Source organism: Phyllobates terribilis, unplaced genomic scaffold (assembly GCF_046119375.1).
Source record: "Phyllobates terribilis strain yellow unplaced genomic scaffold, ASM4611937v1 Scaffold_1__5_contigs__length_1240528914, whole genome shotgun sequence".
Taxonomy (NCBI): domain Eukaryota; kingdom Metazoa; phylum Chordata; class Amphibia; order Anura; family Dendrobatidae; genus Phyllobates; species Phyllobates terribilis.
The window spans coordinates 220823144-221964967 of NW_027362761.1; the positions used below are offsets into that span (position 1 = coordinate 220823144).

Here is a 1141824-nt window from a genome sequence, read left to right on the forward strand (position 1 = left end):
ATTTTCTCCTGTTACACTTGTGAAGATAAAAATTTTGGGACTAAAATTTAATTTTTGTGAAAAAAGTAAAATGTTCATTTTTTCCTTCCTCATTGCTTTAGTTCCTGTGAAGCACCTGATGGATCAATAAACTTCTTGAATGTGGTTTTGAGAACTTTGGGGGGTGCAGTTTTTAGAATGGTGTCATTTTGTCACTTTTGGGTATTTCCTGTCATATAGGCTTCCCAAAGTCACTTCAAATGTGATGTAGTCCCTAAAAAAATGGTTTTGTTAATTTTTTTTAAAAAATTAGAATTTTCTGATCAATTTTTAACCCTTCTAATAAAAAAATAATGTTTCAAAATGTGTACTGATGTAATTTTTGGCATGCACAGCCAGGAGAGCATCACTGAGGGAGGAGGGATCAGTAGAACCAGAAAAGGCAGAAAGAGGCAGTGGGGTGACCAGAAGGAGAAGGCGGGAAACTGTTACGCAGAGCACCAACAATTGCGAATAACTTCTTCAAAGAGTTAGGTGTTCCCCAGTCTGGGACTTTTTGAAAGAGAGTTCTGACACAAAAAAAGTTAATTTGCAACCTGTAACATGCCAGGATCAGCAGGGTCCTGACCACTAAGAGCATAACCACCACCAGCATGATCAGGCACATGTCATCTAAGCACCTGACTCGGTGGGCTGAATGTCTGGGTCCACAATTGGTGCCAGGGGGTGACACCGCTACCTCTTCCCCTGTGCTAGGTGCTTGCTAATCCCTTGTCCATGACACTGACACAGATGCTTCCCGCCCTGCACCAGTTCTTGCACATTTTGAGGGACCATCATCAGGCACTTCCAAATCCTTGTCCCAGCAAAGCATTTATCTGTCCATACCCCAGGTCTTGTAATGAAAAAGAAAGTTCCCAGCCACCCACCCACAGGCCTAAATTTTAAACTGGCACATTTCCAGGCAGCCTACAGTGTAAATATTACCGTTTAGGCTTGAAGATACGGAGGTGCTCCACCAACTCATGGTGGCAGCCATCCCTCAGTACTCGGTCCCAAGCTGCCATTATTTCTCCTGGTGTTGCATCCCCGCCTTGTACCAGCACATCTCCTGGAACATTACCCATGCCCTTACCAACGCAGTTACTGGGATTGTCCACTTAACGACCGACACATGGACAAGCGTTTGTGGCCAGGGATGCTACATTTTCCTGATGGCACACTGGGTGAACATTGTGGAGGCTGGGGCTCAGTCCCACTCTGGCACGGCACATGTGCTACTGACGCTGAGGATTGCTGACTCTACTTCTATTAGGGTTTCCTCCACTTCCTACACCAGTTCCTGCTCCTCCTCATCCTCCATCTCCGATTTTTATCTCATAGCACGTCATCCACATCAGCCAGAAGCTGGAAGCTCTGAAGTAGTACCTCAGTTAAGCCACAGAGTTATGAAAGGAATAACAGACAAGACAGATTTGTGGCTCTTGCTACTGAACCTACAACCAGGTATGGTCATGTGTGATAATGGCCATAAACTGGTGGCAGCTGTGAAGCATTGTAAGCTCACACACGTAACATGTTGAAAAACTTCCCATCAGAAAAGACTAGCAGCAGGGGGCAAGCTTCCTTGTCTAACAAACAAAGAGAAGCTAGAGAGACATACACTAGATAAAGGAGAGGCAGGGGTACAATGTCAAAGGCCTGGGCCAGTTTCATGACACCCTTTCAGCGTCCTGGCCCTAATGGCTGAGTATTTTTGACAAGGAGGGAAAAGGTTTTAAAGATGGTCAAGCAATACTTGGCTGACCAAACCAGCATACCCTCTAATTCCTCTGCGATCTTAAGCTATTGGGTCTCAAAGCTGGACACCTGGCATGAGCTGTCCCTCTTTGCCTTGGAGGTGTTGCGTTGCCCTGCCATTATCTTCTTGTCTGAGAGTGTTTTTATTGCCGCTGGGGGGCTCACAACAGACAGGTGTTTTCGCCTGTCAGTCAAACATGCTGACAGGCTCAGTCTGATAACAATGAACAAAGCCTGGATTAGCCTTGACTTTTCCACACCACCAGATGACAGCAGCACATCATTTTTTTTTAATCTTCAATATTTGAATGAGGCCCTCCAGTTGTTGCCTTCAATGGTCTATGGATGACCCTTCTCATAATATGTTTCTGGCTTAGCACTGTGTGCAGAGTATTTATGAGTGTAGAAGTAACACAACTACAATTTCTTAATATTTGAATGAGGCCCTTTAGTTGTTGACTCTAGTGGTCTATGGATGACCCTGCTTATAGTTTTTTTTCTAACTTTGTACTATGTGCTGAGTATTTATGAGTGTAGAAGTACCACAACTATAATTTCTTAATATTTGATTAAGGGCCTAGTTGTTGACTTCAATGGTCTATGGATGACCCAGCTTAGATTTTTTTTCTGACTTTGAACTGCGTGAAATTTTCAATTTTTAAATAAAAATGATAATTTTGGTTTACTTAAATATTTTTTTTTAAATCGTTTTTACATTTTGCCTTATATGCAAGTCATTATACAGGAAAAAATGTTTTTTTTCTTGTAAACTCCAATTTCTCGTCGATTTGGACTGTTTTACTGTCAGTCCTTAAAATGGAGAAATAGTATGACACTATAGTTTTCAGCAGCAATCTTGACAACAGATATGCTTCCAGGAGTCTTCCCCATGCTGTTCTGCTTCCATTCAGCACTTTTTACATCTATTCAACATTTTCACTGTCCCCACTGTCCTCTTGGTAGGGTCTGCCTGAAAAATGGATTTCCCATTGACTCCCATTATACTCGTTACTTGAAACGAGCATCTGAGAATTAGTAATTGCTTGGTTCGAGTAACATGCATCCGAGCATTTTAGTGCTTCCTCATCACTAGTTATTAATTAACTTTTCCTAAAACAAATTCAATAATTATTTAAAATAATAGAGGACATCTGTAAGGCAATGTTCACACATTCAGCTTTTTGGTCAGTATTTTACCTCAGTATTTGTAAGCCAGGAGTGGGTGAAAAATGCAGAAGTGGTGACGTGTTGCTATTATACTTTTCCTGATTGTTCCACTCTTTATTTTGGCTTACAAATAATGATGTAAAATAATGACCAAATACTGAACGTGAGTACATGGCCTAAAAAGGGAAATGCACTTTGTTACACATTGTAATACTTTATACTATGTAAGAACATCATTTAAAATCAGTGAAAATATTCAAGTCTGATTTTGGATATAAAATTATATGGATAATTAGGACACATAAATAAAAACATTCACATACTGTTATTTAAAAATAATAATTTATTTTATTAAAGAAAACAACTTAATATAGTCACTTCTCTGGCCCACAGCTGTCTGTCCTGGTAGAATGACCCAAAACATTTACTAAATATTATTAGGATATGTATTGTTTGTTACTATAAGGAATGGTGAATCACTTTTTTTCCTGATAAATTATACTATGCCAAACAATAAAAACTGATTCCAAGTAAATCGTTTGCCACTCTACTGTATTTTTCAGTTTCAAGTGCTTTACAATAAATTAACGATTTGTACAAGCATTGGACATTTCTCCTTTTCTGTACATTCAAGACACACATAGAAATCACGAGGGGTGTCTATTTATTTAGTTGTCCCTGTATACAAAAGAAAAGTCTGTACTGGATTTAAGGCAACTCAAATAAACATTTTAGTGCTTCACTATAAAAGCGCTAAAGGAACATGTTCAAGAAAGATGAGAGGATTATGCTAAATATACTTTATATTCAAGCCAATTTAATAAAAAATGCAAATGTTAGACATGAATAGTTTTTATTGCAATAAAATATGAAATAGTTTATAGACATGTTTAATTATTGTTTATAATAAGGTGAAATAAATTAGAAATTAGAAACCCTGATAGAACCAACTAAGAATCAACATCATATTGTTCTAACAAACTATATATTCTTTTAAATAAACTTTTTTTGTCCAGAAAATGGGACAAAGGTGTGTTTGATTGTAATGAATATTGTCTACAAATCTGATATAGCTATTTATGATTAATTTTAAATGATTCCACACAAGTTCCATATATGAACCCATTTAAGAATGTATTCAAAATGTCAAACTGTACTTAATATCTCAATGAATCTAAAAGTGAGCTGAGTGAGATCCTCAAGAGTGTATGTGGATGATCCCCTGTGCCAGCCTCGTTCAAAGTAATACACCCCAAATGTCCAGCATTAGATTAGGCAATTGACATTTGGAGTTGGCCTTTGATACAATCATATGCCACTATGATACAATGGGTTGATTCACAAATGATCAGACCCTGGGTGTGAAATAATAATAGCAATATTTACAGTGCTACTAAAATTGTCTGTTTACTTGTTCTTTATAGGAAAAGGTGGGCCAGCAGATTAATTCTCTCTGGTGGACCCATGTAAGATACACTAATAAGTCACTTTACAACAATGCTTTCACCTCAGTGCATTATCATATTGTAGATAAAATGCAAAGCTTCTATGACAATCTAAATATACAGCAAGAGCTTGTGTGAGGAAACCAATAAAGAAGACCTTTGCACAACTTTAACACGCTACACAAATTCGTATTCTTCAAAATACACTCAAGTGACTTGGATATTAAATTTGTTAGAATTCTTATTCAGAAAAAAATGGCCTTACTAGGGCAACATGAGATTATGAAAAAAGATTTATGCCTGTCGCACTGGTCTTTCATTTATACATATTATGAGGAATAAGTATCTCTTCTATTTTGTTTTTCTCATAGAGCTTTTTTATTTGGACAATTATTATTTGTTAGAAAAGTCCCTAGAAAATAGACTTATCACAATGCCTTTTGGGACCCCTTGTCATCATCTCTAATTTAAGGGAAAACAGCAAGAAGTATTTTCTTAAGCACCAGCATAGAATCACATGTATTAATCATCACCCAGTGCCAGTTGAAACCAATGAATTTTCCTTGTAATGTAGGAAAGGACAGGTCCTCTCCAAAGAGACACTCTATGACACCACTATTTACATGGCTAAAAAACAAGGATTCTGAACAGAAGAGCGACCAAGGTGTCAAGGTGCAACAGTGACATGGGGGCATTCTCTATATCAAGAGAAAATACGTTTTAATGTTAATCGCAGATGTGGATTTACTTTAAGAGTAGTGAGATTATGGACTCTTTACCACAACATGTTGATTCAATAAAAGAAGCTCAAATATTGTCTGCATGCCTTTATTGAAAGATAAAATATTACAGGTGATAAGTTATGGATCCAGGGAACTAATCTGATTGCCATATGTGGAGTTGGGAAGGAAATTTTCCTCTAATACAGGGAAATTAGCATCTGCCTCATGGGGATTTTGCCTTCTTCTGGATCAACATGTTAGGATATAGGTTGAACTCATTGAACTTATGTCTACCGTCTTCCTTAAAATGTGTGAAGCTATGAAACAGGGAAGGAGCTTTCATCAACTTGTGATAACATGAGTTTTCAAATTTGGATAACCCTGATAGATAAAAAGTTCTAGATAAATATAAACATTTTGATTACTTTAATATTAGAAAGTTAAATTACAATTTTCTAACAGGTAAATTCATGATTTTTCCAAGCCAGGTACTTTTACTATATTTGTTGTACAGCTTGGCTTTCAATGACTACACCAACATATTTTACAAATGATTCATTATACTGTAAAAGATACACAAACTGTAAAAGACATGAATTTCTACTGTGAGATCCCCCTAGTTGTTGGTATTGTGCAGGTGGGGAAGCAGTTTTCACAGAACTGATTATCCCTGACTCCTCTGTGCTTATTGTATTTGTTAAACTGTTCAGAAGACAAATAATAGATAAATTAACCAACGTATTTCATTTTGGCATGAACTGTGACTAGCGACGGTGAGTCCATGAAGGTTTTGGTAGTATATGTGACAAATATTTTACAGTTTGTAATATCGGTTGAAACCACATTTATCTTTAAATTGCAACTGCTTTATGAAAACACTACATATTTTTATTTTTTCCTAAACACTGGGAAAAATTACCTTTCAAAAAAATACCTTACAATGGAGCTAAAGATTTGTATTACCTTGTACCCATGTTAATGCGTATTTACAGATAGAGTTATTTTATTCAATTAAATGTAATGCGATTTTACCATCTTTTTTAGGGGTCATTTGTGGTAGTATACCTGAAGTAGAAGATCACAATAGAAAACACCATATAACCCTCCTTAGATTGAGAAGTTACAGTTCAGATTTAGCCAACAACTAAATGTTTCAATCACACAGACATAATTAAGAAATTCAATTGGAAAATAGTCTGGAATTAATAATTCAATATGGAATTCTGTAAGTCTGAAAAGTCACATCAGAACAATCTGAAACTACCAACAATAAGTGTGTACAATACAGTGATAGCCTTCATTGAAATGAATTGAGCACGAGAAGCTTGTCATTTTAAGAGGCATATGTCTTAGTAATCACTGTGGTTGATCATATGCAGTTCAACACAAGTCTATTCCATTGTTCGCTTGCAGTGCATGTTTCATGCTTTTTTTTGTTGTTCATCTAGTGAGTGCCCCTTGCTTAGCAAGAAAGTCTGTGCATCCCATTGTTTGGGCCACAATGAAAACATATTAAAAAAAGTATTCTTTTTGACTTTCGTTGATTGTATATTGCATACTGATGTCGGCTTTCAATGCGGCTGCTGCTTCTACATTGTCCTCATGTTCGGATTCTTTGGTTTCATTTTTTTTATAAGCATTCTTCTGGAGATAAATTCTTATTGCAATGCCAGCAATGCATAACAGGATGAATACTGCAACAGATATCACACCTATGGAAATGGTAATAGAGATAAATGAAAAAGAAAATGTAATATTTAAACTGTGATGCTGTAGTTATACGTACTAGTAAATACACAGTAGGGTTCTCAATTTACATACATTAGTTTCTTACATCTGCTTTATAGAAAGCATATTTTAATTTAATCTAAACTAATTTGGAATAATCATTGGCAGATAGTAATAGCAAGACATCAAAAACCTGCTGTTTTTTAATTATAGTGAATAAACAATAAATTAAATATGACAAATTACTTAAGAGTATAAATTCTTGGAAACATTTTTTTCCTTTAAAGGACATGTGCCTGTTAATAATTTACTTCCTGGTCACATCTCACTAATAAAGTACATTTAGAATAGCTCCCAACATAGATTCTAAACAAAGTAAGGAAGTATGACTCTCCTAAGATTATTGGGTGCTCAGATAAGGTCCAACTTCGTATACATAGGAAAAAGAATTTGGCACTCCCAAGTTGAAATATAACAAATTCTTTAATTATATGTTCCACTGTGTTAAACATAAATGTGACATTTCGGTCAACATGACTTTTTTTCAAACATTCACATTTAGAGTATGACCACTTGTATGACTCTGGAGAGTACGCTGGGTATATCGGCGTCGCTGTGAGAAAGGTGCATTCCTTAAGCGACACTTATCGCCGTACACGCATTGTACAGGTGGAGCCATACAGGTGGTCATACTCTAAAGGTGTATGTTTGAAAAAGGTAATTTTGATCCAAACATCACAATTATGTACACCATAGTGGAACATATACTGAAAGAATTTGCTATATTTCGACTTGAGAATGCCGGACTCTTTCTCCTATAGATTCTAAACAGTTGGTGGAGCTTTGAGCATTAAGTCACTTCACACTGAAAGGAACAGTATTTTAAGTAATAGGAGGTGGGAACCTATGATCATTGGGGGAACAATGAATTGGTAATAGGATAATACATTTCTAAAGAAGAGAGAACATGAAGATGGAATTCTGTGTCACCTCTTCAAAACTATGGTGGCATTTCTGTGCTCCTTTCAAGACAATGTTGCAAGTGATTGGCCTTCATCACATCTTACCTATCAGCTCCAGTGAAGCTACTGTGACTGTATTTACTGTATTAAATACATGTGGTGTGTAAGTGGCTCTGATTGATGGACTTTTGACATTGATAAAAGCCATTGGCTTAATGCATACATTAGTGATGAGCGAACATATTTGGGTTGAATTATATTCGAATATTACAAAAATTCACATTCGCCAAAATATTTTTCTTTTGTAATTCACTTCCATGCAGATTCATCAAAATGGCAGCTTGGAGTTTGTACTCGCAATGTCACAGCACGTGTCAAGACATCATGACCTTATGCATGCTTGTGCAGAAACGTCCCAGGCCTCATCAGAGCAGAAATTCTAGGCCCAGTGTGAAGAGCCCCATGGATTCAGTATTCAGAGGCGGTAATAAAAAGATGTGTCAAGGACAGGAAGAGGGACAGTGAAAAGCAGGTGATAGCAGATAGGTGAGCAGCAAGGCGATTATAATTATTTTTTATTTTCTAAATCTTATGGAGAAGGATATCATGGTCAGAAGAAAAGAAGGGACAAGGCAAAGAGGAAGACCAGCAACCCGATGGCTTGATACAGTCAAGTTAACAGCTGGGAAGACTCTGGTGGACCTATCTAGGCTTGAACAAGATCAATCTTCCTACAGAGCATTAATCCATCAAGTCACCATGGCTCAAGATCAAGCTGAAGGCTAATAATAATAATAATAATAATAATAATGCTAATAATAATATGTTTCAGGGATTTGAGAGACCCCAGAGCATGATAATGACATACAATCTGCTGAGAATAACTTTCCTGCAAATTGAATTTCCCAGGAAAATCTGCTCAATTTAGAAAATTAGAATTTTTGCAGGCTGGCTCATCTCCTGTATAGATCCAGAGATCCATGATAAATAGAGACCATGAACATTATGTGAACAGAGCGTAACGTGTCCTTTGCCAGTCCTCTACAAGTGAATACTATAAGCAGTGATGCAATATGATAGCATATTCCTAATAGTTCAATATTATTGAGCTACAGTATACACCATTTTCTTCTCAAAGCTTTCATGCGAGCCAAGCATAGATACACTGTAGATCAATAGAATTCTATCAATTATGTTGTTTTGCACATTCGTAAAATTGCTATGTGAATGAGACCTCATTATCAAAGTTATCAGTGATGGAACTTACAAGCTAGAAGTTTGATGCCTATGTGCTAAAACAATACTTAATGTGTTCTACCTTGACAAAAAGACTAATAATCAATTATATCAATGTCCCTATCTAAACATTTAAACTATCTTTGATATATAATATTTATGTTTGTTTGTATACTAATGTGTGTGAACTTTAATGGAAAGTGTGATGTGGATCCACAAAACTTCCTTATGATAAATCTCAAGAAAATCAGAGAGGAAATATCATTACTTAGGACAAAAAAGTAATGTAATTGTTTTAGCACTGATGCCTAACATAAAGATAAGCTGGTTTCTACTTTCAACAAAGTGTTATTTTTTCCTTTTTCTTTTGAACAGGATTATAGAAGACATACATTTTCTAAAAATAAATACAATTAGAGTGAAAATCCATTCATATTGACTTCAGAACAAAAAGTCAAATCATATGGATTTTTGGCCATTAGGCTATTTAAAGGGTACTCCAATAGGCATGTCCATTGATCACACAGTAATAGTCAGGAGGCTAAGTGCATCACAGATGTGTAAAATAAGTGGTTCCCGGAATTTGTTTCAAGAGAAACCATGCAAAACTATGATTGACAAATCTTTAGGTGACAAGACTAATAAGAATACTAAGCCCCATTATAATATTATTGGTGAAAAACAGAAGTGGGACCTATATTCTATACAATGGCAAGGATCTCAGTTCCCCCACACACTCTAATCTGCAAGTATGTTTTGAAAGAAAAGCATTAGAATATTCCAAAACATATTAATATCTGACATCAGTGTCAGACTAGGGTGCCAAGAGCCCACTGGTAATATTGACTCTGGGGGGCCCACTGTTACGCTATTACTTGACCCTCATTCACATATTTAGCTATGCTTCTATACACAGTAAAATGGATAGCTTGCTAAAGAAAGGATGAGTTGTTGCTTTTGTCTGCACATAGTGAATGAAGTATTTAGTGCCAATTACTGCTCACAAAAGGTTTGGGGGCCTACCGGAAGATTCACCAGTTCACCTGTGTGCCAGTCCAAGCCTGTCTGACATGATGTATTTTTTATTCATTCTCACAAGTTCACAGGTCAGCACAAAAATAGAATAGAGCATTATAACAACTAAACAGTAGTTAAAGAGGTTATTTATGAATAGAAAAAAACATTTAAAAAATAATAAATACATTACCAAAGACCTCTATTTAGGAAATCCTATTCACTTTGGCTAGGGAAGCATTAAATATTAAAATGTCTGCCATCTTTTTGCACTGTTTGAAAGATTTCAATATTAATAGGTCAGGTGCCATTGAGTATGTGCATTTAGAAACTCTGCCCCCTTCATGTTAAGGAAGTTATGTTCACAGCGAATATTCTGATGTAATACTGGGTATTGAGGTAAGAAAAGGCTGCTTAGACCGACATCTGTCCTGTCTTTCTAAATGTTGTGGTGCTGTTGTGACGTTAGCTTGACATGACATAGTATAGGTTATCTCTAGGTCATTTTCAATCAATTAAACAGCAGTACAAAAACAGATTTATTGCAATGCTTCTTTATAAAAAAAAAATCACATTATTTTTAATTTAATAGTGCTAATAAAAGTTCATCATCACTTTTTTCTCTGTATATAACTGTATACTGTATATTGACACTTGAATCCAATGACTCCTTTTTCACATTTTTTTTATAAACTTAGAAGTTTGAAGCATTATATATTTTAAACATTTATATTTTACCTCCAATAAGTGCAAAACCACTTTTCAATGCATCATTTAATTGTTCTCCATTATCTAGTGTTCCAGAATGATCTGCAATAAGTGCATAGGATAAACAGATAAATATAATTATTTTGACATATATTCCTTATTAAATTATAATTTAAATGAAACTTGAGCTTTGATCATACTAGAATAAAACATTAAGACAAATATAAATACCGGCTCAAGCCCAGACATAGTGTAAGTGTGATGACAATTAGTGGAGTTTTAAAATAAGGCATACAGCATTTAAATAACATGAGCAAATGAAGAATTCACACTTTCTATTATTAAACCTGCTAAAATGTTACCACTGAGTGTCGTTTTAATAAAGAAGTGACAAAGACTTGTCTTTGATCATAAACATAAATAACGTATACGAAAAAGAGAGCACCTCTCAATAAAGTTAAGCAAATGAGAAGGTGTAGATCAAGCAAACACAAAGGTGCAGCGGCACTATTCAGGCACTAAGATATGTGAAGTCATAATATTTTTATTTTTTAAGTTGTAATACTGCTGTAATAATTATATTTAAATATTTGAGGTTCCTTGCACACATGTACTCAACAGGGCTAACCTTTTTCTAAGACTATAAAATGAACTCTAGATAGGCAAGAAACAACTGTATTCTATACTAGTTAAAAACAGCCAGTGACGGATGGTATCAGTGTATCAGCAAGATGGAAAAAGTTACCACCCTGAAATACACAATGCAAAAAAAGACAACAAAGCCTGACTTTTTTTTATACCTTAGTGCAGTGTTCTCCAACTCTAGTCCTCAAGAGCCACCAACAGATCATGTTTTCAGGATTTCCTTAATATTGCCCAGGTTATGGAATTATCACCTGTGCAATACTAAGGAAATCCTGAAAACATGATCTGTTGGTGGCTCTTAAGGACTGGTGTTCTTGAACACTGCCTTAGTGCATACAATGTGTTTAAAAAATTGGTGTTTGCATGAATATGATAAACTCCCATAAAGCACAGATTTTTTATGTACATCCAATAGTTTAAAACAGAAACTGTCAGTCAATTCATGCTGTCCAAACCATGAGCAAAATGAATCAGAGCCTGGCTACACAATTGCAGTCAGGTATGTTTTTCTCTAAAATGCTCCGGCGCTTCAGAGAAAGCATAGCGTAAAGATGCAGCCAAGGACCATAGACAGAGATGAGACTAGTCCACTGCTGCCCTAGGCTGTCTTCTCACAGCTCCAGAGATAGATGCTGGGAAAGTAAGTTATTTCATACTATCCATATTAGTATGGATAAAAATGTAGGTTTATTGTCTACGCGTTTTAGTGTCCACCGACTCCTTCCTCAGGACAACCATACATAACAATGGGGTAATGAACAAACATGGTATAAATACAAGTGGGAAAAAAAAATTCAAAAAAGCCATAAAAAAACAGAGGGAGGGGTGTGTGCATTCACATGCCTATTACCGTCACATGTTTAGAACAGACCATCTGAAGATATGCAAATTGCAAATATTTTCTGCTAGGTAGGGAAAATGAACATATGTTGAAATCTGCCAAAACCCAAATAATTAAATAAATAAAATATGTTAGTGACATACTACTTTGGATGCGAAAGGGTAGTGAAAAGGGGGAAAAAAAAAAGGGAGTGGATTGCTATCTGTAGAGAAATAGATTGGTACAATTAACAATTGTGCTAGTGTGTTGATACAGGTTCACAGGTTCACAAAGATCTTCTGAATCCTCCTGACCGTCCGATCATCTCAGGCATCGGGTCTTTAACAAGTAATTTGTCTGCTTATATAGACAAAATCATGAAACCACATGTATGTAATCTATCTAGTTACATTAGAGACTCTACGGAATTAATTAGCTTACTACATGATCTGGAATGGAAAAACATGTGTTTATTTAACAATGGACGTATCAGCCTTGTACTCCGACATTGAACATGACATTTGTCTTCTTTGTTTTGAAAAATTTGTATGGAGTGTTCCGAGACTTCCAACAACCCAAAAACAATTCAATATGCAGGGATTATCATTTATTTTAAAGAACAATTATTTTAGTTTTCTTGGAAAATGTTATAAAAAAAAAACGGGGGACCGCGATGGGATCGAGGTTAGCGCCTACGTATGCAAATCTTTTTATGGGTCTATTTGAACAAGTGTTTATATATCTTAATTCTTTAGCTAAAAATATTGTGATTTACAAACGATTTATTGATGACCTGTTCTTTATTTGGGATAATACATCCTGCAACATGGGAGAATTCATTGAGGGGCTTAATAAGAACAATTGGGGCATCTCTTTCTCTTCCAACTTTAATACTGATACTACTGACTTCCTAGACATCACCATTTTTCATATAGATCAGCGCATTCACATCAAGACTTTTTTTAAGAAAGTAGACTCCAACAGCTACATACATTATAAAAGTAGTCACTATCAGAAATGGTTAAGAAAAATACCTATTAACCAATTTAAAAGAATTGTACCTCTGATTCTGATTTCCTATCCCAGGCAAATATTTTACAAAATAGGTTTGTGGAACAAGAATACCCAGGGAAGCTAATAAAAAAACGCATTTAATGCTACAAAAATCATTAGTCAGGACCATTTGTTGCACAAGGCATCTGCACCCCCTGAGAACAAGCATGAATTTAATCTCATTACCACCTTTAGTTCAGCAAGTAATGAAATACGCAATATCCTAAAAGACCACTGGCACATAATGCTTGAGGACCCAATTCTTGGTCCATATCTGCCAAGAAATCCTGGTATTACATTCCGGAGAGAACCAACCATCAGGAATATTATATCACCTAGTCGAATACGCACAAAGTCAAGTAACATTGGGAAACAATTATGTCTGAGGGAACCTTTTCATGGTGTTTTCAAATGCAATACAGCTAGATACCTCTGCTGTAGGTCTATTATGCACAAAACCTCCTCCTTCTTGTCCACAAGTACTAATGAAATGTTCCCGATAAAAAGCTCTTTAACATGTCAATCTAGCTTTGTTATCTATCTAATACAATGTTCCTGTGATAAACAGTATGTAGGGAGAACAATCCAGCTCCTACACAACAGATTAAACAAACATAGGTCCAACATTATTAACCCCTTAACGACCGTGGGTCTTTCTGTTTTTGTGTTTTTATTTTTTGCTCCCCTTCTTCCCAGAGCCAGAACTTTTATAATTTTTATTTAATATGGCCATATGAGGGCTTATTTTTTGTGGGACGAGTTGTGCTTTTAAATGCCATTACTGGTTTTACCATATTGTGTGCTGGAAAACGGGAAAAAAATTCCAAGTGCGGTGAAATTGCAAAAAAAATGCAATTCCACAGCTGTTTTTTGGGTCCTTTTTTTTACCACGTTCACTGATTGCTAAAACTGACCTGCTATCATTATTCTCCTGGTCATTACGAGTTCATAGACACCAAACATGTATAGGTTCTTTTTTATTAAGTGGTGAAAAAAATCCAAAGTTTACTAAAAAAAAAAAATGATTCAATTTTCCGAGACCCATAGCGTCTCCATTTTTTGGGATCTGGGGCCGGGTGAGGGCTTATCTTTTGCGCGCCGGGCTGTAGTTTTTATTGATATCATTTTGGGGTAGATACGATGTTTTGATTGCCCATTATTGCATTTTATTGCAATGTTGCAGTGACCAGAAAAACGTAATTCTGGAGTTTAGAATTTTTTTCTCGTTACGCCGTTTACCGATCAGATTAGTTATTCTTTTATATTGATAGATCAGGCGATTCTGAATGCGGCAATATCAAATATGTGTATGTGGTTTTTTTTTTTAATTATTTTATTTTGAATGGGGCGAAAGGGGGGTGATTTAAACTTTTATATTTTTCTTATTTTTTTAATATTTTTAAAAATATTTTTTTTACACTTTCTGCATGCTTCAATAGTCTCCATAGGAGACTAGAAGCAGCAGTTGCCTGATTGCTTCTACTGCATACAGGCGATGAGCAGATCGCCTGTATGCAGGAGAAATGCTCCTGTGCTATGAGCGCCGACCACTAGGTGGCGCTCATAGCAATTGAGACATGACAACCACAGGCGTCTGCTGCAGACCCTGGGTTGGTGATGGGGTCACCGATGGGCGGGGCTTAGGACGCGCTTCCCGGAAGCGCACGTTACATGCTGCTGTCAGAGAATGACAGCGGCATTTAACTGGTTAACAGCCGCGGGTGGATCATGATTTCACCTGCGGCTGTTGCGGGCACATGTCAGCTGTAAGAATCAGCTGACATGTGCCCGATTCAGTGCGGGCTCAGCGCCGGAGCCCCCGCTGAACTGGCCTTTCCGACCTGGTGCGTACTATTACTGACCAGGTCGGAAAGGGGTTAGAGGGTTTATACAACACGGTCTATCCAGACATTATGCAATATCTCATAATAAAAACTTTAGAACCCTTAAAATCACTCCTATTGAGCATATACCGAGTGACACAGTAAATTGTATCCAACAACTTAATAGGAAAGAAATCTACTGGATTTATCGATTAAACACCTTGAAGCCCTTTGGATTAAATGAGGTTACAGATATATTCAACTAGACACCATCTATATATCCCTTACACAGGTTTCAAGCATAATTCTATATAAATCTGTATAGCTGATTAATTATATATATGTACATTATCAAACCCCTCTGTCTACCCTTTGGTTCACTTTTCAAATTTGTCCAGAGAGATCCACCTAATTTTGGGTTATATTCACCTATAATGTAATATATTAATTTTGTGCCCTTTTTTATGTCCAGTTCCTCCCCATTTCTCCCCTTTTCATATCTTTCCATATAGATTTATAATATACCATGAACTATCCACAAAACCCCCCCCCAAAAAAACCTGCTGTCGAGGCAGCTTCCATGCTATTGAACTCCATTCACCTCACTTTCTGAGCCCAGACTGAGGGGATTCCAAGCCCTGATGCAATCTCGGCTCGTTCTGTTTGATTCGCTGCCTCCTGTTCCACAAGCAGTGAGGTCTGAACCTAGAATTCACTTCACTCAAACAAGTGTGTTTTTTTTTAATTAAAGGACAATATAAATAAAATTAACATTATTTATACATTAAACAGTCACAAAAAATACACACCAGTACTTGAGAAATGATTTATTCTATTTCACTAGAACTCATGATTCTGTCCATGATCCTGGTTTATTGCCTTTTCATTTCTGTTCAGGCTGCTATGTGTGAACATGGTAGATCCCCACACTATTGAACTCATTTGACCTCACTCTTTGAACGTAGCAGTGAAGGTAACTCCACCTCAGAGTGTCCTCCTGTTGCAGCGATCGGCTCATTCTCTTGAATCTTCATTTTCTGTACCTGCTCCTCAGACAGTGAAGGGTGAGCTCACTATGATTTTAACTCAAAGAAGTGTTTTTAGTGAATTTTATTAAAATTGAAATAAATAAAATGAACATGGATATAAATATTTATATTTTTATAAAACCATTAAAGCATATATTAGAAGATGAGGAGCGACTCATGCAATAATTTTAAATTATTCTATTTATTTACAGATATAATTCTAGTTACCAGGTCATTTGAACCTGTATAAACCCACTAGCACAATTGTTAATTGTACCAATCTACTGTATTGCTCTACAGGTAGCAATCCACTCCCTTTTTTTTTCCCCCTTTCCACTACCAGTTCGCATCCCAAGTAGTATGTCACGTCGATACTAACATATTTTATTTATTTAATTAATTGGGTTTTGGCAGATTTCAACATATTTTCCCTGCCTAGTAGAAAATAATTGCAATTTCCATATCTTCAGATGGTCTATTCTAAACATGTGATGGTAATAGGCATGTGATTGCACACACCCCTCCCTCTGTTCTTTCATGGCTTTTTTGAATTTTTTTTTACTTGTATTTATACCATGTATGTTGATTACCCCGTTGTTATGTATGTTTGTCTTGAGGAAGGAGTCGGTGGACTCTGAAACGCGTAGACAATAAACCTACATTTTTATCCATACTAATGGTTTGTCGTGACTCCAGAGAGCGCAGAAACAACTTCCATTCCCAGCATCTATCTATCTAGCATTTGTGTCCCACACAACCCTACTAGGTGAGCAGTTTTTAATACTTTTATGTAACATTTATTAATTGGATAAGACCCTATTGCGCTCTTGCATTTTTCCATTTCTCACAGCTCCAGGTATTGATGTATAGACATGGAAGAGACCTAGCATTCAATTAGAACAGTGCGAGAAGAAGACATCTGAGGGTGGCATCTGGATTGTCTCTACCCTAGTCCACGGCCAGGTCTTTCAAACTATGATTTCTCTGCCTGGAGGTTTCAGAGAAAAACATACCTGACAATCACACAGCCAGACTCTAAATTATGCTGCCCGTGATTTAGGCAGCATGAATCGATAAACAGGTTCCCTTTAAAAATCAATAAGCAAGCGTGAAAGTGTAAAAGAGAAACAATATGGTAGATTTATGAATTATCTAAAAGAAACCTTTCATTGTATCAATAACAACACAGCTTTTTTTATTCATATCGCTCCTGAAATATGACAGCTGCTGTGTGATTGGTTTAGAGATGATCAAATCTCCTACCCTACCCTGGCACTGTCCAAATCTACAAAGCTAGACAGTGAGGTACAAGCAATAGAAAATGTCAGATTATTGTGCATGTTATACAGGCCAGTGTAAAAAACTGGAACATTTCATATTTTATTAAATTATTTGTCCATGGAGAGTCACATTAAAAACTTAAATCATGCCTTGTATAAATCATACAGTAATTTAATGATACATTCCTTTAAAGTTGGAATTCTGAGAAGGGGTTTATAGAGTAATAGAAGGAACAAGTGTCTTTGCCTACATTTTTATTTTTAATTTCTAAATAAATGATTTTTGAATAAAATTACCTGCAAACGAGTGGGTTGTTTCACCAGATCCTGCATCTTCTCCATTGATTGATCCACAACTAGATTCTATAATTCGCCCCTTTATTATTATTTGAGAAGTACGATTATTTTTGAAAGCTGTCTTTAGTGGTACGATGTTATTGAAACGCACAGCAGATAGACACCCAATAAATCCATTAGCACCGGCCTTCATAGTCTCTAGGTCAACATCAATGTCCTCAGCTATAAAAATAAACACATAAGTTATAATAGCATGACTATTTAATGACAGATTTCTGTCCTACATCAACAAAGCAGATCTTTTACAGATGAATTCGAAAGTGACTGATAAGCAATTAATAATTGTGTACTTTAAAAAAATATGACCATAAAATATTCTATCCATAAATTGTAAATGGGTTCTGAAATGAGTGGTCTGGTACCTAAAATATATTTTCTAACTATGTATCCTTACACGCTAACCACTTTTGTAATTGCAGCCCTTGTGTCCTGTGCAATCACGTTTGAAACTTCTCTCAAATGAAACGTCACAGGAACTATAGTAAAAAAAAGGTATTTTTTTGAAATAACATTGCTTAATTCAATTTCTAAAGTTAATAGAGTCCCACAAAAATCCAAAAGCTCATTAAATATTCCCAATACTTATTATTTGTTTTGCATGAATACTAGGCTATATGTTAGTTAATATACTTCATAAATGTTAAATAACTTAGTTATTAAACAAATTATAACATTATGTTGCACTATTGTTTTTGGATTATATATAATATATATATATATTCCATACATATTTATTCACAATATTTATAAATGTTCCAAGGGTGCTCCTTCAGGTTTTCTGGCACCATAATCTTAGAGAATTGTAAATTCTGTAGCTTTATTAATGCTACTATTATCTAGGTAATTTTGAACACATTTGATTAATTTTAAGAATACTGGTGATTTTTATGTGTCCTACTTTACATTCATAGGTTTGACAATTATTTACTGAGAGATGAATATATGCTTATTGGTTTCAGTCAAAAAATATATCTGATTTATGCATATTTATTGCCAGAAGTTCAATATGTTCATGAAGTTAAATCATATTTTCTCCTTTAATTCTAGTGTAACATTAATATTGATTGTTGTGACTAAGTGTAATTAAATCTTTGCCACCACAACAGTGATATTCTTGTTGAACATGTTTCTTCACGTTTCTTCAAGTTTCAAATGCAATTAAATTGAGTCTTGGAACACATTGTCAAGGGAATGTTTTACCCTTAAACCTTTGCTCGAATGAGTTATAGCATAGCACATGTTACTACGACAAAACAATTACTAAACAGGTTTAATACAATGGTTAAAGCATGTTTTCTTTTTGTGTTTTTTTTATTAAAGTGTGACTAAAGTATCACAAGTATGAACATGATGAAATCTTTTTTGTTTGACGATATACATAATCTGTCATGTGATAAAAATATATATATTTTTTGCCTTTCAAATATACTTTGTTATTGCATATTCTTAACTCTGTTTTCAGAAATTGACAACTGATTCATGCTGCCCGAGCAACGGCAGCCTAAATCTGGAGACTGGCATTGCTATTGCAGTCATGCATATTTTGTGGGGAAATTATGTGACATTTCTGAAAAAAATATATAATTTCTATTAATCATAATACAGCCAGGGCCAATGAAACTAGGATGATTAGTCCATGAGGCAATCCCCTGGAGCCTTCTTCTTGCCCCACTGCACTAGAATGACAGGTCTCTACTTATGTGTGAAATTAAGGAGACACCTTTCAGTCAAGGGAAGTGGGGTTAGGGAAAAACTTATGGGGACCTGCCTCCTGGACTAAGTATGGTTTTCACATTGTTTCTGGCTGACCTTTAAAAGTTTTTTTTTCTGAAACGCTGCAGAATTTTAGAATAAAACATACACGGTTGCAATAACAGAACCGGTCTTTCATCCATGTTACACTTGGTTTAGGCAGCATAAATCAACTGTTTTCTTTAAAATAATATGTGATATTATACAAAGGGACTTCTTAAAAATTAATTAATTGAGATCTTTAACACACATATCATCCAAAGTAGTTTATAAATCTCTCAAAGAGAGTACAATCTCTTCTGGATAGAAGCTTGTACTAAAACTCTTCAGGTAATATGAAAGATTTCAAAGATATGGTAGGTAGCATTGGGCTGAAAGTTTTCCAAAAGTCAAACTTCTTTTTGGCATAGATGCAATTGGGTTAGATTACTATGTCCATAAAAACTTTTGCCAAGTTAAAAGTAAAATAAAAAAAACTGGTTCTCCTCACTTCCTACTGTATGTGTGGTATTTATGTGGTATTTATTTAGTCTGCTAATCTTTGATGCCTTCTTGGCATCCTATATGCCTTCTATAGCAAGAGAAGTAAATGTCAAACAGATGTCATTGCCAGCCTTATTAGTCACCATGTGTCTGCATATTCCGAGTGTCACTCAAAAAAAAAAAAAAACCCTCTCTTTCTTAAAGCTTTTACCATATTTTGTATATCCTGAAGAAAAACTGATTCCAGACACAAGAGCTCATTGGTGAGATTAGCGAGGAAGAAATAATATTTTCCATTTACTTAACGTTAATTTTATTTAAAAGAAATCCCTTTGGCAAACAGCATGGAAAAAAATGTTTTTTTGTTTGTTTTTTCGCAAGGCCGTCCTAACATTTATAATCTAATATTATCCTTCACAGACACCTAATGTGAATAGCTTGACCAACACACTGCAATGGAATGAAAATGGAATTGTCTGATTTTAGAACAGTCTTATAGGTGATATATCTGACAGAGAACCACAGTTTTAAATAAAAGGCCTGCAATTTACTAATATTATTCTTCACAGACACCTAGTGTGAATAACTTGACCGACACACTGCAACAGAATGGAAATGGAAGAAATGTCTGATTTTGAAACAGTCTTATAGGTATATGTCTGACAGAGAACCATGGTTTTAAATAGCAGGCCTGTAATTTACTAATACTATTCTTCACAGACACCTAGTGTGAATAGCTTGACCGACACACTGCAACAGAATGGAAAAGGAGGCCAATATTTTCCATGTTCAGCTCAAATTTTTGGATTTTTATTGCTGAAATATGGAACAGATCTGGCTTTATTCTGCAATGAGAACAAGCAAATGGAGCAGAAAAATGGTGTACTCTGAATTGCTTTTTAAGCAAATAACCAGGAATAAGAAAAAAAAAAAATTGCCCTGGCCCCCGATATCTGGGACTATGTCTACAAATATCTGTAATTATTACAGCAGCAGCAGATAGGACGTTCAATGGACCCTCTTGTGCTGTATCATACACTGCAGTCTGCCACATACACTGCCTGCCTGCCTAGCACTAATTATGTGCAGCTGGATTAGTCCACAAAAGGACTGTTAGTTCACATGGATATATACATATATATGTTGTGGAATACCTGTGTTAACAGGGTGTTCAATGGACCCTCTTGTGCTGTATCATGCACTGCAGTGTGCCACATACACTGCCTATCTCCTGCTATCACCACTAAACATATGCAGCATGATTAATCCTCAGAAGGACTGTTAGTTCAGTTGGATATATATATATATATCTCCCTACTCTTCCTGATTCTGGAGTAGACTGTGATATAGACCTGATGATGCTGTGCGGCCAGCCAATCACTGTAACAACAAACATGGCTACGGCATTACAGTGCATGGCAGGCAATCCCTGCATGTTCATTGGCTCTCTAACGAGCGCCAAACATGCAGGGAGGGGACCCGAGTTCCCACCTGAGCAACCTGGAAATACTCGCCGAGCTTGTCGAGCACAGTGATGCTTGGGCGAGTACCGAGCAGTGGCGAGCACGTTCGCTCATCACTAATAATAAAGATGTTCTAATATGTAGCAATTTGAAATAAATACATAAATAGATAAAAGATATATCATCGAACAAATATACAATGTAAATACCAATGCATGGAATCACACAAATAATTTTATAGAACACATAAGGTGCATGTGCATAGGAGATAAATAAGTGGTGCTGTTCCAAGAAGGTTTATAGGCGAATCAAAGTAAACCAAGCAAAATTAAAGTGCTTTTAGCAAGCAAAGTGCATGTATAATGATTATATCTTGTAGAATAAAAATTGACAACAAACAACCTCCTTTGTTCTTGTGGTCAGTACAAAGCCAACATTCTGTATCCTAGTAATATACCACTACTGTTTATTACATAATTCTTTTAAAGGGATTGTCCCCCTTACCTTTATTTTAACAGATGTGCTAGGAAAATAATTTTGTCACACTAATTGTAACATCCCTGGCTGTGCTGGCATGGCTTACCATCTTCCACCATGCAAGACTGCCAACTTACCTACCAGTCCAGGCTGTGCACTATACTCCTCTACTTGCTGTGTGCATGTCTCTTGTCGGCTGGCTTAGGGTGGCAGTACTGGAGATTCCTGATTCTTAAAGTTACAGTGTGCACAGTCGTAATGCGTCCCCAGCCTATTGCTGTGAGTCACTGGATACTTAAACCTCCTCCACCCAGTGGGACGTGCCTGAAGAACACTTTCTTACAGTGTGTTCTGTACAACTGTGAGTTGCCAGGTCCTTTCCTGAATCTAGTCTGTTTCCGCCTCCCTGGGGGCTGAGTACCCGGGCCCGTTACCTGTATCTGAGACTTCTAGTCTATTTCTGCCACCCTAGGGGCTGTATGCCCAGGCTCGTTTCTGTATCTCATTCCTGTGTCAGTTCCTGTTTGAACTGTGTCCTAGCCCATTACCTGTTTGTCTCTATTTCCAATCCTTCCCTTTTCCTGCAGTGTCTGAACCAGTACCTAACTCCTACTTGTTGTCTCTGTACTTCTGTTTCTGAGTTTTGTGTCCACTCGCTACTTCATAGCAAGTACCTTGTGTGTATCTGGTTCAGCTTGTCCCGTTTCCCTGTCTCTGTATCTACCTCCTGTGGTCAGGCTATCTTCCTGTGTTTCCCGGTCCCTGTCTGTTCCATGTAAACAGAGCCCTGTTCGGTCTGTGTGCTTCTGCGGCTCTGCTCTGCCCTGCTCCGCTTGCCCTCCACACCTGCGGTCTGCTCTGCCCTGCTCCACTTGCCCTCCACACCTGTGGCTCTGCTCTGCGCTGCTCCGCTTGCCCTTCGCACCTGTGGCTCTGCTCTGCCCTGCTCCACTTGCCCTCCGCACCTGAGGCTCTGCTCTGCTCTGCCCTGCTCTGTCCTGTTCCACTTCCCCTCCGCACCTGTGGCTCTGTTCCTGTACTGGTCCCTATCCAGCCTGTTTACATACCTGCCAGTACCCGCCTGTCTGCATACCAGCCATGCCTGCCAGTACCCGACTGTCTGCATACCAGATGTGCCTGCCAGTACCCGCCTTTTTGCATACCAGTCGTGCCTGCCAGTACCCGCCTGTCTGCATACCAGCCAAACCTGCCAATTCCTGCATTCCCCGGTGTGGGTCAACAGCTGTGACCGGGGTCTGACCTAGAGTAGCACCTGGGCCACCTCCCACGTCCCTCCTCGGACCACGGAGTCGATTAAGCCTCCGTGCATCCGTGGTCGGATCTGGCGAGGTCTCTAGTCACGCCCCTCCAGGCACTCCTTGGTTCGTGGCCCAGTGGGACCATTAACCACTCTCACGCCAAACAGTCCGGGTGTGAGCGTAACACTAATATAAAAGTATCACAGGTACAGCAACAATCTCCTCCTTTGTGGTGCAATGTCTGCTTGTTATTGCAGTCTTCCTCACTGGCTGAATAGTGCTCCTCTCATGCACCAGATCTGTCTATAAACTTCTCCAATGGGAAAATAATTTTCTCATGTACAAGGTTTCCCAATGTTTTCCAATTAGAGAAGGCTCATAGACTGGTGTAATCGCATAACCCTCCATCATCAGCCATTTTATGGACAGCAGAGCTTTGCATTGTATACCAGGTGCAGGAAGAGGTTCTCTAATAGTTATTATTAGTAAGTACCATAAAATCCTGTTCTCAACCCATTTGTTAAAATAAAGCTGTCATCCCCAATCAAAATATATATTCCTAAAGCTTAAAGGGATATTCCCATCTCCAAGATGATATCCCAATATGTAGTAGGTGTAAAAATAATAATATTAGCAAATACCTCCAATTAGAAATGTAGTATAGTATTTTTGATTCACTATGCTACTTACCTCATGTGCAGGGCATTGCAGGACCTTAGGTATCCATGGTTACGACCACTAGCAGCTAGCTAACTGTCACTTTATCTGTGGATGTAACCATAGATACCTAAAGTCCTGCAATGCCTGCACATGAGGAAAGAGACATAGTGAATCAAAAATACTATACTACACTTCTAATTGTAGGTATTTGCTAATATTATTATTATTACACCTACTACATATAGGATCTTGGAGATGGGAATACTCTTTTAACTGAATTTTAATGTAATTTTAAAGTTGAGTGCATTCTTTATTTTCAATGGGATTTTATAAACAGAGAGGAAACTTAAAATTTTATTTCAATCACATGCTCTAACAATCAAACTTTACCTAGAGACATTTTTTCTATTCAAACATATAGAACATAATACAAGTTTTGTTAAAATCATCTGGATAAATTTGATTGTGATAGAGTAATTAGCATCAATTTCCAAATATATTACAATATGGAAACTATGCAATTATGATTAATGTATTCTTCAAATTATTGAATGCTTGTTGTAAAAACATTTTAATTGCAATACATTGCAAAAATTGAATTTGTGACATAAATAAATCCAGCAAATTCTATTTTTTTTAAATAAAGAACTAATTGTACTTCCTTTTGGTTTTAAATACTCTTGTACTTTTTTGCTGCATATTAATGTATTTTTGCTGTGTTTTATATTAATCTCTGTGAATGTATTGTTTAGATTGCATTCTGATTTATTTGAATTCTAATTTAGTCTTTTTTTCTACTGGTGATCACATACCATAAATCAACACTCTTTAGAAGAAAATATCATGTTCCAGGATGCTTGAATATAAAATAAGAAGATAAATGTGATTTTTTTTGCCGCATATTTATGCACGTTTTACACTGTTTTATATTAATCCCTGTGCGTATATTTTTTAGATTCCATTCTGATTTATTTGAATTTTAATTTAGTCTTTTTTTCTACCGTAATATAAATCAACATGCTTTAGAGGAAAATATCATGTTCCAGGATGCCTGATTGTAAAATGAGGAGATAAGTGTGAAATTACGTTGACGAGAACCCACTTGCTCATCTGCAAGGAAGTACTTATTTGAGATGATGCTTCAACTTGACAAAAGTACATTTCTCCCTTGATTGTCACATTTTAATTAAATTCACAGGCCAGACATACTTTTCTATCAATGAGATAAAGTATATGACATCTGTCATCCTTTAGAAAAAATTATGCTTACCTGATATTTTACCAAGTACAAGAGAATGGATTGTATTGAACTGTGTGCCAGAGCTGAGAATGAATTGTTCAGATGCATATTGGTTAACCTAGAGAACATTCAGCACAAGAATAATGAAATCATTTTACAGTACATAAAGCATAAAACGTTATGTATGTATATATATATATATATATATATATATATATATATATACAGTACAGACCAAAAGTTTGGACACACCTTCTCATTTAAAGATTTTTCTATATTTTCATGACTTTGAAAATTGTACATTCACACTGAAGGCATCAAAACTATGAATTAACACATGTGAAATTATATACTTAACAAAAAAGTGTGAAACAACTCAAATTATGTCTTATATTCTAGGTTCTTCAAAGTAGCCACCTTTTGCTTTGATGACTGCTTTGCACACTCTTGGCAATCTCTTGATGAGCTTCAAGAGGTAGTCACCGGAAATGGTTTTCACTTCGCAGGTGTGCCCTGTCAGGTTTAATAAGTGGGATTTCTTGCCTTATAAATGGGGTTGGGACCATCAGTTTTGTTGTGCAGAAGTCAGGTGGATACACAGCTGATAGTCCTACTGAATAGACTGTTAGCTGCTTTTTTCTTGCCATAATACAAATTCTAAGTAAAGAAAAACGAGTGGCCATCAATACTTTAAGAAATGAAGGTCAGTCAATGCGAAAAATTGGGCAAACTTTGAAAGTGTCCCCAAGTGCAGTTGCAAAAACCATCAAGCGCTACAAAGAAACTGGCTGACATGAGGACCGCCCCAGGAAAGGAAGACCAAGAGTCACCTCAGCTTCTGAGGCTAAGGTTATTTGAGTCACCAGCCTCATAAATCGCAGGTTAACAGCAGCTCAGATTAGAGACCAGGTCAATGCCACACAGAGTTCTAGAAGCAGACAGCTCTCTACAACAACTGTTAAGAGGAGACTTTGTGCAGCAGGCCTTCATGGTAAAATAGCTGCTAGGAAACCACTGCTAAGGACAGGCAACAAGCAGAAGAGACTTGTTTGGGCTAAAGAACACAAGGAATGGACATTAGACCAGTGGAAATCTGTGCTTTGGTCTGATGAGTCCAAATTTGAGATCTTTGGTTCCAACCACTGTGTCTTTGTGCGACGCCAAAAAGGTGAACGGATGGACTCTACATGCCTGGTTCCCACCGTGAAGCATGGAAGAGGAGGTGTGATGGTGTGGGGATGCTTTGCTGGTGACACTGTTGGGGATTTATTCAAAATTGAAGGCATACTGAACCAGCATGGCTACCACAGCATCTTGCAGCAGCATGCTATTCCATCCAGTTTGCGTTTAGTTGGACCATCATTTATTTTTCAACAGGACAATGACCACAAGCACACCTCCAGGCTGTGTAAGGGCTATTTGACCAAGAAGGAGAGTGATGGGGTGCTACGCCAGATGACCTGGCCTCCACAGTCACCAGACCTGAACCCAATCGAGATGGTTTGGGGTGAGCTGGACCGCAGAGTGAAGGCAAAAGTGCCAACAAGTGCTAAGCATCTCTGGGAACTCCTTCAAGATTGTTGGAAGACCATTTCCGGTGACTACCTCTTGAAGCTCATCAAGAGAATGCCAAGAGTGTGCAAAGCAGTCATTAAAGCAAAAGGTGGCTACTTTGAAGAACCTAGAATATAAGACATATTTTCAGTTGTTTCACACTTTTTTGTTAAGTATATAATTCCACATGTGTTAATTCATAGTTTTGATGCCTTCAGTATGAATGTCCAATTTTCATAGTCATGAAAATACAGAAAAATCTTTAAATGAGAAGGTGTGTCCAAACTTTTGGTCTGTACTGTATATATATAAAGTGAATAAAATTAATTATTTTTTGACAATGGTGTCACTGACTGTAATGTATTAAAACATGGGCATGCATTAAGATCTGAGTGACTTTAACAATGGCCAAGTACTGGGTCAGGGCATCTCTAGAATGGCAGTCCTGTGGGTTGTACAAGATACGTAGGGGTTAGTAGGGGGTTTTGGATGCTCGATGACTTTTTATGTGGTTGAGTAGCATTAGCCTGTCCAATCCCATAGAAGAGCTATTGTAGCACAAAATTCAAATAAATAGCAATAGCTATGATATCTTAATCCAATTGTATTGCTCCCTGTATATGTGACTAGGTAGCTGCAGACCCATAAAAATGCCAATGTAGAAACCTGAAACTTGCCAAAAGTGACTGCAATGAACATGTCAGCATCAAAACTGGACCTTGGAGCAATTGTAGAAGGTGGTCTGATAAATCAAATTTTCTTTTACACTATGTAGTAAGTATGTAGTAAGTATGTAGTAAGTGCTCCTTTAGCCCTACTCCTCCTCTTCCCTCCCTTATTGTCCCTTCTTTTGAAGTCCACTCTGTCCGCAGTTACTCTCCCTCCAACCTCCAAATGGCTGTCATATACCGACCTCTGGGCCCAATCACTGCCTTTATTGACCAATTCTCCTCCTGGCTTCTTTACTTTCTCTCTGCTGACATTCCCACAATCATCATGGGTGATTTCAACATCCCCACTGACAGTCGCCAGTCAGCAGCATCCAAACTCTGGTCACTTACTTCATCCTTTCGACTTACTCAGTGTTCCTCCTCAGCCACCCACACAGACGGACACACACTAGACCTTATCTTCACCCGACTCTGCTCCCTATCTAACCTCACAACCTCCCCCTACCCCTATTTGCCCTACCACACTGCAGAAACTGTGTAGCAATGACATGAGAAACATAATAAATAGTTAAACGTGTTCTTAATCTAATCGAGCATCTGTGGAATGTGCTAGAAAAACAAGCACAATCCTTTAAGTCCTCACTATGGAAATTACTGGACTTAAATATGGTGCTAAGATTTTGGGGCCCCATACATTATAGGTTTCATAACCTTGATGCCTGATATATTACATCATAGGTCTTGTGGAGTCCATGTTTTGATTAAATAGAGCGGTTTTAGCAGCTCAAGGTACACCCACTCAATATTGGAATGGTGGTTTTTAGGTTTCCAATCAATTATTCATGATTTAAGCTTTGATCCATTTTACTGGTGTACACAGGCTAAATGTTCAAAAATACAAAATTTGCATTTCAAACAGTGCTTTTCTTTTAGCTGTTTGTCTGAAAGGGTACCAAGTGAAAAAAACGAGTGGTGGTAATGTGATTGCTCTCAGCTAGGTCAAGTGTTTTTTATATACTGTGTACGCAGTCTAGTGATTCGATTTTTTAATACAGTACAGTCCACAACCATCTACTAACTGTCCCACTGATGACCGATAACAGCTACCCAGTGAGTCTAAAGACTGCTAGGTGCATCATTTTTTTTGGAGGTAGGGTTCTACTTTTAATATGTTAACTAGCTAGCATATCAGGGATAATTCTTATGGTACATTCAACTTGCAATAACTCAATAACATGCCATGCAGACAAGGAGTTATTGACTTTAAAAAGGAATGTGCAACATATTTAGACAAAAGGAATACATATTTCAGTAATAATACCTCCACAAATAAGATATCCTGTTTTCTCAAAATTGATACCCTATGGAGATGACCATCAGCCAGATTTTTAGAGCTGATTAGGAAAACATCAGGATCATGATAGTAATTCATTTTGTACCTTATTTGCAAACTCCCTACATATAAAAGACAACAAGAAGAAAAAACAAAAAATAAGAATGAGACAAATGTAAAGACATAGTGTTATATGCTCTATATATTAATTAAAGACATCCTGAAAGATGACAAAATAAATCAAAATCTGACAATGAGATTAGGAGCCAATATTGAGCAAGAGGACAATGCCATTCTGTGTGAGTTCAATGGTGTCTATGTCCTATTTTTTTCTTTTGTCATGCAAGAACATGAAAAAAGGACTATCCTTTTCCTAGCATATAATGGCCTTACACTGCTGAAATGTGGTTTGGTTCTGTATCAAAATACATTGGATATGCTGTATTTTAACCCAGATTCCTGCTTCATAAAAATATATATTTTTACATTTTTTTTTATATAGATAAGAATTTTTTTTCACATTTTTTTCCATCGACGAACTCATGACAAAACATCTAACATATATCCCCTTGCCTCAAAAAGCACAATAAAAGTGCAACAAAAGCTGCAAAAAAGTAAAATATTTTCTTACTCATCAGCAAACATTTGCCCACACTCCTGTTTGTCTAAACAAAAACCAGGACAAAGGCTACAAAAACCAACCTACATAAATACACATGGTATGAAACCAAAATAAACCAGCTTTTCTTTATTCATGTTTTTCTTTTCTTTTTACCTGATTTTTTTATATACATTTGCAAACTTAGACTTACATAGTTACTTTATATGTATTCAGAAACAAAGGATTGCAGAACTACAATTGCAGTGCAGTGGTGTGAAGTTTGTTTTAGAACAAGTTTCTAAGATTTTCGAATACTCGGGAGCAAAGATGAAATTTACAATGATGAATTATATATGAAATAAAAAAACTTGACAGTACTCACAAGGGGTTGCAAAAATAATAAAAAGTTTTTTTTCTATTTCTCCATGCACAAAACCAATGTTTTGACCTTTATGATCTTTATCAAGCTCAATTAATCATTACATATCTTAAAATTATATACACTCACACGTTAGTATATTAAATACAAGCCCAATAGCAAATTGTTATAAACTAAAGTTGCTCCTCACAATCAATATACTACTGCCTGACATTTATATCTTATAGATCTCATATACATATTAAAGGGAAACTGTCAGGTCATTTTTGAGTAATATCCTAATAGTATCCTGAAAGATAGCTTAAGTAGCCTTTTTAGGATATGTAACTTTTATTTCTCTACGTAGCGCCGTTATGTTCCTGTAAGCCCCGGACAAATTTATTTTCTCGCATTGGCAAGTGAAGCATATGTAAATTGAAAATTAATATTCACCCCTTCCCCGCCCATATTCCTGCCTACCCCTCTGCACTGGCGTCACTGATTCTGTCAGGATGCTGTATGCCCGATGGTCGCATCGCAATCCCCGGACTAGCCTTCTGCTCTCCTGACCGGAGAATGGCAGCTGCATAGAAATACATTCTGAAACACTCAGGTCAGGATAGCATATGACTAGCCTGAGGATTCCAAAGTGATCCTCAGGCAAGTAACTCAGCAGTCTGTGACTACCAGCCAATAGGGTAATCAAATTACTGCTGAAATCAAAGCAAGCTCACCGCAGGATAGAGTACTTTTCTAAAGATAATTAAAACGTAATTTTACTAAGTATTATTGAGGATATAAACAACCATGTCAAAAAAAACATTAATTAAAAACAATAGATAGAGGCCTTGTCATTTCCCTATTCAATCTCTCAAAGGTTCTCCTTCCTGACCAATGGAGGTGGCACCCTATTCATGCGCAGTGGCACCACCACTCCATGATGGCTCTCCCTACTTTCCCTATAGAGTCCTAAATTAAGGTAGAGGGGGAGATAAAAGGAAAGGGTACAATAAAAGGATCAGTAGGAAAAAAGATTTTTCTCTAACAGACTATAGCTGTAGAGGAAAAATGTGACTAATAGTCTTAAGGTGTATACAGCCTGTAATCATTTATAGTCATTATATGATTATGAAGCATACTATGAATCAGACCCTTCTTATTGCTTAGGGTCAATTCTCATAATCTTAAAAGACTTGTGTAAACTAGCTGCAGAATGTGTAGATCGAATAAAAATATAATTCTAATATAAGCAAGCAGTCATCCTTCATCTTGTTCATATAGAGCTCAAACCCCATGAACTAGAAAAAAAAGTTCATGGAGCTCATACTACATGAAAAAAGTTCATAACCAAAAATGTTCTATATTCAGTGCTCAACGCTATCAATAGTCATATCTTCCACTAATAAATAGAACTATTTCATGTTCATTTAGAATTCATGATTTATAAATGAAGTGCTCTTTGTCATATATATTTTAAAGCTCAGATACAATGCTGTTGGTCATGTGTATTTCAAAAAACAGAAAGTGATCTTTGCCATATATCCTTACAAAACTCAACGCGTTTCCCCTTCTAAACAAGTTTCATCAGGAGAGATGAATGAAAATAATTTTTGATACTTAGCTAGTCAGATGTCAGGACAACATTTTGATAAGGCCCCTGTGCTTAGGGAGGGTATGTGTTCTCCAGGATAGCATATGGCAAAGGTCAGGAGAGCAGACAACCTGTCCGAGGATTGTGATCCTTGGGCATATGGCAATCTAACTGAATCAGTTAAGCTAGTGCAGAGGTGTGAGCGGCATTATGGGTGGAGGAAGGGGTGAATATTAATTTATAATTCACATATGTTTGACTTGCTGACACGAGACAATAAATTTGTCTGGGGCTTACAGGAACACAACGGGGCCAAGTAGAGAAATAAAAGTTACAGTTAAGGCTGCCCAAGCCTTATGTCAAGATACTATTTGGATACTACACAAAAATGACTTGACAGATTCCCTTTAAGTAGCGCTTAGTGAACTATTGTACTTTGTTGAGCTGACTGGTATATATGTAGCTTACCACGGGCCTGGGTGGTCTGGAGTTGGGACCCGGTCCTATTTGTCTACCCTTTTATATGCATTACTTCAACTTTGATATACAGTAAGGTTTTTAATATAGGCAGTATAGGTACCGTCCCAATTTAGGGTCACCTTGCCGCTGGTGGGACGGCTTGTATACTTTTTTTGATCAAAAATAGTTCACTAAGTACCCTATATTTATTATGCAACTTTGCTTTACATTTATATATAATGATGGTAGGGTATGAGATATATTTTTGTCTTTTGTCTTTTGTAGGTTTTGTTTCTTTTTTGCTAGTGTGAACATGCTCCTATTTCTTGCATGTCTACCATCTTAGACCTCAGTTCACATTGCCTGGTTTTTTGTCTTGTTTGCATTCTGTGCAATTTAAGGGTGTGGCATCCCCTTTGTTGAGCTGACTGGTATATATGTAGCTTACCACGGGCCTGGGTGGTCTGGAGTTGGGACCCGGTCCTATTTGTCTACCCTTTTATATGCATTACTTCAACTTTGATATATAGTAAGGTTTTTAATATAGGCAGTATAGGTACCGTCCCAATTTAGGGTCACCTTGCCGCTGGTGGGACGGCTTGTATACTTTTTTTGATCAAAAATAGTTCACTAAGTACCCTATATTTATTATGCAACTTTGCTTTACATTTATATATAATGATGGTAGGGTATGAGATATATTTTTGTCTTTTGTCTTTTGTAGGTTTTGTTTGTGAGTGATATGTAGTGCCTTTTGGCTTCAAAACATGGTGTGTATTATGGCATTCAAAGAGTTAAATTTTGGTCTCCTCTGACCAGACTATATTCTTCCAGTATTTCACAGGCTGGTCTAAATGTTGTTGAGCAAACTGTAAAGGTACTTCAACATGTTTTTTGTTTAGCAACGGAGTCTTGCGTGGTGATCGGGCATACAGACTATGGAGGTGGAATGCATTACTTAGTTTTCTTTGAAACAATTGTACCAGCTGATTTCAGATCATTCTGTTGCTCTTCAAAGGTGGTTCTTGGCTCTTGGACAACTCGTCTGATAATTCTTTCCACCCCTCTGTTTGAAATCTTGTGGGGAGCACCTGGTCATGGCCAGTTTATGGTGAAATAATGTCTTTCCACTTCTGTATTATGGCCTCAACAGTGCTCACTGGAACCTTCAGTAGTTTAGAAATTATTCTGCAACCAATGTCATTAGTATAGGTTGAAACAATAAGGTTGTGAAGGTCTTGAGACAGCTCACTGGTGTTACCCATCATGAGATGTTTCTTGTGTTACACCTTGGTAATGAAACACCTTTTTACAGGCCATCAGATGAACCAGCTGATACTATCTTTCACTAAGTGGCAGGATTGCTTTCTAATCACTGGTAGATTTTAGCTTTTGACATGACTTTTCATGGCTCTTTGCACCGCTCTTCATTTATGTGTTCAATACTTTTACCCAGTGTCATTTCTCATTATTACACATAACTTAGTTTATGGACATCTATGATTTGATTTCTTTGTCTGTGCATTGGATGGGTTGTAACCAATATCTGGTGATGATTTCATGTTAATAGCACCTTTTGAAATATATTTACCTATAAAATTTGTGACATGTTTAATATTTATTTCATCCGCTGTATATACTTTAATAATATTCATTACATTATATGTAATCTTCAATATACAGTTATATGAAAAAGTTTGAGCACCCCTATTAATCTTAAGCTTAATGTTTTATAAAAATTGGTGTTTTTGCAACAGCTATTTCAGTTTGATATATGTAATAACTGTTGGACACAGTAATGTTTCTGCCTTGAAATGAGGTTTATTGTACTAACAGAAAATGTGCAATCTGCATTCAAACAAAATTTGACAGGTGCATAAGTATGGGCACCTCACCAGAAAAGTGACATTAATATTTAGTAGATCCTCCTTTTGCAAAAATAACAGCCTCTTGTCGCTTCCTGTAGCTTTTAATGAGTTCCTGGATCCTGGCTGAAGGTATTTTTGACCATTCCTCTTTAAAAAACAATTCTAGTTCAATAAAGTTTGATGGTCGCCGAGCATGGACAGCCCTCTTCAAATGATCCCACAGATGTTCAATGATATTCAGGTCTGGGGACTGGATGGCCATTCCAGAACATTGTAATTGTTCCTCTGCATGAATGCCTGAGTAGATTTGGAGCGGTGTTTTGGATCATTGTCTTGCTGAAAGATCCATCCCCTGCGTAACTTCAACTTTATCACTGATTCTTGAACATTATTGTTAAGAATCTGCTGATACTGAGTGGAATCCATGCATCCCTCAACTTTAACAAGATTCCCGGTGCCGGCATTGGCCACACAGCCCCAAAGCATGATGGAACCTCCACCAAATTTTACTGTGGGTAGCAAGTGTTTTTCTTGGAATGCTGTGCTTTTTTGCTGCCATGCATAACGCCTTTTTGTATGACCAAACAACTCAATCTTGGTTTCATCAGTCCACAGGACCTTCTTCCAAAAAGAAATTGGCTTCTCCAAATGAGCTTTTGCATACCTCAGCCGACTCTGTTTGTGGCGTCCTTGCAGAAACGGCTTCTTTCGCATCACTCTCCCATACAGCTTCTCCTTGTGCAAAGTGCATTGTATAGTTGACCGATGCACAGTGACACCATCTGCATCAAGTTGATGCTGCAGCTCTCTGGAGGTGGTCTGAGGATTGTCCTTGACTGATCTCACCATTCTTCTTCTCTGCCTTTCTGATGTTTTTCTTGGCCTGCCACTTCTGGCCTTAGCAAGAACTGTCCCTGTGTTCTTCCATTTCCTTACTATGTTCCTCACAGTGGAAACTGACAGGTTAAATCTCTGAGCCAGCTTTTTGTATCCTTCCCCTGAACAACTATGTTGAATAATCTTTGTTTTCAGATCATTTGACAGTTGTTTTGAGGAGCCCATGATGCCACTCTTCAGAGGAGATTCAAACAGGAGAACAACTTGCAAGTGGCCACTTTAAGTAGCTTTTCTCATGATTGCATACACCTGGCTATGAAGTTCAAAGCTCAATGAGGTTACAAAACCAAAAAAAGTGCTTTAGTAAGTCAGTAAAAAGTAGGTAGGAGTATTTAAAAGAAGAAAATGATAAGGGTGCCCATACTTATGCACCTGACAAATTTTGTTTGAATGCAGATTGCACATTTTCTGTTAGTACAATAAACCTCATTTCAAGGCAGAAACATTACTGTGTCCAACAGTTATTACATATATCAAACTGAAATAGCTGTTGCAAAAACACCAATTTTTATAAAACATTAAGTTTAAGATTAATAGGGGTGCCCAAACTTTTTCATATAACTGTATATATACAATATATATATATATATTAGATTTATACAAATTTTTGACTTTTATTTACCATTTTTTGAAATTGTAATTGAAATATACGCTTTATTTAAAGATTGTGCAAAAAGTAGTAAACTTGGTGCTTGAATTGTTCTGAATTGAAAAATTATGCTTTCTTTAGCATTTGAATCAGAGTAAATAGAAGAAATTTTAAAACTTGAATTTTTAATCATGGCATAATTTTCTTCAATGTTGTAAGTTAATGATGATTCTGCTTCAAATTGTGCTGAAATTTCTGAAAAAGAAAAAGAAAAAAATAAGAACAAAGAGAATATAGCTTAAACATTCATTGCTTTATACATATAAGGAATCAAGCAAATTACTGTAAATCATAAAAGTTATCGTCTACTTTAAATCTTCCCATTGCAGCCTCATTTTTGAAATCTGTCATGTGTCTGTTTATATGGAGAGCTTCTACTTACCCCAATTTATATTTTTCCCAACACATTGGACTTTATGTTATTACTACATTTATGTCAATATTTTTTGCATTTATTTATGACAAATTCAGAAATGTTAATTTTTATGCCCTTAAAGCAGAAAATTGAAGCCACAAAATAGTTCATGAATAATGTTTACAATGTCTATTTTTTCAATTATTTTCTTTTTTTAAAATATTACAATATTTAAAATTTTAGCAAAAATGTTTACATTTTCCAGAATATGTAAAAAACTAAATTGGTTCAAAAGAAAAAGTTTTGGAGTTACTTTGAGGGGTCTATATATTAGAATTAACCCATAAATTAACTTTTTAAAAGTTACACACCTCAAAGCAGCATAGAGCAGATGGACAAAGAAATGTGACTTAATATCAATTATGCTGATTCAGCAGTTTTTAGAAATATCTTATATGTGGCCCTATTGAGCTGCTTGACTCAAATCGAGGCCATGGAAAATTTAGGAAAATTTTGGGACCTTCCTTTGCATAAATATGTTTTCCAGGCACTATTTTAGATAGGTAGAGGCCCTTAGGTTGCAAAACATAAGAAATGCAGTACACCCCAAAGATTTTTGGAAAGTACACCTCACAAAGAATTTATTATGGGGTATAGTGAGTATTTTGACACCATAGAATGTATTATAATTGAACAGTAGAAAACAAAAAAAATCCTGTTTCCTTATAAAATGTTGCTTATTCTTAATTTCTTTAATTCTTACAAGTGTTAATAGGAAAACATGTACCCCATGGTTTATTTCAAGTATAACAATACTCTATATATTGTGATAAACTGCTTTTTGGTTGTATAGCATAAATCAGAAGGGAAGAAACACTTTTAGGCTTTTGGCGAGCAGATTTTGCTGTATTGTTTTAAGATACCATATGGCATATATCAAAATACCTTAGAATAATGATTTAATGTATAGTAAGCTGTTAGGCGTTTGCTGGATTCAAAATGGGTCCAGGACCTTCTGTGGTCTCCCATTCTGGTCCAGCCAGGGCTGATGCTGCTCAGCATTGTCATCAGTCCCAACCCCTAGCTGGTCCACAAGACATACAGGTTGCCTTGTGGGCCTTTGTGCCTAGCAATATGAAGCATAGGTTGCGGAGGGAGACAGGGCTGCTAGAGCCTAAGTCCAGGTTTCTCTGTAATGAGCATGCCCGTGACATGGCGGACCGTGATTGGTGGTTTGGGAGTCAGCTGACCCGGTGACCTGGCACCGCCTGATTGGTCACTGGTGATGTCACCAATGGTGCGACAGTGGGCAGGGCTTAATCTTTAAAAAGCCCGCCCACAAACATGGCGGCGCACTCTGATCATTGAGCAGTGATGGTGTTGTGTGGATGCTTGGTCGTTTGAGCTCCACGTGTGCTTTAGTGGAAATAGGCAGGTAGCTTCGTCTGACAGACTGGCTCCGACTAGGGGTTCACCATACACCCCGAGAAGTCTGCAGACGCTGTATTCCCAGTACCGCCTGTAAGCCACATGGAGTGATTCTCCTCAGTCCAGTAGCACGCCGGCTGAGAGCACTTACACGCCGGCATGAGTCACACACGCATCCTAGCGCCAACTGTCTAGTCCCTGTGCTGCAACAGGACTACAGATACTTTATTTATCACACATCTCTCGTGCAGTTAGCAGAGATAGTGCGAATCCCTATTCCCGTTCCAGTGTGCTGTAACACGGAGGGGATTGTTATTTAAGTTGGTTGTTTTACCTTCTCACCCGGAAGGTGTTCGGCAGCAGTCCTCCAGGCTGCATCGCGGACCCCGGGGTTGGCTACGTTCCATTATAATAAAGTTGTTTGCAACCGTCCCCTTAACATAAGCAGTAAAAGTTTTATTCAGGGTTTTTACTGGTATGTTAAATAGTATTTTGGCATATGGAAGATATGTGGGGTCCATCATGGCAAAATTAGATTTTTTGGGGTTCTTAGAAAATCCACAGCAATTTTGCCAGTGTTGATCGTGTTTTCTTTTTATTTTTTCAGCATGTAGTATTAATGACATGTTTATTTTACTCTTCTGCTCAATACAATTTTGTCGGCACAAATTTATATCCTTTTTTAATGTATTACAATTTTTACACAAAAGTAACATTGCAATAGACTTGATTTTATTGTCGTCATTATTCTATGAGCAACACGTTTTTTTATTTTTCTCTTGAAGGCTTGCTTAAGAGCTTGTTTTTTTTCGGAACAGGTTGACATTAGTACCATTTTTGGGTACATGCCACTGTTTGATTGCCTGTGAAAAAAGGATGACAAAAAAAAGAAATTCTGGCATTGTTTTTTTTAACTTTAGTTTACTGCATTTACATGATAATTTCATGGTACATGTTCTTATAAATGCGGAAATAGCAATTATGTGTCTTTCTTTGTTTATTTTATTTCTTTACATAATAATGCCTTTTTAAATTTGGAAAATGTTTTTTATCTTGATTTTGTTTATTTTTTTCAAACATTCTATTTTATTTTTTTTACAGTTGTTTCTAAAGTACTATGGAACTGTTACCTCTTACTTTTTCATTTTAATGCATTAAAACATTCAGTGTTTCCGATGACAAACAGCCTTTGAGGAACAGGAATGGTCTAGGTGCTGAGGACAACATGAAGAAAACAAGTAATGGAGCGCTAGAGGAGGGAGAAAGGAGGCAATAGCATGATAACACAGAGCAGTACACTGGGGAAGTCCGATGTGATATTTACTGAAGCACTAGTGAAAGACAGGAGGAAGAAAGGAAACAGTAACATGAATGACATTGAGCATTGAATAGCAAGGTGGAGTGGGGGGTGCTAAAATAAGTATTGGAGTTCTGGAGAAGGAAGTAGGATGCACTGGCATGGATGATAAAAACCTGTGAACAGCATTGGAAACTGGTCAGGAGCAAGTACCAGAGTTCTGGAGGTGGATGGATAACAAGGATCATTGCACAGTAAGGGGTGGGAACAAGTACAGGAATACAGAAAAGGAATGGATGACAAAGATCAGTAAACATCACGATGGGAGGAGGCAAGTACTGACAATTTCAGCTAAATTACCAACAATATCATATTAGAAAGTAAAACAAAAATGAAAACAAATAAATAATAAAAAGTAAAAAAAAAATACAAACAAATGGAATCTTTGCAGCCATAAGGACTCACACTATAAAATAATGTTAGTTAACCTGATTATTGAAAACTGGAAAACAACAATAAACAACAAATCCACTATTATTTTTTTATTTTCTCTCAGAAAAAAAAAATATATATATACCGTATATTCCGGCGTATAAGACGACTTTTGAAGACTGAAAAATCTTCTGTCTAGTCTGGGGTCGTCTTATACGCCGGTAATGCTTTTGAACTTTCAGAAATTGACATGCGGGGATACTCTGGGGGTGTTAATAAGCTGCCGTGGCCGTATCCCTGCCATGTCGGAGTTAATATAAGGTGGAGGGAGTTAAAATACGGCGACGGTAGGTCCAGACAGTCAGCGCTTCTGTGCTGAAACTGACACATCGCTGCGTATTCCCAGCTCCGGACACAGCGCAGGGCTTCTGTGCCGACAGCTTTCACTTGTCACAGAAGCGCTGCGCTGTGTCCGGAGCAGGGAAGTTCGCATCGCTTCTGTGACAATATATGAAAAGCCGGCAATTCAGCAGCGGCATAAGCCGGCACCCGACAATTTAGAATAGAAAGAATAGAGCATCACACATAGATTAGATAGATAGAAACATGTCAGTCACATATATATGAAGTACAGTGACAGTATTGCTTACTGTACTTGTCATTTAGTGTAAAGGATTTATTAAAACAAATAATAGTGTTTTCATGCACCGTCTCTTTAAAAAAGACGGCCGGCAATTCAGCAGCGGTACCCGACAATTTATAACAGACAGAATAGAGCTTCACACATAGATTAGATAGATAGAAACATGTCAGTCACATATATATGAAGTACAGTGATAGTGTTGGTAACTGTACTTGTCATCTAGTGTTAAAATAAAGGATTTATTTAAAAAAAAATTGGCGTGGGGTTCCCCTTAATTTTAGGCTCTAGCGGAGGTTAAGCAGACAGCTGGGGCAGATGTTTGAAGCCTGGGAAGGGGGTAATACCCACGGAGCTTCCCAGGCTACTAATATCAGCCCCCAGCTGAATACCTAGCCTTTACTAGCTATTAAAATGGGGGACCCCCCAAAAAAAATGACGTGGGGTCCCCCCTAATTTAATAGCTAGCAAAGGCTAGGCAGACAGCTGGGGGCTGATATTAATAGCCCAGGAAGGGAGCCATGAATATTGGCCCCCTCCCAGGCTAGAAACACCAGCCGTCAGCCGCCCCAGAAATGGCGCATCCATAGGATGCGCCAATTCTGGCACTTAGCCTCGCTCTTCCACGCTGCCCTGGTGCGGTGGCAGGGGGTAATAGGGTTGGGGTTGATGTCAGCTTATAATGCCAGCTGACATCAAGCCCAGGTTAGTAATGGAGAGGCGTCTATAAGACACCCCCATTACTAACCCCATAGTAAAAGTTAAAAAAAACACAAACACCCAGAATAAAGTCCTTTAATTGAAATAAAGACACAATTCTTTATTGTTCTAAATTAAACCATACTTACCATCACGCCCATTCCAGCTGAAGCCAACGATCTCCTGCAATAAAAGAAAAATAATAAACCAACATCATCCTTACCTTTCCATGGTTCCCAGGACAGCTTCAGCTCTGCTACATCGAGATGACAGGCTGGACCGCAGCAGAACGCCGCCATCCAGCCTGTCATCCCGCAGACACTGAGAAGCGCAGGCATGCTTGCGCTCTGCAGTGTCTGGCTGTGACGGCATCCAGATGAGCCGACAATGAACTCAGCTCACCTCCTGGACGTCCGTCACTGACAGCGTGGGAAACTTCTACTGCGCATGCGGGGAGCAGGAGAATTTTCCCACGCTGTCAGTGACGTGCATGAGGTGAGCCGAGTTCATTGGACATGATCTCGGCTCATCTGGATGTCGTCACAGTCAGACACTGAGGAGCACAAGCATGCCTACGCTTCTCAGTGTCTGCCGCATGGCAAGCTGAACGGCAGCGTTCTGCTGCGGTGCAGCCTGTCATGTGAATGTAGCAGAGCTGGACCGGTCCTGGGAACCATGGAAAGGTAAGGATGAGGTTGCTTTATTATTTTACTTTTATTGCAGGAGATCGTTGGCTTCAGCTGGAATGGGCGTGACGGTAAGTATGGTTTAATTTAGAACATTAAAAAATTGTGTCTTTATTTCAATTAAAGGACTTTATTCTGGGTGTTGTGTTTTTTTTAATTACTTTACTAGAAATTCATGGTGGTCATGTCTAATATTGGCGTGACCCCATGAATTTCGGGCTTAGGGCCAGCTGATAATGCCAAGCTGGCCCTAACCCCTTTATTACCCAGTGAGCCACCGCACCAGGGCCCTGGATGAGTTGGGTACAGCGCCAGAAGATGGCGCTTCTATGAACGCGCCATTTTCCGGGGTGGCTGCGGACTGCAATTTGCAGCGGGGGGGGCCCAGAAAGCTTGGGTCTCCCTGCGCTGCAGATTCCAGCCCCCAGCTGCCTAGTTGTACCTGGCTGGACACAAAAATAGGGCGAAGCCCCACGTCTTTTTTTTTTAATTATTTCATGAAATAATTAAAAAAAAAAGGGCTTCCCTATATTGTTGTGTCCGGCCAGGTACAAATAGGCAGCTGGTGGTTGGGGGCAGCCCGTTCCTGCCTGCTGTACCTGGCTGGACACAAAAATATGGCGAAGCCCACGTCAACATTTTTGGGAAAAATTAATTACAAAATTAATAATAATTTAGGGACTGCATCTTTATTAACCCCTCAATTGTCATTTAGTGTTAAAATAAAGGATTTTTTAAAAAGAAAATTGGCGTGGGATCCACCATCATTATAGTCTCTAGCGGAGGTTAAGCAGACGGCTGGGGCAGATGTTTGAAGTCTGGGAAGGGGGTAATACCCACGGAGCTTCCCAGGCTACTAATATCAGCCCCCAGCTGAATACCTAGCCTTTACTAGCTATTAGAATGGGGGACCCCCCCAAAAAATGACGTGGGGTCCCCCCTATTTTAATATGTTTATGAGTGACAGTTTTCCTGCTATATACCTGCATGTCATAAGAATTTAAATTAAAAAAGGACCATGTTAAATTCAAATCTGTTTTTTTTTAATTTTTACCGGTGTTTGGTATGCGTTGGAAAAGGGGTAGTCTTATACGGTGAATATATCCTAAACTCTATATTTTAACAGGAAAGTAGGGGGGTCGTCTTATACACCAGGTCGTCTTATACGCCGGAATATACGGTATATATATATATATATATATATATATATACAGTGGGGAAAATAAGTACTTGATGTTCTGCCAATTTTGCAAGTTTTCCCACCTACAAAGAATGGAGAGGTCTGTAATTTTTATCGTAGGTACACTTCAACTGAGACAGAATCTTAAAAAAATCCAGAAAATCACATTGTATGATTTCTACATAATTAATTTGCATTTTATTGCATGAAATAAGTATTTGATCACCTACCAACGAGCAAGAATTTTGACTCTCACAGACCTGTTAGTTTTTCTTTAAGAAGCCCTCCTACTCTGCACTCATTATCTGTTTTAATTGCACCGATGGTGGAATTGCTGTTTTAGAAAAAAATACCTAAAATTGATGCATACTAGGTGTTAAAACTAAAGCTATTATCCATTAATCTATAGATTTAAATGATTAATATGCACTTAAGTCAATTTTTCCCATTGCTAATATAGTTTAAGAACATAGAATAATTACAAAAATGCATTAAAATAGTTTTCTGGTTCAGACAATCCTTTTTTAACTGTCCTAATCTTCTGTTTGGGAAATACATATTTAGGAAACATGAACATTGGCTACTAAGAGCAACTCTTGCTTTGGAGACCATGCACATTCATGTACTACAGCGAAATTATTTCACTTGGCACAGTGTAATTCTTCATTTTTGCTGTAATGGTGCTGTAGTGTAACTGAACACTTGCTCCTAAGTTTGCTAGTTGGGTTCTGTAGCTCACTGGTTTTCTGCAACAATCCATAATCAAGAAACCTTTTCGTATAGATTACTGTTTGTTCATCCTACTGTCCTAGTGACATCCAGTATAATAATGCATAATTATTTTTCCTCATATGCATCTAGTATCTTTGCTATATTAAAATCTATAGGTCAAATTCATGAAGGTGTTTAACCTAGGATTTAGATGTAAAACACATTGAAATGTCACAAAATTTGTGCGCAATTTGATGTTACACCAAAATGTGCCAACTTTTGGTATTTTTATGTCAGTCCTTGTAAGTTCTGTCACAGTTGATCGAGCTGTTGTGGTACAGGGTGCAGCATAACCTCACCTGGAAATTCATCAAAATTAATAACCGGAAGTTTGTAATCCCAGATAAACTAAGGTGTCCCAAAAGGGCCATAAAGTATATAGAAAACTGGTGCATGATATGTGCCAGGACTAAGATTCAGAACAAAAATTGGTTTAAAATGTTTTTAAAGCTTATTAGGTACAGATTGTGGGTGAGCAAAATGCGGGCGCTCCAGTGTTGAAAGACCCCAGCAATTAAGGATGTTGCGACGACATAGCTTTTAATCTTAATTAGCCAGACGTGTAAATGCAATCGGCTAAAAGCCATACACCTTTATTTTTATGTTGACTTTTGAATTTATGTGTTTCTTTCTTTGGGTGGGAAAAAAAACTTGGACGTTTGTCATAAGTCTGAATGTTGACTTCTCTTGAAAGTTGAGTTGAAATTTGTTAATTGATGAATGGCTGTTATTTACATCTTATATCAGCTCCTACAGTTTATTGACTGTTATCTCTGGAGGACATGAACACCGGGTCTTTGAACAATGAATGTTTGATAAATATGTTGATTAACCATTGTGTGAACCCTGTTGCTTGTTGACTCGCAGAGCAGAGGAGTGTAAGCTATGCAGATCGATTAAATGCTAAAACAATGGAGAGATAAACTCATGTCACCTCCCCCCTGACCTGTAGATAATGTCTTGAAGAACACTTGTGAACTATGTAAGGGGGATATGCCTCTGTATCAGGAGTCTTTTTACAAAACCACAAATAGGAACACTCTAAGTGACAGCTTTACAGAGCAGTATGGCTCCATCCAGAGGGATACAGATCTGCTCCATTGACTATCACAGAACCCATGTATACATTTGGGAGAAAGCCAGGTTTGGACCTACTGGTCACCTGGTTCCATGGAGATGTTTGGGGTAGTCAGGTTGGGACCCACTGGTTGCCTAGAACCCATGGATATGCTCAGAGAAAGCCAGCTTGGGATCATCGGTCACCTGGTCCCGTTGATATGTCCAGAGAAGCCAGGGTCGGACCCTCGGGTCTCCTGGCAAAGTATCTGAATGGATATTCAGCTTCCTAAGCTTGCCGCTACCTCCTCTCTGTGGGTGTCTACCAAAAGCGGGGTGCCACTAGTTAATGTAGTAGACCTTGGAAGCCCCAAAGTTGCAACTGCTCTATTCCTGGTGGGTCAGCGGAAGGGTGAGACTGTGTAATTTTGCACCATCTTGGGTATTTTCTGGGACTGTTCTATATGTTTATTGTCTTTTTGAGGTTCAATAAAGTATTGCCACACTGTTTTACCCTCACCCTGTGTTGTCTGAGTGATATTATGCCCAGATGTAAATAGCACATAAATAATAATAATAATAATAGTCATAATAAGAATCATTCACAAATGCATCAGGGATTATGATAATATTACCATGATTAATGAACACTGAAGGCACAGGTTGTTAGAACCTTGCTGTTAGGTTTTTTTTCCTTTGCTGGTCACATGACCTTGTTGGCCTATTTAATCCTGCTCCGCCCTTCTGGCTTTGCTGGACTTCATTGTATATCTACTTTCTAGCTAGCCTGTGCTCTGTATCTAACTCTGTTAGTTTGCTTGGTCTACGGACCTCTATGTTCTATCTATTTTGTTTGTTCGTCTGTCTGCTACTATTTCTGTTAGGAGGTGTCCCATATTCCTCCCAGTCCTTAGTACTTGTAGAGATTCCCTCCCCACATCTATAGGTCTCCGTACAGACTAGATTAGGACTTTAGCAGGTCTGATCGCAGGATCAGGTTCCCTGTTACATCGTAGGGATTCAGCTGAGTCCTATAGTAGGGACAGATCTCCTCTCTTTCCTTAGCTTTGGTAGCAGAACATAACAGTAAGTCCAGCCAGCAAATTCTCTAAGGAAAGATTTTTCTGTTCCATCATGGTGTCGGTTCAGGATTTGGCTCATCGCCTGCAGGGACTCTCTCTGGAGGTGGCCGAGCTCCGTCAGCACGTGAGTAACTGTCCTGGAGCACATTTCTTGGAGCCTAAGGTATGTTTGCCGGATTTATTTTTTGGTGAACACCGAGAATTTTTTTCATTTAAAAATGCTTGCTTATTGTATTTTCGTTTGAGACCTAAGTCCTCTGGGGATGAATCCCAGCGCGTAGGGTTCATAATGTCACTTTTGCGCAAAGAGCCTCAGGAGTGGGCCTTTTCTTTGCAACCTAGTGATTCATGCTTCAGATCAGTGGATAGTTTTTTTTCTGCTTTGGGACTATTATATGATGATCCTGACCGTGTCGCATCAGCTGAGACTGAGTTGAGACGTTTAAAACAAGGATCGGGTAATGTGGAAAAATATTGTACACATTTTCGTCGTTGGTCCACTCAAACAGGGTGGAACGATTCTGCTCTGAAAAGTCTATTTCTTGCTGGGCTCAGTGAAAGGGTTAAAGACCTGCTAATTGCTTATCCTACACCTGAGGATTTGCAACAAGATATGCAATTAGCTATACGGGTGGATAGAAGACTGCGTGCTAGGGTTAATGAGAGCAAATCCTCTTCTATGTCAGTTTCTGGTTATGATAATGTGTGTATTAACAGTGGTGAACCGATGGAGATTGGATCGGTGGCACCTCGCTCTCAAGAAAAAGACCGTCGTTTTTCGGAAGGCTTGTGTTTCTATTGCGGAAAATCTGGTCATTTGATTAAAGGCTGTGAGCTTCGTATGAAGAAAGAAAAAAAAATGGTCAGTCACGCCCGTATTGCCTGTTTAAATTCCAAGGGTATATTTTTAGCTGCTTCCACGATTGCTCAGGAAAAATTGATGGAATTTCGGGTGTTTGTTGATTGCGGGTCTACACTGAATGTAATTGATGGGGGATTCGTGGAAAAACTCAATTTAAAACCTGAACCTTTATCATCCCCCATTGCTGTGGTTTCTGTGAATGGCTCCCCTTTGAAGAATATTACTCTCAAGGTCAGTGAATTTCCTCTCACTATTAATGGTGTTCACCATGAGAAATTGGATTTGGTAGTGTTAAATAACTTGCCTTCTCCAGTAATATTGGGTTTGCCCTGGTTAAAATTTCACAATCCTGTACTGGATTGGTCTACCAGTGAAATTAAATCCTGGAGCCATAAATGTTATGACAAGTGTTGTAACGGGCGTATTGCAGCTTTGGATAGGGGAGAATTGCCTGTTCCTATTCAGGATTTTTGGAGAGTTTTTTCTGAGAAAGAATCGCAGGTTTTGCCTCCCCATAGAGACTATGATTGTTCTATTGAATTTGTCCCTGGAGCGACTCTTCCTAAGAGTCGTTTATTTAACCTTACTATTCCTGAGAGGAAGGCTTTGGAGGAATACATACAGACAAGCTTGGCCGCCGGTCACATTAGGCCCTCTAAGTCTCCTGTGGTGGTTGGATTTTTTTTTGTAAAAAAAAAGGACGGCGGTTTACGTCCTTGTCTGGATTTTCGTGAGATTAACAAAATTACGGTACGCAATCCTTACCCACTGCCATTGATTCCTGATCTGTTTAACCAGTTATTGGGGGCCAAGTGGTTCTCTAAAATTGACCTTAAGGGGGCATACAATCTGTTGCGCATGAAGGAGGGTGATGAATGGAAGACTGCTTTTAACACTCCTGTGGGTCATTTTGAGAATCTGGTTATGACTTTTGGTCTTACTAATGCTCCTGCATTTTTTCAGAATCTGATTAATGACATCCTTAGACCTTTGATCGGTAAAAATGTGGTTGTGTATTTGGATGACATTTTGATTTATTCGCCAGATCTGGAGTCTCATTGGCGGAGCGTGCGTGAGGTATTACAGTTATTAATGGACAATTCGCTTTTTGCTAAGCTGGAGAAATGTGAGTTCGCTGTACAGAGAATTAGTTTTTTGGGCTACATTATCTCCAGCAAAGGTTTTGAGATGGATCCGGTTAAGGTTCAGGCTGTGCAGGAATGGCCTAGGCCTATTGGTTTGAAATCGATACAGAGGTTTTTGGGTTTCGCCAATTACTATAGAAAATTCATAAAAATTTTTTCTAGTATTGTCAAACCTCTGACTGATCTCACCAGGAAATGTGCTGATGCGGTTCAGTGGTCTTCTGAGGCCATTGAAGCTTTTGTGTATCTCAAGGAGAGGTTCACCTCTGCTCCCATCCCTATGCAGCCTGATGTTACTAGGCCGTTTTTGGTTGAGGTTGATGCTTCCTCTGTGGGGGTTGGCGCAGTATTGTCTCAGGATAACGGGGATGGATTACATCCCTGTGCCTTTTTTTCAAAAAATTTTTCGGAGACTGAACTGAATTACGATATTGGTAATCGGGAATTATTGGCTATTAAACTCGCATTTGAACACTGGCGCCACTTCTTGGAAGGTGCGGAATTTCCCGTTCAGGTTCTTACGGATCATAAAAATCTGATATATCTTGATGCTGCCAAGCGCCTGAATGCCCGTCAGGCTAGGTGGGCACTGTTTTTCTCGCGGTTTAATTTCTCCGTTACTTACATCCCTGGTACTAAGAATGTTAAGGCGGATGCCTTGTCTCGCAGTTTTTCTCCCATAGTCGGTGCTGAGAAAGAGGAAAACATTTTACAAGAAGGTGTTGTGATAGCTGCTTTAGACTCCGTTTTGGAAGATGAGATTCTTAAAGCTCAGGAGAATGCCCCATCTAACACTCCTCATGGGAGGTTGTTTGTGCCTGGGACCTTTAGGAGAGATTTGTTTGTTGAGTGTCACGAATCTCGGTTGGCAGGTCATCCCGGAATCTCTGAGACCAAGAGACTGGTGGGTCGCAGTTTTTGGTGGCCTGGATGGCAGAAGGAAGTCATTAAGTGGGTGCGCCAATGTACTATATGTGCTAGATCTAAGTCCTCACATACTCCTGCTGCGGGGTTGCTTTGTCCTTTGGAGGTCCCCAGTGCTCCTTGGACACATTTGGCTATGGATTTTATAACTGACCTTCCCCCCTCTGAGGGTTTTACTGTCATCTGGGTGGTCGTGGACCGTTTTAGCAAGATGTGTCACTTGGTTCCCTTCGTCAAACTGCCCTGCGCTAAAACTCTCGCTAAGGCCTTTGTCAAGGAAATTGTCAGACTTCATGGCGTTCCTACTGACATTGTTTCTGATAGGGGTCCTCAGTTCGTGGCTCGTTTTTGGCGTGCCTTTTGTGACAGGTTGGGAATTCATTTGTCGTTTTCGTCCGGATATCATCCTGAATCTAATGGCCAGACAGAAAGGAAAAACCAGGATGTTGAGCAGTTCTTGCGTTGTTTTGTGGCAGACAATCAAGAGGGGTGGTCTGAGTTTCTGCCACTTGCCGAATTTGCTCTGAACAATCATACATCTTCTTCTGCTGGTTGTTCGCCTTTTTTTTGTTGTTCTGGGAGACATCCGTCGTTTGGGTCGTTCTCCAAGTTGGGATCTGCCGTGCCTGAGGAGGAGAATTTTTCCGGTGATTTGGAAAGAGTTTGGACGGATGTGCGTGGTAATCTTCAGGAGGCCAACAGAAAATCTAAAGACTACTTTGATAGGAAACGACAGGAGGTTTTGTTCGCTGTTGGTGACATGGTTTGGTTGTCCTCTAGGAATCTGCGGTTGAGGATTCCTTCTAAGAAATTGGGTCCCAAGTTTGTAGGGCCCTTTAAGGTGCTTCAGGTTGTCAACCAATCTGCTGTTAGGTTGGAGGTTCCTACCTCCTGGAGAATTAATCCGGTCTTTCATGTCTCTCTGTTAAAAAAAGCTGTTGTGTCGGATGGTGACGCCTCTGCCTCTGTTCCTCCGGTGGTGGAGGACGGGGAATATGAAATTTCTCGCATCCTTGACTCTAGACGGTATAGAGGTAGTTTGCAGTATCTTGTGGCCTGGAAAGGTTTCGGACCCGAGGATAACTCTTGGGTGAGGTCAGATGATGTTTCCGCGTCCAGACTTATCAGAGCGTTTCACAGGAGATTTCCTGATAAGCCTGGTCCTAGGGGATCCGGAGGATCCTCTTAGAAGGGGGGGTACTGTTAGAACCTTGCTGTTAGGTTTTTTTTCCTTTGCTGGTCACATGACCTTGTTGGCCTATTTAATCCTGCTCCGCCCTTCTGGCTTTGCTGGACTTCATTTTATATCTACTTTCTAGCTAGCCTGTGCTCTGTATCTAACTCTGTTAGTTTGCTTCGTCTACGGACCTCTATGTTCTATCTATTTTGTTTGTTCGTCTGTCTGCTACTATTTCTGTTAGGAGGTGTCCCATATTCCTCCCAGTCCTTAGTACTTGTAGGGATTCCCTCCCCACATCTATAGGTCTCCGTACAGACTAGATTAGGACTTTAGCAGGTCTGATCGCAGGATCAGGTTCCCTGTTACATCGTAGGGATTCAGCTGAGTCCTATAGTAGGGACAGATCTCCTCTCTTTCCTTAGCTTTGGTAGCAGAACATAACACAGGTAACATAAATACATTGGAAAAAACAAGGAATAAAAGAGATAAGAACACAGTGAAGTTAATAATAAGAAGCTCACCATAGCCCATCAAACACCCAACATGCATTTCACAAATGCTTAGCCATAACTCACTGATTGGTTGCTGCACTGGCCACGTAATGTCTGCTCCACAGCCAATACCAGACATTCGGAGCAATGGCGGAGACTTCCAGTGGACTCAGGGAAAGTGAGTAAAGTGCGGTTTGATTCTTTATAATAATCTGAATCTGGGAACATTCATTTACTGAAAGTGACTTACCCCTTTAAGACTAGTATGCCCTATATTTTTTTATATAAAAAACAAAATACTAGATAGTAAAGAAAGACTGCTAGAAATTGAATTTCTGATGTTCTCCATCAACAACATTTAGTCAACCTCAGACCAATGTACAGGTAGGGTTTTTTTCTTATTTGGTGTAAGAATTGTCGAGTACATGCTTACCTTTCTTGCAAAATGCTCCAGTATATGCTGATGAACTGCAGTTACATGAAAACCCATTCTGTTTTTCAACACATTTTCCTTCATTGTGACATAAGCTTCCATAGCTACTGCAGTGACCAGGGCAGCCTGGTTTGATACCTGGGGTCACCTTTGCTCTTTCTTCCAAGTCAATAGGAATGCCATTCAATTTCAAAGAGCGAATACAGCCTAAAAATCCTTTCTGTCTTGAAGGTGTTCCACCTTTTATAAAAAAAAAAAAAGTAATAATATACATGATTAACTGATCCATGCATTTGCATTTTCCGAGTTGTTTGTTTAGAAAAATCAGCTGTATACCATGAGGTGACAAATGTGAACACCATTATGGGTTCAATTAGAACTTCAGGGATTTCATTTATGAGTCACTTGATCTTTTCTAATTAAAGTTCTGTAGTTTTGCTTAGTGCATGCTTAAATATTTTATGCTATGTGCATGGAGGAGTCAGGAAAAATAGCTGCCAGCTGAATGATTGGCTAAACTATCATTTAGCCGAAAGCTATCTATTGTTTATGGGGGTTTTTGATCACAGATCAACAGATTTCAATGCCTGACCACCACTGAGGGCAGAACTAACTTTCTTGTTAATTTGCATTCTAAAAATGTGTCCATTGCCAATAGTAAACACTTTGGAGACCATACTGAGGCTTTGGAAGCTCAAACAGATCTTTCAGTTAAAATTTTCTGAGAAGCATGCACATACTTATAGGGGTTGTCCCACCATTACATAGATATTCACTGTATAGATAAAAACAATATGAACAATGTTCCAACAAGTTATCCAAAATATGTGCTCATTGCATGTTCGTTCATGAAAAGAACAGGATTCAACAAGTGGTGATAGTAATTGATATGAAAATGGTGTCTGGGCCTGGTTTGCTTGGGATTGCACTCCACTTGCACTATCAGTTAAAAATATGTAATTTAGAGTTTTTCTTTCAATTATAAATGGATACATTGCAAAGTGCTTGAAAAAACAAGAAACTATGCAATTCAACTATTATTTAAATCCTATTCATTAAGAAAGTAAGGATTTTTTATTCTTTTGTGTTCTGCTCATTGCCACCCATAAAATCTGTCATAGATGGCAGGTTTCAATGGCAAGGAGTGCACGCTTAAAAGCTGTTTCTGACAAGGCTTGCAAGCCTGAAGCTACCCTAGTCAATGGATCTGGCAAGCTTCAGTATCCTTGATTTTTTACATGCTTGTAGCATAGGACAGCACATAGTTCCAGGCAAAGAAAGGAAATCCTTGACGCAGGCTGCGGATTTAAAACTTCACATTTAACAGCCAATGGGAGTTAAGTGCACATTATTAGTGATGAGCGAGCACTAAAATGCTCTGTTATTCATTGGACGAGTCGAGCAAATTGGAATGCTCGAGTGCTCACTCTGAGTAACGAGCCCAATGTAAGTTTATGGGAAACTCGAACATTTTTCTGCCGGCCCCCATCGGCGGTCTGCAGAGGTCCTAAAAATTGCCCAAATCGATGGAACAGTGTTTAAATGGCATGGGAACAGCATGGGGAAGACCCCTGGAAGCATTTCTGACTCCCAGGTCACTGCTGTCAACAATGTTGTCAGAGGTATTACGCCAATTTTACGGACTCACAATAAAACATACTAAAACGAAACCAAAATGGATTTTCCAGGGAAATATGGGAAATATGATAAGGAACATACTTTCCAGGGTAATGACTTGTATATACTGACTGGACGAAAGATGCAAGAGTCTGTCTGGATCGAAGAAACTCACTCAGCGTTTATGTACACACACTGATTACAAGCAAACAGGTCATAGGTGAGGATGTTACCTTTAGCAGCCATTCAAACCCATTTGTGTCGAATTCTGTGCTTGTTATCGGGCCAAAATCACCAGGGTGAACTTTTGATCAGGGTCATTTGAATGTTTTTTGTTGTCATTAAGATTTAAAAAGAGAAAACACAGTAGTTTGACAATAAATGGCTTCACCCAGCCAATAATCATGAGTAGAGAAAAAGTTTTTTTGTTATCATATTCTCTGAAACAAGACCAAGAGTGGAAAAATTATGCCGCTGTATGTAAACTTTTGAGCACAACTGTAAGGCAACATAAATATACAAAAACAAAAATGCCACACCTTGGGCTATGTTCACAAGTAGCATTTTTGATGTGTTTTTGCACTTTTGCATTGCTTTCAACCAAGACAAATGCATTCACCTGGAAATGTCATTTTAACATTTTACAACCTTATCTGGCCATTTGGTGTTCGAGACATGAGCAGACACATGCATACAGTGCTGAAAAGACATGGTAACAGCATGGGGAAGACCCCTGGAAGCATCTCTGACTCCCTGGTTATTGCCTAAAAGTGTACCCATAAGAAGTGATCCTTGGCACATGCGAAGATGCCTCCCGCCATGCACCTGTCGTTGCAGACTTGCAACAATCACTGTCCCCATCCTTGTCCCAGCGCAGCGTTCAGTTGTCCCTACCCCATTCCTTGGAATGCAAGAGCAAGTATGCAGCCAGCCAGCCACCCACCCACACACAGGCTGCAATAGTAAACTGCCAGATTTTTGGGCAGCTGCTTGCACTTGAAATGCGGCCTTTTAGGCTCGCGGAGGCGGAAGCTGTCCACAACCTCATGGCGGCGGCCGGGTGTCCATACTTGGTCCCCAGCCGCCACTCTTTGTCCCGGTGTTGTCTCCACCTTCCACAAGCACGGGTCCCACAACATTACCTGTGCCCTCACCAGTGGACTTAAGTGGGAAGGACGGCCTAACCACAAACACGTGGAAAGGAGAATGTGGCCAGGGATGGTGCATCTCACTAGAGCCAAGTTCACAGTAAAAAAAGCAGCCATAAAGTGTCCGGGAACCTTCCCACACACTTTTCTTAGCCAGGGCTGCTTCTCGGAAAGGTTGGGCGGGCCCATCAGAGAACCGGAGAATCCTCCAGTGGGCCCTGGCTTCTCCATCAGAAGAGTTCATAGTGCCTAGGTCGTGATGAAGATAGGGGATGTGATGACGATAGAGGCCACCATCTCCTTAGCTTGCTGTTGGTACTTTTCTATGGGAATCAGCTTGGCTCCAACCAGCCTGGAATATTTCCAATGAACTATGGTACAACGCCATGGCATTAGCAGTGCCCCCAGTACCAGTAGTGAAGCCATCCATAATTTACTTTTCTTCTGCCCAAATACATCAGTTCCTCAAAAAGGTGCTGAAGACACTGAGTGGCCCACACAAACAGCCATAGAGTGTCCGGGAACCTTCCCACACACTTTTCTTAGCCAGGACTGATTCTCGTCAGGGTTGGACGGGCCCACCAGAGAACCGGAGAATTCTCCGATGGGCCCTGTCCTCTCCTTCAGGAGAGTTCATAGAGCTGAGGTGAGGTTGTGATGATGATAGAGGCCACCATCTGCTTAGTTTTCTGTTACTTGGAATGCAAGCGCAAGTATGCAGCCAGCCACCCACCCACAGGCCGCATTACTAAACTGCCCCTTTTCTGGACAGCTGCTTGCACTTGAAATGTTGCCTTTTAGGCTCGTGGAGGCGGAAGCTTTTCACAGCCTCATGGCGGCGGCTAGGTCTCCATACTCGGTTCCCCAGCCACCACTATTTCTCCCGGTGTCGTCCCCGCCTTCCACAAGCAAGGGTCCCAGAGCATTACTGCTGGTACTTTTCTGTCGGAATCTGCTTGCCTCCTACCAGCCTAGAATATTTCCAGTGAACTATGGTACGACGTCATGGTATTAGCAATGCCCCCAGTACCAGTAACGAAGCCATCCCCAATTTCCTTCTCAGGAATTTTATTTGGTAGACTGAGTGGCTGCCCAAATACATTAGTTTCTCACAAAGGAGGTGAAGATACAGAGTGGCAATAGGTGCAAGTTTCTCCAGTCTGTTAGATATCAGAGGGTGAACAGCAGCACAGTGGCTCAGTGCATAGCACTGAAGCCTTGCAGCGCTGGGATCCTGGGTTCAAATCCCGGCAAGGACAACATCTGCAAGGATTTTGTATGTTCTCTCCGAGTTTGCGTGAGTTTCCTCCTCAGTAAAAAAAAGCAGCCATAGAGTGTCCAGGAACCTTCCAAAACACTTTTTTTTAGCCAGGGCTGCTTCTCGGCAGGGTTGGACGGTCCCACCAGAGAATCCTCGGGTGGGCCCTGGCTTCTCCATCAGGAGAGTTCATGATAGCACAAATTTTGCAGCTGCTATGGGGCTCTTGAGCGGGGGGAGAAAGGTGAGCCCTCAGAATCAAATCCTCTGGTGGGCCCAATATTTTTCAGTCTGCCACTGCTACTCAGTGAGAGTTGTATTTCACCACTGCCATATTCTTTACCTCAGTGAAAGGACTGGCATAGAGGGAAACCGTATCTACTCCGGCTGTAATTTCTCCGCCACAAGGTTCCGCCCATTGTCACACATGACCATGCCTGGCTGTATGTTCAGTGGTGAGAGCCACAGATCAGGCTGCTGTGTTACAGCTTTCTACAACCCTGCAGTGGTGGGCAGTTTGTCACCTAAGCATTAAGCTTGTTATCTTCAGCACAGCCTGTTGCCGCTTGGCCAAGGCTGTGCTGCAGTGTTTCCAGCTTGTGACTGATGTGGTCAATTCAGAGATGGAGGCCAAACTGGAGGAGGAGGTGCAGGAGCTGAACAATGTGATTACATTGAGGTTACACTGATTTTTATACTAAAGAAAAATCCTACTGTGTTTTTATTTTATTTTTATTTTTATTTTTACATCTCTTCAAATGTGTATTGGAGTGCGTCCTAATTTTTGGCAGCCCTTGAAATTGTTGCATATTCAATAACAGTATAAGAGACACACTCCTTAATGATGGGAAGGACAATTCAAATAGATTCTATATTCTAGAATATCAACTGTCTTATCTTAAATTCTTTTACGGGTGAGGTATCGCAGTATGGATAGCGTATTACACCGATCCAGCCAAGTATTATTGCCTTATGCTGCGTGCTGCAGGTGCTGCCCAACATTTTTTTTAATCTATTCTATTCCCTATCAATAATGCTGTTAGATGCATTTACAATAGGAACAGGTGCTGTTGCTAGGTGGTATCATCACCAGCTACAGATGAGTGTTCATTCTGGTCGTATCGTATAAACGTCTTCCACAGTCAATCACTTTATTTTTTTGTTATTTATTTGACCTTATATACAGGTCATTACCTTAGAAATAATGTTTGTTAACATTTTTTCTATTTTAGCTTGTTTTTTGTTTGTTTTTTTTGTTGTCAGTCCGCAAAAGCGGCGTAATACTCTGACAACATTGTTCACAGATATGCTATTTGTCTGCGGCCAACTGAGAATTGGTTTGAACCCTTAACTGTAATACTTTGAATGAAGTGTAATATTTGACACGCTCACAATAATTGCTGGACTATTAGGGCAGTCATATGGGATAACATCTGATGGCCACGGTTTCAGATAGTCGCCTAATAGTATGGTATTTGTCAGCGACCAATTGTCATTTGCTTCAACAAAACACAGGTGGCTGACTTTAAAAGGAGTGGAATATTTGACACGCTCCACAAAATTTCTGTATTATTATGGCAGTCATATGGATCACGTGCGTCTGATCATTGAAAAAAGTTCTTCCGTTTCCGCAATTCAGTAATATGAATAAAACGAAAAAACTCTGGCTTTATTCTGCAAACAAGGAAATGGAGCTATAAAATGGTGTACACTGACACACTGCTACAATCTATAAATGGAGGACAATATTTTCCACGTACACTGCAATTGGTTGGATTTGAACAGCAGTTATATGTAATACCTCTGACAGAGAAACAGGGTTTTAAATAGCAGGCCTGTAATTTACTAATATTATTCTACATAAAGACCTAGTGTGAATAGCTTGACCGACACACTGCAACAAAATGGAAATGAAAGAAATGTCTGATTTTGGAACAGTCTTATAGGTGATATGTGTGACAGAGAACCACGGTTTTAAATAGCAAGCCTGAAATTTACTAATACTATTCTTTACAGACACCTAGCGTGAATTACTTGACCGATACACAGCAACAGAATGGAAATGGAAGAAATGTCTGATTTTGGAACAGTCTTATAAGTGATATGTTTGAAAGAGAACCACGGTTTTAAATAGCAGGCCTGTAATTTACTAATACTATTCTTCACAGACACCTAGTGTGAAAAGCTTGACTGACACACTGCAACAGAATGGAAAAGGAGGCCAATATTTTCCACGTTCAGTTCAAATGTCTGGATTTTTATCGCTGAAATATGGAACAGATCTGGCTTTATTCTGCAGTGAGAACAAGCAAATGGAGCAGAAAAATGGTGTACTCTGGATTGCTTTTTAAGCAAATAACCAGGATTAAGATAAAAAAAAATTTGCCCTGGCCCCTGATATCTGGGGCTATGTATACAAATATTTGTAATTATTGCAGCAGCAGCAGACTGGACATTCAATGGACCCTCTTGTGCTGTATCATACACTACAGTCTGCCACATACACTGCCTGCCTGCCTAGCACTGATTTTTTTGCAGCTGGATTAGTCCTCAGAAGGATTGTTAGTTCATATGGATATATATATATATACTGTTTGTATATATATATATATATATATATATACAGTATATATATGTTGTGGAATACCTAAACTAATAGGACGTTCAATGAACCCTCTTTTGCTGTATCATGCACTGTAGTCTGCCACATACCCTGCCTTTCTGCCCAACTCCTGCTATCACCACTGAATATATGAAGCTGGATTAGTCCTCAGAAGGACTGTTAATTCAGTTGGATATATACAGTATAGACCAAAAGTTTGGACACACCTTCTCATTTAAGAGATTTTTCTGTATTTTCATCACTATGAAAATTGTACATTCACACTCAAGGCATCAAAACTATGAATTAACACATGTGGAATTATATACTTAACAAAAAAGTGTGAAACAACTGAAAATATGTCTTATATTCTAGGTTCTTCAAAGTAGCCACCTTTTGCTTTGATGACTGCTTTGCACACTCTTGGCATTCTCTTGATGAGCTTCAAGAGGTAGTCACTGGAAATGGTCTTCCAACAATCTTGAAAGAGTTCGCAGAGATGCTTAGCACTTGTTGGCCCTTTTGCCTTCTCTCTGCGGTCCAGCTCACCCCAAACCATCTCGTTTGGGTTCAGGTCCGGTGACTGTGGAGGCCAGGTCATCTGGGCTAGCACCCCATCACTCTCCTTCTTGGTCAAATAGCCCTTACACAGCCTGGAGGTGTGTTTGGGGTCATTGTCCTGTTGAAAAATAAATGATGGTCCAACTAAACGCAAACTGGATGGAATAGCATGCCGCTGCAAGATGCTGTGGCAGCCATGCTGGTTCAGTATGCATTCAATTTTGAATAAATCCCCAACAGTGTGACCAGAAAAGCACCCCCACACCATCATACCTCCTCCTCCATGCTTCACGGTGGGAACCAGGCATGTAGAGTCCATCCGTTCACCTTTTCTGCGTCGCACAAAGACACGGTGGTTGGAACCAAAGATCTCAAATGTAGACTCATCAGACCAAAGTACAGATTTCCACTGGTCTAATATCCAATCCTTGTGTTCTTTAGCCCAAACAAGTCTCTTCTGCTTGTTGCCTGTCCTTAGCAGTGGTTTCCTAGCACTATTTTACCATGAAGGCCTGTTGCACAAAGTCTCCTCTTAACAGTTGTTGAAGAGATGTGTCTGCTGCTAGAACTCTGTGTGGCATTGACATGGTCTCTAATCTGAGCTGCTGTTAACCTGCAATTTTTGAGGCTCGTGACTCGGATAAATTTATCCTCAGAAGCAGAGGTGACTCTTGGTCTGCCTTTCCTGGGGTGGTCCTCATGTGAGCCATTTTGCAACTCATTTGATAAATAAAAGTATGAGTTTTCATGGAAAACACAAAATTGTCTGAGTGACCGCAACCAAACTTTTGAACGGTAGTGTGTGTGTGTGTGTATATATATATATATATATATATATATATATATATATATATATGTATATATACACATACAATAGAAACATGATTATTGAAAAAAAAAGAAATTGTTGTGACACTCCATCCTGACATAGCTGTATAAGGCTTCCTTTCTGATGGAAAATTTGTAGTCAGTATTAGAACTATTTTGGGATACATATAATATCTTTTGTGACAAGTTTAATTTTTCTGTGGCACCAAATATGTGTATTTATTTTTGTTGTGGATCGCTTAAAAAATAAATCAAAACAAAACTAAAACAATTTTTACATGTTTGATCTTGGGCACATTTTATGAACCTTTATTGGCTAGAATTTTTCTTCTTGTCCAAAAGAGAACTTTATTTTCTTGTGTAACAGTTAGAAATACATAGTATGCCAAAGCATTATCAGTTGTACCTCAAATGAAAACCCATTAGGACTCATTTTATGATCTAAAGGGACCTTTACTCTGAAAGATAATTGTGAACAAGCTTTCAAAGTTTTCCCAATTTTTCGGACTGACTGACCTTCATTTCTTAAAGTAATGATGGCCACTCATTTTTCTTTACTTAGCTGCTTTTTTTCTTGCCATAATACCAATTCTAACAGTCAGTTCAGTAGGACTATCAGCTGTGTATCCAGCAGACACAACTGATGGTCCCAACCCCATTTATAAGGCAAGAAATCCCACTTATTAAACCTGACAGGGCACACCTGTGAAGTGAAAACCATTTCTGGTGACTACCTCTAGAAGCTCATCAAGAGAATGCCAAGAGTGTGCAAAGCAGTCATCAAAGCAAAAGATGGCTACTTTGAAGAACCTAGAATATAAGACATATTTTCAGTTGTTTCACACTTTTTTGTTAAGTATATTATTCCACATGTGTTAATTCATAGTTTTGATGCCTTCCGTGTGAATGTACAATTTTCATAGTCATGAAAATACAGAAAAATCTTTAAATGAGAAGGTGTGTCCAAACTTTTGGTCTGTACTGTATATATGTTGTGGAATACCTATACTAACTATAAACAAGCAAATCTCTCCCTGACTCAGCAGCACCTCTCCCTACTCTGCCTGGTTCTGGGGTAGACCGACGAGCATAGCGGCACCAGGTCTTATATAGACCTGATGATGCTGTGATGCCAGCCAATCACGCTAATGCCCACAACCAACATGGCTACGGCATTACAGTGCGTGGCAGGCAATCCCTGCATGTTCATTGGCTCTCTAAAGAGCGCCAAACATGCAGGGAGGGGACCCGAGTTCCCGCCTGAGCAATCTGGAAATACTCGCCGAGCTTGTCGACCACAGTGATGCTCGGGCGTGTACCGAGTAGTGGCGAGCACGTTCGCTCATCACTACGCATTATGCAAAAAGTGAATAATGTGCACTTTGCTCCCACTGGCTGTTAACCAGACATATGATTTCACCAAAAAAATACACCTAAAATGTTAGGTTTATTAGTATCATTAAAAATTCAATTGTAACTGACCTTCAAAAAAACAAACAAGAAACACCAAAAATGGTTAAAAGGTTGTAAAGTATTCTCAGCCCAAAAAGAGATTCTCATAAAATTGGGAAGGGGCAATGCCCTAAGCTGACCCCTGTTTTCACTGAGCACTTTATCACTATCTCCACTGCCACATCTGCGGAGCAGTTTGCATGATGCACCTTACAGAGAATACCAACAACAGATTAGGACAGATTAGGGGTCAGTTTAGGGCATTGCCCCTTCCCCACTTTATGAGAATCTCTTTTTGGGCTGAGAATACTTTACAACCTCTTAACCATTTTTGGTGGTTTTTTTGGGGTTTTTTTGAGGGTCAGTTACAATTGAATTTTTAATGATACTAATAAACATAAAATTTTAGGTGTATTTTTCTGGTGAAATTGTTTATATACAGTACTATACACTTTCAATATAATCTGTTATTTTGTCTCAACCAGACATATGATTTTCAACTCACACTATTTAATGATGGCATTTTCAGCAATACTTCAACCATGATTGAGGTAGTGTAGTTGAAATGCGTAGGTTTGTTCCCATTATGGAGGCACCTCCATTTTTTTAAGCAGAAATAAATGTTAAGTTTTAAATCCACAACGTGTGTCATCGCTGGAGGATTTCCTTTCTTTTCCTGCTGATTGCTACACCTAGACCTTGGTGGCTCCATGTGATGTATACATTGTGAACACCACTACAGTCTTGTTGGTGAGCTGACTCTCCCTCTACCCTCTTCCCATACGATTGGCATTTTTCCAGACAGTTGCATAACAACACCATATCTCCAAACTGTAAATCATTCAGGATGCACAGGACCTCTGACAAGCAGGAAGCTGGAAGGACTGGGGACCAATGTGTTACTGAAAGGCATACATGACAATAACCCTTTAAAAGTTTTTCTTGAACTTTTAAATATTGATTTATTTCAATTATGTTTAGCAAAACCAGGTAGGCTATGGTTAAATCCTAGTTCTACAAGTTTTGATTAGATTACCTGGCTAGCCCTATATGTAACTAGGCTAGCTGTTCTCCTTAGTCAGTTAGTTCAGGGAAACTGTCCAGTCTGAATGTGTCTTGGAGCTGAAAAGAGAGAGACAGGACAGAAACCCTCTCCGCAAGGAGTCTGCACAGGATATGTGCAGAGAACCGCAAGTATCAGTGGTTGCTATGAAGAATAGCTGTTACAACAGTAGCAGTAGCAATACTATGACCTTGCTAGATTAGCCGTCTCTGAGTAGCCAGGGTCTGCTCTGCTTAGTTTGTGCCTGAAGAAGGCTAGGAATTTATATTTATGAGCTTGTTTTGTTGCTGTGCAACCTATGGAAAGCAATAAAAACTGTACTTGTTTGGACCAAAACTGCATTGCCTGTGTGAACACTATCTAAGGCTTACATATGTTAAAGGGTTATTCTCATCTTTAGAAGCTATCATAAATCCATTAGATTGGAAATGACATGCTAATCAGTGAGGGTCTAACTGTCATCAAACCAATTCCAAGAACTGGGCCCACAGAGCCTGAATGAAGCACTGACCGGACATGTGCACCACTGCTCCATTCATTCTATATAAAACTACCAGACATATATGAATACAAAGCTAGGCTCTTTCCAGCAGTCCTATAGACAATGACTGATATGATAATGAGCAGGTGTAGCCCATTGATCCATTCAGAGAAAGCTCTGCAGAGCCCCGTTCTCAGAATCAGTAGAGGTCCCAGTGGTTGGATCCCAACCAATCATCAAACTATTACTTATCCTTTGGATAGGTGATAACTACTAAAAAGAAGAACCATTTCATTTTTGCTGTATGTATGTCATATTTTTAGATTATATGGCAATCAAATGAATTCAGTTCTTAATATTTATTGAAATTCTACAACCATATGTGACTATTTCAGTAGCAAAGCATTCATTTTTAGTCAGTTAATTAAATGTCACAGATTTGGCACTTCTAAGCCACAAATTATTTGATTTGCCTTCTCAAGGATTTCCAGTTTAAAACTAGCACTCATCCCAACAAATTGAATTAATCTGAAAGAATGTCAATTAATTCTATATTCCCTTGCTCAAACATGAAGCAACATCTGTTGCATGTAAAATAAGGACATACTTTATTAAATCAAATGAGCATTGGGTGCTTTTATTACTAAGAAAACAGCAAGGCAAACAAGTATTAACATTGATACCATAAACTTTGAAAAATATTACACAGCTTCTTAAAGGAGACCTGTCACCAGATCAAAAGTGGCCAGTTTTTGCTCTTTTTTTATTACCGCTGATCCCCTGGGTATTCAGCTATATTTCTCTTTTGTTTTTGTTTTTTCAATCCACCATATGGCAACAGACATATGTGCCATTTTATTTAGTGATAATTTTTTATGATCTTTCCAAGTGGGTGTGGTCCATATCTCTGGTAGTATATGGGGAATTAAAAAAAATTCTGAATACTCTGGAGTAGCAAAAACAAAATAAGAGCAAAAAAATGGTCACTTTTATCCTAGTGACAGGTTATATTTAACATAATTTTTGCTTATAAAAATGTGAGTAATGTCACATTATGAGATGTGAAATCATAATGTAACTACTGAAAAGCTGTTGCCCTGTACATTTTAGAGTAGAAATATATTTTTAAGCTAGATAACTTAGATATTTTTAACAGTCTGTTTTTTCAGAAAATACTAGTAACGTTAAGATGGCGGGTCTGCACTCCGTTAATGTGGTGCTCGTGGCGAAAAAATATGCAGAAGGAAGTAAATCCCAGCACTCACGTGTTGACAGGCTGAAACGTCTAAATGGAATTTGCACTCGAATAAACAGCAATTACTTATTCAACTCGTGAGTGCCGGGATTTACTTTTCAGAAAATACCAGACTAATGCAGATCCAGCAAAAAAAATGAATGGATCATTCAGTGGGATGCTACAAAGCCATCATGTACGACTGTTCAAACTCAGCCAGAACTGAAATTATTCTGTCCTAAAATCAAATGTTTGGAGACAAAGATTCCTCCCCACATATGGAGTTAAATACTACATGCCAAGATTGATATCATCAAAAGTTAATTTATTTCAGTTCTTCAATACAAAAAGTGAAACTCATATATTATATAGAGTCATTACAAACAGAGTGATCTATTTCAAGTGTTTATTTCTGTTAATGTTGATGATTATGGTTTATAGCCAATGAGAAAACAAAAGTCATTATCTCAGTAAATTAGAATACTTTATTATACCAGTTTGAAAAATGTTTTAACAATCCGAAATGCTGGCCTACTGAAATGTATGTTCAGTAAATGCACTCCATACTTGGTCAGGGATCCTTTTGCATCAATTACTGCATCAATACAGTGTGGCATGGAGGCGATCAGCCTGTGGCACTGCTGAGGTGTTATGGAAGCCCAGGTTGCTTTGATAGCCTTCAGCTCATCTGCATTGTTGGGTATGGTGTCTCTCATCTTCCTCTTGACAATACCCTATAGATTCTCTATGGGGTTAAGGTCAGGCGAGTTTGCTAGCCAATCAAGCACAGTTATACTGTTGTTTTTAAACCAGGTATTGGTAGTTTTGGCAGTGTGGACAGGTGCCAAGTCCTGCTGGAGAATGAAATTTCCATCTCCAAAAAGCTTGTTGGCAGAGGGAAGCATGAAGTGCTCTAAAATTTCCTGGTAGACGGCTGAGTTGACTTTGGTATTGATAAAACACAATGGACCTATACCAGCAGATGACATGTCTCACCAAACCATTACCGATTTTGGAAACTTCACACTAGACCCCAAGCAACTTGTATTGTGTGCCTCTCCACTCTTTCTCTACACTCTGGGAACTCGATTTCCAAATTAAATGCAAAATTTACTTTCATTTGAAAACAACACCTTGGACCACTGAGCAACAGTCCAGGTCTTTTTCTCCTTGGCACAGGTAAGACGCTTCTGGCGTTGTCTATTGGTCATGAGTGGCTTGACTCAAGGAATGCGACACTTGTAGCCCATGTCCTGGATACGTCTGCTTGTGGTGGCTCTTGAAGCAATGACTCCAGCAGCAGTCCACTCCTTGTGAATCTCCCCCAAATTTTTGAATGGCCTTTTCTTAACAATACTTTCAAGGCTGCGGTTATTCCGGTTGCTTGTGCACCTTTTTCTACCACACTTTTTCCTTCCACCCAACTTTCCATTAATATGCTTGGATACAGCACTCTGTGAACAGCCAGCTTCTTTAGCAATGACCTTTTGTGACTTACCCTCCTTGAGGAGTGTGTCAATGACTGCTTTCTGGACATTTGTCAAGTCAGCAGTCTTCCCCATGATTGTGGAACCTACAGAAACAGACTAAGGGACCGTTTAAATGCTTAGGAAGCCTTTGCAGGAGTTTTTTGTTAATTATTCTAATTTACTGAGATAATAACTTTTGTGCTTTCATTGGCTGTAAGCCATAATCATCAACATTAACAGAAATAAACACTTGAAATAGATCACTCTGTTTGTAATGACTCCCTTGTACATTGATCACAGGTATCTAGGTATTTTGCACAATTGATGTATATTGTTTGGGACATTAGGCATGCGTTTGAATTCATATATAATGGGATTTGGCTCTATTTTGAAAACCGGAAAAGTGTAGAAGAAATTTCTGGATCTAAACAAGCACTTTACAAATGTATATTTTGCTTACAAGCTATAGAAATGAATGAAATCCACTTTTTGACCATGCATACATAAACATATAAAGCGCAATAGCAAAGATGAACACAGCTTTAGGCCTTATACATATGGTCATGTCAAATCTTAGTTTTGTACATATTGTAGGTTTATATTTGTCACATAAGGGTATGGGAACTTTCCTGTACGTTTTTATGACTTAAATATGGAAGATACTGTACTTATGTAGCAAAGCATATCTCAACAGATACAAAAGTCATGGTGTGCTATTGATGCTATTTATGCACCATGACTACTTATGGTATACGGTATGTGGTATACTTATGATTAGTGTTGAGCGATACCTTCCGATATCAGGAAATATCGTATCGGATTGGATCGGACCGATACCCAAAAAGTATCGGATATCGCCGATTCCGATACCGGAAACCAATGCAAGTCAATGGGACACAAATATCGGAATGAAAATAAACCCTTTCTTTCCTTGTAGGTTAATTCTACATGAAGTAAAACAACTAAGAATAATGTAGAATGTATTACGCGAAAAGCCGGCAATTTAGCAGCGGCATACACCGGTACCTGACAATTTACAACAGAAAGAATAGAGCTTCACACATAGATTAGATAGATAGAAACATGTCAGTCACATATATATGAAGTACAGTGACAGTGTTGCTTACTGTACTTGTTGTTAGAACTCTCCTGTTAGGTTTTTTTTAGTTTGCTGGTCACATGACAATTTTTGCCTATTTAATCCGGCTCCGCCCTCCTGGTCTTGCTGGACTTCATTGTATTTACTACTCTTGAGCTAGCTTGGTGCTCTGTTGCCGTTCTCTGTTAGTTTTGCTAGGTCTTCTGACCTCTATGCTTTTTGTTGTGTGTTTGTCTTTGACTGCTACTATTTCTGCTAGGAGGTGTCCAACTTATCCCAGTCCCTAGTTCTTGTAGGGATCCCTCCCTCACATCTATAGGTCTTCGTTCAGACTAGCCGAGGACTTTAGCGGGTCTGATCGCAGGATCAGGTTCCCCGTTACATCGTAGGGATCTAGTTTAGTTCTATTGTAGGGACAGTTCTCCTGTCTTTCCTTAGTCCCTGTAGCAGATCATAACAGTAAGTCCAGCCCTAAAAGAAAAAAAAAAAAATTTCTCTAAGGAAAGACCTCCAGTTTGCCATCATGGTCTCGGTTCAAGATTTGGCTCAACGCTTGCAGGGACTCTCTCTGGAGGTGGCCATGCTCCAACAACACGTGAGTAGCTGTTCTGGAGCACATTTTGTGGAACCAAAGGTACGTCTGCCTGATTTATTTTTTGGCGAACAACAAGATTTTTTTTCTTTTAAAAATGCTTGTTTATTGTTATTTCGTTTGAGACCCGGATCCTCTGGTGGTGAATCACAGCGCATAGGGTTCATAATGTCACTTTTGCGCAAAGATCCTCAGGGATGGGCCTTCTCTCTCCAACCTAGTGATCCGTGCTTTAGATCAGTGGATAGTTTTTTTTCTGCTTTGGTTTTGTTGTATGATGATCCTGATCGTGTCTCATCTGCTGAGTCTGAATTGAGACGTTTGAGGCAGGGATCAGGTAATGTGGAAAAATATTGTTCTCACTTCCGTCGGTGGTCTGCCCAGGTGGGGTGGAACGATTCAGCTTTGAAAAGCTTGTTTCTTGCAGGGCTAGGTGAAAGGGTTAAGGATTTACTGATTGCTTATCCCACACCTGGAAACTTGCAGGAGGCAATGCAATTAGCTATACGGGTGGACAGGAGACTGCGTGCAAGGGTTAATGAGAGCAAATCCTCTGCTATGTCAGCTCCGAGTCTTGAGAGGGTCTGTGCTGACAATGGAGAGCCGATGGAGATTGGGGCGATGGCACCCCGCTCTCAGGAAAAAGATCGCAGGCTTTCTGAAGGCTTGTGCTTCTATTGCCGAAATTCTGGTCATTTTATTAAGAACTGTGTGCTTTGTATGAAGAAAGAAAAAAAAATGGTCAGTTATGCCCGTATTGCCTGTTTAAATTCTAAGGGAGTATTCCTATCTGCCACTACTGCTGCTCAGGATGAATTAATTGAATTTCAGTTATTTGTGGATTGTGGTTCTACTCTGAATGTGATTGATGGGGGATTCTTGGAAAAACTTAGATTAGAACCTAAAACTTTGTCATCCCCTATTGCTGTGGTTTCTGTTGATGGCTCTCCCTTGAAGAGTGTTACTCATAAGGTCTGTGAATTTCCCCTCACTATTAATGGTATTCACAAAGAAAATTTGGATTTGGTGGTATTGGATAATTTGCCTTCTCCAGTAATATTGGGGTTACACTGGTTAAAATTGCACAATCCTGTACTGGATTGGTCTACCAATGAAATTAAGTCCTGGAGCCCTATTGTTATGACAAGTGTTGTAACTGACGTATTGCTGCTGTGGATAAAGGGGAATTGCCTGTACCTATTCAGGATTTTTGGAGAGTTTTTTCTGAGGAGGAGTCACAAATTTTGCCTCCCCATAGAGACTATGATTGTACCATTGAATTTGTCCCTGGAGCGACTCTTCCTAAAAGTCGTTTATTTAATCTTACTATTCCTGAGAGAAAGGCTTTGGAGGAATACATACAGACAAGCTTGGCCGCCGGTCACATTAGGCCTTCCAAGTCTCCTGTGGCTGTTGGATTTTTTTTTGTAAAAAAAAAAAGATGGCGGTTTACGTCCTTGTCTGGACTTTCGTGAGATTAATAAAATTACTGTACGCAATCCTTACCCACTGCCATTGATTCCTGATTTATTTAACCAGTTAGTGGGGGCCAAGTGGTTCTCTAAAATTGATCTCCGGGGGGCATACAATTTGTTGCGCATGAAGGTGGGTGATGAATGGAAGACTGCTTTTAACACTCCTGTGGGTCATTTTGAGAATCTGGTTATGCCTTTTGGTCTTACCAATGCTCCAGCATTTTTTCAGAATCTTATTAATGACATCCTTAGACTTTTAATCGGCAAAAATGTGGTTGTGTATTTGGATGACATTCTGATTTATTCGCCGGATCTGGAGTCTCATTGGCGGAGCATACGTGAGGTATTACAGTTATTAATGGACAATTCGCTTTTTGCTAAGCTGGAGAAATGTGAGTTCGCTGTACAGAGAATTAGTTTTTTGGGCTACATTATCTCCAGTGAAGGTTTTGAGATGGACCCGGTTAAAGTTCAAGCTGTGCAGGAATGGCCTAGGCTTATTGGTTTGAAATCGATACAGAGGTTTTTGGGTTTCGCCAATTATTACAGAAAATTCATAAAAAATGTTTCTATTATTGTCAAACCGCTGACCGATCTCACCAGGAAAGGTGCTAATGCGGTTCAGTGGACTTCTGAGGCCATTGAAGCTTTCGTGTTTCTAAAGGAGAGGTTCACCTCTGCTCCCATCCTTATGCAGCCTGATGTGACTAAGCCGTTTTTGGTTGAGGTTGATGCTTCTTCGGTGGGGGTCGGTGCGGTGTTGTCTCAGGAAAACAAGGATGGAGTACATCCCTGTGCCTTTTTTTCAAAAAAATTTTCTGAGACTGAACTTAATTACAATATTGGTAATCGGGAATTGCTGGCGATTAAACTCGCATTTGAACACTGGCGTCACCTCTTGGAAGGTGCTGAATTTCCCATTCAGGTTTTCACTGATCATAAAAATCTGATCTATCTTGATGCTGCCAAGGGCTTGAATGCCCGTCAGGCTAGGTGGGCACTTTTTTTCTCGCGGTTTAATTTTTCCGTTACTTACATCCCGGGTACCAAGAATGTTAAAGGGGATGCTTTGTCTCGCAGCTTTTCTCCCATGGTCGGTGTTGAGGAGGAAGAGGAGAGCATTTTACAAGAAGGTGTTGTGATTGCTGCTTTGGACTCCGTTTTGGAGGATGAGATTCTTAAAGCTCAGGAGAATGCCCCATCTAACACTCCCCATGGGAGGTTGTTTGTGCCTAGGACCTTTAGGAGAGATTTGTTTGTTGAGTGTCATGAGTCTCGGTTGGCAGGTCATCCAGGAATTTCTGAGACCAAGAGACTTGTGGGTCGCAGTTTTTGGTGGCCTGGATGGCAGAAGGAAGTCATTAAGTGGGTGCGCCAATGTACTGTGTGTGCTAGATCCAAGTCTTCGCATGCTCCTGCTGCGGGGTTGCTTTGCCCTCTGGAGGTTCCTAGTGCACCTTGGACACATCTGGCTATGGACTTTATTACTGACCTTCCCCCCTCTGAAGGTTTCACGGTCATCTGGGTGGTCGTGGACCGTTTTAGCAAGATGTGTCACTTGGTTCCCTTCATCAAACTGCCTTGCGCTAAGACACTCGCTAAGGCCTTTGTCAAGGAAATTATCAGACTACATGGTGTTCCTACTGACATTGTTTCTGATAGGGGACCTCAGTTCGTGGCTCGTTTTTGGCGTGCCTTTTGTGACAGGTTGGGAGTTCATTTGTCGTTTTCATCTGGATATCATCCTGAGTCTAATGGCCAGAGAGAAAGGAAGAACCAGGATGTTGAGCAGTTCTTGCATTGTTTTGTGGCAGACAATCAAGAGGGGTGGTCTGAGTTTCTGCCACTTGCTGAATTTGCTCTTAACAACCATACATCCTCTTCTGCTGGGTGTTCGCCTTTTTTTTGTTGTTCTGGGAGACATCCGTCTTTTGGGTCATTCTCCAAATTGGTTTCAGCTGTGCCTGAGGAGGAGAGTTTTTCCGGTGATTTGGAGAGAGTTTGGACGGATGTGCGTGGTAATCTTCAGGAGGCTAACAAAAATCTAAGAGGTACTTTGATAGGAAACGTCAAGAGGTTTTGTTTGCTGTTGGTGACATGGTTTGGTTGTCCTCTAAGAATCTGTGATTGAGGATTCCTTCTAAAAAATTGGGTCCCAAGTTCGTAGGGCCCTTTAAGGTGCTTCAGATAGTTAACCAATCTGCTGTTAGGTTGGAGGTTCCTACGTCGTGGAAGATTAACCCGGTGTTTCATGTTTCTCTGTTGAAAAAAGCTGATATGTCTGATGGTGACGCCTCTGCCACTGTTCCTCCGGTGGTGGAGGACGGGGAATATGAAATTTCCCGCATCCTAAATTCTAGACGGTATAGAGGGAGTTTGCAGTATCTCGCCGCTTGGAAGGGTTTCGGACCTGAGGATAACTCATGGGTGAGGGCGGATGATGTTTCTGCTTCCAGACTTGTCAGAGCATTTCACAGGAGGTTTCCTGGTAAGCCTGGGCCTAGGGGATCCAGAGGATCCTCTTAGAAGAGGGGGTACTGTTAGAACTCTCCTGTTAGTTTTTTTTTAGTTTGCTGGTCACATGACCATTTTTGCCTATTTAATCCGGCTCCGCCCTCCTGGTCTTGCTGGACTTCATTGTATTTACTACTCTTGAGCTAGCTTGGTGCTCTGTTGCCGTTCTCTGTTAGTTTTGCTAGGTCTTCTGACCTCTATGCTTTTTGTTGTGTGTTTGTCTTTGACTGCTACTATTTCTGCTAGGAGGTGTCCAACTTATCCCAGTCCCTAGTTCTTGTAGGGATCCCTCCCTCACATCTATAGGTCTTCGTTCAGACTAGCCGAGGACTTTAGCGGGTCTGATCGCAGGATCAGGTTCCCCGTTACATCGTAGGGATCTAGTTTAGTTCTATTGTAGGGACAGTTCTCCTGTCTTTCCTTAGTCCCTGTAGCAGATCATAACACTTGTCATTTAGTGTAAAGGATTTATTTAAAAAAATAATTGTGTTTTCATGCACTGTCACTTTAAAAAAGCCGGCCGGCAATTCAGCAGCGGTACCCGAAAATTTATAACAGACAGAATAAAGCTTCACACATAGATTAGATAGATAGAAACATGTCAGTCACATATATATGAAGTACAGTGACAGTGTTGCTTACTGTACTTGTCATTTAGTGTAAAGGATTTATTTAAAATATAATAGTGTTTTCATGCACCGTCTCTTTAAAAAAGCCGGCCGGCAATTCAGCATCTGTACCCGACAATTTAGAATAGAAGGAATAGAGAATCATACATAGATTAGATAGATAGAAACATGTCAGTCACATATACAATAAGAACAGTGATAGTGTTGATTACTGTACTTGTCATTTAGTGTTAAAATAAAGGATTTATTTAAAAAAAAATTGGCGTGGGGTTCCCCTTAATTTTAGTCTCTAGCGGAGGTTAAGCAGACGGCTGGGGCAGATGTTTGAAGCCTGGGAAGGGGGTAATACCCACGGAGCTTCCCAGGCTACTAATATCAGCCCCCAGCTGAATACCTAACATTTACTAGCTATTAAAATGGGGGACCCCCTCAAAAAAATTAAGTGGGGTCCCCCCTAATTTAATAGCTAGCAAAGGCTAGGCAGACAGCTGGGGGCTGATATTAATAGCCCAGGAAGGGTGCCATGAATATTGGCCCCCTCCTAGGCTAGAAACACCAGCCGTCAGCCGCCCCAGAAATGGTGCATCCATAGGATGCGCCAATTCTGGCACTTAGTCTCGCTCTTCCCACTGCTCTGTAGCGGTGGCAGTGGGGTAATAGGGTTGGGGTTGATGTCAGCTTATAATGCCAGCTGACATCAAGCCCAGGTTAGTAATGGAGAGGCGTCTATAAGACACCCCCATTACTAACCCCATAGTCAAAGTTAAAAAAAAAACACAAACACCCAGAATAAAGTCCTTTAATTGAAATAAACACACAATTCTTTATTGTTCTAAATTAAACTCTACTTACCATCACGCCCATTCCAGCTGAAGCCAACGATCTCCTGCAATAAAAGAAAAATAATAAAGCAACCTCATCCTTACCTTTCCATGGTTCCCAGGACAGCTTCAGCTCTGCTACATCGAGATGACAGGCTGGACCACAGCAGAACTCTGCCATCCAGCCTGTCATCCCGCAGACACTGAGAAGCGCAGGCATGCTTGCGCTCCTCAGTGTCTCTCTGTGACGGCATCCAGGTGAGCCGAGTTCATGTCCAATGAACTCGGCTCACCTCATGCACGTCACTGACAGCGTGGGAGAATTCTCCTGCACTCAGCGCTTCACACAGACACCGCACACACCCGCAGACATCGCACAGACACCGCAGACACCGCGCACACACCACACACACCCGCAGACATCGCACAGACCCCGCACACACCCGCAGACATCGCACAGACACCCCGCGCACACTCGCAGACACACGCACAGACACCCCGCACACACTCGCACAGACACCCACACACACCAATCATGACGGGCTGATCGTCTGGGAGGTGAGGCTGACCTGTGCGGCCGTGGGAAAGTTCATGTGAGTTCATGCAATGCAGTCAAGCATGAACGCACATGAACCCTCTGAGGGTACCACGGCTCCTTCAAATGAACAGCTGATCAGCATCACCTGATACCTCAGCTGTTCATTTGAAATAACCGGCGGGAAAGCGCAGCACAGAACGGGAAAGCCGGCGGTGAAGTCTTTTCACTGCCGGCTTCCCCGCCCGGGTCCTTCGCTCCCCGCTCCTTGGTGCTGCGCTCCCCGCCAAGTCCTAACTTACGAATGGGATGGGAGGTGGCGAGGGGAGCGGAGGATCGGGGTGGGAGGCTGCGGGGAAGCAGTATGGGGCTGTGTGATTGTTTAAAAGCCGGCGGCTTTTTACCGCCCGCCGGCTTTTAAACGATCAAGAGAATTCTCCCACGCTGGGATGGCATTCTGATGACAGGCTGGATCTCAGCTGAGCGCTGCCATCCAGCTTGTCATACTTCAGAGACACTGCAGAGCGCAGGCATTATGGGAACTTCCGATTCCGGTATTCGATATTGTAAAAGTATTGGAATTAAGTATCGGAATTCCGATACCGCGAATATTGGCCGATACCCGATATTTCAGTATCGGAATGCTCAACACTACTTATGATATAAGGTTAGGTAGCCCCTGCCTTTACAAATAGAGAAAAAATTCTATGATAATAGCGTAGCAGACCGTTGCTATTTGTTTTCATTTGGCTTGATCTGCACAGAATCCTTTCGAATTATATCAACAGAAAAAAAATGATTGTGCTATGCTCTAATGAATGCTGTATGTATTGATAGGTCAATACACACAAAGCATTTTACAGCAGCACACAGAATCCCTTATAGTTATTTAATACTGAGCTTTATGAGATACTACTCATTGCAGTGAACATGAGGCTTTGGCCTTAATAGAGGTATTCTCAAGTTTGGAAGTTATTCCCTATCCATGGGATAGAGAAAAATTTCCCGATTGTTCTGGGTCCATGCACTGAGACTCCCACCGATCTTGAAAACTGGGTCTTTGAAGAGCCCCAAAAAAATTACAGCAAAACCAATAACCTGACTCATTTTTTGAATGAAGCAGTGGTCAATCATTCGCACTGTCACTCCATTCATTCTTAACGGGACCACTGGAGAGGGCCAAGCACATTTTTGTCTGGTCTTCAGTACTCCCAGAAGAATGAATGGAAAAGCGGAGCTCATGATTAATCAGCACTGTATTCACACAGGGCCCCAGTTCTCCGGATTGGTGAGGGTCTCTGTTGTCAGACGCACAGCAATAGGGAAGTTAGTTACTATCCAATGGATAGGAGATAACGTCAAAACTTGAAAATACCCTTTTAAGTTTTTAATACTAATAAACATAATTATCTATTGCTGGGGATTTTACCTTGTATATTGCGCACTGTAACATCCCCAAGAGTTTCAAGCTTAATGTATTTGAGATAACTGACAACTCATCCAGAAACTATGTGACAAATGGAAGCAATGAGTGCTTTTAACATTTATAAAATATAATGTGAATTACTCATAGATTCTAGATAAAAGAATATTTCACTTAAATTCACTTTAAGAATTTGGTCATATCATTGTTACATGAGTATTATGCTTTTTTTTTTTTAAATACACGGAAGTCTTTTTGTTACAATAATGCTATCCCATAAGACCACAGGAAAAAAGAATTTATCAAACGTAGCAGTTTGTAGAGAATGTTCCCATATCATTTTCAAGAGCCCTGTGGTATAATTTGTTTGATAGCTATTTTTATAGTTTTTAACATAGTGTTTTGAAGCCATTATCTTTAGGCTGTTCCAATCTTTCCCTTCTTTTATTTTCTAAAATAAATGGCACTTGACTGGCAGTAGAAAAAAATTATAACATACACTTTTTTTTTGTAAAGCCCAACCTTTGAAAATGGAAGCAATTACAAGCTCATATGGCCGAATGTATAAGAAAGTTTATTTGCCAGCTTAAATCTTACAGTATAACATATTTTGCGCTGGTAGCCACATGTAATTCTAATGGTTGATTTTTTGCTATTTTTTTTTGCAATATCTATTTGCCTTACCTTGTGCATTGCTTTGATTTTATTCAGTCATAATCAGCATCATTATCATATCTGTTAAATGTTCTTAAACTTTTGATTCAAATCTTAATGAGGTATTCCCATCACAAGGATCTAATTTGATTTCTTATCAAAAGGTATTAAGCATCAAAAAACAATACATTTTTGCAAAAATTGTTTATTATGTATAGTGAAATCCTTTAAGTTTTTTTCTTTTGTGCCATTGTTATTTTCCATTTTCAATACAAATGGCCAACAGTGATGCAAAAAGCTGTTGGCGGAGAATGGTTAGTCCTTCTCTTCCCGCCTCTAAAGATATTAGTCAATAGCCCAAAATGGCACGTTAAAAATAAGAATGCATTAAATCAGAATTTGCACATTTTATGTAAAGCATTTGATATATCTTGGATAGTTTTGAGCGAATTTGTTTGTCATTTCAAATTTGCGTTCGTGTTCAGGGTTCCGGCTTGTTCTCGCCAAAAAATCGGCTCCGCCCATGAACATCCCTGATTTTATCCCAGATGTTATCTGCGTGATAGCGTGGCAAATCAGGGATGTTCATGGGCGGAGTCGATTTTTTGGCGCGAACAAGCCGGAACCCCGAACACGAACCTGAATATGAAATGCCGAACAAATTCGCTCAACACTAATCTTGAATGCTTTACTAAATAAAAAAGAAAGTGGTAAAACTCCTTCAAAACTGTGTATATACAGTAATAGTATTGTTGTAATATTTCAGAAATACAAAATTATCCATCTGACTTTACTTAAAAGGGAGACAGCAACAGTATCAGAGATTCCATAAAATGGGTGAAAAAAAGGGTCCACAATTGGGGTGGCAATTTTTGGAAGGTCTGGAGGTTTGTTTTTTTGTTTGTGTGAATGAGCCATAATGTGAAGTCAGATGTTGTGCTGCTTTTATTAATTTAATCCTGATGTGTCATACATAGATTTTTTCACACTCAGCTTATTCATCTTATTGCATAGTATGGAGGTATTCCATAGTATTGGAGTATATAGTGTAACTCTCAGACTCCTTTGAAGCTCAGTATATAGCTGAGCACCAAAGGCGTACCCAGATGGCAGTAGCACGGACCTCCACATGTGGATCTCAGCTCCTAAGCCTGCACCATACACAATCACTCCCACAATCGTTTATATGTGCATGATATTGCGATAAGGGGTTAAATAACAGCTTTCATTATACAAGTGAAAGATAATAGTTTCAATAGAAGACTACATCGTGTGATGGGATAAAGTATTGAATGGAGAATAATGTGTGGGTACAAAAATTGATTTTTGAACAGTAGCTCAGAGAACCTGGCAAAACGTTTCTCCGGGTTATTGTTAATATAGAAATCATTGTAGACACTGCAGGAAATGATGGAAGAATTCATGCCTTTAAAAAACATGAAATATTTATACATTTGAATATAATGGTTATTTCTTTGAAAGTAATTATAGTAAATACTAGAAAATGTAAATTGCAGTTGTATGTAAATTAAGTTATAATATATAAAACAGAAGTGGCCTCTTAAAAGGATAAATACAGCATGGTTGACTTATATTCCATCCTTCAAATGCTACTAATTAGTAGCAAACACTTTTCAAGCCAATAGATTCAATACATTTATTTATTTCTACACATGCTCTTCAAAACCATTCCTTCATGTTTTAACTTTCTCATAAAGTAATTTTTATTATTATGCTTTAAGCTGCGTTGTTTATATCCTACTACTTTTACAAAAACTATATCTAGTCCTGCTTTAAATACTATCGAGTAGCTTATTCTGTTTTTTTTATAAACATACTTCATTTAAGGAGAAGGTACAATTAATTTCCAAGATAATTCATGGAAATTGCTGTCTTCTAATGACAATTATTCCTATAAATCAATTTCCTCTTCTTGATAAATAGACAATCTTAAAATCCCCAAAAAAGCATCCAAGGTCATTTAGTCTCCCATGATGAATTGATTCTATTATTTTAATAATCTCTTCTATGTTCCTATTAAATATTGCTTTCTAAATGGGTAGTGCTTAAAATGTATTTATACATTTGTATTTTAGCAACTTATTGGTAAATCTGATGAAAAATAAAATGATGACAGAGTAAAAAGAGCCTGGTGTCTTATGTACAATATATGAACATTGCAAAGATGAACATTAGCCAGCATGTCCAAGCAAACAATGTGCAGATGTGTTCTGCTGTGGCTGCAATGCAATAGCAAACAATCACAAAAGATTTAACACCTATCTTCAGTCACAGCACCACATATTTATGGATAAAAGTATCAGGAAACACCTAAAGAAGGGGTTTTCCAAGGTTCACAAATCAATGACCATTTTGTAGGAGATACGAGATTGGAGTGGGACCAATAGCTGATACCCAATGATCACATGATATTGCCTCTGGCAGTAACCATATGTAAGCAATGTACGGAGTGGAGCCCTGCAACTTTCTATATTGTTTAGTAGCCACTGCCAAGTACTGCAGTTTACTACTCTGGCAAATATCAGCTGATTGATGTGGATGTAGACTGTTGTACTCCCATCAATATCGTATTGATGACCTATCTTAGAATTCAATTATATGACTTAATCATTGAAATCACATTTTTCATTCAAGCACTTAGCCAGGCAGTCTGCTTTTAAATATGAGGCAGAATACATTGTTGACACCACAGTTGTCCATACTGAAAAATTTAATAGCCCTTTGGTGCAGTAACAAGTGTCCCTCATCAGCTGCCAATGGTGGATTTCAAGGTAACCCAATCTCCAGTTTGCTAGCCATATGATATAATAACCCACTGCTTTATGGTGCTCGAACTGATGTTCCAACATTTGCACAGTTGCATTCCATCACATTACACCATAAATCAGGTGGTGTTCAGGCAAACCATTATGCTTTTGCTAAGTTTGGCAGACATACTTCTCCACATAAGACCAAATGCCCAAAGACTCTCCTGGCCATCCTGAAGTGGGTATATTTTTTTAAAGAGATTTTGCACAATTCATTGTAGGACATGTCTGCTTTATGGCTTTTGTTGCCTATGTTTGCAAGCTGTAAAACAGCATGGAAGTGCTGATACTTATAACAACAAAATTTAAAGCTGGGGAATGGATGCGACAATGTGCCCTGTTACTGTTACGAATGGGGTAATTTTCTTTGAGTAGGATTTGGAGGATGTGTAGGAGTACAGTAGGTGGTTCAGTGATTGGTACTGAAGCCAGACCTAGCACCCAAACATGGAAGCTTAATCACTTGTCCCGGTTTCTTCAACAACTCAGCTGAAAAAGCCACCAGCATAGTTAAGCATTTGAATTAGATTCTTTAACCCCTCCAAGTCATCTGAGAACAAATGATGACTGTTCCTCTCATCCAATAAATCAACAAGAAGATTTTGGTACAGAGTGCAGTGGCTTAGGGGAATACAAGATAGAGTTGTAGTTGATGAAATTTAACATCAGAAATGTAAAAGATTAACTGTTTGGCAGCAAAGGAGAAGGACTATGCATAATACTGACTCAATTTGATGGTGTTCTGGTGATGGTCAGAGGTAACATGATTCTGTAGCTAAGATGAGTGATGTGCTTTATGTTCCATAATGTTCTTTGTTTCATCCCCAGTAATATTATTTTTGGAAGCAAAGGAGAGCAAAATGGACCTGTGTTTAGTAGTTCCATTGTCATTGCTACTTTTTCTTTCACCATACAGTTTTTAACAACACAACTTCTCTCCCTTTCCAAAAAACAATGAAGAAAAATACTTGCAGAAGTACCAAAAAAATAATAGTTTATTACACAAACACATTAAATGGTATACAGTCGTAGATAAATATCTGTTTTTTTTCCTTTTTTTGTATTTTTTTATCAGAATTATTACTTTTTCCCAAAAAGGACAGAACAAAAAATGGTAGGTAACATCCAAAACACTAGCAGGGGCAACGGTGTGCAGTATTGGTGTGGCATGTCCAGATGTCAAGTTGACTAGTAAAATGAGAATGCCAAAAAACAGGAGTTTACCACATACTTTGTGATATAGATTGCAGTTAAATGTCTTGAACTTTGTAAATTTTCTGTTACATTTTCTAACACAATTATTTCCCATTACTGAAAATGACTGAATAAAAAATGCACAGTAAAGCAACATGTGATTCACACATTTTCTATGACATTCATTGAGTTTATCGTTCATTGAATTAGACATTTATGTTTCATCTATGGGTTTTGATTACTTTGCAATATCAAGGGACTTGAACCATAGATCATTTCAGTGTATTCCAAAGCATTAAAGCTTGTTTTTTTCCTGTAATGGAAATGCTGCTACAGTTATGCAAAAAACAAATTCAGGATTATTTCCCTTCCTGTTTACAGCGCTGAGACTCCCCTGCTGCCCAGATATCTGTTATTTGTCTGCAATGATGACGTCTGGAGATGTTCGAACCCGAACTTAAAAGTTTGAGGTTCGTACCAGGCACTGAGTGTCCAGTGCTAAACTCTGAAAACAGACTTCTCCTTGATTTCGAAGTTCCGGGGGAAGTCCAGGAGGAGAGAGCGAGAGAGAGAGAATTTTCTAGCTCCAAAGTTCGGGTCTCTATTGTTTTCAATGAGGTTCAAGTTCAGGTTCAAGTTCGGGTCAAGTTATGGTAACCGAACCGAACTTTGGACTAAAGTTTGGGTCGGGTACCAGAACCCAAACTTCAATGGGTCCGCTCATCCCTAATGACATCATGTCGACAGTTCTGAAGCCAATCACTAAGCTCAGAGGCTCCTCCCTTGTAATCGGTATGAGCTGCTAATCTCAGTGATTGGATAAAACATTGTTGATGTAACTTTAGTACTACAGACAAATAACAGAGATTGAGCAGTGGCAGAGAGCCAGCTCTGAACCCTGGGAGGATAAGTAATACTCAATTTTTTTTTAATTTATACAACTATCGCAGCTAATAGCCAAAAGTTTTCGAAAAGGAGACAACCCCTTTCAGAAAATTATGCTGGTTTCTATATGAAGATTATAAAATGAAAAAATGTGTAATTGAAATGCAGATGCTGCACCTTAGTTAGATCACTTTATCAATCACAAGCACTACTGCTGCCAGCTCTTTTTCTCATCTCTGTATTATTTACAGATTGCTACATTAAAATTCTTAATTACTGAAGTTATACAACATACACTAACATCAGTATTTGTCCAATGTGTTATGGCATTTTCTCTATATTTCTATTACTAAGCTATAAGCCATGATGTTCTATCACTATCCAGATTCACCCCAAAATGGCTACTGAATTTCCTGCCTCCTCTTTTGCACAGGTTATGATAGACCCTCCCTCCTGATTGGTTGGGTTTTACCATGTGATGTGATAACTGCAAGGCATTATACAGAAGCCCATCTGACCAAGGCTGAGATCATTTGAACATTCTCTGCTTGATGCAATCTTCCGCCTTATGTAAAATAGAGGCCGGAATTTGTGGCCATTCACGTGTAGTAAATAATTAAAAATTTGCCAGGCCCTGCAAATTTTCAAAAATTTGACAAGATTTTGATTAAAAACAAATCGATTTGCTTATCTCTATAATGGACAAGTCAGGGCTTAGTGAAGGCCAGAAGAATGTTACCTGCTTGACTGCATTGTGCCGAAAGAAAGGGATTGCTTTTCCAAAGGTTGCACTAGGCCTCTTAATTCAATTAAAGGGAAATGTTATTGTTTCAGCATACCAAGAAATTTTAGACAACTTTGTGGCAACAATTTCGGGAAGGCCCTTTTCTGTTGCAGTCTGACTGGTCTCCATTGCACAACCCAAGGGCTATAAAGGTATGAAAAATGGAAGCTAGTACATCAGCAGCTAAAGAACCAATCTTATAACAATGCCTAAAGATTTAGAATGGGATGTTATAAAAGTTCCTGTAGATGTAATATAGTATTCAAGTGTAGGTTATATTGGTGCCATTTTGGGTTACATATAATGTATTCTAAAATATTTTGGGGAAAGAAAGAAGAAAAAAAGCAAATGATCTCTCATTGCCATGGGATTGGAGCAAAACATACACCAATAATCTTAAAGTATAGTAAATATATTAACTATAGTAATTCAGTAATTCAATGTAAAATATTTCAATTATTGCAAAAATTCAGTTCAATATTGGCTCTTATCTTAGCTCCCCAAAGGACAGTTAAATCTTTTAGCTTCCTTTTGCATTGCAATAATACAACACTTTTTTCTACATTTGAATAATTTATTTCAGAACTTACCGATAAAAAGCTGACTGTATAGCTGCAAACGTATGTGCCCATCAGAAGGGGTAATGTATGTTTCTTGGGGTAAGTTGTCCACTTGAAGAGAGGCTTCTTTGATGTTTCTCTCAGCTTTGACAAAATGCCACTGGGAGTCATTTAAATGAGTTGGTGAGCTTACTCGAACCTCTAAGGGGCCATTCCCAACATCAAATGAGAAAACAACATCTGTTGGAGCTGAAATTAGAGATATTATTCATTTCACTATACTGTTCATTTAATAAACAATTTATGCTAATTTTGGTTATAAAGAATTCATTTTTAGCCTACCATTTACTTAGTCATAAATGAGAAACAAATACAGCATTAATTTTTATTTAATGCACCATTAGCTTTCAGGATGCTGCAGATATAAAGTTTGAACACAAAACATGAACTAACGCTAAAAACAAAGGCTAAACCAGTTCAAAAAGCTCCATCAGTTTACATTCAACATTTTAGTTAATGTTAGATGGTAATGATGACGCAGCACATGCCATATTTGAACTCACTCAGCCCAAGGGATGAACAAAAATGTTAATACTCAACTGTGTCAAATAGTGAGGAAAAAATCTAGAATGCGATGTAAAGAGTAGTATTATGAAGATTTGGCAGTTAACATTGTGTCTTTGGTTAATGCTGTTCCAGACTGTGGGTCAAAAAGATATGTAGAACTTCAAGGTGCATATGATGTTCAAGTATTCAGATGGAGTGATAGCTGGACAGTGCGGCATAGAATGGTTTCTTAAGGATGGTAAGACGGCTGTATTTGAAAATGAAGAATGCAAGCTTCTAGAATTAGAAGTCATCATAAATGCTTTACCTTAAATTGAGTAAAAAAAAAGATAATGGAGGATGGAAAAGTGGATCAGGAATAGCAGACAAATTCTGAGTATTAAGGGGTAATTGAAAGAGGTCTAAGAAAAGGAGAGCCACTCCTGATTCTGTACCTTCAAGCAGAATTGTCAAATTGAGTGATGATGCAAGGGTGTTAGTCTCAGAAATGGTAACCCTAGTGGATATTGCTCCTCCTAACAGACAGGAGAACGGTCCAACCAGAAGGTAATGTAGGTAGGTATATAGGCGGTTCTATAATGATCACCAACACAATTTCAACTTTATGGTGCCAGTTTTCAGCATGTGATGGAACGGGTTGATAAATTAATGTGTGTGACTGGTGATGGTCCAGCTGTTAATGCATCTGTGGTCAACTTTAATCTGATGACAAAATAATTGGTAGGTGAAGGACCCTTAAGAATACTATTAAAGAATTAAGCTTCAGGCTGAAGGTAAGGAGCTGAAAGATAATACTCTCTGGAATCCTGCCTGTGCCATGCGTAACACAGGAAAGACAGGAGGAACTTGGGGAGTTTAATGCATGACTTAAAGTCTTGGTGTACAGCAGAAGGATTTGGGTTCCTATAGCACTGGGCTGACTTTACTTTGGAGTATAATCTGTATTGTACAGATAAATTGCACCTGGTGTCAGAGAATTTAAACTATGGATAAGAGATAAAGACAAGTCAGAAAGTAAAAGCGTAGATTGGTTAGAAAGGAGTCAAATTTTATTGAAGGCTGGAGAAGTGGGGGGATGATATGGAGATCCAAATGTTACAAACAAATAGTAAAGACAAATATGACCATAAAATTTCAGGAATTAGCAATTCTGAAAGTAAAAGTTGGAAAATGTATGGAAACCTAAAGTGCATTTTGGATGTACCTATACTATACCCCATTCCCATTATCTTGTCCCATCCCTTGATTGACCTTGACATATATGTTTTTTCAACCATACTATATAATTATTATACAAGTATGTAAAATGTGGGAAAATTCATTTTACGCCTTTATAGAGATTCCTAGGCTGCTTTAAATAAATTAGAAAGGGATTTGCATCCTCAGCATTCTCCTACATCATCTTTTTCAAAGCTTCCCTGGTTCTCGCTTATCTGTGCTTCCTGGTCTTGTCCTTAACACATTTGAAATGAACAGAAAAACACACACACTCAGCCAATCACTGACTGAGGTGTGTAACAGCTGTGGTTAGTGATTGGCTGGCTGAACATTTCTGGTATTTTGCAGTGTGTTGAAAATAAGATCAGGAAGAACAGCCCAGTGAGTAAGTGCTGAAATGAAAACTTTGGAGAATGCTGAAGCTAAGTAAGACTTTTTCAAATTTATACATTTATAAACACTTGCGGACATTTTAAAGCATATATGATTTACATACTGTATATATAAAAATAAATAAAGGGAACGCTTAAACAACAGAATGTAACTCCAAGTAAATCATACTTCTGTGAAATCAAACTGTCCACTTAGGAAGCAACACTGATTGACAATCAATTTCACATGCTGTTGTTCAAATGGAATAGACAATAGATGGAAATTATTGGCAATTATCAAGTCACACTCAATAAAGGAGTGGTTCTGCAGGTGGGGACCACAGACCACATCTCAATGCCAATGCTTTCTGGTTGATGTTTTCGTCACTTTTGAATGTTGGTTGTGCTTTCACACTCGTGGTAACATGAGACGGACTCTACAACCCACAGAAGTTGCTCAGGTACTGTATATATACATAAATATATAGATAGTAGCATAAAAAAGATGATTAAGAATGTTGCTGATTACATTGTCAATTAAGATGCTTCTACACTCCCTGATAGAAGTTATGTCGCTTATCCATGTTGTGTAAATAAAAGCTTATAACCTGACGTTAAATGTATCCATTGGTTTTATAAATTACTCTTTTGAAAGCTGAAACCCTCCCAAATTTGGTTTAGGTTAAGCAAATAAATTGGCATCAATGCTGAAATATTGATCATTTAATGAACACAGAATGTTCAGATTTTGGCAAGACAAAAGTTTTGTCGCCTGGTCATATAATGCACCCAATCCTAGTTTACATCCTCACCAGTGCTCAGTAAATGATCGGTTAATTAGTGGGTGTGTATAAAAAGAAACCCAGCACCCCAAACTTTCACTTCAACTGCAACTTGAGCTCTGACAACATGCCAAAAATCCACCCTGCGACCAAAGCCTTCATTATCAAGAGGCTGAAGATCAGATCCACTGCAGAGGAGGCTGGCACCTTTAATGTGTCTCAGAGTCAAGCACAAAGAATTAAAAAAAGTTTTGAAGAGACTGGAGATGTGTTTGATAAGCCCAGGTCCGGCAGACCCCACAAGACAACTGCTCAGGAGGAACGTTTGTTGGTTAGAAAATCCAAAGCAAGCCCCTCTTCCACTGCAGGAGAGCTCCAACAGGCCTGGTCACCTCAAGTCCCTGTGTCAACTAGAATAGTTTGTAGGATTCTTTCTCGAAATGGCCTCCATGGTCGAATCAGTGCCCAAAAGCCAGCACTAAAAAAAAAGGCATTTGCAAAGTCCCACAGCCTGCTAAACAGATGGATGCTGGAAAAGTGTCAGAAGGTGGATTTCTCCGATGAATCTTCAGTAGAATTACACTACAGCCGCCGCAAATACTGCAGGAGACCTACTGGAGCCCATATGGATCCAAAATACACCCAGAAAACAGTTAAATTTGGTGGTGGAAAGATCATGGTCTGGGGTTACATTCAGTATGGGGGTGTGCGAAACATTTGCAAGGTGGAAGGCAATATCAATAGCCTAAAATATCAAGAAGTATTAGCTACCTCTTACATTCCAAATTGTAAAAGGGGTCAAATTCTGTAGCAGGATGGTGCTCCATCGTATACATTCATCTCTACAACAAAGTTCCTCCAGGCAAAAAAGATCAAGGTGCTCAAGGACTGGCCAGCCCAGTCACCAGACATGAACATCATTGAGCATGTTTGGGGTAGGATGAAAGAGGAAGCTTGGAAGACAAAACTTAAGAATCTAGATGAACTCTGGGAGGCATGTAAGACGGCATTCTTTGCTATTCCTGATGACTTCATTAATAAATTGTATGAATCATTGTTGAACCGCATGGATGCAGTCCTTCAAGCTCATGGAAGTCACACAAAATATTAAATATGACTCTAATAGCACCACAACTTCATTCACCAATGTTATGCAACATATATTTGTATTTTAAGACAATTATTTGTTTCAATATCACATTACTTTCTGAGGACGACAAAACTTTTGTCTTGCCAAAATCTGACCATTCTGTGTTGATTAAATGATTAATATTTCAGCATTGATGCCAATTTATTTTCTTAACCTAAACCAAATTTTGGAGGGTTTCAGCTTTCAAAAGAGTAATTTATAAAAAAAAGGGATGAATTTAACGTCAGGTTATAAGCTTTTATTTACATAACATGGATAGGCGACATAACTTCTTTCAGGGAGTGTAGAATGGCCAACTATATCTTGGTATTTCCATATAGATTTACATTTAAACTTACATTTTTGCTATTATTGGTAAAAGAATGAGGTATCATACTTACATTCCAGTTCTATCCGGATAAAATCTTTAATTCCAAGGTTTTCCAAGAACAGTCCAGACGGTGATGCAGTTTTGAAGAAAAAAGACAAGTCTGCACTAAATTCACCATCAAAGGTAGGGAAATGTAGATAAGATGATACTGTGTTAAATGAAGCTGCATTCCAAAAACTTCCTAGGCAAAAAAAGATAACACCATTGACTGAAGCATTCTGCTCCTTATGGGATAAAAGATGATGCAAAATACTGTTATTAAACTGTTGTCTTATTTCAGTTCTACACTACTGAAGCTCCATTGTAGCATCTTTTCTTAAATTATAGTTGAAAACCACTATAGAGCTACATGAAGTTTCAAATACCCACAGGAACCCTGCAGGCATTGTGTTCTGAAATGTAATAGTTACTGAGGCTATTGCTGCCAAGTAATCTGCTCTTGTTGTCTGCAGGAGTAACATGGTCAATTTTAAAATCCACTTAGCTCTGAAATTTTATAGAATATACCAGCTACTCCTAGTAAAATAATCTGTTCTAAAGAGAAATACTACTAAAAGTTAAGAATAGGCTGTTGTATCCCATTACCCATCCTACTACTGCTGAGTGATACGGTTGTCATGTGGCTGTGGATTTGTCCCAGTGTGCTAGAATTATTTTGGGCACTGTGAGTTAGGAAATGTAAAATGCCTTGTGTGTGTGTACATTGAGGATTGATTAATGTGTAATATGCTTTCTACCTAGTTGCCATCTACTGGCTAATGTATGCATATGAAAGTAAAGTATTCAATCTCCTCACGATAAGCTACTATAGAAACGTCAACTTAGTGATGACACACTTCCAAACCAGTTCAGTGTAGTCTTACTTTAGTTAGGGAGAGGAAGCAAACACTTCCAGATATTAATTGCAGTGCATGCTGAAGTTACATAATTCTCCACATTGTTGCCTTCACGAAGGAATGACATTTTCCATGCAGAGAAAAGATAATGCCAATGGTGGACACAGACAGAAGCGGGCCATTGTGCAAGAATAATATACAGTATGGGCTATTTGCAGTTCAATAGCTCATCATAATGCACAACACCTGATTTGGAGGTGGCAGGGGCCTCCATTAGCCTTTGAGCCCCTGTACAGGTTTCACCAATGGAATGTCTGCCCATGGATAAGGCTTAACAAGTGTTCTCTTGCATACTTATCTCTTTATGAGCCTTCAGCTAGAATCAGTGCCATATGACTACCACGTCACAAACTTTGTTTCACTAGCACCAGCAATAGGGACTGGTAGTGGCAAAACTGTGATTAACTCAATACGATTGTCATAAGAGGTAACTTCAGCACAGAAAAATATGAAGGCCTCATGCTTTTGCAAAGGAGAGTATATTTATTACGATCCGGCATTAGTGAAAACAGATGAATTCCAACGTTTCAACCAAAGGACATCTGTATGACGAACGTGCCAGATATATGATGATCTGTGGCCTCATGGAAGATGCCACATTATCTGGACTGTTGCTTTCTATGTCTATTCTTTAAATAGAAAGTGAAGTGAACTGTACTCTAGCCACCCTGAGAGGCCCTAAAGTCATACGCAAAAAGAAAATGTATCCTGCGATGTGAACTATATCTACTGTGCCTTTAGTAGGGACTCTAACCTGTTGTTTCCTGGTGCAGAACTTTCCTTCAGTTAAGAAGTGTTATGTTTGCAAGTTCACATGTGTCAGGTTGCTTACAATTACACTGAAATCATGGACATTTGAACACTTGCACCCAGACATCACCTCTATCAGAGTGCTCCCCCAGGGGATCACATAGACTGTCTGCATGGGTTCAACCTCATTTATTGAGAATTATTGAGAATTATTGTGGACACAATGGAAGTGTTTAGGGGTCCAGGAACCAACTTCAGCTACCGTGAGCCTACCCTCTGCTTCTACTGGCCCATCACAATAATGTTTACCTATCAGTGAAGCATTTTTATTCTGGGAATTGGTAGGGTTCTTAGCCCCTATGACATAATTTTTTTTTTTTAAAGTAAAAATAATTTTGAACAAAAAATGTGGTTTTATAATTCATGCAGTAAATTATTACAATTACAGTGAATTACATGATACTACTTTGAATGCTATTATGGTTTATATATATATATATATATATATATATATATATATATATATATATATACAGTGCTGTGCAAATTAATTGAGACAAAGCAAAATAACATATTTTTGAATATTTAATCATAAAATGTTATAATGCACTGTTACATACTAATTTTAGTAAGAAATATGTCCTCCTTTAGCAGATATGAGATTTTCAATGCGTTTTGGCATTGATTCTACAAAGTTTTTGCATAAATTCTTCAATTCTTCATCATGGACCCACACTTGTATGGCACTGTTTATCATGCGTTCTTTGGTTGTACAGTCCGTTTTGCCAAGACATCTCTTCACAATGCTCCACAAATTTTCTATAGGATTTAAGTCTGGTGAATTGCCAGGCCAGTCCAGCACTTTTACTTTATTTTCTTCAAGGAATTTCTTCACACACTTGGAAATGTGGCATAGAGCCAAATCTTGTTGGAATTAGTGTTGAGCCACCCCCGTAGTGTTCGGGTTCGGTTCGGTTCGTCGAACACCGGGATGTTCGAGGAACTGTTCGTCGAACTGTTCGTCGAACACCTTAGAACACCGTCGAACACCGTTAAAACCAATGGCAGGCAAACAAAAACACATAGGAACACATAGAAAACACCTTCAAAGGTGTCCAAAAGCTGACAAACTGCTCAGAAGACGCTTTCTTTAAAAAAGCCGGCCGGCAATTCAGCAGCGGCATACACCGGTACCCGACAATTTAGACAAGAAGGAATAGAGCATCACACATAGATTAGATAGATAGAAACATGTCAGTCACATATATATGAAGTACAGTGACAGTGTTGCTTACTGTACTTGTCATTTAGTGTAAAGGATTTATTAAAAAATATAATAGTGTTTTCGTGCACCGTCTCTTTAAAAAAGCCGGCCGGCAATTCAGCAGCGGTACCCAACAATTTATAACAGACAGAATAGAGCTTCACACATAGATTAGATAGATAGAAACATGTCAGTCACATATATATGAAGTACAGTGACAGTGTTGGTTACTGCACTTGTCATTTAGTGTAAAGGATTTATTAAAAAAAATAATAGTGTTTTCATGCACCGTCTCTTTAAAAAAGCCGGCCGGCAATTCAGCATCTGTACCCGACAATTTATAACAGACAGAATAGAGCTTCACACATAGATTAGATAGATAGAAACATGTCAGTCACATATATAATAAGTACAGTGACAGTGTTGGTTACTGTACTTGTCATTTAGTATTAAAATAAAGGATTTATTATTAAAAAAAATTGGCGTGGGGTTCCCCGTTATTTTAGTCTCTAGCGGAGGTTAAGCAGACAGCTGGGGCAGATGTTTGAAGCCTGGGAAGGGGGTAATACCCACGGAGCTTCCCAGGCTACTAATATCAGCCCCCAGCTGAATACCTAGCCTTTACTAGCTATTAAAATGGAGGACCCCCCCAAAAAAAATGACGTGGGGTCCCCCCTAATTTAATAGCTAGCAAAGGCTAGGCAGACAGCTGGGGGCTGATATTAATAGCCCAGGAAGGGAGCCATGAATATTGGCCCCCTCCCAGGCTATAAACACCAGCCGTCAGCCGCCCCAGAAATGGCGCATCCATAGGATGCGCCAATTCTGGCACTTAGCCTCGCTCTTCCACGCTGCCCTGGTGCGGTGGAGGGGGTAATAGGGTTGGGGTTGATGTCAGCTTATAATGCCAGCTGACATCAAGCCCAGGTTAGTAATGGAGAGGCGTCTATAAGACACCCCCATTACTAACCCCATAGTCAAAGTTAAAAAAAACACAAACACCCAGAATAAAGTCCTTTAATTGAAATAAAGACACATTCCTTTATTGTTCTAAATTAAACCATACTTACCGTCACGCCCATTCCAGCTGAAGCCAACGATCTCCTGCAATAAAAGAAAAATAATAAAGCAACCTCATCCTTACCTTTCCATGGTTCCCAGGACAGCTTCAGCTCTGCTACATCGAGATGACAGGCTGGACCGCAGCAGAATGCTGCCATCCAGCCTGTCATCCCGCAGACACTGAGAAGCGCAGGCATGCTTGCACTCCTCAGTGTCTGACTGTGACGGCATCCAGATGAGCCGACAATGAACTCGGCTCACCTCATGTACGTCACTGACAGTGTGGGAAAATTCTCCTGCACTCAGCGCTTCAGCGTGAGAATTCTCCCACGCTGTCAGTGACGTGTATGAGGTGAGCCGAGTTCATTGGACATGACCTCGGCTCATCTGGATGCCGTCACAGCCAGACACTGAGTAGCGCAAGCAAGCCTGCGCTTCTCAGTGTCTGCGGGATGACAGACTGGATGGCAGCGTTCTGCTGCGGTCCAGCCTGTCATCTCGATGTAGCAGAGCTGAAGCTGTCGTGGGAGCCATGGAAAGGTAAGGATGATGTTGCTTTATTATTTTACTTTTATTGCAGGAGATCATTGGCTTCAGCTGGAATGGGCGTGGCGGTAAGTATGGTTTAATTTAGAACAATAAAGAATTGTGTGTTTATTTCAATTAAAGGACTTTTTTCTGGGTGTTTGTGTTTTTTTAAAATACTTTACTAGAAATTCATGGTGGTCATGTCTAATATTGGCGTGACCCCATGAATTTCGGGCTTAGGGCCAGCTAATAATGCCAAGCTGGCCTTAACCCCTTTATTACCCAGTGAGCCACCGCACCAGGGCCCTGGATGAGTTGGGTACAGCGCCAGAAGATGGCGCTTCTATGAACGCGCCATTTTCCGGGGCGGCTGCGGACTGCAATTTGCAGCGGGTGGGGCCCAGAAAGCTTGGGCCTCCCTGCGCTGCAGATTCCAGCCCCCAGCTGCCTAGTTGTACCTGGCTGGACACAAAAATAGGGCGAAGCCCCACGTATTTTTTTTTTAAATTCATGAAATTCATGGAATAATTAAGAAAAAAAGGGCTTCCCTATATTGTTGTGTCCGGCTAGGTACAAATAGGCAGCTGGTGGTTGGGAGCAGCCCGTTCCTGCCTGCTGTACCTGACTGGACACAAATATAGGGCGAAGCCACACATCAATTTTTTTTTCATTATTTCATGAATTTCCTGAAATAATTTAAAAAAAATTGATGTGGGGCTTCGCCCTATATTTGTGTCCAGTCAGGTACAGCAGGCAGGAACGGGCTGCCCTCAACCACCAGCTGCCTATTTGTACCTGGCCAGACACAACAATATAGGGAAGCCCTTTTTTAAAAAAATTATTTCATGAAATAATTAAAAAAAAAATTGACGTGGGGCTTCGCACTATATTTGTGTCCAGCCAGGTACAGCAGGCAGGGACGGGCTGCCCCCAACCACCAGCTGCCTATTTGTACCTGGTTGGACACAACAATATAGGGAAGCCCTTTTTTTCTTAATTATTCCATGAATTTCATGAAATAATTTAAAAAAAAAAATGCGTGGGGCTTCGCCCTATTTTTGTGCCCAGCCAGGTACAACTAGGCAGCTGGGAGCTGGAATCCGCAGCGCAGGGAGGCCCAAGCTTTCTGGGCCCCACCCGCTGCAAATTGCAGTCCGCAGCCGCCCCAGAAAATGGTGCGTTCATAGAAGCGCCATCTTCTGGCGCTGTACCCAACTCATCCAGGGCCCTGGTGCGGTGGCTCACTGGGTAATAAAGGGGTTAAGGCCAGCTTGGCATTATCAGCTGGCCCTAAGCCCGAAATTCATTGGGTCACGCCAATATTAGACATGACCACCGTGAATTTCTAGTAAAGTATTTAAAAAAACACAACACCCAGAATAAAGTCCTTTAATTGAAATAAACACACAATTCTTTATTGTTCTAAATTAAACCATACTTACCATCACGCCCATTCCAGCTGAAGCCAATGTCTTCTGCAATAAAAGTAAAATAATTAAGCAACCTCATCCTTACCTTTCCATGGTTCCCACGACAGCTTCAGCTCTGCTACATCGAGATGACAGGCTGGACCGCAGCAGAACGCTGCCATCCAGCCTGTCATCCCGCGGACACTCAGAAGCGCAGGCATGCTTGCGCTCCTCAGTGTCTCGCTGTGACGGCATAAAGATGAGACGAGTTCATGTTCAATGAACTCGGCTCACCTCATGCACGTCACTGACAGCGTGGGAGAATTCTCCTGCACTCAGCGCTTCAGCGTGAAAATTCTCCCACGCTGTCAGTGACGTACATGAGGTCAGCTGAGTTCATTGGACATGAATGAGCTCACCTCATGCACGTCACTGAAAGCGTGGGAAAATTCTCACGCTGAAGCGCTGAGTGCAGGAGAATTTTCCCACGCTGTCAGTGACGTGCATGAGGTGAGCTCATTCATGTCCAATGATCTCAGCTCACCTCATGCACGTCACTGACAGCGTGGGAAAATTCTCCTGCACTCAGCGCTACAGCGTGAGAATTCTCCCACGCTGTCAGTGACGTGCATGAGGTGAGCTCATTCATGTTCAATGAACTCAGCTGACCTCATGCACGTCACTGACAGCGTGGGAGAATTCTCACGCTGAAGTGCTGAGTGCAGGAGAATTCTCCCACGCTGTCAGTGACGTGCATGAGGTGCGCCGAGTTCATTGGACATGAACTCGTCTCATCTTTATGCCGTCACAGCCAGACACTGCAGAGCGCAAGCATGCCTGCGCTTCTCAGTGTCTGCGGGATGACAGGCTGGATGGCAGCGTTCTGCTGCGGTCCAGCCTGTTATCTCGATGTAGCAGAGCTGAAGCTGTCGTGGGAACCATGGAAAGGTAAGGATGAGGTTGCTTTATTATTTTTCTTTTATTGCAGGAGATCGTTGGCTTCAGCTGGAATGGGCGTGACTGTAAGTATGGTTTAATTTAGAACAATAAAGAATTGTGTCTTTATTTCAATTAAAGGACTTTATTCTGGGTGTTTGTGTTTTCTTTTAACTTTGACTATGGGGTTAGTAATGGGGGTGTCTTATAGACGCCTCTCCATTACTAACCTGGGCTTGATGTCAGCTGGCATTATAAGCTGACATCAACCCCAACCCTATTACCCCCTGCCACCGCACCAGGGCAGCGTGGAAGAGCGAGGCTAAGTGCCAGAATTGGCGCATCCTATGGATGCGCCATTTCTGGGGCGGCTGACGGCTGGTGTTTCTAGCCTGGGAGGGGGCCAATATTCATGGCTCCCTTCCTGGGCTATTAATATCAGCCCCCAGCTGTCTGCCTAGCCTTTGCTAGCTATTAAATTAGGGGGGACCCCACGTCATTTTTTTGGGGGGGTCCTCCATTTTAATAGCTAGTAAAGGCTAGGTATTCAGCTGGGGGCTGATATTAGTAGCCTGGGAAGCTCCGTGGGTATTACCCCCTTCCCAGGCTTCAAACATCTGCCCCAGCTGTCTGCTTAACCTCCGCTAGAGACTAAAATTACGGGGAACCCCACGCCAATTTTTTTTAATAATAAATCCTTTATTTTAATACTAAATGACAAGTACAGTAACCAACACTGTCACTGTACTTATTATATATGTGACTGACATGTTTCTATCTATCTAATCTATGTGTGAAGCTCTATTCTGTCTGTTATAAATTGTCGGGTACCGCTGCTGAATTGCCGGCCGGCATTTTTAAAGAGACGGTGCATGAAAACACTATTATTTTTTTTGATAAATCCTTTACACTAAATGACAAGTACAGTAAGCAACACTGTCACTGTACTTCTTATATGTGTGACTGAAATGTTTATATCTATCTAATCTATGTGTGATGCTCTATTCTTTCGGTTCTAAATTGTCGGGTACGGGTGTATACCGCTGCTGAATTGCCGGCTTTTCATGTTTCACTGTGAGCACTGTTCCCATCGATTTGGGCAACCACTGTAATGCCACAACCACCATGGCTGTGGCATTACAGTGAGTGGCAGGCAATCCCTGCATGATTGGTGCTCTAAATAGCACCAGACATGCAGGACACGCTTTTGGTGCACGAACAGTTATCGAACATAACCTCGAACAGCCGAATTTTTTGCAAATCGTTCGGGTTCGTCGAACAACTCGAACACCACCCAAAACAGCTCGAATTTGAGATTTGCGATCAGTTCTAGTCGAACACCGCTCATCTCTAGTTGGAATGTCCCTTCAAATTTATGCATGAATGGCACAATAAAACGTTTTAAAACGACTATGTATTTGGATGAATTCATCAAACCACATTTTTTTACTCACGGTTGTACACTCACACCTGTTCAAAGCAGTTAAAACTGGTTTGAATCACTGACTGGTAACCAACTTACAATTTTACTTAAAAAATGCTTTGTCCCAATTAATTTGCACAGCACTGTATATATATATATAAACAGTTGTGATCAAAATTTACATACCCCGGCAAAATTGTTGCTTTCTTGACCTTGTTTCAGAGAATATGAATGATGATAAAAATACTTTTTTCTCCACTCATGGTTATTGGTTGGCTGGAGCCATTTATTGTCAAACTATGGTGTGACGTCTAAATAACTCAAAACGCAGCAATTAATGATTAAACCGCTGGCAACAAAAGTGAGTACACCCCAAACTGAAAATGGTCAAATTGTGCCCAAACAGCCATTTTCCCTCCCTGGTGTCATGTGACTCATTAGTGTTACAAGGTCTCAGCTGTGAATGGGGAGCAGGCATGTTAAATTTGGCGATATCGCTCTCACACTTCTCATACTGGTCACTGGAAGTTCAACATGGCTCCTCATGGCAAAGAACTCTCTGATCTTAAAAAAATAATTGTTGCTCTACATAAAGATGGCCTAGACTATAAGAATATTGCCAACACTCTGAAACGGAGCTGCAGCAGGGTGGCCAAGACCTTACAGCAATTTAACAAGACAGGTTCCACTCAGAACTGGACTCGCCATGGTTGTCAAAAGAAGTTGAGCGCATGTGCTCAGCTTCATATCCAGAGGTTGTCTTTTCACAATAGATGTATGAGTGCTGCCAGTATTGCTGCAGAGGTTAAATTGGTGGGAGATCAGCCTGCCAGTGCTCAGATCATATGCTGCACACTGCATCAAATTGGCCTGCATGGCTGTCATCCCAGAAGGAAACCTCTTCTAAAGATGATGTACAAGGAAGCCTGCAAACACTTTGCTCAAAACAAGCAGACTAAGGACATGGATTACTGGAACCATGTCCTGTGGTCTTATGAGACCACGATAAACTTATTTGGTTCAGATGGTGTCAAGTGTGTGTGGTGGCAACCAGGGGAGGAGTACAAAAACAAGTGTGTATTGTCTACAGTCAAACATGGTGGTGGGAGTGTCATGATTTGGGGCTGTGTGGCGCCCCTGAGGGTTCAGTCACCACAGAGGTACTGCATTTCACCCAGAGGTGTGGTATCTCACTCTCAGGTAAGGATGGAGTACAGCTCAGGACCCTAACACCAGCATTCACTACACCACATTTCAGAGGGCAGGGCGAGATTATTCCTACTGGAGAGCACAGTCCCTGATCCCTGGCTGGAGTGGGGGGAACCACAGTAAGGGGGAACCATGTAGTGGGTGTGGGTGAAGGACGTAGATCAGGGGAGCACTTGAAAGGAAGCTGTATAAAATAGGAAACCATCTTAGAAACACAAGTCAGTCAGAGGAGAAGGAAAAAAGAGAGGAGAGGGAGCAGGAAGGCTCCAGGAACAGAAGGGATCCCAGGGGTACGGGCAGTGCTGGAGGCCACCCGTATGCCAGAATATACCGGGAGGTGGAGGGGTCAGGCCATCAGAAGGGAACCGGGTCCCTCAACTAGCAAAAGACTGTACGTTTTAACTAGAAACCAGAGGCAGCAGTATTTCATGTCCTGTAGCCACAATTCCACGCCAGTCTCACCGAGAAGGTAGCCATATAGGACCCAGGGAACAGAACACTAGAGATGAGCGTTGTTCTACTCGAACTGTTCGCCAATCTCAAATTCGAGCTGTTTTGGGCGGTGTTCGAGCCGTTCGGCGAACACGAACAATTTGAGAAAAATTCGGCTGTTCGAGGTTATGTTCGATAACTGTTCGTGCACCAAAATCATAACTGGATTTTTTCTCAGTAATGATGAAAATTAATGTTAATACGCAGTTTGAGTGTACAGCGGGGTGGGGGGAGGGGCAGGGGATGGATCTCTGCAGGAACAATGAAGATCTCCATTTTTTTTTCTCTTTCCCGCATTTGCAGTGGGGAGGTGCAATCTGTCAGCCTATCAGCAGCGCACACACGGAGCGAAGTGCTTTTTTTCACACAAGCAAGGGCATGTGTCATTGGCACTGTATGTCACATGTCCTTGCCCTATAAGACCAAGCCATTTTCACCGTCGCCACCATTTTCTCACTGCTGCAGCTGCGTGTTAGACGGCACCGCTGTTGCTGTGTGCGCTATACCTTGTTAATTTCAAGCCAATTTTCGCACAAATCTACAGATAGCTTGGGAGTAGGGAATAGTTGTGATTGCAGTCCTTTTAAGGACTAGGTTACAGCATTTCCTACAACTTTTATCAGGCAGGTCTGTGCTCTTAAATAGATAGATTGTGGGAGTAAAGACTAATTGTAATTGGAGTCCTTTTCAGGACTAGGTTACATCAGTTCCTATCAGTTTTTGCCAGGCAGGTCTGTGCCAGTGCTGTGCAAGTTTTTTTCACAGCATTTGGCTGAATCTAGCAAAGCTAATCCTTTTTGGCCTATTGCAAAGTGTGTTAGTCAGTGGAGTAGCCTATCTGTGTTGCAAGATATACCACCTGTGTATAGAATACCAATTTTTTTACTGCACCTAGTGAAGTAAAATCTTTTGGGCATAGCATCATTCTATTAGTCCATCTATACTGACCTCCATCAGGTTGCAAAATGAATATAATTTTTTTCTGCATCTAGCTCTGAAAAAATATTGGGCTTCTAGCTGTGTGTGGGACTTGTTCTATTAATCCATCTATACAGACCTCCATCAGGTTGCAAACTGAATATATTTTTTTCTGCATCTTCCTCTGAAAAAATATTGGGCTTCTAGCGGTGTGTGGGACTTGTTCTATTAATCCATCTATACAGACCTCCATCAGGTTGCAAACTGAATATATTTTTTTCTGCATCTACCTCTGAAAAAATATTGGGCTTCTAGCTGTGTGTGGGACTTGTTCTATTAATCCATCTATACAGACCTCCATCAGGTTGCAAACTGAATATATTTTTTTCTGCATCTACCTCTGAAAAAATATTGGGCTTCTAGCTGTGTGTGGGACTTGTTCTATTAATCCATCTATACAGACCTCCATCAGGTTGCAAACTGAATATATTTTTTTCTGCATCTACCTCTGAAAAAATATTGGGCTTCTAGCTGTTTGTGGGACTTGTTGTATTAGTCCATCTATACTGACCTCCATCAGGTTGCAAACTGAATATATTTTTTTCTGCATCTACCTCTGAAAAAATATTGGGCTTCTAGCTGTGTGTGGGACTTGTTCTATTAATCCATCTATACAGACCTCCATCAGGTTGCAAATTGAATATAATTTTTTCTGCATCTAACCGAGCCAATAGTTTTGGCCTAATACCACAGTTTGGCCACTCAGCTCTGCTCGGTTCCCATCCATTGTTTTTTTGTGCAAACAACTCCAGAGTTGTGAATTAGTTAACCACCAAAATGAGTGGAAAAAGGCCTGCTGCTGGTGGAAAGGGGAATAGGCGTGTTGGGAAGGGGAAAAAAGGTTGTGTCCGTGGGGTAGGTGTTAAAGCAACAGTAACATCTGCAGAAGAAAGACCATCTTCCAGCCAAACTAAAATGTCTACTTCTTTTAGCGGACAATGTGATAAGATCCCTTTCTTACGGCCACGCCAATCGCTACAAATTCCAGATGAGGCACAAAAACAGCAGGTGCTTCAACGGATATCAAGTGCTCCTTTAAGTGGGATCTCCTCCACATCAACTTCAACATCACAAATACTCCAGTCCTCAAAGGTGTCACCCCAATCGCACTTGCTTCCTCACAGCTCCCAAATCTCCAGCTGCCCGTCTGAGTATGAGGTAGAACAGATGGTTGAGTCTGCAGAGCTGTTTACTCATACTATAGCCTGGGAATCAGAGGTCGACTCCAGCGCTTCTGTGAATCCAGACGAGGAAATGATCTGCACTGATGCCCAGAATCTTTATGAGTCGGATCCAGGACCAGACGTAGAAGGTTCTGACCATAATGTAGACCCTCATTCCCAAACTGTAACTCCTGTTGGTGGAGACAATGAGGAAGACGATGATAAGACTCAAATACCTGATTGGAGCGACAACTTTAGTTTTTTGTCAGGGCAGGAACAGGTTGGCTCTGAGGACAACGGGTGTGATAACGCACAGGGTGATGATGATGAGGTTGCAGATCCCACTTACTGTCAACCCACAGTCAGCCAAGAGATGAGGTCAGCAGAGGAGGTGGAGGAAGATGCTAGTGACGACGAGGTCAGGTTGCGCCTTCCTGGACAGAGACGTAGTACTGGAAGCACGTCAACAACTGCATCCTCAAACACAACTCTGCCTCTCACCACAAGTCGTGGTGGCTCTTCAGGTCGCATGGGTGCTAAGCCTTGCATAGTCTGGGCATTTTTTCAGATCGATAAAGATGACCCAACTCGTGTTATCTGTAACATTTGTCAGCAAAAGCTAAGTAGAGGCCAAAAAATACATAGTTTGAGTACTTCATGCATGAACCGGCACATGGACATGAAGCATAAGTTGCAGTGGGAAGCTCAGTGTGCTACAATGCGGCCTAGCCGGCCGGGCCAACCACCGTCTGCCATATCTTGTGCATCCGCGGCCTCTTCATCCTCTGTGACTGGGGGGACAGCAGTCACACCTGTTTTGGGGCGCAGACCTGCCACCTCTTTACCCGCAACAGCCAGCGTGATTGGCAGGTCATCATTTTCTTTGGAGGTGGTAACACCAGCTGGTGTTGAGCGCTGTCCGACATCGATAGCACCACCTTTGGATCAAGGCAACCTAACATGTCCGCCTGCATCTTCCTCACAGACCGGCAGTTTGCCGGGGACACCCTTATAAACCCCGTCTAAGCACAATAGCCAGCCCTCGGTCCCTCAGATGTGGACAAGTAAAAGACCATTTCCTCCTAGCCATGAGAAAGCTAAGAGGTTGAATTTCACCATCTGCAAGCTCTTGGCTACAGAAATGCTGCCTTTCCGCCTGGTGGACACAGAGGATTTTCGAAACCTTATGTCCGTCGCAGTGCCCCAGTACCAGATGCCCAGTCGGCACTGCTTCTCAAAGAAAGGTGTGCCTGCGCTCCACCAGCATGTCGCACACAACATCACCGCTTCTTTGAGAAACTCTGTGTGTGACAGGGTGCATTTCACCACAGACACTTGGACGAGTAGGCATGGACAGGGGCGTTACATGTCGCTGACTGGGCACTGGGTAACTATGGTGACAGCAGGACAAGGGGCTGCTGTCCAAGTCTTGCCGTCCCCACGAGTTGTGCGTCAATCCTCTTTATGTCAAAGTTCCTCCACTGCTTCTGCCTCCTCAACCTCCTCTCGGTCTTCCACCTGCACCCAAAGCCTGTCTGGTCATGACACAAGCTTTCTAACTGCACAGAAGGGATCCTGCACACCTCCTTACTATGCTGGCAGTAGGGCTCAACGTCATCAGGCGGTTTTTACATTGAAATGTCTGGGAAATGTGAGTCACACAGCTGAGGAGTTGTGGTCAGCTCTGGAGAACCAATTTCATGAATGGTTGTCTCCACTGGACCTGAAACCAGGGAAGGCCGTGTGCGACAATGCTGCAAACCTGGGTGCGGCCCTTCGCCGGGGCAATGTCACACACGTGCCTTGTATGGCTCACGTGTTGAACCTGGTTGTCCAGCAATTTTTAGCCCACTATCCCAGACTAGATGGCCTTCTGCAGAGGGCACGGTCGCTGTGTGCTCACTTCCGCCGTTCGCATCCCGCAGCTCAGCGACTTACATCTCTACAGAAGTCGTTGGGCCTGCCACTTCACCGGCTAAAATGCGATGTGCCTACCCGGTGGAATTCAACTCTGCACATGTTGCAGCGACTGTGGCAGCACCGACAAGCCCTCGTGCAATACGTTCTGACGTATAGCCTGGGCCAACTAGATTCAGAGGTGGGGCAAATCACGCTGGAGGAGTGGTCTCAGATCAGGGACCTATGCACCCTTCTGCACAGTTTTGAAATGGCGACGAAGATGTTTAGTGCTGACGATGCCATTATCAGCATGACTATTCCGGTGATTTACATGCTGGAGCACATGTTAAACAGAATTCGGAGTCAGGTGGTGGCACAAGAGGAGGTGGAGGAAGTAGAGGAGGAGGAGTTGTATGCGGAAGGGCTAACATCTGCAAGGTCCAGACGGTCGGCAGCACCAAGGCGGCAGGCATGTGAGGGTGGGGGAGATGGTTTTACCAGGGCGCATGGTAGCAGCCAAACTAGTGAGGAAGGTGCAGGAGCCCAGGAAGAAGTGGAGGACGAACTGATGGAAGACTCATCAGATGAGGGAGACCTTGATCACATTTCTGTTGTGCGAGGTTGGGGGGAGAGGACAGAGGAAGGAAGCATGATTGTTACCTCGCCACCAACACAACAGGGACTTGGTGCTCCTGGATGCGCAACACACATGAGTGCCTTCTTGCTGCACTACCTGCAACATGACCCTCGAATTGTGAGAATTAGAAATAATCCTGACTACTGGGTTGCCACACTGTTAGATCCCCGGTACAAAAGTAAATTTGCAGAAATTATTCCTGCCATAGAAAGGGATGCACGCATGCAGGAGTATCAGCAGAGACTGTTGCAGAATCTTACATGTGCTTTTCCACAAAATACCAGTGGTGCACGTAGTGAATCTCACAGTTCCAACTTGCCAACCGTGGGACCGTCAAGTGTTCAGCACTCAAACCGTAACAGAACCACAGTATCTGCTGGTAACATCAATTTTGCGGAATCATTTCACCACTTTTTTAGCCCATCCTTTGCAAGGCCACAGGAGACAAGAAGTCTGACACATAGTCAACGCCTAGAGACGATGGTACAGGAGTATCTCCAAGTAAACATTGAAGCCACGACTGTGTCACTGGACCCTTGCTCTTTTTGGGCTTCCAATCTGGATAAATGGCCGGAGCTAGCCACTTACGCCTTGGAGATCTTGTCATGCCCCGCAGCCAGCGTTCTGTCTGAACGTGTGTTCAGCGCTGCTGGTGGTGTGCTGACAGATAAGCGCACGCGGCTCTCCACTGATAATGTAGACAGACTCACGTTCATAAAGATGAACAAATCATGGATCCGAAACGACTTTTCTACCCCTGTGTCATCCTGGGGAGAGTAAAAGCTTGATGATAGGTTAAAATCACCCTACCAACCGTTTTAAGCTTTCAAATTACTAATCATGTTTATCTGTATCTTGGCTGGAAAATAATTTGGGCTTTGTAGCAGTGTGCAGCACTGATCCTATTAGGCCATCTATACTAAAGCTTCACCAGATTTAAAATTAATAATAATTTTTAGCTGCATCTAGCCCAGAAAATAATTTTGGGGCTCCGAGATGCGCAAGACACATAAGTGCCTTCTTGCTGCACTACCTGCAGCATGACCCTCATATTGTCAGAATTCGAAGTAATCATGACTACTGGGTTGCCACACTCTTAGATCCCCCAAACTTTTCGATCAACCTTTTTATTTTAATAAAGACCAAAAAAATGGTCATTTTTGAAATTATAAGCATTAGCAGGTTGTTAGAAACTGAAATCAAACAGTTTTCAACTCAAAACTTTATTCTAGGTGATGTTACATTTTCACATAGGACCCCTTGTTCGAAAGGAGCTTCTGAACTCTCTCGTCCATTGAATTTGTCAGGTTTTGGATGGTTTCTGCTTCAATTGTATTGCATGAGGACAGAATACCGTCCCAGAGCTGTTGCTTAGATGTGAACTGCCTCCCGCCATCATAGACACTCCTTTTAATGATGCTCCAAAGGTTCTGAATGGGGTACAGGTCAGGGGAGCATGGGGGTCACACCATAAGTTTGTCCCCTTTTATGCCCATATCAGCCAGAGATGCAGATGTTTTATGTGCAGCATGAGATGGTGCATTATCATGCAGAAAAATGATCTTGCTGTGAAATACACGGTTCTTCTTCTTGAACCATGGCAGGAAGTGCTGTTTGAGAAAATCCACATACATTATGGAGTTCATCTTTAGCGCCTTCAGGGATCCTAAAGGGGCCGACAATCTCTCTCCCCATGATTACAGCCCAAAACATTACTCCACCTCCTCCTTGTTGGCGCTGTAGCCGTGTTTGCGTGGGGTGTCCATCAACCAGCCATCCTCCACTCCATCCATCTGGACCATCGAGCGCTGCACGGCACTCATCCGTGAACAAAACAGTTTTGAAATCAGTCTTCATGTAATGTTTGGCCCACTGGAGCCGTTTCTGCTTGTGTGAAGTGGATAGAGGAGGTCGACAGGATGGCGTATGCACAGCTGCAAACCTCTGAAGGACCCTGCATCTTGTTGTTCGGGGGACGTTGGAGGCACAAGCAGCTTCAAAAACTTGTCTGCTGCTATGACAAGGCTTTTTTGCCGCTGCTCTTTCAACCTGACGTAATTGCCTGTAGGAAAGAGTCCTCAATTTGCCCTTATCAGCACGCACACGTGTGTACTGTGAATCAGCTACATACTTCTTGATTGCCAAGACACTTCATCCTGATCATCGCACAATGTTGATTGTAGTCATGCCTTGACCTAAACACTCCACAATTTGTTGCTTCTCAGCAGCCGACACATCCTTTTTCTTTCCCATTTTGGCAGAAAATGTAGGCTGCTTAATAATGTGAGACAGCCTTCTTAAGTAGTCTTGCCTTTCATTGGACACACCTGCCAAACTAATTAGCACAGGTGTCTGCAATTGCTTACAGTGATATAAAGAGCCCTGACACACATCACCATCAATGAGTTTAACTGACAAACAAACAAATTCTTCCCTTATCACTCCTAAACACTTTTTGCATAATAATTTGGAACGCAGTGTACATGTGCTTTTCCACAAAACACCAGTGGTTCACGTAGTGAATCTTACAGTTCTAACTTGCCAACCGTGGTCTGTATGGAGTTGTTCAATAAAGGGCCCAAAATTAAGATAACATAGATGGGAGAGGTCTCTATGAATAGGAATTCCTAAGTATTTGATACCCTGTGAGGGCCAGGCAAAGGGAAAGTTGGACTGGATGGAATCCTATATGGATTTGGGGAGGGAGACATCGAGGGCCTCAGACTTCGCTGCATTGATTTTAAAATTTGACCATGTAACAAAGTGATCTATTTCAGCCATAACAGCATGGATGGATATATGTGATTGAGTGATATATACTAGGACATCATCAGCAAATAGAGAGCACTTGTACTCGGTGCCTCCCACCTCAATCCACCTAATATTGGGGTTATGGCGAATTGATGAGAGCAGGTGCTCCGTCACTAGGATGTATAAGAGAGGGGACAGAGGACATCCCTGCCTTGTCCCATTGGTGATTGTGAAAGGTGATGAAAATGTTCTGATGCACCCCCTGGGCCTTGGGACACCCGGAGCCGGACCCTTTTTGGTGGATGCTGGTGGTTGTAGTCTTCGTGGTGGCGACCCGGTTCCGTGGCTCAGGGTGGTCAAACCAGTGGCGGAACTATTTATGTGGTTTTGATGTTTAAATGTCCAACTACGCCACCCGTGGATTGCGGTCAGAGTGAACCGCGGCTGCAGGGCAGACCGCTGAGGCTGGTGTTGTGGGTGCAGCAGAGCGTAGCATAACTCCCCACGGGAGGAGTATAGCCTCAGGGCATTGCATGCGGAGGATGGGGGTGATGGTGCAGGGCAGCAGCAGTAACGACACGGAGTCAGTGATGCAGTCCAGGGCCTTTACTCACAGTTCTTATTATCCAGACCACGTCTGCAGGTAACGGCTGCCCACGTCGTACTGTGCTCACCAGGTGAGGGGCTCAGACAACTCCCAGATAACTTTGGAGCGCTTCACAGGACCCCCTTTGTGTGTCCTTTGTCTGGCCTTTCTTACCAACCCTTCTGTCCGGCTGCCTCGGGCCTCCTCTTGGTAAACTTGGCGCCAGTTTCCCTGACCCTATGTGGTGCCTTCCTAGCGGGTGAAGCGAGGGGCTGCGCCACATAAAATGTCACAGCCTCCGGTTTCTAGCTGAGGGTCATTTCCTGCCTCCACTAGTTTCGGGGACCGGTCTCCCCCTTTGGCCTGACCCCTCCACGCAGGTGGATTCGGGCGTGCGGTGGCGACTCGCCCGTCCGCACCCCTGGGATCCCTTCATTCCTTGTTCCTGGAGCCTTCTCCGCTCCTCTTCCTTCCTTCTCCCTCTTCCAGGCCTGGGCCTCTGTTACTAGGCCCGCCTCCGGAGCAGAGCTCATGCAGAGCCCCTGCTCCCTGCCACTTCTGCTCAGACTTCTCTGCACTGAACTAAGATGGTGCCCACCTTTTATACTCCCTTCTCAATGCACCCAGGAACTGCTTCCTCCCTGCTCCTGCACTACAGGGTTCCCCTTCCTCAGTGTTCCCTCCCCCCACTCCAGCCAGGGACAGGGACTGTCGTGCCCATCTCAGAGGCATATTGGTCGCCCTGCCCCACGGCAATGTGGTGTAATGCATGCAGGTGTCGGGTCCTGATCCACACTCCATCCTTACCTGAGAGTGAGATATCACACCTCTGGGTGAGGTGCAATACCTCTGTAGCAACCGAGCCCTCAGGGTGCTACAGTTCCATTTATCTTCAGCCTAGGTGACGTATTGTGATACAGGGCCGTGATTTTGGCTATAAAAGGGTCCCCTAGACCCCTACCCCAAGCTTTTTAAGAGAATCATATATGGCGTGACAGGAGACTCTATGGAATGCTTTCTCAGCATCCAACGAGAGTATCTAATTACAAATTTTTAACTGCATCTAGCCCAGGAAATACTTTGTGCCTAGTAGCAGTGTCTGCTAGTCAGCGGATTATCCCGGCTGTTAAGCAAGCTACACCACCTGTAGTTTAGGCACTTAATTTTTTCAAAGGAAATGCTTCGGGACTATGGGATACTCAGTGAAGAGCATCAGGAGGCACCCCAAGGCATAGGGGCTGGGACTGGCAGTAGGATGCCTTGCGGTGGACAGCCGAGCTCGATCCTTATAAAAGCTTTTTAACTGCAGCAGCTTTAGTGGACGCTACTGGAGCTGGAATTACGCGGCTGCTGGCATGAGACTTGCCCTCCAATAGATCCTTGTAAATGTATTTAAAGTGTATTCATTCAAATTAGAGAGACAATTTAAATTAAAAAGCTTAGAGCTGCCTCCACCACAGGGGGCTCGCTCGACCCACCAGCGGACAGGCACCAGTATTGGGAGAGGGGGGCTGGCCGTCAGGGTTCACCGCGGCTCTGGCACAAACCCGGCGACACGGAGGTGGCACGGGCAGGAGCGGACTGGCCGTGTCGGCTTCTCACTTTTTGGATTTTAGAAGGGCATGACATGCCTATATCTGTGTCTCCCCCTCCTTTTACTCCTCCACCTCTTTTATTTTCGCATGACTATATGTACTTGTCACTTTTCCATGTGTTAGTTATGTCTTCTGAGCAGTTTGTCAGCTTTTGGACACCTTTGAAGGTGTTTTCTATGTGTTTCTATGTGTTTTTGTTTGCCTGCCATTGGTTTTAACGGTGTTCGAAGGTGTTCGACGAACAGTTCGACGAACAGTTCGGCGAACACACGGGTGTTCGACGAACCGAACCGAACTCGAACACTACGGGGGTGGCTCAACACTACAGAACACACGTTGCCCGCCAAGGCCCGCGGGTACTGGATTGGAGTCACTAGGTGTGAGGTGCAGAGAAGAGGCCAGAGAAAGGACACAGAATGGGGTCCTGATAAGTACTCCGGAGCTATCTGGGGGTGGACTGAGCCCCTCACTGAGTAAGCACAGAACGACATGAGCAGTTACATTGAGCTCTGTAATCTGGACTGCAATAACTGTGAGTAAAGACCCTGGGACTGCACTATCTTGTCTCTGTGTTCCTTGCTGCGCCATCCCTCACTGCACTACAATGCCCAGCACAGCCACCAACATCCACTCACTGCCCTGAAGCTAACTCTTCCTGTGGGGAGTAATAATACCCTTGCTGCAATACTACCAGCTTCAGAGGACTGTTCCGCAGCGGCGGCCGCGTTTAGCCGCATTCCACAGGTGGCGTAGTCCGACTCTTTAATAAAACCTATACACATAAATATCCTTGGATTCACCGCCCTGGGTCACGGACCGTGTCACTGCCACTGTGACTACAACCCCCAGCATCTACCGGCCCGGCACCGGGTACCCCACGGCCCAGGGGGCGCGTCAGCTGCATGAGTGCTACCGGCTGTAGGGAGATACAGTTAATTGAGGGAATCATGAATGCCAACATATACTGTGACATACTAAAGCAGAGCATGATCCTCTCCCTTCAGAAACTGTGCCACAGGGCAGTATTACAATATGATAATGACCCCAAACACACTTCCAAGATGACCACTGCCTTGCTAAAGAAACTGAGGGTAAAGGTGCTGGACTGGCTAAGCATGTCTCCAGACCTAAAGCCTATTGAGCATCTGTGGGGTATCCTCAAATGGAAGATGGAGGAGAGCAAGGCTTTCTTACAACCACCAGCTCCGTGATGTCGTTATGTAGGAGTGGTAGAGTATTCCAATGGCAACCTGTTAATATCTAGTGAACTCCATGCCCTAGAGAGTTAAGGCAGTGCTTGAAAATAATGGTGGCCACACAAAATAGTGACATTTTGGGTACAATTTGGCCATTTTCACTTAGGGGTTTACTCACTCTTGTTGCCAGCGGTTTAGACATTAATGGCTGTGTGTTGAGTTATTTAGCGGGCACACCAAATTTACACTGATATACAAGTTGTACACTGACTACTTTACACTACATCAAAGTGTCATATCTTCAGTGTTGTCCATGAAAAGATATAATAAAATATTCACAAAAATGTGAGGGGTGTACTCACTTTTGTGACATACTGTATATATTTAGCTGAAACACATTCACATAATCTATGTAGAATTTTATGCCACTTAATCTAAATGTACTCTCTTGGAATAAACAAATATATTAGTAGACAGAAGTGCAATTCACTGTACAGCACTGCGAGATATGTCAATGCCATGTACTGGAAATCTTGAGAAATAAATTCAGAGTGAATTGATTATTCATTGTGTTGCGCTGTCATTTTTTAATGCAATTTTCATACTTTGTAAGATACTCCCTATTCTCTGTCCCATTTCCAGAACTAGTAAATTATATCACACCTTGTTATAATAAAAAAGTCCATCTCGTGTTCTTAAAGTCCGACCAACTGTTAAATCACTAACATTACATCTCTCCCACAAGTTTGGATTTTATTGATTCACCCAACTGTGACTTTATCTTTCTCATTAATCAAGTCTTATTACTGCCTCCCTCAAACAATGAAGGCAGCCGGCTTCTTCTTACCCATGGCTAAGATCTCAGTCTGTTATTTGTGTTTTAAAATACTCATCCAATGTATTGTATGCTGTGTATGCACTGCATTTTTTTTCTCTTTTATTCCTTTCTTTACCTTAAGTCACCTTCCCATATGAGAAGCTATATCAGCACATTTATCTTACTGACAATAGGCTTATAAACGAAGTTTAACACCAAAAAAAAATTACTTTTTGCCTTTTCTTTTCAAAAACATTCGAAGTGATAAAAATCTAGAAATTCAACTATGAAGCGGCTTTTAGATCTAATGAATTTCCAATAGTAAAAAAGTATTTTAAGCTTTGCAGCTTGGCTTCAGTGTATTCACTAAAACATGCATCCATGATTGTGCTAAATTCACTGAAGAACAAGCCTTATTACACTAATACATAATCTTGTTTGCTTCCCAGTTATTTCTCCACAGCCAGCACATATATTTCTTATTAGGTACATCGCTCCATTGCTTTATCTAGTTTCCATAGATAGGTTTTTTTGTAAAATGTTTTGTTAAACGTTTTATCTATTTAGAAATCCATAGTTACAAACATTTATAATGCACAATTCCGCAATATGGATGCCTAAAAATGTCCCTCAAATGTCTACTTCTGACATGGATTTAAAAAGCCCAACCAAAGTGATTATTTTTTTTCTTCCAGGTATTTATTTGCATTGGCATTATCCAGCACCAAGTGGTGAAAACTCATTTCAAATTTTTAAATCTCATTTTTAAAATGTAAATTCTTCCTTATACGTGTCTTCTTTTTCCCAATATCAAATTCTTATATTAATGGTCTGTCCTAATCACCAATTCAAAAATGATGGAAATGAATATTAAATCTAAATTAGTTTAGCGCTATTATTTTCTTTTCATTAGTAAGTTTCATGCAAATATTTCTTAGGTCACAGCAACATAAAAATAAGTAGTCTTCAAAGTGGTTGCTCACTGACTTCTTCATGAGAGAGAAGATGTTGGCATCACGTTTTGTCCTTGGCCAGGTTACTGCAATTCACTACTTGCTAACCCAGCAACTCCTACTAACAACCAGGCTGATGTTGACTTTATAGAACATGGATTCTGTCCAATGGACTCACAAAACTTGGAGATGACCCTCACAGAGTGACCTAAATCAAGGATATGACAACTACACAGCATTCTTCCACTACATCTGACTTCAAGTAATCCTGCTAAACAGAGAATCAAACTATCTTAAACAGCAGATCAAGAATCTGGGGTAGGACTCAGCATTTCTGACTTCAGACAAAAACCTATATAAACATCTTATCAGAAGTTTCTGTTCTGAAAAACATGCTAAACACTGCACATCTCTATTAGATAAGTAAAAATACTGCAACATGTGTTCACGGTACTAGGGAGGGGGTCATCCACATTGAAAATATAATGGAAGAATATGTAGATGTGCATAATTCACTTATAGAGGCCCACAACACTCTTGATGATGAATTAGTTGCAATTAAAGAAAAACTCGTGCACATAGAAGATTGCTCGTGACACAGCAATGTGAAATTTAGGTGAACGTAAGAACTAATTCTTATATTTAGGAAGATCTAATCCAAGCACTTAGGTCTATTTCTACATACAGTAATCGATTGTATCATTGATAGAACACATAGGCTCCATAAAGAACAGGCATTCCTTCTATTTAAAAGATAGCCTTATTGTGACTTCCTACATGACATCCACTTTACTTGAACAGTATACACAAATTGCATTCTTTACGGATCTATCTAATGCAAATAATTAACAAAAAACAAAGATTCTGCTAGTCACATCTCTGCTGAGAGGAAAAAGAATCCCAGAAAAATTAGATTTTCCTATTAAACTGATCATAGACAAAAAATGAATTGCACATAAAGCATAAATTATTCCCACATAACTCTCACACTGACAAAAACATAATCTGGTGAATCTAATGAGGTTAGATCTATTATTTTTTATAGTGTAATAATGTATGTTTTAATGTATTAAGATTATAACTAGAGATAAGTAAACAAATTAAACGTTATACTTGTGTCAAAAAATGTATGCTAAACAAAAACCTGACCCTGGCAATAGACATTTTGAGAGAATAATGCACCCATACAATGACAAAAAATGTGAGAGCTGCTAGCAGTAGCATAACTTGTACAGACATGGACAGTTAACAGTATTTTGATAGATAGGACTGTCCCGATGGGTACACCTAGTCATGGTGGGATTACGTTTATGCTTTTCTGATCAAAAGAGTGTTAAAAAAGTACCATACATTATTTACATGTACTGTTAAAATTTACTTATATACTTGCTGTAGAGTATATGCTCATTTTGTTTTTTTCTTGGGTTTTGTCTGTGAAATGGCCACAGTGTGAACGTCCTCTACATTTTCATATAGACTGATGAGCAAAAGGGTAACAATGTTTTGAAATTTTGACTTTCAGGCTCCATAACTCACCATTTACTACGCTTTGAATGTGAGACCACCTTCATTTTATAGACAACAAACTTGACCAACTCATAAATTTGACTTGCAACTATTTTGCATATACAGTGGGTACGGAAAGTTCACCTTCCAACAAGACAATGACCCTAAGCACACAGCTAAAATAACAAAGGAGTGGCTTCAAAACAAAACTGTGACCATTCTTGACTGGCCCAGCCAGAGTCCTGACCTAAACCCAATTGAGCATCTCTGGAGAGACCTGAAAATGGTTGTCCACCAACGTTCACCATCCAACCTGACAGAACTGGAGAGGATCTGCAAGGAAGAATGGAAGAGGATCCCCAAATCCAGGTATGAAAAACTTGTTGCATCATTCCCAAGAAGACTCTTGGCTGTACTAGCTCAAAAGGGTGCTTCTACTCAATACTGAGCAAAGGGTCTGAATACTTATGACCATGTAATATTTCAGTTTTTCTTTTCTAATGAATTTGCAAAAATTGCTACATTTCTGTTTTTTTTTCAGTCAAGATGGGACGCAGAGTGTACTTTAATGAGAAAAAAAATTAACCTATTAGAATTTACCAAATGGCTGCAATGAAACAAAGAGTGAATAATTTAAATGGGTCTGAATACTTTCCGTACCCACTGTAATTAGTTCTGCAGATTCTTGTCACATCACTTCATTGTTACTGCTTTGCTCCTATTAATTTTAATTTTTTTTTTATTATTTTGATTGAATTTATATAAATCCATCTTTGTCTTTCAACACTGCCTGAATCCTTCTGGGCATGCTTTCAAACAGACTCAAACAAGTCTCAACTGAAATTGGATCCCAGGTCTCTTGTACACCTTCCGGAAGTTGGTGCATACGGGTTGACTCACTTAGGTATGTACAGTATACAGTTTTTTCTTCAACTCTAGCCCCAAGTATTCAATTGGGTTGTGGTCTGGGGACTGTGGAGGCCAATCCAGCACCTCTACTTCATTGTGATTGAACCATTTCTTCACCAATCTCGACATGTGCTTCGGGTCGTTGTCATGCTGGAACACTATGTTGTCCTTTTCATGCCCATAGTACTTGAGCGTACAAAGTAACTCTTCTTGAGGGATACTCATGTATAGCTCAGCACTGAGACTACCATCAGGTGTCACCTGATGAAGACTCATAGAAGTTGAAACACATTGTGTTTTTAAAAGTTTTTTTTATGGTAAAAGTGGTTTGAAAGTAAAATCTGTTTTTAAAACCAATAAATTTAATATGGATATATGGACTGTCTGATATCCACATTCAACGGAAGTGCTATTCCAAGTTCTTCTTTTTTTCCTTGTAAGCTAATATCTCTGCAACAGACATGGGAAATTAAGCATAAATGATGTTTTATTCAGCTTTGCAACCTCTACTCCATAATGTGGCCAGTTTAACATGCAAAGACTGGTGAAAGGTCCTTATTGCCTTTTTAGTGATTTATGAATGCTTATAAAGCATTCATCAGAATTAGAAATCTTATTAGCTCCGGCTAACAAACTACAGCCAGACTAAAAAGCCGAATGCATTTATAGCGAATAGGATTAAAGTCAGGAAACTCAAAGTCACAGTTGCTTCTCTGTCCATTCAAGGTAAATCACATAAGCTTTTAAACCCATAAACAATAGCAGACGCATTCAGCAACTGCTATTCTTCGCTGCACAATCTTCAACATATCACCTATCACTATTCAATATACTCAACAATTTCAAACTTACAACATATTTTAATAGGCTTAAACTCCCAAAAGCTAGCCTTTACTAACTAGATGAGCTGTATGCTCTTTTCTCAAACCTAGAGGTTATTAAATCCATACACTCTTTCAAAACTACAAATTCCCATGCACTGATGAGCATTTTAATGAAAAATATAAACTCTTTTCAAATATCCTTTCCCCTTACCTTTGTCAAATTTTCTATCTAGCTAAGTACAGAGACTCCAAGCAACCATAGTAACAATTTCCAAGAACCCATTGCAAGTCACAGCTATAGGCTCATCTCACGCCTTAACATGGACATAAAACTCTATGCTAAAACTATTGCCTCCAGACTATTATCAGGCTTTAGTAAACTAGATTAGGTAAGATTCATTAAATTAAGGCACACGCTACATGTAACGTGTTGCTTCATTAAAATAATAAGGTTGACAGAACTTTATAAAATGTTTTCTCTGCATCCTACGATAGAAGCAGAGAAAGCACTTGTTTAGACCTGAGGTGCTGAGAACCTGTAGCATTATTTGACAAATTTTCAAAGCTATAATCCTTTATAGTCTTTCATATTTATTTATGAATACTCATAAGCTTGTGTCCTAGCTAATTTAATACTTTCTAAGCCATTCCAAATAAGAAACAGCTCGAAACAAAGGTGTTTACAGTCTCCATTAATCTTTATCTTAATACTGGTACCCCTAGCAAAATCCATAAGACCAAACCTATCGATTAAGGGTAATAAAGTAGATGATTCTCTTTGCAGATAACATAATAATTTGAATTGAAGGTTCCTTATTATGCTCTAGGGTTTTCCAAAAGAAAAGTCAGCTCACCGCTTCCCTGTTCCATTGTCCATGCTGCCCGCCGTCTGGTCATCCACTGCTCCTTTTTTCACCATATCCTATCACACACATCTTTTTTTAGCCATTTCACTAACACCCAGGATTTCTGGTTCGACTGTGTTTTTGACATCACTATGCAGTGCCGTTGCTTAGGCAATGCGAGCAGTAATATCATACCGTCACAACGGCACATTGCTATGTGACGACGTAAGAGGCATTGTCAAGCCAGAAGCCATGACCGGGATTGAAAAAGAAAAAAAGAGGCGCAAAATGGTGGCCACAGTACGCTGTCATTTTGTTGAAAAATATCTGTATTCTGGAGAATATGAATTTTTGTAAAATGGAAGGAAAATTCAATTACACTCAAATAAATTAGTATTTTATAAATATAAGTTTGCAGTTTAATTTCCCATTTCAAGCCATCACTGCTGTCAATCCCTATTTCAGCATCTACTTACCTAAACAGTCAACTAAAACCTCAAAAAGGTATATGTACCAACTCTGCTGTACAAACTGCCAGTCATATACCCAGCTGTGCTCCTCTGGGATCAGCAGTGCTATGTATAGCAAAAATCACAATCTCCTATGGATGCCGACCACGGGCTGGGGCTCACAGGAGGATCATAATGACAGGCATGGGGGTGATCAACAAACCCTTGGCTGTCATGGCAACTCATCGGCTTCCCGCGATCATGTGAGGGGGCCCCGATGGGTAGAATTTATGACCCCAATGAATTTCCAAGCATTTAAAATAATTCCACTAGTTATTTTAAATTTTAGAAGTTTCACTTCACTTTTTGAAAATGTACTGTAAGTAGTTCCAAAGACTTTTCATGTAACTTGAGCTTGTCTAACTTTTTGATTTTTCTTCATGAGTGCATGCATCATCCATCATCTTCTAATTGCTTCATTACTCTGTATTTGACTTTGAATTGCTGATGCTCTATACCTTTACTCAATGGAAAATATTACTCATGTATTCTTTTTCTATCTAAACCTACATGTTTCTGTTACACAATGTTGAGACTTTAATTATTGCAAACATTGTTAAATAAATGAATCTAAATAATATGGCATCCAGTAACTCAGCATTTGTTTTAATGGCAGAACTACTTGAAAATTAAGTATGGACAATTAGCTTTTGTTGGAAACAATAACAGCTCTGTCATTAAAAAACAAGAAAATACTGGTTTTATGTTAGAACAATCATAGATGGAAGATATTTGCTGCAAAATTAATACATTTTAATGAGACCTGCAGGTAAACTTATTTTTATCAGTATAAACAAGACCTTTCCCTTTCTTTACAAAGTCTAACATTTTTAACCCTCCGTCAGGCGCACCTCTGACACTCCCGAGTTCAGGCGCAGTGCGCCTCACAGGCACAAGTTATAAAACCACCTATAATAGCTAATTATCTCAATTTCAGGACACTAAAAGTAATCAGTGACATATATCATAGGGATGTATTAAAAGTGAGTGCACAAAATCAGAAGCCAAAAAAAAACATTTAATAACCATAAAAATATTAAAACAAAAAGAAGTAAATTTATAGTATGATACAACTGTTCTGAGGAGGTAAGTATGCTAACATGTAACCTCAGAAAAACAACAAATTTTTATTTAAATATCTAAGACCAGACAAACACACATAATACACACGTGTAAAAAACCTACACGAGGTACCTAAGTTCTACTTCTTGTTATATCACAACCTGGGAGAAAAAAAGGGGGATGGCTTCACTAAATTAATGCAGCACTTCCTTACTCAAGATAATTCCCCTCTCCTCATAATTCATACACCAATGAGGATATAATAAACCCTTTCTTTCAGGACAGTCAGTACCTCGTGATAATAAGTGCAAAGTGTTTAAAGTGACAACATGCTTAAAATAAAATGCAATCAAGACAATTCTCCCAAAAAAAGCCTCTACATTGAGCGATACAGCTATCCAGGGCCTAGATATAAACCTGTACACTGGTTCCTACCTATCAGTGGAGGTTGGCACCCTAGTTAAAGTTGACGATATGGCGCCCTCGCTACACGGCGGCTCTCCCTCAGTAATAGTGTTGAGCCACCCCCGTAGTGTTCGAGTTCGGTTCGGTTCGTCGAACACCCGTGTGTTCGCCGAACTGTTCATCGAACTGTTCGTCGAACACCTTCGAACACCGTTAAAACCAATGGCAGGCAAACAAAAACACATAGAAACACATAGAAAATACCTTCAAAGGTGTCCAAAAGCTGACAAACTGCTCAGAAGACATAACTAACACATGGAAAAGTGACAAGTACATATAGTCATGCGAAAAGAAAAGAGGTGGAGGAGTAAAAGGAGGGGGAGACACAGATATAGGCATGTCATGCCCTTCTAAAATCCAAAAAGTGAGAAGCCGACACGTTCAGTCCGCTCCTGCCCGTGCCACATCCGTGTTGCCGGGTTTGTGCCAGAGCCGCGGTGAACCCTGACGGCCAGCCCCCCTCTCCCAATACTGGTGCCTGTCCGCTGGTGGGTCGAGCGAGCCCCCCTGTGGTGGAGGCAGCTCTAAGCTTTTTAATTTAAATTGTCTCTCTAATTTGAATGAATACACTTTAAATCCATTTACAAGGATCTATTGGAGGGCAAGTCTCATGCCAGCAGCCGCGTAATTCCAGCTCCAGTAGCGTCCACTAAAGCTGCTGCAGTTAAAAAGCTTTTATAAGGATCGAGCTCGGCTGTCCACCGCAAGGCATCCTACTGCCAGTCCCAGCCCCTATGCCTTGGCGTGCCTCCTGATGCTCTTCACTGAGTATCCCGTGGTCCCGAAGCATTTCCTTTGAAAAAATTAAGTGTCCAAACTACAGGTGGTGTAGCTTGCTTAACAGCCAGGATAATTCGCTGACTAGCAGACACTGCTACTAGGCACAAAGTATTTCCTGGGCTAGATGCAGTTAAAAATTTGTAATTAGATACTCTCGTTGGATGCTGAGAAAGCATTCCATAGAGTCCCCTTGGCACGCCATATATTATTCTCTTAAAAAGTTTGGGGTAGGGGTCTAGGGGACCCTTTTATAGCCAAAATCACGGCCCTGTATCGCAATACGTCACCTAGGCTGAAGATAAATGGAACTGTAGCACCCTGAGGGCTCGGTTGCTACAGAGGTATTGCACCTCACCCAGAGGTGTGATATCTCACTCTCAGGTAAGGATGGAGTGTGGATCAGGACCCGACACCTGCATGCATTACACCACATTGCCATGGGGCAGGGCGACCAATATGCCCCTGAGATGGGCACGACAGTCCCTGTCCCTGGCTGGAGTGGGGGGAGGGAACACTGAGGAAGGGGAACCCTGTAGTGCATGAGCAGGGAGGAAGCAGTTCCTAGGTGCATTGAGAAGGGAGTATAAAAGGTGGGCACCATCTTAGTTCAGTGCAGAGAAGTCTGAGCAGAAGTGACAGGGAGCAGGGGCTCTGCATGAGCTCTACTCCGGAGGCGGACCTAGTAACAGACGCCCAGGCCTGGAAGAGGGAGAAGGAAGGAAGAGGAGCGGAGAAGGCTCCAGGAACGAGGAATGAAGGGATCCCAGGGGTGCGGACGGGCGAGTCGCCACCGCACGCCCGAATCCCCCTGCGTGGAGGGGTCAGGCCAAAGGGGGAGACCGATCCCCGAAACTAGTGGAGGCGGGAAACGACCCTCAGCTAGAAACCGGAGGCTGCGACATTTTATGTGGCGCAGCCCCTCGCTACACCCGCTAGGAAGGCACCACATAGGGTCAGGGAAACTGGCGCCAAGTTTACCAAGAGGAGGCCCGAGGCAGCCGGACAGAAGGGTTGGTAAGAAAGGCCAGACAAAGGACACACAAAGGGGGTCCTGTGAAGCGCTCCAAAGTTATCTGGGAGTTGTCTGAGCCCCTCACCTGGTGAGCACAGTACGACGTGGGCAGCCGTTACCTGCAGACGTGGTCTGGATAATAAGAACTGTGAGTAAAGGCCCTGGACTGCATCACTGACTCCGTGTCGTTACTGCTGCTGCCCTGCACCATCACCCCCATCCTCCGCATACACTGCCCTGAGGCTATACTCCTCCCGTGGTGAGTTATGCTACGCTCTGCTGCACCCACAACACCAGCCTCAGCAGTCTGCCCTGCAGCGGCGGTTCACTCTGACCGCAATCCACAGGTGGCGTAGTCGGACATTTAAACATCAAAACCACATAAATAGTTCCACCACTGGTTTGACCGCCCTGAACCACGGAACCGGGTCGCCGCCACGGAGACTACAACCACCAGCATCCACCAAAAAGGGTCGGGCCCTGGGTGTCCCAAGGCCCAGGGGGTGCATCAGAACATTTTCATCACCTTTCATAATCACCAATGGGACAAGGCAGGGATGTCCTCTGTCCCCACTCTTATACATCCTAGTGACGGAGCACCTGCTCTCATCAATTCGCCATAACCCCAATATTAGGTGGATTGAGGTGGGAGGCACCGAATACAAGTGCTCTCTATTTGCTGATGATGTCCTAGTATATATCACTCAATCACATATATCCATCCCTCCTGTTATGGCTGAAATAGATCACTTTGTTACATGGTCAAATTTTAAAATCAATGCAGCGAAGCCTGAGGCCCTCGATGTCTCCCTCCCCAAATCCATACAGGATTCCATCCAGTCCAACTTTCCCTTTGCCTGGCCCTCACAGGGTATCAAATACTTTGGAATTCCTATTCATAGAGACCTCTCCCATCTATGTTATCTTAATTTTGGGCCCTTTATTGAACAACTCCATACAGACCACAGTTGGCAAGTTAGAACTGTAAGATTCACTACGTGAACCACTGGTGTTTTGTGGAAAAGCACATGTACACTGTGTTCCAAATTATTATGCAAAAAGTGTTTAGGAATGATAAGGGAAGAATTTGTTTGTTTGTCAGTTAAACTCATTGATGGTGATGTGTGTCAGGGCTCTTTATATCACTGTAAGCAATTGCAGACTCCTGTGCTAATTAGTATGGCAGGTGTGTCCAATGAAAGGCAAGACTACTTAAGAAGGCTGTCCCACATTATTAAGCAGCCTACATTTTCTGCCAAAATGGGAAAGTAAAAGGATGTGTCGACTGCTGAGAAGCAACAAATTGTGGAGTGTTTAGGTCAAGGCATGACTACAATCAACATTGTGCGATGATCAGGATGAAGTGTCTTGGAAATCAAGAAGTATATAGCTGATTCACAGTACCCACGTGTGCGTGCTGATAAGGACAAATTGAGGACTCTTTCCTACAGGCAATTACGTCAGGTTAAAAGAGCAGCGGCAAAAAAGCCTTGTCATAGCAGCAGACAAGTTTTTGAAGCTGCTGGTGCCTCCAACGTTCCCCAAACAACAAGATGCAGGGTCCTTCAGAGGTTTGCAGCTGTGCATACGCCATCCTGTCGACCTCCTCTATTCACTTCACACAAGCAGAAACGGCTCCAGTGGGCCAAACATTACATGAAGACTGATTTCAAAACTGTTTTGCTCACGGATGAGTGCCGTGCAACGCTCGATGGTCCAGATGGATGGAGTGGAGGATGGCTGGTTGATGGACACCCCACGCAAACACGGCTACAGCGCCAACAAGGAGGAGGTGGAGTAATGTTTTGCACTGGAATCATGGGAAGAGAGATTGTCGGCCCCTTTAGGTTCCCTGAAGGGGTAAAGATGAACTCCATAATGTATGTGGAGTTTCTCAAACAGCACTTCCTGCCATGGTTCAAGAAGAAGAACCGTGTATTCCACAGCAAGATCATTTTTATGCATGATAATGCACCGTCTCATGCTGCACATAACACATATGCATCTCTGGCTGATATGGGCATAAAAGGGGACAAACTTATGGTGTGACCCCCATGCTCCCCTGACCTCTACCCCATTCAGAACCTCTGGAGCATCATCAAAAGAAGTGTCTATGATGGCGGGAGTCAGCTCACATCTAAGCAACAGCTCTGGGAGAGTATTCTGTCCTCATGCAAAACAATTGAAGCAGAAACCATCCAGAACCTGACAAAATTCAATGGACGAGAGAGTTCAGAAGCTCCTTTCGAACAAGGGGTCCTATGTGCAAATGTAACATCACCTAGAATAAAGTTTTGAGTTGAAAACTGTTTGATTTCAGTTTCTAATAACCTGCTAATGCTTATAATTTCAAAAATGACCATTTTTTTGGTCTTTATTAAAATGAAAAGGTTGATCGAAGAGTGTGGGGGATCTAAGAGTGTGGCAACCCAGTAGTCAGGATTACTTCGAATTCTGACAATCTGAGGGTCATGTTGCAGGTAGTGCAGCAAGAAGGCACTTATGTGTCTTGCGCATCTCGGAGCCCCAAAATTATTTTCCGGGCTAGATGCAGCTAAAAATTATTATTAATTTTAAATCTGGTGGAGATAAGTATAGATGGCCTAATAGAATCAGTACTGCACACTGCTACAAAGCCCAAATTATTTTCCAGCCAAGATACAGATAAACATGATTAGTAATTTTAAATCTGGTGGAGCTTAGTATAGATGGCCTAATAGAATCAGTACTGCACACTGCTACAAAGCCAAAATAATTTTCAAGCCAAGATACAGATAAACATGATTAGTAATTTGAAAGCTTAAAATGGTTGGTGAGGTGATTTTAACCAATCATCAAGCTTTTACTCTCCCCAGGATGACACAGGGGTAGAAAAGTCATTTCAGATCCATGATTTGTTCATCTTTATAAACGTGAGTCTGTCTACATTATCAGTGGAGAGCCGCGTGCGCTTATCTGTCAGCACACCACCAGCAGCGCTGAACACACGTTCAGACAGAACGCTGGCTGCGGGGCATGACAAGATCTCCAAGGCGTAAGTGGCTAGCTCCGGCCATTTATCCAAATTGGAAACCCAAAAAGAGCAAGGGTCCAGTGACACAGTCATGGCTTCAATGTTTACTTGGAGATACTCCTGTACCATCGTCTCTAGGCGTTGACTATGTGTCAGACTTCTTGTCTCCTGTGGCCTTGCAAAGGATGGGCTAAAAAAGTGGTGAAATGATTCCGCAATATTGATGTTACCAGCAGATACTGTGTTTCTGTTACGGTTTGAGTGCTGAACACTCGACGGTCCCACTGTTGGCAAGTTGGAACTGTGAGATTCAGTACGTGCACCACTGGTGTTTTGTGGAAAAGCACATGTAAGATTCTGCAACAGTCTCTGCTGATACTCCTGCATGCGTGCATCCCTTTCTATGGCAGGAATAATTTCAGCAAATTTACTTTTGTACCGGGGATTTAACAGTGTGGCAACCCAGTAGTCAGGATTATTCCTAATTCTCACAATTCGAGGGTCATGTTGCAGGTAGTGCAGCAAGAAGGCACTCATGTGTGTTGCGCATCCAGGAGCACCAAGTCCCTGTTGTGTTGGTGGCGAGGTAACAATCATGCTTCCTTCCTCTGTCCCCCCAACCTCGCACAACAGAAATGTGATCAAGGTCTCCCTCATCTGATGAGTCTTCCATCAGTTCGTCCTCCACTTCTTCCTGGGCTCCTGCACCTTCCTCACTAGTTTGGCTGCTACCATGCGCCCTGGTAAAACCATCTCCCCCACCCTCACATGCCTGCCGCCTTGGTGCTGCCGACCGTCTGGACCTTGCAGATGTCAGCCCTTCCGCATACAACTCCTCCTCCTCTACTTCCTCCACCTCCTCTTGTGCCACCACCTGACTCCGAATTCTGTTTAACATGTGCTCCAGCATGTAAATCACTGGAATAGTCATGCTGATAATGGCATCGTCAGCACTAAACATCTTCGTCGCCATTTCAAAACTGTGCAGAAGGGTGCATAGGTCCCTGATCTGAGACCACTCCTCCAGCGTGATTTGCCCCACCTCTGGATCTCGTTGGCCCAGTCTATACGTCAGAACGTATCGCACCAGGGCTTGTCGGTGCTGCCACAGTCGCTGCAACATGTGCAGAGTTGAATTCCACCGGGTAGGCACATCGCATTTTAGCCGGTGAAGTGGCAGGCCCAATGACTTCTGTAGAGATGTAAGTCGCTGAGCTGCGGGATGCGAACGGCGGAAGTGAGCACACAGCGACCGTGCCCTCTGCAGAAGGCCATCTAGTCCGGGATAGTGGGCTAAAAATTGCTGGACAACCAGGTTCAAAACGTGAGCCATACAAGGCACGTGTGTGACATTGCCCCGGCGAAGGGCCGCACCCAGGTTTGCAGCATTGTCGCACACGGCCTTCCCTGGTTTCAGGTCGAGTGGAGACAACCATTCATGAAATTGGTTCTCCAGAGCTGACCACAACTCCTCAGCTGTGTGACTCACATTTCCCCGACATTTCAAAGTAAAAACCGCCTGATGACGTTGAGCCCTACTGCCAGCATAGTAAGGAGGTGTGCAAGATCCCTTCTGCGCAGATAGAAAGCTTGTGGCATGACCAGACAGGCTTTGGGTGCAGGTGGAGGACCGAGAGGAGGTTGAGGAGGCAGAAGCAGTGGAGGAACTTTGAGATAAAGAGGATTGACGCACAACTCGTGGGGACGGCAAGACTTGGACAGCAGCCCCTTGTCCTGCTGTCACCATAGTTACCCAGTGCCCAGTCAGTGACATGTAACGCCCCTGTCCATGCCTACTCGTCCAAGTGTCTGTGGTGAAATGCACCCTGTCACACACAGAGTTTCTCAAAGAAGCGGTGATGTTGTGTGCGACATGCTGGTGGAGCGCAGGCACACCTTTCTTTGAGAAGTATTGCCGACTGGGCATCTGGTACTGGGGCACTGCGACGGACATAAGGTCTCGAAAATCCTCTGTGTCCACCAGGCGGAAAGGCAGCATTTCTGTAGCCAAGAGCTTGCAGATGGTGAAATTCAACCTCTTAGCTTTCTCATGGCTAGGAGGAAATGGTCTTTTACTTGTCCACATCTGAGGGACCGAGGGCTGGCTATTGTGCTTAGACGGGGTTGATAAGGGTGTCCCCGGCAAACTGCCGGTCTGTGAGGAAGATGCAGGCGGACATGTTAGGTTGCCTTGATCCAAAGGTGGTGCTATCGATGTCGGACAGCGCTCAACACCATCTGGTGTTACCACCTCCAAAGAAAATGATGACCTTCCAATCACGCTGGCTGTTGCGTGTAAAGAGGTGGCAGGTCTGCGCCCCAAAACAGGTGTGACTGCTGTCCCCCCAGTCACAGAGGATGAAGAGGCCGCAGATGCACAAGATATGGCAGACGGTGGTTGGCCCGGCCGGCTAGGCCGCATTGTAGCACAGTGAGCTTCCCACTGCAACTTATGCTTCATGTCCATGTGCCGGTTCATGCATGAAGTACTCAAACTATGTATTTTTTGGCCTCTACTTAGCTTTTGCTGACAAATGTTACAGATAACACGAGTTGGGTCATCTTTATCGATCTGAAAAAATGCCCAGGCTATGCAAGGCTTAGCACCCATGCGACCTGAAGAGACACCACGACTTGTGGTGAGAGGCAGAGTTGTGTTTGAGGATGCAGTTGTTGACATGCTTCCAGTACTACGTCTCTGTCCAGGAAGGCGCAACCTGACCTCGTCATCACTAGCATTCTCCTCCACCTCCTCTGCTGACCTCATCTCTTGGCTGACTGTGGGTTGACAGTAAGTGGGATCTCCAACCTCATCATCATCACCCTGTGCGTTATCACACCCGTCGTCCTCAGAGCCAACCTGTTCCTGCCCTGACAAAAACTAAAGTTGTCGCTCCAATCAGGTATTTGAGTCTCATCATCTTCTTCCTCATTGTCTCCACCAACAGGAGTTACAGTTTGGGAATGAGGGTCTACATTATGGTCAAAACCTTCAGCGTCTGGTCCTGGATCCGACTCATAAAGATTCTGGGCATCAGTGCAGATCATTTCCTCGTCTGGATTCACAGAAGCGCTGGAGCCGACCTCTGATTCCCAGGCTATAGTATGAGTAAACAGCTCTGCAGACTCAACCATCTGTTCTACCTCATACTCAGACGGGCAGCTGGAGATTTGGGAGCTGAGAGGAAGCAAGTGCGATTGGGGTGACACCTTTGAGGACTGGAGTATTTGTGATGTTGAAGTTGATGTGGAGGAGAGCCCACTTAAAGGAACACTTGATATCCGTTGAAGCACCTGCTGTTTTTGTGCCTCATCTGGAATTTGTAGCGATTGGCGTGGCCGTAAGAAAGGGATCTTATCACATTGTCCGCTAAAAGAAGTAGACATTTTAGTTTGGCTGGAAGATGGTCTTTCTTCTGCAGATGTTACTGTTGCTTTAACACCTACCCCACGGACACAACCTTTTTTCCCCTTCCCAACACGCCTATTCCCCTTTCCACCAGCAGCAGGCCTTTTTCCACTCATTTTGGTGGTTAACTAATTTACAACTCTCGAGTTGTTTGCACAAAAAAACAATGGATGGGAACCGAGCAGAGCTGAGTGGCCAAACTGTGGTATTAGGCCAAAACTATTGGCTGGGTTAGATGCAGAAAAAAATTATATTCAATTTGCAACCAGATGGAGGTCAGTATAGATGGACTAATAAAACAAGTCCCACACACTGCTAGAAGGCCAAATATTTTTTCAGAGCTAGATGCAGATAAAAATTATTTTTAATTTGCAACCTGATGGAGGTCAGTATAGATGGACTAGTAGAACAAGTCCCACACACTGCTAGAAGGACAAATATTTTTTCAGAGCTAGATGCAGAAAAAAATTATATTCAATTTGCAGCCTTATGGAGGTCAGTATAGATGGACTAATAGAATGATGCTATGCCCAAAAGGTTTTACTTCACTAGGTGCAGTAAAAAAATTGGTATTCTATACACAGGTGGTGTATCTTGCAACACAGATAGGCTACTTCACTGACTAACACACTCGGCAATAGGCCAAAAAGCATTAGCTTTGCTAGATTCAGCCAAATGCTGTGAAAAAAACTTGCACAGCACTGGCACAGACCTGCCTGGCAAAAACTGATAGGAACTGATGTAACTTAGTCCTGAAAAGGACTGCAATTACAATTAGTCTTTACTCCCACAACCTATCTATTTAAGAAAATGGCTGGGTCTTATAGGGCAAGGACATGTGACATACACTGCCAATGACACATGCCCTTGCTTGTGTGAAAAAAAGCACTTCGCTCCGTGTGTGCGCTGCTGATAGGCTGACAGATTGCACCTCCCCACTGTAAATGCGGGAAAGAGAAAAAAAAATGGAGATCTTCATTATTCCTGCAGAGATCCATCCCCTGCCCCTCCCCCCGCCCCGCTGTACACTCAAACTCCGTATTAACATTAATTTTCATCATTACTGAGAAAAAACCCTGTTATGATTTTGGTGCACGAACAGTTATCAAACATAACCTCGAACAGCCGAATTTTTCTCAAATCGTTCGTGTTCGCCGAACAGCTCGAACACCGCCCAAAACAACTTGAATTTGAGATTGGCGAACAGTTCGAGTCGAACAACGCTCATCTCTACTCAGTAACCCTATTTAACCCTATATATATAGTCCCTAATTGCATCACAATCCAATGCAACCTAAGGTACATAAAAAATCTATACATCCAATTGAAATTGATACATATGAGAGACTTATCTTGACTGCAAACAGATGATCTCAGAATAATTCCAGAAGATCTCGGCCTCTGGTTGGAGCCTCAGCCTCAAAACATTTACCCATCTCTGGTTCCTCAGGAGGCCGATAAATAGAAGATATATAAAATATAAGTTTCTCTCAACACTAGTCCATATTGATGCTCAGTCAGATTGATAATGGACACTGGGAAGGATAATCCAGATACTCCCCCAGTCCAGGTTCTGTATATATACCTCCCCCAATGATATAGGCCCCTCCTATGACCACCATACATTTTTCCAGATCTCAACTATTAGGGGTCATGTGTAGAGATGAGCGTTGTTCTACTCGAACTGTTCGCCAATCTCAAATTCGAGCTGTTTTGGGCGGTGTTCGAGCCGTTCGGCGAACACGAACAATTTGAGAAAAATTCGGCTGTTCGAGGTTATGTTCGATAACTGTTCGTGCACCAAAATCATAACTGGATTTTTTCTCAGTAATGATGAAAATTAATGTTAATACGCAGTTTGAGTGTACAGCGGGGTGGGGGGAGGGGCAGGGGATGGATCTCTGCAGGAACAATGAAGATCTCCATTTTTTTTTCTCTTTCCCGCATTTGCAGTGGGGAGGTGCAATCTGTCAGCCTATCAGCAGCGCACACACGGAGCGAAGTGCTTTTTTTCACACAAGCAAGGGCATGTGTCATTGGCAGTGTATGTCACATGTCCTTGCCCTATAAGACCAAGCCATTTTCCCCGTCGCCACCATTTTCTCACTGCTGCAGCTGCGTATTAGACGGCACCGCTGTTGCTGTGTGCGCTATACCTTGTTAATTTCAAGCCAATTTTCGCACAAATATACAGATAGCTTGGGAGTAGGGAATAGTTGTGATTGCAGTCCTTTTAAGGACTAGGTTACAGCATTTCCTACGACTTTTATCAGGGAGGTCTGTGCTCTTAAATAGATAGGTTGTGGGAGTAAAGACTAATTGTAATTGGAGTCCTTTTCAGGACTAGGTTACATGAGTTCATATCAGTTTTTGCCAGGCAGGTCTGTGCCAGTGCTGTGCAAGTTTTTTTCACAGCATTTGGCTGAATCTAGCAAAGCTAATCCTTTTTGGCCTATTGCAGAGTGTGTTAGTCAGTGGAGTAGCCTATCTGTGTTGCAAGATATAACACCTGTGTATAGAATACCAATTTTTTTACTGCACCTAGTGAAGTAAAATCTTTTGGGCATAGCATCATTCTATTAGTCCATCTATACTGACCTCGATCAGGTTGCAAACTGAATATAATTTTTTTCTGCATCTAGCTCTGAAAAAATAGTTGGGCTTCTAGCGGTGTGTGGGACTTGGTCTATTAGTCCATCTATACTGACCTCCATCAGGTTGCAAATTAAAAATAATTTTTTTCTGCATCTAGCTCTGAAAAAATATTTGGGCTTCTAGCGGTGTGTGGGACTTGGTCTATTAGTCCATCTATACTGACCTCCATCAGGTTGCAAATTAAAAATAATTTTTTTCTGCATCTAGCTCTGAAAAAATATTTGGGCTTCTAGCAGTGTGTGGGACTTGGTCTATTAGTCCATCTATACTGACCTCCATCAGGTTACAAATTAAAAATATTTTTTTTCTGCATCTAGCTCTGAAAAAATATTTGGGCTTCTAGCGGTGTGTGGGACTTGGTCTATTAGTTCATCTATACTGACCTCCATCAGGTTGCAAATTAAAAATAATTTTTTTCTGCATCTAGCTCTGAAAAAATATTTGGGCTTCTAGCAGTGTGTGGGACTTGGTCTATTAGTCCATCTATACTGACCTCCATCAGGTTGCAAATTAAAAATAATTTTTTTCTTCATTTAGCTCTGAAAAAAATATTTGGGCTTCTAGCAGTGTGTGGGACTTGTTCTATTAGTCCTTCTATACTGACCTCCAGCAGGTTGCAAATTGAATATAATTTTTTTCTGCATCTAGCTCTGAAAAAATAGTTGGGCTTCTAGCGGTGTGTGGGACTTGGTCTATTAGTCCATCTATACTGACCTCCATCAGGTTGCAAATTAAAAATAATTTTTTTCTGCATCTAGCTCTGAAAAAATATTTGGGCTTCTAGCAGTGTGTGGGACTTGGTCTATTAGTCCATCTATACTGACCTCCATCAGGTTGCAAATTAAAAATAATTTTATTCTGCATCTAGCTCTGAAAAAATATTTGGGCTTCTAGCGGTGTGTGGGACTTGGTCTATTAGTCCATCTATACTGACCTCCATCAGGTTGCAAATTAAAAATAATTTTTTTCTGCATCTAGCTCTGAAAAAATATTTGGGCTTCTAGCAGTGTGTGGGACTTGGTCTATTAGTCCATCTATACTGACCTCCATCAGGTTACAAATTAAAAATATTTTTTTTCTGCATCTAGCTCTGAAAAAATATTTGGGCTTCTAGCGGTGTGTGGGACTTGGTCTATTAGTTCATCTATACTGACCTCCATCAGGTTGCAAATTAAAAATAATTTTTTTCTGCATCTAGCTCTGAAAAAATATTTGGGCTTCTAGCAGTGTGTGGGACTTGGTCTATTAGTCCATCTATACTTACCTCCATCAGGTTGCAAATTAAAAATAATTTTTTTCTTCATTTAGCTCTGAAAAAAATATTTGGGCTTCTAGCAGTGTGTGGGACTTGTTCTATTAGTCCTTCTATACTGACCTCCAGCAGGTTGCAAATTGAATATAATTTTTTTCTGCATCTAGCTCTGAAAAAATAGTTGGGCTTCTAGCGGTGTGTGGGACTTGGTCTATTAGTCCATCTATACTGACCTCCATCAGGTTGCAAATTAAAAATAATTTTTTTCTGCATCTAGCTCTGAAAAAATATTTGGGCTTCTAGCAGTGTGTGGGACTTGGTCTATTAGTCCATCTATACTGACCTCCATCAGGTTGCAAATTAAAAATAATTTTTATCTGCATCTACAGTACCTCTGAAAAAATATTTGGGCTTCTAGCAGTGTGTGGGACTATTTGTATTAGTCCATCTATACTGACCTCCATCAGGTTGCAAATTCAAAATAATTTTTTTCTGCATCTAACCCAGCCAATAGTTTTGGCCTAATACCACAGTTTGGCCACTCAGCTCTGCTCGGTTACCATCCATTGTTTTTTTGTGCAAACAACTCCAGAGTTGTGAATTAGTTAACCACCAAAATGAGTGGAAAAAGGCCTGCTGCTGGTGGAAAGGGGAATAGGCGTGTTGGGAAGGGGAAAAAAGGTTGTGTCCGTGGGGTAGGTGTTAAAGCAACAGTAACATCTGCAGAAGAAAGACCATCTTCCAGCCAAACTAAAATGTCTACTTCTTTTAGCGGACAATGTGATAAGATCCCTTTCTTACGGCCACGCCAATCGCTACAAATTCCAGATGAGGCACAAAAACAGCAGGTGCTTCAACGGATATCAAGTGCTCCTTTAAGTGGGCTCTCCTCCACATCAACTTCAACATCACAAATACTCCAGTCCTCAAAGATGTCACCCAAATCGCACTTGCTTCCTCACAGCTCCCTAATCTCCAGCTGCCCGTCTGAGTATGAGGTAGAACAGATGGTTGAGTCTGCAGAGCTGTTTACTCATACTATAGCCTGGGAATCAGAGGTCGACTCCAGCGCTTCTGTGAATCCAGACGAGGAAATGATCTGCACTGATGCCCAGAATCTTTATGAGTCGGATCCAGGACCAGACGCAGAAGGTTCTGACCATAATGTAGACCCTCATTCCCAAACTGTAACTCCTGTTGGTGGAGACAATGAGGAAGACGATGATAAGACTCAAATACCTGATTGGAGCGACAACTTTAGTTTTTTGTCAGGGCAGGAACAGGTTGGCTCTGAGGACGACGGGTGTGATAACGCACAGGGTGATGATGATGAGGTCGGAGATCCCACTTACTGTCAACCCACAGTCAGCCAAGAGATGAGGTCAGCAGAGGAGGTGGAGGAAGATGCTAGTGACGACGAGGTCAGGTTGCGCCTTCCTGGACAGAGACGTAGTACTGGAAGCACGTCAACAACTGCATCCTCAAACACAACTCTGCCTCTCACCACAAGTCGTGGTGGCTCTTCAGGTCGCATGGGTGCTAAGCCTTGCATAGCCTGGGCATTTTTTCAGATCGATAAAGATGACCCAACTCGTGTTATCTGTAACATTTGTCAGCAAAAGCTAAGTAGAGGCCAAAAAATACATAGTTTGAGTACTTCATGCATGAACCGGCACATGGACATGAAGCATAAGTTGCAGTGGGAAGCTCAGTGTGCTACAATGCGGCCTAGCCGGCCGGGCCAATCACCGTCTGCCATATCTTGTGCATCCGCGGCCTCTTCATCCTCTGTGACTGGGGGGACAGCAGTCACACCTGTTTTGGGGCGCAGACCTGCCACCTCTTTACCCGCAACAGCCAGCGTGATTGGCAGGTCATCATTTTCTTTGGAGGTGGTAACACCAGCTGGTGTTGAGCGCTGTCCGACATCGATAGTACCACCTTTGGATCAAGGCAACCTAACATGTCCGCCTGCATCTTCCTCACAGACCGGCAGTTTGCCGGGGACACCCTTATCAACCCCGTCTAAGCACAATAGCCAGCCCTCGGTCCCTCAGATGTGGACAAGTAAAAGACCATTTCCTCCTAGCCATGAGAAAGCTAAGAGGTTGAATTTCACCATCTGCAAGCTCTTGGCTACAGAAATGCTGCCTTTCCGCCTGGTGGACACAGAGGATTTTCGAGACCTTATGTCCGTCGCAGTGCCCCAGTACCAGATGCCCAGTCGGCACTACTTCTCAAAGAAAGGTGTGCCTGCGCTCCACCAGCATGTCGCACACAACATCACCGCTTCTTTGAGAAACTCTGTGTGTGACAGGGTGCATTTCACCACAGACACTTGGACGAGTAGGCATGGACAGGGGCGTTACATGTCGCTGACTGGGCACTGGGTAACTATGGTGACAGCAGGACAAGGGGCTGCTGTCCAAGTCTTGCCGTCCCCACGAGTTGTGCGTCAATCCTCTTTATGTCAAAGTTCCTCCACTGCTTCTGCCTCCTCAACCTCCTCTCGGTCTTCCACCTGCACCCAAAGCCTGTCTGGTCATGCCACAAGCTTTCTAACTGCGCAGAAGGGATCCTGCACACCTCCTTACTATGCTGGCAGTAGGGCTCAACGTCATCAGGCGGTTTTTACATTGAAATGTCTGGGAAATGTGAGTCACACAGCTGAGGAGTTGTGGTCAGCTCTGGAGAACCAATTTCATGAATGGTTGTCTCCACTGGACCTGAAACCAGGGAAGGCCGTGTGCGACAATGCTGCAAACCTGGGTGCGGCCCTTCGCCGGGGCAATGTCACACACGTGCCTTGTATGGCTCACGTGTTGAACCTGGTTGTCCAGCAATTTTTAGCCCACTATCCCAGACTAGATGGCCTTCTGCAGATGGCACGGTCGCTGTGTGCTCACTTCCGCCATTCGCATCCCGCAGCTCAGCGACTTACATGTCTACAGAAGTCGTTGGGCCTGCCACTTCACCGGCTAAAATGCGATGTGCCTACCCGGTGGAATTCAACTCTGCACATGTTGCAGCGACTGTGGCAGCACCGACAAGCCCTGGTGCAATACGTTCTGACGTATAGCCTGGGCCAACGAGATTCAGAGGTGGGGCAAATCACGCTGGAGGAGTGGTCTCAGATCAGGGACCTATGCACCCTTCTGCACAGTTTTGAAATGGCGACGAAGATGTTTAGTGCTGACGATGCCATTATCAGCATGACTATTCCGGTGATTTACATGCTGGAGCACATGTTAAACAGAATTCGGAGTCAGGTGGTGGCACAAGAGGAGGTGGAGGAAGTAGAGGAGGAGGAGTTGTATGCGGAAGGGCTAACATCTGCAAGGTCCAGACGGTCGGCAGCACCAAGGCGGCAGGCATGTGAGGGTGGGGGAGATGGTTTTACCAGGGCGCATGGTAGCAGCCAAACTAGTGAGGAAGGTGCAGGAGCCCAGGAAGAAGTGGAGGACGAACTGATGGAAGACTCATCAGATGAGGGAGGCCTTGATCACATTTCTGTTGTGCGAGGTTGGGGGGAGAGGACAGAGGAAGGAAGCATGATTGTTACCTCGCCACCAACACAACAGGGACTTGGTGCTCCTGGATGCGCAACACACATGAGTGCCTTCTTGCTGCACTACCTGCAACATGACCCTCGAATTGTGAGAATTAGAAATAATCCTGACTACTGGGTTGCCACACTGTTAGATCCCCGGTACAAAAGTAAATTTGCAGAAATTATTCCTGACATAGAAAGGGATGCACGCATGCAGGAGTATCAGCAGAGACTGTTGCAGAATCTTACATGTGCTTTTCCACAAAATACCAGTGGTGCACGTAGTGAATCTCACAGTTCCAACTTGCCAACCGTGGGACCGTCAAGTGTTCAGCACTCAAACCGTAACAGAACCACAGTATCTGCTGGTAACATCAATTTTGCGGAATCATTTCACCACTTTTTTAGCCCATCCTTTGCAAGGCCACAGGAGACAAGAAGTCTGACACATAGTCAACGCCTAGAGACGATGGTACAGGAGTATCTCCAAGTAAACATTGAAGCCACGACTGTGTCACTGGACCCTTGCTCTTTTTGGGCTTCCAATCTGGATAAATGGCCGGAGCTAGCCACTTACGCCTTGGAGATCTTGTCATGCCCCGCAGCCAGCGTTCTGTCTGAACGTGTGTTCAGCGCTGCTGGTGTTGTGCTGACAGATAAGCGCACGCGGCTCTCCACTGATAATGTAGACAGACTCACGTTCATAAAGATGAACAAATCATGGATCCGAAACGACTTTTCTACCCCTGTGTCATCCTGGGGAGAGTAAAAGCTTGATGATTGGTTAAAATCACCCTACCAACCGTTTTAAGCTTTCAAATTACTAATCATGTTTATCTGTATCTTGACTGGAAAATAATTTGGGCTTTGTAGCAGTGTGCAGCACTGATCCTATTAGGCCATCTATACTAAAGCTTCACCAGATTTAAAATTAAAAATAATTTTTAGCTGCATCTAGCCCGGAAAATAATTTTGGGGCTCCGAGATGCGCAAGGCACATAAGTGCCTTCTTGCTGCACTACCTGCAGCATGACCCTCATATTGTCAGAATTCGAAGTAATCATGACTACTGGGTTGCCACACTCTTAGATCCCCCAAACTTTTCGATCAACCTTTTCATTTTAATAAAGACCAAAAAAATGGTCATTTTTGAAATTATAAGCATTAGCAGGTTGTTAGAAACTGAAATCAAACAGTTTTCAACTCAAAACTTTATTCTAGGTGATGTTACATTTTCACATAGGACCCCTTGTTCGAAAGGAGCTTCTGAACTCTCTCGTCCATTGAATTTGTCAGGTTTTGGATGGTTTCTGCTTCAATTGTTTTGCATGAGGACAGAATACCCTCCCAGAGCTGTTGCTTAGATGAGAACTGCCTCCCGCCATCATAGACACTCCTTTTAATGATGCTCCAAAGGTTCTGAATGGGGTAGAGGTCAGGGGAGCATGGGGGTCACACCATAAGTTTGTCCCCTTTTATGCCCATATCAGCCAGAGATGCAGATGTTTTATGTGCAGCATGAGATGGTGCATTATCATGCAGAAAAATGATCTTGCTGTGAAATACACGGTTCTTCTTCTTGAACCATGGCAGGAAGTGCTGTTTGAGAAAATCCACATACATTATGGAGTTCATCTTTAGCGCCTTCAGGGATCCTAAAGGGGCCGACAATCTCTCTCCCCATGATTCCAGCCCAAAACATTACTCCACCTCCTCCTTGTTGGCGCTGTAGCCGTGTTTGCGTGGGGTGTCCATCAACCAGCCATCCTCCACTCCATCCATCTGGACCATCGAGCGCTGCACGGCACTCATCCGTGAACAAAACAGTTTTGAAATCAGTCTTCATGTAATGTTTGGCCCACTGGAGCCGTTTCTGCTTGTGTGAAGTGGATAGAGGAGGTCGACAGGATGGCGCATGCACAGCTGCAAACCTCTGAAGGACCCTGCATCTTGTTGTTCGGGGGACGTTGGAGGCACAAGCAGCTTCAAAAACTTGTCTGCTGCTATGACAAGGCTTTTTTGCCGCTGCTCTTTCAACCTGACGTAATTGCCTGTAGGAAAGAGTCCTCAATTTGCCCTTATCAGCACGCACACGTGTGTACTGTGAATCAGCTACATACTTCTTGATTGCCAAGACACTTCATCCTGATCATCGCACAATGTTGATTGTAGTCATGCCTTGACCTAAACACTCCACAATTTGTTGCTTCTCGGCAGCCGACACATCCTTTTTCTTTCCCATTTTGGCAGAAAATGTAGGCTGCTTAATAATGTGAGAGAGCCTTCTTAAGTAGTCTTGCCTTTCATTGGACACACCTGCCAAACTAATTAGCACAGGTGTCTGCAATTGCTTACAGTGATATAAAGAGCCCTGACACACATCACCATCAATGAGTTTAACTGACAAACAAACAAATTCTTCCCTTATCACTCCTAAACACTTTTTGTATAATAATTTGGAACGCAGTGTACATGTGCTTTTCCACAAAACACCAGTGGTTCACGTAGTGAATCTTACAGTTCTAACTTGCCAACCGTGGTCTGTATGGAGTTGTTCAATAAAGGGCCCAAAATTAAGATAACATAGATGGGATAGGTCTCTATGAATAGGAATTCCTAAGTATTTGATACCCTGTGAGGGCCAGGCAAAGGGAAAGTTGGACTGGATGGAATCCTATATGGATTTGGGGAGGGAGACATCGAGGGCCTCAGACTTCGCTGCATTGTTTTTAAAATTTTACCATGTAACAAAGTGATCTATTTCAGCCATAACAGCATGGATGGATATATGTGATTGAGTGATATATACTAGGACATCATCAGCAAATAGAGAGCACTTGTACTCGGTGCCTCCCACCTCAATCCACCTAATATTGGGGTTATGGCGAATTGATGAGAGCAGGTGCTCCGTCACTAGGATGTATAAGAGAGGGGACAGAGGACATCACTGCCTTGTCCCATTGGTGATTGTGAAAGGTGATGAAAATGTTCTGACGCACCCCCTGGGCCTTGAGAGACACCCGGAGCCGGACCCTTTTTGGTGGATGCTGGTGGTTGTAGTCTTCGTGGCGGCGACCCGGTTCCGTGGCTCAGGGCGGTCAAACCAGTGGCGGAACTATTTATGTGGTTTTCATGTTTAAATGTCCGACTACGCCACCCGTGGATTGCGGTCAGAGTGAACCGCCGCTACAGGGCAGACCACTGAGGCTGGTGTTGTGGGTGCAGCAGAGCGTAGCATAACTCCCCACGGGAGGAGTATAGCCTCAGGGCAGTGTATGCGGAGGATGGGGGTGATGGTGCAGGGCAGCAGCAGTAACGACACGGAGTCAGTGATGCAGTTCAGGGCCTTTACTCACAGTTCTTATTATCCAGACCACGTCTGCAGGTAACGGCTGCCCACGTCGTACTGTGCTCACCAGGTGAGGGGCTCAGACAACTCCCAGATAACTTTGGAGCACTTCACAGGACCCCCTTTGTGTGTCCTTTGTCTGGCCTTTCTTACCAACACTTCTGTCCGGCTGCCTCGGGCCTCCTCTTGGTAAACTTGGCGCCAGTTTCCCTGACCCTATGTGGTGCCTTCCTAGCGGGTGTAGCGAGGGGCTGCGCCACATAAAATGTCAGAGCCTCCGGTTTCTAGCTGAGGGTCGTTTCCTGCCTCCACTAGTTCGGGGACCGGTCTCCCCCTTTGGCCTGACCCCTCCACGCAGGTGGATTCGGGCGTGCGGTGGCGACTCGCCCGTCCGCACCCCTGGGATCCCTTCATTCCTCGTTCCTGGAGCCTTCTTTGCTCCTCTTCCTTCCTTCTCCCTCTTCCAGGCCTGGGCCTCTGTTACTAGGCCCGCCTCCGGAGCAGAGCTCATGCAGAGCCCCTGCTCCCTGCCACTTCTGCTCAGACTTCTCTGCACTGAACTAAGATGGTGCCCACCTTTTATACTCCCTTCTCAATGCACCCAGGAACTGCTTCCTCCCTGCTCCTGCACTACAGGGTTCCCCTTCCTCAGTGTTCCCTCCCCCCACTCCAGCCAGGGACAGGGACTGTCGTGCCCATCTCAGGGGCATATTGGTCGCCCTGCCCCACGGCAATGTGGTGTAATGCATGCAGGTGTCGGGTCCTGATCCACACTCCATCCTTACCTGAGAGTGAGATATCACACCTCTGGGTGAGGTGCAATACGTCTGTAGCAACCGAGCCCTCAGGGTGCTACAGTTCCATTTATCTTCAGCCTAGGTGACGTATTGCGATACAGGGCCATGATTTTGGCTATAAAAGGGTCCCCTAGACCCCTACCCCAAGCTTTTTAAGAGAATCATATATGGCGTGCCAGGAGACTCTATGGAATGCTTTCTCAGCATCCAACGAGAGTATCTAATTACAAATTTTTAACTGCATCTAGCCCAGGAAATACTTTGTGCCTAGTAGCAGTGTCTGCTAGTGAGCGGATTATCCCGGCTGTTAAGCAAGCTGCACCACCTGTAGTTTAGACACTTAATTTTTTCAAAGGGAATGCTTCGGGACCATGGGATACTTAGTGAAGAGCATCAGGAGGCACCCCAAGGCATAGGGGCTGGGACTGGCAGTAGGATGCCTTGCGGTGGACAGCCGAGCTCGATCCTTATAAAAGCTTTTTAACTGCAGCAGCTTTAGTGGACGCTACTGGAGCTGGAATTACCGCGGCTGCTGGCATGAGACTTGCCCTCCAATAGATCCTTGTAAATGGATTTAAAGTGTATTCATTCAAATTAGAGAGACAATTTAAATTAAAAAGCTTAGAGCTGCCTCCACCACAGGGGGGCTCGCTCGACCCACCAGCGGACAGGCACCAGTATTGGGAGAGGGGGGCTGGCCGTCAGGGTTCACCGCGGCTCTGGCACAAACCCGGCGACACGGAGGTGGCACGGGCAGGAGCGGACTGGCCGTGTCGGCTTCTCACTTTTTGGATTTTAGAAGGGCATGACATGCCTATATCTGTGTCTCCCCCTCCTTTTACTCCTCCACCTCTTTTATTTTCGCATGACTATATGTACTTGTCACTTTTCCATGTGTTAGTTATGTCTTCTGAGCAGTTTGTCAGCTTTTGGACACCTTTGAAGGTGTTTTCTATGTGTTTCTATGTGTTTTTGTTTGCCTGCCATTGGTTTTAACGGTGTTCGAAGGTGTTCGACGAACAGTTCGACGAACAGTTCGGCGAACACACGGGTGTTCGACGAACCGAACCGAACTCGAACACTACGGGGGTGGCTCAACACTAGTCATGTGTACCAGCTTAGTAGTAATAGCTTATATTCCCCCTAATGATTGCGCCCATACTCTTGCCTCAGTGTGTCATTATACATGGCACTCCGGCGTGCGTTCCAAGAGATGGAACGCATGACTTTGGGTTTCCGGTTTTGTGTCAATTCCGGTTTCGTGTCACTTCCTGCACTCGATCGTGAATCTCAGTGTGCGTTCCACAGCATGGAACGCACAATATAGCAAAATCACTTCCAGGACCTCCCGATATATACCTCCCAGACATGGAGCAGATAATCCCCAGTTTGCTGCAACTTCTGGATGTGCTTCAGTCATTCAAAAAAGCGCAACCCACTAAGACAAAAAAAAAAAAAATGTACCACTTAGTATTTTTTACAATGTATTTTGCGTGCACATATGGATATATATGGGAGCAGGGAACGTTTAAAATGAACCTTTTTTCCCAGAGACGGGGGCGGGGAGGAGAGATTTATACATATGGCATCAGATTATATCCAATAATATCTCCGTATATGGTGTGTGTATATATATGAGAGCAGCAAAATTTTAAATAGAAGGATTTTTTCAAAAACAGGGGAGAGGGGGGGATCAATATGGTATTAGATTATATCCCATAATATAACCGATCTTATATTTATCCATATGATTCTAAAATCCAAGTAAACAGGCTAAAGTACTACTATGGCGATCTCATCCTCCAAATATGGGGATAATTAGCATGAGAATAGGGAGTGTGGCTGGGGGAACGGTAGATAGACACGATAAATAAATCAACTAAAATAAGGGTATCCCACCTCAGTTTAACCCATAGATTATGGCAAGTAAGTAACCTTCCAAAATCCCAGTGCAAACTGGACACAATAATGTACCAAGTATCCTCCAAGACCTACACAAACGGCACAAATGACAATTGTTCATTTAACCCCTTTGGCGCAACAGTCTTCATTCTGAATATTCATTCAGTATCTTTTTGGAGTATTCTTTTATCATGGTCTCCCTTCTTTATATTCCATCTCACAACCTCCGTTACACTAAATGCAACCTCTTTTATGTTGCTGTGATGGACCCCATTTATGTGTCTTGCCAATGGTGTGTCCCTTTTATGACGTATGTCCCCCAAGTGCTCACCCACCCTGCATCTGAATTCTCTGCACGTCTTTCCGATGTAGTCCAGTAGGCACGTACACATGGTCTTATATATAACACTTTCTGTTTTGCATTTTGAAAAATCCCGTAAGAATAACCTTCTACCTGTGGATGCACTAATGAATGATTTACATGGGTCATCCGGTCACACATCTTACAGTTATTATATCGGAAGAACCCACATACCTTTCTCTCCAACCAAGTCCCCACCCCAGGTGGTTTTTGATAAAGGCTATGGACTAGGCGATCCATGCTGTGGAACGTACACTGAGATTCACGATCGAGCGCTGGAAGTGATGCAAAACCGGAAGTCATGCATTTCATCTCTTGGAATGTACGCCGGAGTGCCATGTATAATAACACGCCAAGACAGGAGTATGGGCGCGACTATTGGGGGGATATAAGCTTTTACTATTAGGCTGGTACACATGACACCTAATAGTTGAGATCTGGACAAATGTATGGTGGTCATAGGAGGGGCCAATAGCATTGGGGGAGGTATATATACAGAACCTGGACTGGGGGAGGATCTGAATTATCCTTCCCAGCGTCCATTATCAATCTGACTGAGCATCAATATGGACTAGTGTTGATAGACACTTATATTTTATATATCTTTTATTTATCGGCCTCCTGAGGAACCAGAGAGGAGGAAAAGCGTTGAGGCTGAGGCTCCAACCAGAGGCTGAGATCTTCTGGGATTATTCTGGGATCATCTGTTTGCAGTCAAGATAAGTCTCTCACATGTATCAATTTCAATTGCATGTATATATTTTTTGTGCACCTTAGGTTGCATTGGATTGTGATGTTATTAGGGACAATATATAGGGCGAAATAGGGTTACTGAGGGAGAGCCACCGTGGAGCGGGGGCGCCATATTGTCAATTTTAACTAGGGAGCCAACCTCCGCTGATAGGTAGGATTCAGTGTACAGGTTTCTATCTAGGGCCTGGATAGCTGTATCGCTCAGTGAAGAGTCTTTTTTGGGAGAATTGTATCGATTGCATTTTATTTTAAGCCCTTTGTCACTTTAAACACTTTACACTTATTATCACAAGGTATTGACGGTCCTGAAAGAAAAGGTTTATTGGTGTATGAATTATGTGGAGAGAGGAATTATCTTGGGTAAGGAAGTGCTGCATTAATTTAGTGAAGCCATCCCCCTTTTATTCTCCCAGGTTGTGATATAACAATAAGTAGAACCTGGGTACCTTGTGTAGGTTTTTTACACGTCTGTATTATGTTTGTCTGTCTGGTCTTAGATATTTAAGTAAATATTTGTTGTTTTTATATGTTAGCATATAAAACAAAAAGTACAAAATTTCTCAACTAGCACCAAATAGCCTCCAGTTTTCATGACATAACTATTATTAAACATTGTGCTTTAGATGCCATCCTCTTTTTTCTAGGAAAATCCTACTTATTTCCACAAACTGTACATTATTAATTCATAAAACAAGCTTAATAAACAATTGTGATGAATACAAAAAGAAAATAGTAACCTTAAAATGTGAAACAAGTTCAGGCGCAGTGAGCCTGAGAAGCCACAAAAGTCAGGTCTGCTGTAACACTCCGAGATCAGGTTTCAAAGAGCATGTAAAGATAGGAAATAACTGGGAGGGGGGAGATTTTCTGATAATTTGGAGAGGAGAGAGAAACAAAACTAATTGAGATGTGCCTGTCAGATCAGCTGCTCCTGGCGGAGGGTTAAGAAGTACTTTATAACTAATCACATACAATCAGGATCATAACACATGCAACTAGTTTAAAATATCTCTGGTTTGGATTTTATTGAGATCAGAGATAAAACTAATGTGGCTGCCAACTGACTTTTGGGATAACTATATAATGATTAGCTAAATTTCAAGAGCCTACATTAAGTCATAGCATGTGGGTCAAATTGGTGGTTCAGTGGTTAACACTGAAGCTTTGTAGCACTGAGGTCTTGGGTTCAAATCCCACCAAGAACAATATCTGCAAAGAGTTTGTATGTTCTTCCCGTTTTTGCATAGGTTTCCTCCGGGTACTCTTTCACATGTCTGGATATTTCCAGTACTGGAAAAACCAGTACCGGAGATATCCGTGTCTGTGTGTACTTGTGTCCGTATGTGATACGTTCGGCATACGTGTGACAACTAGTGTTGAGCGAGCACTAAAATGCTCGGGTGCTCGAAGCTCGGGCCGAGCTTGCCGTGATACTCGGGTGCTCGACCCGAGCAACGAGCCCAATGTTAGTCTATGGGAGACTAGAGCATTTTTGCGGTGGCACCCCCGGCAGTCTTTTAAAAGCCTAAGAAGTGCCCAAAACGATAGTGACAGTGCTCAAATGACATGGGGACAGCATGGGGATCGCCCAGGAAGCATTTCTGACCCCCAGGTCACTGCTGTCAACAACGTGGTCAGAGGTATTAAGCCACTTTTACAGGCTCACAATAAAACGTTCAAAAACGAAAGTGAAACTTTTTTCCTGTGAAATATGTTAAGGAACATCCTTTCCAGGGTAAAGACTTGTGTATAAGTTAAAATAAATGACCAAAAACAAAAATACTCCTCCACACCTTCGGCTATGTTCACAAGTAGCATTTTTTATGCGTTTTTGCACTTTTGTATTGCTTTCAACTATGACAAATGCATTCACCGTGAAATGTCATTTTAACATTTTACAACCTTATCTGACCATGTGCTGTGTGACCCATGCATAAAGTGCTGAAAAGACAAGGGAACAGCATGGGGAAGACCCCTGGAAGCATCTCTGACTCCCAGGTCACTGTCTAAAAGTGTGCCCATCATAAGTGATCCTTACCGCATCAGAAGATGCAGACTTGCAACTATCCCCATGCAAGTTCTAGTCCCAAGGCAGTGTTCAATTGTACCTCCCCCATTCCTTGCAATACAAGCTCAAGTATGCAGCCTGCCACCCACCCACCCCCAGGCTGCAATACCATACTGCTTGCTTGCTTGAACTTGAAATTGGGCCTTTTAGGCATGTGGAGGCGGAATCTGGCCACCACGTCATGGCTGTGTTGGCGGCCTGGAATCCATACTCAGTCCCCAGCCGCCCAGTGGCCGGGTGTCCATACTCGGTCCCCAGCCGCCCCGCGGCCGGGTGTCCACACATGGTCCCCAGCCGCCTGGGGGCAGCCGGGTGTCCATAAACGGTCCCCAGCCGCCCCTATTTCTCCTTGGAACATCCCCCCGCACACTTTTCTTAGCCCGGCCTGCTTTAGGCAGCATTGGACGAGCCCACCAGAGAACCAGACTCCTCCGGTGGGCCCTGACTTCTCCATCGGTGGAGTTGAGAGTGCCAAGGTGAGGAGCATGATGATGATGACAGAAGTTAGCATCTGCTATGTTTTCTTTTAATGCAAGTGTAAGTGTGCAGCCTGCCACCCACCCACCCCCAGACTGCAATTCCATACTGCTACCTTGCACTTGAAATGGGGCCTTTTAGTTTGGAGGAGGCCGAAGCTGGCCACTACCTCATGGCTGCTTTGGCAGAGAGGTATCCATGCTCAGTCCCCAGCCGCCCATATTTGTCCTGGTGTGCCATATACATAAGATTAAGCACGTATACCAAAACATTACCTGTGCCCTCCCCAGTGCATTTAGTGGGAAGGAGAGCCTATTCCGCTGTAGTGTGTGCATTCCAAACCCCTGTTCATGGTACATGCGAAGATGCCTCCCACCTTGCACCTGTCGTTGCAGACTTGCAACTATCCCCATTCAAGTCCTTGTCCCAGGGCAGTGTTCAATTGTACCTCTCCCATTCCTTGCAATGCAAGCACAAGTATGCAGCCTGCCACCCACCCACCCTCAGGCTGCAATACCATACTGCTTGCTTGCTTGCACTTTAAATTGGGCCTTTTAGGCATGTGGAGGCGGAATCTGGCCACCACACCATGGCTGTGTCGGCGGCCTGGTATCCATACTTAGTCCCCAGCCGCCTGGTGGCCGGGTGTCCCCGCTTGCTCCCCAGCCTCCAGGGGGTGGCCGGGTGTCCATACTCGGTCCTCAGCCACCCCTATTTGTCCCGGTAACCTTTCCCACACTTTTCTTAGCCTGGCCTGCTTTAGGGCAGCATTGGCCGAGCCCACCGGACTATCAGACTCCTCCGGTGGGCCCTGGCTTCTCCATCAGGGGAGTTGAGAGTGCCAAGGTGAGGAGCATGATGAGGATGATAGAAGTTAGCATCTGCTTTGTTTGTTGTAATGCAAGCGCATGTATGTAGTAGCGGCTAGGCCTGAGGTGGTCAGCGTTTTGACGCATATCCTACCTCCTCCGAGGATTGCTTGTTTTCCTGCTACTATCCAAGTTCTATGACTCTCGTTAAAACAAAGCTTCAGGTGATAAATGATGGATGAGGTAGTGGCAAAGGAGAAAGAGCAGGAGGAACAGGGACCATTCACATCAATATCAGGCCAGTCAACCAGATATGTCTTGTAGGATATGTTTCTGTAACAAAAGGAGCGGTTCGGCTACACAGTTATAGGGCATACAGTGAGTGCAATGCCTACCAAAAATTTAGAGCCACTCCAATGCCCCTTGGAAATGACATGGAGGTCAGAGGGCATTAACTAAACCTTTTTTTCCATTTATAGCAACTGGGTCTCCCGTGCACTGTTGGCCTAAGCAGTGAACGGAAGGCTTTCCAAAAATTATGAGGAACTGCAATGCCCCTTACAAGAGCCATGTGTGGCACCCCAAGGGTCTGGTCACCACAGTAATAGAGATATTACGTCAGAGAGCAAGTGGGAGGTTTCCTGGTCAGGATCCCTTAAACATGCAACATCCTCCTGCCCCAATCCTGGGAGGGGAGAATTCTGCCCTTATAAACTGGATCTGGGGCGGGGTTCAGTGAGTCAGAGAACAGTCAGAGTCAGAGTGAGAGCAAGGGAAAGTAACAGCAAGGAGCTCTGTAGGAGCTAGGAGCTAAAGACCAGGGGCTGGAAGCTGAGCAGAGCTCGTCCTGGCAGAAGACAATAGGAACCGGACACAGGAGTCCGAAGCTGTGAGGACTTATATATCCAGCAGCAGAAACCAGCCGGCAGGGGATTTCAGGTCCTCTGGCCATAGAAGCCCGGAGGGTCAGTCACAAGCAAGGGACCAGCACCGCCGTCGTGGAGCGGAGGCTGACAGAAGGCCCCAAGTTACCAGCCATACGGGTGAGCACTACACGGTACACTCAGGGACGTGGGCTACTTCTACCCGCTTACAGCAAGGTAGCCAGGAAGAGTGCAGACAGATGGGGAGGCCTACAACTCCACCTGGCCAGGGGAACTCCTGCTTGCTCACAGACTGACCAGGCCTCTTATGCTAGCCAGTAATCCCGGGAGGGTCTACCTTATAATCATCAGTAAAGACCCTGAACTGCACTGCAAAGACTCTGAGTCATTCCTGCTGCGCTCGTGCACCATCACCCCCATCAGCCACACTCGATGCCCTAAGGCTATACTCCTCCCGAGGGGAGTTATCCCATTCTATGCTGCGCACACAACACCAGCCTCAGCGGTCTGCCTCGCAGCGGTGGTACTCCCTGACCGCAATCCACGGGTGGCGCAGTCGGACAATTAACCTCAAAACCTAAGAAAGACTGCCACTGGTTTGACCAGCCTGAGCCACGGGACCGGGTCACCGCCAGGGAGACTACAGACCCCAGAGACCCGGCACCGGGTTTCCCACACACGTGTACACACGGCCCAGGGGGTGCGTCACATGCAGTACAGCATATTACAAACATAAGTCCCATTATTGGGGAGTGGGTGTCCATTGGTATTTGCTTATGCTTTCCCAGCAAAAGCTGCCAAAAATTAGGACGGAGCAACTTGCAATGCCCCTTACAAGAGCCATGCAGTACAGCATATTACAAACATAAGTCCCATTATTGGGGAGTGGGTGTCCCATAGTATTTGCTTATGCTTTCACAGCAAAAGATGACAAAAATTAGGACGGAGCAACTTGCAATGCCCCTTACAAGAGCCATGCAGTACAGCATATTACACATATAAGTTCCATTATTGGGGAGTGGGTGTCCCATAGTATTTGCTTATGCTTCCCAGCAAAAGCTGCCAAAAATTCGGATGGAGCAACTTGCAATGCCCCTTACAAGAGCCATGCAGTACAGCATATTACAAACATAAGTCCCATTATTGGGGAGTGGGTGTCCCATGGTATTTGCTTATGCTTTCCCAGCAAAAGCTTCCAAAAATTAGGATGGAGCAACTTGCAATGCCCCTTACAAGAGCCATGCAGTACAGCATATTACAAACATAAGTCCTAGTATTGGGGAGTGGGTGTCCCATAGTATTTGCTTATGCTTTCCCAGCAAAAGCTGCCAAAAATTAGGACGGAGCAACTAGCAATGCCCCTTACAAGAGCCATGCAGTACAGCATATTACAAACATAAGTCCCATTATTTTGGAGTGGGTGTCCATTAGTATTTGCTTATGCTTTCCCAGCAAAACCTGCCAAAAATTAGGACGGAGCAACTTGCAATGCCCCTTACAAGAGCCATGCAATACAGCATATTACAAACATAAGTCCCATTATTGGGGAGTGGGTGTCCCATAGTATTTGCTTATGCTTTCCAAGCAAAAGCTGCCAAAAATTAGGACGTAGCAACTTGCAATGCCCCTTACAAGAGCCATGCAGTACAGCATATTACAAACATAAGTCCCATTATTGGGGAGTGGGTGTCCCATGGTATTTGCTTATGCTTTCCCAGCAAAAGCTGCCAAAAATTAGGACGGAGCAACTTGCAATGCCCCTTACAAGAGCCATGCAGTACAGCATATTACAAACATAAGTCCCATTATTGGGGAGTGGGTGTCCCATAGTATTTGCTTATGATTTCCCAGCAAAAGCTGCCAAAAATTAGGACGTAGCAACTTGCAATGCCCCTTACAAGAGCCATGCAGTACAGCATATTACAAACATAAGTCCCATTATTGGGGAGTGGGTGTCCCATGGTATTTGCTTATGCTTTCCCAGCAAAAGCAGCCAAATATTAGGACGGAGCAACTTGCAATGCCCCTTACAAGAGCCATGCAGTACAGCATATTACAAACATATGTCCCATTATTGGGGAGTGGGTGTCCCATAGTATTTGCTTATGATTTCCCAGCAAAAGCTGCCAAAAATTAGGACGGAGCAACTTGCAATGCCCCTTACAAGAGCCATGCAGTACAGCATATTACAAACATAAGTCCCATTATTGGGGAGTGGGTGTCCCATAGTATTTGCTTATGCTTTCCCAGCAAAAGCTGCCAAAAATTAGGACGGAGCAACTTGCAATGCCCCGTACAAGAGCCATGCAGTACAGCATATTACAAACATAAGTCCCATTATTGGGGAGTGGGTGTCCCATAGTATTTTCTTATGCTTTCCCAGCAAAAGCTGCCAAAAATTAGGATGGAGCAACTTGCAATGCCCCTTACAAGAGCCATGCAGTACAGCATATTACAAACATAAGTCCCATTATTGGGGAGTGGGTGTCCCATAGTATTTGCTTATGCTTTCCAAGCAAAAGCTGCCAAAAATTAGGGCGGAGCAACTTGCAATGCCCCTTACAAGAGCCATGCAGTACAGCATATTACAAACATAAGTCTCATTATTGGGGAGTGGGTGTCCCATAGTATTTGCTTATGCTTTGCAAGCAAAAGCTGCCAAAAATAAGGACGGAGGAACTTGCAATGCTGGCACCCTGGTGGTATAGTGGTGGTGGAGGCTGAGGATAAGGAGAAGAAGATTAAACAGCCGAAACGAGGAAGCGTATACCCATGTGTGGGTGTGAAGCGGTGCATGTGAATACACCTCCCGAAATAACACAGTGGATTTGACTTTATGTTACTCTGCTGTCATTTGGTTGTGATGAGAAGTCTGGCCCAATCCAGCCATTGTTCATTTTGATAAGGGTCAGCTTGTCAGCATTGTCAGTTGACAGGCGAGTGCGCTTATCAGTTATAATTCCCCCAGCGGCACTAAAAACACGCTCCGATAACACGCTAGCGGCAGGGCAGGCCAGGACCTCCAAGGCGTACAGAGCGAGTTCATTCCAAGTGTCCAGTTTGGATACCCAATAATTAAAAGGCACAGAGGAATCACGGAGGACGCTGGTACGATCGGCAAGGTACTCTCTCACCATCTTTTGAAACTTTCCACTCCTTGTGAGAGTACCCCGCGCCTCAGGGCCTGTAAGCTGGGCGGGTGTCAGAAAACTGTCCCAGAACGTTGACAGTGTTCCCCTGCCTCTGCTGGATTGGAGTTGCATCTCTCTCGCCTGTACGCCTTGGTTGGGCAACGAACTGTGACCTCTGCCGCTAGCGTGTTCAGATGGGAATTTTTTTAAGAGTTCTGCAGCAAGGGCCTTCTGGTATTGCCCCATTTTTGTAGACCTCTCCACCTCAGGAATAAGAGAGTGAAAGTTCTCCTTGTAGCGGGGGTCTACAAGTGTCACCAACCAGTAATGACTGTCACCCAACATTTTGACAACGCAAGGGTCACGGTTAAGGCAGCGTAACATAAAGTCAGCCATGCGTGCCAGACTGGTAACGGGCAAGATTTCCGTGTCCTCACCAAGATGACGACTGACCATGCTCTCCTCCTCCTCCTCCTCTTCCTCCTCCCCCCTGTCCTCAGGCCACCCATGCTGAACCGACGGTATGACACTTGTACAGGTACTACCGTCTACAACGCATGATAGCAGCTCCTGTTCTTCCTCCTCCTCCTCCTCCTCCTCCTCCTCTCCCTCATTGTCCCCCAATGCACGTTGGGATGAGATGAGGCTGGGCTGTGTGTAATCACCCGCTACGGCTTCTTGATCCATCTCATAATACTCTGGCTGCAATGCCTCCTCTTTAATTCTCTGCAGAGAGCGTTGCAAAAGACAGACAAGTGGGATGCTGACACTAATGATGGCGTCATCGCCACTCACCATCTTGGTGGCCTCCTCAAAGTTTGTCAGGATGGTACATATGTCAGACATCCAGGTCCACTCCTGAGGTCTTATGTGTGGAGTCTGACCTGAATATCGACGGCCTTGTTGCAGCTGGTACTCCACAACTGCTCTCTTCTGCTCACAAATCCTGGAGGGTAGAGTTCCAACGTGTGGGGACATCACACACCAGTCGGTGTGCCGGAAGCAGCAAACGCTGCTGCAACACAGCAAGGGCGGCGGAAGCTGTAGCCGACTTGCGAAAATGAGCTGACAGGCGGCGTACTTTCACGAGCAGATCTGGAAACTCGGGGTACGATTTAAGAAACCGCTGAACCACGAGGTTAAGCACATGAGCCAGGCATGGTACGTGTGTGATCTCACCTCGCCTCAGAGCCGCCACCAGGTTACGGCCATTGTCACACACGACCATGCCGGGATGTAGGTTCAGCGGTCTCAGCCACAGATCTGCCTGCTCTTTCACAGCTGTCCACAACTCACAAGCAGTGTGAGGTTTATCACCTAAGCTTATGAGTTTCAGCACAGCCTGTTGCCGCTTGGCAGAGGCAGTACTGCAGTGCTTCCAGCTTGTAACTGATGTGGTGATATCTGAGATGGAGGCTGAACATGAGGAGGAGGAGGAGGATGCGCAGGAGCTGTACACTGTGGGGGCAACTCTGACTGACATAGGGCCCGCAATCCTCGGTGTGGGGAGGATGTGTTCCGTCCCAAGGTCCGACTGGGTCCCGGCTTCCACTATGTTTACCCAGTGTGCGGTCAGAGAGATGTACCGTCCCTGGCCACAAGCACTTGTCCACGTGTCCGTTGTCAGGTGGACTCTCCCAGGAACTACGTTGTTGAGGGCACGGCAGATGCTTTGGGACACGTGCTTGTGTAGTGCGGGGATGGCACACAGGGCAAAATGGTGTCGGCTGGGGACCGAGTACCGAGGGATGGCCACAGCCATAAGATTGCGGAAGGATTCCGTCTCCACCATCCTAAAAGGCAGCATTTCCAATGCAAGCAGTCGTGAAATGTGCGAATTTAGGACTGTGGCCTGTGGGGTGTAAGCTGCGAATTTCCACTTTCGTTCAAAGGTCTGGGATATGGACAATTGAACGCTGCGGTGGGACGTGGACGTGGACGTTGATGCTGTTTCTTGAGAAACTGCCATAACAAGTGAAGACTGAGAGGAGGGGGCATCTTTACATGCAGTATGGACAGGGGATTGCCTTGCACAAACAACAGGGGGTTCTATTGCACGCACAACAGTGGAAGAAGCAGTGGTGACACCCGCTGACACTGGTCGTGGACCCTGGGTTTCGCCCCACAAAGTCGGGTGCTTTGCTGCCATGTGCCTGATCATGCTGGTGGTGGTCAGGCTGGTAGTTTTGTCACCCCTGCTGATGCTGGCATGGCAGGTGGAACATATGGCTTTTTTGGGGTTATCAGCAGAGTCTTTAAAAAAATTCCAGACTCTGGAAGACCTAACGCTTGTACTGGCAACGTCCCTCGTGTTGGTGTTACGGGGAACGGTTGCCTGCCTTCTGTCTGCGGCCACCACACTGCTTCTTCCTGCCTGTTGGGGTACTCTGCATCCCTCCCCCTGTGTGCTGCTGGCCTCACTCTGCATGTCCTCCTTCCACGTTGGGTCAGTTACTAGATCATCCACCACCTCCTCCTCTTCCACTTGCGCACCACGATCCTCCTCCTCACTTCCTGGCAATTGTGTCTCTTCATCGTCCACCTCTTGTGACAGATTGCCAACGTCGACTTCCTGTGGCCGTGGCTGTTCAAATATTTGGGCATCGCAACATGGGATCTCCTCTTCCACCACTTCAAGCGTATCAGGCGAGGGTCCCAAATATGGAAATGGACCAGTGAACAGCTCTTCAGAGTGTCCAAGTGTGGGATCACTTGCTGTCTGACGACACTCGGCATGGTGGGAGGAAGGAGCATCAGGGTGAGGAGGAGTATGCGGTCGAGACTCACGGCTACTAAGAGTTGACCGTGTGGAAGACAGACCGGAGGTGGTGGTGCCCAGGTAACTGGAAGTATTATCTGCTATCCAATTAATAACCTGTTCACACTGATCAGTTCTCAATACTGGTGTTGTTCTGTGCTTCCCTAGTAATTCGGTCAAGAAGTGGGAGCGAGAAGATGTGGCTGTTGGTTGTGGCACATTTTCACCTTGACCACGGCCCCGTCCTCTGCACGAACCATCACCAGAACGTCCACTTCCACGTCCCTTGCCACGCGCCTTGCCCATTGTAAATGAAGTAAAATAGCTTACACTTGCACTATCAGTGGAAAAAGGGTAATAAAGAGTAGATTAGAACCGTGGAAGAGGAAAACCACAGTTATTGTTTACTGGGGTATACCACACTTTTTTAAATAGAGATATTTGCGGCTGAACAGTGAGCGACACGCTCAAACTGCTTTTTTTTAAGATACCAAAGGCCCAAAACTGGGTAGTACAGCGATTTGACCCGTGGAACTGCGAAACCACACTGGGATGTTGGGCCTACACAAGACTATTTTCAACTGATATATTTTTGTGTCACAACAGTCAGGAGACACTACTGTTTTTCTTTACGGAAAAAACTACCAAAAGCTGAATAATAGAGATTTTTTACCATGGGATGGCAAAACCACAGTTATTGTTTACTGGGGTATACCAACCTTTTTTAAATAGAGATATTTGCGGCTGAACAGTGAGCAACACACTCAAACTGCTTTTTTTTTTAGATACCAAAGGCCCAAAACTGGATAGTACAGCGATTTGACCCGTGGAACTGCGAAACCACACTGGGATGTCGGGCCTACACAAGACTATTTTCAACAGATATATTTTTGTGTCACAACAGTCAGGAGACACTACTGTTTTTCTTTACGGAAAAAACTACCAAAAGCTGAATAATAGAGATTTTTTACCATGGGATGGCAAAACCACAGTTATTGTTTACTGGGGTATACCACACTTTTTTAAATAGAGATATTTGCAGCTGAACAGTGAGCGACACACTCAAACTGTTTTTTTTTTATATACAAATTGCCCAAAATGGATAATACAGGGGTTTGAACCGTGGAAGTGCAAAACAACACTTCTGTTTCTCTAGCCTACACCAGACTATTTTCAACAGTTATATTTGTGTCTGAAAAATCAGAGACACGCTTTTTTTTTGGGGGGGGGACACATCAAAAGGTTAATAAGACGGGTATTTGTACAGTGTGAAGGAGGAAAAAAAAGGAGGATTTAGATGAAAAAAAAAAGATTTTTCCTGGCCCCCGACACCTGATGCTAAGTCCAGCAATTTCAGCAACAGGAGCACACAGGACTGTAATGCAGCGTTTGCTGGTATAACCACTGTGTCTCCTATACAGCCTGCCTGCCTGGTATCTGGGATGGATATTAGTCCTTAAAAGGACTGTTTGTTTGTTCTGGCAGCCTTTACAGACCCTACACTAACTATTTCGCAGTTTATATCTCTCCCTAAATCAGCAGCGCTGTCCCTACACTGTCTAATCCGGAGCGACTGTGTCCAAGATGGCGGCGCCCGGTTTTAAATACTCGAGGTGACGCTGTGCGGCCAGCCAATCACTGTAATGCCCACAACCAACATGGCTGCAGCATTACAGTGACTGGCTGGCAATCCCTGCATGTTCATTGGCTCTGTAAAGAGCGCCAAACATGCAAGGCGGAGACCCGAGCTCCCGGCTGAGCAACCCGGAAATGCTCGGTGCTCACCGAACATCCCGAGTAGCGTGATGCTCGGGCGAGTACCGAGCAGTGTCGAGCATGTTCGCTCAACACTAGTGACAACCATGTACAGCATCAGTATCACACGTATTGGTGCCTGGGAATCAGCGGGACAGTTAGCACTGTTCCCAAGTGCCGGGTGCTGAAGGAATCTCTCATCATTGTCCCCTGCTTGTGCTGCGATAAGCGATAGAAAGGGACAATGTTGAGAGTTGTATTCACCTCCTGATGCCTCCAAAAGCAGTAAAAATAAGAATAAAATGCAAAAATCATTATACTCATCTGGCTTTAGGCGACCACACAAGCTGAGGAGCAAAGGAGAATGACTCGCTGCAGAGAGCGGTCCCTGTACTGAGCTCACTAAGCAGTGTCCTGTCACTCAGTGAGCTCAGTGCAGGTCTATGATCTTGTCCCTGACATCCTTAGGAGGCGCTTTGGTGTTGCCCATGTTGTAGAGGTTAGAGTCTGACTGATTAATTGAGTCTGTGGACAGGAATATTTTATACAGGTGATTATGTAAGACAGCTGTCTTTAATACAGGTAACGAGTTGATTAGGAGCGTCTAACTGGTCTGTAGGAGCCAGAACTCATAATGGTTTGTAGAGGATCAAATACTTATTTCTCACTGCAAAATGTAAATAAATAATTTATCTAATTAATACAATGTGATTTTCTTCATTTTTTTGGGATATTCTATCTCTCAATGTTAAAATTAACCTACCCTTAAAATTATAGACTGTTCATGTCTTTTTCAGTGGGCAAACTTACAAAAACAGCAAGGGATCAAATAATTATTTCATTCACTGTATGTATGTATATATATATATTTATATATATATATATATATATATATATAGTACAGACCAAAAGTTTGGACACACCTTCTCATTTAAAGATTTTTCTGTATTTTCATGACTTTGAAAATTGTACATTCACACTGAAGGCATCAAAACTGTGAATTAACCCATGTGGAATTATATACTTAACAAAAAAGTGTGAAACAACTGAAAATATGTCTTATATTCTAGGTTCTTCAAAGTAGCCACCTTTTGCTTTGATGACTGCTTTGCACACTCTTAGCATTCTCTTCATGAGCTTCAAGAGGCAGTCACCGGAAATGGTTTTCACTTCACAGGTGTGCCCTGTCAGGTTTAATAAGTGGGATTTCTTGCCTTATAAATGGGATTGGGACCATCAGTTGTGTTGTGCAGAAGTCAGGTGGATACACAGCTGATAGTCCTACTGAATAGACTGTTAGAATTTGTATTATGGTAAGAAAAAAGCAGCTAAGTAAAGAAAACCGAGTGGCCATCATTACTTTAAGAAATTAAGGTCAGTCCGAAAAATTGGGCAAACTTTGAATGTGTCCCCAAGTGTAGTTGCAAAAACCATCAAGCGCTACAAAGAAACTGGCTCACATGAGGACCGCCCCAGGAAAGGAAGACCAAGAGTCACCTCTGCTTCTGAGGATAAGTTTATCCGAGTCACCAGCCTCAGAAATCGCAGGTTAACAGCAGCTCAGATTAGAGACCAGGTCAATGCCACACAGAGTTCTAGCAGCAGACACATCTCTTCAATAACTGTTAAGAGGAGACTTTGTGCAGCAGGCCTTCATGGTAAAATAGCTGCTAGGAAACCACTGCTAAGGACAGGCAACAAGCAGAAGAGACATGTTTGGGCTACGGAACACAAGGAATGGACATTAGACCAGTGGAAATCTGTACTTTGGTCTGATGAGTCCAAATTTGAGATCTTTTGTTCCAACCACCGTGTCTTTGTGTGACGCAGAAAAGGTGAACAGATGGACTCTACATGCCTGGTTCAGACCGTGAAGCATGGAGGAGGAGTGGTGATGGTGTGGGGGTGCTTTGCTGGTGACACTGTTGGGGATTTATTCAAAATTGAAGGCAAATTGAACCAGCATGGCTGCCACAGCATCTTGCAGGGGCATGCTATTCCATCCGGTTTGCGTTTAGTTGGACCATCACTTATTTTTCAACAGGACAATGACCCCAAACACACCTCCAGGCTGTGTAAGGGCTATTTGACCAAGATGGAGAGTGATGGGGTGCTACGCCAGATGACCTGGCCTCCACAGTCACCAGACATGAACCCAATCGAGATGGTTTGGGGTGAACTGGACCACAGAGTGAAGGAAAAAGGGCCAACAAGTGCTAAGCATCTCTGGGAACTCCTTCAAGATTGTTGAAAGACCATTTCCGGTGACTACCTCTTGAAGCTCATCAAGAGAATGCCAAGAGTGTGCAAAGCAGTCATCAAAGCAAAAGGTGGCTACTTTGAAGAACCTACAATATAAGACATATTTTCAGTTGTTTCACACCTTTTTGTTAAGTATATAATTCCACATGTGTTAATTCATAGTTTTGATGCCTTCAGTGTGAATGTACAATTTTCATAGTCATGAAAATACAGAAAAATCTTTAAATGAGAAGGTGTGTCCAAACTTTTGTTCTGTACTATATATATATATATATATATATATATATATATATATATATATGCTATAGATGATATATGTATGTACAATTTTACAAAAATTCAATTAGCCTGAATTCAGATTTTTAGCAGTTTGCTCAATGCGATTTTGCTGTAGGTAGGGAGGGAGCCTGGAAAAGGGTTAAAAAAATTATACTCACTTTGCCACCTCTGTCACAGCCTGCCATCCATCAAAGTTCCCTTCCCCCTAGGAGGTGCCAAGCTCAGCAGACAGAAGTGCACAGCTGAGAGAGACAATAAAAATCTTAAGGCTTCAAAGCGTAAGCTTTCCATTGAATCTGTACTTCAGTCTGTGCAAATGCTTAGCCAGGAGCAGTGTACTCTTTTCTGCTGAGCTGCACAACTCTGTTGGTGCAGGGAAGGTATTTGAGCGATCGGTGACAATCAGTAGTGGCCTCAGGATCCGAACCCCCACTGATTTTCCCATAATTATAAGCCATTGACATATGAAAAGACCTTATAAGGATTTAGTTACTTTTTAGTAGTATATGTACAGTATAAAATGTGATATTTTGCATATATTTTTTGTTGTTGAATGTCAAGTATAGTGGAGTATGTCTTGTAAAAAAATAATGCATGCCGTGATGGCTCCTGATCTGGGAATGCTTACACAATCTCTCAAGGTAAAGCAACAAGGAAACAAATGAAGTAGTAACAGAATTAGTACCAATTCGACATCTACCAGTCTTCTGTGTATTGTTTATAGAACACATTGGAATGTACTTACTATCCCCCCAGCATAGTAGAGGACCAAGTTTATAGGCAGCTTCTGAGTGTGGTCTGTCCGTATCAGTAATCACTATATGGGTCACTGGGAGGTGATCTTTGTTGGACAAGAATCCTTTGTCGTTTGACCTGAAATTTGAAAAATGTTACTTTAGTATAAAAAAAAAAATGAGTACAATCAAATATAATCTAAGCTATGTAATATGTAATTTGACATTAGTATATATAGTGAGAAGATAAAACAAGCTGATTTTTGTAAACTGAAGCTTTTTAATTAGGGTACAATGGTTGTTTCATCAGTGACAATAAGCCATTACAGATTGAAGCCACCTGATTCATGTGAGAATCTAGATGGAGGAAACCTCGGCCAAACAGACATTTGCCATTACAGTACATTTCTACAGCTGGGCTCACAGAGAAAAGAATAGTCCTTATGCACTAAAATGCATATAGATATGGGTTAATCTTTTGAGAATTTAAAAAAATATTTTCAAGTTTACATCCTTTAAAGTGTACTAAAATTTTACAGTACTTCATTATACCCACTGATTAATTCATTATGCAAAGTTGAAAACTTTAGTTGCAATGAAATATAAAATATATATATCTCTATTGCTAAAAACAATTAAATAACAGTCAACACAGCATGAGCATCTTACCATTCACTTTTGTCAGCATCACAGTTGCAATAATGTTGGGAATCCACACAATTTCCTTGAAGTCCACATGCACATTTGTTTATATTTGGTAATGAACCAGTCCAGTAAGTATGTGATTGATTATTACGTCCAACCCACCAAGTGAAAGGGATGTTGCCTAAAGTAAAAAATATGCTTTTATAATCACTTTTGTAAATATGTATAGCGGGAAAAATAACATATAAAAACTGACTCTGGAGTTTAAACTATCTTTCTATCTTTCTATCTATCTATCTATCTATCTATCTATCTATCTATCTATCTATCTATCTATCTATCTATCTATATCATTTTTTATCTATCTTTCTCACTCTCTATATCTATCTCTCTATATCTAACTATATCTACATATCTATCGCATGTCTATCTATCTATTACACACAGTGGCATGTAAAAGTTTGGGCACCCCTGGTCGAAATTAATGTTATTGTGAACAGTTAAGCAAGTTGAAGAATGATCTCTAAAAGGCCTAAAGTTAATAAAGATGACACGTTTCCTTTGTCTTTTAAGTAAAAAATATATTTTCATATTTCTCATTTTAAAAATTACAAAAAGGAAAATGGGCCAATGTAAAAGTTTGGACACCCTACATGTTTAGTACCTAGTAGCTCCCCCTTTTAAAATTAACACAGCTTGTAAATGCATTTTGTAGCCAGCCAAGAGTTTTTAAATTCTTGTGTGTTTCATCCATTCTTCATTGGAAAATTCTTCCAGTTCTGTGAGATTCCTGGGTAATCCCGTACGCAATGCCATTTTGAGGTCTAGCCACAGATTTTTAATGATGTTCAGATCAGGGGACAATGAGGGCCATAGTCAAACCTTCAGCTTCTGCTTTTTGGCTAGTCTATTGTGGATTTTGACTTGTGCTTAGGATCATTATCCATTTATAGAAGCCATCCTCTCTCAACTTCAACATTTTTACAGATGGTGTTATGTTTGCATCAAGAATTTGTTGAAATTACATTTAATCCATTCTTCCCTCTACCTGTGAAATGTTCCCCGTGCCAATGCCTGCAACACAATCCCAAAGCATGATTCATTCATCCCCATGCTTAATGGTTGGCAAGGTTTTCTTTTCCTAAAATTCTGTGTCCTTTTTTCTCCACATATACCTTTGACCATTGTGGCCTAATGTAGCATCGGCGTCTCTGTCTCCTGCCGGACAGAGACGCCGTTCCCCTCACCGCCGTGGTCCCGGTCCGGCGCCTTCCTGCTCCCTTCCTGCTGCTGCTGTGGCGTGCACCACGTGCAGCTTCCCGGGCACTGTGCTTAGGGCTCGCGCACGCTCCCTCCCTCTTAAAGGGGCCGTGGGCTTCGTCCTAAAGAGTTCCCGGCCAATGGCCGGAGGACTTCCCCTGTATAAGGCACCTCCTCCAAAATGGAGGTGCCTGTGCAAGATTGTTGTTTTGTGTGCTAACACTTTCCTCAGCCCTCAGGTCCCGCTGCCTGTCAGCCTCGCCCGCCAGTCTGTCTACAGTCCTGCCCACCAGTCTGTCTAACAGTCCTGCCCGCCAGTCTGTTTAACAGCCGTGCTTGCCAGTCTGCCTACCCGGGGCACCTGCCAGTTACCTGCCATGCCCACCAGCCTGCCTACCCAGAGAACCTGCCAGTTACCTGCCGTGCCCGCCTGCCTGCCTACTTGTAGCACCTGCCAGTTACCTGCCGTGCCCACCAGCCTGCCTACTCAGAGCTCCTGCCTGTTACCTGCTGCGCCCACCAGCTTGCCTACCTGGAGCACATGTCTGGTTATCCGCCATACCTGCCAGCTTGCCTACCCGGAGCACCTGTCTGGCTGTCAGCCGTACCTGCCTGCTTATCTACCTGGATCACCCACCAGCCTTCCTGCCGTGCTCATCCGCTGTACCAGTCAGCTCCTGTCAATTGACCCATAGGAGTCACCTGCTCTCACACAAGGTCAGTCCCAGAGTGGAACCTGGTTCACCTGCCCGGTCCCTCCCTGGTTCACGGAGTCGACTAAGCCGCCGTGTGACCTGGGTCAGTCCGAGTAGGTACTTAGTTACGCCCCTCTGGTCCCTCCTTGCACCGAAGCACAGAGGTTCCACCACCTGGACCCGTAACACCAAAGAGTTCTATTTTAACCTCATCAGTCCACAGGACTTGTTTCCAAAATGCATCATGCTTGTTTAGGTGTTCTTTTGCATGCTTCTGGAACTGAATTTTATGCTGAGGATGCAGGAGAGGTTTTCTTCTGATGACTCTTCCATGAAGGCCATATTTGTGCACGTGTATATGAACAGTAGCATAATGTAACACAACTCCAAAGTCTGCTAAATCTGTCTGAAGGTATTTTGCAGTCAACTGGGGGTTCTGATTTGCCTTTCTTGCAATCGTACAAGCAGCTCTCACTGAAATTATGCTTGGTTTTCCAGACCTTATCTTTACCTCCAGTGTTCCTGTTAACTGCCATTTCTTAATTACATTTCGAACTGAGGAAAGGGCAACTGGAAAATGCTTTGCTATCTTCTTATAACTTTTTCCTGCTTTGTGGACCTCCACCATTTTCATTTTCAGAGTGCTAGGCCACTGCTTAGAAGAACCCATGGCTGAAGTTTTTTGGCACAGAGTTAGAGGAGGCTGGGTTTTTATAAATCTGGGAAATTTGCATCACCTACCCTTTACTAATGAGGATAGTGAACAAGACATAAAACTAACAGGCTAGTTAAGGTCTGAAACCTTGTTCAAAGTTATCCTAGCACACAAATCTCCATGGGTGCTCAACGTTTGCATCTGCCCATTTTCCATTTTATAATTTTTAAAATGAAAAAAAAATGACAATATGCAGTATATATTTTTTTGCCTCCAACACAAAGGAAATGTGTCATCTTTAACTTTACGCCTTTTAGAGATCATTTCATCTTCAACTTGTTTAACTGTTCAAAATAACAGTAATTTTGACCAGGGTTGCCCACATACCAGGTGCCATGCATACCAGTATTGGGGGGTGAGGAGTGCCATGCATACCAGAATTGGGGATGAGGAGTACCATGCATACCAGGATAGGAATGTGGGGTACCATGCATACCCGGATGATGGATGGGTTGCCATGCATACCAGGATGAGGGGTACCATGCATACCAGAATAGGAATGAGGGGTACCATGCATACTAGATTTGGGGGATGAGGAGGGCCATGTATACCAGCTTCGGGGATTAGGGGTGCCATGCATACCAGGATTGGGGATGAGGGGTGCCATGCATACCAGTATTGGGGATGAGGGGTGCCATGCATACCAAAATTGGGGGTGAGGGGTGCCATGCATACCAGGATTGGGGGTGAGGGGTGCCATGCATACCAGGATTAGTGGTGAGGGTTGCCATGCATACCAGGATAGGGATGAGACGTGCCATGCATACCAGGATAGGGATGAGGGCAGCACATAACAGGATGGAGGAACAGGATTGGGGAGCACACATATCAGGATGGGAGCAGCACAAATACCAGGATGAGGGCAGCACATACCAGCATGGGTCACCATATACCAATAAAAATTCTCGCCACCCGGGTGTAGAACGAGCTCAATAGCTAGTGTATAATAATGATAAATGACATAGAAAAATTATTGAACATGCTTGTTGAAATTTATTTAATACTTTGTACAAAAGCCTCTGTTGGTGATGACACCTTCAAAACGCTTCCGGTATGGAGAGACAAGTTGCATGCATTACTCAGATATGATTTTGGCTCATTCTTCAACACAAAAATCCTTAAAATCCTAAATGTTCCATGGGTCCTTCTTTAAACTCTGAGCTTTAGTTCCTTAAATACATTTTCTATTGGATTCAGGTCCAGTGATTGACGGAGCCATTCTAGAAGCTTTATTTTCTTTCTCTGAAACCAATTGAGAGTTTCCTTAACTGTGTGTTTGGAATCTTTTTCTTGCTGAAATGTATTCCTCATTTCATTTCCATCATCCTGATATTTATCAAAAATATCTCGGTACACTTGTCTATTTATCCTTTCTTTAATCATATGAAGTTTGCCAGTGCCGTAAGCTGAAAAACAGCCCCGCAACATAATGTTCCCACCTCCAAACTTCACTGTTGGTATTATGTTTGTGGGGTGATATGCAGTGCCTTTGGCCTCTAAACATGATGTGTATTATGGCATTAAAGAATTCAGTGTTTGTCTCATTCAACCAGATTATATTCTCTAAGTATTTCACAGGCTTGTGAAAATGTTGTTGAGCAAAGTTTATATGCACTTGAACATGCTTTTTGTTCAGCAATGGAGTATTGCGTGGTAAGTGTGCATACTAACCATGGAGGTTGAGTGCATTACTTATAATTTTCTTTGAAACAATTGTACCTACTAATTCCAGGTCTTTCTATAGCTCTTCACAGGAGGTCCTTGTCTCTTGGACAATTCTTCTGATAATTATTTTCACTCCTTTGTCCTTTGTGGGGATCACCTGGTCGTGACCATTTTATAGTGAAATGATGTTCTTTTCACTTCCAGATTATGGCCTCAACAGTACTTACTGGAACCTTTAGCAATTTAGAAATTCAAAGTGATAAAAAAAGGTTTTTAATCCAGCAAAGTCAATTAAATGCAAAATTACTTTACTGTGACTTCATTAAAATAGTAGCATAGGCATAAAAAATATATCTGTCATGTTTAGAGTTACGCTGACTCTTAACTGTAGATGTATACAGTGTTGTGAAAAAAGTGTTTGCCCCCTTCCTGATTTTTAATTATTTTGCATATTTGTCACACTTAAATGTTTCAGATCACAATACAAATTTACATATTTGACAAATATAACACAAGTAAACACAGAATGCAGTTTTAAATGAAGATCTACAATTTTCCTAGCCACACACAGGCCTGATTACTGCCACACCTGTTCTCAATCAAGAAATCACTTAAATATGACCTGACTGACAAAGTGAAGTAGACCAAAAGATCCTCAAAAGCTAGACATCATGCTGTGTTTCAAAGAAATTCAGGAACAAATGAAAAACAAAGTAATTGAGATCTATCAGTCTGGAAAAGGTTATAAAGCCATTTCTAAAGCTTTGGGACTCCAGTGAACCACAGTAAGAGCCATTATCTGCAAATGGCAAAAACATGGAACAGAGGTGAACCTTCCTAGGACTGACAAGCCGGCCCTAATTACCCCAAGAGTGCAGGGACTACTCATCCAATAGGTCACAAAAGACCCCCACAGCAACATCCAAAGAACTGCAGGCCTCACTTGCCTCAGTTAAGGTCAGTGTTCGTGACTCCACCATAACAAAGAAACTGGACAAAAATGGCATGCATGGCAAAGTTCCAAGACGCATACTACTGCTGAGAAAAAAGAACATAAAGGCTTATCTCAGTTTTGCCTTAAACATCTTGATGATCGCCAACACTTTTAAGAGAATACTCGGTGGACTGACGAGGCAAAAGTAGAACTTTTTGGAAGCTGTATGTTCCATTACATCAGGCGTGGAAGTAACACAGCATTTCAGAAAATGAACATCATACCAACAGTAAAATATGATGGTAGTAGTGTGAAGGTCTGGGGCTGTTTTGCTGCTTCAAAACCTTGAAAACTTGTGATAAATGGAACCATGAATTCTGAGGTCTACCAAAAAATCCTGAAGAAAAATGTCCGGCCATCTGTTCGTGACCTCAAGCTGAAGCACACTTGGGTTATGTAGCAGGACAATAATCCAAAACACACCAGCAAGTTCACCTATGACTGGGTTAAGAAAAGCAAAATTAAGACTTTGGAGTGGCCCAGTCAAAGCCCTGACCTTAATCTGATTGAGATGCTGTGGCATGACCTTACTAAAGCGGTTCATGCTCAGATACCCTCCAATGTGTCTGAATTACAACAATTTTGCCATGATGAGAGGGTCAAAATTCTTCCAGAGCATTGTAAAAGACTCATTGACAGTTATTGCAAACGCTTAATTGCAGTTATTGCTGCTAAGGGTGGCCCAACCAGTTATTAGGTTTAGGGGGCAATCACTTTTTCACACAGGGCCCTGTAGGTTTGGATTTCTTTTTCCCTTAATAATAAAGACCTTCATTTAAAAACTGCATTTTGTTTTTACTTGTGTTATATTTGTCTAATATTTAAATTTGTTTTGTGATCTGAAACATGTAACTGTGACAAATATGTAAAAGAATAAGAAATCAGGAAGGGAGCAAACACTTTTTTCACTCCACTGTATATTTAATTTCCTTTTCATCCCAATTAACTTTGCTGGATTGAAAAACCTCTTTTCATCACTTTGAAAAATGCTTCTTTATTCCTCTCAAGCTTTACCTGTGAATAGCGGAGTGGATGGCCCAGGAACCAGATTGAACATCATACATATCTTGGATGGAGTAAGCTGTATCTACAAACTTTCTTATATTACTGCTTAGTTTAGAAATTGTTTTGTATCCAATGCCATCAGTATGTTTTGCAACAATAAGGTTGCAAAGGTATTGAGACAGCTCACTGGTTTTACCCATCATGAGATGTTTCTTGTGTGGCATCTTGGTAATGAGACACATTTTTATCGACCATCAGTTGAACCAGCTGATATTATTTTTCACTATGTGGCAGGATTGCTTTCGAATTACTTATAGATTTCAGCTGGTGTCATTACTCTTCATGGCTTTTTGTACCTCTCTTCATTCAAGTGTTCAATATTCTTTTCCATTGTCATTTCTCATTATTACACATAACTTAATTCATGGACATCCATGGTTTGATTTCTTTGCCTGTATAGATTGGATGGGTTGTTACTAACATCTAGTGAGTATTTCACGTTAATAGCTCCTTTAGAAATATTTTTGCTTAGACAATTGTTGATGAGTTCAGTACTTATTTCACCTGCTGTATACAGTAGGACTGCATACAATTTGTATATACTAAATTATTTATTTTTTATTTACTAGACTCCTTATTTTTTATTTGAAATACATTGGGTTGTTCCAACATCTAGTGAGGATTTCAGGTCAATAGATCTATCTATCTATCTATCTATCTATCTATCTATCTATCTATCTATCTATCTATCTATATCCTATACATTTGTTATTAGATCATAGCTGTTCTAAATCTGAATTATGTAAGCTTTTTTTAAGAACATTGAAATAAAAGTCTACATTTCGCATCAGTCAATGATTAATATAGAAAACCCATCTTAATCCATCTGTTTATAGATCCCTAATCAGACCACACAAGAAATATGTTTGGATGATTTTTGTCAATAAAACAGAAAAACATAAATTAAAAGTTAGAAAACCATAGCAGAGTTGAATAAAGTTTAAAAGCATTCAATTTTACAGTATTACTTGGGTTCTTTACAGTCAGAGCAGTTAAACTATAGTACTTTCTGTCATTATCCCAATATTCCTAAGCTTTATTGCTGAACTATATGGATTTGTGTCTCTACCCAGCCACACAACAATGATACTATTATGTTTTTCATGATAAATTTGCCTAACAATTTTGGATAATTGTTTATTAATGACAAATAATTTTAATATTTAGGATAAGATAGGATTATCCTCCCTAAAGGAGGGCAAGCCTCAGCTCTTCGAATTTTTGCATTGAAATTATAAGTTGAAGCCAGTTTTTAAATTTCTTTTTATAACATATATTTTATAAATTTTAAATGAATTTAAATTGAATTCACATACATTTACATAATGTATATGCTAAGCAACACTATTTACCATTATCTGAAAGGTGTATATTAGGATGCGTAGTGTATCATGGAATAATATATGATTAAATTTACAACCTCCCCCGATACATTGAAGATTTATTTTAAGTTAAAAGATGTTCTACAAATAACCTAATTTTTTATTATTGTCAAATATTTTACTTTTATTAGTGGAAAAGAGCACTAGGAGTCTGCATACTCACTGAGGCATGATATTAGAATAATTTATCTTGAGAGGCTCACGTCTACATTTTAAAATTAAAGGTGAAAAAAATGAGCATCCATTTTTTTAATATGTGTACAAATGAGGGACATTGAAATTGTGCTGTAAAATATATAGTATTAAATACAAATGAATGAGTAATGAAAGTTTATTATATATTTATGCATAATTTTTACTAATGTTGTAAGTAGTGATGAGCAAGTGTGCTCACTACTGCTCGGTACTCACCCGAGAATCTCACTGCCCCAGATGCTATTTCCGGGATGCTCGGGCGGGAGCTTAGGTCCCCTCCCCGCATGTTTGGCGCTGTTTAGAGTGCCAATGAACATGCAGGGATTGCCTGCCACTCACAGCAATGCCGTAGCCATCTTGGTTGTGGCATTACAGTGATTGGCTAGCCTCATAGCGTCATCAGGTCTATGTACGACCTGGTGGCCCTATACTCGTCATAGTGTACCCAAGAAACAGACAGAGTAGGGAGAGATGCTGCTGAGTGAGGCAGATCCTTGCTTGTTTATTAGTTAGTATAGATATTCCACAACATATATATATATATATATATATATATACATACATATGAACTAACAGTCCTTCTGAGGACTAATCCAGCTGTATATATACAGTGGTGATAGCAGGACTTAGGTAGGCAGAGATTGTGGACACTATACAACACAATAGGGTCAATTGCATGTTCTGTCTCCTGCTGATGCCTGTGACAGATATCCATTAGACTACATATCAGGGATATTTTTTTTTTGCTCTCAATCCTGATTATTTCTTTAAAAAGCAATACAGTCCAACAATTTACTGCTCCATTTGAACCTATTCACATGTGGTTGCTAAGCAATACTAAACTGGAAGGGCAGTGCCTAAAACCTTAAGCATCTTGTCACATGTATCAGATATTACTGCGGTAAAAATCCAGCAATTTGTTGGGGACGTGTAAAATATTTTACTCCATTTACAGTTTGGCAGCAGTGTAGCAGTGAATCTATTCACATGTGGTCGCTGAGCAATACTAAACTAGAAGGGCAGTGCTTAAAACCTTGGGCGTCCCGTCACACATATCAGATATTACCATGGTTCAAATCCAGCAATTTGTAGGGAACATGTAAAATATTCTACTCCATTTACAGTTTGGCAGCAGTGTGGTAGGGAACCTATTTACACGTAGTCGCTGAGCAATGCTAAACTAGAAGGGCAGTGCTTAAAACCATGGGCGTCCCGTCACACATATCAGATATTACTGAGGTACAAATCCAGCAATTTGTAGGGGACGTTCAAGATATTATAGTCCATTATCTGAGTCTGAACTGCATATTCCTCACCCTGATCCTCCTTCCTCCCACTATGCCGAGTGCCCGGAGACAACTGATCCCACACTTGGACACTCAGAAGAGCTGTTAACATTTCCATTTATAGATTCAGGCCTCTCGCCCGGCCAGCTTCAAGTTGGGCAAGAGGAGATCGCATATAGCAATGCCCAAATAATTGAGCAGCCACGATCACATTAAGGTGATAGTGGGAAAGTGCAGTTATTGTCGCAAGAGGTGGATGATGATGATGAGACACAATTGCCAGAAAGTCAGGAGGACCAGGGCGCGGTAGTGGAAGACGAGGTGGTGGACAATGAAGTCTCTAACCCAACCTGGCAAGGTGACATGGATAGCAAGAAAAGCAGCACAGAGGGGGATGGAGGCATAGCACCACGACTGGCAGGAACAAGCAGTGGGGTGGCCACAGACACAAGGCGGGCAACTGTTCCCCGGAACACCAACACTACAGAAGTTGTCACTCAAACTGTTAGGTCTTTCCAAGTCTGGATCTTTTTAGACAGTCAAGATAACCCCAAAAAGGCCATTTGCAACATCTGTCAGGCCAGAATCAACAGGAGCAGCAAAACTTTCAGCCTGACCATCACCAGCATGCTCAGGCACATGACAGCAAAGCACCCAACTAGGTGGGCTGAACGCCAGGGTCAAGAAACAGTGTCTCTATGGGCTCCACCACTGCCTGTTCTGCTGTTGTGCGTGCACACCAATCCCTCGTCCATGGCGCAGGAGGAGGCAACATGCATCCCACCCTGCATCTGTTATTGCACACTTGCAACCACCACCATTATCAACCATGTCCACGTCCTTGTCCCAGTGCAGTGTTGAGTTTTCCCCAGTCCTTTGAACGCAAGCGCAAATACGCAGCCAACCACCCATAGGCCACACTACTAAACTCCCACATTTCAAGAATGCTTGCTCTTGAAATGTGGCTTTTTATGCTCATGGAGATGGAATCTTTTCTCAACCTGATGGCGACGGCCGTCGCTCAGTACTCGGTCCCCAGCCGCCACTATTTCTCCCAGTGTGCCATCCCGCATTACACAAGCACGTGTCCAAGAACATTAGCCGTGTACTCAAAAACGCAGTTACAAGGAAGGTCCACCTAACCACGGACACGTGGACAAGTGCTAGTGGGCAGGGATGATATATGTCACTGATGGCACACTGGGTTAATATAGTGGAAGCCGGGACCCAGTCGGACCCTGGGACAGAACACGTCCTCCTGACACCAAGGATTGTGGGCCCTGGGTCAATCAGGGTTGCCCCATAATCTACATATCCTGCAACTCCTCCTCAGTCTCCTTCTCCGAAATGACCACATGGATCGGAAGCTGGAAGCACTGTAGCACTGCCTCGGCTAACCGGCAACAGGCTGTGCTGAAGCTAATATGCTTAGGGGATAAACCGCGCACTGCTAAAGAGTTGTTGACAGCTCTAAAAGAACAGGCAGTTCTGTGGCTGTCACCACTGAACCTACAGCCACGCATGGTCGTGTGTGACAATGAAATAATCTGGTGGCATCTCTGAAGTGAGGCGAGATCACACACGTACCATGCCTGTCCCATGTGCTCAACCTAGTGGTTCAGAGGTTTCTCAAAACCTACCAGGATCTGCTTGTCGAAGTACGCCGTGTGTGTGCCAATTTTAGAAAGTCAACTACAGCTTTCGCCTCCCATGACGTGCTTCAGCAGTATTTGCAGCTTTCAGCTCACTGACTGGTGTGCGATGTCCTCACACATTGGAACTCAACCTTGCAGATGTTGGGAAGGATTTGTGAGCAGCACAGGGCAGTTGTTGAGTACCAGTTTCAAAACGCCCGTCGGTGTTTAGGTCAGACTCCACACATAAGATCGGAGGATTGGGCATGGATATCAGACATCTGTGCCGTCCTCCAAAACTTTGAGTACTCCACCAAGATTGTGTGCTCTGATGATGCAATAATTAGCATCAACATCCTGCTTCTCTGTGTACTGAAACACTCGCTACTCACAATTAAAGAGGAGGCATTGCAAGCGGAGCATGATGAGATGGAGCAAGGAACCATACAGGATGATTCCACACAGCCCAGCCTCTGCTCATCCCAACACAGTTTGGGTGACAATGAGGAAGAGGAGGAAGAACAGGAGCTAGTTTCCTGCGCTATAGACAGTACTATCCACACAACTGTCATACCTTCTGTTCAGTGCGGATAGTCTGAGGAGGGGGAGGAGGAGGAGGATGAGGAGGAGAACATGGTCAGTTGTCATCATGGTGAGGACACCGAAGTCTTACCTGTTAGCAGTCTGACACGCATGGCTGAGTTTATGTTACGCTGCCTTTCCCGTGACTATCGCTTTGTTCAAATTTTGGGTGACAGACATTACTGGTTGGTGACACTTCTAGACCCATGCTACAAGGAGAACTTTCTATCTTTTATTCCCACGGTGGGCAGGTCTACTAAAATGGTGCAGTACCAGAAGGTCCTTGTTGTGGAATTATTACAAAAATTCCCATCTGAAAACGCTGGCGGCAAAGGTCACAATTCCTTGGACAATAAAGGAGTACAGGTGAGAGAGACACAAATACGATTCAGCAAAGGCAGAGGAACACTGTCAAAGGTCTGGGAGAGTTTTCTCAGACTCTCCCATTGCATAGGCCCTGATGCGCGGGGTACTCTCAGAAGGAGGGATACATTTTCGAAGGTGCTGAAGGCGTACCTTGTTCACCGTACCAACATCCTCTGTGCCTTATAATTATTGGGTATCCAAGCTGGACACGTGGCATGAACTCTCTAAGACTTGGAGGTCCTGGCCAGCCCTGTCGCTAGCGTTTTGTCAGAGCGGGTTTTTAGTGCTGCCAGGGGAATAATAACTGATAGGCGCATCCGCCTGTCAACTGAAAATGCTGACAGGCTGACTCTTCTAAAAATGAACAAGGGCTGGACTGGGCCAGACTTCTCAACACCACCGGATGATTGCAGCGGAACATAAACTCAAACCCAGTGGGGTTTTTTTGGGAGGTCTATTCCCATGCACCACTTCACACCCAGACAAGGGTATATGGTTACTGATTTTGTCTATTTTCTGCTGTCCTCCTCTTTCTCCTCATCCTCCACCACCATATCACCAGGGTGACCGTGATGCAACGCCCACATCATTTTTTTTTATTATGTTTATGATGCCTGTAGGAATATTTTTAGAGACCCACCTCTAACATTCGGTATGATATACAGTATGTTCACGTATACCCTCCAGGGGTAAATGTTTTTCAGCACATGCACTTAGTGCATGGGCATTTTCAGTATAGGAGACCCGTTCCTTTATAATTGGAACATTTTTTACTGAGGCCCTCCTCTGTCTCTTCAAAAGGGTATTGGAGTGTGTATTATTTTTTGTCAGCCCTTGCAGTCACTGCATACACAATAACAGTATAAGAGACCCGCTCCTTTGTAATAGGAACATTTTTTTTTACTGAGGCCCTCTTCTATGTGTCCTCAAAGGAGTATTAAGATGAGTCCAAATTTTTGGCAGCCCTAGCATTCAATGTATAGGCAATAACAGTATAGGAGACCAGCTCCTTAATAATGGGAACATTTTGTTATTGAGGCCCTCCTCTATGTGTCTTTAAATTGATATTGGGCTTTTTGCAAAATTTAGGCAGCTGTTGCAGTCACTGCATGCACAATAACTGTATAGCAAAACCGCTCCTTTATAATGGGAACATTTTGTTACTGAGTCCCTCCTCTATGTGTCTACAAAGGGGTATTGGGATGCGTCCAAAATTTAGGCAGCCCTTGCATTCACTGCATAGGCAATAAATGTATAGCATAACCACCCCATTACAAGTTAACATTTTTTTACTTAGGCCCTCCTCTATGTGTCTTCAAAAGTGTATTGGGGTTTTTACAAATTTTGGGCAGGCCTTGCAGTCACTGCCTGCACAATAACAGTATAGGAGATCCGCTCCTTATTAATGGGAACAACAAAGCATAGCCAGCTTATGGTCCTTTAACAATAGTGAGGGCCGACTGCTGGCCCTTTAAGAATAGTAAGGGCCTCCTGATGGCCCTACAAAAATAGGCTTTGTGACTTTCAGAGTCCCTCCTTCATAAATGAAACAGGATGTGTCTGATCATGTCTCACAAACCACATGACCAGATAAGATAGCAAAATGTTAAAATGACATTTACTGGTGTATTTTTCACCATTGAAAGCAATGCAAAAGTTCAAAAATGCATCAAAAACGCTACATCCGTGTGAACATAGCCCAAGGTGTGGAGGAGCATTTTTGTTTTGGTTATTTATTTTGCCTTACAGTTGTGCTCAAAAGTTTACTTACCCCAGCAGAATTTTTCCTTTCTTGGCCTTGTTTTAGAGATTGTGAATGATAACAAAGAAACTTTTTCTCCTCTCATGGTTATTGGTTGGGTGAAGCCATTTATTGTCAAACTACTGTGTTTTCTCTTTTTCAATCTTAATGACAACCAAAAACATTCAAATGACCCTCATCAAAAGTTCACATACCCTGGTGATTTTGGCCTGATAACATGCACAGAATTTGACACAAATGGGTTTGAATGGCTACTAAAGGTAACATCCTCAACTATGACCTGTTTGCTTGTAATCAGTGTGTGTGCATAAAAGCTGAGTGAGTTTCTGGGATCCAGACAGACTCTTGCATCTTTCATTCAGCTACTGACATTTCTGAATTGTGAGTCATAGGGAGAGCAAAATAATTGTCAACGGATCTACGGGAAAAGGTAGTTGAACTGTATAACACAGGAAAGGGATACAAAAAAAAATCCAAGGAATTGATAATGCCAGTCAGCAGCGTTCAAACTGTGATTAACGAATGGAAAATCAGGGCTCTGTAAAAACCAAACCATGGTAAGGGAGACTAACAAAAATTTCGGCTACAATAATTAGGAAAATTGTTCGGGATGCAAATAAAAACCCACAAATAACATCAGCTGAAATTCAGGACTCTCTGAAAACTAGCAATGTGGCTATTTCAAGATGCACAATAAGGAGGCACTTGAAGAAAAATTGGCTGCATGGTCGAGTCGCCAGAAGAAAGCCATTACTGCGCAAATGCCACAAAGCATCCCGCCTACAATGCGCCAAACAGCAGAGACAAGCCTTAAAACTTCTGGAGCAAGGTAATTTGGAGTGATGAGACCAAAATGTAACTTTTTGGCCACAACCATAAATGCCACATTTGGAGAGAGGTCAACAAGGCCTATGATGAAAGGAACACCATTCCTACAGTAAAGCACGGAGGTGGATCGCTGATGTTTTGGGGATGTGTGAGCTACAAAGGCACAGGAAACTTGCAAAAAGTTAAAGGAAAGATGAATGCAGCACGTTATCAGCAAATACTGGAGGCAAATTTGCACTCATCAGCCCGGAAGCTGCGCATGGGACATACTTGGACGTTCCAACATGACAACGATCCAAAAAACAAGGCCAAGTCGACCTGTCATTGGCTAGAGCAGAACAAAGTGAAGGTTCTGGAGTGGCCATCTCAGTCTCCTGAACTCAATATCATTGAGCCACTCTGGGGAGATCTCAAGCACACAGTTCATGCTGGACAACCCAGGGATTTACAGGAACTGTAGGCTTTTTGTGAAGAAGAATGGTTAGCTTTACCATCAGGGAAAATAAAGAACCTCATCTGCAACTACCACAAAAGACTTCAAGCTGTCATTGATGTTAGAGGGGGCAATACACGGCATTAAGAACTGGGGTATGTTAACTTTTGATCAGGGTCATTTGGAAGTTTTTGGTTGTCATTAAAATTTAAAAAGTGAAAACACAGTAGTTTGACAATAAATGGCTTCACCCAACCAATAACCATGAGTGGAGAAAAAGTTTTTTCATTATCATTCACAATCTCTTCAGCAAGACCAAGAAAGGAAAAATTCTGCCTGGGTATGTAAACTTTTGAGCACGTCATTATGTCACGCAAGGTGTGGGAAAGACTTCATGTAACACAGAGGGTAAAGGAAAAGGGAGCTCAGACATTAGGGAAAGGGGGGAGTGGAGACCTTCTAGTCTGATCTAGTGTCACCCTGTCTCCCCTAATTTCCCTGTATTGGCTCTTAACCAATCACCGCATGCGTTCCTCACCCTGTCTTTCCCTGGCGTTAGACTCAGGCTAGGGAAGGGAGGAGATGACCACTAGTTGATCTCCACTGAACTCTAAAGACAAAAGGAAGGACAAACAGGGAAAATTGCTTAGCTTTTAGACGACTCCAGACAAATGCGCACATGTCGTCAAACACCAGAGAGGAGGAAGTACTGCTCTTGCTAAAGTCTCACAAGGAGTAATGAATATCGCCGGCACCTCCCTCTGTACACAGCAGGTATTTATACACCCAGACCAGGGAGTTAATTATCCAGAGGAAGGTAGCTGCTAGGTCCTAGAGACAGCCTCTAAGAAGATGTCTCTAATGCCAAACGTAGAGATCACCTGCAACCAACTGCAGGGCGACTGTCTGTCATTTCTGACACACCCATGACACATTACCCTCGAAAGGATGTTCCTTAATGTTTTCCCCAGAAAAATCCATTTTGGTTTTTACGTTTGTATGTTTTATTGTGAGCCCGTAAAAGTGGCGTAATACTGTGACAACATTGTTCACAGTAGTGACCTGGGAGGCAGGGATGCTTCTAGGGATCTTTTCCATGCTGTTCCCAAGTCATTTGAGCACTGTTCCCATCGATTAAGGCAATTTTTAGGTCCCCTGCTGACCTCCGGGGTGGACGCTGAAAAAATGCTCGTGTTTCCCTCAGACTTCCATTGGGCTCGTTGCTTGGGTCGAGCACCCGAGCATTCTAATTTGCTCGACCCGAGCAACGAGCACCCGAGCATTTTAGTGCTGGCTCTTCACTAGTTGTAAGTTTTAAAAATCAAAGTGTGCTTAAGGTGTCATATTATTGTAAAAAGGGCTAAAAATTCTGAGCAAATATTACAGAGATCCTATTCTCGGTTTCCTTTCACTCAGCTATTGAGTTCAACTAGAAAAATTAGACTGCTATAATTGTTTAATTGGAGGTGGTTACTGAAGACAGTTTTCTACAACTTCTTTTGACCTAAACATCCACATCAGATAGTGATGAGAGAATAAATTCAAATGGAATTGAATTCTAATTGAATTTTACAAAAATCCTCATTGAGCAAAATGTTTATTTTTCTTATTAATTTTTCTGAACCATGAAAGGCTATGAAAATGTTACAAAATAGAAAAATATATATTCACCTTTCTGGCCTCTCCGCTACTCACCTCAACCCATCCAGCCCTCGTCACATCTTCGGATTGGTTTCAGCGCGGTTAGAATCCATGGGGCTCCGGTCGCTAGGCTGAGGCTTCCAGGTTTGCTAGGCCTAAAGGATTCTGCAACCTCACTAAGGTTGTGGCTCATGATGTCATGACCCCCTTGCTTGCTCATGTGCAGAACGGTTATTATGCTCTGGGGTCTGCATGAACCCTAGAGAATAATGAGGGACATGAGATTTTCTGTGAAAAATCGCATGAACAGACAAATTAAAATTTTGCATGATCCGCTCATCTCTGGTATCAGGTAACTGTATTATGGAAGTCAAGAGATTTGGAGTTTTTTAACAACTGAAGTTTAAACTCTTATAAATTATCTACTATGACATTAGTCTGCACAGAATTTAGTAGGTACAAAGAAATCTTGATTGGGCTGGAAATGAGCAAATAGGTAATTATTTTGTATATGTTTCATTTTACTATTTAAAGGGATTGTCTGATATGTACGAGTTATACATACCACCGAAACTTGTATGGAGAGAGGTCATGCCCTCTAATCAGCCATGCCAACTGGCCGGCTGCATCACTTGACGGGGCAGGACCTCGACGCAATACGATGTAAGGAGCAAGGCCATGCCCACTGGCTGGGGGTATGTAAAACTCATACATTCCCACCATTACCGGGTCTGAAACAGGCCAATCCCCACAGTGCACAGTGCGTGTGCTGGGGGGATTCATAAGTCTGAAGTTACACAACTTGTTGGTTTTGACCGGACAACCCTTTTAAGAGAAAATACAATATTTGATTCCAACAGAAAAAGTAAGCCAAGTGTGAAAATGTTACAGTTTTTTGAATAAAAACTCAAATAACTTTTTTTTTATATTTTATAAATTGTTCTTTGCTAAGAATACAAAAATTTGTGTTTTATAAATTGCTTTATACATTGCAATAAAACATTATTTCATAGCTGTACATTATGACATATCTGCATGATAATCACTTGTTCAGTATTGTTTTGAGCTAACAAAGTTTTTTCCACATTGTGTTTCTAAGACGGGATAACGCATACACTTTACAATGTCTCACTTTGCTAGAAAACATTTCTTAAACATTTTGAATTCTTTTACAGGGGTAAAGTTACATTTTAATCCAGATTAGCCTGTACAATTTATACAGCTCAAGAAAATTAGTTTTATGTTATACTAATTTATTAATAAGTTAATGTATAGTATATCATGTATTGTTTTACATATGATTTTCTATGGCGTTCTCATATACAGTTTTGCATACGGCTTTCTATTTACATTATATGAATAAAAGATTAAAATCTACTTGATTTAGACTTTGCATCGATCATAAGATAAAGGTCTATTCATCTTTGTATTGGAAAAGGCTCTGCATTGAATACTAGTCAACACAAAAAGACAAACTGCAATATATTCTCACCATTACAATTCCACCTCATATCCCTGCCAGGTTGCATTTTCTTGAATAGCACAATGATACCTAACACCGAACAAGTGACTGCAGAAATTTATCACTGACCGAAATTGTGACATCAGTATAAATGGTCACATGTCTTTTAGGACACATCTTTATCCTGCCATATAAACAAGATTAAATGGGTGCCCACGGCACTGGTGGCACGGCAATGGTACAAAATTTAAAAAAGATAATAATTGTACCATTTTTTTAAATAAATGAAGATGAAACAAATGATTTTATTTTGGAGGGCTCAGAAAAGTATTAAATGTAGAGTAGAAGCCTATGAGTTCTAACCAGTATATTTTATATACATTTTGGTGAATACGAGAATACGTATATGTTTGATGACAACCAAAAACAAAACTTTATAAAATCTATTAATTCTGCACTAATATCTCTAGACCAGCTTTCATATTCATTTGGCATGGACTGTGAATTGAAGTAGCAGTAAAGCTGCTTCCTCCAGTTAAATTGATTGTGGTTTGGAATATTACTATATGAGTCTCAAGAGAAAGTTCATTAAAATTAATGTGTCTATAATTAAGTTAATTCATGTGCCATTTGTACCTTAATAAATTATTTACTGTTTGAAATGCCCATTATTGAATTGCATATGAAGCATAATCTCATATGATAAAATTACTATATTCAATTTAAAATGAATTCCTAATAGATATATTTCTTCCTATATCTCTAATGAGAAGGTAACAGGAGCATAATTAATGGTATCTGTCATATTGTAATTAGGTACGGTATTCTTAGTCAACGATTCAAAGGGTATTTCCTTCTTGGCTATAAATAAAAATCTCTTAACTGTCACTACTTGGTATCAAAAGTTATAAAATGGTGAATTGCCTGGCTCTAACCTTTATACAGATTTTTTTTTTTTCGACTGTACCATAAAACATGTGGGTTGAGTATTTTCTAAAATACAGTTGTTACAAAGTATTTATAGAAGCTCCCTATTTCTTTAACTCAGGCTGGACTATGGCTGAAAAGGATTCATCCAACCTTCTAAATCCGTTAAAACTGATTTCTTTTTAAGTTAAGCATTTAATATTAATACATTCTGGAGGCAATGTATTTTCCGTGAAAACTGCTTAGCTGAAAGGCTGAAAACCTAATTTTACTTCAAAACTGAAAACTGAAAGTTCAGATGTGACTTCAGCTTAGGCCAATACCAGACTGTCATATATGCAGAAGGGTACAGGAAAGTCAAATCTGGAGAACTGCTTTGTGGAAACCTCACGTTGCAGACTGTTAACTCTATCTGTGCCTACCGTGACATGGTTGGATATTATTTCCTTTCTCTGATTAAATAGTATCTCTAAAAATGAAAAAAAACTCATTGTCTTCATTTTATGAAATATTATTTAGATAATGAAAAGCATTTTAGATCTGCGGGTACATGAATTGCTAAAATAGCTTTGCAATAGCCCGCTGGGTAACTTTCCATATCTAAGATTCCTCATAAAGTATTGGTAATAATGTGCTTACATCTAGCCTTCATCTTTCAAGTATAACTTTATGAGCAGTGACTAACATTTGGTTTAGATTTCAAAATAACTTACATTACAAAGAAGCATCATGCATGGTCAAAAATGTCTAGAGATAACTTTCTAGAGTACAAAGCAATACTTATAAGGTTAATTTTTCTGCCAATACAATCCCTATATATTGAGAATCTAAACAGTAAAACTATAGCTGTTTATTATGGTAGCATTCTAATTGACTCTTTTCAATTCTGTGTTATGACTTACTTTCAATACTGCCCCAGTCAGGATGCCAACAAAATTAAAAGGAATCTGTCAATAACATCAACCCTCCTAAATTGGATTGTCTATATGTGCATAAAGGCCATAGGAAGCTGAATAAAATGACACCTTGATATCTGTAATCCGATGTCTTAGTCCTGAGAAATCTACGTTTTTCTTAACATGTAAATGAGCTGTTAAGAGCTATGGGTGGGATATAGATCTCCTGAGAATCTGCCTCCGGAGCTTATTTTAAATGAAAGAGGGCATTATCAGTGTGAGACATGAAAATTAGGAAAGCAGACTGTCAGTCATCAAATGACCAAGTTCTCCAAAAAATATGACGTAGTGGTCATGGGAGATTTCAACTATCCAGACATTTGTTGGGAATCTCTCTCAAGTAAAACTAACAGGTCAAGCAAATTCTTATCCTCTCTTGCTGACAACTTTATCTTCCAAAAGGTAGGGGAGAAAACAAGGGGATCTGCTACTTTGGATCTAATCCTTATAAACAGGGAGGAAATGGTTGAGGAGGTAAAGGTGGCTGGGACCCTAGGAGGCAGCGATCATGCTATTATAGAATTTTGGATAACTAGAGGAGGAAGACATGTGAAGACTCAAACTTCAAGGTTAGATTTTAGAAAAGCAGATTTTAAGAGACTCAGAAAGAGAATAGGAGGGATCCAATGGCTGGATGTCCTTAAGGACAAAAATGTCCAGGAAGGATGGGAAATTTTTAAAAATGAGATTCTCAAAGCACAATCGTTAACAATCCCGAAAAGTAGGAAGAATGGGAAGCATTTAAGGAAACCAGGATGGATTAACACAGAACTTAAACACATGCTAAAAAGAAAGAAAGAAATGTTCATTAAATGGAAAGAGGGAGGCATATCTAAAGAAGATTATAATGCAGTCTGCAGATCCTGTAGGGCACGTATCAGGTTAGCTAAAGCTGACAATGAATTAAGGCTTGCAAGAGATGTCAAAATCAATAAAAAAGGATTTTGGGGGTATGTCAAAAGTAAAAGAAAAGTCAAAGATGCTATAGGATTTTTACAGGATGAAAATGGAGAAATGGTAAGAGAGGATGTTGAGAAGGCCGAACTTTTTAACTCCTATTTTGCATCTGTTTTCTCTCAGAAAGAAAATGTAACATCAACTGATCTTTACTGTCCTTTTAAAGGAATAGAGGAATCCAAGTTATCTGTAAACAGAAAGATTGTGAGGGAATATTTAGCTAACATAAATGAGTTCAAGTCTCCAGGTCCAGATGAATTACACCCCAGAGTACTGAAGGAGATCGTAGAAGAAATTTTAGAACCACTCTCCATAATCTTTGAAAATTCTTGGAGAACAGGAGAAGTCCCAGAAGACTGGAGAAGAGCAAATGTTGTTCCTATCTTCAAAAAGGGGAAGAATGTGGACCCAGGGAACTATAGGCCGGTGAGTCTGACTTCTATACCAGGAAAGATCTTTGAACAAATTATTAAACAACATGTATGTAAGTACATGGATAAGAATGAAGTGATTAACCAGAGTCAGCATGGGTGTGTAACTAACAAGTCATGTCAGACTAACTTAATTTCCTTCTATGACAGAATCACTGACTGGGTGGATCAGGGAAATGCTGTAGATATAGTATATCTTGACTTCAGCAAAGCATTTGACAAAGTATCTCACACCATCCTTATTGAAAAAATGACCAAGTATGCAATGGACCAGGCAACTGTTAGGTGGATTCATAACTGGCTTAGTGATCGGACTCAAAGGGTGGTTGTAAATGGCTTCACATCCAGCTGGATGAATGTCTCAAGTGGGGTACCACAGGGCTCCGTCCTGGGACCTGTATTGTTCAACATCTTTATCAATGATTTAGATGAAGGAATTGAGGGTAAACTGATTAAATTTGCTGATGACACAAAGCTAGGAGGGATAGCTAATACTAGAGAAGAGAGAGAGAGGATTCAAAAAGACCTAAATAAACTGGAGCAGTGGGCAGCAACCAGCATAATGGTTTTTAACAGGGAAAAATGCAAAGTACTACATCTGGGCAATAAAAATGAAAAAAGCATATACAGAATGGGAGGAATAGAGCTAAGCAACAGTACATGTGAAAAAGACTTAGGTATACTAATAGATCATAGACTGAACATGAGTCAACAGTGTGATGCAGCAGCAAAAAAGGCAAATACAATTCTGGGATGTATTAACAGAAGCATACAGTCTAGATCACGTGAAGTCATTATCGGTCTCTACTCCTCTTTGGTCAGACCGCATCTGGAATACTGTGTACAGTTTTAGGCACCACATTTTAAAAAAGACATAGACAAACTGGAGCAAGTTCAGAGAAGAGCGACCAGAATGGTGACTGGTCTGCAAACCATATCCTATGAGGAACGGTTGCAGGATTTGGGAATGTTTAGCTTGCAAAAAAGAAGACTGAGAGGAGACTTAATAACTGTCTACAAATATGTCAAGGGCTGTCACATTGTAGAAGGATCATCTTTATTCTCATTTGCACAAGGAAAGACTAGAAGCAATGGGATGAAACTAAATGGGAGGTTACACAGATTAGATATTAGAAAAAACTTTTTGACAGTTAGGGTGATTAATGAGTGGAACAGGCTGCCACGAGAGGTGGTGAGTTCCCCTTCAATGGACGTCTTCAAACAGAGGCTGGACAGACATCTGTCTGAGATGATTTAGTGAATCCTGCTTTGAGCAGGGGGTTGGACCAGATGACCCAGGAGGTCCCTTCCAACTCTACCATTCTATGATTCTATGAAATGTCTCACACTGGTAATATACCGTTTCACTTAAAATAAGCTCTGGAGGCAAATTCTCAGGGAGATCTGTGTCCAGCCCATAGATCTTAACAACTCATTTACATATTAAGAAAAAAGTAGATTTCTTGTGAATAAGACATCGGATCACAGATTTCAAGGTATCATTTTATTCAGCTTTCTATGATTTGCATGCTCGTGTAGACAGCATAGGAGTTACAATCCTTCTGACATATTCCCTTTAAAGAAGGATTACAGCAATGACCATTTCATTTAGTGCTTATACTTTCCTTCCATATAGATGTAAATGAAAAGTTTTTTGCTACTTTTGCCAGAAAATAAATTATTTTGTAACTTGGACAATCCTGTCGAGGAAGCTGGATGTGAACACTGTAGGGCTTCTTAAAACAGCAATATTTATGGATTAAACATATTTAAAAGTACATTAGGCCACGGCAAAAAAAAAGAATAGTTCTGCTGCAACTTACTTTGCTTATGTAGAATGCGAGACTTTTTACAGTGGTAAGCAATTTCCTGTTTGCAGTGTTCAGAATTGTTTATTGTAGCCTGGAGCTGCTCCATATCTGCAGAGTATTTGAAATTCATCATATGAGGATTCTCCCGATTGGAACTTTTTACTTTATTCAGGTCTGTATTGTTGTGATGTAATATACTTATAGCTGTATCTAGTGAGATTAAGAAAAAGTTTTCTAGTGAGATTAAAAAGAGTTATTAGTTTAGAGTACATTGCATAAGGAATTTCAAACAAATACATTTTTTATTAGTAATGGGAATGGATTAAATGGCAACTATAATATTCACACCAATGATTCCGTTTGTTTTCGGATGAAACAAGGCATTTGTACTTTTTAGGAAGAAGAAAATTCCAAGTATCCGGCTGGAAAAATCATAAGCTAAAAAAAATCCTTTATGATCCTAAGTATGGTTGTGGTATATAGATATGGTCACTAAGCAGAGTAGCAAACTATACGTTTATGTAGGAGTAAGGAATAATGCCGAAACACATATGTTTGCTACTCTACCGGGTGACTTTACCTGTATTCTACTTCCTTTTTAAACGTCATCTATAAAGGATATTTTTTAGTCTATGATTATTCCAGCTGGATACTTTCTATGTATCAAGTGTTCCTCTGAGCTGTCAGTGCAGGAGAACACCAGTGGATGCTATGTCTATGAAGTTTAAGCTCTTTCCCTAGAACTATTTGTACAGTTTACTTTTGAATTTATTTTCTGGGATGGGAAGTTACTTTTGATGACTTATCAAAGTAAGCCATATTATCTCCTATGGAACTTTGGTTGTAACCTGGTCCCTTACAATATCCAGGCCCCCTCCCTCAAACAGCTCTATCTGTAAATCACTCAAATTTTCTCATCATTGAATAACGGGAAGGGCAGCTCATTAGTGACATCATTATAAGAGTCGGAAAATATTGGAAGAAAGATGTGGGATTTTTACAAAGTTATATTGTAAACTCTAAGATATAGAAATAAATTTACAATTAACATTAGTTAAAGTTAATGTTAGAAAGACAGGGAAATTAGATTGTAAGTCCATTGATCACAGGGGCTATTTTCATAGAGTTAGAGATGTACTGTTGTTATTTAAATAGAATCTGTCAGCAGGCTTTTGCTACCTCATCTGAGTGCAGCCTGATGTAGGCAAAGAGCCCATGATTCCAACAATGTATCACTTAGTTTACTCGGTGTAATGGTTCTGACACAAGCAAAGCTTTTAGATGTAGGATGCAGCAGAGCTAAGAAAGCTAACCCCGCCCACACCAGGCACTCTATATACAATGAATATTAACAGTGAGCTGCTTAACATAGAGGGAGGAGGTGGAATCGGACTGATGTAATTCGCAATGCTAATTACAAGTGATAAAATCTTCACTATAAGTGAACGTCTTCACACAGGTAATAAATGACACATCATTCAACTCTGTGTCTCAGCCTCTATCTACTGCTGTCTTCAGATTACATGGCAAAAACCTGCAAACAGATTCCCTTTAAAAGGAATCTGTCAGTAGGATCAACCCTCCTAAGCCGTCTATATGGGCAAGCAGTCATAGTGAATTCAATAATATGATACCTTAATATCTGTGATCCGATGTCTTAGTCTAGAGAAATTCATGTTTTTCTTATATGTAAATGAGCTGTTAAGATCTGTGGGCCGGACACTGATCTCCGAGGGATCTACCTCCAGAGCTTAATGTAAATGAAAGGGGTTGTTACCAGTATAAGACATAGAACAGGAGAACAGACTGACAGTCTTTGCATGTCTCGTACTGGTAACACCTTCTTCCATTAAAATTAAGCTCTGGAGACAGATTCTCGGGGAGACCAGTTTTCTGACCTTAGATCTTAACAGCTCATTTAAGAAAAACATGGATTTCTCTGGAATAAGACATTAAATTGCAGATATCACAATATCATTTTATTAAACTTTCTATGCCTGCGTGCCGATATAGATGAATTAGGATAGATATTTGTTTGGTATTCATTTCATTATGATGGGTGATACCCTTAAATTAAGCTACCAGTATAATCCCCCTTATGACCACATAAATGACAATATTAACATGTATATTGAGTTGCTGCTTAAACAAGAAGGATACAAAGGTGTCACTTTCTCCCAAACATGACCTAAAGCCCTTGATAAAAGAGGACAAGGAATATATATTTTACCTACAAGGAAATGGCAATCTGTGAGTCTGTAGTTGCAACTTGGTAGCTAAAGAATTCCTGTTAGTATTTGCACTGAATCATGTAAGCAGTCTCTCAGCTGTTTTAAAAGGGTGCACCACAGAAAAATGCTATCAAGGGAGTGTAAAGGGGGGATGAGCATAAAAAGTGTATTTTAGGAGCTAGCAGGCTCATAGAAACCGTGACCAGTGACCGGCTGCAGCTTCACTGTATCTACAACTTGACAGACAATGATAATGACCCACAATTGGAAAATTAAGATTAAGGAAAAGGCTTCACAAACGTACTGCATGTGAAGATATAAGAACCTGAGCACAGCAGAGGTATTTATTTCTTACTGGAATTACACATCAACATAATGACAGTTGCATTGGATAAGATTTTTAGAATCCCTGCCAGCAGTCACAAAACAAATGTATTATCAACCTCCTTTTACCGGCAGTGTTTTTGCCATCTCTTCTTATTAGTAGGCAATACAAAGTCATTATATTGTGGCGCAGCACATAAATGACATTGTGAGGGCTTACTAGTTGGAAGAGGCACCAGACATGACGCAGGTAGTAGAAGGTTCCCAACCAGCAGCCATAGACTACCGAGAAGGCTTGTCGACCTGGGTCCTAAAAACATTTTGCCCAACTCTATTTGATTGATTGACTAATATAATCAAGTCATTACATTCCTAAGTGAACCAACTAAATATCCCTGTTCTTCCAGGTACGGAACGGTAATATAATAATAATCTAATAATAATCTTTATTTTTATATAGCGCTAACATATTCAGTAGCACTTTACATACATTAGCATCGCTGTCCCCATTGGAGCTCACAATCTAATTTACCTATCAGTATGTGTTTGTAGTGTGGGTGGAAACTGGAGAACCCGGAGGAAACCAACACAAACACGGGGAGAACATATAAACTCCTTGTAGATGTTGTCCTTGGTGGGATTTGAACCCAGGACCCCAGTGCTACAAGGCTGCAGTGCTAACCACTGAGCCACCATGCTGCCCAAAATTTATCTGCATTTACTTACAAGCTCTGAATTGGCCAATTTAGTAATTTACTTAGGACATAACAATATTTTTCCATAGTCTAAACTTACAGTGCAGCAGATAGTAAGTGATAGGATGACACAAAGCGGTTACATAATATTAACCTAAATATCCTGCAAGTATTTTTACCTGGCAACCAAATGATAATTAGGTAGACGAAATGTCAGACTAAAATCATTTGTCATAAGCTGAATTAAGTAGATGTAGTCTGTAAATCTTTTTTCTCTGTGCACTTTAAATAAACATATGTTTCAGTCTCTCAGGTTAAATATTTAGTGGAACGATCAGCAAAATTTTTCCATAATACTGGCATTCAGTTAGTGATGAAAATACCAGCATCTGTTCTTCAATTCTCAAGAGTGAAGAACAATCTACCTTGTGCCTTATATTGTTGGAAGGTGGATTAAGCTTCTTGTGAAATATTGAATGGAAATATTGACTTCAGAATAATATATGCAGTGCTTCATAGTGTGAACGTCAGTCATTAACTAGCCTTATAGCTCTAAATTTGCATTAAGAATATTTCAAAATCAACTATAAAATGAATTGAGAAAACTAAAAATACATATTTAATTAGAATATATAGGTTCTGAAAGATAATATATAAATAAAAGGGATTATATAAAATTAAATAAAAAATGACCGTAATACTATAGTCTAGGCTTTGCATTAAATACACAATGTGGGGAGATCTTGTTTTAAAACAGTGGCTCAGGATTTTAAAAATGGAGGGGTACTGTGAGCATTGCGAGTGATGCTGAGAAATCCACCATAGCTCAGAAGCAGTTCAGTTACCTTTTTACTGTAGCTAAAACATACACATTTCAGCATTTCTTTGGCGTCGATGTGACACTGAAACATGTAAAACAATACAGCATGTTTTATCTACAATATACAGTTAACTATGCTACTGAACCCTTGTGAATTACTCGCCAGCTCTCATAACGTCTCCATTTTTCACAGTGCTGAACGACTAATACCTAGATGGAGGGCCACCTGCAGCGAGAAGTGAGAAGTGATCTATTAAAACAACAAACCGTTCAAAAGACATGTGCCTGTCATAAGCACATCTCCAAAATGTGAGCACATCTGTCTGTAGCGTACAGTGTATTGCAACCTTCCATATTAAGGTCTTTTGCATTATGCATTGCTTTTTCTGTTTTTTCTACTCCAGGATATTTATTATTATTATTATTATTATTATTAAAGTGGTTCAAAGCTAAAATTTATTTTAAATATAAATCTCTATCTATTTACTGTCATAATCTAGCTCTTTTCTAATATACCTTAATTAAAACGTCCCTATTGTTACCTGACTACTCTTAACTACTTTATTTTCTTTATTTTTTTGTTTTTTTTTACTATCTTCTGAGTGATAATGCTTCATGTGAGAATCTCAGTGCACGATGGGACAAACGAGTTGTCATCAGCGGGCAGAGGCTGCGGTCACCTGCCGTAGCCTCTGCCCCCACCCTGAAATGAAACATCATCAGTGACATCCATTTCAGGTGCTGGACCATACTAAGCATGAGTCGGATGTCAATTCCAATGTATGCTTAGTAGGATCTTGTCACTGTGAAATATTCTTCTCAGTGCAGAGTGACAATGCGCTCTCTCTCCAGCTCTGATGAGCATCCATCAGAATTGACAAACGACGCATGCTTAGTAGAGCAGGGACTAGCCCAGTCCCTGAAATGGACATCACTGATGACACTTGATTTCAGGGAGGGGGCAGAGGCTATGGTGGTGATTGCAGCCTTTGCTCTATTTTCTGGGATCACATTGCATGGCTTTTTATTAGCTAGGCTGGTGTGATGTCATTATTGCGATGGACCGGAATCCCACAAATCAATCCGCCCATCTCTATTGAGAAGTATTATTTAAAAATTGAGACATTTAGGAATCAAGAACTCAGACACAAAGTGGCAAACTACGTAACACCATATGCCATACAGAGCAAAGTCAATGAGTGTTGAGGTGCATAATGCATAAAAGTTACCAATTCCCTGCTGACTAAATATCGCTAGTCCAGAAGCATGGGAGCTTCATGGCAAGGCTTCCCATGGTAATGCAGTTGCTTGCCAGCCATACATCACCAAGCATGATGTCAAGCTTTAGATGGAGTGGTGTACAGCATGCCACGACTGGACTCTGGATTCTGCCACTGGAACTGTGGAGACGTTTTCTGCGGAGTGATGAATTAAGCGTCTTTATTTGACAGTCTGATGGACGAGGCCGGGTTTGGTGAATGCCAAGATTACATTACCAGCTCACCAGCTTAACCGCATTGTACTAACTGTTATGTTTGGTGGAGAAGGGGTTGTTTTTCAAGTATTGACTTAGTCTTATTAGTTCTGAAAAAAACAAAACGTAATGCTTCCATACCAAGATACCAATTTTGGACAATTTTATTATATTAATATTGTAGGAACAGTTTGGGGTAGATCTTTTTTCGGATCCAGGGTCAATCAACCAACCAAAAATGAATGGCCTTAGGGCCATAGGCAACAAGAAGGAAATGTAATATAAGAAAGATGCTCATAGAGTGAATAAGTAAAACAATAATTAAAAGGTGGATATAAGAGGCTCATCTTCTTGGGTTGTGCTATAATAGGCATAATACTATTGTACACATACTGTAGGTAAATCACAGTGATGCCTGATGTTTGTGTCCTGTAGGCTTGTGTAACTGAATGGATATCACTGGAAGCAAATGAACATCTATGTAGGCAAACAGTGGCAGATATGAGTCATCAAATCATGTACAGGATATTGGATAATTTGATAATTTATTGAATTTCATTCAATCATAAACCAGAATGCATTTAAAGCAATTGGCTGGACTCATCTTTGATTGGTACCAAAAATCTCAAATTTTGACCACAGTACAGATTTTCACTGATCTAATCTCTAGTCCTTGTGTTACTTCCCTTAAAAAAAGTTTCTTTTTGATTGTGATCCTCAGTAGTGGCTTCTTTGCAGCAATTCAGCCATATAGGCCATATAGGCCTGCTACTCGCTATCTTCTTTGGACAGTTGATGCTAAGTTGTGTCTGCAACTTGATGTCTGTGCATAATTTATGAGGGCTGTTATCTCACGTGCTGTCAATTTTCTTTTTCTGAGGCTGGTAACTCTAATGACCCTCTCCTTTGCAGCAGAGGTAATACATGACCTCTTCTTAGGAAGGTCCTCACGAGAGCAAATTTTATCATAGTGATTGATGGTTTACATGTCTGCATTTAAGGATAATGATGCACTGGTGTTTCTCTTTACCTAGCAAAGTGGTTCTTGCCATATTCTGGCTAAAAACAGTTGCAGAACAGAGCTCAGCATTCTATGGAATTGTGCACCAACCTTGCCCTTGCAAAACACACCTAATTGTTGCAGACACTCTCTGAAGACAAGTGATTCCACAAATGAACTCTTGACAATGTATACCTGTTCATTTCAGGTGACTACCTGATAAATCTGCTTGAGAGGCTGCAAAGGGTGTCTAAAACTTTCATCATAGGAAAAGGGGGTACTTAGAGAAATATAAAGTTTAACACATATTCTGGTTTGTTTTGCTGCTTTCAGTTTGTATCTACAATGGGGACATTCCAATAAGAAGAAGTAAAACCAATCCATGGACAGACGTGTCCAAATTTTTGACTGGTACTGTATATATGTATGCTGTATATGTAATAAGTCAAAGAAATATTTATTTGTATAAATAATGATTAGGTTGAGCTGATCAGTCTGTTTTATTAAATTTAATCTCACAAAAGTCTAACTGAAATGTAAGTTTTCTTTCAAATTACAGGTTGCCGTGCATATGAAATAATAGTCTTAACTCCACATTGAACACGGTTGCTCAGCTCAGGCAAGGGTGCCCGTTTACAGTAATGTGGAGAGGGCAGAAAGCCAGAGCCTTAGAAAAGAATATTTCCTGTATGAAACTAGAATTAAAATTTAACATGAAGGAAATCATGCCCTTATCAGCCATATCCTCATGTGTTCGTGAGAGACTGCAGGACAATCCTTCTCAAAAATATCTGCAACATAATGTGCAAGAAAATATGCATTTTTTTCTCTTGAAACATCACATTTCAATCAACTAGCTCTACATCCTGCCAATTCCAATTGAGAGAAAGGATATCTCATAGAAAAGTCAAACGTCATATGACTTGGGCCCCAATTTATCTCTGTTGTTTCTCCAGTTTTCTTGAGTAATCTACTACATATGCGCCTCATTCTCTAGAGATTGGCATAATTTTTTAAGTTGTATTTTTTTTTAAAGTCTTTTTTATTTTTCTTCGACAACTTTGGTTATCCAGATGTATTAGACAGATTCATAAAATTCAAACTTTTACCAAATGTCACATTTTTTGACATATCTCTCTCCAGTCCTTGCCCGGTGTAAGCTTCTGGTAGCATTTTTAATTTGCTGAATTTTAAGACAAACATGTGACTTTTCAAAGGGTTTGAGGGGGGCCACAGACATATGCTAATTAGTCTCAAGCCCTCATGACATGGATTGGCTTGATACAGAGAGTTAAAAAATATTAGAAGTATTGTAGGGGTTGATATAAGGAGTTGGAGAGTGCAGAGCGTAATGGGTATACATGGTAAAGTGGTCATTTTGGGCACACTCTTTCAGCTTTGGAGTAACACCCACCTTCCCTTGATGCATATTTTAAAGGAAATAAATATTTATATATATAATTAAAAAAAGGGATAAAGGAGAGGAGAATAGTCCACTAAAGTTGACCTGAGATTCACAAAAATATAAATCAAATATTTTGAGAAAATTTGGTGTACACAGCGAATTCTAATTTTGAAAGATCCACTCATCAGTCTTTATATGCTGAATTATCAATACTTTAATTTTAACTGTATTTTTTACTATGTGCCACAATGTGCCACAATCATTTTTTTACAAGTGAGTCAAAGGCAACAGCAAAACTGTTTAGAGGAACCATTGCATAAATTTGTGACTTTTGGTCTGTTGCAATGAATACACTGCCAGAACGAATTGTAAATTTTGCCTTCATCTTATAAATGTCATCTTGAAAAATCATATTGCCTGCTTGTATCATGAAAAAATAAGAACTGGCTGGTTTTAGAAAACATTTAATAAATAAAAAAGTAAGCAAAAATGCTAACATTTTAAAAGTAGCATGCCTAATAATTGTATACAATAAACATTTTGCTAACAGAATAGTACCTTTCTTTGTAAAATAAACAAATTAAAGTTTTTCCAAAACAATTTACTTCTCAACGCAAATTTCTCAAGAATACTGATTACTATCACTCGTTACTCCTTTTGCACAAAATTGCATATAGATGCAGAAGCTCCTGGATACAAATGCAAAATTTGTAACATTGCCAACAAATACGACTAACGTCATTATTAGTACTGGGTATAAAAGTACCTGTTTTAATTATTAAACTTTTTGAGCCTTTCTCCTTATATAGTCCTCCTTTACCACTGCTGCAACAAATATTTTTTGATAAACATAAAGCATATAGGAGCATGTAAAAATTGAAGAAGCAGGGAATGCAACATCAATTTTGTAGTGAATGTGGATAGTGAGAGGAGAGGACGTCACAGCTCACAGCTTTGGATAGGGATAGAAAGTCATAAAATACTGATCAAACTGTGTGTGACAGCAAAGCAATGAAGATTAGTGTGTGAGAAACAGTATGTTGGTTACTACCTGGTGCCATTCGTTTACCCACAGCTATATGTGTGGAGTTGACCTTGACATTTCTTGGGCTGTGTTTCCATTAGGAAACTTGAAAAGGGGTTGGATACAGTGCTACGAGATCTCAGAATGCTATACATGTATTTTCAGTACATCTGGAGTCTTAGCAATATTTACAATTCACAGTAAATCAATTTGGCTCGTATTACATTTTTTGGTACAATTCAGAAAAGCTGAATTTCAAAAGATTTGTTCATCTTTAGTTACAAATAATAAAATGTTATGCACAGTGAAGCTTTAAAGGGTAAGGAAAATTAGAAATTTGAACATTCACTGCCATTTGTTGTTTATATATTATACCTTTGCACAATATTGCACCTATGCATTGCACAAAACTGTAAAAATCTGAGGCTATTTTGGATTTAAGCTTAGTATATTTTCCTCTAAAATTATTTCTGTTCGCATATGCACACCACACATAGATCATGACATAGATTACCTGTCATATTACAGTAAACCAAGAACGGTTCCAGAGACCCACTCCCATCAGAATCAATGTAGAAGAATCCAGATGAGTTTCCTTTATATTTATATGCTTCACACGACTGTTCATATTTAGCTGAAAAATAAAGTAAAACCTTTTCATAATATTGTACAATACAATAATTTGCAAAAAAAAAGTTTGTTACTCATAAAGAATTACAGAATTGAGGTTATAGAAAATGGAAATATCCTTTTTACTAATGTATCACTCTAATTTTGAGCTTACAATCTTCAATGAAATATATTTCTTCCTATGGAACGATTTAAAAGCCTTCTTTCTCTGCAGGATCAGAGTGTACTGAAATTGCTGCCAACATTTTAGAAAGTCTCACAGTGTCTTTCCCTTGACTTGCTGTTTACAAAATATTTTTCATTTTACCAACAAATGACAAATGTCACTGACACCTATCCTTCACTAGGACTCCCACTGATCACTAGACGGGAAGTCCAGAGCCATATGATCCTCCTCATGGCATGACTTGAGGAGTATGAATGGAATGGTGGTTGGATAAATACATCGGGTGTAGTTTTGTATGACTTTAGTAGCATTTAAAATAAAGTCTGATTTGCTTGGCTTTAAATGCTGTAATGTAATTAGTAACTATTTTATTCCAATGTATTGAAAATAAAATATAAAGAGTATAGTAAACAGAAATAAATAATTTAGTATATACAAATAGTATGCAGGCCTAGTCTATACAGCAGGTGAAATAGGCATTGAACATGTCACCAATTTTTCAAGTAAATATATTTCTAAAGGTGCTATTGCCATGAAATTCTCACCAGATGTCAGTAGCAAACCAAACCATAGATGTCCATAAATTAAGTTATGTGTAATAATGAGAAATGACACAGTATTTCACAGTAAATGAAAAAGTATTGAACATGGTTACTGAAATGTAATTAATACTTTGTGCAAAAGCCTTTGTTGGTGATGCCAATTTTAAGATGCCTCCTGTATGGAAAAACTAGACGCATGCATTGCTCAGGTGTGATTTTGGCCCATTCTTCCACACAAACACTTTTCAAATTCTGAAGGTGCCATGGGCTCCTTCTATGAACTCTGAAATTTTCTATTGGATTCGGGTCAGGTGATTGGTTGGGCCATTCTAGCAGCTTTATTTTCTTTCTCTGTTACCAATTGAGAGTTTCCCTGGCTGTGTGCTTGGGATCATTGATTTGCTGAAATGTCCACCCTCATTTTATCTTCATCATCCTGGTAGATGGCAGCAGATTTTTTATCAAGAATGTCTCAGTACATTTATCCATTCATCCTTCCTTCTATTATATAAAATTTTCCAGTGCCATATGCTGAAAAACAGCCCCCCACCATGATGTTACAACCTCCAAACTTCACTGTTGGTATGGTGTTTTTGGGATGATATGCAGTGCCTTTTGATCTCCAACCATAGTGTGTATTATAGCATTCAAAGAGTTAAATTTTGTTCTCATCTGACCAGACTATATTCTCCCAGTATTTCACAGGCTTTTCTAATGTTGTTGAGCAAACTTTAAAAGTGCTTGAACATGCTTTTAGTTCAGCAATAGAGTCTTGCGTGGTGAGCGTTCATACACACCATGGAGGTTGAATGCATTACTTATAGTTTTCTTTGAACCAATTGTACCTGCTAATTCCTGGTCTTTCTATAGCTCTTAACAGGTGGTCCTTGGCTCTTGGGCAACTCTTCTGATTCTTTTCAGTCCTCTGTCTGAAACCTTGTGGAGAGGACTTGGTTGTGGTCAGTTTATGTTAAAATTATGTTCTTTCCCCTTCCGGATTATAGCCCCAATAGTGCTCACTGGAACCTTCAGTTAATTTAGAAATTCTGAAACCAATGTCATCAGTATGCTTTACAGCAATTAGGTTGCAAAAGTCTAGAGACAGCTCACTGGTTTTACCCATCATGAGATGTTTCTTGTGTGGCATCTTGCTAATGAGACACCTATTTATTGACCATCAGTTGAAGCAGATTATATTGTTTTTCACTAAGTGACAGGATTGCTTTCTAATTACTGATAGATTTCAGCTGTTTTCAAGACTTTGTATGGCTTTTGCACCTTTATTTCTTAATGTGTTCAATACCTTTTCCCTGTGTCGTTTCTCATTAATACATATAACTTAATTAATGGACAAATATGGTTCGATTACTTTGATTTTGTGGATTGGATGGGTTGTTACCGGTGAGAATTTCATGTCAATAGCACGTTTACAAATATATTACTTAGAAAATTGGTGACATGTTCAATACTTATTTCCCCTGCGGTATACAATAGGCCTGCATACAATTTGTATATACTAAATTATTTATTTCTATTTAAAATATGTAAACCGAGAAAGTCACACTTTATTGTAAATGTTACCAAAGCCATACAAAAATGCATAACGAATTTTCAATTACTATTCATATAATTTAAGTCGGAAAAGTGGTATTAAGCAAGAACGATTAACAAGAGAAATTAAAGGTAAGGGAGAAACAGTCAACAATAACAGAGTATAGGATTGCACTAAATATTGAAAATACTGAAATACTAATGTTTGAAAAGAATCTGATCTGCAGTATCTGGCAGTGGCCACTAAACAGTGTCAGTGAGCGGCAGTGTTCCACTCCGTACACTGTTTACATCCTGTGTCTGTTTAAGCAGCTGACTGGTGGAGGATAAGCCTTTTAAAGTGATATAAATGTATCCTCAATTAATTCAGCATCAAGAGAAACTAGTGTGGCGCCCCTGCGGGTCCAGTCAGCCAGAGGTGTGGTACCCTACTCTCAGGTTAGGAGAGAGTACTACCCGGGACCCACACACTCACATCCAACACCACATCACTCCAGTAGGGAAGGACGAGATTGCTCCTGAGGGAGAGCACAGTCCCTGTCCCTGTCTGGAGGGGGGAATAGGTAGAGGGGTGGGTGTAGGAATTAGTTTAGGGGAGCACTGAAGGAAGGACTGAAGGTAGAGGACACCACATAGAGTGGCAGTTGGTGACGTGGGACACATGACAGGTAGTATAAAAGGAAAGGTAGAAAGATCTAGAAAGGGAGTGAGTTAGTCAGTCAGAGCAGTTGGTGACAGGAGTCTTTCACAGGGAGTGAAGAGAGAAGACCGGAGCAGTGAGAGGCTCGAGAGACAGAGAAAGGATCTTAGATGCACGGGAAGTGCGGAGTCCACCCGTGCACCAAAATTAACGCCAACCGTGAAAGGATCACGTCGCAGTAGGGGACCAGCCCCAGACTAGTGGAGGACTGCAAGACTCAGCTAGCAAACCGGAGGCTGCGGTATCTCTAAGTGCCGTAACCAAAACCACAAACATTTGCTGAAAAGGTGGCCACATAGGACAATGGGACAGAGAGGACGTCACCCAAGAGAGCCCGCGGTCACTGGCTCGGGACACTGTGTGTGAGACGCAGGGCAGGAGGGTGAGAGCCAGCGCAGAGAGACGACCCGGGAAGGTACACAAGAAGGGGGTCCCGATCAAGTGCACCAAAGATATCTGAGAGTTGGCTGGATCACTTCCCGGAGGACACAGGACTTGGTGGGCTGTTATAACATGGCTAGCAGCTGTAACCAAGAGCACCGTAAAAACTGTGAGTAAAAACTTGAAGACTGCACCCCACTGTGTCCTTGACTTAATTGCTGCGTCACCTGCCTTGCACTACACCTCCAACATCAAAAATTACCTATTTAACTGCCCTGAGGCCTAGCTCTACCCGTGGAGAACTGAACCATCTCTGCTCATCACCAACGGCCCCAGTGGATCTGAACAGCAGTGGCGGCCACCTATAGCCACATAACACGGTTGGCATCACGAAACTTTATCCCTAAAACTTTATTCCCCTCTTTTCTAATTTATTGACCACACTGGGCCATGGACCGGGTCTCGCCACCCTGACTACCCCAATAGAACCGACCGCCCGGCTTCCGAGTACCCCATGGCCCCAGGGGGCACGTCAGTAGCAAAGAAGGAGTCTCCTGTATTTAACAGATTTGATGAAGTTGAAAACAGGTCTGCTATTTTGGGGTGATGAAACATCTTATTTTGCTGACTGCCTATTAAATAGTTCATTTTCTCTTTCATTTTGTGCTTACAAAGCGGAAACGAGATGCATAACAATGTACAACGAGACCAAGGAGTCTCCAGCATGTGAAAGAAAAATCAAACCAATATAATGCAACTAAACCGAGGAGTCTAAAAATAACGAGGGGCAGGAATTGATGCAAAGACACCCCTACAGTCCATGCCCAGAGAACCTTTGGTCTGATTTTTTCATACTGATTTATTTTTTCATTCACATGCTGTTATTGCATTGCATTGGTTATACTGGTATGCACTTTTTGTTATCTTAGTAGGTATTCATCTTTACAGGGTCCCAGGCTTCTTCTTACTTCATGTTTGTGTGGGGAAGGGTATCTGGGGCAGGAAACAACATGATTATCATTTGCTCTTATGCACTATTTTCAAAAGTTTTGTAATGTTTGGTTCTCCTTGTTATATTTTGAATAGAGGTTATTAATTTTTTCATTTATCTGGCATTTTTTATTTTTATTTTGTCCCTTCTTTTCTTTTCCTTGGCTCTATAGATAACGTTACTGGTATGGAGAACTTTATTTGCATTGGCATTTACGCTATTCATTTTTTGCTTGTCAAGCTTGGACTGAAGGCAGCACTTGCACAGAGAAAGCAAGCAATGTCAACCACCAAAGAGGGAGCTGTGAGTGTATACTAAACCATACAAGCACTCAGCACCTGAATTAACATACGGAAACATTTTGAGTTTACAGAGACAGTGAAAAATAATATAAAGAAATTATTTTAATTGGAGCTATGTCCTCTGGATTGCCAAACACCCATAAATTCCAGGACAGTCCATAAAAATAGGGTACTTTTTTGCCCTGTCTGTAAAGAAATTTAGCCTCTGATGGACCAAGCAATTTTTTGTTTATGCAGTTTCGTTTGATTTTCTCCTTATTCCAAGAGCCATAACTTTTTTATTTTTTTCTGGAAACATAGCCATATGAGGGCTTGCTTTGTGTGGAATGAGTTTTACTTTTGAATTACATCATTGATTTTTTCATATGATGTACTGCAAAGTGGAAAAAAAATTCCAAGTGTGGCAAAACAGCAAAAAATAGCACAATTCAGCAATTTTTTTACTTTATTTACAGCATTCATTTCACTGTAAAATTTGCCTAGCAATATCATTCACCAGGTCAGCATGATTATGGCGATGCCAAACATACTTAGTGTTTGTTTTATTTAAGTGGTGAAAATAAAATCTGAAATTTGTAAAGAAAAAAATGTTGTGTCATCATTTTCCAAGTGTCATAACTAGTGTTGAGCCACCCCCGTAGTGTTCGAGTTCGGTTCGGTTCGTCGAACACCCGTGTGTTCGCCGAACTGTTCGTCGAACTGTTCGTCGAACACCTTCGAACACCATTAAAACCAATGGCAGGCAAACAATAACACATAGAAACACATAGAAAACACCTTCAAAGGTGTCCAAAAGCTGACAAACTGCTCTGAAGACACAACTAACACATGGAAAAGTGACAAGTACATATAGTCATGCGAAAAGAAAAGAGGTGGAGGAGTAAAAGGAGGGGGAGACACAGATATAGGCATGTCATGCCCTTCTAAAATCCAAAAAGTGAGAAGCCGACACGTTCAGTCCGCTCCTGCCCGTGGCACCTCCGTGTCGCCGGGTTTGTGCCAGAGCCGCGGTGAACCTTGACGGCCAGCCCCCCTCTCCCAATACTGGTGCCTGTCCGCTGGTGGGTCGAGCGAGCCCCCCTGTGGTGGAGGCAGCTCTAAGCTTTTTAACTTAAATTGTCTCTCTAATTTGAATGAATACACTTTAAATCCATTTACAAGGATCTATTGGAGGGCAAGTCTCATGCCAGCAGCCGCGTAATTCCAGCTCCAGTAGCGTCCACTAAAGCTGCTGCAGTTAAAAAGCATTTATAAGGATCGAGCTCGGCTGTCCACCGTAAGGCATCCTACTGCCAGTCCCAGCCCCTATGCCTTGGGGTGCCTCCTGATGCTCTTCACTGAGTATCCCGTGGTCCCGAAGCATTTCCTTTGAAAAAATTAAGTGTCAAAACTACAGGTGGTGTAGCTTGCTTAACAGCCGGGATAATCCGCTGACTAGCAGACACTGCTACTAGGCACAAAGTATTTCCTGGACTAGATGCAGTTAAAACTTTGTAATTAGATACTCTCGTTGGATGCTGAGAAAGCATTCCATAGAGTCTCCTGGCACGCCATATATGATTCTCTTAAAAAGCTTGGGGTAGGGGTCTAGGGGACCCTTTTATAGCCAAAATCACGGCCCTGTATCGCAATACGTCACCTAGGCTGAAGATAAATGGAACTGTATTACCCTGAGGGCTCGGTTGCTACAGAGGTATTGCACCTCACCCAGAGGTGTGATATCTCACTCTCAGGTAAGGATGGAGTGTGGATCAGGACCCGACACCTGCATGCATTACACCACATTGCCGTGGGGCAGGGCGACCAATATGCCCCTGAGATGGGCACGACAGTCCCTGTCCCTGGCTGGAGTGGGGGGGAGGGAACACTGAGGAAGGGGAACCCTGTAGTGCAGGAGCAGGGAGGAAGCAGTTCCTGGGTGCATTGAGAAGGGAGTATAAAAGGTGGGCACCATCTTAGTTCAGTGCAGAGAAGTCTGAGCAGAAGTGGCAGGGAGCAGGGGCTCTGCATGAGCTCTGCTCCGGAGGCGGGCCTAGTAACAGAGGCCCAGGCCTGGAAGAGGGAGAAGGAAGGAAGAGGAGCGGAGAAGGCTCCAGGAACGAGGAACGAAGGGATCCCAGGGGTGCGGACGGGCGAGTCGCCACCGCATGCCCGAATCCACCTGCGTGGAGGGGTCAGGCCAAAGGGGGAGACCGGTCCCCGAAACTAGTGGAGGCAGGAAACGACCCTCAGCTAGAAACAGGAGGCTGTGACATTTTATGTGGCGCAGCCCCTCTCTACGCCCGCTAGGAAGGCACCACATAGGGTCAGGGAAACTGGCGCCAAGTTTACCAAGAGGAGGCCCGAGGCAGCCGGACAGAAGGGTTGGTAAGAAAGGCCAGACAAAGGACACACAAAGAGGGTCCTGTGAAGCGCTCCAAAGTTATCTGGGAGTTGTCTGAGCCCCTCACCTGGTGAGCACAGTACGACGTGGGCAGCCGTTACCTGCAGACGTGGTCTGGATAATAAAAACTGTGAGTAAAGGCCCTGGACTGCATCACTGACTCCGTGTCGTTACTGATGCTGCCCTGCACCATCACCCCCATCCTCCGCATACACTGCCCTGAGGCTATACTCCTCCCATGGGGAGTTATGCTACGCTCTGCTGCACCCACAACACCAGCCTCAGCGGTCTGCCCTGGAGCGGCGGTTCACTCTGACCGCAATCCACGGGTGGCGTAGTCGGACATTTAAACATCAAAACCACATAAATAGTTCCGCCACTGGTTTGACCGCCCTGAGCCACGGAACCGGGTCGCCGCCACGGAGACTACAACCACCAGCATCCAACAAAAAGGGTCCGGCTCCGGGTGTCCCAAGGCCCAGGGGGCGCGTCAGAACATTTTCATCACCTTTCACAATCACCAATGGGACAAGGCAGGGATGTTCTCTGTCCCCTCTCTTATACATCCTAATGACGGAGCACCTGCTCTCATCAATTCGCCATAACCCCAATATTAGGTGGATTGAGGTGGGAGGCACCGAGTACAAGTGCTCTCTATTTGCTGATGATGTCCTAGTATATATCACTCAATCACATATATCCATCCATGCTGTTATGGCTGAAATAGATCACTTTGTTACATGGTCAAATTTTAAAATCAATGCAGCGAAGTCTGAGGCCCTCGATGTCTCCCTCCCCAAATCCATATAGGATTCCATCCAGTCCAACCTTCCCTTTGCCTGGCCCTCACAGGGTATCAAATACTTAGGAATTCCTATTCATAGAGACCTCTCCCATCTATGTTATCTTAATTTTGGGCCCTTTATTGAACAACTCCATACAGACCACGGTTGGCAAGTTAGAACTGTAAGATTCACTACGTGAACCACTGGTGTTTTGTGGAAAAGCACATGTACACTGTGTTCCAAATTATTATGCAAAAAGTGTTTAGGAGTGATAAGGGAAGAATTTGTTTGTTTGTCAGTTAAACTCATTGATGGTGATGTGTGTCAGGGCTCTTTATATCACTGTAAGCAATTGCAGACACCTGTGCTAATTAGTTTGGCAGGTGTGTCCAATGAAAGGCAAGACTACTTAAGAAGGCTGTCTCACATTATTAAGCAGCCTACATTTTCTGCCAAAATGGGAAAGAAAAAGGATGTGTCGGCTGCTGAGAAGCAACAAATTGTGGAGTGTTTAGGTCAAGGCATGACTACAATCAACATTGTGCGATGATCAGGATGAAGTGTCTTGGCAATCAAGAAGTATGTAGCTGATTCACAGTACACACGTGTGCGTGCTGATAAGGGCAAATTGAGGACTCTTTTCTACAGGCAATTACGTCAGGTTAAAAGAGCAGCGGCAAAAAAGCCTTGTCATAGCAGCAGACAAGTTTTTGAAGCTTCTGGTGCCTCCAACGTCCCCCGAACAACAAGATGCAGGGTCCTTCAGAGGTTTGCAGCTGAGAATACGCCATCCTGTCGACATCCTCTATCCACTTCACACAAGCAGAAACGGCTCCAGTGGGCCAAACATTACATGAAGACTGATTTCAAAACTGTTTTGTTCACGGATGAGTGCCGTGCAGCGCTCGATGGTCCAGATGGATGGAGTGGAGGATGGCTGGTTGATGGACACCCCACGCAAACACGGCTACAGCGCCAACAAGGAGGAGGTGGAGTAATGTTTTGGGCTGGAATCATGGGGAGAGAGATTGTCGGCCCCTTTAGGATCCCTGAAGGCGCTAAAGATGAACTCCATAATGTATGTGGATTTTCTCAAACAGCACTTCCTGCCATGGTTCAAGAAGAAGAACCGTGTATTTCACAGCAAGATCATTTTTTTGCATGATAATGCACCATCTCATGCTGCACATAAAACATCTGCATCTCTGGCTGATATGGGCATAAAAGGGGACAAACTTATGGTGTGACCCCCATGCTCCCCTGACCTCTACCCCATTCAGAACCTCTGGAGCATCATTAAAAGGAGTGTCTATGATGGCGGGAGGCAGTTCACATCTAAGCAACAGCTCTGGGAGGGTATTCTGTCCTCATGCAAAATAATTGAAGCAGAAACCATCCAAAACCTGACAAATTCAATGGACGAGAGAGTTCAGAAGCTCCTTTCGAACAAGGGGTCCTATGTGAAAATGTAACAACACCTAGAATAAAGTTTTGAGTTGAAAACTGTTTGATTTCAGTTTCTAATAACCTGCTAATGCTTATAATTTCAAAAATGACCATTTTTTTGGTCTTTATTAAAATGAAAAGGTTAATCGAAAAGTTTGGGGGATTTAAGAGTGTGGCAACCCAGTAGTCATGATTACTTCGAATTCTGACAATATGAGGGTAATGTTACAGGTAGTGCAGCAAGAACGCACTTATGTGTCTTGCGCATCTCGGAGCCCCAAAATTATTTTCCGGGCTAGATGCAGCTAAAAATTATTATTAATTTTAAATCTGGTGGAGCTTAGTATAGATGGCCTAATAGGATCAGTGCTGCACACTGCTACAAAGCCCAAATTATTTTCCAGCCAAGATACAGATAAACATGATTAGTAATTTTAAATCTGGTGGAGCTTATTATAGATGGCCTAATAGAATCAGTGCTGCACACTGCTACAAAGCCCAAATTATTTTCCAGCCAAGATACAGATAAACATGATTAGTAATTTGAAAGCTTAAATCGGTTGGTAGGGTGATTTTAACCAATCATTCATCTTTTACTCTCCCCAGGATGACACAGGGGTAGAAAAGTCGTTTCGGATCCATGATTTGTTCATCTTTATGAACGTGAGTCTGGCTACATTATCAGTGGAGAGCCGCGTGCGCTTATCTGTCAGCACACCACCAGCAGCGCTGAACACACGTTCAGACAGAACGCTGGCTGCGGGGCATGACAAGATCTCCAAGGCGTAAGTGGCTAGCTCCAGCCATTTATCCAGATTGGAAGCCCAAAAAGAGCAAGGGTCCAGTGACACAGTCATGGCTTCAATGTTTACTTGGAGATACTCCTGTACCATCGTCTCTAGGCGTTGACTATGTGTCAGACTTCTTGTCTCCTGTGGCCTTGCAAAGGATGGGCTAAAAAAGTGGTGAAATGATTCCGCAAAATTGATGTTACCAGCAGATACTGTGGTTCTGTTATGGTTTGAGTGCTGAACACTTGACCCACGGTTGGCAAGTTGGAACTGTGAGATTCACTACGTGCACCACTGGTGTTTTGTGGAAAAGCACATGTAAGATTCTGCAACAGTCTCTGCTGATACTCCTGCATGCGTGCATCCCTTTCTATGGCACGAATAATTTCTGCAAATTTAATTTTGTACCGGGGATCTAACAGTGTGGCAACCCAGTAGTCAGGATTATTTCTAATTCTCCCAATTCGAGGGTCATGTTGCAGGTAGTGCAGCAAGAAGGCACTCATGTGTGTTGCGCATCCAGGAGCACCAAGTCCCTGTTGTGTTGGTGGCGAGGTAACAATCATGCTTCCTTCCTCTGTCCTCTCCCCCCAACCTCGCACAACAGAAATGTGATCAAGGTCTCCCTCATCTGATGAGTCTTCCATCAGTTCGTCCTCCACTTCTTCCTGGGCTCCTGCACCTTCCTCACTAGTTTGGCTGCTACCATGCGCCCTGGTAAAACCATCTCCCCCACCCTCACATGCCTGCCGCCTTGGTGCTGCCGACTGTCTGGACCTTGCAGATGTTAGCCCTTCCGCATACAACTCCTCCTCCTCTACTTCCTCCACCTCCTCTTGTCCCACGACCTGACTCCGAATTCTGTTTAACATGTGCTCCAGCATGTAAATCACCGGAATAGTCATGCTGATAATGGCATCGTCAGCACTAAACATCTTCGTTGCCATTTCAAAACTGTGCAGAAGGGTGCATAGGTCCCTGATCTGAGACCACTCCTCCAGCGTGATTTGCCCCACATCTGGATCTCGTTGGCCCAGGCTATACGTCAGAACGTATTGCACCAGGGCTTGTCGGTGCTGCCACAGTCGCTGCAACATGTGCAGAGTTGAATTCCACCGGGTAGGCACATCGCATTTTAGCCGGTGAAGTGGCAGGCCCAACGACTTCTGTAGAGATGTAAGTCGCTGAGCTGCAGGATGCGAACGGCGGAAGTGAGCACACAGCGACCGTGCCCTCTGCAGAAGGCCATCTAGTCTGGGATAGTGGGCTAAAAATTGCTGGACAACCAGGTTCAACACGTGAGCCATACAAGGCACGTGTGTGACATTGCCCCGGCGAAGGGCCGCACCCAGGTTTGCAGCATTGTCGCACACGGCCTTCCCTGGTTTCAGGTCCAGTGGAGACAACCATTCATGAAATTGGTTCTCCAGAGCTGACCACAACTCCTCAGCTGTGTGACTCACATTTCCGAGACATTTCAAAGTAAAAACCGCCTGATGACGTTGAGCCCTACTGCCAGCATAGTAAGGAGGTGTGCAGGATCCCTTCTGCGCAGTTAGAAAGCTTGTGGCATGACCAGACAGGCTTTGAGTGCAGGTGGAAGACCGAGAGGAGGTTGAGGAGGCAGAAGCAGTGGAGGAACTTTGACATAAAGAGGATTGACGCACAACTCGTGGGGACGGCAAGACTTGGACATCAGCCCCTTGTCCTGCTGTCACCATAGTTACCCAGTGCCCAGTCAGCGACATGTAACGCCCCTGTCCATGCCTACTCGTCCAAGTGTCTGTGGTGAAATGCACCCTGTCACACACAGAGTTTCTCAAAGAAGCGGTGATGTTGTGTGCGACATGCTGGTCGAGCGCAGGCACACCTTTCTTTGAGAAGTAGTGCCGACTGGGCATCTGGTACTGGGGCACTGCGACGGACATAAGGTCTCGAAAATCTTCTGTGTCCACCAGGTGGAAAGGCAGCATTTCTGTAGCCAAGAGCTTGCAGATGGTGAAATTCAACCTCTTAGCTTTCTCATGGCTAGGAGGAAATGGTCTTTTACTTGTCCACATCTGAGGGACCGAAGGCTGGCTATTGTGCTTAAACGGGGTTGATAAGGGTGTCCCCGGCAAACTGCTGGTCTGTGAGGAAGATGCAGGTGGACATGTTAGGTTGCCTTGATCCAAAGGTGGTGCTATCGATGTCGGACAGCGCTCAACACCAGCTGGTGTTACCACCTCCAAAGAAAATGATGACCTGCCAATCACGCTGGCTGTTGCGGGTAAAGAGGTGGCAGGTCTGCGCCCCAAAACAGGTCTGACTGCTGTCCCCCCAGTCACAGAGGATGAAGAGGCCGCGGATGCACAAGATATGGCAGACGGTGGATGGCCCGGCCGGCTAGGCCACATTGTAGCACACTGAGCTTCCCACTGCAACTTATGCTTCATGTCCATGTGCCGGTTCATGCATGAAGTACTCAAACTATGTATTTTTTGGCCTCTACTTAGCTTTTGCTGACAAATGTTACAGATAACACGAGTTGGGTCATCTTTATCGATCTGAAAAAATGCCCAGGCTATGCAAGGCTTAGCACCCATGTGACCTGAAGAGCCACCACGATTTGTGGTGAGAGGCAGAGTTGTGTTTGAGGATGCAGTTGTTGACATGCTTCCAGTACTACGTCTCTGTCCAGGAAGGCGCAACCTGACCTCGTCGTCACTAGCATCTTCCTCCACCTCCTCTGCTGACCTCATCTCTTGGCTGACTGTGGGTTGACAGTAAGTGGGATCTCCAACCTCATCATCATCACCCTGTGCGTTATCACACCCGTCGTCCCAAGAGCCAACCTGTTCCTGCCCTGACAAAAAACTAAAGTTGTCGCTCCAATCAGGTATTTGAGTGTCATCATCGTCTTCCTCATTGTCTCCACCAACAGGAGTTACAGTTTGGGAATGAGGGTCTACATTATGGTCAGAACCTTCTGCGTCTGGTCCTGGATCCGACTCATAAAGATTCTGGGCATCAGTGCAGATCATTTCCTCGTCTGGATTCACAGAAGCGCTGGAGTCGACCTCTGATTCCCAGGCTATAGTATGAATAAACAGCTCTGCAGACTCAACCATCTGTTCTACCTCATACTCAGACGGGCAGCTGGAGATTTGGGAGCTGTGAGGAAGCAAGTGCGATTGGGGTGACACCTTTGAGGACTGGAGTATTTGTGATGTTGAAGTTGATGTGGAGGAGAGCCCACTTAAAGGAGCACTTGATATCCGTTGAAGCACCTGCTGTTTTTGTGCCTCATCTGGAATTTGTAGCGATTGGCGTGGCCGTAAGAAAGGAATCTTATCACATTGTCCGCTAAAAGAAGTAGACATTTTAGTTTGGCTGGAAGATGGTCTTTCTTCTGCAGATGTTACTGTTGCTTTAACACCTACCCCACGGACACAACCTTTTTTCCCCTTCCCAACACGCCTATTCCTCTTTCCACCAGCAGCAGGCCTTTTTCCACTCATTTTGGTGGTTAACTAATTCACAACTCTGGAGTTGTTTGCACAAAAAAACAATGGATGGGAACCGAGCAGAGCTGAGTGGCCAAACTGTGGTATTAGGCCAAAACTATTGGCTGGGTTAGATGCAGAAAAAAATTATATTCAATTTGCAACCTGATGGAGGTCAGTATAGATGGAGTAATAGAACAAGTCCCACACACAGCTAGAAGCCCAAATATTTTTTCAGAGGTAGATGCAGATAAAAATTATTTTTAATTTGCAACCTGATGGAGGTCAGTATAGATGGACTAATAGAGAAAGTCCCAAACACTGCTAGAAGGCCAAATATTTTTTCAGAGCTAGATGCAGAAAAAAAATTATATTCAGTTTGCAACCTGATGGAGGTCTGTATAGATGGATTAATAGAACAAGTCCCACACACAGCTGGAAGCCCAATATTTTTTCAGAGGTAGATGCAGAAAAAAATATATTCAGTTTGCAACCTGATGGAGGTCAGTACAGATGGACTAATACAACAAGTCCCACACACAGCTAGAAGCCCAATATTTTTTCAGAGCTAGATGCAGAAAAAAATTGTATTCAATTTGCAACCTGATGGAGGTCAGTATAGATGGAGTAATAGAACAAGTCCCACACACAGCTAGAAGCCCAAATATTTTTTCAGAGCTAGATGCAGATAAAAATTATTTTTAATTTGCAACCTGATGGAGGTCAGTATAGATGGACTAATAGAGAATGTCCCACACACTGCTAGAAGGCCAAATATTTTTTCAGAGCTAGATGCAGAAAAAAATTATATTCAGTTTGCAACCTGATGGAGGTCAGTATAGATGGACTAATAGAGAAAGTCCCACACACTGCTAGAAGGCCAAATATTTTTTCAGAGCTAGATGCAGAAAAAAATTATATTCAGTTTGCAACCTGATGGAGGTCAGTATACATGGACTAATAGAGAAAGTCCCACACACTGCTAGAAGGCCAAATATTTTTTCAGAGCTATATGCAGATATAAATTATTTTTAATTTGCAACCTGATGGGGGTCAGTATAGATGGACTAATAGAGAAAGTCCCACACACTGCTAGAAGGCCAAATATTTTTTCAGAGCTAGATGCAGAAAAAAATTATATTCAGTTTGCAACCTGATGGAGGTCAGTATAGATGGACTAATAGAACAAGTCCCACACACAGCTAGAAGGCCAAATATTTTTTCAGAGGTAGATGCAGATAAAAATTATTTTGAATTTGCAGCCTGATGGAGGTCAGTATAGATGGACTAATAGAGAAAGTTCCACACACTGCTAGAAGGCCAAATATTTTTTCAGAGCTAGATGCAGATATAAATTATTTTTAATTTGCAATCTGATGGAGGTCAGTATAGATGGACTAATAGAGAAAGTCCCACACACTGCTAGAAGGCCAGATATTTTTTCAGAGCTAGATGCAGAAAAAAATTATATTCAGTTTGCAACCTGATGGAGGTCAGTATAGATGGACTAAGAGAGAAAGTCCCACACACTGCTAGAAGGCCAAATATTTTTTCAGAGCTAGATGCAGAAAAAAATTATATTCAGTTTGCAACCTGATGGAGGTCAGTATAGATGAACAAATAGAACAAGTCCCACACACAGCTAGAAGCCCAAATATTTTTTCAGAGCTAGATGCAGAAAAAAAATATATTCAGTTTGCAACCTGATGGAGGTCAGTATAGATGGACTAATAGAGAAAGTCCCACACACTGCTAGAAGGCCAAATATTTTTTCAGAGCTATATGCAGATATAAATTATTTTTAATTTGCAACCTGATGGAGGTCAGTATAGATGGACTAATAGAGAAAGTCCCACACACTGCTAGAAGGCCAAATATTTTTTCAGAGCTAGATGCAGAAAAAAATTATATTCAGTTTGCAACCTGATGGAGGTCAGTATAGATGGACAAATAGAACAAGTCCCACACACAGCTAGAAGGCCAAATATTTTTTCAGAGGTAGATGTAGATAAAAATTATTTTGAATTTGCAGCCTGATGGAGATCGGTCAGTATAGATGGACTAATAGAGAAAGTTCCACACACTGCTAGAAGGCCAAATATTTTTTCAGAGCTAGATGCAGAAAAAAATTATATTCAGTTTGCAACCTGATGGAGGTCAGTATAGATGGACTAAGAGAGAAAGTCCCACACACTGCTAGAAGACCAAATATTTTTTCAGAGCTAGATGCAGAAAAAATTATATTCAGTTTGCAACCTGATGGAGGTCAGTATAGATGGACAAATAGAACAAGTCCCACACACAGCTAGAAGCCCAAATATTTTTTCAGAGGTAGATGCAGAAAAAAATTATATTCAGTTTGCAACCTGATGGAGGTCTGTATAGATGGATTAATAGAACAAGTCCCACACACAGCTAGAAGCCCAAATATTTTTTCAGAGGTAGATGCAGAAAAAAATTATATTCAGTTTGCAACCTGATGGAGGTCTGTATAGATGGATTAATAGAACAAGTCCCACACACAGCTAGAAGCCCAATATTTTTTCAGAGGTAGATGCAGAAAAAAAATATATTCAGTTTGTAACCTGATGGAGGTCAGTATAGATGGACTAATAGAGAAAGTCCCACACACTGCTAGAAGGCCAAATATTTTTTCAGAGCTAGATGCAGATATAAATTATTTTTAATTTGCAACCTGATGGAGGTCAGTATAGATGGACTAATAGAGAAAGTCCCACACACTGCTAGAAGGCCAAATATTTTTTCAGAGCTAGATGCAGACAAAAAATTATTTTGAATTTGCAACCTGATGGAGGTCAGTATAGATGGACTAATAGAGAAAGTCCCACACACTGCTAGAAGGCCAAATATTTTTTCAGAGCTAGATGCAGATAAAAATTATTTTTAATTTGCAACCTGATGGAGGTCAGTATAGATGGACTAATAGAGAAAGTCCCACACACTGCTAGAAGGCGAAATATTTTTTCAGAGCTAGATGCAGAAAAAAATTATATTCAGTTTGCAACCTGATGGAGGTCAGTATAGATGGACTAATAGAACAAGTCCCACACACAGCTAGAAGGCCAAATATTTTTTCAGAGGTAGATGCAGATAAAAATTATTTTTAATTTGCAGCCTGATGGAGGTCAGTATAGATGGACTAATAGAGAGTCCCACACACTGCTAGAAGGCCAAATATTTTTTCAGAGCTAGATGCAGACAAAAAATTATTTTTAATTTGCAACCTGATGGAGGTCAGTATAGATGGACTAATAGAGAAAGTCCCACACACTGCTAGAAGGCCAAATATTTTTTCAGAGCTAGATGCAGACAAAAAATTATTTTTAATTTGCAACCTGATGGAGGTCAGTATAGATGGACTAATAGAATGATGCTATGCCCAAAAGATTTTACTTCACTAGGTGCAGTAAAAAAATTGGTATTCTATACACAGGTGGTATATCTTGCAACACAGATAGGCTACTCCACTGACTAACACACTCTGCAATAGGCCAAAAAGGATTAGCTTTGCTAGATTCAGCCAAATGCTGTGAAAAAAACTTGCGCAGCACTGGCACAGACCTGCCTGGCAAAAACTGATAGGAACTGATGTAACCTAGTCCTGAAAAGGACTCCAATTACAATTAGTCTTTACTCCCACAATCTATCTATTTAAGAGCACAGACCTGCCTGATAAAAGTCGTAGGAAATGCTGTAACCTAGTCCTTAAAAGGACTGCAATCACAACTATTCCCTACTCCCAAGCTATCTGTAGATTTGTGCGAAAATTGGCTTGAAATTAACAAGGTATAGCGCACACAGCAACAGCGGTGCCGTCTAACACGCAGCTGCAGCAGTGAGAAAATGGTGGCGACGGGGAAAATGGCTTGGTCTTATAGGGCAAGGACATGTGACATACACTGCCAATGACACATGCCCTTGCTTGTGTGAAAAAAAGCACTTCGCTCCGTGTGTGCGCTGCTGATAGGCTGACAAATTGCACCTCCCCACTGTAAATGCGGGAAAGAGAAAAAAAAATGGAGATCTTCATTATTCCTGCAGAGATCCATCCCCTGCCCCTCCCCCCACCCCGCTGTACACTCAAACTGCGTATTAACATTAATTTTCATCATTACTGAGAAAAAATCCAGTTATGATTTTGGTGCACGAACAGTTATGGAACATAACCTCGAACAGCCGAATTTTTCTCAAATCGTTCGTGTTCGCCGAACGGCTCGAACACCGCCCAAAACAGCTCGAATTTGAGATTGGCGAACAGTTCGAGTAGAACAATGCTCATCTCTAGTCATAACGTTTTCCATTTTCAAGATATGGGGCTGTGTGAGGGCTTTTATTGCACCCCAATCCAGTGTTTTTATTTATATAATTTTACAGTAGATACATTTTTTGTGTTGTTGTGGCAGCCAAAAACACACAATTCTGGTGTTTTGATCTTTTTCCTCACTATACTACTTACCAAATGGATGAATTCATATTATAGGTTGATGGATCGGACTTTTACGAACGTAGTGATATCAAATATGTTTATATTTTTTTAAAAAAAATGTTTCCTAATTTTTAATGAGTGAAAAGGGGGTGATTTGAATTTTTATATATTTTTTTAGGTTTTTCATGTTTTTGAAAACTTTTTTTACTTTTCACTGTATTTTGAAGTCCTCCTTAGAATACTTGAACCTGCGATCATCCGATTGCTTGCACTATACACAGCAATACCACAATGTTGCGCTACATAGCAAAACTTAAGGTCTCCTATGAACACCAGTCATGGGCTAGCTTACTTTCACAGGAGAGCTGTGATGACAGGAACAGGGGTCTTCAACAGACCCTTGACTGTCATGGCAACCCATCGGCATCCCATGATTGTGTCGCGGGAGCGCATGTGAGAGGTTAGAACAGTGCACTGTAAATGTCGCTGTCACAGATTAACAACTGCATTTAACAGGTTAAAAGTCACAGCCATCATCTGCCAGAAAAGATGTGGGTCAGCTTGCAAGTCCACATCAAAGTCAGGGAGGCAACGCATAAAGTACACAGTGTGTTATATGTAATTAAGGGGTTAAAGCGTCTGTGAGATTTTGTAGCTGAAGAAACTTTTGCTCTACAGATTATTTTGACCGTAATTATTATTATTTTACAGTGAATGCAGCTGATTTCTTCATATTAGAATTATGGGCTGCAGACATGTATCCCCGATAATCATAATGATTTATTATGGTTTTCCATTGTGTCTGTAAAAAATATTGTCTGTCCGTGATTTTTTGATAAGCTGTCCAGAAAAAAAAAGAAAAACAAGTTGGCAACCCTGTATGTCTTATGTGCTCAGATTAAAATGTCTTTAGGTGCTGACTCTCTTTAATGGTACCTTATGCAATTTTTCAGCACTCATCAGATGAATGTACTTCTATCGCTGGGGACATTTTTTATCAACTGCACTTTCACGTTGACCCTCTTACTGCAGGTTGATCACTAACTTGAGTTTTCTAGAGTACAGAAGTCTCCTAGGTTATAGCTGTTGTCTTTATAAGTCATGAGTCTTGTTCTCTGTGAAGACTGAGCATAAAAGCACCGGCACAAATGTCTCATTTGTCTGGTTCTGTTTTCATTGCATATCATTGGCTGACATTGACATTTTGCTTGTTATTGCAATAGCAATGTTAGTCCACATTTCTTCCCTCCCTTGATCACTTCGTTCCTAAATGAATTGTGAATTGCGGACTACTTTTATATTTCAGGTGTCGCCGGCACGGTAAAAGCACATTGATTGCATTGTTGTACATTAGTGGCATTGACAATATAGCAACACAATTTACAAGCATTGAATGACATTGAATGAATGAATGAAGAAAAAGGTCAGCACTCAAACACTCAAATATACAAAAGTTATTTTTTATTACAGGACTCAATTACCTTGTTTTTCCAATCTCATTATAATTATTCTCTGCTTGTTGCACCGTACCAACCAGTCTATCCACTATTGAAAGCAATCCATTATCTTGGATTCTATGATTTTTTTTTTATTATTGCTTATTTATATGTTCAACACTGGTGCATGTTTTTAACCTCTTAACGAACTGGTCTGTTTGGACCTTAATGACACTTATAAGTACACTTATGTTATTTTCATTATGGCAACTACATCCAAAACAGTGATGTTTCCCAAATTAAATTGTATGCCGAAGAAAATGTATTATATGTTAAATAATTGCATTTGTCATTTTTTTGGCCAAAAAATTAGATGCCACACTGAATGTTTGAGTTCCACCATTTTCTGTATTAAACAATGCTCCTCATGGTAGAAGAAGGATAATGATGATGATGACAATGACCAGACACTACTTAAGGATGTGGTCTGTCTGGCAGAAAGAAGATCAAGAGAAGAAGGAAGACCACTTGACCATTGCTTACATTGCAGGCCATTTTAATTTTCCTACAAAAAAAGGATAATGCCACTCCACATGCTGACAGAGTCATACCTCCCAGTTGATTTTTGTGCCAGGATGTCCACATCTTCTTTTTCTACTGAAGAGCCTGCTTTCCCATACTTGAGATGCCTACACATAGTGCATATCACGATCATGACTACACCCAGAAATTTTGAGCTTCCTCCACCAACAACAGTAGCGGCATTAATTTTGAAAACATCACCAATTTGGCACCACATTATGTTGACTCAGGGGCTACTATTAATAACAGTGCCCATACCATGACAACAACACAGTTAGAAGTTTGAATAATGTCCTCCATCTCTTCTAGCCTCATTTCATCTAGGTACAATTGCTGACTTTTCATCTCATCTGGTCATTGTCATCATCATTATCCTCCTCATGTACTGCTTTCTGTATTATTCCTCCTCTCCCTCCAGTTCTTTTTTACCTATTCATATGTGTGCCCAGGAAAAATACTCATTTGTTTATTTGGAAACTCAACTCCTATATGTTCAAGTTCACCAGAATCTATGCCATACCACTTGAATTGTAATGCCTTTTGCAAAATGATGGCGTGTATTCAGCCTCAGTGGAAGATACCTAGTAGTGTTGAGCCACCCCCGTAGTGTTCGAGTTCGGTTCGGTTCGTCGAACACCCGTGTGTTCGCCGAACTGTTCGTCGAACTGTTCGTCGAACACCTTCGAACACCGTTAAAACCAATGGCAGGCAAACAAAAACACAGAAACACATAGAAAACACCTTCAAAGGTGTCCAAAAGCTGACAAACTGCTCAGAAGACATAACTAACACATGGAAAAGTGACAAGTACATATAGTCATGCGAAAATAAAAGAGGTGGAGGAGTAAAAGGAGGGGGAGACACAGATATAGGCATGTCATGCCCTTCTAAAATCCAAAAAGTGAGAAGCCGACACGGCCAGTCCGCTCCTGCCCGTGCCACCTCCGTGTCGCCGGGTTTGTGCTAGAGCCGCGGTGAACCCTGACGGCCAGCCCCCCTCTCCCAATACTGGTGCCTGTCCGCTGGTGGGTCGAGCGAGCCCCCCTGTGGTGGAGGCAGCTCTAAGCTTTTTAATTTAAATTTTCTCTCTAATTTGAATGAATACACTTTAAATCCATTTACAAGGATCTATTGGAGGGCAAGTCTCATGCCAGCAGCCGCGGTAATTCCAGCTCCAGTAGCGTCCACTAAAGCTGCTGCAGTTAAAAAGCTTTTATAAGGATCGAGCTCGGCTGTCCACCGCAAGGCATCCTACTGCCAGTCCCAGCCCCTATGCCTTGGGGTGCCTCCTGATGCTCTTCACTAAGTATCCCATGGTCCCGAAGCATTTCCTTTGAAAAAATTAAGTGTCTAAACTACAGGTGGTGCAGCTTGCTTAACAGCCGGGATAATCCGCTCACTAGCAGACACTGCTACTAGGCACAAAGTATTTCCTGGGCTAGATGCAGTTAAAAATTTGTAATTAGATACTCTCGTTGGATGCTGAGAAAGCATTCCATAGAGTCTCCTGGCACGCCATATATGATTCTCTTAAAAAGTTTGGGGTAGGGGTCTAGGGGACCCTTTTATAGCCAAAATCACGGCCCTGTATCGCAATACGTCACCTAGGCTGAAGATAAATGGAACTGTAGCACCCTGAGGGCTCGGTTGCTACAGACGTATTGCACCTCACCCAGAGGTGTGATATCTCACTCTCAGGTAAGGATGGAGTGTGGATCAGGACCCGACACCTGCATGCATTACACCACATTGCCATGGGGCAGGGCGACCAATATGCCCCTGAGATGGGCACGACAGTCCCTGTCCCTGGCTGGAGTGGGGGGAGGGAACACTGAGGAAGGGGAACCCTGTAGTGCAGGAGCAGGGAGGAAGCAGTTCCTGGGTGCATTGAGAAGGGAGTATAAAAGGTGGGCACCATCTTAGTTCAGTGCAGAGAAGTCTGAGCAGAAGTGGCAGGGAGCAGGGGCTCTGCATGAGCTCTGCTCCGGAGGCGGGCCTAGTAACAGAGGCCCAGGCCTGGAAGAGGGAGAAGGAAGGAAGAGGAGCGGAGAAGGCTCCAGGAACGAGGAATGAAGGGATCCCAGAGGTGCGGACGGGCGAGTCGCCACCGCACGCCCGAATCCACCTGCGTGGAGGGGTCAGGCCAAAGGGGGAGACCGGTCCCCGAACTAGTGGAGGCAGGAAACGACCCTCAGCTAGAAACCGGAGGCTCTGACATTTTATGTGGCGCAGCCCCTCGCTACACCCGCTAGGAAGGCACCACATAGGGTCAGGGAAACTGGCGCCAAGTTTACCAAGAGGAGGCCCGAGGCAGCCGGACAGAAGTGTTGGTAAGAAAGGCCAGACAAAGGACACACCAAGGGGGTCCTGTGAAGTGCTCCAAAGTTATCTGGGAGTTGTCTGAGCCCCTCACCTGGTGAGCACAGTACGACGTGGGCAGCAGTTACCTGCAGACGTGGTCTGGATAATAAGAACTGTGAGTAAAGGCCCTGAACTGCATCACTGACTCCGTGTCGTTACTGCTGCTGCCCTGCACCATCACCCCCATCCTCCGCATACACTGCCCTGAGGCTATACTCCTCCCGTGGGGAGTTATGCTACGCTCTGCTGCACCCACAACACCAGCCTCAGTGGTCTGCCCTGTAGCGGCGGTTCACTCTGACCGCAATCCACGGGTGGCGTAGTCGGACATTTAAACATGAAAACCACATAAATAGTTCCGCCACTGGTTTGACCGCCCTGAGCCACGGAACTGGGTCGCCGCCACGAAGACTACAACCACCAGCATCCACCAAAAAGGGTCCGGCTCCTGGTGTCCCAAGGCCCAGGGGGTGCGTCAGAACATTTTCATCACCTTTCACAATCACCAATGGGACAAGGCAGTGATGTCCTCTGTCCCCTCTCTTATACATCCTAGTGACGGAGCACCTGCTCTCATCAATTCGCCATAACCCCAATATTAGGTGGATTGAGGTGGGAGGCACCGAGTACAAGTGCTCTCTATTTGCTGATGATGTCCTAGTATATATCACTCAATCACATATATCCATCCATGCTGTTATGGCTGAAATAGATCACTTTGTTACATGGTAAAATTTTAAAATCAATGCAGCGAAGTCTGAGGCCCTCGATGTCTCCCTCCCCAAATCCATATAGGATTCCATCCAGTCCAACTTTCCCTTTGCCTGGCCCTCACAGGGTATCAAATACTTAGGAATTCCTATTCATAGAGACCTCTCCCATCTATGTTATCTTAATTTTGGGCCCTTTATTGAACAACTCCATACAGACCACGGTTGGCAAGTTAGAACTGTAAGATTCACTACGTGAACCACTGGTGTTTTGTGGAAAAGCACATGTACACTGCGTTCCAAATTATTATACAAAAAGTGTTTAGGAGTGATAAGGGAACAATTTGTTTGTTTGTCAGTTAAACTCATTGATGGTGATGTGTGTCAGGGCTCTTTATATCACTGTAAGCAATTGCAGACACCTGTGCTAATTAGTTTGGCAGGTGTGTCCAATGAAAGGCAAGACTCCTTAAGAAGGCTCTCTCACATTATTAAGCAGCCTACATTTTCTGCCAAAATGGGAAAGAAAAAGGATGTGTCGGCTGCTGAGAAGCAACAAATTGTGGAGTGTTTAGGTCAAGGCATGACTACAATCAACATTGTGCGATGATCAGGATGAAGTGTCTTGGCAATCAAGAAGTATGTAGCTGATTCACAGTACACACGTGTGCGTGCTGATAAGGGCAAATTGAGGACTCTTTCCTACAGGCAATTACGTCAGGTTGAAAGAGCAGCGGCAAAAAAGCCTTGTCATAGCAGCAGACAAGTTTTTGAAGCTGCTTGTGCCTCCAACGTCCCCCGAACAACAATATGCAGCGTCCTTCAGAGGTTTGCAGCTGTGCATGCGCCATCCTGTCGACCTCCTCTATCCACTTCACACAAGCAGAAACGGCTCCAGTGGGCCAAACATTACATGAAGACTGATTTCAAAACTGTTTTGTTCACGGATGAGTGCCGTGCAGTGCTCGATGGTCCAGATGGATGGAGTGGAGGATGGCTGGTTGATGGACACCCCACGCAAACACGGCTACAGCGCCAACAAGGAGGAGGTGGAGTAATGTTTTGGGCTGGAATCATGGGGAGAGAGATTGTCGGCCCCTTTAGGATCCCTGAAGGCGCTAAAGATGAACTCCATAATGTATGTGGATTTTCTCAAACAGCACTTCCTGCCATGGTTCAAGAAGAAGAACCGTGTATTTCACAGCAAGATCATTTTTCTGCATGATAATGCACCATCTCATGCTGCACATAAAACATCTGCATCTCTGGCTGATATGGGCATAAAAGGGGACAAACTTATGGTGTGACCCCCATGCTCCCCTGACCTCTACCCCATTCAGAACCTTTGGAGCATCATTAAAAGGAGTGTCTATGATGGCGGGAGGCAGTTCACATCTAAGCAACAGCTCTGGGAGGGTATTCTGTCCTCATGCAAAACAATTGAAGCAGAAACCATCCAAAACCTGACAAATTCAATGGACGAGAGAGTTCAGAAGCTCCTTTCGAACAAGGGGTCCTATGTGAAAATGTAACATCACCTAGAATAAAGTTTTGAGTTGAAAACTGTTTGATTTCAGTTTCTAACAACCTGCTAATGCTTATAATTTCAAAAATGACCATTTTTTTGGTCTTTATTAAAATGAAAAGGTTGATCGAAAAGTTTGGGGGATCTAAGAGTGTGGCAACCCAGTAGTCATGATTACTTCGAATTCTGACAAAATGAGGGTCATGCTGCAGGTAGTGCAGCAAGAAGGCACTTATGTGCCTTGCGCATCTCGGAGCCCCAAAATTATTTTCCGGGCTAGATGAAGCTAAAAATTATTTTTAATTTTAAATCTGGTGAAGCTTTAGTATAGATGGCCTAATAGGATCAGTGCTGGCTCGAATTCTGACAAAATGAGGGTCATGCTGCAGGTAGTGCAGCAAGAAGGCACTTATGTGCCTTGCGCATCTCGGAGCCCCAAAATTATTTTCCGGGCTAGATGAAGCTAAAAATTATTTTTAATTTTAAATCTGGTGAAGCTTTAGTATAGATGGCCTAATAGGATCAGTGCTGCACACTGCTACAAAGCCCAAATTATTTTCCAGTCAAGATACAGATAAACATGATTAGTAATTTGAAAGCTTAAAACGGTTGGTAGGGTGATTTTAACCAATCATCAAGCTTTTACTCTCCCCAGGATGACACAGGGGTAGAAAAGTCGTTTCGGATCCATGATTTGTTCATCTTTATGAACGTGAGTCTGTCTACATTATCAGTGGAGAGCCGCGTGCGCTTATCTGTCAGCACACCACCAGCAGCGCTGAACACACGTTCAGACAGAACGCTGGCTGCGGGGCATGACAAGATCTCCAAGGCGTAAGTGGCTAGCTCCGGCCATTTATCCAGATTGGAAGCCCAAAAAGAGCAAGGGTCCAGTGACACAGTCGTGGCTTCAATGTTTACTTGGAGATACTCCTGTACCATCGTCTCTAGGCGTTGACTATGTGTCAGACTTCTTGTCTCCTGTGGCCTTGCAAAGGATGGGCTAAAAAAGTGGTGAAATGATTCCGCAAAATTGATGTTACCAGCAGATACTGTGGTTCTGTTACGGTTTGAGTGCTGAACACTTGACGGTCCCACGGTTGGCAAGTTGGAACTGTGAGATTCACTACGTGCACCACTGGTATTTTGTGGAAAAGCACATGTAAGATTCTGCAACAGTCTCTGCTGATACTCCTGCATGCGTGCATCCCTTTCTATGGCAGGAATAATTTCTGAAAATTTACTTTTGTACCGGGGATCTAACAGTGTGGCAACCCAGTAGTCAGGATTATTTCTAATTCTCACAATTCGAGGGTCATGTTGCAGGTAGTGCAGCAAGAAGGCACTCATGTGTGTTGCGCATCCAGGAGCACCAAGTCCCTGTTGTGTTGGTGGCGAGGTAACAATCATGCTTCCTTCCTCTGTCCTCTCCCCCCAACCTCGCACAACAGAAATGTGATCAAGGTCTCCCTCATCTGATGAGTCTTCCATCAGTTCGTCCTCCACTTCTTCCTGGGCTCCTGCACCTTCCTCACTAGTTTGGCTGCTACCATGCGCCCTGGTAAAACCATCTCCCCCACCCTCACATGCCTGCCGCCTTGGTGCTGCCGACCGTCTGGACCTTGCAGATGTTAGCCCTTCCGCATACAACTCCTCCTCCTCTACTTCCTCCACCTCCTCTTGTGCCACCACCTGACTCCGAATTCTGTTTAACATGTGCTCCAGCATGTAAATCACCGGAATAGTCATGCTGATAATGGCATCGTCAGCACTAAACATCTTCGTCGCCATTTCAAAACTGTGCAGAAGGGTGCATAGGTCCCTGATCTGAGACCACTCCTCCAGCGTGATTTGCCCCACCTCTGAATCTCGTTGGCCCAGGCTATACATCAGAACGTATTGCACCAGGGCTTGTCGGTGCTGCCACAGTCGCTGCAACATGTGCAGAGTTGAATTCCACCGGGTAGGCACATCGCATTTTAGCCGGTGAAGTGGCAGGCCCAACAACTTCTGTAGAGATGTAAGTCGCTGAGCTGCGGGATGCGAACGGCGGAAGTGAGCACACAGCGACCGTGCGCTCTGCAGAAGGCCATCTAGTCTGGGATAGTGGGCTAAAAATTGCTGGACAACCAGGTTCAACACGTGAGCCATACAAGGCACGTGTGTGACATTGCCCCGGCGAAGGGCCGCACCCAGGTTTGCAGCATTGTCGCACACGGCCTTCCCTGGTTTCAGGTCCAGTGGAGACAACCATTCATGAAATTGGTTCTCCAGAGCTGACCACAACTCCTCAGCTGTGTGACTCACATTTCCCAGACATTTCAATGTAAAAACCGCCTGATGACGTTGAGCCCTACTGCCAGCATAGTAAGGAGGTGTGCAGGATCCCTTCTGCGCAGTTAGAAAGCTTGTGGCATTACCAGACAGGCTTTGGGTGCAGGTGGAAGACCGAGAGGAGGTTGAGGAGGCAGAAGCAGTGGAGGAACTTTGACATAAAGAGGATTGACGCACAACTCGTGGGGACGGCAAGACTTGGACAGCAGCCCCTTGTCCTGCTGTCACCATAGTTACCCAGTGCCCAGTCAGCGACATGTAACGCCCCTGTCCATGCCTACTCGTCCAAGTGTCTGTGGTGAAATGCACCCTGTCACACACAGAGTTTCTCAAAGAAGCGGTGATGTTGTGTGCGACATGCTGGTCGAGCGCAGGCACACCTTTCTTTGAGAAGTAGTGCCGACTGGGCATCTGGTACTGGGGCACTGCGACGGACCAAAGGTCTCGAAAATCCTCTGTGTCCACCAGGCGGAAAAGCAGCATTTCTGTAGCCAAGAGCTTGCAGATGGTGAAATTCAACCTCTTAGCTTTCTCATGGCTAGGAGGAAATGGTCTTTTACTTGTCCACATCTGAGGGACCGAGGGCTGGCTATTGTGCTTAGACGGGGTTGATAAGGGTGTCCCCGGCAAACTGCCGGTCTGTGAGGAAGATGCAGGCGAACATGTTAGGTTGCCTTGATCCAAAGGTGGTGCTATCGATGTCGGACAGCGCTCAACACCAGCTGGTGTTACCACCTCCAAAGAAAATGATGACCTGCCAATCACGCTGGCTGTTGCGGGTAAAGAGGTGGCAGGTCTGCGCCCCAAAACAGGTGTGACTGCTGTCCCCCCAGTCACAGAGGATGAAGAGGCCGCAGATGCACAAGATATGGCAGACGGTGATTGGCCCGGCCGGCTAGGCCGCATTGTAGCACACTGAGCTTCCCACTGCAACTTATGCTTCATGTCCATGTGCCGGTTCATGCATGAAGCACTCAAACTATGTATTTTTTGGCCTCTACTTAGCTTTTGCTGACAAATGTTACAGATAACGCGAGTTGGGTCATCTTTATCGATCTGAAAAAATGCCCAGGCTATGCAAGGCTTAGCACCCATGCGACCTGAAGAGCCACCACGACTTGTGGTGAGAGGCAGAGTTGTGTTTGAGGATGCAGTTGTTGACGTGCTTCCAGTACTACGTCTCTGTCCAGGAAGGCGCAACCTGACCTCGTCGTCACTAGCATCTTCCTCCACCTCCTCTGCTGACCTCATCTCTTGGCTGACTGTGGGTTGACAGTAAGTGGGATCTCCGACCTCATCATCATCACCCTGTGCGTTATCACACCCGTCGTCCTCAGAGCCAACTTGTTCCTGCCCTGACAAAAAACTAAAGTTGTCGCTCCAATCAGGTATTTGAGTCTTATCATCGTCTTCCTCATTGTCTCCACCAACAGGAGTTACAGTTTGGGAATGAGGGTCTACATTATGGTCAGAACCTTCTGCGTCTGGTCCTGGATCCAACTCATAAAGATTCTGGGCACCAGTGCAGATCATTTCCTCGTCTGGATTCACAGAAGCGCTGTAGTCGACCTCTGATTCCCAGGCTATAGTATGAGTAAACAGCTCTGCAGACTCAACCATCTGTTCTACCTCATACTCAGACGGGCAGCTGGAGATTTGGGAGCTGTGAGGAAGCAAGTGCGATTTGGGTGACACCTTTGAGGACTGGAGTATTTGTGATGTTGAAGTTGATGTGGAGGAGAGCCCACTTAAAGGAGCACTTGATATCCGTTGAAGCACCTGCTGTTTTTGTGCCTCATCTGGAATTTGTAGCGATTGGCGTGGCCGTAAGAAAGGGATCTTATCACATTGTCCGCTAAAAGAAGTAGACATTTTAGTTTGGCTGGAAGATGGTCTTTCTTCTGCAGATGTTACTGTTGCTTTAACACCTACCCCACGGACACAACCTTTTTTCCCCTTCCCAACACGCCTATTCCCCTTTCCACCAGCAGCAGGCCTTTTTCCACTCATTTTGGTGGTTAACTAATTCACAACTCTGGAGTTGTTTGCACAAAAAAACAATGGATGGTAACCGAGCAGAGCTGAGTGGCCAAACTGTGGTATTAGGCCAAAACTATTGGCTGGGTTAGATGCAGAAAAATATTATTTTTAATTTGCAACCTGATGGAGGTCAGTATAGATGGACTAATAGACCAAGTCCCACACACTGCTAGAAGCCCAAATATTTTTTCAGAGCTAGATGCAGAAAAAAATTATTTTTAATTTGCAACCTGATGGAGGTCAGTATAGATGGACTAATAGACCAAGTCCCACACACCGCTAGAAGCCCAACTATTTTTTCAGAGCTAGATGCAGAAAAAAATTATATTCAATTTGCAACCTGCTGGAGGTCAGTATAGAAGGACTAATAGAACAAGTCCCACACACTGCTAGAAGCCCAAATATTTTTTCAGAGCTAAATGAAGAAAAAAATTATTTTTAATTTGCAACCTGATGGAGGTCAGTATAGATGGACTAATAGACCAAGTCCCACACACTGCTAGAAGCCCAAATATTTTTTCAGAGCTAGATGCAGAAAAAAATTATTTTTAATTTGCAACCTGATGGAGGTCAGTATAGATGGACTAATAGACCAAGTCCCACACACCGCTAGAAGCTCAAATATTTTTTCAGAGCTAGATGCAGAAAAAAATTATTTTTAATTTGCAACCTGATGGAGGTCAGTATAGATGGACTAATAGACCAAGTCCCACACACTGCTAGAAGCCCAAATATTTTTTCAGAGCTAGATGCAGAAAAAAATAATTTTTAATTTGCAACCTGATGGAGGTCAGTATAGATGGACTAATAGACCAAGTCCCACACACCGCTAGAAGCCCAAATATTTTTTCAGAGCTAGATGCAGAAAAAAATTATTTTTAATTTGCAACCTGATGGAGGTCAGTATAGATGGACTAATAGACCAAGTCCCACACACTGCTAGAAGCCCAAATATTTTTTCACAGCTAGATGCAGAAAAAAATTATTTTTAATTTGCAACCTGATGGAGGTCAGTATAGATGGACTAATAGACCAAGTCCCACACACCGCTAGAAGCCCAACTATTTTTTCAGAGCTAGATGCAGAAAAAAATTATATTCAATTTGCAACCTGCTGGAGGTCAGTATAGAAGGACTAATAGAACAAGTCCCACACACTGCTAGAAGCCCAAATATTTTTTCAGAGCTAAATGAAGAAAAAAATTATTTTTAATTTGCAACCTGATGGAGGTCAGTATAGATGGACTAATAGACCAAGTCCCACACACTGCTAGAAGCCCAAATATTTTTTCAGAGCTAGATGCAGAAAAAAATTATTTTTAATTTGCAACCTGATGGAGGTCAGTATAGATGGACTAATAGACCATGTCCCACACACTGCTAGAAGCCCAAATATTTTTTCAGAGCTAGATGCAGAAAAAAATTATTTTTAATTTGCAACCTGATGGAGGTCAGTATAGATGGACTAATAGACCAAGTCCCACACACTGCTAGAAGCCCAAATATTTTTTCAGAGCTAGATGCAGAAAAAAATTATTTTTAATTTGCAACCTGATGGAGGTCAGTATAGATGGACTAATAGACCAAGTCCCACACACCGCTAGAAGCCCAACTATTTTTTCAGAGCTAGATGCAGAAAAAAATTATATTCAATTTGCAACCTGCTGGAGGTCAGTATAGAAGGACTAATAGAACAAGTCCCACACACTGCTAGAAGCCCAAATATTTTTTCAGAGCTAAATGAAGAAAAAAATTATTTTTAATTTGCAACCTGATGGAGGTCAGTATAGATGGACTAATAGACCAAGTCCCACACACTGCTAGAAGCCCAAATATTTTTTCAGAGCTAGATGCAGAAAAAAATTATATTCAGTTTGCAACCTGATGGAGGTCAGTATAGATGGACTAATAGAATGATGCTATGCCCAAAAGATTTTACTTCACTAGGTGCAGTAAAAAAATTGGTATTCTATACACAGGTGCTATATCTTGCAACACAGATAGGCTACTCCACTGACTAACACACTCTGCAATAGGCCAAAAAGGATTAGCTTTGCTAGATTCAGCCAAATGCTGTGAAAAAAACTTGCGCAGCACTGGCACAGACCTGCCTGGCAAAAACTGATAGGAACTGATGTAACCTAGTCCTGAAAAGGACTCCAATTACAATTAGTCTTTACTCCCACAATCTATCTATTTAAGAGCACAGACCTGCCTGATAAAAGTCGTAGGAAATGCTGTAACCTAGTCCTTAAAAGGACTGCAATCACAACTATTCCCTACTCCCAAGCTATCTGTAGATTTGTGCGAAAATTGGCTTGAAATTAACAAGGTATAGCGCACACAGCAACAGCGGTGCCGTCTAACACGCAGCTGCAGCAGTGAGAAAATGGTGGCGACGGGGAAAATGGCTTGGTCTTATAGGGCAAGGACATGTGACATACACTGCCAATGACACATGCCCTTGCTTGTGTGAAAAAAAGCACTTCGCTCCGTGTGTGCGCTGCTGATAGGCTGACAGATTGCACCTCCCCACTGTAAATGCGGGAAAGAGAAAAAAAAATGGAGATCTTCATTGTTCCTGCAGAGATCCATCCCCTGCCCCTCCCCCCACCCCGCTGTACACTCAAACTGCGTATTAACATTAATTTTCATCATTACTGAGAAAAAATCCAGTTATGATTTTGGTGCACGAACAGTTATCGAACATAACCTCGAACAGCCGAATTTTTCTCAAATTGTTCGTGTTCGCCGAACGGCTCGAACACCGCCCAAAACAGCTCGAATTTGAGATTGGCGAACAGTTCGAGTAGAACAACGCTCATCTCTAATACCTAGTTGCCATTATTTTTTGAAGAACGCTGTCTCATACATAAATGTCCTTAATTTTTTATGTTTTTGGAACATCAACTTTGATAAATTCCCATGGTCGGACTTTGCAAAGGATTCGGCCATTGCACTGGGCACAAAAGGCAAAAATATTTCTAGAGCTAAAATTCTCGGCTTTCTATGACTGCAATTTTCTTTCAATCTCATTTAAAAACAAAGAAAGGGATTTTTTTGTGCTTCAACCGATGTAATGTTCCCCAATACAACCCTGCACCGTGTTATTTTTTTATCACTAACTCACATGGTTGGAGAAGGTCAAACCAGGAATCGAACCTTGATTCTATGCTTCCCATGGTCTGGCTACAATGTTATAGAGTAAATAATTAGCGTGCACTCTTGTCATAAGAAGAGAGGTGCTGATGAAGAGACACGTGGTGCCCAATACGTATATTAAATTATATCATCGCACAGTCATGAGTTCTAATGCAGTGTTCATTTATTAACATTGGCATAACATCAAGCCGATCAAACGTGATTGCGACAGTGATTGGCGACAGAAGACGTTTCGGCCTTATCCAGGCCTTATTCATTCAGTCGCACTACTTAAGTGGGTTCAGATGAAGGTATATGCCATAAGAGATAGAACAGAAATCTTTAAATGGTGCTTTAATGTCTCTTGGTTCACAGCCTATAGGAGACTTTCTTACTGGTATGACGTGAGCAGAGAACTGAGTATCTGTCCATACGACCACAATAAGCCATAGACTCCATACAGGTGGCTTTTATGAAAGATTGGGCAGAAAAAAATTCATTCTGAGTTTGCCAAAAGACTCCCCAAATGTATGGAGGAAGGTGCTGTGGTCAGATGAGACCAAAAGTGAGCTTTTTGGCCACTAAGGTAAATGCTATGTAATGCCGGCTTCCCTGCATGTCAACGCTACCCCCCCAGCAGGGATGCCGACTTACTCACCGCCCTGCCCGTCCTATCATGTTCCCTGCTCTCCTGTCTCAGCTGCATCACATGCTGCACTGCACTTACGGTGCGTGCGTTCACATTACCGGTCTCTTAAAGAGACAGCTCGCTAAATCTTATGTGTCTGAAGCCAATAGCGTGAGACACTTAGTACCAAAGGCACCTCCACCTGTAGGAAGGTGCCTGAGCAACAATTGTGTTTAGTCAGCTTGAAAGCTCCTATCCCATTGTTAGGTCCCTGTACTAGTCCAGCTAATAACAGTACTAGTACCAGCCTTATGTACCTGAACTAGCCTAGTCTGAATGAGTAACCCCTATGGATATATGGGAACCTGAAATTTCTCCGGTGGCTAGTGAACCAGAAAACAAACCTGCGGTACCCGAACCTGTAATCACTCCGACTGAATCTGAGCCGGAAACTGCTCCGACGGTATCTGAGCCTGAAACCACCCCAGGGGTGCCTGAACCTGAAACCGCACCTGCGGTACCTGAACCTGAAACCATACCTCAGGTACCTGATCATAAAACCACTTCGTAGGTACCAGAACCTAGACCTGTGCTTAAGAACCGCTATTTATCTACCAGCACCAGTACCAGTCATGTCTGAATCAGCTCCAATATCTGTGGTATCACTCCTAGAATACCTTTGTCATTTTTAGCCAGAAAATTATTTACATCAAGCATAAGAAGACTAAATCCTAACTATCTGCCCATTTAAATAGGGCAGCAAACACCCGACAAACAAGCAAAAAAGGTCTGAGCTTTTTTCTAGACATTGAATGTAATGTAAGCATTTGCAACATTTTTTACATATACCCTCTAAATTAAATACTGTGAAACATGCAGAATAATTATTACACCAATGCTACAGCTAATAAACTAATTCAAACTCCAATTCTCAAAACCATGTAGCTACAAAAAAACAATGTTGATAACACAAACCATCCAAAATATAATCGCAAATTACCAGACATGTAAAGTGACCCGGACAACTGATAACCTGATACTTACTGCCCAATCCGTGTCCAGCATGTATCAGACACTGTACAATCTCAGCCATACATGTTTGACTCTGAAACACTGTGGCATTTCTAAAGGGAATCTGTCAGAACATTTTTGCTATGTTATCTGAAGACAGCAGGAGATAGAGGCTGAAACACAGAATTCAGGGATGTGTCACTTGTCAAAGTGCTTGATGTTATTTACTAACTGTGAAGAATTTATTACTAAGAGATTAACATTGCTGGAGTACATTAGTTCAGCAATGCTCCTGTAATAAGCAGCTCATTGTCTATGGACATTGTACACAGAAAGCCCCGTGTGAGCAGGGCTAGCTTTCTCAGCTCTGCTTCATTCTTAATATAAAAGTCCTGTTTGTATCACAAATGCTGCACCCAGTAAACTAAGTGATACATCATTGGATTCATGATCTCTTGGCCTACAATACACTGCTCTCTGATAAGATAGCAAAAATCTGCTGACAGATTCCCTTTAATAGCCACTGGGGATCGAGCTGCATTGTAGACTAGTCAGACAGGTGGTCTTCGGCAGCTTCTCCCTACCCACTAACTCGACAGGTCTCTGCCTACATACACACAGCTTTTCAGAGTAAAGCATACTTGGCTGAGCCAGTGCCTGATACATGCTGCTCATGACTTGACACTGGTGTCACTTTCTCTTTGAGGACAATTTAGACATGACAATAACCAGATAAGAGCATTTGTAGGTACGCTGGTTCCCGATGACTATAGGCCATTCTCAATAGGCCGGCAAACACCCATCAGAACAGGCCAGGACAGGCCTATGAGGTGCAATGATTTTTAAGCAGGCTTGAAAATCATTGTTATCGGCATTGCCCGTGTAAACAGATCCGTTGCTTATAATGATGATACTTTAGCCTGTTTACAAGTCACCACACCAGACAAACAAGACAAGTTCTATTCACAAAAGCTTACAGTACATTGCGTCATTTCTAAAAAAAAAAAAAGAAACAGGCCCTTTTTTTCTGAAATCACATAACCATGTTAAGAGGCTTTAGAAACATTTCATACCACATTATTAGCAAAAAATATTCAGAATTTTGATTTGATATAGCTAGGAAAGAAATATAACTGAGCCTAAGATCAGTATAAGAAATAATTGTCAAACTTTCTTTTAGGCTGCTTGAAAGCATTGCTGCCTCGTTGTGTTTTTTTGTAGCAATCATGATTAGATTGGAACATTTGTTGCCTCGATTTTGGCAAAAAAAAATGCAACGAGGCCACAATGTATGAAAATTTTTGGCAATAAAGCTGCAGGAAAATAACTTTTGATTTGTGTATAGCGAGCATGTTCTGTCCGAGTATGCTCGGGCCGAGCTTCGAGTATTTATAGCTGCGCAGTGATAAGGTTAAATCGCTCCTGTGTCCATGATTTGTGACTGTTTGACAGTTTTATTACATGTGAGGAATGTGTAAGAAATAGACATTCATCACATGTAATAAAGCTGTCAAACAGTTGCAAATCATGCACACGGGAGTGATTCAACCATATCACCGAGCAGCTGTAAATACTCGGAGCTCGGCCCGAGCATACTCGGCGAAAGGGTTAATAGAAAATACTCGCTCAAAACTACTTTTGATCTTAAGCAGCTACACAAAACAAGTATAGAGAATATGATAATCATTTGGTTGAATCACAGTATTATTTCGGTACTTATTTTTATAGCTGAAATACTCACGATAATGACAAGTTGCTCCCATGTATCCTGTGTCAGAGCAATTACAGAAGAAATCACTCCAGGTTTGTGAGCACATTCCTCCATGCTCACAGTAATTTGGAAAACATCTGAAAAACAACATTTCAGTATTAGCATTTTATAAGATTGAAAGTCAGGCACCGAGCTCTGCTTCGTGTGAAAGACTGCAAACTCATTTTATTAGTATAATTTCAAGTAATACTGAAATGTAAAATATAAAAACTAGAGACAGCAGCTCATTAAGAAGAACAAAAGTGATGGCATATTTCATAGCCGCAGCTGTAAATGTCATTCTCAGCAATAATATGAATCATAATTTAATGCTCCAATATAATACACAATAATGACCTATGCAGAAAGAATTTGTCCGCTTTTCAGACATGACTATCATCTGATCAATCGTTGATAGAATTTGTGCCTATAAAACTTTTAAAACCAATATATTTTGTGGTTGCTCCTTAACACCTCATTCAGCATTGCACTTTGAAAAAGTCTAATTAAAAGTTTTGTTCTCCACTAACTAGACTGCATTAAAGCTAAGGACATTCAGATATTTTATTAGAATTGTGTAAAATATACCAATGATATTTAAGCCAATTAAACTGTGTCAATTCCAGCCGAGAAAAAAGTAGTTGGAAAAACATTGCTATTAAAGTATTAATAATTATAATAACTCTTTTACAGTCTCAAATTTTATTATTGCATTTTCTGAAAAGGGGGGAATACAGCATGATATAACAAATCCTATCCTACAATCAGCCACAACTTCTTTAAAGTTTTAAAATGATTTAAAACTACCTCTTATTTTTTTTTTTAACACTGCTCGGCTTGAAGCCATTTCAATGTGCATTTAGAAGAATACTAAAGAGATGATAATTATAGCAATGCAGATGAGCCACTATGAATGAGTACATTTAAAAGTCTAATCTCGGAAATATATGACATATATAAAATGTTTTAATTGTTCACATTGTCTTTGATTAAAAAAAACCTCCCTAAAACAGGCATCTATAATCAAGAATACATTTAAGCAGCCATGTACAACTTTATACTGAAGTCGAAGAAGTCATAACTTGACACCCGTTAGAGATGATCAAAACAATTTGATGGAAATCAAATTTGAGTTGAATTTCCTGAAATCCGCTTGTCCACGTGAATTAGAATAATTTGATTTTCACAAATCGCTCAAAAAGAGAAAAAAAAATTCTCCATCTTCTTCATTCAATGAAAATTGGACTGCACTCAGATGTCATCTGAATGCAGTTTGGCATTTTCCACGGACTTGATTTGCCTGGCCGAGTGTGATCCGAATATCGGATGCAAATCATGCATGCTGCAATTTTTTCCTTGTACAGACCCTGTCCGAGGAAAAAAATCGGACATGTGCACGGCCCCATAGAATAACATTGGTCTGAGTGCGATCCGATGTTTTGTGGGATCGCACTCAGACAGAAAATATGGTCGTCTGCATCTGAGGTCCATACCGGAGAAGTGAGAAGTGGAGGTGGACTGAGAGATGAGCGGTGAAGTATTACTTTTGTTTTATTTTTTTACCTTTTTTAACCTTTTGCCAAACCCTATGGTTCAACCAACGTGCATTTTGCTGAATTTCCAGGGAGCAAATTACAGAAAAATTTACATACTTGAGAATAAGGATTTTTGTAAAATTTGAGTAGGATTTAATTCCACTCTAATAAATTTAATCACGATCAACATAAAAGTTATAACTTATATATTGAAACAGCGCTATATTTATTTATTCGTTCATTCATTCATTTGCTCATTCATTCATCTACAAGATCAAAATAGTCTGCACCCACAAAGAACGCCTACTACGTTTTATATTTTGTCGAAATGGAGAACTATAAATTATATTTTTTCTGTTAGGATAAATCTGTTTTATTGGTCTTTGCAATACAATTAAGAAGAGATTTCAAGGACAAAGTCTTTTTCCTAAGGGCTAAACCAAGTTAAAACAGATTTCTCTAAGTTGAAAAGTTGTTTTAGGGATCTAATAAAAGTCAAGGGAGATTTAGTGTAAACATAGGATGAAGAGAAAAAGCAATTTTCAACTCACTTTAAGGTCATAAGGATATTATTGATGTGTTAAGCTGAAAAAAACTGCACTGAGATGAGCAAAACAAAAACTAAACTTGAAGTAGAACAGCGTGTCAAGCATTGACTATGGTTCACCACTGCAACTCAAAGCAAAATTTTGAGTCTGCAGGCAAAGTAACCTTGAATCATCCAAATATAAAACAGATTACATTTAAGGTTATTCAATAATATTCTTTGCAATAAAATGTATGATGCATGTATCCGTTTGTTTTCTATAATGCAGTTTGAAACATAATTATTTAAACGTTATTCTTCAAATAAATTAACATACTGACACAAATAAATCAAATATTTAAAGCAAATCTGTCTCCAGAATTTAAAATACTAACTGCATACTTTATTAAACGGAACCTGTCACCAGAAATAAAGCTGTTATCCTACAGATATGTGGTTAATCTGCAGGTTAACAGCGTTATTATGCTGCCCGGCGCCTGCACGCAGCCGAATGCAGCGGGGAGAAAATTAACTTTTATTCTACCCTTCAGCATTCGGATTGAGTCATAGGGGCGAGGGTACCACTGGTTCAGTCATTACTCTGAAAATACAGAGCGGTCGCTGTAACCGGACGCCTGGCCCTGACTGACACTGATTCTGCTTTGAGGCTCAGCTGTCAGTCAGTGCTGGGGACACAGTTACAGTGACCACTCTGTATTCTCAGGGCGGTGACGGAACCGGTGCTGCCATTGCCAATCATGACTGAATCTGAATGCTGGCAGAGAGAATTAAGTAAATTTTCTCCCTACTGCATTTGGCTGCATGCAGGCGCCGGATAGCATAATAATGATATTAAACTGCAGATTAACTGCATATCTTCAGGTTAATAGCGCAGGTGGAGTGGAGTTGTTAACCTGTTAAATGCAACAGTCAATGTCATTTTTACCACATAGTGAACATGGTAAATTAAAAAAAAACAATTATGGAATTGCACTTTTTTGGCAATTTTGCCACACTTGGGATTTTGTTCCCGATTTCTAGTGCATCACATGATAAAATGAATGGCGTCATTAAAAAGTACAACTCATCCTACAAATAAACAAGCCCTCATATGGCTATTGCAACATAAAAAATAAAAGTTATGGCTCTTGGAAGAAGTAAAGGAGGAAAAAACAAAAACACAAAATTGGAAAATTGCCTGGTCGTGAAGAGGTTAAATGTTCAAGATTCTTCAGCCATTCCGACATGCATTTTAAGAATAGATACACCAGTCTCTCAATAGGCCCAACAGATCTATTCAATTATGTTTGCAGTTTGTATTACAAAATTTGGATACAGATTGAATACATTTCTCTTTTTTATTAATGGTTATTTATTTATTCATATAATGACAATTTTATTCTGAAGTTAGGAAAAGCTTTATCTTACTCTTTACACCGATTTAAAAATCAACTGTGTCCATTCACATAAAGTCAGAGGCATACATAGGTACAGTGGAGGATCATGCACCTCTATTGTTTATCACCGTTATTATGGTTTTAAGCCAAACAGAACCAGAAAATGGCCCTGTGTATAAGATATAATGAGGATAATCCATTGAGTTTAATTGTCAAAGTGTAATGCTTTATCATCCATATCTCCCCAGGGATTAAAAAAAAAGAATAGGTAGTTTTTTTTTAAATATCTTGATCATTTCCTTTACTTCACTTGGTGGTATGCCCTAAAAACCATACCAAACCATACAAAACCATATCTTACAGTTAGTACTTATGAGGGGCAGCACCCCGAAACACCGTGTCTGCAAATTGAGATTCTGGTTTGGCTTTTATCCTAAGTCATATGACAAGGCTCAATAAAAGGTTGATATTGACTTTTAGGATTGCTATTTCCAAGAGGTGGCACTATAGAGTTCTAGTCCTCTTCCTCTCTGAAGACCCAAGTTGCATATTTAATTTCCCTGAGGAGCATTGTAAGGCTTAAAAGTCTCCTCACATTGGCATGCCAAGTTTGGCATGTCACTCTCCACAAAGAGAAACGTTACTCCTTGGATCCCGGTAAGATGCCTCTCATCCAGCCAAACCAAATCTCACTCTTTGCACTGATGAGGGGCAGTACCCTGAAACACTGTGTCCACAAATTGAGATTTTGGTTTGGCTGGATGAGAGGCATCTGACCGGGATCCAAGGAGTAATGTTAAAGAGTGGATATTGACTCTTAGGATTGCTACTTTGAGGCATTTAGCATACATATATATAAAAAAACATAATAATACCTCATTAGTATCCAGAGCGTATCCCCAAACTGAGTCATTTGTGAAAGGGAGCAAAACAATAGTGAACACTTATAAGCAAATTGTGTGCACAACCACTCAATGAGCTTTCAGGCCAATCAGAAAAGCTAAGAAAATTTGCAGCTTACCCTTAGGCCACGTGCACACGGTGAGTATTTGGTGATTTTTTTTCTTCAGTATTTGTAAGCCAAAACCAGGAGTGGGTGATAAGTACAGAAGTGGTGACGTGTTTCTATTATACTTTTCCTGAGATTGTAATTGTTTGGTTTACAAATACTGAGGTACAAAACTCACCGAATACTCAGTGTATGCACGTGGCCTCAAACTAATCTGATGGTGTTCTGTTAAAAAGTATATTAAGGAGTACACATGAATCTTGAACCCTGTATCTTTAAGATTTTAGGGTACATTTCCATAGGCCGTAAGTAAAATCAGCAGTGAAATCTTCAGCGGCACAATGATGCAGAAATCTTTTTTCACGTCGACGCATTTCAGCCTTTGCATATCAAACAGTGAAAAGAAAGGTAATATCTGCAGCACAAATTGACAAGGTGGATTTCATATCTGCAGTCACTTTACACTATGTAATATCTCTGCAGTGTGTAAATAATATGTCACATATAGTTTACCAGCAAATGTAAAAATAAAGAGATAATTTACTGGATCTTTTGGCATTATTTCCTCATTATCATTAGCTAGATATTGAGTTGGTTTTGTGAGTAAAGGTACGTGTTTCCCTTTTATTTCATGATCTTTGGCTGCTCAGTCACGGTGTGCACACCTGATAAAAAATGCAATAAGCAATAGTATTTACCAATGCTATTTCTCCATCTGACATGTTTGATTTATGTGAGAGAGGTCTACATTCCAAGTTAACATTTGATGACGCCACTAGTAGGGTGTAAAGACTTATATGCCAGCACACTAGCTATTAATCAAACTGTTCAGTCCCTCCTAAATGTGACACCACAAACCCCTTCTCTGTAATGAGCTATTTTTTCCATTTCACTGACATTTAAACTTATATTATTTCATCAGTTTTTAGAAAGAATCACCTTTTGATTTATACCCATCAGATTTTTCTAGAAAATCTAGATTCAAATACACAGAGGTTTACTGAAGATAAGTATAGTAAATCATATACTTCTGCATTTATGATATGAAACAATCACAATGAATATAATGAAAAGTTTTAGACTATACAAATAAATTAATTGGCAGTACATGACAAATTAGTGTTTGGATTTTATATTTTTAATTGGAAATACTATAAGCATCTATTGTAAATTCATTGTGTCTCGTTAATACACGCCATTATTGCTAATTTTAATTTTAAAAGATTTTTCCTTTGTATTGATTTTCTGGTCAGATCATGATTGTAACAAATTCTGTTTATGTGCATGGAAGTCCAACTTAATGCATTAACCATAACCAATCTATAACCATAACCATAATTTCTCGTACAATGAACCATACATACTCTATGAGTATAGTTTTTGGGTTCACCACAATTGGGAACATTGGTATTTATTTTGGCTTTTGCATTTTCAGTGTTAATATAAGTTATTTGCTTATTTGTAGAGATGAGTGGACCCATGGAAGCTTGGGTTCTTGTACACAACCCGAACTTAAGTCCAAAGTTTGATTCGGGTATCAGAACTCTAACCAAACTTGAACCAGAACCTGAAACTTATTGAAAAAAAGGGGACCCAAACTTTGAAACAGGAAAATTTAACTCTCTCTCTCGTCCCCGGACTTCTCCTGGAACTCCAAACTTTAAAATGGATTTCCAGAAGAAGTCTGTGTTTGGAGTTTAGCACTGGACAGTAACTAAAAGTTCGGGTTCACTCATCTCTAGTCATGACTCGTCTTTCATGGCCATTATTAGTATACAGTAGTCCCTTAAGTTACAATGCTAATTAAATCCAGAATAACCTTCATAACTTGAAAATATTTTTAGATAGAGATTTCAATTCTGAAAATTACATGAATTTGGCAGGGAAATTCGATTTGAATCAAAGTTATTTGATCTGAATTGGTTCCTTATTATTCTCTAGTGTCTCTCCAGACCCCAAAGCATAATAAATGTTGGATATAAAAAAATAATAATAATAGCTACCTCTCTATTCACCTGTCCTGCCTCTCAGGCAGCCGGCCAACCACTCCTCTCACCTCTTTTTTACACCTTCCCATATCAAGGACATAATTTTCATCTGTTTTCACACATATTAGGCTCTAATGTCACTCCTTGCAGTACTGTCTTAGTGCCCATTGTGACACACATTATGACATGTGTTGCCAAAAACCAAGTCAGTGGCTTGGATGATGCACATCATGACATTTCAATGTGCGCTGTGAAGGACTACTCAGCAGTGGAAGCCAAAGTACAGAGCAAAGCAGGCCAAAGAGGACACATGTGATGGTGGAAGATGAAAAGAATAGGTACAAATGGCCAGATTGTGGGCTGTGAGAGTGGCATAACAGTTGAGCAATGAGGTAAGTATGATTTTTTTTAGTCCTTTCTCAAGTCCTCTATGATTCAGCAAAACAGCAAATTCATTTGCCTCTATTGTAACATCATACCTCTATGGAAAAAGAGTAATTAATTCCAAAGTCTCAAAAATGTCACCTCCAAATAGAAACAGAAATTAAAGTAAATTAAGTTGATTATCGATTTCATAGAAAATAAATCCTTAAATATGAAAGCCAAAAAGTTTCAAAGAGTTGTTAAATCACTTTCTATAAAGATAGCAGTGGACTTTTCTGGATGCTATATAATCCATGTACTTTCAAGTGTTCAAATCAGTTGCTCATTTAGAAAGGGAGCAGTAAAGTACATGCACCACTTGTAAATAACAGTAGAAAATGTAGCGTAGGTATTGTAAAGTTCTGTAGAGTATATTTAGCTCATGTTTATAGTATAATACATGTAGTGCAAGTAGAGAGCAGTGTAGATCAGAATAGTACAGTATATACAGGACTGGAATACAGCAGTACCATACATTTAGTACAGATAGCAGAATAATTTGTCTTCTACAGGTAAAGAGCATTACAATACAGGTAGAAAGCAGTACAGTACATAATGTAAAAGCATAGAGAAGAAAGGTATGTGCAGCACTGGTATAAAAAATACAGTACATGTAGTATTGGTAGAGAACAATGCATTAAATGCAGTTCTGATATTGAACAGTATAATATACAATACAATTAGAGAGCAGAACAGTGTATGTGGGACAAGTATAGAGAAGTTGAACATATGAAGCCAAGATATGAAGTAGTACAATACATGTAGAACAGGCAAAAAGCAGTATAGTACATGTACCATAGCACAGGTAAAGAGCAGTACAATATATGTAATATAAATAGAAAGTTGTACAGTTGTACAGTATATGCTGCAAAATTAGGCAGAAGTAAAGTACATGTAGCAGAGGTAGAAAGCAGTACAGGACATAAGGAAGAGATAAGTGTAGTACGTGTATCACAGGCAGACAGCAGTATTGCACGTGTACGTTAGCACAGGTAGAGAGAAGTACAATATATGTAGTACAAACAAGAAAGTTTACAATACATACTGCAGAATTAGGCAGAAGTAAATTGCATCTAGCGTAGGTAGAAAGCAGTACAGTACGTAAGGTAGAGGTAGAGAGCAGTACTATACATGTAGCACAGGCAGACAGCAGTATTGTACATGTACTGTAGCACAAGTAGAGAGAAGTGCAGTATATGTAGTACAAATAGAAAGTTGTTCAGTTGTTCAGTACTTAATGCAGAATGCAGAATTAGGCGGAAATAAAGTACATGTAGTATAGGTATAAAGTAGTGATGAGCCAGCACTAAAATGCTTGGGTGCTCAAAGCTCGGGTCGAGCACATTGGAATACTCGGGTGCTCGACCCGAGCAACGAGCCCAATGTAAGTCTATGGGAAACTCGAGCATTTTTCTGGTGGTCCCCCCCGGCGGTCTGCAGTAGGTCAAAAATTACCCAAATCAATGGGAACGGTGATCAATTAAACGTCAGGCAGGCAGGATATATAGGCAGACAGGCAGGAAAGGTATATAGGAGGGTGCATGAAAAACATAGCAGGGCACTTGGAACACACTAGTGCCCTCCGATTTTCATGCACCCATCTCTTTAAAATGCCGGCCGGCAATTCATCAGCGGCATACACCGGTACCCGACAATTTAGAACAGAAAAAATAGAGCATCACACATAGATTAGATAGATAGAAACATGTCAGTCACATATATAATAAGTACAGTGACCGTGTTGGTTACTGTACTTGTTATTTAGTGTTAAAATAAAGGATTTATTAAAATAAATAATAGTGTTTTTGTCTCTTTAAAAAAGCCGGCCGGCAATTCTTCAGCGGCATACATCGGTACCAGACAATTTAGAACAGAAAGAATAGAGCATCACACATAGATTAGATAGATAGAAACATGTCAGTCACATATATAATAAGTACAGTGATAGTGTTGATTACTGTACTTGTCACTTAGTGTTAAAGTAAAGGATTTATTAAAAAAAAAAATTGGCGTGGGGTTCCCCGTAATTTTAGTCTCTAGCGGAGGTTAAGCAGACGGCTGGGGCAGATGTTTGAAGCCTGGGAAGGGGGTAATACCCACGGAGCTTCCCAGGCTACTAATATCAGCCCCCAGCTGAATACCTAGCCTTTACCAGCTATTAAAATGGGGGACCCCCCAAAAAAATGATGTGGGGCCCCCCTATTTTGATAACTAGCAAAGGCTATGCAGACAGCTGGGGGCTGATATTAATAGGCCAGGAAGGGTGCCATGATTATTGGCCCCCACCCCGGCAAGAAACACCAGTCGTCAGCCGCCCCAGAAATGGCGCATCCATAGGATGCGCCAATTCTTGTACTTAGCCTGGCTCTTCCCACTGCCCTGTAGCGGTGGCAGTGGGGTAATAGGGTTGGGGTTGATGTCAGCTTATAATGCCAGCTGACATCAAGCCCAGGTTAGTAATGGAGAGGCGTCTATAAGACACCCCCATTACTAACCCCATAGTCAAAGTTAAAAAAAAAACACAAACACCAAGAATAAAGTCCTTTAATTGAAATAAACACACAATTCTTTAATGTTCTAAATTAAACCGTACTTACCATCACACCCATTCCAGCTGAAGCAAATGTCTTCTGCAATAAAAGTAAAATAATAAAGCAACCTCATCCTTATCTTTCCATGGTTCCCAGGACAGCTTCAGCTGTGCAACATTCATATGATAGGCTGGATCGCAGCCGAAAGCTGCCATCCAGCTTGCCATGCCACAGACATTGGGAAGCGCAGGCATGCTTGCGCTCCTCAGTGTCTGGCTGTGACGGCATCCAGATGAGCCGAGTTCATGTCCAATGAACTCAGCTCACCTCATGCACGTCACTGACAGCTTTGGAGAATTCTCCTGCGCTCAGCGCTTGAGCAGGAGAATTCTCCCACGCTGGGATGGCATTGAGATAACAGGCTGGATCGCAGCTGAGCGCTGCCATCCTGCATGCCATCCTTCATAGACACTGCAGAGCGCAGGCATGCTTGCGCTCTGCAGTGTCTCTGAAGGATGACAAGCTGGATTGCAGCGCTCAGCTGCGATCCAGCCTGTCATCTCAATGCCATCCCAGCGTGAGAGAATTCTCCTGCTCAAGCGCTGCGATCCAGCCTGTCATGTGAATGTAGCAGAGCTGGAGCCGTCCTGGGAACCATGCAAAGGTAAGGATGAGGTTGGTTTATTATTTTATTTTTATTGTAGGAGATCGTTGGCTTCAGCTGGAATGGGCGTGATGGTAACTATGGTTTAATTTAGAACAATAAAGAATTGTGTGTTTATTTCAATTAAAGGACTTTATTCTGGGTGTTTGTGTTTTTTTTTTAACTTTGACTATGGGGTTAGTAATGGGGGTGTCTTATAGACGCCTCTCCATTACTAACCTGGGCTTGATGTCAGCTGGCATTATAAGCTGACATCAACCCCAACCCTATTACGCCACTGGGCAGTGGGAAGAGCGAGGCTAAGTGCCAGAATTGGTGCATCCTATGGATGCGCCATTTCTGGGGCGGCTGACGGCTTGTGTTTCTAGCCTGGGAGGGGGCCAATATTCATGGCACCCTTCCTGGGCTATTAATATCAGCCCCCAGCTGTCTGCCTAGCCTTTGCTAGCTTTTAAAATAGGGGGGATCCCATGTCATTTTTTGGGGGGTCCCCAATTTTAATAGCTGGTAAAGGCTAGGTATTCAGCTAGGGGCTGATATTAGTAGCCTGGGAAGCTCCGTGGGTATTAACCCCTTCCCAGGCTTCAAACATCTGCCCCAGCCATCTGCTTAGCCTCTGCTAGAGACTAACATTATGGGGAACCCCACGCCAATTTTTTTTTTAATAAATCCTTTATTTTAACACTAAATGACAAGTACAGTACCCAACACTGTCACTCTACTTATTATATATGTGACTGACATGTTTCTATCTATCTAATCTATGTGTGATGCTCTATTTTTTCTGTTCTAAATTGTCGGGTACCGGTGTATGCCGCTGCTGAATTGCCGGCTTTTCATGTTTCACTGTGAGCACTGTTCCCATCGATTTGGGCAATCACTGTAATGCCACAACCACCATGGCTGTGACATTACAGTGAGTGGCAGACAATCCCTGCATGATTGGTGTTCTAAATAGCGCCAAACATGCAGGACGGGGACCCGAGCTCCCACCCGAGCATCGCGCAAGTACTCGGCGAATTCCGAGCATCTCGAGTACTGAGATGCTCGGGCGAGTACCGAGCAGTGGCGAGCATGCTCGCTCATCACTAGCAGAAAGCAGTACAGTATGGAAGGTAGAGAGAAGTACAATACTGTAAGTGTAGCACAGGCAGACAGCAGTATTGTACATGTACCATAGCATAAGGAGAGAGAAGTAAAGAATACAGTACAGACCAAAAGTTTTGACACACCTTCTAATTTAAAGATTTTTCTGTATTTTCATGACTATGAAAATTTCACATTCACACTGAAGGCATCAAAACTATGAATTAACACATGTGGAATTATATACAGTTATATGAAAAAGTTTGGGTACCCCTATTAATCTTAAGTTTAATGTTTTATAAAAATTGGTGTTTTTGCAACAGCTATTTCAGTTTGATATATGTAATAACTGTTGGACACAGTAATGTTTCTGCCTTGAAATGAGGTTTATTGTACTAACAGAAAATGTGCAATCTGCATTCAAACAAAATTTGACAGGTGCATAAGTATGGCACCCTTATCATTTTCTTGTTTTAAATACTCCTACCTACTTTTTACTGACTTGCTAAAGCACTTTTTTTGGTATTGTAACCTCATTGAGCTTTGAACTTCATAGCCAGGTGTATGCAATCATGAGAAAAGCTACTTAAAGTGGCCACTTGCAAGTTGTTCTCCTGTTTGAATCTCCTCTGAAGAGTGGCATCATGGGCTCCTCAAAACAACTGTCAAATGATCTGAAAACAAAGATTATTCAAAATAGTTGTTCAGGGGAAGGATACAAAAAGCTGTCTCAGAGATATAACCTGTCAGTTTCCACTGTGAGGAACATAGTAAGGAAATGGAAGAACACAGGGACAGTTCTTGTTAAGGCCAGAAGTGGCAGGCCAAGAAAAACATCAGAAAGGCAGAGAAGAAGAATGGTGAGATCAGTCAAGGACAATCCTCAGACCACCTCCAGAGAGCTGCAGCATCAACTTGCTGCAGATGGTGTCACTGTGCATCGGTCAACTATACAACGCACTTTGCACAAGGAGAAGCTGTATGGGAGAGTGATGCGAAAGAAGCCGTTTCTGCAAGCACGCCACAAACAGAATCGGCTGAGGTATGCAAAAGCACATTTTTAGAAGCCAATTTCTCTTTGGAAGAAGGTCCTGTGGACTGATGAAACCAAGATTGAGTTGTTTGGTCATACAAAAAGGCGTTATGCATGGCAGCAAAAAAACACAGCATTCCAAGAAAAACACTTGCTACCCACAGTAAAATTTGGTGGAGGTTCCATCATGCTTTGGGGCTGTGTGGCCAATGCCGGCACCGGGAATCTTGTTAAAGTTGAGGGACGCATGGATTCCACTCAGTATCAGCAGATTCTTGACAATAATGTTCAAGAATCAGTGATAAAGTTGAAGTTACGCAGGGGATGGATCTTTCAGCAAGACAATGATCCAAAACACCGTTCCAAATCTACTCAGGCATTCATGCAGAGGAACAATTACAATGTTCTGGAATGGCCATCCCAGTCCCCAGACCTGAATATCATTGAACATCTGTGGGATCATTTGAAGAGGGCTGTCCATGCTCGGCGACCATCAAACTTTACTGAACTGGAATTGTTTTGTAAAGAGAATGGTCAAAAATACCTTCATCCAGGATCCAGGAACTCATTAAAAGCTACAGGAAGCGACTAGAGGCTGTTATTTTTGCAAAAGGAGGATCTACTAAATATTAATGTCACTTTTCTGGTGAGGTGCCCATACTTATGCACCTGTCAAATTTTGTTTGAATGCAGATTGCACATTTTCTGTTAGTACAATAAACCTCATTTCAAGGCAGAAACATTACTGTGTCCAACAGTTATTACATATATCAAACTGAAATAGCTGTTGCAAAAACACCAATTTTTATAAAACATTAAGCTTAAGATTAATAGGGATGCCCAAACTTTTTCATATAACTGTACTTAACAAAAAAGTGTGAAAAAACTGAAAATATGTCTTATATTCTAGGTTCTTCAAAGTAGCCACCTTTTGCTTTGATGACTGCTTTGCACACTCTTGGCATTCTCTTGATGAGCTTCAAGAGGTAGTCACTGGAAATGGTCTTCCAACAATCTTGAAGGAGTTCCCAGAGATGCTTAGCACTTGTTGACCCTTTTGCCTTCACACTGTGGTCCAGCTCACCTGAAACCATCTTGATTGGGTTCTGGTCTGGTGACTGTGTGGATGTTAGGCATCAGGTATTTGCTGGATTTGAAATGTGTCAAGAGACTTATGTGGTCTCCCATTCCAGTCCAGCTGGGACTGATGCTGCTCAGCATTGTTGTTAGTCCCAATGCCTAGCTGTTCCACAAGATGTACAGGTTGTCTCTTGGGTCTTTGCTCCTAGCAACATGAAGGATAGGTTGTGGAGGGAGACAGGGCTGCTAAAGCCTAAGTCCAGGATTCTCTATACTGAGCATGCCCGTGACATGGCGGACCGTGATTGGTGGTTTGGGAGTCAGCTGATCCGGTGACCTGGCACCGCCTGATTGGTCGCGGGTGATGTCACCAATGGTGCGACGGTGGGCAGGGCTTAATCTTTAAAAAGCCCGCTCACAAACATGGCGGCGCGCTCTGATCATTGAGCTGTGATGGTGTTGTGTAGACGCTTGGTCTCTTGGGCTCCACGTGTGCTTTAGTTTCTGGCAGGCAGGTTTAGTGGAAATAGGCAGGCTTGGATGAAATAGGAAGGTAGCTTCATCTGACAGTCTGGCTCTGACAAAGGGGTCGCCTTATACCTCAAGCAGTCTGCAGACACCCTATTCCCGGTACCACCTGTAAGCCATGTGGAGAGATACTTCTCAGTCCGGTAGCACGCCGGCTGGGAGCACATATTCGCCGGCGTGAGTCACACACGCATCCTAGCACCAACTGTGTGCTGCAACAGGACTACAGATACATTATTTATCGCACATCTCTCGTGCAGTTAACGGAGATAGTGCGAAACCCTATTCCCGTTCCAGTGTGCTGTAACACGGAGGGGATTGTTATTTAAGTTGGTTGTTTTACCTTCTCACCCGGAAGGTGTTCGGCCGCAGTCTACCAGGCTGCATCGCGGACCCCGGGTTCGGTTGCTTTCAATTATTTAATAAAGTTGTTTGCAACCGTCCCCCTAACAGTATCAGAGTGCCTGGGTCTTGCCGAACATGGCTGACAACCAGCAACTGCAGCGCTATATACAGCAACTTGAGGCCAGACTTAGGACTCTGGAACAAGCTGACCCGGTAGCTGATATCACTGCAGTAGCTACGTAGGCGGCTTCTCAAGCAGCCAATCTGGTTAACTCGGCTGCGGTAAATGCTGCGGCATCTGCAATTGCTCCATTACCTCGTTTTGCTCTCCCGGAAAAATTTTCTGGTGACAGCAGATTCTACAGAGGTTTTATTAACCTATGCTCCATTCAATTGGCCATGATGGAGGCCCTGTTCCCATTCGAAAGGGCCAAAGTGGGTTATGTCATCTCATTACTCTCCCACAGGGCTCTGGAGTGGGCTACCCCTCTGTGGGAGCGCAATGACCCGGTAGTGGCTAATGCGTGCTTCTTTCTTAATGCCCTAAAGAGTGTTTTCCTAGGTCCTCAGGTCACGCATGATACGGCTCTTAAGCTTCTTGCATTGGTCCAGAGTTCGGTCACCGCCCGCCATTATGCCATATGCCATCTAGTTCAGAACCTTAGCGGCTGAATTGGATTGGTCTGAGCGGTCTTTAATCCCGGTGTTCTGGAAGGGTCTGGCTTGACATATTAAAAATGCTCTATCTACCAGAGAGATTCCAACCTCCCTGGAGGAGTTAATCTCTCTCGCTAATCGAATAGATTTGCGTCATGCAGAACACAAGTTAGAGCTGGAGGCCCCCAGACCTCAGTGTCAATTGGCACCATCCTTCTCTAGACCCATTTCCAATCCCACGACTCCCGACCCGCAGCCTGAGACTATGGATATATCCCAAACTGAGCCTAGCCCCTCTCGTTCCTGACCTGCACATCTCTTGGAGTACCCCGTAAATAAGGGTTCCAAGCAGTCAGGAATATGAGTGTGTCTAACAACCGTTGGAGGAGGTGGGATAGATTCTGGGGATTCTTCCTCCAAATTGCTGTATAAGGTGACATTGTTCTTCGGAGCAACCGCGGTTACTGCCAAGGCGTGAATGGATTCTGGTGCCGATGGCAATTTTTTGTCATCTACGTTTGCCCAGAAGCATGTCATCCCTATAGAGATACTGCCAAGACCAATGAACATTAGGGTAGTCAACGGTTCACTCCTGGACACGCAAACTACCCACCAGTCGATTCCCCTCACCATGTCATTTCCTCAGGGTCACCAGGAGGTTATCTTGTTTCTTATTATTCCCGGTGGATTAGATGAGGTGTTATTGGGTCTTCCATGGTTACGTTGTCACACTCCACACATTGACTGGAATACAGGGAGAATTTCTTCCTGGAGTGAGAATTGTGTGTCTCAGTGTATGGTTACAGTCACCCGGAGGGTAGTCGCTGACCCTTCTACCGATGTGGCCCCCGGCACAGATCCTCTGTCTGTCCCTGAGACCCAGGTCTTGTCAGATTATGTCAAAAAGAACCCTCGGGAAGACCTTTTGTCCCAGTCCATGGATACGGCTGAGAACGATGACGAGCTCAGGCTCACCGTTCCTTCGGGAGGTATGCGGAGGGTGGCTCCAGTGTCCTTAAACCAGGTTCCTTCGGGGAGGACGTTCGTTCCCCCTAATCTACAAAATGAGGTGCTCTCCTGGGCACATGCCCCTAAGATCGGAGCTCAATTTGGGGTCAAACGTACTGCAAAGTTCCTTCAACGGTCCTATTTGTGGCCCCAGTGGTGCCAGGATGTTAAGGAATATGTTCTTGCGTGTGCCTTCTGTGCAAGAGGTAAATCATCCCGTCAAAGTCAGGCTGGCCTTCTCCACCCGTTACCCGTGGCGGACTCCACAGATCTGACTCCGCTTCTTCTGAATAATGGCCAATATCCGCGCGTTCCGGTTCCTATGCCAGTTCCCCCTATGGAACCAGGTGTCAGTGATTTGGCTTTGGAGGCGCGGGAGGTTTGGAACCATAGTCAGGAGGCTGTATTGGCCTCCCAGAATCGAATAAGAGAGTCGGCTGACACTCTTTGTCGTCCTGCTCCCGTATTCTATACGGGCGACAGAGTGTGGCTCACGGCTCGCAATACTAAAGTACGCAGGGAATCTGCTAAGTTTGCCCCCCGCTTTATTGGTTCTTTCAAAATTTTAGCCCAAGTAAACTCTGTAATGTACTGGTTACAGTTACCATGACACCTGAGGAGTCACGACACTTTCCATGTGTTGCTCCTTAAACACGTTCACTTGAGAAAACTCGCTGAACCCCAACCTGCTACAGACACTAGGGGTGATAATCTCGAGGTGCAGGCTATTATGGGGTCTAAGATGGTTCGTGGAAAAAAAAGGTTACCCAGTACACTGGAGGGGTTATGAATCTGAGGATCACCCCAGGGAATCCGTGGACCACATTCCTGCTCCCCTGCTCTTTGAGGAGAATGAGCGTCAAGTGGAGGGGGGTGTTAGAAGGGGGGATAATGTTAGGTGTCAGTGATTTGTTAGATTTGAAATGGGTCCAGAAACTTCTGTGGTCTCCCATTCTGGCCCAGCCAGGGCTGATGCTGCTCAGCATCATCATTTGTCCTGACGCCTACCTGGTCCACGAGATGTACAGGTTGTCTCTTGGGTCTTTGCTCCTAGCAACATGAAGGATAGGTTGCGGAGGGAGACAGAGCTGCTAAAGCCTAAGTCCAGGATTCTCTGTACTGAGCATGCCCGAAACATGGCGGACCGTGATTGGTGGTTTGGGAGTCAGCTGATCCGGTGACCTGGCAACGCCTGATTGGTCGCGGGTGACATCATCAATGGTGCGACGGTGGGCAGGGCTTAATCTTTAAAAATCCCTCCCACAAACATGGCGGCGAGCTCTGATCATTGAGCTGTGATGGTGTTGTGTGGACGCTTGGTCTCTTGGGCTCCACGTGTGCTTTAGTTTCTGGCAGGCAGGCTTAGATGAAATAGGCAGGTAGCTTTATCTAACAGCCTGGCTCCGACAAAGGGGTCGCCTTACACGCCGAGCAGTCTGCAGACACCCTATTCCCGTACCACCTGTAAGCCACGAGGAGAGAAACTTCTCAGTCCGGTAGCACGCTGGTTGAGAGCACGTATTCGCCGACGTGAGTCACACACGCATCCCAGTGCCAACTGTGTTGTCCCTGTGCTGCAGCAGGACTACAGATACATTATTTATCGCACATCTCTCGTGCAGTTAACGGAGATAGTGCGAATCCCTATTCCCGTTCCGGTGTGCTGTAACACGGAGGGGATTGTTATTTAAGTTGGTTGTTTTACCTTCTCACCCGGAAAGTGTTCGGCCGCAATTCACCAGGCTGCATCGCGGACCCCGGGTTCGGTTGCTTTCCATTATTTAGTAAAGTTGTTTGTAACCGTCCCCCAAACAGTGGAGGCCAGGTCCTCTGGCGTAGCAACCCATCACTCTCCTTCTTGGTCAAATAGCCCTTACACAGTCTGGAGGTGTGTTTGGGGTGACTGTCCTGTTGAAAAATAAATGATGGTGCAACTAAATGCAAACCGGATGGCATAGCATGCTGCTGCAAGATGCTGTGGTACCCATGCTGGTTCAGTATGCCTTCAATTTTGAATAAATCCCCAACAGTGTCACCAGCAAAGCACCCCCACGCCATCACACTTCCGCCTCCATGCTTCACGGTGGGAACAGGCATGTAGAGTCCATCCGTTCACCTTTTCTGCGTTGCACAAAGACACGGTGGTTGGAACCAAAGATCTCAACCTGGGACTCATCAGACCAAAGCACAGATTTCCACTGGTCTAATGTCCATTCCTTGTGTTTTTTAGCCCAAACAAGTCTCTTCTGCTTGTTGCCTGTCCTTAGCAGTGGTTTACTAGCAGCTATTTTAATATGAAGGCCTGCTGCACAAAGTCTCCTCTTAACAGTTGATGAAGAGACGTGTCTGCTGCTAGAACTCTGTGTGGTATTGACCTGGTCTCTATTCTGAACTGCTGTTAACCTGCAATTTCTGAGGCTGGTGACTCGGATAAACTTATCCTCAGAAGCAGAGGTGACTCTTGGTCTTCCTTTCCTGGGGCGGTCCTCATGTGATCCAGTTTCTTTGTAGCGCTTGATGGTTTTTGCAACTGCACTTGGGGACACTTTCAAAGATTTCCCAATTTTTCGCACTGACTGACCTTCATTTCTTAAAGTAATGATGGCCAGTCATTTTTCTTTACTTAGCTAGTTTTTTCTTGCCATAATACAAATTCTAACAGTCTATTCAGTAGGACTATAAGCTGTGTATCCACCAGACTTCTGCACAACACAAGTGATGGTCCCAACCCCATTTATAAGGCAAGAAATCTCACTTATTAAACCTGACAGGGCACACCTGTGAAGTGAAAACCATTTCCAGCGACTACCTCTTGAAGCTCATCAAGAGAATGCCAAGAGTGTGCAAAGCAGTCATCAAAGCAAAAGGTGGCTACTTTGAAGAACCTAGAATATAAGACATATTTTCAGTTGTTTCACACTTTTTTGTTAAGTATATAATTCCACATGTGTTAATTCATAGTTTTGATGCCTTCAGTGTGAATGTACAATATTCATAGTCATGAAAATACAGAAAAATCTTTAAATGAGGTGTGTCCAAACTTTTGGTCTGTACTGTATGTAGTACAAATAGAAAGTTATATAGTTGTACAGTATATGCTTCACAGTTAAGAAGAAGCAAAGTACATTTAGTACAGGTAAAAAGAAGCACAGTTCATAAGGTAGAGAGAGCATGTTTGAAGTGTGTGTGTGTTGCGGCTTTAAAGTAAAAAAGAAGTAATTTAAAACTACTAAATAGTCATTTTTGATCAGAGTAGTTACACTGGACCATGGAAACATGAATGTTACATTGGACCATGAAAGATCTGACATAACCCGCCCATGGTACAATTATCCATGTACAATGTCAGCTGATTGTGTCATCACTGGAGCAAGTCGTCCAATGACGCTATAAAAAGTCCTCATGTTTAAAACTAAAATGTGAATTTAACAAGAGTTTAGTACAGTTCTAGAAAATTTCCAGACATTATCAAACTGACTGCATCATAAACTCCTCAGGATATGAGAAGTTTTCCTGAAAATGTCCAATTAAAGTTCTTGCTCCATATCTAATTTTGCTTCTTTCCTTTAGCTACTAAAACAACTCAATAAGAAAAATGCCATCTGGTCATGAGAATATAAACACCAGGCCTCCCTTCAAGTGATGAAGTAGACTTTTCAACAGAAGCGGAAAAAAATCACTACCCTAAAAACAAGCATCTGATCAGAATTTATAATGTATTTTAGAAAAAATGTAGGACTCTAACTTATCCAAAAGGCTCTAAAAGTGTGTCTGCGGCGCCTACAAATATCATTCACTTTTACATTTACTATCGCAACTACAGCATAACAGGTAGATTAGAGACATATGACTTAACCCTTTGGCTGCAAATGGATTTTTTCAACATTTTGCACTCTGGTCCCTAGAAAAATTTTTGCATTTTTAATGTGTACAGATACATGCTAAGTTATACAATAAGAAATAATAATAAAAAAGAGATGAGCAAATTAATTTGAGTGGAATAGAACTCTACTCGAATATACAAAAAATCCACATTTTTGAGAACGATCAGTGCCCTTGTGACAATATCTTGATGAACATTAATCCACACAAATACTTGGTTATAATACACACACTAATGCTTATAACCACAAAAAAACCTCATCAGGGGGTATCACTCTTGTTCATGTGAAACACGCATTGGAGTGATGGGCGGCGGCATCCACACCATGAACCCAGGTCATTAATTTTCCTTATTTATTTAATGAGGATCTACACCATAGCCACTTTATATTTAATTGTCATTGTTGCTTGAGTAACTCTTAGTGTAACCTTCTCCATTTACTTATTGAAGTTCTATACCATGACTTCTTTATATTTAATTATTATTTTCGCTAAAGTAACTCTTATTGTGCACTAGCACTTTGCTTAATCATCTATTACCTCTCCTACCTGGTACCATGTTTGGTTCAGGCTGCTGATGTTTCTCCGCCTTCTCTTTTAATATTTTATGTGGTTTTTAATCATGTCCTGTATCTTTATGTTTTTAATTTGCCCTGTCACTTTGGTGTACCTAATAAAATCATGGATTTGTTAACTTAGTTTTAAATATTTACTTTTGATTATTCTAAGTAGCTTCTTTTTGGTCATACCCAAAAATTACGAGTCTGTACTTTAAGAACATATTGATTATATAAATGTATATTGAATATGTTTTGGTAAACAGCTAAAACGCCAAAACTTGTGTCATTTTCCAAATATTTCAGAACCTAACAGTAGCTTTATTTATATTTTACGGTGTTTGATGGTTTGCACATTAAAATTACTTCGTAAGAAAACAAAAATATTGTAGTGTCACCACATTTTGCCATTTTCTGTTGAGAGAGCAGTATGAAATCTTATATTTTGCAGAATGAGTTGTAGATTTTATTGGAACCATTTTGAATTTAATGTATATGACTTTTGATTACTTTTTATTCCATCTTTTGTGACTAAAAGGTACATAAAAGTAGCAATTATGTCATTTTTTTTCTTTTTATGGTGTTCACTAGGTGGCATTAATAGTGTATTAATTTTATAATTTGGTTTGTTATGGGCATGGAGATGCAAAACATATATCTATGTATGTGAGGGCTTACTTTTTGCGTGACAAATGTTAGTATTTATTTGTGCCATTTTGCAATTCATGAGACTTTTTGATAGCTCTTTTTTTCATTTATTTTTAAATGAAATGACTCTATAGCATCAATTCTGTTTTTTGTGCTTGCTTTTTTTTAAAATGGTGTTTACTGGGTGTGATAAATTGCTTACTCATTTTATAGTTTGCCATTATGAACACATCAATACAATGTATGTATAGTTTATTTATACTTTATATGCTTTATTACTTTCTCACATTAAAACCCCATAAAAAATATATAGTGTTACCATATTCTAACAGAACTTTTTTTCAACAACAGGGGTTTATGAGGGCTTTTTTTCTTTGCAGGATGAATTTAAATTTTAGCTAGTGTAATGGTTGTGGGCTGATGTCTTTTTGATTGCTTCTTATTAAAATTTATCAAGGTAAAGTAACTTACATATAGCAATTCTGGCTTCTATTTTATGATGTTCACTGGAATAGCCAAGTGACAAGCTTACATACTGTAGTTAAATTGGTTGAAAATAGACAAATGTCCATCAAGTTCTACATTTCTCCATTAGTCATCCATTCTCCATAACATACAATGTCATTTTTTTTATATAAAGACACATAGTCCTTGTTTAAATGCTGATTTAGTGTCTGCCAATAATGCCTCTTGTGGTAGGGCATTCCACAGTCTCACTGCTCTAAATGAAAAGAACCCCTTCCCTTTTAGCTGCAAGAATCACCTTCCCTCGACACAAAATGAAAGTCCACTTGTCCTTTGAAAGGTCTTTGAAAGGAATAAATCATGCGACAGTCCTTTATATTGACCACATATTATTTATTAAAAATACATATGTATTTTTATTGTAAATGTGATTATCTTTGGGGCGTTTTTTTTCTGCAAGCTAAATAAGTCCAACTTTTCTAACCTCTCATTTTTGGAGAAAACTTCCATCCCTTGTAATATTCAAGTTGCTCACCTATTACACTGTTCAGCAAGGTTTTTGTTTCCTGCATGAAATTGGAATTGTCATGCTGAGTTCAGAAATAACTTCAGAATTGCTCTATCACGTAAGATTTTTGAGAAAAATGCAATTATATGTATGCAATATGTATGCATTGAATACTGTCAAATTTGTAGTGGCATGTGATATTCCGAATGCAAAAGTCAGCAACAGCGATTAAGTTTAGAAATGTTTTGCCATTGATTTTCGTTAATAATCACTGTCCGATGATTCACGGACAAGATTCCAACAATAGTCACCCAGCATCGAGGGACTCCACCTCCCCTGGTACAGTTTCTCCATCTGGGAAATGTCTTGATGAAGCCTTTCACCATGTTCACGTCCATGGTACGTGCTACAGAAATTCTGATTACATTTCTGAAATCAGCGCCTCAAAACACATAAAGATAACATATTTTAAAACAGGAAACAGAAAAAAAGTTAAAATTTGTTAACCAATGTTACATGACTGTAACTTTCCAATTTCCTTTTTAGAATATGGAGTCCAAAACTGAATCCCATATTCTAGATGTGGTCTCACAAGTGAGTTATAGAGGGGTAATAATACACTGGGATCACAGGATTTTATCTTTCTTTTTATAGACCCTCGTTGTTGCAGCAGCTGCTTGATATTGAGTACCTCTTCTTAGCTTAATTGTAACCAGAATACCCAAGTCCTTCTCCTTTTCTTTAATCCTTACTATATATCTGATCATTATATAAGGGGAGGCGTCATCTAGGTTTCTTTGCAATAATAAAGAACTTTTTACGCCTTTATAGATATTTATTTTTATCTGAGTTCTCCCCTTAAGGGCACTCTTAGACTTTGATCACAAGCTGACAGCATTTGGACCAATGATATTCAATCGGGCTGTACAGATGACCTTTTTTTCACACGGATCAAATATCCTCATGGAAAAAAAAATAGACTCGCCTATTCTAGGGTGCGCAAAAAGTAAATATATCGGATCCCATACAGATTATCCATATAGCATCCGATTTTCATGAATGCTTTACAATTCTTTAACATTTGAAACTGTAAAGGTCTGGTATATTTTAACAACCACTGATGATAAAAACAGATGACAACACCGATGAATAATCATCCATGTTTTCTAGATGAAAATCATAAAAAAATGGATATGAACATGTGAACAAGCCATTGGATGCTGCAGTTTTGTGATTATTTTACAAGCAATGATTTAACTTTCAAAGGAAATAGTTGTTTTACATGCAAAACTGATCAATTGTGTTATTTTGCAGGGAGAACAGTTATTCCCAAAGCAAAATAAAATTTTACAAAATAAAGCAATCAAATAAAATAAAGCAACTGCCCATCATGATGCAAAAATGTAAGAATAACATAGCAAAGTGGTCTTTTATTTCCATATTTTCCCTACTAAATTAATAGTTAGACTGGTACTAAAGGAGAAAAAATATGTGTTTTCAACATAATTGGTAATTTTTGGAAACTCTGCACTCTTTCTACCACATTTTCTGTTTTCCTTTAATGACATGGTTTCTCAAAGGCTGTATTATTCATATTATGTAGACTTTAACTGTAAATTTAAGCAGAAATGTCAGGTTGGTGAAGACGCTGTGTCACAGTGTCATCTAGCTACCAACTGCAGCAAAAAATAAACAACGTAATGACTTCAAGTGCATGAATTTACATGTGGATTCACAAAAGCAGAGAGATTGGTTATTATGTGACAGGTACATCAGAAAAGCTACATTTCAGTACATTTTCTTTATACAGAATAAAATATGGAGAGCATTTTCAGAACTGAGAAGCCACATATAATGAGTGACATTTTTCATAGCCATATTCTTAGACTGGAAGCTCAAAAGGGATTGCTGAAAGCTAAACAATAAGTACAATCACATATAAAATGATTACTCATTTCAAATCAATAGATTACAGAAATCCCACTTAATTTGTTCTCTAGTTTTCTTAAGAAGTTGTATAAAAAAACAGGACCACCGTTTTCATTTGAATGTGGATAAATTGTATTACTGAACCGTTATGCACACATGGTAGTAAACAAGGGGATAAAGGATCTAACTATGAAAAAGCTGAACAAATCCCACCCGATTCTAGTACAGACTAAAATATCCAGTTACGCAGGCCCTAGCGGCTTCAGCATGACTTGGATAAACCCTGGAGGTAAAAACTAGAGAAGACAACTCGGACCTGGCTCTCTAAAAAGCCGTCGAGTCTATCACGTACCTCCTGAGGAATCGAGGGAGAGTACAGCATAAGAAAGAAACCCCAGCAGTATACTTATCTGACTGGCGTAGATACTCAGAAGTAGAACTAGAACTCCAACAAGAACCCACTAAAGATTATCACCAGCAGAGAAGACCAGCAGGGGGTGGGTTTAAATAGTAGCACCTGCATTGTGATAGGACGGGCTAGATAACAAATGAAAAACACCTGCTGTCTGGAAAAATGGACAAAGGCAATAATTAGCACCCAGATGGTGACAGAACCTGTTCTATCTCAGGGCACAGAGACACTGACACAGAACTAGAGATGGGCAAACCCGAACAGAAATGTTTGGCGTTCATACCGGACAGTCACTCTTCGGGCCTGAATGTCAAACACAGACTTTCTCCTGAAGTCCGGTGCAGTATTTGGGGTAAGTCCGTGGTGGCAGAGAGAGAGAGAAAATTTTGTTTTTTTCTCTTACAAGTTCGGGTCTCCATTATTTTCAATGGGATTTGGGTTTTGGGGGATGTTTGGATACTGTTCTAGAATCCAAATCGAACTTTCTAAAAAGTTTGGATCAGGTACCAGAACCCAAAGTTCCACCAGTCCACCCATCCCTACACAGGACCACCGGATCAAATCCCAAGGATGACATCACATCCAATGCACAAGACTGGAAATGTATTAGGAAACACACTCAGACCCCTTTCTCTAATTTTTTGCAAACTCTTAAAAATGTCATTTTATAAGCTTGCTTTAGAGGTATGCAGCTTATATGGATGGTCCTAGACATATCACATGTCATTACTGAAGGTTTTACAAATGGAACTGATGACCTAGGTAACAGGAGCTTAGAAGTTTTATATAGACTATTTACAGCTAAATTTTTAAACTGTATAATATAATATTTTGGCATTTAGTATGTGCATAACATGTGACATTAATAGCAAGTACTGCAATTGTAAAAAAAATAGTTTTATACCATGATAAGAAAAAGTAGGATCTTACCTGTCAATGATACCACATAAATCAATCTGCAGGTCGCTGAAATTACCAATCATATTTTGCTGTACTTGAATAAGGTCAATCACTTTTGAGGCAATGGAAATTAATTTCATGCATCCAAGAAAAGTAGTAACAGGTTTAGTACACTCATGCAGAGAACTGTTGATGGGACAACCTAAAGAAAAGAAAATATATTTAAAAATAATTGTACGTAAGATGTTTGTACAAATGTGCAACATATGATTAATGCTACAGTTAGTGACATCCTGCCACCCTTCTGTAGATTAACCCTTTAGAAGCGCCTATGTCCTCCTCCTTTAGCTAGGCTGCAGAACATATTAGGATTAGAGATGAGCAAACTCGAACTTAAAAGTTCGGAGTTTGTACAGTACAGTTTGTGTCCGGTGCTAAACGCCTTTCTCCGGAAGTCCATTGCAATGTTCAGAGTTCCAGGGGTAGTCCATTGCAGAGAAAGATTTATTTCCAGCAAAGTTTGGGTTCCCAAGGTTTTCTGGTTCAAGTTAGGGTACAGTTCTGTTACCCGAACCATACTTAGCAATAACGTTCTGGTCAGATACCAGAACCCGAACTTCCACGGGTCTGCTCATCCCTAATCAGGATGTTATTACATGTCTGGTAAATAACAATATTGTGTTCGAAGTATAGTTTAAGCTCTTAGTGGGAGATGAAGGAAATTTTTGCCTGATTTGCATTTCACTGCTTAACCACTTATTTGAATATTTGGTGTAATAATTCACAATGATAGTAAATCCATTTAGATAAATTAATGAGAAAAATAAATTAATTCATTGTCCTACTGAATACCACAGACTCTTCAAAATGACAAATTAGGTGAATTGATTAATTTAACCACCTCCTGCCAGATCTGAGGACATGGCTCCATTCGCCATTTATATGTTGTATAGAATCAATGCCCCCACCCCTTTCGCAATTGGTAACTCCAAAAGAAAAGAATCTCATGAGATTTTATGCTCACTATCGTAAAGTAAAAGTAAAGTCTGTGGTGCTGTAATACTAAGCAACATCATCTAATTTATTAATAACATGTTTTTGATAAAAATATAAGCTCATCACCTGTGCCTTCATTTTTTCCCCAGAATTGACAGGTACTCCTTAAGTGGATTATTTATTAGGCAATAAATACATTTAATGATTTAAAATGGAATCCTACAAACATCCTCTTATATGAGTTGTTAATTGAATCCGATATCATAATTTATATACCTAAAAATATCCTGTCAAGACCTCTTGTCATAAATATGAATAAAAGTTAAGTATTTTTACCTCAATCGGATGTTTCATAAATGTGTTTTTTTTGTTGATTTAATTGATAAGAAAGGCTAATTACTGTATTATCACATGATCTGTTGTATCGAGAAAGAAAGCTAAATGGGAAAATCATAGTTGATGAAAGTCAGATACCATATTAGATGCCAATTCTAGAGGGTGGAGTGATGAAAGATCATAATAATTATAACCTATTTTACCTCCAAAATAGTAGTTCTCTGTTGAAGATACTTGAAATGGTAAACTTATGTATGAGCTTGTAGATCCGTCATTATCTATGATAAGATTTACACGATTCCTTTTAGCAGAAAGAAAAATATAATGCCATTGTCCATTGTTAAGTTCAAAACCTGTAAAATCAGCATAACAAGCAAAATAAATAATGTTAATTGCAAATATGACACGGAATAAAATATTCATATTGTATTAAGAGAATCTGTTAGCCTAATGCACTACCCAATGTAAATGAATCATATAAAAGGTCCACTCCCCTCCCTCACGGTGCAGTGACTTTTTTGATTCACTTTTTTGATGTTCTTCTATGGGAACAATTTTTTTCCTCTACTTTAATGCATGTATTTTTGGCTAAAAATAATATATAAAATTGGTTTTCATGAAATTTTGCAACATTTGCTTTCTGTATCTTCTGCATTGCACTGTCTATTGCTGGCTGCAGAATAGCAATCAGAGAATCTGTCAGTGAGCTCATTCTGACTGTTCAATGGGAGAGTTTCTAACTTTTATCTGTCTGTTTTTAGCTCCTCTCAGCTGATTTACAATCAAAGATTACATCAAAGTTGAATATGCAGAGAAAGAAACATCATGTAAAATTTAAAAAATGCAACATTTTTTAATGAAACTGATTTGCAAAAAAATATTTTTTTCTCTAAGTACACGCTTTGAAAGTGATCCTGACAGCTGATACATACTGCCCAATATGTAGTAAGCATATATCAGGAATGAGCTGTATGAACTCAGCCAGGTATGCTTGACTCTGAAACGCTACAGAATTTCAGAGAAAAACATACTATAAAAGCTGCTGGTGATCGAGACCAAGCTAACGACTAATCGGACAGGCGGGTCCCCGGTGGCTTCTCCCCAACCGCTGACCTGGAGAGAAAGGTCTCTGCCAATATGCGCATATAGCTATGCATATGGATTGGGCAGCATGCATTAGCTGTCAGGTTCTCTTTAAGTAAAAACCAAAAAATGTCTCCGGAGGTGGACAACCTCACCTTGCCAAAGTAAACCATTTTTAGTTTTTACACTCTCATTTTTTTCTTTTCTTCATGCAAGAGCTACAACGTTTATATTTTTCCATTGACATAGCCATATGAGGACTTATTTTTTGTAGGACAAGTTATAGTTTTGAATTACTACTACTAGTGCTAAGATACTTTTCTTTCTGTCGATTAAGTTATTCAAACTAAACAATTGTCTCATTTGTTATAAAATATAGTCTACCAAAAGTTGTAGGCTTAACACCCTTCCTTCTTTCCTTTTTTCCCTTCCTTCCATACTTCATTTCCTTCCTTCCATTCATCCATCTATCATTTCCTTCCTTCCTTCCTTCTATCCTTCCTTCCTTCCATTCATCCATCTATCATTTCCTTCCTTCCTTCTACCCTTCCTTCCTTCCATTCATCCATCTATCATTTCCTTCTATCCTTCCTTCCTTCCATTCATCCATCTATCATTTCCTTCCTTCCTTCCTTCTATCCTTCCTTCCTTCCATTCATCCATCTATCATTTCCTTCCTTCCTTCCTTCCTTCCTTCCATTCATCCATCTATCATTTCCTTCCTTCCTTCCTTCCTTCTATCCTTCCTTCCTTCCATTCATCCATCTATCATTTCCTTCTATCCTTCCTTCCTTCCATTCATCCATCTATCATTTCCTCCTTCCTTCTATCCTTCCTTCCTTCCATTCATCCATCTATCATTTCCTTCCTTCCTTCCTTCCTTCCTTCCTTCCTTCCTTCTTTCTTCCTATTCAATCATTGTTTCGCTAATCAGACAAGGAGGTACAGTATGGGTCATGGCCATACCTGTAACTGTGTTCTGATACAATTTTCCATTTTTGAAAAGACTCATTTTAAGTTTTCCATCAGAAACATAAAGAACAAATTGAAAAGGAGCAGAGCTGAGTTTAGTGGCAAACAAAAAGCCTTCCCTGTTCCAAGTACGGAAATAAAAAGAGATTGTAACTTCTTCTTGCAGAGATAATCCCGGCAAAAGCAAATAGCTTTGTGAATTTAAAAATGTCACTGGAACCACTGGAGGCTCTTGACAGGTAAATGAAACATTTCCCTAGAAAAGAAAAAACAGTTTAAAATACATTCTTTCTGTTTGTTTCATGAAGTCACAAATATTATAATATGAATCTAAATGAAAGAGTCCCTGAAACAATAGGCTGTAAGAAAAAGGAACAGATACAAAGTAAATGCCAAAACTTTTTTCTTTAATAACATTACACAGTGTTCACAAATATACCCATAGGCTGCGGTCACACGTTCAGTATTTGGTCAGTATTTTACATCAGTATTTGTATGCCAAACCCGGGAGTGGAACAATCAGAGGAAAAGTATAATAGAAACACGTCACCACTTCTGTATTTATCACCCACTCCTGGTTGTGGCTTACAGATACTGATGTAAAATACTGACCAAATACTGAATGTGTGAACATACAGTCAGCACTGCAGCCAGGCTTTTTATCTGTCCAAATAAGCTGTTAAAGGCCAAGTGTCTTGCTGGCACCTTCCACCCTTCTGGCACTCAGCAGATCCCATGTACTGCCAACTCCCCCCAGGTACAACGCTGAAATTAAACACCATAATGTTAGATATTGGAAAGAAAAAAGAACTGGATTACAGCCAATGGAACATTATTGAAATATTACAGTACCCTAACTATATTGTAGCGATTAACTAATAAATTGTATTTTCAGAAAGACTTTTCAGTGTTGGAAATCTATTTAGAACAACCCATTGACAAGTGTAATCATTGTTTTTCGATATGAGATTCACTTAACTATCAGATATTAACAGGGCTAGGTTAAAGACTTTTTACTACAATGACAATCCTACAATGAAAGTCTGCCTTTTACCTACAGAATGAATGTAATATTTTTATTGCCCCTAAGTGCCACAATTTGCCTATCTGGAATGTATAAGACATCAGAAGAGACATCAAATACATTAAGAGACAGATTAACGTCAACTTGTCATAGCAGTAATGCCATTTATACAATATATGAGATTTTAAAGTATCAGAAGAGGCCACAATCATCATGTATCGTTTTTAATACTGAATTATTTATAAGGAGCAGAAGGATCTTTGGGCTTAGATAGATAGATAAATAGATATAGATGATAGATATAAATGATAGATAGATTATAGATAGATAGATATATCATGGATAGATATATATGATAGATATAAATTATAGATAGATAAAGATGATAGATAGACATAGATATACAGTACAGACCAAAAGTTTGGACACACCTCATTTAATGTTTTTTCTGTATTTTAATGACTATGAAAATTGTACATTCACACTGAAGGCATCAAAACTATGAATTAACACATGTGGAATTATATACTTAACAAAAAAGTGTGAAACAACTGAAAATATGTTTTATATTCTAGGTTCTTCAAAGTAGCCACCTTTTGCTTTGATGACTGCTTTGCACACTCTTGGCATACTCTTGATGAGCTTCAAGAGGTAGTCACCGGAAATGGTCTTCCAACAATCTATAAGGAGTTCTTAGAGATGCTTAGCACTTGTTGGCCCTTTTGCCTTCACTCTGCGGTCCAGCTCACCCCAAACCATCTCGATTGGGTTCAGGTCTGGTGATTGTGGAGGCCAGGTCATCTGGCGTAGCAACCCATCACTCTCCCTCTTGGTCAAATAGCCCTTACACAGCCTGGAGGTGTGTTTGGGTTCATTGTCCTGTTGAAAAATAAATGATGGTGCAACTAAACGCAAACCGGATGGAATAGCATGCCGCTTCAAGATGCTGTGGTAGCCATGCTGGTTCAGTATGCCTTCAATTTTGAATAAATCCCCAACAGTGTCACCAGCAAAGCACCCACACACCATCACACCTCCTCCTCCATGCTTCACGGTGGGAACAAGGCATGTAGAGTCCATCCATTCACCTTTTCTGCGTCACACAAAGACACGGTGGTTGGAACCAAAGATCTCAAATTTGGACTCATCAGACCAAAGCACAGATTTCCACTGGTCTAATGTCCATTCCTTGTGTTCTTTCGCCCAAACCAGTCTCTTCTGCTTGTTGCCTGTCCTTAGCAGTGGTTTCCTAGCAGCTATTTTACCATAAAGGCCTGCTGCACAAAGTCTCCTCTTAACAGTTGTTGTAGAGATGAGTCTGCTGCTAGAACTCTGTGTGGCATTGACCTGGTCTCTAATCTGGGCTGCTGTTAACCTGTGATTTCTGAGGCTAGTGACTCGGATAAACTTATCCTCAGAAGCAGAGGTGACTCTTGGTCTTTCTTTCCTGGGGCGATCCTCATGTGAGCCAGTTTGTAGCGCTTGATGGTTTTTGCAACTGCACTTGGGGACACTTTCAAAGTTTGCCCAATTTTTCGCACTGACTGACCTTCATTTCTTAAAGTAATGATGGCCACTCATTTTTCTTTACTCAGCTGCTTTTTTCTTGCCATAATACAAATTCAACACAACTCATGGTCCCAACCCCAATTATAAGGCAAGAAATCCCACTTATTAAACCTGACAGGGCACACCTGTGAAGTGAAAACCATTTCCAGTGACTACCTCTTGAAGCTCATCAAGAGAATGCCAAGAGTGTGCAAAGCAGTCATCAAAGCAAAAGGTGGCTACTTTGAAGAACCTAGAATATAAGACATATTTTCAGTTGTTTCACACTTTTTTGTTAAGTATATAATTCCACATGTGTTAATTCATAGTTTTGATTCCTTCTGTGTGAATGTACAATTTTCATAGTCAAGAAAATACAGAAAAATTTTTAAATGAGAAGGTGTGTCCAAACTTTTGGTCTGTACTGTATATATGTATATATATTTAAAAATATATAATAGATGGTAGATATCTGGGGTGGAAGTACTAACATTTGCTTGTAGATCAACTGTAATCTGATACATTAATATCCTAGTCTATATCATAACAAGAATCTTTTTTACCTCAATGTGGATCTGAGGTTTATATCGTTTGGCCAAGTCAGAGATGTTTAAACCATTATAATAAAGATTTTCAATGCATCCATGAAAGTTCTTCCGCAGCAGTGATGCTGATTTTCCTTGTGATGCGATCCCTCCAAAGCTAAGCTTAGAAGAAAATAAAATCAATATAGCCATTAAGCCAGTTTCTATGTTTACTGCAAAATGGTGCAGTTAAATTCTTAATTGAGCATTTAATTACTGCATTTTCTTCTACGTTTGCCTAGCTTTTATAATGCAATTTCCTTCTTTTCTCATCTCCACAACTGCATATTAAATATGATATATAATTGATTTAAAATTTAAAATTATTGTTTAGCAATTTAGGATGGCCACAATGCGGCCAATGGGTATTAGTGCTGATACCCTGATTCCAGGGATGTGTCTCTTTTTAGTCTGTGTGCTGATGCTTCAATACAATGAATGTTTTATCAGCAGGAGATTATCAATGCCCAGACTGGTGCCCACGTGAGTCCTGGTTCAACTACCAGAACTGATTAGCAGCTTACTATCATTGAACAATGTACACAGATAACTGCTAATCAGCTTTCTGAGCACTACTACATGTTAAATCTAATAACTCTGATTGTGTCACAACTGCTACGATGTGATGGGGCAGTGGTGATCAGTGTTTTTTTTCGCATACCAATTTGGCATGAGAAATAAATTGCACCATGCTGTGATTTGCAGCACAAATGAGATGCCACTCACCCATTCAAGTCTACGGGTGCGTGGAAATCATGGCACTGCACTCGGATGACATCTGAGTGCAGTTCCATTTCCGCGGACTCACACAATGGAGAAATTTTGTTCTCCATCTTCTCCTCACAGTGTGCTCCAATTCTCTCCTCTGAGAGAACAGGATCACACTAAGCTGACACTCTGATCAGAGTTTGATCAGAGTGTCATTAGCATGACTGAACCAATACTCTCAGATGAGAGAATCTACGGTCGTGTAACCCTGGCCTTAATTGGCGCAGAATCTGAAGATACATATATATTTTATAAATTGTCTGAAGTCATATCTATAAGATATGCAAAGCAATATCTGACGCTTAATATTGATATCAGCTTGCTTTTCAGATGATTCATGTTTGCTTATGCAAACACATGCTGTGCAATTCAATTGTTGATCATATGTTTGATACAGTGGGAAGAATTGTTCACATCAAATTTATTATGGCTCTAGCTCAATAACTATATCAGTAGCTGACCTTCAAAGGGTTATTCTCATCTTGCAAAGTGATGGAATATTGATAGGATATAATATCCCTTTATGATCAATGAGTGTCTGATCTCTATGACCCCCATTAATATTGTAATAATGAAGGGGCCCAAAAATTCTCTTTCAATTTTTAAAATCTCAAACTCCAGTCTTCCCAATACATTGTTCGGGGAATAACAGCGAGACTGAAATTAGACTATTTAGCAATGACAATCCTTAGTTTCAGAATTGGTATGGATGCAGATATTAAACCCCATTGATTATAAAGATATATCCTATGTTATGTCATCAATTTAAAGGATGAACATATCCTTTAAATAATTCATCAAAGTAATATGGTTAATAAAATATTGTATTTTATTATTAATTCTATTCTATTGGTAAAAAGGGACTACGAAGGTGTCATAAAAATACATTTGTTTTAATATGCCTACATTAATGTAAAAATATGTGAATTTATGAAGAATACCACTTTTTCTTAGGGCCTTGATGCAGCCCCAGAGTTGGATGAAGCTGTGATACAGCACCTATAGCAGTACATGGCCTCTAAAGTACCTTCATACAGTGACAATTTCACATATACATGTTTATTGGACTCCTCATTATATCTCTAATATGCAGCACATGGAATGCTACCTAAAGGACTTTGTTGGCTACCTCACAGGCTCCATTGCATAGGGGACCTAGCACCTATTTAAATCATATTAGGCAAGTAGAGCTTAACTTTTTAGTTAAATAAAATCAACTTTTATTTGATATGCAAATGAGGGCACTTTGATTCCCCCCCCCCCCCCCGTGGTGCATCATCACGCCCTCCAAATTGCATAATAAAGCTGGAAACTCACATTGACTTGTGTCAAAGGCCCAAAGTTGCAACAATTAATGTGAGGTACCAGCCTTATTATGCAAATAGGAGGGTGTGATGGTGCACCAAGGCATAAGCCACATCAAGAATTCATCAAAGTGCCCTCATTTATATATCAAATCAAAGTTGATTTTTAATTACCGTATTTTTCGGACCATAAGACGCACTTTTTTCCTCCAAAAAAGGAGGAGATAGCCGGCAGCAGCAGCAGCAGCCGCAGTGCGGCTCCGCTGTGTGTCAGCTATCAAGGAGAGTGAAGTCACTGCTCTCCGCGCACACTGACCCGGCGTGGGGAGCAGTGACTTCTGGCAGCTGATCTCTCCTCATGAGCCGCGCATGGCAGTTACGTCATGCGCGGCTCACATGGAGAGATCAGTGCAGGCAGACCAGACGCAGCGCTGGAGGAGAGAAGAAAGGTGAGCAGGAGTGTTTATTTTTTTTAATGTGCAGCCTGATGGGGATTATGGGGACCATGCATACAAGGACAGGGATTAGGGGTGCCTTTTATACTAGGACAGGGATTAGGGGTGCCATGCATACCAGGACAGGGATTAGGGGTGCCATGCATACTATGACAAGGATTTGGGGTGCCATGCATACCAGGACAGGGATTAGGGGTGCCATGCATACAAGGACAGGGATTAGGGGTGCCATGCATACCAGGACAGGGTTTAGGGGTGCCAAGCATACCAGGATAGGGATTAGGGGTGCCATGCATACCAGGACAGGGATTAGGGGTGCAAAGCATACCAAGATAGGGATTAGGGGTGCCATGCATACCCAGACAGGGATGAGGGGTGCCATGCATACCAGGATAGGGATTAGGGGTGCCATGCACACCAGGAAAGAGATGAGGGGTGCCATGCATACCAGGACAGGGATTAGGGGTGCCATGCATACCAGGATAGGGATTAGGGGTGCCATGCATACCAGGACAGGGATGAGGGGTGCCATGCATACCAGGACATGGATGAGGGGTGCCATGCATACCAGGACAGGGATTAGGGGTGCCATGCATACCAGGATAGGGATTAGGAGTGCCATGCATACCAGGACAGGGATGAGGGGTGCCATGCATACTAGGACAGGGATGATGGGTACCATGCTAACCAGGACAGGGATGATGGGTGCCATGCATACCAGGATAGGGATAAGGGGTGCCATGCATACCAGGACAGGGATGAGGGGTACCATGCATACTAGGACAGGGATGAGGGGTGCCATGCATATCAGGATAGGTATGAGGGGTGCCATGCATACCAGGATAAGGATGAGGGGTGCCATGCATACCAGGATGGAGGGATGCCAGGCATACCAGGATGGGGATGGGGACCACATATAAAAGGAAGGGGGGCGGCATATATACCAGGATGGGGGATATTGTCAGAATTGGGGGACATTACCCCTATACCAGTGTCAGCAGAAGACCCCCCTCCCCCTTAAAAGTGCATCATGACCACATTTTTTGCTTAAATTTTTATTTTTTTATTTTCCTCCGCTAAAACCTAGGTGCGTCTTATGGTCTGGTGCGTCTTATGGTCCGAAAAATACGGTAACTATAACGTTAACCTATATTTGCCTAGTATGATTTAAATAGGGTCTAGGTCTCCTATATAAATATTTGGCCCATTTAAATGCCATTTTGGAGGTGACAGACTCCACCTAACTAAAAATCAAAAACAACATAACAAAAAAAAGAGCATGATCAGAAGAAAGGCCTGGTTCTTGTGACAACAGTTCCGCTTGTTAAAAATATCATATTTTGACAAGTGAAATTAAAAGCACAGATTAAGAGTAATTTATTGGTTAATTAGACATCAAAATAATGTGGTCTTTTTAAAATGTAAAAATGTTTTCATATCAGGCACATATTTTGAAAAGGAAAAATATATTTTTTCAAACAAGGAATCTAGTGTGTATATAATACCTTATACCCAGTGGACATATTTTCTTCCAGAAGCCTTTTTATATTATATCACTCTTATTTTTCTCTTGAGCTTTTTCAGGATCATGAGTAATGTATTATTCATGCCTTCTGTTTATGTTTGGTTAAGATACTGTAACACTAATCTCATGTGATGTTGCATAATCAATTGGAGCCTGTATAGAAATCTGCCAGCATGCAATGAATTTCTTGGAAGCACAGTATGTATGCTCCTACAATTTCATATCATGGACATATTTTCTGTAATAAAAGTAAGCAGTGGTCCTCAGAAGAAGCAATTACCCAAGAAGTGAAACCATGAATGGGTGTCAACTTGTTTCTTTACCATCTAAAATACATTAACCATGAACTTGCTGTTTGCAGTCTTTTCTGCACATCTTTTATTATTGAGGATCAGGCAAATGAAAATGAACTATTGTGACATGCAGAAGTAGTGCTGTTGCTTCAAAAGCATCCAGCAACTGCTACAAATAACACAAGCACAGGAGACAGTAAGTGTTGTGCTTCAGAACCATCCAGCAACAGTTTTAGCAGAGCCCCAGGGGAGTTGTGGGGATATTGTTATTGCAGTCTGGCTGAAGCCAAAGAGAAAGATGGTGTGTTATCTGGATCTGACAGAAGGCAACTGAACAGGATTCAGATCAGGAGAGAAGCTAAACACAGGTCAGATAAACTCCCTAACAGTGCAGAGTATTATCGGGCAGGAAGATAAGGACTGGAAGGAATTGTGTCACAGGGATCATCTCCCTCATCAAACCCCCCCCTCCATCTCCATGCAAGATAAAGAATGCTGTGTACTACTGAGTCCTTGTGAAGGAAAAGCCTGTATTTGTGTATGCATAGAAGTGTGCTAAGAGATCTAATCTGTGCTGAATTATGGTACTGAAGAGACTGATGTTACTGTGCTTGCTTTATTAAACTGTATTGTAATGAAGATTGTTGCTGTAATATCCCTGAATTGCACTGGCCGTGCTTCAGATTAAATTCCACTGTTGAAAAAGACTCTTGTCAGATGTGTCTGGTCAGCAATTGAATCTATCGTATGCCTGAGAAAAACTGCAGCCTATGGTCACCCTGAGTAACAGTTCCCCCAGGATTCCAACAAATTCATGAAACCCGTCTTGCCCTATCAGAACCTAGCGGTGTGCGTGTAACACTATGTTCACACCAATAGAAAGAGTGTATAAATATTTATTTGCATTTTTTTTTATTTGTTATTTATAGTGCGATGCTGCTACATTATAGCCTACCTACAATGATCTCATGAATTGTCAGGTGTGACACTGACAAGAGGAAATGTCAATGATTCCTCTTCAACCAAAACCATGAAAAGGTCACTTGGTAGAATAAAACAAAAGGGAGCGGGGGACTTAAGTGAAGTTGAATTTAATTTTGCAACTAATTGATAAATCAGGCTAAAACTTCTGGAATTGCTAGATTCTGACCTCAAAGTGGAAATCAATAAAAACCGTCAGGCACATATAAAATAGACTTAAAAAAAATGGGCAAATAAAATTTTGAATTGGGTGCAAACAAAAAAAAAGCTGAAAACACACGAAACTAGACTGAAAAACAGGCGTAAAGGCAATAAGTAATCGGGGCCTTCAACTTCTACAAGTAATAGAGTGATTTAGAAATGTTGGGATCCATCAAAGTTAAGTTGAAATAAAACTATAAAAATAGAAATATATGCGTAACTATATGAACTTGTCTCTTACTTTATCCAATGGAATGATTGGGTATGCTAGCTTTGTATAGTGAAAATTCGTAAAGTATAGGAAATTTCTTGTTGGTATAGGACATGTCCAATATAATTCGAGAAAAAGGTACATAAATGTAGGCAGTATATAAAAGTAAAAACAATATGTAGATAAAAGCATTGATCAAAGTAAAGTGGCTCGTAGGTAAGATGCCAGCACAAATTCTTCTGGCCTCCTATTAGCTTAAGCCCTGAATAAGAATAATTTGTAATAAACTCCATCCTATGCAGTAAATGCACGCGGGGACTTTCGTTAAGATCACTTGTAGAATGGATGATGGGGCTAATGTAAAAACAGATAAATTAGTTGTCATTTTATTTTGTCATTTATGCAAATATTAACATGACTTTTTTTTACCTAATGCACTGTTTACTCTCTCATCCATATTTAATATACTAAAAAATACACACCTCATAATCAATGTCCAAATAGGAGATGTCTCCTTTCATGAAGAAATGATGCACATGCCTGTCAACAGTGAAATTGACTTGTCTTCCAAAACGTTCTATGACAACTGAATGCCATTGCTGGTCATCTAGCAAGCTTCCCAGGAATACATTAACATGGGGATTAGAGGCATGAAATTGCAAATTACCTTAAATACACAAACAAATAAAAGATGCATATATTAGATGTTAATGAACACATGTTGTGCAGATTATACTTTTGTGTTATGTTACAGTAAGTAGAAGCAAATATATATTCTGTGTGACTAAATTATTTTTATTCATTTTGTCATTTGCAGAGAAAATTTTTAATCTTTTATAAAACTGTCCAGCTTTTCATACTGGCCAGACACACAGCAACAGAAAAAAATAGCTTTCTTGTACACTATTCCTTTGGACAGAGATATGCAAAAGTTTTCCTTTCTGTTAAGTCTTCTCAGGTGTTCTTAGCTACCAGGATGGGGACAACCTCCTCCTTTAACAATCACGAAACAAAAACTGCAGAGAAAGCTTAATATTGCCATAGGTCATGAGCAATACAACAATTTCTATATTCTGCTGTGACTAGCTGAGCATTATAGCATAACCATCATTTTAATTTTTATTTCATAAATCAATAGGACACATGAAAATAAGTAACTTTGTAATACATCTTATCAGAGAAATCTGCTTCTCTCTCCTCCTGGAATAATATTCCACTCTCAATTCTTGGTTAAAATCTATAAGATCTCTCTTCAGTGAATCCAGATCCAGATTTTCCCATTACTGACATAGGAGAATACAAGAATAAAAGAATAGGCAAGGGGCGTTGATGACACAGGGATGTTGTTTGATCTTTCATATTATGACAACACAGCTTTTACTCTTAATTATGCCAGACGTATTTTGCAGTAGACCAAGAGACATAGGCCATTGTTCATATGAGTTTGAAGGTTGACTCTTGTTGTATATTGAATTGATGTTTGTGAATTGCTGAATGGCTGCTGTTTACCTATTATATCAGCTCCTACAGTTTATTGTGCTGCTAGCCTTGGGAGACAGGAACGCAGGGAAACTGAACAATTGACGTTTGCTAAAATGTTGATTAACCATTGTATCAATCCCTGAAGCTTGTTGACCTACAAACATTGACAGACAAACTATGCAGATTGATTGAATACTCAAATAATGAGATTTGACCTCATTCCACCTTCCACCTGACCTGTGGATGATAGCCTGGAGGGCCGCTGTAGGTACAAAAAGGGTCCACTATCCTTCTGCAGTGAGACTGTATATGACAGTAGCCAAGACACCATGGCTCCAACCAGAGGAATACAGATTTGAGACACTCTACAGTAAGTTAGCTTAAGGAACCACGGCCCCAGCTGGAGGAATAGAGATCTGCTCTCTAGGCCATCACTGAACCCTCAAAAACATTTAGAGAATCCAGGTTGGGGCAATCAGGTCACCTGGCCACATACCTCAATGGACTGTCAGCTTACTAAGCTTGTTGTTACCTCCTTTTTGTGGATGCCCGCAAAAAGCGTGGTGCCACTGGTGGGGTAGTTGGCCCTGGAAGCCCTGAAGTCGTAGCTGCTCTTATCCCAGCGAGCCACGGGAATGGTGAGACTCTGTAATTTGCACCATCTTGTGTATTTGTTGGGAAGGTACTATGTTATTGTCTGTTGGTGGTTCAATAAAGTATTACCACACTGTTTTTACCCTCACTCTGTGTTGTCTGAGTAGTATTCTGCCCATGGTAAAGGAGAGCAGGCGTTCAGTGGGATGAGCCCTGGTCCATGCTGTCTTTCTAAAGACAACCGGGTCAGCAGACAAGAGCACCCACTGACCCTCGTGTCTCCATAGATATTCTGTTAATCTTTCACTTATGTAACCTCCCTCAGGCTAGACAAGAGAGCAAAAATATGAAAGAATACTTCTGTATAAAGCCATACCTTCTGCAACAAATGTCTTCTTTGTATATCTGCTTCATTTTCCAAACTGCTCACTCAAACATCATACTATTTTAAGAAGTGAATAGCATAGCATAACAGCTTACCTAAATGAATACTTAAACAAAGCCTTCCTCTAATAAGCTCCAGTGCAATGCGATCTCCATTTTGTCCTTCTCCATGGAGTAAAACACCATCACTGTGCATTGTTTTAAACTTAAGAGAGATCAGATCTTTTGTTGTGCTCATTGACTTTTCATAAAATCGATACATTATAGAGCTTTTGCCATCAAGATAAATGATATCCGAACCTACAAATTAAAGAAAAAAAATACTCCAGTTTACAGATTCACAGTTGGCTAATATTTATGCTTATTGAATAAATAAGACAAAATTGGAAATGCAACTTCAATGTAAAATTAATTTGATGTTTTAGATTTATATTCTTGTCTACAAGGTAAAGTATTTAAAGCATTTGATGCTGGTGTGGTAAATATATTTAATTTAATTTAAAATGTCAGGTCAACAAATGATAGAAAATACAGTATGCTCAGAGTCAGTCGCATTACTACTCACCTTGGCAAGTCGGACATAGAAAATTGTGCATGAAAATAAATTTTTAAAGAAGTACACTCATGAACAGTTTTTTTTATAAATCTGTGTGTATGTATATGTAGAGTACTGTGTAAGTGTAAGGGGGCAGACCGGGGTGTAAGTACTTTCAGAACAAGGGATCCAGAACTGCCGGGGCCGTGCCTCTGCTTGGAGGGGGAAGACAGACTGCGAGCACAGGAGTCAGGTGACCGGGAAGCTGGGGGCATGTCCAGAGAGAAAGTTCAGGAGTCAGGTGACCGGGAAGCTGGGGGCGTGTCTAGGAAGAGGGAGAAAAAGAAGGTTTGCACGGGAAAGCATTTAGTTGACAGTTGGAGTCAAGCCCGACTAGAGGGGGAAGAGACGCAGGGTTCATGGAGCCGAGCAAGTGAGGTACAGTGTTATGGACTAGGGGCTCAGCGGGTCAAACCGGAGATAGCCCGCTGCCGGCAGAAGACGGAGCATTGTTTAGGCGGGGAAGCCAGAAGAAAAGAACACCGGCATCAGCCGGCAACTGCGTTGTGAAGAACAAGAGTCAGCTAAGTGTAAAACTGTCAATTACAACCATTTTGACTCTGCTACATCTAGCCAAACTGTGGATTGTCGGTTATAGCCTGTTACCTGCTACTTCCCTTGTTGTTCTCATATTTTCCTTGTTACTCCCTGCGTGGAGATTGACCCTGTTACAATAAATCCCCCCTGTTTATTAACCCTGTACTGGCTGCTCTGTGTTTCTGTGTCACTGCATCTAAAGTACCTCTGTCGCATAGGTACTAATATACTCATCCACTGTCGCCTTCTCCAGGATCCAGCTCCATTCTGCTCCTCTTCTCTGTGAAGTCATCACAGTTCAGACTATCCAGATTGCTCTATGTTTTATCCATGAGCCAGAAGTCTTTTTTACAATGTAAGCCTATGGAGCCTTGTTCTGACGATCCATAGGCGTACATTATAAAAGTGACTTTTGGGTCACGCAGAGTGCAATGTGTCAGAAAGCAGTGGTAGATAAGTATATTATTAGCACACAGAAACTACACTACATACACATGTACACAGATTTAGTTAAAAAAAACATCATGGGAGTGCTTCTTTAAAGCTATGGTCACACTATCAGTATTTGGTCAGTATGTCACAGCAGTATTTGTAAGCGGTCAGCACTCATAGAAGGTGAGCAATTGTGCTACACACAGGCAATCTGAAGATCACCTGTGTGTAGCAGAGGCAATCAGACAATTACAGCTTCAATTCTCCCATAGAGACGATTGAAGCATGCAAAAAGTGAAAAAAAAATGTTTTTAAAAATATTAAAACAATAAAAAAATATAAAAGTTTAAATCACCCCCCTTTTGCCCTTTTCAAAATAAAACAATAAAAAAATCACATATACACATATTTGGTATCGCAGAGTTCAGAATCACCTGATCTATCAATATAAAAAATAATGAATCCGATTGGTAAATGGCGTAACGGAAAAAAAATCAAAACGCCAGAATTACTTTTCTTTACTACATTGCAATAATGGGCGATCAAAACATCGAATCTACCCCAAAGTTGTATCAATAAAAATGTCAGCTTGGCGCACAAAAAAGAAGCCCTCACCCGGCCCCAGATCCCAAAAAATGGAGACGCTACGGGTCTCAGAAAATGGCGCCTTTTTTTTAAAAAAAAAAAACCTGTGGATTTTTTTTTCACCACTCGTAATGACCTGGAGAATCATAATAGCAGGTCAGTTTTAGTATGTAGTGAACATGGTAAAAAAAAACAATAACTGTGGAATTGTACTTTTTTGCAATTTCATCGCCCTTGGAATTTTTTTTCCATTTTTCCAATACACGATATGGTAAAACCAATAGTGTCTGTCAAAAGTACAACTTGTCCCTCAAAAAATAAACCCTCACATGGCCATATTGACGGAAAAATAAAAAAGTTATGCCTCTGGGAAGAAGGGGAGCAAAAAATGAAAACGGAAAAACGGAAAATGGCCATCATGAAGGGGTTAAAAACTTTTATTATGGGGTTAGTAATGGGGACATCTTTCCATTACTAACCAGGGCTTCATGTCGGCTGTCATGAACCCAAACCCTATTACCCCACTTGCCACTGCCACAGGGCAAGTGGGAAGAGCGTGGCTAAGAATTGGTGCATCTTATTGATGCGCTATTTCTGGGGCGGCTGAGAGCTGATGTTTTTAGTCTGGGAGGGGGCCAATAGTCATAATTCCCTTCCTAGGCTATTAATATCAGCCCGCAGCTGTCTGTTTAGCCTTTGCTGGTTAGTGAATATAGGGGGACCCCATGCCATTTTTTGGGGGGTCTCCCCTATAATAACCAGTAAAGGCTAAGGATACACCTGTGAGATGATATTAATATCCTGGGAACCTTTATGATTATTGCCCCGTTCCCAGAATATTAGCACCAACCCTCAGCCATGGGCTTTCCCTCTGCTGGTTATGAAAATTATAGGGGATCCCATGCCGTTTTTTTCATAAATTTTTATTTATTAACAAGTACAGTATAATTCACATCCAAGGTAACCTTAGTTCACAGCCTCCAGATGTTCCAGCAGCTGGAAACTCCAGTGAACTTTAATTGTCCCTCAAAGTTTTCCATGAATATTCCGGGCCTCACAGCTTCCTGGAGACCCGGTAGCTTTGAACTCTGAGTTCAAACCACAGGGTCTCACGATAGCTCTAGTGCCGGACTGTTGAATGCCAGAGTGCCAAGTGCCAGACAGGCACTGGGTACTGAGTGCAGCTCACATCATTGTTGCGTGGTCTCTCTGAGATCAGCGCCACCAGACGACAATGATGGGAGTTGAAGTCAGCACCTGTAATGTACATTATGTGTAAAATAAAGAATGAAATAAAAGAAACAGCATGGGCTCCCAGCGATTATTTATAAGCAGCAGAAGGAAAGCCGCCCAGCGGAAGCTGATATTACTAGCCAGGGAAAGGGGCCATGACCCAAAATGTTCCTTAGCTATTAATATCAGCTCACAGCTGTTTGATTATCGTTTACTGGCTAATTTACAGGGGGACTCCAGAAAAAAATTTGACGTAAGGTCCCAATGTAAATTCTAACCAGCAAAGGCTAAAAAGACAGCTGTGGGCTGATATTAATACACTGTGTTCCAAATTATTATGCAAATAATATTTTCTCAGATTTTTCCCAAATTACCTATATGAATTGCAGTCATTGTAATTTTCCAGTCAAATAACTATTAGAGTAGAATTGAAAGGTTTTTGTACAAACTGCCTATGATAGTATATTTTAAAAAAAATTGAAAACTCAAACTGCACTCAAAATGCATGCTCCAAATTATTATGCACAGCAGAGTTTTCAACCTTTTCATTTTAATAAAGAACAAAAAAATGGTCATTTTTGCAATTATAAGCATTAGCAGGTTATTACAAACTGAAATCAAACAGTTTTCAACTCAAAACTTTATTCTAGGTGATGTTACATTTGCACATAGGACCCCTTGTTCGAAAGGAGCTTCTGAACTCTCTCGTCCATTGAATTTGTCAGGTTTTGGATGGTTTCTGCTTTAATTGTTTTGCATGAGGACAGAATATCCTCCCAGAGCTCTTGCTTAGATGTGAACTGCCTGCCGCCATCATAGACACTCCTTTTGATGATGCTCCAGAGGTTCTCAATGGGGTTGAGGTCAGGGGAGCATGGGTGCCACACCATAAGTTTGTCCCCTTTTATGCCCATATCAGCCAGAGATGCAGATGTGTTATGTGCAGCATGAGACTCTTGTACTCTAATAGTTATTTGACTGGAAAATTACAATGACTGCAATTCATATAGGTAATTTGGGAAAATCTGAGAAAATATTATTTGCATAAGAATTTGGAACACAGTGTAGTCAGCCCCTTCGAGGCTAATAACATCAGCCCTCAGCCGCCCCAGAAATGGCTCATCAATAAGATGAGTCAAATCTGGCACTTAGCCACAGCTCGGTGGTGGTGGCAAGTGGGGTAATAGGGGTGGGTTCATGTCACCCATTACTAACTCCATAGTGTAGGTTTGGAAATAAACACACAACCTGAAAAAAATCCTTTATTTGAAATAAAAATCCACACAGTTTTAATAATTTATTTAAAGATAAAAAAATACTCACCTAACACTTAATCCACTAAAACCATTGTCACCTGTAAAAAAACAAAAATGGAAAAAACATATCCCTCATCTGTCCGCCGTGATGACATAATCGTGAGTGTCCCATGGTGATCATTTGTAGGAAAGTCACATCAGCAGTCCCTGATTTGACTGCTCTACATGACAGAAGGCGATACACTGACACAGGAGTGTAATCACTCCTGTGTCAGTGTATAGCGCTGAGCTGCTGGGAGAGAGGTCACTAAAGTTCAATCAGCTGATGAGCGCCGGTGACCCCACTTACGGCACCATTGCTGTGTGAGAATTTTCTCATGCGGCAGTGCAGTAAGTGAGGTCACATGAGCTAATCAGCTGATGAACTCGTGTGATCTCTCTCACGCAGCTCATCGCGATACACAGCAGGAGCGATGACGCTCCTGTCAGTGTATCGCTGGCTGCTGAATAGAGCGGTCAGGTCTCACGATGTGGCTGTCCTATTCATGAGATCTGCTTGGAACACTCGTGATTAAGCGGATTATGGCGGATAGGTGGGAATTATGTTGGTTTATTATTTTTTTCTTTATCACAGGTGACATGGGCATCAGGGATTAGGCATTAAGGTGAGTATATGGTGTTTTTTTATTTTATTTTTTTTTACAGGGGATGAGAACATCGGCGATTAGGTGATGAGAGAAGTAGTCTCCTCAACCAGCGCCTATGACCAGCAGTAAGCTTTTTACCATGGGTCACTGTCATAGCTGCGAGATCACGCTAAATTCTGACATTTTGATCCCACAGCTCTGTTACAGCCCGTTTTCCACGTTGTCATGCAGATGACAGTGTGGGAAACCAGATATGTTCATGTTTGGGTCGACTTTTGCTGATTTTTGCGCAAAATGCTTGGAAATCTGAACACAAATCCGAATGAGCAACGTTAGTGCCGAATTTGAAAAAACAAATGTTTTCCGAACATGTTCGCTCATCTCTAATCTCTACCCTTGACTACATGGACTTACTAGATCAATTGCTTCCCCCTGTTCCTTTTCTCATTTATTTTTTCCATTGTCCAGTTTCTGCCACTACAGTCCTATATTACTACACAAGTAGATTAATACCTCACTCAGCATACTAACGGGTTTATTCTATATAACTGTTTCCACATTTAGATATATCTATTTTTTATTTCCTTTTTTTGTTGCCATCCTCCATTTCATCATGTCAGCAGTTACACCAGCTGAAACTACATTTTCCAGCAAGCAATGGCTTGGAAAGGTTGTATATGGGCAGAAACTCCATTCAGTGTAAGGGTATGTTCAAGTAAGTGAAAACGCTGCAAATATTTAGTTTGGATTTTCATTGAGAAAATCTTGAACATGTTACAAGAAACAGCAAAATTGTTGATATTACACCAATTATCAACTACTTTCTATAAAAAAAAAACTATTGGAAAATTGAAATGATGCTGATTTTACATATGTTTTTGTGAGTTTCCTCCCATACTCTAAATAAATATTGATAGGGATGTCTGTAAAAGTCTGTGGAGTTAATGGTGCTATATAAGCAAGTAAAATAAATAAATATTCTGAACAAAAATTGAGAAAATAAATGACCACAAGATGTGCGCTTAATTTTAAGGGTGGTGCCAATGAGTTGGCAAAACTCCAGTGTAAACTTTCAATCATAAAGGGCTACGGGCTGAATTTATCCATTTGTGGCTTCCTTCCAACATGAATCTTTCAACAGGCAAAATTAGTTAAGCACTAAAGATGTGACTATTATCAGCTTTGGCAAGTGAATGAGCAGTTCAGACTGGTACTCTATGTTAGTGCTTCCCAAATAGTTTATTCCAAATAAATACATCAAAAACTACTAATTTCAGCCCAAACATTAGTCTTCCTCAGACATGATGTCAGAACATTGTATGATACAATGGTATAATAGTCCCAAACTTTCCCTCAAGAGCCAGGAAATACTTGGTGTCCATCTGTGTCTGTTAATTCATGCCTAGTGAGGAGTGAAGGAAGGGCAGGTTCTCAAGACTGAATGGCATGGGGTCTTACATCAGGGGCGAGGATATGGTTGCCCACGGGCAGTAGTATCTAGAGGCATGATTTATAGCCTTATATTGTTGGTGAGTTTGGTACAACTGTATTTTTGTTCAAATTAAGTACACCAATCTCATTAGGTCTAAGAGATCTATGTATTTATTTTCGCAGTTTGTATTGTGAAGTCTGCTGACAGATCTTTAATCACCAATCACGTCTGACATGAGACCAGGAATTGCTGCGACTTTTCATATGCAAGTGAATTTTAAGTTTCTTCAATTTTATGACCAATAGGAGGGGATGGTTAAGATTGGTGTCAGAAAACGCCTTTAAAATAAATGATTAAACCCTGCATTTTGTAATATTTAACAAAATATCTTTTAGTCTTCCATTAACATAAATTTTAATGGAGACAGAAGACTGTACAGTAAAGAGAGTATAATAGTTTTTACCACCAAGAAATCTATATTTGTGTCTTATATTCCATTGCTGAAAGGTTTCAGATTTACTGTAAGATCAGAATTTTACAGTAAGTGGGAGGATCAGAGCCCGATTGATCTGAGACTTGAAATATTTGTGAATGGCACCACAATCTTTAATATATTGTACACTTGATTTGAAATATTGATTTAACTGACAGGCAATAACGGACACTGTCAACGTTTAACAAGACATACGTTTTTAGAGCATTAAAAGCGCTTACAGTAAAAGCCTATATAAACGCTATGAAATGTCTATGAAAATACTAATGTTTTCGTGCAGTTTAGCAAAGAAGAGTTGAAAAGATGTCTGCAGACAGATGACTAAATGGTAAAAATTGTCTGCACCAGTTCTGGTATATAAATAAGAAAAATACAGTTTCCTGCAGGTTAAATATGGTCAGTCTGAAATTTCATTTAGATTATTATGAAATTATGCCCATGGCTATATTGATAGCATTATATTATGATTAAATTCCATTAAATATTATATTATGTATTGTAAATTAAATTATATTATAATAAAATGGGACAAAGGTAATCTATTATTGCCAGTAAAAGGAAGTCTGTAGGGTGCTCCGTCATCCAATAGCTACAGAGCGGCTACAATGCATTGTAGTATGATGTCATTATTAAAATAAATGGAATTGTTTCCTTTCCAAACTTCCTCTGCTTAGTTCAGGATGCTGTACAAACCGAGCAATTGAACATAGTTTAACAATACATCAGGCCTTAACCAGCTAAATGTAGGTATTATGGGCTTATTTTACTAGTATTATTTGTAACATGTAGTTTAAAGGAAAAACTTTAATTTAGGAAAAGCCTTCATTGGTATAAATTGTGCGTCTGTCATGGAAATCCATCAGCTTGAAAGCATAGATATTGATATAATCTTGCACATGTGAGCACTAGTAACCGTTCCATTTAAAGAGAACCTGTCAACATGATTTTGTAATGTAAATGTAATGTAATGTATCTTTAAATTACTCTGTAAGTGATGGACAGAGGCATCTAAATAGTTAAACAGCAGCGATCGGAGCTAGCTTTAGCTGCTGCTGTTACAGGCAGATGCTAGCTGATATCTGCCGAATGTGGACCCTAACATGGACGTACATTTGCGCTAATGGATTAATGGAGTAATCCTATGTCATAAAATCATGGCATATCACTAGATATGACATCCTTTCATAATCTTCAGTGATATGACCTATGGTACCTTAAGAAATCTTGAGAATGAAGGAGTCATAGTAATGATTCAGCAATGTAGCTTCTTCATTGTATTAATCTAGAACAGTGTATTACCAGTCATCCAGCTTTGCATAGAACTGCAGCAAGCCCCATTTAGCAGCAATTTTGCTGTGCAAGAAAAGATTGTAGGGCTGAAGCACAATTTTAGCTCTGTACTTCCTGAGATTGAAATATATCTTTCACCAGTACTTGACTGCCCATAGACTTGAAGCGTTCAGGCAGTTCATACTTTACTCTGCAGTGACATTCTAAAACGTCAATGCAGATTGTACTGCCTGGATGAGAAGGTGCAGCAGTGGGGTAGGGAACTGGTTTTCAGGTGACTGTGGGGGGTCCAGATCATTGTATTCACAATGTAAACAAGCAATTTACATATAGTATAATAAATAGGAACAGCACTTCTTCCTTCAGACCCAGTGGTTATGTGATCCCTAAGTGTAGGGAGGGAACAGGAGGTGCTGAGCCCTAGTAAACCCAATCAGCATTGCTATGTTGGCAGGAGGATGAATTTCCCCTGTCACTGGTGTCAATATACCAGCCTCAGTTACAGGAGAAATCAACAGTCAAAAGAATATGTTAATTTGTTAAAATGTTTCATCTCCTAATGTCTTTTAAGACCTTGTGGCAGACAAAGTGTGTGAAATAAATGAAAAAAATAAATAATAAGCAAGAAAAAATAGAATAAAGCAAAACTAAAAGTTAAAAAGTGATACAAGCAGTCTTAATCATGGTTTCTATCCCCACCCCAGTCAAAAAAATAGTATGTCCAAGTTAAAAAATTACTTCTACCAAAATAGGATTTCAACTTAAAATATTTTTTGGGGTCTTTCATGGTCCTTAAAAAGAACAAAGTGAAAAATAGCCATGTATTTCCTATTTTCTTTGCATGTGTCCCAATATTAGCAAAAAAAGGTAAATATAATTACTTGCATAAATATTTTATTACATGTATTGTGAAAAAAAGAGGCAGAAATTGCTTGAATATGCGAATGAGAATATGATGTATGATAAAACCTGAAAATGTGCTTGTTCAGGAACAGAAGAAAATGGCCCAGTCGTGATATAGTTAAGCATAAAGACATGCAAAAAAGTGTACCTTTCACATAATCAACTATAATTTTTACACTTTCGCAATGAAAATTGCTATGAGGTATGTTATTTGAGAGTCTTTTGTTGATCTATCTCAGTCATATGAAAAATTAAACAAGGGATTAAAAACATGTGATCAGTGAGGTTCCCAGTTGTAGGACCCTCAGTGATCAGTCATTTATCACCTAACCTGGGAAAAAGTTATACTTTGTGATTGTGACATAAGCCTTTTAACCACTTCGCACCAGAGCCTGTTTTTGCCTTTGTGACCGGGCCAATTTTTTCAATTCTGACCACTGTCAATTTATGAAGTAATTACTCTGGAACGCTTCAACGTATTCCCCTAATTCTGAGACTGTTTTTTCGTGACATATTGTACTTCATGATACTGGTAAAATTTCTTCGATATAACTTACGTTTATTTGTGAAAAAAACGGAAATTTGGCAAAAATTTTGAAAATTTTGCAATTTTCTAACTTTGAATTTTCATGCCCTTAAATCAGAGAGATGTGTCTCACAAAATAGTTAATAAATAACATTTCCCACATGTCTACTTTACATCAGTACAATTTTGGAACCAACATTTTTTTTTGTTAGGGAGCTATAAGGGTTAAAAGTTGACCAGCGATTTCTCATTTTTCCAACAAAATTTACAAAAACATTTTTTTAGGGACCACATCATATTTGAAGTCACTTTGAGGGGTCTTTATGACAGAAAATACCAAAAAGTGACACCATTCTAAAAACTGCACCCCTAAAGGTGCTCAAAACCACATTCAAGAACTTTATTAACCCTTCAGGTGCTTCACAGGAATTTTTGGAATGTGGAAGAAAAAAATTAACATTTAACTTTTTTCACAAAAATGTTACTTTAGACCCAATTTTTTCTATTTTCACAGGGGTAACAGGAAAAAATGGACCCCAAATTTTTTTGTGCAATTTCTCTTGAGCGTGCTGATACCCCATATGTGAGGGAAAACCACTGTTTGGGCGCACTGCAGGGTTCGGAAGGGAAGGAGCGCCATTAGACTTTTTGAATATAAAATTTGTCTGAATAATTAGCAGACGCCATGTTGCGTTTGGAGAGCTCCTGATGTGCCTAAACAGTGGAAACCCCCCACAAGTGACACCATTTTGGAAACTAGACCCCTTAGGGAACTTATCTAGATGTGTGGTGAGCACCTTGAACCCCAAGGTGCTTCACAGAAGTTTATAATATTGAGCTGTAAAAATAAAATTTTCACATTTTTCCCACAAAAACGTTTTTCATCCCTTAATTTTGCATTATCATAAGGGTAACAGGATAAATTGCACCATGAAATTTGTTGTGCAATTTCTCCTGAGTACGCCCATACCCCATATGTGGGGGAAAACCACTGCTTTGAAGTACGGCAGGGTTCGGAAGAGAAAGGAGCGCTATGCTGGCTGGGATAGGTGGCTGACACCATGTCACATTTGAAGAGTCGCTGACATGCCGAAACAGCAGAAACCCCCACAAGTCACCCCATTTTGTAAACTACACCTCTCAAGGAATTCATCTAGGGAAGTAGTGAGTATTTTTTAATTTTTTAATTTATACCATTGGGCAGTGAAAAAAGCATAATTATATTTTTACCACAAAAGAATGTTTTACCCTCAGATTTTACATTTTCACACAGGGCAATGGGTAAAAATGGTGCCGAAATGTGTCACACAATTTCTTCTAAAAGTGGCAATACCCCATATGTGGCTGTATCGTACCGCACAGCCATACGGCGAGATCTGGGGGGGATTGAGTGCTATTTGACAATTGGAGAACAAATTATTGTAGAATAGGCATTTGGATTTGGGAGCACAAAATTTTCTGAATTTCTTTTGGGGGGCAAGGGCCATTTCGCTTTTCCAGAGCCTTTCTGCTACCAGTAACTTGGAAGTCCCTTATATTTTTAACAGATGACAGACCTGAGTGGGGTCTAGCTTTTTTTGAGGACTGAGTTGAAGCTTTTATTGGGAACATTTTATGTAACATTTATCCGGCGCTCTAGGCTGAGCACTTACATCGATGTTTCCATCTAAATTTCCAAGTGATGTAATTCAGATGAAACCCCTGCGGGATCCATTCACTGTAATGAGGCAGCAGAGTTACTCTGGACTCCGTCTGGCCTCTGTTTAGCGGTGTCCTTTTTTCAGAAGTGCACAAAACTGTGGCCAACCGCACTTTTATGCACGCCTAAAACAAATGACACCGTGGTCTATATCTGCCTCATTACAGGGAATTTTCCGTCATGGGTTCTGGCTGAATCACGTATTTCAGAGATTTACACGGAAACTCTGGTGTAAGTGCTCAGCGCAGAGCGCAGGATAAATGTGAGCAGAGCCTTACTGCGATCTTTCGGAGACATAATAAACAAATCAGTAGCAGGTGAAGAATTGTTTTTATTTATTTTTTACGCCGCTCCTCGTGCGGTATAAGTGATGAGATTACTTTATTCTTCGGGTCGGTGCGATTACAGAGATACCAGATTTATATTGGGTTTTTATGACTGACAGCTGTCACACACTAAAAGACGCTTTTTTTTGCAAAATCTAGTTTTGGCATCACCATATTTTGAGAGCTATAATTTTTCCATATTTCGGCCGACAGTCATGTGATGGCTTGTTTTTTGCGGGACGAGTTGACATTTTTATTGGTACCATTTCTGGGTACATGACATTTTTTGATCGCTTTCTATTCCGTTTTTTGGGAGGTAAAATTAACAAAAACCAATTCAGGAATTGTTCTTTGAGGTTTTTTTTTATGCCGTTCTGCGTGTGGTAAAAGTGATCAGGCAGCATTATTCTTCGGGTCAGTACGTTTACAGCGATACTACACTTACTGTATATTTTTTTATGTTTTGGCGCTTTTACACAATAAAACAAATTTATAGAAAAAATATTTTTTTTGCATTGCTTTATTCTGAGCACTATAACTTTTTTATTTTTCGACTGATGGAGCTGAATGGCGGCTTGTTTTTTGCGGAACAAGATGACGTTTTCAGCGGTACCATTTTTTTTTCTATTTTGCTTTTTGATCGCATTTTTTTCCACTTTTTGTTTGGCGATATGATGAAAAAGCATATTTTTTGCTCCGTTTTTTATTTATTTTTATTACGGTGTGCACAGAAGGAGTTAATTAGTGTGACAGTTTTATAGCTCGGGTTGTTTTGGACGCGGCGATACCAAATATGTGTTCTTTTTTTGGTTTTGTAAAAATATACGGATTTATTGGTTTAATATTTTATTTATTTATTTTTATTTATTTTGTGATTTTTTTTAAGAGTTTAAAAACATTTGCTTTACTTTTTTTTTACATTTTTACTTAGTCCCTGTATGGGACATTAATTTTTATTTTTCTGATCACTGATCTCATGTAATGTAATAGACATGTATTACATTACATTACATGAGATCTTCCCTGTTTCAGGCAGAGTCTCCTGTCTGGCTCAGCTTGCAGGCTGAGCCAGACAGGACACCATATATGGCAGAGCTGGAGGCGGTCATGTGACCTCCAGCTGCCATAGCAACCCCAGGTCCTGAAAGGAATCGGAGGTCTTCGGAGGTAAGTAAGACGACCCCCTCTCCTCCTGCTGTCTCCTATATGCCGCGATCACTATAGATTGCAGCATATAGAAGACAGCAAAGGGTTAACATCACTGGGACCTGATCCAATAAGGTCCCGATGATGTTCCCTGTCAGAGCTAACGCTCTGCACCAGAATCGCAGCGCTTGCAGGACCCTGGGGGTCCTGAGCGCTGCGAGACCACCCACCGTTTTTAAACGTCCGCGCTGCACAGAGCCCAGGCAGCGCGGACGTTTATGTACAGTGGGCGGTCGGGAACCGGTTAAAGAAACTCTGTCAGCACAGAATGTTCAAACCAAGTATAGGCGCTCGGTGCTTCACGGCATCACCTGTTTTGAACAGAAATGACAGGAGCACTTAATCACTTAGATGTTGCTGTCAATCTGTGACATGCTACTGTGGCATCCAAATCTCCCAGATGATATGTAAAAAAATGGTTACCCTCCCAAAAATCTAGACAATTATATCACCTCTCTTTTCCCAAGTAATAAAATAAAAACATGATCATATTTAGTATTGGCACATCTGTCAAAGTCCTATAAATCTATTTAACCTATACCATAAACAATGTAAAAACAATATTAACACGTGAACAGATGTTTTTTGCTCACCACAGCTTCTGTAAGAATACACTAAAAAGCAATAAAAACATTATGTATACCCCAAAATGGCTCATCATGCAAAAAACAAGCCCTCATATAGCTCCATCAATGGAAAAACAAAAAAAGTAAAAAATAAAAAAGCTATGGGGCCAATTAACCCCATCATGACCGACAGCTGTCATGACAACTGGGGTTTTGCAGAAGACCCCCGTGCCTGTCATTATGAGACTCCTGTGAATGCCGGCTCGTGGCCGTCATTAATAGGAGATCATGATTTTTGCTATACATAGCAAGACTGAAGCCCTGCTATATGTAGCACAAGCAATAGAACGATCACTGCTTCAAGTCTCCTAAGGGGACAATTAAATAAAGTAAATAGTGAAAAAAAAAAGTTTCAGAAATATTAAAAAAATAAAAAAACACAAAAGTTCAAACCACCACCCTTTTACACCATGAAAAATAAAACAATTTAAATAAAATTAAAAATGAAGATATTTGGTATTGCTGTGTTCTTAAATTTCTGATCAGTCAAAATATAAAGTAAATTATACCGACCAGTAAACGGCGAACGAGAAAAAAACAAAAACGCTAAAATTATGTTTTTTTTGGTCTCCGCAAAAATTGCAATAAAATGCAATAACAGGTGAATAAAACATCATATCTACCCTAAAATGGTATCAATAAAAATGTAAACTTGTGGCACAAAAAATAAGCATTCATCCAGCCCCAGATCACGAAAAATGAGAATGCTAAGGGTTTCTGAATATGATGACAAACACAAAAACTTTTTTTTCATATAAAATTCTCAATTTTTTTTCACTACCTAAATAAAAAAGAACCTATACATGTTTGGTATCTGCGTACTCGTACTCACTTGGGGAATCATATTACCAGGTCAGTGTTACCATATAGTGAACATGGTAAACAAAAAACCCAAAACACAGTTGTGGAATTGCACTTTATTTGCAATTTCACAGCAGTTGGATTTTTTTTTCTGTTTTCCAGTACACTATATGGTAAAATCAATGGTATCATTCAAAAGTACAACTCATTCTGCAATAAAAAAAAATCCCTCATACAGCCACATTGATGGAAAAATAAAATGTTATGACTCATGGAAGAATTGAAGGAAAAAACAAAAACCAAAAATGGAAAATCGCCCAGTGTTGAATAGGTTAATTGAAACTATCATGGTGCACGTCAGTTTATACAACTTCCGAGTTGCGTAAAAATATTGCGACTTATTAAGTTGTTTTTTCGCCAGAACACCATAATGAATCTTCCCCTATATGTTTGATATTACCATAACCATACAAACCTGTAGAAATACATAGCATGTAGAGGCGAGCGGATCAATCAGAGTCAAATTGTGCATTGCATTTACTGAATTTTGCATGAATTCAAACGTTTTGAGTTTCAATTTGCGGTTTTCAAAAAAAAAAACTTGCCCAGAACCATTTTCCACACTGCTGAAGCATCAGAGAGTGGTCTAATGTCATTTTGCATGGCTGTGCAGGGTTCTCCATAATGCCTTGCAGCTATGACATCTAGTGGATTATCATACATTGTACAGTGAAGGTCAGTACCTGGGCCATCACAGATCAGCGGTTCCCAGCGGAGCACAGTTTGCACAGAAGACATTTCCCATCTGTAGAGTCACTGGATAAATGTTTCTCCCCCTGTACTGTGTAAATTCTTATGGTCAGTGGGGTCCTCTCTCTCTCTTCTGTAGAATGTAAGCTCTTTTGATCATCAGGGTCCTCTCGCTTTCCTGTAGAGTGTAAGTTCTTATGGTCAGCAGGGTCCTGTCGCTTTCCTGTAGAGTATAAGCTCTTATGGTCAGCGGGGTCCTCTTGCTTTCCTGTAGAGTACAAGTTCTTATGGTCAGCAGGGTCATATCGCTTTCCTGTAGAGTATAAGCTCTTATTATCAGCAGGGTTATCTCTCTTCTGTTTAGTGTAAGCTCTTATGGTCAGCAGGGTCCTCTCTCTCTCACCCATAAAGTTAAAGATCTTTTGGTCAGCGGAGTCCTCTCTCTCCTGTAGAGTGTAAGCTCTTATGGTAAGCGGGGTCATCTTTCTCTCTCAATCCTCCACTTGTATTTTCCAAGCAATTACAAGCTTTCTAGTATTGAGATTTGGGAGAATTCTAAGTCGAGTAATTTGAAGTTCAAAAGATCTGCTCATCTCTAATTGCAATGTAATGTTTTCAACTCAGGGAACAATGAAAAAATGAAATAAAAGTCAAAAATGAATACTGTATCCAATGGAAAGTTGTTAAAGGCTTAATCTGTCCTTTGCGTCTTCCGTCCAGCTACAGCTGTGTTTAGTTGCTTTATATAATTACAAGTCAGGAATAAAATCAGCAGGATTCCATTCTATGAAATGCTTTAACACTATTAAAGACTGAATTTAACATGATACAAGTTGATCTTCGTTAGGACAAAATTCAGAACTTAAAGCACCACTCCGGCGTTTTTTTTTATTTCACCACCGGAGTGGTATAATTAATGTCTGTTCCCTGCTTGTAGTAAAATACTTACCAGCCTCCATCTTCTGCTATTCCTAGCGCTGCTCCAGTCCCATTCCGTCAACTTGTGACTGAAACTCCTGACTGACCGGAAGTCAGAGGTAACAGTCACAATCTCTCAGTGTAAGTCTATGAGAGTCTCGTTCTGTCTCTCATAGAGTTACATTATGAAATGAATTCAGATCCACCCAGCAAACACTGGAGCAATTCGACCAGTCGCAACTAGCAGAACATGACCGGAGTAGCGCCCAGAAGAGCAGAGAAGACGGAAGCTGGTAAGTATTTTGCTACAGGCAGTGAACAGACATTAGTGATGCCACTCGCGCTGTGAAATAGTAATAAAAAATGCTTTAAAATGAACATATAGATGAGCTGTAAACTTGCAATCCACCACTCAATTGTAAGAGAATTGAATTATCTTCTAGCCCTGCAGACAGATATGATTATATTGATATGTTATAATGTCTCACTGTCCTTAGTTAGCATTCACATATCACAAAAATACTTTGGCTGTTTATATTTATTTTTTTTCAGAACTTTTATATTCCATTATTACCATAATGCCACTTTTATTGTACATTTGGAAATGTAAATAATACTTATATAAATCCTTTAAAATGCATATGAAGTCTATTTAATGTTAAGGTCTACTACTGACGCACGGCACAGAATGTGAAAGATGATGTTCAGATAAGCAAAGTTATTAGCAGATCAATTTAAAAACTTTATAAGGTGAAAGAGGCTGTGGCATAATCCTAAATTGATCAGCTTGACATTCCATCTTGAAGTTTGTGTTAAAGATAAGGGAATTATCACATGAACAGTTCTAGTACGTTATCGCAAATTATCTTCTATTTCGGTTGTACCACTTCGTTTTAAACATTTGTGTTTTACATTGGAACAGAGTAAAAAGGGGCTGCTGAAATGATGTCACCTGATCCCTGCAATGTAGGGGAAAATCGACATATTACGCTAACTCCTTAAAAAGGACCTGTTAGTTTGTACTCTTATTCTATTCCAACCACTCTCATGATTATTCTGTTTTTTTATGTTTGTTTTTTTTCCTGCAACATGGGCTTTTTTATTTAGTGCAAATTAGTATGGTCTTTACTGAACTTTCTCCCCACTGCTAACCTAACTCTACCTAACACTGAAATTACCTTGGAGGGTTCAACCATAACTCCCAAGCAGCACGCCCGCTGCCTTGGGGTCATATTCGACACTAAACTTTCCTTTACTCCCTATATCCGACCACTCACTCAATCTTGTCACCTGCATCTTAGAAACATCTCCAGAATCTGACCTTTTCTCACCTTTGAAACTGCTAAAACTCTTACTGTGGCTCTTATTCACTCTCGTCTGGACTACTGCAACTCTCTTCTGATCGGTCTCCCGCTTACCAAACTTTCTCCTCTCCAATCTGTCCTGAATGCAGCAACCAGGGTCAAATTTCTGTCCAGCTGCTTCACTGATGCCTCCATTTTGTGCCAGTCATTACACTAGTTACCCATTCGCTACAGGGTCCAATATAAACTCATCGCTCTTACCCACAAAGCTCTCTACAGTTCTGCACCACCTTATATCTCCTCTCATCTCTGTCTATCGCCCTTCGCGTGCCCTCCATTCCACAAATGACCTAAGACTAACATCCCCCATAATCCAAACCTCGCACCTCCGTCTCCAAGACTTCTATCGTGCTGTACCAGTTCTCCGGAATGCACTATCCCAGACAATTCGAATGATGCCTAGCCCCCCACGTCTTCAAGCGCACTTTAAAATCCCATCTCTTTAAACAAGCCTACCACCTCAACTACTCAGTAAACTAACTTTCCCCTGTTCCCTCCTAAATATTATTCAGAATCTGCTCCCTACTGTTCATCTGTCTCTATATCCTCCATGCACACGATAACTACACTCGATACTTGATTATTGCACTTAAATATACGGGCTGATGACCGGATCATGCAGTCTTATATGAAAATCCCTACTTACTATAATTGCCAGACCTGAAAGAACAAGCACTTTGCACCTATTGTGTCCACCCATTTCCTTGTAGATTGTAAGCTTGTGAGCAGGGACCTCACTCCTACTGTAACTGTTTAAACTGTCTCACCTTGTATTGAATTTATTGTCTGTACATGTCCCCGCTTAATTGTAAAGTGCTGCGGAATATGTTGGCGCTATATAAATAAAAATTATTATTATTATTATTACTAAGGGGGTAGTATTCACAAGATTACCTGGGAGCAAGCAGCTCTTTAGGCTGCTCTGCATAATTGCCCTGTGAGCAATGCCCACCTGTTATAGACCACACAATAAAAAGGGTCTTATCTCTGGAACCATATGGCTAGTTTAAAAAAGCAGAGACGAGCAACAGCTGTTTAGAATGAAACACGATGAGTCAGAAGAAGCGAGTTTCACAGCTGTCGCTCGTCTCTGCTTTCCTAAGTCCACATCATGTGCATGTCCCCTCAATAGAGATGGCCTTTTAAGTTACTAGTAGTGAGTGCCGCTATTTTTTCATCCTTTCTCTTGTCCAAATATACAAACTGTTGTAGATGAGAACCACCCTAAACTGTTGTTTTCGGAACGTTGTACAGATTCTGGTTAAATTTCACATTTAGGCTAAGGCCCCACTATCAGTATTTGGTCAGTATTTTTCCTCAGTATGTGTAAGCCAAAACCAGGTGAGGAACAATCAGAGAAAAGTATAATAGAAACACATCACCACTTCTGTATTTATCATCCACTTCTGGTTTTGGCTTACAAATACTGAGGAAGAATACTGACCCAATACTAACTAAATACAGATAGTGGGGCCGTAGCCTTAAAGTGATACTTCCCAATGATATGTGTCATGGATATGTGAGCAGTGTCATTGTTCTATCCTCACATTATTAGTCAATTAAATGACACATCGCCGGAATCAGGCTTTCAGCCCCTACATCATGCTGTTCTCAGATTCCATTGCAAAAACCTACTGACAGATTCCCTTTATGAGAGTTTGCCAATGTGTTCATTTAATGATCCTATCTTATTACTTTTGGGAGCGCAAAAATAATTTTTGTATTTTTTTTTTGTGTTATAGTGCGTTGTTTTTTCATACTTTTATATACTAAAAACAAAAATGTTACAGCGTACCATGAAGTTTAATGCAATTTTTATTCACCCAGGATTGATGTGAAATCTTAGCTCTGTCAAAACGCTTCTTTCAAGCTGGAAAAATCTGTGACATGGCTTAAAGGTTGCATGGAACATGGGTGAATAAAAAAAAAATTTGCATTGGATTTTATTGGAGTTCTGCAACATTTTTGTTATTTTTGCTGCATATGCCCTATGATCAGGATTAAAACAGCTGATACAAACTGATTCTTGGTTTCCTAAAAATTATGATTTTTTTTCCCTCTATTTTATACAATTTTTTTTGTTTAATTAAACTAAAATTATACATAAAGTAAAAAAATATTTAAAGGGGATCTGTCAGTAGGATCAGCCCTCCTAAGCCATCTATATGGTACGTAGGTCATAGGAAGCTGAATAAAAAAATGAGCTGTTCAGGCTATGGGCCGGACACTGATCTGCATGATAATCTGCCCTAAGAGCTTATTATACATGAAGGGGGAGTTACCAGTGTGATATATATTGCCCGCTCTCTGCTCCCCTGATCACACTCAGAGCTGGGTGTGATTATAAGGATAGGTTCACGCGACAGTATAAAAAAATCGATCAGAGTTTCACCTAAAAAATTGGAATTACTTCTTTCTCACAATTCTGTGCAATCCATGTGCAGTCCATATGCAATCTGTTTTTGTTACAGCATCAGCTATTATTTACAGGACCATTTACAGTGTCCTATGCTACAGAATCGCAATTTATCCACAAAAATCAGATGCTATACTGTGGCTCTGTATAGCATCTGATTTTTTTTTTACACACCCATAGACTTATGTGGCACCCCAGGGGTCCAGTTGCCACAGTGGCATTGCCTCCCTCACAAGGGGGTGAGGCCATGCCTGGAAGCAAGGAGGGGGTCCCCTAATCAGGTATATCAGCATACAACACTTTCCTGGCTCCAGACCAGAAAGGGGAACTCCTCTCCTTCAAACTAGAATCTGGAGGCGGGGTTAGTAAGAGTGAGTGAAGAGGAGTTGGAGACAGGAGAGGGACGAGGATGGACCTGGGGAAGGGAACTGTGGATAAGCTCACCCCAGAGAGAAGCGCAAAGGAACCGGACACCGGAGTCCATGGTTGTGGGGCACTGAAGGACCAGCAGCTGAATCCGGAGGGCAGGAGACTTGAGGTCTACTGGCCACACCAGACGCCCGGAGGCTCAGCAGCACCATAGTGTCGTGGGAGTGACACTTAAGGAAGGCCCGAGCTGCCTGCCATAAGGGGGAGGAAGAGACGTTTTACTCAGGGACAAGGGCCGCAGCATAGCTTCAAGCAGCAGGGCCAAAGAGAATAGCGCAGAGGGAAGGCCTACAACTCCACCTGGCGAGGTGGATCCCCAACTTGCTTCCAGGCCGCCCAGACCTACACCACCAGCTAGTACCTGTGCCCCGGTCTGCTTTGATAAACTGCAAGTAAAGATAGAGGAAACCGCCATTAATCTGTTGACTGGTCATTATCTGCACCATCACCTGCATTACACCGCACCAACAACATCTACCTCCACAATACATCATATACTGCCCTTGAGCTTAGCTCTGCCTGTGGAGAGCTGTACCAACTCTGTTGCATCACCATTAGCTCCAGTGGATCTGCACCGCAGCGGCGGCCCCATATAGCCGCATACCACAGGTGGTGTCACGAACATTATCTCTAAAAACTTTATTCCCCTACTACTTTCCCTTTAATTGACCGCCCTGGGTCACGGACCGGGTCACTGCCACCGTGACATCCCCAGCACCGACCGGCCCGACTACCGAGAACCCCACGGCCCCAGGGGACACGTCACTTAATTCGGTGACTCTCATGCGATTTATGGGAGAAACTAGTGAATGGTGCAATTTTTTGACAAGCAGATTCATTCAGTGAACTAAATCGCTCATCTACACTGGCCCATTGAATATCATTGGTTCAATTCTGTCCATTTTTGTCATGGACAGCACTCAGATTGAAAATATGGTCATGTGAGCTCATATTGACACAATCTGCAGGTGTCCTCTCAATGCTACATCTTCCATCTCACAGGCAGCCAGTGTTACAATAGAGCAGAGTTGAGAGCGCTTCAGCAAAAGTGTTTTGTAAGAAGACAAAGTTCAGTTCTACTGTTCTGTGCTAGTTACATGTCTCACACTGGTAACACCTCCTTGTATTTATAATATTCCCTGGAAGCAGATTCTCTGGATATTTGTGTCTGGTCCATAGTCCTGAACAGCTCATTTACATATAAGAAAAACATGGATATCTCTGGAATAAGACATCGGATTACAGATATCAATTTATCATGTTATTTAGCTTCCTATGAGCTACATGCCCATATAGTCGTCTTAGGAGGGTTGATTCTGCTAACAGATTCCCTTATATTTACACTTTGCGATGCTTTTTTCACTTACTTTCATTTTTTGAACACTTTCTCCAGGAGATCACAAATGCATTTTGGAGGCATTGCCTTTGGCTCTTTTCACTTCATAGTGATCATTGACTACTTTATAGATTTTTGTAGGGATGACAGATGCAATTAAATAGTTATCTTTTCTTATTAATTCAAACCTGGGAATCTGAGGGTCTGCAATATTGCCAAAAACTGCGTGATTAGAGGAGTTCCCAAGTTAAGTATTTGGAACATTTTTGATGCCGCAGATTTTATTCAACATTTCTGCACCAGTTAGTTAAATTAGGTTACTTGCATTTGTTAATTGCGTTTTCAGTGTGTTTTTTACATGTGTTTTTATTGCTTTTTTTTCTGTCCATGTAACTAAGTTGAGTGGATCTTTTGAAATACAAATTCACAAATTTCAGCATATTTTCACCATAAATAGAATTTGCAGCGAATAAAATTCAGCAAATTTAAATACTGGAAAGCTTGTAATTGCCTGGAAAATACCCTTGAGGGAGGAGAGAGAAAGAACCATTCTAACCGAAAAAGTTTTCATTCTATATGGGGGAGAGAGGACCCGCTGAATGAAAGAGCTTACACTTTACAGGCAAAGGAGAGAGAGAGGACCCTGCTGATCAAAAGAACTTACACTGTATATGAGAGAAAGAGAACCTTGCTGACCATAAAAGCTTACACTTTACAGGCGAGAGAGAGATGACCCCACTGACCAAAAGAGCTTACACGTTACAAGAAAAAGAGAGAGGGAGAAAGAACCCTGCTAACCATAAGAGCTTACACTCTACAGGAGAGAGAGACTTACATAGTCTGGAGATGGAAAATAACTCCATACAAACTGTGCTCTACTTGGAACTGCTGATCTGTTTTGGCCCAGGTACTGACCATCACTGTACAAGGTGTGATAATCCGTAAGATGTCATAGCTGCAGGATATTATGGGCAGACCGGTGCGGAAATGCAAAATGACGTTAGACAACTTTCTGAAGCTTCAGTCTTGTAGGAAATAGTGTTGGGCAATGGTTTTTGTGAACAGCGAATCTCAGAATGTTAGAATTTGTATGAAACTGCAAATTTCAGGAAATTCAGCTCCAGCTCGATTCTCCGCAGATCAATCCGCTCATCTCTACATGTGACCTTTAGTATTTACTGTAGACAAGTATATTTGGTTTAGCCAGATTAACTATGGCAATTTATTTATTTTGCAGCATTTGTTCAGATTTGAGGGACATTTTTGTATTTAGTGAACAATCGCCAAGATTTAGGATCATATTCTCATGCATCCATTTACTGATTCTGAATATTTGGCAACAGGAGGTTGAATTAAGGCTGCCATCCTCTACTTGTATTATTTAGAGATTAGCTAATTGATTTGCAGGACCCTGTTCCAGTAGCCAGTTCAATATTCCATGGCCACTACATGGGAGCCCTCTGAGCCACCTTCTAGTTGCCTGCATCTCAGGCTCCTCTGTTGATGGGCATGACACAGACATGGCATTGTGCCAGGCTAGCTAATCAATAGAGGAGCCAGGGATGTTGACTGTTAGGAAATGGTTCTCTGGCCTCCTGTCCAGAAATCATGGAGTACTGACCGCCCATAGGAAAAGGGTTCTGCAAATGTATTCCCTCATCTCTGCTATGAATGTTATGCTGATAGGCATTACTGTTTAATTTATAAAATTATTTTGTGAAATAGATATGGAGAAAAGTAATTTGAGTCATTATTAGGCTTTTGTTTATTTTTTAGACTTTTCACATTTCACACTCAATAGCCTGGTAAATTAATTCTTCAGGCTCTTATAATCGTCTGAGTATAAAATAAGTGTAAGTTTTTGTGTGATATAATGCATGCACAAGAAACTGTATTGTATTATAAAGATTGACTTTTATTGTAAAATGTTATTACAACTATTTCAACATTATTAAAGGATTACCTTTTAAAGAATTAAAACCTATGTCTTGTGGCTATATATTTATTTTAACATAATTTATGCCAAAAAGCTGTACTTCAAGACTTGCACATGATGTGTTTTAGATACTCTTTGAGACTTGTCGATTATGGTGCGTAGTCTCACTGAAAAGGCGCATGCGTTGTTGAGAAAGAGGTATCCACTTAATGTGCAAAAATGTACTAAAATCATGGCAAACATTATTGGCTCCAATTAAGCCAATAAGTGGTGTAAACTAGAATGCCTTATAATTATTTATGAAATGGCATAACCCAATTTGACAAATTTTGTGCACTTTAAAACTGTTTATCCAAGTTTCCTCTGTCTAAGAATTAGACGTTTTGATCAGCATGTTCTATTATATCCTCCAAGACGACATTTACAAAGGCCATAGAGATTTGATGTTTTTTGTTATTTTGTGGTGTTACACTGTCACTGGGACATCCATTGGAATCTTAATTAAAGTGAAAAATAGCCTCTGTCATTAAATCAGTCACATCAGCTATAGTTAGCTTGATGCAGCCATCATGTGATCTTCCGGACCAATAAAAGCAGCCAAAAAACAGCTTCCTCTACTAAATAGTGCTTATTTAGATATATAATCCCCGGAAAAGAGAAGGCAGAAGTGGCTATAAACAGATTTCAGGAGCTTTAATCCCTTCATGATTAGTAAATATTTCATTTTTGCATTTTTACTCACTTCCAAAAGCTATTCCTTTTTTATCTGTCAGTCAAAATAGCCGTATGAGGGCATGATTTTTATGGCATGAGTTGAGGTTTTGAATTACCAAGTAATGTACTATAAAAAAAAAATTAAAGAGATAAATTTCAGCATCCAAGATCTTCATAAAATCACTCTTTATTGGAAAAGTTTAAAAGATCACAGGTCCGGTGACCAAGGATTACAGGCAAATGCGTTACCAGACCTGGGACCTTTTTAAACTTCTTTTGAAGATCTTGGATGCTAAAATTTATCTCCTTACCTTTTTCCTGTGGCACCGCAAGTTTCCACTGCATAAATCTTTCATATATGGATAAGCTGACCTTTTTCTACCATACTTTCTTTATGAAAAAAATGAAAAAAAATTGCAAACTTTTTCATTTTTATGTCAATGGAGCTGTGTAAATGTTTGTTTTGTGGCAAGCTGAGCTTGCATTTTTATTGATATCATTTGGGTGTACATTCATCATTTTGATCATTTTCTGCAGCATTTTTGTTGGGATCGTGGCAACCAAATGAGCAACTATATATACATATGTATATATATATATATACATACTTGTATATAAATGTATGTATATATATATTTATTTATATATATATATATATATATATATATATATATATATATATATACACAAGGTGGTCCAAATGTAGGTGGACTGAAAGTGTAATAAGGTTATGAAGGGGGAGATTTATCAAACATGGTGTAAAGTGAAACTGGCTCAGTTGCCCTTAGCAACCAATCAGATTCCACTTTTCTTTCCTCACAGACTCTTTGGAAAATGAAAGGTGGAATCTGATTGGCTGCTAAGGGCAACTGAGCCAGTTTCACAGATAGATCTCCCCCAAATCTGTTTTCTTTTCAGATAATTCAGATAACACATAATGGCAAATATTTAAATACAGATGAAAAAATGGATTTTAACAGAGCATTGGAAATCTCCAAATTCTGAAACCGTTAGAGCAAATTGGGTTGAACCATTTGATACTCAAGCCCCAAAGAGACAAACCATTTACCGCATTCGTGATAAATTTAATGCCACTGGCTCAGTCCTTAATGCTCCAAAAACGGATCTACTCAAAACAGTCTGTACAGAAGATAATACACAACTTGTTGCTGAAACATTTGTTCAGAGTCCAAAAAAGTCCACCAGAAGAGCCTCTTTGGAATTGGGAATTTCACGAGCTTCTATCACACGAAACCTGAAATCTATTGGGTGGAAAGCTTATCGTCCACGTCTAATTCATGGTTTATTAGAGGATGATCCAGACAGGTGGCTGCAATTTAGTGTTTGATAAATCTCCCCTTTCATAACCTTATTACACTTTCTGTCCACCTACTTCTGGACCACCCTGTATATATATACACTGCTCAAAAAAATAAAGGGAACACTTAAACAACACAATGCAACTCCAAGTCAATAACACTTTTGTGAAATCTACCTGTCCAGCTATGAAGCAACACTGATTGTGAATCAATTTCTCCTGCTGTTATACAAATGGAACAGACAACTGGTAGAAATGATAGTCAATTAGCAAGATACCCCCAATAAAGGAATGGTTCTGCAGGTGGTGACCACAGACCATTTCTCTGTTCTCATCCTTTTTGGCTGTTGTTTTGGTCACTTTTTCATTTTGCCATTGCTCTCACCCCTAGTGGTAGAGTAGCATGAGGCGGTGTCAACAGTACAACCCACAGAAGTTGCTCAGGTAGTGCAGTTCATCCAGGATGGCACATCAGTGCGAGCTGTGGCAAGAAGGGTAGCTGTGTCTGTCAGCACAGTGTCCAGAGCATGGAGCAGATATCAGGAGATGTGGAGGGAGCTATAGGAGTCCAACAACCCAGCAACAGGACCGTTTCCTCCTTCTTTGTGGAAGGAGGAACAGGAGGAGCACTGCCAGAGCCCTGCAAAATGACCTCCAGCAGGCCACAAATGTGCATGTGTCGACACAAATGGTTAGAAACGGACTCCATGAGGGTGGTATGAGGGCCCGATGTCCACAGATGGGGGTTGTGCTCACAGCCCAACACCGTACATGACGCTTGGCATTTGCCACAGAACACCAGGATTGGCAAAGTCGCCACTGGTGCCCTGTTCTCTTCACAGATGAAAGGTTCACACTGAGCACATGTGACAGACGTGACAGAGTCTGGAGACTCCGTGGAGAGCGATCTGCTGCCTGCAACATCCTTCAGCATGACCGGTTTGGCAGTGAGTCAGTAATGGTGTGGGGTGGCATTTCTTTGGAGGGCCGCACAGCGCTCCAAGTGCTCGCCAGAGGTAGCCTGACTGTCATTAGGTACCGAGATGAGATTCTCAGACCCCTTGTGAGACCATATGCTGGTGCAGTTGGCCTTGGGTTTCTCCTAATGCAGGACAATGCCAGACCTCATGTGGCTGGAGTGTGTCAACAGTTCCTGCAAGATGAAGGCATTGAAGCTTGGACTGGCCCGCCCGTTCCCCAGACCTGAATCGGATTGAGCACATCTGGGACATCATGTCTCATTCCATCCACCATCGTCACGTTGCACCACAGACTGTCCAGGAGTTGGTGGATGCTTTAGTCCAGGTCTGGGAGGAGATCCCACAGGAGACCATCCGCAACCTCATCAGCAGGCGTTGTAGGGAGGTCATACAGGCACGTGGAGGCCACACACAATACTGAGCCTCATTTTGACTTGTTTTAAGGACATTACATCAAAGTTGGATCTGCCTATAGTGTGTCTTTCCAATTTAATTTTGGGGGTGACTCCAAATCCAGACCTCCATTGATTAATAAATTTGATTTCCATTGATGATTTTTGTGTGATTTTGTTGTCAGCACATTCAACTTTCTACTAGAGATGAGCGTTGTTCTACTCGAACTGTTCGCCAATCTCAAATTCGAGCTGTTTTGGGCGGTGTTCGAGCCGGTCGGCGAACACGAACAATTTGAGAAAAATTCGGCTGTTCGAGGTTATGTTCGATAACTGTTCGTGCACCAAAATCATAACTGGATTTTTTCTCAGTAATGATGAAAATTAATGTTAATACGCAGTTTGAGTGTACAGCGGGGCGGGGGGAGGGGCAGGGGATGGATCTCTGCAGGAACAATGAAGATCTCCATTTTTTTTTCTCTTTCCCGCATTTGCAGTGGGGAGGTGCAATCTGTCAGCCTATCAGCAGCGCACACACGGAGCGAAGTGCTTTTTTTCACACAAGCAAGGGCATGTGTGATTGGCAGTGTATGTCACATGTCCTTGCCCTATAAGACCAAGCCATTTTCCCCGTCGCCACCATTTTCTCACTGCTGCAGCTGCGTGTTAGACGGCACCGCTGTTGCTGTGTGCGCTATACCTTGTTAATTTCAAGCCAATTTTCGCACAAATATACAGATAGCTTGGGAGTAGGGAATAGTTGTGATTGCAGTCCTTTTAAGGACTAGGTTACAGCATTTCCTACGACTTTTATCAGGCAGGTCTGTGCTCTTAAATAGATAGATTGTGGGAGTAAAGACTAATTGTAATTGGAGTCCTTTTCAGGACTAGGTTACATCAGTTCCTATCAGTTTTTGCCAGGCAGGTCTGTGCCAGTGCTGTGCAAGTTTTTTTCACAGCATTTGGCTGAATCTAGCAAAGCTAATCCTTTTTGGCCTATTGCAGAGTGTGTTAGTCAGTGGAGTAGCCTATCTGTGTTGCAAGATATACCACCTGTGTATAGAATACCAATTTTTTTACTGCACCTAGTGAAGTAAAATCTTTTGGGCATAGCATCATTCTATTAGTCCATCTATACTGACCTCCATCAGGTTGCAAATTAAAAATATTTTTTTTCTTCATTTAGCTCTGAAAAAATATTTGGGCTTCTAGCAGTGTGTGGGACTTGTTCTATTAGTCCTTCTATACTGACCTCCAGCAGGTTGCAAATTGAATATAATTTTTTTCTGCATCTAGCTCTGAAAAAATATTTGGGCTTCTAGCGGTGTGTGGGACTTGGTCTATTAGTCCATCTATACTGACCTCCATCAGGTTGCAAATTAAAAATAATTTTTTTCTGCATCTAGCTCTGAAAAAATATTTGGGCTTCTAGCAGTGTGTGGGACTTGGTCTATTAGTCCATCTATACTGACCTCCATCAGGTTGCAAATTAAAAATAATTTTTTTCTTCATTTATCTCTGAAAAAATATTTGGGCTTCTAGCAGCGTGTGGGACTTGTTCTATTAGTCCATCTATACTGACCTCCATCAGGTTGCAAATTAAAAATATTTTTTTTCTGCATCTAGCTCTGAAAAAATATTTGGGCTTCTAGCAGTGTGTGGGACTTGGTCTATTAGTCCATCTATACTGACCTCCATCAGGTTGCAAATTAAAAATAATTTTTTTCTGCATCTAGCTCTGAAAAAATATTTGGGCTTCTAGCAGTGTGTGGGACTTGGTCTATTAGTCCATCTATACTGACCTCCATCAGGTTGCAAATTAAAAATAATTTTTTTCTGCATCTAGCTCTGAAAAAATATTTGGGCTTCTAGCGGTGTGTGGGACTTGGTCTATTAGTCCATCTATACTGACCTCCATCAGGTTGCAAATTAAAAATAATTTTTTTCTGCATCTAGCTCTGAAAAAATATTTGGGCTTCTAGCGGTGTGTGGGACTTGGTCTATTAGTCCATCTATACTGACCTCCATCAGGTTGCAAATTAAAAATAATTTTTTTCTTCATTTAGCTCTGAAAAAATATTTGGGCTTCTAGCAGTGTGTGGGACTTGTTCTATTAGTCCTTCTATACTGACGTCCAGCAGGTTGCAAATTGAATATAATTTTTTTCTGCATCTAGCTCTGAAAAAATATTTGGGCTTCTAGCGGTGTGTGGGACTTGGTCTATTAGTCCATCTATACTGACCTCCATCAGGTTGCAAATTAAAAATAATTTTTTTCTGCATCTAGCTCTGAAAAAATATTTGGGCTTCTAGCGGTGTGTGGGACTTGGTCTATTAGTCCATCAATACTGACCTCCATCAGGTTGCAAATTAAAAATAATTTTTTTCTGCATCTAGCTCTGAAAAAATATTTGGGCTTCTAGCAGTGTGTGGGACTTGGTCTATTAGTCCATCTATACTGACCTCCATCAGGTTGCAAATTGAATAAAAAAATTTTCTGCATCTAGCTCTGAAAAAATATTTGGGCTTCTAGCGGTGTGTGGGACTTGGTCTTTTAGTCCATCTATACTGACCTCCATCAGGTTGCAAATTAAAAACAATTTTTTTCTGCATCTAACCCAGCCAATAGTTTTGGCCTAATACCACAGTTTGGCCACTCAGCTCTGCTCGGTTACCATCCATTGTTTTTTTGTGCAAACAACTCCAGAGTTGTGAATTAGTTAACCACCAAAATGAGTGGAAAAAGGCCTGCTGCTGGTGGAAAGGGGAATAGGCGTGTTGGGAAGGGGAAAAAAGGTTGTGTCCGTGGGGTAGGTGCAGAAGAAAGACCATCTTCCAGCCAAACTAAAATGTCTACTTCTTTTAGCGGACAATGTGATAAGATCCCTTTCTTACGGCCACGCCAATCGCTACAAATTCCAGATGAGGCACAAAAACAGCAGGTGCTTCAACGGATATCAAGTGCTCCTTTAAGTGGGCTCTCCTCCACATCAACTTCAACATCACAAATACTCCAGTCCTCAAAGGTGTCACCCAAATCGCACTTGCTTCCTCACAGCTCCCAAATCTCCAGCTGCCCGTCTGAGTATGAGGTAGAACAGATGGTTGAGTCTGCAGAGCTGTTTACTCATACTATAGCCTGGGAATCAGATGTCGACTCCAGCGCTTCTGTGAATCCAGACAAGGAAATGATCTGCACTGATGCCCAGAATCTTTATGAGTCGGATCCAGGACCAGACGCAGAAGGTTCTGACCATAATGTAGACCCTCATTCCCAAACTGTAACTCCTGTTGGTGGAGACAATGAGGAAGACGATGATAAGACTCAAATACCTGATTGGAGCGACAACTTTAGTTTTTTGTCAGGGCAGGAACAGGTTGGCTCTGAGGACGACGGGTGTGATAACGCACAGGGTGATGATGATGAGGTCGGAGATCCCACTTACTGTCAACCCACAGTCAGCCAAGAGATGAGGTCAGCAGAGGAGGTGGAGGAAGATGCTAGTGACGACGAGGTCAGGTTGCGCCTTCCTGGACAGAGACGTAGTACTGGAAGCACGTCAACAACTGCATCCTCAAACACAACTCTGCCTCTCACCACAAGTCGTGGTGGCTCTTCAGGTCGCATGGGTGCTAAGCCTTGCATAGCCTGGGCATTTTTTCAGATCGATAAAGATGACCCAACTCGTGTTATCTGTAACATTTGTCAGCAAAAGCTAAGTAGAGGCCAAAAAATACATAGTTTGAGTACTTCATGCATGAACCGGCACATGGACATGAAGCATAAGTTGCAGTGGGAAGCTCAGTGTGCTACAATGCGGTCTAGCCGGCCGGGCCAACCACCGTCTGCCATATCTTGTGCATCCGCGGCCTCTTCATCCTCTGTGACTGGGGGGACAGCAGTCACACCTGTTTTGGGGCGCAGACCTGCCACCTCTTTACCCGCAACAGCCAGCGTGATTGGCAGGTCATCATTTTCTTTGGAGGTGGTAACACCAGCTGGTCTTGAGCGCTGTCCGACATCGATAGCACCACCTTTGGATCAAGGCAACCTAACATGTCCGCCTGCATCTTCCTCACAGACCGTCAGTTTGCCGGGGACACCCTTATCAACCCCGTCTAAGCACAATAGCCAGCCCTCGGTCCCTCAGATGTGGACAAGTAAAAGACCATTTCCTCCTAGCCATGAGAAAGCTAAGAGGTTGAATTTCACCATCTGCAAGCTCTTGGCTACAGAAATGCTGCCTTTCCGCCTGGTGGACACAGAGGATTTTCGAGACCTTATGTCCGTCGCAGTGCCCCAGTACCAGATGCCCAGTCGGCACTACTTCTCAAAGAAAGGTGTGCCTGCGCTCCACCAGCATGTCGCACACAACATCACCGCTTCTTTGAGAAACTCTGTGTGTGACAGGGTGCATTTCACCACAGACACTTGGACGAGTAGGCATGGACAGGGGCGTTACATGTCGCTGACTGGGCACTGGGTAACTATGGTGACAGCAGGACAAGGGGCTGCTGTCCAAGTCTTGCCGTCCCCACGAGTTGTGCGTCAATCCTCTTTATGTCATTTTTCCTCCACTGCTTCTGCCTCCTCAACCTCCTCTTGGTCTTCCACCTGCACCCAAAGCCTGTCTGGTCATGCCACAAGCTTTCTAACTGCGCAGAAGGGATCCTGCACACCTCCTTACTATGCTGGCAGTAGGGCTCAACGTCATCAGGCGGTTTTTACATTGAAATGTCTGGGAAATGTGAGTCACACAGCTGAGGAGTTGTGGTCAGCTCTGGAGAACCAATTTCATGAATGGTTGTCTCCACTGGACCTGAAACCAGGGAAGGCCGTGTGCGACAATGCTGCAAACCTGGGTGCGGCCCTTCGCCGGGGCAATGTCACACACGTGCCTTGTATGGCTCACGTGTTGAACCTGGTTGTCCAGCAATTTTTAGCCCACTATCCCAGACTAGATGGCCTTCTGCAGAGGGCACGGTCGCTGTGTGCTCACTTCCGCCGTTCGCATCCCGCAGCTCAGCGACTTACATCTCTACAGAAGTCGTTGTGCCTGCCACTTCACGGGCTAAAATGCGATGTGCCTACCCGGTGGAATTCAACTCTGCACATGTTGCAGCGACTGTGGCAGCACCGACAAGCCCTGGTGCAATACGTTCTGACGTATAGCCTGGGCCAACGAGATTCAGAGGTGGGGCAAATCACGCTGGAGGAGTGGTCTCAGATCAGGGACCTATGCACCCTTCTGCACAGTTTTGAAATGGCGACGAAGATGTTTAGTGCTGACGATGCCATTATCAGCATGACTATTCCGGTGATTTACATGCTGGAGCACATGTTAAACAGAATTCGGAGTCAGGTGGTGGCACAAGAGGAGGTGGAGGAAGTAGAGGAGGAGGAGTTGTATGCGGAAGGGCTAACATCTGCAAGGTCCAGACGGTCGGCAGCACCAGGGCGGCAGGCATGTGAGGGTGGGGGAGATGATTTTACCAGGGCGCATGGTAGCAGCCAAACTAGTGAGGAAGGTGCAGGAGCCCAGGAAGAAGTGGAGGACGAACTGATGGAAGACTCATCAGATGAGGGAGACCTTGATCACATTTCTGTTGTGCGAGGTTGGGGGGAGAGGACAGAGGAAGGAAGCATGATTGTTACCTCGCCACCAACACAACAGGGACTTGGTGCTCCTGGATGCGCAACACACATGAGTGCCTTCTTGCTGCACTACCTGCAACATGACCCTCGAATTGTGAGAATTAGAAATAATCCTGACTACTGGGTTGCCACACTGTTAGATCCCCGGTACAAAAGTAAATTTGCAGAAATTATTCCTGCCATAGAAAGGGATGCACGCATGCAGGAGTATCAGCAGAGACTGTTGCAGAATCTTACATGTGCTTTTCCACAAAATACCAGTGGTGCACGTAGTGAATCTCACAGTTCCAACTTGCCAACCGTGGGACCGTCAAGTGTTCAGCACTCAAACCGTAACAGAACCACAGTATCTGCTGGTAACATCAATTTTGCGGAATCATTTCACCACTTTTTTAGCCCATCCTTTGCAAGGCCACAGGAGACAAGAAGTCTGACACATAGTCAACGCCTAGAGACGATGGTACAGGAGTATCTCCAAGTAAACATTGAAGCCACGACTGTGTCACTGGACCCTTGCTCTTTTTGGGCTTCCAATCTGGATAAATGGCCGGAGCTAGCCACTTACGCCTTGGAGATCTTGTCATGCCCCGCAGCCAGCGTTCTGTCTGAACGTGTGTTCAGCGCTGCTGGTGGTGTGCTGACAGATAAGCGCACGCGGCTCTCCACTGATAATGTAGACAGACTCACGTTCATAAAGATGAACAAATCATGGATCCGAAAAAATCACCCTACCAACCGTTTTAAGCTTTCAAATTACTAATCATGTTTATCTGTATCTTGACTGGAAAATAATTTGGGCTTTGTAGCAGTGTGCAGCACTGATCCTATTAGGCCATCTATAATAAGCTTCACCAGATTTAAAATTAAAAATAATTTTTAGCTGCATCTAGCCCGGAAAATAATTTTGGGGCTCCGAGATGCGCAAGACACATAAGTGCCTTCTTGCTGCACTACCTGCAGCATGACCCTCATATTGTCAGAATTCGAAGTAATCATGACTACTGGGTTGCCACACTCTTAGATCCCCCAAACTTTTCGATCAACCTTTTCATTTTAATAAAGACCAAAAAAATGGTCATTTTTGAAATTATAAGCATTAGCAGGTTGTTAGAAACTGAAATCAAACAGTTTTCAACTCAAAACTTTATTCTAGGTGATGTTACATTTTCACATAGGACCCCTTGTTCGAAAGGAGCTTCTGAACTCTCTCGTCCATTGAATTTGTCAGGTTTTGGATGGTTTCTGCTTCAATTGTTTTGCATGAGGACAGAATACCCTCCCAGAGCTGTTGCTTAGATGTGAACTGCCTCCCGCCATCATAGACAATCCTTTTAATGATGCTCCAAAGGTTCTGAATGGGGTAGAGGTCAGGGGAGCATGGGGGTCACACCATAAGTTTGTCCCCTTTTATGGCCATATCAGCCAGAGATGCAGATGTTTTATGTGCAGCATGAGATGGTGCATTATCATGCAGAAAAATGATCTTGCTGTGAAATACACGGTTCTTCTTCTTGAACCATGGCAGGAAGTGCTGTTTGAGAAAATCCACATACATTATGGAGTTCATCTTTAGCGCCTTCAGGGATCCTAAAGGGGCCGACAATCTCTCTCCCCATGATTCCAGCCCAAAACATTACTCCACCTCCTCCTTGTTGGCGCTGTAGCCGTGTTTGCGTGGGGTGTCCATCAACCAGCCATCCTCCACTCCATTCATCTGGACCATCGAGCGCTGCACGGCACTCATCCGTGAACAAAACAGTTTTGAAATCAGTCTTCATGTAATGTTTGGCCCACTGGAGCCGTTTCTGCTTGTGTGAAGTGGATAGAGGAGGTCGACAGGATGGCGTATGCACAGCTGCAAACCTCTGAAGGACCCTGCATCTTGTTGTTCGGGGGACGTTGGAGGCACAAGCAGCTTCAAAAACTTGTCTGCTGCTATGACAAGGCTTTTTTGCCGCTGCTCTTTCAACCTGACGTAATTGCCTGTAGGAAAGAGTCCTCAATTTGCCCTTATCAGCACGCACACGTGTGTACTGTGAATCAGCTACATACTTCTTGATTGCCAAGACACTTCATCCTGATCATCGCACAATGTTGATTGTAGTCATGCCTTGACCTAAACACTCCACAATTTGTTGCTTCTCAGCAGCCGACACATCCTTTTTCTTTCCCATTTTGGCAGAAAATGTAGGCTGCTTAATAATGTGAGAGAGCCTTCTTAAGTAGTCTTGCCTTTCATTGGACACACCTGCCAAACTAATTAGCACAGGTGTCTGCAATTGCTTACAGTGATATAAAGAGCCCTGACACACATCACCATCAATGAGTTTAACTGACAAACAAACAAATTCTTCCCTTATCACTCCTAAACACTTTTTGCATAATAATTTGGAACGCGGTGTACATGTGCTTTTCCACAAAACACCAGTGGTTCACGTAGTGAATCTTACAGTTCTAACTTGCCAACCGTGGTCTGTATGGAATTGTTCAATAAAGGGCCCAAAATTAAGATAACATAGATGGGAGAGGTCTCTATGAATAGGAATTCCTAAGTACTTGATACCCTGTGAGGGCCAGGCAAAGGGAAAGTTGGACTGGATGGAATCCTATATGGATTTAGGGAGGGAGACATCGAGGGCCTCAGACTTCGCTGCATTGATTTTAAAATTTTACCATGTAACAAAGTGATCTATTTCAGCCATAACAGCAGGGATGGATATATGTGATTGAGTGATATATACTAGGACATCATCAGCAAATAGAGAGCACTTGTACTCGGTGCCTCCCACCTCAATCCACCTAATATTGGGGTTATGGCGAATTGATGAGAGCAGGTGCTCCGTCACTAGGATGTATAAGAGAGGGGACAGAGGACATCCCTGCCTTGTCCCATTGGTGATTGTGAAAGGTGATGAAAATGTTCTGACGCACCCCCTGGGCCTTGGGACACCCGGAGCCGGACCCTTTTTGGTGGATGCTGGTGGTTGTAGTCTTCGTGGCGGCGATCCGGTTCCGTGGCTCAGGGCGGTCAAACCAGTGGCGGAACTATTTATGTGGTTTTGATGTTTAAATGTCCGACTACGCCACCCGTGGATTGCGGTCAGAGTGAACCGCCGCTACAGGGCAGACTGCTAAGGCTGGTGTTGTGGGTGCAGCAGAGCGTAGCATAACTCCCCACGGGAGGAGTATAGCCTCAGGGCAGTGTATGCGGAGGATGGGGGTGATGGTGCAGGGCAGCAGCAGTAACGACACGGAGTCAGTGATGCAGTTCAGGGCCTTTACTCACAGTTCTTATTATCCAGACCACGTCTGCAGGTAACGGCTGCCCACGTCGTACTGTGCTCACCAGGTGAGGGGCTCAGACAACTCCCAGATAACTTTGGAGCGCTTCACAGGACCCCTTTGTGTGTCCTTTGTCTGGCCTTTCTTACCAACACTTCTGTCCGGCTGCCTCGGGCCTCCTCTTGGTAAACTTGGCACCAGTTTCCCTGACCCTATGTGGTGCCTTCCTAGCGGGTGGAGCAAGGGGCTGCGCCACATAAAATGTCAGAGCCTCCGGTTTCTAGCTGAGGGTCGTTTCCTGCCTCCACTAGTTCGGGGACCGGTCTCCCCCTTTGTCCTGACCCCTCCACGCAGGTGGATTCGGGCGTGCGGTGGCGACTCGCCCGTCCGCACCCCTGGGATCCCTTCATTCCTCGTTCCTGGAGCCTTCTCCGCTCCTCTTCCTTCCTTCTCCCTCTTGCAGGCCTGGGCCTCTGTTACTAGGCCCGCCTCCGGAGCAGAGCTCATGCAGAGCCCCTGCTCCCTGCCACTTCTGCTCAGACTTCTCTGCACTGAACTAAGATGGTGCCCACCTTTTATACTCCCTTCTCAATGCACCCAGGAACTGCTTCCTCCCTGCTCCTGCACTGCAGGGTTCCCCTTCCTCAGTGTTCCCTCCCCCCACTCCAGCCAGGGACAGGGACTGTCGTGCCCATCTCAGGGGCATATTGGTCGCCCTGCCCCACGGCAATGTGGTGTAATGCATGCAGGTGTCGGGTCCTGATCCACACTCCATCCTTATCTGAGAGTGAGATATCACACCTCTGGGTGAGGTGCAATACGTCTGTAGCAACCGAGCCCTCGGTGCTACAGTTCCATTTATCTTCAGCCTAGGTGACGTATTGTGATACAGGGCCGTGATTTTGGCTATAAAAGGGTCCCCTAGACCCCTACCCCAAGCTTTTTAAGAGAATCATATATGGCGTGCCAGGAGACTCTATGGAATGCTTTCTCAGCATCCAACGAGAGTATCTACTTACAAATTTTTAACTGCATCTAGCCCAGGAAATACTTTGTGCCTAGTAGCAGTGTCTGCTAGTCAGCGGATTATCCCGGCTGTTAAGCAAGCTACACCACCTGTAGTTTGGACACTTAATTTTTTCAAAGGAAATGCTTCGGGACCACGGGATACTTAGTGAAGAGCATCAGGAGGCACCCCAAGGCATAGGGGCTGGGACTGGCACTAGGATGCCTTGCGGTGGACAGCCGAGCTCGATCCTTATAAAAGCTTTTTAACTGCAGCAGCTTTAGTGGACGCTACTGGAGCTGGAATTACGCGGCTGCTGGCATGAGACTTGCCCTCCAATAGATCCTTGTAAATGGATTTAAAGTGTATTCATTCAAATTAGAGGGACAATTTAAATTAAAAAGCTTAGAGCTGCCTCCACCACAGGGGGGCTCTCTCGACCCACCAGCGGACAGGCACCAGTATTGGGAGAGGGGGGCTGGCCGTCAGGGTTCACCGCGGCTCTGGCACAAACCCGGCGACACGGAGGTGGCACGGGCAGGAGCGGACTGGCCGTCTCGGCTTCTCACTTTTTGGATTTTAGAAGGGCATGACATGCCTATATCTGTGTCTCCCCCTCCTTTTACTCCTCCACCTCTTTTCTTTTCGCATGACTATATGTACTTGTCACTTTTCCATGTGTTAGTTGTGTCTTCTGAGCAGTTTGTCAGCTTTTGGACACCTTTGAAGGTGTTTTCTATGTGTTTCTATGTGTTTTTGTTTGCCTGCCATTGGTTTTAACGGTGTTCGAAGGTGTTCGACGAACAGTTCGACGAACAGTTCGGCGAACACACGGGTGTTCGACGAACCGAACCGAACTCGAACACTACGGGGGTGGCTCAACACTACTTTCTACAGAACAAAGTATTCAATGAGAATATTTCATTCATTCAGATCTAGGATGTGTTATTTGAGTGTTCCCTTTATTTTTTTGAGCAGTGTATATATACATATATATATACACAGTATATCACAACTATTGCTCTACATAATGATGGCCTAGGCTATAAGAAGATTGCCAACACCCTGAAACTGAGCTACAGCACGGTGGGCAAGACTATACAGTGGTTAACCAGACAGGTTCCACTCAGAACTGGCCTCGCCATGATCAACCAAAGAAGTTGAATGCAGGTGCTCCGCATAATAGCCAAAGGTTGTCTTTTCAAAATAGACGTATGAGTGCTGCCAGCATTGCTGCCGAGGTTAAAGGAGTGGGGGATCAGCCTGTTGTTGATGAGACCATATGCCACGCACTAAAACAAATAGGTCTGCATGGCTGTCATCCCGAAAAAAGCCTCCTCTGAAGATGATGCACAAGAAAGCCCGCAAACAGTTTGCTGAAGATAAGCAGAATAAGGACATGGATTACTGGAACCATGTCCTGTGGTCTGATGAGACCAATCTAAACTTATTTGGTTCAGATAGTGACAAGCGTGTGTGGCAGCAATCAGGTGATGAGTACTAGTGTTGCCTACAGTCAAGCATGGTGGGAGAGTCATGGTTTGGGGATGTGTGAGTGCTGCCAGCTGTGGGGAGCTACAGTTCATTGAGGGAATCATGAATGCCAACATGTACTGTGATATATTGAAGCAGAGCATGATCCCCTCTATTCAGAAACTGCGCTGCAGGGCAGCTTTCCAACATGATAACGACCCCAAACACGCCTCCAAAATGACCACTATCTTGCTAAAAAAAACGAGGGTAAAGGTGCTGGACTGGCCAAGCATGTCTCTAGACCTAAACCTTATTGAGCATCTGTGGAGCATCCTCAAACAGAAGGCGGAAGTGCGCAAGGTCTCTAACATCCACCAGCTCCGTGATGTCATCATTAAAGAGTGGAAGACTATTCCAGTGGCAACCTGTGAAGGTCTAGTGAACTCTATGCCCAAGAGAGTTAAGGCAGTGCTTGAAAATAATGGTGATCACACAAAATATTCATACTTTGGGTGTAATTTGGTGATTTTCACTTAGGGGTGTACTCACTTTTCTTGCCAGCAGTTTAGACATTAATGGCTGCGTGTTGAGTTATTTACGGGGCACACCAAATTTATATTTCTATACAAGCTGTACACTGACTACTTTACATTGTATCAAAGTGTCCTATCTTCTGGGTTGTCCCATGAAAATATATAATAAAATATTTACAAAAATGTGAGGGGTGTACTCACTTTTGTGACATACTGTATATATTTTTTATTATTATTTTTTTCTTATTTTCTTATTTAGATTTTTACTTCATTTCTGATCACTTGATCACTCATACTATATAATGCAATACTCCAGTATTGCAGTATATCGTTCAGTTTCAGTTCTCCCATGAAGCCCAGCCACAGACTGGGCTTCATAGGAGGACCAACATGGCAACCATTTGGGGACTTTGCCAGACTTCGGCTACCAAGAGAATAATGCATGCACCTGCAACTTAGTTATTTAAATCCCACTGCTAGTGATTGACGGGGGTATTTAAATAATAAAACAGCTAGTTCCAGCCAACGCTGATATAGTCATATGTTAACTGATTAACACATCTGGCATCTGCGGGTGCAACTCCTGCTGTATCCATATGACTCACTTTTAATTAATGTAGTCATGAAGGGGTTAAAACTCTTGATAAGCACACTTCAAAATGTACCATTCTGTTATCCCTTCATTTTTTTATTTTTTTATAGGCAAAATTGGAATTTAATGTAAACATAGTTTTTTGTCTTGTACCCTTTCCCAAGTATTTCTTCTAACTGTGTCTTACACTGCATCTGTTCGGTACTTTAAAAAGACAGTAAAACCATATTTTGGAAATGTAATACAATATACCATATTAATGAAATTATTATGCTGAAATGATCATGGAGAGGCTTTACAACTGCAGGAGAATACAAAGCACATTAATTAGTGAACCTATTCTATCATTTCCAGAGAGGCTTAATTTAATTAGATGTGAACAGATAAATTATTCTGAAATTAATAAAAGTAGAAGATACTTATCTAGTACTAGAGTGGGTAGCATGCCAATATTGTTGTGCCTGATAAGCTACCAAACAAAAGAAAAACAAAAAAGAGAATAGAAAACACAGCTGTATTACATCTTACTGAAGAAACTGGATATGGATTAGATCATGTTTGATCAGTGCATATGCCAGAGTATAATCGGTAAACGAGAGCTCGAAGGAATGGTCATTCCCAATTATCAGCCTTCGTAAACATGTTAACGGTTACCTAATGTAACGGGTCTGGGAGGCGGAACCTCTGAGCTACTATACAAGGGGGCGGTCCTTGTAAGGGAGCGGGTGGCGACCAGGCAGGCAGTCACAGCAGGTGACCGGGACAGTCTCTAGAAGAACGGGCAGGAGGTCACGGCAAGTGACCGGGGCAGTCTCTGGATAAACGGGCAGATGGTCACGGCAAGTGACCGGGGCAGTCTCTAGAAGAACGGGCAGGAGGTCACGGCAAGTGACCGGGGCAGTCTCTGGATAAACGGGCAGATGGTCACGGCAAGTGACCGGGGCAGTCTCTGGGTGAACGGGCAGATGGTCACGGTAAGTGACCGGGGCAGTCTCTGGGTAAAGGGTTGGTACGACCTGTGGCGGCTGATGGTAGACGTGAGCTCCCAGGTGAGCAGGCGAGAGTCTCTGGATAAACGGGTGGTCACAGCATGTGACGGCGGAGCCTCCAGGAAGACCAACAGACAGGCGGCAGATGAGCGCTCCCAGGTGAGCGGGCAGAAGTCTCTGGACAGGCGGGTGGTCACAGCACGTGACGGCAGAGCCTCCAGGTAGGCTAGCAGACAGGCAGCAGATGAGCGCTCCCAGGTGAGCGGGCAGGAGTCACTGGACAGGCAGGTGGTCACAGCACGTGACGGCAGAGCCTCCAGGTAGGCTAGCAGGCAGGTAGCAGGAGTGCGCTCCCAGGTGAGCGGGCAAGCTGGTCCATAGACAGACTGACAGGAGTAGTAAGGCAGACCGTCGGACCTCAGGCTAGCAGGCAGGTAGCAGGAAATCAGGCAGGAATTAGACAGCAGACTGGCAGGAATCTGGCAGGTATCTGGCAGGTAACTGGCAACGGGACCTGAGGGCTGAAGCAGAGTAGTGAACAGTGCTACAACATTGCTCGGGCACCTCCATTTTGGAGGAGGTGCCTTTTATATGGGAGGTCCTCCGGCAACTGGCCGGGGACTCCTTAGGACGGCGCGCGCGGTCCCTTTAAGAGAGGGGGAGCGCGCGCGCGCCCTAAGCACACTGCCGGGGAAGGAGCGCGTGCCGGAAGCAGCGGGGAGAGCAGCGCTGGAGGACGCCGCGCCAGGAGCGGAGAGGTGAGAGGGACGGCGTCTCTGCCTAGAACGGGGCAGAGACGCCGATGCTACAGTACCCCCCCCTTTAGGCCCCCTCTTTTTTTGGCCAGAAAGAAATTTCTCAAGGAGAAGCGGGGCGTTGATGTTCTCCCTGGGTTCCCAAGTACTCTCCTCAGGACCAAACCCCCTCCAATCTACCAGAAAAAAGGTCTTTCCTCTTACCCTCTTGGAGGCCAGAATACTCTCTACCTCAAAGACGTCATCAGCGGAAACCGGAGCAGGAGGGGCACCTGGATTATTGGAAAAAGAGTTAAAGACAACGGGTTTGAGGAGAGACACATGGAAGGAGTTAGGAATCCGTAAGGTGGCCGGGAGTTTCAGTTTGTAGGCCACCGGATTTATTTGCCTGAGGATTTCGAATGGGCCGATGAAGCGAGGACCTAACTTGTAGGAGGGTATCTTGAGCCGCACATGTTTGGAGGAGAGCCAAACCTTGTCTCCCGGACGGAATTGAGGCGGATCCAGACGTCTCTTATCAGCATATCTCTTCATCGGCTCGGAGGACAGAAGAAGTGCGGATCTAGTACTTTCCCAAATGGTAGAAAACTCGCTGACAAGAGACTGCGCGGCAGGGTTGTCCACAGAGGCGGAGACGGGAAACGGAATCCGGGGGTGCTGGCCAAAGACAGCAAAGAACGGGGATTTGGAAGAGGACTCGCTCTCGTGGTTATTGTAAGAGAACTCGGCCCAAGGGAGGAGGTCCACCCAATCAGAATGGTGGGCATTAACAAAGTGCCGGAGATAGCTGGTAAGGATCTGATTGATCCGCTCCACTTGACCATTGGACTGAGGGTGGTAAGCGGAGGAGAAGTCCAGGGTGACGTCCAGCAGTTTACATGTGGCTCTCCAGAAGCGCGAGGTGAACTGAACTCCTCGATCCGACACGATGTGGAGGGGTAGGCCATGAAGACGGAAGATATGGCGGATAAAGTCCTTAGCCAGCTCAGGTGCAGATGGAAGACCAGGCAGGGGAATGAAGTGGGCCATTTTAGAAAAGCGGTCAGCGACCACCCAAATGACAGTACACCCGGCAGAGACAGGAAGATCGGTAATGAAGTCCATAGCGATGTGTTGCCACGGGGCAACAGGTATGGGAAGCGGCAGGAGATGACCAGCTGGTAAATGTCTGGGAACCTTGTTGCGGCCACAAGATGAACATCCAGAGACGAAGTCTACCACATCCTTATGCAGGGTAGACCACCAGTAATGCCGGGAAATGAGTAGGAAGGTCTTTTTTTGGCCGGCATGGCCAGCAAGTTTAGAAGAATGACCCCAGTGAAGAACCTTCTCACGGTCAGGAGGCGCCACGAATGTCTTGCCGGGTGGAAGACGAGTCAAATCCAGGGGGGCCACATTCATCACCTTGGAGGGGTCGATAATGTGCATAGGCTCCTCCTCTTGGTCGGAGGACAGGAAGGATCGGGACAAGGCATCAGTTTTGACATTCTTGTCCGCCGGGCGGAAATGAAGGATGAAATCGAAGCGGGCAAAAAACAAAGACCACCGGGCCTGACGTGGATTAAGTCTCTGGGCATTTTGGAGATATGCCAGGTTTTTGTGATCCGTGTAGATGATCACCGGGTATAGAGCCCCTTCAAGCAGGTAACGCCACTCCTCCAGCGCCAATTTAACGGCTAACAGTTCTCTGTCTCCAATGGAGTAATTGCGCTCAGAGGAGGAGAAGATTTTAGAGAAGAAGCCGCAGGTTACCATTCTCCCGGAAGAAGACTTTTGGGTGAGCACCGCTCCGGCTCCAGAGGAGGAAGCATCAACTTCCAGGTAGAACTGTTTGTTGCAGTCCGGGCGGTGCAGCACAGGGGCAGAGGAGAAGGCTTGATTCAGGGAAAGGAAGGCCTCCTCAGCTTCGGGTGGCCATACCTTGGGATTTGCTCCCTTACGGGTGAGCGCAGATATGGGCGCAGTCCGAGACGAGAAGTGAGGAATGAAGAGACGATAGTAATTAGCGAAGCCCAGGAATCGCTGTATCGCCTTCAAGCCCTCCGGCCGGGGCCACTTTAGGACAGCAGAGAGCTTCTCGGGATCCATTCGCAAACCCGTCTGGGAGATAACGTAGCCCAGAAATGGAAGAGAGGTCTGCTCAAAAAGGCACTTCTCGTATTTAGCATAGAGGTGGTTCTGCCTGAGCCTCAGCAGGACCTGACGAACATCCCTCCGGTGTGAGGGAAGATCCGGAGAGAAGACCAAGATATTGTCCAGGTATACCACCACGCAGGAGTAAAGAAGGTCACGGAAGATGTCGTTGACCAGTTCTTGGAAGACGACGGGAGCATTGCAGAGACCGAAGGGCATCACACGGTACTCATAGTGTCCGTCACGGGTATTAAATGCCGTTTTCCACTCGTCTCCCTGACGGATACGGACCAGGTTATACGCTCCACGTAGATCCAGCTTGGAAAAGATCCTGGCGCCTTTAAGGCGATCAAATAACTCGGAGATGAGCGGAAGGGGGTATATATTTTTAACCGTGATCTGATTGAGTCCTCTATAGTCAATACAGGGGCGTAGCGAGCCATCTTTTTTTTTGACAAAGAAGAATCCGGCTCCAGCCGGGGAAGTAGACTTCCGGATGAATCCCCTGGCCAGATTCTCCTCTATATACTCAGACATGGCCCGGGTTTCGGCTGCAGACAACGGATAAATACGCCCACGGGGTGGAGTGGCGCCAGGAACCAGGTCAATCGGGCAATCATATGGCCTATGAGGTGGCAATGTCTCTGCTTCCTTCTTACCAAAGACGTCAGCATAGGTCCAGTAAGGAGCCGGAAGACCGGGTAAGTTAGCTGGGGTAGGTGGAGGATGAACCGGACGAACCGGAACCAGGCAGGTCTTATGGCAGTCCGGCCCGAACCGGAGTACTTCACCGGAATGCCAGTTCAACACGGGTTCGTGTGTTTGGAGCCAAGGTAGACCTAGCAATAGGGAGTGGGAGAGTCCGGGCAACACATGGAAGGAGATTACCTCAGAGTGCAGCATTCCCACCTGCAGGGTTATGGGTAGTGTTGAGCCACCCCCGTAGTGTTCGAGTTCGGTTCGGTTCGTCGAACACCCGTGTGTTCGCCGAACTGTTCGTCGAACTGTTCGTCGAACACCTTCGAACACCGTTAAAACCAATGGCAGGCAAACAAAAACACATAGAAACACATAGAAAACACCTTCAAAGGTGTCCAAAAGCTGACAAACTGCTCAGAAGACACAACTAACACATGGAAAAGTGACAAGTACATATAGTCATGCGAAAAGAAAAGAGGTGGAGGAGTAAAAGGAGGGGGAGACACAGATATAGGCATGTCATGCCCTTCTAAAATCCAAAAAGTGAGAAGCCGAGACGGCCAGTCCGCTCCTGCCCGTGCCACCTCCGTGTCGCCGGGTTTGTGCCAGAGCCGCGGTGAACCCTGACGGCCAGCCCCCCTCTCCTAATACTGGTGCCTGTCCGCTGGTGGGTCGAGAGAGCCCCCCTGTGGTGGAGGCAGCTCTAAGCTTTTTAATTTAAATTGTCCCTCTAATTTGAATGAATACACTTTAAATCCATTTACAAGGATCTATTGGAGGGCAAGTCTCATGCCAGCAGCCGCGTAATTCCAGCTCCAGTAGCGTTCACTAAAGCTGCTGCAGTTAAAAGCTTTTATAAGGATCGAGCTCGGCTGTCCACCGCAAGGCATCCTAGTGCCAGTCCCAGCCCCTATGCCTTGGGGTGCCTCCTGATGCTCTTCACTAAGTATCCCGTGGTCCCGAAGCATTTCCTTTGAAAAAATTAAGTGTCCAAACTACAGGTGGTGTAGCTTGCTTAACAGCCGGGATAATCCGCTGACTAGCAGACACTGCTACTAGGCACAAAGTTTTTCCTGGGCTAGATGCAGTTAAAAATTTGTAAGTAGATACTCTCGTTGGATGCTGAGAAAGCATTCCATAGAGTCTCCTGGCACGCCATATATGATTCTCTTAAAAAGCTTGGGGTAGGGGTCTAGGGGACCCTTTTATAGCCAAAATCACGGCCCTGTATCACAATACGTCACCTAGGCTGAAGATAAATGGAACTGTAGCACCGAGGGCTCGGTTGCTACAGACGTATTGCACCTCACCCAGAGGTGTGATATCTCACTCTCAGATAAGGATGGAGTGTGGATCAGGACCCGACACCTGCATGCATTACACCAAATTGCCGTGGGGCAGGGCGACCAATATGCCCCTGAGATGGGCACGACAGTCCCTGTCCCTGGCTGGAGTGGGGGGAGGGAACACTGAGGAAGGGGAACCCTGCAGTGCAGGAGCAGGGAGGAAGCAGTTCCTGGGTGCATTGAGAAGGGAGTATAAAAGGTGGGCACCATCTTAGTTCAGTGCAGAGAAGTCTGAGCAGAAGTGGCAGGGAGCAGGGGCTATGCATGAGCTCTGCTCCGGAGGCGGGCCTAGTAACAGAGGCCCAGGCCTGCAAGAGGGAGAAGGAAGGAAGAGGAGCGGAGAAGGCTCCAGGAACGAGGAATGAAGGGATCCCAGGGGTGCGGACGGGCGAGTCGCCACCGCACGCCCGAATCCACCTGCGTGGAGGGGTCAGGCCAAAGGGGGAGACCGGTCCCCGAACTAGTGGAGGCAGGAAACGACCCTCAGCTAGAAACCGGAGGCTCTGACATTTTATGTGGCGCAGCCCCTTGCTCCACCCGCTAGGAAGGCACCACATAGGGTCAGGGAAACTGGCGCCAAGTTTACCAAGAGGAGGCCCGAGGCAGCCGGACAGAAGTGTTGGTAAGAAAGGCCAGACAAAGGACACACAAAGGGGGTCCTGTGAAGCGCTCCAAAGTTATCTGGGAGTTGTCTGAGCCCCTCACCTGGTGAGCACAGTACTACGTGGGCAGCCGTTACCTGCAGACGTGGTCTGGATAATAAGAACTGTGAGTAAAGGCCCTGAACTGCATCACTGACTCCGTTTCGTTACTGCTGCTGCCCTGCACCATCACCCCCATCCTCCGCATACACTGCCCTGAGGCTATACTCCTCCCGTGGGGAGTTATGCTACGCTCTGCTGCACCCACAACACCAGCCTTAGCGGTCTGCCCTGTAGCGGCGGTTCACTCTGACCGCAATCCACGGGTGGCGTAGTCGGACATTTAAACATCAAAACCACATAAATAGTTCCGCCACTGGTTTGACCGCCCTGAGCCACGGAACCGGATCGCCGCCACGAAGACTACAACCACCAGCATCCACCAAAAAGGGTCCGGCTCCGGGTGTCCCAAGGCCCAGGGGGTGTGTCAGAACATTTTCATCACCTTTCACAATCACCAATGGGACAAGGCAGGGATGTCCTCTGTCCCCTCTCTTATACATCCTAGTGACGGAGCACCTGCTCTCATCAATTCGCCATAACCCCAATATTAGGTGGATTGAGGTGGGAGGCACCGAGTACAAGTGCTCTCTATTTGCTGATGATGTCCTAGTATATATCACTCAATCACATATATCCATCCCTGCTGTTATGGCTGAAATAGATCACTTTGTTACATGGTAAAATTTTAAAATCAATGCAGCGAAGTCTGAGGCCCTCGATGTCTCCCTCCCTAAATCCATATAGGATTCCATCCAGTCCAACTTTCCCTTTGCCTGGCCCTCACAGGGTATCAAATACTTAGGAATTCCTATTCATAGAGACCTCTCCCATCTATGTTATCTTAATTTTGGGCCCTTTATTGAACAATTCCATACAGACCACGGTTGGCAAGTTAGAACTGTAAGATTCACTACGTGAACCACTGGTGTTTTGTGGAAAAGCACATGTACACCACGTTCCAAATTATTATGCAAAAAGTGTTTAGGAGTGATAAGGGAAGAATTTGTTTGTTTGTCAGTTAAACTCATTGATGGTGATGTGTGTCAGGGCTCTTTATATCACTGTAAGCAATTGCAGACACCTGTGCTAATTAGTTTGGCAGGTGTGTCCAATGAAAGGCAAGACTACTTAAGAAGGCTCTCTCACATTATTAAGCAGCCTACATTTTCTGCCAAAATGGGAAAGAAAAAGGATGTGTCGGCTGCTGAGAAGCAACAAATTGTGGAGTGTTTAGGTCAAGGCATGACTACAATCAACATTGTGCGATGATCAGGATGAAGTGTCTTGGCAATCAAGAAGTATGTAGCTGATTCACAGTACACACGTGTGCGTGCTGATAAGGGCAAATTGAGGACTCTTTCCTACAGGCAATTACGTCAGGTTGAAAGAGCAGCGGCAAAAAAGCCTTGTCATAGCAGCAGACAAGTTTTTGAAGCTGCTTGTGCCTCCAACGTCCCCCGAACAACAAGATGCAGGGTCCTTCAGAGGTTTGCAGCTGTGCATACGCCATCCTGTCGACCTCCTCTATCCACTTCACACAAGCAGAAACGGCTCCAGTGGGCCAAACATTACATGAAGACTGATTTCAAAACTGTTTTGTTCACGGATGAGTGCCGTGCAGCGCTCGATGGTCCAGATGAATGGAGTGGAGGATGGCTGGTTGATGGACACCCCACGCAAACACGGCTACAGCGCCAACAAGGAGGAGGTGGAGTAATGTTTTGGGCTGGAATCATGGGGAGAGAGATTGTCGGCCCCTTTAGGATCCCTGAAGGCGCTAAAGATGAACTCCATAATGTATGTGGATTTTCTCAAACAGCACTTCCTGCCATGGTTCAAGAAGAAGAACCGTGTATTTCACAGCAAGATCATTTTTCTGCATGATAATGCACCATCTCATGCTGCACATAAAACATCTGCATCTCTGGCTGATATGGGCATAAAAGGGGACAAACTTATGGTGTGACCCCCATGCTCCCCTGACCTCTACCCCATTCAGAACCTTTGGAGCATCATTAAAAGGAGTGTCTATGATGGCGGGAGGCAGTTCACATCTAAGCAACAGCTCTGGGAGGGTATTCTGTCCTCATGCAAAACAATTGAAGCAGAAACCATCCAAAACCTGACAAATTCAATGGACGAGAGAGTTCAGAAGCTCCTTTCGAACAAGGGGTCCTATGTGAAAATGTAACATCACCTAGAATAAAGTTTTGAGTTGAAAACTGTTTGATTTCAGTTTCTAACAACCTGCTAATGCTTATAATTTCAAAAATGACCATTTTTTTGGTCTTTATTAAAATGAAAAGGTTGATCGAAAAGTTTGGGGGATCTAAGAGTGTGGCAACCCAGTAGTCATGATTACTTCGAATTCTGACAATATGAGGGTCATGCTGCAGGTAGTGCAGCAAGAAGGCACTTATGTGTCTTGCGCATCTCGGAGCCCCAAAATTATTTTCCGGGCTAGATGCAGCTAAAAATTATTTTTAATTTTAAATCTGGTGAAGCTTATTATAGATGGCCTAATAGGATCAGTGCTGCACACTGCTACAAAGCCCAAATTATTTTCCAGTCAAGATACAGATAAACATGATTAGTAATTTGAAAGCTTAAAACGGTTGGTAGGGTGATTTTAACCAATCATCAAGCTTTTACTCTCCCCAGGATGACACAGGGGTAGAAAAGTCGTTTCGGATCCATGATTTGTTCATCTTTATGAACGTGAGTCTGTCTACATTATCAGTGGAGAGCCGCGTGCGCTTATCTGTCAGCACACCACCAGCAGCGCTGAACACACGTTCAGACAGAACGCTGGCTGCGGGCATGACAAGATCTCCAAGGCGTAAGTGGCTAGCTCCGGCCATTTATCCAGATTGGAAGCCCAAAAAGAGCAAGGGTCCAGTGACACAGTCGTGGCTTCAATGTTTACTTGGAGATACTCCTGTACCATCGTCTCTAGGCGTTGACTATGTGTCAGACTTCTTGTCTCCTGTGGCCTTGCAAAGGATGGGCTAAAAAAGTGGTGAAATGATTCCGCAAAATTGATGTTACCAGCAGATACTGTGGTTCTGTTACGGTTTGAGTGCTGAACACTTGACGGTCCCACGGTTGGCAAGTTGGAACTGTGAGATTCACTACGTGCACCACTGGTATTTTGTGGAAAAGCACATGTAAGATTCTGCAACAGTCTCTGCTGATACTCCTGCATGCGTGCATCCCTTTCTATGGCAGGAATAATTTCTGCAAATTTACTTTTGTACCGGGGATCTAACAGTGTGGCAACCCAGTAGTCAGGATTATTTCTAATTCTCACAATTCGAGGGTCATGTTGCAGGTAGTGCAGCAAGAAGGCACTCATGTGTGTTGCGCATCCAGGAGCACCAAGTCCCTGTTGTGTTGGTGGCGAGGTAACAATCATGCTTCCTTCCTCTGTCCTCTCCCCCCAACCTCGCACAACAGAAATGTGATCAAGGTCTCCCTCATCTGATGAGTCTTCCATCAGTTCGTCCTCCACTTCTTCCTGGGCTCCTGCACCTTCCTCACTAGTTTGGCTGCTACCATGCGCCCTGGTAAAACCATCTCCCCCACCCTCACATGCCTGCCGCCTTGGTGCTGCCGACCGTCTGGACCTTGCAGATGTTAGCCCTTCCGCATACAACTCCTCCTCCTCTACTTCCTCCACCTCCTCTTGTGCCACCACCTGACTCCGAATTCTGTTTAACATGTGCTCCAGCATGTAAATCACCGGAATAGTCATGCTGATAATGGCATCGTCAGCACTAAACATCTTCGTCGCCATTTCAAAACTGTGCAGAAGGGTGCATAGGTCCCTGATCTGAGACCACTCCTCCAGCGTGATTTGCCCCACCTCTGAATCTCGTTGGCCCAGGCTATACGTCAGAACGTATTGCACCAGGGCTTGTCGGTGCTGCCACAGTCGCTGCAACATGTGCAGAGTTGAATTCCACCGGGTAGGCACATCGCATTTTAGCCGGTGAAGTGGCAGGCCCAACGACTTCTGTAGAGATGTAAGTCGCTGAGCTGCGGGATGCGAACGGCGGAAGTGAGCACACAGCGACCGTGCCCTCTGCAGAAGGCCATCTAGTCTGGGATAGTGGGCTAAAAATTGCTGGACAACCAGGTTCAACACGTGAGCCATACAAGGCACGTGTGTGACATTGCCCCGGCGAAGGGCCGCACCCAGGTTTGCAGCATTGTCGCACACGGCCTTCCCTGGTTTCAGGTCCAGTGGAGACAACCATTCATGAAATTGGTTCTCCAGAGCTGACCACAACTCCTCAGCTGTGTGACTCACATTTCCCAGACATTTCAATGTAAAAACCGCCTGATGACGTTAGCCCTACTGCCAGCATAGTAAGGAGGTGTGCAGGATCCCTTCTGCGCAGTTAGAAAGCTTGTGGCATGACCAGACAGGCTTTGGGTGCAGGTGGAAGACCGAGAGGAGGTTGAGGAGGCAGAAGCAGTGGAGGAAAAATGACATAAAGAGGATTGACGCACAACTCGTGGGGACGGCAAGACTTGGACAGCAGCCCCTTGTCCTGCTGTCACCATAGTTACCCAGTGCCCAGTCAGCGACATGTAACGCCCCTGTCCATGCCTACTCGTCCAAGTGTCTGTGGTGAAATGCACCCTGTCACACACAGAGTTTCTCAAAGAAGCGGTGATGTTGTGTGCGACATGCTGGTGGAGCGCAGGCACACCTTTCTTTGAGAAGTAGTGCCGACTGGGCATCTGGTACTGGGGCACTGCGACGGACATAAGGTCTCGAAAATCCTCTGTGTCCACCAGGCGGAAAGGCAGCATTTCTGTAGCCAAGAGCTTGCAGATGGTGAAATTCAACCTCTTAGCTTTCTCATGGCTAGGAGGAAATGGTCTTTTACTTGTCCACATCTGAGGGACCGAGGGCTGGCTATTGTGCTTAGACGGGGTTGATAAGGGTGTCCCCGGCAAACTGCCGGTCTGTGAGGAAGATGCAGGCGGACATGTTAGGTTGCCTTGATCCAAAGGTGGTGCTATCGATGTCGGACAGCGCTCAAGACCAGCTGGTGTTACCACCTCCAAAGAAAATGATGACCTGCCAATCACGCTGGCTGTTGCGGGTAAAGAGGTGGCAGGTCTGCGCCCCAAAACAGGTGTGACTGCTGTCCCCCCAGTCACAGAGGATGAAGAGGCCGCGGATGCACAAGATATGGCAGACGGTGGTTGGCCCGGCCGGCTAGACCGCATTGTAGCACACTGAGCTTCCCACTGCAACTTATGCTTCATGTCCATGTGCCGGTTCATGCATGAAGTACTCAAACTATGTATTTTTTGGCCTCTACTTAGCTTTTGCTGACAAATGTTACAGATAACACGAGTTGGGTCATCTTTATCGATCTGAAAAAATGCCCAGGCTATGCAAGGCTTAGCACCCATGCGACCTGAAGAGCCACCACGACTTGTGGTGAGAGGCAGAGTTGTGTTTGAGGATGCAGTTGTTGACGTGCTTCCAGTACTACGTCTCTGTCCAGGAAGGCGCAACCTGACCTCGTCGTCACTAGCATCTTCCTCCACCTCCTCTGCTGACCTCATCTCTTGGCTGACTGTGGGTTGACAGTAAGTGGGATCTCCGACCTCATCATCATCACCCTGTGCGTTATCACACCCGTCGTCCTCAGAGCCAACCTGTTCCTGCCCTGACAAAAAACTAAAGTTGTCGCTCCAATCAGGTATTTGAGTCTTATCATCGTCTTCCTCATTGTCTCCACCAACAGGAGTTACAGTTTGGGAATGAGGGTCTACATTATGGTCAGAACCTTCTGCGTCTGGTCCTGGATCCGACTCATAAAGATTCTGGGCATCAGTGCAGATCATTTCCTCGTCTGGATTCACAGAAGCGCTGGAGTCGACCTCTGATTCCCAGGCTATAGTATGAGTAAACAGCTCTGCAGACTCAACCATCTGTTCTACCTCATACTCAGACGGGCAGCTGGAGATTTGGGAGCTGTGAGGAAGCAAGTGCGATTTGGGTGACACCTTTAAGGACTGGAGTATTTGTGATGTTGAAGTTGATGTGGAGGAGAGCCCACTTAAAGGAGCACTTGATATCCGTTGAAGCACCTGCTGTTTTTGTGCCTCATCTGGAATTTGTAGCGATTGGCGTGGCCGTAAGAAAGGGATCTTATCACATTGTCCGCTAAAAGAAGTAGACATTTTAGTTTGGCTGGAAGATGGTCTTTCTTCTGCACCTACCCCACGGACACAACCTTTTTTCCCCTTCCCAACACGCCTATTCCCCTTTCCACCAGCAGCAGGCCTTTTTCCACTCATTTTGGTGGTTAACTAATTCACAACTCTGGAGTTGTTTGCACAAAAAAACAATGGATGGTAACCGAGCAGAGCTGAGTGGCCAAACTGTGGTATTAGGCCAAAACTATTGGCTGGGTTAGATGCAGAAAAAAATTATTTTTAATTTGCAACCTGATGGAGGTCAGTATAGATGGACTAATAGACCAAGTCCCACACACCGCTAGAAGCCCAAATATTTTTTCAGAGCTAGATGCAGAAAATTTTTTTATTCAATTTGCAACCTGATGGAGGTCAGTATAGATGGACTAATAGACCAAGTCCCACACACTGCTAGAAGCCCAAATATTTTTTCAGAGCTAGATGCAGAAAAAAATTATTTTTAATTTGCAACCTGATGGAGGTCAGTATAGATGGACTAATAGACCAAGTCCCACACACCGCTAGAAGCCCAAATATTTTTTCAGAGCTAGATGCAGAAAAAAATTATTTTTAATTTGCAACCTGATGGAGGTCAGTATAGATGGACTAATAGACCAAGTCCCACACACCGCTAGAAGCCCAAATATTTTTTCAGAGCTAGATGCAGAAAAAAATTATATTCAATTTGCAACCTGCTGGAGGTCAGTATAGAAGGACTAATAGAACAAGTCCCACACACTGCTAGAAGCCCAAATATTTTTTCAGAGCTAAATGAAGAAAAAAATTATTTTTAATTTGCAACCTGATGGAGGTCAGTATAGATAGACTAATAGACCAAGTCCCACACACTGCTAGAAGCCCAAATATTTTTTCAGAGCTAGATGCAGAAAAAAAATATTTTTAATTTGCAACCTGATGGAGGTCAGTATAGATGGACTAATAGACCAAGTCCCACACACTGCTAGAAGCCCAAATATTTTTTCAGAGCTAGATGCAGAAAAAAATTATTTTTAATTTGCAACCTGATGGAGGTCAGTATAGATGGACTAATAGACCAAGTCCCACACACCGCTAGAAGCCCAAATATTTTTTCAGAGCTAGATGCAGAAAAAAATTATATTCAATTTGCAATCTGCTGGACGTCAGTATAGAAGGACTAATAGAACAAGTCCCACACACTGCTAGAAGCCCAAATATTTTTTCAGAGCTAAATGAAGAAAAAAATTATTTTTAATTTGCAACCTGATGGAGGTCAGTATAGATGGACTAATAGACCAAGTCCCACACACTGCTAGAAGCCCAAATATTTTTTCAGAGCTAGATGCAGAAAAAAATTATTTTTAATTTGCAACCTGATGGAGGTCAGTATAGATGGACTAATAGACCAAGTCCCACACACCGCTTGAAGCCCAAATATTTTTTCAGAGCTAGATGCAGAAAAAAATTATATTCAATTTGCAACCTGCTGGAGGTCAGTATAGAAGGACTAATAGAACAAGTCCCACACACTGCTAGAAGCCCAAATATTTTTTCAGAGCTAAATGAAGAAAAAAATTATTTTTAATTTGCAACCTGATGGAGGTCAGTATAGATGGACTAATAGACCAAGTCCCACACACTGCTAGAAGCCCAAATATTTTTTCAGAGCTAGATGCAGAAAAAAATTATATTCAGTTTGCAACCTGATGGAGGTCAGTATAGATGGACTAATAGAATGATGCTATGCCCAAAAGATTTTACTTCACTAGGTGCAGTAAAAAAATTGGTATTCTATACACAGGTGGTATATCTTGCAACACAGATAGGCTACTCCACTGACTAACACACTCTGCAATAGGCCAAAAAGGATTAGCTTTGCTAGATTCAGCCAAATGCTGTGAAAAAAACTTGCACAGCACTGGCACAGACCTGCCTGGCAAAAACTGATAGGAACTGATGTAACCTAGTCCTGAAAAGGACTCCAATTACAATTAGTCTTTACTCCCACAATCTATCTATTTAAGAGCACAGACCTGCCTGATAAAAGTCGTAGGAAATGCTGTAACCTAGTCCTTAAAAGGACTGCAATCACAACTATTCCCTACTCCCAAGCTATCTGTATATTTGTGCGAAAATTGGCTTGAAATTAACAAGGTATAGCGCACACAGCAACAGCGGTGCCGTCTAACACGCAGCTGCAGCAGTGAGAAAATGGTGGCGACGGGGAAAATGGCTTGGTCTTATAGGGCAAGGACATGTGACATACACTGCCAATCACACATGTCCTTGCTTGTGTGAAAAAAAGCACTTCGCTCCGTGTGTGCGCTGCTGATAGGCTGACAGATTGCACCTCCCCACTGCAAATGCGGGAAAGAGAAAAAAAAATGGAGATCTTCATTGTTCCTGCAGAGATCCATCCCCTGCCCCTCCCCCCGCCCCGCTGTACACTCAAACTGCGTATTAACATTAATTTTCATCATTACTGAGAAAAAATCCAGTTATGATTTTGGTGCACGAACAGTTATCGAACATAACCTCGAACAGCCGAATTTTTCTCAAATTGTTCGTGTTCGCCGACCGGCTCGAACACCGCCCAAAACAGCTCGAATTTGAGATTGGCGAACAGTTCGAGTAGAACAACGCTCATCTCTAGTTATGGGTTCCGTGGCGAGCAGGATGGTCACCGGAAGGAGTCTTCCATCCACTGAGGCGACCGACAATTGTTCAGCCAGAGACTTGGTGGGAATACGGTATTTCTCAACCAGGGACTGGGAGATGAGGTTTCCAGCGGATCCAGAATCCAGGTGGGCGAGTTCAAAGTGACGGGTCTCTCCCCAGGAGATAGATACAGACAAGGTCAGGGTTGGAGAGGATTTATTTTTGTCTAGGGCGACCTCTCCGAGCGGTCCTAGACACTGGAGTTTCCCGGCCTCTCCGGGCAGGAACGAATCAAGTGCTCCTTACTGCCACAATAGAAGCAGCTCCCCTCGGCTCGGCGAGACTCCTGGCGAGATTTGACCATCTTGGTCTGGTCGACCTGCATGGGCTCGGGTGAGTGTGCCCGGGGAGTGACAGAAGAGGAGATAGGTTTCTGGAAAGTAGGAGCTAGGCGGGGAAACCTTCTCTCTCGGGTGGTCTCTTTGGTGCGTTCTTGAAACCGGATGTCAATCCGGGTAGCCAACGACACCAGGTCATCCAGGGTGGTAGGAATATCCCGACCGGCGAGCTCATCTTTAATCCGACCGGAAAGGCCCTCCCAGAAGACGGACACCAGGGCCTCATTATCCCAGGCAAGCTCAGAAGCAAGGGTGCGGAACCGTATGGCATATTGGCCCACGGTGAGACTCCCTTGACGGAGACGTAGCAAAGAGGAGGCAGATGAGGTTTTTCGTCCCGGTTCATCGAAGACTCTCCGGAAAGCAATGAGGAAAGACGACAGGTCGGACACCAGGGGATCCCCTCTCTCCCACAGGGGGTTAAGCCATGCCAGTGCCTCCCCAGTGAGATGGGACATGATGAATGCCACTTTGGCCCGGTCGGAGATAAACTGGTGAGTCAAGAGTTCAAAGTGCAGGGTGCACTGGTTTATGAAGCCCCGAGCTTGAGTGGGGTCCCCTCCGAAGCGAGGAGGTGCAGACAGCCGGGGTCTGAGACAGGATGCCATGGTATTGGTGGGCAACGGTGCTGCCGGGGCGCGAGTCGTGACACTAGCGGTGGTTGCTGGTGGAGCAGACAGTGTGTCCAGGCGGGAGTTGACATTCCGCAGGTGGTCCAGGATGGACTCCTGCTGGGATCTCTGACGGGAGAGTTCATGGTATAGGTCAGAGAGCGAGGGAGCTTGGGTGCCACCGGGTTCCATGGCCCGAGCAAACTGTAACGGGTCTGGGAGGCGGAACCTCTGAGCTACTATACAAGGGGGCGGTCCTTGTAAGGGAGCGGGTGGCGACCAGGCAGGCAGTCACAGCAGGTGACCGGGACAGTCTCTAGAAGAACGGGCAGGAGGTCACGGCAAGTGACCGGGGCAGTCTCTGGATAAACGGGCAGATGGTCACGGCAAGTGACCGGGGCAGTCTCTGGATAAACGGGCAGATGGTCACGGCAAGTGACCGGGGCAGTCTCTGGGTGAACGGGCAGATGGTCACGGCAAGTGACCGGGGCAGTCTCTGGGTAAAGGGTTGGTATGACCTGTGGCGGCTGATGGTAGACGTGAGCTCCCAGGTGAGCAGGCGAGAGTCTCTGGATAAACGGGTGGTCACAGCATGTGACGGCGGAGCCTCCAGGAAGACCAACAGACAGGCGGCAGATGAGCGCTCCCAGGTGAGCGGGCAGAAGTCTCTGGACAGGCGGGTGGTCACAGCACGTGACGGCAGAGCCTCCAGGTAGGCTAGCAGACAGGCAGCAGATGAGCGCTCCCAGGTGAGCGGGCAGGAGTCACTGGACAGGCAGGTGGTCACAGCACGTGATGGCAGAGCCTCCAGGTAGGCTAGCAGGCAGGTAGCAGGAGTGCGCTCCCAGGTGAGCGGGCAAGCTGGTCCATAGACAGACTGACAGGAGTAGTAAGGCAGACCGTCGGACCTCAGGCTAGCAGGCAGGTAGCAGGAAATCAGGCAGGAATTAGACAGCAGACTGGCAGGAATCTGGCAGGTATCTGGCAGGTAACTGGCAACGGGACCTGAGGGCTGAAGCAGAGTAGTGAACAGTGCTACAACATTGCTCGGGCACCTCCATTTTGGAGGAGGTGCCTTTTATATGGGAGGTCCTCCGGAAAGTGGCCGGGGACTCCTTAGGACGGCGCACGCGGTCCCTTTAAGAGAGGGGGAGCGCGCGCGCGCGCGCCCTAAGCACACTGCCGGGGAAGGAGCGCGTGCCGGAAGCAGCAGGGAGAGCAGCGCTGGAGGACGCCGCGCCAGGAGCGGGGAGGTGAGAGGGACGGCGTCTCTGCCTAGAACGGGGCAGAGACGCCGATGCTACACCTAACAAGTGAGAAAAACATTTATGTGGACAAAATATCGTTAGTATTCACAGCATCTTGTTCTATGTAAACAGGGGATGAGCTACCGATAAGACAAAACTGTATGGGGTCACAATAATTGTGTTAGGGATAGTTTTGTCCACATCGTTAGTTGTTGGCCTGTGAAAATAGGCAGTTAAATGAGGATTCGTCCTAGTCAATCCCCCAGGTGTATTGGTGGGCTGAGATCAGCAGGTCTAATGCTCCAATTCCTTGAATCACACAAGTGATATGTCCTAGTGCTGTTGCGTTATTTTTCAAGACAGCAAACTGACCCATAGGGTTTCATTGATCCATACACATATCAGTTTTAAAAATGGGTCCGTGAGACTCAGAACATGTCATTATGTTGTGGAGCAGATTAGGCCATTAAAGTCTATGGGAATCCACGAGACAAGGGTGAAACTAGGAAGTCATACTTTGTACTTCAGAGTTCCATCCTAATTTTATACAGTTTTAACTTATACATTGTTAAATTTTAATGGATAAAAAAAAAAGGTCAATCGACCTGCTTTAGTTAAAAAAGAGTGGGGATGAGAAAAAATTGATGCAACTAAAATGCAACTACAGTAGGATTAAAAAAATGAGTCTATTTCTCTCGGACGGTAAAAGATGTACACAGATGTGTGAATATTTCTTTCGGAAGAATTTCCTTATCTAAGAAGATATAATCCACTTCAGTCCATGGCACTTAACACTAAATATGTCTCCTGCATCATGGCATATCACGAGGATATGTGATCACATTCATAAAGCCAGCTTTTTGTTCTTCATACAGCTAATTTCTATGTATAATACTCGTGTTTTTATAAGCCCATAGTGCCCCTTAAAGCACCAAGGCCCAGTGATGACTGCTATCTCTGCATGCTCTATACCTTCATTGTTGCTCAGAATCTTTGATACGTTTCTTGATATGTAATTGTTATACTGTGTGCTCACAGCTTTGTATTGTTTGTATATATTTGTATAGCTTTTTACACCAGAATTATTCTTATGTCAAAGGTGAACACATTAGTGGCCAGTTTGTGTGCATCGTCTGTACATAAACTGTTACTATTCTATTTGCTTTGCATCATTGAGTATCTAATGGAAGCCGATCATAAAGATAAGTATAAAACGGCAGTTTTGAATTTTAGAATTTCAGATTAGTGTGAAAAGAAATATTTATAACATTGGAATTTCAAACAAACCTGATCATGTAACTATTTTTTTCTGAATTATTATTTTAATTATTGCAGACTAAATACAATATATCGACAAAAGTTTTGGGACACATCTTTTTTTTATCATTGTTATTAGGTTACTAATTTAGTCCCACTACCAAAGCTGTACTGTGACAGAATGGACAAAGAGCTGGCTGAAGTTGAGTTTCATACTGTAATAGGATGATACCATTGTGACAAGTCCAGTTTGAGAAATGTCTCAAACTGGACTCGTGAGAGCATTGAAAAGTAAGAGCGTTTAGGAAGCACAGCAACTCAGACATGAAGTAACATATCACATGTAGTTACAAAGCAAGCTTGCTGACTGCTGAGGCGCAAAGTGCAATGTGCATAAAAATTGCTAATACAGTTCCAAATTTACCTTGGCAATAACCACAGGACAACATTGTGTAGTAGAATCTTCATTACATCACCAAGCACAATGCCAATCATCGGAAGGAGTGGTGGAATCTGAAGCAGTGGAAACATGATACGTGGAGTGACAAATCATGCTTCTCCGGCTTGCAGTCTGATCAGACGAGTCTAAGTTTGGCGAATACCAAGAGAGCATTATTGCCTGACTACATTGTGAGAACTGTAAAGTTTGGTGGGGGAAGAATTATAGTATGGGGTTGTTTTTCAGAAGTTTGCCTAGATCCCTTAATTTCAATACAGGGAAATCTTTATGCTTCAGCATACTAACCATTCTGGACAATTGTAGGTGTCCAAGCTTGGGTGAACAGTTTGAGGAAGGCCCTTTTCTGATCCAGCATGAATGTGCCCTACAGTTATGGGTGTTCTGAGTAATTTGAAGATCATTGGAGACAGGTACAAAAATATGGCTGACAGGAAATGCTTACCAGGTCCGGACCTAAGTGTGAATGACTTTCTGTGGTTGTCTCCCAGGAATGTCACATAGAAGGTTGCTTCCTAGAAGCTGGGACCAAGATTTATTGTTCCCTATAAAATTACCGCCATCATTAATTCTGCAGCGTTTCGTCTTGAGCTACCCCAGGCCCTTAAGATCCACAATGTGCTTCACAGGTCTCTGCTCAAGAAATATGTATAACCTCTTGACTCCTCTCCCCTGCTGCCGCTCCCAATCATGGTTGATGGTAATTTGGAGTTTCAGATTTTGAGGATTGTAGATTCTCGCCTCCAGTGTCGTTCCATACAGTACTTGGTGCACTGGAAGGGTTATGGTCCAGAGGAAAGGATGTGGGTTTCGGCATCAGAGATGAATGCCCCCAGGCTGGTTCGTTCAATCCACACCTCTTATCCTGAGAAACCTGGTCCTGAGTGTCCGGAGGCCACTCGTAGAAGGGGGATACTGTCACGGGTGTGTCAGGTGTGACAGACAGTCGCTCTGGAGCCAGCTGTAGAAGGTCACTGCACTTGGCATTGCAGACACCTTCTTGATTCCCTCATCTCTGTACTATAGTTATATCCTTCTTCCTTTAGGACCCAGCAGCGACCTCCACCTTCTGTTGCTGATTGACACACCTTTGCTGGGTAGTTAAATAGTCTCAATTTCTCCAGAGAGTCACCAGTGATAGTTCTATGTACCTCTGTGTAGGCTTGGAGCACTAACAGTTGGCTAGTTTCTTCCCTAGTGGCTTGGAGGACAGTTGGCGTTATCTCTCTGGTATCTGCTCAAGCTAAGTGTATCCCCTTTGTTTGTCGACCTTGTTGTCTTTAGTTTGTAGTGGGGCTTGAGTAGTGCTCACCCTGTCCCTTTCCTATCTAGAGCCAAGCTCTAGGGACATTCGGGTCATAGGTTCCTGCTCGGCGATAGGTGTGGAACCTATATAGGGACCATAGAGTAGGCAGGGTGATACTAGATCTGCCTAGGGGGTCTCCACTCCCCCTTTACGTAGTGTTTGGGCTTCTTCCCCCTCTTCCCTTCATGTTTCTTAGTCTTTCCCTCACCTTGCGTGACATCTACTGCATAAAGCAAATTCCACAAAGGCACGGTTGGGGGCGTTTGATATGGAAGAACTTGACTGGGGAGAACAGAGCCCTGACCTCAACAATATCAAACATCTTTGGATAGAACTAGAACAGAGAATGACAGCCAAGACGTCTCATCTAACATCAATTTCTGACCTTACAAATGCTCTTCCGGATAATTGGACAAACTTTCCTATAGACTCAGTATAAAGCCTTCACAGTTTGAGTGGAAGTTGTTTTAGGTGCAAAGGGGAGACCAGCTTCATATTAATGCCTATGGTTTTGAAATAAAAGCTCCTGTTGGTGTAATGTGTATGTGTCGACTCATAGTACATTTGTCTATATAGAATAGATCTGCATATGATCTATTCGGAAACAGTGAAATACTTTATAAGCAGTATACCAGGCTAATCAATCGAAAAGCTACTTGGTTGAATCTTGATTAACTTTTTAACGAATTATGATGCACATTTTCACTGTCAATGACATTTAAAAGACTTCAAATGCTCCCATAGGCCCCCTGTACATGATCATTGGAAACTGATAGGTTACTATTGCAATGGTGGGCCACCAGTAAATGCCATGTTAGTTCTCCTGTGAAGCTCAGCAAAAGACAGAGCTACATAGGAGGCATGTGATTCCATTATATATTGCAATACTATGGTGTTATAATGTGTAGTATAAGAAATGAAATGATTGCAGGATCAAGTCCACCATGGGGACTAAAAAATAAAGTAAAAATAAACATAATGTTTAAAAAAAACATATTTAAAAGTATAAATTACCACCTTTTTCCCCTTTCAAAAATAAAGAAATAAAAAAATGTAAAAAGATAAACATATTTGGTATTGTTGTGTCCAAAAGTCCAATCTGTAAAAATATTACATTTTTTAAACTGTACCCTAAAAAAATGAACATCACAATTTTAATTTTTTGGTCGCTTCCTCATTAAATTCAATAAAAACAGAAAAAAATGTCACACGTATCACAAAATGGTATCATTAAAAATGCCAGCCCGGGGTAAATTTACATACAGCTCCATCAATGGAAAAGTGAAGCTTTATGGTTTTGCCATAATCATACTGATCTGGAAAATCATGCTGCTAGTTCATTTATGCTTCAACAGGAACACAGTAAAAACAAAATCTAGCAAACAGTGGTGAAATCATGGTTTTTTTTTGCAATTTCACCTCACTTGGATTTTTTTTCTCTTTTTCCATAATAAAATTAATTTGTACTATTTTTAAAGAAGTTGTCCAGTACTTTTTTTTAACTAGCCCAATGTATTCAGCATGTGGGCATAAGTATATTTGTAAATACCTTGTGTTGCTGATAATGTCTGTGAGCGGCGCTATCAGTGGCCGCACACAGGCATCACGTTTCCCCGCGCTGACGTCACGACAAGTGAGGCATGACTCAGCGCTGGGGACCCCCCGCATCACACCCAGCATCCACCACGCGCTTTCCCAATGAATGGAGAGAGGGAGAGTGCGCGGTGGATGCCGGGATGCCAGCAGCCACCGGTGGAAAGTGGAAGAGGGACCCTTGGCTGCAGCCTGGACTTGTCGTGACATCAGCGGATGCCAGCGCCGGCTGCAGCCGGGGGTCATGTGATGCCTGTGAGCGGCCAGTGATAGCGCCGCTCACAGGCATTATCTGCAACACAAGGTATTTACAGAGATACTTATGCCCACATGCTGAATACATTGGGCAACTTAAAAAAAGTACCGGACAACTCCTTTAAAGACCACAACTGATTCTGAAAAAAACAAGCTCTCATACGGCTATGATGCAGGAAAAATAAAAGAGTTATGGCTCTTGGAGGAAGAGAAGGAAAAAAGTGAAAGCACAAAAACAAAAAATTCCCTGGTAAAAGAGTTAACGTATTAAAGAGTTAATGCATTAATAGAATTTCTATTTAATGTACATATTTCTATTATTTTATTTATTTATTTTATTTGTTATTTATTTTTTATTTTATTTGTTATTGTAATTTACTAAAGTTATTCAGCTAGAATATAGACTATAACAGATATAATAACAACAAGAGACAGAAACGGAGCTTTCAAAATGCAAATACAAAAGGAATTTTATTATTGGTATAAATACACTAAAAAGTACATGTAAAGTCCATAAGAGGGAATATGAATCATGATGTGTGCAAAAAGAGCAGAGACCCCAGACAGAAATAATCAGACCTCAGGTAGGCGACATTAAAGTGCAAAACATGATGTACAGCAAGTGATAGACACTAAGCACGCCAAGCCACTCAAAGAGTAAGCAGGGGAGCAGAAAATACTGCTGGAATACCCCATAATCCGTACAAAATCTAAAAACAATAAGGGGCAAAAGGCAATGCAAGTGAAAATACACTAAGCTGAATAGTGAAACATCAATAAATAGTCAAGGCACTAACCCAAGGGCTGAGAACCCCCCAAGTGGGGATGAAAAAGGTACAAAAGGTACAAAGGGTACAAAAAACACCTACCCAGCAGTATTCCCTCTTATGGACTTTATATGTACTTTTTAGTGTATTTATACCAATAATAAAATTCCTTTTGTATTTGCATTTTGAAAGCTCCGTTTCTGTCTCTTGTTGTTAATATGTATTTTGGAGCTATGTTGCTGGTTTGACACGTGTGTGCTTGTAGACTTATATGGGCACTGACTTGCCTCCAGCAATTATGTTTTTGGGTTTGATTTTGCTATAACAGATATAAGTCTAACTATTAGTATCAATGAGGAAAATGGATCATATTTAAAACTACGTCATTTTCAAATCTCTATTTGCTTAGGAAATATGTCTAAAAAGATTAAAAAATATAGCTTACTGTATGTACAGCCATACACTTCTACTCTCATTCCAATCCTGCCATTCATATTCCAATCCAATGGGTTGAAACGCAGGTATCTTGCTCGTATGTGGTTCTGAAGCTTGTAGTAAACAACGCTGTCGGCATTTGTATTTCCTATAAATTCCTAAAATGACAAAATTGGACAATATGTATATAAATATTACAAAAACAAAGGTGCCAGAAAATACACAAATATACATTGCTTTATTTATATTTTGAACCTAAAGAATTATTCCAAAGATCTTTTTTTATTCTCTAAGCCTGTCTAAATACATGTGTTATGTAGTGCAATAAGATACTTATCGATTGCCGTCGTCTCCTATTTCAAGCATTGCATCGGTCCTCTTCTCACTCTGAAATTCTGACTCGCTGGATCACACTGGGGTTTATGTGTGAACCAGAAGTCACTTTTACAATGTAAGTCTATGGAACCTCATTTTTTTTATATAATTCTTTATATAAAGGACATATAATGTAACAACAACCACAACACAAAGTATATAAATATGATTACAAACAAGAATTATAAATCAAGGTGATTGGGAGGTACAAAAGCCATATCAAAGAGAAAATAATATTAAATGACCAAATCAGTATGAACTAAATGAGCCCATCAAGTAATAGGTGGGACAATGATGGGAAGAATGAGCTGAATAAGTGTCAGTAAGAAGGAGGTAATTGAATGTGGATGATTAATAGACCTATGGTGGTCGCAAAGGAGAGAAGGGGGTTAGGGCTGAGTAAGGTTGGAGTTTAAATCAGTTAAAGGGGTTGTCCAGTCCAAATCGATAAGTATGTAGTCTTTGCGGCCTCGCTCCACTTCCATTGAGCAAAGCTGCGCCCCGACTAGTAATGCAGCCATCCAGTGGACATGGCAAACTAGAGAGCGCACAAGTGCATGGAAGCGAGGCTGTGACCACTGAACGGGCCTTGGCCGGTGTATGTATAACTCATACTTACCCTCTGGTCCCTGCTCAGAAACCGGCAAATCCCTGCAGCGCACAGAGCACTGAGAGGATTCAAGAGTCTGCAGTTACACCGAGTGACTGCTGCAGACTGATTGATTTGGACCGGGCAACCCCTTTAAGTTTCAGTGGCAAATTTAAGATCCAAGGTGACCAAGCTTTTCAGAATGATGAGTGATTGTGTGTTTCCAAACTAGACAATTCCTTCCGTCCATAAGTCAAATGTACTTTATCTAACCATTCTGAATGGATCGGGGGAGCGGATTGCTCCCAATGAATTGGGATAAGATGCTTTGCGGCAACTATCAATAGAGGCAAAAGATCATATTTTTTTGTTTTAAAGTGTTTGGAGGGGCAGGACAATAAACATCAGCAGGGTTTAGGCTCCATGTTAGTAATATGGTACCTCGTTATGATGCTCAATAGGCTTACATTGTAAAAACATTTCTGGCGAGTGGAGTGTCGCTGGAAACTAGGAAAGATGGCAATCAGTAAGTATTTTATTGCACTTACACTGCATAACTCCCATATTTAGACAGGTTTAGGGAATAAAAATATTATTGAGAGCGATTCTTTAATGCAGGTCAGCGGGCTGGGAGAAGCCAACAGGGACCCGCCTGTCCGACTAGTCTACAGTGCAGTCTCGGTCCGAGCGGGTTTTTAAAGTATGTTTTTCTCTGAAACACTGCAGTATTTTAGAGTCATACATACCTGGCTGAGATAATACAACCAAAGTCTAAAACATGCTGCCCATGAATTAGGCAGCATGTATCAGCTGTTTCCTTTAAGACACCATGTATATTAATGATTATCATAAGAATCAATAAGGTTATGATGCAAAGATACTGATCAGGCGGTATTCATAAAGACTTCCCAGATCTGTCTAATTTTTCCTTAGTTGCAAAAAATAAGGTCATATTTACAATATAGCTTTACAGAGTTTTTTTGGACAAATAATTCATCAAAAACAAAATGTGCAATGTATAAAATCATTGTTTAATATAATTCATTTTATGTAATCATTAGTTTAGATTGCATTAAGGATTCAATAGTATTCAAAAATGTATGCAATATTTTCTGGGTCCTAAAAATAGAACTGGCTCCAAAGCAACTGTTTGAAAAAAACAAATAAAATGACATATTTTATGCATCAGTTGCCTACTCAAATTTAGAATATTTATTCAAGAAAATATAAAAATACAACAGCAGTATTGAAACAAATGCTAATGTGAATATTGCTAACTTTAGTTTTCTGCGCTTTGTAGCATGCTTTAAGAAAAATGAAGTGAAGACTTGAAGTTTGGAAATGGAATCTGTCACCAAGTTTTTGAGACCTAATCTGAGAGCAGCATAATGTAAGGGCAGAGACCCAGATTCCAGCAATATGTCACTTACTTGGCTGCTTGCTACTATTTTGATAAAATTCCTGTAGTAACACCAGTAGATTATCACTAGTTAACCTACTGTCAACTAGTCCTTCATATTTGCAAGCTCTGTATAACTCCGCCGCCACCACTGATTGGCTGCTTTCCGCCTATGCACAGTGTACATCGAGAGCTGCCAATCAGTGGTGTGAGTGGGGTTATACACAGCTCAGCATTCAGGATAACTGGTAGATTTCCAGCCGAAAAAACAGGGATTATTTCAAAATTTCAGCAAGCAGCCCAGTAAGTGATAAATCACTGGAATCAGGGTCTTTGCCCCTATATTATGCTGAAATTTAGTAGGAATGGTAGAACTACAATGGCTATTAAGTCCAATAGTGTGGGATATATCACTTGGAATACAGGTGGTGAGGTGCAGCACCAGACTGTGTCCGTGGTACAACAATGGAAGCCGGAGAGATAAAAACATAAAAGGTTATGTGCCAGTGAAGTTAGTGAGGATGCGGTAATTAAAATTAAAATATCTTTTTATTTAGGATTTCAAATTCGCAAATTGGTTTTCGACTCCGGACCGGAGCCTTCATCAAGTGATAAGTGGTATGCGCTGAAAGCTCTGTTTAAATACACATTCAGGCGGGAATGACAGCTTTAAAACATTTTTATGTTGCATGAATTTATTTTTTATATTAAATCTATGTTTATTTAACATAACACATTCTATCCAGACATTGCACCCTTGTTTATCCCAATCACGGCAACCCAATATCCATGGCTCCCATAGATCACATACCGGAACATAAGATTCAACCCACTTAAAAAAAAATAACATTTCTGGATGTACAAAATACAAACCATTTGTCCTCTGGGTCTGAATGAAATGATAGAGGCAATCCTATGCTGATAGAGGATCAACATCAACGGACTTCAAAGGACTTACCATCATGGATACAATAGTTTCCCCTCTACCTTATACTTACTGAGAATGTGAGGACACCTACTGGTCGAATAGTGAACTGCACCTCATATGTTTTCTAAAAAAGACCAATACTATTATTACAAATTAGAATTCTTATGATTTGCACATTATTTAACATTTACACTTGAACTAATTTTTTTTATATTATCCATTTTCGTAATTGTTTAAAAAAATTGTTAATTTTTTTAATTTTGAATTTTCCATTTTTTCTTTGTATTTTGAACATACATAATTGTGTATTTTTTTATCAATTACTTCATCATACTATATGTGTCACTTTTATTTAAATATTACATACTTTTATATGTTCAAAAAAAATTTCAAACTTTCATTCCCGCCTAAGGCTGTGCGCCCACTATGCGTTTTTTAAGCGTTTCCGCAACGGCAATTCCGCCGCAGAAAAGCTTAACAAATGCTTGGTAGAAGGTCTGCAATGGTCCACAATGATAATCTGCATGTGCTGTTCACATGCTGTGGAAATTTCCGCTGCGGATTATCATTGCGGAAAAATCCGCAGCACTACCAATCATTTTGCGGAATCGCAGAGTAATTGCCACCATTGACTTGCATTGAATTGCTTAATGACTACATGTGCACATGCGGATATTAAATGATTCAATATGCGGATGGTACCCGGGTCTGGAGAAGAGGAGACTCTCCTCCAGACCCGGGTACCATAGTACCTGTAAAAAAAAAATTTTAAATAAAAAAAACACATTATACTTACCTTCTGATGACCCGTGGTCTATTATCCGCTACGTCTTGGCTCCCCGGTGGCTCGCGATGGAGTAAAAGGACCTTTCATGACGTCATTCAGTCATGTGACAGGTCACGCGACCGCTGACATCGGCGGTGGCGTGACCTGTCACATGACTAAATGATGTCATGGAAGGTCCTTTTACACCACCGCGAGACCCCGGGGAGATCGGACGCATCGGAGAAGGCGACCGGAGGCCATCAGAAGGTGAGTATATGTTTTTTTGGTTTTTTTTACCATTTTTATTCTTTTTTTTAACTAACTTGGTCACACTATATAAAATCCATGCCATTTGCATGGATTTATATAGTGTGACCAAGTTGTCAGGCACTTTTCCAAGTGATGCTAAATTCGCTTGGAAAGCGCTTGTCAACCCGCATGCGCAAAACGCTTGACAAACGCTTGTCCCTGGCTGAAAAAACGCATGTACAATCCGCATGTACAATCCGCATGTACAATCCGCATTCGTTTTTTCTGCCAGGGGAGATGTAGAAACGCTCAGGAAAAAATCCAGAGCATTTCTGCATTGTGGACACATAGCCTAAATGTGTATTTAAACAGAGCTTTGCGAGTCCACCACATTCACCTGATGAAGGCTCCGGTCCAGAGCCAAAAACTGGTTTGTGAATTTGAACTCCTAAATAAAAAGCTATTTTAATTTTAATTAACGTATTTTCATTAACTTCACAAGCAGCACACCAACATAACCTTTCATGTTTCGTCCTACATCATGCTGCTCTCAGATGGGTTAGCAAAAACCAGATGACAAATAAAAGTCATTTATAGAAGTTCCAAATGCTCTTATATGTGTCTGCACCCTCATTTACTTCCATAGCATCAAGGAATTATTATATGCCGTGGTGGATGACACATCATCACATTACAATGACAATAGCGAAAGGTGGTGATCAATGTAACTGTGGTATATTTAAGAGATTAATATATTTTTTCATGTCATTAAAATGATATGCAACATTTCAATCCACTATAAAAACAATTCAAACTGGAAAGTCTCTTCTAGCATTGCAGGTCATGTTGAAGTTTATGGTGGTAAAACTGATAGGTAAAATAGAGTATATATTGTATTATCTTTGCTTTTTTGGTACATTTTCTAAGTATCATCTTTTTGTTCTGTGAGACAGTTGAAAGCATTATCTAAATCATCTTAAAATGGGAAGCAGACTATGCTAAAATAGAATTTGCATATAGATTAAAAACAATTTAGCCTTTATAAAAAAAAAAAAAAGTGGAATCTGTATTTATTCACTGAAAAATGTGCCTATTTACTAGAGAATTTAACAACACTCTTACATTAAATCAAGCAAGTGACCTAAGAATTATTGTTGAACTTTCTTTGTTTTTAAAGATACTCATTAAAAGCAGCTAAATTAGATTTCTCTAGATTCTTAGCTAAACAAGAAACAGCTTGTGTTAGACGAAGAGAGAAACTTCATCATACTGTTATACTGTGATTATAGCTTGTTCATATTTTGTAGCTAGGCATGATAAGAGACATTGGTTTCCTCTATATACGCCAATAGTATAGCATTGTAGTATACTGACCAAGGGATAAATGGACCTCAGGTTTAAGTTCTCCAATACAATAAAATAAAGTGGAAAAAAATTAAACATAAATATTCAGATCACCTTCCTTTTGAGCAGACAGCTGTAGATTTTCTCATTCGAGAGAATCAGACCGATTATGAAAATGACACTCTGATCATAGTGTGATCCAATACGGATGAGGAGAAGATGGAGAAAACAATTTCTTTTTCTCCATTCTGTCAGTCGGTGGAAATTGGACCGCACTCAGATGTCATCCGAGTGCAGTCAGATTTTTCCCACGGACTCATTGATTTGCATGGCTGAGTGAGATTTGATTATCAGATTAAACTCAGGCATGCTGCAATTTTTTCCTCAGACAGACTCTGTCCAAGGAAAAAAACATACATTTGCACAGCCCCGATAGAACAATGATGGGTAACGCTCGTAAGATTATTACGACCATCTGCACAAGCCCTTTCCGTGATAAATGAAGTAAAGAAAAATAATAATATCAACACTGTTAAGGGGATGGTTGCAAACAACTTTATTAATAATGGAAAGCAACCGAACCCGGGGTCCGCGATGCAGCCTGGTGGACTGCGGCCGAACACCTTCCGGGTAAGAAGGTAAACCAACCAACTGAAATAACAATCCCTTCCGTGTTACTGCACACCGGAACGGGAATAGGGATTCGCACTATCTCCGTTAACGGCACGAGAGATGTGCAACAAATAATGTATCCGTAGCCCTGTTTACTGCACAGGGACTACACAGCAGACGGTAGGATGCGTGTGTAATTCATGCCGGCGTATACGTGCTCCCAGCCAGCGTGCTACCAGACTGATGCGTATCTCTCCACGTGGCTAACAGGCGGTGCCGGGAATACGGCGTCTGCAGACTGCTCGGGGTATATGGCGACCCCTTTGTCGGAGCCAGACTGTCAGACCAAGCTACCTGCCTCCCTCCATCTAAGGCTGCCTATCCCCCGCTAACCTGCCTGACCGAAGCTAGAGCACACGTGGAGCCCAAATGACCAAGCGTCCACACAACACCATTACTGCTCAATGATCAGAGCCACCGCCAAGTTTGTGGGCTGGCTATTTAAAGATTAAGCCCTGCCCACAATCACATTATTGGTGACGTCACTCGCGACCAATCAGGCGGTGCCAGGTCACCGGATCAGCTGACTCCCAAACCACCAATCACGGTCCGCCATGTCACGGACATGCTCAGTGCAGTGAATCCTGGACTTGGGCTGTAGCAGCCCTGTTTCCCTCCGAAACCTATCCTTCATGTTGCTAGGAACAAAGACCCAAGAGACACCTTGTACATCGTATGCACCAGCTAGGCATTGGGACTGATGATGATGCTGAGCAGCATCTGCCCTGGCTAGACTGGAATGGGAGACCACAGAATCCACTGATGATTCTGAACCCACTTCAGATCCAGAAAACACCCAACACCTAACAAACACATTTGGTATTGCTGTGTCTGTAAAAATCAAATCCTTCATAACTATCCTGGTGAGTAAAAGCCAAAGAGAAAAAAAATCAAAACATCCAAGTTGTGTTTTATCAATCACTGCATGTCTGCTATAAAGGAAAAAGAAGCAATCAAAATGTGGAACCTTCCCCAAAATAGTATGTAATAAAAACATCAGCTCACTCACAGACGAGTCACAATTTTTTTTTTTTACAAATTTCAGATTTTTTTTCACTAGTTAAAGGGGTTTTCTCACGAACTAAAAATTTAATTTAATCAATAGATCTTGGAATAATAATAATTCCCACATGGATGTGTTCAAATAAAACATCCCTGTGCTGAGATAATCTTATAAATGTGCCCCTGCTGTGTACTGTGTAATGGCTGTGTCTGACCTTGCTAGAACATGGTCTGATCATACCACAGCTCCTGGGCAGGAAGGAGGGGGGGAGTGTGAAGACATTACAGCAGGGGAGAGCAAATAATTATTTCTTTGAGGTAAAACATTGTTTAAAAACAGACATGGAAATGTTTTACCTCACAGAAAGAATCAGCTGCGATCCCCTGCTGTAATGTCTGTAAACTTTTTTTTCTTCCCCCTCTGCCCAGGAACTGTGATATGAGCAGACCATGTTCTAGCCGGGTACAGACACAGCCATTACACAGTACACAGCAGGGGGAGATTTATAAGATTATCTCAGCACAGGAACATTTTATTTAACCCCTTTATGATAATAGTATGACACACATCATATCCCCCTATTTGGTGCGGGCTTGGGTGCTGAGCCCGCACCTTTCTGGGCATATGTCAGATTATCTATACAGCCAACATGTGCCTGCAACAGCCGCGGGTAGAATTGCATTCCACCTGCAGCTGTTAACTAGTTAAAGCTGTCAATCTCTGACAGCAGCATTTAACTTGCGCTTACTGGAAGCGCGTCATTGGTCCCACCCATCGGCGACCCCATCACATGATCGCGGGTCACTGATGGGTTGGCTTGACAACCCAGGGTCTTCAGGAGACCCCTGCAGTTGTCATTGCCAGATTGCTATAAGTGCCCCCAGTGGTCGGCGATTATAGCAAGTGAGCAATTCTGCTACACACAGATGAATGCAGCTTCTGGTCTCCTATGGAGACTGTTCAAGCATGTAAAAAGTAAAAAAAAATGTTTTTAAAAACATTAAAAAAGAAAAAAATATAAGTTTAAATTTCCCCCCTTTCGCCCCATTCAAAATAAAACAATAAAAAGAAATCACACATGCACATATTTGGTATCACCGCGTTCAAAATCGATAGATCTATCAATATAAAAAAAGAATTGATCCAATCGGTAAATGGCGTAACAAGAAAAAACTTCAAAACACTAGAATTACATTTTTTTGGTCGCTGCAACATTGCAATAAAATGCAATAACAGGCGATCACAACATCAGATCTAACCCAAAATGGTATCAATAAAAACGTCAGCTTGACACTCAAAAAATAAGCCCTCAAGCAGCCCCAGATCTCGAAAAATGGAGAAGCTACGGGTCTCGGAAAATGGTGCCTTTTTTTTTTTTTTTTTTTAAGCAAACTCTGGATTTTTATTTCACCACTTAGATAAAAAAGAACCTATACATGTTTGATATCTATGAACTCGTATTGACCTCGTGATCGTGCACATGACCGTAATGACCTAGGGCTTGTGCACATGACCGTAATGACCTAGGGCTTGTGCACATGACCGTAATGACCTAGGGCTTGTGCACATGACCGTAATGACCTAGGGCTTGTGCACATGACCGTAATGACCTAGGGCTTGTGCACATGACTGTATTTTCAGTCTGAGTGTGATTCGACAAAACAGAGCGTGATTTACATAATCAGACCGATTCTCTCGAATCAGAGAATATTCTCTGGAGTGACCCTAACCTTAGTAAGATAAATTTACTATTAAAACCTGTTTGTTTTACTCCCTTCTAAAACCAAGTTTTTTTTTTTGTTTTTTTTAAATGAGAACTGGAAAAAATGATCATAGTTTAGTGGAATAATTAAGGTTTAAGAGCAATAACTCTAAGTTACAAGAATGTTATTTTTCCTGACTGTACAGGTGGGCTACAATATACCACATAGACCAGTAGATCCAGCACATTTTTCTTTACCTGTAGAGAATTTGGATAGCTAAATGAAATAGGCAGTGTATCTGTAAGATGATTCTACTTTGGACATTTGTTTTGATCCTCATAGACTGCTTCTCAAGGAGATATCTATTTCCAATTATCATCAGATGAGGTTCATCACAGGGAGACATTTGTCTGGAATTTGAGAATTTTATCTGTTTATTGGAAAAAGCTTTTTCAGTGTTTTCTAGACATTTCTTTTTTTTTCAGATATTGATATAACTAGTGCCTGAATATATAATTATATTTCCAGATGGAAGATAATTTCTTGTAGAGAAATATTATGTAGAGGCTGGATAAGTAGCAGAAAATCTTCAGCAAATCATTTCTGGTGACTCAATCTGTGTTATTAATTTATTCATGTAGAACATCATTTCTAAAAGACATTTGTATGTGGTTTCTGCTCTGATGGCTATTCTATGATAAGATGCCACTAAATGATATGTGGGTGGCTTTGTTTATGGCTGTTTTGTAAGATCAGAATTGATAATTACTTTAATTTGAATGATCACTCAGACATCTCCATTAGTCAATTTCTGCTTAATGCTTGGCCTGAAGTATTAAGTTTGCATAGAAATAGCTGAATACGTAAGCATGAAAACTGCAGAAATTATAATCTTGTTTTATTGTTGTTACTGTAGAATGCCTCTTTTATCAACTAATAGAATGAAACTTCTGAAAATTGCAACATTCCAGATCAGCATTTAGGCTATGCATTAGGTAGATGAACTGAAACGTCTGCAGCTAATGGATGCTCTAATTCCCCTGCCAAAAAATATAGTAATAAATTTGCAGCGTAAAAAGCATTAAAATCTTGGTGTAAATAATGAAATAAAGTTACATTTGTATCAGGTGCTATGTTATGTTAAAAAGCTAATTAATTATATCTTTTTACTAGAATTCTTGTATTTGATTTTTGCCTGTTTATGTCACTAAATAGCCACAAATCCTAGTGCATACCCTTTATGCACTATAATTTGAAACTTTTACTGCTGTCATCACTTATGGTAAAAATTAAAAGTCCAAATGGTCGAAAAATGCATTAAATTTAAACGTACCGTACATTTTAACAGGATTTAACCCCTGCGGAATTTGCTAAACATTTCACCCTTTAGGCATGTGCACACAATGTCTCATAAACACAGGTGAGCTCTTTGAGGTTATGAAATAGAAGGCACTTCAGCAAATTTGTTTTTTGTTTTATTTCTTGAAGCAACTTTTGTGTAGTTTTCAAGTCATTTCCTAATTGGTTTTCTGACAATTTTGGCAATTTTTTAGATGTTTTTCCTTGACTTTTGTGACTTTTTTTGAACTGTCATTTTCTGGTAGTTTTTTTTTTTTTGACTTCATTGAATAATTGAAGAAATCGCTATTGTTTTTTAAGCTGATGATGGAAAATCACTCCAAAGAGTGTCTAGCCATCTTTTAAGCTTTCCCATTGACTTGAATTGTAAAGTGCAAGCTATCTTCCAAAAAATACTAAGAGAATAGTCAGGTCACCTCTTTCAACCGCTTGGAATTTTTAGAAACCTGAAGCAGATAAAAGATAATCAAAACAAAGAACATATGCACAGCAAGTTGTTTTATATACAAATGCATACAGTATGTTCATTCTTCTGAGTGTTTTCTAATAGGTTTTTCATGCAGTTTCCACCTGAAAAAGACGTTGTGCGAACATACTCTTCACATTGCAAAAAGCAGAGCAAATCTATGTCTGCTGACAATAAGTGTAAATATTAGAGTGGAGAAAATCTCCGGATATTTGATTCAGGCAAATGTGCTTAATTCAGTGGGGAGATTCACTTTGCATGTAATAAATTCAGTAAGAATGAAATCTGTGGAGAATAAGTTAAATAAGTTAAAAAAAATAGTAAACTCTTGTATCCACCTCTCCTTGTCCCTCCCTAGACCTCTCCTGTAAACGCTGCTCCTATTCCTTTTTCTTCTGATTCTGATCTTTCGTTGAGCACCATCACGGACTAGGATCTGAAAGGTTGCCTGAGGTGCAATAATGTGTGCTTAATGATGACAGATGAGCATAAGAGTTTATTTTTTTCTGACTTCTCAGCCCTTAGAATCCAACAAAATGCACTGGATCACTAAAAATTTGGATTTGTAAGAACTAGAGAAGATCGAAACTTTTCAAATTCACTAGGTTCTATAATTTTTTTCCATTACTTCAGTTCCCAGTTAGTTTAAAGGGAACTTGTCATGTAAAAAAAAACACTTTTAACCTGCAGATATGGGGTTAATCTGCAGACTAACAGTGTTCTGATGCTGACTGGCAGCCATATTAAGTGCCCCACTGCCGGGAGGAAATTAACTTTATTCTTCCTGGCATTGACTGAAACCTAATGCAAAGTCAATCAATGTCTGGCCATGGTTTCAGCCACCGCTCACTAGGCTCTCAGTGCAGTTGGCAGGCAGCTTCAACACTCTATTAACCTGCAGATTAACCACATATTTGCAGGTTAATAGCATTTTTTTACGTGACAGGTTCCCTTCTAGTGAGCTGAAATGATATGACTAACAGTGTGAGGTTTCCTAGTAGTATATGCTTCTTGTCTTAATATGTTTAAATGGTCTCAGTAATTTGGAAGTAAGATGCGAGAGACAGATGGCACAGTTCTGTTGCAGAACAACGTGTGGTAGTCATAATCAGGGGCATTGCTAGGCATTTTGATTCAGGATCTACATCCAGAATCATAAGTGCATTGCCCTGAATCACTAGTACTACACTTTTACATCTACATAAAACTTATTTTGTTTGGAAGCTTACATGCGGCTAGCCTCTCAATGCACACACGCTACCCCTAGCCTGAGGTTCAATAAGTGCCTCCATAGGTGCAATAAGTGTCTCCTGCTGCATAGTGCCTCCTACTGGGTAGCAGATCTCCCGGTGCTCCCGCATCCATCTTGTGCAGAATGTGTCACTTCAAGCTACCATTGCACTCCTGGTCTCACTGACTGTTCTCCAAAGGACAAGGTGAGGCACAACTGGGAGTTCTAATTGCTGTTGTTCACATTCACCAGAGCACTAATGATGGGTGCCAGCTCTGACCATGCTTATAAGTGAGTATAAGCTGAGTGCTCACTGGTTGGTTCTGTGAGGGAATGAGAAACCTTATCTTGCATTGATCAGACAGCACAAGCTCCGGACTCACAGTCACTAATTCACTGGCTGCAATCACTGACCACAGACTGCCTCCTGTCATTTATGCTCTAGTAAATTTGAGGTAAAAAATAGAAGCAGAGAAGTATAGAAATGAGAATATACACAATTTGCCCCATTATTAGGCAAGTGAGTATTTTGACCATATCATCGTTATACATATATCCCATCTCTCTCTGTAGGACTTCTGGGTAACACTAACTGTCCGGTACGAACGTCGAACTTTCGATTTCGGGTTCTCTCATCTCTATGAATATGTGAACATGGCCTTATGCTCAGCAGGATTCTCTCTCCTCTCCCTCATGTGCGTTTTACGAGTAATTAGAAGCTTTGCGGTATTGAGTTTATTTGCCTTAAATCTAATTTTTGGGTAAAAATGTGACGAAGTTGGCAAATTTGAATTTCAAAAGATCTGCACATCATTTATATTACATGTTATGACTGTAACAGATACGACCAGATATAATGGCCTCATTTCCCAGTAGAAAATATTATAGGTATACAGTGTCTTGAAAAAGTATTCATACCTCGTCAACATTTCCACATTTTTTTCACGTAACACCCACAAACGTGAATGTAATTTTTGGGGATTTTATGTGATGTACCAACACAAAGTAGCAAGTATTTGGAAACTGTAAATGAAATTATACATAGTTTTCTAGTTATTTTAAAAATATAAATCTGTCATGCATTTGTATTCAGCACCCTGTAGTCTGATGCACCTAAATAAAATCCTGAGTGACAAACTGCCTCCAGAAGTCACTTAATTAGTAAATTGAGTCCACCTGTGTGTAATTTATTCTCAATATAACTACAGCTGTTGTGTGAAGGCTGCCAAGGTTTGTTTGAGAACAATAAGTGTAAAACAACATAATGAAAACCAAGGTACAAATCAGACAGGTGAAGTATAAAGTTGTGGAGAAGCGTAAAGTAGGGTTAGGTTATAAAAAAAGTAGTCCAAGCTCTCAAAATCTCACAGAGCAGTATATAATTTCAATTACACATTTTTATTCTTCATTCATAATGCCCAAAAAGTAGTTTTCACATAAAAAATAAAATCTGAAATCAGTGTCAGACACTGTTTGCTTTTCACAAGAGACTGTGCTGAGTTTTTGCATTTCTTGTGCAATCATTTTTGCGAATGGGTGAATGATTTTTTTTAAATAAAATACAAAAGAAAATTCCCCAAAATACAGACATTTCACTGCGGCTAATTTTTTGGATTACACATTTGATTTACTAGTCAAATATTACAGTGGCATGAAAGTTTGGTCAAAATTACTGTTATTGTGAACAGTTAAGCAATTTGAAAATTAAATGATGTGTAAAAGGCCTAAAGTTAAAAATGGCAAATTTCCTTTCTATTTTAGTAAAAAAAATATATACAGTATATAAATAGTCTTTTTTTTTTTTCATTTTAAAAATTACAAAAAGAAAAATGGGCCAATGCTAAAGTTTGGAGAGAAAAAAAGTATACAGACATTTCAGCAAGGGATCACAGCTGATTCTTTCTTTGAAGTAAAACATTGTTTAAAAACAGACAGGGAAATGCTTTACCTCACAAAAAGAATCAGCTGTGATCCCGTGTTGTAATGTCTGTATACTATTTTGCTTCCTCCCCTGCCCAGGAGTTGTGGTATGATCAGACTATGTTCCTGTACGGTAAGACACAGCCATTACACAGTACACAGCAGGAGAACATTTATAAAATTATCTCAGCACAGGAACATTTTATTTAAACACATCCAATTGTGGAAGTTCTTATTATTCCAAGATTTATTGATTAAAATTAACTTTCGTTCATGGGAAAACCCCTTTAACCCCTTAACCCCCGAGGGTGGTTTGCACGTTAATGACCAGGCCAATTTTTACAATTCTGACCACTGTCATTTTATGAGGTAATTACTCTGGAATGCTTCAACGGATCCCCCTGATTCTGAGATTGTTTTTTCGTGACATATTGTACTTCATGATTGTTGTAAAATTTCTTCGATATCACTTGCGTTTATTTGTGAAAAAAATGGAAATTTGGCGAAAATTTTGCAATTTTCAAAATTTGAATTTTTATGCCCTTAAATCAGAGAGATATGTCACACAAAAGAGTTAATAAATAACATTTCCCACATGTCTACTTTACATCAGCACAATTTTGGAACCAAAATTTTTTTTGTTAGGGAGCTATAAGGGTTTAAATTTGACCAGTGATTTCTCATTTTTCCAACAAAATTTACAAAACCATTTTTTTAGGGACCACATCACATTTGAAGTCACTTTGAGAGGTCTTTATGACAGAAAATACCCAAAAGTGACACCATTCTAAAAACTACACCCCTCAAGGTGCTCAAAACCACATTCAATAAGTTTATTAACCCTTCAGGTGCTTCACAGGAATTTTTGGAATGTGGAAGAAAAAAATGAACATTTAACTTTTTTCACAAAAATGTTAATTTAGACCCAATTTTTTTTATTTTCAAAGGGGTAACAAGAAAAAATGGACCCGAAAGTTTGTTGTGCAATTTCCCCTGGGCAAGCAGATACCCCATATGTGGGGAAAAAACACTGTTTGGGTGCACGGCAGGGCTCGGAAGGGAAGGAGCGCCATTTGACTTTTTGATTGTAAAATTTGCTTGAATAATTAGCGGACGCCATGTTGCGTTTGGAGAGCCCCTATGTGCCCAAACATTGGAGCTCCCCCACAAGTGACCCCATTTTGGAAACTAGGCCCCCCAAGGCACCTATCTAGATGCATAGTGAGCACTTGGAACCCCCAGGTGCTTCACAAATTGATTTGTAAAAATGAAAAAGTGTTTTTTTTTTCACTTTTTCATTTTTACGAATCAATTTGTGAAGCACCTATGGGTTCCAAGTGCTCAATATGCATCTAGATAGGTGCCTTGGGGGGTCTAGTTTCCAAAATGGGGTCACTTGTGGGGGAGCTCCAATGTTTGGGCACACAGGGACTCTCCAAATGCAACATGGCGTCAGCTAAAAAATTGAATGGAAAATCGGCTAAAATTGTTAGCGGACACCATGTTGCATTTGGAGAGCCCCTGTGTGCCCAAACATTGGAGCTCCCCACAAGTGACCCCATTTTGGAAACTAGAACCCCCAAGGCACCAATCTAGATGCATAGTGAGCACTTGGAACCCCCAGGTGCTTCACAAATTGATTCATAAAAATGAAAAAGTGAAAAAAAAATTACTTTTTCATTTTTATGAATCAATTTGTGAAGCACCTAGGGGTTCCAAGTGCTCACTATGCATCTAGATTGGTGCCTTGGGGGGTCTAGTTTCAAAAATGGGGTCACTTGTGGGGGAGCTCCAATTTTTGGGCACACAGGGGCTCTCCAAACGCAACATGGTGTCCGCTAACAATTTGAGCCGACAATTTGTTAGCGGACACCATGTTGCATTTGGAGAGTCCCTGTGTGCCCAAACATTGGAGCTCCCCCACAAGTGACCCTATTTTGGAAACTACACCCCCAAATGCACCTATCTAGATGCATAGTGAGCAGTTGGAACCCCCAGGTGCTTCTCAAATTGATTCGTAAAAATGAAAAAATGGAAAAAAAATCCTTTTCCATTTTTACGAATCAATTTGTGAAGCACCTAAGGGTTCCAAGTGCTCACTATGCATCTAGATAGGTGCCTTGGGGGGTCTAGTTTCCAAAATGGGGTCACTTGTGGGGGAGCTCCAATGGTTGGGCACACAGGGGCTCTCCAAGCGCAACATGGCGTCCGCTAACAATTTGAGCCGATTTTCCATTCAATTTGTTTGCCTAAACAGTGGAGCTCCCCCACAAGTGACCCCATTTTGGAAACTATACCCCTCAAGGATTTTTTTAAGGTGTATAGTGAACATTTTGAACCCAGAGGTACGACACAGAATTTGATAACATTAGGTCATCATATTGAATAAGTTGTCATTAATCACTTGAGTTTGCATCGGGTACTCAGGTATGCACCATGTACTGCGTGTGCTCGAGTGACATGCTCGAGTCCCCGCCTGGATGTTTCACGGTTATTAGACACCCAAAAAAAACATGCAGGGATCGCTCGTGCATGGCAGGCAATCCCCGCAAAGTTTTTTGGGCCGTGAAGCATATGGGGCGGAGACTCGAGCATGTCCCTCAAATACCCACGATACTCAATGCATACCAGAACACCCGATGCAAACTCAAGTAGCAAGCACTTGCGTTCCACACTAGTCGCCATATTGTCATCTTTTTTTCTTACTTTTGAAAAAAATCACAACCCCATCACAACCCCAACCCCAACCCTAACCCTAACACAACCCTAACCGTAGCACAACCCTAACCGTAGCACAACCCTAACCCTAGCACAACCCTAACCCTAGCACAACCCTAACCTGAGAGTTTATTTTTTACGCCGTTCCTCATGCGGTATAAGTGATTAGACGACCTTATTCTTCGGGTCGGTGAGACTACAGCGATACCAGAATCATATGGGGTTTTTATGACTGACAGCTGTCACACACTAAAAGACGCATTTTTTGTAAAATCTAGTTTTTGCATCGCCATATTTTGAGAGCTATAATTTTTCCAGATTTTGGCAGACAGTCATTTGATGGCTTGTTTTTTGCGGGATGAGTTGACGTTGTTATTGGTGCCATTTTCAGGCACGTAACATTTTTTGATCGCTTTCTATTCCGATTTTTGGGAGGCAGAATAAACAAAAAACAACAATTCAGGAATTGTTTTTTTTTTTTTTTATTCTGTTACGCGTGTGGTAAAATTGATAAGGCAGCTTTATTCTTCGGGTCAGTACGTTTACAGTGGTGCCACATTTATATCGTATTTCTGTTTTGCACTTTTTCATAATAAAAGCAATTTATACTGGAATTATACTGGAATTCTAGAAGATGAAGTATTCCAAGAGAACACACTTACCAGTTGGTAGTTTGCAGTGTGATATACAGTACAGACCAAAAGTTTGGACACACCTTCTCAATTTAAATATTTTTCTGTATTTTCATGACTATGAAAATTGTACATTCACACTGAAGGCATCAAAACTATGAATTAACACATGTGGAATTATATACTTAACAAAAAAGTGTGAAACAACTGAAAATATGTCTTATATCCTAGGTTCTTCAAAGTAGCCACCTTTTGCTTTGATGACTGCTTTGCACACTCTTGGCATTCTCTTGATGAGCTTCAAGAGGTAGTCACTGGTCTTCCAGCAATCTTGAAAGAGTTCCCAGAGATGCTTAGCACTTGTTGGCCCTTTTGCCTTAACTCTGCGGTCCAGCTCACCCCAAACTATCTCGGTTGAGTTCAGGTCTGGTGACTGTGGAGGCCAGGTCATCTGGCGTAGCACCCCATCACTCTCCTTCTTGGTCAAAAAGCCCTTACACAGCCCGGAGGTGTGTTTGGGGTCATTGTCCTGTTGAAAAATAAATGATCGCCCAACTAAACGCAAACCGGATGGAATAGCATGCCGCTGCAAGATGCTGTGGTAGCCATACTGGTTCAGTATGCCTTCAATTTTGAAAAAATACCCAACAGTGTCACCAGCAAAGCACCCCCACACCATCACACCTCCTCCTCCATGCTTCACGGTGGGAACCAGGCATGTAGAGTCCATCTGTTCACCTTTTCTGCGTCGCACAAAGACACGGTGGTGGGAACCAAAGATCTCAAATTTGGACTCATCAGACCAAAGCACAGATTTCCACTGGTCTAATGTCCATTCCTTGTGTTCTTTAGCCCAAAGACATCTCTTCTGCTTGTTGCCTGTCCTTAGCAGTGGTTTCCTAGTAGCTATTTTACCATGAAGGCCTGCTGCACAAAGTCTCCTCTTAACAGTTGACAATTTGCATCTGTGTCTGCTGCTAGAACTCTGTGTGGCATTGACCTGGTCTCTAATCTGAGCTGCTGTTAACCTGCGATTTCTGAGGCTGCTGACTTGGATAAACTTATCCTCAGAAGCAGAGGTGACTCTTGGTCTTCCTTTCCTGGGGCGGTCCTCATGTAAGCCAGTTTCTTTGTAGCGCTTGATGGTTTTTGCAACTGCACTTGGGTACACTTTCAAAGTTTTCACAATTTTTCGCACTGACTGACCTTCATTTGTTAAAGTAATGATGGCCACTCATTTTTCTTTACATAGCTGCTTTTTTCTTGCCATAATACAAATTCTAACAGTCTATTCAGTAGGACTATCAGCTGTGTATCCACCAGACTTCTGCACAACACAACTGATGGTCCCAACCCCGTTTATAAGGCAAGAAATCCCACTTATTAAACCTGACAGGGCACACCTGTGAAGTGAAAACCATTCATGGTGACTGCCTCTTGAAGCTCATCAAGAGAATGCCAAGAGTGTGCAAAGCAGTCATCAAAGCAAAAGGTGGCTACTTTGAAGAACCTAGAATATAAGACATATTTTCAGTTGTTTCATACTTTTTTGTTAAGTCTATAATTCCACATGTGTTAATTCCTAGTTTTGATGTCTTCAGTGTGAATGTACAATTTTCATAGTCATGAAAATACAGAAAAATCTTTAAATGAGAGTGTGTGTCTAAACTTTTGGTCTGTACTGTATATACCCCCTCCTCCCCCAACATTCGGACTATAATTGTATACGCCCTATAAGTCATCTTATATGCCGGAAAATACGGTAGTTTCGTAATTCATAGTTATTAAAAATTATGCTTCGTCCAAAAGATGCCAAGCTTTTATTTTTTTAATTCTGCTCTCTGTCGCCCCCTGGTGTTACTCTGTTACATCCTGGTAGTGGATGATCAGCTGGTTGAATTTGCGCAGTTCCTATCATAAGAGCTCCCACCCGCAGCGTTCACAAGGTATCCTCTGTCAAAAGTATGGGAGCGCAGGCTCCCTGCTGTAAGCACGGAGCGTGTCTGTCTGTGATTCACCACCTCCTCCTGCACTTACACTGCTGACCTGTGAGATCGTCTGCTCCATGGACATGTGAGCAGGATAGGAGAGATGCTTCTCGCACTTACAGATCAGCTGTGAGTGCAGGGGGGGGTGAAGCACAGACACTCTGTGCTTACAGCAGGGAGACTTGTGACAGAATACCTTGTGAACTCTGCGGGAGCTCTTATGATAGGCACTGCCCAAGCTCGACCAGCTGATCACCCACTACCAGGACGTAACAGAGTAAGACCAGGGGCGACAGAGAGCAGAATTCAAAAAATAAAAGATTGGTATCTTTTGGATGAAGCATAATTTTTAATCACTATGAATTACAAAACTATTTGTTTCCACTTTTTCTGGTTGGTTAACTGTATTCCTTGTGGTGACACAACCCCTTTAACATAAAAATTACTGACTGCCCCTCTATAGCCAAGCTCATTAACCTGACAACTACAAACTATATCTCAAACACCCCTTTTAGTATTATTTGGTTTACTTAAGAGAGGTGAATCATAACAGAGTATAATTTCAACTTGCAATAAGCAGTCTATACGTACACCCTTCAAAGATCTATATATTTTAAGTAAGCAACAAAAGTATAGCAGATGTTTTGAAATGAATTTCTTAGCAGTTCTTTAGCATTGAGTAAAACTAGAAAGTTTAATCTAGTCATAACATTATACTAATTTGGCTACTTTAGTGTAGTGAGAACATTCATAATAATGTTTAATAAAAAGGAATACATTATGCATGGATGGTTAGAAAAAAATTAAACTTGGATGTTCTAGGCAATGTCAATGTGTATTCTTGCTTTACTATTACCATGGAAGGTAGCCAAAACTGAAATGGCTCATCAGCTGTGCAGTGCACAATACTTAATTTTAGCAGTAATCCATATGTCCTTGTGAATTGTTCTTTTTTGTTTGAAATATTCCATTGTTTCCCAGTAATTATTTCTATTCTTTTACTCATTCTGAATGGAAGACTGTTATTTGAATGCATAATGAAACATAATGTTATTATAAAGGAAATAATTGGCTTCTTCCTTAAATTCACCAAACAATTTTGCATTTCAATAAAAAATAACGTTTCAAGTGCCTTCTTTTTATCATATAAAAGTGTTAGCTCTTCCCAAAACATAGTTGATCATGACCTTCTGATCTTGGTGAGATCACACTGTTTTGGGCAGAATGTTTTCTCTTTAGAAGTCTGACAGTGATCCAGAGTATACAGCAAAAGAAAGGGAGTGAAAGCTGCTAGAAGTAAAAAATTAAGTAAAACTGATGTCCCAACGCTATCCCGAAGTCCAGACTTCATTGCCTTACTCTCAGCTGATCTCAGCAGTTATCACGAGGTCTCAATCTTCTGGCAAGACCAAGTTATTTAGGGCAAAGAGAGCTATCCTTTGCAGTTTCATAGTTCCCACAATGAGCTTTGGGTGATTTTTTGATGTTGCAGCTTTTCTGCAGCATTTCTGCACCTATTAAGTAACATAGATCACTTGCATTTTTTCATAAATCTGCAAAAATACACCAAATACTCATCACGGGAACATAGCCTAGCAAAGTTTTCCTGCATAGTACAGAGTAGCACAGCAGAGTGACAGTGATCACTGTTACAATAAAGGTAAACTCTGGTCCCAACACTAGCGCAACCCTCAGCCTCCATTTCCCCATACTGAATACAATATCTCTGCTATACACAGTGAGATCACATGGTTTTGGGAGAGAGATCATGTCCAATGCTGTGAAGTGACATAGCAGCACTAGGCATGGCAAGTACTTTCAGTTTGGCTGCCTGGAGTCGACAATTTGCATGGACATTGCAATTATGTAAAATTTCTTCATCTAAATTTTTTAAGTTAATTGCATTTAGATAGTTTATTCTTCCATTTCTGATTTAATAAAAACAATAATAACAGGATGTTGTTGTTTTTGGTGATAGGAACTTTACAAATTAATTGTTGTCAACATTTTGATGCTGCATACCATGTTATACTTTTATAATCCTTGTAAAGTTCACGCCTCAATAGTTCATTGCTGGTTGTGTGCCAAGAGAGGGATCTATACAATTATAAATGATATGCAAATTTATATTTAACAAAAGGCATCTTTCTAAAAATGACAATTGTTCCTAGAAGAAAGCAATAAGGCAACACTGAATGCAAAATAATATTATATTGACATGTCATTATTGTCCTATAAAAATGTATTTTTTCTATTGTGGTTCTTCATGGCTCTCATGCACATGTAGCAGATTTGTTGCAGAAGATTCACTGATTATCTTAGACATCTGAATAATGATTGTAAATGGCAATGCATATTTTGCAAAATCAAGCCCTTTCAGATTAATGTAATGTATTTTCACTACCTGGTCAACTCCTTTTTTAATGAAGTAATCCCCATTCACCATTCCAGCGATGTCAACGATGAGTCTACCAGGAGTTGTGCAACATTGTTATTCCATATAAGCCCTGTAGCCAATCAGTGCCCATTTTTGGGCTACAGCATTCTCAATTCTTCCTCTGTCTGAGGTTAGGCCAAAAGAAGTGGGAGCACAGAAGTACAACAGCAGCTGCTAATTGGCTGCCGGGCTCACGTAGCATAACAATGTGACGCAAGCCCTGGAAGACCCAGCACTGACAACAGCGTAATTGCATCAGGGGGGGAGGTGAGTATCTGTTATTTTTATTTTACAAGGAGATCTGTTCAGATAGTAGACAACTGCTGAAACATAGGCATCAGCCAATGTTTTTTAGCAACTTAGCAAGTTAGGCTTTGCCTATTGCATCTTAAAAGAAATAAAACAACCATCTACCAACACCCTGACTTTCTTCTACAGGAGTTTTCATAAACAAGGCTCAATGAGTTTAAAAATTAAATGCATTTCTTATTTATATTTTGTGATATTTTATATTAAAGTGTAACTCCATGACATAAATGAAATTGCTATACCTACATATTGTTTTAGCTCTCCAGGGAGCAACAATCCTATTTATTCAAATACATTTTATTTTAATTTCAGTAGCAATATGTTGTAGCAGTATTTAGTAGTGACCAGTGATGAGCGAGCTCGCTCGTCACTACTTGGTACTCGCCCAAGCATCTCACTGCTCGAGATGCCCGGTGCTCGGTGAGTATTTCTGGGATGCTTGGACGCTCTTTAGAGAGCCAATGAACATGCAGGGATTGCTTGCCACTCACTGTAATGCTGTAGCAATGTTTGTTGTGGCATTACAGTGATTGGCTGGCCACAAAGCATCATTGAGTCTATATAAGACCTGGTGACGCTATGCTCATCACAGTCTAACCTTCAGACAGGCATATTAGGGAGAGGCGCTGCTGTGAGGGAGAGAATTGGCGGTGTAATAGTTATGTATAGGTATTCCATAACCAGGATACATATCTATCAGAACTAACAGTCCTTCTGAGGACTAATCCAGCTGCATATATTCAGTGGTGATAGAAGGAGTTAGGCAGGCAGAGATTGTGAACACTATATAGTACAATAGTGTCCATTGCATGTTCCGTCTGGTGCTGCTGCTGCCTATTACAGATAGCCATTGGACTAGATATCAAGGCTTTTTTTTTTGCTCTTAATCCTGAATATTTTCTTAAAAAGTAATAGAGTTCAACATTTTAATGCTCCATTTGCTTGTTAGCACTGCAGAATACAGCCAGATCTTTTCCATCATCAGACGTGATCCCATATTACTGTGGTACAAATCCATTTAAAACCGTGGGCATTCGTCAGATGCATCTCATATAACTGCGGTACAAATCCAGCCATTTGTAGGGATCGTGTAAAATATTATCCTCCTTTTACAGTTTGGCAGCAGTGTGTCGGTGAAGCTATTCACACGTGGTCAATGCCAATAATTGTAAACTACAAGGCCGGTAAAACCTTCAGCTTGCGCCTTTTGAGGTAGTCTATTGTGGATTTTGATGTGTGTTTAGGATCATTATCCATTCACAGAAGACATGCTCTATTCAATTTCAGCTTTTTTACAGATGGTGTTATGTTTGCATCAAGAATTTGATGATATTTCATTGATTCCATTCTTACCTCTACCCGTGAATTGTTCCCCGTGCCATTGACTGCAACACAACCCCAAAGAATGATTAATCCACCCCCATGCTTAATGGTTGGCGATATCTTCTTTTCCTGAAATGGAAGTGAATTTTATGGTGATGACGCAGGAGAGGTTTTCTTCTAATGACTCTTCCATGAAGGCCATATTTGTGCAGGTGTCTCTGAACAGTAGAACAATGTATCACAACTCCAGAGTCTGCTAAATCTTTCTGAACGTCTTTTGCAGTCTAGCGGGGGTTCTGATTTGCCTCTTTAGCAATCCTACGAGCAGCTCTCACTGAAATTTTGCTTGGTCTTCCAGACCTTATCTTGAACTCCACTATTAACTGCCATTTCTTAATTACATTTCGAATTGAGTAATGGGCAACTTGAAAATACTTTGCTATCTTCCTATAGCCTTCACCTGCTTTTTGGGCTTTCATCATTTTCATTTTCAAAGTGCTAGGTAGCTGCTTAGAAGAACCCATGAATGTTGTTTTTTAGCACAAGGTTAGAAGAGGCTGGGTTTTTATAAATCTGGGAAATTTACAACACCTGGCCTTTCCTAACAATGATATTGAACAAGCCATAACTCTAAAAGGCTTATTAAGGTCTGAAACCTTGGTCAAAGTTATCTGAGCACACAAATCTCCAATGGTGCTCAAACTTTTGCATCGGCAGATTTTCATTTTTGCAATTTTTAAAATGTAAAAAATGAAATTATGTATATTTTTTTTGCCTAAAATACAAAGGAAATGTGTCATCTTTAACTTTAGGCCTTTTAGAGATCATTTAATTTTTTACTTGCTTAACTGTTCACAGTAACAGTAATTTTGACCAGGGGTGCTCAAACTTTTACATGTCACTGTAGGTAAAAAGCCAAAGTGGTTGAATACTTTTGCAAGCCACTGTACCAAATAACTATGCTTTGTTTGGCCTGTTGTAGATTTTTTTAGGAAGTGTTCCAATCTCCTGGCATTAATTTTTTCACGGTCCTATTTGACGAGGGGGAATTATTGTGATTTAAAACAAAAATTTAAAATAAATTCTTACAGTACCTTGAGACATTTAACTGTGCAGATGTCAAATTGAAAACACATACAAGCGACACTGATATTATGAGCAGGCTGTTGTTGAATTATCCATTTTGCCAGTCAATTGAACACTGCCATTGCTTAGCATTTCTGGTTGATAATATATTTTTACAGGGTTGGCTAAATATGTCAACAAAATTTAGAACTGAAATTATTATTTTTTTTGTGCCCAAAATGAATGCTTAATCAAAACATGTCACAGGCATTGAATGTAGTAGAGCTAATGTGATGGATAAGTATGATTTAGCTGCTAGTAGCAGCACCAATGGCACTGCTGACATCGCTGACAGTGGCACCAGCCATAGTAGTGCCAAACTCAGGTCACATTTGGCCTTCTTTGCCTTTGACAAGCATATTAGTACAGTGGAAGTGGCAGGCATAATGGAATATATGTCCTATAACTCATCTCAATTACAGCAGGATGATGAAGACTCTAACAGGGACACCATCAACTGAAGTTTGTATTCTGCTCAATCAAGCTCTTTTATTGCCATAGCACTTAAAGAAGTTGTACACTACTTTAGATTCCCCACCCCAATGTATTCCCCCGGGGCCCCTAAGACTTTTTGTAAATACCTTCTGTTGCTGATAATGTCTGTGAGTGGCACTATCGGTGGCCACTCACAGGCATCACGTGACCCCGCGCTGACGTCACGACAAGTGAGGTGAGACTCAGCGCTGGGGTCACCGCGATGGCTGCTGGGTTGTGGGCGGGGTTATCCCCGGCGCCACACCCAGCATCCACCACGCGCATTCCCAATGAATGGGGAGAGGCAGAGCACGCGGTGGATGCTGGGTGTGACGTGTGGGGTAACCCCGCCCACAGCCTGGCATCCACCTAAAACGCGGAAGACAAAGACCCCCGGCTGCTGCCAGCACTTGTAGTGACATCAGCGGATGTCAGAGCCGGCTGCAGCCGGGGGTCACGTGATGCCTGTGAGCGGCCAGTGATAGTGCCACTCACAGGCATTATCTGCAACACAAGGTATTTACAAAAAGTCTCAGGGGCCCCAGGGGGATAAATTGGGGGGTAATATAAAGTAATGTAGAACCCATTTAATGTTGTACATAGTGAAATTTACAAATAGTCAGTGATAAATTTTTATGTTCTGCCCCATAGTCCATAACTCTCAGTTCCATGGGGGTCAAGGAATATTATACACTGGAAAAACTTCTTCCAGTTTATTTATTTTGGAAAAGATGAACAGTCAGCCTTTGTTCATGGATGACATGCTGACAGAGTATATGGATTACACCATTCTAAAGTCAATCTGTGTTGCAGGCACTGTGTGCAATGGTGGTAGTAGGCATCTCAGCCAGGGTGAATATCAATGTGGGAATCAGGCAGGGGGCAAGGAACACTGGCTATTTCTGACAAAGAGGCACCAGTCAGCCAAAACAGGGATGACACTGAAGATGATGATGATGATGATGATGGTTATGTGGTAGACAAAACTGGGAAACCAGAAGGAAGTGATGATGAGGTGGCATCATGAGAAGGGGTTGTTGACATCAGCAATACACAGCACAGGCAATGTGCATCAAAAAGATCCTCTGGTGCCCAATCAGCCTTATCTGCAGCTAGCTCAACAACAGGTGATGCTGCATATGATGTTCATGGAGAAGTCTCTACAGTGACTAGAAGATCTGTTGCACAGTGCCACAAGACGATTCTTTGGCACTCTGCAGATCTGCAAGAGGAAAATTAGCCATGGACATCCGGGCTCACATAGACTAGAAAATAAGCCTTTCCATGAGCACATGAAGCAGCATTACTTGCTTATTTAGCAAAGTTAAGCTAGACAGGAATCAGAGTAAGTGTAAAATCCTCCCTTCTTGAAATGCTCATCTTTCCATCATCTAAGTTAAAGCCTTAAGTAGTACCTGGACATTGTCATCATCACCACCACCTTCATTGTTATCGTTATCTATTGCGTGTCAGTCTGCTAGTAGACCTCCTCTTTCTTCTGCGTCTCAACAGCAAGTATCCATTCTCAATTGAGTGTTGAGAAAACAAGTGTATGCACCTTGTTAAGTTCATGGTAGTGCAGCCACTGCCTTACCAGCTTTGGGATTCTTTTGCCTTTTGAGAAATGATGGCATGCGCTCAGCCTCACTGTACGATACCAGGCTGCTATTAATTCTCGCAGAAGGGGGTGCCCCTCTCATGTGTAGAAGAATATAGGATAGGATAGGATAGGAGATCCGTAGGATAGGGCATCAATGTTTGATCGGCCGGGATTCCGCACCTGGCACCCCCGCCGATCAGTTGTTATGGGTGCCAGTGGCGGCCGCCAGCCGGAAGTACTTGCTTGTGGTTCTTGGCCATCTACTTGTAGTGGTCACCGCGGGATACTACACATCCGCCTCCCATTAAATTGAATAGGAGGCGGATGTGTAGTAGCCCACAGCAGCCGGCGGTACTTCTGGCCTGCAGCCGGCTGCCACCGGTGCCCATGACAGCTGATCGGCGGGGGTGCCTGGTGCAGGACCCTGGCAGATCAAACATTGATGCCCTATTCTACAGATAGGGCATTAATGGAAAAGCAGTGGACAACTTCTTTAAGTAAGTTGCTGATTACTATCGCTTGTTATTTGCTTTTCCCTAGCCGTATAGGTTGAGGTCACTTGTTAATTAAATGACTGTATTCATTACAGAGCTCAAAATGGGCTCAATAGACTCCAAGGGAAATTAAATGTTTAAATATGTTTAGACAATTAGGCGCTTTTTAGTTATGTGAATCAAATTTGTGCAGAATATTCTGTGAAACCGGCAAATTCTAACTTCAAATGGTCCAGTAATCTCTGATGAGTACAGTTGAAACCAGAAGTTTACATACACTATATAAAAAGACACATATGCATGTTTTTCTCAATATCTGACATGAGATTAGAATAAACCTCTCAATATCTCAACGATATCCCAAACGTTTGACCCAAGTCATTCAGTTTAAGGGCAATGGTACCAAATACTAATGAAATGTATGTAAACTTTTGACTTTGCAGTAAGTAATAAAAAATACCTTAAAACATTCTCTCTCTCTCTCATTATTCTGGCATTTGGCAAATATTAAAAATTATGGTAATCTTAATTGACCTAAAACGGGAAAAGTTTATTCTGATTTCATGTCAGATATTGAGAAAGATATAGTGTATGTAAACTTCTGGTTTCAACAGTATGTATCATTTTACACATATACAGTATAATTCCAAAATAGTTAATATATTAATTGTCTGCTCTTCTAAAGGTAAGCATGAAGAATATTAAATCATGACATTGTAATGCAATTTATGCTAATATAAACTTTTAAAATATTGATACAGTTATTGTTTTTATTGTTAAGAAATCTTACCCAAATGCCTTCCTCTTGATGAAACTGCTTCCAGTTCCTCCCAGTGTCGCTATACAATAGTAGATAGCTTGTTACCCAGTCTGAACTTCCATATTTGCCTTGTGTGGCAATTCGCGTAATTTCAGTCCTCTCTCCTAAGTCAATTTGAAGCCATTGGTACTTATTAGATATACGAGGAGACCAGCCACCCGCTCCTGCAAAAAGTGAATAAATAACACTCATGAAATGTGAAAGGAAGAAAGGGTCTGAATGAGTGCATTGAAAACACGACATAATAGGGGTATTTTTAGAATAATCCTAGGAGTTATTTTTGTTTTTTGTTGTGTATTTAATTATATTTTTCTGTATATGAATTTTATTGTACATGTAATATGCATATTATATGTTTTTGCATTGATTTGTATAAGAATGAATTTTGCTATGCAAAAAACTGTGCACTATAGGTGTGGTTTAATTAATGAATCAATCAATTGGATTAGTGACGCCTGTTTTGGAGGATATAAAACAATCATGATGTATTAATCATTTGTATAAAGAAGAAGAAGGAGCTAGTTCCTCTCTAAACTGCATAGCATTTTAAGCAAAAAACAATTTTTTTAAACGTTCATCCGTTTTGGTACCCATCTTTATGGCTCAGAATTTGGCAGTGCTTTTTTAAGCCTTCATTTTTTCATTTTTAATTTAACTTTAAGAGGGTGATGACTAAGGATAGGAAAGTGTCAGCTTATTTCAACTATTCTTCAGTGGCAAAGCACATCCTCCTGGCTTTTCAAATTGACAACAAACTAACATTGAAACCTGCTGGAATTCAACGCTGCATATTTTGGAGCATCTGGAGGAGCACTGTAAAGCAGTAGTGAAACTGAAAAAATGAAGCATTGGTTATTATGAGATCGGCTGATGAGGGACACTTGTCGCTTACTAAAGCCCTTTGAAGAGGTGATCAAATTTGACAATATGGAGAAGTATGGAATCAACTTTGTCATATCCCTCATATTTATGCTGGAAAAAACAATCATTAGTAGTGATGGTCGAATCCCTGACTGTTTGGGTCCGGCAGGTTCAGCCGAACACCAGTTTATTAAAAGTTCAGTTTTGGGTACCAGAACAGTACCCGAACAGAGACCCCATAGACATGAATGGGGGGCCCGAACATCCAGTGTTTGCCACACTATCATGTGCATGACAGCACGGCAAACACTGCCTCTAATTGGAGGTATAATCATTACTGCCAATCAGAGAGCTGCAGTTCCCATGCCGTCAGATGACAGTGTAGCAATAGGGGGCCTGAACATCGGGTGTTTGCCACGTTGTCATGTGCAAAAACTGCCTCTGATTGGAGGTATGATTAATAACACCTGTCAGAGCGCTGCGGTTCCCACACTGTCAGACGACAGCGTGAACCCACAGATGTGATCGGAGGTAAAAAGTTTACTAGCGGTGATCTCACTGAGGTCATTCCCCATGGCTGTGTGGTCACATCTGTGGGCTGTCAGATGACAGCGTGGGAACCACAGCGCTCTGACCGGTGGTATTAATCTTACCACCGATCAGAGCAGCCAATGTTTCTCACGCTGTCATGCAGATAATAGCACGAGGAACACCTGGTGAAGTCCATGTACGGAGCCCATGCCCAAATGGTAGGTGTTTGGCACAGACCCCAAACTTTACTGTTCAGGTTTGCCCATCTCTATTCATCAGAATACAAGAGGGGATGGAGGAAAAACAGCAGCTTAAACATATTCATTGTTGCCAGGTGTCTGTTAGGGAGGGACCTTTAAAGTCAATGTAGCATGCAGCAGGTTTTGTAAGAGGAGGATAAGAAACAGCATTTTGAAGTGAAGGAGGACATAGAGTTGGCACAGGCAAGGGACAAGGTTCGCAGTCATAGTAAATATGGAAACAATGATGACAACACTATCCATGACAACAAACTGTCGCAGCAGGGTGTTGAAAATGAACCAACAGGGCCCTCAGTTTTGCTAGCCACCTTGGCAAGTTGTATGCTGGAATGCTTGTGATATGACAGGCATATTGTTACCATTAAAAAAGGGATGACTATGGGATAGTCACGCTTTTAGATCCTCGCTTTAATAGCAAAATGGAGATTTTTTTCTGGCTTCTGAAAGGGAGTCCAAATTGACTTATTACCTGGATAAGCTTTGCTACCTGCTCTCACCTCGCAGATGCTTGCCAACTGCAAGACTAATTAGCAAACCCCTCTCCAATTCCTGTAGACCCGTGGCTCCCCCACTGAAGAGTTAGAACTACAACAAGTAGCCAAGGCAATGGCAACAGCGGCTGTCACAACCTGATGCACTTTACCGAGATGTACCTTCAGAACAGCTAGGTTCCATCATACCAAGACTGTATCCTTTCTCAAGAAAATACCGTGTGCCCCGATCCCATTGACTTGTGGGTCAACATCCGTGGCTACAACTTAATATTGTCAAAATTAATCAGTCATTCATCAGTGCTGACGTACACTCACGTTTAACTGATACCAATAATTAAATCAGTCATACTATCTGGTTGCCTGACTGTTCGATGTCTGTCTTCTTCACCATTCTGCTACCACCAGTGCCAATGGACCAAGCTCTGCTGGGCATCTAATCTCTGTTCATTATGTCATCTATGTTGTAGTGCTGCTGGGGCTGCCATTGGTGGCCCTACACTGCCATACATCTCCTTGTCTGCCCTATCCTAATGCTCGACCATACTGCTTCTGCCACTGCCACTGAACAGCGATGCCAATCGATATTTCTTTGCCTGCCCATCAAAATACTCTAACATATGGCTTCTGCTGCTGCCACTGCCACTGCACAGCAGCACCAGCAACAAATCTCATGGCTGCATTGTGTTTTGCAGTGATAGACTGTACTGCTGATTCAAAACATATTCTATAAAGGACAAACAAACATCAACTAGCTCACAAAATAGGGCTAATTTTTTAAAGGCTTGTTGACAACAAGCCATTGCTTCTTCACTTTAAAAACAAATAACCTTTTCATGCTCCCCCATAAAAAGGATAATTTTTAGAAGATTTGATAAAAAGCCTTTGCAATTGTTTACTTGTTTTGAGAATAGAAAACCTACTGTCGATCCCAATGATAGACTATTTTCACTAATTGAAAAGCCATTACTTCTTTTAGAAGAGCTGAGCATACCTGTTTTTATCCTAAATAAAGGAATAATTTTTGGACTCCTTTAAATTATATATGGCTTCTTTATTTCTCAAAGGAAAAGGGGACATCAATGGGAAAGGGACTTTTCTCACCGCCGACATTTTATGAAAGCCCAGGGCATGCAGCCTCACACTGCTTGGACATCCCTTTCAGGCCTGCAGCATCATCATTCTCCTGTCATCACCAGCGTCCCACAGCAGCGACCCTGCCTCCTGTGACCCCACTCCATCGCAGTCTCTGCCCGGTAAGCAACCATAAGATCAGACAATAAGATGCATCACCATTTTATTTAAAAAAATTCCTATTTTCCGCCCCAAAATTTGTGGTGCGTCTTATGATCCAGTGCATCTTATAGTCTGCAAAATACGGTAAGTATCAAAAAAGTTTAATACAAATATATAGGGTTAAGCAGGTACAGATAGAAGAATAAGTGACACAGACATTGCATGTTTTATCATCAGCATTGCCACTGACATTTATATTTTATATTCGGCTTTATGTAAAGTACAGTATGTTTACACCTGTCGTACTAAATAAACCGTTGGGTTATTTAAACCTGCCAGATATCTGTCACTGCTAATATGGAAATAGAAAAAAGGCAATGCTTAGATTTAGTATATAGAGTCAGATTTATGTCAATACAATCAGCTAGTATAGCAAAACTAGGCACTTGGCCAATTTGTGAAAAAACGAGAAATTCTCTGTTCACCCAATTCATTTTAAACAGAAAAGCATGATCCATGAAGATATTGTCAGGAGACAGATTAAATGAAAGGAATTTTAGACTTACTTGGCAATTTTCGGACCTTTGCCAGCTAACTTTTATTTTCTTGAAGTAAGATTTGTGGATTATAGTAAGGTGAAATCTACCTATGTACTGTATTTATTAAATTGCAAGATGGGGCCTCCATGGATCACACTCGTTTTTCAGTATTATTCCACAGATGGTCAATCGGATCCTCAAACCATTATTGATATGATTCCCCAGTCACATCAATGACCTTCAGAAACTCACTAGGTCGGTACTAAGCTCAATATTCCAGATAGACCACTTAAAAGGGTTTTCTCACAAACAACGTTAATTTTAATTAACATTTTAATCAACAGATCTTTGAATAATAATAAGTTCCACAATTGGATGTGTTTTAAAAAAAGGTTCCTGTGCTGAGATAATTTGATTACTGTGCCCCTGCTATGTCCTGTATAATGGCTGTGTCTGGCCATGCAGGAACATGGTGTGATCATACCACAGCTTCTGAGCAGGGGAGGACACAAAAGAGAGTATACAGACATTACAGGATGGATCACAGCGGATTCTTTCTGTGATGTATAACACTCCTTAAAAAAAGTCAGTAAAATGTTTTGCCTCACAATAAGAAATCAGCTGCCATCCTGTGCTGTCTTGTCTGTATACTCTTTTGCTTCCTCCCCTGGTCAGGAGATGTGGTATGTTCAGATCCTGTTCATGCATGGTCATCTCAGCACAGGAATATTTTTTAACATATCCAATTGTGGAACTTATTTTTATTCCAAGATCCATTAATTTAAATGTAATTTGTTTGTGGGAAAAGCCCTTTAAGACTTGTTGTGTTTATAATTCTCTGACTCCGGCATATAGCCATCACAATTTGGCTCTTGTTAAAGTTGGTTAGACTAGAGATGAACTGAGCTTTCAATACTCAAAGTCGCAAAATCATGTGAAAATTCTGGGAAATTTGATTTGATGCTAAATTATTCTCTGTAAATTGAATTTCCCTTAAATATTCTCAGGTATGGAGAAAACCTAGAGTATAATCAATGTAAGATGTAGAAAAATATGAAAACTAATGTTCACCTCACCGCTTACCTCTCTGGCCACCTCCGCTGTTTGCTCTTCCTGGTATAGTTCTCATCACCTTTTCCCTCCACTGCACACTGAAACCTCAGGCCTCATCATACTAGGCCATGACTTACCAGGTCTGGCATATCCATGCGCATGTGACAACTTTACAACCTTATGATGTCAATGCGCAGAGATGTTCTAGTCCTGGTCGCAGATGACAGTCTCGGCCTAACGTGAAGAGGCCCAGAGTTTCAGTGCATGGCGGCTGCAAGAAGGGGAACCAAGGACTGTACAAAGCAGAGCAGGTAGCAGAGGTGGCCAGTGGGATGGGTACTATTTTCAGCTGGCCGCCACTTTGCTGAATTTGTAAGGACCGAATTACAAAAAATCCCTATTCTTTGGAAAAAATACATTTGCTCATCTCTACAAATAACCTCATACTTGCCCATTTTTACTGCTTTATCAACTACAAAGTGATTTTAAGAATTGAATGTTCACTTTCTTTCTAATATTGGGAAAGTTCCACTATGGCCACCAGAATAACGCTGAAGCAGTGATTCCAGATATCGATGAACAGGTGCAGAGGGTTTGTTGAATCCATGTCTCAAGAAGTTAGCGGCAGATCCTTTATTAGTATAAGTTGCAAGGTGGGGCCTATAAGGATCACTCAAGTTTTACTAACATTTTTATCGGAGATGTGTATTTCGATCCTCAATCCTTTCCTGACATTGCTCCCCAATCACATCATGAAAGATAAGAAAGAAAAGCGCTCCGAATGCAGTCTGCAATAGGTATGAATTGAAGACTTGTAATATGTTCATTCACCTGGTCGTATTGTGCAAGACAGGCACCACACTGAAAATCATGTGTAGGATCTCTCTGTCAACTGCAGCTATGTCTGTAGAAGACCCAGGCCGGGCGCACTATGGCCTTGGAAATGGTGGTGAAAAGGAAAAAACATGAACTTGGTGTGCGCTGCCAGGAAGATGAGGATCCAATGGCAAGCATACAAATTTATTTATTTAAACTACGTATTTCAGAGCCAATCTGACTCCTTTCTCTGCTACATAATAACAGGATATTGGTAATTTAAAAGGACATTTAAAAAGATTCAGTTCACCTCTTGGTCGTTTTAATAGTATGGATGATACATGTGTATACAGTGGTGCTTGAAAGTTTGCAAATCCTACAGAATTTTCCATAATATTTTATAAATTTGATCTAATTCTACATCAGATTCTCCTACAAGTCCTGAAAGGAAATAAAGGGAACCAAATAAAACAAAAGAGTAAAAATGTTAGACTTCACCATTTTTTAAATGAGTAAAATGATTCAATATCACATGCCTGTGAGTTTCAAAAGTATGTAAACTTTAAGGGTTAATATATATTTTAAAGGTTAAATTGAAGTCTTGTGTTTTCAATCAATGGAATGATAATCAGGTGTGAGTGTATTATCTTTTTCATTTAAAGAATAGTAATCTATCAAACGCTGATCCTGACAACACATTTTGCACCATGAAATGAACAAAAGAGATTTCTTAGAACCTCAGAAAGAGGTGTTGATGCTCATCAGACTGGAAAAAGTTTCAAAACGATTTCTACATTATTTTAGAACTACAACACAACACACTAGTCCACAATCAGACAGATTTTGAACAAATTTAATAAATTCAAGACCATTACTACACTCCTCAAAGATAACTCCAAGAGTAAGGTAAATAATAGCCCTCAAGTTCACATGGGAACCCAAAGTAATATCTAATCAACTAACTCCTCTCTCACATTAGCTAATGTTAATGTTCATGAGTCCACCATAAAGAGTATACTAACCAACCAAATAACATTGCTGTCTCTCAGTAGTTTGGTAAAGATCAGTTGGGCAAGCCAGAAGGTTTTTGGAACAGTGTTTTGTGGATATATAAGACCTAAATAGAGCTTTTTGGTTTAAATGAGAAGTGTTATGTTTGCAGAAAGAAAATCATTGGAGAAGGGCATAAAAGCCACATACTATTTGTAAAACCTGGTGGTAAAAGTATAATGACTTGGGTTTATTTTGCTACATCTGGGTTCAGAATGGCTTGCCATCATTGATGGAACAATGAATTCGGAATTATATCAGCAAATTCAAAAATAAAATGTCCATGAGCTGCATCTCAAAAGAACATGAGTAATGCAGCAAGACAATTACCAAAAACACACAAGTCATTCATCAAAAGAATTGTTAAAATAGAATAATATCAAAGTCTAATCAAAGTTTAATCCTATACGAATAATGTTGAAGGACCTGAAGTGAGCAGTGCATGAAATAAAACTCACCAACATAACGGAGTTGAAGCTCTTTTACAAGGAGGATTGGGCTAATATTCCTCCAAACCGGTGTGGAGGACTAACCAATATTTATCAGAAATGTTTTGATACAGTTATTGCTGCAGAAGATGGTCACACAAGATCCTGAAATCAAAGAATCACTTTCTTTTGCCATACATAGACATTTGATATTAGATCATTTTTTTCATTTAAAAATTGACAGTCTAATATTTTTAACTCATTTGCTATATTTGTTTTTTTTACCTACTTCTAAAAGTAATATGAATATCTGATGTAGTTTTATATCAAATTTAAGCTAAAATATGAAAAATTCTGAAGGGTTCACAAACTTTCAAGCACCACTATACATTCTAGTAGTTTATTTGCATAATTTTGCATTAAAAATGGCTTTCTGACTAAGCTTTCATAAAAAATGCTTGTTAGCAACATGAGAATATAATGTGCAATGTTACAGTAATTAAATGTTCAACAATTCAGAAAACAAATGAATTTGATTTAATTAGACTAAAGGGAAAATATCACTATCTTTATAATTTGCGAAACAGTTTGATAATTGCTTGATTTTATTGTCTGATCTTTTACTGAGCTGTGCAATCTTCATCAGGCATTGCCTGAGAACTCTGGTCAACAGGCTCCTTTAAATCAGGACAAGAGTATTCATTTAATGGAATCAGTCCCTTAAGTCCTATGAGTTTGTTCTCATATTCCACTTTTACAGATTGCATGAATATGCAGGGTTTCGTCACAGGTACAATATTACATTTTCATAGTATGAGTAGTAGTTCATGGTAATAGTGAGTATTTTGGGGACAGTGAAGAAGAATGTTTTTTCGACAGTGCTGACAACAGTACAGAAATAACAATGGCAAAAAAAGTTGCTTGGTGTGTGGATTCAATAGGCATGGCTATAGCATAGATTAGCGATGAGTGAATGTTTTGTAATTCACTGACAAATTTTCAAAAAAAATGTAACTCGCAGCAAATAAATTTGTTCAAATTGTATTACTGAAAAGCTTGTAAGTGCTCATGAAATACACATTGAGGAAAGAGAGAGAGAGACAGAACCTCACTGAGCATAAGAGCTTACACTTTACAAATGGGAAAGAGAGAACTCTGCTGACAATAAAAGCCTACAGCTTACACGCAAGAGGGAGAGAGGGCCAGCTGACCATAAGAGCTTACACTTAACAGGAAAGAGGACCCCATCACAATAAGAGGATACACTCTACAGGAGAAAGAGAGAACCCTGCTGACCATAGGGGTTACGGTTGTGTTAGTGTTAGAGTTATTTTAGGGTTAAGGTTCTGATAGGCTTAGGGTTGTGTTAGGGTTAGGGTTGTGTTAGGGTTATGGTTAGGATTAGGCTTAGGGTTATGTTAAGGTTGGGGTTAGGGTTGGAGTTGGGATTTTTTCAAAAGTAAAGAAAACAAATGATGACAATATGGTGATTAGTGTTTAGCGCAAGTGCTCGGTACTTGAGTTTGCATTGGGTGCTCGGGTATGCACCGAGTATCACGGGTGCTCGAGTGACATGCTTGAGTGTACGCCCCATATGCTTCGCAGCCAAAAAAACCTTGTGGGTATTGCCTGTCATGCACAAGTGATCCCCGCATGTTTTTTTTTGGGTGAAACATGCGGGGCGGGGACTCAAGCATGTCACACGAGCACCTGCGATACATGGTGCATACCTGAGTACCCAATGCAAACTCAAGTAGCGAGCTCTTGCGCTCAAGACTAATAACAACTTATTCAATATCATGACCTAATGTTATCAAATTCTGTGTCGTACCTATAGGGTTCAAAATATTCACTATACCCCTTGATAAAATCCTTGAGGGGTCTAGTTTTCAAAATGGTGTCACTTGTGGGGTGTTTCCACTGTTTAGGCTCATCAGGGACTCTCCAAACAATGCGACATGTCATCTGCTCTTGATTTCAGCCAATTTTGCATTCAAAAAGTCACACAGTGCTCCTTCCCTTCTGTATTTTCCCCACATATGGGGTATCGGCGTACACAGGAGAAACTGCACAACAGTTTTTGGGGTCCATTTTCTCCTCTTGCCCTTGAGAAAATAAAAAAAATTGGGGATAAAAGATCATTTGTGTGGAAAAGTTAGATTTTTTTTATTTTCACGGCTCCATTTTATAAACTTCTGTGAAGCACCTGGAGGTTCAGGGTGCTCACCACACATCTAGATAAGTTCCCTAAGGGGTCTAGTTTCCAAAATGGTGTCACTTGTGGGTGGTTTCCACTGTTTAGGCACATCAGTGGCTCCCCAAACGCGACCCGGTGTTCACTAATTATTCAAGCAAATTTTACAATCAAAAAGTCAAATGGCGCTCCTTCCCTTCTGAACCATGCCGTGCGCCCAAACATTGGTTTTCCCCCACATATGGTGTTATGTCTTACTCTGGAGAAATTTCCCAACAAATAACATGGTGTAATTTCTCCTGTTACCCTTATGAAAATGCAAAATTGGAGGCTGAAAACACTTTTTGGGAAAAATGTGAAAATTTTATTTTTACAGCTCAATGTTATAAACTTCTGTACATTCAAAAAGTCAAATAGCACTCCTTCCCTTCCGAACCCTGCCGTGTGCCCAAACAGTGGCTTTCCCCCACATATGGGGTATTGGCATGATCAGAATAAATTGCACAACAAATTTTGTGGTCCATTTTTTCCTGTTACCATTTTGAAAATAAAAATAAATGGGTCGAAAGTAACATTTTTGTGAAAAAAGTTAAATGTTCATTTTTTCTTCCACATTCTAAAAATTCCTGTGAAGCACCTGAAGGGTTAATAAACTTCTTGAATGTGGTTTTGAGCATCTTGAGGAATGCAGTTTTTAGAATGGTGCCACTTTGAGTATTTTTTGTCATAAAGACCCTTCAAAGTCACTTCAAATGTGATGTGGTCCACAAAGAAATGGTTTTGTAAATTTTGTTGGAAAAATGAGAAATCATTGGTCAACTTTTAACTAATAACTTCCTAAAAAAACAATTTTGGTTCCAAAATTGTGCTGATGTAAAGTAGACATGTGGGAAATGTTATTTATTAACTATTTTGTGTGACATACAGTACAGACCAATAGTTTGGACACACATTCTCATTTAAAGATTTTTCTGTATTTTCATGACTTTGAAAATTGTACATTCACACTGATGGCATCAAAACTATGAATTAACACATGTGGAATTATATACTTAACAAAAAATTGTGAAACGACTGAAAATATGTCTCATATTCTAGGTTCTTCAAAGTAGCCACCTTTTGCTTTGATGACTGCTTTGCACACTCTTGGCATTCTCTTGATGAGCTTCAAGAGGTAGATGCTTAGCACTTGTTGGCCCTTTTGCCTTCACTCTGCGGTCCAGATCACCCCAAACCATCTTAATTGGGTTCAGGTCTGGTGACTGTGGAGGCCAGGTCATCTGGCGTAGCACCCAATCACTCTCCTTCTTGGTAAAATAGCCCTTACACAGCCTGGAGGTGTGTTTGGGGTCATTGTCCTGTTGAAAAATAAATGATGGTCCAACTAAACGCAAACCGGATGGAATAGCATGCCACTGCAAGATGCTGTGGTAGCCATGCTGGTTCAGTATGCCTTCAATTTTGAATAAATCCCCAACAGTGTCATCAGCAAAGCACCCCCACACCATCACACCTCCTCCTCCATGCTTCACGGTGGTAACCAGGCATGTAGAGTCCATTCGTTCACCTTTTCTGTGTCGCACAAAGGCACGGTGGTTGGAACCAAAGATCTCAAATTTGGACTCATCAGACCAAAGCACAGATTTCCACTGGTCTAACGTCCATTCCTTGTGTTCTTTAGCCCAAACAAATCTCTTCTGCTTGCTGCCTGTCCTTAGCAGTGGTTTCCTATCAGCTATTTTCCCATGAAGGCCTGCTGTACAAAGTCTCCTCTTAACAGTTGTTGTAGAGATGTGTCTGCTGCTAGAACTCTGTGTGGCATTGACCTGGTCTCTAATCTGAGCTGCTGTTAACCTGCGATTTCTGAGGCTGGTGACACAGATAAACTTATCCTCAGAAGCAGAGGTGACTCTTGGTCTTCCTTTCCTGGGGCGTTCCTCTTGTGAGCTAGTTTCTTTGTAGCGCTTGATGGTTTTTGCAACTGCACTTGGGGACACATTCAAAGTTTGCCCAATTTTTCAGACTGAATGACCTTCATTTCTTAAAGTAACGATGGCCACTCGTTTTTCTTTACTTAGCTGCTTTTTTCTTGCCATAATACAAATTCGAGCAGTCTATTCAGTAGGACTATCAGCTGTGTATCCACCTGACTTCTTCACAACACAACTGATGGTCCCAACCCCATTTATAAGGCAAGAAATCCCACTTATTAAACCTGACAGGGCATACCTGTGAAGTGAAAACCATTTCAGGTGACTACCTCTTGAAGCTCATCAAGAGAATGCCAAGAGTGTGCAAAGCAGTCATCAAAGCAAAAGGTGGCTACTTTGAAGAACCTAGAATATAAGACATATTTTCAGTTGTTTCACACTTTTTTGTTAAGTATAAAATTCCATATGTGTTAATTCATAGTTTTGATGCCTTCAGTGTGAATGTACAATTTTCATAGTCATGAAAATACAGAAAAGTCTTTCAATGAGAAGGTGTGTCCAAACTTTTGGTTTGTACTGCATTACTCTGATTAAGGGCATGAAAATTCAAATTTTGAAAATTACGAAATTTTCTAAATTGTCACCAAAATTCAGATTTTCTCACAAATAAATGCAAGTCATATCAAATAAATTTTACCACTATCATGAAGTACAATATGTCACGAAAAACAAACTCTGAGTTGTTACCTCATAGAGTGACAGTGGTCAGAATTGTAAAATTTGGCTTGGTCATTAAGGACATAATTGGCTTCGTCCTTAAGGGGTTAAAATACAACTGTTAAAAAGTGTGGGCCGACAATCTATAGTTGTAAGTCAGGAAACAATCGTGGCACCATGGGTTGGCAGGTCACCATAAAATACAGCATAGATGGATATAATCCATAACTTAATAATGGTCTAAATAGAAAAGTTTATATAGCAATAAATTGTTAGTCTTAACCTAAATATCAAAGTTCTCAGTGCATATAAAGTATAAGTCAAAAGACAGACAGAACATGCTGTAGTGAATAGTTCATGAATGCATAATATGCTGTGGGGAAAACCCCAGTAATGATGTTACCTGAGCCAAGCGATGGTGTCAGTTGCCCAGTTTCTGAAAACTGCGAATCGAATCTCAAAATTTTCCAATTTGCATGAAACAGCAAATTTCAGGAAATTCGACTCAAACTTGATCCTCCGCGAATCGATGCAGTCATCTTTAGCAGTAGTTAGTACAATATGCTTATATGCAGCATGCAATATATTTTCTTCCCCTCCCAGCTTGTGCATGTCTATGGCTTGAGCAGTGAAAGGTGAAGTATTTATCGTGTTCACTCTTACTCTCAACTAGTGTTGAGCCACCCCCGTAGTGTTCGAGTTCGGTTCGGTTCGTCGAACACCCGTGTGTTCGCCGAACTGTTCGTCGAACTGTTCGTCGAACACCTTCGAACACCGTTAAAACCAATGGCAGGCAAACAAAAACACATAGAAACACATAGAAAACACCTTCAAAGGTGTCCAAAAGCTGACAAACTGCTCAGAAGACACAACTAACACATGGAAAAGTGACAAGTACATATAGTCATGCGAAAAGAAAAGAGGTGGAGGAGTAAAAGGAGGGGGAGACACAGATATAGGCATGTCATGCCCTTCTAAAATCCAAAAAGTGAGAAGCCGAGACGGCCAGTCCGCTCCTGCCCGTGCCACCTCCGTGTCGCCGGGTTTGTGCCAGAGCCGCGGTGAACCCTGACGGACAGCCCCCCTCTCCCAATACTGGTGCCTGTCCGCTGGTGGGTCGAGAGAGCCCCCCTGTGGTGGAGGCAGCTCTAAGCTTTTTAATTTAAATTGTCCCTCTAATTTGAATGAATACACTTTAAATCCATTCACAAGGATCTATTGGAGGGCAAGTCTCATGCCAGCAGCCGCGTAATTCCAGCTCCAGTAGCGTCCACTAAAGCTGCTGCAGTTAAAAAGCTTTTATAAGGATCGATCTCGGCTGTCCACCGCAAGGCATCCTAGTGCCAGTCCCAGCCCCTATGCCTTGGGGTGCCTCCTGATGCTCTTCACTAAGTATCCCGTGGTCCCGAAGCATTTCCTTTGAAAAAATTAAGTGTCCAAACTACAGGTGGTGTAGCTTGCTTAACAGCCGGGATAATCCGCTGACTAGCAGACACTGCTACTAGGCACAAAGTATTTCCTGGGCTAGATGCAGTTAAAAATTTGTAAGTAGATACTCTCGTTGGATGCTGAGAAAGCATTCCATAGAGTCTCCTGGCACGCCATATATGATTCTCTTAAAAAGCTTGGGGTAGGGGTCTAGGGGACCCTTTTATAGCCAAAATCACGGCCCTGTATCACAATACGTCACCTAGGCTGAAGATAAATGGAACTGTAGCACCGAGGGCTCGGTTGCTACAGACGTATTGCACCTCACCCAGAGGTGTGATATCTCACTCTCAGATAAGGATGGAGTGTGGATCAGGACCCGACACCTGCATGCATTACACCACATTGCCGTGGGGCAGGGCGACCAATATGCCCCTGAGATGGGCACGACAGTCCCTGTCCCTGGCTGGAGTGGGGGGAGGGAACACTGAGGAAGGGGAACCCTGCAGTGCAGGAGCAGGGAGGAAGCAGTTCCTGGGTGCATTGAGAAGGGAGTATAAAAGGTGGGCACCATCTTAGTTCAGTGCAGAGAAGTCTGAGCAGAAGTGGCAGGGAGCAGGGGCTCTGCATGAGCTCTGCTCCGGAGGCGGGCCTAGTAACAGAGGCCCAGGCCTGCAAGAGGGAGAAGGAAGGAAGAGGAGCGGAGAAGGCTCCAGGAACGAGGAATGAAGGGATCCCAGGGGTGCGGACGGGCGAGTCGCCACCGCACGCCCGAATCCACCTGCGTGGAGGGGTCAGGCCAAAGGGGGAGACCGGTCCCCGAACTAGTGGAGGCAGGAAACGACCCTCAGCTAGAAATCGGAGGCTCTGACATTTTATGTGGCGCAGCCCCTTGCTCCACCCGCTAGGAAGGCACCAAATAGGGTCAGGGAAACTGGCGCCAAGTTTGCCAAGAGGAGGCCCGAGGCAGCCGGACAGAAGTGTTGGTAAGAAAGGCCAGACAAAGGACACACAAAGGGGGTCCTGTGGAGCGCTCCAAAGTTATCTGGGAGTTGTCTGAGCCCCTCACCTGGTGAGCACAGTACGACGTGGGCAGCCGTTACCTGCAGACGTGGTCTGGATAATAAGAACTGTGAGTAAAGGCCCTGAACTGCATCACTGACTCCGTGTCGTTACTGCTGCTGCCCTGCACCATCACCCCCATCCTCCGCATACACTGCCCTGAGGCTATACTCCTCCCGTGGGGAGTTATGCTACGCTCTGCTGCACCCACAACACCAGCCTTAGCGGTCTGCCCTGTAGCGGCGGTTCACTCTGACCGCAATCCACGGGTGGCGTAGTCGGACATTTAAACATCAAAACCACATAAATAGTTCCGCCACTGGTTTGACCGCCCTGAGCCACGGAACCGGATCGCCGCCACGAAGACTACAACCACCAGCATCCACCAAAAAGGGTCCGGCTCCGGGTGTCCCAAGGCCCAGGGGGTGCGTCAGAACATTTTCATCACCTTTCACAATCACCAATGGGACAAGGCAGGGATGTCCTCTGTCCCCTCTCTTATACATCCTAGTGACGGAGCACCTGCTCTCATCAATTCGCCATAACCCCAATATTAGGTGGATTGAGGTGGGAGGCACCGAGTACAAGTGCTCTCTATTTGCTGATGATGTCCTAGTATATATCACTCAATCACATATATCCATCCCTGCTGTTATGGCTGAAATAGATCACTTTGTTACATGGTAAAATTTTAAAATCAATGCAGCGAAGTCTGAGGCCCTCGATGTCTCCCTCCCTAAATCCATATAGGATTCCATCCAGTCCAACTTTCCCTTTGCCTGGCCCTCACAGGGTACCAAATACTTAGGAATTCCTATTCATAGAGACCTCTCCCATCTATGTTATCTTAATTTTGGGCCCTTTATTGAACAATTCCATACAGACCACGGTTGGCAAGTTAGAACTGTAAGATTCACTACGTGAACCACTGGTGTTTTGTGGAAAAGCACATGTACACCGCGTTCCAAATTAATATGCAAAAAGTGTTTAGGAGTGATAAGGGAAGAATTTGTTTGTTTGTCAGTTAAACTCATTGATGGTGATGTGTGTCAGGGCTCTTTATATCACTGTAAGCAATTGCAGACACCTGTGCTAATTAGTTTGGCAGGTGTGTCCAATGAAAGGCAAGACTACTTAAGAAGGCTCTCTCACATTATTAAGCAGCCTACATTTTCTGCCAAAATGGGAAAGAAAAAGGATGTGTCGGCTGCTGAGAAGCAACAAATTGTGGAGTGTTTAGGTCAAGGCATGACTACAATCAACATTGTGCGATGATCAGGATGAAGTGTCTTGGCAATCAAGAAGTATGTAGCTGATTCACAGTACACACGTGTGCGTGCTGATAAGGGCAAATTGAGGACTCTTTCCTACAGGCAATTACGTCAGGTTGAAAGAGCAGCGGCAAAAAAGCCTTGTCATAGCAGCAGACAAGTTTTTGAAGCTGCTTGTGCCTCCAACGTTCCCCGAACAACAAGATGCAGGGTCCTTCAGAGGTTTGCAGCTGTGCATACGCCATCCTGTCGACCTCCTCTATCCACTTCACACAAGCAGAAACGGCTCCAGTGGGCCAAACATTACATGAAGACTGATTTCAAAACTGTTTTGTTCACGGATGAGTGCCGTGCAGCGCTCGATGGTCCAGATGAATGGAGTGGAGGATGGCTGGTTGATGGACACCCCACGCAAACACGGCAACAGCGCCAACAAGGAGGAGGTGGAGTAATGTTTTGGGCTGGAATCATGGGGAGAGAGATTGTCGTCCCCTTTAGGATCCCTGAAGGCGCTAAAGATGAACTCCATAATGTATGTGGATTTTCTCAAACAGCACTTCCTGCCATGGTTCAAGAAGAAGAACCGTGTATTTCACAGCAAGATCATTTTTCTGCATAATAATGCACCATCTCATGCTGCACATAAAACATCTGCATCTCTGGCTGATATGGGCATAAAAGGGGACAAACTTATGGTGTGACCCCCATGCTCCCCTGACCTCTACCCCATTCAGAACCTTTGGAGCATCATTAAAAGGAGTGTCTATGATGGCGGGAGGCAGTTCACATCTAAGCAACAGCTCTGGGAGGGTATTCTGTCCTCATGCAAAACAATTGAAGCAGAAACCATCCAAAACCTGACAAATTCAATGGACGAGAGAGTTCAGAAGCTCCTTTCGAACAAGGGGTCCTATGTGAAAATGTAACATCACCTAGAATAAAGTTTTGAGTTGAAAACTGTTTGATTTCAGTTTCTAACAACCTGCTAATGCTTATAATTTCAAAAATGACCATTTTTTTGGTCTTTATTAAAATGAAAAGGTTGATCGAAAAGTTTGGGGGATCTAAGAGTGTGGCAACCCAGTAGTCATGATTACTTCGAATTCTGACAATATGAGGGTCATGCTGCAGGTAGTGCAGCAAGAAGGCACTTATGTGTCTTGCGCATCTCGGAGCCCCAAAATTATTTTCCGGGCTAGATGCAGCTAAAAATTATTTTTAATTTTAAATCTGGTGAAGCTTATTATAGATGGCCTAATAGGATCAGTGCTGCACACTGCTACAAAGCCCAAATTATTTTCCAGTCAAGATACAGATAAACATGATTAGTAATTTGAAAGCTTAAAACGGTTGGTAGGGTGATTTTAACCAATCATCAAGCTTTTACTCTCCCCAAGATGACACAGGGGTAGAAAAGTCGTTTCGGATCCATGATTTGTTCATCTTTATGAACGTGAGTCTGTCTACATTATCAGTGGAGAGCCGCGTGCGCTTATCTGTCAGCACACCACCAGCAGCGCTGAACACACGTTCAGACAGAACGCTGGCTGCGGGGCATGACAAGATCTCCAAGGCGTAAGTGGCTAGCTCCGGCCATTTATCCAGATTGGAAGCCCAAAAAGAGCAAGGGTCCAGTGACACAGTCGTGGCTTCAATGTTTACTTGGAGATACTCCTGTACCATCGTCTCTAGGCGTTGACTATGTGTCAGACTTCTTGTCTCCTGTGGCCTTGCAAAGGATGGGCTAAAAAAGTGGTGAAATGATTCCGCAAAATTGATGTTACCAGCAGATACTGTGGTTCTGTTACGGTTTGAGTGCTGAACACTTGACGGTCCCACGGTTGGCAAGTTGGAACTGTGAGATTCACTACGTGCACCACTGGTATTTTGTGGAAAAGCACATGTAAGATTCTGCAACAGTCTCTGCTGATACTCCTGCATGCGTGCATCCCTTTCTATGGCAGGAATAATTTCTGCAAATTTACTTTTGTACCGGGGATCTAACAGTGTGGCAACCCAGTAGTCAGGATTATTTCTAATTCTCACAATTCGAGGGTCATGTTGCAGGTAGTGCAGCAAGAAGGCACTCATGTGTGTTGCGCATCCAGGAGCACCAAGTCCCTGTTGTGTTGGTGGCGAGGTAACAATCATGCTTCCTTCCTCTGTCCTCTCCCCCCAACCTCGCACAACAGAAATGTGATCAAGGTCTCCCTCATCTGATGAGTCTTCCATCAGTTCGTCCTCCACTTCTTCCTGGGCTCCTGCACCTTCCTCACTAGTTTGGCTGCTACCATGCGCCCTGGTAAAACCATCTCCCCCACCCTCACATGCCTGCCGCCTTGGTGCTGCCGACCTTCTGGACCTTGCAGATGTTAGCCCTTCCGCATACAACTCCTCCTCCTCTACTTCCTCCACCTCCTCTTGTGCCACCACCTGACTCCGAATTGTGTTTAACATGTGCTCCAGCATGTAAATCACCGGAATAGTCATGCTGATAATGGCATCGTCAGCACTAAACATCTTCGTCGCCATTTCAAAACTGTGCAGAAGGGTGCATAGGTCCCTGATCTGAGACCACTCCTCCAGCGTGATTTGCCCCACCTCTGAATCTCGTTGGCCCAGGCTATACGTCAGAACGTATTGCACCAGGGCTTGTCGGTGCTGCCACAGTCGCTGCAACATGTGCAGAGTTGAATTCCACCGGGTAGGCACATCGCATTTTAGCCGGTGAAGTGGCAGGCCCAACAACTTCTGTAGAGATGTAAGTCGCTGAGCTGCGGGATGCGAACGGCGGAAGTGAGCACACAGCGACCGTGCCCTCTGCAGAAGGCAATCTAGTCTGGGATAGTGGGCTAAAAATTGCTGGACAACCAGGTTCAACACGTGAGCCATACAAGGCACGTGTGTGACATTGCCCCGGCGAAGGGCCGCACCCAGGTTTGCAGCATTGTCGCACACGGCCTTCCCTGGTTTCAGGTCCAGTGGAGACAACCATTCATGAAATTGGTTCTCCAGAGCTGACCACAACTCCTCAGCTGTGTGACTCACATTTCCCAGACATTTCAATGTAAAAACCGCCTGATGACGTTGAGCCCTACTGCCAGCATAGTAAGGTGTGCAGGATCCCTTCAGCGCAGTTAGAAAGCTTGTGGCATGACCAGACAGGCTTTGGGTGCAGGTGGAAGACCGAGAGGAGGTTGAGGAGGCAGAAGCAGTGGAGGAAAAATGACATAAAGAGGATTGACGCACAACTCGTGGGGACGGCAAGACTTGGACAGCAGCCCCTTGTCCTGCTGTCACCATAGTTACCCAGTGCCCAGTCAGCGACATGTAACGCCCCTGTCCATGCCTACTCGTCCAAGTGTCTGTGGTGAAATGCACCCTGTCACACACAGAGTTTCTCAAAGAAGCGGTGATGTTGTGTGCGACATGCTGGTGGAGCGCAGGCACACCTTTCTTTGAGAAGTAGTGCCGACTGGGCATCTGGTACTGGGGCACTGCGACGGACATAAGGTCTCGAAAATCCTCTGTGTCCACCAGGCGGAAAGGCAGCATTTCTGTAGCCAAGAGCTTGCAGATGGTGAAATTCAACCTCTTAGCTTTCTCATGGCTAGGAGGAAATGGTCTTTTACTTGTCCACATCTGAGGGACCGAGGGCTGGCTATTGTGCTTAGACGGGGTTGATAAGGGTGTCCCCGGCAAACTGCCGGTCTGTGAGGAAGATGCAGGCGGACATGTTAGGTTGCCTTGATCCAAAGGTGGTGCTATCGATGTCGGACAGCGCTCAACACCAGCTGGTGTTACCACCTCCAAAGAAAATAATGACCTGCCAATCACGCTGGCTGTTGCGGGTAAAGAGGTGGCAGGTCTGCGCCCCAAAACAGGTGTGACTGCTGTCCCCCCAGTCACAGAGGATGAAGAGGCCGCGGATGCACAAGATATGGCAGACGGTGGGTGGCCCGGCCGGCTAGACCGCATTGTAGCACACTGAGCTTCCCACTGCAACTTATGCTTCATGTCCATGTGCCGGTTCATGCATGAAGTACTCAAACTATGTATTTTTTGGCCTCTACTTAGCTTTTGCTGACAAATGTTACAGATAACACGAGTTGGGTCATCTTTATCGATCTGAAAAAATGCCCAGGCTATGCAAGGCTTAGCACCCATGCGACCTGAAGAGCCACCACGACTTGTGGTGAGAGGCAGAGTTGTGTTTGAGGATGCAGTTGTTGACGTGCTTCCAGTACTACGTCTCTGTCCAGGAAGGCGCAACCTGACCTCGTCGTCACTAGCATCTTCCTCCACCTCCTCTGCTGACCTCATCTCTTGGCTGACTGTGGGTTGACAGTAAGTGGGATCTCCGACCTCATCATCATCACCCTGTGCGTTATCACACCCGTCGTCCTCAGAGCCAACCTGTTCCTGCCCTGACAAAAAACTAAAGTTGTCGCTCCAATCAGGTATTTGAGTCTTATCATCGTCTTCCTCATTGTCTCCACCAACAGGAGTTACAGTTTGGGAATGAGGGTCTACATTATGGTCAGAACCTTCTGCGTCTGGTCCTGGATCCGACTCATAAAGATTCTGGGCATCAGTGCAGATCATTTCCTCGTCTGGATTCACAGAAGCGCTGGAGTCGACCTCTGATTCCCAGGCTATAGTATGAGTAAACAGCTCTGCAGACTCAACCATCTGTTCTACCTCATACTCAGACGGGCAGCTGGAGATTTGGGAGCTGTGAGGAAGCAAGTGCGATTTGGGTGACACCTTTGAGGACTGGAGTATTTGTGATGTTGAAGTTGATGTGGAGGAGAGCCCACTTAAAGGAGCACTTGATATCCGTTGAAGCACCTGCTGTTTTTGTGCCTCATCTGGAATTTGTAGCGATTGGCGTGGCCGTAAGAAAGGGATCTTATCACATTGTCCGCTAAAAGAAGTAGACATTTTAGTTTGGCTGGAAGATGGTCTTTCTTCTGCACCTACCCCACGGACACAACCTTTTTTCCCCTTCCCAACACGCCTATTCCCCTTTCCACCAGCAGCAGGCCTTTTTCCACTCATTTTGGTGGTTAACTAATTCACAACTCTGGAGTTGTTTGCACAAAAAAACAATGGATGGTAACCGAGCAGAGCTGAGTGGCCAAACTGTGGTATTAGGCCAAAACTATTGGCTGGGTTAGATGCAGAAAAAAATTATTTTTAATTTGCAACCTGATGGAGGTCAGTATAGATGGACTAATAGACCAAGTCCCACACACCGCTAGAAGCCCAAATATTTTTTCAGAGCTAGATGCAGAAAAAAATTATATTCAATTTGCAACCTGCTGGACGTCAGTATAGAAGGACTAATAGAACAAGTCCCACACACTGCTAGAAGCCCAAATATTTTTTCAGAGCTAAATGAAGAAAAAAATTATTTTTAATTTGCAACCTGATGGAGGTCAGTATAGATGGACTAATAGACCAAGTCCCACACACTGCTAGAAGCCCAAATATTTTTTCAGAGCTAGATGCAGAAAAAAATTATTTTTAATTTGCAACCTGATGGAGGTCAGTATAGATGGACTAATAGACCAAGTCCCACACACCGCTAGAAGCCCAAATATTTTTTCAGAGCTAGATGCAGAAAAAAATTATATTCAATTTGCAACCTGCTGGACGTCAGTATAGAAGGACTAATAGACCAAGTCCCACACACTGCTAGAAGCCCAAATATTTTTTCAGAGCTAAATGAAGAAAAAAATTATTTTTAATTTGCAACCTGATGGAGGTCAGTATAGATGGACTAATAGACCAAGTCCCACACACCGCTAGAAGCCCAAATATTTTTTCAGAGCTAGATGCAGAAAAAAATTATATTCAATTTGCAACCTGCTGGAGGTCAGTATAGAAGGACTAATAGAACAAGTCCCACACACTGCTAGAAGCCCAAATATTTTTTCAGAGCTAAATGAAGAAAAAAATTATTTTTAATTTGCAACCTGATGGAGGTCAGTATAGATGGACTAATAGACCAAGTCCCACACACTGCTAGAAGCCCAAATATTTTTTCAGAGCTAGATGCAGAAAAAAATTATATTCAGTTTGCAACCTGATGGAGGTCAGTATAGATGGACTAATAGAATGATGCTATGCCCAAAAGATTTTACTTCACTAGGTGCAGTAAAAAAATTGGTATTCTATACACAGGTGGTATATCTTGCAACACAGATAGGCTACTCCACTGACTAACACACTCTGCAATAGGCCAAAAAGGATTAGCTTTGCTAGATTCAGGCAAATGCTGTGAAAAAAACTTGCACAGCACTGGCACAGACCTGCCTGGCAAAAACTGATAGGAACTGATGTAACCTAGTCCTGAAAAGGACTCCAATTACAATTAGTCTTTACTCCCACAATCTATCTATTTAAGAGCACAGACCTGCCTGATAAAAGTCGTAGGAAATGCTGTAACCTAGTCCTTAAAAGGACTGCAATCACAACTATTCCCTACTCCCAAGCTATCTGTATATTTGTGCGAAAATTAGCTTGAAATTAACAAGGTATAGCGCACACAGCAACAGCGGTGCCGTCTAACACGCAGCTGCAGCAGTGAGAAAATGGTGGCGACGGGGAAAATGGCTTGGTCTTATAGGGCAAGGACATGTGACATACACTGCCAATCACACATGCCCTTGCTTGTGTGAAAAAAAGCACTTCGCTCCATGTGTGCGCTGCTGATAGGCTGACAGATTGCACCTCCCCACTGCAAATGCGGGAAAGAGAAAAAAAAATGGAGATCTTCATTGTTCCTGCAGAGATCCATCCCCTGCCCCTCCCCCCGCCCCGCTGTACACTCAAACTGCGTATTAACATTAATTTTCATCATTACTGAGAAAAAATCCAGTTATGATTTTGGTGCACGAACAGTTATCGAACATAACCTCGAACAGCCGAATTTTTCTCAAATTGTTCGTGTTCGCCGACCGGCTCGAACACCGCCCAAAACAGCTCGAATTTGAGATTGGCGAACAGTTCGAGTAGAACAACGCTCATCTCTACTCTCAACAGCCCTGGTCACAACATAAAAAAGTTTTATCAAATATATAACACAAATGTATGAGAGTTTTCCCCTTTTTTGATGTTTAGGCTTTTATGTGCATTATATCAAGGCCAGAGCATAATGGCAAAGTGCCTTATTTATCTGTCAAGAGATGAAGAAGAATCTTTGATGAAGGAGTCCCTTACAGTTAAATGTATATTCTCGGTCAATTTCCTGCTAACACTGAGAAGATCTTTTGATCTGTCTAAAGTAGGACTTCAGAATATATTAAAGATATCGCATAATAGTAAGTTACCTTGCTTAACCTTGAATCACTTCTTGGGAAATTCATTTGAAAGTTTCATTTTGAAAAATATGCAAACTGTAAGAGCAAGTGTCAGCCAACTCATGAAATGTAATTGATGTCAAATGTGTGTCATTGCCCAGTTCAAGTACATCATGCCTAGCGTTAAACACTAATTTACAGTTTGCATATAAAATTACTATATGTAAGAAATGTAAGTAACCGTCATATACAATTTTGTTGTTTTCTTGCAATGTCCAGTATTTTCTGCTGGCTCAATGTCAGCACATAAATCCTTCTAGCGATTTGTATTTTGGGAAAGCCATCTTTCCAGTGACTATAGAGTAATCTCATGAAAGAAAAAGTAGCTTTTTTTACTGCAAAACAGAAGCTCAGACTTTAGGCCATGTTCACACGTAATGTAAATGCTGCTTCTTTCTGTTGCTTTTTAATCGTATATTTTGTGCAGGTGTTTGCACCATAATACGCAATAACAATTTTCTCTGGTTGCTTTTGATGCATTTATTTGATGTGCTTTTGTTGCACAGTTGAGTAATGTGAGTTTTTTAGTATAACAAATAGAAAGTTTTCCAGCAAATTCTTGATTAAAATATTAAATTTTTTTTATTCCGTATTGTAAAAATTGGTACGCACAATAAATCCAAGCATGATGTAGTTTCCTATGCGAAACTACAAATTTAGATTAAAAATTAGACAAAAAAAAATACATTGGCCACAAGGGGCAGGAGTGGAATTTCTGTGCTGAGAGTCATTGAAAGTCTCAACTTAGGTGCGCTGGCATACACCTGTTTGCATTTTTATAGCACAGTAAAGCTTATATTCTGCACTTAAAAACACAACTGTTTTTTTTTTTACATCAATTTTTCAAGCATATTTTACATGTAAATGTGGCACCCCAGGGGTCTGGTTTCCACAGTAACAGCAATGTTATGTCTGAGAGCAGGTGGGAGGTCTCTTGGTCAGGGATCCTATGCATGCCACACCTCCTGCCCAGTCCTGGGAGGGGAAGAACTTCCCCTATATAAACCTAGGGCTGAGGCAGGGTTAGTGTGTAGAGAAGAAGTAGAGACAGAGAAGAGCAGCAGATATAGGAGAAGAACATCAGGAGCTCTGTGGGAGCAGTGCTATAAGGAGTCAGGGGCTGGCAGCTGCAGAGCTCGCCCTGACTGAGAAGCTATCACCGGACCCGGAGTCCGAGGCTGTGGGGACTAATCTTTACCCAGCAGCAGAAACCGCCCGGCAGGGGATTTCAGGTCCTCTGGCCAAGAAACCCGAAGGCACGGTCACACGCGTGGGACCAGCACCGCCGTCGTGGAGCGGACGCCACTAGAAGGCCCCGAGTCACCGGCCATACGGGTGAGCACCACACGGTACACTCAGGGACGTGGGCTACTTATACCCGCCTCTAGCAAGGTAGCCAGAAGAGTACAGTCAGTTTGGGAGGCCTACAACTCCGCCTGGCCAGGGGAGATCCCATCTGCTCAAGGACTGACCAGGCCCCGATCGCTAGCCAGTACTCCGGGAGGGTCTATCTTATCACCAGTAAAGACCCTGAACTACACCGCATCGTCTCTGAGTGATTCCTGCTACCCCCATCATCCACGTCGGCTGCCCTGAGGCCATACCCCTCCCGTTGGGGGTGATACTACCACGCTGCACAATCCTACCACCGGCCTCAGCGGTCTGCCCTGCAGCGGCAGCTCCTTCGCTGCATTCAACGGGTGGCGTAGTCGTCCAACATCTACCGCTAATACAACGCCACTTAGTCTGACTCCCTGGGCACGGACCGGGTCACCGCCACGAGACTACAACCCTCAACAGATCCGGCTCCGGGTAAGCTCCTGCATGTGCAACGCTGTGCGACACAGGCCCAGGGGTGCGTCAACTTTTGGCGTAGTCGGCAGGATATCGTGCCCGCAACCACCGGGTACTGCGTGCCTGAAAAAGACTGTTCAAACTTACCAGTGGTGAAGATTCCCGCCATCCGTGGAGGTTTCCCGCCATCCGGCGCCATCTTCTACCTTCTTCCCGCCATCCGCGAAGTTTTCCCGGCATCCGGCGCCATCTTCTGCCTTCTTCCCGCCATCCGTGGAGTTTTCCCGCCGTTGGACGCCATCTTGAAGACGCCGCGCGGGAAGAAGAGGGGCGTGGACTCCGAAAGCGCGTGAGAACTGAAGCCCCGCCTCACGTCCGGACGTTGCGTAAGGTCCTGGAAGGAGCCCAGCAGACGCCGACGTCACAGGAGCGCGACGGAAGGTCCTCAACCCTGACGATCCACTGCGGAGCCGCGGCCTACGGAAGAGGATCATCGCAAGGTAGGCCACGGTCCACTAGGGGGGAGGAACATGTCGGATACGGAGGAGAGCTTCACTGCCTCAACCCCCGCCAGCGCCACCGCTGCTGCAGTCATGCCTTTCACCATGCCCTATATCCCGGGAGCGGCCTGGCTACCCCAGTACTCAGGGGAGTCACATACCCTGCATGACTTTAGAGAAAAGCTGGATAGCCTCTTCCAGGTGTATCCCCTCACAGAAGAGCAAAAAGTGAGCATCCTGGTGGCCCAATTAACCGGGGCAGCCCAAAGGGAGGTAAAGTCCTGGCCACCTGGGGGAAGGACTGTTGCAGGGATACTAACCCGGCTGAGGGACACCTTTGATACCCGCACCTCAGCCGAGATCAAGCTTAGATTCTACGGGTGCAAGCAGCGAGCACACGAGAGTATAAGGGACTATGCCCTGAACCTACAAGAGGCCCTGAGAGCCATTAAGCAGACCGACCCTGACGGCGTGGGAGATGAGGACAGGCTGTTGACTGAACAATTTATAGAGGGTTTATATTGGAATGCCCACCGAACCCAGTTGCGGGCAATGGCCTTACAGGACCCTCATCTGGGATTTGCACAGTTCAAGGACAGAGCCATCCGGGTGCTCCGAGAACCGGCACCAGGTGGCGTTGTGACCCACAGACGCCCCACTACCACTTACCACCAGGAGGCGGCACCCTTGTCGGCAGGGCCTGTGGGAGCTGATGCGCAGGCTTTGAACAATGACCCGGCTCCAGACCTGCACCATCAGGTCCAAGAGCTAGCTAAAAGCGTTGCCGCGCTAACCCGAACTGTGCAGTCTTTACAGGTTTCCACTCCAGGGAAGATCCAGCTGGCATCCGGACCGGAGGACATCCCGTGGCGTCGACCAAGGAGGACCCCACCGGCCAGAGGAAGACCCAGCGACCGATACAACGAGGACGGACAACCCATCTGCCGCCGCTGCAATCAACCCGGACATATGGCAAGGTACTGTCCTTTAAACTGGCACAACCTGGGGTAGAGGGCCAAACCCCAGGAAAAAGATCATCAGGCCCATCGAACTGGCACGACAAATATGTGGGAGGACGTCCAGTCTTGCCTGTGGTACTGGATGGCATCCCTATGAGTGCCCTACTGGACACCGGGTCACAGGTTACCACTATCCCGTACGTGCTCTTCAAGCAGTACTGGAATGACTCGGATATCACCCGCTACCCTGACGACGATTTGAGTATCATCGCCAGCAATGGTCAGCCCGTGCCACAGATTGGATTTAAAGAGGTGACCATTAAAATCGGTAGAGTTGAACTGGCGGCACAGGGACTGATCATTGTAGACATTGACAAGCACGAGAGTCACCCAAAGATAACTCTAGGAACTAATGTAATTGAAAATTGTCTTGCAGAGGTGATTTTCCTTTTACAGCAGGTTGCCAAGAACGCCAGCTCCGGCCAGCAGCGAGTGCTCCAGAAAGAGATCCGGGCACTGATGCGACGGCAACAGATAGAACTCTCCGGTGGTGAGATTGGTAGCGTAAGAATGTGTGACCCTTTTCCTATTGCCATGCCCCCAAAAAGTGAAATGATGATTTGGTGCCGGGCAGCTATTGGTCTGAGAGGTAGAGATTACCAGGCAATGGTAGAACCAGTTTACTCAGACAGTAGGCCCACCATTTTGACAGCACGGGGGGTGGTCTATGTACGCCATGGGAGGGTGCCCGTTCGCATAATAAATATCGGGAAAAGGGAAGTGTACCTGCCCCGGTATGCCACGCTAGCCAAATTGTATACCATCAATCAAAATTCCATACAGTCCGTAGAACCCTTGCCTCCATCTTCCCCGGAGGAAGGTAACGGCTCTAAGGAAACAATGGAGGACTGGTGTCAGCAACTACATTTGGGTACTGACTCCACTCCCTCACACCAGAGACAGGGAGTCTATCGGGTGGTTCAAGAGTACGAGAGAGTGTTTAGTAAACACCCGTTAGACTTCGGGCGAGTCAAGGGGGTAGAACACCACATCCCCACGGGAGACCATCTTCCCATAAAAGAGAGGTATCGACCCGTACCCCCTGCACACTACCAACACACCAAGGGGATGCTTAGGGACATGAAGGAGGCTGGGGTGATCAGGGATAGCTGTAGCCCCTGGGCAGCTCCACTAGTCTTAGTCAAAAAGAAAGACAACACCATGAGGATGTGTGTAGATTACCGGAAAATCAACCGTATCACACACAAGGATGCGTACCCCTTACCAAGGATAGAGGAGTCTTTGGCTGCTTAAGATCTGCTAACTTCTTCTCTATCTTGGATCTCACTAGCGGGTACTGGCAGGTTCCTGTAGCAGAGGCGGACCGGGAGAAGACCGCATTCACCACCCCGATGGGACTTAGCGAGTTTACCTGCATGCCGTTCGGACTCTGTAACGCACCAGGAACCTTTCAACGATTAATGGAGTGCTATCTGGGCCACAGAAACTTCGAGACGGTCCTGTTGTACCTGGACGATGTCATCGTATATTCCAAGACTTATGAGGACCACCTGAAACACCTGGCGTAAGTGTTCGAAGCTCTGGCAAACTACGGCCTAAAGGTAAAACCCTCCAAGTGTCACCTCCTAAAACCAAAGGTGCAGTACCTGGGACACGTGGTGAGCGCTGACGGAGTGGCTCCCGACCCTGATAAGATCACCGCAATTAAGGAATGGCCAAGTCCCTCCAGTGTAAAGGAAGTGCGGCAGTTCCTCGGGTTGGTAGGCTATTACCGCAGATTCATCCCCGGTTTCACCAAAAAGGCAGCTCCTATGCAGGACCTCCTGATAGGCCAGTCCCGGAAGGCCAAGAACCAGAAGCCGCCCTTCAAATGGGAGAAGTTAGAAGAAGAGTCCTTCCGCCAGCTGAAGATGGCCCTCACGGGGGATGAAATCCTGGCGTACCCTGATTATAGCCAGCCCTTTATCCTCTACACCGACGCCAGTAACATCGGACTAGGAGCCGTACTGTCCCAGATCCAGCAGGGGAAGGAACGAGTAATTGCTTACGCCAGCCGAAAACTGCGACCCACCGAAAGAAACCCTGAGAATTACAGCTCATTTAAGCTAGAGTTCCTGGCAGTGGTGTGGGCAGTCACCGAACGCTTTAAGCACTATCTCGCTTCTTCCCGGTTCACCGTGTACACGGATAACAACCCGTTGACACACCTGGACACGGCAAGACTCGGTGCCCTAGAGCAGAGATGGATGGCCCGTCTGTCTAACTACGAGTTCACAATCAAATACCGGGCAGGACGCTCCAATACCAACGCGGACGCCCTGTCCAGGATGCCAAACCTACCGGACGTAGGAGAAGATCCAGAGGGACTGGAAGAAGTCGAACTCCCCGCGTTCCACCGTCATGGGACTATCCAGTATTCCCATCGGGTAAGGAGTAAGCAAGCCGCTACGTTTAACCCCTTGCCTCACTACAACTGGGAGGAAACGCAAGACAGTGACCCTGCCGTCCGACTGGTGAAGGAGATGCTGACTCGGCCAGAGGCTCGCCTTGACCCAGACGCTCCGGAGGAAGCCAAACAACTGTGGGCTGAGAAGAGTCGACTGTTCCTTTACAAGGGGAAGTTGTGCCGCAGAATGGTTAACTCCCGGACGCATGAACTAATCTGGCAAGTAGTGGTGCCACGAAGAGACGCAGCCATGGTGATGGAGGCATACCACGACGGGGCTGGACACTTCGGATGGAAGAAGCTGGAGTTCCTGCTGCGCGGGCGGTTCCACTGGGTAGGCATGAGGGGAACCATCGAGAGGTGGTGCAGAGACTGTGGCCCGTGCAACCTGAGAAGGAAGGACCGTGCCAGCCAGAAGACCCCCCTTCAGTCCATCGTCACCAAGCAGCCGTTGGAACTGGTAGCCTTGGATCATGTAAAACTGACCCCAAGCAGAAGTGGCTACGTCTACGCGTTAACCATTGTGGATCATTACTCCCGGTTCTTGGTTGTCGTCCCCGTTAAGGACTTAACAGCTCAAACAGCAGCTAGAGCCTTCCAGCAGCACTTCTGCCGTCCACACGGGTACCCGGACCAAGTGCTGACGGACCAGGGACCTGCCTTTGAAGCGGAGGTCTTCCAGGAATTCTGCAATCTTTATGGCTGCCGGAAGATAAGGACGACACCCTATCATCCGCAAACTAATGGACTTTGTGAGAAAATGAACCAGGTGGTAATGGATCTTCTGAAAACGTTGCCCCTGGAAGAACGCAGTCTGTGGCCTGAGAAGCTGCCCGACCTGGTGGACCTATACAACTACATCCCTGTATGTTCCACCAACTGTACCCCGGCTTACCTAATGAGGGCAAGGCCTGGTAAGCTACCTGTTGACCTGGAGATGGGAGTCCTGACACCCGAGGACACTTCACCGGAAGCAGACTGGGACACAGAGAGGCAGCAGCAGTACCGGAAAGTACAGGAGAGCGTGGAGCGAAGTCTCTGTCTCGCTAGGGAAAGACAAGAGAAAACTTACAACCAGTATGCTCCCGCTGTTCCCCTGGTACCCGGAGAGCAGGTCTTGAAGAGGAAGAGACGGCTCCACAAGTTGGACGACCAGTGGGAGAAGGACCCGTACACCGTACTGCCCTCAAGCCACGACAACCCAAAGGTCTGTACCATCAGTAAAGACGGAGGGGAAACCACAGCCATTGTATCCCGGGATCACCTGAAGAAGTGTCCCGAACAGCTACGGAACCCAGAAGGAGAGCAAGAAGACCCTCGACCCGTAGAGGAAAGGGAAGATATGGTTAGTACTGTGCTCGGAGACTTCCCTCGGTCCTGGACTCAAGTCAATGGTGCAGTTGTGGTACCCGTACTCACGTTCCTCCAACCAGCATCCCAAGTGCCTACGGAGCAACAGGTAGAGCTGGAAGAGCAGCCGGTCCAGGAGGCAGCAGACTCCACACAAGCAGAACAGGAGGATCAACCCTCTGCTCATAGTGAGCCTGCCGTACCCCTAGTGAGCCAAAGAGCCCGTAGACAGCTGCCCAGTTTACCCTTGACAGCTCCTACACCCTGTAGTTCAGGGCCAGACAGTCAGCTCCGTAGGTCCACTAGGGCCACTAGAGGCCAGTTACCCGCACGTTGGAGGATTTGAAGTGTTTAAATTGTTTTATTTGTGGTCACCTGTCTGTTACTTGTAAATAATTATGTGTTTCTAGTTATTTTTAGGAGTCCTTGGTGGATTTACCGGGAATCCTTGTACAATTGGTTGGAGCGTAACCTAGGAATGGACTAAAGACTGTTAAGGACTCGGGGCAGGACAGACCCCTACCTGGTTACGTCTCCCTGTTTTGGTGAAATGGACACCTTGCTTTTCTTCAAAACTGCACCCGGTTGCGGACACGCCATAACCATCTTTATGTGTTTTTCTTATTGTATTATTATTGTTTATACCTTGTTATGTTTTTCTAAAAATATGTTTAGTCCCGGAGTACTAAATTTCACTAGGGGGGAATGTGGCACCCCAGGGGTCTGGTTTCCACAGTAACAGCAATGTTATGTCTGAGAGCAGGTGAGAGGTCTCTTGGTCAGGGATCCTATGCATGCCACACCTCCTGCCCAGTCCTGGGAGGGGAAGAACTTCCCCTATATAAACCTAGGGCTGAGGCAGGGTTAGTGTGTAGAGAAGAAGTAGAGACAGAGAAGAGCAGCAGATATAGGAGAAGAACATCAGGAGCTCTGTGGGAGCAGTGCTATAAGGAGTCAGGGGCTGGCAGCTGCAGAGCTCGCCCTGACTGAGAAGCTATCACCGGACCCGGAGTCCGAGGCTGTGGGGACTAATCTTTACCCAGCAGCAGAAACCGCCCGGCAGGGGATTTCAGGTCCTCTGGCCAAGAAACCCGAAGGCACGGTCACACGCGCGGGACCAGCACCGCCGTCGTGGAGCGGACGCCACTAGAAGGCCCCGAGTCACCGGCCATACGGGTGAGCACCACACGGTACACTCAGGGACGTGGGCTACTTATACCCGCCTCTAGCAAGGTAGCCAGAAGAGTACAGTCAGTTTGGGAGGCCTACAACTCCACCTGGCCAGGGGAGATCCCATCTGCTCAAGGACTGACCAGGCCCCGATCGCTAGCCAGTACTCCGGGAGGGTCTATCTTATCACCAGTAAAGACCCTGAACTACACCGCATCGTCTCTGAGTGATTCCTGCTACCCCCATCATCCACGTCGGCTGCCCTGAGGCCATACCCCTCCCGTTGGGGGTGATACTACCACGCTGCACAATCCTACCACCGGCCTCAGCGGTCTGCCCTGCAGCGGCAGCTCCTTCGCTGCATTCAATGGGTGGCGTAGTCGTCCAACATCTACCGCTAATACAACGCCACTTAGTCTGACTCCCTGGGCACGGACCGGGTCACCGCCACGAGACTACAACCCTCAACAGATCCGGCTCCGGGTAAGCTCCTGCATGACAACGCTGTGCGACACAGGCCCAGGGGTGCGTCATAAATTTTTCAGGATCACCATTATAGCAAGTAAAGAGAAGAAATGCACCAAAAAACACTCAGTTCAACAGTATATTTGAACGCAAAGTGGGCAGGAGTTCTCATAAGATTACATCCATTTTGCTTAGACAGTTGGACACAGCAGATTTTCCCGGAAAAAAACAAAAAAATGGTTATAACCTAAAATTTACGCTACCTGGGAACAAGGCCTTAAGATAATATTTACATAAAGCTTGTCATTTTTTTCTTATAATAATCAGTCTACCAGCGGCGTTGTATATCAATCTATAAAAATGACCACCACCTATGTAATGCAAATAATAATCAATCTTTATTATAATTTTGGTTATATGATTAAGACCAATTAAAAAGTAGGTAGGTATGTTCCAACAAAACAGGAGGGAGTATACATGATTATTATTCATAGAATATAATAAAGTTCATATGTCCTAGAGTCAACTGATAATAAATATACTAAAGATGTTGATATAATTATGAACTTACTGAGAAAAAAGGTGCCCAAATATATAAAGCACTACTTTAAAGGTGCAAGGAGTGTAGAGAGAAGTGAGTCACAAAAGTTGCTTAAAATAAATCTCTACATACTGTATCATATACAGTCATGGCTAAAAATGTAGCCCCTCTTGAAATTGTTCCAGAAAATGAAGTATTTCTCCCAGAAAATTATTGCAATTACACATATTATGTTACACACGTTTATTTCCTTCGTGTATAATGTAACAACAGAAAAAAAGGCAGATTGGACATAATTTCACACAAAACCCCAATAATGGGTCGGACAAAATTGTTGGCCTCAACTTAATGTTTGATTGCACACCCTTTAGAATAAATAACTGCAATCAATCAGTTCTTATAACCATCAACAAGCTTCTTACACCTCTGAAATAGAATTTTGGACCACTCTTTTTTTGCAAACTGCTCCAGGTCTCTTATATTTTAAGGGTGCATTCTTCCAACAGTAATTTTAAGATCTCTCCACAGATGTTCAATGGGATTTAGATCTGGACTCACTGCTGGCCACTTCAGAATTCTCCAGCGCTTTGTTTACATCCATTTCTACGTGCTCTTTGAAGTATGTTTGAGTTCATTGTCCTGCTGGAAAACCCATGACCTAAGATGCAAACCCAGCTTTCTCACACTGGCACTACATTGCTACCCAAAATCCTTTGGTAATCTTCATATTTCTTGATGCCTTGCACACAGTCAAGACACCCAGTGCCAGAGGCAGCAAAGCAACCCCAGAATATCTTTGAACCTCCACCATATTTGACTGTAGATACTATGTTTTTTGTAGGCCTCATTCTATTTTCAGTATACATTTGAATGATGTGCTATACCAAAGCTCTATCATGGTCTCATCTATCCACAATACGCTATCCCAAAAGGATTTTGGCTTGCTCACGTACATTTTGGCATACTACAGTCTAGCTTTTTATGTCTCTATTTCAGCAGTGAGGTCCTCCTGGATCTTTTGCCATAGTGTTTCAATTCATTCAAATTTCGACGTATAGTTCTCACTTACAGTGATGCACCCTGAGCCTGCGGGACAGCTTGAATTTCTTTGGAACTTAGTTGGGGCTGCTTATTCACCATCTGGATTATATGGTAATGCAACCTTTCATTCATTTTTCTCCGCCGTCCACATCCAGGGAGATTAGCTACAGTGCTTTGGGTTGTAAACTTCTTGATTATGTTGCACACCGTGGACAAAGGAAGATGAAGGTATCCGGATATGGACTTGTATCCTTGAGATTGTTGCTATTTTTCAACAATTTTGGTACTTAATCCCTCAGACAGATCGCTTCTCCTCTTTCTTTTCTCCATATTAAGTGTGGCACACACAGACACACAATGCAAAGATTGGGTCAACTTCTCCCTTTCTATCTCATTTAAGGTGTGATTTTCATATTGCTCATACCTGTTACTTGCCACAGGTGAGTTTAAATGACCAGTACATGTTTGATATAAAGTTGTTCACCCACAATTTTGGAAAAATGCTAACAATATTGTTCTGCCCATTTTTGGGGTTTTGTGTGAAATTATGTCTAATTTGCCTTTTTTCATTGTTTTTTCGTGTTTTTTCCAATACACACAAAGGAAATAAACGTGTATTAGATAACGTGTGTAATTGTAACCATTTCTTGGGAGAAATATTTAATTTTCTGTAACAATTTCAAGAGCGCCAACACTTTTGGCCATGACTGTATATCATCAGAAATAAGAACACAAAGAGAAAAAAAATTAAGAAAACAAAATGGACAATGTTACCTGAGCTCATACTCTCCCGTGTATGCATTCATTCCTGACCAGGAACATTTTCAGTTTTTATCCTACATGCACTCTTAATGGCTCTAAAAAATTTAAGGCTGACACAAATTTGGGTTTTCACAAAGTTTGCTGCTTCAATGATTTAAGATCTTCTAGTCAGATGTTTCTTTTGTTATTGAAGTACATTTATAAGCAATTCAAAAGTTTTACACCTTTATTGCCAAATACATCAAGTTTATGCAAAGACTCAATATTTACAATATTGGCTCTCATTTTTCAAGACTTCTACAATTTGCCCTGGTATGCTGAATAAATCCTTCTGTTCCAAATCCTGAGTGACAGCAACCGATTCTCAATGCTTGAAGTTTATCTCAATTTCTATGGAATTTTTTGTCTGCCCACCTTTTGAGGATTGACCACAATTCTCAAGGAGATTGAGATCTGGGGAATTTCCTAGCCATGGACCAAAAATTTAAATGTTTTGTTAACCAACAGACTTTTGCCTTGTGATATGGTGCTCCATAATGCTGGATAAAGCATTGCTCCTGGATCGATGGGAGAAGATACCCTTGGAGGATGTTCAGATACCATTCTATATTCTTGGCAGTGGTCTTAGGAAAAATTGTGAGTGTGCCCACTTACTTTGATGAAAAGCAACCTCACACATGAATTTTCTCAGTATGCTTTACTGTTGGCATGATACAGGACTCATGATAGTGTTCACCTCTTCTTCTCCTGACATTTATACTTCCATATGTCCCAAACTGTCTGAGGGGGCTTGTGAAGAAATGGCAGCAGAGAGACCCCGCAGAATCCAACCGCTGCCACCACTTGTGATGGATCCACACTCCGCCACCCGCCTGACGTCACTATTACGCCAGACGGATCACGTGACACGGATCTGCCCTTTGCACCAACGTGACATTCCACAACCCCTCGAGGACACGTAAGGTCAGATTGGTACATTTCTACACAGACACCCCCTGTCCACACGGGTACAGGAAGGCACCAGGGAGTGAGAAGAGGTGGCCCACTCAGTCACTGATGTGGCACCACACTCACTCATACCCCTGAGAGGCTGAGAGGGTCCTTCGCTAACTCCAGTGAAGCAGAACCTTGTCAGCCTGGGAGAGCTGCCACCAGTTTCTATTAGATATAACGGACTTATATTGGGCTATAAACCAGCCCAGTAGCGTGTTTGTCAGACAGAACAATAGACGTGAGAGTTCGTGGATCAAGATAAAAGAGCAGCCAAAAGTTAAATTATATATTTAATTACCTTAAGGGCACACTAGACAATACACTATATACATAAGGGTTATACATATACAATGGTCAGAGTTGCAAAACAATAGTAGGGGTAGAAAAGATATAAAGCAGTTATTAAGAGTCAGTTACCAGTCAGATGGACGACCTGGCTTTCGGGGGAAGGGCTGCCACATGGGAGGCTTTTGGGGCCCTCTTTATTTGTTGCAGGACTTCTCTCACACGACGTGACGTTACGACCTACCAAGTAAAAAGACAATGGAGCCAGGGCTGCTGGGGCTCTTAACCTCTCTGGATCACTCCCCTTACTGCCCCCTGGTTGGACTTCGTCTCCGTCCCTGGTTTCTCTCAGCTACAAACTCTAAAAACTAAAATGGGCTATACGTCCTTACTGGACAGTCCTAGGGAGCCGGTTCTGGTGTCATCGTATGAAGCTGGGCTCCTGCTACACGTGGATACCAAGCACCAGTGCCCTAGGGGCCCCCGCAAGGCTGTGCTGTGTATCTCCCTTTCCCTATGCGCTGGACTGTGCTGAAAGTATCATTCCCCATTCTATCATTTCCAAAAATCTACTTGGTGTATCACTGGGATGTATTGTATTCCCATAACTCAATGTTGAATTATTGGCCCACAGGGGGTTGTCCTGTGCAGCTCACAGCTGCTGTGAGGTATGTCACTCATTGCCTCTTGGCCCCCTCCATTGCTGGAGTGTCAAATTACACTGTACATTGAAGTTCTCTAATCACCGCCAAACAGGGCACAATGATCGACATGGGATTATCATGAACATTCCTCTCACCTCCCCCCTTAGAGAACGGTAGGGGGCAGCACCACTCGGTGTTCCCCCGTGCACCAGTCCGCATCTTCCCCTTGTTGGGATAAGAATTCGGCATTGCCATGGTCATGGCCCTTTTTGTGGTGAATGGCGAAGTGGTACTGCTGGAGCGCGAGGCTCCAGCATAGCAATCTCTCATTTGTTCTGGATATGGTGTGCAACCAGCTGAGGTGGATGTGGTCTGTTTCCACGGTAAACTGGCGCCCATACAAGTATGGCTGCAGACGCTGCAGGGCCCACACAATTGCTAGACATTCCTTTTCCGTCATGGAGTAGGCCACCTCCCTCGGCAGATGCTTCCAGCTAAGGTACAAAATGGGGTTTTCATGGCCCATATTGTCGACCTGGCTGAGCACAGTACCGAGGCCAAAGTCATTGTCATCAGTCTGCACTACAAAAGGCTGTGTAAAGTCGGCTGCCTGTAGAACCGGTGGAAAAGGGTGGTCTTCAGCTTCCAGAAGGCCAGCTCACAGTCGTTTTCCGAATGCGGAGGGCAGCTTCTTCTTGGTGAGGTCTTTCAGGGGCTTCGCCAGGCTACTATAGTGAGGGACAAACCTCCTATATTACTCGGCGGTGCCCAGGAAGGATATCACCTGTTTCTTGGTTCTGGGGGTGGGCCAGGATGTGATGGCATCCATCTTCCCGGGTTCTTGCTTCAGAGCTCCCCCACTTACCCGGTGTCCCAACTAGTGGACCTCACTCATATCCAGCTGGCACTTTTCTGGCTTAATGGTCAAGCCTGCCAATTTGATCTGCCCGAGCACCGGTTCCAGATGCTCCAGGTGATGCTCTCAGGTGGGACTGAAGATGGCAATGTCATCTTATCTTTAGAAGCTCTTATTGTTACATATATATTTAAATAGTGCATCAATTGTTTATTCAATGAATTCACATATATAAAAAACTTGGGTAAAAAGTGATCAAATAATTAGTGCATTACTAAGTGACAGTTCACATTGTAATATGTTTGTAGAGGATGAATGTACTATAGGGTTAAACTAGTGTTTAGATCACTGCTAGCCTTGAATTAGTGATGCTGATATCACAGCTGATTTTGGTGGGTGTTACCCTTGGCAGCTTCCCTTGACTGTTTTCCTTGAAAAGTGCAACATTTATTCAGTACTTTATGCTATGACTAAGGGTCAAATATGATCCGAAACGCGTAAGCCTACACATGCTTTTATCTCTGTTGGAATTGTATTTTTTAATGATGGACTAAATAAAGGCTTTTTCTAATTTTTCTACATCGTGTGCTAAAAAACTATTTTTTACTTTCACTGAGGATTTTTCTCCCAGATGGGGATGGATTAATTCCGAGCACCGAGATCATGGAAAGGAAGACTGGGCAGGCTGGGCCAGGTGAGCTGAAGATCTTTATCTTACTGGCATTGTCATCCAGGTATGCGGCCATGCAGGGGCATTCTTCATGCCAAATGGCATCACAGTGGACTCGTACAGTCAGAATGAGTTGATAAAGGCAGAGCGTTCCCGTGCCTCGGGGTTCAGGGCAATCTGCTAATAACCCAGGCTCAGATCCATGATGGTCAGGTACTTGGCCCCAGCCAACTGATCGAACAGGTCATCGATGCACGGCATTGGGTACGCATTGGTGACCGTAACAGCATTGAGCTCCCTGTAGTCCACGCAGAACCGGGTTTTCCGGTCCTTCTTTGGAACGAGGACCACAGGCGAGGAGCAAGCGCTGCTGGATGGTTAGATGACCCCCGGCTTCAGCATCTCATCAATCTCCAGGCGCATGTGCTGCTGTACCTCTAGGGAGACCCGATATGCAGAATGCTGGATTGGACGGCCGACTCTTTCCTTCCGGGCTTCTTGCTTAACACATCCCAGAAGGGGTGTAGGGTTTCCCACAGCTGGGACCGTTGGTCCAACAACAGCTGGTGGCAAATCTCCACGTCCTCAATGGTCCCACCCACCCTAGGCTGGGCGAGCATGTTCGGGAGGGTCTCTGCCTCTTCCTCCTCTGGTAGGCTGCACACGGGGAGGACGCAGGCCTCCCACTCATGATGTGCCTTCATCATGTTTATGTGGAAGGCCTTCCGCCTTCCCCGGGCATGGTCAAGGGTGACCAGGTACGATACAGCATTGAGCTGCTGTTGCAGAAGGTACAGGCCTTCCCCAGACACCTGAAGCTTGTCCTGTGGTACGGGGACCAGAACGCAAACCTTTTGACCCACTTGGTAGGTTCTCTATAATCACCGCCAAACAGGGCACAATGATCAACATGGGATTATCTTGAATATTGTCATAGAAAATAACTTTACCTCAGTTCTCTGCAGTTCAATTCTTGTATCCCCTGCTGAAATTCTGTCCTTGATGTATTTTGGACATCTGGAAAAATGAAGATAGTGGATCCAGCATTGCAAGTTATGCAGGAGAGCAGGCAGACAAGTGGAACAGGAAAGACTAGATGTATAGAATTGTACAGCAGTAGATGTATAGTCAGTCTAGGAATTGCATCAAAAAATGGTTACAGACAGAGTTTTATGCTATCAGCAGGCAGATGGTCCTTGTTTTTGGTAAAGGCAGCAGTGAAAAACAGACAAACTTTATACTTGCTTGTAGAGAAATTACACACTGTTATCACAGCGTTTGTAGTGTGAATAGCACCGTATATGAGTTTGTTATGCTTAAAGCAGACAAAGGGTTAAACGCAGGTTCAAGTTATGAAGCAAATGCAAATAGTTGATGAAAAAGCAGGAGTTTTGCTGAAAAGATAATGGATGGTGAGGCATTGGTTATGGTGTGACAGGAGTTTGCTAGGCTACTTGAGAAACGGAGATGGCCATGAGGAAAAGAATCATGAACCATCGCTTAAGCCGAGACAAGTAATATTACCTCCCCTTTTGGGTACCCAGCATCTCTTCCATTTTACCAAGTAGAAGAGGTTCACATGAAACTTTGTACAGTCCAGAATTTGTCTGATACTCCATTTTAGGATCAGAAGCAGAAGCAGAAACTGTTTTGACAGTAGTAGAGAATTTATTGAGGATCAGAGGACATAGTAAGGAGATATAAAAAGCTGCTGGCATTTTTAATGTTGGAGGTAACGGCAGATGGAAAATGACTAGAATAATTTGCTTAGTATTCTAGCAAATATAAGTTTAACCCCTTAAGCCCCGCGGGTGGTTTGCACGTTAATGACCGGGCCAATTTTTACAATTCTGACCACTGTCACTTTATGAGGTAATTACTCTGGAATGCTTCAACGGATCCCCCTGATTCTGAGACAGTTTTTTAGTGACATATTGTACTTCATGATTGTGGAAAAATTTCTTCGATTTCACTTGCGTTTATTTGTGAAAAAAATGGAAATTTGGCGAAAATTTTGAAAATTTTGCAATTTTCAAAATTTTAATTTTTAAGCCCTGAAATCAGAGCGATATGTCACACAAAAGAGTTAATAAATAACATTTCCCACATGTCTACTTTATATCAGCACAATTTTGGAACCAAAATTTTTTTTTGTTAGGGAGCTATAAGGGTTTAAATTTGACCAGCGATTTCTCATTTTTCCAACAAAATTTACAAAACCATTTTTTTAGGGACCACATCACATTTGAAGTCACTTTGAGAGGTCTTTATGACAGAAAATGCCCAAAAGTGACACCATTCTAAAAACTGCACCCCTCAAGGTGCTCAAAACCACATTCAAGAACTTTATTAACCCTTCAGGTGCTTCATAGGAATTTTTTGAATGTGGAAGAAAAAAATTAACATTTAACTTTTTTCACAAAAATGTTACTTTAGACCCAATTTTTTTTATTTTCACAGGGGTAACAAGAAAAAATGGACCGCAAAATTTGTTGTGCAATTTCCCCTGGGCACGCAGATACCCAATATTTGGGGAAAAAACACTGTTTGGGCGCACTGTAGGGCTCGGAAGGGAAGGAGCACCATTTGACTTTTTGATTGTAAAATTTGCTTGAATAATTAGCGGACACCATGTTGCGTTTGGAGAGCCCCTCTGTGCCCAAACTTTGGAGCTCCCCCACAAGTGACCCCATTTTGGAAACTAGACCCCCCAAGGCACCTATCTAGATGCATAGTGAGCAGTTGCAACCCCCAGGTGCTTCACAAATTGATTCGTAAAAATGAAAAAGTGAAAAAAAAAACACTTTTTCATTGTTACGAATCAATTTGTGAAGCACCTGGGGGTTCCAACTGCTCACTATGCATCTAGATAGGTGCCTTGGGGGGTTTAGTTTCCAAAATGGGGTCACTTGTGGGGGAGCTCCAATGTTTGGGCACACAGGGACTCTCTAAATGCAACATGGTATCCGCTAACAAATTGAATGGAAAATCGGCTCAAATTGTTAGCGGACACCACATTGCGTTTGGAGAGCCCCTCTGTGCCCAAACTTTGGAGCTCCCCCACAAGTGACCCCATTTTGGAAACTAGACCCCCCAAGGCACCTTTCTAGATGCATAGTGAGCACTTGGAACCCCCAGGTGCTTCACAAATTGATTCGTAATAATGAAAAAGTGAAAAAAAAAACACTTTTTCATTTTTACGAATCAATTTGTGAAGCACCTAGGGGTTCCAAGTGCTCACTATGCATCTAGATAGGTGCCTTGGGGGGTCTAGTTTCCAAAATGGGGTCACTTGTGGGGGAGCTCCAATGTTTGGGTACACAGGGACTCTCTAAATGCAACATGGTATCCGCTAACAAATTGAATGGAAAATTGGCTCAAATTGTTAGTGGACACCACATTGCGTTTGGAGAGCCCCTCTGTGCCCAAACTTTGGAGCTCCCCCACAAGTGACCCCATTTTGGAAACTAGACCCCCCAAGGCACCTTTCTAGATGCATAGTGAGCACTTGGAACCCCCAGGTGCTTCACAAATTGATTCGTAATAATGAAAAAGTGAAAAAAAAAAAACACTTTTTCATTTTTACGAATCAATTTGTGAAGCACCTAGGGGTTCCAATTGCTCACTATGCATCTAGATAGGTGTCTTGGGGGGTCTAGTTTCCAAAATGGGGTCACTTGTGGGGGAGCTCCAATGTTTGGGCACACAGGGACTCTCTAAATGCAACATGGTATCCGCTAACAAATTGAATGGAAAATCGGCTCAAATTGTTAGCGGACACCACATTGCGTTTGGAGAGCCCCTCTGTGCCCAAACTTTGGAGCTCCCCCACAAGTGACCCCATTTTGGAAACTAGACCCCCAAGGCACCTTTCTAGATGCATAGTGAGCACTTGGAACCCCCAGGTGCTTCACAAATTGATTCGTAATAATGAAAAAGTGAAAAAAAAAACACTTTTTCATTTTTATGAATCAATTTGTGAAGCACCTGGGGTTCCAAGTGCTCACTATTCATCTAGATAGGTGCCTTGGGGGGTCTAGTTTCCACAATGGGGTCACTTGTGGGGGAGCTCCAAAGTTTGGGCACAGAGGGGCTCTCCAAATGCAATGTGGTGTCCGCTAACAATTTGAGCCGATTTTCCATTCAATTTGTTAGCGGATACCATGTTGCATTTAGAGAGTCCCTGCGTGCCCAAACATTGGTGCTCCCCCACAAGTGACCCCAATTTGGAAACTAGACCCCCCAAGGCACCTATCTAGATTCATAGTGAGCACTTGGAACCCCAGGTGCTTCACAAATTGATTCATAAAAATGAAAAAGTGTTTTTTTTTTCACTTTTTCATTTTTACGAATCAATTTGTGAAGCACCTGGGGATTCCAAATGCTCACTATGCATCTAGATAGGTGCCTTGGGGGGTCTAGTTTCCAAAATGGGGTCACTTGTGGGGGAGCTCCAATGTTTGGGCACACAGGGGCTCTCCAAACGCAACATGGCGTCCGCTAACAATTTGAGCCGATTTTCCATTCAATTTGTTAGCGGACACCATGTCGTGTTTGGAGAGCCCGTGATGTGCCTAAACAGTGGAGCTCCCCCACAAGTGTCCCCATTTTGGAAACTATACCCCTCAAGGATTTTATTAAGGTGTATAGTGAACATTTTGAACCCAGAGGTACGGCACAGAATTTGTTTACATTAGGTCATCATATTGAATAAGTTGTCATTATTCTTGAGCGCAAGTGCTCGCTACTTGAGTTTGCATCGGGTACTCAGGTATGCACCATGTACAGCGTGTGCTCGAGTGACATGCTCGAGTCCCTGCTCCGCATGTTTCACGGTTATTAGACACCCAAAAAAAAACATGCGGGGATCGCTCGTGCATGGCAGGCAATCCCCGTAAAGTTTTTTGGCCGCGAAGCATATGGGGCAGAGACTCGAGCATGTCACTCAAATACCCACGATACTCAATGCATACCAGAGCACCCGATGCAAACTCAAGTAGCGAGCACTTGCTCTCAACACTAGTCGCCATATCGTCATCTTTTTTTCTTACTTTTGAAAAAAATCCCAACCCCAGCCCTAGCCCTAGCACAACCCTAGCCCTAGCACAACCCTAACCCTAGCACAACCCTAGCCCCAGCACAACTCTAGCCCCAGCACAACCCTAGCACCAGCACAACCCTAGCCCCAAACCCAGCCCTAACCCTAGCCCAATCCTAACCCAAGAGTTTATTTTTGACGCCGTTCCTTGTGCGGTATAAGTGATTAGACGACTTTATTCTTCGGGTCGGTGTGATTACAGCAATGCAAGAATCATATGGGGTTTTTATGACTGACAGCTGTCACACACTAAAAGACGCATTTTTTGTAAAATCTAGTTTTTGCATCGCCATATTTTGAGAGCTATAATTTTTCCAGATTTTGGCAGACAGTCATGTGACGGCTCGTTTTTTGCGGGATAACTTGACGTTGTTATTGGTGCCATTTTCAGGCACGTGACATTTTTTGATCGCTTTCTATTCCGATTTTTGGGAGGCAGAATAAACAAAAACCAACAATTCAGGAATTGTTTTTTTTTTTTTTTTTTTATTCTGTTCCGCGTGTGGTAAAATTGATGAGGTAGCTTTATTCTTCGGGTCAGTACGTTTACAGCGGTACCACATTTGTATCATTTTTCTATGTTTTGGCGCTTATACACAATAAAAGCTATTTTATAGAAAAAAATATTTTTTAGTATTGCTTTATTCTGAGAGCTATAACTTTTTTATTTTTCGGCTGATGGAGGTGTATTGTGGCTTGTTTTTTGCGGGACGAGATGCCGTTTTCAGCGGTATCATTTTTATTTATATGCATCTTTTTAATCGCGTGTTATTCCACTTTTTGTTTGGCGGTATGGTGATAAAGCATTGTTTTTTGCTTCGTTTTTTTTTTTTTTTTTTACCGTGTTCACTGAAGGGGTTAACTAGTGGGACAGTTTTATAGGTAAGGTTGTTCCGGACGCGGCGATACCAAATATGTGTACTTTTATTGGTTTTTTTTTATTTTTTTTATAATAATATTTATTGATGGGTACATTATATTTTTATTTTTGGTGTATTTTTTTTTTATTTTTTTATAATATTTTTGCACATTTTTTTTTTTTTTTTTCCACTTTCACACAGTTTATACACTTTATTACTTTGTCCCACTCTGGGACTTTCACTTTTTTTTTTCTGATCGCCTGCATGGCACAGGAATGGAGCACCATCCCTATGCCATGAAGGCTGTCAGAAGTGCACAGTGTGAAGATTGCTTGGAGATGCACTGCGCATGTCCAAGCAATCTTCCTGCTGTCTGGTGACCCGGATGTTGTCATGACGACATCGGGTCGTCATGGCGACACCCGGGAAGCCTTTGCAGACTGCGCTGGAAGCCGGAAGAGGAGGTGAGTATCGCCGATCACCTCCCCTTGCCCCCGCAATGCCGCGATCGATTTAGATCGCGGCATCGCGGGGGATTAATGTGCTGGGAGCGGTGCAGGACCGCTCCCTGCACATAGTACCGGGTGTCAGCTGTGACAATCAGCTGACACCCGGCGGCGATCGCGCCCGCACAGCCTGTGTGCGCGCGCGATCGCGATGACGTACTAATACGGGTCTGGCTCTTAAGTCCCAGGGCACAGACGCGTATTAGTACGTCAGATGTTATTAAGGGGTTAAGTATTAGCTTGGTATTCTATTATGTTCTGATGAACATAAGACCTAGTTTCTTATAATGATTCTTTAAATGGATGTTTTAAGTGCAAAGCTTATCTCCAGGAGATATATTGGAAGTAGGTCAACAGTGTTTATCAGCACTCTTATTTGTTATGTCCTTTACTGCTTCCAAATTGGATTGTGTCTTAGTCCAGATGTTATAATTGTATTGAACGACACCGTGCAATGCAGGAAGTTGACTTTTGATGTGAATGTCAGAAGAAGACGAGGCCCTCGACTGAACATTGTGGCAAAGGGAGAATTTCTTGACGACTTAGAAACTGAATTGTTATGAGCTTATGAGCTTCATGATGGTGTAGAACTGGAGCAGTAGAAAAACAAGATTTGTGTTTCTGGAAGGCTTGAATAGCAGAGCCTGATCAGTTCTGGGAATTAGGACTCTTTCTAGTGAGGGACAAAAGACGAGCTACCAATTGAGAGCCAATGATTTCTGGCCAATCCAAAATATCAGAAACTTTCTCTGGATTCATATGCAGACTTCCAGATGACATTATATATACAGTACAGACCAAAAGTTTGGACACACCTTCTCATTTAAAGCTTTTTCTGTATTTTCATGAATATGAAAATTGTACATTCACACTGAAGGCATCAAAACGATGAATTAACACATGTGGAATTATATAGTTAACAAAAAAGTGTGAAACAACTGAAAATATGTCTTATATTCTAGGTTCTTCAAAGTAGCCACCTTTTGCTTTGATGACTGCTTTGCACACTCTTGGCATTCTCTTGATGAGCTTCAAGAGGTAGTCTCCGGAAATGGTTTTCACTTCACAGGTATGCCCTGTCAGGTTAAATAAGTGGGATTTCTTGCCTTATAAATGGGGTTGGGACCATCAGTTGTGTTGTGCAGAAGTCTGGTGGATACACAGCTAATAGTACTACTGAATAGACTGTTAGAATTTGTATTATGGCAAGAAAAAAGCAGCTAAGCAAAGAAAAACGAGTGGCCATCATTACTTTAAGAAATGAAGGTCAGTCAGTGCGAAAAATTGGGAAAACTTTGAAAGTGTCCCCAAGTGCAGTTGCAAAAACCATCAAGCGCTACAAAGAAACTGGTTCACATGAGGACCGCCCCAGGAAAGGAAGACCAAGAGTCACCTCTGCTTCTGAGGATAAGTTTATCCGAGTCACCAGCCTCAGAAATCGCAGGTTAACAGCAGCTCAGATTAGAAACCGGGTCAGTTGTTTCACACTTTTTTGTTAAGTATATAAGTCCACATGTGTTAATTCATAGTTTTGATGCCTTAAGTGTGAATGTACAATTTTCATAGTCATTAAAATACAGAAAGATCTTTAAATGAGAACGTGTGTCCAAACTTTTGGTCTGTACTGTACATATAGAAATAGAAGGGACTTGATGCTCAAAGAGACATTTTTGCAGCTTGGCTTAAATATGGATTTTTCGCAGTCTCTTTAGAATGCTGTGGACATGAAGACGATGTGAGTCCAGGCTTAAGTGAAAGATTAGGATATCGTCAAGATAGACTAGGATGTACTGGTGCAGGATATCACAAAATATTTCATTAATTAAGTGTTAGAACACAGCTAGTATGCTATACACTCTGAAAGAAAAGACAAGATATTCCCAGTGACCACAGGAAAAGGAGATGGCCATAGGAGAAGGAAACAGGGACCATTGCTGAAGCTGAGACAGATGAGTAATAATTTTGAGAGGCAGTGCTTGACCTATGGAAGGGTGAACATTGGTGTGTTTGGTAGATTCTACATTTGCAAGCCTATGCCTTAATAATAATATATGCCAGATAGCTACTCTAAACATTATAATATTGTCATTTGGATGAGAGTTTGTAAAGTGAAAATTAAAGGATTGAAAGTGGATCTCCTGTACAGATGTGCTTGTGCTAAATGCATTATGTAATAAAATGAATTGTTCAGGTAAAAGCTTGATGCAGTTAAAAAAATTAAAACTGGCGTAAGTGCTAATGCTAGAATGTAGAACGCATACCAATGTGAACCATAGAATCATAGAAAGGTAGAGTTGGAAGGGACCTCCAGGATCATTTGGCTCAATGCAGGATTCACTAAATCATCTCAGACAGATGTCTGTCCAGCCTCTGTTTGAAGACTCCCATTGAAGGAGAACTCGCCACTAGTGATAATCAAACGTGTTCCATTAACCCCTTCGCTGAGCATGCTTGGGAAACTTGTAAATAACTCATGAAGGAATAAAGCTACGTTAAAACCAAGCACGCCATTGTTTTTCTTATGAAATTCTCAATAGGTTAGATGTGTCACATGACCCTCTTCCCATTGAAAAAAATAAAGCTGGATCCAAAATGGCCAACTTCAAAATAGCCACCATGGTCACCAAGCATCTGGAAATTTTTTTCCCCTCCCATATACTAATGTGCCACAAACAGGAAGTTGATATCAACAACCATTCCCATTTTATTTAGGTGTATCCATATAAATGGCCCACCCTGTATATTCTACAGACATGCAAACAAGCACATTAAGATAGGTGTGTAAATAGGTCTAGGGAGAAGGTGCAATTGATCCACACTGGACAACTTGCAAAACCTGACGTGGAGCACAACAAAATGCAGCGGACTCAGGGGAAGGAAGCGGATACTCACGATAGGTGTGTAACAAGCAGGAGTTTCTGAGAATCTCCAGTGTAATGGAATATGGTGATGGCTGTCGGCCTGTAGAGGCTCAAGCATGGCATTGAGTTGGCCTGGGGTGTCTTTAGGAAAAAGTAAGAGGAGACCTGTTTTAGGAAGGTAGGAGAATGTATCTACATAGGATTTTAACTTTTTATAGATATTTAATAGTCACACTAATCATTACTCATGTGAATAGTGAAGAAAGAGTAAATTACAATGAAATGTGATACTATCAATTCTCTTTAATATGCGTTCTGGCTTGCAAAACTTTTTGTTATATAATAATCGTTTTTTGTTGCACTACAATAGAAATTTATTTTGTTCCATCTACAATCTAGTGCTAGTCCTAGATAGAGTCAAAAAGAGATATATCTAAAATGACTGTTAGCCAGCACTGTAAACTACTCTGCGGTATGTTCTGCAGTTAATGGAATTGTCATAAAATTGAATTGGTTAATATAACTAAGTGCTTTTTATTTCTGATGAAACCTCATTTTAAATTGAGCTCTAATCCAGGTAATTTGTTGACACTCTATATGTCATTTACGTTTATTGTCCTATGAAAAACCGAGTTTATTTGCGTGTTTTATAATGAAATAACCTTATCTCCTGACCTACATTAATTCTAGCATGCTGTATTTCTGATTACCATTCTAGATTTTAGATTAGCTATTTATTCTGCCAGTAACTCATATACCCAAGCCCCAATACCTCTTAACAGTTCAGGTCCCAGAGGACACTTTTCCTGAACCATAATCATTATTTCAATACATTACAGCATTAGGTTTCATTACATGTGATGAACCTAGATCAGAAAATGCCAAAGAGCTGGCAAAATTGAACAGTTTTTACGCCTAATTTCCAGCTCAGAAAGATGTTGTTGTTCATGCAAGTAAAATTACTTCTAAAGCAGAATGATTTGGCATGCAACCATGAGAGCAGTGAAAATTACTTTTGCTGTTTCAAAAAATATCCTGAAATACAAAGCAAGTCTTTCAGTTATATGAACATGTCTCTTGGGCAATGATAATACATTTAAATAGTAAAAAAGCACAGAATGCCAATACTCAATGTAGTATATTAATGTTTAAGTAAAGAATACAATTTTGTAAAGGTGCAATTTTCAGTCTGCTGTATACAATTCTTAGCTGACCATTTTATTATATATTTTATTTAGTGAGTGTATGTGTGTGCTGTTAATGTGTTATATGCTTAGAAGATGTATAGAAGTACTTAAGTTCTGTATGGAAATATTTTAAAAAACAATACAGTTGCTGTTTAATCTGAGAGCTGCGTAATGTAAGAGCTGAGAGCCCGATTACCATAATATGTCACTTATTATGCTGTGTGCTGTAGTTTCAATACAATAAGTGTTTAATCAGCAGGAGATTATCACTACAGGACTAGGTCCCACATGCATGCCAGTCAGGCTAATCTGTGCAACCCCAATCCCACCTCTGATTGGCAGTTTGCTGACAATTCACAGTGCACACCACAGAAAGCTACCAGTCAGGAGTGTGGGTGAAGTTATACACAGCCCAGAAATCTTAGCTCTGCTACATCAGAAAAAAACAGGGATTCTATCAATACTCTACCAAACAGTATAGTAAGTGATACAATCCAGGAATCAGGCTCGCTGTCTCTATATTATGCTGCTATCGGATTCCATACCAAAAACTTGCTGATGAATACCCTTTTAGGCTACGATCACACGTTGAGTATTTGGTCAGTATTTTACACCAGTATTTGTTAGCCAAAACCAGGAGTGGGTGATAAATACAGAAGTGGTGACGTGTTTCTACTATACTTATCCTCTGATTGTTCCATTCCTTGTTTTGGCTTATAAATACAGAGGTAAAATACTGACCAAATACTCAACGTGTGAACGTGGCCCAAGGTTTAGAGGCATTTACATTAGCTGATAATCTGTCAGATCCTAATGGCAACGACTCATCATTCACGATAATTATGCAATGTGATTGGGTTGAGCGACTGAACGATGTGTCCAAAAAGGTTTATTCATTGTGCATATATTAGTTTAGACGAGTGAAAAAATTCTCATTCATCTTTTGAAGATCGTGTAATATAAATTTGAGATTGTTCGCTCGTTCAATGATTAGGCCTTCATAAAGGAGGACTAGAATAATTGCTCTACAACTATTTTATTCACAATTCTCCTCCTGTATAAACATTTGTTCCTATCGCATTGTTCATTATTTTAAGTGATTATCTACTTGTCTAAACAAACCTTTAATGCAAATTTCCACTATAATAAATGAGAGCAGCAAGTCTTGTGAAATTCAAAATTTATGTCAGTCTCACAATTTCTGGCCATGACTGTATGTGCCATACAGTTCAATAAAATGGCAGCCACAGCTGACTCATTCTGCTGAATATGTGTAGAGCAAATTACGAAAAAATCACCTTAAGATAGGTCAATAATATTCAATTAGTAAGGGTGCAACTCTTGGCTTCCATGCCAATGCACTTTGCCAATGCAAGGTTTAGGCATTGCAACAACTCTACAATGTAGACGATATGCAGATAAACAGAGCGAAAAAAGACGGAGTCCTTTAAGATCTGATAGACCAGACAGTGAACAAACTTATGGAACTATAATACCTTTGACATACAAAATATAAATTAGCTGTGTCTTTTTCTGTATTTTTTGTGTTCCACAGAACAGCTAAAAGCATTGCTGCACTATCATTTTCCCAAGTTATATCCTTGTAAGAAACTCACAGGAGCTAGATGATTCTTACCCCATGACAGTGGAGCTTATCTTTAAGACCAATAACAAAAAAAGTTGATTGCCTCTTTTCTGTTATATCCTCTAATCTTGAAGCAAAGTGTTAAAATCTGTCACTTTCTTAGTAAGGTAATATATCTTTATCAGCCTGCCATCATCACTGTAGCATCAGAGAATGGTCTCTCACTTTTCTCTGTCCCTGAAATATGCATCCTCAATGCTCTTTGTAGCACAAAGTATTGATTGCAACATTGGTCTGGAGGAAAGCAAATTGAATGCATTTGGAAACACTGTACCTTATAATAACTAACATAAATGTTCTTTATTTGTGACGTACAAAGCTTCGTAATCTGTTTGCCAAACAGATAGCCAATTTATCAGTGTACTTTAGAATCATTTATTGCTTTCTAACTCTGAAGGCCTTGTCGTAAACCTGAAAAGGTTTTGCAAATTATTGCACCGTGCTTCCTCCTTCACTATCCATGCAGCTATTTGTAACAAAAGACAAATAATAAAGGCAGAAATGATAGAACTTTAATGTAGCACCATGTATAAAGAGAAAAAACTAAAAAGAGAGTAATTACTTACACTGGTTAACACCATATAAAGACAGATTCGCGAGATTCTATAGAAATGGAAAAGTTCGAGATATAATTTAAAGTACACTGTGTGCAGAATTATTAGGCAAGTTGTATTTTAGACGATTGTTTTTATTATTGATCAACAACAATGTTCCCAATCAACCCAAAAGACTCATAACTATCCAAGCTTAATATTTTTGAAAGTTGGAGTGTTTTTTTTTTTTTAGCTTTGGCTATTTTAGGAGGATATCTGTTTGTGCAGGTAACTATTACTGTGCAGAATTATTAGGCAACTTAATAAAAACCAAATATAATCCCATCTCATATGTTTATTTTCACCAGGTAAACCAATATCAGTGCACAAAATTTAGAAATAAACATTTCTGACATGCAAAAACAAAAAACAAAAAAATTAGTGATCAATATAGCCACCTTTCTTTATGATGACACTCAACAGCCTTCCATCCATAGATTCTGTCAGTTGCTTGATCTGTTTTCGATCAACATTGTGTGCAGCAGCCACCACAGCCTCCCAGACACTGTTCCGAGAGGTGTACTGTTTTCCCTCCCTGTAAATCTCACATTTTATGATGGACCACAGGTTCTCTATGGGGTTCAGATCAAGTGAACAAGGGGGCCATGTCATTATTTTTTCTTCTTTTAGACCTTTACTGGCCAGCCACGCTGTGGAGTAGTTGGATGCATATGATGGAGCATTGTCCTGCATGAAAATCATGTTTTTCTTGTACGATACCGAATTCTTCCTGTACCACTGCTTGAAGAAGTTGTCTTCCAGAAACTGACAGTAGGTCTGTTAGTTGAGCTTCACTCCATCCTCAACCCAAAAGGTACCACAAGTTCATCTTTGATGATACCAGCCCATACCAGTACCCCACCTCCACCTTGCTGGCATCTGAGTTGGAGTGGAGCTCTCTGCCCTTCACTGATCAAGCCTCTGGCCCATCCATCTGGCCCATCAAAAGTCACTCTCATTTCATCAGTCCATAAAACCTTTGAAAAATCAGTCTTAAGATATTTCATGGCCCATTCTTGACGTTTTATCTTATGTTTCTTGTTCAAAGGTGGTCATTTTTCAGCCTTCCATACCTTGGCCATGTCCCTGAGTATCGCACACCTTGTGCTTTTTGATACTCCAGTAACATTGCAGCTCTGAAATATGGCAAAACTGGTGGCGAATGGCATCTTGGCAGCTTCACACTTGATTTTCCTCAATTCATGGGCAGTTATTTTGCGTCTTTTTTGGCCAACACGCTTCTTGCGACCCTGTTGGCTATTTGCCATGAAACGCTTGATTGTTCGGTGATCACGCTTCAAAAGTTTGGAAATTTCAAGACTGGTGCATCCCTCTGCAAGAAATCTCACAATTTTGGACTTTTCAGAGCCCGTCAAATCACTCTTCTGACCCATTTTGCCAAAGGAAAGGAAGTTGCCTAATAATTAAGCACACCTTATATAGGGTTTTGATGTCATTAGACAACACCCCTCCTCATTACAGAGATGCACATCACCAGATTTACTTAATTGGTAGTTGGCTCTCAAGCCTTTGCAGATTGGAGTAGGACAACATGTATAAAAAGTATCATGTGATCAAAATTCTCATTTGCCTAATAATTCTGCACGCGGTGTATGTATGGACTAAAAGGGTAGAAGCTGTTGTACCATTTTTATATCTCCTGTTGATATTTTCTACTCTTGCAATACCTAAGATGCACTCTACTAGACGACAACTCCAAAAACAGAAAAAAATCTGGCAGAACCAAATGGTAAAGCAAAATATATTTTTTTAACTCAATTAAGTACAAGACATATTGATTAGTGATGGGGGGGCACTAAAATGCTTGGGTACTCTTTACTCGTGTCGAGCAAATCCTAATGCTTGGCTCCTTAACCCGAGTAACGAGTATAATGGAAGCCAATTGGAAGCTCAAGCAATTTTCCGGTGCCCCCCCGAAGGTCTGGAGGGGTTTAAAAAGTGCTCAAATCGATGGAAACAGAGCTGAAATGGCACAGGAGCAGCATGGGTAAGACCCCTGGATCATCTCTGAAACCCAGGTTGCTGCCGGGCACAATGTTGTTAGGCTTTTACGCCACTTTTAAGGACTGACAGTAAAATATACAAATCCGAAGATAATATGGATTTTACTGGAAAGAATGTTAAGAAACTTTTTTTCCAGGATAATGACTTGTATATGAGTCAAAATAAGAGAAAAAAAATGCTCCCCCACACCTTGAGCTATGTTCACACATAGTGTTTTTGCTGCATTTTTGTACATTTGCATTGCTTTCAACAGTGAAAAAAAACATTCACCAGTAAATGTAATTTTAACATTTTAATACCTTATCTGGCCATGTGATGTGTGAGACATGATCAGACACATTCTGTTTAATTTATGAAGGAGGGACTCTGAAAGTCCCATTTTTTTTCAGGGCCATCATGCGACCCTCACTATTTGTAGAGGGCCATCAGGCGGTCCTTACTGTTGTTAGAGGGCCAGCAGTCGTCCTCACTATTAACAGAGCGCCATTTGGCGGCCCTCACTCAAATTTTGGAGGTCCAGCAACCGCCCCTCACTCAATATTTTTAGAGGGCCAGCAACCAGACCTCACTAAGCATTTTTGGAGGGCCAGCAGCCGGCTATGCTTTGCATAGCCATATATTGCTACTGAAATATAATGTATCCATTTGAGGTGGTCAAGTTTTCTCTTTAGTATTTATTCTGTAAAGTTTGAAACTTGGAGGGCAAGTAGGCAGCCCTCACAATTAATATAGTTCCAGCAGGTGGCCTTCACTATTTTTTGACTGTCAGCAGGTGTCTTGTAGACAGATGAGACCAAGATGGAGCTTTTTGTTAAAGCACATCATTCAACTATTTACTGGAATTGGAATGAGGCCTAAAAATGAAGGCACTGTGTGCAAGGCATAATGAAATTGGAAGAGTCCCAAAGGATTTTGGGTCGCAATGGAGTGTCGAGTGTTAGAAATCTTAGTTTGCATTCTAGGTCATGGGTCTTCCAGCAGGACGATGACCCCAAACATACTTCAAGAAGCACTCAGAAATGGATAGAAACAAAGCACTGAAGAGTTCTGAAGTGGTAATTCCAGCTCCAGTAGCGTAAAGTCTCCCACCACTACCTCTTATATACAGATGCTGCAAAGAAACTATGAATGGACACATTAAATCAGTTAATTTTGCCTGCATTGATGAATTTCTGAGTACAGATCACCGTAAAAATCACGAATCTGTTAATGAGTTTTTGGAAAAAAAGCAATCAAATTAGACAATGTAAGAGATGCATGTGATCAGAATGAACACTCATTTCCAGCAGATGATAACTAGCATCTGTCCCTAAAATAAATGCGGAATAGCTCACCGTACACGAATTGCAGACAAGAGAGGTAATATTGTAGAATATAGAATAGATTTGAATGGGCCCTGACAAGACTTTTTTTTGTATGTGGCAGCACCAAACTGTTGAAGAATGAAAGCAACCCTCCCTGCTTCGATGAATTTCTGTGTACACCGTAAAAATTATGAATATGAATATGTCAATGGGTTTTTGAAAAAAAGCAATCAAGTTATAGACAGTGTAAGAGATGTATGTGACCAGAATGATTACTCATTTACAGCAGATGGTACCTAGCATCTATCCTTATATTAAATGCAGCTAACAGCGGTATTAATAGGGAATAGAACAGATTTTTTTTAGCTGCAGTTTGGTTCGGTTAAAGCATCCTCTTTAATTGTGAGCAGCGATCGTTTCAGTAGACAGAGAAATGGGATGGTTATGCTGCATATAGTGACATCGCCGCTCACCATTTTGGTCGAGTCCTCAAAGTTTTGGAGAACGGCACAGATATCAGACATCCATACCCACTCATCAGCTCTTATGTGCGGAGGATGACCGGAAAACCGACGGGCTTGTTGAAGCTGATATTCAACTACTGCCCTCTGCTGCTCACAAAGCCTTGTCAACATATGTAACGTTGAGTTCCAACGCGTGATGACATCGCACACCAGTTGGTGAGCTGGAAACTGCAAATGCTGCTGAAGCACTGCCAGGGCGGCAGAAGCTATAGCTGACTTGCAGAAATGGGCACACATGCGGCGTACTTTCACAAGCAGCTCAGGCAGATCAGGGTAGGTTTTGAGAAACCCCTAAACCACAAAAATGAGCAGGTGGGCCAGGCATGGTATGTGTGCGAGGTTACCAAGCTTCAGAGCCACCACCAGGTTATGGCCATTATTATCATACATAACCATGCCTGGCTGTAGGTTCAAGGGCAAGAGCTACAGATCAGTCTGGTCTGTTAGACCTTTCAACAACTCTGTTGCAGTATGCGATGTGCAGTTTGTCACCTAAGCAGATTAGCTTCAGCAGAGCCTGTTGCCGCTTGGCCAAGGCAGTGCTGGAATGCTTCCAGCTTCTAACGGATGTTGATGTTTCGGAGATGGAATCGGCCCTAAAACGAGGGTTTTTTTGTACGTAGCAGCAACAAACTGTGGAGGAACCTTGTAAGCAACCCTGCCTGCTTACATGAATTTCTGAGTATCATCGTAAAAATTATGAATCTGTCAATGATTTTTTGGAAAAAAACAATCAAGTTATTGACAGTGTAAGAGATGTATGTGACCAGAATGAACACTCATTTCCAGCAGATGATACCTAGCACCTGTCTTTATATTAAATACAGCTAACATTGGTATTAATACCAGGATCTTCTGTATATACTATACAAAGTCTCTTGTTCAGGCTGTGAATTCCTGTCTGCAGTGTGAGAACGCCCTCTGTGACGACCAACTGACAGCTCACAGCAAGGCACTGGATCATATATTAGTAAAACCCACCAGCTCTTTAGGTTTCCAAAAATGTTCGCTCAACTAGAAGGTGGAGCCTGTAGCGTCGGCGTCCCTGCCCTCTGCTAGGCAGGGACGCTGTTCCCCTCACCTCTCTGCTCCGAGCCCGGCGTCCTCCTCCCGCTCTGCTGCCAGCGCGCGCTCCTTCCTGGCCACTGTGCTTAGGGCGCGCGCGCGCTCCCTCCCTCTTAAAGGGGCCGCGCGCGCCGTCTTAAGGAGTCCCCGGCCAATGGCCGGAGGACTTCACCATATATAAGGCACCTCCTCCAAAATGGAGGTGCCCGAGCAATGTTGTTGCACTGTTCACTACTCTGCTTCAGCCCTCAGGTCCCGTTGCCAGTTACCTGCCAGTTACCTGCCAGTTACCTGCCTGATTCCTGCCAGAGTCCTGCCAGTTTGCTGTCTGTTTCCTGCCTGATATTCCTGCTACCTGCTTGCTAGCCTGAGGTCCGACGGTCTGCATTCCTACTCCTGTCAGTCTGTCTATGGACCAGCTTGCCCGCTCACCTGGGAGCGCTCCTCTGCTACCTGCCTGCTAGCCTACCTGGAGGCTCCGCCGTCACGTGCTGTGACCACCTGCTATTCCAGAGACTCTTGCCCGCTCACCTGGGAGCGCTCCTCCGCTACCTGCCTGCTTGCCTACCTGGAGGCTCCGCCGTCACGTGCTGTGACCACCTGCTATTCCAGAGACTCTTGCCCGCTCACCTGGGAGCGCTCCTCCGCTACCTGCCTGATAGCCTACCTGGAGGCTCCGCCGTCACGTGCTGTGACCACCTGCTATTCCAGAGACTCTTGCCCGCTCACCTGGGAGCGCTCCTCCGCTACCTGCCTGCTTCCCTACCTGGAGGCTCCGCCGTCACGTGCTGTGACCACCTGCTATTCCAGAGACTCTTGCCCGCTCACCTGGGAGCGCTCCTCCGCTACCTGCCTGCTTGCCTACCTGGAGGCTCTGCCGTCACGTGCTGTGACCACCTGCTTTTCCAGAGACTCTCGCCTGCTCACCTGTGAGCACTCATCTTTCATCCGCCTGCTAGCCTACCTGGAGGCTCAGCCGTCACAGGTCATACCTACCCTATACCCAGAGACTGTCCCGGTCACTTGCTGTGACCTCCTGCCCGTTCACCCAGAGACTGCCCCGGTCACTTGCTGTGACCTCCTGCCCGTTCACCCAGAGACTGCCCCAGTCACTTGCTGTGACCTCCTGCCCGTTTACCCAGAGACTGTCCCGGTCACTTGCCGTGACCTCCTGCCCGTTCACCCAGAGACTGTCCCGGTCACCTGCTGTGACTGCCTGCCCGTCTTCCCTGGTCGCCACCCGCTCCCTTACAAGGACCGCCCCCTTGTATAGTAGCTCAGAGGTTCCGCCTACCAGACCCGTTACAGTTTGCTCGGGCCCAGGAACCCGGTGGCACCCAAGCTCCCTCGCTCTCGGACCTCTGTCATGAACTGTCCCGTCAGAGGTCCCAACAGGAGTCCATCCTGGGTCACCTGCGGAATGTCAATTCTCGCCTGGACACTGACTGCTCCACCAGCAACCACCGCCAGTGCCATGACTCGCAACCCGGCAGCTCCGCTGCCCACCAATACCATGGTATCCTACCCCGGACCCCGGCTTTCTGCTCCTCCTCGCTTCGGAGGCGACTCCGCTCAGGCTCGGGGCTTCATAAATCAGTGCACCCTGCACTTTGAACTCCTGTCCCACCAGTTTAACTCCGACCGGGCCAAAATTGCCTTCATCATGTCCCATCTCACCAGGGAGGCCCTGGCCTGGCTAAATCCTCTATGGGAGAGAGGAGACCCCCTGGTGTCCGATTTGCCTGCCTTTCTCACGGCTTTCCGGAAAGTCTTCGACGAACCCGGACGGAAGACCTCATCCGCATCATCTCTGCTACGCCTCCACCAGGGAAATCTCACCGTGGGCCAATATGCCATACGGTTCCGTACCCTTGCCTCGGAGCTGGCTTGGGATAACGACGCTCTGGTATCTGTCTTCTGGGAGGGTCTGTCCGGCCGTATTAAAGATGAACTCGCCGGTCGGGACATTCCAACCACTCTCGATGACTTAATAACCCTTGCCACCCGGATTGACCTACGGTTCCAGGAGCGTGCCAAAGAGGTCACCCGTGAAAGGAGGTTTCCACGTCTAGCTCCTACTTTTCAGAAACCCGTCACTCCCTCCGTTTCTCCCCAGGTACACTCTCCTGAGCCTATGCAGGTCGACCAGACCAAGATGGTCAAAACCCGTCAGGACTTACGCCGTGCCGAAGGGAGCTGCTTCTACTGTGGCAGTAAGGAGCACCGGATCCGTACCTGCCTGGAGAGGTCGGGAAACGCCTGTGTCTAGGTTCGCTCAGAGAGGTCCACCTAGACAAGAATAAATCCTCTCCATCTCTGCTACTAGCCCAACTTGACTCTGGAGCGGCCGGGAATCTTATTTCACAGTCCCTGGTAGAAAAATACCGCATTCCCACCAAACCTCTGGCTGTACCATTATCTGTCGCTGCTGTGGATGGGGGCCTCTTACCACGTCCCATCCAACTCATCACCGAATCCATAACTCTGCAGGTGGGAATGCTGCATTCTGAGAGCATCTCTTTTCATGTTCTACCTGGACTCTCTCACGCCCTCTTACTAGGTCTACCTTGGCTCCAGAGACATGCACCCGTGCTTGACTGGCAGACCGGAGAAGTCCTTCGCTGGGGACAGGACTGTCATAAGACTTGTTTGGTTCCTGTTCATCCCGTTCGTCCTTCTCCTACCCCAACTAATCTACCTGGACTTCCGATTCCCTATTGGTCATTTGCTGATGTCTTTAATAAAAAGGAGGCAGAGACATTACCCCCTCATAGACCATACGACTGTCCTATCGACCTGTTACCCGGTACTACTCCTCCCCGTGGGCGTATTTACCCATTGTCCGCTGCTGAGACCCGGTCGATGTCCGAATATATTGAGGAAAATTTGGCCAGGGGATTCATCCGGAAATCTACCTCCCCGGCGGGAGCAGGCTTCTTCTTCGTAAAAAAGAAGGACGGCTCTCTCCGTCCCTGTATAGACTATAGAGGCCTTAACCAGATCACGGTGAAGAATAAGTACCCCCTTCCGCTCATTCCAGAATTATTTGATCACCTGAGGGGGGCTAGAGTCTTCACCAAACTGGACCTCCGTGGGGCGTACAACCTGGTCCGTATCCGTCAAGGGGATGAATGGAAGACTGCATTCAACACCCGGGACGGCCACTATGAATATCTGGTAATGCCCTTTGGTCTCTGTAACGCTCCTGCCGTCTTTCAAGAGTTGGTCAATGACATCTTCCGGGACCTTCTCTACTCCTGCGTTGTGGTGTACCTGGACGACATTTTGGTCTTCTCTCCGGATCTCCAGACTCACCGGAGGGACGTTCGTCAGGTCCTGCTCAGGCTCAGGCAGAATCACCTCTTCGCTAAATATGAGAAGTGCCTCTTTGAGCAGACCTCGCTTCCGTTTTTGGGCTACATTATTTCTCAGACCGGCCTACGAATGGATCCAGAGAAACTGTCTGCCATCGAGAAATGGCCCCGACCGGAGGGGTTGAAGGCCATTCAGCGGTTCCTGGGCTTCGCCAACTACTACCGCCTCTTCATACCACACTTCTCTTCCCGGACTGCCCCAATTTCCGCGCTCACCCGTAAGGGTACTAATCCCAAGGAGTGGCCGTCCGAAGCAGAGGAGGCCTTTCTTTCCTTAAAACAGGCCTTCTCTTCCGCCCCGGTGCTGCATCGTCCGGACGGCAACAAGCAGTTCTTCCTGGAGGTTGACGCCTCCTCCTCTGGAGCCGGAGCTGTACTTACTCAAAAATCATCTTCCGGGAGAATGGTAACTTGTGGCTTTTTCTCCAAACTCTTCTCCTCTTCTGAGCGCAATTATTCCATAGGAGACCGAGAGTTATTGGCCATCAAGCTGGCATTGGAGGAGTGGCGTTACCTACTCGAGGGGGCTCTTCATCCGGTAATAATTTACACTGACCACAAGAACTTGGCTTACCTCCAGCATGCCCAGAGACTTAACCCGCGCCAAGCCCGGTGGTCCTTGTTTTTTGCTCGCTTTGATTTTGTTCTACATTTTCGCCCGGCTGACAAGAACATCAAAGCGGACGCCTTGTCCCGATCCTATCTGGTATCTGACCTCGAGGAGGAACCTAAACATATCATCGATCCCGCCAGAGTAATGCAGGTGGCTCCCGTGAGTCTAAATTGTCTCCCTCCCGGTAAGACGTTCTTATCGGTACCTGATCGGGAGAAGATCCTACACTTGGGTCATTCATCTAAACTAGCTGGCCACGCCGGTCAGAAAAAGACCCTCCAGCTTATTACCCGGCACTACTGGTGGCCTAACCTGCACAAGGATGTAATAGACTTTGTTTCTGCCTGTGTGTCCTGCGCCCGCAACAAAGTTCCGAGACACCTGCCAGCCGGTCGCCTCCTTCCTCTGCCAGTACCTGCTGCCCCCTGGCAGCATATAGCGATGGACTTCATAACTGATCTTCCCGTCTCTGCCGGTTGTACGGTCATTTGGGTGGTAGCTGACCGCTTTTCCAAGATGGCTCACTTCATTCCCCTGCCAGGCCTCCCGTCTGCACCCGAGCTGGCTAAAGACTTTATCCGCCACATCTTCCGTCTTCATAGCCTGCCCCGTCACATCGTGTCGGATCGTGGGGTACAGTTCACTTCTCGTTTCTGGAGAGCCACTTGTAAATTGCTAGACGTCACCCTGGACTTCTCCTCCGCTTACCACCCACAGTCTAATGGTCAAGTGGAGCGGATCAATCAGATCCTGACCAGTTACCTCCGGCACTTCGTTAATGCCCACCATTCTGACTGGGTGGATCTCCTGCCATGGGCCGAATTCTCGTACAACAATCACGAGAGCGAATCCTCCTCCAAATCCCCGTTTTTTGTAGTCTTCGGTCAGCATCCTCGGATCCCGTTTCCCGTCTCCACCTCGGTGGACAATCCGGCTGCGGAATCTCTTGTTAACAAATTTTCCTCCATATGGGAGAGTACCCGGTCCGCACTCCTTCTGTCATCCGAGCGTATGAAAAGACATGCTGACAAAAAACGTCTGGATCCTCCTCAATTCCGTCCAGGGGATAAGGTCTGGCTCTCGTCCAAGTATGTCCGGCTCAAGATTCCTTCCTATAAGTTAGGGCCTCGGTTCATCGGTCCTCTGGAGGTCATCAGTCAGATCAACCCGGTGGCCTATAAATTGAAACTCCCGGCCAACTTGCGGATCCCTAACTCCTTCCATGTATCTCTCCTCAAACCCGTGGTACTTAAGTCTTTTTCCAAGTCTACAGGTACGCCTCCTGCTCCGGTTTCCGCTGAAAACGAATTTGAGGTAGAGAACATTCTGGCCACCAAAAGGGTAAGAGGGAAGACCTTTTTTCTAGTAGATTGGAAGGGGTTTGGTCCTGAAGAGAGAACGTGGGAGCCCCGGGAGAACATCCATGCCCCTCTCATCCTTGCTAAATTTCTGTCTGGCCTAAAAAAGGGGGGGCCTAAAGGGGGGGGTACTGTAGCGTCGGCGTCCCTGCCCTCTGCTAGGCAGGGACGCTGTTCCCCTCACCTCTCTGCTCCGAGCCCGGCGTCCTCCTCCCGCTCTGCTGCCAGCGCGCGCTCCTTCCCGGCCACTGTGCTTAGGGCGCGTGCGCGCGCGCTCCCTCCCTCTTAAAGGGGCCGCGTGCGCCGTCCTAAGGAGTCCCCGGCCAATGGCCGGAGGACTTCACCATATATAAGGCACCTCCTCCAAAATGGAGGTGCCCGAGCAATGTTGTTGCACTGTTCACTACTCTGCTTCAGCCCTCAGGTCCCGTTGCCAGTTACCTGCCAGTTACCTGCCAGTTACCTGCCTGATTCCTGCCAGAGTCCTGCCAGTTTGCTGTCTGTTTCCTGCCTGATATTCCTGCTACCTGCTTGCTAGCCTGAGGTCCGACGGTCTGCCTTCCTACTCCTGTCAGTCTGTCTATGGACCAGCTTGCCCGCTCACCTGGGAGCGCTCCTCTGCTACCTGCCTGCTAGCCTACCTGGAGGCTCCGCCGTCACGTGCTGTGACCACCTGCTATTCCAGAGACTCTTGCCCGCTCACCTGGGAGCGCTCCTCCGCTACCTGCCTGCTTGCCTACCTGGAGGCTCTGCCGTCACAGGTCGTACCTACCCTATACCCAGAGACTGTCCCGGTCACTTGCTGTGACCTCCTGCCCGTTCACCCAGAGACTGCCCCGGTCACTTGCTGTGACCTCCTGCCCGTTCACCCAGAGACTGCCCCAGTCACTTGCTGTGACCTCCTGCCCGTTTACCCAGAGACTGTCCCGGTCACTTGCCGTGACCTCCTGCCCGTTCACCCAGAGACTGTCCCGGTCACCTGCTGTGACTGCCTGCCCGTCTTCCCTGGTCGCCACCCGCTCCCTTACAAGGACCGCCCCCTTGTATAGTAGCTCAGAGGTTCCGCCTACCAGACCCATTACAGAGCCTCCGAAAATAATTTTTTCCCATTACTAAGGAGTGGGTCTCCTAAACTCGTAATGAATATGCACTAAGTGCAAGGAATGCCAAACATTAGAAGGAGGAACTCCAATACCTCTTTGAAGAGATGTAGTGGAAGGCCTTAGAAAATTTTTTTTCCCATTGTTGAGTGGGTATCCTAGATTGTTAATGCGCATGCACTAAGTGGAAAACATTTACCCCTGGGGGGTATACATGTCTATAAAAAATTATTAATGCGGACATCATAAACACCTTTAAAAAAAATTATAATGACGATAGCATGATTACCCTGTTGGTGTGGTGGAGGAGGAGGCCAACATAAAAAATGCAAAATCCTGAAGCGTATACTCATGTTTGAGTGTGAAGGGGTGCATGAGAATAGACCAGAAAAAAAACAACTGGATTTGAGTTTATGTTCCACTGTTGTCATCCGATGGTGTTGAGAAGTCAGGGCCAATCCAGCCCTTGTTCATTTTGATAAGAGTCAGCCTGTCAGCATTTTCAGTTAACAGGTGGATGCACCTATTACTTACCCCCGGTGGCACTAAAAACCCACTCTGACAAAACACTAGCGGCAGGGCAAGCCAGGACCTCCAAGGTGTAGAGAGACAGTTCATGCCACGTGTCTAGCTTGGATGCTCAATAATTGTAAAGCAAAGAGGAATCACGGAGGATGCTGGTATGGTCGGCAAGGTACTCCTTCAGCATCTTCCAAAACTTTTCCCTCCTTGTCAGAGTACCCCACGCATCAGGGTCTGGGCGATGAGAGGGTATGAGAAAACTGTCCCAGAACTTTGATAGTGATCCCCTGCCTCTGCTTCATCTGGTGTGTGTCTCCCTTATGTCTACTCCTTGGTTGTCCAAGGAACTGTGACCTCTGCCGCCAGTGTTGTCAGATGGGAATTTTTTTAATAAAATTTTAACTAGAGCCTTCTGTTACTGCAACATTTTTGTAGACTTCTCCACCACAAGAAAGAGAGATAGAAAATTATCCTTGTAGTGTGGGTCTAGAAGGGTGACCAACCAGTAATTAGTGTTGGCCAAAATGCATACAACGCGAGGGTCATGGGAAAGGCAGCAGAACATAAACTTAGCCTTGTGTGCCAGACTGCCATCAGCCAAGACTTTCCTGTCCCCACAAAAAGGATGACTGTACATCTCCTCCTCATCCTCCTCCATGTCCTCCCTCTCCTCCTCATCTTCAGGCTCCTCCATCCTCACGCTGAACAGACGGGATGAAGGTGGTGTGGGTAGTACCGTTTGTAGCACAGGCAATAAGCTCCTGTTCCTCCTCCTCATCATTATCACCCAATCCATGTTGAGAAGACAAGATGAGGCTGGGCTGTGTAGCATCACACTGTATAGTTTCTTGCTCCATCACAACTTTCTTCTCCTGGAAAGCCTCCTTTTTAATTTTGAGCAGTGAGCGTTTCAGTAGACAAAGAAGGATGGTTATGCTGATTATTGCATCATCTTGGATGAATTCTCAAAGTTTTGGTGAGCGGCACAGATAACAGTCATCCATGCCCACTCATCAGCTCTTATGTGTGGAGGCTGATCGGAATACTGAAGGGCATGTTGGAGCTGGTATTCAACTACTTCCCTCTGCTGCTCTTAAAGCCTTGCCATCATATGTAACGTTGAGTTCCAACGCGTTGTGACATCGCACACCAGTCGGTGGGCTGGAAGTTGCAAACACTGCTGAAACACTGCCAAAGCAGTGGAAGCTGTAGCTGACTTGCGGAAATGGGCACACATGCAGCGTACTTTCAAAAGTAGCTCAGGCAGATCTCGGTAGGTTTTGAGGAAACCCTGAACCACTAAGTTGGGCACGTGGACCAGGCATGGTACGTGTGAGGTTGCCAAGCTTCAGAGCCACCACCAGGTTATGTCCATTGTCAGACATGACCATACCTCGTTGTAGCTTCAGCAGTGAGAGCCACAGATCAATTCTGCGGCAGTGTGCGGTTTGTCACCTAAGCAGATTAGCTTAAGCAGAGCCTGTTGCTGTTTGACCGAGGCAGTGCTGCAGAGCGTCCAGCTTGCGACTGATGTTGATGCTTCAGAGATGGAGGCTGAGGAGGAGGAGGTGTAGGAACTGCTGTATAAAGTGGGGGCAACCATGACTGAACCAGGGCCTGCAATCCTCGACACTGGTAGCACTTGTTCCGTCCCAGGGTCCCAGCTTCCACTATTTTCACCCAGTGTGCTGTCAGGAAAATGTAGCGTCCCTGGCCACAAGCACTTGTCCACATGTCCACGGTTAAGTGGACCTTCCCAGTAACAGCATTGGTAAGGGCATGGCTGATGTTATGGGACACATGGTTTTGTAAGGCGGGGATGGCACACTGGGAGAAATAGTGTTGGCTGGGAACCAAGTACCGAGGGATGGCCGCCATCATGAGGTTGTGGAAAGCTTCCGTCTCTACAAGACTAAATTACATTTGCAGCGTAAGTAGTCTGGAAATGTGTCCGTTTAGTATATTGGCCTATGGGTGGGTGGCTGCGTATCTCCACTTGAGTCCCAACGACTGGGGTAGGGACAACTGAATGCTGCACTGAGACAATGACGTGGATGTGGTTGCTGATGGTGGTTGCAAGTGTGCATTGACAGGTGAAGGGTGGGAGGCATCTTCGCCTGCATCATGAACAGGGGATTGGCGTGCACGTAGAACAGAGGAAGGGGGAGTGGTGTCACCCACATACATTGATTCTGGACCGTGGCATTTGGCCCAACTAGTCGGGTTTAGCGCACAACTTGAGCAGTGTAAATGGCGTATAATATGTATTTTCACAACAATTTGCAGGATTAAGAGCAAAGAGATTATTAGCCCTCAGAACGGCTATTAGATATGAATTCTAGTAGCAGAATGAACATGCAATCAACCCTATCTTGTCCTACATTATTCCTCCACAATCTCTCCTTAACTACTGCTAACTAGTGATGAGCGAGCATGCTCGTCACTGCTCGGTGCTCGCCCGAGCATCTCACTGCTCGAGATGCTCGGCGCTCGCCGAGTATTTCCGGGATGCTCGGGCGGGAACTCGGGTCCCCTCCTTGCATGTTTCGTGCTCTTTAAAGAGCCAATGAACATGCAGGGATTGCCTGCCATGGACTGTAATACCGTAGCCATGTCGGTTGTGGGCATTACAGTGATTGCCTCTCCGCACAGCGTCATCAGGTCAATATCAGACCAGGCGCCGCCATGCTCGTCACAGTCACTCCGGAGCAGACAGTGTAGGGAGAACTGCTGCTGTGTCAGGGAGAGATTTGATCGTGTATTAGGTTGTGTAGGGAGAAAAACCTTACATTACACATATCCATCTTAACAAACAGTGCTTCTGAGGACTAATCCATCTGCAGAGATATCAGGCAGGCAGGGTTTATAGGCAGGCGGTGTATATAGCAGACTGCAGTGCATATAGCACAAGAGGCTCCATTCCAATTCTGCCTTCTGCTGTTGTTAGATATTTCTATACAAATGCCCAGGTCTCAGGGGCCAGGAATACTTTTCTTTGGATCTTAATCCTCATAATTTGCTTAAAAATCAATCCAGAAAACACCATTTTTACTGCTCCATTTGCTTGTTGGCCCTGCAGAATACAGCCAGGTCCTTTTCATATTAGAGCGCTAGAAATCCAGCTATTTAAAACTGTGTTTTCTCCGTCAAAAGGATCACATATACGTTGTCAGAAAATAATGCCATTTCTGGCCTCCATTAAAAATTTCCTTTAGTGTGTCATTGAAGCAATTCATAGCAGTTTGCTGTTCAAACTACTTAGCTACAGGCCAGGTATTTAAAACTCTGTTTTCTCCGTCAAACGGATCACATATACGTTGTTAGAAAATACTGATATTTCTGGCCTCCATTAAAAATTTCCTTTAGTGTGTCATTGAAGCAATTCACACTAGTTTGCTGTTCAAACTAGTTACCTACAGGCCAGGTATTTAAAACTCTGTTTTCTCCATCAAACGGATCACATATACATTGTCAAAAAATATTGCCATTTCTGGCATCCATTAAAAATTTCCTTTAGTGTGTCAATGAAGCAATTCACCGCAGTTTGCTGTTCAAACTACTTACCAACAGGCCAGGTATTTAAAACTCTGCTTTCTCTATCACACGGATCACATATAAGTTCGCTCCAAACTCAGTCATTTGTAGTGAGTGTGGAAGATACTGTCCTCCATTTAAAATGGGCAAGGCACGTGGAAAGGGATGGGGAACTGGATGTGATGGTAATGGTGCATACAGAGGCCGAGGACAAGGCCATGGGCAAGCCGAAATTGTGCCACAACAAACACCCATATCTTCTCGCCTGACCTTCCGGTCCCAATTTCTAGGGGACCGCAGCACATTACTATTGAACCCAGAGCATTGTCAAAAGGTTGTTGGTTGGATAGCGGATAATGCTTCCAGTCACTTAGCCACCACCACCACCACCCTGTCTTCCACACGGTCAAGTCTCAGAACCGTGAGTCTGTACCGCATATTCCTCACCCTGATCCTCCTTCCTCCCACCATGCCGAGTACCCAGAGACAACTGATCCCACAGTTGAACACTCTGAAAAGCTGTTCACTTTTCCATTTATAGATTCGGGCCTCTCGCCCGGTCGACTTGAAGCGGGGCAAGAGGAGATCGCGTGTAGCGATGCCAAAATATTTGAGCAGCCACGATTACACATAGGCGACGGTGGGAAAGTATCACAAGAAGTGGACGATGATGAGGCACAATTTCCAGAAAGTCAGGAAGAGGACCAGGGTGCAGAAGAGGAAGACGAGGTGGTGGATGATATAGTAACTGACAGAAACTGGCAGGAGGACATGCAGAGCGAGGACAGCAGCAAACAGGGGGAGGGAGGCAGAGCACCCCAAAAGGCAGGAAGAAGCAGTGTGGTGGCAGCAGACAGAAGGCAGACAACTGTTCCCCGTAACACCAACACGAAGGAAGTTGCCAGTATAACTGTTAGGTCTTCCCGAGTCTGGTTGTTTTTTAAAGACTCTGCGGATAACCCCAAAAAGGCCACTTGCAAGACCTGCTAGGCCAGCATAAGCAGGGGTGGCAAAACGACCAGCCTGACCACCACAAGCATGATCAGGCACATGGCAGCAAAGCACTCAACTTTCTGGGCTGAACCGCAGGGTCCAGTAACAGTGTCTGCGAGTGGCACCATTGCTTCTTCCGCTGTTGTACATGCAAGCCAATCCCCTGTCCATGGTGCATGCGAAGACGCCTCCTGCCCTGCACCTGTCGTTGCACACTCTCAAGTAGCAGCATCAGGAAGCACGTCCATGTCGTTGTCCCAGCGCAGCATTCAGTTGTCCATACCCCAGTCTTTGGAACGCAAGCGCAAATATGCAGCCAACGCCCCACAGGCCACACTAAATTCTCACATTTCACAACTGCTTGAGCTCGAAATGTTGCTTTTAGGCTCGTGGAAACGGATGCATTCCGCAACCTGATGGCGGCGGCCATCCCTCGGTACTCGGTCCCCAGCCGCCACTATTTTTCCCGGTGTGCCGTCTCCGCATTACATAAGCACGTGTCCCAAAACATCTGCTGTGCTCTCAACAACGCAGTTACTGGTAAAGTCCACCTAACCAGGGACACGTGGACAAGTGATTGTGGGCAGGGACCGTACATCTCGCTGACGGCACACTGGGTTAACATAGTGGAAGCCGGGACCCAGTCGGACCTTGGGACCGAACACGTCCTCCCTCCAAAGATTGAGGCCCTAGGTCAATTAGGGTTGCCCCAACAGTCTACAGCTCCTGCACCTCATCCTCCTCAGCCTCCTCCTCCTCTTCAGCCTCCATCTCCGAAATGAACACATCAGTCACAAGCTGGAAGCACTGCAGCACTGCATCGGCCAAGCAGCAACAGGCTGTGCTGAAGCTAATATGCTTAGATGAAAAACCGCACAATGCTGAAGAGTTGTGGACAGCTCTGAAAGAGCAGGCAGATCTGTGGCTCACACCGCTGAACCTAGAGCCAGGCATGGTCATGTGTGACAATGGCCGGATCCTGGTGGCGGCTCTGAGGTCCAGGCGAGCTCACACACGAAACATGCCTGGCCCATGTGCTTAACCTCATGGTTCAGTGGTTTCTCAAATCCTACCCGGAGCTGCCGGATCTGCTTGTTAATGTATGCCGCCTGTGTGCCCATTTTAGAAAGTCAGCTACAGCTTCCGCCGCCCTTGCAGTGTTTCAGCAGTGTTTGTAGCTTCCGGCTCACAGACTGGTGTGTGATGTCCCTATGTGTTGGAATTCTACACTGTAGATGTTGCGAAGGATTTGTTAGCAGTAGTAGAGGGCAGTTGTTGAGTACCAGCATCAACAAGGCGGTCGGTATTCAGTTCAGACTCCACACATAAGACCTCAGGAGTGGACATGGATGTCAGACATATGTACCATCCTCCAAAACTTTGAGGACTCCACCAAGATGGTGAGCGGCGATGACGCCATAATTAGCATCACCATCCCGCTTCTCTGTCTTCTGAAACGCTCTCTGCTCACAATCAAAGAGGATGCATTGCAGGCGGAGCACAATGAGATGGAGCAAGGAACCATACAGGGTGATTACACACAGCCAAGCCTCATCTCATCCCAACATGGATTGGGTGACAATGAGGAAGAGGAGGAGGAGGAAGGACAGGAGTTAGTTTCATACACTATAGACGGTACTAATTGCACAGCTGTCATACCGTCTGTTCAGCGTGGATGGCCAGAGGACAGAGAGGAGGAGAAGGAGAGCATGGTCAGTCATCCTCTTGGTGAGTACACGGAAGTCTTGCCTGTTAGTAGTCTAGCATGCATGGCTGAGTTTATGTTACGCTGCCTTTCCCATGACCCTCGCTTTTCAAAATTTTGGGTGACAGTCATTACTGGTTGGTGACGCTTCTAGACCCACGCTACAAGGAGAACTTTATATCTCTTATTCCTGAGGCGGACAGGTCTACAAAAATGGGGCAGTTCCAGAAGGCCCTTGTTGCGGAACTATTAAAAAAATTCCCATCTGAAAATGCTGGCGGCAGAGGGAACACTTCGTTGGACAAACAAGGAGTACAGGCGAGAGAGACACAACTTCAATCCAGCAGAGGCAGGGGAACACTGTTAAAGTTCTGGGAGAGTTTTCTCAGACCCTCCCATCGTACAAGCCCTGAGGCGCGGAGTACTCTCACAAGGATTGCAAAGTTTGGGAAGATGCTGAGGGAGTACCTTGCCGACAGTACCAATGTCCTCCGTGATTGCTCTGTGCCTTTTAATTATTGGGTATCCAAGCTGGATACGTGGAATGAACTGTCTCTCTATGCCTTGGAGGTCCTGGCCTCCCCTGCCACCAGCGTTTTATCACAGAGGGTTTTTAGTGCCGCTGGTGGAATTAGAACTGATAAGCGCATCCGCCTGTCAACTGAAAATGCTGACAGACTGACTCTTATAGAAATGAACAAGGGCTGGATTTGGCCAGACTTCTTAACACCACCGAATGATAGCAGCGTAACATAAACTCAAATCCAATGTCTTTTCTTGGGAGGTGTATTCCCATGCACCTTTTCACACCCACACATGGGTATATGCTTCCTGATTTTGGCTATTTTCTCTTATTCTCCTCCTTCTCCTCATCCTCCACCACCATATCACCAGGGTGACCGTGATCCGTGATGCAACACCCACATAATTTTTTTAAAGGGTGTTTATGATGCCCATGAAAAAAAAATGTTATACAGTATGTTCATGTATACCCCCCAGGGGTAAATGTTTGTCAGCCCATACACTTAGTGCATGGGCATTGCAAATATAGGAGGCCCGCTCCTTTCTAATTGGAACATTTTTTATGAGGCCCTCCTCCACGTCTCTTCCAAGGGGCATTGAAGTGCCTCCAAATTTTTGGCAGCCCTTGCATTCACTGCATAGGCCAACACTATGGGAGACTCTCTCCTTTCTAATGGGAATTTGTCGTTACTGTAGCCCTGCTCTGTGTGTCTTTAAATTCTTAGTGGGGTTTTTCCTAAAATTGGTCAGCTGTTGGACTCACTGCATACCCTATAACTGTATAGCAGACCCTCTCCTTTCTAATGGGAACATGTCGTAAGTTGTTACTGTGGCCCTGCTCCATGTGTCTTTAAATTCTTAGTGGGGTTTCTCCTAAAATTGGTCAGCCGTTGGACTCACTGCATACCCTATAACTGTATAGCAAACCCTCTCCTTTCTAATGGGAACATGTCATACCTTGTTACTGTGGCCCTGCTCTATGTGTCTTTAAATTCTTAGTGGGGTTTTTCCTAAAATTGGTCAGCCGTTGGACTCACTGTATACCTTATAACTGTATAGCAGACCCTTTCCTTTCTAATGGGAACATTTCGTACCTTGATGCTGTGGCCCTGCTCTGTGTGTCTTTAAATTCTTAGTGGGGTTTTTCCTAAAATTGGTCAGCCGTTGGACTCACTGCATACCCTATAACTGTACAGCAGACCCTCTCCTTTCTAATGGGAACATGTCGTACCTTGTTTCTGTGACCCTGCTCCGTGTGTCTTTAAATTCTTAGTGGGGTTTTTCCTAAAATTGGTCAGCCGTTGGATTCACTGCATACCCAAAAACTGTATAGCAGACCCTCTCCTTTCAAATGGGAATATGTTTTACTTATTAGGGTTGCCCTGCTCCATGTGTCTTTAAATTCTTACTGGGGTTTTTCCTAAAACTGGTCAGCCGTTGGACTCACTGCATACCCTATAACTGTATAGCAGACCCGCTCCTTTCTAATGGGAACATGTTGTACCTTGTTACTGTGGCCCTGCTCCATGTGTCTTTAAATTCTTAGTGGGCTTTTTTCTAAAATTGGTAAGCCGTTGGACTCACTTCATACCCTATAACTGTACAGCAGACCCTCTCCTTTCTAATGGGAACATGTCGTACCTTGTTACTGTGGCCCTGCTCCGTGTGTCTTTAAATTATTAGTGGGGTTTTTCCTAAAATTGGTCAGCCGTTGGACTCACTGCATACCCTATAACTGTATAGCAGACCCTCTCCTTTCTAATGGGAACATGTCATACCTTGTTACTGTGGCCCTCCTCTATGTGTCTTTAAATTCTTAGTGGGGTTTTTCCTAAAATTGGTCAGCCGTTGGACTCACTGCATACCCTATAACTGTAGAGCAGACCCTCTTCTTTCTAATGGGAACATGTCGTACTTTGTTACTGTGGCCCTGCTCTGTGTGTCTTTAAATTCTTAGTGGGGTTTTTCCTAAAATTGGTCAGCCGTTGGACTCACTGCATACCCTATAACTATATAGCAGACCCTCTCCTTTCTAATGGGAACATGTCGTACCTTGTTTCTGTGACCCTGCTCCGTGTGTCTTTAAATTCTTAGTGTGGTTTTTCCTAAAATTGGTCAGCTGTTGGATTCACTGCATACCCAAAAACTGTATAGCAGACCCTCTCCTTTCAAATGGGAACATGTTTTACTTATTACTGTTGCCCTGCTCCATGTGTCTTTAAATTCTTACTGGGGTTTTTCCTAAAATTGGTCAGCCATTGTACTCACTGAATACCATATAACTGTATAGCAGACCCGCTCCTTTCTAATGGGAACATGTTGTACCTTGTTACTGTGGCCCTGCTCCGTGTGTCTTTAAATTATTAGTGGGGTTTTTCCTAAAATTGGTCAGCCGTTGGACTCACTGCATACCCTATAACTGTTTTGCAAACTCTCTCCTTTCTAATGGGAACATGTCGTACTTGTTACTGTGGCCCTGCTCTGTGTGCCTTTAAATTCTTAGTGGGGTTTTTCCTAAAATTGGTTAGCCGTTGGACTCACTGCATACCCTATAGCTGTATAGCAGACCCTCTCGTTTCTAAAGTGAACATGTCATACTTGTTAATATGGCCCTGCTCTGTGTGTCTTTAAATTCTTAGTTGGGTTTTTCCTAAAATTGTTCAGCCGTTGGACTCACTTCATACCCTATAACTGTATAGCAGACCCTCTCCTTTCTAATGGGAACATGTCATACCTTGTTACTGTGGCCCTGCTCTATGTGTTTTTAAATTTTTTGTGGGGTTTTTCCTAAAACTGGTCAGCCGTTGGACTCACTGCATACCTATAACTGTCTAGCAGACTCTCTCCTTTCTAATGGGAACATGTCGTACTTGTTACTGGGGCCCTGCTCTGTGTGTCTTTAAATACTTATTGGGGTTTTTCCTAAAATTGGTCTGCCGTTGGACTCACTGCATACCCTATAGCTGTATAGCAGACCCTCTCGTTTCTAATGGGAACATGTCGTACTTGTTACTGTGGCCCTGCTCTGTGTGTCTTTAAATTCTTAGTGGGGTTTTTCCTAAAATTGGTCAGCCGTTGGACTCACTTCATACCCTATAACTGTATAGCAGACCCTCTCCTTTATAATGCGAACATGTTGTATTTGTTACTGTGGCCCTGCTCTGTGTGTCTTTAAATTCTTAGTGGAGTTTTTCCTAAAATGGGTCAGCCTTTGGACTCACTGCATACCCAATAACTGTACAGCAGACCCTCTCCTTTCTTATGTGAACATGTCGTACCTTGTTACTGTGGCCCTGCTCCGTGTGTCTTTAAATTATTAGTGGGGTTTTTCCTAAAATTGGTCAGCCGTTGGACTCACTTCATACCCTATAACTGTATAGCAGACTCTCTCCTTTCTAATGGGAACATGTCGTACTTGTTACTGTGGCCCTGCTCTGTTTGTCTTTAAATTCTTAGTGGGGTTGTTCCTAAAATTGGTCAGCCATTGGACTCTCTGCATACCCTATAACTGTATAGCAGACCCTCTCGTTTCTAATGGGAACATGTCGTACTTGTTACTGTGGCCCTGCTCTGTGTGTCTTTAAATTCTTAGTGGGGTTTTTCTTAAAATTGGTCAGCCGTTGGACTCACAGCATACCCTATGACTGTGTAGCAGACCCTCTCCTTCCTAATGAGAACATGTCGTACCTTGTTACTGTGGCCCTGCTTTATGTGTCTTTAAATTCTTTGTGGGGTTTTTCCTAAAATTGGTCAGCCGTTGGACTCAATGCATACCCTATAACTGTATAGTAGGCCCTCTGTTTTCTAATGGGAACATGTCGTACCTTGTTTCTGTGGCCCTGCTCTATGAGTCTATAAATTCTTAGTGGGGTTTTTCCTAACATTGGTCAGCCGTTGGACTCACTGCATACCCTATAACTGTACAGCAGACCCTCTCCTTTCTAATGTCAACATGTCATACCTTGCTACTGTGGCCCTGCTCTATGTGTCTTTAAATTCTTAGTGGGGTTTTTCCCAAATTTTGGCAGCCCTTGCAGTCACAGCATGGGCATTACCCCTATAGGAGACCCGCTCTTTTATAATGGGAACATTTTTTTTACTGAGACCCTCCTCTATGTCTCTTCAAAGGGGTATTGGGTTACGTTCAAATTTTTGGCAGCCCTTGCAGTCACTGGGTACGCAATAATAGTATAGGAGACCCACTTGTTAATAATGGGAACAACAAAGCATAGCCGGCTGATGGCTCTCTAACAATAGCTAGGGCCGACTGCTGGCCTTTTAAGAATAGTAAGGGTGGTCTGATGTCCCTGTAAAAATAGGCTTTATGACTTTCAGAGTCCCTCCATCATAAATCAAAAAGGATGTGTCTGATGATGTGTCACACACCACATTGCCAGATAAGGTTGTAAAATGTTAAAATTACATTTCTCGGTGAATGCATTTGTCTTAAAAAATAACGTAAAAAAAACAAAACAACAGGATATTTCTTTACTATAAAAAACAGCGTCACCAATTTAACCTCAATGTAATCACATTGTTCAGCTCATGCACCTCCTCCTCCATCTCCAAAATGATCACATCAGTCAAGAGCTGACAGCACTGCAGCACTGCCTTGGCCAAGCGGCAACAGGCTGTGCTGAAGATAACATGCTTAATGCTTAATTGACAAACCACCCAGCACTGCAGAGTTGTTGAAAACTGTAACACAGCAGCCTGATCTGCGGCTCTCACCGCTGAACATACAGCCAGGCAAGGTCGTGTGTGACAATGGGTGGAACCTGGTGACGGAGAAATGACAGCCGGGGTAGATACAGTTTCCCTCTATGCCAGTCCTTTCACCGAGCTGAAGAATATAGCTGTGGTGAAATACAACTCCCACTGAGAAGCTGTTTCAGATTGAAAAACATTGTGCCAACCAGAGGATTTGATGCTGAGGGCTAACCTTTCTCCCCCGCTCAAGAGCCCCATAGCAGCTGCAAAGATAGCGCTATCATGAACTCTCCTGAGGTAGAAGCCACGGCACACCAGAGGATTCTCTGGTGGGACCGTTCAACCCTGCCGAGAAGCAGTCCTGGCTAAGGTTCCCGGACACTCTATGGCTGCTTTATTACTGAGGAGGAAACACACGCAAACACGGGGAGAACATACAAACTCCTTGCAGATGTTGTCCCTGCTGGGATTTGAACCCAGGATCCTAGTGCTGCAAGGCTTCAGTGCTAACCACTGATCCAATGTGCTGCCGTACACCCTCTAATATCTAACAGGCTGGAGAAACTTGCACCTACTGCCACTCTATCTTCAGCTCCTTAGTGAGAAAATGTATTTGGGCAGCCACTCATTCTACCAAATAAAATTCCTGAGAAGGAAATTGGGGATGGCTTCGCTACTGGTACTGGGGGCAGTGCTTGATAGAACCCTCCTGTTTGTTTTTTCCATCTTGTGTATTGCGGTCCCTCCTGGAAGGGTTTCGGTCCCAAAGACAACTCCTGGGTAAGGAAGGATGATGCTCCTAGGCTTGTTAAAGCTTTCCACAAGAGGTTTCTGGATAGGCCTGGGCCTGGAGGATCCGGAGGATCCTCATTAAAGAGGGGGTACTGTTAAAACCCTCCTGTTTTTTTTTTCCATCTTGTGTTTTGCGGTCACGTGACCATATGCCTTTATATTCCAGCTCCGCCCTTTTGGCTGTGCTGGACTTCAGTATTTGACTGTTTCTCTAGGCAGGTGCTTCTGTGCCTTTCTCTGTCAGTTTGTTTGGTCCTTCTGGGACCTCTAGTACTTTTTTGTCTGTTTGTCTTTTTGTGTTCTGCAACAACTTCTCTGTTTAGGAGGTGTCCCATTTTTGTCCCAGTCCTTAGTTCTTTTAGGGACCCCTCCCCTTATGCTATAGGTCTTCGTTCAGACTAGCCGAGGACTAAGGTGGGTCTGTTCACTAGGAACAGGCAGCCCGCTACATCATAGGGATTCAGCTTAGTTTTACTGTAGGGACAGTTTTCCCTTATCTTTCCTTAGTACATGTTGCAGATCATAACAATGTTAATACCATGGCATAGTACCATAGTTTGCTGGAAATATTCCAGGCAGGTAGGAGGCAAGCAAATTCCCACAGAAAAGTACCAGCAGTAATGTTCAGGCCACATTTCAAGTGCAAGCAGCTTTAGAGGACTTCCTGGGAGAAATGACACGCAGGGTACATACGGTTTCCCTCTATGCCAGTCCTTTCACCGAGCTAAATATAACTCTTAGCAAAAAAAGTTGTGGACTGGCTCCATACAGTCCCTGGCCACATTCACCTGTCCACGTGTTTGTGGTTAGGTGGTCCTTCCCAGTAAGTGCACTGGGGAGGGCATGGGTAATGTTGTGGGACCCGTGCTTGTGGAAGGTGGAGGCGATACCGGGAAATTTAGTGGCGGCTGGGGACCGAGTATGGACACCCGACCGCCGCCGGCATGAGGTTGTGAAAAGCTTCCACCTTAACGAGCTTAAAAGGCCATATTTCAAGTGCAAAGAGCTGCCCAGAAATCTGGCAGTTTAGTGTTGCGGCCTGTGGGTGGGTGGGTGGCTGGCTGCATACTTGCACTTGCATTCCAAGTAACAGAAAACTAAGCAGATGGTGGCCTCTATCATCATCATGACCTCACCTCAACACTATGAACTCTCCTGAAGGAGAAGCCAGGGCCCGCCGGAGGAGTCTGTGGTTCTCTGGTGGGCCCGTCCAACCCTGCCGAAAAGCAGCCCTGGCTAAGAAAAGTGTGGGGGAAGGTTCTCGGACACTCTATGGCTGCTTTTTTAATGTGGATCGGCCATGCTTATGCATGTTATTTCTCAAAACGCATTGCAGATCAGGCCATTGTCCAACTCTGTATTCAAGAAATTAAATGCGCAAAGAAAGATGTGTGTGTGTGTCAAAGCACCACCGACAAGTGCGAGTTGATGTTGGACTGGCTGCCATTGCTTTTGCAACAAGCTCAATTACAGGACTTTCTGGGAGAAATGACATGCAGGGTACATACGGTTTCCCTCTATGCCAGTCCTTTCACCGAGCTAAATACAACTCTTAGCAAAATAGTTGTGGACTAGCTCCGTACAGTCCCTGGCCCCATTCACCTGTCCACGTGTTGTGGTTAGGCGGTCCTTCAAAGTAAGTGTACTGGGGAGGGCAAAGGTAATGTTGTTGGACCCGTGCTTGTGGAAGGTGGAGATGATACCGGGAAATATAGTGGCGGCTGGGGACCGAGTATGGACACCTGGCCGCCGCCGGCATGAGGTTGTGAAAAGCTTCCGCCTCCATGATCCTAAAAGGCCACATTTCAAGTGCGAGCAGCTGTCAAAAATTTGACAGTATAGTATTGCAGCCTGTGGGAGGGTGGGTGGGTGGCTGCCTGCCTACTTGCGCTTGCATTCCAAGGAATGGGGTAGGGACAACCGAACGCTGCAGTGTGACAAGGACGTGGACGGTGATTGTTGTAAGTCTGCAGCGACAGATGCATAGCGGGAGGCTTCTTCGCATGCGCCAAGGATCACTTATGATGGGCACACTTTTAGGAAGTGACCTGGGAGTCAGAGATTCTTCCAGAGGTCTTCCCATGCTGTTCCCATGTCTTTTCAACACTGTATGCATGTGTCTGATGATGTGTCACACACCACATGGCCAGAAAAGGTTGTGAAAAGTTAAAATGACTTTTCCTGGGGAATGCATTTGTCACGGTTGAAAGCAATTCAAAAGTGAAAAAACGCATCAAAAACGCTACGTGTGAACATAGCCCAAGGTGTGGAGGAGTATTTTTGGTTTTGGTTATTTATTTTGCCTTATATAGAAGTCATTACCTTGGAAAGGCTGTTCCTTAACATATTTCCAAGGAAAATCCATTTTGGTTTCGTTTTTGGATGTTTTATTGTGAGTCCATAAAAGTTGCTGACAGCAGTGATCTGGGAGTCAGAGATGCTTCCAGGGGTCTTCCCCATGCTGTTCCCATGTCATTTGAGCACTGTTCCCTTCGATTTGGGCAATTTTTAGGCCCTCTGCAGACCGCCGGGGGGAGTCGCCTGAAAAATGCTCGAGTTTCCCATAGACTTACATTGGGTTCGTTGCTCGCGTCGAGCACCCAAGTATTCCAATTTGCTCGACCCGAGCAATGAGTGCCCGAGCATTTTAGTGCTCACTCATCACTACTGCTAACAGCAGTATTAATATTCATTAGAATGAGCCCTAATAAGGGCTGTTATTGCAGATTAGAGAAATAAATGTGGTGTGGAGTCCCTGCCTAAACGCAGGTAAAATTCTCTCTCTTCTTCATACAGTAAAAAGTGAAAAAAAAAAGTTTTGAAAAATATGAAAAAAAATTAAAAACACAATAGTTCAAATCTCTCCCTTTTGCCTCATTGAAAATAAAATAATTAAAAAAAAAAAATACACATATTTCGCATCTCTGTGTTCAGAAATGTCCGATCTATCAAAATATAAAATAAATTTGTTATTTTTGCTACCAAAAAAATAAGCCAGCATCACACAGCCCTACATCCCGAGAAATTAAAACGCTATGGGTTTCGGAAAATGGAAAATACAGCAAAAATCTTTTTTCATACAAATTTCAATTACAAATTTTTGTTTTCACCACTAAAATAAGAAACTATATATGTTTTGTATCTGCGTACTTGTACTGACCTGGAGAATCATATTTCCATGTCAGGTTTACCATATAGTGAGCATGGTAAATTAAAGCCCCAAAAAAACATTGTGGAATTGCCCTTTTTTTTTAAATTTCACTGCACTTGGAATTTTTTTTTAGCATTTTCCAGTACACTATGCAGTAAAATAATCATTCAAAATGACAACTCGGCCCACAATAAACAAGCCCTTATATTGCTATATTGATGGAAAGATAAAAAAGTTATGGGTCTTGAAAAGAGGGCAGAAAAAAACGAAAAAGAAAAAAATGTGAAATTGCCCGGGGGTTAAGGGGTTAATAACATTGTTCTCTTTTCCAGTTCTCCAGCCAGTCAACTTGTCTGAAGATTTTTCTCAGTGGTATTCTCTTGTAATGAACAATACCTTTGCACTAATCTTCTAAAATATCCATTAGCCACTACTGTAAAATAATTCAAATGTAGTGTTGAGCGATACCTTCCGATATCGGGAAATATCGGATCGGATTGGATCAGACCGATACCCAAAAAATATCGGATATCGCCGATTCCGATACCGGAAAACAATGCAAGTCAATGGGACACAAATATCGGAATGCAAATAAACCCTTTCTTTCCTTGTAGGTTAATTCTACAAGAAGGAAAACAACTAAGAATAATGTAGAATGTATTACATGAAAAGCCGGCAATTCAGCAGCGGCATACACCGGTACCCGACAATTTAGAATTGAAAGAATATAGCATCACACATAGATTAGATAGATAGAAACATGTCAGTCACATATATAAGAAGTACAGTGACAGTGTTGATTACTGTACTTGTCATTTAGTGTTAAAGGATTTATTTAAAAAAATAATAGTGTTTTCATGCACCGTCTCTTTAAAAAAGCCGGCCGGCAATTCAGCATCGGTACCCGACAATTTAGAATAGAAAGAATAGAGCATCACACATAAATTAGATACATAGAAACATGTCAGTCACATATATGAGAAGTACAGTGATAGTTTTGATTACTGTACTTGTCATATAGCGTTAAAATAAAGGATTTATGCAAAAAAAAATTGACATGGGGTTCCACGTAATTTTCGTCTCTAGCGGAGGTTAAGCAGACAGCTGGGGCAGATGTTTGAAGCCTGGGAAGGGGGTAATACCCACGGAGCTTCCCAGGCTACTAATATCAGCCCCCAGCTGAATACCTAGCCTTTACCAGCTATCAAAATGGGGGACCCCCCAAAAAAGTGACGTGCAGTCCCCCCTATTTTAATAGCTACCAAATGCTAGGCAGACAGCTGGGGGCTGATATTAAAAGCCCAGGAAGGGTGCCATGAATATTGGCCCCCTCCCAGGCTAGAAACACCAGCAGTCAGCCACCCCAGAAATGGCGCATCCATAGGATGCGCCAATTCTGGCATTTAGCCTCGCTCTTCCCACTGCCCTGTAGCGGTGGCAGTGGGGTAATAGGGCTGGGGTTGATGTCAGCTTATAATACCAGCTGACATCAAGCCCAGGTTAGTAATGGAGAGGCGTCTATAAGACACCCCCATTACTAACCCCATAGTCAAAGTTAAAAAAAAAACACAAACACCCAGAATAAAGTCATTTATTTGAAATAAACACACAATTCTTTATTGTTCTAAATTAAACCATACTTACCGTCACGCCCATTCCAGCTGAAGCCAACGATCTCCTGCAATAAAAATAAAATAATAAAGCAACCTCATCCTTACCTTTCCATGGTTCCCACAACGGCTCCAGCTCTGCTACATTCACATGACAGGCTGGATCACAGCAGAAAGCTGCCATCCAGCTTGCCATGCCGCAGACACTGAGAAGAGCAGGCATGCTTGTGCTCCTCAGTGTCTGGCTGTGTCAGCATACAGATGAGCTGAGTTCATGTCCAATGAACTCAGCTCACCTCATGTACGTCACTGACAGCGTGGGAGAAGCGTGGGTTCACAAAATGCTTTCTTTAATCAGTGTAAGACTTTGAGAAAGATCTACAGAAAAGATTGCTTTGGCAGTCAATTTTGAGAACTCTGCATTAAGTCAGGATTTTCTTGCTATATTCCCATACTGTATATTGTGCTGCGCTAATGGGCGGGGCAGATATGCCATTGATGCAAGCTATGCTATGCTATACAGGTGCTCAAGAAGTAATGGGGCTTACTTCCACCCCCAAAAGCAGGTGGAATTGCTCATTATGATTATAGACTATTAGCTACAAAACTGCAAATGGCCCATATCTTATTTTTGTGCAAGGCCCCTCTTTTCTCTGTGTCTGCTTCTGGAAAAGGATAAAAAGGAAGAGATAATTCAGAATGTAACTCTGTTTTCCTTTAGCACCTTTCACAGCACTAAGCTTCTTCCCTATAATATTTATAGTCAGTCAGTTAATAAAAGATTAAAATTCACAAAGAGGACGGATTTTGGGGCACAATATATGGTGATCAGATGTCATTTACCAATTAAATATGTAACAAAGACTGAGCAGATGACTCACCATAACCACCATGAGCCATGCAAATGCTCTAGAACAAAACTGCATCAACGTTTATGTAAATATATAGAATCCCAATAAGACAGTCAACCCAGACTGATCACTATTTGGGAATTACATAAGAAATCCTGACACTTTTATTAATGCTTCAACTCACGATGTGACGCGCCCCCTGGGCCGTGGGGTACTTGGTGACGGGCCGGTCATTGCTAGGGGAGATGTCACAGTGGCGGTGACCTGGTCCGTGACCCAGGGCGGTCAATAAAAGGAGATATTTACAGGGAATTTATAGTTCTTATATACAGTTCGTGACGCCACCTGTAGTATGTGGCTAAAGGGAGACGCCACTGTGGAGCAGGTCTTTTGGAGCTGTTGTTAATGCAGCAGAGTTGGTTTAGCTCTCCACAGGTAGAGCTTAGCTCCAGGGCAGTGTCGATGTTGCTGTTATGGTGTAGTGCAGAGGATGGCGCAGTTAATAATCAGTCAACAACTTAATGGCGGTTTCCTCTTATCTTTACTTGCGGTGGTTAGGCAGACCGGGGAACGGGTACTAGCTGGTAGTAGAGGTCCCGGCGGCCTGGAAGCAAGTTGGGGGATCCACCTAGCCAGGTGGAGTTGTAGGCCTTCCCTTTTGCGCTACCTCTTGTAGCTGTGCTGTGGCCCTTGTCCATGAGTAAAACGTCTTTGTGCTCACCCGTATGGCAGGCAGCTCGGTCCTTCCTGGAGTGTTACTCCCACGTGGCGGTGCTGGGCCCTATCGTGCTGCTGAGCCTCCGGGCGTCTGATGGGGCCAGGAGACCTGCAGTCTCCTGCCCTCTGGTTTCTGCTGCTGGGCCTTCGGTGCTCCACAACCTCGGACCCCAGTGTCCGGTTCTTCTGCGCTTCCTTCTGGGGTGATCTGCCGTGCATCTCCACTCCCCGGATCTTTCCTCTTCGCTGTCCTGGCTTCAACTCTTCTCACTAACTCTAACTAACCCCACCTCCAGATTCCAGTTGCTAAGGGGAGGAGCTCCCCTTGCTGGTCTGGAGCCAGGAAAGTGTTGCATGCTAGCAAAACCTGATTAAGGGAACCCCTCCTTGCTTCCAGGCATGGCATCACCCCCTTGTGAGGGAGGCAATGCCACTGTTGCAACCGGACTCCTGGGGTGCCACAGATGCATTTATAGCAAACTCAAAAGTACAATTGACGTAAAGTTTCAGTCCCAACTGGACCTGTATTATGCAATCAGAAGATCATGGAAGATCATATATAGAAGAAGAAGGAAGCATCCTGGATGAAAAGAGTATACAGGGGATAATGATCACTATTTGGATCACAAAAAAAAAATCCTTTTTTGGCTAGTGGCTAATGGAACTTTATAACCATTCTTTGGATTAACAATGTTAATCAATGGTTAAATAAATCAATAACTTGAACAAAATGAATTCTTAGTAAAAACAAATACATTATATATTATTATTGCCATTTGAACATAGCCTTAAACTTTAGGCATATCCATGCATTTTAAGAATGATAGTTACAATTCAAACTTAGTAATCTAATTGTACACACACATTTTTTAATTAATTTCCTTAGGTATGTTAATTCAAAGAATTTAAAAAATATATAAATAATACATTGCATTTTCTAATCTCGCAAAAAAGCTAGAGTCTGAATGCTATTGGTAACTAAATCAGGTTTCTTAGTTTACACTCTCCACAATATTGTACCATAAATTTTATCATTCAGTTCTCATCCTTTATATTTCTTTCTGGTATCTGATTCCTCATCGTTTTAGTGCAATTCATAATTTCTTTGTAGAATATGTTAAGCTGTTGCCCTATGCTATTTTTTTCTTAACTCATTAAATGGCAATTACCTTGATATTAAATTCTAAAATCTGAGCTGATCATAAGTTTAAAATAAAAATCCAATATTTTATTGCAGCATCAGTTATGAATAATACATTACTTATTCTACAAACATACCAGCTGGCAGCTCACATTGAGACAAACATGATATACAAACGACATTCGCAATGAAAACTGGATTATCAGCCCCTCTGGATGATTGTCAGACAAATATCACCATTTCATCTACATAGGTTGTTTGTGCTTTTCTTCTGTCCAAAATTGTATGAACATAGATAAATAATCATTTAAGATGTTATCCCATTGGCACAATTATGGCAGGAAGCAACCATAAATATTTCTTAAATACAGGTTCAATTGCTGGGGGCTTCATCACGCACCATCAAGAATGGGGAAGTGGCCCTTTCCATTGACTTGAATGTGGATTCAAAAAATTGTACATCACGTGTGCTAGCCAATTTTTGGAACTTCCATGCTAGAAATAGGAACTCATGCCTCATGTATGCTCACCTTTTCATTCCAGGCAGAAAGAAGATATATACTGTAAATGTACTAGATGGGAATAACCTTCTAAACAATTTTTTTCTTCACTCTAGGTATAAATGGTCTTTTTGTTTTTGAAATACCTCTTTTAATTATCTACTCTACATACCGTACACATTAAGACCATACTGTCGTTGTTGCAGCATGTAGTTTACGATCATGAACATTTATGTTGCAACTTCACAACCTAGCATTGTAAGTATCATTAAATTACTTTTCATTTTGGTTCAAGGGGAGTGAGTTGTCGTTATTTAAAAAAAATGAAAAAAAGTTAAGGTTGCGCTACGGTTTGACTAGTTGCATTTAACAATCGTAGGGCCACAGCAATACTGCTGGCTGTTGCCGCAAATTACTTTCCATGTGTGTTCCTATGTAGAGACCTCTTTATTTAGGGTTAAGCCCCTTTTGTCAAGAGTGGGAGAATTCTAAACAAAAAAAAATTGGTTACGCTTGTTAACAAAGTTTATAAACAAATTGAATGTTATATTTTTCTCCAAAATGTATACTAAATCCAAACATGGCACAGGCAACACACATGGCAGGTAATAGAAAAAAAACTAATATCATGGATAAAAATGTGATGGCCTCTATCAGCACCACCGGCAGTGCTGACAGCAACCGTCTTGTCAGTAGTAGTACAGGGTGGGCCATTTATATGGATACACCAAAATAAAATGGGAATCGTTGGTGATATCAACTTCCTGTTTGTGGCACACTAGTATATGGGAGGGGGAAAACTTTTCCAGATGGGTGGTGACCATGGCGACCATTTTGGATCCAACTTTATTTTTTTCAATGGGAAGAGGGTCATGTGACACATCAAACTTATTGAGAATTTCATAAGAAAAACAATGGTGTGCTTGGTTTTAACGTAACTTTATTCTTTTATGAGTTTTTTACAAGTTTATGACCACTTATAAAATGTGTTCAAAGTGCTGCCCATTGTGTTGGATTGTCAATGCAACCCTCTTCTCCCACTCTTGACACACTGATAGCAACACTGCAGAAGAAATGCTAGCACAGGCTTCCAGTATCCGTTGTTTCAGATGCTGCACAGCATAGACAACTGCCTTCAGATGATCCTAAAGATAAAAGTCTAAGGGGGTCAGATCGGGAGACCTTGGTGGCCATTCAACTGACCCACGACAACCAATCCACTTTCCAGAAAACTGGAAAGCTTGTAATTGTAAAACAAACATGGGGAAAAGGAGAGAGAAAGAGAACCTTGCTAACCATACGAGTTTACACTTTACAGGCGAGAAAGAGTGGATCCCAGACAATAAAAGCTTACACTCTACAGGAGAAAGATAACCCTGCTGATCTTAGGAGCTTACACTTGACAGACAAGAGAGAAAGGACCTTATTGGCCATAAGAGCTTACACTCTACATGAGAGAGGACCCCACTGGCCATAAGTGCTTACACTCTACAGTAGAGAGAGACTTACCCAGGGACCTTGGGGATGGAAAAATTGATCTGTGATGGTCCAGATACTGACCACCACTGTACAAGATATTATAATCCGTAAGATGCAATAGTTGCAGGGTTGTGGAAGCCTGTGCGGCAATGCAAAATGCTGGCTGTCTGAAACTTCAGTAGTGTGGGAAATGGTGCAGGGCATATCTCACATTTTCAAATTGCAAAGCCAATCTCAAAATGTTTCAATTAGTGTGATACCACTAATTTCAAGAAATTCAATTCTAACTTGAACTTCTATGAATTGATCTGCTCACCTCTACAATCAAACTCCTTTCAAGTTCATAAGTGAAATTTTCTCTAAAATAAAATATCAATATTTTCCAAAATTGTTCAGAAATTTTTGTGTCAGTGAAACTGGCATATTGTCAGGAAACTGTGTGCTCCTAATCGTTGAAGCTTTTGCACACCGAACAATTGCAGATGTCTAACCAGAACATTTTACATTCTCTCCAAAGTCAATACTTCCTAATACTTCCTCACATATGTGGCCCCTGCGCAAGGCAGATCACAAAGAAAAAAACTGCCAAAAAGTGCAGAATTGTTTAGCACTGTCAAACGACAATTCTTTGAATTCGTAGACTGCAATCTTCTTTACTAAAATTGGCAATTATTTACTAAAATTATTCATGAATTTAGGGGGTGCTGAAATTGGCATATTAGCATGAAAATCTTTGCTACCTAATCGGTGAAGCTTTTGCACAGCAGATGGTTGCCGACCACATGTATGCTGATGAGCAAAAGGGTAACAATGTTTTGAGCCTTTGATTTTCAGGCTCCATATCTCACTATCCTCTACTGCTTCGAAAGTGAGATTAGCTTCATTTTATAGACGATCATCTTGGCTATCTCATACATAAATCTGACATACAACTATTTAGCATATGATTAGTTATGCAGATTCTTGTCATGTGATTGCATTGTTAATATTTTGCTCCTGGTGGTGGAAAAATCTTTTTCTTCCTGTAAACTACAAATTACAACCTGTTCTCACATTCCCTAATAGCTCACTTTGTTAATAGGTTGATTCCCAAGCAAAGGTCACTGGTTGAAATCAAGAAACAGCCATAAAGAAGATTTCCCAAGAAAAGAGAAACATTGTCTAATCAGGCTGACAGACCGCATCTCCCATGCGGACAGAACAATCACTATTATATCTATGCGCATAGGCTATCATTGATGTTGGCAGCACCTTTCCTATTTTCAAAAGATAATGTGCTACTGAGAGCAATGATTTTTTTAAAGGGAATTTGCCAGCAGGTTTTTTGCTATGTAATATGAAAATAGCAGGAGATAGAGGATGAAGCACAGAATTTAGGGATGTGTCACTTGTCAAAGTGCATGATGTTTATTAACTGTGAAGGATTTATCGCTAAGAGATTATATTGCTGAACTACTCTAGTCCAGCAACGCCCCCTCCTGTGATAAGCAGCTCGCTGTCTATGGATTTGCACATACAGAGCCTGGTGTGGGCGGGGTTAGCTTTCTCAGCTCTGCTTCATTCTAAATCTAAAAACTCTGATTGTGTCAGAACTTCTCCACCCAGTAATCTAAGTGATACATTGTTGTATTTGGCTTCTCTTTGCTTACATTACATTGCTCTCAGATGAGGTAGCAAAAACCTGCTGACAGATGAACTTTAAGCTATTTTAAATATTATTTCTCCTTAAAAACTAGTGTTTTACTCATTCATCTGTCGGGTGATTACAGGCTATTTACACTGCTTGATAAATAGGAAACGAGTGTTCAAAAAAATTATAATTCTTGATAATTCTGTAGTGTAAATGGTCCCTTAGTCACTGCATTTTGTGTGAAGTTTAATCATCCAAACTTTACAAAGAAAGCACAATAAGTCAAAGCAAGCGATGAATTTAAATTGATGTACAAATGAGAGTGATGAACATTTTAAAAAAGAGGATAAGATATTAAAAGAATCTGTCATTTATAGAGATGGTACACCAAGTGATTTACCAAGTTTTTATCTCTCAGCAAATCAACATGAATTACCGTATATACTTGAGTATAAGCCAACTTTTTCAGCACATTTTTTGTGCTGAAAAAGCCCCCTTCGGCTATTACTCGGGTATATAGTCGACTATATACAATCCGGTGGTGGATAGTGGTGGTGGGGGGTTGCGGCGGCGGATGAGCAGTGCACAGGCAGTAGCCGCTGCTGCAGCTACCACGTGTGCCCACTGCTGAAGAAAATTAATATTCACTCTTCTCCAAGCCCACGGGCATGGAGAAGAGTGAATATTCATTTTCTTTAGTAGTGGGCACACAGGAGCGCTGAGCAGCAGCTCCTGCTGACAGTGACCGCGATCAAAGAAAATGCATATTCACGCTTCTCCACACCGATAGTCCAAGCATGGAGATGAATGAATATCCCCGCAGCTCACCTCGGCGTCTGAGGGTGCATGGCAGTGATGTCATGCGCTGCTCAGATGCTGACATGAGCAGCTGGCAGACAGGACGCAGCGCTGGAGCAGAGAGGAGGAAGGTGAGTAGAAGTGTTTATTTTTTTCATGTGTGCAGTGATGGGAGGCCATGTATACCAGGATAGGGGGGCCATGCATATCAGGATTGGGGATGAGGTGTGCCATGCATACCAGAATTTGGGATGAGGGGGCAATGCGTACCAGGATAAGTAAATTTACCAGTAGCTGCTGCATTTCCCACCCTCGGCTTATTCTAGAGTCAATACATTTTCCCAGTTTTTTTGTGGTAAAATTAGGATGCTTATACTCGGGTTGGCTTATACTCGAGTATATATGGTATTTTTTGAAGAAGCAATAGAGATGAGCATTTAAAAAATGTTCTAACCGTAGCAATGCAACTAAGCTACCTAAGAATATGTGGACACTATGGCTTTTTCAGGCAGGTACACTTAGTATCCTGCCTGAAAAAGCATTAACTAAACACTCAAAAGTATGGACATATGCATTTCTTTATAAAACTGACTTGTGCATATGTTCAACTTTTAAACTTTTTTTAACCGATTCAGTTTTCTAAAGATGAAAAGTGGTTAAAAGTAGTATCCTGACCAGTCTTTCTAGATGGGTCAGGATACGTCTGTGACCTGCTTTGTGTCTTTGAAAACCTAAAGCGATTAAAAGAAGTTCAAAAACTGAGCAAAAATATTGCAAAAAACACTGACTGAAAATGATCGAAAAGATGCAAATTAAACAAGAATTAGGAATAAAAACGTCTTTCATTCCTAAAGCGTCTTTCTTGTGAAAAACTCAGCAGATAGGCATATCTAAGGCAATGTTCAGATGTTGCGCTTTTGCAACTTTTTTTGATGCGTTTTTTATGGAAAAAAAATTCAGCTGCGTTTTACAGTACCAGCAAAGTCTATGAGATTACAGAAATCTCATACACACTTCTTGTTTTTTTTCCCTGACTGTTCTGTCAAAAGCTGCTTTTTTGCAAAATGTAGCATGTCACTTCTTTCAGTGTTTTTTCAGCTTTTTCACCCATTAAAAGCAATGGGTAGTGCAAAAACGCAGCAAAATCGTAGCAAAAAATGCAGTTATCAGGTTTTGTTGCGTTGTTGGTACCAAAACCTGATGACAATGAAGGGGGTTTTTTTTGCACTAAACTTTATTAGCATGCACAAGAGACAAATGCTCACTGATAAAAACGCAGTAAACAAACGCAGCAAAAACATGGCAAAAACTCAGCAAAACCTGCTTTTTTGACGTTGTTTCTTTACTGCCAAGAGAAAAAATGCATCAAATACGCAACGTGTGAACATAGCCTAGAAGATGTCATGTGCACATACCCTACTCACCAAATATATACAGTATATATTAAAAATGCTAAACAAACCTTTGTGAATTACTTGCCTTTGACAGGTATACAATCTTGGTAACTGAATTCATAATACCAATGGTCCAATTAACATCCACCTTATGCTCACCTCTAATAAGTTTCCTCTGTCTCACAATATTATTCAGTGGATGAATAGTCTTCCTCTGAGCACCCTCACTGTTTTCCCATGTAAAAATATTGTGTGCAATTAATGACACTTTGGTTGGCCAGGAGTTTTCCAGCATAATTTATATGTGTCAGAACAGAATGGAGAATTTAGGATACTGGTTATCTACAAGTTTGGCCACAAAAAAAAAAAAATATCTATTTCTTGCTGAAAGAATCATCATGCTGTGCATATAATTTCAGGAAGTTATTCATGTACATAGTTGCATTAATTTCAATCAAACAATACTAATGCATATTTATAGTCATGCACCAAACAGATATTTGGATTATGAAGCGGCCATTAATAAAGCTTTTGTAAATTTCCTGTGTGACAGTATCTACTGGTCTGAGAATTAAGACATCCGGTTTGATGGAAGTATACTTTATCACACCATGTATATTTTATTCAAAAATACAAATATATTCTACATTATACTAAAACAATTTTTAAGCCTCTAATTTCTCCCTGAAGAGCAATGCATAATAATCACCTGGGCAAATAATCACAATATGTAGAAAGAAAGAAGAGATCTTGTTCTTTATTGTGAGTCATGATTTTATTATTCCAATAGAACATAAGATTGTTATGTATTCATTATGACGAGTAATTTGTGTGTTTGTTTTTCATGATTCCATAATTTTTTCCTCAGAATTGAGTGATTCCATCATTTTTTCCCTCTGCTTGGTCTGAAAAAAATTAACCTTACTGAGCACCACATTTTTAATCTTGATTTCTTTTAGTGTTCCTTAAAGCCCTAAAGTTGCCATTTGAAATGACTTTAGTTTTGTGCAATATCTGTGATCTGCTTTTTTTCAACAACATTAAACAACTGAATGAACATCCTCCGAGCCCGGTGATTCCATAGTTTTTGCCAGGGGTTGATGTATTTAATAGTATCTTTATCATTTCAAGTTCATACCGAACACTTTTTCAAAAATAGACTATTTGCCTTGTTTACTTTTCCAACAGCAGCCCAGTCAACCTGAAATTTACATCTCCTTCCACTCCTCAATTTATGGAGATGAAGATTTCCTTGAATCTGCTGGTGTGACTGTGGCCGCTGTATACTCTATGGGCATACAATGGGACTGTGACATGCACAACCTTGTCAGGTAAGCATCCCCCTCACGTTGCCCTAACTTCCTCTACCCTATACTGTACCACCCTATGTGTGCTTGTCTCTCTTTTTTCTTATGTATTCATTAGAACCATTCATATGGTCTTAAAGAGACTCTGTCAGCACAGAATGACTGTTCAGCCTAAGTCCCGCCGCACGGTTCTTCATGGCGGGGTCATTCATTTATATACACCTTCTCATCTGCTTTCTTTCCTCTATCTCCTCCCTTCTCTGGCTCTATAAAGCCAGAGCTGTCAATCAAATAAGGAGGTGGTGGGGATAGAGGGACAACAAGCAGGTGGGAAGGTGTATATAAATGATTGGTCCCGCCATGAAGCACAGAGCACCGGAACTTAGTTTGAACAGTCATTCTGTGCTGACAGAGTCCCTTTAACAAGAATCAATCAAACTCTCATATACCCTTTACTCCCACTTTTAAACAGGTCTGGTTACATGCCCCTCTGTCAACTACTATTTTAAGAACCTAAGCGCTCTACAATCTGCCAGGAAGGCTACAATTAGAAAAGGCTGTGCTTCATATAGAAGGAGAATCTGTAATATTTTGTTCTATATTAGTAAATAACAAAAAATCATGGTTATAAAGATGAAGTGGAAAACTTATTTAAAATGGTTGATTAGCTTAACAAACACCTTTGTAAGTCCTAATGGTCATGGTATCCTGAAATAAAAAGAGATCAAATTGGACCTGTTCCTCAGCTAACAGATCATCACATAGAGCATAGCTCATAACTTTGATGGACAACAGATGTTAATTGAAAACAATCATTTTCTATATATGCCAATAGACTTTTTAAAATGCTTCTTCTCTGTACTGGTTGAAGGAATATCATCAATCCCAAATTTGTTCCTCTGGTAATATTAACTGATCACAACAATTTAAAAATCTGATAGCAATACCATGATATACTTCTGCATTTTTTATATATAAATATAATAGCAAAAACAACAAAGACTTACCATCTCTTCTGTTTAACCTAGCAAACCCAGCACTGTGAGTGCTAGAAAGTTCTGATGAACTGGTGAAAGAAGATGGTGGGAGAGATGATGCAAGCTGACCATCACATTCATCTGTGTAAAAAAAAAAAAAACAGTAAAAATTAATTAACTTTATTCAATTTTATGTATTTTTCTTCATTTCTTGGAGAATAACATGATTTTTAGTTCTCCAAATTCAAGCTAGCACTACACAGTTAGTTGGGCAGCTCAGCAACAATTCTCAATGTCAGGTCACAAAAGAAAAATTGTGCAACTTGTATCAGACCTCCTATCACATGATTATAAAAAAAGACAGTCAAATCACAGATAGTTGTTGTTTGTCACAACCAAATATTACAATATATATAATCATTGTTCTAAACAACAAAAATAAAATACAGTACTCTTTTCTTATTAACACAAAAATGATTTGATTCTGCCACTATGTCTATCTAAAACACATTTTGTAAAACTTGTATTCATACTTTTAACTTTCTGCAGTGCAGAGTGTTTCCATTTGCTTGTCCATACTGCAAAAGTTTTCCAGATCATAGAAGATTAGAAAAGCTTTTCAATAACGAGAGAAAAGTCAAGATAAGGCTAAAAACCCGCCTACAATTATAAAATGCTTGCTCGCTCAGTTCACCTTACTTATCTTTGATATAAATCATCCGAGCTTAAGGATATCCAGAACTCTCTAATTATATGAGATTTGTTGGAGCATTTCACAAAGTGAATCTCATTTGATACCCTTGTATCTACTGTAGCATGGCATTTCTTCATTACAAGCCAAACCAAGGATAAATGCTGTTATACAATATGCATTTGGATAACAATTCAAAATTGCCACCCTTGAGGCAATACTTTATTCTAGACTCTTTGCAATCAATGTAAATTAACCAATTTATGACGGGGCAAGTTTTTTTTTTTGCACTTTAGCTTTTTGTCTGCTTTTTAGAAAAAACAAAACGTTTTTCATTTTTGTTATTGACATTGTCATAGGAAGGCTTATTTTTTATTGGGATCAGTTTTAGTTTTGAAAGATACCATTTGTTTTATTAAGTAATTTACTAAGAAATGGGAAGGAGGAAAAAGAGGGGTGAAATTCTAAAAAAAAATATGAAATTCCACTATTGTTTTTTTGTTTTTGGAGTTCATATGGGACAGTTAGTGTCCGGTGCTAAACGCCGAACACAGACTTCCCCCGGAAGTCCGTTGTAATGTTCGGCGTTCCGGTGGAAGTCCAGGAGGAGAGAAATAGAGCGAATTTTTCCAGTTCATAGTTCGGGTTACCATTATTTTCAATGTGGTTTGGGCTCCGGTTGGGGTACAGTTCTGGTACCCGAACCAAACTTTGGACTAAACTTTTGCTCAGGTACCAAAACCCGAACTTCCACGGGTCCGCTCATCCCTACCAGGCAACATGATTCTTCAGGTCAATATAATTTTTGCAATTCTTCAGGTCAATATGATTGCAGTATGAAAAGAGTATATGGCCTGTGGCTGGCTCCACAAAAGTGCCAAGATGGCAGCAATGGGAACTGTCAGCAGATCCAGGACTGCCCATCAGCAACTTGCAATCACATAACAGATGATGGTCACCTAAAATATTGGGCCACGTGGATTACATTCCTTAAATGTCGCTGATAGCAGCATTTAATAGGCTAAACAGCAGTGGTTGGAGCTAGCTCCTGATTGCTGCTGTTAGAGGCAGATGACAGTTTTATATATAAAAAAAACGGCAGCACTTGCTGTTTGTGAAGTTGACTCAGCTCCTAAAACCTGCTCCAATACCCAAAGCCCGCATGTAACATACATATACAACACGAGTTGGAAACAAGATAATATTCAACCTTCTTAATTTCATTGGAATTGGAATGGAAGTCACAGATCCTTGACATGCCAAACACCAAGTCTGATGAACCAGATTGACTATAATCGGTTTTGTCTGGTTTCGGTCATAGTGTCTGGCATTACCCACACAAATTCTTAAAGAAAGTTACTTAGTTTTCTTTGGTCCCATCACCTTTGCTGGCATGTGACAATAACTTATAAAGCACTGCCAACAAAACATAAGGCCAGTCTGTCCTAAATGGCAAAAGCTGAAATTATCATAGGGTGTTGGTTTTATTCTGTACTGTGGACTTTCTTTCTTCTTGTATGCCACTAACAACAGTGGCAAAAATTGTCCTGAAATAAATAATTGTAAACAATAATTCTCACAAATTCTTTACTAAACAGATACATTTTAATTTTCATGATTAATATGCAAATTATAAGTTATTCATTTTGAAAGAAAGTAAAGTTCCAATACATCAACCCTTTGGAAAGTCAAACTGTTTATGCTAGTATCAAGCTGGCCACCCATATTATTTCAGCTTTATTATATCTATTTTTCTCTTTCCCTGTTTGCTTGTGCCAATGATTTTTTACAGTCTACCTGCGTGAGTTTCTCCGTGGAGATTTCAATGAACAACTTTGAATCTAGCAGGGCTATCATGTTGTGGAATGTATATACTGACATCTGTCATTCCCGATACAAATCACTTTCAAGATGTGCCAGACCAAGTGAACTTAACAGATGTTGAGTATCTCTCTGGGTGTTGTAAGTCAATCTGGTTATACTTTATCATCAGCTCTAAACATGATTATATTTTAATCACAAAAATGATAGCTGGTGATTCATTATATAACGCTAAGGGTGGTGCATCTAAATGAATGCAACATAAAATGATAAAATCATCCTCTACAGAATTCCAGTGTGATTGCTAAGGTGACATTACACTGAATCTAATATTAGTAAGCATATATAATAAAAAGCAAAAAAAGCTATAAAAGTTTATTACATATCTCCTGATTATTTTTCTTATTAAATAGCATTGCATAAGACCAAGTTACAAAAACTGATATTTTCACCAAAAATAAATCTTTTCTGTAAAGTTTTTAGTTTATCTTTGTTTTGTATTTTTGCATTGTTTCTGTCAGGAGCTTCTATCTGAACACAAGAAGAATGGGATTAAGGTAGAACCCTGACAAAGCCATTGAGTACAATATGGCAAGTGAAGTTTAAAGTCTGCAACTTTGGACTCAATTTGACCCGATTGTTGGTGGTATGTGTCTTTAATGCTGAACACAATAGCACAGTAGACTGAACTATTGTGTCCGGAATGAAAGATGGGCATTGCCAGAAATAGCATTCAGAGTCCAAAGTTACAGACCTACTTCAGTATCCTCAATAGCTCCTTAGACTTTCCTTAGACTTCAGATGGAAGTCCCTGAAATACACTGTAAAGCTGGTTTTATTCTGCATTACAGGTGCCATGTTTTTTAAAAAATGTTTTGTGAACATTACAATGTTTAGGAGTACATACGAAGTTCAGTGTTTTTCAAGAATATTGCTTTATTTTTTTCATTAAATTTAAGTTATTTTATGCTTTTTTTCCATTTATATGCAAATCTGCTACTACTGATAACGCTTGGGAACAGACTGTGATTTACATTACACTCTATTTTCAGGCTTGTGACCTGACAGCTTATATATACCTTTTGTGAAAAATAAAAACCACAGTACTTTTATATTCTCATGCGCTGAATCTTTGTGCTCAGTCATTTATGCTGTAGTAGACCTCTCTTGTTATCAGATGCTCCAAAGATCGCCGTCACGTAAAGAATAGAACCTGATTTTACAACCAGAGGTGAGCAATTTTCTTCTTAGCTTAGAAAATCTTCCATGTAAAACAACAGTGGTTATCTCTGAGAGATGTGGCATATTAATGAGGCTATATGGCGGCATCGGCAGTCTAAAGGTACAGGAGCACCTATAAGGTCATTCAATAGTCATATTACTATGGCCCAGAACACCTGAATTTGAGTGAGTTCCATAGAATGTGCCTCAAGTTTGGTCACTTTCCACGTAAACATCTTCTTAAAGTATTTTGTACTGGTTCAAGCAATTGAACATTTTGGGTATCGAGGAGAGACATTTTCTATTGCATGCAAGACCTGCTCCCAATTGTTCTTAAAATATTCTGCTTTAAATAAATATCTTTCACTGATAAGACAGCAACCTAAAATGGAGATTATACCTTTGGGTCTGCTCTTTTAGTAGAGAGGGAATTGAGAAATTAGGGAGTAGTAAGGTACAGTATGTTCACATGAAGTGGATTTTAGAGTTAATTTTTCTCAAAATCCACATGGAAAGCTAACTGAAATACTCTCTGAATACCGATTTTGAAGTGGATCTGTTTCAAAATCTCCATCAAATCTCCTCTTGAGTCTGCTCCAGTGGAATAAGCACCACCCACCTCTGTCAAGTCTTGTACGCTCTAAAATTGACATCATAATTTCACATGCAATTGCTTCATTTGCATATATTTTTTGTCTAGTTTTATTATTTCTCATGTTATTAATCTGTACGTTATTTTTCTCTTAATTTCCACATTCTTTAAATACTACTTTAAATGCATTCAACTATTTTTATATTTGCCATTGAAGGTGGAGTTTGGGATTTTCAGATGTCTCCAGGTAATTCATCAATTGCAACTTTTTAAAAAGTAGCAGCATTTTTGTGTAAATGAACTTTAAACACAATCACCCCCCCCCTTTGGTGTGATATTATGTATGTTTGAAATTTCCCCATACACAGACAAATTTTGCAACATTTTAGCAGAACGTGCAATTTTTTCTCTAAAAGCATGCAAAAAACCATAAAAGACAAAAATGAACAGCATTTTTTATTTTGTGCCAAATTCATGAACCATGTGCGCCATTTTGAAGAATTTGGTACAAAAATGTTAACGAATATTATAAGACAAAAAAGAAAAGTGTCTTAAAAAGAAATATAATGTTGAATTGGGTCCTTATTGTCTATTCATGTGTTGGTTTGAGACACTAACCACTGAAAAGCTGTGTTTGTTGGCTAAAGCTGCCAAAATAAGAAGAAAATAAGAGAATAAAAATGTAGTTTTTCAGCTCTAGTCTATTTCTTCCACATCAATAATTAACATGTAAGACAGTGACACGTTAATGACAGATATTTGGTTTAGTTATTCATGGACAAAATAGACAATTAAATTGTAAGTTCAGTTTCACTATTTGAAAATCTACATTACACTACAGAGAAAATCAGCTTACAAAATGGCATTTCTTTTCTAAATCTTCCCACATTCCACCAGATATATAAATACAGTTAACATTAATTGCTACTTATTACAAAATAAATACCTGTTGGTAGTATAAGAGTTGATATCCATTGAAATAATTAAACAAGGTTTCACATTTAAATTATGGGACATTGATTTCTTGAAACTTTTGTGTTGGGGATTTCTTAGTTCCCTCACTCCAGGATTTAGGAATATTGTAGTCTGTACTGCAGAAAGAAAATTCTTCCTGGCTAGTCATGGGCAAAACTGAACAATAAAATTCGGGGTCTGTACCGGACACCTAGTGTCCGTACATGGACCCTGAACACGGACTGTTCCTGGAAGTCAGTGTTAGGCCACGGTCTCACTCTCAGTATTTTGTCAGTATTCGATCAGTATTTTTTCGCAGGAGTGGGAGCCAAAACCAGATGAGGAACAATCAGAGAAACGGAATAATAGAAACAAGTGCCCCAATTCTGCATTTTTCACCCACTACTGGTTTTGGCTCCCACTCCTGAGAAAAAATACTGACCAAATACTGACTAAATACTGATAGTGGGGCCATGGCCTTACTGTTCGATTTCGGCAGCCTGAAAAAAGCATCTTGAAATGTTGCTGCGCAGCCAATCAGCAAGCTTTTCTGGTATGGATACATCTGGCTCAATCACAGCCATGTCAAGTATGTAAAAAAATAAAATAAAAAAACAAAAATACGTAATGTCTCCCCTATTCTTGATTACCAGGACAGGGAAAGCTGACAGCTACGGGCTGTAGCCCTCAGCTGTCAGCTTTATCTTGACTGGTTTTCAAAAATAGAGGGTCCCGACACCATTTTTAAATTGTTTAAATAAGTAATTTAAAAAAACAGAGTGGGCCTGGCAGTTTTGATAGCCAGCCATGCTAAAGTAGACAGCCTGCAGCTGCTCCAGAACAGATGCATCCATTAGATGTACCAATTCTAGCTCTTTGCCCGGCTTTTGCAGTGGCAAGAGGGGTAATAGTTTTGGTGTTCATGTCAGCTGTTTTATGTCCCCTGACACCAAGCCCAGGTGTCTCTCAGACACCCCCATTACTAACACCGTAATCAAAAGTAAGATATACACACACAGAAAATGTCCTTTAATGCTGATGTGCCATGATGATTCGGATGGTTTGGTGATCGGTCACATCAGTGATGCGACATCTCACCACGTCAGCAGAGATACACTGAGCTGAGCATGAGATCGCCGCTCCAGTGATGAGTGGTGACGTCATTAAGGTTGCTGCCGGTTACAGGCAGCGGTTCTCACGCTCAGCTCAGTGTCTCCCTACTGGCAGGGTGAGAGGTCGCATCACTGATGTGATCGCTCACCAAACCATCCAGATCTTGGTGGGACATCAGTATTAGTGGATAATTGGTAGACAGGTGAGGAATGGATTAGTTTGATTTTTTAGTTTTATTTTATGGTTAATAAAATAGTAAAAAAGGGTTATTGTGTGGGAGTGTTTTTTTCAATTAAAGGACTTTTCTCTCCATGAGTCTTTATTAATTTTGACTATGGGTTTAGTAATGGGGGTGTCTGATAGACACCTCGCCATTACTAACCCCTGGGCTTGGTGTTAGCAGGCATAACACAGCTGACATTAACCCCAAAACCTTTACCCCACATGCCAATGCACCAGGGAAAATGGAAAGAGCCAAGGCTAAGCACCAGAATTGGCGCATCTAATAGATGCGCCATTTCAGGGATGGCTGAGGCTTTTCAGTCTGGGAGGGGGCCAATACCCATGGCCCCTTCCAGCCTATTAATATCATCCCGCAGCTGTCTGTTTAGAGTTTGCTGGTTATTAAATATAGGGGGAGCCCCACATCATTTTTCGGGGGGTCCTCCCATTTTAATAACCAGTAAAGGCTACACAGACAGCTGTGAATTGATATAAGTAGCCTGGGAATCTTCATGGACATTGGCCCCTTCCCAGAATAATAATACCAGCCCCAGCTGTCTGCTTTCCCTCAGCTTGTTAAGAAAATTAAGGGGGAACCCACGCCATTTTTGTAATTATTTATTTATTCATTCAACAAATACATGTCAAGTAAGCTACATATGTACTGCATTATATTTGTCACTGCAAAGTGCCATAATCAAGACGCTGTTTGGTGAAAGAATGCATCGCAGCCAATTACCAAGCTTTATGACTGAGGGCACTTCAAAGTTATACCAAGTATTGGCATGGCTCTGATTAGGCAGCGCAGCACATGAGACAGTCTGTATAAAAGCAGATCACGGGTTGCGCTGCCATTATCAGTGTTGTCAGGAAGGAGAAAAGAGTGCCGTACAGTCTAGGGCATACAGCCCCTGCATTCTGTTCTAAACTTCCTTATTATTGTGCAGCCTATGACACAGTGAATATCCAGCCTGGTGTATAGTGCCCATCCAGCCTCGTGCACAGTGCTCTTCCAGCGAGATGTATAGTGCCCATCCAGCCTGGTGCACAGTGCTCTTCCAGCGGGTTATATACTGCCCATCCAACCTGGTGCACAGTTCACTTCCAGTGTGGTGTATATTGCCCATAAATATAAGGAGAGTATCAAATAAGGGACATGGTCGTGATGCTACTGGTGGTGATGGTGGAGCTGCTGCAGGGAGAGAACGTGCTTGTTCTGTACCTGCTATGTGCCCAAACACCTTCCTTTTGGTGCACACAGGTGCCAGGACATTTGGCATCTTTTCATAGGCCCGAGTAATGCTGGCAAAATTGTGAGGCCACAAGATGTTCAAAAGGTGGTAGATTAGATGGTTGACAGTGGCTCCAGTTCCTTGGCATTGTTTTCCACCCATTCCCCTACAGAAAGTGCAGATTTGGCACCTGAGGAGCATGGTCATAATTTTTCCACCTCAGCCCCTTGCAAAACAGCCAAGTTTCATGCAGCAGTCTCTTTTGCTGTTTGATGACTATGCTGGCTAGGGTTCCGTGGCCAATCTACATGGCCCTGCCCCAAAAGTGGAAGACACTGGGTGCACTAATGCCGAATCACTTGTTATGTCAGAGGATGAGTATGTGGAAGGGCCAGTGCACATGGTAAGCTGACCATTGCAGCAGATCTCTGAGGATAAGAAAACACAGGTGCCAACTGCTGTATCTTTCTAAAGTGTGCCAACCGGCAAGTAGAGATGAGCGTTGTTCTACTCGAACTGTTCGCCAATCTCAAATTCGAGCTGTTTTGGGCGGTGTTTGAGCCGGTCGGCGAACACGAACAATTTGAGAAAAATTCGGCTGTTCGAGGTTATGTTCGATAACTGTTCGTGCACCAAAATCATAACTGGATTTTTTCTCAGTAATGATGAAAATTAATGTTAATACGCAGTTTGAGTGTACAGCGGGGCGGGGGGAGGGGCAGGGGATGGATCTCTGCAGGAACAATGAAGATCTCCATTTTTTTTTCTCTTTCCCGCATTTGCAGTGGGGAGGTGCAATCTGTCAGCCTATCAGCAGCGCACACACGGAGCGAAGTGCTTTTTTTCACACAAGCAAGGGCATGTGTGATTGGCAGTGTATGTCACATGTCCTTGCCCTATAAGACCAAGCCATTTTCCCCGTCGCCACCATTTTCTCACTGCTGCAGCTGCGTGTTAGACGGCACCGCTGTTGCTGTGTGCGCTATACCTTGTTAATTTCAAGCCAATTTTCGCACAAATATACAGATAGCTTGGGAGTAGGGAATAGTTGTGATTGCAGTCCTTTTAAGGACTAGGTTACAGCATTTCCTACGACTTTTATCAGGCAGGTCTGTGCTCTTAAATAGATAGATTGTGGGAGTAAAGACTAATTGTAATTGGAGTCCTTTTCAGGACTAGGTTACATCAGTTCCTATCAGTTTTTGCCAGGCAGGTCTGTGCCAGTGCTGTGCAAGTTTTTTTCACAGCATTTGGCTGAATCTAGCAAAGCTAATCCTTTTTGGCCTATTGCAGAGTGTGTTAGTCAGTGGAGTAGCCTATCTGTGTTGCAAGATATACCACCTGTGTATAGAATACCAATTTTTTTACTGCACCTAGTGAAGTAAAATCTTTTGGGCATAGCATCATTCTATTAGTCCATCTATACTGACCTCCATCAGGTTGCAAACTGAATATAATTTTTTTCTGCATCTAGCTCTGAAAAAATATTTGGGCTTCTAGCAGTGTGTGGGACTTGGTCTATTAGTCCATCTATACTGACCTCCATCAGGTTGCAAATTAAAAATAATTTTTTTCTTCATTTAGCTCTGAAAAAATATTTGGGCTTCTAGCAGTGTGTGGGACTTGTTCTATTAGTCCTTCTATACTGACCTCCAGCAGGTTGCAAATTGAATATAATTTTTTTCTGCATCTAGCTCTGAAAAAATATTTGGGCTTCTAGCGGTGTGTGGGACTTGGTCTATTAGTCCATCTATACTGACCTCCATCAGGTTGCAAATTAAAAATAATTTTTTTCTGCATCTAGCTCTGAAAAAATATTTGGGCTTCTAGCAGTGTGTGGGACTTGGTCTATTAGTCCATCTATACTGACCTCCATCAGGTTGCAAATTAAAAATAATTTTTTTCTTCATTTAGCTCTGAAAAAATATTTGGGCTTCTAGCAGTGTGTGGGACTTGTTCTATTAGTCCTTCTATACTGACGTCCAGCAGGTTGCAAATTGAATATAATTTTTTTCTGCATCTAGCTCTGAAAAAATATTTGGGCTTCTAGCGGTGTGTGGGACTTGGTCTATTAGTCCATCTATACTGACCTCCATCAGGTTGCAAATTAAAAATAATTTTTTTCTGCATCTAGCTCTGAAAAAATATTTGGGCTTCTAGCAGTGTGTGGGACTTGGTCTATTAGTCCATCTATACTGACCTCCATCAGGTTGCAAATTAAAAATAAATTTTTTTCTGCATCTAGCTCTGAAAAAATATTTGGGCTTCTAGCAGTGTGTGGGACTTGGTCTATTAGTCCATCTATACTGACCTCCATCAGGTTGCAAATTGAATAAAAAAATTTTCTGCATCTAGCTCTGAAAAAATATTTGGGCTTCTAGCGGTGTGTGGGACTTGGTCTATTAGTCCATCTATACTGACCTCCATCAGGTTGCAAATTAAAAATAATTTTTTTCTGCATCTAACCCAGCCAATAGTTTTGGCCTAATACCACAGTTTGGCCACTCAGCTCTGCTCGGTTACCATCCATTGTTTTTTTGTGCAAACAACTCCAGAGTTGTGAATTAGTTAACCACCAAAATGAGTGGAAAAAGGCCTGCTGCTGGTGGAAAGGGGAATAGGCGTGTTGGGAAGGGGAAAAAAGGTTGTGTCCGTGGGGTAGGTGCAGAAGAAAGACCATCTTCCAGCCAAACTAAAATGTCTACTTCTTTTAGCGGACAATGTGATAAGATCCCTTCTTACGGCCACGCCAATCGCTACAAATTCCAGATGAGGCACAAAAACAGCAGGTGCTTCAATGGATATCAAGTGCTCCTTTAAGTGGGCTCTCCTCCACATCAACTTCAACATCACAAATACTCCAGTCCTCAAAGGTGTCACCCAAATCGCACTTGCTTCCTCACAGCTCCCAAATCTCCAGCTGCCCATCTGAGTATGAGGTAGAACAGATGGTTGAGTCTGCAGAGCTGTTTACTCATACTATAGCCTGGGAATCAGAGGTCGACTCCAGCGCTTCTGTGAATCCAGATGAGGAAATGATCTGCACTGATGCCCAGAATCTTTATGAGTCGGATCCAGGACCAGACGCAGAAGGTTCTGACCATAATGTAGACCCTCATTCCCAAACTGTAACTCCTGTTGGTGGAGACAATGAGGAAGACGATGATAAGACTCAAATACCTGATTGGAGCGACAACTTTAGTTTTTTGTCAGGGCAGGAACAGGTTGGCTCTGAGGACGACGGGTGTGATAACGCACAGGGTGATGATGATGAGGTCGGAGATCCCACTTACTGTCAACTCACAGTCAGCCAAGAGATGAGGTCAGCAGAGGAGGTGGAGGAAGATACTAGTGACGACGAGGTCAGGTTGCGCCTTCCTGGACAGAGACGTAGTACTGGAAGCACGTCAACAACTGCATCCTCAAACACAACTCTGCCTCTCACCACAAGTCTTGGTGGCTCTTCAGGTCGCATGGGTGCTAAGCCTTGCATAGCCTGGGCATTTTTTCAGATCGATAAAGATGACCCAACTCGTGTTATCTGTAACATTTGTCAGCAAAAGCTAAGTAGAGGCCAAAAAATACATAGTTTGAGTACTACATGCATGAACCGGCACATGGACATGAAGCATAAGTTGCAGTGGGAAGCTCAGTGTGCTACAATGCGGTCTAGCCGGCCGGGCCAACCACCGTCTGCCATATCTTGTGCATCCGCGGCCTCTTCATCCTCTGTGACTGGGGGGACAGCAGTCACACCTGTTTTGGGGCGCAGACCTGCCACCTCTTTACCCGCAACAGCCAGCGTGATTGGCAGGTCATCATTTTCTTTGGAGGTGGTAACACCAGCTGGTCTTGAGCGCTGTCCGACATCGATAGCACCACCTTTGGATCAAGGTAACCTAACATGTCCGCCTGCATCTTCCTCACAGACCGGCAGTTTGCCGGGGACACCCTTATCAACCCCGTCTAAGCACAATAGCCAGCCCTCGGTCCCTCAGATGTGGACAAGTAAAAGACCATTTCCTCCTAGCCATGAGAAAGCTAAGAGGTTGAATTTCACCATCTGCAAGCTCTTGGCTACAGAAATGCTGCCTTTCCGCCTGGTGGACACAGAGGATTTTCGAGACCTTATGTCCGTCGCAGTGCCCCAGTACCAGATGCCCAGTCGGCACTACTTCTCAAAGAAAGGTGTGCCTGCGCTCCACCAGCATGTCGCACACAACATCACCGCTTCTTTGAGAAACTCTGTGTGTGACAGGGTGCATTTCACCACAGACACTTGGACGAGTAGGCATGGACAGGGGCGTTACATGTCGCTGACTGGGCACTGGGTAACTATGGTGACAGCAGGACAAGGGGCTGCTGTCCAAGTCTTGCCGTCCCCACGAGTTGTGCGTCAATCCTCTTTATGTCATTTTTCCTCCACTGCTTCTGCCTCCTCAACCTCCTCTCGGTCTTCCACCTGCACCCAAAGCCTGTCTGGTCATGCCACAAGCTTTCTAACTGCGCAGAAGGGATCCTGCACACCTCCTTACTATGCTGGCAGTAGGGCTCAACGTCATCAGGCGGTTTTTACATTGAAATGTCTGGGAAATGTGAGTCACACAGCTGAGGAGTTGTGGTCAGCTCTGGAGAACCAATTTCATGAATGGTTGTCTCCACTGGACCTGAAACCAGGGAAGGCCGTGTGCGACAATGCTGCAAACCTGGGTGCGGCCCTTCGCCGGGGCAATGTCACACACGTGCCTTGTATGGCTCACGTGTTGAACCTGGTTGTCCAGCATTTTTTAGCCCACTATCCCAGACTAGATGGCCTTCTGCAGAGGGCACGGTCGCTGTGTGCTCACTTCCGCCGTTCGCATCCCGCAGCTCAGCGACTTACATCTCTACAGAAGTCGTTGGGCCTGCCACTTCACCGGCTAAAATGCGATGTGCCTACCCGGTGGAATTCAACTCTGCACATGTTGCAGCGACTGTGGCAGCACCGACAAGCCCTGGTGCAATACGTTCTGACGTATAGCCTGGGCCAACGAGATTCAGAGGTGGGGCAAATCACGCTGGAGGAGTGGTCTCAGATTAGGGACCTATGCACCCTTCTGCACAGTTTTGAAATGGCGACGAAGATGTTTAGTGCTGACGATGCCATTATCAGCATGACTATTCCGGTGATTTACATGCTGGAGCACATGTTAAACAGAATTCGGAGTCAGGTGGTGGCACAAGAGGAGGTGGAGGAAGTAGAGGAGGAGGAGTTGTATGCGGAAGGGCTAACATCTGCAAGGTCCAGACGGTCGGCAGCACCAAGGCGGCAGGCATGTGAGGGTGGGGGAGATGATTTTACCAGGGCGCATGGTAGCAGCCAAACTAGTGAGGAAGGTGCAGGAGCCCAGGAAGAAGTGGAGGACGAACTGATGGAAGACTCATCAGATGAGGGAGACCTTGATCACATTTCTGTTGTGCGAGGTTGGGGGGAGAGGACAGAGGAAGGAAGCATGATTGCTACCTCGCCACCAACACAACAGGGACTTGGTGCTCCTGGATGCGCAACACACATGAGTGCCTTCTTGCTGCACTACCTGCAACATGACCCTCGAATTGTGAGAATTAGAAATAATCCTGACTACTGGGTTGCCACACTGTTAGATCCCCGGTACAAAAGTAAATTTGCAGAAATTATTCCTGCCATAGAAAGGGATGCACGCATGCAGGAGTATCAGCAGAGACTGTTGCAGAATCTTACATGTGCTTTTCCACAAAATACCAGTGGTGCACGTAGTGAATCTCACAGTTCCAACTTGCCAACCGTGGGACCGTCAAGTGTTCAGCACTCAAACCGTAACAGAACCACAGTATCTGCTGGTAACATCAATTTTGCAGAATCATTTCACCACTTTTTTAGCCCATCCTTTGCAAGGCCACAAGAGACAAGAAGTCTGACACATAGTCAACGCCTAGAGACGATGGTACAGGAGTATCTCCAAGTAAACATTGAAGCCACGACTGTGTCACTGGACCCTTGCTCTTTTTGGGCTTCCAATCTGGATAAATGGCCGGAGCTAGCCACTTACGCCTTGGAGATCTTGTCATGCCCCGCAGCCAGCGTTCTGTCTGAACGTGTGTTCAGCGCTGCTGGTGGTGTGCTGACAGATAAGCGCACGCGGCTCTCCACTGATAATGTAGACAGACTCACGTTCATAAAGATGAACAAATCATGGATCCGAAACGACTTTTCTACCCCTGTGTCATCCTGGGGAGAGTAAAAGCTTGATGATTGGTTAAAATCACCCTACCAACCGTTTTAAGCTTTCAAATTACTAATCATGTTTATCTGTATCTTGACTGGAAAATAATTTGGGCTTTGTAGCAGTGTGCAGCACTGATCCTATTAGGCCATCTATAATAAGCTTCACCAGATTTAAAATTAAAAATAATTTTTAGCTGCATCTAGCCCGGAAAATAATTTTGGGGCTCCGAGATGCGCAAGACACATAAGTGCCTTCTTGCTGCACTACCTGCAGCATGACCCTCATATTGTCAGAATTCGAAGTAATCATGACTACTGGGTTGCCACACTCTTAGATCCCCCAAACTTTTCGATCAACCTTTTCATTTTAATAAAGACCAAAAAAATGGTCATTTTTGAAATTATAAGCATTAGCAGGTTGTTAGAAACTGAAATCAAACAGTTTTCAACTCAAAACTTTATTCTAGGTGATGTTACATTTTCACATAGGACCCCTTGTTCGAAAGGAGCTTCTGAACTCTCTCGTCCATTGAATTTGTCAGGTTTTGGATGGTTTCTGCTTCAATTGTTTTGCATGAGGACAGAGTACCCTCCCAGAGCTGTTGCTTAGATGTGAACTGCCTCCCGCCATCATAGACACTCCTTTTAATGATGCTCCAAAGGTTCTGAATGGGGTAGAGGTCAGGGGAGCATGGGGGTCACACCATAAGTTTGTCCCCTTTTATGCCCATATCAGCCAGAGATGCAGATGTTTTATGTGCAGCATGAGATGGTGCATTATCATGCAGAAAAATGATCTTGCTGTGAAATACACGGTTCTTCTTCTTGAACCATGGCAGGAAGTGCTGTTTGAGAAAATCCACATACATTATGGAGTTCATCTTTAGCGCCTTCAGGGATCCTAAAGGGGCCGACAATCTCTCTCCCCATGATTCCAGCCCAAAACATTACTCCACCTCCTCCTTGTTGGCGCTGTAGCCGTGTTTGCGTGGGGTGTCCATCAACCAGCCATCCTCCACTCCATTCATCTGGACCATCGAGCGCTGCACGGCACTCATCCGTGAGCAAAACAGTTTTGAAATCAGTCTTCATGTAATGTTTGGCCCACTGGAGCCGTTTCTGCTTGTGTGAAGTGGATAGAGGAGGTCGACAGGATGGCATATGCACAGCTGCAAACCTCTGAAGGACCCTGCATCTTGTTGTTCGGGGGACGTTGGAGGCACAAGCAGCTTCAAAAACTTGTCTGCTGCTATGACAAGGCTTTTTTGCCGCTGCTGTTTCAACCTGACGTAATTGCCTGTAGGAAAGAGTCCTCAATTTGCCCTTATCAGCACGCACACGTGTGTACTGTGAATCAGCTACATACTTCTTGATTGCCAAGACACTTCATCCTGATCATCGCACAATGTTGATTGTAGTCATGCCTTGACCTAAACACTCCACAATTTGTTGCTTCTCAGCAGCCGACACATCCTTATTCTTTCCCATTTTGGCAGAAAATGTAGGCTGCTTAATAATGTGAGAGAGCCTTCTTAAGTAGTCTTGCCTTTCATTGGACACACCTGCCAAACTAATTAGCACAGGTGTCTGCAATTGCTTACAGTGATATAAAGAGCCCTGACACACATCACCATCAATGAGTTTAACTGACAAACAAACAAATTCTTCCCTTATCACTCCTAAACACTTTTTGCATAATAATTTGGAACGCGGTGTACATGTGCTTTTCCACAAAACACCAGTGGTTCACGTAGTGAATCTTACAGTTCTAACTTGCCAACCGTGGTCTGTATGGAATTGTTCAATAAAGGGCCCAAAATTAAGATAACATAGATGGGAGAGGTCTCTATGAATAGGAATTCCTAAGTATTTGATACCCTGTGAGGGCCAGGCAAAGGGAAAGTTGGACTGGATGGAATCCTATATGGATTTAGGGAGGGAGACATCGAGGGCCTCAGACTTCGCTGCATTGATTTTAAAATTTTACCATGTAACAAAGTGATCTATTTCAGCCATAACAGCAGGGATGGATATATGTGATTGAGTGATATATACTAGGACATCATCAGCAAATAGAGAGCACTTGTACTCGGTGCCTCCCACCTCAATCCACCTAATATTGGGGTTATGGCGAATTGATGAGAGCAGGTGCTCCGTCACTAGGATGTATAAGAGAGGGGACAGAGGACATCCCTGCCTTGTCCCATTGGTGATTGTGAAAGGTGATAAAAATGTTCTGACGCACCCCATGGGCCTTGGGACACCCGGAGCCGGACCCTTTTTGGTGGATGCTGGTGGTTGTAGTCTTCGTGGCGGCGATCCGGTTCCGTGGCTCAGGGCGGTCAAACCAGTGGCGGAACTATTTATGTGGTTTTGATGTTTAAATGTCCGACTACGCCACCCGTGGATTGCGGTCAGAGTGAACCGCCGCTACAGGGCAGACCGCTAAGGCTGGTGTTGTGGGTGCAGAAGAGCGTAGCATAACTCCCCACGGGAGGAGTATAGCCTCAGGGCAGTGTATGCGGAGGATGGGGGTGATGGTGCAGGGCAGCAGCAGTAACGACACGGAGTCAGTGATGCAGTTCAGGGCCTTTACTCACAGTTCTTATTATCCAGACCACGTCTGCAGGTAACGGCTGCCCACGTCGTACTGTGCTCACCAGGTGAGGGGCTCAGACAACTCCCAGATAACTTTGGAGCGCTTCACAGGACCCCCTTTGTGTGTCCTTTGTCTGGCCTTTCTTACCAACACTTCTGTCCGGCTGCCTCGGGCCTCCTCTTGGTAAACTTGGCGCCAGTTTCCTTGACCCTATGTGGTGCCTTCCTAGCGGGTGGAGCAAGGGGCTGCGCCACATAAAATGTCAGAGCCTCCGGTTTCTAGCTGAGGGTCGTTTCCTGCCTCCACTAGTTCGGGGACCGGTCTCCCCCTTTGGCCTGACCCCTCCACGCAGGTGGATTCGGGCGTGCGGTGGCGACTCGCCCGTCCGCACCCCTGGGATCCCTTCATTCCTCATTCCTGGAGCCTTCTCCGCTCCTCTTCCTTCCTTCTCCCTCTTGCAGGCCTGGGCCTCTGTTACTAGGCCCGCCTCCGGAGCAGAGCTCATGCAGAGCCCCTGCTCCCTGCCACTTCTGCTCAGACTTCTCTGCACTGAACTAAGATGGTGCCCACCTTTTATACTCCCTTCTCAATGCACCCAGGAACTGCTTCCTCCCTGCTCCTGCACTGCAGGGTTCCCCTTCCTCAGTGTTCCCTCCCCCCACTCCAGCCAGGGACAGGGACTGTCGTGCCCATCTCAGGGGCATATTGGTCGCCCTGCCCCACGGCAATGTGGTGTAATGCATGCAGGTGTCGGGTCCTGATCCACACTCCATCCTTATCTGAGAGTGAGATATCACACCTCTGGGTGAGGTGCAATACGTCTGTAGCAACCGAGCCCTCGGTGCTACAGTTCCATTTATCTTCAGCCTAGGTGACGTATTGTGATACAGGGCCGTGATTTTGGCTATAAAAGGGTCCCCTAGACCCCTACCCCAAGCTTTTTAAGAGAATCATATATGGCGTGCCAGGAGACTCTATGGAATGCTTTCTCAGCATCCAACGAGAGTATCTACTTACAAATTTTTAACTGCATCTAGCCCAGGAAATACTTTGTGCCTAGTAGCAGTGTCTGCTAGTCAGCGGATTATCCCGGCTGTTAAGCAAGCTACACCACCTGTAGTTTGGACACTTAATTTTTTCAAAGGAAATGCTTCAGGACCACGGGACACTTAGTGAAGAGCATCAGGAGGCACCCCAAGGCATAGGGGCTGGGACTGGCACTAGGATGCCTTGCGGTGGACAGCCGAGCTCGATCCTTATAAAAGCTTTTTAACTGCAGCAGCTTTAGTGGACGCTACTGGAGCTGGAATTACGCGGCTGCTGGCATGAGACTTGCCCTCCAATAGATCCTTGTAAATGGATTTAAAGTGTATTCATTCAAATTAGAGGGACAATTTAAATTAAAAAGCTTAGAGCTGCCTCCACCACAGGGGGGCTCTCTCGACCCACCAGCGGACAGGCACCAGTATTGGGAGAGGGGGGCTGGCCGTCAGGGTTCACCGCGGCTCTGGCACAAACCCGGCGACACGGAGGTGGCACGGGCAGGAGCGGACTGGCCGTCTCGGCTTCTCACTTTTTGGATTTTAGAAGGGCATGACATGCCTATATCTGTGTCTCCCCCTCCTTTTACTCCTCCACCTCTTTTCTTTTCGCATGACTATATGTACTTGTCACTTTTCCATGTGTTAGTTGTGTCTTCTGAGCAGTTTGTCAGCTTTTGGACACCTTTGAAGGTGTTTTCTATGTGTTTCTATGTGTTTTTGTTTGCCTGCCATTGGTTTTAACGGTGTTCGAAGGTGTTCGACGAACAGTTCGACGAACAGTTCGGCGAACACACGGGTGTTCGACGAACCGAACCGAACTCGAACACTACGGGGGTGGCTCAACACTACCGGCAAGGAAGGCACGGATGCAGAATGGGTGGAACATGATGCTAGGGATGTTGAGGTCCTAAACCCCACATGGAGCAAAGGCCATCGTAATGACGTTCTCAGTTCGGAGCAAGAGGAGGTGGTCATGCTGCCCCAGCAGCACAGCAAATGATGGAGCAGGGTGGAAAAGCACAGCGGCCAGCCCTTAGCCATTATGTTGGATGCTACTGCCCACTGTGACAGAAATGACCACACCAAAGCAAGCTCAAAGGAGCTCCCTGGCGAGAGATTTCTTCTGGCAATGTCGTTACGACAAGCGACAGGTGGTTTGCACGCTGTGCCATCAGAGACTGAAACGAGGCATAAATCTTCTAAACCTAAGTATCACTTGCATGATGAGGCATCCAAAATCTAAGCACAAGCTGCAGTGGAGTACACATGTTAAAAAGCATGACAGATCAGAGCCTCCTCCTGCTCCCTCTTCTGCTGCAGTCTCGGTCTCTTCCTCCAAGTCGCAGAGAGCATTTGACACCACCACCGGTGTCACCGAGCATCTCCACACAGTTCCATGGAAGTGTTCAGCTTTCCTTCCCCCAAACCATCGAGAGAAAGAGGAAATGCCCCCTAGCCACCCATGAGCCATGGTCTGGAATGAAAGCATTTCCAATTTACTCGCCTTCTAAATGTTTCCATTCCAGCTGGGGGAGACAGACAGTTTAAAAGACTTTTGGCGGTGGCTGTCCCGCAGTATGTAGTTCCCAGCCGCTACTACTTTTTGAGGCGGGCCATCCTTGCCCTGCAGATATATGTGACGGACCAAATCAGGTGTGCACTGTGCAATGTCATCAGTGGCAAGGTCCACATAACAACTGATACATGGACCAGTAAGCATTGCCAGGGATGTTACATCTACCTAACTGCCCACTGGGTAAATCTAGTGGCGGCTGGGTCTGAGGCAGAACGCATTGTAACGCACGTCCTACCACCACTGAGGATTGATGGACGTTCCTCTGTCCAGGTTGCCTCTTCCTCCTACTCCACTTCCTCCACCACCTCATCATCCGCTCACAGTAAGACCTGCACCACCAACTTGAGCACAGCCAGGGGGAAATTACAGAATGCTGAAGCACTGCTATGCATAGCACAAGCAATTAAACTATCTCAGTTTCAAGTCCCCTAAGGGGACTATTAAATACAGTAAAAATAAAAAAAAGGTTTAAAATAAAAAAGCACAAAAGTTCAAATTATCCACCTTTTGCCCCATTGAAAATAAAACAATTAAAAAAAAAAAAGTACACATATTTGGTATCGCTGCATTCAGAAAAATGAAAATACTATATGTCTCAGAAAATGGTAACAACAGTAAAAATATTTTACCACTTAATAAACTATACATTTGGTATCTACATTCTCTTACTGACCTGGAGAATCATATTTCCAGGTCAGTTTTACAATATAGTGAAATGGCAAATAGAAAATCAAAAAATCAATTGTGCAATTGCACTTTTTTTTGCAATTACACTACACTTGGATTTTTTTCCTGTTTTCCAGTACACAATATAGTAAAATGAATGTCATTCAAAAGTTCAACTCATCCTGCAAAAAACAAGCTCCTATATGGCTATATTTACGGGCGAAAAAAATTATAGCTCTTGGAATAAGGGGAGGAAAAAGGAAAACGAAACTATGGAAAATGGCCAGAGGTTGAGGGGTTAACAACACGGAAAGTGCATGAAAAAAAGAGAAATGATAATCAAATTGATATTTGGTGTCACCAATCTTTGCCATAAAAAAAATCATTTATTTTCTGTACATTTGCAAAAAGGCAAAGATTTTGAAGGATTATTGCCCTAAATCCATTCTAACATAAAGTGTTTTGCTACGGTAACAAAAATTTAATAATCAGTTATATTAGACAGGTGATAATGATCATTATATTTATATGTAAGTTAAAACGCAGTCATCACCTTTTAACATTGCATGATGGGCAAAAATCTGCCTGTATTTCTTAGCAATGAGGACACCAAGAAATGGAAACCATAGATGCAGTAATCTGACAAGTAAACTTAGCGCAGCAGATAAAAAAACACATATACTTAGTTCCTTTTGAAACGATAATATGTCCAGCAGAGCCATCAGCTCAGAACTGGCAGGAAACAGTTGGACCCAGCTCGTGGTCAGAAGTGGTCTGCAAAGAAAAACCATACCTTCAACATGACCTTCAACATGACCTTCAACATGGAAACAAGGTGCAATACTATAAGGGAAGTATCTGATTGGCTGAAGTTTTATCCTTCAGCAAGACAACAATCTGAAACAGCCAGTTAGAGGTGAGCAAAGTAATTCAAGTGGAATTGAATTCTCCTCAAATTTTCCAACAATCAGCATTCTGGAGAACAGTGATTTTTTTCTTATTCTCTAAGGGCTAATTCAGCAAAATATGGTGGCCAGCTGTGGTAGGCAAAAGATTAGAAAGAAAAAAAAACCATACCTCATTGCTCACCTCTCCAGAGGTCCCCAATGCTTCCTGCCTGTTGTCTGGTTCTCGCACTGAATCTCCGGCCTGGTGTTCAATCCACCTGGGGCTTCTGGCCGTGAGCTAGCCCTTGAGTTCATTGCACGGTAAAGTATGTTTTTTCTACTTTGTAACCTTTTGCTAGCCGCTAACTTGTCTAGCCACACTTGCTGCTGCTTATTCTCTCTTCTGTGCCCCCGTTATACTTCATCACTTGCCCAGGGGTTCACCCTACTCTCCATAGCAAATCATGAACAATTTTGCAAATAAAAAAAATGAATTTGAGCAGCACAAAAATAAAGTTGTTTTTTTTAACTGAAATTTTGTGACAGATACCTCTGACAGATGCCATACAACAGACATCTGCTACCATAGTAGACTCCCATGTATACTTACAGGTTTTTGTTGTTACTCAATGGTATAAGATTGTGTAGAATGGATATATTGACAAACTGTATATTCTAACACAGCGCATTAAGGTTAAATTCACACAATGAGTTTTTGGGGATTTTTTGAAACTGGATGAAAAGCAGCATCTTACAGTTTCAACAAAGTGGATGGGATTAATAGAAATGTCATGCCCATTATGCTTTGTTTTCACACTGCATGAACTGATCTGCAGAACATTTTTGACAGATGCAATATGTCAATTTCTCCTGTGGGTATACTGAGTTAAATGTGTGGATTTTGGCATAGAATTACATTAGATGTGGGAAAATCCATAGGTACAAAATGCACTAAAAACGCATGTAATCCAAGCATGACTATATCAAAAAGGTTTTGTCAAAGCCAAATACCAGGAAGTATCAAAATCAAAGCAGCTTAGTTTAAACTATCACACACCATCAAGAGACATAAACTGCAGCATCTAAAATGTGATAAAAAACGCACATAAAAGACGCATTCAGAAGCACAATGAAAAAAATTAAAATAACCTAATTTAGCTAATAAGTGCAGAACTGCTGCAGAAAATTTGTAACATCAGAAACGCATCAAATAATCACTTTGGGGACTTAGCCTAAAGATGGACAGTCATATCTCTATGTATGGCCCGGCTCACATGAATTTTTATGCTGAAAATGTAATAGCCATATTATCTTGGGATCTGTTGAGTTGCCAGAAACTATAGTCTTTTAATAAAGTTCTAGAATTGGTTAATTTATTTTCCCCTTTCTTTTTTATTCATTATTTATTTTCCCCTTTCTTTTTTATTCATTATCACCAATTTTAATAATTTATTTTAATATTAACTTTAAGGCTAAATATAGCCGTGTTTTCATTTTAGTTGTTATCAAATTTATATTTTGAAGCATACATGTGCAAAGTGCGAAGTGGGCAAGGTATAGTAACAATATATTAGAATATTCCAGTAGCAAGGAGACACTTGGCACTCACTGTCCCTTTAAAAGATCCTTTATTGTATGACGTTTAAAACATGGATACAGGAGAATAATGTGGACACATGGTAGACGATGGCGGTTTCGTGGCTCCTGAGCTTCAAGGGGTCCTGGAGTCACTCCACCTTTCTTTTTACTACTGGAATATTAGAACTGACTACATTATTGGTGCAGCACCCGAGATGCCATGGGTTCGGGGGTAAAAATATATCCATGAAGCATTACTGTTCTGGCCGAGGTTGATTTTTGGTGCGGTTTTTTTCTTCTTCTTTTTCCTCAATAATATAGTTGAGCTGGTAATTGTAAGTACTGCTTACAACACTGCTGGCAATAATTCAATTTATAGATATCCTTGTACTGTACTGTTAGTTCAGATATATCTTTTAGAATCAACATTCTTTTGAATAATAATTTAGCAGTAAAACATTTTTCTTTTATGAGGAATGATTGACAATGATTGTCCTTAGAATGCAGCTATTTTCTTGTAGTAATTTATTATGAATGCAAGCTATTTTCTACATATTATACAAGGACCATAGTAATAATGCATGTTTTCAAACAAAAGCTTGTCATGAGTCATGAGAGATGACTTCACTATAGTAATTTTCTACCATGGGACATAAAACTGTTATATATCACAGTAAGACTGATATCCTCAGTAATGTACGTACAATAGATTCTGGTGAACAAAGCTTACCATCTATTGTTCTAAGGCTTGAAACATAGAGAAGATAAATTGCATGTTTATCATCTGAAGGCAGATAAACGAGAGAGATGAATAGCCATTTGTATTAAGTTTGTCAATAACAAAACAATGCAGAATGAGTTTGAGAAGTTATATCAGGATAAACAAAATATTTTCAATTGATCCAAGATTCTTTAACTCCTTATCGCTCCATGGCAAACTATTATATCATGGAACATGTCAGGGTATTTAGAGTGGAGTGGGATCACAAGCTGAGCCCATTACACTAAGGGCAGATGGGAGCTATATTAAACACAGGTCTGGATTAACATTCAGACAAAGGGGTGTGTCCAAACAGGCCTTAAAAGGTTTAGGGAGATGATGTCATGGAGGAACGCCAGGCCACTTGTGGAGCACAGCAGAGAAAATTGGCTAGATGAGAAGGAGGTGGAGCTCTGTCCAGCCCGGTGCAACAAACACCCCTACTTTTCTTTTCCTTGCGACAGTATTAACCCCCCATGTTATTTTTCGTGTTTTGCTGCCTCACAAACTATAATTTCACTGTTTTTTTAAGGGCTTGCATCAGTTCATATAAAGAACATACCTATAACTGTGAACATTTGGTTTTCTTTTTATTGTGAAGTAAAAAACAAAAAGGACAAAATAACTGAAAACTTCAGTGTGCATAACTATTCACCCCCTAAAGTCAGTACTTTGTAGAGCCTCCTCTTGTGGCAATTACAGCGTCAAGTTGCTTTGGATAAGTCTCTATGAGCTTTCCACATCTTGCCACTGGGATTTTTGTCTATGCCTCAAGGCAAAACTGCTCCAGCTCCTTCAAGCTACATGATTTCCTCTGGTGAACAGCAATCTTCAAGTCTGATAACAGATTCTCAATTGGATTAAGGTCTGGGCTTCGACTAGGCAACTCCAAAACATTTACATATTTTCCCTTAAACCACTTGAGCATTGCTTTATCAGTATGCTTTGGGTCATTGTCTTGTTGGAAGGTGAACCGCGTTCCAGTCTCAAATCACTGACAGACAGAAACAAATTTTGCTCAAGAATATCCCTGTATTTCGCACCATCCATCTCCTCTTTGACTTGGACCATTTTCCCTGTCCCTGCTGCTGAAAAATTCCCCACAGCATGATGCTGCCACCACTATGTTTCCCTGATGGTGTTCTTGAAGTGATGAGCTGTGTTGGTTTGGCGCCAGACATAGCATTTACCTTGGTAGCCAAAAAGTTCAATTTTGGTCTCATCTGACCACAGCACCTTCCTCCATACATTTGGGGAGTCTCCCACATGTCTTTTGGCAAACTTAAAATGAGCCTTACAATTTTTGTTTGTAAGTAAGGGCTTTTTTTTCCCACACTTCCATAAAGGCCACCTCTATGGAGTGTGTAGCTTATAGTTGTCGTATGGACAGATACTCCAGTCTCTGCTTGGGAACTCTGTATCTCCTTCAGGGTTACATTTGGTCTCTGTGCTGCCTCTCCAATTAATGCCCTCCTTGCCGGGCTGAGAGTTTTGGTGGATGGCCCTCTCTTGGCAGGTTTGTTGTACTACCATGTTCTTTCCATTTGATAATAATGGATTTCATGGTGCTCCAGGAGATCATCAGAAATTGGGATTTTTTTTGTAACACAACCCCGACTTGTACTTCTCAACAACTTTACCCTGACTTGTTTGGAGATCTCATTGGTCTTCATGGTGTTGTTTGGTTAGTGGCGCCTCTTTCTTAAATGTGTTGCAGCCTCTGTGGCCTTTCAGAAAAGGTGTGTATATACTGACAGGCCATGGGACACTTAGATTGCACACAGGTGGACTTCCTTTCACTAAGATTTTGACTTATGAAGGTAATTGCTTGCATCTCAAATGGGGTGAACACATATGCACATGTAACTTTTTAGTTATTTGATCCCATAACTTTAATTTATACATATTTTTCCAATTTCACTTCAACTTAGACTAGTTAGTGCTGCAGTATCCCACAGAAATCGGATTACAAAAATATTTAAGCACAGGTTGTAATGTAACAAAATAGGAAAAAATCCAAGGGGATTAATACTTTTGCAAGCCACTGTAAATGTGCTGTTCCAGGCTACAGACAGGACACTGATCTGTATGAGGGTCTGCCTTCAGAAATTATTTTAAATAACAAGGGAAATTACCAGTGTGATATATAATGGCTGCTCTATGATGTCCTGATCTCACTGCAGAACTGTGTGTGATAACTGACACAGTCTGCAGGTTCCTTTCAGTGCTTCAGCTCCCTTGTCACAAGCTGCCAGTGTTATGATAGTGTTAGAATACAGCAGAGCTGTGAGAGCTGCACCAGCTAACATGTTTGTTATGAGACAAAGTTTAGTTCTACAGTTCTGTGTTAGTAACACTGGTATTGCCCCCTTTCATTTAAAATAAGCTCTGGAGTTTTTATTTTAGATATAAGAAAACTGTGGATTTCTCTGAAATAAGACATCGGATCACAGATATCAGGTTATCATTTTATTCAGCTTCCTATGACCTGTATGCTTATATAGACAGCTTAGGAGGTTGAGATTGGGTTAAAGATTCACTTTAACAAATCGGTAAATACTGCAAAGAGGAAAAAAATTAAACTTCAGAATTAAATCTTTTTTTTAGTCATCATAAAAAAGGCAAAAAAAATGTAATATTAAGAGATATAACATTGTATGTACCCCATAATTGTATAAATAAAAAAGACTAAGTCACCATGCAAAAAAATGAATCCTCTCATAGCTCCATTGATAAAAAAATAAAAAAGTTATGGGCCTCAGAAAATGGCAGAACAAACCATTTTTTTATAAAGTAAAAAATAATTTAAGCCATTAAAATAGTGAAAAAAAATATACAAATTTGGTTCCATCATAATGACCAGGGCAACTAAGTTAAGTAATTCTTATTGCACAATTAACACTATAAAAAAAGAGAAAAAAAAACAATGGTCAAATTGCACATTTTTCACCATTTCACTATACTTGGAATTTTTTTTGCCATTGTCTCTTACTCTATATGGTAAACTAAATGATGATGATGCAAAATCCATTTATTGGCAATGTTAGAGTAAAGAAGATTTGGTAGACATCAGCAACTTAATTAGCCACTAGTGATGAGCGAGCATGCTCGCCACTATTCGGTACTCGCCTGAGCATCTCAGTGTTCGAGATGCTCGGTGCTCGGCGAGTATTTCTGAAATGCTTTGGCGGGAGCTTGAGTCCCCACCCCGCATATTTGGTGCTCTTTAGACAGCAAATTAACCTGCAGGGATTGCCTGCCAGTCACTGTAATGCTGCAGCCATGTTGGTTGTGGCATTACAGTGATTGGCTGGCCGAATAGCTTCATCAGGTTTATATAAGACCCGGGACCCTATGCTCATCACAGTCTACCCGTAAGTAGAGATGAGCGTTGTTCTACTCGAACTGTTCACCAATCTCAAATTCGAGCTGGTTTGGGCGGTGTTCGAGCCGTTCGGCGAACACGAACAATTTGAGAAAAATTCGGCTGTTCAAGGTTATGTTCGATAACTGTTCGTGCACCAAAATCATAACTGGATTTTTTCTCAGTAATGATGAAAATTAATGTTAATACGCAGTTTGAGTGTACAGCGGGGTGGGGGGAGGGGCAGGGGATGGATCTCTGCAGGAACAATGAAGATCTCCATTTTTTTTTCTCTTTCCCGCATTTGCAGTGGGGAGGTGCAATCTGTCAGCCTATCAGCAGCGCACACACGGAGCGAAGTGCTTTTTTTCACACAAGCAAGGGCATGTGTCATTGGCAGTGTATGTCACATGTCCTTGCCCTATAAGACCAAGCCATTTTCCCCGTCGCCACCATTTTCTCACTGCTGCAGCTGCGTGTTAGACGGCACCGCTGTTGCTGTGTGCGCTATACCTTGTTAATTTCAAGCCAATTTTCGCACAAATCTACAGATAGCTTGGGAGTAGGGAATAGTTGTGATTGCAGTCCTTTTAAGGACTAGGTTACAGCATTTCCTACGACTTTTATCAGGCAGGTCTGTGCTCTTAAATAGATAGATTGTGGGAGTAAAGACTAATTGTAATTGGAGTCCTTTTCAGGACTAGGTTCCATCAGTTCCTATCAGTTTTTGCCAGACAGGTCTGTGCCAGTGCTGTGCAAGTTTTTTTCACAGCATTTGGCTGAATCAAGCAAAGCTAATCCTTTTTGGCCTATTGCAGAGTGTGTTAGTCAGTGGAGTAGCCTATGTGTGTTGCAAGATATACCACCTGTGTATAGAATACCAATTTTTTTACTGCACCTAGTGAAGTAAAATCTTTTGGGCATAGCATCATTCTATTAGTCCATCTATACTGACCTCCATCAGGTTGCAAATTGAATATAATTTTTTTCTGCATCTACCTCTGAAAAAATATTGGGCTTCTAGCAGTGTGTGGGACTTGTTCTATTAATCCATCTATTCAGACCTCCATCAGGTTGCAAACTGAATATATTTTTTTCTGCATCTACCTCTGAAAAAATATTGGGCTTCTAGCTGTGTGTGGGACTTGTTCTATTAATCCATCTATACAGACCTCCATCAGGTTGCAAACTGAATATATTTTTTTCTGCATCTACCTCTGAAAAAATATTGGGCTTCTAGCTGTGTGTGGGACTTGTTGTATTAGTCCATCTATACTGACCTCCATCAGGTTGCAAACTGAATATATTTTTTTCTGCATCTACCTCTGAAAAAATATTGGGCTTCTAGCTGTGTGTGGGACTTGTTCTATTAATCCATCTATATAGACCTCCATCAGGTTGCAAACTGAATATATTTTTTTCTGCATCTACCTCTGAAAAAATATTGGGCTTCTAGCTGTGTGTGGGACTTGTTCTATTAATCCATCTATACAGACCTCCATCAGGTTGCAAACTGAATATATTTTTTTCTGCATCTACCTCTGAAAAAATATTGGGCCTCTAGCTGTGTGTGGGACTTGTTCTATTAATCGATCTATACAGACCTCCATCAGGTTGCAAACTGAATATATTTTTTTCTGCATCTACCTCTGAAAAAATATTGGGCTTCTAGCTGTGTGTGGGACTTTTTGTATTAGTCCATCTATACTGACTTTCATCAGGTTGCAAACTGAATATATTTTTTTCTGCATCTACCTCTGAAAAAATATTGGGCTTCTAGCTGTGTGTGGGACTTGTTCTATTAATCCATCTATACAGACCTCCATCAGGTTGCAAACTGAATATATTTTTTTCTGCATCTACCTCTGAAAAAATATTGGGCTTCTAGCTGTGTGTTGGACTTGTTGTATTAGTCAATCTATACTGACCTCCATCAGGTTGCAAACTGAATATATTTTTTTCTGCACCTACCTCTGAAAAAATATTGGGCTTCTAGCTGTGTGTGGGACTTGTTGTATTAGTCCATCTATACAGACCTCCATCAGGTTGCAAACTGAATATATTTTTTTCTGCATCTACCTCTGAAAAAATATTGGGCTTCTAGCTGTGTGTGGGACTTGTTGTATTAGTCCATCTATACTGACCTCCATCAGGTTGCAAACTGAATATATTTTTTTCTGCATCTACCTCTGAAAAAATATTGGGCTTCTAGCTGTGTGTGGGACTTGTTCTATTAATCCATCTATACAGACCTCCATCAGGTTGCAAACTGAATATATTTTTTTCTGCATCTTCCTCTGAAAAAATATTGGGCTTCTAGCTGTGTGTGGGACTTGTTGTATTAGTCCATCTATACTGACCTCCATCAGGTTGCAAACTGAATATATTTTTTTCTGCATCTACCTCTGAAAAAATATTGGGCTTCTAGCTGTGTGTGGGACTTGTTCTATTAATCCATCTATACAGACCTCCATCAGGTTGCAAACTGAATATATTTTTTTCTGCATCTAGCTCTGAAAAAATATTTGGCCTTCTAGCAGTGTGTGGGACTTTCTCTATTAGTCCATCTATACTGACCTCCATCAGGTTGCAAATTGAATATAATTTTTTTCTGCATCTAACCCAGCCAATAGTTTTGGCCTAATACCACAGTTTGGCCACTCAGCTCTGCTCGGTTCCCATCCATTGTTTTTTTGTGCAAACAACTCCAGAGTTGTTAATTAGTTAACCACCAAAATGAGTGGAAAAAGGCCTGCTGCTGGTGGAAAGGGGAATAGGCATGTTGGGAAGGGGAAAAAAGGTTGTGTCCGTGGGGTAGTTGTTCAAGCAACAGTAACATCTGCAGAAGAAAGACCATCTTCCAGCCAAACTAAAATGTCTACTTCTTTTAGCGGACAATGTGATAAGATCCCTTTCTTACGGCCACGCCAATCGCTACAAATTCCAGATGAGGCACAAAAACAGCAGGTGCTTCAACGGATATCAAGTGCTCCTTTAAGTGGGCTCTCCTCCACATCAACTTCAACATCACAAATACTCCAGTCCTCAAAGGTGTCACTCCAATCGCACTTGCTTCCTCACAGCTCCCAAATCTCCAGCTGCCCGTCTGAGTATGAGGTAGAACAGATGGTTTAGTCTGCAGAGCTGTTTACTCATACTATAGCCTGGGAATCAGAGGTCGACTCCAGCGCTTCTGTGAATCCAGACGAGGAAATGATCTGCACTGATGCCCAGAATCTTTATGAGTCGGATCCAGGACCAGACGCAGAAGGTTCTGACCATAATGTAGACCCTCATTCCCAAACTGTAACTCCTGTTGGTGGAGACAATGAGGAAGACGATGATAAGACTCAAATACCTGATTGGAGCGACAACTTTAGTTTTTTGTCAGGGCAGGAACAGGTTGGCTCTGAGGACGACGGGTGTGATAACGCACAGGGTGATGATGATGAGGTTGGAGATCCCACTTACTGTCAACCCACAGTCAGCCAAGAGATGAGGTCAGCAGAGGAGGTGGAGGAAGATGCTAGTGACGACGAGGTCAGGTTGCGCCTTCCTGGACAGAGACGTAGTACTGGAAGCACGTCAACAACTGCATCCTCAAACACAACTCTGCCTCTCACCACAAGTCGTGGTGGCTCTTCAGGTCGCATGGGTGCTAAGCCTTGCATAGCCTGGGCATTTTTTCAGATCGATAAAGATGACCCAACTCGTGTTATCTGCAACATTTGTCAGCAAAAGCTAAGTAGAGGCCAAAAAATACATAGTTTGAGTACTTCATGCATGAACCGGCACATGGACATGAAGCATAAGTTGCAGTGGGAAGCTAAGTGTGCTACAATGCGGCCTAGCCGGCCGGGCCAACCACCGTCTGCCATATCTTGTGCATCCGCGGCCTCTTCATCCTCTGTGACTGGGGGGACAGCAGTCACACCTGTTTTGGGGTGCAGACCTGCCACCTCTTTACCCGCAACAGCCAGCGTGATTGGCAGGTCATCATTTTCTTTGGAGGTGGTAACACCAGCTGGTGTTGAGTGCTGTCCGACATCGATAGCACCACCTTTGGATCAAGGCAACCTAACATGTCTGCCTGCATCTTCCTCACAGACCGGCAGTTTGCCGGGGACACCCTTATCAACCCCGTCTAAGCACAATAGCCAGCCCTCGGTCCCTCAGATGTGGACAAGTAAAAGACCATTTCCTCCTAGCCATGAGAAAGCTAAGAGGTTGAATTTCACCATCTGCAAGTTCTTGGCTACAGAAATGCTGCCTTTCCGCCTGGTGGACACAGAGGATTTTCGAGACCTTATGTCCTTCGCAGTGCCCCAGTACCAGATGCCCAGTCGGCACTACTTCTCAAAGAAAGGTGTGCCTGCGCTCCACCAGCATGTCGCACACAACATCAACGCTTCTTTGAGAAACTCTGTGTGTGACAGGGTACATTTCACCACAGACACTTGGACGAGTAGGCATGGACAGGGGCGTTACATGTCGCTGACTGGGCACTGGGTAACTATGGTGACAGCAGGACAAGGGGCTGCTGTCCAAGTCTTGCCGTCCCCACGAGTTGTGCGTCAATCCTCTTTATGTCAAAGTTCCTCCACTGCTTCTGCCTCCTCAACCTCCTCTCGGTCTTCCACCTGCACCCAAAGCCTGTCTGGTCATGCCACAAGCTTTCTAACTGCGCAGAAAGGATCCTGCACACCTCCTTACTATGCTGGCAGTAGGGCTCAACGTCATCAGGCGGTTTTTACATTGAAATGTCTGGGAAATATGAGTCACACAGCTGAGGAGTTGTGGTCAGCTCTGGAGAACCAATTTCATGAATGGTTGTCTCCACTGGACCTGAAACCAGGGAAGGCCGTGTGCGACAATGCTGCAAACCTGGGTGCGGCCCTTCGCCGGGGCAATGTCACACACGTGCCTTGTATGGCTCACGTGTTGAACCTGGTTGTCCAGCAATTTTTAGCCCACTATCCCAGACTAGATGGCCTTCTGCAGAGGGCACGGTCGCTGTGTGCTCACTTTCGCCGTTCGCATCCCGCAGCTCAGCGACTTACATCTCTACAGAAGTCGTTGGGCCTGCCACTTCACCGGCTAAAATGCGATGTGCCTACCCGGTGGAATTCAACTCTGCACATGTTGCAGCGACTGTGGCAGCACCGACAAGCCCTGGTGCAATACGTTCTGACATATAGCCTGGGCCAACGAGATCCAGAGGTGGGGCAAATCACGCTGGAGGAGTGGTCTCAGATCAGGGACCTATGCACCCTTCTGCACAGTTTTGAAATGGCGACGAAGATGTTTAGTGCTGACGATGCCATTATCAGCATGACTATTCCGGTGATTTACATGCTGGAGCACATGTTAAGCAGAATTCGGAGTCAGGTGGTGGCACAAGAGGAGGTGGAGGAAGTAGAGGAGGAGGAGTTGTATGCGGAAGGGCTAACATCTGCAAGGTCCAGACGGTCAGAAGCACCAAGGCGGCAGGCATGTGAGGGTGGGGAAGATGGTTTTACCAGGGCGCATGGTAGCAGCCAAACTAGTGAGGAAGGTGCAGTAGCCCAGGAAGAAGTGGAGGACGAACTGATGGAAGACTCATCAGATGAGGGAGACCTTGATCACATTTCTGTTGTGCGAGGTTGGGGGGAGAGGACAGAGGAAGGAAGCATGATTGTTACCTCGCCACCAACACAACAGGGACTTGGTGCTCCTGGATGCGCAACACACATGAGTGCCTTCTTGCTGCACTACCTGCAACATGAACCTCGAATTGTGAGAATTAGAAATAATCCTGACTACTGGGTTGCCACACTGTTAGATCCCCGGTACAAAAGTAAATTTGCAGAAATTATTCCTGCCATAGAAAGGGATGCACGCATGCAGGAGTATCAGCAGAGACTGTTGCAGAATCTTACATGTGCTTTTCCACAAAATACCAGTGGTGCACATAGTGAATCTCACAGTTCCAACTTGCCAACCGTGGGACCGTCAAGTGTTCAGCACTCAAACCGTAACAGAACCACAGTATCTGCTGGTAACATCAATTTTGCGGAATCATTTCACCACTTTTTTAGCCCATCCTTTGCAAGGCCACAGGAGACAAGAAGTCTGACACATAGTCAACGCCTAGAGACGATGGTACAGGAGTATCTCCAAGTAAACATTGAAGCCATGACTGTGTCACTGGACCCTTGCTCTTTTTGGGCTTCCAATCTGGATAAATGGCCGGAGCTAGCCACTTACGCCTTGGAGATCTTGTCATGCCCCGCAGCCAGCCTTCTGTGTGAACGTGTGTTCAGCGCTGCTGGTGGTGTGCTGACAGATAAGCGCACGCGGCTCTCCACTGATAATGTAGACAGACTCACGTTCATAAAGATGAACAAATCATGGATCCGAAACGACTTTTCTACCCCTGTGTCATCCTGGGGAGAGTAAAAGCTTGATGATTGGTTAAAATCACCCTACCAACCGTTTTAAGCTTTCAAATTACTAATCATGTTTATCTGTATCTTGGCTGGAAAATAATTTGGGCTTTGTAGCAGTGTGCAGCACTGATTCTATTAGGCCATCTATAATAAGCTCCACCAGATTTAAAATTACTAATCATGTTTATCTGTATCTTGACTGGAAAATAATTTGGGCTTTGTAGCAGTGTGCAGCACTGATCCTATTAGGCCATCTATACTAAAGCTTCACCAGATTTAAAATTAATAATAATTTTTAGCTGCATCTAGCCCGGAAAATAATTTTGGGGCTCCGAGATGCGCAAGACACATAAGTGCCTTCTTGCTGCACTACCTGCAGCATGACCCTCATATTGTCAGAATTCGAAGTAATCATGACTACTGGGTTGCCACACTCTTAGATCCCCCAAACTTTTCGATCAACCTTTTCATTTTAATAAAGACCAAAAAAATGGTCATTTTTGAAATTATAAGCATTAGCAGGTTGTTAGAAACTGAAATCAAACAGTTTTCAACTCAAAACTTTATTCTAGGTGATGTTACATTTTCACATAGGACCCCTTGTTCGAAAGGAGCTTCTGAACTCTCTCGTCCATTGAATTTGTCAGGTTTTGGATGGTTTCTGCTTCAATTGTTTTGCATGAGGACAGAATACCCTCCCAGAGCTGTTGCTTAGATGTGAACTGCCTCCCGCCATCATAGACATTCCTTTTAATGATGCTCCAAAGGTTCTGAATGGGGTAGAGGTCAGGGGAGCATGGGGGTCACACCATAAGTTTGTCCCCTTTTATGCCCATATCAGCCAGAGATGCAGATGTTTTATGTGCAGCATGAGATGGTGCATTATCATGCAGAAAAATGATCTTGCTGTGAAATACACGGTTCTTCTTCTTGAACCATGGCAGGAAGTGCTGTTTGAGAAAATCCACATACATTATGGAGTTCATCTTTAGCTCCTTCAGGGATCCTAAAGGGGCCGACAATCTCTCTACCCATGATTCCAGCCCAAAACATTACTCCACCTCCTCCTTGTTGGCGCTGTAGCCATGTTTGCGTGGGGTGTCCATCAACCAGCCATCCTCCACTCCATCCATCTGGACCATCGAGCGCTGCACGGCACTCATCCGTGAACAAAACAGTTTTGAAATCAGTCTTCATGTAATGTTTGGCCCACTGGAGCCGTTTCTGCTTGTGTGAAGTGGATAGAGGAGGTAGACAGGATGGCGTATGCACAGCTGCAAACCTCTGAAGGACCCTGCATCTTGTTGTTCGGGGGACGTTGGAGGCACAAGCAGCTTCAAAAACTTGTCTGCTGCTATGACAAGGCTTTTTTGCCGCTGCTCTTTCAACCTGACGTAATTGCCTGTAGGAAAGAGTCCTCAATTTGCCCTTATCAGCACGCACACATGTGTACTGTGAATCAGCTACATACTTCTTGATTGCCAAGACACTTCATCCTGATCATCGCACAATGTTGATTGTAGTCATGCCTTGACCTAAACACTCCACAATTTGTTGCTTCTCAGCAGCCGACACATCCTTTTTCTTTCCCATTTTGGCAGAAAATGTAGGCTGCTTAATAATGTGAGACAGCCTTCTTAAGTAGTCTTGCCTTTCATTGGACACACCTGCCAAACTAATTAGCACAGGTGTCTGCAATTGCTTACAGTGATATAAAGAGCCCTGACACACATCACCATCAATGAGTTTAACTGACAAACAAACAAATTCTTCCCTTATCACTCCTAAACACTTTTTGCATAATAATTTGGAACACAGTGTACATGTGCTTTTCCACAAAACACCAGTGGTTCACGTAGTGAATCTTACAGTTCTAACTTGCCAACCGTGGTCTGTATGGAGTTGTTCAATAAAGGGCCCAAAATTAAGATAACATAGATGGGAGAGGTCTCTATGAATAGGAATTCCTAAGTATTTGATACCCTGTGAGGTCCAGGCAAAGGGAAAGTTGGACTGGATGGAATCCTATATGGATTTGGGGAGGGAGACATCGAGGGCCTCAGACTTCGCTGCATTGATTTTAAAATTTGACCATGTAACAAAGTGATCTATTTCAGCCATAACAGCATGGATGGATATATGTGATTGAGTGATATATACTAGGACATCATCAGCAAATAGAGAGCACTTGTACTCGGTGCCTCCCACCTCAATCCACCTAATATTGGGGTTATGGCGAATTGATGAGAGAAGGTGCTCCGTCACTAGGATGTATAAGAGAGGGGACAGAGAACATCCCTGCCTTGTCCCATTGGTGATTGTGAAAGGTGATGAAAATGTTCTGACGCACCCCTGGGCCTTGGGACACCCGGAGCCGGACCCTTTTTGGTGGATGCTGGTGGTTGTAGTCTCCGTGGCGGCGACCCGGTTCCGTGGCTCAGGGCGGTCAAACCAGTGGCGGAACTATTTATGTGGTTTTGATGTTTAAATGTCCGACTACGCCACCCGTGGATTGCGGTCAGAGTGAACCGCCGCTCCAGGGCAGACCGCTGAGGCTGGTGTTGTGGGTGCAGCAGAGCGTAGCATAACTCCCCACGGGAGGAGTATAGCCTCAGGGCAGTGTATGCGGAGGATGGGGGTGATGGTGCAGGGCAGCAGCAGTAACGACACGGAGTCAGTGATGCAGTCCAGGGCCTTTACTCACAGTTCTTATTATCCAGACCACGTCTGCAGGTAACGGCTGCCCACGTCGTACTGTGCTCACCAGGTGAGGGGCTCAGACAACTCCCAGATAACTTTGGAGTGCTTCACAGGACCCCCTTTGTGTGTCCTTTGTCTGGCCTTTCTTACCAACCCTTCTGTCCGGCTGCCTCGGGCCTCCTCTTGGTAAACTTGGCGCCAGTTTCCCTGACCCTATGTGGTGCCTTCCTAGCGGGTGTAGCGAGGGGCTGCGCCACATAAAATGTCACAGCCTCCTGTTTCTAGCTGAGGGTCGTTTCCTGCCTCCACTAGTTTCGGGGACCGGTCTCCCCCTTTGGCCTGACCCCTCCACGCAGGTGGATTCGGGCGTGCGGTGGCGACTCGCCCGTCTGCACCCCTGAGATCCCTTCGTTCCTCGTTCCTGGAGCCTTCTCCGCTCCTCTTCCTTCCTTCTCCCTCTTCCAGGCCTGGGCCTCTGTTACTAGGCCCTCCTCCGGAGCAGAGCTTATGCAGAGCCCCTGCTCCCTGCCACTTCTGCTCAGACTTCTCTGTACTGAACTAAGATGGTGCCCACCTTTTATACTCCCTTCTCAATGCACCCAGGAACTGCTTCCTCCCTGCTCCTGCACTACAGGGTTCCCCTTCCTCAGTGTCCCTCCCCCCACTCCAGCCAGGGACAGGGACTGTCATGCCCATCTCAGGGGCATATTGGTCACCCTGCCCCACGGCAATGTGGTGTAATGCATGCAGGTGTCGGGTCCTGATCCACACTACATCCTTACCTGAGAGTGAGATATCACACCTCTGGGTGAGGTGCAATACCTCTGTAGCAAACGAGCCCTCAGGGTGCTACAGTTCCATTTATCTTCAGCCTAGGTGACGTATTGCGATACAGGGCCGTGATTTTGGCTGTAAAAGGGTCCCCTAGACCCCTACCCCAAGTTTTTTAAGAGAATCATATATGGCGTGCCAGGAGACTCTATGGAATGCTTTCTCAGCATCCAACGAGAGTATCTAATTACAAATTTTTAACTGCATCTAGCCCAGGAAATACTTTGTGCCTAGTAGCAGTGTCTGCTAGTCAGCGGATTATCCCGGCTGTTAAGCAAGCTACACCACCTGTAGTTTGGACACTTCATTTTTTCAAAGGAAATGCTTCGGGACCACGGGATACTCAGTGAAGAGCATCAGGAGGCACCCCAAGGCATAGGGGCTCGGACTGGCAGTAGGATGCCTTGCAGTGGACAGCCGAGCTCGATCCTTATAAAAGCTTTTTAACTGCAGCAGCTTTAGTGGACGCTACTGGAGCTGGAATTACACGGCTGCTGGCATGAGACTTGCCCTCCAATAGATCCTTGTAAATGGATTTAAAGTGTATTTATTCAAATTAGAGAGACAATTTAAATTAAAAAGCTTAGAGCTGCCTCCACCACAGGGGGGCTCGCTCGACCCACCAGCGGACAGGCACCAGTATTGGGAGAGGGGGGCTGGCCGTCAGGGTTCACCGTGGCTCTGGCACAAACCCGGCGACACGGAGGTGGCACGGGCAGGAGCGGACTGAACGTGTCGGCTTCTCACTTTTTGGATTTTAGAAGGGCATGACATGCCTATATCTGTGTCTCCCCCTCCTTTTACTCCTCCACCTCTTTTCTTTTCGCATGACTATATGTACTTGTCACTTTTCCATGTGTTAGTTGTGTCTTCTGAGCAGTTTGTCAGCTTTTGGACACCTTTGAAGGTGTTTTCTATGTGTTTCTATGTGTTTTTGTTTGCCTGCCATTGGTTTTAATGGTGTTCGAAGGTGTTCGACGAACAGTTCGACGAACCGAACCGAACTCGAACACTCCGGGGGTGGCTCAACACTACCCTTAAGACAGGCAGAGTAGGGAGAGGTACTGCTGACAGAGGGAGAGAATTGGCGTTTATTCTAATGAGGTATTCCATACTATTAGAAATCTAAACTAACAGTCCTTCAAAGGACTAATTCTGATGCATATAAATCCTGGTGATAGCAGTAGTTAGGCAGGCAGAGTTTGTGGAGAGCATATACAACAGAATACGGTGCATTGCACATTCTTTCTGCTGCTGTTACTCATATCCATATCCATAGCCTCAGCCCCAGATATCAGGGCTAATAATCTTTTTGCTCTTAATCCTGATTATTTTGTTGAAAAGCAATATAATACACCATTTTTACTGCTCCGTTTGCTTGTTAGCAGCATACAGCCAGATTTAGTTGATTTTAATTGCTGTATTGTGGAAGCAGAGAAACTTGTCCATCATCAGACGTGATCCTATATTACTGCGGTAATAATCCTGACATTTTTGGAAACGTAACAAATATTATACTTCATTTTAAGTCTGCCAGTTGTGCTTTCAAACCTATTCACACTGGGCCGCTGACCAATTCCATATCTATTAGGCCACTGCCTAAAGCCGTGGTCATCAGACTTGATCCTATATTACTGCATTAATAATTTTGACATTTTTGGGAATGTGAGAAATATTATACTTCATTTAAAGTCTGCCAGTTGTATGTTCAAATCTATTCACACTTGGTCGATGACTAATACCATATCTATTAGGCCACTGCCTAAAACCGTGGTCATCAGACATGATCCTATATTACTGCAGCAATAATCTTGGCATTTTTGGGAACGTGACAAATATTATACTCCATTTAAAATGAGCAAGGTGCATTTTAAGGGACGGGGAAGTGGACGTGATGGTGATGGTGCTTGTAGAGGCCGAGGCAGTGGGCAAGCTGGAATTATGCCTGCTGAGGGAGCACATGATGGAGCATAACAAGCATCCACATCATGTCGCCCTACCTTCCTGTCCCACTTTCTAGGGGGCCGCGGAACACCACTCTTGATGTCAGATCAGTGTAAAAAGGTTGTTGGCTTGATAGCAGATAATGCTTCCAGTCAGTTTGCTACAACCACATCCCTGTCTTCCACATGGTTCAGTCTTAGTAGCTCGCATGTAGCGATGCCCAAATATTTGAGCAGCCACAGTCACATGAAGGCGACAGTGGGAAAGTGCAATTACTGTCGCAAGAGGTGGATGATGATGAGACACAATTGCCAGAAAATCAGGAGGAGGCCCAGGGTGCATATGTAGAAGACAAGGTGGTGGATGATGAAGTCACTGACACAACCTGGCAAGGTGACATGCATAGCGAGGACAGCAGCACACAGGGGAAGGGAGCTGTAGCACAACAACAGGCAGAAACAAGCAGTGGGTTGGCCACAGACACAAGGCGGGCAACTGTTCTCCAGAACACCAACATGAGAGAAGTTGCCAGTCCAATTGTTAGGTCTTCCCGATTATGGCTCTTTTTCGAAGACTGTCCGGTTATCCCCAAAAAGGCAATTTGCATTTGCAACATCTGCCATGCCAGCATCATAAGGGGCCGCAAAGCTACCAGCCTGACCACTACTAGCATGCTTAGGCACATGACAGCAAAGCACCCGTCTAGTTAGGTCATACGCCAGGGTCCAGAAACAGTGTTTGCGGGTGACACCACTGCCTGTTCCGCCATTGTGCATGCACACCAATCCCCTGTCCATGGCGCAGGCGAAGATGCCTCCCACTCTGCACCTGTCGTTGCACACTTGCAACCACCACCATCAGAAACCACATTCACGTCCTTGTTCCAGTGCAGCGTTCAGTTGTCGCTACCCTAGTCCACTGAATGTAAGTGCAAACATGCAGCCAACCACCCACAGGCCAGAATACTAAACTATATAAGGAAAAAGCTGGCCAAATATATACTATGATACAAAACATGGTGCTATGACATATTGTCCGGCACCAGGTTCAAATTGCCTACTCACATCCAATATTGAAAAACCGGAGAAAACAAGAGTAGTATAGCAAAAGGATAGAATCTTTATTTATAATTCATCATCACAGAGATAAAGGGTAATACAAAAAGTAATAGTAACGAGGCAAGGGGATCAGGAAAAGCAGTGCCAGAAACAAGGCAACTCCTGGCAATAAGACTGCTGGGCAATCCAAGAAGAGAGGGTATAATCCAATATACAAACAGAGGGACACTCTATGAATGTATAACCACAAATGGTAGCAGTACATTAATATAAAGATTCACCCATTATAAGACACCAGTCATTTAAATAGACATAATAGACAATATCATGTGCAAAAATCGCAGAATGTTAAATAGTAACAAAGGGGGAAATGCAGAGCCGGAATAAGAGGTACTAACTACCCTGTGCCCATGATGTTAAAATGAATAAATGTATAAAGAGTACCCAAGAAGTGGAAAAAGCACTCACCCAGTTGCAGAAAACCCGGGTGACAGGAAGCCCGCAGGATGCCAGGGGAGCCACAGAAGGTGCTACAAGTGAAAGCGCTTGTAGCACCTTCTGTGGCTCCCCTGGCATCCTGCGGGCTTCCTGTCACCCAGGTTTTCTGCAACTGGGTGAGTGCTTTTTCCACTTCTTGGGTACTCTTTATACATTTATTCATTTTAACATCATGGGCACAGGGTAGTTAGTACCTCTTATTCCGGCTCTGCATTTCCCCCTTTGTTACTATTTAACATTTTGCGATTTTTGCACATGATATTGTCTATTATGTCTATTTAAATGACTGGTGTCTTATAATGGGTGAATCTTTATATTAATGTACTGCTACCATTTGTGGTTATACATTCATAGAGTGTCCCTCTGTTTGTATATTGGATTATACCCTCTCTTCTTGGATTGCCCAGCAGTCTTATTGCCAGGACTTGCCTTGTTTCTGGCACTGCTTTTCCTGATCCCCTTGCCTCGTTACTATTACTTTTTGTATTACCCTTTATCTCTGTGATGATGAATTATAAATAAAGATTCTATCCTTTTGCTATACTACTCTTGTTTTCTCCGGTTTTTCAGAATACTAAACTGCCACTTTCTTGACTGCTTGCACTGGATATGTTGCCTTTTAGGCTTGTGGAGACAGAAGCTTTCCACAACCTCATGGTGGCAGCTGTTCCTCGGTACTAGGTCCTCAGCCGCCACTATTTCTCATGGTGTGCTGTCCCGCCTTACGCAAGCACGTGTCCCACACCATAACCCGTACACTCACCAATGCCTCCACCTAACCACGGACTTGTGGGCAAGTGCTTGTGGCCCGGGACGGTACATCTCATTGACGTCACACTGGGTCAATATTGAGGAAGCCAAGACCCAGTCGGACCCTGGGATGGAACACGTCCTCCCAACGCCGAGGATTGCAGGCCCTGGGTCAATCAGGGTTTCCCCCACATTTTACAGCTCCTGAACTTCCTTATCCTCCTCCTCTTCAGCCTCCATCAGTCGCAAGCTGGAAGCACTTCCTCGGCCAAGCGGCAACAGGCTGTGCTGAAGGTAATATGCTTAGGTGACAAACCGCACACTGCGGCAGAGTTCATGAAAGCTGTAACAGAGCAGGCAGATTTGTGGCTTTCACCGCTGAACCTACAGCTAGGCATGGTCATGTGTGACAATGGCCAGAACCTGGTGGCGGCTCTGAGGCTTGGCAACCTCGCACATGTACCACGCCTGGCCCATATGCTCAACCTAGTGGTTTATTGGTTTCTTAAAACCTACCCGGATCAGCCTGAGCTGCTTGTGAAAGTACAGTGCGTGTGTGCCCATTTCAGAAAGTCAGCTACAGCTTCCGCTGCCCTCACTGTGCTTCAGCAGCGTTTGCACCTTCCAGCTTGCCAACTGGTGTGCGATGTCCCGACGCCTTGGAACTCAACGTTGCAGATGTTGGGAAGGATTTGTGAGCAGCAGAGGGCAGTTGTTGAGTACCAGTTTCAACATGGCCCATCGGTATGCATGTCAGCCTCCGCACATAAGAGCTGATGAGTGGGCATGGATGTCTGACATCTGTGCCATCCTTCAAAACTTTGAGGACTACAACAAAATGGTGAATGGTGATGATGCCATAATTAGTATCACTATTCCACTTCTCTGTCTACAGAAATGCTCGCTGCTCACAATTAAAGAGGAGGCATTGCAGGCAGAGCACGATGAGATGGAGCAAGGAACTATACAGGGTGGTGCTACAGAGCCCAGCCTCATGTCATCTCAATGCGGATTGGTTGATAATGAGGAGGAGGAGGAACAGGAGCTGGTTTCCTGCGCTACATGCGGTACTACCCACACAACATTCTTACCATCTGTTCTGCGTGGATGGCCTGAGGAGAGGGAGAATGAAGAGGAGGACGAGAAAGGAAGATGAGGAGGAGGAAAGTATGGACAGTCGTACTCTTGATCAGGACAGGGAAGTCTTGGCTGTTGGCAGTCTGGCACACATGGCTGACTTCATGTTCCGCTGTTTTTTCTGTGACCCTCGTGTTGTACGCATTTTGGGCCACAGTAATTACTGGTTGGTCACACTTCTAGACCCATGCTACAAGAAGAACTTTCTATCTCTCCTTCCTGTGGAACGAGAGGTCTAATAAAATGTTGCAGTAACAGAAGGCCATTGTTTAAGAATTATTAAAAAAAAAAGTTCCCAGCTGACAACGCTGGAAGCAGAGGTCCCAGTTCCTTGGACAACAAAGGAGTACAGGCGAGGGAGACACAAACCAGATTCAGTAGAGGCAGGGAAACACTGTCAAGGGTTCGGGTACAATTTTCTCAGACCCTCCCAGCGCACAGGCCCTGCTGCATGGGGTACTCTGTCAAGGAGGGAAAAGTTTGGAAGAAGCTGAAGGAGTACCTTGCCGACCGTATCAGCATCCTCCGTGATTCCTCTGTGCCTTATAACTATTGGGTATCCAAGCTGGACACATGGCATGAACTGTCACTATATGGCAGTCGATTGTTTCGTCCTGCAAGAACATATGCAGACAAAGCTCATTCTAACCTGTCCTGCCACTAGCGTTTTGTCAGAGCAGGTTTTTTGTGCCGCTGGGGGTATTATAACTGATAGGCGCATCCGCCTGTCAATTGAAAATGTTTATAGGCTGAATCTTCTCAAAATGAACAAGGGCTGGATTTGGCCAGACTTCTCAGATGATAGCATTGGAACATAAAGTCAAATCCAGTGGTTGTTTTGGGGGGGTCTATTCCCAATCACCCCTTCACACCCAGACATGGGTATACGCTTCATTATTTTCTCTATTTTCTGTTGTCCTTCTCCTTCTTCTCTTCATTTTTTACCTTCATATCAACAGGGTGACCATCATGCAGCACCCACATAATTTTTTTAAGGTTTTTTATGATGCCCATAGGAACTATTTTTAGAGGCCTACCTCTAACATTCTGTATGTCATACAGTTTGTTCATGTATACAGTATGTTCATGTATACCCCCAGGGGTAAATGTTTTTCAGCCCATGCACTTAGTGCATGGGCATTACATGTATAGGAGATCCAATCCTTAATAATGGGAAAAAATATTTTAATGAGGCCCTCCTCCACGTCTCTTCAAGGGGTTATTGGAGTGCGTCCTAATTTTTGACAGCCCTTACAGTCACTGCATACACAATAACAGTATAAGAGACCCACTCCTTTATAATGAGAACATTTTTTTTAATGAGGCCCTCCTCTATGTCTCTTCAAAGGGGTATTGGAGTGAGTCCTAATTTTTGGCAGCCCTTGCAGTCACTGCATATGCAATAACAGAATATGAGACCCACTCCTTTATAATGAGAATATTTTTTTTAATGAGGCCCTCCTCTACGTCTCTTCAAAAGGCTATTGAAGTGTGTCCTAATTTTTGGCAGCCCTTGTATTCACTGCATACGCAATAACAGTATAGTAGACCCACTCCTTCATTATTTTAAAAACAATTTTATGAGACCCTCATTACGTTTCTTCAAATTGGTATTTGACTGTGTCCTAATTTTTAGCAGCCCTTGAACTTGCTGCATACGCAATAACAGTATAGGAGACCCACTCCTTAATAATGGAAAATTCATTTTTAACTGAGGTCCTCCACTATGTCTTTTCAAATTGGTATTGGAGTGCATCCTAATTTTTTGCAGCCTTTGAACTTGCTGCATATGCAATAACAGTATAGGAGACCCACTCCCTAATAGTGGAAAATAAAAAAAAGTACTGAGGCCATTCACTACGTCTATTCAAAGTGGAATTGGAGTGCGTCCTAATTTTTAGCAGCCCTTGAACTTGCTACATATGGAATTACCCGTGTAGGAGACCCACTCCTATGTTGTATGTTGCAGTACCAGATGGACCTTGTTGAAGAATTATTTAAAAAATCCCATCTGACAACACTGGTGGCAGAGGTCACAGTTTCTTGGACAACCAAGGAGTACAGGTGAAGGAGAAACAAATCAGATGCAGCAGAGGCAGGGGAACGCTGTCAAAGGTCTGGGACAGTTTTCTCAGACCCTCCCAGCACCCAGGCCCTGATGCCCAGTATAGGAGACCCACTGCTTAATAATGGGAAGGCCAATTTAAATCGATTCTATAGTCTACAATATTACCTCTCTTATGTGAAATTCATTTACGGGTGAGCTATTGCAGTATGGATATCATATTACACCAATCCAGCCAGGTACTATTGCCTTATATTGCATACTGCTGCAAAAAATAAAAAATAAAAATCTGTTCTATTCCCTATTGATACCGCTGTTAACTGCATTTACAATAGGTACAGGTGCAAGGTTTCATCAGCTGGAGATTAGACTCTAAAAACATTGTTTACAGAAGTGACCTGGGAGTCAGAGATGCTTCATGGAGTCTTCCCCATGATGTTCCGATGTAATTTGAGCACTGTTTCCATCGATTTGACCAATTTTTAGCCCCTCTCCAGACCATAAGGGGAGCGCCGGAAAAATGCTCCAGTTTCTAATTGACTTACATTGGGTTTGTAATGCACCTGAGCATTACGATTTTCTCGACTTGTCAATGAACACCCAAGTATTTCAGTGCTCGCTCATCACTATTAGCCACTCTTCATGAGATGTTGACCAAATATTTTGATAAATTGGTGGAGAAGTATAACAGGCATCAATCAGTGTGATTGTGAATGGTGGAATAGTCTACAAAAGGAAAAAAAAGTGAAATCTTATAATAGGATTGAGCTTGTTCTGGTGTTGTAAATGCTAACTTCATGAGACATAGAAATATCATGTAACTTATTAGCATAACAGTTAGTGTTGAGCGATACCTTCCGATATCAGGAAATATCGTATCGGATTGGATCGGACCGATACCCAAAAAGTATCGGATATCGCCGATTCCGATACCGGAAACCAATGCAAGACAATGGGACACAAATATCGGAATGAAAATAAACCCTTTCTTTCCTTGTAGGTTAATTCTACATGAAGTAAAACAACTAAGAATAATGTAGAATGTATTACGCGAAAAGCCGGCAATTCATCAGCGGCATACACCGGTACCCGACAATTTACAACAGAAAGAATAGAGTATCACACATAGATTAGATAGATAGAAACATGTCAGTCACATATATAATAAGTACAGTGATAGTGTTGGTTACTGTACTTGTCATTTAGTGTAAAGGATTTATTTAAAAATATAATAGTGTTTTCATGCACCGTCTCTTTAAAAAAGCCGGCCGGCAATTCAGCATCTGTACCCGACAATTTAGAATAGAAGGAATAGAGAATCATACATAGATTAGATAGATAGAAGCATGTCAGTCACATATATATGAAGTACAGTGACAGTGTTGATTACTGTACTTGTCATTTAGTGTTAAAATAAAGGATTTATTAAAAAAAAAATTGGCGTGGGGTTCCCCTTAATTTTCGTCTCTAGCGGAGGTTAAGCAGACAGCTGGGGCAGATGTTTGAAGCCTGGGAAGGGGGTAATACCCACGGAGCTTCCCAGGCTACTAATATGAGCCCCCAGCTAAATACCACGTCAATTTTTTTAAAATTATTTCATGAAATAATTTTTTAAAAAAAGGGCTTCTCTATATTGTTGTGTCCCTGCCAGGTACAAATAGGCAGCTGGTGGTTGGGCGCAGCCCGTTCCTGCCTGCTGTACCTGGCTGGACGCAAATATAGGGCGAAGCCCCACATCAATTTTTTTTAATTATTTCATGAATTTCCTGAAATAATAAAAAAAAAATTGACGTGGGACTTCGCACTATATTTGTGTCCAGCCAGGTACAGCAGGCAGGAACGGGCTGCGCCCAACCACCAGCTGCCTATTTGTACCTGGCCGGACACAACAATATAGAGAAGCCCTTTTTTTCTTTATTATTTCATGAATTTAATGAAATAATTAAAAAAAAAAAATACGTGGGGCTTCTCCCTATTTGTGTGTCCAGCCAGGTGCAACTAGGCAGCTGGGGGATGGAATCTGCAGCGCAGGGAGGCCCAAGCTTTCTGCCCCCCCCCCCCCCCGGTGCAAATTGCTGTCCGCAGCCACCCCGGAAAATGGCGCGTTCATAGAAGCTGGATGCTGTACCTGGCTGGCATACAAAAATATGGCAATGCCCACGTCAAAATTTTTGGGAAAACTTAATTAAAAAATAAATAATAATTTAGGGACTGCATCTTTAATAACTCCTCAAATGTCATTTAGTGTTAAAATAAAGGATTTATTTAAAAAAAAATTGGCGTGGGATCCCCCATAATTTTAGGCTCTAGCGGAGGTTAAGCACACCGCTGGGGCAGATGTTTGAAGCCTGGGAAGTGGGCTTCCCAGACTACTAATATCAGCCCCCAGCTGAATACCTAGCCTTTACTAGCTATTAAAATGGGGGACCCCCCAAAAAAAATGACGTGGGGTACCCCCTATTTAATAGCTAGCAAAGGCTAGGCAGACAGCTGGGGGCTGATATTAATAGCCCAGGAAGGGTGCCATGAATATTGGCCCCCTCCCAGGCTAGAAACACCAGTCGTCAGCCGCCCCAGAAATGGCGCATCCATAGGATGCGCCAACTCTGGCACTTAGCCTCGCTCTTCCACGCTGCCCTGGTGCGGTGGCAGGGGGTAATAGGGTTGGGGTTCATGTCAGCGCCAGCTGCCATGAAGCCCAGGTTAGTAATGATGGGCGTCTATAAGACACCCCCATTACTAACCTACAAAGTGTTAAAAAGAAAAAACACACTACACCCAGAAAAAAATAATTTATTTGAAATAAAACACACAATTTTATTTAATTCTTAGTTTACTAAAAAAAAATAGTTACCTGTCCACGTTCCAGCGCTGATCTCCCATGCACAGCTGTCACATCTGGAGATGGTGACAGCTGTGCATGACTGCTGTAAGCTCACACTGCCGGGAACACGTCCGCTCCCGGCAGCGGGAGCCACTGACTGAGGTCACCAGAGTGCATTCAGGCAGCGCAGCTCCGGAGACCTCCTTTACGGCACTGCTGTACCGTGGGAATTTCTCACGGTACAGCAGGGCCGTAAAGGAGCTAACCGGAGCAGCGCTGCCTGAACTCCGGCAAACCCGCTTATGCAATGACGGGGCTGCTTTACGGCCCCATCATTCTAGCGGCGGCAGCGGTTCAGAGCGGTCACATTCTATGTGGCTGCTCTGAACTGGAGATCATCGTGGGACACTCGTGGACTACTACGGAAGGGTAAGGATAAGGTTGTGGTTTATTATTTTATATTTTATTACAGGAGATCGATGGCTTCGGGGAATTAGGTGTCTAGGTGAGTATAGGTGTAGTTTTTTATTTTTTACTTTATTTTAGGTGGCGATCGGCGGGGACAGGTAATGTATGAACTAATTTATTGTAGGTAACCACTGGCCACCAATGACATGCATTTAAAATTTATTGGGGAAACAGTAGGGCAATTTAAATAACAGGATCAGGCTGATGGGAACTACTGCTCCCATCGAGCTGATCCTGCTGGCACGAGTGGACGGGGGACAGACATAGGCCGATGGGAGTAGTAGTGTCACATCGGCCTATGTCTGCCTGCACGCACACATCCGCACACACTCGCAGACATCGCACAGACACCGCACACACCCGCAGACATCACACAGACACCGCACACACTCGCAGACATCGCACAGACACCGCGCACACCCGCACACATCGCACAGACATCGCACAGACACCCCGCACACACTCGCAGACACACGCACAGACACCCCGCACACACTCGCAGACACACGCACAGACACCCACACACACCAATCATGACGGGCTGATCGTCTGGGAGGTGAGGCTGACCTGTGCGGCCGTGGGAAAGTTCATGTGAGTTCATGCAATGCAGTCAAGCATGAACTCACGTGAACCCTCTGAGGGCACCGCGGCTACTTCAAATGAACAGCTGATCAGCATCACCTGATACCTCAGCTGTTCATTTGAAATAACCGGCGGGAAAGCGCAGCACAGAACGGGAAAGCCGGCGGTGAAGTCTTTTCACTGCCGGCTTCCCCGCCCGGGTCCTTTGCTCCCCGCTCCTTGGTGCTGCGCTCCCCGCCCGGTCCTAACTTACGATCGGGATGGGAGCGGAGGATCGGGGTGGGAGGCTGCGGGGAAGCAGTATAGGGCTGTGTGATTGTTTAAAAGCCGGCGGCTTTTTACCGCCCGCCGGCTTTTAAACGATCAGGAGAATTTTCCCACGCTGGGATGGCATTCTAATGACAGGCTGGATCGCAGCTGAGCGCTGCCATCCAGCTTGTCATCCTTCAGAGACACTGCAGAGCGCAGGCATTATGGGAACTTCCGATTCCGGTATTCAATATTGTAAAAGTATCGGAATTAAGTATCGGAATTCCGATACCGCGAATATCGGCCGATACCCGATATTGCAGTATCGGAATGCTCAACACTAATAACAGTTGGATTGAAAATAATGCTATGTCCTGTTGTTCGTAATTTGATATTTTTATTAGACATTGTTTCTGTGCCATCAGAGGTTACAATGGTGCCCAGTATCTATGTTCATTGATTTTTAAAAGAGAAATAGACTATTGAAGTCCCAGTAGGCTTCTAGTGCATTGCTAAGTTTTAATAGTAGAGGAGGGTTGTGTGTCAGTTCTTAATTACTCAGGTAGTGAAATATAGACTATGCAGTAACTGAAGCAGGAAAAAGAGTTTAGCAAAATGTTTGTCTACTGCAGTAGAAAACAAGCAATATACCATATTTTTTGGACAATAAGACACACTTTTTTCCTCCAAAATTTTGGTCCATCCTATAGTTCGAATGTTGGGGGGGGGGGGTATATATATGTGGGGTGTGGGGGGAGCGGTTGCGACGGAGGAGCGGGGCACAGGAGGCAGCAGCCGCCTGCTGCAGCCTACACTGTCCCCGCTGCTAAAGAAAATGAATATTCACTGCTCCCCATGCCCATGGGGCGTGGGAAGCACTGAATATTCATGCTCCTTAATAGCGGCACACAGTGTAGCTGCGCTGCGGCTCCTGCTCCTGCCGGAATCGCCTGTGCCCACTGTTAAAGGGCATGAATATTCAACCTCTCTCCACACCCATGGGCGTGGGGAGGCGGTGAATATTCTTTCCCTTTAATAAGCTGGCACACGAGATAGCCCGCAGCAGCAGGAGCCGCAGCGCAGCTCTGCTGTGTGGCGGCTATGAAGGAGAGTGAAGTCACTACTCCCTGCGCACACAGTCCCGGTGTGGGGAGCAGTGACTTCCGGCAGCTGATCTCTCCTTGTGAGCCGCGCATGGCAGTGACGTCATGCACGGCTCACATGGAGAGATCAGTGCAGGCAGACAGGACGCAGAGCTGGAGGAGAGAAGAAAGGTGAGTAGGAGTGTTTATTTTTTTTTATGTGCAGCATGATGGGGATTAGGGGGACCATGCATACCAGGATAGGGATTAGGGGTACCATGCATACCAGGATGGGGATGAGGGGTGCCATGCATACCAGGACAGGGATGAGGGGTGCCATGCATACCAGGATGGGGATTAGGGGTGCCATGCATACCCGGACAGGGATGAGGGGTGCCATGCATACCAGGACAGGAATGAGGGGTGCCATGCATACCAGGACAGGGATGAGGGGTGCCATGCATACCAGGACTGGGATGAGGGGTGCCATGCATACCAGGACAGGGATGAGGGGTGCCATGCATACCAGGATGGGGATTGCTGTGCCATGCATATCAGGATAGGGATGAGGGGTGCCATGCATACCAGGATGGGGATTGCTGTGCCATGCATAGCAGGATGGGGATTGCTGTGCCATGCATACCAGGATGGGGATTAGGGGTGCCATGCATACCAGGATAGGGATGAGGGGTGCCATGCATACCAGGACAGGGGTGACGGGTGCCATGCATACCGGGACAGGGATGAGGGGTGCCATGCATACCAGGATAAGGATGAGGGGTGTCATGCATACCAGGATGGAGGGGTTCCATGCATGCCAGGATGGAGGGATGCCAGGCATACCAGGATGGGGATGGGGACCACATATATAAAAGGAAGGGGGGGCATATATACCAGGATGGGGTTATTGTCAGAATTGGGGGACATTACCCCTATTCCAGTGTCAGCAGAAGCCCCCTCCCCCTAAAAAGTGCATCATGACTAGTGTTGAGCCACCCCCGTAGTGTTCGAGTTCGGTTCGGTTCGTCGAACACCCGTGTGTTCGCCGAACTGTTTGTCGAACTGTTCGTCGAACACCTTCGAACACCGTTAAAACCAATGGCAGGCATACAAAAACACATAGAAACACATAGAAAACACCTTCAAAGGTGTCCAAAAGCTGACAAACTGCTCAGAAGACACAACTAACACATGGAAAAGTGACAAGTACATATAGTCATGCGAAAAGAAAAGAGGTGGAGGAGTAAAAGGAGGGGGTGACACAGATATAGGCATGTAATGCCCTTCTAAAATCCAAAAAGTGAGAAGCCGACACGTTAAGTCCGCTCCTGCCCGTGCCACCTCCGCGTCGCCGGGTTTGTGCCAGAGCCGCGGTGAACCCTGACGGCCAGCCCCCCTCTCCCAATACTGGTGCCTGTCCGCTGGTGGGTCGAGCGAGCCCCCCTGTGGTGGAGGCAGCTCTAAGCTTTTTAATTTAAATTGTCTCTCTAATTTGAATGAATACACTTTAAATCCATTTACAAGGATCTATTGGAGGGCAAGTCCATTGCCAGCAGCCGCGTAATTCCAGCTCCAGTAGCGTCCAATAAAGCTGCTGCAGTTAAAAAGCTTTTATAAGGATCGAGCTCGGCTGTCCACCCCAAGGCATCCTACTGCCAGTCCCAGCCCCTATGCCTTGGGGTGCCTCCTGATGCTCTTCACTGAGTATCCCGTGGTCCCGAAGCATTTCCTTTGAAAAAATTAAGTGTCCAAACTACAGGTGGTGTAGCTTGCTTAACAGCCGGGATATTCTGCTGACTAGCAGACACTGCTACTAGGCACAAAGTATTTCCTGGGCTAGATGCAGTTAAAAATTTGTAATTAGATACTCTCGTTGGATGCTGAGAAAGCATTCCATAGAGTCTCCTGGCACGCCATATATGATTCTCTTAAAAAGCTTGGGGTAGGGGTCTAGGGGACCCTTTTATAGCCAAAATCACGGCCCTGTATCGCAATACGTCACCTAGGCTGAAGATAAATGGAACTGTAGCACCCTGAGGGCTCGGTTGCTACAGAGGTATTGCACCTCACCCAGAGGTGTGATATCTCACTCTCAGGTAAGGATGTAGTGTGGATCAGGACCCGACACCTGCATGCATTACACCACATTGCCGTGGGGCAGGGCGACCAATATGCCCCTGAGATGGGCACGACAGTCCCTGTCCCTGGCTGGAGTGGGAGGAGGGAACACTGAGGAAGGGTAACGCTGTAGTGCAGGAGCAGGGAGGAAGAAGTTCCTGGGTGCATTGAGAAGGGAGTATAAAAGGTGGGCACCATCTTAGTTCAGTACAGAGAAGTCTGAGCAGAAGTGGCAGGGAGCAGGGGCTCTGCATGAGCTCTGCTCCGGAGGCGGGCCTAGTAACAGAGGCCCAGGCCTGGAAGAGGGAGAAGGAAGGAAGAGGAGCGGAGAAGGCTCCAGGAACGAGGAATGAAGGGATCTCAGGGGTGCGGACGGGCGAGTCGCCACCGCACGCCCGAATCCACCTGCGTGGAGGGGTCAGGCCAAAGGGGGAGACCGGTCCCCGAAACTAGTGGAGGCAGGAAACGACCCTCAGCTAGAAACAGGAGGCTGTGACATTTTATGTGGCGCAGCCCCTCGCTACACCCGCTAGGAAGGCACCACATAGGGTCAGGGAAACTGGCGCCAAGTTTACCAAGAGGAGGCCCGAGGCAGCCGGACAGAAGGGTTGGTAAGAAAGGCCAGACAAAGGACACACAAAGGGGGTCCTGTGAAGCACTCCAAAGTTATCTGGGAGTTGTCTGAGCCCCTCACCTGGTGAGCACAGTACGACGTGGGCAGCCGTTACCTGCAGACGTGGTCTGGATAATAAGAACTGTGAGTAAAGGCCCTGGACTGCATCACTGACTCCATGTCATTACTGCTGCTGCCCTGCACCATCACCCCCATCCTCCGCATACACTGCCCTGAGGCTATACTCCTCCCGTGGGGAGTTATGCTACGCTCTGCTGCACCCACAACACCAGCCTCAGCGGTCTGCCCTGGAGCGGCGGTTCACTCTGACCGCAATCCACGGGTGGCATAGTCGGACATTTAAACATCAAAACCACATAAATAGTTCCGCCACTGGTTTGACCGCCCTGAGCCACGGAACCGGGTTGCCGCCACGGAGACTACAACCACCAGCATCCACGAAAAAGGGTCCGGCTCCGGGTGTCCCAAGGCCCAGGGGGCGCGTCAGAACATTTTCATCACCTTTCACAATCACCAATGAGACAAGGCAGGGATGTTCTCTGTCCCCTCTCTTATACATCCTAGTGACGGAGCACCTGCTCTCATCAATTCGCCATAACCCCAATATTAGATGGATTGAGGTGGGAGGCACCGAGTACAAGTGCTCTCTATTTGCTGATGATGTCCTAGTATATATCACTCAATCATATATATCCATCCATGCTGTTATGGCTGAAATAGATCACTTTGTTACATGGTCAAATTTTAAAATCAATGCAGCGAAGTCTGAGGCCCTCGATGTCTCCCTCCCCAAATCCATATAGGATTCCATCCAGTCCAACTTTCTCTTTGCCTGGCCCTCACAGGGTATCAAATACTTAGGAATTCCTATTCATAGAGACCTCTCCCATCTATGTTATCTTAATTTTGGGCCCTTTATTGAACAACTCCATACAGACCACGGTTGGCAAGTTAGAACTGTAAGATTCACTACGTGAACCACTGGTGTTTTGTGGAAAAGCACATGTACACTGTGTTCCAAATTATTATGCAAAAAGTGTTTAGGAGTGATAAGGGAAGAATTTGTTTGTTTGTCAGTTAAACTCATTGATGGTGATGTGTGTCAGGGCTCTTTATATCACTGTAAGCAATTGCAGACACCTGTGCTAATTAGTTTGGCAGGTGTGTCCAATGAAAGGCAAGACTACTTAAGCAGGCTGTCTCACATTATTAAGCAGCCTACATTTTCTGCCAAAATGGGAAAGAAAAAGGATGTGTCGGCTGCTGAGAAGCAACAAATTGTGGAGTGTTTAGGTCAAGGCATGACTACAATCAACATTGTGCGATGATCAGGATGAAGTGTCTTGGCAATCAAGAAGTATGTAGCTGATTCACAGTACACACGTGTGCGTGCTGATAAGGGCAAATTGAGGACTCTTTCCTACAGGCAATTACGTCAGGTTGAAAGAGCAGCGGCAAAAAAGCCTTGTCATAGCAGCAGACAAGTTTTTGAAGCTGCTTGTGCCTCCAACGTCCCCCGAACAACAAGATGCAGGGTCCTTCAGAGGTTTGCAGCTGTGCATGCGCCATCCTGTCGACCTCCTCTATCCACTTCACACAAGCAGAAACGGCTCCAGTGGGCCAAACATTACATGAAGACTGATTTCAAAACTGTTTTGTTCACGGATGAGTGCCGTGCAGCGCTCGATGGTCCAGATGGATGGAGTGGAGGATGGCTGGTTGATGGACACCCCACGCAAACACGGCTACAGCGCCAACAAGGAGGAGGTGGAGTAATGTTTTGGGCTGGAATCATGGGGAGAGAGATTGTCGGCCCCTTTAGGATCCCTGAAGGCGCTAAAGATGAACTCCATAATGTATGTGGATTTTCTCAAACAGCACTTCCTGCCATGGTTCAAGAAGAAGAACCGTGTATTTCACAGCAAGATCATTTTTCTGCATGATAATGCACCATCTCATGCTGCACATAAAACATCTGCATCTCTGGCTGATATGGGCATAAAAGGGGACAAACTTATGGTGTGACCCCCATGCTCCCCTGACCTCTACCCCATTCAGAACCTTTGGAGCATCATTAAAAGGAGTGTCTATGATGGCGGGAGGCAGTTCACATCTAAGCAACAGCTCTGGGAGGGTATTCTGTCCTCATGCAAAACAATTGAAGCAGAAACCATCCAAAACCTGACAAATTCAATGGACGAGAGAGTTCAGAAGCTCCTTTCGAACAAGGGGTCCTATGTGAAAATGTAACATCACCTAGAATAAAGTTTTGAGTTGAAAACTGTTTGATTTCAGTTTCTAACAACCTGCTAATGCTTATAATTTCAAAAATGACCATTTTTTTGGTCTTTATTAAAATGAAAAGGTTGATCGAAAAGTTTGGGGGATCTAAGAGTGTGGCAACCCAGTAGTCATGATTACTTCGAATTCTGACAATATGAGGGTCATGCTGCAGGTAGTGCAGCAAGAAGGCACTTATGTGTCTTGCGCATCTCGGAGCCCCAAAATTATTTTCCGGGCTAGATGCAGCTAAAAATTATTATTAATTTTAAATCTGGTGAAGCTTTAGTATTGATGGCCTAATAGGATCAGTGCTGCACACTGCTACAAAGCCCAAATTATTTTCCAGTCAAGATACAGATAAACATGATTAGTAATTTTAAATCTGGTGGAGCTTATTATAGATGGCCTAATAGAATCAGTGCTGCACACTGCTACAAAGCCCAAATTATTTTCCAGCCAAGATACAGATAAACATGATTAGTAATTTGAAAGCTTAAAACGGTTGGTAGGGTGATTTTAACCAATCATCAAGCTTTTACTCTCCCCAGGATGACACAGGGGTAGAAAAGTCGTTTCGGATCCATGATTTGTTCATCTTTATGAACGTGAGTCTGTCTACATTATCAGTGGAGAGCCGCGTGCGCTTATCTGTCAGCACACCACCAGACAGAACGCTGGCTGCGGGGCATGACAAGATCTCCAAGGCGTAAGTGGCTAGCTCCGGCCATTTATCCAGATTGGAAGCCCAAAAAGAGCAAGGGTCCAGTGACACAGTCGTGGCTTCAATGTTTACTTGGAGATACTCCTGTACCATCGTCTCTAGGCGCTGACTATGTGTCAGACTTCTTGTCTCCTGTGGCCTTGCAAAGGATGGGCTAAAAAAGTGGTGAAATGATTCCGCAAAATTGATGTTACCAGCAGATACTGTGGTTCTGTTACGGTTTGAGTGCTGAACACTTGACGGTCCCATGGTTGGCAAGTTGGAACTGTGAGATTCACTACGTGCACCACTGGTATTTTGTGGAAAAGCACATGTAAGATTCTGCAACAGTCTCTGCTGATACTCCTGCATGCGTGCATCCCTTTCTATGGCAGGAATAATTTCTGCAAATTTACTTTTGTACCGGGGATCTAACAGTGTGGCAACCCAGTAGTCAGGATTATTTCTAATTCTCACAATTCGAGGGTCATGTTGCAGGTAGTGCAGCAAGAAGGCACTCATGTGTGTTGCGCATCCAGGAGCACCAAGTCCCTGTTATGTTGGTGGCGATGTAACAATCATGCTTCCTTCCTCTGTCCTCTCCCCCCAACCTCGCACAACAGAAATGTGATCAAGGTCTCCCTCATCTGATGAGTCTTCCATCAGTTCGTCCTCCACTTCTTCCTGGGCTCCTGCACCTTCCTCACTAGTTTGGCTGCTACCATGCGCCCTGGTAAAACCATTTCCCCCACCCTCACATGCCTGCCGCCTTGGTGCTGCCGACCGTCTGGACCTTGCAGATGTTAGCCCTTCCGCATACAACTCCTCCTCCTCTACTTCCTCCACCTCCTCTTGTGCCACCACCTGACTCCGAATTCTGTTTAACATGTGCTCCAGCATGTAAATCACTGGAATAGTCATGCTGATAATGGCATTGTCAGCACTAAACATCTTCGTCGCCATTTCAAAACTGTGCAGAAGGGTGCATAGGTCCCTGATCTGAGACCACTCCTCCAGCGTGATTTGCCCCACCTCTGGATCTCGTTGGCCCAGGCTATACGTCAGAACGTATTGCACCAGGGCTTGTCGGTGCTGCCACAGTCGCTGCAACATGTGCAGAGTTGAATTCCACCGGGTAGGCACATCGCATTTTAGCCGGTGAAGTGGCAGGCCCAACGACTTCTGTAGAGATGTAAGTCGCTGAGCTGCGGGATGCGAACGGCGAAAGTGAGCACACAGCGACCGTGCCCTCTGCAGAAGGCCATCAAGTCTGGGATAGTGGGCTAAAAATTGCTGGACAACCAGGTTCAACACGTGAGCCATACAAGGCACGTGTGTGACATTGCCCCGGCGAAGGGCCGCACCCAGGTTTGCAGCATTGTCGCACACGGCCTTCCCTGGTTTCAGGTCCAGTGGAGACAACCATTCATGAAATTGGTTCTCCAGAGCTGACCACAACTCCTCAGCTGTGTGACTCACATTTCCCAGACATTTCAATGTAAAAACCGCCTGATGACGTTGAGCCCTACTGCCAGCATAGTAAGGAGGTGTGCAGGATCCCTTCTGCGCAGTTAGAAAGCTTGTGGCATGACCAGACAGGCTTTGGGTGCAGGTGGAAGACCGAGAGGAGGTTGAGGAGGCAGAAGCAGTGGAGGAACTTTGACATAAAGAGGATTGACGCACAACTCGTGGGGACGGCAAGACTTGGACAGCAGCCCCTTGTCCTGCTGTCAACATAGTTACCCAGTGCCCAGTCAGCGACATGTAACGCCCCTGTCCATGCCTACTCGTCCAAGTGTCTGTGGTGAAATGCACCCTGTCACACACAGAGTTTCTCAAAGAAGCGGTGATGTTGTGTGCGACATGCTGGTGGAGCGCAGGCACACCTTTCTTTGAGAAGTAGTGCCGACTGGGCATCTGGTACTGGGGCACTGCGACGGACATAAGGTCTCGAAAATCCTCTGTGTCCACCAGGCGGAAAGGCAGCATTTCTGTAGCCAAGAACTTGCAGATGGTGAAATTCAACCTCTTAGCTTTCTCATGGCTAGGAGGAAATGGTCTTTTACTTGTCCACATCTGAGGGACCGAGGGCTGGCTATTGTGCTTAGACGGGGTTGATAAGGGTGTCCCCGGCAAACTGCCGGTCTGTGAGGAAGATGCAGGCGGACATGTTAGGTTGCCTTGATCCAAAGGTGGTGCTATCGATGTCGGACAGCGCTCAACACCAGCTGGTGTTCCCAACTCCAAAGAAAATGATGACCTGCCAATCACGCTGGCTGTTGCGGGTAAAGAGGTGGCAGGTCTGCGCCCCAAAACAGGTGTGACTGCTGTCCCCCCAGTCACAGAGGATGAAGAGGCCGCGGATGCACAAGAAATGGCAGACGGTGGTTGGCCCGGCCGGCTAGGCCGCATTGTAGCACACTGAGCTTCCCACTGCAACTTATGCTTCATGTCCATGTGCCGGTTCATGCATGAAGAACTCAAACTATGTATTTTTTGGCCTCTACTTAGCTTTTGCTGACAAATGTTACAGATAACACGAGTTGGGTCATCTTTATCGATCTGAAAAAATGCCCAGGCTATGCAAGGCTTAGCACCCATGCGACCTGAAGAGCCACCACGACTTGTGGTGAGAGGCAGAGTTGTGTTTGAGGATGCAGTTGTTGACGTGCTTCCAGTACTACGTCTCTGTCCAGGAAGGCGCAACCTGACCTCGTCGTCACTAGCATCTTCCTCCACCTCCTCTGCTGACCTCATCTCTTGGCTGACTGTGGGTTGACAGTAAGTGGGATCTCCAACCTCATCATCATCACCCTGTGCGTTATCACACCCGTCGTCCTCAGAGCCAACCTGTTCCTGCCCTGACAAAAAACTAAAGTTGTCGCTCCAATCAGGTATTTGAGTCTTATCATCGTCTTCCTCATTGTCTCCACCAACAGGAGTTACAGTTTGGGAATGAGGGTCTACATTATGGTCAGAACCTTCTGCGTCTGGTCCTGGATCCGACTCATAAAGATTCTGGGCATCAGTGCAGATCATTTCCTCGTCTGGATTCACAGAAGCGCTGGAGTCGACCTCTGATTCCCAGGCTATAGTATGAGTAAACAGCTCTGCAGACTCAACCATCTGTTCTACCTCATACTCAGACGGGCAGCTGGAGATTTGGGAGCTGTGAGGAAGCAAGTGCGATTGGGGTGACACCTTTGAGGACTGGAGTATTTGTGATGTTGAAGTTGATGTGGAGGAGAGCCCACTTAAAGGAGCACTTGATATCCGTTGAAGCACCTGCTGTTTATGTGCCTCATCTGGAATTTGTAGCGATTGGCGTGGCCGTAAGAAAGGGATCTTATCACATTGTCCGCTAAAAGAAGTAGACATTTTAGTTTGGCTGGAAGATGGTCTTTCTTCTGCAGAAGTTACTGTTGCTTTAACACCTACCCCACGGACACAACCTTTTTTCCCCTTCCCAACACGCCTATTCCCCTTTCCACCAGCAGCAGGCCTTTTTCCACTCATTTTGGTGGTTAACTAATTAACAACTCTGGAGTTGTTTGCACAAAAAAACAATGGATGGGAACCGAGCAGAGCTGAGTGGCCAAACTGTGGTATTATTCCAAAACTATTGGCTGGGTTAGATGCAGAAAAAAATTATATTCAATTTGCAACCTGATGGAGGTCAGTATAGATGGACTAATAGAGAAAGTCCCACACACTGCTAGAAGGCCAAATATTTTTTCAGAGCTAGATGCAGAAAAAAATATATTCAGTTTGCAACCTGATGGAGGTCTGTATAGATGGATTAATAGAACAAGTCCCACACACAGCTAGAAGCCCAATATTTTTTCAGAGGTAGATGCAGAAAAAAATATATTCAGTTTGCAACCTAATGGAGGTCAGTATAGATGGACTAATACAACAAGTCCCACACACAGCTAGAAGCCCAATATTTTTTCAGAGGTAGATGCAGAAAAAAATATATTCAGTTTGCAACCTGATGGAGGTCTGTATAGATGGATTAATAGAACAAGTCCCACACACAGCTAGAAGCCCAAAATATTTTCAGAGGTAGATGCAGAAAAAAATATATTCAGTTTGCAACCTGATGGAGGTCAGTATAGATGGACTAATACAACAAGTCCCACACACAGCTAGAAGCCCAATATTTTTTCAGAGGTAGATGCAGAAAAAAATATATTCAGTTTGCAACCTGATGGAGGTCTGTATAGATGGACTTATACAACAAGTCCCACACACAGCTAGAAGCCCAATATTTTTTCAGAGGTAGATGCAGAAAAAAATATATTCAGTTTGCAACCTGATGGAGGTCAGTATAGATGGACTAATACAACAAGTCCCACACACAGCTAGAAGCCCAATATTTTTTCAGAGGTAGATGAAGAAAAAAATATATTCAGTTTGCAACCTGATGGAGGTCTGTATAGATGGATTAATAGAACAAGTCCCACACACAGCTAGAAGCCCAATATTTTTTCAGAGGTAGATGCAGAAAAAAATATATTCAGTTTGCAACCTGATGGAGGTCAGTATAGATGGACTAATACAACAAGTCCCACACACAGCTAGAAGCCCAATATTTTTTCAGAGGTAGATGCAGAAAAAAATATATTCAGTTTGCAACCTGATGGAGGTCTGTATAGATGGATTAATAGAACAAGTCCCACACACAGATAGAAGCCCAATATTTTTTCAGAGGTAGATGCAGAAAAAAATATATTCAGTTTGCAACCTGATGGAGGTCAGTATAGATGGACTAATACAACAAGTCCCACACACATCTAGAAGCCCAATATTTTTTCAGAGGTAGATGCAGAAAAAAATATATTCAGTTTGCAACCTGATGGAGGTCTGTATAGATGGATTAATAGAACAAGTCCCACACACAGCTAGAAGCCCAATATTTTTTCAGAGGCAGATGCAGAAAAAAATCTATTCAGTTTGCAACCTGATGGAGGTCTGTATAGATGGATTAATAGAACAAGTCCCACACACAGCTAGAAGCCCAATATTTTTTCAGAGGTAGATGAAGAAAAAAATATATGCAGTTTGCAACCTGATGGAGGTCAGTATAGATGGACTAATACAACTAGTCCCACACTCAGCTAGAAGCCCAATATTTTTTCGGAGCTAGATGCAGAAAAAAATTATATTCAATTTGCAACCTGATGGAGGTCAGTATAGATGGACTAATAGAATGATGCTATGCCCAAAATTTTTTACTTCACTAGGTGCAGTAAAAAAATTGGTATTCTATACACAGGTGGTATATCTTGCAACACAGATAGGCTACTCCACTGACTAACACACTCTGCAATAGGCCAAAAAGGATTAGCTTTGCTAGATTCAGCCAAATGCTGTGAAAAAAACTTGCACAGCACTGGCACAGACCTGCCTGGCAAAAACTGATAGGAACTGATGTAACCTAGTCCTGAAAAGGACTCCAATTACAATTAGTCTTTACTCCCACAATCTATCTATTTAAGAGCACAGACCTGCCTGATAAAAGTCGTATGAAATGCTGTAACCTAGTCCTTAAAAGGACTGCAATCACAACTATTCCCTACTCCCAAGCTATCTGTAGATTTGTGCGAAAATTGGCTTGAAATTAACAAGGTATAGCGCACACAGCAACAGCGGTGCCGTCTAACACGCAGCTGCAGCAGTGAGAAAATGGTGGCGACGGGGAAAATGGCTTGGTCTTATAGGGCAAGGACATGTGACATACACTGCCAATGACACATGCCCTTGCTTGTGTGAAAAAAAGCACTTCGCTCCGTGTGTGCGCTGCTGATAGGCTGACAGATTGCACCTCCCCACTGTAAATGCGGGAAAGAGAAAAAAAAAATGGAGATCTTCATTGTTCCTGCAGAGATCCATCCCCTGCCCCTCCCCCCACCCCGCTGTACACTCAAACTGCGTATTAACATTAATTTTCATCATTACTGAGAAAAAATCCAGTTATGATTTTGGTGCACGAACAGTTATCGAACATAACCTCGAACAGCCGAATTTTTCTCAAATTGTTCGTGTTCGCCGAACGGCTCGAACACCGCCCAAAACAGCTCGAATTTGAGATTGGCGAACAGTTCGAGTAGAACAACGCTCATCTCTAATCATGACCACATTTTATTGCTTAAATTTTTTTTTTATTATTTTCCTCCTCTAAAACCTAGGTGCGTCTTATGGTCCAGTGAGTCTTATAGTCTGAAAAATACAGTAGATAATGATTAACCTCTTTCTGAAGGAGCCATGAGCTTTTATTCTTCTTCACCTTCTTAAGAAAGCTATAACTGTTTTTTGGTCAGCAAAGCCATGTGAGGGCTTCATTTGTGCAGGACAAATTATATTTTTTAATGACACCATTCATGTTACGATATAATGTACCGATAACTAACAAAAAAATCCAAGTATAATGAAATTGTGAAAAAATTCAATTCTGACATTTTTTGTTTTTATGGCAGTAAAAATTATCTGGAAACGTGATACTTCAGGTAATTATGATTATAGCGCTACCAAACTTAAATAGTTTTGTTTTATTTTATTTAAAATTCAGTGGTGAAAAAAAATTCTGAACTTTGTAAAAGAAATGTTGTTTGTATCACTATATTCTTCGTAGAGATGAGCGGTGTTCGACTCGAACTGTTCACCAATCTCAAATTCGAGCTGTTTTGAGCGGTGTTCGAGCCGTTCGGCGAACATGAACGATTTGAAAAAAATCTGGCTGTTCGAGGTTATGGTCGATAACTGTTCGTGCACCAAAATCATAACTGGATTTTTTCACAGTAATGCTGATAATCAATGTTAATACGCAGTTTGAGTGTGCAGCGGGGTGGGGGAGGGGCAGGGGATGCATCTCTGCAGAAATAATGAAGATCTCCATTTTTTTTTCTCTTTCCCGCATTTACAGTGGGGAGGTGCAATCTGTCAGCCATCAGCAACGCACACACGGAGCGAACTGCTTTTTTTCACACAAGCAAGGGCATGTGTCATTGGCTGTGTATGTCACATGTCCTTGCCCTATAAGACCCAGCCATTTTCCCCGTCGCCACCATTTTCTCACTGCTGCAGCTGCGTGTTAGACGGCACCGCTGTTGCTGTGTGCGCTATACTTTCAGTGTTAATTTCAAGCCAATTTTCTCTGAAATAAACAGATAGCTTGGGAGTAGGGAATAGTTGTGATTGCAGTCCTTTTGAGGACTAGGTTACACCATTTCCTACGACTTATAGCTGGCAGGTCTGTGCTCTTAAATAGATATGTTGGGAGTAGGGACTAATTGTAATTGCAGTCCTTTTGAGGACTATTTTACAGCATTTCCTAGGACTTTTTGCCAGGCAGGTCTGTGCCAGTGCTGTGCAAGTGTTTTTCACAGCATTTGGCTAAATCTAGCTAAGCATATCCTTTTTGGCCTCTTACAGTGTGTGTTAGTCAGTGGAGTAGCCTATCTGTGTTGCAAGCTACACCACCTGTGTATAGAATACAATTTTTTTACTGCACCTAGCCAAGTAAAACCTTTTGGGCATAGCATCATTCTATTAGGCCATCTATACTAAGCTACACCAGCTTGCAAATTAGTAATAATTTTTATCTGCATCTAGCTCGGAAAATAATTTTGGGCTTGTAGCAGTGTGTGGGATTTATTCTTAGTCCATCTATACTAAGCTCCTCCAGCTTGCAAATTACAAATTATTTTTTATCTGCATCTAGCTCGGAAAATAATTTTGGGCTTGTAGCAGTGTGTGGGACTGAATCTTAGTCCATCTATACTAAGCTCCACCAGCTTGCAAATTACAAATAATTTTTATCTGCATCTAGCTCGGAAAATAATTTTGGGCTTGTAGCAGTGTGTGGGACTTATTCTTAGTACATCTATACTAAGCTCCTCCAGCTTGCAAATTACAAATAATTTGTATCTACATCTAGCTCGGAAAATAATTTTGGGCTTGTAGCAGTGTGTGGGACTTATTCTTAGTCCATCTATACTAAGCTCCTCCAGCTTGCAAATTACAAATAATTTTTATCTGCATCTAGCTCGGAAAATAATTTTGGGCTTGTAGCAGTGTGTGGGACTCATTCTATTAGTCCATCAATACTAAGCTCCACCACCTGCGTATGTAATAAAATTGTTTTACTGCATCTAACCTAGCCAATCCTTTTGGGCTAATACCACAGTTTGGCCACTCAGCTCTGCTCGGTTCCCATCCATGGTTTTTTTGCAAACAACTCCAGAGTTGTCAATTAGTTAAACACCAAAATGAGTGGAAAAAGGCCTTCTGCTGGTGGAAAGGGGAATAGGCATGTTGGGAAGGGAAAAAAAGGTTGTGTCCGTGGGGTAGGTGTTAAAGCAACAGTAACATCTGCAGAAGAAAGACCATCTTCCAGCCAAACTAAGATGTCTACTTCTTTTAGCGGACAATGTGATACGATCCCTTTCTTACGGCCTCGCCAATCGCTACAAATTCCAGATGAAGCACAAAAACAGCAGGTGCTTCAACGGATATCAAGTGCTCCTTTAAGTGGGCTCTCCTCCACCTCAACTTAAACATCACAAATACTCCAGTCCTCAGAGGTGTCACCCCAATCGCACTTGCTTCCTCATAGCTCCCAAGTCTCCAGCTGCCCGTCTGAGTATGGGGTAGAACAGATGGTTGAGTCTGCAGAGCTGTTTACTCATACTATTGCCTGGGAATCAGAGGTCTGCTCCAGAGCTTCTGTGAATCCAGACGAGGAAATGATCTGCACTGATGCCCAGATTCTTCATGAGTCGGATCCAGGACCAGACGCAGAAGGTTCTGACCATAATGTAATCAGTGAATATGAATAGCGGTACCAGATCGCCAATAACAGGGCAAAAATGTTAAAAGGACTGATATATTAACACACACAACGCGTTTCGGTGGCCACAGCCACCTTCATCTGGTGTGACAAGCAGCAAACAATTGATCCTTATATACATTTGACTAGGTATACAATTACTTCAAAGGGGTGGGGCCAGATACAGAGTAATACCTCTATATTAACCCCTTGAGTTCATATATGCTCAATAGAGGATTGTTATAAATTAATACCCAATGAAGCATATAGGGTTCTTATAAAAAGGATTCGCAGTATAAAAACTTGTGAATCCTAAAATCATAATACTTAATAGGATATATTGTTATCTACCACCCTATATTTTATATTGTAAAAAAAAATAATAATAATTTTTACATACAACATAAAACAATGTATAAATATAAAGTTATAAAATTACAATCAGTTTCTATCATTATAATTAGGGAAATATAGTAGACGAAGAAAGGAAAGAAGAAAAAATAAATAAATAAAAAATAAATAAATAAAAAAAAATGTAGACCCTCGTTCCCAAACTGTAACTCCTGTTGGTGGAGACAATGAGGAAGCCGATGATGAGACTCAAATACCTGATTGGAGCAACAACTTGAGGTTTTTTTCAGGTCAGGAAGAGGTTGGCTCTGAGGATGACGGGTGTGAGAACACACAGGGTGATGATGACGAGGTTGCAGATCCCACTTACTGTCAACCCACAGTCAGCCAGTCGATGAGGTCAGCAGAGGAGGTGGAGGAGGATGCTAGTGACGACGAGGTTAGCTTGCGCCTTCCTGGACAGAGACGTAGTACTGGAAGCACGTCAACAACTGCATCCTCAAACACAACTCTGCCTCAGACCACAATTCGTGGTGGCTCTTCAGGTCTCATGTGTGCTAAGCCTTGCATAGCCTGGGTATTTTTTCAGATCGAAAAGGATGACCCAACTCGTGTAATCTGTAACATTTGTCACCAAAAGATAAGTAGAGGCCAAAAAATCCATAGTTTGAGTACTTCATGCATGAACCGTCACATGGATATGAAGCATAAGTTGCAGTGGGAAGCTCACAGTGCTACAATGCGGCTTAGCAGGCCGGGCCAAGCACTGTCTGCCCCATCTTGTGCATCCGCAGCCTCTTCATCCTCTGTGACTGGGGGGACAGCAGTCACACCTGTTTTGGGACGCAGACCTGCCACCTCTTCACCCGCAACAGCCAGCGTGACTTGCAGGTCATCATTTCGTTTGGAAGTGGAAACACCAGCTGGTGTTGAGCGCTCTCCGACATCGAGAGCACCACCTTTGGATCAAGGCAACCTAACTTTTCCGCCTGCATCTTCCTCACAGACCGGCAGTTTGCTGGGGATACCCTACTCAACCCCGTCTAAGCACAACAGCCAGCCCTCGGTCCCTCAGATGTGGACAAGTAAAAGACCATTTCCTCCTAGCCATGAGAAAGCTAAGAGGTTGAATTTCACCATCTGCAAGCCCTTGACTACAGAAATGCTGCCTTTCCGCGTGGTGGACACAGAGGATTTTCGAGACCTTATGTCCGTCGCAGTGTCCCAGTACCAGATGCCCAGTCGGCACTACTTCTCAAAGGAAGGTGTGCCTGCGCTCCACCAGCATGTCACACACAACATCACCGCTTCTTTGGGAAACTCTGTGTGTGACAGGGTGCATTTCACCACAGACACTAGGAAGCACAGGCATGGACAGGGGCATTACATGTCGCTGACTGGGCACTGGGTAACTATGGTGACAGCAGGACAAGGGGCTGCTGTCCAACTCTTGCCGTCCCCACGAGATGTGCGTCAATCCTCTTTATCTCATAGTTCCTCCACTTCTTCTGCCTCCTCAACCTCCTCTCGGTCCTCCACCTGCACCCAAAGACTGTCTGGTCATGCCACATGCTTTCTAACTGCGCAGAAGGGATCCTGCACACCTCCTTACTATGCTGGCAGCAGGGCTCAACGTCATCAGGCGATTTTTACTTTGAAATGTCTGGGAAATGTGAGTCACACAGCTGAGGAGTTGTGGTCAGCTCTGGAGAACCAGTTTCATGAATGGTTGTCTCCACTGGACCTGAAACCAGAGAAGGCCGTGTGCGACAATGCTGCAAACCTCGGTGTGGCCCTTCGCCGGGGCACTGTCACACACGTGCCTTGTATGGCTCACGTGTTGAACCTAGTTGTCCAGCAATTTTTAGCCCACTATCCCTGACTAAATGGCCTTCTGCAGAGGGCACGGTCGCTGTGTGCTCACTTCCGCCATTCGCATCCCGCAGCTCAGCGACTTACATCTCTACAGAAGTCGTTGGGCCTGCCACTTCACCGGCTAAAATGCGATGTGCCTACCCGGTGGAATTCAACTCTGCACATGTTGCAGCGACTGTGGCAGCACCGACAAGCCCTGGTGCAATACGTTCTGACGTATAGCCTGGGCCAACGAGATCCAGAGGTGGGGCAAATCACGCTGGAGGAGTGGTCTCAGATCAGGGACCTATGCACCCTTCTGCACAGTTTTGAAATGGCGACGAAGATGTTTAGTGCTGACGATGCCATTATCAGCATGACTATTCCAGTGATTTACATGCTGGAGCACATGTTAAACAGAATTCGGAGTCAGGTGGTGGCACAAGAGGAGGTGGAGGAAGTAGAGGAGGAGGAGTTGTATGCGGAAGGGATAACATCTGCAAGGTCCAGACGGTCGGCAGCACCAAGGCGGCAGGCATGTGAGGATGGGGGAGATGGCTTTACCAGGGCGCATGGTAGCAGCCAAACTAGTGAGGAAGGTGCAGGAGCCCAGGAGGAAGTGGAGGACGAACTGATGGAAGACTCATCAGATGAGGGAGACCTTGATCACATTTCTGTTGTGCGAGGTTGGGGGGAGAGGGCAGAGGAAGGAAGCATGATTGTTTCCTCGCCACCAACACAACAGGGACTTGGTGCTCCTGGATGCGCAAGACACATGAGTGCCTTCTTGCTGCACTACCTGCAACATGACCCTCGAATTGTCAGAATTTGAAATAATCCTGACTACTGGGTTGCCACACTCTTAGATCCCCGGTACAAAAGTAAATTTGTCGAAATAATTCCTGCCATAGAAAGGAATTCACGCATGCAGGAGTATCAGCAGAGACTGTTGTAGAATCTTACATGTGCTTTTCCACAAAACTCCAGTGGTGCATGTAGTGAATCTCACAGTTCTAACTTGCCAACCGTGGGACTGTCGAGTGTTCAGCACTCAAACCGTAACAGAAACACAGTATCTGCTGGTAACATCAATTTTGCAGAATCATTTAACAGCTTTTTTAGCCCATCCTTTGCAAGGCCACAGGAGACAAGAAGTCTGACACATAGTCAACGCCTAGAGACGATGGTACAGGAGTATCTCCAAATAAACATCGAAGCCATGACTGTGTCACTGGACCCTTGCTCTTTTTGGGCTTCCAATTTGGATAAATGGCCGGAGCTCGCCACTTATGCCTTGGAGATCTTGTCATGCCCTGCAGCCAGCGTTCTCTCTGAACGTGTGTTCAGCACTGCTGGTGGTGTGCTGACAGATAAGCGCACGCGGCTGTCCACTGAGAATGTAGACAGACTCACGTTCATAAAGATGAACAAATCATGGATCCGCAAGGACTTTTCTACCCCTGTGTCATCCTGGGGAGAGTAAAAGCTTGAGGATTTCGTAAAATCACCTTACCAACCATTTTAAGCTTTCAAATTACTAATAATTTTTAGCTGCATCTTGTCTGGAAAATAATTTTGGGCCTGTAGCAGTGTGCGGTACTCATTCTATTATGCCATCTATACTAAGCTCCACCAGCTTGCAAATTACTAATAATTTTTAGCTGCATCTTGTCTGGAAAATAATTTTGTTCATAGTAGCAGTGTGTGGTACTCATTCTAACCAACCGTTTTAAGCAACTCTGGGGCAATTGATGCCACTTAAGTGGTGTCTGTGCCACAAATTTTTGGAAAAAATGGAGACTCTTTTTGGAGTCCCCTTGCTTTGATTTACGTGACGTTGCCATCGTCAATTAGAGGAGGGTTGGGTCCCCCCCCCCTTTTAACCGTAAGAAAATACATACACTATGGCTTGGGGTAACACAGATGGTTGAGTCTGAAGAGCTGTTTACTCAGAGGTCTGCTCCAAAGCTTCAGTGTCTGCTAGTTAGCGTAGTAACCCAGCTGCGAAGCAAGCTGCACCGCCTGTGTATCTAATAATGATTTTTAAATGCATCTAGCCTAGGCAGACTGTGGGGACACCTAACCAAACCCAGATGCTGAGCCTCCTAACACCCCCCTTTCATTGACAATACAATCATGTAACTCTTACAACTGGATGGGTGAGGATCGGTCACAGCTTTATTAACTGTTTATACTCATTCCATTAGAAATGCATTTTATTTCTAAAATTATTCAGCTCGTTGCAGCATGCCCTGTGTCTCCAGTCTCCACAACGGCAAGTTGGCCAACAAGTGTAACTCTCCAACATGTCCTTTCTATTTCCAGGCCACAGAGGATCCTGCTTACTCGTATGCAGGACTCCGACCCCCATCCATCACTCTTAACGCTTGTTCCTCTCCGTCCTGGAGTCCTGACAGGAATATGTCCAGTCCAATATCCATTAAGTGAACACCGTCGGGCCATAAGAGGCCTGCTTTATCTCCTTCCAGTTGTCGGTGTCGTATCACTACACAGCCTCTGTCTCTTATAAATTTTGCCATCCGAATATTTAATACCTGCCTTGTCCGTTCGATGGCCGTGATGTCTCACGCACCTTGCCATACAGTTCTCGGCACAATCTCTGACCATACTATGGTTAGTTTTGTGAAAAATTCTCTGAAGCACTCAGTGTCTAGTTTCATTATTGCCATTAGTTATGCGCTCTTGTGATAAGCTATGTCGTTTCCCCCGGCCTGTATAACTAAGATGACCGGACCTCTTGCCTTTCTCCCTACATTGATTACCTCCATTAGTACCTGTGGCCATTGCAGGCCTCTAATACCTCTCCAGTTCAAATATGTGTTATGAAACTCCAATTTCCTCCCGCCTGGGCGGATGTTCACCCTTCTTTCTGCACAATATATATACGAGTTCTTAATCATTGCATAGCAAAAAAACAGCAAGGAAGTGGTATTTATATTTCATGTCCTGCTATGCACCTGTTCAAGGCTGAGTTAATCAGAAATTTAAACACACATACCATGTTAAAATCGTATAGCATAGAAACAATGCATATAAATGTAAATAATCAAAAAGAAAAGAAGAAAAAAAGGAACATATATATAATAATAATCTGTAAATGATCACTCATAATGATACATCAAATCATGTCTGATGTTTAAACCCGCTGGTACACGTGTATTTAAAGTATAAATCCACCAACTTTCTCTATTAAGGAGCTTTCTCTTATAATCATCCACCAAACCTCCACCAATCGCCACGGCCCATGGAGGGGCCACCTCAGACAGTAAATCCTTCCTTATTTAGTATAGAGTCTACCAATACTTTGGGCGTATTAGCCCAGCTGCGAAGCAAGCTGCACCGCCTGTGTATCTAATGAGAATTTTTAACTGCATCTAGCCTAGGCAGACTGTGGGGACCCCCAACCAAACCCAGATGCTCTGCATCTAACCCAGCCAATCATTTGATAGTATTGCTAGTAGCAGAGTCACATGGGCTCTAAACCTTGCATAGCCTGTGCATTATTTCAGATAGCTAAGGATGACCCAACTCGTGTTATCTGTAACATTTGTCACCAAAAGCTAAGTAGAGGCCAAAAAATCCATAGTTTGAGCACTTCATGCATGAACCATCACATGGATATGAAGCATAAGTTGCAGTGCGAAGCTCACTGTGCTACAATGCGGACTAGCGGGCCGGGACAACCACCATCTGCCCCACCTGTGTCATCCTGGGGAGACTAAAAGCTACTGCGTAGTCTTTTCCAAAAATTTGAGGGAATTACCACGGGAACGGTTTGGAAGAGTATAAGAGTTTAGGTAGGACGTTCATTTTTAGTATACTTATTCTGCCGAACCAGGAAAAATCCTTCACCGTCCAAGAAGTAAGATCTTTATGGAGTTGTTCAATAAAGGGCCCAAAATTAAGATAAAATAGATGGGAGAGGTTTCTATGAATACGAATTCCTAAGTATTTGATACCCTGTGAGGGCCAGGCAAAGGGAAAGTTGGACTGAATGGAATCCTGTATGGATTTGGGGAGGGAGACATCGGGGGCCTTAGACTTCGCTGCATTGATTTTAAAATTTGACCATGTAACAAAGTTATCTATTTCAGCCATAACAGCAGGGATGGATATATGTGTTTGAGTGATATATACTAGGACATCATCAGCAAATGCAGAGCACTTGTACTCGGTGCCTCCCACCTCAATCCACCTAATATTGGGGTTATCGCGAATTGATGAGAGCAGGTGCTCCATCACTAGGATGTATAAGAGAGGGGACAGAGGACATCCCTGCCTTGTCCCATTGGTGATTATGAAAGGTGATGAAAATGTTCCATTTATCTTCAGCCTAGCTGACGGATTGCGATAGAGGGCCATGATTTTGGCTATAAAAGGGTCCCCTAGTCCCCTACCCCAAGCTTTTTAAGAGAATAATATATGGCGTGCCAGGAGACTCTATGGAATGCTTTCTCAGCATCCAACGAGAGTATCTAATTACAAATTTTTAACTGCATCTAGCCTAGGAAATACTTTGGACCTAGTATCAGTGTCTGCTAGTCAGCGGATTATCCCACCTGTTAAGCAAGCTACACCACCTGTAGTTTGGACACTTAATTTTTTCAAAGGAAATGCTTCGGGCCCCCTGGACACTCAGTGAAGAGCATCGGGGAGGCACCCCAAGGCACAGGGGCTGGGACTGGTGGTAGGATGCCTTGCGGTGGACCGCCAAGCTCGATCCTTATAAAAGCTTTTTAACTGCAGCAGCTTTAGTGGACGCTACTGGAGCTGGAATTCCCGCGGCTGCTGGCATCAGACTTGCCCTCCAATAGATCCTTGTAAAAGGATTTAAAGTGTACTCATTCAAATTACAGAGACATTTTCAATTAAAAAGCTTAGACCTGCCTCCACTGCAGGGGGGCTCGCTCGACCCACCAGCGGACAGGCACCAGTATTGGGAGAGGGGGGCTGGCCGTCAGGGTCCACCGCAGCTCTGGCACAAACCCGGCGACACGGAGGTCGCACGGGCAGGAATGGACTGGCCGTGTCAGCTTCGCACTTTTTTGGTTTTAGAAGGGCATGACATGCCTATATCTGTGTCTCCCCCTCCTTTTACTCCTCCACCTCTTTTCTTTTCGTATGACTATATGTACTTGTCACTTTTCCATGTGTTAGTTGTGTCTTCTGAGCAGTTTGTCAGCTTTTAGACACCTTTGAAGGTGTTTTCTATGTGTTTCTATGTGTTTTTGTTTGCCTGCCATTGGTTTTAACGGTGTTCGACGAACAGTTCGAGGAACAGTTCGAGGAACAGTTCGACGAACATACGGGTGTTCGACGAACCGAACCGAACTCGAACACTACGGGGGTGGCTCAACTCTAATTCTTAGATCTGAAACTTTTTTACTTTTCCATTGATAAAGTAGGAAGGGAAAAAAACAGATGGAGGTCGCTCCCGTCTAGCTGAAAAAGACAAATCAATCCTATCAGTGGATAGAACAAAAGTATTATAAAAATAAAAGCTTTTTATTAAATAAACACTACATGTTTCAGCTGCATTCAGCCTTCTTCAGCTGTATCTGATATGATACACTTGAGGAAGGGTGGATGAAGCTGGAACACAGTGTTTTTTTAATAAAACTTTTTTTTTATAATACTTTTGTTCTATCCTCACTTATTGGATTTATATGCCTTTTTCATCTCGATGGGAGTGCCTTTCATGTGTTTTTATTCACTTCATTTAGCTCTGCTGGAACTCCCCACAGACGATATGTTCACAGTATACCTGGTTGGCTGCACCCTCTGTAACCCACTATAGTGCATTTGGAGTTGTGCCTATAGCACAACTTTATCTGGTGAGAAGATTTTGTACAAATGATTATACATTTTTAACTTACTATGCTTTTAAAGTGTTTCCCTCTCTCCCTTTTCCACCATAAGAAATTCCATTATTGGTTTATTGATAAAGCTGTGTCAGGTCTTGTTTTTTGCATGGTGAGCTGTGGTTTTTACTGGTAACATTTTGTGGCACAATAAATACAATGCATTATTTGGGGTAGGTGTGATGTCACTCATAGAGCAGTGAGAGTGATTACAGCATTAATACTGCAAAGAGAACGCTGACTGCTCACAGACCCATGTGCCACCCACAACCATTCATCTAGTTAAACAACTGAATATATTGTTAAAGCCTGTATAAAAAACAGACACTTAATGCAAACCCACTTTAGAGGGACCGGTACCACACTCCAGAACTGCATTGCATTGTAAAGAGAACTCACACATATATATATATATATATATATATATATATATATATATATATATATGTGAGTTCTCTTTACAATGCATATATATATATATATATATATATATATATATACACACAGTGGGGAAAATAAGTATTTGATACACTGCAGATTTTGCAAGTTTTCCCACCTACAAAGAATGAAGAGGTCTGTAATTTTTATTGTAGGTACACTTCAACTGTGAAAGACAGAATCTTAAAAAAAATCCAGAAAATTACATTGTATGAATTTACATATTTTTTTTACATAATTAATTTGTATTTTATTGCATGAAATAAGTATTTGATGCAATAGAAAAACAGAACTTAACCCCTTAAGCCCCGCGGGTGGTTTGCACGTTAATGACCGGGCCAATTTTTACAATTCTGACCACTGTCACTTTATGAGGTAATTACTCTGGAACGCTTCAACGGATCCCCCTGATTCTGAGCCGACAATTTGTTAGCGGATATCATGTTGCATTTGGAGAGTCCCTGTGTGCCCAAACATTGGAGCTCCCCCACAAGTGACCCCATTTTGTAAACTAGACCCCCCAAGGCACCTATCTAGATTCATAGTGAGCACTTGGAACCCCAGGTGCTTCACAAATTGATTCATAAAAATGAAAAAGTGTTTTTTTTTTCACTTTTTCATTATTACAAATCAATTTGTGAAGCACCTGGGGGTTCCAAGTGCTCACTATGCATCTAGAAAGGTGCCTTGGGGGGTCTAGTTTCCAAAATGGGGTCACTTGTGGGGGAGCTCCAAAGTTTGGGCACAGAGGGGCTCTCCAAACGCAATGTGGTGTCCGCTAACAATTTGAGCCGATTTTCCATTCAATTTGTTAGCGGATATCATGTTGCATTTAGAGAGTCCCTGCGTGCCCAAACATTGGAGCTCCCCCTCAAGTTACCCCATTTTGGAAACTAGACCCCCCAAGGCACCTATCTAGATTCATAGTGAGCACTTGGAACCCCAGGTGCTTCACAAATTGATTCATAAAAATGAAAAAGTGTTTTTTTTTTCACTTTTTCATTTTTACGAATCAATTTGTGAAGCACCTGGGGATTCCAAGTGCTCACTATGCATCTAGATAGGTGCCTTGGGGGGTCTAGTTTCCAAAATGGGGTCAATTGTGGGGGAGCTCCAATGTTTGGGCACACAGGGGCTCTCCAAACGCAACATGGCGTCCGCTAACAATTTGAGCCGATTTTCCATTCAATTTATTAGCGGACAACATGTCGCGTTTGGAGAGCCCGTGATGTGCGTAAACAGTGGAGCTCCCCCACAAGTGTCCCCATTTTGGAAACTATACCCCTCAAGGATTTTATTAAGGTGTATAGTGAACATTTTGAACCCAGAGGTACGGCACAGAATTTGTTTACATTAGGTCATCATATTGAATAAGTTGTCATTATTCTTGAGCGCAAGTGCTCGCTACTTGAGTTTGCATCGGGTACTCAGGTATGCACCATGTACAGCGTGTGCTCGAGTGACATGCTCGAGTCCCTGCTCCGCATGTTTCACGGTTATTAGACACCCAAAAAATAACATGCGGGGATCGCTCGTGCATGGCAGGCAATCCCCGTAAAGTTTTTTGGCCGCGAAGCATATGGGGCAGAGACTCGAGCATGTCACTCAAATACCCACGATACTCAATGCATACCAGAGCACCCAATGCAAACTCAAGTAGCGAGCACTTGCTCTCAACACTAGTCGCCATATCGTCATCTTTTTTTCTTACTTTTGAAAAAAATCCCAACCCCAGCCCTAACCCTAGCACAACCCTAGCCCCAGCACAACCCTAGCCCCAGCACAACCCTAGCCCCAGCACAACCCTAGCCCCAAACCCAGCCCTAACCCTGGCCCAATCCTAACCCAAGAGTTTATTTTTGACGCCGTTCCTTGTGCGGTATAAGTGATTAGACGACTTTATTCTTCGGGTCGGTGTGATTACAGCAATGCCAGAATCATATGGGGTTTTTATGACTGACAGCTGTCACACACTAAAAGACGCATTTTTTGTAAAATCTAGTTTTTGCATCGCCATATTTTGAGAGCTATAATTTTTCCAGATTTTGGCAGACAGTCATGTGATGGCTCGTTTTTTGCGGGATGACTTGACGTTGTTATTGGTGCCATTTTCAGGCACGTGACATTTTTTGATCGCTTTCTATTCCGATTTTTGGGAGGCAGAATAAACAAAAACCAACAATTCAGGAATTGTTTTTTTTTTTTTTTTTATTCTGTTCCGCGTGTGGTAAAATTGATGAGGTAGCTTTATTCTTCGGGTCAGTACGTTTACAGCGGTACCACATTTGTATCATTTTTCTATGTTTTGGCGCTTATACACAATAAAAGCTATTTTATAGAAAAAAAAATTTTTTAGTATCGCTTTATTCTGAGAGCTATAACTTTTTTATTTTTTGGCTGATGGAGCTGTATTGCAGCTTGTTTTTTGCGGGACGAGATGACGTTTTCAGCGGTATCATTTTTATTTATATGCGTCTTTTTGATCGCGTGTTATTCCACTTTATATTTGGCGGTATGGTGATAAAGCATTGTTTTTTGCTTCGTTTTTTTTTTTTTTTTTTTACCGTGTTCACTGAAGGGGTTAACTAGTGGGACAGTTTTATAGGTCAGGTTTTTCCGGACGCGGCGATACCAAATATGTGTACTTTTATTGTTTTTTTTTTATTTTTTTTATAATAATATTTATTGATGGGTACATTATATTTTTTTTTTGTGTATTATTTTTTTTATTTTTTTATAATATTTTTGCACATTTTTTTTTTTTCCACTTTCACACAGTTTATACACTTTATTACTTTGTCCCACTCTGGGACTTTCACTTTTTTTTTTCTGATCGCCTGCATGGCACAGGAATGGAGCACCATCCCTATGCCATGAAGGCTGTCAGAAGTGCACAGTGTGAAGATTGCTTGGAGATGCACTGCGCATGTCCAAGCAATCTTCCTGCTCTCTGGTGACCCGGATGTTGTCATGACGACATCGGGTCGTCATGGCAACACCCGGGAAGCCTTTGCAGACTGCGCTGGAAGCCGGAAGAGGAGGTGAGTATCGCCGATCACCTCCCCTTGCCCCCGCAATGCCGCGATCGACTTCGATCGCAGCATCGCGGGGGTTAATGTGCTGGGAGCGGTGCAGGACCGCTCCCTGCACATAGTACCGGGTGTCAGCTGTGACAATCAGCTGACACCCGGCGGCGATCGCGCCCGCACAGCCTGTGTGCGTGCGCGATCGCGATGACGTACTAATACGGGTCTGGCTCTTAAGTCCCAGGGCACAGACGCGTATTAGTATGTCAGATGTTATTAAGGGGTTAAAGGGGTTTTCCCACAAGCAAAAGTTAATTTTAATCAATAGATCTTGGAATAATAATTATTTCTACAATTGGATGTGTTTAAATTAAATGTTCCTGTGCCGCGATAATCCTTTAAATGTGCCCCTGCTGTGTACTGTGTAATGGTTGTGTCTTACTGTGCAGGAATACGGTCTGATCATACCACCGCTACTGGGGAGGAGAAAAAAAGTATACAGACATTACGGCATGGAATTGCAAATTATTCTTTCTTTGAAGTAAAACACTATTTAAAAACAGGCAGTGAAATGCTTTACCTCACAAAAAAATCCACTGTGATCCCCTGCAGTAATGTCTGTATACTCTTTTCCTTCCTCCCCTGCACAGCAGCAGTAGTATGATCAGACCATGTTCCAGCACGGTCAGACACAACCATTATATAAAGGGAGGGGGGGGGATGATCAATAGAGTCCAAGTTATAGTGAAAAACAATATAAATTTTATTTATTAAAAAATATATCGCAACAGGCAAGGAAACGTGACACATGTGCAGACTGTGCATGGGGTGCACAGGACCGGAGCAAATAGCAAAATGGGGTAGGTGGCACATATAATAACTTGTGTAATAAGACCACTATACTGAATAGTAATGAAACCCTCCCACATTGGCTACCATATAGAATAATTAATCTTAGTGTGACCTCTAGGTCACTGGCGGTAGTAAGCCATGCATGTTAATAAACAATAGGCAGGTTCCTGGAGTACCCACATTTGGTAATATACAGCTATATGAAAAAGTTTGGGCACCCCTATTAATCTTAAGCTTAATGTTTTATAAAAATTGGTGTTTTTGCAACAGCTATTTCAGTTTGATATATGTAATAACTGTTGGACACAGTAATGTTTCTGCCTTGAAATGAGGTTTATTGTACTAACAGAAAATGTGCAATCTGCATTCAAATAAAATTTGACAGGAGCATAAGTATGGGCACCCATATCATTTTCTTGTTTTAAACACTCCTACCTACTTTTTACTGACTTACTAAAGCACTTTTTTTGGTTTTGTCACCTCATTGAGCTTTGAACTTCATAGCCAGGTGTATGCAATCATGAGAAAAGCTACTTAAAGTGGCCACTTGCAAGTTGTTCTCCTGTTTGAATCTCCTCTGAAGAGTGGCATCATGGGCTCTTCAAAACAACTGTCAAATGATCTGAAAACAAAGATTATTCAACATAGTTGTTCAGGGGAAGGATACAAAAAGCTGTCTCAGCGATTAAACCTGTCAGTTTCCACTGTGAGGAACATAGTAAGGTGTATGGGAGAGTGATGCGAAAGAAGCACAATAAACCTCATTTCAAGGCAGAAACATTACTGTGTCCAACAGTTATTACATATATCAAACTGAAATAGCTGTTGCAAAAACACCAATTTTTATAAAACATTAAGCTTAAGATTAATAGGGGTGCCCAAACTTTTTCATATAACTATACCTTTTCAATTATACGTGACTTATTCATGCCTGTTGTTTATTAACATGCATGGCTCCACCCTGGGGTGGAGATATGGTGAATGGCCTCCCACCCGCATTATAACCATTCACAAAAACATGCACTTTTAAATAGGCCTCTCTGCACATACTATTCAAGGTTTCACATTACTGAAACTAAAAGCCTCAGTGAAACATATCTCCCCTCCAGCACTCTGCTAGTGACTTTATCACTATATATATATATATATATATATTCATATATATATATGTATATATATACATAGATGCATCTCACTAAATTAGAATATCATCAAAAAGTTAATTTATTTCAGTTCTCCAATACAAAAAGTGAAACTCATATATTATATAGAGTCATTACAAACAGAGTGATCTATTTCAAGTGTTTATTTCTGTTAATATTGATGATTATGGCTTACAGCAAATGAAAACACAAAAGCCATTATCTCAGTAAATCAGAATACTTTATAACAACAGCTTGAAAAATGTTTTTAAAATCCAAAATGTTGGCCTACTGAAACGTATGTTCAGTAAATTCACTCAATACTTGGTCGGGGCTCCTTTTGCATCAATGCAGCGTGGCATGGAGGCGATCAGCCTGTGGCTCTGCTGAGGTGTTATGGAAGCCCAGGTTGCTTTAATAGCAGCCTTCAGCTCATCTGCATTGTTGGGTCTGGTGTCTCTCATCTTCTTCTTGACAATACCCCATAGATTCTCTATGGGGTTAAGGTCAGGCGAGTTTGCTGGCCAATCAAGCACAGTGATACTGTTGTTTTTAAACCAGGTATTGGTACTTTTGGCAGTGTGGACAGTCTTGCTGGAGAATGGAATTTCTATCTCCAAAAAGCTTGTCGGCAGAGGGAGGCATGAAGTGCTCTAAAATTTCCTAGTAGACGGCTGAGCTGACTTTGGTCTTGATAAAACACAGTGGACCTACACCAGCAGATGACATCGCTCCCCTAACCATCACTGATTGTGGAAACTTCACACTAGACCTCAAGCAGCTTGGATTGTGTGCCTCTCCACTCTTCCTCCAGACTCTGGGACCTTGATTTTCAAATGAAAATTGGAACTCTGGGACCTTGTGGAGTGTGTCAATGACTGCCTTCTAGACATCTGTCAAGTCAGCAGTCTTCCCCATGATTGTGGAGCCTACTGAAACAGACTAAGGGACCTTTTTAAATGCTTAGAAAGCCTTTGCAGGTGTTTTTTGTTAATTATTTTAATTTGCTGAGATAATTACATTTGTGTTTTCATTGGCTGTAAGCCATAATCATCAACATTAACAGAAATAAACGCTTGAAATCGATCACTCTGTTTGCAATGACTCTATATAATATATGAGTTTCACTTTTCGTATGGAAGAACTGAAATAAATTAACTTTTTGATGATATTCTAATTTAGTGCGATGCAACTGTATATATATATATATATTGTAAGGCAGCACTAGTCATCATAATGGGGGATACTCGCTGCACCGGGTAAATTAGGCACACGTGCAATGTCCTTCCGGTATTTTCTCAATACAGCAGTTTATTATCTTATCATAAACCGCATATCACACAGTCCTTCTTAGTATATCACCGGCATGTTTACTCACTTCACATCCGGGAGTCTCTCAAGTAGCAGACAGGCCCAATTGACCCAAGTTACAGCCTTCAGCAAGGTAACACTATAGCAATGTCTATATAAGTGTCCATATAACAAAGTGTATTACCTTTGCCGGGTTTAGTTGCTGCAGTCCATTTAATCCGCCACCACTGTGGCTTTAAGGCTTTCCCAGGTGGGGGTCTCTAGTCGTCGTCCCGTCTAAGGCTACTGGAAAGTTTCACTCACACCCATCCAGTCTGCGCCTTTCCGGATTCTTCACCAAGCCGCAGCCTTCCAAGGCCACTGGCATCTACACAAGATCCAGGCTCGACCTTTCAGGCTGCCAGGCTTCACGGTATCACGGTGTCCCACACACACAGGGAACAGACCTCACGCCCAACACACCGAACACACCTGTCTCCCATCAAGCAGGGTTTATATATGCATCCCGTGCACACACACACACACATACTGACAGGACCTTGCTGATGTCACAGTCATGTGATCAGACAGACATTCTGTGCGTGCAGGACCTGTGCTATGTCACAGTCATGTGACCAGTCACCTGAGGGGGAAGGTACATGGTAAGGTAAAACACATCCTGGACCATTACCGTAATGCCAGCAAGTCACTGCATTACAATATAAATATATATATATATATATATATGTATATATATATATATAAAACAGGATAAATAGGTAGACAACTGGAATCCCTATTTTTATGTAAAAATAATAATTTTATTGAAATATATTTAAAGTAACTAAACAGTAAGTGATGTGCAAAAAAAGCAAAGTTACTCAAAAAGGAAAGGGACAAGACATAATCCAGACACATATGCGAAACAGCTATTAGTAGCAGTGGCCTGAAGACAAAATTTACATCAATTCTCATAGTACATCTAATTATATTACAGTGCATAGTGCAAGTGTGAATATCAAATAATTGGTGCTGGAAGTCCAGTACATAGATGAGGCACATCATATAAGTATTTCAAGGGTGGCATATATTGAGGGACCATGCACATCACATAAGTATAATTTAAGGGTAGCATATAGTGAGATACCATGTACTCAATATCTCAGTTTGACGGCATAGTGCCAAGGATAAAGTAGTATCAATAGTAGAAATAATGAGGCTGAAAAAGAACTATACTCTCAATACTGATATGAAATAGCATAATTATCTGCTGTCTGGATTAGATGTCCCAATGTCCCTGTCGCGGTCTTCAGGCTACTGCTACTAACAAGTTTTCCTCTTAGTCTGGATTACGTCTCGCACCTTTACTTTTTGAGTAACTTCGCTTTTCACTTACTGTTTGCTATTTTAAATGTATTTAAAAAAATATATATATTTTAACATAAACATAGGGATTCTGGTTGTTTCACTCTTTATCCTGGGTTGACAATATATTTTGAGCAGTATTTACCTGCAGATTAGCAGTATGTCTGCCGGTAAATATTAGTTATTTATGACAGGCTCTCTTTTAACAGCAGTGATATGAGCTAAACCTGATCTCCGCTGCTAGAGGGACTTGTCAGCTGTATAATATATCTAGCATTCCCTGTGAAGCCTAATTTGTAATCTAGCTGTAAACTGATTTTGGGGAACTTAAACTCTTCATAGTATTTGGGTAACATATTCATAAGGCTAATCTTGTTTTTTGATTAAACATATTTGAAGACATAATTCAAAAATTAATCTATTAATCACTATCATTGATCTATCAGATAAGGAAAAGGCCCATGCTTTAATAAACTCAGTACAACTTCTCATACATTTATACATACCGTATTTTGAGGACAATAAGGTTCACCGGACTATAAGATGCACCCCAAATTTTGGGGTGGTAAATAAGAAAATTATTATTTTTTAAATAAAATGGTGGTGCATCATATAGTCCATTTTAACAGGGGACCAGTGGCGGTGTAGTGGGGTCAAAGGAGGCAGGGCTTCAGGCAGGAGGCCATTTTCATGAAGCCCACTGCAGGGAACTGAATTGGAAAGGGGACTCCGCTCACCGACTCCGACATCTTATGAGAACCCAGGCACAGCAGCATCACCCCACTCCTACTGCCAGCCTCCTGAAGCAGTGACCCGGCCTCCTGTGACCTCACTCCATGCTGTCCCCTCCCCCCGGGAAAGCTACCTTCAGATTATAAAACACACTCCCATTTTCCTCCCAAATATGGAGGAAAGGAGGTGTGTCTTTTAATCCGAAAAATACAGCACTTTCAAAAAGTTACATGCAGTATGTGCAAGTATACTAATTACTATGCTATATCTGGCCAAGACATCCTTTATATTTTTCATTATGATTTACTGCCTAATTGTAGGGATGAGTGGATATTTTTAAATTCGAATTCACAGAAATTTTCCCCCAGAATTAATTTCTCCAAATAAATGTTAATGAATCTCAATACTGGAAAGCTTGTAATTGCTTGGAAAATAGATGCGGTGGAGAAGAGAGAGAGAGGACCCCACTGACCATAAGAGCTTATACTTTACAGGAGAGAGAGAGGACCTTATTGATAATAAGAGCTTATGCGTTACAGGAGAGAGAGAGGAACTTGTTAACCATAAGAGCTTACACACTACAGAAGAAAGAGATTTACTCAGTGACTCTAGAGATGGAAAACAGTTTTGCTGTACAAACTGTGCTCTGCTGGGCACTGCTGATATGTGATGGCCAAGGTACTGATCCCCCCTATACAAGATTTGATAATACATGAAAGAAGATGTCATAGCTGAAGGGCGTTTTAAGTTGAGGCCCGCACAGCAACGCAAAATTACATCAGCCGGCTCTCTGACGCTTCAGCAGTGTGGGAAATGGTGCTGGGCAAGTATTCCTAGTACAGACAATTATTTTTTATATTGCCTTTCAGGTATTGCAAACTGATGCTATGTCTTGCTCCAATCTCCCCAATTTTAGCTTGAGAACAGCAGTTCATAACTCTAGAGCAGTGGTCCCCAACCTTTTTTGCACCAGGGACCGGCTTGAAGCAAGATCATTTTTCCATGGCCAAGCAAGGAGGGGGTGGGGTGGGCGGGGCTTTGGTCATATGGGGGCGGGGTAATGGAGGGATTTGGAGTTTAGTGCATACTTATCATATAGTGTAGACCAGGTCCTCGCCAGGAGCTATGCCAGGAGCCCCACATAATGTGCTGTGCCAGGAGCCGCATCACTGAGGCCCCATCACGCCCTGCAGCAGGACAGGGCAGCTGTCCTGACAGCTGCTGTTCAGCTGCATTTACTTCATCCCAGGGGCGGACACAGACTGTAGTGGGCCCCTGTGCAAGAAATTTTTGGGGGCCCCCCCCGCCCTTCATAAGGCAACAAAGTTATGTAAACATAACCCCCCCATGTGCATCTCTCACCCCCCCATGTGCAGCTCACCCCCCGTGCATCTCTCATCCCCCTCCGTGCATCTCTCACCCCCCCGTGCATCTCTCATCCACCCCCCGTGCATCTCTCATCCCCTCCGTGCATCTCTCATCCCCCCCGTGCATCTCTCATCCCCCCCGTGCATCTCTCATCCCCCCGTGCATCTCTCATCCCCCCCCGTGCATCTCTCACCCCCCTGTGCATCTCTCATCTCTCCCCTCCCCCCCATGTGCATCTCTCATCTCTCCCCTCCCCCCATGTGCATCTCTCATCTCTCCCCTCCCCCCCATGTGCATCTCTCATATCTCCCCTCCCCCCCATGTGCATCTCTCCCCTGCCCCCCATGTGCATCTCTCATCTCTCCCCTCCCCCATGTGCATCTCTCATCTCTCTCCTCCCCCCCATGTGAATCTCTCATCTCTCCCCTCCCCCATGTGCATCTCTCATCTCTCCCCTCCCCCCCATGTGCATCTCTCATCTTTCCCCTCCCCCATGTGCATCTCTCATCTCTCTCCCCCCCATGTGCATCTCTCATCTCTACTCTCCCCCCATGTGCATCTCTCATCTCTCCCCTCCCCCCCATGTGGATCTCTCATCTCTCCCCTCCCCCATGTGCATCTCTCATCTCTCCCCTCCCCCCATGTGCATCTCCCATTCCCCCCACTCCTAGTTAATTGTATTTAAAAAAAAATAAAACTTGTTATACTTACCCCCATGCGATCCCTGCAGAATCCTGGCGCTCGTCCAAATCGCTGACACCAGGTTCTCCTGCCTTCCGGTCATGTGACGGCGCCATCACATGCCCGGAAGTCAGAGGAATTATGAGATGTCCTGGACCCGGCGCTTTGCATGGGGCCGGGGGCCCCATGAGGAGAGAAACGCACAAGAGGGGGGCTCCGAGGGGGCTCCTTTCGGCCGGGCCCCATACTGGAGTCAGGACAGTCATGCCCTGATGGCGGCCCTGCTGGAGGCTGGAGGGGCCCCCTCTCCCTCGGGGCCCCCGTTCAAAGAACCGGCTGCACGGGCGGTAGTTCCGCCCCTGCTTTATCCTGCTTCAGGACCTGTGGGGACATCACAGTTATGTACCTTGATGTCATCACAGGTCCTCTACAGGTCTACCCTGCGGGAGTCTAGAACAGCGGGCAGCATCCACCCCACACAGTGTGCTCTGAGCGACCGCAGACCAGAGCATACTGTCAATGTTTAGTGATTGTCTGTGGCGGTGCCGCGGACCGGCTGAAAAACCCCAACGGCCCGGTCCTGGTCCGCGGACCGGCGGTTGGGGACCTCTGCTCTAGAGGATAAGCCCCAAATCAGCAGAGATTTAAATGAATAAATAAAGGAAAATGTAAATAATAATAGATACAAGTTCTGAAAAATCTTTTCCTACAGAACTAACACATTTTTCGGACAATAAGATGCACTTTTTTCCTCCAATATTTTGGAGGAAAGTAGGGGGTGCATCTTATAGTCCGGATGTACAGTACCTTTATAGTCTGGCTGTACATGGTGGAGGCGTGGAGGAGCAGGGTACAGGAGGCAGGAGCCGGGGGCTGCAGCTAAGACTGTGCCCGCAATTAAAGAAAATGAATATTCACTGCTCCCCATGCCCATGGGACTGGAGAACAGTGAATATTCAATTTCCTTAATAGCGGGCACACTGTTAGCCGCATCCACGGCTCCTACAGCCATTCGGCGATCACATGTGCCCTCTATTAAAGAGAATGAACATTCACTGCTCTCCACTCCCATGGCCATGTGGAGCAGTGAATATTCATTCTCTTTAACAGCAGGCATATGTGATCGCCCGGCAGCTGCAGGAAGCCGGCAGTACAGCTAATAGTTTGCCCTCTATAAAGGAAAAGTAATATTTACTACTTCACACGCCCATAGTCCCGGGCGTGGGGAGCAGTGAATATTCCGGCAGCTGACCTCAGCGTGTGAGGGTGCATGTCAGTGATGTCATGCGCTGATTACATGCTGTTGTCAGCTTTGGCATCAGAACAGAACGACGCTAAAGCAGAGGGAAGGTGAGTAGAATCCTTCATTTTTTTATGTGTGCAGTGTGAGGAAGCCATATATACAAGGATGAGGATGGTGGGCCATGTATAACAGGATGGAGGGCCATGTATACCAGGATGGGGAGGGGGGGGGCATGTATACCAGGATGGGGGGCAATATATTACAGGATGGGGATGGGGGGCTATATATACCAGGATGGAGAGCCATATATAACAGGATGGGGGCCATGTATTCCTTGATGGGGGCCATGTATACCAGGATGGGAGGGCCATGCATACCAGGATGTGGGGCCATATATATCGTGTATACCTGAATGGGGGTCATGTATGCCAGGATGGGTATGGGGGACCATGTATACAAGAATGGGGGGCAATATATACCATGCATACCAGGATGGGGGGCCATTTATACCAGGATGTAGAGCCATGTATATCAGGATGGGGGTCTATGTACAGTACAGACCAAAAGTTTGGACACACCTTCTCATTTAAAGATTTTTCTGTATTTTCATGTCTATGAAAATTGTACATTCACACTGAAGGCATCAAAACTATGAATTAACACATGTGGAATTATATACTTAACAAAAAAGAGTGAAACAACTGAAAATATGTCTTATACTCTAGGTTCTTCAAAGTAGCCACCTTTTGCTTTGATGACTGCTTTGCACACTCTTTGCATTCTCTTGATGAGCTTCAAGAGGTAGTCACCGGAAATGGTTTTCACTTCACAGGTGTGCCCTGTCAGGATTAATAAGTGAGATTTCTTGCCTTATAAATGGGATTGGGACCATCAGTTGTGTTGTGCAGAAGTCTGGTGGATACACAGCTGATAGTCCTACTGAATAGACTGTTAGAATTTGTATTATGGCAAGAAAAAAGCAGCTAAGTAAAGAAAAACGAGTGGCCATCATTACTTTAAGAAATGAAGGTCAGTCAGTGCAAAAAATTGGGAAAACTTTAAAAGTGTCCCCAAGTGCAGTTGCAAAAACCATCAAGCGCTACAAAGAACTGGCTCACATGAGGACCGCCCCAGGAAAGGAAGACCAAAAGTCACCTCTGCTTCTGAGGATAAGTTTATCTGACTCACCAGCCTCAGAAATCGCAGGTTAACAGCAGCTCAGATTAGAGACCAGGTCAATGCCACACAGAGTTCTAGCAGCAGACACATCTATTCAACAACTGTTAAGAGGAGATTTTGTGCAGCAGGCCTTCATGGTAAAATAGCTGCTAGGAAACCACTGCTAATGACAGGCAACAAGCAGAAGAGACTTGTTTGGGCTAAAGAACACAAGGAATGGACATTAGACCAGTGGAAATCTGTGCTTTGGTCTGATGAGTCCAAATTTGAGATCTTTGGTTCCAACCACCGTGTCTTTGTGCGACGCAGAAAAGGTGAACGGATGGACTCTACATGCCTGGTTCCCACCGTAAAGCATGGAGGAGGAGGTGTGATGGTGTGGAGGTGCTTTGCTGGTGACACTGTTGGGGATTTATTCAAAATTGAAGGCATACTGAACCAGTATGGCTACCACAGCATCTTGCAACGGCATGCTATTCCATCCGGTTTGCGTTTATTTGGACCATCATTTATTTTTCAATAGGACAATGACCCCAAACACACCTCCAGGCTGTGTAAGGGCTATTTGACCAAGAAGGAGAGTGATGGGATGCTATCCCAGATGACCTGGCCTCTAGAGTCACCAGACCTGAACCCAATCAAGATGGTTTGGGATGAGCTGGACCGCAGAGTGAAGGCAAAAGGTCCAACAAGTGCTAGGCATCTCTGGGAACTCCTTCAATATTGTTGGAAGACCATTTCCGGTGACTACCTCTTGAAGCTCATCAAGAGAATGCCAAGAGTGTGCAAAGCAGTCATCAAAGCAAAAGTGGCTACTTTGAAGAACCTAGAATATAAGACATATTTTCATTTTTTTCACACTTTTTTGTTATGTATATAATTCTACATGTGTTAATTCATAGTTTTGATGCCTTCAGTGTGAATGTACAATTTTCATAGTCATGAAAATACAGAAAAATCTTTAAATGAGAAGGTGTGTCCAAACTTTTGGTATGTACTGTATGCCAGGATGGGGATGAGGGACCTTGTATACAAGAATGGGGGGCCATGTATATTTGGATGGGGGGCTATGTATATCATGATGGGTGGCCATGTATACCATGTATACCAGGATGGAGGACTATGTATACAAGGATGGAGGGCCATGTATACCATGTATACCAGGATGGAGGACCATGTATACCAGGATGGGGATGGGGACTATGTATACCAGGATGGAGGACCATGTATACCATGTATACAAGGATGGAGGGCCATATATACCAGGACGGGGGGCAGTGTATACCAGGATGAGGATGGGGGCCATGTATACCAGGATGAAGATGGGGGCCATGCATACCAGGATGGGGATGGGGACCATGTATATCAGGATGGGGATGGGGACCACGTATACCAGAGATGGAGATGGGAGCACGTATATCAGGATGGAGGGGCCATGTATACCAGGATTGGGATATATATATACCAGGACGGGGGATGTTAGTACAGAATTGGAGTACAATACCCCTATAACATTGTCAGCAGCAGATTCCTGCCCATAACAGTGCATCATGACCACATTTTTTGCTTAAATTTTTTTTTCTATTTTCCTATCTCTAAAACCTACAGTGGTGGCCAAAAGTATTGGCACCCCTGCAATTCTGTCAGATAATACTCAGTTTCTTCCTTAAAATGATTGCAATCACAAATTCTTTGGTATTATTATCATTTAATTTGTCTTCAATGAAAAAACACAAAAAGAATTGTCCTAAAGCCAAATTGGATATAATTCCACACCAAACCTAAAAAAGGTGGTGGACAAAAGTATTGGCACTGTTTGAAAAATCATGTGATGCTTCTCTAATTCGTGTAATTAACAGCACCTGTAACTTACATGTGGCACCTAACAGGTGTTGGCAATAACTAAATCACACTTGCAGCCAGTTAACATGGATTAAAGTTGACTCAACCTCTCTCCTGTAACATATCTAGTAACATATATATTTTTTAAGGTTGAAGGAAGACTAAGACCATCTAGTTCAACCCATAGCCTAACATGTTGATCCAGAGGAAGGCAAAAAAAAACCATGTGGCAAACACTAAGCTCCACATTGGGGAAAAAAATTCCTTCCCGACTCCATACGACAATCAGACTAGTTCCCTGGATCAACACCCTTTCAAGTAATCTAGTATTTATAACCTGTAATATTATACTTTTCAAGAAAGGCATCCATGCCTTTCTTAAATTTTAACAGTGAATCACTTATTACAACATCATGCGGCAGAGAGTTCCATAGTCTCACTGCTCTTACAGTAAAGAATCCCCGTCTGTGATTATGATTAAACCTTCTTTCCTCCAGACGTAGAAGATGCCCCCTTGTCCCCGTCTCAGGCCTCAGAGTAAAAAGATCAGTAGAAAGGTCTTTGTACTGTCCCCTCATATACTTGTACATAGTAATAAGATCACCCCTAAGCCTTCTTTTTTCCACAGTAAATAACCCCAAGTGTAATAACCTGTCTTTGGTATTGCAGACCCCCCAGTCCTCTAATAACCTTGGTCGCTCTTCTCTGCACCCGCTCTATTTCAGCTATGTCTTTTTTATACACCGGAGACCAGAACTGTACACAGTATTCTAAATGTGGTCGCACTAATGACTTGTATAGAGGTAAAATTATGTTCTCCTCATGAGCATCTATGCCTCTTTTAATGCATCCCATTATTTTATTTGCCTTTGCAGCAGCTGTCTGACACTGGCCACTAAACGTGAGCTTGTCGTCCACCAATACACCCAGGTCTTTTTCAGTGACAGTTTTGCCCAGTGTTTTACAATTAAGCATATAATCATACATTTTATTTCCTCTGCCCAAGTGCATTACCTTACATTTATCCCCATTAAAGCTCATTTGCCATTTATCAGCCCAAGCTTCTAGTTTACATAGATCCTCCTGTAATCTAAAATTGTCCTCCTCAGTATTGATTACCCTGCAGAGTTTAGTGTCCTCTGCAAATATCGAAATATTACTCTGTATGCCCCCTACAAGGTCATTAATAAATATGTTAAAAAGAAGGGGGCCCAATACTGACCCCTGTGGTACCCCACTGTTAACTGAGACCCAGTCTGAGTATTTTCCATTAATAACCACCCTTTGTTTCCTATCACTGAGCCAATTCTTAACCCACATACATATATTTTCCCCTATCCCCATTGTTCTCATTTTATGTATCAACCTTTTGTGTGGAACCGTATCAAAAGCTTTTGAAAGTCCATATACACAACATCCACTGCATTTCCTTGGTCCAGTCGAGAACTTGCCTTCTCATAAAAACTGATCAGATTAGTTTGACAGGAACGGTCCCTCATAAACCCATGTTGATATTGGGTCATGAGGTTATTCTTCTTCAGATACTCTATTATAGCATCTCTTAGGAAACCCTCCAGGATTTTACCCACAGTAGAGGTTAAGCTTACCGGCCTATAATTTCCAAGTTCAGTTTTTGTCCCCTTTTTGAATATTGGCACCACATTTGCTATACGCCAGTCCTGTGGTACAGACCCTGTTATTATGGAATCTTTAAAGATTAAAAATAATGGTCTATCTATGACGTTACTTAATTCCTGCAGCACTCGCGGGTGTATCCCATCCGGGCCCGGGGATTATTCAACTTTAGTGATTTTTAGACGCCGCCGTACTTCCTGCTGGGTTAAGAAAGTGACATTTAAAGGAGAATTTTTGTTATCACTAATCATGTTTTCTGTCATGCGATTTTCTTGTGTAAATACGGTTGAAAAAAAATCATTTAGCATATTGGCTTTTTCCTCATCCTCATCCACCATTTCACCCAGACTATTTTTAAGGGGGCCAACACTATCACTTTTTAGTTTTTTACTATTTATGTAGCTAAAGAATATTTTGGGGTTATTTTTACTTTCTTTGGCAATGATTCTCTCTGCCTCAATCTTTGCTGCCTTGATTTGTTTTTTACATAATTTATTTAATTTTCTATATTTATTTAATGCCTCATCCACTACCTACTTGCTTTAGTTCTCGAAATGCTTTCTTTTTGTCACTTATTGCGCCCCTTACAACTCTATTTAGCCATAGTGGTTTCCTCCTATTTCTAGCATGTTTATTCCCAAAGGGTATATATTGTGCACAGGTCCTATTCAGGATGTTAATAAATGTCTCCCATTTGCTTTGTGTAGCTTTATGTCTCAGGATATCGTCCCAGTTTATTGCACTAAGATCATCTCTCAACCGTTGGAAATTTGCCTTCCTGAAGTTTAGTGTCCTTGTAACCCCTCCACTACACATCTTATTAAAGGTTACATGAAAATGTATTATTTTGTTATCACTATTACCCAAGTGACCCCCAACTCGTATATTTGATATGCGGTCTGGCCTATTGGTTAATATTAGGTCTAGCAGTGCCCCGCTTCTTGTTGGGTCCTGAACCAGTTGTGAAAGATAATTGTCTCGCATAGTTGTCAAAAACCTATTACCTTTGCTTGAACTACATGTTTCTGTCCCCCAATGTATTTCAGGGTAGTTGAAGTCTCCCATAATAATGACTTCTCCTTGAGTCGCTGCTTCATCTATTTGCTTTACGAGGATATTCTCCGCTACCTCCATTATTTTTGGAGACTTATAACAAACCCCTATCAGTAATTTATTATTTTTTTCCCCCTCCCCTTATCTCCACCCACAGGGACTCTACATTTTCATTAGATTCACCTATATCCTCCTGCAAGACAGGTTTTAAGGATGATTTTACATATAAACACACCAACCCTCCCTCGCTTGTTTGTACGGTCATTTCTGAACAAACTATAGCCATGTAAATTAACTGCCCAGTCATAGCTCTCGTCCAGCCACGTTTCAGATATCCCTACCATGTCATAATTATTTTCCAACAAAATGAATTCTAATTCCTCCATTTTGTTGGTGAGACTTCTGGCATTAGTGTACATGCATTTTATGTATCTCTATGTACCTCTATTCCTTCTTACTTTATTGACTGTACTAACCCCACCCCCAATTTCTTTATTTGTGCCCAGGTCACTATCTGCACTATCTTCCCCACCTATAAAATGAATACCCTCCCCCCCAATCCCTAGTTTAAACACTCCTCCAACCTTCTAGCCATTTTCTCCCCCAGCACAGCTGCACCCTCCCCATTAAGGTGCAACTGGTCCCTAGCGTAGAGTCTGTAGCCAACTGAGAAGTCTGCCCAGTTCTCCAGGAACCCAATCCCTCCTTCCTACACCAGTTCATGAGCCACTTATTTATCTCCCTAATCTCCCGTTGCCTCTCTGGCGTGGCACGTGGTACCGGTCGTATTTCAGAGAATACCACCTTGGAGGTCCTTGCTTTCAGCTTGCAGCCTAATTCCCTGAAATCATCTTTAAGGACCTTCTACCTACCTTTAACTTTGTCATTTGTCAATTTGTCACTTTGTCAATTTAACTGTGTCCTTGTGTGTACCACATTGAGCATGGAGAAAAGAAAGAAGACCAAAGAACTGTCTGAGGACTTGAGAAACCAAATTTTGAGGAAGCATGAGCAATCTCAAGGCTACAAGTCCATCTCCAAAGACCTGAATGTTCCTGTGTCTTCCGTGCGGAGTGTCATCAAGAAGTTTAAAGCCCATGGCACTGTGGCTAACCTCCCTAGATGTGGACAGAAAAGAAAAATTGATGAGAGATTTCAACGCAAGATTGTGCGGATGGTGGATAAAGAACCTTGACTAACATCCAAACAAGTTCAAGCTGCCCTGCAGTCCGAGGGTACAACAGTGTCAACCCGTACTATCCGTCGGCGTCTTAATTAAAAGGGATTATATTGTAGGATACCCAGGAAGACCCCACTTCTTACCCCGAGACATAAAAAAGCCAGGCTGGAGTTTGCCAAAACTTACCTGAGAAAGCCTAAAAAGTTTTGAAAGAATGTTCTCTGGTCAGATGAGACAAAAGTAGAGCTTTTTGGGAAAAAGTATCAACATAGAGTGTACAGGAAAAAAAAGAGGCATTCAAAGAAAAGAACACGGTCCCTACAGTCAAACATGGCGGATGTTCCCTGATGTTTTGGGGTTGCTTTGCTGCCTCTGGCACTGGACTGCTTGACCGTGTGCATGGCATTATGAAGTCTGAAGACTACCAACAAATTTTGCAGCATAATGTAGGGACCAGTGTGAGAAAGCTGGGTCTCCCTCAGAGGTCATGGGTCTTCCAGCAGGACAATGACCCAAAACACACTTCCGAAAACACTATAAAATGGTTTGAGAGAAAGCACTGGAGACTTCTAAGGTGGCCAGTAATGAGTCCAGACCTGAATCCCACAGAACACCTGTGGATAGATCTCAAAATGGCAGTTTGAAGAAGGCACCCTTCAAATATCAGGGACCTGGAGCAGTTTGCCAAAGAAGAATGGTCTACAATTCCAGCAGAGCATTGTAAGAAACTCATTGATGGTTACCGGAAGCGGTTGTTCACAGTTATTTTGGCTAAAGGTTGTGCAACCAAGTATTAGGCTGAGGGTGCCAATACTTTTGTCTGGCCCATTTTTGGAGTTTTGTGTGAAATGATCAATGATTTGATTTTTGCTTCATTCTCTTTTGTGTTTTTTCCTTGCAAGCAAATTAAATGAAGATAATAATACCAAAGAATTTGTGATTGCAATCATTTTCAGGAAGAAACTGAGTATTATCTGACAGAATTGAAGTGGTGCCAATACTTTTGGCCACCACTGTAGGTGCGTCTTATGGTCTGGTGCATCTTATAGTCAAAAAAATGCGGTATATATGAATCTGCTCAGCTTCTGCTCTATACATTGTTGACTGCAGAGAAGATTACATTTTCAATGTGACAAGCTCACTTTAACTAGTCATCAAGTGTGGCTCTTTAAGAAGGTAAGAGCCACAACTGTTTGCTGACTGTCTCCACCACTTTAGTTTCCCACTAATTTGTACCTTCCCCTCTGCTATAAAACATGCAACAATTACACCTATCCTGAAGAAGCAATACCTTGACCCGACCTTTACATCCAGCTATCGGCCCATATCAATGCTCCTATTCAACTCCAAACTCCTCCAAAAGGATGCCCACACTGTACTTTCCTCCCACATCTCATCTAACCTACTCTTTGACAACCTTCAAACCAGCTTCCACCCCCACCACTCCACCGAAGCTGCCCTAACAAAAATTGCCAATGACTTATTTACTGCCAAAGCTAACAGACATTTCTCTATACTCCTCCTAGATCTGTCCTCTGCCTTCGACACAGTTGACCTCCTACTACAGATTCTTTCCTCTCTCGGTGTCACAGATCTTGCCCTATCCTGGATCTCCTCATACCTCTCTAAGCACACATTTAGCATCTCTCACTCCCACACTACCTCTTCATCCCATCCTCTCACTGTCGGAGACCCTCAAGGCTCTGTCTTAGAAATCCTACTCTTCTCCATCTACACCTCTGGCCTGGGACAACTGATAAAGTCCCATGGCTTCAAACACCATCTATACGCTGATGACACGCAGATCTACTTCTCTGGCCCAGAGGTCACCTCTCTGCTGTCCAGAATCCCAGAGTGTCTATCAGCCATATACTCCTTCTTCTCTTTTCACTTCCTAAAGCTCAACATAGACAAAACTAAACTCATCATCTTGCCTCCATCTCACCTACATTCCCTACCTGATCTATCTATCACAATAAATTACATCACGCTTTCCCGTGTACCTGAAGTCCACTGCCTTGGAGTAACCCTTGACTATGCTTTGTCCTTCAAATCACACATCCAAGTTCTCACCACCTCCTGCCGCCTCCAACTCAAAAATATCTCCAGAATCTGTCCTTTCTTCAACCCTCAATCTACTAAAATAATAGTACATGAGCTTACCATCTCTACCTCAACTATTGCAATATCCTCCTGTGTGGCCTTCCTGCTAACACTCTCAAAACTCTCCAGTCTGTCCTTAACTCTGCTGCATGACTAATCCACTTCTCTACTCTTTACTCCACTGCTTCTCCCCTCTGCAAATCCCTTCATTTTCTCCCAATTCCTCAATGTATCCACTTCAAACTGCTAACGCTGACCTACAAAGCCACCCATAATTTATCTCCCCCATATATCTCAGAACTAATTTTCCAATATCTTCCCACATATAATCTTCAGTCCTCCCAAGACCACCTTCTCTCCTCCACAATCGTACACTCCTCATCCAATCACCTGCAAGACTTCTCCCGAGAATCCCCCATCCTCTGGAATTCTGTACCCCAACACGTCTGAATATACCCAACATTGGGAACTTTCAAGAGGAACTTGAAAACCCATCTCTTCAGAACAACTTACAACCTGTAATGACCCCGCTGCCACCTCACAATTACCAAAGCTGCCGCCTCATTAACACCGGTGCTGTTGAAACCCCCCAACCTAATTTATCCTTCCCCATTATCCTGTATAATGTAAGCCTACAAGGGCAGGGCTCTCTCTCCTCTGTACCTGTATGTCACTATTAGTTTGGTCATTGTACTGTAATTTCTATTTGTGTTTTGTATGTAACCCCTTTCATGTACAGTACCATGGAATCAATGGTGCTATAAAAATAAACAACAATAATAATAACTATACATGTGTCTGGTATACCAGATTATTCTGGATACAATTACATTAATTGACATTAAATGACATTAAACTTCCACATTAAACTAGTAATAAAGATTCCTGTGTGCAATTGCTTTGTTATTTAGTGTTAAAACTTTAAAAGACTGAGATATCCTACTTTTGCTGGACTTTACCACCAGTTATAAACATCAAGTAATAACTTGAAAACTGAAGTCCTCAAACTGTTGGTTATAATAAAGCTAAACCATGTGGTGTTCACTGAATGAGTCCCAGCAGGAATGCTCCAAATTTATATTTAGAATGCAGAATACTACTGTGCCTTTGTCATAACTTTTAAAGGGGCTGCCTCATCATCATTAACGGGTAAAAGTGCTCGTAAAAATAAGTTGTGGATGCAAGAACGTACCAATGGTTCCGTGCTCCTCCGGGTCAAAGAAGGGATGTAATACCCAGTGCTTAGTTAAGAGCCCATTTATTTATAAGCTAAAATCAGACACATTTCGTGGACGTCCTGTCCACTTCATCAGTGCATAGCTTGTGTCAGGTATAGCATGGTGTAGACATATGTATACTAAAAATGTGAAAAAAACTGGCGCCAAAACAAGGTGGCCGTTAAGGCAGAAAAGTACAATCAATAAAAAGGTATAAATTTGAGTATCAATCAATGTATACAGTACAGACCAAAAGTTTGGACACACCTTCTCATTTAAAGATTTTTCTGTATTTTCATGACTTTGAAAATTGTACAGTCACACTGAAGGCATCATAACTATGAATTAACACATGTGGAATTATATACTTAACAACAAAGTGTGAAACAACTGAAAATATGTCTTCTATTCTAGGTTCTTCAAAGTAGCCACCTTTTGCTTTGATGACTGCTTTGCACACTCTTGACATTCTCTTGATGAGCTTCAAGAGGTAGTCACCGGAAATGGTCTTCCAACAATCTTGAAGGAGTTCCCAGAGATGCTTAGGACTTGTTGGCCCTTTTGCCTTCACTCTGCGGTCCAGCTCACCCCAAACCATCTCGATTGGGTTCAGGTCTGGTGACTGTGGAGGCCAGGTCATCTGACGTAGCACCCCATCACTCTGCTTCTGGGTCAAATAGCCCTTACACAGCCTAGGGGTGTGTTTGGGGTCATTGTCCTGTTGAAAAATAAATGATGGTCCAACTAAACGCAAACCGGATGGAATAGCATGCCGCTGCAAGATGCTGTGGTAGCCATGCTTGTTCAGTATGCCTTCAATTTTGAATAAATCCCCAACAGTGTCACCAGCAAAGCACCCCCACACCATCACACCTCCTCCTCCATGCTTCACGGTGGGAACCAGGCATGTAGAGTCCATTCGTTCACCTTTTCTGCGTCGCACAATGACACGGTGGTTGGAACCAAAGATCTCAAATTTGGACTCATCAGACCAAAGCACAGATTTCCACTGGTCTAATGTCCATTCCTTGTGTTCTTTAGCCCAAACAAGTCTCTTCTGCTTGTTGCCTGTCCTTAGCAGCCGTTTCCTAGCAGCTATTTTACCATGAAGGCCTGCTGCACAAAGTCTCCTCTTAGCAGTTGTTGTAGAAATGTGTCTGCTGCTAGAACTCTGTGTGGCATTGACCTGGTCTCTAATCTGAGCTGCTGTTAACCTGCGATTTCTGAGGCTGGTGACTCGGATAAACTTATCCTCAGAAGCAGAGGTGGCTCTTGGTCTTCCTTTCCTGGGGCGGTCCTCATGTGAGCCAGTTTCTTTGTAGCGCTTGATGGTTTTTGCAAATGCACTTGGGGACACTTTCAAAGTTTTCCCAATTTTTCGCACTGACTGACCTTCATTTCTTAAAGTAATGATGGCCACTCGTTTTTCTTTACTTAGCTGCTTTTTTCTTGCCATAATACAAATTCTAACAGTCTATTTAGTAGGACTATCAGCTGTGTATCCACCAGACTTCTGCACAACACAACTGATGGTCCCAACCCCATTTATAAGGCAAGAAATCCCGCTTATTAAACCTGACAGGGCACACCTGTGAAGTGAAAACCATTTCCGGTGACTACCTCTGGAAGCTCATCAAGAGAATGCCAAGAGTGTGCAAAGCAGTCATCAAAGCAAAAGGTGGCTACTTTGAAGAACCTAGAATATAAGACATATTTTCAGTTGTTTCACACTTTTTGTTAAGTATATAATTCCACATGTGTTAATTCATAGTTTTGATGCCTTCAGTGTGAATGTACAATTTTCAAAGTCATGAAAATACAGAAAAATCTTTAAATGAGAAGGTGTGTCCAAACTTTTGGTCTGTACTGTATATACGTTGGGAATAAAATATTGCTAGCATGATTAAAAAATAATTAACCCCTTCCCGACCGCCCACTGTATATAAACATCGACACTGCCTGGGCTCTGTGCAACACCGATGTTTATAAACGGTCGGTGGTCCCGCAGCGCTCAGGACCCCCAGGGTCCTGCAAGCGCTGCGGGTGCGGTGCAGAGCAACAGCTCTGACAGGGGACAACATCGGGACCTGATTGGATCAGGTCCCAATGATGTTAACCCTTTGCTATCTTCTAGATGCCGCGATCTACAGCGATCACGGCATTTTGAAGATAGTGAGAGGAGAGGGGGTCGTCCACTTACCTCTCCGACGGCCACCTTGATGTCTGAGAGGACCTGGCATTGTCATGGCAGATGGAGGTCACATGACCGCCTCCGAGTCTGCCATGTACAGTGTACTGCTAGGCTTAGCCTGCAGCTGAGCCTAGCAGGAGATAATGACAGTTTTACATTGTCAGCAGAGATCTCATGCAATGCAATACATGTCTATTGCATTGCATGAAAACAGTGATTAGAAAAATAAAAATTGATGTCCCATACAGGGACTAAGTAAAAATGTAAAAAAAAAGTAAAAAAAATGTTTTCAAACTGTTAAAAAAAATCACAAATAAAAATAAATAAATAAAATATTAAACCAATAAATCGGTATATTTATGCAAAAACAAAAAAAGTACACATATTTGGTATCATCGCGTCCGAAACAACCCGATCTATAAAACTGTCACACTAATTAACTCCTTCTGTGCACACCATAAAAAAAAAAGCAGCAAAAAACTATGCTTTTTCATCATATCACCAAATAAAAAGTGGAATAAAATGCGATCAAAATGCCAAATGGAAATAAATATGGTACCGCTGAAAACGTAATCTTGTTCCGCAAAAAAAAAGCCACCATACAGCTCCATCAGCCGAAAAATAAAAAAGTTATAGCTCTCAGAATAAAGCGATGTAAAAAAAAATATTTTTCGACAAAATAGTTTTATTGTGTAAAAGTGGCAAACGATAAAAAAAAAATATACGGTAAGTGTAGTATCGCTGTAAACGTACAGACCCGAAGAATAACGCTGCCTTATCACTTTTACCACACGCAGAATAGCATAAAAAAAAAACTCAAAAAATAATTCCTGAATCATTGGCTTTTGTTCATTTTACCTCCCATAAAAAGGAATAGAAAGCGATCAAAAAATGTCACGTACCCAAAAATGGTACCAATAAAAATGTCAACTTGTCCTGCAAAAAATAAGCCCTCACATGACTCTGTCGGCCGAAATATTGAAAAATTATAGCTCTCAAAATATGGCGATGCAAAAACTAGATTTTGCAAAAAAAAGCGTTTATTAGTGTGTGACAGCTGTTAGTCATAAAAACCCAATATAAATCTGGTATCGCTGTAATCGCACTGACCCGAAGAATAAAGTAATCTAATCACTTATACCACACGAGGAATGGCGTAAAAAATAAATAAAACCAATTCTTCACCTGCTACTGATTTGTTTATTATGTCTCCCAAAGATCGCAGTAAGGCTCTGCTCACATTTATACTGTGCTCTGTGCTGAGCACTTACACCAGAGTTTCCGTGTAAATCTCTGAAATACGTGATTCAGACGGAACCCATGACGGAAGATTCCCTGTAATAAGGCAGATGGAGGCACTGTGGATGCCGTCTGGCCTGTGATCCCACGGTGTCAGTTTTTTTAGACGTGCATAAAAGTGCGGTTGGCCTCAATTTTGTGCACTTCTAAAAAAAACGACACCGCTAAACAGAGGCCAGATGGAATCCAGAGTAACTCTGCTGCCTCATTATAGTGAATGGATCCCGCAGGGGTTTCATCTGAATTACATCACTTGGAAATTTAGATGGAAACTCCAATGTAAGTGCTCAGCCTTGAGCGCCGGATAAATGTTATGTAAAATGTTCCCATTAAAATGTTCAACTCAGTCCTCAAAAAAAGCTAGTCCCCACTCAGGTCCGTTATCTGTTAAAAATATAAGGGACTTCCAAGTTACTGGTAGCAGAAAGGCTCTGGAAAAGCGAAATGGCCCTTGCCCCCCAAAAGAAATTCAGAAAATTTTGTTCTCCCAAATCCAAATGCCTCCCTCCTTAGCCCCACAATGTGCCTAAACTACATTTAGGGTCCACATGTTTGGCATTCCTGTAGCGATGAGAGCTTGCCTAATTTACAGCTGCATGTCTCCAGAAACACGAGCTGGGCACAACGTACTGGTCACTACAGTGTACTTGTCACTTCAACGGCAGTTTGAAATTTTCACTCAGCAACATCCACTGCTGCTTGTTTCTGGAAAAGACCCATGGAGTCAAAATCATCACTACACCTATAGGTAAATTCCCAAAGGGGTATAAATTCCAAAATGGCGTCACTTGAGTGGGGATTCTGCTCTTCTAGCACTTAGGGGCTGTGTATATGGAGTATTCTACAATAATTTGTTCTCCAAGAGTCAAATAGCGCTCTGTCCCTCCCGGATCACGCCGTATGGCTAAGCGGTACGGAACAGCCACATATGGGGTATTGCTGCGTTTAGTAGAAATTGTGTGACACATTTCAGCACCATTTTTACCCATTGCCCTGTGTGAAAATGTAAAATCTGAGGGTAAAATTTTTTTGTGGTAAAAATATAATTATGTTTTCTTCACTGCCCAATGGTATAAATTTAAAAATTAAAAAAAAACTCACTACTTCCCTAGATGAATTGCTTGAGAGGTGTAGTTTACAAAATGGGGTCACTTGTGGGGGTTTCTGCTGTTTGGACATGTCAGCGACTCTTCAAATGTGACATGGTGTCTGCAACCTATCCCAGCCAACATAGCGCTCCTTTCCTTCCGAACCCTGCCGTACACCAAAGCAGTGTTTTTCCCCCACATATGGGGTCTCGGCATACTCAGGAGAAATTGGAAAACAAATTTCATGGTGCAATTTCTCCTGTAACCCTTATGATAATGCAAAATTAGAAGATGAAAAACAATTTTGTGGGAAAAATGTGAAAATTTTATTTTTACGGCTCAATATTATAAACTTCTGTGAAGCACCTGGGGATGCAAGGTGCTCACCACACATCTAGATAAGTTCCCTAAGGAGTCTAGCTTCCAAAATGGTGTCACTTGTTGGGGGTTTCCACTGTTTAGGCACATCAGGAGCTCCCCAAATGCGACATGTCGTCTGCTAATTATTCAAACAAATTTTACATTCAAAAAGTCAAATGGCACTCCTTCCCTTCCGAACCCTGCAGTGCACCCAAACAGTGGTTTTCCCCCACATATAGGGTATCGGCATACTCAGGAGAAATTTCACAACAAATTTCATGGTACAATTTCTCCTGTTACCCTTATGATAATGCAAAATTAGAAGATGAAAAACATTTTTGTGGGAAAAATGTGAAAATTTTATTTTTACGGCTCAATATTATAAACTTCTGTGAAGCACCTGGGGGTGCAAGGTGCTCACCACACATCTAGATAAGTTCCCTAAGTGGTCTAGTTTCCAAAATGGTGTTGTTAGAACCTTGCTCTTAGGTTTTTTTTCCTTTGCTGGTCACATGACCTTGTTGGCCTATTTAATCCTGCTCCGCCCTTCTGGCTTTGCTGGACTTCATTGTTTAACTACTTTCTAGCTAGCCTGTGCTCTGTATCTAACTCTGTTAGTTTGCTTGGTCTACGGACCTCTTTGTTCTATATATTTTGTTTGTTCGTCTGTCTGCTACTATTTCTGTTAGGAGGTGTCCCATTTTCCTCCCAGTCCTTAGTACTTGTAGGGATTCCTTCCCCACATCTATAGGTCTCCGTACAGACTAGCTTAGGACTTTGGCGGGTCTGATCACGGGATCGGGTCCCCTGTTGCATCGTGGGGATTAAGCTGAGTTCTATCGTAGGGACAGATCTCCTCTCTTTCCTTAGCTCTGGCAGCAGAACATAACAGTAAGTCCAGCCCAGCAAATGCTCTAAGGAAAGATTTTTTCTGTTCCATCATGGTGTCGGTTCTGGATTTGGCTAAACGCCTGCAGGGACTCTCTTTGGAGGTGAATGAGCTCCGTCAGCACGTGAGTAACTGTCCTGGAGCACATTTCTTGGAACCTAAGGTACGTTTGCCGGATTTATTTTTTGGTGAACACCGAGAATTTTTTTCATTTAAAAATGCTTGCTTATTGTATTTTCGTTTGAGACCCAAGTCCTCTGGGGATGATTCCCAGCACATAGGGTTTATAATGTCACTTTTGCGCAAAGAGCCTCAGGAGTGGGCCTTTTCTTTGCAACCTAGTGATACATGCTTCAGTTCAGTGGATAGTTTTTTTTCTGCTTTGGGACTATTATATGATGATCCTGATCGTGTCTCATCAGCTGAGACTGAGTTAAGACGTTTGAGACAGGGATCAGGTAATGTGGAAAAATATTGTACTCATTTCCGTCGATGGTCTACTCAAACAGGGTGGAACGATTCTGCTCTGAAAAGTCTATTTCTTGCTGGGCTCAGTGAAAGGGTTAAAGACCTGCTAATTGCTTATCCTACACCTGAAGATTTGCAACAGGCTATGCAATTAGCTATACGGGTGGATAGGAGACTGCGTGCAAGGGTTAATGAGAGCAAATCCTCTGCTATGTCAGTTTCTGGTTATGAGAATGTGTGTACTAACAGTGGTGAACCGATGGAGATTGGAGCGATGGCACCTCGCTCTCAAGAAAAAGATCGCAGATTTTCTGAAGGCTTGTGTTTCTATTGCGGAAAATCTGGTCATTTAATTAAAGACTGTGAGCTTCGTATCAAGAAAGAAAAAAAAATGGTCAGTCATGCCCGTATTGCCTGTTTAAATTCCAAGGGTGTATTTTTAGCTGCTTCCACGATTGCTCAGGAAAAATTAATGGAATTTCGGGTGTTTGTTGATTGTGGGTCTACTCTGAATGTTATTGATGGGGGATTCTTGGAAAGACTCAATTTAAAACCCGAACCTTTATCATCCCCCATTGCTGTGGTTTCGGTGGATGGTTCCCCTTTGAAGAATATTACTCTCAAGGTCTGTGAATTTCCTCTCACTATTAATGGTGTTCACCACGAGAAATTGGATTTGGTAGTTTTGAATAACTTGCCTTCTCCAGTAATATTGGGATTGCCCTGGTTAAAATTTCACAATCCTGTACTGGATTGGTCTACCAGTGAAATTAAATCCTGGAGCCATAAATGTTATGACAAGTGTTGTAACGGGCGTATTGCAGCTTTGGATAGGGGAGAATTGCCTGTTCCTATTCAGGATTTTTGGAGAGTTTTTTCTGAGAAGGAATCGCAGGTTTTGCCTCCCCATAGAGACTATGATTGTTCTATTGAATTTGTCCCTGGAGCGACTCTTCCTAAAAGTCGTTTATTTAACCTTACTATTCCTGAGAGGAAGGCTTTGGAGGAATACATACAGACAAGTTTGGCCGCCGGTCACATTAGGCCCTCTAAGACCCCTGTGGCGGTTGGATTTTTTTTTGTAAAAAAAAAGGACGGCGGTTTACGTCCTTGTCTGGATTTTTGTGAGATTAACAAAATTACTGTACGCAATCCTTACCCACTGCCATTGATTCCTGATCTGTTTAACCAGTTAATGGGGGCCAAGTGGTTCTCTAAAATTGACCTTAAGGGGGCATACAATCTGTTGCGCATGAAGGAGGGTGACGAATGGAAGACTGCTTTTAACACTCCTGTGGGTCATTTTGAGAATCTGGTTATGCCTTTTGGTCTTACTAATGCTCCTGCATTTTTTCAGAATCTTATTAATGACATCCTTAGACCTTTGATCGGCAAAAATGTGGTTGTGTATTTGGATGACATTTTGATTTATTCGCCGGATCTGGAGTCTCATTGGCGGAGCGTACGTGAGGTATTACAGTTATTAATGGACAATTCGCTTTTTGCTAAGCTGGAGAAATGTGAGTTCGCTGTACAGAGAATTAGTTTTTTGGGTTACATTATTTCCAGCGAAGGTTTTGAGATGGACCCGGTTAAAGTTCAAGCTGTACAGGAATGGCCTAGGCCTATTGGTTTGAAATCGATACAGAGGTTTTTAGGTTTCGCCAATTATTACAGAAAATTCATAAAAAATTTTTCTAGTATTGTCAAACCTCTGACCGATCTCACCAGGAAAGGTGCTGATGCGGTTCAGTGGTCTTCTGAGGCCATTGAAGCTTTTGTGTATCTCAAGGAGAGGTTCACCTCTGCTCCCATCCTTATGCAGCCTGATGTGACTAAGCCGTTTTTGGTTGAGGTTGATGCTTCCTCTGTGGGGGTTGGCGCAGTATTGTCTCAGGATAACGGGGATGGATTACATCCCTGTGCCTTTTTTTCAAAAAAATTTTCGGAGACTGAACTGAATTACGATATTGGTAATCGGCAATTATTGGCTATTAAACTCGCATTTGAACACTGGCGCCACTTCTTGGAAGGTGCGGAATTTCCCGTTCAGGTTCTTACGGATCATAAAAATCTGATATATCTTGATGCTGCCAAGCGCCTGAATGCCCGTCAGGCTAGGTGGGCACTGTTTTTCTCGCGGTTTAATTTCTCCGTTACTTACATCCCTGGTACTAAGAATGTTAAGGCGGATGCCTTGTCTCGCAGTTTTTCTCCCATAGTCGGTGCTGAGAAAGAGGAGAACATTTTACAAGAAGGTGTTGTGATAGCTGCTTTGGACTCCGTTTTGGAAGATGAGATTCTTAAAGCACAGGAGAATGCCCCATCTAACACTCCTCATGGGAGGTTGTTTGTGCCTGGGACCTTTAGGAGAGATTTGTTTGTTGAGTGTCACGAATCTCGGTTGGCAGGTCATCCCGGAATCTCTGAGACCAAGAGACTGGTGGGTCGCAGTTTTTGGTGGCCTGGATGGCAGAAGGAAGTCATTAAGTGGGTGCGTCAATGTACTATATGTGCTAGATCTAAGTCCTCACATACTCCTGCTGCGGGGTTGCTTTGTCCTTTGGAGGTTCCCAGTGCTCCTTGGACACATTTGGCTATGGACTTTATAACTGACCTCCCCCCTCTGAGGGTTTTACTGTCATCTGGGTGGTCGTGGACCGTTTTAGCAAGATGTGTCACTTGGTTCCCTTCGTCAAACTGCCCTGCGCTAAAACTCTCGCTAAGGCCTTTGTCAAGGAAATTGTCAGACTTCATGGCGTTCCTACTGACATTGTTTCTGATAGGGGTCCTCAGTTCGTGGCTCGTTTTTGGCGTGCCTTTTGTGACAGGTTGGGAGTTCATTTATTGTTCTCGTCCGGATATCATCCTGAATCTAATGGCCAGACAGAAAGGAAAAACCAGGATGTTGAGCAGTTCTTGCGTTGTTTTGTGGCAGACAATCAAGAGGGGTGGTCTGAGTTTGCTCTGAACAATCATACATCTTCTTCTGCTGGTTGTTCGCCTTTTTTTTGTTGTTCTGGGAGACATCCGTCGTTTGGGTCGTTCTCCAAGTTGGGATCTGCTGTGCCTGAGGAGGAGAATTTTTCCGGTGATTTGGAGAGAGTTTGGACGGATGTGCGTGGTAATCTTCAGGAGGCCAACAGAAAATCTAAGGACTACTTTGATAGGAAACGACAGGAGGTTTTGTTCGCTGTTGGTGACATGGTTTGGTTGTCCTCTAGGAATTTACGGTTGAGGAATCCTTCTAAGAAATTGGGTCACAAGTTTGTAGGGCCCTTTAAGGTGCTTCAGGTTGTCAACCAATCTGCTGTTAGGTTGGAGGTTCCTACATCCTGGAGAATTAATCCGGTATTTCATGTCTCTCTGTTGAAAAAAGCTGTTGTATCGGATTGTGACGCCTCTGCCTCTGTTCCTCCGGTGGTGGAGGACGGGGAATATGAAATTTCTCGCATCCTTAACTCTAGACGGTATAGAGGTAGTTTGCAGTATCTTGTGGCCTGGAAAGGTTTCGGACCCGAGGATAACTCTTGGGTGAGGTCGGATGATGTTTCCGCATCCAGACTTATCAGAGCGTTTCACAGGAGATTTCCTGATAAGCCTGGTCCTAGGGGATCCGGAGGATCCTCTTAGAAGGGGGGGTACTGTTAGAACCTTGCTCTTAGGTTTTTTTTCCATTGCTGGTCACATGACCTTGTTGGCCTATTTAATCCTGCTCCACCCTTCTGGCTTTGCTGGACTTCATTGTTTAACTACTTTCTAGCTAGCCTGTGCTCTGTATCTAACTCTGTTAGTTTGCTTGGTCTACGGACCTCTTTGTTCTATATATTTTGTTTGTTCGTCTGTCTGCTACTATTTCTGTTAGGAGGTGTCCCATTTTCCTCCCAGTCCTTAGTACTTGTAGGGATTCCTTCCCCACATCTATAGGTCTCCGTACAGACTAGCTTAGGACTTTGGCGGGTCTGATCGCGGGATCGGGTCCCTTGTTGCATCGTGGGGATTAAGCTGAGTTCTATCGTAGCGACAGATCTCCTCTCTTTCCTTAGCTCTGGTAGCAGAACATAACAGGTGTCACTTGTGGGCGGTTTCCACTGTTTAGGCACATCAGGAGCTCCCCAAATGCGACATGGCATCTGCTAATTATTCAAACAAATTTTACATTCAAAAAGTCTAATGGCACTCCTTCCCTTCCGAACCCTGAAGTGCACCCAAACAGTTGTTTTCCCTCACATATGGGGTATCAGCGTACTCAGGAGAAATTGCACTACAAATTGTGTAGTCTATTTTTTCCTGTTACCCTTGTGAAAATAAAAAAATTGGGTCTAAAGTAAAATTTTTGTGAAAAAAAGTTAAATGTTCATTGTTTTCTCCCACATTGCAAAAATTCCCATGAAGCACCTGAAGGGTTAATAAACTTCTTGAATGTGGTTTTGAGCACCTTGAGGGGTGCAGTTTTTAGAATAGTGTCACACTTTGGTATTTTCTGTCATAAAGGCCCCTCAAAGTCACTTCAAATGTGATGTGGCCCCTAAAAAAATGTTTTTGTAAATTTTGTTGGAAAAATGAGAAATCGCTGGTCAACTTTTAACCCTTAGAACTTCCTAACAAAAAAAAATGCTGGTTCCAAAATTGTGCTGATACAAAGTAGACTTGTGGGAAATGTTATTTATTAACTATTTTGTGTGACATATCTCTCTGATTTAAGGGCATGTAAATTCAAAGTTTGAAAATTTCAAAATTTTCAAAATTTTCGCCAAATTTCCAATTTTTTCACAAATAACTGCAAGTGATATCGAAGAAATTTTACCATTATCACGAAGTACAAGATGTCACAAAAAAACAGTCTCAGAATCAGGGGAATCCGTTGAAGTGTTCCAGAGCTATTACCTCATAAAGTGACAGTGGTCAGAATTGAAAAAATTGGCCTGGTCACGAAGGCGAAAACAGGCTCTGGCGCGAAAAGGTTAAGAACTGATATAGTTCAATGCAAAAAATAAAAATGAAAATTATTAAAAAATAAATATATACAGGGTGGTCCAAAAGTAGGTTGACAGAAAGTGTAATAAGGTTATGAAGGGGGAGATTTATCAAACAAAATCAAGTAATTTTAGATAACATTATGTGGAGTGATGAAGCTTATTTCAAATTATCTGGCCATATTAACAGACATAATTGTATTTACTGGTATAATGAGAACATGCATTTAACATTAGAGCAACAACTAAATGAGCCTGGTGTCAATGTTTGGGGTGGTATTTCAAGTTTTGCTGTTTTAGGACCAATATTTTTTGATGGAACAATCACAGGAGATAAGTATCTCGAAGTTCTAATGAATCAAGTTTTCCGCAGTTACAGCAACAGCCTAATTCAAATGACCTTTATTTCCAACAAGATGGGGCCCCTCCACATTATTCAAGAGTAGTCCGCGAGTATCTTGATGAAACATTTCCTAATAAATGGATTGGCGGAAGAGGCCCACTTGAGTGGCTGGCACGTTAACCAGACTTGACCCCAATGGATTTTTTCTTTTGGGGAGTACTCAAGGACAAAGTTTATAGTTGAAAACCAAAAAGTGTTAGTGATTTGAAAAATTACATAAGAGATGCATTTCAAGAAATTAATACCCAAAGAGACTTGTGCAAATAAGTTTGTCGAAGCGTAAGAGGCAGACTTCAAAGCTGTGCAAATTGTAATGGAAAACTGTTTGAGCACCTGCGTTGATAAAATTTAAGGGCTTTTGTATTATTGTTCAGAATAAAATTGAATTGTCAATGTTATGCTTGTGTTAGTAAATATAATTTTATATATAAATCAAAATAAATGTTATTATTTTCTGTCCACCTACTTTTGGACCACCCTGTGTATACAGTGCCTACAAGTAGTATTCAACCCCCTGCAGATTTAGCTGGTTGACACATGCGGAATTAACTTGGCATTGCGACATTTGTACTGTAGATCAGCCTGGAAGTGGGAAATGCACTGCAGCAAATTTTGTTTTTGTTTTTTTTTCTTTTGTTTTTTTAAAACGTTAAAAGTTAATTCAGAGTGTCATTTATTATTCAACCCCTCAAACCACAAGAATTCTGTTTGGTCCCCCTAAAGTATTAAGAAGTAGTTCAGGCACCAAGAATAATGAGCTTCACATGTGTGGATTAAAGATCTCTTTTGCCAGCCTTTTCTGACTATTTAAGACCCTCCCCAAACTTGTGAACAGCACTCAGACATGGTCAACATGGGAAAGACAAAGGAGCATTCCAAGGCCATCAGAGACAAGATCGTGGAGGGTCACAAGGCTGGCAAGGGGTACAAAACCCTTTCCAAGGAGTTGGGCCTACCTGTCTCCACTGTTGGGAGCATCATCCGTAAGTGGAAGGCTTATGGAACTACTGTTAGCCTTCCACGGCCTGGACAGCCTTTGAAAGTGTCCTCCCGTGCCGAGGCCAGGCTTGTCCGAAGAGTCAAGGCTAACCCAAGGACAACAAGGAAGGAGCTCCGGGAAGATCTCATGGCAGTGGGGACATTGGTTTCAGTCAATACCATAAGTAACGTACTCCACCGCAATGGTCTCCGTTCCAGACGAGCCCGTAAGGTACCTTTACTTTCAAAGCATCATGTCAAGGCTCGTCTACAGTTTGCTCATGATCACTTGGAGGACTCTGAGACAGACTGGTTCAAGGTTCTATGGTCTGATGAGACCAAGATCGAGATCTTTGGTGCCAACCACACACGTGACGTTTGGAGACTGGATGGCACTGCATACGACCCCAAGAAAACCATCCCTACAGTCAAGCATGGTGGTGGCAGCATCATGCTGTGGGGCTGTTTCTCTGCCAAGGGGCCTGGCCATCTGGTCCGCATCCATGGGAAGATGGATAGCACGGCCTACCTGGAGATTTTGGCCAAGAACCTCCGCTCCTCCATCAAGGATCTTAAGATGGGTTGTAATTTCATCTTCCAACAAGACAACGACCCAAAGCACACAGCCAAGAAAACCAAGGCCTGGTTCAAGAGGGAAAAAGTCAAGGTGTTGGAGTGGCCTAGTCAGTCTCCTGACCTTAACCCAATTGAAAACTTGAGGAAGGAGCTCAAGAATAAAGTCCACATGAGACACCCAAAGAACCTAGATAACTTGGAGAAGATCTGCATGGAGGAGTGGGCCAAGATAACTCCACAGACCTGTGCCGGCCTGATCAGGTCTTATAAAAGACGATTATTAGCTGTAATTGCAAACAAGGGTTATTCCACAAAATATTAAACATAGGGGTTGAATAATAATTGACCCACACTTTTATGTTTAAAAATTAATAAAATTCAACTGAGCAACATAACTTTTTGGTTTGTAAGATTTATGCTTCTGTTCATAAAACCTACTCTCGTTTGCAGTTTGAAGGCTCTAAGTTATTTGCATCTTATCAAACCAGCTAAATCTGCAGGGGGTTGAATACATATATATATATATATATATATATATGTATAATTCCTGAAGCGGGAATTTAACCTGTTGTATTTCAATCAACTGGATCGTGTTTAGATCCTAATCATGGTACAACCCTCTAAGCCACGGGTGCTCATGTACAGTATATTGAGATTGATCTTGTTCTGATAGGAAGTAATAAATGAATATTAAAAGATATATCTAACTTATATGTACATACTAAACCAAATAAAATGTATGTCAAGATCCAAAAGACAGTGCCTAAGAAGAGAATGTGTCTTATGGACGATACGTATTAAGAAATGTACCAGTTACCCTTGTCTGTATTATACAGCCCAAATGCATGAAATTGTTCCCATAAACAGAAGACTGGATGCCGTGATACTGGGTCGAGTGAGTGGTGAGGAGAGGATTCATTTTTTATTACATGCTACGATTTTTTTTCCTTTTGGGTTCTGTAGAGACCACAGAGCATAAAAGGAACATTCAATTTGCAGAGAAACATTTATCTGCAAATCGAATTTCCCTGCAAAATCCAAGCGATATGGCAAATTCTAAATTTGTAAAAACTGTTCATATTTAGTCACATATTGTATTCTTAACACTTTCCTAATACCTTCCTGTGGTTTCACTTATCGGTAAGGTACAATTTAAAAGGTTGTCGTAGCTAAGCAATATGAAGTGACCCACAGGTTTAGACTTTTTAAACTAGGCAAGTCTCAATAGTCCAGCAATTATGATCAGATTGACTTTAAAACAAAGCAAGAATGACCAGCATTATTAGTTGCCGATGTTAACGGTTATTACTCCCCTATAAGAGAATCACTCATGTTCACAGCTGCAAACAAATGATTTTTACAGCAGAGGGAACATAAAACTGAATAGAAAATTAATGATGTTAATATTTTATACATATTCCTTGCCACATACAATCCATTCTTCTTTCTCTATAAAGTGTGCACGTATTTTATGTTGACACCAATGCATGCATTTCATTTAAAGTTTCCATTTAATTAAGTTTTGATATTTACAAGCTCTGCAGTATGATGTGAACATGGATCTAACAGCTTGAGACATTATTTATTCATCTTTAGCTCCTGCAGCATATTTATATTTCAGTAACTTTTTCATGTGGGATTTCTTTCAGCTTGGTTACTGTAAGAATTGTCACATCAGAGTACCATAGAAAAATATCTAAAATGACATTGTAATGCATATACTAATATGTTTATACAGAGAAAAATGAGACTATTACTAATGTCACATTTGTCAGTCTCACGGGCAAGGTTCTTTAAAGAAGCACTCCTATCAAAGATTTTATCCTCTTATTATATTCCAATCATCATATTATATAGCACTGTGCATTTACAACTGCTCATTTTGCCTCTCTACCCAGCTAAATCTTCTCTTAAACTGTGTGCAGAATTATTAGGCAAGTTGTATTTTAGAGGATTATTTTTATCATTGATCAACAACTATGTTCTCAATCAACCCAAAAGACTCGTAAATATCCAAGCTTAATATTTTTGGAAGTTGGAGAGGTTTCTTTTTAGATTTGGCTATCTTACGAGGATATCTGTTTGTGCAGGTAACTATTACTGTGCAGAATTATTAGGCAACTTAATAAAAACCAAATATATCTCACTTGTTTATTTTCACCAGGCAAACCAATATCAGTGCACAAAATTTAGAAATAAACATTTCTGACATGCAGAAACAAAAACAAAAAAATTAGTGATCAATATAGCCACCTTTCTTTATGATAACACTCAACAGCCTTCCATCCATAGATTCTGTCAGTTGCTTGATCTGTTTTCGATCAACATTGCATGCAGCAGCCACCACAGACTCCCAGACACTGTTCCGAGAGGTGTACTGTTTTCCCTCCCTGTAGATCTCACAGTTTATGATGGACCACAGGTTCTCTATGGGGTTCAGATGAGGTGAACAAGGGGGCCATGTCATTATCTTTTCTTCTTTTAGACCTTCACTGGCCAGCCACTCTATGGAGTAGTTGGATGCATGTGATGGAGCATTGTCCTGCATGAAAATCATATTTTTCTTGAACGATACCGACTTCTTCCTGTACCACTGCTTGAAGAAGTTGTCTTCCAGAAACTGGCAGTAGGTCTGGGAGTTGAGCTTCACTCCATTTTCAACCCGAAAAGGTCCCACAAGTTCATCTTTGATGATACCAGCACATACCAGTACCCCACCACCACCTTGCTGTCGTCTGAGTCGGAGTGGAGTTCTCTGCCCTTTACTGATCCAGCCTCTGGCCCATCCATCTGGCCTATCAAGAGTCACTCTCATTTCATCAGTCCATAAAACCTTTGAAAAATCAGTCTTAAGTAGTGATGAGTGAGCACTAAAATGCTCGGGTACTCTTGCTCGGGTCAAGCAAATTGGAATACTTGGGTGCTCGACCCGAGCAACGAGCACAATGTAAGTCTATGGGAAACTCGAGCATTTTTCAGGCAGCTCCCCCCGGCGGTCTGCAGAGGGCCTAAAAATTGCCCAAATCGATGGGAACAGTGCTCAGATGACATGGGGATAGCATGGGAAAGACACCAGGAAGCATTTCTGACTCCCAGGTCACTTCTGTCAACAAAGTTGTCAGAGATATTACACCACTTTTATGGACTCACAATAAAATATACCAAAACGAAACCAAAATGGATTTTCCTGGGAAATATGTTAAGGAACATCCTTTCCATGACATGTACAATGTATATAAAGCAAAATAAATAACCAAAAACAAAAATACTCCTCCACACCTTGGGCTATGTTCACACTTAGCGTTTTTGATGCGTTTTTGCACTTTTGCATTGATTTCAACCAAGACAAATGAATTCACCAGGAAATTTCATTTTAACATTTTACTACCTTATCTGGCCATGTGGTGTGTGATACGTCATCAGCCACATGCATACAGTGCTGGAAAGTCATGGGAACAGCATGGGGAAGACCTCTGGAAGCATCTCTGACTCCCAGGTCACTGTCTAAAAGTGTGCCCATCATAAGTGATCCTTGGCGCATGCGAAGATGCCTCCCGCCATGAACCTGTTCTTGCAGACTTTTAACAATCACAGTCCACGTCCTTGTCCCACTGCAGCGTTCAGTTGTCCCTACCCCATTCCTTGGAATGCAAGTGCAAGTATGCAGGCAGCCAGCAACCCACCCACCCACAGGCTGCAATACTATGCTGCCAAATTTTTGACAGCTGCTTGCACTTGAAATGTGGCCTTTAAGGCTCATGGAGGCGGAAGCTTTTCATAACCTCATGACGGTGGCAGTCAGGTGTCCATACTCGGTCCCCAGCCACCACTGTATTTCCCGGTATCGCCTCCGCCTTCCACAAGCACGGGTCCCACAACATTACCCGTGCCCTCCCCAGTGCACTTACTGGGAAGGACCGCCTAACCACAAACACATGGTGAGTCAACAACTTTTTTCGCTAACAGTTGTATTTAGCTCGGTGAAAGGACTGGCATAGAGGGAAACTCTATCTACCCTGCATGTCATTTCTCACAGGAAGTACTGTAAAGTAGCTTGTTGCAGAAGCAATGGCAGCCCGTCCAACATCAACTCGCCCTTGTCGGTGGTGCTTTGACACACACACATCTTTCTTTTCGCATTTAATTTCTTGAATACAGAGTTGGACAATGGTCTGATCTGTATGCGTTTTGAGAAATAACATGCATAAGCATGGCCAATCCACATTAAAAAAGCAGCCATAGAGTGTCCGGGAACCTTCCACCACAATTTTCTTAGCCAGGGCTGCTTTTCGGCAGGGTTGGACGGGCCCACCAGAGAACCGGAGACTCCTCAGGAGAGTTAATAATGCCGAGGTGAGGCCATGATGATGATAGAGGCCACCATCGGCTTAGTTTTCTGTTACTTGGAATGCAAGTGCAAGTATGCAGCCAGGACTGCTTCTTGGCAGGGTTGGACGGTCCCACCATAGAATCCTCTGGTGTGCCTTGGCTTCTACCACAGGAGAGTTCATGATAGCGCTAACTTTGCAGCTGCTATAGGGCTCTTGAGCAGGGGAGAAAGGTTAACACTCAGAATCAAATCCTCTGGTAGGCACAATGTTTTTCTATCTGAAACAGCTTTTCAGTGGGAGTTGTATTTCACCACAGCCATATTCTTTAGCTTGGTGAAAGGACTGGCATAGAGGGAAACCGTATCTACCCTGGCTGTCATTTCTCCGTCACCAGGTTCCGCTCATTGTCACAGACGAGAGAGCCTATTCCTAAAAGGCCAGCAGTCGGCCCTAGCTATTGTTAGAGAGCCATCAGACGGCTATGCTTTGTTGTTCCCATTATTAACAAGTGGGTCTCCTATACTGGTATTGCGTATCCAGTGACTGCAAGGGCTGCCAAAAATTTGGACGCAACCCAATACCCCTTTGAAGAGACAGAGAGGAGGGTCTCAGTAAAAAAAATGTTCCCATTATAAAGGAGCGGGTCTCCTATAGTGGTAATGCCCATGCTGGGACTGCAAGGGCTGCCAAAATTTGGGAAAAACCCCACTAAGAATTTAAAGACACATAGAGCAGGGCCACAGTAACAAGGTACGACATGTTCCCATTAGAAAGGAGAGGGTCTGCTATATAGTTATGGGGTATGCAGTGAGTCCAACGGCTGACAATTTTAGGAAAAACCCCACTAAGAATTTAAAGACACACGGAGCAGGGCCACAGTAACAAGGTACAACATGTTCCCATTAGAAAGGAGAGGGTCTGCTATACAGTTATAGGGTATGCAGTGAGTCCAACGGCTGACAATTTTAGGAAAAACCCCACTAAGATTTTAAAGACACATGGAGCAGGGCCACAGTAACAAGTACGACATGTTCCCATTAGAAAGGAGAGAGTCTGCTATACAGTTATAGGGTATGCAGTGAGTCCAATGGCTGACCAATTTTAGGAAAAACCCCACTAAGAATTTAAAGACACACAGAGCAGGGCCACAGTAATGACAAATTCCCATTAGAAAGGAGAGAGTCTCCCATAGTGTTGGCCTCTGCAGTGAATGCAAGGGCTGCCAACAATTTGGAGGCATTTCAATGCCCCTTGGAAGAGACGTGGAGGAGGGCCTCATAAAAAAATGTTCCCATTATAAAGGAGAGGGCCTCCTATACTTGTAATGCCCATGCACTAAGTGTATGGGCTGACAAACATTTACCCCTGGGGGGTATACATGAACATACTGTATAAAAAATTTTTTTTACGGGCATCATAAACACCCTTTAAAAAAAATAGGTGGGTGTTGCATCACGGACCGCAGACACCCTGGTGATATGGTGGTGGAGGATGAGGAGAAGGAGGAGGACAAGAGAAAATAGCCAAAATCAGGAAGCGTATACCAATGTGTGGGTGTGAAAAGGTGCATGGGAATACACCTCCCAAAAAAAACCACTGGATTGGAGTTTATGTTACGCTGCTATCATTCGGTGGTGTTGAGAAGTCTAGCCCAATCCAGCCCTTGTTCATTTTTATAAGAGTCAGCCTGTCAGCATTTTCAGCTGACAGGCGGATGCGCTTATTAGTTATAATTCCACCAGCGGCACTAAAAATCCGCTCTGATAAAACGCTGGCGGCAGGGCAAGCCAGGACCTCCAAGGCAGAGAGAGCCAGTTCATTCCACGTATCCAGCTTGGATAACCAATAATTATAAGGCACAGCGGAATCACGGAGGACGTTGGTATGGTTGGCAAGGTACTCCCTCAGCATCTTCCCAAACTTTGCACTCCTTGTGAGAGTACCCCGCGCCTCAGGGCCTGTCCGATTGGAGGGTCTGAGAAAATTCTCCCAGAATTTTGACAGTGTTCCCCTGCCTCTGCTGGATTGAAGTTGTGTCTCTCTCGCCTGTACTCCTTGGTTGTCCAACGCAGTGTGCCCTCTGCCGCCAGCATTTTCAGATGGGAATTTTTTTAATAGTTCCGCAACAAGGGCCTTCTGGTACAGCCCCATTTTAGTACACCTTTCCGCCTCAGGAATAAGAGATATAAAGTTCTCCTTGTAGCGTGGGTCTAGAAGTGTCACCAACCAGTAATGACTGTCACCCAAAATTTTGAGAACGCGTGGGTCATGGGAAAGGCAGCGTAACATAAATTCGGCCATGTGTGCCAGACTACTGACAGGCATGACTTTCGTGTCTTCACCAAGAGGATGACTGACCATGCTCTCCTCCTCCTCTCTGTCCTCTGGCCATCCACGCTGAACAGACGATATGACAGCTGTGCAGGTAGTACCTCCTTTTCTTCTTCCTCCTCCTCTTCCTCATTGTCACCCAATCCACGTTGGGATGAAATAAGGCTTGGCTGTGTGTAATCACCCTGTATGGTTCCTTGTTCCATCTCATCGTGCTCCGCCTGCAATGCATCCTCATTGATTGTGAGCAGAGAGCGTTTCAGAAGACAGAGAAGCACGATGGTGACACTAATTAAGGCGTCATCACCGCTCACCATCTTGGTGGAGTCCTCAAAGTTTGGGAGGATGGTACATATGTCTAACATCCATGTCCACTCCTGATGTCTTATGTGTGGAGTCTGAACTGAATAACGATGTCCTTGTTGCTGCTGGTACTCAACAACTGCCCTCTTCTGCTCACAAATCCTTCCCAACATCTGCAGTGTAGAGTTTCAATGCGTGGGGACATCACACACCAGTCTGTGAGCCGGAAGTAGAGATGAGCGTTGTTCGACTCGAACTGTTCGCCAATCTCAAATTCGAGCTGTTTTGGGCGGTGTTCGAGCCGTTCGGCGAACACGAACGATTTGAGAAAAATTCGGCTGTTCGCGGTTATGTTCGATAACTGTTCGTGCACCAAAATCATAACTGGATTTTTTCTCAGTAATGATGAAAATTAATGTTAATACGCAGTTTGAGTGTACAGCGGGGTGGGGGGAGTGGCAGGGGATGGATCTCTGCAGGAATAATGAAGATCTCCATTTTTTTTTCTCTTTCCCGCATTTACAGTGGGGAGGTGCAATCTGTCAGCCTATCAGCAGCGCACACACGGAGCGAAGTGCTTTTTTTCACACAAGCAAGGGCATGTGTCATTGGCAGTGTATGTCACATGTCCTTGCCCTATAAGACCAAGCCATTTTCCCCGTCGCCACCATTTTCTCACTGCTGCAGCTGCGTGTTAGACGGCACCGCTGTTGCTGTGTGCGCTATACCTTGTTAATTTCAAGCCAATTTTCGCACAAACCTACAGATAGCTTGGGAGTAGGGAATAGTTGTGAATGCAGTCCTTTTAAGGACTAGGTTACAGCATTTCCTACGACTTTTATCAGGCAGGTCTGTGCTCTTAAATAGATAGATTGTGGGAGTAAAGACTAATTGTAATTGCAGTCCTTTTCAGGACTAGGTTACATCAGTTCCTATCAGTTTTTGCCAGGCAGGTCTGTGCCAGTGCTGTGCAAGTTTTTTTCACAGCATTTGGCTAAATCTAGCAAAGCTAATCCTTTTTGGCCTATTGCAGAGTGTGTTAGCCAGTGGAGTAGCCTATCTGTGTTGCAAGATATACCACCTGTGTATAGAATACCAATTTTTTTACTGCACCTAGTGAAGTAAAATCTTTTGGGCATAGCATCATTCTATTAGTCCATCTATACTGACCTCCATCAGGTTGCAAATTGAATATAATTTTTTTCTGCATCTAGCTCTGAAAAAATATTTGGGCTTCTAGCAGTGTGTAGGACTTGTTCTATTAGTCCATCTATACTGACCTCCATCAGGTTGCAAACTGAATATAATTTTTTTCTGCATCTAGCTCTGAAAAAATATTTGGCCTTCTAGCAGTGTGTGGGACTTGTTCTATTAGTCCATCTATACTGACCTCCATCACGCTGCAAATAAAAAATAATTTTTTGTCTGCATCTAGCTCTGAAAAAATATTTGGCCTTCTAGCAGTGTGTGGGACTTTCTCTATTAGTCCATCTATACTGACCTCCATCAGGTTGCAAATTAAAAATAATTTTTATCTGCATCTACCTCTGAAAAAATATTTGGGCTTCTAGCTGTGTGTGGGACTTGTTCTATTAGTCCATCTATACTGACCTCCATCAGGTTGCAAACTGAATATAATTTTTTTCTGCATCTAGCTCTGAAAAAATATTTGGCCCTCTAGCAGTGTGTGGGACTTTCTCTATTAGTCCATCTATACTGATCTCCATCAGGTTGCAAATTAAAAATAATTTTTATCTGCATCTAGCTCTGAAAAAATATTTGGCCTTCTAGCAGTGTGTGGGACTTTCTCTATTAGTCCATCTATACTGACCTCCATCAGGTTGCAAATTCAAAATAATTTTTTGTCTGCATCTAGCTCTGAAAAAATATTTGGCCTTCTAGCAGTATGTGGGACTTTCTCTATTAGTCCATCTATACTGACCTCCATCAGGCTGCAAATTAAAAATAATTTTCATCTGCATCTACCTCTGAAAAAATATTGGGCTTCTAGCTGTGTGTGGGACTTGTTCTATTAGTCCATCTATACTGACCTCCATCAGGTTGCAAATTCAAAATAATTTTTTGTCTGCATCTAGCTATGAAAAAATATTTGGCCTTCTAGCAGTGTGTGGGACTTTCTCTATTAGTCCATCTATACTGACCTCCATCAGGTTGCAAACTGAATATATTTTTTGTCTGCATCTACCTCTGAAAAAATATTTGGCCTTCTAGCTGTGTGTGGGACTTGTTCTATTAGTCCATCTATACTGACCTCCATCAGGTTGCAAACTGAATATAATTTTTTTCTGCATCTAGCTCTTAAAAAATATTTGGCCTTCTAGCAGTGTGTGGGACTTTCTCTATTAGTCCATCTACACTGACCTCCATCAGGTTGCAAATTAAAAATAATTTATATCTGCATCTAGCTCTGAAAAAATATTTGGCCTTCTAGCAGTGTGTGGGACTTTCTCTATTAGTCCATCTATACTGACGTCCATCAGGTTGCAAATTAAAAATATTTTTTTGTCTGCATCTAGCTCTGAAAAAATATTTGGCCTTCTAGCAGTGTGTGGGACTTTCTCTATTAGTCCATCTATACTGACCTCCATCAGGTTGCAAACTGAATATAGTTTTTTTCTGCATCTACCTCTGAAAAAATATTTGGTCTTCTAGCTGTGTGTAGGACTTGTTCTATTAGTCCATCTATACTGACCTCCATCAGGTTGCAAACTGAATACAATTTTTTTCTGCATCTACCTCTGAAAAAATATTTGGGCTTCTAGCTGTGTGTGGGACTTGTTCTTTTAGTCCATCTATACTGACCTCCATCAGGTTGCAAACTGAATATAATTTTTTTCTGCATCTAACCCAGCCAATAGTTTTGGCCTAATACCACAGTTTGGCCACTCAGCTCTGCTCGGTTCCCATCCATTGTTTTTTTGTGCAAACAACTCCAGAGTTGTGAATTAGTTAACCACCAAAATGAGTGGAAAAAGGCCTGCTGCTGGTGGAAAGGGGAATAGGCGTGTTGGGAAGGGGAAAAAAGGTTGTGTCCGTAGGGTAGGTGTTAAAGCAACAGTAACATCTGCAGAAGAAAGACCATCTTCCAGCCAAACTAAAATGTCTACTTCTTTTAGCGGACAATGTGATAAGATCCCTTTCTTATGGCCACGCCAATCGCTACAAATTCCAGATGAGGCACAAAAACAGCAGGTGCTTCAACGGATATCAAGTGCTCCTTTAAGTGGGCTCTCCTCCACATCAACTTCAACATCACAAATACTCCAGTCTTCAAAGGTGTCACCCCAATCGCACTTGCTTCCTCACAGCTCCCAAATCTCCAGCTGCCCGTCTGAGTATGAGGTAGAACAGATGGTTGAGTCTGCAGAGCTGTTTACTCATACTATAGCCTGGGAATAAGAGGTCGACTCCAGCGCTTCTGTGAATCCAGACGAGGAAATGATCTGCACTGATGCCCAGAATCTTTATGAGTCGGATCCAGGACCAGACGCAGAAGGTTCTGACCATAATGTAGACCCTCATTCCCAAACTGTAACTCCTGTTGGTGGAGACAATGAGGAAGACGATGATGAGACTCAAATACCTGAATGGAGCAACAACTTTAGTTTTTTGTCAGGGCAGGAACAGGTTGGCTCTGAGGACGACGGGTGTGATAACGCACAGGGTGATGATGATGAGGTTGGAGATCCCACTTACTGTCAACCCACAGTCAGCCAAGAGATGAGGTCAGCAGAGGAGGTGGAGGAAGATGCTAGTGACGACGAGGTCAGGTTGCGCCTTCCTGGACAGAGACGTAGTACTGGAAGCACGTCAACAACTGCATCCTCAAACACAACTCTGCCTCTCAACACAAGTCGTGGTGGCTCTTCAGGTCACATGGGTGCTAAGCCTTGCATAGCCTGGGCATTTTTTCAGATCAATAAAGATGACCCAACTCGTGTTATCTGTAACATTTGTCAGCAAAAGCTAAGTAGAGGCCAAAAAATACATAGTTTGAGTACTTCATGCATGAACCAGCACATGGACATGAAGCATAAGTTGCAGTGGGAAGCTCAGTGTGCTACAATGCGGCCTAGCCGGCCGGGCCAACCACCGTCTGTCATATCTTGTGCATCCGCGGCCTCTTCATCCTCTGTGACTGGGGGGACAGCAGTCACACCTGTTTTGGGGCGCAGACCTGCCACCTCTTTACCCGCAACAGCCAGCGTGATTGGCAGGTCATCATTTTCTTTGGAGGTGGTAACACCAGCTGGTGTTGAGCACTGTCCGACATCGATAGCACCACCTTTGGATCAAGGCAACCTAACATGTCCGCCTGCATCTTCCTCACAGACCGGCAGTTTGCCGGGGACACCCTTATCAACCCCGTCTAAGCACAATAGCCAGCCCTCGGTCCCTCAGATGTGGACAAGTAAAAGACCATTTCCACCTAGCCATGAGAAAGCTAAGAGGTTGAATTTCACCATCTGCAAGCTCTTGGCTACAGAAATGCTGCCTTTCCACCTGGTGGACACAGAGGATTTTCGAGACCTTATGTCCGTCGCAGTGCCCCAGTACCAGATGCCCAGTCGGCACTACTTCTCAAAGAAAGGTGTGCCTGCGCTCCACCAGCATGTCGCACACAACATCACCGCTTCTTTGAGAAACTCTGTGTGTGACAGGGTGCATTTCACCACAGACACTTGGACGAGTAGGCATGGACAGGGGCGTTACATGTCGCTGACTGGGCACTGGGTAACTATGGTGACAGCAGGACAAAGGGCTGCTGTCCAAGTCTTGCCGTCCCCACGAGTTGTGCGTCAATCCTCTTTATGTCAAAGTTCCTCCACTGCTTCTGCCTCCTCAACCTCCTCTCGGTCTTCCACCTGCACCCAAAGCCTGTCTGGTCATGCCACAAGCTTTCTAACTGCGCAGAAGGGATCCTGCACACCTCCTTACTATGCTGGCAGTAGGGCTCAACGTCATCAGGCGGTTTTTACTTTGAAATGTCTGGGAAATGTGAGTCACACAGCTGAGGAGTTGTGGTCAGCTCTGGAGAACCAATTTCATGAATGGTTGTCTCCACTGGACCTGAAACCAGGGAAGGCTGTGTGCGACAATGCTGCAAACCTGGGTGCGGCCCTTCGCCGGGGCAATGTCACACACGTGCCTTGTATGGCTCACGTGTTGAACCTGGTTGTCCAGCAAATTTTTAGCCCACTATCCCAGACTAGATGGCCTTCTGCAGAGGGCACGGTCGCTGTGTGCTCACTTCCGCCGTTCGCATCCCGCAGCTCAGCGACTTACATCTCTACAGAAGTCGTTGGGCCTGACACTTCACCGGCTAAAATGCGATGTGCCTACCCGGTGGAATTCAACTCTGCACATGTTGCAGCGACTGTGGCAGCACCGACAAGCCCTGGTGCAATACGTTCTAACGTATAGCCTGGGCCAACGAGATCCAGACGTGGGGTAAATCACGCTGGAGGAGTGGTCTCAGATCAGGGACCTATGCACCCTTCTGCAAAGTTTTGAAATGGCGATGAAGATGTTTAGTGCTGACGATGCCATTATCAGCATGACTATTCCGGTGATTTACATGCTGGAGCACATGTTAAACAGAATTCGGAGTCAGGTGGTGGCACAAGAGGAGGTGGAGGAAGTAGAGGAGGAGGAGTTGTATGCGGAAGGGCTAACATCTGCAAGGTCCAGACGGTCGGCAGCACCAAGGCGGCAGGCATGTGAGGGTGGGGGAGATGGTTTTACCAGGGCACATGGCAGCAGCCAAACTAGTGAGGAAGGTGCAGGAGCCCAGGAAGAAGTGGAGGACGAACTGATGGAAGACTCATCAGATGAGGGAGACCTTGATCACATTTCTGTTGTGCGAGGTCGGGGGATGAGGACAGAGGAAGGAAGCATGATTGTTACCTCGCCACCAACACAACAGGGACTTGGTGCTCGTGGATGCGCAACACACATGAGTGCCTTCTTGCTGCACTACCTGCAACATGACCCTCGAATTGTGAGAATTAGAAATAATCCTGACTACTGGGTTGCCACACTGTTAGATCCCCGGTAAAAAAGTAAATTTGCTGAAATTATTCCTGCCATAGAAAGGGATGCACGCATGCAGGAGTATCAGCAGAGACTGTTGCAGAATCTTACATGTGCTTTTCCACAAAACACCAGTGGTGCACGTAGTGAATCTCACAGTTCCAACTTGCCAACCGTGGGACCGTCAAGTGTTCAGCACTCAAACCGTAACAGAACCACAGTATCTGCTGGTCACATCAATTTTGCGGAATCATTTCACCACTTTTTTAGCCCATCCTTTGCAAGGCCACAGGAGACAAGAAGTCTGACACATAGTCAACGCCTAGAGACGATGGTACAGGAGTATCTCCAAGTAAACATTGAAGCCATGACTGTGTCACTGGACCCTTGCTCTTTTTGGGCTTCCAATCTGGATAAATGGCCGGAGCTAGCCACTTACGCCTTGGAGATCTTGTCATGCCCCGGAGCCAGCGTTCTGTCTGAACGTGTGTTCAGCGCTGCTGGTGGTGTGCTGACAGATAAGCGCACGCAGCTCTCCACTGATAATGTAGACAGACTCACGTTCATAAAGATGAACAAATCATGGATCCGAAACGACTTTTCTACCCCTGTGTCATCCTGGGGAGAGTAAAAGCTTGATGATTGGTTAAAATCACCCTACCAACCGTTTTAAGCTTTCAAATTACTAATCATGTTTATCTGTATCTTGGCTGGAAAATAATTTGGGCTTTGTAGCAGTGTGCAGCACTGATTCTATTAGGCCATCTATAATAAGCTCCACCAGATTTAAAATTACTAATCATGTTTATCTGTATCTTGACTGGAAAATAATTTGGGCTTTGTAGCAGTGTGCAGCACTGATCCTATTAGGCCATCTATACTAAGCTCCACCAGATTTAAAATTAATAATAATTTTTAGCTGCATCTAGCCCGGAAAATAATTTTGGGGCTCCGAGATGCGCAAGACACATAATTGCCTTCTTGCTGCACTACCTGCAACATGACCCTCATATTGTCAGAATTCGAAGTAATCATGACTACTGGGTTGCCACACTCTTAGATCCCCCAAACTTTTCGATCAACCTTTTCATTTTAATAAAGAACAAAAAAATGGTCATTTTTGAAATTATAAGCATTAGCAGGTTATTAGAAACTGAAATCAAACAGTTTTCAACTCAAAACTTTATTCTAGGTGATGTTACATTTTCACATCGGACCCCTTGTTCGAAAGGAGCTTCTGAACTCTCTCGTCCATTGAATTTGTCAGGTTTTGGATGGTTTCTGCTTCAATTGTTTTGCATGAGGACAGAATACCCTCCCAGAGCTGTTGCTTAGATGTGAACTGCCTCCCGCCATCAAAGACACTCCTTTTGATGATGCTCCAGAGGTTCTGAATGGGGTAGAGGTCAGGGGAGCATGGGGGTCACACCATAAGTTTGTCCCCTTTTATGCCCATATCAGCCAGAGATGCAGATGTTTTATGTGTAGCATGAGATGGTGCATTATCATGCAAAAAAATGATCTTGCTGTGAAATACACGGTTCTTCTTCTTGAACCATGGCAGGAAGTGCTGTTTGAGAAAATCCATATACATTATGGAGTTCATCTTTAGCGCCTTCAGGGATCCTAAAGGGGCCGACAATCTCTCTCCCCATGATTCCAGCCCAAAACATTACTCCACCTCCTCCTTGTTGGAGCTGTAGCCGTGTTTGCGTGGGGTGTCCATCAACCAGCCATCCTCCACTCCATCCATCTGGACCATCGAGCGCTGCACGGCACTCATCCATGAACAAAACTGTTTTGAAATCAGTCTTCATGTAATGTTTGGCCCACTGGAGCCGTTTCTGCTTGTGTGAAGTGGATAGAGGAGGTCGACAGGATGGCGTATGCACAGCTGCAAACCTCTGAAGGACCCTGCATCTTGTTGTTCGGGGGACGTTGGAGGCACCAGCAGCTTCAAAAACTTGTCTGCTGCTATGACAAGGCTTTTTTGCCGCTGATCTTTTAACCTGACGTAATTGCCTGTAGGAAAGAGTCCTCAATTTGCCCTTATCAGCACGCACACGTGTGTACTGTGAATCAGCTACATACTTCTTGATTGCCAAGACACTTCATCCTGATCATCGCACAATATTGATTGTAGTCATGCCTTGACCTAAACACTCCACAATTTGTTGCTTCTCAGCAGCCGACACATCCTTTTTCTTTCCCATTTTGGCAGAAAATGTAGGCTGCTTAATAATGTGAGACAGCCTTCTTAAGTAGTCTTGCCTTTCATTGTACACACCTGCCAAACTAATTAGCACAGGTGTCTGCAATTGCTTACAGTGATATAAAGAGCCCTGACACACATCACCATCAATGAGTTTAACTGACAAACAAAGAAATTCTTCCCTTATCACTCCTAAACACTTTTTGCATAATAATTTGGAACACAGTGTACATGTGCTTTTCCACAAAACACCAGTGATTCACGTAGTGAATCTTACAGTTCTAACTTGCCAACCGTGGTCTGTATGGAGTTGTTCAATAAAGGGCCCAAAATTAAGATAACATAGATGGGAGAGGTCTCTATGAATAGGAATTCCTAAGTATTTGATACCCTGTGAGGGCCAGGCAAAGGGAAAGTTGGACTGGATGGAATCCTATATGGATTTGGGGAGGGAGACATCGAGGGCCTCAGACTTCGCTGCATTGATTTTAAAATTTGACCATGTAACAAAGTGATCTATTTCAGCCATAACAGCATGGATGGATATATGTGATTGAGTGATATATACTAGGACATCATCAGCAAATAGAGAGCACTTGTACTCGGTGCCTCCCACCTCAATCCACCTAATATTGGGGTTATGGTGAATTGATGAGAGCAGGTGCTCCGTCACTAGGATGTATAAGAGAGGGGACAGAGGACATCCCTGCCTTGTCCCATTGGTGATTGTGAAAGGTGATGAAAATGTTCTGATGCACCCCCTGGGCCTTGGGACACCCGGAGCCGGACCCTTTTTGGTGGATGCTGGTGGTTGTAGCCTTCGTGGCGGCGACCCGGTTCCTTGGCTCAGGGTGGTCAAACCAGTGGCGGAGCTATTTATGTGGTTTTGATGTTTAAATGTCCGACTACGCCACCCGTGGATTGCGGTCAGAGTGAACTGCCGCTGCAGGGCAGACCGCTGAGGCTGGTGTTGTGGGTGCAGCAGAGCGTAGCATAACTCCCCACGGGAGGAGTATAGCCTCAGGGCAGTGTATGTGGAGGATGGGGGTGATGGTGCAGGGCAGCAGCAGTAATGACACGGAGTCAGTGATGCAGTCCAGGGCCTTTACTCACAGTTCTTATTATCCAGACCACGTCTGCAGGTAACGGCTGCCCACGTCGTACTGTGCTCACCAGGTGAGGGGCTCAGACAACTCCCAGATAACTTTGGAGCGCTTCACAGGACCCCCTTTGTGTGTCCTTTGTCTGGCCTTTCTTAGCAACTCTTCTGTCCGGCTGCCTCGGGCCTCCTCTTGGTAAACTTGGCGCCAGTTTCCCTGACCCTATGTGGTGCCTTCCTAGCGGGTGTAGCGAGGGGCTGCGCCACATAAAATGTCACAGCCTCCGGTTTCTAGCTGAGGGTCGTTTCCTGCCTCCACTAGTTTCGGGGACCGGTCTCCCCCTTTGGCCTGACCCCTCCACGCAGGTGGATTCGGGCGTGCGGTGGCGACTCGCCCGTCCGCACCCCTGGGATCCCTTCATTCCTCGTTCCTGGAGCCTTCTCTGCTCCTCTTCCTTCCTTCTCCCTCTTCCAGGCCTGGGCCTCTGTTACTAGGCCCGCCTCCGGAGCAGAGCTCATGCAGAGCCCCTGCTCCCTGCCACTTCTGCTCAGACTTCTCTGCACTGAACTAAGATGGTGCCCACCTTTTATACTCCCTTCTCAATGCACCCAGGAACTGCTTCCTCCCTGCTCCTGCACTACAGGGTTCCCCTTCCTCAGTGTTCCCTCCCCCCACTCCAGCCAGGGACAGGGACTGTCGTGCCCATCTCAGAGGCATATTGGTCGCCCTGCCCCACGGCAATGTGGTGTAATGCATGCAGTTGTCGGGTCCTGATCCACACTCCATCCTTACCTGAGAGTGAGATATCACACCTCTGGGTGAGGTGCAATACCTCTGTAGCAACCGAGCCCTCAGGGTGCTACAGTTCCATTTATCTTCAGCCTAGGTGACGTATTGTGATACAGGGCCGTGATTTTGGCTATAAAAGGGTCCCCTAGACCCCTACCCCAAGCTTTTTAAGAGAATCATATATGGCGTGCCAGGAGACTCTATGGAATGCTTTCTCAGCATCCAACGAGAGTATCTAATTACAAATTTTTAACTGCATCTAGCCCAGGAAATACTTTGTGCCTAGTAGCAGTGTCTGCTAGTCAGCGGATTATCCCGGCTGTTAAGCAAGCTACACCACCTGTAGTTTGGACACTTAATTTTTTCAAAGGAAATGCTTCGGGACCACGGGATACTCAGTGAAGAGCATCAGGAGGCACCCCAAGGCATAGGGGCTGGGACTGGCAGTAGGATGCCTTGCGGTGGACAGCCGAGCTCGATCCTTATAAAAGCTTTTTAACTGCAGCAGCTTTAGTGAACGCTACTGGAGCTGGAATTACGCGGCTGCTGGCATGAGACTTGCCCTCCAATAGATCCTTGTAAATGGATTTAAAGTGTATTCATTCAAATTAGAGAGACAATTTAAAATAAAAAGCTTAGAGCTGCCTCCACCACAGGGGGGCTCGCTCGACCCACCAGCGGACAGGCACCAGTATTGGGAGAGGGGGGCTGGCCGTCAGGGTTCACCGCGGCTCTGGCACAAACCCGGCGACACGGAGGAGGCACGGGCAGGAGCGGACTGAACGTGTCGGCTTCTCACTTTTTGGATTTTAGAAGGGCATGACATGCCTATATCTGTGTCTCCCCCTCCTTTTACTCCTCCACCTCTTTTCTTTTCGCATGACTATATGTACTTGTCACTTTTCCATGTGTTAGTTGTGTCTTCTGAGTAGTTTGTCAGCTTTTGGACATCTTTGAAAGTGTTTTCTATGTGTTTCTATGTGTTTTTGTTTGCCTGCTATTGGTTTTAACGGTGTTCGAAGGTGTTCGACGAACAGTTCGACGAACAGTTCGGCGAACACACGGGTGTTCGACGAACCGAACCGAACTCGAACACTACAGGGGTGGCTCAACACTAGCCGGAAGCTGAAACGCTGCTGAAACACTGCAAGGGCGGCGGAAGCCATTGCTGAGTTTTTAAAATGGGCACACAGGTGGCGTACTTTAACAAGCAGATCCGGCAGCTCCGGGTAGGATTTCAGAAACCACTGAATCACAAGGTTAAGCACAAGGGCCAGGCATGGTACGTGTGTGAGCTCGCCTCGCCTCAGAGCCACCACCAGTTTCCGGCCATTGTCACACACGACCATGCCTGGCAGTAGGTTCAGCGGTGTGAGCCATAGATCTGCCTGCTCTTTCAGAGCTGTCCACAACTCTTCAGCATTGTGCAGTTTTTCACCTAAGCATATTAGCTTCAGCACAGCCTGTTGCCGCTTGGCCGAGGCAGTGCTGCACTGCTTCCAAATCAGGGGGGCAACCCTGATTGACCTAGGGCCCGCAATCCTTGGCGTCAGTTGTCTCTGGGTACTAGGCATGGTGGGAGAAAGGAGGATCAGGATGAGGAATATACGGTTGAGACTCACGGATACTGAGACTTGACCGTGTGGAAGACAGGGTGGTGGTGTTGGTGGCTAAGTGACTGAAAGCATTACCCGCTATCCAACCAACAACCTTTTGACACTGCTCTGGGTTCAATAGTGGTGTGCTGCGGTCCCTTAGAAATTGAGACAGGAAGGTCAGGCGAGAAGATGTGGGTGTTTGTTGTGGCACAATTTCGGCTTGCCCACGGCCTTGTCCTCGGCCTCTGCATGCACCATTACCATCACATCCAGTTTCCCGTCCCTTGCCACGTGCCTTGCCCATTTTAAATGGAGGACAGTATCTTCCACGCTGACTACAAATTACTGAGTTTGGAGCGAATTTATATGTGATCTGTGTGACTGAGAAAACAGAGTTTTAAATACCTGGCCTGTAGGTAAGTAGTTTGACCAGCAAACTGCTGTGAATTGCTTCACTGACACACTGAAAGAAATTTCTAATGGAGGCCAGAAATGGCAGTATTTTCTGAAAACGTATATGTAATCCGTGTGACGGAGAAAACACAGTTTTAAATACCTGGCCTGTAGGTAACTGTTTTGAACAGCAAACCAGTGTCAAAAACTTTGCTGACACACTGAAATTTTTTTTTAATGGAGGCCAGAAATGGCAGTATTTTCTGAAAACGTATATGTAATCCGTGTGACGGAGAAAACACAGTTTTAAATACCTGGCCTGTAAATAACTGTTTTGAACAGCAAACCAGAGTCAAAAACTTTGCTGATACACTGAAAAAAATTTTTAATGGAGGCCAGAAATGGCAGTATTTTCTGAAAACGTATATGTGATCTGTGTGACGGAGAAAACACAATTTTGAATAGATGGATTTTTAGCGCTGTAATATGGAAAGGACCTGGCTGTAATCTGCAGTGCCAACAAGCAAATGGCGCAGAAAAACCGTGCTTTCTGGATTGTTTTTTAAGCAAATAATGAGGATTAAGATGCAAAAAAAATTATTCCTGGCCCCATTTCCATAAATATCTAACTGCAGCAGCTGACAGAACTGGAATGGAGCATCTTGTGCTATGTGCACTGCAGTCTGCTATATACACTGCCTATGCTAGGCGTCGGTCTGGTGCTGGATTTGAAATGGGTCCAGGACCTTCTGTGGTCTCCTATTTCAGTCCAGCCAGGGCTGATGCTGCTCAGCATCACCATCAGCCCCAACGCCTAGCTGGTCCGCGAGCACTGTTTGTCTCCCAGGTAGTTGTGCCTAGCAATGTTAAGCCTGGGTTGCAGAGGGAGACAGAGCTTGTGGAATCTAAGTCCAGGATTTGCCGCACTGAGCATGTCCGTGACCTGGCAGATCATGATTGGTGGGTTGGCACCCACCTGACCCGGTGACCTGGCACCGCCTGATTGGTCGACGGGTAACATCACCAATGGCGCGTCGGTGGGCAGGGTTAATCATTAAAAGGCCCGCCCACAAACATGGCGACGCGCTCAGATCATTTAAGCTGGTTGGTTGTGGTGTGCACGCGTGAACTCTTGGGCTCCTCGAAGAGCCATAGCTTTTGCAAGCAGGTAGCTTGAACCATATAGAGCGGGTCTGCTCAGTCGTGTAGCTCGCCGGCTGAGTGCACGAATACCCGGCGGGTATCACACCCACATACTAGTGCCGACTGCTATAGCGTAGCGCCTGTACCGAAGACAGGGCTACTGCTTCTTCTCTGGTCACACGTCTCCCTGCGGTTCTTGGAGATTGTGTGAACCGCTTTAGCGCCATTCCCCATAGCGTAGTGCCTGTATCAAAGACAGGGCTACTGCTTCTCCCACGGTCGCACGTCTCCCTGCGGTTCTTGGAGATTGTGCGAACCGTCTTACCCTTCCGTGTGCATTAACACGAAGGGCTAAGATAGTTGATAGGTGCGTCGCCGGTCGCTCTCCCTCCGTGCAGTTTACAGAGATAGAGCGTATCGCTTTAACCGGTCCGGTGTGCTGTTAACACGGACGGGTTATCAGTTTAGTTGTCCTTTCCACCCGGAAAGTGTTCGGCAGCAGCCCATTAGGCCGCATTGCGGACCCCGGGATCGGTTGCATTCCATTAAAATAAAGTTGTCTGCAACCGCCCTCCTAACAGCCTGCCTGATATCTCTGCAGATGGATTAGTTAGTCCTCAAAAGGACTGTTTGTTAAGATGGATATGTGTAATGTACACTACCTAATACACAAGCAAATCTCTCCCTGACACAACAGCAGCTCTCCCTGCACTGTCTGATCCAGAGTGACTGTGATGAGCATGGCGGCTCCAGGTCTGATATACACCTGATGACGCTGTGCGGCCAGCCAATCACTGTAATGCCTACAACCAACATGGCTATGGCATTACAGTGCATGGCAGGCAATCCCTGCATGTTCATTGGCTCTCTAAAGAGTGCCAAACATGCAGGGAGGGGACCCGAGTTCCCGCCCGAGCAACCCGGAAATAGTCGCCGAGCGCCGAGCTTGTCGAGCACCATGATGCTCGGGCAACTGCCGAGTAGTGGCGAGCATGTTTGCTCATCACTAGTCTTAAGATATTTCCTTGCCCACTCTTGACGTTTTATCTTATCTTTCTTGTTCAAAGGTGGTCTTTTTTCAGGCTTCCTTACCTTGGACATGTCCCTGAGTATCGCACACCTTGTGCTTTTTGATAGTCCAGTAAGGTTGCAGCTCTGAAATATGGCAAAACTGGTGGTGAATGGCATCTTGGCAGCTTCAAGCTTGATTTTCCTCAATTCATGGGCAGTTATTTTGAGCCTTTTTTGGCTAACACGCTTCCTGCGACCCTGTTTGCTATTTGCCATGAAACGCTTGATTGTTCGGTGATCACGCTTCAAAAGTTTGGAAATTTCAAGACTGCTGCATCCCTCTTCAAGACATCTCACAATTTTGGACTTTTCAGAGCCCGTCAAATCTCTCTTCTGACCCATTTTGCCAAAGGAAAGGAAGTTGCCTAATAATTAAGCACACCTTATTGTAACATACCTGGTGGCGTCCTTGCATAGTGGTCCATCTCCCACTGTGCAAGAGCGCGCACTTGATTTCCAGTCCAAACTGCCATTCTGGCTTCTTTCCATGCTGTCTGCTTTGCTCTGCTGTGGCTGCTTAGGGCGACGCCCGCCGGACTTCCTGTTTCTTGTAGCTGCTGCAGACACACTCCTAATGCGTCCTCAGCCTATTGCTGTCTGTCACCTGGTATTTAAACCAGCTCCTCCTTGGAATCCTTGCCTGAGCATCTTGTTCTGTCAGTTGGCGTCTTGTCACTGATGTGCCAGGTCCTGTCTATGTTTCCTGCCTTACGGTATCAGTTCCCGTGTCTGAACTGTGTCCTGTCTGTGCACTCTAGCCAACTGTCTCTCTGCCTTCCTGGAGGTTGTATTTCCAGGCTTGTCTGAACACGCTCCTAGCCAGTTCGTCTTGCCCTCTGGGGGCCGCATACCCAGACTCGCTCCTGTATTTGTTGCAGTACAGTTCCTGTCTGAACTGTCTCCTAGCTTCATACCTGTTTTGTCTTTATGTCCGCTTGTTCCCTTTTTCTGCAGTGTCTGAACCAGCTCTTGGCTTTACCTAGGCTCGTTCCTGCATTTTGTTGCAGTAACTGTTCTTGTCTGAACTGTCTCCTAGTTTCTTACCTGTTTTGTCTTTATGTCCATTTGCTCCCTTTTTCTGCAGTGTCTGAACCAGCACTAGGCTTTACCTAGGCTCGTTCCTGCATTTTGTTGCAGTTAATGTTCTTGTCTGAACTGTCTCCTAGCTTCCTACCTGTTTTGTCTTTATGTCCATTTGTTCCATTTTTCTGCAGTTTCTGAGCCAGCTCTTGGCTTTACCTAGGCTCGTTCCTGCATTTTGTTGCAGCAACTGTTCTTGTCTGAACTGTCTCCTAGTTTCTTACCTGTTTTGTCTTTATGTCCGCTTGCTCCCTTTTTCTGCAGTGTCTGAACCAGCGCTAGGCTTTACCTAGGCTCGTTCCTGCATTTTGTTGCAGTAACTGTTCTTGTCTGAACTGTCTCCTAGTTTCTTACCTGTTTTGTCTTTATGTCCATTTGCTCCCTTTTTCTGCAGTGTCTGAACCAGCACTAGGCTTTACCTAGGCTCGTTCCTGCATTTTGTTGCAGTTAATGTTCTTGTCTGAACTGTCTCCTAGCTTCCTACCTGTTTTGTCTTTATGTCCATTTGTTCCATTTTTCTGCAGTTTCTGAGCCAGCTCTTGGCTTTACCTAGGCTCGTTCCTGCATTTTGTTGCAGCAACTGTTCTTGTCTGAACTGTCTCCTAGTTTCTTACCTGTTTTGTCTTTATGTCCGCTTGCTCCCTTTTTCTGCAGTGTCTGAACCAGCGCTAGGCTTTACCTAGGCTCGTTCCTGCATTTTGTTGCAGTAACTGTTCTTGTCTGAACTGTCTCATAGCTTCTTACCTGTTTTGTCTTTATGTCCATTTGCTCCCTTTTTCTGTAGAGTCTGAACCTGCACCTAACTTCTACTCGTTGTCATTGTACTTCCGTTTGTGAGTTGGAGTCCTTTCGCTACTTCTTTGCAAGTACCTTGTGTGTATCTGGTTCTGCCTTTCTTTTCCAGTCTGTTCCGTGTGAACAGAGCCCTGTCCCCTTTGCTTTTTCTTTGTTTACCGCTTCGGCGATTTATCTCTGTCCTGTCTTACTTACCGCTTCGGCGGTTCTTGTCTGCTCAGCCTTGTCTACCGCGTCTGCGGTTTCGCTCTGCTCAGCCTTGTCTACCGCGTCTGCGGTTTCGCTCTGCTCAGCCTTGTCTACCGCGTCTGCAGTTTCGCTCTGCTCAGCCTTGTCTACCGCGTCTGTGGTTTCGCTCTGCTCAGCCTTGTCTACCGCATCTGTGGTTTTGCTCTGCTCAGCCTTGTCTACCGCGTCTGCGGTTTTGCTCTGCTTAGCCCTGTCCACCGCGTCTGAGGTTTTGCTCTGCTCGGCCTTGTCCACCGCGTCTGCGGTTTTGCTCTGCTCGGCCTTGTCTACCGCACCTGCAGTTTCGCTTTGCTCTGCTTGATTACCGCATCTGCGGCTCTGAACCCGTCTCCCAGTCTGTACTGGACCCTACCCAGCCTGCACTCTAGCCTGCCTGTTCCTGAATTTCCCGGTGTGGGTCAACAGCCGTGTCCGGGGTTTGACTTGGAGTTGCACCTGGTCCCTCTGCTCGGTTCTTCCCTGGTGCACTGGCATCGTATGCCGTCGTGCAACCTTGGTCGGATCGGGCAGATACTTAATTACGCCCCTCCGGGCACTCTCCGGTTCATGGCACAGTGGAATCACTAATCACGCACACGCCAGTCAGTCCGGGCGTGTGCGTTACACTTATATAGAGTGTTGATGTCATTAGTCAACACCCCTCCTGATTACAGAGATGCACATCACCAGATTTACTTAATTGGTAGTTGGCTCTCAAGCCTATGCAGCTTGGAGTAGGACAACATGTATAAAAAGTATCATGTGATCAAAATACTCATTTGCCTAATAATTCTGCACACAGTGTATTCTACTCCATATAGAAACAGGTAGTGTCTTGTCCCTGCATTTATTATTCCCCTCTTCAACTCCTGATCCAGCTGCTCCCTCCTCCTCCTGCCAGGCACTTTTGCAGTGACTTATGAGTCATAGAGGGAAAACTGACCTACTGTTTCTACATAGAGCTTAGAAGGATTCAGGCAGGCAGTTTTTAATCACATGATGTCATAGACCTAATGGAAAACAGAAGAATTAACTGAGTAGAAGGGAAAATGAGCAATTGTAAGTACACAGTGCTTTATAATATGATGATTGCAATATATTAAGAGGATACAAATTTTGATGGGAGGAGAGCTTCTTTAACCCCTTTGTGCATATGCATGTACACATACATCCTGATTAGAGTAAACCACTGCATCGGGTTGTCCAGCATATTACAGGGATGGCTCGGACACAGGATTTGCACCTGTACTAATGCAGAGGAACCTGACTGTAATACTGTAATATACAGCTATGCTCCTGCTGTAACATTTGGAGCCAAAGCCCTAACTGATGAAGAGAAAATAAATGATTTTATCATGTGATTTTACATATGAACAGATAAGGTTTAGGCATTTTTATACCAGTATTTAGTAAAAACTTTGCTCAGCATAGCATTTAGACTCTTTTTTCACCAAAATATATCACTCTAAATTCCATTTTAATGACCATAATCTTTACAGTACGCATCAGGTATTACTGACCAGTTGGCCCTGGATTCAATTCTGCAGTAATCATGGCAAAAGAAAAAGTCATAATATCCACCATGCGTTCGTACAATTTTATAGCACAAGATGCAAATAGCTTTTTTAACATAAAGTTAGGACATTTACATTTATATTTAATAAGTGAATTTTACAGATCTGTCTGGATGAAGACCTCCCAAGCTTTTCTTCCACATAGCCATGTTTAATATATCTTGAACTGATGAAAGCTAATATGCCACAACAGCACATGCAAGTTAGCATAAATGATTTCACATATATTAGGTCATCCTATTACATACACCAGCATTTCAAGATGAATAACCACTGGAGGTAGAATAGAACAATTTTCATGTAACTGCCATTATTCTGTGATGATCATCTGTGATCAATAGGAAGAGATCTGTATAGTCAAAGGGGAGTCTGTTGCTCAGTACCCCTTCAATGTGCAAGAGAATGTTACCTTCCTCTATTTTATGATATATCCGCAGAGCTTCAAATAGGTAGATAAAGCCAGTGGCATCTCTGACTACTGTGGTAAGGTTATAATTACCCTTTTCTTTACATTCTCCTAAACTGATACATTATACATCATGGAAACTAAACTGTGAATTGTCATTATCTACATTATAACTATGTGACAGAAGCTGAGCAATCATTATCAGAAATTGTGATAGAAGTTTGTCACTTGGAGTGATATGTTTTATGCAATTTCATCATAAAAGAACTTTGAATACCTGAAATGGTGACCTCATTTACAGAACATAAAGGCATGTAATTACCAGGGAGGTCACAATAATATCACATATATGAAAAAAAGGTATCCATGAAAGTTAAGATACAAGAACAACTATATAAGCTAATACTAGCTGAATTATATACATTTCGTGCAGCTTTAAAAATTTCAAATGAGAATGTATAACAAATGTATATTTTACTATTTATAAGGATGGCTGGTTTAAAATTTATTAAGAACAAGTTTAGAGATGAAAATTTTGCTTTCAGAGTTGTGCACCAATATGCAAATGTTAATATTTCAAAGATCTGTTATCTCCATACAAGAAGATGTTTCCATACAGAGGCATAAATATGGATCTGATTTAAAGTTTTTTAGACTTCTTTGTCAGATATGTAGAAAATGATGCACCATAATATGATGTTAGCTTGTTTGTGAAATATAGACGAAAAACATTATTATGTTCTTCACTTGTCTATTGGGCTTATTGAATGGATTGACCAGCTGAGTCATATATTAGAGCTAAAAATGAATTGCATATATATATAGATTACATATAATAAGAAAATCAAAATAATTTTTAGAATAGCATTGCCCCGATTATTTCTGTGTATGCACAACAAAAAGCTACTATACTTATAGCTTTCCTGCCCTCTTACTGAATATTATTCAAACTAGAGGTTAAATCACAATATTTAATCTAATTATCCACATCTATCATTACTAAAGTATCAACATTAATTACTAGCTGTATGAAATACTAATTTCAAAATTTCCTTTTATAGAAAGCTAGTGGTTTGCAGATATTGCTTCAATTCAAAGGTCTCTTTATTTCCAAATTAAACTGAAAAGTAAATAAAATTAAAAACATTATTACATTTTTCTAGACTACTGCAATGTTATTAAATATAATTTAAATTGAAAACCTATTTATTTTAAATTGTTGAGAGAGTTACATGCTTTGCACTTTTCTAAAGTTAATAAATTGCTGTAAAAGAATAGTGATGTTTTTATCTTATCTGGGGAGATATCAGCAATATAATGTCAACGGGATTCCTTTAAACCTGTGATTATGAATGATCAGGCTCTAGACAGAGTATGAAGTGTTGAAATTTAAAGCATGGCTCTTATTATGTATGAATCAAGGATATTTATAATAGCAATGTACAATCTAATCAGATGGTCGAAATGGCTGCACTTATTTTTAATAAAAACAAAATCCTATAGAAACATAGTAGTACAAGCCATACATAAAAGACACATCTTTATTGAACAATTTCAAAAACATGTAAAAACATTTAAAAGGAGAGTATCAGATATAGGCAAAACCACACATAAAAATGCCTCCAGAAACAGACAAAAGTCAATAAATGATAATAATAATACTATACACACCTAAAATGCAAACGTTTTCATATATAACAAAAGATAGCATTTTTTAGAGGTATGCATCAAATTCAAATAAATACAAGGTAGAACAAAAATTCTACCACAAGAACACATAGATGCACCAAAGTCTGAACAGGAATATGGTGAACATCTTTGCTTAAGGTAAAAAATGGTATATCACCAGATCAAATGTCTGCTGGACATAGGGTTGAGTGTTAGCCACAGGAGTGTGACCAGGATTCAAGAAAAGCAATGGATGATTACCAAGTAAACCACTTAGACAAAGAATCTTGCCATAGTAAGGCGTAATAGTCAAGGAATAGACACAATCCTAGGCTAGACTTCATGAAGACTGCAAGACAAAATTTGAACTAATATGCTGAACATTAAAGGGAGGTAAGGTAGATCTGTGTGTCAGCGGTGCTCCTTTGGCTGCCACACAGGTCTATTTTACCTCCCTTTACTTTTCAGTTAAGATGTTACATGTTTTTGAAATTGTTCAATAAAGATTAGGCTTTTATGTATGGCTTGTACTCCTATGTTTCTATAAGATATTTTTGGTTAATGATATGGGAGAACCTTTGATAATTTTGATCCATTAGGTAATATTATTTTTAATAAAGCGGATGTGTAACATGTCCTATTGTTCTTGAATTTGCACCACATAGAATAGGTACTTTATTTTTAAAGGGAAAAATTGGATGTAAAAGTTTCCCAGTGGGACAAAAAAATATATATAGTTAAAATAATTTTATGTTTGTTAATGGCTGAGAATGTACTTAATGCTAATATTATAAATTTAGATTTCTATATATTTTGGTATAAATGCAACATGTTAGGCGCATGTTCACACTTGCCATTAAACAGACAAAACTTAAGATAAAAACAGAATGAGAAAATACCCTGCAGTAAATGAATAAAAAGCAATAGTGTCTGAAAATAACATAGGGTACTTAGTTAACATAATTTTGATCAAAAAACATTAAAGCCATCCCATCAGATCAAGGTGACCCTATTTGGGACAGTCCTAACCTCATGTGTCACGGGGAGGTTAGGACCGTCCCGAATAGGGTCATCTTGATATGATAGGATGGCTTTTACGTTTTTTTTAATCAAAATTATGTTAACTAAGCATCCTATGTTATTTTCATGCACTAGTGCTATTTATTTATTTACTGCAGGGTATTTATTCATTTTGTTTTTATCCTGAATTACCAAGCCTGTAATGGCCTTAAATGGGTATTCTCATGTTGTCCTTTGAGCAGCTCAGAGCTATGCAGTTTCCTTATTTTCTTGTCTCTTGGGGACAGGCACTCCTCCTTGAGTGGCAGTTCTGGTAAGTAGCTAGGTCCTGCAACAACATATTAACGATCAGTCAGTGTTATCACCATACACTATTATGACCGCATTTGTATATAAAGGTAAAAGGGCCATTAAACAAGCATAAGGCTCAGGAAAGTGAGAGCCATGAATGGAATTTCTCTAGAAACAGCTGATGTTTTGGGGCTATGTGTGTCGGGGTTATTCTATAGTACTGTCAGGAGCTAATAGGTAGAGAGAGGGAGATGAACATCTAACTGCTGTATAGAAATCAATGAGCTGAACAGATTTGACTTCAGGAATTAACGCCTCTTTTGCAAAGTAACTACTGTATCCACTTGGCCAAGTTCTGGAGGCCGTGCTTCTTGGAAACAAGCTGTACACTATATAAGATGAAAGGTATTATTTCAGAAGAATTAAAGCATATATAAAAAGCAAGTTAATTACAATCTTACTTGTTTTCATATTAACTAAAGCAATACAATAGCATGAGCATGCCCTTTTAATGACCCATATTTTTTTTCCATTTTTCCCTTTCAGTAGCCTTAACTTTTTTACTTTTTCACTGACATGGCTGTGCAAGACTTTTATCTAAAAAAAAATAAATTAGTACAATAGATTTTTTTTTGCATTTTTTGCAATGGGGTGTAAAGCAAAAAAAAGGGGATATTTTTGAGGAATCTAATTTTTAACACATATTCTGGTTTGTTTCATATGTGTTTCTTCACTTCTTGTTTCCATATGTGTTATTTTGTGGTTTTGCTGCTTTCAGTCTGAATCTACAATGTGCTCATTATATGAGGGAACAGAATTGTCTGCTATACACACACGTGTGTGTGTGTGTCAGACAGTTCTGTTCCCTCAAAGGTGCCATAATGGTTAAAATGCTAGAAGATTGAAAATAATTGAATGTTCTAATGAAAGCCTCTAAGTAGCAGTATGCATATAATCCAGTGCAAGATTATAGAATGTAATAATATCTTTGAAGGGAATTACATATTTCTTCTAATAAAACACAATAGTGAAACCTCTTTCTAATTTTACTTTCGATTGTAGATTTTTTAGTCTATAGTTTGCATATTATTTTGGAAATGGCCATTCTGCCTGAACTGATGTTAACAATATTTAGACATACACTATATTTTATAGTAATAGCATAGATCATTGATTATAGTCTCTAGATGCTCATTGACTGATATAAAGAATTTCAGACATGTGCTGTGATGAGCGAGTATGTTCGGTTAACCATTTTAGTGAGTATGCTAGGGCAAGTACTGAGTATCTTCAGTGTACTCGGTGATATGTTTGAATCACTCCCGTGTGCATGATTTGCGACTGTTTAACAGTTTTAATACATGTGAGGAATGCAAAAGATACAAGCATTCCTCGCATGTATTAAAGCTGTCAAACAGTCGCAAATCATGCACACGGGAGTGATTCAAACATATCACCGAGTACGCTGAAGATACTCGGTACTCGCCCGACTATACTCACCGAAAGGGTTAACCGAACATACTCGCTCATGACTAACAGTGATCTGTGCAGAGGCCAAGGACCTTTGCAAACAGTAGGAGGAGTTTAGTTGAGCCTTACCTATTACAAAATATGGCACCAATGTTTTCCATATATAGGTGAACCTTTCCTTGCAATCCTATGGATAACAAGATGACTACTAGAGATGAGCAGATCAATTTGCACTGCCTTATTTTTTTCATCAAGTAAAATCTTATGAGGCAGAAAATCTTCACCTCTTCACTTCACATTTTTGATTCGGCATTCAGCCCATTTACATGGAGCCTTTACATAATGATGTCACATGAGGTCTAGTTACTGATCTCATGCGATGTCATGAAATGCTTCATGCCGCAACATCATGCTTTTTCAGGTGCTAGCAAACACCTCAGACACCCAAAATGCTGGACCAAGGATGCCAGGAACAGAAAAGAAGACTTTCTGCCACAGAGAACTGGATGACAGGGCAGCACAAATTGAATTGCTCATCTCTAATGACTACTAAATTGCTCATCTCTAATGACTACTAAAATTTAATTTCTACAGAACAGTAAATGTTAGCTTTGTTGGACAAAGAAAAAACTGCAAATCCTCAGGATTTTTTGTAATATAGTGAAATGAGAAGAAAAAATAATTGAAAATCACCAATTCCTAAAAAAAAGTATGTTTTGAAAGAAACTTGATTTGAGCAGTAGTAAATGTGCTATTGTTAAAAAACAGTAACAATCTAAACTATAGGAATAAAAGTTAAATCTCTCCAAAGTCAGATCAAAAAATTACACAAGGGGTTATTGTAATTTGAAAATTTAGTTCCAAAGAGTATGTAAGTTTTTCATTTATACTGGCATTTCCGTAACAATGATGTAAATATAAAACAGAAGCTGAAAATGAATATTATGTAACCTTTTGTTGTAATCATTGCAATGTTAGTGGGAGATTCCTTAGATAGGTCTTTTAGAACCTTAATAAATGTAATGGTACATATGACGATACAACATTTATTCTTAATTATGCCAGACGTATTTTTCTGTAAGTCAAGAGACATAAGCAACTGTTCATATGAGACTGAACGTTGACTCTCCCAGTTGGTTGAGTTGATGTATGTGGATTTGTTGAATGGCTGCAGACTACCTATTGTATCAGTCGTTGGAGCTTATTTTTCTGCTATCCTTGAGGGATAAAGACACAGGTTAATTGAACAATCGATGTTTGTTAATATGTTGATTGCCCATTGTATCAGTCCATGCAGCTTGTTCTGCAAAATATTACAGGACTAAATATGCAGGTTAATTGAACATTCGAACAATGTGAGATGACCTACTCCCACCTTCCCCCAATCCTGTGCAAAAATACCTGAATAAGAGCTGTGAAGTATAAAATGGAGATCTGCCTCTGTTTCCAGAGAGACTCTACATGACAGTAGCCAAGGCATCATGGCTCCAACTGCAGGGATAAAGATTTGAGACTCTACAAAACAGACAATCAGGTCACCTGGCCACATACCTAAATGGACTCTGTCAGCTTCCTAACCTCCTCTCTGTGGGTGCCCACCAAAAGTGGGGTGCCACGGGTTGGGGTAGTTGGCCCTGGCCCCCGAAGTCACAGATGTTCTAATTCCCGGCCAGCCAACAGAAGGGTGAAACTCTGTCATTTGCACCATCTTATGTACTTGCTGGGTCTGTACTATATGTTAGTGACTGTTGTTGATCTAATAAATAATAGTGTGTTACCCTCACCCTGTGTTGTCTGAGTAGTATTATGCCCACAGGAAAGAAGTATGGACATTCAGTGGGATGAGCCCTGGTACATGCGGTCTTTCGAAAGACAGCCAAGCTAGAGGACGAGAGCATCCATTGACCCTTGTGTCTCCACAGTACATTATCCTTTTGCTATTTTTATTTAATTACCATATTTTTTGGATTATAAAACACACTTTCTCCCCCAAATTTGGGAGTAAAAAAGGTGTGTGCCTTATAATCAGAAGGTACGGTATTTTATATTGGGGGTGGCGGCGGTGGAGCGGGGTCACAGCTTCAGGGATATGTATAAGAGAGGTGACCTCCGTTCACTGCCGACTTCTTCTGAGAGGACGGGGCCGGCAGCATTGCACCAATCCCGCCGCTGCAGCCGAAAACCTCATGAAGCAGTGACCCTGGCTCCTGTGACCCCCCTTCACGTTGCCGACCCCCTGGTAAGCTACCATTAATATGGATTATAAGGCACATTGTTTTACTTAAAATATTTTTTTCCTATTTTCCACCCTAAAATTTGAGGTGCGTCTTATAATCCGATGCATCTTGTAATTAGAGATGAGCGTTGTTCTACTCGAACTGTTCGCCAATCTCAAATTCGAGCTGTTTTGGGCGGTGTTCGAGCCGTTCGGCGAACACGAACGATTTGAGAAAAATTCGGCTGTTCGAGGTTATGTTCGATAACTGTTCGTGCACCAAAATCATAACTGGATTTTTTCTCAGTAATGATGAAAATTAATGTTAATACGCAGTTTGAGTGTACAGCGGGGTGGGGGGAGGGGCAGGGGATGGATCTCTGCAGGAATAATGAAGATCTCCATTTTTTTTTCTCTTTCCCGCATTTACAGTGGGGAGGTGCAATCTGTCAGCCTATCAGCAGCGCACACACGGAGCGAAGTGCTTTTTTTCACACAAGCAAGGGCATGTGTCATTGGCAGTGTATGTCACATGTCCTTGCCCTATAAGACCAAGCCATTTTCCCCGTCGCCACCATTTTCTCACTGCTGCAGCTGCGTGTTAGACGGCACCGCTGTTGCTGTGTGCGCTATACCTTGTTAATTTCAAGCCAATTTTCGCACAAATCTACAGATAGCTTGGGAGTAGGGAATAGTTGTGATTGCAGTCCTTTTAAGGACTAGGTTACAGCATTTCCTACGACTTTTATCAGGCAGGTCTGTGCTCTTAAATAGATAGGTTGTGGGAGTAAAGACTAATTGTCATTGGAGTCCTTTTCAGGACTAGGTTACATCAGTCCCTATCAGTTTTTGCCAGGCAGGTCTGTGCCAGTGCTGTGCAAGTTTTTTTCACAGCATTTGGCTGAATCTAGCAAAGCTAATCCTTTTTGGCCTATTGCAGAGTGTGTTAGTCAGTGGAGTAGCCTATCTGTGTTGCAAGATATACCACCTGTGTATAGAATACCAATTTTTTTTACTGCACCTAGTGAAGTAAAATCTTTTGGGCATAGCATCATTCTATTAGTCCATCTATACTGACCTCCATCAGGTTGCAAATTGAATATAATTTTTTGCTGCATCTAGCTCTGAAAAAATATTTGGCCTTCTAGCAGTGTGTGGGACTTTCTCTATTAGTCCATCTATACTGACCTCCATCAGGTTGCAAACTGAATATATTTTTTTCTGCATCTACCTCTGAAAAAATATTGGGCTTCTAGCTGTGTGTGGGACTTGTTCTATTAATCCATCTATACAGACCTCCATCAGGTTGCAAACTGAATATAATTTTTTTCTGCATCTACCTCTGAAAAAATATTTTGGCTTCTAGCTGTGTGTGGGACTGGTTCTATTACTCCATCTATACTGACCTCCATCAGGTTGCAAATTGAATATAATTTTTTTCTGCATCTAGCTCTGAAAAAATATTGGGCTTCTAGCTGTGTGTGGGACTTGTTGTATTAGTCCATCTATACTGACCTCCATCAGGTTGCAAACTGAATATATTTTTTTCTGCATCTACCTCTGAAAAAATATTGGGCTTCTAGCTGTGTGTGGGACTTGTTCTATTAATCCATCTATACAGACCTCCATCAGGTTGCAAACTGAATATAATTTTTTTCTGCATCTAGCTCTGAAAAAATATTTGGCCTTCTAGCAGTGTGTGGGACTTTCTCTATTAGTCCATCTATACTGACCTCCATCAGGTTGCAAACTGAATATAATTTTTTTCTGCATCTAGCTCTGAAAAAATATTTGGCCTTCTAGCAGTGTGTGGGACTTTCTCTATTAGTCCATCTATACTGACCTCCATCAGGTTGCAAATTAAAAATAATTTTTATCTGCATCTAGCTCTGAAAAAATATTTGGGCTTCTAGCTGTGTGTTGGACTTGTTCTATTACTCCATCTATACTGACCTCCATCAGGTTGCAAATTGAATATAATTTTTTTCTGCATCTAGCACTGAAAAAATATTGGGCTTCTAGCTGTGTGTGGGACTTGTTGTATTAGTCCATCTACACTGACCTCCATCAGGTTGCAAACTGAATATATTTTTTTCTGCATCTAGCTCTGAAAAAATATTGGGCTTCTAGCTGTGTGTGGGACTTGTTCTATTAATCCATCTATACAGACCTCCATCAGGTTGCAAACTGAATATAATTTTTTTCTGCATCTAGCTCTGAAAAAATATTTGGCCTTCTAGCAGTGTGTGGGACTTTCTCTATTAGTCCATCTATACTGACCTCCATCAGGTTGCAAATTAAAAATAATTTTTATCTGCATCTACCTCTGAAAAAATATTTGGGCTTCTAGCTGTGTGTGGGACTTGTTCTATTACTCCATCTATACTGACCTCCATCAGGTTGCAAATTGAATATAATTTTTTTCTGCATCTAGCTCTGAAAAAATATTTGGCCTTCTAGCAGTGTGTGGGACTTTCTCTATTAGTCCATCTATACTGACCTCCATCAGGTTGCAAATTAAAAATAATTTTTATCTGCATCTACCTCTGAAAAAATATTTGGGCTTCTAGCTGTGTGTGGGACTTGTTCTATTAATCCATCTATACAGACCTCCATCAGGTTGCAAACTGAATATAATTTTTTTCTGCATCTAGCTCTGAAAAAATATTTGGCCTTCTAGCAGTGTGTGGGACTTTCTCTATTAGTCCATCTATACTGACCTCCATCAGGTTGCAAATTAAAAATAATTTTTATCTGCATCTAGCTCTGAAAAAATATTTGGGCTTCTAGCTGTGTGTTGGACTTGTTCTATTACTCCATCTATACTGACCTCCATCAGGTTGCAAATTGAATATAATTTTTTTCTGCATCTAGCACTGAAAAAATATTGGGCTTCTAGCTGTGTGTGGGACTTGTTGTATTAGTCCATCTATACTGACCTCCATCAGGTTGCAAACTGAATATATTTTTTTCTGCATCTAGCTCTGAAAAAATATTGGGCTTCTAGCTGTGTGTGGGACTTGTTCTATTAATCCATCTATACAGACCTCCATCAGGTTGCAAACTGAATATAATTTTTTTCTGCATCTAGCTCTGAAAAAATATTTGGCCTTCTAGCAGTGTGTGGGACTTTCTCTATTAGTCCATCTATACTGACCTCCATCAGGTTGCAAATTAAAAATAATTTTTATCTGCATCTACCTCTGAAAAAATATTTGGGCTTCTAGCTGTGTGTGGGACTTGTTCTATTACTCCATCTATACTGACCTCCATCAGGTTGCAAATTGAATATAATTTTTTTCTGCATCTAGCTCTGAAAAAATATTTGGCCTTCTAGCAGTGTGTGGGACTTTCTCTATTAGTCCATCTATACTGACCTCCATCAGGTTGCAAATTAAAAATAATTTTTATCTGCATCTACCTCTGAAAAAATATTTGGGCTTCTAGCTGTGTGTGGGACTTGTTCTATTAATCCATCTATACAGACCTCCATCAGGTTGCAAACTGAATATAATTTTTTTCTGCATCTAGCTCTGAAAAAATATTTGGCCTTCTAGCAGTGTGTGGGACTTTCTCTATTAGTCCATCTATACTGACCTCCATCAGGTTGCAAATTAAAAATAATTTTTATCTGCATCTACCTCTGAAAAAATATTTGGGCTTCTAGCTGTGTGTGGGACTTGTTCTATTACTCCATCTATACTGACCTCCATCAGGTTGCAAACTGAATATATTTTTTTCTGCATCTACCTCTGAAAAAATATTGGGCTTCTAGCTGTGTGTGGAACTTGTTCTATTAATCCATCTATACAGACCTCCATCAGGTTGCAAACTGAATATAATTTTTTTCTGCATCTAGCTCTGAAAAAATATTTGGCCTTCTAGCAGTGTGTGGGACTTTCTCTATTAGTCCATCTATACTGACCTCCATCAGGTTGCAAACTGAATATTTTTTTTTCTGCATCTACCTCTGAAAAAATATTTGGGCTTCTAGCTGTGTGTGGGACTTGTTCTATTAGTCCATCTATACTGACCTCCATCAGGTTGCAAATTGAATATAATTTTTTTCTGCATCTAACCCAGCCAATAGTTTTGGCCTAATACCACAGTTTGGCCACTCAGCTCTGCTCGGTTCCCATCCATTGTTTTTTTGTGCAAACAACTCCAGAGTTGTGAATTAGTTAACCACCAAAATGAGTGGAAAAAGGCCTGCTGCTGGTGGAAAGGGGAATAGGCGTGTTGGGAAGGGGAAAAAAGGTTGTGTCCGTGGGGTAGGTGTTAAAGCAACAGTAACATCTGCAGAAGAAAGACCATCTTCCAGCCAAACTAAAATGTCTACTTCTTTTAGCGGACAATGTGATAAGATCCCTTTCTAACGGCCACGCCAATGGCTACAAATTCCAGATGAGGCACAAAAACAGCAGGTGCTTAAACGGATATCAAGTGCTCCTTTAAGTGGGCTCTCCTCCACATCAACTTCAACATCACAAATACTCCAGACCTCAAAGGTGTCACCCCAATCGCACTTGCTTCCTCACAGCTCCCAAATCTCCAGCTGCCCATCTGAGTATGAGGTAGAACAGATGGTTGAGTCTGCAGAGCTGTTTACTCATACTATAGCCTGGGAATCAGAGGTCGACTCCAGCGCTTCTGTGAATCCAGACGAGGAAATGATCTGCACTGATGCCCAGAATCTTTATGAGTCGGATCCAGGACCAGACGCAGAAGGTTCTGACCATAATGTAGACCCTCATTCCCAAACTGTAACTCCTGTTGGTGGAGACAATGAGGAAGACGATGATGAGACTCAAATACCTGATTGGAGCGACAACTTTAGTTTTTTGTCAGGGCAGGAACAGGTTGACTCTGAGGACGACGGGTGTGATAACGCACAGGGTGATGATGATGAGGTTGGAGATCCCACTTACTGTCAACCCACAGTCAGCCAAGAAATGAGGTCAGCAGAGGAGGTGGATGAAGATGCTAGTGACGACGAGGTCAGGTTGCGCCTTCCTGGACAGAGACGTACTACTGGAAGCACGTCAACAACTGCATCCTCAAACACAACTCTGCCTCTCACCACAAGTCGTGGTGGCTCTTCAGGTCGCATGGGTGCTAAGCCTATCATAGCCTGGGCATTTTTTCAGATCGATAAAGATGACCCAACTCGTGTTATCTGTAACATTTGTCAGCAAAAGCTAAGTAGAGGCCAAAAAATACATAGTTTGAGTACTTCATGCATGAACCGGCACATGGACATGAAGCATAAGTTGCAGTGGGAAGCTCAGTGTGCTACAATGCGGTCTAGCCGGCCGGGCCAACCACCGTCTGCCATATCTTGTGCATCCGCGGCCTCTTCATCCTCTGTGACTGGGGGGACAGCAGTCACACCTGTTTTGGGGCGCAGACCTGCCACCTCTTTACCCGCAACAGCCAGCGTGATTGGCAGGTCATCATTTTCTTTGGAGGTGGTAACACCAGCTGGTGTTGAGCGCTGTACGACATTGATAGCACCACCTTTGGATCAAGGCAACCTAACATGTCTGCCTGCATCTTCCTCACAGACCGGCAGTTTGCCGGGGACACCCTTATCAACCCCGTCTAAGCACAATAGCCAGCCCTCGGTCCCTCAGATGTGGACAAGTAAAAGACCATTTCCTCCTAGCCATGAGAAAGCTAAGAGGTTGAATTTCACCATCTGCAAGCTCTTGGCTACAGAAATGCTGCCTTTCCGCCTGGTGGACACAGAGCATTTTCGAGACCTTATGTCCGTCGCAGTGCCCCAGTACCAGATGCCCAGTCGGCACTACTTCTCAAAGAAAGGTGTGCCTGCGCTCCACCAGCATGTCGCACACAACATCACCGCTTCTTTGAGAAACTCTGTGTGTGACAGGGTGCATTTCACCACAGACACTTGGACGAGTAGGCATGGACAGGGGCGTTACATGTCGCTGACTGGACACTGGGTAACTATTGTGACAGCAGGACAAAGGGCTGCTGTCCAAGTCTTGCCGTCCCCATGAGTTGTGCGTCAATCCTCTTTATGTCAAAGTTCCTCCACTGCTTCTGCCTCCTCAACCTCCTCTCGGTCTTCCACCTGCACCCAAAGCCTGTCTGGTCATGCCACAAGCTTTCTAACTGCGCAGAAGGGATCCTGCACACCTCCTTACTATGCTGGCAGTAGGGCTCAATGTCATCAGGCGGTTTTTACTTTGAAATGTCTGGGAAATGTGAGTCACACAGCTGAGGAGTTGTGGTCAGCTCTGGAGAACCAATTTCATGAATGGTTGTCTCCACTGGACCTGAAACCAGGGAAGGCCGTGTGCGACAATGCTGCAAACCTGGGTGCGGCCCTTCGCCGGGGCAATGTCACACACGTGCCTTGTATGGCTCACGTGTTGAACCTGGTTGTCCAGCAATTTTTAGCCCACTATCCCAGACTAGATGGCCTTCTGCAGAGGGCACGGTCGCTGTGTGCTCACTTCCGCCGTTCGCATCCCGCAGCTCAGCGACTTACATCTCTACAGAAGTCGTTGGGCCTGCCACTTCACCGGCTAAAATGCGATGTGCCTACCCAGTGGAATTCAACTCTGCACATGTTGCAGCGACTGTGGCAGCACCGACAAGCCCTGGTGCAATACGTTCTGACGTATAGCCTGGGCCAATGAGATCCAGACATGGGGCAAATCACGCTGGAGGAGTGGTCTCAGATCAGGGACCTATGCACCCTTCTGCACAGTTTTGAAATGGCGACGAAGATGTTTAGTGCTGACGATGCCATTATCAGCATGACTATTCCGGTGATTTAGATGCTGTAGCACATGTTAAACAGAATTCGGAGTCAGGTGGTGGCACAAGAGGAGGTGGAGGAAGTAGAGGAGGAGGAGTTGTATGCGGAAGGGCTAACATCTGCAAGGTCCAGACGGTCGGCAGCACCAAGGCGGCAGGCATGTGAGGGTGGGGGAGATGGTTTTACCAGGGCGCATGGTAGCAGCCAAACTAGTGAGGAAGGTGCAGGAGCCCAGGAAGAAGTGGAGGACGAACTGATGGAAGACTCATCAGATGAGGGAGACCTTGATCACATTTCTGTTGTGCGAGGTTGGGGGGAGAGGACAGAGGAAGGAAGCATGATTGTTACCTCGCCACCAACACAACAGGGACTTGGTGCTCCTGGATGCGCAAGACATATGAGTGCCTTCTTGCTGCACTACCTGCAACATGACCCTCAAATTGTGAGAATTAGAAATAATCCTGACTACTGGGTTGCCACACTGTTAGATCCCCGGTACAAAAGTAAATTTGCAGAAATTATTCCTGCCATAGAAAGGGATGCACGCATGCAGGAGTATCAGCAGAGACTGTTGCAGAATCTTACATGTGCTTTTCCACAAAACACCAGTGGTGCACGTAGTGAATCTCACAGTTCCAACTTGCCAACCGTGGGACCGTCAAGTGTTCAGCACTCAAACCATAACAGAACCACAGTATCTGCTGGTAACATCAATTTTGGGCAATCATTTCACCACTTTTTTAGCCCATCCTTTGCAAGGCCACAGGAGACAAGAAGTCTGACACATAGTCAACGCCTAGAGACGATGGTACAGGAGTATCTCCAAGTAAACATTGAAGCCATGACTGTGTCACTGGACCCTTGCTCTTTTTGGGCTTCCAATCTGGATAAATGGCCGGAGCTAGCCACTTACGCCTTGGAGATCTTGTCATGCCCCGCAGCCAGCGTTCTGTCTGAACGTGTGTTCAGCGCTGCTGGTGGTGTGCTGACAGATAAGCGCACGCGGATCTCCACTGATAATGTAGACAGACTCACGTTCATAAAGATGAACAAATCATGGATCCGAAACGACTTTTCTACCCCTGTGTCATCCTGGGGAGAGTAAAAGATGGATGATTGGTTAAAATCACCCTACCAACCGTTTGAAGCTTTCAACTTACTAATCATGTTTATCTGTATCTTGGCTGGAAAATAATTTGGGCTTTGTAGCAGTGTGCAGCACTGATCCTATTAGGCCATCTATACTAAGCTCCACCAGATTTAAAATTAATAATAATTTTTAGCTGCATCTAGCCCGGAAAATAATTTTGGGGCTCCGAGATGCGCAAGACACATAAGTGCCTTCTTGCTGCATTACCTGCAACATGACCCTCATATTGTCAGAATTCGAAGTAATCATGACTACTGGGTTGCCACACTCTTAGATCCGCCAAACTTTTCAATCAACCTTTTCATTTTAATAAAGACCAAAAAAATGGTCATTTTTGAAATTATAAGCATTAGCAGGTTATTAGAAACTGAAATCAAACAGTTTTCAACTCAAAACTTTATTCTAGGTGATGTTACATTTTCACATAGGACCCCTTGTTCGAAAGGAGCTTCTGAACTCTCTCGTCCATTGAATTTGTCAGGTTTTGGATGGTTTCTGCTTCAATTGTTTTGCATGAGGACAGAATACCCTCCCAGAGCTGTTGCTTAGATGTGAACTGCCTCCCGCCATCATAGACACTCCTTTTGATGATGCTCCAGAGGTTCTGAATGGGGTAGAGGTCAGGGGAGCATGGGGGTCACACCATAAGTTTGTCCCCTTTTATGCCCATATCAGCCAGAGATGCAGATGTTTTATGTGCAGCATGAGATGGTGCATTATCATGCAAAAAAATGATCTTGCTGTGAAATACACGGTTCTTCTTCTTGAACCATGGCAGGAAGTGCTGTTTGAGAAAATCCACATACATTATGGAGTTCATCTTTAGCGCCTTCAGGGATCCTAAAGGGGCCGACAATCTCTCTCCCCATGATTCCAGCCCAAAACATTACTCCACCTCCTCCTTGTTGGCGCTGTAGCCGTGTTTGCGTGGGGTGTCCATCAACCAGCCATCCTCCACTCCATCCATCTGGACCATCGAGCGCTGCACGGCACTCATTCGTGAACAAAACAGTTTTGAAATCAGTCTTCATGTAATGTTTGGCCCACTGGAGCCGTTTCTGCTTGTGTGAAGTGGATAGAGGAGGTCGACAGGATGGCGTATGCACAGCTGCAAACCTCTGAAGGACCCTGCATCTTGTTGTTCGGGGGACGTTGGAGGCACCAGCAGCTTCAAAAACTTGTCTGCTGCTATGACAAGGCTTTTTTGCCGCTGCTCTTTCAACCTAACGTAATTGCTTGTAGGAAAGAGTCCTCAATTTGCCCTTATCAGCACGCACACGTGTGTACTGTGAAACAGCTACATACTTCTTGATTGCCAAGACACTTCATCCTGATCATCGCACAATGTTGATTGTAGTCATGCCTTGACCTAAACACTCCACAATTTGTTGCTTCTCAGCAGCCGACACATCCTCTTTCCCATTTTGGCAGAAAATGTAGGCTGCTTAATAATGTGAGAGAGCCTTCTTAAGTAGTCTTGCCTTTCATTGGACACACCTGCCAAACTAATTAGCACAGGTGTCTGCAATTGCTTACAGTGATATAAAGAGCCCTAACACACATCACCATCAATGAGTTTAACTGACAAACAAACAAATTCTTCCCTTATCACTCCTAAACACTTTTTGCATAATAATTTGGAACACAGTGTACATGTGCTTTTCCACAAAACACCAGTGGTTCACGTAGTGAATCTTACAGTTCTAACTTGCCAACCGTGGTCTGTATGGAGTTGTTCAATAAAGGGCCCAAAATTAAGATAACATAGATGGGAGAGGTCTCTATGAATAGGAATTCCTAAGTATTTGATACCCTGTGAGGGCCAGGCAAAGGGAAAGTTGGACTGGATGGAATCCTATATGGATTTGGGGAGGGAGACATCGAGGGCCTCAGACTTCGCTGCATTGATTTTAAAATTTGACCATGTAACAAAGTGATCTATTTCAGCCATAACAGCATGGATATGTGATTGAGTGATATATACTAGGACATCATCAGCAAATAGAGAGCACTTGTACTCGGTGCCTCCCACCTCAATCCACCTAATATTGGGGTTATGGCGAATTGATGAGAGCAGGTGCTCCATCACTAGGATGTATAAGAGAGGGGACAGAGGACATCCCTGCCTTGTCCCATTGGTGATTGTGAAAGGTGATGAAAATGTTCTGATGCACCCCCTGGGCCTTGGGACACCCGGAGCCGGACCCTTTTTGGTGGATGCTGGTGGTTGTAGTCTCCGTGGCGGCGACCCGGTTCCGTGGCTCAGGGCGGTCAAACCAGTGGCGGAACTATTTATGTGGTTTTGATGTTTAAATGTCCGACTACGCCACCCGTGGATTGCGGTCAGAGTGAACCGCCGCTCCAGGGCAGACCGCTGAGGCTGGTGTTGTGGGTGCAGCAGAGCGTAGCATAACTCCCCACGGGAGGAGTATAGCCTCAGGGCAGTGTATGCGGAGGATGGGGGTGATGGTGCAGGGCAGCAGCAGTAACGACACGGAGTCAGTGATGCAGTCCAGGGCCTTTACTCACAGTTCTTATTATCCAGACCACGTCTGCAGGTAAAGGCTGCCCACGTCGTACTGTGCTCACCAGGTGAGGGGCTCAGACAACTCCCAGATAACTTTGGAGCGCTTCACAGGACCCCCTTTGTGTGTCCTTTGTCTGGCCTTTCTTACTAACCCTTCTGTCCGGCTGCCTCGGGCCTCCTCTTGGTAAACTTGGCGCCAGTTTCCCTGACCCTATGTGGTGCCTTCCTTGCGGGTGTAGCGAGGGGCTGCGCCACATAAAATATAACAGCCTCCGGTTTCTAGCTGAGGGTCGTTTCCTGCCTCCACTAGTTTCGGGGACCGGTCTCCCCCTTTGGCCTGACCCCTCCACGCAGGTGGATTCGGGCGTGCGGTGGCGACTCGCCCGTCCGCACCCCTGGGATCCCTTCATTCCTCGTTCCTGGAGCCTTCTCCGCTCCTCTTCCTTCCTTCTCCCTCTTCCAGGCCTGGGCCTCTGTTACTAGGCCCGCCTCCAGAGCAGAGCTCATGCAGAGCCCCTGCTCCCTGCCACTTCTGCTCAGACTTCTCTGCACTGAACTAAGATGGTGCCCACCTTTTATACTCCCTTCTCAATGCACCCAGGAACTTCTTCCTCCCTGCTCCTGCACTACAGGGTTCCCCTTCCTCAGTGTTCCCTCCCCCCACTCCAGCCAGGGACAGGGACTGTCGTGCCCATCTCAGGGGCATATTGGTCGCCCTGCCCCATGGCAATGTGGTGTAATGCATGCAGGTGTCGGGTCCTGATCCACACTCCATCCTTACCTGAGAGTGAGATATCACACCTCTGGGTGAGGTGCAATACCTCTGTAGCAACCGAGCCCTCAGGGTAATACAGTTCCATTTATCTTCAGCCTAGGTGACGTATTGCGATACAGGGCCGTGATTTTGGCTATAAAAGGGTCCCCTAGACCCCTACCCCAAGCTTTTTAAGAGAATCATATATGGCGTGCCAGGAGACTCTATGGAATGCTTTCTCAGCATCCAATGAGAGTATCTAATTACAAATTTTTAACTGCATCTAGCCCAGGAAATACTTTGTGCCTAGTAGCAGTGTCTGCTAGTCAGTGGATTATCCCGGCTGTTAAGCAAGCTACACCACCTGTAGTTTTGACACTTAATTTTTTCAAAGGAAATGCTTCAGGACCACGGGATACTCAGTGAAGAGCATCAGGAGGCACCCCAAGGCATAGGGGCTGGGACTGGCAGTAGGATGCCTTGCGGTGGACAGCCGAGCTCGATCCTTATAAAAGCTTTTTAACTGCAGCAGCTTTAGTGGACGCTACTGGAGCTGGAATTACGCGGCTGCTGGCATGAGACTTGCCCTCCAATAGATCCTTGTAAATGGATTTAAAGTGTATTCATTCAAATTAGAGAGACAATTTAAATTAAAAAGCTTAGAGCTGCCTCCACCACAGGGGGGCTCGCTCAACCCACCAGCGGACAGGCGCCAGTATTGGGAGAGGGGGGCTGGCCGTCAGGGTTCACCGCGGCTCTGGCACAAACCCGGCGACACGGAGGTGGCACGGGCAGGAGCGGACTGAACGTGTCGGCTTCTCACTTTTTGGATTTTAGAAGGGCATGACATGCCTATATCTGTGTCTCCCCCTCCTTTTACTCCTCCACCTCTTTTCTTTTCGCATGACTATATGTATTTGTCACTTTTCCATGTGTTAGTTGTGTCTTCAGAGCAGTTTGTCAGCTTTTGGACACCTTTGAAGGTGTTTTCTATGTGTTTCTATGTGTTTTTGTTTGCCTGCCATTGGTTTTAACGGTGTTCGAAGGTGTTCGACGAACAGTTCGACGAACAGTTCGGCGAACACACGGGTGTTCGACGAACCGAACTCGAACACTACGGGGGTGGCTCAACACTACTTGTAATCCGCAAAATACGGTACATCAGCAAATGTGTATATTGTGCATAAACATGTAGCAATGTATTCCAAAAGTTGCACATTATTTTAGTTGAATTAAATAATAATCAGAATAGTTTTAACTATTTATACTATGAAGAAATTCTTATTTGAAAAGTCTCTTGCTATTAAATGTCACTCTTTAACTATTATCTCAATGGCTCACACTTCAAAAAATGTATCACAGTACTCTGTCACTTTTAACAAAACTTGATTAGAAAAGGTGTTGGAGTTGTTAAGTATACCTTTGTGTATGTCTTGCTGTGTCTTGAATTGGCTGACTAAGTGAAGTAGAGAAAATTATATCACAAAGCTGCACTTAATTGTAGTTCATGATGATGGTATTGTCAAAGCAAACCTACGAATGCCACAAATTTAATAAAACAGAGGTGGGCAAAACACATTTTTCAAGCACCTTGTAGCATTTGATAGGCAAATTGAGATAATACTATAGATTTAAAAATACAGATCCTTTAAATGTACTGTCTTAGGTAGATATACTGTATACTTAGGTAGGTGTGGAAAAAATACTGCAAAGACAGAATCCTTTCAAAATAGAACTGTTATTAGTATATTATTATCCATTAACAAAATGCAGAGTGAATTATCAATATTTGTTGTGGTCACTCTTTGACTTTGTACACTTGCATGCAGTTTTTGAAGGAATTCGGCACTGAGGTTGTTCCAAATATCTTAGAGAACTAACAACAGATCTTCTGTGAAGGAAGTCTTGCACAGTACTTCTGCTGCTTCATGTAATCGCAGACTTGATGATGTTGAGATCAGGGCATGGTACGCACCATATCATCATCACTTTAAGAAACTTCTAGTATGACAGTTAATGAAATTGGCTGTACTGTATATTTGAGATTTTTATCCAGCTGCAGACTAAATTTGGAGCCAATCAGATACATACATTGCAATATCGCATGTAGGATAAGTACTGGATTTTTTGGACTATAAGACGCCGGTCCATAAGACGCACCCCAAATTTTGGGGTGGAAAATAGGAAAAAAATGGGGTTTTCTAAGATGGGGGTCCGTCTTATAGTCCAAATGTAGGGTATCTTATCTGGGGGACGGCAGTGGTGGAGCAGGGCCATAGTCCTTTTCTCAAGAAGCCGGAGGCAGCAGAAGTGGGGCAGTGCTGCGAGGCCTGGGTGAGAGGAGGGGGTGTCCCAGCGGTGTGATGCTGTACGCCTGGTATCGCCGGTGAGGCAGAGTGAGGAGCATTATTTTCCCAGCAGTGAGGCAGAGCAGAGCGCATTGCTTTCCCGGCAGTGAGGCAGAGCAGAGTGCATTGCTTTTACAGCAGTGAGGCAAAGCGGAGTGCATTGCTTTCCTGGCAGTGAGACAGAGTGGAGTGTATTGCTCTCCCGGCGTTGAGGCTCAGAGGAGTGCATTGCTTTTCTGGCGGTGGGCTTCAGGAAGGCTGAGATCCCAATCTGTTCAAGCACCTCTGGGGGCAGCCCACGGCTGCAGGAAACTGGCCAGCGGCAAAGCAATGCACTCCACTCTGGTCACAGCAAACCCTGGGCCCACAGTATCCCCACACTTAATTCGCCGCAGCTTCCTGAGGAATGGACCCTGCCTCCTGTGATTTTTAAAATTTCAGAGTCAGTTACGTTTTTTTTTTGGCCAATTTTTCCCAAGGGAAAGAAGGTGCCTAATAATTCTACACATCTTGATAATAGGTGTGTGATGGTGTGATATGGTGTGGGGGGTATCCCTCTGTTTATCCAAAAGGTCTGATAATTGAATTAGCTCAGTTACCATCTGCCAACTGAATGTGTCTATGCCTCTTGATAAACCCCTGTTGTCATTTCCTGACTGTCCATTCATGACCCCTCTGCTCCTCAAATGTCAAATGCTACAAATCACCCCCTGTAGTTTCTTGATCTCTGAGGCACCTTTCTCAGGTCTGGGGGGCCCGAAATCATCCAACCTGTCTGCCAACCCATGGATATATGGAGTGGGCCTGAGGAGGACACAGGCACATGTAAGTTAGATCTTTGTGGGGGACTCTGATGTGAATGCCAGCGAGACTGTAAGAAACCCAGATTGCCCTGGAAATACTGCTGGAGAAGTATCTTGACTATTTTATCTTCTGTCTGCTGTATTGCAGGTGCCCAGGTTGCCCTCACCCATAACATCTCCTCTCTGTGATTCCCCCAGGTCGTGGTCAGAACTGTTGGGGCCCGGGATTGTGAGGCGTAGTTGTCAGCGGCCTGCAGCTGGGTGGAGAAGCAGATATAATAGGAGGGAGCCTGAGCATGGAAGTAGGCTGTGGTTTATTGTCCAGAAGCCTCCTCCATTGCGGTCGGATAGTAAGGACCTTATCGGCCAGAGCTGTAGCTCTACCCAAGGTGCATATCACACCATCACAAGATGTTCATAACCTTATGTCATTACCTCTATCATTACACAAATAGACATTATCTAACATGCTTCATCCAATAAGCATTCAAGTTTATACAGCTTGGAGTTTAAAAATCTTTATAAAAATGATGGTATGGTTAAAATAGTCACTTGCCTAAAAATTCAGCACACAGTAAATTTATATATTTGACTTGATTATACGAAGGGATGCCCAAAAAAAGATAATTACTTATTTTAATTTTTTTTAATCAAGACAACATCTTGAAAAAATTAATCCATTGTAAGGGGGTGAGAAACCGTTGTCATGCTGTTTTTTGCCAAAAACTAGTCGATTTTCAATGCTGTGTTGGCAGGCGCATTGTCATGATGAAGCAGCCAGTCCCCTGATCGACACAATTCAGGTAATTTTTTTTCTCACTGCCGGACGGAATTGCTTCAGCACTTGCAGCTAGTAATGTTGATTCACTGTGGTGCCCTGAGGAACAATTACAATGTGAAGGACTCCTTTGATGCTGAAAAAACAAACTATCATGGACTTCAAATTTGATTTCACTTGCCAAGTTTTTTTTTTGGTCTGGGCAATGAAGATGTCTTCCACTGGCTAAACTGCTGTTTTGCTTTAGAATCATAGGCGTAACACCAAGATTGATCCCTTGTGATGACTTTTGATAAAAAGAATCAGGGTCACCCCATACTTACTCATCCGACCTAGCCTCCTGCGACTTCTTATTCCCAAGAATGAAGAAAAACCTAAAGGGAAGGCATTTTCAGGACGTAGAAGAGTTTAAGATAAAATAGCTGGATGCACTTAAAAGCGTTAGTTCAGAAGAATATAAAAATGTTTAGAACAGTGGAAAATTAGAAGAAACAAGTCCATATCATTTAATGGACAGTATTTTGAAGGAGATTGACGTTTTCAAAATGTTATCTTGAATAAAAAAAAAAAATAATTATTAATTATCTTGTTTTTTTGGGGTATCCCCTCGTAGTTGTATAGAACTTTATACATTGAAACTATAGATGACATATTGAGCTTGCCATCATTATCCAAATCTTCTAAAGAAATAGAAGATTACAGCATTCAAGATATACTTTAATCTTTCAGCACTCTAATCTGAGGACTAAAAATATATAGATTAATTCCACTAAATTCCCTTTATTTTATTTGGTTTCAACAAAAAAACGTCTTTATATGTGGACACAAATGACAAAAAATAGAACTTTGGCTGATTCCACCCAAAGAACAGCTATGAGAAGCTTAAGTGATGCAGATATGCAGATATAGTCATGGCCAAAGTGTTGGCACCTTTGAAATTGTCCCAGAAAATGAAGTATTTCTCCCAGAAAATTATTGCAATTATACATGTTTCACACAAAACCCCAAAAATGGGCAGGACAAAATTGTTGGTACCTTCAACTTAATATTTGGTTGCACACCCTTTGGAATAAATAACTGCAATCAATTGCTTCCTATAACCATCAACAAGCTTCTTACACCTCTTAACTGGAATTTTGGACAACTCTTCTTTTGCAAACTGCTCCAGGTCTTTCATATTTTAAGGATGCCTTCTCCCAACAACAATTTTTAGATCTCTCCACAGGTGTTCAATAGGATTTAGATCCAGTCTCATTGCTGAGACTCCAGCATTTTGTTTCCATCCATTTTTGAGTGCTTCTTGAAGTATGTTTGAGGTCATTGTCCTGCTGGAAAACCCATGACCTAGGACGCAAACCCAGCTTTCTGATAGTGGGCACTGCCTTGCGACACAAAATCCTTTGGTAATCTTCAAATTTCATGATGCCATGCACACAGTAAGAGCATCCAGTGCCAGAGGCAGCAAAACAAACCCAAAAAATCTTTGAACCTCCACCTTATTTGTCCGTAGGTACTGTGTTCTTTTCTTTCTGGGCATCATTTTGTTTTTGGTATAAAGCAGAATGATGTTCTTTACCAAAATGCTGTATAATGGTCTCATCTGTCCACAAGATGCTTTCCCAGAAGGATTTTGGCATACTCATGTACATTTTTGCAAACTGCAGTCTAGCTTTTTTATATCTCTGTGTCAGCAGTAGGGTCATCCTGGCTCTCCTGCCATAGTGTTTCATTTCATTCAAATGTCAACAGATAGTTAGCGCTAACAGTGATGCACTCGAAGCCTGCAAGACAGCTTGAATTTCTTCGGAACTTTATTGGAGCTGCTTATCCACCATCTGTGCTGCAACCTTTTATACACTTTTGTCTGATGTCCACGTCCAGGGATATTAGCTACAGTGCCATGGGTTGTAAACATCTTAATTATATTGCGTACAGTGAACATAGGAACATCAAGATCTCTGGAGATAGACATGTAACCTTGAGATTGCTGATATTTTTCAACAATTTTGGTTCTCAAGTCCTCAGACCATTCTCTTCTCCTCTTTCTGTTCTCCATGCTTATTGTGGCACACGCAGACATACAATGCAAAGATTGAGTCCACTTCTCCCCTTTTAATCTGGTTTCAGGTGTGATTGCCGACACCTGCTACTTGGCACAGGTGAGGTTGAATGAGCATCACAATCACATACCTGAAACAAAGTTGTTCACCCACAATTTTGGAAAGGTGCCAACAACGTTGTCCGGCCCATTTTTGGGGTTTTGTGGGGAATTTTCTCCAATTTGCCTTTTTAGCTCTTTTTTTTGTTCTGTTCCAATACACACAAAGAAAATAAAGATGTGTATAACAAAACATGTGTAATTGCAATAATTTTCTAGGGGAAGTACTTCATTTTCTGGAACAATTTCAAGGATGCTAACACTTTCGGCCATGACTGTATAAGAAAGGTAAGGCTGGGCATAAATACAGTCTAGTGGCAGCAGACTGTCAATAAATAATCTCTTTGCTTCAACAGCCTGATTTAGCAGAAAATTAGCAGCCCTATCTAAAAAAGTAAGTTGAAAAAGCTCCTTATCTGAACCGTAATTGCTGCTTCAGGTGAGTTAGCTTCTCCACAAGCCTGCTTGGCCTCCACCCAAGTAGACATAGCAAAATTCACCATCATCTCACCCAATATTGGAGCCTAAAAGCCTAGTAAATCTAGAGGCCATGAAGAAGGCTCTTTATACTTTTGATCCAATAACTGTCTGGTTGGACACTGACCAGCTTGCCATATTTTTTGCAAAGTTTATAGCTTCATAACTGTGGACTGAATTGACTCCTCAAGCTGTCATTAAGTATGAGTGCAAAGGTCCTGTAAAAGCCTTTTCTGAGTTTCATGTAGAGGACAAAGAAGCCTCATAGCTATTATGCATACCCTGAAATGCCACTACTACAACAAATATCTTCAAAAAGTCATCTGTAATCTCTAGTCAAATAAATTCTGATTGCTACAACTACACTCAAATACCCTCTAACATTTTGTTCTCACACATAACTTTTTGATGTTCAAGTATGTTCAAGGATCACCCCTTCATACAGCCACATGTGCACCCTCAGATGCTAATTTGTTCCTGTGGGTGTGGGAGAGAGAGTTTATTCAGAGCACAGAGGGACATAATGCCATATTCTCATGGTCTAGTTAAATAAATGATGTGCTGTTCATTTGGCAGGGCTACATGTCACAATTTGATGATTTTCTTTATAATTTCAACAATAATGATTTAAAGGGAATCTGTCACCCCCTGGGACTTTTCATACTGCTAATATGGGCATACAGGTGATAAAAATGTGAATCTATGCTTACCTGTATGGCCCATATTAGCTGTCTGGTTGCTATGTAATAGCAGAAATAATTTAATAAAAAAGCTAAGCTTTGCGTCCCCCGGACGCCAAGAAATCCCCGCCTATTCGCCCTATTTCCATACTCACCCCACCTCCCCTGCACATCACAGGGCCCTGTGACGTAGAGTTCCCGGCCTGCACTGTTTCCTCTGTATGGACGGTGCTTTTCTCCCTGCTGTTAATGTAGTGTTTTACAGCAGAACTAGTGTGCAGGCGCTTGGAAGGCAGTGACTCACTGGTGCCAGCCACAAGTTCCCTGCTGCACAACACTACCCTAACAGCAGGGAGAAGAGTGCTGCCCATACAGAAGAAACAGCGCAGCCGCGGGATCCGGATGGGAACTGTCTGTCACAGGGCCCTGTGACGTGCAGGGGACGTGCGGTGAGTATGGAAATGGGGCTAGTAGGCAGGGATTACTTGGCGTCCGGGGGACACGAAGCTTACCTTTCTTATTAAATTATTTCTGCTATTCCACAGCAACCAGACCACTAATATGGACATACAGGTAAGTATAGATTCACATTTCTATCACCTGTATGCCCATATTAGCGGTCTGAAAAGTCCCAGAGGGTGACAGATTCCCTTTAAATATCAATTTTACATAGAATCCCTGCCAATCACATGATTTCCTGGATTTACTGATTACCAGGGATAATGATGGTAATCTTTGAACTGATATATACAAAAAAGCAATTGCAAATAATCCTTTCTACATGACACCTCTTCAAACCTCTCACAGATAAATAAAGCAATTCCTGTAGGCCAATTTTTGAAGGCTAGATGAATCAGCCCCCCCCGTGACCTCAGTGACCATACCTTCAATAAACAAGCTAAGACTCTAACCTTAAAGAGGATTTTCACCAATTGTTTCATGTCACCTTGGACACACATGTTAATTTGAATGTAATAAGCGATGCAGAGCAAAGTAAAAAAAAAATAATGTGAAGATATAGTAATCAAAGAATTTGGCACTTAAACATTTATTTTTTTTAAGTCCAAGTGGGCATTACCAGAGAGATTCCCCTGAGGTTCTGTACTTATTCCTCCTTCTAATGCTGATCATAATCAGACAGTAACCCACTGGTTAAAGAAGAACACTCCCCTACTATAGCATTGATAAAGACTTCTCTCTTCATTGCAGTGTGATGACATGCTAGATCACATCGGAGACAAGTATGATTAACTGACAAATAGGGGCGTGTTCTTTCTCCAATGTGTTGCTGCCTGCTTATGATTGGTCATCATTATAAAGAGGAAGAAATACACACCCCCAGTAAAGTTCCTGTGTTAATACCTACTTTGAAGTTAAAAATATTAACTGTGTAGGTGCCAAATACTTTAATAACTAATATCTACGTAACAGAGAGGCAAAGTTGAAATAAAAATGAAATTTTTTTATTCTGCTCTGCATCACCTATTATATTGTGTATCTAGATCAACATGAAATATTTGGTGAAAGGTCCTCTATAAAATTTCTAGAAATGAGATATAATTATGAAAATGTCAGAAAGGGCTACACTAGAGCCAAGAATTTTGACCGACATGCACCTTTAGTAAGTTGACCGTAGAAGAATAGGAATAATTTTGATGTTCAACCAAGGTTCTGTACTTCCTTTAATTCTAACTGAATGGAAGTTAAAAAATCTCTTTTAAAACACTGGCCTATCTTTCTTATGGACAGAAACCGTAAAAATCAATAGACAGTGTACCCACTGATTGCCTGGCATAGATAGCTCAACCTAAGGGATATTCTCACTAATAACCGCTATGTTCCATCAAGAAAATGTTATCTTTTTGGGAATATATAGCAGCTTCCTATGAACATTATTTCCATATGGGGGTTGCTCACCCTGTAGATTCATTGAACACCACTCAATTTACCAACTCAGCGATAAAACATTTTGGATTGTACATCATATTTGTTGTGACACAGCAATAGTCATTATTCATGCTACCTGCCCCTATGGCTTAATCTACATAGATATTATAAACTGATCCCTGAGGGTGCGTGTTCTGGAACAAGCTTGGGACATCAAAAATTAACAAATAATTCCAATTATGAAAAATCTAAACATTGTTGTAATTTCCATAACTGTAATCCTAAGGGCCTTTCAGTATGTGGTATTGACCAGGTAAATCTAAGGATTAGGTGTGGTAGTTTCAAACATAGACTCCTTCAAATGGAGACATGTTAGATGATCACCCTTAAAACAGTCCCACCACACCAGAGACTGTTTAAAGTCTTTTATTTAAATCGTGAACAAATTTTATCCTGCTTATTGTTTGTGTAGTTTTTAGTATTGAGGAAACAGTAACTGTGAAGGGAGTATATCACAAAAGGATTAAACGCTAAGGCTATGTGTCCACGATGCAGATTTGAAGCAGAAATTTCCTGAGCGTTTTTTCCTCTCCGTGGCAGAAAAAACGCATGCGGATTTTACATGCGTTTTTAAGAGTTTTTTAAGCGTTTTTACATGCGTTTATGCATACATTTTTTCTAGCGGTTTTCCAAGCGATTTTGAGCATCACTCAAATGCATTTGGAAAAGGGCTTGACAATATAAGTTGGTCACACAATATTAATCCATGCACCTGGCATGGATTTATATTGTGTGGCCAACTTATGAGGAGAGTTCTGTTTTCAAATGGTGCATCTATACGAAAAAAAAAGAATTAAAAAGTAAAAAAAAAACAACCTTATACTCACCTCTCCGGCGGCCCCCGGTTTCCTCCCTGCAGCGATCCTCTCTCCTCGGCGGTCCACGGTGTAGTGGCAGGACCTGCGGTGACGTCATTTAAACAGCTGATGGTCAAGTGACCATCACCTGACCGTTGACATTAAAGACATGTAGAAAGGATCAGTTGTGCTTCATAAAAGCTCATTCAAACGTCCATGCCAGTTGGTCGGCTAATGCATTGACTGGGAGAGGTTCTCACGACCCAAGTGTTTCAGTTGACAACCACTTTGCTTAATCCGTGTTAAGCGAGTTCACCAAAAATCGGTATTCTCAAAAAAGATTTTTTTGTATATTAGAGCAGAATTCAATTCCACTTAAATAAATGTGCTCATGTCTAATATACAGTTTCATATAATTAGTCATGTTACATATAAAACTGTAAGATCATAAAATACAATCCACATTACACAAAAAGGTTTATAGGCCATAGTAGAAATGGCTCTCTGTGAAAGAATGGCTCTGGAAAGAAACACTATTAAATGTATTTACACTCCACACAATTAAATATAATAAAAATGACAATTCAGAGCCATTAACTACAGATATACAAATGCATAATGACCAAGAAGCCAATTTTCTGGAATTTAAAATGGACATGCAACCTACTTATAGAGTAGACTTATTTCCCTCTAAATTGCCTTTCCAAATGAATGGCTATTCCATAAAAATGACTTGATTTGTAAACAACCATTACAAAAATCTTACATTTATATTGCACTTCCTGAAATTGTACTTTTTCTAAACTGAAACACAAAATTTTAAAACCAATCTTAAGAGATTATCTATTTACTATTTAGGATTCTGCAACTAATCATATGGAAAAGTAGAGAATATTGTGTTTAGTAAAATTATTTGGCTGCATTGAATCAGAATTGTCTTTTAATTGCATTGTAATGCGGCACATATGTGGCATTATGTCTAAATGAAAAAATAACATTAAAAATACATAAAGCAAGCTAAAGCTAATGCAAGGTCACTGTTTTCTATTTTTAATCAGTGGCTAATGATGCTTGGCTTCAAAAACCCAAATGATACATGTAAAGGTTTTTTTTTTAATTCAGCAGTTAAAGTAAGAAAATGTCAACAATTAAAAAAACCCTTTTGAGTCAAGAACAACAGATTTTGCACAATGATACTAAGGCTAGTTTCAGATGGTTGAAATATGATCATATTTTACAGCCACAAATCCTCGTTCTCACACTCTTTCTTTAACATTTTTCATGTTCATTTTCATCTAGTCTACATATTACATCCCAGATTGTTATAATCTGTATAATAGTATGTAATAAGGGCAGCAAAATGGAAAATATAGACTTATTCAGTATACTGAAAAGACATTTTTAAAATTGCTTGCATTACAATTTGCAATTATCCTATGCAACCATTAAAGGAAACCTGTCAGTAAGATGAACCCTCCTAAGCCGTCTATATGGGAATGCAGATTATAGGAAGCTGAGTAAAATGACACCTTGATATGTGCAATCCAATTTTTTATTTAAAATAAATCCACATTTTTCTTAACCCTCCGTCAGGGGCAATATGTTTCATAACGAGTTTAGGGGCATTGCGCCTGTCCGGCACAGGCTAGAAAATTGGCTATATTTTCCTTTTTTAAAATTTCAATGCTCTAAAAGTGATCAGTTACCTTAATAGGAATGTAATAAATGAGAATACACATAATCAGGTGGAAAAAAAAATGTTTACTAACCAGAAAAGTAACACTAACCAGACAAACCACTGAAAAAAGAGAATTGAAATTAAGAGAGCTGCGCCTGTCAGATCAGTTGCCCCTGACGGAGGGTTAATATGTAAATGATCTTTTAAGATGTATGGCCAGATATAGATCTCCACAAAAATCTGCTTCTGGAGCTTATTTTAAATGAATTGGAGGCATATTCAGTATGAGTCTTGTAGATCAGGAGAGCAGACTGTCAATTATTACATGTCTCACAACGGTAATGTCCCCTTTCATTTAAAATAACCTCTGGAGGCAAATATTCATGAAGATCAGTGTCCGGCCCATAAATCTTAACAGCGCATTTACATATTAAGAAAACATGGATTTCTCTACAATAAGACATTGGACCATAATTATCATTGTATTATTTTATTCAAGTTTCTATGACCTGCATACAGATATAGAAAGTGAGGAGGGAATTTAGCAAAAATCTGCATTTACTAAAATGCTCATTTTTGTTTGTAACTCACTTCCGCATGGATTCAACTAAATGGATCTCAGTGGGTGTCATTTTCTGAACTGTAAAAGACAGTTGAAATGTTAAAAAAAAATTAAAAATACTTCTCCGGCCCCTCTACATCACTCATCTGATTCTTGTTGCATCTTCAGACTGTCGTTACTTGGTCTGAAATCCTTGAAAGGACACAGGGTCATTATATCACAGCGAGCATAGTGACCTTGTGCGCTCATGTAAATAACCTTCCGGGGCCTCCTTAACCCCTTTAAAGCCCAAGACATACTAATACGTATCTGTGCCCTGGGACTTAAGAGCCAGATACGTATTAGTACGTCATGGTGATCGCGTCCACACATAGGCTGTGCGGGCGCGATCTCCGCCGGGTGTCATCTGATTGTCACAGCTGACACCCGGTGCTATGTGCAGGGAGCGGTCCCGCACCACTCCCGACACATTAACCCCCACAATGCTGCAATTGAAGTCGATCGCAGCATTGCGGTGGCAAGGGGAGGTGATCGCGATACTCACCTCTCCTGCCAGCATCAAATGCTGTCTGCCGCGGCTTCCTGGATGTTGCCGTGATGACAACATCTGGGTCACCAGACAGCAGGAAGATACTTTGGTCATGCACAGTGCATGACCAAAGTATCTTCAGCATCTGCAGAGCTGACAGCCTGTATATCACAGGGATGGTGCTCCATCCCTATGCTATACAGGCGATCAGAATAAAAAGGAAAGAATAAAAGTAAAAAAAGTGTTAAAAAATGGAAAAAAAAGGAATTTTTTTTTTTAAAATATAAAAAAAATAAAAAATCCACCAAAAATAAAAATATAATGTACCCATCAATAAATATTATTATGGAAAAAAACATACAATAAAAGTACACATATTTGGTATCGCCGTGTCCGGAATGACCTGACCTATAAAATGGTCTTACTAGTTAACCCCTTTAGTGAGAACGGTAAAAAAAAAAAAAAAACTAAGCAAAAAACAATGCTTTATCATCATACCGCCAAACAAAAAATTGAATAACACGCGATCAAAAAGACGAATGTAAATAAAAATGGTACCTCTGAAAATGTCATCTTGTCCCGCAAAAAACAAGCCACCGAACAGCTCCATCAGCCAAAAAATAAAAAAGTTATAGCTCTAAGAATAAAGCAATGCAAAAAAATATTTTTTTCTAGAAAATAATTTGTTTAAAAAGCGCTAAAACATAGAAAAACTATATAAATGTGGTGCCGCTGTAAACGTACTGACCCAAAGAATAAAGCTACCTTATCAATTTTACCAAACGCGGAACAGAATAAAAAAATTAAAAAAAAACAATTCCTGAATTGTTGGTTTTTGTTTATTCTGCCTCCCAAAAATCGAAATAGAAAGCGATTAAAAAATGTCACATGCCCGAAAAAGGTACCAATAAAAACGTCAACTTGTCCCGCAAAAAACAACATAACTCTGTTGGCCAAAATATGGAAAAATTATACCTCTCAAAATATGGCGATGCAAAAACTCGATTTTGCAAAAAAAAAATGCGTCTTTTAGTGTGTGACAGCTGTCAATCATAAAAACCAATATGATTCTGGTATCCCTGTAACCACACCGACCCGAAGAATAAAGTGGTGAAATCACTTATACCGCACAAGGAACGGCGTAAAAAATAAACTCTAGGGTTAGGTTTGTGCTAGCGTTAGGGTTGGGGTTAGGGTTGGGTTAGGGTTAGGGTTGGGCTATGGTCAGGGTTGGGGTTAGGGTTGGGCTAGGGTTAGGGTTGGGGTTGGGGTTAAGGTTGGGCTAGGGTTAGGGTTGGGGTTGGGGTTAAGGTTGGGCTAGGGTTAGGGTTGGGCTAGAGTTAGGGTTGGGATTTTTTCAAAGGTAAAAAAAAATGACGATATGGCGACTAGTGTTGAGAACAAGAGCTCGCTACTTGAGTTTGCATTGGGTGCCCGGGTATGCACGAGTCTCCGCCCCATATGCTTCGCAGCCAAAAAAAACTCGCGGGGATTGCCTGCCATGCACGAGTGATTCCCGCATGGTTTTTTTGGGTGTCTAATAACAGTGAAACATGTGGGCGGGTACTCGAGCATGTCACTCAAGCACCCGCAATACATGGAGCATACCAGAGTACCCGATGCAAACTCAAGTAGCGAGCACTTGCACTTAAGACTACTGACAACTTATTAAATATGATGACCTAATGTTATCAAATTCTATGTTGTACCTCTGGGTTCAAAATGTTCACTATACCGCTTGATAAAATCCTTGAGGGGTGTAGTTTCCAAAATGGGGTCACTTGTGGGGGGTTTCCACTATTTGGGCACATCAGGGGCTCTCCATACGCGACATGGTGTTTGCTCTTTATTCCAGCCAATTTTGCGTTCAAAAAGTCACACAGTGCTCCTTCCTTTCTGAACTCTGCCGTGCGCCCAAACACTGTATTTTCCCCACATATAGGGTATTGGCGTACTCAGGAGAAATTGCACAAAAGTTTTGGGATCCATTTTCTCCTCTTACCCTTGTGAAAATAATAAAATTGGGGCTAAAACATCATTTTTGTGGAAAATGTTTGATTTTTTTATTTTCACGGCTCCATGTTATAAACTTCTGTAAAGCAATTGGAGGTTCAGGGTGCTCACCACACATCTAGATAAGTTCCCTGAGGGGTCTAGTTTCCAAAATGGTGTCACTTGTTTTGGGTTTCCACTGTTTAGGCACATCAGGGGCTCTCCAAACGCAACATGGCGTCCACTAATTATTCAAGCAAATTTTACAATCATAAAGTCAAATGGCGCACCTTCCCTTCCTAACCCTGCCGTGCGCCCAAACAGTGGTTTTCCCCTACATATGGGGTTCAAGGTGCTCACAACACATCTAGTTAAGTTCGCTGATGTTATGATCTGCAAAATGAACTAAGGAAAGATAGGGGAAAGCTGTCCCTACAGTAAGACTAAGCTGAATCCCTACGATTTAACGGGCTGCCTACTCCTAGCGAACAGACCCGCCTTAGTCCTCGGCTAGTCTGAACGAAGACCTATAGCATTAAGGGAGGGGTCCCTAAAAGAACTAAGGACTGGGACAAAAATGGGACACCTCCTAAACAGAAAAGTAGTTGCAGAACACAAAAAGACAAACTGACAAAAAAGTACTAGAGGTCCCAGAAGGACCAAGCAAACTGACAGAGAAAGACACAGAAGCACCTGGCTAGAGAAACAGTCAAACACTGAAGTCCAGCACAGCCAGAAGGGCAGAGCTGGAATATAAAGGCAGATGGTCACGTGACCGCAAAACAAAAGATGGAAAAAACAAACAGGAGGGTTCTAACACCTGAGGGGTCTAGCTTCCAAAATGGTGTCACTTGTGGGGGCTTCCACTATTTAGGCACATCAGGGGCTCTCCAATTGCGACATGGCGTCCGCAAATTATTCAAACAAATTTTACAATCAAAAAGTCAAATGGCGCTCCTTCCCTTCCGAACCCTGCCGTGCGCCCAAACACTGGTTTTCCCCCACATATGGGGTATCTGCTTACTCAGGAGAAATTGCATAACAATCTGCATGGTGCAATCTCTCCTGTTACCCTTAGGAAAATGCAAAATTGGTGGCTGAAAAACATTTTTGTGGGAAAAATGTGAAAATTTTTTTTTACGGCTCAATGTTATAAATTTCTGTAAAGCACCTGGGGGTTCAAGGTGCTCAGCATAAATCTAGATAAGTTCCCTGAGGGGTCTAGTTTCCAAAATGGTGTCACTTGTGGGTGGTTTACACTGTTGAGGCACATCAGGGGCTCCCCAAACGCATCATGGCATCCGCTAATTATTCAAGCAAATTTTACATTCAAAAAATCAAATGGCGCTCCTTCCCTCCAAACCCTGCCGTGCGTCCCAACAGTGTTTTTTCCCCACATATGGGGTATCTGCGTGCTCAGGGGAAATTGAACAACAAATTTTGTGGTCCATTTTTTCCTGTTACCCCTGCGAAAATAAAAAAAATTTGGTCTCAATAACATTTTTGTGAAAAAAGTTAAATGTTAATTTTTTTCTTCCACATTCCAAAAATTCCTGTGAAGTACCTGAAAGGTTAATAAAGTTCTTGAATGTGGTTTTGAGCAACTTGAGGGGTGCAGTTTTTAGAATGGTGTCACTTTTGGGTATTTTCTGTCATAAAGACCCTTCAAAGTGACTTCAAATGTGATGTGGTCCCTAAAAAAATGGTTTTGTAAATTTTCTTGGAAAAATGAGAAATCGCTGGTCAACTTTTAACCCTTAGACATGTGGGAAATGTTATTTATTAACTATTTTGTGTGACATATCTCTCTGATTTAAGGGCATAAAAATTCAAATTTTGAAAATTACTAAATTTTCGCCAAATTTCCATTTTATTCACAAATAAACGCAAGTGATATCGAAGAAATTTTACCACAATCACAAAGTACAATATGTCACGAAAAAACAATCTCAGAATAATGGGGATCCGTTGAAGCGTTCCAGAGTAATTACCTTATAAAGTGACAGTGGTCAGAATTGTAAAAATTGGCCTGGTCATTAACGTGCAATCCATCTTGGGGGGTAAAGGGTTTAAAGCTTGACGTCCATATCCAGTCTGAGCACAATCAATCTGGAGAGGTGGTGAGGACTAAATAGGTGATTGAGATAAGAAGAAGTGTCAGAGATGTGAACGTTGAGGTGAATATAAGTGTTTTTTTTTTTAGTATTTTTACATCTAATGTTTATTATCCTCTGGGGTCTGGAGAAACTTCAAAGCATAATAATTATATTAAATTTGTGGAGAATAACTTTTCCGCAAATCGAATTTCCTGGCCTAACATGCGCAAACAGGCAAATTTTAATTTTGCCTGTTCCACTCATATGTACCTCTCATCTTTCTAGCCTTTCTGCTCCTGACCATTACCTGTTTGGTTTTCGCTGCAATTTCATATCATTGCTACTCACTGTGAAATCACCAGTGAAGTACATGAAAGTTCACAAATTATTAAAAATCCACATTTTGGTGAATGTGGATTTTTGTCATATTAAAGTAGAATTCAATTATTTTCAAACATATTCACTCATTTTTAACATTTATCATTCAAAAATAATAATCTCTCAATAGCCAGATAGCTATATTAAATGAACCACAGCCACATATGCCGCATAGCCTGAATATTTTGGGTCTTTTTCTTTACTTGGTCACAGCAAATACATATTTTCTTATTTAATGCTGACAAATAAACACAGAATAATATTTTTTTTTATATTTTTTAGCTACCATTAGGTAAATAATATAATATTATGAAATTTAAGTGCATTTTTTATTTAAATTAGAACTCTACAGGTCAATAAGATATGCATTAACTCAGAGCTTCTAAGTTAACCTTTTAATTAATGGTTCATATTTTCTTATAAAATGTTACATTTTTATATATTTATGGAAATTCTTGCAACAGAGCCATTATTTTAATTTTCTGGCAAAACAGCTTTAAGTTTTTTTTTTTTTTATGTGTGAAGATGTTTATTTTGTATCCTACTGTCACTTTAAAGCTTCCTTCCTTCTAATATAAAACAAAAAAACAATGTTGTCTTGTCTACCCAATAAAGAACTACTTGCAAATGTCCAAGATTAAAAATATGGTATAAAATATTTAAAAACAATATTTATTTTATTTTTTAGCAAAACCTATTAATAATGTTTAGAAAGTGACACCCAACAAAAGACTGTTTATATGGAAATTTTGAGAAGCACAGAAAAATAATTAAACCTAGAAATGAGTAAATAATAAAAATAAATTTGTCCACGTTGTGACTGACCAGTTGTTTCACAGCCAGACACAAGATTATATGGACTAAGTAAATGGCTGATCTGATTGAACATGCATTCAAAACGTCTTAAAATATCTGTCAGTTTTAATTGAGGTTCAAGACAATAAAAGCATAGGAAATGAGGAGATTAATGTGGAATTGAAGTATTTTGGGGGAATATGCAGTTTTTAATTTTTTGGGGAATTTTAGTGTTCTTTTAATAGAGATTACCAGCTGCATACATGTTTCAAATGTGATTCATACATTAAAAATGTAACAGTATGATCACTCTATCTCAAACATTTGCTAAGAATATACTGCAACAGATAAAATAATGAATAGAGAACAGTGTTGATCGATAGAACAATAAGGGGCATGGACTGGGTGACAGCATTAAATGAAGAAAGTATAGAATTGCAGATGTCTTTATCAGCAAATATAAGACGTGAATTATTTTCCTAGAGTGAACACAAAGTCAGGTTTTTCATAAAAAAATATGTATTTTTTGTTATTTTGTTCTTTTAATTGAAGAAACTAAATTAATTGAATCTTATTGTGTTATTTTAGTAAGAGGTAAAAAAAAGTTAAAGGGGTTGTCCACTACTTTATATTACCCCCCCCCCTATGTATCCCCCAAGGGCCCCTAAGACTTTTTGTAAATACCTTATGTTGCAGATAATGCCTGTGAGCGGCGCTATCACTAGCCGCTCACAGGCATCACGTGACTGTCTCTGACATCCGCTGATGTCACGACAAGTGCTGGCAGCAGCCGGGGGTCACGATCTTCCTAATTCCACGGTGGATGCCAGGGTGTGGGCGGGGTTACCCCCTCGAGTCACACCAGGCATCCACCGTGAACTCTGCCTCTCCCCATTCATTGGGAAAGCGCGCGGTCGATACTGGGTGTGATGCGGGGGGTAACCCCGCCCACAACCCAGCAGCCACCGTGGGGATCCCAGCACTGAGTCATGCATCACTTGTCGTGATGGCAGCACGGGGTCACGTGATGCCTGTGAGTGGCCACCGATAGTGCCGCTCACAGGCATTATCAGCAACAGAAGGTATTTACAAGAAGTCTTAGTTGCCCCGGGGGGATACATTTGGGGGTAATATAAAGTAGTATACAACTTCTTTAATGTTTATTTCACAATGCTAATCTGGGACTTTCTATTTCTGTTTTTGCTCTTTAAAATATGGAAAGTGGAGAACAACCATGTTCTGATTATATTCCACAGTTATCTGGAGAATCCTTTCACAAAACTATCAGAGTACTGTACATAAACTATTGATTCTGATGGCCTGCAAGAAGTCCTGGCTTGGTGAAAATGGATGAAAATTATGGCATTGTTTATAGTTCCTTTATTATCTAAGGCCTTAATGACAAGTCAATTTTTTGCTTTTGTGCTATAGTTTTTTCTTCCCTCTATTCCAAGAGCCATAACTTTTATTATTCTGTCGATATAGACATGCAAAGCCTTGATTTTTGGGGGACGAGTTGTACATTTTAATGACACCATCCATTTTTTCACATGATGTACTGGAAAGTAAGAAAAAAAATTTAAAGTGTGGCGAAATAGCAAAAATTATGCAATTCTGCAATGCACCAACTTTATTCTGCAATTCAGCAATTTTAGTAAAACTGAACAGGCAGCAGGATTTTTCAGGTCAGTATGATTGTGCAGATACCAAATATACATAGTTTTTGCTTTATTTAAGTAGTGAAAAAAACCTCAGAGATTTGTAAAAAAAAAATAAAAATTAGTTTGTGTCGTCACATTCCCAGAACTACTGTATAAGGTTATCAATCTTAGATTGATATTTACAATGCTATGATTGTCTGTTATTACATCTTTTTCAGTTGTTGCAGAGGCCGAAAAACAGAAATTCTAGTGTTTTGATGGTTTTTTTTCATTATGCAATTGACTGATTGGATTAATTTAGTTTATATTTTGATATTTTTCAAAGGCATCAATACCAAACGTGTATTTTTTTTTTATTTCTAAATTTTTAATGCGGGAAAATGGGGGTGATTTTTAACTTTTATAATATTTTTTAATTTTTTTGTTTAAACATTTTACTTTTCATTATATTTGTTAGTCCCCTTAGGTGACTTGAACATGTGACTGTCTGATCGCTTGTGCTATATACCGTAATGCAACAGAATTGCAGTATATAGCAGAAATCACGGTCTCCTATGAAAGCCAGCCATGGAGTAGCTTTCACATGAGTACAATGATGACAGACACGATGGTCTTCAGCAGACCCATGGCTGTCATGGAAACACATCGTTGTCCTACAATCACATTACTGGTGAGCTATGAGGGGATAGAATGGCGCTGCTCCCTGCCGGCGCATTAGTGCCGCTGTCATAAATTCACAGAATTAAACAGGTTAACAGCCACAGATGGCTGAATATCACACCCTGAGCCCACATCAAAGGCAAGGAGATGACTTATCATGGACATAATCCAACATAAGTCATTAAGGGGTTAATTTAAGATTTGTATTTTGAGACTAAATTACAATATAAATCAATTATTCATGATTGTGAAGTGCATCCCCCCATTATTTTTTTTATGCAGAGACTGGAACTGTATTATCAAGTGGTGAATTTAACTCAAAATTGTCTTCATAAAACATCTCATGTAATAAATAGTTCATAATAAGATGTATAGAAAGTCGTCCTGGTACTTTTAAAGTGTTGGTGCTTCATAGTAATTTGTTGACATGATAACAGATGAGCCTATTGATACAAAGCAAATAAAATTAATATAAAATGTAAAAAAAAATGAATTCACTAGCATTTGAATTTTTTGAGATTTTATTATCTGGGATCCAGCTAAATGGTCATTAGGTAGGTGCCATTTTGCTGTACTTGTTTCAGGGCAGGTAGAAGTTAAAAAGATTATACTCACCTTGTTCCAGTTCACCTGTCCCTCTATGCAGTTCCCTACCGGGTTTTCTGCACGCTCAACTACCTTTGGTCTGATCTGCTCTCCTCCCACTGTTCTTTGACACCTTTGGCAGCCCTTAAATTTTACTTGAGATCTTGACATGCATGAAGCCTAGTGAGTGCCGAAGGCACTAATGAGCACTATAAGCATGGAAGAATGATCCAAAGGGAGCTAACTGTGAAAAGGAACAGTGAGAGTCAGGTGAGTATAATTAAAAAAAATAAAACACCATATGTTTATTATGCATTGGGGTCTGGAGAGACCTCAAAGCATCCTAAGGCACAATCGAATCGCATTCAATACATTTTATGTGACTCAAATTTCTAGGGCGAATTCAAGCAAATCTGCCAAATTCAAATTTCAGCAGATAAACTTATCTCTGTTAATGAAAAAAATTTAGGTTGCTAAAAAGTGTGGCCTCCATAGAAGTTCTGTTATGGGTCATGGTGAGGTGAGCATTATTTCTAAAAAAATATATAAATACAAAAACACACAAACCCTATGTTTATTACATGTTGGGATTTGGAGAAACCTCATACCATACGTATGCACAAACAATTTGCATCAAATAAATTTGATGTGAATTGAATTTTCTGGTCAAATTCAAGTGAATCTGCCAATTTTGAATTTCAGCAGATTCGCTCATCTCTAATGTCTCTAATGATGATAAAAATAACAATAAAACTGTTGCCTACTTTGATGAAGTTATGTATGAATTTACAAAATCTGCCTTAAGGTAAGGAATGCTAATACTATAAGGTAGCTGATGGCCAGGACATTCTCATTTGCAGAGACTACTGATTCAGCAGTGCTGGAACACTGGAGATTCAAAGGGATTAGTGATGCTTATTAGTGATGAGCGAGCGTGCTCGTTTAACCCTTTAATCGAGCACTCTCGTATGCTCGCCAAGTATTTTCGGCGTGTTCGGCATCTATGTATGAGCCGCCGCGGCTGCATGTGCCACGGCTGTTAGACAGTTGCGACACATGCAGGAATTGCCTAACAAACAGGCAATCCCTGCATGTGTCGCAGCTGTCTAACAGCTGTTACGCATGCTGCTGCGGTGGCTCAAATATAGATCCAGAGCACGCCGAAAATACTCGGCAAGCAGCCATGCGTGCTCGATTAAAGGGTTAAACTAGCACGCTTGCTCATCACTAATGCTTATTTGTTTATAGTATTCCCTGAGCTACGGTAGATTTTGCAATATTGTGGAAAACATTTTAAATCAGAAAAGTTGAAAAGAAACTGCTTTCATTGAAAGTAAACTATTCATTCACAAGTCAATTTATAAGTCCTGCCAAAAAGAAATACAACTGATTCGTAATGGAGACATACAAACACAATTCACTTCATGCAATGGGGTATTGTAAATACATATGAAAATTCTGTCCTACAATTATGCATCTGTCTCTATCCCAAATGTAAACATCTGAAAGAAGTATTAAGGAAGTATTAAGATACCACTAGAGATAAGCAAACTTGTTTTAAATTAATCATTGCCCTAAAGTCTCTTCATTAGCTGAATCTGAAGGAGAAAGAGAACCTATGAGATAGTGTCTGCAAATCTGTGTCCTGCATTTCTGTCCTGTTACTTCCACTCTCCTCTCTAAAGGCCCCTATGCACATTAGTTAACTATATCTCCCAACTATTCTATGTACAGGAGAGTTCCAGTGTTCTTATGAGAGAGCTGCTGACAAAGACCAAATGGATTGCCTTCAGAATTTCAACAGATTTGATTCTTCTCTTCCCAGATTTCATATGTCAGGGTAAAGTCAGGAGACCACCATACACATTAGACAATCCCACCAATATTGGTTAGGCCTGACTTTGGTCTAATGTGTATTGAGGCCTTGAGCCAGCTATTATTATATCTTGAAGAATAAATGCTAGAGATGAGCAGAATAATCTGTGGAAGATCAAGATCAAGCTAAATTTCCTGAAATTCAAGGTTCTATGCGAATTCCAACTTTTCAGATTAAACTCACAATTCAACCCCAAAAAAACTAACTTGCAGCTATTACATCTAGTGGATTGTCATACCTTGTGATGTTCAATACTTAGGCCATCACAGATCAGAGGTTCGCAGTGGAGCACAGTTGGGCACCAGACTAGCAGACTATATGGCACATCCAGATAACACTGGGTTTGTGGAAAGCACAGTGCATGCCAAATTTAAAATATTGTAATCTCTCTCTGCCTAGAATCAAAAAGATCAGTAAATGCCTTACGGAAATAAGTGGTAAGGGCAAGTTGAGGGGACATTTCCATTTCACTCGTAAGAATTGTTTACTAAAAACTTGAAGAAATGAGAATCTCCAACCAATTCAGCTAAGGACTTATGTCATAAAACCTTTGCAATATACTGTCTGAACTGTTTACATTGATTAACCATTGATATCATTGATATCTGGATACTTGGACAGTTTTGCTAACACTGGGAGGGTTGAATAGCCGACATGGTCAAAGGTTTCTCATTTTTTTTCAAAATAATAAAATAGCATTTAATTCTGTTACATACCATATCCCTATCTAGTAGTTGGCTAGTAGTTGTCACTATCTATACAATATACAGTATTTTTCAAATTGACAAAGTGAGAGTGATATAAGTGTTTCCCCTAGAAACCAATTACTGTAGCATGCTTAGTATACTGTTATTACATAATTCATGCTTGTACAATACATTTTAAGCATTAAAACAGTAACCAGTATGTGAATTGACATGATGTACGCACATTTAACAAGATGATTGCAGCTTGACAAAAAATCAATAAACAACCAGCAGTGAGAATTCGGAAGCTACTTCCCTACACCTTGTCCCCCAGGAAATCAAATTCCTGTTATCACAATTTGATTAATAACTGTAGCATATCCTAAGCATAAATCATGTGTTTTTTATATTCCTAAAGAAATCAATGTATACAAATTAAGTCATACACAACCTTTGCAAATTGATTCTGTATAAACGTATGCAGTGCAAATATATTTTGAACAAGAAGAACCTTGATAAAATGTAAAATATGTAAATTATTCTATGGTGCATGTTTAATGTTGGTTATTATTACATATTATTTATTACTTCACCCATGGATATCATAAATATTCTATTCTAGGAAACATAAATAGCTAACCCCATAATTATATAAAAAAGCTAAATAATATAAATGCATGAATAACAAATATATTCAAAAAAGAAATCACCACGCAAAAAAAAATATGTAAAATATTATGTTGCATATTTGATGCTTGTTGTTATTACATGTTATGTATTACTTCACACATGGGTATCATAAATATGATATTATCGAAAACAAAAATAGCTAACTACATAATTATATATTAAAAAAAAAATAATATAAATGTACAATGCACAAATATATATTGAAAAATAAAATCACCATGCAAAAAAAAGAAAAAAGAAAAAAATGTAAAATACTGTATGTATCATTGTTTACATTTGTTATACATACTCTACATACATATATACTTTATGCTTCGTTCAAAGATAGCAAAAAATCAGTGGAAAATGAATAGCTAATTACATAATTATATATAAAAACAATAAATTATATATAGTTTTCAGATATCATTGTGAATTTATATTCAGAAATTTTCTAAAAATGTGTACATTTATTACTTAAAAATATGTACATTTTTTAAGTTTCAAGTTTTTATTTATCATATTGTTGTGAAGGTCAAATATAAAGCTTCCTGAATTTACTATAGATACAGTAAAAAGTCCAGAGTCTTTCAAATGATATATGTGCACGGGGGCATACAAAGTCAGTAGAGAGCCCCCATGCAAGAACAGAATATGGGCCCTTTGCAGCCCTATAGCTCGTCATAATGTACAATTCCACCTGCTTTGGAGATGGCGGTGGGCCCTCTTACCTCTTGCACAGGTTGCACCGGTTGTATGCTCGCCCCTGTATGCGCATTAAGGTTGGGGATACGCTTAAAAATTGTAACTTGTTTTTGTTTTCTGTCTTTGCAAAACACTTCAAACAAAGCATGCAAATATAGATTGAAACCAAATAGAGTTTAGTATGTCACATTTAGTTGTATATTGGGAGTAGGGTTACTTTTTACAAGTGAGAAAAATTGGCAGTTGCACGTCATTACCGTCGGTACAAATCAAGATGTACCAAGAATTAATTTACAACTACTATATAAATATCTAAAATATCGTTACCATATCTGTATACTGTATCTCTTTCATGTAGAAATGTATAATAATTTCAAAATGTCCTTTTTAATACTTTAGATGCTTTTGAACATTGCCAAAATTATCCATGACTATAACAAATTGCTCATCAAGGGTTGGAAAATATGGACCATCTGGAAAAGCTCTTTCTTTATAAATTGTAAAGTGTAGTTAATACATGACAAATGGATAATTTCTACAGTCTCAACATAAACTTACTATCAGCAAAATAGGCCTTGAAGTTTTTGAAGTACATAAAAAACATCTGCATCTGTTAAATAGAGTGGCTGGAGATCTGCCAGCTATCTTTGCAATGATCTGGTTTATTACGTATTATATGTACTATTCCTTCTGTACAATAAAACTTACTTAAAGGGGTATTCTATTTTAGACAACATGTTTAGCTAGTAAGAGAGACTTGATTGTTTAGCTACAGAAAAAATGCATTGCACAAAAGCTTTCACAAAGGAATATTGCAAGTTTTCTGCTCTTCCACCCACTACACAGATTTCAATTAGTGTCCCAATTAGTGCCCCTGATTAGCACTGACAGTGGAAAGATAATCAAAATTAAATTTGCGAAATGTGTAAAGTGTTAAGTATTTTTCCACAGTCAAAAACTTTATTAGGGTTAGGATACGTTCCCTTGTACGATAAATGCAGTAGATGATTCAGCAAGGATGTTGTTCCAAACATGTTGAAGAACTAACTACAGATCTTCTGTGAGGGACATATAATCACTTCCAGGACTCCTTGTTCTTCTTTACACTGAGGATGGTTCCTAATCACATAGGCTATGTGATTGTGCTCATTGTCATGCTGCAGAATATATGTGGGGTTAAACATATGCCTCCCTGAAGGTATTGCATGATGGATTAGTATCTGCCTGTATTGCTTAGCATTGAGGACACCAAGAAATCGGCAATGTTTAGGACTGTAGATTCAGTGGTTGACCAAGGAAACTTAGTGCAGCACATAAAACCTGAACACATCACGATTATTTCCTTTTGAAATTGGAAGATGTGCAGCAGCGCCATCAGTTCAGTACTGGCAACAACTAGTCAGACCCAGCTACACCCATCTTCTTTTTAGAGAAGTCTTAGCAGAAGTGATCTTCATGAAAGATTTGCAATCAAATCACATAAATTCAACATGGAACAAAGCCAAACAATTGAACTTTGCATGAAAAAATAGAAACCTGTGTAAAAAATGGCAGCAGGTGCTCTGGAATGATGATTCACAATGTGAAATATTTGGTTGTAACAGAAGGCAGGGTGTTTATAAAAGTACTGGAGAGCTGTACAATAATGAGTGTCCACAGAAAATAATGAAGCATGGTGGTTGTTCTTTACAAGTTTGGGGCTGCATTTTAGCAAATGCAGTTGGTGATTTTGTCAGTATTAATGCTGAGAAATACAGACAGATACTTATTGACCATGGAATACCATCAAGGGGGAATTGGATTAGCTTCAAATTTATTCTATTCTGCAGTAGAACAATGACCACAAACATTCATTGTTATTCAAAGGAATCTGTCAGTAGGATAAGCCCTCCTTAGCTGTCTATATAGGCATGTATGTCATAGGAAGCTGAATAAAATGTCTTATTCCAGAGAAATACATGTTTTTCTTATATGTAAATGATCTCTTTCAGACTATGGACCGGGCACTGATCAGCATGAGAATCTGCCACCATCTTATTGTAAATGACAGGAGGTGTTATCAATGTCATGTTTAGTGTCCGTTATCTGCTGTTCCAATCTCACTGCAGAGCTGTGTGTAATTATAACTGAAACATCTGCAGGCTCCTCTCAGCTTCTGATTCTATCTCACAGGCAGACAAGGTTGAAATAATGTTGGAATACAGCAGAGATGTGAGAGCTGCAGCAAATGTGATTGTAAGGAGACAAAGTTCAGTTCTACTGTTCTGTGTTAGTTACATGTCTCCTAGTGCTAACTCCCCCTTTTTAAAAATAAGCTCTGGAGGCAGATTCTCATGCAGGTCAGTGTCCAGACCATAGTCCTGAACAGCTTATTTATATAAAAGAAAAACATGACTTTCTCTAGAATAAGACATCAGATCACTGATATAAAGTTATAATTGTATTAATTTTTCTATGATCTACATGGCCACATGGACAGCTCAGGAGGGTTTATCCTACTGACAGAGTCTCTTTAAGAACTATATTCCTCACAAATTAGAGCAATGAGAACAAAGTATTCTGGAAGTAAAGATATAGCCCCCACTGGACCCTGATGTGAACATCAAGTGTTTTGAGATTACATGACAAGAAAGAAGGATTTGCGAAAATCCACAGCAGATCTGTGGTTACTTCTTGAAGATGTGTGGAACAACCTCTGTGCCAAGCTCCTTCAAAAACTATGTGAAAGGGTAATTAGAACTGATTTTTTGATGCACTTTTGAAGGCAAATGGTGATGATAACTCCAAATGCTGGCTTGATTGCAAATTGTCTTTTGTTCACTCACTTTATATATTTTAATTGATAAAAATAAACTATTAACACTTCTATTTATGAAAGTATTCTTACTTTGTATCATTATATCAACATCTGCCAAAACTGTTTGTACAGTACTGTAAAATTAACTTCAGTTTTCTTTATTTTCAAGCACGCATGTTTTATCTTTTCTTGCCATATAGTGACCTTCCTTGTTATTATTTCCTAATATATTATTGTTTTCAAACTTTTCATTTATTATTTATTTGTTTTAAATTATTACTTTTATTTTAAAGTATGGTGGGCTTCCATTTTAGTGACTGTAATGTGTACCTAATATTACTGCATATGGTCAATAATAACAAATTACAATATGTATTGCCCTCTCACACTACCCCATCTCTCTACTGTGCTCTCTCACACTTTTCATCCCCCATATTTTCTCATCACACATTTTTCCCAATACTTATTTCTCCCCACTATACTGTCCTTTCACACACACCCTTACTGACTCCTCACACACCCACCAATACTGTCTCCTCACAATTTCCTCTCCTATACTGTCACCTCACAGATTCCTCACCCCTCCCCATACCGTCTCTCCACATATTTCCCTCCACTTCCCAGTCTCCTCACACATTTCCCTCCTCAATTTCCCATACATGTTCGCCCCACCTATACTGACTCATCACAAATTTTCCCCTCCCCATGCTGTCATCTTCTTACACATTTATCCTTCCCTATACGGTCATCTCCTCACACTCTGCATTCCCCCAATAAAACTCCAGTTCTTCAGGTTCATTAGAGCACTTACTTTGTTGTGACATCAGCAGAAGGGGCTGAAAGACATGAGTACAATTCAATGCTGGGAGCTATCAATTTACACCATCTCTAAGCTGGCTGTCAGTTTGACAACCGGCTTGGATACTGATCAAATCATACTTAGAGGGATGGCAAAATGATGCTTCCTGGGAGACATCTTGGCCGCATTAGGAGGCCAGATGGCAGCCACCCCCCCCCTCCTTCCGGGAATGCCCAAGATAAATGTCTCGCCGCACCTGTAGGCAACAAAAATTGAGCAAGTTTTTGCACCAGTACATATAGTTGAATTGTCTGTAATAAATGTATGCCTATCTGAAAATCTTTTTATGCCTATTATGGCTTTTTATATCTTGTGTGCATGTTTATCACTGTGCATTATAATATTGTAACAATATAAAACTTTTTTAATAAAAAGACATTCTCATGTTAATGTGCCAATATTATTATTATGATACATAGAAGCTGTATTTGGAACATATTACACAGATTTAAATAATCGCACAGATTTTATAACTTAGCTGATGCCTTAAAAACAGCAGGTTATTGAAACATGAAAAGTACTGCAATGAAAACCATATATAGCAACATCTTAAGAAAATGTCAAAAGACATTCAAAAACACAAAGTGACATCATTCCAGCATTCACGAGTAGTAAAAAGGTCTCTGTCTATTAATGTGCCAGGACTGACATTCTGAACATCTGCAGGGTGTCAATCAAGTACAAAAAGTAAAATACATGAAAATAACTGGATCTTAATACAGAATATTCAAAATGTTGTGCAGCTAAGAATAATAACAGATTATTGATTCATTATTATTATTAATAATAATAGTAATAATAATTAATGAATACATAGTGTAAAGAAATACATTTTATACAGAACATTAATCTTTTTGTGTCTTGGTTTCAACAAAGGAAAGTTTACACATCTGTATGCTACTTGATTGTAATGTGAAGGAATAGAGCTTCGTCCATTCTATGCCTGGGCATTATGGGGCATTATGCTTTTACCGCTGCATATACTGTAGATATGAACAATTTTATGGATATTTTTTTTAATGCATCCATTTTATGTTTAAAATATTTTATTCAATTTGTTTTCATTAAAAATTTTGCACAGTTTGGCTTTTACAGGCTCTTTGCTTCGCTGCACATTGCTGGGCAGCACGGTGGCTCAGTGGTTAGCACTGGTGGTTAGGACTGGGTCCTGGGTTCAAATCCCAGCAAGGACAACATCTACAAGGAGTTTGCGTGGGTTTCCCTTGGGTTCTCTGGTTTCCCCTCACACTCCAAAGACAAACTGATAAGGAATGTAGATTGTGAGCCCCAATGGGGACAGTGCCAATAATGTCTGAATTGTAAAGCGCTGCGGAATATGTTGGTGCTATATAAATAAAAAAAAAGATTATTATTATTGCTGGCTGCAGAAAGAGTTAACTGAGAATTGGTTTCTGAATTCGCTCTAATGAGGTGTTTGTACCACTTTTATCCATCTTTCTCTGTACAGATCTGTCTTGATTTCTGATGACAGACCACATCAAAGTTGAGAAAGCATGAGTTAATCTGCCCAAATTTGAATTTAGAGAAAGAAAATAAAGAAAAACAAGAGCCCATATGGTTATATGGTATGGTCACAACTCCAATAAAAGCCTGCGTTTGAGCCAGCCACTGCAGTCTACCAGCAGATAGAAAATTCCCTCCTTCTGCGCACAGTAGATTATGGATAGGACAACAGGCATTGGAGATGACGGCTGCAGGAAATGAAAGGTTCCTCACTCCAAGGTTAATACAGATAGTTTTATTATGCGTTGCTGACTGGAAATGACTCATATACAAAATACAACAAGAAAATTTGATTAAAGAAATGACTTCATAACATGCATAAAGGCTAAGTCAGACACACAAGTGCCAGAGTAGAGAAAAAAGCCAGAGCTGATGCTTTAGGAAGCGAGTGGAGGACCTGCAGTTAGCGGCGGTGGTAGAGACAGCGACTCAGTGGTTCATAACCGTTGCCTTACAGCGCTGGGGTCCTGGTTTCAAATCCCACCAAACACAACCTTTGCAAAGAGTTTGTATGTTCTCCCCATGTTTGTGTGGGTTTCCTCCAACCCTCAAAAGACATTCTGGTAGAGAGTTTAGATTGTGAGGCCCAAAGGGAACAGTGATGATGTCTGTAAAGTGCTTTGGAATTTTATTATTAAAATATATAAACTTATTCTGAAATTTTGCAAAATCTTCAATTAAATTCCATTGCAAACATTTTTTAGCAAAAATATATGCATTTAAGAACAGATAAAAAGAAATTGCCCCTAAATGTGTTGACATAGGCTCATCTCAACATACTGTATATTCAATGTAAAGTTCAAACATAGTGTGCACTGAGCCTAGTATATCTAACTTTACAGTACATACAAGTACAGAGTAGCAAATTACCACCTGTACGTTGTCTAGTTTTACAGGTTTCATACCAGATCTTCTGTTTGAGAATGAGCAAATAGAATATTAAGCGGGGAATGAATTCTCATTAGTTGCAGATTACAGAACTCTTTTCAAGTTTCTCACAACTTCTTATGTCTCTTAGGAAGAACATTTGCATTCGCATGTTGCCATGGAGCTGTTTTTCAGACTTGCTCCCTATCTTGACACAATCTGCAATTTACAGTACGTTTAAAGTCTTAATACTTACCAAAGCAAATTCATCACTGTATAAATATTCCATTAAAGAAGTTTTACAGTATTTCTACAGGCTTTGTGCAACCTGCATAGTATGAAAAGTTTACAGATCAACACCTAGTAGAGATCATCATTAAAACTTTTTTTGTGCAATGTTTTTTTTTTATTTTTCTGCAGAAACATGTAACTTTTATTTCTCCAACACAAAATTCATCTTTTACATGAACTTCTTTTTTATCGGTAGATACATTAGAAGTAGTCAGATATTTGGTATTAATAGTTAGTGCAAAGATACAGGTGCTTCTTACAAAATTAGAATATCATCAAAAAGTTAATTTATTTCAGTTCTTCAATACAAAAAGTGAAACTCATATATTATATAGAGTCATTACAAACAGAGTGATCTATTTCAAGTGTTTATTTCTGCTAATGTTGATGATTATGGCTTACAGTCAATGAAAACACAAAAGTCATTATCTCAGGAGAATTAGAATAATTAACAAAAAACACCTGCAAAGGCTTCCTAAGCATTTAAAAAGGTCTCTTAGTCTGTTTCAGTAGGCTCCACAATCATGGGGAAGACTGCTGACTTGACAGATGTCCAGAAGGCAGTCATTGACACACTCAACAAAGAGGGTAAGCCACAAAAGGTCATTGCTAAAGAACCTGACTGTTCACAGAGTGCTGTATCCAAGCATATTAATGGAAAGTTGAGTGGAAGGAAAAAGTGTTGTAGAAAAACCAGCAACCGGGATAACACCTGAAATACATTAACTTTTTGATGATATTCTAATTTAGTGAGAAGCACTTGTATTTGATTTATTGCAATACATTTTAATCTACTATCGAGATATATTGTTTACTTGAACAAACATGGTTTTAATGCATTACCTCCATAGCGCACTATGTCATACCGATGTTAGGGTTTGCATATATGGAGCAGGCTCAGGAGCTGTTCCGGCTCCATACAGGGCAGATGCCGGTTGTAATAAATAGCATGTATCTGCACTTAACAGCAACAATCATCATGAGCTTAGAGCTTTGATCACTGCTGTATAACTATTTAAATGACTAGCACTAAACATGCGCACCAGCGCACAACGACAATTTACTATGGAGGCTGGGAGTCTGGTGAAGGCCTTTATCAACACCATCTTCATTCACTTCTGGAGCTCAGCTATAGGCTGACCTTCAAAAGAGACCTCAATTTATACTACATACTATAATGGGTACATAATAGCAAATTAATGTGCTGCAGGATATAAAGAGATTCCAGCTTAATAGTTTACAATAAAGTTTTATTAATATTAATACATAAAAAAGGAAAAAACATTTAAAAAGACGGCAATAGGCCTCCAAAAAGGGAGACACAGTCAATATATTATAGATCCAAATAATTTGAAAGGATTTCTATATGCAGACAAACCGAAAGCATGATACACAAAGTACAAGTGAAAGTGCAAAGGTAATCAAGAGGAAAATGCATTCAAACTTGTAGGCTATTCGTGCCACAATGGCACAGCCATATAATCAAAGCAGAAGAAGCGTAGGTGAAACAGCATTGGGATGGGGAGACACTGTATCCGTTATTCCGTCTGGTGGCTTCTGGATATAGAGATATAGATGTTCTAGATCTCGGTAATATACATTCTATTATGAAAGCAGCATCCATGCACAAATATTATATAAGTAGGAAGGCCCTCTTGTAATAACTATAATTGCACTAGCACTTTGATTATATGGCTATGCTCTTACGGATACTGGTTGTGAATCCATTGGTAAAGTGTCTAGCATTACACAACTTTCTTTGGGACATATGTGATTAATTACATACCATAATAAATCTAAAAAATAAAATAAATAAATAAATTAAAAAAAAAAGTTTAAATCACCTTCCTTTTCCCAGTTTTAAAATAAAGTAATATTGATGAAAAAATATAATAAAAGCAATTGGGATCACCATGTACATAAAATTCTGGTCTTTCAAAATATACAATTATGTAAAATCTATGTTGAATGATTAAAACAAAAAAAAAAATGCTAGATTTTTCAGTCACCGCTATTCCGCCAAAAAACTGAAATAAAAATTGTTCAATTATCTACTGAGCATCATTATATTAGCAGTGAATACCACAAGTTATTGTTATCTGAACTTCTGTTTTGTGATCTTTTTGTACCCATATCACTAATCAGAAGACATAAACGTCTATAGAGGAAGTATATTGATCAGTTAGAAAGAAACTATAAGATTCAACACAATGTATAGCAGTATCATATGAATCAGGGTTCATAAATATTACATGTAATAAAACAAAGGAACTACTGGTATTTTATGTTGTTAACTGATCAATACTACATTGAAAATAAATAGCACTATTGTTAACCCCTTTGCAACCCTGGGATTTTCCATTTTTGCATTTTTGTTTTATGCTCCCCTTGTTCCCAGAGCCATAGAGTTTTTATTTTTTGGTCAATATGGCCATATGAGGGCGTATTTTTGCGGGACAAGTTGTACTTTTGAACGACATTATTGGTTTTATCATATCGTGTACGGGGAAATGGGAAAAAAATTCCAAGTGCGGTGAAATTGAAAAAAAAAAGTGCAATACCACAGATGTTTTTTTCTTATTTTTTTTACCACGTTCACTGAATGCTAAAACTGACCTGTCATTCTTATTCTCCAAGTCATTAAGAATTCGTAGATACCAAACATGTATAGGTTCTTTTTTGTTTCAAAGGTGAAAAAAAATTCCAAAGTTTGCTAGAAAAAAAAAAATGGCGCCATTTTCCAAGACCCCTAGCGTCTCCATTTTTCGGGATCTGGGGCCGGGTGGGGGCTTATTTTTTGTGCGCCGAGCTGAAGTTTTTATTGATACCATTTTAGGGTAGATCCGATGCTTTAATCGCCCGTTATTGTACTTTATTGCAATGTTGCTGTTAAGGGGACGGTTGCAAACAACTTTATTAAATAATGGAAAGCAACCGAACCCAGTGTCCGCGATGCAGCCTGGAGGACAGCGGCCGAACACCTTCCGGGTAAGAAGGTAAAACAACCAACTGAAATAACAATCCCTTCCGTGTTACTGCCCACCGGAACGGCAATAGGGATTCGCACTATCTCCATTAACTGTACGAGAGATGTGCGATAAATAATCTGTAGCCCTGTTTACAGCACTGGGACTACAAAGCAGGCGCTAGGATGCGTGTGTGATACACGCCAGCGAATACATGCTCCCAGCCGGCGTGCTACCGGACTGAGGAGTATCTCTCCACGTGGCTTACAGGCGGTGCCGGGAATACGGCGTCTGCAGACTGCTCGGGGTGTATGGCGACCCCTTTGTCGGAGCCAGACTGTCAGACGAAGCTACCTGCCTCTCTCCATCTAAGGCTGCCTATCCCCTGCTAAACCTGCCTGACAGAAGCTAAAGCACACGAGGAGCCCAAACGAACAAGCGTCCACACAACACCATCACAGCTCAATGATCAGAGTGCACCGCCATGTTTGTGGGTGAGCTATTTAAAGATTAAGCCCTGCCCACCATCGCGCTATTGGTGACGTCACCCGTGACCAATCAGGCGGTGCCAGGTCACCGGATCAGCTGACTCCCAAACCACCAATCACGGTCCGCTATGTCACGGGCATGCTCAGTGCAGTGAATCCAGCCCTGTTTCCCTCCGAAACCTACACTTCATGTTGCTAGGAACAAAGACCTGAAAGACAACTTGTACATCTCGTGCACCAGCTAGGTGTTGGGACTGGAGATGATGCTGAGCAGCATCACCGCTGGCTGGATTGGAGTGGGAGACCACAGACTCCACTGATGGTTCTGAACCCATTTCAAATCTAGCAAACACCCAACGCCTAACAGTTGCGGTGACCAAAAAACGTAATTCTGGCGTTTAGAATTTTTTTCTCGTTACGTCGATTACCGATCGGATTAATTATTTTTTTAAATTGATAGATCGGGCGATTCTGAACCCGGCGATACCAATTTTTTAAATATTTTTAAAACCTTTTTTTTATACTTTTCGCTTGCTTCTATAGCCTCCATAGGAGACTAGAAGCAGCACTTGTCTGATCGCCTCTAATACATAGAGGTGATGAGCAGATCACCTCTATGTAGCAGAAATGGTCCTGTGCTATGAGCGCAGACCACTAGGTGGCGCTCATAGCGATCAGCACATGACAACCACTGGGGTCTGCTGCAGACCCAGGGTTATCATGCACATGCATCGGTGACCCGCGATCACGTGACGGGGTCACCGACGGGCGTAGTAAGTGATGCGCTTCTGGCGTGGTGATGTAAAATGCCGCTGTCAGAGATTTACAGCGGCATTTAACATGTTAACAGCCGCGGGTGGATCGCGATTCCACCCCCGGCTGTTGCGGGCACATGTCAGCTGTAATAATCAGCTGACATATGCCAGGTTCAGTGTGGGCTCACCGCCGGAGCCCACGCTGAACAGGGGGTGATGGCCTGGGGCGTACTAATACGTCCCAGGCTGTAAATGGGTTAAGAATCCATCAACTTAAAAAGGCTATCACAGGCAGTCCTTGCACTAGCCAGTCTGCATAGCGGGTCCTAAAAGTATCCTAGTGTTCACTGATTTATACCTTTAGAACCATAAGACATTCGTGACAGAGGCCATTAGGCTGCATTCACATAGCAGCTGCGGGCTGGTGGAGTGAGTTGAGGAAATATTTGTCAACTTTCTAGGTCAAAGACAGGAACAATGGTAAAGTCAAATCTAATCGAACAGTCAGAGAATAGCAGGGTTTTACCCCAGGGGGTCATGCAGAGACATTAGACAAGGCAAATTGTTATCATGCTCTAAAGCGTATAAACAATGCAATAGATAGCAAAGAACTGGAGTAAATTTTAGATTTAAAAAGGGTGCATTGTGCCTCAAGTGACCACCAAAATAATCCGGAAATTTGTGATCTGCTAACAGGACCCTAACTATCATTTATAATTGTTTCAATGTTTATAACTGGGGGTGCACATGCCACTAAGCAGGATGTTTAGGCTTTCCTCTATCAGAGAAGTTTTTACAGAGCTTGCTAGATAGCAAGTGTACCCAACACTGGAGTAACCACTGTTATCTCTGCTGTCAGCACTGTCCTCAGAAACAGAACAATGGCATCTGAGAATGGTGGAAGCTAGCCTGGGAGTGTGGACCAATAGTCATGCTACAATTATTCTCATAGAAATAGCTTAATTCGAAGTTTTTAAAAGTCCTCTTTTATAACACTGGATAAGTAGAAAGTAAAATGCATTTGTATTTTTGTGGAATTAAGATCATTGCTATTAATCAGTATTGCCATGCAGTTTGAAAAAAATTAGCAAGATATATAAAATTAGCAGATTCATCTAATCTTAAGAAGAAATCGATCGAAGTGCTCGGAGAAAATCCATGCAAACATGGGAAGAAGATACAAACTCCTTGCAGATGTTGTCCTTGGTGAGATTTCAACCCAGGACTCCAGTGCTGCAAAGCAACACTGCTCACCACTGAGCCACCACGCTGACCCTATCTCTCAATTACATTGTGTTCTTGTAATGAAGCTAAAATAGCAGAACAGGAAAAAGGGAGAAGAGGCAAGCACTTCTTTAGAAAATATTGGAAATAATAAACATTGACTCACCTGAGTAGGTTTTACTAATATAGGCACACTGGGTAAATAACTGTATCCTGAACCTCAGTTTTAATGGGGTTAAAGCTAGAAGTTAGTGAATATATTTAAGTGGAATTGAATTCTAATTGAATTTAACAACAATTTTACATGTGTTGAAATATGTATGTTTTGTAATACACTTCCTTTTGAATTCAGCAAAATAACTAGAGGCCCCTAATAAAAAAAAAATCCTTATGCTCACTTCACTGCCACCTGATTCTTGCTGCATGTTCTTATCATGGCAGCTCGTGCTTATATCCCTATTTCTAAGTATGTGCGCATAAGGTCACGGGCTTGTAGTGTTGTCATGATATTACAACCTTTTGATTTCACAGAGCCCTCCCTCTGAGCCGGAATATCAAAGTGAAAATAAGAAGATGTGACAAGCACTGGATAGGTGACAGTGAGAAGTGAAGGGGCAAATTTCTTTTTTTTTCTTAAAAGACCTCAAAGCATAAGAAGGGGACATTAAATTAAACAAATATAACTTCTCTGTGAATCAAATTTCCTTGGAAAATCCGAGTAAATAGGCTAATTCGAAATCTGCTTGATCTGCTTATTTCTGGTTATAACATGTAATCACCTTGACTTCTGGAAACTTCATACTGAAGACTTGTATGAGATGGATTCTTACTGTGCTTATGTACTGTTACAATCTGCTTTTACATCCAATTGAATATATGACCTTCAGATGTAGCTTGTCAGGTCACATAAAAATGTTTCAGCTCTACACTTCAGCTCTACACTTCATTCAGATTTTGATGTAGAAAAAAATTACATATTAACCAGAAAGATGTAACAAAATTTCAATTTGACACTTATCTAGTTATGGTACAAAGATGCAGCAAAGGTTAAAGTGACACATTTAATGGCTTGTTCTGTGCTAGTGGAAGGCAAAGTGGTTGTACACTACTTTAGCATATCCATAGGATAGGTCATCAATGTCTGATCAGTCAGGGACCAACATCCGGCCCTCCCTTCGATCAGCTGTCCTTGGTACTAGCGGTGGTGGCCACCGGCCAGAAATGCTCAATTGTGGAGCTGCTCCATCTTCTGCCATGTACTGCTTATCCACCTTCTATTGATTTGAATAGGAGCTACCACAGTATGGCACAAGTGAACTTTGTCTCATTACAAACACATTTGCATCTACAGTTATCCTTTCATACTGTTGGAAGCTCTGCTGCAGAGATGTGCCTGATTATAACCAATACAATTGTGTAAAGTTGATCCTTGTCTCGTTACAAATATTTAAAAAAAAAAACACATCTTGCAGACTTATAGTGGTCCTCTCATAGTGTTCAGATTCCATCTCCATGGCAGCCAGTATGAAAGCAAAGAGCAGTACAGCAGAGTTGACACTGTGAGAGCACAACTGCAAAAGTATTTGTAAAGAGACAAGGTTCAACTCTGTTGAGTTAGCTCTGTTGTAGTGTGTTAGTTCTCATCTCACTGCAGATCTTGCAGATCCCACACTAGTAACACCCCTTCTCATTTAAAATAAGCTCTGGAGGCAAATTCTCAGGGAGATCTTTGTCCGGCCCATAGATCTTAAAAAGGTCATTTGCGTATAAGTTAAACATGGATTTCTCTGGAATAAGGCATCAGATCGTAGATATCAAGGTATCATTTTATTCAACTTTCTGTCACATACATGCCCATACACTGCAGATGGTTGAGGAGGGTTGATCCTACTGACAGATTGCCTTTAAAGATTGCCTGTTACCAGGTCAAATGTGTCCTTGCAGAGATTTGGACATTTTATTTAGAGTTAATTGTTATGGTCTTTAACAAGGGGGCACTACCCACAGGATTCTATGTGGCACATTGTTAGACTGCTTTGCATTATTGTCCTGAGAGCATGGCCCCCTTACTAAAGACCATAAAATCAGTACTGAATAAACAGATCCAGATCTCTGAAACCGTACGCTGGATGAAAAAAAAATGAAATACTCAAGGAACAGTGGTGATAAAGAGAGGCCGCTTATGACCTTGTGTCAGGTCTTCTTTAAATTAAACAATGGTAGCTTTGAAAGCTGATATTGGCGTTAAATCAATCTAAACTTGTGCTATAAAACTAATATGTTAATCCATCATAAGTATTCATCACTTAATTTAGAAACCCTTTCAACATTTTATGTATTTGACAAATCCACTAAAAATAAAATGTTGCATTTTCTTTATGATAAAAAAGCCCCAATCGCAAAGTCTTGTGTGGAATTGAATGTAGTAGAGGGCATACAGCATTTAGTAACAGTATTCTCCATCCTTGGACTTTTCTTTTTCATTATGTACAATAATATCATTAATTCAAAGAAATTATAATTAGTCATGTTTGACACTGATTAACAGAAATTGAAGCCAATGTCAAAGTGAAACCATCTCTACAAAGGGATAATAATTGATTACAATAATGAGACACAAAATAATTTAATATCTACATTTTAAATCCATTACATTCAGTGATTAGTAAAGGCACCTTTGGGAGCAATTAAAGTACTGAGACTTTGTGGATAAGTCTCTATAATCTTGGTCACTGCAGGACCTCAAAGGAATTGCCAAGGAAATAAACTACAGTAAGATCGGCTTTTTTCAGACACAGCACTGCTCATTCCCATGGACTGTGTCTGGTATTGCAGCTCGGACCCTATTCTCATGGAATTGTCAAATCATAGAACTATGTCTTTTCACTTGTCCATTAGAAACCAATAGTCGATATTTCTACATTTTGCAATACTTATTCCTTTATAGCAAATAAATGGCCAACAGGAACTCGAATAATAAGAGTTATAAGCATTTCAACCTTCTTGAAACAAATGCATCTATAAAATTACTTGAAGTAATTTGAATACACATTATATCCATTTATCTGATTATTTTAATTCTTAAAGGGGTTGTCCGGGCTTGAGACAGAGTTTGTAAATACTCTATGTTATGGCAGACTGCTGAATTGTGACAGCTATCCCTCGGTATTCCTGGTGCGGGCAGGCTGCCATGTGACCACATATATGCAATTTTATTCTTGCGGACACATCCCGACTAGTTTCATCTGTCTTCTATCAATTCTCTTCTATTCAGAGGAGCAGAACGTGTTTAGTCGGCATGTGACCGCAAGTGTGCAAGTCAAATACGTGCAGTCACATGACTGCTCACGATAGGGATACCAAGAAATCATGACAGCGTGCACACAGCATGCTGGCTTAGTTCAGCAGTCTAATCTCCCAAACCTGGAAAACCCCTTTAAATCTCCAGCATGTCTTGGGTGTCACATTACAGTTTAAGGGCTGAATGGTAAAACATTATATGTTTTATAATTGAATTATTGTGTATTGTATAGAGAATTATTTTAATTCCAGTACTAGATACAAAAATCGGCTGCTTTCCCAGAAACAGTATCATCTTTGCTCATGGGTTGTGTCTGGTACTGCAACTCAGCCGAGATGAACTGCAATATAAAACAAATGCAATTGAATCGTGTGACACCATTTCTGGGAAAACACCAGACTCTAACTCTTTTTACTAGTCTTTTAAAAAGATTATTTGTGTTAACCGGAGAATCATTTTCAAAAGCTTTGTTATTTACTGGTGTTACTTAATGAAAGATAAAAAAGTCCCTGGAAGGGAAAAAGGGGGTGTTGATACTTTTTATGAAACTCTATGGTTTACTGACAAAGGCAAACATTTCATCTGGGTGAAATAATAGGGATATTCTCATCTAATGCGTAAGATATGTCATTAATGTGTAGTAAATGGGGACCTACATCTACCTCAAGAATCAGGCTTCGGCTGTTGGAATTCTCAAAATAAAGGCACGTCCCATTTGTGGGACCCACATTTAATATACATTGATAGAGTATCCTATGTCGTTAATTTATAACCTGTATCATGAGTTATCACATTATTTTCCAATTTTCCCAAACGTATTAAAAAGAAATGTTGAAAACAAACAATTGAAAACAAGAACAGCACCTTGTTATGGACATAAAATTAATGAAAATTGTACTTTTAGTTTCCAAACTTTCTCTTGCTTTTGCTTTAAATTGTTCTTTATTCAAATATTCTAATGAGTGACTCTATGCACCCTTAGTGGGGTGACAAGGCAAGCAGTGGGGGGGACTGAGTAATTGCTCAAAGCCCTCACTTCCCCAGGGCCACACAGCGTTTACAACAGAAATTACATTGACAATAACAGTTCAGCAGTATCATTGTAATTTCTGACGTTGAGACTGCTTCAGGATCTGTGGTGACATCACGGGCATGTGACCAAGATGTCACCAAAGGTCCTGTACTATGCAGGACTCTAGAAGAACTGAAGAAGAGGAGACTAGTAAGTCCTCTATAGTGGGTGTATCAGTCAGTCAAGCATTGTGTGTGTCGTGCATTGTGTGTGAGTAACATACAATGTTTGTGTCACATATGGTGTACAAATCCACATTTGTAAACACCAGCAGCGCAGATGAGAGTTTATAAGTGTATGTACAGTTAGGTCCATATATATTTGGACAGAGACAACATTTTTCTAATTTTGGTTCTAGACATTACCACAATGAATTTTAAACAAAACAATTCAGATGTAGTTGAAGTTCAGACTTTCAGCTTTCATTTGAGGGTATCCACATTAAAATAGGATGAAGGGTTTAGGAGTTTCAGCTCCTTAACATGTGCCACCCTGTTTTTAAAGGGACCAAAAGTAATTGGACAATTGACTCCAAGGCTATTTCATGGATAGATGTGGGCAATCCCTTCGTTATGTCATTCTCAATTAAGCAGATAAAAGGCCTGGAGTTGATTTGAGGTGTGGTGCTTGCATTTGGAAGGTTTTGCTGTGAAGTAAACATGCGGTCAAAGGAGCTCTCCATGCAGGTGAAACAAGCCATCCTTAAGCTGCAAAAACAGAAAAAACCCATCCGAGAAATTGCTACAATATTAGGAGTGGCAAAATCTACAGTTTGGAACATCCTGAGAAAGAAAGAAAGCACTGGTGAACTCATCAATGCAAAAAGACCTGGGCGCCCACGGAAGACAACAGTGGTGGATGATCGCAGAATAATCTCCATGGTGAAGAGAAACCCCTTCACAACAGCCAACCAAGTGAACAACACTCTCCAGGAGGTAGGCATATCAATATCCAAATCTACCATAAAGAGAAGACTGCATTAAAGTAAATACAGAGGGTTCACTGCACGGTGCAAGCCACTCATAAGCATCAAGAATAAAAAGGCTAGACTGGACTTTGCTAAAAATCATCTAAAAAAGCCAGCACAGTTCTGGAAGAACATACTTTGGTCCGATGAAACCAAGATCAACCTCTACCAGAATGATGGAAAGAGAAAAGTATGGCGAAGGCGTGGTACAGCTCATGATCCAAAGCATACCACATCATCTGTAAAACACGGCGGAGGCAGTGTGATGGCTTGGGCATGCATGGCTGCCAGTGGCACCGGGTCACTAGTGTTTATTGATGATGTGACACAGGACAGAAGCAGCCGAATGAATTTTGATGTATTCAGAGCCATACTGTGTGCTCAGATCCAGCCAAATGCAGCCAAACTGATTGGTCGTCGTTTCATACTACAGATGGACAATGACCCAAAACATAAGGCCAAAGCCACCCAGGAGTTTATTAAAGCAAAGAAGTGGAATATTCTTGAATGGCCAAGTCAGTCACCTGATCTCAACTCAATTGAGCATGCATTTCACTTGTTAAAAACTAATCTTCAGACAGAAAGGCCCACAAACAAACAGCAACTGAAAACCACCGCAGTGAAGGCCTGGCAGAGCATCAAAAAGGAGAAAACACAGCGTCTGGTGATGTCCATGAGTTCAAGACTTCAGGCAGTCATTGCCAACAAAGGGTTTTCAACCAAGTACTAGAAATGAACATTTTATTTATAATTATTTAATCTGTCCAATTACTTTTGATCCCTTTAAAAACAGGGTGGCACATGTTAAGGAGCTGAAACTCCTAAACCCTTCATCCAATTTTAATGTGGATACCCTCAAATGGAAGCTGAAAGTCTGAACTTCAACTGCATCTAAATTGTTTTGTTTAAAATTGATTGTGGTAATGTCTAGAACCAAAATTAGAAAAATGTTGTCTCTGTCCAAATATATATGGACCAAACTGTATATTGAAAATCACCCAACGAATGAGAAAATGATGCTGACTCATCGGGTGATTGCATTGTTTATTACGGAACATAAATCACTGTTCTCAGCAGCACATAGTTACATAGGTTGAAAAAAGAGTTAGGTCCATCAAGTTCAACCTTTCTCCACTAATTATCGCCCGGTGTAAATTGCATATGTGCTGCTGATAACATGATACTTTATGGGGACAGATTGATCTACTAGAGATCATTCTGTGCCCATCATTCTTCGTCAGCCTGTGTAAAAGGAGGCCAAACAACTTGAATATTGTCAATCACGCACATTTAATGGCCTGAACTCAGCCCATGTAAAAGGAACCTAAATGTTTGTGTGTGATGGTGCAATATGCTATCATTTGGGGTCCTGCTTTAAACTTTTGCCCAGTGCCTCACGTTCTCTAAAACCGGCCCTGCATGGTGGAGCAGTTCAGTACACCTTCCTTCCTACTTCTTTCCCCTCTATCTCCGCTCTTCTCTTCCTTGATTGACAGCTCTGGCTTTATAGGAGCCAGAAGAAGGCAGAGGATAAGAAGTAGGTGAGATGTTACATTGAACAGCTCGGCCACGCCCAAGGTGCACTAAGCACCTCATTAGCATTTTTGAACAATGATCGATTCCTGACAAACCTAGCAATCGATTAAGACAATAAAGGTATGATTATTGTTAGGTTTATGTCCCAACAAAAGGGGATGTGCTTGGTTTAAACAGACATTTTGTACTGACAGACCCCTTTAAAATGAATCCTCAAAAATGGGACCATCCCCAATAATGTTTAGATTTTATAAATTTTCTGCAATAATTTCATACAAACCATTAACACAGATACAAAGGGCTCATTTCATTAAGACTGGCATTTTGTATGCCATGCTTGGTAAAGTGTACCAGAGTACGATGAACCAAATTCATTAATAGGCACATGCACCTTTTAATGAATTTGGTGCATTTTTTAGCTGCCGAGCAGCACTGTGTGCTTTTAGCCTAGATTGAAGTGCATTTCTATCATAATTTGCAGCATTTTTGTGGCCTAAAATATGGTGAATTTGTTGGACTTGCCCATCAACATCCCCAAGGTGGTAAGTTCCATACCCCTTTAAAAAAGTTATTACAGCAGGCTGGGAGTGATATAAAGACACTAAAAATCAGTTTTTTTAAGTTACTACAAGTTGCGCAAAAAAAATTGTGACATTTCAATCTGTTTTACCAGAATTTGGGTGATAAACGTTTGATGAATTGGGGCCAAGATGTGACAATAGTCTTACTCTTTGCTATAAGGACAATTTCATGACATATAATCCAATCCTCTCCTTCTATAATACTTGCAATCCCCCAATGATACTTATTGAGTCATTCAGTTTATGAAAAGCATATACAGGGTTTTAAGGTAAGATTGAATCTTCCTTTTAGCCATTATTGGATTTATAGAGTAGTACATATATGAAATGAATTTATCCTCACTGGGATAACATGGCTGCAATTTCCAAACTTTGCTGTACTTTCAGCTACTGAAGGAGTTAAATTAAAGTTACAGCAAATAAAGGTTATTCATTATCTAATAAAAAGTTATAAAATATTATTCTTTTATCACAGATTTCAAGATCTCTGCTTGTAGTCATTTATTTGGTGCCGTCATTGTTTCTTCTACATAAGGCCAGTGAATTAGAGCACTTTTCAGCAGTGTGAACTGCATTGTGCTGTTACTCTCTTATTCCTCCTGTAAACGTTTGACTAAATTGACTACTTTTCCCTTATTTTCATTTGGACATGTCCCTACTCAGTTGGCCCCTGGCAACACTAATGGGGTAGTGTCCGAGTGTATAGAAACATGACTAAAGGCCCCCAATAAACACTAGATGTTGTCCAAGCCTGCCGATTTCAGCGAGATCAGCTGACCATCTGATATGTATGGGGGCTTCCCCGGCCTCCCCCAATAGATTATCGGACAGTTGAAAATTAAACAAGCAATCCTTTTTTTTTCCAACAAGATGAACCCTATCTGAGGGTATCTGACTTTTTCCTCTCTCCCCATTAACAAAATAAATGAACTGAGCTCTCATGTGTAAGGGCTGTTCGGAGTTGGGTATAGCCAGATTTATGGATAATGGAAATGATAATTCCTCTATTAAATCCATTGCTTTCCAAGATGAACAACAGACAAAAAGCAAAAAAGTAGAGTTGCCAGAAAACGTGCTACAGAATAGATATTTCATGTGGAATTGGTTATTGTGAGGGACATGTCAAGAGAGATGTTTTGTCATTTCAGATGACATATCACTTAATACTTTTTATTGTCCATATGACTTGAAGTATAATATATCCTATGAAATCACTAAATAAGACCAAATATAGCTCTGTCTTTGGGGTAGAAAAAGAGAATTTTTATGCTAATTTCAGACACCTCCTTTAAATATACTGTATAGTCTTCAGGTAGTTGGAAAAAGAAAGGCAGCAATAGGACAATAGAGCCACCTGTGGCAGTATCGATGTAGGTTCTGCCATAATCAGACTCAAGCTCAATGAAGACAATATAATTATTTCTCACCTCCATGGTTGTGAAATAGTGTCCGTGACTAATTCATACTTAGAGAGAAATTTCTACCCACTGTCCCTTATTGTCCATACAATTTTTAATTCGGGTGATCTAAACTTAACCTGTCTGCAGAACATATTTTAAAATTCTATCCCCTCACTTTGATAAAAAAAAAATACATCATACAAAGAAAAGCACAGCAGCAATTGCAGGTTTCAAGATCTAAGAAATTGTTTTCTTTAAGGCATTGGCATTGTGATAGGCACAAAGTCAATGTCAGATGGAGTCTCATCCTACTGAAATGGGTTTCATTTAAGAAAGTTCACGGTCAGCAGCAGAATCCTAATGTTATTTTTCCTACTTTGGCAAATTGTATCGACATCTGCGTTTTAAAGAAATGCTTAATTGATTCACAAAAGTTTTTCTACATCATTAGAAGACATTAAAGGCTTAGCGTAAATCCTTAAAAAAGCTACGAAATACTTGCCTGATAATAAATAAAAGTGTATATACATGAACAATCCCAATATCCCCAATATCCAGCAAACCCTCCTGGTATACTGTATGTTGATATTGATGTAAAAGGGCTGAATACACCATCTAATAAAATAGTTCTTTTAAATGCAGGGAGAATTAACAAAATTGGGGACTCTAGTAGATCTGACTCCTGTCCTATGGAGAACACAAGACAAACACTGGTCTATTAATTGACCAACCCAGTGGCCCTAAATGTGATGGGATCTTATAAAAGTTCCATTTTGTTTTTACAGTAAGCAGTTTAGTATTCAGCCCTTCGAATAGCTTGCCTGTCAGAATCTGGTTGATCTGGAAGGGTTAGATTGGTATATTTTGCCACCAAAAGGAGTTTATGTGTTAGCAAAAGTAATTTATGAAATATTCTAGCCTTTTCTAAAACCTTCATGAAATATACATTTTGGTCTGTGATGTCTTTCTCTTCTTCTAATTAATCCCATAGCTTCACTTTCCTACAAGTTTGAAGAGTTTTAAGCACCGAACCACGTTAATGACAAATACCTAGTTTGATGTTTTGAGCAATTCTCTTCATATAGTTGTGGAGCATTTTTAGACTGAGACAACACTGTACTTTATCTATTAGTACTTTATGACCGAGTTTCAGCCTGCCAGCCAGGATCTGACTTACTGACTGACTGATTTACTATTGCAGGAACTAAAACAGATAAAACAGGCTCTCAAAGTGGTAGCTGCTTTCCCAAACTTGTTTTTGCAATTACTTTATATCTGAATGTGTATACCTGGTCTTTTCCTTTTGGGAGGTCCCCTATATTATAAAAATGGGTCACCAATGCTAACAGATTTTTAATGCTAGATCTATAATTACTAATTTAAATACTCAGATGTATCTTTGCAAACTTAATCTACTAATTTAGAATACATTGGCTCAATGGTTAGCATTGCTGCTTTGCAACTCTGGGGTCCTGGGTTCAAATACCACAAAGAACAACATCTGCAAGGAGTTTGTATGTTCTCCCCATGTTTGCGTGGGTTTCCACCCACACTGCAAAGACATACTGATAGGGAATGTAGATTGTGAGCCCCAATGGGGACAGTTATGATAAGAGCTGTGGAATATGATGCCGCTGCACAAGCAAAACATAATAAATAATAATAAAATACATTGCAGACTATGGGTGATATACAGGTGCATCTCACTGAATTAGAATATCATCAAAAAGTTAATTTATTTCAATTCTTCAATACAAAAAGTGAAACTCATATATTGTATAGAGTCATTACAAACAGAGTGATCTATTTCAAGTGTTTCTTTCTGTTAATGTTGATGATTATGGCTTACAGCCAATGAAAACACAAAAGTCATTATCTCAGTAAATTAGAATACTTTGTAACACCAGCTTGAAAAATGTTTTTAAACTCTGAAATGTTGGCCTACTGAAATGTATGTTCAGTAAATGCACTCAATACTTGGTCGGGGCTCCTTTTGCATCAATTACTGCATCAATGTGGCGTGGCATGGAGGTGATCATCCTATGGCACTGCTGAGGTGTTATGGAAGCCCAGGTTGCTTTGATAGCAGCCTTCAGCTCGTCTGCATTATTGGGTCTGGTGTCTCATCTTCCTCTTGACAATACCCCATAGATTCTCTATGGGGTTAAGGTCAGACGAGTTTGCTGGCCAATCATGCACAGTGATACTGTTGTTTGTAAACCAGGTATTTGTACTTCTGGCAGTGTGGACAGGTGCCAAGTCCTGCTGGAGAATGAAATTTCCATCTCCAAAAAGCTTGTCGACAGAGGGAAGCATGGAGTGCTCTAAAATTTCCTGGTAGACGGCTGCGCTGACTTTGGTCTTGATAAAACACAGTGGACCTACACCAGCAGATGACATGGCTCCCCAAACCATCACTGATTGTGGAAACTTCACACTAGACCTCATGCAGCTTGGATTGTGTGCCTCTCCACTCTTCCTCCAGACTGTGGGACCTTGATTTCCAAATGAAAATTGGAACTCTGGGACATTGTGGAATGTGTCAATGACTGCCTTCTGGACATCTGTCAAGTCAGCAGTCTTCCCCATGATTGTGGAGCCTACTGAAACAGACTGAGGGACCTTTTTAAATGCTTAGGAAGCCTTTGTAGGTGTTTTTTGCTAATTATTCTAATTTACTGAGATAATGACTTTTGTGTTTTCATTGGCTATAAGCCATAATCATCAACATTAACAGAAATAAACACTTGAAATAGATCACTCTGTTTGTATTGACTCTACATAATATATGAGTTTCACTTTTTGTATTGAAAAACTGAAATAAATTAACTTTTTGATGATATTCTAATTTAGTGAGATGCACCTGTATCTCCATTGCAGTAGTAATGCAAGTTTAAAATAAGACTACAGAACAGTAAATACCCTACGCAGTATAATGCTACTTGTTCTATAATGCCAGTACTTTTTTTTTTTAAATAAAATCAGATTAATATAAGAATAAATCCATTTTCCAATGTTACATGGTGATTTCAGAAATTATTTATATATCATGCCTGGTATACTGTTAATGACTTTGAACACCATTTTCTCTGAATTTCTTATGTGCTTCTGTAGTAGGCACTTTGTAGCTTTTTAATATTTTATTCCCTGTGCTGCTGCTGCAGCTTGGGCTACTGGAATTGTTAGAGTGACCTCTAGCGCTTCAGCTGCTGTCTGCTACAACCACATTATCCTACTGCTTTTCTGTACAATGGCTTCTCTCTATTCCATGTCACTTACTATGTCTGACTTTGATTGGCTGCCTGCAGTGGTAAATTCAAATACACAGAATTGTTAAAATCCCTATGCCATATCCCTGTATGTACTGAGCAATATTAACCTCTTACTCACTGTAGCTGAAATCCCGAAGTATGAATGAAAAAGAAATATTAGAAATAAGAGGAAAGACTGCACTAATGTCCCATTGTAAGGACTATTTGGTAGGTAAGAAACTGCATTTTACAGTCTTGTTTAAATGCTCCAGAATAGCTGACGTCTATCCTGCCATCCCAAAAGTCACGTCCTTCAAAAAAAAAAAAAAAAGTCCTTCTTTACTACTAGACTCCACTCCAATATTACTAAAATATTAGCAAAATGTGGCATTGACGGAAATCCATGAATGTCTCCATCACCATACTGTAATGAAAAGCAAATTTGGTCTGTCTCATGCATTGGAAATAAATAAAGCAAAATAATACGGGAAGGTGGCAAGCAATGCAAAAAAATGTAGCATTATAGGTGAAGCTTCCAGTATATATATAAAAAAATCACATTTTATTTACTCCACTGAAAAAGTGAATATACATACTTTGCAAAAGGTTGAAGTGAGCACCCTCTATAAAAACCAACGCGTTTCAAACGCTACAACGTTCTTAGTCCTGGTATGTATTTTTTCACTTTTTTTAATGGAGTAAAGAAAATTTGATGTTTATATATATATATATATATATATATATATATATATATATATAATGGAATATAATGGAAGCTGGATCCTTTACCTTTCTTGGACATGTCTACCTAAAATGTCATGCAACGGCATGCTTTCCGGGCATCCTGTCTGAATGGATTATTTTTGGAAAGGGTGAGCTGGATCATTTTGTTTATTTGAGCATTATATAGACCCTGGCTCCATCATGAGCAGCAGTAGGGCACTACAAGTACCATATATCCAGCGTATGTCTGTGCCATGTGAGGTCTCCTTTATCTAGGTCTCAGTGCATGTGTATGATATGCATCAGCTCTGGCTCAGGACATTGTATTGTATTCCCTTGATGGGGTTCATTATCAGACTAAAAGTAACACAGGATGCAATAAAGTGACACATTAAACATGAAATATCATCTGCCACATCCCATGGCTATTGGACTAAACAGTACACTAGACACATACTGTAGAGCTGTATTATAAAGGGGCATGTAAACTTTTACACTCAGTCCTGTGGTGCTGTCCTGGTGACTTGCAGTTAGATTCTCAGTACACAGCAGGATACTTCAGGAGACATCACTATGTCCTGACTTCACATTACTACAGGATCCAGCATTTCAGCACTTGGACAGAGCACAGAATCACAATGTGCCCCATTCCCTTACTACACATGGAAGTAGGAAACACTGGAATACTTACATTTACTGGCTGTCACCACAGTGATTGTATCAGTAGCCAGGAGCAGGATGATCAAGTTGCTAAAGATTGATGTGGCAAAATCCATCTTTAAATCCAGAGAGTACAGGAAAGTAGCAGCTTCTTGCAGGCAGGCTCCTCAGCACTTCACTACTTGCCCTTTGCCTCTTCTTCACTTGATGTCTAGCAGTGATTTCTAGCTGGATGAGAACTGAGACTAAAACCCCCCTGTATCTTCTCTCTTTCTGCTGCAGGTCCTGCCAGCTCCAGCACCAGCACTAGCACCAGAACCAGCACCAGCACCAGCAGCAGCAGCTTCCTCTGGCTGCAGAATCTCTCCAATTTCACACAATCACTCAGGGCTAAACTGTCAGACTGCTCCCCTGATCAGCCTGCTTACTGAAGCTTCACGTTCACAATGTGTCCTGCATACCCCTTGTGGTGACAGCTGGGAAATGTGACTCTGCGATGAAATGCAGACAATCAAATATCAAGCAGCTCTGCACATGTGCACAGGACAGAGCCTTCTGCAGATGTCTTCTGCTCCACTCTGCCCAGATCACTGAGCTGGCACACAACATGGGACTGTGGGAAAGGAGATGGTGGCATCATGAGGCTGGCACAGCAACTCCAAATAAGCTGGGGCACATTCATTAGGTTTAGGCAGAAAGAATAGATAGATTCATAGATAGATAATAGGATAGATAATTCATAGAATAGATAGATAATAGCTAGAATAGATGAATAGATAGATAATATGGAAAAGGTTCTATGTGAAACTAAAATGTTTCCTGCATGCATTTTGATATGAGAGAATAATCTAGAGTTTCACCTTTTTACTGTATCATTGTAGCACTGATGTTCTTTGGCTACTATTTTAAGGATTTGGTTGAAGGTCCAGGGATTTGTACCCTTTATCTGGTAGTTCTGCTTCTGTTTTCTTCTTAGATCTATAGATAGATAGATAGGTGCTGAATTTCTAAGTTAGGATTTTTTAGATGCCAAAGTTCGCTCTACTCTATCCATTTATCTATCTGTCTATCTATATATCTGTGTATCCGTCTATCTATCTATCTATCCATATATCTATCTATCTATTATCTGCCTATTATCTATCTATCTATCTATCTATCTATCCATCTGTGTATCCGTCTATCTATCTATCTATCTATCTATCTATCTATCCATAGATCTATCTGTCTATCTATTATCTGCCTATCTATCTATCTATCTATCTATCTATTATCTGACTATTATCTATCTATCTATCTATCTGTGTATCCGTCTATCTATCTAGTTATCTATCTGTCTATCTATCTATTATCTATCTATCTATACATATATCTATCTGTCTATCTATCTATCTATCTATCTATTATCTGCCTATAATATATCTATTTATCTATCTATGCTTGATAAAGGTTCTCAGTTGAACCAAAACGTCGCTGAGAACCATTGTGCTATTAAATCTCATTTTAAACTTTTTCCCTAAATGTTGTGCTGCCTTCATTTTTTTAATTATTTGGAGGATTGGTCTATGCCTGGAAGGTTTGGCACCAATATTACTGCATTGTTTGCCAGTGTTGCTTTTAATTCTCTTTTATCTACCTATCTATCTATTGTCTGTTTGACTACATCTATCTATCTATCTATCTATTTATCTATCTATCATCTATCAACCTATTATCTATCATTCCATCTATCTGTCTATCTATTCTATCTATCCATATATCTATCAATCATTATATCTATCGATCCATCTATCTATCTATCTATTATCTATCATTCTGTCTGTCATTCTATCTATCCATCTATCTATTATCTATCATTGTCTGTCATTCCATCTATCTATCTATTTATCTATCCATCTATCTATCTATTATCTATCATTCTGTCTGTCATTCTATCTATCTATTATCTATCTATCTATCTATCTATCTATTTCTTTATCAATCTGTCTCTATCTATCTATCAGCAATTTTATCTACCAACTGCACAAAATAGCAAACCATATATACACACAAAAGCACAAACACAAATATATATGAATAGGGATATGTATGTAGATATGTAATATATATGTACATGTATGTTTGTGATATATACATGTACATAGATGTAATATGACATTAATAAGAGATAAATATATACAACAACATCTGCTGAAATCAATATAATATCTGTTTCTGTGTGCTACTTAGCCTTATAGACTTCTTCCCCTGTCTATATATTATGAATTAACAATAAATATGTGAATGACATTGATATTTTTCCGCTCAAACATTAGCTGATTTATAACTGATGTAGTGACAATTTATCTATAAGATCGTCTGATGTTTAGTATTCTGAATGTTTTCAAAGTTCTTTCAACTGTAAATTGAAGGCTGCAATTTTCATCTATCTGCAAAATGTAATTATATGATAAAGTGCTGTAAAGTATTAATAAAAGACACTGAGAACACAGCTCCGGAAGCAGGAGAAGCAAGGTTGGTGTTTTTTTGGCTATAGATCTTTTTGAATAATTGTTAGCGTATGTATAAAGTAATGCAGTCAAGGTAATCTTATCTTTCCTGTACACAATTTGATTCCTATTTACAGTAAATAGGTGGGGACATTCTAAGTGATTCACCTAGCGGCAAAGTTCAGATTGCTCTTTGGAAAATATTTGCACTTTTAGATTGCCATCTTGTGGTAGAAAAGAGTAATGCAACCAGCATTTCGTGCGACTAGTTTAAATCATATCTTTCTACATTATTACTATTTATTTTCATTATTCGCATATTACAGAGAATATACATTCATTCCAAACATTTCTATCATTTAAATTACTTTAATTAAAACTACAGAATAGAGGTATCAATTGTTAACACTTTACATACCTCGATTCAGCAAACCTAAAAGGGTGTCTGTCAGCAAAGAATGACTGTTAAAGCCAAGTACAGGCAGCTGTCTATCAAAGAAGAGAGGAGGGTGGAGATAGAGAGAAACCAAATAGGTGTGAAGTATTTGGCCCCACTACGGGTGAACTAAGTATTTAATTGAGTCTCTTTAATGGGACCTAATGCAAAGCATTAGGTATCAAAGTAAAGTTTGCTGTATCGTAAATTAAGTCAATAAATAATGGAAAAGTCTTTAGATTCTTTATCAATAGCAAAAAAATATAATTTTTCCTTGCATGACACTAGTACATATGAACAACTTAAAGGACTTTTCCCATCTGATATCCCATTCCCATAAGTATTGATGGGAGTCTGTCAGACATAAGTTACACTTCAAATCAATAACATAGCCTTGTAGGAGATGGAGCAACACTATAAATTGTTTTCTTAGATTTCAAATGTGTTCCTCCTTTAAAGCTGGTTAGTGTATTCTTGGTGTGACTAAAATCTGGGCCTTTAGCTTTGGGTCAGTCAGCGCTTTCTTGGTTTGGTAATGACACCATCTTAGTGTGATCCTATGCTCTCGCATGAGACAGTTGTATCACAGATGTGGAGAAGATGGAGAACTTAATTTCTTCATCTTCTCCATTGTCTTTGTCCACAAAAGTTGGATTGCCACCCACAGCATGCTGCGTTTTTTTCCACAGACCAGTTCAGTGTGTAGAAAAGACACAGATATGCACTACTCCATAGTAGAACATTGAGTCAGCAAGTTTTTGCTATTTAATCTGGTAGCAGCATAACATAGGGCAGGAAAGCCTGATTCCATGGATGTATCACTTGCTGGGCTGTTTGGTGTGGATTTCATATAATCCCTGTTTTGTCTAATGTAGATGTAGGATAGCTAAGAGTTAAATTGTGTGTTACCCCGACCAAACCCGACTGGCAATTTCCTGTGTACATTGTGTAAATTGTGTTGTTTAATGGCCAGTGTGAACATGCGCCTACACGTTACATGCACACCAACTTATATTACAATTCATCTCTTTAGGTTTTTGTTTCCGGTTTTCTCACTGAAGACAAACAAGGATATGGCCTCCCTTTTCTTTGAGGTGGAGATTACGTTTATATAACTCCCCACTGCAGGGTGTCCATTAGCCAGGTCTCAGTCCTTCTCAGCCCTTATTCACACTTACGTCATTTGACATATGGTAAGGTTTTAATACTAGAGGTTAGGACCGTTCTGAATAGGGTCACCTTGATGTGGTGGGATCGCATTTATGTTTTTTTGAACAAAAAGATGTTAACTAAGTAACTCATTTGCACAGGGAAAGACTAGAAGCAACGGGATGAAACTAAATGGGAGGAGACACAGATTAGATATTAGAAAAAACTTTTTGACAGTTAGGGTGATTAATGAGTGGAACAGGCTGCCACGAGAGGTGGTGAGTTCCCCTTCAATGGACGTCTTCAAACAGAGGCTGGACAGACATCTGTCTGAGATGATTTAGTGAATCCTGCTTTGAGCAGGGGGTTGGACCAGATGACCCAGGCGGTCCCTTCCAACTCTACCATTCTATGATTCTATGATTCTAACCTATATTATATCCATGCACTATTGCTATTTGCTTTGCTTATTTTGTTTCTATCTTGGGTTTTGTCTGATAGTGGCCAGTGTGAACATGCGCCTACATGCTGCAGGCATACCAACTTATATTCCAGTTCATCTCTTTCAGCTTTACTGTGCAATGTGAACAATCTGCCAATCAGTGGTGGGGGTGGGGTGACACAGATTAGCCTGGGTGTGAGCTGTAGAAAGAAAATGTTAATCTCCTGCTGATAAAATGCTGATTGCATTGAATCTATAACACATAGTCTAATAAGTGACTCAATCATGGAATCAGTGTTTCTGCCCTACATTATGCTGCTCTCAGATTAAATAGCAAGAACCTGGTGACAGATTCCCTTTAAATGGTAGATTTGTTTTCAGTGACATGACTAATATAAAAGAAGCTGCTGTGGGCTCACCTTCTCAGAGTGTCATCATTATACTCAGATAGCAATGACCCTAGGTTACAATATTTTGTAAGCACTAGCATTATGAGAGGATAGAGATTAAATGGGGGAAACACATGCCATATCTCACTGTCAGCACTGGTGGATCCTGTGTTGGTAGCATGTGAGGTTGCCACTCTTTTTAAATCACCTTGATTGGGACAAATAAATGGACCATTTATGGAAAAATTGCTACATTGCTAGTTGGCACTTTTGTGGATGATATGGCCTCTTTTGCTACAAAAACATTTTCCCAAGAGCTAAGTACATTTTAATGAATAGATCTTGGAATAATAAGAACTTCCACAATTAGATGTGTTAAAAAATGTCCCTGTGCTGAGATAATCTTATAAATGTGCCCCTGCTGTGTACTGTGTAATGGCTGTGTCTGACCGTACCGGAACATGGTCTGATCATACCACAGCTCCTGGGCAGGGGGGAGAGAAAAGGAGTATACAGATATTGCAGCACTGAACAAGAGCTGATTCTTTTTGTCATGCAAAACATTTCCCTGCCTCTTTTATGCAATGTTTTACCTCAAAGAAAGAATCAGCTGTGATCCCATGCTGTCCTGTCTGTATACTCCCTTGTTTGCTTCCTCCCCTGCCCAGGAGATGTGGTATGATCAGACCATGTTCCTGCAGGGTCAGACACAACCATTACATAGTACACAGCAGGGGTACATTTATAAGATTATCTCAGCAATGGAACATTTATGTTGATTAAAATTCACTTTGTTTGTGGGAAAACCCCTATAACTATTGTGGTTGTCACTATTATTGTGTCTTTTATGACACTGTTCTTGACACTGTTTTATGACACTGTTCTTTATGACACTGATCTTGATAAGAGAGGCATTGCTCAAATCTGTGTTTTAACCCCTACCGCATACTGTATTCAGATTACATAGCAAAAACCTGCTGACAGATTCCCTTTAAACATCCTAAAGTGACATTTACCTAATACTATTTCGCTTCCTCACCCTATCCTGGCATTCTTGTAAATTAGTTCAAGACTCCACTGCCTGTATGCTAGGCCAACCAAAAAAGAGTTCTTAAGTGGGAGGTATGGTTTTATAACATCAAGGTATTTTATCAAAATATCAATTCATGGGGCATAATCAAAGATGTAAAAATCGCGGTTGCAGAGGGTGTGACTGCGACTGGGCCCATGGAGTCAGGGAGCCTGCCGATACCAGCCCTCAGATGCACATTTAGCTGAAATTTATTGCGGTGCTGAGTTCCACCAGCTCCCTGTGTTGCAATACCTATAGTGGTCGCAGGACGTCAGCATGCCATTTGTCGGTGGCTCATGACATCCCCTGTGCCGGCTTTTGTTACAGGAAGGGGCCAAGAACGAAGGACATTATTAAAGGATGGGGCCTAGGACGTATGACATTATTACAATATGGGCCCAGAATGAGGGACATTATTATAGGACATTAGTTCAGGATGTGGAACATTACTACATTATAGGGGCCAGGAAGAGGACATTATTACAGGAGCCGATAGATCTGACAAGCATGCTGGTGGGGACCTCGGTCCAAATATTGCTGAGGGGGCCATAGGATTCTCATTATGTCACTAGACAAAACGCAGATTGATGTAAAGACAACCAAGAGAAAAATCAACTGTTTTTCAGCTCACTGTACAGGGCAAGACAATTTTTGGAGACTGATGCCCTGTTACTGAATTGGTCTCACAAATTTGTTACATTTTTCTATCACTGTCACTCCATCAGGCAACCTTCTCCAGGATTAAGGAAGTAAAGCCAAAAATTATATTGAAATTTGTTTTTCACCCCAGAATTTTTTTGTTTCATATTACAACTCATTCAGAAAGACCAAAAAAAAAATATTTACCGCAAATGAATTTGTGCAAATCTCAACATGACAGAGAAAGTTAATAGAATATTAAATATGACATGTATAGTCCATTTACCCAGTGAAATCTGGAGATGGAAACTGACTCTGTCGACTGCACTTCACTGGTAATGCTGATCTCTGACTGACTAGCAATGTACAAGGTATGATGATCTGCTCGATGTCACAGTTGCAGGGAATTATGGGGAAGCATTTGTGGGCAAGAACATGACAATAACCCTCTGAATGATACTTTGGCAGTGTAAGAAATAGTATTGGAGAATTTCTGTTTTCTTTTTTTGCAAATTGATTCATAAAGTGTTTGAAATTGTTTGAAACTGAGAATTTCAGGAAATTTGACTTAATCTTGATCCTCTGCTGATTAATCCACTCATCTCTAGTGATCACCTGAGCTAAGAAATTTTCAGAGCTTCAAGCTCCTCCTATATGGATCCATAATTTCAGAGTAATTTGCAAACACATTTATGTTTCCCTGATGAGGCGGATCCGTGAACATACTACAGTGACTTGCAAAAGTATTCATCCCTTTGTCATTTTTTGTGTTTTGCTACCTCACAACCAGGAATTTCACTGTTTTTTTGGAGGGTTTGCATCAATTCATGTAAAGAACATGCCTACAACTGTGAACATTTGGTTTTCTTTTGTTTGAGCAGCAAACAACAAATAGGACAAAATAGCTGAAAACTTCAGTGTTCATAACTATTCACCCCCTTAATATCCTTACTTTGTAGAGCCTTCTTTTGTGGCAATTACAGCTGCAAGTCGTTTTGGATAGGTCTATGAGCTTTCCATTTCTTGCCACTGGGATTTTTGCCCATTCCTCAAGGGAAAACTGCTCCAGCTCCTTCAATTAGATGGTTTCTTCTGGTGAACAGCAATCTTCCAGTCTGACCACAGATTCTAAATTGGATGAAGGTCTGGGCTTTGACTAGGCCACTCCAAAACATTTACAAGTTTCCTCTTAAACAACTCGAGTGTTGCTTTAGTACGGGGATGTCAAACTCAAAACACACAGATGGCCAAAATGAAAAACTTGGACAAAGCGGTGGGCTAACCAGTATACAGCATAATGGGTCCCACACAGTACTCCGAACAAAATAATCGGCCCCACATAGTCCTCCAAACAGTATAATGGCCCCACATAGCTTTCCATGCAGTATAATGGGACCCACATAGTCCTCCATACAGTTTAATGGCCCCATATAGGGGTGGTGGTTCTAGTGTCCCGGGCCAAATATAATCACCCTGTAGCCCCATATAGGGGTGGTGGTTCTGGTGTCCCGGGCCAAATATAATCACCCTGTGGGCCAGATTTGGCCCACGGGCCAGAGTTTGACACGTGTACTTTAGCAGTATGCTTTGGGTCATTGTCTTCTTGGAAGGTGAACCTTCGTCCGAGTCTGAAATCACTGACAGACTGAATCAGTTCTTGCTCAAGAATATCCCTGTATTTCGCACCATCAATTTCCCCCACCAGCAGTATAGCTGATCTAGTCTTTTCACATAATTCAATATAGAGTATTCAACAGAATAGCAGAGCTGAGTTTGTCAGAAAGTGATAGAGGATGCAGTCCATGGTAGTGGTATGGACACTTACTACATGAACTTTCAGTGGGCATTTTGCTGGAAGAATCAGCCTGTAAAGCCTAATAGTGTGACAATATAGGATCTGTTAAGTTCTGCTACCAGAGCTAAGGAAAGAGAGGAGATCTGTCCCTACGATAGAACTCAGCTGAATCCCTACGATGTAACAGGGAACCTGATCCTGCGATCAGACCTGCTAAAGTCCTAAGCTAGTCTGTACGGAGACCTATAGATGTGGGGAAGGAATCCCTACAAGTACTAAGGACTGGGAGGAAAATTGGACACCTCCTAACAGAAATAGTAGCAGACAGACGAACAAACAAAATATATAGAACATAGAGGTCCGTAGACCAAGCAAACTAACAGAGTTAGATACAGAGCACAGGCTAGCTAGAAAGTAGTTATACAATGAAGTCCAGCAAAGCCAGAAGGGCGGAGCAGGATTAAATAGGCCAACAAGGTCATGTGACCAGCAAAGGAAAAAACCTAAGAGCAAGGTTCTAACAGTACCCCCCCTTCTAAGAGGATCCTCCGGATCCCCTAGGACCAGGCTTATCAGGAAATCTCCTGTGAAACGCTCTGATAAGTCTGGACGCGGAAACATCATCAGACCTCACCCAAGAGTTATCCTCGGGTCCGAAACCTTTCCAGGCCACAAGATACTGCAAACTACCTCTATACCGTCTAGAGTTAAGGATGCGAGAAATTTCATATTCCCCGTCCTCCACCACCGGAGGAACAGAGGCAGAGGCGTCACCATCCGATACAACAGCTTTTTTTAACAGAGAGACATGAAATACCGGATTAATTCTCCAGGAGGTAGGAACCTCCAACCTAACAGCAGATTGGTTGACAACCTGAAGCACCTTAAAGGGCCCTACAAACTTGGGACCCAATTTCTTAGAAGGAATCCTCAACCGCAGATTCCTAGAGGACAACCAAACCATGTCACCAACAGCGAACAAAACCTCCTGTCGTTTCCTATCAAAGTAGTCTTTAGATTTTCTGTTGGCCTCCTACATGCGCAACAGATTGTATGCCCCCTTAAGGTCAATTTTAGAGAACCACTTGGCCCCCATTAACTGGTTAAACAGATCAGGAATCAATGGCAGTGGGTAAGGATTGCGTACAGTAATTTTGTTAATCTCACGAAAATCCAGACAAGGACGTAAACCGCCGTCCTTTTTTTTTACAAAAAAAAAATCCAACCGCCACAGGAGACTTAGAGGGCCTAATGTGACCGGTGGCCAAACTTGTCTGTATGTATTCCTCCAAAGCCTTCCTCTCAGGAATAGTAAGGTTAAATAAACGACTTTTAGGAAGAGTCGCTCCAGGGACAAATTCAATAGAACAATCATAGTCTCTATGGGGAGGCAAAACCTGCGATTCCTTCTCAGAAAAAACTCTCCAAAAATCCTGAATAGGAACAGGCAATTCTCCCCTATCCAAAGCTGCAATACGCCCGTTACAACACTTGTCATAACATTTATGGCTCCAGGATTTAATTTCACTGGTAGACCAATCCAGTACAGGATTGTGAAATTTTAACCAGGGCAATCCCAATATTACTGGAGAAGGCAAGTTATTCAAAACTACCAAATCCAATTTCTCATGGTGAACACCATTAATAGTGAGAGGAAATTCACAGACCTTGAGAGTAATATTCTTCAAAGGGGAACCATCCACAGAAACCACAGCAATGGGGGATGATAAAGGTTCGGGTTTTAAATTGAGTCTTTCCAAGAATCCCCCATCAATTACATTCAGAGTAGACCCACAATCAACAAACACCCAAAATTCCATTAATTTTTCCTGAGCAATCGTGGAAGCAGCTAAAAATACACCCTTGGAATTTAAACAGGCAATACGGGCATGACTGACCATTTTTTTTTCTTTCTTCATACGAAGCTCACAGCCTTTAATCAAATGACCAGATTTTCCGCAATAGAAACACAAGCCTTCAGAAAATCAACGGTCTTTTTCTTGAGAGCGAGGTGCCACCGATCCAATCTCCATCGGTTCACTACTGTTAGTACACACATTCTCATAACCAGAAACTGACATAGCAGAGGATTTGCTCTCATTAACCCTTGCACGCAGTCTCCTATCCACCCGTATAGCTAATTGCATAGCCTGTTGCAAATCTTCAGGTGTAGGATAAGCAATTAGCAGGTCTTTAACCCTTTCATTGAGCCCAGCAAGAAATAGACTTTTCAGAGCAGAATCGTTCCACCCTGTTTGAGTAGACCAACGACGGAAATGAGTACAATATTTTTCCACATTACCTGATCCCTGTTTTAAACGTCTCAACTCAGTCTCAGCTGATGCGACACGGTCAGGATCATCATATAAGAGTCCCAAAGCAGAAAAAAAACTATCCACTGATCTAAAGCATGTATCACTAGGTTGCAAATAAAAGGCCCACTCCTGAGGCTCTTTGCGCAAAAGTGACATTATGAACCCTATGCGCTGGGATTCATCCCCAGAGGACTTGGGTCTCAAACGAAAATACAATAAGCAAGCATTTTTAAATGAAAAAAATTCTCGGTGTTCACCAAAAAATAAATCCGGCAAACATACCTTAGGCTCCAAGAAATGTGCTCCAGGACAGTTACTCACGTGCTGACGGAGCTCGGCCACCTCCAGAGAGAGTCCCTGCAGGCGATGAGCCAAATCCTGAACCGACACCATGATGGAACAGAAAAATCTTTCCTTAGAGAATTTGCAGGCTGGACTTACTGTTATGTTCTGCTACCAGAGCTAAGGAAAGAGAGGAGATCTGTCCCTACGATAGAACTCAGCTGAATCCCTACGATGTAACAGGGAACCTGATCCTGCGATCAGACCTGCTAAAGTCCTAAGCTAGTCTGTACGGAGACCTATAGATGTGGGGAAGGAATCCCTACAAGTACTAAGGGCTGGGAGGAAAATTGGACACCTCCTAACAGAAATAGTAGCAGACAGACGAACAAACAAAATATATAGAACATAGAGGTCCGTAGACCATGCAAACTAACAGAGTTAGATACAGAGCACAGGCTAGCTAGAAAGTAGTTATACAATGAAGTCCAGCAAAGCCAGAAGGGCGGAGTAGGATTAAATAGGCCAACAAGGTCATGTGACCAGCAAAGGAAAAAACCTAAGAGCAAGGTTCTAACAGGAGCATGCTGAGTGATCATGGTGAAAACACACCAAACAGAAGAAAAAGCTGACTAGGAAAGAAAAAGGATACAAAGTTAGGTACTGTAGTCAGGGCAGGTGAGTAGCACCTATCTGAGGGCAGCACGAAGCAGTGACTGACAAGCTGATTTTATTATGTAGTTTTGTTCAACTTCAGTTTAGATGTAATGTCTACAGGGCTGATGTTAGGCGGTGGGAGGTAGTGATGTGCAGACCCGTGGATGCTCGGGTCTGGTGAACATCTAAAAAAAAGTTTGGTTTGGGTTCCAGAATGGTACCTGAACTCAAACCTGAACCCGGACCCCATTCATATGAGTGGGGGGACCAAACATCCATGATTTCCCAGGCTGTCATCTTCATGACAGAGCGGGAAACACAGGCTCTGACCGGCAGTAAGATCATTACCGCCAGTCAGAGCGCTGCGGGCTCACACTGTCAGGTGGCAGCTGTCCCTGATAACAGCTAAAGCAGATGCCGCTGATGGGAGTATTCATCAGCCAGCTCCTGTGCTCTAAAAAAAATTGAACTAATTAAAAAAAATTGAAATAAAAAGAAAAAAGCATTATACTCACCTTAACAACTAATCCCTGATGTCCTTGTTGTTAGAACCCTCCTGTTAGTTCTTTTTCTATTTTATTGGTCACATGACTTTCTGCCTATATAATCCAGCTCCGCCCTTCTGGCCTTGCTGGACTTCAGTGTTTCATTTACTCTTAAGCTAGCCAGGTGCCTTGTACCTAACTCAGTAGTTTGCTTGGTCCTTGGACCACTAGTACTTTTGTTTGTTTGTCTTTGCTCTGCTACAATTTCTGCTAGGAGGTGTCCATCTATATTCCAGTCCTTAGTTCTTGTAGGGACCCCTCCCTTATATCTATAGGTCTGCGTTCAGACTAGCCGAGGACTTAGGCGGGTCTGTTCACAAGGAACAGGTCCCCCGCTGCATCATAGGGAATCAGCTTAGTCCTATTGTAGGGACAGTTTTCCTTTCTTTTCATAGTGCTTGTAGCAGTTCATAACAGTAAGTCCAGCCCAAAACAAAAAAAAAAAAAACACTCTTAGGAAAGAAATCCAGATTTCAGCATGGTGTCGGTTCAGGAGTTGGCTCAACGCCTACAGGGACTGTCTTTGGAGGTGGCCGAGCTCCAGCAACACGTGAGTAGCTGTCCTGGAGCGCATTTTGTGGAACCGAAGGTAGGACTGCCAGATTTTTTTAAAGGTAAACAGCAAGATTTTTTTTCCTTTAAAAACGCTTGTTTATTATATTTTCGTTTAATACCCAGATCCTCTGGGAATGAATCACAGCGCATTGGGTTTATAATGTCACTTTTGCGCAAAGAACCACAGGGATGGGCCTTTTCTCTCCAACCTAATGATCCGTGTTTTAGATCAGTGGAAGATTTTTTTTCTGCTCTGGGGTTGTTGTATGACGATCCTGATCGAGTCTCATGTGCAGAAAATTAATTAAGACGTTTGAAGCAGGGATCAGGTGATGTGGAAAATGATTGTACATACTTCTGAAGATGGTCGGCCGTAGTGGAATGGAATGACTCGGCATTAAAATGTCTGCTTCTTGCTGGTCTAAGTGAAAGGGTTAAGGATCTGCTGATTGCCTTCCCAACACATGGAACCTTGCAGGAGGCAATGCAATTAGCTATACGTGTGGACAGGAGACAGCGTGCTAGGATTAATGAAGAGAAATCTACTGCTATGTCAGCTCCTAGTTTTCAGAGGGTCTGCTCGGAAGGTGGAGAACCGATGGAGATTGGGGCGACGTCACCCCATTCTCAGGAAAAAGACCGCAGGTTTGCTAAGGGATTATGTTTTTATTGCGGTAAATCTGACCACTTTATTAAGAACTGTGTGCTGCGTTTGAACAAAGAAAAAAAAAAGGTCAGTTACGCCCGTATAGCTTGTTTAAACACTAAGGGAGTATTTCTTTCTGGGAGCACCTCATTTCAGGAGGAGTTGATTGAATTTTGGGTATTTGTGGATTGTGGTTCTACACTCAATGTGATTGATAAGGGATTTTTGGAAAAATTTAAATTAGAATCCAAACTTTTGTCATCTCCTATTTCTGTGGTTGCTGTTGATGGCTCTCCTTTGAAATGTATTACTCATAAGGTTTTTGAGTTTCCCCTCACCATTAATGGTATTCACCAAGAGAATTTGGATTCGGTGGTATTAAATAATTTGCCTTCTCCAGTGGTTTTGGGGTTACCTTGGTTAAAATTGCACAATCCTGTACTGGACTGGTCTACCCATGAAATTAAGTCTTGGAGCCCTAAGTGTCATGATAAATGTTGTAACGGTCGCATTGCTGCTGTGGAAAAAGGGGAATTACCTGTACCTATTCAGGATTTTTAGAAGGTTTTTTCTGAGGAGGAGTAGCAAGTTTTGCCTCCTCATAGGGACTATGATTGCACCATTGAGTTTGTCCCTGGAGCTACTCTTCCCAAGAGTCGCCTATTTAATCTGACCATCCCTGAGAGAAAGGCCTTGGAGGAATACATACAGACAAGCTTGGCCGCCGGTCACATTAGACCTTCTAAGTCTCCTGTGGCTGTTGGATTTTTTTTTGTAAAAAAAAAAGAACGGCGGTTTACGTCCATGTCTGGACTTTCGCAAAATTAATAAAATTACCGTACGCAATCCTACCCACTACCATTAATTCCTGACTTGTTCAACCAGTTAGTGGGGGCCAAGTGGTTCTCTAAAATTGATCTCCGGGGGGCATACAATTTGTTACGTATGAAGGAAGGTGATGAATGGAAAACTGCTTTTAACACTCCGGTGGGTCATTTTGAGAATCTGGTTATGCCTTTTGGTCTTACCAATGCACCAGCGTTTTTTCAGAACCTTATTAATGACATCCTGAGACCTTTGATTGTTAAGAATGTGGTTGTGTATTTGGATGACATTTTGATTTATTCGCCGGATCTGGAGTCTCATTGGCAGAGCATACGTGAGGTATTGCAGTTATTAAGTGACAGTTCACTTTTTGCTAAGCTGGAGAAATGTGAGTTCGCTGTGCAGAGAATTAGTTTTTAGGGTTACATTATCTCCAGCGAGGGCTTTGAGATGGACCCAGTGAAGGTTCAGGCGGTGCAGGAATGGCCTAGGCCTATTGGTTTAAAATCAATACAGAGATTTTTGGGTTTCGCCAATTATTACAGAAAATTCATTAATAATTTTTCTATAATTGTTAAGCCACTGACCGATCTCACCAGGAAAGGTGCGAATACGGTTCTGTGGACTACGGAGGCCATTGAAGCATTTGTGTATCTGAAGGAGAGGTTCAGTTCTGCCCCCATCCTTATGCAGCCTGATGAGACCAAGCCTTTTTTGGTCGAGGTTGATGCTTCTTCGGTGGGGGTCGGTGCTGTTTTGTCTCAGGAAAACAAGGATGGAGTACATCCCTGTGCTTTTTTTTCAAAAAAATTTTCTGAGACCGAACTTAATTACGATGTTGGTAATCGTGAATTGCTGGCTATTAAACTCGCATTTAAACTTTGGCATCATCCCTTGGAAGGTGCTAAATTTCCCATTCAGGTTTTCACTGATCATAAGAATCTGATCTATCTTGATGCTGCCAAGCGCTTGAATGCCCGTCAGGCTAGGTGGGCATTTTTTTTTCGCGGTTTAATTTTTCTGTTACTTACATCCCGGGTACCAAGAATGTAAAAGCTGATGCTTTATCTCGCAGCTTTTCTCCCATGGTTGGCACCGAGGAGGAGGAGAGCATTTTACAGGAAGGTGTTGTGATAGCAGCATTGGACTCCATTTTGGAAGATGGGATTCTGAAAGCCCAGGAGAATGCCCAGTCAAACACTCCACATGGGAGGTTGCTTGTGCCTAGGAACTATAGGAGAGGTTTGTTTGCGGAGTGTCATGAGTCTCGGTTGGCAGGTCATCCAGGAATTTCTGAGACTAAAAGACTTGTAGGTCGCAGTTTTTGGTTGCCTGGGTGGCAGAAGGAAGTCATTAAGTGGGTGCGTCAATGTACTGTGTGTGCTAGATCTAAGTCTTCACATGCTCCTGCTGCGGGGTTACTTTGCCCTCTGGAGGTTCCTAGTGCACCTTGGACGCATCTTGCTATGGATTTTATTACTTACCTTCCGGCCTCTGAGGGTTTCACTGTCATCTGGGTGGTCGTGGACCATTTTAGCAAGATGTGTCACTTGGTTCCTTTCATCAAACTGCCCTGTGCTAAGACACTCGCTAAGGCTTTTGTTAAGGAAATTGTCAGACTCCGTGGTGCTCCTACCGACATTGTTTCCGATAGGGGACCTCAGTTCGTGGCTCGTTTTTGGCGTGCCTTTTGTGTCAGGTTGGGAGTTCATTAGTCATTTTCATCTGGATATCATCCTGAGTCTAATGGACAGACAGAAAGAAAGAACCAGGATGTTGAGCAGTTTTTGCAGCTGACAATCAAGAGGGGTGGTCTGAGTTTCAGCCACTTGCTGAATTTGCTCTTAACAACCATACATCCTCTTCTGCTGGATGTTCTCCTTTTTTTTGATGTACTGGGAGACATCCGTCATTTGGGTCATTCTCCAAATTGGTATCGGCTGTGCCGGAGGAGGAGAATTTTTCCGGTAATTTGGAGAGAGTTTGGACTGATGTACGTTGTAACCTTCAAGAGGCTAACAAAAAATCTAAGAGGTACTTTGACAGGAAACGTCAAGAGGTTTTGTTTACGGTTGGTTTGGTTGTCCTCTAAGAATCTGCGGTTGAGGATTCCTTCTAAGAAATTGGGCCCGAAATTTGTAGGGCCGTTTAAGGTACTTCAGGTAGTTAACCAATCTGCTGTGAGGTTGGAGGTTCCCACCTCCAGGAAGATTAATCTGGTGTTTCATGTTTCCATATTGAAAAAAGCTGATGTTTCAGATAGGGACGCCACTGTCTCTGTTCCTCCGGTGGTGGAAGACGGTGAATATGAAATTCTAGATGGCATAGAGGGAGATTGCAGTATCTCGTCGCTTGGAAAGGTTTCGGTCCCAAGGATAACTTCTGGGTAAAGGCGGATGATGTCTCTGCTCCTAGACTTGTCGGAGCATTTCACAGGAGGTTTCCTGATAGACCTGGGCCTGGATAGAAGATGGGGTACTGTTAGAACCCTCCTGTTAGTTCTTTTTCTATTTTGTTGGTCACATGACCTTTCTGCCTATATAATCCATCTCCGCCCTTCTGGCCTTGCTGGACTTCAGTGTTTCATTTACTCTTAAGCTAGCCAGGTGCCTTGTACCTAACTCAGTAGTTTGCTTGGTCCTTGGACCACTAGTACTTTTGTTTGTTTGTCTTTGCTCTGCTACAATTTCTGCTAGGAGGTGTCCATCTATATCCCAGTCCTTAGTTCTTGTAGGGACCCCTCCCTTATATCTATAGGTCTGCTTTCAGACTAGCCGAGGACTTAGGCGGGTCTGTTCACAAGGAACAGGTCCCCCGCTGCATCGTAGAAAATCAGCTTAGTCCTATTGTAGGGACAGTTTTCCTTTCTTTCCTTAGTCCTTGTAGCAGTTCATAACACTTGTCCACTGTAAAAGAGAAAAATATAAAAAAATATATAATAATCACCTTTTCGCCTAATCCCCAATGCCTTTCTCACCTGTAAAAGATAAAAAGTAATAAACCACCATAATACTCACCTGTCCGCCATGAAGGTAATCAATGCGACTGCTCTCCCCAGCAGCCGGCTCATGCTAACCGGAGCATAATCACACTGTGTTCACAGAAGTTAATCAGCTGATGTATCCCAGTGAACTCACTTATGGCGCCGCTGCTGTGTGAGAAAGTTCTCATTCAGCAGCGGTGCTGTAAGTGAGATCACCGTGGCTCAACTGATGAACTCCTGTAAACTTTCTCACGGCAGCTCAGCGCTTGTGACTAGTGTTGAGCCACCCCCCTAGTGTTCGGGTTTGGTTCGGTTCGTCGAACACCGGGATGTTCGTCGAACTGTTCGTCGAACTGTTCGTCGAGCACCTTAGAACACCGTCGAACACCGTTAAAACCAATGGCAGGCAAACAAAAACACATAGAAACACATAGAAAACACCTGCAAAGGTGTCCAAAAGCTGACAAACTGCTCAGAAGACACTCTCTTTAAAAAAGCCGGCCGGCAAATTCAGCAGCGGCATACACCGGTACCCGACAATTTAGACAAGAAGGAATAGAGCATCACACATAGATTAGATAGATAGAAACATGTCAGTCACATATATAAGAAGTACAGTGACAGTGTTGGTTACTGCACTTGTCATTTAGTGTAAAGGATTTAGTAAAAAAAATATTAGTGTTTTCATGCACCGTCTCTTTAAAAAAGCCGGCCGGCAATTCAGCAGCGGTACCCGACAATTTAGAACAGAAAGAATAGAGCTTCACACATAGATTAGATAGATAGAAACATGTCAGTCACATTTATAATAAGTACAGCGACAGTGTTGGTTACTCTACTTGTCATTTAGTGTTAAAATAAAGGATTTATTAAAATAAAAATTGGCGTGGGGTTCCCCGTAATTTTAGGCTCTAGCGGAGGTTAAGCAGACGGCTGGGGCAGAGGTTTGAAGCCTGGGAAGGGGGTAATACCCACGGAGCTTCCCAGGCTACTAATATCAGCCCCCAGCTGAATACTTAGCCTTTACTAGCTATTAAAATGGGGGACCCCCCCGAAAAAAATGACGTGGGGTCCCCCCTATGTTAATAGCTAGCAAAGGCTAGGCAGACAGCTGGGGGCTGATATTAATAGCTCAGGAAGGGTGCCATGAATATTGGCCCCCTCCCAGGCTAGAAACACCAGCCGTCAGCCGCCCAAGAAATGGCGCATCCATAGGATGCGCCAATTCTGGCACTTAGCCTCGCTCTTCCCACTGCCCTGTAGCGGTGGCAGTGGGGTAATAGGGTTGGGGTTGATGTCAGCTTATAATGCCTGCTGACATCAAGCCCAGGTTAGTAATGGAGAGGCGTCTATAAGACACCCCCATTACTAACCCCATAGTAAAAGTTAAAAAAAACACAAACACCCAGAATAAAGTCCTTTAATTGAAATAAACACACAATTCTTTATTGTTCTAAATTAAACCATACTTACCATCACGCCCATTCCAGCTGAAGCCAACGATCTCCTGTAATAAAAATAAAATAATAAACCAACATCATCCTTACCTTTCGATGGTTCCCAGGACAGCTCCAGCTCTGCTACATCGAGATGACAGGCTGGACCGCAGGAGAAAGCTGCCATCCAGCCTGTCATCCCGCGGACACTGAGAAGCGCAGGCATGCTTGCGCTCCTCAGTGTCTCGCTGTGACGGCATCCAGATGAGCCGAGGTCATGTCCAATGAACTCGGCGCACCTCATGCACGTCACTGACAGCGTGGGAAAATTCTCCTGCACTCAGCGATTCAGCGTGGGAGAATTCTCACGCTGAAGCGCTGAGTGCAGGAGAATTCTCCCACGCTGTCAGTGACGTGCATGAGGTGAGCAGAGATCATTGGACATGAACTCACCTCATGCACGTCACTGACAGCGTGGGAAAATTCTCACGCTGAAGCGCTGTCAGTGACGTGCATGAGGTGAGTTCATGTCCAATGATCTCTGCTCACCTCATGCACGTCACTTACAGCGTGGGAGAATTCTCCTGCACTCAGCATTTCAGCGTGAGAATTTTCCCACGCTGTCAGTGACGTGCATGAGGTGAGATGAGTTCATTGGACATGACCTCGGCTCATCTTTATGCCGTCACAGCGAGACACTGAGGAGCGCAAGCATGCCTGCGCTTCTCAGTGTCTGCGGGATGACAGGCTGGATGGCAGCGTTCTGCTGCGGTCCAGCCTGTCATCTCGATGTAGCAGAGCTGGAGCCATCCTGGGAACCATGGAAAGGTAAGGATGATGTTGGTTTATTATTTTTCTTTTATTGCAGGAGATCGTTGGCTTCAGCTGGAATGGGTGTGATGGTAAGTATGGTTTAATTTAGAACAATAAAGAATTGTGTGTTTATTTCAATTAAAGGACTTTATTCTGGGTGTTGTGTTTTTTTTAAATACTTTACTAGAAATTCATGGCGGTCATGTCTAATACTGGCGTGACCCCATGAATTTTGGGCTTAGGGCCAGCTGATAATACCAAGCTGTCCCTAACCCCTTTATTACCCAGTGAGCCACCGCACCAGGGCCCTGGATGAGTTGGGTACAGCGCCAGAAGATGGCGCTTCTATGAACGCGCCTTTTTCCGAGGTGGCTGCGGACTGCAATTTGCAGCGGGGGGGGGCCAGAAAGCTTGGGCCTCCCTGCGCTGCAGATTCCAGCCCCCAGCTGCCTAGTTGTACCTGGCTGGACACAAAAATAGGGCGAAGCCCCACGTATTTTTTTTTTTATTATTTCATGAAATTCATGAAATAATTAAGAAAAAAAGGCCTTCCCTATATTGTTGTGTCCGGCCAGGTACAAATAGGCAGCTGGTGGTTGGGGGCAGCCCGTTCCTGCCTGCTGTACCTGGCTGGACACAAATATAGTGCGAAGCCCCACTTCAATTTTTTTTTATTATTTCATGAAATTCATGAAATAATTAATAAAAAAAGGCCTTCCCTATATTGTTGTGTCCGGCCAGGTACAAATAGGCAGCTGGTGGTTGGGGGCAGCCCGTTCCTGCCTGCTGTACCTGGCTGGACACAAATATAGTGCGAAGCCCCACTTCAATTTTTTTAAATTATTTCAGGAAATTCATGAAATAATTTTAAAAAAATTGACGTGGGGCTTCGCACTATATTTGTGTCCAGTCAGGTGCAGCAGGCAGGAACGGGCTGCCCCCAACCACCAGCTGCCTATTTGTACCTGGCCGGACACAACAATATAGGGAAGCCCTTTTTTTCTTAATTATTTCATGAAATAATTTAAAGAAAATTGACGTGGGGCTTCGCCCTGTTTTTGAGTCCAGCCAGGTACAACTAGGCAGCTGGGGGCTGGAATCCGCAGCGCAGGGAGGCCCAAGCTTTCTGGGCCACCCCCGCTGCAAATTGCGGTCCGCAGCCACCCCGGAAAATGGCGCGTTCATAGAAGCGCCATCTTCTGGCGCTGTACCCAACTCATCCAGGGCCCTGATGCGTTGGCTCACTGGGTAATAAAGGGGTTAGGGCCAGATTGGCATTATCAGCTGGCCCTAAGCCCGAAATTCATGGGGTCACGCCAATATTAGACATGACCACCGTGAATTTCTAGTAAAGTATTTAAAAAAAACACAACACCCAGAAAAAAGTCCTTTAATTGAAATAAACACACAATTCTTTATTGTTCTAAATTAAACCATACTTACCGTCACGCCCATTCCAGCTGAAGCCAACGATCTCCTGAAATAAATAAAAATAATAAAGCAACATCATCCTTACCTTTCCATGGTTCCCAGGACGGCTCCAGCTCTGCTACATCGAGATGACAGGCTGGACCTGCAGAACGCTGCAATCCAGCCTGTCATCCCGCAGACACTGAGAAGCGCAGTCATGCTTGCGCTCCACAGTGTCTCTCTGTGAGGGCATCCAGATGAGCCGAGTTAATGTCCAATGAACTCGGCTCACCTCATGCACGTCACTGACAGCGTGGGAAAATTCTCCTGCACTCAGCGCTTCAGCGTGGGAGAATTCTCACGCTGAAGCGCTGAGTGCAGGAGAATTTTCCCACGCTGTTAGTGATGTGCATGAGGTGAGCTGAGTTCATTGGACATGAGCTCACCTTATGCACGTCACTGACAGCGTGGGAGAATTCTCCTGCACTCAGCGCTTCAGCGTGAGAATTTTCCCACGCTGTCAGTGACGTGCATGAGGTGAGCCGAGTTCATTGGACATGACCTCGGCTCATCTGGATGCCGTCACAGAGAGACGCTGAGGAGCGCAAGCATGCCTGCGCTTCTCAGTGTCCGCGGGATGACAGGCTGGATGGCAGCGTTCTGCTGCGGTCCAGCCTGTCATCTCGATGTAGCAGAGCTGAAGCTGTCGTGGGAACCATGGAAAGGTAAGGATGATGTTGCTTTATTATTTTTCTTTTATTGCAGGGGATCGTTGGCTTCAGCTGGAATGGGCGTGACGGTAAGTATGGTTTAATTTAGAACAATAAAGAATTGTGTCTTTATTTCAATTAAAGGACTTTATTCTGGGTGTTTGTGTTTTTTTTTAACTTTGACTATGGGGTTAGTAATGGGGGTGTCTTATAGACGCCTCTCCATTACTAACCTGGGCTTGATGTCAGCTGGCATTATAAGCTGACATCAACCCCAGCCCTATTACCCCACTGCCACCGCTACAGGGCAGTGGGAAGAGCGAGGCTAAGTGCCAGAATTGGCGCATCGTATGGATGTGCCATTTCTGGGGCGGCTGACGGCTGGTGTTTCTAGCCTGGGAGGGGGCCAATATTCATGGCACCCTTCCTGGGCTATTAATATCAGCCCCCAGCTGTCTGCCTAGCCTTTGCTAGCTATTAAAATAGGGGGGACCCCACGTCAATTTTTTGGGGGGTCCCCCATTTTAATAGCTAGTAAAGGCTAGGCATTCAGCTGGGGGCTGATATTAGTAGCCTGGGAAGCTCCATGGGTATTACCCCCTTCCCAGGCTTCAAACATCTGCCCCAGCCGTCTGCTTAACCTCCGCTAGAGCCTAAAATTAAGGGGAACCCCACGCTAATTTTTTTTTAAATAAATCCTTTATTTTAACACTAAATGACAAGTACAGTAATCAACACTGTCACTGTACTTCATATATATGTGACTGACATGTTTCTATCTATCTAATCTATGTGTGATGCTCTATTCCTTCCATTCTAAATTGTCGGGTACCGCTGCTGAATTGCCGGCCGGCTTTTTTAAAGAGACGGTGCATGAAAACACTAATATTTTTTTTAATAAATCCTTTACACTAAATGGCAAGTACAGTAATCAACACTGTCACTGTACTTCTTATATATGTGACTGACATGTTTCTATCTATCTAATTTATGTGTGATTCTCTATTCCTTCTATTCTAAATTGTCGGGTACCGCTGCTGAATTGCCGGCCGGCTTTTTTAAAGAGACAGTGCATGAAAACACTAATATTTTTTTTTATAAATCCTTTACACTAAATGACAAGTGCAGTAATCAACACTGTCACTGTACTTCTTATATATGTGACTGACATGTTTCTATCTATCTAATCTATGTGTGAAGCTCTATTCTTTCGGTTCTAAATTGTCGGGTACCGGTGTATGCCGCTGCTGAATTGCCGGCTTTTCATGTTTCACTGTGAGCACAGTTCCCATCGATTTGGGCAATCACTCTAATGCCACAACCACCATGGCTGTGGCATTACAGTGAGTGGCAGACAATCCCTGCATGATTGGTGCTCTAAATAGCGCCAGACATGCAGGACACGCTTTTGGTGCACGAACAGTTATCGAACATAACCTCGAACAGCCGAATTTTTTGCAAATCGTTCGGGTTCGTCGAACAACTCCCAAAACAGCTCGAATTTGAGATTGGCGAACAATTCTAGTCGAACACCGCTCATCTCTACTTGTGACTGCTCTACAAGCGATCCGGCTCGTCGTGGGACAGTATAGAATACAGCGGATAGGTGAGTATTATGGTGATTTATTATTGTTTATCTTTTATTTTTTTACAGGGGACAAGGGCTTTAGGATTAGGCGTTAAGGTGAGTATAACTGTGTTTTAAATATTTAAACTTTTTTTCTTTACTTGGAGCATAGGCGCCGGCTGATCCCTACTCCCATCAGCGGCACCTGCTCTTGTTGTTACCAGCGACAACAGGAGATGGCTGATGAGAGTAGTACTCTCTCATCAGCTAATGCCTGTGACCAGCAGTAAGCTTTTTTACCGCCGGTCACAGCTGCAGGCTCTGCTGTCATCTTACAGCGTGAACCCACAGCGTTCTGACCGGCTGTAACAATGATCAGAGCCACTGGTGTTTCTTGTGCTGTCACACACATGACAGAGCAGGAAATGCCCAATGTTCGGGGTGCTGAACTCGAACAGTAACACAGACTTCCTGAGGAAGCCTGTGTTTGGGGCCGTGCCCGAACACTAGGTGTTCAATATTGACCCCGAGCTTTACTGTTTGGGATCGCCGAACACTAGTTGGATTCAAACTGGGCAGTTGCCCAAAGCACCCATCCACATAAGACTGCCCAGCATTTACAAGCAGAAACTGCACTGATAGTTTCTGAGGTTAACACTGTGACAGGACCTTTGGCATTAAAGATCATATATCCTGCGGGATCCTAGAAGAATTGAACAGGAGATAGACGAGCAAGTCCTCTGTAGTGTGCGTATGTGCTCTGTGCATATATATATATATATATATATATATATATATATATATATATATATATATATATATGTATATATATATATATATATATATATATATATATATATATATATACATACACATATATATATATATATATATATATATATATACAGTTGTGCTCAAAAGTTTACATACCCCGATGAAATTGTTCCTTTCTTGGCCTTGTTTCAGAGAATATGAATGCTAACAAAAATACTCTTTCTCCACTCGTGGTTATTTGTTGGGTGAAGCCATTTATTGTAAAACTACTGTGTTTTCTCTTTTTAAATCTTAATGACAACCATAAACATTCAAATGACCCTGATCAAAAGTTCAAATACCCTGGTGATTTTGGCCTGACAACATGCACAGAATTTGACACAAATGGGTTTGAATGGCTACTAAAGGTAACATCCTCACCTGTGACCTGTTTGCTTGTAATCAGTGTGTGTGCATAAAAGCTGAGTGAGTCTCTGGGATCCAGACAGACTCTTGCATCTTTCATCCAGCCACTGACGTTTCTGGATTGTGAGTCATGGGGAAAGCAAAAGAATTGTCAATGGATCTATGGGAAAAGGTAGTTGAACTGTATAACACAGGAAAGAGATACAAAAAAATATCCAAGGAATTGATAATGCCAGTCAGCAGCGTTCAAACTGTGATTAACAAATGGAAAATCAGAGGCTCTGTAAAAACCAAACCACGGTCAGGTAGACCAGCAAAAAATTCTGCCACAACTGCCAGGATAATTGATGGGATACAAAGAAAAATCCACAAATAACATCAGCTGAAATTCAGGACGCTCTGAAAACTAGCGGTGTGGCTGTTTCAAGATGCACAATAAGGAGGCACTTGAAGAAAAATGGGCTGCATGGTCAAGTCGCCAGAAAAAAAGTCATTACTGAGCAAATGCCACAAAGTATCTCGCCTACATTACGTCAAACAGCACAGAGAAAAGCCTCAAAACTTCTGGAACAAGGTAATTTGGAGTGATGACACCAAAATTGAAATTTTTGTCCACAACCATAAATGTTACATTTGGAGAGAGGTCAACAAGGCCTATGATAAAAGGAACATCATTCCTACAGTAGAGATGGATTGCTGATGTTTTGGGGATGTGTGAGCTACAAAGGAACAGGAAACTTGGTAAAAGTTGAAGGAAAAATTAATGCAGCACGTTATCAGCAAATACTGGAGGCAAATTTGCATTCATCAGCCTGGAATATGCGCATGGGACGTACTTGGACGTTCCAACATGATAACGATACAAATCACAAGGCCAAGTTGACCTGTCATTGGCTACAGCAGAACAAAGTGAAGGTTCTGGAGTGGCCATCTCAGTCTCTTGACCTCAATATCATTGAGCCACTCTGGGGAGGTCTCAAGTGCTCAGTTCATGCTAGACAGCCCAGAAATTTACAAGAACTGGAGGCTTTTTGCCAAGAAGAATGGGCAGCTTTACCATCTGAGAAAATAAACAACCTCATCCACAACTACCACAAAAGACTTCAAGCTGTCATTGATGTTAGAGGGGGCAATTCATGGTATTAAGAACTGGGGTATGTGAACTTTTGATCAGGGTCATTTGGATGTTATCGGTTGTCATTAAGATTTAAAAAGAGAAAACACAGTAGTTTGACAATAAATGGCTTCACCCAACCAATAACCGTGAGTGGAGAAAAAGTATTTTTGTTAGCATTCATATTCTCTGAAACAAGGCCAGGAAAGGAAAAATTCTGCCGGGGTATGTAAACTTTTGAGCACAACTGTAAATATATATATATATGTATATGTGTTGTGTGTACACATATATTTGTGTGTACAATGTGTATATTCATACAGTTCCTTGAAAAAGTATTCATACCCCATGAACTTTTCTGCATTATTTCATGTTACACGCACAAACTTAAAGGTATTTTATTGGGATTTTCTGTGATATACACTAAGTAGCGAGTATTTGTGAAGTGTAAAGTAGATTATACAAGGTTTTCTAAATATTTTAAAAATATAAATATACAAATTATAATGTACATTTGTATTCAGTCCCCCTGAGTCAATACTTTGTAGGACCACTTTATACTGCAATTACTGATACAAGTCTTTTAGGGTATGTCTCTTTGCACATCTAGAGGTTGAATTTTTTTCCCATTCTTCTTTGCAAACTAGCTCTAACTCAGTGAGATTGGATGGAGAGCGAAATGACCAGCAATTTTCAAGTCTTGCCACAGATTCTCAATGGGATTTAGGTATGCATTATGACTGGGCGATTCACACACATGAATATGCTTTGAGCTAAACCATTCTATTGTAGCTCTGGCAGTATGTTTAAGGTCGTTGTTTTGCTGGAAGATGAGCCTACATCCAAGTCTCAAGTCTTTTGCAGCTTCTAACAGGTTTTCCTCCAGGATTGCCCTGTATTTAGCTACATCCATCTTTCTATCAATTCTGAACACTTGCTTTGTCCCTGCTGAAGAAAAGCATCCCCACAGCATGATGTTTCCATCAACATATTTTTTTCAGGGTGATGTGCAGTGTTAATTTTCCACCACACATAGCGCTTTGCATTTAGCCCAAAAAGATTTACTTTGGTCTCATTTGACCAGAGCATCTTCATCCACATGCTAGCTGTGTCTCCTTCATATCATGATGACTGGTTCATGCAGCATTCTTTTAATGTCCCTATTTATTATATTCATGGCTGGACCATAGATGGCAAGTATTAAGCCTATCTATTACTGGTGAGTATTGATGAGCGAGCACTAAAATGCTCGGGTACTCGTTGCTCGGGTCGAGCAAATTGGAATACTCGAGTGCTCGGTCCGAGTAACGAGCCCAATGTAAGTCTATGGGAAACTCGAGCATTTTTCCGGCGGCTCCCCCCGGCTGTCTGCAGAGGGCCTAAAAATTGCCCAAATTGATGGGAAAAGTGCTCAAATGACATGGGAACAGCATGGGAAAGACCCCTGGAAGCATTTCTGACTCCCAGGTCACTGTTGTCAACAATGTTGTCAGAGGTATTATGCCACTTTTACGGACTCACAATAAAACATGCAAAAACTAAACCAAAATGGATTTTCCTGGGAAATATCTTAAAGAACATCCTTTCCAGGGTAATGACTTGTATATAAGGTAAAATAAATAACCAAAAACAAAAATGTTCCTCCACACCTTGGGCTATGTTCACACGTAGTGTTTTTGATGTTTTTTTGCTCTTTTGCATTGCTTTCAACCAAGACAAATGCATTCACCGGGAAATGTCATTTTAACATTTTACAACCTTATCTGGCCATGTGGTGTGTGACACACCATCAGACAATTCCTGTTTCATTTATTATGGAGGGACTCTGAAAGTCACAAAGCCTATTTTTATAGGGCCATAGGGAGGCCCTTACTATTCTTAAATGGCCAGCAGTCGGCCATTGCTATTGTTAGAGAGCCATCAGCCAGCTATGCTTTGTTGTTCCCATTATTTATGAGTGGGTCTCCTATACTGTTATTGCATATGCAGTGACTGCAAGGGCTGGAGGTCAGAGAGCCTCCTGAAAACAATGTTCCCATTATTAGGAAGTGGGTCTCCCATTGTGTTTGCCTATGCAGTGAATGCAAGGGTTGCCAAAAATTTGGAGGCACTCCAATGTCCTTCGGAAGAGACGTGGAGGTCAGAGAGCCTCCTGAAAACAATGTTCCCACTATTAGGAAGTGGGTCTCCCATAGTGTTTGCCTATTCAGTGAAGCAACGGCTGCCAAAAATTTGGAGGAAGTCCAATGCCCCTTGCAAGAGACGTAGAGGTCAGAGAGCCTTCTAAAAACAATGTTCCCATTATTAGGAAGTGGGTCTCCCATAGTGTTTGCCTATGCAGTGAAACAAGGGCTGCCAAAACTTTGGAGGAATTCCAATGCTCCTTGCAAGAGACATAGAGGCCAGAGAGCCTTCTAAAAACAATATTCCCATTATTAGGAAGTGTGTCTCCCATAGTGTTTCCCTATGCAGTGTAGCAATGGCTGCCAAAAATTTGGAGGAACTCCAATGCCCCTTGCAAGAGACGCAGATATGTTGATATGGTACATATGGTGGTGATATGGTGGTGGAGGATGAGGAAGCGGAGAAGGAGGAGTACAATAGCAAATAGACAAAATCGGGAAGCGTATACCCATGTCTGGGTGTGAAGACAGAGGTGCATGGGAATAGAGTTAGACCTCCCCCAAAAAATTTGAGTTTATGTTACGCTGCTATCATTCAGTGGTGTTGAGAAGTCTGGCCCAATCCAGCCCTTGTTCATTTTTATAAGAGTCAGCCTGTTAGCATTTTCAGTTGACAGGCGAATGCGCCTATCGGTTATAATACCATCGGCGGCACTAAAAACCTGCTCTGACAAAACGCTAGCGGCAGGGCAGGCCAGGAACTCCAAGGCGTAGAGAGCCAGTTCAAGCCACGTGTTCAGCTTGGATACAAAATAATTATAAGGCACAGAGGAATCATGAAGGACATTGGTATGGTCGGCAAGGTACTCCCTCACCATCTTCCCAAACTTTGCACTCCTTGTGAGAGTACCCCCCGCCTCAGGGACTATGCGATGGGAGGGTCTGAGAAAACTGTCCCAGAACTTTGACAGTGTTCCCCTGCCTCTGCTGGATTGCATTTGTGTCTCTCTCGCCTGTACTCCTTGGTTGTCCAATGAACTGTGACCACTGCCACCAGCGCTTTCAGATGGGAATTTTTTCACTAATTCCACAACAAGGGCCTTCTCGTACTGCCCCATTTTATTAGGCCTGTCCTGCAATGGAATAGAGACATAAAGTTCTCCTTCGAGCATGGGTCTAGAAGCGTCACCAACCAGTAATGACTGTTACCTAAAATTTGGACAACGCGAGGGTCACGGGAAAGGCAGCATAACATAAACTCAGCCATGTGTGCCAGACTGCAAAGAACCAAGACTTCAGTATCCTCACCAAGAGGACAACTGACCATGCTGTCTTCCTCCTCTTCTTCCTCCTCCCTGTCCTCAGGCCATCCACGCTGAACAGACGGTATGGCAGTTGTGCAGGTAGTACTGTCTATAGTGCAGGAAACTAGTTCCTGTTCTTCCTCCTCCTCCTCTTCCTCATTGTCACCCAATCCACGTTGGGATGAGATGAGGCTGGGCTGTGTGTAATCACCCTGTATGGTTCCTTGCTCCATCTCATCGTGCTCCGCCTGCAATGCATCTTCTTTAATTGAGAGCAGAGAGTGTTTCAGAAGAGAGAAAAGCGAGATGTTGATGCTAATTATGGCATCATCGCCGCTCAACATCTTGGTGGAGTCCTCAAAGTTTTGGAGGATGGTACAGATGTCTGACATCCATGTCCACTCCTAAGGTTTTATGTGTGGAGTCTGACTTGAATATCGACAGCCATGTTGATGCAGGTCGTCAACAACTGCCCTCTTCTGCTCACAAATCCTTCCCAACATCTGCAATGTAGAGATCCAACGCGTGGGGCATCACATACCAGTAGGTGAGCCGGAAGCTGCAAACGTTGCTGAAGCACGGCAAGAGCGGCAGAAGCTGTAGCTGACTATCTAAAATGGGCACACAGGCGGCGTAGTTTGACAAGCAGTTCTGGCCGATCCGGGTAAGTTTTGAGAAACCGCTGAACCACGCGGCCTGCAGATAACTATTTTTAACAGCGACCTCGTGTCAATAACTTCACTGACACACTGCAACAAAATTTCAATGGAGGCCAGAAATGGCAGTATTTTCAGTGCAATTATATGTGATCCGTGTGATGGACAAACCACAGTTTTAAATAGATGGATTTTTAGCTCTGTAATATGGAAAGGACCTGGCTGTATTCTGCTGTGCCAACAAGCAAATGGAGCAGAAAAATGGTGTTCTCTGGATTGTTTTTTAAGCAAATAATCAGGATTAAGATCAAAAGAAAATTTATACCTGGCCCCTGATACCTGGGGCAATTTCTACAAATATCTGTAAAAGCACCAGCAGCAGACGGAACTGGAATGGACCCTCTTGCTATATGCAGTGCAGTCTGCCACATACACTGCCTGCCTGCCTAGCACTGATATCTATGCTGCTGGATAAGTCATCAGAAGGACAATTAGTTGAGATGGATATGTGTATAATATATTGTGGTATACCTACACTAACTAAGAAACAAGCAAATCTCGCCCTAGCTCAGCAGCACCTCTCCCTACACTGCCTGGTTCCGGAGTGACTGTGATGAGCATGGCGGCGCCAGGTCTGATATAGACCTGATGACACTGTGCGGCCAGCCAATCACTGTAATGCCACAACCAACATGGCTGCGGCATTACAGTGTGTGGCAGAAAATCCCTGCATGTTCATTGGCTCTCTAAAGAGTGCCAAAAATGCAGGAAGGGGAACCGAGCTTCCGCCGAGCAAACCCGGAAATACTCGGCGAGCGCCGAGCATCTCGAGCAGTGAGATGCTCAAGCGAGTACCGAGCAGTAGCGAGCTTGCTTGCTCATCACTACTGGTGAGCTAGGTTTTTTTTTTAGTTTTTTGGACTTAAAAATTCTGCTGACAGATGAACTACCTTACAGATTTGACTAAAAACTCATTGCACACTCAGCTATGTTCTGCCATCCTATTTTACAATTGCTTATTAGCCAAAAAAACATGTATTTAGGTAAAAAAAAAGCACCCAAATATGTCCAAATCTTTTTTTTTCACAGTACAGCGTTTAATTAAGTTTGAGTTTGTAATACTATTAGTTTACCCATTATGTGTTCAATCTAATTTATAGCGAAATAGAATTTTGGAACATTCAGTATTGTATTATTTTTATTTTGGTACAACTACGATATTCTGTAATTCGCAAATGTGCTTAAAAATGAAGAGAGCCCCAAAAGAACATTGATTTTTCTTGCAGAAAGTATTCATTTTATTTATACTTTTTATTAACAGCAAAGCTAAGAAAACCTTGCATCATCATCTTACGGCTATAGAAAAACTACAGCAAAACACATTTAAAATTCTTTGCCTCTTAGACTACTTTTTTGTTATTTAAGTTGTAAGACAATTAAATGTTGCTAAAACTTCCAATTTTAGAGAATAGAAGATATTTTACAATGCTTTCACAATACCCTTTCAAAATTTCAGCTTGTGTGGTTGATATTTTTGCTTCAAATGAAAGGAAGATTATCCTTTAAGGTTTGTCTTTAACGTCTCAATTTCTTCACCATTTGCTATAATGAAAAATTGAATAGATGTCTTTCAGGCAGACATAGGTATGACATTTACAACAGTTGGTGCAGATTTAAATGTATTATATTATATTGAGCTGTCAACAGCTACTCTAAGATGTAAAGGGCATTTAATATTAGAAGTGGACATAGAAGGCACAGAACCTTTTATCATAATAATGAACTATAAAGGCATTAATATCTTTTACAGTATTTTAAACTTTGTATTGTCTGAATCTATTCCTGATCTGAAATCTTGCTCTTCGTTTATACTGCCTATGTCTGCAAGTGGAGCAGTATTTGTAGCTTGCTTGATGTTATACTGGAGCTAGATTAGACTAGATTGTCTATGGTAATCTATATACAGTATTTCACACTTTCTAATATAGACCTTCTTTTAATTTTTCTCTCCCCCTGACATATCACCTGCTACATTAATGCGAATATTGCTTACAGTAGTGCTTGATCTGGGGTTGTCATGGTTGCAATAACAGACGAAATTTAGTCCTTAGAAATGAGCAAATCTTTTGAACTTCAAATTTACCAACATGTTCAAATTGTTAAATAAAAATTTCAGTTAACAGCAAATCACAAGTACTCCATTTGCCCTGAAAAGATGTACATAACTCTATGGGGTCTATAATCAACTTATTTCAAGCTCTTAAAAGGGAATCTGTCACCAGTTTTACACCTTATAAAGCATGCCCATCTATAAAATCATGTAAATGGGGTTCATACAATCACTTTTGTATCCTCATAGATGTCCCTGCATACCTCTGCTGCATGCAAATTGGGCTGTCTGGTACAGTTTGATTGGCAAATTCAGATCATGCTCAGCTCTGCCCCGGTCCCTTCAAAAGCCCCCTCTTCTATTTGTATGGAAGTTGATGTCTTCTGTGTCTTTCACACAGTGATCAAAGTTTGGTGATGGTGCAGTGGAATAAGAGACCTGCACAGGCGTGCCTCACTCTGCCTTCTTGAACAGCCAGGGAGCAGGTGGTGTACAAGTAAACCCATTATATATTTTCGCACTGCTGGTCTCTGATTCCACTGTGCAGGCGCAAGTCGTAGAGCACTGTATGGATGACATAAGAGACTTCATCCACTTCCATCCAAATAGAAGAGGCAGCAGTTGAAGGGACTGGGGCAGCACTGAGTGCCATCTGGTTTCCACCATCAGACTTGACCACACAAATCGCATGCAACACAGGACAGAAACTAAGCACATTTTCTAAGGTATGCAGGGGCACCCATAAGGGTATAAAGGGATTGTAGGAACCCCATTTACATGATTTTACTGGTGATGCGCATGGTTTATATGGCAAACAAATGGTGGCAGGTTCCCTTTAAAGAAAATACTGCCTTAGTAATGTCAAAGTGAACTCTGCATAAATGGCTATGGGTAAGTGGATGGTAACTAGTGTTGAGCGAGTATGTTCTGTTAACCCTTTCGCCGAGTATGCTCGGGCCGAGCTCCAAGTATTTACAGCTGCTCAGTGTTATGTTTGAATCGCTCCCGTGCGCATTATTTGCGACTGTTTGACAGGGAGCGATTGAAACAAATCACTGAGCAGCTGTAAATACTCAGAGCTCGGCCAGAGCATACTCGGAACAGAACATACTCGCTCAACACTAATGGTAACCATTCTTCACTGCTGTCACACACTTTCTAATATTACATAGTTTTAAGGTTGAATGAAAACTAAGTCCATCTAGTTCAACCCATAGCCTAACATGTTGATCCAGAGGAAGGCAAAAAAAAAACATGTGGCAAACACTAAGCTCCACATTGGGGAAAAAAATTCCCTCCCGACTCCATACGACAATCAGACTAGTTCCCTGGATCAACGCCCTATCAAGGAATCAAGTATTTATAACCTGTAATATTATACTTTTCAAGAAAGGCATCCATGCCCTTCTTAAATTTTAACAGTGAGTCACTCATTACATCATGCGGCAGAGAGTTCCATAGTCTCACTGCTCTTACAGTAAAGAATCCCCGTCTGTGATTATGATTAAACCTTCTTTCCTCCAGACGTAGAAGATGCCCCCTTGTCCCCGTCTCAGGCCTCAGAGTAAAAAGATCAGTAGAAAGGTCTTTGTACTGTCACCTCATATACTTGTACATAGTAATAAGATCACCCCTAAGCCTTCTTTTTTCCACAGTAAATAACCCCAAGTGTAATAATTTGTCTTGGTATTGCAGACCCCCCAGTCCTCTAATAACCTTGGTCGCTCTTCTCTGCACCCGCTCTAGTTCAGCTATGTCTTTCTTATACACCGGAGACAAGAACTGTACACAGTATTCTAAGTGTGGTCGCACTAATGACTTGTATAGAGGTAAAATTATGTTCTCCTCATGAGCATCTATGCCTTTTTTAATGCATCCCATTATTTTATTTGCCTTTGCAGCAGCTGCCTGACACTGGCCACTAAACGTGAGCTTGTCGTCCACCAATACACCCAGGTCTTTTTCAGTTACAGTTTTGCCCAGTGTTTTACAATTAAGCATATAATTATACATTTTATTTCCTCTGCCCAAGTGCATTACCTTACATTTATCCCCATTAAAGCTCATTTGCCATTTATCAGCCCAAGCTTCTAGTTTACATAGATCCTCCTGTAATATAAAATTGTCCTCCTCTGTATTGATTACCCTGCAGAGTTTAGTGTCATCTGCAAATATTGAAATATTACTCTGTATGCCCCCTACAAGGTCATTAATAAATATGTTAAAGAGAAGGGGGCCCAATACTGACCCCTGTGGTACCCCACTGTTAACTGAGACCCAGTCTGAGTGTTTTCCATTAATAACCACACTTTGTTTCCTATCACTGAGCCAATTCTTAACCCACATACATATATTTTCCCCTATCCCCATTGTTCTCATTTTATGTATCAACCTTTTGTGTGGAACTGTATCAAAAGCTTTTGAAAAGTCCATATACACAACATCCACTGCATTTCCTTGGTCCAGTACAGAACTTGCCTCCTCATAAAAACTGATCAGATTAGTTTGACAGGAACGGTCCCTCATAAACCCATGTTGATATTGGGTCATGAGGATATTCTTCTTCAGATACTCTAGTATAGAATCTCTTAGGAAACCCTCCAGGATTTTACCCACAGTAGAGGTTAAGCTTACCGGCCTATAATTTCCAAGTTCAGTTTTTGTCCCCTTTTTGAATATTGGCACCACATTTGCTATACGCCAGTCCTATGGTACAGACCCTGTTATTATGGAATCTTTAAAGATTAAAAATAATGGTCTATCTATGACGTTACTTAATTCCTGCAGTACTCGCGGGTGTATCCCATCCGGGCCCGGGGATTTGTCAACTTTAGTGATTTTTAGACGCCGCCGTACTTCCTGCTGGGTTAAGCAAGTGACATTTAATGGAGAATTTTTGTTATCACTAATCATGTTTTCTGTCATGCGATTTTCTTGTGTAAATACGGTTGAAAAAAAATCATTTAGCATATTGGCTTTTTCCTCATCCTCATCCACCATTTCACCCAGACTATTTTTAAGGGGGCCAACACTATCATTTTTTAGTTTTTTACTATTTATGTAGTTAAAGAATATTTTGGGGTTATTTTTACTTTCTCTGGCACTGATACTCTCTGCCTCAATCTTTGCTTTCTTGATTTGTTTTTTACATAATTTATTTAATTTTCTATATTTATTTAAAGTCTCATCACTACCTACTTGCTTTAGTACTCTAATTGCTTTCTTTTTGTCACTTATTGCGCCCCTTACAGCTCTATTTAGCCATAGTGGTTACCTCCTATTTCTAGCATGTTTATTTCCAAAGGGTATATATTGTGTACAGGTACTATTCAGGATGTTAATAAATGTCTCCCATTTGCTTTGTGTAGCTTTATGTCTCAGGATATCATCCCAGTTTATTGCACTAAGATCATCTCTCAACCGTTGGAAATTAGCCTTCCTGAAGTTTAGTGTCCTTGTAACCCCTCTACTACACATCTTATTAAAGGTTACATGAAAACGTATTATTTTGTGATCACTATTACCCAAGTGACCCCCAACTCGTATATTTGATATGCGGTCTGGCCTATTGGTTAATATTAGGTCTAGCAGTGCCCCCCTTCTTGTTGGGTCCTGAACCAGTTGTGAAAGGTAATTGTCTCTCATAGTTGTCAAAAACCTATTACCTTTACTTGAACTACATGTTTCTGTCCCCCAATGTATTTCTGGGTAGTTGAAGTCTCCCATAATAATGACTTCTCCTTGAGTCGCTGCTTCATCTATTTGCTTTTCGAGGATATTCTCCGCTACTTCCATTATTTTTGGAGACTTATAACAAACCCCTATCAGTAATTTATTATTTTTTCCCCCTCCCCTTATCTCCACCCACAGGGACTCAACATTTTCATTAGATTCACATATATCCTCATGCAAGACAGGTTTTAAGGATGATTTTACATATAAACACCCCCCCCCCTCGCTTGTTTGTATGGTCATTTCTGAACAGACTATAGCCCTGTAAATTAACTGCCCAGTCATGGCTCTCGTCCAGCCATGTCTCAGATATCCCTACCATGTCATAATTATTTTCCAACAAAATGAATTCTAATACCTCCATTTTGTTGGTGAGGCTTCTGGCATTAATGTACATGCATTTTATTTATCTCTCTGTACCTCTATTCCTTCTTACTTTATTGACTGTTCTAACCCCACCCCCAATTTCTTTATTTGTGCCCAGGTCACTATCTGCACTATCTTCCCCACCTATAAAATGAATACCCTCCCCCCCAATCCCTAGTTTAAACACTCCTCCAACCTTCTAGCCATTTTCTCCCCCAGCACAGCTGTACCCTCCCCATTAAGGTGCAGCCGGTCCCTAGCGTAGAGTCTGTAGCCAACTGAGAAGTCGGCCCAGTTCTCCAAGAACCTAAATCCCTCCTTCCTACACCAATTCTTGAGCCATTTATTTATCTCCCTAATCTCCCGTTGCCTCTCTGGCGTGGCACCGGTAGTATTTCAGAGAATACCACCTTGGAGGTCCTTGCTTTCAGCTTGCAGCCTAATTCCCTGAAATCATCTTTAAGGACCTTCCACCTCCCTTTAACTTTGTCATTTGTGCCAATGTGCACCATGACCGCTGGGTCCTCACCAGCCCTTCCCAGTAATCTGTCAACCCGATCAGCGATGTGCCGGACTCGAGCGCCAGGTAGGCAGCACACTGTTCGACGATCCCTGTCTTTGTGACAGATTGCCCTAACTGTTCCCCTAATAATTGAGTCCCCAACTACCAGCACCTGCCTGGCCTGCCCTACTCTCCTATTTCCCTCTTTACTGGAGCTGATACTCCTCTTGCTTTCAGGCGACATGCCTTGCTGCAGCAGTGCTACCCCTGTACCGTCACTCCCCTCATCTGCCAACTTTGCAAACTTATTTGGGTGTGCCAGATTAGGACTAGCCTCCCTGGCACTCTTCCCTCTACCCCCACTTCTAACTGTCACCCAACTAGCGGCCTCACTGTCCTGCATCTCCCGACTACCACCCTCCCCCACATCTACCCCAGTGAGCTGCTGCTCAGTGAGCATCAGACTCCTTTCCATGTTGTCAATGGATCTCAGTGTTGCCAGTTGCTCATTTAGATCCAGTATCTGGGCTTCCAAACGCACAACGTGCACACATGTCGCGCAGCAGTAAGCAACCCCGACCGGCTGTTCAAGGAATGCATACATGTGGCAAGATGTACACTGGATAGCATTGTCAATAATGGAGCTCATTTCCTAATGGGGATTGCAATAGACAGAATGTTAAGTAAAAAGAAAAGTAAAGAATTAATGAAATACAGACAGCAATTCAGTCCAAAGTCCTCCCTTCCAAACTCCCTGAATCCAAGTCACTGAAAAACAAGTCACACACTTACTTTCGTTCGCACTTACGCTTCGGTCACACTCAGCTCGTTCACACTCGCAAATTAAGAGATTTAAAGAGTTTTTTTTTTTTTTCCCCTTTTCCAGCAATGCACCCTTCACCTCAATGCACTTCCAAAGGACTGGATGCCCAACCAGCTGCCCCTTATAAACCCTTAATTATGACCCCTTCCCCTTAATTAACCCCTTGTGAGTAAAGCTACACCTCAGGATTTTAGTGCAATGTAGTTAACCCTTAAATACACAGGTAGTAAACTAAGAAACTAAAACTGTAATGAGAAAATAGGTTTTAAAAAGCCCAATAAAACTAAACAGGTAGAAAAGCACTCAGCAGGTCACAATGCAGCAACTCACTGCAATTCACACAGGTATTTTCTGCAGGATTCCCAAATACCTCTTCACTGAAAAACAAGTCACTCACTTACTTTTGTTTGCACTTACGCTCCGGTCACACTCAGCTCGTTCACAGTCGCAAATTAAGAGATTTAAAGAGTTTTTTTTTTTTTTCCCTTTTCCAGCAATGCACCCTTCACCTCAATGCACTTCCAAAGGTTATTCAGTGTTTTATGGCTTTCTCTCACTATTTCTTTTGAAAATATGTGAGCTGTGACATTATCTCATGATCCAAATTCACAAGAAAATGCTACAGTATTCCCTGGCTATTATAAAACTCTCTTATTGGCTGTGCTGTACTAAGTGATGCGAGAGATGCAAAGCATTGTGGTGAAGCTGCCTCGCTGCACCTGGGATCATGTGAGTCTTTTCTGGCTGATGCAATCTCCAGCAAAGTGTAAATTATTTTAAGCAAATAAAATCACAAATTGTTTGATTTCTTCGGGACCAATGAATTCCTAAAATTTAGACACAGACAGTACAGACCAAAAGTTTGGATACACCTTCTCATTTAAAGATTTTTCTGTATTTTCATGACTATGAAAATTGTACATTCACACTGAAGGCATCAAAACTATGAATTAACATCAAGAGAATGCCAAGAGTGTGCAAAGCAGTCATCAAAGCAAAAGGTGGCTACTTTGAAGAACCTAGAATATAAGACATATTTTCAGTTGTTTCACACTATTTTGTTAAGTATATAATTCCACATGTGTTAATTCATAGTTTTGATGCCTTCAGTGTGAATGTACAATTTTCATAGTCATGAAAATACCGAAAAATCTTTAAATGAGAAGGTGTGTCCAAACTTTTGGTCTGTACTGTATCTAGAAACTTGATTCAAATGTAAATGGTTCACTAATCTCTAATAGACATACAATAGACGTTTCCAGGTTTTGACATGTAAAAAGATCATATGAAGAAGAATCACTTCAGAACTTTTTACACCCTTAGAGCAACCCATAAGCTATACACAATAAGAAGCAAACTGAAATCATTTTGAGGGGGAAAATAAAATAACAAAACTAAAATAATGTGGTTACATAAGTATGAACAAATTTTTATAATTGGGGATATATTTGTGGTTATAATTAGCCAATCTCATTTAAACTTTTGTTAAATAGTAGTCAGTACACGGCTGCCTTCATTTAAAAAGATTCTGAATAACCCCAAATAAAGTTTAGCTCTTCTAGTAAGATTTTGATAACATTTAATTCATTGCTTTTTACAGCAAAAGCCATAGTCTGTAAATTGCTTAGAACACAGCAAAGGGATCTCATTACTGAAAGTTATCAGCTGAAGGGTACAAAAAATGTCCAAGGCATTAGCTATACCATGGAACTCTGTGAAGACAGTCATGAGGTGGTTTAAATTTGTGACACCAGTGATATTGCCTAGTGATATTTTGAGGATATCCCTCAATATTTAATGAAAAAATAAGAAAAAATTGTTTTGGGAGGTAGCCAAGAGGCCTACAGTAACATTAAAGGAGCTGTATAATTTTCTGGCAAGTACCTATCATGCTCCTAAATTCAATCCCTTGAGTTTGTGTTCTGTGGTCAGCTTCTCTTCTGCCGAGCCACGAGAAAACACCTTTTCTCTGGGAGTTTGGGTTCTGATTTTCTTGCCGCAGTCTGCTTAGCTTAGCACAGGTGTTTTAATTTGTGTGCCTATCACCTTTTGAGTGCAGCTTTATATTCTGTCCCCCTGCTGGCATTTCCTGCTGATGATAGTTTCATTTGGATGCTCTTACATTCTATTGATGTTTGGAGCCTGTCTGTGAGATTCCAGCTAAGGGTTTTCACTTTACTATTTCTTTTCTATACTTTGCGCCTATCTACTGTTTATCATTAGGAAGTAAGTAGTACATTTGTTACCAGTACTTGCTTTATTCTTTGTTTGCCATTTAATTATTTACTTTACTCACTCTGGAATATTTCCTTTGTTCAGCACACTTCTCTTCTTGTAGGTAGTTCACACTCTGCTCAGCCCTCCGATTCTTTAGGGCAAACATGAATCATAGTCGGCCTTTTAGGCAGTTTAGGCCAGAGTTGCCATCTCCCAGTCTGTGGTTAGGTCTATTTCTGCACCCACAGATACTACTAGGGACTGCGGAGTCAGGAGTCTTTTTTCTCCACACATACTTTTGATCATTGTGGCCAAAGAGTTCTATTTGAGCCTCATTGGTCCACAGGACTTGTTTCCAAAATGCATCAGGCTTGTTTACATGTTGTTTTGCATACTCCTGATGCTGAATTTTATGGTGAGGATGCAGGAGAGGTTTTCTTCTGATGAATCTTCCATGAAGGCTATATTTGTGCAGATGTCTCTGGACAGTAGGGGTAATGATTTGCCTCTCTAGCAATCCTACGAGCAACTCTCAAAGTAATTTTTCTTGGTCTTCCAGAATTTATCTTGACTCCACTGTTCCTGTTAACTGACATTTCTTAATAACATTTCAAACTGAGGAAAGGACAACTTGAAAACACTTTGTTATCTTCTTATAGCCTTCTCCTGATTTGTGGGCCTCCACCATTTTCATTTTCAGTGTGCCAGGCAGCTGCTTAGAAGAACCCATGGCTTCTATTTTTAAGCACAAGATTAGAGGAGGCTGAGTTTTTATAAAGCTGGGAAATTTGCAACACCTGGCTTTTCCTAAATCTCCAAGGGTGTCCAAACTATTGCATCGGCTCATTTTCTTTTTTGTAATTTTTAAAATGTAAAAAATTACAATAGATTTTTTTTTCCCTAAAATACAAACTTTAACTTTAGGCCTTTTAGATATCATTTATTCTTCAACTTGCTTAACTGTTCACAATAAGAGTAATTTTGACCATGGGTGCCCAAACTTTTACATGACCCCATACACTGTAGATAGCAGACCATTGTTCAGCCGGCTGCTTTCTTGGCCATCTCTCATATACACAGGAGCGCTTCTGTGTTATCTAATAGAGAGCAATTGCTAGACTTGTCTGGTGGCACCCTATCTTTTAAAGTTAGTTTACACAGATCGACCATTGGTACGATACGACAGCCAATCTGTAAAAGTTTTTTTGCAGGTTTATACAGTGTGAGGCAGTGACTGGGATCGTATACGAGGGACGTTATATATCCCCCATAATGTTGACAAAGACCTATTAAACCCATTGGAGTGCATTGCAGTCACAGACACAGCTGCGGCTACAATGCAGGAATGAAGGTGAGCATTGACCTGATCAGGCTACGAAGCTAAGGCAGATTAAGTTAAACCAGGCAGTGCCTTCATTTCTTGGGGGAGGCTAAGGAAGGCTGTGGGGTGGCCTCCTCCCTCCAACCCGGGTTTTTCAGCGGCTCTTGCCACAGGCCCTTTAAAAACACTGCAATAAGGATTAGTGTTGTTCAGTGTTGGGACCTGCTTGGAGCTTAGCAGGAAAGCTCGGCGGATCTGTGAGTAGCTGAACCCACGCCTGGGAAGGATCTGCACCCGTCAGGCTCTGAGCGGTCATTGCCCACGGCAACTGTTGTTTATTGACTTATGTTAATTCGGCTGCAAACTGGAGGACTTTCTGTTTACCCGTGAATTGCTGAATAAAAGCTGCTTATGTTGGACTTGCTTGGGTCACTGTCTCAGTTACTGCACGGTGTGAACACCGTCGCCTTACAACAGGCAGACAAAAGTAAAATATGTGCACTGAGAGATACATAGTAGATCGCTCAGTGTACATGGGCTGCCATAGTTTTCAGTAGTGCGAGTCCTGTTTATACAGGATGACGAACCTCCAAGAAAGATGATCTTTTATGCTGTAGAATGGTAGCTTGTTTACATGGCAAGACAATCATGAAAGAGCAGCTCTAATGCTTGTTCACGATAATCTTGCAGTGTAAATGCCCCTTTAGAGAGCAAAATGATCTTCAGTCGAAATCTGACATCCCAGATCCTTATCAACCCCCAACAATCATCTATCCTGGGGCCCCCATATACAGTAGGCTAAGCTGCCATGAAGAAAATTTGGTGCATTCTCTACCATATTTTCCTTCACAAAAAAAAACAGCATCTTACAGTTTCAGCAGTGTTTATGGAATTTACAGTTTAAACTAGAAGTTTACATACACTATATAAAAAGACACATATGCATGTTTTTCTCAATAGCTGACATGAAATCAGAATAAACATTTCCCGTTTTAGGTCAATTAGGATTGCTATAATTTTTAATATTTGCCAAATGCCAGAATAATGAGAGCGAGAATGTTTTAAGGCATTTTTATTACTTACTGCAAAGTCAAACGTTTACATACATTTCAATAGTATTTGGTACCATTGCCCTTAAACTGAATCACTTGGGTGAACGTTTGGGATATCCTTCCACAAGCTTTTCACAATAGTTGGTCTGAATTTGAGCCCATTCCTGCTGATCAAACTGGTGTAACTGATCTAGGTTTGTAGGTCACCTTGCTCGGATCTGCCTTTTCAGCTTTGCCCAAACATTTTCAATAGGATTGAGATCAGGGCTCAAAACATTGAATTTGCTATCCTGAAGTCACTTTGTTACCATTTTGGCAGTATGCTTCGGGTCATTGTCCATTTGGAAGACCCATTTCCTCCGAAGGTTTAACTTCCTGGCTGATGTTTTTAGATGTTGCTTCAGTATTGCCACAAAATCTTTTTTTCTCATGATGCCATCTATTTTGTGAAGTGCACCAGTCCTTCCTGCAGAAAAACAACCCTACAGCATGATGCTGCCACCCCCGTGTTTCACAGTTGGGATGGTGTTCTTAGGCGTCCAAGCTTCTCCCTTTTTCCTCCAAACGTAATGATGATCATTATGCCCAAAAAGTTAAATTTTAGTTTCAACAGACCACAGGACATGTCTCCAAAAATTAAGGTCTTTGTTCATGTGTCCATTTGCAAACATTAATCTGGCTTTTATGTTTCTTTTGGAGTAATGGCTTCTTCCTGGCAGAGTGGCCTTTCAGCCTATGTTGATACAGTACTTGTTTCACTCTGAATTTTGACAAAATCTTACCAGCTTCTGCCATCATCTTCACAAGGTACTGTATATTGCTTTTGTCCTTGGGTTGATATGCACATGTCTGACCAAAGCACGGAACCCGTCTCCTGCCTGAGCGGTATGATGGCTGGACATTCCCATCTTGTTTGTACTTGCATATAATTGTTTGTACAGATGAACGAGGCACATTAAGGTATCTTGAAATTGTACCCAAGGATGAGCCAGACTTGTGCAAGTCCACATTTCTCTTCCTGATGTCTTAGCTGATTTCTTTGGACTTTCTCATGATGCTACACAAAGAAGCAATGTGTTTCAGGTGTGCACTAAAATACATCCACATGTTTGTCTCTAATTAACTCAGATGCTGCCAAAAAAAATGTTCAGAAGATTCCAAACACACGACATCATCATATTGGCAGTCCAGAATTGTTTAAAGGCATAGTAATTAGTGATGAGTAGTGTTGAGCGATACCTTCCGATATCGGGAAATATCGGATCAGATTGGATCGGACCGATACCGAAAAAGTATCGGATATCGACGATTCCGATACCGGAAACCAATGCAAGTCAATGGGACAGAAATATCGGAATGAAAATAAACCCTTTCTTTCCTTGTAGGTTAATTCTACATGAAGGAAAACAGCTAAGAATAATGTAGAATGTATTGGGGGAGGTGGGGGAGACAATAAAGGCATAGAGGTTTAGGCCAATCAAATGGAATAGCAGGAATTAATATTTTTTTTAAGACGTTCTGAGTTACGGAAATATTGACTATGTTAAGTATTTTTATATTTTGTCAGATATTTATGTTTCACTACTTCCATGCTCTTCACCTTCTTTTTTACTTCTCCCACACTTTCTCCTTCATCATCCTCAGCATCAGCATCTTTTTCATCCACTTCTTCTTCACCTTCTTCATCTTCTTCTTCTTCACCTTCTTCGTATTATTCTTTTTTTTTACATTCTTCATATTCTACTTCTTCATCTTCTTCATATTCTTCTTCTTCATCATATTCTTATTTGTGACAAGCATTCCTGTAGTTGTTATCTATAAAAGTTTGGACATTACACCTTTCGTTCTGCCCGTCACAAAAGAATTACAACAGGATTTGTCCGCGTTCAGTTTGGCCTGCAGCAGCAGGTCTTTTCCAGGGGCACCACGAGGAGGAACGGACTCACCCCCATACACTGCTTAGTCATCTTCTGCTTATAATTTAGATATTATCTTTTTCTCTGATTTTTAGTCTTATGCTTAATGTTCTTCTGCTTTTTGTTCTGCAGCTTCTTGTACTTCTGCTTCTTGGTTTTCTGTCTCTTGTTCTTCTGTATCTTGGTGGTTGTCTTCTCTTCTTTGTCCTCTTGGTCAACTTCTTCAGGGTCATCTTCTTGGTCTTCTTTGGGGTGGTCTTCAGGGTCGTCGTCTTCGGGGGTCCTCGTCTTCGGGGTCCTCATCTTCTTCGGGGTCCTCGTCTTCTTCGGGTTGGTCTTCAGGGTCCTCGTCTTCGGGGTCCTCGTCTTCTTTGGGGTGGTCTTCAGGGTCCTCGTGTTCTTCGGGGTGGTCTTCAGGGTCCTCGTCTTCAGGGTCGTCGTCTTCGGGGTCCTCGTCTTCTTCGGGTTGGTCTTCAGGGTCCTCGTCTTCAGGGTCCTCGTCAGGGAGATCCAGAGTGATTACCAAGAACCATTTCAAAAAGCTTGAACTTGGAAATGTAGCAGAAGGTACAAGAAGGCTGAGGAACTACCGAGGACCTGCTGACGGTACTGGAACCCGGATGGGTAGCAGAAGGTACAAGAGCCAATGGAAGTACCAAGGACCAGCTGACGGTACTGGAACTCGGTTACTAAGCAGGAGGTACCTGTGCCAGAAAGCACTACCAAGGACCAGCAGACGTTGGTGGAACTTGGATACCGAGAAGGAGGCACCTAATCCAAAGGCACTGCCAAGAACCAGCTGACGGTACTGGAACCCGGATGGGTAGCAGAAGGTACAAGAGCCAATGGAACTACCGAGGACCAGCTGACGGTACTGAAATTCGGTTACTAAGCATGAGGTACCTGTGCCAGAAAGCACTACCAAGGACCAGCAGACGATGGAACTTGGATACCGAGAAGGAGGCACCTAATCCAAAAGCACTGACGAGAACCAGCTGACGGTACTGGAACCCGGATGGGTAGCAGAAGGTACCCATGTAAAAAAAAGTTTCAAGGCCGCGAGCCGGCCGCAGTTACCAAAACCCACAGTCCTACAGGGGGTGCTTGTCCTATTGGCACTATGGAACCAGCCTTCATTGCCAGATCCCGCTGCCCACATAGGAGTCACCTAAACTGGAGGCACCATAGAGTCATCTGACCCGACCGCAACACGACAGGACAACGCATTGGAGGCAAAGTGACATTGACACTACCCGGAAACAGCTGGCGTGCTGGAACCAGGCTGGGCAGGAGGGAGTACCCGTGCCAAAGACACTGCCGAGAACCAGCTGACGGTACTGGAACCCGGATGGGTAGTAGAAGGTACAAGAGCAAATGGAACTACCGAGGACCAGCTGACGGTACTGGAACCTGGATGGGTAGCAGAAGGTACAAGAGCCAATGGAACTACAGAGGACCAGCTGATGGTACTAAAACTCGGTTACTAAGCAGGAGGTACCTGTGCCAGAAAGCACTACCAAGGACCAGCAGACGTTGGTGGAACTTGGATACCGAGAAGGAGGCACCTAATCCAAAGGCACTGCCGAGAACCAGCTGACGGTACTGGAACCCGGATGGGTAGCAGAAGGTACAAGAGCCAATGGAACTACCGAAGACCAGCTGATGGTACTGGAACTCGGTTACTAAGCAGGAGGTACCTGTGCCAGAAAGCACTGCCAAGGACCAGCAGACGTTGGTGGAACTTGGATACCGAGAAGGAGGCACCTAATCCAAAAGCACTGACGAGAACCAGCTGACGGTACTGTAACCCGGATGGGTAGCAGAAGGTACCCATGTAAAAAAAAGTTTCAAGGCCGCGAGCCGGCCGTAGTTACCAAAACTCATAGTCCTACAGGGAGTGCTTGTCCTATTGGCACTATGGAACCAGCCTTCATTGCCAGATCCCGCAGCCCACATAGGAGTCACCTAAACTGCAGGCACCATAGAGTCGGCTAACCCGACCGCAACACGACAGGACAACGCATTGGAGGCAAAGTGACATTGACACTACCCGGAAACAGCTGGCGTGCTGGAACCAGGCCGGGCAGGAGCGAGTACCCGTGCCAAAGACACTGCTGGGAAACAGCTGGCGGTGCTGGAACCCAGGGTAAATACTGAAAACAGAGTGGAGCCAGAGGCGTAATTGGAGCAACTTTAAAATCTGTAGTAGTGAGAATGTTTACAGAGCAGGAGAAATTGACGTCTGCACAGCAGGGGAACAGCTGACGTTACTGAACCCCAATAACACGGCAGCAAGTGTTGACTGTGCAGACGGCACTTCCGAGCGCCAACTGGCGGTGTTGGAGCTCAGGGATAATACTGAAAACAGAGGAGCCAGAGGTCTAATTGGAGCAACTTTAAAATCTGTAGTAGTGAGAATGTGGACAGAGCAGGAGAAATTGCCGTCCGCAGAGCAGGGGAACAGCGGACGTTACTGAACCCCAATAACACGGCAGCAAGTGTTGACTGTGCAGACGGCACTTCCGAGCGCCAACTGGTGGTGTTGGAGCTCAGGGATAATACTGAAAACCGAGGAGCCAGAGGTGTAATTGGAGCAACTTTAAAATCTGTAGTAGTGAGAATGTGGACAGAGCAGGAGAAATTGCCGTCCGCACAGCAGTGGAACAGCTGACGTTACTGAACCCCAATAACATGGCAGCAAGTATTGACTGTGCAGACGGCACTTCCGAGCGCCAACTGGCGGTGTTGGAGCTCACTGATAATACTGAAAACAGAGGAGCCAGAGGTGTAATTGGAGCAACTTTAAAATCTGTAGTAGTGAGAATGTGGACAGAGCAGGAGAAATTGCCGTCCGCACAGCAGGGGAACAGCTGACGTTACTGAACCCCAATAACACGGCAGCAAGTGTTGACTGTGCAGATGGCACTTCCGAGCGCCAACTGGCGGTGTTGGAGCTCAGGGATAATACTGAAAACAGAGGAGCCAGAGGTGTAATTAGAGCAACTTTAAAATCTGTAGTAGTGAGAATGTGGACAGAGCAGGAGAAATTGCCGTCCGCACAGCAGGGGAACAGCTGACGTTACTGAACCCCAATAACACGGCAGCAAGTGTTGACTGTGCAGACGGCACTTCCGAGCGCCAACTGGCGGTGTTGGAGCTCAGGGATTACAGTTCAGGTGGTAGAAACATGAACACAACAGGAGACTTGGATACTGTTGCCAACCAATTATTTATTCTGGAAGAGGACTGGCAAATTCATGAGAGATCCAGGCCTTGTTCATTTTGAGAAAAGTAAGCCGGTCAACGTTATCGGAGGATAGTCGCATGCGACGGTCTGTTAGTACACCACCTGCGGCACTAAAGACGCGTTCCGATAATACACTAGCAGCAGGGCAAGCTAGCACCTCCAATGCATACTGACTAAGCTCTGGCCATGTATCCAGCTTACAGACCCAAAACTTGAAGGGAGAAGAGCCGTCTGGGAGTACACTAAGAGGGCAAGACATGTAGTTTGTCACCCTCTGACGGAAACGTTGCCTCCTGCTGACTGGAGCCGTCTGTGATGGTGTAGACATTTGTGGCGGCGGGGACACAAAACTTTGCCACATTTCGGCCATACTGGTCTTGCCTTGTGCTGAGGCGCTGCTTCTGCTCCCTCTTTGTGCAGAGCTTCCTCCACTGCCTCGACGCACTGAGCTGCTTTGTAAAGCACTAGCAGCACTTCTCTCGGTTGGAATGGAGAACATGATGGAATGCACCAGTGCGTCTTGGTACTCCCGCATTTTACGCTCCCGGTTCAAAGGTTTTATGAGGCTTTGTAAGTTGTCCCGGTAGCGAGGATCTAGGAGGGTGGACACCCAATAATCAGCCGTGTTGAGAATGTGGGCGATGCGGCGGTCGTTTCTCAGGCACTGCAGCATGAAATCAACCATGTGCTGCAGACTGCCAACTGGCCAAGAAACGCTGTCCCCTGCTTGAGGCGTGATCTCTGCCTGCTCTGCATCACCCCACCCTCGCTCTAGATACTGACTACTAGAGCATTGTGTACCTCCCTCCTCTGGACAGATGTTTTCCTCATCCTCCTCACAAAGTGTCCCCTGCCTAGGCCTTTGTGAGGAACCACGTTGCGCAGACTGTAGAGAAGCAGATGGCATTTGTGACTCCTCATCCTCCACCTCTTCCAAAACCTCGTCCCTTAGTGCTTGCAGTGTTTTTTCAAGCAGGCAGATAAGGGGGATAGTCATGCTGACTAGTACATCATCTTCACTCACCATCCGCGTGGAATAATCGAAGGCACGCAAAACGTGGCAAATGTCCTTCATAGAGGCCCACTCAGTGGTGGTGAAGTGTGAATGGCGCGCACTGCGACTTGTTTGCGCCTGCTGCAGCTGGTACTCCATTACTGCTGCCTGCTGCTCACACAACCTCTCCAACATATGTAACGTTGAATTCCACCTGGTGGGTAGGTCACATATGATGCGATGTTCCGGAAGACGTAATCGGCGCTGCAGAGCTGCAATGCGTGATCTTGCGTTGCTGGAACGCCGCAAGTGAGCGCACTCTATGCGGACCTTGTGAAGCAGTGCATCAAGATCCGGATAGTCCCTCAAAAAACTCTGCACGACCAAGTTGAGCACATGTGCCAGACATGGGATGTGAGTGAGGTTGCCTAGGCCCAGAGCTGCCACCAGATTTCGGCCATTGTCACACACTACCATGCCTGGCTGGAGATTCGCTGGCACAAACCACACGTCGCTCTGCTGCTTGATGGCATTCCAGAGCTCCTGCGCTGTGTGGCTTCAATTCCCCAAATAAATTAATTTTAATACGGCCTGTTGACGTTTGTCCACGGCTGTGCTCATATCGGTCTTCATAACAGGTAACCGTTCATGGGTCCATGTGGAGGTAGACCGTGACGGCTCCTGCAACGCTGATTCAGAGGAACTGGAGTATGAGGAGGAATCAATGTGTACAGACTGGATTCCTGCAATCCTTGGAGTTGGCAGAACACGTACAGCGACACTCTCAAGATCTGTTCCCGGCTCCACAACATTTACCCAATGGGCAGTGAGGGAAAGGTATCGTCCCTGTCCATGCTTACTGGTCCACGCATCTGTGGTCAGGTGGACCTTGCTACTGATGGCGTTTTGTAGCGCATGTTTAATTTTTCCCTCCACATGATGTTGCAGGGCAGGGACGGCTTGCCTGCTGAAATAAAAGCGTCTCGGCATGTTGTATTGTGGGACTGCCAATGCCATAAAGTTACGGAAGGTGTCAGTCTCCACCAGCCTGAATGATAGCATTTCAAGGGCAAGTAGTTTAGCAATGCCAGCATTCAGAGCCTGTGCTCGGGGGTGGTTTGCCGAGTATGGGCGCCTTTTCTCCCATGCCTGTGCTAACGATGGCTGTAGACTGGCCTGGGAGTGTGAGGATGACTGGGAAAGTGGTGCTGTGGGTGGAATTACACTGTGTCTCTGTACAACAGTGCCAGAGATTCTTCCATGGCGATCCTGTGAGGAAGCCGAACCAGCTGTGTGTGAGCTGGAGGAAGAGGCTACAACACGAGCTGAAGAGGTGGTAGGTGGCGCTGAAGGTTGGCCTAGGTCTTCAGTGTGTTTTTGTAACTCCACCACGTGCTTGGTCCGCACATGTTTCCACCTATTTGTGGTATTGGGGTTGCTGACACTTTTCCCTCTTTACATAGTAACATAGTAACATAGTTTGTAAAGCCGAATAAAGACTTGCGTCCATCAAGTTCGACCTGTTAGTTCTGTAATTGCTAAAGTTGATCCAGAGGAGGGCAAAAACCCCAAATGATTTGGCCAATCTTCACCTGAGGAAAAATTCCCTCCCGACTCTGATACCAGCAGTCAGAATAAATCCCTGTATCAACCTACTATTTTATTTTATTTTTAAGTATATGCTGAAATCTGCCTGGTATCTAGAAATGCATCCAGTCCCCGCCTGAACTGGTGTAGTGAATCCGACATTACCGTCTCCTCACTCAGTGAATTCCATATTCTCACTGCTCTTACCGTAAAGAACCCCTTCCTATGCTGGTGCTGAAACCTTTTCTCTTCCAGTCTTAGTGAGTGCCCTCTTGTTACCGTAATATCCCTCCTTTTGAACAAATCCCGGGCAAGATCTCTATACTGTCCCCTAACATATTTGTACACATTTATTATGTCCCCCCTCAACCTTCTCTTTTCCAGGCTGAATAGTCCTAGTTTTGCCAACCTCTCTGGGTATTGCAGTCCCTCCATTCCCTTTATTAATTTTGTTGCCCTCCTTTGTACCTTTTCAAGCTCATTTATATCCTTTCTATATATTGGGGCCCATAACAGAGCACAGTATTCCAAGTGTGGTCTGACCAGTGCTTTGTACAGTGGAAGAACAATGTTCTCATCCTTTGCAGCTTTACCTCTTCTGATACATCCCATTACCCTGTTTGCCCTTACAGCAGCGGCCTGACTTTGGGCACTCCAATTTAGTTTGCTATCAATCAAGATGCCCAAGTCCTTCTCCATCTCTGAATTCCCCAATGATTTCCCATTCAGTGAGTACTGGTGACTTCCATTTTTCCTTCCCATATGTATGACCTTACATTTCTCCTCGTTAAACCTCATTTGCCATTTAATGCTCCACCTACCCAGCTTATCCAAATCCCTCTGTAGGTCTGCACTGTCCTCTTTTGTATTAATTGTTTTACTTTGTGTCATCTGCAAATATTGATATTTTACTATTTATCCCGTTGACTATGTCGTTAATAAAGATATTAAATAACATTGGGCCTAGTACAGACCCCTGTGGTACCCCACTAGTGACGCTTACCCAATCTGAGTATATTCCATTTATAACCACCCTCTGCCTTCTATCCTTTAGCCAGTTAGCTACCCACTTGCAGACATTTTCCCCCAGCCCCATCATTCTCATTTTGTATACCAACCTATTATGTGGCACGCTATCGAACGCTTTTGAGAAGTCGAGATACACGACATCCACTGGTTCCCCCTGATCTATTCGAGAGCTAACCTCCTCGTAGAAGTCAATCAGGTTTGTTTGGCAGGAGCGATTCCTCATGAATCCATGTTGGTTCGGGATTAAAAGATTATTAGCATCAAGATGCTCCGTAATCGCCTCTTTAATGAAGCTTTCAAAAATTTTGCCCACAACGGACGTCAGACTCACCGGCCGATAGTTTCCGGCGTCACTTTTCGCTCCCTTTTTGAATATTGGCACTACATTCGCCTGTCGCCAATCAAGTGGCACAGACCCAGTCTCAACAGAGTCCTTAAATATAAGATATAACGGTCTGTCCATCACATTACTTAGTTCCCTTAGTACCCGTGGGTGTATGCCATCAGGTCCTGGTGATTTGTTTATTTTAATGTTACTGAGGCGTTTCTGTACCCCAGCTTGGGTTAGATTTGTCATACTTAGTGGAGGATTAAGTTTGTCACTTCTCATTTCTCCTGTTAGTTCGATTTCCTTTGTGAAAGTTGTCGAAAAAAAATGATTTAATAGATTAGCTTTATCCTCATCTTTCTCTATGATTTTGTCTTCCTCACTTTTTATCGGTCCAATATTATCCGATTTAATCCTTTTACTATTTATATACGTAAAGAACAGTTTGGGATTTGATCTACTTTCCCTAGCAATACGTCTCTCTGTTTCCTCCTTCGCTATTTTTATTTGTTTTTTACAGGTTCTCGTTTTTTCCTTGTAACACATTAGTGCTTCCTTACTGTTTTCCTGTTTTAATCTCTTGAATGCCTCTTTTTTGCTATTTAACGCCCCTTTTACGTTCTTGTTCAACCATATTGGTTTCCTCTTATTTCTGGCCCTTTTATTCCCATACGGTATATATCTCTCGCACTGAGTATTCAGAATTCTTTTGAAGGTTTCCCATTTACTATTCATATTCCTTTGATTAAGAAGTTTGTCCCAGTCAATAAGTTGAAGGCTTTCTTTCAGCTGATCAAACTTCGCCCTCCTAAAGTTTAATGTTTTTGTTGTTCCCTTATTGATAACCCTACTGAAGGGCATTTTGAAGTCGATAATATTATGGTCGCTATTACCTAGGTGCCCCCCTATCTGTACCTCAGTTATTCTATCAGGCCTATTAGTCAATATTAAGTCCAACACGGCCTTCCCTCTCGTTGGTTCCTGCACTAGTTGGGAGAGATAATTATCCTTAATATTTGTCAAGAACCTTTTTCCTTTCTGAGATCTACAGGTTTCTGTTTCCCAGTCAATATCCGGGTAGTTGAAATCCCCCATTACAATCACTTCATTATGTTTTGCTACTTTGTCTATTTGTCCTAATAGCAGATTCACCTTCTGATTACACAGCTTGCATTTGACAAAGCAAATGTCATCTGCAACTGTGTCAAAAAAGGACCAGGCACTGCAAGTCTTGGGAGTGCCCCCTTTGGATTTTGGAAGAGCCATGCTCCTAATGGGTGCCGAAGTGGAGGCTACAGGCAACCAAGTCTGCCCCCTCCCTCTCCCTCCTTTATGGGCTGTTCGGGGAATCTCTTCCTCAGAGCTGCTCCCACCACCTTCCTGTCCCTCACGCCATGATGGGTCAAGGACCTCATCATCTACACCACCCTCTTCAAACAACTGCTTCTCCTGGGTAGTCTCGACAGCACAGTACGCACCAGAAAGTGGCATCTGAGTCTCATCATCAGATGCGTACTGAGGTGTGCTGCTGACCATAGGCACTGGCCCACCCGCCTCTTCAGATTCAGAGAGACAAAACAGTTGCGCATCACTGCATACTACCTCTTCTTCAAATTCTCGAATTCTGCTTGGCTGGCCCCCTCTTTCCAAGCCAAGAGATTCAGAGAACAGAAGTAGAGATGGCTCCTGTCCAGGGCTCTCTGACTGCCTGGGCAATTTGGCAGGTGGTGAAGAGACAGATGGGTGCTCTTCAGTGCTCAGGACCTAAGAGGATCTGGAACTAATTGAAGTCGATGCGTTAGCTGCCATCCATCCGACAACGGCTTCAATTTGGTACTCCCACAGCAGTGGGGTACGGCTAGCTCCTACAAAGCTGTGCATAAAGGACTGTTCCCTGGTAAAACTGGGGGATGCTGAGTCACTGGTGCCTGCAGCAGGCACAGAATCCCCACGTCCTCTCCCTGCAGGCACAGAATCCTCACGTCCACTCCCTGCAGAAACTCCACGCCCACGACCACGACCACATGCCTTACTCTCTGCCTTCTTCATCTTGGTAGACTGATAAAGATAGGCAGAAAAGTACTAAGGGCTTAGTGTGCTTATTCCTGAACAGCTGCTAACAGGTATAAGAAACACTAATTTTATAAAGTGTGGACTAGACTTTAATATGAGCTAATGTGGCCTACACAACTGTAAAGTGGAGTGTTTGGTGAACTTTATTTAGGTTTTTTTTGTCACAAAAAGACACTGGATGTGCCTAAAGATGTAATACCGATAGTATCACAAACTTTTTGTAGCTATTACAATGTAGGAAGGTAACCTACAATGCAATAGATGAGGCTACAAAAAATAGGCTAATACTTATCTGGCTAGGGCTGCAGGTCCCAATGCTGCAGAAAGGCTCCTCTAGCTACTCCTATATAGTGTGTTTGGAACCAATTTAGCTGAATACGGATGTAACCACCACATTAATATGAGATATCAGGAAAAATTATGAATTGGCAAAAAAGGGCAATGTATGAGGCAGTGACACACACTGAGTGCACTACAACAAGACGTGGCTGAAGTACACACTACAGGATGAGCAGCACTCACACACACAGACCTTGCAGACAGCGGTGAACAGTACAGATGCAGAGCACTGTGCACTAGCGCTGCAAGACCAAAAAAATTTCTCTATCTACTCCTATATAGTGTGTTTGTAACCAATTTAGCTGAATACGGAGGGAACCACCACACTAATAGGAGATATCAGGAAAAATTATGAATTGGCAAAAAAGGACAATGTATGAGGCAGTGACACACACTGAGTGCACTACAACCAGACGTGGTTGAGGCACACACTACAGGGTGAGCTGCACTCACACACACAGACCTTGCAGACAGTGGTGAACAGCACAGAGAACTGTGCACTAGCGCTGCAAGGTACAGCGATTTATAAAGTAGCTTGGGTAAAGCAGAATAGACCAAATAGGTTGCTAAAACTGTCCCTCAGAACAACAGCGTCCTATCCCTAACTGAATTCACAGCAGAGTGAGCTCAAAATGGCGGCGGCGGCTTTTATAGTGCATCATGACATCATTTCAGCAGCTATTCACAGCCATGCCATTAGTTAAGATGCCTACATGCCTAACAGGACGTGCCCACACTTCTTAGGATCCTCATTGGCTGAATAAAATGAAACTGGCTCATTGCATTGTGGGAACTTCCGATTCCGGAATTAAGTATCGGAATTCCGATACCGCGAATATCGGCCGATACCCAATATTTCAGTATCGGAATGCTCAACACTAGTGATGAGCGAATGTGCTCGCCACTGCTCGGTACTTTCCCGAGCATAACGGTGCTCGACAAGCTTGGTGAGTATTTCTGGGTTGCTTGGGCGGGAAATCTGAGTCCCTCCTTGCATGTTTGGAGCTTTAGAGAGCCAATGAACACGCAGGGATTACCTGCCACGCACTGTCGACCTGGCGCTGCTATGCTCATCACAGTCTACCCCGGAATCAGGGAGAGATTTGCTTGTTTATAGTTAGTATAGGTGTTCCACAACATACAGTACGGACCAAAAGTTTGGACACACCTTCTCATTTTAAGTTTTTTCTGTATTTTCATGACTATGAAAATTGTACATTCATACTGAAGGCATCAAAACTATGAATTAACACATGTGGAATTATATAATTAACAAAAAAGTGTGAAACAACTGAAAATATGTCTTATATTCTTGGCTCTTCAAAGTAGCCACCTTTTGCTTTGATGACTGCTTTGCACACTCTTGGCATTCTCTTGATGAGCTTCAAGAGGTAGTCACCGGAATTGATCTTCCAACAATCTTGAAGGAGTTTCCAGAGATGCTTAGCACTTGTTGGCCCTTTTGCCTTCACTCTGCGGTCCAACTCACCCCAAACCATCTCGATTGGGTTCAGGTCTGGTGACTGTGGAGGCCAGGTCATCTGGCGTAGCACCTCATCACTCTCTGTCTTGGTCAAATAGCCCTTACACAGCCTGGAGGTGTGTTTGGAGTCCTTGTCCTGTTGAAAAATAAATGATGGTCCAACTAAACGCAAACCGGATGGAATAGCATGCCACTGCAAGATGCTGTGGTAGCCATGCTGGTTCAGTATGCCTTCAATTTTGAATAAATCCCCAACAGTGTGACCAGCAAAGCACCCCCACACCATCACACCTCCTCCTCCATGCTTCACGGTGAGAACCAGGCATGTAGAGTTCATCCGTTCACCTTTTCTGCGTCGCACAAAGACACGGTGGTTGTAACCAAAGATCTCAAATTTGGACTCATCAGACCAAAGCACAGATTTCCACTGGTCTAATGTCCATTCCTTGTGTTCTTTAGCCCAAACTAGTCTCTTCTGCTTGTTGCCTGTCCTTAGCAGTGGTTTCCTAGCAGCTATTTTACCATGAAGGCCTGCTGCACAAAGTCTCCTCTTAACAGTTCTTGAAGAGATGTGTCTGCTGCTAGAACTCTGTGTGGCATTGACCTGGTCTCTAATCTGAGCTGCTGTTAACCTGCAATTTCTGAGGCTGGTGACTCGGATAAACTTATCCTCAGAAGCAGAGGTGACTCTTGGTCTTCCTTTCCTGGGGCGGTACTCATGTGAGCCAGTTTCTTTGTAGAGCTTGATGGTTTTTGCAACTGCACTTGGGGACACTTTCAAAGTTTGCTCAATTTTTCAGACTGACTGACCTTCATTTCTTAAAGTAATGATGGCCACTCATTTTTCTTTACTTAGAATTTGTATTATGGCAAGAAAAAAGCTGTTAACAGTCTATTCAGTACGACTATCAGCTGTGTATTCACCAGACTTCTGCACAACACAACTGATGGTCCTAACCCCATTTAGAAGTCAAGAAATCCCACTTATTAAACCTGACAGGGCACACCTGTGAAGTGAAAACCATTTCCGGTGACTACCTCTTGAAGCTCATCAAGAGAATGCCAAGAGTGTGCAAAGCAGTCATCAAAGCAAAAGGTGGCTACTTTGAAGAGCCAAGAATATAAGACATATTTTCAGTTGTTTCACACTTTTTTGTTAAGTATATAATTCCACATGTGTTAATTCATAGTTTTGATGCCTTCGGTGTGAATGTACAATTTTCTTAGTGATGAAAATACAGAAAAACCTTAAAATGAGAAGGTGTGTCCAAACTTTTGGTCTGCACTGTATATATACAGTTATATGAAAAAGTTTGGGCACCCCTATTAATCTTAAGCTTAATGTTTTATAAAAATTGGTGTTTTTGCAACAGCTATTTCAGTTTGATATATGTAATAACTGTTGGACACAGTAATGTTTCTTCCTTGAAATGAGGTTTATTGTACTAACAGAAAATGTGCAATCTGCATTCAAACAAAATTTGACAGGTGCATAAGTATGAGCACCCTTATCATTTTCTTGTTTTAAATACTCCTACCTACTTTTTACTGACTTACTAAAGCACTTTTTTTGGTTTTGTAACCTCATTGAGCTTTGAACTTCATAGCCAGGTGTATGCAATCATGAGAAAAGCTACTTCAAGTGGCCACTTGCAAGTTGTTCTCCTGTTTGAATCTCCTCTGCAGAGTGGCATCATGGGCTCCTCAAAACAACTGTCAAATGATCTGAAAACAAAGATTATTCAACATAGTTGTTCAGGGGAACGATACAAAAAGCTGTCTCAGAGATTTAACCTGTCAGTTTCCACTGAGAGGAACATAGTAAGGAAATGGAAGAACACAGGGACAGTTCTTGTTAAGGCCAGAAGTGGCAGGCCAAGAAAAACATCAGAAAGGCAGAGAAGAAGAATGGTGAGATCAGTCAAGGACAATCCTCAGACCACCTCCAGAGAGCTGCAGCATCAACTTGCTGCAGATGGTGTCACTGTGCATCGGTCAACTATACAACGCACTTTGCACAAGGAGAAGCTGTATGGGAGAGTGATGCGAAAGAAGCCGTTTCTGCAAGCACGCCACAAACAGAGTCGGCTGAGGTATGCAAAAGCACATTTGGGGAAGCCAATTTCTTTTTGGAAGAAGGTCCTGTGGACTGATGAAACCAATATTGAGTTGTTTGGTCATACAAAAAGGTGTTATGCATGGCGGCAAAAAAACACAGCATTCCAAGAAAAACACTTGCTACCCACAGTAAAATTTGGTGGAGGTTCCATCATGCTTTGGGGCTGTGTGGCCAATGCCGGCACCGGGAATCTTGTTAAAGTTGAGGGACGCATGGATTCCACTCAGTATCAGCAGATTCTTTACAATAATGTTCAAGAATCAGTGATAAAGTTGAAGTTACGCAGGGGATGGATCTTTCAGCAAGGCAATGATCCAAAACACCGCTCCAAATCTACTCAGGCATTCATGCAGAGGAACAATTACAATGTTCTGGAATGGCCATCCCAGTCCCCAGACCTGAATATCATTGAACATCTGTGGGATCATTTGAAGAAGGCTGTCCATGCTTGGCAACCATAAAACTTAACTGAACTGGAATTGTTTTGTAAAGAGTAATGGTCAAAAATACCTTCATCCAGGATCCAGGAACTCATTAAAAGCTACAGGAAGCGACTAGAGGCTGTTATTTTTGCAAAAGGAGGATCTACTAAATATTAATGTCACTTTTCTGGTGAGGTGCCCATACTTATGCACCTGTCAAATTTTGTTTGAATGCAGATTGCACATTTTCTGTTAGTACAATAAACCTCATTTCAAGGCAGAAACATTACTGTGTCCAACAGTTATTACATATATCAAACTGAAATAGCTGTTGCAAAAACACCAATTTTTATAAAACATTAAGCATAAGATTAATAGGGTGCCCAAACTTTTTCATATAACTGTATATATCCATCTGAACTAACAGTCCTTCTGAGTACTAATCCAGCTGCAAATATTCAGTGGTGAAAGCAGGAGTTAGGCAGGGAGGCAGGGTATATGGCAGACTGCAGTGCATATAGTGCAAGAGGGTCCATTGAACATCCTGTTAGTTTAGGTATTCCACAATATATATATATATATATATATATATATATATATATATATGCATATATACATACACAGTACAGACCAAAAGTTTGGACGCACCTTCTCATTTAAAGATTTTTCTGTATTTTCTTGACTATGAAAATTGTACATTCACACTGAAGGCATCAAAACTATGAATTAACACATGTGGAATTATATACTTAACAAAAAAGTGTGAAACAACTGAAAATATGTTTTATATTCTAGGTTCTTCAAAGTAGTCACCTTTTGCTTTGATGACTGCTTTGCACACTCTTGGCATTCTCTTGATGAGCTTCAAGAGGTAGTCACCGGAAATGGTATTCTAAAAATCTTGAAGGAGTTCCCAGAGATGCTTAGCACTTGTTGGCCCTTTTGCCTTCACTCTTCGGTCCAGCTCACCCCAAACCATCTCGATTGGGTTCAGGTCTGGTGACTGTGGAGGCCAGGTCATCTGGTGTAGCACCCCATCACTCTCCTTCTTGATCAAATAGCCCTTACACACCCTGGAGGGGTGTTTGGGGTCATTGTCCTGTTGAAAAATAAATGATGGTCCAGCTAAACGCAAACCGAATGGAATAGCATGCCGCTGCAAGATGCTGTGGTAGCCATGCTGGTTCAGTATGCCTTCAATTTTGAATAAATCCCCAACAGTGTCACCAGAAAAGCACCCCCACACCATCACACCTCCTTCTCCATGCTTCACGGTGGGAACCAGGCATGTAGAGTCCATCCGTTCACCTTTTCTGCGTCGCACAAAGACATGGTGGTTGGAACCAAAGGTCTCAAATTTGGACTCATCAGACCAAAGCACAGATTTCCAATGGTCTAATGTCCATTCCTTGTGTTCTTTAGCCCAAACAAGTCTCTTCTGCTTGTTGCCTGTCCTTAGCAGTGGTTTCCTAGCAGCTAATTTACCATGAAGGCCTGCTGCACAAAGTCTCCTCTCAACAGTTGTTGAAGAGATGTGTCTGCTGCTAGAACTCTGTGTGGCATTGACCTGGTCTCTAATCTGAGCTGCTGTTAACCTGCGATTTCTGAGGCTGTTGACTCGGATAAACTTATCCTCAGAAGCAGAGGTGACTCTTGGTCTTCCTTTCCTGGGGCAGTCCTCATGTGAGCCAGTTTCTTTATAGCGCTTGATGATTTTTGCAACTGCACTTGGGGACACTTTCAAAGTTTGCCCAATTTTTCGCACTGACTGACCTTCATTTCTTAAAATAATGATGGCCACTCGTTTTTCTTTACTTAGCTGCTTTTTTCCTGCCATAATACAAATTCTAACAGTCTATTCAGTAGGACTATCAGCTGTGTATCCACCTGACTTCTGCACAACACAACTGATGGTCCCAACCCCATTTATAAGGCAAGAAATCGCACTTATTAAACCTGACAGGGCACACCTGTGAAGTGAAAACCATTTCCGATGGCTACCTCTTGAAGCTCATCAAGAGAATGCCAAGAGTGTGCAAAGCAGTCATCAAAGCAAAAGGTGTCTACTTTGAAGTACCTAGAATATTAGTAATATTAGTAAATTACAGGCATGCTATTTAAAACCGTGGTACTCTGTCAGACATATCACCTATAAGAGTGTTCCAAAATCAGCCATTTCTTCCAATTTCTTTTCGTTCAGTGTGTTGGTCAAGCTATTCGCACTAGGTCTCTGAGTAGGAAAATATTAGTAAATTAAAGGCCTGCTATTTAAAACCATGGTTCCCTGTCAGACATGTCACCTATAACAGTCATCTAAAATCAGCCATTTCTGCCTTCCATTTCGTTGCAGTGTGTTGGTAATGCTATTCACACTATGTCTCTGTGTAGAATAATATTAGTAAATTACAGGCTTGCTATTTAAAAGCGTGGTTCTCTGTCAGACCTATCACATATAACTACGTTACAAAATCAACCAATTCTAGTGAATGTGGAAAATATTGTCCTCCATTTAAAATGGGCAAGGTGTGTGGCAAGGGACGGGGAAGAGGACGTGATGGTGATGATGCATGCAGAGGCCGAGGCTGGGGATGTGGCCATGGGCAAGCTGAAATTGTGCTACAACAAACACCCACATCTTGTCGCTCAACCTTCCTGTCCCACTTACTAGGGGACCACGGTACATCACTATTGAACCCAGATCAGTGTCAAAAGGTTGTTGGTTGGATAGCAGATAATGCTTCCAGTCACTTTGCCACCACTCTGTTTTCCACACAGTCAAGTCTCAGTAGCCGTGAATCTGGACATATTCCTCACCCTGATCCTCCTTCCTCCCACCATGCCGAGTGCCCGGAGACAATTGATGCAACACGTGGACACTCCAAAGAGCAGTTCACTTGTAGATTCAGGCCTCTTGCCCAGCCAGCTTCAAGCAACTCAAGAGGAGATCGCATGTAGCGATGCCCAAATATTGGAGCAGCCACAGTCACAGGCAACGGTGGGAAAGTGCAATTACTGTCGCAGGAAGTGGATGATGATGATGAGACACAATTGCCAGAAAGCCAGGAAGGAAGACCAGGGTGTGAAAGTGGAAGATGAGATTGTGAATGATACAGTAACTGACCCAACCTGGCAGGAGGACAGCAGAGCGAGGACAGCAGCACAAAGGGGGAGGGAGGTGTAGCATCACAAAAGGCAGGAAGAGGCAGTGTGTTGGCCGCAAACACACGGTGGGAAAGCGATCCTCGTAACACCAACATGACGGAAGTTGCCAGTACAACTGTTAGGTCTTCCTGAGTCTGTTTTTTTTTAAAGACTCTGCAGATAACCCCAAAAAGGCCATTTACACTACTCACCAGGCAAGCATCAGCAGGGGTAGCATGATCAGACACAATGCAGCAAATCATCCAACTAAGTGGGCCGAACTCCAGGGTCCAGAAACAGTGACACCACTGCTTCTTCCGCTGTTGTGCGAGCACACCAATCCCCTGTCCATGGCGCATGTAAAGATGCCTCCCGCCCTGCAAGTGTCATTACACACTCTTAACTAGTACCATCAACAAACACGTCCACGTCCTAGTCCCAGGGCAGCGTTCAGTTGTACATACCCCAGTCTTAGGAATGCAAGCACAAATACGCAGCCAACGCCCCACAGGCCACACTGCTAAATTCACACATTTCACTAATGCTTGCACTCGAAATGTTGCCTTTTAGGCTCGTGGAGACGGAAGCTTTCCGCAACCTGATGGCGGCTGCTGTCCCTCGGTATTCGGTCCCCAGCCGCCACTATTTTTCCCAGTGTGCCGTCCCCACATTACACAAGCACGTGTCCCACAAAATTAGCCATGCCCTCAACAACGCAGTTTTTAGAATCCTATGTGGTTTTTCTTTTCAGCCATCTTTTGTGGTTTTCTGGCTTCTAGTCTTTTCCTCTGGTGCTGGGTGTCTTGGTCACGTGATCTCCCACTCTTTATTACTCAGCACCTGTCTCCCTTTCCTTTCTTGACATCAGTGTTGTTTCACTTGTGCTCTGGCTAAGTTATTTCTTTGTGCTTAGGACAATTGGTTTCCTTAATCTTTGTTCTGCAACTAACTTTTCTTTTAGGAGGTCTCCTGTTTTTGCTCCCATTCCTTAGATCTTTTAGGGACACCCTTACCCATTCCTTCAGGTCTTCGGTTGATTTCAGTGCAGGATCGTCAGTGGGGCTATTCACATGGAATAGGGCACCCACCCCAGCGTAGGGTTTAAGCAAAGTCTCAGTGCAGGGACTGCTTTTTCCTCCTATTCTTTATTTCTTGAGGTCTGTGGAGGCATTTTTTGATGCCATGGGTTTGCTGTATGATCATCCTGATCGGGTTACATCAGCTGAGGCAGAGTTCAGTTGTCTCAAACAGGGTTCTCTTGATGCTGAGAGTTATTGCACCATGTTCAGATGATGGTCTGCAGAGGTCAGGTGGAACAACCCTGCACTCAAGTTTCAGTTTCTGGCAGGCTTGAGTGAAAGGGTTAAAGATTTGCTCATTGCATTCCCTGCACCTGATACTTTGCAAGTTGCCATGCAGTTAGCTATATGTGTGGATAGAAGGTTGAGGGCCAGACAGAATGAGGAGAAGTTTCCCATATTGCTGGATTCTGGACACTGAGGAACCTATGCAGGTAGGGGCAATGTCATCCCATTCCAAGGAAACAGACAGGAGGTTCTCTGAGGGACTTTGCTTGTATTGCAGTAAGGCTGATTATTTTTTAAAGCAATGCGAGGTTCGCTAAAGGAAAGAAAAAAAAGTGGTCAGTAGAAATAACACTCCCGTTCGCATTGCGTTTTTACGTTCTGCTGGGGTGTTTTTTCCTGGTAATACCATCTGCCAGGGTCGTTCGATTGAGTTTCAGGTAAAGGTGGATTGTGGTTCTGCACTTAATTTGATTAAACAACAATTTCTTGAAAAGTATAAGTTCGGTTCTGAACCTTTGTCGTCTCCTTTTCCTGTGGTGGCAATTGATAATACTCCCCTGGAGCATGGGAGCATTCTTCGAAAGGTCACTGGGTTTCCGCTTACTATGAATATGGAACATCAGGAGCAGATTGACTTATTTGTACTTGCTAAATTGCCTTCCCCGGTCGTCCTGGGGTTGCCCTGGTTAAAAGTGCATAATCCTTTGCTGGACTGGTCGTCTGGCTCCATAAGATCCTGGGATCAGGGGTGTTATGGTAAATGTTGTAATGTTCATATTGCGGCTGTTGTGAAGGGGGAGTTACCTGAACCCATTCAGGATTTTTGGAAGGTTTTTTCTGAGGTGGAGTCGAAAGCTTTACCACCTCACAGAGATTACAATTGTGCTATTGAGTTCGTCCCTGATGCTTAGCTCCCAAAGAGTCGGTTGTTTAATCTGACAATTCATGAGAGGGAGGCTTTGAAAGAAAACCTTCAGACTAGTTTAGCTGCAGGTCACATAAGAGCCTCTAAGTTTCCTGTGGCGGTTGGGTTCTTTTTTGTCAAAAAGAAGAATGGGGGTCTTAGACCATGTCTGGATTTTCGGGAGATTAATAAGATCACTGTGCGCAATCTCTACCCGTTACCACTTATTCCGGATTTGTTTTACTAATTGACCGGAGCTAAATGGTTTTCTAAGATTGACCTTCGTGGGGCATAGAATTTGCTGCGGGTGAAGGACGGAGATGAATGGAAGACAGCTTTTAACTAGAGATGAGCGTTGTTCGACTCGAACTGTTCGCCAATCTCAAATTCGAGCTCTTTTGGGCGGTGTTCGAGACGTTCGGCGAACACGAACGATTTGAAAAAAATTCGGCTGTTCGAGGTTATGTTCGATAACTGTTCGTGCACCAAAATCATAACTGGATTTTTTCTCAGTAATGATGAAAATTAATGTTAATACGCAGTTTGAGTGTACAGCGGGGCGGGGGGAGGGGCAGGGGCAGGGGATGGATCTCTGCAGGAATAATGAAGATCTCCATTTTTTTTCTCTTTCCCGCATTTACAGTGGGGAGGTGCAATCTGTCAGCCTATCAGCAGCGCACACAAGGAGCGAAGTGCTTTTTTTCACACAAGCAAGGGCATGTGTCATGGGCAGTGTATGTTACATGTCCTTGCCCTATAAGACCCAGCCATTTTCCCCGTCGCCACCATTTTCTCACTGCTGCAGCTGCGTGTTAGACGGCACAGCTATTGCTGTGTGCGCTATACCTTGTTAATTTCAAGCCAATTTTCGCACAAATCTACAGATAGCTTGGGAGTAGGGCATAGTTGTGGTTGCAGTCCTTTTAAGGACTAGGTTACAGCATTTCCTACGACTTTTATCAGACAGGTCTGTGCTCTTAAATAGATAGGTTGGGAGTAAAGACTAAATGTAATTGCACTCCTTTTCAGGACTAAGTTACATCAGTTCCTATCAGTTTTTGCCTTGCAGGTCTGTGCCAGTGCTGTGCAAGTTTTTTTCACAGCATTTGGCTAAATCAAGCAAAGCGAATCCTTTTTGGCCTATTGCAGAGTGTGTTAGTCAGTGGAGTAGCCTATCTGTGTTGCAAGCTACACCACCTGTGTATAGAATACCAATTTTTTTACTGCACCTAGTGAAGTAAAACATTTTGGGCATAGCATCATTCTATTAGTCCATCTATACTGACCTCCATCAGGTTGCAAATTGAATATAATTTTTTTCTGCATCTAGCTCTGAAAAAATATTTGGGCTTCTAGCAGTGTGTGGGACTTGTTCTATTAGTCCATCTATACTGACCTCCGCCAGGTTGCAAATTGAATATAATTTTTTACTGCATCTAGCTCTGAAAAAATATTTGGGCTTTGGGCTTCTAGCAGTGTGTGGGACTTGGTCTATTAGTCCATCTATACTGACCTCCATCAGGTTGCAAATTCAATATAATTTTTTCTGCATCTAGCTCTGAAAAAATATTTGGGCTTCTAGCAGTGTGTGGGACTTGGTCTATAAGTCCATCTATACTGACCTCCATCAGGTTGCAAATTAAAAATAATTTTTATCTGCATCTAGCTCTGAAAAAATATTTGGTCTTCTAGCAGTGTGTGGGACTTCGTCTATTAGTCCTTCTATACTGACCTCCATCAGGTTGCAACTTAAAAATAATTTTTATCTGCATCTAGCTCTGAAAAAATATTTGGGCTTCTAGCAGTGTGTGGGACTTGTTTTATTAGTCCATCTATACTGACCTCCACCAGGTTGCAAATTGAGTATAATTTTTTTCTGCATCTAGATCTGAAAAAATATTTGGGCTTCTAGCAGTGTGTGGGACTTGGTCTATTAGTCCATCTATACTGACCTCCATCAGGTTGCAAATTGAATATAATTTTTTTCTGCATCTAGCTCTGAAAAAATATTTGGGCTTCTAGCAATGTGTGGGACTTGGTCTATTAGTCCATCTATACTGACCTCCATCAAGTTGCAAATTAAAAATAATTTTTATCTGCATCTAGCTCTGAAAAAATATTTGGGCTTCTAGCAGTGTGTGGGACTAGGTCTAATAGTGCATCTATACTGACCTCCATCTGGTTGCAAGTTGAATATAATTTTTTTCAGCATCTAGCTCTGAAAAAATATTTGGGCTTCTAGCAGTGTGTGGGACTTGGTTAATTAGTCCATCTATACTGACCTCCATCAGGTTGCAAATTAAAAATAATTTTTATCTGCATCTAGCTCTGAAAAAATATTTGGGCTTCTAGCAGTGTGTGTGACTTGTTCTATTACTCCTTCTATACTGACCCCCACCAGGTTGCAAATTGAATATAATTTTTTTCTGCATCTAACTCTGAAAAAATATTTGGGCTTCTAGCAGTGTGTGGGACTTGGTCTATTAGTCCATCTATACTGACCTCCATCAGGTTGCAAATTCAATATAATTTTTTTTCTGCATCTAGCTCTGAAAAAATATTTGGGCTTCTAGCAGTGTGTGGGACTTGGTCTATTAGTCCATCTATACTGACCTCCATCAGGTTGCAAATTGAATATAATTTTTTTCTGCATCTAGCTCTGAAAAAATATTTGGGCTTCTAGCAGTGTGTGGGACTTGGTCTATTAGTCCATCTATACTGACCTCCATCAGCTTGCAAATTGAATATAATTTTTATCTGCATCTAGCTCTGAAAAAATATTTGGGCTTCTAGCAGTGTGTGGGACTAGGTCTATTAGTCAATCTATACTGACCTCCATCAGGTTGCAAATTGAATATAATTTTTTTCTGCATCTAGCTCTGAAAAAATATTTGGGCTTCTAGCAGTGTGTGGGACTTGGTCTATTAGTCCATCTATACTGACCTCCATCAGGTTGCAAATTGAATATAATTTTTTTCTGCATCTAGCTCTGAAAAAATATTTGGGCTTCTAGCAGTGTGTGGGACTTGGTCTATTAGTCCATCTATACTGACCTCCATCAGGTTGCAAATTAAAAATAATTTTTATCTGCATCTAGCTCTGAAAAAATATTTGGGCTTCTAAAAATATTTGGGCTTCTAGCAGTGTGTGTGACTTGTTCTATTACTCCTTCTATACTGACCTCCACCAGGTTGCAAATTGAATATAATTTTTTTCTGCTTCTAGCTCTGAAAAAATATTTGGGCTTCTAGCAGTGTGTGGGACTTGGTCTATTAGTCTATCTATACTGACCTCCATCAGGTTGCAAATTCAATATAATTTTTTTCTGCATCTAGCTCTGAAAAAATATTTGGGCTTCTAGCAGTGTGTGGGACTTGGTCTATTAGTCCATCTATACTGACCTCCATCAGGTTGCAAATTGAATATCATTTTTTTCTGCATCTAGCTCTGAAAAAATATTTGGGCTTCTAGCAGTGTGTGGGACTTGGTCTATTAGTCCATCTATACTGACCTCCATCAGCTTGCAAATTGAATATAATTTTTATCTGCATCTAGCTCTGAAAAAATATTTGGGCTTCTAGCAGTGTGTGGGACTAGGTCTATTAGTCAATCTATACTGACCTCCATCAGGTTGCAAATTGAATATAATTTTTTTCTGCATCTAGCTCTGAAAAAATATTTGGGCTTCTAGCAGTGTGTGGGACTTGGTCTATTAGTCCATCTATACTGACCTCCATCAGGTTGCAAATTGAATATAATTTTTTTCTGCATCTAGCTGTGAAAAAATATTTGGGCTTCTAGCAGTGTGTGGGACTTGGTCTATTAGTCCATCTATACTGACCTCCATCAGGTTGCAAATTAAAAATAATTTTTATCTGCATCTAGCTCTGAAAAAATATTTGGGCTTCTAAAAATATTTGGGCTTCTAGCAGTGTGTGTGACTTGTTCTATTACTCCTTCTATACTGACCTCCACCAGGTTGCAAATTGAATATAATTTTTTTCTGCATCTAGCTCTGAAAAAATATTTGGGCTTCTAGCAGTGTGTGGGACTTGGTCTATTAGTCCATCTATACTGACCTCCATCAGGTTGCAAATTGAATATAATTTTTTTCTGCATCTAACCCAGACAATAGTTTTGGACTAATACCACAGTTTGGCCACTCAGCTCTGCTCCGTTCCCATCCATTGCTTTTTTGTGCAAACAACTCCAGAGTTTTGAATTAGTTAACCACTAAAATGAGTGGAAAAAGGCCTGCTGCTGGTGGAAAGGGGAATAGGCGTGTTGGGAAGGGGAAAAAAGGTTGTGTCCATTTTGTAGGTGTTAAAGCAATAGTAACATCTGCAGAAGAAAGACCATCTTCCAGCCAAACTAAAATGTCTTCTTCTTTTAGCGGACAATGTGATAAGATCCCTTTCTTACGGCCACGCCAATCGCTACAAATTCCAGATGAGGCACAAAAACAGTAGGTGCTTCAATGGATATCAATTGCTCCTTTAAGTGGGCTCTCCTCCACATCAACTTCAACATCACAAATACTCCAGTCCTAAGAGGTGTCACCCCAATTGCACTTGCTTCCTCACAGCTCCCAAATCTCCAGCTGCCCGTCTGAGTATGAGGTAGAACAGATGGTTGAGTCTGCAGAGCTGTTTACTCATGCTATAGCCTGGGAATCAGAGGTCGGCTCCAGCGCTTCTGTGAATCCAGACGAGGAAATGATCTGCACTGATGCCCAGAATCTTTATGAGTCGGATCCAGGACCAGACGCAGAAGGTACTGACCATAATGTAGACCCTCATTCCCAAACTGTAACTCCTGTTGGTGGAGACAATGAGGAAGACGATGATGAGACTCAAATACCTGATTGGAGCGACAACTTTAGTTTTTTGTCAGGGCAGGAACAGGTTGGCTCTGAGGACGACGGGTGTGATAACACACAGGGTGATGATGATGAGGTTGGAGATCCCACTTACTGTCAACCCACAGTCAGCCAAGAGATGAGGTCAGCAGAGGAGGTGGAGGAGAATGCTAGTGACGACGAGGTCAGGTTGCGCCTTCCTGGACAGAGACGTAGTACTGGAAGCACGTCAACAACTGCATCCTCAAACACAACTCTGCCTCTCACCACAAGTCGTGGTGGCTCTTCAGGTCGCATTGGTGCTAAGCCTTGCATAGCCTGGGCATTTTTTCAGATCGATAAAGATGACCCAACTCGTGATATCTGTAACATTTGTCAGCAAAAGCTAAGTAGAGGCCAAAAAATGCATAGTTTGAGTACTTCATGCATGAACCTTCACATGGACATGAAGCATAAGTTGCAGTGGGAAGCTCACGGTGCTACAATGCGGCCTAGCCGGCCGGGCCAACCACCGTCTGCCACATCTTGTGCATCCGCGGCCTCTTCATCCTCTGTGACCTGGGGGGACAGCCGTCACACCTGTTTTGGGACGCAGACCTGCCACCTCTTTACCCGCAACAGCCAGCGTGATTGGCAGGTCATCATTTTCTTTGGAGGTGGTAACACCAGCTGGTGTTGAGCGCTGTCCGACATCGATAGCACCACCTTTGGATCAAGGCAACCTAACATGTCCGCCTGCATCTTCCTCACAGACCGGCAGTTTGTCGGGGACACCCTTATCAACCCCGTCTAAGCACAACAGCCAGCCCTCGGTCCCTCAGATGTGGACAAGTAAAAGACCATTTCCTCCTAGCCATGAGAAAGCCAAGAGGTTGAATTTCACCATCTGCAAGCTCTTGGCTACAGAAATGCTGCCTTTCCACCTGGTGGACACAGAGGATTTTCGAGACCTTATGTCCGTCGCAGTGCCCCAGTACCAGATGCCCAGTCGGCAATACTTCTCAAAGAAAGGTGTGCCTGCGCTCCACCAGCGTGTCGCACACAACATCACCGCTTCTTTGAGAAACTCTGTGTGTGACAGGGTGCATTTCACCACAGACACTTGGACGAGTAGGCATGGACAGGGGCGTTACATGTCGCTGACTGGGCACTGGGTAACTATGGTGACAGCAGGACAAGGGGCTGCTGTCCAAGTCTTGCCGTCCCCACGAGTTGTGCGTCAGTCCTCTTTATGTCAAAGTTCCTCCACTGCTTCTGCCTCCTCAACCTCCTCTCGGTCCTCCACCTGCACCCACAGCCTGTCTGGTCATGCCACAAGCTTTCTAACTGTGCAGAAGGGATCCTGCACACCTCCTTACTATGCTGGCAGTAGGGCTCAACGTCATCAGGCGGTTTTTACTTTGAAATGTCTGGGAAATGTGAGTCACACAGCTGAGGAGTTGTGGTCAGCTCTGGAGAACCAATTTCATGAATGGTTGTCTCCACTGGACCTGAAACCAGGGAAGGCCGTGTGCGACAATGCTGCAAACCTGGGTGCAGCCCTTCGCCGGGGCAATGTCACACACGTGCCTTGTATGGCTCACGTGTTGAACCTGGTTGTCCAGCAATTTTTAGCCCACTATCCCGGACTAGATGGCCTTTCTGCAGAGGGCATGGTCGCTGTGTGCTCACTTCCGCCGTTTGCATCCCGCAGCTCAGTGACTTACATATCTACAGAAGTCGTTGGGCCTGCCACTTCACCGGCTAAAATGCGATGTGCCTACCCGGTGGAATTCAACTCTGCACATGTTGCAGCGACTGTGGCAGCACCGACAAGCCCTGGTGCAATACGTTCTGACGTATAGCCTGGGCCAACGAGATCCAGAGGTGGGGCAAATCACGCTGGAGGAGTGGTCTCAGATCAGGGACCTATGCACCCTTCTGCACAGTTTTGAAATGGCGACGAATTTGTTTAGTGCTGACGATGCCATTATCAGCATGACTATTCCGGTGATTTACATGCTGGAGCACATGTTAAACAGAGTTCGGAGTCAGGTGGTGGCACAAGAGGAGGTGGAGGAAGTAGAGGAGGAGGAGTTATATGCGGAAGGGCTAACATCTGCAAGGTCCAGACGGTCGGCAGCACCAAGGCGGCAGGCATGTGAGGGTGGGGGATATGGTTTTCCAGGGCGCATGGAAGCAGCCAAACTAGTGAGGAAGGTGCAGGAGCCCAGGAGGAAGTGGAGGACGAACTGATGGAAGACTCATCAGCTGAGGGAGACCTTGATCACATTTCTGTTGTGTGAGGTTGGGGGGAGAGGACAGAGGAAGGAAGCATGATTGTTACCTCGCCACCAACACAACAGGGACTTGGTGCTCCTGGATGCGCAAGACACATGAGTGCCTTCTTGCTGCACTACCTGCAACATGACCCTCGAATTGTGAGAATTAGAAATAATCCTGACTACTGGCTTGCCACACTGTTAGATCCCCGGCACAAAAGTAAATTTGCAGAAATTATTCCTGCCATAGAAAGGGATGCACGCATGCAGGATTATCAGCAGAGACTGTTGCAGAATCTTACATGTGCTATTCCACAAAACACCAGTGGTGCACGTAGTGAATCTCACAGTTCCAACTTGCCAACCGTGGGACCGTCGAGTGTTCAGCACTCAAACCGTAACAGAAACACAGTATCTTCTGGTAACATCAATTTTGCGGAATCATTTCACCACTTTTTTAGCCCATCCTTTGCAAGGCCACAGGAGACAAGAAGTCTGACACATAGTCAACGCCTAGAGACGATGGTACAGGAGTATCTCCAAGTAAACATTGAAGCCATGACTGTGTCACTGGACCCTTGCTCTTTTTGGGCTTCCAATCTGGATAAATGGCTGGAGCTAGCCACTTATGCCTTGGAGATCTTGTCATGCCCTGCAGCCAGCGTTCTGTCTGAACGTGTGTTCAGCGCTGCTGGTGGTGTGCTGACAGATAAGCGCACGCGGCTCTCCACTGATAATGTAGACAGACTCACGTTCATAAAGATGAACAAATCATGGATCCGAAACGACTTTTCTACCCCTGTGTCATCCTGGGGAGAGTAAAAGCTTGATGATTGGTTAAAATCACCTCACCAACCATTTTAAGCTTTCAAATTACTAATCATGTTTATCTGTATCTTGGCTGGAAAATAATTTGGGCTTTGTAGCTGTGTGCAGTACTGATTCTATTAGGCCATCTATGCTAAGCTCCACCAGATTTAAAATTACTAATCATGTTTATCTGTATCTTGGCTGGAAAATAATTTGTGCTTTGTAGCAGTGTGCAGCACTGATTCTATTAGGCCATCTATACTAAGCTCCACCAGATTTAAAATTACTAATCATGTTTATCAGTATCTTGACTGGAAAATAATTTGGGCTTTGTAGCAGTGTGCAGTACTTATTCTATTAGGCCATCTATACTAAGCTCCACCAGATTTAAAATTAATAATAATTTTTATCAGCATCTAGCCCGGAAAATAATTTTGGGGCTCCGAGATGCGCAAGACACATAAGTGCCTTCTTGCTGCACTACCTGCAACATGACCCTCAGATTGTCAGAATTCGAAGTAATCCTAACTACTGGGTCGCCACACTCTTAGATCCCCCACACTCGTCGATCAACCTTTTCATTTTAATAAAGACCAAAAAAATGGTCATTTTTGAAATTATAAGCATTAGCAGGTTATTAGAAACTGAAATCAAACAGTTTTCAACTCAAATCTTTATTCTAGGTGATGTTACATTTGCACATAGGACCCCTTGTTCAAAAGGAGCTTCTGAACTCTCTCGTCCATTGAATTTGTCAGGTTTTGGATGGTTTCTGCTTCAATTGTTTTGCATGAGGACAGAATACCCTCCCAGAGCTGTTGCTTCGATGTGAACTGCCTACCGCCATCATAGACACTCCTTTTGATGATGCTCCAGAGGTTCTGAATGGGGTAGAGGTCAGGGGAGCATGGGGGTCACACCATAAGTTTGTCCCCTTTTATGCCCATATCAGCCAGAGATGCAGATGTGTTATGTGCAGCATGAGACGGTGCATTATCATGCATGAAAATGATCTTGCTGTGGAATACACGGTTCTTCTTCTTGAACCATGGCAGGAAGTGCTGTTTGAGAAACTCCACATACATTATGGAGTTCATCTTTACCCCTTCAGGGATCCTAAAGGGGCCGACAATCTCTCTCCCCATGATTCCAGCCCAAAACATTACTCCACCTCCTCCTTGTTGGCTTTGTAGCCGTGTTTGCGTGGGGTGTCCATCAACCAGCCATCCTCCACTCCATCCATCTGGACCATCGAGCGTTGCACGGCACTCATCCGTGAACAAAACAGTTTTGAAATCAGTCTTCATGTATTGTTTGGCCCACTGGAGCCGTTTCTACTTGTGTGCAGTGGACAGAGGAGGTCGACAGGATGGCGTACGCACAGCTGCAAACCTCTGAAGAACCCTGCATCTTGTTGTTCGGGGGACGTTGGAGGCACCAGCAGCTTCAAAAACTTGTCTGCTGCTATGACAAGGCTTTTTTGCCGCTGCTCTTTTAACGTGACGTAATTGCCTGTAGGAAAGAGTCCTCAATTTGCCCTTATCAGCACGCACACGTGTGTACTGTGAATCAGCTACATACTTCTTGATTGCCAAGACACTTCATCCTGATCATCGCACAATGTTGATTGTAGTCATGCCTTGACCTAAACACTCCACAATTTGTTGCTTTTCAGCAGCTGACACATCCTTTTTCTTTCCCATTTTGGCAGAAAATGTAGGCTGCTTAATAATGTGGGACAGCCTTCTTAAGTAATCTTGCCTTTCATTGGACACACCTGCCAAACTAATTAGCACAGGTGTCTGCAATTGCAGTGATATAAAGAGCCCTGACACACATCACCATCAATGAGTTTAACTGACAAACAAACAAATTCTTCCCTTATCACTCCTAAACACTTTTTGCATAATAATTTGGAACACAGTGTACATGTGCTTTTCCACAAAACACCAGTGGTTCACGTAGTGAATCTTACAGTTCTAACTTGCCAACCGTGGTCTGTATGGAGGTGTTCAATAAAGGGCCCAAAATTAAGATAACATAGACGGGAGAGGTCTCTATGAATAGGAATTCCTAAGTATTTGATACCCTGTGAGGGCCAGGCAAAGGGAAAGTTGGACTGGATGGAATCCTGTATGGATTTGGGGAGGGAGACATAGAGGGCCTCAGACTTCGCTGCATTGATTTAAAAATTTGACCATGTAACAAAGTGATCTATTTCAGCCATAACTGCAGGGATGGATATATGTGATTGAGTGATATATACTAGGACATCATCAGCAAATAGAGAGCACTTGTACTCGGTGCCTCCCACCTCAATCCACCTAATATTGGGGTTATGGCGAATTGATGAGAGCAGGTGCTCCGTCACTAGGATGTATAAGAGAGGGGACAGAGGACATTCCTGCCTTGTCCCATTGGTGATTATGAAAGGTGATGAAAATGTTCTGACGCGCCCCCTGGGCCTTGGGACACCCGGAGCCGGACCCTTTTTGGTGGATGCTGGTGGTTGTAGTCTCCGTGGCGGCGACCCGGTTCCGTGGCTCAGGGCGGTCAAACCAGTGGCGGAACTATTTATGCGGTTTTAATGTTTAAACGTCCGACTACGCCACCCGTGGATTGCGGTCAGAGTGAACCGCCGCTGCAGGGCAGACCGCTGAGGCTGGTGTTGTGGGTGCAGCAGAGCGTAGCATAACTCCTCACGGGAGGAGTATAGCCTCAGGGCAGTTTATGCGGAGGATGGGGGTGATGGTGCAGGGCAGCAGCAGTAATGACACTGAGTCAGTGATGCAGTCCAGGGCCTTTACTCACAGTTCTTATTATCCAGACCACATCTGCAGGTAACGGCTGCCCACGTCGTACTGTGCTCACCAGGTGAGGGGCTCAGACAACTCGCAGATAACTTTGGAGCGCTTCACAGGACCCCCTTTGTGTGTCCTTTGTCTGGCCTTTCTTACCAACCCTTCTGTCCGGCTGCCTCGGGCCTCCTCTTGGTAAACTTGGCGCCAGTTTCCCTGACCCTATGTGGTGCCTTGCTAGCGGGTGTAGCGAGGGGCTGCGCCACATAAAATATCACAGCCTCCGGTGTCTAGCTGAGGGTCTTTTCCTCCACTAGATTTGGGGACCGGTCTCCCCCTTTGGCCTGACCCCTCCACGCAGGTGGATTCGGGCATGCTGTGGCGACTCGCCCGTCCGCACCCCTGGGATCCCTTCGTTCCTCGTTCCTGGAGCCTTCTCCGCTCCTCTTCCTTCCTTCTCCCTCTTCCAGGCCTGGGCCTCTGTTACTAGGCCCGCCTCCGGAGCAGAGCTCATGCAGAGCCCCTGCTCCCTGTCACTTCTGCTCAGACTTCTCTGTACTGAACTAAGATGGTGCCCACCTTTTACACTCCCTTCTCAATGCACCCAGGAACTGCTTCCTCCCTGCTCCTGCACTACAGGGTTCCCCTTCCTCAGTGTTCCCTCCCCCCACTCCAGCCAGGGACAGGGACTGTCGTGCCCACCTCAGGGGCATATTGGTAGCCCTGCCCCACGGCTATGTGGTGTAATGCATGCTGGTGTCGGGTCCTGATCCACACTCCATCCTTACCTGAGAGTGAGATATCACACCTCTGGGTGAGGTGCAATACCTCTGTAACAACCGAGCCCTCAGGGTGCTACAGTTCAATTTATCTTCAGCCTAGGTGACGTATTGCGATACAGGGCCGTGATTTTGGCTATAAAAGGGTCCCCTAGACCCCTACCCCAAGCTTTTTAAGAGAATAATATATGGCGTGCCAGGAGACTCTATGGAATGCTTTGTCAGCATCCAACGAGAGTATCTAATTACTAATTTTTAACTGCATCTAGCCCAGGAAATACTTTGTGCCTAGTAGAAGTGTCTGCTAGTCAGCGGATTATCCCGGCTGTTAAGCAAGCTACACCACCTGTAGTTTGGACACTAAATTTTTTCAAAGGAAATGCTTCGGGACCATGGGATACTCAGTGAAGAGCATCAGGAGGCACCCCAAGGCATAGGGGCTGGGACTGGCGGTAGGATGCCTTGCGGTGGACAGCCAAGCTCGATCCTTATAAAAGCTTTTTAACTGCAGCAGCTTTAGTGGATGCTACTGGAGCTGGAATTACGCGGCTGCTGGCATGAGACTTGCCCTTCAATAGATCCCTGTAAAAGGATTTAAAGTGTATTCATTCAAATTAGAGAGACAATTTAAATTAAAAAGCTTAGAGCTGCCTCTACCACAGGGGGGCTCGCTCGACCCACCAGCGGACAGGCGCCAGTATTGGGAGAGGGGGGCTGGCCGTCAGGGTCCACCGCGGCTCTGGCACAAACCCGGCGACACGGAGGTGGCACGGGCAGGAACGGACTGGCCGTGTCGGCTTCTCACTTTTTGGATTTTAGAAGGGCATGACATGCCTATATCTGTGTCTCCCCCTCCTTTTACTCCTCCACCTCTTTTCTTTTCGCATGACTATATGTACTTGTCACTTTTCCATGTGTTAGTTATGTCTTCTGAGCAGTTTGTCAGCTTTTGGACACCTTTGAAGGTGTTTTCTATGTGTTTCTATGTGTTTTTGTTCGCCTGCCATTGGTTTTAACGGTGTTCGAAGGTGTTCGACGAACAGTTCGCCGAACACACGGGTGTTCGACGAACCGAACCGAACTCGAACACTACGGGGGTGGCTCAACACTACTTTTAACACCCGGAAGGTCATTTTGAGTGTTTGGTGATGCCTTTTGGGCTTACTAATGCTCCTGCATTTTTTTTAAATTTCATCAATGACATTCTGAGACCCTTGATTGGTAGGAGTGTTATTGTTTATCTGGATGATATTTTCATTTATTCATTGGATCTTGAGTCTCATTGGCAGAGAGTCCGCAAAGTTCTTCAGATACTGAGAGATAACACACTCCTTAGATCTTTTAGGGACACCCTTTCTTCCGGTCTTCGGTTGAGTTCAGTGCAGGATCGTCGGTGGGGCTTTTCACAAGGAATAGGGCACCCACCCCTGCGTAGGGTTTAAGCAGAGTCTCGGTGCACGGACAGCTTTTCCTCCTATTCTTTAGTTCTTAGTTGCAGAACATAACAGCAGTTACTGGGAAAGTCCACCTAACCACGGACACATGGGCAGGGATGGTACATCTCGCTGATGGCACACTGGGTTAATATAGTGAAAGCCAGGACCCAGTTTGACCTTGGGACGGAACATGTCCTCTCGACACCAAGGATTGTGGGCCCTAGGTCAATTCAGGGTTGTCCCCATATTCTACAGCTCCTGCACCTCCTCCTCCTCTTCAGCCACCATCTCCGAAATGACCACATCAGTCACAAGCTTTAGGCACTGCAGCACTGTCTCGGCAAAGCGGCAACAGGCTGTGCTGAAGCTAATATGCTTCGGTGACAAACCACACAACGCTGAAGAGTTGTGGACAGCTCTGAAAGAGCAGGCAAATCTGTGTCTGACTCCACTAACCCTACAGCCAGGCATGGTCATGTGTGACAATGGCTGGAACCTGGTGGCGGCTCTGAGGCGAGCTCACACACGTACCATGCCTGGCCCATGTGCTTAACCTCGTGGTTCAGCAGATTCTCAAAACCTATCCGGATTTTCCGGATCTACTTGTCAAAGTACGCCAAATGTGTGCCCATTTTAAAAAGTCAGCTACACCTACTGCCGCCCTTGACATGCTTCAGCAGCATTTGCAGCTTCCAGCTCACCAACTGATCTGCAATTTCCCCACGCGTTGGAACTCTACATTGCAGATATTGGGAAGTATTTGTGAGCAGAAGAGTGCAGTTGTTGACTACCAGCATTGACAAGGCCATCAGTATTCAGCTGAAACTCCACACATAAGACCTCAGGAGTGGACATGGATGTCAGACATATGTACCATCCTCCAAAACTTTGAGGAATCCACCAAGATGGTGAGTGGCGATGATGCCATAATAAGCATCACCCTCCCGCTTCTCTGTCTTCTGAAATGCTCTCTGCTTACAATTAAAGAGGATGCATTGCTGGAGGAGCACGATGAGATGGAGCATGGAACCATACAGGGTGATTCCACAGAGTTCAGCCTCATCTCATCCCAAAGTGCATTGGGTGACAATGAGGAAGAGGAGGAGGAGGAAGAACAAGAGCTAGTTTCCTGCGCTATAGACGGTACTACTTACACAACTGTCATTCCGACTGTTCAGCGTGGATGGCCTGAGGACAGGGAGGAGAAGGAAGAGGAGGAGGATGAGGAGGACAGCATGGTCAGTCGTCTTTTTGGTGAGGACACGGAAGTCTTGCCTCTTTCTGTCTGGCACACATGGCTGAGTTTATGTTACACTGCCTTTCCCATGACCCTTGCATTGTCCAAATTATGGGTGACAGTCATTACTAGTGATGGGCGAGCAGTAAAATGCTCGGTGCTCAGGTCGAGCAAATTAGAATGCTCGGGTGCTCGACTCGAGCAACGAGCTCAATATAAGTCTATGGGAAACTCAAGCATTTTTCAGGCGGCTCCCCACAATGGTCTGCAGAGGGGATAAAAATTGCTCAAATCGATGGGAACAGTGCTCAAATGACATGGGAACAGTATGGGGAAGACACTTGGAAGCATTTCTGACTCCCAGGTCACTGCTGTCAACAACTTTGTCAGAGGTATTACGCCACTTTTACAGACTTACAATAAAACATGCAAAAACAAAACCAAAATGGATTTTCCTGGGAAATATGTTAAGGAATATCCTTTCCAGGGGTATTGAGTTGTATATAAGGCAAAATAAATAACCAAAAACAAAAATACTCCTCCACACCTTGGGCTATGTTCACACGGAGCGTTTTTGATGCAGTTTTGCACTTTTGCATTGCTTTCAACCGTGACAGATGCATTCACAGGAAAATATCATCTTAACATTTTACAATCTTTTCTGGCCATGTGGTGTGTGAGACATGATCAGACATATCCTGTTTCATTTATGAAGGAGGGATTCTGAAAGTCACAAAGCCTATTTTTATAAGGCAATCAGGCAGCCTTTACTATTCTTAAAGGGCCAGCAGTCAGCCCTCTCTATTCTTAGAGAGCCATCAGCCGGCTATGCTTTGTTGTTCCCATAACTAAAGAGTGGGTCTGCTATACTGTTATTGCGTATGCAGTGAGTGGCAGGTCTGTAGGTGACTTTCTAAAATGGGCACACATGCGGCGTACTTTGACAAGCAGATCCAGCAGCACCGGGTAGGTTTTGAGAAACCACTGAACCACGAGGTTAAGCACATGGGTCAGGCATGGTACATGTGTGAGCTCGCCTCGCCTCACCAGGTTCCGGCCATTGTCACACACAACCATGCCTGGCTGTAGGTTCAGCGTTGTGAGCCACAGATCTGCCTGCTCTTTCAGAGCTCTCCACAACTCTTCAGCGTTGTGTGGTTTATCACCAGAGCATATTAGCTTCAGCACAGCCTGTTGCCGCTTTGCCGAGGCAGTGCTGCAGTGCTTCCAGCTTGCGACTGATGTGGTCATTCCCTGATTGACCTAGGCCCCGCATTCCTCAGCTTTGTGAGGACGTGTTCTATCCCAAGGTCCGACTGGGTCCTAACTATGTTAACCCAGTGTGCCGTCAGCAAGATGTACCATCCCTGCCCACAATCACTTGTCCACATGTCCGTGGTTAGGTGGACTTTCCCAAAAACTGCTTTGTCGAGGGCACGGCAAATGTTGTGGGACACGTGCTTGTGTAATGCGGGGATGGCACACGGGGAGAAATAGTGGCGGTTGGGGACCAAGAACTGAGGGACGGCCGCCGTCATCAGGTTGCGGAAAGCTTCTGCCTCCATCAGCCGAAAAGGCAGCATTTCGAGCATAAGCAGTCGCGAAATGTGTGAATTTAGTAGTGTGGCCTTTGGGGCGTCGGCTGCATATTTGCTTTTGCGTTCCAAGGACTGGGGTATGGACAACTGAACGCTGCACTGGAAAAAGGATGTGCTTGCTGATGGTGCTAGTTGAGAATGTACAAAGACAGGTGCAGGGCAGGAGGCATCTTCGCATGCACTATGGACATGGGATTGGCTTGCACACACAACAGCGGAAGAAGCAGTGGTGTCACCCGCAGACACTGTTCCTGGACCCTGGGGTTCGGCCCACCAAGTCGGGTGCTTTGCTGCCATGCGCCTGATCATGCTGGTAGTGGTCAGGCTGGTCGTTTTGCTACCCCTGCTGATGCTGGCCTGGCAGGTGGTGCAAATGGCCTTTTTGGGGTTATCGGCAGAGTCTTTAAAAAACAACCAGACTCAGGAAGACCATTCCGTTGTACTGGCAACTTCCGTCGTGTTGGCGTTACAGGGAACACTTTCCCGCCTTCTGTTTGCGGCCACCACACTGCTTCTTCCTGCCTGTAGGGGTGCTCTGCCTCCCTCACCCTCTGTGCTGCTGTCCTCGCTCTGCATGTCCTCCTGCCAGGTTGGGTCAATTACTAATAGCATCCACCACCTCATCTTCCACTTCCGTACCCTGGTCCTTTTCCTGACTTTCTGGCAATTGTGTCTCATCATCGTCCACCTCTGGTGACACTTTCCCACCGTCTCCTTCATATGACCGTGGCTGCTCAAATATTTTGGCATCGCTACATGCGATCTCCTCTTGCCCCGCTTCAAGTGGACCAGGCGAGAGGCCCAAATCTATAAATGGAAAAGTGAACAGCTTTTCAAAGTGTCCAAGTATGGGATGAGTTGTCTCTGGGCACTTGGCATGGTAGGAGGAAGGAGCATCAGGGTGAGGAATATGCAGTTCAGACTCGCGGATACTGATACTTGACCGTGTGGAACACAGGGTGGTGATGGTGGCTAAGTGACGGGAAGCATTATCTGCTTTCCAACCAATAACCTTTTCACACTGCTCTGTCTTCAATAGTGGTGTTCTGCGGTCCCCTATTAATTGGACAGGAAGGTCGAGCGAGAAGATGTGGGTATTTGTTGTGGCACAATTTCAGCTTTCCCATGGACTCTGCCTCTGCATGCATAGCTCCCCGTCCCTTGCCACGCGTTTTGCCCATTTTAAATGGAGGACAGTACTGTATCTTTCACGCTGACTACCAATGGCTGAATTTGAAGTGAACTTATATGTGATCCGAGTGACGGACAAATCACAGTTTTAAATAGCTGGCCTGTAGGTAACTGCTTTAAACAGCGACCTCGTGTCAATAATTTCTCTGACACACTGCAACAAAATTTTAATGAAAAACAATTGGACCAAACACCATGGTAGATAGTAATAGTCAATGAAAAGGTTACTCCTTAATCACATATAGAACCTAAAAAAATTGGAGTGGGACAACCAACATATCAAAAACAAAAAGATTGTTGTATGATTTAAAAGAATCACTTTTATTAAATAGAGACATTAAAAAATGTATGTATATATAAAGATAGTAAACAAAGTCATATGGGGTAGGAAATACATGGACAGCAATGGCGGCAATATATATGTGGGTCCCCCGGGGACAAGGTACAGTAATCCCATCAATAGATTCATAAATCATGAAGCAATTAGGATGATATATCCACAGTATATGCAAATGTAAGGCATTTCTGCAAGCTCAGAATCTAAAGATGAGGAAAAGATGGCCACTGCTCAAAATGAAAGAGGAAATGGCCAGAATAAAGAAACAATTCAAAATGAGGAACTCACCCATGGGGACTGAGGTAACCACGTAGCCGTGCTGTAGCCCCAACGCTCGTTTCGCGTGGCTTCCTCAGGGGGCTGTGGTTGTGGATGGGGTAGGCACCAGTTAAATACCCTCCTGGATGCATCGCTGATGAGTGCAGCGCATGCGGAGTGACAGCGTCCCCCAGCACCGCGTCACGTCCGGACTGTTTCCCGGGGGAACGCGGGCAGCGACGCACAACGCTGACGTCACTACCCACAATTCCCGCGAAAGGAAGCCCGACGGGACGCGGCCAAAAAGAGGACGGCTCAGCGACGGCCATGACGGATGAGGGCAAAGAAAAGGGCAAGAGTCGCTCTAATACAGAGACGGATGATGAATTGACAAAAAACGAGGTACATGTGAGACAAGCATCCCATTCATGTTACAAAAGAGTAGTGATGTCGCCATGGGTATATATTGCAGGGTGGGTAAGGAAGAATATATACTTTTGTAGATGGAACAGAAACAATATTACCCATATAGGGCACAGTGGTAGCTGCGACTAGAGATGGGCGTTGTTCGACTCGAACTGTTCGCCAATCTCAAATTCGAGCTGTTTTGGGCGGTGTTCGAGCCGTTCGGCGAACACGAACGATTTGAAAAAAATTCGGCTGTTCGAGGTTATGTTCAATAACTGTTCGTGCACCAAAATCATAACTGGATTTTTTCTCAGTAATGATGAAAATTAATGTTAATGCGCAGTTTGAGTGTACAGCGGGGCGGGGGGAGGGGCAGGGGATGGATCTCTGCAGGAATAATGAAGATCTCCATTTTTTTTTCTCTTTCCCGCATTTACAGTGGGGAGGTGCAATCTGTCAGCCTATCAGCAGCGCACACAGGGAGCGAAGTGCTTTTTTTCACACAAGCAAGGGCATCTGTCATTGGCAGTGTATGTCACATGTCATTGCCCTATAAGACCCAGCCATTTTCCCCGTCGCCACCATTTTCTCACTGCTGCAGCTGCGTGTTAGACGGCACCGCTGTTGCTGTGTACGCTATACCTTGTTAATTTCAAGCCAATTTTCTCACAAATCTACAGATAGCTTGGGAGTAGGGAATAGTTGTGATTGCAGTCCTTTTAAGGACTAGGTTACAGCATTTCCTACGACTTTTATCAGGCAGGTCTGTGCTCTTAAATAGATAGGTTGGGAGTAAAGACTAATTGTAATTGCAGTCCTTTTCAGGACTAAGATACATCAGTTCCTATCAGTTTTTGCCAGGCAGGTCTGTGCCAGTGCTGTGCAAGTTTTTTTCACAGCATTTGGCTTAATCTAGCAAAGCTAATCCTTTTTGGCCTATTGCAGAGTGTGTTAGTCAGTGGAGTAGCCTATCTGTGTTGCAAGCTACACCACCTGTGTATAGAATACAATTTTTTTTACTGCACCTAGTGAAGTAAAACCTTTTGGGCATAGCATCATTCTATTAGTCCATCTATACTGACCTCCATCAGGTTGCAAATTGAATATAATTTTTTCTGCATCTAGCTCTGAAAAAATATTTGGGCTGCTAGCAGTGTGTGGGACTTGGTCTATTAGTCCATCTATACTGACCTCCATCAGGTTGCAAATTGAATGTAATTTTTTTCTGCATCTAGCTCTGAAAAAATATTTGGGCTTCTAGCAGTGTGTGGGACTTGTTCTATTAGTCCATATATACTGACCTCCACCAGGTTGCAAATTGAATATAATTTTTTTCTGCAACTAGCTCTGAAAAAATATTTGGGCTTCTAGCAGTGTGTGGGACTTGTTCTATTAGTCCATCTATACTAACCTCCATCAGGTTGAAAATTAAAAATAATTTTTATCTGCATCTAGCTCTGAAAAAATATTTGGGCTTCTAGCAGTGTGTGGAACTTGTTCTATTAGTCCATCTCTACTGACCTCCATCAGGTTGCAAATTCAATATAATATTTTTCTGCATCTAGCTCTGAAAAAATATTTGGCCTTCTAGCAGTGTGTGGGACTTGTTCTATTAGTCCATCTATACTTACCTCCATCAGATTGCAAATTGAATATAATATTTTTCTGCATCTAGCTCTGAAAAAATATTTGGCCTTCTAGCAGTGTGTGGGACTTGTTCTATTAGTCCATCTATACTGACCTCCATCAGGTTGCAAATTGAATATAATATTTTTCTGCATCTAGCTCTGAAAAAATATTTGGCCTTCTAGCAGTGTGTGGTACTTGTTCTATTAGTCCATCTATACTGATCTCCATCAGGTTGCAAATTGAATATAATATTTTTCTGCATCTAGCTTTGAAAAAATATTTGGCCTTCTAGCAGTGTGTGGGACTTGTTCTATTAGTCCATCTATACTGACCTCCATCAGGTTGCAAATTGAATATAATATTTTTCTGCATCTAGCTCTGAAAAAATATTTGGCCTTCAAGCAGTGTGTGGGACTTGTTCTATTAGTCCATCTATACTGACCTCCATCAGGTTGCAAATTCAATATAATTTTTTTCTGCGTCTATCTCTGAAAAAATATTTGGCATTCTAGCAGTGTGTGGGACTTGTTCTATTAGTCCATATATACTTACCTCCATCAGGTTGCAAATTGAATATAATTTTTTTCTGCATCTACCTCTGAAAAAATATTTGGGCTTCTAGCTGTGTGTGGGACTTGCTCTATTAGTCCATCTATACTGACCTCCATCAGGTTGCAAATTGAATATAATTTTTTCTGCATCTAGCTCTGAAAAAATATTTGGCCTTCTAGCAGTGTGTGGGACTTGTTCTATTAGTCCATCTATACTGACCTCCATCAGGTTGCAAATTGAATATAATTTTTTTCTGCATCTACCTCTGAAAAAATATTTGGGCCTCTAGCTGTTTGTGGGACTTGTTCTATTAGTCCATCTATACTGACCTCCATCAGGTTGCAAACTGAATATAAGTTTTTTCTGCATCTAACCCAGACAATAGTTTTGGACTAATACCACAGTTTGGCCACTCAGCTCTGCTCGGTTCCCATCCATTGTTTTTTTGTGCAAACAACTCCAGAGTTGTGAATTAGTTAACCACCAAAATGAGTGGAAAAAGGCTTGCTGCCTGTGGAAAGGGGAATAGGCGTGTTGGGAATGGGAAAAAAGGTTGTGTCCGTGGAGTAGGTGTTAAAGCAACAGTAACATCTGCAGAAAAAAGACCATCTTCCAGCAAAACTAAAATGTCGACTTCTTTTAGCGGACAATGTGATAAGATCCCTTTCTTACGGCCACGCCAATCGCTACAAATTCCAGATGAGGCACAAAAACAGCACGTGCTTCAATGGATATCAATTGCTCCTTTAAGTGGGCTCTCCTCCACATCAACTTCAATATCACAAATACTCCAGTCCTCAGAGGTGTCACCCCAATCGCACTTGCTTCCTCACAGCTCCCAAATCTCCAGCTGCCCGTCTGAGTATGAGGTAGAATAGATGGTTGAGTCTGCAGAGCTGTTTACTCATACTATAGATTGGGAATCAGAGGTCGGCTCCAGCGCTTCTGTGAATCCAGACGAGGAAATGATCTGCACTGATGCCCAGAATCTTAATGAGTCGGATCCAGGACCAGACGCAGAAGGTACTGACCCTAATGTAGACCCTCATTCCCAAACTGTAACTCCTGTTGGTGGAGACAATGAGGAAGACGATGATGAGACTCAAATACCTGATTGGAGCCACAACTTGAGTTTTTTGTCAGGGCAGGAACAGGTTGTCTCTGAGGACGACGGGTGTGATAACACACAGGGTGATGATGATGAGGTTGGAGATCCCACTTACTGTCAACCCACAGTCAGCCAAGAGATGATGTCAGCAGAGGAGGTGGAGGAGGATGCTAGTGACGACGAGGTCAGGTTGCGCCTTCCTGGACAGAGACGTAGTACTGGAAGCACGTCAACAACTGCATCCTCAAACACAACTCTGCCTCTCACCACAAGTCGTGGTGGCTCTTCAGGTCGCAAGGGTGCTAAGCATTGCATAGCCTGGGCATTTATTCAGATCGGTAAAGATGACCCAACTCGTGTTATCTGTAACATTTGTCAACAAAACCTAAGTAGAGGCCAAAAAATACATAGTTTGAGAACTTCATGCATGAACCGGCACATGGACATGAAGCATAAGTTGCAGTGGGAAGCTCACTGTGCTACAATGCTGCCTAGCCGGCCGGGCCAACCACCGTCTGCCCCATCTTGTGCATCTGCCGCCTCTTCATCCTCTGTGACTGGGGGGACAGCAGTCACAGCTGTTTTGGGACGCAGACCTGCCACCTCTTAACCCGCAACAGCCAGCGTGATTGGCAGGTCATCATTTTCTTTGGAGGTGGTAACACCAGCTGGTGTTGAGCGCTGTCCGACATCGATAGCACCACCTTTGGATCAAGGAAACCTAACATGTCTGCCTGCATCTTCCTCACAGACCGGACGTTTGCCGGGGACACCCTTATCAACCCCGTCTAAGCACAACAGCCAGCCTTCAGTCCCTCAGATGTGGACTAGTAAAAGACCATTTCCTCCTAGCTATGAGAAAGCTAAGAGGTTGAATTTCACCATCTGCAAGCTCTTGGCTACAGAAATGCTGCCTTTCCGCCTGGTGGACACAGAGGATTTTCGAGACCTTATGTCCGTCGCAGTGCCCCAGTACCAGATGCCCAGTCGGCACTACTTCTCAAAGAAAGGTGTGCCTGCGCTCCACCAGCATGTCGCACACAACATCACCGCTTCTTTGAGAAACTCTGTGTGTGACAGGGTCCATTTCACCACAGACACTTGGACGAGTAGGCATGGACAGGGGCGTTACATGTCGCTGACTGGGCACTGGGTAACTATGGTGACAGCAGGACAAGGGGCTGCTGTCCAAGTCTTGCCGTCCCCATGAGTTGTGCGTCAATCCTCTTTATGTCAAAGTTCCTCCACTGCTTCTGCCTCCTCAACCTCCTCTCGGTCCTCCACCTGCACCCAAAGCCTTTCTGGTCATGCCACAAGCTTTCTAACTGCGCAGAAGGGATCCTGCACACCTCCTTACTATGCTGGCAGTAGGGCTCAACGTCATCAGGCGGTTTTTACTTTGAAATGTCTGGGAAATGTGAGTCACACCGCTGAGGAGTTGTGGTCAGCTCTGGAGAACCAATTTCATGAATGGTTGTCTCCACTGGACCTGAAACCAGGGAAGGCCGTGTGCGACAATGCTGCAAACCTGGGTGCGGCCCTTCGCCGGGGCAATGTCACACACGTGCCTTGTATGGCTCACGTGTTGAACCTGGTTGTCCAGCAATTTTTAGCCCACTATCCCGGAGTAGATGCCCTTCTGCAGAGGGCACGGTCGCTGTGTGCTCACTTCCGCCGTTCTCATCCCGCAGCTCAGCGACTTACATCTCTACAGAAGTCGTTGGGCCTGCCACTTCACCGGCTAAAATCCGATGTGCCTACCCGGTGGAATTCAACTCTGCACATGTTGCAGCGACTGTGGCAGCACCGACAAGCCCTGGTGCAATATGTTCTGATGTATAGCCTGGACCAACGGGATCCAGAGGTGGGGCAAATCACGCTGGAGGAGTGGTCACAGATCAGGGACCTATGCACCCTTCTGCACAGTTTTGAAATGGCGACGAAGATGTTTAGTGGTGACGATGCCATTATCAGCATGACTATTCCGGTGATTTGCATGCTGGAGCACATGTTAAACAGAATTCGGATTGAGGTAGTGGCACAAGAGGAGGTGGAGGAAGTAGAGGAGGAGGAGTTGTATGCGGAAGGGCTAACATCTGCAAGGTCCAGACGGTCGGCTGCACCAAGGCGGCAGGCATGTGAGGGTGGGGGAGATGGTTTTACCAGGGCGCATGGTAGCAGCCAATCTAGTGAGAAAGGTGCAAGAGCCCAGGAAGAAGTGGTGGACGAACTGATGGAAGACTCATCAGATGAGGGAGAACTTGATCACGTTTCTGTTGTGCGAGGTTTGGGGGAGAGGACAGAGGAAGGAAGCATGATTGTTTCCTCGCCACCAACACAACAGGGACTTGGTGCTCCTGGATGCGCAAGACACATGAGTGCCTTCTTGCTGCACTTCCTGCAACATGACCCTCGAATTGGGAGAATTAGAAATAATCCTGACTACTGGGTTGCCACACTGTTAGATCACCGGTACAAAACTAAATTTGCAGAAATAATTCCTGCCATAGAAAGGGATGCACGCATGCAGGAGTATCAGCAGAGACTGTTGCAGAATCTTACATGTGCTTTTCCACAAAACACCAGTGGTGCATGTAGTGAATCTCACAGTTCCAGCTTGCTAACCGTGGGACCGTCGAGTGTTCAGCACTAGAGATGAGCGGTGTTCGACTAGAACTGTTCGCCAATCTCAAATTCGAGCTGTTTTGGGCGGTGTTCGAGTTGTTCGACGAACCCGAACGATTTGCAAAAAATTTGGCTGTTCGAGGTTATGTTCGATAACTGTTCGTGCACCAAAAGCGTGTCCTGCATGTCTGGCGCTATTTAGAGCACCAATCATGCAGGGATTGTCTGCCACTCACTGTAATGCCACAGCCATGGTGGTTGTGGCATTACAGTGATTGCCCAAATCGATGGGAACAGTGCCAACAGTGAAACATGAAAAGCCGGCAATTCAGCAGCGGCATACACCTGTACCCGACAATTTAGAACCGAAAGAATAGAGCTTCACACATAGATTAGATAGATATAAACATGTCAGCCACATATATACGAAGTACAGTGAAAGTGCTGCTTACTGTACTTGTCATTTAGCGTAAAGGATTTATCAAAAAAAATATTAGTGTTTTCATGCACCGTCTCTTTAAAAAAGCCGGCCGGCAATTCAGCAGCGGTACCCGACAATTTATAACAGACAGAATAGAGCTTCACACATAGATTAGATAGATAGAAACATGTCAGCCACATATATACGAAGTACAGTGACAGTGTTGCTTACTGTACTTGTCATTTAGCGTAAAGGATTTATCAAAAAAAATAATAGTGTTTTCATGCACCGTCTCTTTAAAAAAGCCGGCCGGCAATTCAGCAGCGGTACCCGACAATTTATAACAGACAGAATAGAGCTTCACACATAGATTAGATAGATAGAAACATGTCAGTCACATATATATGAAGTACAGTGATAGTGTTGGTTACTGTACTTGTCATTTAGTATTAAAATAAAGGATTATTAAAAAAATTGGCGTGGGGTTCCCCTTAATTTTAGGCTCTGGCGGAGGTTAAGCAGACGGCTGGGGCAGATGTTTGAGACCTGGGAAGGGGGTAATACCCACGGAGCTTCCCAGGCTACTAATATCAGCCCCCAGCTGAATACATAGCCTTTACTAGCTATTAAAATGGGGGACCCCCCAAAAAAAATGACGTGGGGTCCCCCCTAATTTAATAGCTAGCAAGGGCTAGGCAGACAGCTAGGGGCTGATATTAATAGCCCAGGAAGGGAGCCATGAATATTGGCCCCCTCCCAGGCTAGAAACACCAGCCGTCAGCCGCCCCAGAAATGGCGCATTCATAGGATGCGCCAATTCTGGCACTTAGCCTCGCTCTTCCACGCTGCCCTGGTGCGGTGGCAGGGGGTAATAGGGTTGGGGTTGATGTCAGCTTATAATGCCAGCTGACATCAAGCCCAGGTTAGTAATGGAGAGGCGTCTATAAGACACCCCCATTACTAACCCCATAGTCAAAGTTAAAAAAAACACAAACACCCAGAATAAAGTCCTTTAATTGAAATAAAGACACAATCCTTTATTGTTCTAAATTAAACCATACTTACCGTCACGCCCATTCCAGCTGAAGCCAACGATCTCCTGCAATAAAAGAAAAATAATAAAGCAACCTCATCCTTACCTTTCCATGGTTCCCACGACAGCTTCAGCTCTGCTACATCGAGATGACAGGCTGGACCGCAGCAGAACGCTGCCATCCAGCCTCTCATCCCGCAGACACTGAGAAGCGCAGGCTTGCTTGCGCTGCTCAGCGTCTCTCTGTGACGACATCCAGATGAGCCGAGTTCATGTCCAATGAACTCGGCTCACCTCATGCACGTCACTGACAGCGTGGGAAAATTCTCACGCTGAAGCGGTGAGTGCAGGAGAATTCTCCCACGCTGTCAGTGACGTGCATAAGGTGAGCTCATGTCCAATGAACTCAGCTCACCTCCTGCACGTCACTGACAGCGTGGGAGAATTCTCCTGCACTCAGCGCTTCAGCGTGAGAATTCTCCCACGCTGAAGCGCTGAGTGCAGGAGAATTTTCCCACGCTGTCAGTGACGTGCATAAGGTGAGCTCATGTCCAATGAAATCAGCTCACCTCCTGCACGTCACTGACAGCGTGGGAGAATTCTCCTGCACTCAGCGCTTCAGTGTGAGAATTCTCCCACGCTGAAGCGCTGAGTGCAGGAGAATTTTCCCACGCTGTCAGTGACGTGCATGAGGTGAGCCGAGTTCATTGGACATTAACTCGGCTCATCTGGATGCCCTCACAGAGAGACACTGTGGAGCGCAAGCAAGCCTGCGCTTCTCAGTGTCTGCGGGATGACAGGCTGGATGGCAGCGTTCTGCTGCGGTCCAGCCTGTCATCTCGATGTAGCAGAGCTGAAGCTGTCATGGGAACCATGGAAAGGTAAGGATGATGTTGCTTTATTATTTTTCTTTTATTTCAGGAGATCGTTGGCTTCAGCTGGAATGGGCGTGATGGTAAGTATGGTTTAATTTAGAACAATAAAGAATTGTGTGTTTATTTCAATTAAAGGACTTTTTTCTGGGTGTTGTGTTTTTTTTAAATACTTTACTAGAAATTCATGGTGGTCATGTCTAATATTGGCGTGACCCCATGAATTTCGGGCTTAGGGCCAGCTGATAATGCCAAGCTGGCCCTAACCCCTTTATTACCCAGTGAGCCACCGCATCAGGGCCTTGGATGAGTTGGGTACAGCGCCAGAAGATGGCGCTTCTATGAACGCGCCATTTTCCGGGGTGGCTGCGGACTGCAATTTGCAGCGGGGGTGGCCCAGAAAGCTTGGGCCTCCCTGCGCTGCGGATTCCAGCCCCCAGCTGCCTAGTTGTACCTGGCTGGACACAAAAACAGGGCGAAGCCCCACGTCAATTTTCTTTAAATTATTTCATGAAATAATTAAGAAAAAAAGGGCTTCCCTATATTGTTGTGTCCGGCCAGGTACAAATAGGCAGCTGGTGGATGGGGGCAGCCCGTTCCTGCCTGCTGCACCTGACTGGACACAAATATAGTGCGAAGCCCCACGTCAATTTTTTTTAAATTATTTCATGAATTTCCTGAAATAATTTAAAAAAATTGAAGTGGGGCTTCGCACTATATTTGTGTCCAGCCAGGTACAGCAGGCAGGAACGGGCTGCCCCCATCCACCAGCTGCCTATTTGTACCTGGCCGGACACAACAATATAGGGAATCCCTTTTTTTCTTAATTATTTCATGAATTTCATGAAATAATTAAAAAAAATTGAAGTGGGGCTTCGCACTATATTTGTGCCCAGCCAGGTACAGCAGGCAGGAACGGGCTGCCCCCAACCACCAGCTGCCTATTTGTACCTGGCCGGACACAACAATATAGGGAAGGCCTTTTTTTCTTAATTATTTCATGAATTTCATGAAATAATTAAAAAAAAAGTACGTGGGGCTTCGCCCTATTTTTGTGTCCAGCCAGGTACAACTAGGCAGCTGGGGGCTGGAATCTGCAGCGCAGGGAGGCCCAACGCTGCCATCCAGTCTGTCATCCCGCAGACACTGAGAAGCGCAGGCATGCTTGCGCTCCTCACTGTCTCGCTGTGACGGCATCCAGATGAGCCGAGGTCATGTCCAATGAACTCGGCTCACCTCATGCACGTCACTGACAGCGTGGGAAAATTCTCACGCTGAAGTGCTGAGTGCAGGAGAATTCTCCCAAGCTGTCAGTGATGTGCATGAGGTGAGCTCATGTCCAATGAACTCAGCTCACCTCCTGCACGTCACTGACAGCGTGGGAAAATTCTCCTGCAATCAGCGCTTCAGCGTGAGAATTTTCCCACGCTGTCAGTGACGTGCATGAGGTGAGCCGAGTTCATTGGACATGAACTCGGCTCATCTGGATGTCGTCACAGAGAGACGCTGAGCAGCGCAAGCAAGCCTGCGCTTCTCAGTGTCTGCGGGATGACAGGCTGGATGGCAGCGTTCTGCTGCGGTCCAGCCTGTCATCTCGATGTAGCAGAGCTGAAGCTGTCGTGGGAACCATGGAAAGGTAAGGATGAGGTTGCTTTATTATTTTTCTTTTATTGCAGGAGATCGTTGGCTTCAGCTGGAATGGGCGTGATGGTAAGTATGGTTTAATTTAGAACAATAAAGGATTGTGTCTTTATTTCAATTAAAGGACTTTATTCTGGGTGTTTGTGTTTTTTTTAACTTTGACTATGGGGTTAGTAATGGGGGTGTCTTATAGACGCCTCTCCATTACTAACCTGGGCTTGATGTCAGCTGGCATTATAAGCTGACATCAACCCCAACCCTATTACCCCCTGCCACCGCACCAGGGCAGCGTGGAAGAGCGAGGCTAAGTGCCAGAATTGGCGCATCCTATGAATGCGCCATTTCTGGGGCGGCTGACGGCTGGTGTTTCTAGCCTGGGAGGGGGCCAATATTCATGGCTCCCTTCCTGGGCTATTAATATCAGCCCCCAGCTGTCTGCCTAGCCTTTGCTAGCTATTAAATTAGGGGGGACCCCACGTCATTTTTTTTGGGGGGTCCCCCATTTTAATAGCTAGTAAAGGCTATGTATTCAGCTGGGGGCTGATATTAGTAGCCTGGGAAGCTCCGTGGGTATTACCCCCTTCCCAGGCTTCAAACATCTGCCCCAGCCATCTGCTTAACCTCCGCTAGAGCCTAAAATTAAGGGGAACCCCACGCCAATTTTTTTAATAATAAATCCTTTATTTTAATACTAAATGACAAGTACAGTAACCAACACTATCACTGTACTTCATATATATGTGACTGACATGTTTCTATCTATCTAATCTATGTGTGATGCTCTATCTTTCTGTTCTAAATTGTCGGGTACCGCTGCTGAATTGCCGGCCGGCTTTTTTAAAGAGACAGTGCATGAAAACACTATTATTTTTTTAAATAAATCCTTTACACTAAATGACAAGTATAGTAAGCAACACTATCACTGTACTTATTATATATGTGACTGACATGTTTCTATCTATCTAATCTATGTGTGAAGCTCTATTCTTTCTGTTCTAAATTGTCGGGTACAGATGCTGAATTGCCGGCCGGCTTTTTTAAAGAGACGGTGCATGAAAACACTAATATTTTTTTTTAATAAATCCTTTACACTAAATGACAAGTGCAGTAACCAACACTGTCACTGTGCTTCTTATATGTGTGACTGACATGTTTCTATCTATCTAATCTATGTGTGATGCTCTATTCCTTCTTGTCTAAATTGTCGGGTACCGGTGTATGCCGCTGCTGAATTTGCCGGCCGGCTTTTTTAAAGAGTCTTCTGAGCAGTTTGTCAGCTTTTGGACACCTTTGCAGGTGTTTTCTATGTGTTTCTATGTGTTTTTGTTTGCCTGCCATTGGTTTTAACGGTGTTCGATGGTGTTCTAAGGTGTTCGACGAACAGTTCGACGAACAGTTCCTCGAACATCCCGGTGTTCGACGAACCGAACCGAACCCGAACACTACGGGGGTGGCTCAACACTATTTGTCAGGTTTTGGATGGTTTCTGTTTCAATTGTTTTGCATGAGTACAGAATACCCTCCCAGAGCTGTTGCTTAGATGTAAACTGCCTACCGCCATCATAGACACTTCTTTTGATGATGCTCCAGAGGTTCTAAATGGGGTAGAGGTCAGAGGAGCATGGGGGTCACACCATAAGTTTGTCCCCTTTTATGCCCATATCAGCCAGAGATGCAGATGTGTTATGTGCAGCATGAGACGGTGTATTATCATGCATGAAAATGATCTTGCTGTGGAATACACGGTTCTTATTCTTGAACCATGGCAAGAAGTGCTGTTTGAGAAACTCCACATACATTATGGACTTCATCTTTACCCCTTCAGGGATCCTAAAGGGGCCGACAATCTCTCTCCCCATGATTCCAGCCCAAAACATTACTCCACCTCCTCCTTGCTGGCGCTGTAGCCGTGTTTGCTTGGGGTGTCCATCAACCAACCATCCTCCACTCCATCCATCTGGACCATCGAGCGTTGCACGGCACTCATCCGTGAACAAAACAGCTTTGAAATCAGTCTTCATGTATTGTTTGGCCCACTGGAGCCGTTTCTGCTTGTGTGCAGTGGATAAAGGAGGTCGACAGGATGGCGTACATACAGCGGCAAACCTCTAAAGGACCCTGCATCTTGTTGTTCGGGGGACTTTGAAGGCACCAGCAGCTTCAAAATCTTGTCTGCTGCTATGACAAGGCTTTTTTGCCGCTGCTCTTTTAAACTGACGTAATTGCCTGTAGGAAAGAGTCCTCAATTTGCCCTTATCAGCACGCACACATGTGTACTGTGAATCAGCTACATACTTCTTGATTGCCAAGACACTTCATCCTAATCATCGCACAATGTTGATTGTAGTCATGCCTTGACCTAAACACTCCACAATTTGTTGCTTCTCAGCAGCCGACACATCCTTTTTCTTTCCCATTTTGGCAGAAAATGTAGGCTGCTTAATAATGTGGGACAGCCTTCTTAAGTAGTATTGCCTTTCATTGGACACACCTGCCAAACTAATTAGCACAGGTGTCTGCAATTGCTTACAGTGCTATAAAGAGCCCTGACACACATCACCATCAATGAGTTTAACTGACAAACAAACAAATTCTTCCCTTATCACTCCTAAACACTTTTTGCATAATAATTTGGAACACAGTGTACATGTGCTTTTCCACAAAACACCAGTGGTTCACGTAGTCAATCTTACAGTTCTAACTTGCCAACCGTGGTCTGTATGGAGTTGTTCAATAAAGGGCCCAAAATTAAGATAACATAGACGGGAGAGGTCTCTATGAATAGGAATTCCTAAGTATTTGATACCCTGTGAGGGCCAGGCAAAGGGAAAGTTGGACTGGATGGAATCCTGTATGGATTTGGGGAGGGAGACATCGAGGGCCTCAGACTTCGCTGCATTGATTTTAAAATTTGACCATGTAACAAAGTGATCTATTTCAGCCATAACAGCAGGGATGGATATATGTGATTGAGTGATATATGCTAGGACATCATCAGAAAATAGAGAGCACTTGTACTCGGTGCTAGAGATGAGCGTTGTTCTACTCGAACTGTTCGCCAATCTCAAATTCGAGCTGTTTTGGGCGGTGTTCGAGCCGTTCAGCGAACACGAACAATTTGAGAAAAATTCGGCTGTTCGAGGTTATGTTCGATAACTGTTCGTGCACCAAAATCATAACTGGATTTTTTCGCAGTAATGATGAAAATTAATGTTAATACGCAGTTTGAGTGTACAGCGGGGTGGGGGGAGGGGCAGGGGATGGATCTCTGCAGGAACAATAAAGATCTCCATTTTTTTATCTCTTTCCCGCATTTGCAGTGGGGAGGTGCAATCTGTCAGCCTATCAGCAGCGCACACACGGAGCGAAGTGCTTTTTTTCACACAAGCAAGGGCATGTGTCATTGGCAGTGTATGTCACATGTCCTTGCCCTATAAGACCAAGCCATTTTCCCCGTCGCCACCATTTTCTCACTGCTGCAGCTGCGTGTTAGACGGCACCGCTGTTGCTGTGTGCGCTATACCTTGTTAATTTCAAGCCAATTTTCGCACAAATATACAGATAGCTTGGGAGCAGGGAATAGTTGTTATTGCAGTCCTTTTAAGGACTAGGTTACAGCATTTCCTACGACTTTTATCAGGGAGGTCTGTGCTCTTAAATAGATAGATTGTGGGAGTAAAGACTAATTTTAATTGGAGTCCTTTTCAGGACTAGGTTACATCAGTTCCTATCAGTTTTTGCCAGGCAGGTCTGTGCCAGTGCTGTGCAATTTTTTTTCACAGCATTTGGCTGAATCTAGCAAAGCTAATCCTTTTTGGCCTATTGCAGAGTGTGTTAGTCAGTGGAGTAGCCTATCTGTGTTGCAAGATATACCACCTGTGTATAGAATACCAATTTTTTTACTGCACCTAGTGAAGTAAAATCTTTTGGGCATAGCATCATTCTATTAGTCCATTTATACTGACCTCCATCAGGTTGCAAACTGAATATAATTTTTTTCTGCATCTAGCTCTGAAAAAATATTTGGCATTCTAGCAGTGTGTGGGACTTTCTCTATTAGTCCATCTATACTGACCTCCATCAGGTTGCAAATTAAAAATAATTTTTATCTGCATCTACAGTACCTCTGAAAAAATATTTGGGCTTCTATCTGTGTGTGGGATTTGTTGTATTAGTCCATCTATACTGACCTCCATCAGGTTGCAAACTGAATATATTTTTTTCTGTATCTACCTCTGAAAAAATATTGGGCTTCTAGCTGTGTGTGGGACTTGTTGTATTAGTCCATCTATACTGACCTCCATCAGGTTGCAAACTGAATATATTTTTTTCTGCATCTACCTCTGAAAAAATATTTGGGCTTCTAGCTGTGTGTGGGACTTGTTGTATTAGTCCATCTATACTGACCTCCATCAGGTTGCAAACTGAATATATTTTTTTCTGCATCTACCTCTGAAAAAATATTGGGCTTCTAGCGGTGTGTGGGACTTGTTGTATTAGTCCATCTATACTGACCTCCATCAGGTTGCAAACTGAATATATTTTTTTCTGCATCTACCTCTGAAAAAATATTGGGCTTCTAGCTGTGTGTGGGACTTGTTGTATTAGTCCATCTATACTGACCTCCATCAGGTTGCAAACTGAATATATTTTTTTCTGCATCTACCTCTGAAAAAATATTGGGCTTCTAGCTGTGTGTGGGTCTTGTTCTAATAATCGATCTATACAGACCTCCATCAGGTTGCAAACTGAATATAATTTTTTTCTGCATCTAGCTCTGAAAAAATATTTGGCCTTCTAGCAGTGTGTCGGACTTTCTCTATTAGTCCATCTATACTGACCTCCATCAGGTTGCAAATTAAAAATAATTTTTATCTGCATCTACAGTACCTCTGAAAAAATATTTGGGCTTCTAGCTGTGTGTGGGACTTGTTGTATTAGTCCATCTATACTGACCTCCATCAGGTTGCAAACTGAATATATTTTTTTCTGCATCTACCTCTGAAAAAATATTGGGCTTCTAGCTGTGTGTGGGACTTGTTGTATTAGTCCATCTATACTGACCTCCATCAGGTTGCAAACTGAATATAATTTTTTTCTGCATCTAGCTCTGAAAAAATATTTGGCCTTCTAGCAGTGTGTCGGACTTTCTCTATTAGTCCATCTATACTGACCTCCATCAGGTTGCAAATTAAAAATAATTTTTATCTGCATCTACAGTACCTCTGAAAAAATATTTGGGCTTCTAGCTGTGTGTGGGACTTGTTGTATTAGTCCATCTATACTGACCTCCATCAGGTTGCAAACTGAATATATTTTTTTATGCATCTACCTCTGAAAAAATATTGGGCTTCTAGCTGTGTGTGGGACTTGTTGTATTAGTCCATCTATACTGACCTCCATCAGGTTGCAAACTGAATATATTTTTTTCTGCATCTACCTCTGAAAAAATATTGGGCTTCTAGCGGTGTGTGGGACTTGTTGTATTAGTCCATCTATACTGACCTCCATCAGGTTGCAAACTGAATATATTTTATTCTGCATCTACCTCTGAAAAAATATTGGGCTTCTAGCTGTGTGTGGGACTTGTTGTATTAGTCCATCTATACTGACCTCCATCAGGTTGCAAACTGAATATATTTTTTTCTGCATCTACCTCTGAAAAAATATTGGGCTTCTAGCTGTGTGTGGGTCTTGTTCTAATAATCGATCTATACAGACCTCCATCAGGTTGCAAACTGAATATAATTTTTTTCTGCATCTAGCTCTGAAAAAATATTTGGCCTTCTAGCAGTGTGTCGGACTTTCTCTATTAGTCCATCTATACTGACCTCCATCAGGTTGCAAATTAAAAATAATTTTTATCTGCATCTACAGTACCTCTGAAAAAATATTTGGGCTTCTAGCTGTGTGTGGGACTTGTTGTATTAGTCCATCTATACTGACCTCCATCAGGTTGCAAACTGAATATATTTTTTTCTGCATCTACCTCTGAAAAAATATTGGGCTTCTAGCTGTGTGTGGGACTTGTTGTATTAGTCCATCTATACTGACCTCCATCAGGTTGCAAACTGAATATAATTTTTTTCTGCATCTAGCTCTGAAAAAATATTTGGCCTTCTAGCAGTGTGTCGGACTTTCTCTATTAGTCCATCTATACTGACCTCCATCAGGTTGCAAATTAAAAATAATTTTTATCTGCATCTACAGTACCTCTGAAAAAATATTTGGGCTTCTAGCTGTGTGTGGGACTTGTTGTATTAGTCCATCTATACTGACCTCCATCAGGTTGCAAACTGAATATATTTTTTTATGCATCTACCTCTGAAAAAATATTGGGCTTCTAGCTGTGTGTGGGACTTGTTGTATTAGTCCATCTATACTGACCTCCATCAGGTTGCAAACTGAATATATTTTTTTCTGCATCTACATCTGAAAAAATATTGGGCTTCTAGCTGTGTGTGGGACTTGTTGTATTAGTCCATCTATACTGACCTCCATCAGGTTGCAAACTGAATATATTTTTTTCTGCATCTACCTCTGAAAAAATATTGGGCTTCTAGCTGTGTGTGGGTCTTGTTCTATTAATCCATCTATACATACCTCCATCAGGTTGCAAACTGAATATAATTTTTTTCTGCATCTTGCTCTGAAAAAATATTTGGCCTTCTAGCAGTGTGTGGGACTTTCTCTGTTAGTCCATCTATACTGACCTCCATCAGGTTGCAAACTGAATATAATTTTTTTCTGCATCTAGCTCTGAAAAAATATTTGGCCTTCTAGCAGTGTGTCGGACTTTCTCTATTAGTCCATCTATACTGACCTCCATCAGGTTGCAAATTAAAAATAATTTTTATCTGCATCTACAGTACCTCTGAAAAAATATTTGGGCTTCTAGCTGTGTGTGGGACTTGTTGTATTAGTCCATCTATACTGACCTCCATCAGGTTGCAAACTGAATATATTTTTTTCTGCATCTACATCTGAAAAAATATTGGGCTTCTAGCTGTGTGTGGGACTTGTTGTATTAGTCCATCTATACTGACCTCCATCAGGTTGCAAACTGAATATATTTTTTTCTGCATCTACCTCTGAAAAAATATTGGGCTTCTAGCTGTGTGTGGGTCTTGTTCTATTAATCCATCTATACATACCTCCATCAGGTTGCAAACTGAATATAATTTTTTTCTGCATCTAGCTCTGAAAAAATATTTGGCCTTCTAGCAGTGTGTGGGACTTTCTCTGTTAGTCCATCTATACTGACCTCCATCAGGTTGCAAACTGAATATAATTTTTTTCTGCATCTAGCTCTGAAAAAATATTTGGCCTTCTAGCAGTGTGTCGGACTTTCTCTATTAGTCCATCTATACTGACCTCCATCAGGTTGCAAATTAAAAATAATTTTTATCTGCATCTACAGTACCTCTGAAAAAATATTTGGGCTTCTAGCTGTGTGTGGGACTTGTTGTATTAGTCCATCTATACTGACCTCCATCAGGTTGCAAACTGAATATATTTTTTTATGCATCTACCTCTGAAAAAATATTGGGCTTCTAGCTGTGTGTGGGACTTGTTGTATTAGTCCATCTATACTGACCTCCATCAGGTTGCAAACTGAATATATTTTTTTCTGCATCTACCTCTGAAAAAATATTGGGCTTCTAGCTGTGTGTGGGACTTGTTGTATTAGTCCATCTATACTGACCTCCATCAGGTTGCAAACTGAATATATTTTTTCTGCATCTACCTCTGAAAAAATATTGGGCTTCTAGCTGTGTGTGGGTCTTGTTCTATTAATCCATCTATACATACCTCCATCAGGTTGCAAACTGAATATAATTTTTTTCTGCATCTAGCTCTGAAAAAAAATTTGGCCTTCTAGCAGTGTGTGGGACTTTCTCTGTTAGTCCATCTATACTGACCTCCATCAGGTTGCAAACTGAATATAATTTTTTTCTGCATCTAGCTCTGAAAAAATATTTGGCCTTCTAGCAGTGTGTCGGACTTTCTCTATTAGTCCATCTATACTGACCTCCATCAGGTTGCAAATTAAAAATAATTTTTATCTGCATCTACAGTACCTCTGAAAAAATATTTGGGCTTCTAGCTGTGTGTGGGACTTGTTGTATTAGTCAATCTATACTGACCTCCATCAGGTTGCAAACTGAATATATTTTTTTCTGCATCTACCTCTGAAAAAATATTGGGCTTCTAGCTGTGTGTGGGACTTGTTGTATTAGTCCATCTATACTGACCTCCATCAGGTTGCAAACTGAATATATTTTTTTCTGCATCTACCTCTGAAAAAATATTGGGCTTCTAGCTATGTGTGTGGGTCTTGTTCTATTAATCCATCTATACAGACCTCCATCAGGTTGCAAACTGAATATAATTTTTTTCTGCATCTAGCTCTGAAAAAATATTTGGCCTTCTAGCAGTGTGTGGGACTTGTTCTATTAGTCCACCTATACTGACCTCCATCAGGTTGCAAATTCAAAATAATTTTTTGTATGCATCTAGCTCTGAAAAAATATTTGGCCTTCTAGCAGTGTGTGGGACTTTCTCTGTTAGTCCATCTATACTGATCTCCATCAGGTTGCAAACTGAATATAATTTTTTTCTGCATCTAGCTCTGAAAAAATATTTGGCCTTCTAGCAGTGTGTCGGACTTTCTCTATTAGTCCATCTATACTGACCTCCATCAGGTTGCAAATTAAAAATAATTTTTATCTGCATCTACAGTACCTCTGAAAAAATATTTGGGCTTCTAGCTGTGTGTGGGACTTGTTGTATTAGTCCATCTATACTGACCTCCATCAGGTTGCAAACTGAATATATTTTTTTCTGCATCTACCTCTGAAAAAATATTGGGCTTCTAGCTGTGTGTGGGACTTGTTGTATTAGTCCATCTATACTGACCTCCATCAGGTTGCAAACTGAATATATTTTTTTCTGCATCTACCTCTGAAAAAATATTGGGCTTCTAGCTGTGTGTGGGACTTGTTGTATTAGTCCATCTATACTGACCTCCATCAGGTTGCAAACTGAATATATTTTTTTCTGCATCTACCTCTGAAAAAATATTGGGCTTCTAGCTGTGTGTGGGTCTTGTTCTATTAATCCATCTACACAGACCTCCATCAGGTTGCAAACTGAATATAATTTTTTTCTGCATCTACCTCTGAAAAAATATTTGGCCTTCTAGCAGTGTGTGGGACTTTCTCTGTTAGTCCATCTATACTGACCTCCATCAGGTTGCAAACTGAATATAATTTTTTTCTGCATCTAGCTCTGAAAAAATATTTGGCCTTCTAGCAGTGTGTTGGACTTTCTCTATTAGTCCATCTATACTGACCTCCATCAGGTTGCAAATTAAAAATAATTTTTATCTGCATCTACAGTACCTCTGAAAAAATATTTGGGCTTCTAGCTGTGTGTGGGACTTGTTGTATTAGTCAATCTATACTGACCTCCATCAGGTTGCAAACTGAATATATTTTTTTCTGCATCTACCTCTGAAAAAATATTGGGCTTCTAGCTGTGTGTGGGACTTGTTGTATTAGTCAATCTATACTGACCTCCATCAGGTTGCAAACTGAATATATTTTTTTCTGCATCTACCTCTGAAAAAATATTGGGCTTCTAGCTGTGTGTGGGACTTGTTGTATTAGTCCATCTATACTGACCTCCATCAGGTTGCAAACTGAATATATTTTTTTCTGCATCTACCTCTGAAAAAATATTGGGCTTCTAGCTATGTGTGTGGGTCTTGTTCTATTAATCCATCTATACAGACCTCCATCAGGTTGCAAACTGAATATAATTTTTTTCTGCATCTAGCTCTGAAAAAATATTTGGCCTTCTAGCAGTGTGTGGGACTTGTTCTATTAGTCCACCTATACTGACCTCCATCAGGTTGCAAATTCAAAATAATTTTTTGTATGCATCTAGCTCTGAAAAAATATTTGGCCTTCTAGCAGTGTGTGGGACTTTCTCTGTTAGTCCATCTATACTGATCTCCATCAGGTTGCAAACTGAATATAATTTTTTTCTGCATCTAGCTCTGAAAAAATATTTGGCCTTCTAGCAGTGTGTCGGACTTTCTCTATTAGTCCATCTATACTGACCTCCATCAGGTTGCAAATTAAAAATAATTTTTATCTGCATCTACAGTACCTCTGAAAAAATATTTGGGCTTCTAGCTGTGTGTGGGACTTGTTGTATTAGTCCATCTATACTGACCTCCATCAGGTTGCAAACTGAATATATTTTTTTCTGCATCTACCTCTGAAAAAATATTGGGCTTCTAGCTGTGTGTGGGACTTGTTGTATTAGTCCATCTATACTGACCTCCATCAGGTTGCAAACTGAATATATTTTTTTCTGCATCTACCTCTGAAAAAATATTGGGCTTCTAGCTGTGTGTGGGACTTGTTGTATTAGTCCATCTATACTGACCTCCATCAGGTTGCAAACTGAATATATTTTTTTCTGCATCTACCTCTGAAAAAATATTGGGCTTCTAGCTGTGTGTGGGTCTTGTTCTATTAATCCATCTACACAGACCTCCATCAGGTTGCAAACTGAATATAATTTTTTTCTGCATCTACCTCTGAAAAAATATTTGGCCTTCTAGCAGTGTGTGGGACTTTCTCTGTTAGTCCATCTATACTGACCTCCATCAGGTTGCAAACTGAATATAATTTTTTTCTGCATCTAGCTCTGAAAAAATATTTGGCCTTCTAGCAGTGTGTTGGACTTTCTCTATTAGTCCATCTATACTGACCTCCATCAGGTTGCAAATTAAAAATAATTTTTATCTGCATCTACAGTACCTCTGAAAAAATATTTGGGCTTCTAGCTGTGTGTGGGACTTGTTGTATTAGTCCATCTATACTGACCTCCATCAGGTTGCAAACTGAATATATTTTTTTCTGCATCTACCTCTGAAAAAATATTGGGCTTCTAGCTGTGTGTGGGACTTGTTGTATTAGTCCATCTATACTGACCTCCATCAGGTTGCAAATTGAATATAATTTTTTTCTGCATCTAACCCAGCCAATAGTTTTGGCCTAATACCACAGTTTGGCCACTCAGCTCTGCTCGGTTACCATCCATTGTTTTTTTGTGCAAACAACTCCAGAGTTGTGAATTAGTTAACCACCAAAATGAGTGGAAAAAGGCCTGCTGCTGGTGGAAAGGGGAATAGGCGTGTTGGGAAGGGGAAAAAAGGTTGTGTCCGTGGGGTAGGTGTTAAAGCAACAGTAACATCTGCAGAAGAAAGACCATCTTCCAGCCAAACTAAAATGTCTACTTCTTTTAGCGGACAATGTGATAAGATCCCTTTCTTACGGCCACGCCAATCGCTACAAATTCCAGATGAGGCACAAAAACAGCAGGTGCTTCAACGGATATCAAGTGCTCCTTTAAGTGGGCTCTCCTCCACATCAACTTCAACATCACAAATACTCCAGTCCTCAAAGGTGTCACCCCAATCGCACTTGCTTCCTCACAGCTCCCAAATCTCCAGCTGCCCGTCTGAGTATGAGGTAGAACAGATGGTTGAGTCTGCAGAGCTGTTTACTCATACTATAGCCTGGGAATCAGAGGTCGACTCCAGCGCTTCTGTGAATCCAGACGAGGAAATGATCTGCACTGATGCCCAGAATCTTTATGAGTCGGATCCAGGACCAGACGCAGAAGGTTCTGACCATAATGTAGACCCTCATTCCCAAACTGTAACTCCTGTTGGTGGAGACAATGAGGAAGACGATGATAAGACTCAAATACCTGATTGGAGCGACAACTTTAGTTTTTTGTCAGGGCAGGAACAGGTTGGCTCTGAGGACGACGGGTGTGATAACGCACAGGGTGATGATGATGAGGTTGGAGATCCCACTTTCTGTCAACCCACAGTCAGCCAAGAGATGAGGTCAGCAGAGGAGGTGGAGGAAGATGAAAGTGACGACGAGGTCAGGTTGTGCCTTCCTGGACAGAGACGTAGTACTGGAAGCACGTCAACAACTGCATCCTCAAACACAACTCTGCCTCTCACCACAAGTCGTGGTGGCTCTTCAGGTCGCATGGGTGCTAAGCCTTGCATAGCCTGGGCATTTTTTCAGATCGATAAAGATGACCCAACTCGTGTTATCTGTAACATTTGTCAGCAAAAGCTAAGTAGAGGCCAAAAAATACATAGTTTGAGTACTTCATGCATGAACCGGCACATGGACATGAAGCATAAGTTGCAGTGGGAAGCTCAGTGTGCTACAATGCAGCCTAGCCGGCCGGGCCAACCACCGTCTGCCATATCTTGTGCATCCGCGGCCTCTTCATCCTCTGTGACTGGGGGGACAGCAGTCACACCTGTTTTGGGGCGCAGACCTGCCACCTCTTTACCCGCAACAGCCAGCGTGATTGGCAGGTCATCATTTTCTTTGGAGGTGGGAACACCAGCTGGTGTTGAGCGCTGTCCGACATCGATAGCACCACCTTTGGATCAAGGCAACCTAACATGTCCGCCTGCATCTTCCTCACAGACCGGCAGTTTGCCGGGGACACCCTTATCAACCCCGTCTAAGCACAATAGCCAGCCCTCGGTCCCTCAGATGTGGACAAGTAAAAGACCATTTCCTCCTAGCCATGAGAAAGCTAAGAGGTTGAATTTCACCATCTGCAAGCTCTTGGCTACAGAAATGCTGCCTTTCCGCCTGGTGGACACAGAGGATTTTCGAGACCTTATGTCCGTCGCAGTGCCCCAGTACCAGATGCCCAGTCGGCACTACTTCTCAAAGAAAGGTGTGCCTGCGCTCCACCAGCATGTCGCACACAACATCACCGCTTCTTTGAGAAACTCTGTGTGTGACAGGGTGCATTTCACCACAGACACTTGGACGAGTAGGCATGGACAGGGGCATGGACAGGGGCGTTACATGTCGCTGACTGGGCACTGGGTAACTATGGTGACAGCAGGACAAGGGGCTGCTGTCCAAGTCTTGCCGTCCCCACGAGTTGTGCGTCAATCCTCTTTATGTCAAAGTTCCTCCACTGCTTCTGCCTCCTCCACCTCCTCTCGGTCTTCCACCTGCACCCAAAGCCTGTCTGGTCATGCCACAAGCTTTCTAACTGTGCAGAAGGGATCCTGCACACCTCCTTACTATGCTGGCAGTAGGGCTCAACGTCATCAGGCGGTTTTTACATTGAAATGTCTGGGACATGTGAGTCACACAGCTGAGGAGTTGTGGTCAGCTCTGGAAAACCAATTTCATGAATGGTTGTATGGCTCACGTGTTGAACCTGGTTGTCCAGCAATTTTTAACCCACTATCCCAGACTAGATGGCCTTCTGCAGAGGGCACGGTGGCTGTGTGCTCACTTCCGCCATTCGCATCCCGCAGCTCAGCGACTTACATCTCTACAGAAGTCGTTGGGCCTGCCACTTCACCGGCTAAAATGCGATGTGCCTACCCGGTGGAATTCAACTCTGCACATGTTGCAGCGACTGTGGCAGCACCGACAAGCCCTGGTGCAATACGATCTGACGTATATGAAAACAAAACTGGCCAAATAAATACTATGGTATAGAACAAGGTGCTAGGACAAGTTGTCCGGCACCAGGTTCAAATTGCCTACTCTCCCTTCTGCCCTATTACTTTTTCTCTGTAATACTTTCTACTACTATGTTTTTGTATTATTAATAAATATATTTTTTGTTTTTTGCTACTATACTCGTGTGTCCTCTGGTTTTTACGATCTGACGTATAGCCTGGGCCAACGAGATTCAGAGGTGGGGCAAATCATGCTGGAGGAGTGGTCTCAGATCAGGGACCTATGCACCCTTCTGCACAGTTTTGAAATGGCGACGAAGATGTTTAGTGCTGACGATGCCATTATCAGCATGACTATTCCGGTGATTTACATGCTGGAGCACATGTTAAACAGAATTCGGAGTCAGGTGGTGGCACAAGAGGAGGTGGAGGAAGTAGAGGAGGAGGAGTTTTATGCGGAAGGGCTAACATCTGCAATGTCCAGACGGTCGGCAGCACCAAGGCGGCAGGCATGTGAGGGTGGGGGAGATGGTTTTACCAGGGCACATGGTAGCAGCCAAACTAGTGAGGAAGGTGCAGGAGCCCAGGAAGCAGTGGAGGACGAACTGATGGAAGACTCATCAGATGAGGGAGACCTTGATCACATTTCTGTTGTGCGAGGTTGGGGGAGAGGACAGAGGAAGGAAGCATGATTGTTACCTCGCCACCAACACAACAGGGACTTGGTGCTCCTGGATGCGCAACACACATGAGTGCCTTCTTGCTGCACTACCTGCAACATGACCCTCGAATTGTGAGAATTAGAAATAATATTGACTACTGGGTTGCCACACTGTTAGATCCCCGGTACAAAAGTAAATTTGCAGAAATTATTCCTGCCATAGAAAGGGATGCACGCATGCTGGAGTATCAGCAGAGACTGTTGCAGAATCTTACATGTGCTTTTCCACAAAATACCAGTGGTGCACGTAGTGAATCTCACTGTTCCAACTTGCCAACCGTGGGACCGTCAAGTGTTCAGCACTCAAACCGTAACAGAACCACAGTATCTGCTGGTAACATCAATTTTGCGGAATCATTTCACCACTTTTTTAGCCCATCCTTTGCAAGGCCACAGGAGACAAGAAGTCTGACACATAGTCAACGCCTAGAGACGATGGTACAGGAGTATCTCCAAGTAAACATTGAAGCCACGACTGTGTCACTGGACCCTTGCTCTTTTTGGGCTTCCAATCTGGATAAATGGCCGGAGTTAGCCACTTACGCCTTGGAGATCTTGTCATGCCCCGCAGCCAGCGTTCTGTCTGAACGTGTGTTCAGCGCTGCTGGTGGTGTGCTGACAGATAAGCGCACGTGGCTCTCCACTGATAATGTAGACAGACTCACGTTCATAAAGATGAACAAATCATGGATCCGAAACGACTTTTCTACCCCTGTGTCATCCTGGGGAGAGTAAAAGCTTGATGATTGGTTAAAATCACCCTACCAACCGTTTTAAGCTTTCAAATTACTAATCATGTTTATCTGTATCTTGACTGGAAAATAATTTGGCTTTGTAGCAGTGTGCAGCACTGATCCTATTAGGCCATCTATACTAAAGCTTCACCAGATTTAAAATTGAAAATAATTTTTAGCTGCATCTAGCCCGGAAAATAATTTTGGGGCTCCGAGATGCGCAAGACACATAAGTGCCTTCTTGCTGCACTACCTGCAGCATGACCCTCATATTGTCAGAATTAAAAGTAATCATGACTACTGGGTTGCCACACTCTTAGATCCCCCAAACTTTTCGATCAACCTTTTCATTTTAATAAAGACCAAAAAAATGGTCATTTTTGAAATTATAAGCATTAGCAGGTTGTTAGAAACTGAAATCAAACAGTTTTCAACTCAAAACTTTATTCTAGGTGATGTTACATTTTCACATAGGACCCCTTGTTCGAAAGGAGCTTCTGAACTCTCTTGTCCATTGAATTTGTCAGGTTTTGGATGGTTTCTGCTTCAATTGTTTTGCATGAGGACAGAATACCCTCCCAGAGCTGTTGCTTAGATGTGAACTGCCTCCCGCCATCATAGACACTCCTTTTAATGATGCTCCAAAGGTTCTGAATGGGGTAGAGGTCAGGGGAGCATGGGGGTCACACCATAAGTTTGTCCCCTTTTATGCCCATATCAGCCAGAGATGCAGATGTTTTATGTGCAGCATGAGATGGTGCATTATCATGCAGAAAAATGATCTTGCTGTGAAATACACGGTTCTTCTTCTTGAACCATGGCAGGAAGTGCTGTTTGAGAAAATCCACATACATTATGGAGTTCATCTTTAGCGCCTTCAGGGATCCTAAAGGGGCCGACAATCTCTCTCCCCATGATTCCAGCCCAAAACATTACTCCACCTCCTCCTTGTTGGCGCTATAGCCGTGTTTGCGTGGGGTGTCCATCAACCAGCCATCCTCCACTCCATCCATCTGGACCATCGAGCGATGCACGGCACTCATCCGTGAACAAAACTGTTTTGAAATCAGTCTTCATGTAATGTTTGGCCCACTGGAGCCGTTTCTGCTTGTGTGAAGTGGATAGAGGAGGTCGACAGGATGGCGTATGCACAGCTGCAAACCTCTGAAGGACCCTGCATCTTGTTGTTCGGGGGACGTTGGAGGCACAAGCAGCTTCAAAAACTTGTCTGCTGCTATGTCAAGGATTTTTTGCCGCTGCTCTTTCAACCTGACGTAATTGCCTGTAGGAAAGAGTCCTCAATTTGCCCTTATCAGCACGCACACGTGTGTACTGTGAATCAGCTACATACTTCTTGATTGCCAAGACACTTCATCCTGATCATCGCACAATGTTGATTGTAGTCATGCCTTGACCTAAACACTCCACAATTTGTTGCTTCTCAGCAGCTGACACATCCTTTTTCTTTCCCATTTTGGCAGAAAATGTAGGCTGCTTAATAATGTGAGAGCCTTCTTAAGTAGTCTTGCCTTTCATTGGACACACCTGCCAAACTAATTAGCACAGGTGTCTGCAATTGCTTACAGTGATATAAAGAGCCCTGACACACATCACCATCAATGAGTTTAACTGACAAACAAACAAATTCTTCCCTTATCACTCCTAAACACTTTTTGCATAATAATTTGGAACGCAGTGTACATGTGCTTTTCCACAAAACACCAGCGGTTCACGTAGTGAATCTTACAGTTCTAACTTGCCAACCGTGGTCTGTATGGAGTTGTTCAATAAAGGGCCCAAAATTAAGATAACATAGATGGGAGAGGTCTCTATGAATAGGAATTCCTAAGTATTTGATACCCTGTGAGGGCCAGGCAAAGGGAAAGTTGGACTGGATGGAATCCTATATGGATTTGGGGAGGGAGACATCGAGGGCCTCAGACTTCGCTGCATTGATTTTAAAATTTGACCATGTAACAAAGTGATCTATTTCAGCCATAACAGCATGGATGGATATATGTGATTGAGTGATATATACTAGGACATCATCAGCAAATAGAGAGCACTTGTACTCGGTGCCTCCCACCTCAATCCACCTAATATTGGGGTTAAGGCGAATTGATGAGAGCAGGTGATCCGTCACTTGGATGTATAAGAGAGGGGACAGAGGACATCCCTGCCTTGTCCCATTGGTGATTGTGAAAGGTGATGAAAATGTTCTGACGCACCCCCTGGGCCTTGGGACACCCGGAGCCGGACCCTTTTTGGTGGATGCTGGTGGTTTTAGTCTTCGTGGCGGCAACCCGGTTCCGTGGCTCAGGGCGGTCAAACCAGTGGCGGAACTATTTATGTGGTTTTGATGTTTAAATGTACGACTACGCCACCCGTGGATTGCGGTCAGAGTGAACCGCCGCTACAGGGCAGACCGCTGAGGCTGGTGTTGTGGGTGCAGCAGAGCGTAGCATAACTCCCCACGGGAGGAGTATAGCCTCAGGTCAGTGTATGCGGAGGATGGGGGTGATGGTGCAGGGCAGCAGCAGTAACGACACGGAGTCAGTGATGCAGTTCAGGGCCTTTACTCACAGTTCTTATTATCCAGACCACGTCTGCAGGTAACGGCTGCCCACGTCATACTGTGCTCACCAGGTGAGGGGCTCAGACAACTCCCAGATAACTTTGGAGCACTTCACAGGACCCCCTTTGTGTGTCCTTTGTCTGGCCTTTCTTACCAACACTTCTGTCCGGCTGCCTCGGGCCTCCTCTTGGTAAACTTGGCGCCAGTTTCCCTGACCCTATGTGGTGCCTTCCTAGCGGGTGTAGCGAGGGGCTGCGCCACATAAAATGTCAGAGTCTCCGGTTTCAAGCTGAGGGTCGTTTCCTGCCTCCACTAGTTCGGGGACCGGTCTCCCCCTTTGGCCTGACCCCTCCACGCAGGTGGATTCGGGCGTGCGGTGGCGACTCGCCCGTCCGCACCCCTGGGATCCCTTCATTCCTCGTTCCTGGAGCCTTCTCCACTCCTCTTCCTTCCTTCTCCATCTTCCAGGCCTGGGCCTCTGTTACCAGGCCCGCCTCCGGAGCAGAGCTCATGCAGAGCCCCTGCTCCCTGCCACTTCTGCTCAGACTTCTCTGCACTGAACTAAGATGGTGCCCACCTTTTATACTCCCTTCTCAATGCACCCAGCAACTGCTTCCTCCCTGCTCCTGCACTAAAGGGTTCCCCTTCCTCAGTGTTCCCTCCCCCCACTCCAGCCAGGGACAGGGACTGTCGTGCCCATCTCAGGGGCATATTGGTTGCCCTGCCCCATGGCAATGTGGTGTAATGCATGCAGGTGTCGGGTCCTGATCCACACTCCATGCTTACCTGAGAATGAGATATCACACCTCTGGGTGAGGTGCAATACGTCTGTAGCAACCGAGCCCTCAGGGTGCTACAGTTCCATTTATCTTCAGCCTAGGTGACGTATTGTGATACAGGGCCGTGATTTTGGCTATAAAAGGGTCCCCTAGACCCCTACCCCAAGATTTTTAAGAGAATCATATATGGCGTGCCAGGAGACTCTATGGAATGCTTTCTCAGCATCCAACGAGAGTATCTAATTACAAATTTTTACTGCATCTAGCCCAGGAAATACTTTGTGCCTAGTAGCAGTGTCTGCTAGTCAGCGGATTATCCCGGCTGTTAAGCAAGCTACACCACCTGTAGTTTAGACACTTAATTTTTTCAAAGGAAATGCTTCGGGACCATGGGATACTTAGTGAAGAGCATCAGGAGGCACCCCAAGGCATAGGGGCTGGGACTGGCAGTAGGATGCCTTGCGGTGGACAGCCGAGCTCGATCCTTATAAAAGCTTTTTAACTGCAGCAGCTTTAGTGGACGCTACTGGAGCTGGAATTACCCGGCTGCTGGCATGAGACTTGCCCTCCAATAGATCCTTGTAAATGGATTTAAAGTGTATTCATTCAAATTAGAGAGACAATTTAAATTAAAAAGCTTAGAGCTGCCTCCACCACAGGGGGGCTCGCTCGACCCACCAGCGGACAGGCACCAGTATTGGGAGAGGGGGGCTGGCCATCAGGGTTCACAGCGGCTCTGGCACAAACCCGGCGACACGGAGGTGGCACGGGCAGGAGCGGACTGGCCGTGTCGGCTTCTCACTTTTTGGATTTTAGAAGGGCATGACATGCCTATATCTGTGTCTCCCCCTCCTTTTACTCCTCCACCTCTTTTATTTTCGCATGACTATATGTACTTGTCACTTTTCCATGTGTTAGTTATGTCTTCTGAGCAGTTTGTCAGCTTTTGGACACCTTTGAAGGTGTTTTCTATGTGTTTCTATGTGTTTTTGTTTGCCTGCCATTGGTTTTAACGGTGTTCGAAGGTGTTCGACGAACAGTTCGATGAACAGTTCGGCGAACACACGGGTGTTCGACGAACCGAACCGAACTCGAACACTACGGGGGTGGCTCAACACTACTCGGTGCCTCCCACCTCAATCCACCTAATATTGGGGTTATGGCGAATTGATGAGAGCAGGTGCTCCGTCACTAGGATGTATAAGAGAGGGGACAGAGGACATCCCTGCCTTGTCCCATTGGTGATTATGAAAGGTGATGAAAATGTTCTGACGCACCCCCTGGGCCTTGGGACACCCGGAGCCGGACTCTTTTTGGTGGATGCTGGTGGTTGTAGTCTCCGTGGTGGCGACCCGGTTCCGTGGCTCAGGGCGGTCAAACCAGTGGCGGAACTATTTATGTGGTTTTGATGTTTAAATATCCGACTACACCACCCGTGGATTGCGGTCAGAGTGAACCGCCGCTGCAGGGCAGACCGCTGAGGCTGGTGTTGTGGGTGCAGCAGAGCATAGCATAACTCCCCACGGGAGGAGTATAGCCTCAGGGCAGTGTATGCGGAGGATGGGGGTGATGGTGCAGGGCAGCAGCAGTAACGACACGGAGTCAGTGATGCAGTCCAGGGCCTTTACTCACAGTTCTTATTATCCAGACCACTTCTGCAGGTAATGGCTGCCCACGTCGTACTGTGCTCACCAGTTGAGGGGCTCAGACAACTCCCAGATAACTTTGGAGCGCTTCAAAGGACCCCCTTTGTGTGTACTTTGTCTGGCCTTTCTTACCAACCCTTCTGTCCGGCTGCCTCGGGCCTCCTCTTGGCAAACTTGGCGCCAGTTTCCCTGACCCTATGTGGCGCCTTCCTAGCGGGTGTAGCGAGGGGCTGCGCCACATAAAATGTCACAGCCTCTGGTTTCTAGCTGAGGGTCGTTTCCTGCCTCCACTAGTTTCGGGGACCGGTCTCCCCCTTTGGCCTGACCCCTCCACGCAGGTGGATTCGGGCGTGCGGTGGCGACTCGCCAATCCGCACCCCTGGGATCCCTTTGTTCCTCGTTCCTGGAGCCTTCTCCGCTCCTCTTCCTTCCTTCTCCCTCTTCCAGGCCTGGGCCTCTGTTACTAGGCCCGCCTCCGGAGCAGAGCTCATGCAGAGCCCCTGCTCCCTGTCACTTCTGCTCAGACTTCTCTGCACTGAACTAAGATGGTGCCCACCATTTATACTCTCTTCTCAATGCACCCAGGAACTGCTTCCTCCCTGCTCCTGCACTACAGGGTTCCCCTTCCTCAGTGTTCCCTCCACCCACTCCAGCCAGGGACAGGGACTGTCGTGCCCATCTCAGGGGCATATTGGTCGCCCTGCCCCACGGCAATGTGGTGTAATGCATGCAGGTGTCGGGTCCTGATCCACACTCCATCCTTACCTGAGAGTGAGATATCACACCTCTGGGTGAGGTGCAATACCTCTGTAGCAACCGAGCCCTCAGGGTGCTACAGTTCCATTTATCATCAGCCTAGGTGACGTATTGCGATACAGGGCCGTGATTTTGGCTATAAAAGGGTCCCCTAGACCCCTACCCCAAGCTTTTTAAGAAAATAATATATGGCGTGCCAGGAGACTTTATGGAATGCTTTCTCAGCATCCAACGAGAGTATCTAATTACAAATTTTTAACTGCATCTAGTCCAGGAAATACTTTGTGCCTAGTAGCAATGTCTGCTAGTCAGCGGATTATCCCGGCTGTTAAGCAAGCTATACCACCTGTAGTTTGGACACTTAATTTTTTCAAAGGAAATGCTTCAGGACCATGGGATACTCAGTGAAGAGCATCAGGAGGCACCCCAAGGCATAGGGGCTGGGACTGGCAGTAGGATGCCTTGCGGTGGACAGCCGAGCTCGATCCTTATAAAAGCTTTTTAACTGCAGCAGCTTTAGTGGACGCTACTGGAGCAGGAATTTCTCGGCTGCTGGCTTGAGACTTGCCCTTCAATAGATCCTTGTAAAAGGATTTAAAGTGTATTCATTAAAATTAGAGAGACAATTTAAATTAAAAAGCTTAGAGCTGCCTCCACCACAGGGGGGCTCGCTCGACCCACCAGCGGACAGGCACCAGTATTGGGAGAGGGGGGCTGGCCATCAGGGTCCACCGCGGCTCTGGCACAAACCCGGCGACACGGAGGTTGCACGGGCAGGAACGGATTGGCCGTGTCAGCTTCTCACTTTTTGGATTTTAGAAGGGCATGACATGCCTATATCTGTGTTTCCCCCTCCTTTTACTCCTCCACCTCTTTTCTTTTCGCATGACTATATGTACTTGTCACTTTTCCATGAGTTAGTTATGTCTTCTGAGCAGTTTGTCAGCTTTTGGACACCTTTGAAGGTGTTTTCTATGTGTTTCTATGTGTTTTTGTTTGCCTGCCATTGGTTTTAACGGTGTTCGAAGGTGTTCGACGAACAGTTCGACGAACACACGGGTGTTCGACGAACCGAACCGAACTCGAACACTACAGGGGTGGCTCAACACTAGCTGCGACACCAAGTTCAAATATACAGAGATATATAAATTGCCTCATTAAAAACACATTCCGTACGCGGGAATTGTGGGTAGTGACGTCAGCGTTGTGCGTCGTTGCCCGCGTTCCCCTGGGAAACTGGCCGGACGTGACGCGGTGCGGGGGGACGCTGTCACTCCGCATGCGCTGCACTCATCAGCGATGCATCCAGGAGGGTATTTAACTGGTGCCCACCCCATCCACAACCACAGCCCCCTGAGGAAGCCACGCGAAACGCGCGTTGGGGCTACAGCACGGCTACATGGTTACCTCAGTCCCCATGGGTGAGTTCCTCATTTTGAATTGTTTCTTTATTCTGGCCATTTCCTCTTTCATTTTGAGCAGTGGCCATCTTTTCCTCATCTTTAGATTCTGAGCTTGCAGAAATGCCTTACATTTGCATATACTGTGGATATATCATCCTAATTGCTTCATGATTTATGAATCTATTGATGGGATTACTGTACCTTGTCCCCGGGGGACCCACATATATATTGCCGCCATTGCTGTCCATGTATTTCCTACCCTGTATGACTTTGTTTACTATCTTTATATATACATACATTTTTTAATGTTTCTATTTAATAAAAGTGATTCTTTTAAATCATACAACAATCTTTTTGTTTTTGATATGTTGGGTGTCCCACTCCAATTTTTTTAGGTTCTATAAACAAAATTTTAATGGAGGCCAGAAATGGCAGAATTTAGAATGAACTTATATGTGATCCGTGTGACGGAAAAAACACAGTTTTAAATTGCTGGCCTGTAGGTAACTATTTTTAACAGTAAACGTGTCAGTAAGTACACTGACACACTGCAACAAAATTTTAATGGAGGCCAGAAATGGCAAAATTTAGAGTGAACTTATATGTGATCCGTGTGACGGACAAACCACAGTTTTAAATAGCTGGCCTGTAGGTAACTATTTTTACTAGCGGCTTCGTGTCAATAAGTTCGCTGACACAGTGCAACAAAATTTCAATGGAGGCCAGAAATGGCAAAATTTTAAGTGCACTCATATGTGATCCATGTGACAGACAAAACACAGTTTTAAATAGATGGATTTTTAGCGCTGGAATATGGAAAGGATCTGGCTGTATTCTGCAGTGCCAGCAAACAAATGGAGCAGAAAAACGGAATGGTGTTCTCTGGATTGCTTTTCAAGCACATAATCAGGATTAAGATCCCCAAAAAAATTATTCCTTGCCCCTGATACCTGGGGCTATTTCTACAAATATCTGTAAAAGCACCAGCAGCAGACGGAAGTGGAATGGACCTTCTTGCTATATGCACTGCAGTCTACCACATACACTGCCTGCCTGCCTAGCACTGATATCTATGCAGCTTGATTAGTCCTCAGAAGGACTGTTAGTTGAGATGGATATGTGAATAATATATGGTGGCATACCTAAACTAACTAAGAAACAAGCAAATCTCTCCCTAGCTCAGTAGCACCTCTCCCTACACTGCCTGATTCCGGAGTAGACTGTGAAGAGCATGGTGGTGCCAGGTCTGATATAGACCTGATGACTCTGTGCGGCCAGCTAATCACTGTAATGCCACAACCAACATGGATGCGGCATTATAGTGTGTGGCAGACAATCCCTGCATGTTGATTGGTGCTCTAAATAGCACCAAGCAGTAGCGAGCATGCTTGCTCATCACTAGTCATTACTGGTTGATGACACTTATAGACCCACGCTACAAGGAGAACTTTCTGTCTCTAATTCCCTTGCAGGACAGGCCTAATAAAATGGTGCAGTACGAGAAGGCCCTTGTTGTGGAATTATTTAAAAAATTCCCATCTGAAAACGCTGGCGGCAGAGGACACAGTTCGTTGGACAACCAAGGAGTACAGGCGAGAGAGCCACAAATGCAATCCAGCAGAGCCAGGGGAACACTATCAAAGTTCTGGGACAGTTTTCTCAGATGATCCCATCGCACAGGCCCTGAGGCGTGGGGTACTCTCCCAAGGAGGGAAAAGTTTCGAGAAATAGTGAGGGAGTACATTGCTGACCATATCAACGTCCTCCGTGATTCCTCTTTGTCTTATAATTATTGGGTATCCAAGCTGGACACGTGGCATGAACTGGCTCTCTATGCCTTGGAGGTCCTGGCCTGCCTTGCCGCTAGCATTTTGTCCGAGAGTGTTTTTAATGCCTTCTGGGGAATTATAATCGATAGGCGCATTCGCCTGTCAACTGAAAATGCTGACAGGCTAACTCTAAAATGAACAAGGGCTGGATTGGGCAAGATTTCTCAACACCACTGAATGATAGCAGCGTAACATAAACTCAAATAGAGTGTTTTTTTTTTGGGAGGTCTAACTCTATTCCCATGCACCTCTGTCTTCACACCCAGACATGGGTATACGCTTCCTAATTTTGTCTATTTGCTCTTGTCTTCCTCCTTCTCCTCATCCTCATCCTCCACATCCTCCTCCATATCACCACCATATCTACCATATCAACATATCTACGTCTCTTGCAAGGGACATTGGAGTTCCTCCAAATTTTAGGAAGCTGTTGAATTCACTGCATAGGCCAACACTATGGGAGACCCACTTACTAATAATGGGAATATTTTTTTCAAGAGGTCCTCCGACCTCTATGTCTCTAGCAAGGAGCATTGTAGTTTCTCCAAATTTTTGGCACCCCTTGCATTCACTGCATAGGCAAACAGTATGGGAGATCCACTTCCTAATAATGGGAACATTGTTTTCAGGAGGCCCTCCGACCTCTATGTATCTTGCAAGGGGCATTGGAGTGCCTCCAAATTTTTGACAGACGTTGAATTCACTGCATAGGCAAACACTATGGGAGACTCACTTCCTAATAATGGTAACATTGTTTTCAGGAGGCCCTCCGACCTCTACGTATCTTGCAAGGGGCATTGGAGTGCCTCAAAATATTTGTCAGCTGTTGCATTGACTGCATAGGCAAACAGTATGGGAGACGCACTACATTTTAATGGGAACATACACTCATTACTGTAGCCCATATTCATGTGTCTTTAAATTATTAGTAGGGTTTTTCCTAAATTTTTTCAGGCGTTGGACTCACTGCATACCCTTTAACTGTATATAGCAGACCCTCTCCTTTATATTGGGAACATATCATTACTGTGGCCCAGCTCTATGTATCTTTAAATTGTTAGTAGAGTTTTTCCTAAATTTTTGCAGTCGTTGGACTCACTGCAAACACTATCACTGTATAGCAGACCCTCTCCTTTCTAATGGGAACATGTCGTTACTGTGGCCCAGCTCTATGTGTCTTTAAATTGTTATTGGGGTTTTCCCCAAGTTTTGACAGCCCTTGCAGTCACAGCATGGGCATTACCACTATAGGAGACCCACTCCTTTATAATGGGAACATTTTTTTTTACTGAGACCCTCCTCTATGTCTCTTCAAAGGGGTTTTGGGGTGCATCCAAATTTTTGGCAGCCCTTGCAGTCACTGCATACGCAATAACAGTATAGGAGACCCACTCTTTAATAACAAAGCATAGCCTACTGCGGGCCCTTTTAGAATAGTAAGGTTGTAAAAGTAGTGCTTGTGACTTTCACAATTCCTCCTTCATAAATGAAACAGAATGTGTCTGATGATGTTTCACACACCACATGGCCAGATTAGGTTGTAAAATATTAAAATGACATTTCCTGGTGAATGCACTTGTCACAATTGAAAGTAATACAAAAGTGCAAAAACGCAGGAAGGGGAACTGGATGTGATGTGATGGTGTGTGTGGAGGCCGAGACCGAGGCCATGGGCAAGCTGAAAGTGTGCCACAGCAAACACTCACATCTTCTCGCCTGACCTTCCTATCCAAATTCCTATGAGACTGCAGCACACCACTATTGAACCCAGAGAAGTGTCAAAAGTTTGATGGTTGGATAGCTCATAATGCTTCCAGTCACTTTGCCACCACCACCACCCTGTCTTCCACACGGTCAAGACTCAGTATCCGTGAGTCTGGACTGCACTTTCCTCACCCTGATCCTCCTTCCTCCCACCATGCCGAGTGTCCGGAGACAACTGATCCCACACTTGGACACTCCGAAGAGCTGTTCACTTTTCCATTCATAGATTTGGGCCTCTCGCCCTATCCACTTGAAGCGAGGCAAAAGGAGATCGCATGTAGCGATGCCAAAATATTTGAGCAGCCTCAGTCAAATGAAGGCAACGCTGGGAGAGTGTCACAAGAGAGGGACAATGATGAGACACAATTGCCAGAAAAAGTCAGGAGGAGGACCAGGGTGCGGAAGTGGAAGATGAGGTGGTGGATGATATAGTAACTGACCCAACCTGGCAGGAGGACATGCAGAGCGAGAACAGCAGCACACAGGGTGAGGGAGGCAGAGCAACCCTACAGGCAGGAAGAAGCAGTGTGGTGGCCGCAGACAGAAGGCAGGCAAGCGTTCCCCGTAACACCAACATGAAGGAAGTTGCCAGTACAACTGTTAGGTCTTCCCGAGTCTGGTTGTTTTAAAAGACTCTGCCGATAACCCCAAAAAGGCCATTTGCACCTTCTGCCAGACCAGCATCAGCAGGGATGGAAAAACTAGCAGCCTTACCACCACCAGCATGATCAGGCACATGGCAGAAAAGCATCCGACTTTGTGGGCTCAACCCCAGGGTTCAGGAACAGTGTCTGCGGGTGAAACCACTGATTCTGGACTGTGCTGGACTTCAGTGTTGTTGACTGTTTTGCTAGCCAGGTGCTTCTGTGCCTATGTCTGTCAGTTTGCTTGGTCCTTTTGGACCTCTAGTACATTTTTGTCAGTTTATCTTTTTCTGTTCTGCAACAACCTTCTCTGTTCAGGAGGTGTCCCATTTTTGTTCCAGTCCTTAGTTCTTTTAGGGACCCCTTCCTTTATGCTATAGGTCTTCGTTCAGACTAGTCGAGGACTAAGGCGGGTTTGTTCACAAAGAACTGGCAGCCCGCTACATCTTAGGGATTAAGATTAGTCTTACTATAGGGATAGCTTTCCCCTTTCTTTCCTTAGTACTTGTTGCAGATCATAACAGTAAGTCCAGTCCCCCAAAAAAAAACTAAAGGAAAGAAATTCGAGGATTAGTATGGCTTCCGTCCAGGATTTGGCTCAACACTGGCAGGGATTGTCTCTGGAGGTGGCTGAGCTCCAACAACATGTGAGTAGCTGTTCTGGAGCACATTTTGTGGAACCCAAGGTAGAACTGCCTGATGATTTTTATGGTAAACAGCAAGATTTTTTTTCCTTTAAAAATGTTTGTTTGTTATTTCTTCTCTTGAGCTCAAGGTCCTCTGGGAATGAATCACAGTGCATTGGTTTTATTATGTCACTTTTGCGCAATGAACCACAAGGGTGGGCCTTTTCTTTTCAACCTAATGATCCATGCTTAAGGTCGGTGGAAGAATTTTTTTCTGCTATGGGTCTATTATATGACGATCCTGATCGAATCTCATCTGCTGAGGCAGAACTCAGGCGTTTGAATCAGGGGTCAGGTGATGTTGAAAATTATTGCACACACTTTAGAAGATGGGCTTCAGAAGTCAAATGGAATGATCCTGCTCTGAAATGTCTTTTTCTTGCTGGTCTGAGTGAAAGGGTTAAGGATTTGCTAATTGCATTCTCCTCACCTGAGACTCTGCAGGATGCCATGTAATTAACTGTTCGTGTGGATAGGAGGCTGAGATCTAGGCAGATTGAGGTAAAGACTCCTGTATTGCCAGGTCCTAGTCCCCAGAAAATCAGCTCAGATGGCGGAAAACCGATGGAAAGAGACCGGAGGTTCGCCGAGGGATTGTGTCTTTATTGTGGTAAAGCTGACCATTTGATTAAGTATTGTGAGCTTTGTTTAAGTAAAGAAAAAAAAAGGGCAGGTACGCCCGTATAGCTTGTTTACACTATGCAGGAATATTTCTTTCAGGGAGTACTACTTTGCAGGAAAATTTGATTGAATTTCAGGTATTTGTGGATTGTGGTTCAACACTTAATGTGATTGATAAAGGATTTTTGGAAAGACTTAAATTGAAATCCAAATCTTTGTCATCACCTATTTCTGTGATTGCAATTGATAACACTCCCTTGAAATGTATTACTCACAAGGTTGCTGCATTTTCCCTCACTATCATTGGACTTCATCAAGAAATATTGGACTTGGTTGTATTAAATAATTGACCCTCTCCGGTCGTTCTAGGATCGCCTTGGTTAAAACTGCACAATCCTTTTCGGGACTGGTCTACTAATATGATAAAGTCTTGGAGTCCGTAGTGCTATGATAAATGTTGTAATGGTCACATTTTGGCTGTGGAAAAAGGGAAATTACCTGTACCTATTCAAGATTTTTGGAGGGTTTTTTCAGAGGAGGAGTCGCAAGTTTTACCTCCTCATAGGGATTATGATTGCGCCATTGAGTTTGTTCCAGGAGCTACTCTTCCCAAGAGTCGCTTGTTTAATCTGACTATCCCTGAAAGAAAGGCATTGGAGGAATACATACAAACTAGCCTGGCTGCTGGTCATATTAGACCTTTTAAGTCGCCTGTGGCAGTTGGATTTTTCTTTGTTAAAAAAAAGGACGGGGGTTTACGTCCATGTCTGGATTTTCGTGAAATTAATACGATTACAGTACGCAATTCCTACACATTGCCGTTAATTCTTGACTTGTTTAACCAGTTGGTGGGGGCCAAGTGGTTCTCTAAGATTGATCTAAGGGGGGCATACAATTTGTTACGAGTAAAGGAGGGTGATGAATGGAAAACTGCTTTTAACACTCTGGTAGGTCATTTTGAGAATCTGGTGATGCCTTTTGGTCTTACCAATGCACCTGCATTTTTTTCAGAACCTTATTAAAGACATCCTGAGACCTTTCATTGGTAAGAATGTGATGGTGTATTTAGATGACATTTTGATTTATTCGCCAGATCTGGAGTCCCATTGGCAGAGTGTACGAGAAGTTTTGCAGTTATTGAGTGATAATTCACTCTTTGCTAAGCTGGAGAAATGTGAGTTCACTGTGCAGAAAATTATTTTTTTGGGCTACATTGTCTCCAGCGAGGGCTTTGAGATGGACCCGGTGAAGGTTCAGGCTGTGCAGGAATGGCCTAGGCCTATTGGTTTGAAATCTATACAGAGATTTTTGGGTTTTGCCAATTATTACAGGAAATTCATTAAGAATTTTTCTGTAATTGTTAAGCTTCTAACCGATCTCACCAGGAAAGGTGCGAATACGGCCCAGTGGACTCCTGAGGCCATTGAAGCGTTTAAGTATCTCAAAGAGAGGTTCAGTTCTGCTCCTATCCTTATGCAGCCATATGAGACCAAGCCTTTTTAGGTCGAGGTCGATGCTACTTCGGTGGGGGTCGGAGCAGTTTTGTTTCAGGAGAACAGGGATGGAGTACATCCTTGTGCCTTTTTTTCGAAAAAAATTTCGGAAACCGAACTTAATTATGATGTTGGAAATCAGGAGTTGCTGGCTATTAAACTCTCGTTTCAACATTGGCGTCATTTTTTGGAAGGCGCTAGATTTCCTTTTCAGGTTTTCACAGATCATAAGAATTTGATCTATCTGGATGCTGCCAAGCGTTTGAATGCCCGTCAAGCTAGGAGGGCACTTTTTTTTTCTCGGTTGCATTTTTCTGTTACCTATATCCCTGGTACTAAGAATGTTAATGCCGATGCTTTATCTTGCAGCTTCTCGCCTACGGTCGGTGCCGAGGAGGAGGAGAGCATTTTAAAGAAAGGAGTTTTGGTGGCGGCATTGGACTCCGTTTTGGAGAATGGGATTCTGAAAGCTCAAGATGATGCTCCATCTAACACTCTCCATGGGAGGTTGTATGTGCCTAGAACCTTTAGGAGAGATTTGTTTGTGGAGTGTCATGAGTCTCGGTTGGCAGGTCATCCAGGAATTTCTGAGACTAAGAGACTTATCAGTCGCAGTTTTTGGTGGCCTGCATGGCAGGAAGAAGTCATCAAGTGGGTGCGTCAATGTACTGTGTGTGCTAGGTCAAAGGCTTCACATACACCTGCTGCGGGGTTGCTTTGCCCTCTGGAGGTTCCTAGTGCGCCTTGGACACATCTCACAATGGATTTTATTACTGATCTGCCTGTGTCTGAAGGTTTTACTGTGGGTGGTCATGTAATCTGGGTGGTCGTGGACAGTTTTAGTAAGATGTGTCATTTGGTTCCATTCATTAAGTTGCCATGCGCCAAGACACTCGCTAAGGCGTTTGTTAAGGAGATTGTCAAGCTTCATGGCATTCCCACGGACATTGTTTCTGATAGAGGACCTCAGTTTGTGGCTCGCTTTTGGTGTGCTTTTTGTGACAGGTTAGGAGTCCATTTGTCATTTTCATCTGGGTATCATCCTGAGTCTAATGGACAGACTGAAAGAAAGAACCAGGATGTAGAACAGTTTTTGCGTTGTTTTGTGGCGGACCATCAAGAGGTGTGGTCTGAGTTTCTGCCTCTCGCAGAATTTGCTCTTAACAATCATACATTCTCCTCAGCTGGGTGTTCTCCTTTTATTTTATTGTACTGGGAGACATCCGTCTTTTGGTTCGTTCTCCAAATTGGGGTCAGCGGTGCCGGAGGAGGAGAATTTTTCCCGTGATTTGGAGAGAGTTTGGACTAATGTACGTTGCAACCTTCAAGAGGCTAACAAGAAGTCCAAGAAATATTTTGAAAGGAAACGTAAGGAGGTTTTGTTTACTGTGGGTGACATGGTTTGGTTGTCCTCAAGGAACTTGCGGTTGAGGATTCCCTCTAAAAAACTGGGTCCTAAGTTTGTGGGTCCATTTAAAGTGCTTCAGGTTGTTAACCTGTCTGCGGTTAGGTTGGATGTCCCTACTTCCTGGAAGATTAATCCTGTGTTTCATGTTTCCTTGTTGAAAAAGGCTGATGTATCAGATAGGGATACCACTGTCACAGTTCCTCCTGTGGTGGAAGACGGCGAATATGAAATTTCTTGTATCTTGAATTCTAGTTGGCATAGAGGGAGATTACAGTATCTCGTCTCTTGGAAGGGTTTCGGTCCCGAAGATATCTCCTGGGTAAGGGCCGATGAGGTCTCTGCTCCTAGGCTTGTTAGAGCTTTCCACAAGAGGTTTCCGGATAGGACTGGGCATGGAGGATCCGGAGTATCCTCATAAAAGAGGGGGTACTGTTATAACTCTCCTGTTTGTTTTTTCCCATCTTGAGTATTGCGGTCACGTGATCATCTGCCTATATATTCCAGCTCCACCCTTTTGGCTCTGCTTGACTTTAGTGTTGTTGACTGTTTTGCTAGTCAGGTGCTTCTGTGCCTATGTCTGTCAGTTTGATTGGTCCTTTGGGACCTCTAGTAGCTTTTTGTCAGTTTATCTTTTTCTGTTCTGCAACAACCTTCTCTGTTCAGGAGGAGTCCCATTTTTGTTCCAGTCCAGTTCTTTTAGGGACCCCTTCCTTTATGCTATAGGTCTTCGTTCAGACTAACCAAGGACTAAAGCGGGATTCTGCTTAGTCTTACTGTAGGGATAGCTTTCCCCTTTGTTTCCATAGTACTTGTTGCAGATCATAACACCAATCCCCTGTCCATGGTGCATGCGAAGATGCCTCCTGCCCTGCACCTGTCATTGCACACTCTCAAGTAGCAGCATCAGGATGCAGCGTTCAGTTGTCCATACCCCTGTCCTTGGAACCCAAGCACAAATACGCAGCCGACACCCTACAGGCCACACTACTAAATTCCCACATTTCATGACTGCTTGTGCTCGAAATGTTGCCTTAGAGGCTCGTGGAGACAGAAGCATTGCACAACCTGATGGCGGCGGCTGTCCCTTGGTACTCAGTCCCCTGCCGCCACTATTTCTCTCCTTGTGTCGTCCCCACATTACACAAGCACGTGTCCCAAAACAATAGCCGTGCCCTCAACAACACAGTTATCTGGAAAGTCCACCTAACCACGGACAAGTCCTTGTGGGCAGGGACAGTACATCTTGTTGACGGCACACTGGGTTAACATAGTGGAAGCTGGAATCCAGTCGGACCTTGGGACGGAACATGTCCTCCCGACATCAAGGATTGCGGGCCCTAGGTCAATCAGGGTTGCCCCCACGGTTTACAACTTCTGCACCTCATCCTCCTCAGCCTACTCCTCCTCTTCAGCCTCCATCTCCGAAATGACCACATCAGTCACAAGCTGGAAGCACTGCAACACTGCCTCGGCCAAGCGGCAACAGGCTGAGCTGAAGCTAATATGCTTAGGCGAAAAACCGCACAATGCTGAAGATTTGTGGACAGCTCTGAAAGAGCAGGCAGATCTGTGGCTCACACCGCTGAACCTACAGCCAGGCATGGTCGTGTGTGACAATGACTGGAACCTGGTGGCAGCTCTGAGGCGAGGCAAGCTCATGCTTAACCTCGTGGTTCGGCGGTTTCTCAAATCCTACCCGGAGCTGCCAGATCTACTTCATAAAGTACGCCGCCTGTGTGCCCATTTGAGAAAGTCACCTACAGCTTCTGCCGCCCTTGCCGTGTTTCAGCAGCTTTTGCAGCCTCCAGCTCACAGACTGGTGCGTGATGTCCTCACGCGTTGGAACTCTACACTGCAGATTTGGGGAAGGATTTGTGAGCAGAAGAGGGCAGTTGTTGAGTACCAGTATCAACAAGGCCGTATTCAGTTCAGACTCCACACATAAGACCTCAGGAGTGGACATGGATGTCAGGATGTCAGACATATGTACCATCCTCCAAAACTTTGAGGACTCCACCAAGATGGTGAGCGGCGATGACGCCATGATTAGCGTCACCATCCTGCTTCTGTCTTCTGAAATGCTCTCTGCTCACAATCAAAGAGGATGCATTGCAGACAGAGCATGATGAGATGGAGCAAGGAACCATACAGGGTGATTACACACAGCGCAGCCTCATCTCATCCCAACATGGATTGGGTGACAATGAGGAAGAGAAGGACGAAGAACAGGAGCAAGTTTCATGAACTTTAGACAGTACTACCTGCACACCTGTCATATCATCTGTTCAGAGTGGATGGCCTGAGGACATAGAGTAGGAGGAGGAGGAGGAGGAGAGCATGGTCAGTCATCTTCTTGGTGAGGAAATGGATGTCTTGCCTGTTAGCAGTCTGGCACGCATGGCTGAGTTTATGTTATGCTGCCTTTCCCATGACCCACGCGTTCTCAAAATTTTGGGTGACAGTCATTACTGGATGGTGACACTTCTAGACCCATGCTACAAGGAGCACTTTATATCTCTTATCCCTGAGGCGGACAGGTCTACAAAAAAGGAGCAGTACCAGAAGGCCCTTGTTGCGGAACTATTAAAAAAATTCCTATCTGAAAATGCTGGTGGCAGAGGTCACAGTTCGTTGGACAACCAAGGAGTACAGGCGAGAGAGACACAACTTCAATCCAGCAGAGGCAGAGGAACAATGTCAAAGTTCTGGGAGAATTTTCTCAGCACCTCCCATCGCACAGGCCCTGAGGCGTGGGGTACTCTCCCATGGAGGGAAAAGTTTGGGAAGGTGCTGAGGGAGTGCCTTGGAGGCCCTGGCCTACCCTGCCGCTAGCGTTTTATCAGAGCAGGTTTTTAGAGCCGCAGGTGGAATTATAACTGATAAGCGCATCCGCCTGTCAACTGAAAATGCTGGCAGGCTGACTCTTATAAAAATGAACAAGGACTGGATTGGGCCAGACTTCTCAACACCACCAAATGATAGCAGCTTAACATAAACTCAATTCCAGTGGCTTTTTTGGGAGGTGTATTCCCATGCACCTCTTCACACCCACACATGGGTATACGCTTACTGATTTTGGCTATTTGCTCTTGTCCTCCTCCTTCTCCTCATCCTCATGCTCCACCACCATATCACCAGGGTGACCGTGGTCTGTGATGCAACACCCACATAATTTTTTTAAAGGGTGTTTATGATCCCCGTAAAAATATTTTTTATACAGTATGTTCATGTATACCCCCAGGGTTAAATATTTTTCAGCCCATACACTTACACCCCTCTCCTTTCTAATGGGAACATTATTTATGAGGCCCTCCTCCACGTCTCTTCCAAGGGGCATTGGAGTGCCTCCCAATTTTTGGCAGCCCTTGCATTCACTGCATAGGCCAACGCTATGGGAAACCCATTTCCTAATATTGGGAACATTTCTTTTCAGGAGGCCCTCCTCTACGTCTCTTCCAACGGGCATTGGAGTGCCTCCAAATTTTTGGCAACCGTTGCATTCACTGCATAGGCAAACACAATGGGAGACCCACTTCCTACTAATAGGAACATTGTTTTCAGGAGGCCCTCTGACCTCCACGTCTTTTCCAAGGGGCAATGGAGTGCCTCCAAATTTTTGGCAACCCTTGCATTCACTGCATAGGCAAACACAATGGGAAACCTACTTCCTAATTATGGGAACATTGTTTTCAGGAGGCCCTCCTCTAAGACTCTTCAAAGGGGTATTGGGGTGTGTCTAAATTTTCAAAGTGGTATTGGGGTGCATACAAATTTTGGGCAACCCTGCCACTCACTGCATATGCAATAACAGTATAGGAGACCCACTCTTTAGTAATGAAAACAATAAAACATAGCCGGCTGATTTCTCTCTAAGAATAGTGGGGGCCGACTGCTGGCCCTTTAAGAATAGTAAAGGCCGCATGATGGCCCTATAAAAATAGGCTTTGTGACTTTCAGAGTCCCTCCTTCATAAATGAAACATGATGTGTCTGGTGATGTCTCACACACCACATGGCCAGAAAAGGTTGTAAAATGTTAAAATTACATTTCCTGGCAATGCAAAAGTATAAAAATGCATCAAAAATGCTAAGTGTAAACATAGCCCAAGGTGTGGAGTAGAATTTTTTTGGGGGTTATTTATTTTGCTTTATGTACAAGTCATTACCCTGGAAATGATGTTCCTTAACAGGGGGGAGCCGCCTGAAAAATGCTCGAGTTTCCCATAGACTTACATTGGGCTTATTGCTCGGGTCGAGCACCTGAGTAATCCAATGTGCTCAACCCGGGCATCGAGCACCCAAGCATTTTAGTGCTCGCTCATCACAAATAGTAATCTTACTGTATGTAAACTTTTGACTGTGCATTAAGTAATAAAAATGCCTTAAAACGTTCTCTGTCTCTCATTATTCTGGCATTTGGCAAATATTAAAAATTATCGTAATCCTAAATAACGTAAAATGGGAAAGGTTTATTCTTATTTCATGTCAGATATTGAGAAAACATGCATATGTGTCTTTTTATGTAGTGTTTGTAAACGTCTGATTTCAACTGAGTGAGGGAATTGAGCTCAGTAATTGACAAACCGCTGTATTCTTAGAGTCTCTGGTAACAGGGGTAGTGCCACAGGATTGGAGGCTAGCCAATGTGGTGCCGATATTTAAGAAAGGTAAGAAGGTGGATCCAGGTAACTACCATCCGGTAAGTCTGACATCAGTAGTGTGCAAAGTTTTTGAGGGCATCATAAGAAATGACGTGCAGAGTTATATCGCAGAGAATAATATAATAAATGATAATCAGCACGGATTCATGAACAATAGGTCTTGTTTAACCAACATATTGGGATTCTATGAGGAGGTAAGTGCAAATCTGGATGTTGGTAATGTGGCGGATGTGATTTATCTGGAGTTTTCAAAGGCATTTGATACTGTACCATATAGCAGCCTTATACTGAAGCTACAGAAGCAAGGACTTGAGGGAACTATATGTTGATGGGTAAGGAATTGGCAAAATGATAGGAAACAAAGGGTCGTCCTAAATGGTACTTTCTCTAAATGGGACATAGTCAGCAGTGGGGTGCCACAGGGATCTGTGCTAGGACCGATTCTTTTTAACCTCTTTATTAATGACCTTGGGGGTGGGATTGAGAGTAAAGTGTCAGTTTTTGCTGACGATACCAAACTATGTAGGTTTTTAAAATCTGAACTTGACATTACGATATTGCAGAACGATCTGAATAAGATGACTGAATGGGCAAACACTTGGCATATGAAGTTTAATGTAGATAAATGTAGAGTAATGAACCTAGGATGGAGTAATCCTATTGCTACATATATATTAAATGGGAGTATACTCTGGACTACAGAACAAGAAAAGGATTTGGGTATTCAGGTTACAAGTAAGCTAAGCAGCAGTACCCAATGTCAAGCATCGCAAAAGCAAACAAGATTTTAGGGTGTATAAAAAGATAAATAAAATCCTGCGATCCCAACGTATTGTTACCCCTTTGTAAATCACTGGTGAGGCCACATCTCGAATATGGAATCCAGTTTTGGGCTCTACATTTTAAAAAGGATATTCAGAAGTTAGAGTCAGTTCAAAGGCGGGCAACTAGATTATTACAAGGGATGGAAGCCCATGCCTTATTCCTTCCAAAGACTATACTAAGGACCAGGGGGCACTCATTGCGGGTGGAAAAAAGGCGATTCCGCCACCTAAACAGGAAAGGGTTCTTTAGAGTCAGAGCATTCGGGCTGTGGAATGACCTACCACTAGAGGTAGTGATGGCAGACACTATAACAGCTTTCAAAAAAGGACTGGATGATTTCCTCCATACAGGTAACATTATGAGTTACAGTTAAATTATACAAAATGTTACACCTATAGTAGTACATTTGATCCAAGGTTCTTGTACTGATTGCCTTTTCTCGGGGTCAAGACGGAATTTTTCCCCATGATGCAAATTGACTGAATGTGTCCTGGGGTTTTGGCCTTCTACTGGATCAACAGATTTAGGTACAGGGATTTTAGTAATACCATAAGAGTAACACAAAAAATTAAACGAATTAAAAAATTCTAAACTGGTTCAATGAAGTTTTATCAAAGCCCAGTAAAAGGAAGTAGACAAACCAAAGCAACTTTATTGTAAGCATGACAAATCAAAAAGACAAAAACTACAACTGAAAAAACACATGTAAAAAAAATCGCACTCAAAAATCCAATGAAAAAACACAAATAACCAAAATTAGCTAATTGATGCAGGATTGTTTCCGAAAATCTGCAGCATCAAAAACTCACCAAATACTCATCGTTGGAACATAGTCTTGGCATGCATTCACAAATCCATGTGACATGTCCAAGTGTTGTTTCATTTTTTTTTTCTCAGACATCACTCAGACCCATAGAGTGGAAGAAATGTATTCACAGATCCATTAAAATCATAGATCTCAAAGTGAGATCCATGTGACTCAGAACAGGTCCTACTCTGATTTGCGTCTAAGATTCGGACATTCAAGTCTATGGGAATCCATGAGACATGGATGCAAATCGAAAGACTTCCTTAGTTAGTTAGTAAAGCCGAATAAAGACTTGCGTCCATCAAGTTCGACCTGTTAGTTCTGTAATTGCTAAGGTTGATCCAGAGGAGGGCAAAAACCCCAAATGATTTGGCCAATCTTCACCTGAGGAAAAATTCCCTCCCGACTCTGAAACCAGCAGTCAGAATAAATCCCTGTATCAACCTACTATTTTATTTTATTTTTAAGTATATGCTGAAATCTGCCTGGTATCTAGAAATGCATCCAGTCCCCGCTTGAACTGGTTTAGTGAATCCGACATTACCGTCTCCTCACTCAGTGAATTCCATATTCTCACTGCTCTTACCGTAAAGAACCCCTTCCTATGCTGGTGCTGAAACCTTTTCTCTTCCAGTCTTAGTGAATGCCCTCTTGTTACCGTAATATCCCTCCTTTTGAACAAATCCCGGCCAAGGTCTCTATACTGTCCCCTAACATATTTGTACACATTTATTATGTCCCCCCTCAACCTTCTCTTTTCCAGGCTGAATAGTCCTAGTTTTGCCAACCTCTCTGGGTATTGCAGTCCCTCCATTCCCTTTATTAATTTTGTTGCCCTCCTTTGTACCTTTTCAAGCTCATTTATATCCTTTCTATATATTGAGGCCCATAACTGAGCACAGTATTCCAAGTGTGGTCTGACCAGTGCTTTGTACAGTGGAAGAACAATGTTCTCCTCCTTTGCAGCTATACCTCTTCTGATACATCCCATTACCCTGTTTGCCCTTACAGCAGCGGCCTGACTTTGGGCACTCCAATTTAGTTTGCTATCAATCAAGATGCCCAAGTCCTTCTCCATCTCTGAATTCCCCAATGATTTCCCATTCAGTGAGTACTGGTGACTTCCATTTTTCCTTCCCATATGTATGACCTTACATTTCTCCTCGTTAAACCTCATTTGCCATTTAATGCTCCACCTACCCAGCTTATCCAAATCCCTCTGTAGGTCTGCACTGTCCTCTTTTGTATTAATTGTTTTACATAACTTTGTGTCATCTGCAAATATTGATATTTTACTATTTATCCCGTTGACTATGTCGTTAATAAAGATATTAAATAACATTGGGCCTAGTACAGACCCCTGTGGTACCCCACTAGTGACGCTTACCCAATCTGAGTATATTCCATTTATAACTACCCTCTGCCTTCTATCCTTTAGCCAGTTAGCTACCCACTTGCAGACATTTTCCCCCAGCCCAATCATTCTCATTTTGTATACCAACCTATTATGTGGCACGCTATCGAACGCTTTTGAGAAGTCGAGATACACGACATCCACTGGTTCCCCCTGATCTACTCGAGAGCTAACCTCCTCGTAGAAGTCAATCAGATTTGTTGGCAGGAGCGATTCCTCATGAATCCATGTTGGTTCGGGGTTAATAGATTATTAGCATCAAGATGCTCCATGATTGCCTCATTAATAAAGCCTTCAAAAATTTTGCCCACAACGGACGTCAGACTCACCGGCCGATAGTTTCCGGCGTCACTTTTCGCTCCCTTTTTGAATATTGGCACTACATTCGCCTGTCGCCAATCAAGTGGCACAGACCCAGTCTCAACAGAGTCCTTAAATATAAGATATAACGGTCTGTCTATCACATTACTTAGTTCCCTTAGTACCCGTGGGTGTATGCCATCAGGTCCTGGTGATTTGTTTATTTTAATTTTACTGAGGCGTTTCTGTACCCCAGCTTGGGTTAGATTTGTCATACTTAGTGGAGGATTAAGCTTGTCACTTCTCATTTCTCCTGTTAGTTCTTTTTCCTTTGTGAAAGTTGACGAAAAAAATGTATTTAATAGATTAGCTTTATCCTCATCTTTCTCTATGATTTTGCCTTCATCACTTTTTATCGGTCCAATATTATCCGATTTAATCCTTTTACTATTTATATACGTAAAGAACAGTTTGGGATTTGATCTACTTTCCCTAGCAATACGTCTCTCTGTTTCCTCCTTCGCTATTTTTATTTGTTTTTTGCAGGTTCTCGTTTTTTCCTTGTAACACATTAGTGCCTCCTTGCTGTTTTCCTGTTTTAATCTCTTGAATGCCTCTTTTTTGCTATTTAACGCCCCTTTTACGTTCTTATTCAACCATATTGGTTTCCTCTTATTTCTGGCCCTTTTATTCCCATACGGTATATACCTCTCGCACTGAGTATTCAGAATTCTTTTGAAGGTTTCCCATTTACTATTCGTATTCCTTTGATTAAGAACTTTGTCCCAGTCTATAAGTTGAAGGTTTTCTTTCAGCTGATCAAACTTCGCCCTCCTAAAGTTTAATGTTTTAGTTGTTCCCTTATTGATAACCCTACTAAAGGGCATTTTGAAATTTATAATATTATGATCGCTATTACCTAGGTGCCCCCCTATCTGTACCTCAGTTATTCTATCAGGCCTATTAGTCAATATTAAATCCAACACGGCCTTCCCTCTCGTTGGTTCCTGCACTAGTTGGGAGAGATAATTATCCTTGATATTTGTCAAGAACCTTTTTCCTTTCTGTGATCTACAGGTTTCTGTTTCCCAGTCAATATCCGGGTAGTTGAAGTCCCCCATTACAATCACCTCATTATGTTTTGCTACTTTGTCTATTTGTCCTAATAGCAGTTTCTCATTCTCCTCTGTTATATTAGGTGGCTTATAGCAGACCCCCAGTAATATTTTATTATTATTTTTTGCCCCCTCTATCTCTACCCACATGGACTCGACCCCCTCTTCTCCCTCTCCTATATCTTCCCTTAGTCTGGGCTTTAGACGTGACCTTACATATAAGCAGACTCCTCCGCCCTTCCCCTGTTTCCGGTCCCTTCTAAATAAACTATAATCTAATAAATTTACCGCCCAGTCGTAGCTATCGTCTAGCCAAGTCTCTGTTATACCTACGATGTCATACCTCTCCTCTGATATAAGCGCCTGCAGCTCATCCGCCTTACTGGTCAGGCTTCTTGCGTTGGTCAGCATGCAAGATAAAACTTTGGGGTTATTTAGCATCCTATTCTTCTCTAACGATCTAACTGTACTATCCCCACCCCCCTCTCCACCCTCATTATATTCACTTCTCCCCTTCCCCCTTGCTTGCCTCACATCCCACCTATTTCCTTGGTTTCCCCCCCCGTCTCTAGTTTAAAAACTCCTCCAACCTATTAGCCATCTTCTTCCCCAGCACCGCTGCACCCTCCCCATTGAGGTGCAGCCCGTCCCTACGGTAGAGCCTGTAGCCGACAGCGAAGTCGGCCCAGTTCTCCATGAACCCAAACCCTTCTGCCTTGCACCAACTCTTTAGCCACTTATTCACCTCCCTAACCTCCCGTTGGCGCTCCTGTGTGGCTCGCGGGATTGGTAGTATTTCTGAGAAAACTACCTTGGAGGTCCTTGCCCTAAGCTTCCTACCTAGATCCCTGAAATCATTTTTAAGGACCCTCCATCTACCACTCACTTTGTCATTGGTGCCAATGTGGACCATGACCGCTGGGTCTTCGCCAGCCCCACCCAGTAACCTGTCAACCCGATCCGCGATGTGCCGGACTCGAGCGCCAGGGAGGCAGCACACCGTTCGGCGATCCCGGTCTTTGTGACAGATTTCCCTGTCTGTCCCCCTAATAATAGAGTCACCCACTACCAGGACCTGTCTAGCCTGCCCTACACTTCCCCCCTCCCCCTCATTACTGGAGCATACACTCCCCCGGCGGTCAGAGGATCTGTCGTGCTCCAATAATGCCGGTTCTGAACCAGCCTTCCTATACTTCTTCCCTCTATCCCTTCTAACTGTTACCCAGCTCCCTGCCTGTTCAGCCTGCGCTTCCCCACTAAGCTCCACCCCCAGTGTTGACCCATTGAGTGTCTGCTCGGTGAGCAGCAAACTCCGTTCCATGTTGTTGATGCTCCTCAGTACCGCTATCTGAGCACTTAGATCCAGGATTTGGGCTTCCAAGTGCACGATATGCTCACATCTCTCGCAGCAGTATGGATCCACATTGGTAGGGTCCTAGCACTGAGAAACGCCTTACCATGACTGCCAGGTACCCATGAATTGGCCAATATATGCGCTAAGATTTCTCATTTATTTATATTTTCTACAGCAGCAATGCTATTCATATTTCATACTTCATATTTACGTACTTAGCGTTACAGAGTGCTACTTTGTTAAATCATATATTATATAAGTGGTGGTGGCAGGGATAGGCAAAGATAGGAATTCATATGAACGATACCACACACTATTGATCAGCTGCATTATGACGAACTTAGCAACTCACAAGTATTTCAATTGCCCTGTAAAGATGGATATAGCACTCAGAGGTCTCCTGCATTATGACGAACTTATCAGTATATGGTCATTCTGAGACCTCCGCTCATAAGAACACATTTATAATAGAAAAGCTCCTTTGACAACATATCACATCTTTCTTTAAGGTGATTTTGTCAAGTCTTTTTTTCTCGTCTCAGAATTAATTTGCACACCTAATCCTGCTGCTATTTTTCTTGTTGATGCTATCAAAACAACCTTAGAACAAGTACATTGTTTACTTTCATGTAGCCATTAGAAGATCAGGAGAAGCTTGAAATACAAAATCTATATGTAAAAAGAGTCATTATTATTTCTAATTTAAATTCAATAAACCAAGTTCTAGAAAGTCTTTGATGTTCCATTAATGATAATTTAGAGCTGGTGCACAATCACAATATTTGCTGTAGGTTTCATTTTTAATCACATGTGCCAAAACTTAAAATGTATATTCTAATGAAAACAGTCATAACAATCAATTATCAATTTTTATTTTTTTTAAAGATTGCTGTTTTTAAGCAGAATTATGCTTGTTTCGTCTACAAAGAGTTGGATGATGAAATGCTTCATTCCTTTTGAAATAGGATTTTAGGATTACATGCATTGAACTGTTGTGAGTATTGTTTATAACTGAAATGTCTGCAGCTCTCGAAAATATCCAAAGGATGTTGTTGCAGCTTTTCTCAACACCTCAGAAAGTCGTTCCAATCAGTGTCTCACAGTTCAGCAGCCACACAGCTGGATTACTGTAATTGCTCAATAAGAAAATGTCTCATGAGATGGCCCAGGTAAAACATAATGCTTAAGAAGATTGAGTTGCTCAATTTATAAGCGCTGATGTCATCCAGCATTACCAGTAAGACGTATGACTTTCCTGAAATGTACAGTTCTGTATGGGATTGTTTTATTTTTTTTTGTTCTAAACTAGTCAATGAATAGTGCAGTGATATGAATATTCTTTGGACATGCAAACACAATTAAATACATGTTAAACCATTCTTGACATATCTACTCAATTTTGTTATAAATAATGAGTAATTTGTATACAGAATAATCAGATCTTTAGGTTTCCAATATAGGGGTTACTGCTGCTTGTATAGATTGCTGCGATGTTATTATTTTTATGCATACCTTAACCACTTCATGAAATTGCGATTTTCCATGTTTCTCGTTTTCATTTTTCCCTCCCCTTCTTCCAAGACGCATAACTTTTTTATTTTTCTGTCAACATAGCTGTAAGAGGGCTTGTTTTTTTGAGGAATGAGTTGTACTTTTGAATGACACCATTCATTTTATCATATAGTGTACTGGAAAAAGGGGAAACAATTGCAAGTGCATTGAAATTGCAAAACAAGTGCAAATCCACAATTATTTTTTGAGGTTTTTATCACTCACAGCTGTTAAATGCACATGATGGCTAATGAAATCAGTCACCATGTGCAAAGAAAGATGCAGACTCGGCGTGTGAGCCCGCATCAATGGCACAGAAACGAAATATGATGTATATGTATAGTACAGACCAAAAGTTTGGACACACCTTCTCATTTAAAGATTTTTCTGTATTTTCATGACTATGAAAATTGTACATTCACACTGAAGGCATCAAAACTATGAATTAACACATTATATGAACCATAGGTATTTTCAAAACCCCAAAGTAACATAATCAAAACACCATATGTTAGACTAAAAAAGATCAATGCTTTATTTTTATATATTTTTTTAAAAGATAACACATAGGTATAAATAACATGTGTGAAAGGACATAACATGGGCATGTGAGGCAGCAGGGGGTAGATAAAGACACAGCTGGTATCCAATTCACATTGGACCTATAATAGGTCACATAGTCTAACCCATACAATCCACAAGTCACAAACAATGTGTGCAGAAAAAGTTATAGAAAAAGTTATAATGACATAGATCAAGTGACCTGTAACAAGTCAGAGAATAGACAACCATCAGAAGTTTTTTCAGCAACACATAAAAAGTACAAGCATCACATGGAAAGGGTTAAGTAAGGAATACTTAAGTGAAAGTAAACAGATAACCAGCAGTGTCAGGGGAGGCCCTGTATGTATGGGTTGGACTATTTGACCTATTATAGGTCCAATGTTAATTTGATACCAGCTGTGTCCGGGCCTCCCCTGACACAGCTGGTATCTCCAAATTTGAGATCTTTGGTTCCAACCACCGTGTCTTTGTGCGACGCAGAAAAGGTGAACGGATGGACTCTACATGCCTGCTTCCCACCGTGAAGCATGGAGGAGGAAGTGTGATGGTGTGGGGGTGCTTTGCTGGTGACACTGTTGGGGATTTATTCAAAATTGAAGGCATACTGAACCGCATGGCTACCACAGCATCTTGCAGCGGCATGCTATTCCATCCGGTTTGCGTTTAGTTGGACCATCATTTATTTTTCAACAGGACAATGACCCCAAACACACCTCCAGGCTGTGTAAGGGCTATTTGACCAAGAAGGAGAGTGATGGGGTTCTACGCCAGATGACGTGGCCTCCACAGTCACCAGACCTGAACCCAATCGAGATGGTTTGGGATGAGCTGGACCGCAGAATGAAGGCAAAAGGGGGCCAACAAGTGCTAAGCATCTCTGGGAACTGCTTCAAGATTGTTGGAAGACCATTTCCAGTGACTACCTCTTGAAGCTCATCAAGAGAATGCCAAGAGTGTGCAAAGCAGTCATCAAAGCAAAAGGTGGCTACTTTGAAGAACCTAGAATATAAGACATATTTTCAGTTGTTTCACACTTTTTTTGTTAAGTATATAATTCCACATGTGTTAATTCTTAGTTTTGATGCCTTCAGTGTGAATGTACAATTTTCATAGTCATGAAAATACAGAAAAATCTTTAAGTGAGAAGGTGTGTCCAAACTTTTAGTCTGTACTGTACATCATATGTTGTGAAGGAGTCAATATTTGTTGTTTTATTGGTTCTTAGTATTTGTAATAATATGTATCCTGTTTTGATGACCATTACAATATACATGGAAGTAAACCCCTGGATGCCATGCGTCATTCATTTACAACAACAGAAGTCTATTCAGCAGGATCCTCAGACACAGCTTTTGCGATTGACCACTGGTGTACCATGTCAATGGCCAAGATTACAGATAACTCTATTGTCAGCAATTTAACTTTTTATATGCGATGTTAAAGTCACCATGGCATATAAATGATCGAAGCACAAGTGAGAAGGATCCTTTGTCGTCCGAATGCCTATTCTTGCATCGCAAGTGTGGAGAGTGATGATTAATATGGCCTAAAAGAACATGCCTTAGGCATGACCTAATAGTTGTCAGGTTTTTTTTACAGTTTAGAGACGTATTCCAATGCAATATTTGTTAATAGGTAAAATAAAAAATAAAATTGTCCCGGTAGGAAAAAAGATTAAATAAAGTTTAATACAGCTGTAAAAAATAAAGACAAATATAAGAAAGAATAAAGGACTGGTCACTCAGTTTTTGAATAAGATAGCTCTACAGTTTATTCACAGCTGTACAGACTAATTGCTGTATTTTACTTTATTTGTTTTCACACTTTTTTGAATCTATGTATTTTTTTTTATTTTTATTTAGCTTATCAGAAGAAAGTCTAAGTTATTGGTCAAGACGTCATATAATCAAAACTTTGGAATATCAAAAAATACTTTTTGAATCCACAATTCAGTTCCTAGTCCTTTTGACTTACCTTAAAGGTGTTTTCCCACGAACAAAGTTAATTTTAATAAACATTTTAATCAATAGATATTTGTATAATAATAAATTTCACAATTAAATATGTTTAAATTTTTTTGTGTGCTGAGATAATCTTATAAATATGCTCCTGCTATATACTGTGTAATGGTTGTCTCTGTGTCAGGTGATACCTGAATTAAAAACATGTGTACCTAATATTTGTTTTGTTTGTGAATCAGTAGGGATGAGCATATCTATTGTAGACAAATTTTATTTTATTTTACTAAATATTTGCGATTTGCACTCATCCATCAAAATAATAATATAAAGTCAGCACCATTTTGCTGGATTCAGAAGTCCAGAAAGGTGTTATAAAACAAATAAACTTATATACTCATCTTTCCTCGAACATACTCATAACTGTTCTGCCACGCTGCTCCCTGCTGTCCCATATGATTGGCTCCTCTTGTTTTTTTTTTCACTCTTCAGTAGTAATGAGTGAATATGTTCGAAATCCGATCTCAAATGTTAAATTCGCCATGAATATGGCACATTCGAACATATCTGGCTTCCCGCGCTGTCATGTGCGTGACAGTGCAGGAATCAGGGGATGTGACCTGCGGTAAGATTGCTACATTCATGCTGACAGGTGTCAGCATGATCCCGCAGCAGTGACAGTAACCTGCGGTAAAAAGCTTACCACGGGTCACAGGCGCCGGCTGATGGGACTACTAGCCCCATCATCCGGCGCCTGCTCTCACAGTACACAAGCTGCCCAATCAATCTCTCATCAGCTGCGCTTGCGCAGTGAAAGTGAATGTAAAAAAAAAGTTTAAATAAAAATAATAAACGAATTATACTCACCTACCACCATTTTCGGGCACCCGATTACGAATCCGAACCCGAATTGGGCCCCGAACATCCCTGGTTTTCAACGCGTGGGAATTAGGGGCTGTGACCGGTGGTAAGATCGCTACCGCCGGTCACAGTGCGGCGGGAATATGCTATCAGGTGTCAGCGTGATCCCGCAGCTGTGACAGTGACCTGTGGTAAAAAGCTTACCTCGGGTCACAGGCACCGGCTGATGGAACTACAGCGCCTGCTGTTACAGTACACAAGCTGCCCAGGTGCCACTGATGGGAGAGGTAATCTCTTAGCTGCGTTTGCACAGTGAAAGTGAAAGTAAAAAAGTTAAAATAAATAAATAATTATATAAATAAAAATAATAAACACATTGTATTCACCTACCACTTACCTACACATTGACCCCAATGGTCTGGTCCCTTGCAAAAAAAAAACAAAAAAAACACCATATACTCACCATACAGCTAATCCCGGATGCCCATGTCCCCTGCGATAAAGGTAAAATAATAAAACACCATAATCCTCACCTGTCCGCCGCAGTCCATATACAGCGTGTCCCACATCGATGTCACTGATAGGACGGTCACATCTCCGGATGTGGCTGTGCTATCAGGCAGCCGGCAATACACTGACAGGAGCGCTATGGGTCCCACAGTGGATCACGAGAAACTGCAGGCACTGAGGTCACCGGAGTTCAAACAGATGAAGATCTGCTGAGCGTTTCGGGACCTCGTTTACGGCATTGGTGTTGCATGAGAATTTCCCAAGCAACACTAATGTTGTAAGTGAGATAACTGGAGCTCTCAGCTGATCTTTAGCTGTTTGAACTCAAGTGACCTCAGCCCCAGCAGCAGCATAGCACTATACACTGACATTATGTTATGATGGCGGATAAGTGAGGGATATGGTTGTTTTTATTTTTATTTTTTTACAGGAGACGAAGGATTCAGGGATTAGGCGTTAGGTGAGTATACGGTGTTTTTTATTTTAAAATAAATTATTAAAACCATGTGTAGTCTTATTTCAATAAAAGACTTTATTCTGACCTTGTCTTTATTGAAAAAAGTGTTATAAACCTTACTAGGGGGTTAGAAATGGGAGCGTTTTATAAACACCTCTCCATTACTAACCTGGGCTTCATGTCAGTCGCCAATACAAGGCTGACATGAACCTCACCCTATTACCCCATTCGCCACCGCTACACAGCAGTGGGAAAAGTGAGGCTAAATGCCAGAATTGGTGCATCTTATGGATGCTCCATTTCTGGGTCCACTGAGAGCTGATGTTATTAATATCAGCTCACAGCTGTCTGTTTAGCCTTTGCTGGTTATATTTTATAGGGGGACCCTATGCCAATTTTTTTCTGGGGTTCCCCTGTTATCTAGCCAGTAAAGGCTAAGCAAACAGCTGACGCGCTGACGTCAATGAGTTGAATGGAGTTCATATGACATGGATCCCGATCAGCTTAATGCTGGCACCGCGAGTCACTGATGAGCACAAGCCTGCACTCCTCAGTGTCTCTGCAGGATGGCAGGCTGGATGGTCACATCAAGCTACTATGCAGCCTGCCATATACACTGTGTTCTAAATTATTATGCAAATAATATTTTCTCAGATTTTCCCAAATTACCTATATGAATTGCAGTCATTGTAATTTTCCAGTCAAATAACTATTAGAGTACAATTGAAAGGTTTTTGTACAAACTGCCTATAATAACAGTATATTTTAAAAATAATAAAAAACTCAAACTGCACTCAAAATGCATGTTCCAAATTATTATGCACAGCAGAGTTTTCAACCTTTTCATTTTAATAAAGAACAAAAAAATTGTCATTTTTGAAATTATTAGCATTAGCAGGTTATTACAAACTGAAATCAAACAGTTTTCAACTCAAAACTTTATTCTAGATGATGTTACATTTGCACATTTGGACCCCTTGTTCGAAAGGATCTTCTGAACTCTCTCGTCCATTGAATTTGTCAGGTTTTGGATGGTTTCTGCTTCAATTGTTTTGCATGAGGACAGAATACCCTCCCAGAGCTGTTGCTTAGATGTGAACTGCCTCCCGCCTTCATACACTCCTTTTGATGATGCTCCAGAGGTTCTGAATGGGGTTGAGGTCAGGGGAGCATGGGTGCCACACCTTAATTTTGTCCCCTTTTATGCCCATAGCAGCCAGAGATGCAGATATGTTATGTGCAGCATGAGACGGGGCATTCTGACATTCAGAGATATGTTGAATTAATCTAGGGGAACCTTTCTTTGATACTATAGAATTATAGTGTTCCCTGAACCGAATAAATAAAGGTCTGATAGTATTGCCAATATAATAAAACTGGCAGGGACGTGTAATTATGTAAACTACATAATTCGTTCTACAAGAAATAAAATCCTTGACTGTGTGTGTTAAAGGTCCTATTCTAAAAGATTTATCGATTCTATGAAATTTACAAAAGGAGCAATGCCCACACTTAAAGTTCCCCTTTGGAGTACCACTTTCTAACCAGTTAACAGAATCCTCTTGGAATCTGTTGTGCTCCAGGAGGTCTCCCAGATTGCAGCTCGGTCAATAGGAAACAATTGGTTTTTTGCTGGCTCTTTCAGTCAGATCTTTGTCACTCTCCAGAAGGTGGCAATTATTGTTAATAGCTTTTTTAATTATATTTCTGACATCAGACTAAATTTGAAAGTTAGAATGAATTTTTGATCTTCTTTCTTGGACACTCTTTTTTGTCCTTTTAATAATTCTTTTTGAGTTTTTTTATCGGCTTTAGCGCGAGCTGAATTTACTTCTTGAATGGGATAACCTCTATCAAGAAATCTTTTTGACAGGTCATCTGATTGTTCTTCAAATTTTTTATTAGAGTTATTAATTTTTCGAAGTCTTAAAAATTGACTGTAAGGCAGTCCACGTTTTGCATGATACGGATGATAACTATTAAAATGTAATAACATATTAGTGGCAGTGTCTTTCCGAAATGAATCTGTCACAATAGTACCTTCCTGAATGGATACATGCACGTCTAAAAAATTTAACACATGACCTCCAAAAGTAGAGGTGAACCTCATATTTTCTAAATTCTCTGAATTAAGAAGAGTCACAAATTCTTCAAATTGAACTCTTGTCCCAGCCCATACCAAGAAAATGTCATCCACATATCTGTGGTATGCCTTAATATATCTCAGGTAAGGATTAACACCACTCAGAATAAATGTTTCTTCCAAGACAGCTAAAAATCAGTTAGCGAAGGTACAAGCGACGGGCGTACCCATTGCAGTGCCTGATGTTTGTGTATACCATTCATTCCCAAATTTGAAAGCATTATGGGTGAGTATAAATGAGATTTTTTACAAAATCTATATAACTCGTTTCATTGCCAGCTTTTTCCAGGATTTTACCAATCGCCTGTACACCCGCATGCTGAGGGATGCGTGTGTACAGGCTTTCAACGTCAAGGGATGCTAACGACCAATCGTCTTGCCATTCAATCTCCTGCAAGATGTTTAAAAAATCTCCTGTATCTTTTACATATGAAGGTATCTCTTTTAATAATGGTTTCAATAACCAATCTATATATTTTGATAGAGGTTCTGTGAGGGAGCCTATCCCTGAGATTATCGGGCGTCCCGGGGGCTTATGTGAATTTTTATGGACTTTAGGCAAATAGTACCAATGCGGTTTGCGTGGAAAGTCTGGTAATAATTTATCAGCCGCTTTTTTTGATAAAGTACCATTATCAATAGCCCTCCTCAATAATGAACGTAACTGCTCTTTATATTTGTGCGTAGGGTCCCCTGACAATTTTTTAAAAGTATTTTCATCTGATAGCTGGCTCTGAGCCTCCCTTAAATAATCTGATTTCTTTAGTAGAACTATATTTCCCCCTTTATCTGCTTTGCGGAATATCACATCATTCCAGTTTCTTAATTCTTTTATAGCCTCTCTCTCTCTTATGGTTAAATTATCTACCGTTTTTTTTTATAGATCAATGCTTGTACATCTGTAATAACTTTCTCTTGGAACAGATCAATCACGTTGCCTGGATTCACTGGTGGGACAAAGGTTGATTTGATACCACCTCTGAATGGTGTGTATTGTGCAGATGCAGGGCTTTTATTATTTGTGGAAGTGGGATCGTTCAGACTAAGTAGCAACTCTACTTCCTCTTATGGTATGTGATCCTGAGCTAACGTACTAAATCCAAATTGATCAATAGTGGTGGGAATTTCACCTATAGCGGGGATTATTGTGCTCTGATCTTTATTTATAAACAATTTGTGCAAATGCATTTTTTGCGTGGATTTATAAAGATCTATTTTAAAGTCCGTTAAATCGAACTGTTCAGGGATACAAAAATTGAAACCCTTTTTTAGTATGCTCAGATGATCAGAAGATGGTGTCCGGTCTGTTAAATTAATGATTTCATTATTCACAATATTTGTGTCCGTTATTTCCTCCAGGAAACTTGCTTGCATTTCGTGCCACCTGCTGGCATATTCCTTCCTCCTTTTCCAATGTTTCCCTCCTCTCCGGATCCGCTTGGAGGGGGATTGAAGTTTTTTTAATCAGATTCTAATTGTGCTGTATCCATACATTCCATCCGATGATTTTCCTCAATCCCACTTGAATCTGAGTCGGTGGTCCAACCATCATAATCCATTCTTCTCTTCTTCCTGAAATTGGTATTAAAAAATGCACGTGTTCTGAACGTCTTATTTGGGTTTTGCAAATTTTTATTCCATTTAAATACCATATTCGTTTCATAGTCCTTTTAATCTCTGAGGAATTTTTCTTTTTTCCTCTGTTTTATGTCTGCTTGCAGGGGAACTAATTTCTTATCAAGTTTGGTCAGAAAGGTTTTCATTTTGTTTTCCATGAATCTAGAAGCAAGTTCTGATTTAGCTTTATCTAAAAGTGTGGTGATATTAATTAGTTCTTGCTCATTTCTGACCAAAACTAGTTTTAACAATTCTAGGGAACAGTTCAGATGTGCCTTTTCCCATTCTCTCTGGAAGGTTTCATCTTCTTTAAACTGGGAAATCTCCCTATAGACTCGGAGTCCTCGTGGAACTCTGTCTGAGTCAATATAAGATTTTAGGGATTTAACTGTCCAAAACAGTCTTATTTCTTTTTCCGCTTGAGAAGTAATCTTTGATTCTAGAGATTTACTGCCAATAATCTCTAATTCATCTTTATTATTGCATTCAGCAAAAAACTCCGCCGCATTCTCACGTCAAGCTGACAAACCACTAGAAACGAAAGAAGCTTCTGAGTCCATGGTGAAAAAAAAGCATTCAGGATTTTACCTTTAGAATATACTCTTTAACAATACAGGGTGTGCCTGTTTCAAAGTCCAAGGTCAGTCAGTTCAAATGCAAGAGAAACATTCTGGCACCACGCTGTTTTTTCAAAGGATCAATCACCAGGGCATAATTCAGACTGTGTGCTTCAAGACTTAAACGGTGGTGCACATCCAATAAATATTTCAATCACAAGCAAGAATAGAAGGAAAGGCAGCACTCACCCTTTATTTTTGTGTGTGGAGCATTTCAGCGTGCAGCATTGGACTGAGACCCTGAAGGGTATGCGGGGGAGAGGAAAAAAGGGACAACGGCCGTTTCGCTGCCTTCCGGCGCTTCAACGGGTCCAAAGTAAGTGACACACCTGTTCACTTCCTTTTAAACCAATACAAACACATGTGTGAATAAATTAAAACATAATAATATGCATAAAAACATTTTCCATCATTAAGCTGAAAAAACATTATAAGAGGAAGCAAACAAGTAAATAACGGTATCATAAGAAAACTGACAGATCTACCTTCTCATTCAACCCTAATGGGCCCTTGGCTTCAGAATTTAATATCCATCTAGCCTCATGTTGCAATAGTATTTTTTTGCGGTCTCCTCCTTCCCTTGGCAGTCTAACATGTTCTAACCCTGCAAAACATAACACAGTCGGGTCGGCATTATGACATACAGAGATATGTTGAATTAATCTAGGGGAACCATTCTTTGATACTATAGAATTAAATTGTTCCCTGAACCGAATAAATAAAGGTCTGATAGTTTTGTCAATATAATAAAACTAGCAGGGACATATAATTATTAGTGTTGAGCGAACATGCTCAACACTGCTCGGTACTCGCCCGAGCATCACTCTACTCGGGATGTTCGGCGAGCAACGAGCATTTCCGGGTTACTCGGGCGGGAGCTCGGGTCTCCGCCCTGCATGTTTGGCGCTCTTTGCAGAGCCAATGAACATGCAGGGATTGCCAGCCAATCACTGTAATGCTGCAACCATGTTGGTTGTGGGCATTACAGTGATTGGCTGGCCGCACAGCGTCACCTTGAGTATTTAAAATGGGGCGCCGCCATCTTGGACACAGTCGCTCCGGATTAGACAGTGTAGGGACAGCGCTGCTGATTTAGGGAGAGATATAAACTGCAAAATAGTTAGTGTAGGGTCTGTAAAGGCTGCCAGAACAAACAAACAGTCCTTTTCAGGACTAATATCCATCCCAGATACCAGGCAGGCAGGCTGTATAGGAGACACAGTGGTTATACCAGCAAACGCTGCATTACAGTCCTGTGTGCCCCTGTTGCTGAAATTGCTGGACTTAGCACCAGGTGTCGGGGGCCAGGAAAAATCCTTTTTTTTTCATCTAAATCCTCCTTTTTTTTTCTCCTTCACACTGTACAAATACCCGTCTTATTAACCTTTTGGTGTGTCCCCCCCCCCCAAAAAAAAAGCATGTCTCTGATTTTTCAGACACAAATATAACTGTTGAAAATAGTCTGGTGTAGGCTAGAGAAACAGAAATGTTGTTTTGCACTTCCACGGTTCAAACCTCTGTATTATCCATTTTGGGCCATTTGTATCTAAAAAAAAAAACAGTTTGAGTGTGTCGCTAACTGTTCAGCCGCAAATATCTCTATTTAAAAAAGTGTGGCATACCCCAGTAAACAATAACTGTGGTTTTGCCATCCCACGGTAAAAAATCTCTATTATTCAGCTTTTGGTAGTTTTTTCCATAAAGAAAAACAGTAGTGTCTCCTGACTGTTGTGACACAAAAATATATCCGTTGAAAATAGTCTTGTGTAGGCCCGACTTCCCAGTGTGGTTTCGAAGTTCCACGGGTCAAATCGCTGTACTATCCAGTTTTGGGCCTTTGGTATCTAAAAAAAGCAGTTTGAGTGTGACGCTCACTGTTCAGCCGCAAATATCTCTATTTAAAAAAGTGTGGTATACCCCAGTAAACAATAACTGTGGTTTTGCCATCCCACGGTAAAAAATTCTCTATTATTCAGCTTTTGGTAGTTTTTTCCGTAAAGACAAACAATAATGTCTCCTGACTGTTGTGACACAAAAATATATCTGTTGAAAATAGTCTTGTGTAGGCCCGACATCCCAGTGTGGTTTCGCAGTTCCACGGGTCAAATCGCTGTACTATCCAATTTTGGGCCTTTGGTATCTAAAAAAAAAGCAGTTTGAGTGTGTCGCTCACTGTTCAGCCGCAAATATCTCTATTTAAAAAAGTGTGGTATACCCCAGTAAACAATAACTGTGGTTTTCCTCTTCCACGGTTCTAATCTACTCTTTATTACCCTTTTTCCATTGATAGTGCAAGTGTAAGCTATTTTACTTCATTTACAATGGGCAAGGCGCATGGCAAGGGACGTGGAAGTGGACGTTCTGGTGATGGTTCGTGCAGAGGATGGGGCCGTGGCCAAGGTGAAAATGTGCCACAACCAACAGCCACATCTTCTCGCTCCCACTTCTTGACCGAATTACTAGGGAAGCACAGAACAACACCAGTATTGAGAACTGATCAGTGTGAACAGGTTATTAATTGGATAGCAGATAATACTTCCAGTTACCTGGGCACCACCACCTCCGGTCTGTCTTCCACACGGTCAACTCTTAGTAGCCGTGAGTCTCGACCGCATACTCCTCCTCACCCTGATGCTCCTTCCTCCCACCATGCCGAGTGTCGTCAAACAGCAAGTGATCCCACACTTGGACACTCTGAAGAGCTGTTCACTGGTCCATTTCCATATTTGGGCCCCTCGCCTGATGCGCTTGAAGTGGTGGAAGAGGAGATCCCATGTTGCGATGCCCAAATATTTGAACAGCCACGGCCACAGGAAGTCGACGTTGGCAATCTGTCACAAGAGGTGGACGATGACGAGACACAATTGCCAGGAAGTGAGGAGGAGGATCGTGGTGCGCAAGTGGAAGAGGAGGAGGTGGTGGATGATCTAGTAACTGACCCAATGTGGAAGGAGGACATGCAGAGTGAGGCCAGCAGCACACAGGGGGAGGGAGGCAGAGTACCCCAACAGGCAGGAAGAAGCAGTGTGGTGGCCGCAGACAGAAGGCATTCAACCGTTCCCCGTAACACCAACACGAGGGACGTTGCTGGTACAAGCGGTAGGTCTTCCAGAGTCTGGAATTTTTTTAAAGACTCTGCTGATAACCCCAAAAAGGCCATATGTTCCACCTGCCATGCCAGCATCAGCAGGGGTGACAAAACTACCAGCCTGACCACCACCAGTATGATCAGGCACATGGCAGCAAAGCACCCGACTTTGTGGGGCGAAACCCAGGGTCCACGACCAGAGTCAGCGGGTGTCACCACTGCTTTTTCCACTGTTGTGCGTGCAATAGAACCCCCTGTTGTGTGTGCAAGGCAATCCCCTGTCCATACTGCATGTAAAGATGCCCCCTCCTCTCAGTCTTCACTTGTTATGGCAGTTTCTCAAGAAACAGCATCAACGTCCACGTCCACGTCCCACCGCAGCGTTCAATTGTCCATATCGCAGACCTTTGAACAAAAGCGGAAATTTGCAGCTAACGCCCCACAGGCCACAGTCCTAAATTCGCACATTTCACGACTGCTTGCATTGGAAATGCTGCCTTTTAGGCTGGTGGAGACGGAATCCTTCCGCAATCTTATGGCGGTGGCCGTCCCTCGGTACTCGGTCCCCAGCCGACACTATTTTGCCCGGTGTGCCATCCCCGCACTACACAAGCACATGTCCCAAAGCATCTGCCGTGCCCTCAACAACGCAGTTACTGGGAGAGTCCACCTGACAACGGACACGTGGACAAGTGCTTGTGACCAGGGACGGTACATCTCTCTGACGGCACACTGGGTAAACATAGTGGAAGCCGGGACCCAGTTGGACCTTGGGACGGAACACATCCTCCCCACACCGAGGATTGCGGGCCCTATGTCAGTCAGAGTTGCCCCCACAGTGTACAGCTCCAGCGCATCCTCCTCCTCCTCCTCCTCCTCCTCATGTTCAGCCTCCATCTCAGATATCACCACATCAGTTACAAGCTGGAAGCATTGCAGTACTGCCTCCACCAAGCGGCAACAGGCTGTGCTGAAACTCATAAGCTTAGGTGATAAACCTCACACTGCTTGTGAGTTGTGGACAGCTGTGAAAGAGCAGGCAGATCTGTGGCTGAGACCGCTGAACCTACATCCCAGCATGGTCGTGTGTGACAATGGCCGTAACCTGGTGGCGGCTCTGAGGCGAGGTGAGATCACACACATACCATGCCTGGCTCATGTGCTTAACCTCGTGGTTCAGCGGTTTCTTAAATCGTACCCCGAGTTGCCAGATCTGCTCGTGAAAGTACGTCGCCTGTCAGCTCATTTTCACAAGTCGGCTACAGCTTCCGCCGCCCTTGCTGTGTTGCAGCAGCGTTTGCAGCTTCCGGCACACCGACTGGTGTGTGATGTCCCCACACGTTGGAACTCTACCCTCCACATGTTGCAAAGGATTTGTGAGCAGAAGAGAGCAGTTGTGGAGTACCAGCCGCAACAAGGCCGTCGATATTCATGTCAGACTCCACACATAAGACCTCAGGAGTGGACCTGGATGTCTGACATATGTACCATCCTGACAAACTTTGAGGAAGCCACCAAGATGGTGAGTGGCGATGACGCCATCATTAGTGTCAGCATCCCACTTGTCTGTCTTTTGCAACGCTCTCTGCAGAGAATTAAAGAGGAGGCATTGCAGCCAGAGTATGATGAGATGGATCAAGAAGCCGTAGCGGGCGATTACACACAGCCCAGCCTCATCTCATCCCAACGTGCATTGGGGGACAATGAGGGAGAGGAGGAGGAGGAGGAGGAGGAAGAACAGGAGTTGCTATCATGCGTTGTAGACGGTAGTACCTGTACAAGTGTCATACCGTCGGTTCAGCGTGGGTGGCCTGAGGACAGGTGGGAGGAGGAAGAGGAGGAGGAGAGCATGGTCAGTCTTCATCTTGGTGAGGACACGGAAATCTTGCCCGTTACCAGACTGGCATGCATGGCTGACTTTATGTTACGCTGCCTTAACCGTGACCCTAGCGTTGTCAAAATGTTGGGTGACAGTCATTACTGGTTGGTGACACTTGTAGACCCCCGCTACAAGGAGAACTTTCACTCTCTTATTCCTGAGGTGAAGAGGTCTACAAAAATGGTGCAATACCAGAAGGCCCTTGCTGCAGAACTCTTAAAAAAATTCCCATCTGAACACGCTAGCGGCAGAGGTCACAGTTCGTTGCCCAACCAAGGCGTACAGGCAAGAGAGATGCAACTCCAATCCAGCAGAGGCAGAGGAACACTGTCAACATTCTGGGACAGTTTTCTGACACCCGCCCAGCTTACAGGCCCTGAGGCGCGGGGTACTCTCACAAGGAGTGGAAAGTTTCAAAAGATGGTGAGGGAGTACCTTGCCAATCGTACCAGCGTCCTCCGTGATTCCTCTGTGCCTTTTAATTATTGGGTATCCAAGCTGGACACTTGGAATGAACTCGCTCTGTACGCCTTGGAGGTCCTGGCCTGCCCTGCCGCTAGCGTGTTATCGGAGCGTGTTTTTAGTGCCGCTGGGGGAATTATAACTGATAAGCGCACTCGCCTGTCAACTGACAATGCTGACAAGCTGACCCTTATCAAAATGAACAAGGGCTGGATTGGGCCAGACTTCTCATCACCACCAAATGACAGCAGAGTAACATAAAGTCAAATCCACTGTGTTATTTCGGGAGGTGTATTCACATGCACCGCTTCACACCCACACATGGGTATACGCTTCCTCGTTTCGGCTGTTTAATCTTCTTCTCCTTATCCTCAGCCTCCACCACCACTATACCACCAGGGTGCCAGCATTGCAAGTTCCTCCGTCCTTATTTTTGGCAGCTTTTGCTTGCAAGGCATAAGCAAATACTATGGGACACCCACTCCCCAATAATGGGACTTATGTTTGTAATATGCTGTACTGCATGGCTCTTGTAAGGGGCATTGCAAGTTTCTCCATCCTAATTTTTGGCAGCTTTTGCTGGGAAAGCATAAGCAAATACTATGGGACACCCACTCCCCAATAATTGGACTTATGTTTGTAATATGCTGTACTGCATGGCTCTTGTAAGGGGCATTGCAAGCTGCTCCATCCTAATTTTTGGCAGCTTTTGCTGGGAAAGCATAAGCAAATACCATGGGACACCCACTCCCCAATAATGGGACTTATGTTTGTAATATGCTGTACTGCATGGCTCTTGTAAGGGGCATTGCTAGTTGCTCCATTCTAATTTCTGGCAGCTTTTGCTGGGAAAGCATAAGCAAATACTATGGGACACCCACTCCCCAATAATGGGACTTATGTTTGTAATATGCTGTACTGCATGGCTCTTGTAAGGGGCATTGCAAGTTGCTCCGTCCTAATTTTTGGCAGCTTTTGCTGGGAAAGCATAAGCAAATACTATGGGACACCCACTCCCCAATAATGGGACTTATGTTTGTAATATGCTGTACTGCATGGCTCTTGTAAGGGGCATTGCAAGTTGCTCCGTCCTAATTTTTGGCAGCTTTTGCTTGGAAAGCATAAGCAAATACTATGGGACACCCACTCCCCAATAATGGGACTTATGTTTGTAATATGCTGTACTGCATGGCTCTTGTAAGGGGCATTGCAAGTTGCTCCATCCTAATTTTTGGCAGGTTTTGCTGGGAAAGCATAAGCAAATACTATGGGACACCCACTCCCCAATAAAGGGACTTATGTTTGTAATATGCTGTACTGCATGGCTCTTGTAAGGGGCATTGCAAGTTGCTCCGTCCTAATTTTTGGCAGCTTTTGCTTGGAAAGCATAAGCAAATACCATGGGACACCCACTCCCCAATAATGGGACTTATGTTTGTAATATGCTGTACTGCATGTGACGCACCCCCTGGGCCGTGTGTACACGTGTGTTGGATACCCGGTGCCGGGTCTCTGGGGTCTGTAGTCTCCGTGCCGGTGACCCGGTCCCGTGGCTCAGGCTGGTCAAACCAGTGGCAGTCTTTCTTAGGTTTTCAGGTTAATTGTCCAACTGCGCCACCCGTGGATTGCGGTCAGGGAGTACCACCGCTGCGAGGCAGACCGCTGAGGCTGGTGTTGTGTGCGCAGCATAGAATGGGATAACTCCCCTCGGGAGGAGTATAGCCTCAGGGCATTGAGTGTGGATGATGGGGGTGATGGTGCACGAGCGCAGCAGGAATGACTCAGAGTCTTTGCAGAGCAGTTCAGGGTCTTTACTGATGATTATAAGGTAGACCCTCCCGGGAGTACTGGCTAGCATAAGAGGCCTGGTCAGTCTGTGAGCAAGCAGGAGTTCCCCTGGCCAGGTGGGGTTGTAGGCCTCCCCGTCTGTCTGCACTCTTCCTGGCTACCTTGCTGTAAGCGGGTAGAAGTAGCCCACGTCCCTGAGTGTACCGTGTAGTGCTCACCCGTATGGCTGGGGGCCTTCTGTTAGCCTCCGCTCCACGACGGCGGTGCTGGTCCCTTGCTTGTGACTGAGCCTCCGGGCTTCTATGGCCAGAGGACCTGAAATCCTTTGCCGGCTGGTTTCTGCTGCTGGATATATAAGTCCTCACAGCTTCGGACTCCTGTGTCCGGTTCCTATTGTCTTCTGCCAGGACGAGCTCTGCTCAGCTTCCAGCCCCTGGTCTTTAGCTCCTAGCTCCTACAGAGCTCCTTGCTGTTACTTTCCCTTGCTCTCACTCTGACTCTGACTGTTCTCTGACTCACTCAACCCCGCCCCAGATCCAGTTTATAAGGGCAGAATTCTCCCCTCCCAGGATTGGGGCAGGAGGATGTTGCATGTTTAAGGGATTCTGACCAGGAAAACTCCCACTTGCTCTCCGACGCAATATCTCTATTACTGTGGTGACCAGACCCCTGGGGTGCCACACATGGCTCTTGTAAGGGGCATTGCAGTACCTCATAATTTTTGGAAAAGCCTTCCATTCACTGCTTAGGCCAACAGTGCACGGGAGACCCAGTTGCTATAAATGGAAAAAAAGGTTTAGTTAACGCCCTCTGACCTCCATGTCATTTCCAAGGGGCATTGGAGTGGCTCGAAATTTTTGGTAGGCATTGCACTCACTGTATGCCCTATAACTGTGTAGCCGAACCGCTCCTTTTGTTACAGAAACATATCCTACAAGACATATCTGGTTGACTGGCCTGATATTGATGTGAATGGTCCCTGTTCCTCCTGCTCTTTCTCCTTTGCCACTACCTCATCCATCATTTATCACCTGAAGCTTTGTTTTAACGGGGGTCATAGAACTTGGATAGTAGCAGGAAAACAACCAGCAATCCTCGGAGGAGGTAGGATATGCGCCAAAACGCTGACCACCTCAGGCCTAGCCACTACTACATACATGCGCTTGCATTACAACAAAACAAAGCAGATGCTAACTTCTATCATCCTCATCATGCTCCTCACCTTGGCACTCTCAACTCCCCTGATGGAGAAGCCAGGGCCCACCGGAGGAGTCTGATAGTCCGGTGGGCTCGGCCAATGCTGCCCTAAAGCAGGCCAGGCTAAGAAAATTGTGGGAAAGGTTACCGGGACAAATAGGGGTGGCTGGGGACCGAGTATGGACACCCGGCCACCCCCTGGAGGCTGGGGAGCAAGCGGGGACACCCGGCCACCAGGCGGCTGGGGACCGAGTATGGTCCTTGTAATACAAGCTCAAGTATGCAGCCTGCCCCCCACTCACCCCCAGGCTGCAATACCATACTGCTTGCTTGCACTTGAAATTGGGCCTTTTAGGCATGTGGAGGCGGAATCTGGCCACCACGTCATGGCTGTGTTGGCGGCCTGGAATCCATACTCAGTCCCCAGCCGCCCGGCGGCTGGGTGTCCATGCTCGGTCCCCAGCCGCCCCGCGACCGGGTGTCCACACACGGTTCCCTGCTGCCTGGGGGCAGCCGGGTGTCCATAAACGGTCCCCAGCCACCCCTATTTCTCCTTGGAACATCCCCCCCACACACTTTTCTTAGCCCGGCCTGCTTTAGGGCAGCATTGGACGAGCACACCAGAGAACCAGACTCCTCCGGTGGGCCCTGGCTTCTCCATCAGGGGAGTTGAGAGTGCCAAGGTGAGGAGTAGTGTTCAGCCACCCCCGTAGTGTTCGAGTTCGGTTCGGTTCGTCGAACACCTTCGAACACCGTTAAAACCAATGGCAGGCAAACAAAAACACATAGAAACACATAGAAAACACCTTCAAAGGTGTCCAAAAGCTGACAAACTGCTCAGAAGACACAACTAACACATGGAAAAGTGACAAGTACATATAGTCATGAGAAAAGAAAAGAGGTGGAGGAGTAAAAGGAGGGGGAGACACAGATATAGGCATGTCATGCCCTTCTAAAATCCAAAAAGTGAGAAGCCGACACGCTCAGTCCGCTCCTGCCCGTGCCACCTCCGTGTCGCCGGGTTTGTGCCAGAGCCGCGGTGAACCCTGACGGCCAGCCCCCCTCTCCCAATACTGGTGCCTGTCCGCTGGTGGGTCGAGCGAGCCCCCCTGTGGTGCAGGCAGCTCTAAGCTTTTTAATTTAAATTGTCTCTCTAATTTGAATGAATACACTTTAAATCCATTTACAAGGATCTATTGGAGGGCAAGTCTCATGCCAGCAGCCGCGTAATTCCAGCTCCAGTAGCGTCCACTAAAGCTGCTGCAGTTAAAAAGCTTTTATAAGGATCGAGCTCGGCTGTCCACCGCAAGGCATCCTACTGCCAGTCCCAGCCCCTATGCCTTGGGGTGCCTCCTGATGCTCTTCACTGAGTATCCCATGGTCCCGAAGCATTTCCTTTGAAAAAATTAAGTGTCCAAACTACAGGTGGCGTAGCTTGCTTAACAGCCGGGATAATCCGCTGACTAGCAGACACTGATACTAGGCACAAAGTATTTCCTGGGCTAGATGCAGTTAAAAATTTGTAATTAGATACTCTCGTTGGATGCTGAGAAAGTATTCCATAGAGTCTCCTGGCACGCCATATATGATTCTCTTAAAAAGCTTGGGGTAGGGGTCTAGGGGACCCTTTTATATCCAAAATCACGACCCTGTATCGCAATACGTCACCTAGGCTGAAGATAAATGGAACTGTAGCACCCTGAGGGCTCGGTTGCTACAGAGGTATTGCACCTCACCCAGAGGTGTGATATCTCACTCTCAGGTAAGGATGGAGTGTGGATCAGGACTCGACACCTGCATGCATTACACCACATTGCCGTGGGGCAGGGCGACCAATATGCCCCTGAGATGGGCACGACAGTCCCTGTCCCTGGCTGGAGTGGGGGGAGGGAACACTGAGGAAGGGGAACCCTGTAGTGCAGGAGCAGGGAGGAAGCAGTTCCTGGGGGCATTGAGAAGGGAGTATAAAAGGTGGGCACCATCTTAGTTCAGTGCAGAGAAGTCTGAGCAGAAGTGGCAGGGAGCAGGGGCTCTGCATGAGCTCTGCTCCGGAGGCGGGCCTAGTAACAGAGGCCCAGGCCTGGAAGAGGGAGAAGGAACGAAGAGGAGCGGAGAAGGCTCCAGGAACGAGGAACGAAGGGATCCCAGGGGTGCGGACGGGCGAGTCGCCACCGCACGCCCGAATCCACCTGCATGGAGGGGTCAGGCCAAAGGGGGAGACCGGTCCCCGAAACTAGTGGAGGCAGGAAACGACCCTCAGCTAGAAACCGGAGGCTCTGACATTTTATGTGGCGCAGCCCCTCGCTACACCCGCTAGGAGGGCAGCACATAGGGTCAGGGAAACTGGCGCCAAGTTTACCAAGAGGAGGCCCGAGGCAGCTGGACAGAAGGGTTGGTAAGAAAGGCCAGACAAAGGACACACAAAGGGTGTCCTGTGAAGCGCTCCAAAGTTATCTGGGAGTTGTCTGAGCCCCTCACCTGGTGAGCACAGTACGACGTGGGCAGCCGTTACCTGCAGACGTGGTCTGGATAATAAGAACTGTGTGTAAAGGCCCTGGACTGCATCACTGACTCCGTGTCGTTACTGCTGCTGCCCTGCACCATCACCCCCATCCTCCGCATACACTGCGCTGGGCTATACTCCTCCCGTGGGGAGTTATGCTACGCTCTGCTGCACCCACAACACCAGCCTCAGCGGTCTGCCCTGCAGCGGCGGTTCACTCTGACCGCAATCCACGGGTGGCGTAGTCGGACATATAAACATCAAAACCACATAAATAGTTCCGCCACTGGTTTGACCACCCTGAGCCACGGAACCGGGTCGCCGCCATGAAGACTACAACCACCAGCATCCACCAAAAAGGGTCCGGCTCCGGTTGTCCCAAGGCCCAGGGGGTGCATCAGAACATTTTCATCACCTTTCACAATCACCAATGGGACAAGGCAGGGATGTCCTCTGTCCCCTCTCTTATACATCCTAGTGACGGAGCACCTGCTCTCATCAATTCGCCATAACCCCAATATTAGGTGGATTGAGGTGGGAGGCACCGAGTACAAGTGCTCTCTATTTGCTGATGATGTACTAGTATATATCACTCAATCACATATATCCATCCATGCTGTTATGGCTGAAATAGATCACTTTGTTACATGGTCAAATTTTAAAATCAATGCAGCGAAGTCTGAGGCCCTTGATGTCTCCCTCCCCAAATCCATATAGGATTCCATCCAGTCCAACTTTCCCTTTGCCTGGCCCTCACAGGGTATCAAATACTTAGGAATTCCTATTCATAGAGACCTCTCCCATCTATGTTATCTTAATTTTGGGCCCTTTATTAAACAACTCCATACAGACCACGGTTGGCAAGTTAGAACTGTAAGATTCACTACGTGAACCACTGGTGTTTTGTGGAAAAGCACATGTACACTGTGTTCCAAATTATTATGCAAAAAGTGTTTAGGAGTGATAAGGGAAGAATTTGTTTGTTTGTCAGTTAAACTCATTGATGGTGATGTGTGTCAGGGCTCTTTATATCACTGTAAGCAATTGCATACACCTGTGCTAATTAGTTTGGCAGGTGTGTCCAATGAAAGGCAAGACTACTTAAGAAGGCTGTCTCACATTATTAAGCAGCCTACATTTTCTGCCAAAATGGGAAAGAAAAAAGATGTGTCGGCTGCTGAGAAGCAACAAATTGTGGAGTGTTTAGGTCAAGGCATGACTACAAACAACATTGTGCGATGATCAGGATGAAGTATCTTGGGAATCAAGAAGTATGTAGCTGATTCACAGTACACACGTGTGCGTGCTGATAAGGGCAAATTGAGGACTCTTTCCTACAGGCAATTGCGTCAGGTTAAAAGAGCAGCGGCAAAAAAGCCTTGTCATAGCAGCAGACAAGTTTTTGAAGCTGCTGGTGCCTCCAACGTCCCCCGAACAACAAGATGCAGGGTCCTTCAGAGGTTTGCAGCTGTGCATATGCCATCCTGTCGACCTCCTCTATCCACTTCACACAAGCAGAAACGGCTCCAGTGGGCCAAACATTACATGAAGACTGATTTCAAAACTGTTTTGTTCACGGATGAGTGCCGTGCAGCGCTCGATGGTCCAGATGGATGGAGTGGAGGATGGCTGGTTGATGGACACCCCACGCAAACACGGCTACAGCGCCAACAAGGAGGAGGTGGAGTAATGTTTTGGGCTGGAATCATGGGGAGAGAGATTGTCGGCTCCTTTAGGATCCCTGAAGGCGCTAAAGATGAACTCCATAATGTATGTGGATTTTCTCAAACAGCACTTCCTGCCATGGTTCAAGAAGAAGAACCATGTATTTCACAGCAAGATCATTTTTTTGCATGATAATGCACCATCTCATGCTGCACATAAAACATCTGCATCTCTGGCTGATATGGGCATAAAAGGGGACAAACTTATGGTGTGACCCCCATGCTCCCCTGACCTCTACCCCATTCAGAACCTCTGGAGCATCATCAAAAGGAGTGTCTATGATGGCGGGAGGCAGTTCACATCTAAGCAACAGCTCTGGGAGGGTATTCTGTCCTCATGCAAAACAATTGAAGCAGAAACCATCCAAAACCTGACAAATTCAATGGACGAGAGAGTTCAGAAGCTCCTTTCGAACAAGGGGTCCTATGTGAAAATGTAACATCACCTAGAATAAAGTTTTGAGTTGAAAACTGTTTGATTTCAGTTGGTAATAACCTGCTAATGCTTATAATTTCAAAAATGACCATTTTTTTGGTCTTTATTAAAATGAAAAGGTTGATCGAAAAGTTTGGGGGATCTAAGAGTGTGGCAACCCAGTAGTCATGATTACTTCGAATTCTCACAATATGAGGGTCATGTTGCAGGTAGTGCAGCAAGAAGGCACTTATGTGTCTTGCGCATCTCGGAGCCCCAAAATTATTTTCCGGGCTAGATGCAGCTAAAAATTATTATTCATTTTAAATCTGGTGGAGCTTAGTATAAATGGGCTAATAGGATCAGTGCTGCACACTGCTACAAAGCCCAAATTATTTTCCAGTCAAGATACAGATAAACATGATTAGTAATTTGAAAGCTTAAAATGGTTGGTAGGGTGATTTTAACCAATCATCAAGCTTTTACTCTTCCCAGAATGACACAGGGGTAGAAAAGTCGTTTCGGATCCATGATTTGTTCATCTTTATGAACGTGAGTCTGTCTACATTATCAGTGGAGAGCCGCGTGTGCTTATCTGTCAGCACACCACCAGCAGCGCTGAACACACGTTCAGACAGAACGCTGGCTGCGGGGCATGACAAGATCTCCAAGGCGTAAGTGGCTAGCTCCGGCCATTTATCCAGATTGGAAGCCCAAAAAGAGCAAGGGTCCAGTGACACAGTCATGGCTTCAATGTTTACTTGGAGATACTCCTGTACCATCGTCTCTAGGCGTTGACTATGTGTCAGACTTCTTGTCTCCTGTGGCCTTGCAAAGGATGGGCTAAAAAAGTGGTGAAATGATTCCGCAAAATTGATGTTACCAGCAGATACTGTGGTTCTGTTACGGTTTGAGTGCTGAACACTTGACGGTCCCACGGTTGGCAAGTTGGAACTGTGAGATTCACTACGTGCACCACTGGTGTTTTGTGGAAAAGCACATGTAAGATTCTGCAACAGTCTCTGCTGATACTCCTGCATGCGTGCATCCCTTTCTATGGCAGGAATAATTTCGGCAAATTTACTTTTGTACCGGGGATCTAACAGTGTGGCAACCCAGTAGTCAGGATTATTTCTAATTCTCACAATTCGAGGGTCATGTTGCAGGTAGTTCTGCAAGAAGGCACTCATGTGTGTTGCGCATCCAGGAGCACCAAGTCCCTGTTGTGTTGGTGGCGAGGTAACAATCATGCTTCCTTCCTCTGTCCTCTCCCCCCAACCTCGCACAACAGAAATGTGATCAAGGTCTCCCTCATCTGATGAGTCTTCCATCAGTTCGTCCTCCACTTCTTCCTGGGCTCCTGCACCTTCCTCACTAGTTTGGCTGCTACCATGCGCCCTGGTAAAACCATCTCCCCCACCCTCACATGCCTGCCGCCTTGGTGCTGCCGACCGTCTGGACCTTGCAGATGTTAGCCCTTCCGCATACAACTCCTCCTCCTCTACTTCCTCCACCTCCTCTTGTGCCACCACCTGACTCCGAATTCTGTTTAACATGTGCTCCAGCATGTAAATCACCGGAATAGTCATGCTGATAATGGCATCGTCAGCACTAAACATCTTCGTCGCCATTTCAAAACTGTGCAGAAGGGTGCATAGGTCCCTGATCTGAGACCACTCCTCCAGCGTGATTTGCCCCACCTCCGGATCTCGTTGGCCCAGGCTATACGTCAGAACGTATTGCACCAGGGCTTGTCGGTGCTGCCACAGTCGCTGCAACATGTGCAGAGTTGAATTCCACCGGGTAGGCACATCGCATTTTAGCCGGTGAGGTGGCAGGCCCAACGACTTCTGTAGAGATGTAAGTCGCTGAGCTGCGGGATGCGAACGGCGGAAGTGAGCACACAGCGACCGTGCCCTCTGCAGAAGGCCATCTAGTCTGGGATAGTGGGCTAAAAATTGCTGGACAACCAGGTTCAACACGTGAGCCATACAAGGCACGTGTGTGACATTGCCCCGGCGAAGGGCCGCACCCAGGTTTGCAGCATTGTCACACACGGCCTTCCTTGGTTTCAGGTCCAGTGGAGACAACCATTCATGAAATTGGTTCTCCAGAGCTGACCACAACTCCTCAGCTGTGTGACTCACATTTCCCAGACATTTCAAAGTAAAAACAGACTGATGACGTTGAGCCCTACTGCCAGCATAGTAAGGAGGTGTGCAGGATCCCTTCTGCGCAGTTAGAAAGCTTGTGGCATGACCAGACAGGCTTTGGGTGCAGGTGGAAGACCGAGAGGAGGTTGAGGAGGCAGAAGCAGTGGAGGAACTTTGACATAAAGAGGATTGACGCACAACTCGTGGGGACGGCAAGACTTGGACAGCAGCCCCTTGTCCTGCTGTCACCATAGTTACCCAGTGCCCAGTCAGCGACATGTAATGCCCCTGTCCATGCCTACTCGTCCAAGTGTCTCTGGTGAAATGCACCCTGTCACACACAGAGTTTCTCAAAGAAGCGGTGATGTTGTGTGCGACATGCTGGTGGAGCGCAGGCACACCTTTCTTTGAGAAGTAGTGCCGCCTGGGCATCTGGTACTGGGGCACTGCGACGGACATAAGGTCTCGAAAATCCTCTGTGTCCACCAGGCGGAAAGGCAGCATTTCTGTAGCCAAGAGCTTGCAGATGGTGAAATTCAACCTCTTAGCTTTTTCATGGCTAGGAGGAAATGGTCTTTTACTTGTCCACATCTGAGGGACCGAGGGCTGGCTATTGTGCTTAGACTGGGTTGATAAGGGTGTCCCCGGCAAGCTGCCGGTCTGTGAGGAAGATGCAGGCGGACATGTTAGGTTGCCTTGATCCAAAGGTGGTGCTATCGATGTCGGACAGCGCTCAACACCAGCTGGTGTTACCACCTCCAAAGAAAATGATGACCTGCCAATCACGCTGGCTGTTGCGGGTAAAGAGGTGGCAGGTCTGCGCCCCAAAACAGGTGTGACTGCTGTCCCCCCAGTCACAGAGGATGAAGAGGCCGCGGATGCACAAGATATGGCAGACGGTGGTTGGCCCGGCCGGCTAGGCCGCATTGTAGCACACTGAGCTTCCCACTGCAACTTATGCTTCATGTCCATGTGCCGGTTCATGCATGAAGTACTCAAACTATGTATTTTTTGGCCTCTACTTAGCTTTTGCTGACAAATGTTACAGATAACACGAGTTGGGTCATCTTTATCGATCTGAAAAAATGCCCAGGCTATGCAAGACTTAGCACCCATGCGACCTGAAGAGCCACCACGACTTGTGGTGAGAGGCAGAGTTGTGTTTGAGGATGCAGTTGTTGACATGCTTCCAGTACTACGTCTCTGTCCAGGAAGGCGCAACCTGACCTCGTCGTCACTAGCATCTTCCTCCACCTCCTCTGCTGACCTCATCTCTTGGCTGACTGTGGGTTGACAGTAAGTGGGATCTCCAACTTCATCATCATCACCCTGTGCGTTATCACACCCGTCGTCCTCAGAGCCAACCTGTTCCTGCCCTGACAAAAAACTAAAGTTGTCGCTCCAATCAGGTATTTGAGTCTCATCATCGTCTTCCTCATTGTCTCCACCAACAGGAATTACAGTTTGGGAATGAGGGTCTACATTATGGTCAGAACCTTCTGCGTCTGGTCCTGGATCCGATTCATAAAGATTCTGGGCATCAGTGCAGATCATTTCCTCGTCTGGATTCACAGAAGTGCTGGAGTCGACCTCTGATTCCCAGGCTATAGTATGAGTAAACAGCTCTGCAGACTCAACCATCTGTTCTACCTCATACTCAGACGGGCAGCTGGAGATTTGGGAGCTGTGAGGAAGCAAGTGCGATTGGGGTGACACCTTTGAGGATTGAAGTATTTGTGATGTTGAAGTTGATGTGGAGGAGAGCCCACTTAAAGGAGCACTTGATATCCGTTGAAGCACCTGCTGTTTTTGTGCCTCATCTGGAATTTGTAGCGATTGGCGTGGCCGTAAGAAAGGGATCTTATCACATTGTCCGCTAAAAGAAGTAGACATTTTAGTTTGGCTGGAAGATGGTCTTTCTTCTGCAGATGTTACTGTTGCTTTAACACCTACCCCACGGACACAACCTTTTTTCCCCTTCCCAACACGCCTATTCCCCTTTCCACCAGCAGCAGGCCTTTTTCCACTCATTTTGGTGGTTAACTAATTCACAACTCTGGAGTTGTTTGCACAAAAAAACAATGGATGGGAACCGAGCAGAGCTGAGTGGCCAAACTGTGGTATTAGGCCAAAACTATTGGCTGGGTTAGATGCAGAAAAAAATTATATTCAATTTGCAACCTGATGGAGGTCAGTATAGATGGACTAATAGAGAAAGTCCCACACACTGCTAGAAGGCCAAATATTTTTTCAGAGCTGGATGCAGATAAAAATTATTTTTAATTTGCAACCTGATGGAGGTCAGTATAGATGGACTAATAGAGAAAGTCCCACACACTGCTAGAAGGCCAAATATTTTTTCAGAGCTAGTTGCAGAAAAAAATTATATTCAGTTTGCAACCTGATGGAGGTCAGTATAGATGGACTAATAGAACAAGTCCCACACACAGCTAGAAGCCCAAATATTTTTCAGAGGTAGATGCAGATAAAAATTATTTTTAATTTGCAACCTGATGGAGGTCAGTATAGATGGACTAATAGAACAAGTCCCACACACAGCTAGAAGCCCAAATATTTTTTCAGAGGTAGATGCAGAAAAAAATTATATTCAGTTTGCAACCTGATGGAGGTCTGTATAGATGGATTAATAGAACAAGTCCCACACACAGCTAGAAGCCCAATATTTTTTCAGAGGTAGATGCAGAAAAAATATATATTCAGTTTGCAACCTGATGGAGGTCAGTATAGATGGACTAATAGAGAAAGTCCCACACACTGCTAGAAGGCCAAATATTTTTTCAGAGCTGGATGCAGATAAAAATTATTTTTAGTTTGCAACCTGATGGAGGTCAGTATAGATGGACTAATAGAGAAAGTCCCACATACTGCTAGAAGGCCAAATATTTTTTCAGAGCTAGATGCAGAAAAAAATTATATTCAGTTTGCAACCTGATGGAGGTCAGTATAGATGGACTAATAGAACAAGTCCCACACACAGCTAGAAGCCCAAATATTTTTTCAGAGGTAGATGCAGATAAAAATTATTTTTAATTTGCAACCTGATGGAGGTCAATATAGATGGACTAATAGAGAAAGTCCCACACACTGCTAGAAGGCCAAATATTTTTCCAGAGCTAGATGCAGACAAAAAATTATTTTCAGTTTGCAACCTGATGGAGGTCTGTATAGATGGATTAATAGAACAAGTCCCACACACAGCTAGAAGCCCAATATTTTTTCAGAGGTAGATGCAGAAAAAAAATATATTCAGTTTGCAACCTGATGGAGGTCAGTATAGATGGACTAATAGAGAAAGTCCCACACACTGCTAGAAGGCCCAATATTTTTTCAGAGCTAGATGCAGAAAAAAATTATATTTAATTTGCAACCTGATGGAGGTCAGTATAGATGGACTAATAGAATGATGCTATGCCCAAAAGATTTTACTTCACTAGGTGCAGTAAAAAAATTGGTATTCTATACACAGGTGGTATATCTTGCAACACAGATAGGCTACTCCACTGACTAACACACTCTGCAATAGGCCAAAAAGGATTAGCTTTGCTAGATTCAGCCAAATGCTGTGAAAAAAACTTGCACAGCACTGGCACAGACCTGCCTGGCAAAAACTGATAGGAACTGATGTAACCTAGTCCTGAAAAGGACTGCAATTACAATTAGTCTTTACTCCCACAATCTATCTATTTAAGAGCACAGTCCTGCCTGATAAAAGTCGTAGGAAATGCTGTAACCTAGTCCTTAAAAGGACTGCAATCACAACTATTCCCTACTCCCAAGCTATCTGTAGATTTGTGCGAAAATTGGCTTGAAATTAACAAGGTATAGCGCACACAGCAACAGCGGTGCCATCTAACACGCAGCTGCAGCAGTGAGAAAATGGTGGCGACGGGGAAAATGGCTTGGTCTTATAGGGCAAGGACATGTGACATACACTGCCAATGACACATGCCCTTGCTTGTGTGAAAAAAGCACTTCGCTCCGTGTGTGCACTGCTGATAGGCTGACAGATTGCACCTCCCCACTGTAAATGCGGGAAAGAGAAAAAAAAATGGAGATCTTCATTATTCCTGCAGAGATCCATCCCCTGCCCCTCCCCCCACCCCGCTGTACACTCAAACTGCGTATTAACATTAATTTTCATCATTACTGAGAAAAAATCCAGTTATGATTTTGGTGCACGAACAGTTATCGAACATAACCTCGAACAGCCGAATTTTTCTCAAATCGTTCATGTTCGCTGAACGGCTCGAACACCGCCCAAAACAGCTCGAATTTGAGATTGGCGAAGAGTTCGAGTAGAACATTGCTCATCTCTAGTGAGGAGCATGATGATGATGACAGAAGTTAGCATCTGCTTTGTTTTCTTTTAATGCAAGTGTAAGTGTGCAGCCTGCCACCCCCCACCCAGACTGCAATGCCATACTGCTAGCTTGCACTTGAAATGGGGCCTTTTAGTTTGGAGGAGGCCGAAGCTGGCCACTACCTCATGGCTGCTTCGGCAGCGAGGTATCCATACTCAGTCCCCAGCCGCCCCTATTTGTCCTGGTGTGCCTTATACGTAAGATTAAGAGCGTATACCAAAACATTACCTGTGCCCTCCCCAGTGCATTTAGTGGGAAGGAGAGCCTATTCCGCTGTAGTGTGTGCATGCCAAACCCTTGTTCATGGTACATGCGAAGATGCCTCCCACCCTGCACCTGTCGTTGCAGACTTGCAACTATCCCCATTCAAGTCCTTGTCCCAGGGCAGTGTTCAATTGTACCTCTCCCATTCCTTGCAATGCAAGCGCAAGTATGCAGCCTGCCACCCACCCACCCCCAGGCTGCAATACCATACTGCTTGCTTGCTTGCACTTTAAATTTGGGCCTTTTAGGCATGTGGAGGTGGAATCTGGCCACCACGCCATGGCTACATCGGCAGCCTGGTATCCATACTCAGTCCCCAGCTGCCCGGTGGCCGGATGTCCCCGCTTGCTCCCCAGCCTCAAGGGGGTGGCCGGGTGTCCATACTCGGTCCCCAGCCACCCTTATTTGTCCCGGTAACCTTTCCCACACTTTTCTTAGCCTGGCCTGCTTAAGGGCAGCATTGGCCGAGCCCACCAGACAACCAGACTCCTCTGGTGGGCCCTGGCTTCTCCATCAGGGGAGTTGAGAGTGCCAAGGTGAGGAGCATGATAAGGATGATAGAAGTTAGCATCTGCTTTGTTTTGTTGTAATGCAAGCGCATGTATGTAGTAGCGGCTAGGCCTGAGGTGGTCAGCGTCTTGGCGCATATCCTACCTCCTCCGAGGATTGCTGGATGTTTTCCTGCTACTATCCAAGTTCTATGACTCCCGTTAAAACAAAGCTTCAGGTGATAAATGATGGATGAGGTAGTGGCAAAGGAAAAAGAGCAGGAGGAACAGGGACCATTCACATCAATATCAGGCCAGTCAACCAGATATGTCTTGTAGAATATGTTTCTATAACAAAAGGAGCAGTTCGGCTACACAGTTATAGGGCATACAGTGAGTGCAATGCCTACCAAAAATTTCGAGGCACTCCAATGCCCCTTGGAAATGACATGGAGGTCAGAGGGCCTTAACTAAACCTTGTTTTCCATTTATAGCAACTGGGTCTCCTGTGCACTTTTGGCCTAAGCAGTGAATGGAAGGCTTTCCAAAAATTATGAGGAACTGCAATGCCCCTTACAAGAGCCATGCAGTGCAGCATATTACAAACATAAGTCCCATTATTGGGGAGTGGGTCTCCCATAGTATTTGCTAATGCCTTCCAAGCAAAAGCTTCCATAAATTAGGACGGAGCAACTTGCAATTAGAGATGAGCGTTGTTCTACTCAAACTGTTCGCCAATCTCAAATTCGTGCTGTTTTGGGCGGTGTTCGAGCCGTTCGGCGAACACGAACAATTTGAGAAAAATTCGGCTGTTCGAGGCTATGTTCGATAACTGTTCGTGCACCAAAATCATAACTGGATTTTTTCTCAGTAATGATGAAAATTAATGTTAATACGCAGTTTGAGTGTACAGCGGGGTGGGGGGAGGGGCAGGGGATGGATCTCTGCAGGAACAATGAAGATCTCCATTTTTTTTTCTCTTTCCCGCATTTGCAGTGGGGAGGTGCAATCTGTCAGCCTATCAGCAGCGCACACACGGAGCGAAGTGCTTTTTTTCACACAAGCAAGGGCATGTGTCATTGGCAGTGTATGTCACATGTCCTTGCCTATAAGACCAAGCCATTTTCCCCGTCGTCACCATTTTCTCACTGCTGCAGCTGCGTGTTAGATGGCACCAGTGTTGCTGTGTGCGCTATACCTTGTTAATTTCAAGCCAATTTTCGCACAAATCTACAGATAGCTTGGGAGTAGGGAATAGTTGTGATTGCAGTCCTTTTAAGGACTAGGTTACAGCATTTCCTACGACTTTTATCAGGCAGGTCTGTGCTCTTAAATAGATAGATTGTGGGAGTAAAGACTAATTGTAATTGGAGTCCTTTTCAGGACTAGGTTACATCAGTTCCTATCAGTTTTTGCCAGGCAGGTCTGTGCCAGTGGTGTGCAAGCTTTTTTCACAGCATTTGGCTGAATCTAGCAAAGCTAATCCTTTTTGGCCTATTGCAGAGTGTGTTAGTCAGTGGAGTAGCCTATCTGTGTTGCAAGATATACCACCTGTGTATAGAATACCAATTTTTTTACTGTACCTAGTGAAGTAAAATCTTTTGGGCATAGCATCATTCTATTAGTCCATCTATACTGACCTCCATCAGGTTGCAAATTGAATATAATTTTTTTCTGCATCTAGCTCTGAAAAAATATTGGGCTTCTAGCTGTGTGTGGGACTTGTTCTATTAATCCATCTATACAGACCTCCATCAGGTTGCAAACTGAATATATTTTTTTCTGCATCTACCTCTGAAAAAATATTGGGCTTCTAGCTGTGTGTGGGACTTGTTCTATTAATCCATCTATACAGACCTCCATCAGGTTGCAAACTGAATATATTTTTTTCTGCATCTACCTCTGAAAAAATATTGAGCTTCTAGCTGTGTGTGGGACTTGTTGTATTAGTCCATCTATACTGACCTCCATCAGGTTGCAAACTGAATATATTTTTTTCTGCATCTACCTCTGAAAAAATATTGGGCTTCTAGCTGTGTGTGGGACTTGTTGTATTAGTCCATCTATACTGACCTCCATCAGGTTGCAAACTGAATATATTTTTTTCTGCATCTACCTCTGAAAAAATATTGGGCTTCTAGCTGTGTGTGGGACTTGTTCTATTAATCCATCTATACAGACCTCCATCAGGTTGCAAACTGAATATATTTTTTTCTGCATCTAGCTCTGAAAAAAAATTGGGCTTCTAGCTGTGTGTGGGACTTGTTCTATTAATCCATCTATACAGACCTCCATCAGGTTGCAAACTGAATATATTTTTTTCTGCATCTACCTCTGAAAAAATATTGGGCTTCTAGCTGTGTGTGGGACTTGTTCTATTAATCCATCTATACAGACCTCCATCAGGTTGCAAACTGAATATATTTTTTTCTGCATCTACCTCTGAAAAAATATTGGGCTTCTAGCTGTGTGTGGGACTTGTTCTATTAATCCATCTATACAGACCTCCATCAGTTTGCAAACTGAATATATTTTTTTCTGCATCTACCTCTGAAAAAATATTGGGCTTCTAGCTGTGTGTGGGACTTGTTCTATTAATCCATCTATACAGACCTCCATCAGGTTGCAAACTGAATATATTTTTTTCTGCATCTAGCTCTGAAAAAATATTGGGCTTCTAGCTGTGTGTGGGACTTGTTCTATTAATCCATCTATACAGACCTCCATCAGGTTGCAAACTGAATATATTTTTTTCTGCATCTACCTCTGAAAAAATATTGGGCTTCTAGCTGTGTGTGGGACTTGTTCTATTAATCCATCTATACTGACCTCCATCAGGTTGCAAACTGAATATATTTTTTTCTGCATCTACCTCTGAAAAAATATTGGGCTTCTAGCTGTGTGTGGGACTTGTTCTATTAATCCATCTATACAGACCTCCATCAGGTTGCAAACTGAATATATTTTTTTCTGCATCTAGCTCTGAAAAAATATTGGGCTTCTAGCTGTGTGTGGGACTTGTTGTATTAGTCCATCTATACTGACCTCCATCAGGTTGCAAACTGAATATATTTTTTTCTGCATCTACCTCTGAAAAAATATTGGGCTTCTAGCTGTGTGTGGGACTTGTTCTATTAATCCATCTATACAGACCTCCATCAGGTTGCAAACTGAATATATTTTTTCTGCATCTACCTCTGAAAAAATATTGGGCTTCTACCTGTGTGTGGGACTTGTTCTATTAATCCATCTATACAGACCTCCATCAGGTTGCAAACTGAATATATTTTTTTCTGCATCTAGCTCTGAAAAAATATTGGGCTTCTAGCTGTGTGTGGGACTTGTTCGATTAATCCATCTATACAGACCTCCATCAGGTTGCAAACTGAATATATTTTTTTCTGCATCTACCTCTGAAAAAATATTGGGCTTCTAGCTGTGTGTGGGACTTGTTCTATTAATCCATCTATACAGACCTCCATCAGGTTGCAAATTGAATATAATTTTTTTCTGCATCTAACCCAGCCAATAGTTTTGGCCTAATACCACAGTTTGGCCACTCAGCTCTGCTCGGTTCCCATCCATTGTTTTTTTGTGCAAACAACTCCAGAGTTGTGAAATAGTTAACCACCAAAATGAGTGGAAAAAGGCCTGCTGCTGGTGGAAAGGGGAATAGGCGTGTTGGGAAGGGGAAAAAGGTTGTGTCCGTGGGGTAGGTGTTAAAGCAACAGGAACATCTGCAGAAGAAAGACCATCTTCCAGCCAAACTAAAATGTCTACTTCTTTTAACGGACAATGTGATAAGATCCCTTTCTTACGGCCACGCCAATCGCTACAAATTCCAGATGAGGCACAAAAACAGCAGGTGCTACAATGGATATCAAGTGATCCTTTAAGTGGGCTCTCCTCCACATCAACTTCAACATCACAAATTCTCCAGTCCTCAAAGGTGTCACCCCATTCACACTTGCTTCCTCACAGCTCCCAAATCTCCAGCTGCCCGTCTGAGTATGAGGTAGAACAGATGGTTGAGTCTGCAGAGCTGTTTACTCATACTATAGCCTGGGAATCAGAGGTCGACTCCAGCGCTTCTGTGAATCCAGACGAGGAAATGATCTGCACTGATGCCCAGAATCTTTATGAGTCGGATCCAGGACCAGACGCAGAAGGTTCTGACCATAATGTAGACCCTCATTCCCAAACTGTAACTCCTGTTGGTGGAGACAATGAGGAAGACGATGATAATACTCAAATACCTGATTGGAGCGACAACTTTAGTTTTTTGTCAGGGCAGGAACAGGTTGGCTCTGAGGACGACGGGTGTGATAACGCACAGGGTGATGATGATGAGGTTGGAGATCCCACTTACTGTCAACCCACAGTCAGCCAAGAGATGAGGTCAGCAGAGGAGGTGGAGGAAGATGCTAGTGACGACGAGGTCAGGTTGCGCCTTCCTGGACAGAGACGTAGTACTGGAAGCACGTCAACAACTGCATCCTCAAACACAACTCTGCCTCTCACCACAAGTCGTGGTGGCTCTTCAGGTCGCATGGGTGCTAAGCCTTGCATAGCCTGGGCATTTTTTCAGATCGATAAAGATGACCCAACTCGTGTTATCTGTAACATTTGTCAGCAAAAGCTAAGTAGAGGCCAAAAAATACATAGTTTGAGTACTTCATGCATGAACCGGCACATGGACATGAAGCATAAGTTGCAGTGGGAAGCTCAGTGTGCTACAATGCGGCCTAGCAGGCCGGGCCAACCACCGTCTGCCATATCTTGTGCATCCGCGGCCTCTTCATCCTCTGTGACTGGGGGGACAGCAGTCACACCTGTTTTGGGGCGCAGACCTGCCACCTCTTTACCCGCAACAGCCAGCGTGATTGGCAGGTCATCATTTTCTTTGGAGGTGGTAACACCAGCTGGTGTTGAGCGCTGTCCGACATCGATAGCACCACCTTTGGATCAAGGCAACCTAACATGTCCGCCTGCATCTTCCTCACAGACCGGCAGTTTGCCGGGGACACCCTTATCAACCCCGTCTAAGCACAATAGCCAGCCCTCGGTCCCTCAGATGTGGACAAGTAAAAGACCATTTCCTCCTAGCCATGAGAAAGCTAAGAGGTTGAATTTCACCATCTGCAAGCTCTTGGCTACAGAAATGCTGCCTTTCCGCCTGGTGGACACAGAGGATTTTCGAGACCTTATGTCCGTCGCAATGCCCCAGTACCAGATAGTGGGCACTACTTCTCAAAGAAAGGTGTGCCTGCGCTCCACCAGCATGTCGCACACAACATCACCGCTTCTTTGAGAAAGTCTGTGTGTGACAGGGTGCATTTCACCACAGACACTTGGACGAGTAGGCATGGACAGGGGCGTTACATGTCGCTGACTGGGCACTGGGTAACTATGGTGACAGCAGGACAAGGGGCTGCTGTCCAAGTCTTGTCGTCCCCACGAGTTGTGCGTCAATCCTCTTTATGTCAAAGTTCCTCCACTGCTTCTGCCTCCTCAACCTCCTCTCGGTCTTCCACCTGCACCCAAAGCCTGTCTGGTCATGCCACAAGCTTTCTAACTGCGCAGAAGGGATCCTGCACACCTCCTTACTATGCTGGCAGTAGGGCTCAACGTCATCAGGCGGTTTTTACATTGAAATGTCTGGGAAATGTGAGTCACACAGCTGAGGAGTTGTGGTCAGCTCTGGAGAACCAATTTCATGAATGGTTGTCTCCACTGGACCTGAAACCAGGGAAGGACGTGTGCGACAATGCTGCAAACCTGGGTGCAGCCCTTCGCCGGGGCAATGTCACACACGTGCCTTGTATGGCTCACGTGTTGAACCTGGTTGTCCAGCAATTTTTAACCCACTATCCCAGACTAGATGGCCTTCTGCAGAGGGCACGGTCGCTGTGTGCTCACTTCCGCCGTTCGCATCCCGCAGCTCAGCGACTTACATCTCTACAGAAGTCGTTGGGCCTGCCACTTCACCGGCTAAAATGCGATGTGCCTACCCGGTGGAATTCAACTCTGCACATGTTGCAGCGACTGTGGCAGCACCGACAAGCCCTGGTGCAATACGTTCTGACGTATAGCCTGGGCCAACGAGATTCAGAGGTGGGGCAAATCACGCTGGAGAAGTGGTCTCAGATCAGGGACCTATGCACCCTTCTGCACAGTTTTGAAATGGCGACGAAGATGTTTAGTGCTGACGATGCCATTTTCAGCATGACTATTCCGGTGATTTACATGCTGGAGCACATGTTAAACAGAATTCGGAGTCAGGTGGTGGCACAAGAGGAGGTGGAGGAAGTAGAGGAGGAGGAGTTGTATGCGGAAGGGCTAACATCTGCAAGGTCCAGACGGTCGGCAGCACCAAGGCAGCAGGCATGTGAGGGTGGGGGAGATGGTTTTACCAGGGCGCATGGTAGCAGCCAAACTAGTGAGGAAAGTGCAGGAGCCCAGGAAGAAGTGGAGGACGAACTGATGGAAGACTCATCAGATGAGGGAGACATTGATCACATTTCTGTTGTGCGAGGTTGGGGGGAGAGGACAGAGGTAGGAAGCATGATTGTTACCTCGCCACCAACACAACAGGGACTTGGTGCTCCTGGATGCGCAACACACATGAGTGCCTTCTTGCTGCACTACCTGCAATATGACCCTCGAATTGTGAGAATTAGAAATAATCCTGACTACTGGGTTGCCACACTGTTAGATCCCCGGTACAAAAGTAAATTTGCAGAAATTATTCCTGCCATAGAAAGGGATGCACGCATGCAGGAGTATCAGCAGAGACTGTTGCAGAATCTTACATGTGCTTTTCCACAAAATACCAGTGGTGCACGTAGTGAATCTCACAGTTCCAACTTGCCAACCGTGGGACCGTCAAGTGTTCAGCACTCAAACCGTAACAGAACCACAGTATCTGCTGGTAACATCAATTTTGCGGAATCATTTCACCACTTTTTTAGCCCATCCTTTGCAAGGCCACAGGAGACAAGAAGTCTGACACATAGTCAACGCCTAGAGACGATGGTACAGGAGTATCTCCAAGTAAACATTGAAGCCACGACTGTGTCACTGGACCCTTGCTCTTTTTGGGCTTCCAATCTGGATAAATGGCCGGAGCTAGCCACTTACGCCTTGGAGATCTTGTCATGTCCCGCAGCCAGCGTTCTGTCTGAACGTGTGTTCAGCGCTGCTGGTGGTGTGCTGACAGATAAGCGCACGCGGCTCTCCACTGATAATGTAGACAGACTCACGTTCATAAAGATGAACAAATCATGGATCCGAAACGACTTTTCTACCCCTGTGTCATCCTGGGGAGAGTAAAAGATGGATGATTGGTTAAAATCACCCTACCAACCGTTTTAAGCTTTCAAATTACTAATCATGTTTATCTGTATCTTGGCTGGAAAATAATTTGGGCTTTGTAGCAGTGTGCAGCACTGATTCTATTAGGCCATCTATAATAAGCTCCACCAGATTTAAAATTACTAATCATGTTTATCTGTATCTTGACTGGAAAATAATTTGGGCTTTGTAGCAGTGTGCAGCACTGATCCTATTAGGCCATCTATACTAAAGCTTCACCAGATTTAAAATTAATAATAATTTTTAGCTGCATCTAGCCCGGAAAATAATTTTGGGGCTCCGAGATGCGCAAGACACATAAGTGCCTTCTTGCTGCACTACCTGCAGCATGACCCTCATATTGTCAGAATTCGAAGTAATCATGACTATTGGGTTGCCACAATCTTAGATCCCCCAAATTTTCGATCAACCTTTTCATTTTAATAAAGACCAAAAAAATGGTCATTTTTGAAATTATAAGCATTAGCAGGTTGTTAGAAACTGAAATCAAACAGTTTTCAACTCAAAACTTTATTCTAGGTGATGTTACATTTTCACATAGGACCCCTTGTTCGAAAGGAGCTTCTGAACTCTCTCGTCCATTGAATTTGTCAGATTTTGGATGGTTTCTGCTTCAATTGTTTTGCATGAGGACAGAATACCCTCCCAGAGCTGTTGCTTAGATGTGAACTGCCTCCCGCCATCATAGACACTCCTTTTAATGATGCTCCAAAGGTTCTGAATGGGGTACAGGTCAGGGGAGCATGGGGGTCACACCATAAGTTTGTCCCCTTTTATGCCCATATCAGCCAGAGATGCAGATGTTTTATATGCAGCATGAGATGGTGCATTATCATGCAGAAAAATGATCTTGCTGTGAAATACACGGTTCTTCTTCTTGAACCATGGCAGGAAGTGCTGTTTGAGAAAATCCACATACATTATGGAGTTCATCTTTAGCGCCTTCAGGGATCCTAAAGGGGCCGACAATCTCTCTCCCCATGATTCCAGCCCAAAACATTACTCCACCTCCTCCTTGTTGGCGCTGTAGCCGTGTTTGCGTGGGGTGTCCATCAACCAGCCATCCTCCACTCCATCCATCTGGACCATCGAGCGCTGCACGGCACTCATCCGTGAACAAAACAGTTTTGAAATCAGTCTTCATGTAATGTTTGGCCCACTGGATCCGTTTCTGCTTGTGTGAAGTGGATAGAGGAGGTCGACAGGATGGCGTATGCACAGCTGTAAACCTCTGAAGGACCCTGCATCTTGTTGTTCGGGGGACGTTGGAGGCACAATCAGCTTCAAAAACTTGTCTGCTGCTATGACAAGGCTTTTTTGCCGCTGCTCTTTCAACCTGACGTAATTGCCTGTAGGAAAGAGTCCTCAATTTGCCCTTATCAGCACGCACACGTGTGTACTGTGAATCAGCTACATACTTCTTGATTGCCAAGACACTTCATCCTGATCATCGCACAATGTTGATTGTAGTCATGCCTTGACCTAAACACTCCACAATTTGTTGCTTCTCAGCAGCCGACACATCCTTTTTCTTTCCCATTTTGGCAGAAAATGTAGGCTGCTTAATAATGTGAGACAACCTTCTTAAGTAGTCTTGCCTTTCATTGGACACACCTGCCAAACTAATTAGCACAGGTGTCTGCAATTGCTTACAGTGATATAAAGAGCCCTGACACACATCACCATCAATGAGTTTAACTGACAAACAAACAAATTCTTCCCTTATCACTCATAAACACTTTTTGCATAATAATTTGGAATGCAGTGTACATGTGCTTTTCCACAAAACACCAGTGGTTCACGTAGTGAATCTTACAGTTCTAACTTGCCAACCGTGGTCTGTATGGAGTTGTTCAATAAAGGGCCCAAAATTAAGATAACATAGATGGGAGAGGTCTCTATGAATAGGAATTCCTAAGTATTTGATACCCTGTGAGGGCCAGGCAAAGGGAAAGTTGGACTGGATGGAATCCTATATGGATTTGGGGAGGGAGACATCAAGGGCCTCAGACTTCGCTGCATTGATTTTAAAATTTGACCATGTAACAAAGTGATCTATTTCAGCCATAACAGCATGGATGGATATATGTGATTGAGTGATATATACTAGGACATCATCAGCAAATAGAGATCACTTGTACTCGGTGTCTCCCACCTCAATCCACCTAATATTGGGGTTATGGCGAATTGATGAGAGCAGGTGCTCCGTCACTAGGATGTATAAGAGAGGGTACAGAGGACATCCCTGCCTTGTCCCATTGGTGATTGTGAAAGGTGATGAAAATGTTCTGATGCACCCCCTGGGCCTTGGGACACCCGGAGCCGGACCCTTTTTGGTGGATGCTGGTGGTTGTAGTCTTCGTGGCGGCGACCCGGTTCCGTGGCTCAGGGTGGTAAAACCAGTGGCAGAACTATTTATGTGGTTTTGATGTTTAAATGTCCGACTACGCCACCCGTGGATTGCGGTCAGAGTGAACCGCTGCTGCAGGGCAGACCGCTGAGGCTGGTGTTGTGGGTGCAGCAGAGCGTAGCATAACTCCCCACGGGAGGAGTATAGCCTCAGGGCAGTGTATGCGGAGGATGGGGGTGATGGTGCAGGGCAGCAGCAGTAACGACACGGAGTCAGTGATGCAGTCCAGGGCCTTTACTCACAGTTCTTATTATCCAGACCACGTCTGCAGGTAACGGCTGCCCACGTCGTACTGTGCTCACCAGGTGAGGGGCTCAGACAACTCCCAGATAACTTTGGAGCGCTTCACAGGACCCCCTTTGTGTGTCCTGTGTCTGGCCTTTCTTACCAACCCTTCTGTCCGGCTGCCTCGGGCCTCCTCTTGGTAAACTTGGCGCCAGTTTCCCTGACCCTATGTGGTGCCTTCCTAGCGGGTGTAGCGAGGGGCTGCGCCACATAAAATGTCACAGCCTCCGGTTTCTAGCTGAGGGTCATTTCCTGCCTCCACTAGTTTCGGGGACCGGTCTCCCCCTTTGGCCTGACCCCTCCACGCAGGTGGATTCGGGCGTGCGGTGGCGACTCGCCCGTCCGCACCCCTGGGATCCCTTCATTTCTCGTTCCTGGAGCCTTCTCTGCTCCTCTTCCTTCCTTCTCCCTCTTCCAGGCCTGGGCCTCTGTTACTAGGCCCGCCTCCGGAGCAGAGCTCATGCAGAGCCCCTGCTCCCTGCCACTTCTGCTCAGACTTCTCTGCAATGAACTAAGATGGTGCCCACCTTTTATACTCCCTTCTCAATGCACCCAGGAACTGCTTCCTCCCTGCTCCTGCACTACAGGGTTCCCCTTCCTCAGTGTTCCCTCCCCCCACTCCAGCCAGGGACAGGGACTGTCGTGCCCATCTCAGAGGCATATTGGTCGCCCTGCCCCACGGCAATGTGGTGTAATGCATGCAGGTGTCGGGTCCTGATCCACACTCCATCCTTACTAGTGTTGAGCCACCCCCGTAGTGTTCGAGCTCGGTTCGGTTCGTCGAACACCCGTGTGTTCGCCGAACTGTTCGTCGAACTGTTCGTCGAACACCTTCGAACACCGTTAAAACCAATGGCAGGCAAACAAAAACACATAGAAACACATAGAAAACACCTTCAAAGGTGTCCAAAAGCTGACAAACTGCTCAGAAGACATAACTAACACATGGAAAAGTGACAAGTACATATAGTTATGCGAAAATAAAAGAGGTGGAGGAGTAAAAGGAGGGGGAGACACAGATATAGGCATGTCATGCCCTTCTAAAATCCAAAAAGTGAGAAGCCGACACGGCCAGTCCGCTCCTGCCCGTGCCACCTCCGTGTCGCCGGGTTTGTGCCAGAGCCGCGGTGAACCCTGACGGCCAGCCCCCCTCTCCCAATGCTGGTGCCTGTCCGCTGGTGGGTCGAGCGAGCCCCCCTGTGGTGGAGGCAGCTCTAAGCTTTTTAATTTAAATTGTCTCTCTAATTTGAATGAATACACTTTAAATCCATTTACAAGGATCTATTGGAGGGCAAGTCTCATACCAGCAGCCGCGGTAATTCCAGCTCCAGTAGCGTCCACTAAAGCTGCTGCAGTTAAAAAGCTTTTATAAGGATCGAGCTTGGCTGTCCACCGCAAGGCATCCTACTGCCAGTCCCAGCCCCTATGCCTTGGGGTGCCTCCTGATGCTCTTCACTAAGTATCCCATGGTCCCGAAGCATTTCTTTTGAAAAAATTAAGTGTCTAAACTACAGGTGGTGCAGCTTGCTTAACAGCCGGGATAATCCGCTGACTAGCAGACACTGCTACTAGGCACAAAGTATTTCCTGGGCTAGATGCAGTTAAAAATTTGTAATTAGATAATCTCGTTGGATGCTGAGAAAGCATTCCATAGAGTCTCCTGGCACGCCATATATGATTCTCTTAAAAAGCTTGGGGTAGGGGTCTAGGGGACCCTTTTATAGCCAAAATCACGGCCCTGTATCGCAATACGTTACCTAGGCTGAAGATAAATGGAACTGTAGCACCCTGAGGGCTCGGTTGCTACAGACGTATTGCACCTCACCCAGAGGTGTGATATCTCACTCTCAGGTAAGAATGGAGTGTGGATCAGGACCCGACACCTGCATGCATTACACCACATTGCCGTGGGGCAGGGCGACCAATATGCCCCTGAGATGGGCACGACAGTCCCTGTCCCTGGCTGGAGTGGGGGGAGGGAACACTGAGGAAGGGGAACCCTGTAGTGCAGGAGCAGGGAGGAAGCAGTTCCTGGGTGCATTGAGAAGGGAGTATAAAAGGTGGGCACCATCTTAGTTCAGTGCAGAGAAGTCTGAGCAGAAGTGGCAGGGAGCAGGGGCTCTGCATGAGCTCTGCTCCGGAGGCGGGCCTAGTAACAGAGGCCCAGGCCTGGAAGAGGGAGAAGGAAGGAAGAGGAGCGGAGAAGGCTCCAGGAACGAGGAATGAAGGGATCCCAGGGGTGCGGACGGGCAAGTCGCCACCGCACGCCCGAATCCACCTGCGTGGAGGGGTCAGGCCAAAGGGGGAGACCGGTCCCCGAACTAGTGGAGGCAGGAAACGACCCTCAGCTAGAAACCGGAGGCTCTGACATTTTATGTGGCGCAGCCCCTCGCTACACCCGCTAGGAAGGCACCACATAGGGTCAGGGAAACTGGCGCCAAGTTTACCAAGAGGAGGCCCGAGGCAGCCGGACAGAAGTGTTGGTAAGAAAGGCCAGACAAAGGACACACAAAGGGGGTCCTGTGAAGTGCTCCAAAGTTATCTGGGAGTTGTCTGAGCCCCTCACCTGGTGAGCACAGTACGACGTGGGCAGCCGTTACCTGCAGACGTGGTCTGGATAATAAGAACTGTGAGTAAAGGCCCTGAACTGCAGCACTGACTCCGTGTCGTTACTGCTGCTGCCCTGCACCATCACCCCCATCCTCCGCATACACTGCCCTGAGGCTATACTCCTCCCGTGGGGAGTTATGCTACGCTCTGCTGCACCGACAACACCAGCCTCAGCGGTCTGCCCTGTAGCGGCGGTTCAATCTGACGGCAATCCACGGGTGGCGCAGTCGGACATTTAAACATCAAAACCACATAAATAGTTCCGCCACTGGTTTGACCGCCCTGAGCCACGGAACCGGGTCGCCGCCACGAAGACTACAACCACCAGCATCCACCAAAAAGGGTCCGGCTCCGGGTGTCCCAAGGCCCAGGGGGTGCGTCAGAACATTTTCATCACCTTTCACAATCACCAATGGGACAAGGCAGTGATGTCCTCTGTCCCCTCTCTTATACATCCTAGTGACGGAGCACCTGCTCTCATCAATTCGCCATAACCCCAATATTAGGTGGATTGAGGTGGGAGGCACCGAGTACAAGTGCTCTCTATTTGCTGATGATGTCCTAGTATATATCACTCAATCACATATATCCATCCATGCTGTTATGGCTGAAATAGATCACTTTGTTACATGGTAAAATTTTAAAATCAATGCAGCGAAGTCTGAGGCCCTCGATGTCTCCCTCCCCAAATCCATATAGGATTCCATCCAGACCAACTTTCCCTTTGCCTGGCCCTCACAGGGTATCAAATACTTAGGAATTCCTATTCATAGAGACCTCTCCCATCTATGTTATCTTAATTTTGGGCCCTTTATTGAACAACTCCATACAGACCACGGTTGGCAAGTTAGAACTGTAAGATTCACTACGTGAACCACTGGTGTTTTGTGGAAAAGCACATGTACACTGCGTTCCAAATTATTATGCAAAAAGTGTTTAGGAGTGATAAGGGAAGAATTTGTTTGTTTGTCAGTTAAACTCATTGATGGTGATGTGTTTCAGGGCTCTTTATATCACTGTAAGCAATTGCAGACACCTGTGCTAATTAGTTTGGCAGGTGTGTCCAATGAAAGGCAAGACTACTTAAGAAGGCTCTCTCACATTATTAAGCAGCCTACATTTTCTGCCAAAATGGGAAAGAAAAAGGATGTGTCGGCTGCTGAGAAGCAACAAATTGTGGAGTGTTTAGGTCAAGGCATGACTACAATCAACATTGTGCGATGATCAGGATGAAGTGTCTTGGCAATCAAGAAGTATGTAGCTGATTCACAGTACACACGTGTGCGTGCTGATAAGGGCAAATTGAGGACTCTTTCCTACAGGCAATTACGTCAGGTTGAAAGAGCAGCGGCAAAAAAGCCTTGTCATAGCAGCAGACAAGTTTTTGAAGCTGCTTGTGCCTCCAACGTCCCCCGAACAACAAGATGCAGGGTCCTTCAGAGGTTTGCAGCTGTGCATGCGCCATCCTGTCGACCTCCTCTATCCACTTCACACAAGCAGAAACGGCTCCAGTGGGCCAAACATTACATGAAGACTGATTTCAAAACTGTTTTGTTCACGGATGAGTGCCGTGCAGCGCTCGATGGTCCAGATGGATGGAGTGGAGGATGGCTGGTTGATGGACACCCCACGCAAACACGGCTACAGCGCCAACAAGGAGGAGGTGGAGTAATGTTTTGGGCTGGAATCATGGGGAGAGAGATTGTCGGCCCCTTTAGGATCCCTGAAGGCGCTAAAGATGAACTCCATAATGTATGTGGATTTTCTCAAACAGCACTTCCTGCCATGGTTCAAGAAGAAGAACCGTGTATTTCACAGCAAGATCATTTTTCTGCATGATAATGCACCATCTCATGCTGCACATAAAACATCTGCATCTCTGGCTGATATGGGCATAAAAGGGGACAAACTTATGGTGTGACCCCCATGCTCCCCTGACCTCTACCCCATTCAGAACCTTTGGAGCATCATTAAAAGGAGTGTCTATGATGGCGGGAGGCAGTTCACATCTAAGCAACAGCTCTGGGAGGGTATTCTGTCCTCATGCAAAACAATTGAAGCAGAAACCATCCAAAACCTGACAAATTCAATGGACGAGAGAGTTCAGAAGCTCCTTTCGAACAAGGTGTCCTATGTGAAAATGTAACATCACCTAGAATAAAGTTTTGAGTTGAAAACTGTTTGATTTCAGTTTCTAACAACCTGCTAATGCTTATAATTTCAAAAATGACCATTTTTTTGGTCTTTATTAAAATGAAAAGGTTGATCGAAAAGTTTGGGGGATCTAAGAGTGTGGCAACCCAGTAGTCATGATTACTTCGAATTCTGACAATATGAGGGTCATGCTGCAGGTAGTGCAGCAAGAAGGCACTTATGTGCCTTGCGCATCTCGGAGCCCCAAAATTATTTTCCGGGCTAGATGCAGCTAAAAATTATTTTTAATTTTAAATCTGGTGAAGCTTTAGTATAGATGGCCTAATAGGATCAGTGCTGCACACTGCTACAAAGCCCAAATTAATTTCCAGTCAAGATACAGATAAACATGATTAGTAATTTGAAAGCTTAAAACGGTTGGTAGGGTGATTTTAACCAATCATCAAGCTTTTACTCTCCCCAGGATGACACAGGGGTAGAAAAGTCGTTTCGGATCCATGATTTGTTCATCTTTATGAACGTGAGTCTGCCTACATTATCAGTGGAGAGCCGCGTGCGCTTATCTGTCAGCACACCACCAGCAGCGCTGAACACACGTTCAGACAGAACGCTGGCTGCGGGGCATGACAAGATCTCCAAGGCGTAAGTGGCTAGCTCCGGCCATTTATCCAGATTGGAAGCCCAAAAAGAGCATGGGTCCAGTGACACAGTCGTGGCTTCAATGTTTACTTGGAGATACTCCTGTACCATCGTCTCTAGGCGTTGACTATGTGTCAGACTTCTTGTCTCCTGTGGCCTTGCAAAGGATGGGCTAAAAAAGTGGTGAAATGATTCCGCAAAATTGATGTTACCAGCAGATACTGTGGTTCTGTTACGGTTTGAGTGCTGAACACTTGACGGTCCCACGGTTGGCAAGTTGGAACTGTGAGATTCACTACGTGCACCACTGGTATTTTGTGGAAAAGCACATGTAAGATTCTGCAACAGTCTCTGCTGATACTCCTGCATGCGTGCATCCCTTTCTATGGCAGGAATAATTTCTGCAAATTTACTTTTGTACCGGGGATCTAACAGTGTGGCAACCCAGTAGTCAGGATTATTTCTAATTCTCACATTTCGAGGGTCATGTTGCAGGTAGTGCAGCAAGAAGGCACTCATGTGTGTTGCGCATCCAGGAGCACCAAGTCCCTGTTGTGTTGGTGGCGAGGTAACAATCATGCTTCCTTCCTCTGTCCTCTCCCCCCAACCTCGCACAACAGAAATGTGATCAATGTCTCCCTCATCTGATGAGTCTTCCATCAGTTCGTCCTCCACTTCTTCCTGGGCTCCTGCACCTTCCTCACTAGTTTGGCTGCTACCATGCGCCCTGGTAAAACCATCCCCTCCCCCCTCACATGCCTGCCGCCTTGGTGCTGCCGACCGTCTGGACCTTGCAGATGTTAGCCCTTCCGCATACAACTCCTCCTCCTCTACTTCCTCCACCTCCTCTTGTGCCACCACCTGACTCCGAATTCTGTTTAACATGTGCTCCAGCATGTAAATCACCGGAATAGTCATGCTGATAATGGCATCGTCAGCACTAAACATCTTCGTCGCCATTTCAAAACTGTGCAGAAGGGTGCATAGGTCCCTGATCTGAGACCACTCCTCCAGCGTGATTTGCCCCACCTCTGAATCTCGTTGGCCCAGGCTATACGTCAGAACGTATTGCACCAGGGCTTGTCGGTGCTGCCACAGTCGCTGCAACATGTGCAGAGTTGAATTCCACCGGGTAGGCACATCGCATTTTAGCCGGTGAAGTGGCAGGCCCAACGACTTCTGTAGAGATGTAAGTCGCTGAGCTGCGGGATGCGAACGGCGGAAGTGAGCACACAGCGACCGTGCCCTCTGCAGAAGGCCATCTAGTCTGGGATAGTGGGCTAAAAATTGCTGGACAACCAGGTTCAACACGTGAGAAATACAAGGCACGTTTGTGACATTGCCCCGGCAAAGGGCCGCACCCAGGTTTGCAGCATTGTCGCACACGGCCTTCCCTGGTTTCAGGTCCAGTGGAGACAACCATTCATGAAATTGGTTCTCCAGAGCTGACCACAACTCCTCAGCTGTGTGACTCACATTTCCCAGACATTTCAATGTAAAAACCGCCTGATGACGTTGAGCCCTACTGCCATCATAGTAAGGAGGTGTGCAGGATCCCTTCTGCGCAGTTAGAAAGCTTGTGGCATGACCAGACAGGCTTGGGTGCAGGTGGAAGACCGAGAGGAGGTTGAGGAGGCAGAAGCAGTGGAGGAACTTTGACATAAAGAGGATTGACGCACAACTCGTGGGGACGGCAAGACTTGGACAGCAGCCCCTTGTCCTGCTGTCACCATAGTTACCCAGTGCCCAGTCAGCGACATGTAACGCCCCTGTCCATGCCTACTCGTCCAAGTGTCTGTGGTGAAATGCACCCTGTCACACACAGAGTTTCTCAAAGAAGCGGTGATGTTATGTGCGACATGCTGGTGGAGCGCAGGCACACCTTTCTTTGAGAAGTAGTGCCGACTGGGCGTCTGGTACTGGGGCACTGCGACGGACATAAGGTCTCGAAAATCCTCTGTGTCCACCAGGCGGAAAGGCAGCATTTCTGTAGCCAAGAGCTTGCAGATGGTGAAATTCAACCTCTTAGCTTTCTCATGGCTAGGAGGAAATGGTCTTTTACTTTTCCACATCTGAGGGACCGAGGGCTGGCTATTGTGCTTAGACGGGGTTGATAAGGGTGTCCCCGGCAAACTGCCAGTCTGTGAGGAAGATGCAGGCGGACATGTTAGGTTGCCTTGATCCAAAGGTGGTGCTATCGATGTCGGACAGCGCTCAACACCAGCTGGTGTTACCACCTCCAAAGAAAATGATGACCTGCCAATCACGCTGGCTGTTGCGGGTAAAGAGGTGGCAGGTCTGCGCCCCAAAACAGGTGTGACTGCTGTCCCCCCAGTCACAGAGGATGAAGAGGCCGCGGATGCACAAGATATGGCAGACGGTGGTTGGCCCGGCCGGCTAGGCCGCATTGTAGCACACTGAGCTTCCCACTGCAACTTATGCTTCATGTCCATGTGCCGGTTCATGCATGAAGTACTCAAACTATGTATTTTTTGGCCTCTACTTAGCTTTTGCTGACAAATGTTACAGATAACACGAGTTGGGTCATCTTTATCGATCTGAAAAAATGCCCAGGCTATGCAAGGCTTAGCACCCATGCGACCTGAAGAGCCACCACGACTTGTGGTGAGAGGCAGAGTTGTGTTTGAGGATGCAGTTGTTGACGTGCTTCCAGTACTACGTCTCTGTCCAGGAAGGCGCAACCTGACCTCGTCGTCACTAGCATCTTCCTCCACCTCCTCTGCTGACCTCATCTCTTGGCTGACTGTGGGTTGACAGTAAGTGGGATCTCCGACCTCATCATCATCACCCTGTGCGTTATCACACCCGTCGTCCTCAGAGCCAACCTGTTCCTGCCCTGACAAAAAACTAAAGTTGTCGCTCCAATCAGGTATTTGAGTCTTATCATCGTCTTCCTAATTGTCCCCACCAACAGGAGTTACAGTTTGGGAATGAGGGTCTACATTATGGTCAGAACCTTCTGCGTCTGGTCCTGGATCCGACTCATAAAGATTCTGGGCATCAGTGCAGATCATTTCCTCGTCTGGATTCACAGAAGCGCTGGAGTCGACCTCTGATTCCCAGGCTATAGTATGAGTAAACAGCTCTGCAGACTCAACCATCTGTTCTACCTCATACTCAGACGGGCAGCTGGAGATTTGGGAGCTGTGAGGAAGCAAGTGCGATTTGGGTGACACCTTTGAGGACTGGAGTATTTGTGATGTTGAAGTTGATGTGGAGGAGAGCCCACTTAAAGGAGCACTTGATATCCGTTGAAGCACCTGCTGTTTTTGTGCCTCATCTGGAATTTGTAGCGATTGGCGTGGCCGTAAGAAAGGGATCTTATCACATTGTCCGCTAAAAGAAGTAGACATTTTAGTTTGGCTGGAAGATGGTCTTTCTTCTGCAGATGTTACTGTTGCTTTAACACCTACCCCACGGACACAACCTTTTTTCCCCTTCCCAACACGCCTATTCCCCTTTCCACCAGCAGCAGGCCTTTTTCCACTCATTTTGGTGGTTAACTAATTCACAACTCTAGAGTTGTTTGCACAAAAAAACAATGGATGGTAACCGAGAAGAGCTGAGTGGCCAAACTGTGGTATTAGGCCAAAACTATTGGCTGGGTTAGATGCAGAAAAAAATTAATTTGAATTTGCAACCTGATGGATGTCAGTATAGATGGATTAATAGAACAAGACCCACACACAGCTAGAAGCCCAATATTTTTTCAGAGGTAGATGCAGGAAAAAAATATATTCAGTTTGCAACCTGATGGAGGTCAGTATAGATGGACTAATACAACAAGTCCCACACACAGCTAGAAGCCCAAATATTTTTTCAGAGGTACTGTAGATGCAAATAAAAATTAGTTTTAATTTGCAACCTGATGGAGGTCAGTATAGATGGACTAATAGAGAAAGTCCGACACACTACTAGAAGGCCAAATATTTTTTCAGAGCTAGATGCAGAAAAAAATTATATTCAGTTTGCAACCTGATGGAGGTCAGTATAGATGGATTAATAGAACAAGACCCACACACAGCTAGAAGCCCAATATTTTTTCAGAGGTAGATGCAGAAAAAAATATATTCAGTTTGCAACCTGATGGAGGTCAGTATAGATGGACTAATACAACAAGTCCCACAAACAGCTAGAAGCCCAATATTTTTTCAGAGGTAGATGCAGAAAAAAATATATTCAGTTTGCAACCTGATGGAGGTCAGTATAGATGGACTAATACAACAAGTCCCACACACAGCTAGAAGCCCAAATATTTTTTCAGAGGTACTGTAGATGCAGATAAAAATTAGTTTTAATTTGCAACCTGATGGAGGTCAGTATAGATGGACTAATAGAGAAAGTCCGACACACTACTAGGAGGCCAAATATTTTTTCAGAGCTAGATGCAGAAAAAAATTATATTCAGTTTGCAACCTGATGGAGGTCAGTATAGATGGACTAATAGAGAAAGTCCGACACACTACTAGAAGGCCAAATATTTTTTCAGAGCTAGATGCAGAAAAAAATTATATTCAGTTTGCAACCTGATGGAGGTCAGTATAGATGGATTAATAGAACATGTCCCACACACAGCTAGAAGCCCAATATTTTTTCAGAGGTAGATGCAGAAAAAAATATATTCAGTTTGCAACCTGATGGAGGTCAGTATAGATGGACTAATACAACAAGTCCCACACACAGCTAGAAGCCCAATATTTTTTCAGAGGTAGATGCAGAAAAAAATATATTCAGTTTGCAACCTGATGGAGGTCAGTATAGATGGACTAATACAACAAGTCCCACACACAGCTAGAAGCCCAAATATTTTTTCAGAGGTACTGTAGATGCAGATAAAAATTAGTTTTAATTTGCAACCTGATGGAGGTCAGTATAGATGGACTAATAGAGAAAGTCCGACACACTACTAGAAGGCCAAATATTTTTTCAGAGCTAGATGCAGAAAAAAATTATATTCAGTTTGCAACCTGATGGAGGTCAGTATAGATGGATTAATAGAACAAGACCCACACACAGCTAGAAGCCCAATATTTTTTCAGAGGTAGATGCAGGAAAAAAATATATTCAGTTTGCAACCTGATGGAGGTCAGTATAGATGGACTAATACAACAAGTCCCACACACAGCTAGAAGCCCAAATATTTTTTCAGTGGTACTGTAGATGCAGATAAAAATTAGTTTTAATTTGCAACCTGATGGAGGTCAGTATAGATGGACTAATAGAGAAAGTCCGACACACTACTAGAAGGCCAAATATTTTTTCAGAGCAAGATGCAGAAAAAAATTATATTCAGTTTGCAACCTGATGGAGGTCAGTATAGATGGATTAATAGAACATGACCCACACACAGCTAGAAGCCCAATATTTTTTCAGAGGTAGATGCAGAAAAAAATATATTCAGTTTGCAACCTGATGGAGGTCAGTATAGATGGACTAATACAACAAGTCCCACACACAGCTAGAAGCCCAATATTTTTTCAGAGGTAGATGCAGAAAAAAATATATTCAGTTTGCAACCTGATGGAGGTCAGTATAGATGGACTAATACAACAAGTCCCACACACAGCTAGAAGCCCAAATATTTTTTCAGAGGTACTGTAGATGCAGATAAAAATTAGTTTTAATTTGCAACCTGATGGAGGTCAGTATAGATGGACTAATAGAGAAAGTCCGACACACTACTAGAAGGCCAAATATTTTTTCAGAGCTAGATGCAGAAAAAAATTATATTCAGTTTGCAACCTGATGGAGGTCAGTATAGATGTATTAATAGAACAAGACCCACACACAGCTAGAAGCCCAATATTTTTTCAGAGGTAGATGCAGAAAAAAATATATTCAGTTTGCAACCTGATGGAGGTCAGTATAGATGGACTAATACAACAAGTCCCACACACAGCTAGAAGCCCAATATTTTTTCAGAGGTAGATGCAGAAAAAAATATATTCAGTTTGCAACCTGATGGAGGTCAGTATAGATGGACTAATACAACAAGTCCCACACACAGCTAGAAGCCCAAATATTTTTTCAGAGGTACTGTAGATGCAGATAAAAATGAGTTTTAATTTGCAACCTGATGGAGGTCAGTATAGATGGACTAATAGAGAAAGTCCGACACACTACTAGAAGGCCAAATATTTTTTCAGAGCTAGATGCAGAAAAAAATTATATTCAGTTTGCAACCTGATGGAGGTCAGTATAGATGGATTAATAGAACAAGACCCACACACAGCTAGAAGCCCAATATTTTTTCAGAGGTAGATGCAGAAAAAAATTTATTCAGTTTGCAACCTGATGGAGGTCAGTATAGATGGACTAATACAACAAGTCCCACACACAGCTAGAAGCCCAATATTTTTTCAGAGGTAGATGCAGAAAAAAATATATTCAGTTTGCAACCTGATGGAGGTCAGTATAGATGGACTAATACAACAAGTCCCACACACAGATAGAAGCCCAAATATTTTTTCAGAGGTACTGTAGATGCAGATAAAAATGAGTTTTAATTTGCAACCTGATGGAGGTCAGTATAGATGGACTAATAGAGAAAGTCCAACACACTACTAGAAGGCCAAATATTTTTTCAGAGCTAGATGCAGAAAAAAATTATATTCAGTTTGCAACCTGATGGAGGTCAGTATAGATGGATTAATAGAACAAGACCCACACACAGCTAGAAGCCCAATATTTTTTCAGAGGTAGATGCAGAAAAAAATATATTCAGTTTGCAACCTGATGGAGGTCAGTATAGATGGACTAATACAACAAGTCCCACACACAGCTAGAAGCCCAATATTTTTTCAGAGGTAGATGCAGAAAAAAATATATTCAGTTTGCAACCTGATGGAGGTCAGTATAGATGGACTAATACAACAAGTCCCACACACAGCTAGAAGCCCAAATATTTTTTCAGAGGTACTGTAGATGCAGATAAAAATTAGTTTTAATTTGCAACCTGATGGAGGTCAGTATAGATGGACTAATAGAGAAAGTCCGACACAATACTAGAAGGCCAAATATTTTTTTAGAGCTAGATGCAGAAAAAAATTATATTCAGTTTGCAACCTGATGGAGGTCAGTATAGATGGACTAATAGAGAAAGTCCGACACACTACTAGAAGGCCAAATATTTTTTCAGAGCTAGATGCAGAAAAAAATTATATTCAGTTTGCAACCTGATGGAGGTCAGTATAGATGGATTAATAGAACAAGACCCACACACAGCTAGAAGCCCAATATTTTTTCAGAGGTAGATGCAGGAAAAAAATATATTCAGTTTGCAACCTGATGGAGGTCAGTATAGATGGACTAATACAACAAGTCCCACACACAGGTAGAAGCCCAAATATTTTTTCAGAGGTACTGTAGATGCAGATAAAAATTAGTTTTAATTTGCAACCTGATGGAGGTCAGTATAGATGGACTAATAGAATGATGCTATGCCCAAAAGATTTTACTTCACTAGGTGCAGTAAAAAAATTGGTATTCTATACAAAGGTGGTATATCTTGCAACACAGATAGGCTACTCCACTGACTAACACACTCTGCAATAGGCCAAAAAGGATTAGCTTTGCTAGATTCAGCCAAATGCTGTGAAAAAAACTTGCACAGCAGTGGCACAGACCTGCCTGGCAAAAACTGATAGGAACTGATGTAATCTAGTCCTGAAAAGGACTCCAATTACAATTAGTCTTTACTCCCACAACCTATCTATTTAAGAGCACAGACCTCCCTGATAAAAGTCGTAGGAAATGCTGTAACCTAGTCCTTAAAAGGACTGCAATCACAACTATTCCCTACTCCCAAGCTATCTGTAGATTTGTGCGAAAATTGGCTTGAAATTAACAAGGTATAGCGCACACAGCAACAGCGGTGCCGTCTAACACGCAGCTGCAGCAGTGAGAAAATGGTGGCGACGGGGAAAATGGCTTGGTCTTATAGGGCAAGGACATGTGACATACACTGCCAATGACACATGCCCTTGCTTGTGTGAAAAAAAGCACTTCGCTCCGTGTGTGCGCTGCTGATAGGCTGACAGATTGCACCTCCCCACTGCAAATGCGGGAAAGAGAAAAAAAAATGGAGATCTTCATTGTTCCTGCAGAGATCCATCCCCTGCCCCTCCCCCCACCCCGCTGTACACTCAAACTGCGTATTAACATTAATTTTCATCATTACTGAGAAAACATCCAGTTATGATTTTGGTGCACGAACAGTTATCGAACATAACCTTGAACAGCCGAATTTTTCTCAAATTGTTCGTGTTCGCCGAACGGCTCGAACACCGCCCAAAACAGCTCGAATTTGAGATTGGCGAACAGTTCGAGTAGAACCACGCTCATCTCTAATCCTTACCTGAGAGTGAGATATCACACCTCTGGGTGACGTGCAATACCTCTGTAGCAACCGAGCCCTCAGGGTGCTACAGTTCCATTTATCTTCAGCCTAGGTGACGTATTGTGATACAGGGCCGTGATTTTGGCTATAAAAGGGTCCCCTAGACCCCTACCCCAAGCTTTTTAAGAGAATCATATATGGCGTGCCAGGAGACTCTATGGAATGCTTTCTCAGCATCCAACGAGAGTATCTAATTACAAATTTTTAACTGCATCTAGCCCAGGAAATACTTTGTGCCTAGTAGCAGTGTCTGCTAGTCAGCGGATTATCCCGGCTGTTAAGCAAGCTACACCACCTGTAGTTTAGACACTTAATTTTTTCAAAGGAAATGCTTCGGGACCATGGGATACTCAGTGAAGAGCATCAGGAGGCACCCCAAGGCATAGGGGCTGACACTGGCAGTAGGATGCCTTGCGGTGGACAGCCGAGCTCGATCCTTATAAAAGCTTTTTAACTGCAGCAGCTTTAGTGGACGCTACTGGAGCTGGAATTACGCGGCTGCTGGCATGAGACTTGCCCTCCAATAGATCCTTGTAAATGGATTTAAAGTGTATTCATTCAAATTAGAGAGACAATTTAAATTAAAAAGCTTAGAGCTGCCTCCACCACAGGGGGGCTCGCTCGACCCACCAGCGGACAGGCACCAGTATTGGGAGAGGGGGGCTGGCCATCAGGGTTCACCGCGGCTCTGGCACAAACCCGGCGACACGGAGGTGGCACGGGCAGGAGCGGACTGGCCGTGTCGACTTCTCACTTTTTGGATTTTAGAAGGGCATGACATGCCTATATCTGTGTCTCCCCCTCCTTTTACTCCTCCACCTCTTTTATTTTCGCATGACTATATGTACTTGTCACTTTTCCATGTGTTAGTTATGTCTTCTGAGCAGTTTGTCAGCTTTTGGACACCTTTGAATGTGTTTTCTATGTGTTTCTATGTGTTTTTGTTTGCCTGCCATTGGTTTTAACGGTGTTCGAAGGTGTTCGACGAACAGTTCGACGAACAGTTCGGCGAACACACGGGTGTTCGACGAACCGAACCGAACTCGAACACTACGGGGGTGGCTCAACACTACTTGCAATGCCCCTTACAAGAAACATGAAGTACAGCATATTACAAACATAAATCCCATTATTGGGGAGTGGGTCTCCCATAGGATTTGCTTATGCCTTCCAAGCAAAAGCTTCCAAAAATTATTACGGAGCAACTTGCAATGCCCCTTACAAGAGCCATGCAGTACAGCAAATTACAAACATAAGTCCCCTTATTGGGGAGTGGGTCTCCCATAGGATTTGCTTATGCCTTCCAAGCAAAAGCTTCCAAAAATTAGGACGGAGCAACTTGCAATGCCCCTTACAAGAGCCATGCAGTACAGCAAATTACAAGCATAAGTCCCCTTATTGGGGAGTGGGTCTCCCATAGGATTTGCTTATGCCTTCCAAGCAAAAGCTTCCAAAAATTAGGACGGAGCAACTTGCAATGCCACTTACAAGAGCCATGCAGTACAGCATATTACAAACATAAGTCCCGTTATTGGGGAGTGGGTCTCCCATATTATTTGCTTATGCCTTCCAAGCAAAAGCTTCCAAAATTTAGGACGGAGCAACTTGCAATGCCCCTTACAAGAGCCATGCCGTACAGCATATTACAAACATAAGTCCCATTATTGGGGAGTGGGTCTCCCATAGGATTTGCTTATGCTTCCAAGCAAAAGCTTCCGAAAATTAGGAAGGAGCTACTTGCAATGCCCCTTACAAGAGCCATGCAGTACAGCATATTACAAACATAAGTCCCATTATTGGGGAGTGGGTCTTCCATAGGATTTGCTTATGCCTTCCAAGCAAAAGCTTCCAAAAATTAGGACGGAGCAACTTGCCATGCCCCTTACAAGAGCCATGCAGTACAGCATTTTACAAACATAAGTCCCATTATTGGGGAGTGGGTCTCCCACAGTTTTTGCTTATGCCTTCCAAGCAAAAGCTGACAAAATTAAGGACGGAGGAACTTGCAATGCTGGCACCCTGGTGGTATGGTGGTGGTGAAGGCTGAGGATAAGGAGAAGAACATTAAACAGCTGAAATGAGGAAGCGTATACCCATGTGTGGGTGTGAAGCGGTGCATGTGAATACTCCTCCCGAAATAACACAGTGGATTTGACTTTATGTTACTCTGCTGTCATTTGGTGGTGATGAGACGTCTGGCCCAATCTAGCCCTTGTTCATTTTGATAAGGGTCAGCTTGTCAGCATTGTCAGTTGACAGGCAAGTGCGCTTATCAGTTATAATTCCCCCAGCGGCACTAAAAACACGCTCCGATAACACGCTAGCGGCAGGGCAGGCCAGGACCTCCAAGGCGTACAGAGCGAGTTCATTCCAAGTGTCCAGCTTTGATACCCAATGATTAAAAGGCACAGAGGAATCACGGAGGACGCTGGTACGATCGGCAAGGTACTCCCTCACCATCTTTTGAAACTTTCCACTCCTTGTGAGAGTACCCCGCGCCTCAGGGCCTGTAAGCTGGGCGGGTGTCAGAAATCTGTCCCAGAACGTTGACAGTGTTCTCCTGCCTCTGCTGGATTGGAGTTGCATCTCTCTCGACTGTACGCCTTGGTTGGGCAACGAACTGTGACCTCTGCCGCTAGCGTGTTCAGATGGGAATTTTTTAAGAGTTCAGCAGCAAGTGCCTTCTGGTACTGCGCCATTTTTGTAGACCTCTCCACCTCAGGAATAAGAGAGTGAAAGTTCTCCTTGTAGCGGGGGTCTAAAAGTGTCACCAACCAGTAATGACTGTCACCCAACATTTTGAAAACGCGAGGGTCACGATTAAGGCAGCGCAGTCAGCCATGCGTGCCAGACTGGTAACGGGCAAGATTTCCGTGTCCTCACCAAGATGACGACTGACCATACTCTCCTCCTCCTCCTCCTCCTTCTCCCCCCTGTCCTCAGGCCACCCACGCTGAACCGACGGTATGACACTTGTACAGGTACTGTCGTCTACAGCGCATGATAGCAGCTCCTGTTCTTCCTCCTCCTCCTTCTCCTCCTCCTCTCCCTCATTGTCCACCAATGCACGTTGGGATGAGATGAGGCTGGGCTGTGTGTAATCGACCACTACGGCTTCTTGATCCATCTCATCATACTCTGGCTGCAATGCCTCCTCTTTATTTCTCTGCAGAGAGTGTTGCAAAAGACAGACAAGTGGGATGCTGACACTAATGATGGCGTCATCGCCACTCACCATCTTGGTGGCCTCCTTAAAGTTTGTCAGGATGGTACATATGTCAGACATCCAGGTCCACTCCTGAGGTATTATGTGTGGAGTCTGACCTGAATATCGACGGACTTGTTGCAACTGGTACTCCACAACTGCTCTCTTCTGCTCACAAATCCTTTGCAACATGTGGAGGGTAGAGTTCCAACTTGTGGGGACATCACACACCAGTCGGTGTGCCGGAAGCTGCAAATGCTGCTGCAACACAGCAAGGGCGGCGGAAGCTGTAGCCAACTTGCGAAAATGAGCTGACAGGCGGCGTACTTTCATGAGCAGATCTGGCAACTCGGGGTACGATTTAAGAAACCGCTGAACCACGAGGTTAAGCACATGAGCCAGGCATGGTACGTGTGTGATCTCACCTCGCCTCAGAGCCGCCACCAGGTTACGGCCATTGTCACACACGACCATGCCGGGATGTAGGTTCAGCGGTCTCAGCCACAGATCTGCCTGCTCTTTCACAGCTGTCCACAACTCACAAGCGGTGTGAGGTTTATCACCTAAGCTTATGAGTTTCAGCACAGCCTGTTGCCGCTTGGCGGAGGCAGTACTGCAGTGCTTCCAGCTTGTAACTGAAGTGGTGATATCTGAGATGGAGGCTGAACATGAGGAGGAGGAGGAGGAGGATGATGCGCAGGAGCTATACACTGTGGGGGCAACTATGACTGACATAGGGCCCGCAATCCTCGGTGTGGGGAGGACATGTTCCGTCCCAAGATCCGACTGGGTCCCGGCTTCCACTATGTTTACCCAGTGTGCCGTCAGAGAGATGTACCGTCCCTGGCCACAAGCACTTGTCCACGTGTCTGTTGTCAGGTGGACTCTCCCAGTAACTGCGTTGTTGAGGGCACGGCAGATGCTTTGGGACACGTGCTTGTGAAGTGAGGGGATGGCACACCGGGCAAAATAGTGTCAGTTGGGGACCGAGTACCGCGCGACGGCCACCGCCATAAGATTGCGGAAGGATTCCGTCTCCACCAGCCTAAAAGGCAGCATTTCCAACGCAAGCAGTCGTGAAATGTGCGAATTTAGGACTGTGGCCTGTGGGGCGTTAGCTGCGAATTTCCGCTTTCGTTCAAAGGTCTGGGATATGGACAATTGAACGCTGCGGTGGGACGTGGACATGGACGTTGCTGCTGTTTCTTGAGAAACTGCCATAACAAATGAAGACTGGGAGGAGGGGGCATCTTTACATGCAGTATGGACAGGGGATTGCCTTGCACACACAACAGGGGGTTCTATTGCACGCACAGCAGTGGAAGAAGCAGTGGTGACACCCGCTGACACTGGTCGTGGATAGTGTTGAGCCACCCCCGTAGTATTCGAGTTCGGTTCGGTTCGTCGAACACCCTTGTGTTCGCCGAACTGTTCGTTGAACACCTTCGAACACCTTTAAAACCAATGACAGGCAAACATAAACACATAGAAACACATGGAAAACACCTTCAAAGGTGTCCAAAAGCTGACAAACTGCTCAGAAGACATAACTAACACATGGAAAAGTGACAAGTACATATAGTCATGCGAAAAGAAAAGAGGTGGAGGAGTAAAAGGAGGGGGAGACACAGATATAGGCATGTCATGCCCTTCTGAAATCCAAAAAGTGAGAAGCTGACACGGCCAGTCCGTTCCTGCCCGTGCCACCTCCGTGTCGCCGGGTTTGTGCCAGAGCCGCGCTGGACCCTGATGGCCAGCCCCCATCTCCCAATACTGGTGCCTGTCCGCTGGTGGGTCGAGCAAGCCCCCCTGTGCTGGAGGCATGTCTAAGCTTTTTAATTTAAATTGTCTCTCTAATTTGAAGGAATACACTTTAAATCCTTTTACAAGGATCTATTGGAGGGCAAGTCTCATGCCAGCAGCCGCGTAATTCCAGCTCCAGTAGCGTCCACTAAAGCTGCTGCAGTTAAAAAGCTTTTATAAGGATCAAGCTCGGCTGTCCACCGCAAGGCGTCCTACCGTCAGTCCCAGCCCCTATGCCTTGCGGTGCCTCCTGATGCTCTTCACTGAGTATCCCGGGGTCCCGAAGCATTTCCTTTGAAAAAATTAAGTGTCCAAACTACCGTGGTGTAGCTTGCTCAACAGCTGGGATAATCCGCTGACTAGCAGACACTGCTACTAGGCACAAAGTATTTCCTGGGCTAGATGCAGTTAAAAATTTGTAATTAGATACTCTCGTTGGATGCTGAGAAAGCATTCCATAGAGTCTCCTGGCATGCCATATATTATTCTCTTAAAAAGCTTGGGGTAGGGGTCTAGGGGACCCTTTTACAGCCAAAATGACGGCCCTGTATCGCAATACGTCACCTAGGCTGAAGATAAATGGAACTGTAGCAACCCGAGGGCTCGGTTGCTACAGAGGTATTGCATCTCACCCAGAGGTGTGATATGTCACTCTCAGGTAAGGATGGAGTGCAGATCAGGACCCCGACACCTGCATGCATTACACCACATTGCCATGGGGCAGGGCGACCAATATGCCCCTGAGATGGGCACGACAGTCCCTGTCCCTGGCTGGAGTGGGGGGAGGGAACACTGAGGAAGGGGAACCCTGTATTGCAGGAGCAGGGAGGAAGCAGTTCCTGGGTGCATGGCGAAGGAAGTATAAAAGGTGGGCACCATCTTAGTTCAGTGCAGAGAAGTCTGAGCAGAAGTGACAGGGAGCAGGGGCTCTGCATGAGCTCTACTCCGGAGGCGGGCCTAGAAACAGAGGCCCAGGCCTGGAAGAGATAGAAGGAAGGAAGAGGAGCAGAGAAGGCTCCAGAAACGAGGAACGAAGGGATCCCAGGGGTGCGGACGGGCGAGTTGCCACGGCACGCCCGAATCCACCTGCGTGGAGGGTTCAGGCCAAAGGGGGAGACCGGTCCCCGAAACTAGTGGAGGCGGGAAACGACCCTCAGCTAGAAACCGGAGGCTGTGACATTTTATGTGGCGCAGCCCCTCGCTACACGCGCTAGGAAGGCACCACATAGGGTCAGGGAAACTGGCGCCAAGTTTACCAAGAGGAGGCCCGAGGCAGACGGACAGAAGCGTTGGTAAGAAAGGCCAGACAAAGGACACACAAAGGGGGTCCTGTGAAGCGCTCCAAAGTTATCTGGGAGTTTTCTGAGCCCCTCACCTGGTGAGCACAGTACGACGTGGGCAGCCGTTACCTGCAGAAGTGGTCTGGATAATAAGGACTGTGAGTAAAGGCCCTGGACAGCATCACTGACTCCGTGTCGTTACTGCTGCTGCCCTGCACCATCACCCCCATCCTCCGCATACACTGCCCTGAGGCTATACGCCTCCCGTGGGGAGTTATGCTACGCTCTGCTGCACCCACAACACCAGCCTCAGCGGTCTGCCATGCAGCGGCGGTTCACTCTGACCGCAATCCACGGGTGGCGCAGTCTGACATTTAAACATCAAAACCACATAAATAGTAATGCCACTGGTTTGACAGCCCTGAGCCACGGAACCGGGTCGCCGCCACGGAAACTACAACCACCAGCATCCACCAAAAAGGGTCCGGCTCCGGGTGTCCCAAGGCCCAGGGGGCGCGTCAGAACATTTTCATCACCATTCATAATCACCAATGGGACAAGGCAGGGATGTCCTCTGTCCCCTCTCTTATACATCCTAGTGACGGAGCACCTGCTCTCATCAATTCGCCATAACCCCAATATTAGGTGGATTGAGGTGGGAGGCACCGAGTACAAGTGCTCTCTATTTGCTGATGATGTCCTAGTATATATCACTCAATCACATATATCCATCCCTGCTGTTATGGCTGAAATAGATCACTTTGTTACATGGTCAAATTTTAAAATCAATGCAGCGAAGTCTGAGGCCCTCGATGTCTCCCTCCCCAAATCCGTACAGGATTCCATCCAGTCCAACTTTCCCTTTGCCTGGCCCTCACAGGGTATCAAATACTTAGGAATTCCTATTCATAGAGTCCTCTCCTGTCTATGTTATCTTAATTTTGGGCCCTTTATTGAACAACTCCATACAGACCACGGTTGGCAAGTTAGAACTGTAAGATTCACTACGTGCACCACTGGTGTTTTGTGGAAAAGCACATGTAAGATTCTGCAACAGTCTCTGCTGATACTCCTGCATGCGTGCATCCCTGTCTATGGCAGGAATAATTTCTGCAAATTTACTTTTGTTCTGGGGATCTAACAGTGTGGCAACCCAGTAGTCAGGATTATTTCTAATTCTCACAATTCGAGTGTCATGTTGCAGGTAGTGCAGCAAGAAGGCACTCATGTGTGTTGCGCATCCAGGAGCACCAAGTCCCTGTTGTGTTGGTGGCGAGGTAATAATCATGCTTCCTTCCTCTGTCCTCTCCCCCCAACCTCGCACAACAGAAATGTGATCAAGGTCTCCCTCATCTGATGAGTCTTCCATCAGTTCGTCCTCCACTTCTTCCAGGGCTCCTGCACCTTCCTCACTAGTTTGGCTGCTACCATGCGCCCTGGTAAAACCATCTCCCCCACCCTCACATGCCTGCCGCCTTGGTGCTGCCGACCGTCTGGACCTTGCAGATGTTAGCCCTTCCGCATACAACTCCTCCTCCTCTACTTCCTCCACCTCCTCTTGGTCCACCACCTGACTCCGAATTCTGTTTAACATGTGCTCCAGCATGTAAATCACCGGAATAGTCATGCTGATAATGGCATCGTCAGCACTAAACATCTTCGTCGCCATTTCAAAACTGTGCAGAAGGGTGCATAGGTCCCTGATCTGAGACCACTCCTCCAGCATGATTTGCCCCACCTCTGGATCTCGTTGGCCCAGGCTATACGTCAGAACTTATTGCACCAGGGCTTGTCGGTGCTGTCACAGTCGCTGCGACATGTTCAGAGTTGAATTCCACCGGGTAGGCACATCGCATTTTAGCCGGTGAAGAGGCAGGCCCAATGACTTCTGTAGAGATGTAAGTCGCTGAGCGGCGGAAGTGAGAACAGCGACCGTGCCCTCTGCAGAAGGCCATCTAGTCCGGGATAGTGGGCTAAAAATTGCTGGACAACCAGGTTCAACACGTGAGCCATACAAGGTACGTGTGTGACATTGCCCCGGCGAAGGGCCGCACCCAGGTTTGCAGCATTGTTGTACACGGCCTTCCCTGGTATCAGGTACACTGGAGACAACCATTCATGAAATTGGCTCTCCAGAACTGACCACAACTCCTCAGCTGTGTGACTCACATATCCCAGACATTTCAAAGTAAAAACCGCCTGATGACATTGAGCCCTACTGCAGCATATTAAGGAGGTGTGCAGGATCCCTTCTGCGCAGTTAGAAAGCTTGTGGCATGACCAGACAGGCTTTGGGTGCAGGTGGAGGACCGAGAGGAGCTTGAGGAGGCAGAAGCAGTGGAGGAACTTTGAGATAAATAGGATTGACGCACAACTCGTGGGGACGGCAAGACTTGGACAGCAGCCCCTTGTCCTGCTGTCACCATAGTTACCCAGTGCCCAGTCAGCGACATGTAACGCCCCTGTCCATGCCTACTCGTCCAAGTGTCGATGGTGAAATGCACCCTGTCACACACAGAGTTTCTCAAAGAAGCGGTGATGTGTGCGACATGCTGGTGGAGCGCAGGCACACCTTTCTTTGAGAAGTAGTGCCGACTGGGCATCTGGTACTGGGGCACTGCGATGGACATAAGGTCTCGAAAATCCTCTGTGTCCACCAGGCGGAAAGGCAGCATTTCTGTAGCTAAGAGCTTGCAGATGGTGAAATTCAACCTCGTAGCTTTCTCATGGCTAGGAGGAAATGGTCTTTTACTTGTCCACATCTGAGGGACCGAGGGCTGGCTGTTGTGCTTAGACGGGGTTGATAAGGGTGTCCCCGGCAAACTGCCGGTCTGTGAGGAAGATGCAGGCGGTCATGTTAGGTTGCCTTGATCCAAAGGTGGTGCTATCGATGTCGGACAGCGCTCAACACCCGCTGGTGTTACCACCTCCAAAGAAATGATGACCTGCCAATCACGCTGGCTGTTGCGGGTAAAGAGGTGGCAGGTCTGCGTCCCAAAACAGGTGTGACTGCTGTCCCCCCAGTCACAGTGGATGAAGAGGCCGTGGATGCACAAGATGTGGCAGACAGTGGTTGGCCCGGCCGGCTAGGCCGCATTGTAGCACAGTGAGCTTCCCACTGCAACTTATGCTTCATGTCCATGTGCCGGTTCATGCATGAAGTACTCAAACTATGTATTTTTTGGCCTCTACTTAGCTTTTGCTGACAAATGTTACCGATAACACGAGTGGGGTCATCTTTATCGATCTGAAAAAATGCCCAGGCTATACAAGGCTTAGCACCCATGCGACTTGAAGAGCCACCACGACTTGTGATCAGAGGCAGAGTTGTGTTTGAGGATGCAGTTGTTGACGTGCTTTCAGTACTACGTCTCTGTCCAGGAAGGCGCAACCTGACCTTGTCTTCACTAGCATCCTCCTCCACCTCCTCTGCTGACCTCATCTCTTGGCTGACTGTGGGTTGACAGTAAGTGGGATCTCCAACCTCTTCATCATCACCCTGTGTGTTATCACACCCGCCGTCCTCAGAGCCAACCTGTTCCTGCCCTGACAAAAAACTAAAGTTGTCGCTCCAATCAGGTATTTCAGTCTCATCATCGTCTTCCTCATTGTCTCCACCAACATGAGTTACAGTTTGGGAATGAGGGTCTACATTATGGTCAGAACCTTCTGCGTCTGGTCCTGCATCCAACTCATAAAGATTCTGGGCATCAGTGCAGATCATTTCCTCGTCTGGATTCACAGAAGCTCTGGAGCCAACCTCTGATTCCCAGGCTATAGTATGAGTAAACAGCTCTGCAGACTCAACCATCTGTTCTACCTCATACTCAGACGGGCAGCTGGAGATTTGGGAGCTGTGAGGAAGCAAGTGCGATTGGGGTGACACCTCTGAGGACTGGAGTATTTGTGATGTTGAAGTTGAGGTGGAGGAGAGCCCACTTAAAGGAGCACTTGATATCCGTTGAAGCACCTGCTGTTTTTGTGCCTCATCTGGAATTTGTAGCGATTGGCGTGGCCGTAAGAAAGGGATATTATCACATTGTCCGCTAAAAGAAGTAGACATTTTAGTTTGGCTTGAAGATGGCCTTTCTTCTGCAGATGTTACTGTTGCTTTAACACCTACCCCACGGACACAACCTTTTTTCCCCTTCCCAACACGCCTATTCCCCTTTCCACCAGCAGCAGGCCTTTTTCCACTCATTTTGGTGGTTAACTAATTCACAACTCTGGAGTTGTTTGCACAAAAAAACAATCGATGGGAACCGAGCAGAGCTGAGTGGCCAAACTGTGGTATTAGGCCACACGTATTGGCTGGGTTAGATGCAGATAAAAATTATATTGAATTTGCAACCTGATGGAGGTCAGTATAGATGGACTAATAGAACAAGTCCCAGACACTGCTACAAGCTGAAATATTTTTTCAGAGCTAGATGCAGATAAAAATTATTTTTAATTTGCAACCTGATGGACATCAGTATAGATGGACTAATAGAACAAGTCCCACACACTGCTAGAAGCCCAAATATTTTTTCAGAGCTAGATGCAGATAAAAATTATTTTTCATTTGCAACCTGATGGAGGTCAGTATAGATGGACTAATAGAGCAAGTCCCACACACTGCTAGAAGCCCAAATATTTTTTCAGAGCTAGATGCAGAAAAAAATTATATTGAATTTGCAACCTGATGGAGGTCAGTATAGATGGACTAATAGACCAAGTCCCACACACTGCTGGAAGCCCAAATATTTTTTCAGAGCTAGATGCAGAAAAAAATTATATTCAATTTGCAACCTGATGGTGGTCAATATAGATGGACTAATAGACCAAGTCCCACACACTGCTAGAAGCCCAAATATTTTTTCAGAGCTAGATGCAGATAAAAATTATTTTTAATTTGCAACCTGATGGAGGTCAGTATAGATGGACTAATAGACCAAGTCCCACACACTGCTAGAAGCCCAAATATTTTTTCAGAGCTAGATGCAGAAAAAAATTATATTTAATTTGCAACCTGATGGATATCAGTATAGATGGACTAATAGAACAAGACCCACACACTGCTAGAAGCCCAAATATTTTTTCAGAGCTAGATGCAGATAAAAATTATTTTTAATTTGCAACCTGATGGAGGTCAGTATAGATGGACTAATAGACCAAGTCCCACACACTGCTAGAAGCCCAAATATTTTTTCAGAGCTAGATGCAGAAAAAAATTATATTAAATTTGCAACCTGGTGGAGGTTAGTATAGATGGACTAATAGAATGATGCTATGCCCAAAAGGTTTCACTTCACTAGGTGCAGTAAAAAAATTGGTATTCTATACAAAGGTGGTGTAGCTTGCAACACAGATAGGCTACTCCACTGACTAACACACTCTGTAATAGGCCAAAAGTGATTTGCTTTGCTAGATTTAGCCAAATGCTGTGAAAAAAACTTGCACAGCACTGGCACAGACCTGCCTGGCAAAATCTGATAGGAACTGATGTAACTTAGTCCTGAAAAGGACTGCAATTACAATTAGTCTTTACTCCCAACCTATCTATTTAAGAGCACAGACCTGCCTGATAAAAGTCGTAGGAAATGCTGTAACCTAGTCCTTAAAAGGACTGCAATCACAACTCTTCCCTACTCCCAAGCTATCTGTAGATTTGTGCGAAAATTGGCTTGAAATTAACAAGGTATAGTGCACACAGCAACAGCGGTGCCGTCTAACACGCCGCTGCAGCAGCGAGAAAATGGTTGCGACGGGAAAAATGGCTGGGTCTTATAGGGCAAGGACATGTGACATACACTGCCAATGACACATGCCCTTGCTTGTGTGAAAAAAAGCAGTTCGCTTCGTGTGTGCGCTGCTGATAGGCTGACAGATTGCACCTTCCCACTGTAAATGGGGGAAAGAGAAAAAAAAATGGAGATCTTCATTATTCCTGCAGAGATCCATCCCCTGCCCCTCCCCCCACCCTGCTGTACACTCAAACTGCGTATTAACATTAATTTTCATCATTACTGAGAAAAAATCCAGTTATGACTTTGGTGCACGAACAGTTATCGAACATAACCTCGAACAGCCGAATTTTTTTCAAATCGTTCGTGCTCGCCGAACGGCTCGAACACCGCCTAAAACAGCTCAAATTTGAGATTGGCAAACAGTTCGAGTCGAACACCGCTCATCTCTAGTCCTGGACCCTGGGTTTCGCCCCACAAAGTCGGGTGCTTTGCTGCCATGTGCCTGATCATTCTGGTGGTGGTCAAGCTGGTTGTTTTGTCACCCCTGCTGATGCTGGCATGGCAGGTGGAACATATGGCCTTTTTGGGGTTATCAGCAGAGTCTTTAAAAAAATTCCAGACTCTGGAAGACCTACCGCTTGTACTAGCAACGTCCCTCGTGTTGGTGTTACGGGGAACTTTTGCCCGCCTTCTGTCTGCGGCCACCACACTGCTTCTTCCTGCCTGTTGGGTTACTCTGCCTCCCTCCCCCTGTGTGCTGCTGGCCTCACTCTGCATGTCCTCCTGCCACATTGGGTCAGTTACTAGATCATCCACCACCTCCTCCTCTTCCACTTGCGCACCACGATGCTCCTCCTCACTTCCTGGCAATTGTGTCTCGTCATCGTCCACCTCTTGTGACAAATTGCCAGCGTCGACTTCCTGTGGCCGTGGCTGTTCAAATATTTGGGCATCGCTACATGGGACCTCCTCTTCCACCACTTCAAGCGTATCAGGCGAGGGGCACAAATATGGAAATGGACCAGTGAACAGTTCTTCAGAGTGTCCAAGTGTGGGATCAATTGCTGTCTGACGACACTCGGCATGGTGGGAGGAAGGAGCATCAGGGTGAGGAGCAGTATGCGGTCGAGACTCACGGCTACTAAGAGTTGACCGTGTGGAAGACAGACCGGAGGTGGTGGTGCCCAGGTAACTGGAAGTATTATCTGCTATCCAATTAATAACCTGTTCACACTGATCAGTTCTCAATACTGGTGCTGTTCTGCGCTTCCCTACTTATTCGGTCAAGAAGGGGGAGCAAGAAGATGTGGCTGTTGGTTGTGGCACATTTTCACCTTGCCACGGCCCCGTCCTCTGCACGAACCATCACCAGAACGTCCACTTCCACGTCCCTTGCCATGCGCCTTGCCCATTGTAAAGGAAGTAAAATAGCATACACTTGCACTATCAATGGAAAAAGGGTAATAAAAAGTAGATTAGAACCGTGGAAGAGGAAAACTACAGTTCTATGTCTTTGGCCTACACCCGACTCTTTTAAACAATCTGAACAATCAGGGAGAAACTATTACTGTTTTTCTTTATGTAAAAAATACCAAAACCTGAATAATAGAGATTTTTTACCGTGGGATGGCAAAACCACAGTTATTGTTTACTGGGGTATACCACACTTTTTAAATATATAGATTTGCGGCTGAACAGTGAGCGACATACTCAAACTGTTTTTTTAGATACCAAAGGCCCAAAACTGGATAGTACAGAGATTTGAACCGTGGAACTGCAAAACCACACTGGGATTTGTCTGGCCTACACCAGACTATTTTCAACAGATATATTTTTGTGTCACAACAGTCAGGAGACACTACTGTTTTTGTTTACGTAAAAAATATCAAAACCTGAATAATAGAGATTTTTTACCGTGGGATGGCAAAACCACAGTTATTGTTTACTGGGGTATACCAAACTTTTTTAAATATATAGATTTGCAGCTGAACAGTGAGCGACACACTCAAATTGTGTTTTTTTAGATACCAAAGGCCCAAAACTGGATAGTACAGAGATTTGACCCATGGAACTGCAAAACCACACTGGGATTTGTCGGGCCTACACCAGACTATTTTCAACAGATATATTTTTGTGTCACAACAGTCACACACTGAAACTCTTTTTTTTTTAGATACAAATGGCCCAAAAGTGGATAATACAGAGGTTTGAACCTTGGAAGTGCAAAACAACACTTCTGTTTCTCTAGCCTACACCTGACTATTTTCAACAGATATATTTGTGTCTGAAAAATCAGAGACACGCTTTTTTTTGGGGGGGGGACACCAAAAGGTTAATAAGACGGGTATTTGCACAGTGTGAAGGAGGAAAAAAAAAAGAGGATTTAGATGAAAAAAAAAGGATTTTTCCTGTCCCCTGAGACCTGGAGCTAAGTCTAGCAATTTCAGCAACAAGAGCAGCACACAGGACTGTAATGCAGCGTTTGCTGGTATAACCACTGTGTCTCCTATACAGCCTGCCTGCCTGATATCTGGGATGGATATTAGTCCTGAGAAGGACTGTTTGTTTGACCTGGCAGCCTTTACAGACCCTACACTAACTATTTCGCAGTTTATATTTCTCCCTAAATCAGCAGCGCTGTCCCTACACTGTCTGATCCGGAGCGACTGTGTCCAAGATGGCGGCGCCCGGTTTTAAATACTCGAGATGACGCTGTGCAGCCAGCCAATCACTGTAATGCCCACAACCAACATGGCTGCGGCATTACAGTGACTGGCTGGCAATCCCTGCATGTTCATTGGCTCTGTAAAGAGCGCCAAACATGCAGGGCGGAGACCCGAGCTCCCGCCCGAGTAACCCGGAATGCTCGGTGCTCGCCGAACATCCCGAGTAGCGTGATGCTCGGGCGAGTACCGAACAGTGTCGAGCATGTTCACTCAACACTAGTAATTATGTAAACTACATAATTCGTTCTGCAAGAAATAAAATCCTTGACTGTGTGTGTTAAAGGTCCTATTCTAAAAGATTTATCGATTTTATGAAATTTACAAAAGGAGCAATGCCCACACTTAAAGTTCCCCTTTGGAGTACCACTTTCTAACCAGTTAACATAATCCTCTTGGAATCTGTTGTGCACCAGGAGGTCTCCCAGATTGCAGCTCCGTCTATAGGAAACAATTGGTTTTTTGCTGGCTCTTTCAGTCAGATCTTTGTCACTCTCCAGAAGGTGCCAATTATTGTTAATAGCTTTTTTAATTATATCTGACATCGGACTAAATTTGAAAGTTAGAATGAATTTTTGATCTTCTTTTTTGGACACTCTTTTTTGTCCTTTTTATTATTCTTTTTGAGTTTTTTAATTATTAAAAGGACAAAAAAAGAGTGTCCAAACAAGAAGATCAAAAATTCATTCTAACTTTCAAATTTAGTCCGATGTCAGATATAATTAAAAAAGCTATGAACAATAATTGGCACCTTCTAGAGAGTGACAAAGATCTGACTGAAAGAGTCAGCAAAAAACCAATTGTTTCCTATAGACGGAGCTGCAATCTGGGAGACCTCCTGGTGCACAACAGATTCCAAGAGGATTCTGTTAACTGGTTAGAAAGTGGTACTCCAAAGGGGAACTTTAAGTGTGGGCATTGCTCCTTTTGTAAATTTCATAGAATCAATAAATCTTTTAGAATAGGACCTTTAACACACACAGTCAAGGATTTTATTTCTTCTAGAACAAATTATGTAGTTTACATAATTACATGTCCCTGCAAAACTATCAGACCTTTATTTATTCGGTTCAGGGAACACTATAATTCTATAGTATCAAAGAAAGGTTCCCCTAGATTAATTCAACATATCTCTGAATGTCATAATGCCGACCCGACTGTGTTACGTTTTGCAGGGTTAGAAGATGTTAAGCCCCCGTCTCACATAGCGAGATCGCTAGCGAGATCGCTGCTGTGTCAAGGTTTTGGTGATGCAACAGCGACCTCACCAGCGATGTCGCTATGTGTGACACTTTGCAGCGACCAGGCCCCTGCTGTGAGGTCGCTGATCGCTGCAGAATGTCCTGGACCTTTTTTTGGTCGTTGCCCTCCCGCTGGTCAGCACACATCGCTGTGTGTGACCAGCGGGAGCAGCGATCAGGCTGGTAACCATGATAAACATCTGGTTACTAGGGGCACAGGCGCACCTAGTAACCCTCTGTTTATCATGGTTACGAGCCTGCTAAAGTGAGTGGTAACCTCCCGCTCACCATAGCAGAGTGGTAACCATGATAAACAGTGGGTTACTAGGTGCGCGTGTGCCCCTAGTAACCCGGTGTTTACCATGGTTACCAGCCTGCTCCTGCTTCAGCAGGCTGGTAACCAGGAGCAGGACATCGTGGAAAGATTCTTTCCACGATGTCGCTGCTCCCCTGATCGTTGTGAGCCTATCTGTTTGACAGCTCACCAGCGACCACATAGCGACGCAGCAATGATCCCTGACAGGTCGTATCGTTGTCGGGATCATTGCAGCATCGCTAAGTGTGACGGGGCCTTTAGACTGCCAAGGGAAGGAGGAGACCGCAAAAAAATACTATTGCAACATGAGGCTAGATGGATATTAAATTCTGAAGCCCAGGGCCCATTAGGGTTGAATGAGAAGGTAGATCTGTCAGTTTTCTTATGATACCGCTATTTACTTGTTTGCTTCATCTTATAATGTTTTTTCAGCTTAATGATGGAAAATGTTTTTATGCATATCATTATGTTTTAATTTATTCACACATGTGTTTGTATTGGTTTAAAACAAAGTGAACAGGTTTGTCACTTACTTTGGACCCGTTGAAGCGCCGGAAGGCAGCGAAACGGCCGTTGTCCCTTTTTTCCTCTCCCCCGCATAACCTTCGGGGTCTCAGTCCAATGCTGCATGCTGAAATGCTCCGCACACAAAAATAAAGGAACGTTTTAAAGAAGACTGGGTGAGTGCTGCCATTCCTTCTATTCTTGCTTGTGATTGAAATATTTCTTGGATGTGCACCACCGTTTAAGTCTTGAAGCACACAGTCTGAATTATGCCCTCGAGATTTATCCTTTGAAAAAAAACTTGGTGCCAGAGTGTTTCTCTTGCATTTGAACTGACTGACCTTGGACTTTGAAACAGGCACACCCTGTATTGCTAAAGAGCATATTCTAAAGGTAAAATCCTGAATGCTTTTTTCACCATGGACTCAGAAGCTTCTTTCGTTTCTAGTGGTTTGTCAGCTTGACGTGAGAATGCGGGGGAGTTTTTTGCTGAATGCAATAATAAAGATGAATTAGAGATTATTGGCAGTAAATCTCTAGAATCAAAGATTACTTCTCTAGCGGAAAAAGAAATAAGACTGTTTTGGACAGTTAAATCCCTAAAATCTTATATTGACTCAGACAGAGTTCCACGAGGACTCCGAGTCTATAAGGAGATTTCCCAGTTTAAAGAAGATGAAAACTTCCAGAGAGAATGGGAAAAGGCACATCTGAACTGTTCCCTAGAATTGTTAAAACTAGTTTTGGCCAGAAATGAGCAAGAACTAATTAATATCACCACACTTTTAGATAAAGCTAAATCAGAACTTGCTTCTAGATTCATGGAAAACAAAATGAAAACCTTTCTGACCAAACTTGATAAGAAATTAGTTCCCCTGCAAGCAGACATAAAACAGAGGAAAAAAGAAAAAATCCTCAGAGATAAAAAGGACTATGAAACGAATATGATAATTAAATGGAATAAAAATTTGCAAAACACAAATAAGAAGACATTCAGAACATGCACATTTTTTAATACCAATTTCAGGAAGAAGAGAAGAATGGATTATGATGGTTGGACCACCGGCTCAGATTCAAGTGGGATTGAGGAAAATCATCGGATGGAATGTATGGATACAGTGCAATTAGAATCAGGTTAAAAAAACTTCAATCCCCCTCCAAGCGGATCCGGAGAGGAGGGAAACATTGGAAAAGGAGGAAGAAATATGCCAGCAGGTGGCACGAAACGCAAGCAAGTTTCCTGGAGGAAATAACGGACACAAATATTGTGAATAATGAAATCATTAATTTAACAGACCGGACACCATCTTCTGATCATCTTAGCATACTAAAAAAAGGGTTTAAATTTTTGTATCCCTGAACAGTTCGATTTAACGGACTTTAAAATAGATCTTTATAAATCCACGTGAAAAATGCATTTGCACAAATTGTTTATAAATAAAGATCAGAGCACAATAATCCCCGCTATAGGTGAAATTCCCACCACAATTGATCAGTTTGGATTAAGTACGTTAGCTCAGGATCATATACCACGAGAGGAAGTAGAGTTGCTACTTAGTCTGAACGATCCCACTTCCACAAATAATAAAAGCCCTGCATCTACACAATACACACCATTCACAGGTGGTATCAAATCAACCTTTGTCCCACCAGTGAATCCAGGCAACGTGATTGATCTGTTCCAAGAGAAAGTTATTACAGATGTACAAGCATTGATCTATAAAAAAACGGTAGATAGTTTAACCATAAGAGAGAGAGAGGCTATAAAAGAATTAAGAAACTGATATGATGTGATATTCCGTAAAGCAGATAAAGGGGGAAATATAGTTCTACTAAAAAAATCAGATTATTTAAGGGAGGCTCAGAGACTGCTATCATATGAAAATACTTATAAAAAATTGTCAGGGGACCCTACACACAAATATATAGAGCAGTTACGTTCATTATTGAGGAGGGCTAATGATAATGGTATTTTATCAAAAAAAGCGGCTGATAAATTATTACCAGACTTTCCACGCAAACCGCATTGGTACTATTTGCCTAAAGTCCATAAAAATTCACATAAGCCCCCGGGACGCCCGATAATCTCGGGGATAGGCTCCCTCACAGAACCTCTATCAAAATATATAGATTGGTTATTGAAACCTTTATTAAAAGAGATACCTTCATATGTTAAAGATACAGGAGATTTTTTAAACATCTTGCAGGAGATTGAATGGCAAGACGATTGGTCGTTAGCATTTCTTGACGTTGAAAGCCTGTACACGCGCATCCCTCAGCATGCGGGTGTACAGGCGATTGGTAAAATCCTGGAAAAAGCTGGCAATGAAACGAGTTATATAGATTTTGTAAAAAACAGCCTCTCATTTATACTCACCCATAATACTTTCAAATTTGGGAATGAATGGTATACACAAACAACAGGCACTGCAATGGGTACGCCCGTCGCTTGTACCTTAGCTAACTTATTTTTAGCTGTCTTGGAAGAAACATTTATTCTGAGTGGTGTTAATCCTTTCCTGAGATATATTAAGGCATACCACAGATATGTGGATGACATTTTCTTGGTATGGGCTGGGACAAGAGTGCAATTTGAAGAATTTGTGACTCTTCTTAATTCAGAGAATTTAGAAAATATGAGGTTCACCTCTACTTTTGGAGGTCATGTGTTACATTTTTTTGACGTGCATGTATCCATTCAGGAAGGTACTATTGTGACAGAATCGTTTCGGAAAGACACTGCCACTAATATGTTATTACATTTTAATAGTTATCATCCGTATCATGCAAGACGTGGACTGCCTTACAGTCAATTTTTAAGACTTCAAAAAATTAATAACTCTAATAAAAAATTTGAAGAACAATCAGATGACCTGTCAAAAAGATTTCTTCATAGAGGTTATCCCATTCAAGAAGTAAATTCAGCTCGCGCTAAAGCCGATAAAAAAACTCAAAAAGAAGTATTAAAAGGACAAAATAAAGTGTCCAAAAATTATCAAAAATTCATTCTAACTTTCAAAATTAGTCCGATGTCAGATATAATTAAAAAAGCTATTAACAATAATTGGCACCTTCTGGAGAGTGAAAAAGATCTGACTGAAAGAGCCAGCAAAAAACCAATTGTTTCCTATAGACGGAGCTGCAATCTGGGAGACCTCCTGGTGCACAACAGATTCCAAGAGGATTCTGTTAACTGGTTAAAAAGTGGTACTCCAAAGGGGAACTTTAAGTGTGGGCATTGCTCCTTTTGTAAATTTCATAGAATCGATAAATCTTTTAGAATAGGACCTTTAACACACACAGTCAAGGATTTTATTTCCTGTAGAACGAATTATGTAGCTTACATAATTACACGTCCCTGCCAGTTTTATTATATTGGCAAAACTATCAGAACTTTATTTATTTGGTTTAGGGAACACTACAATTCTATAGTATCAAAGAAAGGTTCCCCTAGATTAATTCAACATATCTCTGAATGTCATAATGCCGACCCGACTGTGTTACGTTTTGCAGGGTTAGAACATGTTAGACTGCCAAGGGAAGGAGGAGACCGCAAAAAAATACTATTGCAACATGAGGCTAGATGGATATTAAATTCTGAAGCCCAGGGCCCATTAGGGTTGAATGAGAAGGTAGATCTGTCAGTTTTCTTATGATTCCGCTATTTACTTGTTTGCTTCATTTTATAATGTTTTTTCAGCTTAATGATGGAAAATGTTTTTATGCATATCATTATGTTTTAATTTATTCACACATGTGTTTGTATTGGTTTAAAAGGAAGTGAACAGGTGTGTCACTTACTTTGGACCCGTTGAAGCGCCGGAAGGCAGCGAAACGGCCGTTGTCCCTTTTTTCCTTCCCCCCCCCATACCCTTCGGGGTCTCAGTCCAATGCTGCATGCTGAAATGCTCCGCACACAAAAATAAAGGAACGTTTTAAAGAAGACTGGGTGGGTGCTGCCTTTCCTTCTATTCTTGCTTGTGATTGAAATATTTCTTGGATGTGCACCACCGTTTAAGTCTTGAAGCACACAGTCTGAATTATGCCCTGGTGATTAATCCTTTGAAAAAACAGCGTGGTGCCAGAATGTTTCTCTTGCATTTGAACTCAATTTCTCTTGCGGATACTCTAATTTCCGCAAGAGAAATCTGATTAGTACATTGTATTGAATGTGGTGAATCCGCAAGTTTCAATGAACACATGTGGATTCACCTGCGTTCAATAGAACACAGCGCTTTGGATGCAGGATAAAGTATGCTGTGTTCAAAACGCTGCCTGTCCGGATCGTGTGCACATACCCTAACCCTTGGATTACCGTCGGACCAGGGCTGAGTATTTTCGCTGTATCCAAAATGCTGCTTTCTAATGCAGCACTTGTTTTGTTAGTACATGCGGATCCACTGCATGTAATGACATTTCAATCAGTCAAAATCTGCAGCGTAGACTTGCGTCTCCACTACAGAAATTAACATGCTGGGGGTAAGTTTACAGAGCATTAAAAACAAGCACAGTGGGCATGGGATTTCTTATAAATGAAATAAAAAAAATGGCGTGGGCTCGCGTGTCATTTTCATAACCAGCAGAGGGAAAGCTGATCGCTGGGAGCTGATCTTACTAGCTGGGGAAAGGGCCATTAGCCAAAGATGTTCCCTGGCTATTAATAACAGCACACAGCTGTTTGCTTAGTCTTTACTGGCTAAATTACAGTGGGACCCCAGAAAAAAGTTTACGTAGGGCCCCCCTATAAAATCTAACCTGCAAAGGCTAAACAGACAGCTGTGAGCTGATATTAATAGCCAGGGATGGGGCCATGGATCCTGGCCCCCTCTGAGGCTAATAACAACAGCCTACAGCGGACACAGAAACGGTTCATCCATAAGATGAACCAATTCTGGCGCTTAGCCTTGCTCTTCCCACTGCCGAGTAGCGGTTGTGAGTGGGGGTAATTGGGTGGGGTTCATGTCAGCCTCGTATTGGCGGCTGACATGAAGCCCAGGTTTTTAATGGAGAGGCGTCTATAAGACGCCCCCATTACATACCCCGTAGTAAGGTTTACGATGTGGCCAGTCAATAAAGACACAGCCAGAATAAGACTTTTATTACAATAAAATATCACATGGTTTTAATAATATATTTAAAGATAAAAAACACTGTATACTCACCTAACACCTAATCCCCAAATCCTTATTCTCCTGTAAAAAAATAAAATAAATAAAAAATAGCCATATCCCTCACTTGTCCGCCGTCATGACATAATCCCAGTATCCCTTGGCGATCTGGGTCACTTCTACAGCAGCCACATTAGCAATCACTGATGTCACTGATGTAAGAGACAGCAATGTATACACTGACAGGAGTGTAATCACTCCTGTCAGTGTATAGAGCTGCTCCGCTGTTGGGGCTGAGGTCACTTGAGTTCAAACAGCTAAAGATCAGCTGAGAGCTCCAGTCATCTCACTTACAACATTAGTGTTGCTTGAGAAATTTTCATGCAGCACCAATGCTGTAAGTGAGGTCCCGGAGCGCTCAGCTGATCTTCAGCTGTTTGAACTCCGGTGACCTCAGTGCCGGCAGCTTCTCTCGAAACACTGTGGGAGCCATAGCACTCCTGTCAATTTATCACCAGCTGCCTGATAGGACGGTCACATCTCTGGATGTGGCTGTGCTATCAGTGACATCGATGTGTGACACTTGGTATATGGACTGTGGCAGACAGGTGAGGATTATGGTGGTTTATTATTTTACCTTTATTGCAGGGGACATGGGCATCAGGGATTAGCTGTAAGGTGAGTATATGGTGTTTTCAATTTTTTACAGGGGACGAGAACATTGGGATCAAGGTGTAGGTAAGTGGTAGGTGAATACAATGTGTTTATTATTTTTATTTAAATAATTATTTATTTATTTTAACTTTTTTACTTTCACTTTCACTGTGTAAGCGCAGCTGATGAGAGATTGCTTCTCCCATCAGCGGTGCCTTGGCAGCTTGTGTACTGTAACAGCAGGCGCTGTAGTTCCATCAGCCGGTGCCTGTGACCCGAGGTAAACTTTTTACCGCAGATCACTGTCACAGCTGCGGGATCACGCTGACACCTGATAGCATATTCCCGCAGCACTGTGACCGGCGGTAGCGATCTTACCATCGGTCACAGCCCCTAATTCCCACGCGTTGAAAACCAGGGATGTTCGGGTCCCATTCGGGTTCGGATTCGTGATGGGGTGCCGGAAAATGAATTTCTTTTTGATGTTTGGGTTTTTTTTCGCCAAACCCGAACATCAAAACATTTGCTCATCACTATTCTCCAGTAATCAGGTGGGTGTTTGCTGACTAGTTTCCACTTAATCAAATCAATTACGTACATTGTGCAAAGTCATCTGAGATATTGGGCCCTGGCAAGCGCTCCATGGAGAAGCCAAAGATGAAATGTGTAATCATTATAGATTAGGGGGTGGAGGAGAGGATTGGGGTTACTGCCAAGGCACATTATTGGGGTGAGGGGTGGGGAATTGTGAAAGCGGGCACAGTATAGCGAGGGAGAGTGCGATGGGGGACTTTATGCAGAGGAACTGTGTGGGGGGAATATTATGGAAAGAGTCTGGTTGGGGGGATATTTTGGAGATGTTTGTGTTGGGGGTGATATTATGGAGAGGCTCAGTGTGGAGGGTATATTATGGAGAGAGGCACTGTTGGGGGGTATTATGGAGAAGGGCAGTGTGGGGGGGAGGGTGATATTATAAAGAGCCTCGATGTGGGGGACATTATGGAGAGGGGGACTGTGAAGGAAAGGGCATAATATGTGTGGGGGGATACATTATGGAGTGGGGCATTGTGGGGGCATATTATGGAGAGGGACTCTGTGGGGGGATATTATATGGAGTCTAAGTATAGGGGGAATATTTTGGGGTGGATCACTGTGGGGGGGATATTATGTAGAGGGGCACTGTATTATGTGGAAATTATTAAGAGACTCAGTGTGGGGGGACATTACGGAGAGGCCCTATGTGTGGGGATATTATTGAGAGTGGCATTATGGAGGGAATACTATGGTGAAGGGCAATGTGGGGGTAACATTATGGAAAGGGGCAATGTGGGGGAAAATAATAGAGAGGAGCAGTATGGGGAGGGATATTTTGTGCTGGAAGCAAAGTGAGAGGAAATTATTTATTCAGGGGCACAGCATGGGAGATATTTTTATTTATGGGGCAGTATAAGGCTATGTTCACACATTGCGTTTTTTCAGTGGTTTTTTCTGCAGCAAAACCTGATCTCTTGGCAGGAAAGAAGCATTGTAAAAAAACACAGGTTTTGGTGTGTTTTTTGGTGCATTTTTAGTGCGTTTTTGTTGAGTTTTTCAGGATCTCAAAGTTCAGCTTTGCTTCCACCATAGAAGCATGAACATAAGTCACCAATGCAAGACATATGTGAAGCAGTATTAACCAGAAATTCAAATGTAACAGTGCAGGGAGGTGAATTGTTCAGGGATATTTTACCTAAGACACAGGCAGTGCATTGAGTTTGTAAGACACTATTTATTTTCACACTATGGTCTGCCATTCAGTTGCTCATGCATTGTGCAATTTCACACTTCCCTGGGCCACAGGTTTTGTTCAATCTCGCACCTAGCTCAGCCAATGTTTATTGATTATACATCACTAATTTAATTAAGCTGTTCTAATCCAAGCTGCTATCTCAGGGGACCAAGACAAGATGGTAAAATCACAAAAATATATGAGTTTTATATAATGCTGCACGTGCTTTTTTTTCACTAAAAACGCAGCAAAACCTGATAACTATGTTCACACTAATTGGCTGGACAGACATCTGTCTGAGATGATCTAGTGAATCCTGCTTTGAGCAGGGGGTTGGACCAGATGACCCAGGAGGTCCCTTCCAACTCTACCATTCTATGATTCTATGATTCTATGATTAATTGTTTTTTCACTACCCATTGCTTTCAATGGGTGAAAAATGCTGAAAAATGCTGAAAAAACGCTGAAAGAAGTGACATGCTCTATTCTGAAAAAAAAACAAAACACAAAATATTGATGACATTAAAACCAAGGTGTGTGCATGAGATTTTTGGAATCTTATAGACTTTGCAGGTACTGTAAAATGCAGCTGAAAATTTGCATAAAAAAACATAAAAGGCTGAAAAAATGCAATGGGTGAACATAGCCTAATGATACTTTTATTTTTACGGGCACCATGTCAGGAAGTGCTGCTGAAGATGGAGAAAAGGAAAGTCTGCAGAGACGAGCTCTCGGCATGAAACCTCATCATGGCATCTGTACGACGTAAATTCAAAATGGATGGAAATGACTCCAATCAGAGAAAATGTCAAGTATAAGGAACTTGGATGTAAATGTCTATTTGTGATACTGCCTGAATCTCATCAGTACTCTGGTTCCTGTTTGGTCCACAGTCTGATGAGGGCTGTTAACAACAACTCCCAGTATCCCCTTACCATTTTTAAGAACACACTGTGAATTTTAGGTTCAAGCAATACAATATATATGGGGCTTACCTCACATTACATTTAATCGCTGTACTAATAGTGGTTCTGGTGCTGCATTCATGTACTGATGGTGGTTATGGTACTGAATTCATGCACTGACTGCAGCTTTGGTGCTGCATTCATGTACTGACGGTGGTTCTCGGACGGGATTCATGTACTGATAGAAAAGGGAAAAGGAAACCAGCTTCCAAAAATAGCAAAATTTATTGAGATAAATCCACATAGTTTAAAATTTCCATATCATATTGGGGAATCTTTGACAAAGAGCACAGATCTGTGTTCGAAACACGTTGCGTTTTTTCTATGTGAGATTCCCCAATATGATATGGAAATTTTAAACTATGTGGATATATCTCAATAAATTTTGCTATTTTTGGAAGCTGGTTTCCTTTTCCCTTTTCTATTCATCACGTGAGGCCACACGCATCCATGCTTCCTTGTTTCTAAAGCCTACAGCAATCAGGTGAGCTGATTATTTTTCTCTTTTTTCAATTCATGTACTGATAGTGGTTTTGGCACTGTATTCATGTACTGATGTGGGTTCTGATCTTTAACACATGTAGCAATTCATAATGTGCTTTATGGCTATGTTAAAAATCTAAGTTATGTGTATTTTTATGAGGAGGATTTGGTGAGTTTCTGCTCCAAAAACTCAGTTTAAGAAAGCATGTGTTCACATTGATTTTTTTTGGAGCAGAAACTGAGCAGAAACTTTCCAAATCCTCCTCTAATACTTAAAAATATGTTCTGGTGATGTATTAATGTGCTGATGGTGGTTTTGGCAATGTGTTCATGTAAATACCCTTGAAATTGGTATAGTATGTCAATGTGGCTCTTGGACCCAAAAAATGTTGTGTACCCCTATTCTTATCCTTTGCTGCCATTTTTGTAATTTCTTTTGTTTTTTTTTTGAATATTGTAAAAAGAATTGTTTTTAGTGTGCACATACAGTGGCATGTAAGAGTTTGGACACCCCTGGTCAAAATTATTGTTATTGTGAACAGTTAAGCAAGTTGAAGATGAAATGTTAGGTGCTGAAGAGGTTAATCAGCCTTTTTGGGTCTGGTATTTGTGAATAGGTCTGAGATGGGCGGGACACCTACTCACCATATCGCCACCTCAAGGGTGTGGCTGGAGAAGTTAAATACTCAGCCACTGTTTGTTTTTTTTCTCTCTGGTGGGGTCTGGAAAATGAAGTCTCCAGACTGTGTGTGTGGAAGCTAGAGAGCTCCACAGAAGGACTTTGTGGTGAAAACTTAATGTGCTACCCGGAGAGGGCAAAACCCCACTAGCCTATGAACTGTACTATACTTTATCTTTTATTGTTTTCTGTTATCCTGGAGAGGCTGTGTTTATTTTGGGGAACCCAGCTGTGGTTTTTGCTGTGTATCAATAAACCAGCAGGAAGTTAACTCAAGATTTATGTGTCTGCCTCTTTGAGAGCTAAGCAAGTTGTTTTACGACAGTTTGTGCGAGAGTGCTGTCAAGATTCCAGGAACACGTGTACCTGCCACAGAGAGAAGTGGATGTCCTGGGTGAAGACCATCAATCAGCCAGAGATGTTTGGTAACATGGAGGAGCTCATCAGACATCTAGTCCAGAGCCAGAAGCAACAGCACCAACAGCACCTGAAGCAAGTACAGCAGCACCAGGAGCCACAGCAGATCCTGCAGCAGCAGCAAGCTCATCAGGAAACAACCAAGCTGTTGCTATAAAATATCCAATTGCAGCAGCACAAGCAGGAGCAGCAGTAGGAGATACAGCTTCTAGAGGATGCCATCCAGGGCAGACCGAACGCCCCACTCCCAGGGCCGACTGATGACTGACTTATCAGGAAGGCAGTAAGATGGAAGAAGATTACCCTGGGGGATGATGTGGATGCCTTTCTGACAGCCTTTGAGAGGCTGGCTGATTGGGAGAGACTTCTACCTAGTGTTGAGCCACCCCCGTAGAGTTCGAGTTCGGTTCGGTTCGTCGAACACCCGTGTGTTCGCCAAACTGTTCGTCGAACTGTTCGTCGAACACCTTCGAACACCGTTAAAACCAATGGCAGGCAAACAAAAACACATAGAAACACATAGAAAACACCTTCAAAGGTGTCCAAAAGCTGACAAACTGCTCAGAAGACACAACTAACACATGGAAAAGTGACAAGTACATATAGTCATGCGAAAATAAAAGAGGTGGAGGAGTAAAAGGAGGGGGAGACACAGATATAGGCATGTCATGCCCTTCTAAAATCCAAAAAGTGAGAAGCCGACACGGCCAGTCCGCTCCTGCCCGTTCCACCTCCGTGTCGCCGGGTTTGTGTCAGAGCCGCGGTGAACCCTGATGGCCAGCCCCCCTCTCCCAATACTGGTGCCTGTCCGCTGGTGGATCGAGCGAGCCCCCCTGTGGTGGAGGCAGCTCTAAGCTTTTTAATTTAAATTGTCTCTCTAATTTGAATGAATACACTTTAAATCCATTTACAAGGATCTATTGGAGGGCAAGTCTCATGCCAGCAGCCGCGTAATTCCAGCTCCAGTAGCGTCCACTAAAGCTGCTGCAGTTAAAAAGCTTTTATAAGGATCGAGCTCGGCTGTCCACCGCAAGGCATCCTACTGCCAGTCCCAGCCCCTATGCTTTGGGGTGCCTCCTGATGCTCTTCACTGAGTATCCCATGGTCCCGAAGCATTTCCTTTGAAAAAATTAAGTGTCTAAACTACAGGTGGTGTAGCTTGCTTAACAGCCGGGATAATCCGCTGACTAGCAGACACTGCTACTAGGCACAAAGTATTTCCTGGGCTAGATGCAGTTAAAAATTTGTAATTAGATACTCTCGTTGGATGCTGAAAAAGCATTCCATAGAGTCTCCTGGCACGCCATATATGATTCTCTTAAAAAGCTTGGGGTAGGGGTCTAGGGGACCCTTTTATAGCCAAAATCACGGCCCTGTATCGCAATACGTTACCTAGGCTGAAGATAAATGGAACTGTAGCACCCTGAGGGCTCGGTTGCTACAGACGTATTGCACCTCACCCAGAGGTGTGATATCTCACTCTCAGGTAAGGATGGAGTGTGGATCAGGACCCGACACCTGCATGCATTACACCACATTGCCGTGGGGCAGGGCGACCAATATGCCCCTGAGATGGGCACGACAGTCCCTGTCCCTGGCTGGAGAGGGGGGAGGGAACACTGAGGAAGGGGAACCCTGTAGTGCAGGAGCAGGGAGGAAGCAGTTCCTGGGTGCATTGAGAAGGGAGTATAAAAGGTGGGCACCATCTTAGTTCAGTGCAGAGAAGTCTGAGCAGAAGTGGCAGGGAGCAGGGGCTCTGCATGAGCTCTGCTCCGGAGGCGGGCCTAGTAACAGAGGCCCAGGCCTGGAAGAGGGAGAAGTAAGGAAGAGGAGCGGAGAAGGCTCCAGGAACGAGGAATGAAGGGATCCCAGGGGTGCGGACGGGCGAGTCGCCACCGCACGCCCGAATCCACCTGCGTGGAGGGGTCAGGCCAAAGGGGGAGACCGGTCCCCGAACTAGTGGAGGCAGGAAATGACCCTCAGCTAGAAACCGGAAGCTCTGACATTTTATGTGGCGCAGCCCCTCGCTACACCCGCTAGGAAGGCACCACATAGGGTCAGGGAAACTGGCACCAAGTTTACCAAGAGGAGGCCCGAGGCAGCCGGACAGAAGTGTTAGTAAGAAAGGCCAGACAAAGGACACACAAAGGGGGTCCTGTGAAGTGCTCCAAAGTTATCTGGGAGTTGTCTGAGCCCCTCACCTGGTGAGCACAGTACGACGTGGGCAGCCGTTACCTGCAGACGTGGTCTGGATAATAAGAACTGTGAGTAAAGGCCCTGGACTGCATCACTGACTCCGTGTCGTTACTGCTGCTGCCCTGCACCATCACCCCCATCCTCCGCATACACTGCCCTGAGGCTATACTCCTCCCGTGGGGAGTTATGCTACGCTCTGCTGCACCCACAACACCAGCCTCAGCGGTCTGCCCTGTAGCGGCGGTTCACTCTGACCGCAATCCACGGGTGGCGTAGTCGGACATTTAAACATCAAAACCACATAAATAGTTCCGCCACTGGTTTGACCGCCCTGAGCCACGGAACCGGGTCGCCGCCACGAAGACTACAACCACCAGCATCCACCAAAAAGGGTCCGGCTCCGGGTGTCCCAAGGCCCAGGGGGTGCGTCAGAACATTTTCATCACCTTTCACAATCACCAATGGGACAAGGCAGGGATGTCCTCTGTCCCCTCTCTTATACATCCTAGTGACGGAGCACCTGCTCTCATCAATTCGCCATAACCCCAATATTAGGTGGATTGAGGTGGGAGGCACCGAGTACAAGTGCTCTCTATTTGCTGATGATGTCCTAGTATATATCACTCAATCACATATATCCATCCATGCTGTTATGGCTGAAATAGATCACTTTGTTACATGGTAAAATTTTAAAATCAATGCAGCGAAGTCTGAGGCCCTCGATGTCTCCCTCCCCAAATCCATATAGGATTCCATCCAGTCCAACTTTCCCTTTGCCTGGCCCTCACAGGGTATCAAATACTTAGGAATTCCTATTCATAGAGACCTCTCCCATCTATGTTATCTTAATTTTGGGCCCTTTATTGAACAATTCCATACAGACCACGGTTGGCAAGTTAGAACTGTAAGATTCACTACGTGAACCGCTGGTGTTTTGTGGAAAAGCACATGTACACCGCGTTCCAAATTATTATGCAAAAAGTGTTTAGGAGTGATAAGGGAGAATTTGTTTGTTTGTCAGTTAAACTCATTGATGGTGATGTGTGTCAGGGCTCTTTATATCACTGTAAGCAATTGCAGACACCTGTGCTAATTAGTTTGGCAGGTGTGTCCAATGAAAGGCAAGACTACTTAAGAAGGCTCTCTCACATTATTAAGCAGCCTACATTTTCTGCCAAAATGGGAAAGAAAAAGGATGTGTCGGCTGCTGAGAAGCAACAAATTGTGGAGTGTTTAGGTCAAGGCATGACTAAAATCAACATTGTGCGATGATCAGGATGAAGTGTCTTGGCAATCAAGAAGTATGTAGCTGATTCACAGTACACACGTGTGCGTGCTGATAAGGGCAAATTGAGGACTCTTTCCTACAGGCAATTACGTCAGGTTGAAAGAGCAGCGGCAAAAAAGCCTTGTCATAGCAGCAGACAAGTTTTTGAAGCTGCTTGTGCCTCCAACGTCCCCCGAACAACAAGATGCAGGGTCCTTCAGAGGTTTGCAGCTGTGCATACGCCATCCTGTCGACCTCCTCTATCCACTTCACACAAGCAGAAACGGCTCCAGTGGGCCAAACATTACATGAAGACTGATTTCAAAACTGTTTTGTTCACGGATGAGTGCCGTGCAGCGCTCGATGGTCCAGATGGATGGAGTGGAGGATGGCTGGTTGATGGACACCCCACGCAAACACGGCTACAGCGCCAACAAGGAGGAGGTGGAGTAATGTTTTGGGCTGGAATCATGGGGAGAGAGATTGTCGGCCCCTTTAGGATCCCTGAAGGCGCTAAAGATGAACTCCATAATGTATGTGGATTTTCTCAAACAGCACTTCCTGCCATGGTTCAAGAAGAAAAACCGTGTATTTCACAGCAAGATCATTTTTCTGCATGATAATGCACCATCTCATGCTGCACATAAAACATCTGCATCTCTGGCTGATATAGGCATAAAAGGGGACAAACTTATGGTGTGACCCCCATGCTCCCCTGACCTCTACCCCATTCAGAACCTTTGGAGCATCATTAAAAGGAGTGTCTATGATGGCGGGAGGCAGTTCACATCTAAGCAACAGCTCTGGGAGGGTATTCTGTCCTCATGCAAAACAATTGAAGCAGAAACCATCCAAAACCTGACAAATTCAATGGACGAGAGAGTTCAGAAGCTCCTTTCGAACAAGGGGTCCTATATGAAAATGTAACATCACCTAGAATAAAGTTTTGAGTTGAAAACTGTTTGATTTCAGTTTCTAACAACCTGCTAATGCTTCTAATTTCAAAAATGACCATTTTTTTGGTCTTTATTAAAATGAAAAGGTTGATCGAAAAGTTTGGGGGATCTAAGAGTGTGGCAACCCAGTAGTCATGATTACTTTGAATTCTGACAATATGAGGGTCATGCTGCAGGTAGTGCAGCAAGAAGGCACTTATGTGTCTTGCGCATCTCGGAGCCCCAAAATTATTTTCCGGGCTAGATGCAGCTAAAAATTATTTTTAATTTTAAATCTGGTGGAGATTATTATAGATGGCCTAATAGGATCAGTGCTGCACACTGCTACAAAGCCCAAATTATTTTCCAGTCAAGATACAGATAAACATGATTAGTAATTTGAAAGCTTAAAACGTTTGATAGGGTGATTTTAACCAATCATCAAGCTTTTACTCTCCCCAGGATGACACAGGGGTAGAAAAGTCGTTTCGGATCCATGATTTGTTCATCTTTATGAACGTGAGTCTGTCTACATTATCAGTGGAGAGCCGCGTGCGCTTATCTGTCAGCACACCACCAGCAGCGCTGAACACACGTTCAGACAGAACGCTGGCTGCGGGGCATGACAAGATCTCCAAGGCGTAAGTGGCTAGCTCCGGCCATTTATCCAGATTGGAAGCCCAAAAAGAGCAAGGGTCCAGTGACACAGTCGTGGCTTCAATGTTTACTTGGAGATACTCCTGTACCATCGTCTCTAGGCGTTGACTATGTTTCAGACTTCTTGTCTCCTGTGGCCTTGCAAAGGATGGGCTAAAAAAGTGGTGAAATGATTCCGCAAAATTGATGTGTGGTTCTGTTACGGTTTGAGTGCTGAACACTTGACGGTCCCACGGTTGGCAAGTTGGAACTGTGAGATTCACTACGTGCACCACGGTATTTTGTGGAAAAGCACATGTAAGATTCTGCAACAGTCTCTGCTGATACTCCTGCATGCGTGCATCCCTTTCTATGGCAGGAATAATTTCTGCAAATTTACTTTTGTACCGGGGATCTAACAGTGTGGCAACCCAGTAGTCAGGATTATTTCTAATTCTCACAATTCGAGGGTCATGTTGCAGGTAGTGCAGCAAGAAGGCACTCATGTGTGTTGCGCATCCAGGAGCACCAAGTCCCTGTTGTGTTGGTGGCGAGGTAACAATCCTGCTTCCTTCCTCTGTCCTCTCCCCCCAACCTCGCACAACAGAAATGTGATCAAGGTCTCCCTCATCTGATGAGTCTTCCATCAGTTCGTCCTCCAATTCTTCCTGGGCTCCTGCACCTTCCTCACTAGTTTGGCTGCTACCATGCGCCCTGGTAAAACCATCTCCCCCACCCTCACATGCCTGCCGCCTTGGTGCTGCCGACCTTCTGGACCTTGCAGATGTTAGCCCTTCCGCATACAACTCCTCCTCCTCTACTTCCTCCACCTCCTCTTGTGCCACCACCTGACTCCGAATTCTGTTTAACATGTGCTCCAGCATGTAAATCAATAGTCATGCTGATAATGGCATCGTCGGCACTAAACATCTTCGTCGCCATTTCAAAACTGTGCAGAAGGGTGCATAGGTCCCTGATCTGAGACCAATCCTCCAGCGTGATTTGCCCCACCTCTGAATCTCGTTGGCCCAGGCTATACGTCAGAACGTATTGCACCAGGGCTTGTCGGTGCTGCCACAGTCGCTGCAACATGTGCAGAGTTGAATTCCACCGGGTAGGCACATCGCATTTTAGCCGGTGAAGTGGCAGGCCCAACGACTTCTGTAGAGATGTAAGTCGCTGAGCTGCGGGATGCGAACGGCGGAAGTGAGCACACAGCGACCGTGCCCTCTGCAGAAGGCCATCTAGTCTGGGATAGTGGGCTAAAAATTGCTGGACAACCAGGTTCAACACGTGAGCCATACAAGGCACGTGTGTGACATTGCCCCGGCGAAGGGCCGCACCCAGGTTTGCAGCATTGTCGCACACGGCCTTCCCTGGTTTCAGGTCCAGTGGAGACAACCATTCATGAAATTGGTTCTCCAGAGCTGACCACAACTCCTCAGCTGTGTGACTCACATTTCCCAGACATTTCAATGTAAAAACCGCCTGATGACGTTGAGCCCTACTGCCAGCATAGTAAGGAGGTGTGCAGGATCCCTTCTGCGCAGTTAGAAAGCTTGTGGCATGACCAGACAGGCTTTGGGTGCAGGTGGAAGACCGAGAGGAGGTTGAGGAGGCAGAAGCAGTGGAGGAACTTTGACATAAAGAGGATTGACGCACAACTCGTGGGGACGGCAAGACTTGGACAGCAGCCCCTTGTCCTGCTGTCACCATAGTTACCCAGTGCCCAGTCAGCGACATGTAACGCCCCTGTCCATGCCTACTCGTCCAAGTGTCTGTGGTGAAATGCACCCTGTCACACACAGAGTTTCTCAAAGAAGCGGTGATGTTGTGTGCGACATGCTGGTGGAGCGCAGGCACACCTTTCTTTGAGAAGTAGTGCCGACTGGGCATCTGGTACTGGGGCACTGCGACGGACATAAGGTCTCGAAAATCCTCTGTGTCCACCAGGCGGAAAGGCAGCATTTCTGTAGCCAAGAGCTTGCAGATGGTGAAATTCAACCTCTTAGCTTTCTCATGGCTAGGAGGAAATGGTCTTTTACTTGTCCACATCTGAGGGACCGAGGGCTGGCTATTGTGCTTAGACGGGGTTGATAAGGGTGTCCCCGGCAAACTGCCGGTCTGTGAGGAAGATGCAGGCGGACATGTTAGGTTGCCTTGATCCAAAGGTGGTGCTATCGATGTCGGACAGCGCTCAACACCAGCTGGTGTTACCACCTCCAAAGAAAATGATGACCTGCCAATCACGCTGGCTGTTGCGGGTAAAGAGGTGGCAGGTCTGCGCCCCAAAACAGGTGTGACTGCTGTCCCCCCAGTCACAGAGGATGAAGAGTCCGCGGATGCACAAGATATGGCAGACGGTGGTCGGCCCGGCCGGCTAGGCCGCATTGTAGCACACTGAGCTTCCCACTGCAACTTATGCTTCATGTCCATGTGCCGGTTCATGCATGAAGTACTCAAACTATGTATTTTTTGGCCTCTACTTAGCTTTTGCTGACAAATGTTACAGATAACACGAGTTGGGTCATCTTTATCGATCTGAAAAAATGCCCAGGCTATGCAAGGCTTAGCACCCATGCGACCTGAAGAGCCACCACGACTTGTGGTGAGAGGCAGAGTTGTGTTTGAGGATGCAGTTGTTGACGTGCTTCCAGTACTACGTCTCTGTCCAGGAAGGCGCAACCTGACCTCGTCCGTCACTAGCATCTTCCTCCACCTCCTCTGCTGACCTCATCTCTTGGCTGACTGTGGGTTGACAGTAAGTGGGATCTCCGACCTCATCATCATCACCCTGTGCGTTATCACACCCGTCGTCCTCAGAGCCAACCTGTTCCTGCCCTGACAAAAAACTAAAGTTGTCGCTCCAATCAGGTATTTCAGTCTTATCATCGTCTTCCTCATTGTCTCCACCAACAGGAGTTACAGTTTGGGAATGAGGGTCTACATTATGGTCAGAACCTTCTGCGTCTGGTCCTGGATCCGACTCATAAAGATTCTGGGCATCAGTGCAGATCATTTCCTCGTCTGGATTCACAGAAGCGCTGGAGTCGACCTCTGATTCCCAGGCTATAGTATGAGTAAACAGCTCTGCAGACTCAACCATCTGTTCTACCTCATACTCAGACGGGCAGCTGGAGATTTGGGAGCTGTGAGGAATCAAGTGCGATTTGGGTGACACCTTTGAGGACTGGAGTATTTGTGATGTTGAAGTTGATGTGGAGGAGAGCCCACTTAAAGGAGCACTTGATATCCGTTGAAGCACCTGCTGTTTTTGTGCCTCATCTGGAATTTGTAGCGATTGGCGTGGCCGTAAGATAGGGATCTTATCACATTGTCCGCTAAAAGAAGTAGACATTTTAGTTTGGCTGGAAGATGGTCTTTCTTCTGCAGATGTTACTGTTGCTTTAACACCTACCCCACGGACACAACCTTTTTTCCCCTTCCCAACACGCCTATTCCCCTTTCCACCATCAGCAGGCCTTTTTCCACTCATTTTGGTGGTTAACTAATTCACAACTCTGGAGTTGTTTGCACAAAAAAACAATGGATGGTAACCGAGCAGAGCTGAGTGGCCAAACTGTGGTATTAGGCCAAAACTATTGGCTGGGTTAGATGCAGAAAAAAATTATTTTGAATTTGGAACCTGATGGAGGTCAGTATAGATGGACTAATAGAGAAAGTCCGACACACTACTAGAAGGCCAAATATTTTTTCAGAGGTAGATGCAGAAAAAAATATATTCAGTTTGCAACCTGATGGAGGTCAGTATAGATGGATTAATAGAACAAGACCCACACACAGCTAGAAGCCCAATATTTTTTCAGAGGTAGATGCAGAAAAAACTATATTCAGTTTGCAACCTGATGGAGGTCAGTATAGATGGACTAATAGAACAAGTCCCACACACTGCTAGAAGCCCAAATATTTTTTCAGAGGTACTGTAGATGCAGATAAAAATTAGTTTTAATTTGCAACCTGATGGAGGTCAGTATAGATGGACTAATAGAGAAAGTCCGACACACTAATAGAAGGCCAAATATTTTTTCAGAGGTAGATGCAGAAAAACATATATTCAGTTTGCAACCTGATGGAGGTCAGTATAGATGGATTAATAGAACAAGACCCACACACAGCTAGAAGCCCAATATTTTTTCAGAGGTAGATGCAGAAAAAAATATATTCAGTTTGCAACCTGATGGAGGTCAGTATAGATGGACTAATAGAACAAGTCCCACACACTGCTAGAAGCCCAAATATTTTTTCAGAGGTACTGTAGATGCAGATAAAAATTAGTTTTAATTTGCAACCTGATGGAGGTCAGTATAGATGGACTAATAGAGAAAGTCCGACACACTACTAGAAGGCCAAATATTTTTTCAGAGGTAGATGCAGAAAAAAATATATTCAGTTTGCAACCTGATGGAGGTCAGTATAGATGGATTAATAGAACAAGACCCACACACAGCTAGAAGCCCAATATATTTTCAGAGGTAGATGCAGAAAAAAATATATTCAGTTTGCAACCTGATGGAGGTCAGTATAGATGGACTAATAGAACAAGTCCCACACACTGCTAGAAGCCCAAATATTTTTTCAGAGGTAATGTAGATGCAGATAAAAATGAGTTTTAATTTGCAACCTGATGGAGGTCAGTATAGATGGACTAATAGAGAAAGTCCGACACACTACTAGAAGGCCAAATATTTTTTCAGAGGTAGATGCAGAAAAAAATATATTCAGTTTGCAACCTGATGGAGGTCAGTATAGATGGACTAATACAACAAGTCCCGCACACAGCTAGAAGCCCAAATATTTTTTCAGAGGTACTGTAGATGCAGATAAAAATTATTTTTAATTTGCAACCTGATGGAGGTCAGTATAGATGGACTAATAGAGAAAGTCCGACACACTACTAGAAGGCCAAATATTTTTTCAGAGGTAGATGCAGAAAAAAATATATTCAGTTTGCAACCTGATGGAGGTCAGTATAGATGGACTAATACAACAAGTCCCACACACAGCTAGAAGCCCAAATATTTTTTCACAGGTACTGTAGATGCAGATAAAAATTAGTTTTAATTTGCAACCTGATGGAGGTCAGTATAGATGGACTAATAGAGAAAGTCTGACACACTACTAGAAGGCCAAATATTTTTTCAGAGCTAGATGCAGAAAAAAATTATATTCAGTTTGCAACCTGATGGAGGTCAGTATAGATGGACTAATAGAGAAAGTCCGACACACTACTAGAAGGCCAAATATTTTTTCAGAGGTAGATGCAGAAAAAAATATATTCAGTTTGCAACCTGATGGAGGTCAGTATAGATGGATTAATAGAACAAGACCCACACACAGCTAGAAGCCCAATATTTTTTCAGAGGTAGATGCAGAAAAAAATATATTCAGTTTGCAACCTGATGGAGGTCAGTATAGATGGACTAATAGAACAAGTCCCACACACTGCTAGAAGCCCAAATATTTTTTCAGAGGTACTGTAGATGCAGATAAAAATTAGTTTTAATTTGCAACCTGATGGAGGTCAGTATAGATGGACTAATAGAATGATGCTATACCCAAAAGATTTTACTTCACTAGGTGCAGTAAAAAAATTGGTATTCTATACACAGGTGGTATATCTTGCAACACAGATAGGCTACTCCACTGACTAACACACTCTGCAATAGGCGAAAAAGGATTAGCTTTGCTAGATTCAGCCAAATGCTGTGAAAAAAACTTGCACAGCACTGGCACAGACCTGCCTGGCAAAAACTGATAGGAACTCATGTAACCTAGTCCTGAAAAGGACTGCAATTACAATTAGTCTTTACTCCCACAACCGATCTATTTAAGAGCACAGACCTCCCTGATAAAAGTCGTAGGAAATGCTGTAACCTAGTCCTTAAAAGGACTGCAATCACAACTATTCCCTACTCCCAAGCTATCTGTATATTTGTGCGAAAATTGGCTTGAAATTAACAAGGTATAGCGCACACAGCAACAGCGGTGCCGTCTAACACGCAGCTGCAGCAGTGAGAAAATGGTGGCGACGGGGAAAATGGCTTGGTCTTATAGGTCAAGGACATGTGACATACACTGCCAATGACACATGCCCTTGCTTGTGTGAAAAAAAGCACTTCGCTCCGTGTGTGCGCTGCTGATAGGCTGACAGATTGCACCTCCCCACTGTAAATGCGGGAAAGAGAAAAAAAAATGGAGATCTTCATTGTTCCTGCAGAGATCCATCCCCTGCCCCCCCCCCCTCACCCCGCTGTACACTCAAACTGCGTATTAACATTAATTTTCATCATTACTGAGAAAAAATCCAGTTATGATTTTGGTGCACGAACAGTTATCGAACATAACCTCGAACAGCCGAATTTTTCTCAAATTGTTCATGTTCGCCGAACGGCTCGAACACCGCCCAAAACAGCTCGAATTTGAGATTGGCGAACAGTTCGAGTAGAACAACGCTCATCTCTACTTCTAACAGAACACAGGGCAAAGGTTCTGGCGCCATATTTGTTGGGCAAACCCCAAAAGGCATATTATGATTTAGCACTGTAGGATGCCAAGGAATATGCCAAACTAAAGACAGAGATCTTTGCATGCCTGGGAGTGAATATGGCAGTGAGAGTCCAGCGAGTCCACCACTGGGCATATGCCGGCGACAAACTCTCTGGCTTGCAGATGTTTGACTTACTGAATCTGGTCCAGAAGTGGTTGCAGCCGGAGTCTTCCACTCCTGCCCAAATGGTCGAGCAGGTGATGATTGACAGATTCATACACTCCCTTCCCAGGTCGGTACAGACTTGGGTTGCCCATGGCGACCCTCAGAACGCGGACGACCTCGTTGGCCTAGTAGAGAGATACCAGGTGGTCGAGAAATCCCTCAGGAAAGGGAAGCAGGTTCACCACAGAAGGGGTTTAGAGCCACAACTGGGGGTGTCTCAATTTCACTGAGGGTCCTGCAAAGACTGTTGTTAAGGATGTGGTCTGTTGACATTGTCACAATCCTGGACACATAGCCGCCCGGTGTCATATGTCCACTGAGCCAATGGACTGCAGCCTAGGCCGGCGTTGTTCCTATTATGCTTATCAGGCCTGCAGTGTGGACTGTCAACCCAGCGAGGGGCCACAGGCTTGTGCCATGTCCATTAATGGAGTGAGGGTACTTGGACTGTTAGACTTCGGGAGTCTGGTGACCCTAATAAGTGCTACCCTTCCCCAACAATTGGTACCTGCCAAACTGTGGGTGTTTGTTGCATACATGGTGACACTGAGAACTACCCTGTGGCCAGAGTGACAGTGGAAAAATACTGTGGTGCCCTGTCCCACAAGGTCGGGGTAGTCAAGGACCTAATACATTGGGGTAGTCAATGACCTGATACATCCCTTCATATTGGGTTGTGATTTTTCCTTGTTTTGGCACTTGCGGGAAAAGGGAACCGTACTAAGTCGCTTGGACAAAAGCCAGGTCCCTAGGGAAGAACCCCCGTCGAAATCTCAAGTGGATGAGTTCCCACTGTGTGTCCTTAAAAGCGACGAGGATGAGACGGTGACCAAGAGGCTGACCTCCCTGAGTTAGAAGTGTCAGGAGAGAACTTTGGGACTGCTCAAGTTCAGGACCTTACCTTAAAGGGGGCATTTGACCAGGTTACTGTTTGTAGTGGAGTTGCTCAAGATTCGTGGGCCAACACCAGATTCCCCCACTTTGCATTTCAGGGAGAGTTATTGTATCATGTGATCAAACTAAGGGGTGGTGAGATAGTTGAACAGCTGTTAGTTCCAGGGCCATACAACAGAGGGTATTAGATATGGCCCATTCACATGTTCTGGGGGGACACCTGGAGGTCGAGAAAACTCGGGAGAGGATAATAAGGAGGTTTTATTTGCCAGGGTGTTACCGGGAGATCCTAAACTATTGTAGGTCCTGCCCACCTGCCAGATAACCACTCCCTCTTCCAACTCCCCTAGCCCTCTTATCCCACTACCTGTGATAGAGATTTCCTTTGATTGCCATGAACAGAGTGGGGCACTTAGTAATATCAGCACGGGGCCACCTTTAGATCCTGTTGGTCATAGACTATTTGACCCGGTATCCAGAGTACCACCAAGGAACTTGTCGAGTAGGAGCATAGCCCGGGAACTTGTCAATATATTTGCCAGAACCGGATTGCCGAAGGAGATATTAACTGACCAAGGAACTCCATTCATGAGCAAGGAAATGAAGGAGCTGTGTAAGGTTCTCCAGATTGTCCAACTGCGAACCTCAGTTTACCATCCGCAGATGGACAGCCTAGTGGAGCACTTTAATAAAACTCAACGAAAGTCTATGAGATCCTTGTTCTGGCCTCATAGACTTACTTTCAGTTGGGACTTCTGGCTTGCCCAGTGAACAATGGAGCGATAGGGCAGGTCACAACCTGCAGAAGACCAACCAGAGCAGCGAAAATTACAGATGAAGACGGCTGCTTTTAATTATAGTACTAGGGGCAGGGAACTTAGATTAATGACACCACTCCAGCACTGAAATAACAAAAGACGCTGGAGTGGTGCTTTAAAGCAGTTTTTCATTTTAAGGAAAATGGACTCCAAATGCTCTAAAATATCTAAAATAGCAATCAGAGCTGGTACTACTCATCATGCTTAAGTCTAGCATTGGTTCCCCATTACTGCTCAGGTCTCAGTGTTTTGGCTGAAGTGGTGACGTCACATTGAAAGCGTGCATCACCGCTGTAGCCAAACACTGAGCTCAGCAGTTTTTGCTCACTGAGCAGCGGTGGGGAGTCGGCACTGGACCTGGCAAGCGTGACTACATGCTCTGTTTGTAATTTAAGAGTACATGGGGCCACTTTCTGAAAGTGGTAAACCCCTTTAGCATATGTTAAACAAGAAATGTTTTAGCCATGGAAGCCATACCCACACGCGCTGTTTTTTCTGTTGTTTAGCTTCACAGCTGCAGTCAAAACACAGAGACTGGAGTAGAGGCAGGAAGTTGGGGAGGGTAGTATTATCTGACTTAAATGTATTTTACTTTCTAAAAGTGGAAAAACCCTTTTTAAAGTGAAGTTGTTTTACTCTGAGATTTAGAAAACTTGTGTTAATGTTATTCCTTGACAATTTTAGAATCATTTTCTTGTTAGCATAAGACTAGCTGAAACTATCAATAGGTAATGGTTGGACTTGATGTCTGCTGTGACAGCTGTGCCTTGTGATAGCCAAACTCTGTGTCTGTATGATCTGACAGCATGGAAACGTATGGGAAAACCTGGCATCATATGTCTGAAATTACTCAAGTGCCTTCTTCCAGTTTATGAATCCAGCGGTTGTGCAGGTTTGCTCACAAAGGGCAGCATCTGCCAATAGCTTCTGAATACACACAATTACTCATAGTTGGCAAAGTTTTCTTGATTAAAAAAAAAAGAAAAAAAGGTGCTTTCAAGCCAAATGGTTTAAAATCTTCTAGCTGGATATGAGTAGACAAGTGAGCAGATTTTTATTTTCTTTAAAACTTCTGCACCTTCCTTGTATAACTGTTCAGAGTAGAAAAACTGCTTTCTCAATATAAATCCATATAGTTTTTAGTCCTGTCAATACAATTTTATTCTAAAAATAAAAAGAAAGAGTAATAAATAAATGATTAAAAAGATACATCAGTATTTTGCATATAACTGCATGATTATATGTTCAATGTCTTTAATACTTAATTTAACTTTCTTCTTAATTTCTCATATTTAGCCATCACTTGAACTGGTGAAGATCGACCAGGGTCCAGGTCCTGAGATCCCAACCAATCAAACAATAGACACCTGAGAAGTGTGTAACTCGGCAGACAAGGAATCACAGCTCCAGCTTGAGCACACACACCGAATGGGGGACAAATTGAACGGAAAGCATTGTCGACAAAGTGGCACACAGATTCATTAGAAAGCATAGGCTGTTGAGTGTATACTTTGTATTAAAACCATATCCCACTCTGTGTGCTCAAATAGGACCCTGAACCCATTGATCTGCATCCAATTCAAGTACTTGATAAAAATGAAAAATCAGGAAGAAAGTTTAATTACTATTTAACCTCTTTTCACATAATGCCCTAATAAATAGTGATGAGCGAATATGTTCGAAATCCGATCTCAAATGTTAAGTTTGATACGAATGTGGCATATTTGGATTTGTGATCGTAAAGGCAAGCAAAATTTGTTAAATTTGGGAAAATCGGTAACGTTCGGCGAATTTACGTGGTCACGTGATTGCGTGGCAAAAACTGCGTTTTTTACAGTTTTGCTACCATAGTGCTTGCGTATGATGAGCTGGGAGATGTGGCAGATGAGGGTGGGGGGCTGGTAAAAGCTCAGAACAGGTCAGATCAGCGGCGCTCTGTTTTTTTTTTTCCTGTAGGTGGTAGCTATAAGTCAGGAAAGCATGGCTAGCCAATCAGAGCGCAGGAAGCATCCACAGTGTCCCAGACACAAGGGCATCTGCAATTGGCTGCTGAAATCACATGTCCTCTCCATATAAAAACCGGCCATGTTCCCTCAGCGCCATTTTATGCATGTCACTAAAGGAGATAGACGCTGCTGAGTGTGCTCTGTCCTGCGTAATGAGAGATATTAGCTAGATAGATGGGCGCTTCTGTGGAAGTCAGATAGTGTAGATAAGTCCTGTGCTGTATACCTGTTCAATCGACCTTGCAGCATTTTTTGTGTGCAATTACTGAGATTCTCACAGAAAGAGCAGGGTCTATGGCTCAGAACAGTGCTGTGCATCGGTTGTACTGTGCTCCATGCAGACCTTCAATCTATTTTTGCACTTGCTAATGTGATAAAGCAAGCAAGCCCTTGTAGGCCACTTTTTGTTTTTGTGGGGTTGAAATTCAGCTATCTGCCGAGCTTGTCAGTGCAGAGCTTCTGAGTGCAGAGCACAAAAAACTTTTTTTCCATTTGCTAATATGATAGTGCAAGATGTGTTAACCCAGTTTGTCATTTTTTTGGTGGATGAGCTTCAGCTTTATGCACAGTAAAACAAATATTTTTTTGCTGTTGCTAGCCACAGTCCACTAAAGATTTTTTGTGTGTCACAGACGTGTTACACTCTGCTATAAGCCACCTAGTGCTTTTAGTGACGGTAAAATTCAGCTGTTTTCAGAGTAAAAAAAAATATTTTTTCTGTTGTTAGTCAGAGTCCACCAAAGATTTCTTGGTGTCACAAATGTGATACGCTTTGCTAAAAGCAAAATACTATTTTAGTGGCGGTGAAATTCAGCTGTATGCAGAGCTTATGCAGAGCAAATAAATCTATTTTTTACTGTGACTAACGTGATTCAGCAGGCTAGATCTGAGTTTGAAATATCTTGGAGCATATATTCTATGTTATACAGGTCTCATCCACAGTCAAAAAATACTTTTTTTGATTCCTAGCGTTATACATCAGGGGATATCTCAGTTTGAATTAGTTTGGAGAATATCTTGTATGTTATACAGGCCTCATCCACAATAAAAAAAATACTTTCTTCTGTTACTAATAACAAGCAAAATACCCAAATAACTGGAAGTAAATGGATAAATCGCACAGTGCAAAAATAATGATAAATAATAAAGGGTATTTAATTAACTCCCAGGTTTTTTCCCTTCTGTTACTAATGTCATACAGTATTACTAATGTGATACAGTAGGGGACATTCAGTTTGAAATTGTTCGTAGCATATCTCCTATGCTATGCAGGCGTCAGCCACACTAAAAAAATACTTTCTTCTGTTACTAACGTCATACACTAGGGTACATCTCAAGGTGCCAAGGCAGGTTGGTTCACTGCGATTGAGGGGGGTTGGCGATACCAGAAAAACTATTAGTGAATGTGTTAGTGAAGACGAGGAACAAATGGAAGCGGAAGAGGTGATAGGCGAGCAACAGTCAGAACATGAAAAGGATAATCATCCCATCTCTGTTCATGTTTTGCGGGTGGGGACAGAGGAAACAAGCATCAGAATTACCCAGCCACCCACACAGCATGAGAGGAAAAAGAAAGGAGGAGCGCAATGAGAAGTACCAGTGGTCAATGGCGGGGGAAACAATAAGTAAGGCAAGTTGGCCTTTCACCTCATCGCGTTGCGCACCCCTGCACAACCTCAGTGAATCACTCCACAGCGGAGGCACATCGTTGCCTCTAGAGTACGGGTATTTCCTGGATCCAGTCCCATGATCCACAGATGTGTCACGTGGACAATCCGGAGGTGTGTCACTGCAGGTCCTGCAAGGTTGTGTTCGGTCACGTGATCAGTCGGTCATGGGATGAGGCGGTCCAAGGAAGCATCACCGCAGGTCCTCAAAGATGAATAGTAAGTGGAAAAAAAACGGCCCAGAGCAGCTCCCTCAAGGCAAGGAGTGAAGATGCAGAAATGGAAAAGCGGTCTGGTTTGAGCGCTAGGGCACAGAATCCACAGGGGCATGGGTAGCAAAAAACAAACCTTTTATTAAACCACAATGTGTTTCGGTAGTGGATTTCTACCTTCCTCAGGCAGTATAACAATGGGAAGGGGAAATGACATATTATATAGAAACCACCTACCAATAAAAGAAAGGTACTGAATGAGGTCACAGCACCCCTTGTATGCTGGCAGGGAGCCATCAGAAAATCAATCAAAATAAAATTAATAAAGTAAAAAACATGTCAAATAAAACCAAAAAATATATACATAAAAAAGCAATATATATAATATAATAATAATGATGATGAAATAAAAATAATTTGTGATATAAAAAAAATCAAACATAAAAATTATGAAGACTGGAAAATGGAAAAACTAAAAACCATAAAAAATGCCCTAATTGACCACATTATCTATAGTAAGATTTAATCCCTCAGGAGTTAGTGTGCCAAGCTTGAAGTTCCAAAAACTTTCCTTATTGATGAGGCTACTATATCGGTCCGGGACAGTGTCAACTACCTGATCTATTATGGTAAGTCTCAAAAAACTTGGATCCTTCTGATGGAAAGCACTAAAATATTCTGAGATACTACTGTATACAATTGATAACCAATACGTATGTTGTGATGATGCTTATTGAGCCGAGCATGCATCATTTGCATTGTGCGACCTACAGATTGAAGACCGCACATACATTGTAGTAGATATACAACATACGTGGACTGGCAATTCACCTGACAGTTAATAGAAAAGGTTTCACCCATTGTCTGTGAACAAAAGGTAGTAACCCCGTTCATAGTCGTCCTACAACATAGGCACTTTGGAGTGTTGCATGAAAAACAACCATTGTTATGTGTAGATAGTTCTTTACTGAATTTGGGTTTTAAAGAGATGTTACTAGGAGACACTAAACTACCTAGATTCCGGTTTCTCCAATAGATAACTCATGGTTTATCAGGAAGATGGTTGGAGAGAAAAGGATCAGATTTTTAAATAAACCAATATTTGTTCAACAACCTCTGCACGCTCGCACGTGATTGATTAAAAGTAGTAACTAAACTCCACTCAGTGAGTTCAGTACTTTTTTTAGCAATAATTTTAGAAGACTGAATTTACATAGGTCTTGTGTGAGATGCTTAGTTCTATTGTATGCATCTGTTAACAATCTCTTGGGATAACCCTTCTGAATAAACCTATTTTTGAGAATCCCAAATTCAACCACAAAATCTTGGTCCTTTATACAATTTTTACGAACTCTCCAGTACTGACGATATGGAACATTGGTAATCCACTTAGGGAGGTGCCCACTATCGAACCTAAGGTAACTGTTGACATCCACAGGTTTAAAGTGTGTCGATGTGGACACCATCCCTGATTCCTCCAAACGTAGCATAAGATCCAAGTACTGGAGGGTACTGGCCGAAATGGAAGCTGTAAAAACCAAACCCCAAGGATTCTTGTTTAGGTCATCAATGAAATCTAGGGCTGTATTTTTGGGGCCCTTCTAAAGGAAGATCAAATTGTCAATGCAACGACAATAGAGAATAATATGGCCCAAAGAGAGGTGGGACTACGCAATGAAGACGGATTCGAAGCACCCCATGTATAAATAGGCATAACTTGGGGCAAATCTTAGCCCCATCACGCAGCCACTTATCTGATGATAAACAGTACTCTTAAAAGTAAAAAAAACATTATTATTTAAAATAAAGCTAATAGCTAGTGTTGAGCCACCCCCGTAGTGTTCGGGTTCGGTTCGGTTCGTCGAACACCGGGATGTTCGAGGAACTGTTCGTCGAACTGTTCGTCGAACACCTTAGAACACCGTCGAACACCGTTAAAACCAATGGCAGGCAAACAAAAACACATAGAAACACATAGAAAACACCTGCAAAGGTGTCCAAAAGCTGACAAACTGCTCAGAAGACACTCTCTTTAAAAAAGCCGGCCGGCAAATTCAGCAGCGGCATACACCGGTACCCGACAATTTAGACAAGAAGGAATAGAGCATCACACATAGATTAGATAGATAGAAACATGTCAGTAACACATATAAGAAGCACAGTGACAGTGTTGGTTACTGCACTTGTCATTTAGTGTAAAGGATTTATTAAAAAAAATATTAGTGTTTTCATGCACCGTCTCTTTAAAAAAGCCGGCCGGCAATTCAGCATCTGTACCCGACAATTTAGAACAGAAAGAATAGAGCTTCACACATAGATTAGATAGATAGAAACATGTCAGTCACATATATAATAAGTACAGTGATAGTGTTGCTTACTGTACTTGTCATTTAGTGTAAAGGATTTATTTAAAAAAATAATACTGTTTTCATGCACTGTCTCTTTAAAAAAGCCGGCCGGCAATTCAGCAGCGGTACCCGACAATTTAGAACACAAAGATAGAGCATCACACATAGATTAGATAGATAGAAACATGTCAGTCACATATATATGAAGTACAGTGATAGTGTTGGTTACTGTACTTGTCATTTAGTATTAAAATAAAGGATTTATTATTAAAAAAATTGGCGTGGGGTTCCCCTTAATTTTAGGCTCTAGCGGAGGTTAAGCAGACAGCTGGGGCAGATGTTTGAAGCCTGGGAAGGGGGTAATACCCACGGAGCTTCCCAGGCTACTAATATCAGCCCCCAGCTGAATACATAGCCTTTACTAGCTATTAAAATGGGGGACCCCCCAAAAAAAATGACGTGGGGTCCCCCCAATTTAATAGCTAGCAAAGGCTAGGCAGACAGCTGGGGGCTGATATTAATAGCCCAGGAAGGGAGCCATGAATATTGGCCCCCTCCCAGGCTAGAAACACCAGCCGTCAGCCGCCCCAGAAATGGCGCATTCATAGGATGCGCCAATTCTGGCACTTAGCCTCGCTCTTCCACGCTGCCCTGGTGCGGTGGCAGGGGGTAATAGGGTTGGGGTTGATGTCAGCTTATAATGCCAGCTGACATCAAGCCCAGGTTAGTAATGGAGAGGCGTCTATAAGACACCCCCATTACTAACCCCATAGTCAAAGTTAAAAGAAACACAAACACCCAGAATAAAGTCCTTTAATTGAAATAAAGACACAATCCTTTATTGTTCTAAATTAAACCATACTTACCATCACGCCCATTCCAGCTGAAGCCAACGATCTCCTGCAATAAAAGAAAAATAATAAAGCAACCTCATCCTTACCTTTCCATGGTTCCCACGACAGCTTCAGCTCTGCTACATCGAGATGACAGGCTGGACCGCAGCAGAACGCTGCCATCCAGCCTGTCATCCCGCAGACACTGAGAAGCGCAGGCTTGCTTGCGCTGCTCAGCGTCTCTCTGTGACGACATCCAGATGAGCCGAGTTCATGTCCAATGAACTCGGCTCACCTCATGCACGTCACTGACAGCGTGGGAAAATTCTCACGCTGAAGCGCTGATTGCAGGAGAATTTTCCCACGCTGTCAGTGACGTGCAGGAGGTGAGCTGAGTTCATTGGACATGAGCTCACCTCATGCACATCATTGACAGCGTGGGAGAATTCTCCTGCACTCAGCACTTCAGCGTGAGAATTTTCCCACGCTGTCAGTGACGTGCATGAGGTGAGCCGAGTTCATTGGACATGACCTCGGCTCATCTGGATGCCGTCACAGCGAGACAGTGAGGAGCGCAAGCATGCCTGCGCTTCTCAGTGTCTGCGGGATGACAGACTGGATGGCAGCGTTCTGCTGCGGTCCAGCCAGTCATCTCGATGTAGCAGAGCTGAAGCTGTCGTGGGAACCATGGAAAGGTAAGGATGAGGTTGGTTTATTATTTTTCTTTTATTGCAGGAGATCGTTGGCTTCAGCTGGAATGGGTGTGATGGTAAGTATGGTTTAATTTAGAACAATAAAGAATTGTGTCTTTATTTCAATTAAAGGACTTTATTCTGGGTGTTGTGTTTTTTTTAAATACTTTACTAGAAATTCATGGCTGTCATGTCTAATACTGGCGTGACCCCATGAATTTTGGGCTTGGGGCCAGCTGATAATACAAAGCTGGCCCTAACCCCTTTATTACCCAGTGAGCCACCGCACCAGGGCCCTGGATGAGTTGGGTACAGCGCCAGAAGATGGCGCTTCTATGAACGCGCCATTTTCCGGGGTGGCTGCGGACTGCAATTTGTAGCGGGGGGGGGCCCAGAAAGCTTGGGCCTCCCTTCGCTGCAGATTCCAGCCCCCAGCTGCCTAGTTGTACCTGGCTGGACACAAAAATAGGGCGAAGCCCCACGTACTTTTTTTTTAATTATTTCATGAAATTCATGAAATAATTAAGAAAAAAAGGCCTTCCCTATATTGTTGTGTCCGGCCAGGTACAAATAGGCAGCTGGTGGATGGGGGCAGCCCGTTCCTGCCTGCTGTACCTGGCTGGACACAAATATAGTGCGAAGCCCCACTTCAATTTTTTTTAATTATTTCATGAAATTCATTAAATAATTAAGAAAAAAAGGGCTTCCCTATATTGTTGTGTCCGGCCAGGTACAAATAGGCAGCTGGTGGATGGGGGCAGCCCGTTCCTGCCTGCTGTACCTGGCTGGACACAAATATAGTGCGAAGCCCCACTTCAATTTTTTTAAATTATTTCAGGAAATTCATGAAATAATTTAAAAAAAATTGACGTGGGGCTTCGCACTATATTTGTGTCCAGCCAGGTACAGCAGGCAGGAACGGGCTGCCCCCAACCACCAGCTGCCTATTTGTACCTGGCCGGACACAACAATATAGGGAAGCCCTTTTTTTCTTAATTATTTCATGAAATAATTTAAAAAAAATTGACGTGGGGCTTCGCCCTGTTTTTGTGTCCAGCCAGGTACAACTAGGCAGCTGGGGGCTGGAATCCGCAGCGCAGGGAGGCCCAAGCTTTCTGGGCCACCCCCGCTGCAAATTGCAGTCCGCAGCCACCCCGGAAAATGGCGCGTTCATAGAAGCGCCATCTTCTGGCGCTGTACCCAACTCATCCAGGGCCCTGATGCGGTGGCTCACTGGGTAATAAAGGGGTTAGGGCCAGCTTGGCATTATCAGCTGGCCCTAAGCCCGAAATTCATGGGGTCACGCCAATATTAGACATGACCACCATGAATTTCTAGTAAAGTATTTAAAAAAAACACAACACCCAGAAAAAAGTCCTTTAATTGAAATAAACACACAATTCTTTATTGTTCTAAATTAAACCATACTTACCATCACGCCCATTCCAGCTGAAGCCAACGATCTCCTGAAATAAAAGAAAAATAATAAAGCAACATCATCCTTACCTTTCCATGGTTCCCATGACAGCTTCAGTTCTGCTACATCGAGATGACAGGCTGGACCGCAGCAGAACGCTGCCATCCAGCCTGTCATCCCGCAGACACTGAGAAGCGCAGGCTTGCTTGCGCTCCACAGTGTCTCTCTGTGAGGGCATCCAGATGAGCCGAGTTAATGTCCAATGAACTCGGCTCACCTCATGCACGTCACTGACAGCGTGGGAAAATTCTCCTGCACTCAGCGCTTCAGCGTGGGAGAATTCTCACACTGAAGCGCTGAGTGCAGGAGAATTCTCCCACGCTGTCAGTGACGTGCAGGAGGTGAGCTGAGTTCATTGGACATGAGCTCACCTTATGCACGTCACTGACAGCGTGGGAAAATTCTCCTGCACTCAGCGCTTCAGCGGGAGAATTCTCACGCTGAAGCGCTGAGTGCAGGAGAATTCTCCCACGCTGTCAGTGACGTGCAGGAGGTGAGCTGAGTTCATTGGACATGAGCTCACCTTATGCACATCACTGACAGCGTGGGAGAATTCTCCTGCACTCACCGCTTCAGCGTGAGAATTTTCCCACGCTGTCAGTGACGTGCATGAGGTGAGCCGAGTTCATTGGACATGAACTCGGCTCATCTGGATGTCGTCACAGAGAGACGCTGAGCAGCGCAAGCAAGCCTGCGCTTCTCAGTGTCTGCGGGATGAGAGGCTGGATGGCAGCGTTCTGCTGCGGTCCAGCCTGTCATCTCGATGTAGCAGAGCTGAAGCTGTCGTGGGAACCATGGAAAGGTAAGGATGAGGTTGCTTTATTATTTTTCTTTTATTGCAGGAGATCGTTGGCTTCAGCTGGAATGGGCGTGACGGTAAGTATGGTTTAATTTAGAACAATAAAGGATTGTGTCTTTATTTCAATTAAAGGACTTTATTCTGGGTGTTTGTGTTTTTTTTAACTTTGACTATGGGGTTAGTAATGGGGGTGTCTTATAGACGCCTCTCCATTACTAACCTGGGCTTGATGTCAGCTGGCATTATAAGCTGACATCAACCCCAACCCTATTACCCCCTGCCACCGCACCAGGGCAGCGTGGAAGAGCGAGGCTAAGTGCCAGAATTGGCGCATCCTATGAATGCGCCATTTCTGGGGCGGCTGACGGCTGGTGTTTCTAGCCTGGGAGGGGGCCAATATTCATGGCTCCCTTCCTGGGCTATTAATATCAGCCCCCAGCTGTCTGCCTAGCCTTTGCTAGCTATTAAATTAGGGGGGACCCCACGTCATTTTTTTTGGGGGGTCCCCCATTTTAATAGCTAGTAAAGGCTATGTATTCAGCTGGGGGCTGATATTAGTAGCCTGGGAAGCTCCGTGGGTATTACCCCCTTCCCAGGCTTCAAACATCTGCCCCATCCGTCTGCTTAACATCCGCTAGAGCCTAAAATTAAGGGGAGCCCCACGCCAATTTTTTTAATAATAAATCCTTTATTTTAATACTAAATGACAAGTACAGTAACCAACACTATCACTGTACTTCATATATATGTGACTGACATGTTTCTATCTATCTAATCTATGTGTGATGCTCTATTCTGTCTGTTATAAATTGTCGGGTACCGCTGCTGAATTGCCGGCCGGCTTTTTTAAAGAGATGGTGCATGAAAACACTAATATTTTTTTTGATAAATCCTTTACGCTAAATGACAAGTACAGTAAGCAACACTGTCACTGTACTTCGTATATATGTGGCTGACATGTTTCTATCTATCTAATCTATGTATGATGCTCTATTCTGTCTGTTATAAATTGTCGGGTACCGCTGCTGAATTGCCGGCCGGCTTTTTTAAAGAGACGGTGCATGAAAACACTATTATTTTTTTTGATAAATCCTTTACACTAAATGACAAGTACAGTAAGCAACACTTTCACTGTACTTCGTATATATGTGGCTGACATGTTTATATCTATCTAATCTATGTGTGAAGCTCTATTCTTTCGGTTCTAAATTGTCGGGTACAGGTGTATGCCGCTGCTGAATTGCCGGCTTTTCATGTTTCACTGTTGGCACTGTTCCCATCGATTTGGGCAATCACTGTAATGCTACAACCACCATGGCTGTGGCATTACAGTGAGTGGCAGACAATCCCTGCATGATTGGTGCTCTAAATAGCGCCAGACATGCAGGACACGCTTTTGGTGCACGAACAGTTATCGAACATAACCTCGAACAGCCGAATTTTTTGCAAATCATTCGGGTTCGTCGAACAACTCGAACACCGCCCAAAACAGCTCGAATTTGAGATTGGCGAACAGTTCTAGTCGAACAACGCTCATCTCTACTAATAGCCTCTAAAAGGAACTCTTTTTGTTCCATGGACATGGAGGCATCAGAACTAACATAATGGTCAACTGCTTGTAAACCTAAATCATGAGCGATGATGCTATAAAGTGCACTCACATCCAAAGTGAGCAGCAAACAATCTGTTTGGGGGGGGCAATTCCCTAAGAATTTTAATCAACTCCGAGCAATCAAGGGTCAGAACATATTTTTGTGAAAAAAGATCCACATAATGGGACAAATTTGAGGTTATTGAATTAATACCGAAGATAATAGGACGGCCAGGGGGATTGGCTGCATCCTTATGTATCTTGGAGAGGAAATAGAAGAATGGAACCCAAAAACGAGATATACCCGGGAAATTTCTTTCTTTCTTATAAAGAATCCCCTTTATATGTGCTTTTTTGATCAATTCCTTATAATTCAAGAATATAAACGTGGATGGATCTGAATCCAATCTCTGATATTATTCCTGATCCCCCAAGATACGTATACCTTCCCCAAGGTACCATGCAATATCCATAATTACTACCCTTCCACCCTTGTCCGCACTCTTAATTATAATTTCATGATTGTCACATAGAGATATAATCATCTGTCTTTATTCTGGGTTCAGATTATCCATTTTTTTAGAATGTTCAATAGAACGGAGATCTTTTAACACCAATTGTTGAAATGTTTCAATATGAGCACCTTTATGGTGTAAAGGGTAAAAAACCCTTATCCGGGGTAGTCTAATCTAAGTTCAAATTAGATATAATGTTAGAAGAGGGCTAAATTGATGTAGGAAATTTGATTTTATCCTCAATAAAAAAATACATTTAATAGTTATTTTCCTAAAAAATTCATTTAGGTTCAGGTATAAAGTAAAGGTATTCAATGGGAAATAAGGACAGTAAGAAAGGCCCCATTTAAGCAATGAAATCTCTCCATTATTTAAAACATAACTGGAGAGATTAAAAATCCCATTGGATTTTAAAGTGATGTCCATTTTATTCTGAATAGATGTTAACTCACTTTCGTTTTCTTTAAGGTTTGGTCGCCCACCGGGTTTGTGATCCCGGAGGGCTCCACCACTCCCTCTACATTCCTGTTCTCTCTTTTTCTTTTTGGATGGGGTCCTGGTTCCATTCAAAAAAATTGAGTGATCGTAGAATCTCTTAAACTACAAGTAAGTTTGTTCATGGGAACTGTAGCTTTAGAGGGAGATAAGGAGTTATATGCATTATTCACCTGTTCACGTACTGGTAAAGCTAAATCAAGAAATGAGGAAATATTTGGCAAAGGGGGTAGAAGGCTCTCTGGATCAGTAATGTCATCCGCAGAAACCAAACTTTCCTGGGAAATTCTTACAGAGTTCAATTGCTCATTGACTGAAGGTGACGTCCCATTGATTCAATTGAATCCATAGGAACTACATCCGATATAGATATTGGTGTTTGTGAACAACTAATTTGTGACTCGGGGATAGGGTGAACTGTTAAAAGGGATACATTTGTAAATGTATTTTGCTGCGTGGAAGAAATTAAAGTCACAGCGAACAGAGCATAGGCTTGAACCTCAGGAAAGAGGCTGACATATGAGTGCGTTCTTGCTGCACTATCTGCAACATGATCCCCGTATAGTTATGATTCAAAATAGTGCTGACTACTGGGTTGCCACTCTGTTAGAGCCATGTTATAAGAGTAAATTTTGCCAGATGCTTCCCACCCTGGAAAGGGACTTGCGAATGCTGGAGTATTGAAACACACTTTTGCACAAACTTAACATAGGTTTTCCCCAAGCCAGCAGTGAGGCACACTAGAGTTCATAGCAGCTCTACACTTCCAACCTCCGACACATCAATTCGTCAATGCTAAAATATTAGCAGCAGCAATAGTGTAAGTGGCAAAGGCAATTTTTGTGAGTCATTTCACACATTTGTTTAGACCAGCTCATGCACCTGCACAACAGAGTACAAGTCTGACACGTGGTGAATGTCTGGAGAGGATGGTGCACTCCTGATTGAGTCTCCATCTACTGGATTGGCTGTAGTGGAAGAGGTTTTGGTTCCTAATTCTACATTTTCTACTCTAGTGAAATTGATGCCACTTTTCGGGTGTCTGCCACTAATTTTTGGAAACGTGGGGAATCCTGATTGGGTCTCCATCTATTGGGTTGGCTGTAGTGGAAGCAGTGTCGGTCCCCATTATACTACTTAAACTCTAGTGAAATTCATGCTACTTTGGTGGTGTTAGGTCCTCATTTTTTTAAATGTGAACACTCCTGATTGTGTCTCCATCTATTGGGTTTGGCTGTAGTGGAAGAGCTTTCTGTCCTCATTAAACTACTGCTACTCTGGTGAAATTAATGCCACTTTGCTGGTGTCTGGCACTATTTTTTGGAAATGTGGGGAATGCTGATTGGGTCTCCATCTATTGGGTTTGGCTGTAGTGGAAGAGGTTTTTGTCTCCATTAAGCTACTTCTACTCTGGTGAAAATCATGCCACTTTGGTGGTATTTGGCCCTAATTTAGGGAAATGTAAACACTTCTAGTTGAGTCTCCATCTACTGTCCTCATTAAACTACTGCTACTCTGGTGAAATTAATGCCATTTTGCTGGATTCTGCCACAAGTTTTTTGAAATGTGGGGAATTCTGATTGGGTTTCCATCTATTGGGTTTGGCTGTAGTGGAAGATGTTTCTGTCTCCATTAAACTACTTCTACTCTGGTGAAATTGATGCCACTTTGGTGGGTTTAGGCCCTAATTTTTTGAAATCTGGAGAATCCTGATTGGGTCTCTCCGTCTATTGGGTTGGCTGTAGTGGAAGAGTTGTTGGTCACCATTATACTACATAGTGATATATAGCTTTTAAGGATGAAGGAAGACTAAGTCCATCTAGTTCAACCCATAGCCTAACATGTTGATCCAGAGGAAGGCAAAAAAATCACATTTGGCAAACACGAAGCTCCACATTGGGGAAAAAAATTCCTTCCTGACTCCATACGGCAATTAGACTAGTTCCCTGTATCAACGCTCTATCAAGGAATCTAGTATATATAACTTGTAATATTATACTTTTCAAGAAAGGCATCCATGCCCTTCTTAAATTTTAGCAGTGAATCACTCATTTCAACATCATGCGTCAGAGAGTTCCATAGTCTCACTGCTCTTACAGTAAAGAATCCGCGTCTGTGATTATGATTAAACCTTCTTTCCTCCAGACGTAGAAGATGCCCCCTTGTCCTCATCTCAGGCCTCAGAGTAAAAAGATCAGTAGAAAGGTCTTTGTACTGTCCCCTCATATACTTGTACATAGTAATAAGATCACCCCTAAGCCTTCGTTTTTCCAAACTAAATAACCCCAAGTGTAATAACCTGTCTTGGTATTGCAGACCCCCCAGTCCTCTAATAACCTTGGTCCCTATTCTCTGCACCCGCTCTAGTTCAGCTATGTCTTTCTTACACACCGGAGACCAGAACGGTACACAGTATTCTAAGTGTGGTCGCACTAGTGACTTGTATAGAGGTAAAATTATGTTCTCCTCATGAGCATCCATGCCTATTTTAATACATCCTATTATTTTATTTGCGTTTGCAGCAGCTGCCTGACACTGGCCACCAAATGTGAGCTTGTCGTCCACCAATACACCCAGGTCTTTTTCAGTGACAGCTTTGCCCAATGTTTTACAATTAACCCCTTTACAACCCAAGGTGGTTTGCACATTAATGACCAGGCCAATTTTTACAATTCTGACCACTGTCAATTTATGAGGTAATTACTCTGGAACGCTTCAACTGATCCCCCTGATTCTGAGGTTGTTTTTTCATGACATATTGTACTTCATGAAAGTGGTAAAATTTCTTCAATATCACTTGCATTTATTTGTGAAAAAAATGGAAATTTGGCGAAAATTTTGAAAATGTTGCAATTTTCAAAATTTGAATTTTTATGCCCTTAAATCAAATAGATATGTCACACAAAATAGTTAATAAATAATATTTCCCACATGTCTACTTTACATCAGCACAATATTGGAACCAACATTTTTTTTTATTGGGGAGCTATAAGGGTTAAAATTGACCTGCGATTTCTCATTTTTCCAACAAAATTTACAAAACCATTTTTTTAGGGACCACATCATATTTAAAGTCACTTTGAGGGGTCTTTATGACAGAAAATACCCAAAAGTGACAGCATTCTAAAAACTGCACCCCTCAAGGTGCTCCTCAAAACCAGATTCAAGAACTTTATTAACCCTTAAGGTGCTTCACAGGAATTTTTGGAATGTGGAAGAAAAAAATTAACATTTAACTTTTTTCACAAAAATGTTAATTTAGACCCATTTTTTTATTTTTGCAGGGGTAACAGGAAAAAATGGACCCCAAAATTTATTGTGCAGTTTCTCCTGAGTAAGAAGATACCCCATATGTTGGGGAAAACCACTGTTTGGGCGCATGGCAGGGTTCGAAAGGGAAGGAGCGCCATTTGACTTTTTGAATGTAAAATTTGCTTGAATAATTAGTGGACGCAATGCTACATTTGGGGAGCCCCTGATGTGCCTACACAGTGGAAACCCCCCACAAGTGACCCCATTTTGGAAACTAGACCCCTCAGGAAACTTATCTAGATGCGTGGTGAGAACCTTGAACCCCCAGATGCTTCACAGAAGTTTATAACATTGAGCCGTAAAAATAAAATTTTCACATTTTTCCTACAAAAATGTTTTTCAGCACCCACTTTTGCATTTTCATAAGGGTAACAGGAGAAATTGCACCATGCAGTTTGTTGTGCAATTTCTCCTGAGTAAGCAGATACCCCATATATGGGGGAAAACCACTGTTTGGGCGCATGGCACGGTTCGGAATGGAAGGAGCGCCATTTGACATTTGAATGTAAAATTTGCTTGAATAATTAGCGAACGACATGTTGCATTGAGGGAGCACCTGATGTGCCTAAACAGTGGAAACCCCCCACAAGTGACACCATTTTAGAAACAAGACCCCTCAGGGAACTTATCTAGATGTGTGGTGAGTACTTCGAACCCCCAGGTGCTTCACAGAAGTTTATAACATTGAGCCGTAAAAATAAAATTTTCACATTTTTCCCACAAAAATGTTTTTCAGCCCCCACTTTTGCATTTTCATAAGAGTAACAGGAGAAATTGCACCATGCAGTTTGTTGTGCAATTTCTCCTGAGTAAGCAGATACCCCACATGTGGGGGAAAACCACTGTTTGGGCGCACGGCAGGGTTCGGAAGGGAAGGAGTGCCATTTAACTTTTTGAATGTAAAATTTGCTTGAATAATTAGCGAACGCCATGTTGCATTTGGGGAGCCCCTGATGTGCCTAACAGTGGAAACCCCCCACAAGTGACACCAATTTGGATACTAGACCCCTCAGGGAACTTATCTAGATGTGTGGTGAGTACTTTCGAACCCCCAGGTGCTTCACAGAAGCTTATAACATTGAGCCGTAAAAATAAAATTTTCACATTTTTCCCACAAAAATGTTTTTCAGCCCCCACTTTTGCATTTTCATAAGGGTAACAGGAGAAATTGCACCATGCAGTTTGTTGTGCAATTTCTCCTTAGTAAGCAGATACCCGATATGTGGGGGAAAACCACTGTTTGGGCGCACGGCAGGGTTCGGAATGGAAGGAGCGCCATTTAACATTTTGAATGTAAAATTTGCTTGAATATTAGCGGACGCCATTTTGCATTTAGGGAGCCCCTGATGTGCCTAAACAGTGGAAACCCCCCACTAGTGACACCATTTTGGAAACTAGACCCCTCAGGAAACTTATCTAGATGTGTGGTGAGTAGAGATGAGCGTTGTTCTACTCGAACTGTTCGCCAATCTCAAATTTGAGCTGTTTTGGGCGGTGTTCGAGCCGTTCGGCGAACACGAACAATTTGAGAAAAATTCGGCTGTTCGAGGTTATGTTCGGTAACTGTTCGTGCACCAAAATCATAACTGGATTTTTTCTCAGTAATGATGAAAATTAATGTTAATACGCAGTTTGAGTGTACAGCGGGGTGGGGGGAGGGGCAGGGGATGGATCTCTGCAGGAACAATGAAGATCTCCATTTTTTTTTTTCTCTTTCCCGCATTTACAGTGGGGAGGTGCAATCTGTCAGCCTATCAGCAGCGCACACACGGAGCGAAGTGCTTTTTTTCACACAAGCAAGGGCATGTGTCATTGGCAGTGTATGTCACATGTCCTTGCCCTATAAGACCAAGCCATTTTCCCCGTCGCCACCATTTTCTCACTGCTGCAGCTGCGTGTTAGACGGCACCGCTGTTGCTGTGTGCGCTATACCTTGTTAATTTCAAGCCAATTTTCGCACAAATCTACAGATAGCTTGGGAGTAGGGAATAGTTGTGATTGCAGTCCTTTTAAGGACTAGGTTACAGCATTTCCTACGACTTTTATCAGGCAGGTCTGTGCTCTTAAATAGATAGATTGTGGGAGTAAAGACTAATTGTAATTGGAGTCCTTTTCAGGACTAGGTTACATCAGTTCCTATCAGTTTTTGCCAGGCAGGTCTGTGCCAGTGCTGTGCAAGTTTTTTTCACAGCATTTGGCTGAATCTAGCAAAGCTAATTCTTTTTGGCCTATTGCAGAGTGTGTTAGTCAGTGGAGTAGCCTATCTGTGTTGCAAGATATACCACCTGTGTATAGAACACCAATTTTTTTACTGCACCAAGTGAAGTAAAATCTTTTGGGCATAGCATCATTCTATTAGTCAATCTATACTGACCTCCATCAGGTTGCAAATTGAATATAATTTTTTTCTGCATCTAGCTCTGAAAAAATATTGGGCTTCTAGCTGTGTGTGGGACTTGTTGTATTAGTCCATCTATACTGACCTCCATCAGGTTGCAAACTGAATATATTTTTTTCTGCATCTACCTCTGAAAAAATATTGGGCTTCTAGCTGTTTGTGGGACTTGTTCTATTAATCCATCTATACAGACCTCCATCAGGTTGCAAACTGAATATATTTTTTTCTGCATCTACCTCTGAAAAAATATTGGGCTTCTAGCTGTGTGTGGGACTTGTTGTATTATTCCATCTATACTGACCTCCATCAGGTTGCAAACTGAATATATTTTTTTCTGCATCAACCTCTGAAAAAATATTGGGCTTCTAGCTGTGTGTGGGACTTGTTCTATTAATCCATCTATACAGACCTCCATCAAGTTGCAAAATGAATATATTTTTTTCTGCATCTACCTCTGAAAAAATATGTGGCCTTCTAGCAGTGTGTGGGACTTTCTCTATTAGTCCATCTATACCGACCTCCATCAGGTTGCAAACTGAATATATTTTTTCTGCATCTACCTCTGAAAAAATATTTGGCCTTCTAGCAGTGTGTGGGACTTGTTCTATTACTCCACCTATACTGACCTCCATCAGGTTGCAAATTCAAAATAATTTTTTGTCTGCATCTAGCTCTGAAAAAATATTTGGCCTTCTTGCAGTGTGTGGGACTTTCTCTATTAGTCCATCTATACTGACCTCCATCAGGTTGCAAATTAAAAATAATTTTTATCTGCATCTACAGTACCTCTGAAAAATTATTTGGGCTTCTAGCTGTGTGTGGGACTTGTTCTATTAGTCCATCTATACTGACCTCCATCAGGTTGTAAACTGAATATAATTTTTATCTGCATCTAGCTCTGAAAAAATATTTGGCCTTCTAGCAGTGTGTGGGACTTTCTCTATTAGTCCATCTATACTGACCTCCATCAGGTTGCAAATTGAATATAATTTTTATCTGCATCTAGCTCTGAAAAAATATTTGGCCTTCTAGCAGTGTGTGGGACTTTCTCTATTAGTCCATCTATACTGACCTCCATCAGGTTGCAAATTAAAAATAATTTTTATCTGCATCTAGCTCTGAAAAAATATTTGGCCTTCTAGCAGTGTGTGGGACTTTCTCTATTAGTCCATCTATACTGACCTTCATCAGGTTGCAAACTGAATATATTTTTTTTCTGCATCTACCTCTGAAAAAATATTGGGCTTGTAGCTGTGTGTGGGACTTGTTCTATTAATCCATCTATACAGACCTCCATGAGGTTGCAAACTGAATAAAATTTTTTCTGCATCTACCTCTGAAGAAATATTTGGGCTTCTAGCTCTGTGTGGGACTTGTTCTATTAGTCCATCTATACTGACCTCCATCAGGTTGCAAATTGAATATAATTTTTTTCTGCATCTAACCCAGCCATTAGTTTTGCCCTAATACCACAGTTTGGCCACTCAGCTCTGCTCGGTTCCCATCCATTGTTTTTTTGTGCAAATGTAGCACCCTGAGGATTCGGCTGCTACAGGGGTATTGCACCTCAACCCAGAGGTGTGATATTCCACTCCCGGGTAAGGAAGGAGTGTGGAACTGAGCTCAGATAGACTGCATGCACTACATACATCCCATTCCAGAGGAGCAGGCCGACGGTACTCCCACTTAGAAATGTGCAGGTACAACCGAGCCTGTTCCTGGCTGGAGTGGGAGGGGGGTGGTACATCCCATGTAGTGTAGGGGCAGATAGGGGGAGCAGTCTGGGTAGTGATAGGAGCTCATTGGGTGCTGGTCACCTGAGCTCACACATAGAGGGATATATAAGGAGGGCACCAACTTAGATCAGGGTCAGACGCTGAGAACAAGTCAGTTGGAGAGGAGAGAGAAGGAAACAGCAGCCCTGGAGAGAGAGAGAGTGGAGCAGAGAAAGACCCAGAGGGGGAAGACTGAAGGGACCCAAGAACCCAAATTAGAGCACCGGGTGAGGAGTCAGCAAGAGGGTACCGGAACCCAAGCTGGTGGGGGCAAAGACATTCCCCAGCCAGAGACCGGAGACCGTGGGCAGTGTCTGTCACGGTCACCCACCACATTCACCCCGAAGGCACACCACATGAAGGGTCAGGGAACCCAGGGCCAAGGGTGTCCCAAAAGAAGGCCCGAGGGAGCTGGACCTAGGTGAATCACTGGTGGGGGCGGCTGAAGAAAGGACAGAGGGAGAGCTCAGGGCCACGCTCTGGACTTGTTTGGGGGTTGACCGGATCCAGGACCTGGTGGACGCAGCACGGCTCGGGTGGTCACTAGCAGCTGGAGTGACCAGTACAACATCAGCAGTAAGTAAACACCCTTAACTGCACAACCCGAGTCTGTCTTCATTGCCGGCTGCATCGCACCACCACAACCCCCATCCTCTGCGCCTGTCCCCTCTGAGGCTATACCCCTCCCGTTGGGGGTTATCTCACCAAGCTGCGCACCCACCATCAGCCTCAGCGGACCCTGCAGCAGCGGCGGCCACAGTGACCGCATCACAACGGGTGGCGTAGTCGACACAAAAGAACTTTAGTAACATCTGTAAAGCTGCCACATAACACTTAGCTTGATGCCCTGGGCACGGGACCGGGTCACAGCCGCTCGGAGACTACAACCCCCCATCTGATCCGGTGCCGGGTATTCCCCTCAAAAAGGAATATGTCCCAGGGGGCGCGTCACAAACAACTCCAGAGTTGTGAATTAGTTAACCACCAAAATGAGTGGAAAAAGGCCTGCTGCTGGTGGAAAGGGGAATAGGCGTGTTGGGAAGGGGAAAAAAGGTTGTGTCCGTGGGGTAGGTGTTAAAGCAACAGTAACATCTGCAGAAGAAAGACCATCTTCCAGCCAAACTAAAATGTCTACTTCTTTTAGCGGACAATGTGATAAGATCCCTTTCTTACGGCCACGCCAATCGCTAGAAATTCCAGATGAGGCACAAAAACAGCAGGTGCTTCAACGGATATCAAGTGCTCCTTTAAGTGGGCTCTCCTCCACATCAACTTCAACATCACAAATACTCCAGTCCTCAAAGGTGTCACCCCAATCGCAGTAGCTTCCTCACAGCTCCCAAATCTCCAGCTGCCCGTCTCAGTATGAGGTAGAACAGATGGTTGAGTCTGCAGAGCCGTTTACTCATACTATAGCCTGGGAATCAGAGGTCGACTCCAGCGCTTCTGTGAATCCAGACGAGGAAATGATCTGCACTGATGCCCAGAATCTTTATGAGTCGGATCCAGGACCAGACGCAGAAGGTTCTGACCATAATGTAGACCCTCATTCCCAAACTGTAACTCCTGTTGGTGGAGACAATGAGGAAGACGATGATAAGACTCAAATACCTGATTGGAGCGACAACTTTAGTTTTTTGTCAGGGCAGGAACAGGTTGGCTCTGAGGATGACGGGTGTGATAACGCACAGGGTGATGATGATGAGGTTGGAGATGCCACTTACTGTCAACCCACAGTCAGCCAAGAGATGAGGTCAGCAGAGGAGGTGGAGGAAGATGCTAGTGACGACGAGGTCAGGTTGCGCCTTCCTGGATAGAGACGTACTACTGGAAGCACGTTAACAACTGCATCCTCAAACACAACTCTGCCTCTCACCACAAGTAGTGGTGGCTCTTCAGGTCGCATGGGTGCTTAGCCTTGCATAGCCTGGGCATTTTTTCAGATCGATATAGATGACCCAACTCGTGTTATCTGTAACATTTGTCAGCAAAAGCTAAGTAGAGGCCAAAAAATACATAGTTTGAGTACTTCATGCATGAACCGGCACATGGACATGAAGCATAAGTTGCAGTGGGAAGCTCAGTGTGCTACAATGCGGCCTAGCCGGCCAGGCCAACCACCGTCTGCCATATCTTGTGCATCCGCGGCCTCTTCATCCTCTGTGACTGGGGGGACAGCAGTCACACCTGTTTTGGGGCGCAGACCTGCCACCTCTTTACCCGCAACAGCCAGCGTGATTGGCAGGTCAGCATTTTCTTTGGAGGTGGTAACACCAGCTGGTGTTGAGCGCTGTCTGACATCGATAGCACCACCTTTGGATCAAGGCAACCTAACATGTCCGCCTGCATCTTCCTCACAGACCGGCAGTTTGCCAGGGACACCCTTATCAACCCCGTCTAAGCACAATAGCCTCGGTCCCTCAGATGTGGACAAGTAAAAGACCATTTCCTCCTAGCCATGAGAAAGCTAAGAGGTTGAATTTCACCATCTGCAAGCTCTTGGCTACAGAAATGCTGCCTTTCCGCCTGGTGGACACAGAGGATTTTCGAGACCTTATGTCCGTCGCAGTGCCCCAGTACCAGATGCCCAGTCGGCACTACTTCTCAAAGAAAGGTGTGCCTGCGCTCCACCAGCATGTTGCACACAACATCACCGCTTCTTTGAGAAACTCTGTGTGTAACAGGGTGCATTTCACCACAGACACTTGGACGAGTAGGCATGGACAGGGGCGTTACATGTCGCTGACTGGGCACTGGGTAACTATGGTGACAGCAGGACAAGGGGCTGCTGTCCAAGTCTTGCCGGCCCACGAGTTGTGCGTCAATCCTCTTTATGTCAAAGTTCCTCCACTGCTTCTGCCTCCTCAACCTCCTCTCGGTCTTCCACCTGCACCCAAAGCCTGTCTGGTCATGCCACAAGCTTTCTAACTGCGCAGAAGGGATCCTGCACACCTCCTTACTATGCTGGCAGTAGGGCTCAACGTCATCAGGCGGTTTTTACATTGAAATGTCTGGGAAATGTGAGTCACACAGCTGAGGAGTTGTGGTCAGCTCTGGAGAACCAATTTCATGAATGGTTGTCTCCACTGGACCTGAAACCAGGGAAGGCCGTGTGCGACAATGCTGCAAACCTGGGTGCGGCCCTTCGCCGGGGCAATGTCACACACGTGCCTTGTATGGCTCACGTGTTGAACCTGGTTGTCCAGCAATTTTTAGCCCACTATCCCAGACTAGATGGCCTTCTGCAGAGGGCACGGTCGTTGTGTGCTCACTTCCGCCGTTCGCATCCCGCAGCTCAGCGACTTACATCTCTACAGAAGTCGTTGGCCCTGCCACTTCACCGGCTAAAATGCGATGTGCCTACCCGGTGGAATTCAACTCTGCACATGTTGCAGCGACTGTGGCAGCACCGACAAGCCCTGGTGCAATACGTTCTGATGTATAGCCTGGGCCAACGAGATCCAGAGGTGGGGCAAATCACGCTGGAGGAGTGGTCTCAGATCAGGGACCTATGCTCCCTTCTGCACAGTTTTCAAATGGCGACGAAGATGTTTAGTGCTGACGATGCCATTATCAGCATGACTATTTCAGTGATTTACATGCTGGAGCACATGTTAAACAGAATTCGGAGTCAGGTGGTGGCACAAGAGGAGGTGGAGGAAGTAGAGGAGGAGGAGTTGTATGCGGAAGGGCTAACATCTGCAAGGTCCAGACGGTCGGCAGCACCAAGGCGGCACGCATGTGAGGGTGGGGGAGATGGTTTTACCATGGCGCATGGTAGCAGCCAAACTAGTGAGGAAGGTGCAGGAGCCCAGGAAGAAGTGGAGGACGAACTGATGGAAGACTCATCAGATGAGGGAGACCTTGATCACATTTCTGTTGTGCGAGGTTGGGGGGAGAGGACAGAGGAAGGAAGCATGATTGTTACCTCGCCACCAACACAACAGGGACTTGGTGCTCCTGGATGCGCAACACACATGAGTGCCTTCTTGCTGCACTACCTGCAACATGACCCTCGAATTGTGAGAATTAGAAATAATCCTGACTACTGGGTTGCCACACTGTTAGATCCCCGGTACAAAAGTAAATTTGCAGAAATTATTCCTGCCATAGAAAGGGATGCACGCATGCAGGAGTATCAGCAGAGACTGTTGCAGAATCTTACATGTGCTTTTCCACAAAATACCAGTGGTGCACGTAGTGAATCTCACAGTTCCAACTTGCCAACCGTGGGACCGTCAAGTGTTCAGCACTCAAACCGTAACAGAACCACAGTATCTGCTGGTAGCATCAATTTTGCGGAATCATTTCACCACTTTTTTAGCCCATCCTTTGCAAGGCCACAGGAGACAAGAAGTCTGACACATAGTCAACGCCTAGAGACGATGGTACAGGAGTATCTCCAAGTAAACATTGAAGCCATGACTGTGTCACTGGACCCTTGCTCTTTTTGGGCTTCCAATCTGGATAAATGGCCGGAGCTAGCCACTTACGCCATGGAGATCTTGTCATGCCCCGCAGCCAGCGTTCTGTCTGAACGTGTGTTCAGCGCTGTTGGTGGTGTGCTGACAGATAAGCGCACGCGGCTCTCCACTGATAATGTAGACAGACTCACGTTCATAAAGATGAACAAATCATGGATCCGAAACGACTTTTCTACCCCTGTGTCATCCTGGGGAGAGTAAAAGCTTGATGATTGGTTAAAATCACCCTACCAACCGTTTTAAGCTTTCAAATTACTAATCATGTTTATCTGTATCTTGGCTGGAAAATAATTTGGGCTTTGTAGCAGTGTGCAGCACTGATTCTATTAGGCCATCTATAATAAGCTCCACCAGATTTAAAATTACTAATCATGTTTATCTGTATCTTGACTGGAAAATAATTTGGGCTTTGTAGCAGTGTGCAGCACTGATCCTATTAGGCCATCTATACTAAAGCTTCACCAGATTTAAAATTAATAATAATTTTTAGCTGCATCTAGCCCGGAAAATAATTTTGGGGCTCCGAGATGGGCAAGACACATAAGTGCCTTCTTGCTGCACTACCTGCAGCATGACCCTCATATTGTCAGAATTCGAAGTAATCATGACTACTGGGTTGCCAAACTTTTCGATCAACCTTTTCATTTTAATAAAGACCAAAAAAATGGTCATTTTTGAAATTATAAGCATTAGCAGGTTGTTAGAAACTGAAATCAAACAGTTTTCAACTCAAAACTTTATTCTAGGTGATGTTACATTTTCACATAGGACCCCTTGTTCGAATGAAGCTTCTGAACTCTCTCGTCCATTGAATTTGTCAGGTTTTGGATGGTTTCTGCTTCAATTGTTTTGCATGAGGACAGAATACCCTCCCAGAGCTGTTGCTTAGATGTGAACTGCCTCCCGCCATCATAGACACTCCTTTTAATGATGCTCCAAAGGTTCTGAATGGGGTAGAGGTCAGGGGAGCATGGGGGTCACACCATAAGTTTGTCCCCTTTTATGCCCATATCAGCCAGAGATGCAGATGTTTTATGTGCAGCATGAGATGGTGCATTATCATGCAAAAAAATGATCTTGCTGTGAAATACACGGTTCTTCTTCTTGAACCATGGCAGGAAGTGCTGTTTGAGAAAATCCACATACATTATGGAGTTCATCTTTAGCGCCTTCAGGGATCCTAAAGGGGCCGACAATCTCTCTCCCCATGATTCCAGCCCAAAACATTACTCCACCTCCTCCTTGTTGGCGCTGTAGCCGTGTTTGCGTGGGGTGTCCATCAACCAGCCATCCTCCACTCCATCCATCTGGACCATCGAGCGCTGCACGGCACTCATCCGTGAACAAAACAGTTTTGAAATCAGTCTTCATGTAATGTTTGGCCCACTGGAGCCGTTTCTGCTTGTGTGAAGTGGATAGAGGAGGTCGACAGGATGGCGTATGCACAGCTGAAAACCTCTGAAGGACCCTGCATCTTGTTGTTCGGGGGACGTTGGAGGCACCAGCAGCTTCAAAAACTTGTCTGCTGCTATGACAAGGCTTTTTTGCCGCTGCTCTTTCAACCTGACGTAATTGCCTGTAGGAAAGAGTCCTCAATTTGCCCTTATCAGCACGCACACGTGTGTACTGTGAATCAGCTACATACTTCTTGATTGCCAAGACACTTCATCCTGATCATCGCACAATGTTGATTGTAGTCATGCCTTGACCTAAACACTCCACAATTTGTTGCTTCTCAGCAGCCGACACATCCTTTTTCTTTCCCATTTTGGCAGAAAATGTAGGCTGCTTAATAATGTGAGACAGCCTTCTTAAGTAGTCTTGCCTTTCATTGGACACACCTGCCAAACTAATTAGCACAGGTGTCTGCAATTGCTTACAGTGATATAAAGAGCCCTGACACACATCACCATCAATGAGTTTAACTGACAAACAAACAAATTCTTCCCTTATCACTCCTAAACACTTTTTGCATAATAATTTGGAACACAGTGTACATGTGCTTTTCCACAAAACACCAGTGGTTCACGTAGTGAATCTTACAGTTCTAACTTGCCAACCGTGGTCTGTATGGAGTTGTTCAATAAAGGGCCCAAAATTAAGATAACATAGATGGGAGAGGTCTCTATGAATAGGAATTCCTAAGTATTTGATACCCTGTGAGGGCCAGGCAAAGGGAAAGTTGGACTGGATGGAATCCTATATGGATTTGGGGAGGGAGACATCGAGGGCCTCAGACTTCGCTGCATTGATTTTAAAATTTGACCATGTAACAAAGTGATCTATTTCAGCCATAACAGCATGGATGGATATATGTGATTGAGTGATATATACTAGGACATCATCCGCAAATAGAGAGCACTTGTACTCGGTGCCTCCCACCTCAATCCACCTAATATTGGGGTTATGGCGAATTGATGAGAGCAGGTGCTCCGTCACTAGGATGTATAAGAGAGGGGACAGAGAACATCCCTGCCTTGTCCCATTGGTGATTGTGAAAGGTGATGAAAATGTTCTGACGCGCCCCCTGGGCCTTGGGACACCCGGAGCCGGACCCTTTTTGGTGGATGCTGGTGGTTGTAGTCTCCGTGGCGGCGACCCGGTTCCATGGCTCAGGGCGGTCAAACCAGTGGCGGAACTATTTATGTGGTTTTGATGTTTAAATGTCCGACTACGCCACCCGTGGATTGCGGTCAGAGTGAACCGCCGCTCCAGGGAAGACCGCTGAGGCTGGTGTTGTGGGTGCAGCAGAGCGTAGCATAACTCCCCACGGGAGGAGTATAGCCTCAGGGCAGTGTATGCGGAGGATGGGGGTGATGGTGCAGGGCAGCAGCAGTAACGACACGGAGTCAGTGATGCAGTCCAGGGCCTTTACTCACAGTTCTTATTATCCAGACCACGTCTGCAGGTAACGGCTGCCCACGTCGTACTGTGCTCACCAGGTGAGGGGCTCAGACAACTCCCAGATAACTTTGGAGCGCTTCACAGGACCCCCTTTGTGTGTCCTTTGTCTGGCCTTTCTTACCAACCCTTCTGTCCGGCTGCCTCGGGCCTCCTCTTGGTAAACTTGGCGCCAGTTTCCCTGACCCTATGTGGTGCCTTCCTAGCGGGTGTAGCGAGGGGCTGCGCCACATAAAATGTCACAGCCTCCTGTTTCTAGCTGAGGGTCGTTTCCTGCCTCCACTAGTTTCGGGGACCAGTCTCCCCCTTTGGCCTGACCCCTCCACGCAGGTGGATTCGGGCGTGCGGTGGCGACTCGCCCGTCCGCACCCCTGGGATCCCTTCGTTCCTCGTTCCTGGAGCCTTCTCCGCTCCTCTTCCTTCCTTCTCCCTCTTCCAGGCCTGGGCCTCTGTTACTAGGCCCGCCTCCGGAGCAGAGCTCATGCAGAGCCCCTGCTCCCTGCCACTTCTGCTCAGACTTCTCTGCACTGAACTAAGATTGTGCCCACCTTTTATACTCCCTTCTCAATGCACCCAGGAACTGCTTCCTCCCTGCTCCTGCACTACAGGGTTCCCCTTCCTCAGTGTTCCCTCCCCCCACTCCAGCCAGGGACAGGGACTGTCGTGCCCATCTCAGGGGCATATTGGTCGCCCTGCCCCACGGCAATGTGGTGTAATGCATGCAGGTGTCGGGTCCTGATCCACACTACATCCTTACCTGAGAGTGAGATATCACACCTCTGGGTGAGGTGCAATACCTCTGTAGCAACCGAGCCCTCAGGGTGCTACAGTTCCATTTATCTTCAGCCTAGGTGACGTATTGCGATACAGGGCCGTGATTTTGGCTATAAAAGGGTCCCCTAGACCCCTACCCCAAGCTTTTTAAGAGAATCATATATGGCGTGCCAGGAGACTCTATGGAATGCTTTTTCAGCATCCAACGAGAGTATCTAATTACAAATTTTTAACTGCATCTAGCCCAGGAAATACTTTGTGCCTAGTAGCAGTGTCTGCTAGTCAGCGGATTATCCCGGCTGTTAAGCAAGCTACACCACCTGTAGTTTGGACACTTAATTTTTTCAAAGGAAATGCTTCGGGACCACGGGATACTCAGTGAAGAGCATCAGGAGGCACCCCAAGGCATAGGAGCTGGGACTGGCAGTAGGATGCCTTGCGGTGGACAGCCGAGCTCGATCCTTATAAAAGCTTTTTAACTGCAGCAGCTTTAGTGGACGCTACTGGAGCTGGAATTACGTGGCTGCTGGCATGAGACTTGCCCTCCAATAGATCCTTGTAAATGGATTTAAAGTGTATTCATTCAAATTAGAGAGACAATTTAAATTAAAAAGCTTAGAGCTGCCTCCACCACAGGGGGGCTCGCTCAACCCACCAGCGGACAGGCACCAGTATTGGGAGAGGGGGGCTGGCCGTCAGGGTTCACCGCGGCTCTGGCACAAACCCGGCGACGCGGAGGTGACACGGACAGGAGCGGACTGAACGTGTCGGCTTCTCACTTTTTGGATTTTAGAAGGGCATGACATGCCTATATCTGTGTCTCCCCCTCCTTTTACTCCTCCACCTCTTTTCTTTTCGCATGACTATATGTACTTGTCACTTTTCCATGTGTTAGTTGTGTCTTCTGAGCAGTTTGTCAGCTTTTGGACACCTTTGAAGGTGTTTTCTATGTGTTTCTATGTGTTTTTGTTTGCCTGCCATTGGTTTTAACGGTGTTCGAAGGTGTTCGACGAACAGTTCGACGAACAGTTCGGCGAACACACGGGTGTTCGACGAACCGAACCGAACTCGAACACTACGGGGGTGGCTCAACACTAGTGGTGAGCACTTTGAACCCCCAGGTGCTTCATAGAAGTTTATAACATTGAGCCGTAAAAATAAAATTTTCACATTTTTCCCACAAAAAATGTTTTTCTGCACCCAATTTTGCATTTTCATAAGGGTAACAGGAGAAATTGCACCATGCAGTTTGTTGTGCAATTTTTCCTGAGTAAGCAGAAACCCCATATGTGGGGGGAAAACCACTGTTTGGGCGCATGGCAGGGTTCGGAAGGGAAGGAGCGCCATTTGACTTTTTGAATGTAAAATTTGCTTGAATAATTAGCGAACGCCATGTTGCATTTGGGGAGCCCCTGATGTGCCTAACAGTGGAAACCCCCCACAAGTGACACCATTTTGGAAACTAGACCCCTCAGGGAACTTATCTAATGTGTGGTGAGTACTTCGAACTCCCAGGTGCTTCACAGAAGTTTATAACATTGAGCCGCAAACATAAAATTTTCACATTTTTCCCACAAAAATGTTTTTCAGCCCCCACTTTTGCATTTTCATAATGGTAACAGGAGAAATTGCACCATGCAGTTTGTTGTGCAATTTCTCCTGAGTAAGCAGATACCCCATATGTGGGGGAAAACCACTGTTTGGGCTCACGGCAGGGTTCGGAAGGGAAGGAGCGCCATTTAACTTTTTGAATGTAAAATTTGCTTGAATAATTGGCGGACGCCATGTTGCATTTGGGGAGCCCCTGATGTGCCTAAACAGTGGAAACCCCCCACAAGTGACACCATTTTGGAAACTAGACCCCTCAGGGAACTTATCTAGATGTGTGGTGAGAACCTTGAACCCCAAAGTCCTTTACAGAAGTTTATAACATGAAGCCGTGAAAATAAAAAAATCAAACTTTTTCCACACAAATGATGTTTTAGCCCCAATTTTTTTATTTTCACAAGGGTAAGAGGAGAAAATGGACTCCAAAAACCTTTGTGCAATTTCTCCTGAGTTCGCCAATACCCCATATGTGGGGAAAATACAGTGTTTGGGCGCACGGCAGAGTTCAGAAGGGAAGGAGCACTGTGTGACTTTTTGAACGCAAAATCGGCTGGAATCGAGAGCGGACGCCATGTCGCGTTTGGAGAGCCCCTGATGTGCCTAAATAGTTGAAACCCCCCACAAGTGACCCCATTTTGGAAACTACACCCCTCAAGGATTTTATCAAGGGGTATAGTGAACATTTTGAACCCAGAGGTATGACACAGAATTTGATGACATTAGGTCATCATATTGAATAAGTTGTCATTAGTCTAGAGCGCAAGTGCTCGCTACTTGAGTTTGCATCGGGTACTCAGGTATGCACCATATATCATGGGTGCTCAAGTAAAATGCTCGAGCCCCCGCCCGTATGTTTCACGGTTATTAGACACCCCCAAAATAACATGTGGGGATCGCTCGTGCATGGCAGGCAATCCCCGAGAGTTTTTTTTGGCCGCGAGGCATATGGGGCGGAGACTCGAGCACCTGCGATACTCAATGCATACCCGAGCACCCGATGCAAACTCAAGTAGCGAGCACTTGCGTTCAACACTAGTTGCCATATCGTCATTTTTTTTTTTTTACTTCTGAAACAAAAAACAACCCTAACCCCAACCCTAACATTAGCACAACCCTAACCCCAACCCCAGCCCTAGCGTTTATTTTTTACGCAGTTCCTAGTGCGGTATAAGTGATTAGACAACCTTATTCTTCGGGTTGGTGCGACTACAGAGATACCAGAATGATATCGGGTTTTTATGATTGACAGCTGTCACACACTAAAAGACACATTTTGTAAAATCTAGTTTTTGCATCGCCATATTTTGAGAGCTATGTGACGGCTTGTTTCTGGCGGGATGAGTTGAGGATTTTATTGGTGCCATTTTCAGGCACGTGACATTTTTTGATCGCTTTCTATTCCAGCTTTTGGGAGGCAGAATAAACAAAAACCAACAATTCAGGAATTGTTTTTTTTTTTACATTTTTTATTATTTTCCGCGTTTGCTAAAATTGATAAGGCAGCTTTATTCTTCGGGTCAGTAGGTTTACAGCGGTATCACATTTATATAGTTTTTCTATGTTTTGGCGCTTTTACACAATAAAAGCTATTTTATAGAAAAAAAAATTTTTTTGCATCGCTTTATTCTGAGAGCTATAACTTTTTGATTTTTCAGATGATGGAGCTGTACAGTCATGGCCAAAAGTATTGAGAATGAGACAAATAGTAATTTTTCCAAAGTTTACTGCTTCATTTTTTGTAATGGTAATTTGCATATACTCCTGAATGTCAAAGTGATCAGCTTAACAGCAATTACTGTACTTGCAAAGTCAATATTTGCCCAGAAAATGAACTTTAACCCCCAAAACACATTTCAACATCATTGCAGTCCTGCCTTAAAAGGAGCAGCTAACATTGTTTTAGTGATTGATCCATTAACACAGGTGTGGGTGTTGATGCGGACAGGGCTGGCGATCAATCAGTCATGATTAAGTAAGAATGACATCACTGGACACTTTAAAAGGAGGCTGGTTCTTGGTATCATTGTTTCTCTTCAGTTAACCATGGTTATCTCTAAAGAAACACATGCAGCCATCATTGCACTGCACAAAAATGGCCTAACAGGGAAGAGTATCGCAGCTACAAAGATTGCACCTCAGTCAACAATCTATCGCATCATCAAGAACTTCAAGGAGAGAGCTTCCATTGTTGTCAAAAAGGCTCCAGGGCGCCCAAGAAAGACCAGCAAGCGCCAGGACCGTATCTTAAAACTGTTTCAGCTGCGGGATCGGACTACCAGCAGTGCCGAGCTTGCTCAGGAATGGCAGCAGGCTGGTGTGAGTGCTTCTGCACGCACTGTGAGGCGGAGACTCTTTGAGCAAGGGCTGGTTTCAAGGAGGGCAGCAAAGAAGCCACTTCTCTCCAGAAAAAACATCAGGGACCGACTGATATTCTGCAAAAGGTACAGGGAGTAGACTGCTGAGGACTGGGGCAAAGTCATTTTCTCTGATGAATCCCCTTTTCGATTGTTTGGGACATCTGGAAAACAGCTTATTCGGAGAAGAAGAGGTGAGCGCTACCACCAGTCTTGTCTCATGCCAACTGTAAAGCATCCTGAAACCATTCATGTGTGGGGTTGCTTCTCAGCCAAGGGAATCGGCTCACTCACAGTCTTGCCTAAAAACACAGCCATGAATAAAGAATGGTACCAGAATGTCCACCAAGAGCAACTTCTCCCAACCGTCCAAGAGCAGTTTGGCGCCCAACAATGCCTTTTCCAGCATGATGGAGCACCTTGCCATAAAGCAAAGGTGATAACTAAATGGCTCATGGAACAAAACATAGAGATTTTGGGTCCATGGCCTGGAAACTCCCCAGATCTTAATCCCATTGAGAACTTGTGGTCAATCATCAAGAGACGGGTGGACAAACAAAAACCAACAAATTCTGGCAAAATGCAAGCATTGATTATGCAAGAATGGACTGCTATCAGTTAGGATTTGGTCCAAAAGTTGATTGAGAGCATGCCAGGGAGAATTACAGAGGTCTTGAAGAAGAAGTGGCAACACTGCAAATATTGACTTGCTGCATTAATTCATTCTAACTGTCAATATAACCTATTGGTCCTCATAATATGATTGCAATTATATTTCTGTATGTGATATAAACATCAGACAAACACTAATAAAAACCAGAGGCCAGCAGATCATGGGAAAAGATCATTTTGGTGTCATTCTCAAAACTTTTGGCCATGACTGTATGGTGGCTTGTCTTTTGCGGGACAAGATGACGTTTTCAGCGGTACCATTTTTATTTATATTCGTCTTTTTGATAACTTGTTATTCCATTTTTTGTTTGGTGGTATGATGCACTGCGCACGACCAAACAATCTTCCTGCTGTCTGGTGACCTGGATGTTGTCATGACGACATCGGGTCGACATGGCAACACCCGGGAAGCCGCGGCAGACAGCGCTGGAGGCCAGAAGAGGAGGTGAGTATTGCGATCACCTCCCCTTAGCCACCGCAATGCAGCTATCGACTTCGATCACAGCATTGAAGGGGGTTAATGTGCCGGGAGCAGTGCGGGACCACTCCCTGCACATAGTACCGGGTGTCAGCTGTAACAATCAGCTGACACCCGGCGGCGATCGCGCCCACACAGCCTGTGTGCGCGGGCGATCGCCATGACATACTAAAACGGGTCAGGCTCTTAAGTCCCAGGGCACAGACGCGTATTAGTACATCATGGGATTTAAAGGGGTTAAGCATATAATTATACATTTCCTCTGCCCAAGTGCATTACCTTACATTTATTCCCATTAAAGCTCATTTGCCATTTATAAGCCCAAGCTTCTAGTTTACATAGATCCTCCTGTAATATAAAATTGTCCTCCTCTGTATTGATTACCCTGCAGAGCTTAGTGTCATCTGCAAATATTGAAATACTACTCTGTATGTCCCCTACAAGGTCACTAATAAATATGTTAAAAAGAAGTGGGCCTTATACTGACCCCTGTGGTACCCCATTGTTAAGTGTGACCCAGTCTGAGTGCGTTCCATTAATAACCACCCTTTGTTTAGTATCATTGAGCTAGTTCTTAACCCACATACATATATTTTCCCCTATACTCATTGTTCTCATTTTGTGTATCAACCTTTTGTGTGGAACCGTATCAAAAGCTTTTGAAAAGTCCATATACACAACATCCACTGCATTTCCTTGGTCCAGTGCAGAACTTAACTACCCTGATCAAATACTTCAGATACTCTAGTATAGCATCTCTTAGGAAACCCTACAGGATTTTGCCCACAGTAGAGGTTAAGCTTACTGGCCTATAATTTCCAAGTTGGGTTTTTGTCCCCTCTTTGAATATTGGCACCACATTTGCTATACGCCAGTCCTGTGGTACAGACCCTGTTATTATGGAATCTGTAAAGTGTAGCATCGGCGTCTCTGCCCCCTGCCAGGCAGAGATGCCGTCCCACTCACCTCCTCGCTCTGCATTCACCAGCGCTCCTCTTCCTGCTGCCGGCGCGCGCAGCTCCCCGGGCACTGTGCTTAGGGCGCGCGCGCGCTCCCTCCCTCTTAAAGGGGCCGCGCGCGCCATCCTAAGGAGCCCCTGCCAATAGCCGAGTGTCCTCCCATATATAAGGCACCTCCTCCAAAATAGAGGTGCCCGAGCAAAAGTTGTTGCACAGTGTTTCTGACCTCTGCTTCAGCCCTCAAGTCCCGCTGTTAGCCTGACTACCAGTCTTGCCTGCCAGCCTGTTACCTGCCTGTTACCTGCCTGTTACCTGCCATGCAGCCAGCCCGCTCACCTGGGAGCACTTGCCTGTTGCCTGCCTGTTACCAGCCGTGCCTGCCAGTCCGCTCACCTGGGAGCACTTGCCTGTTGCCTGCCTGTTACCTGCCGTGCCTGCCAGTCCACTCACCTGAGAGCACTTGCCTGTGACCTGCCTGTTACCTGCCATGCCTGCCAGCTCGCTCACCTGGGAGCACTTGCCTGTGACCTGCCTGTTACCTGCTTGTTACCTGCCGTGCCTTTCTAGAGACTCCTGCCGTCTCTTGGCATGACCACCTGCCAGCCCACCTTGAGACTCCTGCCGTCACTTGCCGTGTCTACCTGATAGCCTACCTGGAGGCTCTGCTCGCCAGCCTGCCTGCTGTGCCTACCTGCTATTCCGGTCAGTCCCTGCTATCTGTACCGTGGGAGTCACCTGCTCCCTTACAAGGCCGTCCCCAGAATAGCACCTGGTCCCTCGGCTCGGTCCCTCCCTGGTCACGGAGTCGTTAGCCGCCATATGAACAGGGTCGGTCCAGGTTGATACTCAGTTACGCCCCTCTGGGTCCCTCCTTGCACCGTAGCACAGAGTTTCCACCCCCCGGACCCGTAACAGTTTGCTCGAGCCATGGAACCCGGTGGCCCCCAGACACCCGCAATCTCCAACCTGCACCAGGAGGTCTTACGTCAGAGGGCTCAACAGGAGTCGGTCCTGTCCTTCCTGCGGTCTGTTAACTCTCGCATAGGTGCATTGTCCGATCCGTCTGTGTCCATCTCTGGTCAGGCAGCGCCTACTTCCGCGGCACCACAACCTAGTCCTATTATGGCGTCCGGCAATGGACCCCGGCTCTCGGCACCTCCACGTTTTGCTTGCAACCCCACCTTAGCTCGGGGTTTCATAAACCAGTGCACCCTGCACTTTGAACTCTTGGCACATCAGTTCATCTCCGACCGGGCCAAGGTGGCATTCATCATGTCCCATCTCACTAGGGAAGCACTGGCATGGCTAAATCCCCTGTGGGAGAGAGGGGATCCCCTGGTGTCCGACCTATCATCTTTCTTCGCTGCTTTCCGGAAAGTCTTCGATGAACCAGGACGAAAATCCTCTTCAGCCTCCTCTCTGCTACGTCTCCGCCAAGAGAGTCTCACCGTGGGCCAATATGCCATACGGTTCCGTACCCTCGCTTCTGAGCTTACCTGGGACAATGAGGCTCTGGTGTCCGTCTTCTGGGAGGGTCTTTCCGGTCGGATTAAGGACGAGTTAGCCAGTCGGGACATTCCTACCACCCTGGATGACCTAGTGTCACTAGCTACTCGGATTGACATCCGTTTCCAAGAACGTACCAAAGAGACTACCCGGGAGAGAAAGTTTCCTCGCCTTGCTCCTACTTTCCAGAGTCCTGCCTCTCAACCAGTCACTCCCCGGGCGCACTCGCCCGAACCTATGCAGATCGACCAGACCAAGATGGTCAAATCTCGCCAAGAGTCACGCCGAGCCGAGGGGAGCTGTTTCTACTGTGGCAGTAAGGAGCACTTCATCCGTTCCTGCCCGGAGAAGCCGGGAAACTCCAGTATCTAGGACCGCTCGGAGAGGTCATCCTAGGCAAAAGTAAGCCCTCTCCGTTCCTGACTTTGTCTGTCTCTATCTCCTAGGGAGAGAACCGTCACTTTGAATTTGCTCACCTGGATTCAGGAGCTGCTGGAAACCTCATTTCCCAGTCCCTGGTAGAGAGATACCGGATTCCCACCAAACCTCTGGCTGAACCATTGTCAGTTGCCTCCGTGGATGGAAGACTCCTTCCGGAGACCATCCTGCTTGTCACTGAACACATAACCCTGCAGGTGGGAATGCTGCACTCTGAGAAGATCTCCTTCCATGTGCTGTCCGGACTCTCTTACTCCATATTGCTAGGTCTACCCTGGCTCCAGACACATGAACCCGTGCTGAACTGGCAATCCGGTGAAGTACTCCGGTGGCGGCAGGACTGCCATATGACCTGCCTGGTTCCGGTTCGCCCAGCTCGTCCTCCACCTGCCCCGGCTAATTTACCTGGTCTACCGGCACCTTACTGGCCCTATGCTGATGTCTTCGGTAAAAAGGAAGCAGAAACACTGCCACCTCATAGGCCATATGATTGCCCGATCGACCTGGTACCCGGCGCCACCCCACCCCATGGGCGTATTTACCTGTTGTCGTCGGCCGAAACCCGGGCCATGTCGGAGTACATCGAGGAGAATCTGGCCAGGGGATTCATCTGGAAATTTACCTCCCCAGCTGGAGCCGGATTCTTCTTCGTTAAGAAGAAAAATGGTTCATTACTCCCCTGTATTGACAATAGAGGACTCAACCAAATCACGGTAAAAAACAAATACCCCCTGCCGCTCATCTCCGAGTTGTTTGACCGTCTTAAGGGAGCCTGGATCTTTACCAAGCTAGATCTATGTGGGGCGTATAACCTGGTCCGAATCCGTCAAGGAGAAGAGTGGAAGATGGCATTCAATACCCGGGACGGTCACTATGAATACCGTGTGATGCCCTTCGGTCTCTGCAATGCTCCTGCTGTCTTCCAAGAATTGGTCAACGACATCTTCCGTGATCTTCTTTACTCTTGCGTGGTGGTGTACCTGGATGATATCTTGGTATTCTCTCCGGATCTTCCCACACACCGGAGGGATGTTCGTCAGGTCCTGCTTAGGCTCAGGCAGAATCACCTCTATGCAAAGTTCGACAAGTGCCTCTTCGAGCAGACCTCTCTTCCTTTCCTGGGCTGTGTTATCTCCCAGACAGGCCTACGAATGGATCCTGAGAAGCTCTCTGCTGTCCTGAAGTGGCCCCGTCCGGAGGGGTTGAAGGCGATTCAGCGATTCCTGGGCTTCGCCAACTACTATCGTCTCTTCATCCCGCACTTCTCTTCCCGGACTGCTCCCATATCTGCGCTTACCCGTAAGGGAGCAAATCCCAAGGAATGGTCGCCCGAAGCTGAGGAGGCCTTCCTTTCCTTAAAGCAAGCCTTCTCCTCTGCCCCAGTGCTGCACCGTCCAGATAGCAACAAACAGTTCTACCTGGAGGTTGATGCTTCCTCCTCCGGAGCCGGAGTGGTGCTCACCCAAAAGTCTTCATCCGGGAGAATGGTAACCTGCGGCTTCTTCTCCAAACTCTTCTCCTCGTCTGAGCACAACTACTCCATAGGAGACCGAGAACTCTTAGCCGTTAAATTGGCGCTGGAGGAGTGGCGTTACCTGCTTGAAGGGGCTCTATAGCCGGTGATCATCTATATGGATCACAAAAACCTGGCATGTCTCCAGAATGCCCAAAGACTCAATCCGCATCAAGCCCGGTGGTCTTTGTTCTTCGCCCACTTCGACTTCGTCCTACATTTCCGCCCGGCAGACAAGAATGTCAAAGCCGATGCCTTGTCCCAATTCTTCCTGTCCTCCAATCAAGAGGAGGAGCCTATGCACATCATCGACCCCTCCAAAGTGATGAATGTGGCCCCCTTGGATCTGACTCGTCTTCCACCCAGTAAGACGTTTGTAGCGGTACCAGATCGTGAGAAGGTTCTTCACTGGGGTCATTCATCTAAACTAGCCAGCCATGCTGGCCAAAAGAAGACCTTCCTACTCATTAGCCGGCATTTCTGGTGGCCTACCCTGCGCAAGGATGTGGTAGACTTAGTCTCAGCCTGTTCGTCCTGTGCCCGCAACAAAGTACCCAGACATCTTCCAGCCGGTCGCCTCCTGCCTCTTCCCCTACCTGCTGCCCCGTGGCAGCACATTGCCATAGACTTTATTACTGATCTCCCTGTTTCTGCCGGTTGTACAGTCATTTTGGTGGTCGCCGACCGCTTCTCTAAGATGGCCCACTTCATTCCTCCTGGTCTCCCGTCTGCATCGGAGCTGGCCAAGGATTTTTTCCATCATATTTTCCGTCTCCATGGCCTACCCCTCCACATTGTATCGGATCGAGGGGTTCAGTTCACCTCACGTTTCTGGAGAGCTACCTGTAAGCTACTGGATGTCACCCTGGATTTCTCCTCCGCCTACCATCCACAGTCCAATGGCCAAGTGGAGCGTATCAACCAAATCCTTACCAGCTACCTCCGGCACATTGTGTTATGATCTGCTACAAGCAATAAGGAAAGACAGGAGATCTGTCCCTACAATAGAACTAAACTGGATCCCTACGATGTAGCGGGGAAACTGATCCTGCGATCAGACCCGCTAAAGTCTTCAGCTAGTCTGTACGAAGACCTAGAAGGGAGGGATCCCTACAAGATCTAGGGACTGGGATAAAGTTGGACACCTCCTAGCAGAAATTGAAGCAGTAAAAGACAAACACACAACATAGAACATAGAGGTCAGAAGACCTAGCAAAACTAACAGAGAAAGGTAACAGAGCACCAAGCTAGCTCAAGAGTAGAAATACAATGAAGTCCAGCAATGTCAGGAGGGCGGAGCCGGATTAAATAGGCAAAAAAGGTCATGTGACCAGCAAACTAGAAAAAAACCAACAGGAGAGTTCTGACAGTACCCCCTCTTCTAAGAGGATCCTTCGAATCCCCTAGGCCCGGGCTTATCAGGAAACCTCCTGTGAAACGCTCTGACAAGTCTGGAAGTAGAAACATCATCCGCCCTCACCCATGAGTTATCCTCGGGTCCGAAACCCTTCCAAGCGACGAGATACTGCAAACTCCCTCTATACCGTCTAGAATTTAGGATGCGGGAAATTTCATATTCCCTGTCCTACACCACCGGAGGAACAGTGGCAGAGGGGGTCACAAACCGACACATCAGCTCTTTTCAACAGAGAAACATGAAACACCGGATTAATCTTCCAGGAGGTAGGAACCTCCAACCTAACAGCAGATTGGTTAACTATCTGAAGCACCTTAAAGGGCCCTACAAACTTGGGACCCAATTTTTTAGAAGAAATCCTCAATCGCAGATTCTTAGAGGACAACCAAACCATGTCACCAATAGCAAACGAAACCTCTTGCCGTTTCCTATCAAAGTACCTCTTAGATTTTTTGTTAGCCTCCTGAAGATTATCACGCACATCCATCCAAACTCTCTCCAAATCACTGGAAAAACTCTCCTCCTCAGACACAGCCGATACCAATTTGGAGAATGACCCAAAAGACGGATGTCTCCCAGAACAACAAAAAAAAGGCGAACACCCAGCAGAAGAGGATGTATGGTTGTTAAGAGCAAATTCAGCAAGTGGCAGAAACTCAGACCACCCCTCTTGATTGTCTGCCACAAAGCAACGCAAGAACTGCTCAACATCCTGGTTCTTTCTTTCTGTCAGGCCATTAGACTCAGGATGATATCCGGATGAAAACGACAAATGAACTACCAACCTGTCACAAAAGGCACGCCAAAAATGAGCCACGAACTGAGGTCCCCTATCTGAAACAATGTCAGTAGGAACGCCATGTAGTCTGACAATTTCCTTGACAAAGGCCTTAGCGAGTGTCTTAGCGCAAGGCAGTTTGATGAAGGGAACCAAGTGACACATCTTGCTAAAACGGTCCACGACCACCCAGATGACCGTGAAACCTTCAGAGGGGGGAAGGTCAGTAATAAAGTCCATAGACAGATGTGTCCAAGGTGCACTAGGAACCTCCAGAGGGCAAAGCAACCCCGCAGCAGGAGCATGCGAAGACTTAGATCTAGCACACACAGTACATTGACGCACCCACTTAATGACTTCCTTCTGCCATCCAGGCCACCAAAAACTGCGACCCACAAGTCTCTTGGTCTCAGAAATTCCTGGATGACCTGCCAACCGAGACTCATGACACTCAACAAACAAATCTCTCCTAAAAGTCCTAGGCACAAACAACCTCCCATGGGGAGTGTTAGATGGGGCATCCTCCTGAGCTTTAAGAATCTCATCCTCCAAAACGGAGTCCAAAGCAGCAATCACAACACCTTCTTGTAAAATGCTCTCCTCCTCCTCCTCAGCACCGACCATGGGAGAAAAGCTGCGAGACAAAGCATCCGCTTTAACATTCTTGGTACCCGGGATGTAAGCAACGGAAAAATTAAACCTCGAGAAAAAAAGTGCCCACCTAGCCTGACGGGCATTCAAGCGCTTGGCAGCATCAAGATAGATCAGATTTTTATGATCAGTGAAAACCTGAATGGGAAATTCAGCACCTTACAAGAGATGACGCCAGTGTTCAAATGTGAGTTTAAAAGCCAGCAATTCCCGATTACCAATATCGTAATTAAGTTCAGTCTCAGAAAATTTTTTTGAAAAAAAGGCACAGGGATGTACTCCATCCTTGCTTTCCTGAGACAACACTGCACCGACCCCCACAGAAGAAGCATCAACCTCAACCAAAAACGGCTTAGTCACATCTGGCTGCATAAGGATGGGAGCAGAGGTGAACCTCTCCTTTAGAAACACAAAAGCTTCAATGGCCTCAGAAGTCCACTGAACCGCATTAGCACCTTTCCTGGTGAGATCGGTCAGCTGTTTGACAACAATAGAAATTTTTTTTATGAATTTTCTGTAATAATTGGCGAAACCCAAAAACCTCTGTATCGATTTCAAACCAATAGGCCTAGGCCATTCCTGCACAGCTTGAACTTTAACCGGATCCATCTCAAAACCTTTGCTGGAGATAATGTAGCCCAAAAAACTAATTCTCTGTACAGCGAACTCACATTTCTCCAGCTTAGCAAAAAGCGAATTGTCCATTAATAACTGTAATACCTCACGCACGCTCCGCCAATGAGACTCCCGATCAGGCGAATAAATCAGAATGTCATCCAAATACACAACCACATTTTTGCCGATCAAAGGTCTAAGGATGTCATTAATAAGATTCTGAAAAAATGCTGGTGCATTGGTAAGACCAAAAGGCATAACCAGATTCTCAAAATGACCCACAGGAGTGTTAAAAGCAGTCTTCCATTCATCACCCTCCTTCATGCGCAACAAATTGTATGCCCCAAGGAGATCAATTTTAGAGAACCACTTGGCCCCCACTAACTGGTTAAACAAATCAGGAATCAATGGCAGTGGGTAAGGATTGCGTACAGTAATTGTATTAATCTCACGAAAGTCCAGACAAGGACATAAACCGCCATCTTTTTTTTTTACAAAAAAAAATCCAACAGCCACAGGAGACTTGGAAGGCCTAATGTGACTGGCGGCCAAGCTTGTCTGTATGTATTCCTCCAAAGCCTTTCTCTCAGGAATAGTAAGATTAAATAAACGACTTTTAGGAAGAGTTGCTCCAGGGACAAATTCAATGGTACAATCATAGTCTCTATGGGGAGGCAAAATTTGTGACTCCTCCTCAGAAAAAACTCTCCAAAAATCCTGAATAGGTACAGGTAATTCCCCTTTTTCCACTGCAGCAATACGTCCGTTACAACACTTGTCATAACATTTAGGGCTCCAGGACTTAATTTCATTGGTAGACCAATCCAGTACAGGATTGTGCAATTTTAACCAGGGCAACCCCAAAATTACTGGAGAAGGCAAATTATTTAATACTACCAAATCCAAATTCTCTTGATGAATACCATCAATAGTGAGGGGAAATTCACAGACCTTGTGAGTAACACTCTTCAAGGGAGAGCCATCAACAGAAACCACAGCAATAGGGGATGACAAAGGTTTAGGTTTTAATTTAAGTTTTTCCAAGAATCCCCCATCAATCACATTCAGAGTAGAACCACAATCCACAAATACCCGAAATTCAATTAATTCTTCCTGAGCAGCGGTAGTAGCAGATAGGAATACTCCCTTAATATTTAAACAGGATATACGTGCATGACTGACCATTTTTTTTTCTTTGTTCATACGAAGCACACAGTTCTTAATGAAATGACCAGAATTTCCGCAATAGAAGCACAAACCTCCGGAAAGCCTGTGGTCTTTTTCCTGAGAGCGGGGTGCCATCGCCCCAATCTCCATTGGCTCTCCTTTGTCAGCACAGACACTCTCAAGACTCGGAGCTGACATGGCAGAGGATTTACTCTCATTAACCCTTGCACGCAGTCTCCTGTCCACCCGTATAGCTAATTGCATTGCCTCCTGCAAGTTTCCAGGTGTGGGATAAGCAATCAGCAAATCCTTAACCCTTTCACCTAGCCCTGCAAGAAACAAACTTTTCAAAGCTGAATCATTCCACCCCACCTGGGCAGACCACCGACGGAAGTGATAACAATATTTTTCCACATTACCTGATCCCTGCCTCAGATGTCTCAATTCAGACTCAGCAGATGAGACACGATCAGGATCATCGTACAACAAACCCAAAGCAGAAAAAAAACTATCCACTGATCTAAAGCACGGATCACTAGGTTGGAGAGAAAAGGCCCATACCTGAGGATCTTTGCGCAAAAGTGACATTATGAACCCTATGCGCTGTGATTCATCACCAGAGGATCTGGGTCTTAAACAAAAATACAATAAACAAGCATTTTTAAAAGAAAAAACATCTTGTTGTTCACCAAAAAATAGATCAGGCAGACGTACCTTTGGCTCCACAAAATGTGCTCCAGAACAGCTACTCACGTGTTGTTGGAGCTCAGCCACCTCCAGAGAGAGTCCCTGCAAGCGTTGAGCCAAATCTTGAACCGAGACCATGATGGAAACTGGAGGTCTTTCCTTAGAGAAATTTTTTTTAGGCTGGACTTACTGTTATGATCTGCTACAAGCACTAAGGAAAGACAGGAGATCTGTCCCTACAATAGAACTAAACTGGATCCCAATGATGTAACGGGGAACCTGATCCTGCGATCAGACCCGCTAAAGTCCTCAGCTAGTCTGTACGAAGACCTATAGATGCAAGGGAGGGATCCCTACAAGATCTAGGGACTGAGATAAAGTTGGACACCTCCTAGCAGAAATTGTAGCAGTAAAAGACAAACACACAACATATAACATAGAGGTCAGAAGACCTAGCAAAACTAACAGAGAAAGGTAACAGAGCACCTAGCTAGCTCAAGAGTAGAAATACAATGAAGTCCAGCAAGGCCAGGAGGGCGGAGCCGGATTAAATAGGCAAAAAAGGTCATGTGACCAGCAAACTAGAAAAAAAACAACAGGAGAGTTCTAACACTTTGTTAACGCTCACCATACCGATAGGGTGGAGCTCCTACCATGGGCCGAATTCTCCTACAACCATGAGAGCGAATCTACTTCTAAATCCCCGTTCTTCGTGGTCTACGGTCAACATCCCCGGATTCCGTTTCCCATCTCCGCCTTGGTGGACTACCCTGCTGCGGAGGCTCTTGTCAGCGAATTCTCCACCATTTGGGAAAATACTAGGTCCGCACTTCTTCAGTCTTCGGAGCGGATGAAGAAACATGCTGACAAGAGACGTCTGGATCCGCCTCAATTCCGCCCGGGAGATAAAGTCTGTCTCTCTTCCAAACATGTCCGACTCAAAATTAGTGTTGAGCCACCCCCGTAGTGTTCGGGTTCGGTTCGTCGAACACCGGGATGTTCGAGGAACTGTTTGTCGAACTGTTCGTCGAACACCTTAGAACACCGTCGTACACCGTTAAAACCAATGGCAGGCAAACAAAAACACATAGAAACCACCTTCAAAGGTGTCCAAAAGCTGATAAACTTTTCAGAAGACGCTCTCTTTAAAAAAGCCGGCCGGCAATTCAGCAGCGGCATACACCGGTACCCGACAATTTAAACAAGATGGAATAGAGCATCACACATAGATTAGATAGATAGAAACAAGTCAGTCACATATATAAGAAGTACAGTGACAGTGTTGGTTACTGTACTTGTCATTTAGTGTAAAGGATTTATTTAAAAAAATATTAGCGTTTTCATGCACCGTCTCTTTAAATAAGCCTGCCGGCAATTCAGCAGCGATACCCGACAATTTAGAACAGAAATATAGAGCATCACACATAGATTAGATAGATAGAAACATGTCAGTCACATATATAAGAAGTACAGGGACAGTGTTGGTTACTGTACTTGTCATTTAGTGTTAAAATAAAGGATTTATTTAAAAAAAAAATTGACGTGGGATTCCCCTTAATTTTAGTCTCTAGCGGAGGTTAAGCAGACGGCTGGGGCAGATGTTTGAAGCCTGGGAAGGGGGTAATACCCATGGAGCTTCCCAGGCTACTAATATCAGCCCCCAGCTGAATACCTAGCCTTTACTAGCTATTAAAATGGGGACCCCCCCAAAAAAAATTACGTGGGGTCCCCCCTATTTTAATAGCTAGCAAAGGCTAGGCAGACAGCTGGGGGCTGATATTAATAGCCCAGGAAGGGTGCCATGAATATTGGCCCCCTCCCAGGCTAGAAACACCAGCCCAGCCACCCCAGAAATGGCGCATCCATAGGATGCGCCAATTCTGGCACTTGGCCTCGCTCTTCCCACTGCCCTGTAGCGGTGGCAGTGGGGTAATAGGGCTGGGGTTGATGTCAGCTTATAATGCCAGCTGACATCAAGCCCAGGTTAGTAATGGAGAGGCGTCTATAAGACACCCCCATTACTAACCCCATAGTCAAAGTTAAAAAAAAACACAAACACCCAGAATAAAGTCCTTTAATTTAAATAAACACACAATTCTTTATTGTTCTAAATTAAACCATACTTACCGTCACGCCCATTCCAGCTGAAGCCAACGATCTCCTGCAATAAAAGAAAAATAACAAAGCAACATCATCCTTACCTTTCGATGGTTCCCAGGACAGCTCCAGCTCTGCTACATCGAGATGACAGGCTGGAGCGCAGCAGAAAGCTGCCATCCAGCCTGTCATCCCGCAGACACTGAGAAGCGCAGGCATGCTTGCGCTCCTCTGTGTCTGGCTGTGACGGCATCCAGTTGAGCCGAGGTCATGTCCAATGAACTCAGCTCACCTCATGCACGTCACTGACAGCGTGGGAAAATTCTCCTGCACTCTGCGCTTCAGCGTGAGAATTCTCCCACGCTGTCAGTGACGTGCATTAGGTGAGTTCACGTCCAATGAACTCAGCTCGCCTCATGCACATCACTGACAGCGTGGGAAAATTCTCCTGCACTCAGCGCTTCAGCGTGAGAATTTTCCCACGCTGTCAGTGACGTGCATGAGGTGAGTTCATGTCCAATGTTCTCAGCTCACCTCATGCATGTCACTAACAGCATGGGAGAATTCTCACGCTGAAGCGCTGAGTGCAGGAGAATTTTCCCACGCTGTCAGTGACGTGCATGAGGTGAGCCGAGTTCATTGGACATGAACTCGGCTCATCTTTATGCCATCACAGCGAGACACTGAGGAGCGCAAGCATGCCTGCGCTTCTCAGTGCGTGCGGCATGGCAAGCTGGATGGCAGCGTTCTGCTGCGATCCAGCCTGTTATGTGAATGTAGCAGAGCTGAAGCCATCGTGGGAACCATGGAAAGGTAAGGATGATGTTGCTTTATTATTTTACTTTTATTGCAGGAGATCGTTGGCTTCAGCTGGAATGGGCGTGACGGTAGTATGGTTACATTTAGAACAATAAAGAATTGTGTCTTTATTTCAATTAAAGGACTTTATTCTGGGTGTTTGTGGTTTTTTTTAACTTTGACTATGTGGTTAGTAATGGGGGAGTCTTATAGATGCCTCTCCATTACTAACCTGGGCTTCATGTCAGCTGGCATTATAAGCTGACATCAACCCCAGCCCTATTACCCCACTGCCACCGCTACAGGGCAGTTGGAAGAGCGAGGCTAAGTGCCAGAATTGGTGCATCCTACGGATGCGCCATTTCTTGGGCGGCTGACGGCTGGTGTTTCTAGCCTGGGAGGGGGCCAATATTCATGGCACCCTTCCTGGGCTATTAATATCAGCCCCCAGCTGTCTGCCTAGCTTTTGCTAGCTATTAAAATAGGGGGGACCCCACGTCATTTTTTTTGAGGGGTCCCCCATTTTAATAGCTAGTAAAGGCTAAGTATTCAGCTGGGTGCTGATATTAGTAGCCTGGGAAGCTCAGTGGGTATTACCCCCTTCCCAGGCTTCAAACATCTGCCCCAGCCGTCTGCTTAACCTCCGCTAGAGCCTAAAATTATGGGGAACCACACGGCAATTTTTTTTTAAATAAATCCTTTATTTTAACACTAAATGACAAGTACAGTAATCAACACTGTCACTGTACTTCATAGATATGTGACTGACATGTTTCTATCTTATCTATGTGTGATGCTCTATTCTTTCTATTCTAAATTGTCGGGTACCGCTGCTGAAATGCCGGCCGGCTTTTTTAAAGAGACGGTGCATGAAAACACTATTATTTTTTTAATAAATCCTTTACACTAAATGACAAGTACAGTAAGCAACACTGTCACTGTACTTCATATATATGTGACTGACATGTTTCTATCTATCTAATCAATGTGTGATTCTCTATTCTTTCGGTTCTAAATTGTCGGGTACCGGTGTATGTTGCTGCTGAATTGCCAGCTTTTCATGTTTCACTGTGAGCACTGTTCCCATCGATTTGGGCAATTACTGTAATGCCACAACCACCATGGCTGTGGCATTACAGTGAGTGGCAGACAATCCCTGCATGATTGGTGCTCTAAATAGCGCCAGACATGCAGGACACGCTTTTGGTGCACGAACAGTTATCGAACATAACCTCGAACAGCCGAATTTTTTGCAAATCGTTCGGGTTTGTCGAACAACTCGAACACCGCCCAAAACAGCTCGAATTTGAGATTGGCGAACAGTTCTAGTCGAACACCGCTCATCTCTACTCAAAATACCCTCCTATAAATTGGGTCCTCGGTTTATCGGTCCATTTGAAGTTCTCAAACAAATCAACCCAGTGGCCTACAAGTTAAAACTCCCGGCCACCTTACTTATTCCCAACTCCTTCCATGTGTCTCTCCTCAAACCAGTTGTGTTTAAATCTTTTTCCAATCTAGGTTCTCCCCCTGCTCCAGTTACCGCTGAGGACGTTTTAGAGGTAGAGAACATTCTGGCCAGAGGGTAAGAGGAAAGACCCTTTTTCCAGTGGATTGGAAGGGGTTTGGCCCAGAGGAGAGAACTTGGGAACCCAGGGAGAACATTCATGCCCCGCTTCTCCTTGAAAAATTCCTTTCTGGCCTAAAAAAGAGGGGACGTAAAGGGGGGGTACTGTAGCATCAGCGTCTCTGCCCCCTGCCAGGCAGAGACGCTGTCCCACTCACCTCCTCGCTCCCCTCTCTGCGTTCACCAGTCCTCCTCTTCCTGCTGGCGGCGCGCGCAGCTCCCCGGGCTCTGTGCTTAGGGTGCGCGCGCTCCCTTCCTCTTAAAGGGGCCACGCGCTCCGTCCTAAGGAGTCCCCGGCCAATAGCTGAGGGTCCTCCCATATATAAGGCACCTCCTCTAAAATAGAGGTGCCCGAGCAAAAGTTGTTGCACAGTGTTTCTGACCTCTGCTTCAGCCCTCAGGTCCCGCTGCTAGCCTTACTACCAGTCTTGCCCGCCAGCCTGTTACCTGCCTGTTACCTGCCGTGCCAGCCAGCCTGCTCACCTGGGAGCACTTGCCTGTTGCCTGCCTGCTACCTGCTGTGCCAGCCAGCCCGCTCACCTGGGAGCACTTGCCTGTTGCCTGTCTTTTACCAGCCGTGCCTGCCAGTCCGCTCACCTGGGAGCACTTGCCTGTTGCCTGCCTGTTACCTGCCGTGCCTGCCAGCTCGCTCACCTGAGAGCACTTGCCTGTGACCTGCCTGTTACCTGCTTGTTACCTGCCGTGCCTTTCTAGAGACTCCTGCCATCACTTGCCGTGACCACCTGCCAGCCCACCTTGAGACTCCTGCCGTCACTTGCCGTGTCTACCTGATAGCCTACCTGGAGGCTCTGCTCGCAAGCCTGTCTGCTGTGCCTACCTGCTATTCCGGTCAGTCCCTGCCATCTGTACCGTGGGAGTCACCTGCTCCCTTACAAGGTCGTCCCCAGAGTAGCACCTGGTCCCTCGGCTCGGTCCCTCCCTGGTCACGGAGTCGTTAGCCGCCGTACGACCAGGGTCGGTCCGGGTTGATACTCAGTTACGCCCCTCTGGGTCCCTCCTTGCACCGTAGAACAGAGGTTCCACCCGCCGGACCCGTAACATAATGATTAAAAATAGTGGTCTATCTATGAAGTTAATTAATTCCTGCAGTATTCGCGGGTGTATCCCATCCGGGCCCGGGAATTTGTTAACTTTAGTGATTTTTAGACGCCGCCGTACTTCCTGCTGGGTTAAGCACGTGACATTTAATGGAGAATTTTTCTTATCACTGATCATGTTTTCTGTCACGTGATTTTCTTGTGTAAATACTGTTGAAAAAAAATCATTTAGCAAATTGGCTTTTTCCTCATCCTCAACCACCATTTTACCCATACTATATTTAAGGTGGCTAACACTATCATTTTTTAGTTTTTTATTATTTATGTAGTTAAAGAATATTTTGGGGTTATTTTTACTTTCTCTGGCAATGATTCTCTCTGCCTCAATCTTTGCTGCCTTGATTTGGTTTCTACAGAATTTATTTAATTTTCTATATTTATTTAATGCCTCCTCACTACCTACTTGCTTTAGTTCTCTAAATGCTTTCTTTTTGTCACTTATTGCGCTCCTTACAGCTCTATTTAGTTATAGTGGTTTCCTCCTATTTCTAGCATGTTTTTTCCCATAGGGTATATATTGTGCACAGGTCGTATTCAGGATGCTAATAAATGTCTCCCATTTGCTTTGTGCAGTTTATTGTCTCAGGATATCGTCCCAGTTTATTGCACTAAGATCATCTCTCAACCGTTGGAAATTTGCCTTCCTGAAGTTTAGTGTCTTTGTAACCCCTCTACTACGCATCTTATTAAAGGATACATGAAAAATTGTTATTTTGTGATCACTAATACCCAAGTGACCCCCAACTCGTATATTTGATATGCGGTTTGGCCTGTTGGTTAATATTAGGTCTAGCAGTGCCCCCTTCTTGTTGGGTCCTGAACCAGTTGTGAAAGGTAATTGTCTCTCAAAGTTGTCAAAAACCTATTACCTTTGCTTGAACTACAGGTTTCTGTTCCCCAATGTATTTCAGGGTAGGTAAAGTCCCCCAAAATAATAACTTCTCCTTGAATCGCTGCTTCATCTATTTGCTTTAGGAGGATATTCTCCGCTGCTTCCACTATTTTTGGAAACTTATAACAATCCCCTATCAGTAATTTATTATTTTTTCCCCCTCCCCTTATCTCCACCCACAGGGATTCTACATTTTCATTAGATTCACATATATTCTCACGCAAGATGGGTTTTAAGCATGATTTTACATATAAACACACACCCCCAACTCGCTTGTTTGTACGGTCATTTCTAAACAGACTATAGCCCTGAAAATTAACTGCCCAGTCATGGCTCTCGTCTAGCCATGTCTCAGATATCCCTACCATGTCATAATTATTTTCCAACAAAATTAATTCTAATTCCTCCATTTTGTTGGTGAGGCTTCTGGCATTAGTGTAGATGCATTTTATGTATTTCTCTGCACCTCTATTCCTTCTTACTATAATAACTGTTCTAACCCCACCTCCAATTTCTTTATTTGTGCCCAGGTCACTATCTGCACTATCTTCTCCACCTATAAAATGAATACCCTCCCCCAATCCCTAGTTTAAACACTCCTCCAACCTTCTAGCCATTTTCTCCCCCAGCACAGCTGCACCCTCCCCATTAAGGTGCCACCTGTCCCTAGCATAGAACCTGTAGTCAACTGAGAAGCTGGCCCAGTTCTCCAGGAACCCAAACCCCTTCTTCCCTACACCAATTCTTGAGACACTTATTTATTTCCCTTATCTCCCGTTGTCTCTCTAGCATGGCACGTGGTACAGGCAGTATTTCAAAGAATACCACCTTGGAGGTCCTATCTTTAAGCTTGCAGCCTAATTCTCTGAAATCATATTTAAGGACCTTCCACCTACCTCTAACTTTCTCATTTGTGCCAATGTGCAACATGACTGCTGGGTCCTCACCAGCCCCTCCCAGTAATCTGTCAATCCGATCAGCGATGTGCCGAACTCGAGCGCCAGGTAGGCAGCACACTGTTCGACGATCCCTGTTTTTGTGACAAATTGCCCTATCTATTCCCCTAATAATTGAGTCCCCCACTGCCAGCACCTGCCTGGACTGCCCTGCTCTCCTATTCCCCCACTTACTGGAGCTGACACTCCTCCAGCTTTCAGAGGACATGCCTTGCTGCAGCACTGCTACCCCTGTACTAATACCGCCCTCATCTGTCAACTTTGCAAACTTATTTGGGTGAGTCAGATCAGGACTAGCCTCCCTGGCACTCTTCCCTCTACCCCCCTTCTAACTGTCACCCAGCTAGCTGCCTCACTGTCCCTACTACCACCCTCCCCCACATCCACCCCAGTGAGCATCTGCTCAGTGAGCAGCAGACTCCTTTCCATATTGTCAGTTGATCTCAGTGTTGCCATCTGCTCATTTAGATCCAGTACCTGGAAATCCAAATGCACAACGTGCTCACATCTTGCACAGCAGTATGCACCCGTCACCGACTGTTCAAGGATTGCATACATGTGGCAAGATGTACACTGGATAGCATTGTCAATAATGGAGCTCATTTCCTAAGGGGGATTGCACTAGACAGAAATGTTAAGTAAAAAGAAAAGTAAAGAATTAATAAAATACAGACAGCAATTCAGTCCCTTCCAAACTCCCTGAATCCAAGTCACTGAAAAACAAGTCACACGCTTACTTCCGTTTGCACTTATGCCCCGGTCACACTCAGCTCGTTCACACTCACTAAGGAAGAAGATTTAAAGAGTTTTTTTTTTTTTTCCCTTTAGCAGCAATCCAACCTACAGCTCAATGCACTTCCAAAGAACTGGATGCTCCAACCAGCTGCCACTTATAAACCCTTAATTATGACCCCTCACCCTTAATTAACCCCTTGTGAGTATAGCTACACCTCAGGATTTAAATGCAATGTAGTTAACCTTTAAACGCACAGGTAGTAAAATAAGAGACTGTAAAACTGTAGAGAGAAAATAGGTTTTAAAAAGCCTGATAAAACTAAACAGGTAGAAAAGCACTCAGCAGTTCACAATTCAGCAACTCAGAGCAATTCACACAGGTATTTTCTGGAGGATTCTCAATTACCTATTCACTGAAAAACAAGTCGCACACTTACTTCCATTTGCTCTTACGCTCCTGTTACACTCAGCTCATTCACACTCGCTAAGGAAGAATATTTAAAGAGTCTTTTTTTTTCCCTTTAGCAGCAATCCAACCTACAGCTCAATGCACTTCAAAAGTCAAGAAATATTAAGTAAAAGAATTGTGAAGAATTAATAAAATACAGACAGCAATTCAGTCCAAATTCCTCCCTTCCAAACTCCCTGAATCCAAGTCACTGAAAACCAAGTCTACTCTAGTGAAATTAATTCTTTGGTGCAGATATATTTGTCACAGGGGTACATAAGATATAATCAAAACTGGTTTTCTTATTACCGTGGTATATAATGCAGGCTATATTTCATCTTTTAATTTTCCGGTGCTGATATTGTTCTCCATACAGGCATACACATTAGTAATAAGAGAGCACTAAATTTGCTCAACTTAGTGGTTCAGAGGTTTCTCAAAACCTACCCAGATCTGCCAGAACTACGAGGTGAGATGTCACAACATGTTGGAAATCAACGTTGCAGATGTTTGGAAGGATTTGTGAGCTGAAGAAGGCAGTTGTTGAGTACCAACTTCAACACGCCCATTGGCATTCAGGTCAGCCTCCGCACATAAGAACTGATGAGTGGGCATGGATGTCAGACATCTGTGCCATTCTCAAAAACTTTGAGTACTCCACCAAGATGGTGAGCGGCGATGACGCCATAATTGGCGTCACCATTCCACTTCTCTGTCTACTGAAATGCTTGGTGCTCACAGTTAAAGAGTAGGCATTGCAGGTGGAGCAAGGAACAATGCAGCCCAGCCTCATCTCATCTCAATGCGGATTGGATAATAATGAGGAGGAGGAGAAGGATGAGGAGGAGACCATGGACAGTCGTCCTCTTGGGGAGGACAAGGAAGTCTTGGCTGTCTTGGAAGTCTTGATACCCCTCTTTCAGTCTGTGGGAAAGCTGTATGAGTTTTGCTTAATGACCTTCAGTGGCCTAAACTATGGCTTTGCTTATGCACGTTATTTCTCTAAACAGATTGCAGATCTGGCCATTGTCCAACTCTGTAGTGATTAAATTTAAGGCGTAAAGAAAGATCTTTGTCTGTGACTAAGCACCACCAAGAAGTGTGAGCTGATGTTAGACGGGCTGCCATTGCTTATGCAACAAGCTGCATGAGAGGACTTCTTGGGAGAAATGACAGCCGGAGTAGATATGGTTTCCCTCTATGCCAGTCCTTTCACCGAGCTAAAGAATATGGCTGTCGTGAAATACAACTCTCACCGAGAAGCAGTGTCAGACTGAAGAGCATTGGGCCCACCAGAAGATTTGATTGTGAGGGACCACCTTTTTCGCAAAGTAAAGAGCTACATAGCAGCTGCAAGGTTTCTGCTATGAACTCTCCTGAAGGAGAAGGCAGGACCCACAAGAAGATTCTCCATTTCTCTGGTAGGACCATCCAACCCTGCCGAGAAGCAGCCCTATCTAAGAAAAGTGTGTGGAAAGGTTCCTGGACACTCTATGGCAGCTTTTTTGCTGTGGCCTGGCTCCAGTGAGATGTACCGTCCCTGGCCACATTCACTTGTCCGTGTGTTGTGATTAGGCAGTTTTTCCCACTAAGTGCACTTGAGAGGGCACGGGTAATGTTCTGGGACGTGTGCTTGTGGGAGGGGGGGAAGACACTGGGAGAAATATTGGCCGCTGGGGACTGAGTATGGAGAAACGGCCGCCGCCATGAGGTTGTGAAAAGCTTCCACCTCCATGAGCCTTAAAGGCAACATTTCAAGTGCAAGCAGCTGTCCAGAAATGTGGCAGTTTAGTATTGCGACCTGTGGGTAGGTGTCTGGCTGCATACTTGCATTTGTATTTCAAGTAATAGAAAACTAAGGAGATGGATGGAATCCATCTACTGGGTTGGCTTTAGGGGAAGACGTGTCCTTCCTAATTCTACAATTTCTACTGTAGTGAAGTTGATGCCACTATGCTGGTGTTTAGCACTAATTTTAGGAAAAATGGGGAATCCTGATAGGGTCTCCATCTACTGGGCTGGCTGTAAGGGGAAGAGGTTTTTTTCTCTATTAAATGACTTCTACTCTGGTGAAATTGATGCCACTTTGCTGGTTTCTGCCACTAATTTTTAGAAATGTGGGCAATCCTGATTAGGTCTCCATCTATTGAGTTTGGCTGTAGTGGAAGAGCTTTCTTTCTCCATTAAACTACTTCTTCTCTAGTTAAATTGATGCCACTTTGTTGGTGTTATGCCCTAATTTAGGGAAATGTGATCACTCCTGGTTAGTTTACCATCTTCTGGGTTTGTCGTAGTGGAAGAGGTTGTGGTCTCCATCTATTTGTATAGTTATACGTTAGTGAAATTAATTATTTGGTGCAGATATTGTTCTCCACAAAGGGGTACACATACATGATTAACTCAAAATTGGGTTTCAATAAACAACCATCAGCAGCCCCATCAAACGCATCTGCTGTTTTTTCCTCCTCCTCTGTTACTGTGGTAAGTATTGCCACGCAGGTCTCCGACCGCAGAACCTACGATTGTATGCTCACTCCAGTCAGGCTGAGTGAGAGCCCGTCAGCTGTATCAGAAGCTGACATGCTTGCTGTGTTTGTTTCACTGAGCATACCACATGTTTCTCAATCCACCGTAACATCTCCGCCTGCACCTCACTTACGGTTTAGCAGTTTGTCCATTTCACCATACTCTGCCCTCTCTCAGCACTGCAGCCAGCCCTCGGTCCCGCAGTTGTGGTCACGTAATAGATTATTTACTCCTACACATGACAAAGCTAAGAGGTTGAACTCCACCATCTCCAATCTGTAGGCCACAGAAATGGTGGTTAGTGATGAGCGAGTATGTTCGGTGAAAGCTTTTGGCGAGTATACTCGGGCGAGTACCGAGTATGCTCAGTGTACTCGGTGATATGTTTGAATCACTCCCGTGTGCATGATTTGCGACTGTTTAACAGCTTTAATACATGTGTGGAATGCAAAGGAAACAAGCATTGCTCACATGTATTAAAGCTGTCAAACAGTTGCAAATCATGCACACGGGAGTGATTCAAACATATCATCGAGTACGCTGAAGATACTCGGTACTCGCCCGAGTATACTCGCCGAAAGGGTTAACCGAACATGCTCGCTCATCACTAATGGTGGTCTTAGGCCCCAATGATTTTAAATGTGAACAGTTCTGCTTGAGTCTCCATCTGCTGAGCTAGCTGTAGTAGAAGCTGTGTCAGTCCCCATTATGCTACTTAAACTTTAGTGAAAATGATGCCACTTTGCTTGTGTCTGCCACTCATTTTTGGAAATGTGGAGAATCCTGATTGGGTCTCCATCTATTGGGTTTGGCTGTAGAGGAAGAGGTTTCTGTCTCCATTAAACTACTTCTACTCTGGTGCAATTGATGCCACTTTGCTGGTGCTAGGCCCTAATTTAGGAAAATGTAAACACTTCTTTCTGAGTCTCCATCTACTGGGTTGGCTTTAGGGGAAGATGTGTAATTCCTAATTCTACAATTTCTACTGTACTGAAATTGATGCCACTTTGCTGGTGTCTGGCACTAATTTTTGGAAATTTGGGAAATGCTGATTGGGTCTCCTTCTATTGGGTTGGCTGTAGTGGAAGAGGTTTTTGTCTCCATTAAACTACTTCTACTCTGGTGAAATTGATGCCACTTTGCTGGTGCTAGGCCCTAATTTAGGGAAATGTAAACACTTCTGATTGAGTCTCCATTTACTGGGTTGGCTTTAGTGGAAGATGCGTCGTTCCTAATTCTACAATTTCTACTGTACTGAAATTGATGCCACTTTGCTGGTGTCTGCCACAAGTTTTTTGAAATGTGGGGAATCCTGATTGGGTTTCCATCTATTGGGTTGGCTGTAGAGGAAGAGGTTTCTCTCTTCATTAAACTACTTCTAAATTGGTGAAATTGATGCCACTTTTGTGGGTTTAGGCCCTAATTTTTGAAATGTGGAGAATCCTGATTGGGTCTCTCCGTCTATTGCGTTGGCTGTAGTGGAAGAGTTGTTGGTCACCATTATACTACATAGTGATACATAGTTTTTATGGTTGAAGGAAGACTAAGTCCATCTAGTTCAACCCATAGCCTAACATGTTGATCCGGAGGAAGGCAAAAAAATCCTATGTGGCAAACACAAATCTCCACATTGAGGAAAAAAATTCCTTCCTGACTCCATACGGCAATCAGACTAGTTCCCTGAATCAACGCCCTATCATGGAATCTAGTATATATAACCTGTAATATTATACTTTTCAAGAAAGGCATCCATGCCCTTCTTAAATTTTAGTAGTGAATCACTCATTACAACATCATGCGGCAGAGAGTTCCATAGACTCACTGCTCTTACAGTAAAGAATCCGCGTCTGTGAAAATGATTAAACCTTCTTTCCTCCAGATGTAGAAGATGCCCCCTTATCCCCGTCTCAGGCCTCAGAGTAAAAGATCAGTAGAAAGGTCTCTGTACTATCCCCTCATATACTTGTACATAGTAATAAGATCACCCCTAAGCCTTAGTTTTTCCAAACAAAATAACCCCAAATGTAATAACCTGTCTTGGTATTGCAGACCCCCCAGTCCTTGGTCGCTCTTCTCTGCACCTGCTCTAGTTCAGCTATGTATTTCTTATATACCGGAGACCAGAACTGTACACAGTATTCTAAGTGTGGTCGCACTAATGACTTGTATAGAGGTAAAATTATGTTCTCCTCATGAGCATCTATGCCTCTTTTAATGCATCCCATTATTTTATTTGCCTTTGCAGCAGCTGCCTGACACTGGCCACCAAATGAGAGCTTGTCGTCCACCAATACACCCAGGTCTTTTTCAGTGACAGTTTTGCCCAGTGTTTTACAATTAAGCATATAATTATACATTTTATTTCCTCTGCCCAAGTGCATTACCTTACATTTATCCCCATTAAAGCTCATTTGCCATTTATCAGCCCAAGCTTCTTGTTTACATAGATCCTCCTGTAATATAAAATTGTCCTCCTCTGTATTGATTACTAGTGTTGAGCCACCCCCGTAGTGTTCGGGTTCGGTTCGGTTCGTCGAACACCGGGATGTTCGAGGAACTGTTCGGTACCCGACAATTTAGACAAGAAGGAATAGAGCATCACACATAGATTAGATAGATAGAAACATGTCAGTCACACATATAAGAAGCACAGTGACAGTGTTGGTTACTGCACTTGTCATTTAGTGTAAAGGATTTATTTAAAAAAATAATAGTGTTTTCATGCACCGTCTCTTTAAAAAAGCCGGCCGGCAATTCAGCAGCGGTACCCGACAATTTAGAACAGAAAGATAGAGCATCACACATAGATTAGATAGATAGAAACATGTCAGTCACATATATATGAAGTACAGTGATAGTGTTGGTTACTGTACTTGTCATTTAGTATTAAAATAAAGGATTTATTATTAAAAAAATTGGCGTGTGGTTCCCCTTAATTTTAGGCTCTAGCGGAGGTTAAGCAGACGGCTGGGGCAGATGTTTGAAGCCTGGGAAGGGGGTAATACCCACGGAGCTTCCCAGGCTACTAATATCAGCCCCCAGCTGAATACATAGCCTTTACTAGCTATTAAAATGGGGGACCCCCCAAAAAAAATGATGTGGGGTCCCCCCTAATTTAATAGCTAGCAAAGGCTAGGCAGACAGCTGGGGGCTGATATTAATAGCCCAGGAAGGGAGCCATGAATATTGGCCCCCTCCCAGGCTAGAAACACCAGCCGTCAGCCGCCCCAGAAATGGCGCATTCATAGGATGCGCCAATTCTGGCACTTAGCCTCGCTCTTCCACGCTGCCCTGGTGCGGTGGCAGGGGGTAATAGGGTTGGGGTTGATGTCAGCTTATAATGCCAGCTGACATCAAGCCCAGGTTAGTAATGGAGAGGCGTCTATAAGACACCCCCATTACTAACCCCATAGTCAAAGTTAAAAAAACACAAACACCCAGAATAAAGTCCTTTAATTGAAATAAAGACACAATCCTTTATTGTTCTAAATTAAACCATACTTACCATCACGCCCATTCCAGCTGAAGCCAACGATCTCCTGCAATAAAAGAAAAATAATAAAGCAACCTCATCCTTACCTTTCCATGGTTCCCACGACAGCTTCAGCTCTGCTACATCGAGATGACAGGCTGGACCGCAGCAGAACGCTGCCATCCAGCCTGTCATCCCGCAGACACTGAGAAGCGCAGGCTTGCTTGCGCTGCTCAGCGTCTCTCTGTGACGACATCCAGATGAGCCGAGTTCATGTCCAATGAACTCGGCTCACCTCATGCACGTCACTGACAGCGTGGGAAAATTCTCACGCTGAAGCGCTGATTGCAGGAGAATTTTCCCACGCTGTCAGTGACGTGCAGGAGGTGAGCTGAGTTCATTGGACATGAGCTCACCTCATGCACATCACTGACAGCGTGGGAGAATTCTCCTGCACTCAGCACTTCAGCGTGAGAATTTTCCCACGCTGTCAGTGACGTGCATGAGGTGAGCCGAGTTCATTGGACATGACCTCGGCTCATCTGGATGCCGTCACAGCGAGACAGTGAGGAGCGCAAGCATGCCTGCGCTTCTCAGTGTCTGCGGGATGACAGACTGGATGGCAGCGTTCTGCTGCGGTCCAGCCAGTCATCTCGATGTAGCAGAGCTGAAGCTGTCGTGGGAACCATGGAAAGGTAAGGATGAGGTTGGTTTATTATTTTTCTTTTATTGCAGGAGATCGTTGGCTTCAGCTGGAATGGGTGTGATGGTAAGTATGGTTTAATTTAGAACAATAAAGAATTGTGTCTTTATTTCAATTAAAGGACTTTATTCTGGGTGTTGTGTTTTTTTTAAATACTTTACTAGAAATTCATGGCGGTCATGTCTAATACTGGCGTGATTCCATGAATTTTGGGCTTGGGGCCAGCTGATAATACCAAGCTGGCCCTAACCCCTTTATTACCCAGTGAGCCACCGCACCAGGGCCCTGGATGAGTTAGGTACAGCGCCAGAAGATGGCGCTTCTATGAACGCGACATTTTCCGGGGTGGCTGCGGACTGCCATTTGTAGCGGGGGGGGGCCCAGAAAGCTTGGGCCTCCCTTCGCTGCAGATTCCAGCCCCCAGCTGCCTAGTTGTACCTGGCTGGACACAAAAATAGGGCGAAGCCCCACGTACTTTTTTTTTAATTATTTCATGAAATTCATGAAATAATTAAGAAAAAAAGGCCTTCCCTATATTGTTGTGTCCGGCCAGGTACAAATAGGCAGCTGGTGGTTGGGGGCAGCCCGTTCCTGCCTGCTGTACCTGGCTGGACACAAATATAGTGCGAAGCCCCACTTCAATTTTTTTTAATTATTTCATGAAATTCATGAAATAATTAAGAAAAAAAGGGCTTCCCTATATTGTTGTGTCCGGCCAGGTACAAATAGGCAGCTGGTGGATGGGGGCAGCCCGTTCCTGCCTGCTGTACCTGGCTGGACACAAATATAGTGCGATGCCCCACTTCAATTTTTTTAAATTATTTCAGGAAGTTCATGAAATAATTTAAAAAAAATTGACGTGGGGCTTCGCACTATATTTGTGTCCAGCCAGGTACAGCAGGCAGGAACGGGCTGCCCCCAACCACCAGCTGCCTATTTCTACCTGGCCGGACACAACAATATAGGGAAGCCCTTTATTTCTTAATTATTTCATGAAATAATTTAAAGAAAATTGACGTGGGGCTTCGCCCTGTTTTTGTGTCCAGCCAGGTACAACTAGGCAGCTGGGGGCTGGAATCCGCAGCGCAGGGAGGCCCAAGCTTTCTGGGCCACCCCCGCTGCAAATTGCAGTCCACAGCCACCCCGGAAAATGGCGCGTTCATAGAAGCGCCATCTTCTGGTGCTGTACCCAACTCATCCAGGGCCCTGATGCGGTGGCTCACTGGGTAATAAAGGGGTTAGGGCCAGCTTGGCATTATCAGCTGGCCCTAAGCCCGAAATTCATGGGGTCACGCCAATATTAGACATGACCACCATGAATTTCTAGTAAAGTATTTAAAAAAAACACAACACCCAGAAAAAAGTCCTTTAATTGAAATAAACACACAATTCTTTATTGTTCTAAATTAAACCATACTTACCATCACGCCCATTCCAGCTGAAGCCAACGATCTCCTGAAATAAAAGAAAAATAATAAAGCAACATCATCCTTACCTTTCCATGGTTCCCATGACAGCTTCAGCTCTGCTACATCGAGATGACAGGCTGGACCGCAGCAGAACGCTGCCATCCAGCCTGTCATCCCGCAGACACTGAGAAGCGCAGGCTTGCTTGCGCTCCACAATGTCTCTCTGTGAGGGCATCCAGATGAGCCGAGTTAATGTCCAATGAACTCGGCTCACCTCATGCACGTCACTGACAGCGTGGGAAAATACTCCTGCACTCAGCGCTTCAGCGTGGGAGAATTCTCACACTGAAGCGCTGAGTGCAGGAGAATTTTCCCACGCTGTCAGTGACGTGCAGTAGGTGAGCTGAGTTCATTGGACATGAGCTCACCTTATGCACGTCACTGACAGCGTGGGAAAATTCTCCTGCACTCAGCGCTTCAGCGTGGGAGAATTCTCACGCTGAAGCGCTGAGTGCAGGAGAATTCTCCCACGCTGTCAGTGACGTGCAGGAGGTGAGCTGAGTTCATTGGACATGAGCTCACCTTATGCACGTCACTGACAGCGTGGGAGAATTCTCCTGCACTCACCGCTTCAGCGTGAGAATTTTCCCACGCTGTCAGTGACGTGCATGAGGTGAGCCGAGTTCATTGGACATGAACTCGGCTCATCTGGATGTCGTCACAGAGAGACGCTGAGCAGCGCAAGCAAGCCTGCGCTTCTCAGTGTCTGCAGGATGAGAGGCTGGATGGCAGCGTTCTGCTGCGGTCCAGCCTGTCATCTCGATGTAGCAGAGCTGAAGCTGTCGTGGGAACCATGGAAAGGTAAGGATGAGGTTGCTTTATTATTTTTCTTTTATTGCAGGAGATCGTTGGCTTCAGCTGGAATGGGCGTGACGGTAAGTATGGTTTAATTTAGAACAATAAAGGATTGTGTCTTTATTTCAATTAAAGGACTTTATTCTGGGTGTTTGTGTTTTTTTTAACTTTGACTATGGGGTTAGTAATGGGGGTGTCTTATAGACGCCTCTCCATTACTAACCTGGGCTTGATGTCAGCTGGCATTATAAGCTGACATCAACCCCAACCCTATTACCCCCTGCCACCGCACCAGGGCAGCGTGGAAGAGCGAGGCTAAGTGCCAGAATTGGCGCATCCTATGAATGCGCCATTTCTGGGGCGGCTGACGGCTGGTGTTTCTAGCCTGGGAGGGGGCCAATATTCATGGCTCCCTTCCTGGGCTATTAATATCAGCCCCCAGCTGTCTGCCTAGCCTTTGCTAGCTATTAAATTAGGGGGGACCCCACGTCATTTTTTTGGGGGGGTCCCCCATTTTAATAGCTAGTAAAGGCTATGTATTCAGCTGGGGGCTGATATTAGTAGTCTGGGAAGCTCCGTGGGTATTACCCCCTTCCCAGGCTTCAAACATCTGCCCCAGCCGTCTGCTTAACCTCCGCTAGAGCCTAAAATTAAGGGGAACCCCACGCCAATTTTTTTAATAATAAATCCTTTATTTTAATACTAAATGACAAGTACAGTAACCAACACTATCACTGTACTTCATATATATGTGACTGACATGTTTCTATCTATCTAATCTATGTGTGAAGCTCTATTCTGTCTGTTATAAATTGTCGGGTACCGCTGCTGAATTGCCGGCCGGCTTTTTTAAAGAGACAGTGCATGAAAACACTATTATTTTTTTTGATAAATCCTTTACGCTAAATGACAAGTACAGTAAGCAACACTGTCACTGTACTTCGTATATATGTGGCTGACATGTTTCTATCTATCTAATCTATGTGTGAAGCTCTATTCTGTCTGTTATAAATTGTCGGGTACCGCTGCTGAATTGCCGGCCGGCTTTTTTAAAGAGACGGTGCATGAAAACACTATTATTTTTTTTGATAAATCCTTTACGCTAAATGACAAGTACAGTAAGCAGCACTTTCACTGTACTTCGTATATATGTGGCTGACATGTTTATATCTATCTAATCTATGTGTGAAGCTCTATTCTTTCGGTTCTAAATTGTCGGGTACAGGTGTATGCCGCTGCTGAATTGCCGGCTTTTCATGTTTCACTGTTGGCACTGTTCCCATCGATTTGGGCAATCACTGTAATGCCACAACCACCATGGCTGTGGCATTACAGTGAGTGGCAGACAATCCCTGCATGATTGGTGCTCTAAATAGCGCCAGACATGCAGGACACGCTTTTGGTGCACGAACAGTTATCGAACATAACCTCGAACAGCCGAATTTTTTGCAAATCGTTCGGGTTCGTCGAACAACTCGAACACCGCCCAAAACAGCTCGAATTTGAGATTGGCGAACAGTTCTAGTCGAACACCGCTCATCTCTATTGATTACCCTGCAGAGTTTAGTGTCATCTGCAAATATTGAAATACTACTCTGTATGCCTCCTACAAGGTCATTAATAAATATGTTAAAAAGAAGTGGGCCTAATACTGACCCCTGTGGTACCCCACTGTTAAGTGTGACCCAGTCTGAGTGTGTTCCATTAATAACCACACTTTGTTTCCTATCATTGAGCCAGTTCTTAACCCACATACATATATTTTCCCCTATCCCCATTGTTCTCATTTTATTTATCAACCTTTTGTGTGAAACAGTATCAAAAGCTTTTGAAAAGTCCATATACACAACATCCACTACATTTCCTTGGTCCAGTCCGAAACTTACCTCCTCATAAAAACTGATCAAATTAGTTTGACAGGAACAGTCCCTCGTAAACCCATGTTGATATTGGATCATGACATGAGGTTATTGGAGTAAAGGGAGACACGAGCTCACCTGTGCTCTAGCGTCCTGAAGCAGGGAACACGAGGAACCACTTCGGAAGGCAAATGTGCAAAATGAAAAGAAATGGTGTCCGGTAGCTTTCCTCCCCGCCGTCTCAACGGTCCCTGAATACGTCTTCAGGGAGTAGGGAGAACCGGGGCTTACAACGCTGAAGTTGTCAAAGAAGATGGACTTGGCTAAAGACCTGTTACTTTGGTAATCCAGGATCGCTTTACCTTGATCACTTTGTCCCTGCGGCCTGCAGGGTAGATTCGGACAAGGCAGATTTTTGAACAGGATCTTCCTCCCATGAGCCCTCCGCAGATCTCTGTACATTTAGAGGTGACCTCGGGGATGCCTTCGTCAGTGTCTCCCATCGTGCTCCTCTGGCTGCGATTTCACTCGAGGGGGTGGTCCAGGGTGCAAGGCTGTATTGTGATCCGTGCTGCTGTATTCTGCACATTTCACACTAGCTTCACAGTTCCTGGCAAGGTGAGAGGTTGTGGCACAACATTTGAAGCAGATGTTATTTTCCTTAAGGAACCCTTTGCGCTCCTCTAAAGACCTCTCCCTGAAGGCTCTGCATTTTGGGAGAGGATGTGGTTTCTTGTGTAGAGGACACAGCTTACTGACGTCTTGAGGTTTATTCTCTTCTGGAGGGGACATATTCGCCTTGTGAGGAGGATCTGTGGAAGTAATGTTAGTTTTGTGGACTGCCACTGTTGTTCTACTAGCTTTGACACCGGGGGCAGTGGGACATGACAAAGTGAAGTCGAAGCTAAGGTCAATTCTGATTTTAGCTTGTTGCGCGACAAAATCTACAAACAGAGTCTGTTTATAACGCGAACCATATGTGACCCACTTATCTCGTAGGTTGTCAGGAAGGTTTTGAACAATCAGATTGACACCCCTGGCGGTGTCCAGGAATGCCAATCCAGGTAAATCTCCTTCCGCCTGAGCCACCTGTAGCTCCGCTAACAAATCGCTTAGTTCCCTGAGCTTTTGGTAACCCTTAGACATTATTTTGGGAAAATCATCAATTCTCTTATATAAAGAATTTTCTATTGCTTCTATTGACCCATAACACTCATCAAGTCTTTCCCACACCTTGTGTAGACCTGTGTGTGGATGCTTTATATTAATGTCTCTTGGCGTGTTCAGTGGACTCGCTTCCAAGCCACTTTACTAGGAGGTCTAACTCCTCGCTGTAAGAAAGTTCCAAACCTCTGATGGCATTCTGGAATGAGGCTCGCCATGATCTATAGTTCTCAGCTCGATTGGTGAACTTTACAAGTCCCTGTGTAATCAGCTCCCGGCGAGCAAGGAGCTTTACAAAGTCCATGGTGGCTTGGTTATCGCTGATACGAGCTGGTGTGTTATAGTCATGTCTAGTGTGTGGTCTATCACCATACCTGTTGGATGTTTCTGGCTTCAGATAGTCTGTATAATACCTCTCTGGAGAGGAAGGTGTCTCTTTGAGGCGGGAAGGGGACTGTACCTTCTGCTCAGCGGTAATGTGACTGTGACCGACATCTCCATGCTGGACGTCTTCTCATTTGTAGTAGCGAAGTTCGGGGTTGGATTGTTGGTAACCGGCGTAGGCTGGTCGATGTAATGCATGAGGGCTGTCATCTCTTCAGTGATGTTGGTTAACGTACTCTGAGATGCGCTGTACTGGATCCTGCTAATCTAGATCTGGTCCCAGAACGTTGCTGTGTTTCTCATAATCAGGATACTCCATTGCATCCAAGTACTCTGCCTTTGCTATTGCGGCCGCTGCCACTCTGTTGGTGGCAATTCATTCCAGAGACACTGGCAGACTCGCACACTTTGCTTGTAGAAGAGCCGTCTTTGATTCTTGATCTACTTGTCTCAACTTTAATTGCATCTCTTGCGCGGTGAAGGGGGATCTCGCTTTGGCCGCCTAGGCTTCGATGCGAATGACAGCATCAAGCTCTGCTATTGATGACTTGCTAGAGCCTGCTCGTGACCTCGTTTTGAGTGAGGATGTAGCCCTTCGAGACATTGCGCGCTTAGCTGTAGACTGCTGAATACTTTTGCGGGAAACTGAGTCTATATGCGGACGGGCTTCCGCGTGGTGGCAATGGCGTCGTGCTTGCTGGGGGGGCTGGGCTCTTTTACTCTGTGGCTGTATGGCGGCTGCTGTTATGCCCGTATGCGGTGCAGCGTGGGCGTTAGCTGTCCCGTACAGTCTGTTCAACAACCGCCTGCGGCCAGGGTCCATTTTTACTGTTCTGCCTTCCTCCACGTATGATGCTGTGGGTGATTTAGCATACAGCTTAACCCTCAATCATACCCAATTGAATAGACTGTAGCGTTCTGTAATCTTTATTTAATGGTGATGGTATGAACTTGATAGTTACCATAACACAATACAGAATGATGACAGTCAGTACTGGGTACATTAAAGAAACTAGCACTAACACAGTGATAATACAGGTAACAGTAAACAGGAGTAACTGAGGTAAAGCTCACTGCCACAGGCTTTATTCTATACAGAATGCATCAACCGGAGTACAGTGCAAGAAGCATTAACTAAATGGTGCATCTCAGAGCACAATAAACTTCACTTCACAGTATTTCACACAAAACATGTAACTGTATTTGCTCTTACCGAAATCATTTGACAAATGGAAAGTTGTAGAGTCAGAGCCAGACACACGTCTTATCTGCTTCCCTGTGGGAAAACTGATTACAGGAACTCTTTCTCCCTGAGAAAGGAGGGGGCGGTCCCCTTGCACACATTATTCTTAAAGGGGACAGACTCTTGTAACTATAAGAGTATTACTAGATGATGTGTAGCTTCTAAACAACATAAACAGACGACTGGTGACCTCTACAGGTCGTAACTAGATTAACTCTATGAACATTCCCTTAGTTGCTCATGAGTAGTCAGAACACTCAGGATTAGTGTTAAGCCACCCCCGTAGTGTTCGAGTTCCGTTCGGTTCGTCAAACACCCGTATGTTCGTCGAACTGTTCGTCGAACACCTTCGAACACCGTTAAAACCAATGGCAGGCAAACAAAAACACATAGAAACACATAGAAAACACCTTCAAAGGTGTCCAAAAGCTGACAAACTGCTCTGAAGACACAACTAACACATGGAAAAGTGACAAGTACATATAGTCATGCGAAAAGAAAAGAGGTGGAGGAGTAAAAGGAGGGGGAGACACAGATATAGGCATGTCATGCCCTTCTAAAACCAAAAAAGTGCGAAGCCGACATGGCCAGTCCGTTCCTGACCGTGCGACCTCCATGTCGCCGGGTTTGTGCCAGAGCTGCGGTGGACCCTGACGGCCAGCCCCCCTCTCTCAATTCTGGTGCTTGTCCGCTGGTGGGTCGAGCCCCCCCGCGGTGGGGGGGGAGTAAAATCTGCAGAAGAAAGACCATCTTCCAGCCAAACTAAGATGTCTACTTCTTTTCGTGGACAATGTGATACGATCCCTTTTTTACGGACACGTCCATCGCTACAAATTCCAGATGAGGCATAAAAACAGCGGGTGCTTCAACGTATAACAAGTGCTCCTTTAAGTGGGCTCTCCTCCACCTCAACTTCAACATCACAAATACTCCAGTCCTCAGAGGTGTCACCCCAATCGCACTTGCTTAATCACAGCTCCCAAGTCTCCAGCTGCCCGTCTGAGTATGGGGTAACACAGATGGTTGAGTCTACTCACACTATAGCCTGGGAAACGGAGGTCTGCTCCAGAGCTTCTGTTAATCCAGACGAGGAAATGATCTGCACTGATGCCCAGAATCTTTATGAGTCGGATCCAGGACCAGATGAAGAAGGTTCTGTGCATAATGTAGACCCTCGTTCCCAAACTGTAACTCCTGTTGGTGGAGACAATGATGAAGACGATGATGAGACTCAAATACCTGATTGGAGCGACAACTTGACTTTTCGGTCAGGGCAGGAAGAGGTTGGCTCTGAGGACGACGGGTGTGAGAACACACAGGGTGATGATGACGAGGTTGGAGATCCCACTTACTGTCAACCCACAGTCAGCCAGTCGATGATGTCAGCAGAGGAGGTTGAGGAGGATGTGACTAGCCCAGGGGATAGGGATGACTCGGTACCCAGGCCTTTGCCAGGCCTTTGGGATATCGCAGTGGTCGGCTCCCGGGCCCGTACCCTGGTGTCAGTCTTTAAAAGGGAAAATAATTGTTAATTTTATAAGAGTTTGTGATGTCACCTGTGGTATCTGGAGAGAAGCACCAGCGCTGCAGTAGTCCACTGAGGCCGGTAGTCACTTCAGTACCTTTTACTGGTGGAAATTCAGGCACATCCCGGAGCACTGTAGGGTGAAGGGTGCATATCAGGATCCTCCCCAATGAGCGGGTGTAGGGCCTCCTGTTTCTTGCCTCTGTATTGTAAGTTTCTGACCAGCCTGGAGCTAGGCCTAACTTTGTCTCTGTCCTGCGCTGGCTGACCTTGTGGTAGGGCCTTGTCTTGGAGTTCATGCTCCCAGTATGCGGGGCCTAAGCGTCTCCTGGCTCTGTTACGTATCAGCACCTTAGCGATCCTGGGACTTGTAGTTCTCCAGGGATTCCGGTTATGCCTTACTGGGTCATAGAGATCCCGGTACGCTCGGATCCGGTGTCCGGTAAATGCTTCGGGGTGAGCTGGTTAAGCTCCTCTGCCCCCTATGTACTAACTCTCCACTCGCCTTCGGCCTACTCGGGCCCTCACTAGGCTATACACACTAACGACAACTTGCCGCGCTTCACCGATCTTATGGCGCCGGCACACCTTAAGCTCAAACTGGGCTCCCTGAATCTAGCTAACAGGAGCCTCGTGCTCCACTAGTTCTCTAGACTAGACTGAGCTCCACTGCAGACTGACCTCTCTTAGGCTTCTCTACTGCAGGAACTCTTCAGAAGAACTGAACTGCCTAGCTCCACCTTCCCTATTTATATCCCTAACGGGCTCCCTCTGCTGGTCTGAGGAGGAAGGTGGAGATGTGTGAATGTTTATGGGGGCCTCTTGTGGAGGATTCCATCAATGCACTCTTCTAGGATCTGTGATACCAAGCGCAGCTGGGCGTCACAGATGCTATTGACGACGAGGGTAGGTTGCACCTTCCTGGACAGAGACGGAGTAATGGAATCACGTCAACAACTGCATCCTCAATCACAACTCTGCCTCTGACCACAAGTCGTAGTGGCTCTTCAGGTCGCATGGGATCTAAGCCTTGTATAGCCTGGGCATTTTTTCAGATCGATAAGGATGACCCAACTCGTGTTATTTGTAATATTTGTCACCAAAAGCTAAGTAGATACCAAAAAATCCATAGTTTGAGTACTTCATGCATTAACCTTTACATGGATATGAAGCATAAGTTGCAGTGGGAAGCTCACTGTGCTACAATGCGGCCTAGCGGGCCTGGCCAACCACCGTCTGCCCCATCTTGTGCATCCGCGGCCTCTTCATCCGCTGTGACTGGGGGGACAGCAGTCACACATGTTTTTGGACGCAGACCTGCCACCTCTTTACCCGCAACAGCCAGTGTGATTGGCAGGTTATCATTTCATTTGGAAGTGGAAACACCAGCTGGTGTTGAGCGCTCTCCGACATCGAGAGCACCACCTTTGGATCAAGGCAACCTAACATGTCCGCCTGCATCTTCCTCACAGACCGGCAGTTTGCCGGGGACACCCTTATCAACCCCGTCTAAGCACAATAGCCAGCCCTCGGTCCCTCAGATGTGGACAAGTAAAAGACCATTTCCTCCTAGCCATGAGAAAGCTAAGAGGTTGAATTTCACCATCTGCAAGCTCTTGGCTACAGAAATGCTGCCTTTCCGCCTGGTGGACACAGAGGATTTTCGAGACCTTATGTCCATCGCAGTGCCCCAGTACCAGATGCCCAGTCGGCACTACTTCTCAAAGAAAGGTGTGCCTGCGCTACACCAGCATGTCGCACACAACATCACCGCTTCTTTGAGAAACTCTGTGTGTGACAGGGTGCATTTCACCACAGACACTTGGACGAGTAGGCATGGACAGGGGCGTTACATGTCGCTGACTGGGCAAGGGCTAACTATGGTGACAGCAGGACAAGGGGCTGCTGTCCAAGTCTTGACGTCCCCACGAGTTGTATGTCAATCCTCTTTATGTCAAAGTTCCTCCACTGCTTCTGCCTCCTCAACCTCCTCTCGGTCCTCCACCTGCACCCAAAGCCTGTCTGGTAATGCCACCCACTTTCTAACTGTGCAGAAGGAATCCTGCACACCTCCTTACTATGCTGGCAGCAGGGCTCAATGGCATCAGGCGGTGTTTACTTTGAAATGTCTGGGAAATGTGAGTCACACAGCTGAGGAGTTGTGGTCAGCTCTGGAGACCCAGTTTCATGAATGGTTGTCTCCACTGGACCTGCAACCAGGGAAGGCCGTGTGCGACAATGCTGCAAACCTGGGTGCGGCCCTTAGCCGGGGCAATGTCACACACGTGCCTTGTATGGCTCACGTGTTGAACCTGGTTGTCCAGCAATTTTTAGCCGACTATCCTGGACTAGATGGCCTTCTGCAGAGGGCACGGTCGCTGTGTGCTCACTTCCGCCGTTCGCATCCCGCAGCTCAACGACTTACATTTCTACAGAAGTCGTTGGGCCTGCCAGTTCACCGGCTGAAATGCGATGTGCCGACACGGTGGAATTCAACTCTGCACATGTTGCAGTGACTGTGGCAGCACTAACAAGCCCTGGTGCAATACGTTCTGACGTATAGCCTGGGCCAACGAGATTCAGAGGTGGGGCAAATCACGCTGCAGGAGTGGTCTCAGATCAGGGACCTATGAAGTTGATGCGCCCCCTGGGCCGTGGGGTACCCAGAGCCGGGCCGGTAGACGCTGGGTGTTGTAGTCACTGTGGCGGCGACCCGGTCCGTGACCCAGGGCGGTCAATCCAAGGGTAATTTGTATATATGGGTTTTATAATGTCCAACTACGCCACCTGTGGAGTGCGGCCAAAGGGGCCGCCGCTGCGGAACAGTCCTCTGAAGCAGGTGGTTTTGCAGCAATGGTATTATTACTCCCCACAGGAAGAGTGTAGCTTCAGGGCAGTGTGGGTGGATGATGGTGGTTGTAGTGCAGGGAGTCAGTAATGAACACTGAGTCCGTGTGATGCAGTCCCAAGATCTTTACTCACAGTTGTTGCAGTCCATATTACAGGTACCAGAGCAATCTCCCCCTTCGTGCTGTGCGTACTAAGTGAGGGGCTCAGTCCACCCCCAGATAGCTCCGGAGTACTTTGCAGGACGCCCTTCTGTGTGTCCTTTCTCTGTCCTTCTCCTTGCACCTCACACCCAGTGACACTTCTATCCGGTATCCTCGGGCCTTGGCGGGCGACGTGTGTTCCGTCCCCTGGGTCCTATGTGGCTACCTTCTTAGTGAGACAGGTGTGGACTTTGGCCTGCAGTACATGAAATGCTGCAGCCTCTGGTTTCTAGTTGAGCCTTGCTGTTTCTCCGCTAGTTGAGGGACCGGTTCCCCTTATCTGACCTGACACCTCTACCTCCTGGTAGCAGCGGGCGTACGGGTGGCCTTCTGCACGGCCCGTACCCCTAGGGTCCCTTCGGTTCCTGGAGCCTTCCTGCTCCGACTCCTCTCTTCTCTCCTTCAGTCCTGGACCTCCCAGGCTAGGCCCGCCTCCGGAGCAGAGCTCATGCAGAGCCTCTGCTCCTGTCACTTCTCCTCCTCTGACTGGCTTGCTTATTCTGAGATGGCTTCCTATTTATACTCTCCCTGTCATGTGCTCCTCTAAGCTGCTTTCTCCACCCACACCCACTACATAGGACCCTCCCACAAGCTAGGGACCTGGGACTGTGCTCTCCCTTAGGAGCAATCTCGCCCTACCCCCACTGCGGGTATGTGTTGGATGCAGGTGTTAGGGTCCCGAGATATGCAGTACCTGAGTGGCGACTGAACCCTCAGGGGTGCCACACACCCTTCTGCACAGTTTTGAAATGGCGACGAAGATGTTTAGTGCTGACGACGATGCCATTATCAGCATGACTATTCTGGTGATTTACATGCTGGAGCACACGTTAAACAGAATTCAGAGTCAGGTGGTGGGACAAGAGGAGGTGGAGGAAGTAGTGGAGGAGTCGTATGCGGATGGGATAACATCTCCAAGGTCCAGACGGTCGGCAGCACCAAGGCGGCAGGCATGGGAGGGTGGGGGAGAGGGATTAACAAGGGTGCAAGGTAGCAGCCAAACTGTTGAGGAAAGTGCAGGAGCTGAGGAAGAAGTGGAGGATGAACTGGTGATGGGCATGTAAGACTCATCAGTAGTGTTGAGCCACCCCCGTAGTGTTCGAGTTCAGTTCGGTTCGTCGAACACCCGTGTGTTCGCCGAACTGTTCGTCGAACTGTTCGTCGAACACCTTCGAACACCATTAAAACCAATGGCAGGCAAACAAAAACACATAGAAACACATAGAAAACACCTTCAAAGGTGTCCAAAAGCTGACAAACTGCTCAGAAGACATAACTAACACATGGAAAAGTGACAAGTACATATAGTCATGCGAAAATAAAAGAGGTGGAGGAGTAAAAGGAGGGGGAGACACAGATATAGGCATGTCATGCCCTTCTAAAATCCAAAAAGTGAGAAGCCGACACGGCCAGTCCGCTCCTGCCCGTGCCACCTCCGTGTCGCCGGGTTTGTGCCAGAGCCGCGGTGAACCCTGATGGCCAGCCCCCCTCTCCCAATACTGGTGCCTGTCCGCTGGTGGGTCGAGCGAGCCCCCCTGTGGTGGAGGCAGCTCTAAGCTTTTTAATTTAAATTGTCTCTCTAATTTGAATGAATACACTTTAAATCCATTTACAAGGATCTATTGGAGGGCAAGTCTCATGCCAGCAGCCGCGTAATTCCAGCTCCAGTAGCGTCCACTAAAGCTGCTGCAGTTAAAAAGCTTTTATAAGGATCGAGCTCGGCTGTCCACCGCAAGGCATCCTACTGCCAGTCCCAGCCCCTATGCCTTGGCGTGCCTCCTGATGCTCTTCACTGAGTATCCCATGGTCCCGAAGCATTTCCTTTGAAAAAATTAAGTGTCTAAACTACAGGTGGTGTAGCTTGCTTAACAGCCGGGATAATCCGCTGACTAGCAGACACTGCTACTAGGCACAAAGTGTTTCCTGGGCTAGATGCAGTTAAAAATTTGTAACTAGATACTCTCGTTGGATGCTGAGAAAGCATTCCATAGAGTCTCCTGGCACGCCATATATGATTCTCTTAAAAACCTTGGGGTAGGGGTCTAGGGGACCCTTTTATAGCCAAAATCACGGCCCTGTATCACAATACGTCACCTAGGCTGAAGATAAATGGAACTGTAGCACCCTGAGGGCTCGGTTGCTACAGAGGTATTGCACCTCACCCAGAGGTGTGATATCTCACTCTCAGGTAAGGATGGAGTGTGGATCAGGACCCGACACCTGCATGCATTACACCACATTGCCGTGGGGCAGGGCGACCAATATGCCTCTGAGATGGGCACGACAGTCCCTGTCCCTGGCTGGAGTGGGGGGAGGGAACACTGAGGAAGGGGAACCCTGTAGTGCAGGAGCAGGGAGGAAGCAGTTCCTGGGTGCATTGAGAAGGGAGTATAAAAGGTGGGCACCATCTTAGTTCAGTGCAGAGAAGTCTGAGCAGAAGTGGCAGGGAGCAGGGGCTCTGCATGAGCTCTGCTCCGGAGGCGGGCCTAGTAACAGAGGCCCAGGCCTGGAAGAGGGAGAAGGAAGGAAGAGGAGCGGAGAAGGCTCCAGGAACGAGGAATGAAGGGATCCCAGGGGTGCGGACGGGCGAGTCGCCACCGCACGCCCGAATCCACCTGCGTGGAGGGGTCAGGCCAAAGGGGGAGACCGGTCCCCGAAACTAGTGGAGGCAGGAAACGACCCTCAGCTAGAAACCGGAGGCTGTGACATTTTATGTGGCGCAGCCCCTCGCTACACCCGCTAGGAAGGCACCACATAGGGTCAGGGAAACTGGCGCCAAGTTTACCAAGAGGAGGCCCGAGGCAGCCGGACAGAAGGGTTGGTAAGAAAGGCCAGACAAAGGACACACAAAGGGGGTCCTGTGAAGCGCTCCAAAGTTATCTGGGAGTTGTCTGAGCCCCTCACCTGGTGAGCACAGTACGACGTAGGCAGCCGTTACCTGCAGACGTGGTCTGGATAATAAGAACTGTGAGTAAAGGCCCTGGACTGCATCACTGACTCCGTGTCGTTACTGCTGCTGCCCTGCACCATCACCCCCATCCTCCGCATACACTGCCCTGAGGCTATACTCCTCCCGTGGGGAGTTATGCTACGCTCTGCTGCACCCACAACACCAGCCTCAGCGGTCTGCCCTGCAGCGGCGGTTCACTCTGACCGCAATCCACGGGTGGCGTAGTCGGACATTTAAACATCAAAACCACATAAATAGTTCCGCCACTGGTTTGACCACCCTGAGCCACGGAACCGGGTCGCCACCACGAAGACTACAACCACCAGCATCCACCAAAAAGGGTCCGGCTCCGGGTGTCCCAAGGCCCAGGGGGTGCATCAGAACATTTTCATCACCTTTCACAATCACCAATGGGACAAGGCAGGGATGTCCTCTGTCCCCTCTCTTATACATCCTAGTGACGGAGCACCTGCTCTCATCAATTCGCCATAACCCCAATATTAGGTGGATTGAGGTGGGAGGCACCGAGTACAAGTGCTCTCTATTTGCTGATGATGTCCTAGTATATATCACTCAATCACATATATCCATCCATGCTGTTATGGCTGAAATAGATCACTTTGTTACATGGTCAAATTTTAAAATCAATGCAGCGAAGTCTGAGGCCCTCGATGTCTCCCTCCCCAAATCCATATAGGATTCCATCCAGTCCAACTTTCCCTTTGCCTGGCCCTCACAGGTTATCAAATACTTAGGAATTCCTATTCATAGAGACCTCTCCCATCTATGTTATCTTAATTTTGGGCCCTTTATTGAACAACTCCATACAGACCACGGTTGGCAAGTTAGAACTGTAAGATTCACTACGTGAACCACTGGTGTTTTGTGGAAAAGCACATGTACACTGCGTTCCAAATTATTATGCAAAAAGTGTTTAGGAGTGATAAGGGAAGAATTTGTTTGTTTGTCAGTTAAACTCATTGATGGTGATGTGTGTCAGGGCTCTTTATATCACTGTAAGCAATTGCAGACACCTGTGCTAATTAGTTTGGCAGGTGTGTCCAATGAAAGGCAAGACTACTTAAGAAGGCTGTCTCACATTATTAAGCAGCCTACATTTTCTGCCAAAATGGGAAAGAAAAAGGATGTGTCGGCTGCTGAGAAGCAACAAATTGTGGAGTGTTTAGGTCAAGGCATGACTACAATCAACATTGTGCGATGATCAGGATGAAGTGTCTTGGCAATCAAGAAGTATGTAGCTGATTCACAGTACACACGTGTGCGTGCTGATAAGGGCAAATTGAGGACTCTTTCCTACAGGCAATTACGTCAGGTTGAAAGAGCAGCGGCAAAAAAGCCTTGTCATAGCAGCAGACAAGTTTTTGAAGCTGCTTGTGCCTCCAATGTCCCCCGAACAACAAGATGCAGGGTCCTTCAGAGGTTTGCAGCTGTGCATACGCCATCCTGTCGACCTCCTCTATCCACTTCACACAAGCAGAAACGGCTCCAGTGGGCCAAACATTACATGAAGACTGATTTCAAAACTGTTTTGTTCACGGATGAGTGCCGTGCAGCGCTCGATGGTCCAGATGGATGGAGTGGAGGATGGCTGGTTGATGGACACCCAACGCAAACACGGCTACAGCGCCAACAAGGAGGAGGTGGAGTAATGTTTTGGGCTGGAATCATGGGGAGAGAGATTGTCGGCCCCTTTAGGATCGCTGAAGGCGCTAAAGATGAACTCCATAATGTATGTGGATTTTCTCAAACAGCACTTCCTGCCATGGTTCAAGAAGAAGAACCGTGTATTTCACAGCAAGATCATTTTTCTGCATGATAATGCACCATCTCATGCTGCACATAAAACATCTGCATCTCTGGCTGATATGGGCATAAAAGGGGACAAACTTATGGTGTGACCCCCATGCTCCCCTGACCTGTACCCCATTCAGAACCTTTGGAGCATCATTAAAAGGAGTGTCTATGATGGCGGGAGGCAGTTCACATCTAAGCAACAGCTCTGGGAGGGTATTCTGTCCTCATGCAGAACAATTGAAGCAGAAACCATCCAAAACCTGACAAATTCAATGGACGAGAGAGTTCAGAAGCTCCTTTCGAACAAGGGGTCCTATGTGAAAATGTAACATCACCTAGAATAAAGTTTTGAGTTGAAAACTTTGATTTCAGTTTCTAACAACCTGCTAATGCTTATAATTTCAAAAATGACCATTTTTTTGGTCTTTATTAAAATGAAAAGGTTGATCGAAAAGTTTGGGGGATCTAAGAGTGTGGCAACCCAGTAGTCATGATTACTTCGAATTCTGACAATATGAGGGTCATGCTGCAGGTAGTGCAGCAAGAAGGCACTTATGTGTCTTGCGCATCTCGGAGCCCCAAAATTATTTTCCGGGCTAGATGCAGCTAAAAATTATTATTAATTTTAAATCTGGTGAAGCTTTAGTATAGATGGCCTAATAGGATCAGTGCTGCACACTGCTACAAAGCCCAAATTATTTTCCAGTCAAGATACAGATAAACATGATTAGTAATTTTAAATCTGGTGGAGCTTATTATAGATGGCCTAATAGAATCAGTGCTGCACACTGCTACAAAGCCCAAATTATTTTCCAGCCAAGATACAGATAAACATGATTAGTAATTTGAAAGCTTAAAACGGTTGGTAGGGTGATTTTAACCAATCATCAAGCTTTTACTCTCCCCAGGATGACACAGGGGTAGAAAAGTCGTTTCGGATCCATGATTTGTTCATCTTTATGAACGTGAGTCTGTCTACATTATCAGTGGAGAGCCGCGTGCGCTTATCTGTCAGCACACCACCAGCAGCGCTGAACACACGTTCAGACAGAACGCTGGCTGCGGGGCATGACAAGATCTCCAAGGCGTAAGTGGCTAGCTCCGGTTATTTATCCAGATTGGAAGCCCAAAAAGAGCAAGGGTCCAGTGACACAGTCGTGGCTTCAATGTTTACTTGGAGATACCAATGTTCCATCGTCTCTAGGCGTTGACTATGTGTCAGACTTCTTGTCTCCTGTGGCCTTGCAAAGGATGGGCTAAAAAAGTGGTGAAATGATTCCGCAAAATTGATGTTACCAGCAGATACTGTGGTTCTGTTACGGTTTGAGTGCTGAACACTTGACGGTCCCACGGTTGGCAAGTTGGAACTGTGAGATTCACTACGTGCACCACTGGTATTTTGTGGAAAAGCACATGTAAGATTCTGCAACAGTCTCTGCTGATACTCCTGCATGCGTGCATCCCTTTCTATGGCAGGAATAATTTCTGCAAATTTACTTTTGTACCGGGGATCTAACAGTGTGGCAACCCAGTAGTCAGGATAATTTCTAATTCTCACAATTCGAGGGTCATGTTGCAGGTAGTGCAGCAAGAAGGCACTCATGTGTGTTGCGCATCCAGGAGCACCAAGTCCCTGTTGTGTTGGTGGCGAGGTAACAATCATGCTTCCTTCCTCTGTCCTCTCCCCCCAACCTCGCACAACAGAAATGTGATCAAGGTCTCCCTCATCTGATGAGTCTTCCATCAGTTCGTCCTCCACTTCTTCCTGGGCTCCTGCACCTTCCTCACTAGTTTGGCTGCTACCATGCGCCCTGGTAAAACCATCTCCCCCACCCTCACATGCCTGCCGCCTTGGTGCTGCCGACCGTCTGGACCTTGCAGATGTTAGCCCTTCTGCATACAACTCCTCCTCCTCTACTTCCTCCACCTCCTCTTGTGCCACCACCTGACTCTGAATTCTGTTTAACATGTGCTCCAGCATGTAAATCACCGGAATAGTCATGCTGATAATGGCATCGTCAGCACTAAACATCTTCGTCGCCATTTCAAAACTGTGCAGAAGGGTGCATAGGTCCCTGATCTGAGACCACTCCTCCAGCGTGATTTGCCCCACCTCTGAATCTCGTTGGCCCAGGCTATACGTCAGAACGTATTGCACCAGGGCTTGTCGGTGCTGCCACAGTCGCTGCAACATGTGCAGAGTTGAATTCCACCGGGTAGGCACATCGCATTTTAGCCGGTGAAGTGGCAGGCCCAACGACTTCTGTAGAGATGTAAGTCGCTGAGCTGCGGGATGCGAACGTCGGAAGTGAGCACACAGCGACCGTGCCCTCTGCAGAAGGCCATCTAGTCTGGGATAGTGGGCTAAAAATTGCTGGACAACCAGGTTCAACACGAGAGTCATACAAGGCACATGTGTGACATTGCCCCGGCGAAGGGCCGCACCCAGGTTTGCAGCATTGTCGCACACGGCCTTCCCTGTTTCAGGTCCAGTGGAGACAACCATTCATGAAATTGGTTCTCCAGAGCTGACCACAACTCCTCAGCTGTGTGACTCACATTTCCCAGACATTTCAATGTAAAAACCGCCTGATGACGTTGAGCCCTACTGCCAGCATAGTAAGGAGGTGTGCAGGATCCCTTCTGCGCAGTTAGAAAGCTTGTGGCATGACCAGACAGGCTTTGAGTGCAGGTGGAAGACCGAGAGGAGGTTGAGGAGGCAGAAGCAGTGGAGGAACTTTGACATAAAGAGGATTGACGCACAACTCGTGGGGACGGCAAGACTTGGACAGCAGCCCCTTGTCCTGCTGTCACCATAGTTACCCAGTGCCCAGTCAGCGACATGTAACGCCCCTGTCCCTGCCTACTCATCCAAGTGTCTGTGGTGAAATGCACCCTGTCACACACAGAGTTTCTCAAAGAAGCAGTGATGTTGTGTGCGACATGCTGGTGGAGCGCAGGCACACCTTTCTTTGAGAAGTAGTGCCGACTGGGCATCTGGTACTGGGGCACTGCGACGGACATAAGGTCTCGAAAATCCTCTGTGTCCACCAGGCGGAAAGGCAGCATTTCTGTAGCCAAGAGCTTGCAGATGGTGAAATTCAACCTCTTAGCTTTCTCATGGCTAGGAGGAAATGGTCTTTTACTTGTCCACATCTGAGGGACCGAGGGCTGGCTATTCTGCTTAGACGGGGTTGATAAGGGTGTCCCCGGCAAACTGCCGGTCTGTGAGGAAGATGCAGGCGGACATGTTAGGTTGCCTTGATCCAAAGGTGGTGCTATCGATGTCGGACAGCGCTCAACACCAGCTGGTGTTACCACCTCCAAAGAAAATGATGACCTGCCAATCACGCTGGCTGTTGCGGGTAAAGAGGTGGCAGGTCTGCGCCCCAAAACAGGTGTGACTGCTGTCCCCCCAGTCACAGAGGATGAAGAGGCCGCGGATGCACAAGATATGGCAGACGGTGGTTGGCCCGGCCGGCTAGGCCGCATTGTAGCACACTGAGCTTCCCACTGCAACTTATGCTTCATGTCCATGTGCCGGTTCATGCATGAAGTACTCAAACTATGTATTTTTTGGCCTCTACTTAGCTTTTGCTGACAAATGTTACAGATAACACGAGTTGGGTCATCTTTATCGATCTGAAAAAATGCCCAGGCTATGCAAGGCTTAGCACCCATGCGACCTGAAGAGCCACCACGACTTGTGGTGAGAGGCAGAGTTGTGTTTGAGGATGCAGTTGTTGACGTGCTTCCAGTACTACGTCTCTGTCCAGGAAGGCGCAACCTCACCTCGTCGTCACTAGCATCTTCCTCCACCTCCTCTGCTGACCTCATCTCTTGGCTGACTGTGGGTTGACAGTAAGTGGGATCTCCAACCTCATCATCATCACCCTGTGCGTTATCACACCCGTCGTCCTCAGAGCCAACCTGTTCCTGCCCTGACAAAAAACTAAAGTTGTCGCTCCAATCAGGTATTTGAGTCTTATCATCGTCTTCCTCATTGTCTCCACCAACAGGAGTTACAGTTTGGGAATGAGGGTCTACATTATGGTCAGAACCTTCTGCGTCTGGTCCTGGATCTGACTCATAATGATTCTGGGCATCAGTGCAGATCATTTCCTCGTTTGGATTCACAGAAGCGCTGGAGTCGACCTCTGATTCCCAGGCTATAGTATGAGTAAACAGCTCTGCAGACTCAACCATCTGTTCTACCTCATACTCAGACGGGCAGCTGGAGATTTGGGAGCTGTGAGGAAGCAAGTGCGATTGGGGTGACACCTTTGAGGGCTGGAGTATTTGTGATGTTGAAGTTGATGTGGAGGAGAGCCCACTTAAAGGAGCACTTGATATCCGTTGAAGCACCTGCTGTTTTTGTGCCTCATCTGGAATTTGTAGCGATTGGCGTGGCCGTAAGAAAGGGATCTTATCACATTGTCCGCTAAAAGAAGTAGACATTTTAGTTTGGCTGGAAGATGGTCTTTCTTCTGCAGATGTTACTGTTGCTTTAACACCTACCCCACGGACACAACCTTTTTTCCCCTTCCCAACACGCCTATTCCCCTTTCCACCAGCAGCAGGCCTTTTTCCACTCATTTTGGTGGTTAACTAATTCACAACTCTGGAGTTGTTTGCACAAAATAACAATGGATGGGAACCGAGCAGAGCTGAGTGGCCAAACTGTGGTATTAGGCCAAAACTATTGGCTGGGTTAGATGCAGAAAAAAATTATATTCAATTTGCAACCTGATGGAGGTCTGTATAGATGGATTAATAGAACAAGTCCCACACACAGCTAGAAGCCCAATATTTTTTCAGAGGTAGATGCAGAAAAAACTATATTCAGTTTGCAACCTGATGGAGGTCTGTATAGATGGATTAATAGAACAAGTCCCACACACAGCTAGAAGCCCAATATTTTTTCAGAGGTAGATGCAGAAAAAAATATATTCAGTTTGCAACCTGATGGAGGTCCGTATAGATGGATTAATAGAACAAGTCCCACACACAGCTAGAAGCCCAATATTTTTTCAGAGGTAGATGCAGAAAAAAATATATTCAGTTTGCAACCTGATGGAGGTCTGTATAGATGGATCAATAGAACAAGTCCCACACACAGCTAGAAGCCCAATATTTTTTCAGAGGTAGATGCAGAAAAAATTATATTCAATTTGCAACCTGATGGAGGTCTGTATAGATGGATTAATAGAACAAGTCCCACACACAGCTAGAAGCCCAATATTTTTTCAGAGGTAGATGCAGAAAAAAATATATTCAGTTTGCAACCTGATGGAGGTCTGTATAGATGGATTAATAGAACAAGTTCCACACACAGCTAGAAGCCCAATATTTTTTCAGAGGTAGATGCAGAAAAAAATATATTCAGTTTGCAACCTGATGGAGGTCTGTATAGAAAGATCAATAGAACAAGTCCCACACACAGCTAGAAGCCCAATATTTTTTCAGAGGTAGATGCAGAAAAAATTATATTCAATTTGCAACCTGATGGAGGTCTGTATAGATGGATTAATAGAACAAGTCCCACACACAGCTAGAAGCCCAATATTTTTTCAGAGGTAGATGCAGAAAAAAATATATTCAGTTTGCAACCTGATGGAGGTCTGTATAGAAGGATTAATAGAACAAGTCCCACACACAGCTAGAAGCCCAATATTTTTTCAGAGGTAGATGCAGAAAAAAATATATTCAGTTTGCAACCTGATGGAGGTCTGTATAGATGGATTAATAGAACAAGTCCCACACACAGCTAGAAGCCCAATATTTTTTCAGAGGTAGTTGCAGAAAAAAATATATTCAGTTTGCAACCTGATGGAGGTCTGTATAGATGGATTAATAGAACAAGTCCCACACACAGCTAGAAGCCCAATATTTTTTCAGAGGTAGATGCAGAAAAAAATATATTCAGTTTGCAACCTGATGGAGGTCTGTATAGATGGATTAATAGAACAAGTCCCACACACAGCTAGAAGCCCAATATTTTTTCAGAGGTAGATGCAGAAAAAAATATATTCAGTTTGCAACCTGATGGAGGTCTGTATAGATGGATCAATAGAACAAGTCCCACACACAGCTAGAAGCCCAATATTTTTTCAGAGGTAGATGCAGAAAAAATTATATTCAATTTGCAACCTGATGGAGGTCTGTATAGATGGATTAATAGAACAAGTCCCACACACAGCTAGAAGCCCAATATTTTTTCAGAGGTAGATGCAGAAAAAAATATATTCAGTTTGCAACCTGATGGAGGTCTGTATAGATGGATTAATAGAACAAGTTCCACACACAGCTAGAAGCCCAATATTTTTTCAGAGGTAGATGCAGAAAAAAATATATTCAGTTTGCAACCTGATGGAGGTCTGTATAGAAAGATCAATAGAACAAGTCCCACACACAGCTAGAAGCCCAATATTTTTTCAGAGGTAGATGCAGAAAAAATTATATTCAATTTGCAACCTGATGGAGGTCTGTATAGATGGATTAATAGAACAAGTCCCACACACAGCTAGAAGCCCAATATTTTTTCAGAGGTAGATGCAGAAAAAAATATATTCAGTTTGCAACCTGATGGAGGTCTGTATAGAAGGATTAATAGAACAAGTCCCACACACAGCTAGAAGCCCAATATTTTTTCAGAGGTAGATGCAGAAAAAAATATATTCAGTTTGCAACCTGATGGAGGTCTGTATAGATGGATTAATAGAACAAGTCCCACACACAGCTAGAAGCCCAATATTTTTTCAGAGGTAGTTGCAGAAAAAAATATATTCAGTTTGCAACCTGATGGAGGTCTGTATAGATGGATTAATAGAACAAGTCCCACACACAGCTAGAAGCCCAATATTTTTTCAGAGGTAGATGCAGAAAAAAATATATTCAGTTTGCAACCTGATGGAGGTCTGTATAGATGGATTAATAGAACAAGTCCCACACACAGCTAGAAGCCCAATATTTTTTCAGAGGTAGATGCAGAAAAAAATATATTCAGTTTGCAACCTGATGGAGGTCTGTATAGATGGATTAATAGAACAAGTCCCACACACAGCTAGAAGCCCAATATTTTTTCAGAGGTAGATGCAGAAAAAAATATATTCAGTTTGCAACCTGATGGAGGTCTGTATAGATGGATTAATAGAACAAGTCCCACACACAGCTAGAAGCCCAATATTTTTTCAGAGGTAGATGGAGAAAAAAATATATTCAGTTTGCAACCTGATGGAGGTCAGTATAGATGGACTAATACAACAAGTCCCACACACAGCTAGAAGCCCAATATTTTTTTCAGAGGTAGATGCAGAAAAAAATATATTCAGTTTGCAACCTGATGGAGGTCTGTATAGATGGATTAATAGAACAAGTCCCACACACAGCTAGAAGCCCAATATTTTTTCAGAGGTAGATGCAGAAAAAAATATATTCAGTTTGCAACCTGATGGAGGTCTGTATAGATGGATTAATAGAACAAGTCCCACACACAGCTTGAAGCCCAATATTTTTTCAGAGCTAGATGCAGAAAAAAATTATATTCAATTTGCAACCTGATGGAGGTCAGTATAGATGGACTAATAGAATGATGATATGCCCAAAAGATTTTACTTCACTAGGTGCAGTAAAAAAATTGGTATTCTATACACAGGTGGTATATCTTGCAACACAGATAGGCTACTCCACTGACTAACACACTCTGCAATAGGCCAAAAAGGATTAGCTTTGCTAGATTCAGCCAAATGCTGTGAAAAAAACTTGCACAGCACTGGCACAGACCTGCCTGGCAAAAACTGATAGGAACTGATGTAACCTAGTCCTGAAAAGGACTCCAATTACAATTAGTCTTTACTCCCACAATCTATCTATTTAAGAGCACAGACCTGCCTGATAAAAGTCGTAGGAAATGCTGAAACCTAGTCCTTAAAAGGTCTGCAATCACAACTATTCCCTACTCCCAAGCTATCTGTAGATTTGTGCGAAAATTGGCTTGAAATTAACAAGGTATAGCGCACACAGCAACAGCGGTGCCGTCTAACACGCAGCTGCAGCAGTGAGAAAATGGTGGCGACGGGGAAAATGGCTTGGTCTTATAGGGCAAGGACATGTGACATACACTGCCAATGACACATGCCCTTGCTTGTGTGAAAAAAAGCACTGTGTGCGCTGCTGATAGGCTGACAGATTGCACCTCCCCACTGCAAATGCGGGAAAGAGAAAAAAAAATGGAGATCTTCATTGTTCCTGCAGAGATCCATCCCCTGCCCCTCCCCCCACCCCGCTGTACACTCAAACTGCGTATTAACATTAATTTTCATCATTACTGAGAAAAAATCCAGTTATGATTTTGGTGCACGAACAGTTATCGAACATAACCTCGAACAGCCGAATTTATCTCAAATTGTTCGTGTTCGCCGAACGGCTCGAACACCGCCCAAAACAGCTCGAATTTGAGATTGGCGAACAGTTCGAGTAGAACAACGCTCATCTCTACTCATCAGATGAGGGAGACCTTGATCACATTTCTGTTGTGCGAGGTTGGGGGGAGAGGGCAGAGGAAGGAAGCATGATTCTTACCTCGCTACCAACACAACAAGGACTTGGTCCTCCTGGATGCGCAAGACACATGAGTGCCTTCTTGCTGCACTACCTGCAACATGACCCTTGAATTGTCAGAATTCGAAGTAATCCCGACTACTGGGTTGCCACACTCTTAGATCCCCTGTACAAAAGTAAGTTTGCCGAAATAATTCCTGCCATAGATTGGGATTCACGCATGCAGGAGTATCAGCAGAGGCTGTTGCAGAATCTTACATGTGCTTTTCCACAAAACACTAGTGGTGCACGTAGTGAATCTCACAGTTCTAACTTGCAAACCGTGGGACTGTCGAGTCTTTATCACTCAAACCGTAAGAGGAACACAGTATCTGCTGGTAACATCAATTTTGTGGAATCGTTTCACCACTTTTTTAGCCCATCCTTTCGAAGGCCACAGGAGACAAGAAGTCTGACACATAGTCAACGCCTAGAGAGGATGGTACAGGAGTATCTCCAAGTGAACATCGAAGCTATGACTGTGTCACTGGACCCTTGCTCATTTTGGGCTTTCAATCTGGAAAAATGTCCGGAGCTCGCCACTCACGCCTTGGATATCTTGTCATGCCCCGCAGCCAGCGTTCTCTCTGAACGTGTGTTCAGCGTTGCTGGTGGTGTGCTGACAGATAAGCGCACGCGGCTGTCCACTGAGAATGTAGACAGACTCACGTTCATAAAGATGAACAAATCATGGATCCGCAAGGACTTTTCTACCCCTGTGTCATCCTGGGGAGACTAAAAGCTTGAGGATTTGGTAAAATCACCTCACCATCCTTTTTAAGCAACTCTGGTGCAATTGATGCCACTTAATTGGTGTCTGTGCCACAATTTTTGGAAAAAATGGAGACTCTTTTTGGAGTCCCCTTGCTGTATTTTACGTGACGTTGGCATCGTCAATTCCAGGTGGGTTGAGTCGCTCTCCCCCCTTTTGACTGTAAGAAACTACATACACTATGGCTTGGGGTAACACAGATGGTTGAGTATGAAGAGCTGTTTACTCAGAGGTCTGCTCCAAAGCTTCAGTGTCTGCTAGTCAGCGTAGAATTTTTAACTGCATCTAGCCTAGGCAATACTTTGGGCATAGTAGCCCAGCTGCGAAGCAAGCTGCACCGCCTGTGTATCTAATAAGAATTTTTAAATGCATCTTGCCTAGGCAGACTGTGGGGACCGCCAACCAAACCCAGACGCTCAGCCCCCCTACCGCCCCCCTTTCCTTGACAATACAATAATGTAACTCTTACAACTGGATGGGTGAGGATCGGTCACAGCTTTATTAACTCTTCATACTCATCCCATTAGAAAGGCATTTTATTTCTAAAACAATTCAGCTTGTTGCAGCATGCCCTGGGTCTCCACACCTGCAAGTTGGCCAACAAGTGTAACTCTCCAACATGTCCTTTCTATTTCCAGGCCACGGAGGATCCTGCATACTTGTATGCAGGACTCTGACCCCCATCCATCACTCTTAATGCTTGTTCCACTCCGTCCTATAGTGCTGACAGGAATATGTCCAGTCCAATATCCATTAAGTGAACACCGTCGGGCCGTATGTGGCCTGCGTTATCTCCTTCCAGTTGTTGGTGTTGTATCACTACATAGCCTCTGTCTCTTCTAAATTTTGCCATCCGAATATTTATTACCCGCCTTGTCCGTTCGATGGCCGTGATGTCTCGCACACCTTGCCATACCGCTATCGGCACAATCTCTGACCATACTATAGTTAGTTTTGTGAAAAATTCTCTGAAGCGCTCAGTGTCTAGTTTCATTATTGCCATTAGTTATGCGCTCTTGTGATGACCTAGGTCATTTCCCCGGGCCTGTATAACTAAGATGACCGGACCTCTTGCTTCTCTCCCTACCTTGATTACCTCCATTAGTACCTGTGGCCATAGCAGGCCTCTAATACCTCTCCAGTTGAAATATGTGTTATGAAATTCTAATTTCCTCCCGCCTGGGCGGACTTTTGCCCTTTTTTCTGCCCAATATATATACGAGTGGCCTATCACCCACACTGTTGGCTTAGCGTCACCTGTGAAAGAAACAAACCACGTTAGGATAACAAGTCCGGTCTTATGTATCTCGCCAAACATGTGGATCGTCATCTCCCTATCCTCTGAACTTCCGTTTCTGACAGTCCTGCTCTTGCTGCTTCCGTGGCCGCGCCTATGCGGAATGAGTGTGTCCCATAATCTTTGGGGTGGTTCCCTGCCAATGTTATGCATTTATTAAATATAGCTTGGAACTGGTATCTTGATAATGGCGTTCCATCAATGTGTGATAGGAAGAAATTACTTTGTGATCTGATGGTTATATATGTTTTTACTATTGTTACCCGACTCAGTGTACCGTTTGTGGGTTGTAGAAGTACCCAAGTGCCCCTGCCCGCTGGAACCATTTTCAATTGGCGTATGCGTAGACGTATTGCATTATTGGCTATGACTACGTCCTGGTCTAATAAGCCTCCACTGGTTGTAATTTTGGATTGAGAGACTAATTCGCTTATGCATAGCGCCCCGAAGAAGGCGATCGCAAATGCAGTAGACAGTAGTGTTGCTTCAAATTGCGAGTGTCATGTTAATGGTGTTAGGGATATGATGTGAGAAATCAGTTTTAGTGACACGGGACAGGACGTCTACACTCCTGTTTACACTCCTGACCCCTTTTCCACCCTTTTATGGATTGTCTGATGATGAATCTCTTTGTCACATCTCCCCAATTCAGTAGTTGGAAGTGAAATACTACTCCGGTCAGACACCGCTGCGGTGACGCCCCTGATATGCCCCTCATCATTAGCTTGTGGAGAAATTCTATGGTGACTTGTAATCTGGCTTGTTCACATTGGTCAACCCATCATCCTGCTACTAGTCGTGTCCACTCTTCCCATGCCTTACCGTATGCTTGCCACGTCGACGGGGCAACTAACGCTCTGATTAATGGCATCAACTATTCGCCACTAGATCCCATAGGGAGGGTGGGCAACTGTTGCCCGATGGGTGGGCATTGGGGAGGAGCTCTGTGAATATCTGCCAATTGAATTGTGATAAAACGTTAGCAGCAGCAGCTTTAGACCCCTCAGCATCGTGTCTAGCGCGGACCCATGCATTGTGTTTTAGGCACAGGAATGCTAGCCGACATAGACGGGAGAGACGATGATGCCATCTTATTAATGCAGTGCGCTAGGCTGGTGTGTTTTGTTATGAAACGTATATTTTTGTTAGCCAGGAGCGCGCCCCATATTTCTATTGCTACCACTATTGGGAAGAAAAAAAAATTTCCTGGCTGGATGTAGCTAAAAATTATTATTAATTTCAAAGCTGGTGGAGCTTGGTATAGATGGCATAATATAATGAGTACCACACACTGCTACTAAGCCCAAAATTATTTTCTGGGCTAGATGCAGCTAAAAATTATTTTGAATTTGCAACCTGGTGGAGGTTAGTATAGATGGACTAATAGAACAAGTCCCACACACTGCTACAAGCCGAAGCCCAAATATTTTTTCAGAGCTAGATGCAAATAAAAATTATTTTGAATTTGCAGCCTGGTGGAGATTAGTTTAGATGGACTAATAGAACAAGTCCCACACACTGCTACAAGCCGAAGCCAAAATATTTTTTCAGAGCTAGATGCAGATAAAAATTATATTGAATTTGCAACCCTGTGGAGGTTAGTATAGATGGACTAATAGAACAAGTCCCACACACTGCTACAAGCCGAAGCCAAAATATTTTTTCAGAGCTAGATGCAGATAAAAATCATATTGAATTTGCAACCCGGTGGAGGTTAGTATAGATGGACTAATAGAACAAGTCCCACACACTGCTACAAGCCGAAGCCCAAATATTTTTTCAGAGCTAGATGCAGATAAAAATTATATTGAATTTGCAACCGGGTGGAGGTTAGTATAGATGGACTAGTAGAACAAGTCCCACACACTGCTACAAGCCAAAGCCAAAATATTTTTTCAGAGCTAGATGCAGATAAAAATTATATTGAATTTGCATCCTGGTGGAGGTTAGTATAGATGGACTAATAGAACAAGTCCCACACACTGCTACAAGCCGAAGCCCAAATATTTTTTCAGAGCTAGATGCAGATAAAAATTATATTGAATTTGCAACCGGGTGGAGGTTAGTATAGATGGACTAATAGAACAAGTCCCATACACTGCTACAAGCCGAAGCCAAAATATTTTTTCAGAGCTAGATGCAGATAAAAATTATAATGAATTTGCAACCTGGTGGTGGTTAGTATAGATGGACTAATAGAACAAGTCCCACACACTGCTACAAGCCGAAGCCCAAATATTTTTTCAGAACTAGATGCAGATAAAAATTAGATTGAATTTGCCACCTGGTGGAGGTTAGTATAGATGGACTAATAGAATGATGCTAAGCCCAAAAGGTTTTACTTCACTAGGTGCAGTAAATAAATTTGTATTCTATACACAGGTGGTATAGCTTGCAACACAGATAGGCTACTCCACTGACTATCACACACTGCAATAGGCCAAAAAGGATTTGCTTTGCTAGATTTAGCCAAATGCTGTGAAAAAAAACTTGCACAGCACTGGCACAGACCTGCCTGGCAAAAAGTGATAGGAACTGATGTAACTTAGTCCTGAAAAGGACTGCAATTACAATTAGTCTTTACTCCCAACCTATCTAAGAGCACAGACCTGCCTGATAAAAGTCATAGGAAATGATGTAACCTAGTCCTTAAAAGGACTGCAATCACAACTATTCCCTACTCCCAAGCTATCTGTAGATTTGTGCGAAAATTGGCTTGAAATTAACAAAGTTTAGGGCACACAGCAACAGCGGTGCCGTCTAACACGCAGCTGCAGCAGTGAGAAAATGGTGGTGACGGGGAAAATGGCTGGGTCTTATAGGGCAAGGACATGTGACATACACTGCCAATGACACATGCCCTGGCTTGTGTGAAAAAATGCAGTTCGCTCCGTGTGTGCGCTGCTGATAGGCTGACAGATTGCACCTCCCCACTGTAAATGCGGGAAAGAGAAAAAAAAATGGAGATCTTCATGATTTCTGCAGAGATCCATCCCCTGCCCCTCCCCCCGCCCCGCTGTACACTCAAACTGCATATTAACATTAATTTTCAACATTACTGAGAAAAAATCCAGTTATGATTTTGGTGCACGAACAGTTATCGAACATAACCTCGAATAGCCGAATTTTTTTCAAATCGTTCGGTTTCGCCGAACGGCTTGAACACCGCCCAAAACAGCTTGAATTTGAGATTGGCGAACAGTTCGAGACAAACACCGCTCATCTCTACTCAGGATATCGTCCCAGTTTATTGCACTATGATCATCTCTCAACCATTGGAAATTTGCCTTCCTGAAGTTTAGTGTCCTTGTAACCCCTCTACTATACATCTTTTTAAAGGTTACATGAATACTTATTATTTTGTGATCACTATTACCTAAGTGACCCCCAACTCGTATATTTGATATGCGGACTGGACTGTTGGTTAATATTAGGTCTAGCAGTGCCCCCCTTCTTGTTGGGTCCTGAACCAGTTGTGAAAGGTAATTATCTCTCAAAAACCTATTACCTTTGCTTGAACTACAGGTTTCTGTTCCTCAATGTATTTAGGGTAGGTAAAGTCCCCCATAATAATGACTTCTCCTTGAGTCGCTGCTTCAACTATTTGCATTATGAGGATATTCTCCGCTGCTTTCATTACTTTTGGAGACTTATAACAAACCCTATCAGTAATTTTTTTTTCCCCCTCCCCTTATCTCCACCCACAGGGACTCTACATTTTCATTAGATTCACATATATACTCACGCAAGAAGGGTTTTAAGGATGATTTTACATATAAACACACACCCCCAACTCGCTTGTTTATAAGGTCATTTCTGATCAGACTATAGCCCTGTAAATTAACTGCGCAGTCATGGCTCTGGTCTAGCCATGTCAAAGATATCCCCACCATGTCATAATTATTTTCCAACAAAATTAATTCTAATGCCTCCATTTTGTTGGTGAGGCTTCTGACATTAGTGTACATGCATTTTATATATCTCTCTGTACCTCTATTCCTTCTTATTATATTAATTATTCTAACCCAACCCCCAATTTCTTTATTTGTGCCCAGGTCACTATCTGCACTATATTCTCCACCTATAAAATGAATACCCTCCCCCCAATCCCTAGTTTAAACACTCCTCCAACCTTCTAGCCATTTTCTCCCCAGCACAGCTGCACCCTCCCCATTGAGGTGCCACCTGTCCCTAGCAAAGAACCGGTAGCCAAATGAGAAGTTGGCCTAGTTCTCCAGGAACCCAAACCCCTCCTTCCTACACCAATTCCTGAGCCACTTATTTATCTCCCTAATCTCCCGTTGCCTCTCTGGTGTGGAACGTGGTAAAGGCAGCATACCACCTTGGAGGTCCTTGCTTTAACATTGCAGCCTAATTTCCTGAAATCATCTTTAAGGACCTTCCACCTGCCTCTAACTTTGCCATTTGTGCCAAATTGCACCATGACCGCTGGGTCCTCCCCAGCCCTTCCCAGTAATCTGTCAATCCAATCAGCGATGTGCCGGACTCAAGTGCCAGGTAGGCAGCTCACTGTTCGACGATCCCTGTGTTTGTGACAAATTGCCCTATCTGTTCCCCTAATAATTGAGTCCTCCACTACCAGCACCTGCCTGGACTGCCCTGCTCTCCTATTTCCCCCCTAACTGGAGCTTACACTCCTCCGGCTTTCAGAGGACATGCCTTGCTGCAGCAGTGCTACCCCTGTACTGACAGTGCCCTCATCTGCCAACTTTGCAAACTTATTTGGGTGTGCCAGATCAGGACTAGCCTCCCTGGCAATCTTCCCTCCACCCCCCCTTCTAACTGTCACCCATCTAGCTGCCTCACTGTCCTGCAGCTTCCTGCTACCAACCTCCCCCACATCTACCCCAGTGAGCAGATGCTCAGTGAGCAGCAGACGCCTTTCCATATTGTCAATGCATCTCAGTGTTGCTATATGCTCATTTAGATCCAGTACCGGGGCTTCCAAATGCACAACATGCACACATCTTGCACAGCGGTATGCACCTGCGACCGACTGTTCAAGGATTGCATACATGTGGCAATATGTACACTGGATAGCATTGTCAATAATGGAGCTCATTTCCTAATGGGGATTGCACTAGACAGAAATGTTAAGTAAAAAGAAAAGTAAAGAATTAATAAAATACAGACAGCAATTCAGTCCAAATTCCTCCCTTCCAAACTCCCTGAATCCAAGTCACTGAAAAACAAGTCACACACTTACTTCTGTTCGCACTTATGTTCTCTCCAGTCACACTCAGCTCGTTCACACTTGCTAAGGAAGAAGATTTAAAGAGTTTTTTACTTTTTTTACCCTTTAGTAGCAATCCAACCTACTGCTCAATGCACTTCCAAAGAACTGGATGCACCAACCAGCTGCCCCTTATAAACCCTTAATTATGACCCCTCACCCTTAAATAACCCCTTGTGAGTACAGCTACACCTCAGGATTTAAGTGCAATGTAGTTAACCCTTAAACACACAGGTAGTAAAATATGAGACTGTAAAACTGTAGAGAGAAAATAGGTTTTAGAAAGCCCAATAAAACTAAACAGGTAGAAAAGCACTCTGCAGTTCACATTTCAGCAACTCACAGCAATTCACACAGGTATTTCCTGCAGGATTCCCAATTACCTATTCACTGAAAAACAAGTCACACACTTACTTCCGTTTGCACTTACGCTCCGGTTACACTCAGCTCGTTGACACTCGCTAAGAAAGAAGATTTAAAAAGTTTTTTTTCCCCTTTAGCAGCAATCCAACCTACAGCTCAATGCACTTCAAAAGGCAAGAAATGTTAAGTAAAAAGAATCGTAAAGAATTAATAAAATACAAACAGCAATTCAGTCCAAATTAGTCCCTTCCAAACTCCCTGAATCCAAGTCACTGAAAAACAAGTCACACACTTACTACTAGTTCTACTCTAGTTAATTCTTTGCTGCAGATATATTTGTCTCAGGGGTACTCAAGATATAATCAAAATTGGTTTTCTTAGTACCGTGGTATATAATGCAAGCTATATTTCATCTTTTAATTTTTCGGTGCTGATATTGTTCTCCATACATGGATACACACTGGTAATGAGAGAGCACTAAATGTGCTCAACTTAGTGGTTCAGAGGTTTCTTAAAACCTTCCCAGATCTGCCAAAGCTGCTTGTGAAAGTACAACACGTGTGTGCCCATTTCAGAAAGTAAGCTAAAGCTTCCCTCGTCCTTGTAGTGCTTCAGCAGCATATGCAGCTTCCAACTCACCGACTGTTGTGCGATGTTGGAAATCAACGTTGCAGATGTTGGGAAGGATTTGTGAGCAGAAGAAGGGAGTTGTTGAGTACCAGCTTCAACACACCCATTTGCATTCAGGTAAGCCTCCACACATCTGATATCTGTGCCATTCTTAAAAACTTTGAGTACTCCACCAAGATGGTGAGCGGTGATGACGCCATAATCGGCGTCACCATCCCACTTCTCTGTCTACTGAATTATTTGGTGCTCACAGTTAAAGAGGAGGCATAGCAGGTGGAGCAAGGAACAATGCAGCCCAGCCTCATCTCATCTCATTGCGGATTGGATGATAATGAGGAGGAGGAGGAGGATGAGGAGGAGACCATGGACAGTCGTCCTCTTTGGGAAGACAAGGAAGTCTTGGCTGTCTTGGAAGTCTTGATACCCCTCTTTCAGTCTGTGGGAAAGATGTATGAGTTTTGCTTAATGACCTTCAGTGGCCTAAACTGTGGCTTTGCTTCTGCACGTTATTTCTCTAAACACATTGCACATCAGGCCATTGTCCAACTCTGTAGTGATTAAATTCAAGGCATAAAGAAAGACATTTGTCTGTGACTAAGCACCACCGTGAAGTTTGAGCTGATGTTGAATGGGCTGCCATTGCTTATGCAACAAGCTGCGTTAGAGGACTTCCTGGGAGAAATGACAGCCGGAGTAGATATGGTTTCCCTCTATGCCAGTCCTTTCACTGAGCTAAAGAATATGGCTGTGGTGAAATACAACTCTCACTGGGAAGCAGTATCAGACTGAAGAACATTAGGCCCACCATAGGATTTGATTGTGAGGGACCACCTTTTTTCCCCCACTAATGAGCTCCATAGCAGCTGCAAGGTTTGCGCTATGAACTCTCCTGAAGGGGAAGGCAGGACCCACCGGAGGATTCTCCAGTTCTCTGGTGGGCCTGTCCAACCCTGCCAAGAAGCAGCCCCTGCTAAGAAAAGTGTGTGGAAAGGCTCCTGGACACTCTATGGCTGCTTTTTTGCTGTGGCCTGGCTCCATTGAGATGTACCCATGCTTGTGGGAGGCGGGGAAGACACCGGGAGAAATAGTGGCGGCTGGGGACCCAGTATGGAGACACGGCCGCCGCCATGAGGTTGTGAAAAGCTTCCACCTCCACGAGCCTAAAAGGCAACATTTCAAGTGCAAGCAGCTGTCCAGAAAAGTGGCAGTTTAGTATTGCGACCTGTGGGTGGGTGGGTGGGTGTCTGGCTGCATACTTGCGCTTGCATTCCAAGTAATAGAAAACTAAGGAGATGGATGGCCTCATCATCATCACAACCTGCAAGGTTTGCGCTATGAACTCTACTCTCCTGATGGAGAAGCCAGGGCCTACCGTCGAAGTCTCCGGTTCTCTGGTGGGTTAGTCTAACCCTGCCAAGAAGCATTCCTGGCTAAGAAAAGTGGGAAGGTTCCCGGACACTCTATGGCTGCTTTTTTACTCTGGACTGGCTCCAGCAATCCATAAAATTGAAATCTATAAGATTCCTTCACTGGCTCCCAATTGCCCTGCATATCCAGTTCAAACTACTAACACTAACGTACAGTGCCATCCCTAACCTTTCATCTCCATACATCTCTGAACTAATCTCCCGATATATTCCCTTCCATAATCTCTGGTTCTCCCAAGACCTCATTCTTTCCACACTTATTTGTTCCTCGCCCAATCACGTCCAATACTTCTACCAAATATCCCCATCCTCTGAAATTCTGTGCCTCAACACGTCCGATTAACCACCACATTCGAATCCTTCAGACACAACCTGAAAACCCATTTTTTCAAGACAGCCTACAACCTGCCATTTTCTCGCTGCCACCTCACCTCAACACCACTGGAGCTAATGCAACTCCACGACCTACTGTTTCCTTCCCCACCATCCTATAGAATGTAAGGTCGCAAATGCAGGGCCTATAAAACTTAAGATGCAATATGGCAACTTGGCAAAGCTCAATTATGTTCTCCCTCTGATATCTAGCAATAACAAACAGGTCATGCTGGAGAAACTTGCACCTACTACCTCTCAGTGTCTTCAGTTCCTTTGTGAGAAATTAATGTTTGCTCAGCCAGTCTACCAAATAAAATTCCTGAGGTATGGAAATTGTGGATGGCTTTGTTTCTGGTACTGGGTGCTAATACCAAACTGTGGTGTGCCATTCACTGGATATTCCTGGCTGGTTGCAGACAAGTTCGTTCCCACAGAAAAGTACCAGAAAGCAAAGGAGATGGTGGCCTCTATCATCATGAAGGTGTTTGCTTCTTGTCTAGTAGTCTGGCTTTTATACTAATGGTCCTGCTCATTTTTATAGTTTTAAGTGAGCACGCAGTAGCGCATACAGGCCGGGATAGTGGCAGAGAAATTGCTGTACCATCAGGTTGATGATGCAAGCCATGCAAGGCACGTGTCTGAGGTTGCCCTGACGTAGGGCCGCCACCGAGTTTACACCATTATCACACACGGCGTTCTCTTGTTCCAGGTTCAGTGGAGACAGCCATTGCTCAAACTCGGCCAGGAGAGCTGTCCACAACTCTTCAGCTGTATGACTGCGATCTCCAAAGCATATTAATTTTAACACTGCCCGATTGCAGAGAGACCTGGCTGCACAGTACGAAGGTGGAGGGGATTCTCTCTGCACTGTTGGAATGTGTGTCTCAGTAAGACAGAGGTTGAGGGCGCAGTTGGAGGCCCTAGAGGAGGTGGAGGATGCAGAAGCACTGGAGGAAGTGTTAGATATACACTGTGTGCAGAATTGTTAGGCAAATTAGTATTTTGATCACATGATACTTTTTATACATGTTGTCCTATTCCAAGCTGCATAGGCTTGAGAGCCAACTACCAATTAAGTAAATCTGGTTATGTGCAACTCTGTAATGAGGAGGGGTGTTGACTAATGACATGAACACCCTATATAAGGTGTGCTTAATTATTAGGCAACTTCCTTTCCTTTGGCAAAATGGGTCAGAAGAGAGATTTGACAGGCTCTGAAAAGTCCAAAATTGTTAGATGTCTTGCAGAGGGATGCAGCAGTCATGAAATTTCCAAACTTTTGAAGCGTGATCACCTAACAATCAAGCATTTCATGGCAAATAACTAACAGGGTCGCAAGAAGCGTGCTGGCCAAAAAAGGCGCAAAATAACTGCCCACGAATTGAGGAAAATCAAGCGTGAAGCTGCCAAGATGCCATTTGCCACCAGTTTTGCCATATTTCAGAGCTGCAACGTTACTGGAGCATCAAAAAGCACAAGGTGTGCGATACTCAGGGACATGGCCAAGGTAAGGAAGGCTGAAAAACGACCACCTTTAAACAAGAAACATGAGATAAAACATCAAGAATAGGCCAAGAAATATCTTAAGACAGATTTTTCAAAGGTTTTATGGACTGATGAAATGAGAGTGACTCTTGATGGGCCAGATGGATGGGCCAGAGGCTTGATCAGTAAAGGGCAGATAGCTCCACTCCGACTCAGACGCCAGCAAGGTGGAGGTGGGGTACTGGTATTGGCTGGTATCATCAAAGATGAACTTGTGGGACCTTTTCGGGTTGAGGATGGAGTGAAGCTCTACTCTTGAACCTACTGCCAGTTTCTGGAAGACAACTTCTTCAAGCAGTGGTACAGGAAGAAGTCGGTATCGTTCAAGAAAAACATGATTTTCATGCAGGACAATGCTCCATCACAAGCATCCAACTACTCCACAGCGTGGCTGGCCAGTAAAGGTCTAAAAGAAGAAAAAATAATGACATGGCCCCCTTGTTCACCTGATCTAAACCCCATAGAGAACCTGTGGTCCATCATAAAATGTGAGCTCTACAGGGAGGGAAAACTGTACACCTCTCGGAACAGTGTCTGGGAGGCTGTGGTGGCTGCTGCACGCAATGTTGATCGAAAACATATCTAGCAACTGACAGAATCTATGGATGGAAGGCTGTTGAGTGTCATCATAAAGAAAGGTGGCTATATTGATCACTCATTTTTTTGTTTTTTGTTTTTGCATGTCAGAAATATTTATTTCTAAATTGTGTGCACTGATATTGGTTTACCTGGTGAAAATAAACAAGTGAGATGGGATTATATTTGGTTTTTATTAAGTTGCCTAATAATTCAGCACAGTAATAGTTACCTGCACAAACAGATATCCTCCTAAGATAGACAAATCTAAAAAAAAACCACTCCAACTTCCAAAAATATTAAGCTTGGATATTTATGAGTCTTTTGGGTTGATTGAGAACATAGTTGTTGATCAATAATAAAAATAATCCTCTAAAATACAACTTGCCTAATAATTCTGCACACAGTGTAGAGGTTTGTCCCACAAACCTTGGAGATTCCAAAATTGCTGTGTAGTGACACCTTGGTGTCTAGTGGTTTAGTTCTCCATTCCCTGGTGTGTAGTGGTTTAGTTCTCCAACAATAGCTGTTTAGTAGGTTAGTTTTCCATGTTCTGGTGTGTATTTGTTCCATTCTCCAACCTTTGCTGTTTAGTAGTTTAGTTCTCCAACCCCTGTTGTTTTATTAGTTTAGTTCTCCAACCCCTGTTTTCTATTAGTTTATTTCCCCATGTTCTGGTGTTTATTTGTTTCATTCTCCAACCTTAGCTGTTTAGTAGTTTAGTTCTCCAACCCCTGTTGTATATTAGTTTAGTTCTCCGTGTTCTGGTGTGTATTTATTTCTTTCTCCAACCCATCCATGTCCATCCCCAGGGGTTAACGTTTTGTGACGAGAGTTTGGATTCTTCTCGGACCCTACTTTGTCCGGGCCTGGATCAACTGAAAAAAATTTTGGGCATCGCTACACACTCTTTCCCTCTCTTGAGTCTGTGAAGCTTTGGATCAGACATCTGATGCCCAGGAATATAATGTGTGAACAGCTCTGCAGACTCGCCCATCTGTGCTTCTCCACAGTCAGTTGGCCGGTTGGAGAGTTGTGACGTGGGCGAAAACAAGGATAATAGGTTGTACTACACGAAAATTAAAAACTAGGTTTAATGAACATAATAATGACATACTTAATTCAAATAACACCAGTAGAAATGTCTCTGCTATTGAAAAGCATTTTATTATTGAGCACAATCGTGGCATGTCTTCTTTGCAAGTTTTAGGTATTGAAAAACTTTTGCCACATGCAAGAGGTGGAGATATAAAGCGAAAATTATTGACAAAAGAAGCGTATTGGATATTTAATCTGGATTCAAGAAGCCCAAAGGGTTTTAATCTGAAGAGAGAAACCATGAATCACTATTGGCTGTTTTCATGCACCTCTTGCTTAATGTGGTAATTATGTCATGTGATTTGTTCCAACTGTTTTCAATGGCACATTTTTAGTATTTTAGAAAATCTTTTTCATTGTGTAGCTTTGCAGTGAGCGTTCGAAACGCGTCTTGCTCCCCTACCCTGTCTATGCAACCTTTGTAATTTTTGCAAGTTTTTAATGGACGAAAAATAAAGAAAGAATTATTTTACCAGACGCTGGAACAACTATCCCTTTTTTTTTAGCATATTCTGGTGTGGATCCACCTGCAAGCTGGATTATAAGTACAGGGTGAGCTGACTTTCCTTTTACTATTTGTGTAATTGGGGTGCCAGCTCTGAGGACTGTACTGTGTGTGATGTTAATGTGGAGGAAGAGAAGCAGAGGCCACGTGATGCAGCGCTTGTCATGTACTGGAGCACAAGTTCTTCCTGCCCCTCATCTACAAGGCATACCACTGTGCGACTGCCAAAGAAAGGGAATGCAGTCCAGTAACAGAAGTTTTCAAAATGCTGCACAATTGCTCAATGCAGCAAAACAAACCTACTTCTCATCTTTCATATCATACGTATCTCACAACCCTAAACAGCTATTCAATACTTTCAAGTCCCTCCCGTGTCCACCAGCTCCCCCCTCCCTCTCCTCTCCTCTCATCTCAGCTGAAGACTTAGCCTCATTCTTCAAGCAGAAGATTGACAACATAGGACAAAGCTTTTGCTTAAAGTCCCAACAGCCCCTTCTCTCTCATAACGACTCAACTCTCCTCATCCAAAACCAGCTTCTCCACCATCACGGAAGATCATCTTTACTCTCCAAATCACATCTCAACACCTGTGAACTTGACCTAATACCATCTCACCTCATTCCAAACCATGCCACAGTCTTCATCCCAGGCCTAACCCTCTTCAACCTGTCACTAAAAACTGGCGTCTTCCCCTCTTGATTCAAACATGCCTCGATCACACCAATCCTCCAAAACCCCTCCCTTGACCCATCCTATGTTTAGCTATCACCCCATCTCACTTCTCCCCTTTGCCTCCAAACTACTGGATCAACACCTCTCTTTTGAACTGTTCTCTAACCTCTCCTCCCACTCCCTCTTTGACTGCTTACAATCAGGCTTCCGTCCTCACCATTCCTCTGAAACTGCCCAGACTAAAGTCACCAATGACCTACTAACTGCCAAATCCATGCCAGACTACTCTGTCTTCCTCCTCTTAGACCTGTCATCTGCCTTCGACACAGTGGACAATACCCTCTTAATACAGACTCTCTCATCTCTCAGCATCACAGACTTGGCCTTGTCTTGGATCTTTTCATACCTAACTGACAGGACATTCAGTGTCTCCCACTCACACACCATCTCCTCATCTCACCCCCTATGAGTCGGTGTCCCGTAAGGTTTAGTTGTAGAACCCAGGCTCTTCTCCATCCACACCTTCGACCTTGGACAGCTCATGGTCTCGCGGCTTTCAGTATCACCTCTATGCTGATGACACACAGGTCTACCTCTCTGGACCTGATATCACCTCCTTACTAACCAGAATCCAACAATGTGTGTCCTATATTTCATTTTTCTTCTCTGCTAGATTTGTAAAAATTATCATGGATAAAACAGAATGCATCATCTTTCCACCATCTAATTCACCCCCCCCTTAACTGACCTATCTGATAAAGTGAATGGCTGCCCAATCTCCCTACTCCCGCAAGCTTGACTCTGATCTATCCTTCAAATGTCAGATCCAGGCCCTTTCCACTTGCTGCTGACTCCAACTCCAAAGTATCTCGGGATCTGCCCATTCCTCAACCATGAATGTAGAAAAACACCAGTGCACGACCTCATCATCTCCCACCTCGTCTACTACAAGCTCCTGCTCTGTGGCCTCCCTTCTACCACTCTTGTACCCCTCCAATCTATCTTAAACTGTGCTGGCCAATTAATCCACCTGTCACCCTGCTATTCCCAGGCTTCTCCCCTCAGTCAATCCCTGCCCTGGCTCCGTGTTGCCCAGGGACTCTAGTTGAAAAGCCTAACTTTGGCATACCAAGCCATCGAAAACCTGTCTCCTCCATACATGTGTGACCTAGTCTCCCTGTTCTAGTTACCTGCATGCAAATTCCCATCCTTCCAAGATCTCCTTCTCTACTTCCCTCTCATCTCTTCTTGTCACAGTTGCATACAAGATTTGTCCCGTGCATCTCCGCTACCGTTTATTGCTGTAACCCAACACTTCAGGCTCTTGTCTACCATGCAAACCATGAAAAGAAAGCTGAAGACCCACTTCTTGTGACAAGCGTACAATCTGCGGTAAGCACCGCTCCAGCATACCGCTGCATGACTAGCTGTACCCTGACCTACTGTATCCTCACCCATCCCTTGTAGATTGTTTGTGCGCCCTGGTGGGCAGGGTCCTCTCTCCTCTTGTACCAGTCGGTGACCCCTTTTGACATGTAACGCGCCATAGGATAAATGTCGCTGTAATAGTAATAATAATTATAGTACTTGTACTCTGGGTCAATTGATGGCACTTTCCAGGTGTCTACCCCTAATTTGATGAGTTTTGGCAGCTTTTGAGACAGTTTTAAGGTGTTGCGCATGTTTTTTTTGTCCCCCCCATTAAATCCAATCGTGTTCGGTAAAGTTCGTCAAACATTCGATGAATAAATTGGCGAATATCGCAAATTCAGCGATCGTAATCCGAATCGAATATTGAAACATTCACTCATCTCTACTAACACACCATGAGCAGTGTATAATTTCTGCATCACACTATAGTATTATGCAATTGGAATGGCATGGACTCATGAGCTTTTTCCATGTAATTAGAAGTGTGCTCTTCCTCTGTTACATTGCCCTTATTTTTATGCCACACTCCCAGATTGCACCTACTTTCCACCACTTAAAGCAAACCTGTCATGTCCAATAACACTATTTTCCTGCAGATATAGGGTTGATGTGTAGATTAATAGAATTATGAAGGTGCCCTGGCCACAGTAATAAAAGTTTTTCACCCGAGATACAATTAACTTTATTTTTCTAAGGAGCTGCCAGGTTTCAGTCTTGCAGGCATGCCGTCGATGTCTCAATCACTGCTCTCTATACTGTGAGTAGCAGTGGAAATCATGCCCCAGCACTTTGATTGACAGCCGGCTTTGCCCTGATACACTGCATAGCCAGCTGTCAGTCAAATTGCCTGGGTGTGCTTATAGTGGCCCCTTATAGTACATTGAGCAGAGACTGTAGATGCAATGGCAAACCTCCATGACTGGAAGCTCCTGAGAAGAATAAAGTTCATTGTCTCCCGGGTGCTGCACTTTCAGTACAGCGACCGGGCACCTTCATAATGCTATTAACCTGTAGATTAGCCACATAATTGAAGGTTAATAGCATTAGTAAACATGACAGTTTCCCTTTAATAAATATTATTGCCAACCTGCTTACTGCTAGCTATTAGCTAGCCCCGGAGGACCATCTTCAGTGAAAGTATAAGCATTTTTGGCCAGCCATCTTTGAACATTGCATCCTTGGCCAATTGTCTGCTTACTTCCTACAGCTGATTCTATGTTCTTTTGATACAAAACTGTTTCAATAAACAAAGCAGAATGGAATCATGGAAATCAAAGTGGTAGTAAATTAATAATAAAAAAGCAAAAGAATTGCATTCCAGCTCCAGAATAAAATGAGCTGATTGTACATGCGTTTTTCCTGCCAGGGACAAGCGGATGTGAAGCGTTCTTCACATGCATTTCAGCATGCGGGTTGTCAAGCGCTTTCCAAGCGATTTTAGCATCACTTGGAAAGTGCTTGACAAGTTGTTCACACTATATAAATCCATGCAACCAGCATGGATTTATATAATGTGACCCAAAGAATGTTAAAAAATAAAAAATAAATATATACTTACCTTTGATGCGCCTCTGCTTGCCGGCAGCTCGCGGTACCCTGAAAGGACCTCCCGACGTCAGCGGTCGCGTGACCCGTCACATGACTAAATTACGTCATGGCAGGTCCTTGAGTCCACCGCGATCTGCCTGCAAGCCAGGACAAAGACATCGGGGGCCATCAGAAGGTAAGTATAATGTTTATTTTTTATTTTATTCTTTTTTTACAGGTTCTATGGTACCCGGGTCCGGAGGAGAGTCTCCTCTTCTCCAGACCCGTGTACCATCCGCACATTGAAACGCATGTAATTCGCATGTACAGATCCAGTGATGCAGACTACATGCGTTCCAATGCAAGTCAATGGCGGCGAAAACGCAGCGCTTCCGCAAAATAATTGGTAGTGCTGCGTTTTTTTCCGCAATGATAATCTGCAGCGGAAATTTCCGCAGCATGTGCACAGCACATGCGGATTATCATTGGGGAACATGGCAGACCTTCTACCAAGCGTTTTTTAAGCGTTTCTGCAGCTGAATTGCCGCTGGGGAAACGCTTAAAAAATACATCGTGGGCACACAGCCTTATTTGGTAAATGCAAAAAACAGCATGGCACCAGGCGTTATAGTGGAGAGAGAAAAAGGACACGTTTCAACCCCCCACTGTGGTCTTTGTCTAAGCTAATTTCTCAAACAGACTTGTGCAAATTAAATACATCAGTGATCCAATTGGAAAAGGTATAGACAATCACATGATTAAAAAATAATTGGTCCTATTACAGGTCCTCCAAGAGACCAACAATCCAGTATATAAATCACAGATAACAGAAAAAAGTGAAAAACATGACTGAATAAAAATTGCATGCAAAACATGATTAATAACAATGCTACTGTAACATACCTGGCGGCGTCCTTGCATAGTGGTCCATCTCCCACTGTGCAAGAGCGCGCACTTGATCTCCAGTCCAGTTTGCTAGCCTGGCTTCCCTCCATGCTGTCTGTTTGCCTCTATGTCTGCTGCTTAAGGGCGGCGCCCGATCACTTCCTGCTTTTTGTACCTGCTGCAGACACACCCCTTGTGCGTCCTCAGCCTATTGCTGTCTGCCATCTGGTATTTAACCCACCTGTTCCAATGAATCCCTGCCTGAGCATTGTGTTCTGTCAGTTGGCCTTTGGTCACTGATATGCCAGGTCCCGTTTATGTTTCCTGCCTTCGGTATCAGTTCCAGTGTCTGAACTGTGTCCTGTCTGTATTATTTTCTAGCCTGTTGTCTTCTGCCTATCCTGGAGGCTGTATTTCCAGGCCTGTGTGAACTCGCTCCTGCCTGTTCGATCTGCCTTCTAGGGACCGTATACCTAGACCCGCTCCTGTATCTTGCTGCTGTGTCTGTTCTTGTCTGAATACTCTCCTAGCCTGTTTTGTTTTTCTCTATGTCCGTACTTTCCCTTTTTCTGCAAAGTCTGAACTCGTACCTAACTCCTGCTCGTTGTCACTGTACTTCCGTTTGTGAGTTTGTGGTCCACTCGCTACTTCTCTGCAAGTACCCTGTGGGTATCTGGTTCTGCCTTTCCCTTCTAGTCTGTTCCGTGTGTACAGAGCCTTGTCCCCACCGCGTCTGCGGTTTTGCTTTGCTCAGCCCTGTCCACCGCGTCTGTGGTTTCGCTTTGCTCAGCCCTGTCCACCGCGTCTGCGGTTTTCGCTTTGCTCAGCTCTGTCCACCGCGTCTGCGGTTTTCGCTTTGCTCAGCTCTGTCCACCGCGTCTGCGGTTTTCGCTTTGCTCAGCTCTGTCCACTGCGTCTGCGGTTTTCGCTTTGCTCAGCTCTGTCCACCGCGTCTGCGGTTTTTGCTTAGCTCAGCTCTGTCCACCGCGTCTGCGGTTTTCGCTTTGCTCAGCTCTGTCCACCGCGTCTGCGGTTTTCGCTTTGCTCTGCCCTGTCCACCGTGTCTGCGGTTTCGAATTTGTCTCCGAGTCTGTACTGGACCCTACCCAGCCTGTGCTCTAGTCTGCTTGTTCCTGTATTCCCCTGTGTGGGTCAACAGCCGTGTCCGGAGTCTGACCTGGAGTAGACCCTGGTTCCTCTGCTCGGTTCCTCCCTGGTGCACTGGCGTCGTATGCCGTCATGCGACCTTGGTCGGATCGGGCAGATACTTAGTTACGCCCCTCCAGGCACTCTCCGGTTCATGGCACAGTGGAATCACTACATAAACACACACACGCCAGTCAGTCCGGGCGTGTGTATTACAGCTACAATACAGATGTAAGGTTAATAGCGAAACATAATTTTGTTGCGTTTATTGAGACCAGCGGGGAATTTGGTTCCAAGTTTGTAAATCAAGAAAGACTGATGTGTAAGCAGATGTCTCCTCATGTCTCCTCCACGAAAGGGATGGTTAATTCTTTCAAATCCAAAAGCCTGTAGTAAAGATACATTTCTTTGATCATCCATAATAATGTGCTTGGCTGCTGATTAAATATTGCGGTAAGTATTTTTCATGTTCGAAATATCATACAAATGTTCAGGACGGAGTTCCAAGCGTCGGAGGATTTAATGTGGTGAGTTGACTTTTTTCTTTATTGCTTAGTAAATTATTATTAAGGTTAGTATAATTATATGTTTTATTTTTCTTGTTTTAGAACATTGCAAACTGTTTACAGATTTTTTTATGCCCATACAACCCCTAAAAAGCAATATTCCAGAGTTTCACTTGTTGCATACATATTTAATCTCCGGCTATTTTTGATAAACCTTAGGACTGACTATCTTCTGGCATGTTTGACTAAAAAGTGTTGAAAGTTGAAGAAAAATGATTGTCTGATAGGCTTTTCCTTCCCTTTTATCTTTAATGTCAACACATAAGAGATTGAATCAATTAGTTGCAACATTGGTTCAATCCATATATTAAAATTTTTATTCAATTGATAAAATAATTATTGTGTGCAAAATACCTTGGTGAATTGCTGTAACAGCCCTAATAACTGAAAGCCAAAATTGGTCTAGAAAATGAAAAACAGCAAAAGATCCCAAATCTAATGATTATTGTAATTAAATAATAACATGCATTATAACAGCTTGAACTACTGTACATGTACAAGCCTTTTGCAGTTTAATAAGCATTTAATAATTCAGACAATATTTTTGTATGCTATTAAAGAAACACAACTTGTCGTATAATTGTAAAATGAACAGTTCATCTTTCAGCTTTACAGCAATCTGTCACATAATATGATTTGACCAGTACAAATAGAAGCTCTGTTTTTGAACACAAGTAGTAACCCTAGCAAAATATCAATTTGCTTTGCTTTGCTTTTATGAAACCTCCAGAAATGTTAGAGCTTCAAAATTGAAAATGACCTAAAATAAGATTATTTGCATTGGGACTTTTGCAACTTCCATCTTAAATCTCCCGTGGCCAGCAAATCAAAGCAAAGGATAACATAGTGCCAAAGACTCTTGAATGTTTTACGAGTTAGGATAATCCTTTACTGCCAGTAATCTTCTATGTCTTGTATGATTTATGTAAGGGGCTTTTCATGTGTGGCTCAATAAGACATTTTATTCACCAAGTAAAAGGCAAGCTGTACCTTGTATATTAATGCTGTTCCAAAAACAGTTGGATGTTTATTCCTGTCTTGCGGAGATACATTTATTTTTGTGAGAGGGGATGGCACCAACTCGACATGAATTAATCTGCACATAAAGACATTAAAGACAATTGCTGCTAGACAAAGAAACAAACACCATTTCACATCAGTGCGGGTGAATAGAGATTTTATTAATAGCATGACAACTAGTCTAAATTCTGTTAAAAACTTTCAGAGATGCTGTAATTAATAATAACCTCAATTTTTACCTGATATATCTACCTATGCTGCAAACTGTATGTATACTGTGTTATTACAAGTGTTGAGCCACACTAGTAGTGTTCGAGTTCGGTTCGGTTCGTCGAACACCCGTGTGTTCGCCGAACTGTTCGTCGAACACCTTCGAACACCGTTAAAACCAATGGCAGGCAAACAAAAACACATAGAAACACATAGAAAACACCTTCAAAGGTGTCTAAAAGCTGACAAACTGCTCAGAAGACACAACTAACACATGGAAAAGTGACAAGCACATATAGTCATGCGAAAAGAAAAGAGGTGGAGGAGTAAAAGGAGGGGGAGACACAGATATAGGCATGTCATGCCCTTCTAAAATCCAAAAAGTGAGAAGCCGACACGTTCAGTCCGCTCCTGCCCGTGCCACCTCCGTGTCGCCGGGTTTGTGCCAGAGCCGCGGTGAACCCTGACGGCCAGCCCCCCTCTCCCAATACTGGTGCCTGTCCGCTGGTGGGTCGAGTGAGCCCTTCTGTGGTGGAGGCAGCTCTAAGCTTTTTATTTTAAATTGTCTCTCTAATTTGAATGAATACACTTTAAATCCATTTACAAGGATCTATTGGAGGGCAAGTCTCATGCCAGCAGCCGCGTAATTCCAGCTCCAGTAGCGTCCACTAAAGCTGCTGCAGTTAAAAAGCTTTTATAAGGATCGAGCTCGGCTGTCCACCGCAAGGTATCCTGCTGCCAGTCCCAGCCCCTATGCCTTGGGGTGCCTCCTGATGCTCTTCACTGAGTATCCCGTGGTCCCGAAGCATTTCCTTTGAAAAAAATAAGTGTCCAAACTACAGGTGGTGTAGCTTGCTTAGCAGCCGGGATAATCTGCTGACTAGCAGACACTGCTACTAGGCACAAAGTATTTCCTGGGCTAGATGCAGTTAAAAATTTGTAATTAGATACTCTCGTTGGATGCTGAGAAAGCATTCCATAGAGTCTCCTGGCACGCCATATATGATTCTCTTAAAAAGCTTGGGGTAGGGGTCTAGGGGACCCTTTTATAGCCAAAATCACGGCCCTGTATCAAAATACGTCACCTAGGCTGAAGATAAATGGAACTGTAGCACCCTGAGAGCTCGGTTGCTACAGAGGTATTGCACCTCACCCAGAGGTGTGATATCTCACTCTCAGGTAAGGATGGAGTGTGGATCAGGACCCGACACCTGCATGCATTACACCAAATTGCCGTGGGGCAGGGCGACCAATATGCCTCTGAGATGGGCACGACAGTCCCTGTCCCTGACTGGAGTGGGGGGAGGGAACACTGAGGAAGGGGAACCCTGTAGTGCAGGAGCAGGGAGGAAGCAGTTCCTGGGTGCATTGAGAAGGGAGTATAAAAGGTGGGCACCATCTTAGTTCAGTGCAGAGAAGTCTGAGCAGAAGTGGCAGGGAGCAGGGGCTCTGCATGAGCTCTGCTCCGGAGGCGGGCCTAGTAACAGAGGCCCAGGCCTGGAAGAGGGAGAAGGAAGGAAGAGGAGCGGAGAAGGCTCCAGGAATGAGGAATGAAGGGATCCCAGGGGTGCGGACGGGCGAGTCGCCACCGCACGCCCGAATCCACCTGCGTGGAGGGGTCAGGCCAAAGGGGGAGACCGGTCCCCGAAACTAGTGGAGGCAGGAAACGACCCTCAGCTAGAAACCGGAGTCTGTGACATTTTATGTGGCGCAGCCCCTCGCTACACCCGCTAGGAAGGCACCACATAGGGTCAGGGAAACTGGCGCCAAGTTTACCAAGAGGAGGCCCGAGGCAGCCGGACAGAAGGGTTGGTAAGAAAGGCCAGACAAAGGACACACAAAGGGGGTCCTGTGAAGCGCTCCAAAGTTATCTGGGAGTTGTCTGAGCCCCTCACCTGGTGAGCACAGTACGACGTGGGCAGCCGTTACCTGCAGATGTGGTCTGGATAATAAGAACTGTGAGTAAAGGCCCTGGACTGCATCACTGACTCCGTGTCGTTACTGCTGCTGCCCTGCACCATCACCCCCATCCTCCGCATACACTGCCCTGAGGCTATACTCCTCCCGTGGGGAGTTATGCTACGCTCTGCTGCACCCTCAACACCAGCCTCAGCGGTCTGCCCTGCAGCGGCGGTTCACTCTGACCGCAATCCACGGGTGGCGTAGTCAGACATTTAAACATCAAAACCACATAAATAGTTCCGCCACTGGTTTGACCACCCTGAGCCACGGAACCGGGTCGTCGCCACGAAGACTACAACCACCAGCATCCACCAAAAAGGGTCCGACTCTTTGTGTCCCAAGGCCCAGGGGGTGCATCAGAACATTTTCATCACCTTTCACAATCACCAATGGGACAAGGCAGGGATGTCCTCTGTCCCCTCTCTTATACATCCTAGTGACGGAGCACCTGCTCTCATCAATTCGCCATAACCCCAATATTAGGTGGATTGAGGTGGGAGGCACCGAGTACAAGTGCTCTCTATTTGCTGATGATGTCCTAGTATATATCACTCAATCACATATATCCATACATGCTGTTATGGCTGAAATAGATCACTTTGTTACATGGTCAAATTTTAAAATCAATGCAGCGAAGTCTGAGGCCCTCGATGTCTCCCTCCCCAAATCCATATAGGATTCCATCCAGTCCAACTTTCCCTTTGCCTGGCCCTCACAAGATATCAAATACTTAGGAATTCCTATTCATAGAGAACTCTCCCATCTATGTTATCTTAATTTTGGGCCCTTTATTGAACAACTCCATACAGACCACGGTTGGCAAGTTAGAACTGTAAGATTCACTACGTGAACCACTGGTGTTTTGTGGAAAAGCACATGTACACTGTGTTCCAAATTATTATGCAAAAAGTGTTTAGGAGTGATAAGGGAAGAATTTGTTTGTTTGTCAGTTAAACTCATTGATGGTGATGTGTGTCAGGGCTCTTTATATCACTGTAAGCAATTGCAGACACCTGTGCTAATTAGTTTGGCAGGTGTGTCCAATGAAAAGCAAGACTACTTAAGAAGGCTGTCTCACATTATTAAGCAGCCTACATTTTCAGCCAAAATGGGAAAGAAAAAGGATGTGTCGGCTGCTGAGAAGCAACAAATTGTGGAGTGTTTAGGTCAAGGCATGACTACAATCAACATTGTGCGATGATCAGGATGAAGTGTCTTGGCAATCAAGAAGTATGTAGCTGATTCACAGTACACACGTGTGCGTGCTGATAAGGGCAAATTGAGGACTCTTTCCTACAGGCAATTACGTCAGGTTAAAAGAGCAGCGGCAAAAAAGCCTTGTCATAGCAGCAGACAAGTTTTTGAAGCTGCTGGTGCCTCCAACGTCCCCCGAACAACAAGATGCAGGGTCCTTCAGAGGTTTGCAGCTGTGCATACGCCATCCTGTCGACCTCCTCTATCCACTTCACACAAGCAGAAACGGCTCCAGTGGGCCAAACATTACATGAAGACTGATTTCAAAACTGTTTTGTTCACGGATGAGTGCCGTGCAGCGCTCGATGGTCCAGATGGATGTAGTGGAGGATGGCTGGTTGATGGACACCCCACGCAAACACGGCTACAGCGCCAACAAGGAGGAGGTGGAGTAATGTTTTGGGCTGGAATCATGGGGAGAGAGATTGTTGGCCCCTTTAGGATCCCTGAAGGCGCTAAAGATGAACTCCATAATGTATGTGGATTTTCTCAAACAGCACTTCCTGCCATGGTTCAAGAAGAAGAACCGTGTATTTCACAGCAAGATCATTTTTTTGCATGATAATGCACCATCTCATGCTGCACATAAAACATCTGCATCTCTGGCTGATATGGGCATAAAAGGGGACAAACTTATGGTGTGACCCCCATGCTCCCCTGACCTCTACCCCATTCAGAACCTCTGGAGCATCATGAAAAGGAGTATCTATGATGGCGGGAGGCAGTTCACATCTAAGGAACAGCTCTGGGAGGGTATTCTGTCCTCATGCAAAACAATTGAAGCAGAAACCATCCAAAACCTGACAAATTCAATGGACGAGAGAGTTCAGAAGCTCCTTTCGAACAAGGGGTCCTATGTGAAAATGTAACATCACCTAGAATAAAGTTTTGAGTTGAAAACTGTTTGATTTCAGTTTCTAATAACCTGCTAATGCTTATAATTTCAAAAATGACCATTTTTTTGGTCTTTATTAAAATGAAAAGGTTGATCGAAAAGTTTGGGGGATCTAAGAGAGTGGCAACCCAGTAGTCATGATTACTTCGAATTCTGACAATATGAGGGTCATGTTGCAGGTAGTGCAGCAAGAAGGCACTTATGTGTCTTGCGCATCTCGGAGCCCCAAAATTATTTTCCGGGCTAGATGCAGCTAAAAATTATTATTAATTTTAAATCTGGTGAAGCTTTAGTATAGATGGCCTAATAGGATCAGTGCTGCACACTGCTACAAAGCCCAAATTATTTTCCAGTCAAGATACAGATAAACATGATTAGTAATTTTAAATCTGGTGGAGCTTATTATAGATGGCCTAATAGAATCAGTGCTGCACACTGCTACAAAGCCCAAATTATTTTCCAGCCAAGATACAGATAAACATGATTAGTAATTTGAAAGCTTAAAACGGTTGGTAGGGTGATTTTAACCAATCATCAAGCTTTTACTCTCCCCAGGATGACACAGGGGTAGAAAAGTCGTTTCGGATCCATGATTTGTTCATCTTTATGAACGTGAGTCTGTCTACATTATCAGTGGAGAGCCGCGTGCGCTTATCTGTCAGCACACCACCAGCAGCGCTGAACACACGTTCAGACAGAACGCTGGCTGCGGGGCATGACAAGATCTCCAAGGCGTAAGTGGCTAGCTCCGGCCATTTATCCAGATTGGAAGCCCAAAAAGAGCAAGGCTCCAGTGACACAGTCATGGCTTCAATGTTTACTTGGAGATACTCCTGTACCATCGTCTCTAGGCGTTGACTATGTGTCAGACTTCTTGTCTCCTGTGGCCTTGCAAAGGATGGGCTAAAAAAGTGGTGAAATGATTCCGCAAAATTGATGTTACCAGCAGATACTGTGGTTCTGTTACGGTTTGAGTGCTGAACACTTGACGGTCCCACGGTTGGCAAGTTGGAACTGTGAGATTCACTACGTGCACCACTGGTATTTTGTGGAAAAGCACATGTAAGATTCTGCAACAGTCTCTGCTGATACTCCTGCATGCGTGCATCCCTTTCTATGGCAGGAATAATTTCTGCAAATTTACTTTTGTACCGGGGATCTAACAGTGTGGCAACCCAGTAGTCAGGATTATTTCTAATTCTCACAATTCGAGGGTCATGTTGCAGGTAGTGAAGCAAGAAGGCACTCATGTGTGTTGCGCATCCAGGAGCACCAAGTCCCTGTTGTGTTGGTGGCGAGGTAACAATCATGCTTCCTTCCTCTGTCCTCTCCCCCCAACCTCGCACAACAGAAATGTGATCAAGGTCTCCCTCATCTGATGAGTCTTCCATCAGTTCGTCCTCCACTTCTTCCTGGGCTCCTGAACCTTCCTCACTAGTTTGGCTGCTACCATGCGCCCTGGTAAAACCATCTCCCCCACCCTCACATGCCTGCCGCCTTGGTGCTGTCGACCGTCTGGACCTTGCAGATGTTAGCCCTTCCGCATACAACTCCTCCTCCTCTACTTCCTCCACCTCCTTTTGTGCCACCACCTGACTCCGAATTCTGTTTAACATGTGCTCCAGCATGTAAATCACCGGAATAGTCATGCTGATAATGGCATCGTCAGCACTAAACATCTTCGTCGCCATTTCAAAACTGTGCAGAAGGGTGCATAGGTCCCTGATCTGAGACCACTCCTCCAGTGTGATTTGCCCCACCTCTGGATCTCGTTGGCCCAGGCTATACGTCAGAACGTATTGCACCAGGGCTTGTCGGTGCTGCCACAGTCGCTGCAACATGTGCAGAGTTGAATTCCACCGGGTAGGCACATCGCATTTTAGCCGGTGAAGTGGCAGGCCCTACGACTTCTGTAGAGATGTAAGTCGCTGAGCTGCGGGATGCGAACGGCGGAAGTGAGCACACAGCGACCGTGCCCTCTGCAGAAGGCCATCTAGTCTGGGATAGTGGGCTAAAAATTGCTGGACAACCAGGTTCAACACGTGAGCCATACAAGGCACGTGTGTGAGATTGCCCCGGCGAAGGGCCGCACCCAGGTTTGCAGCATTGTCGCACACGGCCTTCCCTGGTTTCAGGTCCAGTGGAGACAACCATTCATGAAATTGGTTCTCCAGAGCTGACCACAACTCCTCAGCTGTGTGACTCACATTTCCCAGACATTTCAAAGTAAAAACCGCCTGATGACGTTGAGCCCTACTGCCAGCATAGTAAGGAGGTGTGCAGGATCCCTTCTGCGCAGTTAGAAAGCTTGTGGCATGACCAGACAGGCTTTGGGTGCAGGTGGAAGACCGAGAGGAGGTTGAGGAGGCAGAAGCAGTGGAGGAACTTTGACATAAAGAGGATTGACGCACAACTCGTGGGGACGACAAGACTTGGACAGCAGCCCCTTGTCCTGCTGTCACCATAGTTACCCAGTGCCCAGTCAGCGACATGTAACGCCCCTGTCCATGCCTACTCGTCCAAGTGTCTGTGGTGAAATGCACCCTGTCGCACACAGAGTTTCTCAAAGAAGCGGTGATGTTGTGTGCGACATGCTGGTGGAGCGCAGGCACACCTTTCTTTGAGAAGTAGTGCCGACTGGGCATCTGGTACTGGGGCACTGCGACGGACATAAGGTCTCGAAAATCCTCTGTGTCCACCAGGCGGAAAGGCAGCATTTCTGTAGCCAAGAGCTTGCAGATGGTGAAATTCAACCTCTTAGCTTTCTCATGGCTAGGAGGAAATGGTCTTTTACTTGTCCACATCTGAGGGACCGAGGGCTGGCTATTGTGCTTAGACGGGGTTGATAAGGGTGTCCCCGGCAAACTGCCGGTCTGTGAGGAAGATGCAGGCGGACATGTTAGGTTGCCTTGATCCAAAGGTGGTGCTATCGATGTCGGATAGCGCTCAACACCAGCTGGTGTTACCACCTCCAAAGAAAATGATGACCTGCCAATCATGCTGGCTGTTGTGGGTAAATAGGTGGCAGGTCTGCGACCCAAAACAGGTGTGACTGCTGTCCCCCCAGTCACAGAGGATGAAGAGGCCGCGGATGCACAAGATATGGCAGACGGTGGCTGGCCCGGCCGGCTAGGCCGCATTGTAGCACACTGAGCTTCCCACTGCAACTTATGCTTCATATCCATGTGCCGGTTCATGCATGAAGTACTCAAACTATGTATTTTTTGGCCTCTACTTAGCTTTTGCTGACAAATGTTACAGATAACACGAGTTGGGTCATCTTTATCGATCTGAAAAAATGCCCAGGCTATGCAAGGCTTAGCACCCATGCGACCTGAAGAGCCACCACGACTTGTGGTGAGAGGCAGAGTTGTGTTTGAGGATGCAGTTGTTGACGTGCTTCCAGTACTACGTCTCTGTCCAGGAAGGCGCAACCTGACCTCATCGTCACTAGCATCTAACTCCACCTCCTCTGCTGACCTCATCTCTTGGCTGACTGTGGGTTGACAGTAAGTTGGATCTCCAACCTCATCATCATCACCCTGTGCGTTATCACACCCGTCGTCCTCAGAGCCAACCTGTTCCTGCCCTGACAAAAAACTAAAGTTGTCGCTCCAATCAGGTATTTGAGTCTCATCATCGTCTTCCTCATTGTCTCCACCAACAGGAGTTACAGTTTGGGAATGAGGGTCTACATTATGGTCAGAGCCTTCTGCGTCTGGTCCTGGATCCGACTCATAAAGATTCTGGGCATCAGTGCAGATCATTTCCTCGTCTGGATTCACAGAAGCGCTGGAGTCGACCTCTGATTCCCAGGCTATAGTATGAGTAAACAGCTCTGCAGACTCAACCATCTGTTCTACCTCATACTCAGACGGGCAGCTGGAGATTTGGGAGCTGTGAGGAAGCAAGTGCGATTGGGGTGACACCTTTGAGGACTGGAGTATTTGTGATATTGAAGTTGATGTGGAGGAGAGCCAACTTAAAGGAGCACTTGATATCCGTTGAAGCACCTGCTGTTTTTGTGCCTCATCTGGAATTTGTAGCGATTGGCGTGGCCGTAAGAAAGGGATCTTATCACATTGTCCGCTAAAAGAAGTAGACATTTTAGTTTGGCTGGAAGATGGTCTTTCTTCTGCAGATGTTACTGTTGCTTTAACACCTACCCCACGAACACAACCTTTTTTCCCCTTCCCAACACGCCTATTCCCCTTTCCACCAGCAGGAGGCCTTTTTCCACTCATTTTGGTGGTTAACTAATTCACAACTCTGGAGTTGTTTGCACAAAAAAACAATGGATGGGAACCGAGCAGAGCTGAGTGGCCAAACTGTGGTATTAGGCCAAAACTATTGGCTGGGTTAGAAGTAGAAAAAAATTATATTCAATTTGCAACCTGATGGAGGTCAGTATAGATGGACTAATAGAACAAGTCACACACACAGCTAGAAGCCCAAATATTTTTTCAGAGGTAGATGCAGAAAAAAATTGTATTCAGTTTGCAACCTGATGGAGGTCAGTATAGATGGACTAATAGAACAAGTCCTACACACAGCTAGAAGCCCAAATATTTTTTCAGAGGTAGATGCAGAAAAAAAATATATTCAGTTTGCAACCTGATGGAGGTCAGTACAGATGGACTAATAGAGAAAGTCCCACACACTGCTAGAAGGCCAAATATTTTTTCAGAGCTAGATGCAGACAAAAAATTATTTTTAATTTGCAACCTGATGGAGGTCAGTATTAGTGTTGAGCCACCCCCGTAGTGTTCGAGTTCGGTTCGGTTCGTCGAACACCCGTGTGTTTGCCGAACTGTTCGTCGAACTGTTCGTCGAACACCTTCGAACACCGTTAAAACCAATGGCAGGCAAACAAAAACACATAGAAACACATAGAAAACACCTTCAAAGGTGTCCAAAAGCTGACAAACTGCTCAGAAGACACAACTAACACATGGAAAAGTGACAAGTACATATAGTCATGCGAAAAGAAAAGAGGTGGAGGAGTAAAAGGAGGGGGAGACACAGATATAGGCATGTCATGCCCTTCTAAAATCCAAAAAGTGAGAAGCCGAGACGGCCAGTCCGCTCCTGCCCGTGCCACCTCCGTGTCGCCGGGTTTGTGCCAGAGCCGCGGTGAACCCTGACGGCCAGCCCCCCTCTCCCAATACTGGTGCCTGTCCGCTGGTGGGTCGAGAGAGCCCCCCTGTGGTGGAGGCAGCTCTAAGCTTTTTAATTTAAATTGTCCCTCTAATTTGAATGAATACACTTTAAATCCATTTACAAGGATCTATTGGAGGGCAAGTCTCATGCCAGCAGCCGCGTAATTCCAGCTCCAGTAGCGTCCACTAAAGCTGCTGCAGTTAAAAAGCTTTTATAAGGATCGAGCTCGGCTGTCCACCGCAAGGCATCCTAGTGCCAGTCCCAGCCCCTATGCCTTGGGGTGCCTCCTGATGCTCTTCACTAAGTATCCCGTGGTCCCGAAGCATTTCCTTTGAAAAAATTAAGTGTCCAAACTACAGGTGGTGTAGCTTCCTTAACAGCCGGGATAATCCGCTGACTAGCAGACACTGCTACTAGGCACAAAGTATTTCCTGGGCTAGATGCAGTTAAAAATTTGTAAGTAGATACTCTCGTTGGATGCTGAGAAAGCATTCCATAGAGTCTCCTGGCACGCCATATATGATTCTCTTAAAAAGCTTGGGGTAGGGGTCTAGGGGACCCTTTTATAGCCAAAATCACGGCCCTGTATCACAATACGTCACCTAGGCTGAAGATAAATGGAACTGTAGCACCGAGGGCTCGGTTGCTACAGACGTATTGCACCTCACCCAGAGGTGTGATATCTCACTCTCAGATAAGGATGGAGTGTGGATCAGGACCCGACACCTGCATGCATTACACCACATTGCCGTGGGGCAGGGCGACCAATATGCCCCTGAGATGGGCACGACAGTCCCTGTCCCTGGCTGGAGTGGGGGGAGGGAACACTGAGGAAGGGGAACCCTGCAGTGCAGGAGCAGGGAGGAAGCAGTTCCTGGGTGCATTGAGAAGGGAGTATAAAAGGTGGGCACCATCTTAGTTCAGTGCAGAGAAGTCTGAGCAGAAGTGGCAGGGAGCAGGGGCTCTGCATGAGCTCTGCTCCGGAGGCGGGCCTAGTAACAGAGGCCCAGGCCTGCAAGAGGGAGAAGGAAGGAAGAGGAGCGGAGAAGGCTCCAGGAACGAGGAATGAAGGGATCCCAGGGGTGCGGACGGGCGAGTCGCCACCGCACGCCCGAATCCACCTGCGTGGAGGGGTCAGGCCAAAAGGGGAGACCGGTCTCCGAACTAGTGGAGGCAGGAAACGACCCTCAGCTAGAAACCGGAGGCTCTGACATTTTATGTGGCGCAGCCCCTTGCTCCACCCGCTAGGAAGGCACCACATAGGGTCAGGGAAACTGGCGCCAAGTTTACCAAGAGGAGGCCCGAGGCAGCCGGACAGAAGTGTTGGTAAGAAAGGCCAGACAAAGGACACACAAAGGGGGTCCTGTGAAGCGCTCCAAAGTTATCTGGGAGTTGTCTGAGCCCCTCACCTGGTGAGCACAGTACGACGTGGGCAGCCGTTACCTGCAGACGTGGTCTGGATAATAAGAACTGTGAGTAAAGGCCCTGAACTGCATCACTGACTCCGTGTCATTACTGCTGCTGCCCTGCACCATCACCCCCATCCTCCGCATACACTGCCCTGAGGCTATACTCCTCCCGTGGGGAGTTATGCTACGCTCTGCTGCACCCACAACACCAGCCTTAGCGGTCTGCCCTGTAGCGGCGGTTCACTCTGACCGCAATCCACGGGTGGCGTAGTCGGACATTTAAACATCAAAACCACATAAATAGTTCCGCCACTGGTTTGACCGCCCTGAGCCACGGAACCGGATCGCCGCCACGAAGACTACAACCACCAGCATCCACCAAAAAGGGTCCGGCTCCGGGTGTCCCAAGGCCCAGGGGGTGCGTCAGAACATTTTCATCACCTTTCACAATCACCAATGGGACAAGGCAGGGATGTCCTCTGTCCCCTCTCTTATACATCCTAGTGACGGAGCACCTGCTCTCATCAATTCGCCATAACCCCAATATTAGGTGGATTGAGGTGGGAGGCACCGAGTACAAGTGCTCTCTATTTGCTGATGATGTCCTAGTATATATCACTCAATCACATATATCCATCCCTGCTGTTATGGCTGAAATAGATCACTTTGTTACATGGTAAAATTTTAAAATCAATGCAGCGAAGTCTGAGGCCCTCGATGTCTCCCTCCCTAAATCCATATAGGATTCCATCCAGTCCAACTTTCCCTTTGCCTGGCCCTCACAGGGTATCAAATACTTAGGAATTCCTATTCATAGAGACCTCTCCCATCTATGTTATCTTAATTTTGGGCCCTTTATTGAACAATTCCATACAGACCACGGTTGGCAAGTTAGAACTGTAAGATTCACTACGTGAACCACTGGTGTTTTGTGGAAAAGCACATGTACACCGCGTTCCAAATTATTATGCAAAAAGTGTTTAGGAGTGATAAGGGAAGAATTTGTTTGTTTGTCAGTTAAACTCATTGATGGTGATGTGTGTCAGGGCTCTTTATATCACTGTAAGCAGTTGCAGACACCTATGCTAATTAGTTTGGCAGGTGTGTCCAATGAAAGGCAAGACTACTTAAGAAGGCTCTCTCACATTATTAAGCAGCCTACATTTTCTGCCAAAATGGGAAAGAAAAAGGATGTGTCGGCTGCTGAGAAGCAACAAATTGTGGAGTGTTTAGGTCAAGGCATGACTACAATCAACATTGTGCGATGATCAGGATGAAGTGTCTTGGCAATCAAGAAGTATGTAGCTGATTCACAGTACACACGTGTGCGTGCTGATAAGGGCAAATTGAGGACTCTTTCCTACAGGCAATTACGTCAGGTTGAAACAGCAGCGGCAAAAAAGCCTTGTCATAGCAGCAGACAAGTTTTTGAAGCTGCTTGTGCCTCCAACGTCCCCCGAACAACAAGATGCAGGGTCCTTCAGAGGTTTGCAGCTGTGCATATGCCATCCTGTCGACCTCCTCTATCCACTTCACACAAGCAGAAACGGCTCCAGTGGGCCAAACATTACATGAAGACTGATTTCAAAACTGTTTTGTTCACGGATGAGTGCCATGCAGCGCTCGATGGTCCAGATGAATGGAGTGGAGGATGGCTGGTTGATGGACACCCCACGCAAACACGGCTACAGTGCCAACAAGGAGGAGGTGGAGTAATGTTTTGGGCTGGAATCATGGGGAGAGAGATTGTCGGCCCCTTTAGGATCCCTGAAGGCGCTAAAGATGAACTCCATAATGTATGTGGATTTTCTCAAACAGCACTTCCTGCCATGGTTCAAGAAGAAGAACCGTGTATTTCACAGCAAGATCATTTTTCTGCATGATAATGCACCATCTCATGCTGCACATAAAACATCTGCATCTCTGGCTGATATGGGCATAAAAGGGGACAAACTTATGGTGTGACCCCCATGCTCCCCTGACCTCTACCCCATTCAGAACCTTTGGAGCATCATTAAAAGGAGTGTCTATGATGGCGGGAGGCAGTTCACATCTAAGCAACAGCTCTGGGAGGGTATTCTGTCCTCATGCAAAACAATTGAAGCAGAAACCATCCAAAACCTGACAAATTCAATGGACGAGAGAGTTCAGAAGCTCCTTTCGAACAAGGGGTCCTATGTGAAAATGTAACATCACCTAGAATAAAGTTTTGAGTTGAAAACTGTTTGATTTCAGTTTCTAACAACCTGCTAATGCTTATAATTTCAAAAATGACCATTTTTTTGGTCTTTATTAAAATGAAAAGGTTGATCGAAAAGTTTGGGGGATCTAAGAGTGTGGCAACCCAGTAGTCATGATTACTTCGAATTCTGACAATATGAGGGTCATGCTGCAGGTAGTGCAGCAAGAAGGCACTTATGTGTCTTGCGCATCTCGGAGCCCCAAAATTATTTTCCGGGCTAGATGCAGCTAAAAATTATTTTTAATTTTAAATCTGGTGAAGCTTATTATAGATGGCCTAATAGGATCAGTGCTGCACACTGCTACAAAGCCCAAATTATTTTCCAGTCAAGATACAGATAAACATGATTAGTAATTTGAAAGCTTAAAACGGTTGGTAGGGTGATTTTAACCAATCATCAAGCTTTTACTCTCCCCAGGATGACACAGGGGTAGAAAAGTCGTTTCGGATCCATGATTTGTTCATCTTTATGAACGTGAGTCTGTCTACATTATCAGTGGAGAGCCGCGTGCGCTTATCTGTCAGCACACCACCAGCAGCGCTGAACACACGTTCAGACAGAACGCTGGCTGCGGGGCATGACAAGATCTCCAAGGCGTAAGTGGCTAGCTCCGGCCATTTATCCAGATTGGAAGCCCAAAAAGAGCAAGGGTCCAGTGACACAGTCGTGGCTTCAATGTTTACTTGGAGATACTCCTGTACCATCGTCTCTAGGCGTTGACTATGTGTCAGACTTCTTGTCTCCTGTGGCCTTGCAAAGGATGGGCTAAAAAAGTGGTGAAATGATTCCGCAAAATTGATGTTACCAGCAGATACTGTGGTTCTGTTACGGTTTGAGTGCTGAACACTTGACGGTCCCACGGTTGGCAAGTTGGAACTGTGAGATTCACTACGTGCACCACTGGTATTTTGTGGAAAAGCACATGTAAGATTCTGCAACAGTCTCTGCTGATACTCCTGCATGCGTGCATCCCTTTCTATGGCAGGAATAATTTCTGCAAATTTACTTTTGTACCGGGGATCTAACAGTGTGGCAACCCAGTAGTCAGGATTATTTCTAATTCTCACAATTTGAGGGTCATGTTGCAGGTAGTGCAGCAAGAAGGCACTCATGTGTGTTGCGCATCCAGGAGCACCAAGTCCCTGTTGTGTTGGTGGCGAGGTAACAATCATGCTTCCTTCCTCTGTCCTCTCCCCCCAACCTCGCACAACAGAAATGTGATCAAGGTCTCCCTCATCTGATGAGTCTTCCATCAGTTCGTCCTCCACTTCTTCCTGGGCTCCTGCACCTTCCTCACTAGTTTGGCTGCTACCATGCACCCTGGTAAAACCATCTCCCCCACCCTCACATGCCTGCCGCCTTGGTGCTGCCGACCGTCTGGACCTTGCAGATGTTAGCCCTTCCGCATACAACTCCTCCTCCTCTACTTCCTCCACCTCCTCTTGTGCCACCACCTGACTCCGAATTCTGTTTAACATGTGCTCCAGCATGTAAATCACCGGAATAGTCATGCTGATAATGGCATCGTCAGCACTAAACATCTTCGTCGCCATTTCAAAACTGTGCAGAAGGGTGCATAGGTTCCTGATCTGAGACCACTCCTCCAGCGTGATTTGCCCCACCTCTGAATCTCGTTGGCCCAGGCTATACGTCAGAACGTATTGCACCAGGGCTTGTCGGTGCTGCCACAGTCGCTGCAACATGTGCAGAGTTGAATTCCACCGGGTAGGCACATCGCATTTTAGCCGGTGAAGTGGCAGGCCCAACGACTTCTGTAGAGATGTAAGTCGCTGAGCTGCGGGATGCGAACGGCGGAAGTGAGCACACAGCGACCGTGCCCTCTGCAGAAGGCCATCTAGTCTGGGATAGTGGGCTAAAAATTGCTGGACAACCAGGTTCAACACGTGAGCCATACAAGGCACGTGTGTGACATTGCCCCGGCGAAGGGCCGCACCCAGGTTTGCAGCATTGTCGCACACGGCCTTCCCTGGTTTCAGGTCCAGTGGAGACAACCATTCATGAAATTGGTTCTCCAGAGCTGACCACAACTCCTCAGCTGTGTGACTCACATTTCCCAGACATTTCAATGTAAAAACCGCCTGATGACGTTGAGCCCTACTGCCAGCATAGTAAGGAGGTGTGCAGGATCCCTTCTGCGCAGTTAGAAAGCTTGTGGCATGACCAGACAGGCTTTGGGTGCAGGTGGAAGACCGAGAGGAGGTTGAGGAGGCAGAAGCAGTGGAGGAACTTTGACATAAAGAGGATTGACGCACAACTCGTGGGGACGGCAAGACTTGGACAGCAGCCCCTTGTCCTGCTGTCACCATAGTTACCCAGTGCCCAGTCAGCGACATGTAACGCCCCTGTCCATGCCTACTCGTCCAAGTGTCTGTGGTGAAATGCACCCTGTCAGACACAGAGTTTCTCAAAGAAGCGGTGATGTTGTGTGCGACATGCTGGTGGAGCGCAGGCACACCTTTCTTTGAGAAGTAGTGCCGACTGGGCATCTGGTACTGGGGCACTGCGACGGACATAAGGTCTCGAAAATCCTCTGTGTCCACCAGGCGGAAAGGCAGCATTTCTGTAGCCAAGAGCTTGCAGATGGTGAAATTCAACCTCTTAGATTTCTCATGGCTAGGAGGAAATGGTCTTTTACTTGTCCACATCTGAGGGACCGAGGGCTGGCTATTGTGCTTAGACGGGGTTGATAAGGGTGTCCCCGGCAAACTGCCGGTCTGTGAGGAAGATGCAGGCGGACATGTTAGGTTGCCTTGATCCAAAGGTGGTGCTATCGATGTCGGACAGCGCTCAACACCAGCTGGTGTTACCACCTCCAAAGAAAATGATGACCTGCCAATCACGCTGGCTGTTGCGGGTAAAGAGGTGGCAGGTCTGCGCCCCAAAACAGGTGTGACTGCTGTCCCCCCAGTCACAGAGGATGAAGAGGCCGCGGATGCACAAGATATGGCAGACGGTGATTGGCCCGGCCGGCTAGGCCGCATTGTAGCACACTGAGCTTCCCACTGCAACTTATGCTTCATGTCCATGTGCCGGTTCATGCATGAAGTACTCAAACTATGTAATTTTTGGCCTCTACTTAGCTTTTGCTGACAAATGTTACAGATAACACGAGTTGGGTCATCTTTATCGATCTGAAAAAATGCCCAGGCTATGCAAGGCTTAGCACCCATGCGACCTGAAGAGCCACCACGACTTGTGGTGAGAGGCAGAGTTGTGTTTGAGGATGCAGTTGTTGACGTGCTTCCAGTACTACGTCTCTGTCCAGGAAGGCGCAACCTGACCTCGTCGTCACTAGCATCTTCCTCCACCTCCTCTGCTGACCTCATCTCTTGGCTGACTGTGGGTTGACAGTAAGTGGGATCTCCGACCTCATCATCATCACCCTGTGCGTTATCACACCCGTCGTCCTCAGAGCCAACCTGTTCCTGCCCTGACAAAAAACTAAAGTTGTCGCTCCAATCAGGTATTTGAGTCTCATCATCGTCTTCCTCATTGTCTCCACCAACAGGAGTTACAGTTTGGGAATGAGGGTCTACATTATGGTCAGAACCTTCTGCGTCTGGTCCTGGATCCGACTCATAAAGATTCTGGGCATCAGTGCAGATCATTTCCTCGTCTGGATTCACAGAAGCGCTGGAGTCAACCTCTGATTCCCAGGCTATAGTATGAGTAAACAGCTCTGCAGACTCAACCATCTGTTCTACCTCATACTCAGACGGGCAGCTGGAGATTTGGGAGCTGTGAGGAAGCAAGTGCGATTTGGGTGACACCTTTGAGGACTGGAGTATTTGTGATGTTGAAGTTGATTTGGAGGAGAGCCCACTTAAAGGAGCACTTGATATCCGTTGAAGCACCTGCTGTTTTTGTGCCTCATCTGGAATTTGTAGCGATTGGCGTGGCCGTAAGAAAGGGATCTTATCACATTGTCCGCTAAAAGAAGTAGACATTTTAGTTTGGCTGGAAGATGGTCTTTCTTCTGCACCTACCCCACGGACACAACCTTTTTTCCCCTTCCCAACACGCCTATTCCCCTTTCCACCAGCAGCAGGCCTTTTTCCACTCATTTTGGTGGTTAACTAATTCACAACTCTGGAGTTGTTTGCACAAAAAAACAATGGATGGTAACCGAGCAGAGCTGAGTGGCCAAACTGTGGTATTAGGCCAAAACTATTGGCTGGGCTAGATGCAGAAAAAAATTATTTTTAATTTGCAACCTAATGGAGGTCAGTATAGATGGACTAATAGAACAAGTCCCACATGCTGCTAGAAGCCCAAATATTTTTTCAGAGATAAATGAAGAAAAAAATTATTTTTAATTTGCAACCTGATGGAGGTCAGTATAGATGGACTAATAGACCAAGTCCCACACACTGCTAGAAGCCCAAATATTTTTTCAGAGCTAGATGCAGAAAAAAATTATTTTTAATTTGCAACCTGATGGAGGTCAGTATAGATGGACTAATAGACCAAGTCCCACACACTGCTAGAAGCCCAAATATTTTTTCAGAGCTAGATGCAGAAAAAAATTATTTTTAATTTGCAACCTGATGGAGGTCAGTATAGATGGACTAATAGACCAAGTCCCACACACCACTAGAAGCCCAAATATTTTTTCAGAGCTAGATGCAGAAAAAAATTATTTTTAATTTGCAACCTGATGGAGGTCAGTATAGATGGACTAATAGACCAAGTCCCACACACTGCTAGAAGCCCAAATATTTTTTCAGAGCTAGATGCAGAAAAAAATTATTTTTAATTTGCAACCTGATGGAGGTCAGTATAGATGGACTAATAGAACAAGTCCCACATGCTGCTAGAAGCCCAAATATTTTTTCAGAGATAAATGAAGAAAAAAATTATTTTTAATTTGCAACCTGATGGAGGTCAGTATAGATGGACTAATAGACCGAGTCCCACACACTGCTAGAAGCCCAAATATTTTTTCAGAGCTAGATGCAGAAAAAAATTATTTTTAATTTGCAACCTGATGGAGGTCAGTATAGATGGACTAATAGACCAAGTCCCACACACTGCTAGAAGCCCAAATATTTTTTCAGAGCTAGATGCAGAAAAAAATTATTTTTAATTTGCAACCTGATGGAGGTCAGTATAGATGGACTAATAGAACAAGTCCCACACGCTGCTAGAAGCCCAAATATTTTTTCAGAGATAAATGAAGAAAAAAATTATTTTTAATTTGCAACCTGATGGAGGTCAGTATAGATGGACTAATAGACCAAGTCCCACACACTGCTAGAAGCCCAAATATTTTTTCAGAGCTAGATGCAGAAAAAAATTATTTTTAATTTGCAACCTGATGGAGGTCAGTATAGATGGACTAATAGACCAAGTCCCACACACTGCTAGAAGCCCAAATATTTTTTCAGAGCTAGATGCAGAAAAAAATTATTTTTAATTTGCAACCTGATGGAGGTCAGTATAGATGGACTAATAGACCAAGTCCCAGACACCGCTAGAAGCCCAAATATTTTTTCAGAGCTAGATGCAGAAAATTTTTTTATTCAATTTGCAACCTGATGGAGGTCAGTATAGATGGACTAATAGACCAAGTCCCACACACTGCTAGAAGCCCAAATATTTTTTCAGAGCTAGATGCAGAAAATTTTTTTATTCAATTTGCAACCTGATGGAGGTCAGTATAGATGGACTAATAGACCAAGTCCCACACACTGCTAGAAGCCCAAATATTTTTTCAGAGCTAGATGCAGAAAAAAATTATTTTTAATTTGCAACCTGATGGAGGTCAGTATAGATGGACTAATAGAACAAGTCCCACACGCTGCTAGAAGCCCAAATATTTTTTCAGAGATAAATGAAGAAAAAAATTATTTTTAATTTGCAACCTGATGGAGGTCAGTATAGATGGACTAATAGAACAAGTCCCACACGCTGCTAGAAGCCCAAATATTTTTTCAGAGATAAATGAAGAAAAAAATTATTTTTAATTTGCAACCTGATGGAGGTCAGTATAGATGGATTAATAGACCAAGTCCCACACACCGCTAGAAGCCCAAATATTTTTTCAGAGCTAGATGCAGAAAAAAATTATATTCAGTTTGCAACCTGATGGAGGTCAGTATAGATGGACTAATAGAATGATGCTATGCCCAAAAGATTTTACTTCACTAGGTGCAGTAAAAAAATTGGTATTCTATACACAGGTGGTATATCTTGCAACACAGATAGGCTACTCCACTGACTAACACACTCTGCAATAGGCCAAAAAGGATTAGCTTTGCTAGATTCAGCCAAATGCTGTGAAAAAAACTTGCACAGCACTGGCACAGACCTGCCTGGCAAAAACTGATAGGAACTGATGTAACCTAGTCCTGAAAAGGACTCCAATTACAATTAGTCTTTACTCCCACAATCTATCTATTTAAGAGCACAGACCTGCCTGATAAAAGTCGTAGGAAATGCTGTAACCTAGTCCTTAAAAGGACTGCAATCACAACTATTCCCTACTCCCAAGCTATCTGTATATTTGTGCGAAAATTGACTTGAAATTAACAAGGTATAGCGCACACAGCAACAGCGGTGCCGTCTAACACGCAGCTGCAGCAGTGAGAAAATGGTGGCGACGGGGAAAATGGCTTGGTCTTATAGGGCAAGGACATGTGACATACACTGCCAATCACACATGCCCTTGCTTGTGTGAAAAAAAGCACTTCGCTCCGTGTGTGCGCTGCTGATAGGCTGACAGATTGCACCTCCCCACTGCAAATGCGGGAAAGAGAAAAAAAAATGGAGATCTTCATTGTTCCTGCAGAGATCCATCCCCTGCCCCTCCCCCCGCCCCGCTGTACACTCAAACTGCGTATTAACATTAATTTTCATCATTACTGAGAAAAAATCCAGTTATGATTTTGGTGCACGAACAGTTATCGAACATAACCTCGAACAGCCGAATTTTTCTCAAATTGTTCGTGTTCGCCGACCGGCTCGAACACCGCCCAAAACAGCTCGAATTTGAGATTGGCGAACAGTTCAAGTAGAACAACGCTCATCTCTAGTCAGTATAGATGGACTAATAGAGAAAGTCCCAAACACTGCTAGAAGGCCAAATATTTTTTCAGAGCTAGATGCAGAAAAAAATTATATTCAGTTTGCAACCTGATGGAGGTCAGTATAGATGGACTAATAGAACAAGTCCCACACACAGCTAGAAGCCCAAATATTTTTTCAGAGGTAGATGCAGATAAAAATTATTTTTAATTTGCAGCCTGATGGAGGTCAGTATAGATGCACTAATAGAGAAAGTCCCACACACTGCTAGAAGGCCAAATATTTTTTCAGAGCTAGATGTAGACAAAAAATTATTTTGAATTTGCAACCTGATTGAGGTCAGTATAGATGGACTAATAGAGAAAGTCCCACACACTTCTAGAAGGCCAAATATTTTTTCAGAGCTAGATGCAGACAAAAAATTATTTTTAATTTGCAACCTGATGGAGGTCAGTATAGATGGACTAATAGAGAAAGTCCCACACACTGCTAGAAGGCCAAATATTTTTTCAGAGCTAGATGCAGACAAAAAATTATTTTTAATTTGCAACCTGATGGAGGTCAGTATAGATGGACTAATAGACCAAGTCCCACACACTGCTAGAAGCCCAAATATTTTTTCAGAGCTAGATGCAGAAAAAAATTATTTTTAATTTGCAACCTGATGGAAGTCAGTATAGATGGACTAATAGACCAAGTCCCACACACCGCTAGAAGCCCAAATATTTTTTCAGAGCTAGATGCAGAAAATTTTTTTATTCAATTTGCAACCTGATGGAGGTCAGTATAGATGGACTAATAGACCAAGTCCCACACACTGCTAGAAGCCCAAATATTTTTTCAGAGCTAGATGCAGAAAATTTTTTTATTCAATTTGCAACCTGATGGAGGTCAGTATAGATGGACTAATAGACCAAGTCCCACACACTGCTAGAAGCCCAAATATTTTTTCAGAGCTAGATGCAGAAAAAAATTAATTTTAATTTGCAACCTGATGGAGGTCAGTATAGATGGACTAATAGACCAAGTCCCACACACTGCTAGAAGCCCAAATATTTTTTCAGAGCTAGATGCAGAAAAAAATTATTTTTAATTTGCAACCTGATGGAGGTCAGTATAGATGGACTAATAGAACAAGTCCCACACGCTGCTAGAAGCCCAAATATTTTTTCAGAGATAAATGAAGAAAAAAATTATTTTTAATTTGCAACCTGATGGAGGTCAGTATAGATGGACTAATAGAACAAGTCCCATACGCTGCTAGAAGCCCAAATATTTTTTCAGAGATAAATGAAGAAAAAAATTATTTTTAATTTGCAACCTGATGGAGGTCAGTATAGATGGACTAATAGACCAAGTCCCACACACCGCTAGAAGCCCAAATATTTTTTCAGAGCTAGATGCAGAAAAAAATTATATTCAGTTTGCAACCTGATGGAGGTCAGTATAGATGGACTAATAGAATGATGCTATGCCCAAAAGATTTTACTTCACTAGGTGCAGTAAAAAAATTGGTATTCTATACACAGGTGGTATATCTTGCAACACAGATAGGCTACTCCACTGACTAACACACTCTGCAATAGGCCAAAAAGGATTAGCTTTGCTAGATTCAGCCAAATGCTGTGAAAAAAACTTGCACAGCACTGGCACAGACCTGCCTGGCAAAAACTGATAGGAACTGATGTAACCTAGTCCTGAAAAGGACTCCAATTACAATTAATCTTTACTCCCACAATCTATCTATTTAAGAGCACAGACCTGCCTGATAAAAGTCGTAGGAAATGCTGTAACCTAGTCCTTAAAAGGACTGCAATCACAACTATTCCCTACTCCCAAGCTATCTGTATATTTGTGCGAAAATTGGCTTGAAATTAACAAGGTATAGCGCACACAGCAACAGCGGTGCCGTCTAACACGCAGCTGCAGCAGTGAGAAAATGGTGGCGACGGGGAAAATGGCTTGGTCTTATAGGGCAAGGACATGTGACATACACTGCCAATCACACATGCCCTTGCTTGTGTGAAAAAAAGCACTTCGCTCCGTGTGTGCGCTGCTGATAGGCTGACAGATTGCACCTCCCCACTGCAAATGCGGGAAAGAGAAAAAAAAATGGAGATCTTCATTGTTCCTGCAGAGATCCATCCCCTGCCCCTCCCCCCGCCCCGCTGTACACTCAAACTGCGTATTAACATTAATTTTCATCATTACTGAGAAAAAATCCAGTTATGATTTTGGTGCACGAACAGTTATCGAACATAACCTCGAACAGCCGAATTTTTCTCAAATTGTTCGTGTTCGCCGACCGGCTCGAACACCGCCCAAAACAGCTCGAATTTGAGATTGGCGAACAGTTCGAGTAGAACAACGCTCATCTCTAGTCAGTATAGATGGACTAATAGAGAAAGTCCCACACACTGCTAGAAGGCCAAATATTTTTTCAGAGCTAGATGCAGAAAAAAATTATATTCAGTTTGCAACCTGATGGAGGTCAGTATAGATGGACTAATAGAACAAGTCCCACACACAGCTAGAAGCCCAAATATTTTTTCAGAGGTAGATGCAGATAAAAATTATTTTTAATTTGCAGCCTGATGGAGGTCAGTATAGATGCACTAATAGAGAAAGTCCCACACACTGCTAGAAGGCCAAATATTTTTTCAGAGCTAGATGCAGACAAAAAATTATTTTGAATTTGCAACCTGATTGAGGTCAGTATAGATGGACTAATAGAGAAAGTCCCACACACTTCTAGAAGGCCAAATATTTTTTCAGAGCTAGATGCAGACAAAAAATTATTTTTAATTTGCAACCTGATGGAGGTCAGTATAGATGGACTAATAGAGAAAGTCCCACACACTGCTAGAAGGCCAAATATTTTTTCAGAGCTAGATGCACATAAAAATTATTTTTAATTTGCAACCTGATGGAGGTCAGTATAGATGGACTAATAGAGAAAGTCCCACACACTTCTAGAAGGCCAAATATTTTTTCAGAGCTAGATGCAGACAAAAAATTATTTTTAATTTGCAACCTGATGGAGGTCAGTATAGATGGACTAATAGAGAAAGTCCCACACACTGCTAGAAGACCAAATATTTTTTCAGAGCTAGATGCAGAAAAAAATTATATTCAGTTTGCAACCTGATGGAGGTCAGTATAGATGGACTAATAGAACAAGTCCCACACACAGCTAGAAGCCCAAATATTTTTTCAGAGGTCGATGCAGATAAAAATTATTTTTAATTTGCAACCTGATGGAGGTCAGTATAGATGGACTAATAGAGAAAGTCCCATACACTGCTAGAAGCCCAATATTTTTTCAGAGGTAGATGTAGAAAAAAAATATATTCAGTTTGCAACCTGATGGAGGTCAGTATAGATTGACTAATAGAGAAAGTCCCACACACTGCTAGAAGGCCAAATATTTTTTCAAAGCTAGATGCAGACAAAAAATTATTTTTAATTTGCAACCTGATGAAGGTCAGTATAGATGGACTAATAGAGAAAGTCCCACACACTGCTAGAAGGCCAAATATTTTTTCAGAGCTAGATGCAGATATAAATTATTTTTTATTTGCAACCTGATGGAGGTCAGTATAGATGGACTAATAGAGAAAGTCCCACACATTGCTAGAAGCCCAAATATTTTTTCAGAGCTAGATGCAGAAAAAAATTATATTCAATTTGCAACCTGATGGAGGTCAGTATAGATGGACTAATAGAATGATGCTATGCCCAAAAGATTTTACTTCACTAGGTGCAGTAAAAAAATTGGTATTCTATACACAGGTGGTATATCTTGCAACACAGATAGGCTACTCCACTGACTAACACACTCTGCAATAGGCCAAAAAGGATTAGCTTTGCTAGATTCAGCCAAATGCTGTGAAAAAAACTTGCACAGCACTGGCACAGACCTGCCTGGCAAAAACTGATAGGAACTGATGTAACCTAGTCCTGAAAAGGACTGCAATTACAATTAGTCTTTACTCCCACAATCTATCTATTTAAGAGCACAGACCTGCCTGATAAAAGTCGTAGGAAATGCTATAACCTAGTCCTTAAAAGTACTGCAATCACAACTATTCCCTACTCCCAACCTATCTGTAGATTTGTGCGAAAATTGGCTTGAAATTAACAAGGTATAGCGCACACAGCAACAGCGGTGCCGTCTAACACGCAGCTGCAGCAGTGAGAAAATGGTGGCGACGGGGAAAATGGCTTGGTCTTATAGGGCAAGGACATGTGACATACACTGCCAATGACACAAGCCCTTGCTTGTGTGAAAAAAAGCACTTCGCTCCGTGCGTGCTCTGCTGATAGGCTGACAGATTGCACCTCCCCACTGTAAATGCGGTAAAGAGAAAAAAAAATGGAGATCTTCATTATTCCTGCAGAGATCCATCCCCTGCCCCACCCCCGCCCCGCTGTACACTCAAACTGTGTATTAACATTAATTTTCATCATTACTGAGAAAAAATCCAGTTATGATTTTGGTGCACGAACAGTTATCGAACATAACCTCGAACAGCTGAATTTTTCTCAAATCGTTCGTGTTCGTCGAACGGCTCGAACACCGCCCAAAACAGCTCGAATTTGAGATTGGCGAACAGTTCGAGTCGAACAACGCTCATCTCTAGTTATTACCTTTGTATGAGGTTTAGTCAATGTTTACTTTGATAACAATCAAATCTTAAAGAATAGAAAGGAAAATACATAAAAATGAGGGGAAAAAAACACAAAAAACACATTCCAATTAGTCAGTCAAAGAGGCCTCAACACACTCGCTACATAAAATCTTCTCCCTAATGATCTTTGCAGTTGTGTGGATCACAGAGCATGCCATCAACGCAAATGACTTGTGTCACATCCCACATAACTTTGTGATGTGTCGAGAGCTCCAGGAGATCAGAACATTGGTGAAAGTGGAGAACCTAGGGTGGGGCTACGATGGCAGGACTGTGAGTATAATCATTTAGTATTTTTTTAACCCTCTTTCCAGTACTCAAAGTATCTTGCAAAATGGCAAATCTGAAACTTTAAGTAAATTGGTTCAAATTTGATTATATAAAAATTAATTCTCTCATTTCATTTGGACGTGGTTATGTTTTATTTAGCAGCACTAAAGCTATCCATAAATATTGGATTAAAGTTGGCGTACAATGTAATGTATATGTGATCTTCCTTACATATAGCATGAGTCAGACATTGCATTATTTCAGCCATGAATGTTATACTCTGAAATGCTTTGGCATTTCAGAGAAAATATACTTTCAAAAGTCGACCAGAAATTATGTGTCACTGATTACTAGTCCAAACCTGGTTCCTAGTAGATTCTCTCTACCCCACTCTCCTAGACTGAGAGGTTCTCCCTAATACACACAGATAGGTAGAGACGTTGCCAGAAGTGTATCTAGGTTTTCTGACACCCGGGGCAACAATTCAGTTTTGCGCCCACCACAACTCCAAGCACATATGCGATTTCCATACTAAGTCACGTGCCGACGAACTGCTCTTACTAATTCTCTCAATGTTCAGTGAAAAACTGAGAGAAGCAGGAAAAGAAGCCGGTTTTCACATGAAGTGGCCATGTAATAACCAGCAAGCAGAGCTGAATCCTGACAGTGAGTATATTACACGCTGTTAGGATTGGCTGCAGGGCTTCATTTTATAATTAAAGGGCTTGTCCAGGTTTGAAATGAAAGTCTGCAGTCACTCTATGTCACTGAACACTTTTAGGATTCTTCCTTGCTGGTGGCAAGAGTGGACGGTCATTTCAGCATAAGTATGTGATTTGTATACTTCTGGCCACATTCCGACTAGACGTGTCCGGCCTCACTCAATTAATTTTCATTGAGTCCATGCATGTCTAGTCATCACGTGACTGCATGTATGCAAATCGCCGTCACCAGAGATCCTGACAGTGTGCAGTGCGCACTGTGAGAATTCAGAAGTCTGCAGTCACATAGAATGATTGAATGCTCATCACAAACTTGGACAACCCCTTTAATGCTCCTAACATAACAAAAAACAAGAGAATAGTCAATATCACAAAAAATATTTACATCCAGGTACCTTAGAGATGAGGTGGTCTCTGATCTGAGTCATTCTCTTTCTTTTCATATCCACTTTGTCCAGACACCAAGATGTCTTTTCACAGCTACATCTCATCTCTGCAGACTTTCATCTTCTCATGTCTTCTGCAACACATCCCCACAGGATGGCCTTAAAAATTAGTGTGTTATTATAATTAGTGTTGAGCCACCCCCGTAGTGTTCGAGTTCGGTTCGGTTCGTCGAACACCCGTGTGTTCGCCGAACTGTTCGTCGAACTGTTCGTCAAACACCTTCGAACACCATTAAAACCAATGGCAGGCAAACAAAAACACATAGAAACACATAGAAAACACCTTCAAAGGTGTCCAAAAGCTGACAAACTGCTCAGAAGACACAACTAACACATGAAAAAGTTACAAGTACATATAGTCATGCGAAAAGAAAAGAGGTGGAGGAGTAAAAGGAGGGGGAGACACAGATATAGGCATGTCATGCCCTTCTAAAATCCAAAAAGTGAGAAGCCGACACGGCCAGTCCGTTCCTGCCTGTGCCACCTCTGTGTCGCCGGGTTTGTGCCAGAGCCGCAGTGGACCCTGACGGCCAGCCCCCCTATCCCAATAGTGGTGCCTGTCCGCCGGTGGGTCGAGGCCCCCCACGGTGGGGGGGGGGAGAGTAACATCTGCAGAAGAAAGACCATCTTCCAGCCAAACTAAGATGTCGACTTCTTTTCGTGGACAATGTGATACGATCCCATTCTTACGGACACGCCCATCGCTACAAATTCTAGATGAGGCACAAAAACAGCAGGTGCTTCAACGGATATCAAGTGCTCCTTCAAGTGGGCTCTCCATCACCTCAATTTCAACATCACAAATACTCCAGTCCTCAGAGGTGTCACCCCAATCGCACTTGCTTCCTCACAGCTCCCAAGTCTCCAGCTGCCCGTCTGAGTATGGGGTAACACAGATGGCTGAGTCTGCCCAGCTGTTTACTCATACTATAGCCTGGGAAATGGAGGTCTGCTCCAGAGCTTCTGTTAATCCAGATGAGGAAATGATCTGATCCGATGCCCAGAATCTATATAAGTTGGATCCAGGACCAGATGAAGAAGGTTCTGTGCATAATGTAGACCCTTGTTCCCAAACTGTAACTCCTGTTGGTGGAGACAATGATGAAGACGATGATGAGACTCAAATACCTGATTGGAGAGACAACTTGACTTTTCGGTCAGGGCAGGAAGAGGTTGGCTCTGAGGGCGACGGGTGTGATAACACACAGGGTGATGATGACGAGGTTGGAGATCCCACTTACTGTCAACCCACAGTCAGCCAGTCGATGAGGTCAGCAGAGGAGGTGGAGGAGGATGTGACTAGCCCTGGGGATGGGGATGACTCGGTACCCGGGCATTTGCCTGGCCTTTGGGATGTCGCGGTGGTCGGCTCCCTGGCCCGTACCCTGGGGTCTCTCTTTAAAAGGGTGGATAATTGTTAATTTTATAAGAGTTCATGACGCCACCTGTGGTATCTGGTGACAAGCACCAGCGCTGCAGCAGTCCACTGAGGCCGGTGATAAGGCAGCTCGATGGTATAGCTCCCCACAGGTGGAGCTAGGTCTCAGGGCAGCGTATGCAGGGGGAATGCAGGACAGGCGAGACCCAGCTGGGTCAGAGCAAGAACGGGAACGGACACGGTAGTCACTTCAGTACCTTTTACTGGTGGAAATTCAGGCACATCCCGGAGCACTGTAGGGTGAAGGGTGCATATCAGGATCCTCCCCAATGAGCGGGTGTAGGGCCTCCTGTTTCTTGCCTCTGCGTAGTAAGTTTCTGACCTGCCTGGAGCTAGGCCTAACTTTGTCTCTGTCCTGCGCTGGCTGACCTTGTGGTAGGGCCTTCTCTTGGAGTTCACGCTCCCAGTATGCGGGGCCTAATCGTCTCCTGGCTCTGTTACATATCAGCACCTTAGCGATCCTGGGACTTGTAGTTCTCCATGGATTCCGGTTATGCCTTACTGGGTCATAGAGATACCGGTAAGCTCGGATCCTGTGTCCGGTAAATGCTTCGGGGTGAGCTGGTTAAGCTCCTCTGCCCCTTATGTACTAACTCGCCACTCGCCTTCGGCCTACTCGGGCCCTCACTAGGCTATACACACTAACGGCAGCTTGCCGCGCTTCACTGATCTTACGGCACCGGCACACCTTAAGCTCTATCTGGGCTCCCTGAATCTAGCAAGCAGGAGCCTCGTGCTCCACTGCTGAACTATTAACTGCGTTCTCTAGACTAGACTGAGCTCCACTGCAGACTGACCTCTCTTAGGCTTCTCTACTGCAGGAACTCTTCAGAGGAACTGAACTGCCTAGCTCCACCTTCCCTATTTATATCCCTAACGGGCTCCCTCTGCTGGTCTGAGGTGGAAGGTGGAGATGTGTGAATGTTTATGGGGGCCTCTTGTGGAGGATGCCATCAATGCACTCTTGTAGGATCTGTGATACCAAGCGCAGCGGGGCATCACAGATGCTATTGACGACGAGGTTAGGTTGCGCCTTCCTGAACAGAGACGGAGTACTGGAAGCACGTCAACAACTGCATCCTCAACCACAACTCTGCCTCTGACCACAAGTCGTAGTGGCTCTTCAGGTCACATGGGCTCTAAGCCTTGCATAGCCTGGGCATTTATTCAGATCGATAAGGATGACCCAACTCGTGTTATCTATAATATTTGTCAGCAAAAGCTAAGTAGAGGCCAAAAAATACATAGTTTGAGTACTTCATGCATGTACCGTCACATGGATATGAAGCATAAGTTGCAGTGGGAAGCTCACTGTGCTACAATGCGGCCTAGCCGGCTGGGCCAACCACCGTCTGCCCCATCTTGTGCATCCGCAGCCTCTTCATCCTCTGTGACTGGGGGGACAGCAGTCACACATGTTTTTGGACGCAGACCTGCCACCTCTTTACCCGCAACAGCCAGTGTGATTGGCAGGTCGTCAGTTCATTGGGAAGTGGAAACACCTGCTAGTGTTGAGCGCTCTCCGACATCGAGAGCACCACCTTTGGATCAAGGCAACCTAACATGTCCGCCTGCATCTTCCTCACAGACCGGCAGTTGCCGGGGACACCCTACTCAACACCGTCTAAGCACAACAGCCAGCCCTCGGTCCCTCAGATGTGGAAAAGTAAAAGACCATTTCCTCCTAGCCATGAGAAAGCTAAGAGGTTGAATTTCACCATCTGCAAGCTCTTGGCTACAGAAATGCTGCCTTTCCACCTGGAGGACACAGAGGATTTTCAAGACCTTATGTCCATCACAGTGCCCCAGTACCAGATGCCCAGTCGGCACTACTTCTCAAAGAAAGGTGTGCCTGCGCTCCACTAGCATGTCGCACACAACATCACCGCTTCTTTGAGAAACTCTGTGTGTGACAGGGTGCACTTCACCACAGACACTTGGACGAGAAGGTATGGACAGGGGCGTTACATGTCGCTGACTGGGCACTGGATAACTATGGTGACAGCAGGACAAGGGGCTGCTGTCCAAGTCTTACCGTCCCCACGAGTTGTGTGTTAATCCTCTTTATCTCGAAGTTCCTCCACTGCTTCTGCCTCCTCAACCTCCTCTCGGTCCTCCACCTGCACCCAAAGCCTGTCTGGTAATGCCACCTGCTTTCTAACTGCGCAGAAGGAATCCTGCACACCTCCTTACTATGCTGGCAGCAGGGCTCAACGCATCAGTGTTTACTTTGAAATGTCTGGGAAATGTGAGTCACACAGCTGAGGAGTTTTGGTCAGCTCTGGAGACCTAGTTTCATGAAAGGTTGTCTCCACTGGACCTGCAACCAGGGAAGGCCATGTGCGACAATGCTGCAAACCTGGGTGCGGCACTTCGCCGGGGCAATGTCACACACGTGCCTTGTATGTCTCACGTGTTGAACCTGGTTGTCCAGCAATTTTTAGCCCACTATCCCGGACTAGATGGCCGTCTGCAGAGTGCACGGTCGCTGTGTGCTCACTTCCGCCGTTCGCATCCCGCAGTTCAACGACTTACATCTCTACAGAAGTCGTTGGGCCTGCCAGTTCACCGGCTGAAATGCGATGTGCCGACACGGTGGAATTCAACTCTGCACATGTTGCAGCGACTGTGGCAGCACCGACAAGCCCTGGTGCAATACGTTCTGACGTATAGCCTGGGCCAACGAGATCCAGAGGTGGGGCAAATCACGCTGGAGGAGTGGTCTCAGATCAGGGACCTATGCACCCTTCTGCACAGTCTTGAAATGGCGACGAAGATGTTTAGTGCTGACGATGCCATTATCAGCATGACTATTACGGTGATTTACATGCTGGAGCACATGTTAAACAGAATTCGGAGTCAGGTGGTGGGACAAGAGGAGGTGGAGGAAGTAGAGGAGGAGTCGTATGCGGAAGAGATAACATCTCCAAGGTCCAGACGGTTGGCAGCACCAAGGCGGCAGGCATGGGAGGGTGGGGGAGAGGGATTAACCAGGGCGCATGGTAGCAGCCAAACTGTTGAAGAAGGTGCAGGAGCTGAGGAAGAAGTGGAGGACGAACTGGCAATGGGCATGGAAGACTCATCAGATGAGGGAGACCTTGATCACATTTCTGTTGTGCGAGGTTGGAGGGAGAGGGCAGAGGAAGGAAGCATGATTCTTACCTCGCTACCAACACAACAAGGACTTGGTCCTTCTGGATGCGCAAGACACATGAGTGCCTTCTTGCTGCACTACCTGCAACATGACCCCCAGATTGTCAGAATTCGAAGTAATCCCGACTACTGGGTTGCCACACTCTTAGATCCCCGGTACAAAAGTATATTTGCCGAAATAATTCCTGCCATAAAAAGGTATTGACGAATGCAGGAGTATCTGTTGCAGAATGTTACATGTGCTTTTCCACAAAACACCAGTGGTGCACGTAGTGAATCTCACAGTTCTAACTTGCCAATGGTGGGACTGTCGAGTCTTCATCACTCAAACAGTAACAGTAACACAGTATCTGCTGGTAACAGCAATTTTGTGGAATCGTTTCACCACTTTTTTAGACCATCCTTTTGCCAGGCCACAGGAGACAAGAAGTCTGACACATAGTCAATGCCTAGAGAGGATGGTACAGGAGAATCTCCAAGTGAACATCGAAGCCATGACTGTGTCACTGGACCCTTGCTCATTTTGGTATTCCAATCTTGAAAAATCGCCGGAGTTCGCCACTCACGCCTTGGAGATCTTGTCATGCCATGCAGCCAGCATTCTCTCTGAACGTGTGTTCAGCGCTGCTGGTGGTGTGCTGACAGATAAGCGCACACGGCTGTCCACTGAGAATGTAGACAGACTCACGTTCATAAAGATGATCAAATCATGGATTCGCAAGGACATTTCTACCCCTGTGTCATCCTTGGGAGACTAAAAGCTTGGGGATTTGGTAAAATCACCTCACCAACCGTTTTAAGCAACAGTGGGGCAATTGATGCCACTTAACCCTAGAACGCATGACCATAAAAATCTACACTTTCACATACCTGGGGCCCTTTAGGCCCGTGTGCAAATAACATGGAATAACTCAAACTCAAATGACAAACAACTATATACATGAAGAATACCTAGAGTTTCAAAATTCTAACTAAAGCAATCTTGCAGAAAATAGAAAACAATTAACTGGGCGGGCCTGCAAGGCCACAGGTATGCATTCTAGGGTTAAGTGGTGTCTGTGCCACAATTTTGGGAGTCCCCTTGCTGTGTCTTATGTGACGTTGGCATCGTCAATTCCAGGTGGGTTGGGTCGCACCCCCCCCTTTTAACTGTAAGAAACTACATACACTATGGCTTGGGGTAACACAGATGGTTGAGTCTGAAGAGCTGTTTACTCAGAGGTCTGCTCCAAATCTTCAGTGTCTGCTAGTCAGCGTAGAATTTTTAACTGCATCTAGCCTAGGCAATACTTTGGGCGTAGTAGCCCAGCTGCGAAGCAAGCTGCACCGCCTGTGTATCTAATAAGAATTTTTAAATTAATCTAGCCTAGGCAGACTGTGGGGACCCCCAACCAAACCCAGATGCTCAGCCCCCCTACCGCCCCCCTTTCATGGACAACCCAATAACGTAACTCTTACAACTGGATGGGTGAGGATCGGCCACAGCTTTATTAACTCTTTATACTCATTCCATTAGAAAGGCATTTTATTTCTAAAATAATTCAGCTTGTTGCAGCATGCCCTGGGTCCCCACTCCGGCAAGTTGGCCAACAAGTGTAACTCTCCAACATGTCCTTTCTATTTCCAGGCCACGGAGGATCCAGCGTACTCGTATGCAGGACTCTGACCCCCAGCCATCACTCTTAACGCTTGTTCCACTCCGTCCTGGAGTCCTGACAGGAATATGTCCAGTCCAATATCTATTAAGTGAACACCGTCGGGCCGTATGAGGCCTGCTTTATCTCCTTCCAGTTGTCGGTGTCGTATCACTACACCGCCTCTGTCTCTTCTAAATTTTGCCATCCGAATATTTATTACCCGCCTTGTCCATTCGATGGCCGTGATGTCTCGCGCACCTTGCCATACCGCTATCGGCACAATCTCTGACCATACTATAGCTAATTTTGTAAAAAATTCTCTGAAGCGCTCAGTGTCTAGTTTCATTATTGCCATTAGTTATGCGCTCTTGTGATGACCTAGGTTGTTTCCCCCGGCCTGTATAACTAAGATGACCGGACCTCTTGCCTCTCTCCCTACCTTGATTACCTCCATTAGTACCTGTGGCCATAGCAGGCCTCTAATACCTCTCCAGTTGAAATATGTGTTATGAAACTCTAATTTCCTCCCGCCTGGGCGGACTTTCGCCCTTTTTTCTGCCCAATATATATACGAGTGGCCTATCACTCACACTGTTGGCTTAGCGTCACCTGTAAAAGAAACAAACCACGTTAGGATAACAAGTCCGGTCTTATGTATCTAGCCAAACACGTTGATCGCCATCTCCCTATCCTCTGAACTTCCGTTTCTGACAGTCCTGCTCTTGCTGCTTCCGTGGCCGTACCTATGCGGAATGAGTGTGTCCCGTAATCTTTGGGGTGGTTCCCTGCCGATGTTATGCATTTATTAAATATAGCTTGGAACAGGTATCTTGATAATGGCGTTCCATCAATGTGTGATACGAAGAAATTACTTTGTGATCTGATGGTTAGATATGTTTTTAATATTGTTACCCGACTCAGTGTACTGTTTGTGGGTTGTAGAAGTACCCAAGTACCCCTGCCCGCTGGAACCGTTTTCGATTGGTGTATGCGTACCCGTATTGCATTATTGGCTATGACTACTTCCTGGTGTAATAAGCGTCCACTGGTGGTAATTTTGGATTGAGGGAATAATTCGCTTATACATAGCGCCCCGAAGAAGGCGATCACAAATGCAGTAGACATTAGTGTTGCTTCAAATTGTGAGTGTCATGTTAATGGTGTTAGGGATAAGATGTGAGAAATCAGTTTTAGTGACACGGGACGGGACGTCTACATTCCTGACTTGGCTGACCCCTTTTCCACCCTTTTATGGATTGTCTGATGATGAATCTTTGTCACATCTCCCCAATTCAGTAGTTGGAAGTGAAATGCTACTCCGGTCAGACACCGCTGCGCTGACGCCCCTGATATGCCCCTCATCATTAGCTGGTGGAGAAATTCTATGGTGACTTGTGATCTGGCTTGTTCACATTGGTCAACCCGTCTGCCTGCTACTAGTCGTGTCCACTCTTCCCATGCCTTACCGTATGCTTGCCACGTAGACGGGGCAACTGACGCTCTGATTAATGGCATCAACTATTCGCCACTAGATCCCATAGGGAGGGTGGGCAACTGTTGCCCGATGGGTGGGCGTTGTGGAAGAGCTCTGTGAAAATCTGCCAATTGAATTGTTATAAAGCGTTAGCAGCAGCTTTATACCCCTCAGCATAGTGGCTAGCGTGGACCCATACATTGTGTTTTAGGCACAGGAATACTAGCCTGCGTAGTAGGCCTAGCACTGGGAGAGACGATGATGCCATCTTATTAATGCAGTGCGCTAGGCTGGTGTTTTGTGTTATGAAGCGTATATTTTTGTTAGCCAGGCGCGCGCCCCATATTTCTATTGCTACCACTATTGGGAAAAATTATTTTCAGGGCTAGATGCAGCTAAAAATTATTATTAATTTCAAAGCTGGTGGAGCTTGGTATAGATGGCCTAATACAATGAGTCCCACACACTGCTAGAAGCCCAAATATTTTTTCAGAGGTAGATGCAAATAAAAATTATTTTTAATTTGCAACCTGATGGAGGTCAGTATAGATGGACTAATAGAGAAAGTCCCACACACTGCTAGAAGGCCAAATATTTTTTCAGAGCTAGATGCAGATAAAAATTATATTCAATTTGCAACCTGATGGAGGTCAGTATAGATGGACTAATAGAGAAAGTCCCACACACTGCTAGAAGGCCAAATATTTTTTCAGAGCTAGATGCAGATAAAAATTATATTCAATTTGCAACCTGATGGAGGTCAGTATAGATGGACTAATAGAACAAGTCCCACACACAGCTAGAAGCCCAAATATTTTTTCAGAGGTACTGAAGATGCAGATAAAAATTATTTTTAATTTGCAACCTGATGGAGGTCAGTATAGATGGACTAATACAACAAGTCCCACACACAGCTAGAAGCCCAATATTTTTTCAGAGCTAGGTGCAGACAAAAAATTATTTTGAATTTGCAACCTGATGGAGGTCAGTATAGATGGACTAATAGAGAAAGTCCCACACACTGCTAGAAGGCCAAATATTTTTTCAGAGCTAGATGCAGAAAAAAATTATATTCAATTTGCAACCTGATGGAGGTCAGTATAGATGGACTAATAGAATGATGCTATGCCCAAAAGATTTTACTTCACTAGGTGCAGTAAAAAAATTGGTATTCTATACACAGGTGGTATATCTTGCAACACAGATAGGCTACTCCACTGACTAACGCACTCTGCAATAGGCCAAAAAGGATTAGGGCAAGGACATGTGACATACACTGCCAATGACTCATGCCCTTGCTTGTGTGAAAAAAAGCACTTCGCTCCGTGTGTGCGCTGCTGATAGGCTGACAGATTGCACTTCCCCACTGTAAATGCGGGAAAGAGAAAAAAAAAATGGAGATCTTCATTGTTCCTGCAGAGATCCATCCCCTGCCCCTCCCCCCACCCCGCTGTACACTCAAACTGCGTATTAACATTAATTTTCATCATTACTGAGAAAAAATCCAGTTATGATTTTGGTGCACGAACAGTTATCGAACATAACCTCGAACAGCCGAATTTTTCTCAAATTGTTCGTGTTCGCCGAACGGCTCGAACACCGCCCAAAACAGCTCGAATTTGAGATTGGCGAACAGTTCGAGTAGAACAACGCTCATCTCTAATTATAATGCTCCTGAATAAAAATATCTGCCCTATGCTGAGCCCCTGAATAAATAATTGCCCCCCACTATATTCCTTGCACAAGATATGACCCACACACTATCCCTCTTATGTAAAGGACATATTGATACTCATGCTAGAGCAACTCCATTTTGTTTGCTTGCTTTAAAACCATGTTATTATCACTCCTTGCATAACATACTTCTTTCCTTATCTTCCCATGGAACTTTCCCACACTAACTTTTTATCTCAAGAACATTTTGTCAGACACCCCGCTCCTGTTATCTAACTAGTCTAGGCCAGGATTGACCTTGTAAATTTCCAGCGTGCTTCGAACTAACGATAATATGACCATATATGTGTTTCCGTAATAATTGTACTAACATTGGTTCAAGCCTGTAGTATGGCTGTAGATGATTGGACATTAATAAACTCAAAACAATATAAAATGCTAAGCAAAATAAACGGGATCAGAGATTCTTTGAATCCTCCCAATAAAGAGCACGCATTGCCTCCATTTGGTTCCCTGTTGGATTGCGCAATCAACAAAATAATTTGACACTCACTTGGTCAACCGTGAAGGGTTATCACCCTCCCTTAACAGCTGGTGCCGTGACTCGGATCCCTAACCAGGGACGCCCCTCCACCTCTGGACGTCCACAAAGAGAGACTTGCCTTCAGCCTCCCCCACTGGAATTGGGACTGATCATCCCCCACAAAAAGCCATTTGGCGTGGTTTCCACGTGGTGTGTGGTTGTTTGCAGTATCTCCGGACGTCCTGGTTGGATATATCAAAGGTGAGACTATAAGGGGTGTAGTCCCATTAGGGGTCTGATATTATTTACTTTCAGAACAGTATCACCTCGAATTGACAAGTGAATATTGTGTGAATCTTTCTCGACTTCTGACAAAGGTCCTTAGGAGACTGAACACTGTTAGTTTCAGTGGCAGCAGGTGATCAAAGATTGGGTAGGGCGCGCACGTAGATATACATATATCGAGTGTCCGGAGCGCTGCAAAGATGCAAAAGCGCTCCTCCTTTCATTTGTCGTGAAAGACTTCCCCGATTGGAGGGGGTGAAAAAAGTCAGTGGAACAGCTGGGAGTTCCGGCCGAACTCCGCTGTGCACAAAACTAAGGATCTTTGTTGTTGGTTGAGATTGAGAGGTGGCAGTAGTGATTAATCGATGTTTCCGTGGAGCAGAAAGAATTTGTCTCCCCTGGAAGAGGTGAAAGAGAGGAGTTGAGCGAGAGAGACAGGAGGTGAGAGAGAGAGAGAGAGACAGGAGGTGAGAGAGAGAAGGGAGGTGAGAGAGAAAAGGGAGTAGAGAGAGAGAGAGACAGGAGGTGAGAGAGAGAGTCATGAGTGAGAGAGAGAGACAGGAGGGAAAGGATGTGATGAATATCATGATCGGTCGAGAAGAGAAAAGATCATTTAATAATGCACCAAAAGTGTTTAAGGTGTTACATTTTCCTGTGGGAGGGAGAACTCAGCCTGCCATCCTCCGTCTCGCTCGCAGAGGAGGAGACGAAGCCTGGTTGTTTTAATTATTTTTATGTAAATAAGGGAGAATTATCTAGCACTGTGACTGTTTAGTACTACAAAATGCAGCTGATGTGAAAAAATGCTGCGCTGGGTTTATTGAAAGAAGGGAAAAGTTATTTACAGAAACTTAAACAGTTAACTAAAACATGCAAGCTACCAGATAAGGGACGGTTAATTATGAAGAAGAAAAAGGGCAAGTTAGAAGATAAAGGAATGTTACAAATAGCTTTGGCTCGGTACGGAACAGCAGAGAATTTAGAAAATGCAGACAATAAGGGAAAGACGCTATGTTACAGTGGTGGCCAAAAGTATTGGCACCCCTGCAATTCTGTCAGATAATACTCAGTTTCTTCCTGAAAATGATTGCAATCACAAATTCTTTGGTATTATTATCTTCATTTAATTTGCTTGCAAGGAAAAAACACAAAAGAGAATGAAGCAAAAATCAAATCATTGATTGTTTCACACAAAACTCCAAAAATGGGCCAGACAAAAGTATTGGCACCCTCAGCCTAATACTTGGTTGCACAACCTTTAGCCAAAATAACTGCAAACAATCGCTTCCGGTAACCATCAATGAGTTTCTTACAATGCTCTGCTGGAATTGTAGACCATTCTTCTTTGGCAAACTGCTCCAGGTCCCTGATATTTGAAGGTTGCCTTCTCCAAACTGCAATTTTGAGATCTCTCCACAGGTGTTCTATGGGATTCAGGTCTGAACTCATTGCTGGCCACCTTAGAAGTCTCCAGTGCTTTCTCTCAAACCATTTTATAGTGCTTTTGGAAGTGTTTTGGGTCATTGTCCTGCTGGAAGACCCATGACCTCTGAGGGAGACCCAGCTGTCTCACACTGGGCCCTACATTATGCTGCAAAATTTGTTGGTAGTCTTCAGACTTCATATTGCCATGCACACGGTCAAGCAGCCCAGTGCCAGAGGCAGCAAAGCAACCCCAAAAGGGAACCTCCGCCATGTTTGACTGTAGGGACCGTGTTCTTTTCTTTGAATGCCTCTTTTTTTTTCCTGTACACTCTATGTTGATGCTTTTTCCCAAAAAGCTCTACTTTTGTCTCATCTGACCAGAGAACATTCTTCCAAAACGTTTTAGGCTTTCTCAGGTAAGTTTTGGCAAACTCCAGCCTGGCTTTTTTATGTTTCGGGGTAAGAAGTGGGGTCTTCCTGGGTATCCTACCATACAGTCCCTTTTCATTCAGATGGCGACGAATAGTACGGGTTGACACTGTTGTACCCTCGGACTGCAGGGCAGCTTGAACTTGTTTGGATGTTAGTCGAGGTTCTTTATCCACCATCCGCACAATCTTGGGTTGAAATCTCTCATCAATTTTTCTTTTCCGTCCACATCTAGGGAGGTTAGCCACAGTGCCATAGGCTTTAAACTTCTTGATGACACTGCGCACGGAAGACACAGGAACATTCAGGTCTTTGGAGATGGACTTGTAGCCTTGAGATTGCTCATGCTTCCTCACAATTTGGTTTCTCAAGTCCTCAGACAGTTCTTTGGTCTTCTTTCTTTTCTCCATGCTCAATGTGGTACACACAAATACAAAGGACAGAGGTTGAGTCAACTTTAATCCATGTTAACTGGCTGCAAGTGTGATTTAGTTATTGCCAACACCTGTTAGGTGCCGCAGGTAAGTTGCAGGTGCTGTTAATTACACGAATTAGAGAAGCATCACATGATTTTTCAAACAGTGCCAATACTTTTGTCCACCCCCTTTTTTAGGTTTGGTGTGGAATTATATCCAATTTGGGTTTAGGGCAATTCTTTTTGTGTTTTTTTATTGAAGACAAATTAAATGAAGATAATAATACCAAAGAATTTGTGATTGCAATCATTTTCAGGAAGAAACTGAGTATTATCTGACAGAATTGCAGGGGTGCCAATACTTTTGGCCACCACTGTATGTGTATTACAAAGATACTGCTCTCCGATAATGGCGGCGTAATGAATTGTTGGGAATGTTCTAATTGTGGCCAGCAGAATCCATTCTCAGCAGATTATTGTGTTGCATGTCACGCACTCCATCCTGGGTCCAGAAGGCCCACACCTCGCTACTACCCAAGCCACTCCTAGTGCCCCATCCTCATCTGTTATACCTATGTCCTCCCAAAGTTCCAACCCTTCCTGCAGCGGCCATGTTGCTACACCCATTGCATCACCTCTGGCCTCTGAACAGATGTCCCTTTGGTGGCGGCCATCTTGGCGCACCCTTCCTGTAGTATGCTTCCTTCTGGTGGTGGCCATCTTGGCTCACCCGGAATACAGACAGCAATACACACAACACCCGGAATGTGTATGAGGAAGATCATCATGATCAGTGTGTGACAGAGCATTAGATGCCAATACGTATGAGAGTTGGGTTAACTTCTGTCAAGCCCTTAAAATATGGGCTCAGGATAAGTTGGTTGATCAATCCACTACCCTCAACAGCACATATTTATGTCCACTTTGACATTAGGGCTAAAATATGGTGATGTAAACTAATTTTCTAGATGGTCATATATCCTTAAGTTTCTAATAGATGCACATACACGTTGTCTGGTTTACAGTAATTGATTTAGCAAACTTTTGTTTTTGTTTTTTATTAGCATTCCACTACACAAAGACTGTCAGTTTCTGTTTGCATTTACATATCAGGGCAGGCAAATGACTTGGACAGTGATGCCGCAGGGTGCGCAGAATAGCCCTAATCAGTTTGCAAAGAACATGTCTAGCTGTCTGCTACCGTGGCAGCTGCACAACTCTGAGGTAGTACTTTTACAATACGTGGATGATCTTCTATTGTGTGCCCCCATGGAGCAAATGTCCATCAGGGCCAGTGTTGGCCTCCTCAAGCATCTAGCAAATCTGAATTGTCGAGTCTCAGCCTCGAAACTTCAGTTCTGCCTCGGTCAAGTTGTCTTCTTAGGCCACTGCCCTACTCAGGGTGCCAGACATCTCATAGAAGAAAGGAAGATGGCCATCTACCTGCTACCATTCCCAAAAGATCCCATAGAGCTGCAACGGTTCCTCGGACTATGTACATATTGCAGACTATGGATCCCAGACACCTCACGTCTGATGCAGCCCTTATATGATGCATTAAAAGAAGACACTCTGGCTGATGTAAACAACAAGGACCATCAAGAACTGCTGCAACAAGCCTTTGTACAACTAAAGTCAAGGATAATGACAGCCCCTGCCCTTGGAAATCCGGACTATGCTCAACCTTTCCATTTGTATGTCTCTGAGACGGGAGGGCATTCAGCCAGAGTACTCACGCAGAGACACTGTACAAAGCAGCGCCCAGTCAGTTATTACCCAGCGCTTCTGGACCCGGTAGCCAGGGCCTCCCCCAGCTGTCTACGAGCAGTTCACGCCACACAGCAACCTAAACATCTGTCTACACAGAGACACCTGCGGCTGCAGTGTTCGTTGATTTTGCCAGAAAATGTGAAATTACATCGGTGCACCACCATCAACACAGCCACCCTGCTACCAGCACCTGAAGTAGAGGGGAAAGAGGCTCCACCGCATGATTGTCTGGAACAAATTACTGAGGAGTCAACTCCACTTGTTCTAGTGGGGGAAGTACCCTTGAATGATCCAGAACTTACGTTATATACGGATGGATCCAGATATGTTGACACCTCTGGCAGGTTTCATACTGGATATGCTGTCACAACTGAAGATACATTGGTAGAGGCTGCAACCTTACCACCGCCAAGAAGCTGGTCTCTGAAGTTGTTCACCGGTATGGAGTCCCAGAAGTTATCGAAACTGATCAAGGACCAGCCTTTTCCTCATGCATATATTAAGAAATACTTACCATGATTGGATCAACAGTGACGTTACATATTCCTTACCATCCACAGTCAAGTGGCAAGGTGGAGAGATTGAATGGCACACTGAAAGGGCAATTAACCAAAATGGTGCAGGAGACTACGGCCCAGTGGCCTGAGCTCCTTCCCATTGCACTGTATCACATACGCACCACCTCATAGGGAAACACAAACTGTCACCCTATGAGATACTATTTGGGTCACAGCCAGCTATAGCTAGATTTACCCCACAACAATTATCAGAAGAAACAGATTATGTTGTGCAATATGTGATTCAGCTTGCCAAAGCCTTAACTAACACCCATGCGTTAGTATCATCTTCTATTCCAGATCCAGCTGATGCAGAAGGTTTCATACCCTCAAGCCTGGAGATTTTGTGTATGTGAAGAAGCATGTTTGGGGAAACAGACTAGAACCACTGTATGACAGACCATATCAAGTGCTCCTGACAACCCCAACAGCAGTAAAACATGAATTTTCTAAATATAAGCCTAGTGATCCAACATGTGACAACCCGGATGTTGGATATTGTAGCCCCCTGGGACAAATGTCTTCATGGTGTATGTTATCCAATAACACCGTTTTTATCGATTTGGTACATAAATTAGTATTACAGCACTCTGTTTTATGGGACCTGCCATCAGCCACATATTGGGTCTGTGGGAATAATGCGTACAAATGGCTCCCAGTCGGAGTAGGGGGGACTTGAACGTTGGCCCGGCTAACTCCAGCCACTTATCTTATTTCCCATCCCTCTTCATACCATCTATAAACGTGCTAAGGACAACACCCCACGCCCATCAGGAAGACCTCATTTAGTACAAATGAGTATACCTAATAAGATAGCCAGTACTGTCTTCCTCTACCCTATGGTTACACAAATGTGGGACAAATTAGTAGAAGTCACCAATTACTTAGATGACCTGATTTGGAATATTTTGGAAGTAATTAATACTACTGTTGCAGTGCAGAATCAACTTATTATAGTGGCTAATCAACACACTTTAGTGCTGGACTATTTGACAGCAGCTCAAGGAGGGATGTGTCAAGTTATAGGCCCAGCCTGTTGTCACTATATTGACCCAGACTCTACCATACTGTTAAAGACTAAAATGGAAGACATTAGGAAACTCAGGGAAGAATATAACAAACATAATGAATTGACCAAAGACAGTTGGTGGTCTGATACGTTCTCCTTTTTAAATCCTGCTAATTGGTTTAAAGGGAATGGTGGATGAATTGCTGGAATATTACAAGGAGTGTTGCATATTGCTGCTTGCATCTTGTTAATGTATGTCTTACTAAAACTAGTCTTTTATTGTATCCCATTTTGCATGAGGAAAGCCTGCCAGTCATCAGAGAGCAAGGAGGACGCTGTTAACCGACATCCAGTGCTACTGTACACTGACCTCCCAGATGTAACCAGCATTGAGGACCTGGACGACAAGGGAAAGATGACCTTTACCCGCACGCCCCGACCAACCTCACGTCTGAAGATCAGAGCTTTATGATTATATCAACAAACAAGTGGGGATGGACATGCCGCGACAGCCTCAATTGGTAACAAGGGCACTAATTGGGTGAAGACCAATGTCCCTCAGGCTCAAAACATGACCCTGGGAAAGCACCTCTATTGTTGATAATAACATAAATTTTAGGGGGGAATGTAAAGGACATATTGATACTCATGCTATAGCAACTCCATTTTGTCTGCTTGCTTTAAAATCATGTTATTATCACTCCTTGCATAACATACTTCTTTCCTTATCTTCCCATGGAACTTTCCCACACTAACTTTTTATCTCAAGAACATTTTGTCAGACACCCCGCTCCTGTTATCTAACTAGTCTAGGCCAGGATTGACCTTGTAAATTTCCAGCGTGCTTCGAACTAACGATAATATGACCATATATGTGTTTCCGTAATAATTGTACTAACATTGGTTCAAGCCTGTAGTACGGCTGTAGATGATTGGACATTAATAAACTAAAAACAATATAAAATGCTAAGCAAAATAAACGGGATCAGAGATTCTTTGAATCCTCCCAATACAGAGCACGCATTGCCTCAGTTTGGTTCCCTGTTGGATTGTGCAATCAACATAATAATTTGACACTCACTTGGTCAACCGTGAAGGGTTATTGCCCTCCCTCAACAGTACATGCCCTCCACACTGCCCTCTTCTTTGCATACTGGGTCCCATTTTCACACTCACACGGGTTCCCCCTATAGGGCCCAGTCTCTGTATTGTGCCCCTCATCACACTCCCCCTACTTGGCATACTGTCCCCTCCTGACTTTGATCACTGTCACTCTATGCTACCCCCCAACACGACTCAGTCTCTATTCTGTGCCAACTCACACTTTTCTCCTCCCATACTGTCTCCTCACACTATTCCCCTCAATATTCTCACACATTTCCCTCTCCCTCCTCACACTGTTTCCTCTCACATCCCCCCTGCTAACCATACTCTCTCCTCATATATTTACCCTCTCACAAATCCCCCCAATTCCTCATACTGTGTCTTCACACATCTCATCACCCTCGCTCCCCATACTGTCTGCACCCATTCCCCTACTCACCATACTCTGTCTGCATATATTCCCCTTCTTTGCTCCCCATCTTGCATACATACCTATCCTCCCCATTCTGTGTCTGCACCAATCCCCCACTCATCATACTGTATCCGCTCTCACCCACCACTAAATCTCCCCCATCCCTCTCCTGACACTAAATCTCCTCACACTAAATCTCCCCCCAGCCACACAATAAATCTGCCCCTACACTAAATCTCCCTCATACAATCAATAAATCTTCCCCACACTAAATCCCCTCACACAAATACAATCAATATTCCCCCAATCATACAATAAATCTCCCCTCTATTACAATGTATTTTTGGTGTTTTCAGCTCTAGAGCACAGGGCACTTACCACCAATGGGTGCCTTTGCAGCACTGGCAAGTGACATCATCAGCCTGATCATGCTGCTGACATCGCTCTGATCCAGCGATCAGAGCTTCAATTGTACTTGTGAAATTGTTGACTGGACTCTGGAAGCCGGCCCGCTGCACCTTCTCTGACCTGGTTGTCGGCTTTGCAGGCGGCTCAGAGAATTGCAGACTCACAGTTCAGGGGCAGCAGAATGCAGCCTCCGGGAGAGAGACCTCGGACCTCCACATTAGGTGCCACAACTGCTCCCCCCTGCCGGCTGCGTCCAGAGCACATGCCCTGTCCCCCCCCCCCCCAGATATGCCTCTGGACCTAGCAGTAATGGGGAGTGGGGTGGGGATGAGCCACCAGGATCACCTTGCACTAGTTAACTGAGATGCATAGTCCCTTCCTGGCTTTGAAACTATGTTTTTTCCACAGTATTTCAGAGTAAAACATATAGGGCAGTTATGCAGTTAATGTGTGACTCATGCTGCCAGTGGTTTGGGCATCATAAATCTTAGGTTTGCTTTAAATGTCTTTTAGAAATAGAAAGGAAATGAGAAATTCAGTATCCATAATAAGAGATGATTGAATCGATCGGAGAATCTACTTTAAAGCAAATTTCTTGAAATTTGCAGGTCCCCTCTAATTCAAACAGTTTGTGATAAGGTTCAGGTGAATTGGCCAAAAATGGTTGTTGCCATTTTAAACATAGCTGATGTGTCACAAAGTGGGTCGTTATGTGAACCTTGCCTTACTTTTGTGTATGATTTCATAGTTATCCGTGGTTGATTAGCTGTGGCTAGTAACAAACTTTTGGTAAAGGATTTAAAAGGAATCCATTGGCAGGTTTTTGCTATGGAATCTGAGGTGGGCGATACACCTAAATCTGGGTGATACACAGATTTCAGGGATGTGTCACTTATTAGGCTATGTGCTGTTGTATCAAGACAATGAATATTTTATCACCAGAAGATTATCACTGCCTGGACTATAGTTTACATGAGCCCAAGTCCGACAATGCCCCCTCCTCTGATAAGTAGCTTACTGGCAATAGACAATGTACAAAGAAAGCTGCGGTGTGAGCGGGCTTCATTTTCTGAGCTCTGCTACATGCTACATCTAAAAACTCTGTGTCACAATTGCTACATCCAGTAAACTATATGATACATTGTTGGAATCAAGGTCTCTTTTCTTACATTATGCTGCTCTCAGATGAGATAGCAAAAATCTGGTTACAGATTTTTTTTAAACGTTATAATTGTGTCCAAGATGTATGTCAAAAGACATGGTACCATGATAGAAAACTAACAATACCGGAGAAAAAATGTAGGAGCCTCTAGAAGCATGACCATTGGCACTTCTGGCAGCAACTGTTCCAGCAGTAGCAATAGAAGATGCAGGTCACAACTGGTCTCCTTTGCCTCTGGTAAGCGTATCAGTGTAGGGCGTAATGGAATATACGAGGGTCAGTCAATAAGTAATGCCTCGTATTTTTTTTTCTCCTTAAATAAGGTAGTTATGTTAAATATTCGAATTTGTCTCAATTCCTCAAACCTTCTTCTCCAATCCACAGCAATTGCAACTTCCTGCACCAACAGGTGGCAAGTGTTATGATCTGCTACAAGCACTAAGGAAAGACAGGAGATCTGTCCCTACAATAGAAGTAAGCTAGATCCCTACGATGTAACGGGGAACCTGATCCTGCGATCAGACCCGCTAAAGTCCTCAGCTAGTCTGAACGAAGACCTATAGATGTGAGGGAGGGATCCCTACAAGAACTAGGGACTGGGAGAAAGATGGACACCTCCTAGCAGAAATTGTACCAGTAAAAAGACAAACAAACAACATAGAACATAGAGGTCAAAAGACCTAGCTAAACTGACTGAGAAAGGTAACAAGCACCTGGCTAGCTTAAGAGTAGAAATTACAATGAAGTCCAGCAAGGCCAGAAGGGCGGAGCAGGATTAAATAGGCAAAAACGGTCATGTGACCAGCATAATAGAAAAAACCTAACAGGAGAGTTCTAACAGTACCCCCTCTTCTATGAGGATCCTCCGGATCCCCTAGGCCCAGGCTTATCAGGAAACCTCTTGTGAAACGCTCTGACAAGTCTGGAAGCAGAAACATTATCTGCCCTCACCCATGAGTTATTCTCGGGACCGAAACCCTTCCAAGCGACGAGATACTGCAAACTCCCTCTATACCGTCTAGAATTAAGGATGCGGGAAATTTCATATTCCCCGTCATCCACCACCGGAGGAACAGTGGTAGTGGCGTCTCTATCTGATACATAAGCTTTTTTCAATAAAGAAAGATGAAACACCGGATTAATCTTCCAGGAGGTAGGAACCTCCAACCTAACAGCAGATTGGTTAACTACCTGAAGCACCTTAAAGGGCCCTACAAACTTGGGACCCAATTTTTTAGAAGGAATCCTCAACCGCAGATTCTTAGAGGACAACCAAACCATGTCAACAACCGTAAACAAAACCTCTTGACGTTTCCTGTCAAAGTACCTCTTAGATTTTTTGTTAGCCTCCTGAAGATTACCACGCACATCCGTCCAAACTCTTTCCAAATCACCGGAAAAACTCTCCTCCTCAGGCACAGCCGATACCAATTTGGAGAATGACCCAAAAGACGGATGTCTCCCAGAACAACAAAAAAAAGGCGAACACCCAGCAGAAGAGGATGTATGGTTGTTAAGAGCAAATTCAGCAAGCGGCAGAAACTCAGACCACCCCTCTTGATTGTCTGCCACAAAACAACGCAAGAACTGCTCAACATCCTGGTTCTTCCTTTCTGTCAGGCCATTAGACTCAGCATGATATCCAGACGAAAATGACAAATGAACTCCCAACCTGTCACAAATGGCACGCCAAAAACGAGCCACGAACTGAGGTCCCCTATCAGAAACAATGTCAGTAGGAACACCATGGAGTCTGACAATCTACTTGACAAAGGCCTTAGCGAGTGTCTTGGCGCAGGGCAGTTTGATGAAGGGAACCAAGTGACACATCTTGCTAAAACGGTCCACTACCACCCAGATGACCGTGAAACCCTCAGAGGGGGGAAGGTCAGTAATAAAGTCCATAGCCAGATGTGTCCAAGGTGCACTAGGAACCTCCAGAGGGCAAAGCAACCCCGCAGCAGGAGTATGTGAAGACTTAGATCTAGCACACACAGTACATTGACGCACCCACTTAATGACCTCCTTCTGCCATCCAGGCCACCAAAAACTGCAACCCACAAGTCTCTTGGTCTCTGAAATTCCAGGATGACCTGCCAACCGAGACTCATGACTCTCAACAAACAAATCTCTCCTAAAGGTCCTAGGCACAAGCAACCTCCCATGGGGAGTGTTAGATGGGGCATTCTCCTGTGCTTTAAGAATCTCATCTTCCAAAATGGAGTCCAATGCAGCAATCACAACACCTTCTTGTAAAATGCTCTCCTCCTCCTCAGCACCGACCATGGGAGAAAAGCTGCGAGACAAAGCATCAGCTTTAACATTCTTGGTCCCCGGGATGTAAGTAACGGAAAAATTAAACCGCGAAAGAAAAAGTGCCCACCTAGCCTCATGGGCATTCAAGCGCTTGGCAGCATCAAGATAGATCAGATTTTTATGATCAGCGAAAACCTGAATGGGAAAATCAGCAACTTCCAAGAGATGACGCCAGTGTTCAAAAGCGAGTTTAATAGCCAGCAATTCCCGATTACCAATATCGTAATTAAGTTCAGTCTCAGAAATTTTTTTTGAAAAAAAGTCACAGGGATGTACTCCATCCTTGTTTTCCTGAGACAACACCGCACCGACCCCCACAGAAGAAGCATCAACCTCAACCAAAAACGGCTTAGTCACATCTGGCTGCATAAGGATGGGGGCAGAGCTGAACCTCTCCTTTAGAAACACAAAAGTATCAATGGCCTCAGTAGTCCACTGAACCGTATTAGAACCTTTCCTGGTGAGATCGGTCAGTGGTTTAACAATAATAGAAAAATTTTTAATGAATTTTCTGTAATTATTGGCGAAACCCAAAAACCTCTGTATCGATTTCAAACCAATAGGCCTAGGCCATTCCTGCACAGCTTGAACTTTCACCGGGTCCATCTCAAAGCCCTCGCTGGAGATAATGTAGCCCAAAAAACTAATTCTCTGTACAGCGAACTCACATTTCTCCAGCTTAGCAAAAAGCGAATTGTCAATCAATAACTGCAATACCTCACGTACGCTCCGCCAATGAGACTCCAGGTCAGACGAATAAATCAAAATGTCATCCAAATACACAACCACATTTTTGCCGATCAAAGGTCTAAGGATGTCATTAATAAGATTCTGAAAAAATGCTGGTGCATTGGTAAGACCAAAAGGCATAACCAGATTCTCAAAATGACCCACAGGAGTGTTAAAAGCAGTCTTCCATTCATCACCCTCCTTCATGCGCAACAAATTGAATGCCCCCCGGAGATCAATTTTAGAGAACCACTTGGCCCCCACTAACTGGTTAAACAAATCAGGAATCAATGGCAGTGGGTAGGGATTGCGTACAGTAATTTTATTAATCTCGCGAAAGTCCAGACAAGGACGTAAACCGCCGTCCTTTTTTTTAACAAAAAAAAATCCAACAGCCACAGGTGACTTAGAGGGTCTGATATGACCGGCGGCCAAGCTCGTCTGTATGTATTCCTCCAAAGCCTTTCTCTCAGGAATAGTCAGATTAACCCTCCGTCACATACAATAGGCCTGACAGGCACATCTCTTTTACTTTCATTTAGTTTTGAAATGTTTGTATTTCAGAGTTATTAGTTTTATGTTAAGTAAATGTTTTTTTTTTGCACCTGATTATGTGTAGTCTCTTTTATTACATCCCTATGAAGGTCACTGATCACTTTTAGAGCACTGAAATTGCAAACATTAGATATTATAGGTATTTTTCTAGCCTGCGCCTGACAGTCACATTGTATGTGAGCTCGTTAGAACCGATATTGTATGTGACGGAGGGTTAAATAAACGACTTTTAGGAAGAGTCGCTCCAGGGACAAATTCAATGGTACAATCGTAGTCTCTATGGGGAGGCAAAATTTGCGACTCCTCCTCAGAAAAAACTTTCCAAAAATCCTGAATAGGTACAGGTAATTCCCCTTTATCCACAGCAGCAATGCGCCCTTTACAACACTTGTCATAACACTTAGGGCTCCAGGACTTAATTTCATTGGTAGACCAATCCAGTACAGGATTGTGCAATTTTAACCAGGGCAATCCCAAAACTACTGGAGAAGGCAAATTATTTAATACCACCAAATCCAAATTTTCTTTGTGAATACCATTATTAGTGAGGGGATATTCATAAACCTTGTGAGTAACACATTTCAAGGGAGAGCCATCGACAGAAACCACGGCAATAGGGGATGACAAAGGTTTGGGTTTTAAATTAAGTTTTTCCAAGAATCTCCCAGCAATCACATTTAGAGTAGAACCACAATCCACAAATACCCGAAATTCAATTAATTCTTCCTGAGCTGCGGTAGTAGCAGAAAGAAATACACCCTTAGTGTTTAAAAAGGCTATACGGGCGTAACTGACCTTTTTTTTTTCTTTGTTCATGCGAAGCACACAGTTCTTAATGAAATGGTCAGATTTGCCGCAATAAAAGTACAAACCTTCAGAAAACCTGCGGTCTTTTTCCTGAGAGCGGGGTGACATCGCCCCAATCTCCATCGGCTCTCCAGTGTCAGTACAGACTCTCTCAAGACTCGGAGCTGACATGGCAGAGGATGTACTCTCATTAACCCTTGCACGCAGTCTCCTGTCCACCCGTATAGCTAATTGCATTGCCTCCTGCAAATTTCCAGGTGTAGGATAAGCAATCAGCAGATCCTTAGCCCTTTCACCTAGCCCAGCAAGAAACAAACTTTTCAGAGCTGAATCGTTCCACCCCACCTGAGCAGACCACCGACGGAAGTGAGTACAATAATTTTCCACATTACCTGATCCCTGCCTCAAATGTCTCAATTCCGTATCAGCTGATGAGACACAATCAGGATCATCATACAACAACCCCAAAGCAGAAAAAAAACTATCCACTGATCTAAAGCACGGATCACTAGGTTGGAGAGAAAAGGCCAATCCCTGAGGTTCTTTGTGCAAAAGTAACATTATGAACCCTATGCGCTGTGATTCATCACCAGAGGATCTGGGTCTCAAATGAAAATACAATAAACAAGCATTTTTAAAGGAAAAAAAAATCTTGTTGTTCACCAAAAATAAATCAGGCAATCGTACCATTGGCTCCACAAAATGAGCTCCAGAACAGCTACTCACGTGTTGTTGGAGCTCGGCCACATCCAGAGAGAGTCCCTGCAGGCGTTGAGCCAAATCCTGAACCGACACCATGATGGACACTGGAGGTCTTTCCTTCGAGAAATTTTTTTGGGCTGGACTTACTGTTATGATCTGCTACAAGCACTAAGGAAAGACAGGAGATCTGTCCCTACAATAGAAGTAAGCTAGATCCCTACGATGTAACGGGGAACCTGATCCTGCGATCAGACCCGCTAAAGTCCTCAGCTAGTCTGAACGAAGACCTATAGATGTGAGGGAGGGATCTCTACAAGAACTAGGGACTGGGAGAAAGATGGACACCTCCTAGCAGAAATTGTAGCAGTAAAAAGACAAACAAACAACATAGAACATAGAGGTCAAAAGACCTAGCTAAACTGACTGAGAAAGGTAACAAGCACCTGGCTAGCTTAAGAGTAGAAATTACAATGAAATCCAGCAAGGCCAGAAGGGCAGAGCAGGATTAAATAGGCAAAAACGGTTATGTGACCAGCATAATAGAAAAAACCTAACAGGAGAGTTCTAACAGCAGGACTGTGTCCGTTTGCAAAATGGCTGACATCGATGTTCGTATTAGACAACGTTCTGTGATTGAATTCTAGCATGCAGAAGGTGAAACGCCCATTCGAATTCATGAGAGACTGAAAAATGTGTACGGTGATGCAACAGTGGATATCAGTACTGTTAGACGATGGGTTCGTCGCTGTAACACAGCTGAAGGGCTATCACCGTTGGCTGACAAAATGCGGAGTGGCAGACCAGTAACCGCAGTGACTCCAAGCAACATTCAGCGAGTCAATGACATCATTAGTGGTGACCGCCGGGTGACTGCAGATGAATTGTGTGGCATTATCTGCCTCAGTAAAGGCAGTGTGATGAAAATTATTGGACAACTGAGATACAGAAAAGTTTGTGCACGGTGGGTCCCAAGAATGCTTTTTACCATGCTGGAATACATGCCCTTGTTAAACGGTGGACCAAGACTGTGTAAATGGATGGAGATTATATTGAAAAGTGACAAATTAATCGTTAATGTTGTGGTTTTCAACCTATGTAATTGCATTTGAATTTCTTGCCAATTAAAAGGAGAAAAAAATAGGAGGCATTACTTATTGACTGACCCTCGTATGTCACAACTTCTGATAGCAACATCATCAGCTCTGCACAGTCTACCTCCTCCACTATCATAACACTTGATGTTTTATAGAGTGAAATTTCCATTCAGTCAATTACAACAGTTTCTGTTCTGCCCCTTAGTCCCTAACCCACAAGCAAAAACAGAAACTACACCTGAACAGCTTCTTCCAATTGATTTATCACAACAGATGAAGTCAGCTTTTGCACTGAGATATGGAGTTGGAGCTGTGTTGTTCACTATGCGTGCTGTGCTAGTAGGGTACTGACAATGGTAGTGGCACTCAGAGCTAAACAAATCTAAAGGTGGGAATCTGGCAGGAGGAAGTGGGCAAAGAGCTCATGATATTCCCGCACAGAGGCATCTGCCATCTGAATATGGGATGAAGATGATCATGTTGCTAATGATGATGCTGTGGTTGACAAACCTGGGAACCAGACAAGGATGCCAAGGAGGTGATTTCAAGAGTGTCAGCCTGGAGTTACACAGAAGACGTGCAGCTAAAAGATCCTCTGGGGCGGTGTGCTCTGGAACAGGTAAAGCCACATGTGCTGTTATTGGAGAAGGCTCAACAGCGCCTGGAAGGTCTGTTGATGGTGTTGGTGGCAAGTTGTATATGCGGGCATCAGATGTTGGGAGTTCTTTTGCACATTGCTTCCAGATGAATTTTTGACAGTCTGCAAACTCTGCAAGAGGACAATAGACTCTCATAGACTAGGAACTACAGCTCTCCATCAGCATATGATACAACAACACATGCTTATATGGGAAAAGCAAGAAGGAATCCAGTCAAAGCAAGCCTCTATTTATTCTCTTCCCTACACCTACAAGTAGAACCTGGTCGGTGTCATCACCAGCATCATTGTCATCCACAACTACTGCATGCCATACTCAGAGAATACCTCCTCCTTCTCCATTCCACTTGTAAATAATCCATCCTTGATTGTGTGTTGAGGAAATAAGTTTATGTCCCTATTGTCTTCTAGTTTGTCAACTATACTCTCACCTGATCAAGTTGCTGGTAGTGCAGTCACCGTCATACCAACTTTTAGTGTCAATTGCCTTTTGAGAATTGATGGTGTGCGCATCAAACATGACTATCTGAAGCCTGCTTGAATATATTGGGGAGTTTGAAGAAGGCGATATTAGTTGAACAAGCATAATTTACTTACAATTATCTAATTTCTTTGAGCACATTTACTCTCAGAGTAGTGAATGAATTCCTTTACCATCAAGCTAGAGACAAAGCACCCTAAAGCCTCCCATGCACAACCGATTGCTGTCAGCAAAATGTAGGTCTAGTAGTGGAAGTAGCAGCTGCCTCGTCCATCACTCATCAGACAATTGCGTAATTGCCCTGATGATTGGAGGCAGCAGAGTTCCGATCACCAGAAAAAATGATAACAGTGGTGGGATCTCTGTGACCCCCCCGGCTGAGTATCTTTGATAGACAAGATCTTTATCACGCACGGTAGCGGAACAAAGAAATCCGAACATCGCCTGTTCCACTACCGTAGTCTGGAACCGAAAAGTTTAGCCTTACTCTTGGTCAGATCCAAAACACTAACAAGATCGTTCAGTTTACTTTGTTATAAGGTGTGGCTCAGCTGAGGTTGCTGACAGAAAGTCTGGATCATGTGAGGAAAATGCTTCATGACACCAAGCACCCTCTTCTTCCTTACTTGACTCGACTGAAAATATTTCTGGTGCTTTTGGAACTGGCAGTTCTTCTATATGTGATATTTGGTATATTGCAGATGGAATTTATGGATACTGTAAAGTCCACTTCTTCTTCCCTGAAACTCCTTTTCAAATGGTGGGCACCATACAGAAAGAGCAATTGGTAGTGTGATCGGTTGGCTATCTCCAGATCATTGGGACTGCAAAAGGTATAGATTGCTTCTTCCCATAGAACCACAGGTTAAGTTGTGATGCACATCTATTTCAGAATAAGTTTGGAACCCAACTCCTATTATTATTATTATTTATTATTATAGCGCCATTAATTCCATGGCGCTTTACATGTGAAAAAGGGGTATAATACAGGAACAATTACAATAACAATAATCTTGAACACAATTTGACAGCGACTGGTACAGGAGGAGCGAGGACCCTGCCCGCGAGGGCTCACAATCTACGAGGGATGGGTGAGGATACAGTAGGTGAGGGTAGAGCTGGTCGTGCAGCGGTATGGTGGAGCGGTGGTTACTGCAGGTTGTAGGCTTGTCGGAAGAGGTGGGTCTTCAGGTTCCTTTTGAAGGTTTCCACGGTAGGCGAGAGTCTGATACGTTGGGGTAGAGAGTTCCAGAGTAGGGAGGAAGCACGGGAGAAATCTTGTATACGGTTGTGGGAGGAGGAGATAAGAGGGGAGTAGAGCAGGAGATCTTGTGAGGATCGGAGGTTGCGTGCAGGTATGTAACGGGAGGCTAGGTCGGAGATATATGGAGGAGACAGGTTGTGAATGGCTTTGTATGTCATGGTTAGGGTTTTGAACTGGAGTCTCTGAGCAATGGGGAGCCAGTGAAGAGATTGACAGAGAGGAGAGGCCGGGGAATAGCGGGGGGACAGGTTGATTAGTCGAGCAGCAGAGTTTAGGATAGATTGGAGTGGTGCGAGAGTGTTAGAGGGGAGGCCACAGAGCAGGAGGTTGCAGTAGTCAAGGAGGGAGATGATGAGTGCGTGCACTAGTGTTTTTGCAGATTCATGGTTTAGGAATGTGCGGATCCGGGAGATATTTTTGAGTTGGAGTCGGCAGGAAGTGGAAAGGGCTTGGATATGTGGTTTGAAGGAGAGTTCCGAGTCCAGGGTTACCCCAAGGCAGCAAGCTTGAGGGACTGGGGAGAGTGGGCAGCCATTGACGTTGATAGATAGGTCAGTTGGGAGGGTTGAATGAGATGGCGGAAAGATGATGAATTCTGTCTTGTCCATGTTAAGTTTTAGAAATCTGGCAGAGAAGAAGGATGAAATAGCGGACAGACATTGTGGGATTTTGCTTAGTAAGGAGGAGATATCGGGTTCAGACAGGTAGATCTGTGTGTCATCAGCATAGAGGTGATAATGAAAGCCATGAGACTCTATGAGCTGTCCCAGGCCTAAGGTGTAGATGGAGAAGAGCAGGGGTCCTAGAACTGAACCTTGTGAACTCTGAACTCTTATCCTGATTCTCCTATTCTGCAGCCAAAATACTGGTTGTAGGTTTTCCTTATCATGGTAGTCAAGTTTCACCTTTGTGAGGTAAAAGTGACTTCTCTGCATATGTAGCAAAAACTATTTGCTTTGTTTTTTAAACTCTTTTTATTGAAAAATTCCACAGGATAATGGTTACAAACAGATACTGTCATAATATAAGGTCAGGGTAATCTAAACATTAACCATTCTCAGTTTAATACAATTTACATCACGCTCTCAATAATCAGAGTAAACAGAAGAAAGATAAAGAAATAAAAACAAATAGCTTGAAACATAAGCTTCATTGTGGAGCACTGAACTCTTTACTAAACCGGCCCATTCCTTATCAGAATTCAGTGTATATATATCAATTACAGTTGCAATAGAAGTACACTCTTACAGCCTATATATATCATATATCATTTCCCATGCACTCAAAATGGCATATATCAGGTCTCATAATGTGAGATTAACGAAGTCATGGCACCAGGGGAAAAGTGTGTTAAGGGCGAGTTACACCATCTTTCCCATATCCTTTGGAATTTCTGGGGACATCCACTATTTCTATATACTATATTTTCATACGGTATTGTATCATTCACTAGATTTTGCCATTGGTTGATAGTAGGAGACTTCCTTCCCATCCATCTTAGCGCTATCGCTTTCCTGGGCATAAATATAGCTTCCTGAAGGAATATCCGATCATAGTGTGTCCATATTTCCTCGTCCACAACACCTAAGACCCATAACTCTGGACTACATTCAATTGGCATCTCAATTATCCGTTCTTGTGTAGTTATCACTTCACCCCAATATTTTCGTATTATCCCACAATTTCTGATCTTTATGACCAATCTGTGTCAACACTTGAGCTCTTCTAATATAAGAGGAAGTAGACCATCCCGGCATAAAGCCAGCTTGATCCTCATGAATAATGTTTAATATTACTGTTTTTAATCTATTGGCCATGAGTTTCGTAAGTATTTTGTAATCTGTATTCAATAGGGATATGGGGTGATAAGAGCTACATTCCTCAATTGGTTTAACTGGCTTGGGGATCAATACTATAGTAACATCATAGAAGGATTTGGGAAGAGAGCATCCTGAAAGTGCTTCAGAAAACGTTTGCAGAAGAACTGGGACTATGAGGTCTATGTATCTTTTACATAATTCTATAGGTATGCCATCGGGTCCCGGTGCCTTCCCATTAGATATGGCTGCTTCCCTTATTTCTTCCAAAGTGTTATCTCCATCCAGGAACGTCCGATGTTCACAAGATGTTACGCTTACGCCCGTACTGAGTGGCGTGAGCGTGGTTAGTGATCCCACTGGACCATGAACCGAGGAGTGCCTGGAGGGGCGTGACTAAGTATCAACTCTGTTCGACCAAGGTTGCATGGCGGCTCAGTCGACTCCGTGAACCAGGGAGGAACCGAGCAGAGGGACCAGGTGCTACTCCAGGTCAGACCCCGGTCACAGGTGTTGACCCACACCAGGGAATGCAGGAATGGGCAGGCACAGCTGGTATGCAGACAGGTGGGTACTGGCAGGCACGGCTGTTATGCAGACAGGCAGGTACTGGCAGGCACGGCTGGTATGCAGACAGGCGGGTGCTGGCAGGCACGGCTGGTATGCAGATAGGCGGGTACTGGCAGGCACGGCTGGTATGCAGACAGGCAGATACTGGCAGGTACGAACGCAGGCTCGATAGGGACCAGTACAGACTGGGATACAGGAACAGAGTCGTGGGTGCGGTGGTCTCGCAGAGCAGAACCGCAGGCATGGAGGACAAGCGGGGTAGAGCAGAGCAAAACCGCAGGAACGGTGAACAAGCAGAGCAGAGCGAAACCGCAGATGCGGTGAACAATCAGAGCAGAGTGAAACTGAAGGTGCGGTGGACAAGCAGAGCAGAGCGAAACCGCAGGTGCGGTGGACAAGCAGAGTGGAGCGAAACTGCAGATGCGGTGGACAAGCAGAGCAGAGCAAAACTGCAGGTGCAGTGGACAAGCAGAGCAGAAGAGAGCAGAAGGTGCAGGCAGACGGGACAGGGCTTTGTTCAGTTGGAACAGACTGAAAAATACAGGAAGATAGTTAGAACACAGGAGGTAGATATGGAGGCAGGGAAACAGGACAAGCAGAACCAGATACACACAAGGTACTTACAATGATGTAGCGAGTGGACACAAAACTCACAAACAGAAGTACAGAGAGAACGAGTTGGAGTTAGGTGCAGATTCAGATACTGCAGGAAAAGGGAAGGTTTGGACATACAGACAAACAGGTAACTGGCTAGGACACAGTTTAGACAGGAACTGAACCAGGAACAAGATACAGGAATGAGCCTGGGAACTCAACCACCAGGGTGGTGGAAAAAGACTAGAAGTCACAGATACAGGCAACAGGCCTGGGTATACAGCCCCCAGGGTGGCGGAACATACTAGAAGTCACAGATACAGGTAACAGGCCTGGGTATACAGCCCCCAGGGTGGCGGAAACAGACAAGATACAGGACAGGACCTGGCAACTCAGTTGCACAGAACACACTGAGAGAAAGTGTTGCTCAGGCACCTCCTACTGGGTGGAGGGGGTTTAAGTATCCAGTGACTCACAGCAATAGGCTGGGGAGGCATTAGGAGTGCGCACACAGTAACTATAAGAATCAGGCAGTAACCGTGCTGCCGCCCTAAGCAATCAGACAAGAGACACAGCAGGTACTGTAGCAAAGTGTGCAGCCTGGACTGCACACTTGCAAGACTGGCGGTCTTGCATGGTGGGAGGTGGTAAGCCATGCCAGCACACAGCCAGGGATGTTACACAAGAGAATTTAGGGAATTCTATTTGATTTAGGTATTCATCAATTTCCTCTATAGTGTGGTTGGATTGGGAGTTATAAAGTTCTCTATAGTATTCTTCAAATCTGCTTGCAATCTGATCTGATTTAAGCAGCGGACTACCTTCCCTTGTATTAATGGCCAGTATTGATGGGGACATCTGATTTTGTTGGACTATGTATGCTAAGAATTTACTCGATTGGTTACCCAGCTCAAAGTAAGTTTGTTTTGAAAAGAAATTTTTTCTCTGCTCTTTTTCCTGCAGATGGGTCAGGTATTCTCTCCCTTTCCCAACCAGTTAAGTAAGGAATTATCTGAGGGATTGTTAATATATTCAGCTTCTAATAATTTGCACTCTTCGGCAAGCCTCTGCTCCCCAATAGACGATTCTCTTTTAATGTATGAAATCATTGATTTAACCCATCCCCTAATATATGCTTTAAGTGTGTCCCATACTAGCAATCTGTCAGGGAAGTCCCCATAATCTGCTATAAATACTTCCACTTGATCTGGTATCCTATCATGTTCTCCTATAAGAGACAACCAAAACGGATGTATACGAAACCTCTCGGTTCTCTTACGACCCCCCAAATGAAAAGATGCTATCAATGGAGCAAGGTCAAATACCATTCTATGGGAATATTCAATTTTGCTTAAATCCGAAAATGCAGTACTGTTTCCAAATATATGTTCAATTCTAGATGAACATCTAACAGCTTGTGTGTTGCAGGAAAATCCTCTTTTGAGTGGGTGCTGCTGCCTACACAAATCAATCCAACCCACCTCCGTTATGAAAGTATGTAAAGCATAGTCTTGACTATCAGATCTAGTGTTTGCAGGGCTCATTTTATCCAAGTGTGTATTAAGAATCATATTAAAGTCTCCCATACATAACATTTTAGCATCTGGGTACTGTGATACAAAAATCATTGCCTGTTGGAGTACACATCCATTTTGGCTGGTGGTGGGTTGTATATGTTGAGTATTACATATGGCACCATATCTATAAATGCGTATACGAAAATAAATGTAGTCTCTGAGTCTCTTTTGACAGTCTGAACTGACCATCTCACTGACTTATACACAATGGTAACTACACCTCTAGAATAAGAAGCATGTGTAGCGTGTTTGTCCACTGTATCCAGGGTTTGCTCATTCTGGACACAGTGTCCGGGGTTAAATGGGTTTCCTGAAGGCATATTATTTGCGCTTGAGATTTAAGTATCTGGGACTATTTGCTTTGTTATGCAAGAACAAGGCATGTCTGAAAATACATATAGAAACATGCCAATATACTAAGAAACTAAGTTAAGAAATCCTAAATTTGTATATCTTACACATCAGAGCTGAGTTGGTGTTTTTTGATTAGCCACCCCTGGATGATAGAATACTGAAAGTTCAATAGACAGTCCGTTTGAGGGTGTTGTTGGAAACTGTGCGTGACACCAGCGCTGCCCCCGATGATGATTTATTTGAGGATGGTAATTGATGCTTTAGGATGGTTCTGGTGTCTCTCACTGCTTCTATCTCTGCTCCCTGATGACAGTTCGTTTGAAGGCATTGTTGGAAACTGTGCGTGACACCAGCGCCGCCCCCGATGATGATTTATTTGAGGATGGTAATTGATGCTTTGGGATGGTTCTGGTGTCTCTCACTGCTTCTATCTCTGCTCCCTGATGACAGTTCGTTTGAAGGCATTGTTGGAAACTGTGCGTGACACCAGCGCCGCCCCCGATGATGATTTATTTGAGGATGGTAATTGATGCTTTGGGATGGTTCTGGTGTCTCTCACTGCTTCTATCTCTGCTCCCTGGTGACAGTTCGTTTGAAGGCATTGTTGGAAACTGTGCGTGACACCAGCGCCGCCCCCTGATGATGGTTTGTATGAGGGCTAGAAGGAAATGCAGTAAAAATAACACATTTAGGGCTTATCATGATAGGGAGAAGTTTGATATCTTAAAATAAAGCTAGTTATAAAAGTGCTTAAGGTGTAAAGCTAGATATTTAGAAAATACATTTTAGGTGCAGGACCAAACCTTTAAGACATCAGAGGGAGATCGCCTAGTCACTTGAATGAGAATTACATGATAACAGATTTCAGCTGCACTGCTGAAAATGTAAGATGGCCCCCTCTTTTATTGGACCTGTAGTGATTGTGGGTATTTACTAATGAATAAGTTTTTCAGATATTAATAGAAAGTAAATTCACCAGGAAATTGTGTAGCATGTAAAGGTATTTCTTTTTCAATGTTCTCTTTGTGCTCGGGTGCATGTAATCTTTCGGGTCTGGTTAGAGGAGTTTCACTGTAAAAAAGATGTGGATTAAAGCTTTACCTCTGATTATACAACTCAGATATATTTTACATACATTATACCATGATCAATATGACAGGTGTAGCAGGTTTATTTTTGGAGTGTATTTTGGAGTGCTTTCTTTTTACAGTCAATAGCGGTGATTTTAACATTTTTTTAAATGCATACAAAATGAGGCAATTATTGTAATGTAAGTAAGACTTTTGATAAGTAACATATATTTTTTTCCGACTACTTACTTTGCCTCATGCAGGTATTTCAATTCTACTGAGAGAAAAGCTTTCACAATTCAGCATAATCATCTCTGAAAATATTCTTTGCCCTACTACTTATTTGTAAATATAATGCATTCTGTGATTTCCCCTGACTGCCCTTGCACAGGATTTGAATTGATAACAGAGAACCTGAGTGTATATATTTGCACATCTGGCCAGAGATTATGTATAGAAGCTGCATGTTTGAATATCATCATATTATCCCGATGTTGCATTAAGTCTTACACAAACAATGTTTGATACTTCCAGAAAAGAGTGTTACTTCATACAATATGCAGAGGAAATACACATTTGGAAATTAAATACTGTAAATGCTGTTAATCAGTCACACATCTAAATTTCCTATTAATTCAGTATTTAAGTCTGATTCAGTAATATTACATTTGCTATTGGAACTTCATAAGACCCCATCATCTTAAGAAGATCAGAAAATAAATGGGAATTCATTTATTTTACTTGCTTATATAGTGCCATTAATTTCCACTGCACTTTACAGACATTATCATCGCTGTCCCCATCGGTGCTCATAATCTACATTCCCAGTATGTCTTTGGAGTGTATAATGAAATGAGAGAACATTCAAAGGTAAGAACATACAAACCCCTGGCGGATGTTGTTCTTGGTGGGATTTGAACCCAGGGCCTTAGTGCTGTAAGACTATGGTGCTGCTTCACAATTGTGAACGTTATCTGGCATAACTTGGTTGGAAAAATAAAAACTAATTTAATAGAGAATGTATGACAGTGATGTTGTAGGAGAGGACTGGAGCAATGTATGAGATGCAACAGTGTCCTAATCTAAGATTGTTATTCAGTAACTTCAATTCATATCTTCAACCAGTCTTGCAAATACAATAAGATTACATTATCTTCACACCGAATTTCAGAAATTTGAAATGTATCAGAAAAAGAAATGCTAAATTTCAAGGGATTTTTGTTGTGATAATTGAATTGCATATGGTTAGAGTCATACAGCGTCAGTGCCGGCGTTACGGACTGGCAAACTAGGCATTTGCCTAGGGCCCCCACTCTCCCAGGGGCCCCTCATTGGCCGTTATGGGGTCCATGAGTCAGAGGGGCCCGGCACCAGCTTCCCCTCCCACCCCCGCATCGCGCATTTAGCTGTATCAACATCATAGATGCCGATGCAGTTGAAAGTAATGATGTAGGATGGAGCATCATGTAACGTTCCCTCTCCCATCATTCCCCCTTTGTGTCTGACGCAGCGGGTGCGATGACGACACTTCATCGCTCACCACACTGTGTCAGGCACTGAAGCTACTGAGGTGAGGAGATGCACAGCAGAGACCGGAGCAGTGGGAGAAGGGTGAGTATTGTTTTTTTTTTAAATCAGTGATTATGTGGTGGCCATAAAACTTTACACTCTATGGGGCTGCATTTTACTCTATGGGAGCTGTATTATACTATATGTGGGCATCATTTTCCTATATGTAGCTGTATTTTACTATATGGGGCTACATATTGGGCTGCATTTTGCTATATGGGTCTGCATTTTACTATATGGGGGCTGAAATATACTATATGGGGGCTGCATTATACTATATGGGGGCTGCATTATGCTCTATGGGGGCTGAATTATACTTATTTTGCTATATGGGGCTACATTTTGCTGTATAAAGGCAGCATTTTACTACATCAGGGCTGCATTTTACTATATTGGGGCTGCATTGTACTATATGGGGCTGCATTTTACTATATGGGGCAGCATTTTACTATATGGGGCTGCATTATACTCTATGGGGGGCTGCATTATACTCTATGGGGGGGCTGCATTTTACTTATTAGGGGGCTGCATTATACTGTATGGGGAAACTATTATTCTCTATGGGTTCTGCATTATACTTTATGGGGCTGCTTTATACTTCATGAAGGCTGCATTATACTATATGGGGCTGCGTTTTACTATATGGGGGCTGCACTGTACTATATGATGGCTGCATATTACTACATGGGTCTGAATTTTACTATATTGGGGCTGCAATTTACTATATCAGGGCTGAATCTTATTATATGGGGGCTGCATTATACTCTGTGGGCTGCATTATACTCTATGGGGGCTGAATTATACTCTATGGGGGCTGCATGATACTGTATGGGGCTGCATTATACTCTATGGGAGTTGCGCTATACACTATGAAAGCTGCACTATACATTATGAAGCTGCCTTGTACTCTATGGGGACTCCATTTTACCATATGGGGCTGTAATTTACTATATGGGGCTGCATTATACTCTTTGAGGAAGCTGCATTATACTCTGTGTAGCTGCATTTTACTATATGGGGGCTGCTTATTACTCTATGGGGGATGCATTATACTCTATGGGGGCTGCATTATACTCTCTAGGGGTGCATTATACTCTATGGAGGCTCCATTATACTCCATGGGGCCTGCTTTTTAATATATGGAGCTGCATATTTTACTGCATGGGGGCTGCATTTTACTATGTGCGGCTGCATTTTACTATATGGGGCCTGCATTCTACTTCATGGGGGCTGCATTATACTCTATGGGGGGCCCGCATTATACACTCTAGGAAGCTGTATTCTACTCTTTGGGGGGCTTCATTATACCCTATGTGGGGGCTGCATTATACTCTATGGGGGACTGCATTACACACTATAGGGGGGCTGCATTATACTCTCAGGATGGACTGCATTATACTCTCAGGATGGGCTACATTATACTCTATGGGGGCTGCATTATACACTCTAGGAAGCTGTATTCTACTCTTTGGGGGGCTTCATTATACCCTTTGTGGGGGCTGCATTATACTCTATGGGGGACTGCATTACACACTATAGGGGGGCTGCATTATACTCTCAGGATGGACTGCATTATACTCTCAGGATGGGCTACATTATACTCTATGGGGGATGCATTATGCTCTTAACAGCCTATACTTATCGCATGTAAATACAGCCAAAATGTTTTGGGACCCCACTTTAAAATTTTGCCCAGGGCCCGACTTTGTCTAAAACGGACCCTGTACAGCGTTCATACTATATACAGTTGTAATCAAGATTATTCAGTCTGCCTTGCAAACAAACAGGTTAATTAAGAAAATTGATAAACCTTCTGTTAGTTCCAATAAACTGAATCAAACAAGAACAATTTAAATAGCTCAACACAACTAATAAAGTATAACAAGTGGTGTTTTCCAATTCAACACAAAATTCCACTTTTACTGACTTCTGCAGTTTTAGAATTATTCCCTTCCTGAAAAAAAATCTCTTATAAGAGCACATATTTACAAATTGGGTGTTGTTTCAGAAGCAATAGCAAAGCTATAATTGGCAGCTGAGGGTTTAAATATTAAGGAAACCCACCTTGGCTCCAGTGGAGAACTAATCAACGTTAAGTCTAGTGGGCCTAGGTTTTAGCTGAGCAATGCTTGCGCTGCCCAGCAACAATTGCAGCCTTAATGCTACGCTGCCTAGTAGACATGGCCAAAGTGGTTGGAGCGTGATCAGACACGCATCTTACAGGGATTTATAAGCATCACCAGGAATTTATGTGATAAAACACATTAAATACCAGATTACCTATGGTTTTGTCAACTCAAAAGAGTGGTCCAAAAGTTTAAGACAGAAGATCATTGAATTGCACAAACAAGGAAAAGTATATAAAACAATAGTAAATGCGTTGACTGCTCCAAGAAATACAGTCACAGACATTTTGAGATTCTGTTCTGTGGAGCGAAGAAACAAAACTGAAACTTTTCAGTCCTATGGATCAGCAGTATGTCTACAAAAAGACCAAAGAAGCATACGTTGAAAAGATCACACTGACTAGAATGAAGCATGGTGGTAGATGTAGTGCTCTTAGGCTGAACTGGTTCCTCTGGAGCTGGAAACCTGCAGCAAGTGGAGGGCTAGAAAGATTCAAGCAAGAAATCCTAGAAGACATATCTTCTGTAAGGTAGCTGAATCTTTCCTATCATTTGACCTTCAAACAGGAGAATGATCCCAAGCATACCTCAAAGTCCATCCAGACTCAGTTTTAGGCTGTGGTCAGATGGCTGTATGTTCTCTCATGTGAGAGAATCGGGCAAATTATGCTGATGACACTCGGCTCAAACTCTGTTAGAGTTCGACCCAAGTGTCATCTTAGTGAGAACCAATCCTCTTGTGTGCGAGAATAGAAGCACAGGGGTGGAAAAGAGGGAAAAAATTTCTCCATCTTCTCCATTGTCTGTGTCCACATAAATCGGACTGCACTTGGATGACATCCGAGTGCAGTCCAATGTTTTACACACACCCATAGACTTGTATGGATGCGCATGGTCCGATTATTGGACGTACTTGCAGCATGCTTTGATTTTTTTTCTCATGCGGTAAAAAGCGGTAGTCAGCATTGCCCCATAGTATAATATTGGGCCAAATGGTATCCGATAAAACATTGGCCAGCACTCGGCCGAAATATACGCTATATATCATAATATATTTTGTGAGCGAGCCCTCAAAAGAAGTCCTGGAAGATTCTGATTACCTGACTTGAAACCCATAGAAAATCTTTGGTGGAATATGAAAGAGGCAAATAGATGTTTTATTTGTTACATCTCATTTTTGATAGCCCAATCACAGTTAATGTATAAAAACATCTGGTTTGGAATGTCCTTTTAGTTTACAATGTTTTGCAAAACAGCTTGTTCAAATCTAAAATATGAGCATACAGTATGCGTATTGCTTGTATCATGATTTGAACAGGGGAGCTAGCTTTTGATATCTAGTGATGCATTATATCATATTGCATTATAAATGATGAAATACTAAGGTTATTCAGAGGACGACACATTATCATAAAGGGCAATACATAGGAATTACGCAAACTATATGGTAGATGTAATATACATAACATAATATGTTATTAATGGTACTATCATTATAACACAGGTAATAATAACATAATTTCTTTGTATTTAACACTTTAAGGTGGAACACTATAATGGATACTATAGAGGACCAGTTGACACAATATGGTTATTTAAAAATTAATGGGGGTCAACAGAAATAAAAAGTTTAATGAAAATTATTTATTTTGTGGCCATTATTTAAAGTGTTTCAATTTTTGTGTTTACCTAAAAATAGGACCTACCACGAAAATGAGCGCTAGCATGATTTTACATGATTTTTGGAATATGCTTGAAATATGCAGTAGTGTTCAAAATAATAGCAGTGTGTTCAAAAACATGAGTTAAGCAAAAAAATCTTTATACTAGTTTTTATTTCCATGCATTGGGAACATTGCACACTGTTTTCTTCAAAACATGAAGAGAAATGTATATAATTTTTAATATGCAAATTGCCTCTTCAGAGAAAAAGAGGGCTTGAACGCTATAGCGCCACCTATTGGAAGCAGCAATCCTACAAGTCACAATCAACCCTTTAACGAGTCGTGCAATATAACTTAGAATAAAAGCCAAATCAGAACCTCAATTTACAGACGTGTTTTGGGCTGTTGGCCCTCATCAGTGCAAAGTATGAGAACTGATTTGGCTAGATGAGAGGCTCTGGACTGTGGTCTAAGGAGTAACGTCTCTCCTTGTAGAGAGTGACATACCGACTCTGGCATGTCAAGGTAAGGAGGCTTATTTGCCATGCAATGCTCCTCTGGGAAATTTAATATGCAAATTGCCTCTTCAGAGAAAAAGAGGACTTGAACTCTATAGCACCACCTATTGGAAGCAGCAATCCTACAAGTCACAATCAACTCTTTAACGAGTCGTGCAATATGACTTAGAATAAAGGCCAAATCAGAACCTCAATTTGCAGACACAGTGCTTTGGGCTGTTGGCCCTCGTCAGTGCAAAGTATGAAAACTGATTTGGCTAGATGAGAGGCTCTGGACTGAGGTCTAAGAGGTAATGTTTCTCCTTGTGGAAAGTGACATACCAGCTCTGGCATGTCAAGGTAAGGAGGCTTATTTGCAGTGCAACGCTCCTCTGGAAAATTGAATATGCAAATTGCCTCTTCAGTGAAAAAGAGGACTTGAACTCTATAGCACCACCTATTGGAAGCAGCAATCCTACAAGTCACAACCAACCCTTTAACGAGTCGTGCAATATGACCTAGGATAAAAGCCAAATCATAATCTCAATTTGCGGACACATTGTTTCAGGCTGTTGGCCCTCATCAGAGCAAAGTATGAGAACTGATTTGGCTAGATTAAAGTCTCTTCAGAGAAAAAGAGGACTTGAACTCTATAGTTACACTTTACAGAAAATAACAAAAAATGAACATTGGGCTGTTAAAAAAAATAGCAGTGTCTGCATTTGTCTTCACAAACTCTCAATATGTATTCTTTTTTAAGGATTTAGCATTCCTTTGAATCACTAACCTAATATTTAGTGGTATAACCACAGTTTTTTAGAACTGCTTCACATCTATATTGCATACAGTCAACCAACTTCTGGCACCTCAATTTTGTTGGACTGAAACCAAGATTCTGCTCATTTACTGGTGTGGTTAGGGTCGTTGTCTTGTTGAAACACCCATTTCAAGGGCATATCCTCTTCAGCATAAGGCAACATGACCTCTTCAAACATTTTAATATATGCAAACTGGTCCATGATCCCTGGTATGCGGTAAATAGATCCGGCACAAGAGAAACATGCCCATATCATGCTTGCACCACCATGCTTCACTGTCTTCAGAGTGTACTGTGACTTGAATGCAGAATTTGGGGGTCGTCTGCAAAGGATGAGAACATTGTTCTTCCACTGTACAAAGCACTGGTCAGACCACACTTGGAATACTGTGCTCAGTTATGGGCCCCAATATATAGAAAGGATATAAATGAGCTTGAAAAGGTACAAAGGAGGGCAACAAAATTAATAAGGGGAATGGAGGGACTGCAATACCCAGAGAGGTTGGCAAAACTAGGACTATTCAGCCTGGAAAAGAGAAGGTTGAGGGGGGACATAATAAATGTGTACAAATATGTTAGGGGACAGTATAGAGATCTTGCCTGGGATTTGTTCAAAAGGAGGGATATTACGTTAACAAGAGGGCATTCACTAAGACTGGAAGAGAAAAGGTTCCAGCACCAGCATAGGAAGGGGTTCTTTACGGTAAGAGCAGTGAGAATATGGAATTCACTGAGTGAGGAGACGGTAATGTCGGATTCACTAAACTAGTTCAAGCGGGGACTGGATGCATTTCTAGATACCAGGCAGATTTCAGCGTATAATTAAAAATAAAATAAAATAGTAGGTTGATACAGGGATTTATTCTGACTGCTGGTTTCAGAGTCGGGAGGGAATTTTTCCTCAGGTGAAGATTGGCTAAATCATTTGGGGTTTTTGCCCTCCTCTGGATCAACTTTAGCAATTACAGAACTATGTTACTATGTCTGACGATTTGTCTGTGGCCCTTGGACCCAAAAAGAACAATTTTACTTTCATCAGTCCACAAAATGTTTCTACATTTCTCTTTAGGCCAGTTGATGTGTTCTTTTGCAAATTGTATCCGCTTCAGTACATTTCTTTTTTTTAACAGTGGGACTTTGGAGGAACTTTTTGCTAAGAGATTAGCTTCACACAGACGTCTTCTAACTGTCACAGAACTCACAGGTAATTTGAGACTGTCTTTGATCATCCTAGAGCTGATCATTGGGTGAGCCTTTGCCATTCTGGCTATTTTTCGATCCATTCAAATGGTAGTCTTCCATTTTCTTCCACATCTCTCTGGTTTTGCTTTCCATTGGAGATCATTTTAGCTGAACAGCCTATCATTGTCTGCACTTCTTTATAAGTTTTACCCTCTCTAATCAACTTTTTAATCAATGTACGCTGTTCTTCTGAACAATGTCTCAAACGACCCATATTTCTCAGTCTTTCAAGGAGAAAAGCATGTACAACTTGGCTTCACCCTTAAATAAGGGTCACATCTGTTTCTTCACAGAAAGATTGACCTCACTAATTGAACTCCACACTGATATTACTTTGAACACATCCCCTTTCAATTAATAATTCAAATACACCGGCTCAAAAACATGCAGATCATGAATGCTGCGTCTGTTGGTTTTCTTAAAATCTACAGCACCAACTGGTAAATTGTTTGACATGTGGTAATATAATTTATACCAGTGATTAATCGGGTTAGTCATATTGGACTGCTAATATTTTGAACACTCCTGTAATTGTACTCTCCCACCATCGCCTTCTTGTGACCTTGGCTGCTTACAAATTTGGGCATTGCTACATGTGATCTCCTCATGTCCCTCTTGAAGCGGGCAGGGTGAGAGGCCAGAATCTATAAATGGAAATGTGAACAGCTTTTTGGAGTGTCCAAGTGTGGGATCACTTGTCTCCCGGCACTCTTCATGGAAGGAGGAAGGAGGATCAGGGTGTGGATTATGTGGTCCAGACTCACGGCTACTGAGACAGGAGTGTGAGGAAGACAGGGTGGTGATGGCAAACTAACTGGAAGCATTATCTGCTATCCAAACAACAACCTTTTCACACTGGCCTGGCTTCAAGACTGGTGTTTCGCACCCCCCAAAAAAGTGGAACAGGAAGCTAGGTTGACATGATGTGTGTGTTATTGTCCTGCTCCCGCAGCAGGCACAGTTTCACCTTGCCCACTGCCTTGGCCTCTGCATCCACTTCCCAATCCCTTACCACGCACCTAGCCCATTTTAAATTACGTATGATATTTTGCTGCTTCAAAAATTTTTCACAGTAAAATTTGCCCACCTTTGATGGACTTTTTACCCTCCAGTAGCAATATAGCGATGCTATTGGTTACCGGCCAAGTCTGAATGTATGTTTTCAACATACACCTGGTGCAGTTTAAATGGCACACAATATTTTGTTGCTTCCAAAAAATATCAGGATTATTATCGCAGTAAAATTTGCCAACCTCAGATGGACTTGTTACACTGCAGTAGCAATATAGCGATGCTATTGGTTACCAGCCAAGTTTGGATGCATGTGTTCAATGCACAACTGCCGCAGTTTAAGTTACATATAATATTTTTTCTGCTTCAAAAAAAATTCTGGATTATTATTGCAGTAAAATTTGCCCATCTCAGGTGGACATGTTACACTGCAGTAGAGATGAGCGTTGTTCAACTCGAACTGTTCGCCAATCTCAAATTCGAGCTGTTTTGGGCGGTGTTCGAGCCGTTTGGCGAACACGAACGATTTGAGAAAAATTCGGCTGTTCGAGATTATGTTCGATAACTGTTCGTGCACCAAAATCATAACTGGATTTTTTCTCAGTAATGATGAAAATTAATGTTAATACGCAGTTTGAGTGTACGGCGGGGCAGGGGGAGGGGCAGGGGATGGATCTCGGCAGGAATAATGAAGATCTCCATTTTTTTTTCTCTTTCCCGCATTTACAGTGGGGAGGTGCAATCTGTCAGCCTATCAGCAGCGCACACACGGAGCGAAGTGCTTTTTTTCACACAAGCAAGGGCATGTGTCATTGGCAGTGTATGTCACATGTCCTTGCCCTATAAGACCAAGCCATTGTCCCCGTCGCCACCATTTTCTCACTGCTGCAGCTGCGTGTTAGATGGCACCGCTGTTGCTGTGTGAGCTATACCTTGTTAATTTCAAGCCAATTTTTGCACAAATCTACAGATAGCTTGGGAGTAGGGAATAGTTGTGATTGCAGTCCTTTTAAAGACTAGGTTACAGCATTTCCTATGACTTTTATCAGGCAGGTCTGTGCTCTTAAATAGATAGGTTGTGGGAGTAAAGACTAATTGTAATTGCAGTCCTTTTCAGGACTAGATTACATCAGTTCCTATCAGTTTTTGCCAGGCAGGTCCGTGCCAGTGCTGTGCAAATTTTTTTCACAGCATTTGGCTGAATCTAGCAAAGCTAATCCTTTTTGGCCTATTGCAGAGTGTGTTAGTCAGTGGAGTAGCCTATCTGTGTTGCAAGATATACCACCTGTGTATAGAATGCCAATTTTTTACTGCACCTAGTGAAGTAAAATCTTTTGGGCATAGCATCATTCTATTGGTCCATCTATACTGACCTCCATCACGTTGGAAATTCAAAATAATTTTTTGTCTGCATCTAGCTTTGAAAAAATATTTGGCCTTCTAGCAGTGTGTGGGACTTTCTCTATTAGTCCATCTATACTGACCTCCATCAGGTTGCAAATTAAAAATAATTTTTTGTCTGCATCTAGCTCTGAAAAAATATTTGGCCTTCTAGCAGTGTGTGGGACTTTCTCTGTTAGTCCATCTATACTGACCTCCATCAGGTTGCAAACTGAATATAATTTTTTTCTGCATCTACCTCGGAAAAAATATTTGGGCTTCTAGCTGTCTGTGGGACTTGTTCTATTAGTCCATCTATACTGACCTCCATCAGGCTGCAAACTGAATATAATTTTTTTCTGCATCTACCTCTGAAAAAATATTTGGGCTTCTAGCTGTCTGTGGGACTTGTTCTATTAGTCCATCTATACTGACCTCCATCAGGTTGCAAACTGAATATAATTTTTTTCTGCATCTAGCTCTGAAAAAATATTTGGCCTTCTAGCAGTGTGTGGGACTTTCTCTATTAGTCCATCTATACTGACCTCCATCAGGTTGCAAACTGAATACAATTTTTTTCTGCATCTACCTCTGAAAAAATATTTGGGCTTCTAGCTGTGTGTGGGACTTGTTCTATTAGTCCATCTAAACTGACCTCCATCAGGTTGCAAATTGAATATAATTTTTTTCTGCATCTAACCCAGCCAATAGTTTTGGCCTAATACCACAGTTTGGCCACTCAGCTCTGCTCGGTTCCCATCCTTTGTATTTTTGTGCAAACAACTCCAGAGTTGTGAATTAGTCAACCACCAAAATGAGTGGAAAAAGGCCTGCTGCTGGTGGAAATGGGAATAGGCGTGTTGGGAAGGGGAAAAAAGGTTGTGTCCGTTGGGTAGGTGTTAAAGCAACAGTAACATCTGCAGAAGAAAGACCATCTTCCAGCCAAACTAAAATGTCTACTTCTTTTAGCGGACAATGTGATAAGATCCCTTTCTTACGGCCACGCCAATCGCTACAAATTCCAGATGAGGCACAAAAACAGCAGGTGCTTCAACGGATATCAAGTGTTCCTTTAAGTGGGCTCTCCTCCACATCAACTTCAACATCACAAATACTCCAGTCCTCAAAGGTGTCACCCCAATCGCACTTGCTTCCTCACAGCTCCCAAATCTCCAGCTGCCCATCTGAGTATGAGGTAGAACAGATGGTTGAGTCTGCAGAGCTGTTTACTCATACTATAGCCTGGGAATCAGAGGTCGACTCCAGCGCTTCTGTGAATCCAGACGAGGAAATGATCTGCACTGATGCCCAGAATCTTTAGGAGTCGGATCCAGGACCAGACGCAGAAGGTTCTGACCATAATGTAGACCCTCATTCCCAAACTGTAACTCCTGTTGGTGGAGACAATGAGGAAGACGATGATGAGACTCAAATACCTGATTGGAGCGACAACTTTAGTTTTTTGTCAGGGCAGGAACAGGTTGGCTCTGAGGACGACGGGTGTGATAACGCACAGGGTGATGATGATGAGGTTGGAAATCCCACTTACTGTCAACCCACAGTCAGCCAAGAGATGAGGTCAGCAGAGGAGGTGGAGGAGGATGCTAGTGATGACGAGGTCAGGTTGCGCCTTACTGGACAGAGACGTAGTACTGGAAGCACGTGAACAACTGCATCCTCAAACACAACTCTGCCTCTCACCACAAGTCGTGGTGGCTCTTCAGGTCGCATGGGTGCTAAGCCTAGCAAAGCCTGGGCATTTTTTCAGATCGATAAAGATGACCCAACTCGTGTTATCTGTAACATTTGTCAGGAAAAGCTAAGTAGAGGCCAAAAAATACATAGTTTGAGTACTTCATGCATGAACCGGCACATGGACATGAAGCATAAGTTGCAGTGGGAAGCTCACTGTGCTACAATGCGGCCTAGCCGGCCGGGCCAACCACCGTCTGCCATATCTTGTGCATCCGCGGCCTCTTCATCCTCTGTGACTGGGGGGACAGCAGTCACACCTGTTTTGGGGTGCAGACCTGCCACCTCTTTACCCGCAACAGCCAGCGTGATTGGCAGGTCATCATTTTCTTTGGAGGTGGTAACACCAGCTGGTGTTCAGCGCTGTCCGACATCGATAGCACCACCTTTGGATCAAGGCAACCTAACATGTCCGCCTGCATCTTCCTCACAGACCGGCAGTTTGCCGGGGACACCCTTATCAACCCCGTCTAAGCACAATAGCCAGCCCTCGGTCCCTCAGATGTGGACAAGTAAAAGACCATTTCCTCCTAGCCATGAGAAAGCTAAGAGGTTGAATTTCACCATCTGCAAGCACTTGGCTACAGAAATGCTGCCTTTCCGCCTGGTGGACACAGAGGATTTTCGAGACCTTATGTCCGTCGCAGTGCCCCAGTACCAGATGCCCAGTCGGCACTACTTCTCAAAGAAAGGTGTGCCAGCGCTCCACCAGCATGTCGCATACAACATCACCGCTTCTTTGAGAAACTCTGTGTGTGACAGGGTGCATTTCACCACAGACACTTGGACGAGTAGGCATGGACAGGGGCATTACATGTCGCTGACTGGGCACTGGGTAACTATGGTGACAGCAGGACAAGGGGCTGCTGTCCAAGTCTTGCCGTCCCCACGAGTTGTGCGTCAATCCTCTTTATGTCAAAGTTCCTCCACTGCTTCTGCCTCCTCAAACTCCTCTCGGTCCTCCACCTGCACCCAAAGCCTATCTGTTCATGCCACAAGCTTTCTAACTGCGCAGAAGGGATCCTGCACACCTCCTTACTATGCTGGCAGTAGGGCTCAACGTCATCTGGCGGTTTTTACTTTGAAATGTCTGGGAAATGTGAGTCACACAGCTGAGGAGTTGTGGTCAGCTCTGGAGAACCAATTTCATGAATGGTTGTCTCCACTGGACCTGAAACCAGGGAAGGCCGTGTGCGACAATGCTGCAAACCTGGGTGCGGCCCTTCGCCAGGGCAATGTCACACACGTGCCTTGTATGGCTCACGTGTTGAACCTGGTTGTCCAGCAATTTTTAGCCCACTATCCCGGATTAGATGGCCTTCTGCAGAGGGCACGGTCGCTGTGTGCTCACTTCCGTTCGCATCCCGCAGCTCAGCGACTTACATCTCTACAGAAGTCATTGGGCCTGCCACTTCACCGGCTAAAATGCGATGTGCCTACCCGGTGGAATTTAACGCTGCACATGTTGCAGCGACTGTGGCAGCACCGACAAGCCCTGGTGCAATACGTTCTGACGTATAGCCTGGGCCAACGAGATCCAGAGGTGGGGCAAATCACGCTGGAGGAGTGGTCTCAGATGAGGGACCTATGCACCCTTCTGCACAGTTTTGAAATGGCGACGAAGATGTTTAGTGCTGACGATGCCATTATCAGCATGACTATTCCGGTGATTTACATGCTGGAGCACATGTTAAACAGAATTTGGAGTCAGGTGGTGGCACAAGAGGAGGTGGAGGAAGTAGAGGAGGAGGAGTTGTATGCGGAAGGGCTAACATCTGCAAGGTCCAGACGGTCGGCAGCACCAAGGTGGCAGGCATGTGAGGGTGGGGGAGATGATTTTACCAGGGCACATGGTAGCAGCCAAACTAGTGAGGAAGGTGCAGGAGCCCAGGAAGAAGTGGAGGACGAACTGATGGAAGACTTATCAGATGGGGGAGACCTTGATCACATTTCTGTTGTGCGAGGTTGGGGGGAGAGGACAGAGGAAGGAAGCATGATTGTTACCCTGCCACCAACACAACAGGGACTTGGTGCTCCTGGATGCGCAACACACATGAGTGCCTTCTTGCTGCACTACCTGCAACATGACCCTCGAATTGTGAGAATTAGAAATAATCCTGACTACTGGGTTGCCACACTGTTAGATCCCCGGTACAAAAGTAAATTTGCAGAAATTATTCCTGCCATAGAAAGGGATGCACGCATGCAGGAGTATCAGCAGAGACTGTTGCAGAATCTTACATGAGCTTTTCCACAAAACACCAGTGGTGCACGTAGTGAATCTCACAGTTCCAACTTGCCAAACGTGGGACCGTCAAGTGTTCAGCACTCAAACCGTAACAGAACCACAGTATCTGCTGGTAACATCAATTTTGCGGAATCATTTCACCACTTTTTTAGCCCATCCTTTGCAAGGCCACAGGAGACAAGAAGTCTGACACATAGTCAACGCCTAGAGACGATGGTACAGGAGTATCTCCAAGTAAACATTGAAGCCATGACTGTGTCACTGGACCCTTGCTCTTTTTGGGCTTCCAATCTGGATAAATGGCCGGAGCAAGCCACTTACGCCTTGGAGATCTTGTCATGCCCCGCAGCCAGCGTTCTGTCTGAACGTGTGTTCAGCGCTGCTGGTGGTGTGCTGACAGATAAGCGCACGCGGCTCTCCACTGATAATGTAGACAGACTCACGTTCATAAAGATGAACAAATCATGGATCCGAAATGACTTTTCTACCCCTGTGTCATCCTGGGGAGAGTAAAAGCTTGATGATTGGTTAAAATCAACTCACCAACCGTTTTAAGCTTTCAAATTACTAATCATGTTTATCTGTACCTTGGCTGGAAAATAATTTGGGCTTTGTAGCAGTGTGCAGCATTGATTCTATTAGGCCATCTATACTAAGCTCCACCAGATTTAAAATTACTAATCATGTTAATCTGTACCTTGGCTGGAAAATAATTTGGGCTTTGTAGCAGTGTGCAGCACTGATTCTATTAGGCCATCTATACTAAGCTCCACCAGATTTAAAATTAATAATAATTTTTAGCTGCATCTAGCCAGGAAAATAATTTTGGGGCTCCGAGAGGCGCAAGACTCATAAGTGCCTTCTTGCTGCACTACCTGCAACATGACCCTCATATTGTCAGAATTCGAAGTAATGCTGACTACTGGGTTGCCACACTCTTAGATCCCCCAAACTGTTCGATCAACCTTTTCATTTTAATAAAGACCAAAAAAATGGTCATTTTTGAAATTATAAGCATTAGCAGGTTATTAGAAACTGAAATCAAACAGTTTTCAACTCAAAACTTTATTCTAGGTGATGTTACATTTTCACATAGGACCCCTTGTTTGAAAGGAGCTTCTGAACTCTCTCGTCCATTGAATTTGTCAGGTTTTGGATGGTTTCTGCTTCAATTGTTTTGCATGAGGACAGAATACCCTCCCAGAGCTGTTGCTTGGATGTGAACTGCCTCCCGCCATCATAGACACTCCTTTTGATGATGCTCCAGAGGTTCTCAATGGGGTAGAGGTCAGGGGAGCATGGGGGTCACACCATAAGTTTGTCCCCTTTTATGCCCATATCAGCCAGAGATGCAGATGTTTTATGTGCAGCATGAGATGGTGCATTATCATGCATAAAAATGATCTTGCTGTGGAATACACGGTTCTTCTTCTTGAACCATGGCAGGAAGTGCTGTTTGAGAAACTCCACATACATTATGGAGTTCATCTTTACCCCTTCAGGGATCCTAAAGGGGCCGACAATCTCTCTCCCCATGATTCCAGCCCAAAACATTACTCCACCTCCTCCTTGTTGGCGCTGTAGCCGTGTTTGCGTGGGGTGTCCATCAACCAGCCATCCTCCACTCCATCCATCTGGACCATCGAGCGTTGCACGGCACTCATCCGTGAACAAAACAGTTTTGAAATAAGTCTTCATGTAATGTTTGGCCCACTGGAGCCGTTTCTGCTTGTGTGAAGTGGATAGAGGAGGTCGACAGGATGGCTTATGCACAGCTGCAAACCTCTGAAGGACCCTGCATCTTGTTGTTCGGGGGACGTTGGAGGCATCAGCAGCTTCAAAAACTTGTCTGCTGCTATGACAAGGCTTTTTTGCCGCTGCTCTTTTAACCTGACGTAATTGCCTGTAGGAAAGAGTCCTCAATTTGCCCTTATCAGCACGCACACGTGTGTACTGTGAATCAGCTACATACTTCTTGATTGCCAAGACACTTCATCCTGATCATCGCACAATGTTGATTGTAGTCATGCCTTGACCTAAACACTCCACAATTTGTTGCTTCTCAGCAGCCGACACATCCTTTTTCTTTCCCATTTTGGCAGAAAATGTAGGCTGCTTAATAATGTGGAACAGCCTTCTTAAGTAGTCTTGCCTTTCATTGGACACACCTGCCAAACTAATTAGCACAGGTGTCTGCAATTGCTTACAGTGATATAAAGAGCCCTGACACACATCACCATCAATGAGTTTAACTGACAAACAAACAAATTCTTCCCTTATCACTCCTAAACACTTTTTGCATAATAATTTGGAACACAGTGTACATGTGCTTTTCCACAAAACACCAGTGGTTCACGTAGTCAATCTTACAGTTCTAACTTGCCAACCGTGGTCTGTATGGAGTTGTTCAATAAAGGGCCCAAAATTAAGATAACATAGATGGGAGAGGTCTCTATGAATAGGAATTCCTAAGTATTTGATACCCTGTGAGGGCCAGGCAAAGGGAAAGTTGGACTGGATGGAATCCTATATGGATTTGGGGAGGGAGACATCGAGGGCCTCAGACTTCGCTGCATTGATTTTAAAATTTGACCATGTAACAAAGTGATCTATTTCAGCCATAACAGCATGGATGGATATATGTGATTGAGTGATATATACTAGGACATCATCAGCAAATAGAGAGCACTTGTACTCGGTGCCTCCCACCTCAATCCACCTAATATTGGGGTTATGGCGAATTGATCAGAGCAGGTGCTCCGTCACTAGGATGTAGAAGAGAGGGGACAGAGGACATCCCTGCCTTGTCCCATTGGTGATTGTGAAAGGTGATGAAAATGTTCTGATGCACCCCCTGGGCCTTGGGACTCCCGGAGCCGAACCCTTTTTGGTGGATGCTGGTGGTTGTAGTCTCCATGGCGGCGACCGGGTTCCGTGGCTCAGGGCGGTCAAACCAGTGGCGGAACTATTTATGTAGTTTTGATGTTTAAATGTCCGACTACGTCACCCGTGGATTGCGGTCAGAGTGAACCACCGCTGCAGGGCAGACCGCTGAGGCTGGTGTTCTAGGTGCAGCAGAGCGTAGCATAACTCCCCACGGGAGGAGTATAGCCTCAGGGCAGTGTATGCGGAGGATGGGGGTGATGGTGCAGGGCAGCAGCAGTAACGACACAGAGTCAGTGATGCAGTCCAGGGCCTTTACTCACAGTTCTTATTATCCAGACCACGTCTGCAGGTAACGGCTGCCCACGTCGTACTGTGCTCACCAGGTGAGGGGCTCAGACAACTCCCAGATAACTTTGGAGCGCTTCGCAGGACCCCCTTTGCGTGTTCTTTGTCTGGCCTTTCTTACCAACCCTTCTGTCCGGCTGCCTTGGGCCTCCTCTTGGTAAACTTGGCGCCAGTTTCCCTGACCCTATGTGGTGCCTTCCTAGCAGGTGTAGCGAGGGGCTGCGCCACATAAAATGTCACAGCCTCCGGTTTCTAGCTGAGGGTCGTTTCCTGCCTCCACTAGTTTCGGGGACCGGTCTCCCCCTTTGGCCTGACCCCTCCACGCAGGTGGATTCGGGCGTGCGGTTGTGACTCGCCCGTCCGCACCCCTGGGATCCCTTCGTTCCTCGTTCCTGGAGCCTTCTCCGCTCCTCTTCCTTCCTTCTCCCTCTTCCATGCCTGGGCCTCTGTTACTAGGCCCGCCTCCGGAGCACAGCTCATGCAGAGCCCCTGCTCTCTGTCACTTCTGCTCAGTCTTCTCTGCACTGAACTAAGATGGTGCCCACCTTTTATACTCCCTTCTCAATGCTCCCAGGAACTGCATCCTCCCTGCTCCTGCACTACAGGGTTCCCCTTCCTCAGTGTTCCCTCCCCCCACTCCAGCCAGGGACAGGGACTGTCATGCCCATCTCCGGGGCATATTGGTCGCCCTGCCCCATGGCAATGTGGTGTAATGCATGCAGGTGTCGGGTCCTGATCCACACTCCATCCTTACCTGAGAGTGAGATATCACACCTCTGGGTGAGGTGCAATACCTCTGTAGCAACCGAGCCCTCAGGGTGCTACAGTTCCATTTATCTTCAGCCTAGGTGACGTATTGCGATACAGGGCCGTGATTTTGGCTATAAAAGGGTCCCCTAGACCACTACCCCAAGCTTTTTAAGAGAATCATATATGGCGTGCCAGGAGACTCTATGGAATGCTTTCTCAGCATCCAACAAGAGTATCTAATTACAAATTTTTAACTGCATCTAGCCCAGGAAATACTTTGTGCCTAGTAGCAGTGTATACTAGTCAGCGGATTATCCCGGCTGTTAAGCAAGCTACACCACCTGTAGTTTGGACACTTAATTTTTTCAAAGGAAATGCTTCGGGACCACGGGATACTCAGTGAAGAGCATCAGGAGGCACCCCAAGGCATAGGGGCTGGGACTGGCAGTAGGATGCCTTGCGGTGGACAGCCGAGCTCGATCCTTATAAAAGCTTTTAAACTGCAGCAGCTTTAGTGGACGCTACTGGAGCTGGAATTACGCGGCTGCTGGCATGAGACTTGCCCTCCAATAGATCCTTGTAAATGGATTTAAAGTGTATTCATTCAAATTAGAGAGACAATTTAAATTAAAAAGCTTAGAGCTGCCTCCACCACAGGGGGGCTCGCTCGACCCACCAGCGGACAGGCACCAGTATTGGGAGAGGGGGGCTGGCCGTCAGGGTTCACCGCGGCTCTGTCACAAACCCGGCGACACGGAGGTGGCACGGGCAGGAGCGGACTGGCCGTGTCGGCTTCTCACTTTTTGGTTTTTAGAAGGGCATGACATGCCTATATCTGTGTCTCCCCCTCCTTTTACTCCTCCACCTCTTTTCTTTTCGCATGACTATATGTACTTGTCACTTTTCCATGTGTTAGTTGTGTCTTCTGAGCAGTTTGTCAGCTTTTGGACACCTTTGAAGTGTTTTCTATGTGTTTCTATGTGTTTTTGTTTGCCTGCCATAGGTTTTAACGGTGTTCGAAGGTGTTCGACGAACAGTTCGGCGAACACACGGGTGTTCGACGAACCGAACCGAACTCGAACACTACGGGGGTGGCTCAACACTACACTGCAGTAGCAATATAGCAATGCTATTGGTTACCGGCCAAGTCTGGATGTATGTTTTCAATGCACAACTGGCCAAGTTTAAATGGCATATAATATTCTGCTGCTTTGAAAACTTTGCAGTATTTGTATCGCAGCACATTTAGCACGCCTCAGATGGACTTTTTTCTCTGCTTGCACTATATAGCGATGCTATTCCAATCAACCAAGTCTGGCTGTATTATTCTAATGCACAACTGGCATAGTTTAAATGACGTATAATACACTGCTCAACAAAAATAAAGGGAACACTTAAACAACAGAATATAACTCCAAGTAAATCAAACTTCTGTGAATTAAAACTGTCATATATAAGAAAGGTAAAATCCGGTGCCACATGCAATAAATCCTTTTTTTCCAAAATTAAAAGTCACAACATGCCCCTAGGAGGGGAAAAACTGGTCGCGTTTCGAGGACACAGCCCCTTATTCGTCAGTTTGATACTGACGAATAAGGGGCTGTGTCTTCGAAACGCGTCCAGTTGTTCCCCTCCTAGGGACGTGTTGTGACTTTTAATTTTGGAATAAAAGGATTTATCGCATGTAGCACCGGATTTTACCTATCTTCTATATCCTTGCAAGTGTATGCTGGACACTAATCTGTGAGCCTGGGAATCCTGTGAGTATCATGTGATATGAGCTAATTATCTTTTTTCAATTAAAACTGTCCACTTAGGAAGCAACACTGATTGACAATCAATTTCATATGCTGTTGTGCAAATGGAATAGACAATAGATGGAAATTATTGGCAATTATCAAGACACACTCAATAAAGGAGTGGCTCTGCAGGTGGGGACCACAGACCACATCTCCATACCAATGCTTTCTGGCTGATGTTTTGGTCACTTTTGAATGTTGGTTGTGCTTTCACACTCGTGGTAGCATGAGACGGACTCTACAACGCAGAGAAGTTGAATAGGGGGGAGAGACGACCTAAGTCGCCTAAATAATGATAATAACGTCCATGATATACAACGAAATGAAATAAACTTTATTGTTTAAAATTTAGACACATTAATGTGGAATAAAAGCATCAACAGCAATTGCCATATGAAAAAAAGCACACAGGTAAACTTGCAGAAACATGCATATGGTTAGCATGTGCTATATATATAGTATGATAGTATCTGTTTTAATCCACATATGCATGTATGCTTAAAGTCTCAAAAAACCCTGGTTCGCTATAGCGGGTCTCTATAAACAAACAACAGTATGTAAGGTATTTGTCATATTACCTGTACAGAGAGATGTCCCCGAGGGAACCCAAACCTGTGCTCAACCCCGACTCGCGTTTCGGCGTGGGCCTTTGTCAAGGGGCAATAGGTGAATGTCAAGAGCGTGTATTTAAAAGAGATTGTGTCCAATGGTCAGGTGGCAAAAAGCGGGCCAATCAACTCAGAGCCCGCCCCCGGAAGTGACGTCCATTGTCGCGGTAACGTGGTAATGGTAGCTTCGGATGCCGAATGTAAGCCGGAACTGACGCATGCGCTGTCATGGTGACCGGGACGCTCAGCGGCGTCGGCATCATGCTTGGATGACGGGGGCTGGAACCACACGTCACACAGTACTACTGATGCCGAAGGCCAGCGGAGGTGCCAGGACCATGGCGCGCATGCGTACTGGCCAGAGACATATAGACGCTGCAACTATGCAACTAAAGAGAGGATACTGCAGAGCCGGTATGTACACAGAACAATTACCCTATTTGATAAATATATCACCACCTCAAAAATGGTATATAGATTTGACATCAGCTTTAAATCGAAATGTTTAGTATATGAATAAACACACGGCATCAGCACTAACCAGGGGGGAGAAAAATAAGACAGTGCATGTTGTGTATATATTATTATTACCAGTCTATACCATAAGTAATCCCCCCTAGGTACTGCAGATGCCTGAGAGGTGAGAATACAAGGCAATGGCTGATAGATATACGCCAACTACCAATGAATTACATATATTGTCTATAGAGAATAATCAACAAAAACAGAAAAAACAGAAACAGATGTATATAATATTAAACAATGTAAGTATGAACCACGTATATCGCCATGGCTACCTGCATAAGTCCTTTCACAAAAAATGGAAGCATACAAGGATGCATTACTATATGCATCCAAATACTTCTGTGCATAGGCATGTGTAACACAGAATCCAACTTTATCTTCATTCATAACGATGACTTGTTACCATTACACACAGGGATATGTGATCTTGCTGTAAATTGAAGAATGAGATGAGGAGCGTCGTATTATAAGGTAGAATTCATGAAGAACAGAAGCGCTATATACCGACATGTTAGAAGTAAATGCCACAGGACCAGAGGACCTTACGAAAATAAATAAAAACAGATTAAAACCCGATAAAAACAACATATGGCAATACATATATATGTAATGTAAGCAAAGATCAAAGCTCATATATATAACTGGTGATCACAAAAATGATGCAAAGCTCAAATTTTCATTGAGCCCCGCCGGATGAACGGTATTCAAGGTCCATATCCACCTGGACTCCAATTGGGCCAGGCATTGTGATATCTGTCCACCACGGATCCCCACCTCAATCAGGTCAATACCTCTCACCCTTAACAATTTAGCATTGTCCTGATGGTGTGATTTAAAGTGGCGTGGGATCGTTTTCAATGTGGATGTGTCTGTGTGATCCGCTGCTGCAATTATGCCCAACACGTGTTCTCTTACTCGTACTTTCAGTTGGCGTGTCGTAAGTCCAACATAGATTAGCCCACATGGGCATGTGGCATAATACACTACATTTTTTGATAGACATGTAATGTATTTTTTTATCTTATATTTCGTGGAACCGCTAGAATCAACAAATTCATTACAGCGTTCCACATTAGGGTAGGCCATGCAGCGTCCACACGGGGCACATCCACATTTTCTTATGGCTCCATCCAAAAATGTCTCTCCAGGTTCACCCACAAAGTGACTTTTGACCAGCCGATCATGAAGGTTCTTGGACCGTCGGAACACCATAGAAGGTGTCTCAGGTATAAATATTGAAATGATCGGGTCTGCCTTCAAAATTGGCCATGCTTTCCCTAATACTTCCCTCATTGCAGGCACTTGTGAGTGAAATTTGGTTATGAATCTCACAAGGTTACCCTCCTTAGCAACCCACAGAAATTGCTCAGGTAGTGCAGCTCATCCAGGATGGCACATCAATGCGAGCTGTGGCAAGAAGGTTTGCTATGTCTGTCAGCGTAGTGTCCAGAGGCTGGAGGCACTACCAAGAGACAGGCCAGTGCACCAGGATACATGGAGGGGGCTGTAGGAGGGCAACAACCCAGCAGCAGGACCGCTACCTCCGCCTTTGTGCAAGGAGGAACAGGAGGAGCACTGCCAGAGCCCTGCAAAATGACCTCCATTAGGCCACAAATGTGCATGTGTCTGCACAAACGGTTAGAAACCGACTCTATGAGGGTGGTATGAGGGCCCAACGTCCACAGATGGGGGTTGTGCTCACAGCCCAACACCGTGCAGGACGCTTGGCATTTGTCACAGAACACCAGGATTGGCAAAGTCGCCACTGGTGCCCTGTGCTCTTCACAGATGAAAGCAGGTTCACACTGAGCACATATGACAGACATGACAGAGTCTGGAGACGAAGTGGAGAGTGATCTGCTGCCTGCAACATCCTTCAGCATGACCAGTTTGGCAGTGGGTCAGTAATGGTGTGGGGTGGCATTTCTTTGGAGGGCCGCACAGCCCTCCATGTGCTCGCCAGAGGTCACCTGACTGCCATTAGGTACCGAGATGAGATCCTCAGACCCCTTGTGAGACCATATGCTGGTGCGGTTGGCCCTTGGTTCCTCCTAATGCAGAACAATGCCAGACCTCATGTGGCTGGAGTGTGTCAGCAGTTCCTGCAAGATGAAGGCATTGAAGCTATGGACTGGCCCGCCCGTTCCCCAGACCTGAATCCGATTGAGCACATCTGGGACATCATGTCTCGCTCCATCCACCAATGTCACGTTGCACCACAAACTGTCCAGGAGATGGCGGATGCTTTAGTGCAGGTCTGGGAGGAGATCCCACAGGAGACCATCTGCAACCTCATCAGGAGCATGCCCAGGCGTTGTAGGGAGGTCATACAGGCATGTGGAGGCCACACACACTACTGAGCCTCATTTTGACTTGTTTTAAGGACATTACATGAAAGTTGGATCAGCCTGTAGTGTGTCTTTCCACTTTAATTTTGGGGTTGACTCCAAATCCAGGCCTCCATTGATTAATAAATTTGATTTCGATTGATGATTTTTGTGTGATTTTGTTGTCAGCATATTCAATTTTGTACAGAACAAAGTATTCAATGAGAATATTTCATTCATTCAGATCTAGGATGTGTTATTTGAGTGTTCCCTTTATTTTTTTGAGCAGTGTATCTTTGCTGTATTTATATAGTAGCAAATTTAGCACACCTAAGATGGACTTTTTCACTGCTTGCACTATATAGCAATGCTATTCCAATCAACTAAATTTGGCTGTATGCTTTTAACGCACAACTTGAGCAGCATAAATAGCATGTAATCTATCTATCATATCCATTTTCAAAACAATTTGCTGGGTCAAGAGCAAAAAGAATATTAGTAGGCCTGACAAGGGCTATTGATATGAGTTCCAGCAGCAGAAAGGACTTGCATTGAACCCTACCTTGTCCTACATTCTGCCTCCAGCAAAATCTCTCCCTAACTACTGCTAACAACAGTATTAATATTGATTAGAATTAGCCCTAAGAAGGACTGTTGTTATTGTTGAAAGAAATATAAATGTGGTCGATTCCCTGCCTATGCGAAGCTAAAATTCTCCCCCTCGTTCAGCAGCAGCTCTCCCTACTCTGCCTGTTTCTGAGGTTGACTGTGTTGAGCCTAGCGTCACCAGGTCTTATATAGACACGATGATGCTATGTGGCCAGCCAATCACAGAAATGCCACTACCAAGATGGTTACGGCATTACAGTGACTGGCAGGCAATCCCCCATGTTTATTGGCTGTCTAACAAGTACCAAACAAGCGGGGCGGGTATGCGAGCTTGTGCACGAGCATTAAAAAATTGCTCGCCATGTAACAAGAATCTCAAGCACCATGATGCTTGAGAGAGTAACGAGAAGTGACAAGCACGATCGCTAATCACTTTTATTAATTCTTTCATTGTTTGAACCCATTCTGAGCATTTTATAAAAATGCTTTTAGTTACTAGAGAAATCAATTAAGCTCCAAAAAATCTTTATGAAGGTTATAAGTGAAATTATATCTATTTTAAAGGAAATAAATAAAACTGCTCTGTATTAAAGTACATGCATTAGACCACTCTTATGTTCATCACTTACGTACTGCTTTCATAGCTACTGTATGTTCAAATATAAGGCAAATACTTCAAAATAAAGTGCATTGTTAACATCTCTTCAGAATTAGCTGATCATTACTTACTTTACATAGTACATTTAAAGCACCTAAGGTGTTATAATCAGAGGCGAGTAATGTAACTGTCAGAAATCTGTATTTCTGGCTTGGTGTTACATTGCAAGTTTTTCCTTCCTACTTTTAATTTAATAATAGTTTGCACTTCCTTTTTTTTTTACACTTTTTTTTCTCTAGATTATCTGCTGGTATGTATATGGCTTGAACATTATTACATCAGTATGGACACATAGTTTCTGTGTGTTATCACATAATATTCAAAACACTTATGAAGTATTTATGTAATACCTATTTTGAATAAAAGTGGTCTTGTTAATATAAAGGTCTCAAGGTTTCCAAATACTGTAGTAATATGTATGATCAATGGTGTTTCCACTTTATTGGCAGTAAACTGAATTGTAATATAACTGTTTTACTTGAGCAGCATCCAAAGCATAGAAGACCTGTATCTTATAAGAATCAAAGGCAGAATCTTCAAGCATTTTTTTTTCTGAAATCTGGGTGTAAAACTGCACAAAAAATTGATGACTTTTGGCATTTTCAGACTTGAATATATTTATTTTGGTGCTCCAAGGCAGCTATAAATTTGATTCACCTTTCTTCAGCATACCCTTCACTAAGACTGGCATGCAAATCACTATTCATTATGAATAAGGCCAATGGCCCCGATTCATCATTGTTTTAAGCCAGTTAATTGTCTAGTCTTGTCTTTTGTGCTTTTTTTGTTTGCACCAATTCTTTACTGTATTTGAATCTTTTCAAGTCTTTTTTTATATTTGCTTGTGAACGATGAGAAACGGCCGCAGGACGAGAGGTACACTAACAATCAGAAGACACTAACTACTTACTAACTTACTAACCAATTTATAAAACTAAGGAAAAGATGGTAGGTGAACAGTGTTTAAGTAACAAATACAATGACAGCAGCTACTCTCAATAACACCAAATAAAAATATACGTAGGTACACAAACAGAATTAACAGTTTTATGCAAGCAAAATAGAAATGACTAACCCTTTCAATGCATAAATCAATAAAACAACAGTGTTCTGCCAGCACTTTAGTAATCGCTACTCGGAGCAGTTTTGAAACTGTCTCTTAAAGAAGTGGCCATTTCTGTTAACTTACTGGGCCTCTATAGGGCTATTTATATATGCGCATATATAATCAGAGGTAAGATGGTACCGGTACATCCTGAGACTGAAGTAGAAGGATCCTTGCTGGGCTGAGTCCCGAATAGTCAGAAATGCTGTCTTGACGCTCTTAGGGAAAGCAATCTCTCCAACACAGGGCCCTTAGAGATAGAAGATAGATAGAGTTAGAGATAGAGACGCCACCTTGAAGCTCTTGGGGTGTGCCGATCTCCCCAAAGCAGGGCTTCCCTAAGTCGTTAAAGATAAGGCCTAGCCCAAGATGCTGTGTACTTGGTTGTCCTCACCGAGTCGGCTCATGTCAAACCGAACAACGCGTCTCAAAGTCACCATCAACAGATCTAGAGTCGAACTGCTCTATCCAGACTTTCTCAAAGGATTTGCAGCTTCATTTCCCTCTGAACTCACCTTTGACCCCTCCCAACCACTCACCAACCACCAAACCTCCGTGTTCTTGCTGCTGCCCTCTACTGGCCAGATCATATATTACATCACAAATTTCTAACAATACAGTAAAGTGTGCTTAACCCTTACATTTGTAGTATTTTCTTTTCTGCTTTAAGAGCGAAGTTTAGCAATTCCAAATGTTTTCGCCTTATTCATCAATTGTGACTTTTTATAAAGTCACAAAATTTGGCATAGTTTTACTCCAATTCCCCAGAGGTTTATTTTCGTGTATGCCAAAAATGTATGGACTTTAGCAACTTATGGCTCCAAAACTCGCCAAAGCACCAAATTCATGAATGACGTTCTCTATTTAAATAAATTTCATGCCATAAACAGCAACTAATATCACGAGACAAAAAAGGAAAGTGACGTAAAAAAATGCAAATGATGAACCAGGGCTCTGTATCTTTTCTTAGATTCTGGTAAGACATGGGTCATCCATCCTTTGGTTGCTACTCAAAAGAAAAAGTTACAATAAAACAAATTGCTAGGAAGTTATATTATGTTTGCCTCATTTACTATTTTGCAACTTTCAATAACAACGTCATTCACAAGTCTTTACAAAACATGGTGCATGAGTCAAGCTAGGACTTCATTTAGACAGTAATTCTTAGGCAAGTCATGAAGCAAAACATTTTTTGTGTAATTTGTCTCCAACTTGCTGTCACCCAACTATGTTAGAACATATGGGTTCAGATAAGTAGCAGTTACACATATCTTTCAGTTAAGCCTTTAAGAGCAGTACTTTTTTATGATGGTCAGAAGGACAGTAGGTCATAGGTTGCAACATTTCCTCATTGACTATCAGTAGATGTGACTCATGACAACTGTATGCCCAAGCCTTAGTCATTGTGTTTATGGCAATGCCTATTAGTCTAGAAAGGTCCAGGGATTTAGTGACTTTATCTATGAATATGCATACAAATGTATCATACAAAAAGAAAAAGATTAAAACATGCTTCAATTTGAATCATGTTTTAAAATGTATCTGGGTTCTAGATTTTTAAGTAATATGTTTTTTATTTGATACTTTTGACTTTTTCCAAGGACACCCAGCTAATGTGTTTAGTGGTGGAAAAAATCCTCAGAAATGAGTCACTGCTATAACTGCAAGAATAGTAGATCTTTTATGTAAAAGGTTTTTAGGAAAATAAAAATATTTAGTATATTAACAACCAAATCTAATTTATCTAGCAATTTATAACAGCAAAAGTAAGCCTTATAAAAAAATAGTGCTGTGGTCCAAAATTAGCCTTTATTAGAAATGCACAATTCATCATTTTTATCTGCAATAAAATAAGATTTGATAAATAATTTAATCTTAAAATATATCATTATTTTCCAAAACTAAAAGCTTTTCACACCAACTATGTTATCTAATTTAATATTAATTTCAAGATTATTGTGGTGTAAGGTTGATTGATTTTAGCGCTACCAAGATCAAAGCTTATGAAAAGATTACAGCCTGAAAGTATCATTAACTCTAAACTAAAAGCAATTAACATGAACATGCTAAATTTTTGCAACATACAGTAAGCTGTCAGTAGGAGCAATACTTTATAGATACAGTGATCTGAGGGGACAAACAAGGAATAGATCATTACTAATTATGTTTACTAATTACCCATCTATAGTATCGTATCCTGCAATGTTTAAAAAGGAAAATAGTTATTTTTCTCAAATATAATTTCCCTGACATCTTTCCTATGTAAACTAACACATCTATCAACATGAATTTACAATTTCAGAAGACTTTACAAGTGACAAATTTGATCTTTTCGGTTAGACTTTTTTCATTATGCTGTGCCTTGAGACTGATAAAAATATGTTTGCAATTACATTTTTCTTGTTACTATTAATTGTGTGGCAGCTTATGATTTTTTTTTCTTTGCTTGTATCAAAGAAGCAGCTCTTGTAGTAAGCTTTCTATGGGTACTGTGAAGAGAAGTTACCCCGAAGAAAGGAGGCCTATTTGAAGTTGGCCATGTCAACATTTTTGAAAAATAACTATCTGCTTGGGTTCATGGACTTCATGGACTGTATTAACTCTGTTTTTTTAACATACGCCATAGATTCTTGATCTAATTGACATCTACTTCTACACAAAATTCCTCAAACTATTCCTGAACATTTTTTACAGTGTGAGGCAGTTCTAATTAGCATTCTGTGATTTGTGGTACTATCCAGACATGGAGCTTATGGATTATTCCCTCACATTGAAGTCTTATTGACTCCCTTCTCTGAGTCTTGAGTGGAGACTTACACTACATAAACCAATACTCTCTGCTTCCAGCGCAAGTTATATAAGTAAAGTCAGTGGCATGTAAAAGTTTTGGCACCCTCGGTCAAAATTACTGTTATTGTAAACAGTTAAGCAAGTTGATGATGAAATGATCTCTAAAAGACCTAAAGTTAAAGATAATACATTTCCTTTGTTTTGTAGGCAAAGAAAATATATATGTTTTCATTTTAAAAATTACAAAAAGGGAACTGGGCCGATCCAAAAGTTTGGTCACCCCACCTGATTAGTAACTAGTAGCACCCCCTTTAAAGTATTACAGCTTGTAAACACTTTTTGTAGCCAGCCAAGAGTCTTTCAATTCTTGTTTGAGGGATTTTCATCCATTCTTCCATGGAATATTCTTCCAGCTCTGTGAGATTCCTGGGTTGTCTTGCATGCACTGCAATTTAGAGGTCTAGCCACAGATTTGCAATGATGTTCACATCAGGGGACTGTGAGGGCCATTGTAAAACCTTCAGCTTGCGCCTTTTGAGGTAGTCTATTGTGGAGTTTGACATTTGTTTAGGATCATCATCCATTTGTAGAAGCTATCCTCTTTTCAACTTCAGCTTTTTTAAGATAGTGTTATGTTTGCATAAGAATTTGTTGAAATGTCATTGAATCCATTCTTCCCTCTACCTGTGAAATGTTCCCGTGCCATTGGCTGCAACACAACCCCAAAGCATGATTGATCCACCCCCATGCTTAATGGTTGGCGACATGTTCTTTTCCTGAAATTCTATGCCCTTTTTTCTCCACACATACCTTTGAACATTGTGGCCAAATAGTTTTATTTTAACCTCTTCGGTCCACAGAACTTGTTTCCAAAATGCATCAGTCTTGTTTAGATGTTCTTTTGCATAGTTCTGATGCTAAATTTATGGTGAGGATGCAGAAGAGGTTTTCTTCTGATGACTCTTCCATGAAGGTCACATTTGTGCAGGTGTCTCTGAAAAGTAGAACAATGTACCACAACTCCAGAGTCTGCTAAATCTTTCTGGAGGTCTTTTGCAGTCATGCGGGGGTTCTGATTTGTCACTCCAGCAATTCTGCGAACAGCTCTCTTTGAAATTTTGCTTGATCTTCCAGACCTTATCTTGACCTCCACTTTTCCTGTTAGCTGCCATTTCTTAGTTATTGTTAGAACCTTGCTGTTAGGTTTTTTTTCCTTTGCTGGTCACATGACCTTGTTGGCCTATTTAATCCTGCTCCGCCCTTCTGGCTTTGCTGGACTTCATTGTATATCTACTTTCTAGCTAGCCTGTGCTCTGTATCTAACTCTGTTAGTTTGCTTGGTCTACGGACCTCTAGGTTCTATCTATTTTGTTTGTTCGTCTGTCTGCTGCTATTTCTGTTAGGAGGTGTCCCATATTCCTCCCAGTCCTTAGTACTTGTAGGGATTCCCTCCCCAAATCTATAGGTCTCCGTACAGACTAGATTAGGACTTTAGCAGGTCTGATCGCTGGATCAGGTTCCCTGTTACATCGTAGGGATTCAGCTGAGTCTTATAGTAGGGACAGATCTCCAGCAAAGGTTTTGAGATGGATCCGGTTAAGGTTCAGGCTGTGCAGGAATGGCCTAGGCCTATTGGTTTGAAATCAATACAGAGGTTTTTGGGTTTCGCCAATTACTATAGAAAATTCATAAAAAATTTTTCTAGTATTGTCAAACCTCTGACTGATCTCACCAGGAAAGGTGCTGATGCGGTTCAGTGGTCTTCTGAGGCCATTGAAGCTTTTGTGTATCTCAAGGAGAGGTTCACCTCTGCTCCCATCCTTATGCAGCCTGATGTTACTAGGCCGTTTTTGGTTGAGGTTGATGCTTCCTCTGTGGGGGTTGGCGCAGTATTGTCTCAGGATAACGGGGATGGATTACATCCCTGTGCATTTTTTTCAAAAAATTTTTCGGAGACTGAATTGAATTACGATATTGGTAATCGGGAATTATTGGCTATTAAACTCGCATTTGAACACTGGCGCCACTTCTTGGAAGGTGCGGAATTTCCCGTTCAGGTTCTTACGGATCATAAAAATCTGATATATCTTGACGCTGCCAAGCGCCTGAATGCCCGTCAGGCTAGGTGGGCACTGTTTTTCTCGCGGTTTAATTTCTCCGTTACTTACATCCCTGGTACTAAGAATGTTAAGGCGGATGCCTTGTCTCGCAGTTTTTCTCCCATAGTCGGTGCTGAGAAAGAGGAAAACATTTTACAAGAAGGTGTTGTGATAGCTGCTTTAGACTCCGTTTTGGAAGATGAGATTCTTAAAGCTCAGGAGAATGCCCCATCTAACACTCCTCATGGGAGGTTGTTTGTGCCTGGGACCTTTAGGAGAGATTTGTTTGTTGAGTGTCACGAATCTCGGTTGGCAGGTCATCCCGGAATCTCTGAGACCAAGAGACTGGTGGGTCGCAGTTTTTGGTGGCCTGGATGGCAGAAGGAAGTCATTAAGTGGGTGCGCCAATGTACTATATGTGCTAGATCTAAGTCCTCACATACTCCTGCTGCGGGGTTGCTTTGTCCTTTGGAGGTCCCCAGTGCTCCTTGGACACATTTGGCTATGGACTTTATAACTGACCTTCCCCCCTCTGAGGGTTTTACTGTCATCTGGGTGGTCGTGGACCGTTTTAGCAAGATGTGTCACTTGGTTCCCTTCGTCAAACTGCCCTGCGCTAAAACTCTCGCTAAGGCCTTTGTCAAGGAAATTGTCAGACTTCATGGCGTTCCTACTGACATTGTTTCTGATAGGGGTCCTCAGTTCGTGGCTCGTTTTTGGCGTGCCTTTTGTGACAGGTTGGGAATTCATTTGTCGTTTTCGTCCGGATATCATCCTGAATCTAATGGCCAGACAGAAAGGAAAAACCAGGATGTTGAGCAGTTCTTGCGTTGTTTTGTGGCAGACAATCAAGAGGGGTGGTCTGAGTTTCTGCCACTTGCCGAATTTGCTCTGAACAATCATACATCTTCTTCTGCTGGTTGTTCGCCTTTTTTTTGTTGTTCTGGGAGACATCCGTCGTTTGGGTCGTTCTCCAAGTTGGGATCTGCCGTGCCTGAGGAGGAGAATTTTTCCGGTGATTTGGAAAGAGTTTGGACGGATGTGCGTGGTAATCTTCAGGAGGCCAACAGAAAATCTAAAGACTACTTTGATAGGAAACGACAGGAGGTTTTGTTCGCTGTTGGTGACATGGTTTGGTTGTCCTCTAGGAATCTGCGGTTGAGGATTCCTTCTAAGAAATTGGGTCCCAAGTTTGTAGGGCCCTTTAAGGTGCTTCAGGTTGTCAACCAATCTGCTGTTAGGTTGGAGGTTCCTACCTCCTGGAGAATTAATCCGGTCTTTCATGTCTCTCTGTTAAAAAAAGCTGTTGTGTCGGATGGTGACGCCTCTGCCTCTGTTCCTCCGGTGGTGGAGGACGGGGAATATGAAATTTCTCGCATCCTTGACTCTAGACGGTATAGAAGTAGTTTGCAGTATCTTGTGGCCTGGAAAGGTTTCGGACCCGAGGATAACTCTTGGGTGAGGTCAGATGATGTTTCCGCGTCCAGACTTATCAGAGCGTTTCACAGGAGATTTCCTGATAAGCCTGGTCCTAGGGGATCCGGAGGATCCTCTTAGAAGGGGGGGTACTGTTAGAACCTTGCTGTTAGGTTTTTTTTCCTTTGCTGGTCACATGACCTTGTTGGCCTATTTAATCCTGCTCCGCCCTTCTGGCTTTGCTGGACTTCATTGTATATCTACTTTCTAGCTAGCCTGTGCTCTGTATCTAACTCTGTTAGTTTGCTTGGTCTACGGACCTCTAGGTTCTATCTATTTTGTTTGTTCGTCTGTCTGCTGCTATTTCTGTTAGGAGGTGTCCCATATTCCTCCCAGTCCTTAGTACTTGTAGGGATTCCCTCCCCAAATCTATAGGTCTCCGTACAGACTAGATTAGGACTTTAGCAGGTCTGATCGCTGGATCAGGTTCCCTGTTACATCGTAGGGATTCAGCTGAGTCTTATAGTAGGGACAGATCTCCTCTCTTTCCTTAGCTTTGGTAGCAGAACATAACAGTTATATTTTGAAGTGAGGAAGGGTCAACTTGAAAACTCTTTATTATCTTCTTATAGCCTTATCCTGCATTGTGGGCCTCCACTATTTTCATTTTTAGAGTGCTAGGCAGCTGTTTAGAAAAACCTATGGCTGTTGTTTTTTGGCACAAGGTTAGTGGAGGCTGGATATATATAAAGCTTGGAAATTTGTATCACCTGGACTTTTCCTAAAGATGATAGTGAACAAGCCGTAACCGTAACAAGCTAATTAAGGTCTGAAACCTTGATCAAAGTTGTCTGAGCACACAAATCTCAAAGGTAGCCCAAACTTTTGCATCGACTCATTTTCCTTTTTGTAATGTTTAAAATGTAAAAAATGACAATATATACATATATCTAGATATCTGTGTAACACAACCGCGCTTGCAAATACCATTGTATAGAAGGACAATATATGCAATATCAGATATACAAACAGAAGCCATTTATTGACTCTATTAAAAAAATCCTTAGAAAGTAGTATATTAGTTGTCAGGTGAACACTGTGCACAAAATAAAGTTAGGTGCAATTTCTATCATAGTAAATAGATTACAGTATATACACAAAACATAGTGTTTTCATAGCAATTCACATGTGCAATACTAAAGCGGAATGAGATATGCTGGTAAAATGATCAAGTCTGTGTACGCTGTTAAAATAGCTGTTGGGCAAAACAGAAATGTTTAACCTTAGGTCCTGATAAAGCAGGAGCAATAGAAGTGCACTGTCAGATGTAAATAATCACTGGAGGTACCTGAATAGTGTAGAGCCACCCCCGTAGTGTTCGAGTTCGGTTCGTCGGACACCCTTGTGTTCGCCGAAATGTTCGTCGAACACCTTTGAACACCGTTAAAACCAATGGCAGGCAAACAAAAACACATAGAAACACATAGAAAACACCTTCAAAGGTGTCCAAAAGCAGACAAACTGCTCAGAAGACATAACTAACACATGGAAAAGTGACAAGTACATATAGTCATGCGAAAAGAAAAGGGGTGGAGGAGTAAAAGGAGGGGGAGACACAGATATAGGCATGTCATGCCCTTCTAAAATCCAAAAAGTGAGAAGCCGACACGGCCAGTCCGTTCCTGCCCATGCCACCTCCGTTTGTGCCAGAGCCACGGTGGACCCTGACGGCAAGCCCCCCTCTCCCAATTCTGGTGCCTGTCCGCTGGTGGGTCGAGCGAGCCCCCCTGTGGTGGAGGCAGCTCTAAGCTTTTTAATTTAAATTGTCTCTCTAATTTGAATGAATACACTTTAAATCCTTTTACAAGAATCTATTGAAAGGCAAGTCTCATGCCAGCAGCCGCGTAATTCCAGCTCCAGTAGCGTCCTCTAAAGCTGCTGCAGTTAAAAAGCTTTTATAAGGATCGAGCTCGGCTGTCCACCGCAAGGCGTCCTACCGCCAGTCCCAGCCCCTATGCCTTGGGGTGCCTCCTGATGCTCTTCACTGAGTATCCCGTGGTCCCAAAGCATTTCCTTTGAAAAAATTAAGTGTCCAAACTACAGGTGGTGTAGCTTGCTTAACAGCCGGGATAATCCGCTGACTAGCAGACACTGCTACTAGGCACAAAGTATTTCCTGGGCTAGATGCAGTTAAAAATTTGTAATTAGTTACTCTCGTTGGATGCTGAGAAAGCATTCCATAGAGTCTCCTGGCACGCCATATATTATTCTCTTAAAAATCTTGGGGTAGGGGTCTAGGGGACCCTTTTATAGCCAAAATCACGGCCCTGTATCGCAATGCATCACCTAGGCTGAAGATAAATGGAACTGTAGCACCCTGAGGGCTCGGTTGCTGCAGAGGTATTGCACCTCACCCAGAGGTGTGATATCTCACTCTCAGGTAAGGATGGAGTGTGTATCAGGACCCCGACACCTGCATGCATTACACCACATTGCCGTGGGGCAGGGCGACCAATATGCCCCTGAGATGGGCACGACAGTCCCTGTCCCTGGCTGGAGTGGGGGGAGGGAACACTGAGGAAGGGGAACCCTGTAGTGCAGGAGCAGGGAGGAAGCAGTTCCTGGGTGCATTGAGAAGGGAGTATAAAAGGTGGGCACCATCTTAGTTCAGTGCAGAGAAGTCTGAGCAGAAGTGACAGAGAGTAGGGGCTCTGCATGAGCTCTGCTCCAGAGGCAGGCCTAGTAACAGAGGCCCAGGCCTGGAAGAGGGAGAAGGAAGGAAGAGGAGCGGAGAAGGCTCCAGGAACAAGGAACGAAGGGATCCCAGGGGTGTGGACGGGCGAGTTGCCACCGCACGCCCGAATCCACCTGCGTAGAGGGGTCAGGGCAAAATGGGGAGACCGGTCCCCAAAACTAGTGGAGGCGGGAAACGACCCTCAGCTAGAAACCGGAGGCTGTGACATTTTATGTGGCGCAGCCCCTCGCTACACCCGCTAGGAGGGCAGCACATAGGGTCAGGGAAACTGGCGCCAAGTTTACCAAGAGGAGGCCCGAGGCAGCCGGACAGAAGGGTTGGTAAGAAAGGCCAGACAAAGGACACACAAAGGGGGTCTTGTGAAGTGCTGCAAAGTTATCTGGGAGTTGTCTGAGCCCCTCACCTGGTGAGCACAGTACGACGTGGGCAGCCGTTACCTGCAGAAGTGGTCTGGATAATAAGAACTGTGAGTAAAGGCCCTGGACTGCATCACTGACTCCGTGTCGTTACTGCTGCTGCCCTGCACCATCACCCCCTTCCTACGCATACACTGCCCTGAGGCTATACTCCTCCCGTGGGAAGTTATGCTACGCTCTGCTGCACCCAGGACACCAGCCTCAGCGGTCTGCCCTGCAGCGGCGGTTCACTCTGACCGCAATCCACGGGTGGCGTAGTCGGACATTTAAACATCAAAACCACATAAATAGTTCCGCCACTGGTTTGACCGCCCTGAGCCACGGAAACGGGTCGCCGAGACTACAACCACCAGCATCCACCAAAAAGGGTCCGGCTCCGGATGTCCAAAGGCCCAGGGGGCGCGTCAGAACATTTTCATCACCTTTCATAATCACCAATGGGACAAGGCAGGGATGTCCTCTGTCTCCTCTCTTATACATCCTAGTGACGGAACACCTGCTCTCATCAATTCACCATAACCCCAATATTAGGTGGATTGAGGTGGGAGGCACCGAGTACAAGTGCTCTCTATTTGCTGATGATGTCCTAGTATATATCACTCAATCACATATATCCATCCCTGCTGTTATGGCTGAAATAGATCACTTTGTTACATGGTCAAATTTTAAAATCAATACAGCGAAGTCAGAGGCCCTCGATGTCTCCCTCCCCAAATCCATACAGGATTCCATCCAGTCCAACTTTCCCTTTGCCTGGCCCTCAAAGGGTATCAAATTCTTAGGAATTACTATTCATAGAGACCTCTCCCGTCTATGTTATCTTAATTTTGGGCCCTTTATTGAACAACTCCATACAGACCACGGTTGGCAAGTTAGAACTGTAAGATTCACTACGTGAACCACTGGTGTTTTGTGGAAAAGCACATGTACACTGTGTTCCAAATTATTATGCAAAAAGTGTTTAGGAGTGATAAGGGAAGAATTTGTTTGTTTGTCAGTTAAACTCATTGATGGTGATGTGTGTCAGGGCTCTTTATATCACAGTAAGCAATTGCAGACACCTGTGATAATTAGTTTGGCAGGTGTGTGCAATGAACGGCAAGACTACTTAAGAAGGCTGTCCCACATTATTAAGCAGCCTACATTTTCTGCCAAAATGTGAAAGAAAAAGGCTGTGTCGGCTGCTGAGAAGCAACAAATTGTGGAGTGTTTAGGTCAAGGCATGACTACAATCAACATTGTGCGATGATCAGGATGAAGTGTCCTGGCAATCAAGAAGTATGTAGCTGATTCACAGTACACACGTGTGCGTGCCGATAAGGGCAAATTAAGGACTCTTTCCTACAGGCAATTACGTCAGGCTAAAAGAGCAGCGGCAAAAAAGCCTTGTCATAGCAGCAGACAAGTTTTTGAAGCTGCTGGTGCCTCCAATGTCCCCCGAACAACAAGATGCAGGGTCCTTCAGAGGTTTGCAGCTGTGCGTACGCCATCCTGTCGACCTCCTCTATCCACTGCACACAAGCAGAAACGGCTCCAGTGGGCCAAACATTACATGAAGACTGATTTCAAAACTGTTTTGTTCACGGATGAGTGCCGTGCAACGCTCGATGGTCCAGATGGAAGGAGTGGAGGATGGCTGGTTGATGGACACCCCACGCAAACACGGCTACAGCGCCAACAAGGAGGAGGTGGAGAAATGTTTTGGGCTGGAATCATGGGGAGAGAGATTGTCAGCCCCTTTAGGATCCCTGAAGGGGTAAAGATGAACTCCATAATGTATGTGGAGATTCTCAAACAGCACTTCCTGCCATGGTTCAAGAAGAAGAACCGTGTATTCCGCAGCAAGATCATTTTCATGCATGATAATGCACCGTCTCATGCTGCACATAACACATCTGCATCTCTGGCTGATATGGGCATAAAAGGGGACAAACTTATGGTGTGACCCCCATGCTCCCCTGACCTCTACCCCATTCAGAACCTCTGGAGCATCATCAAAAGGAGTGTCTATGATGGCGGGAGGCAGTTCACATCTAAGCAACAGCTCTGGGAGGGTATTCTGTCCTCATGCAAAACAATTGAAGCAGAAACCATCCAAAACCTGACAAATTCAATGGACAAGAGATATCAGAAGCTCCTTTCGAACAAGGGGTCCTATGTGCAAATGTAACATCACCTAGAATAAAGTTTTGAGCTGAAAACTGTTTGATTTCATTTTCTAATAACCTGCTAATGCTTATAATTTCAAAAATGACCATTTTTTTGGTCTTTATTAAAATGAAAGGGTTGATCGAAGAGTGTGGGGGATCTAAGGGTGTGGCAACCCAGTAGTCAGGATTACTTCGAATTCTGACAATCTGAGGGTCATGTTGCAGGTAGTGCAGCAAGAATGCACTTATGTGTCTTGTGCATCTCGGAGCCCCAAAATTATTTTCCGGGCAAGATGCAGCTAAAAATTATTATTAATTTTAAATCTGATGGAGCTTAGTATAGATGGCCTAATAGAATCAGTACTCCACACTGCTACAAAGCCCAAATTATTTTCCAGCCAAGATACAGATAAACATGATTAGTAATTTGAAAGCTTAAAACGGTTGGTGAGGTGATTTTAACCATTCATCAAGCTTTTACTCTCCCAGGATGACACAGGGGTAGAAAAGTCGTTTCGGATCCATGATTTGTTCATCTTTATGAACGTGAGTCTATCTACATTATCAGTGGAGAGCCGCGTGCGCTTATCTGTCAGCACACCACCAGCAGCGCTGAACACACGTTCAGACAGAACGCTGGCTGCGGGGCATGACAAGATCTGCAAAGCGTAAGTGGCGAGCTCCGGCCATTTATCTAGATTGGAAGCCCAAAAAGAGCAAGGGTCCAGTGACACAGTCATGGCTTCAATGTTTACTTGGAGAAACTCCTGTACCATCGTCTCTAGGCATTGACTATGTGTCAGACTTCTTGTCTCCTGTGGCCTTGCAAAGGATGAGCTAAAAAAGTGGTGAAATGATTCCGCAAAATTGATGTTACCAGCAGATACTGTGTTTCTGTTACGGTTTGAGTGCTGAACACTTGACGGTCCCACGGTTGGCAAGTTGGAACTGTGAGATTCACTACGTGCACCACTGGTGTTTTGTGGAAAAGCACAAGTAAGATTCTGCAACAGTCTCTGCTGATACTCCTGCATGCGTTCATCCCTTTCTATGGCAGGAATAATTTCTGCAAATTTACTTTTGTACCGGGGATCTAACAGTGTGGCAACCCAGTAGTCAGGATTATTTCTAATTCTCCCAATTCGAGGGTCATGTTGCAGGTAGTGCATCAAGAAGGCACTCATGTGTCTTGCGCACCCAGGAACACCAATTCCCTGTTGTGTTGGTGGCGAGGTAACAATCATGCTTCCTTCCTCTGTCCTCTCCCCCCAACCTCGCACAACAGAAATGTGATCAAGGTCTCCCTCATCTGATGAGTCTTCGATCAGTTCGTCCTCCACTTCTTCCTGGGCTCCTGCACCTTCCTCACTAGTTTGGCTGCTACCATGCGCCCTGGTAAAACCATCTCCCCCACCCTCACATGCCTGCCGCCTTGGTGCTGCCGACCGTCTGGACCTTGCAGATGTTAGCCCTTCCGCATACAACTCCTCCTCCTCTACTTCCTCCACCTCCTCTTGTGCCACCACCTGACTCCGAATTCTGTTTAACATGTGCTCCAGCATGCAAATCACCGGAATAGTCATGCTGATAATGGCATCGTCACCACTAAACATCTTCGTCGCCATTTCAAAACTGTGCAGAAGGGTGCATAGGTCCCTGATCTGAGACCACTCCTCCAGCGTGATTTGCCCCACCTCTGGATCCCGTTGGCCCATGCTATACGTCAGAACGTATTGCACCAGGGCTTGTCGGTGCTGCCACAGTTGCTGCAACATGTGCAGAGTTGAATTCCACCGGGTAGGCACATCGCATTTTAGCCGGTGAAGTGGCAGGCCCAACGACTTCTGTAGAGATGTAATTCGCTGAGCTGCGGGATGCGAACGGCGGAAGTGAGCACACAGCGACCGTGCCCTCTGCAGAAGGCCATATAGTCCCGGATAGTGGGCTAAAAATTGCTGGACAACCAGGTTCAACACGTGAGCCATACAACGCACGTGTGTGACATTGCCCCGGCGAAGGGCCGCACCCAGGTTTGCCGCATTGTCGCACACGGCCTTCCCTGGTTTCAGGTCCAGTGGAGACAACCATTCATGAAATTGGTTCTCCAGAGCTGACCACAACTCCTCAGCTGTGTGACTCACATTTCCCAGACATTTCAAAGTAAAAACCGCCTGATGACGTTGAGCCCTACTGCCAGCATAGTAAGGAGGTGTGCAAGATCCCTTCTGCGCAGTTAGAAAGCTTGTGGCATGACCAGACAGGCTTTGGGTGCAGGTGGAGGACCGAGAGGAGGTTGAGGAGGCAGAAGCAGTGGAGGAACTTTGACATAAAGAGGATTGACGCACAACTCGTGGGGACGGCAAGACTTGGACAGCAGCCCCTTGTCCTGCTGTCACCATAGTTACCCAGTGCCCAGTCAGCGACATGTAACGCCCCTGTCCATGCCTACTCGTCCAAGTGTCTGTGGTGAAATGCACCCTGTCACACACAGAGTTTCTCAAAGAAGCGGTGATGTTGTGTGCGACATGCTGGTGGAGCGCAGGCACACCTTTCTTTGAGAAGTAGTGCCGACTGGGCATCTGGTACTGGGGCACTGCGACGGACATAAGGTCTCGAAAATCCTCTGTGTCCACCAGGCGGAAAGGCAGCATTTCTGTAGCCAAAAGCTTGCAGATGGTTAAATTCAACCTCTTAGCTTTCTCATGGCTGGAGGAAATGGTCTTTTACTTGTCCATATCTGAGGGACTGAGGGCTGGTTGTTGTGCTTAGACGGGGTTGATAAGGGTATCCACGGCAAACTGCATGTCTGTGAGGAAGATGCAGGTGGACATGTTAGGTTGCCTTGATCCTAAGCTGGTGCTATCGATGTCGGACAGCGCTCAACACCAGCTGGTATTACTACCTCCAAAGAAAATGATGACCTGCCAATCACGCTGGCTGTTGCGGGTAAAGAGGTGGCTGGTCTGCGTCCCAAAACAGGTGTGACTGCAGTCCCCCCAGTCACAGAGGATGAAGAGGCCGCAGATGCACAAGATGGGGCAGACGGTTGTAGGCCCGGCCGGCTAGGCCGCATTGTAGCACAGTGAGCTTCCCACTGCAACTTATGCTTCATGTCCAAGTGCCGGTTCATGCATGAAGCACTCAAGCTATGTATTTTTTGGCCTCTACTTAGCTTTTGTTGACAAATGTTACAGATAACACGGGTTGGGTCATCTTTATCGATCTGAAAAAATGCCCAGGCTATGCAAGGCTTAGCACCCATGTGACCTGAAGAGCCACCACGACTTGTGGTCAGAAGCAGAGTTGTGTTTGAGGATGCAGTTGTTGACGTGCTTTCAGTACTACGTCTCTGTCCAGGAAGGCGCAACCTGACCTCATCGTCACTAGCATCCTCCTCCACCTCCTCTGCTGACCTCATCTCTTGGCTGACTGTGGGTTGACAGTAAGTGGGAACTCCAACCTCATCATCATCACCCTGTGTGTTTTCACACCCGTCGTCCTCAGAGCCAACCTGTTCCTGCCCTGACAAAAAACTAAAGTTGTCGCTCCAATCAGGTATTTGAGTCTCATCATGGTCTTCCTCATTGTCTCAACCAACAGGAGTTACAGTTTGGGAATGAGGGTCTACATTATGGTCAGAATCTTCTGCATCTGGTCCTGGATCCGACTCATAAAGATTCTGGGCATCAGTGCAGATCATTTCCTCGTCTGGATTCACAGAAGCTCTGCAGCCGACCTCTGATTCCCAGGCTATAGTATGAGTAAACAGCTGTGCAGACTCAACCATCTGTGTTACCCCATACTCAAACGGGCAGCTGGAGACTTGGGAGCTGTGAGGAAGCAAGTGCGATTGGGGTGACACCTCTGAGGACTGGAGTATTTGTGATGTTGAAGTTGATGTGGAGGAGAGCCCACTTAAAGAAGCACTTCATATCCATTGAAGCACCTGCTGTTTTTGTGCCTCATCGGGAATTTGTAGCGATTGGCGTGGCCGTAAGAAAGGGATCTTATCACATTGTCCACTAAAAGAAGTAGACATTTTAGTTTTGCTGGAAGATGGTCTTTCTTCTGCAGATGTTATTGTTGCTTTAACACCTTCTCCACGGACACAACCTTTTTTCCCCTTCCCAACACGCCTATTCCCCTTTCCACCAGCAGCAGGCATTTTTCCACTCATTTTGGTGGTTAACTAATTCACAACTCTGGAGTTGTTTGCACAAAAAAACAATGGATGGGAACCGAGCAGAGCTGAGTGGCCAAACTGTGGTATTAGGCCAAAACTATTGTCTGGGTTAGATGCAGAAAAAAATTATATTCAATTTGCAACCTTATGGATAGGCTTCTAGCACTGTGTGGGACTTGGTCTATTAGTCCAACAATACTGACCTCCATCAGGTTGCAAATTCAATATAATTTTTTTCTGCATCTAGCTCTGAAAAAATATTTAGGCTTCTAGCACTGTGTGGGACTTGGTCTATTATTCCATCTATACTGACCTCCATCAGGTTGAAAATTCAATATAACTTTTTTTCTGCATCTAGCTCTGAAAAAATATTTAGGCTTCTAGCAGTGTGTGACACTTGGTCTATTAGTCCATCTATACTGACCTCCATCAGGTTGCAAATTCAATATAATTTTTTTCTGCATCTAGCTCTGAAAAAATATTTCAGCTTCTAGCAGTGTGTGGGACTTGGTCTATTAGTCCATCTATACTAACCTCCACCAGGTTGCAAATTAAAAATAATTTTTTTCTGCATCGAGCTCTGAAAAAATATTTAGGCTTCTAGCAGTGTGTGGGACTTGATCTATTAGTCCATCTGTACTGACCTCAATCAGGTTGCAAATTCAATATAATTTTTTTCTGCATCTAACTCTGAAAAAACATTTCAGCTTCTAGCAGTGTGTGGGACTTGGTCTATTAGTCCATCTATACTGACCTCCATCAGGTTGCAAATTCAATATAATTTTTTTCTGCATCTAGCTCTGAAAAAATATTTCAGCTTCTAGCAGTGTGTGGGACTTGGTCTATTTGTCCATCTATACTGACCTCCATCAGGTTGCAAATTCAATATAATTTTTTTCTGCATCTAGCTCGGAAAAAATATTTAGGCTTCTAGCAGTGTGTGGGACTTGGTCTAGTAGTCCATCTATAGTGACCTCCATCAGGTTGCAAATTCAATATAATTTTTTTCTGCATCTAGCTCTGAAAAAATATTTCAGCTTCTAGCAGTGTGTGGGATTGGTCTATTATTCCATCTATACTGACCTCCATCTGGTTGCAAATTCAATATAATTTTTTTCTGCATCTAGCTCTGAAAAAATATTTCAGCTTCTAGCAGTGTGTGGGACTTGGTCTATTTTTCCATCTATGCTGACCTCCATCAGGTTGCAAATTCAATATAATTTTCTTCTGCATCTAGCTCTGAAAAAATATTTAGGCTTCTAGCACTGTGTGGGACTTAGTCTATTATTCCATCTATACTGACCTCCATCAGGTTGCAATTTCAATATAATTTTTTTTTGCTTCTAGCTCTGAAAAAATATTTAGGCTTCTAGCAGTGTGTGGGACTTGGTCTATTAGTCCATCTATACTGACCTCCATCAGGTTGCAAATTCAATATAATTTTTTTCTGCATCTAGCACAGTCAATACTTTTGGCCTAATACCACAGTTTGGCCACTCAGCTCTGCTCGGTTCCCATCCATTGCTTTTTGTGCAAACAACTCCAGAGTTGTGAATTAGTTAACCACCAAAATGAGTGGAAAAAGGCCAGCTGCTGGTGGAAAGGGGAATAGGCATGTTGGGAAGGGGAAAAAAGGTTGTGTCCGTGGAGAAGGTGTTAAAGCAACAGTAACATCTGCAGAAGAAAGACCATCTTCCAGCCAAACTAAAAGGTCTACTTCTTTTAGCGGACAATGTGATACAATCCCTTTCTTACGGCCACGCCAATCGCTACAAATTCCAGATGAGGCACAAAAACAGCAGGTGCTTCAACGGATATCAAGTGCTCCTTTAAGTGGGCTCTCCTCCACATCAACTTCAACATCACAAATACTCCAGTCCTCAGAGGTGTCACCCCAATCGCACTTGCTTCCTCACAGCTCCCAAGTCTCCAGCTGCCCGTCTGAGTATGGGGTAGAACAGATGGTTGAGTCTGCAGAGCTGTTTACTCATACTATAGCCTGGGAATCAGAGGTCGGCTCCAGAGATTCTGTGAATCCAGACGAGGAAATGATCTGCACGGATGCCCAGAATCTTTATGAGTCGGATCCAGGACCAGACGCAGAAGGTTCTGACCATAATGTAGACCCTCGTTCCCAAACTGTAACTCCTGTTGGTGGAGACAATGAGGAAGACGATGAGGAGACTCAAATAACTGATTGGAGCGACATCTTTAGTTTTTTGTCAGGGCAGGAACAGGTTGGCTCTGAGGACGACGTGTGTGATAACACACAGGGTGATGATGATGAGGTTGGAGATCCCACTTACTGTCAACCCACAGTCAGCCAAGAGATGAGGTCAGCAGAGGAGGTGGAGGAGGATGCTAGTGACGACGAGGTCAGGTTGCGCCTTCCTGGACAGAGACGTAGTACTGGAAGCACGTCAACAACTGTATCCTCAAACACAACTCTGCCTCTGACCACAAGTCGTGGTGGCTCTTCAGGTCACATGGGTGCTAAGCCTTGCATAGCCTGGGCATTTTTTCAGATCGATAAAGATGACCCAACTCACGTTATCTGTAACATTTGTCAGCAAAAGCTAAGTAGAGGCCAAAAAATACATAGCTTGAGTACTTCATGCATGAACCGGCACACGGACATGAAGCATAAGTTGCAGTGGGAAGCTCACTGTGCTACAATGCGGCCTAGCCGGCCGGGTCAACCACCGTCTGCCACATCTTGTGCATCCGCGGCCTCTTCATCCTCTGTGACTGGGGAGACAGCAGTCACACCTGTTTTGGGACGCAGACCTGCCACCTCTTTACCAGCAACAGCCAGCGTGATTGGCAGGTCATCATTTTCTTTGGAGGTGGTAACACAAGCTGGTGTTCAGCGCTGTCCGACATCGATAGCACCACCTTTGGATCAAGGCAACCTAACATGTCCGCCTGCATCTTCCTCACAGACCGGCAGTTTGCCGGGGACACCCTTCTCAACCCCGTCTAAGCACAACAGCCAGCCCTCGGTCCCTCAGATGTGGACAAGTAAAAGACCATTTCCTCCTAGCCATTAGAAATCTAAGAGGTTGAATTTCACCATCTGCAAGCTCTTGGCTACAGAAATGCTGCCTTTCCGCCTGGTGGACACAGAAAATTTTCGAGACCTTATGTCCATTGCTGTGCCCCAGTACCAGATGCCCAGTCGGCACTACTTCTCAAAGAAAGGTGTGCCTGCGCTCCACCAGCATGTCGCACACAACATCACCGCTTCTTTGAGAAACTCTGTGTGTGACAGGGTGCATTTCACCACAGACACTTGGACGAGTAGGCATGGACAGGGGCGTTACATATCGCTGACTGGGCACTGGGTAACTATGGTGACAGCAGGACAAGGGGCTGCTGTCCAAGTCTTGCCGTCCCCACGAGTTGTGCGTCAATCCTCTTTATGTCAAAGTTCCTCCACTGCTTCTGCCTCCTCAACCTCCTCTCGGTCCTCCACCTGCACCCAAAGCCTGTCTGGTCATGCCACAAGCTTTCTAACTGTTCAGAAGGGATCCTGCACACCTCCTTACTATGCTGGCAGCAGGGCTCAACATCATCAGGCGGTTTTTACTTTGAAATGTCTGGGAAATGTGAGTCACACAGCTGAGAAGTTGTGGTCAGCTCTGGAGAACCAGTTTCATGAATGGTTGTCTCCACTGGACCTGAAACCAGGGAAGGCCGTGTCCGACAATGCTGCAAACCAGGGTGCGGCCCTTCGCCGGGGCAATGTCACACACATGCCTTGTATGGCTCACGTGTTGAACCTGGTCGTCCAGCAATTTTTAGCCCACTGTCCCGGACTAGATGGCCTTCTGCAGAGGGCACGGTGGCTGTGTGCTCACTTCCGCCGTTCGCATCCCGCAGCTCAGCAACTTACATCTCTACAGAAGTCGTTAGGTCTGCCACTTCACCGGCTGAAATGCGATGTGCCTACCCGGTGGAATTCAACTCTGCACATGTTGCAGCGACTATGGCAGCACCGACAAGCCCTGGTGCAATACAATCTGACGTATAGCCTGGGCCAACAAGATCCAGAGGTGGGGCAAATCACGCTGGAGGAGTAGTCTCGGATAAGGGACCTATGCACCCTACTGCACAGTTTTGAAATGGCAACGAAGATGTCTAGTGCTGACGATGCCATTATCAGCATGACTATTCCGGTGATTTACATGCTGGAGCACATGTTAAACAGAATTCGGAGTCAGGTAGTGGCACAAAAGGAGGTGGAGGAAGTAGAGGAGGAGGAGTTGTATGCGGAAGGGCAAACATCTGCAAGGTCCAGACGGTCGGCAGCACCAAGGCAGCAGACATGTGAGGGTGGGGGAGATGGTTTTACCAGGGCGCATGGTAGCAGCCAAACTAGTGAGGAACGTGCAGGAGCCCAGGAAGAAGTGGAGGACGAACTGATGGAAGACTCATCAGATGAGGGAGAAGGAAGGATGCATGATCGTTACCTCGCCACCAACACAATAGGGACTTGGTGCTCCTGGATGCGCAAGACACATGAGTGCCTTCTTGCTGCACTACCTGCAACATGACCCTCAGATAGTCAGAATTCGAAGTAATCCTGACTACTGTGTTGCCACACTCTTAGATCCCCCACACTCTTCGATCAACCTTTTCATTTTAATAAAGAACAAAAAAATGGTCATTTTTGAAATTATAAGCATTAGCAGGTTATTAGAAACTGAAATCAAACAGTTTTCAACTCAAAACTTTATTCTAGGTGATGTTACATTTGCACAAAGGACCCCTTGTTCGAAAGGAGCTTCTGAACTCTCTCGTCTATTGAATTTGTCAGGTTTTGGATGGTTTCTGCTTCAATTGTTTTGCATGAGGACAGAATACCCTCCCAGAGCTGTTGCTTAGATGTGAACTGCCTCCCGCCATCATATACACTCCTTTTGATGATGCTCCAGAGGTTCTCAATGGGGTTGAGGTCAGGGAAGCATGGGGGTCACACCATAAGTTTGTCCCCTTTTATGCCCATATCAGCCAGAGATGCAGATGTGTTCTGTGTAGCATGAGACGGTGCATTATCATGCATGAAAATGATCTTGCTGTGGAATACACGATTCTTCTTCTTGAACCATGGCAGGAAGTGCTGTTTGAGAAACTCCACATACATTATGGAGTTCATCTTTACCCTTTCAGGGATCCTAAAGGGGCCGAAAATCTCGCTCCCCATGATTCCAGCCCAAAACATTACTCCACCTCCTCCTTGTTTGCACCGTAGCCTTGTTTGCGTGGGGTGTCCATCAACCAGCCATCCTCCACTCCATCCATCTTAACCATCGACCATTGCACGGCACTCATCGGTGAACAAAACAGTTTTGAAGTCAGTCTTCATGTATGGTTTGGCCCACTGGAGCCATTTCTGCTTGTGTGCAGTGGATAGAGGAGATCGACAGGATGGCTTACGCACCGCTGCAAACCTCTGAAGGACTCTGCATCTTGTAGTTTGGGGGACGTTGGAGGCACCAGCAGCTTCAAAAACTTGTCTGCTGCTATGACAAGGCTTTTTTGCCGCTGCTCTTTTAACCTGACGTAATTGCCTGTAGGAAAGAGTCCTCAATTTGCCCTTATCAGCACGCACACGTGTGTACTGTGAATCAGCTACATACTTCTTGATTGTGCGATGATCAGGATGAAGTGTCTTGGCGATGTTGATTGCAGTCATGCCTTGACCTAAACACTCCATAATTTGTTGCTTCTCAGCAGCCGACACATCCTTTTCCTTTCCCATTTTGGCAGAAAATGTAGGCTGCTTAATAATGTGGGACAGCCTTCTTAAGTAGTCTTGCCTTTCATTGGACACACCTGCCAAACTAATTAGCACAGCTGTCTGCAATTGCTTACAGTGATATAAAGAGCCCTGACACACATCACCATCAATGAGTTTAACTGACAAACAAACAAATTCTTCCCTTATCACTCCGGAGCCGGACCCTTTTTGGTGGATGCTGGGGATTGTAGTCTCCGTGGCAGCGACCCGGTTCTGTGGCTCAGGGCGGTCAAACCAGTGGCGGAACTATTTATGTGGTTTTGATGTTTAAATGTCCGACTATGCAACCCGTGGATTGCGGTCAGAGTGAACCACCGTTGCAGGGCAGACCGCTGAGGCTGGTGTTGTTGGTGCAGCAGAGCATAGAATAACTCCCCACGGGAGGAGTACAGCCTCAGGGCAGTGTATGCGGAGGATGGGAGTGATGGTGCAGGGCAGCAGCAGTCACGACACAGAGTCAGTGATGCAGTCCAGGGCCTTTACTCACAGTTTTTATTATCCAGACCACGTCTGCAGGTAACGGCTGCCCACGTTGTACTGTGCTCACCAGGTGAGGGGCTCAGACAACTCACAGATAACTTTGGAGCGCTTCACAGGACCCCCTTTGTGTGTCCTTTTTCTGGCCTTTCTTACAAATGCTTCTGTCCGGCTGCCTCGGGCCTCCTCTTGGTAAACTTGGCGCCAGTTTTCCTGACCCTATGTGGTGCCTTCCTAGCGGGTGTAGCGAGGGGCTGCGCCACATAAAATATCACAGCCTCCGGTTTATAGCTGAGGGTCGTTTCCCGCCTCCACTAGTTTCGGGGACCGGTCTACCCCTTTGGCCTGACCCCTCCACACAGGTGGATTCGGGCGTGCGGTGGCGACTCGCCCGTCCGCACCCCTGGGATCCCTTCGTTCCTCGTTCCTGGAGCCTTCTCCGCTCCTCTTCCTTCCTTCTCCCTCTTCCAGGCTTGGGCCTCTGTTACTAGGCCCGCCTCCAGAGCAGAGCTCATGCAGAGCCCCTGCTCCCTGTCACTTCTGCTCAGACTTCACTGCACTGAACTAAGATGGTGCCCACCTTTTATACTCCCTTCTCAATGCACCCAGGAACTGCTTCCTCCCTGCTCCTGCACTACAGGGTTCCCCTTCCTCGGTGTTCCCTCCCCCCACTCCAGCCAGGGACAGGGACTGTCGTGCCCATCTCAGGGGCATATTGGTCGCCCTGCCCCACGGCAATGTGGTATATTGCATGCAGGTGTCGTGGTCCTGATCCACACTCCATCCTTACCTGAGAGTGAGATATCACACCTCTGGGTGAGGTGCAATACCTCTGTAGCAACCGAGCCCTCGGGGTGCTACAGTTCCATTTATCTTCAGCCTAGGTGATGTATTGCGATACAGGGCCGTGATTTTGGCTATAAAAGGGTCCCCTAGACCCCTACCCCAAGCTTTTTAAGAGAATAATATATGGCGTGCCAGGAGACTCTATGGAATGCTTTCTCAGCATCCAACGAGAGTATCTAATTACAAATTTTTAACTGCATCTAGCCCAGGAAATACCTTATGCCTAGTAGCAGTGTCTGCTAGTCAGCGGATTATCCCAGCTGTTAAGCAAGCTACACCACCTGTAGTTTGGACACTTAATTTTTTCAAAGGAAATGCTTCGGGCCCCCGGTATAGTCAGTGAAGAGCATCGGGAGGCACCCCAAGGCATAGGGGCTGGGACTGGCGGCAGGACGCCTTGCGGTGGACTGCCAAGCTTGATCCTTATAAAAGCTTTTTAACTGCAGAAGCTTTAGTGGACGCTACTGGAATTACGCGGCTGCTGGCATGAGACTTGCCCTCCAATAGATCCTTGTAAAAGGATTTAAAGTGTATTCATTCAAATTAGAGAGACAATTTAAATGAAAAAGCTTAGACCTGCCTCCACCACAGGGGGGCTCGCTCGACTCACCAGCGGACGGGCACCAGTATTGGGAGAGGGGGGCTGGCCGTCAGGGTCCACCGCGGCTCTGGCACAAACCCGGCGACACGGAGGTCGCACAGGCAGGAACGGACTGGTCGCATCGGCTTCGCACTTTTTTAGTTTTAGAAGGGCATGACATGCCTATATCTGTGTCTCCCCCTCCTTTTACTCCTCCACCTCTTTTCTTTTCGCATGACTATATGTACTTGTCACTTTTCCATTTGTTAGTTGTGTGTTCTGAGCAGTTTGTTAGCTTTTTGAAGGTGTTTTCTATCTGTTTCTATGTGTTTTAGTTTGCCTGCCATTGGTTTTAACGGTGTTCGAAGGTCTTCAACGAACCGAACCGAACTCGAACACTACGGGGGTGGCTCAACACTACTGAGGAGGGAATGCTGTGTTCTGGGAGACTCCTCCCTTTTTGCCTGACAAGCTCCTTGCCTGCGGTGAAGTGTGATTACCATAGACAATACCACTGTATAATTATCCTGGTTTACTCCTTTTATTCAATTCTTGCTTAGCTAGAAGTAAACATCCTCGGGTACATCTTGTGTGTCAAATGTTGCCAAATTGATCCCTCTAATAATGCAAGATAGTATGGATTGGGATCAACAAGAATCTCTGAAAAATTTGCAGCACTTTTTTGGGGTGTGCAAATTACTATCAATAATTTTTTTTAATTTTTTCCAAGATTTCCAAACCTTTGACTTCTTCGACTAAGAAAGGGACTGTTGTGATTCATTAGAAACCTGAGACAATTTGTGCCTTCCCTGAGCTAAATGAGCATTTGTCCTTGCATACAGGTAAGTAGGAGTTAACATACTTAAATACCTATGCCTCTACTAATGAACATTTAAACCAACAAACAGACATATTTACAAAATAGTACAAATAAAACCACTAGCAATAGCGATGAGCGAGCATACTCGCAAGTAATCGGCACTCGCCTGAGCATCTCAGTACTCGAGAAACTCGGAGCTCGACGAATACTTGCGAGATGCTCAGGCGGATTCTCTGGTCCCCTCCCTGCATGTTTGGTGCTCTTTAGAGCGCCAATCAACATGCAGGGATTGCCTGCCACTCATTGTAATGCCACAGCCATGGTGGTTATGGCATTACAGTGATTGGCGGGCCAGGTATTTAAAAATGTGTTTTCTCCATCACACGGATCACATATACGTTGTCAGAAAATACTGCCATTTCTGGCCTCCCTTAAAAATTTCTTTCAGTGTGTCAGTGAAGCAATTCACACCAGTTTACTGTTCAAACTGGCTACCTACAGGCCAGGTATTAAAACTCTGTTTTCTCCGTCACACGGATCACATATAAGTTCGGTCCAAACTCAGTCATTTGCAGTGAGAGTGGAAGATACTGTCCTCCATTTAAAATGGGCAAGGCATGTGGCAAGGAACGGGGAACAGGACGTGATGGTAATGGTGTATGCAGAGGCCGAGGACAAGGCCGTGGGCAAGCTGAAATTGTGCCACAACAAACACCCACATCTTCTCGCCCGACCTTCCTGTCCCAATACCTAGGGGACCGCAGCAAACCACTATTGAACCAAAAGCAGTGGCAAAAGGTTGTTGGTTGGAAAGCGGATAATGTTTCCAGTCACTTAGCCACCACCACCACCACCCTGTCTTCCACACGGTCAAGTCTCAGTAGCCGTGAGTCTGGACCGCATATTCCTCACCCTGATTCTCCTTCCTCCCACCATGCCGAGTGCCCGTAGACTACTGATTCCACACTTGGACACTCTGAAGAGCTGTTCACTTTTTCATTTATAGATTCGGGCATCTCGCCCGGTCCACTTGAAGCGGGGCAAGAGGAGAACGCATGTAGAGATGCCCAAATATTTGAGCAGCCATGGTCACATGAAGGCGACGGTGGGAAAGTGTCACAAGAGGGGGACGATGATGAGACCCAATTGCCAGAAAGTCAGGAGGAGGACCAGGCTGCGGAAGTGGAAGATGAGGTGGTGGATGTTATAGCAACTGACCCAAAATGGCAGGAGGACATGCAGAGCGAGGACAGCAGCACACAGGGGGAGGGAGGCGGAGCACCCCAACAGGCAGGAAGAAGCAGTGTGGTGGCCACAGACAGAAGGCAGGCAACTGTTCCACGTAACACCAACACGAAGGAAGCTGCCAGTACAACTGTTAGCTCTTCCGGAGTCTGGTTGTTTTTTAAAGACTCTGCTGATAACCCGAAAAAGGTCATTTGCACCACCTGCCAGGCCAGCATCAGCAGGGGTGGTAAAACGACCAGCCTGACCACCACAAACATGATCAGGCACATGGCAGCTAAGCACCCGACTTTGTGGGCCGAACCCCAGGGTCCAGCCACAGTGTCTGTGGGTGGCAGCATTGCTTCTTCCGCTGTTGTGCATGCAAGCCAATCCCCTGTCCATGGTGCATGCGAAGATGCCTCCTGCCCTGCACCTGTCATTGCACACTCTCAAGTAACAGCATCAGGAAGCACGTCCATGTATTTGTATCAGCGCAGTGTTCAGTTGTCCATACCCCAGTCCTTGGAACAAAAGCACAAATATGCAGCCAACGCCTCTCAGGCCACACTACTGAATTCTCACATTTCACGACTTCTTGCGCTTGAAATGTTGCCATTTAGGCTCATGGAGACGGAAGCATTCCGCAACCTGATGGTGGCAGCCGTTCCTCGGTACTCGGTCCCCAGCCGCCACTATTTCTCCAAGTGTGCCGTCCCCGCATTACACAAGCACGTGTCCCAAAAAATTAGCCGTGCCCTCAACAACGCAGTTACCGGGAAATTCCACCTAACCGCTGACACGTGGACAAGTGCTTGTGGGCAGGGATTGTACATCTCGCTGACGGCACACTGGGTTAACATAGTGGAAGCCAGGACCCAGTCAGACTTTGGGATGGAACACGTCCTCCTGACGCCAAGGATTGCGGGCCCTAGGTCAATCAGGGTTGCCCCCACGGTCTACATCTCCTGCACCTCATCCTCCTCAGCCTCCTACTCCTCTTCAGCCTCCATCTCCGAAATGACCACATCAGTCACAAACTGGAAGCACTGCAGCACTGCCTTGGCCAAGTGGCAATAGGCTGTGCTGAAGCAAATATGCTTAGGTGACAAACCGCACAATGCTGAAGAGTTGTGGACAGCTCTGAAAGAGCAGGCAGATCTGTGGCTCACCCTGCTGAACCTACAGCCAGGCATGGTCATGTGTGACAATGACCGGAACCTGGTGGCGGCTCTGAGGCGAGGCGAGCTCACACACGTACCATGCCTGGCCCATGTGCTTAAACTCGTGGTTCAGCGGTTTCTCAAATCCTACCCGGAGCTGTCAGATCTGCTTGTTAAAGTATGCCGCCTGTGTGCCCATTTTAGAAAGTCACCTATAGCTTCCGCCGCCCTTGCCGTGTTTCAGCAGTGTTTGCAGCTTCCGGCTCACAGACTGGTGTGTGATGTCCCCACGCGTTGGAACTCTACACTGCAGATTTTGGGAAGGATTTGTGAGCAGTAGAGGGCAGTTGTTGAGTACCAGCATCAACAAGGAAGTCGGTATTCAGTTTAGACTCCCCACATAAGACCTGAGGAGTGGACATGGATGTCAGACATATGTACCATCCTCCAAAACTTTGAGGACTCCACCAAGATGGTGAGCGGCGGTGATGCCATAATTAGCATTACCATCCCACTTCTCTGTCTTCTGAAACGCTCTCTGCTCACAAAGAGGATACATTGCAGGCGGAGCACGATGAGATAGAGCAAGGCACCATACAGGGTGATTACTCACAGCCCAGCCTCATCTCATCCCAACGTGGTTTGGGTGACAATGAGGAAGAGGAGGAGGAGGAAGGACAGGAGATAGTTTCATACGCTATAGACAGTTCTACCTGAACAGCTGTCATACCGTCTGTTCAGCGTCGATGGCCAGAGGACAGAGAGGAGGAAGAGTAGGAGAGCATGGTCAGTCATCCTCTTGGTGAGGACAAGGAAGTCTTGCCTGTTAGTAGTCTGGCACGCATGGCTGATTTTATGTTACGCTGCCTTTCCCATGACCCTGGCATTCTCAAACTTTTGGGTGACAGTCATTACTGGTTGGTGACACTTCTAGACCCATGCTACAAGGAGAACTTTATATCTCTTAATCCTGAGGCGGACAAGTCTGCAAAAATGGGGCTGTAGCAGAAGGCCCTTGTTGCTGATCTATTAAAAAAATTCCCATCTGATAACGCTGGCGGCAGAGGGCACACTTCGTTGGACAACCAAGGAGTACAGGCGAGAGAGACACAACTTCAATCCAGCAGAGGCAAGGGAACACTGCAAAGTTCTGGGAGCATTTTCACAGCCCCTCCCATAGCACAGGCCCTGAGGCGCGGGTTACTATCACAAGGAGTGCAAAGTTTGGGAAGATGCTGAGGGAGTACCTTGCCGACCTTACCAACATCCTCCGTGATTCCTCTGTGCCTTATAATTATTGGGTATTTAAGCTGGATATGTGGAATGAACTGGCTCTCTATGCCTTGGAGGTCCTGGCCTACCCTGCCGCCAGCGTTTTATCAGAGCGGGTTTATAGTGCCACTGGTGGAATTATAACTGATAAGCTCATCCGCCTGTCAACTGAAAATGCTGACAGGCTGACTCTTATAAAAATGAACAAGGGCTGGATTGGGCCAGATTTCTCAACAACACCGAATGATAGCAGCTTAACTTAAGCTCAAATACAGTGTCTTTTCTTGGGAGTTGTATTCCCATGCACCTTTTCACACCCAGACATGGGTATACGCTTCCTGATTTTGGCTATTTGCTCTTGTCTTCCTCCTTCTCCTCATCCTCCACCACCATATCACCAGGGTGACCGTGGTCTGTGATGCAAAACTCACATAATTTTTTAAAGGGTGTTTATGATGCCCGTAAAAAAATTGTTTATACAGTATGTTCATGTATACCCCCCAGGGGTAAATGTTTATCAGCCCATACACTTAGTGCATGGGTATTACAAGTATAGGAGGCCCTCTCCTTTCTAATGGGAACATTTTTTTATGAGGCCCTCCTCCACGTCTCTTCCAAGGGGCATTGGAGTGCCTCCAAATTTTTGGCAACCCTTGCATTCACTGCATAGGCAAACACAATGGGAGTCCCACTTCCTAATAATGGAAACATTGTTTTCAGGAGGCCCTCTGACCTCCATGTCTCTTCCAAGGGGCATTGGAGTGCCTCCAAATTTTTGGCAACCCTTACATTCACTGCATAGGCAAACACAATGGGAGACCTACTTCCTAATAATGGGAATATTGTTTTCAGGAGGCCCTCCTCTAAGTCTCTTCAAAGGGGTATTGGGGTGCATCTAAATTTTCTAAGTGATATTGTGGTGCGTCCAAATTTTGGGCAGCCCTGCACTCACTGCATACACAATAACAGTATAGGAGACATACTCTTTAATAATGGGAACAATAAAACATAGCCGGCTGATGGCTCACTAAGAATAGTGATGGCCGACTGTTGGTCCTTTAAGAAAAGTAAAGGCCGTCTGATGGCCCAATAAAAATAGGCTTTGTGACTTTCAGAGTCCCTCCTTCATAGATGAAACACGATGTGTCTGATGATATCTCACACACCACATAGCCAGATAAGGTTGGAAAATGTTAAAATGACATTTCCTGGTGAATGCATTTGTCACGGTTGAAAGCAATGCAAAAGTGAAAAAACGCATCAAAAACACTATGTGTGAACATAGCTCAAGGTGTGGAGGAGCATTTTTGTTTTTGGTTATTTATTTTGCTTTATATACAAGTCATTACCCTGTAAAGGATGTTCCTTAACATATTTCCCAGGAAAATTCATTTTGGTTTCGTTTTGGTATGTTTTATTGTGAGTCCGTAAAAGTGGCTTAATACCTCTGACAAAGTTGTTGACAGCAGTGACTTGAGAGTCAGAAATGCTTCCAGGGGTCTTTCCCATGCTGTCCCCATGTCATTTGAGCACTGTTCCCATCGATTTGGGCAATTTTTAGGCCCTCTGCAGACCGCCGGGAGGAGCCGCCTCAAAAATGCTCAAGTTTCCCATAGACTTACATTGGGCTCGTTGCTCGGGTCGAGCACCCGAGTATTCCAATGTGCTCGACTCGAGCATCGAGCACCCGAGCATTTTAGTGCTCGCTCATCACTAACTAGCAACAATTATAAAAACACAGGCATATCTAACTTGCCATTTAAACCAGGAGCACCTTGTGCCTGTGAACAAATAATCCACCTCACTTCCCTTCTCATTACATTTTTATGATGATCACCTCCATACATGGGAATCTTGACCCTTTCTAGACTGGCAAAAATTTGGATTAGTGTTGTGCTTTTCCTGCATATGATCTACTGTATCAAGCTGCGTGAACCTTTTATCTTACTAATGGATCTGTAGCGCTCACTAAAACGAAAAAACATTGGCGTGATTGTCTTGCCAATGTAAAGTAGGGCCTCAGTGAGTGAACACTGGGCTGGAGATGTCTAGTGACGGAGACATTTAAGACTGGACAGTGGGCAAGTAGCAGCGAGGAAAGGTGAGTAATGAGGGTTTTTTTGTTAATTATTTGCCAGCTGTTCACACCTCTGGCTGCCCCTTCTGGTTCCTGCTCACTGCCCACTGTCTGTGACTCCATCAGACCGTGTCTCCAGCTTAGTGTTTACTCACTCTAGGCCAGGCTTCCAGTATCAAGAAGGCCCCTGAGTATACTGTTGGTGGTCCGTAGCCTAAACGTAGCTGGAACTCCTGACCAAGAGGGAACCCCAGGCAAGACATGCCTTGAGATGGAAGTGAGGAGGACCAGACAGCAGGAAAGGAGCAGTGCAGATGGTCGAGAGATGAGCAGTGATGTGAGTATAAAACATTTCTGTTATTTTTTTTACATTTTACATTTAATATGCTCTGGAGCCCAGAGAGACACCAGAGCATAAGAAGGGACATAAAATGTGCAGAGAATGATTTATCTGCGAATCGAATTTCCTTGGAAAATCAGCCTCAACAGAAGAATTTGAATTTTTATTTGAATTTTTAATTCCATCCACCCAAGAACTGGCTGCAAATTGCAAACCACTAGGGAGTCTCACTAGTCCACTGCCTGCTAGGCATGGTCTTTCTCTAGCAGTAAAAACAGGTATGATACGGGGTTGTCCAGTTCAAACTTTTGCAGTCACTCTGTGTGACTGTAGACTTATGAATTCCCTATAGTGCTCTGGAATTGGCAGCCAGTTCTTGGGTGAATGGAAAAAAACATTTGCAATGAAGAAATTTAATCATTAGACTCCTTCCTAAGAAATTATGCAAATGTACAGTCACTTGGAAATTGATATATAGTAAATTAGTGCCTCCCAATTTACTTTAGCTATGTGATTTACCATACAAATAGACAGCGTGTCTGAAACTCATTCTTAACATGTTAGGATGACAATCAGAATGATAGATATTAAAAGTAAAACATCACTGTAGTTTGTGTGCTAACCAGCATAATTTAAAATATATACACACATACACACATATGTCCTGCTCCTGGGATTTGAACCCCAAGGCTCCACTCTATGAGGCTGAAGCTTTTCCATTTAGCCATTGTGTCAAGTGATAGTGGTTTGTAGTTTTTCTTGTCTTATGGGATCAATCATGAAAATACTCAGGGTGTCTAAAAGTCATTGTGATTCTGAGGTTTAAAGAAAGTCAGATATCAAAGTTACATCATTTGAATTTGGCTTGGAGGAGGTCTGTGTGAAAGACCCAATGAGTTTAAGACAGGTTTGCACTGAAAATCACATAACCAAATAGAATGTCTAAGTTTCTTCAACTGAGTGTATAGCTCAATGGTAAGTGTACTGGCTTCTAGACATAGAATTTTGGGTTCAAGTCCCAGCAGCGTACAGTGAACTTTTTTTTATTATTATTATTATCAGCTGTAAAAGTCAGATGTCAAAGTCACATATGAAAGTCAGATATCAAAGTCAGTTCTCAGACAGGTTATTTAGCCTCAAACTGACATTATTCTGATGTTTGACTTTGATATCTGATTATGTCCTAAAATGGACACTGTACACTAGACCATGTGATGGGATAACTGCAAGGCATTTTGGTCATGCCCACGAGGCTGCAATTTATATGGATGTAATATAGCAATAACACTTATTACTCTTGTTGTCGTATATGGAATATATAGAACAATATGAGAATTTATCCTAAGTGTCTTAGTACTAATGTAATGCTAAAGTGCACAGTTATATAACTTTTATTTACAAATTGATAGTTCTATTAGATGTAGCAGTTTCAAGGCTCTCCAAACGACCAATGTGATACTGTACCACAAGTTCTAACTTTGGAATTTTCAATAGGAATGAATCTATTTCCTTGTTCAACTTTTGCCGAGCAATTATGCAAGTAACATGTTTGACTCTTGTTTCTAATGCGTAATGATGATAATGAATATGTCACTTGATACCAGCACATATGGAGCCAGGGGAATTGACTAAACAGACAAGGGAAAAATACGTAAAATAATACCTTATTTCACCTTCAATTCTGACTTTCACATGTTCTATTTTGCAGTAAAACTATCAGCTTAAGATTTACTAAAGGACAAGTCTCTGTATTTAAACATTTGCATTCCTTAGAGATGCATATTAGATTTAATTGCAAGAAACTTCAGATAATTTACCTCCAGTTTAACTTAACATCACATAAAGGCAGTAAGTACTTTAAAAGGCCCATCAGCCTAACAGCAAGTGGCCTAGCTAAACTATAATATGGCTTTGTATTTCCTGACCTGTTCACATGCACTGAAAAATCCATGAAGAATAGGCAACAGTCTCTGTACTTTCAATAGTCTCTATAAATAAATTTGACAGATTATCCCTTTCAAATGAAAATGGGACTAATACTTGTGTGGTTCACAGCATATCCATGGAAGAAATTTCACTGTTGATTTTAGATTTTTGAAGCAGTTTGTCTGTAAAATACACATCCGGATTTGCCATAGGAAAATTCTTCACATGTAAGCAAAAGCATAAATGACAAACATAGTTTCATAGTTTTTAAGGTTGATGACAGACATAAGTCTATTGGGTTCAATCTATAACCTAACATGCTGATCCATGGTAAGGCAAAAATTCTTGAGGTGGATTCTTAATTTTCCCAAACAGAATAACCCAAAGATCTTGATTTTGCAGTTCACCCATTACCTTAATAACCATGGTCACTCTTCTCTGCACCAGCCCTAATTCATCTATGTCTATCTTATACACTGGAGACCAAAATTGTACAAAGTATTTTAAGTGTGATCCATTAATAACCACCCTTTGTTTCTTATCACTAAGGCAGCTGTAAACTCAGTTACACATTTTCCCCTAGTTACATTTCTCTTATTTATGTACGAAACTTATATGTAGCACTGTATCAAACGCCTTTAAAAAGTCCAGATAAACAACACCTACAGTTTTACCCTGGTCACAAGGTTATTTTTACTGAAATACTCAAGGATAGCCTTTTTTAGAAAATTTCCAAGGATTTTGCTCAAATTTAGAGGTTAAACTTAGCGACCTATAATTTCCAGGCTCAGTTTTTGTCCCTTCTTACCACATTTGCTATGTGCCAGTCCTGTGGTACAGACTCTGTTACTATAGAATCCTTGAATAAAAAATAATGGTCTGTCTATTACGGTACTTTTTTCCTGCAATACTCGGGGTGTATGCCTTTGAGGTTCAGGGATTTGCCTACTTTAGTGTTTTTTTATGCAATGCCGTACTTCTTGCTACGTCAAACAGGTGACATTTTATGGAAAATTTATGGTATTCCTGATCAGGTCTTCTGTCATGGGATTTTCATGTGTAAATATTGTAGTGAAGAAGGCATTAAGCAGATTTGTCTTTCCCTCATTCTCTTCTACCATTTCAAGATTTTTGATGAGGCAAAAACTATAGTATTTTAGCTTCTTATTGTTTATATAGTTGAAGAATATTTTTGGATTATTTTTAAAATTTTTGGCAACGAGTCTCTCTGTCTTAATCTTTGTTGCCTTGATTTGTTTTTTAAACAATTTTTTTTTCTCCATAATTATTTGATGTCTATCCTCTTGTTTAAAGGCTTGTCCACTACTATTGCTTATAAATTTCACTCATAGAGAATGGGGCACAATTCAGTAGCGTACAGTAGAGCAGCCACAGATAAAAAACTCGTAGTTTATTTTTGGGTCAAGGTGGTGGTCCTCCGCGAGGCTTGCAGTCCTAGCCACGTTGCCTTGGGATGCCTCCCCAATGCTGTTGCCTAAGGGTCCTGGAGTCAGGGAGTGTTTACTTTGAAAAAATTATTGTGCAATGCAGGCAACCATGCCTGAATATTCCAGCTGCGGATAATGGAATAGTACTCCATTTCTATTTTCTTGTTTGTTGGAACTGGGGCCATGATTAAGAGAGGACCTGGTGGAATACAAAGTCTTGTTTAGAAGGTGTATCCTGGATAGCCAGGTAGCGGGAACAGTAAGCTTGAGCAGGCCCTCCCTTATGTTGAGGTTCCAAGAACACTGAGTTACCCTTAGGGCTGAAACACTCTGTAATGATCTGAATTGTAAGAACTATGTCTGTGTCCATCATCACCGTGAAAGTGGCATTGCTTGTGAAATAACATCAAGCAAAACATTTTACATGCTACTCCCTTTGTATGAATGTGTTGATAAGTAAAGATGACTTTACAAATACAGGCTGATGTTGCTGTCTCATTCTGAAGACTAATAGAATTGGCGCCGTGGTAGGCGAATCGGAAGTCAGTAAGAAAATCTACCTTAACGAAACACTGCACTTCACACACACGCAGAGACCCAAAGTTCGCTCTATTTCTATAGCAGTCCAGGTTGCCGATTGTACTACACTCTCCCATGACTATCACTCTGAGACCCATTACATTTCGGTTATATTATTAGAGGGATTGCTTGTCCATTTGGGCAACTTTAGTGGCATCAAACTTAGTACTGTTATACTCCCTATTCCATGGGTGAGACTACTGTAGACAACTGTATTGTTCTACATAGTTATTATTTAACATTAGAGGTAGCAGTGGATAACTAATTATTAGACACATTGTGATGTATAACAGCTTGTTTCTACCTGATTAATCTATATATCCACTTTACCACTAGGATTGTGTATTTTAAGTGTCTTCCCCTTTTCTGGAAGTTCCCTTTTGTTGTCTTATTTTTAATTTTCTGTATTTTATTATTTGTATTAATAAACTATGTATTTTATATTGTGCTAGAGTCTCTTTAATCCCTCAGCCCTTATTGTGGCCAATAGGGATCTTGGGTATAGTACATGTGTAAGTGTTACATTTGGTGTTGTCGGCAGGATACGGGTTCCTCGCATGGAGAAAGCGGTGTGAAGAATGCCCGTGGCAAATGGCAATGAGATGGCTACTGAGATTTATTTATTTGCCACACTACTAGAAAACACACAACGGTCGAGAAAAATTGTTTTTTGCCCTACAAATGACAAGGAGGCGGCTGATGAGTAGAATTATTTTTTATGCACACTGCTCGTACAGACACAGCTGCAGAGTACACACAGCGTCTTTTGGCACAGTACTCCCACAGTCGAGGTTGCAGATTACACACAGCGGATTTTGGAACAATATTCCCACAGATATGGGTTGCAGAGTACACACAGCGGCTTTGTGTGATAAGCACGTCAGGTGAGGAGACTTTTCAACCCGCAATGCTCCTCTGGGAAATATGCAAATTGTTTATTCAGCGAGGTAGAGAGCTTGAAGTTTAGTGCCACCTATTGGAAGTGCTTAGCATGTCGCTCTCCGCAAGGAGAAACGTTACTTCTTAGATACAGCCTGACGCCTCTCACCCACAAAAAGACCATGGCATTAGCCTGGTCATTGATGATGCTACTAAATCAGATGAAATCATTCTTTGACATTTTAGAAAAGACAGCCTTTTCTCAGAATCTTATAAAAGATCTGCTATAAGGACGCAACATGTCAATTCACAGGCTGAAGATCATGACAGATTGGGTAAACTTAAGAAAATTGATGGAACCTGCTGGTGGAGTAAACTAAGGGCCTGGCTTACAATATTTGCATTCTTCCATGACAAATTGAAGCAACTGTTCAGCACACTATTGTACTTCTTGCACTTGCATTACATGTCAACATGCCTGACTTTTGATGACAAAACAATAAGTGAGGTAAATAATCTACTTCACTGCTCTCATTGTATGATACCTTGCTTGTTGCATTTTTGTTTAATTACATTTTTGAACTTGCCCCCCCAATTTCAGATTACCTCCAGACACGTTAAGAGGATGTTTTACAGCCATGGCATAGGATTGAAAATTCTAGAAGCAAGATCCTTAGGATTAGGGGTACCTTTTCTGACATTATTAAAACAGTTAATTACTTTATTAAAAAGGTAGATTCCACAGTTAATGAACACCCAATAAATTATATTATTGTAAAAGCCTTAACACAGAAAAGAATAGCTAGGATAAACACAAAGCCTGGTGAGTTGGCAAAGGAAGATCCATCTACTGATGTGGACTGCCCTTGTCAGGGTGGGAACTATAGGAAAATAGGGCCATAGTAGCATGCCTAGGGTTTGCTAGGTCTTCCGGTTGGCTCCACCTGACTAAGAAAACTGGTTTGCACAAGAAAAGAGTACGATGTGATAATCGCCTTCCTCTGTCCTCAGATACAGATAATTGGGCGAGATAGAACTATAGATAGGTTAGTGTGTATGTCTTTCTATATGCATTGGTAATATTTACTATTTTTAAGATATATTATTAAAAGTTACATTTTAATTAAACTCACCTTATTATTAAAAGTTATATTTTAATTAAACTCACCTTAGTGGTAGGCCTTCTTTTGGTCCTATCACTAACAATTAAATAGTATTATTTACTGTAATAGCGGGAAGGGGAAGCAAGTGTAAAACTCACTTACAAAATGCCTACATACTTCTTTGACTTTTTCCCAGTGTTAAAAGTTGGATGTGCTGTGGCAAGAATGCTTCTGGGTGATCTCAGTATATTGTTAACATCCTTTGAGCTAATGTTGTGAATTAACATTGCAACGTGGATGCTGAGATGGCCTTGAGAGAAGTTTGTTGTCCAATTTTCCACATCAGGAAATGTGAAATTCTCATTTCACTGGGAATTATACATTTTCTTTAGTATAATCTGTTTTATAGAATGTTTCTTTTTTTCAGTATTAAGTAATACTCATTTGTTTGTTATTGATAAGTCTTCTTTAACCCCTTAAGCCCCGAGGGTGGTTTGCACGTTAATGACCAGGCCAATTTTTACAATTCTGACCACTGTCACTTTATGAGGAAATTACTCTGGAACGCTTCAACGGATCCCCCTGATTCTGAGAATGTTTTTTTGTGACATATTGTACTTCATGATTGTGGTAAAATTTCTTCGATATCACTTGCGTTTATTTGTGAAAAAAACGGAAATTTGGCGAAAATTTTGAAAATTTTGCAATTTTCAAAATTTGAATTTTTATGCCCTTAAATCAGAGAGATATGTCACACAAAAGAGTTAATAAATAACATTTCCCACATGTCTACTTTACATCAGCACAATTTTGGAATCAACATTTTTTTTTGTTAGGGAGCTATAAGGGTTAAAAGTTGACCAGCGATTTCTCATTTTTCCAACAAAATTTACAAAACCATTTTTTTATGGACCACATCACATTTGAAGTCACATTGAGAGGTCTTTAAGACAGAAAATACCCAAAAGTGACACCATTCTAAAAACTGCACCCCTCAAGGTGCTCAAAACCACATTTAAGAACTTTATTAACCCTTCAGGTGCTTCACAGGAATTTTTTGAATGTGGAAGAAAAAAATGAACATTTAACTTTTTTCACAAAAATGTTACTTTAGACCCAATTTTTTTTTATTTTCACAGAGGTAACAAGAAAAAATGGACCCCAAAATTTGTTGTGCAATTTCCCCTGGGCACGAAGATACCAAATATGTGGGGAAAAAACACTGTTTGGGCGCACGGCAGGGCTCGGAAAGGAAGGAGCGCCATTTGACTTTTTGATTGTAAAATTTACTTGAATAATTAGCGGACGCCATGTTGTGTTTGGAGAGCCCCTGTGTGCCCAAACATTGGAGCTCCCCCACAAGTGACCCCATTTTGGAAACTAGACCCCCCAAGGCACCTATCTAGATGCATAGTAAGCACTTGGAACCCCCAGGTGCTTCACAAATTGATTCGTAAAAATGAAAAAGTGAAAAAAAAAACACTTTTTCATTTTTATGAATCAATTTGTGAAGCACCTGGGGGTTCCAAGTGCTCACTATGCATCTAGATAGGTGCCTTGGGGGGTCTAGTTTCCAAAATGGGGTAACTTGTGGGAGAGCTCCAATGTTTGGGCACACAGGGACTCTCCAAATGCAACATGGTATCCGCTAACAAATTGAATGGAAAATCGGCTCAAATTGTTAGCGGACACCAAGTTGCGTTTGGAGAGCCCCTGTGTGCCCAAACTTTGGAGCTCCCCCACAAGTGACCCCATTTTGGAAACTAGACCCCCAAAGGCACCTATCTAGATGCATAGTGAGCACTTGGAACCCCCAGGTGCTTCACAAATTGATTCGTAAAAATGAAAAAGTGAAAAAAAAAACACTTTTTCATATTTATGAATCAATTTGTGAAACACCTGGGGGTTCCAAGTGCTCACTATGCATCTAGATAGGTGCCTTGGGGGGTCTAGTTTCCAAAATGGGATCACTTGTGGGGGAGCTCCAATGTTTGTGCACGCAGTAGCTCTCCAAACGCAACATGGCGTCCGCTAACAATTTGAGCCGATTTTCCATTCAATTTGTTAGCGGACACCATGTCACGTTTGGAGAGCCCGTGATGTGCCTAAACAGTGGAGCTCCCCCACAAGTGACCCCATTTTGGAAACTATACCCCGCAAGAATTTTATTAAGGTGTATAGTGAACATTTTGAACCCAGAGGTACGACACAGAATTTGTTTACATTAGGTCATCATATTGAATAAGTTGTCATTAGTCTTGAGCGCAAGTGCTCGCTACTTGAGTTTGCATCGGGTACTCAGGTATGCACCATGTACAGCGTGTGCTCGAGTGACATGCTCGAGTCCCTGCTCCGCATGTTTCATGGTTATTAGACGCCCAAAAAAAAACATGCGGGGATCGCTCGAGCATGGCAGGCAATCCCCGTAAAGTTTTTTTGGCCGCGAAGCATATCATAGAATCATAGAATCATAGAATGGTAGAGTTGGAAGGGACCTCCTGAGTCATCTGGTCCAACCCCCTGCTCAAAGCAGGATTCACTAGATCATCTCAGACAGATGTCTGTCCAGCCTCTGTTTGAAGACGTCCATTGAAGGGGAACTCACCACCTCTCGTGGCAGCCTGTTCCACTCATTAATCACCCTAACTGTCAAAAAGTTTTTTCTAATATCTAATCTGTGTCTCCTCCCATTTAGTTTCATCCCATTGCTTCTAGTCTTTCCTTGTGCAAATGAGAATAAAGATGATCCTTCTACAATGTGACAGCCCTTGACATATTTGTAGACAGCTATTAAGTCTCCTCTCAGTCTTCTTTTTTGCAAGCTAAACATTCCCAAATCCTGCAACCGTTCCTCATAGGACATGGTTTGCAGACCAGTCACCATTCTGGTCGCTCTTCTCTGAACTTGCTCCAGTTTGTCTATGTCTTTTTTAAAATGTGGTGCCCAAAACTGTACACAGTATTCCAGATGAGGTCTGACCAAAGAGGAGTAAAGACCGATAATGACTTCACGTGATCTAGACTGTATGCTTCTGTTAATACATCCCAGAATTGTATTTGCCTTTTTTGCTGCTGCATCACACTGTTGACTCATGTTCAGTCTATGATCTATTAGTATACCTAAGTCTTTTTCACATGTACTGTTGCTTAGCTCTATTCCTCCCATTCTGTATATGCTTTTTTCATTTTTATTGCCCAGATGTAGTACTTTGCATTTTTCCCTGTTAAAAACCATTCTGTTGGTTGCTGCCCACTGCTCCAGTTTATTTAGGTCTTTTTGAATCCTCTCTCTCTCTTCTCTAGTATTAGCTATCCCTCCTAGCTTTGTGTAATCAGCAAATTTAATCAGTTTACCCTCAATTCCTTCATCTAAATCATTGATAAAGATGTTGAACAATACAGGTCCCAGGACGGAGCCCTGTGGTACCCCACTTGAGACATTCATCCAGCTGGATGTGAAGCCATTTACAACCACCCTTTGAGTCCGATCACTAAGCCAGTTATGAATCCACCTAACAGTTGCCTGGTCTATTGCATACTTGGTCATTTTTTCAATAAGGATGGTGTGAGATACTTTGTCAAATGCTTTGCTGAAGTCAAGATATACTATATCTACAGCATTTCCCTGATCCACCCAGTCAGTGATTCTGTCATAGAAGGAAATTAAGTTAGTCTGACATGACTTGTTAGTTACAAACCCATGCTGACTCTGGTAAATCACTTCATTCTTATCCATGTACTTACATACATGTTGTTTAATAATTTGTTCAAAGATCTTTCCTGGTATAGAAGTCAGACTCACCGGCCTATAGTTCCCTGGGTCCACCTTCTTCCCCTTTTTGAAGATAGGAACAACATTTGCTCTTCTCCAATCTTCTGGGACTTCTCCTGTTCTCCAAGAACTTTCAAAGATTATGGAGAGTGGTTCTAAAATTTCTTCTGCAATCTCCTTCAGTACTCTGGGGTGTAATTCATCTGGACCTGGAGACTTGAACTCATTTATGTTAGCTAAATATTCCCTCACAATCTTTCTGTTTACAGATAACTTGGATTCCTCTATTCCTTTAAAAGGACAGTGAAGATCAGTTAATGTTACATTTTCTTTCTGAGAGAAAACAGATGCAAAATAGGAATTAAAAACTTCGGCCTTCTCAACATCCTCTCTTACCATTTCTCCATTTTCATCCTGTAAAAATCCTATAGCATCTTTGACTTTTCTTTTACTTTTGACATACCCCCAAAATCCTTTTTTATTGCTTTTGACATCTCTTGCAAGCCTTAATTCATTGTCAGCTTTAGCTAACCTGATACGTGCCCTACAGGATCTGCAGACTGCATTATAATCTTCTTTAGATATGCCTCCCTCTTTCCATTTAATAAACATTTCTTTCTTTCTTTTTAGCATGTGTTTAAGTTCTGTGTTCATCCATCCTGGTTTCCTTAAATGCTTCCCATTCTTCCTACTTTTCGGGATTGTTAACGATTGTGCTTTGAGAATCTCATTTTTAAAAATTTCCCATCCTTCCTGGACATTTTTGTCCTTAAGGACATCCAGCCATTGGATCCCTCCTATTCTCTTTCTGAGTCTCTTAAAATCTGCCTTTCTTAAATCTAACCTTGAAGTTTGAGTCTTCACATGTCTTCCTCCTCTAGTTATCCAAAATTCTATAATAGCATGATCGCTGCCTCCTAGGGTCCCAGCCACCTTTACCTCCTCAACCATTTCCTCCCTGTTTATAAGGATTAGATCCAAAGTAGCAGATCCCCTTGTTTTCTCCCCTACCTTTTGGAAGATAAAGTTGTCAGCAAGAGAGGATAAGAATTTGCTTGACCTGTTAGTTTTACTTGAGAGAGATTCCCAACAAATGTCTGGATAGTTGAAATCTCCCATGACCACTACGTCATATTTTTTGGAGAACTTGGTCATTTGATACATAAAGAGTTCATCCATATCTTCAGCTTGCCCAGGTGGCCTGTAGTAAATGTCTACAATGGTGTCCTTTCCGTTGTTCTCTCCTTGTATTCTTACCCAAACAGTTTCCACAGAACTCCCAGTCTCTGAAGCTTCAATCTCTGTGCAGATATACGCTTTTCTAACATACAATGCAACACCTCCTCCTCGTTTATCAAGTCTGTTTCTTGCAAATAAGTTGTATCCTTTTAGCCTTTTATTCCAATCATGTGTATCGTCCCACCAAGTTTCAGTGATTCCAATGACATCATATTCCTTTTCCTGCATTAGTAGTTCCAATTCTCCTTGTTTGTTGCCCATGCTTTGTGCATTTGTATAAAAACATTTTAGTTTGTGATTGGTTTCTCTTCCTCCCATATTTTTATTATTTAAATTGTTTTGTCTTTGTTCTTCCTTTCCACTTCCAGTAGCAGAGATCTCAATAGTATTTGTCAGCTGTATGGCTTTTTCTGGCCTTTTGCTTCCCTTCCCACATTGTTCTAGTTTAAAGCTCTTCTGATGAGTGTAGCAACGCGACTTCCAAATACATGTTTTCCAGTCTTCGTAAGGTGCACCCCATCTCTAGCAAGTAGTCCATCGTATAGGTAATTCATTCCGTGATCCAGAAATCCAAATCCTTGTTGACGGCACCATCGACGTAGCCAGTTGTTCACCTGTAGAATCTTATTCCACCTCATTGTTCCATGGCCATCCACTGGGAGGATGGATGAGAAGACCACCTGCGCTCCCAATTCTTTCACTTTCTTGCCTAAGTCTTCAAAGTCACTGCAGATGGTTTCCAGGTCCTTTCTTGCGGTGTCATTTGTCCCCACATGTATTAACAGGAATGAGTAGTGATCTGTAGGTCTGAAGAGTCTTGATATCCTGTCAGACACATCTTTAATTTTTGCTCCTGGAAGACAGCACATTTCTCTTGAGGTTATGTCTGGTCTGCAGATAGCGGCCTCTGTTCCTCTTAACAGGGAATCCCCCATGACCACCACTCTCCGTTTTTTCTTCACAACATTCTTCTTTCTCCATCCAGGAGGATTCTGAGGGCTTACAAGGTTATTCATTGCTGGCAAAGTCTTATTTTTCTGTATTTCTTCATGGTTCTCCTGCGTGAGAGCCTGGTACTGGTTCCTGAGCAGTATGGGTGCTGACTGCCTCTCGATCCTCCTGCTTCTGTGGGTCACATGCTTCCATTCCTCTGTTTTGTCAGGTGCAGTTCGAATTTCTTCTCTTTCTGAATCATGAAGAGATAATTCTGCTCTGTCTAAGAACTCTTCACCTTCCTTAATGATTTTCAAGGTAGTTAACCTCTCTTCTAGATTTCGCAACTTTTCCTCCAACAGGCACACAAGCTTGCATTTCTGGCATGTGAAGTTTGGCTTTTCCACTGGCAAGTCTGTGAACATGTAGCAGGATATGCAGCTCACCAAATGGCTCCTGGACTCTTCCATGTTCTTATTGTTAATGTTCTGAAAACAGTGAAAAAAGCTTAAAAAAAAAAGCTTCAAAATGCACGCGCCGGTAGGCGCACGGTTTACCGATGTCCTCTTTTCAGCTCCAACAGCCAAAATCCAGTGTTCTTTGAGCTCGCGGAGACTCTTCACTTACCCCAAAATGCAGTGGGAATATGCAAATTATCTCATCAGGACTCCTCCCCTGGTTTATGGGGCAGAGACTCGAGCATGTCACTCAAATACCCACGATACTCAATGCATACCAGAGCACCCGATGCAAACTCAAGTAGCGAGCACTTGCGCTCAACACTAGTCGCCATATCGTCATCTTTTTTCTTACTTTTGAAAAAAATCCCAACCCCATCACAACCCTAACCCCAACCCTAACCCCAACCCCAGCCCTAACCGTAGCACAACCCTAACCCTAGCACAACCCTAACCCTAGCACAACCCTAACCCCAAACCCAGCCCTAACCCTAGCCCAATCCTAACCCAAGAGTTTATTTTTGACGCCGTTCCTCGTGCGGTATAAGTGATTAGATGACTTTATTCTTCGGGTCGGTGTGATTACAGCAATACCAGAATCATATGGGGTTTTTATGACTGACAGCTGTCACACACAAAAAGACGCATTTTTTGTAAAATCTAGTTTTTGCATCGCCATATTTTGAGAGCTATAATTTTTCCAGATTTTGACAGACAGTCATGTGACGGCTCGTTTTTTGCGGGATGAGTTGACGTTGTTATTGGTGCCATTTTCAGGCACGTGACATTTTTTGATCGCTTTCTATTCTGATTTTTGGGAGGCAGAATAAACAAAAACCAACAATTCAGGAATTGTTTTTTTTTTTTTTTATTCTGTTCCGCGTGTGGTAAAAGTGATAAGGCAGCTTTATTCTTCGGGTCAGTACGTTTACAGCGGTACCACATTTATATCGTTTTTCTATGTTTTGCACTTTTACATAATAAAAGCAATTTTATAGAAAAAAATATTTTTTAGCATAGCTTTATTCTGAGAGCTATAACTTTTTTGTTTTTCGGCTGATAGAGCTGTATATCAGCTTGTTTTTTGCGGGACGAGATGACGTTTTCAGCGGTACCATTTTTATTTATATTCGTCTTTTTGATCGCGTGTTATTCCATTTTTTATTTGGCGGTATGGTGATAAAGCATTGTTTTTTGCTTCGTTTTTTTTTTTTTTTTTTTTTTTACCGTGTTCACTGAAGGGGTTAACTAGTGGGACAGTTTTATAGGTCAGGTTGTTCCGGACGCGGCGATACCAAATATGTGTACTTTTATTGTTTTTTTTTATAATAATATTTATTGATGGGTACATTATATTTTTATTTTTGGTGGATTATTTTATTTATTTATTTTTTATTTATTTATTTATTTTTTTTTTTTTTCACTTACTGACAGTTTTTATACTTTATTACTTTGTCCCACTATGGGACTTTCACTTTTTTTTCTCTGATCGCCTGCATGGCACAGGAATGCAGCACCATCCCTGTGTCATACAGGCTATCAGCGCTGCACAGTGAGAAGATTGTTTGGAGATGCACTGCGCATGTCCAAACAATCTTCCTGCTGTCTGGTGACCCGGATGTTGTCATAACGACATCGGGTCGTCATGGCAACACCCGGGAAGCCTTTGCAGACAGCGCTGGAAGCCGGAAGAGGAGGTGAGTATCTGCGATCACCTCCCCTTGCCCCCGCAATGCTGCGATCGACTTCGATCGCAGCATCGCAGGGGTTAATGTGCTGGGAGTGGTGCAGGACCACTCCCTGCACATTGTCACAGCTGACACCCGGTACTATCAGCTGACACCCGGCGGCGATCGCGCCCGCACAGCCTGTGTGCGCGCGCGATCGCGATGACGTACTAATACGGGTCTGGCTCTTAAGTCCCAGGGCACAGACGCGTATTAGTATGTCAGATGTTATTAAGGGATTAATGGGGTGCTCCCATATTGCAGATTAATAGCATATTCACAGGCTATGTCACAATAGTAAATGTGCGTCTCACTAATGGGACATGAATTTGTTTCACTGCTCGGGCAGAGATGGCCAGAATTCTGTCTACCTCACCATTTAAGTCCCAGAAATGCAGATTCTACTGTATTTGAGGGACATATACTTTAAGAGAATGTATCTTGAAATCATTTATTGTTGTGTTCTGCCACTTTATCACAGTCCCTGAGGTCTAAGGGGTAGCGTTTCTCCTTATGGAGAGTGACACACCAGCTCTGGCACGTCAAGGTAAGGAGGCTTATTCGCCATGCAATGCTCCTCTGTGTCACTCTCCATAAGGAGAAACGTTACCTCTTAGACCTCAGTCCAGAGCCTCTCATCTAGCCAAATCAGTTGTCATACTTTGCACTGACGAGGGCCAACAGCCTGAAACACCGTGTCTGCAAATTGAGATTCTGATTTGGCTTTTATCCTAAGTCATATTGCACGACTCGTTAAAGGGTTGATTGTGACTTGTAGGATTGCTACTTCCAATAGGTGGCATTATAGAGTACAAGTCCTCTTTTTCTCTGAAGAGGCAATTTGCATATTAAATTTCCCAGAGGAGCATTGCATGGCGAATAAGCCTCCTTACCTTGACGTGCCAGAGCTGGTGTGTCACTCTCCATAAGGAGAAACGCTACCCCTTAGACCTCAGTCCAGAGCCCCTCATCTAGCCAAATCAGTTCTCATACTTTGCACTGATGAGGGCCAACAGCCCGAAACACTGTGTCTGCAAATTGAGATTCTGATTTGGCTTTCATCCTAAGTCATATTGCACGACTCGTTAAAGGGTTGATTGTGACTTGTAGGATTGCTACTTCCAATAGGTGGCGCTATAGAGTACAAGTCCTCTTTTTCTCTGAAGAGGCAATTTGCATATCACAGTCCCTGAATGAGATATAAGTGTATCTCTTTTGCCTGGAGTGTTTCTTTATTCTCTTATTTATTCATTAAATTAAGTTGTTATTTATTGGTTAGTAAACACCGTGAGAAGACTGGGAACAATGAATGGTGAATAGCGGAAGGTCAGGAGAGGTGATTGTAAGTGTTTTTTATTTTCTACATCTTACGTTTATTATACTTGAAAGACCTTAGAGCATAATAAGGGACATTCAATTTGCACAGAATAACTTCTGCAAATCAAATTTCCTGGGAAAATCCACATGATTTTAGGAATTTTGTCATATCCACTCTTATCTATTCACCTTTTTAGCCAGCTGACACAGAAGACAATGACTAACTTTTTTTCTAAGTCAAGACACGATGGAATCCTAACAGTACCAGTTTCATGATAAGATATGCCTGCAACCATTTCTACTTTACCTACAACTATTTTTTTTTCTCAAGTGAATATTAACTGTTAAACATGCAGTATTTAGCTATTTAGTGATTCGTAGAGTGCAATGGAAGTTAATGGTAGTAATAATAATAATAAAGAAAATATTACAATTTTACTTTTGATGGACCTTGACTAATAAAATGTATTTGCCTTACATAAAGATATCAAATTCGTCACCTCAGTTTCTCCCAAGAGAGAATTTTATGGTTTAACTCTTCAGAACACTCTTTATTGCACTTGCATTCTTCGTAAGGACAGCATGGATTTTAGCCCCTTTAACACCCAGCCTGTGTTCACTTTCCAGTCCAAATTTTACAACTCTGAAAAGTGTCAGTTTATGTGATAATTAGAGATGAGCGAATATGTTCAAAAAATGATTGCCAATTTCAAATTTGGCACGAAAATGGCACATTTGGATTCGTGGTCGGACACACAAGCATTTTTTCTTAAAATCTGCAAAATTCGGTAAAAAGTTGGTAAAAGTGTGTGAAATTGTTGTGTTGCCACTAAAGTATTTTTATCATTTTGGCTAGGATAGTGGTGGTGTATGATGAGCGGGGGGGGGGGGGACGTGTTTCATGAGGGGATGGGGTGGGGAGAGCTCAGAGGAGTGGCATGCTTATAATCTTTTTTTTTTCCTACCTTTATGTGTGCAAATTGCGGCTAGTCAATCAGGGCACAGGAACCATCCATAATGTCCAGACAAAAAGGCTTGTGCCATTGGCTGCTGAAATCACATGTCCCTCTCTAAATAAAGAGCAGACATGTTGTTTTAAGCCCATTTTGTCAGTGGAACAGCACAGAGAGGATGCTTCTGGTCTGCTCCTGGATTCATTTGACATTTTAGCTAATTAGCTAGGTGGTTGCTTCTAAGTCAGATAGTTTAGATAGATAGGGTCCTGTGTGGCTGTGAAATCGACCTTTTTTTCTTGTGCCATTAGTGAGGTCCAGACAAAGACAGCAGGGCACATTTCATAGAAGTCTGTTGTGCACTGCTTCTATTGTACTCCATGTATGAGTACACCTTTAAAAATCTATTTTTTTCTATGACTAACGTGATTCAGCATGTCATATCTCACCTTCTAATTTTGTGGTGGTGAAATTCAGCTGTATGCAGAGCTCATGCAAAGTAAAAAAATCTATTTTTTTCTGTGACTAACGTGATGCAGCACACCATATCCCACCTTCTCATTTTGTGGCGGTGAAATTCAGCTATGTGCAGAGTTCATGCAGAGTAAAAAAAATCTATTTTTTTCTGTGACAAACGTGATACAGCATGCCATATTCCACCTTGTATTTTGTGGTGGTTAAATTCAGCTGTGTGCAGAGCTGGTGCAAAGTAACAAAAATCAATTTTTTTCTGTGACTAACGTGGTACAGCAGGGGAGATCTCAGTTTGAAATTATTTGGAGCATATATTCTATGTTATATAGGCCTCATCCACAGTAAAAAAATAATTTATTCTGTTACTAATGTGATACAGCAGGTTAGATATCATTTTGAAATTTCTTGGAGCATATATTCTATTGTATACAGGCCTCATGAACAGTAAAAAATACTTTCTTCTGTGACTAACGTGATACAGTAGGGGAGATCTCAGTTTGAAATTATTTGGAGCATATATTCTATGTTATACAGGCCTCATCCACAGTAAAAAAAAAAAATATTTCTTCTGTCAGTGCAACGTCATACAGCAGGCCAGATGTCAGTTTCAAATTTTTGGGTGCTGATATTGTTCTCCACACAGAGGTACACATGATAAAATCAAAATTGGTTTTCTTAATACCGTGGTATATAAAGCAGGCTATATTTCACCTTTTAATTCTTTGGTGCAGATATTGTTCTCACAGGGGTACACATGATAAAATCAAAATTGGTTTTCCTACTACCGTGGTATATAAAGCAGGCTACATTTCTTCTTTTAATTCTTTGGTGCTGATATTCTTCTCCATACAGGGGTTGACATGATAAAATATAAATTTGTTCTGTTACTACCATACTACAAAAAGTAGGCCACATCTGAGGTTGTAAACTCTTTTGCGCTGAGATTCTGCTGTATCCAAGGCTCGTCCACAGTAAAAAATTAATTTTTTTTCTGTTACTACCGTGCTACATAAAGCAGGCCACATTTTATATGTTAATTATTTTGTGCTAGTATTGTGCTCCAGCCAGGAGTCCACATTTCACAATATAAATTCTTTGTGCTAATAGCGTGTTCCTGAAACCATGCCACATTTAAGCATTGAACAGGACTTGGAGCAGTATTTCTTGCTTAAAGTTTGATCAGTAACTTGTGGATGAGTGACAGGTGTAGGCCTGGTGCTCTGAGAGCTTTGCCAAATTCAAGCTACACAAATGAAGACCAAACATTTTCAAAAATTATGGGCAGACACCACAAAAGTGGCATCAAGTTCTATTTATTTTACTCACTTATATAGCGCCAATAATTCCACAGCGCTTTACAGACATTTACAGATATTAGTGGCCCTGTTCTCACTGAATCTCACAATCTAAATTTCGTATCAGTATGTCTTTGGAGTGTGTGACGAAAAATGAGTAACCAGACAAAACATGGAGAGAGCATACAAACTCCTTGCAGATGTTGTCCTTGGTGGTGTTTGAACCCAGGACCCCAGGGCTGCAAGGCTGCTAATGTTTTTGCGTTGACGACTCAACATCCCGGGGTTGGAAATCTATCACTGCGATGCACACTGTGTGCCTCACTGCTGTCTTGGGGAAAACCACTCTCAAGATTGTCTTCAAGCATGATTTGATAATGCAACATGGGCGCGTCCCTTTCTGGGGGGGATTCAACTGGCAAAATTTACTTTTGTACCATGGACCGAACAGACTGGCAACCCAGGAGTCAGCACTATTTTGAATCCTAACAATACGGGCAACAATCAAGTTGCAGATAGTGCTGCAAGAAGGCGCTCATGGGTCGGTCTCTTTCATGAGGTCCAATTCCATAGTGTGTTGGTGGCAGGATAACACTTAAGCTTGCTTCCTCCATCCCCTCTTGGTAACCATGGACACCAGAGAGGGAATCGTTATCCTCTTCATCTCCAAGCTGTTGCGCGTCCATCACCTCTTCCTTCTTGTCCTTCTCCATTTGTTCCTCCCATGGCAACCGCCTGTGAGGTGACAGACCGGAACTTAGAGATATTGTTAAGCCTTCCGCATCCTTCTCTGTTTCCTCCTCTTCCTCTGGGACCACCACTACCTCCTCCCGCAAACTATTCAAAGTGTGCTCCAGCATGTAGACGACCAGAATAGTGATGCTGATGATGGCATCATCAGCGCTAACCATCTTAATAGCCATTTAGAAAATGTGAAGAAGGGAGCAGAGGTCCTTCATCTGTGTCCACACCGCAAGTGGCATTTGCACCATGTCCGTACTCATTTGTCCAGGTTATACAACATGAGATACTGTGTGAGGGCTCATCGCTGCTGCCACAGTCACTGCAACATGTGCAGAGTTTAATTACACCATGTCGGCACATCACATATCAACCGGTTAACCGGTAGACCAAAAGATCTCTGTAGTGACGCAAGTCGATGACCCGCGGGTTGTGAATGGTGGAAGTGAGCACACAGAGACCGTGGTTTCTGCAGCAGCACATGCAGGTCAGGATAGTGGTGGAGAAATTTCTGTACCATCAAGTTGAGGATGCAAGCCATGCAAGGCACGTGTGTGAGGTTGCCTCAGCATAGGGCCACCACCAGGTTTGCACCGTTATCGAAAATGGCCTTCTCTTGCCCAAGGTTCAATCAAAACAGCCATTGCTCTAACTCAGCATGGATATCTGTCCACAACTCTTGATCAGTTTGATTGTGACATCTAAGGCATATTCATTTAAACACTACCTGATTGCTGTGAGCCCTGGCTGCCCAGTATGGAGATGGGGGATTCTATCTGCACTGTTGGAACGTGTGCCTCATTAAGGCTGAGGTTGAGGGTGCAGGTGGAGGCCCTAGAGGAAGCGAAGGAGGCAGAAGTAGTGCAGGAAATGTTAGATACAATGGTTTGCCCTGTAAGCCTTGAGGATTCCAAGACTTGGAGTCTAGTGACACCTTGGTGTCTAGTGGTTTAGTTCTCCATCCCCTGCTGTGTAGTAGTTTGGTTCTCCAACCTTAGCTGTTTGTTAGTTTAGGTTTTCAACCCCTGTTGTCTATTAGTTTAGTTCTCCATGTTCTGAGGTTTATTTGTTTCATTCTTCAACCCTAGCTGTTTAGTAGTTTAGTTCTCCAACTCCTGTTGTCTAGTAGTTTAGTTCTCCATCTTCTAGTGGGTAGTGGTTTAGTTCTCCATCCCCAAGTGCCTTGCAAGCCTTGGGGTCCAAGACTTGTGGAGCAGCCCATTCCCCACATGCTGCCACCAGAGTCACCCAGTGCCCAGCCAGAGAAATGTAACACCCCTGGCTATACTTACTTGTCCAGGTGTCAGTGGTGAAATGCACCCTGTCTGACCTAGATTTTTTCAAGGAACAGGTGATGTTGTTTGCAACATGCTGGTGTTACGCAGGCACAGCTCTCTTAAAGAAGTAATGGTGACTGGCAACTGGTACTGGGGGACTGCGATGGCCATCAGCTTTGGGAAACCATCTGTATTCATCAGATGGAAAAGCAGCATGTCCATGTCGAACAGATTGGAGATGGTGAATTTCAAGCTCTTTGCTTTGGCATGTGTAGGTGGAAACAATCTTTTATGTAACTACAACTCTGGGATTGAGGGCTGGCTACTGTGCTGAGACAGGGTGCATTTGGGTAAACATGACAAGTTGCTCGACTGTGAGAGGAGTGCAGACGGAGATGTTATGGTTGATTGAGAAAGATGGGGTGTGCTCGGTGTCTGAGATAAGTCAAAAACAGCAGGCATGTCCCCACTTCCGTAACAGCGGATGGGCTCTCACTCCCCCCCAACTGTAGTGGGTAAACAAGTGGAGGTTCTGGAGTAGGAGACCTGTGTGAGAACACTTGCCATGGTGACAGGGGAGGAAGAAGCAGAAAATGCGGTTGATGGGACGGCCATTGGTTGGCGAGGCCCGCTTGTCTGAATTTTAGCACAGTGAGATTCCCAGATTAACGTGTGTTGATCACGCATGTGCTAGTTCATGCATGTCAAATGATTGCATTTTTTACTGTACTCTGACGTTTTTAACAAAGTTGGCAGATAACGTGAGTTTTGTCATTTTTTGAGGTCTCAAAAAGGACCCAAACTAGACCCGCAAACACTGCTGGCCACTTCCAGAGTTGGGCCTGAGGATGCAGTGCTTGTCGTGATTGCATAACTTTGTGTCTGTGCGGGAAGCCGCAATGTAACCTCCTCGTCTTCCTCCTCCTCCACCTCCTCTGCTGAGCTACTCAGCTGCATGCCTCTGGGCTCACACCAAGTGGGATCTACAACCTCATCGTCATCCTCTCTGTTCTTCCACTCCTTGCCCTGAAAGTCACCCTCCTCCTCTTCCTGCCCTGACAGCACAGTACAGTCCGTGTGCGCCTCATGTATCTGAGTCTCATCAGGATCACCTACACCCCCATGGGTTAACGTCTGGTGATGAGGGTTTGCATTCTGCTCGGACCCTACTTCGTCTGTCCCTGGATCAACTGAAAAAAATTTTGTGCATCGCTGCACATACTTTCCCCCTTTTGAGTCTGTGAAGCTTTGTATCAGACCTCTGATGCCCCGGAATAGAATGTGTGAACAGCTCTGCAGACTCGACCATCTGTGGTTTCCCACAGTCAGTTGGGTGGTTGGAGAGTCGTGATGTGGGTAATTGGGGTGCCACCTCTGAGGACTCCACTGTGTGTGATGTTAAGGTGGAGGAAGAGGAGCAGAGGCCACTTGATGCAGCGCTTGTCATCTACAGTAGTGGAGCACATGTTCTTTCTGGCCCTCATCTACAAAGAGTACCACTGTGCGGCTGCCAAAGAAAGGGAGTGGAGTCCAGTAACAGAAGTTGACAAAATGCTGCGCAATTGTTTACTGCAGCAAAACAAACCTGCTTCTCATCTCACATATCATACCTGTCTCACAACCCTAAACAGCTATTCAGTAATTTGAAGTCTCTCCTGCATCCACCAGCTCCCCCTACCTCTCCTCTCATCTCAGCTGAAGACTTAGCCTCATTCTTCAAGCAGAAGATTGACAACGTAGGGCAAAGCTTTTGATTAAAGTCCCCACAACCCCTCCTCATAACAACTCAACTCTCCTCCTCCAAAACCTGTTTCTCCACCAACACGGAAGATCATCTTTACTCTCCAAATCACATTTCACCACCTGTCAACTTGACCCAAAACTGTCCCACCTCATTCCATACATTACCACAGTCTTCATCCCAAGCTTAACCCTCCACTTCAACCTGTCACTAACAACTGGTGTCTTCCCCTCATGATTCAAACATACCACAATCACACCCATCCTCAAAAAGCCCTCCATTGAACCATCCTCTGTGTCTAGCTATCGCCCCATTTCACTTCTCTCCTATTCCTCCAAACTAATGGAACAACACGTCCATTTTTAACTGTACTCCCATCTCTCCTCCTGCTCCCTCTTTGACCGCTTACAATCAGGCTTCTGACAGCACCATTCCACTGAAACTGCCCTGAATACAGTCACAACGACCTACTAACTGCCAAATCCAAGCAACACTACTCTGTCCTCCTCCTGCTAGACCAGTCATCTGCCTTTGACACAGTAGACCATTTCCTCTTACTACAAACTCTCTCATCTCTCGGCATTACAGACTTGGCCCTATCTTTGTTCTCTTCATACCTAACCAACCAGACATTCATTGTCGCCCACTCACACACCACTTCCTCATCTCGCTCCCTATGTGTTGGTGTCCCTCAAGGTTCATTTCTAGGACCCCTGCTCTTCTCCATCTGCACCTTCGGCCTGGGACAGCTCATAATCTCATGGCTTTCACTATCACCACTATGATGATGATACACAGATCTATCACTCTAGACCACCTTACTAACCAGAATCCCACAATGTGTGTCCGCTATTTCATCTTTCTTCTCTGCTAGATTTTTAAAACTTAACATGGGTAAAACCGAATTCATCATCTTTACACCATCTCATTCATCCCCCCAATTGACCTATCCATCAAAGTCAATGGCTGGCCACTCTTCCCAGTCTTATAAGCTTGACTTTGATCTGTCCTTCAAATGTCAGATCCAAGCCCTTTCCACTTGCTGCCGACTCCAAATCCAAAATATCTCCGGGATCCGCACTTTCCTCAACTATGAATCTACAAAAACACCAGTGCACGCCCTCACCATCTCCCGCCTCGACTACTGGAAGCACATGGTCTGTGGCTTCCCTTCTACCACTCTCGCACCCCTCCAATCTATTCTAAACTGTGCAGGCCGACTAATCCATCTGTCACCCTGCTGTTCCCAGGCTTTTCCCCTCTGTCAATCCGTGCGCGGGCTCCCCGTTGCCCAGAGACTCCAGTTGAAAAGCCTAACTTTGGCATACAAAGCCATCCAAAACCCGTCTCCTCCACACAACTGTGACTTAGTCTCCCTGTACTTACCTGCGCGTAACCTCCCATACTTACAAGATCTCCTTCTCTACTTCCAACTTATCTCTTCTTGCCATAATCGCATACAAGATTTGTCCTGTGCATCTGCCCTACTGTGGAACTCTCTACCCCAACACATCAGACTCTCTCCTACCGTGGAAACCTTCAAAAGCAAGCTGAAGATCCACTTCTTCTGACAAGCATACAATCTGCAGTAACCCTCGCTCCACCATACTGCTGCACGACCAGCTGAACCCTCACCTACTGTATGCTCACCTATCCCTTGTAGATTGTTTGTGCACCCTCACGGGCAGGGTCTTCTCTCTTCTTGTACCCCTCGGTGTCCCCTTTTCACATGTAAAGCGCCATGGAAAAAATGGCCCTAAAAAATGGCCCTATAATAATAATTATACTACTTGTACTCTGGGTCAATTGATGCTACTTTCCTGGTGTCTGCCACTAATTTGATCTGTTTTGGCAGCTTTTTGGCCCGTTGAAGGTGTTGTGTATGCGATTGGTGTTGCCTCCCATTGAATCCAATGAGGCTCGGATACGTTCGGCAAATGTTCGACTAATTAATCGGCGAATATTGCAAATTCGCGATCGTAAGCCGAACCATATATTGAAATGTTCGCTCATCTCTATTGGGAGTTCTGACTTGGCCAGCAATGAGTATGGATCTAAATCCCATTAAACAATTCTGGAGAGGTCTTAAAATTGCTGTTGGTAGAAGGCACCCTTTAACCCCTTATTGGCCCAAGGCGTATTAGTACGCCCCAGGCCATCACCCCCGGTTCAGTGAGAGCTCCGGCACTGAGCCCGCACTGAACCGGGCACATGTCAAGTGATTATTACAGCTGACATGTGCCCGCAACAGCCGCGGGTGGAATCGCGAACCACCCGCAGCTGTTAACATGTTAAATGCCGCTGTCAATCACGTGATCGCGGGTCACCGATGGGTGGTCATGACAACCTTGGGTCTGCAGCAGACCCCATTGGTTGTCATGTACTGATCGCTATGAGCGCCACCTAGTGGTCGGCGCTCATAGTACAGGAGCATTTCTGTTACATAGAGGTGATCTGCTGATCACCTTTATCTAGCAGAGGCGATCAGACAGTTGCTGCTTCTAGTCTCCTATGGAGACTATTGAAGCACGCAAAAAGTAAAAAAAAATGTTTTTAAAAATAGTAAAAAATTAAAAAAAATAAAAGTTTAAATCACCCCCCTTTTGCCCCATTCAAAATAAAATAATAAAAAATAAAACCCACATATACATATTTGGCATAGCCACGTTCAGAATCGCCCGATCTATCAACATAAAAAAAGAATTAACCCGATCGGTAAACGGCGTGCCGAGAAAAAAAATTCCAAACCCCAGAATTACGTTTTTTTGGTCGCCGCAACATTGCAATAAAATGCAATAATGGGCAATCAAAACATCGGATCTACCCCAAAATGGTATCAATAAAAACTTCAGCCCAGATCGCAAAAAATAAGCCCCAACTCGGACCCAAATCCCGAAAAATGGAGACGTTATGTGTCTCGGAAAATGGCACCATTTTTTAAATTTTTTTTTAGCAAACTTTGGATTTTTTTTTCACCACTTAAATAAAAAAGAACCTATACATGTTTGGTAACTGCGAACTCATAATGACCTGGAGAATAATGATGGCAGGTCAGTTTTAGCATCCAGTGAACGTGGAAAGAAAAAAAAAAAAAAACTGTGGAATTGCATTTTTACCGCATATGGATTTTTTTTCCCCGTTTTCCAGTACACAATATGGTAAATCTAGTAATGGAGTTTAAAAGTATGACTCGTCCCGCAAAAAATAAGCCCTCACATGGCCATATTGCCCAAAAAATAAAACCGCTATGGCTCTGGGAACAAGGGGAGCAAAAAACGAAAATGCAAAAACGGAAAATCCCAAGGTCGCGAAGGGGTTAAATATTAGAGACCAGGAGAAGTTTGTAAAAGAAGAGTGATCCAAAATTCCAACTGAGAGGTGTAAGAAGCTTCTTGATGGTTCTAGAAAGTGATTGATTGCAGTTATTTATTCCAGTGGGTTTGCAACCAAATATTAAGTTGAGTCTGCCAACAATTTTGTCCGGACCATTTTTTGGGTTTGTGTGTGAAATTATGTCCAATTTGCTTTTTTTCCCTTTGTTTTTTTGTGTTGTTCAGGTACACACAAAAGGAAATAAACACATGTATAACAAAACATGTGTAATTGCAATCATTTTCTGGGAGAAATACTTCATTTTCTGGAACAATTTCAAGGGTGCTAACACTTTCGGTCATAACTGTATATATAAGGCTTCATATACTACACTGCTCAAAAAATAAAGGGAACACTTAAACAACACAATGTAACTCCAAGTCACTAACACTTCTGTGAAATCTACCTGTCCAGTTGTGAAGCGACACTGATTGAGAATCAATTTATCCTGCTGTTGTGCAAATGGAACAGACAACTGGTAGGAATGATAGGCAATTAGCAAGATACCCCCTATAAAGGAGGGGTTTTGCAGGTGGTGACCACAGACAATTTCTCTGTTCTCATCCTTTTTGGCTGTTGTTTTGGTCACTTTTTCATTTTGCCATTTCTCTCACCCCTAGAGGTACAGTAGCATGAGGCGGTGTCTACAGTACAACCCACAGAAGTTGCTCAGGTAGTGCAGTTCATCCAGGATGGCACATCAGTGTGAGCTGTGGCAAGAAGGGTAGCTGTGTCTGTCAGCACAGTGTCCAGAGCATGGAGCAGATACCAGGAGATGTGGAGGGAGCTATAGGAGGGCAACAACCCAGCAGCAGGACCGTTACCTCCTCCTTTGTGGAAGGAGGAACAGGAGGAGCACTGCCAGAGCCCTGCAAAATGACCTCCAGCAGGCCACAAATGTGCATGTGTCTGCACAAATGGTTAGAAACCGACTCCATGAGGGTGGCATGAGGGCCTGACGTCCACAGATGGGGGTTGTGCTCACAGCCCAACACCATGCACGATGCTTGGCATTTGCCACAGAACACTAGGATTGGCAAAGTCGCCATTGGTGCCCTATGATCTTCACAGATGAAAGCAGATTCACACTGAGCACATGTGACAGACGTGACAGAGTCTGGAGACGCCGTGGAGAGTGATCTGCTGCCTGCAACATCCTTCAGCATGACTGGTTTGGCAGTGGGTCAGTAATGGTGTGGGGTGGCATTTCTATGGAGGGCCGCACAGCCCTCCGTGTGCTCGCTAGAGGTAGCCTGACTGCCATTAGGTACCGAGCTGAGATCCTCAGACCCCTTGTGAGACCATATGCTGGTGCGGTTGGCCCTGGGTTCCTCCTAATGCAGGACAATGCCAGACCTTATGTGGCTGGAGTGTGTCAGCAGTTCCTGCAAGATAAAGGCATTGAAGCTATGGACTGGCCCACCCGTTCCCCAGACCTGAATTCGATTGAGCACATCTGGGACATCATGTCTCGCTCCATCCACCAACGTCACGTTGCACCACAGACTGTCCAGTAGTTGGCGGATTCTTTAGTCCATGTCTGGGAGGAGATCCCACAGGAGACCATACGCAAAATCATCAGGAGCATGTCCAAGCATTGTAGGGAGGTCATACAGGCACGTAGAGGCCACACACAATACTGAGCCTCATTTTGACTTGTATTAAGGACATTACATCAAAGTTGGATCAAGCTGTAGTGTGTTTTTCCACTTTAATTTTGGGGGTGACTCCAAATCCAGGCCTCCATTGGTTAATAAATTTGATTTCCATTGATGATTTTTTTGTGATTTTGTTGTCAGCACATACAACTTTGTACAGAGCAAAGTATTCAATTAGAATATTTCATTCATTCAGATCTAGGATGTGTTATTTGACTGTTCCCTTTATTTTTTTGTGCATTGTATATATGAGGCCAAAACAAGATTCATGAGGGTGTCATGAGAATCCAGGACATGATGATGATGGGTGTGGCGCTCATCTCCCGGCCGGCAACAGCAGAAGGAACCCGACCGCCGGACCCATCTGCGGGACGGAGATGCAGCCGGGAGATGAGCGGCGCGAGGCGCTCATCTCCCGGCCGGTATCAGCGGAAGGACCGCCGGCGCTGCTGACCTCCATGCGGAAGGGAGGACCGGGGAGCGGCACTGCGGGTCGGGATACTTCTGCTGCGAGCGCCCGCTATGTCCCGGGTTCTCGCAGCATAAGTACCCGCACAGGCAGCGCCGCTCCCCGGTCCTCACCAAGACGATTCGATGATTGGTCGCGGTCTTCGGACCCGACCAATCACTGATCTTAGCGCAAAACTTAAACACCGCTGTGCTGATTGGTCGCCGACGCTGCCCGCGACCAATCACGGATTTGGGCGCCACATTTAAATATCGGCCGCGACCAATCAGTACAGCGGTGTTTAAATGTGGAGCCAAGATCGGTGATTGGTCGCGGCCGATATTTAAATTTGGCGCCCAAATCGGTGATTGGTCGCGGGCAGCGTCCGCGACCAATCAGCACAGTAGTGTTTAACTTTGACCGCAAGATCAGTGATTGGTCGCGGGCCAAGTCCGCGACCAATCAATGATTTGTGCGGCACATTTAAATAGCAGCCGCGACCAATTGGACCCGCAGCGCAGCTCCCCGGTCCTCCCTTCACGCCCTAGCCGCATGGATGTCAGCGGCGCTGCCTGTGCGGATACTTCCGCTGCGAGAACCCGGGACATGAACGGGCGCTCGCAGCAGAAGTATCCCGACCCGCAGCGCCGCTCCCCGGTCCTCCCTTCACACCCTAGCCGCTGATGTCCCCACAGTATCCGTATGGTGTTACAAAGATCCGGACACTTGTGTTAAAAATCGCAGATTGGTCGCTGGCGGTGCCCGCGACCAATCACCGATTTGGGCGCCAAATTAAAATATCGGCCGCGACCAATCACCGATCTTGGCTCCACATTTAAACACCGCTGTACTGATTGGTCGCGGCCGATATTTAAATTTGGCACCCAAATCGGTGATTGGTCGCGGGCAGCGGCCGCAACCAATCAGCAGAGCGGTGTTTAACTTTAGCGCCAAGATCACTGATTGGTCGCGTGCGGAGAGCGCGACCAATCAGCGAATCGTATTGGTGAGGAGCGGGGAGCGGAATCGCATTAGTGAGGACCGGGGAGCACCGCTGCCTGTGCGGATACTTCCACTGCGAGAACCCGAGACATGAGCGACTGCTCGCAGCAGAAGTATCCCGACCCGCAGGGCCGCTCCCCGGTCCTCCCTTCACACCCTAGCCGCTGATATCCCCATAGTATCTGCATGGTGTTACAAAGATCCGGACATTTGTGTTAAAAATCGCTGATTGGTCGCTGGCGCTGCCCGCGACCAATCACCGATTTGGGCGCCAAATTTAAATATCGGTCGCGACCAATCAGCACAGCGGTGTTTAAATCTGGAGCCAAGATCGGTGATTGGTCGCGTCCGATATTTAAATTTGGCGCCCAAATTGGTGATTGGTCGCGGGCAGCGCCAGCGACCAATCAGCGATTTTTAACACAAATGTCCGGACCTTTGTAACACCATGCGGATACTGTGGGGACATCAGCGGCTAGGGTGTGAAGGGAGGACCGGGGAGCGGCGCTGCCTGTGCGGATACTTCCGCTGCGAGAACCAGGGACACGAGCTTGGCGCCAAATTTAAACAACGCTCTGCTGATTGGTCGCGGACGCCAGACGCGTCCAATCAGCGAGATTGGCGCCAAATTTAAACACCGCTCTGCATCGCTCTGCTGATTTGTCGCGGTCGCCGGCCACGACCAATCAGCAGTATTGTTGCCAAATTTAAACACCTCTTTGCTGATTGGTCGCGGTCGCGACTAATCAGCGATTTTGGTGGCAAATTTAAACACGCTCTCCATTCCTCACTAACGCGGTTCGCTGATTGGTCGCGGCCGCCGCCCGCGACCAATCAGCGATTTTGGCGCCAAATTTAAACACCGCTCTGCTGATTGGTCGCGGCCGCCATCCGCGACAAATCAGCGAGATTGGCGCCAAATTTAAACAAGGCTCTGCTGATTGATCGAGGCCGGCGACCGCGACCAATCAGCAGAGCGATGCAGAGCGGGGTTTAAATTTGGCCCCAAAGTCGCTGATTAGTCGCGTCTGACGGCCGCGACCAATCAGCACAGCGTTGTTTAAATTTTGCGCCAAAATCGCTGATTGGTCGCGGCCGTCAGACGCGACTAATCAGTGACTTTGGGGCCAAATTTAAACCCCGCTCTGCATCGCTCTGCTGATTGGTCGCGGTCGGCGGCCGCGACCAATCAGCAGTATTGGCGCCAAATTTAAACACCGCTCTGCTGATTGGTCGCGACTAATCAGCGATTTTGGTGCCAAATTTAAACACGCTCTCCAGTCCTCACTAACACGGTTAGCAGATTGGTCGCGGCCGCCGCCCGCGACCAATCACCGATATTGCCGCCAAATTTAAACACCGCTTTGCTGATTGGTCGCGGTTGCCGAACGCGACCAATCAGCGATTTGGGCGCCAAATTTAAACGCCGCTCTGCTAATTGCGCCCCGTCGGCCGCATACCTATTCTAGAATACCCGATGCGTTCGAATCGGGCCACCATCTAGTATTGTATAAATGCCTAATAGCTCAAACAAACGCATCATTTTTACAGCTTCTTTTATAGAAATTTGGTGCAGAGTATTCTGGACCCACGTGAAAATCAGGATTGGATTTGTTATATAGTCCATTACTTTTACAGCTTAATTAATGTCCATTGTTAAAGAAGATAAAGGGACAAAATGCACAATTTATAAGAGCAAAGAATAAGACAGTGTTGTTAAAAAAAGAAAAAATGTAATGTAAAGGCTGCCTTTGTGTGGGTTAATGTTTAACTGGAGCAGTTAGCTTGTGTCTATTCACTATATTTCTGTTGCAACAGGTTAAAAACAGACCCAGAGGCAATATACAACAAAATGCTGCGCAAGCTGCTAGTAGTAAAGCATTTCCCATGTGTCTAAAGTGTTATAGTAATGAGTTTACTTTTTACATTTGTTTTTTCTTTCCTCCAGCAATATATGTATAATAGAAAATTCACAGTTTGGTATTGATTTAAAGGGGATCTTTGGTCAGCGAGACCCAAACTTTACCATCATCAGGTCTGGTATATCTATTTAATAATGTGAACACTAGTGACAAATCAAATGTAACCAACTTTTCTATAATTAGCAACATATATAAGTTCAAATTAATAATATAGAGTAGGTTTATTAAAGGGGTTGTCATCTACTTGACAATTCTTTCTTAATTTTAATTATTTAAAAAAAGTAAACAAAATAAAGTGAAAAAAAAACACACTCCCCTCACCTCACGTAACGTTGTTGTCAGGTGGCCGCTGCAGCCAAACAGTAGCAGCTGATGAGCTGCAGCCTTTCAATATTCCATCAAACAGTTCACTGAAGGGGGGCTTGATGTTTCAGCAAACAGTACATCCCCTTCCATGTTAACCTATTGTGCAAGGTATTACAAATCAAAGTAATTCAATGAAGTGAATATAAATTAGCAGGGATACCTGACAGAGTCACTGCTAAAAGAACAGACCTGTGTCTAAAAAAGAATGAATGAAACATGGCTTCCGCTGGACCACCATTGCCACTTTAAACAGCAGATTGGAGCTGGTGCTGAGAGCAGATTTTCCACAGATCTAATAAATAACTTATCCTCTAGTGCGCACGGTATCCTATCCTATTACTTACCCTCATAGTTTTTGAAACAGAAGATGCTTCAGCAAAATGCCAGAGGCAGAGGCTGCCTGAAGAATGGTCAGGTCACTTCAAAGCCTGAAGCAGTTAAAAAAAAAGTTTAAAAAAACTGAACATATGTACAATGAGTCATTTTGAAATTGCAGTGCATATTACAATTCTTTTTTAGGTTTTTAGTGCTTTTTCAGGAAAGTTTCAGGCTGAATCCACCTGAACAAGATACCATGTGCACATATGCTTAGGGGTAGATCTCATTTAAATGGGTTTTCCCAACAACAAAAGTTCATTTTAATCAATAGATCTTGGAATAATAATAACTTCCACAATTGGATGTGTTTAATTAACCCCTTAATGGCCGGAGCATTTTCTGTTTTGCGTTTTTGTTTTTTGCTCCCCTTCTTCCCTGACCGCTAACTTTTTTATTTTTCCGTCAATATGGCCATGGTAGGGGGGTTTTTTTGGCGAGAGAAGTTGTACTTTTGAACAACATCACTGGTTTTACCATATTGTGTAATTAAAAACAAGAAAAATGTGTGGTGAAATTGCAAAAAAAATGCAATTCCACAGTTGTTTTTTGGGGTTTTCTTTTACCACGTTCACTAAATGCTAAAACTGACCTGCTATTATTATTCTCCAGGTCATTATGAGTTTGTAGATACCAAACATGTATAGTTTTTTTTTATTTAAGTGGTGAAAAAAAAATCCAAAATTTGCTAAAAAAGAAAAATGGCACCATTTTCAAAGACCTATAGCGTATACCTTTAAATTTATGCACATAGTTATTTTTTTATTTATATCTTGCCTGCATCGCATGGATTCTTCCCACTAATAAAGACAATGAAACAGATGATAAATATGCCAAAGATTTGATGAAATTTAGTTGCCTACAATATGAAGTGAATGCGCCAAATGCTTATCAAGTGCAATACTTTACCAGCAATTAGCTAATAAAATTAGATTACAAGCCTAACCAATGGGACAAAATCAATTTTAGCCTGCAAGGGTGAGAAAAGTTTCCCTGTATCATAGTTTGTTAATATTCAATGTTTTAACAGGCAAGCAAGGTTTCATAAAAGACTGCTCACAATAAATATTGATAGTTCGAGGGCAGAGAACTCTCTGATTTATGGGGTCTTAACTAGAGATGAGCGGTGTTCGACTTGAACTGTTCGCCAATCTCAAATTCGAGCTGTTTTGGGCGGTGTTCGAGCCGTTCGGCGAACACGAACGATTTGAAAAAAATTCGGCTGTTCGAGGTTATGTTCGATAACTGTTCGTGCACCAAAATTATAACTGGATTTTTTCTCAGTAATGATGAAAATTAATGTTAATACGCAGTTTAAGTGAACAGCGGGGTGGGGGGAGGGGCAGGGGATGGATCTCTGCAGGAATAATGAAGATCTCCATTTTTTTTTTCTCTTTCCCACATTTACAGTGGGGAGGTGCAATCTGTCAGCCTATCAGCAGCGCACACACGGAGCGAAGTGCTTTTTTTCACACAAGCAAGGGCATGTGTCATTGGTAGTGTATGTCACATGTCCTTGCCCTATAAGACCCAGCCATTTTCCCCGTCGCCACCATTTTCTCACTGCTGCAGCTGCGTGTTAGACGGCACTGCTGTTGCTGTGTGTGCTATACCTTGTTAATTTCAAGCCAATTTTCGCACAAATCTACAGATAGCTTGGGAGTAGGGAATAGTTGTGATTGCAGTCCTTTTAAGGACTAGGTTCCAGCATTTCCTACGACTTTTATCAGGCCGGTCTGTGCTCTTAAATAGATAGGTTGGGAGTAAAGACTAATTGTAATTGCAGTCCTTTTCAGGACTAAGTTAGATCAGGTCCTATTAGTTTTTGACAGGCAGGTCTGTGCCAGTGCTTTGCAAGTTTTTTTCACAGCATTTGGCTAAATCTAGCAAAGCTAATCCTTTTTGGACTATTGCAGAGTGTGCTAGTCAGTGGAGTAGCCTATCTGTGTTGCAAGCTACACCACCTGTGTATAGAATACCAATTTTTTTACTGCACCTAGTGAAGTAAAACCTTTTGGGCATAGCATCATTCTATTAGTCCATCTATACTGACCTCCATAAGGTTGCAAATTGAATATAATTATTTTCTGCATCTACCTCTGAAAAAATATTTGGGTTTCTAGCTGTGTGTGGGACTTGTTCTATTAGTCCATCTATACTGACCTCCATCAGGTTGCAAATTGAATATAATTTTTTTCTGCATCTAGCTATGAAAAAATATTTGGCCTTCTAGCAGTGTGTCGGACTTGTTCTATTAGTCCATCTATACTGACCTCCATCAGGTTGCAAATTGAATATAATTTTTTTCTGCATCTAGCTCTGAAAAAATATTTGGCCTTCTAGCAGTGTGTGGGACTTGTTCCATTAGTCCATCTATACTGACCTCCATCAGGTTGCAAATTGAATATAATTTTTTTCTGCATCTAGCTCTGAAAAAATATTTGGCCTTCTAGCAGTGTGTGGGACTTGTTCTATTAGTCCATCTATACTGACTTCCATCAGGTTGCAAATTGAATATAATTTTTTTCTGCATCTAGCTCTGAAAAAATATTTGGGCTTCTAGCTGTGTGTAGGACTTGTTCTATTAGTCCATCTATACTGACCTCCATCAGGTTGCAAACTGAATATAATTTTTTTCTGCATCTACCTCTGAAAAAATATTTGGGCTTCTAGCTGTGTGTGGGACTTGTTCTATTAGTCCATCTATACTGACCTCCATCAGGTTGCAAATTGAATATAATATTTTTCTGCATCTAGCTCTGAAAAAATATATGGCCTTCTAGCAGTGTGTGGGACTTGTTCTATTAGTCCATCTATACTGACCTCCATCAGGTTGCAAATTGAATATAATATTTTTCTGCATCTAGCTCTGAAAAAATATATGGCCTTCTAGCAGTGTGTGGGACTTGTTCTATTAGTCCATCTATACTGACCTCCATCAGGTTGCAAATTGAATATAATATTTTTCTGCATCTAGCTCTGAAAAAATATTTGGCCTTCTAGCAGTGTGTGGGACTTGTTCTATTAGTCAATCTATACTGCCCTCCATCAGGTTGCAAATTGAATATAATATTTTTCTGCATCTAGCTCTGAAAAAATATTTGGCCTTCTAGCAGTGTGTGGGACTTGTTCTATTAGTCCATCTATACTGACCTCCATCAGGATGCAAATTGAATATAATTTTTTTCTGCATCTACCTCTGAAAAAATATTTGGGCTTCTAGCTTTGTGTGGGACTTGTTCTATTAGTCCATCTATACTGACCTCCATCAGGTTGCAAATTGAATATAATATTTTTCTGCATCTAGCTCTGAAAAAATATTTGGCATTCTAGCAGTGTGTGGGACTTGTTCTATTAGTCCATCTATACTGACCTCCATCAGGTTGCAAATTGAATATAATATTTTTCTGCATCTAGCTCTGAAAAAATATTTGGCCTTCTAGCAGTGTGTGGGACTTTTTCTATTAGTCCATCTATACTGATCTCCATCAGGTTGCAAATTGAATATAATATTTTTCTGCATCTAGCTCTGAAAAAATATTTGGCCTTCTAGTAGTGTGTGGGACTTGTTCTATTAGTCCATCTATACTGACCTCCATCAGGTTGCAAATTGAATATAATATTTTTCTGCATCTAGCTCTGAAAAAATATTTGGCCTTCTAGCAGTGTGTGGGACTTGTTCTATTAGTCTATCTATAATGACCTCCATCAGGTTGCAAATTGAATATAATATTTTTCTGCATCTAGCTCTGAAAAAATATTTGGCCTTCTAGCAGTGTGTGGGACATGTTCTATTAGTCCATCTATACTGACCTCCATCAGGTTGCAAACTAAATATAATATTTTTCTGCATCTAGCTCTGAAAAAATATTTGGCCTTCTAGCAGTGTGTGGGACTTGTTCTATTAGTCCATCTATACTGACATCCATCAGGTTGCAAATTGAATAGAATTTTTTTCTGCATCTACCTCTGAAAAAATATTTGGGCTTCTAGCTGTGCGTGGGACTTGTTCTTATAGTCCATCTATACTGACCTCCATTAGGTTGCAAATTGAATATAATATTTTTCTGCATCTAGCTCTGAAAAAATATTTGGGCTTCTAGCAGTGTGTGGGACTTGTTCTATTAGTCCATCTATACTGACCTCCATCAGGTTGCAAATTGAATATAATTTTTTTCTGCATCTAGCTCTGAAAAAATATTTGGCCTTCTAGCAGTGTGTGGGACTTGTTCTATTAGTCCATCTATACTGACCTCCATCAGGTTCCAAATTGAATATAATTTTTTTCTACATCTAGCTCTGAAAAAATATTTGGGCTTCTAGCTCTGTGTGGGACTTGTTCTATTAGTCCATCTATACTGACATCCATCAGGTTGCAAATTGAATATAATTTTTTTCTGCATCTACCTCTGAAAAAATATTTGGGCTTCTAGCTGTGCGTGGGACTTGTTCTTATAGTCCATCTATACTGACCTCCATTAGGTTGCAAATTGAATATAATATTTTTCTGCATCTACCTCTGAAAAAATATTTGGGCTTCTAGCAGTGTGTGGGACTTGTTCTATTAGTCCATCTATACTGACCTCCATCAGGTTGCAAATTGAATATAATTTTTTTCTGCATCTAGCTCTGAAAAAATATTTGGCCTTCTAGCAGTGTGTGGGACTTGTTCTATTAGTCCATCTATACTGACCTCCATCAGGTTCCAAATTGAATATAATTTTTTTCTACATCTAGCTCTGAAAAAATATTTGGGCTTCTAGCTGTGTGTGGGACTTGTTCTATTAGTCCATCTATACTGACCCCATCAGGTTGCAAACTGAATATAATTTCTTTCTGCATCTACCTCTGAAAAATTATTTGGGCTTCTAGCTGTGTGTGGGACTTGTTCTATTAGTCCATCTATACTGACCTCCATCAGGTTGCAAACTGAATATAATTTTTTTCTGCATCTACCTCTGAAAAAATATTTGGGCTTCTAGCTGTGCGTGGGACTTGTTCTATTAGTCCATCTATACTGACCTCCATCAGGTTGCAAATTGAATATAATTTTTTTCTGCATCTAGCTCTGAAAAAATATTTGGCCTTTTAGCAGTGTGTGGGACTTGTTCTATTAGTCCATCTATACTGACCTCCATCAGGTTGCAAATTGAATATAATATTTTTCTGCATCTAGCTCTGAAAAAATATTTGGCCTTTTAGCAGTGTGTGGGACTTGTTCTATTAGTCCATCTATACTGACCTCCATCAGGTTGCAAATTGAATATAATATTTTTCTGCATCTAGCTCTGAAAAAATATTTGGCCTTCTAGCAGTGTGTGGGACTTGTTATATTAGTCCATCTATACTGACCTCCATCAGGTTGCAAATTGAATATAATATTTTTCTGCATCTAGCTCTAAAAAAATATTTGGCCTTCTAGCAGTGTGTGGGACTTGTTCTATTAGTCCATCTATACTGACCTCCATCAGGTTGGAAATTGAATATAATTTTTTTCTGCACCTAGCTCTGAAAAAATATTTGGCCTTCTAGCTGTGTGTGGGACTTGTTCTATTAGTCGATTTATACTGACCTCCATCAGGTTGCAAATTGAATATAATTTTTTTCTGCATCTAGCTCTGAAAAAATATTTGGCCTTCTAGCAGTGAGTGGGACTTGTTCTATTAGTCCATCTATACTGACCTCCATCAGGTTGCAAATTGAATATAATTTTTTTCTGCATCTAGCTCTGAAAAAATATTTGGGCTTCTAGCAGTGTGTGGGACTTGTTCTATTAGTCCATCTATTCTGACCTCCATCAGGTTGCACATTGAATATAATTTTTTTCTGCATCTAGCTCTGAAAAAATATTTGGCCTTCTAGCAGTGTGTGGGACTTGTTCTATTAGTCCATCTATACTGACTTCCATCAGGTTGCAAATTGAATATAATTTTTTTCTGCATCTAGCTCTGAAAAAATATTTGGCATTCTAGCAGTGTGTGGGACTTGTTCTATTAGTCCATCTATACTGACCTCCATCACGTTGCAAATTGAATATAATTTTTTTCTGCATCTAGCTCTGAAAAAATATTTGGGCTTCTAGCTGTGCGTGGGACTTGTTCTATTAGTCCATCTATACTGACCTCCATCAGGTTGCAAACTGAATATAATTTTTTTCTGCATCTACCTCTGAAAATTTATTTGGGCTTCTAGCTGTGTTTGGGACTTGTTCTATTAGTCCATCTATACTGACCTCCATCAGGTTGCAAACTGAATATAATTTTTTTCTGCATCTACCTCTGAAAAAATATTTGGGCTTCTAGCTGTGTGTGGGACTTGTTCTATTAGTCCATCTATACTGACCTCCATCAGGTTGCAAATTGAATATAATATTTTTCTGCATCTAGCTCTGAAAAAATATTTGGCCTTCTAGCAGTGTGTGGGACTTGTTCTATTAGTCCATCTATACTGACCTCCATCAGGTTGCAAATTGAATATAATTTTTTTCTGCATCTAACCCAGACAATAGTTTTGGCCTAATACCACAGTTTAGCCACTCAGCTCTGCTCGGTTCCCATCCATTGTTTTTTTGTGCAAACAACTCCAGAGTTGTGAATTAGTTAACCACCAAAATGAGTGGAAAAAGGCCTGCTGCTGGTGGAAAGGGGAATAGGCGTGTTGGGAAGGGGAAAAAAGGTTGTGTCCGTGGAGTAGGTGTTAAAGCAACAGTAACATCTGCAGAAGAAAGACCATCTTCCAACAAAACTAAAATGTCTACTTCTTTTAGCGGACAATGTGATAAAATCCCTTTTTTACGGCCACGCCAATCGCTACAAATTCCAGATGAGGCACAAAAACAGCAGGTGCTTCAATGGATATCAAGTGCTGCTTTAAGTGGGCTCTCCTCCACATCAACTTCAACATCACAAATACTCCAGTCCTCAGAGGTGTCACCCTAATCGCACTTGCTTCCTCACAGCTCCCAAATCTCCAGCTGCCCGTCTGAGTATGAGGTAGAACAGATGGTTGAGTCTGCAGAGCTGTTTACTCATTCTATAGCCTGGGAATCAGAGGTCGGCTCCAGTGCTTCTGTGAATCCAGACGAGGAAATGATCTGCACTGATGCCCAGAATCTTTATGAGTCGGATCCAGGACCAGACGCAGAAGGTTCTGACCATAATGTAGACCCTCATTCCCAAACTGTAACTCCTGTTGGTGGAGACAATGAGGAAGACGATGATGAGACTCAAATACCTGATTGGAGCGACAACTTTAGTTTTTTGTCAGGGCAGGAACAGGTTGGCTCTGAGGACGAGGATTGAGATAACACACAGGGTGATGATGATGAGGTTGGAGATCCCACTTACTGTCAACCCACAGTCAGCCAAGAGATGAGGTCAGCAGAGGAGGTGGAGGAGGATGCTAGTGACGACGAGGTCAAGTTGCGCCTTCCTGAACTGAGACGTTGTACTGGAAGCACGTCAACAGCTGCATCCTCAAACACAACTCTGCCTCTGACCACAAGTCGTGGTGGCTCTTCAGGTCGCATGGGTGCTTAGCCTTGCATAGCCTGGGCTTCTTTTCAGATCGATAAAGATGACCCAACTCGTGTTATCTGTAACATTTGTCAAGAAAAGCTAAGTAGAGGCCAAAAAATACATAGTTTGAGTACTTCATGCATGAACCGGCACATGGACATGAAGCATAAGTTGCAGTGGGAAGCTCACTGTGCTACAATGCGGCCTAGCCGGCCAGGCCAACCACCGTCTGCCTCATCTTGTGCATCTGCGGCCTCTTCATCCTCTGTGACTGGGGGGACAGCAGTCACACCTGTTTTGGGACGCAGACCTGCCACCTCTTTACCCGCAACAGCCAGCGTGATTAGCAGGTCATCATTTTCTTTGGAGGTGGTAACACCAGCTGGTGTTGAGCGCTGTCCGACATCGATAGCACCACCTTTGGATCAAGGCAACCTAACATGTCCGCCTGCATCTTCCTCACAGACCGGCAGTTTGCCGGGGACACCCTTATCAACCCCGCCTAAGCACAACAGCCAGCCCTCAGTCCCTCAGATGTGGACAATTAAAAGACCATTTCCTCCTAGCCATGAGAAAGCTAAGAGGTTGAATTTCACCATCTGCAAGCTCTTGGCTACAGAAATGCTGCCTTTCCGCCTGGTGGAAACAGAGGATTTTCGAGACCTTATGTCCGGCTCAGTGCCCCAGTACCAGATGCCCAGTCGGCACTACTTCTCAAAGAAAGGTGTGCCTGCGCTCCACCAGCATGTCGCACACAACATCACCGCTTCTTTGAGAAACTCTGTGTGTGACAGGGTGCATTTCACCACAGACTCTTGGACGAGTAGGCATGGACAGGGGCGTTACATGTCGCTGACTGGGCACTGGGTAACTATGGTGACAGCAGGACAAGGGGCTGCTGTCCAAGTCTTGCCGTCCCCACGAGTTGTGCGTCAATCCTCTTTATGTCAAAGTTCCTCCACTGCTTCTGCCTCATCAACCTATTCTCGGTCCTCCACCTGCACCCAAAGCCTGTCTGGTCATGCCACAAGCTTTCTAACTGCGCAGAAGGGATCCTGCACACCTCCTTACTATGCTGGCAGTAGGGCTCAACGTCATCAGGCGGTTTTTACTTTGAAATGTCTGGGAAATGTGAGTCACACAGCTGAGGAGTTGTGGTCAGCTCTGGAGAACCAATTTCATGAATGGTTGTCTCCACTGGACCTGAAACCAGGGAAGGCCGTGTGCGACAATGCTGCAAACCTGGGTGCGGCCCTTCGCCGGGGCAATGTCACACACGTGCCTTGTATGGCTCACGTGTTGAACCTGGTTGTCCAGCAATTTTTAGCCCACTATCCCGGACTAGATGGCCTTCTGCAGAGGGCACGGTCGCTGTGTGCTCACTTCCGCCGTTCGCATCCCGCAGCTCAGCGACTTACATCTCTACAGAAGTCGTTGGGCCTGCCACTTCACCGGCTAAAATGCGATGTGCCTACTCGGTGGAATTCAACTCTGCACATGTTGCAGCGACTGTGGCTGCACCGACAAGCCCTGGTGCAATAGATACTGACGTATAGCCTGGGCAAACGGGATCCAGAGGTGGGGCAAATCACGCTGGAGGAGTGGTCTCAGATCAGGGACCTATGCTCCCTTCTGCACTGTTTTGAAATGGCGACGAAGATGTTTAGTGGTGACGATGCAATTATCAGCATGACTATTCCGGTGATTTACATGCTGGAGCACATGTTAAACAGAATTCGGAGTCAGGTGGTGGCACAAGAGGAGGTGGAGGAAGTAGAGGAGGAGGAGTTGTATGCGGAAGGGCTAACATCTGCAAGGTCCAGACGGTCGGCAGCACCAATGCGGCAGGCATGTGAGGGTGGGGGAGATGGTTTTACCAGGGTGCATGGTAGCAGCCAAACTAGTGAGGAAGGTGCAGGAGCCCAGGAAGAAGTGGAGGACGAACTGATGGAAGACTCATCAGATGAGGTAGACCTTGATCACATTTCTGTTGTGCGAGGTTGGGGGGAGAGGACAGAGGAAGGAAGCATGATTGTTACCTCGCCACCAACACAACAGGGACTTGGTGCTCCTGGATGCGCAACACACATGAGTGCCTTCTTGCTGCACTACCTGCAACATGACCCTCGAATTGGGAGAATTAGAAATAATCCTGACTACTGGGTTGCCACACTGTTAGATCCGGGGTACAAAAGTAAATTTGCAGAAATAATTCCTGCCATAGAAAGGGATGCACGCATGCAGGAGTATCAGCAGAAACTGTTGCAGAATCTTACATGTGCTTTTCCACAAAACACCAGTGGTGCACGTAGTGAATCTCACAGTTCCAACTTGCCAACCGTGGGACCGTCGAGTGTTCAGCACTCAAACCGTAACAGAAACACAGTATCTGCTGGTAACATCAATTTTGCGGAATCATTTCACCACTTTTTTAGCTCATCCTTTGCAAGGCCACAGGAGACAAGAAGTCTGACACATAGTCAACGCCTAGAGACGATGGTATAGGAGTATATCCAAGTTAACATTGAAGCCATGACTGTGTCACTGGACCCTTGCTCTTTTTGGGCTTCCAATCTGGTTAAATGGCCGTAGCTCGCCGCTTACGCCTTGGAGATCTTGTCATGCCCCGCAGCCAGCGTTCAGTCTGAACGTTTGTTCAGCGCTGCTGGTGGTGTGCTGACAGATAAGCGCACGCGGCTCTCCACTGATAATGTTGACTGACTAACGTTCTTAAAGATGAACAAATCATGGATCCGAAACGACTTTTCTACCCCTGTGTCATCCTGGGGAGAGTAAAAGCTTGATGATTGGTTAAAATCACCTCACCAACCGTTTTAAGCTTTCAAATTACTAATCATGTTTATCTGTATCTTGGCTGGAAAATAATTTGGGCTTTGTAGCAGTGTGCAGTACTGGTTCTATTAGGCCATCTATACTAAGCTCCACCAGATTTAAAATTAATAATAATTTTTAGCTGCATCTAGCCCGGAAAATAATTTTGGGGCTCCGAGATGCGCAAGACACATAAGTGCCTTCTTGGTGCACTACCTGCAACATGACCCTCAGATTGTCAGAATTCGAAGTAATCCTGACTACTGCGTTGCCACACTCTTAGATCCCCCACACTCTTCGATCAACCTTTTCATTTTAATAAAAACCAAAAAAAATGGTCATTTTTGAAATTATAAGCATTAGCAGGTTATTAGAAACTGAAATCAAACAGTTTTCAACTCAAAACTTTACTCTAGGTGATGTTACATTTGCACATAGGACCCCTTGTTCGAAAGGAGCTTCTGAACTCTCTCGTCCATTGAATTTGTCAGGTTTTGGATGGTTTCTGCTTCAATTGTTTTGCATGAGGACAGAATACCCTCCCAGAGCTGTTGCTTAGATGTGAATTGCCTCCAGCCATCATAGACACTCCTTTTGATGATGCTCCAGAGGTTCTGAATGGGGTAGAGATCAGAGGAGCTTGGGGGTCACACCATAAGTTTGTCCCCTTTTATGCCCATATCAGCCAGAGATGCAGATGTGTTATGTGCTGCATGAGACGGTGCATTATCATGCATGAAAATGATCTTGCTGCGGAATACACGGTTCTTCTTCTTGAACCATGGCAGGAAGTGCTGTTTGAGAAACTCCACATACATTATGGAGTTCATCTTTACCCCTTCAGGGATCCTAAAGGGGCTGACAATCTCTCTCCCCATGATTCCAGTCCAAAACATTACTCCACCTCCTCCTTGTTGGCGCTGTAGCCGTGTTTGCGTGGGGTGTCCATCAACCAGCCATCCTCCACTCCATCCATCTGGACCATCGAGCGTTGCACGGCACTCATCCGTGAACAAAACCGTTTTGAAATCAGTCTTCATGTAATGTTTGGCCCACTGGAGCCGTTTCTGCTTGTGTGCAGTGGATAGAGGAGGTCGACAGGATGGCGTACGCACAGCTGCAAACCTCTGAAGGACCCTGCATCTTGTTGTTCGGGGGACGTTGGAGGCACCAGCAGCTTCAAAAACTTGTCTGCTGCTATGACAAGGCTTTTTTGCCGCTGCTCTTTCAACCTGACGTAATTGCCTGTAGGAAAGAGTCCTCAATTTGCCCTTATCAGCACGCACACGTGTGTACTGTGAATCAGCTACATACTTCTTGATTGCCAAGACACTTCATCCTGATCATCGCACAATGTTGATTGTAGTCATGCCTTGACCTAAACACTCCACAATTTGTTGCTTCTCAGCAGCCGACACATCCTTTTTCTTTCCTATTTTGGCAGAAAATGTAGGCTGCTTAATAATGTGGGGCAGCCTTCTTAAGTAGTCTTGACTTTCATTGGACACACCTGCCTAACTAATTAGCACAGGTGTCTGCAATTGCTTACAGTGATATAAAGAGCCCTGACACACATCACCATCAATGAGTTTAACTGACAAACAAACAAATTCTTCCCTTATCACTCCTAAACACTTTTTGCATAATAATTTGGAACACAGTGTACATGTGCTTTTCCACAAAATACCAGTGGTTCACGTAGTGAATCTTACAGTTCTAACTTGCCAACCGTGGTCTGTATGGAATTGTTCAATAAAGGGCCCAAAATTAAGATAACATAGATGGGAGAGGTCTCTATGAATACGAATTCCTAAGTATTTGATACCCTGTGAGGGCCAGGCAAAGGGAAAGTTGGACTGGATGGAATCCTGTATGGATTTGGGGAGGGAAACATCGAGGGCCTCAGACTTCGCTGCATTGATTTTAAATTTTGACCATGTAACAAAGTGATCTATTTCAGCCATAACAGCAGGGATGGATATATGTGATTGAGTGATATATACTAGGACATCATCAGCAAATGCAGAGCACTTGTACTCGGTGCCTCCCACCTCAATCCACCTAATATTGGGGTTATGGCGAATTGATGAGAGCAGGTGCTCCGTCACTAGGATGTTTAAGAGAGGGGACAGAGGACATCCCTGCCTTGTCCCATTGGTAATTATGAAAGGTGAGGAAAATGTTCTGACGCGCCCCCTGGGCCTTGGGACATCCGGAGCCGGACCCTTTTTGGTGGATGCTGGTGGTTGTAGTCTCCGTGGCGGCGACCCGGTTCCGTGGCTCAGGGCAGTCAAACCAGTGGCGGAACTATTTATGTGGTTTTGATGTTTAAATGTCCGACTACGCCACCCGTGGATTGCGGTCAGAGTGAACCGCCGCTGCAGGGCAGACCGCTGTGGCTGGTGTTGTGGGTGCAGCAGAGCGTAGCATAACTCCCCACGGGAGGAGTATAGCCTCAGGGCAGTGTATGCGGAGGATGGGGGTGATGGTGCAGGGCAGCAGCAGTAACGACATGGAGTCAGTGATGCAGTCCAGGGCCTTTACTCACAGTTCTTATTATCCAGACCACTTCTGCAGGTAACGGCTGCCCACTTCGTACTGTGCTCACCAGGTGAGGGGCTCAGACAACTCCCAGATAACTTTGGAGTGCTTCACAGGACCCCCTTTGTGTGTCCTTTGTCTGGCCTTTCTTACCAACCCTTCTGTCCGGCTGCCTCGGGCCTCCTCTTGGTAAACTTGGCGCCAGTTTCCCTGACCCTATGTGCTGCCCTGCTAGCGGGTGTAGCGAGGGGCTGCGCCACATAAAATGTCACAGCCTCCGGTTTGTAGCTGAGGGTCGATTCCCGCCTCCACTAGTTTCGGGGACCAGTCTCCCCCTTTGGCCTGACCCCTCCACGCAGGTGGATTCGGGCGTGCGGTGGCGACTCGCCCATCCACACCCCTGGGATCCCTTCGTTCCTCATTCCTGGAGCCTTCTCCGCTCCTCTTCCTTCCTTCTCCCTCTTCCAGGCCTGGGCCTCTGTTACTAGGCCCGCCTCTGGAGCAGAGCTCATGCAGAGCCCCTGCTCCCTGTCACTTCTGCTCAGACTTCTGCACTGAACTAAGATGGTGCCCACCTTTTATACTCCCTTCTCAATGCACCCAGGAACTGCTCCCTCCCTGCTCCTGCACTACAGGGTTCCCCTTCCTCAGTGTTCCCTCCCCCCACTCCAGCCAGGGACAGGGACTGTCGTGCCCATCTCAGGGGCATATTGGTCGCCCTGCCCCACGGCAATGTGGTGTAATGCATGCAGGTGTCGGGTCCTGATCCACACTCCATCCTTATCTGAGAGTGAGATATCACACCTCTGGGTGAGGTGCAATACCTCTGCAGCAACCGAGCCCTCGGGGTGCTACAGTTCCATTTATCTTCAGCTTAGGTGACGCATTGCGATACAGGGCCGTGATTTTGGCTATAAAAGGGTCCCCTAGACCCCTACCCCAAGCTTTTTAAGAGAATAATATATGGTGTGCCAGAAGACTCTATGGAATGCTTTCTCAGCATCCAATGAGAATATCTAATTACAAATTTTAACTGCATCTAGCCCAGGAAATACTTTGTGCCTAGTAGCATTGTCTGCTAGTCAGCGGATTATCCCGGCTGTTAAGCAAGCTATACCACCTGTAGTTTGGACACATAATTTTTTCAAAGGAAATGCTTCGGGACCTCGGGATACTCAGTGAAGAGTATCAGGAGGCACCCCAAGGCATAGGGGCTGGGACTGGCGGTAGGACGCCTTGCGGTGGACAGCCGAGCTCGATCCTTATAAAAGCTTTTTAACTGCAGCAGCTTTAGTGGACTCTACTGGAGCTGGAATTACGCGGCTGCTGGCATGAGACGTGCCCTTCAATAGTGTATTCATTCATTCAAATTAGAGAGACAATTTAAATTAAAAAGCTTAGAGCTGCCTCCACCACAGGGGGGCTCGCTCGACCCACCAGCGGACAGGCACCAGTATTGGGAGAGGGGGGCTGGCCGTCAGGGTCCACCGCGGCTCTGGCACTAACGGAGGTGGCACGGGCAGGAACGGACTGGCCGTGTCGGCTTCTCACTTTTTGGATTTTAGAAGGGCATGACATGCCTATATCTATGTCTCCCCCTCCTTTTACTCCTCCACCTCTTTTCTTTTCGCATGACTATATGTACTTGTCACTTTTCCATGTGTTAGTTATGTCTTCTGAGCAGTTTGTCAGCTTTTGGACACCTTTGAAGGTGTTTTCTATGTGTTTCTATGTGTTTTTGTTTGCCTGCCATTGGTTTTAACGGTGTTCGAAGGTGTTCGACGAACAGTTCGACGAACAGTTCGGCAAACACAAGGGTGTTCGACGAACCGAACTGAACTCGAACACTACGGGGGTGGCTCAACACTAGTCTTAACTGTAGAGGATTAAAGGAGATCTTCCACCAGATTTCACAACGCAAACAGTATATATTTTATATAGATCTGTTAGACCTTGAGGCCATTACATGGAGTTTTGATGTAAATAGAAATGTCTGATCAGTTCTAGGTTGTGATGAGCGAGCACTAAAATGCTCGGGTACTCGTTGCTCGGGTCGAGCAAATTGGAATACTCGGGTGCTCGACCCGAGCAACGAGCCCAATGTAAGTCTATGGGAAACTCGAGCATTTTTCAGGCGGCTCCCCCCGGCAGTCTGCAGAGGGCCTAAAAATTGCCCAAATCGATGGGAACAGTGCTCAATTGACATGGGAACAGCATGGGGAAGACCCCTGGAAGCATTTCTGACTCCCAGGTCACTGCTGTTAGCAACGTTGTCACAGGTATTACGCCACTTTTACGGACTCACAATAAAACATACCAAAACGAAACCAAAATGGATTTTCCTGGGAAATATGTTAAGGAACATCCTTTCCATGACATGTACAATGTATATAAAGCAAAATAAATAACCATAAACAAAAATACTCATCCACACCTTGGGCTATGTTCACACGTAGCGTTTTTGATGCGTTTTTGTACTTTTGCATTGCTTTCAACAAAGACAAATCCATTCACTGGGAAATGTCATTTTAACATTTTACAACCTTATCTGGCCATGTGGTGTGTGACACATCATCAGACACATCATCAGACATGGGAACAGATGGGGAAGACCTCTGGAAGCCAGTTCACTGCCTAAAAGTGTGCCGATCATAAGTGATCCTTGGCGCATGTGAAGATACCTGCCGCCATGCACCGTCCACGTCCTTGTCCCAGTGCAGCGTTCAGTTGTCCCTACCCCATTCCTTGGAATGCAAGCGCAAGTATGCTGCCAGCCACCCACCCACCCACAGGCTGCAATACTATACTGCCAAATTTTTGACAGCTGCTTGCACTTGAAATGTGGCCTTTTAGGCTCGTGGAGGCGGAAGCTTTTCATAACCTCATGGCGGCGGCCGGGTGTCCATACTTGGTCCCCAGCCACTGTTTCTCCCGGTGTCGCCTCCGCCTTCCACAAGCACGGGTCCCACAACATTACCCTTGCCCTCCCCACTTCCACTTACTGGGAAGGACCGCCTAACCACAAACACGTGGACATGTGAATGTGGCCAGGGACGGTACGGAGCCAGTCCACAACTTTTTTTGCTGAGAGTTGTATTTAGCTCTGTGAAAGTACTGGCATAGAGGGAAACCGTATCTACCCTGAGTGTCATTTCTCCGTCACCAGGTTCCGCCCATTGTCACACACGACCATACTTGGCTGTATGTTCAGCGGTGAGAGCCACAGATCAGGCTGCTGTGTTACAGCTTTCAACAACTCTGCAGCGCTGGGCGGTTTGTCGATTAAGCATTAAGCATGTTATCTTCAGCACAGCCTATTGCCGCTTGGCCAAGGCAGTGCTGCAGTGCTGTCAGCTTGTGACTGATGTGGTCATTTTGGAGATGGAGGAGGAGGTGCATGAGCTAAACAATGTGATTACATTGAGGTTAAATTGGTGACGCTGTTTTTTACACTAAAGAAAGATCCTATTGTTTTGTTTCTTTTACGTTATTTTTTAAGACAAATGCATTCACCGGGAAATGTCATTTTAACATTTTACAACCTTATCTGGCAATGTGGTGTGTGACACATCATCAGACACATCCTGTTTTATTTATGATGGAGGGACTCTGAAAGTCATAAAGACTATTTTTATAGGGCCATCAGATGGCCCTTATTATTCTTAAGAGTCCTGCAGTCGGCCCTCGCTATTGTTAGAGAGCCATCAGCCGGCTATGCTTTGCTGTTCCCATTATTAACAAGTGGGTCTCCTATACTGTTATTGCGTATCCAGTGACTGCAAGGGCTGCCAAAAACTTGGACGCAAACCAATACCCCTTTGAAGAGACATAGAGGAGGGTCTCACTAAAAAAAATGTTCCCATTATAAAGGAGCGGGTCTCCTATAGTGGTAATGCCCATGCTGTGACTGCAAGGGCTGCCAAAATTTGGGAAAAATCCCACTAAGAATTTAAAGACACACAGAGCAGGGCCACAGTAACAAGTACGACATGTTTCCATTAGAAAGGAGATGGTCTGCTATACAGTTATAGGGTGTGCAGTGCGTCCAATGGCTGACAAATTTTAGGAAAAACCCCACTAAGAATTTAAAGACACATTGAGCAGGGCCACAGTAACAAGGTACGACATATTCTAATTAGAAAGGAGAGGGTCTGCTATACAGTTATAGGGTATGCAGTGAGTCCAACGGCTGACCAATTTTAGGAAAAACCCCACTAAGAATTTAAAGACACACAGAGCAGGGCCACAGTAACAAGTACGACATGTTCCCATTAGAAAGGAGAGAGTCTGCTATACAGTTATAGGGTATGCAGTGAGTCCAACGGCTGACCAATTTTAGGAAAAACCCCACTAAGAATTTAAAGACTCATAGAGCAGGGCCACAGTAACAAGGTACGACATGTTCCCATTAGAAAGGAGAGGGTCTGCTATGCAGTTATAGTGTATGCAGTGAGTCCAACGGCTGACTAATTTTAGGAAAAACCCCACTAAGAATTTAAAGACACACAGAGCAGGGCCACAGTAACAAGGTACGACATGTTCCCATTAGAAAGGAGAAAGTCTGCTATACAGTCATAGGGTATGCAGTGAGTCCAACGGCTGACAATTTTAGGAAAAACCTCACTATGAATTTAAAGACACACAGAGCAGGGCCAGAGTAACGACAAATTCCCATTAAAAAGGAGAGAGTCTCCCATAGTGTTGGCCTATGCAGTGAATGCAAGGGCTGCCAAAAGTTTGGAGGCACTTCAATGCCCCTTGGAAGAGACGTGGAGGAGGGCTTCATAAAAAAATGTTCCCATTAGATAGGAGTGGGCCTCCTATACTTGAAATGCCCATGCTCTAACTGTATGGGCTGACAAACATTTACCCCTAGGGGGTATACATGAATATATTGCATAATTTTTTTTTTTTACGGGCATCATAAATACCCTTTAAAAAAATTATATGGGTGTTGCATCACGGACCACGGTCACTCTGGAGATATGGTGGTGGAGAATGAGGAGAAGGAGGAGGACAAGAGCAAATAGCCAAAATCAGGAAGCGTATACCCATGTGTGGGTGTGAAAAGGTGCATGGGAATACACCTCCGAAGAAAAACTGGATTGGAGTTTATGCTATGCTGCTATCATTCGGTGGTGTTGAGAAGTCTGGCCCAATCCAGCCCTTGTTCATTTTTATAAGAGTCTGCCTGTCAGCATTTCCAGTTGACAGGCGGATGCGCATATCAGTTATAATTCCACCAGCGGCACTAAAAACCCGCTCTAATAAAACACTGGTGGAAGGGCAGGCCAGGACCTCCAAGGCATAGAGAGCCAGTTCATTCTACGTATCCAGCTTGGATACCCAATAATTATAAGGCACAGCGGAATCACGGATGACGTTGGTACGGTCGGCAAGGTACTCCCTCAGCATCTTCCCAAACTTTGCACACCTTGTGAGAGTACCCAGCGCCTCAGGGCCTGTGCGATGGGAGGGTCTTAAAAACTCTCCCAGAACATTGACAGTGCTACCCTGCCTCTGCTGGATTGAAGTTGAGTCTCTCTCGGCTTTACTCCTTGGTTGTCCAACGAAGTGTGCCCTCTGCCGCCAGCGTTTTCAGATGGGAATTATTTTAAGAGTTCCGCAACAAGGGCCTTCTGGTACAGCCCCATTTTTGTAGACCTGTCCGCCTCAGGAATAAGAGATATAAAGTTCTCCTTGTAGTGTGGGTCTAGAAGTGTCACCAACCAGTAATGACTGTCACCCAAAATTTTGAGAATGCAAGGGTCAATGGAAAGGCAGCGTAACATAAACTCAGCCATTCGTGCCTGACTACTAACAGGCAAGACTTCCGTGTCCTAACCAAGAGGATGACTGACCATGCTCTCCTCCTCCTCCTCCTGTTCTCTGTCCTCTGGCCATCCACGCTGAATAGACGGTATGACAGCTGTGCAGGTAGTACCGTCTGTAGTGCATGAAACTAGCTCCTGTCCTTCCTCCTCCTCCTCTTCCTCATTGTCACCCAATCCACGTTGGGATGAAATGAGGCTTGACTGTGTGTAAACACCCTGTATGGTTCCTTGCTCCATCACATCGTGCTCCACCTGCAATGCATCCTCTTTGATTGTGAGCAGAGAGCTTTTCAGAAGACAGAGAAGCGGGATGGTGATGCTAATTATGGCGTCATCACCTCCTACCATCTTAGTGGAGTCCTCAAAGTTTTGGAGGATGGTACATATGTCTGAAATCCATGTCCACTCCTGAGGTCTTATGTGTGGAGTCTGAACTGAATACCGACGGCCTTGTTGATGCTGGTACTCAACAACTGCCCTCTTCTGTTCAAATATCCTTCCCAACATCTGTAGTGTAGAGTTCCAACTTGTTGGGACATCACACACCAGTCTGTGAGCCAGAAGCTGCAAACGCTGCTGAAACACGGGAAGGGCGGCGGAAGCTGTAGCTGACTTTCTGAAATGGGCACACAGGCGGCGTACTTTAACAAGCAGATCCGGCAGCTCCTGGTAGGATTTGAGAAACTGCTGAACCACGAGGTTAAGCACATGGGCCAGGCATGGTACGTGTGTGAGCTCGCCTCGCCTCAGAGCCACCACCAGGTTCCGACCATTGTCACACGCGACCATGTCTGGCTGTAGGTTCAGCGGTGTGAGCCACAGATCTTCCTGCTCTTTCAGAGCTGTCCACATCTCTTCAGCATTGTGCGGTTTGTCAACTAAGCATGTTAGCTTCAGCACAGCCTGTTGCCTCTTGGCCGAGGCAGTGCTGCAGTGCTTCCAGTTTGTGACTGATGTGGTCATTTCGGAGATGGAGGCTGAAGAGGAGGAGGAGGATGAGGAGGATGAGGTGCACGAGCTGTAGACCATGGGGGCAAACCTGATTGACCTAGGGCCCGCAATCCTTGGCGTCGGGAGGACGTGTTCCGTCCCAAGGTCTGACTGAGTCCCGGCTTCCACTATGTTAACCCAATGTGACGTCAGCGAGATGTACCGTCCCTGCCCACAAGCCCTTGTCCACGTGTCCATGGTTAGGTGGACTGTACTGTTAACTGCGTTGTTGAGGGCACGGCTAATGTTTTGGGACACGTGCTTGTGTAATGCGGGGACGTCACACCGGGAGAAATGGTGGCGGCTGGGGACCGAGTACCGAGGGACAGCTGCCGCCATCAGGTTGCAGAAAGCTTCTGTCTCCACGAGCCTAAATGGCAACATTTCGAGCGCAAGCAGTCGTGAAATGAGAGAATTTAGTAGTGTGGCCTGTGGGGCGTTGGCTGCATATTTGCTTTTGCGTTCCAAGGACTGGGGTATGGACAACTGAATGCTGCGCTGGGACAAGGACATGGACATGCTTCCTGATACTTCTACATGAGAGTGTGCAACGGCAGGGCAGGAGGCATCTTCGCATGCACCATGGACAGGGGATTGGCTTGCATGCACAACAGCGGAAGAAGTAAAGGTGCCACATGCAGACACTGTTCCTGGACCCTGGGGTTCGGCCCACAATGTCGGGTGCTTTGCTGCCATGTGCCTGATCATGCTGGAGGTGGTCAGGCTGGTCATTTTGCCACCCCTGCTGATGCTGGCCTGGCAGGTGGTGCAGATGGCCTTTTTGGGGTTATCAGCAGAGTCTTTAAAAAATAACCAGACTCAGGAAGACCTAACAGTTCTACTGGCAACTTCGTGTTGATGTCACGGGGAACGGTTGCCTGCCTTCTGTCTGCGGCCACCACACAGCTTCTTCCTGCCTGTTGGGGTGCTCTGCCTCCCTCACCCTGTGTGCTGCTGTCCTCGCTCTGCATGTCCTCCTGCCAGGTTGGGTCAGTTACTACATCATCCACCACCTCGACTTACACTTCCGCACCCTGGTCCTCCTCCTGACTTTCTGGCAATTGTGTCTCATCATCGTCCACCTCTTGTGACAATTTCCCACTGTCGCCTTCGTGTGACCATGGCTGCTCAAATATTTCGGCATTGCTACACGCGATCTCCTATTGCCCCGTTTCAAGTGGACCGGGCGAGAGGCCTGAATCTATAAATGGAAAAGTGAACAGCTCTTCAGAGTGTCCAAGTGTGGGATCAGTTGTCTCTGGGTACTCGGCATGGTGGGAGGGAGGAGGATCAGGGTGAGGAATATGCTGTCCAGACTCACGGCTACTGAGACTTGACCGTGTGGAAGACAGGGTGGTGGTGGTGGTGGTGGTGGCTAAGTGACTGGAAGCATTATCCGCTATCCAACCAACAACCTTTTGACACTGCTCTGGGTTCAATAGTGGTGTGCTACGGTCCCCTAGAAATTGGGACAGGAAGGTCAGGCGAAAAGATGTGGGTGTTTGTTGTGGCACAATTTCGGCTTGCCCACGGCCTTGTCCTCAACCTCTGCATGCACCATTACCATCATGTCCAGTTCCCCATCCCTTGCCACGTGTTTTGCCCATTTTAAATGGAGAACAGTATCTTCCATGCTCACTACAAATGACTGAGTTTGGAGCGAACTTATATGTGATCTGTGTGACGGAGAAAACAGAGTTTTAAATACGTGGCCTGTAGGTAAGTAGTTTGAACAGCAAACTGCTGTGAATTGCTTCACTGACACACTAAAGCAAATTTTTAATGGAGGCCAGAAATGGCAGTATTTTCTGATAACATATATGTGATCCGTGTGACCGAGAAAACACAGTTTTAAATAGCTGGATTTCTAGCTCTGTAATATGTTATGGACCTGGCTGTATTCTGCAGTGCCAACAAGCAAATGGCGCAGAAAAACGTTGTTCTCTGGATTGCTTTTTAAGCAAATAATGAGGATTAAGATCCAAAGAAAAGTAATCCTGGCCCCTGAGACCTGGGTCTTTGTATAGAAATATCTAACAGCAGCAGAAGGTAGAATTGAAATGGAGCCTCTTGTGCTATATGCACTGCAGTCTGCTATATACACTGCCTGCCTATCCACCCTGCCTGCCTGATATCTCTGCAGATGGATTAGTCCTCCGAAGGACTGTTTGTTAAGATGGATATGTGTAATGTACGTTTTTTCTCCCTACACTACCTAATACACAAACAAATCTCTCCCTGACGCAGCAGCAGGTCTCCCTACACTGTCTGATCTGGAGTGACTGTGACGAGCATGGCGGCGTCAGGTCTGATATAGACCTGATGACGCTGTGCGGCCAGCCAATCACTGTAATGCCCACAACAAACATGGCTACGGCATTACAGTGCATGGCAGGCAATCCCTGCATGTTCATTGGCTCTCTAAAGAGCACCAAACATGCAGGGAGGGGAGTTCCCACCCGAGCAACCCGGAAATACTCGGCGAGCACCGAGCATCTCGAGCAGTGAGATGCTCGGGCGAGCATGCTCGCTCATCACTAGTTCTAGGAAATCTATTTAAAAATATATATACTATTGTTTATATTGTGCAATCTGGTGACAGATCCACTTTAAGG

General features: G+C 43.4%; 1 protein-coding gene across 1 annotated transcript; it reads right to left on the bottom strand.

Moving 5' to 3' along the window:
- Positions 1-5865: 5865 nt before the first annotated feature.
- On the bottom strand, positions 5866-642232 carry CNTNAP4 (contactin associated protein family member 4). Its single transcript, XM_073670996.1, has 24 exons — positions 641644-642232; positions 440823-440933; positions 350585-350778; positions 322701-322848; positions 259292-259495; positions 257218-257402; positions 250977-251120; positions 247836-248097; positions 245990-246139; positions 244485-244656; positions 219335-219441; positions 183741-183860; positions 174266-174463; positions 151231-151387; positions 150573-150700; positions 83918-84088; positions 79480-79698; positions 49744-49983; positions 35056-35277; positions 28648-28781; positions 25132-25219; positions 17708-17929; positions 10792-10863; positions 5866-6825 (listed from the first exon to the last, which is right to left on the bottom strand). The coding sequence occupies exons 1-24, from the start codon at positions 641726-641728 to the stop codon at positions 6626-6628; spliced, it is 3933 nt and encodes a 1310-aa protein (XP_073527097.1). The 5' UTR covers positions 641729-642232; the 3' UTR covers positions 5866-6625.
- Positions 642233-1141824: the final 499592 nt, after the last annotated feature.

Excerpts from the sequence above, each read along its gene's own strand:
- CNTNAP4 (XM_073670996.1), bottom strand. The coding sequence starts at position 641,728 with ATGGATTTTGCCACATCAATCTTTAGCAACTTGATCATCCTGCTCCTG. Across the intron at positions 84,089-150,572 it reads TCTACTATGCTGGGGGGATA|GAAGTTTTTGGAATGCAGCT; the intron begins GTAAGTACATTC and ends TTTTTTGCCTAG. Across the intron at positions 25,220-28,647 it reads AGGATATCTTATTTGTGGAG|GTTAACCAATATGCATCTGA; the intron begins GTATTATTACTG and ends AATGTTCTCTAG.